A 1,117,934-nucleotide genomic window follows, 5' to 3' on the forward strand; every position below is an offset into this window, starting at 1 on the left:
GGGAGCATGCTAAGTAAAGAAGCCAGGAGAAGAGGGCGAAGCAGAGGGAGGGAAACCCCCCAAAAACATGAACAGTAAAGGTGATTTCTGGCAGAATAGCACTTGGCCTCTGAATTCCTCTCAGGGATTTGCGGTGTAACAAGTCCTACCCTTTTCTCGTCTTAGAAATGAGTCTCTTACACACAGGCAAAGAAGAAGATGCAGGAACTTTTTCAATATATTTATTGAAAAGACTGCATTCTCCTGTCCAATACATGAACTGCAATGATTAGAATAAAGACAAGGGACAAAATCAGAATTGTTAAAATAAACTACGTAAATATGAAAAATCCTAACATTTTGCAATAAATATGAATACACAAACTCCTCCCTAAGGGGTATTGTCTACCCTAAAGAGGGTAAGGTATGATAAATCTAATCTTCTTAAACCATGTCCATGAGAAGCGCTCCAGCCCGCTACCTTGGAACAAGGTCGGCCTCCAGTCCCCAAATCAAGTAATGTAGAGAAGCAAAGGCTAAGTGAGGTCTGCTGCAAAATGACGCGCAGTGTAGATGGAAGATCCTGGGTGCCCCCCCAATGACCTTGGTCTCACAGAGTATTTATATAAGGTCCATGTTATTGTTTTTGCAGAGATCCTGATGTGGGTATCTACCTAGAGGTTAGATTGTGTGCACAAACAAGGATCGTCAATACCATAATAAAAATGCCTGACATGTTCATATTCTGTTAAGCAGACAGACATGATGACAATTCAATATATACATTACTGATAGTGGCACTTTCATGGAATGCCAACTGATTATTACATAAAAAACATTTCTTATAAAATGCAGGAACTGCAAGTACTGTTAAAATGAATAAAAGATGAATATTAAAACAGAGCATGTTTTTCTAGGTTAAATGGGATAGGTCTGCAAGTCGAGGCAAAGCTAAACTCCTGTACCAGAGCAAACTAAAATGGAACCATGGCAGCTCTCATCTGCATTGAATACTGTAGATCATAAAACAAAAATGCCTGACACGCTGGTTCAGCATTACTGGGAAAGCTTGGAATAATTTAAATCTTTCTTACATGAACAAAAGCGGCAAATAAAACTCGATCTTTCTGTTTTAGAATTAGCCACCAATGTATGTGGTGTCCCCAAGGATTATAACTCTTCTCAGTCCTTTTCAACTTATACATGTTCTCTAGCCTACCTGATCAATGTGAAACACCTTAAATGCTAGTTATATGTCATAAAGCATTCACCAAATGCTTTTTCTCAGTCAAACAATGAATAATATTCTGTACCTTTGGCTAAACCGGTATAAGACTGAACTCTTAAAGTTAAATAATAAAAATTCACTGCTTCCAAATTTCCCTTGTCCAACCCCACCTCCTAAGTAAACCTTAGAAACCTATTTATCACAGCTATCTTTCAATGCTTAAATTCAAGAGAATATGAAATGAAAGAACTACCACTTTTATATCATATCTAAAATAAGCCCTCCCTTATCCATCCAATACAGAAAACTACCAGTCCAAGAGGTTGGCCTGTCAAGACTATACTATTGCATTGCAATGTATCTAAATCTCCCAAAGAAAGACATTCTACCAAATCGAACTGTAAGGATACATTTCAGAAGACATGAAAATGACCATGTTTCCAACTTCAGGGCACAGCTATCCTATTGAGCCACTGAATACCAAATACAACACAGGGACCTCTATCTTCTGTGGAAAACAATCAACACAAAAACTTCAGGATACCTATCAAACCTCTTCAATTTCAAGCAAATATCAGCAGTTTTACACTCAAAATTTGAGTGCAAACTGACCCCCAAAATAGAGGCTAAAAAGGTTTAGAGGCCAAACCATAAAAGTGTCTGGATGAAACTCTGGAGCAACCTTCCAATAGAAATCAGGTGTCTAAATGATTACAAATCTTTCATAAACTCTCTAAAACAACTGCCACTGTCAAAACAATAACTATTCATTAACCCGACTCCCTCTTCATCCTCCATCTATGCCCCCCCAGATTATTCATCTTTATACCCCCCCTTCTTTAAATAGATCACCACAATTAATCTTGTACTGTTATCAAAATTTAACTTGCGCCATTTGCCTCCACTCTAGCCATGCTATTCCCTCCTTTAAGCACGTTGTTTTACTGGTACCCGCATTGTTTACCATTGTCAATATTTATTTTGCTACTTCCAGAAACTTTTTTTTGGTCAAATGTATGTGTGGCACCTTGAAGCATGACTCTGGCACCACGCACCTTTTTATTAATATTAAATCATCTTTTTTTCTGGTTTCCTACAGGAGGACAGCCTACATAACCTACAAAGCTACCCTCCACAGTACCACCAGTTACATAGCTATTACGGTTTTGAATTCAGGTGGGCTGCAGAACAGATGAAAGCAGTCCTTCTTAGAAATAATTCACAATGTAATGTTGAATACTCCCATATTACATTTTTTATGTTTCAATGAGTTTTATCTTCACCTTAATGCAATGTTTTAAAATGCCTGTATCATTTGAAAATTGTCTAAAATTGTAATTGTGGGAAATGGCATTCATTTGTAAACATGTGATTTGTGCAGAAAAACAAAGATGTACACAATCTTGTATCGTATCCCTACAATCCCCTTTTTCTTTTAACATACAGCACTCTGTTGCTCCTCAGGTAAGCAAAAAGCTATATATCAACGGCTAGTCAGACACATCTTTGTTTCTTGCTGCTATGCACGTGTATCTACATATTTTGGGTCCATGTGTATACTTTGTCTCAAATTTGTGGGTGCCCACGGATGGTTATGTAATTGTTATGCATACACTTATTCTCACATATAACGTTAGGTTGAATCTTTAAGTAACTTTGCATAATAACATTTTTCAAAGTATTTTAATTGTGTAAGACTATGGCCAAGCTTACCTATTTGACATAGTGGCCTGTTCTCATTTTCAGTTCTGCAGTAATTACTCACAGTTTTTCTCTTCTCTAATTGTCTACTCAAGCACTGTGCCGAATAAAAATGTATCTTGTACATTATGCATTATTTTGCTGTGGGGCAAATGTGTGTCAGTGGTATTCACCCTCACCTGAACAAAACCTTGTAGGTATATAATCTTGGTGAATGGTCATTAGCTATTCCATTTGGGGGCTGGAGTGATTGACCCCCTTCTGTTTCATTCACCTCAGTTTGCCGATTTATTGCAAGAAACTACATGCTGATATGTGTGGTTCTGGCTGGTGCCTCAACAACCATTTGTAATTCACAAGTAGAGGGAGTTGACACGAGTGAAGGGGATAGAAAGGAGGTGAAGAAATAAAGAAAGCATATCTCGGTATGAGGAGGTGACTAGAGAGAAAGCTATTGGAAATCCAAGATAAGGTAATGGATAGAGTAGTAATAGGAAGAGAAAAGGCAGGTAATCTGAAGAGGAGAAAGCATGCTTGAACACCATGAGAGACGAAAAACAGTGAGAATATAGAGATAAAAAAAGCGCTTGGGAGAGGGTCACCTGATTGGAATAAATGGGAGAGAACTGAAATGTGACAGAAGCGGGAGAGGCTTCTGATGACATAGTAGAGGCTGTGACATGGCGGCACAGTGAAAAGATAAGGTGCTTGAGAAGAGAGAAGGGATCTTGAGTGCACGGGGTGAAGGTGTCTGAGAAGCTAGGAGTGGGCAGCTCAGGCACAAGAAGAAGACAAAAGGCAGTAGAAGAGAGTTGGGAAAAGCCTATCCATAATCCGTCATTTACGAATCCCGCCTGAGGCCAGTAGTTATAGGGTGGAAGGCCAGATGGGCAGTCATGACTGTGGCAATGACGTTAAGGACACTAAAGATTACCAGTAAGTAATGGGGGCATTTAGCCTACTTCCTCATCCCAGTCATTACACGTTAGGAATACTAGAGCTCTGCTGGACAAAAGTAATAATGCAAGAAATGTCACTATTATGCTTACTCCAAAACCTTTAAAAGTGAGAACCAGAATTTAACACATCAAATTAAATATTAAATACTGTTTTCAAAACCTTATGATCAAAATCTTTGTCTGAAATTCACACACCTTAAATTCAGTAATGTTAAGTGTGCGCAGTCGCCTATGTGACTGCACAGCAGATCCCTTTTAAGATGACTCCATGATACTCAGCCCAATAGTCTGCAGCACTCCCGGATGACCTACTCAAGATCTTTTTGGTAGAGATAATTTGTCTGTCTCGTAAGCAGATGCAATTGCCTGTCTCTTGAAACCTAAGAAGTCTACTTACCATGGTACACACTCTCTCTCTCTCTCTCTCTCTGTATATATATATATATATGTATATATATATATATATATACATATAAATATTTGCATCCAGGCAGTGTCGCTAAAGAAAAAGTGAAGAAATACTTCATGTTCCCTTTGTGGAAAAGAAAGAATTTTAGAAAGAAATTCAGGCTTAGCTTTCCACAGTATACTTTTTACATTACTCTCGATCCTGGTGGTTTGCACAGGGGAGATCCCAGTTCACCAATTCTTACTGCTGTTATTACTACAAGAAACTCGACTTTTAACAGTAGAAACTTGAAAAAACACTAAGTCAATTTGTTAAAAAAGAAACCCTTGTTAAGATTTAAGAAACAAAGGTAAATCCCAAACTGGTAAAAAAGGCCTAAGAAGTCTAAATCCAAGATTTTGATTCTCAGAAAAACCTCCCCAAGGTTCACAAAAGGCTCTAATGGCTGCCCGTTGAGCTCTTAAGGTGGAAACTTGCAACCCATTCTTGAAACCACGGAGCAAGAATTGAAGTATTGGTATTGCAATTTACAGGAGAAATAGTCCTTCCAAAGCACCACCCCTGAAATTCTTCCAATGCCTGGAATAAGCTTTCTGTTTAGAAGGGCGCCTTGAATGCTGAATTGCTGCTACTACTACTAAGTTGTCAGGCACACCTTTGTTCCTAAGCCCATCACTTTTAACCTCAACTCGATAATGCCAGATGTTGGGGAGGAAGTAACCCCTGATTTAAAATAGGACAGGGAGAGAGGAATCTTCCAGGAAGGGAATAGAGCCAAAGCAAGAAAAAGAGGTCACCAAGGTCGTCTTCACCAGAATGGTACCCCTACAATAAAATCTGCTGCTTCCCATTGGGTCTTCAACAGCAGTTTAAGTTTTAGAGCAAGTGGATGGAAAGCATATAGAAGCAGGGCATGTCCGTGAATAGACAAAATATCCACTCCCCAACCCCCTGGTGTTAGATATTTGAGTATTTTTGTGAAAGGCAGAACGTTACACGCAGGGTTCCGCTAGTCTGTGGCATGTATCCCTGAAAACCACTGGACACAGGCAGGTCCAGAGATATCACAAACCACATTCCAAAATTCTAACCTCCCCGTACCTGGCAAAGAAAGGTACAGGGTTGTATAGGTTGAGATCCATTCCCTGCAGGGACCCTTACTTTCTTCCTCCTCTTCACAGCTATAAATCCGGAAAAAAACAGGTAGGATTACGGGTAGGCTATGCTTGGTATCGCCCTTTATGTAGGCAGGCCTGTTAGCATATCTACTTAATATTGTTTGTTCTGTCAAGAGGTGGGATTTAACTTGCTTGTAATGACTGGGACGAGGGCAAAGGTATAATTGTGCTGAGACTAAAGAAAGAAGAGCGCATGAGAGGAGATTTACGAGATGGGGGGCAGGCGAATAGAGAAATTTGGATAGAGGCAGAGCAGGAGGAGTGTAGAATGCTGGTAAAGGAAAAAGGGTGATTAGAGAAAGGAACAAATGATTTGATTTGAGTGTTAAGAAAGCATAAGCTGATGGCAGAGCGGAATGGAAGATAGAGTTGAAAGGGAGGCACAGAGTTGAAAAGACGAGGATACATGTCTTGGTGGCAAAGCTCAGTACTTGCAGTGTAAGTAGATATCCCAATGTCCTGACGGAATAACAGTCTAAAATCTACAATAGGAAACATCTGCAGTGTCACAGTTGATGTAGTAATTGGTCTTGGATTTTGGAACAAGTGAAGCATATTCCTTAAACTCTCAGACACCAAAAACATTGTTTTTCTCCCCACAATCGGCATAGGCTACTCACCCTCCCACTAGGACGTGCCTTGAAATTATCCAGTTTGCAGATTTGTGGCAAACAAAATGTTCATTCATTCACCCCGTCAAAATCAAATCTGCTTTCACTACCATCAGTTTTAAGTAAAATGATTTGTTTCCTCGTACGGTGATCTGAATTCTGAAAAATCACCTAAAACCTTGAAAAGGTTTTCAGCATGGTACTAATCTACAAGCGCTGAAACCAAATTCGGCTAAAATAAAAAAAATATATCAGAATTTTGTTAATTCATGTGGATCTGACTTTCCTACTTTTTGTTAGTACTAACCTGACCACCCAAAAAGTCAAAATGCGAGACATTGTCCAGAATCACGTTACCCAAGCTGAATTTGCCACAAACGAACTGGTAGATGTTAAAACCATACATTTTCTTTTAGCTGGATTAACAACTAATCTTTGAGTATAACCTTAATTTTGGAAGCAGTCGTATTCCAATCAGAATACAAAATATGATCTAGTTATCGTCACAGACAATTAGGTGAAAATCCTGTGTGCCTCGCCCCCGAAATAAGTGCGCGTCATTTATACAGTTACTAAACCCCCACCACCACACTGTCTACCAGCTATACTCCTTCTACTAATCTCAACCCCTCCTCGTGTCATACTAGCACTCATTATGAAATGGGAATAATTAATGAATTGTTATTAATTTCTCTGACTGCCGTCCCCATCCCAATTCTCAAAAGCTGTTGTGCCCAAGCAGCACTTTTTTGTATGCATACGTACATTATATTATGTATCTTCTCTATGTAGCAGTGTGTGCAATCAGTTTGTTCCGAAAAGAAAAATAAACTAAAAAAATACTGCAAACTATTCCAGAGAGCGTCTGCTAATTGTTACACTTGTGTGAAGGAGGATACCACATAACGAGAGCCCCATCGCAAGACGTACAGAGAACTAGGGGCCAGATGTAGCAAAGGTTTTTACCCATTCTGTGTCTATGGGAAAAAGTGTTCGTACATATGGCCCTAGGCTCTCACGCAGATGGGTAAGGACGTGTATGGTTATACCAGCTATTTAGATAGCTGTATTTGTGAAACAAGTTCATCTAAATGAGGCAGTATTATACCTACATCCAGGGAAGCAATAGGGGCACGTGAAATTCTGCTGTATAATGTTGACCTTCTGGGACAAGGAGCATCACTTGATGAAGTGCTCAGAGAATATATAATTCCTTTCTGCTAGTATATTATATCAGTAGAATTCTTTGAGGTTGACAGAGAGTCCCGGTGTTAACACCCTATTACTCTGTCTGGGCTAGGAGAGTGGTAGTTGAACTTACGCGGGTCACAGAAGTGCCACCCTAGAGGATGAATGTATAGTAGCACGCAGATAGGGCACGAATTGGCTTCTAAAGAGTATAACTAAACAACTGGAAAGCAGAATATGGGGAAATCCCCATTGAAGTGTTTATATTCCCGAAAGGAGCCAACAGCCTCACTGTTTGCTCTTCCATGGACTGCATCAGTTCTGGAAACAAAAGAGCCCTGACCAATGTCAGTAAAGTTGACATGTATCTGTGCAAGACACTTCGAAAATCCAATATACAGTGTATCAGTTTTATGAATTAATTATAGCCGTGATTAGCTTTTTAAGACAGTCAAGGGTTACTTAGGAAGCTCGCTACGACCTTTAAAATCACAGCATTGACATTTGACATTGGATTAACGCTAGGAAAGTAAAACTAACTGTCCTTCACCAGATTCTGTCGACGGAAATTCTATCTGTTAGCTAACTGCTAGACCCAATATCGCCAGCGCAATGCGCCACTTCTCCATTACCACAGTTACTAGCCCGGGTATCGCTGGCAGGACGAACCATAACAGCACTGAAGATAGTTGAAAGGAGCACATCAGAAATGTCATCTAGGTGATCCAGTACCCAGGCACGGCTTCTGGGCGGTGCGGCGGTGCGACCGCACAAGGCGCTGACCTCCGAGGGGGGGGGGGCGTGCAGGGGGCACTGTGTTTAGCAATAACTTCTGAAATTTGCGATTTAAAAGCACCTGCTGAAAGTTCCTTGTGCGTTTAGCCTTCAAGAAGCGATTAAAATGTCAAGATACCTCTTATGATAAATGTTCCTGCTAGGGAGAGAGATGGGAGTTTTGCCTAGTGGCAGCTTTGACTCAACATAAAGTAGCATAGAGGGTTATTATGCCTGCTGAAAAAAACAGAACTATGGGGCACTTTTCTTGCACCCCTTGTCGTCACCCTAACGCCACCATGTGTGCATCATATTTAAAATACGGTGCACCATGGCGGTAGTTAGGGGACCAGAATGTTTTCCGCTAGTCCGGCGCTTTGCAGGATTAGCGTCAAAGATGTTGACGCTAATTTTGCAAAGCACACAAAGGCCCATTGTAACCAATGGAAGCCTCCTTTGAATGCCTGCTCTGAGCAGTTGTTAAAAGGGCCCCGAAAAAATTACGCAAAGAAATCTGACAGATTTCTCTACATCATTTTTTTGGCCCCCTAACGGGGATGCCTTCTTTGCATACATTATACCTGGCACAGGCATAATGTAGTACAAAGGGTTACAAAGTGGCATACTGCATGCAGTGCGCCTCTTTGTAAATATGGCGCAGTGTTTTTGGCCTTCTAACGCCACATTAGTGTAGAAAATGACACTAATGTGGCATTAGAATGGCACTAGAGGCTCTTAAAAATGCCCCTATGGCAGTGCTTAATTTGTGCTTCTGGTTTCCGGTGTGGAGCCCCAGCACTTATTTTTGAGGGCCGATTCTTATTTTTCTGCCTCAAGCATTTATTGCAAGAAAAAGACACATATGGGAAAGGCGGAGGAAGAGAAAAACGAAAAGCGTCACAATGGGAAAAAGGAGAAATCCGCAAGAATGACCTGAAGGGGCAGGGAGAGCCTGGAAATGGGTTGAAGAGGCCCGAGACGGCTTCAGGATTACGCTGCCTCTGTATTCTGTGTTCACACATTTAATTGCAGCAGCTGTGTGTTTAAGAGGAGGGCTTTGGGCACAGGCACCTTTTTATTTACAAATTAAGCACTGCCCTATGGGGCATACTTGAAAAAATGTGGCGCTGTTCACAGGGCTGTGCCACTTTTCTTTTGCCCCTTAGCACCCCCCTAATGCCACCATGTGTGCGTCATATTTAAAATATGGTGCACCATGGTGGTAGCTAGGGGACTAGCATTAGAATTTTTTATGCTAGTCCAGCGCATTGCAGGATTAGCATAAAAAATGTTGACACTAATCCTGCAAATTACCCAGAGACCCATTGTAACCAATGGAAGCCTCCTTTTAATGCCTGCTCTGAGCATAAAGGGATAGAAAGTGGCACAGTGCATGCATTGCAACACTTTTTAAATATGGCACAATGTTTTTGGCCTTGTAACGCCACATTAACATTAAAAAAATGTGGCGTTAAAAAAGGCACGAAGGGCTCTTAAATATGCCCCTATATTTTAAGTGGCTATCTGAGTGGATTTGTAAAGCCAGCTTTCACAAGTGCTTTAAAACACATGAGTGTATGTGAAAGGGGAGCAATGAAGAGATGAGGGGCACATTTGCCGGGTGGTAGTAAGTGAAACCGAGGAGGAGATCATGGGGTGGGGGGCACCAGTACCTGTGCTTCAGTGTATCATCAGAAGGTTCCAGTGTGCATTCTTAGCATAACTTGAACTTTTTCCTCAACCTGCGCACTGAGAAGAATTTCTTTGAACACCACTTTACTTTTAAGTGAACTGAAAGTTCTATTGAAACATGAGCTAACCTACAAGCTTCCCACTTTTTTGTTTACAAAATCAATTATGATTAAGTCTTGCACTCCTTCAAGAAAGGCCTTTTATTAACCCCCAGTTAAAAACCCTGGTTACTTCAGATTAGCAGTGCTTGACAAAGTCTAGTAGGGAAAGGCCCTAGACCAAAGTTTAGCATTTACTTTTTAAAGTAAATCCACTTATGACCCACGTGGCATTAATAAACCAACGGACTCTGCCCGCAGCACTAAATACAGAGCAATTACCGACTCAAGTAGGGGTAATGCTTCTGTATTAACTCATAGAACATAATATGTATTTGTAAAGTCCACGTTCATCCCCTGGGATATCGCGGCTTTACATAGCACCTGTTTGTTGTTGCTCAGCGGTATTTTGTGTTTTTGACCTTGGAAGGATGAAATGCTGCGCGGACCTGGCAGGTTACCAATCTATGCTCTTGAAATTAGCACCGTTTCCTGCAATGGATGCAGTAGTCCACTGAACCATCAGACCGGAACAGGTTACTTGTCGTAAACAGTAATTCTTTCCAATTTCATACCCGTGAATTCCGTTTCTCAAATGTATGTTAATAAACTGGATATGTATATTGTTTCCTAAGAAAAAACTGTTCTATTTAAACACCTTTTCCATCCATCTCACAACAGTTCATGTTCTCATGTAATGTTACTTGGTCTCTTCACATTTTATTTGGAAGAAATGCTTGCCTAAATAAATGGAAATATTATTTATAACTTCTTTGTACGTATCTTTCTTACTGTGCTCCTTTTAGTGACATGCCTTCCCTCCTAAAACACGAAATAATATTGAAGAAGGAAGCGCAGTGCAATAACTAAGAAAATATGTAATTTCTACTCTAATGAATGTTGGACAGTATATTATACTTGTATTATCGTCAGGTAAAGAATAACGGACTGAAAGCATCATATAGACCACGTCATTACATTAAGTACCAACACCCTGCCCACCATATTTGGTCCAGTTGTGAGGTCATACTGCATGATTATTCCTATCGCCCTCAGTCGTCAGAAGAAATGCTGAAAAGGCAGGCTAGTTATTCTTGGCCCGGGCTATTTTGGGGTCTTTCTCTTGGGATAATCTGTTTATATTACCTCTCCTTATTCATTTAGATGCAACACATCGCTGACCGAGTTGGAATATTTGCGCTTAGCACCTGTGAGCCACCTCAGCAATACTCTTACAACTTTGGCAGCAAGAGTTTAGAGTCGACCTCTCGGGAAAGGCTGTATTTCAAAGAGGAAGAACAACCAGTTCACACGATATGTACTCAACAATACTTCAGTCCTATCTGATAAGCCCCCTCAGACCTTTTTCCAGTTCTTGTTTCTGTGGATACTGCCAAGCCACGTTCACAAACGTACCACGCACCACGTACCACGTACCACGCCAAGCACCAGACCAGGATGAGGCCATCTTTGTACTTTTCAGTGGAGTAACATAAGACTGATGTAAAAGCTTAAAGTGAATTAATTTATGCTTATACATTACTGACACTCTCTTATTCTGTGTTTATTGAGCATCTGTCATTTCAAATCCCAGGTTGCCCTCTCATGCCTGATGAGGTGTAGAGAGTCTGACACTCTCTGGCTTGCATACATCATGGGGACTATGGGCCAGATGTAGCAATGTCCGATTCGCAAAATCGGATGCAGAACGGTGTCTCAGACACCGTCTGCGATTCGCTATGGGTTCGCAAAGACCCACCTCATTAATATTAATGAGGTGGGTCGCATTTTGTGACCCCATAGCGAGTCACTGCACTCACAGGGATGGTGGCCTGCTGAAGACAGCAGACCTCCATGTCCGTGACTGCTTTTTAAATAAAGCAGTTTTTAAAATTTATTTTGCAGCCCGTTTTCCTTAAAGGAAAACGAGTTGCAAAATAAAAAAAATAACAAAACCATTTGGTTTCTTTTTTTCAGAGTAGGCAGTGGTCCATTGGACCACTGCCTGCTCTGAAAAAACATTTTGGGCAACATTCACAAAGGGGAAGAGGTCCCATGGGGACCCCTTCCCTTTTGCAAATGGGTTACCACCAGTGTGACACTGGTGGTAACTGCGAATTGCTTTGCAACCGCATTTGCGGTCACAAAGCAATTTAGCATCACGATGCGAGTCGCAAATAGGAAGGGGACACCCCCTCCTATTTGCGAGTCACATTCACAATTTGTGAGTCGGTACCGACTCGCAAATTGTGAATGAGCATCGCGATTAGCATTTTGCATGGCGGAAACTGCGATTTTCGCAGTTTGCCCCCTGCAAAATGCTTCCTACATCTGGCCCTAAACTTCATTTGTAAGAGCTATGCATGCACTGTACGCAGGTCAGATAGAATTAGATGCAATGTTACATTTATAATCATTTATATAGCACTTACAAATACGTTTATTTCTACTCAGAGGAACCCTTTTTACTTACCTTATAAACATGAAAGATTGAGAAAAACAGTAAGGTTCTTTACTTAAGATATGCAGTTTGCAATTTGCATCTTGATGCTGGTTGATAATTTGCTAAGCTCCATTACAAAGATTATAATTTGTTACCTACAGGTAATGCAAGGATCTCTGCAGCAAAAGCAATAACTGAGCTGCCCATATTAAAAACAAATCCGGGACATGTATGTTACACACTGCGCTTTACAGAAGGCACTTTTATCCTCTGTTATGTAATCATCAGTCAAATCTTAGGCTAGCATTTTCCCTTTGTCCTTGTTGCTAACTTCTTGGGGTGCAGTTTTAAAAAAACACAAATGCTGTCAGACTCCCCTCCTCACTAATAATTTTTCTCACTTAAACTATGTGCAGCTGAGAATGGAGCATCTTCAGTTTGTTTCTGTGTCACTGCCAGACAGCTTGCCTTCCCTGCTCTTTCCGAGCACTAAAATGGTTATAGCATTCGCTAGCCAGTGTCTCCAAGCGTCTTCACTTGAAGGTGGAGAGACTGCTGCTCAAGCTACTGAGTTGGGTGAATGGCTGTCTTTACTCGACTGGCAAATGAGACATCAATCTCCAGTGTTACCAGGTAGGAACAGCTAGATGCTACAATATCTGGACAGACTGAGTCAGTCCCCAAACTGCACTCTGGTTAGCTTACGCCAACCGCAACGGAAATCAATGGAGTCCATCGGGATGGAAGTGATATTGACCATATTTCTTCAGGCAGTGGATTACATCCCTGCAGTGTGTAGGATGCCCTTAAGGGGCACCAGTGTGGTGTCTGGGAGGCCATAGACCAGAGGTCTCCAAACTTTTTAATGCCGCGCCCCCCCAGTTGAAAAATAAAAATCATTGGGCCCCCCTCAGAATTTTTCACAATTATTTTATAAACATGGCAATGTTTAAATATGTCTAAACCTATTTAAACATTGCAGTTAAGTACTGTTACCTTTTTAAAACTGCAATAACATGCTTCTGCTTAAAACAAAGGCGTGTTATCTGAATAATATTTATTTTGGCCAGAGTCTGGGGCCCCCCTGGGATCACTTCAGGCCCCCCTGATCACTTCAGGCCCCCCTAGGGGGGCCCGCCCCCCAGTTTGAAGACCTCTGCCATAGACAAAGGAGCTACCACTGTTCCGATGTAGCGTATGAAAGCTCGAACTACAGTTCTAAAGTTGTTTTTGGAAGGAACAATTTCACTTTTTTTTTTAGGGTCGAGTCTGCGAGTGCAAGCGCTAGCTCGTGCATCTCACTTGTTTTTAGAAGTGATTGCTGGTACCAGGCCATCTTTGTGTTTTTTTGGCAGTGTGTTCCGTGAGGGTGAGATTGGTGCCAAGACTTAATACAAGTGACTTGGCATTCATGAAGTTGAGGTTTGAAGTCGTCAAGGTGCATGTCATTGAGCCATTTTGGTATTGTTTCTCGTTCTTGGCAAATAACATGAATTCAGTGTTAAATTTACATTTGTTACTCTGTTATTGGTTGCTGCTATCTTCATTTGTGTAGCTGGTAGATTAGGTTAAAGTGTTAGTAATAATTTCTCAATTTTTAATGATTTTGTTAATTTTTACTTTGTTTTATTGTTTATTTTGCACTTATTTTTTGCTGTTTTTCATTATTGATTTTATTAGGTACTTTTTCATGTTGTCACATTTGTTCCTTCTTAAGATAAACAAGTCTGATTCTTTTTTTCCAAACAATATTAGCACTTAGTTTCGGTAGATAATTTCCAGTGCTGTTTATTCTAGAATTTCCCTTTGGATTTCTTGTTCTCCTTTTCAGGTTTCCCAGTTTTAACATTTACGGGTTTAGCTTAACAGAGGATGTCTGCTGCCCAGCTTTGGAGCTGATCATAGAAGCCAGATCAAAACTAGAGGTGGAGCAGGATTCAAAAACTGCAAAGCATCCGAGGGGAATGGGCTCTGGCAGTGCTGCCACTGTCAGAAAGAAATGAAGGGTGGGCGGAAGTCACAGAGTTGTACTCTGCCGAATTTCGCAGAATTAACACTGAAACTCCGTGAGCTTCCGAGGAGTTCCACCCACCACTTTGTTGTGACTGTGAGGTTCTCGACCACCTTCAGGATGAGGTTGGGGACACAGAGGAGCGGCAGCTGCAGGCACAGAACTGGTCAAAGGTTAAGTTCATGCTGGTCGCCAGCACAGCTCTCACTTTCTGGTCCAGCATCAGCAGCTCCTTCAAAGCGGCAGTGGTCAGGATATTCTTGGCTGTGGGCACCCCAAAGAGAGAGGTGTAAGGACCCTCTGTCTACAGCCTTTTTGGCCGAAAGAGCTCACGTTGTTAGGAGAGAAGTGGTCTATTAGAAAATCCCTCTCACTTTTGGTGGCCTCTGGGGCAGGAAGTAGATTCTGCCTTCCGAGCCCCAGCCGTGCACACAGCACCACGGCCACCAGCAGGAACCACAACCAGGGCTGTCTGGCGATCAGTGCCCACAGAAGGCTGAATCTCCTGGAGAGGGGCCTCTGCACGCAGTCTTTGTGGTACAGGCAGGTCGGCATGGCAGGATGAAGAGTTTAACACACGTGCGATGACCCTCAGCACTGAGAACCAGAATGACGTGGACAGCAGAAGTTAGTGAACGCCGAATATATAAGGAAAACATTTTTTTTTATTTTTTTTAAACACACAATAACTGGACTGGTATACTAAAATCAGATCTGGAAACCACACTTTGGTAGCCATAATTTATGTCTATTTTATGTTAAGGCCGGCAAAGGCATGACTAAATAAATGACCATTTTTAAAGCAATTATCTGAAAATGAAAATCCAAGCAGAAAACTCCAGATTGCTCTGACACACTCATACATATGCATTAAAGCCAGCATTCCTTTCTCTCATGAAATATAATTAAAGTTGCAATTTATTACTTAAATACTAAAAAAGGGTGCTCCTCTCAACATGTCATTGTATCAACTAGTCAGGTTGATACTGATAATATGGACTACGCAGAGTAACAGAACAAAAAGAATCAGCTTACTGTGGAAAGAGGAAGTTAATAAATAGGCAGATCACATCGACCAACCTTAATATGCCATGCAGAAGTCAAAGGCAATATAGTGGCAGAATGTGGCATGCGCAGTGCCAGGCCACACCCTGATGCACGTGATGGCAGGGCCAGGCACTCCAAGTGGTCCTCCTTGCGCATTTTACAGACAATACTATAGTGCCTTTAAATGCACAGTGGTCACTCCAGCACTGCTTTTCACAGCCAGGACAGGACCCCAAAACCAAGCCAAAATCACCTCTGAAACATTGGCCCTGAAAAGTGAAGTTTTTATACACCAGCTTTGCCACTTTACCACTAGACTGTGGAATTCATTACCACTGAATCTACGTCAAACCAGCCTTGAACGGCCGTTCCGGCGGCTTTTAAAAACTTGGTTATTTTAGTTTGTGTCCCAAAGCCATATATTCAAAGGTTTTTCTGTATAGTGCTGGGAGGTCTTCGGGTAGCTATGCGCTCTATACATTTTCATAACATAACATAACTTCAAACAGAGAGGGTTTAAACAATAGCATTTCCACACTTTTCAGTAGACAGTTGCGTTTGGCTAGTTTGGCCGCGAAGTAGCAACATTTATCAAACTGCTTTTGTACTCTGTTTCAGCAAATTAGAGAAACTTTAGGCAGCATCACTTGCATCTCATAAATGTAATATGTCCTGACCCAAACTGGTTATTGGGCATTAGCTAACATTCAGGTCAATGAGTATTTGAGGGGAATGCTTGGTAAATATTGCTTACCTCCTCCTCTGGGGAAGTTGATCTTCCTTGACATGGCTCTGTCTGGTTCTCATGGCATGGCTGCTGACATGGACGCCTATGACCTGGATGTTGTGTGTGTAAGCACATTCCTTGATGGAATGTATGGCTAGTGACGCGAGAGAGTTCCAATGTCCACGACGTTGGAATGCTCTTGGATGTCAGTTGAGCCAGGACGCACTGCTGTACAGACCTGTTCCCTTTACTGTACTGGCGTTCTTAATAAAGGAGGAATAGCACTTACTTCAACTCTTTGGCTCTGTATCTCATTCAACGATTTCACCACTACAATTTGGCGACAAGAGTGGTTGAAGCGCGACTTGACCAGCGTCCAGGCAAGATCTCAGAGTATGCGTGTGTCTCCTCTTCATTACCTTGGCCTTCGTGTACACCATCTTCAAACAGGTTTTCATTTTTATGATTTTTATTTAAATTGGACATTTCCTGATTTAAAAGCGACGAGACGCGCGAGCGGATATCGTTGAGGCCCACAAGCCGTTCAACGCGCACCCGTCATCACCAGGGAAACGGTGATCTTCTTGCGTCTCATAAGCTTTAGCGCGTTTAACGTGCACACGTCGTATCCAGGGAAATGGAGACGCGTTCCCTCGCGTCTCCTAAGGAATTAGCGCGTTTCCGTAGGAACGGAAACAACGCATGCGCTACGGCACGGTCTACTAGCAGAGCGTCTCCTAAGCAACCAGAGACGCTCTGCACATTGTTCGGCACACGCTGCTGTTTGGAAATTAGCGTATTAAGGAAGAAGAAGGAAGGAAAAAAAAAGAAAAAGGGGAGAAGAAGCAACAAGTTTTTAAATTTAAAAAAAAAGGGGAACAGGTCTTAGAATTTTTAAAAAAAAAAATGTTTTAATCTCTTTCTCTTTGTGCCAATTACTAAACGGTGCATTAAGGTGTGGGTGTCATGGCACAGTCTGCACAACCTAATTTTACTATTATTCCACCACAAGCATTTTGGGCTGCAGGGAATGCTCCTCCAGTTAAATGGACTGAATGGAAGGACTATTTTTTGAACTATATAGGAGCCATTGATCTTGAGAACAAAATGCCTGCAGAACAGAAGAAGAGACTCTTGCTACATTCATTGGGGCCCATTGGTTTGAAAACGTACAATAAGATGCAGAAGGGCTCTTTAAGTGGTGACATGTGTTTTTAATGTTGCAATGCAAGATCTTGATAGATATTTTGCACCGAAATTTTGTGTTGGAATTACTCGTTATAAGTTTTTCCAAAGGAAACAAGAAAAGGGGGAGTATGTGGCAGACTTAAAAAATTGGCCCTTGATTGTAAGTTTGGTCCTATACATGATGATCTGATACGGGATCAAGTAGTTATGCATGGCAACAATCAATCTATTCAAGAAAGGTTATGGATCAATGGTGATTCCCCGCTGGAGGAGATATTGGCCATTGCTAGGAAGGCAGAAATTTCTGGAAGGTGTGTTTCAGAATTAAAGTAAACAGAGAGGAGTGTTGATAACATTTTCAAAATTACTAATCGTAGAACACAGAAGGAACAGAAAACATCACAGAGTAATGACAATGAGAAGAGGTGTTTTAGGTGTGACAGTAAAGAGCACCTGGCATATGCTAAGTCGTGCCCGGCTTTGAAATTGAAATGCAGCAAACGTGGTGTTGTAGGCCACTTTGCGAAGGTCTGCAGGAGTAAAAAGAGAATAGTTAAGTGTATATTGGAAAGTGATGCTCACATGGGCACTGAGAACGAAGAATATTCCTCGGAATCTAGAGACGTTACTGAGGATGGGAACTTTATCCTGAATATAACTGATGCAGAGACCAAAGGGAAACCAATGTGTGATATGCAAATTGGTGGGATTCCAATTACTATGTATGCCGATTCTGGCTCACCCTTCACCATTGAGAATGAAGAAGTGTGGAATACAACATTTGTGAATAAATTAGGAAAACAATTGTCGCAACCAGATGTCCGGCCAGAGAGCTATACTGGGGACAAAGTAGATCTCCTAGGTTTCAGATGGCTCTCATTCTCTTTTAAAAATAGGTGTACCAGAGGAAAATTGTATGTATCAAAAAGGGGGCCATCAGTCCTTGGATGGAAAGATCAAGGAAAACTTCAGATGATCCTGGATCCTAACAGCAGAGAAAAAGTGTTAATAGTTGGTGATGGGGTTTCTTTAACTATGGAAATGGAAAGAAAATGTCCTAAAGTCTTTGGTACGCTGTTAGGAAAATTGGTAGGTTTTGAACATGAAATAGTATTGAAGAAGAATGCCATACCAAAAATTCATAATGTGAGATCGGTACCCTTGATGATAAGGGATGAAGTTTCGAAAGAGTTGGAGAAGTTGGTACGTATGGATGTTATTGAACCGATAGAAAATGCAGAATGGATTTCTCCAGTGGTTATCGCTCGACGCAGCAATGGGAGGATCCACTTATGCGTCGATTTGAGAAATTTGAATGAAAATATTGTGATCGATCGCTTTCCTTTACCAAAGATCACTGAAATGGTTTCCAATCTAAAAGGTGCTAGTTGGTTCTCTACAATTGACTTATCTGCTGCTTATCATCAGATTCCTTTGAGAACTGAATCAAGAAAATTGACAGCTTTCATCACGCCTTTTGGATGTTTCCAGTACAAAAGGATGCCTTTTGGACTAGCGTCTGCAGCTGCAGTTTTTCAAAGACTAATGTATAAACTATTCGGAAAATCTTTAGGAGTGATGTGTTTCCAAGATTATATTTTGGTATTTGGATGTGATCGTAAGGTGCATGATGAGAGATTGGAACATGTTTTGGGGGTGTTGGAGAGTAAGGGTTTGACGGTAGAATTGAGCAAGTGCAAGTTTGCCAGGAGAAGTGTGGAGTATTTGGGGCATGAAATCAGTGGTGATGGAGTGAAACCAAAGGCGTCGTTGGTTAGCGCCATTGTTAGTGCAGCGACCCCCACTACTAAGGAGGAAGTAAGATCATTTTTAGGGATGGCAGAATTTTGTGCAAAATTCGTCCCGAATTTTGCTGAAAAGGTTTATAATTTGAGACTTCTTCTTAAAAAGAATGCTCATTTTATTTGGAGTGATGTATGTGAGCAGGAATTTGGAAATATTAAAGAATATTTGAGCAAAGTTGCGAATTTAGGAAGTTTTGACCCTGAACTGGATACCGTGATAACTACTGATGCTAGCAATAAGGGATTAGGTGCAGTTTTATCTCAGAAAGATATAGATGGAAGGGAGAGGATAATATTGTTTGCTTCAAGATCATTATCACCTTCTGAGGAGAAGTACTCTGTTATTGAAAAGGAGGCTTTAGCATGTGCTTGGGCTTTGGAACACTTTCGTACATTTATTTGGGGTAAGAACATCACTATTCAATGTGATCACAAACCTTTGATTAAGCTACTTACATCGGAAGGTAGCGTTTTTGCTTCTGCGAGAATTTTGAGATTGTCCATGCGTATGAAAGATTTCATATACCGCATTGTGTACGTTCCTGGGAGAAACAATTTGATGGCAGATTGTTTATCAAGGTTGCCAGGCCCGTTGGAAAGTTGTGTGGATGATCCTTGGGAGGATTATAGCATTGCTCTAATACATGATACTGGTAGTTCTTCTCTTGATAAGGAATCTTGGGGTAATGAGATGGATAAGGATCCTGATTTGAAAATGGTATGGAAGTTCATTTTGGAAGGTTGGTCTAGGAAGGACCAACTTACTGAGCAGAATAGCACTTTTGGGAGGTTAGACATGAACTATCCATAGAAGGAAGTGTCATCATGAGGGGGAGTAAAATTATTCCACCGGGTGGTATGAGGGATGTTGTTTTGAATTTGTGCCATGAAGGTCATTTTGGCATTGTTCGTACCAAATCAGTTGTTAAGGATTTATTATGGTAGCCGGGAATGGACAAAGCAGTGGAAAGGTTTGTAAGATCCTGTAAAGTGTGTTCATCAGCGGACAAAAGCTTGTGTACCTTGAGACCACCCATGGAACAAGTTATCTTGCCTAAACAACCTTGGGAGTGTGTTGCTGTAGATTTGTTTGGTCCTGTAGGGGATGAACAAGAATATGTAATTGTTCTTATTGATCTATTTTCTAAATGGCCTGAAATTGGTATAATAGAAAGAGCGGACACTGCGAATGTGCTAGAGTTTATGGATAAGGTATATTTATCTGAAGGTATTCCAGCGAAGTTGTTAAGTGATAACGGTGTGCAATTTGTTTCAGATGCTGCTAGAATGTATTTTGAAAGAGTGGGAATTAAACACAAAACTACGTCTTTGTACAATCCCAGTGGCAATGGTACTGTGGAGAGATTTAATAGGGTCATCAAAAATGTTATTCAAAGCTCTATGAGTAAATGTGATTGGCACACGGCTGTATTCAAAGCGTTGTGGGCATACAGAATTACTGAAAATCGAACTACTGGATTTAGTCCTTTTGTCATTATGAGAGGTAGGAAACCCAGGGGTAAGCATAATCCTGCATGGTTGTGTGATGTGGGTGTGGAGCATTGGCCTGTGGAATCGGTGTGGGATAACTTGGACAAATCAAAAAAAAAAAAAAAGTCGTACTATGACCAATCTCATCATGTGAAACCGGTAAAGATTGCTGTGGGTGATTGGGTACGGGTTAAGAAACCTTATAGAGTTAAGAAGAATGAAAGTCAATATTTTGAACCAGAACAAGTGATGGAAGTGTTGCATAATGCTGTTAGATTGAGTGATGGAAAGGTTTGGAATCTTAAACGCATTGCCTTGATTAACAATAAGGAGCATATTGTGCGGGAAGCTGTTGGTCGTAAGATTGAGAAAGGAAGATCTGATTGGTTAGAAGATGAGTTACAAGATGTTAGGATTTCCGGAGAGGGTGATTGCCTTTTGCCTGCGTCACAACATGGTTCCGTCTATGATGAAGGTGGAAGTTGTATAACGTGTGAAGGTAGCGATTCTGAGTTTAATGTGGAAGATGCTATGCGTGTGGAGAAGAGGAAGGTGACACGTCCGGGTTGGCTGAAGGATTATGTGTTAGGACATATACTTGAAGGGTAAATCTTCATCTCTATGTTTCAGGGAACTTCTTCATATGTTTCAGGGAACTTCTTCATCCTTATATTTTAGCTTTGAATTGTTTTGTTCTTGTTCTTTATTTTGTTATCATTTAGTTATTTATTTTAAGATAAGGAAGGGAGATGTGTTGTGTGTGTAAGCACATTCCTTGATGGAATGTATGGCTAGTGACGCGAGAGAGTTCCAATGTCCACGACGTTGGAATGCTCTTGGATGTCAGTTGAGCCAGGACGCACTGCTGTACAGACCTGTTCCCTTTACTGTACTGGCGTTCTTAATAAAGGAGGAATAGCACTTACTTCAACTCTTTGGCTCTGTATCTCATTCAACGATTTCACCACTACACTGGACCCCTTCCACGCAAGTGTGCATTTGTCAATTGACCATAAGCTGAGGTACAGGGTGTAATGGCGTCAGGTCACTGGAGAGGGTGCTCACTGCCGATGTCATCCACCGTGCAGCCCTCAGCCACCCCAGCTGCTTCCGTCCATACTTGGGATCTTAATAACAGACAGCAGACTTATTCAAGTAAAGTGGACAGATCTAATTATACTTTTCTGGAGCTTTAAAAGTCACCAGGTAGCACGGCTCGCCCGTTCACAAATCACTTGTACTGTTTGTAAAGAATGAGTTTGCCTGTGGTCATTCTATTAAAGGGGGCTAAAAGAGGGCTAGTTAGGGTGGGCGGTAAACTGTGCTATGCGGCAGTGGGCAAAGTTTTTGCCAAGTGGCAAAAACTCTGTGAATTCCGCAAGAGAGCGAAGTTTGCCGCCCACCCTTAAAAGAAATGCCCCAATAGTATGGGTAATCCCATATTCAGAGTTTTACAAATAACCACTATTCCTAAACACATTATGTTGGGTACAATTAAAAAAAATGCAGGTGCTTCCTTTGTGCCCTTTTTTCATTCATTAGATATGGCAATATGAATTGATGCATGGTCGGTACTTAATGAAAACTCATTATAAGCTGCAGCTCAGTTGGCTGTGAGTATCGCTGATTTTTGGGCAACCAACAAACACTATATATCCCAGCATCCAGAAGAGTCTCATGTGTAGTATATTCGTTTTGTAAATGTACCATTTGGGCAAAAATTCACAGACAAAAACTGTGTACTTATTTCTGATTTTCTTACTTATTTTCATTTTTTTTTTATTTCAATAATTTTTGGCGGCGATTTTTTGTATGTGCTGCACAAATTACTCTTTGTTGAATTCAGATTTCTTTCTACTTTTCCGAAATGTGTAGCTCTCCAGGCTGACCCCTGGATTTCACACCCGTTTACACCACAAACTGCAACAAGATAAAAGCCAAAAGTATATAAAAATGGATTACCACTTAGAAAATTGTAAAAACTGTGGTAACATTATTACATATTTTTTTACAATTCTGCTTGTTACTGACAGCGGACTCAGCACATTTTTTGTGGATACTATAATTAGAAAAAACACATACTTTCTTGCACATCCCATTTTTTTTATTTTAAAATGTTGCTACATTTTGTTGGTTTCCTCCAGAGGAATTAACAAACTTTGGGTAGTTATAGAATCTCCTTTAGATAATAAGCAAACGCTTGTTAAAGGAAAAGGGGCCACATTGGATCAGGCAGTCCAATGTCTGGACCTGGGCTACTTTGTTCTGGATATCTTTTGTGGGGGAAAATATTTATGAGGGGTTAAGTGCAACCTGCTCCAGGTGTCAAAAAGGGTCTCAGAGCCAGGGAGGAAAAACACTAGGGGCCAGATGTAGCAAAATACCAAATTGCGACTTGCAATTTGCGAGTCCCTGCGACTCGCAAATTGCAATTCGCAATTTGGTATGCAGAAAGCTGTCTCAGACACCTTCTGCGAGTCGCTATGGGGTCGCAAAGACCCACCTCATTAATATTAATGAGGTGGGTCGCAATTTGCGCCCCAATTGCGACTCTGGGCACTCACGGGGATGGAGGCCTGCTGGGAACTGCAGACCTCCATGTCCGTGACTGCTTTTAAATAAAGCTGTTTTTTTTTCCAAGTGTAGCCCGTTTTCCTTAAAGGAAAACGAGCTGCACTTAGAAAAAAAATCGAAACCTTTTGTTTCGGAGTTTTTCAGGGCAGGCAGTGGTCCCTTGGACCACTGCCTGCTCTGAAAAAATATTTTTGGGTCCAGTCACGAAGGGGAAGGGGTCCCATGGGGACCCCTTCCCATTTGCGAGTGGGTTACTGTCCACTTCAAGTGGATGGTAACTGCGACTCCATTGAATTGCATACCACTGCGACTCGCAAATAGGAAGGGAACACCCCTTCCTATTTGCGACTCGGAAATGCAACCGACTCGCAAAATGCATTTCTACATAGCAAACACGCATTTGCGACTCGCAAACGGCGATTTTCGCCGTTTGCGAGTCGCAAAGTGTTTGCCACATCTGGCCCTAGAAGTCAAAAAGAATATACTGAAGTGTGTGATGCAATTCCTTTAGTTGTAATACAACTCACCTTGGTTCTCTTAAACACACACCACCATCTATACCTTCCCCTCAACTTATCCCCTCTTTCTGTAATCCATAGCCCACAGATCAACTACTGCACACAAAAGAGGCTGCATGTACTTGTTTCTGATGCTCTGTCTCTGCTTTGCTCCACGTCATTGTTCTTAAAAACAGTAGTGGCATGCCACCAAAAGGAAACTTGTCTACTCTTCAGGGTGGGCGCCATTTGCAAGCTGGATGGAACAATGGCCCCCAAGAAGAGGGGAACCCAACCAAACTCTTCAAAACCATTGGCCGTGACCCTTTGTCACCTGGGTCACACTGCCTACCGTCTCTTTGTGACCTACAATAGGGTGCGTCACCCAGATTTTTGTGTTTGCTGTGCCCAATCCAAAGGGCTCCTATTTAACAAGCGTTTACTTATTGGGGAGAGGCTGATTTATTTAGAAACAAACAGCTGTTAAATATGGCAGTGGTCATCGTCTAGTGACAGATTGCCCAACTGGAATAGAACTGCCATAGGACAGAGTGGGTGGATGATTACAAGTGTTATCATAGGTAAGACCTGCTGATTATATACAGCAGCAGGTCAGGTTGATTACCCCAGTGGCTAGTAAGGTGTATTCTAGAGAGACTGTCTCCTTCACAGTGACTTCCTTTCCTGGTGCCATCAACAGTATTTAGAATGCTGAACCAAATATTAAACAACTTATGAAGATTTAAACAGCTGAAATTTGGTTGAAAATATTTATGCTTATTTGGAGCAGGGGTTGACTGGAAGAGCCAGTTTTTAACAGTTCACGCAAAGCATTGCAGCGCGTGGCTGATATATCCAGGAAAAAGACAGAGAGAAATTTAACAGTGTGAAAATTATGCAGTATTGTGGAGCTGCTGAGAGAATAAAAGGATGGTAGCAAGGACTCACTGCCGGAGGATTTTCAAACTCCTAAAAAATATAATTGTCAAATTCTACTATACATGAAAATATGCACTATAGGGAAGAAGCAGTGTCCAGATCTCCCTTTTCAGCCCCTGATGTCTCTGTTCTGTCAGTATCTTATGAGAGTTCACTATCGCCTACGTAAGATAACAAATAGGTGCAGGGTTCTGACTGGAACTAATCCGAGACACACTGACAAACCCAAGGCAAAATGTGGGCATGGTGTACAGCTGAATATCTCGGAATAACAGACAGCATGCCACACTAAGGTGGTGTCAGAAGGGCGAAAGTGGAATTTCCTATACTTCAGTACCCTGCTAAGAAGTAAGTGTAACCTCGTGCCTAAAAGGGGGGAAATGCATCACGTGGTCTGGTTCTATTGTAAAGCGTTCTAATTCTATTGCGAGATTTACGCTAATAAAACATCGCTTGGCCTATAATCAGAGGTTGCAACTGGCATGGCTGATCTACTCATGCCGGAGGAAGCTTGGACGTGAAAAGAGAATGGTCTGACGTTAGCAGGCAAGGAATACAGAGACCATGGGTGAGTCTGTGGAAAAAAGATACATTAAAAATAAGAGAAGAAAAGAATAGTTAATTGGTTTGGTATATAATTGGTGTGGTATTTTTGATCCTGAAGAAACAAAGAAAAAAACACCAAATAATTGGACGTGGGTGTGAGATGAGACGTTAGACCTCTGTATAGTAAATTGGCTGACTTATTTTCTTTTTTGACTCACCATGGGCCTTGGTATATAAGGAATGACTTAGGATGTATTTGTCAGCTAATTATTTAGGAATGCATGGCGTCCGGTTGCTAAAGGAATGTGTAGAGGATAACTGGAAAGCAGACGATTCTCCTATTGTGCAGTGTGTCTAATCTGATAAAAATAGGAAGGGATGTTAAATGTAATTTTTATTGTCACATAAGCTTGCCCTTTCATGTATAATGACTAATCACTGAATGCAAGCATCAGAACTTTTGAATGATTTGATAATGCTTTGCATATAAATATGTTTGAAGTTACAGTACATATGTATTAAAAGGTAAATACAAGTAAAATATGTAAACGAGTGAATTGGCATAGGTAAGATAAGAAAGAAAAGAACCGGTGTAATAACTACTTGGTACATTTTGAACCAGAAAATATGGGACCTAATTATTTGTATATAAATTATTTTATAAAGAACAGCTTTCACCCAGATGGTATCTTGGCGCTGGGAAACAATTTCAATTCAAAGCAGTCAATGGCTCTGAAATAATTAACTGCTAAAGTTTTTAGATGTTTTCTAAACAGTTGGAACCTGCAATCATGCCTTTCCCACATTACCAAAAATGTAGGGTTTTACACAAATAACTATCAATATGTGCATCAGTTTTGACAATGCACAAATACAAAACTAAGGAGCATGTATTAAAGGAAATTGATGTAGTGGTCTCCCCCAAATAATTTGCTTTTATCGGACTGGATTGCTCGCTATTTTGAATCTGGGCATGGGGAGACTGCTAAGCACCTCTCCCCATGCATATTATCTGCCTACTAAGCAAGATTTAAAACCGATACACTAATGGCCTATGGTAAAAATGCACAAAACGTACACCAGTGGCATGACATGTCCCCAATGTTGGATGCCATGAGGTATTAGACAACCTACATGTAGGACTGTAAAAGCTTCATGTGTAGAAGTTTTCTCTAAAGGATAAGTCACAGTGAAGTGTGCATTGAAGCATCAGATGCATAATGTTTCTCTGGAAAACCTGCTAAGTGAGCTAACCTTGCTAGTTTCAGTTGTAACTGTGCCCAAAGTGCCTTACTGCAAAGCTGGCACATCTTTCAGTTATAAGACTGGAAATGTATGTGTTAGAAATGGGATCTCTAGTTGGCAGTGGTTTGCACCCTGTCCAAGTAGGGACCCTCACTCTAGTCAGGGCGAGGTAGTCACACAGCTAAGATAACCCCTGCTCACCCCCTTGGCAGCTTGTCATGAGCAGTCAGGCTTATCTCAGAGGCTATGTGTAAAGTAAGCAAAGATATGAATTTTCCTTACGGTTGCAGGGGAGGTGATGCTGCGTCATTGATGAGGCATTGGTTTCTTACAATCCGGCTGGGTCGTTGGATCTAGCAGGTCAAGGCACGATTTGTCGATTTTAAGGTGTTGCGATCATACCATGGGGCCTCAGGTGCTGCAGCAGAGTCAAGTGTCCCAGACGTTGGGGACACTGCACTTAGGACTCTCACTGTGGCGGGGCTTTGGAGGTGCTGCAGCAGCATTGGGCCTGTGGCAATGGTCGCAGTCTTTGCACTCAGCAAGGCCCACGGCTCTGTTGCAGGCAGCGGTGCGAAGTCGGACAGTGCGCCAGTTCCGAAATCGCTCTGGAGTCGATGGGCCCATGAACTGGATTTGGCACCACTTGGTGACCCTTGATTCTCAGCAAGAGAGCCTAGGTGCTGGCAGATTAAGTCTTTGATGTCCTTGAGTCTTCTTAAAGGTGTAGGAAGGTGCCACTTTATGCCTGATATCAGTGTGTTTGGACTATGGTTCACTGGGATCCTGCTAACCAGGACCCCAATGACTGTGCTCTCTCCCCTAAATTTAGTTGTTGGCTACTTTTCAACCCCACAATTGATATACTGGGGCACCCATGTAAGTCCCTAGTATATGGTACCCTGGTTCCCAGGACATTGGTACACAGAGGTCCCCTATGGGCTGCAGCCTGTATTATGACACCCATAGAAGCCTATGAACTGTGACTGCAGGTCTGTCATTGCAGCCTGCGTGAAAAGGTGCATGCACTCCTTCACTACCAATCCTAACAACAGCACTTATATATTCTAAGTCACCCCTCTAGTAGCCCCTTTAGCCCATGGGTAGGCTGCATGTCTCTAAGTGTGAGGGAACTCCTGCATGAGCAGGGTACCCCTACAGACCCCAGGCCAATTCCTGGACTCTGTAAGTGCGGAGAAGCCATCTTAAGGTATGTAGTGGACAGTGGTCAACACGAGTTGTCCAGTTACGTAATGGTACCCCAAACCTTGGCATGTTTGGTATCAAACATGGTGGAATCATGCAACAAAACCGAATCCAGTATTAGTTGCATGATACCGTGTACTCTGGGGTTGCCTAGGGGATCCCCCAGTTTCTGCCTATGCACCCTTTTGGGGTCTAGCTGCCAGCCCTTGCTGCGGCTGACTCCAGACACTGTTCAGCCCTCCTACTGGTGATCCAGCCTCAGGCCAGAGGAGCAGAACAAAGGATTTCCTGCAAGGGAGAGGTGTGACCCTCTCTCCCTGTTATTTAGGTGTCCAAAGCCTGGGGTGGGGTGGCTTCTGAGTGCCACTAGACTACTTTCAAGGGCACATTTGGTGCCCTCCTTGTATATTCCGGATTGCACCAGTTCAGGAACCCACGTTTCCCGCTCTGGCATGAAACTAGACAAAGGATAGGGAAGTGACGACCCTCCCATCCAGCTCCTGCCCTAGGGAGGTGCACAGAGCTCTGCCAGGTGGCCACTTGATTCTGCCATCTTATAATTGAGATGTACAGAGGCCCCTGGAAGCATCTGACTGGTTAGGCCAGCTAGATGACATCCCTGACCCCCCCTCTATTAGGTGGGTCACTGCAGAGAGTGACCAACCCCCTTTTAGAGTTATTTAAGAGCTCCCTCGTGGGTGAGTCCTCAGATTCACCAAGCAAGGCTCTCCAAGGAACTCTCTGCAAGACATCTTCTGATCCTGGCCTCTGGAACCTCTGCTGGTATTCGCTGGAACTGATCTGCTTCTGGTGGGAATGCCCTCATTGCAACATTGTTTCTCTGGATCCTGCAAGACTTTTGCAACATCTAAGGCTGTGCATCCTCCAGGGTCACAAGAGCTCAGTTTGCACCAGGAAGCACAAAAGAATCTCCCTTGGAGTGAAGGAGCCACTCCCCTGCATTTGCAGGCACCTCAAGACAACGTCAACCGCCTGGTGGGGTTTACTGTACTTAGACATCTGAAGATCCTGGAGCATGGATGGTGAGTCTGTGGCCTCCTTTAGGCACTGCTTGTCTTCTATCTAAGTTGGGAGACTGTAGGCCCTTGCCCCTGCCACTGGGCTGGCACCCCTGTGTACCCCAACTGTTGCACTTGCCAAGGCTTGTTGACTCTTCCTCTGGAAGACCTTCCAGCATCAAGAAGCCCCGGCCTCCAGCACTCTACAAACTGAAGATCAGCACTTATCCTGCAACTCCTGCAATGTGGGACTTCTGTTTTGTTGTGCTGGTAGTGCCTCGTTGTGACTCCCCGTGTCTAGCGCCTGTGGGTCACTCGCGGCGGCTCCACTGACTTCTGTTGGCCTACCTGTGTGTTGAGGTGAGCTCTGACTCCCCCTCCTGGGTAGAGTCTCCTGGACCTTCCTGGTCCCAAAACTTAGCAAACTCCTCTTCTACTTCTGTTTGCATTTGCCAGTGCTTTGGAAGCAGGATGTAGAAAGCAAAGTCCATTCCTTTCACTCCCATGACACAAGCAGCAAGCAGCAGGCCAGCACAGCAAAGCAACAGGCACATTGGCAGTCCCCCCTACAGCATCTAGCTCTTCTTCCTGGCAGGGTATCCTCAGTCCAGAAGGATTCTAAAGTTGTGGTCTCAGAGGTTCAATACTGATATCATTTCTGGCTTTGAAGTAGGTAAACTTCAGAGGAAATTCTTTGTAGTGCCCAAGACCCTGCCTTTCCTGCCCTGGCCCCAGACACACTCCAGTGGGTTGGAGACTGCTTTGTGTAAGGAAAGGCAGAGCCCTATTCAGGTGCAAGTGTCAGCTCCTCCCACCACTCTAACCCCAGAAAACCCATCAGGATATGCAAGGCACATCTCAGCTCCCTTTGTGTGACTGTCTAGAGTGAATTCACAAACAGCCCAACTGTCATCCTGACCCAGACATGTATTCCACAACCAGGCTCAGACCCAGAATGGTTAAGCAAAAAAATGCCCACTTTCTAAAAGTGGCATCTTCAAACTTACAATTTCAAAATCAACTTCACCAACCGGTGTATTTTTAAATTGTGAATTCAGGGACCCCAAACTCCATATCTCTATCTGCTCCTAATGGGAAATTACACATAAAGATATTTCAAGACAATCCCCCTGTTACCTTGTGGGAGAGATAGGCCTTGCAATAGTGAAAAAACAAATTTAGCAGTAAACACACAAGTACATGTCCTACCTTTTAAATACACTGCACTCTGCCCCTGGGGCTGCCTTGGGCCTACCTTAGGAATGAGTTACATGTAGTAAAGGGGTAAGTTGGAGCCTGGCAAATGAGTGCACTTGCCAGGCTGAACTGGCAGTTAAAACTGCACACGCAGACACTGCAGTGGCAGGTCTGGGACATGTTTGCAGGGCTACTCTTGTTGGTGGCACAATCAGTGCTGAAGGCCTAGTAGTAACTTTTGATTTACACGCCCTGGTGCACTATACTAAGGACTTACTTGCAAATCAAATATGCCAATCATGGATAAACCAATCACCAATGCAATTTAGCAACGGGGGCACTTGCCCTTTATCACTGGTCAGCAGTGGTAAAGTGCCCAGTGTCCTAAAGCCAGCAGAAACAAAATTCAGCACAGTATCAAAACAGGAGGTCAGAAGGCAAAAAGACAGGGGAAAGCCTGCAGAAAGGGCCATTTCCAACAGGATGTATGCATATTGTGTCCTAAGAACTAATACAGACTCCATCTTTTTGAACTCTGAGCAAATCTGAACCAATGGGAATTTTAGTTTTGCTGTACCAGTGCTGCAATATGATTTTTTTTTAAACTGTTAACTTTTGCTGTATGAACTGGAAGTTGTACGAGATTTAACAGACAATCCCACAGGAATGGCATTTGACTTTTCTCTGACACCGAACTCTGGCCCTGAAGAGATTGAATTACTACTGTATAAGATCTTTGTTGGGTTAGAAGGAGCAATCAGGAGCTTTCTGCTTCTAAAGACAGGCAAGATGATGTGTTGTGCCACACCAAATTTCAATGACAAAATTTCAGGGACGGGGTACAGGGTATCTTCAGACACCCTGTTTCCTTGCACCCAGGGGCCAAGGGTGGTCATTTTGGCAGTAGCATCATGAGAATTCAGATAGACATGTGCACAGCTGGGCCAGAATAAATACAAGGCCTTGGTATGTCGAACCTGTCAGTCGATCTGGGTTTTATATCTCGGAAAGATGCCAGGTGTCTTTGGAAGCACAGTCCTTACTCTCCTCGGGAGCGAAAACGTCCTCACCTTTTGTATCCTTTTCTCACAGAGTGCATGAGAATGTGTCCATCGTTGTGAAGTGTGGTGAGTAGCAAAACAAAAGATTGCGCCAGGGAGGCGGGCTTATTAGCTTAATGTATTAGTCAAACAGCCGTTACAGTGATAAAGGCAAAACTTTATGTAAGTAACACTACACTAATAATGTGTATAAATGAAATATAGGCAGGCTGTTTTGAATGATAGTAGTGTACAATAATAAGCCAAAAGCATTGCATAGCATTAAGTAAAGAGGTTGTGTTTTTTAAATATGTCTTTTTTATCATGTTGGAGGTTACATAGGCCTTACTCCAGAGATGTTTTAAGGCGTGGGGAAAGTGGGCAGTTGCTCGGGGCCCCCACCTTCCAATAGGCCCTCTGGTAAAGTGACTGTGACATTCAGAAGTCTGTCCTAATAAGGTTATGCGTAAAACCAGGTCATTTTTTTATTTGACTTAAGTTCCGAGCCTTCCCAACCTTAACTGTGGCATGCTCAAGCAGTTGGTGGCAATGAAGTTAAAAAGTATCTTTCCATCTTGCGCTCCTTGCTTAACCTCACCTTTCTACCTGACCCTCCATATTCACCTCTCTACACACGTCTTCATCTTCATGTACCCACGTGCTTTTGCTTTTTCTCAGCTTTTTCTTACTCAAGTATGTTTACTGTATCTCTGTGTTAAAACATCTTTCTCTACCCCACCTCTAACATCATTTCTTTCTCTACAACTCTCTGTGCCTACTTCTATGTTTCTGCTTCACACCTCCCTTTGTACCTCACTGCTGTTTCCATTTCACCTCTCTATGCTGCCTCCATGTACTTCACCTGTCTATTAACTTATCTCTGTCTTTACATCTCCTCTCTATCTCTCTTTCCACGTCCAATTAAATATCCTCCATCTTCTTCCTTTTAAGCCCGCTCCATCCTTTATAAGTCCGAGCCAACCATTATTATAAAGTGTGTGCCCTGGTGCCCACCGAAGCACCCACAACAATGTCAATCATTGGGGGCCATGAAAGGGCCCCTGCAGCACCTGCCTGCTCCCTAACCAGCACCCATCCTGGGTGCCAGCAGGAGCTGGTTTAATTCTTTTGCTCCTGCGTGGGTGGGAGCAGTTTTTTCTGTGCTCTCACCAGGGAGAGTGTGGGCAATACCTAGAGTTTCCATGATTTGCCAAAGCTTCTCTCTATTTACCAGGTCGAAGGCACTCAGGACGTCAATAAATGCCATATAGATGGCTTCTTTTTTAGCTGTTACATATTTACTGAGAATGAGGTGCAAATTTAGGGCTTGATCAACTGTGCCTAAACTGGTCCTGAAACAATATTGAATTGGGAAAAGAATCTTTGCCTCTGACACCCATTCCTCCAGGCGTGACAAGATCACACTTCCTAATATCTTAGCGGTGGAATCTATAAGGGAGATTGGCCTATAACAAGTTGGATCTTGTCTATTGCCCTTTTAAAAAATGGGGATGATTATGGCCAATTTCCATGAAGGGGGCATGCTACTCTTCTTAGGACATTTGTGACTAGATGGCCCCAGAAATATGCCATAGATTTAAATAGGTCTACTGGGACCCCATTCGGACCGGGTGCCTTTCCTGGCCTAGAATAGTTTATTGCAGTAATGACCTCTTGTAGGTCAATAGGAGTATCTAATGCATTTGGGTTTATTTCTACGGGTTTCTGATTTGTAATTCCGCCCCCTTAATGTTGTTGTTCATTTTCAGGCTAGAATACCCTTGTGTAGTGTTTTACCCAAGAGTTTTCTGGGATCAAGCAATATTCTGCTTTTGTGTCTTGATCAGAGAAGTATGGGTTATTTATCAACCTGCAAAATTTAGAAGTGTCCTTCAATTGGGTAGCTGCCATTAGATTTTCCCAGGTCTTGGTTCTAATTTCCTATTTCCTCTCTTCCAGTGTTGCCTTATACTTGCTCCTTGCCTTTTTAACTAGATCACTGGAATAAGGAATTGATTTAAGCGCTTTTTTAGATTTTTGTGAGGAGCTGTACACGCAGAGTTAAACCATCGGTGTGCTACTGGTACCAGTGTTGACCTATCTGTGACCAGTGCCGAAGAGATGGCATTGCTTAGATGCTCATATTCCTGTACTATGAGGTCATCGGTTGGCCGATGTGTTAGACAGAGAATAATAGAGTCCAGCCTTTTGTTTAATGATTCTCTGGTTGAATGCCTTTTGATCAACCTTTTCCAATTTAATACGCAGGCCTGTATTTTTATTACAAAAAACATTTCCTCTCCTGTTCTAGGCTAGGTTAATACACGGGATTATGATCACTGGCACAGTGCTGTACTATCCTGAAGTTGAGAATTAAATGAAAATCAGCTAGACTGATAAAAATAAAATCAATGACGCTCTCTTTGGAGTTCCCCATGAATGTCAGAATTTTCTTAATATTTTGAGGCGCTTTCTCCCTTGCAAACATAAGGTCATATTTACTAATAAAGGTATTTAAAACATCCCATTCATCTGAATGCTTAAAATGGGTCATCTTCTCTCTGCCCTCAATCAAAAAACTACACACATGTGAGCCTTCCGATTGACATAGGGGAATATTGAAGTCTCCTACCCAGAACAGGGTTAGGTCTTTAGAGTAGATTAATTGAGAAAATCAATTACATCCTCAAGGCTTTTCCTTAAAAGGCCATATGGTATATTAATATAGACATTTATTAACAGAATACCCCTTCTCCCCTCAATTGATAATAGGACAGTCATAAAATAAGGTGAGGACCAAATTAGGGATGCCTCCATTTTTGGTAGGTGTAACAAAACTAGATCTAAGAGACCCCCTCTTGCCCTTCCTACTATAGATGGTATCGCTGGTTGGTGTAAAGTTAGAGAACCATCCAGAAAAAAGGGATCTGTCAACCAGGGCTCCTGAAAACAAATTATATTGTACATAGATACAAAATGTAGCCAGTCTGGGTTTTTTTATTTTCCACCAGAGCCCCGCTATATTCCAGCTAGTCAGTGTTAGAGATTCATGTCCTAATCCTGCAGCCGGATCTTTCGTAGTGGTAATAGGAACCAAATCCCAAGGGGGAGGACCTAAGGTTCACCTCTCCTTCTAATGAAGATATGTCTTGACCTTCTCCTTCCCTTAGCCCCTCCAAGTCGGCCCTTCCATACATGGCTGAATGTATGAGTCAATCATTTTCATCTAGAGAGTTCAAGGCCTGAAAACCAATTTACAATGGGAGCATTTATCTGAGCCTGTAAAACTGCCAACCCTGGATTTTGGTTTCGGGATATTTCGGGGGAGTCTGAAAATAAAACAGAAGGATCATAAAAATTACTTCATGGGTACACTTGAATCCCTTCATTTGCCCTTACACAGTAGTCCAAATCTGCCAACAAACATTTGACCAAAAGACGTTTTTTAAAGTTTATCATGACCCAGTCTTCCTCAGAAGCTTTCTTTGATGGGCCAAACCATTTCATTCTACGTGCCAAAAGGATCTTATTATTTAAGTCCTCTTCATATCTAGTTTTTGTCCTCAGCCAGTGAGCGGACTTTCTCATCAGAGCTTGTGTATCTTTATTGTTACGTCCATCTAAAGGAGGCACATTTTCTAGCACCAGGACATACAGTGTGCATTCAGGGGGTAAATGCAGTGTCTCTTCCAAGTTATTAGTGGAGTTAGTGTAAGGGGGGGGGGTTGAACACCCAGGATGAGCCCCCTTACGGTTTTCCAAGCTTGGTTTGTGCTCTATATATAGCGCTGTAGATTTAGCTAAGAGTTGAGTTAAGGGTGGACCAATTTCATTTAAGACTGGATTATGTAAAGTGATTACATTCTTTAGTGCAGACTCCTGGCTATGGGTTTCCCCAGGCATGGGTAGCTCTGAATTGGTTATCTGGAGTAGCGCGCTAGTCACATTAGTTTGGAAATGATCCAATCTCTTAGTTATCAGTTTAATAAGTTTCTCCTCTAAGGCTACGCAAAATGGTTTAAGTATAGAATCGATTAAATAGGTAGAATCATTTAAGATGTCTTTCCTCTTAGTACATTCCCTTATCATGTCAGGGGCCACCTGTTGTCTAGCATTATCTTCAAATTGTGTATGGGTTCTCCTTTTGGTTCCCGAAACTCCTTTCACATTTTTAGCACTTCCTCCCTCCCTTCTCTTTTTCGAAGGTGAGAAATCCACCAAAAAGAAATCGGGAATTGAGTCCTATTTGGTTCCTTAATTAGACTTGCATCCTGCAAGGGAAGATGCAAGGAGTGCGCGCATATTCCAGGCAGGTCAAAGTATGAGGGCTTTGGCAATGGCTGTTCTACTTGTGCAGACTTTACAAGTACAATAGGCCAGGGGTGGCCTCTGAGAGAGTTTCTATATGGCCCAAAATCTTAACCTCCTCTTGCTCTAATTCAGTCTTAATAGCTCTCATAACGGAGGATAAATAGCTTGTAATTGACGATTGGGCTGGAGGACCCAAGACACTTTCTCCCCTTTGCACATTATTCCTTCTCTTCTCCCATTAGGATAAGTGTTTCATGTATCCTGGATATTCCATGCATAGCAGGGATCACTCAGCCACATGGGTGAAGGCGGGGTCCCGACCCGACCTCTTCCCATCGCTGACGGGCGAAGACGGACCCGATCTTGCCCCGGGCACAAGCTCAGGCGTGTCCCGTGCTGCGGGAGTGCAGGGCAGTTGATAACAGGCCGATGCCTGTCTCCTCCTCCTACTCGGGCAGCCTGGGGCTTGTGGTCTGCCCCCGCACGGTCTCCTCAATTGCGTGTCCTGCGCTGTGGGAATGCAGGGCAGGTGATAACAGACCAATGCCTGTCTCCTCATCCTACTCGGGCTGCCTGGGGCTTGTGGTACGCCCCTGCAAGGTCTCCTCAATCGCATGTTCCACGCTGCAGGAGTGCAGGGCAGTTGATAACAAGCTGATGCCTGTCTCCTTCTCCTACTCGGGTAGCCTGGGGCTTGCGGTCCGCCCCTGCAAGGTCTCCTCAATCGTGTGTTTTCAATTATATTTTTTAACTATAACATCCCTGTAACCTTTGTCTTTTTCAGTGAATTTTTATGGTTTTATTTAGCATAAAGTAATTTTAATTATTATACATTAATCCACCCACCTCCTTGGCCATTGGCCAGCCCCTGCTACCAACCTTCTATAACCACCCAACCCTACGCTGTGCACTGTCTTCAGGGGACCATTCCCTGGGGTCCAGTCATCAATCCTGGGTGCTCCGCAGGGAACCCAGTGTGTGCTGGGGACCGTGGGGGATCCTGAAGGCCCCGTGATCCCAGCCAGCACCTTGCCTCCTGGGGGAGCTGGCATTGCTTTTGCACACACGGAGATGCTAAAGATGCAGCTCCTGGTCCCGTGGGCAAAGAAACTAAGGAAACTGCTGCTTGCAGCAAGTGAGAGCTGTTTGCAAGCGGAGTGGTTGCAATGACTGCTGGAAATGTCAAAGTTCCTGCCAAGTCACAGCGAACAGCTATGTCCCAGGGGTGGGCACCCTGGGACATAGCAGGAGTCGCACCTGGGTAACTGCGGCGCCCAGGGCCATCTGTGGGTCCACTAGAGGAGGCTGTGAGGCCCCCCTCAAATGGTCAGTTTGCCCTGGGGAGATGGTGGTCCAACACTTATCTCCTTCATTCTTTTATTGCAGCCTCAGGGAGGTGGCGGTCCCCAGGTTTGGGGGCACGCCCCCCCCACTCAAACTTATTTAGCCCAGGGGAGGGAGCCCCCTTAATTTAAGTGAATTGACCAGAGTAGGTGGCGGTCCCTGGGGCTGCAGGGGGGCCGCATGGCGCTCTCACAAACTTCTTATTTAGCCCCATAAAGATGGCAGTCCTGAGGCTCTGGTGGATGTTATGTGTCCTCCCCTATTTCAAAGTATTCTTTTACCCTGGGTAGGTGGTGGTTCCCCGGATACGGGGGCTGCATGACTTCCTCACTCCTGCATTTTTCTTTTTGATTACCCCAAGAAGATGGTGGTCCTCTGGTCCAATAGACCCCCTAGGAGGGTGCCCCATGTGCACCACCTCCTTTATTAAAGCCCCCAATACACCCAAGACCTGGCACACCGGGGACTAATCCTATGTTGGAAAATCTGCAGTTTCAGAGTTGTGGATTTTCCCGACGTTTTTCAAAAAATGCCTTTTAGTCCTGGCAGGGTCCCTCGGGGACTCCAGCAACAGAGCTAAAGGGTCAGGGTGTCCCTACCCTGGCCCCTTTTCTTTTCTTTTTTAAACCTAAAGTACCCCAACCCACCACCCCTAAAACCTAAAACCATCCGCCCCTAAAACTACTCCGAGCCCCCCGCCCTGCCCCTAAACCTAAACCCCTCAACCCCCCACCCCTAAAACAACCCCAACCCCCACCCCATCCCTAAAACCTAAACTACCCCAAACCCCACCCCTAAAACCACCCCAACACCCCTGCCCCTAAAACTAAAAATACCCCAAACCCCGCCCCTAAAACTACAAGTACCCCGACCCCCCACCCCTAAACCGCCCGACACCCCTCCCCTAAAACTAAAACCCCAACCCCCACCCCTAAAACTAAAAATACCCCGACCCCCCAACCCTGCCCCTAAAACTAAAACCCCATCCCCCCGCCCCTAAAACTAAAAGTACCCCGACCCCCCAGCCCTGCCCCTAAAACTAAAGCTAAAACCCCAACCCCCCACCCTGCCCCCACCCCGCCCCACCCCTAAAACTAAAAATACCCCGACCCCCCACCCCTGCCCCTAAAACTAAAACCCAACCCCCCCACCCCCACCCCTAAAGCTAAAAATACCCCCACCCCTCCCCTAAAACTAAGACCCTCAGCCCCTAAAACTAAAAATACCCCGACCCCTCACCCCGCCCCTAAAACTGAATCTAAAACCCCAACCCCCCCACCCTTGCCCCTAAAACTAAAACCCCAACCCCCCACGCCGCCCCACTTACCTGACCCAACCCCCTCCCATGCCCCTAAAACTAAAACCCCGACCCCCCACCCCTGCCCCTAAGACTAAAACCCCAACCGCCCACCCCCGCCCCACTTACCTGACTCATCGCGTCGTCCTCCTCAGCCGACTCCCTTGTCTGTGCCTTAACCACGCATGTGCATTGTTCAGCACATGCGTGGTTAAGGCACAAAACAACGAAGTTGTGGTTAACGAAAGTGTAGTTCCGCTTTCGTTGCCCACAACTTTGTTGTTCCGGAGTCGGCCTTCAGGGCGTTTCCCACTACGTCCATCTCTTTTTGGATGTTGACGTCCTTCAGCAAATTCTGCAGCAAACAAATTTGCATGCTGAACAGTTTCTGAGGGAGTATGGAGGCACTCTCGGGCCCTGCTCTAGGACATGCCAGTGGACTCCCACTTCTCTGGCGGAGTTGAAGATATTTTTGGGCCTTATGCTCAAAATGGGGTTAGTGCACAAACACACCTTGCAGTTCTACTGAACATATTGCACAGTTTGGGTAACCCCCATCTTTGCACCATATATGAGCAGAAATCGTTTTTGCTATTGGAGCGCATGATGCATTTGAGTGACAGTTCTGCTGCATTGCTCCGGGACCATTCAGACCTTGACAGGTTGTTCAAATTTCAGCCTGTCATTGAACATTTGTCTGCCAGGTTTCCAGAGATCTATATTCCTGGAAAGAATATAGCAGTTGATGAGTCCTTGATCCTGTGTAAAGGGCAGCTGCTGCTCGGGCAGTACATTGCAAGTAAAAGAGCTTGCTATGACATCAAGCTGTACATCCTGGGTAAGAACTCTACTGGCTAAACCTTGTAGGTTGCCCTCCCCTGCTAGGGTTCACAGGAAAGACTGTATGGGGTCATGTCCAGCCACTCCTTCACAAATATTATAACCTTTATGTGGACAATTTCTGTAAAGGAGTAGAGCTGTTAAATGAGCTCTACAAAGCTGGCATTGTGGCCAGCAGTACAGTTCATTGTCACTGCAAAGGATTCCCACAGGAGCTTGTTTGCAAGATGCTCCAGAAATCCCAGAGTACTATGTTGCGTTCCAACAAACTGCTCGCAGTCAAGTTCTCAGATAGGCGTGATGTGTACATGCTCTCCACAATTCATGATGATAGTTCTTTCACCATCACTGTTTGGGGTCAGATGGCCGAAGACCACAGCCCACCTGAATACTTTTTTACAATAAATACATGGGCGGAGTAGACAAGAACAACCAGGTTCTTTAACCATACAGAGTGAGTCGTAAAACTCGCACTTGGTACAGGAAACTGTTTATCCACCCATATGTTGTTAATCATCAGACAACTACAGGAACACTCATTTCTTTCCTTGACTTTCAGTTGTCTGTGATTGAGAGCCTCACTGCTGCTACAGAAGCAGCAGCCTCCATTTCATATGTTCTGGAGGATGTGGCAAGGTGGCAGGAGCGAGACTTTGCTGATCGCATTCCTAAAACACCCAAAAAGTATCGACAATGTCATTGATGTAAAGTGTGCTCAAAGCAGGAAAGGTATTATTACTGTCCCCAGTGCCCATCTCACCCAGGGTTGTGTTTTCCTACTTACTTTATGTTGTATCATACTAAAGAAAACTTCTGGGAAATTGACTGAGGTGGAGCCGCTGTTGGGTAAACTTTTCAATAGCTTTGCATGGCAACCTAATGTCTATGTGCCACTACTTCTTTAGGCAAGCAGCCACAGAATTTTAGTTAATCTACTTCAGAAAATCAGGGACTTCCTCATGGCCTGCTCAACACCTTTATTTGCCATCAGAACGTAGTAAGTGTTCTGTTTGATGATTAACTTGCATTATAGTCCCCACACTGCACATACTAGTGGACAGAACATATGCCACGTTGACATGGAGTACCCTGTGTGGCAAAATGTTAAAGGTGTGACTGAATTTTGAAGTGCTTGTTAGAGAACTTATGTATGCTACACGAGGACCACCCTGATTGCCAACAAAAATCAGAGTATGTGTAATAAGTGAGATGAACCCCTCCTCGGAACCCGACATCACCATAGCCATCCCGGAAGGCTATAAGATTACCCGCAGAGACCACACCAACAAACTGGGAGGAGGAATCGCCATAGTCCACAGGAGCACCATCAGGATCTCAACCGATACCCACGACACCACTGACGCCGCCGAACACTTGCACTTCCAGATTCATATCAACGCCACCACCACCCTCAGAGGAACCCTTGTCTACAGACCCCAAGGCCCCGATCACATTGCCGACACAATCAGCGCCCACGCCCTCGCCTGTACGGACTACATGCTCCTCAGCGACCTGAATTTTCACCTAGAGAACAGCAACAACAGCAACTCCTCAGCCTTGATCGACAACCTCGCCAACCTCGGTCTCAAACAACTCGTCACAACGCCCACCCACTCAGCCATCCACACACTCAACCCCATCTTCTCCGCCAGCAACCACATCACCTTCACCCATACCACCAAACTCCACTGGACCGACCACCGCTGTGTCCACTTCACCTTCCAGAAACCCACCGCTCACCACCAACCACAACAGATCCCTCGCCGTAGCTGGAACAAGATCTCGAAGGACCAGCTGATCTCCACCCTCGCCCATGCCCCGCCACCCAACGCCAACGACCCCAACACCACCGCCCTCAACCTTAAACAATGGCTAGATGACTGCGCCAAAACCCTTGTTCCACTTAGGAAACCACCCAACACTCGCACCAGCACGAAAGCACCCTGGTTCACTGCCGATCTTTAGGCCTCCAAGCGGGAGTGCCAGAAAATTGAGAAGATATGGTGCCACAAACAAACAGAGAGCAACCACGCCACCCTCAAGACAGCCATCCGCAAGCATCACCAGTTCATCCGGACTACCAAAAGATCTTTCTACAAAGACCGAATCAACAACAGCGCGCACGACAGCAAAGAGCTCTTCAATATCATCAAAGAACTCGCCAACCCCAAGTCCTGCTCCATTGACCCCCCTCGCAAGACCTCTGCGATTCCCACGCCACCATTTTTCACCGCAAGATTATGGAAATCCACGGCGGCTTTGCCTCCCCGATCCCCACGACCACCACAGCCTTCACTAACCCCAACACAGCCAACCACACCAACCTCCTGAGCGCCTGGACCTACACCAATGACGAGGACACCACCAAGACCATGAGCACCATCCACTCTTGATCATCCGCCAACTCCTGCCCTCACCATGTCTTCAACAAAGCCAGCCAAATCATCTCCCCCCAACTCCATACTATCATCAACAGTTCCTTTGAGACCGCCACCTTCCCGGAGAAATGGAAACCCGCCAAAGTCAACGCCCTGCTCAAAAAACCCAAGGCAGACCCCCAAGACCTCAAGAATTACTGTCCCATCTCCCTCCTCCCCTTCCCAGCGAAGGTCATCGAGAAGACAGTCAACAGCCAACTATCCCGCTTCCTGGAAGACAACAGCTTGCTCGACATCTCCCAATCCGGCTTCCGCAAGAACCACAGCACCGAGACCGCTCTCATCGCCGCATTTAACGACATCAGGATCATGCTCGACAAAGGTGAAACTTTGGCCCTCATCCTCCTTGACCTTCTCGGCAGCCTTCGATACCATCTGTCACCACACACTCCGCACACGCCTCCACGACACCGGAATCTGCCACAAGGCCCTGGACTAGATCACATCCTTCCTCTCCATCAGAATTTAGAGAGTCTGCCTCTCTCCGTTCCTGTCGAAAGCCACCTATTTGCAATAGCTGGACAAAGTTACAGAAGAAAACGTAGACAGAAATTACTGTTGTTTTCAACTCAATTTCAATATATTTTTTTATTCAACTGTTACTTTCTATAGGAAAACTTTGAGGGAGCTACACAAATGACCTCTTGCTGAATTCAGAATTGTCTACTTTTCAGAAATGTATAGCTTTCCAGGATCCACTACTTGTTTCATACCCATTTCTGACACTAAATGGAAGGAGGTTTAAAGCACATAAAATAGGAAAAATGGGGTATGTCCCAGTAAAATGCCAAAGCTGTGTTGAAAAATGTGGTTTTCTGATTCTAGTCTGCCTGTTCCTGAAAGCTGGGAAGATGATGAGTTTAGCACTCAAACCATTCATTGATGCCATTTGTAGGGGAGAAAAACAGATGCTTTCTTCTGTAGCACTTTCTTTTCAGTTTTTCCCACCAAAATCACATTTTAGCTGTGTTTTAGCTAATTTTGACAAACCCTTGGTACCATTAGAATCTCCAGGATTTTGGAAAAAAAGGATGCAAATTTGGTGTGGAGTCCTAAGCGTGAACTACACCAAGTAGCCAAAAAAGGGATCAGCACTGGAGAGGAACAGGTCCAGCAGCTAAGGGGTTAACGGTCGTACACATTTAGGCATGCAAAAGTTGCAAGGAGTGAATGTTCTCCCAATCCCTGTAAATATATGAATATAAAACTCAAAATTGTGCAGTGGTGATGAAGGCTGTTCTCTGGTCATTATTTAGTTTACATTTGTTTAACGCGATGAGCAATCGAAAGATCTAAGTAGAATCTTACACCCAGCCCACCCCGCCACTCCGTGCGAACTGGATTTTCCCTCGAGGAGGCTGCGGTCATTTTAAGTGCAAACTTTAGACATCTAAAGTTGTGACGACTGATTAGGGCAATTATCGCTGTATTTCAGTTTTTTTTTTTTTTGCAGCAAGTGCGCCAGACCCCGTTTAAAAAGGCGGGTGAGTCTACATTTTCAGAAAAACGTGAAAGCACACTTTTTAACTTAAAATGGCGGCTCACGAATAAAACCATGGCAGTTCAAGAATAAAACCGAAAGGCAAAAGGCTCTTGTTTGAGCAACGTGACATAAAACATTGGGTAAATGGTTGTTTTTCGCTGTAGAATGAACGTTTTTTCGGACTATGAGGAATGTTTATAATAAATTCCCCGTACCCAACAAGTATGCCGCATGTCTACAAATAAACATTTTTATTATCCATTGTTTTTTTTTTTTTAAATGGTGGAATACTCACCTTGGCAGAAATCGGACGATTTTATCTACATTTGCCAACAAGTGTCTTAACACAACAAGCGTGGCTACCCTTACTGAAGCAGGTGCAGTGACACCCGCCCGCAGCTGTTGAGGCCCTTACAACCCCAAATAATGTTTCCTTTTTACTACCAAAACGCTGTGTATGGACATCTTTTTCCGTTTGTCTTTGGGTCTAAGGCTCCGCTAATACAACTACCGCTTCGCCCTTGCCTCGGGCTGTAAATATGTAAAAAAAAAAAAAAAAAAAACGAAGTGCGCAGATTGCTGTCTATCAATGCCTCGTCACATCCAGATTTCTGCAGTAGCGTAGCCAGTGTGTCACTGGCCCTACCTAGGGCAAGGAAGACAACTGGCTCTCTGGCTGCTGTTCGAGTTTAAAAGTACATCAATAATTAGGATTTGGTGGGGACCGCGAGCCCCTGGGCCCGGTGCCACTGCACCTGCAGCACCAGCGGACGCTACGCCCGTGGGTTTGTGTCATTTGTTATAAAGTGGAGGCTGCACACTGCGTACTACTCCACTTACAGCCCATCGTCTTTTAGAAGCTCCGTCTGCAGTATAATGTTGTCTATGAAGCGCTGTGCAAAGCTTCGGAACCCTTTACGGGATGAATAAAACGGACATATGGGGTGGTTGGTCGACACGGTTAGGTGTGTATGAGAGTGGGTTAGAGCTGTTGTGCACTCGGAGGCTCTTTGGGTTGCAGTGGGCTCTTACGTGCGATCAGCGTTCCCCCTGCGCGCAGCAGCTTGCATCCTGGCACAACCGCACCACACCTAAACCCTTCTCAGAAGCTTATAAACACAACAGTTTACAAAAAAAGGAACATGCTCGTAAACATTGAAATTATACCCTGTCTCCTTAGAACTCCCAAACTTTCTTTACAAATACATAGGTTGTTTGGACCGTATTTCTCTGTTGTTAATAGACTCTTCTACTGAAAACAAGTGTCAGAAATTATCTGCAAGTGCTACGAGCTGACATTCCTCAATGAGAAGAGTTGTTTTGGTTGGAATTTGAAACAAGCATGTGCAATGCAATAGGTCTCGTATTTGAGTTCGAGCCATTGGCGCTGTGAATGACAATACCTTTTACCAATATGCTTTGGTTTGGAGTGTTGTGGATGTAGGAACAGACACAGCAATGTCTAGAGGACTAAGAATGGGGAATTACTACTGGGAACATCGATTAGATTAGGAAAATGAAGAACACAACCACTAACAGTTTGTAGCAGTTACATGAAGAAATCATGTCAAACTTTTAGGCCATGCGATAGCTGTGGGCTATATACAAAAAGGTCGAGTTAATTCTGAGCATGTGTAATTGGCTCATATATTTTTTTCCACATTCAGTATGAATATTCGAGATAAATAAAGCTCTTTTCGCTCTATAAGTGTACTGCCAAGCCAGCAGAGAAGTGATGCACCTACTAGAATTTGGGTGTTTGAATCAAATGTTGTAATCTTAACTTCTCCACATTAATACATTTCGTGATCACAGGTAAATGACTTCTTGTGCTTGTCCTCTAGTTTTCAAACTTCATCCCCCAAGAGGCCACTCAGTTTGCAGTGTAGACACATTAAATTCCAATATCACAGCGCACGTACAATTTGGACACACTTTTAAAGGACAGCTTTGTTTTTTAACAAGAAGTCAAGGGATTTTCATGAATGGCAGTCTCTTCTTTCCAATTTTTGGCACTCTGCCCTAAAGATTCAAACATATTACCACAGCTGCTCTTTGTTGCGGCTAGGCATATCGAGGAGGATCGGACAGTGACCATAATTGAAATAGTCGTGGCACATCATTTTTTATTAAGTTCGGTTACGCTTCTGTTTAGTGTTGGCTGGTGATATTGTGGCCATGACTTTGTCAACTCTGCAGAGTCTCAGGATCTATAAGATCATTGATAGCGTACAATAGATTACATTGTTCTCTTTGCAAATGTGCAGCGTCTACTGTAAACACTGAGAAAATGATGCAACACCCAGACATTGTTAATGTGCCTATTTATTTTGACAAACTCAAAAGCAGAGTTAATAACATGCTATTTTCCTAATCAGCCGGGGTAGTGAATCTACATGTCGTGCACCAATGCCTTGTGGGTAGGGAAAGGCTTGTGATAAAACTATAACATAGATGAAAGGGTGGCCTTTCACCAGGAGGAAAACGATGCAAACAATGCATTTGAAGAAGTCGGATCCAGCATCAAGGCAGATCGAGTTATCTAATTGACTTGTATTATCACTTGCTGTTGTAATAAAGATCGGTGGTTAGCCAAGAAGGGACACATGACCCTGCTGAGAAGCTGAGTGTGCTTTTGCTGAGAATGAAAGTGGATCTGCCTGCTGGGACAGGGTAGTATGTGGATTCCCCCCGAGGTCACACATCAGGGCATAGAAGATGAGGCATTTAGGTAGAGAGATTCGAAACTGGCACAGTAACCATGATAAAAACATACATTTGAACTCGGAATGTGAGATCCAAACGTCGCAATGGGAAAGTTGGATACTCACAGACCTTTGGGACAGGGAGATGAACAGGATGATGAGAATACTAGCACTTGGCTGGGAAACATTAACACCGGGAGAAAAAAAACATAAACATTGGTACTGGGGTACATAAAACCTGATATCAGGTCAGGGAGGCACTGAAACTAGGAAACACTGAAACTGACTTAGAGAGGCATGATTTTGCCTCCATGCCTGTTAGACCTGGTTTCCTTGGTGTGGTTTCCCCTGTCTTTTTGCCTCTGCTTCCTTTATTTTTTGACTGTGTTCTAGACTTTGTTTTTGCTGTTTTTTTGTACTCTGGGCAATTTACAACTGCTGAGCTCATGCTGTATACATTTTGATTATTATTGGTTATCCCTGATTGGCATATTTGATTTACTAGTAAGCCCCTAGGAAAGTGCACTAGAGGCGCCCAGGACCTGTAATTCAAACACTACTAGTGGGCCTGTGGCACTGATCTGCCACCTACTATAGTTGCCCTGTAAACTTGTCTCAGACCTGCCACTGTAGTGTCTGTGTGTACAGTCTTGCACTGCCAATTCGACCTGGCAAGTGTACCCACTTGCCAGGACAAAACCTTTTCTTTTACCAGATGTAAGTTTCCCCTAACATAGGCCCTAGGTAGCCGCATTGGCAAGGTGAGTGTATTTAAAAGGTAGGATAGTTACCGGTGTGTTTTACATGTCCTGATAGTGAAATGCTGCCAAATTTGTTTTTTACTATTGCAAGGCTTATCTCTCACACAGGTTAACATGAGGACTGCCTTTAAATGTCTTTTAAGTGCAGTTTCCCATTGGGAGCAGATGGAAGTTTGGAGTTTGGGTTCTCTGAACTTACAATTTGAAAATGCACCTTTTGGTAGAGTTGGTTTTTAGATTGTCTGTTTGAAAATGCCACTTTTAGAAGGTGGGCATTTTCTTGCTTAACCATTTTGTGCCTCTGTCTGCCTGTGGAACCCACATCTGGGTCAGACTGACAGTCGGGCTGTTTATGAATTCCCTCTACATAGTGACACAAAGGGAGCTGAGGTTTGTCCTGCATCTCCTGATGAGTCTACCTGGGCTAGAGTGAAGAGGGAGGAGCTGACACCTGAACCTGAAAGGGCTGTTCCTGTCCTCACACAATGTAGTCTCCAACCTCCTGGAGTGTGTCTGGGGCCAGGCCTGTGCAAGGCAGGATCTTGTGAACAACAGAGACTTTCCTTTGGGCAGAAATGAGTATAAGTAGTGGACGCAAAACCCCAGATTTTTAGATTACTTCTGATCAAGAGGAACCGCTGTCAAGGAGAAGAGCTGGAGGAGGAGTACTGCCCTATACACCCTTGTCCAAGTAGGGACCACAATCCTAGTCAGGGTAAGTCACACACAATCCAAATTGGTGTGCGTCGGATTTCCTGATGCAGCACAGACAATGGGTTGTTTCTTTCCGTGCTGCAAGGGCTTTGCATCGATTTCCGGCGCGCAGTATTGGATCCTCACTGCGATGTGGGTTTCTTTTGATGCCCAGGAACGATGCGTGGAAATCCTGGGCGTGCAGGTATGAAGTCACAGGCGCTGGGTTGATCCGATGGGCAATGCGTTGGAGTTTCTGTCGCACGGCAGGTACTGCGTTGATTCTTCACTCAGGAAGTTGGGCTGCGTTGTTTCCGGCTCAGCTGTGCATCGATCCGGTATGGCTGTGGGTCGAAGTTCCGGTCGCAACGCAGGCACTGTGTCGATCTCCACTCGGGAAGTCAGGCTGCGTTGTTCTGGTTCGGCGATGCAGTGATTTTGTTGTTGCAGGGCACGCTGTGCATTGTTTCTGGCAGGCTGTGCATCAATTTTCAGCACACAAGGAGTTTCCTTGTAGAGAGGAAGTCTTTTTGGCCCTGAGACTTCAGAAACAGGAGGCAAGCTCAATCCAAGCCCTTGGAGATCATTTCTCAGCAAAGTCAGGGGCCAGAAAGGCAGCAGGGCAACAGCAAGGCAGCAGTCCTTCACAGAAAAGCAGTCCAGGCGAGTCCTTTGGGCAGCCAGGCAGTTCCTCTTGACAGAATGCAGGATCTGGTCCAGAATTGTCTGATTTGGTGGGGTCAGGGACCCAGTTTCTATACCCAAAAATGCCTTTGCAGTGGGGGAGATTTCAAAGAGCGGTTTTGAAGTCACAAGGTCCCTTTCAGTACAGGTCTGTCTACCAGGGTCCCAGTAAGGGGCTTGGCAGTCCATTATGTGAGGGCAGCCCACTAGCCTTTGAAATGTAAATGTCAGGCTTCTCCACCCTTCCAGCTCAGTAAGACCCATTCAGTATGCAGATGAGTGCAGGTGTGACTGAGTAGCCTGTGTTTGTGGTTGTCTGGGTAAAATGCACAAGGAAGCCTTCAACCAGCCGAGCCCAGACGTTGATTAGAGACAGGCTGCAAGGCACAGATGGATTTTAGGTGCAGGGAAATGCTCACTTTCTAAAAGTGGGATTTCTAAAATAGTACTATAAAATCCAACTTCACCAACAAGCCTGATTTTCTATTACCATTCTCGCTGTACTAAATATGACCTGACTACCCTTTATGCTCAGAATCTACCACTCAAACAGTATATGAGGTTAGCCCTAATGCTATCCTATGAAAGGAGCAGGCCTCACAGTAGTGGAAAACTAATTTAGGAGTTTTCCACTACCAGGACATATAAAACACATGTACATGTCCTACCTTTTACCTACATAGCACCCTGCCCTATGGATTACCTAGGGCATACCTTAGGGGTGACTTATATGTAGAAAAAGGGGAGTTTAAGGCTTGGCATTTACTTTTAAATGTCAAATCAAAGTGGCAGTTTAACTGCATCCACAGGCCTTGTAATGGCAGGCCTGAGACATGGTTAAGGGGCTAATTATGTGGGTGGCACAATCAGTGCTGCACGCCCACTAGTTGCATGGGCACATGAAGGGCATTTTACTAGGGACTTACAAGTAAATTAAATATGCCAATTGGGTATGAGCCAATGTTACCATCTTTTAGGGAGAGAGCACATGTACTTTAGCACAGGTTGGCAGTGGTAAAGTGACCAGAGTCCTAAAGCCAGCAAAAATGAGGTCAGAAAAAGGAGAGGAGGAAGGCAACATGTTTGGGGGGGGGGGCCTGCAGAGAGGCCATTTCCAAAACTGCCCCTTTGCTGTGTGTGCTTTTCTGGGTTGGTCTGCAGTTGCTGCTTCTGCCTTATAGAGGACAAAGACTGGACTTTGCTGTGTATCCTGCTTGTGATGATTCTCCAAGGGCTTGGGCTGAGCTTGCCCCCTGTTCTGAAGTCTCAGGGCCATAAAAGACTTCATCTGCCAAATCCTGGGCTCTCTTGCTGAGACCCCTACCCTGCCAAATGGTGCCACATCCAGTCCCTGGGTCCTTGAATGGAGAAGCTGGTGAACCCAAAGTGAAATTCCACGGACCGGAGTCAAGCGGCAGAAAAATCGACGCAGCACTTGCCCCGCGGCTGAAAAAGCAGACGCAGCGCTGGTGAAATTGATTCATTGCCAGCTCAGCGTGGGTTCATTTATGCCGTGCGTCCGGATTTTCCACGCATTGTCCCTGGGTTTCAAAATATTCAACCTCGCCGCACAGACCTGAGTTTGCGTGCCCAGAAACCAACACATTGCTTACCCGGTGGAAAAAGAATCGACACGCTGCCTCACTTGCGAGTAAGAAATCAACGCATCACTTGTTTTTCCAACGCACACTCACCTGTGCGGCTTTAATTTTGACGCAGACCAGGTACTTTGTGCTAAAGCAACACGTCCATTGATTTTTATGAATTAAGACTCTTTTTACTTTAAAAATTGATATCTTTGCTTGTGTATTTTGGATTTTTTTGTTTTGGTCTTGTTTGATTTAAACAAATGTTGCCTATTTTTCTAAACTGATGTGGAGTCATTTTGTGGTGTTTTTCACTACTTTAATACCTGTGTTGGTACAAATACTTTACACATTGCCTTTTAGATAAGCCTGACTGCTTGTGCAAGCTACCAAGGGGGTGAGTAGGGGTTATCTGAGCTGCGTATCTCCCTTACCCTGACTAGTGTGAGAATCACTACTTGGGCAGAGTATAAACTGACTGCCAACTAGAGACCCCATTTCTAACAGTGCTCAATACAATTTACCACCTTGGAAACACCTATTCCACTGTGAAAATGGACATGCAAAACATTTGGACCTTTGTTGGTTCGCCAAGCATTGTGCATGGCTCACCCCCTTGACACTACCCTAAAACTACAAAAATGAAAAAAATCTACTATACTGGCGAATTTCTCACAGTTATGAATTGGATTTGCAATAAGAAAATCCACAATTTCTTATTCAGTGAATCTGAATTTGGAATTTTCAAAGGTAAATTCAACTTTTTGAGCTCCTACACAAAACGGTGAGTGGCATTTCTATTGGCACATTGTTTACCTACCCTATCATCTGCTCGCTCACTCCTGAGTAGTATGTTAGCATAATGGCAGGTGGGCACTATTATAGACAATATTACCATCATGCTGAAAGTGCCAGAGTCCCACAAACTAATTTTCTTAGAATCACGGAACGCCACATGTCAAGTGAAAAAAGCATTTAATATACATCCAGCTCCTCTTTTCCCATCTATTTTTAAGGGAGGAGGATTTCTGAGGCCATACGTCTATTTCGCCTCACTTCCAACTCTCTTGATCAGTCTTTCAACATCTCAGGCCGTAACCACCACACCAGAAAGCACTTCAGCACTGACTGCACTTAGGGCCAGATGTAGCAAAGGTTTTTGCCCATTCTGTGTCTATGGGAAAAAGTGTTCTTACATATGGCCCTTAATAACTAGATGTCACCAGTGGCCTCGCTTTCACACACTGTAGGCAGCTCCTTTTACGGCCTTCCCTTACCTAGCGCTCACTCTAAGGAGCAGACGCTTCTAGTAGAAAGGATAGTTTAACACATCAGTGGCTTTTAATGGTGTACTATATAAAATTAATAGCAGACACAATAAAGAGTCATGCATGTTTGAGTCACGCTGCTGTCTCCGGGGATTCTTTTCTGTAAACAACACATTTAAGTTAAAGAAAGTACATTAGCCGGGTGAAAAACACCAACATTAATTGAAAGTGGCATGATTAGCCAGTCATCTGTCTCACAGTGTGATGACCTTGGTATGTTGATTTATTACAAGAAATACAGATCAGCGCACGCAGAACTTAGTGGCAGGATTCACCATGGGTTCCCAATGTTTTATAAGGTAAATTCTATGGCTGTTTGGGACTTGGTGGCACACTATTTGAATGTGTTTTGAAGCAATATTTAAAGAAAGGATGTGACGTAACATCTAGCACTGCCGAATTTGGCACTGGGGTGGTGAGTTTGAATCTCTACGTATCGTGTCTAAAAAAAGATCTTAAATTCCTTGAATTGTTGCAAACTAACTCCAGTCAAATAGAAGAAAAAAAGCCCCATTTCAGAAACAGGGGCAGGAACATGTACAAACATGAGCTGATGCAGGAAATAATTAAAAGAGTTCCCCCTACCAACAGATACACAATGAAAGCGAAAGAAAACTGTACTTGGATGGTGCGCACTGCTAGCGCAGATGGTTTAATACAAATTATTAATTGATTTTTATGTATTTTTAATAATGAGTTTATGTAGAAAATGTAATAACGTAGAAAAATAATGCACGCATTTGAAAATGTGATCATGAAGAATGGCCACCAATGTTAACGAAATGTACTAATCAATGATGAATACTTACGAAATATTGAATACATGTTAGACTAATGCAGTAATATGTCATATTAAAGGTTATGAAGTATGCTTTAGCTTCATTAATTGTAGGCCCTAATTTAGCGAGTGTCTTGGCCTATTTTGCCAGGCCTCATGTAAAAGCTGTATTTCTTAGTGTTTAATAAAAATGCTGACCAACTGAAATTAAACTGTGAAATGTCTATTGTATTGTTCAAATGTGCTCATAACGGAAGCTTTTCGTGTGAATTGACTGCTAGTGGATGATGTTCTTGCTAATGCAACATTTTATGTGTAATGTGTGTGAGACTGACTTTCCTAGGACAAGAACAATGAAGATACTGACTAGAGTAGAAGCTGAAACAATATTGTTACCTGACAAGCCGGATGATGAGAATATCGTAAGGCAAACCACTCAACAATATGAGAACGGAGAAATATTAGAATTCATAGATTTGGGATATTAGTTTTATTGGACAGTATGTGAACATACGATTAACTGACCAATAGGGAATTAGGGGATAGTTTAGGTAACTTTAATATAACAACGCCTCAGCGGGAGAAGAGGCTCAGACACTCATTCACTCATTCTGAGAGAAGACAGCTTACTGCCCATATTTTCCTGACCGAAAGGTTATTGATTTCTTATGCGTCTTCAACAGAGACGTGCTTAACTTTAATGCTTAAATGACTTTGGCCTTTTAATTTCTGATGCTGAAGCCTGATGCTTTGCTGATCGACTGATGTCCTGAGGATGAAGACTGATTCTGCTTTGCTGATCTATACAGAGGATAGTTATATTCTGAAATATGATTATTATGCATATTAACTTTTTTTTTTCTAGGTACTAACTGAGCTGATTTGATAGAACCATAGTTCGATGTTTTTTCCAACTTTGTGTTATTAAATTGCTTTGCATGAAGCCCAACATGCTGATGCTAATCTGACGTTAGATAAGGATCCTCACTTATGATAACAGGGGACTAATGCTTGGTGAACTTCTCTGCTCAACTTCATGTACTTCATTTCATTGAAGCAGCTGACTTTACTATTGATTTACACCCTAACTTTAGAATGTGTTGTAGTTCAAGCTTTGATTAGATTGCATTTCTTCTGCCGCTTTGGACAACCAGTATTGTTTCTGTATGTGTTTCATTTAATTTTGAGATTAATCAACATGACCTTAGCATTGTTACTATAGGGAAATAAAATTTTTAAACTTTTACTAAAGGTGTGGTTATTCATGACTGGAAGGTCATGGTGTGTGACAATTTCTGACTCCATCGACTATTGATTTTGTTAATTAGTAATGATTGTTGATTATCATGTATTGATTATTGATTATGTACTGGAGCTATGGTAAGAACATCTTAATTGCGAGTCAAAAGGTTAATCGACCTATTTGCGTCCCCTTGTAGGTCAGGCGCGCTAACAGCTTCAGCCAAGAACGAAGGTGGGGTATTGGAAGCCAGAACCAGTTAGGAGGTAGCAAGGAAGAGGAACCCTGCAGGCAACCAATTGTAAGCAGCAGGTGGGATCAAACTCCTTTTGCGGAATAGAGTAGGTCTTTTCAGACAGCGCTTGCATGCTGTCTAGGTTCGACCTAAAAAGGTACACTCCCTGCCCTCCTGCTAAAATAATAATAGCGCTGTTCATTACTGATTTCACTCAAAGGTATTACAAGCGGAAACTGACAAAACTCACTGAAACTGCACGCAAAGACATTGCCACACACCAGTACATGCAAACACACCTACACACACATACGTTCTACAAGAAAGTCACATACATATGAAATACAGGGGCCACACAGATATACATTCAAGGCAAAACTATGGCAGACACACATAGGCCAACCACACAGTCAGAGAGGCACACACAGTTAAACACACATACAGAGGTAAACTCAGGCAAACAGATGCGGGCACATGCACAGGCATCCCGAATGATGCACATGTAAGTGCAGGCACAACACACACAGGCTGACACAAAGGCACACATATAGACAATCACAGGCAAAAGACACTTAGACAGATGAGCGAGTGCACCCACAAGACACACAAAGACCCATCCACCCACTCACATACTCTCAAACACAGATACAATACACAGGGCAGGACAGGGCATGCAGAAAGACAGGCATGCAGATGCACGCAAACAAACATGGACATGCTGAGAGGCACACCCTTGAAAACAGAAACAGACATAGACAAACAAGACAAAACATAACTTAAGATCAACATACATGCGTGCGCACACATACAAGCAGACACACGTCAGTGCCTTTCAGTGCGTTGCACAACGCAAATCGCATCTGTACTCTGCCTTTGCCTCTTGTCCTGAAGTGCCCAGGAGCCGAATGAGAATCGTGCCTCTTGCATTATTATTTATGTAGCCCCAGGGAGGTGGTGATCCCTGGGGCATAGTAAAACCCCAAGAGGGGTTTATTAAATTAAACCCTGGGAAATCCTGGGGCCCCGTGATCTCAATGGAGGGGAGTCCGTAGGCCCCGCTCCCATTTGTTTTAATAAAGCCCCAGGGGGGCGGTGGTCCCTGGGGCTAAAAAGAGCCCTTGGAGGGGGGGTCCAGTGCACCCCTTCCTTCATTTTTATTATTACCCTCATGCCCCTGGGACCTGGCCCATCTGTGGGCTTTTCTGTATACAAGTGTGGGAGAAAATGCTGTAAATTTACAAATCCGGCATTTGCAGCAAAATATTGTTCCAGTGGGACCCCAGTACCAAGGCTACGGGGCTAGGGTATTCATACCCTGCCCCCTTATCTTTTTTTAACTTTTTTGTTTGGAACTCCTCTGATTCCCAAAGTGGCTTGCAAACTTCCTTGGTTGACCTCACTTGTATTTTGGCCCGAAAGATTGTTTTATTGCGGTAGTCAGTGCTCTCGGGTAACCTGGGTAACTGAGAAGCCATCAAAAGAGTTGGAAAATCTGGACATGAAGGAGGGCTGATGGGATGAGATGCGGTGGGGATGAAGATGGAAGGACTTGGGATATGGCACACAGCATACTAATAACAAGAAACAAGCAGAAAGGCACGAACAGGGCACAAAACAAGCAGAAAATGGGCAGAAAAGCACAACCAGAGGCCAATAAACAAGCAGAAAGGCACAACCCGAAGGCAGGAAACAAGCAGAAAGGCACAAACAAGGCAAGAAACAAGCAGAAGGTCACAAACAGAGGGCAAGAAACGAGCAGAAACGCAGAAACAGAGGGCAAGAAATGAGCAGAAAGGCAGAAATGGAGAGCAAGAAATAAGCAGAAAGGCACAGACAGAAGGCAACAAATGAGCAGAAAACAGGCAGAAGTGCACAAACAGAAAGAAAGAAATGAACTGAACGGCAGAAACGGCAAGAAACGAGCAGAAATGCAGTAACGGAGGGCAGAAAACGGGCAGAGAGGCAGAACCTGAGGGCAAGACAAGAGCAGAAAGGCAGAAACAGAAGGCAAGAAACAAGCAGAAAATTAGCAGAAAGGTACAGAACAGACGCAGGGCAATAATCTCGCAAAAAAGGCTGAAACAGAGAGCAAGAAACAAGCAGAAATGCACAAACAGAGCAAGAAATGAGAAGAAATGCACAAAGAGGGCAAGAAACGAGCAGAAAAGCACAACTAGAGTGCAAGAAACAAGCAGAAAGTCACAAACAGAAGTCAAGAAACGAGCAGAAATGCACAAACAGAGGTCAAGAAACAAACAGAAAGGCAGAGATAGAGAGCAAGAAACAAGCATAAAACCAGCATAAAGGCAGAAACAAAGGTCATGAAACGAGTAGAAAGGCAAAAATATAGAGCACAAAATGAACAGAAAGACAGAAAGAGAGGGCAAGAAACGGGCATAAAAGGAGCAGAAAGGCAAGAACAGGGCAAGATACGAGCAGAAAGGCAGAAACAGAGGGCAAGGAACAAGCAAATAGGCACAAACAGAAGTCAAGAAAGAAGCAGAAAGGCCCAAACAGAGGTAAAAAAAAGCAGAAAGGCAGAAACAGCCAAGAAACATGCAGAAAGGCAGAAACAGAGGGCAAGAAATGAGCATTAAAGGAACAGAATGGCAAACAGTAAGAAATGAGCAGAAAATGGGCAGAGAGGCAGAAACAGACGGCAAGAAATGAGCAGAAAGGCAGAAACAGAGGGCAAGACAACAGCAAAACAGTAGCAGAAAGATACAAACAGGGCAAGAAATGGACAGGCAGAAACAGAGGGCAAGAAACGGGAAGAAAGGCACAAACAAGAAATGAGCAGAAAGGCACAAACAGAGCTCAAGAAATGAGCAGAACGGCAGAAACAGGGCAAAAAATGAGCATAAAACAAGCAGAAAGGCAGAAACAGAGGGCACAAAACTAGCTGAAAGGCTGAAACAGAGGGCAAGAAATAAGCAGGAAGGCTGAAACAGAGGGCAAGAAATGAGCAGAAAGGCAGAAAGAGAGGACAAGAAAACAGCAAAAAGAGAGCAAAAAGTGACAAACAGGGCAAGAAACGAGCAGAAACAGAGGAGAAGAAATTAGGATAAAGGCACAAACAGAAATCAAGAAATGAGCAGAAAGGCACAAACAGAGGTCAAGAAAGGCAGAACCAGGGCAAGAAATGAGCATAAAACAAGAATAAAGGCAGAAACAAAGGGCAAGAAACTAGCAGAAAGGCAGAAGCAGTGGTCAAGAAATGAGAATAAAAGAAGCAGAAAGACACAAACGGAAAGAAGCAAGCAGAAAGGCACAAATGGAAGGCAAGAAATGAGCAGAAAACAGGCAGAGAGGTACCGAAAAGAAAGCCATAGGAAACAAATCGAGGGACAGGAACAATAGCACTACTAATGTGTGGTGGGACTCGTCACCCATTGAAAACAAAATTCCGTTAACCATAGTTGGATGGTGCCCTCAAGGAGGGCTAAACACCAGAAAAGGCATGACTTATGCGTGCTCTTGATGGATGGGGATGTTGGAAAATGGGGCGACGATGGTGCTGGCAAATGGGAAGAGCTGAAGCTCACAATTTATATACAGCATGTCACATGCGCGTCAAGAACCAAGGCATAAAAAGGGCACCAGCAAGCTCCATGGAGAAAGGCTGCAGTCTTCTTTCCTATAAAGGCTTTCACTTGGAAGTCAGCAGAAAGCAAAACAAAATAACCAGGTGCCCATTAAAATACAGCTTGACATTTGATCTTAGTGTTTGACTGCTCAGCAAACTGATAAGAAAAGGAGGTGGAAGTGTTCAATGGTGGGACAAATTGAACCTGGACAGCTTAAATCAAAGAAAGCCAGGAAATGTGAGGCAAGAAAATGTGAGTTGCAAACTACAGAACCAATGGCAAGTGACGGGCAAAATGCATCCCAACATCAACTTTCTGAAACTCCACAAGATGTCTATCATTAACCAGACAGTTGCGCTGTTTGGTAGGCTGCGATCTGAAAAAAAAGAGTACAGTCGACTTCCATTTGAAAGACTAGAGTGACTATGTCTGCCACGGAGATGCAAGCCAGAGAGTCACCCACAGGAACTCTGAAGTTTGGAAGCTCTGAACTGCACCTGCCCTTACGAGTGGACTGACTGTCATCCAGGCACTCTGACCTTAATAGGGGCAAGGGGGAATCTGGAGACGGGGGTCATGCTGTGCTGGTGCTGGTACTTTGAAATTCTATAATTCTGCAGTGACTGAACCAAAGTTTGTAGTGTTGGCCTTGTTTTAATTCTCCAATGTTTCTTGATGTTTATGAACACACATTCTACAAAGTAACCTTCCAAGTGACTTCTTTGCTACTGTAGGGTAGACGAGACTCACTGTGAGAAACCAGATTTGCAAGACTAGAAGTTAGTTTTGCACTTGATGGATACTGAACATTCATGCTTCCTACATGGGTGAAAACATCTTCAACTGGTGAGGAGTGACGTTAAGACTTGAAGCACATCATCTCCACCACATGTACCCGATCTAAAAATATAAGTGGTTAGGTTTATCTGTTACTCTTGTCACTCCTATGGAGTTGCTTAGTGGGCTGATGCTGGGTACAGTACAGAAAGAAATACTTTTCTTGCTAGCATCTAGAAATGTAACACACATGTTTTCTAGCAGCCTGCTGCATAAGGCTAACTGCTACATGCATTATTTGACATTTAATGCCTGACCTTTGAATCATAATATGGACATAAAGCCATTGATTAAGAACCAAGCAAGTGAGAGTGACAAGAAAGCCAGCCAATAGTAAGCAGCAGGCTTACTCATGTCCACTGTAAGTAATGGTACAGTCCACAGCAGGTCTTCGGCAGCTAAAACCCATCTGCAGACGACCTAAAAGCAACATGTTTAAATGGGAAGGATGGGTGGTACAGATTTTATCCTTATGACGACGCAGGGGTGGCTCCTCCATTAGGGCGGAGGAGTGTCTCTCCCCCCCACCCCCGCCAGCAGCAGCACCTGCAAACCTTTTACCCAAAAATTATAATAAATTGTGTTTATTATTGTTTTTTGGTCAAAGGGCGGGTGCCACGGGGGTGACGAGCAGTAAGTGGAAGTGCTCAGCACTCCCCCTCAGAGCGCATATGTGTTTGGCCGGCCGTCTTGGTCGGCCAAACACACATGCTCAGTAGGCTCTCTCCAGCCCAGCAACACAGTTGCCAGGCTGGAGAGAGCCTGCACATGAGACTAAGGTGCGAAGCAGCACACGGCGTTAAGGTAAGTGTTTTTTTTCTTTTTTTGAATTGTCTTTTCATTTTCCTACCACCCCTCCCCCGCACGCTGCCTCACCCCTTCTGCTTGCCGCAAGCCGCTCCTGCAACAACAAAGATACATTCTCACAATTGCACATAAACACACAACTCCTCTCAGGACAATCACAGAGAGAGTGCACATACAACCCGGACAGATGCAGAGCCTCCGCTGGCACATGAATACTGGCACAGTGAATGACACTGCCTGGCGGGAGGTAATAAACATGAGTTAATTACCTGTCCCCTGCCGTTTTATTGCTAGTCCAAATCCAAATCCTAAGTGCGTGGTTTCTGCCAGCTGAGCCCTGATATGGAGTTGACATGGACAGAGATTGGATGTTTTAGTGCTGAATGGTGTTGAGAGATGCTGCTGCTGCCAGCCGATGACAGAGATGGGCGGTGGTGCAGCAGCACACTGAACACAAAACCCATCGAGCAATGTGCATCGAGTTCAAAGACACGTGACACACACCGATGCACGAGTGTCGGGTCAGACATGTGCAAAACATGGGATCACCTGCACAAAACACAGGAAGGCTGGGTCTAAAACTTGCAGGAAAACCCACAAGGGCCACAGACAAGAAAGGAACAAGCAGCCCGGGAATGTGCACAGGGTGAGAAGAAAATGTATCCGTTCAAAAGAACGCAGATGGAAACACAAGCACACAGAAAACCACAACGGAGCTCATGACTAACGTGCAAAAACACAGCAAGGAATGCAAACAACAATAAGTCTCCTGGGCAATGGCATTGCACTTTTTACACATAGGAGAAGTAGTAACAAGCAACTGTCCTTGAATGAGTGAGAGTTTCCCAGTTTGGTGGGATCGTGCAGCCTAGGGTGAAGTTTCTTTGGGGCAACAGAGCGAAGCGCTCTGCTGCCCCAAAAACCTCTGCACTAACAATGGGGATGTGCAAGGTCTAAGGCTGTGCTGGACATGCGGGCGCCTGGTAATTGAGCCACGGCATCCTCAGCGACCAGTCACCCATTTAAAAAAAAACAGTAGTCCCTAAACAATGGATTAAAATGACTGCTGAGTATGTTTAGCTGTAGTTGGTTGCTGCTCTCAGGGAAGGGCCAAAGTTGGGAAGAGGCATGATGCATGCAAGCCATGACCAATAGGGAGAAAGAATAACAGAGCAACATGGGAGCCAGCAAATGTCTAGTCTGTGGGTGGCCGAGGTCCACTACAGTAGATATAGCATGTCTTGGTCCGAGACAGCGCATGCATGCCGTCTAGAACCAAGACCTAAAAAGGATGCTTCCTGGACCAAGAGCTACCTTTCTGTTAAATTTGGTGTAATTCTGTCCAGTTGTTCAGGCTGTAGTCATCTCTGAAATCCCTATGAGAAATTGCATCGGGAAAATGCGTTTTGGGACCCTCCCCTTTTTCTCACTTGAAGAATCACCCTGAAACTTTCAGCACAGCAGCTGAACTGACTGTCATACTAGTTTTAAAAATTTCATGAGGATTTTTCAAATGGCGCAAAAGTTACTGGCAAAATAAAAAAAGCTTTTTCTATGGAAACTAGCTCCTAACTATAATGACTGCCAGTAGGATATATATATATATATATATATATATATATATAGATAGATAGATAGATAGATAGATAGATAGATAGATAGATAGATAGATAGATAGATATGTTATTTTTTTCTCACTGAAGAAAACAAAGGTTGCAGGGCTGTTATAGTTGGGAAATGCAATTAAAAAAACTAAAAAATTCACTTAAAAACCAACGGTTACAGGGACTTTATAGATAGGTTCACATTGTAGTCGCACAAAACCTTAAAAATTCAGGTGTTACAGTTCTGGATATCTCAAGTATACTGTAACTCGTGCCCTAAGGTAACTATAACTCACTCCTCTGCCATGCACAGTTATCTGATCAATAATTTTACCTCAAATGTTACATTGATATTATCAATGAGTTTTTTAAAAGATGTCATGAGTGATATGCTATCCTGACCCTCTGACAGATGAAAGCAAGGGCAGATGATTTAGTGGGGGGCATATAATGCATAAAATTATAGCTAGGTAAGAAGCGAATTACAGGGATGTTTTCAACTCAGGGTTCTGAGTGACACCATACACAACTCAAGCTTCTCTCTTGTATATTTGATGTCACTCAGAACTCCTCCGTGAAAAACATCCCCATAATTCACTGTTACCAATCTATAGTTGTATATGTTATTAATTGACTGATGTCGCACCAGGAAAGTTAATTCTTACAAGGTCACTTTATCAATGTCAGGAGTCAATTGATGACACTTCCTAAAATGTCATTTCTTGTGATGCCACGTTGCATGAAAATTAGAGATGTCTTTCACAACACAATCCCTTTCTGCCCCAGTACTCCTATTTAGTTGCTATGGCCACTGACAAATGCACAGCGGTGTGTCAGGAAACCAAGGTGTCCGAGTGTACATGGATAACTCAGCCCTTCCATGCACAGTAGCCTGACTCAGACCTGCAGAAATAAAGCGGGTTTTCATAACTCCTGGGCTATTGTACGGTGACCATGCTTTATTTCTGCCGAGGGGGAAACCGTAAAGCTCACTGTGCTGCTCCCACACGACCAGGTGGAGGCAGATGAGCCGCCACACAGGTTTGGGCCGAACATCTCGCATTGAGTCTGCACTGCCCAAGCCAGAAGAAACGCCTCCGTAAGCCTATGTTTTGATTTTTGTACTCTTTAGCAGTGCTTAATTTGTAAATAAAAAAGGTGCAAGTGCCAGTGTCCAAAGCCCTCTTCTTAAACGCTAGGCTGCAGCAATTAAATATGTGAACACGGAATACTGAGGCAGCGTAATCCGTCTCGGGCCTCTTCAATCCATACAAAGCCACTCGCTGCCCCTTCAGCTCACCCTTGCAGCTTTCTACTTTCTCGCTTTGTGACGCTTTTTCGTTTTTCCTATCCTTCATCTATCCCACATGTGTCTTTTGCTCGCAGCAAATTCTTGAGTCAGAAGAATAAGTCCCGGCTCTCAAAAATAAGTGCCGAGCTCAGCACCGGAAACAACAAGCACAAATTAAGCACTGCTCTTTAGTCAGGTCAGAGTAAACCTTTCTGGCCTTCTCAATCCCACGACTAAAGGCTTCATTTGTGCCTGGTAGGAAGATAGCGACATTTCAAGACTGAGACCACTAGTCTTCTAACTAATCCAAGTGTGGGTATTTTGGGATACTGCCGGCCTACGCATCTTACTCTAACTAAGAAAAACTTTCGCGTGCAAAACCTTCAGTAACCCTTTCGCGCAATATTTACATGCACTCTGTCACCCACAACAAGGACATACAAATGTGCGCACAGTCTGCTTTTATGCAATAGATGTCTGTTTCTTCGTCTTTGCAAACTAAAGTGAGCTCTGTTGTGTTGCTCATCTGACGGGGTCACACACACATCAAGTCAGTGCTTAATTTGTAAATAAAAAGGTGCCGGTGCTCAAAGCCCTCCTCTTGAACACAAGGCTGCTGTAATTAAATCTGCCAGCACTGAATACTGAGGCAGAGTAATCCTGAAGCCATCTCGGGCCTCTTCAATCCATTTACGGCCACCCCTGCCCCTTCAGCTCATCCTGCTGCTTTCCACTTTCTCCCTTTATGACGCTTTTTCGTTTTCCCTTCCTTCTTCTTTCCCATATATGTCTTTTGCTCGCAGCAAATGCTTGAGGCATAAGAATAAGCCCCGGCCCTCAAAAATAAGTGCAGGTGCTCAGAACCGGAAACAACAAGCACAAATTAAGCACTGCATCAAGTTATGTCCTGCAAACAGAACACTGTGCTTGTAAGATGTCCAATGGAGATGCTGCATGCCGGCATGCAAAATACTGTGCCTGATAAAGACTAATTTATTAATTTGTTGTAAATGACTGAGACTCGCTCCACATTTGAGCACAAGTATTGTACTGTTGCGCACTGTGCCTTTTGTTGCGTATATGGAGCCACCTTAATTAGTTTTCATTGTTACAGATACTTCAGTTATCAATCCTTTTGCAGAGCTTCCAAGACAGACTGGGCATGTGAGGTCAGAAAAAGGGTGTATTTATATATATATATATATACATATATATATATATATATATACTTGTGCGGGTCACTAGGCCATAGTAAACAGGGGGTTGGCCGACCCTTGATTGGAGGGGAGGGGCAGGGAAAACGCCCCCCCCCCCAATACTGTCCTAAAGGCCCGGGGAGGTGGCTTTGAGGAACCCAAGGAAGGGAGCCCCGTGCGCCCCCCTCCTTTTTTTACCGGGCCCACCTGGGAGTTAAATTGTTAACAAGCATGGGAGACCATGCTTGTTTGTTTTTTATTTTTTTATTATTTTTACTGAATTCACAAATCTCCGGTGATTTTTAGAGAAAATATATTTTTTTAATGCTTTTTTTGCCCTGGTGGGGTCCCAGGGGGACCCCAGCACCAAGGCTATGGGTCAGGGTATTCCTATACTGCCTCCTTTTCTTTTTTTTTTATCTTTGGGACTTTGTAAGTCCCAAAATGGCTGCTAATACTTCCTGGTTGAAGTGTTGACAGCCAATCAGGTCTCTGCACAAGATCGGGAGGATTTGCGAAGGGTTTGCACCACTAGATATACAAATTCGGTTTTCTGTTAATATCTCAAAAACTACTGAATGGGTTTACACCAAATAACAAAAAGGGTGTTTTCTGGACCAAGAGCTACTTTTCTGCCAAATTTGGTGTAATTCCATCTAGCGGTTCGGGCTGTAGTCGTGCCTATAATCATTGTGGGAAATTGCATCGGCAAAATGTGTTTTGTGATCCCCCCTTTTTCACAGCCCCCGCTTGACGAATCACCCTGAAACTTTCAATGCAGCAACTGAACTGAGTATCGTACTAATTTTGAAAAGTTTGTGAAGATTCGTCAAACGCCACCAAAGTTATTGGCAAAACAAAAAATGCTTTCCCATGGAACCTAGGTACTAGCTACAACTACCTACTGGGGAATGCTAGTAGGTAATATATATATATATATATATATATATATATATATATATATATATATATATATATAAAATCTAAGAAAAGTGCTGTGTATCACCAGCACCTAGAAACTCGCACTCCAAAGCTTGATACAGATGCAAAAGGTTTAATGACAATGAGTTTTGACCTTACAAAGATCTTCCTAAAGGCCTATACCAAAACAAAATGCACCACCAGATTTAAAAACAAGTAACACACCATGCATAGAAGTAGTGAAAAGTCTATAATTCAGCCACAGTTTCTTGGAGGAAAGATTCACTACAGTAAGCAAAGTGAAGCATACACAAAATAATGCATTATATAAGTAATTTTACAACACAGTGAATCATCCAGTAATGATATAAAATTAATTAAATACAGATAATCAAAACTAAATATGGGATTTTAGGTCAAAAATAGCCCAGATGGAGTATTCATCATTGTTTAGATGTAATAATTCATCTCAATCACATTCACATAATTCATCATGTTTGTGGTTCGTACTTCACGACTTCTGCACAGCCAAGTGGCCTTAAATCCTATGTTGTGGCCGAAACAATATCCAAGAAAAAGACACCAAATATCTCATGGTGTTTAGAAACAGTGCACAAACAAATATACAGTGTTTTACCTTTATATGTATTCCTTTGAGGTTCAATATATTTTTGCTCATTTTTGTATTGCGCTCCGCATTGTATCAATATTTCTAAACACCAGAGGACATAGGGTGTCTTTTTCTTGGATATTTTTTTCAGTGTGTTGTAACACACTTTGCTCACTATGCCACTGGATTCAAGCTAGCCTGGCTCATGAGGGGTGATGCCCCGAAACCAGTCCGAGAATGCTTGTTTCTGGTCCATCGAGGACCTAACCTGGAAGATCAGTCTGGACTGTTCCTATGGGGAGGAGGGTCAAGACTGATTTGCAAATGGCTGGGTCCATACTAGCGTGGCATGGTGAGCAAATGTACAATGTGTCAACATCAGGGCAGTGCGCACTCTACGGGCGACTGGAATGCAAAAACCCAGCACTTATGAGATAACGTAATTCATGCATTATGTTGATATGCTGTTGTTTAACCTTTTGCATTGCAGAGTTTAATCCTGAAGACTTATATTCAAGGTGCTTGTAAATACTGTTCATTTGCAATGTATTGCTGCAGGCTTTCAGAGTGTGTCAGGGTGTGATCCCTTTCCAGGGCCTTCTAGAAGCTTTCTCTGCAGCATGACTGGGTGTGGTTTGTGGGCTGGGCCAGACCCTATATAAGGGAGCCAGCCCAGCTCCACGTGCTCACTTTTCAGAGGTCCCGGTGCAGAGCAGCAGCAATTTCCTGAGCTCCTGTTCTGGAGGCCTACCTTGATCTTCCAGGCCTTTGCACTTCATTGTATTGATGATCCTTGATCAGGGCAGTAAGACGCAGGTCGGGCTGGGCCCCCGATCCCGTTTTCGAAGGCATTTGAGATTTTGGGCCTAGTTTTCATGTTGGAAGATTTTTCATTGGGCGTGTGAATGTGCTCGTGGTTTCTGACATTTACATATTGATATTCGAATCAGCAAGACGCACGATTCATTCTTGGCATTTGACTTTTGAGATTCAGGTCGGCAACAGTGTGCGCGACCATTTCTAGACATTTGCATATTGACATTCGAATCGGCAAGACGCACGATTCATTCCTTGCATTTAACTCTTGATACTAATTGTGCGCTACCATTTCTTGGGATTTACATGGTGGCATTCCAATCGGCAAGACGCACGATTCATTCCTTGCATTAAAACCTTGATAATCATTGTGCGCGACCATTTCTTGCCATTTGCATGGTGGCATTCGAATCGGCAAGACACGCAATTTATTCCTTGCATTAAAACCTTGATCATCATTGTGCGTGACCATTTCTTGGCATTTACATGTTGGCATTCGAATCGGCAAGACGCGCAATTCATTTCCTGCATTTAAATCTTGATGTTCAGATCGCTTACAGTGTGCACGATCATTTCATGGCATTTGCATGTACTTGTTGGAATCGGCAGTTTGCACAATTCATTTCCCGCATTTAAATCTTGATGTTCAGATCGCTTACAGTGTGCACAATCATTTCGTGGCATTTGCATGTACTTGTTGGAATCAGCAGTTTGCACGATTCATTTCCCGCATTTTAATCTTGATGTTAAGATCGCTTACAATGTGCGCGATCATTTCATGGCAATCAAAACTTTGATGTGTAGTGTTTCCTGAGGTGCACTCAATTATCCAGGACCCTTGAATTTTCTGCAGAGGTGTTAAATTCAAGATGTTACATTCTATGTGCATGTTAAGTCCTTAGTACAATTCCTGTTGTTTTCCAGGGAATGATTGGATTGCCTTTTGTCTTCATGTAATGAGCCAATGTTTGTTCTGAGACATTGTTCTAGAAGGTTCTTGTATTCCTAGACAGCATGTAACAACTCATGAAAAGTCCATATGAAACATTGTATTAACCATTCTTGATTCTTTTCCAGGTACCTAGATTTCTTGAGGCCTAGTTAGAGTCTAGTTCTAGGCCATTCATGTTTCTTCAGTCTAAGTGTTATTTCATGTTCCGAGTATCATTGAACTCAAGATTCAACAGAGTGTTACTTCATGTTCTCAGTATCATTGAACTCTAGATTCAACAGAGTGTTACTTCATGTTCCGAGTACCATTGAACTCTAGATTAAACAGGGTGTTACTTCATGTTCAGAGTATCATTGAACTCTAGATTCAACAGGGTGTTACTTCATGTTCCGAGTATCATTGAACTCTAGATTCAACAGTGTTCCTTCATGTTCCGAGTATCATTGACCTCTAGATTCAACAGAGTGTTACTTCATGTTCCGAGTACCACTGAACCTTAGATTCAACAGAGTGTTATTTCATGTTCCGAGTATCATTGAACTCCTAGAACCATAGTCTAGTGAAAGTCAATGTGATTATATTCAGATATTGTGTTATTTAACCTTTTGCTTCCTACAGGTCTCCTTCCCAGCTGTTCCCTTCCTAATCCCCTTTTCCCCACTTGGACTCTCTTAGGCTCTGTGATACTTCTATCAGAGTTTTGGAGCTGTCTTGTGGTGGACATGTTGGGAACGTGCGCAGACCCCGAGGATCTGGTCTCCCTGACACAATGGATTAAATCCAGATCTGTGACTGGGGGTAAGTGTTTGAAACGTTTCAGCACTCCGTCCATCAACCTTTTGTGTTACTTTTAGAAAATAGGCATTTCTCTGCTCTTACCGCTCTCTGTGCATTACAGACTGTCTCCAATCCATGTCTGGTCTTTGCTGGGTGACAGCTCCCCTTGTGCATTCCATCCAGACAGCCATAAACAAAGGACACTCAGCTGCATCTGCATTAATCTCTATACTGATGGGCCTTCTTGGGCAGGAAGGGAGGAGGGGCTCTCACACTTCAAAGGCAAGTGGCCCGACTCCACACATAGGACTAATAACCCCCCACAGATCTCCTGGCAGCCAGGTCTGGGCTGAAAGGGGAACTGGCGCACTTCAAAACCACTCTTTGAAGCCTCTTCCCACTTCAAAGGCACATTTGGGAATAAGTAATAAGGCTCTGACCCCCTCAAATCAGACACTTCTGGACCTACAACTGGACTCTGTCAGAAGGACTGTGGTGCTGCTCAAAGGATTCAGTTGGACTGCTTTTCTGCTTGCTGCCCTGTTGCCTGCTGCTCCCTGACCCTGCTGGAAGGACTCTGACTTCCAATCACAAGTTATCTGCAAGGGCTCATTAGCCTGCCTCCTGCTCCCAAGTCTCAGGGACATCAAAGACTTGAACCATCTGCATCTGGACTCTACAAACTGTGAGTCTGCCCTGCCCTGTAATTCTGTCCAGCGGTTCAGGCTATAGTTGTGCCTAAAATCCCTACAGGAAATTGCATGGGGGCAACACGGTTTGGGAAGCACCCCGATTTTCTCTGACCGCTTGATGAATCACCCTGAAACTTTTCAGACAACAGCTGAATTGACTGGTACACTAGTTTTGAACATTTCTAGATGATTCATCAAACAGCACCAAAGTTATTAGCAAAGCAAAAAACGCTTTTCCTATGGAAAGTAGGTCCTATCTGTAGGTTTAAAAGGGGCAGCAAGAACATTTTAACAGCAAGAGCACATTGGTAACGTTCATTTGTATTGGAAACTGCAGCGCTTTTGCAATGTATTGCACTATAATTGAAGATGTTAAGCACTGGAGTCCAAATTGATATTTCATTAAGTTTCCAAAGTGCATTTTGGGAAATGTTGGCCAGAAAGACTTTGAAGCTACTGAGTAATTTGCCTATAAGAGCATGTGGCTCTCGGCACTGATAATGCTGTTCATCTGTGATCAAGGCTCAGTGAGAGCCGAAACGCTCTAGTAGAATGAATGGTGCTGCCGCTTTTCTAATATGGAATAAAAGCGCATAGCGATTCAGATTCTGTACTTCAGTGGATTTTTTTTTAAACTTATTAACTGAATTCTCCGCTCCTGTAACTCTGAAGCTGCCCTGATATGGTCGCGGGCTCCTAGAACACAGAGTAAATTGGGCTTTGGAGACAGAATGGGAGCTTGATCCACCTCCTTCACTTGAGAAAGTAAAGATTTATCCAAATATGAATGACATTAATGAAGGAGAGAAAAGGATGTGAGAAGGTTATTTCACCATCTCTTGCTGTGTCTGGATGCCTACTTTGCATGACATTTCAAATTAAAAGGGACAGCAAAAACATTTTAACAGCAAGAGCACATTGGTAATGTGTTTATTTTTATTGGAGACTGCAGGTCTTTTGAAGTGTATTGCACTGTAAATGAAGATGTTAAGCACTGGAGTCTCAATCGACATTTCATCAAGTTTCCAAAGTGCATTTTGGAAAATGTTGGCCAGTGAGACTTTGGAGCTACTGAGTAATTTGCCTATAAGAGCATGTGGCTCCATGTACTGATAATGCTGTTCACTTGTGATCAAGGCTCGTGTGAGAGCCGAAACGCGTTAGGAGAATGAATGGGGCTGCCACTTTTGTAATGTGGAATAAAAGTGCATAGCGATTCAGACACACCCTGCTTCAGTGGATTCTTTTGAAGCTTATTAACTGTATTCTTCGTTCCTGTTACTCTGAAGCTGCCCTGATAGGGGTGTGGGCTCCTTGAACACAGAGTAAATTGTGCTGTGGAGACAGAATGGGAGACTGATCCACCTCATTCACTTGAGAAAGTAAAGGAATAATCAAAATATGAATGACATTTATGAAGGAGAGCAAGGGATCTGAGAGGGGTATTTTACCACCTCTTGCTGTGTCTGGATGCCAGGGTTGCAGGACATATCAAATGAAAAGGGACAGCCAGAACATTTTAACAGCAAGAGCACATTGGCAACATGTTTATTTGTATGGAGACTGCAGCAGTTTTGAAATGTATTGCACTGTAATTGAAGATGTTAAGCATTGGAGTCTGAATCAATATTTCATTCTGTTTCTAAAGTTTTGGGAAATGTCGGCCAGTGAGACTTTAGAACTACTGAGTAATTTGCCTGTAAGAGCATGTGGCTCTCTGTACTGATAGTGCTGTTCACCTGTGATCATGGCTCGTGTGAGAGCCGAAACGCATTAGGAGAATGAAAGGTGCTGCTGCTTTTCTAATGTGGAATAAAAGCGCATAGCGATTCAGACACCATGATTTTTTTCTTTTTTAAGTGTTTTTTAGCCCTGGGGGTCCCTCCGGGACCCAAGCACCAGAGCTAAGGGGTCAGGGTGACCCTGAAACCAAGCCCCAAGATGGTTGCCAACACTTTCTGGTTTAAATTGATGGTAGCCAATCAGAGCTGTGCATATCCCTAGAGGAGCTCATCATTCTTTGCAAATACATCGTGAAGGATCTGCGTCCCTAGATATACAAATTTATTTTCCTTTTAATGTCTCAAAAACTACTGAACGGATTTGCATCAAATAAATGAAAGCACAATCTGTATGTCGAAAGCTAGTTTTCTGACAAATTTGGTGTAATTCTGTCTAGTGGTTCGGGCTGTAGTCATGGTCAAAGGTCCGATGGGAACCAACATGGTAAACACAACTTTTGACCCCCCCTTTTCCTTGGCCCCCTGTTGACAGAGTACCCCAAAACTTTCTGTGCGTAACAAGAATCACTGGCACACTTTTTTTGGGAAACTTTTGTGAAGATTTGTCAAACGGTGCCAAAGATATAAGTAAGTGAAAACATGCTTTTCCTATGGAAACATTGTCCTAACTATAACTACCTAGTGGCGACCTATATATTACCTAGTGGCGGTAAAAAGCTACAGAATATATGTATATAAAACAAGCATTTGCACTGCAATAGGTCTTGCATTTTCTTGAGTTAGAGCTATTGGCATTGTAAATTCAGAACTGGGCTTTTCTTGCCACATAACTTGGTCAATCCTGTCTCATAATTTCATCTTTTCCTGCCATGTTTTGGTGGTCACTGCCGGCTACTGACATCAGAAATCACAAGCCCTTGAGGAGAGACGAGAAGATGACTGCACTCTTCGCATTGCGTCAACGTCTGTATTTTCTCTTTATTTTAACATATTGAAAGGTCTTGCAAGTATTCTTGCCTCGCATTTCAATTAGCAGAGCAGGCTGGGAAGATTTATGGTCCCAAGAAAGGAGATAGGCAATGCCTTGTGTGCGATGTCATGAGTGCTGGCAGGGAGGGGCCCTGGAGAGAGAGACTCGAGGTACGATGTGAGGCTAAGCAAGTTTCACATCATTGATTCTACCAGAAAGGGCATTTTATGGCTTTCCTAAGCAGTGAGCTAAACAACCAGATGTTTCTTTTGTGAAATAAGTTTATTTTAGGAGCCAGAGGTAAACGAGGACAGCACTGGAATAAAGCCAAAACAAATGTTAGCTAACTGGGAGAAGATGGGAGGAGTGGAAAGCTGCAATAAAACACAGGCAGCTACCATCCTAAAACAACCACAGTGAAAGGACAGCACCAAAGAAATAACAAAAATAGTTTGTCACAGCAACAGATAAAGAAAGCAAAGTGGAATGATAAAGGAGTTGGTCACTGCTCTGAAACAGGAAAAAGGAGGGAGAAAAAGGCAGAACTGGCCACTAGCGAGCAAGAATTTTTAAAGGATACTGCAACCAACAATTGAAATTGCTTTAACCCCTTCAATGCCAGATTTTTTCCCCCTCCTGTGCCAAGTCTTTTTTTGGCTATTTGGGGGAGTTTGTGCTTAGGCCCGCATAACTTTTTGTTCACATAAGCTATCTATGCCAAATTTACATCCTTTTTTGCCAACATCTTAGGGATTCTAGAGGTACCCAGAGTTTGTGGGTTTCCCTGTAGAAGACCAAGAAATTAACCAAAATACAGCTGACCTTTCATTTATAAACAAAAAATTAGAAAAATGCAGAAGAAAGCTTGTGTTTTTTCCCCTGAAAATGGCATCAACAAAGGGTTTGCGGTGCTAAAATCACCATCTTCCCAGCTTTCAGGAACAGGCAGACGTGAGTCAGAACACCACATTTTTCAACACAATTTTGGCATTTTACTGGGACATACTCCATTTTTTACTATTTGTTGTGTGCTTTCAGCCTCCTTCCAGTTAGTGCCAGAAATGGGTGTGAAACAAATGATGGCTCCCGGACAGACAAACTTTTATGAAAAGTAGACAATATTCTGAATTCAGCAAGGAGTCATTTGTGTAGATCCTTCAAGGTTTTCTCTACAGAAAGTAACAGCTAAAAGAAAAAAAACATTGAAATTGAGGTGAAAAAAAGAGCCACTTCTGTCCATATTTTCTTCCATATCTTTTTCCAAGCTATGGCAGATTTTGGAAAGCAATATACTGTTACGTCTGCTGGACTCTTCTGGTTGTGGGGATATATAGGGCTTGTAGGTTCATCAAGAACCCTAGGTACCCAGAGCCAAGAAAGGAGCTGCGCCTTGCAATGGGTTTTCATTGTATACTGGGTATACAGCAATTCATTTGGTGAAATATAAAGAGTGAAAAATAGGTATCAAGGAAATCTTTGTATTTCCAAAATGAGCACAAGATAAGGTGTTGAGAAGCAGTTGTTATTTGCACATCTCTGAATTCTGGGGTCCCCATTCTAGCACGTGAATTACAGGGCATTTCTCAAATAGACGTCTTCCTTACGCACTGTCTTACATTTGGAAGGAAAAAATGAAGAGAAAGACAAGAGGCAATAACACTTGTTCTTCTATTCTGTGTTCCCCCAAGTATCTTGATAAAAATGGTACCTCACTTGTGTGGGTAGGTCTCATGCCAGTGACAGGAAATACAACCTGGACACATCACATTTTTACATTGAAATCAGGCATGTTTTTTTAGAAAGGGCCTAGGTGCAGATTTTGGCCTCTAGCTCAGCCAGAAAACCTACCAAACCTGTGCATTTTTGAAAACTAGACACCTAGGGGAACCCAGGACGGGGTAACTTTTGGTGCTCTCACCTAGTTCTGTTACCCAGAATCCTTAGCAGACCTCAAAATTTGGCAAAATAACACTTTTTCCTCACATTTCGGTGATAGAAAGTTCAGGAATCTGAGAGGATCCACAAATTTCCTTCCACCCAGCATTCCCCCAAGTCACCCAATAAAAATAGTACCTCACTTGTGTGGGTAGGCCTAGTGCCCCAACAGGAAATGCTCCAAAACACTACGTGGACACATCAAAATGATCAACTACAAAACTACCTGTTTTTGCGGGGGCACCTGCGTTTTTGGTCCTGGGCTCACCAGCCATCTAGGGAAACCTAACAAACCCAGACATTTGTGAAAACTAGACACCCGAGGGAGTCCATGGAGGCGTGACTTGCGTGGATCCCCCAGTCTTTTCTTACACAGAATCCTCAGCAAACCTCAAATTCAGCTAAAAAAATTCAAATTTTTCCCACATTTTTGTGTGGGATAACCACACCAGCACAAATGTCCTACCACCCAACGTTCTCCTCAGTCTCCCGATAGAAATTATACCTCACTTGTGTAGATGGGCCAAGTCCCTATGGCAGAGAAGAGTCAAAAACATTTTGAAATTGAGTGGGAATCAAAGCGGGTCCAAAAGGGCAGTTTGGAAAAAAAGCGTTTTCAGGCTGACAAGTGGGGCAGAATTTTTATACGCAACAATGCTGGGTGATAGGAATTTTGTAGATTCCTGCAGATTCCAGAAGGTTCCATCACAAAAATGTGGGGAAAATGTGTGATCTTAAGCAAAGTTGGAGGTTTGCAGGGCATTGTGGGTAAGAAAAGGGTACGGGTGCATATGAAGCACACCACCCTGGACTCACCCAGATGTTTAGTTTTCAGATGTGTCTAGGTCTCGGAATTTTTTCTAGATGGCAGAGTCCCAAAGTCCAAAAAGTGCATCCCTCACCATTCAAAGTGGGACGATTTTGAGAGTTAGCCAAACTCTCATTGCCGAAATGTAAAACCAGACCCCAAAAAAATTAAATGACCTTTTGCTTGCTGTTGGGATAAGATCTTTTAGTGTGTGGGGGGAGAACTGAAAGACTGTTATCCCCTTCAGTTGGAGTGAGGGCATAACCATGCCCATACTAGTTGGTAGCCATCATCCCACTATTTAAAAAAATAATCCCTGGCATCTAGTAGGCTTTCTGTCCCCTTCCCCCAGGGAGTGGATCGGGGGTAACTGCCCCATCTGCCCAATGGTGGGCAGAACAACTTTGTCCCTATTTATTTGGGGTGGGGGTATGGGCATACCTCCACCCTCTTTTCTTTAAAATAAATCTTCCCTGGTGTATGGTGGGCTTTCAAATAGGCCGATCTACCCCCATGGGGGGAAGAAATGGGTAATCAGTAATGTGTCCCCATGGGGAGCGACTCTTGCCCAAGGGGCTGCCCTCCCAAACAAAAACACTCACCAATTCCTGGTGCCTAAGTGGTTTCTGCCCCCGGAAACAGATTGGCCTAATAGAAATAGGTTGATCTGCCCCCAAAGGGGGCAGAAATGGACTACAATAAATTTGCCCCCCAGGGGAGTGACTCTTGCCTAAGAGGTCGCACCCATCTGTAAACAAACAAAAAAAAATCCCTGGTGCTTAGTGGTTTCTGCCCCCAAGGGTGGAGGGCAGAAATCGGCTAAAATAAATTTGTCCCCCAGGGGTGCGACCCTTGCTTAAGGGGTCACTCCCCTTTAGTGAAATTGGCGCAAAAAAAAATCCCTTGTGTCTAGTGGTTGCTGCCCCCCTTTGGGGCAGATTGGCCTAATACAAATAGGCCGATCTGCTCTCAAGGGGTGCAGAAATCACCAAAAATATAATTGCCCTCCTGGGGAGCGACTCTTGTCCCCCCCAAAACAAATCCTTGGTGGCTAGATGGCATTCTTGCAGCCCGATCGCTATGCTCAGCCTTTCCTTTCCTTTTCATTCCTCTCTGACCTCCCCTGCCCCCGTACAGAGGAGAAACTAATCAGCATGGCTTCCAGCGCAATGGAGGTTACCTCTGATGAGGTCAGCGCGCGATCGCATGCCTACGTTATCAGTGGTCACTGGGGGGGCTGGTTGAGAGGGGGTGGAATGGGAAGCGATTCCCCTTCCATCCCTTCCCTGGGCGGGGGGGGATATTATCATGGGGGGAATGCTAGTGCTCCCCCCATGGGCTGGTGCAAGGACATAATGGTTACGTCCGTGGCACCCCAGCGCTACGCCACCGGACGTAACCATTACGTCCATGGCGCCCAAGGGGTTAAGCTATAAGAAGTATCCTAAAAGTATACACGAGGTCGAACGCTTACGCTCAACCTAAAAAACTATTTGTATATATATAAACCTATTTGTATATATATATATAAACCCTACAGTAGGAGTATGTATACAATAATGTAATATACTATTTATTACCACTGTTGTGTGAGTGGGGTGTGAGACCAAGATGCAGGGAGCAAATTTGAGCAGCAAGGTAAAATCATTGAATAATATTGAAGATATTTTGTGACTATGAAGAGAGTTGCTTTCTGTGTAACATAATTATTACATGCAGTCTGTGCGGTACTTAAATATTTTCTTATGTCAATTTTGCTGTATTGTGGAACTAAATTCAAATTTGACCTTTACACTAAAAAAACAAATGTGCAAACAAGCTTTTATTAGTAAGTACAGTTGCTCTAAATAATGTGTGATTGAGCCACTGCTACATTATGCATATGTATAAGTTGTACACACGCAGATAAAGTGAAATAAATAGTGTCAGAGAGAATGGTTAATTTACCTAACCATGACTGGGGAATTTCAGTGGTTTTTAAACTTTGTTTTGTAACCATAACGTCATTTTTATTCTGTTTTTCCGATTAATTTCATATGTTTTTTGTTTAAAAAATAATCGATAATATCCATAACTTTATTTTCACTGTTATCGTGAATTTCTCAGCCTTTGTTTTAAATGAAATGGGAATCATAATATTTCATATGAGTTCTATCCATAGTTTGTGTTTTTTTCAGCAAAGATATATGATATTGAAATTCTATTCCTTTAGATTGCCCATAACCTTGGCACAATTTATGAATGTGTACAACACTTTTCAGATCCCTGAAGAAACTGTCTAAGGTTCTCCATGCTACATTCCTTGCAGATCTATGCATCAGAAAACAGTTAAAAGATACCTATAAGGTGCAAAATATGATTCATATCCCATTGTAGCTCTTATCGGAATTTTTGCTCTGCACTAGAGCAAATATCTTTGAATGGATTTGGATTAAACATTGACATCAAATTAAAACATAACTCAATGGAATGACACTACTTTGCTTTCTTTAATGTAAATCTGTTCAGTAGTTTTTGAGATAATAGTAGTTGAAAAATGTGTCAGGTGTGCACCGGAGAGTAATCATTTAGAACTAACTTGACTGTTGAAAAGGTGTTTATTTTCATTTGTCTATACCTCTGGCGCCATTTGAAAAATTTGCTTGAAATTTGAAAAGCTCAGGATAAAACAATACAATCTCATAATGATGATGTAATCTCAAGAGACATTTGTGTACATTCATAGCTATGTTTGCATTTAGCATAATGATGTGACACTGATAGTTTCCAAGATTTGTTCCAAACAAAGTAACAACACTTATTACAGCCAACACATGTTTCGTCCGAAAGGACATTATCAAGGCTATAGAAATATGGCTGTAGGAAAGCACCCTTTTTGACATGGTTAGCCCCCACCTTTTGCCTGGTGTCTGATGTGGCTTTGACTGTTAGTGCACAGGGTCCCTGCTAAACAGGTCCCCAGTGCCAGATCTCTTTCCCCAGAACTGCATAGTTGGTTTGCACTATTGGTAAACCCTTTAGCTACCACTGTAAGTCCCTAGTAAATGGTACCCCTGGTACCTATAGCCTGGGGTACTAAGGAAGGTCTCTGAGGGCTACAGCTGTATCCCTAGAATGGGGAGGGGTTACTGGCCAGACAAAGGTGGTGGTATCTCCTGCTATACGTGTGCAATGTCTGCTAGAAAATGTTCTAGAGTCTTCAGCATGGGCTGAGGTAGAAAGATAAACACATGCAGCTATGCTGGGTGTCCCTGAATGAGTCTGTGTGAAGACAAGAGCACAAAATTGCAAAGCAAACAGGGCACAGGGTGAAAGAGTTGAGTTGGAGTCTGGAATAATGGCCCAACCAACCAAGAGGAAAGGCAAAAAGTCTAGGAAGGCAGCTTCCAGTCAGACAACAGAACAAGTCCTCTCTTCTTAAAAAGACCTGAGAGCCCCAGAGGGAACTGAGCTGCAGGAGCTTGAGCCTTACACTGCAGAGCTCCTAAGACCAGTGGGACCCCCTAGGGAGAATCTGTGCCAGGGACAGAGGACCTGTCCCACATTTGAAGGCCTGAGACAGCAAGCCACTGATCAGTAAAAGAGAGATATCAGTGGCTCCCACAAGACCTATTGGGAGGAGAGACTCCTTTACACTGACCCCAGCGACCCTAAATCTGGTGCCACTACTTCTACTGGCCAGGTATGTCTCTAAAGGTGAAGGCATTTTGTAGCCCCAGTGGCAAGACAGGTGGCTACCCAAAAGCCCCCTTAATTCCACTTCCAGTGGTTGGGATTCCCTTTGAAAGGGTAGGGATTGACATTGTTGGTCCCCGTGAGCCTTCAACCACTTAAGGGAACAGATTTATACTGGTTCTAGTAGAACATTCAACCAGGTACCCTGAAGAAATTCCCATGAGGACTACTACTGCCCCTGCAGTAGCTAGGGCCCTCATTAGTGTATTCACCAGAGTGGACTTTCCAAAGGAGGTGGTGTCAGACAGAGATACTAATTTATGTCTGGATACCTAAAACACTTGTGAGCTGCATATGGTGTGACCTATAAGTTCATTACCTCTTATCACCCACAAACCAGTGGCTTTGTTGAGAGATTCAACAAGGCATTGGAAGGTATGATTGGTGGACTCCCTGAAAAACTCAGAAGTAAACTGCATTTTGCTTACAGAGAAGTGCCACAGAAGGGAGTAGGTTTTCCCCCTTTGAGCTTCTGTTTGGGCATCCTATAATAGTACCACTTTGTCTTGTGAAGGAGGAATGGGTAAGAACTCTCAGAGAGCCCAAGCATGCCATTGTGGATTATGTGCTTGGCTTTTGTCCCAAGATGGCTGAGTACATGGAAAAAGCTTCAAAAAATCTTGAAGCCAGCCAAGAGCTCCAGAAGCGGCACTGGTGGAGTTTCAACCAGGGCAAAAGGTATGGGTTTTAGAGCCTGTGGCTCATAGGACCCTCCAAGGGAAGTGGAGTGGACCCTACCCCATCCTAGAAAGAAAAAGGAAAGTCACCTATCTGGTGGACCTTGGCTCTTGCAGGAGCTCCAAAAGGGTTATACATGTAAACTGCCTGAAACCCTATCATAATAGAGCTGAGATGACCATGCTTATGGTCACTGATGAGGGACAAGAAGCAGAAAGTGAACCTCTCCCTGATCTCTTCTCCAGCAACAACAAAAATGGCTCAATTGAGGGAGCGGTCCTTTCAGACACCCACACTGGCCAACAGCAGGCTGATTGTAAGCAAGTCTTACAACAGTTTGTTGAGCTCTTCTACTTGATCCCTGGTCCGACTACCTGGTGCACACATGATGTGGACACTGGAGACAGCTTGCTTGTCAAAAACAACATTTACAGACAGTCTGATCACATCAAAGTGAGCATCAAAGCTGAGGTCAGCAGGATGCTGGAATTGGGAGTCATTAGGCACTCTGAAAGTCCCTAGGCCAGCCCAGTGATTTTAGTCCCCAAACCTCATTCCCAGGGTGGAAAGAAAGAAATTAGGTTTTGTGTGGACTATAGGGATCTCACTTTTGTGGCAAAAAACAATGTTCATCCCATTCCTAGGGCGGATGAGCTGATTGACAAGATTAGGGACAGCCAAATATCTCAGTACTTTGGATCTCACATCAGAGTACTGGCAGATAGGTCTGACCCATGGAGCAAAAGAAAGTTCTCCACTCCTGATGAGCATTATCAGTTCCCTGTTGTGCACCTGCTACATTTCAAAGGTTGGTGAATAAAGCCCTGTCTGGGTTAGTATTCTTTAGTGCAAAATTTCTAGATGATATTGCTGTCTTCAGCTCTACATGACTGGATAACGTGATCCGCCTGGTGAAGGTCCTTGAGGCTCTGAAAAAGGCAGGCCTCACTATCTAGGCAAGCACGTGTTATATAGGGCAGGGCCAGGTTGTATAAGTGGGCCACTTTGTAAGTGGCGGCCCAGTTCAACCACTGCAAGCCAAGATCCAGACAATTCCGGACTGGGTAGCTCCAATAACCAAGACTCAAGTCCAGCATTCCTTGGCTTGACTGGGTATTACAGAAGGTTTGTGAAGGGGAATGGCTCCATTGTGGTCCCCCTCACAGAACTGACCTCCACAAAAATGCCAAAGAAGGTAAACTGGATAGTGAGTTGTCAAAAGGCCTTTGACACCCTGAAAGAAGCAATGTGCTCAGCACTTGTTCTCAAAGCCCCAGATTATACCAAGCAGTTCATAGTGCAGACAGATGTCTCTGAACTTTCGATAAGTGCAGTTCTGTCCCAAATTAATGATGATGGCCATGACCAACCTGTTGCTTTCATTAGCAGAGAGCACAGTTAGAGTGCCATTGAGAGGGAAGCCTTTGCTGTGGTTTGGTCCCCGAAGATGTTCAAGCTGTACTTGTTTGGCTCTCACGTTCTTGTTCAAACTGAACACATGCCTCTCAGATAGCTTGATGGCTTATGCAGGTGAAAGGTGAAAATCCCAAACTGTCAAGATGGTCTCTTTCCCTACAGGGAATAGCCTTCACAGTGAAACATAGTCCTGGGACTGACCAGGCCAATGCAGATGGCTTTTCCAGGTTCTTCCACTTAGAAGATGAAGACTGTCAAGGGGAAGGTTAGTTTCATCCTCTTTCATTTGGGAGAGGGTCATGTAGGAAAGCAACCTCCTTTTTGACATGGTTAGCCCCTACTTTTTTGTCTGGTTTCAGATGTGGCTTAGCTGTTAGTTCACTGGGTCCCTGCTAAACAGGTCCCCAGTGCCAGATCTCTTTCCCCAAAACTGCACAGTTGTTTTGCACAATTAGCAGTCTCCTTAGCTATCACTGTAAGTCCCCAGTAAACGGTACCCCTGGTACCTATGGCCTGGCATACTAAGGAAGGTCTTTGAGGGCTGCAGCATCCGTTGTGCCACCCTCCGGACCTCTCACCTAACCCAAACAGGTCTGCCATTACAGACTGTGTGTGGTGGTGCAGGCTAAATCGAAAACACAACTTTTCACACTCCCATGTGTGCCAGGCCCTCATTACTGCATGTGCCAGGTGTAAGTTACCCCTAACGCTGGGTGCATCCAGGCACATCTGAGGGCATATATGCATGAACAGATATACCCTTGCACTGTTGATTCTGAAACATAGTAAGGGCACATGGAAGCCATTTTGAATGCATGTGCTGGACACTGGTCATTACGAGTTCTCCAGCTACATGATGGCTTCTCTGAATCCTGGGATGTTTGGTATCAAACATCCCAGAATAATACACCCACACTGACCCCAGTGATGGATTTATTAATAAACGCACACAGGGGGCACTTTAGAGGTACCCCTAAAAAAAACCTACCCAGCTACTGGTGTGTTGACTGACTGCTACAAACAAGTGCAACCACCCTAGACTGTGTTCTGTCCCCCTGAGGTGAGTGCCAACACTCTTAGAGGCCCAAAACAAAGGCCTGCTCAGGCCAGAGGAGGTAACACCTTATCAAGAGCAGAATGGACATTCCATGGCGGGGAGCTTCAAAGGCCTTGCTGCCTTTGAAATACAACCCAGGTCTCTCCAGATGGCAGAGATGACCGACCTCACTGTCCCAACCCCTTTTGGCAGCAGCAGAGGTGGGAAAATTAGTTAAATTAGGAGGTGTGCCCACTTCATGCCAGTCCCACCCGCAAGGTGGATGAGCTGAAGTGGACACTACTTTACAAAATCCTCCATCTTGCTTGGAAGGAAGTAGGCCACTAGGGTTGGGGTTATGCCCACTTCCCAGCGGAAGTGGTCATAAGAAGGGTGTAGCCGCCCTAAAAGTGGTGAGCCCATAGGCTACCACCTGGCTTTCCCTGTAACACCCCTAAATTGAGTATAAATTGCACCCTTGATCCCTAGAACTCAGACCCTGACTACCTATGAAGAAGAATGACAAAGAAGACTAGACCCCACAGAAGAAGAGGAAGAAGTAGTAGCTGGCCCGGTGCCAGCCCTTCCGGTCAGCCTGTTAACAAAACTACAATAAGAGGAACCAGAGGTATGACTTTAAAAGTTTAAGTAAAAATAGCTGTAGGAAAATGGCACTGTTGACATGGTTACCCCCCACACTTTGTGCCTAGTTTTGATGGCAACTTTGACTGAAAGTGTGCTGGGACCCTGCTAACCAGGCCCCAGCATCAGTGTTCTTTCCCTAAAACTGTACCTTTGTTCCCACAATGGGCACAGCCCTGGCACACAGTTAAGTCCCTTGTAAAAGGTACCCATGGTACCAAGGGCCCCGCGGCCAGGGAAGGTCTCTAAGGGCTGGAGCATGTATTATGACACCCTGGAGACCCCTCACTCAGCACATCCACACTGCCTCACAGCTTGTGTGTGCTGGTGGGGAGAAAAAGGCTAAGTCGACATGGCACTCCCCTCCGGGTGCCATGGCCACAAACCACTGCCTGTGTCATAGGTAAGTCACCCCTCTAGCAGGCCTTACACCCCTAGGCAGGGTGCACTACACCACAGGTGAGGGCCTAGCTGCATGAGCAATATGCCCCTACAGTTTCTAAGTCCATTCTTAGGCATTGTAAGTGCAGTGTAGCCATATTAAGTATACTGTCTGGGAGTTTGTCATTACAAACTCAACAGCACTATAATGGCTTCACTGAATACTGGGAAGTTTGGTATCAATAAATGCCATTGTGGGATTTATTGAAAAATGCACACAGAGGGCATCTTAGAGATACCCCCTGTATGTTAGCCCAAGTGCTAGTGTAAGACTGACCGGTCTGTGCCAGCCTGCCACTTTCAGATAAGTTTCTGACCACAGGGGGTGTGTGCCTTTGTGCACTCTGTGATCAGAAACAAAGCCTGTTGTGGGTGGGGGTGCTTCACACCTCCCCCTGCAGGAACTGTAACACCTGGCGGTGAGCGTAAAAGGCTCAAGCCTCAGATTGCAGTGCCCCCAGGGCATTCCAGCTAGTAGAGATGCCCACCCCCCAGACACAGTCCCACTTTTGATGGCAAGTCCAGCGGGAAATCTAGGAAAAACAAGGAGGAGTTACCGCCTAAGCCAGGACAATCCCAAAGGTGTCCAGAGCTGAAGTGACCCCCTCCTTGAGAAATTATCCATCTTGCTTTGGAGGATTAGGACCAATAGGGTTTGGAATGTGCCCCCCTCCCCAAAGGAAGTGGGCACAAAAAGGGTGTAGCCATCCTCAGGGACAGTAGCCATTGGCTATTGCCCCCTGACACTAACACACCCCTAAATTTAGAATTTAAGGGCCCCCGAATGCAGCTCACCAGATTCCTGATGACCTCACAAGAAGAAGAAGGACTGTTGAGCTGAAAACCCCACAGAGAAGAGAAGGAGACAACAACTGACTCTAGCCCAGCCCTACTGACCCGTCTCCTGCTTCAAAAAGCTTCAAAAGAAGAGCGACGCGTTCTATTGGTCCAGCGAGCCCTAAAAAGCCTCAAGGGAAAGCCTGCATTACAGAGGACCAAGAAACTCCAGTGGACAACGGACCTGTGCAAAAAGAAAGGAGAAGAAACTGCTTCTGAAGGACTCCCACCTCACTCCAGAAGCGTTAGTCCTAAACCACTCTGCACCCGACGCCTACGGCCCGTGACCAGGTGGCCCAGCCAGCCAGAGAAGATTGCCGTGGTGATTCCTACCAGGTGTCCACCCTGGGCTGACCTCTCCATTCCTCCAGGACGACGCCTGCAGAGGGAATTCCGAGGACCCTCCAGACCACGACTGGCCAGGATGAAGATATCCGACGCTTGGAGAAGCACAGCACCCGCAGCCCCCAGACTCGAGAGAACCCGACCACCGGTGCAGCTACGATCAGCAGGCAGCCCTCCACTCTATCCAGTTGGTGGCTTGCCGCAGAAGCCCCCTTGTGCCTTGACTGCAGCGCCTAAGTGACCCCTAGGGTCCCCTCATAGAGTTTAATTGGAAACCCGATGCTCTGTTGGTACTCTGCACCCAGCTGCCCCTGTGCCACTGAGGGTGTGGGATTGGTGCCTACTTGGGACACCTCCAGTACCCCTCTAAACCCCCTTGGTCTGCCCTCCAACAAAGTGGGTACTTACCTGTAAGCAGACTGGAACCGGAGTACCCCCTTTCTCCATTGGGGCACACGTTATTTTGTCTCTTGTTTGACCTCTGCACCTAACCGGCCCAGTGTTGCTGGTGCTGGGTGCTTGGGGTTATCTTGAACCCCCAATGGTGGGCTACCTATGCCCTGGAGACTAAACCTGTAAGTTTGTTACTTACCTCAGAAACAGTACTTTACTTACCTCAGGAGCTGTTGAAAATTGAACTGTGTCCACTTTTAAAATAGCTTTTTGCCATTTTTAAGAACACTGTATGTATTGTTGATTTGATTCAAAGTCCTGAACTTACTTATGCAAAGTACCTTACATTTTATGTACTTACCTGCAAACGGAAACTTGTGGTTCTAGAAATAAATTAACAAAATATATTTTTCTATATAAAAACCTGTTGGTCTGGAGTTAAGTCATTGAGTGTGTGTTTCTTCTATTGCTTGTGTGTGTACAGCAAATGCTTAACACTACCCTCTGATAAGCCTAACTGCTCAACCACACTACCACAATTAGAGCATTAGTATTGTCCATTATTTCCTCTGTCAAGACTCTGGGGACCCCCTTGACTCTGTGCACACTATGGGGGTCATTCCGACCCTGGCGGTCATGGACCGCCAGGGCCGGGGACGGAGGAAGCACCGCCAACAGGCTGGCGGTGCTTCAGGGGCAATTCTGACCGCGGCGGTAAAGCCGCGGTTAGAAAAGGGAAACCGGCGGTTTCCCGCCGGTTTTCCCCTGCCCCAGGGAATCCTCCACGGCGGCGCTGCAAGCAGCGCCGCCATGGGGATTCCGACCCCTTCCCGCCAGCCTGTTCCTGGCGGTTTACACCGCCAGGAAGAGGCTGGTGGTAACGGGTGTCGTGGGGCCCCCTAACAGGGCCCCATTAAGATTTTCAGTGTCTGCAAAGCAGACACTGAAAATCGCGACGGGTGCCACTGCACCCGTCGCACACCAGCAACTCCGCCGGCTCCATTCGGAGCCGGCTTCATCGTTGCTGGGGCTTTCCCGCTGGGCGGGCGAGCGGCCTTTTGGCGGTCGCCCGCCCGCCCAGCGGGAAAGTCAGAATGACCGCCGCGGTCATTTGACCGCGGTACGGTCTTCTGGCGGGGGAACTTTGGCGGGCGGCCTCCGCCGCCCGCCGAAGTTGGAATGACCCCCTATATCTCATTTTGATATAGTATGTACAGAGCCAGCGTCCTACATTGGTGGATCAGTGGTGGGGTCTACGACTTTGCATTTGCTGGACTACTCAGCCAATGCCTGATCACACGACTAAATTCCAAAATTGAGTTTAGAAAACTGATTTTTGAACCTTGACTATTTTTCTAAATTTTTTAAAGTCCTGCTAGGGCCTTGTTTAAGTCTCTGTTAGCATTTCTTTTTAAGTTTAAAAGTTTTGTAAAAGTTAGGATTTAGTTACTAGAAGTAGCCTTTAGTGCCTAAAACATAATCCCAGCTTTAGTAGCATGATGAGCAACTCAGAGGAAATAGTGATGGAACTCAACCTCACTCCTTACCTCCATCTAGGGATGGCAGAGCTAAGGTCCCTCTGTAAATTGAAAAAGATTAGGAATGTGTCAACACCAGAGCAGTACGCGCTCTATTGGCGACAAAAATGCAAAAACCCAGCACTCTCAAAACAACGTAATTTATGCATTGTGCTGATGTGTTGTGGTTTAACCTTTTGCATTGCAGAGTTCAATCCTGAAAACTTATTTTTAATATGCTTACAAATACTGTTCCTTTGCAATGTATTGCTGCAGGTTTTCAGAGTGTGTTAGGGTGTGGTCCCTTTCCAGGGCCTTCCAGAGACTTTCCCTGCAACATGCCTGGGCGTGGTTCTGGGCTGGGCCAAGATTCTATAAAAGAGAGCCAGCCCAACTCCCAGTGCTCACTATTCAGAGATCCCGGTGCAGAGCAGCAGCTTCTTCCTGAGCTCCTGTCCTGGCGGCCTATTTGGATCTTCCAGTCTTCTGCCCTTCATCCTTCATTGGTGATCATTGTTCCAGGCGGTAAGACAGTGGTTGGACTATCCCGACACCGTTATTTAGAATTTTCATATTCTTGGTTTAATTCTTAAATGAGTAACAGATTACTTGCGCGCTACCATTTCTTGACATTTATATGGTAGTTTACAAATAGGCAAGATACTCGATTTGTTTCATAAATGTCTGACTTTGCTATTCATTGCATGCTACCATTTCTTGACATTGGCATGGTGGCTTAAGAATCGGCAAGACACGTGATTCGTTTTATGGTGTTTAAACATTGTTGTCCATTGCGCGCTACTATTTCTTGACATTTACATGATGTTTTACGAATTGGCAAGATGCGCAACTCGTTTCATGAGGATTTAACTTTGTTGTTTATTGCGCGCTACCATTTCTTGACATTTACATGGTGGCTTAAGAATCGGCAAAGGAATCGCTATTCGTTTCATTGTACTTGGATCTTGTTATTTATTGTGAGCTGTTATTTCTTGACATTACATCGTTCTTTTACAAATCGGCAAGACGCGTGATTCGATTAATGATGATTTGACTTTGATATTCATTGCGTGCTACCATTTCTTGGTATTTTACATGGTGACACTCGAATCGGCAAGACGCACGATTCTCTCCTCAAGTTTAATTCATGTTGTTTATTGAATGCCACTCTTCTAAGATATTTATTATATAATATTCGAGTTGACAAGTTATGTGATTTGTTTCTTGAATCCATATTGTGTTATTCATGGTGCACAATCCTTTTATGGTGTTTACTATATATATATATATATATATATATATATATCTGCAATATGCGCAATTTGTGTTGAAACATTTTAAGAGTACACAGAAGGCCAGAGTTTCTAGATGCAATATTGTATGGTCCTATTATACATTCTCAAAACAGGATTTATATGACTGGTTTAAAATGTATTCAGAATGTTTTTTCTGATTCTCATGTAAAGGAAAGTACTTGAATAAGAAAGTTTTCATTTAATTCATCTTGATTCCCCTACAGGTATCCGGCCATCTTGAAACTTAGTCATTTTAAACTTAACTTTTAGATTGTTCATGTTTTCAGAGTGACTAGGCTTAGAATCATAGTCTAGTATTGATTTCAGGAGACATAATTTTCTTATTGTGTGTTCTAACCTTTTTCTTACTACAGGTCTCCTTCCCAGCTGTTCCCTTCCTAATCCCCTCTTCCCCTCTTGAACTCTCTCAGTCTCTGTGATTTATCTATCCGAGTATTGGAGCTGTTCAGTGGTGGACGTGTTGGGAATCTGCACAGACCTCGAGGATCTGGTGACTCTGACAGACTGGTTCCAACCCTACCAAGGTCAAGCTCCAGGAGCTCTTGACAGAGTACACCAGGGACCACCCTACTGAGGAGGAAGACCGCCCCTCAGATGGGGAAGAAGTTAGGGCTCAGGAGGTTGAACTCCCCCTTCCTAATTAGGGAGACCACGGTTCCAATATCCCTGTCTCCGCAGGTAGTACTCACTGGATCTGGATCTTCCACATGGGAGTTCAGTTCCTCTGGGAACATTGAGGGCAGTCTCAATGAAGAGGACATCCTTTTAGCAAGGAGGGCCAAAAGGTTAGCTTTGGAGCAACCACTCCTAGCTATAGAAAGGGAGAGAGCAGAAATGGGCTTAGCATCCATTAATGGTGGCAGCAACATAAATAGGGTCACAAAGAATACTGACATCCTAAAAATCCCCAAAGGGATTGTCTCAAAATATGAAGAAGGTGATGATATCACCAAGTGGTTCAGAGCTTTTGAGAGGGCTTGTGCAACCAGAAAGTTAAACAGATCTCACTGGGGAGCTCTCCTTTGGGAAATGTTCCCTGGTAAGTTTAGGGATGGACTCCTCACACTCTCTGGTAAAGATGCTGAATCCTATGACCTTATGAAGGCTACCCTGATTGAGGGCTTGGATTCACTACTGAGGAGTATGGAATTAGGTTCACGGGGACTCACAAAACCTCGAGCCAGACCTGGGTTGATTTTGTTGACTACTCAGTGAAGACACTAGATGGTTGGATAACTGGCAGTGGAGTGCATGATTATGATGGGCTTTATAATTTGTTTATGAAGGAACACCTATTAAGTAACTGCTTCAATGATAAGTTGCATCAACATCTGGTAGACCTAGGTCCAAATTCTCCCCAGGAATTGGGAAAGAAGGCAGATCATTAGGTCAAAACAAGGGTGACCAAGACTTCCCCAGGGGGGTGACCAAAGAAAGGGGTCACAAAGCCTCCACATGGGAAGGGTGGCAAGACATTCAAGGGCAAAACTAAAGAGTCTTTTCAAAGGCCCCAAAAACCTGCTCAGGAGGGTGGGCCAGAGCCTCTTCGCAGTCCACAAATGGGTATAAGGGTAAAAACTTGGATCCCAAGAAGGCCTGGTGTCACAACTGAAAACAGCATGGACACCAAACTGGAGACATGGCCTGTCCCAAAAAGAATCCCACTAACTCTACTCCAGTTAACACTGGAATAGCCAGTCTCTAGGTGTGATCAACAGTGTTTCCAGACCAAATCAGGGTTCACACTGAAGCTACTTTAGTCTCTGAGGGTCGGGTGGATATAGCCACACTAGCTGCTTGGCTGCCTAACATGCAAAAATACAGGCAGCAGCTCTTGATAAATGGGACAAAGGTAGAAGCCCTGAGGGATACAGGTGCCAGTGTCACCATGGTGACAGAAAAACTGGTTTCCCCAGGACAGTATTTGGCTGGACAAACTAATCCAGTTACCAGTGCTGAGAATGTGACTAAAGTCCATCCCATGGCTGTGGTGACTTCAGAATGGGGAGGGGTTACTGACGTGAAGCAAGTAGTGGTCTCTTCTGCAATCCCAGTAGAATGTTTGCTAGGGAATGAGTTGGAGTCCTCAGCATGGGCCAAGGTAGAACTCAAAACCCATGCAGCCATGCTGGGTATCTCTGAACTGGTGTGTGTAAAAACAAGAGTACAGAGCATCGCACAGGGTAAAAATGAAATGTTGGCGCCTGGAATAATGGCCCACCTTCCAAGAGGAAAGGTAAGAGTACTGGGCGGCCAGCCTCTGAATAGCATAAGAAGCAAGATCTCTCTTCTCAGGAAGATGTCTTATCCTCTGAGGGAACTGAGTCCATGGAGGTGGAAACTTACCAGGTAGACCTCTTGGGCCCAGGGAGACCCTCAAGGGAACAGCTGTGCCACGGACAAAATACTTGTCCCACTCTTGAAGGCCTGAGACAGCAAGCTGTTAAACAGGAGAAGGGAGATGTCAGTGGCTCCCACAGGGTCTATTGGGAGAATAGACTCCTTAACACTGAGGTAAGAGATCCCAAACCTAGTGTCACTAGGAGAGTGATAGTGCCTCAGGAGTTTATAGAGTTTATCCTCGCATTGGCCCATGACATTCCCATAGCTGGGCATTTGGGACAGACCAAGGCATGGGACAGATTAGTGAACCATTTCTATTGGCCCAACATGTCCCAGAAAGTAAGGGAATTTTGCAGCTCCTGTGTCACCTGTCAAGCCAATAGTAAGACAGGTGGCCATCCAAAGGTCACCCCTCATTCTACTTCCAGTGGTGGGGGATCCCCTTTGAAGGGGTTGGTGTGGACATTGTGGGTCAATTTGAACCTCCCACAGCCTCAGGGAACCAATACATACTGGTAGTAGTGGATCATGCTACCAGATACCCTGAAGCAATTCCCCTTAGGTTGACTACTGCCCCTGCAGTAGCCAAAGCACTAATTGGTATTTTTACCAGAGTGGATTTCCCTAAGGAGGTGGTTTCTGACAGAGGTACAAACTTCAGGCCAGCGTACCTCAAACACATGTGGAATGAGTGTGGGGTGACTTATAAGTTCACCACACCCAATCATCCACAAACCAATGGTCTTGTTGAAAAGTTTAACAAGACCTTCAAGGGCATGATCATGGGGCTCCCTGAAAACTCAAAAGGAGATAGGATGTCCTCCTGCCATGCTTACTTTTTGCCTAGAGAGAGGTGCCACAGAAAGGAGTACGGTTTTTCCCCTTTGAGCTTCTGTTTGGCCATCCTGTAAGGGGACCACTGGCACATGTTAGAGAAGGCTGGGAGAGACCTCTCCATGAGCCTAAACAATATGTGCTTGGCTTTCGCTCAAGGATGGCTGAGTACATGGAAAGGGCAGCCAAAAACCTTGAGGCCAGCCAATAACTTCAGAAGTTGGGGTATGACCAAAAGGCTGCAATAGTGGGTTCTGGTGCCTGTGGCTCCCAGGGCACTTCAGGAGAGATGGAGTGGCCCTTACCCAGTCTTTGAGAAAAAGAGTCTGGTCATCTACTTAGTGGACCTGGGTACTAGCAGGACACCCAAGAGCGTGATCCATAGGACAGACATAACAATGCTGATGGTTACTGATAAGGATCAGGCAGCACAGAGTGAACCTCTCCCTTACCTCCTCTCAACTGACCCTAAAGATGGATCAGATTGGTTACTCCCTTTATCATCCACACTATGGTTAGATATTGACCTATATGTAGTGCACACATGTAATGGTGTCCCCGCACTCACAAAATCTGGGGAAATTGTCCTGAACAATGTGGGGGCACTTTGGCTAGTGTCAGGGTGCCCTCACACTTAGTGACTTTGCACCTAACTTTCACTAAGTGAGGGTTAGACATATAGGTGACTTATAAGGTGACTTATAAGTTACTTAAGTGCAGTGTAAAATGGCTGTGAAATAACGTGGACGTTATTTCACTTAGGCTGCAGTGGCAGTCCTGTGTAAGAATTGTCTGAGCTCCCTATGGGTGGCAAAAGACAGGCTGCAGCCCATAGGGATCTCCTGGAACCCCAATACCATGGGTACCTCGGTACTATATACTAGGGAATTATAAGAGTGTTCCAGTGTGCCAATCAGAATTGCTAAAAATGGTCACTAGTCTGCAGTGACAATTGTAAAAGCAGAGAGAGCATAAGCACGGAGATTCTGGTTAGCAGAGCCGCAGTGACACAGTTAGGCACCACACATGGAACACATTCAGGCCACAAACTATGACAAATAGGGTTTTCAGTATGAGCACTGGGGTCCTGGCTAGCAGGATCCCAGTGAGACAGTAAAAACACCATGACATATATTCACAAACAGGCCAAAAGTGAGGGTAACAAGGCTAGAAAGAGGCTACCTTCCTACACAACCCCCCCCCCCCCAAACGAAGGACAATAAGGCTAACCTTGGCCAGTTGAGTCTTTATTGTCTAAGTGATGATAAGTGGAAAGTAGCTCTGCAATAGTTTGGTTAATCCCTTTATCATCCACTGTATGGTTACTTCCCTGTTTGGAGTTTTTTAGCTAGCCAACAATGTGAGGTTATATTCTTAGAGTTCCTATTAGTATGTTTTAGTTTAGAGCAGTGGGAATTGTCCACTGGGCCTATATAAAGTGATGAGAATGCCAGACAGGGATGCTGTCTCAATAAAGCCATAGCTGGGCAAATACTTTGTCCATATGGCTGTAAGAGAGAACAGGGTTGCTGTTTCTCTTGAGTTGGAGCAGGGCAGGGCTGCTGTCCTATGAGCCCCACACTAGCGCAGGGCTGCTTTCCTAAGTGTTGTAAGGCAGTGCAGGGTTGCTGCACTAAAGTTTCTCTGGGAGTGTTGGAGGGATGCTCCATGTTAACCAAAAAGGTGCCCTTTTTCTCACTAATATCAGTTATCCCACAGAGAGCTACTTTCACCTCAGGGAGTACAGCTGTGCTAGCTGATGGTTCCCTTGGTACAGGTTCCACCCCAGGAGAGGTCTCTCCCACCACAGGAATGGTATCCTTAATGGCAGGGTGGGTAGGGGATACTTTGATGCCCTTTTTACCTGTTGTTGGAGAGGGATCCTGAGATTTCAGGCATTTTTCTCTCCTTTGCTTTTTCATTTCAGCTGAAATGAGAGGAAGCAATTCCTCAGGGACACCCAGCATGGGTATTAAACTCTACCTCAGCCCAACCTGAGGACTCTAGGTCATTATCTAAGAGACAGTCTACAGGTTAGCTAGGTGATACTACCACCTGCTTAAGGCCAGTAACTCCACCCCAATTAAACTGAACTATAGCTAAGGGGAGGAACTGAGTGGAGTTATGGACATCTATAAACTTGTACTTGTACTGTACTGCAACCCTTGACCCTGCTTCCAGCAGGCAGGTCGTTCCTTGCGCCGCCACCCCGCGTCACCTCCACTTTGCCGGTTGCATCTTTTCTTTTTCTAAATTCCCTGCCGCTGCGTCCCCGCGGCCCCTCCCCCACCTCCTTTCCGTCCAGTTTTTCCTTTTTAAATCCCCTGCCGCTGCGTCCCCACGGCCCCTCCCTCCACCTCCTCTCCGTCCGGTTTTTCCTTTTTAAATCCTCTGCCGCTGCGTCCCCGTGGCCCCACCACCCCCAGCCTTCCCATTCGCCCAGCCCTCCCTCCTCCCAGCTGCCACTCCCTCCCTCCTCCCCATTTATGGCAGCCGCGGACGCGCCGCAGGCGCGCTGAAGGCGCACCAAAGGCAAGCTAGTCTGCACCCGTCTGCGCCAAGACCGCACCCACCGCCAGTCCCCCTGGCCTCCTCAGACAAATCTACTCCCCCCTCACCCTCCACTCACTCAACCCAGGCCCTCGCCCCACCTGCTCCCTTTCCAGCCCCACGCACACATATGGCCCCTTCACCTGCTACACCTGTCATTTCTCCTGCTCCTCATCCCTCACACCACACACCAACCATAGCGACCCCCCCAACAACAAACACAACACCCCCAACGCAATACTCACCTGCTCTGCCCCCATCCCCACCAACCAGCCCCGCCGCACACTACCCCACAACCAGAACACACCCCGCAACAACACCCTCATGCACCACACCAACACCACCCACCACAACCACCTCAACTGCCTGCTCCTCAACACCCGCTCCCTTCACAAACATGCCATAGAACTCTGGGACCTCATCACATCACACTCACCTGACATCACCTTCCTCACGGAAACCTGAACGAACCCCTCCTCGGAACTCGACATAGCCATCGCCACCCCCAAGGGATACAAACTCCAATGCAAAGACCGCCTCAACAGGCCAGGTGGTGGCATCGCCATCCTACACAGGGGCACCATCAAATACACCACCAGCTCCCAAGACACTATCGACAACACAGAACACATGCACTTCCTAATCCACATTAACAACAACTCCACCCTCAGAGGTACACTAATCTACAGACCACCAGGACCACGCCCCTCCTTCTGCGACACCATCGCCGACACCATCAGCTCGCACGCCCTCTCCTCCACAGACTACATCCTCCTCGGTGATTTCAACTTTCATTTGGAGAACCTTCAAGACCACAACTCAACCTCCCTCATAGATAACCTCACCAACCCCAGACTCAAACAACTGGTCACCGTACCCACCCACTCAGCAGGACACGCACTCAATGCAATTTTCACCTCAAGCCAACACATAGCCTACACCCACACCACCAAACTCCACTGGACTGACCACCACTGCGTCCACTTCTCCTTCACCAAACCCCCCACACACCACCATCAACACACCACACCCTACCGCATGTGGGACAAGATCCCCACAGAACACCTGAACTCACAACTGGCTCACAACCTCCTCCCCCACACCAACAACCCCAACGCAGGAGCACACAACCTCTCTAAACGGATCACTACCTGCGCAGACACACTAGCCGCCCTCAGAAAACACATTGCCACCTGCAACATCAAGAACGCCCCCTGGTTCACCCCCGAACTCCAAGACTCCAAGTGCAAATGCCGCCAAGCGGAGAAAATATGGCGACAAGAACCCTCTACAACCAACTTCTCCACCCTCAAAACTACCATTCACACCCATCACCAACTCATACGCACCACCAAAAGAGATCACTACAAGACACGCCTTGACAACAACTCCCAAAACAGCAAAGAACTCTTCACCATCATTAAAGAGCTAGCCAAACCCAAAGCCAGCAACATAGACCCCACACACACACAGCCCCTATGTAACGCCCTCTCCAACCACTTCCACCACAAAATCCTGGACATCCTCAACAGCTTCATACCACACACACCCACCACACACACCCCTCACTCACCCAACTCCACCCCCACTCATGACCCCCACCACACTCACCACCTGGGCCCCCACCACACACGAAGAAACCGAAAAAACCATGAACTCCAACCACTCCGGATCCCCCTCCAACCCCTGTCCTCATCGCATCTACAACAAAGCCAACGCAACCATCGCCCCCATACTCCGTGACATAATCAACTCCTCTTTCGACTCCGCCACCTACCCAGACCCCTGGAAGCACGCAGAAATCACTGCTCTCCTAAAAAAAAACAAAGCCGACCGAGAGGTCCTCTCCAACTATCGCCCCATCTCGCTCCTCCCTTTCCCCGCCAAGGTTGCCGAGAAACTAGCCAATGCCCGCCTATCCCACTTTCTCGAAGAAAACAACACTCTTGACCCCTCACAATCCGGGTTCCGTAAGAACCACAGCACCGAAACCGCCCTCATCGCATGCACTGAAGACATCAGGTCCAAAGTCAACAAAGGCTAGACCGTCGCACTCATCCTTCTAGACTTCTCCGCAGCCTTTGACACTGTCTGCCACCACACACTCCGCACACGCCTCCACAACATAGGAATTCTCCACAAAGCCTTAGACTGGCTCACCTCCTTCCTCACCGACCGGACCCAAAGAGTCCGCCTTCCACCTTTCCACTCCACTGCTACCAAGATCATGTGCGGAGTCCCCCAAGGGTCCTCCCTCAGCCCCACACTCTTCAACATTTACATGATCCCCCTAGCCAGCATCCTTAGACCACACGGAATCACAATCCTCTCCTACGCAGACAACACCCAACTCATCCTCTCCCTCACCCGCAATCCCACCACCGCCAAAACCAACCTACACGCTGCTCTCCTCGACACCGCCAACTGGATGACAACTAACCACCTCAAGCTTAACTCCAACAAAAACGAGATCATCATCTTCGGCCCCAACAAAACCATATGGGACGACTCCTGATGGCCCACTGCCCTAGGCCCGCACCCACCCCCGCAAACCACGCACACAACCTCGGCATCATCCTGGACCCCTCCCTCTCCATGACACAGCAAATCAATGCACTAACCTCCTCCTGCTTCCACACACTCCGCACTCTAAAAAATCTTTCAAATGGATTCCCCCAGAGACCAGGAAGACAGTCACCCATGCACTTATCAGCAGCAGACTAGACGACGATAACGCACTCTACGCCAGCACCACACTCAAACTCAAACGCAAACTCCAGAGAATCCAGAACACAGCCGCATGCCTCGTCCTTGGCCTCCCCCGCCACAAACAAATCTCACCACACCTTAAATCCCTTCATTGGCTCCCCATAGACAAGAGAATCACTTTGAAGATCCTCATCCACGCACACAAATCCCTCCACAATACTGGCCCGACCTACCTCAACGAAAGAGTGAACTTCCACACTCCCACCGCAACCTCCGATCAGCCGACCTCGCACTAGCTACAGTCCCCCGCATCCAACGAATCACCACAGGAGGCAGGGCCTTCTCTTTCCTCGCCCCCACAACCTGGAACGCCTTCCCCACCAACCTCCGCAAAACCAAAGACCTCCTACTCTTCAGAAAAAACCTCAAGACATGGTTGTTCGCCCTCCCCCACAAGTGCCTTGAGACCCTCACGGGTGAGTAGCGCGCTCTATTTTTTTTATTTATTATTGATTGATTGATTGACTGTTGTCCAATGATGTGTTGTGCAGGAGACACTAGGTTTTCAGTCACCAAAGTGATACTGGCACCTGTGTCCCTATAGGCCTGGGCCACAACACCATTTATTGAAACTGACTGCCAGTACTTATCCATTGTAAGGGGACAAGCAGCCAGTGTGTCAAGGCCAATCCCACAAGGTGTGACAGAAACTGTCTTGGGACTGACTACCACAGTTTCTATGATGGACCCAAAAGTGAACCCAACTACACCTTTATTTGGATTGTTGCCAGCAGTCCCACCACTATTACCACTACTGCTAGGGGCACTAGAGTTTGATGTATTAGTGGTGGTAGGCTCAGGGGGTTTACCCAGGCAGGACTTATCCCCTGGTTGTGCAGAAGAGGAAGAATATGATTTATCCCCACCCCCTGAAGAGTGTTTAGAATGTGAAGAAGGATCCTTAGTTTTACCTTTATCCCCATGGTTATCCTGAGATTTCTCACCATCGTTCTTCTTGCCATCCTTGTCACCACCTGTATGAACCTTTCTGTTCACTCTTGTTCTGACCCATTTGTCTGCCTTCTTTCCCAATTCTTGGGGAGAGGTCAGATCTGAGTCTACCAAGTACAGGTGCAACAAATCACAGACACAATTGTTCAAAATATGCTCTCTCAGGATTAGATTAAACAGGCTTTCATAGTCAGTCACCTTACTGCCATGTAACCAACCCTCTAAGGCCTTCATTGAACAGTCTACAAAATCTGTCCATTCTTGAGAGGACTCTTTTCTGGTGTCTCTGAACTTTATCCTGTATTGTTCAGTGGTTAAGCCAAATCCATCCAAGAGTGAATCTTTCCAAACTTTTTAATTATTAGCATCATTTTCTCTGACAGTAAGGAGACTATCCCTACCCTCACCAGTGAAAGATAGCAGCCCACTGCCTTTGAGGAACCAACTGTACCATACAAGCCCTCTCAAGTGCAGCAAACCACTTGTTAATGTCATCCCACTCCTTGTAAGGGGGGACTATCTTATGCAGGTTTCTGGAGAATCTTGTTCTCTCAAAGGATTGCTATCAAAAACACTGCTGCTGCCACCATGGGGAACTAACCCCAACCTCTGCCTTTCCCTCTCTACGTCTAGAGATTCCCTGTCTAAGGCCAGCTGTTGCTGTCTTAGCTTCAGCCTGGCCTCTTCCAACCTCAGCTTTCTGAGTTCCCTTTCCATTGTGTTATCCTCAGGGTGGGAGGCTTGGGAATTCTGAGACACAGAAGAAATGTGGGAATTGGCAGAGTGAGACCTGTCCCTAACTGGCTGGACTCTAGTAACCTGGCCTTTAGGAGTGAAAGGTGCCTGTCGTAGGTTGGCCGATCAAGTACACCAGACTGCTTGTCTCTTTAGGTAAGTATGATTTATTGTTCTTTTACAGGATTACTCTCTTTTCTGTTGGGTAAGTCTGAGGTAGGTGGTGGTAGATGTCTTCTCTCGTCTGGGCGCTAATCTCGTCTTCTTCTTTCTCTCCTCTCCATAGGCCTCTCGGGAAGCGTGTGGGGACAGAAGAAGAATAGGTACGGTAAGTGATTGTTTAAACTCTCTCTCTCTCACTATCTCTTCTCTCCACTCTAATGGCTCAACACTTTTGTTTTCTCTGTCTCTCTTCGTCTCTTCTGCTCTTATCTCGTCTTTTCGTACTGGTTCTTCCTTAACCATGTTTTCCTTGTCTTACTCTTCTTCCCTGTTTCCTGTGGGAAGGGTTTCTTTTTTTTCTCTCTTCTCCCTGTCTATTTGTGTAATTCCGCTATCCTGGTTTTTCTCTTCTCCTGTCTCTTTCTTTCTTCTCCTCTTTATCTTTAGTTTCTGGAGCTGTCTGTTTCTTCATTAATATTCGCCCTTTTTGTGTTCCCGCCGGGTCTGCTTCTGTTTCCTTTCCTCTCCTTCTCCTATTTCATGCTCATAATATCTTCCTGTGTTTTATCCTTTCTTCCCTCCCCTCCTTTCTACACTATTTTCCCACCCGTCCGTGCTCGTTGTGTTTGTGCCTGTGTATCCCCTCCTCCTTCCGCCCCTTTACCCGTGTCGAACCCCGTACTTGGCTTGGCCATGCTTCTCCTGAAGCGTGGCTGGTCCTAGGCGTGTGCTCCCCGGGGCCAGCGGTCTTCGTCCCCGAGTCGGGACTCTGAGGGTGCTTCTCCGGACTGCTCTTCTCCCAGGAATTCCGGACGTCTCCCGATTCTGCTCTTCCGTGGTCACTTTCCGTCTTTTCGATCCTGTCGCCCGGCGGCTACTCCAGGATTCTCCTCCGGATGGTCTTTTTTTTAAACATTTCGGGGCCTCCCCTTTTACGGCCCATCCTCCCCGCGAACACTGCAGGGAGCCAATAGGAAGGCCGGCTCTTCGGGCTGCTTCCGTGACGCTAGGGGCAGAGTCAGCACAAGCCGCAGTTGTGTGTTGGTCGGCATGGTCCGACCCGTCACAGTGCCCTACTAGTGTGTGACCCCCTCCCACTACCAGTGTCACTAGGTGGCCTGTTAGCTGGCAGGTCTCTGGATGAACCCTCCCCAGCATCGTCAGGGGACTCCTCTGAGTCTTGCTGGGTACCCCCCTCCTCTACCTCCTGAACCTGGGAAGGGCCAGACTGGTTCTGGTCACTTTCTAGGAGAAGGCTAAGGAGAAGATCTTTGGTAGGGTTCTTACCAATGCTTAAACCTCTTTCACTGCAGAGACCCCTCAAACTTTTAAAGTTTAAACTGCCATAGGTTGCCTGGACAACTGTGGGAGTAAGTTCCACTGAAGACATGATTGTTAGAAAGGGTTGAGGACAGAGAGAAAAAAGTTTAGAAACTTTTAAAGAAAAGAAAAAACCTTTTTCAAACTTTTCAAAACTTTAAAGAAAGTTTAAAGCAAGAAAGTCAAACTGTTTAGGTTAACTGTGTATATTCTGAAGTATTTGGTATATGTTTTTCTTATATAAAGCACCAATGACAAAGTGGTCAAGCAGTTACAAATACTTATCCCACCGCTGCACCACCAATGTAGGAGGCTGGCCTGGCTTATAGTGGGTACCTGATGGTACCTACACCTTGTTCCAGGTCCAGTTATCCCTTATTAGTAGATTAGTAGTGTTCTAGCAGCTTAGGCTGATAGAGGTAGCTATAGCAGAGCAGCTTAGGCTGAACTAGGAGACATGCAAAGCTCCTACTATACCACTTATATCATATAGCACTATCTCATTAGAATCACAATACTCAATGTTACTAAAAATAAAGGTACTTTATTTTAGTGACAATGTGGCAAAAATATCTCAGAGGATATACTCCCTTAGGAGTAAAATATACACAAACCAAAATCAGGTAAGTAAACAGTTAGAAAAGTAGTGCAAACACTGTTGAATACAATAGGATGCAATAGGCCTAGGGGCAACACAAACCATATACTAAGAAATTGGAATGCGAACCACTTAGGGACCCCAAGCCTAGTGTAGTGTGTAGAGGGTCGCTGGGAATGTAAGAAAACACTAAGGGTGTCCAAGATACCCCACCCCAAGACCCTGAAAAGTAGGAGTAAAGTTACCCTACTTCGCCAGAAACACACTAAAGTTGTGATAGGAGATTCTGCAAAGACAACAACTTACTGAAAAGCACTGAAGACGGATTCCTGGACCTGAGGGCCTCTGAAGGAAGGGGACCAAGTCCAAGAGTCACAAAAGTGTCTGGGGGGGGCCACCAGGAAACAGTCAAGCAAGCCAGCAGGATTAGGCGCTACAATGTGCTGGTAGTCGTCTTGCTACTTTGTGCGGTTTTGCAGGCGTCCTGGAGCAGTCACCGGTCGATCCTTGGCAGAAGTCAAAGAGGGAGATGCAGAGGAACTCTGGTGAGCTCTTGCATTCGTTATCTGAAGAGAAACCAACAGGAGAGACCCTAAATAGCCCTCAGAGGAGGATTGGCCAACTACCCAGGTAAGCACCAATCAGGAGGGGTCTCTGATGTCACCTGCTGGCACTGGCCACTCAGAGGCCTCCATTGTGCCCTCACACCTCTGCATTCAAGATGGCAGAGGTCTGGGACACACTGGAGGAGCTCTGGGCACCACCCCTGGGGTGGTGATGGACAGGGGAGTGGTCACTTCCCCTTTCCTTTGTCCAGTTTCATGCCAGAGAAGGGGCTGGGGGATCCCTGAACCGGTGTAGACTGGCTTATGTAAGGAGGGCACCATCTGTGCCCTTCAAAGCATTTCCAGAGGCTGGGGGAGGCTACTCCTCCCCAGCCCTTAACACCTATTTCCAAAGGGAGAGGGTGTAACATCCTCTCTCAGAGGAAATCCTTTGTTCTGCCTTCCTGGGACTGGGCTGCCCAGACCCCAGGAGGGCAGAAGCCTGTCTGTGGGTTGGCAGTAGCGGTAGCTGCAGTGGAAACCCCAGAGAGCTAGTTTGGCAGTACCTGGGGTCCATGCTGGAGCCCCAGAGATGCATGGTATTGGCACCCCAATACCAGATTTGGCATGGGGGAACAATTCCATGATCTTAGACACGTTACATGGCCATATTTGGAGTTACCATTGTGAGCTACATATAGGTATTGACCTATATGTAGTGCACACGTGTAATAGTGTCCCCGCCCTCAAAAAGTCCGGGGAAATTGCCCTGAACAATGTGGGGGCACCTTGGCTAGTGCCAGGGTGCCCTCACACTTAGTAACTTTGCACCTAACCTTCACTAAGTGAGGGTTAGACATATAGGTGACTTATAAGTTACTTAAGTGCAGTGTAAAATGGCTGTGAAATAACTTGGCCGTTATTTCACTTAGGCTGCAGTGGCATTCCTGTGTAAGAATTGACTAAGCTCCCTATGGGTGGCAAAAGAAATGATGCAGCCCATAGGGATCTCCTGGAACCCTAATACCCTGGGTACCTAGGTACCATATACTAGGGAATTATAAGGGTGTTCCAGTGTGCCAATCAGAATTGGTAAAAATGGTCACTAGCCTGCAGTGACAATTTTAAAAGCAGAGAGAGCATAAGCACTGAGATTCTGGTTAGCAGAGTCTCAGTGACACATTTAGGCACCACACAGGGAACACATTCAGACCACAATCTATAAGCACTGGGGCCCTGGCTAGCAGGGTCCCAGTGAGACATATAAAACACACTGACAAATAGGGTTTTCACCAATTGCTACTGCATTGCTCTCTTCCTTGCTGAGGCCTCTATTTGGTAGGTATCTTAAGAAGGACTGTATGTCATCCCCCGCCCCCTGCGGTATGCTGGCATATAGTACCACGTGATATTCAAAGAAGTGGTGATTGATTTCTTCTTGTCGGTACAGTCTATTCCCTCTGGGGGTCTTGATCTCTAATATGGGGTTTCCTCGGAGTTGGCCAGCCATGCCAGAAGCACTCCTGCTTTATCCCTCTCTGCATGTGCCTTTATCATATAGTTTTTATAATCAAAGCATCTGAGTCTCTGTGTGGGTTGCAACTCTCTCCCTGGCCTCGGTCACTTCATCCCACAGCTCAGGGCATGCTGGACTTAGTTTTTCTCTTGTTCGCAATTAATTTTCAGCTGTCTCTATCTCTCTGAGCAGTGTCTTCCTAATCCCTATTGATGCAGCAATGCAACAGCCCCTGATCACTACCTTGAATGTTTCCCACAATATCTGGGGCAGGGGGCCTTTGTCTCATTGTCAGCAAAATAATGTTTAATGTGTTCCCGTATTTGAGTCTGGTATGCCGGATCCTCAAGGGAGTCAGGCTTTAAGCACCAGGTAGGTATATTCGTGGTCGTCTTTTCCCATGTTAATGAGAGTAAAACAGGGTTGTGGTCCGAGATTGTTCGTCCCAGGTATTCCACCTCACCAATCTGGGCCTGCACATCAGGTGTGCATAAAAAGGTGTCCAGTTGGACGTGTAAATCATGTACTGCTGAATAGAAGGAGTATTCCCTAGTGCTTGGGTTAAGGTGTTTCCATGCATCTTGCAATTACCATTCTACCTGCCAATCCTGAAATGTTTTGGCTAGTGCATTGACTGGCGAGTCCCGCAGCAGTGGGTGGGATCTATCCAACTCAGGGTTTGCCACACAGTTAAAGTCCCCCCTATTAGTGCTGTCTGAGAAGGTGGGGGGGCCAGAGTTCTTGAGAGGTGGTCTAGGAATGTGCTTTGGTCCACGTTTGGTGCATAGATATTTATGTTCGCTATGTCTCGTATCTATATTTGGGTACAGCGGGCATAGGCTGAATACACTATGTAAAGTGCCTGGCCCCTCCACCGTCTCTGAAGCTCCTTTCCCTCTGCTGCTGTCAAGTGTGTCTCTTGCAACATTGCTATGTGTGCTCCTCTCCTCTGTAAATATGAGTATACGTTATAACGCTTGGCCATGGTATGCATTCCCCTTACATTCCAGGAGAGCACCTTGTACTTTCTCATATCACCCATATCTAATCAATCTAAACTCATTGTGCATGTTCGCATCTCCTGAAGCTGGTGCACCTTAACTACTTTCTATTCCTTAATTATTAATCAGGCATGACATCAGGTGGGCTTCATAGTAACTGCGAACATTAACTTCCCCAACTCCCCTCCCCCAGGATGAGTGTTGAAACAGCCCCCCATCCAAACTTTTACTAACTAGAACCAGTACTTAAAGGGTGGGCGAGAGTACTTCTCCAACCGCATGGAGCCCACAGCTCTGCAGTCTCCCTGTCATTGTTCCAGATAGTTCAGCCAGGTCTCGGATCTTGTGCGGCAGCTGGGCCCCGTTCAAGCTAAGCAAGTCTTGACTATGTAGCCACATTAAATCGTCGGATGTCCCTGGTGTCACCACCGGCATTTCCATGCTTAGTGCCGTCAAGCTCTTGGATCCTCCATCAGAGTCTGATCCCCGTCTTACTCTCATTGTTTCTTGTGTGCGCGGGCTAGTCTCCCCCGCTCAACAATGCCACAGCGGGGGTAGAGCGTTGTTTCTCCTCCCTGGCTTCTGCTGTGGTGGGCGCCACCCCTGCATATTGCGATCCTGTGCGCCGTCGTTGTATGCTCCTGGGCCTGGGTCCATGGGGCGCACCCAAGTCCGTAGGATCTTCCCGCCCGTCTATCCACTCCCTCGCTTCTTGCAGCATGTGGAAGAACTTCAGGCAAAATGCGGAACGTACTGTTCTCCACTCTTAGGTCCCCTGTTTTTCACCGGCGTGAGCTCCTCCAAGTTTCGTTCTGCTGTCGCAACTCTTTCTACCAGGCGTCTTTGATCCTCTCTCAAGAGGCCCAGATCCGTAGTGAGTGCATCGACTTTAGATTCTAGGATTTCTCTGGAGGACGTGATGGCCTGTCATATATCTCCTAGCGAGGGCCCTTTCGCTGGGGCATCAGGGGGGGTGGCATTTGCTCTGCAGTTGCTGTGGCGGGAGCAGTGCAATCTTGTTGTGTGTCGAGGGCCACTGTGGTATCTTTTCTCTTGTTGTGTTTTCCCATTGTGTAAGAAGTCTTTAGGGCTTTACCCCAGTCCTGGTTTCCCATATGACAAGACCCTCCAAGCTAGATGTGTTCCCCTACGTCCAGTCGCTTCCACGCCGCACATGCAGATCTAATGGGGGCCCCTGTCTAGCATTCAGAGCCCTGGTGCCCCCATCTCTTTCAGTCTCTGGGAGGTATGGGAACACTCACAGTTACACCTCTGCCTGGTTTGCATTGTTGCTCCGCACCCAGTTGTGCACTGTGGAGTCAAGCGGGGGTAGTATTACCCAGTCAAGCCAAGGAATGCCTGTACTTGAGTTTGGGTTTTTGGAGCTTGCCAGTCCAGAATTGTCTGGATTTTGGGTTGTAAAGGTTGCACTTGAACTCCACCTACTAGGTGGCCCAACTGTGCCCTGCCCTATCTGGCATTTTGATGCTTTGATAGAGGGGCTTGCTGCTGACAGGGCCTGCAAAACCTTCCCCAGGTGGACCAGGTGATCCTGCCAGCTGGAACTAAAGACAGTAATATCATCCAGTTATGCTGCACTAAAGGACTCCAAACCAGCAAGGACTTTATTCACCAAACTTTGGAAGGTGCCAGGGGCATTCTTAAAGCCAAAGGGCTTAACAGTGAACTGATAATGCCCATCAAGTGTTGAGAATGCTGTTTTCTCTTTGACTCCAGGTGCCATCCTAATTTGTCAGTGCCCTGCAGTTAAGTCAAAGGTACTTAGGAATTTTGCAGCACCTAATTTGTCAATAAGTTCATCTGCTCTGGGTATGGGGCGGGCATCTGTCTCAGTGACAGAGTTGAGTACTCTGTAGTCCACACAGAACCTCATTTCACTCTTGACATCTTTGGTCTGAGGTTTGGGGACCAAGACCACTGGGCTAGCCCAGGGACTGTCAGGGTGTTCTATTACCCCTAACTCCAGCATCTTGTGGACTTCCACTTTGATGCTCTCTTTGACTTGGTCAGACTGTCTGTATATTTAGTTTTTGACAGGCATACTGTCTCCTGTGTCCACATTATGGGTACAGGGGTGTGTCTGACCACGGGTCAAAGAGAAGAGCTCAGAATATTGCTGCAGGACTTGCCTGCAGTCAGCTTGCTGTTGGGCAAAGAGGGTGTCTGAGTAGACAACTCCATCTACTGATCCATCTTTAGGGGGCGTGGCCTGGAGCTCTTGGAGTGAGCAGCCGATGGACGGAGCTCCAGCACGAGGTCCCCCGTCCTGACCCATCCTGACACAACAGCCTCCCCGTCTGTGTGCCCACTTGCCCTCTCAAGGCCCTGGAGTGGGGGAGCACAGTGAAACACAAAAAAACAGTGGCGACGGGCCCCGGCAGCGATCCAAAACGGGAGCGTCTGCCTGGCCTCCTGACCCCAAAATGGCAGATGGGACGTTCCTGATTCCGAGCGCGAAGAGGGCGGCCTTCAGAAGACTCTGAGGACACCTGCCCCAAACGGACAATCCACCCCCCCCGGTGAGGAACGGGGACGATGACACAGAGGGTGCCCAGTGGTGGGGAGCTGTGCCGGACCTGAGGGACGCCTGTAGGTGGCCCCGGCTTCTGCAGGCAGAGGCGGGCGTCTTCTGCTCAATAACAGGTGGAAGGACTGAAAAGGCCCAAGGGAAGGATCAGCAGGGCCTCAGGGACGGGCCTTGCTCGACAAAGGCCATAGAACGAGAATAGCGGGAGCGGGTCCATTGTGACTCCCCTCACTGAATTGACCTCCAAGAAAATGCCCAAGAAGGTAAACTGGACCCTTGACTGTCAAAAGGCCTTTGACACCCTAAAAGGAGCAATGTGCTCATCACCAGTTCTAAAAACTCCAGGTTATTCTAAGCAATTCATTGTGCAGACAGATGCCTCTGAACATGGGATAGGAACAGTCCTGTCCTAAACCAATGATAATGGCCTTGACCAGCCTGTTGCTTTCACTAGCAGGAGGTTACTCCCCAGGGAGCAGCGTTGGAGTGCCATTGAGAGGGAGGCCTTTGCTGTGGTCTGGTCCCTGAAATAGCTGAGGCCATACTTGTTTGGCACTCACTTTGTTGTTCGAACTGCCCACAGACCTCTCAGATGGCTAAGGCACATGAAAGGTGTGAACCCTAAACTTTTGAGGTGATCCATATCCCTACAAGGAATGGACTTTGTAGTGGAACACAGACCTGGGACTGCCCATGCCAATGCAGATGGCCTTTCCAGGTTCTTCCACTTAGAAAATGAAGACTCTCTTGGGAAAGGTTAGTCTCATCCTCATTCATTTGGGGGGCGGGGTTGTGTAGTAAAATGCTACATGATTACTCCCCTACTTTTTGCCTAGTGTTGATGCCAACTTTGAGTGAAAGTGTGCTGGGACCCTGCTAAACAGCCCCAGCACCAGTGTTCTTTCCCTAAAACTCTACCTTCGAACCCACAATTGACACAGCCCTGGCACACAGTTAAGTCCCTTGATAAAGGTACCCATGGTACCAAGGACTCTGTGGCCAGGGAAGGTCTCTAAGGGATGCAGCATGTATTATGCCACCCTGGAGACCCCTCACTCAGCACATGCACACTGCCTTGCAGCTTGTGTGTGCTGGTGGGGAGAAAAAGGCTAAGTCGACATGGCACCCCTCTGAGGGTGCCATGGCCACAAACCACTGCCTGTGGCACAGGTAAGTCACCCCTCTAGCAGGCCTTACAGTCCTAAGGCAGGGTACACTACACCACAGGTGAGGGCATAGCTACATGAACAATATGCCCCTACAGTGTCTAAGTCCATTCTTAGGCATTGTAAGTACCATGTGTAGCCATATTAAGTATATAGTCTGGGAGTTTGTCATTACGAACTCCACAAGACCATAACACCATAATGGCTTCATTGAACACTGGTAAGTTTGGTATCAAACTTCTCAGCACAATAATCCCACACTGATGCCAGTGTGGGATTTATTGAAAAATGCACACAAAGGGCATCTTAGAGATGCCCCCTGTATGTTAGCCCAACTGCTAGTGTAAGACTGACCCCCTGAAGAGTCCCCACAAACCCAGCTCACCAGATTCCTAGTGACCTCACAAGAAGAATAAGGTCTGCTTAGCTGGAAAACTGCAGAGAAGAGAAGGAGACAACAACTGACTCGACCCCAGCCCTACCGGCCCATCTCCTGCTTCAAAAAGCTGCAAAATAAGAGCAAAGCGTTCTACAGGTCCAGTGACCCCTGAAAAGCCTTCAGAGGACTGCCTGCATTAGAGAGGACCAAGAAACTCCGTGGACTGTGGACCTGTCCAACAAGAAAGGAGAAGAAACTGCTTCTAAAAGACTCCCACCTCACTCCAGAACTGTGAGTCCTAAACCACTCTGCACCTGACTCCCACAGCCTGTGTCCAGGTGGCCCAGCTAGCCAGAGATGATCCCCAGGTGACTCTCACCCTGGGCTGACCTCTCCACCTCTCCACCCCTCCACGACAATGTCTTCAGAGAGAATCCCGAGGAACCCCCTGACCGCGACTGCCCGGGACGAAGATATCTGATGCCTGGAGAAGCACTGTACCCCCTACCCCCAGATTCTAGAGAACCCGACCACTGTTGCAGCTACGACTACGACTGTTGCGGCCCTCCACCCTATCCAGTCAGTGGCTTGCCCGAGAAGCCCCCTTGTGCCTTTCCTGCAGCGCCTAAGTGACCCCGGATCCCCTCATAGAGTTTCATTGGAAACCCGACGCCCTGTTGGCACATCCTGTGCCGCTGAGGGTGTGGGATTGGTACGTACTTGGGGCCCTTCCAGTGCTCCTCTACACCCTCCTGGTCTGTCCTCTGACAATGCAGGTACTTACCTGTAAGCAGACTGGAACCAGAGTGCCCCTGTCTCCTGAGGGCCCCACGTAATTTTGGCTCTTGTTTGACCTCTGCACCTAACCGGCCCCGTGTTGCTGGTGCTGGGTGCTTGGGGTTATCTTTAACCCCCAACGGTGGGCTACGTAGGCCCTGGAGATTAAACCTGTAACTTTGTTACTTAACTCAGAAATGGTACTTTAGTTACCTCCCCCAGGAACTATCGAAAAATTGCACAGTGTCCACTTTTAAAATGGGTTTTTGCCAATTTAAGGAAAACTGTATGCATTGTCGATTAGATTCAAAGTCCTGAACTTACCTATGCAAAGTACCTTACATTTTATGTACTTACCTGCAAACTGAAACTTGTGGTTCTAGTAATAAATTAACAAACGTTATCTTTCTATAAAAAAAACTATTGGTCTGGAGTTATGTAATTGAATGTGTGTTTCTTCTATTGCTTGTGTGTGTACAACAAATGCTTAACACTACCCTCTGATAAGCCTAACTGCTCAACCACACTACCATTAGTATTATCTATTATTGCATCTGTCAAGCCTCTGGGGAACCCCTGGGCTCTGTGCACACTATGGCCCTCATTACAACCCTGGCGGTTGGTGTTAGAGCGGCAGTAATACCACCAACAGGCCGGCGGTAAAAAAAATGGGATTACGACCACAGTGGAAACCGCCAACACATACAGCCACTTTAACACTCTGACCACCACGGCGGTAGCAACAAACACCGCATCGGTAACCGCCAACAGACAGGCGGAAGTCAATGTACCACCCACCCCATCACAACCAGCCCATCTGCCAGCTTTTCCGGGGCGGTCCCAACGCCATCAAAAGCACGGCAGAAACAGTACACAGAAGGGAAACCACTCACCTCTCAACACTCAACAAAGAACCAAGACGCCATGGAGCCCGAGCTGCACGTCCTGCCCATGCTGGTCTACCTCCTCATCTACCAGGAGTACGAACGGCGGCAGCGACGACCATGGTGAGTACTGCACCTAGTACACAGGGGAGGGGGGGAGGAAAAAGAGAGTGACACACACATGCAACATGCAACACCCCCACCCTCACCCACAACACCATACACACAAACACATGCATCAACATTACATTTACACCCTGTAACCCTCTGAAAGAACGCAAGGACAAAAGGAATTGAGTCAAATCAGTGATACATTAGAAATAGTCAGATATACGTAACAATTTGAAAAATAGTATTTACAAACATATATACAATATGTACATCAGGCGGTACATTGTCCACTCAAAATGTCTGTGGGCCACTGGTGCAAAACTCATAGGCCAATCCCACACTTGATTCCTGCCCCAATATGGAGAGAACACTGCAGGGGCATCAGGTCGAAAACACACAGGCACCTCAGGGGGAAAGGGGGCACCTCAGCCTGAAGATGGAATAACGCCACTGCTCCTGGAGGGGGCTCCATGCCCACAGTGGTGTCCTGGGAAGTGCAAGGCCACAGTCTCTCAAGTGGGTGGTTTGCCCACTGCTTGGTCCTGGGGAGTGTAAGGCCACATTCTCTCAAGTGGATGCCTTCTTCCACTGGTTCTGGATGGGGCTTTGTGCCTAGTGTGCTTCATCCTGCCAAGGATAGGGTGAGTGGATGCATATCTCCACTGGTTCTGGAGGGGGCTTTGTGCCCAGTGTGCTTCATCCTGCCAAGGACAGGGTGAGTGGATGCATATCTCCACTGCTTCTGGAGGGGGCTTTGTGCCCAGTGTGCTTCATCCTGCCAAGGATAGGGTGAGTGGATGCCTTTCTCCACTGGTTCTGGAGGGGGCTTTGTGCCTAGTGTGCTTCATCCTGCCAAGGATAGGGTGAGTGGATGCATATCTCCACTGGTTCTGGAGGGGGCTTTGTGCCCAGTGTGCTTCATCCTGCCAAGATTAGGGTGAGTGGATGCATATCTCCACTGGTTCTGGAGGGGGCTTTGTGCCCAGTGTGCTTCATCCTGCCAAGATTAGGGTGAGTGGATGCCTTTCTCCACTGGTTCTGGAGGGTGCTTTGTGCCCAGTGTGCTTCATCATGCCAAGGATAGGGTGAGTGGATTGCTTCGTCCACTGGTTCTGGAGGGGGCTTTGTGCCCAGTGATGCAACGCCTGGGGTGTGGCAGTTCACAGTCCCTCACCTGGGTGTCTGAGGCACAAGTTTGCAGGGACCAGGATTCATGATAGTCCATGTAGGCAGGGCTAGACTCCATCCGACGGTGGCTACGGCTGCAACCTGGTGGTAGTGCCAGTGCTGGTGTGGGTGCTGCCAGTGGTGGAGGGAGGCTCCAGCCCCTCTCCTGCAGCCTCGGATGGCTGCCCATTGGGGCTGCTGCTGCTGGTATTGGTGCTAATGTCAGCGGTGCAGGTGGCCGTGCTTGCGGCGGTGCCTGCGGCGGTGCTAGCGGCGGTGCTGGCCACAGTGCAGGTGCCGGTGCTGCCAGTGGTGGAAGGAGGCTCAAGCCCTCTCCTGCAGCCTCGGATGGCTGCCCACTGGGTCTGCTGCTGCTGGTAGTGGTGCTACTGTCAGTGGTGCAGGTGCCAGTGCTAGCGGCGGTGCAGGTGGCGGTGCTAGCGGCGGTGCAGGTGGCGGTGCTGGCTGCGGTGCCTGTGCTGCTAGTGGTGGAGGGAGGCTCCAGCCCTTCTCCTGCAGCCTCGGACGGCTGCCCACTGGGGCTGCTGCTGCTGACAGTAGTGGTGCTTGCGGCGGTACAGGTGGCGGTGCAGGTGGCAGTGCTTCGGCGGTGCTCGAGGCGGGGCTGCTGGCCGTGCTGGCGGTTGTGCTGGTAGCCACTAGGCCTTCACCTGCAGCCTCGGGCTGCTGAAGTGCCTTGCCTGGTGTTTTGTGCCCCTTCCTCACCTTGGCAGATGGTGGAGTGACTTTGGGTCTGGCAGCTGGAGTCTTTGAGGTAGCCTTGCTGGGTGGTTGTGGCTCCTTCCCCTTGCTGGATGCTGTCCCCCTCATCACCTTGCCAGGTGGTGGAATGGTTTGGGCCTTGGCAGGGGTTGGTGGCACACTGGCTGGGCTGACAGGTGCCCCCTTTCAGCCTCTGATAGCTGCAGGAACCACAGCGGACGTCGACTTGATGGCTGAGGTGCTGGACTGGGGTCTGGCCACCCTGGCCATGGCATCAGGGATGTCTCAGCCATGGTTGACCAGAGTGTTGTCAGCCCTGCTGAAACACATGCGCACCTACATTGTATTCCCCCAGGTGGAGGATTTGACCACAGTGAAAGCTGACGTTTATACCCTGTGACATATCCCCAACAACATTGGTGCCATTGATGGTACACATGTAGCATTTATCCCCCCCGGATAAATGAACAAGTGTTCCGGAATAGAAAAAGCTATCACTCTCTGGATGTGCAGATGGTGTGTTTGGCGGACCAGTACATCTCCCATGTGAATGCCAAGTATCCTGGCTCTGTGCATGACGCATTTATCTTGAGGAATAGCAGCATCCCATATGTGATGGGCCAACTCCAGAGGCACCCGGTGTGGCTAATAGGTGAGCTCAAGGTCACCACCCAGTATAAGCTGGTGTCTGGGTATGGGGTTGCCCCTAAGGGTTAGTGTGTGTCTAACAGTTGTCCCTCGATGATTTCAGGTGACTCTGGTTACCCCAACCTCTCATGGCTACTGACCCCAGTGAGGAATGCCAGGACAAGGGCAGAGGAACGTTACAATGAGGCACATGGGGAAACAAGGAGGATAATTGAAAGAACCTTTGGCCTCCTCAAGGCCAGGTTCAGGTGCCTCCATCTTACAGGTGGATCCCAGTACTACTCACCCAAGAAGGTCTGCCAGATCACCGTTGCATGTTGCAAGTTGCACAAACTGGCCTTGAGACCCCAAGTGCCTTTTCTGCAGGAGGATGAGCCTGGAGTTGGTCTTTTGGCAGCGGTGGAGCCTGCGGACAGTGAGGAAAAGGAGGCAGAGGAAGAAGTTGTGGACAACAGAAGTAATATTATACAGCAGTACTGTAGGAAGGTAGCCTCTTTCCAGACTTGTTACCCCCACTTTTGGCCTGTTTGTGAGTATATGTCAGGGTATTTTTACTGTCTCACTGGGGTCCTGCTAGCCAGGACCCCAGTGCTCATAGTGAAGACCCTATTTGTCAGTGTGTTTTACATGTCTCACTGGGACCCTGCTAGCCAGGACCCCAGTGCTCATAGTTGTGGCCTGAATGTGTTCCCTGTGTGGTGCCTAACTGTGTCACTGAGGCTCTGCTAATCAGAACCTCAGTGCTTATGCTCTCTCTGTCTTTAAAATTGTAACTGCAGGCTAGTGAACATTTTTAGCAATTCTGATTGGCACACTGGAAGACCCTTATAATTCCCTAGTATATGGTACCTAGGTACCCAGGGTATTGGCGTTCCAGGAGATCCCTATGGGCTGCAGCATTTCTTTTGCCACCCATAGGGAGCTCAGACCATTCTTACACAGGACTGCCACTGCAGCCTGAGTGAAATAACATCCACGTTATTTCACAGCCATTTTACACTGCACTTCAGTAACTCATAAGTCACCTATATGTCTAACCCTCACTTAGTGAAGGTTAGGTGCAAAGTTACTAAGTGTGAGGGCACCCTGGCACTAGCCAAGGTGACCCCCACATAGTTCAGGGCAATTTCCCCAGACTTTATGAGTGCGGGACACCATTACACGCATGCACTACATATAGGTCAATACCTATATGTAGCTTCACTATAGTAACTCCGAATATGGCCATGTAACATGTCTAAGATCATGGAATTGCCCCCCCATGCCAAATCTGGTATTGGGGTGCCAATCCCATGCACCCCTGCGGCTTCAGCATGGACCCCAGGTACTGACAAACTAGCTCTCTGGGGTTTTCACTGCAGCTACTGCTTCTGCCAACCCACAGACAGGCTTCTGCCCTCCTGGGGTCTGGGCAGCCCAGTACCAGGAAGGCAGAACAAAGGTTTTCCTCTGAGACAGGGTGTTACAGCCTCTCCCTTTGGAAATAGGTCTGAAGGGCTGGGGAGGAAATAGCCTCCCCCAGCCTCTGAAAATGCTTTGTAGAGCACAGATGGTGCCCTCCTTGCATAAGCCAGTCTACACCAGTACAGGGATCCCCCAGCCCCTGTTCTGGCGCGAAACTGGACAAAGGAAAGGGGAGTGACCACTGACCTGTCCATCACCACCCCAGGGGTGGTGCCCAGAGCTCCTCCAGTGTGTCCCAGACCTCTGCCATGTTGAATGCAGAGGTGTGAGGTCACAATGGAGGCCTCTGAGTGGCCAGTGTCAGCTGGTGACGTCAGAGACCCCTCCTGATAGGAGCTTATCTGACTAGGTGGCCAATCCTCCTCTGAGGGCTATTTAGGGTCTCTCCTGTGGGCTTCTCGTCAGATAACGAATGCAAGAGCTCACCAGAGTTCCTCTGCATCTCCCTCTTCGACTTCTGCCAAGGATCGACCGCTGACTGCTCCAGGACGCCTGCAAAACCACAACAAAGTAGCAAGAAGACTACCAGCAACATTGTAGCGCCTAATCCTGCCACCTTTCTCGACTGTTTCCTGGTGGTGCATGCTCTGAGTGCTGTCTGCCTCCACTCTGCACTGGAAGCCAAGAAGAAATCTCCCATGGGTCGACTGAATCTTCCCCCTGCTAGTGCAGACACCAAACGTCTGCATCACCGGTCCTCTGGGTCCCCTCTCATCTTGACGAGCATGGTCCCTGGAACACAGGAGCTGGATCCAATTGACCCCAACAGTCCAGTGGTCCATTTGTCCAAATTTGGTGGAGGTAAGTCCTTGCCTCCCCACGCCAGACAGCAATCCTGTCTGCGTGAACTGCAGCTGCTAGGGCTTCGGTGTACTTTTGCAAGGAATCCTTCATGCAGAGCATAGCCCAGGTCCCCAGCACTCCGTCCTGCATTGCTCAACTTGCTGAGTTGGCCACTGGCTTCGTGAGACTCTCCTTTGTAATGTTGAGATGACCGCCGTGCTCAGTTTTCTTGAACCCCTGTTCAAGTGCTTCTGCGGGTGCTGTCTGCTTCTGCGTGGACTCTCTATGCTGCTGAGTGCCGTCTCTGTCTCCTCCCCCAAGGGGCAACCTCCTGGTCCTTCCTGGGCCCAGGCAGCCCCCATTTTCTTCAACATCGATCTTTGCAGCTAGCAAGGCTTGTGTGCAGTCTTTCTGCGTGGAAACAACTCTGCATCCTCCAGCCCACCGTGGGACATCTTCTGTGCAAACGAGAGGTTCCTGGCATCTTCCATTGTTGCAGAATCTTTAGCTTTTTCCACCCGGAGGCAGCCATTTTGCACCTTCATCCGGGGTTTAGTGGGCTCCTGCATCCCCAGACCCTTTTGTGACTCTTGGACTTGGTCCCCTTCCTTTGCAGGTCCTCAGGTCCAGGAATCCGTCTTCAGTGCTTTGCAGTCTGTTGTGGTCTTTGCAGAATCTACTATCACGACTTTAGTGTGTTTCTGGGGAAGTAGGGTAACTTTACTCCTACTTTTTAGGGTCTTGGGGTGGGGTATCTTGGGCACCCTTAGTGTTTTCTTACACTCCCAGCGACCCTCTACACACTACACTAGGCCTGGGGTCCCTAAGTGGTTCGCATTGCACTTTCTTAGTATATGGTTTGTGTTGCCCCTAGGCTTATTGCATCCTATTGTGTTCTACAGTGTTTGCACTACTTTTCTAACTGTTTACTTACATGATTTTGGTTTGTTTGTATCTTTTACTTACCTCCTAAGGGACTATGGTGGTCATTATGACCCTGGCGGTATTAGAACGCCAGGGCCAAAACGACAGGAGCACCGCCAACAGGCTGGTGGTGCCTCCCGGCGTATTTTGACCGCGGCACTACGGCCTGCGTTTTTCCGCCACAATGGCCCCAGCGGTTGTAATCTGCCAGGCCAGCGCTGCTTGCAGCGCTGCCCAGGGGATTACGAGTCCCCGACCGCCAGCCTTTTTCTGGCGGTCTGAACCGCCAGGAAAAGGCTGGCGGTACGGGGAATCGTGGGGCCCCTGGGGGCCCCTGCATTGCCCATGCCACTAGCATGGGCAGTGCAGGGGCCCCTGACAGGGTCCCATGCGGCTTTTCACTGTCTGCTGTGCAGACAGTGAAAAGCGCGACGGGTGCAACAGCACCCGTCGCACGGCCGCAACACCGCCGGCTCCATTTGGAGCCGGCTCCCATGTTGCGGCCCACATGCCCGCTGGGCCAGCAGGCGGAAACTTGGTTTCCGCCCGCCGGCCCAGCGGGGATGTCCGAATGGGCACCGCAGGAGTGCGGCCGCATTGGCCAATGTTGTAATGAGGCCCTATATCCTCTGAGATATTTTTGGCACATTGTCACTAAAATAAAGTACCTTTATTTTTAGTAACTCTGAATATTGTGATTCTTATGATATAGTGATATATGATATAAGTGGTATAGTAGGAGCTTTGCATGTCTCCTAGTTCAGCCTAAACTGCTCTGCTACAGCTACCTCTATCAGCCTAAGCTGCTAGAACACTACTAATCTACTAATAAGGGATAACTGGACCTGGCACAAGTTGTAAGTACCATCAGGTACCCACTATAAGCCAGACCAGCCTCCTACAAGTACTTCCAGTGACACACAGGTAAGACACTGTAACTGCACTCAACTTTTCAGTTTTCTGCTGGACATTGTACATGGCAGCCTGAGTTCCCTATGTCTATGGCCACTTACTGTACCCTTTGGCATCTATATTTTCAGATCTCTGTGGCCCCCTCTGGCTCCTGGTATGTTTACTGCTGCCCACTAAAGGTCATTCCAATTTAAATATAACTGTACAAATGACTTGCAATGTTTTCATAATGTTGTACTAATACATATTTGAATCATTTGACAGGCTCCAGATTTGTATTTGTCCCAATAGTGTTTATTTAAGTGCTAACACGTACAGGGTTGTGTGCAATGTACTGGGGTGATGGTGGAGGAATGTCCAGTTAGAGCCCCGTCTCTTGGTATCACAGGTGCATTGTCCTATGGGGCATAGGAAGGGGAGTAATGGCAGTTAAAGGTGGACAGGATGACAGAGTGGGATAGAAGGGTGACAATCAGGAGAGTCTTATTTCCTGGCGGGGTCCTGGCAATATTCTCTGGCCACTTGCCTAGATCGCAGGGACCGTTTGCGGGGTGGTTCTCCTTCTGCAGGGTGGGGTGCTGGTGGCCTGTTGTTCCTGTGGAGGGGCCTCCTGTCCACTAGCGCCAGCTGAGGTGGAGGGCTGTTCTTCGGTGTGGCTAGTGTCAGGGGCCCGTTGGTGTGCCGCTGCCTCCCTCATGGTGTTGGCCATGTCAGCCAGCACCCCTGCAATGGTGACCAGGATGGTGTGGATGTGTTTGAGGTCCTCCCTGATTCCCAGGTACGGTCTCTCCTGCAGCCGCTGGGTCTCCTGCAACTTGGCCAGTATCTGGCCCATGGTCTCCTGGGAATGGTGGTATGCTCCCAGGATGTTGGTTAGTGCCTCCTGGAGAGTGAGTTCCCTGGGCCTGTCCTCCCCCCTGTCACACAGCAGTCCTCCCAGCTTCCCTGTTGTCCTGTGCCTCTGTCCCCTGAACCGTGTGCCCACTGCCACTGACCCCAGGCCCCTGATCGTCCTGGGTTTGTGGGGTTGCCTGGGGTCCTTGTAGTGGTGGACACACTGTTGATTGACGTGTCCTGGGGACAGTGGCCTGGGTCCGCTGGGTGGTTGCTGTGCTGGTGTTTCCTGAGGGGGAGACTCTGTGGTGGGTTGGGACTGTGGCAGGGTAACCGACTGTCCAGAGATCCCTGATGGGCCAGGTTGGTCATCGCGATCCAGGTGTGCAGAGCTGCTGTCATCACTGTGGGCCTCTTCTGGGGAGGGACTGGATGTTTCTGGCAACTCCTCTCCGGTGACGTTGAGTAGGGGTCCTGTGGGGATGTAAATGCAGTGGTATAGTATCTGCGTGTACTATCTTGTGCTTGGGTGTGTTTCCCGTATGGTTGTGATTGCCCTGTCAGCTTTGCCTTGTGTGCGTGGTGATTTTGTGGGCAAGGTGATTCTCTCTAATGGGCATGCTGTGGTGATGGGTGTCCATGCAGGTCTGTGATGGGGGTCCATGGATTGTTGTGGCATGCAGGGCTTGGTATTGGGATGGGTGGGTTGTGATAGTGGGGTATGTGTGAGGTGGTGGGGTGGTGGGGGAGTGGGTAGGGGTGGGAGTTTGTGATGGCATGCAGGTAGGGTGGGGGATAAAGTAGTGAAAATTTGACTTAGCAGAGTCCGGTCCTCCTGCTACTCCTGCGAGGCCCTCAGGATGCATGATCGCCAAGACTTGCTCCTCCCATGTTGTTAGTTGTGGGGGAGGTGGTGGGGTCCACCGCCAGTCCTCTGTACAGCTACCTGGTGTCTTGCAACCACGGAACACACCTTCCCCCGTAGGTCATTCCACCTCTTCCTGATGTCATCCCTTGTTCTGGGGTGCTGTCCCACGGCGTTTACACTGTTCATGATTCTCCGCCATAGTTCCATGTTCCTAGCAATGGACTTCTGCTGCACCTTTGATCCGAATAGCTGAGGCTCTACCTGGATGATTTTCTCTACCATGACCCTTAGCTCCTCCTCTGAAAACCTGGGGTGTCTTTGGGGTGCCATGGATGTGGTGTGAGTGGTATGTGTGAGGGTGTGTGGGGTGATGTGTTGGGATGTGTGGTGTGAGGTGTGAGGTGTGAGGTGTGTGGATGGTGAATGGGTGATGGTGTTCTGTGGCTCAGATTGAGTGGGTGCTACTGGCTTGTGTCTCTCTCTGTTGGCAATCCTTTTTTTTTCGTTGAAAGGGTTTTGGGTAATGTGGGTGTGTTTTATATTGGATTGGGTGTGTGGGTTTGGTATATGTATGTGTGTCAGGTATGTGTAGTTTGAATTGTCTAATGTGGTGTAGTTTTGTAAGTGTGTGTGTATTTTGAGCGCGGCGGTGTGTACCGCCAATGGTTTACCGCAGTTGAAAGACCGCTGTAGTGATTTGTGGGTCCTGATACTGTGGGTGTATTCCTGTTGGCGTAATGGTGTGGGTTTTGGTACTGCTAGTTTATCACTGACCTTTGGTGTGGCGGACTTGTGTGGGTGTCTGTATTGTGGCGGATTTCTCTGTGTGTGTCATAATACCCATAGCGGAATACCACCGCAGTCACGGTATTTTGGCGGCCGTCAGCACGGCGGTAGGTGGCATTTACCGCCAGGGTTGTAATGAGGCCCTATACATTATTTTGATATAGTATATACAGAGCCAGATTCCTACAAGAGCAAAAAGAAGTACAAAGTGCCACTGATAGTCATTGATCAAGGCACAACAAGACCTAAGAGCAAATTGTCACTGACCACGATGGAGTGTGGTTTAGAGACACCAACCAGGCTCCTGGTCAAAGATTTTACTTTCTAACTTTAGTCATTTTAGTCACAATCCACAACAGGAGTACACTTCTAAAGCCCCCTAGCTGTGGCTCTACCTGGAAGATTTCCTCTACCATGACCCTTAGCTCCTCCTCTGAAAATGTGGGGTGTCTTTGGGGTGCCATGGATGTGGTGTGAGTGGTATGTGTGAGGGTGTGTGGGGTGATGTGTTGGGGTGTGTGGTGTGAGGTGTGTGGATGGTGCATGGGTGATGGTGTTCTGTGGCTCAGATTGAGTGGGTGCTACTGGCTTGTGTCTCTCTCTGTTGGCAATCCTTTTTTTTTCGTTGAAAGGGTTGTGGGTAATGTGGGTGTGTGTTTTATATTGGATTGGGTGTGTGGGTTTGGTATGTGTATGTGTGTCAAGTATGTGTAGTTTGAATTATCTAATGTGGTGTAGTTTTGTAAGTGTGTGTGTATTTTGAGCGCGGCGGTGTGTACTGCCAATGGTTTACCGCGGTTCAAAGACCGCTGTGGTGATGTGTGGGTCCTGATACTGTGGGCGTATTCCTGTTGGCGTAACGGAGTGGGTTTTGGTACTGCTAGTTTATCACTGACCTTTAGTGTGGCGGACTTGTGTGGGTGTCTGTATTGTGGCGGATTTCTCTGTGTGGGTCATAATACCCATAGCGGAATAACGCCGCAGTCACGGTATGTTGGCGGCCGTCAGCACGGCGGTAGGTGGCATTTACCGCCAGGGTTGTAATGAGGCCCTATATATTATTTTGATATAGTATATACAGAGCCAGATTCCTACAAGAGCAAAAAGAAGTACAAAGTGCCACTGATAGTCAATGATCAAGGCACAACAAGACCTAAGTGCAAATTGACACTGACCACGATGGAGTGTGGTTTAGAGACACCAACCAGGCTCCTAGTCAAAGATTTTACTTTCTAACTTTAGTCATTTTAGTCACAATCCACAACAGGAGTACACTTATAAAGCCCCCAGGACCTTAGGGGAGGGGCTTAGAGACCCACAGGGTGGCAGGCAGAAGCCAACAAGAGAGTCCAGTCCAGGTCCAGTTGGCACTAGTCAGTTTGGCATTTGCAGGAAAAAGGGTCTAAGGCCAGACATGTCATTGGTTCCACTCTGCTTGACTCTTGGGGTCCATGAGATGATCTCATTGATAGCGGCAAGACCCTTACAGTTCTGGATTCGTATTTGGAGCACTTATGAATTGCGCCACTCAGAAAGGGTTTGCCAGAAGTTATCAGGGCTAATGTAGCAGGGAAAATCAGATGGTTAGGATCAATTAAAAATGACTGTCGAGGAGATGCAGCTAAAGTAAAAAAACTGGTTCAGGAGAAAGTGGCTAGGCATAGGGGCCACTCATCCTCGTTAGGCAGCTTATCCAGCACCTTTCTCCTTCACAAATCTGTAAATAATGTAGAGGAATTTCTGTACTTTATCTGGCTAGCATGTGCCCGGTCTCTTTACCGCCTATTTAGGTATGATATCTCTCACTAGCATATTTCACTACCAAATGGGGGAAGATGGACCAGGGATCTGACCATTGTTTTTACTGTAATAACGTACGAGAACGTGATGAGAATTTGTTGTTCTTTTGCCCCCTCTATGTCAAACCTAGAACTAAATGAATTGGGCCCCTGTAGAGATCCCTTAGCTTACAAATGTGAGTACAAGCTTATAGAATTTGCAAATGCAATATCTCATTGATTGTGTTGGTGGCTGTGTCAAATTTTTTGTATATAGCTTAGTCAATTAGACTTAATTTTTATCCATATTTATTGATGTTTTAACTGTTCTTAAAATTTCTAAAATATTATATTTCTTTATGTTTTATTGATATATTCTTTTTGATGATGAAATTGATGTTTAGAACTGTCAGTAAATGATACGATAATTCACTTGGAGGTAGTAATGACATAGGGGGTCATTCTGACCCCGGCCGGCAGCGGAAGCCGCCGGCTTGGCTGGAACCACCAGAATACCGCTGCGCGGTCAAAAGACCGCCGTGGGTATTCTGGGTTTCCCGCTGGGCTGGCGGGCGACCGCCAGAAGGCCGCCCGCCAGCCCAGCGGGAAACACCCTTCCATGAGGATGCCGGCTCCGAATGGAGCCGGCGGAGTGGAAGGGGTGCGACGGGTGCAGTTGCACCCGTCGCAATTTTCAGTGTCTGCATGGCAGACACTGAAAATCTTGGTGGGGCCCTGTTACGGGGGCCCGTGCAGTGCCCATGCCATTGGCATGGGCATTGCAGGGGCCCCCAGGGGCCCCACAACACCCCATACCGCCATCCTGTGCCTGGCGGCCAAAACCGCCAGGAACAGGATGGCGGTATGGGGGTCGGAATCCCCATGGCGGCGCAGCAAGCTGCGCCGCCATGGAGGATTCCCCAGGGCAGCGGAAAACCGGCGGTACACCGCCGGTTTTCCGTTTCTGACCGCGGCTGTACCGCCGCGGTCAGAATGCCCAAGGGAGCACCGCCAGCCTGTTGGCGGTGCTCCCGCGGTTGTTGGCCCTGACGGATTTTACCGCCAGGGTCAGAATGACCCCCATAGTATTCTCAGTAAGTAAGAGAAGCATATTAATATAGAAAGTTGAATGTATACTTTATTTGAATACCCACACACATGTTCTCATGCAAAAACATCTATCATTTATCTATGTATGTATGCATGTATATATGTACATGTTACTTCTATAGTGTGAGCCTAGCCAAAAGGCACCAGAGAGCTCTCTATAGTCAAAGGCAAGATTAAAGTCAACGAGTAATAGGAGAGGAAGTGGAGTTGTGGACAGCTAACGCATTATGATGTTGTGCTCTTTAAAGAAATGAATCTTTAACTCTTTCCTTAATTGGAGTAGCATTGAGGCTGATGGAAACGTGGATTTGTTCTACATCCTGGGTTTATAGATGTACAATGCTTGTTGTCTTGTTTGACCTTTTTACACTAGTCTGCAGTCTGATGGTCTCCTGGCTGTGAGTGTATTGGTGTGAGAGCTGTGTTCCTTTTGTTTGCTTTAAATACATTAGAAACCAAGCTTAAGCTAACATGAACTATCTTTACACTGCATCTGAACTGATGTCATATTACACCACGTGATGACCACTACTATTGTTTCTTGCTCTAAATAAATAATTGCAAGCTTTACACAAATAAACAGAGCATTCACAGAGACCTCTTCCCACACTCTACCTAACCAATGACATCCCAACTGTCCCAGGCTATCCTTGTACAATGCATCAACGCTTGAATAAACTGTGAAAACAACTGAACCCAATGTACTAGTGCTATGAGAGAATCTTCAAATATATTTTACAGTCAAATGTTTCTTGCTTGTTTCTCTTTAGGACATATCCTGAGAACCATGTACTTGTGCAGAAATGTATGAAAAACATTATTTAAAGTCCTATAAAAGGACTCACTTTTCTCTGTATCCTGGAAGCCCCAAGGTGAATCTATGGTAGATTTTGTATCGAACTTAACTAAGCTCTTTGTATGCTTTGCTACTAAACTTATTGATAATTCCTGCATGTTGCATATTATATTTTTATATAAACTCTCAAACTTTAACCTGTGTCTGCCGTTTTTTGAGAACACTACAGCCCTGACTATTTGAATTGCACCTATATATATTAGAAATGGGTCCAATCAGGGAGCACCAAAGTCCATATCAGGACTACACTGCTCCCGGTACTAGCCGTTGGCGTGCTTTGGTATGATTATTAGAGACTGGTCTGCAGACAGATCTGGTAGCAGAGGTTGTGATTCCGAATGGATCCGACCAGTAATTGACAAAACCAATTGGCCACCAAACGGATTACTCCATCTTCATGATTCTCCTCCGAGATTCAAATTGGCCCTGTTCAAACCCGATCCTAATTCCAGGATATGAGGTGGCTGAAGAAGGACGATATGATTATCAATAAGGATTTGCATGCATGCAAAGAATTAATTAGTTGAAAAGCAGTGTATGGTGGGAGCTGTAATGGGTGCATTGTGGCAGAATGCTATGGACGTATTTCGAGAATAACTATTATGTGACCTTAGCTTTCAGATTTGTGGGAGCAATAGTCATTGCATTTTTTATGATATTCGTTGAATTTTGACTGTGGTGAATGTGTTAATTGTTATATGTATGCTAAAAAGTTGAAGAAAGGGATTTCAAGTCAGAAAATTGATTGCTAAGGTAAGCTGTACTGTCAGGTGTGATCAGTTACACCAGGGTAGGGACATAACTTTTGTTGTGTGGTTCTAACAATTTAACCTGGTACTGGGCCATTTTTTGGTACACAAGAGTAGATGTGCTGAGTACAGTGATCTCCATAGGTCGAGGGTCAATCGGGTGAAAGTAGGTAGTATTCTTGTCGTGGTAGAGATTTCTGTTTATTCAAAGCAGACAAATGAAGAATTTTAGTGAGAAGTGCCATGCAGAGATTGGCTGGCAGACGCCATAGCTGTGCTGTCATTGGTGATGTTTGACAGAGACACCCTGCTATTGGTAGGCAGATTGTGAACCCATTTGCATGAAGAAAATAAGAGAGTGCAACAGGAGAGTGATTGAGAGTTTGCCAGTATGGGAAATCCCTTGTGGAAAAAGGAGAAAGATGTAAATAAAGAGGAGAAGGCACACCAGCTAGTGAAATGGCAGCCAAGAAAGGGTTACACACACTCAGCTGGCTTAGCCAGTGGCACAAATACACGTCCAAAGATGGAGAATTATGATTCTCATTGAGCGAGGCTTTCCACAACCCCAGAATAGATTCAGCCACAGCCCACATAGTTTGAAGCTTTAATCTTTGGAAGCAGACAGCGAGTGAAAAGAAAAGGAAGTCACTTGGGATTGACCAGAGATTCCATTTTAGCTACAGACATAGGGCTTCTGGCATTGTAGAGAGACTTAATGGGACGATCAAAGCTAAATTGGCCAAGGCCTGTGCCTCCATTTAAATGGCCTGATGCACTTCCTTTAGTACTAATGAGCATTCAAAGTACTCCCCATAAACAAACAGGATTGTCTCCTCACGAGGTGTTGATGAGAATAGTCATGCAGATTTATTCTGTTTCTACAGCTGCTCTTGTGAATATCACAGATGGGCTTGTTCTCAAGTACTGCAAGGGATTGGCTGGTGTTGTACGTATTATCTCCCATCGAGTCGATGCTGCTACTGAAGCTCTCCGAGAATCTCCAGGACATGATCTGAACCCTGGAGTGTTGTTGGGGAGGCCCTTATCAGTTGGACTTGGTCACTAGCACTTCTATCAGGTGCGCTGGTCTGCCGAACTGGATACATGCCTCCCACACCAAGAAGGTAAGACGAGAAGAGGAAGAAGTGGAGCCAATATCCACAAATTCCTTGAGTCACCCTAGATTCAAAGTTTCTGAGGCTTCTGAGGAAGAATAAGACCAGTCTAAGGGATCACATTCTCCATCAGCAGAGCATCATCAGGAGTGAAGGTAATGTAATCTCAGCAACTACTGTGATACCAGCCACTAGATTAAGAATATGCGTTCACCAAGAGAGTGAAAAGTCATGGAATGCTGAAACAAATGTGCCAAAGTCATGTTTCTAGGAGTCAGAGGGTAGTGTAGTACAAGGAAGTTCCACCTCTGAAAGTGTATCAGCTTTGTCAGAACCTGAGATTTCAAGTACCTCCAAGGATTGAGGTTCGTCTGAGGAAGGCTGGTCAAAAACCACAATCACCTGCAAGAGACTCTTAACAGCTAGGAAAAAACCTGAGGCAATAAGAGAGGTTAGTGAGCTAGAAGAAACTGAGCAAGTTGATCAAACTGAGGTGGATTAAACCATAGACTTGAATATTTCTAAACAACTGAAGAGAGAGAGGAAGATAAATCAAAAGTATTTATGCCAGGTTGGACATACCTAACCAAAATCAACTAAGAGCCAGTTGATTGCCTAACTGACATTCATGAACCTTCTTGTGGCCAAGACACGTTCTACAAAGAGCAGATCCTTAGTGACATCTTTGGAGCACTTATACCTTTGATAGGAGTTGCATTGAGCAATGTTAAGATTAGAAAGCTATCCAGGTTAATAGACTTGCTACTAACACTGAAGGAGTCTTCACAGATATAAATAAGGAATTGCTTGCAATGAGAGCTATGATTAAGCAGAACCACCTTGCACTGGATTTACTCCTTGCAAATGAAGGTGAAGCAAAGTTATTCACTCTCAGGAATGTTATTCTTATATACTGTGCATAGAAAAGCAGCATGAGAGCTACATTAACCAAACTGGAAGAGTCAAGTGCCTCGGAAGGTATAGGTTCCTTAATTGGATGTATTGGGAGAGACTTTGCCAAGATAGGGGAGTGGCTTGGTAGCATAAATAGAGGAATGCTAAAATTGCTTTTAACTCCTCTCTTGGTTATGCCAATTGGCATTGCATATGTGTCCTTTTTTTAAAAAAAGATTTCAAGAGATTATCATTAACCAGTGGACTGTGGGTATAAGAAGCTGTCAGCAATGACAGGAAGAATAAGAAAGAGATGACGTGCAGGTTGAAGAGATGCAAAGTGATCTCTATGACACCTTCCTTGAAAGGCATGGGAGACTCTAAGGAGAACCCAAAATTAATGAATGCAGTGCTGTAAAAAAGATGTAGAATGATGATTTAGAAATCATCAGCCGGGGGTTGTGGGAACAGTTTTCCGTGTGTCCTCTTTAAATATATGAGAAACAGCACTTGCACAAACATGTATTCTGTTTACACTGTCTTCCATCTTAAACTGATGTCATAATACACCACGCAGCAACTACTACTGTTGCTTCTTCTTCTAAATAAAAAAGTAGAAGTTCCTAGAGATGTCTCCCCATGCTGTACCTAACCAAGGACATCCCAACTGTCTCAGGCAATTGTTTTACAATGTATTAACTATTATGCTTGATTAAACTGTGGGAACGACTGAACCCTATGAGAATCTTTGAATGTATTTTGTAGTCAAATGTTTTTTCTTGCTTGTTCCTCATTTGTGCATTTCCTGAGAACCATATACTTGTGTAGTAATGTATGAAAACATTGTCTAACATCCTATAACAGGACTCACTTTTTTCTGTATTGCAGAAGTCCCATTTCCCACTCTTTTAAGATGCATCTACGCCAGATTGCATGTAGAACTTAACTACGTTTTTATTCTTATGATTTGTATTCTTTACTACTAAATTTATTGATGGCATAATCCCTCTGTTAGTTTGATTATGAACCTTCAAACCGTAACCTGTGCCTGTCGTTCTTTGAGAATTCTACCTCCCTGACTACTGGAATTGCACTCAGTTGAACTCATGATGTCATCAGTGATGTCATTTGAGATATTAGTGGTGTCATGAGTGATGTCACTGACCATGTCATGAGTGATGTAATCTGTGAGGTCATAAGCAGTGCATTACAGGGGCGCAAGTTATAGCTAGCTGAGGTAACTATAACTGCTGAATTTCTTTAGTTTGGTACAAATGAGTTGTGAGCCTAACTAGTTCCTTTAACCTTTGTTTTTTTCTGTGAATTTCTAAGGTTGTTTGTATTCTGTTTCTAACTATAACGTCCCTTTAACCTTTGGGTTGTTTGGTGAATTTCTATGGTTTTGTAAATTATATTTCCTAAATATAATGTTCTTGGAACCTTTGTTGTTCTTTCCAGTGAAACACTACAATCTTTTAAAATATATTTCCTAAATATACTGTTACTAAAACCTTTGATTTTTGCACATAATATAGAAGTTTTTTAAATATATTTTAATGTATAACATTTTTTTTACATATAGGTGTTTTAATAAATGTATTATGTGTTTTTAAAATAGTAATTACTTTTAGTTAAAGTTCTACCAGCTATTAAGATTTTATGTAATTAGTTGTCAGAATGAAAAGTTTTAAAGTATGTCCAGTGCATTCTACTTCTAATATATTTTTCTATTACATTTGGAGGTGGACAACACTGGATCATCTTCTGGGAACATGCAAGCTGGAGCATCGTCAAGCACTCCACATGTCTTCAGTGTGCCACCTACAATTCCTGAGTTTGGAAAATTTGGAATTTGCTGTCCCAATCGTTCTGCAACTCTTACTGCAGGAGAGCAGGCAGTTCCTATACTAGTGCAACTAATAAATATATTTATATTGTTTAATAAAATGTTTGGAGTTGCATACCCCTCGGGAAATTCCGTGGGTACTTGACTCCGGCGTGGTTTCAGAGGCATAAAAAACTATACGTAGACTGTCTGTACACTTTAATGTTTATAAGAGAATCTCTAAAACCTTTATAAATATATTAGGAAAGTTAATTAATAAAGTTTTGTGATGGTTTAGCATCAAATTGAGGAGTTGCGACTCCACTGCGTCTGTTAGAAGAATGTATTCCCGGAATTGCTCTGGGTATGGGACTCTGGCGCATTTTAAAAAACAATAAAAATACTATATTAATGTCTTCTACAGTATCATTTACATAAAGAGGTTTATTAGTAAACCAAAAAATAGAATAGATAAGGAAAATATTGACTTCTAAATTAATTTTAGTATATTTTACGGAATTGCGACTTCTATGTGACAGAGACGCAAAGGGTCGCGCACCCTATTTGACTTAAGAAAAAGATACTTCTGATTGGTGGAACATCTTTCTATCAAAAATAGAAAGGTCCCACCTCTTTTTTCTTTCATTTTTGGTGCGGTAGCACATGTGCATACTTGTGCTGGAGAAGTTGGAGATTGCTTTTTTGTTTCTTGGTCTCCATTACTTTTGTGTGGAAAAAATGGCAGGAGCCCAACAGAATGTTGCTGATGACAACCTGAACATTCTGGAGGAAGAAGAGGAAGAGGAACTGCGGTACATCTAGCATGTACAAGCATTTAAACACCATGCACTTAACTCGTCTGGCAAGAGCAGAGATGAGACGTTTGGAGATGAACACTGGATCATCTTCTGGGAACATGCAAGCTGAAGCGTCATCAAGCACTCCACATGTCTCTAGTGTGCCACCTACAATTCCCGAGTGTGGAAAATTGGGAATTTTCTTTCCCAAACGTACTGCCACTCTTTTGGATCTCACCATTTTCGAGTGTTCTCACTTCCTGTTGAAAGTGATGTGCTTTCTTTTTTCTACATTAAAAAAGTAAATACAAAAAAAACACAAAATTGTTGAAAAAAGCACTAAAACATTTCAAAATCTCAACAAAAGGGTTTTCTTACAGCCATCTCATTTACTTTAAACAATGGGTACAGTGGCTAGATTTGTACTTGCATAAGTGCATTCATGGCTGCACGTGTTTTTTGTATGGGTGGGTAACTCTGTGCATGACTATCTGTATGCGTAAGTGACTGGATCAAAGACTATCAGTATCAGTGAGTGAATGGCTCAATGACTGGGTGGATGACTGTCTGTATAGGTGAGTGACTGCGTGATTGGCTGTAGAGGTGAGTGACTGGATGTATGAGTGTTTGTATGGGTGAGTGGATGTATTATGGGTTAGTGACTAGCTGTGTGAGAGGCTGCATGGGTGAGTAACTGGGTGCATGAGTGCCTGAATGGGTGAGTGTCTGGGTTTTAATTGGCTGCATAAGTGAGTGAGTGGGCGAATAATTGTACGTTTGAATGACTGACTGCATGAGTGGCTGTAAGGGTGAGTGACTGGGTGTGTGAGTACCTGTATGGATGAGTGACTGGCTGCGTGAGTGACTGGGTGGATGAGTGCCTGTATGGGGAAGTGACTGCATGGCCAAGTGGGTGTATGGGTGAGTTACTTGGTCTGTCAGTACCTGTACGTGTGAGTGACTAGGTGCATTTGTGGCTGAATGGGACAGGGTCTGAGTGGGTGTTTGGTACAGTAAGTGAGTGTATGAGTAACTGTATGGGTCTGTAACTGGATATGTGAGTGACTGAATGATTAACTGGCTGGGTGTATGAGTGGGTGTATGTGCAAGTGACTGGGTTTATGAGTTGAAGAATGGGTGAGCGACTGGGTATGTGAATGGTTGTACATCTGAGTGACTGGCTGGGAGTTGGTGAATGGGTAAGTGACCGGCTGCATGTATAGCTGTATGTGTGAGTGACTGTGTGCACGACTGCCTCTATGGGTGATTGACTGGGTGTGTGCATGTCTGTATAGGTGACTTAATGGGTGCATCAGCAGCTGTATGGGTGAGTCACCGAGACTTTTCTTGGCTGTATGGGTGAGTGAGTGGGTGCACAAATGGATGAACAGCTGAGTGACTTGGTGTGTGAGTGGCTGCAAAGGTGTCCGTATGGGTCAGTAAATGGATGGATTAGTGTCTGCATAGATGAGTGACTTGGTGCATAAGTGTCTGTATGGGTAAATGAGTGCATGTGTGATTTGCTTTATGGGTGATTGTTTGGTTGTATGGGTTGCTCAATGTGTGAGTATCTGGGTGTGTGAGTGGCTGTAGAGGTGAGTCAATAGATGCATTAGTGGCTGTATGTGTGAGTGATTGGGCGTGAGAGTGGTAATATGGATGAGTGTCTGCATGGTTGACTTGCTGTTTTGGTGAGTAATAGTGTTAAATAGTTGCTGTATGGGTGAGTGACGGGGTGCATAATAGAGTGTATGGGTGAGTGAATAGATGTATGAGTGACTATATTCAGGACTCACTGGGTGTAGGAGTGCCTGTATAGATGAGTTACTGGATGCGTTAGTGGCTCAATGGGTGACTGACTGGATGTGTGAGTACCTCTACAAGTACCTCATAGTGTGTATCACTGGGTTTATGGGTGAGTGAGTGGATGTATGAGTGCTTGTATAGGTAACTGACTGGATGCATTACCTCTCGTATGTATTACTGTTAGGATGTATGAGTGGATATATACACTATTGAATGGGTGCATAAGGATCTCAATGGGTGAGCGAATGGGTAGATAACTGCCTCTAAGAGTTATTGACTGGGTGAATAAGTATATGCATAGTTTATGTATTAATTAACCAGGAAGTAATTACTTACATTTATTAGTTCTAAAAAACTGTCCTTTGATTTGTATTAAAGGGAAAAAACACAAATAATAGTTAAAGTTTGATATAATTATTATATGTCTGTAAACGTGCGAACCTGCAATATAAAGTATATTAATATTAAGAAATCACAAGCATCTTTTAACTTTCAATGCAGGAATTACACACGTTATGTAGACATGTTATGTTTCCTTCGCCACTCTTCTCAGCTGCTATACGTTTTCACTATAAAAGAAGTGTGTAAATCTGCTCATCACTGAACAGTGGGGGGGAAACAGTCAAGTGGACTTGAAAAAAAACCATAAGCACATAATATGGTACTTAAAATTAACAACATTATGCATAACGATCCTCAATACATTTTTTAAATGAGTATAATTTACGCTCACAATAAATTCTGAATAAAATGACGTCATCCTATAATTGCTATACTAAAATAAAGTACAAATCCTCCAAAGATGTTAATAATTATTATACCTGGTACACACAGTTTGCATCTGCACTAAGCTTGGTCTCATCAAAATCCACCAGAAACAAACCAGATTACGTCTCAACTCTTGACAATGCTACATATGACATTCCCTCTATCAAAAATGTACTTCTGATATTTCTGAATGCAGCATTAACAATTAACCCTTGAGACTTGTGCATTGTGCAAGACAAACTGGAAACTGCTTTTGTCACATAGAAATCTTTCACAAGCAAAAGGCGTGCAACACATCATCCAATTTGCTTTTCGCCATCCATCTGATCACTTAGAACAAAAAATACAACCTGCTCAAGGTTAGGAAAATTAATTAAATCAACAACTTTACCCATTGCACCATTTACCAAGTCTTCGTCCACGTCTAAATTACATCTTAAAATGTCTCTGCAGTTTATACAAACACGTAAATGTTTCTCAGGTCCAGCAGTCCTGGACACAGACTTTTTCAGAGGAGGCTCATTTATCTTGTGATTTTTCACTCACAACTACAGTTATTCCTTGATGTTCCATTTTGTCAATTGCCGTTATCTCCACAATTTCTTCATTCTCAATTTTTATTAATTCCTCATTAAATGCAGCACACTCTCCAATGGTAGGCATCTGTTTCCCATCTGCACAAAAGATATACAGGAGCCATGAGCTCTGCTGCCATCTTATTTGAGGAAAACAGTTTTTGTATAAGTCGACTTTGCAACATAAGTTTTCCCTCTTGTGTGAGTACTTCTATTCTGATGTCCTTTAGAATGTTTCTATACTTCATGTCAGAGGCTCGACACATATTTTTGACAAGTTCTTGAAAAATATTTGCCACCTTCATGTGAAAGAGTTTTTGAAAACAGGCTGTCCTTTTACTGGAGTAAGTTGAAAATATTGCCTAATGTTCACATTACCAATACTTCCCAATGACTTTCGAGTCCCTTCATGTGAAAGAGTTTTGAAAACAGGCTGTTCTTTTACTGGAGTAAGCTGAAAATATTGCCAAATATTCACATTACCAATACTTCCCAATGTCTTTCGAGTCTCTTCATGTGAAAGAGTTTTGAAAACAGGCTGTCCTTTTACTGGGGTAAGTTTCTCCAAAAACAATTAAATGCTTTCCACCAAACAACACATCATATTCAGTTTTTAAAATCTCTTGCATTCGAAGGTGGACAAAGGCAAGCATTAAATTTGAAACCATGCTTACCTCATCAATAATCAAAAGCTTAATTTTCTTCAAAACTCTTGCTACTTCATGACAAGCTTCACCTGATAACTTCTAGTATTCCAATTTATTGTCATGATCAACTGGTAACATTAGTAGTCTGTGTAAAGTTATTCCATTGATATTGTGTGCAGCTAGTCCAGTAGGTACTGCTACCACACACGATAAGTTAGAATATTTATTCTTCTGTAGATAAGTAGAGATAACTTTAATTAAAAAGCTTTTCCTGGTGCCAGCTTGACCACTAATATGTAATCATATTGGCTCGAAAGATGAGCAATTGCATTCCTTCTTCTTATGTTGTGATCCATGTCCTATTTTACCTTTTACTTCAGTATAAATCTATTCTGCTCGTTGTTCAGTTGGCCAGCTAACTGTTCCAGAGCTACCTCAGGAGCAATCATTTGTTTCTGTTGTATCTCATCATTTAACATTTGTAAGTAGTAATTGAAGATGGGACACTGAATACTTAACAACATTAAAACAATCTTTGTAGAAGTTGTAATCTCCAAGTAATTCTAATTCAGTACGCCAAGGTTTGAACAGTTGAAGAAGTGCTAAATAAAACATTCTCTTTTCTCAGAAGTTTGACAGGTTAGTCTTCGATGATTAGTTAAATTTTGCTTTTCATGTTTCACTAAGCATCCGTCACATCCACAAACTCCATATTTTCCTTTGTGTATGTTTTCAGTTACATTACTTCTATATCTGTAACTTTGAAGAATTTCATAGACACTTGTCCTCTAGATGTGGACTTCTTTGTGGATAGTATGTCTCCAACATATTTGATTTTACAATGTTTGTACTTTCTGGGTCAACCTCTCTCAGGTACTGAATTTTAGGAAAAGACATCAATACTCTATTTCTTGTAGTAGGTAGACCAAGACTAACTCACACAATTCCTTTTGATTTTGAGAACAAACTTGCCTTTCACAGACCTCATAAGTTCCCATTTTGCTACGGGGGAAATTTTTTAAACTGAAGGAATATAGGGGGTGATTCTAAGTCTGGCGGGCGGCGGAAGCCGCCCGCCAGACTTCCCCCTCCAAAATACCGCTCCGCGGTCGGAAGACCGCTGAGGGTATTCTGGGTTTTGCACTGGGCTGGCGGGCGACCGCCAAAAGGCCGCCCGCCAGCCCAGTGCAAAACTACCTTCCCACGAGGACGCCGGCTCCGAATGGAGCCGGCGGAGTGGGAAGGTGCGACGGGTGCAGTGGCACCCGTCGCGAATTTCACTGTCTGCAATGCAGACAGTGAAATTCTTTGTGGGGCCCTCTTACGGGGGCCCCTGCAGTGCCCATGCCATTGGCATGGGCACTGCAGGGCCCCCCAGGGGCCCCACGACAACCCATACCGCCATCCTGTTCCTGGCGGGCGAACCGCCAGGAACAGGATGGCGGTATGGGCTGTCAGAATCCCCATGGCGGCGCAGCGAGCTGCGCCGCCATGGAGGATTCAAATGGGCAGCGGAAAACCAGCGGAAAACCGGCGGGAGACTGCCGGTTTTCCACTTCTGACCGCGGTCAAACCGCCGCGGTCAGAATGCCCAGCGGGGCACCGCCAGCCTGTTGGCGGTGCCCCCGTCATTTTGGGTTAGAATGACCCCCATAATGTCTTGCTAAGTGTCTTCTCTGCAGAAATCGCACATCTCCTTCATTTCATTTTTTTTCAGATTGTGTAATTTATGATGTGACATACCAAGCCACAGTGATGGAATTGTCTGCAACATATTGAATATCCATGTTAGCATTCTGCATTTTTAAAATCACAGGGTTTTAGTTATTAATACATTGGAATGTTCACTTCTTTTTAGGTTATATGTATTCTTTGGTGATTTCTGGGTTAATGTATGTCTCACTGAAGACATCTTGTATAAAATATTTCTTTTGACCTGTATATACATCTACAGTACTTCCCACATCTATGTGTTTGGAAACGCAAAACTTGTTCTCTGAGACCTTTTTGAGCAGTCTGTTTTGGTATTGTAAATGTAACCTACTGTCCTATAAAAGACAACACAGACTCATCACTTTCAGCTCCAAATTTGGGTGCGTCTTGTATCCATAGTAGCATATGAATGTGGGGAGCACTCTTGCCTGGTAATCCTTCCGCCAAAAGAAGTCACTCGCTTCTCCAAGAGGAGGATTGGATTTGTTGCAGATAAAAACAAGCATAGCTTGGTATCTGTGGTTGAAATATCTGCAAACATTATCAGGATATATAACAGTTCTCCAGCTGTTTTCAAATTGATATTTTTTAGATTAGAGTTTGCTTCTCTCAAGAATTCAGTAAGATCATTCCACTCATACTCTGTCAAAAACCAGGTTGGTGGTCCTAGCTTTCTTAGCATGCACTTCAGTTCTCCATGACAACAAACCCAGTATTCATTGGTACAACATAGATATGCCAATAATTTATAAAGTGATATTCCAAGTTTTCATCCTTTTCTTGAACTTTGCTAACAAAATCTCTTGCAGACATATTTTGAAGATTTACTCTTCACTTTTTTAATATGATTCACTGCATACGAAAGTCACTCTCAAATAGAAGGTGAAACATGCATCGAATTCATTGCCGGAATCTTGGATCCTCTGATTATAACTGATTATAACTGTGTTGATCAGTATTCAGCTGCTGGTATTTGTATACGCTGGTCATCATACCAACCTCTTACTCCTATGGGAAATAAGTGTGTAAAGCAGTGAGCCTCTAAACTCCTTTCTCACACACTTCATGGGAGCTCTCTTAGCCTACTTCATTTGGTAATGTTCTATAGCATCATCAATTACTTATTTGGAATATAATGGATGTATGCTGTAATGCTCAGAATGTTTTTTCTGATTGACATAGATCTACTTTTTCTATTTGTCCACTTCCTGGCAAACTCTCATCATCATCAACATTTTCAACATCAGTGACAACATCAATATATTTATAATAAACATTAGTTTATACCCGGTACAATATAGCTTGTTTAACTTTACTAACGTCAATAAACTCATGCCAAATTGTTTTATTCTTAGTAGGTACGCCATTTACAAGGATAATAAGTGGTTCTTCATTGACTTTCTGTACTCCTATAGTTTCAACATATTTTTAGGTGTAGCAGCAAATGTACTACTCTTCCTTTAATAACTCTGTTGGATACAATTAACCTGTCTTTGGTTCCAAACCTATAATCTCTTGAAATGGATGTATCAATTGTATACGTATAGATTCACATACATTTAAGTCTTGCAGTTCCTCTGGAACGTTCCCAAGTTCTAACCCGATGTACACTGCTCTAGCTGGTGTTCTTTGATTGTCTAACTTATCAAAGCAGTACTTACAAATAACTTGCAGAACTGACAAATCAAAATGTTCTTCTACAAAGAAATAGGCAGCAGGTTCTTGCCACTTTTCTCTGTTTTCCCCTTCAGTTTTCTTAAAAACACTTCAACATTTCATGTTTGACTTTTATAGTGAGTGCGTCTACTGCAAATGCAAACAAAGTTAGGCTTTGCAGAACAAGCTGAATTAAACTTTATAATCTCTTGTTCAAAATTCTCAGTAGCAATACCTGTGCTCTCTTCCTCTATACCTGTACCTACATATTCCTCAGTCGCTCTGCAATCTTCTTCAGGACCAAACAACTGGAACTGCACATCCTCACAAGCTTTTTCTACCTCTCGAACAGTACCAGGCAAAAATACTCTATTAATCGCTCCTAACATAATGCAGGAGGCTTCACATAGTACAATCTCCTAACTAAACTTCGTACTTTGGAATGATGAATTGCTAACATTCTAAAACGATGAAAGGTGCTTTGGCACACTTTCTTTGATAAACATGCTAAAGAATGTCCTTGTAAATGTGTAAACTTTCTTACTTTGCATGGGTCTAATCCTTACAAAATTGTTTTTTTTTCTTCTTCAGGCTTCTTCAAGGAAACTTAGGTACAAAAGTTCTGAATAGGTCAATAGATTGTTGATGAGCGCTACAAATACTGCTGCAGCTCCACTGGTAAACAGGGCTCTGTCTACCCCTTCTCTGAACCTCTTCAGCCACAACGTCTTCCATTTTTCTTGGAACAATCTTCTCTTTTTCTATTGGAGTTCCTTCCTTCAGCCGAATGGCTGTGTGACATGCTCAGTGGGTCTCTGAGTGGGTATATAAGTGTCAGTGGGTTTGTGACTACATACATGAGTGTGTGACTAGGTCCGAGAGTGGGTATCTGAGAATGTCTGCGAGTGGGTGCTTGACAGTATCAGTGGGTCTGTGAGTGGGTACATAATAGTCTGAGTGGGTCCCTAACTGGGTGTACAAGTGTGTGACTGGGACTGCCAGTGGATGTGTGAGTGTCGGAGTGAGTCTGTGAGTGGGTGTATGCGTCTGAGTGCATCTATGAGTGGGTGTATCAGTGTCACTGACTGTCTGAGTGGGTGTTAGAGGGTCTCACTTGGTCTGTGAGTTTAGCTGTGTGAGTGTCTGAATGGGTCTGTGAGTGTCTATAATTGTCAGTGGGTCTGTGAGTGGGCGCTTGAGACTGAGTGAGACTATGGGTGGCTGCATGATGGTCAGAATATGTCTGTGACTAGATGAATGAGTGTCTGAATGGCTGTCACAGAGTGTGTAACAATGAATTTGTTTATATATTCTCGACTTTGTCGCAATTTTACACAGAGGCCACACTGAGCACCACAACAGAGTTGCGACTCCATGAATGTAAAAAAAAGGCATTTTCACCTATTTAAACTGATAATTAATCCGTCAGCAACCTCTTCATTCCTTATATGGGGGTCAGAAGACCTCTAGTCTGGCCCCTTATATTGTTTTTCCTCAGAAATCCATCCCCCAGGATGGTTACAGTAGATAAAATGGCAGCCAAAGCTTTCTGAAAAGCTTGCGGCCAGCCAATCACACTCCTCCATTTGGCTCAGGAATTCGCGGCATTCGACGTCGAAGTCGCTACGGATCAACATCTCTATATATGCAAATTTATTTTCCAGTTAATTCCTCAAAAACACGGAACGAATTTACATTTAAAAAAAAAATGCCACTTTCTGGACCAGAACCTACCTTTCTGCCAAATTTGGGGTAATTCCATCCAGTGGTTTTGGTGCAATTGCTGTTCAAAATCCAGATAGAAAAATGAATGTGGAAAAAGTGTTTTGGGCTCCCCCCTTTTTTTACAGCCCCCCGACGGATCACCTTGAACCTTTCCAGGCAGCAGCTCAATTGGGCGTTGTCCTTTCTAGGAAAGTTTTGACAAGATTCGTCAACCAGCACCAAAGTTATTCACAAAATAAAAAACATTCTTTCTATAGAAACTTGGTCCTAACTATAACTACTTAATGGCGACTACCACTAAGGGACGATGTATCAAGCGTTTTTGCATTCAGTAACGGTGCGAATGGGCGTTTGCGAATGCAAAAATGCCTTTTCCGATGTATGAAAGGCATTCGCAGTGAGAAAATAAGAAATCGCAAACAAAGCGATTTTTTGCAGATGAGACATGAATTAGTGTGTTGCAAACAGCGTATCACAAATAGCAATATGAATTACCGAATGGCTATTTGCGAAATGCAAATTGCATTATCGATTAGCGAATCGCAGATAGCGATCCACTAAATCATGACGCTATTTGCGATATGTAGATCGTGACATGCAAAAACGGATTCGCAATGCGATGCATCAAAAAATCGCAATTTGCGATTATTCGCAGAATGGCCATTTGCACATGCAATTTACCACAAACTGAAACCAGGTGGTAACCAGGTGCAACCTATATAAAGAGTACCAGAATGCCTCAGCTCCTCTTCCACAATGGCCTCAGACTACGTCATGGCGAGGAGAATGAGGATCTTGGCAGGTTTGAGGAGAGGGAGAAGGAGACAGGAGTGCATACTTAGAGTGCCCATTACCCTTTTTGACCAGTCTGAGGATGAAATTTATGAGAAGTACAGGTTAAGCTCAGGCATGATACTTGACCTGATAGCTGAGCTACAACCCATGCTGCAGCGCACAACACACAGGACCAATAGCATACTCATACATGTGCAGGTATTATGCTCCCTGCACCTACTAGCCTCAGGGAGCAATCAAGGGGGCATATCAGCAGCTGGAGGGGTATCACAGACTGCCCTCTCTAGATTTTTCAACACATTTCTCAATGCCATGCTGAGCAGAATGCAACTGTACATAAAATTCCCCAACACCCCACAGAAATTACAACAAACTAAAATTAATTTCTACCAGACAGCACAGTTCCCACATGTCCTAGGTGCCATCGATGGGACACGTAGCAATCTGTCCACTATCGCCAAGCGAGTATGTGTTTTGCAACTGTAAAAACAATCATTCTATGAACATACAGGTGATATGCAATGCCTCCTACATCATTACTGATCTCATGGCCAGATACCCAGGGAGCACACGACTCCTACATCTTTCACCACAGCGGGATACATACAAGACTGCTAGCTGGGGCATTTGGTGAAGGATATCTACTAGGTAATTTGATAGTTTAGAATAATGCATTGATGTAAGCGTGACGTCAGACATCACATGTACTCATTTTACTCTCTGTGCATTCAGGAGACAGTGCCTACGCTGTGCGCACCTATATGCTTACGCCCTACCTGAGCCCTGCATCTCCAGCAGAGAGGAGGTACAATGCACGTAGGGCAACCTGCAATGTGGTGGAGCGCACTTTTGGGCTGCTAAAGAGCCACTTCAGGTGCATACATAAGAGTGGAGGTGCACTACAGTACAGTCCAGAGACGACATGCAGAATTGTGGCCACATGTGCTATCTTGCACAACATAGCAATCCCCAGGGGCATACCAGTTGAACTCACGGAGCCGGACTCAGATGAGGATGATGATCCCTTACCACCCCTTCAACCAGCAGACAGGTCCAGTGCAGCAGAGGGCAGGCAAAGATGTGCTGACATTACAAGCAACCATTGTTGATGTAAGTAATGACTACTCCACTTAAATGAAATGTATTTCTGTAGTTAGCATCTCTATTAGCTTGACTTCAGGTAATCAATGTGTCAATAGGACATAGCTATTCACAAAAGGCAGACATGAAGAATTAACAGTGTCACACTATTAGCATCATAGCATAACTGTATTGCTACACGTTTAGGTAGTCCCCTGTAGCCCTCAACATTACTTCTTATGTCCACGCACTCCACTTGAGTGCTCGGTGCCCTCGCTGGCACCTCTGTAGCAGGCTCACATGCAGTACTGTGTCTGGCACTGCGACGCCTCGGATCAATTACAGGGGCTGTCAGACTGCTGAGGCTAGAGGACTCCTCACTGTCCCCAACACCCAGTTGGCTGGTTGTGGCACTGCGTGCTATTTGCATTGCATCCAGTACGTTGGTTATTTGCACCAATCCCTGTGCAATGTGCCGACTGCAATGTGCCATCTCCACCTGTGTGGCAACGGCATGCCGTGATATCAGGGCTGTTGAACTTGCGATTCGATTGACGGATCTACAGAAGCTATCACACCTTCCCAAATATTGGTGATGGCACCTGCGCTGGCTGACGCGCTCCTGCTGTATCTCAGTGCAGAGTTCCCCAATGGCCTGTGTCAACTCCTTGGTGTTTTCAGCTGCTATTTCCTGTCCCTCAATCAGAGTCTCCAACTGCTTGTGGAGTAACCCCATATTGCAATTACGAGACACAAAGGGGCATATTTATACTCCGTTTGCGCCGGAATTGCTTCGTTTTTTTGGACGCAATTCCGACGCAAAACTAACTCCATATTTATACTTTGGCGTTAGACGCGTCTAGCGCCAAAGTCCATGGAGTTAGCGTCATTTTTTAGCGTGGACACCTACTTTGCGTTAATTATATGCAAGGTAGGCGTTCCCGTCTAAAAAATCAACTCCGAGGCATGTGCGTCGGATTTATACTCCCGGGCAAAATTCACTGCTGGGAGTTGGCGGGTCAAAAAAAATTACGTACGGCCGCTTTTGCGCCGTTTTTTAGCGCCTGCAAAAGGCAGGCGTTAAGGGACCTGTGGGCTCTGAAGGAGCCCAGAGGTGCCCTCCCATGCCCCCAGGGACCCCCCATGTCACCCTTGCCCACCCCAGGAGGACACCCAAGGCTGGAGGGACCCATCCCAGGGACATTAAGGTAAGTTCAGGTAAGTTTTTTAAAAAAGTTTTTTTGTGGCATAGGGGGGCCTGATTTGTGCCCCCCCTACATGCCACTATGCCCAATTACCATGCCCAGGGGACAAGGGGGCATGACTCCTGTCTTTGCTAAGACAGGAGTCATTTCTATGGGGGTTGGAAGTGAAAAAAAAAATTCGCAAATCGGGTTGAGGCGAAAAAATTGCCTCAACCTGACTTGCCCCATTTCTTGACGCCCAAGCCCCATATCCCCCTACGCCGGCGCTGCCTGGTGTACGTCGTTTTTTTTAACGCACACCAGACGGCGCCGGCGGCTAACGCCGGCTAACGTCATTCAATAAATACGGCGCCCGCATGGTGCTTCAGAATGGCGGCGCTAATTTTTTTGACGCAAAACTGCGTTAGCGCAGTTTTGCGTCAAAAAGTATAAATATGGGCCACACTCTCTGTGCAGTGACTTCAATTGTTTGCATTGCAGGTGCTGCACCTTCAGCATGGAAGCTTCAAGGCTGCCAAAGATTGATGGGCCCACTCCTTCATCTGTGCACTGTCTGCCTGCATTGTGGCGGATCCTGATGGCAGTTGACTGTCTTCAGGCACTGGCACTGGGACTGCTGTCTTCCTCTGGGACAAGCCTCTGGTGGTGGTGTGGGTTTGTGTTCTGGCATTTCATCTGAGTCCAGGTTATACTCTGGCAGTGGTAACACCCTTGCCCTGCATCTAGTCGGAACAATACTGTAGGACTCACTGGTATTTGAGTCAGACTGTGGCTGTGTTTCTGCATTCCCCACTTTTTCAGATCCTGCAGCAGCAGAGACCGGGTCATCTGCAAGGACAATGTGCAGCATATCAGTTCTAGCATTTTTCACAGATTTCCGCAGTGTTGCTTTAAATGTACAATTAAATGGTGTCACCATAAGTCGTTTGTGGTGTTTCTCTATGTGACTGACCACTATCTTGCTATTTATGTTGTGTATGCACCTTAGGGTTGTGTACTACCACTCCCATAAGGCACAGTTGTGTTGTATGTAAGATGTGACATGGACTACTTTTCACTGTGCATCAAGCTATTATCTATTTCCTAAGGGGCATTTGTACATGCACATGTGGGGATACACATAATTACTGGCCTTACTTTTGCTGGTGCTGGGTGTTCCTGAGGTGTCAATCTCAGTAACACCACTGACAGCTTCTGGAAGCAATGTGGACTCCAGCAGGTCTTCCATAGGGGTAGACGTTGTCTGGGTGGATGGTCTGCCTCCGGTGCTCCTTTCCTTCTTTAGCATGCTGGCCACCCTCTCTTTGGCATGAGACTGCTAGTCTTATCATCGCTTGCGTATCTCCTCCACAGAGCGCTGTGCAACACCCACTGTGCATATTTTTGTCTGCATGTCACACCAGAGTTTCTGCTTCTTGCTCTCAGGTACTTGGAGTGAGTTTTTGCCAAATAGTCTATCATGGTTCCTAACAACCTCCTCAATGAGCACCTCCAATTCTGCCTGACTGAATTTGAACTTCCTCTTCCTGTCTCCCTTCTCCTTCCCATTTCCAGGATTGGCCATGCTATTGTTTGGTCCTGGCTTACTCACAATGCTGACTCCCTCGTGCTGGGCTGTGTCTCTCTCCCTGCTCCTGTAGGTATGGCTCCTGGAAACAGCATGGGCTGACTCACTTCCTGGTTGTGATGTCATCAGGCTGTTCCAGTTTGTCGTTTTCGCTATTTACGATTTTCAATTACCGAATCACAATTTTTTTAGTGATTTGGTATTTGCATCTCGCAAATTGCATTTGCGAATTTTAAGAAATCGCTATTAGCGATTTTCTATTTTGATACATCGCTTTGTGCATTTCTTAAATTGCGATTTCTTAAAAATCACAATTTGAGAATCACTAACTGGAATCTTGATAATCTGGCCCTAAGATATATATATATATATATATATATATATATATATATTTTTTTTTTTTTCATTCCACAAATGCTGAACTCTTCTGCAGACGTCTGTAGTGGATGAACTGGTATGCCATACAGCTTACAACCAATGAGGGGTCAACTATTACTATAATGCATATGAACGTGTGGATTTAAACTGACAAATTATGTTCCTTCTTTGCACAGCTATGAGTGAGTCTCCAGTGAAAGTAAGGCAACGCCTATGTAAAGATTGGGATGTGACACTTCCTTTGTTAATAGGCATTGAAAAATACTTTTATGCCGAAACAAGAATGCTTGGAAATCAATAATTTTTTTGTATTTTGAACCCTGAGAGTACCCTGGAGGTTTCCATTGTGCAATCTTTGTTTGAGATATATATATATATATATATATATATATATATATATATATATATATATATGTATAATTTCAAACTAATTGGTCTCAAACAGCGACACACTCAACTGCTGGTGCAAGGGTTAAGTTTAGCACCACGAAGGATGATGGATGGAGTGCTGAAACTTTTCAACCACTAACCCCCAGTCACAGATCTGGGTTCAATCCATCGTTCTTCTGCTCACCATGCCACCCCAGTTTGGACACAGCCATATGCAAATCAGTCTTGATGCTGTTCCCCATGGGAACAGTCCAGCCCAAACTGCCAGGCAAGGTCCTCCCTGGACCAGAAACAAGCATCCTGGGACCAGATTCAGGGTATCACAACCCTAAACATCAGAAATCCAAAGAGGTACTGCACTCCTGGGAGCTTAATAGACCACCTTCATTTATTACAGAGAGATTCTCATCAGACCCTACAATGCATTTTGACATCTTGTCTTTTTCAAGTGCCATCATTGTTTTTATACTGAATTCTGGGATTTGTAGTTGCCCTTCCCACACCTGAAAACTCTTTTAACATAATTACTTTCAGCATGATTTCATCATTCTGTTGTAAATCATTCATAGTTTCAATTTAATATTTCATCATACATAGTACTTGAAGGAATATGTGCATTAAAGTTAGTCTCAGTTTCTTGAAAAAGGATTTCCATAACTGCCATTTTCATTTAATTCCCTTCGTGGCATGCCTTTATCTGTTTTTAATGTCAAATTGTTCAACAGAGCAACCGTACCCCAATTGCTACTGAAGCACCCCTCTGCGGCAGGGCTGCATCGGCATCCACCCATTTTTAAGGACACATAGGCCCTCATTATGACATTGGCGGTAAGTACCGCTTACTGCCATGCTGACTGCCACCAAAATACTGCTGCCACAGCGGTTTACCGCCACCCATATTATGACCCACACATAGCAATCCATCACTATACAGCCACACACACAAGTCCGCCAGCCCAAAGGTCAGTGATAAACGGGCAGTAGCAAAACCCACACCATTACGCCAAAAGAACTAAGCCCACAGCACTATGACCTACAAATCACCGCGGCGGACATTCAATGGCGCTAAACCATTGGCGCTACATACCGCTGCACTCAAAATACACACACACATATAAAACAACACTACATTGGACAATTTGAATAACACACACCTGACACCCATACACACACCACACCCACACACCCACACCACTACAAAACACACATCCACATTACCCACAACCCTTTACGACTGAAAACAATTGCCACAAGGGAGATAGCAAGACCACAGACAAGACCACAGCCACACACCACCATCACCTATACACCAACCATGCACCTCACATCACACACTCCAACACATCACCTCACACACCCTCACCCACACCACTCACACTACACCCCTGGCACCACAACAACACCCCAGGTTCTCAGAGGAGGAGCTAAGGGTCATGGTGGAGGAAATCATCCAGGTAGAGCCACAGCTATTCGGATCACAGGTGCAGCAGACATCCATTGCAAGGAAGATGGAGCTATGGCGGAGAATTGTGGACAGGGTCAACACCGTGGGACAACACCCCAGAACAAGGGATGACATCTGGAAGAGGGGGAACGACCTATGGGGGAAGGTGCGTTCCACTGCCGCAAGACACCAAATAGCTGTACAGAGAACTGGCGGTGGACCCCCACCTCCTCCTCCACAACTAACAACATGGGAGGAGCAAGTCTTGGCAGTCATGCATCCTGAGGGCCTGGCAGAAGTAGGAGGACTGGACTCTGGTAAGTCAAAGCTCTATTACTATCACCCCCCCTACCTGCATCCCATCACTCCACCACCTCACACACACCCCATCATCACAACCCACCCCTCCCAATACCAAGCCCTGCATGTAACACCAATGCACAGACCCCCATCACAGACCTGCATGGACACCCATCACTAAAGAATGCACACTAGAGAGAATCACCTAGCTCACAAAATAACTACTCACACAAGGCAAAGCTGACAGGGAAATAACAATCATAGATGGCAACACGCCCATGCACAAGATGAAACACACTGAAATAATAACACTGCATTTACATCCCCATAGGTCCCCCACCCAACGTCATCGGAGAGGTGGTGCCAGAAACATCCAGTTCCCCCTCCCCCTAGAAGAGGCCCACAGTGATGACAGCAGCTCTGGACGCCTGGATCTGGATGACCAACCTGGCCCATCAGGGATCTCCGGTCAGTCGGTAACCCAGACACAGTCCCATACCACCATGGAGCCTCCCCCCTCAGGAAACACCAGCACAGTACCCACCCAGCGGGCCCATACCTCTGTCCACAGAACACGTCAATCTCCACCACTACAGGGACCCCAGGCCACCCCACAAACACAGGACGATCATGGACCTGGGGTTAGTGGCAGTGGGCACACGTTTCAGGGGACAGAGGCACAGGATAACAGTGAAGCTGGGAGGACTGCTGTGCGACAGGGGGAGTACAGGTCCATGGAACCGACTCTCTAGGAGGCACTCACCAACATCCTGGGAGCATACCACCATTCCCAGTAGACGATGGGCCAGATACTGGACAAGTTGCAGGAGACCCAGCGGCTGCAGGGGGGACAGTACCTGCGGATCAGGGAGGACTTGAAGGACATCAACACCACCCTGGTCACCATTGCAGGGGTGTTGGCAGACATGGCCAACACCATGAGGGAGGCAGTGGCACACCACCGGGCCCCTGACACTAGACAAACCAATGACCAGCCTTCCACCTCCACTGCAGCTAGTGGACAGGAGGCCCCGCCAAAGGAACAACAGTCCACCAGCACCCCAACCCCTTCAGAAGGAGAATCCCCCTTCAGAAGGAGAATCACCCCGCAAACGGTCCCTGCGATCCAGGCAGAAGCCAGAGACTATTGCCAGGACCCCACCAGGAAATAAGAGTCTCCTGATTGTCACCCTTGTGTCCCACTCTGTCACCCTGTCCACCTTGAACTGCCATTGCTCCACTTCCCATGCCCCCTTGGACAATGCACATGTGATACAAATAGACTGGACTCTATCCTGGACATTCCTCCACCATCACCCCAGCCCATTGCACCCCCCCTACTTATTAGCACTTAAATAAACACCATTAGAATAAATACAAGTATGGAGTCTGTCAAATGATTGAAATATGTATTCCTTTGACAAGCTTTAAACACTGCAATACAACTGTACAGAGATGTATACATAGGAATGACCTGTAGTTGGCTGCAGTCAACACACCAGGAGCGATAGTGGGGCACAAATATCTGCAAATAGAGATGCCAAAGGGTACAGTAAGTGGCCCTAGAAGTGGGAAAATCAGCCTGCCAGTGACAATGTCAAACACAAAACTGTCAATGTAAAGTGAAATGACAGTGCCTTACCTGTGTGTCATTGGAAGTATTGTCGTATTATTGCACTTCTATTGTCCTCATTCTCATCCTCTGCCTCCTCATCTTCACTGTCCACAGGGTCCACTGCTGCCACATGCCCATCTCCAGCCTCCTCCTCCCGCAGAAAAGGCACATGGCAACGTAAGGCAAGGTTGTGCAACATACAGCATGCCACAATGATCTGGCACACCTTCTTGGGTGAGTAGTACAGGGATCCACATATTAGATGGAGGCAATGAAACCTGGCCTTCAGGAGGCCGAATATCCTTTCAATTATTATTTTTGTTCACCCATATGCCTCATTGTAACGTTCCCCTGCCTTTGTGCTGGGATTCCTCACAGGGGTCAGTAGCCATGAGAGGTTGGGGTAACCAGAGTCACCTGCAAATATCAAGGGACAACTGTTAGACACACACTAACCCTTTGGGCCCACACCACACCCATACACCAACAACTACTGGGTGGGAACCAGGGCTCACCTATTAGCCACACCCGGTGCCTCCGGAGTTGAGCCATCAAATATGGTATGGTGCTATTCCTCAGGGTAAAGGCATCATGCACAGACCCAGGATACTTTGCATTGACATGGGAGATGTACTGGTCCGCCAGGCACACTATCTGCACATTCATAGAGTGAAAGCTCTTTCGATTTTTGAACACCTTTTCATTTCTCAGGGGGGGGGGGACAAATGCTATATGTGTACCATCTATTGCTCCAGTTATGTTGGGGATATGCCTCATTGCATAGAAGTCAGCTTTCACTGTGGCCAAATCCTCCACCTGGGGGAAAACGATGTAGCTGCGCATGTGTTTAATCAGGGCAGACAACACTCTGGTCAGCACTATTGAGAACATTGGCTGAGACATTCCTGCTGCCAAGCCCACTGTCACTTGGAATGAGCCAGTCGCAAGGAAATGGAGCACTGATAGCACTTGCACAAGAGGGGGAATCCCAGTGGGGTGACGGATAGCAGATATCAGATTAGGGTCCAATTGGGCACAAAGATCCGTGATTGTGGCCCTGTCCAGCCTATAGGTGAGGATAATCTGCCTGTCCTCCATTGTTGCCAAGTCCACCAGGGGCCTGTACACGGGGGATGCCTCCATCTCCTATTCATCCACAGTGGTTATCTAGGGGGCAAACGGTGAGCAGCTATTCAGTATTCCATATTTCCAAACACTACACTGCATTGCATGTTGTAACTGTAACAATATATTGTTGTATAGGCCCAAATGGTGCCTATGTGTACTGTGCCGCCGTTAGGTGCCATGGCCTGCCCCCCTGAAATGGCATCCGTCTGTCCTGTATGGAGGGACATGTGGAAATGAGGTAATTCCGCTGACGTTGTGCGCCGTTGCGGGAGGCGGTCGAGAACCGCTGTGCAACTCCTCATTGGATACCATTGGGCCCTATGGGTTACAGTGGCCAATGGTGATGTACGCTGACGTTGACGGTATGCACCGCCACGGACGTGACCGCCATTTTCTATCTGTTCACTCACTTGCTACCTGACCTTCAACAGGAGAGGACCTACACTGCAAGCACTGCTGTGACCTGTCTGGAACCGACCATGGCTCGTGTCACTGGGGAAAGGGCCCCTGCCTTCACCACTGCGGAGTTGGAGAGACTGGTGGATGGGGGTCCTACCCCAGTACCGAATGCTGTTTGGGCCTCCAGACCAACAGGTGAGTACACTGTGAGCATGATGCATGGGGCATGAATGCATGGAGTGCTGTGTGTGAGGGTCTTGTGTGGGGGGGTTGGTGGAAGGGCCATGGGCAGGGTGCTGCATTTATGGTAGGCAATGTCTGTGCGTAAGGGGATGTGAGGGCCATGAGTGTAACAGGCAGGACAGTCTGACTGATTCCTTTTCCTATGTGTATTTCCCTGCAGGCCAGCACCCAAAAAAAGGGTATATGGCGTGCCATCGCCAAGGACTTGCCGACCCTGGGGGTCTACGGCAGGCGGAGCACCCACTGTCGCAAACTGTGGGAGGACCTGAGATGCTGGGCATGGAAGACAGCAGAGGCCCAGCTGGGAATGGCCTCCCAACAAGGAAGGGGTGCCCGTCGAACACTGACCCCCCCTGATGGCCCACATACTAGTGGTGGCCTATACGGAGCTGGATGGGTGGTTGGGGGCATCACAGCAGCCACAAGGGGGTGAGTACAGTGCCCCAGTATACTACTTGAGCGTGGTGTGGTGGCATCCAGGTAGGGGATGTGGGCCTGTGGGTGATCCTAGGCCAGGCCAGACATTGCAGGGTAGGGCCCATGTTGGGTAGGGTCTGATGTACACCTCCTTCAACCAAGCTAGTAGGCATCCACTACTGGGCAGGTGTCTGTGGGTCTCAGGTATGCTGCAATTGGCGTTAGGGAACCCTGTCCATGGGCTGGTGACTAGCATTGTGACTGTTAGTGCATTGCCTAGTGCGTAGGGCTGTTCCATGTGTGTGTGTGTTGTGTACGCCAACGGTGGTGTTGCCGCCATTGACCAAGGGTATCCTTTGTCTCTCCCCCACTTTTTGTTTTGTCACCCTGTCCTTATGTGCATTAGCAACATCTGGCGGAGGAGCAGAGGCACCGGCGACAGGGAGAGCTGCATCCCGCAGGGCCCCGGAGGCCAAATCCACCAATGGTGCGGGCACCAGTGGGACGGAGGGTGAAGGGAACACCACGGCAGAGACTGGGGGGGACAGTTCGGACAGTGATACCTCCTCCGATGGAGGCTCCCTGATTGTGGCGGACACCTCTGTGCCCACCCTGACTACAGGTACAGCTGCCACCCCCGTACCAGCACCGCCCTCCCAGCAGCCCCTCAGAGTGTTTCCCATGCCCGCTCACCTAGGAGGGTGGGCATCTCCTTCACCCCTGGCACCTCAGGCCCTGTCCCAGTTAGCCCTGCTTCCCTGAGTGAGGAGGCTATTGACCTCCTGTGATCCATCTCTGTTGGGCAGTCAACCATTATGAATGCCATCCAGGGGCTGGCAGCCCATTTGAAACAAACAAATGAATTCCTGGAGGGCATTCACTCTGGCATGGCGGCCCAACAGAGATCAATCCAGGCTCTGGCATCCTCCCTGATGGCAACCATTGCCCCTGTGTCTAGCCTTTCCCCTCCAACTTCCTCTGCCCAATCCCATTCCCCTCAACCCCAACCTATCCCAAGCACACAGGCAGACCAGCATGTACCCAGGACATCACACAAGAGTGGCACAGGCAAACACAAGCACCACACATCATCCCACAGGCACTCACACAAACACCATCCAGATGCAGATATACAAACATCCACTGCCTCCACTGTGTCCCCCTCCTCCTCCTTGTCCACCTCCCTCCCAGTAGTGTCTACACTCACACCTGTATGCACTACATTATCATCCACTACCACCATCACGCCCATCACTACACGCCCCTCACTGGCAGTCACCACCCCCACATCCATGCACACGTACCCTGTGTCCTCTCCCACTGTGTCTGTCCCCTCCTCCCAAAGTACACAAACGCAAGCACTCGGACAACCAACAGCCATCAACCTCACAACAGCATCCAGCCCATGCACCTGCACCCAAACACAGCAGACACCTCCTACAACCACTTCCTCTTCCTCCACTCCCAAACCTTCACTCTCGTCCCGCCCCAATGTCCCTTAGAAGCTTTTCCTCTCCACCCTTGACCTCTTCCATTCCACTCCCCTCCCATCCATCAAGTCGGGCCAGGGTGGTCAGAACCCAGGCGAGCACCTCAGCCACCTAGTCCACGGCCACAGTAGTGTAGAAAGTTACTGCAGGTGGGAGAGTATCCTTGGCACCAGGCAACAACACTGACAGGGTGCCTGCACCAGGTGCATCAAGAAATGGCAAGGAGGCACCACCAGCTGCTACAAGGAAGGGCAAGGAGGCACCACCAGCAGCGTCTAGGAAGGGCAAGGAGGCATCACCAGCAGCATCTAGGAAGGGGAAGGAGGCCCCACCAGCTGCAAGGGGGAAGGACAAGAGGCAATCTCTGGTTGCTGACAGGAAGGGCAAGGGGCCTGCACCAGCAGGCAGGAAGGACAGGAGGCCTTGTGCTGGGACTCATTCGGAGCCCCCACCACCAACTATGGTGGTTCAGCCATCCAAGGTTGCAGGGGAAGGGCTGGAGCCTCCCCCCACAAATGCCAGCACCACCACCAGCACCACTGCCAGCAGCAGCAGCCCCAGTGGGCAGCCATCCAAGGCTTTCGGGGATGGGCTGGAGCCTCCCCCCGCCACTGCCAGCACCGCCACCAGCACCACTGCCAGCAGCAGCAGCCCCAGTGGGCACCCGTCCGAGGCTGCAGGGGATGGGCTGGAGCCTCCCCCACTTTTGCCAGCCCCAACAGCAGCACTGTCACCACTAAACAACCAACACCGCCGGCAGACAGTGTGTAGTCCTGCGTCCATGGGCTGTTGTGCGTCTGGGCACCTGCAAATCCTGTGGGTCTGACACCCAGGTGAGAGACTGTGACCTTGCACTCCCCAAGATCTCCATCACAGGGCACAATGCCCCCTCCAGGACCAGTGGAGAAGTCACCCACTCACCCCATCCTTCCCAGGATGAAGCACACTGGGTGCAATGTCCGCTCCAGAACCAGTGGAGAAGCCACCCACTTACCCCATCCTTCCCAGGATGAAGCACACTGGGTGCAATGCTCCCTCCAGAACCAGTGGAGAAGCCATTCACTCACCCCATCCTTCCCAGGATGAAGCAGACTGGGCACAATGCCACCTCCAGAACCAGTGGAATCCAGAACCAGTGGAAGAAGCCATCCACTCACCCCATTCTTCCCAGGATGAAGCACACTGGGCACAATGCCCCCTCCAGAACTAGTGGAGAAGCCATCCACTAGAGAGACTGTGGCCTTGCACTCCCCAGGACAAAGCAGTGGGCAAACCACCCACTAGAGAGGCTGTGGCCTTGCACTCCCCAGGACCAAGCAGTGGGTAAACCACCCACTTGAGAGACTGTGGCCTTGAACTCCCCAGGACCAAGCAGTGAGCAAAGCACCTACTTGAGAGACTGTGGCCTTGCACTCCCCAGGACCAAGCAGTGGGCATGTAGACCCATCCAGGATCAGTGGCGTTGTACCATCTTCCGGCTGAAGTGCCCCCCTATTCCCTGTCCCCCTGAGGTGCCTGTGTATTTTCGACCTGATGCCCCTGCAGTGTTCTCTCGTGTTGTTGCAGGAGTGAGGTGGGGCCTTGGCCTATGTGATGTGACCCTGTGGCCCATGGACATTGAGGACTGGGTAGTGTCCATCCATTTGTAAATATGTATATACATTTGTACTTTGATGCACTTATTAATGTTATTTTATCGTATTACACTCACTTTCTTCCAATCATTTTGTCCTTGCATTATTCCTGAGGGGTACAGGGTGGATATGTAATGTTTGTGTATCTGATTGTGTGTATGGTGTTGGGGGTGTTGCATGTGTGTGTCACTCTCTTTTTCCTCCCCCTTCCCTTGTGTGTAAGGCGGCAGTACTCACTGTGGTCGTCTTCGCCGGCGTTGCTGCTGATAATGCAGGAAAAGGTAGATGAGCATCGGAAATATGTGCATCTCGGGCTCCATGGCGTCATGGTTGTTCCCTGAGTCTCCAGAGATGAGTCCTTTGACTTCTGTGTTTTGTTTCTGCCATGCTTTTGATGTCATTGCCCCCCCCCCCGGAAAAGGTGGCGGAGAGGCCTGTCATAATACAGTGGGCAGTACATTGTCTTCCGCCTGGCTGTTGGCAGTTACCGCCGTGGTGCTTGTTGATACCGCCATGGCTGTAAGTGTTAAAGTGGCTGTCTGTCTGAGCGGTTTCTGCTGTGGTCATAATTCAATTTTTATTACCGCCTGCCTGTTGGCAGTATTACTGCTGCTTTATCATCGACAGCCAGGGTTGTAATGAGGGCCATAGTCATTGTTATTTAGGCAGAGTCACGACGGATCCCCGTTCCTATATATACAAATTTATTTTCCAGTTAATTCCTCCAAAACTACTGAACAAATTTACATCAAAACAAACAAAAGTTGCTTTCTGGACCAGGACCTATCTTTCTGCCAAATTTGGTGTAATTCTGTCCAGTAGTCCAGTAGTTTTGGCGCTATCACTGTTCAACATCCTTATGGAAAAATGAATGGAGCAACAGTGTCTTGAGAATTCCCCCCCACTTTTTCTCCATCTCTGCTTGACGGATCACCCTGAACCTTTCCAGACAGCAGCTCAACTGAGCGTTGTATTTTCTTGGAAAGTTTTGTCAGGGTTCATCAACCTCTGCCAAAGTTATTAGCAAAAAAAAAAAAAAAACACTCTTTCTATAGAAACTTGATCTTAACTATAACTACGTAGTGATGACTGCCACTAGGTGATATAGCTTTTTGTACCTGTAGATAGTTATAGTAAGACTTAGTTTACATAGGTAAAGTGTTTTTTGACTTGGCTATATCTTTGCTGCAGTTTGACAAACCATGAAATTTTCCAAAACAACTGTCTTGTTGGGTCTTGTTGTGCATGGAAAGTTCTGGGGTGATCTGTCAAGCAGGGACCGAGAAAAAGGGGAAGGGGGGTCAAACAAAGTGCTTTTTCCATGTTAATTCCTATAGAGATTTTAGACGCAACTGCAGCCCGAATCAGTGAACGGATTTACAATAAATTTGGCAGGAAGGAAGCTCTTGGTCCAGAAAGCAGTCTTTTAGTTATTTGGTGTAACTGTATTCAGTAATCTTCAAGATATTAAAGGAAAAATAAACTTGTACATCTGGGCGGAACCTAAGCACAGATCTCATGGTGAAATCTGATTGGCTGTCAGCACTTCAACCAGAAAGTGATGGCAGCCATCTTGGGCCCAGTATACTGTACATGATAGTACCCCCACTGGAATGCATTGTAGTGAATGGCAGATTTTGAGTTTCACAAAAAGGAGAACATATAAATGGTGACAACAGATTTTATGTACAATATAAATCATTTGTTGTAAGGTGATTTTACCTGATAAAACACCTTCTGCTAGGATTTCGTGATTCATGCTTGAGAGAAAACTGTTTTCTCATAATATTCTCATAGAGGTTATAGAAGGTGCTCCAGAAGCTAAAATGAGAGCATATTGTCTGTAAATTCACATTATCTTTTTCAGCCAAATGAGAATGAAGTCTGACATTCTTTGTAAAACATGTACTTCCATTAATAGTAGCCTGTCAGTTGATTCCCTTGTGTTCTAATGCAGCCTCCTAGAGATTTCTAAAAAAACAAAAACAACTAGAGCATTAACAGTCTTACTTATTACAAAAGTGTGGCAAACCTGAAGCCATCTTGATGGAATCGAACTGGTAAAACTCAGAAACAAAATGAGGAGTTTCATTTTGCCATAGAAATTATGGTTAGTGCTGTAGAAAAAAATAATTAGGACACATTTTAAGTGAGTTCTCAAATATCTTCCTTTTCCATTTCATTAAAGCATTCTGACATGTAGGCTGAAACATGCAATTTCAACACCAGCAGGAAACTGCCAATGTAACATTTTCTAATATTCACATCAAGAATTTTCAATTCTATTAAGGACACGGAGGCAAAGATTATGCTTTTCTTTCCATGCTTTATTTTCTCAGCAGCCAATAAAGTAAAAGCTTTAGAAACACTGCATTTCCCAGTACAGACCATTACAATCACATGCCAAACTATAGAGAGAGCCTCTATAAAACCTGTAGACACCAAAACACGTCCTCTTTCTTTGCAGAACTAAACACAGTTCATATACTGTGTCTGAAAAAACAGACCAACCAGCACTTCAGGCCTACGAAACCTCCGGACCATCCGAGCATACATTGCCTGGAACATCTGTGACATTCCATTGAAACTGGGTGTCCACCAAAGCGCAGAGCAGAAACATCACTTGTCATCTTGTCCTGGGAACAACAAACAAATACAAGCCATAAACCTTGCCTCAAGATATGAAATAGTGACAACTGTGATAAATATCAGTGAAAACCAAACAGGGAGGGATAAATAAACAGAAAAACATTACTGTATTCATATATACCTATGAACAATAAACATAATGCCCATATATTGTAAAATCTGGGAGAGATAATCCTCGCCTCTACGTCCTTAATAAAACTGAAATTTTTTTACGAGAATGTTAGAAAATTTTACATTCTATGTCAGGAGCAGAGGCTCTGATAATGCTTGTTTAAAGCTGACCCATCACCACTGAAGAAACGTCTATTGTCGGTTTGTAATAAAAGGTTTTAAAAGTAGATTCCGATGACCAATCAGCGGCTTTCAAAATAGTCTCTAGCCATGGTCCCAGGGAAAAAGATTTTGATGCTGTAGCCCCTCTAGTAGAATGAGCTCCAAACTTGGAAATGCCTATCTCTGCTTCATATAAAAGCCATCTTACCCACCTTGCTAATGTAGCAGAGGAGACAGGACGGTATGGTTTTTGCAGAGCAATCAACAATTGACCCTGCGTATATACTCGCACTTCCATTGTACTTACCTCATAAGCCTTGAAGCATTGTACTACGCAAAGGTTGGGATTGTCCAGATAAACCGGATAAGAAATTAAGCTGGTGTTACATTTTGTTCTTTCGGATACTAAAAAAGAAACTCCTTCCGGAGTAAATCGCCACCCTGCCAAATCTAGTGCCCTCACATCTGAAATTCTTTTACATGAAATCAGGCATAATAACATAGTGAGCTTGGCAGACACCTGTTTCCTAGATAAATATCTATCGCTCAGCCAAGTGTCCAAAAATCTAAGGACCACATTAACATCCCACAGACCAGAATACTTGGGAAGAGGGGGATTCAGCATCCTAATCCCTCAAATCAGTTTACACACAATGGGAAGCTGGCCAATGGGTCTCCCGTCTATAAATAAATGACCAGCTGAAATAGCAGAGTGGAAATTATTAATTGACCTGTAAGCCATCCCTGCTGCTGCCAAAGAGGAAAGAAAATTCAGAATCATGGTGCAATCTGTGTTAAAGGGATCTGCATCGCTTGTACTGCACCAAGCACCCCAATGTCTCCATGCTGAAGTGTACCTTTTGTGAGTGTTTGAGGCCCATGATTGATCAATGTAGTCCTGAGCCTCTGTCGAAAGGCCTGGGAGACTCCATCTTTTCCTAAAAGATGCCTGGCCACTATAAACAATGGACCAGATTGGATCAACGATGCGGGAGACCCAAAGGGTCTAACAGCAGGTTCCAACTCGAAGAAAGGAGGACCGGAGGTGCACGGGAAAGCTCTAGAACAATGGGGAACCAAGCTTGAGACCTCCATGGGTGGGGGTGAGGGCCTGGGGAGGTTGTGATTACTAGTATAATCTCCACTCTCTGCCATCTCAGTTGAGCCAGCACTCTGGGTATCATCATGAACGGGGGGAAAGGCATAGGAATGGACGGATTCCAGTCCTGCAGGAATGCATCTGTTGCTTTCGCTCCCGTATCGGGACGCCAGCTGAAGTACACTGGTAGCTCAGAGTTCAGATATGGCACAAATAGATCTATGCTACAAGGACCCCAACGGTGCATTAATTGGTGAAATGGCCTTGGATGCAGTCTCCATTCGCTAGCATCTCTTAGGTGGCGAGAGTGCCAATCTGCCACCATATTGCATTGACCTGGCTGGTGTTCCGCCTTTACTGAAATTTGATTCTGAAGGCAAAAATGCCAGAAATCCTTGGCTATCTCCTACAGACGTTTGGACCGATTCCCCCTGAGTTTGTTCACATAGTGCAGCACTGAAACATTGTCCATGTGGAGCAGAATACAACAATTCACTTTCCCTGCCTTGAGACTGCAGATTGCGAAAGAATCAGCTAGAAGTTCCAGGCAATTAATATGTAGAGTCAACTCCGCCACCAACCAATGGCTCCTGTGGACACTATGCCACAACGGGCCCCCCAGCCCCAGCGGCTGGCATCCAATTCCATAATCATTTCTGGAATCAAGCTAAATATGGCTCTGCCTTTCCATGCCTCCATGTGGTTCAACCACCACAAAATCTCAGTCCTTGCCTCCTGCGATAGCACAATTTGTTGTGAGTAAGACAGGCCTCTGCTCAAGTGTTGGATTTCTAAGCGTTGAAGGGCCCTGTAATGGAGAGGACCCGGAAATATTGCTTGTATGGAGGATGCTAGGAGACCGACTAACCGGGGTCTGGATCTCAAGGATGTGGTCATCCTGGAAAATACTAACCTCAGTTCTCTCTTGATATTCTTTACTTTCAGAGAGGGAAGAACAAGTTGAGATGTGAGAGAGTTTACCTGGAAACCCAGAAATTCTATGCATTGATTTGGAGTCACAATGGACTTCTCTGCATCAATCATGAATCCCAGATCCTGGACCAGAGAAATTGCCCACTCCAAATACTGGATGGATCTATTCGGGCACTGGGACATAATGATTATGTCATCTAGATAAATGATGTGGCAAACACCCGAGATCTCAGACATTCCATGGCTGGTTTCATGATCTTCGTGAAGCACCAGGGTGCTGATGAGAGACCGGAAGAAAGGACTCTGAACTTGTAAAATTTCCCTTTCCACAGAAATTGAAGGAATCTCCTGTGAGGAGGAAAAATAGGGATGGTTAAATGGACATCCTTCAGGTCTAATCAAACCATCCAATCCCCTTCTTGAAGTATGTCCCTCAACAAGTGGATCCCCTCTATCTTGAAATGACAATATAGGATCCACTGGTTGAAGTATGTGAGAGTGAGCCACCTCCCTTATTTTCTACCAGAAAAATGGTACTTATAAAACCTTGTGGATGTCGCTCGGATTCCTCTATTGCGTCCTTTGATAGCAGGGTTTAGAGCTCCACATCTATAAAACACTGATCTAGTTGGGAACAACATATTACATACGAGATATTTGATTGAATAGGAGTTCTGTAAAACTTCAGTCGGAAACCCTAGAAGGTTTTGAGGACCCAAGGGACTTGAGAAATCCTTTGCCAATTGTGTACAAACAGTTGAGTTTGTTCCCCCAAAGATACCTCTGAAGGTGGAATAATTCTCACCTGAAGTATTGGAATCTTGGAAGGAGCTCGAAGAGCCCCTGAAGCATCCTTTTCAGAACCAGACCCTGGATGCACGAGATCTGGAGGAGTAGAACGTGGAAGCCTGTTCTTGGTAGCCACCTCTGCCTCTTTGTAAATTGTCTCTGGAGGAGTCTCGATAACAGCCTCGGCCGAACGCTCATCCCCTGAAGCACCCAGCCCCACAAAAAGTGGCCTTTAAACCATTTTGATTGAACGTTGGGCTTTATCCAAGCTAGAATAAGTTGAGACGAATTTTGATAATTCCTTTGGGAATGGAGATCCGAATAGGAGGCCTTGAGCTGCCAGGCCCAATTCTGACAAGGCTAGATCTGTTAGTTTGGGGTCTAATTTAATGATAATGGATTGTAGGCATTCGTTTGAAATTGCACAATTGGTGTTGCCCAATTGGCACATAGCTCGTTGGACCCAACCAGCTACGATTTCCGCAAATATGGGTGTGTTACACTCCTTGGAGTGGAAGGCCATCTTCATAATTTTAGTCAATGGACTCAGGCATGTCCAAAAGTTTTTCTTGCCATGATTTCCATGCCCGATGTATCCCCTTTTTCGGGTCCTTACTGTATTTCTTGAAGTACGTCATCGTGGTGGGGTCCAGCTCAAGGGTGTCCGCTACCTTGTACAGCAACTCGGGCATAGGGCACTCAGAGCATAAGCGAGCCCCAACCTCCTTGTCAAAATCCTGGTGTGGTTGACATAACCTACTACCTCCGAAGGAGGAATTCATGTAGGTGATCTGGGGTGCATAATGTCACCCTGCTTTAAATCAGGACAATGGGCTGTTTGTTAGTGGTTGTGTGGTGAGATTTTGCTTTATGCTTGCACGGGCCTTGACTATCTTCTTGCGAAGAACTCCGAGATGCTGTGGAATCTGAATCATCAGAAATTGTGTCAGCCAGCAACTGTAAGTATGCACACTAGCCAGTGAAGCAGCTTGGTGTACAAATGCCTCAGAATGAAGCTCCTTAGTTTGTGAGCTCAGGTGTTTGTCCCCATCATTAATCATTCCTGAAAAGGGGGCGTACCTGCCCTGTAGTTGGGCGAAACCAAAGAGGTGCTGCTTGTGAGGGGCAGTCGCCTTTACAACTGCGTCATTTACTGTGTCCAGGATGTGGACCAAATTCTGCTCAAAAGATCTGGACTGCGCCTCATCATAATTGTAGTTCTCTTCACCTTATTGGTATTCATTAACCCCTTCGCCGCCATGGACGTAAGGGTTACGTCCGTGGCTGCGGTGCTCAGGCCCCATGGACTTAACCATTACGTCCTGGGACCGGCCGTTGGGGGAAGCGCTGGTGCTCCCCCACCGAGGGCCTCCCTCCCACTCTCCCAGGGCAGGGTTGGAAGGGGAATCGCTACCTCTTTCACCCTGACCACTCCCACCCCTCCACCCCCCAGCAAAGTCTGATGACGTCAGCATGGCAACGCGCGCTGACCTCATCAGAGGTCAACTCCCGCCCCGCTGGAAGCAAAGCTTCCAGCGCGACCGAAGAGAAACTGATTAGTTTCTCCTCGGTACAGGGGGCAGAGGAGGCAGAGAGGCATGAAAAGGAAAGACTTTTTCTTCCCTTTTCATGTCTCTCTGTGCATTCCTGCAGCACGATTGCATAGCGATCGTGCTGGAGGAAGCCACTAGACACCAGGGAATTTTTTTATTTTTTGGGAAATTGTCATAAGGGGAGCGGCCCCTTGGGCAAGGGCCGCTTCCCAAGGGAGGCATTTTATTTAAGGGGGTTCCGCCCCCCCGGGGGCAGATAGGCCTATATTGATTAGGCCGATCTGCCCCCAGGGGGGACGGAAGCCATTAGGCACCAGGAATTTATTTTGTTTTTTTAAATATTGATAAGGGGAGCGACACCTGAGGCAAGGGTTGCTCCCAGGGGGGCATTTTTTATTAGGCCTTGTCTGCCCCCACCTGGGGGCAGATCAGCCTATATTAATTTGGCCGATTTGCCCCCAGGGGGCAGAAGCCACTAGACACCAGAGATTTTTTTATTTATTTATATCGATATGGGTGGGCGACCCCTTAGGCAAGGTTCGCTCCCTTGGGGGCAATTTTTTTATTAGGCCTTTTCTGCTCCTCCTGGGGCAGATCAGCCTATATTAATTAGGCCGATCTCCCCCCAGGGTGGGAAAAGCCATTAGGCACCAGGGATGTTTTTTTAAAAATGTATATTGATAAGGGGAACAACCCCTTAGGCAAGAGTCGCTCCCCGAGGGGGGGGGGGGATTTTTTTAATAGGGCTTTTATGCCCCCCCGGGGGCAGATTGGCCTATATTAATTAGGCTGATTTGCCCTCGGGGGGCAGAAGCCACCAGACACCAGGGATTTTGTTTATTTATATTGATAAGGGGAGCGACCCCTTAGGCAAGGGTTGCTCCCCAGGGGGTGGTGGGGGAATTGTTTTTAGACCATTTCTGCCCCCTATTTCTATTAGGCTGATCTGCCCCCAGGGGGGCAGAAACCACTTAGGCACCAGGGATTGGTGTGTGTGTATATGTGTGTTTTGTTTAGGTGGGGCATCCCCTTTGGGCAAGGGTCGTTCCTCATGGGGGCACATTACTGCCGGCCTATTTTTGGAAGGCCCATCTGCCCCCAAGGGGGCAGAAAGCCCACCAGAGATCAGGGAAGATTTTTTTTCAAAATAAGAGGGTGGGGTATGGCCATACCCCCACCCCAAATGAATGGGGCCAAAGTTGTTCTGCCCACGAGTGGGTAAATGGGGCAATTACCCCCAATTCACACCCGGGGGGACAGAAAGTCTACTAGATGCCAAAAAATTAAAAAAATACAATCATGGGGTGATGGCTACCAACCAGTATGGGCCTGATTATTTCCCCACCCCAACTGAAGGGGGTAACAGTCTTTCAGCTCTCCCCCACACACTAAAACATCTTATCCCACTGCAAGCAAGAGGACATTTGATTATTTTGGTTTTGGTTTTACATTTGGGCATGAGAGTTTGGCTAACTCTCAAAATAATCCCACTTGGAATGGTAAGGGCTGCACTTTTTGGACTTTGGGACGCTGCCATGTAGAAAAATCCACAAGACCTAGACGCATCTGAAAACTAAACATCTGGGTGAGTCCAGCGTGGTGTGCTTCACATGCACCCCACACCATTTTCTTACCCACAATGCCCTGCAAACCTCCAACTTTACTGGAAATCACACATTTTTTCCCCATTTTTGTGATGGAACCTTCTGGAATCTGCAGGAATCCACAAACTTCCTACCACCCAGCATTGTCTCATCTATACCAATAAAAATTCTGCTCCACTTGTCAGCCTAAAAATGTTTTTTTTTCAAACTGACCTTTTGGACCCGCTTGGGTTCCCCCTCAATTTCAACATGTTTTTGGCTTTTCCCTGTCTCAGGCACTTGGCGGTAGGAAATTTGTCCCGGTGATCCCACACAGAAATGTGCGGAAAATGTGATTTTTTTAGCTAAATTTGAGGTTCGCTGAGGATTCTGGGTAAGAAAACACTGGGGGATCCATGCAAGTCACACCTCCCTGGACTCCCTCGGGTGTCTAGTTTTCAGAAATGTCTGAGTTTGGTAGGTTTCCCTGTATGGCTGCTGAGCCCAGGACCCAAAACGCAGGTGCCCCCCACAAAAACAGGTAGTTTTGTATTTGATCATTTTGATGTGTCCAGATGGTGTTTTGGGGCATTTCCTTTCGCACTAGGCCTACCCACACAAGTGAGGTACCATTTTTATTGAGAGACTTGGGGGAACACTGGGTGGAAGGAAATGTGTGGCTCCTCTCACATTCCAGAACTTTTTGTCAGCGAAATCTGAGGAAAAAGTGTTTTTTTGGCCAATTTTTGAGGTTTGCAAAGGATTCTGGGTAGTGGAAACTGGTGAGAGCCCCACAAGTCACCCCATCCTGGATTCCCCTAGGTGTCTAGTTTTCAAAAATGCACAGATTTGGTAGGTTTCCCTAGGTGCCTGCTGAGCTAGAGGCCAAAATCCACAGCTTGGCACTTTGCAAAAAACAGCTCTGTTTTCTTTGGGAAAATATGATGTGTCCATATTGTGTTTTGGGGCATTTCCTGTTGCGAGCACTAAGCCTACCCACACAAGTGAGGTACCATTTTTATTGGGAGACTTCGGGGAACGCTGGGTGGAAGGACATTTGTGGCTCCTCTCAGATTCCAGAACTTTCTGTCACCCAAATTTGAGGAAAAAGTGTTTTTTGGCCAAATTGTAAGGTTTGCAAAGGATTCTGGGTAACAGAACCTGGTGAGAGTCCCCCAAGTCACCCCATCTTGGATTCCTCTAGGTGTCTAGTTTTTAAAAACGCACAGGTTTGGTAGGTTTTCATAGGTGCCGGCTGCGCTAGAGGCCAAAATCCACAGCTAGGCACTTTACAAAAAACACATCAGATTTCAATGTAACAATGTGATGTGTCCATGTTGCGTTTCCTGTAGGCCTACCCATGCAAGTAAGGTACCGTTTTGGGAGACTTGGGGGAACACAAAATAGCAAAACAAGTGTTATTGCCCCTTGTCTTTCTCTAAATTTTTTCCTTCCAAATGTAAGACAGTTTGTAAAAAAGACAACTATTTAAGAAATGCCCTGTAATTCACATGCTAGTATGGGCACCCCGGAATTCAGAGATGTGCAAATAACCACTGCTTCTCAACACCTTATCTTGTGCACACTTTGGAAATACAAAGGTTTTCTTGATATCTATTTTTTATTCTTTATATTTCCGCAAATGAATTGCCATATACCCGGTTTAGAATGAAAACCGATTGCAAGATGAAGCTCATTTCTTGGCTCTGGGTACCTAGGATTCTTGATTAACCTACAAGCCCTATATATCCCCGTAACCAGAAGAGTCCAGCAGATGTAACGGTATATTGCTTTTAAAATTCTGACGTCGTAGGAAAGAGTAAAACGTGGTGAAAAATGGCTGTTTTTTTCACCTCCATTTCAATATTTTTTTATTTCTGCTATTTTTTTTTGTAGGAAAACCTTGTAGGATCTACACAAATTACCCCTTACTGAATTCAGAATTGTGTCTACTTTTCAGAAATGTTTAGCCTTCTGGGATCCAGCATTGGTTTCACACCCATTTCTGTCACTAACTGGAAGGAGGCTGAAAGCACCAAAAATAGTAAAAATTAGGTATGTTCCAGTAAAATGCCAAAATTGTGTTGAAAAATTGGGTTTTCTGATTCAGGAGTGCCTGTTCCTGAAAACTCGGAAGATGGTGATTTTAGCACCCCAAACCCTTTGTTGATGCCATGTTCAGGGAAAAAACCACAAGCCTTCTTCTGCCGCCTTTTTTCCCATTTTTTGAAGAAAAAAAAGAACCTTTTCGCTGTATTTTGGCTACTTTCTTGGTCTCCTTCAGGGGAACCCATAAAGTCTAGGTATCTCTAGAATCCCTCGCACGTTGGAAAAAAAGGGCGCAAATTGCGCGTGGGTAGCTTTTGTGGACAAAAAGTTATGAGGGCCTAAGCGCGAACTGCCCCAAATAGCCAAAAAAAGGTTTGGCACCTGAGGGGGAAAAGGCCTGGCAGGGAAGGGGTTAAATATTATGCAGTCTTTCAGAAATTATTTTGTATAGAGAATAAATGGTTCAGTCCCCCCAATGACAATACCCTGGCCCCACAGGTGGTATCAAGGGGGAGCAAGAGGACCACACAGATAATCACATCCCAGGACATGTCAAACCAATAACTTAGAGAGTGGAGAGAGAGGACCTCTGAGCAAATGACCTGGGCAAATCCTCTGTTAATATTTTATGACCCTGGAGAACTCCGTCTGGTCAGGGCATTCAAGGGAGCGGAGTGGATGAACAATGCTGCAATTCCAATTCAGTGCCTTTCTTCGAACAGAAAAACCAGCGCCCAGAAGAGCACTGAGACACGCATGCGCGTCGCATCCTGCTGGCTGAAATAAAAAGAGGACTACACAGCCGAAAGTCATGGCGTCCTCGCTCCCAGTACTCCCACTCCACCAGAATTAACTAAAACGCTGTGCCGCTTTGTTCAGAGGGGGAACCCCCACTCTAGCAGAATCAACAAGTCTACAAGGAATTTTAAACTGCACAATGGAAAACAATGTTAGCAATAATTTTGTGAAACACTCACCGGCTGCAAGGAAAGCGCGGCTGTCTAGTGCTAATACCAAAATGTGCGTGCGTCGCACCCTAAAGAATTAATAGTAAAGTGTTGATATAATGCTGTCATATTGTAAGAGGGGTTTTTAACTGGCTGCGGAGCAGCAAAGAAAGAGGACGTGTTTTGGTGTCGACAGGTTTTATAGAGGCATTCTCTATGGTTGGTCATGTGACTGTAATGGTTTATACTGGGAAATGTAGTGTTTCAAAAACTTTGACTTTATTGGCTGCTGAGAAAATAAAGCATGGAAAGAGAAGCATAATCGGAGCTTCCGGTCCTGACATAGAATTAACACCCTGGTGATCTGCAGTTTACTACAGTATTCTAATGAGCAACTATGTGCTTACATTCTGTATTTATGCAAACGAGTGGCACATCTGACCACCATCTTGATGGAATTGAAGTGGAAAACTGAAAGCATTTTGTTACTGAGGATACCGGAGTAAATGAGGAGAAAAGGGAGCTTCAGAACATATAAGTGGATAAGTGTCCCCAGATGGTCACCAGAGAAAAAAGAGCCCAAATATCACCCAAATGTATCCCAATGGCAGAAGTGTGCAAAACACCTATTTTGTGTGTGTTTTTTTGCAGTTTTATATAGCACATGATTGACTTGAATGTATTGGAGTGCTTTACATGAGCATAAGTTACATTACATAAGGACACATTCCTTTTGGGCTTTAGATATGGGAAGATTACGTGATTTGCCCAGAATCGCAGCATGTCGAGCTGAAGCCGAAACTCAAACATGGTTCCCAAGTTGTAAAGTCTGCAGCTCTGACCGTAACGCCACATTCTCACCCATAAGTGCAACATATAATCAAGTGATCAACTAGATAAAAAAAATCAAGATGGAAAATAATTTCAAAGTGTTTTGTCACTGTTTGAGAACTCCGAAAATATGTCCTCATTGTAGGAGGCTGGCCTGGCTTATAGTGGGTACCTTGTGGTACTTACACCTTGTGCCAGGTCCAGTTATCCCTTATTAGTAGAATAGAGGTGTTCTAGCAGCTTTGGCTGATAGAGGTAGCTATAGCAGAGCAGCTTAGGCTGAACTAGGAGACATGCAAAGCTCCTACTATAACACTTGTATCATATAGCACTATATCATAAGAAAACACAATACTCAGAGTTACTACAAATAAAGGTACTTTATTTTGGTGACAATATGCCAAAAGTATCTCAGAGGATACACTGACTTAGGAGGTAAGTAATATACACAAATTATATGTACACAAACCAAAATCAGGTAAGTAACAGTTAGAAAAGTAGTGCAAACAACGTAGGACACAATAGAATGCAGTAGGGAGAAATAGGCCTAGGGGCAACACAAACCATATACTCCAAAAGTGGAATGCGAACCACGAATGGACCCCAGGCCTAGTGTAGTGTGTAGAGGGTCGCTGGGACTGTTAGAAAACACTAAGGGTGTCCAAGATACCCAACCCCAAGACCCTGAAAAGTAGGAGAAAAAGTTACCCTACTACCCCAGAAAGAGAGTAAAGTCGAGATAGGGGATTCTGCAAGGACAACAACGACTGGAAAACACTGAAGACGGATTCCTGGACCTGAGGTCCTGTAAAGGAAAGGGACCAAGTCCAAGAGTCACGCAAGTGTCCTTTGGTCAGAAGATGTCCCATGGTGTGCTGGAGGATGCAGAGTTGTTTCCATTCAGAAAGACTGCAAACAAGCCTTGCTATCTGCAAGAGTTGCGGTTGAGGATTTTGGGTACTGCTGGGGCCCGGAAAGGACCAGGAGGTCGCCCCTTGGAGGAGGAGACAGAGGGGGCACTCAGCAACTCAGAGAGCCCCCGCAAAAGCAGGCAGCACCCGTAGAAGCACCTGAACAGGCACTTAGAAGATCTGAGGACAGCGGTCAACTCATAGTCACAAAGGAGGGTCCCACGACGTCGGAGTCCAACTCAGCGAGTTGGGCAATGCAGGGCAGAGTGCTGGGGACCTGGGCTAGGCTGTGCACGAAGGAAGTCTTGCAAAAGTGCACAGAAGCCTGAGCAGCTGCAGTTCACGCAGCATACAGGATTGCTGTCTGGCGCGGGGAGGCAAGGACTTACCTCCACCAAATTTGGACAGAAGGGTCACTGGACTGTGGGAAACACTTGGACCCAGCTCCTGTGTTCCAGGGACCACGCTCATCAGGATGAGAAGGGACCCAGAGTACCGGTGATGCAGAAGTTTGGTGCCTGCGTTAGCAGGGGAAAGATTCCGTCGACCCACAGGAGATTTCTTCTTGGCTTCCAGTGCAGGGTGAAGGCAGACAGCCCTCAGAGCATGCACCACCCAGAAACAGTTGAGAAAGCCGGCAGGATGAGGCACTACAATATTGCAGGTAGTCTTCTTGCTACTTTGTTGCGGTTATGCAGGCGTCCTGGAGCAGTCAGCGGTTGATTCTTGGCAGAAGTCGAAAAGGGTAGTGCAGAGGAACTCTGGTGAGTTCTTGCATTTGTTTTCTAGTGAGATGCCCACAGGAGAGACCCTAAATAGCCCACAGAGGAGGATTGGGTACTGAGAGAGGGAAGAACCTATCAGGAGGGGTCTCTGACATCACCTGCTGGCACTGGCCACTCAGAGCTGTCCATTGTGCCCTCACACCTCTGCATTCAAGACGGCAGAGGTCTGGGACACACTGGAGGAGCTCTGGGCACCTCCTCTGGGAGGTGCTGGTCAGGGGAGTGGTCACTCCCCTTTCCTTTGTCCAGTTTCGCGCCAGAGCAGGGGCTGAGGGATCCATGAACCGGTGTAGACTGGCTTACGCAGAGAGAGCACCATCTGTGCCCATCAAAGCATTTACAGAGGCTGGGGGAGGCTACTCCTCCCCAGCCCTTCACACCTATTTCCAAAGGGAGAGGGTGTAACACCCTCTCTCAGAGGAAATCCTTTGTTCTGCCTTCCTGGGACCAGGCTGCCCAGGCCCCAGGGGGGCAGAAACCTGTCTGAGGGGTTGGCAGCAGCAGTAGCTGCAGTGGAGACCCCGGAAAGCAAGTTTGGCAATACCCGGGCTCTGTGCTAGAGACCCGGGGATCATGGAATTGTCACCAGAATGGTATTGGGGTGACAATTCCATGATCCTAGACATGTTACATGGCCATGTTCGGAGTTACCATGGTGACGCTACATATAGGTATTTACCTATATGTAGTGCACGCGTGTAATGGTGTCCCCGCACTCACAAAGTCCGGGGAATTCGCCCTGAACAATGTGGGGGCACCTTGGCTAGTGCCAGGGTGCCCACACACTAAGTAACTTTGCACCTAACCTTCACCAAGTGAGGGTTAGACATATAGGTGACTTATAAGTTACTTAAGTGCAGTGTAAAATGGCTGTGAAATAACGTGGACGTTATTTCACTCAGGCTGCAGTGGCAGTCCTGTGTAAGAATTGTCTGAGCTCCCTATGGTGGCAAAAGAAATGCTGCAGCCCATAGGGATCTCCTGGAACCCCAATACCCTGGGTACCTAGGTACCATATGCAAGGGAATTATAAGGGTGTTCCAGTGTGCCAATGAGAATTGGTAAAATTAGTCACTAGCCTGCAGTGACAATTTTAAAAGCAGAGAGAGCATAAACACGGAGGTTCTGGATAGCAGAGCCTCAGTGATACAGTTAGGCACCACAGAGGGAACACATACAGGGCATACTTTATGAGCACTGGGGTCCTGACTAGCAGGATCCCAGTGATACATAGGCAAAAACAAACATACATACAGTAAAAATGGGGGTAACATGCCAGGCAAGATGGTACTGAGTTTTTTAGAGCACTAACCATAATTTTTATGGGAATAAGACCCTCTCATTTGTATAATTTCTAATGGAAACTCTTACAGTTGTGATAAGATCAAGATGACATAAGGCATTTTGTGATAAATACAGAATGTTAGCAATCTAGTTGGTCATTAGAATACTGTGGAGAGTCAGATGTCAGGGGCACAGACTGGAAATAATTGTGGTGGGCAGAGAGGATGGTACATAGGCAAGTAGTTGACCACGCTGGGTAGGCAGGAGGGGCAATTGCAGCACAGCAGACCATGGAGGGCAGGGAAAAGGGGGCAGAGGCAGCAAACCAACCATGCAGGACAGGGTAGAGAGGCTGTCAGTGGTGGCTGGTGACTGAAAGCAGTGGTGGGGCACAAATACAAGACGGAATTGCACCTTGTGAGAGAGCCTCACTACCCACGTATTTCTATTCACCTACTCACCCACTGCCTTTGGTCACCTACCCATTTACTCATCCACATTGTCATCCACTGCCATTCACACAACTCTTATACACAGACACCCACATTTTCTCAGCCACTCAGTCAAGCCCTGCAAACACATTCAAACAAACACACATTGCCTCCCCCATCCAGTATCCAGCAGTTTCAGTGATAAAAGGTACACGTTTATTTGAGCTGCAGATTACATGTTTAATATGATAGATCACGTCATTAGTCTGCAGAAGAAATAAAACCAGCATAACTAGCCATGATAAATTACTGGAACCATTACTGCCTTTGAGAGACAAAATCACCTACAGAGGCAGTGAAAGGAGAGGAGAGCTGAGAGAACAGATTATTTTCTTATTGTCTGTAAAAAAGATAGAGCTCCAACTTACTTGTGTGCAGGGTTGTCTTTGGCATATTTATGACTTGAGGTCTTCAGGTCACACTCCTGTCTCCCAGAGAGCCCTGGATGGAGTTATTTATTGTATTTATTCCATTTCTCTGCCACAGACTGCTTGTAATGCAGGAAAAGGGGATTTTCTTTGGCAATGCCACATTCTTTTAATAAAATGTGACCTCTGGTAGTAAGACCCTCCTGATCACACCCCACCATTTGAGTAAATAGGAAAGGGTGGATAATAATATCGAGTGACATGAAGTTTTCAGAAACCCGGGCTGAACAAAAAACACTCCAGGCTGTTTACATTCAGGGCTTCTGGTGGAGGAGGAGATTTGCGTGGGCAAGCCCTGTCAGCCCTACTGTGCAGCTTTCAGCCACATACTGACGCAGGTGCAGTGGGGCTTTTCAAAGTGCACAACTTACACTCGGAAAAGTTTGTTCAGAAAATGTTTTACTTTCATCATGTAATTAAATATATGCTTCACTAGAGAGGCCAGAAAAGGCTGGGGGGCAGCCCCTTAGCCCTTGAACACCAGCCGCGCCTGGAGGCTGTGGCAATATAACAGACCATTGAGGGCAGAAGGAAGAGGCATTGGTAGTACAACCATACATCCCAAAAGGCCCTTTTCAGGCAGGAGACTCCTGATGTTTTTAAGCCAAAAAGAGTTTTATTTTATCTGCCTCCTGAACAAGATCTCCTCTTTTTCAATGTAAGTCAATGAGGAGAATCAATTCCGTAGGTTTTTATCAAAATCTCCCACTTACTAAGTTACAAATATTGCCAGGTATGGTGCATTGGATCACTGATGGCAGGAGGAATGGGCTAGGGACATGGACTCGGATAACAGAGGGCAGGAGGGAGATGATCAGGAACACAAAACTAACCTTACAGGACAGGCGTCAGGGGTTGAATCAGCACAATATACCACTCAGGGGTTGAAGCAGCACAATATACCACTCAGGGCAAGCGGGTCGACAGAGCACCACAACAGACCATGGAAAGCAATAGGGAGGGGACAGGGCCATGCACATGGACAACAGAGAGCAGAGGGTAAAGAGGCAATGGCAGCAAGCTGGCGATACTTGACAGACAAGAGGGACAAGAGGGACAGCTGCAGCATAGCAGACCATGAAGGGCAGGAGGGAGGAGGCAGGGACATGCAAAGGACCTGACAAGGCAAGAGGAACGGGATAGGGGCCTGCATGGAAAATGGAGGTCAGGGGGAAAGGAGGAAAGGCTGTAGCAGCAAACTGACCATGGAGGGCAGGTGGGATGGACACTGGAAGCACAACACATCATGGAGAGCAACAGTGAGACTATAATGGCATACACACAGACAACAGAGCGAAGGTGGAAAGGGTTAGGAAATTCACCACATAGGGCAGGTGGGAGGGCCTGTGGCAGCACAGACATGGCAAGGCAGCACAACAGCCATGGTGATCAAGAGGGAGGAGACAGGGAAAGAGGCATGCACAAATGACTGTGGATTTCAAAAGGGTTGGGTGGCGGCTCGACACAGACAAGAGAGGGCAGGGGAAGGGCCTTCACAACAGACTACGTGGGGTAGGCAGGAGGAGCAGTTGCAGCACAACAGAACATGGAGGGCAGAAGGGAGTGGTAGCAAAATGGACCATGGAGGACAGGAGGGAGGGAATAGGGGCATGGAATTTGGAAAGGCAGGGTGGAGGTGGCGGGACAGGCGGAAGTCATCTGACAATGCTAGGGAGACCAAAAGTCTAACTTTACTATGAGTAAAGTTAGACTTTAGGTCTAAACATAGACTTTGGACTAAACATAGACTTTTGGTCTAAATTTACCTTTGTGAATCAGGCCCTTTGCGTAGCACTGAAACCAAAAATTGCCATCTACGAGGGCTATGCGTAGGGGTGGGGAGACAATGGAATAGCACAATAGTGGAGTAATAGTAGCAGCAAAAAACCTAGCCAAACAGCAAGACTAGCATTGAAAGACATATCTTTCATGATGGAAAACCTTGCTGAGGCATCATAGAACAATCTTAAGTGGCTGACTGGCTCTAGATTTTAAAGTCTGTGTGGCTCAAACAGGAAATTGATTGATGTTAGCAAAGATAATGCAGTAAAAGGAGCCGACGACAGCAGATCAAAAGCAAGACGAGTCTTTATGCTTTGTCTAAACTTGAGCATGTTTCTTTATCACTATCAGTGACTGAGGAAGGGAGTTCCTGAAGGAAGCGCCCTGTGCATGGATAGATCTGCCCACATATCCTTTTAGTTTGCCCAGATTCTCAAGCAACATGTTTAAAGAGGAGGATCTCAAAGGCCTGGGAGGGTGGTAGGACCGAAAGAGTTTAGACAGCCAGCCAGGCGAACAACCATGGGCGGGTGTATGTAAAATGCACAGCGTTTAAAAGTGGTATGTCATTTTTGTATGCAATGTTGACCTTAGACGACCGCAGACGATTCTTGATGTATGTTTTTGAATGTTCTTCGTTAGTTTATTTTTTTTTAATTTTTTTTCAGGAGCAAGGGCAGGAACAGAAATTCAAAGTTACCAAATGGAAGATAATGTTATTAAGTAATTTATATGATCCATAATGCTGTACAGTCTTTCAGTTATGTTCTCCTCTTAAGAACATTAACTAGTGTTTTCCATTTCTGCTGCAAAGGCGCTAGGCTATATTTTTCCTTAGGCAATTACTTGTTAATCGAAGCCAGAAACGGATTCCTTACAGCTCCTAACACGAGAATGAGCGTTCTGCACTGCCCAGAGTCGGCCTGCAGCAGCTGAGAAGTTGCTGTACCATTATAAATTATTTTGAGCTTATCCTTCGGGTTTTCAGGGAAGCCCGTAATGATGCTGTTGTGGTAATGCTAGTGAGTTAATGTCCCTGTGAGACTAATACAATCTCCTGGAGTAAACGATGAAACCGGAGGATACAACGAGGTGTTTGCAAGTGGTGGAATGCACCTTCAGTGACTTCACAGGAAGAGGGATGGGCAGGTTCCTGTTGAAGATGACACCCAGTTTGAGAACCTTATGGACTGTCATTGGTAGACCCACAGTATTAGGAAAAGAAAAAGGTATATGTGAAGGGTCGACTGGGCCACAATCAAGACTTCAGTTTGTTTAGGCAAAGCCCGTTGTATTTTATCGAGCTCTGAACTTCTTTTGAGCACTTAGCAACCTGGGGCCTGGTTATGGTGTGTGCTCCAGTGGAACAAGGACAGCCCTTTATGTAATACAGGCCATGCCAACGCTATACGTGGGCTGGCACATTCTCAAGGAAGCATTCCCTCTTTAACAGGGGAGCATACCCTTGAGGGTATATTTTGCCTCTGCGCAGTATTGCAGACATGGGTGCACCGACTGTGCCACAAAAAGGTGGTGCATAGTCAGTTCACCCCTGAGGGCGACCCTTGAAAGAGGGGACGAGAAGTCCCAGTGCAGGCGGGTGGAGTCACTCATTGCACTGGGATCTCCGTCCCTTTCAAAGTGCAGGACACATGCTGCCTGCAAATTGAAAGGAAGATTGTCTGCTTTAAATAGCCAGTCTGCTTTCACTAATGCACTGCTCCCATGGTTTGCGGCAGTCCTGGGGACACCTAACTGGGTCACTAACCTGGCTGCGCCCTGCACACACATTTAAAAGTGTGCTGCGGCACACACATGGCAGACTTACACATAATTCTGCATGTTAAACTCTAGGAACCTTGTTTCAAGCAAGAACATATGTGTATCACTCATATGTTTGGACATTGTGGTCATCCAAAATGTGCGCTAGTGGAATGTATATATTAAAGAGAGAAGATGAAAGTAGAACTTTGGGGTACCGCAAATGTAATGGGTTGAATCTCTGGGAATAATACTCCCAGCTTGCCTTAGTGATAATACCTACCATAGGTATTCGTTATACTAATAAATAGATGTCTGCAATTCATATTACTATAGACAATAGACCTGAAAAGGCGCTTCATATTGATGCTGATTTACCCTTACGGTGTGATAATAACAATTGTAAATAACTTCTGCCTCCCACATTCCAGCCTTAGAGGAGTCTGAACATGGATATGTCTCCATGTTGCAGGTTGTCCCTGAGGTTACAGGGCAACGCACAATCGACAAGAGAGGACGAGATGTACAGTCCTGAACTGGTCCGTCCATTTACGAAGAAAGTCTTACCCTGATTAGTGTCTACTGAGATTGTTGCAATGGGCCATTTTGAGCTATGGTAAGTTTGAGAACCAAGATAGATCCGTATGTGAACTAGATGGTGATACGCCCGAACCACCACAAATGAAACCCCATGAAAAACACGAAAGCAAAGAAGATTCAGAGGTTGTCTCATGTTGCCTACAACCACATAGGTGGAAGCCATGTTACTTGATAATTTATGGAAGTGCTGGTCAAAAGCATTAACAGCTGAATTTGCATAATTCATGGCTGATCTCAGATACGAATTGCAAAAGGTCAAGAAAGATCTATGGAAACTGGAGGAGCGCGTTTCCTCGATGGAGGAGTCTGACGATGATAGGTCAATGAAGGGAGTAGTTACAGGAAAGAATGGTCTTACTTGAGAAAAAATGTAATTCTCCTGGAAACATTCGGTTTGCCTCAGGTGGGACAATGCAAGGATAACAGCAGTTCCTAGTGAAGAGGATGTAACTCACAATGAAAAACATGTTCAAAGCCTCTTTGATCACTTTTGGAGTTGGAATATTCAGACACTATAGAGACAGACAGAAAACATGAAACAGCGCCTGGTGGGCCGCAGAAAATCCTAACTGATATTTAAAAGAGTTCACCAATTTCATTTGAAGGAAAGAATTATGATGGCAGCCAGGAAAAGAGACAATTTTATATATTTGATGGGCACAAGATGGTGATTTCCAAAATCTAGGTACACTTTTGTTATTGCTGCAAGAGAGGCGAGGTCTTTTTCTTTAGATGGTTCTTGAACGCACACACCTTGTAAAGGAACGTCTTTAGTTTGTCCTTGCTAGAGGGCATGATGGAGCTAGAAAAATAAGCAACTACATCATGTGCTCCAATGGGTAGAGGAATACACATTAAGGTACCGCCGCTGAATGACCGCACCGCGGTCAAAAGACCGCGGCGGCCATTCAGACATTTCCTCTGGGCCGGCGGGCGCTCTCCAAAAGAGCGCCCGCCGGCCCAGAGGAAATGCCCCTGCAACGAGGACGCCGGCTCAGAATTGAGCCGGCGTAGTTGCAGGGGTGCGACGGGTGCAGTTGCACCCGTCGCGTATTTCAGTGTCTGCTTAGCAGACACTGAAATACTTTGCGGGGCCCTCTTACGGGGGCCCCTGCAGTGCCCATGCCATGGGCATGGGCACTGCAGGGCCCCCCAGGGGCCCCGCGGCACCCCCTACCGCCATCCTGTTCCTGGCAGGAGACCCGCCAGGAACAGGATGGAGGTAGGGGGTGTCAGAATCCCCTTGGCTGCGGAGCGCGCTCCGCAGCCATGGAGGATTCACAAGGGCAGTGGTAAACCGGCGGGAGACCGCCGGTTTACCCTTTCTGGCCGCGGCTGAACCGCCGCGGTCAGAATGCCCTCGGGAGCACCGCCAGCCTGTTGGCGGTGCTCCCGTGGTCGGTGACCCTGGCGGTCACCGGCCGCCAGGGTCAGAATGACCCCCTTGGTCTCTATCAATGTGAGAGTTCTGAATGCTTCTTCTAATGAGGAAATGTTTTGCTTTCTCTGAAAAAGGCACAGATACACAATTTCCTTCAGGAGTCCGATTTATTGCTGTGACACAAAGGATGTGATCTAGACCAGTGGTTCCCAACCTTTTGACCTCTGTGGACCCCCACCTTTTCATTACTAGAACCCATGGACCCACACTGAATCATTAATGGAATTCAGGGACCCCCCTACTGAGTCATTACTGAAAGATAGGGACCATATATGTTAATATCATTTAATTTTCTAAGCAGTCGCGGACCTTCTGAGGAGGCTTCGCGGACACCTAGAGGTCCCCGGACCACAGGCTAGGAAGCACTGATCTAGACTCTTTCATAGCCAATATTATGATTCCAGGAAAAGACAGAGAACTTAAATCTTGTTTGTCATGCATGTGTTTTTCTTCATTGTGGTACCAAGGTATCTGTGTATGCTTCGAACAAGGGTGAAGAAACATTTTTGACATCCACTCAACAAACAATTGTGGAGTTTGCTATTGATCCGTTAGTTATAGGATAGACTGAAATATATTATGTGCTTGATGAAAGACAAATTCAACCCCTACTTTGAAGGCATGGAAACCTTGTCGAAAGGAGATAGACCCAAATTGACAAATGTAGGACTGTTAGATGCATGGTAAACTCGCCACCCAGATAAGTTTTACCTTGTCCACTTCTCTACAACTTATACGTCTTATGCCTGGCTAGATCTGCTTTTAGTAAGTAAGAGGCTGAACTCTTAGTTAGTAAAAGCTAAACATGGAATCATCTCTTTATCACATCTTGCTGCATGAAATGGTCCGTGAGTAAAGAGGGAAGAGAAAAGCAAGAAAAGTGAACCGGAATGCTTAATGAGCGGCTTATTGGATTCCCGTTAGTCCAAGCAGGGCTAAAATATCAGATAAACAGTTCCAACCTTTGCAACCAGTGGTAAGTGTAAGCTAGAGATAATATGGGAATTCCTCAAAGCAGTTGTCAAGGTACGTATCCTTGCCAAATCATCACTCTTCAGAAACATTAGTACTTTTTAAACGACACTCTAGTTAGAACTGAGCACAGTGGAAGCACGACATAAGAAAAAGCAGTCCCTAAAGCTATGGCTCAAAGCATCAGCACTGCCGGACCAACTGAAACTCATGAAGCTGAATGAAGTAGAATAGACTGGCAAGAGACGAGTAGGGCAGACGTTTTACAAAGGGGCAACAAGGCACGGTGATTACAGGGAGCAAAATATGGGGTTCGTCAGGCCTAAACCTTTGGGCAGGCAGTGAGGGATGATAAGGCAGCTGCTTTGAGAAGGAAAAGGACAATCTAAGGCACTTTAGCAGGATTGTCAGCAGCTATAAGCCACCAAGGATTCACTGATTGAGGAAGTCACAGAATATCTAAGTACCCTATTGTATACCTAAGCAGCATAGTTATAGGAACCAATTTCAAACGAAGAAATCATAAGGGCTCCTAACACTGCGTCCAACCGTGGCCACTGGGCTAGATGACTTCACACACACCTCTTTTAAATGTCCTGCACTCCAATTCTTGGGCTCTTGAACAGGCTTTCCATTTTTTTGTTTTGTCTGTTTATTAAGGTTTTAAATCACAAAACAGGTTACATAGCATATTTGCATATGCATAATTCAAATATTTATCAAGCACTTAAAGGTGTACAACTGCTGGGTTACCTGAAGTGGCAGCTTTTGTTCAATGTAAAACATTAAGGGGGTGATTCTGACCCCGGCGGTCTTAAACCGCCGGGGCCAGGGTCGGCGGGAGCACCGCCGACAGGCCGGCGGTGCCCCGCAGGGCATTCTGACCGCGGCGGTAAAGCCGCGGTCAGACCGGCAACACTGGCGGTCTCCCGCCAGTGTACCGCTGCCCTGTTGAATCCTCCAAGGCGGCGCAGCTAGCTGCGCCGCCGAGGGGATTCCGACCCCCCCTACCGCCATCCAGTTCCCGGCGGTCCGCCCGCCGGGAACCGGATGGCGGTAGGGGGGGTCGCGGGGCCCCTGGGGGCCCCTGCAGTGCCCATGCCACTGGCATGGGCACTGCAGGGGCCCCCGTAAGAGGGCCCCTACAAGTATTTCACTGTCTGCTTGGCAGACAGTGAAATACGCGACGGGTGCAAATGCACCCGTCGCACCTTCCCACTCCGCCGGCTCGATTACGAGCCGGCATCCTCGTGGGAAGGTCGTTTTCCCCTGGGCTGGCGGGCGGCCTTTTGGCGGCCGCCCGCCAGCCCAGGGGAAAACTTGAAATACCCGCCGCGGTCTTTTGACCGCGGCGCGGTATTTTGGAGGGCGAAATTCTGGCGGGCGGCCTCCGCCGCCCGCCAGAATCAGAATCACCCCCTAAATGTGTCATATTGTTTCTGTCCTGCTTACTGAAGGGTGTGGTTTTGGCTGTGATTCGAGATTTGTGCAGTCTTGCTAGTCTATTTTAGTTTTGACCAAGTATAATAATTCAACTGGAGAGGGAAAAGCGTGTGACTGGGAGGGTTATCATAGGGAAAACTTTACAGCGTTTAACCACAATATTCTCGCTATAGTGTTCAGCCAACCACCCGGTGTTGTTCCACTGTATGTATGAGTTCTGTCATTACTAGTCATTCATCTGATGTGCCGCGTCTCTCTCTCTGTAAGTGTCCCAGTGTGCGTCTCATCCTCGTTTTGTGACTCCTCGCCCTGTACGGAGGTTTGAAGTTCTGCTAAAATGGTGTTCCAGTTAACAGAGATGGGGTACTTGCAGACCCCTAGTTTGTCTTCTCTCCTCAGTGCCACTCCTTCGGCTGTTGCCCAGGCAGTGATGGAATGGTGCCACGCCGTCACTGTGGGCGGGTCTGGAGATTTCCAATGGTGTGTGATAAGTTGTTTGGCTTCAAAGAAGCATAAGTTTATAACATGTGTGGTGGCTTTATATATTTTTTGTATCTGATGTATACGCCCAGGAGGCAGTTTTCCCATGTGTGCGGTGCAGGTCTCTATGTACAAAGGGACAGACGATCAGTTATTTCATGCCAGTAATGTTGAAGGGCGGGGCAGGCCCAGAGCATGTGAAGGAGCTCTGCATCTACATATCCTCAGTGTGCTTCTAATACAGCATGGTACGTGATGACCTGCGCCCATGACGTGTATATATGGTACGGCCAAGTGCATTTGGGGTTCTGTGGTTATGCCTCCCCATCTATTCCTCAGTGTTCTGATAAGGGAATGTTAAACAAAAAAGTGTCCGAGCGGTATCCCTGCCTCGGTAATTAACGTTTCATAGGATAACAAGGGTTTCGTCTTTATATATGTCACTCAGTATGTGTAGGTCTGCTGCACACCATGCATTTAGCTCCAGCGCAGTGGTTATGCCTCATCCCCTAGGTGTCCCTTGTAGTGGTATTGATGGCGCATATGGCGTGATGTGTCGGGTATGATATAGCACCTTCGGAAACAACTGTGTGCTTCTAGTAGTAACTTGGGGTGGGCAGCGGTGGGGCTGATCATGGATGGAATGTGTGGAGGATTGGGGCATGGTTCCGCTCAGGATCCAGTGTAGCGGTGTCTGTAAGTTGCTGGCCGGCGACCCATTGAAGCTTGGACGCCAGTTAGTAATGTTTATAGTCACTGCCAAGCCTCCCTGTTCAGATGGTAAATATAATATCACTAGCTCTACCCTGCATCTGCTTGTATTCCAGATAAATCCTCGATTGTCCTCTCCAGGGTTTAAAAGGAGGAGGGTAGTATACACAACAGTTAGTTTAAAAAGTAGTAAAGCAAGCAGGGCAGTGCCACCATTTTGTGCAATGCGATGCGTCCCGCAACAAATAATGGAATTGTGGCCCAAAAGGTAATTTGTGATTTTAGTGACGTGACAGCTCTGGTGATATTCCCATCAAATATGTCTGAGTCTGAATGGTATATTCAGATGCCTTAACATAGGAAAACCACTGGTTGCCAGGTCACCCATTTGGCTTCTATCTGTAAGTGTGGGTCAGGTGTTGTAGGTGTAAAATGGAATAAACATGATTTTGCCCAGTTAGCATTGAAGCCGGAAATGTGGCCATATTGTTTCAGGGCTTGTGTAATCGTTTGCGGAATAGAATGTACATACCTGATATATCAAAGTAGGTTGTCTGTATAAAGTGAGATTGCACGCATTCTGTCTCCCATGGATATTCCTCAGTCCGCAACCTGGGCACGTATGGCAAGTACAAGGGGTTCTTTAGCTAACAAAAATAGGAGGGGTGATATCGGGTATCCCTGTCTAGTGCCTCTATAGATCTGGAGTGGTTCCGATTTGAGGTTACCTATCTTTACCCAGTCTGGGGGTTGTGCATATAACAGACGTATTAATTAGAGAAATCTAGGGTATATACCATAGCATGGCAGGATATCAAGTAAGAAAACCCATTCCAGGGAATCAGAAGCTTTTCCGAGATCAAGCACCATGCAGACAGCGCATGGCTAGCGGCATGGGGCGTGGGTGAGGATCCTAAAAAAACGGCAGATATTGAGGGAGGTGTTTCAAGTGGAACAAGCAGGGCCAATCGGTCTGCTAATATTTTGACTAAGATTTTGTAGTCTGTGTTCAATAATGCTAGGGGTCGGTACGACCCTAGTGCAGTGGGGTCCCTGTCTGATTTAGGGAGTTATATGAGTGAGACCTCATGCAGAGAGTCTGGGAGGCAGAGAGATTTTTGGGCTTCCTCGTATATTTTTAAAAGAATGGGGACCAATTACATTACATATGTTTTATAAACTTCAGCGGGCAGGCGATCCGGCCCTGGAGCTTTGACCGTGGCTAGTGCTCATAGTGCTCCTTTTATCCCAAACAAAGTTACCTGTCCATCCAATTCCCCCTGTTGCTCTGCCATAATTTGTGGGATAGGTAAAAGGGAGTTGAACAGGCTTTCTAATAATATGCATCAACAGCTAAGATAACACTCATTATGTTAGAGGCTCAGCAATTCCTTGTCGTCAAACATAGGAAGGACCCAAAGAGTTGCAGATCCTATAGGCTAATCTTGCTATTGAACAGTGACTTGAAGCTCTTCACCAAGGATTTATCTAGGAGATGAGACTATCGTATGCCACACTTGACGGATCCAGATTAGATAGGGGGACATTATGAGTTTGACGGGCTGCACCGCCGCCTGCCGAACTCATTCCCCCCCACTTCACCACCAGTGCGGTGAAGCCCCCGCCGGCCCTATTATGATTTTCCCGCTGGGCAGAAACAGAGTTTCCGCCCCCCGGCCCAGCGGGAAACAGGGCCTTTACATTGACGCCGGCTCCTAATGAAACCGGCGCCAATGTGGTGGTGCGATGGGTGCAGCAGCACCTGTCGTGCATTTCACTGCCAATAATTTGGGCAGTGAAATGCACGACGGGGCTGTACATGGGAGCCCGTGCATTGGCCATGCCAAGTGCATGGGCAGTGCAGGGGCCCCCAGGGGGGCCCGAGTCACCCATTCCACCAGCCTTTCCCTTGTGGTGTAAACCGCCAAGAAAAGGCTGGCGGAATGGGACTCATAATCCCCAGGGCAGTGCCCTGTCAGATTTGAAACGCGAGGCCGCCAGGCTGCCCTGTGGCGGCAGCCTGGCGGTGACAGCGTTTCCACTGTGGCGTCTCCATCAGGGTCATAATATGGCGGGCAGACCGCCACTACCGGTCCGCCCGCCATCCGTGAGTCTGGCGGTCCATGGACCGCTAGACTCATAATGAGGGCCATAGTCTTTATTAGCAAGGGGCAGGTGGTGAATAATACTAAGAATGTTTTTCATATCATCAATGAAGTGCACAGCTACTGTACAGAGATGTTTCTATACTTAAATGTGGAAGAGAAGCACTGCAATAGGATGGATTGGGTCTTCCAGAGAGAGGTGTTGAAGGAAAGATGGTTTGGATCAAAAAATGTAACTACGGAAATAGCTTGCTATGCTGATCCATTGACTAGGGTAAGATTGAATGGCATAAGATAAGTTTGCCCTCTGTCTCACCTTTTTTTGCCTTATATCTGTATCTTCTGTAAAAATGCATTACAATGCACTATGGAAGAGTGGATAAACTAGGGATTTATGTTAGGAATATATACTTTAAAACTATCTATGCTTGTGGATAACATCTTTATTGTAAAGTCACCCTTTTTTGGGTAGTCATCCTCAGTTTTTCATTTTGTGGGACTTATCTGCTGGCAATCCTAAACTCTAACACAGGGACACAGCTATTGAGGGTATGTGCTCTATCCTCTGAAAAATGTTGAAATTAGCGCAAAACTTGATTGGCACATTTAACTTTCCTACAAGGCCATAGTATATGGTGTAAAAATACACCCATGGCCTGGAAAGTTAAAAGCCACTTGTGGACTGCTCACCTTCTGTGCCATTCACTACAGTGCCAGGGAAAACATGGCTTCAGCCCTACCCACTGTAGCCTGACAGCAGCAGCTTGAACCCTGCTGGGCAAACCTGTCAAAATCACCATTTTGACATGTAGGAAAGCCTGATTTTAAATACTGAATATGTCACTCTTAAGCACACCTTGCTGCCCACAAGGAACCGTAAATAATATTTAAGAGAGGAATATGTGTGACATTAGAAATGGTATGTTCCCCCAGTGACCAGGCATAAAATGACATTTTCACTGGTCAGCTGTAACTGGCATGTAGGAAAAGTCAAAGGATAGATTATAGCCATGAATCTATAATTTTGTAAGTCTAATGTTGAAATTTGATTTGATTAAATATATTGGAAATGTAACTTTTAGAAAGTTACCTTTACCCTGCCTGAAGTTGCTGGAGGCTAATTTGCATTAGCTGTCCAGCAACTGCTCAGCCTGTACTTGACTTGAATTTGGTGTGAAAGAAGTGTGAAAACTGCATCCAGAGCAGAGACAATGACTTGGGTGTTCGGAGGTGTTTTCTCCCCCTGCCAAGAGGACCAAGTGGGGTGGGCCCAGGAACCTATTTTGCTTCAAAGGAGCCTGCCCTCTCTATTGGGTGACACTTAGAAAGGTTCCAGCTTTTGCCCCCTTAGTCAGGCTGGCACCAGATCCTATGAGAGTAAAGCTAACCACAGAACTGGTTTTGAGTAATGACAGAGGATGGAACTGCTCATTACATGGCTCACTCTTCTGGATGGGCGTACAGTCTCTGCACAAGGGGAGAAAGGTTCCCCATCTTGAGTTTTGAGAGAGAGGTGCACTGTGGGACTGTTTGCAGTAAATCAAGCAGGAACTACTGAAAAAGTGGGTAGAGCTGCACTGGGAACTTTTACCCCATTGGTTAGGCAATGCCTGAGAGTCTCCCCCATCCACTAGCTGGTGCTTGGCATAAATGTGGCACACCACGGTTCCATCCACAGAACACTTATTGAACTTGCAGAAGAGGCTGAACCTGCTTTCCATAACCTGGGAGGAGCCCTGAAGGACTTGACTTACGCCCTCTTGTACCCAGGACAAAGAAGTGGACATCTGGGTCAGTTGACTGACCTGCTGTGTGGTTACAGGGACACAACAAGCTGCAAAAAGTGTTTTCCTGGAATTACCCAGCTGAACAGTGGCAAGTGGATCTGCACTAGACTTTGCTGCTGTTCTCTGGCTGATATGCTGTGAACCTCTAAGTGCCCTCCCCTGAGCTTCTGGGGGCTTTCAAAGTGTTCTCCTGTGTTTTTTGGGCACTAGAGGAAAGTTTGGAAACTTTACAAATCTTTCCCCTGAGATCTCCAGAATTTCAGGGGTGCCTGTGGGAACAAGTATCTGGCTGGAAGTTCCATACCGCTGGACTGAATTACAGCTGTGTCGTGGGCAAGGCTCTGAGCACCTCCAAAAAATGATAAAGTTCCATTCTGCATTGGGACTTAGAAAATTATCACTGAGAAATCTACAAAGCTCCAGAGCTTTTGCAGGGTCACCCTCCTTCAAGTGACTGGCCTTCTGTTCCACAGCAGCAACTACAATTTCAATGGCTACCAGCTCAAGGAGAATTTTTCTTCAGACAAAATTACAATGTTCTTTTCTGTGTTGGGGTGTAGGAACTGTTTTGAAATTTTTGACTTCCAGACCTTCATCGGGACCAATCCACTTGTCTCTGATTAATGCTTCATCATCATCCGCCTCAAATTGTGCCTAGATCCCGGTCTGCCACTTCCATAGACTATCAATGGCTCTTTGTGTTTTTTGGTACTAATATTACTTAAATCTTTAAGAATTCATATATCTAATTCTCATTATTGGATTTGTGTTCATTTCTTTTGATTTAGGCCGACTGCTTTGTATCACATTACCACGGATTGCACACAGGTTTATTTTATTTAGTTTGTGTGACATGTATCATGTGGTGGCCCTGTCCTTTGAGGTATACCCTCGTCTATCACAAATAATTTTGCAATTTCCTTCATCTTGCTCTCACTTTCCTCTCCCAGTACATTGGTTCCTTCAAGAATTATAGCTGTTCCACCTATTATTGAACTACAAAATCAGTATGACCAGGTCAGAGATTTTTAACATCACAGTCTCTCAACAGTGCAAAGGTAGAACCCCCATGTTGGAGCACCTCATTTATTAAATACCTGGCTGTACGCTTCACTCCAACGATTAGGGTTGTATTTGGGGCAAACTCTGCCCAATCGTTAATGAACTAAATAATTTCAGACATGTACAGGTACCACAATTACCCTGTCTTCTGGCTGGGACTCATAGTGACCATGAAAATGTTGATCCTCACAAGGATTCTACTTTCTTTCACACCTTACAAATAGCTGTGGCTCAAAAGTTTGTAGATCAACTCCAGTGACTCCTTTTATTTCATTGCTGGAGGTAAGACATTCAGAATTGGGCTCAACCAAGCTTAACAATGCTTGAAGAAGGAAGCTCTGTGCTTCACACATTTCAATTCTTATATTCTAGCTGTAAAACTAAGGCTTTTCCTAGAGAATGGTCTAGAGAGTATAAAGAACACCACTAATAAATCATACATTGGCAGAACACTAGCTTCCCCCTTGCTGGCCACCCCATTATTAGGTAACCTAGAGCTGAGGTAATGCAGAAACTGAGAATCTTATGGGCATTGAAAAAAGGGTTGTGGGTCAAAATTAGAGCTCTGTGCTAGAAGGGAGGAGTTAAACATTTTGAGCAAATTCCGAAAGAATATGAATTTGGGAGGAACAGCAGCTGAAATACATACAAATGATCCACTGGTTTGTTCACTCTTCCTTTGAAAAGACAGTGGGGACAACAAGAGAGTAACTCCTTTTGAAAAATTACTGCTGAAAGAGAATGAGGAGCATCACCTGGTATTGTGGATCTATGAAATCACTCTGGAAGCAAAAAAGTTAGAAAATTGTTGTTTTCAGAGAGCTTGGGAGGCTGAGTTGGGGTTCACATTGAGTTTAGCATGAAGTGCAAGCAGAGGGGTTTCTCATACCCAATGAGTAGAGAATAGCCTGAAAATACTTCTCAGTGTTATCTTACATCAGCGTGCCTCCATGCCGTTGCTAATGTGAAATTTGACCCTTGCTGGTAGATATGTGGAGTTATGGGTAGTTTTTTTAGTTCTATTTTGAGCTATATAGAGGCCAAACTAAGGTACTGCAGGGCAAATAAAGCAGTACCTAATCTACATCTTCCTAGCCTGGATAGATGAAAAATTCAGAACACTGCTGTCAGAACCTTTCACCTTGTGTGAGAACAAGGAACTGTTAGTGCGCCTGGTCCTTAGTAAGTAAACTTACAAGGGGACGCGTATAGGCCAATTAACCTTTTGGATTGCATGGAGTATCCTAGCCATGTAGTTACCAATGTTATCAATATTCAATATACTCAGTCGATAACCACTAAGAGAATTATTAATTATTAATCACCTATATCAACATTTCATGAATAACCACAACTCAATATACGTTTTAGCAATTTTATGTCCCTTTTAGTTACAATTCTAATCCATATGGTTAATTCAAACTATATTCAATCAGCTGCAGAATTAGTTCATTATTGACCACCAATACCATAATCTAATCAGAATTTGAGAAAACAAATGCTCGAATGCTTCAGCATAAGCCAACAAAGATGAATATAACAGCATTAATAGCAGAATTCAGCAAACAGTTTGTCAATCATTTGCCACTGTCTGCGTCACCCAAAGGAACCTTACCTAACCCAGATTAGTGTTAGCATGTGGGACTTCATGCAAAAACAATTTAGAACACACATTTAGAAAACATTGAGCTAAAGGAAAAACTATTTAAACAGCACTGTTGGTACCTAGAAAGAAAGGCACAAAAGTTAACAGTCACATTGTCATAGCTACCTATCCACAGAATGGATCAGCAACAATCAGTCTTCGACTCAAGGTCATCAATTGATCAGCAACACATCAGGCTCTCAAGAGCATGAGCCCAATGACAGAATCTTGCATCAATTTTGGCAAGGTCTCCACCGATCATCTGCCTCTAACGTCTCCCCAACAGTTCTAAAGTTTTTGCCCTTTGTCATGACATTTTATTAAGGTCACCCAGTCCACCCCTCTAATACCTAATTGGTCAGTCAATCACCAGTTATTATCCTAATCAATAATGCTTATTTTATGAATCTATAAGTTCTAAGATTAAGCCGTTCTCAGTTGGTTGATTGGTTCAGTGTACAATGTCCTCATCATCTGGCTCATCAGGTATCGAAAATGTTGCATCTTCTTCTTCAGTCAGTGTCTCTATTGTTTGAGTCCTGGGAAAGTACATCTTGTCTGCTCTACACAACATATGTTGCGATTTGATTCACTCATCTACTGTCTGTCGGTACATTGCAGAAAATTCTACCTGAGCAAACTTTATTACCATGAGAAGTTCAGCAACAGTTCAATATATTAGCTTCTCTTCAGTGCTAGTAAATCAGCTTCTGCATGAGGCCTGGCAAAACTAGACCACAACTTCGGCTAAGTTATCTCTACAGTATAATGCAAAACATATATTATACATCTTAATATGACATATTACTACATTATTATTGCACATTATCAATATTTTACGCATTTTTAGTCATTTTAGTATAATTTGTGAATTCTAGTAATCACTCTTCGTTGGCACATTTTTCAAACATGCACATTATTTCTCTTTGTTATTTTTCTAACATTTTCTTGTTAATCAAAACGCATAAACATTCATTAATAATCTCTAATTATCATATCTGTTTCAACAGTCCCTCCTCTGATGACTAAATTTCTCATCACACCTTTCCTTGCCATTATTTCACAACTCTATCTCTTCTGTATTTTGTCTCCTTCTCAAATCTTGTTTATAGATTCTTTCTCTGCTTGTTCTTCCCTCCTCTGATTATTTTTAGACTTTCCCAATTTAATCTTTTGACACAATTTACAAGAATCCCATAATCCTAATATGCAAGCAATCACAATTAATATTCCCTGTGTGGTTTTTAATAATACCCCATTCCAAATGTTACTAAGCCAATTTCCCACTGAAGCAAATCCTTTTCCAACCTTTTCCAAAACACCTGGTTCTTTCAATTCTTTTAAATCCTTACTTGCTTATTGCTCCTGTAAAATTCGTCAGCATGTTATCCACAATAGTAGACAACTTTCGTATCCCACAATTGCAGAAGTGGTTTCCCTACTCTGTTGCTTATGATGTAATTCAGTCAATTTTGGAAACTTCTTTAAGTCATCTATTTGATAAATCTTTGGGAAAACTATCCCCAAATAACATGTCCCATACAATCCTCTTGGAAGACGGTAATAAGCATTAAGTCCACAAATATAATAAATCCCAGGAATCGCAAGGTCCTGACCATTCAATATAAAATTCCACTTGCTCTGAAACAAAAACACATGCCTACATTCCCTCGTTCCCACAAATAAAGTGCTGGTGCGTGATTTTGGCATGTATATACAAAGCTTTCCTACATGCAATGCATCTAATGCTAATTTCCCTTGTGTTTTAATTGCAATGTAAGCATAATCATTCTTGTCCTTTTCTCTAAAACCTTTTTCTAATTTTTCTTTTAATGCTTTTCTTCTGTCATCAGTATAAACCTTTTCTATAGGTGTAAGCAAAGATGTAAGATTGTTTCTATGTACATATGTGGTTCCAAACATTAGTTTAGGCCCAAAGAATCCTCTAACTAATACTATATCATGCTCTTTAGCTACTCTACTCAAATATCTAATAATAGGAACAAATGAAAACACTAAATCATAATTAGAGTAAAAATACTGTATGTACTCTTGATTATAGAACCTTGTTAGTAGCAAACTACAGCTTATTCTGCAAGTTAAAGGTAAGCTGTTGTACGTAACTCCCTCCTCTACTGGTGAAGGAATTTGCAGACACACAAGACAATCCCTTGCATCAATCGTCTCAACATACTCACTCAACAAGCGATAGAAAACATTAGAAGAAAACTCTCCTTGAGCATTAGTATAATCATGCAAATACTTCTCATCTAACTTAAACCTCTCCAAAGGTGCTAGTGTAGTAGTTTCAGGAACAAAAGTAAGAGTGGCTCTTTTCATTTCATGGACAGACATTCCCACAATCATCACAATAAACAAGATTCTACACATGACTGCCAATCCAACACTCAGATATCTACAGCGCCTAGCATTTCTACTTTGATTATTTAACTCAGTCATGATCTGTAAAGAATCAGAAAGCAGAATGAACCCTTAGATAAAGTGCAGTAAAAATCAAAAATCAAAATTATTCTCTCACAGTTCATTCCTAGACTCAGGAATCCTTTTCCTTGTCAAAATTGATTAGCAGCTTGTCACATCCGGTTTTATGACGAATCAGGTCATCAATGTCTCTTCCGGTTTTATTTTCAACAGTCTCTTAAGATTTCTCCAGATTACCTCAACAATTCAGCCTCCTGATCACCTTCAGGTTACATCAAAGTACTGACTCAGGACCTCTCTATCAAAATAAAAAGACATAAACACATGTTGCCTTTCATTAGTAGTTGCATATGCCCATTCAGGACCTGCGTAATGCCGACTTGCCATTCTCTTTCTTTTCAACTTTCGATCACCACTTAGTTCTCCTTCACTCAATTCTTCTTTTCTCGTAGTATCAACTTCTTCCTCTATTGTTTCATTTATGACCAATTCTTTTCTTTTCCCCACTTGCGACTCAGGCCAATTATCTCCTTCTCTCAATCCTCCTGTTAGTATTCTTCTCAGGATTGGACTCTTCTCCTTCTCTTTCTCTATGGTGTTTTCTCTTGATGGACCTGCAACGGACTCAGGATCACCTTGACTTTGATCCGTCTCAACTCTTTCCCCCTTTTGGTCAGGCACTTGCTTTGACTGCTTTTCAGCACTGTCTGCTTCTGGGAGAACCTCTGCTGAGTTAGGCTCTCCTGCTATATCCGTTTAGATAGATTCTTCCGCACCCTCCTGTAAATATTCACTCTCGTCTTTTACAGGGGTAATAGAACCGTCTTCCACCAGCTCTGGTTCAACGTCAGACTCTCTTGGCTCCTGTTCTGGTTCAGGTGCGGAAACCTGTTTTGCTGTTGTTGATGTCCTCAACAACGCTTCTTCATGATCCTGTAGACATACCACTCTCTTGGTATGGCTCGCGCATATCCAGTTTGAAAGTCCTGCACACTTCACAGCTGTCGTGGTTGTTAGGACCACCTGGTATGGACCTCTCTAGCGTGGCTCTAAACACGTCTTGCGAACATGTTTTCGGACAATGACCCAGTCACCGGCTCTCAGATTATGCCTTGGATCGTAGATGGGTGGCAGGGCTGCTGAGAGAAAGAGCGAACCACATCAGCCAGACCTTGCAGTAGTCCAACACCATCATCTGTAATATTCACAAGTTCATTGGCTGGAACTGCTGGCAATCTCATTGCTCTGCCCATGAGGATCTCATGGGACGACAGCCCTGTCTTCCTGTCAGGTGTATTTCTCATCGACATCAACACCAAAGGCAATGCAACCTGTTTTGCTGTTGTTGGTGCTCTCAACAACGCTTCTTCAAGATCCTGTGGACATACCACTCTCTTGGTATGGCTTGCGGGTATCCAGTTTGGAAGTCCTGCACACTTCACAGCTGTCTTGGTTGTTAGGACCACCTGGTATGGACCTCTCCAGCGTGGCTCTAAACACGTCTTGCGAACGTGTTTTCCAACAACGACCCAGTCACTGGCTCTCAAATTATGCCCTGGATCGTGGATGCGTGGCAGGGTGGTGGCCTGCACCTGCTGAGAGAAAGAGCAAACTACATCATCCAGACCATTGCAGTAGTCCAACACCATATCATCTGTAATATTCACAAGTGCATTAGCTGGAACTGTTGGCAACCTCATTGCTCTGCCCATGAGGATCTCATGGGGCGACAGCCCTGTCTTCCTATCAGGTGTATTTCTCATTGACATCAACACCAAAGGCAATGCATCTGGCCATTTCAGATTCGTAGCTGCACACGTCTTTGCAGATCTTGATTTCAAGGTACCATTCATCTGTTCCACTAGTCCTGATGCTTCAGGGCGGTAACTACAATGCAACATCTGCTCAATGTTTAGTGCTGCACATAAGAGTTTAATCACCTCATTGTTGAAGTGAGTTCCCCTATCAGATTTAAAAGAGATCGGAAGCCCAAAATGTGGTATCAACTCCCTAAGTAACAGCTTTGCTACTGTGAGACTGTCATTCCTTCTTGTAGGGTATGCTTCAATCCAGTGACTAAAAACACACACACTCACCAACACATACTTCAAACCTCCACATGCAGGCATTTCAATGAAATCCAATTGCATTCTGCTGAATGGTCCTCCTGCTCTTCCAATGTGGCTCAAATTCACCACTGTTCCTTTTCCCATGTTTAGCTGCTGACAAATTATACAACAATGACATACTGCCTCTGCTGCCTGCCTAAATTTGGGATTAAACCAGTCAATCTTGAACAAACGAACCATGGCATCCCTCCCAATGTGTGCCTGACCATGATAATAAAGGGCCATTTGTTACAATGAACTATTGGGCAGGACCATCTGACCCTCCTCAGAAACCCAAATCTCATCAGGACATAGAGCACATTTTAATTTGGACCAGAGTCATTTCTCTTCCTTGTCAACATTATTTTGCAATGTTTTTAATTCTTCCAAAGTATCGATCACTTTCAATGCAAAACTTGTACATGGGTTATCTTCTTTTGACATCAGTTCCCACTTGTCTTTGAACGATATACAGTTCAATGCGCAAAACCTTGCACTTGATCCGCATATCCATACCCCAGTGAGATGTAGTCTTGGGTGTTTTGATGTGCACTGCATTTTACCACAGCAATTTTTTCAGGTAACTGTATTGAGTACAGCAATTCCTTTATTTTGTCGCAATTCCTAACTGGTGAACCAGTAGAGATCAGGAAACCTCTTTGCGACCACAATTGACCAAAATCGCGAACAATTCCAAATCCATATTGGCTGTCAGTATAGATTGTGACTCAGTTTTGCAGATACATGGCACGCTCTAGTAAGAGCTACCAATTCTGCTACTTGTGTAGAATACACACTTCGAAGTCAAGAAGCTTCTAATGTCCCTGTAATTGTGCACACAGCATATCCTGCTCTCAATGTTCCTGTACCATCTCTGAGACATGAGCCATCAACAAAGACAATTTGGTCATTTTCTTCCATTCGTGTATCTCTGATATCTGGTCTTGGTTTTGTACACAGCTCAGTTACCTCAAGACAATCATGCTCAATATTTTCCTCTTTTTCAATCTCAATAGTATCACTCAGAAGTAATGTTGCCGGGGTCAGCACTGTACATCATTTCAATGTTACATCTGGAACATCTAGAATGCTCGCCTCATACCTTGTCAGGCTGCCACCAGTCAAATACTGCGTTTTTGTTCTTGTCAGTAAGATCTCAACAGAGGGTATCCCATCACCACTCCCTCACATTGAAAAAGGGTTTGACCAACTGTGGCAACGGCAAGCAAACAACCTGGTAAGGCTGCTGCGACTGGGTCCAAAGTAGCTGAATAATAGGCTACTGGGCGATAAGCACCTCCATGGACCTGTGAACAATATGAATGGCTTTGTGTAATCAGGCATTCTCTACACTGGAGCTCCGCACAAACTCTCTCAACTCAGTAAATGCTTTCATCTGGTCCTGATCTAGTGTAATGGGATCTGTAACCTCCTTATGTGTCAGCTGCTGTAATGGTTTAGCAATCTCAGCAAAATTTGGAATCCACTGATGACAATAACCTACCATTCCCAGAAACATTCTGACATCTCTCTGTGAAGTCGGTGTACTTCTCTGCAATATCATTCTAATCCTTTCTCTGGAAATTCTCCTTGACCCTTTCTCAATTTGATGTCCCAGGTATTTCACTGATTTCTGACAATACTGCAATTTCAAAGGTGACACTTTATGTCTGAAGTTTCCCAAATGATTCAACAGGGCAATCGAGTCGTATTTACACATGGTCTCTTGTCTTGGACGCAATCAGCAAGTCATCAATGTACTGCACTAGAGTCGATTGGTACAGTAGTTCCACTGACTCCAAGTTCTTTTTTAGAATCTGATTGAACAGAGACAGTGACTCCGTGTACCCTTGAGGAAGACTGCACCAGCTGTAGACTCTGTCTAGGAATTTGAAACTAAAAAGAAACTGACTATCCTCATGAAGAGGCACAGAAAAGAAAGCTTGTGACAAATAAACCACTGTGAACCACTCAGCATCGCATGGAATCTGAAACAATATTACTGCTGGATCGGCACTACAGGACAACACTTAACCACCATATCATTCACTTTTCGCAAGTCCTGCACAATGCGCACTTTCCCACAAGGCTTCTTTAAGCCCATAATCCCGGTGAATTACATGGACTGCTCAACACTTCTTTCAAAACCCCTTCTTTTAGAAAGTCTCCAATTATCTGTGCCACTTTCATCAAAACATCCTGTGCCATGTTATACTGTGGAAGCTGCGGAAACACTACATTCGGCTTCAAAGTGATCTTAATCGGCTCCACTCCCTTGATCAAACCCACTTCTTTACCTTGTCAGGTCCCACACGTTCTCCTGTACTGTTCCCTGTAAATCTGCATGCAATTCTTTCACAGTAAATATCGGGTATTCTTCATTAATGCTTTAATTCTCAGTTTCAGGAGTTTGTTCTTCTTTATCATCACTATTTGTCTGAACTGCTATTCCAGCAGTTGAACAATTAATTGAACATCTGGTTCTGGATCAGATTTATCAACTGTGTAGGAAAGTACCATCTTGCCTGGCATGTTACCCCCATTTTTCACTGTATATATGTTGTTTTAGTTGTATGTGTCACTGGGACCCTGCCAGCCAGGGCCCCAGTGCTCATAAGTGTGCCTGAATGTGTTACCTGTGTAGTGACTAACTGTCTCACTGAGGCTCTGCTATCCAGAACCTCAGTGGTTATGCTCTCTCATTTCTTTCAAATTGTCACTAACAGGCTAGTGACCAATTTTACCAATTTACATTGGCTCACTGGAACACCCTTATAATTCCCTAGTATATGGTACTAAGGTACCCAGGGTATTGGGGCTCCAGGAGATCCCTATGGGCTGCAGCATTTCTTTTGCCACCCATAGGGAGCTCTAACAATTCTTACACAGGCCTGCCACGGCAGCCTGAGTGAAATAACGTCCACGTTATTTCACAGCCATTTTACACTGCACTTAAGTAACTTATAATTCACTTATATGTCTAACCTTTACCTGGTAAAGGTTAGGTGCAAAGTTACTTAGTGTGAGGGCACCCTGGCACTAGCCAAGGTGCCCCCACATTGTTCAGGGCAAATTCCCCGGACTTTGTGAGTGCGGGGTCACCATTACACGCGTGCACTTCACATAGGTCACTACCTATGTGTAGCTTCACAATGGTAACTCTGAATATGGCCATGTAACATGTCTATGATCATGGAATTGCCCCCTCTATGCTCATCCTGGCATGGTTGGCACAATCCCATGATCCCAGTGGTCTGTAGCACAGACCCTGGTACTGCCAAACTGCCTTTTCAGGGGTTTTCACGGCAGCTGCTGCTGCTGCCAACCCCTCAGACAGGGTTCTGCCCTCCTGGGGTCCAGCCAGGCCTGGCCCAGGATGGCAGAACAAAGGACTTCCTCTGAGAGAGGGTGTTACACCCTCTCCCTTTGGAAAATGGTGTGAAGGCAGGGGATGAGTAGCCTCCCCCAGCCTCTGGAAATGCTCTCATGGGCACAGATGGTGCCCATTTCTGCATAAGCCAGTCTACACCGGTTCAGGGACCCCTTAGCCCTGCTCTGGCGTGAAACTGGACAAAGGAAAGGGGAGTGACCACTCCCCTGACCTGCACCTCCCCTGGGAGGTGACCAGAGCTCCTCCAGTGTGCTCCAGACCTCTGCCATCTTGGAAACAGAGGTGCTGCTGGCACACTGGACTGCTCTGAGTGGCCAGTGCCACCAGGTGACGTCAGAGACTCCTTCTGATAGGCTCCTTCAGGTGTTGCTAGCCTATCTTCTCTCCTAAGTAGCCAAACCCTCTTTTCTGGCTATTTAGGGTCAAGAGCTCATCCGAGTTCCTCTGCATCTCTCTCTTCACCTTCTGCCAAGGAATCGACTGCTGACCGCGCTGGAAGCCTGCAAAACTGCAACAAAGTAGCAAAGACGACTACTGCAACTCTGTAACGCTGATCCTGCCGCCTTCTCGACTGTTTTCCTGGTGGTGCATGCTGTGGGGGTAGTCTGCCTCCTCTCTGCACTAGAAGCTCCGAAGAAATCTCCCGTGGGTCGACGGAATCTTCCCCCTGCAACCGCAGGCACCAAAGAACTGCATTACCGGTCCCCTGGGTCTCCTCTCAGCACGACGAGCGAGGTCCCTTGAATCCAGCAACTGTGTCCAAGTGACTCCCACAGTCCAGTGACTCTTCAGTCCAAGTTTGGTGGAGGTAAGTCCTTGCCTCCCCACGCCAGACTGCATTGCTGGGAACCGTAACTTTTGCAGCTACTCCGGCCTCTGTGCACTTCCGGTGGAAATCCTTTGTGCACAGCCAAGCCTGGGTCCACGGCACTCTAACCTGCATTGCACGACTTTCTAAGTTGGTCTCCGGCGACGTGGGACTCCTTTGTGCAACTTCGGGTGAGCACTGTTTCACTCTTCTTCGTAGTGCCAGTTCCGGCACTTCTGCGGATGCTGCCTGCTTCTGAGAGGGCTCCTTGTCTTGCTAGACGCCCCCTCTGTCCCCAGACGCAATTGGCGACATCCTGGTCCCTCCTGGGCCACAGAAGCATCCAAAAACGCTAACCGCATGACTTGCAGCTAGCAAGGCTTGTTGGCGGTCTTTCGGCAGGAAAATACTTCTGCACGACTCTCCACGGCGTGGGGGATCCATCCTCCAAAGGGGAAGTCCCTAGCCCTTGTTGTTCCTGCAGAATCCTCAGCTTCTACTGTCCAGTAGCAGCTTCTTTGCACCCACAGCTGGCATTTCCTGGGCATCTGCCCATCTCCGACTTGCTTGTGACTTTTGGACTTGGTCCCCTTGTTCCACAGGTACCCTCGACTGGAAATCCATCGTTGTTGCATTGCTGGTTTGTGTCTTTCCTGCAGAATTCCCCTATCATGACTTCTTTGTCCTTTGGGGAACTTTAGTGCACTTTGCACTCAGTTTTCAGGGTCTTGGGGTGGGCTATTTTTCTAACCCTCACTATTTTCTAATAGTCCCAGCGACCCTCTACAAGGTCACATAGGTTTGGGGTCCATTCGTGGTTCGCATTCCACTTTTGGAGTATATGGTTTGTGTTGCCCCTATCCCTATGTGTCCCCATTGCATCCTATTGTAACTATACATTGTTTGCACTGTTTTCTAAGACTATACTGCATATTTTTGGTATTGTGTACATATATCTTGTGTATATTTGCTATCCTCATACTGAGGGTACACTCTGAGATACTTTGGCATATTGTCATAAAAATAAAGTACCTTTATTTTTAGTATATCTGTGTATTGTGTTTTCTTATGATATTTTGCAAGTGACACTAGTGGTACTGTAGGAGCTTCACTCGTCTCCTAGTTCAGCCTAAGCTGCTCTGCTAAGCTACCTTTATCTATCAGCCTATGCTGCTAGACACCCTATACACTAATAAGGGATAACTGGGCCTGGTGCAAGGTGTAAGTACCCCTTGGTACTCACTACAAGCCAGTCCAGCCTCCTACATTGGTTGTGCAGCGGTGGGATAAGTGCTTTGAGACTACTTACCACTCTTGTCATTGTACTTTTCATAAGAGAAAAATATACAAAACAAGTTCAGTGTGTGTACACATAGCCAAAAAGTTTTCCATTTCCTCTTTTCACTCTTTTCTAAGTGCTGAAAAGTACTTCTAAACTTGCAAAAGAGTTCTAAAAAGTTTTTTAAAAAAAAATTTCTGTCTTTCTAAAAGTTCTGAAAAACTTTTTCTTCACTTTTTCTATCACTTAAACTCTTTCTGCAATGTCTGGCACAGGCCAAAATGTTGATCTGTCAAAACTTGCATATGACCACCTTAGCTGGAAAGGAGCAAGGAGTCTCTGTATAGAAAGAGGTTTGAGTGTAGGGAAGAATCCTTCCTTGGAATTGTTACTTAACATGCTTAGAGAACAGGATAAGGCCAAAAAGGCCCCATCTGTTGAAAAAGTAGCTAATGGTTCCCAATCTGATCCAGGGACTCCCCTAGGAAAAGATTCAGGAAAGAAACTTCCTAGCCTGCCCATTACTAGACAGTCTAGCATAGTTGGTAATGATGAAGAGTCACACCATACAGATAGTGTTGTCTCACATCATAGCAAGAGTATTCCTTCTCACCACAGTATAAGTTATGTTTCTGTTAACCAAGCTGTTAGGGTGCCTTCTGTAAGGGACAGGTCTCCTTCTGTCCATTCTCACCACACTTCTGTTTCAAGGCATGTCCCTCCCACCCACCCTGATGACAGAATGTTAGAAAGGGAGCTCAATAGATTGAGAGTGGAACAAACCAGACTGAAGCTCAAGAAGCAACAGCTGGATTTGGATAGACAGACCTTAGAAGTAGAGAAGGAAAGACAGAAGTTGGGTTTAGAAACCCATGGTGGCAGCAGCAGTATTCCCCATAGTCATCCTGCAAAAGAGCATGATTCCAGGAATCTGCACAAGATAGTTCCCCCTTATAAGGAGGGGGATGACATTAACAAGTGGTTTGCTGCACTTGAGAGGGCCTGTGCTGTACAGGATGTCCCTCAAAGGCAGTGGGCTGCTATCCTATGGCTATCATTTAGTGGAAAAGGTAGGGATAGGCTCCTTACTGTGAAAGAAAATGAAGCCAATGATTACAAAGTTCTTAAAAATGCACTCCTGGATGGTTATGGCTTAACCACTGAACAATACAGGATAAAGTTCAGAGAGACCAAAAAGGAGTCTTCACAAGACTGGGTTGATTTCATTGACCATTCAGTGAAGGCCTTGGAGGGGTGGTTACATGGCAGTAAAGTTACTGATTATGACAGCCTGTATAACTTGATCCTGAGAGAGCATATTCTTAATAATTGTGTGTCTGATTTGTTGCACCAGTACTTGGTGGACTCTGATCTGACCTCTCCCCAAGAATTGGGAAAGAAGGCAGACAAATGGGTCAGAACAAGGGTGAACAGAAAAGTTCATACAGGGGGTGACAAAGATGGCAATAAGAAGAAGGATGATAAGTCTTCTGACAAGGGTGGGTACAAATCTAAAAATGAGTCTTCATCAGGCCCACAAAAACTCTCTGGTGGGGGTGGTGGGTCCAAATCCTCTTCAAATCAAAACAAAGAAAAGAAACCATGGTGCTATTTATGTAAAATAAAAGGCCATTGGACAACAGATCCCAGTTGTCCAAAGAAAAGCACCAAGCCTCCTACCACTACAACCCCTACTGCTACACCTAGTGTCCCTACTAATAGCAGTGGTGGTGGGAGCAAACCTACTAATAGCCAATCTAAGGGAGTAGCTGGGCTCACCTTTGGTAACTTAGTTGGGGTTGGTCTGATTAGGGAGACCACAGAGGCTGTGTTAGTCTCTGAGGGGGCTATTGATTTAGCCACCTTAGTTGCTTGTCCCCTTAATATGGATAAGTACAAGCAACTACCCCTAATAAATGGTGTGTCACAATGGTGATAGAGAAACTGGTCTACCCTGAACAACACCTACTTGGTCACCAGTACCAAGTAACCGATGCTCACAACAACACACTTAGCCACCCCATGGCTGTTGTAAATCTCAACTGGGGGGGGGGTTACTGGTCCAAAGAAAGTTGTGGTAGCCTGAGATTTACCTGTAGACTGTCTACTAGGAAATGATTTGGAGACATCAGCTTGGTCAGATGTGGAGTTGGAGGCCCATGCAGCAATGCTGGGCATCCCAGGGCATATTTTTGCTTTAACCAGGGCTCAGGCCAAAAAGCAAAAAGGACAGGGAAACTTGGATCCTGGAACAATGGACCAAGTGCTCCCTAAAGCTAGGGCTAGTAGAAGTAAAGCACTACCTACTATCCCTCCCTCTACAGTGGATTCTACATCTGAGGAAGAAGAATTTCCACCCTGTGCAGAACCTACACCAGAGGAGCTGGAAGCAGACACTGCTGAGCTTTTGGGTGAAGGGGGGCCTGCCAGGGAGGAGCTGAGTGTGGCACAGCAAACCTGTTCCACACTAGAGGGTCTAAGACAGCAAGCTGTCAAACAAGCTAATGGAGATGTCAGTGACTCTCGCAGAGTTTACTGGGAGGACAACCTCTTGTACACTGAGGCAAGGGATCCTAAACCTGGAGCTGCCAGGAGATTAGTGATTCCTCAGGAGTACAGAAAGTTCCTCCTAACTCTTGCTCACTACATTCCCCTGGCTGGACATTTGGGGCAAATGAAAACTTGGGACAGGCTTGTTCCCTTGTTTCATTGGCCTAGAATGTCTGAGGACACAAAAGATTTTTGTAAGTCCTGTGAAACCTGTCAAGCCAGTGGCAAGACAGGTGGCACCCCAAAGGCACCCCTTATTCCACTGCCTGTGGTTGGGGTTCCCTTTGAAAGGGTAGGGGTTGACATAGTTGGCCCCCTTGACCCTCCTACTGCTTCAGGCAATAGGTTTATCTTGGTGGTAGTGGACCATGCCACCAGATACCCTGAAGCAATTCCTCTAAGGACCACTACAGCTCCTGCAGTGGCAAAGGCCCTCCTGGGAATCTTTTCCAGGGTGGGCTTCCCAAAAGAGGTAGTTTCAGACAGAGGAAGCAATTTCATGTCTGCTTACTTGACGGCCATGTGGAAGGAGTGTGGTGTGACTTACAAGTTCACTACACCCTATCATCCACAAACAAATGGACTGGTGGAGAGATTTAACAAAACTCTCAAAGGCATGATTATGGGTCTCCCTGAAAAACTCCGCAGGAGATGGGATATCCTGTTACCATGCCTCCTTTTTGCCTACAGGGAGGTACCCCAGAAAGGAGTGGGCTTCAGCCCCTTTGAACTCCTCTTTGGACACCCTGTTAGGGGTCCACTAACACTTGTCAAGGAGGGTTGGGAACAACCTTTAAAAGCTCCAAAGCAAGATATTGTGGATTATGTACTTGGCCTCAGATCAAGGATGGCTGAGTACATGAAAAAGGCCAGTAAAAACCTTCAGGCCAGCCAAGAGCTCCAGAAGCAATGGCATGACCAGAAGGCTGTTTTGGTTCAGTACCAACCAGGGCAGAAAGTGTGGGTCTTGGAGCCTGTGGCCCCAAGAGCACTCCAAGATAAATGGAGTGGACCCCACACAATTGTTGAGAAAAAGGGTGAAGTCACCTATTTAGTTGACTTAGGCACTGCCAGGAGTCCCCTTAGGGTGCTCCATGTCAACTGCCTGAAACCCTACTATGACAGGGCTGATCTCACCCTGCTCATGGCAACTGATGAGGGACAGGAAGAAGACAGTGATCCTCTTCCTGATCTCTTCTCTTCCACAGAACAAGATGCTCTGGTGGAAGGGGTAGTTTTGGCTCACTGTCTTACTGCTGAGCAGAAAGACCATTGCATAAATCTCCTGGGTCAGTTTTCTGAACTCTTCTCTACTGTGCCAGGTACCACTTCTTGGTGTGAGCACACTATAGATACTGGAGACAGCTTGCCTGTCAAAAGTAAGATCTATAGGCAGCCTGACCATGTCAGAGACTGCATAAAGTAAGAGGTACAGAAAATGTTAGAACTGGGAGTGGTTGAGCACTCTGAAAGTCCATGGGCTTCTCCTGTGGTACTTGTACCAAAACCCCATTCCAAAGATGGAAAGAAGGAAATGCGGTTTTGTGTAGACTACAGAGGTCTCAACCAGGTAACCAAAACTGATGCTCACCCTATACCCAGGGCAGATGAGCTCATAGATACACTGGCATCTGCCAAGTATCTAAGCACTTTTGATTTGACTGCAGGGTATTGGCAGATCAAATTATCAGAAGATGCTAAACCTAAAACTGCATTTTCAACCATTGGAGGCCATTACCAGTTCACAGTAATGCCTTTTGGATTGAAAAATGCACCTGCCACTTTTCAGAGGTTGGTGAACACAGTCCTGCAAGGGCTGGAAGCTTTCAGTGCAGCATATTTGGACGATATAGCTGTCTCTAGCTCCAGCTGGGATGATCACCTGGTCCACCTATGGAAAGTTTTGGAGGCCCTGCAGAAGGCAGGCCTCACTATCAAGGCTTCAAAGTGCCAGATAGGGCAGGGTAAGGTGGTTTATCTGGGACACCTTGTTGGTGGGGAACAGATTGCACCACTACAGGGGAAAATCCAAACAATTATTGATTGGGTTCCCCCTACTGCTCAGACTCAAGTGAGAGCCTTCCTAGGCCTCACTGGGTATTACAGGAGGTTCATTAAGAACTATGGCTCCATTGCAGCCCCTCTTAATGACCTCACATCCAAGAAAATGCCTAAAAAGGTATTATGGACAGCAAACTGTCAGAAAGCTTTTGAGGAGCTGAAGCAGGCCATGTGCTCTGCACCTGTCCTGAAAAGCCCTTGTTACTCTAACAAATTCTATGTCCAGACTGATGCATCTGAATTAGGAGTAGGGGCAGTCCTATCACAACTTAATTCTGAGGGCCAGGATCAACCTGTTGCTTTTATTAGTAGGAGGTTGACCCCTAGAGAAAAGCGTTGGTCTGCCATTGAGAGGGAGGCCTTTGCTGTGGTCTGGGCACTGAAGAAGTTGAGGCCATACCTGTTTGGCACTCACTTCATTGTTCAGACAGACCACAAACCTCTACTTTGGCTAAAACAAATGAAAGGTGAAAATCCTAAATTGTTGAGGTGGTCCATATCCCTACAGGGAATGGACTATACAGTGGAACATAGACCTGGGAGTAGCCACTCCAATGCAGATGGACTCTCCAGATATTTCCACTTAGACAATGAAGACCCATCAGGGAATGACTAGTCTTATTGTCCTTCGTTTGGGGGGGGGGGGGTTGTGTAGGAAAGTACCATCTTGCCTGGCATGTTACCCCCATTTTTCACTGTATATATGTTGTTTTAGTTGTATGTGTCACTGGGACCCTGCCAGCCATGGCCCCAGTGCTCATAAGTGTGCCTGAATGTGTTACCTGTGTAGTGACTAACTGTCTCACTGAGGCTTTGCTATCCAGAACCTCAGTGGTTATGCTCTCTCATTTCTTTCAAATTGTCACTAACAGGCTAGTGACCAATTTTACCAATTTACATTGGCTTACTGGAACACCCTTATAATTCCCTAGTATATGGTACTAAGGTACCCAGGGTATTGGGGCTCCAGGAGATCCCTATGGGCTGCATCATTTCTTTTGCCACCCATAGGGAGCTCTGACAATTCTTACACAGGCCTGCCACTGCAGCCTGAGTGAAATAACGTCCACGTTATTTCACAGCCATTTTACACTGCACTTAAGTAACTTATAAGTCACCTATATGTCTAACCTTTACCTGGTAAAGGTTAGGTGCAAAGTTACTTAGTGTGAGGGCACCCTGGCACTAGCCAAGGTGCCCCCACATTGTTCAGGGCAAATTCCCCGGACTTTGTGAGTGCGGGGACACCATTACACGCATGCACTACACATAGGTCACTACCTATGTGTAGCTTCACAATGGTAACTCCGAATATGGCCATGTAACATGTCTATGATCATGGAATTGCCCCCTCTATGCCATCCTGGCATGGTTGGCACAATCCCATGATCCCAGTGGTCTGTAGCACAGACCCTGGTACTGCCAAACTGCCTTTTCAGGGGTTTCACTGCAGCTGCTGCTGCTGCCAACCCCTCAGACAGGTTTCTGCCCTCCTGGGGCCCAGCCAGGCCTGGCCCAGGATGGCAGAACAAAGGACTTCCTCTGAGAGAGGGTGTTACACCCTCTCCCTTTGGAAAATGGTGTGAAGGCAGGGGAGGAGTAGCCTCCTCCAGCCTCTGGAAATGCTTTCATGGGCACAGATGGTGCCCATTTCTGCATAAGCCAGTCTACACCGGTTCAGGGACCCCTTAGCCCTGCTCTGGCGTGAAACTGGACAAAGGAAAGGGGAGTGACCACTCCCCTGACCTGCACCTCCCCTGGGAGGTGTCCAGAGCTCCTCCAGTGTGCTCCAGACCTCTGCCATCTTGGAAACAGAGGTGCTGCTGGCACACTGGACTGCTCTGAGTGGCCAGTGCCACCAGGTGACGTCAGAGACTCCTTCTGATAGGCTCCTTCAGGTGTTGCTAGCCTATCTTCTCTCCTAAGTAGCCAAACCTTCTTTTCTGGCTATTTAGGGTCTCTGCTTTGGGGATTTCCTTAGATAACGAATGCAAGAGCTCATCCGAGTTCCTCTGCATCTCTCTCTTCACCTTCTGCCAAGGAATCGACTGCTGACCGCGCTGGAAGCCTGCAAAACTGCAACAAAGTAGCAAAGACGACTACTGCAACTCTGTAACGCTGAACATGCCGCCTTCTCGACTGTTTTCCTGGTGGTGCATGCTGTGGGAGTAGTCTGCCTCCTCTCTGCACTAGAAGCTCCGAAGAAATCTCCCGTGGGTCGATGGAATCTTCCCCCTGCAACTGCAGGCACCAAAGAACTGCATTACCGGTCCCCTGGGTCTCCTCTCAGCACGACGAGCAAGGTCCCTTGAATCCAGCAACTGTGTCCAAGTGACTCCCACAGTCCAGTGACTCTTCAGTCCAAGTTTGGTGGAGGTAAGTCCTTGCCTCCCCACGCCAGACTGCATTGCTGGGAACCGTGACTTTTGCAGCTACTCCGGCCTCTGTGCACTTCTGGCGGAAATTCTTTGTGCACAGCCAAGCCTGGGTCCACGGCACTCTAACCTGCATTGCACGACTTTCTAAGTTGGTCTCCGGCGACGTGGGACTCCTTTGTGAAACTTCGGGTGAGCACCGTTTCACTCTTCTTTGTAGTGCCTGTTCCGGCACTTCTGCGGGTGCTGCCTGCTTCTGAGAGGGCTCCTTGTCTTGCTCGACGCCCCCTCTGTCCCCAGACGCAATTGGCGACATCCTGGTCCCTCCTGGGCCACAGCAGCATCCAAAAACGCTAACCGCATGACTTGCAGCTAGCAAGGCTTGTTGGCGGTCTTTCGGCGGGAAAATACTTCTGCACCACTCCACGGCGTGGGGGATCCATCCTCCAAAGGGGAAGTCTCTAGCCCTTGTCGTTCCTGCAGAATCCTCAGCTTCTACTGTCCAATAGCAGCTTCTTTGCACCCACAGCTGGCATTTCCTGGGCATCTGCCCATCTCTGACTTGCTTGTGACTTTTGGACTTGGTCCCCTTGTTCAACACGTACCCTCGGCTGGAAATCCATTGTTGTTGCATTGCTGGTTTTTGTCTTTCCTGCAGAATTCCCCTATCACAACTTCTTTGTCCTTTGGGGAACTTTAGTGCACTTTGCACTCAGTTTTCAGGGTCTTGGGGTGGGCTATTTTTCTAACCCTCACTATTTTCTAATAGTCCCAGCGACCCTCTACAAGGTCACATAGGTTTGGGGTCCATTCGTGGTTCGCATTCCACTTTTGGAGTATATGGTTTGTGTTGCCCCTATCCCTATGTGTCCCCATTGCATCCTATTGTAACTATACATTGTTTGCACTGTTTTCTAAGACTATACTGCATATTTTGGGTATTGTGTACATATATCTTGTGTATATTTGCTATCCTCATACTGAGGGTACACTCTGAGATATTTTGGCATATAAAGTACCTTTATTTTTAGTATATCTGTGTATTGTGTTTTCTTATGATATTGTGCAAGTGACACTAGTGGTACTGTAGGTGCTTCACTCGTCTCCTAGTTCAGCCTAAGCTGCTCTGCTAAGCTACCATTATCTATCAGCCTATGCTGCTAGACACCCTATACACTAATAAGGGATAACTGGGCCTGGTGCAAGGTGTAAGTACCCCTTGCTACTCACTACAAGCCAGTCCAGCCTCCTACAAACTGTCTGCTTGCTACTCCCACAACCTGAACTGTTCTGCCTGATAGAGGTATGTTCAGAACTTCTGCACTTCTCACTGTAGAGCGTGTAGCTCCTGTGTCCTCTAGAACTGAGACCCTATGACCCATCATCTTTCCTTTTACAAAGGGTCCCAGTTGATCTACTTCTAATGAAGCTGCACGCATACATGGCTCTTCATCCGAACTAGTACTCATCCATTCATCATTTATTTCATTCTCACTATGTAATGGAAATTGGTGCACTGTGTCACTACTTCTGTCTTGTCTCTGACCTGTGACCTGCTGAGGAAGCATCATCTGTTGTTGTTCCATCAGGGCTTGAGGTATTTGCATTTTCTGTCTAGGTACTATAGGAACCTGCTGCTGCATTGGTTGCAACTGTGTCACTTGTGCACGATGCATTTGCACCTGCTGCCTGGGTTAAAAATTCTGCACTTGATTCATGTTATTCCAAAAATTCAGATTAAGTCCTCTCATTCTAGGGACCTTCACAGTTTGAAATGTACTGACATCACCACTTTGCTGAAAAACACCATCCTGCGCCATTAACAGACACTCCAGTTTCCAGTGTCCCATGTTTCTGCAAAGATGACACAGTAACATCTTTTTCATCCCCTGCACATCATTCTGAACCACTACAGTACTCAAATCCGGACCACGCTTCATAATGGCTCCACGACACCTACCTCTCACCTGAGGTTGGAACATGAAAGTTCCCTGCTGTTGCGGCATCTGTTGCACTAAAGCTCCCTGCACTCCTGTTTGAGCTGCCTTAATTTGCATCACCATTGCTTTCTCTTTCAACTTTTTCTGCTTCATCTCAATCTCATCACTACAGTATTTCGCATATTGCAATACCTCATCAATCGGCTTTGCTTGCCAACATATCAAATTACTCTTAATCATCTGATCTATTTCAGGTCTCAATCCTTCCATGAACCTGAACACAAAGTGCAGCATATCTTTCAGCTCAATCGCTTCTTTACCACTGTACTCCTTGAACGCTTTCAGCAATCTCTCATAGTAGGTATGTATCGACTCCTTTATTTCCTGCACTGTCCTGTCAATTCTCTGCCAATCAATATTCTTAGGCAAAATTCTCATCTTCAGGAACTCAATCACCTTATAATAACCAATCCACTGATGTCTTGCACAAATCAGCTGGACTCACTATCTCCAATAGAGTATTCAGGTCTTCCCACAGACATTTCGAAAGCTTCACAAATCTATCTGTCTGTTGGTACCACTCAACTGGTTTCTCCCTCAAATTTTGATAATCATTTGTGAATGACAGAATATCACTCCTGTGCCAGGGTACATGAACAAATTGCCCTCCTGGAATTTCCCTCATTGGTAAAACTTTTACTGGGTCCTTTTCTTTCTGAGCACTCTCAGACCCTTCTTCTGAATCTCATTTCCATTTATCTTTTGTCTTAGCCCATCTGCCTTCCCACTTCTCTAATGCTCTCCAAATCTGAGCACTCTGCAATTATTCTCTGAGGTGCGCTTTCATCCCTGCTGACCTCATGTGTTGAAAATCTTTTGCCTCTAAATCTAACCTGTAACTCCTTTTCAAGTGCTTTGTTTTCTCAATTTCTATGTCATGTCTATCTGCCAGATCTGCCAATTTCTGATGTATCGTGCCCACTTCTTTTGTAATTCTTGGATACAAGTATCTCAGCTCTTCTTCAATATAGGATTCTAACCTATCCACTCCCATCGATCTTTCAACTAGTTCCGTTATCTCTGTAGCTAATCTTACACGATTAATCTGCTCTTCACTCTTGAATGTGTTTAGAGGAGTATTCAGACTGTCTAACCACTCAGTTAACTGCTGTGCTGTCAATCCCAGCAATGAAATATTACTCACGTTCTGCAATGGCACCTGTTGCACCACTGCACCTGGAGTTTGTTGTGTCAAAAGCTAAAAGCTCTGACTTACGCTCGGGCCATTTACTGTATCTGGATGCACAACAAGTGGACTAAGATCCATTAATGGTCTAGATCCATCAAAGGTCTGACCCATAGATGATATTACCTGCTCATGATCTCTCACCCCCCTCCTCATGAGGCTTTGTGACATTTCACCCTGTTCTCCTGCAATCGGCTTATTCTGCGCAAACAATGGTACTGCTAACCAACAGTAATTGGCAACGATATTGCATCTGGTGCTGCTCAGACACCTACATTTTGTGGAAGGGCTGCTCCCTTACTCTGATTCATCACTGGTGTCACATCTGACTGTGTCTCTGTCATTGGTGTGAACTTCGGCAAACCCTGTGGCTGTGCCTGAGGCAACAACAATGGAGTTGGTTCAGTCTGAACTAGCATTGGCCTCGGAACCACTTGCTCCGTAGGAATCACTAATTTCGAAGTTGTCCCAAGAATTGGTACTTCTGGATAAATTCTCTGTATCAGTGGAGGGTGCATCTGCGCTTGGACCACCGAAGTAGTCACTGCACTAGGAGTACTCTGCACTACCCGTTGCACCTGTCCATTATCTGTCGGTACTGGTCCCACTGTCCCCGACACTTGGGGTGGGCAGTTGGAGCAGAACTAGTACTTGGACCCCCCTCATGTATTGCATATGGTGGAGGTCGGTCCCTCAACACCTGAGTAATGAGATCCTCAACATCTGAATCTTCCTCTTCCACATAAGTCTTTTTCTTCTTCTTGCCCCCTAACAAACTCTTATCACTCTTGTTAGTATCCTTTTTCTCTTCTGACTCATCTTCCTCTGTGATAGCAGGAAACAACTTAACACCTTGCAATGTCTTAGTTCTCCACTTCTTCTGTTCCCAGTACCATCTTGCCTCTACTAGAGACTTCTCTACCTTCCTTATTCTCCTCTGGAATTTTATTTCTTGCTGTTGTCTTGCTATGAGCTCCCAAACTGCTAAAGCCTTAAACTGTGCTGGTCTCGGAAGTGGCTTCACCTCATATAGGGTCATCCGCAACTGATCCAAAATTCTCAAATTAAACGCTCCATGCTCTGGAAACGCTAAAGCTCCCTGTTTCTCTGTCAATTTGCACCACTGCTTTAACCAAAGACATGGCGCGACACCTCGCTCCTCCATCACAATAAATGCCAGAGAATTTGCCAGGGGGGTCAGCTCCCCCACTGTCGCCTTAATGTTACTATCGCCCTTCATGGCACTCCTAAACGCTTTGAAAAACTTCATCTTTCTCTTGTGTATTTATTCGATTCAATAAGGAAATGTCTTTTACTCCCAAGATTCCCTTCACCCGCTTTCTCAACCAATTGCCTCTTACAGACGGCTGCCAATCCGCTTGCGACTCTTCTCACTAACCAACCTATCCCAGCGCGGCTCACTCTGATGTCACACTCACACACTGCGGCTGACAAAGTCTTGCGGCTTGTCTTCCTAATCTTCAACTCTCATGAAACTAATGCAAAATTATTGCAAGCACTAACCAAAAACCAATAACCAAAAACAAATCAGCTGGTTTACCACAGGAAGATACACAATTGCTTCAGAGCCCTTATGTATTTTCACTGATGGCCCTTTCGCTCATGCAGCTATTCCTCTTTCTCAGTCTCCCACATTTGCAAGCAAAATTCGACCAGCAAATTTCACTCTCAACTGATCAATGGGTCTGTCCTGGTGCACGTAGGACTCGCTAAATCTCAGTCGAAAATTTCCTTTACTCACTTAACTTACACACCAACTTGTTGACCACAACTGATCAACCTACTAAACCAGACAGATTACAACATATAACCAAGCGTCTCCTACACTTGTCAATATACTCCAGAGTCTTAGACCATGCAGGGTCCGTACATCACCAACAGCCATGTGGACAATTTTTTAGCACAAAGCGCCACACACATATGAAGTTCGACGACTTCCCTACTCTCATACTCCGGAGTACGCACACTCTTACTAAACCTCAACTGGAGTACGCAAACTCCCTACTTTACCTCTCATACATCACAATTCACCTGCCTTTGCAAGCGCAACCCACCACTTTCACACTTATCACTAAAACACAGAGAACATACCCAACTTTACTAGCGGGACCCAGGATCTGGGAAAGTCACTTCTGGGCTTAAGGGGACATAATCTTTGCTACAATTGCCATTACGAAAATAAAATCCAAATCACAATAATAATGAACAACTAACCCTAACTCAAACTACTACCATAACCATCAGTCACCACATAACTAGTTCTCCAAGGAAAATAACCATCAAGTTGCTACCAAAAACTGCTAGTGCGCCTAGTCCTTAGTAAGTAAACTTACAAGGGGACGTGTATGGGCCGATTAACCTTTTGGATCCTAGCCATGTAGTGACCAATCTTATCAATATTCAATATACCCAATCAATAACCACTAAGAGAATTATTAATCACTAATCAATTATATCAACATTTCATGAATAACCACAACTCAATATACGTTTTAGCAATTTTATTTCCCTATTAGTTACAATTCTAATCCATATTGTTAATTCAAACTTTATTTAATCAGCTCAGAATTAGTTCATTAATGACCACCAATAACATCATCTAATCAGACCTTGAGAAAACATATGCTTGAATGCTTCAGCATAAGCCAACAAAAATGAATATAACAGCATTAATAGCAGAGTTCAGCAATCAGTTCGTCAATCATTTGTCACTGTCTGCATCACCCAAAGTAACCTTACCTAACCCAGATTAGCATTAGCATGTGGGACTTCATGCGAAAACAATTTAGAACACAAATTTAGAAAACATCTAGCTAAAAGAAAAACTATTTAAACAGCGCAGTTGGTACCTAGAAAGAAAGGCACAAAAGTTAACAGTCACATTGTCATAGCTACCTATCCACAAAATGGATCAGCAACAAAGTCATTCTTCATCTTCAGGTCATCAATCGATCAGCAAAGCATGAGGCTCTCAAGAGCATGAGCCCCATGACAGAATCTCGCATCAATTTTGGCAAGGTCTACCCCGATCATCTGCCTCTAATGTCTCCGCAACAGTTCTGAAGTTTTTGCCCTTTGTTATGATATTTTATTAAGGTCACCCAGTCCATCCCCCTAATTTCTAACTGGTCAGTCAATCACCAGTTATTACCATATCCAATAATGCTTATTTTACGAATCTATAAATTCTAAGATTATGCCATTCTCAGTTTGTTGATTGGTTCACTGTACGATGTCCTCATCATCTGGCTCATCAGGTATCGAAAATGTTGCATCTTCTTCTTCAGTCAGTGTCTCTATTGTTCGAGTCCTGGAAAAGTATATCTTGTCTGCTCTACACAACATATGTTGTGATTTGATTCACTCATCTCCTGTCCGTTGGTACATTGCAGAAAATTCTAGCTAAGAAGACTTTAATAACATGAGAAGTTCAGGGACAGTTCAATACATTAGCTTCTCTACAGTGCTAGTAATTCAGCTTCTGCATGAGGCCTGGCAAAACTAGGCCACAACTTCGGCTACGTTAGCTCTACAATATAATGCAAAACATAGGTTATACTTCTTAATATGACATATTACTACATTATTATTGCACATTATCAATATTTTATGCATTTTGTTGTCATTTTATTATAATTCGTGAATTCTGGTAATCACTCTTCTTTCAAACGTGTACATTATTTCTCTATGTTACTTTTCTAACATTTTCTTGCTAATCAAAACGCATAAACATTCATTAATAATCTCTAATTAACATAACTGCTTCAACAGAACCATCAAATAATTTGTGGGAGTGACTAGGCAGTTATGCCAACTGTCAATAAATTGTTTGACATTCAGTAAATCCAATTGAATGTCTGTTGCAGGAATATCATCTACATTTCTAAATTATGGTTTGAGTGTTTGAGGTAGGTGACCCTAGCTTTCATTTTATGTAGGTTTCATGATACTGTACATCAGAGACCCAGTGGCAGCTGTCATTAAATGAAAATGGAGGGGCAAACAAATGTGTGAAAAAGGTGCTGTGCAGACTCTGGGAAAATTAAACTTTGGCATTGATTAAAAATTAACTACATTGCTGACCTCCATTACATTAATATTTTAAAGTTAAAATGTTTAATTTTAAAATGTTAAAGTGCTTCATGTATATAATTTAGTTTACATTTAATAAAGTAAAATAAAACATTAATTTACCTTGCTGCACGTCCTCCAGTCCTGGTGTTCTTCTCGTCCAGCACGGGCCCCAGCCAACTCCAGTTCAGACGCTGGTTTCATGCTTTACCCAGCATGAAAGAAGTGCCAGGATTGGATGCAGCAGGCTGTGAAAGTACTCCGAAGGGCCTGTAGGCCTATGCTTGCTCTCCACACAGCTGTCTAAAACTTTTTATTGTACTTTAACGGCTTTTAAATCAGCGTGAGTACATGATGAAATTCCTAACCCCTGTTACTAACATGAGCCCTACTAACGAAAGGTTGGAGAGGTTTAAAGTGTGCATGTTAGGCTGACTGCTGCAAGGCAGCTGGCCAAAGTAACATGCACACTCTAAACTTGTGCAACTCTGACACCCTCAGGAGGGCATAGCTGCTGAAACTCTGCAACCAGAAGGGACTGACCGTAGACAAGGGAGATAAAAAGCTGAATCTCCAGCCAACCCTCAGGACCTTTGAGGAGGAGAAAAGTAAGCAGGCCACCTCAGAACAAGATGAGGTGGGTGACAGTGAGGAAATACATGTTTGCATTAATCACAATTGGTCTACTAAACATGCATGACGTAACTTGTAGAGATGACCAGGATGCCCTAGATAAACAGGGCAGGGATAGGGAGCAATGTGTCTGCCAGAGGCCTAACCCCAGAAGAGCTGAAGGACAGGAAGGATGAGAGTAAACTCAAGCTGGAGATGGATCTCGAGTTGGCCAAGCTAAGGATGGAGGTGGAAAAGATGACACATGAACTTAAACTCAAGAAGCTGGACATTAAAGTCAATCAGATGGAGTCCAGCAGTAATGGTAGCAGTAAACAACAAGTTCCTACTGGAGAGGTGAGAGTGCGCATCCACAAGGACTTAGCACTCAGTTATGTGGTGGAAGATGATAAAGACAAATGATTTTCAGCCTATGAGGTAGCTCTGAGAATACACAGGGTCCCAGAGGAGTACTGTTGGGGGTTAGCCTGTGGAGGTACATGCCCACGGGGTGGAGGGACACACTCCTGACACTAGAGGAAGAGTACCAGACCAAGTATGCCCCCACCAAGGCCATTCTTCTTTCCAAATTTGAATTGACAACTGAGAAATAAAGGGGGATGTTCAGGGACAGCCACAAACTCCCAAACCTGTCCTGGGTGGACTTCTTAGATTACGTTAGCAAGGCACTGAAAGGCTGGGTGAGGGTCAGCAATGTAGTTGATTTCAATGAGCTGTACTACCCACTTTTGAGGAAGCACATGCTCAAAACATTTTACAGAGCTACGCTAACACCAGGTAAATAGCAAGCTGTCTGTCCCCAGGAAGCTTGCTGAGTAGGCGGACCCGTGGGCCAGCAGCAGAATGTCCAAGAAGGCATCTTGGGGGAACTCCCAAAAAGGGTGGTCAGGGTTCCCACCAGAAGAAATGAGGGGGAGATAAAAGGAAGGAGGCATCTCAAGTCCTCAAAAATAGTTCTCAAGGGAAAGGGTTCTAATCCCAGTCTGGCCAGAAGAAGAAATGCTTCTCTGACAAGAATCACAACAAGTCTAACCCAAAGTGCTATGAGTGTTATGAGTATAGGCATTACAGTGGTGATCCCAAGTGCCACCAGAGGGCACAGCCTACCACTGAAGGTAAACACTCAGGGTTGCCTAGTATAGTGCTTCGGAAGGAGCTGGCCTGATTCAGTGGGGGGCATCACTGATGTTTTCCTAGTGCCCCTGGGCACCGAGGAGTTGGTGCCCAAAGCCCATATGCCTTCCACTACTGTAAAGTATATCCAGGGAGTCACCATCAATGGGCAGAGGGTAGGAGGAGTCTGAGGGACACAGGAGCCAGTATGACTATGGTAAGGTGTAATCTGGTGTCCTCAGAACAATTGATTCTCAATACATTCCACTAGGTTGTGGTAGCAGACAACAGGGAATGCACCTTCTATGTGGCTCTAGTTCCCTTTGAATGGGGGGGTCTCAGGTCTTTTCGAAAGTTGCTGTGAGCCCTGCCATGCCTGTGGATTGTTTGCTAGGTAATGATCTCGAGTACACTGCCTGGAAGGAAGTGGAGCTCAGGTCACATCTGGGTATGGTGGGGTAGCCTGAGTAGGTTTGTGTTACCACCAGGTCCATGGCTGCCCAGAAAGGGAGTCAAGTAGGTCTGGAGCCAGGAAATTGGCCCAGGCAGCTGCCAAGAGAAGGAAGGGCAAGGGGTGTGGAAAGCCAGCCTGAGTGTCCACCAGAGGAGGTGAATGAGACACCGGAGTAGGCTGCCCTGGAACCCATTGAGGAGGGCATTGCCTCCCTTGGTGACATGCCTGAGCATGCTGGATGACAAGCAGATGGGAGACCCGCCAGGGAGGGGGTTTGTAAGGCAGTGAGAGAGTACCTAACCCTGAAATGCACGAGGCAACAGGCTGAAGCCCAGGCAGCTGATGATCACTGCATCTATTGGGAAAATCACCTCCTGTACAGTGAGCCTAAGGCACTTGTGCTTGGGGCAACATGGGCACTGGTTGTTCCCCAGTGCTTCACGTCCTTCCTACTGTGGTTGGCTCATAAGATTCCCCTGGCAGTACATCTAGGGCAGGACAAGCCCTTTGCCAGGCCTGCCCCTCACTTTTACTGGTCTCAGATTAAGGTGTCCTCAGATGCATGCTTGACCTGCCAGGCCAGTGAGAAGACAGGGATAAAACTGAAAACTCCTCTGAATCCCTTACCTGTCATTAGCACTCCCTTTGAAAGTGTGGCCATCTACATTATTGGGTGCCTGGACTCTAATACAGCCTCTGGCAACCGGTTTATCCAGTTTTTGGTGAATCGTGCCACGAGATACCCAGAGGCCATACATCTGAAGACTGCAAACTGCACCTGCAATGGGTAGGGCCCTACAGGGGATTTTTACCAGAGTGGGTTTTCTCAATGAAGTGGTATCTGACAGTGGAAATCACTTTATGTCTGTATACATGTAGTCAGTGTGTAAGGAGTGTGGAGTTACTTATATGTTTTCCGTACCCTATCACCTACAAACAAATGGGCTTGTTGAGAGATTCAACAAGACCCTGAAAGGCATGATTATGGGCCTGTCTGAGCTCATGAGGCGAAAGTGGGATGTTCTCTTACCATGCCTATTCTTTGTTTATAGGGAGGTGCAACAGAAGAGGGTTGAATTTAGCCCATTTGAGCTTTTGTATGGTCATCCTGAAAGAGGACCTGTCAGCCTGGATAGGGCAAGCTCGCAAAAAGCCTCACCAGGATGTGGTTAGATACATGCTAGCCCTCCAGAACCAGATGGTCAAGTTCTGGAAGAAGGCTTCTGAGAACTTGGAGGCCAGCCAGGACGTGATGAGTGGTATGATCAGACAGCTATCCCTGTGGAATTCCACCCTGGGCAGCAAGTGTGGGTGATGGAGCCAGTGGAGCCCAGGACCCTCCAAAACCGCTGGACTGGGCCTTATGAGAAAGTTGAGAGGAAGGGGAGACCATCTACTTGGAGGATCTGAAGACTGCAGAAACCCTTTAAGGGCCTTCCACATACCCCGTCTCAAACCCCACTCAGAGAGGCATGAGGTCAGCATGCTGCTGATGACAAATGATGGAGAGGAGGAGGAAAGTGAGCGTCTCCCTGACCTCTTGTCATCAAAAGAGAAAGATGGATCAGTGTAGTGTGTGGTCCTCGTCCCAACCCTGACCCCAGAACAGCAGATGGATTGTGGCCATCTATTGGGGCAATTTGCCTCTGTTTTCCCTCACTCCTGGGCTTACACATCAGTGTACCAATGACATTGATACAGGAGACAGCCCCTGTCAAAAACATAGTATGCAGGGTGTCTGACAAAGTGAGGGCCAGCATCGAAGAGGAAGTCACTAAGTTACTCATTGCCTCTAAGTTAAGCCTGATTGTGGCTGTTGCTTGACCAGGGCTCACAGCACAGTCAACCAACAACCCAATTTCTCACAACTTAACACGCTTTTTCTTAAATTTCGCCTGTCTAGTCTTGCCACGACTATTGAAGGTTTGAGCCCAGGTTTAGTTATTAAACTGTGTTAGACCTGGCAGGATTTTAGATTTATTTCCCGCGAAGGACTTGTCTCCTCCCCAGCTAGTGAACCATTTTCTTACACAACTTCTCTTCACTTGCTTTCTTAGAGACTTCTGCTGTCTTATATTAACATCATGTAGAATGTTATGAGCTGCATCGGTGACCTTGGGCAGAAAGCAGACTTTGATGTGTCTGTGGCCTCCTCCTTTTGTATTTGTCAGTATTGTTCATAGTAATTTGTTGAGTTGTCTTAGGAATGCTCAATTGGCCATTTCAGTGATGTACTCATTTTATCTTATTTTTTATCTAACTGGTAACAAATGGTTCTTTTACCCTTGATCACTAACTTCCGGGGTCCTTCATGTATCAGTCTTGTAACTCTACATGTTTAATCTCTGTGTTAAGCCATGTGCCAAACTCTTCCACTTCTATTCACAGTTCATAACTTTAGGAAAGTCCGGTTTATGGGTTGCAGATTGTAAAAAATTGGAGTATTACTTTGGGGGGGAAGGACCCACCTCAAATAATAATCACAATCTTTGTCACGCTGAACCACTAGAGTCACAAAACAAACCTGAGCTCAGCCTCTTGGAGCTGTATCACAGAGCTGACAGGCTTAACTTAGAGGCAACGTATAAAGTATGAAAGTATTTATGCAGTACCTAAACAGTAAGAAAGTCACAACAAAACACAAAACAAGAAAAATCCCAAACTAATTAAAAATAGAGAATATTTTCATAAATAAAATTACACCAAAATGACAAAAATGTAATAGCGGAAATGAAAATATGAAATTTTAATGTTTAATGGTAAAAATAACAAGGAAAACTGTTAAATGCCAACCACGCTCAACTGGTAACGGTAGACCAGGACTTAGGCGTAGTTTGAGGCCAGCATAATGGAGTGTGAGTCAGCAATAGTCACCAGGTTCGACTGGTCAGAACCTTCGAACTTAGGTCCTGATCTTGATCTTGACAGAAGAGATACTCCATCACAGACGTGACGGATTTCCCATCTGCCATATTACAAATGCCATACAATATAATTAACTTTTAATACAAAGGGTGGGATAGCTTTCATGTTTGTGAAGAAGTATCCCATCCGCTAAGATCTAAATCAGGTTTTAGTCTCTGAAATAAAAGTCAAAATCCTCAGTGGGGCAAGGCAGCAGGCTACAGCCATGGAGGGTTCCTTGACTTCAGATAGGAGGAGATCCTAGTGTAGCCACTGACCTTTCGTAGAAACTCTCTAAGTAGAAGAGATTTTAATTTCACACCCAGGGAAAGTCCCTCACCAGCCAGATACTTTTAGGAGCCTTTACCCAGTGAAGATTTCTATGTTCAGACTTAGTCACTTTTTTTGAGTTTGGATTCTTCGAGAGACTGCAGGCTATAGCCAAAGAGAGACACATGAGGCTGGGTATCTTCTCTGCAAGGTCCCGCTGAATAGGATTTGCTGCTGCAGAAAGCCTCCAAGTGTGAGCAACCTGAGACTTCAGTCCACCGGCAACGCACGTTTGTGAGATCGGCTGGGTAGGTTGGTTCTGATCCTCTGGAAGTCTGTTTCTGGAGCACATTTTGACACAGTCCAGGTTTCCAGGACCTGAGGAACAGCACTAGAAGGTCAAGACTCACTCCAGTAGAAGCCACCAGCAGAGGCCAGGGCAGGCCCAGTTGGAACTGGTCAGCTAGAAAGTTGTCAGAAAGGCCTCTTGTAGCTTGTTGTGCTAGTGTAGCTTGAACAGGAGGTCAGCCGCATGACCTTTGGAGTCCACTACTTTGTCCCAGACACAAGAGGGGCAGCAGGACCTCTTCCTTAGGGCTCTTCTCAGGTTTTAGCCAGCAGGTGTGTATTGTGTTCTGATCTTCCATAGGTCCAGTAGAGGTCTGAGGAGGGTACTAAGGATGCGATTTATGCCTGGCACCAGCCAGTGGGTGGAGAGGCTCTTAGCCCTTCCCTAACTAATAGAGTAATTAGATGTCAGTGGTATCCCTACCCATTTTCTCAGCATGTCCTATGTGTCCTACTGTAAACAATCTCACTGTGCCTAAACCCAAGATTGAAGAACTTTTCTTCCTCTGTGCAGGGCTTGTGTGCCCACCCCAAAGTTGTGGACAATGGAAATGAGCAACCCCTCCTCCGTCGGCACTCTAAGCTAGCTCTGGGGGAAGCCTCTGTCCCAATGGGATTACTGTCTACCTTATTGGACAGGACACAGGAAGGGCCTGTCCAGGTCACATTTGCCTGTGACAGGGTAGGCCCATTTGAGGTTATTCAAGTTCCTGGTCACAATCAGCTGCCATACTATCAAGGGAATTACAACACCTCCACTCACTCAAGGCCTTTGTCCTCCTCTGGGAATATTTTTACACCTCATGAAGGGGGAGAATCAGCTGCGAAGTGACGGCTGCTGCTCAGGCAAATGGGCATCCAGAGGCTTTAGGTAGGGAAACTATAACTTTCTAAAAGTACATTTTCCCATATAGTTAACAAAACATGATTTCATCATTGAATTGGATTTTGAATAACTATTATAACAAGTCTTTGAATTACATTTCCAGTTGTTTTCTAACTGAAATTAGCATTATTAAATGTAATATTGTAACCCAGTGTTTTCATATGGAACAGCTAGTCTTGCTACAGTGAAAATAGCGTTTAGTTTTTTTTTTTTACTGTAAGGACACTTTGTAGATTAAACCTTTACATGTCCCACTTTTCAAAATCAAACATCCTTCTTAGGGGTGACTTATAAATATTTAAAAGGAAGGCTTTAACCTGTCAAAAGGTATTATTTTGGCAAGCTGAATTTTCAGGTTAAAACTGCACCAGACATACTACAAATGACAAGCCTAAAGTCATTTTAGCACTATTATTAAAGAGGATGACACAATTAGTGCTACAGTACACTAGTGGCTTTTAACTTACATGCCCTGTCTACACTTTGTACCATATAAGGGGAACTTATAGATAAGTTAAACATGCCAATTAGGGGTATTCCAATTTCATCATGTTAAAAGGGGGAGGGTACATGCACTTTACTAATGGTTAGCTGGGGTGAAGAGCTCAGAGCCCAGCAAAAACAGTTGAGGCAAACATCTCGAGGTTCACCACACAACAGATGATCATTCTTTACAAAAATGTGCTGTTTTGGCCCTCAGGTTGTGGAATGCTCTTTGGCTAGCTGTTTATTACATAACTTCTCTTCCAGGTATTAGATTAAAACTTATATTTAAATTATTTTTAATTTCCATTTACAGTACACAACTTATGACTTTGAGCCACAACAGGACACACCTCACCTAAAGCCATGGTACTAGTAATGGTGACCATGCACTTTACGAAGAAATTATTAACATGAGATGGTATTACAGTTTGTCAGGTGAGGTGGCAACATTACTATTAAAACAATTCATTTCTAAACATATTTAAAAAATACAATAAACCACCTTGCAAACTTTGGTCTACATAGAGTACTTCAATAGGGTGTAACCACTGTGCCTTGAAGCTGCTGGATTGCCTGCTGCTATGCAACAATGTTTACTTCTATGATAATGTCTGGTTAGTACATGTCTTTGAAAGGTGTCTGGTGTATACCACCACATTCATAGCAAAAACAAGACAACGTGTTCTTTCAACATGGATTCTTTAATGCACTTGTATAAAATAAACAACTACACATGAAACAAAACATGCTAATTATGAAGAATAATAAGGATCATTGCTCTCATCAATAAAAATATAACTTAACATTAATCACAAATTTGCAAAGACATTGGGAGGCATGAGAAGAAGGGTGGATTGGAATGCACAATCAAGTAATTGACTGATCACACAAATGCAACCAGAAACTTGATTTCACAATTAGTGGGTTATCTGAGGACATTGATTGACAAAGTTCTTCCCCAATGGATATTGTCTGTTTTTCCTAGTCGAGATAAAACACTTAAAAAAGATTTTTGGAGCATAACTCATGAGTTTGGTCCATCTTTTTTGCAATTACAAAATAATTCTGGGAGCAATCTTTTTATGAAGGTTTACTGCATGGAAGTAATAGCAAGAATTTGATTGACAAGTTTAAAGTTATTAAGGAGCTATCCTGGATCCTCCTCCAAGCCTGTAGCATCTCATATACAGCCACCACGTACTGCACCTTGTATACCTGGCTCAGAATTTAACCACCTTGGATTACCGACTGCAAAACAAAAAGTTAATAAAAGGGGTAGTCTGAGGACAAACCTTCTCCATCTATGTATCTAAACAGCATCTCCAATAATGTCAGAACTGCGATGGCACTTCTGCAATTTAGAATACATTTGTAGACTCATCCGTTTAGGGTGCACTAGGTCTCCACATGATATGAATCATGTCCCATAAATATTCTACGATATTCTTAATGATCTTAAATTGTTTCTCGGGGCCCACAATCTTCCTCAATTACCTATTGCTATCTACCTAGGTTTGTGCTTTGCAAACATCCATATCTGTATACCTACATATCTATGAGATTAAGCTTGTAGATGAGACTAAATGTATACATGACTATGTATGTTTGTTTTTGGTAGGCATAAGAAATTCTCTTAGTCTCTCTTTTCCTAGATGGTTTCCATAAACTTTCCTCAATCAGAGCCTTAGGATGGTTCGCACAAAAGAAACCATGGTAAGTAACAGTTTCCTACTACCATAGAGTCAACTCCACCTCTTCCTTCCAAGCTAATTCTACAGGGCACCTCCCTGTACCTCTGATGGAAATTCGTAGAACCATCTTGGATTCACAGGTAGTGGAAGATGTGGTGGCCCACCAGAATGTACCCAGAGACACTTTGGCTAAAGGACTCACAATGGGACTATCAAGGGCATATCACAGGCTGCACCTGCTTCTTCACACCCAGAGCTCCCCATACATGTGTCAGGGGCACATCAGGCAAAGGAATCCTGTGACACTGGCTGCAAAGCAGGAACTCTGTTGCAGTGCTGATGCTCCAGCAAAACCTCCTTCCCGTGCATATCTCTAAAAGAACAACACGGGTAAGGGGGTGCCTTTGGAACCAAAGGTCTAACACATCTATTATCTTACTGGTGATTCCTACAGCCTCTTCACTTTTGCAGCTTTCATGATTCAGACCTTTTAGAGATATGCTATTTTTCAAGGGCTTACATTATTTGTGCTCCATTTTATATGTCATTGATGCAATGAAAAGTGAGTTAACTGATTGAAGGTATGCTAAACAGGGCACACCAAAGTGTTAATGTGTGTCCTTCCTTTATTTTCAGCTCATGTAGTTCCTATGTCACTCTTCTTTTACTCATGAGCTGCACTGTTGTCTTTTATCTCTAGTCTGCTGTTGTCTCTTCTCCTTTCTGGAAACGTTAGGGTAGGTCACGCAAGTAATAATAATAGTAGCTGCTACATCTCAGTTGCTCTTTGGTTCTCTTGACAGTGTTCTTGCTACCCCCAATTTCAGGATCATTAAGGCAGCGGCAAGAACAGAAAGTAAACAGGGGTCTTACAACCCTGTTCACTTTCTGTACGGGGCCCTTAGAGTTTCCTTTGTCACATTTCTGTTATATTTTACTTTACATTGTATTGCATTTTTACCCTGACAGTGATGCTGTTACCAGGCAATTAAGAATTCAGGAATTCTGGTGTGTAAATTCTGAGAAGCTGAGCAGGCAGACAGTTGCCAGATATCAGAGACTGAACAGGGGTTATTTTATGCAGCTCCTTAAACTTGTAATATTCTACAAATACTGGATCCTGTCTTCCCAAAATTGGTGACGAGAATGGGATCCGAGAAGAGGACAATGAAAGGAAGATTATTTAGAACAATTTAAGGTGATTAGCGCTGCTTATTGTGCCAAGTACAACCCCTGGCCCTGTAATGAGGAAAATTTCCTTCCAAGCAATTGCTGGCATAGGTGTGGACTCTACATCTGCAAAGGATGATTCCAGGAATTGGAAAGGTACAGAGCATACTGGTTGTTCAATTTAAAACTATACTTATTGTGTGTTATTTAGTAAGTGAAGTGGGTCTTGCTCTGGCTGTGCATCGGTGTTAGCGGTAGTGAGCCTGAACATGTTGGAGCTAGAGGGTTTTGCCCTTAGGGGCAATGGCAGAGAGGGGGCTTACTGTAATTCCAGTATCATTTAAACAAGGAGGGAGCACGTTTTCAAGCTTGTGTAGCGATCTGATGCAGGCTGACTGAGGGTGCATTGCTGACGTCAGACGCTTTCTGTGTTAAGAGTCGGAACGCTCTCTCGTTGGCTGCATCACCTGGATATGGTAAATAAGCAACCAAGAGACACGCATTATGGGCTACAGTGCCTGTGTGGAGCACCTAGCGTCTATTTCAACAAAGTCAAGTGCGCCCTAGAAATCGCTGAGCATACAGGTGCACTACGAACTGGCAAATTGGTGCACAGCATCGGTGATAGGCACACCAAAATCAGGCATTAATTTTATACTGCCTATCAGCCAATGCTTCTTCTATAATGTGAAATTCGCTGTGGCAAGCACACCTCCTTGTCAACCAGCATGCTCACCTTATTTAAGAATTTTGGTGCAGGCACATCTCGGCTGGCTGCTTCTTTACAAGAAGTGTGTGAAACATTGAGAAGTTTCCAGTAGTAAAGAGACATTTAGTGGCAATGGCTGTGTAGGTGACTATGTCAGCAGCAACAGGCACGCTGAACATAGTTTCTTCGGTGACAGGCACACTGCCTGTTAGCCTGTCCATTTCTTCAAGAGATTTTAGGTGATAAGCACTTTTGGAGTTTTTTTATATAGATACCCTTTTGTTTTTGAGAAAATGACTATTATATATTTTATCGTTTTGTGAACTATGCTGCTGGTGTCAATCTCAGGGGTGGTACGGGTTGTGACAGGGTAGTGTTTTGTGTCCACAAAAAAGGGGTTATTTTGTTTGTTGTTAAATAATGACATCACAATTTATACCAGCAACACCAGCATTTTTTCAAGACTTTGTCCAAACCTACTCAAGAGAGAAGGGACGTAGAAGCAGGAGCAGATAATGAGGAAGAGGATGACTATGAAGATGCTCTTAAAGCATTAGAGGATAATTATGGGAAAAAGTGAGTATAGTGATCAAAAGACATACATTTTTTTCACGGGCCCAGATGGAAGAGGAGACAGTGGAGCAATATGTGGCTAACTTGAGAAGACTTGCTGTAACACATAAGTTTAAATATCGTAGGGATGAGATCATAAGAGATCAGCTGACCAACAGGATGTAAAATGGAAAAATTCAGGAGAATTTGCTTGGTATGAAGAACCCCACTTTAGACAAAACTATTGAAGTAGCAAGACAAATGTATAATACCTCCTGCTATGTGAAGGAATTGGGAAGTGCTGGGGCCAAAGCTGAGAGTCATGAGGAAAAGAAAAATTAGATAGATTCAGTAAAAAGAACTGTTAATAAAACTGACGATGAAAAAAAGAGTGTGAAGTATCTGGAGAAGACAAAGATTAAGGCTTGCTTTAGGTGTGGAAGTGTGAAGCACATGGCTGAAGCAAACTATTGTCCTGCAGCCAAAAACAAGAGTCATACATGTAAAAAACTGGGGCACTTTCTCATGTGAAAGTGAAGAAGAGGATGTAGAGGTGTTGATGGTGTGTGGAATGAAACCACCACTTAGTGATGGGTCCAAGATGAAGAATGATAGTTATTGCCCCCCCCCCCCCAAGTGCATGGTCAAAGGCAATGGGAGAGAAGTGTGCATTTGGGTAGATTCCTGTTCCCTATTTACCCTCATTGATAAACTAACATCGGAAGGTTTGAGAGTTGCTGAATTAAGTCCATCCAATGCCAATTCTAAGTTATTTTGTTGCATAGTTGAGATTCCAGGATAGGAAAGCAGAGGGAAAGATGTATGCTGTGGAGAAAGGAAGATCTTTGTTTGGATGGAAAGAGCAACATGCTTTAGACATGATTCTTAATCTCAACCTCCCAAATCAGGTGTTGTTAACAGCGTCACAAGAGGTGAATGAATGGGTCACTATGTTCCTAAGTTATTCAGGAAAGAGCTGGGTTGCCTAAAGAAGTTTGAACACTGTATGATACTGGAAGAAAATGCTGTGCCCAAAGTGCACAAGGTGCGAAATGTTCCACTTGCTTCGAGAGACATGTTGAAAGAAGAGCTACATAGACTGTGCAAGGAAGGAACTATTTAACCAATTGAGTCTTCAGAATGGTTGAGTCTGATAGTAATTGCAAAAAACCCAATGGGAAAATGTGGATGTGTCTTGATTTGAGAGATCTTAATGACAGTATTTGGAATGACCGTCATACTCTTCCCTGAATAAATGAAATGCTTGCAAGTGTGAAAGGAGGAATGTGTTTCACCACATTAGACTTATCTAGCGTGTATCATCAGGTGTGCGATTACGGGAAGGATCCAAGCATTTGGCATCATTCATTAAACCAGAGGGCACATTCAGCTGTTTTTCAGATGGTAATGCAGGGTGTTTTGAAGGGTGTCAAGTGTCCTGGTATTCCAGGAGGACCTATTGATCTGGGGTGTGTGGAAGAGCTAGCATGATGAAATTTTGAGGGAAGTTCTACTAAGGTCGGAGAAAGCAGGACACACCATAAGTCTGGAGAAATGCAAGTTTAGTCTGAAGAGAATGGAGTACTTGGGGCATACGTTGTCACATGAAGGGGTGAAACCCAAATGTAGTTTGGTTCAAGCCATGAAGCCACTGAGAGGGCTACTCCTCTGCGAGATAAGGACCAGCTGAGATCATTTCTTGGTCTTGCAGAATATTATGCAAAATGTGTATACCATTAAACTGACAACGTTCAAGTTTTGAGTAGATTAAGGAACAAAGGGGCAACATTTGATTGGTCAGAAGAATGCCAACCAGCTTTTGAGGATGTGAATATGTTGATAGCCAAAGCGGCTACTTTGATGCCTTTAGATCCTGAGGACCAGACTATTATAGTGACAGATGACAGTAGTTATGGGCTGGGAGCAGTCCTAGTGCAAGTGCATGAAGGAAAAGAGAGAGTAGTAGCTTTTGAGTCATGCACATTAAAAGGGGCAGAAAGCACATACTCTATGATTGAAAAGGAGACACTGGCATGCTGGTGGGGGTACAGAAAGCTAGGATGTTTGTATGGGGTGAAAAATGTGAGCTTCGAATGGATCACAAGCCACTGATGGATCTCTTTACAACAACAGATGCTGAAAAAGCCACACCTCGCATAGTGAAGTGGCTGTATCACCTTCAGGAATACATGTTTACTGTTAAGTATGTACCGGGCGTAAAGAATGTCAACGCAGACTTTTTATCCAGATTGTCAGTAGAGGACAGTAAAAAGTTTGAAGAGGATGAGTGGATGGTTGCAAAAGTGACTGATGTCTGTGGAGTAATTGAAGAAAATTAGTGGAGGGAGGCGATTGCAGACGATTCATTATTAATGAGATTGATAGAGGCGTTGCCAAGGGAACAAGGTTAAAAGCTGGACAAGGCTTGGAATTGTTTAACTAAGTCTGGACAGAATTGTCCGTGTCAGACAGAATAGTAAAAAGAGGAGAATGACTAGTAGTCCCCACAAAATTAAGGGATAGAATAATAAACTGCTTCATGAGGGCACTGGGGCATGTCAGCAATGAAAAGAAATGCTCCCGTTGACTTCTGATGGCTGGATATGGACAAATTGAGAGATTTGTTAGTGAATGTATTCTTTGAATTCTTTGAGCTTGCAGTGACAAGTCAATGTGATCCATGACACAACCATTTCTACGGTAGTACTGCTCAAACGTCCATGGGAAAGGATTGCTATAGATATTTGTGGTCCTTTTGATGGGTTGAACGTGAGTGAGAAGTACGCCATGGTCATGATGGACTATTTTTCCATATATATTCTGCATTGTAGTTTAACCCTGACAGTGATGCTGCCGTTACCAGACAAATAAGATGCTTTCACTTCTGGAATCTGGTTTGAGGGTTTTGAGAAGCTGAGCATGCAGACAGTTGTCTCCTTCTTGCGCTTCCCATTGCACACCAACAGCAACCATCTAACCCCTTTGAGATCTACGGTACGTATTGGTGTGCTTAGTAAATAATAATTCAACATGGATTTATATGTGCATTTTTTTGCAGTCATTTGGAGAATGGCCCGCAGAGTGATAAATTATGAAAATATGTGAACTAATATCTAACTACATCTGACCTCAAATTCATCCCACTCCTCCTTTCAAAGAGGAAGATGGCATAGTAGACAATATATTTTAACACTTGATATGGAAGAAGCTCATGCAGTACTCTCTGATTCTGCCATAAAATTACTTTTCTTATTAATTGCTTGTCACTGACTATGGTAGCAGTTGCAAAGTGGAGGTAGGTGTCCATTTCATTTTTGTATGAATACAAAGTGAGGACGGAGCTATGCAGCTTTTAGATAGTATACATCGGTCCCATCTTTGCATAGTTTTTTTTTTATTTAGCCTAATAATATGTATTAGAAGATACAATATTTTCTTTTATTAGTAAGTATTAAAGACATTCATTGGAACTATACGGATGCTGCTGGCTGCTGCCACATTTCTCGGAAAACTCAACTAGCAATCACTGTGCCACTTCAAGGAGTGTGATCATGCGCTCTGCCAGCTTTTCTGATTTACAACTTGGACACTGAGTTCTTTGGGTTATACCCCAAAATATCGGACTTACGAATAAAGAGTTCTTCCCTACTGGACATCTTTACGGAAATCAGGATTAGTCCGGTGTGTTCAGATTTTAGGCATATGCAATACAGGGGTGTGCAATGTAGGCCCAATACAGATGGAAACATGTCAAGTTTTCGGGAAGTATGAAAATGTGAATACAACGAATTCAAGGGAAACGCTCTAACAAAGGAAGTAGCTTTCCTGAAAATGTGGTATGATGCTCGACCTACTTTGGACACCCCTGAAGCGGGACAGAGGAAAACAGCCTACTAGCGAGGATTATATTTAACAGTGTACATGCAGAAAAATATTTAGGTCTTCCCTTCATAAAAGGTAACACACATGGTCACAATTTAGGGGTCGACACGATGTATGTGCAGTTCACTAGACATTATAAAAACAGATTTCTTGAACTGTCTCCTCAAAATATTGTGAAAAATCAAAAGTTAATAAACTAATATTGGCTCTCGTGTCTTTGTTGGGTACGATGATTGTAGTTCATTGAAATGTCTTCAGAAGAAAATGTTTTGTTGGCAAACACGATCCATTAATCATTATCATAGATGCACCCTACAATAGAAAAAGGGAGAAGAAATTAAAACATTAGGGGTGGTATCACAACAACTTTCTCAGTTTACTCTTTTACCCCCTTCAATCTAAACGTGTTATGTTCCCTTCGCCTACATAACTGACTGTAACATAATATGGTCACTGAGTTTATTTTGGTCACACTGCAAATGTAAGCAACCCTGCTCCCAAACATCTGGCGCTCGGGCCTGCCTGCTAGCAGTCTGCCGGTAAAACTGCCATTTTGGACCAATTGTTCAAGATCATCAATCATGTTTACACAAGCAATACAGAAATTGTAATTGTATGTGTATAGCGCGTATTACCCCTGACGAGGTGGTGCTGTTAAATTCTGGCAGGTTTGACCAGCGGAAATTTAATGAAGGTTGAGAAATTTAAGTGGAACCAAACACATTATTCCGACCCCTGCGTAAAAATGAGTTTACGCATGGTTCAGAATACACCAACCCACTGGTAATTAGACCAATAAAGGGGCATATTTATACTCTGTTTGCGCCGGATTTGCGTCGTTTTTTTTTTACGCAAATCCGACGCAAAGCTAACTCCATATTTATACTTTGGCGTTAGACCCGTCTAGCGCCAAAGATCTTGGAGTTTGCGTCATTTTTTAGCGTGGACACGTACCTTGCGTTAATTATATGCAAGGTAGGCGTTCCCTTCTAAAAAATGACTCTAAGGCATGTGTGCCTTATTTAAACTCCCGTGCAAAAATGACGCACGGGAGTGGGCGGGCCTTAAAAAATGACGTCCAGCCGCTTTTGCATCATTTTTTAACGCCTGGTCAGGTCAGGCGTTAAGGGACCTGTGGGCTCGGAAGGCGCCCAGAGGTGCCCTCCCATGCCCCCAGGGACACCCCCTGCCACCCTTGCCCACCCCAGGAGGACGCCCAAGGATGGAGGGACCCATCCCAGGGAACTTAAGGTAAGTTCAGGTAAGTATTTTTTTTGTATTTTTTTTGTGGCATAGGGGGGCCTGATTTGTGCCCCCCTACATGCCACTATGCCCAATGGCCATGCCCAGGGGACATAAGTCCCCTGGGCATGGCCATTGGGCAAGGGGGCATGACTCTTGTCTTTGCTAAGACAGGAGTCATTTCAATGGGGGTTGGGCGTCAAAAAAAATGGCGCAAATCGGGTTGAGGCCAAAATTTTGCCTCAGCCTGACTTGCCCCATTTTTTGACGCCCAAGCTCCATTTTCCCCTACGCCGGCGCTGCCTGGTGTGAGTCATTTTTTTTTACGCACACCAGTCAGCTGCGCCGGCTAACGTCATTCAATAAATAAGGCGCCCGCATGGCGCTTTGGAATGGCGTTAGCCGGCGTTAACATTTTTGACGCACAACTGCGTTGGCGCAGTTGTGCGTCAAAAAGTATAAATATGGCCCAAAGTGCTTAATTTGTGCTTGTTGTTTCCGGTTACAGGGCACCAACACTTATTTTTGAGGGCTGGCCACTTGCTTTTCTTCCTCAAGCATTTACTGCGGACGGAGGAAGAGAAAAATGAGAAAGCGTCACAATGGGAGAAAGCAGAACGCTGCAAGAGTGAGCTGAAGGGGCAGGGAGTGGCTGTAAATGGATTAAAGAGGCCCGACATGGCTTTAGAATTATGCTGGCTCAGTATTCTGTGTTTGCACATTTAATTACAGCAGTGCTTAATTTTTTTTTTAAAGTGCCGGTGCTCAAAGCCCTCCTCTTAAACACGTGGCTGCTGCAATTAAATGTGGGAGCACGGAATACTGAGGTAGAGTAATCCTGAAGCCATCTCGGGCCACTTCCATCTATTTACAGTCACTCCCTGCCCCTTCAGCTCACTCTTGCAGCTGTCTTCTTTCTCCCATTGTCACACATTTTTTGTTTTTCTCTTCCGTCTTTCCCATATGTGCCACTTGCTCGCAGCAAGTGCTGGGGACAGAAGAATAAGCACTGGCCCTCAAAAATAAGTGCCGGTGCTCAGCACCGGAAACATCAAGCACAAATTAAGCACTGAATTGCAGCAGCCGCGTGTTTAAGAGGAGGGCTTTAAGTACCGGCACGTTCTTATTTACAAATTAAGCTCTGGACCCATAGTCTCTTGGAATGAGAAAGGAGGCAGCATATTGGAGAAGCTGTCAAAGGAACAAACATGCACAATCTCGTCAGAGGCATCATACTCCTTCGGGCACTAACAAGACAGAAAACCACATAGGGCTTAGAACTTTTCATGCAGGTTACTGCAGATATAAACATTCCTTCTTTCCTTGTAGATAATAGGGCCCACGGAGGTCTTTTGGAATCTTTAAAAGAATGTGCATTGAAATTGTTTTGAACCCTGGTGGTTTTAAGTCTCCTTGAATGACATCTCCTTTATTTCCTGAAATGTATCCCTGGGCGATGATGCATGTTTAGCATACGAACCCACAAACGATGTAAAATGTCAATGTGGTTATCTGTCTAACCTTTCTTTATATGATGTCTTGAAGATCTGAATGTAATATATCTATATTTTTTTGAAATTATATTTTTGTGCACCAAAAGAAGTACTTTTTAAATAGATTTGTTTGTAATTACTTTCTTGCAAATAAAACTTTTTAACTTTCTTTTTTTTCCCTAAGGATTGTCCTTAGTTGCTGATGAAAACACAACTATGGCAGAAAATGTTGCATATGCAACCTACACACGTAGGTGCAAACACATACACACAGCATGCAACAGCTTATTTGCTAGCAATTGTTTTTTTAAAATATGTAATGACAGTTTAAAGCTGAGCTTTATATACAAGGCAAATCACGTCATCTTAAATTATTTCACGTTTTTGGAAGCTTTTTTCATCATCCTGATTGCACCTCCCATGTTTTTTTTCAAAGCAAGACAATTGATTATGAGGTAATTGTATTGTATTTTTGAAAAGAAGAATAAAATTAAATACCACTGGACTGTTTTCTAATGAAATCCAATAAAATCGATGATCGATATACACAAGTAGTATATCTATCTATCTATCTATCTATATACATCTACGTGTATATATATATATATATATATATATATATATATATATATGTATTTGTGTCTGCTCAAGAAATTGTGTGAAAGGTGTTCTTTTACAGGTTTTAAAGACAGTCAAACAGAATCTGAAAAGCTTGTTTACAATACATTTTTGCTTACATATTTCTCTGTTTATTCAGGCATGATAGTGCAGCTGTTCGCATATCTAATGTCACCACTACATACAGTAAGCCCAACGTAAAACTGCAGATATAAACAGTCCTTCACAAACAATGTATAAACGCATTTCATGTAGAAGGGGTCGTTCCTCCTCAGTCACTAGCTTGTGTGAGTGAGCCCCTTTCTGGAATTTGCTCAGTGGGCTGTCTGCATCAACTTTTACTTTACTGAATGTGCAACAATATTTCCCCTTGAAATTGAGTTGCCTGGAGTGTGTCTCCATTCCCCTTCTGCAAACTACAGCCCTACCCTAAAGCCACTGCCACTATGACACTAACATGATTGAGACAAAGGGTGCTACTGCCATGCTCCACAGCTTTAAAGCCCATTCCAAAATAGCTGCCAGATATGTTGTATATGTGACCCCCAGCAGGGCTCATATCTGGCAGCCAAATTGGAATCCTTATTCTAAAAGCTCTACCGAACACCACCTAGTGGGACGCTGGTGCCCACTCAGAAAATTCAAAAGCATGCATTGGTGGCTGACTTGCATTGACAGTGGTGAGGCGGAGGGGGGTACAATAATAAAAAAAGTCACTTACCTACGTAGTGTCTCCCAGACTAATGGGGAGCACCCTACACTTAAGAAAACATGCATTGGCAAAGCCAATAGGTCTGGCTTTATTGTAGTAACCCATGCAAACAGAATTTCCTCATAAGATTATAGTCATATCTTCTTTATAAGGACTTAAATCAAACAAAAGCAAATAAACCTTTCATGCTACAAAAGCATAAGAGTTTTGTAAATGCATACCAGTTATGTAGAACAGACTGAAATCGTTGAACAAAACTACCATCTTTAAAGCTTACATATTAGGTTTTGCTTTTGTGTGTTAGGCCTTTTCAGGGAACAACTTGTATGTGTTGAACTGGTCCTCGGTTGCTTGTATTCCAGTTCAGGGAGGTTCTGGCCTGGCAGTTCGAGCAGTACTGTTACTACTGGACCTGGGTCAAGACTCTTTTGCATATGGCTGGTTCCAAAATGAGGTGGCATTGTGTGCAAAATAACAATGGACTGGGATCTGGCCTCGCGTATTTACCAGTGGCTGAGATTAATTCAAACATTCCACCCAAACTTCGTTTTGTATACTTAAGTTTGTTGCAATAAGTGGGACGGGTATATCCAGATGTAGGTACAATTCAGGCTGTGTCACTGAAACCAAGCTACACCAGGCTGATGAGCATTAATTAGGATGAAACTGGTCGTTGGTAATTACCAATGACTCACATTAATTCAAACATTACACCCATCATTTTTTTGTATACTTTACTTCATTGGCAGAAGACACTTTTTGTTGCAAGAAATGCTCAGCCTTGAGATCAGTCCCACTAATAAGTAGTTTATCCTTGGCAAAAGACGACTGAATGCATGCATCTAAGGGAACTAAACTGATGAATCCAAGCTGCTTGGCTAATTATCTTTATCTTGAAAGTGATCCCATCTGAAAGTTGGTTATCCAGAGCTCCACTGAGGTAGTTAAAATACTATCAACAAAATCACTATAAGCATGGAGGTTATCACTTTGAGTAATGAGGTATCAGCGAGGATGATGAATACTTTGCTACAACTCTAATGTAAAGGAGATGGCAACTTTTTCAGCTCACTGTGGGAGAGCTATTCTATGACATCATTCATAATAGAACTGCAGCATCTTCAGTAAAAATATCGATGAGAAAACTATGCATGGCAAGTTACAGTTTCTTGAGATAAGTATAACTATAACTGTTGCATTTCTATCGTTTTGTATGTGTAAAATCTGAACCGAAGTATAACGTCCCTGTAACCTTTGTTTAGTGAAAATACATATATATATATATATAAACATACACATATAATTAGTATATATGCAGATATGCAGAGTATAAAATACTCTTTAATTTCCACTGTTTTAGCCTCGGGGTAGTCATGAAGCCTTGCTGTATTCATGATGCCCCTCTCCTCCTTCAACAATGGTAATAAATGGTATATTATTCTATGCATATAAACGTATATGATTTATGCCATGGCATTTTTTCAAGTACATTTGTTTTAACAAATGCACTTAGCGAAAATCAGGATGCAAGGGGATAAATTTGAACTTCAAGGTAAAATTACACAGAAGAGATATCATCACCATTAGGATTCAAAGTATAAAGTAATTGGTATATCAATTTATGAGGCAGTAAAAAAGGAATATTTTTCTCAAGCAACTTTTGCTGTACAGTGGTAATAACCTCGAATTTTACTATTACATTTGCACTGTAGTAATACATGTGTGAATGTGAGCTTATTGGTTCAATTGCTCTAAATATTGTGTTATTAAGTCACATTTATTTTCACTGCAAAGGTGCACACACACACACACACACACTATAAATTTATGTATGCGGAATTAGCTATCTGAATATGGATAGTAATGTAAAAAGTGTTACATACCGTCATCAACATCATCATATATCTCTCCACCATTGCCAAAGCTGTCAAATAAAGATTGATGTTGTTAGTGTGGCTTGCATATGCATTCAGCTGGCATTTCACGTGTAGAACGGTTAATAATATCAAGCAATGTGCTCCTAAGATGCTGGTGCAAAAATATATATTTTTTATATTTTATTCATTATAGAAGATTGTAATTGCATCTTCCTCTGCAATTCAATTCATGACCTTTGTAATAAGATACGCCCCTTGTTTTTTAGCTACCAGTTCAACTCTGCTACCTTTTCTTAAAAAGTCCATGACTTCTGTCAGCCATACTTTCCAGTTGGAGATGCTTACACTCAGACCAGTGGAATTACACATCAGTGGAAGACAAATTTATGCCTCAGGATTGACTAAATTATGCAGCATGAAGAGGCAAATTATTCGGTGTAATGCGGCAGAATTTATGGTAGTGTTACTTCATTATTGTGTCATTTTTACATAAGCTAACACTTTCTGGGCAAAGGTTTCACCATATTAGTAGACGTTGTACACATAAATACAGCAATTAGCAACTGAAAGTTCAAAAGTTAACCTCTACAAATGGCCTGCCATTTTTGGCAAGATAAACGGCAGAGATTTTGGTAACTTATTAAAATCCTCAGACTATGCAATAGATGGTGGTTTATATGGCAAATGTAGCAAATTCATAATTATATGGCAAACACTGCTACTGCAGAATTGCATACTAGTAGTGGCCCAGGGTATTCTCTAACTTCAATTTTGCGTCTTATGTTGATTCTGATGCTCTTTCGGGTCACTGGTTGTACGACTCATGTAATATGCATCTACTATTGGTTATTTATTCTTATTGATGCTGAATCTGAACTCTGTGCTGCCTGTAAACAAGCATCTCTCGCTACTTATGTATTTATCTCTAACTACTATGGAATACTTCCCATATATTGCAGTTCACTTACCTCTGTAATTCTGTATTGTATACAGTCTGCTCTGTTATGCTACCAGTCAAACATGATTGTCTTTCTGTCTAGTATTCGTTGGCCTTTTCTCATTACAATGCTTTGAAACCCACAGTTTAAACAGTTATTATAATATTCTATAAAATTATTTTAGCTAGTTTCAACATCAGCTGGGGTTTGTCCTCCTCGTGCTACAATTTAACAGTGTTGGCCAACTTTTCGTAAATTAATTAATGTTATATAATTCATGTGTTTGCAAATATATTGGGATACTTAAAACTGGATTTTTGTAAAGATGTACGAGACCCCCTCTGTGAATGTAAGAGAGTGCTGTAAAAATTAAATACTTGTATAAGGTTTAAAATTATCTTTAAAGCTATTGATAATATATATATACATAACGACATCAAATATTTGGAGTTACTCCATACCCAGTGCAAAACCCACCTGTCTTTATTGTAAAGTGATGCGTGTTTTCATTTTATTTATATTTAATGTCACAGATTTACTGTTTCTCAGCACATCTCGAAGGTGTTACTATTATCCAGTTTAATGTTTCTCAATTTACCGAACTAGGAAGGATGAAATGCTGATTGGACTTGCTATGGTTCAAAAACAGATATCGCCACTGAGCACTGATCTGGCTGTGACATCTTGCAAAATGTATGTCGTAAATTGGTACAGGTTGCACAACCCATAATTTTTTATCATGTGACACATTAGTCCATTTCCATGCTTTTTCTTGTTGGGTAGGCCGTCAGAATGGTACATCATAGTCAATAAATGAAGTCCACTTGTTGTAGTGGTTATATGCGATCTCTCACAAAGTCCAGGGCTTTACTGGCAGGCTTGCAGCAGCTCTTATAAAAACTTCTTCATCCAAGAATCAATTATTGCCATCTATTTTATTCCAATCAGTATGTCCACTTTACAGACTCCAAAAGTGTACCTTTGTCAGTTTTTTTTCCATTTCCTTTTAACTGAAAGCTGAGGCTGAAGCGGCTGGGAACTGTTTGGAATGATATGCTCATGCTTTTTTAATAAAAAAAAAACAGTTTCCATACTTTTTGTTAAAAACAACAGTTCCTAGAGCCGACTTTCAGGTGCCTCTGGTTGTAAACAACGGGCAGGAGAGAGGATTCCCCTAGGCTGTGAAGCCGAAGGGACAGAGAGCTAAAAAGGAAACAGCAAGCGTTTTTACCATCATGCCTGCTGCCTGAAAGAAATGTAAATGTGTGCAATTGGTTAATCAGCAAACCTAAAGGTTGATTGGGATCCAGTATAGAGTTTGTTACTTGAAGGTTCATGGTGGCAGATGTATTCTTTTTGAGAGGTAATGTAATAGTGTTACCAGCTACGTTCTGGAGTGTTTCCTTTTAATGGACCCTTATAAAAATGTTTGCACTAGGTACATACAGTCTTATTGTCTAGTACTAAAATATATATTTTGAAAGCACTTGTTTTTCTTAAACAATAAATCTTTTTGCACATTTTGTGGCAGCCTATCTTAACCAATGTGAAATGCATTTCTAAAATAATGTCTTACTGTTAGAAATGGCGGTCTCTAGTTGGCAGTGGTTTTCACCCTGTCCAAGCAGGGACCCTCACTATAGGCACGGTATGGGAGTCACACAGATAAGGTAACCCCTGTTCACCCCCTGGGTAGCTTGGCACGAGCAGGCTGGCTTATCTTAGAGGCAATGTGTAAAGTATTTGTACACACACACACAGACACAGTAATACAGTGAAAACACCACAAAAGTACTCCACACCAGTTTAAAAAAATAGGCAATATTTATCTGAGTAAAACAAGACCAAAATGACTAACATCCACCATACACAAGTAAAGATACAAATTTTTAAAGACTAAAGGCCTAAGGACTAAAAGCCTCATTACAAGGTTGGCGGTATTGAGACCGCCAGCCTCGCCATGGCGGTCAGACTGCCAGGGTACTGTCATCTCTGCTGGGATCAGTGATCCCGATAGGCCAGTGGTTCCCAAACTGTGCGCCGTGGCTCCCTGGTGCGCCGTCAAAACTAGCCAGGGGCGCCGCACACAGTCTGGAAACCACTCGGAGGTGCTTTGAATCGGTAGCTTTTCCTCGTGGTATTGGAAAAAAACACCCTGCATTAATTATTCTGACCAGCGGAGGGCGCCAAAGTACCATTAATAATATCCCTATAACAAAAATAGTTTCCAATAAATGGTTTTCCGCAACGTGAAGGAGAGAATAAAGAAGACAAACGGTAAATAGTGTAGGTACAGGTACAGGTTGGGATTACGTTCCCCCACCCGCCAAAAAAAGTAACATAACGGGGAGCCGTGGCCAACACAGCCAATAGGTCAAAGGAGCCGGGGATCAAAAAAGTTTGGGAACCACTGCGATAGGCTGACGGTGGCAGTGGTCGGAATCAGCCAGGGCTGATTATGACCTGGTTCTCCACCAGCATTTTCACTGCAGTTTTATCGCCATGAAAAGGCTGGTGGAGAATGGGTGCAGGGGGCCACAGGGGGCCCATACACTTGGCATGGACAGTGTAGGGGCCCCCCTGCCCAGCACCCTCGCAATGTTCACTGTCTGCTGGTCTGGGTGACCCTTTGCGAGGGTGCTTGTGCACCCTGCAGGTGACAGCATTGCCGCCAGCTCGATTACGAGCCTGAGACAATGCTGACACCACTTTCCTGCTAGGCTGACTGGTGGAAACCTCGGTTTTCGCCTGTCAGCCTAGCGGGAAAGTCTTAATGGGTCCGTTGAGGAGGTAGCCAGTGTGGCAGCAACTTCTCCGTCAAACTTCTAATTAGGCCCTAAATCTTAGTAAAATGCTTGGCAACACAATAGCTCCAACTGGGGCTATCACAGCATCTAGAAGATGTTGTTCCCGACAGTCCGATGCCACTCGCAAGGGAGTGGGGCCAGTCACGGAGTGGCACGGACCCCAGGTACAGTATCTTTGAAAAAGATGAGGAAACAAAGTTGTTGCATGGAGTCGGGGAAGAGAGGCATCACTGGAGTCAGTGCGGCGTCCGTTCCTTACTGCTACCGGGGAGGTGAGGCATTGGTTCCTTAATGCTAGGCAGTGGAGGTGAGGCATCAGTTCCTTACAGTTGCAGTACAGGTGCTGCAGCATTGGTTCCTTATGACCCAATGGGTTGATGAATCCAGCAGGTCAAGACCTGAGCATCAACTTGGCGTTGTCGCGATCACACCACTGGGCCACAGGTGCTGCAGCGGAGTTGGGTGCCATGGTGCTCTGGACTCGCACTGTGGCAGGATCTGTGGCAGGACCTCGAAGGCGCAGTGACGGCGTTGGGCCTGCGGCGTCAGGCCTGTGGTGTCTGTTGTGGTCATTGCACCTGGTGGGGACTACGGCTCTGGTGCAGCCAACAGCATGGGGTCAGAGACTGACACCAGTTCTGAAGTCGGCCTGGAGGTCCATGCACTTGTTTCTTCCTTGTTGCACCAAACCTCACTCCCAAGGGCCCAGGTACTGAATTTGGCACCACTTGGCAAGTCAGGATTCTCAGCAAGAGAGCTCCAGTACTGGCAGGTGAAGTCTTTGATGACACTGAGACTTCTTAACAGGAGGCTAGCTCCGTTCAAGCCCTTGGAAAACCTTTGGAAGCAGGATGTAGAACGGCAACTCCAGTCCTTTTTACTCCAAGGACAGAAGCAGCAGGCCAGCACAACAAAACAACAGGCAGAGTGGCAGTTCCTTTTACAGCATCAAATTATTTTTCCTTTCAGAATGTCCTCAGTCCAGAAGGATTCTAACTATGTGGTGTCAGAGGGCCAGTACTTATACCCATTTCTGTCTTTGAAGTAGGCAAACTTCAAAGAGGAGTCTTTGTAGTACACTAGACCCTGCCTTTCCCTGCCCTGGCCTGAGGCACACTTCAGGGGGTTGGAGACTGCTTTATGTGAGGACACGCACAACCCTATTTAGGTGCATGTGTCAGCTCCTTCCACCACTCTAGCTCAGGAAGACCCATCAGGATATGCAGGGCACACCTCAGCTCCGTCTGTGTGACTGCCTAGAGTGAATGCACAAGCAGCCCAACTGTCAACCCCGATCCAGCAGACAAGTAGAGGCACAGAATGGTTAAACAAGAAAATGTCAATTTTCTTAAAGTGGCATTTTCAAACTTACAATTCAAAAACCAACTTTGCCAAAAGATTCATTTTCAAATTGTGAGTTCAGAGACCCCATACTCTGTATCTGTATCTGCTTCCAATGGGAAATGACAGTTAAAAGATATTTCAAGGCAATCCCAATGTTACTCTATTGGAGAGATAGGTCTTGCAATAGTGAAAACCGAAATTAGCAGTATTTCACTATCAGGGCATGTAAAACACACCATTATAAGTCTTACATTTTAAATACTTTGTACCCAGCCCATGGGGCTAACTTGGGCGTACATTAGGAGTGACTTACATGTAGTAAAAGGGAAAGTTCTTGGCCTGTCAAGTGAGTACACTTGCCAGGTCTAGCTGGCAGTTCCAAACTGTCTACAAAGACCCTGCAGGGGCAAGTCTGAGATGTTTACAGAGCTACTCATGTGGGTGGCACAATCAGTGCTGCAGACCCACTAGTAGCATTTGTTTTACAGGCCCAGGGCACACCTAGTGCACTATCCTAGGGACGTAGTAGTGAATCAGTTATGCGAATCATGGATAAACCGATCACCAATACAATTTAGAGGAAGAGCATTTGCACTTTAGCACTGGTTAGCAGTGGTAAAGTGCCCAGAGTCCTTAAGCCAACAAAAACAGGTCAGAAAACATAGGAGGAAGAAGGCAAAAAGTTTGGTTTGAGAATAACCCTAAAACAAGGGCCGGGTCCAACATTTACTTATTCACAGTGCCTACTGTTACAGACTCGGACTTCATCACCCACTACATTCACAAGTCACTATTCCCCACTGAGCTAACCAGGAAGTAAGAGTAATTACTGTGGCTCTGGTTATCCATAAAAAGTACAGGAAATGACGGGGTCCTATCGGAACTGACAGCTAATGTTGAGTTGGATCTGGCTTGCCCCCGTGAAACTGAGTTTGAATTTGTTTCACTTTAATTTGCCAACACAGGGACACATTCAGCAGCCATAGCACATTGAATGCTTTCTGTTGACAGCAGCAGCCTGCAGGCGGTAAAGGGGCTTTCTCATTTAGACTTACAGCTGGTCCAAAAACAAAAGCCTGACTTTAAGGGTCATCAGCACTACTTTTGTTCTAGTTTCATCCTGGATGGAGCTATCTGGAGCCCAACACCTGAAAATCAATGCAATGGATAGCAACAAAGGCACACAGCTTGTGATCACTGTCAGTATTAAGTGAAACAATGGTTTGGAGGGAGGTCTTTGAGTTTTTTCTCCTCATGTATATAAGAGATATACATGCACCGTAAGAATATCAGAAGAATCTGTCTGTATGCATAATCACACAAACAACAATTTAAAACACTTACTATTTTTTTATTTAGTTTTTAGAGCGCTAGTCATCCAGCTGCAGGGTGTGGCAGTGCTTTACATCAAACACACAGATTATACAAAGACAATATATTGTACAAGTGTATTAATCAATGCATAGGAAAAGTTACATAACATGATGACGGTTACAAGGTACATGAGTCACATATCGTCCTTTCTGGAAGGCATTATATGTTATGAAGGCAGATTTTAAGAAACACAAAATCGGGATTTAAAAAATGACATAGTGGCTAGGATTGTCTATATGAACAAGGGGATCTCTATGTCAACAGCAGTAACCCACTTTCCTAGCTACATATAGAATATGTGATCTGCCTGTAACAGAATGTGATTTGCAGCAGTTACATTAACTCGCTACGCTACTTTAAAGTCAAGATTGTGACTAGACAAAACACAGATTCCTCTAGCAAGTGCAGAGTTATCTTACCATTATAATTATCCTCTCAAAATTGCTAGGCACACAAAGCTCTCTGCAACAGGTGCCTTAACTGCCTAAAACATTTAAAAATGCAGATTCTTTATTAACAATTAAGCCGGAACAAATTGTGACGTTTCTCGTTGTTGCCAATTTTTTTGTGGCAGAGTTTTTAAAATAAATATATAATTGACTGACGGATTCCGCTTTTCATGACTGCTCCCATGACTCCTCCTCCTTTCCACTGCCACACCCTGACCCCTAAGTTGTGGGTTTCCAGAGTAAATAGCTTCCACTTCCAGCACTGCCCACAGGCATTTATCTGCAGCAATCATATTAATCAATTGAGGTTTCATAATGTAAAAGAATTTCCTACGAAATAGTTTAACTTGCATTTACTTTTCATTTAAGGTGAGTGTGTTATTTTATCCTATTTGAAGGTGAAGGACCAACAGAATAGTTAATAATTATTTTAATAGTTACTGAATTTTTTAACAGTTACTGAATATTTTGTTCTTTTTAGCCACGACTATGGCCCTGCTCCCACACTTATTGCCCCCATTGCATTCATGATCACAGTTTTCATAGTTTTGTTTAAACTCTGAATGTAAAGAAAGTCAGCAGCAAACGCACATTAGGAATCTGCTTCTTCCATACTATAACGTTGACACTGTTTCTAAGAACAGCATCCATCTGTGATGATCACATTTCGGGTGCAGTATAAAAGGTTACTTTCGTTCCCTCATTCCTGGCGTACCCCTCCATTTTGTGAAGTGTTTTTTGGTTATGTACGACCTATCTGTAAGAATAAAATTTAACTTCAAACGTTTCTCAACACGTGTCCCTGTGCCTTCAGGCCCAGTTCTCAAATACAAATAATGTCGGACTGCCAGTTTTCTTTAGTTTTCACTCACTTTTGCCTCTTTGCTCCATTTCAATCAAATCCCTGCCATTTCTAGCCTAACTGATGGGGGGTAATATAGGGTAATTGGCGCTCTCTATCCCACAAATTAAGGGCCTTATTTATACTTTTTGGTGCAAAACTGCACTAAGGCAGTTTTGCCCCAAAAAGTTTTGCACCGGCTTGCACCATTTTTTAGCACCAGCTGGGCACCATATTTATGGAATGGTGCAAGCCGGTGCAAAGGGTAGGCTAGCTTAAAAAAAATTGACGTTAGGCAGTTTTGAGTTAAAATAAATGATTCTGACCAGATTAGCATCATTGTTTGAGGCTAAGGGGCATATTTATACTCTGTTTGCACTGAATTAGCGTCATTTTTTTTTTACTCTAATTCAGTGCAAAACTAACTCCATATTTATACTTTGGTGCTAGACCCGTCTAGCACCAAATTTATGGAGTTAAAGTCATTTTTTGGAAGTGGAAACCTACCTTGCCTTAATGAGATGCAAGGTAGGCGTTCCAGTGCAAAAAATGACTCTATGGCCTTAACACCATATTTATACTCCCATGTAAAAATGGTGCAAGGGAGGGAGGAGGGGTCAAAAAATAGGGCAAAGCTTGCTTTGCCCCATTTTTTAAGACCTGGGTCAGGGCAGGTGTTAGGGGACCTGTGGCCCTATTTCCATGGTGGAACACCATGGAATAAGCCCAGAGGTACCCTCTCTAGGCCCTAGGGGCACCCCCACCCACACTAGAGGGACTGCGAGGATGGGGGACCCCATCCCAGGTAAGTACAGGTAAGTGCATTTTATTTTTGAAAGTGCCATAGGGGGCCCTGAAATGGGCCCCCATACATGGCACCGGGTGCAATGGCCATGCCCAGGGGACCCCTGTCCTCTGTGCTGGCCACTGGGGTGGTGGGCATGACTCCTGCCTTTTCTAAGGCAGGAGTCATGTGGCATGGTAGGTTTAGCACCATAAAATGACGCTAATCTGGTTAGTCATTTTTTTTTTACTCTAACCTGCCAAAAGCCATTTTTTGGTGCTAAACCCTCTTCTTCTATACTGCCAGCCCCACCCGATTAAAGTCATTTTTTAAAACTCTAACCTACCCTTTGCACCGGCTTGCACCATTCCATAAATATGGTGCCCGGCTGGTGCACAGAAATGGTGCAAGCCGGTGCTAAACTTTTTGGTGCAAAACTGAGTTAGTGCAGTTTTGCAGCAAAAAGTATAAATAAGGGCCAATATTTTGTAAGTTTGCGCCACTTTTGTGTCATAAAATGACGTTAATGCGGTACAAAAAAAGTTTAAATCAGGGCCTTGGTGCTAGATGGGTCTAGCACCAAAGTATAAATATGGAGTTAGTTTTGCACCGAATTAGAGTAAAAAAAAATGACACTAATTTGGTGCAAACAGAGTATAAATATGCCGCAGAGTATAAATATGCCCCTAAATATGGCGTTAAGGCCATAGAGTCATTTTTTGCACGGGAATGCCTACCTTGCATCTCATTAAGGCAAAGTAGGTCTCCACTTTCAAAAAATGACTTTATCTCCATAAATTTGGTGCTAGAAGGGTTGAGCACCAAAGTATAAATATGGAGTTAGTTTTGCACCGAATTAGAGTAAAAAAAAATGACACTAATTCGGTGCAAACAGAGTATAAATATGCCCCTAAATCCGATACTTTTTAACGATGCTGCTATATGAGAGCTATACCCCCACTAAAGCCCTACATGATAACCAAAGTTACCAAACACATTCAGATAATAGCAGCCTACGTTAAAATCTCTAAAAAGCAGTAATATACAGTATGAATACAGAACAGGGTAACTTGTTGAAATTAAATGTAGAAAATCCTCTTCCAAACAGTTCCGTTAGCAAAATCTTGTTTTAATTCTTCATGTACTTGCTCCCAAATCCGTCACAAGTTTATATAATGTTCCAATTCACATCAAAGGATCATCACAGTATCATTTTCCAAATTTCCATTAATCAAGTCCATGCCTTGCTCCCAAATCTGTCACAAGTTTATATAATGTTCCAATTCACATCAAAGGATCATCACAGTATCATTTTCCAAATTTCCATTAGTCAAGTCCATGCCACGTGTTTCGTCTAGGGAGTACCCATTGACTTCCTCAGGACTTCCTGTACACAATCTCCAAAATCACATTGCTGCCTCTTGAGTTACTATAAACCAATCAATGGTTTCAAGTTCCTTATAGAGCTTTAATAATAAATCTTACATTGGAGCACAATGCTCCCGCGAGTACGCCCGATGTTATGAAAAAACATCACCCTGCCATTTCTAGCTCTGCAACCAGTGCTTAATTTGTGCTTGTTGTTTCCGGTGCTGAGCACCAGCACATATTTTTGAGGGCGGGGGCTTAATCTTCTGCCTCAAACATTTGCTGTGAGCAAAAGACACATATGGGACAGACGGGGGAAGGGAAAACAAAAAAAGCGTCACAAAGGTAGAAAGTAGAAAGCTGCTAGAGTGAGTTGAAGAGTAGGGAGTGGCTTTATATGGATTGAAGAGGCCCGAGATGGCTTCCGGATTACGCTGCCTCAATATTCCGTGTTCACACATTTAATTGCAGCAGCCGCGTGTTTAAGAGGAGGGCTTTGGGCACCGGCACCTTTTTATTTACAAATTAAGCACTGTCTGCAGCCTTCTTACTGATAGGTCTCAAGTAGGTCGCAATAAGGTTTTGGGGGCCAGCTGACCTCAGGGAAGTCTGCCGCCTGGGATTATTGGGGAAATGAAGCAGTCTGATGACTGCTCTGGGTCTGGGAATATAAACATACATTTTAGGTTATCAGCTACCATTTTGTCTTGGTGACATGGTGGCTGGTATTAGTTTTGGTAGCGTTACTGCCCGACCACCCATCACTTGAGCTAGTGGATTTGGTGGGGATGGGGTGTTGTCCTTCTATTGCAGTATTTCATAGTAGGGCCTTGTAAGGAAATGCTTACTTGGCATGGGTACCCCCTGACTTTTTGCCTTTGCTGATGCCAAGTTATGATTTGAAAGTGTGTTGGGATCCTGCTAACCAGGCCCCAGCACCAGTGTTCTTTCCCTAAACTGTACCTTTATCTCCACAATTGGCACAACCCTGGCACCCAGGTAAGTCCCTTGTAACTGGTACTCCTGGTACCAAGGGCCCTGATGCCAGGGAAGGTCTCTAAGGGCTGCAGCATGTCTTATGCCACCCTAGGGAACCCTCACTCAGCACATACACACTGCTTCACAGCTTGTGTGTGCTGGTGGGGAGAAAATGACTAAGTCGACATGGCACTCCCCTCAGAGTGCCATGCCAACCTCACACTGCCTGTGGCATAGGTAAGTCACCCCTCTAGAAGGGCTTACAGTCCTAAGGCAGGGTGCACTATACCACAGGTGAGGGCATATGTGCATGTGCACTATGCCCCTACAGTGTCTGAACAAAACCTTAGACATTGTAAGTGCAGGGTAGCCATAAGAGTATATGGTCTGAGAGTCTGTCAAACACGAACTCCACAGCACCATAATGGCTACACTGAAAACTGGGAAGTTTGTTATCAAACTTCTTAGCACAATAAATGCACACTGATGCCAGTGTGCACTTTATTGTAAAATACACCCAGAGGGCATCTTAGAGATGCCCCCTGAAAACATACCCAACTTCCAGTGTGGGCTGACTAGTTTTTGCCAGCCTGCCACACACCAGACCTGTTGCTGGCCACATGGGGAGAGTGCGTTTGTCACTCTGTGGCCAGGAACAAAGCCTGTATTGGGTGGAGGTGCTTCTCACCTCACCCTGTAGGAACTGTAACACCTGGCGGTGAGCCTCAAAGGCTCACCCCATTTGTTACAGCGCCACAGGGCATCCCAGCTAGTGGAGATGCCCGCCCCTCCGGCCACTGCCCCCACTTTTGGTGGCAAGGCTGGAGGAGATAATGAGGAAAACAAGGAGAAGTCACCCCCCAGTCAGGACAGCCCCTAAGGTGTCCTGAGTTGAGGTGACTCTTACTTTTAGAAATCCTCCATCTTGTAGAAGGAGGATTCCCCCAATAGGATTAGGGATGTGCCCCCCTCCCCACAGGGAGGAGGCCCAAAGAGGGTGTAGCCACCCTCAAGGACAGTAGCCATTGGCTACTGCCCTCCCAGACCTAAACACATCCCTAAATTCAGTATTTAGGGGCTCCCAGAACCAAAGAAGACAGATTCCTACAACCTAAAGAAGAAGAAGGACTGCTGACCTGAAGCCCTGCAGTGAAGACGGAGACGACAACTGATTTGGCCCCACCGGCCTGTCTCCCTACTTCGAAGAAAACTGCAACAGCGATGCATCCAACAGGGTTCAGCGACCTCTGAAGCCTCAGAGGACTACCCTGCATCTAAAGGACCAAGAAGCTCCCGAGAACAGCGGCCCTGTTCAAGAAATTGCAACTTTCTGCAACAAAGAAGCAACATTTAAAGACCACACGTTTCCTGCCGGAAGCGTGAGACTTTCCACTCTGCACCCGACGCCCCCGGCTCGACCTGCGGAAAACTAACACTAGAGGGAGGACTCCCCAGCGACTGTGAGCCCGTGAGTAGCCAGAGTTGACCCCCTTGAGCCCCCACAGCGACGCCTGCAGAGGAACTCCAGAGGCTCCCCCTGACCGCGACTGCCTGTAACAAGAAACCCGACGCCTGGAACCAGCACTGCACCCGCAGCCCCCAGGACCTGAAGGAACCGAACTCCAGTGCAGGAGCGACCCCCAGGCGATCCTCTGCCTAGCCCAGGTGGTGGCTAGCCCGAGGAGCCCCCCCTGTGCCTGCCTGCATCGTTGAAGAGACCCCTGGGTCTCCCCATTGATTCCTATCTGAAACCCAACGCCTGTTTGCACTCTGCACCCGGCCGCCCCTGTGCCGCTGAGGGTGTACTTTCTGTGCCTGCTTGTGTCCCCCCAAGTGCCCTACAAAACCCCCCTGGTCTGCCCTCCGATGACGCGGGTACTTACCTGCTGGTAGACAGGAACCGGGGCACCCCTGTTTCCATTGAAGCCTATGCGTTTTGAGCACCACTTTGACCTCTGCACCTGACCGTGGGCTACCTTGGACCCAACTTTGAACCCTGTAAGTGTTTTACTTACCTGTGAACTAAACATTTACTTACCTCCCCCAGGAACTGTTGATTTTTGCAGTGTCCACTTCGAAAATAGCTTATTGCCATTTTTGTCAAAACTGTACATGCTATTGTGATTATTCAACGTTCCTAGAATACCTGAGTGAAACACCTTTCATTTGAAGTATTACTTGTAAATCTTGAACCTGTGGTTCTTAAAATAAACTAAGAAAATATATTTTTCTATATAAAAACCTATTGGCCTGGAGTAAGTCTTTGAGTGTGTGTTCCTCATTTATTGCCTGTGTGTGTACAACAAATGCTTAACACTACCCTCTGATAAGCCTACTGCTCGACCACACTACCACAAAATAGAGCATTAGAATTATCTCTTTTTGCCACTATCTTACCTTTAAGGGGAACCCTTGGACTGTGTGCACACTATTTCTTACTTTGAAATAGTATATACAGAGCCAACTTCCTACATTGGTGGATCAGCGGTGGGGTCTAAGACTTTGCATTTGCTGGACTACTCAGCCAATACCTGATCACATGACTAAATTCCAAAAACTGTCATTAGAAACTTATTTTTGAAATTTGAGCTAATTTTCTAAATTTTTAAAAGTCCTGCTAGGGCCTTGTGTTAGTCCCTGTTAGCATTTCTTTTGGAGTTTAAAAGTTTTGTAAAAGTTTGGATTAAGTTCTAGAGATAGTTTTAGATTCTTAAAAAGTATCCAAACTTTTAGAGAAATAATGTCTACTGCAGAAGAGATGGTGGTGGAGCTCAACCTCACCCCTTACCTGCATCTTAGGATGTCAGAGTTAAGGACTCTCTGCAAAATCAAAAAGATAAAAACTGGATCAAACCCTACCAAAGTACAGCTCCAGGAGCTCTTGGCAGAGTTTGCTAGAGACAACCCCTCTGAAGACAATCTTACAGAGGGGGAAGCTAGTGATGTGGAGCATAATTTCCCACCTCCACTCCTAGTTAGGGAGACCAGGGTTCCTCCAACCCTGACTCCACAAGTGATAGTCAGAGATGATGCTTCTCCCACAGGGGAGTCCAACAGCCCTGGAAGCATTGAGGGCAGCCTCAATGAAGATGACCTCCTGTTAGTCAGGATGGCCAAAAGATTGGCTTTGGAGAGACAGCTCCTAGCCATAGAAAGGGAAAGACAAGAGATGGGTTTAGCTCCCATCAATGGTCGCAGCAACGTAAATAGGGTCAGAGAGAATACTGACATTCTAACAAACCCCAAAGGGATTGTAACAAAATATGAAGATGGTGATGATATCACCAAATGGTTCACAGCTTTTGAGAGGGCTTGTGCAACCAGAAAAGTAAACAAATCTCACTGGGGTGCTCTCCTTTGGGAAATGTTCACTGGAAAGTGTAGGGATAGACTCCTTACACTCTCTGGAAAAGATGCAGAATCCTATGACCTCATAAAGGCTACCCTAATTGAGGGCTTTGGATTCTCAACTGGGGAGTACAGGATTAGGTTCAAGGGGGCTCAAAAATCCTCAAGCCAGACCTGGGTTGATTTTGTTGACTTCTCAGTCAAAACACTGGATGGTTGGATTAATGGCAGTGGTGTGAATGATTATGATGGGCTGTACAATCTATTTATGAAAGAGCACCTTTTAAGTAATTGTTTTAATGATAAACTGCATCAGCATCTGGTAGACCTAGGTCCAATTTCTCCCCAAGAATATGGGAAAGAAGGCAGACCATTGGGTCAAGACTAGGGTGACCAAGACTTCCACGGGGGGTGACCAAAAGAAAGGGGTCACAAAGACTCCCCAGGGGAAGAGTGTTGAGACATCCAAGGGTAAAAGTAAAGAGTCTTCTACAGGGCCCTAAAACCCTGCTCAGGAGGGAGGGTCCAAAGCCTCTTCACAATCCATATTTGGGTACAAGGGTAAAAACTTTGATCCCAAAAAGGCCTGGTGTCGTAGCTGTAATCAGCAGGGACACCAAACCGGAGACAAGGCCTGTCCCAAGAAAGGTTCCACTTCTACTACTACTACAGCTAGCACTGGAATAGCCAGTCTCCAGGTGGGATCAACAGTGTGCCCAGATCAAATCAGGGTTCACACTGAAGCTACATTAGTTTCTGAGGGTGGGGTGGACTTAGCCGCACTAGCTGCCTGGCCCTCTAATATGCAAAAATACCATACAGGCATCAGCTCTTAATTATTGGGACTAGTGTAGATGCCCTGAGGGATACAGGTGCCAGCGTCACAATGGTGACAGACAAACTGGTTTCCCCAGGACAATACCTGACTGGACAAACTTACCAAGTCACCAACGCTGACAATCAGACTAAAGTACATCCCATGGCTATGGTAACTTTAGAATGGGGAGGGGTCACTGGTCTGAAACAGGTGGTAGTGTCCTCTGCTATCCCAGTAGACTGTTTGCTTGGAAATGACCTGGAGTCCTCAGCATGGGCTGAGGTAGAACTCAAAACCCATGCAGCCATGCTGGGTGTCCCTGAACTGGTGTGTGTCAAGACAAGGGCACAGTGCAAGGCTCAGGGTGAAAAAGAGGTGTTGGAGCCTGGAAGAATGTCCCAACCCTCCAAGAGAAAAGGAAAGAAGACTGGGGAACCAGCTTCAACACAGCAAAAGAAAAAGAACCTCTTTTGCCAGGAAGAAGTTCTGCCCTCTGAGGGAACTGAGTCCATGGAGTTGGAACCTTATCAGGTTGAACTCTTAGCCCCAGGGGGACCCACAAGGGAACAACTGTGTAAGGGGCAAGAAACCTGTCCCTCTCTTGAAGGCCTTAGGCAGCAAGCTGCTGAGGAAACAAAAGGAAAAGTCAGTGGAACACCCAGGGTCTACTGGGAAGATGGACTCCTTTACACTGAGGCAAGAGATCCCAAACCTGCTGCCACTAGGAGAGTGGTAGTGCCTCAGGAGTTTAGGGAGTTCATTCTGTCCTTAGCCCATGACATTCCACTTGCTGGGCATTTGGGACAAACCAAGACATGGGAGAGGTTAGTCAACCATTTCTATTGGCCCAACATGTCCCAGAAAGTCAAGGAGTTTTGTGCCACCTGTCAAGCCAGTGGTAAGACAGGTGGCCATCCAAAGGCCCCCCTCATTCAACTTCCAGTGGTGGGGGTCCCCTTTGAAAGAGTGGGAGTGGACATAGTGGGTCCACTTGAACTTTCCACAGCCTCAGGGAATCAGTATATCCTAGTAGTGGTGGATCATGCTACTAGGTACCCTGAAGCAATTCCCCTTAGGTCCACTACTGCCCCTGCAGTAGCTAAAGCACTCATTGGTATCTTTACCAGAGTGGGATTTCCTAAGGAGGTGGTTTCTGACAGAGGTACCAACTTCATGTCAGCATACCTTAAACACTTGTGGAATGAGTGTGGGGTGACTTACAAGTTCACCACACCATACCATCCAGAAACCAATGGTCTTGTTGAAAGGTTTAACAAGACATTGAAGGGCATGATCATGGTGCTCCCTGAAAAGCTCAAAAGGAGATGGGATGTCCTCTTGCCATGTCTGCTTTTCGCCTACAGAGAGGTGCCTCGGAAGGGAGTAGGGTTTTCCCCCTTTGAACTTCTGTTTGGCCATCCTGTAAGGGGACCACTAGCTCTTGTGAAAGAAGGCTGGGAGAGACCTCTTCATAAGCCTAAGCAAGATATAGTGGACTATGTACTAGGCCTACGTTCCAGGGTGGCAGAGTACATGGAAAAGGCAAGTAAAAACCTTGAAGCCAGCCAGCAACTCCAGAAGATGTGGTATGACCAAAAGGCTGCTATGGTTGAGTTTCAGCCAGGGCAGAAGGTCTGGGTTCTGGAGCCTGTGGCTCCCAGGGCACTTCAGGACAGATGGAGTGGCCCTTACCCAGTGCTAGAGAGAAAGAGTAAGGTCACCTACCTGGTAGACCTAGGCACTAGCAGGACCCCCAAAAGGGTGATCCATGTGAACCGCCTCAAACTCTTTCATGATAGGGCAGATGTAAACATGTTAATGGTTACAGATGAGGACCAGGAAGCTGAGAGTGAACCTCTCCCTGATCTCCTCTCCACTGACCCTAAAGATGGCTCAGTAGATGGAGTGATCTATTCAGACACCCTCTCTGGCCAACAGCAAGCTGACTGTAGGAAAGTCCTATAGCGGTTTGCTGAGCTCTTTTCCCTAACCCCTGGTCAGACACACCTGTGTACCCATGATGTGGACACAGGAGACAGCATGCCTGTCAAAAACAAACTTTTTAGACGGTCTGACCAAGTTAAGGAAAGCATTAAAGTGGAAGTCCACAAGATGCTGGAATTGGGAGTCACTGAGCACTCTGACAGTCCCTGGGCTAGCCCAGTGGTCTTAGTCCCCAAAGCTCACACAAAAGATGGCAAGAGAGAGATGAGGTTTTGTGTGGACTACAGAGGGCTTAATTATGTCACCAAGACAGATGCCCATCCCATTCCAAGGGCAGATGAGTTAATTGATAAATTGGGTGCGGCCAAATACTTGAGTACCTTTGACTTGACAGCAGGGTACTGACAAATAAAAATGGCACCAGGAGCAAAAGAAAAGACAGCATTCTCTACACCTGATGGGCACTATCAGTTTACTGTGATGTCCTTTGGCTTAAAGAATGCCCCTGACACCTTCCAAAGGTTGGTGAATCAAGTCCTTGCTGGCTTGGAGTCCTTTAGTGCAGCTTATCTTGATGATATTGCTGTCTTTAGCTCTAGCTGGCAGGATCACCTGGTCCACCTGAAGAAGGTTTTGCAGGCCCTGCAAACAGAAGGCCTCTCTATCAAGGCATCCAAATGTTAGATATGGCAGGATACTGTGGTTTACTTGGGACACCTTGTAGGTGGAGGCCAAGTTCAGCCACTCCAACCCAAGATCCAGACTATTCTGGACTGGGTAGCTCCAAAAACCCAGACTCAAGTCAGGGCATTCCTTGGCTTGACTGGGTACTAAAGGAGGTTTGTGAAGGGATATGGATCCATAGTGACGCCCCTCACAGAACTTACCTCTAAGAAAATGTCCAAGAAGGTCAACTGGACTGTAGAATGCCAACAGGCCTTTGACACCCTGAAACAAGTTATGTGCACAGCACCAGTTCTCAAAGCTCCAGATTACTCCAAGCAGTTCATTGTGCAGACTGATGCCTCTGAACATGAGATAGGGGCAGTTCTGTCCCAAACAAATGATGATGGCCTTGACCAGCCTGTTGCTTTCATTAGCAGGAGGTTACTCCCCAGGAAGCAGCGTTGGAGTGCTATTGAGAGGGAGGCCTTTGCTGTGGTCTGGTCCCTGAAGAAGCTGAGACCATACCTCTTTGGTACTCACTTTTAGTTCAGACTGACCACAGACCTCTCAGATGGCTAATGCAAATGAAAGGTGAAAATCCTAAACTGTTAAGGTGGTCCATATTCCTACAGGGAATGGACTTTACAGTGGAACACAGACCTGGGACTGCCCATGCCAATGCAGATGGCCTTTCCAGGTTCTTCCACTTAGAAAATGAAGACTCTCTTGAGAAAGGTTAGTCTCATCCTCTTCCGTTTGGGGGGCCGGGGGGGTTGTGTAAGGAAATGCCTCCTTGGCATGGTTACCCCCTGACTTTTTGCCTTTGCTGATGCCAAGTTATGATTTTAAAGTGTGCTGGGACCCTGCTAACCAGGCCCCAGCACCAGTGTTCTTTCCCTAAACTGTACCGTTGTCTCCACAATTGGCACAACCCTGCCACCCAGGTAAGTCCCTTGTAACTGGTACTCCTGGTACCAAGGGCCCTGATGCCAGGGAAGGTATCTAAGGGCTGCAGCATTTCGTATGCCACCCTAGGGACCCCTCACTCAGCGCATACACACTGCTTCACAGCTTGTGTGTGCTGGTGGGGAGAAAATGACTAAGTCAACATGGCACTCCCCTCAGAGTGCCATGCCAACCTCACACTGCCTGTGGCATAGGTAAGTCACCCCTCTAGTAGGCCTTACAGCCCTAAGGCAGGGTGCACTATACCACAGGTGAGGGCATATGTGCATGAGCACTATGCCCCTACAGTGTCTAAACAAAACCTTAGACATTGTACGTGCAGGGTAGCCATAAGAGTATATGGTCTGAGAGTCTGCAAACACGAACTCCACAGCACCATAATGGCTACACTGAAAACTGGGAAGTTTGGTATCAAACTTCTCAGCACAATAAATGCACACTGATGCCAGTGTGCACTTTATTGTAAAATACACCCAGAGGGCATCTTAGAGATGCCCCCTGAAAACATACCCGACTTCCAGTGTGGGCTGACTAGTTTTTGCCAGCCTGCCACACACCAGACATATTGCTGGCCACATGGGGAGAATGCCTTTGTCACTCTGTGGCCAGGAACAAAACCTGTACTGGGTGGAGGTGCTTCTCACCTCCCCCTGCAGGAACTGTAACACCTGGCGGTGAGCCTCAAAGGCTCACCCCCTTTGTTACAGCGCCACAGGGCATCCCAGCTAGGGGAGATGCCCGCCCCTCCGGCCACTGCCCCCACTTTTGGTGGCAAGGCTGGAGGAGATAATGAGGAAAACAAGGAGGAGTCACGCCCCAGACAGGACAGCCCCTAAGGTGTCCTGAGCTGAGGTGACTCTTACTTTTAGAAATCCTCCATCTTGTAGAAGGAGGATTCCCCCAATAGGATTAGGGATGTGCCCCCCTCCCCCCAGGGAGGAGGCGCAAAGAGGGTGTAGCCACCCTCAAGGACAGTAGCCATTGGCTACTGCCCTCCCAGACCTAAACACGCCCCTAAATTCAGTATTTAGGGGCTCACAGAACCAAAGGAGACAGATTCCTGCAACCTAAAGAAGAAGAACGACTGCTGACCTGAAGCCCTGCACTGAAGACGGAGACGACAACTGATTTGGCCCCAGCCCCACCGGCCTGTCTCTCTACTTCGAAGAAAACTGCAACAGCGATGCATCCAACAGGGTCCAGCGACCTCTGAAGCCTCAGAGGACTACCCTGCATCTAAAGGACCAAGAAGCTCCCGGGAACAGCAGCCCTGTTCAAGAAATTGCAACTTTCTGCAACAAAGAAGCAACATTTAAAGACCACACGTTTCCCGCCGGAAGCGTGAGACTTTCCACTCTGCACCCGATGCCCCGGCTCGACCTGCGGAAAACTAACACTACAGGGAGGACTCCCCGGTGACTGCGAGCCCGTGAGTAGCCAGAGTTGACCCCCCCTGAGCTCCCACAGTGACGCCTGCAGAGGAAGTCCAGAGGCTCCCCCTGACCGCGACTGCCTGTAACAAGGAACCCGACGCCTGGAACCAGCACTGCACCCGCAGCCCCCAGGACTTAAAGGAACCGAACTCCAGTGCAGGAGCGACCCCCAGGCAACCCTCTGCCTAGCCCAGGTGGTGGCTACCCCGAGGAGCCCCCCCTGTTCCTGCCTGCATCGTTGAAGAGACCCCCGGGTCTCCCATTGATTCCTATCTGAAACCTGACGCCTGTTTGCACTCTGCACCCGGCCGCCCCTGTGCCGCTGAGGGTGTACTTTCTGTGCCTGCTTGTGTCCCCCCAAGTGCCCTACAAAATCCCCCTGGTCTGCCCTCCGAGGACGCGGGTACTTACCTGCTGGCAGACTGGAACTGGGGCACCCCTGTTGGCATTGAAGCCTATGTGTTTTGGGCACCACTTTAACCTCTGCACCTGACCGGCCCTGAGCTGCTGATGTGGTAACTTTGGGGTTGCCTTGAACCCCCAATGGTGGGCTATCTTAGACCCAACTTTGAACCCTGTAAGTGTTTTACTTACCTGTAAACTTAACATTTACTTACCTCCCCCAGGAACTGTTGATCTTTGCACTGTGTCCACTTTGAAAATAGCTTATTGCCATTTTTGTCAAAACTGTACATGCTATTGTGATTATTCAAAGTTCCTAGAATACCTGAGTGAAATACCTTTCCTTTGAAGAATTACTTGTAAATCGTGAACCTGTGGTTCTTAAAATAAACTAAGAAAATATATTTTTCTATATAAAAACCTATTGGCCTGGAGTAAGTCTTTGAGTGTGTGTTCCTCATTTATTGCCTGTGTGTGTACAACAAATGCTTAACACTACCCTCTGGTAAGCCTACTGCTCGACCACACTACCACAAAATAGAGCATTAGAATTATCTCTTTTTGCCACTATCTTACCTCAAAGGGGAGCCCTTGGACTCTGTGCACACTATTTCTTACTTTGAAATAGTATATACAGAGCCAACTTCCTACAGGCCTGCTTTGTCTGGAACAGGTGTGGAAAAGGGGTCATTGGTGTGTGGCTGCCGCTTTGAAGCAGGTGCAGGAGCGGTTGGCCAAGAAGTTGGCATGTTTTACTGAAGTTTATTGTTCACAGCGCCATTCCAAGGTGAAAGGGAACGGGTAGTCAAGCTCACGCCTGGACGTGCCAAGAAGTTAAAGGTTCATTAGGAAGTTATGTTAGTTGTAGGTTAATAGTGCAGTAAAATTGGAGGGGACTTCAAAGGTCTCAGATGCAGAAGATTTGCACTGGAAGAAAAAGATACTACGGAACAAAGTTGTTGTGGGAGGAAGGGCAGATAGGGGTTAGGGGCGTAGCTTTGTCTGTAAGTTTGGGAGGGTGTGAGCTTCAGATTGCCCAACTATCACGCTGGCACATAATGTTGAAATACATTATATAAGAAGCAGGGTGCACAAAAGGGGCTTAGAGGCAGTGGAAAGGGAGAGGAATGCAGATTGGTAGGTGCACTAAGTGAGAGAAAGCACATTATTTTCTGAAATAACCAACACTTTTGAAGTATTCCCAAACAGATTGAGGGAAAGAGTGTGTGTGCGTTTTTGTGTGTGTGTGTAAACTTTCTGGTGAAATCCGACATGATACCTCACCATACCCGACTAAAAGCCCCTGTACCCAACTATTTATCAGAGGATAAATTTGTCAGGGGGTTGTAACACCCCCCCCGAAGATAAACCCCTGTTAGGGGTGGGGGATGAATCATTTTGTATGGTGAGGTTTTCCAGTTTGTAAGGCAAAAGGCCCAGGTTTTAGTATGTGTTGTGCACCTGTTTCAATAAAGCAGTCTTTTCACAAAAACCTGGTGTCAGTGGTCTGTGCTACTTCCCCTCTTTCTCAATAGCATTTTCTGACAGCTACTTTGGAGAAAATCTACAGGTGTGAAGTAGAAGTGTTCAGTGTGGGATGCGCAGAACGGTGGGACTGATGCAAAGGTTTGTAAATCAGAGGGATTGGGTGACGAGGTGATTGAAGGAGCAGGAGTGAATCAGAAGGAAGGAAAAGGAGGGAAAGGAACAACAGGAACCACATATTGGTAAGTGTCAGAGGGTGACTGGAGTCCAAGTGGACTCTGGGACAGGGACGGATGAGGTGGTGGAGGACACTAAAGAAGGTGGGGTGATAAGAAAAGATTGCCTTACATGGGCCTGGCGATGCCCCTTGGGTCTCCTGTGTCTGACAAGACAAAAAGAATATAGAAGCATAAGTTCATAGACGTTTTCAAGCATCTACATAGGGACAATCAGGCTAAGGAAGAGTCCAAAGAGGAAGAGAGGGAGCTGGCCCGATGGCAAAGGGTACCCATTAATATGGAAAACTGAATATTGGCATTCCTGATTTATGTTAGGGATAGAAATGGGGTCTATAGTTGGCAGAGGTATACACGCTTGTCCAAGTAGGGACCAAAATCCTAGTCAGGGTAAGTCACACACAATCCAAACTATCCTGTGCCCACCCTCTGGTAGCTTTGCACTTAGCAGTCAGGCTTAACTTAGAAGGCAATGTGTAAAGTATTTCTGCAATAAATCATGCAATAACACAGTGACAACACCACAAAAATACACCACACAGGTTTAGAAAAATCTAAGATATTTATCTGAGTGAATTAAGGTAAAAATGATCACAATTTCATAAGTACAAGTTGAAATATCACTTTTGGAATGGTAAGAAGAGTCTTAAGTCTTTGAAAAGCAATGTTTCTCTTGTGTGCACAAAGTACCTACTATGTGTCAAAATTACACACACGGAGACCGCAGAGGAAAATATGCGTGGAAAAAGCAAGGTGTGCGTCGGATATCCGGGTGCACACAGACGATGCAGCAATTCTTTTCCATGCAGTAAGTGCTTTGCGTTGAATTCCAGCGCGCAGGCTAGAATCCTCTTTGCGATGCGGGGTCTTTTGACGCCCAGGGACGATGTGTGGAAATCCTGGGCGTGCTGAACGAAGTCACAGGTGCTGCATTGATCCAGTGGGCAATGCTTCGGAGTTTCTGTTGAACTGCAGGCACTGCATCGATTCCTCATGCAGGAAGTCAGGCTGCGTCGTTCCGGCTCAGCGCTGCATCGATCTCCACTCGGGGAGTTGGGCTGCGTCGTTCCGGTGTGGCGATGCAGGGATTCTTTCACCGCTAGGCAGGCTGTGCGTCAATTCAGGCAGGCTGTGCGTCGATTTTTGTTGCACAAGGTCGTCCTTTTGAAGAGAAGAAGTCTTTTTAGTGCTGTGACTTCAGGAAACAGGAGGCAAGCTCAATCCAAGCCCTTGTAGAGCACTTCGCAACAGAGCCAGAGGCCAGCAAGGCAGCAGGGCAACAGCAAGGCAGCAGTCCTTCACAGCAAAGCAGCCCAGGTTATTCCTTTGGGCAGCTAGGCAGCTCCTCTTGGCAGATTGCAGGATCTGGTTCAGAGTGTCTGTCCCAGGAAGTGTCCGAGTTGGTAGGGTCAGGGACCCAGTTTATATACCCAAAAGTGCCTTTGAAGTGGGGGAGACTTCAAAGAGTGGTTTTGAAGTGCACAAGGTCCCCTTTCAGTACAGGTCAGTCTGCCAGGGTCCCTGTAGGAGGTGTGGCAGTCCTTGTGTGAGGGCAGGCCACTAGCCTTTGAAATGTAAGTGTCAAGCCCCTCCACCCTTCCAGCCCAGGAAGACCCATTCAGTATGCAGACTGAGCATCCTGTGTTTGTGGTTGTCTGTGTGAAATGCATAAGGGAGCTGTCAACCAGCCCAGCCCAGATGTGGATTGGAGACAAGCTGTAAGACACAGATGGATTTTAAATGCAGAGAGATGCTCACTTTCTAAAAGTGGCATTTCTAAAATAGAATCTACCACTCAAACAGTATATGAGGGTAGCCCTAATGTTAGCTTATGAAAGGAGCAGACCTCACAGCAGTGGAAAACAAATTTAGGAGTTTTCCACTACCAGGACATATAAAACACACAGGTATATGTCCTGCTTTTTACCTACACAGCACCCTGCACTATGGGTTACCTAGGGCCTACCTTAGGGGTGATTTATATGTAGAAAAAGGAGATTTTAAGGCTTGGTAAGGACTTTAAAATGCCAAGTCGAAGTGGCAGTGAGACTGCAAACACAGGCCCTGTAATGGCAGGCCTGAGACATGGTTAAGGGGCTACTTATGTGGGTGGCACAACCAGTGCTGCAGGCCCACTGGTAGCATTCAATCTAAAGGCCCTGGGCACATGTAGTGCACTTTACTAGGGACTTACAAGTAGATCAACTATGCCAATTGGGTTTGAACCAATGTTACCATGTTTTAAGGGAGAGAGCATATGCACTTTAGCACTGGTCCTAAAACCAGCAAAAACAGTGTAAAAAAGTGGAGGGAGGCAGGCAAAAAGTTGGGGGTGACCACGCTAAGGCTGTCGGGTTTAACAGTTAGCATCTGTGAGAAAGTAGCCTCTTTCTAGCCTTGTTACCCCCACTTTTGGCCTGTTTGTGAGTATATGTCAGGGTGTTTTCACTGTCTCACTGGGATCTTGCTAGCCAGGGCCCAGTGCTCATAGTGAAAACCCTATGTTGTCAGTGTGTTTGTTATGTGTCACTGGGATCCTGCTAGCCAGGACCCCAGTGCTCATAAGTTTGTGGCCTATATGTGTTCCCTGTGTGGTGCCTAACTGTCTCACTGAGGCTCTGCTAAACAGAACCTCAGTGGTTATGCTCTCTCTGCTTTCCAAATTTGTCACTACAGGCTAGTGACTAAATTTACCAATTCACATTGGCATACTGGTACACCCATATAATTCCCTTGTATATGGTACTGAGGTACCCAGGGTATTGGGATTCCAGGAGATCCCTATGGGCTGCAGCATTTCTTTTGCCACCCATAGGGAGCTCTGACAATTCTTACACAGGCCTACCACTGCAGGCTGCGTGAAATAACGTCCACATTATTTCACAGCCATTTACCTCTGCACATAAGTAACTTATAAGTCACCTATATGTCTAACCTTCATCTGGTGAAGGTTGGGTGCAAAGTTACTTAGTGTGTGGGCACCCTGGCACTAGCCAAGGTGCCCCCACATCGTTCAGGGCAAATTCCGCGGACTTTGTGAGTGCGGGGACACCATTACACGTGTGCACTATACATAGGTCACTACCTATATATAGCCTCACAATGGTAACTCTGAACATGGCCATGTAACATGTCTAAGATCATGGAATTGTCACCCCAATACCATTCTAGTATTGGGGGGACAATTCCATGATCCCCCGGGTCTCTAGCACAGAACCCGGGTACTGCCAAACTGCCTTTTCAGGGTTTGCACTGCAGCTGCTGCTGCTGCCAACCCCTCAGACAGGTTTCTGCTCTCCTGGGGTCCAGGCAGCCCTGGCCCAGGAAGGCAGAACAAAGGATTTCCTCTGAGAGAGGGTGTTACACCCTCTCCCTTTGGAAATAGGTGTGAAGGCTGAGGAGGAGTAGCCTCCCCCAGCCTCTGGAAATGCTTTGATGGGCACAGATTGTGCCCATCTCTGCATTAGCCAGTCTACACTGGTTTAGGGATCCCCCAGCCCTGCTCTGGCGCAAAACTGGACAAAGGAAAGGGGAGTGACCACTCCCCTGACCTGCACCTCCCAGGGGAGGTGCCCAGAGCTCCTCCAGTGTGTCCCAGACCTCTGCCATCTTGGAAACAGAGGTGTTGGGGGCATACTGGACTGCTCTGAGTGGCCACTGCCAGCAGGTGACGTCAGAGGCTCCTTCTGATAGGCTCTTCCCTCTCTTGGTAGCCAATCCTCCTTCCTAGGTAGCCAAAATTCCTTTTCTGGCTATTTAGGGTCTCTGCTTTGGGGAATTCTTGAGATAACGAATGCAAGAGCTCATTAGAGTTCCTCTGCATCTCCGTCTTCACCTTCTACCAAAGGATCGACCGCTGACTGCTCAGGACGCCTGCAAAACCGCAACAAAGTAGAAAGACGACTGCTAGCAACCCTGTATCGCCTCATCCTGCCGGCTTTCTCGACTGTTTCCAGGTGGTGCATGCTCTGGGGATAGCCTGCCTCCTCCCTGCACCAGGAGCTCTGAAGAAATCTCCTGTGGGTCGACGGAATCTTCCCCCTGCTAACACAGGCAACAAAATACTGCAACACTGGTACTCTGGGTCCCCTCTCATCCTGACGAGCGTGGTCCCTGGAACTCAGCAACTCTGTCCAAGTGACTCCCACAGTCCAGTGACTCTGCAGTCCAAGTTTGGTGGAGGTAAGTCCTTGCCTTCCCACGCTAGACTGCATTGCTGGGTACCGCGTGTTTTGCAGCTGCTCCGGCTCCTGTGCACTCTTCCAGGATTTCCTTTGTGCACAGCCAAGCCTGGGTCCCCAACACTCCTTCCTGCAGTGCACAACCTTCTGGGTTGTCCTCAGGCGTCGTGGGACTCCCTTTTGTGACTTCGGGTGGACTCTGGTTCACTTTTCTTCCAAGTGCCTGTTCAGGTACTTCTGTGGGTGCTGCCTGCTTCTGTGAGGGCTCCCTGAGTCGATGGGCGCCCCCTCTGCCTCCTACTCCAAGTGGCGACATCCTGGTCCCTCCTGGGCCACAGTAGCACCCAAAAACCTCTACCGCGACCCTTGCAGCTAGCAAGGCTTGTTTGCTGTCTTTCTGCGTGGGAACACCTCTGCAAGCTTCACCGTGACGTGGGACATCTGTCTTCCAAAGGAGAAGTCTCTAGCTCTCTTCTTTCTTGCAGAACTCCAAGCTTCTTCCAGCCGGTGGCAGCTTCCTTGCACCCTCAGCTGGCATTTCCTGGGCTCCTGCCCACTCTCGACACTGTCGCGACTATTGGACTTGGTCCCCTTGTCTTACAGGTACTCAGGTCTGGAAATCCACTGTTGTTGCATTGCTGGTGTTTGTTCTTCCTGCAGAATCCCATTATCACGACTTCTGTGCTCTCTGGGGGTAGTAGGTGCACTTTACACCTACCTTAGAGGGTCTTGGGGTGGGCTATTTTTCTAACCCTCACTGTTTTCTTACAGTCCCAGTGACCCTTTACAAGCTCACATAGGTTTGGGGTCCATTAGTGGTTCGCATTCCACTTTTGGAGTATATGGTTTATGTTGCCCCTATACCTATGTGCTCCTATTGCAATCTACTGTAATTTTACACTGCTTGCATTACTTTTCTTGCTATTACCTGCATAATTTTGGTTTGTGTACATATATCTTGTGTATATAACTTATTCTCATACTGAGGGTACTCACTGAGATACTTTTGGCATATTGTCATAAAAATAAAGTACCTTTATTTTTAGTACTTCTGTGTATTGTGTTTTCTTATGATCTTGTGCATATGACACCAATGGTATAGTAGGAGCTTTACATGTCTACTAGTTCAGCCTAAGCTGCTTTGCCATAGCTACCTTCTATCAGCCTAAGCTGCTAGAAACACCTCTTCTACAATAATAAGGGATAACTGGACCTGGCACAAGGTGTAAGTAGCTCTGGTATCCACTACAAGCCAGGCCAGCCTCCTACATTGGTTGTGCAGCGGTGGGATAAGCACTTGTAACTACTTAGCACTTTGTCATTGTGTACTTTTCATCAGAGAATAATATACAAAACAGTTCAGTGTATGTACACCTAACCAAAAAGTTTTGCTTTTCTCCTCTTAAACTTTTTACAAAGTGTTGAAAAGTATTCTAAAACTTCTAAAAGTTTCTAAAAAGTTAGAAAACGTTTTTTTCTCTGTTCTTTAAAAAGTTCTGAAACTTTTTCTTCCTTCTCACTATTTCTAAACCTTTTACTATCATGTCTACAAAGGATTCTACTCTTAAAATGGTCAATACTACTTATGACTATTTGAATTATAAGAGCCTAAGGAGTCTCTGCTTAGAGAGAGGTTTAGTGATAGGAAAGAACCCTACCAAAGAATTTCTATTTAACATGCGTATTGTGAATGAGAGTCCCAAGCAGGCACTTCAAATGAGAGGTTAATAGAAGGTTCCCAATCTGACTCAGGGGATCTCCTTGAGGGGGGTAGGGAGGGTTCTGATCAGGATTTGCCCTCTAACAAGACACCCAGTAATGTTGGTAGTAATGGAAGTTCCCATCACAGTAGGGATGTCTTTATTCCTAGAGGCCAAGTTGCTAGGGTTCAGTCAGTTATGGACAGATCCCCCTCTGTTGTTTCCAATTTATCTTCTGTGTCCAAGCATTCCCAACCCACCCTGAAGACAAGATGTTAGAAAGGGAACTCAAAAGGTTGAGAGTTGAAGAGACCAGACTGAAGCTTAAACAGCAACAGCTGGCCTTAGATAGGGAATCTTTAGACCTGGAGAAAGAGAGACAGAGATTGGGGTTTGGATCCCATGGTGGCAGCAGCAGTATTCCTGATAGTAATCCTGTTAGAGAGCATGATTCCAGGAATCTGCACAAGATAGTCCCCCCTTACAAGGAGGGGAATGACATCAACAAGTGGTTTGCTGCACTTGAGAGGGCCTGTATGGTACAGGGGGTCCCTCAAAGGCAGTGGGCTGCTATGGCCAGCCTCCTACAGCATCTATTGTGAAACATATTCTGACAGAGCCATTGCGTTATGTAAGTACATGGATGTTCTAAGGAAAGCATTTTGGGGGTTATCCTTTGCTCGGCTATGATGGGGAGTTGAGAGGCAGCATAAGTATGAACCCGGACAAACCATGGGGTGACGTTGAGTAAGAATTATGGATGCAGTGAGTGGGGCGTGGCCTGGTTGCCGGGCAAGATGGCCGGCACTCTGTGAGGCTCTGCCGGGCCGTTTATCCGTTTATTTCCCCTAAAGAGGCGGCGCTGACGGAGGCGGTTTGGGGCGCAGTCCCGGGTGGGTCTCGCCATCACTTTTGGTGCGGCGGTAACCCGTAATCGGGACTAGTGCTGAAGTTCCCGGCTCGCAGGCGGAGGTCTAGCCGTGAGTCGCTGCACACGAGCGCGCGCCGGTGATCGGGGCGCTCGCGGGGTGCCGCTTCCCGCGCTCATACGGTGCCAGGAGCGGGTGAACGCTTTGGGGGCCTAATCGGCGCCTAGATCGAGCCGCAGCCCTTGTGGGCTCCGTGGCCTCGCGGACCCCGCAGCTCTGGCAGTTCTTGTGGCCTTCGCATCCCGGCGGCCTGGTGGCGCGGGCGAACGCGTGTGGAGCTGAGTTGGAGTCGGCGGCGGACGGCTCGGGGAGGAGGTGGGACCGGCTTGGAAGCCCGGTGGATCTCTCCCAGACGTGGAGGCCTGCTGCTGGAGTGTGGTCGGACGGAGGTGCCAGAGGAGTGGCGCTGGAGAGAGCCTGGTGGGGAGCGACACCCTTGGATTGCTTGGCAGGTCTGGGCCAGCTGACATGCACTGAGCTGCCTGTGAGTAACTGGTCGGAAGTGGCAGACGGGACCTGGGGAGCAGGAGGAGGTGAACTGATCCTGGTGGGTCGTGGCCGGGCCGGTGGTCGTCGTTTAGGGACCTGGAGCTAGAGAGATCCCCGTGCTGGCGTGCTGTCTTAACCGAGGCCCAGACGCTGTTCTGTGAAAGGAGGGCTCACAGTGCTGGAGCTGGTGTTGGCGGTGGCTTACAGTGGAGTTGGCACGGATTGGCCTGCCGTGTGGAGCGACTTGGCGCTGGTCTGTCGTCCTGTGTGCCGTCTGGTGGGCCGGCGGCGAAATCAAGGTGGCTGCGAAGGGGCTGCCCGATTGTGGACGCCCTCAGATCTGGATATTATATACCCTTTCTGAGCATGTAGGAGTTGGTTACAGACTGAGCTGGAATCATGGGCAAGTCTGATCAGCGTCAAGCAAAGCTCACCTTTGAGGGTGGGAAAAAGAGAAACGCGGCTTCTGCCTCTCAGCCCTGTGGCGATGGGGCCGGAGAGGGAAGTCCGGAGGAGTCTGTGCGGTCCATGTTTTTAGAGTTCAAGAATAGTCTGGCTGGCACTGACGCGAAGCTGGACCATGTGACTGAACAACTTGACCGCATCAAAGCCCGGGTGGACAATCACGATTCCAGGTTTGAGGTTCTGGAGTCGCGTACATCGGAGATGGAGGATGCACGTCGGGGGGATAGAGACCAGATTGCACAAATGGAGTGCATTTTGGAGTTGATACGGAATAAAAATGAGGACTTGGAGGCGAGGTCGCACCGCAATAATATTCGCATTGTGGGTCTGCCTGAGGCTACCGATATGGGCCGCATGGAGGACTTTGTGGAGAGCATGCTGTCGGATCTGTTTGCGGGTGAGCTCTCCCGGATGCTGGTGGTAGAGAGGGCGCATAGATCCTTGGGACCTCGGCCTCCGCCGGGTACTCCTCCGCGCCCCATTATAGCGCGCCTTTTGAATTACCGGGATCGAGATACTGTTCTCCGTTTGGCGAGGGAGAGGAAGCCGCTGGTATACAAAAACTCGGAACTCAATTTCTCCCCTGATTATACCCCGGGCGTGCAGGCGCTCAACGTGCCTTTTTGCCGACCAAGCGATTGTTGAACCAGGCTGGCGTCAGATTTTTCCTGCTGTATCCTGCTAAGCTGCGGGTGCGGCATGAGGGGAAGGTACTGTACTTCAGGGACCCAAAGCAGGCAGCCAGGTTTGCTCGGCGTTTGCCTAGGCGGCCGGGGGCTGCAGGTCCGGGAGATTCGGGAGCTGAGAGTGCTGTCTTGAGTGATAATGACTAGTCGGCTCACTACTGGGCTGGTGGTACTGGCTGAAGCTGCTGAGGTGCACAGATCCGCCTCCGTGCATGGGGTCGCCCGGAGTTCAGCTTTTCTGTTAGGCCCATGTGCCCCTCTCCACTAGTGCATACTGGGAGGAGAGCTGATAGGCCGACTTTCGCCCCTAGGATGAGTCCTGTTAGCTGTGCTTTTGATTTAAAGGGGTGGGAATTGGGGTTGAGAGGGTGGGTTTTTGAAATCGTCCAATTGGGGGGCCTGAGTGGGAGCGGGCTCTGTTGAGTTGTGTGTCCTTTGTTCTTTATTTTGCTATAGCTGTTTTCTTTCAAGCCCTTGGCAGGTGGGGCTGCGCTTCCTGGCGATGTGAAGTATGTACGTGGGGAAGAGGTGGGGGCTGATAGCGTGACTGCGGTTTGGTGCTTGACGTGGAATGTGCGTGGGCTCAATGATAGGCAGAAGGCGCGATTGGTGGCAGCGTATGTTAAACGACATGGAATCGATATTTGTATGCTGCAGGAGACCCATTTGGTGGCGTCTGCGCTGATCAGACTGAGAGCTGGGTGGGCTGGCGAGATCCACTGCTCGACATACTCAAGTTACGCTCGTGGAGTGGCAATCTTGTTGCGTAAGGGCCTGCAGTGGCGTACCCGTGATGTGATTGTTGACCCAAATGGCAGATATGTCTTACTGAGTGGTACGCTGTCCGACAGAGCCTGTCGGCTTGTTGCTGTGTACGGACCGGATGTGGATGACCCGGAGTTCTTCTTGGAGTTGTGGCGCTTGGTGGAATCGCTGGGTGGTGGTGCAGTGATCTGTGGCGGCGATTTTAACGTGATTCTGGATCCTTGGATGGATCGTGAGAGTGTGGCCAGAGTGCAGCATGTTGCGGCAGCGAAGTCGCTGGCGGCGGTGATGCAGAGTGGTGCTTTAGTAGATCTGTGGAGGCAGAGGCACGGAGATGCTCGAGAGGGTACGTGCATGAATTACGTTCACGGTAGCTAGTCCCGTATTGATCGCTGGCTGGGCACGAGGGACGTGGAGACCTGGATGCGATCGGTAGATCATCTTCCTCGCACGCTCTCTGACCACTCGCCGGTCAGATTAGTGTTGGAGATACCCAGCAAGGTAGGCCAGCCGTTCATGTGGAGATTGCCCTGCGGGGCACTCCGTGATGTGGCCTTTCAGGCAGAGGTTATTGTGCCTTTCAGGCAGAGGTGAGGCTATTGTGTTGTTTTTTGCTGAGAATCGGGGTTCAGTGAGGTCGGCTGGTACATTATGGGAGGCATTTAAGGTGGCCATTAGGGGAATATGCCTCTCGAAACAGCATGGAACATTGAAGGCCTTGCGGCGGGAGATGGCTGACATAGAGGGGAGACTTGCGGAGTTGGAGCGGCGTCTGACTGAGAGTTGGTCGGGCGAGGTGCTAGCGGAGATCCGACGAGAGGTGTCCTTGTATGAGGAGGCCTCCCTTAGAGAAGTCTGCTTTATGGGAGGCATGCGCGGGCTCGCCGCTATGGAGAGGGAGAGAGAGCTGGGCGCACGCTCGCTGATATGCTGCGCAGGCCCTGGGCCAGTAATTATGTCACTGAGGTTGTGGGCACTGAGGATGAGAGGGCGACTGGGACGAATGGTGTAATGCAAGTTTTTACAGAGTATTTTGCGCAGCTGTATACTGCCCCGGAGGGCCTGGACGCGGCGGCTGCGCAGGCGTATTTTGCGGATATTGCACTTGTGTGGTTTGATGAGGCGCATAGGTCGTACCTGGATGCTCCGTTTTCTGTGGAGGAGGTGGCGGCGGTGATCCGCGGCCTGCCTGGTGATAAGTCTCCTGGTACTGACGGCCTGACTCCAGCGTTTTATAAGGAATACGTGGATATTCTTGCCCTGTGTCTTCTGGAGGTATATGCAGAGTCCTTGGAGACTGGGCTCCTTCCTGCTTCGCTGCGGGAGGCTCTGATAGTAACGATTCTTAAACCTGGGAAGGATCCGGCTCGATGCGACTCGTATCGCTCACTCTCTATGATCAATATTGACAACAAAATCCTGGCTAAAATGATTGCGGCACGTTTGCAGCCACTGCTTCCCAAACTGGTGCTCCCGGATCAGTTGGGATTTATACCCGGGAGGTCCACATGTCATAATCTGCGCACATTCATCGCGGTGGCGGGCTCATTAGGGCGGAGGACAGGGCGGCGGCGGTGTTTCTAGATGCCGCCAAAGCTTTTGACTCCCTGGCCTGGGAGTATATGTTCGCACTTCTGGCCCGGGTAGGTCTCAGCGCACGGTTTGTGCAGTTGATTAGATTATTGTACACCCTGCCCACTGCTCGGTTGCGTCTCAACGGGTGCGTGTCAGCCCCATTTCCTGTCGCCCGCGGTACGCGTCAGGGCTGCCCGCTGTCCCCGCTACTCTTTGCGGCGGTGATGGAACCCATGGCAGCGGGGCTGCGACAGAAGTATAATGATAGGGGTTTGCAGTTCCGACAGAGGCCTATTTTGGTGTCTATGTATGCTGATGATATTGCGCTATATGTGCGAAATCCCGATCGTAATTTGGATAGTTTACTGGACGAGATTGTGAACTTTGGCACCTTTTCCGGCATCACGATCAATTGGTCGAAGTCGGTGATCCTGCCCTTGACTTCGAGCGTGGCAAAGTTCGATTCGCGGTACCCAATGGCTTGGGCGGAGGGTCCGGTGCGCTATCTGGGGGTTCAGCTGAGCTGTGATGTTGATACACTTTGGCTGGCTAATTACGGTGCTGCAATGTCGTGGCTGGAGGCAAAGACTGAGACTTGGCGTGCCCTACCATTATCGTTAATTGGGCGTATCGCTATTGCGAAGATGGTGGTTCTTCCTAAATTCCTGTATCTTTTTGTTAACCTCCCACTTCCGCTCATGCAGGGTTTCCTGCGACGTCTGCGTTCTGCGCTGATTCGTTTGGTATGGGCCGGTCGTCAGCCCCGTATCTCTTGGGAGAAGATGACGCTGCCGTTTGAGTTGGGTGGGCTTGCTGCTCCGGATCTGGAGTTATACTATAACTGTGCGCAAGCGCACTTTGCATACTACTGGTTGCGTCCGATTCGATATTTTCCGCATCTGGCACTCGAGAGCGATGCGGTGTGGCCGGACGGGTTGTTGCGCGTGCTCGGAGGCTGGGCTCGGTCTCGACCTAAGGGAGTTGACACGGTGGCATGTACGGCGAGAGCGTGGGGAGTGTTGATGCAGCGTTCCGGTGTTAATTCACCGTTTGCTCCTTCGTTGCCCGTTATAGTGGTCGCCGATGCTCAGATGTTCCGGGACGGCGGTGTGCGTGGTTTTTCTTCGGGATGCTGGCTTGACGGGGCTGGGGGACTGGTTTGTGGATGGACGCCTGATTAATCTTTCTGAGGTACTAGATGACAGTGGCGTGACGGCCTTGCAGCGAATGTATGCTCTCAGGGTTAGTGCTTTGCTGCGGGCTCGATTCTCAGGCTTGCCGGAGGCGCCCACTGAGTGCTGTGCTTTGGAGGTGCTGTGCTGCGCGCGGTCGTCGCGTAAGCTAGTTAACAAACTGTATAATTGCATACAGGAGCAGAGAGGCGGCTCTGGGGAGCCTTCTAGGGTCAGGTGGGAGAGAGACGTCAGTGAACCTATCACAGAGGAAATGTGGCGAGGCTGCTGTGCTCACATGAGAGTGCTGTCTCCGAATTATAGGCTACGGCTGCTGCATTTTAAGTTTTTGCACCGTTTATATCACACACCCAGCGGCTCCACTCCATGGGCCTGCGAGCGGATGCGTGCTGTGAGCGCTGTCATGCACCGGACGCGGGTTTCCTGCACCTGGCGTGGGAATGTGCAGAATTCACGCTTTCTGGGTGGAGGTTTTGCGTACAATCGCTGTGGTAACCGACTCTGAGATACCCATCTCCCCTAGGGTTGCGCTGCTTGGGTGTGTGAATGAGATTAAAGGGCCGCACAGGCGGCTGGCTGGCTTACTTTTGCTATTGGCCAAGCGCAGAGTTGCCATGTGCTGGGGCAGGGGGCGGACGCCGCGTAGGTCTGAATGGTTGCGGGATGCTGCCTTCTGTCAAGATCAGCTGATGGTCTTTTGGGAGCTTATGCCTGAAGGCTCCTGGCCGAGGGATATCTGGGCTCCGCTGCGTGAGTACCTGGCGTCCAGGAATGAGCAGGCGGAATGATGTGTGGTTGCCCGCGTTTGCTGCTTTCCCCTGGCCCCACCCTGACTGGGTTTAAGATTGTGTATAGTCGAGGTCAGCTGGTGTAGCCTGGTTTGTGCGTCCTACCGTCCTGTCTCGTTTTTTCTTTTCGTTGCTCTACCCCTCTCTTGCTGATATAACCTCGATGTTTGTTACGACAATCCCTCCTGGACTGGATATGCGGACTATGTTGGCTGGAAGACCGGAAGGTCGGGCCAGAGATGTGGTTCCCGATCTTGACGCATACTACGAGGAATGCTTGGAGTTTTTCCGAGCGGGATACATCCTGAAGCTGAGGAGGGTTGTAATATATACTGTCTGTTGCTATATTGGGGGTGCTGTTTGCGTTGTTGTCTGTTTTGTATTATGCAATAATCAATAAACAAATTAAAATTGAAAAAATTAAAAATAAAAATATATATATGGATGCAGTGGTTGTCTTCTATGCAATCAATGGCCTCGACCCATACAGTGAATGGCCTTCCCATCACATATAAGCCCTTTCAACCCCGTCCCACTCAACAAGGGGCGGGCTTTGTGCCAAGGCCCACAGGTAACGGCCAGTTGCTACTGGAGTCTCGGAGCATGCCATCTTGGCCAACTGTGTTCCCAAGAATTCTCCTCTACCTAGAACTGAGTCCACAGAGCCTGCCCTCTCTCATCTCCCTTGCATTCGTGCACAACTTGTTTTTATGCACCCATCACCTTCAGGAGCTGATTCAGTGGCTCAGCATCCGCAAACAACTCAGTAAACAACGGAACAAAAGGCAGAACCTATTCCCTCAAGGATCCCCAAACAATGCTCAACTGTTGGTTTGTCCTGAGGCACAGCAGCCCCTGCAGCTGCAGGAGGTTCCCGGGGCAACTCCATTGATCAATCCCTTGTTGACCTCACTGGGCGGTTCATCCCTCCCACAGGGTACATCAAGGACCTGCCGGTCGGTATCACTCTGCAGGAATCTGAATTCCTCCATAAGGACCATATGATCCTAGCTGAGAAAGGCAAAACAGACAGTGTGTCTGACTGCTCTACACCGGGGGGTGGAGTGCTCGTCCGCACTGCTGCAACAGTGCTCAATCTTAAAGCTGCTCATTGAAGTTTGATGGCGAAGTTCTGGGTCCCGGTCCTTCTAATCCTCATAAGTTGCCTTTTGACAATACCAGCAGCCACCCTTTAATCCTGCCATCAAGCCACCGAACTTCTCCTACAGATACCCCGGGCCTGGGGGTCCCTGTGGGCACACCCAAAGCAGCGGAACAGTTACAGCCTACGTTCCCCCTGTGTCCCGCAACGGCCTCATTGGAGTGCACAACCACCAAACTTGTGTTTATGCCAGAATATCGCTCCAGCGGCCCCCACGATATATTGAATAGGGGGAACATCTTACGACTTTTCAACGCCATCTCGGATCTGAATAGCATTGGTTCTAAGGACACTGCGTCTATTGAATTCCTTGACTCAAGGGGGTCTCAATTAAGGGAATCCACTTTGGTTTCGCTATTTTCTGTCAATAGCTCAGTCCATTCTTGCCAAGAGAGATCTATTCCACTCTTGGGGTATTACAATTATTCTCTATCAGGAGTCAGGTTATCCCACGCAACTATCTGAATCCCAAAGCGTAATGGCTCCCACAGTATCAAAGCTCTTTTCAATTCTGAAAAGTGCTCTAGGCAGCACTTCCATTTTCAATGGCACATCCTGTACTGGTCCTGGGTCCCAGAGGGTAACCAATTGGGATTGGTTGCCCTCTGCCCTTTTGCATGAGAGCTCCCAATGATCTCCTCGGGTGGGAGGACCTGTGTCAACGCTTGGATGTCTGTCCCTATTTTCATGAACATCAATAGGGTTGTGCACAAGTTTGACTCGGCTGAACTTATTTCTTTTTTAAACAGGCATGAGAACAGCTGTCCGCTGCCAGGGTATTTAGAAATATGGAAACCCCCCCATAGAATGAGCAAGAATGGCCGTGTAACTGTCAAACTAAAAGGGTGCATTCTGCCATTGGTTTGGGATGACAATTGACCAGTGGATTGTGATTAGGAACGGGACTTCGCAGCAAGTCCTTATAGTAATTAATGTTTATATTGCTCCCGGAACAAAGGAAAAAAGGGGGAGGCTATTTCGATTGATGCAGACTGTGGGAGATTTAGCTGGGGAATATCCATGTGCCGATTATCTCATAACTGGCGGCTTTAGAACAAACTTGTTTCAGGACACAATAGAAGCTCTTGACAGTCCTGATCTTTGTAATCTTCAGTTAATTCCCGAACAATTGAGGCCCCAGAGTTGCCCGCTTTGCCCACTGGGAGAGTAAGCAGTAATGCACCTAAACAGCATGGGCTTTAAAGTTCTGAATGGCCGTTTATGTGATGATGCCCCCGCCGCTGGACAAGATCAGACGGTCGATCCCACTCCTATTTAGACTATACTATTTGCAACATTGAACTGTTTACCTTCATTGAAAAAATGTTGATTTCCTCCCGGAGCGAGAGTGATCACCGTCCACAAATTGTATCCATAAAATCTAGTTTCCCTTTGCATGATGCTATGCGGGCTGTGGGTGGCGGTGTCTGCTTTGATTCACGAAAACGCATAAAATGGAATTCTTCTATTGGCGGCTTAGTATTGGCTGAATGTATCAATTTTTTTGACTCTGAGGGATCTGGTTGTGTGTCCCCAATTAAGTTATGGGACAAATTTTCTTGCTTTCTATGGTCAAGGTTTCCTCAACCTGCAAGCAACTGCACCCCATCCCGGTCCTTTGCCATCTCTAGGGAATCCAGGAGTTTAAAGAAAGCGCATAACAGACAAGCAAGGGCAATTAGGAAGAGCCATTCTGAGTGTCTATTAACTAGATATAACCAATTGAGGAAAGATTGTAGGAAGGTTGTCTACGATGACCATCAGACTCATCTTAATCAGTTTTGGCCTAAACTTCTAAGTGCAAGTAAAAATCAAAATTCTGAGAAATGTTGGTCCCTTATTAACAATCTAAATAGCACTCAAGGGGGCATTGGTGCTGTTAATATCTCAGAAGGAGTTTGGACATCTTACTTGACTACCCACTTTTCCGCAAGCGAGCAAGATGGGAAACTGTTGGATGAGGGGGCTTACTGCCCCTGTGCTGTTTTGTCTAATTCGTGCCCCCAGTTCATTGGGTTTTCAATTTCCCCTCATTGAGTGGAGAAGTCCTTTCAACTACGTCTCCCTCATATCATCTCAAGGGCTAAGCAATATGGAGCCCCCCGTTCCAACGGTCTTCCACAGATGCTGTTCAAACAGGATTCCTTTTTTTGGGCTAATCCTCTTGCCCATCTGTTTGAGCACTGTCTCCTGACTTCAACAATTCCTGAGTCCTGGCGCGGTGCCATCCTTCATCCGCTATAAAAAAGTGGTTCAAGGTTGGACCCCGCCAATTTTGGGATGATAGCCCTGCTTGATAGTAAGGCCAAGTTTTACGCTGGTCTTTTGTTGCAAGATCTTCGTGCCTGGGCTGAATCAAAGGCATTAATTCCTATTGTTCAAACAGGGTTCTCCGCTGGTTCAGGCACATCAATGAATTTATTAGCACTCGACAGGGCGATTCTGTCTGGCTCAACGCTGCATTGTTGTTTCGTTGACTTCAGGGCTGCATTTGACCAAATCCCACAGAGTGCCCTGTGGGCCAAACTACAAAACTGGGGTATTCCTTCAGTCCTCCTGGGTGCCATCATAGAACTACACACAGATACTTGGGTCCGTATTAAGCTTGGTGACGGGTGTTCTCTTTCTAGAAAAATTCCTACCAGTTGTGGTGTGAAAAAATATTGTGTGCTCGCACCCCTTCTTTTTAATCTGTTCCTTGCAGATATGTCAACGTCCTTTGATGCTGTTAATTCCCACCCCCCTAAGATTGGTGGCCTTAGGCTCAGCCATCTGCTTTACGCTGATGACCTTGCACTGTTCGGTCACACTAAGTTTGGCCTTCAATGGCTGCTCAACCAACTTGCATGAATCAACTGGAAGTTAATTTGCTTAAAACCAAAGCGGTCTCCTTCGGAAGGAAAAACATTCGGGATCCAGTTGGTATTACAAAAGCTGCAAACTCGTTTCAGACCAGTCTTATAAATATTTAGGGGTGCACTTTGAGTCTAGGGGCAGCTTTGTTAAGCATAAGAAGGAGATTGAATTCAAGGCTGTGGCATTGCTGGTGGCCTTTTCTAAATTATCCAAAGTTTTAAAGGGGCCGAACCGCCTTCCCCTAATGGAAGTTACGAGAGCAAAGATTATTCCTTCACTAGCCTATGGTCAAGAAACTTTGTTGGGTAAAGGCTCCTGCCTATTAAATAGGCTGGTAAATTAGATCTACAAGAGAGTCTTCCTTGTACCACGCCTTGCTTCACCCGCGCAGGTACAGTTGGAATTTGGGCTTCCGGATCAGCTGGCACCTGGTCCCAGTGCCTTTTTGAAGCTCTGTCATAAGCTGAGTCAGGCTACGGATGGCTGCCTGGAGGACGTTTTGTGGCAAGAAATCAGTGAGTCAAAAACGAAGGGATCTTACTCCCACTTTCTGGTTGAATGTAAATGGCGGCTGGAAGCTGACGATCTTTGGGCAAGTAACCACCCCATTCTCTGTTTAAACTAGGTGTGAAAAAGATTATACAACTATATTCATATCACTCCGATTGCGCCCTCCTTGCTAAACGTAAGCATGCCTGGTCAGTAATTAAATCCTTTAAGTCAGGTATGCCTTCTAGCTATCTCTCTTGTTCTTATGGGTTCCGGATAAAAAAGGCATTCATGGCCTTACGGATGGGCGATTGAGGTTTTCTGAAAACATCTACCCCCATGGCAGTTAACTCCTGGGGAGGGCGTGATGTGCAGAGGCTGTAGCAATGCGGATGAAACTATTGAACATGTGGTATTTCTGTGTCCAGCTTTACTTATGGAACGTAGATTTCTGCTTCGGAGTAAATAGAACGAATTGGGAATTCGCTCCTGCTATCAGGCTATTATTCAGTCTCTGGACCCAGCTAGTTCAATGTTGAATGTGTTATTCACTACATTTATCAAAATTGCCCAAACTAAATTTAGTGGCACTGCGAGCAATGGATAAGTATAATTGGAATTCTCTCCCGCTCTTGCCCAACTGCCCGTTATTGGTTAGGATGTGGAGTCCTAACGTTCGATGTAGGACTTCAACCACCATTGGTATTTAACTTAACAGTTATTTAATGCACTAATGCACTTTAGGGCCTGTGTATCGCGACCCCCTTTGTTTATTGTGTATCGTGTGGGGTTCTGGGCCTTGGTGGTTTGGCTCTATTTTTATATTCATCAATGGTTTTATATTACTAGGCAGGAGTGTCTCTCTTTTAATATGGCATGTGTGTTTAAATCATGGTGTGTTTTTAGCATGAACTCAGCTATTGATTGTAGTTGTATTCTTGATTGTTTTTTTTTCTTATGTTTTAATGGTATTGGATTTTATTATCTGTACAGTAAATTATTCATTCACAGGAAATATCGCCGGGGCTTGCTGGAACTTTAACAAAGGTTTCTGCTCCAGACATTCCTGCAAGTTTTAACATGAGTGTTCAAAATGTGGGGGTAGGTATCCCATTACACAGTGCTTCATGCTGGCCAGCCCCTATGAACAATGGAAAGCAACTAGAGGAAGAGGTCAGGAAGGCCCTTCTTGGCCAAAAGGCTCCTTCGCCAATTAGGCTGGGAGGTTTACTGCCATAGTTAGCACAATGTCCAGACAGAGAGTCAGCGTTGACATTAGGGGGGGGGCGGTTCTGGAGGGTTTTGGGTTGGTTGCAGTCAGTCAAGGCAGCATGGGATGTAGTGGCAGCCAAGTTGAAGAAAGAATTTGTGGACAAGAGGATTGTGCCCCCATTCTATGAGTGGCCATTCAATAATCTGATCATATCCCTGCTGGGGGTGGTACCTAAGAAATCGAAAGGGGCATTGCAGTTGATCCGCCATCTGTCATGGCCAGAAGGTGCTTCTGTGAATGACTTTATTGCAGCAGATGATACCAGGGTGGTGTATGCTTCAGTAGGCAATGCTGTCACGATGGTCAGTTGATGCGGACAGTGGGCAGAGTTGGCGAGGTGTGACCTCAAGTCAGGGTTCCAACTGCTACTGATAAACCGAATGATTTTCCATTACTGGTCATGTAATTTGAGACCACCATATATGTTGACAGACTATTGCCCATGTGTTGTGCCATTTATTGTGCATTATTATAAGCCTTTAGCACTTTCTTGCAGTTGGTATTCACTAAGCATAGTTGGCACCAAGAGGTGTATCATTATTTGATTGATTTCCTCTTTGTTGGCAAGGCGGGGTCAGATGAGTGTCCCAAGGACCTTAGGCATTTTTAATTTCTGGCATCAGACCTATGAGTTCCGTTGGCCCCTGAAAAGACAGAAGCCCCTAGCAAGGTATTAACCTTTTTGGGCATGGAACTAGACACAGTCAACATGATAGCAAGATTGCCCAGGGCAAAAGTTCAGAAAACTCAGGCCCATATTTCTGGAAAGTTAGCGCCACCTGCTAACTTAACTCCATATTTATATTTTGATGTTAAACCCGTCTAGTGTGAAAATATCTGAGTTAGCGTCATTTTTTGGAAGTGCCAATCCACCTTGCGTCGTATTGCGGCAATGATTTGCAAGGTAGGCGTTCCATTCTAAAAAATTATGCTAGCCCTCCAGTGGCATATGTACCTCCTGACACTAAAACGACGCACACTAAAGGCTGACCTAAAAAATTATGCTAAGAATGATTAGCGTCAAATTTTAACGCCTAGGCCGACCAGGCGTTAAAATGATGTGAGGCACATTCCCTTAGGGAAACACCATGGAGTCCACCATGGTGTCACTATTTTGGGCACATAGCGGCCCACCCCAACCCCCAGCATCACCACCACCCACACTACAGGGACACTACAAGTGGAGGGAGCCCATCCCACATAAGTATACGTGCTTAACTGTTGTGTGCCACTGGGGGCCACTAACATAGGGCCCCCTGGCTCGCACTGGTTTTGTTGGGGTTATCCTGGGGACAATGGTCCCCTGTGGTGGACGTTTTGGTAGTTGTACTGTCAACGTTTTACGTTGCCCATAGTTCACTTAAAGGGAAATAATAGACATTACCAGGACACCAGAGATGGAAAACAAGCAAATAACCTATCTACCAACAGGTGGCAACAAAACAGGACGCTTGCTATTTGGACTGAATACACCAATCAATGATGTGACATCGCCACATATCTTGCCACAATTCAACGTATAAGTGAATGGATGCAATTTTCAAGCTCCAAGGCATACTGGAACAGTTGTCAAAGTAATGGACTACAGTTGGTCAGGATTTTAAGGACTGTGAAACAAAACGTTTGAAGAAACAGCAGTTAGCAGCGTATACCTGAAGGTATAATGAAAATATATTGAAATAGTTAAGACTAAACAACCATGTCCTAATTTGCAAACAAACATCGGCACACAATTGTTTATATTGTCATTGGAAGTTAATACCTGCTAACGCGTACAAGACAGGTACAGCAGGGGCAGAAGGGCAGTAGCAGTGAAACCTTCTCTAACGTACAGCACAGGCGGGGCCTCCTCACGCACAAACAAGTGCAGCAAGTGCAGAATACGAATGGGCGACACGTCACTGCGACGTCCCACGGTTTTGTGAAGGGCATGGGGGCGGTAGTGGTGTGGTGGGTTTAGGTTGACTGGTTTATGTGTGTACTCAGTGGCGAATTGTAATGAGGGAGGAGTGGTGTACTAACCACCGGGATGTGGCAAGTGAAGAGAGGAAAAACTGAGGAAAGCTCTGTACGGATGCTTTTCATGTGTGTGGGATCATGAACGTCCATTCACCAAAATGCCAGGGATAGCGGAAGTGATACCACATACCATTTAACCTTTTCATTCATTCACACAGGCATGCATGCTTACACATACACACACTCTCACTTAAAAACACTCTCATCTACAAGCACGCGTCCAAGATATGTTTGAAAGCATATTTTACTTACCTTAACTGCAAGAGGTGAGAGTCATGTTCCAGCTAATTGTAAGCCATTCTTTATTCCAGTAATAGTGAATAATAAAATATCGCTTTCTATTACTGTAATAAAATGTTTACAGACAACAAGGAAACTGGAGCCGCAACTGGCGTTCATAAGGAGAGCTGCCCTTGTATTCCTGGCACTGATCTTGCCGCCTATGAGGCCAGGGACCGCAAAGGCAGTGCCAGGGGTACCAAAGGGGCAAGCCAGGGGTCGCACCTGCGACTCCTGGCGATCCCTAAATGACGTCCATGAGTGGGATAAGAGATATGCTGCGTGAGATCTCGCACTACTAGCACAAGGAAAGGATGTGCAGCCTTTTGTTACAAAATGGTTTTGTTTAAATGATTTTAAGCTCCAAATCCAGAAGGGTAACCTTGAAAATTTAACACTTTGAAACCTCTGGGGACAGTAAGTGAACTTCGTAGAACTGTAAAGTATTAAAAGCTCACTGCAAAGGCTCTTGAATCTGTGCCGGACATTTTAACGCAATTCCAACAAATTAAGGAGCATATTTATACTCTGTTTGCGCCGGAATTGCGTAGTTTTTTTTTACACAATTCCGACGCAAAACTAACTCCATATTTATACTTTGGCGTTAGACGCGTCTAGTGCCAAAGTCCATGGAGTTTGCGTCATTTTTTAGCGTGGACACCTACTTTGCGTTAATGATATGCAAGGTAGGCGTTCCCGTCTAAAAAATTGACTCTGAGGCATGTGCTCCGTATTTACACTCCCGGGCAAAATTCACACCCGGGAGTGGGCGGGTCAAAAAAAATGACGTACGGCCGCTTTTGCGCCGTTTTTTAGCGCCTGCTCAGGGCAGGCGTTAAGGGACCTGTGGGCTCGGAAAGAGCCCAGAGGTGCCCTCCCATGCCCCCCGGGACCCCCCCTGTCACCCTTGCCCACCCCAGGAGGACGCCTAAGGATGGAGGGACCCATCCCAGGGACATTAAGGTAAGTTCAGGTAAGTATTTTTATTTTTTTGTGACATAGGGGGGCCTGATTTGTGCCCCCCTACATGCCACTATGCCCAATGACCATGCCCAGGGGACAGAAGTCCCCTGGGCATGGCCATTGGGCAAGGGGGCATGACTCCTGTCTTTGCTAAGACAGGAGTCATTTCTATGGGGGTTGGGAGTCGAAAAAAATGGCGCAAATCGGTTTGAGGCGAAAAATTTGCCTCAGCCTGACTTGCCCCATTTTTTGGCGCCCAAGCTCCATATCCCCCTACGCCGGCGCTGCCTGGTGTACGTCGTTTTTGTTTCCACGCACACCAGGCAGCGCCGGCGGCTAACGTCATTGATTAAATACGGCGCCCGCATGGTGCTTCAGAATGGCGTTAGCCGGCGCAAATTTTTTTTACGCAAAACTGCGTTAGCGCAGTTTTGCGTCAAAAAGTATAAATATGGCCCTAAATGTGATGTGGCATTTGAAAGCATTTTATTTTATTTTTACAAATCCCACTTAAAGATTGCTGACATTTTTGGTATTTGTAAAAATGATAAAACGCTTTCCAAAGATGCCACAGCGCACGTGCACGAAAAAAACTATTTTAAGATGGATGCCTGCCAATAGCGTGGCAGGGGGACAACATTAGAGATGCGGGAGGGCAAGAGAAACTGGGTGGGAATTAGGATAGGATTCGGGCTTAACTAAGAGAAATAAGACATAGGGCAAAAGAAGAGAGAGGGAAACGAGAGGAGAGGGAGAGAGAGGGAAGAAGGGGATGTGGAGGGGGGAGGTGGAGAATACTCCCTCTCATGCACTGCATACAGCAATAGAAAGATACACCAACAGCAACGGAAGGATACTCCAACCAATGATAACTATGTGAGACAGGACTGCTCCCGGGTGGGGCAAACACAAAAATGGGGAGGAAAGTAATTAACTCAGCGGGAGGGAACTGAAATAGAGAAAACAGGAGCAGCACGTCCTTTAGGGCGGAGGGGTCACGCCCCTCCCACCTTTTGCCCCTCATGAAGAGTGCCAGTCAGGCTGAACAAAGGTCAGCCTGACAGACACTCTTCATGTTCAGGTCAGGCAGCCAGGAGCAGACATGCACGATTTGCACAGACTCCTGGCTGCCTGAGCTGAACTTTGCTGGGCTGCAGAGGTCACAGCTCCTGTGGGTGTGACCTCCTCTGCTCAGCAAAGGTGCCTCAAGGCCCTCCCCGGGGTGACGAGGGAAGCGTCACCCATTGGCTTCGACCTGGGCGCTTCAGGCTTAAGCCCTGAAGCGCCCAGGGCGAGTGTCAATCAGTGACACCTCCTCATAGAGTGGGGTGGGGTCAGCAGTCTCACTGACCCCATCCCACTCTGTGACGAAGTTGGGACTGCTGCCTTCCCTCAGCCAATGAGGGAAGGCAGCAGTCTCAACCCTCCAGGGACCTCCGAGGCTGAAGGTAAGTGTGTGTGTGTGATCTTTTTAAATTAATGTTTGGTGTGTGCGTGCATATTTGAATGTTGATGAGTGTTGTTAATGGAAGTGTGTGCGTACTAGCGTGTGTGCGTGCGTGTGTGACAGAATGAGTGTGAGTATGCTTCCTGCCCGCCCCCCTCCCTCCTAAAACTGTCGGCTGCCACTGCAACAAAATCATCCAATCATGAAGTAGCTGCTGTTCTAAAGTCCATCCTATATACATGTAATGTATTGGCAACAATAGGTTGCCAACATCCGGCTGAAGCTGTCTGCAGCTAAGGCCTAAAAATGAGACACTGTACAGAATGAGGTTTCCAGAGATTGCGTAATGAAAGTGCTGATTTGATGTACATGACATGGGACTCTCCAAGACTGCAGCATGGAACTGGTCCGTCCAAGTGCCCCGCTCTCTTTAATTAACAAGGCAGATGTGTGTGCTGCACGATATGCAAGGTGGACCACCTCATCTCCAACCTGGCTCCTACGCCCAACACAAAAACAACAGGCTGCAGATTGCAGAGGCATTAAGCACAGCCCTGCAGAAGCATGGACTGTCAGTCCATCCTTCTGCTGTGACAGTTCTAGCAGTACCACGAGGGTCTTTAGTCACATCATTGTGAAAGTGTTCAACCACGCAACAATGCACAGGCACATGATAGGCCATGGCACACCACCACCTAAAACCGAGACAGGCTATTCTGTCTGCCTGCTGCATCCAGCACCACACCACCAGAAAGGCAACAGTATTTATGCGCACAAAGCTGGCAAGGCTTCATTAAGCTTATACGTGGTATTTTTACGTTTCCAGTGTGTCTGTGTGACATTTCAATATCTTTGGTGTGGCACTGTTTTCCTTTCAGCCTACAATGCAAAGAAAACGAGCATTTCTTTAGATGTCATTGTGGTTGTATAATAGTCACAGAATTCTGCTGTTTATACCATCCTTGTCAGGGTTCATGCATGCCTTGTGCAGAGGATCTGACTGCTACAGCAGGGGAATAGCAAAAGTACACATATCATTGTGTGATCCCATATTCATTTTTAAATAAAACATGTTGCACTTGGGTTTTCAGTGTTATTTGTAACCTTAACTACTAAAGTATGCAGCTGTAACACCAGAGGCTTGATGTCATAACTTCAGTCTTTGTATATATGTTTGTATGGACCACTGCAATGTGATAAGCCACTGCAAAGTACGCCTGACTACAACTAACACTGAAAAACAAAAACAAAACAAGAATAGTATGTTTTATATATTACAAAGGCATAAATTGGAAAGTTGATGTATTCGGTTTGTTCTATATTTGATGCCAGTATGAAAAACAAGTTATGTCCTTTAAGTTGCTAGGTGAGTTATACATGTCACTCTCCATGTTGATTTGGGCTATGGCAACAACATTTTGTGGCTTTAGGCTGCCTGTGGACAAAGTTCATCTTCACCACGGTATGGCTTCCAAACACCGATATAAATCATTTTTAAAAAGCATGACTAATCCCTGGTGCTTCGGTGACGCAGGGATTAATCACATTTGCGTTAGGGTAAAGCAGTATTTGGAAACTTTGAGGGGTTTACATAAAAGTGGTGCTGACACAAATACTATGCGAGAGGCCGAGGCTGAATGATGGAAGCAGCCGCAGGGGCAATCTTGCTTTTGGCACACCGGTCACTGGGCAGTGCTGGCTGTAGACTCCTACTTTGGGAACTCCCGCTCACTTTTTTTTCACACATGAACCAGTGGCAGGTGATTACCATGCCTATAGCTATTATTTGTCAGATTATCGAGTACTGAAATATCGTTCTAGACATATATTGTATATCGAGAACCAAAATATTGTGATTAGCATCTTGAAGATATGTCTATAGTTAAGTAAGACCTATGTGGAGTTAAGTATGGTAAACCTATACGTGCCTTCACAATATTTTGTAGTTGGTATTCTGTCCTTAATATGTTCGTAGAACAATATTTTATCCACAATATTCTGGTAGTGTAGTCTACAGATTGTTTGCTTGAGATCTTCAAGTCAACCAATTAGGGATGAAAGCAAACAGGTGTATTTAAGTATGTATTTATATGTGTGGGTTTTAATAGCTCAAGCTTACCTGATGGGCGTTAAAGCGCTTTACAAAAGAACCCACAAGGAGACATGAATATGCATATTAAACCCAAGCAATTAAACAAATGGACAAGTCAAGCATACATTAATATACCATTCATAGCCAGGGTCAGAACACAATAAAAGTAGGTTGCAGTACAAGGTGAATAAAAACAAAAATAATATCGTTCAAGGGCGAAAGCCAGCTACTGTAGTGTAGCAGAGCCTGCGGGACAGACAAACAAGAAGCTGAGTGAGGAGTAAAGGTCTAATTTAGAGTTTGGTGGACGGGTTACTCCGTCACACAGATGACAAATATCCTGTATGCCTTATTACAAGTGCCACAGGATATAGTGCACTTGTAACAAGGCAGACAGGATATCTGTTACGTTTGTGATGGAGTAACCTGTCCGCAAAACTCTAAGTCATGCCCTAAGTCACCAACTGCCCATCATACACAATCAAAATGCCTGTGAAACAGGAGGATTTTGTGTTCTTTTTTTAAAGTTGCACTGTGGGTGGGTAAAGATAGCTTTAGGAAGTGAGTTCCAGATTCTATGGTGCCACCATAGAAAGATCGTTAGATGCAACATTCTTGTATAAATGTAGGAAGTGCAAGAACATATGATTGTGTATTTCATGACCCCTCTTTTGGCACTGGAATTTTTCTGATTCTCTGTTAAAAAGAAGCGTGCAGACGTGCGAAGACATTTGTAGGGAATGAAAACCATTTTAAATTGTGGTCCTGCTTCAATGGGAAGCCAGGGACAAGTTGTTAGGGTCTGGTTAACATTGCTGAATTTCTGGCATTCATAGACAAAGTGAGCTACTGCATGTAGGACTGCTCCAATGGGAGCTAAATGAACTTTATAGAGACCAGTGAGGAGAAAAGTCTAATATTACAATTTGGAAAGTACAAGTACCTGCACTAAACTTGTTAAATGAACTGCCCAAAACTCCAATGCAGTTGGATAGTAGCATGCTCATTTGGTGGTTGAGCTTGCTATCGAGGAGTATACCAAGGAATTTCACATTATGTGCGATGACGAGTTTGCAATTGAGAACAGTACAGGATTAGATGCAAGGTGTATGCGTAAAACAAGCCTTTTTGGGTGAGAGTAAGAGAAACACCGTTTTTGAGGGGTTAAGTTTCAGGTGATGAGTTTTCATCCACCTTTGAACATTTTCAAGAGTTCTAAAGATGATTTTTAGGTAAATCTGTATATTATCGGTGCATTGATGGCACAGTAACCCAGAGCTTTTTTAGGATGTCCCCAAGTGGTTCTATGCACATATTAAAAAGAGACAACGAAAGGATGGAGTTTTGAGGAATCTCTTGTTGTAGACTTTCATTAGTAGATAAAGTGTTGCCAATTTTAACCACTTGGGTATGGTTTGACAAATAGGGGGAGAACCAATCTAAAAACACTCTTTCAAGGCCCATGCAATTATTCAGAATGTTGATCAGTGAGATATGGTTAACCATATCCAAGAATGCTGTTAGGTCCAGAAGCACAAGAAAGCAGGAGTGATTGGAATCTAGGAAATTGAATGTGTCATCTACAGCTTGCAGAAAAGCAACCTCAGTGTTGCAGCCATTTCTGAATCCAGATTGAAAAATGGTCAAGTGATTGTTCAGTTAGAGTGGAAACAAAGGTGGGAGTTAACACAACTTTCAATCATCTTCTGCAGAGAGAGAACTCAAACCAAACAGACTTTGTTGAGGTCATGGGTGTAGGAAGATAGGTTCTGGTTGTAGTACCGCACCCTCACTTTTTGCCTGTTTTTTTATGCGAATTTGACTGAAGTGCACTGGGTTCCTGCTAACCAGGACCCCAGTGCCAGTGTTCCTTTTCCAAAACAAGACCCATGGTCACTTGATCCCCAAGTGGCCATACCTTTTAGCACCTCTTTAAGTCCCTAGTAAATGGTACCTCAGGTACCTAGGGCCTAGGTACTAAAGAGGGTCCCTAGAGAGTTGCAGCATAACTTGTGCTACTCTAAGGGTCCCAGCACCAAACGTATAGAGACTGCCACTGCAGGCTGCATGACAAGGTGCTCCAAATGGTGAAAAAACAACATGGCACACACTTATGTGCCATGTCTCCTAACACTGCCTGTAATATTTCTAAGACAACCCTACAGAAGGCCTTACAGCCCTAAGGCAGGGTGCATTATATTACAGGTGAGGGCATATATGCATGAGCAAATATGCCCCTACTATGCCTTTGTCGATTCTTAGACATAGTAAGTAAACAGGGAAGCAATTTTAAATACATGTGCTGGACAATGGTCAATACGAGGTCCCCATCTACATGATGGCTTCATAGAAACAAGGAATGTTTGGTATCAAACGTCGCTTATTAATAAAACCTCACTGATACCAGTGATGGATTTATTCATACATGCACCCAGAGGGCACCCAGAGGGCACCTTAGAGGAGCCCCCTGAAAACCTACCGACTGCTGGTGGGCTAACAGACTAGTTCTAACCAGCCTGCCACCAATAGACAAGGTTCTAAACCCCAAGGGTGAGAGCCTTTGCTCTTTGCAGGTCAGAAACAAAGCCTGCTCTGGCCGGGGTGTTACACATCCCTCCCAACAGGATGACCTGTAAATGTACATTCCAAGGCTGGAAGCTTTGAAGGAGCCCGCCGCCTTTGGTATGCAGATCTGGCTCTTCTCTGTGGGCCCCCCTCTACCTCAACCACCCCCGGTGATTAAAAACCCGACGGTCCAAACCACCTCTGCACCTGGATGCCCGTACCAAGGACAACAGGACCTCCGGTGTTCCTATGTCCCTGAGTATCGCAAGACTTGAACTCCCTTGGTGGTTCACCCGGACTGGACTCGCAGCCCGTCCCCGCAGCAACTTTGTGACCAGACCGATCCCCATAGACTTACATGGGGCACCTGACATTGAACTGCACCACTGCACCTGGCCACCCCAGTGATGCCCAAGGTGACCTGTTGATGTGGCCTTGGAATGTGCCCCATACTTACCTTAAATCCAGGAAATTGGTCTTGTAAGTCCCTGTACTATACCAGTATGGTGTGCTTGTTCTTCCTCCATAGGTTAACATAGCCGCATCTGAAAAATGCACTGTCAATTTTTGCAAACTCTTAAAATTCATAACTTGAAAAGTACTCACCTGATTCCGGTGATCTTGGTATCTAAATTTATACAAAAGTTTGTGCTATTTTTATAAATTGGTGTCAGATTTTTTTATTGAGTGTGTGTCTCACTTACTGCCTACGTGTGTGCCTTACATGCTTAGCACTACCCTCTGATACGCCTAACTGCTTGCACACACTACAGCAAAAGAGAGCATTTGGGGTGTCATTTGTGCCTCTGTGATACCTTTGGCGTTTGCCAGGACTCTTTGCACAGTGTACCTATTTTTGGTCCACTATATAAGGAGCCAGCTTCCTACAATGTGGGTCAGCCGAGGGTTTCTTCAAAAGAGGTGAGGGTTGACTTCTTTTCAAACAGTCTGGAAATACACCTTGTGTGAGCAAAGAATTTACCAAGGAGTCCAATATGGTAACAAATGATTGACTAGGTCTTTACAAATGTTACCAGGCTTTGCATCAGTGAGCATGTTTGACAGTTTGGCTTTGATAATGATTTTGAGAAGCTCCAACGTAATAATTAAGTAAGACTAGATTGCCTGGTTGATGATCAGCAATCGCATTATTATTAAAAATAATAATATTTCACACAGTCTTTACATTATGTTTAGGGGATGTCCGGTAAGCCAATACTGGTGTGGCCACTGGCCAATTTAACTAACTATGTCAAAGAGGCGTTTTGGGGTGATTATTAGCTAATCCAAAAGAAATCTGATATGAGAGGATTTACACCCTGGATATAAGATTATTGATGTATTATTGCCCCATCCCTGCTGATGTGGTTACTAATGCATACTGAATTATGTGTATGGTTTTGCTCTTCAGCTGTACTGTAAGTTCCTGAAGTGTTCCAAATATGTGCTTCTGCTGACAAACTTAAAGGTGGTTTCCATCCTGATCTCAGGGGTGTATAATAATTGTTACTCAAGATAACCTATACTCAAGTGGTAGTGTTTATTTGTTTGATGAGGTAGGTGTGTGTGTACCTGAGCTAACCTTTGGAATGACATACACCTGGAGGAACTCTGCTATGCAGCTCTGCTACTGGAATAATATTTCTTTCATCTCCTTCAGTAAACTGAGCTCTCATAAGGTCATTCCTAGTTGTCACGGTGAAGCCACTTGTAGAACAGACAGGGGCAGCTCCGCCACTATGGTAGAGGACCGTCACCACCCCCCACCGAGCCAGCAGCTGCAAAACTTTTACAATAAACCATAATAAATAGACAGCAGGCAGAGACTTCCACTCTGCCTCGTGTGCCCAACCAGGGTTCTCCCTCCAATCCCAGCGCTGCTTTCATGCTGATAGCAGCATAAAAGCAGCGTTAGGATTGACGACTGGGCAGGCTGGGAGCCTGGGCCCGGAACTTCTGGCAGCCAGAGGAGCAGATCTGAACGGTGTGGCGAGAAAGGTACATTTAAAAAAAGAAATATATATCTTTTTTTCGTCCCGCCACCTGCCGGGCCACCCCTTTTTCCTCTCGCGAGCCACGACTGAAAACAGATGCCAAAGGTTGGCTACGTATAACGCACAGCCGGCTGATGAGATGCATCATATCCTCTCCCTGGTTCTCTGTGAAGTATCAGCTAAGGTGTCCCTTTTAGGTAGCATCACAGCAACTGAAAGTATGTATTTTCTGAGTAATTCCCAGAGACCGCTTTGCATCTTGCTATCTTAGTTCCAGTGACAACGTTGCTTCTGGGGTTGTGATTATTTGTTGTAGATGTGTACTTACAACTAGAAGGAAACAATCACCATGCTGTATTGATCCAGCCTTCGTTCTTGTTATTGATAAAGTGTTGACATACATCTTCATTACTCATGAACATGTACAATTCTGCATTTGCAAGTTGAAAACATCTAATGGTGTCCAGTCAGTGTTTACAAGGAATAGACCTTAGCGGAAAAGTGAAAGCAAACTATCCTGCAAGCTAATGGGCAGATCATCTACCTCTCACCTTGTATGGTCATAAGGGAAACTAACGAAACATAGCTAACGTGAAAACTGTGCCATACTTACACTAAGTTGCTTCTCATCACATAACCATCTGTAAGATAAATCAAAACATATTAACATAAACTAATACTGTCAATCTAAGCACTTTAAATTTCTTTCTGAAACTTTGCATAAAAATATTCTGCTCTTGTTTATAATTTCTGTATAATATAGGACAGATCTGGTGTCATCGTTTGATTTAAGCTATCATTTGTAGTTCAACTCATATTATGATAACTTTGTTCTATAGATCAGCCCTCATTATATGTTCCAGTAATGCCAATTCAGCTGCCACTGGGAGGTTATACCCAAATTAAGACTGAATTGGATATACCTTGAAAGTTTTATAGATGGGATAAAGTATCCCCGGCGGTACATCATAAGGATATTGAAGTCACAGAGTAGGTCCTTTATAAAATTAGGGAACTCCAAGGTGACTTGCAATAATTACCTAAAGCTTACGAAAAGTAAACATCTCTATTCTGCTAATCATTGTTCATCTATAAAACGAGAGCAGAAGCAGGAAAATCCAGGTTTTGTTTTCACTGTTTAAACTGCAGCGCAAATCATACTCTGTGTCCTACTTTTTAACAAGGCTGCTGATTCTGACAGCAGACATTATGACACCATAACTCAACTGTAATAAGTTATTACGGTTAGGCGTCTACGTAATTTCTTTATTACCCATGACTAGATCCATCACAAGTCACCTGTAATAAGGAAAATAGAGAAGTACTTTTATACAGGGATTACAGGTTCCCATGTACTACAAATTTTAAAAATCAGATTATCCAGACAATCTAGAATACCTGATAATAACAAACATTTGAGGAGGTAAAAAGGTGGAACTTAGGCATAATATGGCAACAACTTTAGGGCTAGAATTACTGCTGGATATTCCACAGGTGAATGTTCACGTTCATCACTGGCTCACACAACACAAGATTTGATTTCAACTGTCTTCAGAATTACGACCTAAAACTGCTTTACACAGACGAATGTTGGCAGTGTAAGTGTAGAGGCACTTGGAACATAGGCAGAACAGAACAAGGGTCAGACCAGATTGTAGTGACTTTATGATAAATGTGCCCACTGGCTGTTTGATCTTTGGGAGGGAGGCCGTGTTAGGTATGGCTCCTCCACTGTTCCTCTGCCCATTCGTAGATGCTGTAAGCAGAGGCACATGATTTGGGGGTAGAGGTGTGCATAATACAATATTAAAGTTGGGTACACCGTGAATAACAGACGATTTTGCATCGTGGTTCTGAGTAACGTATAGATAACTTGAGCTTTGCACTCGTTGTCTATTGATTTCCTCTGGTGGAAAACAGCAGTCATTCACTGCCACCCATCTATAATTCTGTAAGTTACGTATGGCTTCCACTGGAAGCCTTTAACATGAATAACAAGTTTCTAAACCTGGTTATTCACTACAATGACACAGCAACAGGGGAAAACAAAAGCTCTTCCCACTGTTGTCACGCCCTAAGAGAACTCCAGGCCGCACTTCCAGGGCTCTTTGAGAGACTCAGCCCAGCACTGGAGAGCAGAGAACACAGCTTCAGTTGGGAGGGAGGGGTTAACAAAAGGTTTAGGTGTGGGTAGCAGGGGACCTTTTTTGTCTTTCAGGGAGGAAGCCATGTTATGTATGGCACCCCCTTGGCTCATCTGCCCTTTGTGAAGCTGTAGAAAGCAACAAGGGGGAAACATGTATAGCGTACAATTATTGATGGGTAAAAAGTGGGTAAACAACTCGAGCATGACTCTCATCTATTTCATTCCAATCAATCAATCAAAAAAAAATGTAGAGCGCGCTACTCACCCGTGAGGGTCTCAAGGCGCTGAGGGGGGGGGGGGCAGAATCAAAAAGGAGGGGGCAGGGAGGGTCCCTGATCGAACAACCATGTCTTGAGGTTCTTTCTGAAGAGCAGGAGGTCTTTGGTTTTGCGAAGGTCGGTGGGGAGGGAGTTCCAGGTTTTGGGGGCGAGGTAGGAGAAGGACCTGCCTCTTGTGGCGCTGTGTTGGATGTGGGGGACTGTGGCTAGGGCGAGGTCGGCTGATCGGAGGTTGCTTGTGGGAGTGTGGAAGTTCACTCTTTCGTTGAGGTAGGTTGGGTGATGTTGTGGAGGGATTTGTGTGCGTGGATAAGGATCTTGAATGTAATTCTCTTGTCTATGGGGAGCCGGTGAAGGGATTTGAGGTGTGGTGAGATTCGTTCTGGCGGGGGAGGCCGAGGACGAGGCGTGCGGCTGTGTTCTGGATTCTCTGGAGTTTGCGTTTGAGTTTGAGTGTGGTGCCGGCGTAGAGGGCGTTACCGTAGTCCAGTCTGCTGCTGATGAGTGTGTGGGTGACTGTCTTCCTGGTCTCTGGGGGGATCCATTTGAAGGATTTCTTTAGAGTGCGGAGTGTGTGGAAGCAGGAGGAGGTTAGAGCATTGATTTGCTGTGTCATGGAGAGGGAGGGGTCCAGGATGATGACGAGGTTGCGTGTGTGGTTTGCGGGGGTGGGTGCAGGACCTAGAGTGGTGGGCCACCAGGAGTCGTCCCATATGGTTTTGTTGGGGCCGAAGATGATGATCTCGGTTTTGTTGGAGTTGAGCTTGAGGTGGTTAGTGGTCATCCAGTTGGCGGTGTTGAGGAGAGCAGTGTGTAGGTTGGTTTTGGCAGTGGTGGGGTTGCGGGTGAGGGAGTGGATGAGTTGGGTGTCATCTGCATAGGCGAGGATGGTGATTCCGTGTGCTCGGAGGATGCTGGCTAGGGGGACCATGTAGATGTTGAAGAGTGTGGGGCAGAGGGAGGACCCCTGTGGGACTCCACAGGTGATCTTGGTAGTGTTAGAGTGGAAGGTCTGAAGGCGGACTCTCTCGGTCCGGTCGGTGAGGAAGGAGGTGAGCCAGTCTAGGGCTTTGTGGCGAATTCCTATGTTGTGGAGGCGTGTGCGGAGTGTGTGGTGGCAGACGGTGTCAAAGGCTGCAGAGAGGTCTAGGAGGATAAGTGCGACAGTCTCGCCTTTGGTCCTGATGTCCTCAGTGCATGCGATGAGACTGGTCTCCGTGCTGTGGTTCTTGCGGAGCCCAGATTGTGAGGGGTCAAGAGTGTTGTTTGCTTCGAGGAAGTGGGATAGGCGGGCGTTGACTAGTTTCTCTGCAACCTTGGCGGGGAAAGGGAGGAGGGAGATGGGGCGGTAGTTGGAGAGGATCTCCGTGTCGGCTTGGGGTTTTTTGAGGAGAGCAGTGATTTCCTAGTGCTTCCAGGGGTCTGGGTAGGTGGCGGAGTCGAAGGAGGAGTTGATTATGTTGCAGAGTAAGGGGGCGATAGTTGGGCTGGCTTTGCTGTAAATGCGATGTGGGCAGGGTTCGGAGGGGGATCCTGAGCGGATGGAGTTCATGGTTTTTTCGGTTTCTTCGTGTGTGGTGGGGGTCCAGGTGGAGAGTGTGGTGGGGGGGCCAAGAGTGGGGGTTGGGTTGGGTGAGTGAGGGGTGTGTGTGGTGGGTGTGTGTGGTATGAAGCTGTTGTGGATGTCTAGGGTTTTGTGGAGGAAGTCATTGGAAAGGGCGTCGCATAGGGGCTGTGTGTGTGAGGGGTCTATGTTGCTGGCTTTGGGTTTGGCAAGTTCATTAATGATGGTGAAGAGTTCTTTGCTGTTATGAGAGTTGTTGTCAAGGCGTGTCTTGCAGTGGTCTCTTTTGGCGGTGTGAATGAGTTGGTGATGGGTGCGAATGGTGGTTTTGAGGGTGGAGAAGTTGGTTGGAGAAGGTTCTAGACGCCATACTTTCTCAGCTTGGTGGCATTTGCGTTTGGAGTCTTGGAGTTCAGGGGTGAACCATGGGGCGTTCTTGATGTTGCGGGTAGCAATGTGTTTTCTGAGGGGGCTAGTGTGTCTGCGCAGGTGGTGATCCATTTGGAGAGGTTGTGTGCTCCTGTGCTGGGGTCGTTGGCATGGGGGGTGTTGTGGGCCACTTGGGAGTTTAGTCGTTCTGTGGGGATCTTGTCCCACATGCGGTAGGGTGTGGTGTGTTGATGGTAGTGTGTGGGGGGTTTGGTGAAGGAGAAGTGGACGCAGTGGTGGTCAGTCCAGAGGAGTTCGGTGGTGTGGGTGTAGGCTATGTGTTGGTAAAAATTGCGTTGAGCGTGTGTCCTGCTGAGTGGGTGGGTGCGGTGACCAGTTGTTTGAGTCCGAGATTGGTGAGGTTGTCTATGAGGGAGGTAGGGTTGTGGTCTTGTAGGTTTTCTAAGTGAAAGTTGAAATCACCGAGGAGGATGTAGTCTGTGGAGGTGAGGGCGAGCGAGCTGATGGTGTCGGCGATGGTGTCGCAGAAGGTGGGGCGTGGTCCTGGTGGTCTGTAGATTAATGTACCTCTGAGGGTGGAGTTGTTGTTGATGTGGATCAGGAAGTGCATGTGTTCTGTGTTGTTGATAGTGTTTTGGGAGCTGGTGGTGACTTTAATGGTGTCCCTGTGTAGGATGGCGATGCCACCACCTGGCCTGCTGAGGCGGTCTTTTCATTGGAGTTTGTATCTCTTCGGGGTGGCGATGGCTATGTTGGGTTCTGAGGAGGGGTTAGTCCAGGTTTCCGTGAGGAAGGCGAGGTGAGGAAGGCGATGTCAGGTGAGTGTGATGTGATGAGGTCCCAGAGTTCTATGGCATGTTTGTGAAGGGAGCAGGTGTTGAGGAGCAGGCAGTTGAGGCAGCTGTGGTGGGTGGTGTTGGTGTGGTGTGTGAGGGTGTTGTTGCAGGGTGTTTTCTGGTTGTGGGCTGGTGTGCGGCGGGGTTGGTTGGTGGGGGCAGAGCGGGTGAGTCTTGCGTTGGGGGTGTTGTGTTTGTTGAGGGTGGGGTCGCTATGGTTGGTGTGTGGTGTGAGGGATGAGGAGCAGGAGAAACGACAGGTGTGGCAGGTGAAGGGGCCATTGGTGTGTGTGGGGCTAGATGGGGTGCACGTGGGGCAGGGCCTGGGTTGAGAGAGTGGAGGGTGAGGGGGGAGTAGGTGCGTCTGAGAGGACCAGGGGGGCTGGCGCTGGGTGCAGTCTTGGCGCGGACGGGCACAGACGGGCTTGCCTTTGCCACGGCTGCCATAAAAGGAGGGGAGGGTGGGAGTGGCAGCTGGGAGGAGGGAGGGCTTGTCGAATGGGAAGGCTGAGGGGGTGGGGCCGCAGGGGACGCAGCGGCGGGAAAAGGTTTTACAGAAAAGACAGTGAGGAGGAGGGGGAGGCGGGAGGGGCCGCAGGGGATGCAGCGGCGGGAAAAGGGTTTACAGAAAAGATGGTGAGGAGGAGGGGGAGGTGGGAGGGGCCGCAGGGGACGGAGTGGCGGGAAAAGGGTTTACAGAAAAGACGGTGAGGATGAGGGGGGAGGCGGGAGGGGCCGCAGGGGACGCAGCTGCGGGTGAGGGTGGAAAAAATACAGAGGGGAGGTAGCGCGGATGGCGGAGCGGGAGCGACCTGCCTGCAGAAGCAGGGTCAAGGTTTGCTCCCTGTTACCACGCCGCGGCCGCCATAAAAGGAGGGGAAGGTGGGAGTGGCAGCTGGGAGGAGGGAGGGCTTGTCGAATGGGAAGGCTGGGGGGGTGGGGCCGCAGGGGACACAGCGGCGGGAAAAGGTTTTACAGAAAAGACGGTGAGGAGGAGGGGGGAGGCGGGAGGGGCCGCAGGGGACGCAGCGGCGGGAAAAGGGTTTACAGAAAAGACGTGAGGAGGAGGGGGGAGGCAGGAGGGGCCGCAGGGGACGCAGCAGCGGGAAAAGGGTTTACCGAAAAGACGGTGAGGAGGAGGGGGGAGGCCGGAGGGGCCGCAGGGGACGCAGCGACGGGAGAGGGTGAAAAAAATACGGAGGGGAGGTAGCGCGGATGGCAGAGAGGGGAGCGACCTGCCTGCAGAAGCAGGGTCAAGGGTTGCTCCCTGTTACCGCGCCGCGGCTGCCATAAAAGGAGGGGAGGGTGGGAGTGGAAGCTGGGAGGAGGGAGGGCCGCAGGGGACGCAGCAGCAGGAAAAGGTTTTACAGAAAAGACGGTGAGGAGGAGGGGGGAGGTGGGAGGGGCCGCAGCGGTAGGAAAAAGGGTTTACAGAATAGACGTGAGGAGGAGGGGGGAGGCAGGAGGGGCCGCAGGGGACGCAGCGGCGGGAAAAGGGTTTACAGAAAAGACGGTGAGGAGGAGGGGGGAGGCGCGAGGGGCTGCAGGTGATGCAGCAGCGGGAAAAGGGTTGAAAAAGGGGAAAAGATGGTGAGGAGGAGGGGGGAGGCGGGGGGGGCAGCAGGGGACGCAGCGGCGGGAAAAGGGTTTACAGAAAAGACGATGAGGAGGAGGGGGGAGGCGGGAGGGGCCGCAGTGGACGCAGCGGCGGGTGAGGGTGAAAAAAATACGGAGGGGAGGTAGCGCGGATGGCGGAGCGGGGAGGTTAGAACCCCTTGGTGAAAAGCATCCCTTAGTCACTGCAATTATGTCACCGCAGTGAAAAGCAAAGATTATTTTTAACTGCTGCTGGGTACTAGTGGTCAATTCTGCACCCGGAGAAGGCCTCTTTTCAGTCTATGTTTATTTTTTAATTAATAACTACCACAATGTTCATAATAGTGGAATAGGTTGGAACCAATATACAAAATGAAAATGTAGATGGGGCACTGTGCATAATGGGGATGTTTTCACCTCATTGCTCTGGGCGACAGTAAAAACAACCTAAGCTATGTTCTTCTATATATATATATATTGTCACTCAGCACCTCTTCATGAAAAACATGCACTATTCACGGTTACCCATCTATAATTCGATATGTTGATGCATAACTCAATGCGACTGAACATAATTTGGCAAATTCAAACTCGCCTAAACATAAGCTTAATTAAAAGGCAAATATTGCATTTTTAATTGACTGCAGTGTCTCCGATCCATAGTACTCATACAGTGGTAAGCGTATGCACTGTCTAGTTTACTTCATCCTAAAAAAGCCATGCTACGCAACAAGTCAACTTACATTTCCCTTCGTCATTCCTGCACAGCACTTTGCTGTCATCTGTATTTTGGATGATCTCTACAGATTCCCCCGGCTTCACAGGCAGGTCTTTGGCTCCCCATTTTTTGGTACTGATGGAGGAGCTAACGTGAGCAGAATTGATGACGTTGATTTCACCATCATACTGTGGATTGAAACAGGACAAAGGCTCAAGTGAAACTGATTAATGGCACTAGTCACTGACATGCATGCATGACGTCTCTTCCTATAAATGCATGAATGCAAACACGTGTTTTATTCCTGCCCACAAGTGCCTTGATATATGTATAGCTAGAAAAACAACGATACAATTGATTTCATTTTGATTGATGTATACAAAAAAATCTAGGTGAATATTTTCCAATACAAACTGTCACACTTCACTCGATTGTTTACATTTAATTCAAGTTGGTAGCACCAGTCTCCTAAATACAGCCTCTTAATGCTTTCAATGAAACAACAAATATCGACGAAGGTTTAATTAGTATTTTGATTCCAGACAAAATCGACCCACATGTCTTTACCACTGCGACCGAAATGATCACCAAAGCCCTCACACAATTGAGACCTGAGAACAAAGATGTAGGTAAAAGATTCTGTGAAACGTCTGCTTGAGCAAATAAGGGGAAAATTAACTTTGCTGTAATGCTGTAGCTTACTTAATAATTAAAGTAATTAGATGTCGACTTAAGCTTTTTGAAAATTAATATAAAGCTAATATAGTACTATAATAATTAGACACAGACTTCACATGTTAATTAGCTGATCTAATGCTGTTTGGGAAAAATGTCAACAAGGGAGTTTTTACACGTTTGTGTTAATGGGGCTTATTCATAAAGGCATTTTTGAGTACATAAAGTAGTACCCCTGTAGACTATTTTACGTGCTCTTACTTGTATTTCTGAATTGGGACCAGACCTTGTAAAACTGGAATACTCGTATACAGTTGGTACAAACAGAAAAGACTGTGCCCTCTTTACACTTTTTCTAAAAGGGATTTGGTCATTTTACGGCTTATTCACAAAGGCATGCAAGAGTACGTCAGAGGGTACTCCTGGAGTACTGCTTCTCATTATCGGAAGTGCTTTTGATACTCGACTCGAATGTGTTTACATACTTTGGTGTAATTACAGTCTGTAATTATTTATATGGTTCGGAGGGTGTAGGTCTTCAATTTGTGGCTAATCTATAAGCTGTGTGCAATGTTTTCTTCTTTCAAATGCGCCTTAAAGAGTGCATAAGGCATTCAACAAGCTATTCAGTTTGAAAGAGAGAGGCTGATAGCCAGAATCAGGAAATAGGCGTTCACAATAACCTGCAAATGGGCCTAAATGTATCCTCAAAAACTCGTATTTTCAGAGTCCTTCCTTCTCCATTACAATTCCTCAGCATCTCTTTGTTAACACAGACCTTGTATTTTTGGCTCTGACTGTGTGAATCTTGGGCCTCAGGCTGAATCCCATTTTATGTCATGTAGTTTTGTGGAATAGTGTGACCAGATTTCGAAAACCAAAAACTGACACATTCAACAAACATAAAAGTATAGGGTGACCAGATCTTGAGCACGTTTTTACATCAAGGGAGTGCCTCAGAATGACAGCTCTCATCAACATCGTTAGGCAGAAGAGGCACTAAATAAATAAATAAAATCTTTTTTTAGAACCAACATCATACCTGTTAGTTAAATTGCTTGCTTATAACAACTGCTAAGTAAACCCTGCTTTGGAACACCTAAAAAGTGCCTCTCACTATTTTCAGTCGACCCCACTATTTTTAGTCGACAACCTCTAAAAACAGGGGCATAACCTAAATTTGCTTGAATCTGTCGGGACAGCTGAGGATAATTCGGTACTGTACAGGCAAATTCGGTGGTGTCGCGGCAACTCCGGGGCGCCTGGTCACCCTATCAACTAGGACTACAATGTTGCATCAAATGAAGGCCACGGAATGACTAGTCAGCGCTCACCCACAGAGACAAACTGACAATGAGCCGTTTAGAGGAATGAAATGCAACGTTTGCAGACAGTAATGTCTAGTGTAACTACATTGCTTTCTGCTAGGGGCTGCTAAATAAATTAATTTGGTAGTGAAACAAACGAAAACCTGCCTCCCTCTAGATTAAGATGACCCTCTCTGAAAACCGAGATGTGTACTAAATTTACTGGGATGGATGACAAACTATCTGAAATGTCTTGGCAATCCCAGGACACTTGGTTACCCTGATCATTGAACCGCCTGGATTCTGTATTAAACGATGGAAGATATTTTTCTAAAAACACCGAGTATAAACGCTTCCATAAAATTGTTTTTATTGTATTGTAACTATATCCTTTCAACTAACGTTTTAAAAAGAGGCGTGAGAGCATTTGCATTATACTCCGACAATAAACAGGACATTCGCTGGAAGCAGTGGCGTAGCGTGGGTTGTCAGCACCCGGGGCAAGGCAAGTAATTTGCGCCCCCTAACCCGTGGATTTTAGCACTCGCGAGTGCGAGCGTGCCCCCCCCCCCCCCCCAGATGTTGCCCCCGGTGCGGCCGGCCCCCCCCCTGCACCCCCCACGCTACGCCACTGGCTGGAAGTGTAGGTTTGCATTCTCGAGAGGGAAGAACCCTGTAAATCCCGCCTTCTCCACCCTGAATGACACCTGCTGCAACCCGTCTCCTCTCCTTCCCTAGTAACCTTTTCCACCGTTAACCCAGCAAAGTTTGCAGGTGAAACACGAGAGTTATACTTGTACCAATGTGGTGTCCTCCTCGCAGACGCTGCCTCCACCTCTTGGCGTTAAATCTACTCATTATTATCAGGTGGGTTAGTCTAATTAGTTCAATGAAAACAAATACCGATTAAAACACCCAGATTACACCCTGTTGTCACACGAAAGCCTAGGACTGGAGACAGGGTCCATGATGACGGGGGACGAGGTGGTTATTGCCGCTCCGCGTCTTCATTGTTATGAAAACATCACCCCTACTTTTGCCACCTCCATCTGCAGCAGTGGCATAACGCAGAATGTGTCCAGGCCCCCCTGAGACTCACAAATGTCGCAGGCTGAATAGGGGCCCTTGTAGAGTGTGTGTGGGGGAGGGTGGTGGCTTGCGTTGCAGTGGAATCGGGGCCTTTGTTAGACCCCTGATCCGGAGCCGAGAGGAAGTTAAGAAGCTGATACTTTCACCTCTAATTGCTCATCCGCAGCCTTTTAACAAATTAACCTCAATTCATAATAGCAGTGTAGTGTCCTGCTGGACACGTTCTAGTGTTTTGCCAGCCACTAGGCTGAGGGCTGGCCTTACATCTATACCCCACACCCACCCAACACAGGCGTCACCAGTCAGGTGACCCTGCCAATAAAAAGGGCTGGGCGCACGTGCCCGGAGCTAGGTCCAATTACCCAGCTACTGTGCCTGTGTCCATTATTTCAGTAGCATGAGGGCCTAGGGCCCCCAACACTACACTGGTGATGAAGGTAGACGATCCCCCAAGGGCTCTGGCAGCCTCTTCGACGTTGTTCCAAGGGGGAAGAGTAGCCTGTGCCCAAGGTACCGCTAACAAGGCACGAGAGGAAGAAAGACTGTCTTCCAGTTAGAAACAAGTGCACTACTGGGATCTAGTGGCCAAAGTAGGTACTGCTCCCTTGTTTCTGCTTTAACAGGGAAACAAGCTGTGCTAAAGAAAAGTCTACAGCAACACCCCAGAGAGTTACTGTACTGGACCAACAGCGCGCCCGCGGACGAAATGGTGCAGAAGACGGAAACGGCGTATAAGATGTAAACGACGCGTACAACGCTGCACAGAGAAGGAGAAGACTGAAGCTGTCCCAGCCAAGCTGCAATGGTGAGGAATGGACTTAAGTGCCACGTGAGGCACGAGGTGAGTGTGCATCGCCTGGGCAGCCCCTGGCGGCCGTCCCGGACCACTGCCGAAAGAATGCCCCAGCAGTGATGGACATCACCGCAGGACAAGAAAGGGACATGCCAGGCGTTAACAAAGGACGCCCAGAAGTGGAAAAAAGAGCCTATGTCACAGGTGCGCAGAGAGCTGCGCCAGAGAACGTGGCGACACAGGCAACGCCTGTAAAGATAGAGAGAGCACCTGAGAAGGCACTGCCTTGAGGCGCAAGCACTGCGCCCTCAAGTGAAGAGGAGGCGGGAAAGGAAGTGACCCACAGTCACTGCCCTGCAATGGGCCCGAGACTAACCAAGGAGTGTCCTCCCCCACACTGCCTCAAGACTGAGTCAGAAGCAACTCACAACAGGCAAGAGGAGAGTCACACACCCTGAGTGGCACGACCCCACCACTGCAACACGGGGAAGAGCCCCTAGTCCTTGGACAGGACAGGACCTTCGAAAGGTCCACACAAAAGGAAGACAGGTGTCCAGATGCCACAACAAAGGAGAAGAAATCGTGGTGCAGCACCACGCTGTGAAGAAGGAAGAAAGGAGATTGTGTGACATCACCTGTCACACTGCAACACCTGACGACCACAGAAGAACAAGAGCGGAAGATCAACAGAGCGGAGAGATGGAGGACTCATGCCACAAAGGAAGAGTGCACCCACAGACAAGACAGCCACCGGGGTGCGGTGACGTCACTGGAGACAGCTCAGCGGGAGTACCAAATGTAAGATGCCAGACGCAAACCGCGTACTTGCCATATGCTGCACAGTGCGACCGTCCAAGCCACCTGTCACCGGCTGCTTGAAGCAGATGGCATCACTGCTAGCTTCTGTACATATGGGAAAGAAAGACTGCACTAGCTTTGGCAAAGTCCCTCTAGTCACCCTTACGCCAGCAACATCACTCATCGTCCAGGTCTCGGAATGGCAAGCACCATCATTGCCATGTGGATCACGGTATCCATCAAAGGAGCAGTTAAACAACCAGACTGGAGTCCTACACCATTGCTTTGATGCTCTGAAGAACCAGTCAGCCAATGACCACCCACTCACCCTGCCTGTATCCTGCTCTCGGTGGACAAAGCAAGTTGTGACCTAGACCCATCGACCCCTGTGATTGCACGAGCGACTAGGCAGTGGCTCCTTGGAGGTCTTGCAGCTGCCCTGATGTGGCACACTAGCAGCCCTAATGCAGACCACAAGCAGTCCCATGGCAACCTAAACAAGGGGCCTCCCCGAGCGCGAGAGAGGACTTGACATTGCCCCACCGATGAAGTTGAGGAGAGAGCAACGCTGTGCAATGAAGACTCCAACAGGTCACAGCACACCAAGACTGTCTTCAGTGAATTAACACAACACCAACTAGACTTCCTCCTGGCAACGTGAGAGACAATTGCCCTGAGACCGTCTGAGAGCCCACCTGCACCTGATCCATGTTGGCAAGCGCACTAACTACGAAACATCCACCCTTGCGGTTGCACGTATGACTTGACCGTGGCTCCTGTCGGAGAGCCTGCAGCAGCCCGCAGATGGCCCACGCGCAGCCCAGCACAGTCCACACTGGTCTTGTGGCAAACCCAGTGAAAGGGCCTCATGGAAGTTCCAGAGTGAAGAATCCACAAACGAGAGGCGGTCTGGAAGCTGCTCCACCGACAAAGTATTAGGATGTACAAAGGTTTCAGAGGTGGACTTCATACCATCACAGATGTCATCCGTCTTCGAGGGATTTGCCTTCATGAAGCCAGGATGTCTCAAGAAGCATATTCGCAGCAGACACCACCAACGCTCCTGATGCACCCACCCAATTCGACTGATGCACCCAATTCGACTGATGCACCCAATTCGAATGATGCACCCAATTTGAATGATACACCCAATTCGAATAAAGTCAACTGTATACACCACCAGCTTCGCCACGAGTGCCCACAGGACTGAACAGTGCATGAGTGGACACTTAACCAACCATCTGACTGTCACAGAGTCCGGAATTCTTCCACACAGTGTTCGTGCCCAGCTGTACCTATTTAAATTATGGACTTGTGCGGAAGTGTCCGGGTGCTCCCAGCTGCCCCTATCCTCTGCAATACTGCGGCCTGCCTTCTCGAAGCCGAGTGACTGATGGTGGTGTTTTTGTTACTGTGTTTTATTTTACAGGTTGGGCTCTGTTTTGTTCCTCAATAAAGTTTGGGAGGAATGTAGGGTCCTGCTGGACACATTCTCGTGTTTTGCCAGCCACTCAGCTGAGGGCTGGCCTTACATCTACACCCCACACCAACCCAACACAGGCACTAGTCAGGTGACACTGCCAATAAAAAAGGCCGGGCGCCCGTGCCCGGAGCCAGTTCCAACTACCCAGCTACTGTGTCTGTGTCCATTATTTCAGTAGCATGAGGGCCTAGGGCCCCCAACACTACATAGCAGGAATTAAGCACTGCATAAAAAATATGCATCACCAAGGTTTGGAAATTTGACTCAACTTTTGATTTTTCTTCATCCCTTCTTTCTCTTTATCCTGTAAACAGATTGCTAGTCTAGCTAGACTCGCCTTCGATACACCCGATGTGATAACCGTTTTAAATAGTGCACAGTCCCGGGCTTTGAGCAGAACTTGCACATGCGCTGGCATCTCGACACGTTCACGGGCCACCACCAGGTCCGGAAGCTGTGGGCCTTTGCCACGTCTGCGGAGGACTCAGCACCTTAGCACTCGCAGGAGAAGTCCCGCAGAGTACTTTAAATTGAATTAATGAGCGACCGGATCACGCACCCCATAGCGCTTGTTTTTTTCTCCAGTTCCAGTTGTAAAATATGTGGGTGTAACTGTTTCCTTTATCTAGACGAAAGTAAAATTTACTATTGAGAAATATTCTTTGTGAATCGGGGCCATCGGGAATACTGTGCACAACACACCCGTGCGTTCGTTCTATTCTAAACGTGTTCTGTTACTGCCACCTAGTGACGCCTCTTTATGAAAATCCAGCACATTTTTTTAAATCGATGTTTTAGTACTAAAACCAAATACGTTTTATATCATGACAGTGTTGCTAAGTAAGATGTCAGCTTGCATGTGCCACTTTTTTTTCAAAATGTTTTCCAACACTGCGCACTTGCAACCTGCACTTTTAAACTTCGAAGATGTTTAAGTTTTTAGGTCTGGCTTTGGCCCCAGGACCACCCCACCCTCACCAGAGGGACACCAAATGATCAGGGACCCCAGCCCAGGTAAGTAGGATATTCTTTTTTTTTTTTTTTTTTTAATGCCATTGGGGCCCTAAATGGGGACCCATGCATGGCACTGGGTGCAATGGCCATGCCCAGGGGACACTGGTCCCCTGTGCTGGCCATTGGGGTGATGGGCATGACTCCTGTCTTTTCTAAGACAGGAGTCATGTTTTAGGAAGGTTGTGTACCTGGAAATAATGCAAGGCTGGTTAGCGGCATTTTTTTTGCTGTTAATCAGCCTTACCTCATTTACAGACGCACAATCTCCTATTCCCATACTGCCACCCCCACCCGGCTAGCGTAATTTGTTTTTTTACGCTAGCCCAAGTTTAGCGCTGACTTGTGCTATTCCATTAATATGATGCCCAACTGGCGCTCAGGAATGTCGCAAACTGGCAGTAAACTTTTTGGTGCAAAACTGTGCTAGCGCAGTTTTGCACAAAAAAGTTTAAATATGCCCCTCAGTCTTTTGTGTACACCCAATCATAGCAGGTCACTCACTTGGCTTGTAGGTGGGCGGAGGCGTAGGGGCACCAATGAAACAAAGCCGTGAGCATGAGATGCTGATGCAAGTCAATATATCCGTGTACTCTAGAGTACTACCTGTTATTTTACACTCCGGCCACGTCCCGCTCTTGCTGGCCCCGCCCTTGCTGTCGTCATGTAAAACACACCAGCAAATACGATCTTAAAGCTACGCTTATTGCGCAATACTCATCCCATCCACATGAAATACTGACATACATCGGGCGTCTGCCTGCTAGTAGGTTTGTAAGGAACCGATGTTAAAAGGTGCAAATTACAGCCTGTCGACTGGACAGGGAGGACCGTGTCACAGGACGGATCACTTGGAAACCTCGCTGTGTCTGATGAGGTTTGTTTAAGGTTCTTCAAATTAAAACTCCACACTGTTCATAGCGCGTGCTGGGGTTTCCTTCCGTAGCCAGTCACTTTATGAAGGCCACGACGTGCTCTTTGCATCGCTGTGGACTGTACGTTTTTGCTACGTTTGTGCAGGTCTGATATCTTACCATATATTGCCTGCGTTCAGGGTCGATCCTCAAAGCTGTTTGTGCCTGCAGCCAGCCTCAGCCCGTGCTCAGCTCCCCTGAAGTACACTTTTTTCGTAAGTATGGACTTCACCTGACACCAGAGGCTGTCAGCGGTCCAGAGTGTGTAAGGAGCTGGGACAAATCTAAGCAAGAGTGTTCGTGTACCCAAGGACTAGCACCCCCAGAGAGGGCCGCAGGTTGGTAGGTGCTTTATGTGGGGGCATGGTAGGGATAGCTAATGTAATGGTAATCACCTGCGGCAGACCTCCTTCAGACAACTCTGCCCATTACTGCCCCACTTTCCAAAGAAAGAGTCAGCCTCCCCGTCTGCGCGTGGACGTGTCTGGATTGCAGAAGGGCAGACCGTGGAACTACAGAGGCACCGGCAGTCCTAGCGCTCCTAGGACACCACCTGCCCCAGCATTTTGGAAGGGGCAACCCTAAGTGTGTCCCTTGTGTTTCTAGGTGTGAGATGTTCACCGAGTCATGTTTTGGCAGGAGAGAAAAGATGCCACAGCAAAGGAGTCTGCGGGTGATGTTGCAGACAGGGGTCCTATAGGGTACAGATAAAGTACAAGAATGTCCATATGATTAGAGCCTGGAGAGAGAGAGAGGCAACAAACTCTTGGTGTCCCTGGAGGCAGACAGCAAAGACATATCCATGCTGCATACTCTTGCATGGCTGGACTTTGTGCAACTGTTAGAACAGAGGCCATGCTCTTTGTACACCCACCATGCTTAGCCCTGCTATGTTCCTTCACAGACACACAATGGGCCTTATTCACAAAACGCAGAACAGAATGGGCAGCGATCTCCAGCTCCCTTTGAACACACATTTCCCTTTTCACCAAAATTCCCATAAATATGCCTTGAAAGCTGGGTATAACCCGTGTCTCTAGGTGTACGTGTGGGAAGGTGTGACTCTTTCTGCAGAGAAGTCAACTTAAAGAGGAAAGGATCCCCTGTGCAAATGCACACTTTTTTCGTCCATGATGAATTTTTGTTCCCGAAGAAAACCCCCTTTATGCTGTGGCAGCCCTATGACAGAGCAAGTTTGCAGCCCTTTGGCCAGTGCAAAAAGAAGGGATCGGAGTCTGAGAATGCCAAAAAACACAAATCTATATTGCTTTAGGTGTTCCCAGACACTCAAGGAAACTCCCGCCTTGGAACACCTATTTCCCACCTCTTGAGTGGAATTTATGGCTGTGAAGACCTCTGCCCCTTGTAAATGGGTTAAAGCCTGCCAGGAAATTATTACTTTTATGAATAAGCCTCCGTGTCCATTGTTGCTGCAAGACCAGATGCCACATTTCAAGATGAACACGCACTATAAAATGTACTGTTTCAGTGTGCAAGTGAAAAGAACAAATGCCACCATGTTTTCTAGCAGCCATTAACACCATGCGCTTCTCCTGCAGGAGGAGACACCAGCTTCGGTTCTCCTGCAATACCACAACAGCACACATTGTGCATGCAGTTTGCTGCTATGGGAATAGACCTCATGCTGTAAACCTGGAGGCTCAGACAGATTGCTCTGTGCTCCTGCTATGTCATACTGTGAGCATGCTCTCTGCTTGCACTGCAGCGGGCACCAGGCTTTGCTTCTTCAGTGGTATACCGCATGCTATGTGTTGTGCTCTGTGCCACAGCTCCTTCGTCCCATTTGCCATGTAAACAAACACTGGCCCTTCATAGGCTCCACTTCTCAGTTCATGTTCATAGTGTGGAGGGCTGTGGAAGGGTAAGCCCACTGTGCCACGACAGGCCTCTGCCTGGCTCTACTAAGCTATCTTTTATGTAAAAATACCTCCCAACTCCATTCCATATTATGATGTTAATAAAATCACCGGCCAGTTGAATGTCTCAAGGGTTTTTTGGTGTTGATCACAATTACCTACTGTTTTTAACTGTAACCTCCAGAGGTTACATTATCCGACAAGTCACAGATCTCCTAGAATACTGGGTGGCACTCAGGGCTTTGGTCGGGCTGTGTTGACTCCCTTTGATGACAAAAAATCCCATGCTGCTTCTTGAGCGCTTAAGATGCAAACTGTCTCCCCAACTCTGACCCGTAGTCTTTCTGGGAACCCACAAAGTTGCTTCGAGCCATCGCACAATCATCTCTTTTTAATGGTCTGCAGGTCTTGTCTAGTCTCAGGGTAACAAAGCCAAGGCCCGAAAAAAATATAAACCCCTGCATCACTCATTTCAATTCTTTATTTTTTAGCAGCCAGCTCAGAGACCAATTCACGTCTCTAGGTCAGCCAGTTCAACCACCACCTTCCGTATACATGCATCCTTGCCTAAGAATCTCCCGGCTGGGAAGCGGATGGTCTTAACAACCGTGAGGCCCATCTTTATGTTGTCAGCCAAAACAGTTCCTCAAGATCTGCTGTAGTGCTGCCTGCAACTCTACAGACTAGATGTATAAAGAAAGCCCTGAATTCTAATGTTGCTGGCATTAGCTTTGTTTTTCAGTGTTATCTCTTTAGTATCCAAGGATCAAATTGATGCCACAACACAGTTTTCAAATTCTTGGTACCCCTACACTGGTTCCTTCTGGCCATCAACAAATTTTTCAACATAACTTATCTGTTCCACGGAATTCACCTCTCGACCTTTAATCGCCTCTATAGTTGCCACACCATGCGTCTATACTCTGCTTTGAGCATTTCAGTTCTTTTCAAGACCTCGCCCTTCTTGAGTGCTGTCCAAGAGCCTCCAGTTTTGTCTCTTGTGGGCCTTTATTGAGAAGTCCTCCTTAGGTTTGATGCCACAATGTTTGTTATCTTTAGGGGCTATGACTCCTAAGCACACATTGCCTTCAGTGCCTACCAACATGAGCGAGTCATCAACACATCACCATTCAGAGGTGGAGAGATCCAGAGCCTGCTTGAGTTTCTCTCTCATACGTCTCTGAGTTCGGCCTCCCTCCTCTCCCGCCTCACTGCCACATTGTACCAGCTCCACAGGCCACCCCCACCCCAATATCCAGTATTCCCACCTGGATCATTACGCATCTCCTGAGAACTCTGTGTTGTTACCCGTCAGTGTTGTCTCGGTGGATCCCACACTATGAGCCATCTACGGTCACCATCTTGAATTGACCTGAGGACACTCGATTTTTGGGCTCACTGGAGTGTGGGAGACTGCACCATCAGCTGCCTCAGCATTGCGTAACCAAAGATCACTAAACAGCCTGACTTCGGTGCCGGAGAGCTGAACGCGGACTCTGGAGGCTAGAGAGGCATTGAAGCCTCTAAGAATATAGCCATCTTGGAGGCCACCAAGCTACACCCCAAACTGCAATGTTTTAAACTATTTCCAAGGGAATCCTTGTGATGATTGCCTGGTTGCAACCTTTAGAAATAAGAAAAAAAAACTCATGTTTGGGGAGTCTTTCATAAACGTCACTGCTCAGGTTCCCCTCAGAGGTCAGTTTGATTATTATTGCGAACAGAGATGTAAAATTCTGGTAAAAGGGGCAGCGACCTCATAAGGGGAGCCAATAGCTGATAAGAAATTATAAGAAAGCAATCCTGGTGAAGCCCAAACAACTCTGGTAGACCCATGAATTCCAGAAGAACTGTTAATGTTTCAGTTTGTCCCATAAGTAGAATCGAATTTAGCACGTGTCACATTTAAACACTGACATCGGTAAAATAGAAAAAAACGTTCTTCCTTGAATCCAGGTTCACAGAAAAGTGGTAAGTGTAGTTGTGGGTCTAGTTTACTCTGACCCGCTGCACCTCCAAAATTAGGGCAGTGTCGCAGCGCCCAGCTTGTGGCGTCCCAAAACGTTTCTCACTATCTGCACGACCATATAATACTCTCTCCAAACATTACCTAAATATTTTTGGAGGGGTTTCCCACCTTTGATACTCCATCAGTTTTACAATTATAACTACAATGGTTTAAGGTGAATGATGAAAAGTGAGACTCGTAAACTATAGCGAGACCACAATGTGGCAGTAGAAGTGGTACAACGTGGACTAGAAGGGTTTATTAGTTCTTAGCCCCAATCAATGTCTCTCTAGCGTTAACAGGTTAAAGGGTGAATCAGTGCAAACTGGCTTAGTTTTAAAAGTTGAAACATATTACTTTAGCCACCAATCACGAAGCCTCTAATTGACTAGATCTCCCCGTTTCGTTCTGCTCTACTCACTGACAGCATATTTGCCAATTTACCAACACGTCACAACAGACTGCATTCTGAAGGTCAAGGGAATTGATGAGAGTGGTAAACAGAAAATCAGATGGTGTGGATTGGAAAACAACACCAGTTCTGAAGCACAACATGTCACTCACTTGGTGTTAATGTATGCAGTGATAGACTTATTGAAGCTCTGTTTCCATCCTAGGAAAATTGTGGTTTATTTATTTATATTGTTTTTGAAAGCGCCACTTCGCCACTTAGGCATAAGGACGTTTGACATGTAACATTAACTGCTTATATATGATAACTTAACAACAACTACATTTAAAAGTCTATCATACAGTTACCACTGCCACTGCCACACCGTAAGTGTGCATAAACACATTGCTGCACCATAAATGTGTGTGTGGTACAGGGACTAAAAAATAAGTCTACTGTAAGATACGTGTTAAACATTTTTTAAAAACCCATAAATACACACAACTGGTAGTCTACGCATTATGGGAGAGGGAAGACACAAAAGCCCACCAGACCCACGGCACAACCGGTAGACATGAAAGTATCTAACAAAGACACTGACTACAAATACGACTATTTGCAAAAGAGGCAGAGAAACGCACCATGATAGGGTTAGTCTGACACAAAGACATAAATACTCATGTACTGCAGTAGTTTCTTTTTCTATAGCATTATCATTTGACTGTAAAATACCGGGCCAAGAGCACATCAGAACGTATCCTACCCCTCCTGCCAGACCTGATGCATCTGGACCAGAATGGATTATGTCGTTCCAGAACACTATTAAAATTAGACACCTTTACATAGTCATGGAGGGAGCATCCTGGACGTGGTCCAGACCAGCATGTTATGTTGTTATTTGTTATACACCCAGAAGAGTATCCTGGCGCTGAGCAGCTGTGAGTCTAACCACTCTTTGGGCTTAGTAGGACTATTTGAGAAGTCAGGTCTTCAGCTTCTTTCAGAATTCCAGAAGTAATGAGGAGACTCTTAGATGTAGTGGCAGGTCATTCTATGCTATAGGAACAATGTAGGAGAAGGCTCAACCACCGGATCTGGTTTTCTCTATGTGTGGGCTGTATGCAAGCAGGAGACCAGATGAGCAAGGTGTCTGGAAGGATTGTAAATGTAGATGCGATAGTTGAGGTATGCTGGGCCAGTGCTATGTAGTGCCTTGAAAGTGTGGGTGAGGAGTTTGAATTGTGCTCGTTTGTGAATGGGGAGACAGATGTAAGGTGTTGTGAATGCGACATGGGAGGTTAAGGGTGATTCTGGCTACCAAGCTCTGAATGGTCTCTAACCCACTGGTGAGTGTTTTGTTGATCCCTGCATAGGGGTGGTGTTCACGTAGTCTAGCTTTCTTGTAATTAGGGCATGCAAAACGGTTTTCTGGGTGCTGTTTGGGAATCATTTGAAAATCTATCTCAGCAGCTTCAGGCTATGGAAAAATTAGCCCGTGACGGCATTGACTTGGGCGGTCATGTTTAGTTTGCTGTCAACAATGATCCTGAGGTTTATTCCATGGGTGGTGGGCATCTGTCCTAGCTCTGTTGACCACCAGGTAGAGTCCCACGGTGATGTGCTCTTCCCAATCATCAGAATTTTGGTTTTGTGGGTGTTTAGCTTAATACAATTGTTCTTCATCAAGTGGGCGATTTCAGTCTTGCAGGTATTGAACTTGATCTGGGTACTGGGCGTCTTGTCTGTCAGGGATTGAATGAGTTACGTGTTGTTGGCATAGGAGAAGACGCTGATGTTGTGAGAAAGGATGATGCTAGCTAGAGGGATCATGTATGCATTGAAGAGGGTTGGGCTCAGAGAGGATCCTTGTGGAACTCCACAGATGAGGTCACAGGCATCCCAGATGTACAGTGCAAGGCTGACTGACTAGGTCCTTCCAGTCAGGAACAAGCAGATCTATTGGAGTTTTTGTCTTTAAATTCCGATGTCGTTTATGCATTAGATGAGGATAGGGTGGGAGAATGTCAAATGCTGCGGAGAGGTTTAGGAAGATGAGGGCTGCTGTGTCTCCTCCATTTCGAGTCATGCAGGTGTCATATGTGGTGGAGATAAGGGCAGTTTCTGTGCTATGGTTGGGTCTGAAACCGGAATGAATGGTGTCAAAAAGTAGATAGTCAGTCTGTTGATGATTTTCTCTAAGGCTTTGGCAGGAATGGTGGCAGGGAGACTGTTCTGTAGTTGGTGAGCGTTGAAAGGCCCACAGAGGGTTTCTTCAGCAAAGGGAGGCAAGTTAATATTTCCAAACATCTGGGAAGGACACAGAAGAGCTGGAGGCACTCAGCATGGGCGTGAGCATGGCGCTGATGGGTTGCAGTCCTCTGGAGTAGGTATGATGGGGACGGGGTCTGATGGGGCCCCTGCGAGGATGGGCTTTGGTGGTGGTGGTTTCTTCTGGGGTGATGACTGGCCATGTGGTTAGTATTGCTTCTTTGGATAATATTCGGAGGTATTTGGTAAGGGAGGCTGTCTGGTCTAGTTGCGGGTTGAAGTTACTGTAAAAGGTGATGCTTTTGTTGCTGAAGGATTTAAAATGATTGTTACAGAGGTCCTGTGAGGGAGTGATTGAATTGGAGGCGGCTGCTGGTGAGGTGAAATCTTTCACAATGGTGAAGATTTCTTTCCTTTGATTGGTGCTGACAATGATACGGTCTGCTAGAGTGGCACTTTTGGTGGTCAAGAACATTGGTGGTAGTGTAATAGGGTGGATTTGAATGTGTTCCTTTCTGCATTATCCTGACTCATTGTCAATGTGCGTTCCGGTTGTTCGTAGTGATGTTTCATCAGCCTGAGTTCCTCCATGTACCAGCTGACCTGGGGTCTGGATCTTGTTGTATTGCTGTGTTTGAGGGGGGCAAGGAGGTCAGCACAGAAGGTGATCCAATTGTTGAAATTCCTGATGGTTTTATGGGAGACTGCTGCTGTGTTTGGGTAGGTGGGTATTAAGAGAGTTGTTCCAGTCCTTTTCAGTGATGCTGTACTAGTTTCAGTGGGCTGGGCTGGTAGTGTTGTGTGTGCATTGGACTGGGGCAGGAATCCTGAAAGTGGTGAGGGTGTGGTCTGTCCAGGGGACTGGTGTTGTCTTGTTGATTCAGATGTTGTCAAAGGTGGTGAAAATAGGGACCTGGAGGTGTTTGGTGATGTGGGTTGGTCTCTTTACTCATTGGGTGAGGCCCAGGCTTCCAAGATCTTCGATGAGTGCTTTAGAGTTGGGGTTGGCGTGGTCTTCTAGGTGGAAGTTTAGGCTTCTGAGTAGGATGTAACTGCTGACATCGAGGGTGAGTGGTGCAATAAAGTCCATGACGATGCTGGTTAAATTGGTGTGCAGTCCTGGTGGTATGTGGATGACAGTGCCACAGGCTGCGAAATGGATACTGAACAACAGGTGCTCCATGTTGGAGGAAGACGTGTCCATGGATGTGGTGCAACTGATGGTGTTCTTGTGGATGATGGCAATTCCGTCTTTGGGCTTCTGAAGTCTGTTCTGCCTGGCAATGTTGTTGCAACAGAGGGGGAAGCAGGGGGAGAATTGTGGCAATGTCGAGTGCTGATGCAGGGTTCAGACTGGTTTCAGTGAGGAAAAGTAGTTTTGGGGCATTGTCGTGCAGTTGGTCCCAGATCTCCATGGAATGTTTGGTGAGTGAGCAAGGGCTGAGGAACATGCATGGGAGTGTGGAGTGCTGTGTGGGTGGTTGCAGGACTGTGGGAGTTTGAGAGAATGAGGTGTTGGGTGCCATTGGTGTGGGTGCAGTGAGTGTTGGGTGTGGGTAAGTTCACAAAAATGTGTAGGAAGTGCAGGAGAATGCTCCCTTGGTGTTGTGTGGTGGAGTGGGACAACAGCGTGTGGAGCAGCAGCTGGGTCTGAAGGCACAGAGGGTTACAGAATGGTAGAGGTGGGAGAAGGGAGGATCAAGGTTCCTGGTGCTGGGCGTGGTCTAGGCACGGACGGGCACAAATGGGCTTGCCAGTGGCACTCCTGTTGCACAGGTTCACTGCCCGTACAAACTGTGGCAGCAATTAAGTAGCGCCTGGGAGGGGAGAGGAGTGATGCCACTTCCTGTGCAGATGGACGATGGTAAATCCATTGATGTCACTTCCTGTGCAGATGGATGAAGGGAAATCCAGAGATATAACTTCCTGTACATCTGGATAGTGGGAAATCTAGTGATGTCACTTTCTGTGAAGATGAATGATGGAAAATCTAGTTTTGTCACTTTCTGTGCAGATGGATGGTGGGACATCCAATGATGTAACTTCCTGTGCTGCCTGTGCTGATGGATGGCGGAAGTGAGTCCTCTTGGTTGGTTTCTTCTTTTAAAGAAGAAGATGCCGTGACCTGGAGCAGGCCTTCATCTCCCTAAAATGGGACTATGTGTTCTGGGCCCTTCACCACTTCAGTTACAGTCTGTGATTGCTGGGCTGGATTCAACTGCTCTATACTAAAGCCTCAGCAAGAGTGAAAACTGGGCAACATATCTCAGATACTTATACATTAACTAGGGGGACCTAGCAGAGATGTCCCATACCGCCTTTGTTATTTGCCATGGCCTTTGAGCTGCTTGCGGCCAAACTACGAGTGGGAACCAAGCTTGGGGCATTCCAACAGGCTACCAAAGCCATGCCATTTCTTTATGTGCGGATGATATGATCCTCAATGTTTGAGACATCTATGATAATCTAACCACTTTGACACCTATACTTGGGTTTGGCAGATTGTCTGGGCTTGAGGTGAATTATAATAAATCCCTGGAATTCCCTTTCCGAAATAAACTTCCAGAACGGGACATTCTTCTGGGTAATGGCAGTATCTCACAGGCCCCCCACACTGGTAAATACCTAGGTTTTCAAATTTACCATAAACAGGTAGATCTCCTTGATAGAAACCTGGCAAAGGCTATAGGATTGCTACCTTCTCAGATTAAGTTTCAGGCCACCCTCCCACTATCCATGACAGGCTGCATTTCCGTCTAAAATGGTGACGCTCCTCTGCCTTCTTTAAGACTTCACCAAACCTCAAGGGAATTGTCCCTCTCCAAGGGCCTGATTCATAACAGTAAACTTACATTTTTTTTTAGTATTCACAAACTATGAAATTAATTTCACAAATAGTAATTTTACGACTGCTGAGATTCCTCACTTGTGGCTGAGATTCTGCACATAGAAAGATAGGCCTGTTCTATCTGTTTGTGTGCTGAGTTCTCTGCCCCAACTGCTTAATCTCTGCAGTCATAAAATTCCTATCAGTAAAATTAAACTTGTGGTATGCAAATAAGGCAAAAATAGCAAACTTTCACAAAGGTGTAAGTGGACCTTTGTGAATCAGGCACCAAGTGTTTCGTGAACTGGACTCTCTTTTGATGGACTTTTTGGATAAAGGTAGGAGGAAGGTTGCATTATTCAAACTGAGGCTCCTATATGGGGAAGGGAGGTGGTTTAGAAGGGGTGCATTGGACCTTTCCCAGGACTAGCTAGTGGCACAGCTCCAGTTGGTAGCATATTGGCTGGCTGACCAACACTGCTGGGAAATGGGTCTTATTTGTGTACGTTTATGGGAGGGAGAGCTACATGAACTTCAATTCCCTGGTGCAATCAGCCACAGCCTCCATTCACTCTTGATGCACACAGCCCTGGTCTGCTTAAGAAGGATATTTCTGCACATCATGAAATAGTATCCTTACACTCAAATCTTACCACTTATGGGGCTGCCACTCAAAGATGGCACTTTCACAGAGAATCCATGGATGGCCTGGGAGGAGGTTGAAATCACTACCGTTGAGGATTTGTCCTCACATGGTGCTCTCATGAACTTCCAGGAGCTCTTGAAGCAGTATCGTTTGCATGGTGGAGCATTCGTGACCTATGGTGCTATAAGATGTGCAGTGATTGGAGACCGGGACATTAGGGTTCTGGAACCTGCTACTAATTCCCAACTACACACGTTACACACCATAGGGCACGCAGACGCTTGGTCACATGGCTATACAGGGCATTTCAATGGGAACCCCTGGTGGCTTCTGTACATCTCAGAAATAAGTGGGAGGACTCAGTGGACAGATATTTAATGAATCAGACTGGCTAAAGGCCCTAGGTTAGCAGTGCAAGTTCTCCAGGAATGACAGTTTCAAATGTATCAAATTTTATATCCTGCACAAGGCATATATACCCGACTGAAACAGATATATGCCCTGATATGCTCCATATGTTCTGGGCATGCAGGGCACTGTGTACATTTTTGGTAGGAGTATTATCTGATATTACACAGTCTAGGGAACGATTTGAGGTTTCTACTGCACTACACTGCTTCATGGGCAAATATCCTAATTAGATTTATGGATTTATTTTTGCTTTTGGTCTAAAAGGGCAGGGGAGATGAAAAGGAAATCACCTATACCGCCTTCAATCATATAAGGGAGGACTGAGGTTTTTAAGTCGACACAGATGGAGAGCATGGCACTCCACAGGGAGGAAAAGGGGGGCCTATGAAAACAACCCCTGGCGATATACTGGAATGTGATCCTTCAGGACTTTATATAACATCCTAAAGAGGGCACTCATACATCCTAAACCCTTGATTCGTTTGCTTAACACCTACACAATGCACCCCTGCTGTATTTGGGGTCCATAGGGATACCCTTTTCAAAATACAGTGTTCAGTCCACAGTATCCCTCATTTGACCTAAGCATTCCTAACATGGCAGCATCCTCTGGCCCTTCGAAGGCTAAGGTTTTCTCAACACCGGGAAGACAAATGATGGTGTCAGCTTTGTAGTGAGCTTCTAGAGGGTGGCAGGATAGGATCTTAGTTTTCCTTTCTATACATGTTGCCACTTGTTTTAATGGCACCTTTTGTATACATGAAGAAGACCTTAATGATAAATACATTTTAAGGCAAGGGGCACTGTTCATCAATAAGAACCCGGTACAGTATTATTGCTCAAGCAAATTATTCTGATTGTATGTACTCGCCTGTATCCATTATGATTCCAATAATAAAGTGTACTGTTGACACTTGTAAAATGTTAATACAAATATATTAAAAAAAATACCGAAATGGGACTTTGCATTATAAAGTAGATATCTTATCCCAGTTAGGTTCTGTAGACACAATTGCACCAAAATCAAGGAAGCCAAGGTGGAGGGTATATAAAGCTCCAATTTCAGCTTTCTCCACTACTGTGGGAAATCGACCAGCCCCTGCAGAATACAGTCTCCCAATAGGAATGGCTGAACATGGACTCCATCGAGGATCAAACCATCCCAGCCCAGTAAAGCCCAGTCCCGCTCTACCTTACAAGGGACCAGGCTTCCTTCCCACGCTTACTGATTAACTCCAGCGTGAACTCTTCCTAGGCGCACTCTCGTTCCTGAAGGCACTTTCCTGCACCAATCTCAGACTGCTTCCAGTAGATCAGATGGCCTTCCATCTATTAATTAAGGCCCCACTTCCCAGGACAATTATGTTTGGTGGACAGAAGAGACACAGCGGGTCTTTCAAAGGAAAAAGGGAAAAGGAATTAAGGTAAGACAGTGGCCAACTACCAAGTGACAACAAGGCTTTTTCCGTATTCACATAAGTAGAACTGAGCAGCCAATGGGAGGGACGATTGAAAGTGGATAACCTCCTAAAGTTGGCAGGACGCACCCAAACCCATTCACCAATGAGCAGGGATGAAAGAATATAAAAAGATAATGCCAGCTAATACGGGCAACGTTGTCTTTCTGTGCTCACAAAGCTACAGAGGAAAGAAAGGTTTATTTACAAAAGAGGCACAAAGAAAGACATCTATTCCTATATCAACAAGGAAAGGATTATATATAGTGGTTCAGCCAAGAATTAACTTTTCCCTTGGATCTTTGAACACCATCTTGGGAGTGTGGCTAAATATGGGAGTTTAGTGAGGAAAATGGTTATCCTGATTAACGAAATGCTGTATCGTCTTTTAATAAAAATGCCTTAATCCTTGAGATTCTGTGTTTCCTCTGTCGACACCACCATTCAACCACACATACACAGGCACTCTGAAACAACACTAGACCCACTACACAATGGGAATTAAAGAAGACATGATACTGAAAATAATGAAATATTCAGGATAACAGTAACTGTACTCTCCTTTGCCCACTAGTTACTATTATAGCAGAAAATGAGATGTACCTTAAATTTCTTTCGGAATTCTTTTTCCTCCTTTTCCATCTTTTTCATCCTCTTAGGATCTTTGTCGTCATTTTTTCTGAAGGAGAGATGCTTCATGTTCATCCCTGTACTAAATTGACAGTCAAAATTTGTAAAAAAAAAATCTTTAACAGATCATCAGTAAAACAGTTTACCTTCTAGTACTGTCTATTGCGAATGCTATTAATTTGTATCTGACATACTAAGTGCTACAGTGGTTTAAGGTTATGGCACTTGTCGGTGGTAGTAGTATCAAAGTCAATACTTTTATGAACATAGAGGTAGGAAAGCTGGTTCAACTTGATAGGATTCACATAGATAATTTGTAATTTACACACATGGTTCCAACTCAGAGTGGTAGCTGCCCGTCTATGGGTAGGGAATAGGAGGATATTTTGTACAAAAATACCCACACCTTGCTCAAGAACGTGGAGATCCCCTGTCATGCCCAAGGGCAGAGAGACATGTGGTATTCCTCTGCTTTGCTAAGGGGGGAAGGGGTCTGTGTTATTCCCCTTACCCAAAGAAAGAAGTTTTCATGCCCCCCAACTTGGTCAAGGGTGGTGTGTTTCTAGTCATCCCCATTGCATCTGCCAAAGGGGGGATTGTTTTTGCTCCCCTGATCTTGCCTAAGGATAAGGGATCTTTTAGTAGCTCCCCTTCCTTGCCCAAAGCCAGAGTGTACTTGGTGTCTGCCCCCACCATGCCCAAAAACAGAGGGCATTGTAACATAAAAATTAAAAGCAGGTTTGTGGCATCTCACATCTCCACTGGTGAGATGTCCGCAATCGTGAACATGGCTCAATGTCAGCCGTCAACTCCACCAGACCTCATCAGTCCATGAAACAGTATAGGCTAAGGAGATATGAGACAGCCAATATCTATCTCTTGGAAAATGCAACGTGCTGATGTAATAGGCGCAAGAACATGATTCTCTCCTTTTAGTGAGCTAGGGTTCTGGTTGCAGTACTGCCCACCCCCCTATTTTTTGCCTGGTTTTAAATGCAGCGCCAACTGAAGTGCACAGAGTTCCTGCTAACCAGGTCCCCAGTGGCAGTGTTCCTTTCCTAAGACAAGACACCTGGTCACTTGATCCCCATGTGATCAGGCCCTTCCGCCCTTGCAAGTCGCTAGTAAATGGTGTTCCTGGTACCTAGGGCCTTGGTACTGAAGACGGCCCCTCCAGAGCTGTAGCACAACTTGTGCCACTCTGAAGGACCCAGCACCAACCTCATGCAGATTGCCATTGCAGGCTGTGTGACAAGGTACTCGCAGAAAGGAAAACACGGCATGGCACACAATTGTGTGACATGTTCCCTAAAATACTGCTTGTAGTATCTGTAAGTGACCCCTAATGCACCTGTGGCAGGGTGCATTATGGAGGAAAGTAGCCTCTTTCTAGCTTGGTTACCCCTGCTTTTGGCCTGTTTGTCAGTGTGTCTGACTGTGTCTACTGGGATCCTGCTAACCAGGACCACAGTAGTTATGCTCTCTCCTTTAAATTGGTTATTGGTTACTGTTATCACAATATTTCACCCATAATTGGTATACTGGTGCCTCTTATAAGTCCCTAATATATGATACCTAGGTACGCAGGGCATTGGGGCTCAGGGGATCCCTCTGGGCTGCAGCATATATTTTGCCACCCATAAGGAGCCCATTTGAAGGGTTCTGCAGGATTGCCATTGCAGCCTGCCTGTAAAGGTGCAACCCCCCTTTCACTGCGATTTTCACTGCACCAGGTCACTTATAAGTCACCCCTATTCAGGCCTTTCAGCCCGAGGGCAGGGTGCAAAGTACCTGTGTGTGAGGGCGCCGCTTCACTAGCAGAGGTACCTTCACAAACTCCAGCTCATTTCCCCAGACTTCGTGAGTGTGGGGATGCTTTTTTACGTGTGTACTGGACATAGGTCACTACCTATGTCCAGCTACATAATGGTAACTCCGAACATAGGCATGTTTGGTATCAAACATGTTGGAATCATACCCCAAAGCTTATGCAAGCATTGGTTTATGATTCCATGCACTCTGCGTGCTCCTTAGAGGACCCCCAGTATTGCCATTTCAGCCTTCTCAGGATTTCCAGGCAGCCAAGCTGCTGCCACCTCCCAGACAGGTTTCTGCCCTCCTGTTGCTTGAAAAGCTCGAACCCAGGAAGGCAGAACAAAGGATTTTCTTTGGGAGAGGGTTGTTACACCCTCTGGCTTTGACAATAGGTGTTACAGGCTGGGGAGGGGTAGCTTCCCCAAGCAACCGGAAATGCTTTAAAGGGCACATTTGGTGCCATCCTTGCATTAACCAATCTACACCGGTTCAGGGACCCCCAGTCCCTGCTCTGGTTCGAAACAGGACAAAGGAAAGCTGAGTGACCACTCCCCTGTCCATCACCACCCTAGGGGTGGTGCTCAGAGCTCCCCTACAGGGTCCCTTGGTTTTGCCATCTTGGATTCAAGGTTGGCAGGGAACTCTGGGAGTATCTGAGTGGCCAGTGCCAGCAGGTGATGTCAGAGCCCTCCCCTGATCGGTGCTTACGTGGTTAGGTGACCAGTCCCTCTTTCAGGGCTAGTTAGGGTCTCTCCTTTGGGTGGTTCCTCAGATTCGGATTGCAAGACTCCAGCAGGAAGTCTCTGCATCCTCCACTTTGACTTCTCACTGAAGAAGCTGCATCTGGACCCTCCAGGAACCTACAAGCTGCAACAAAGAAGCCAGATGCCTCTTGCAACATTGTGTCTCCGGCTCCTGCCAGCAACTGCAACAATTTCCCAGTCGTGCATCATCTGAAGACAGCCTGTCTTCAGCCTGCATCAGAAGGAAGAAGGAATCTCCCTTGAGGTGAAGGAGCCACTCCCCTGCTTCTGTAGGCACCAACTCGGAGGACGACGGCTGTGTGGATCCCCTCTCCTGCTGAGTTGTGTGGATCCTGCATCACGGGTGATGGACTGAAGTGGTCCTGACAGTCCTCTCTTCTAGCTGTCCTACCTTGTCCACGCAAGACAGTACCCCTGCATACAGTGGCTTTTGCAGCTGCCATGGCTTGCTGGCATTGTTCCTCCAAGTCCTTCATGCATCATGTAGCTTGGGCCCCCAGCACTCTATCCTGCAACATACAGCTTCCTGGGTGGTTCTCCAGCGGTGTGGGAGCCTTTGTCGTAGTGCTGCGTGGCCTTCTTCTGCAACTTTCTTGTCACCGTCCTGTGGGACTCCTGTGTGTGCTGCCTGGTGTTCTGTAGACTCCCTGTGTCGCTGAGGGCCCCCTCTGCCTCCCTCTCCTGGGTAGAGTCCACCTGGTACTTCCTGGTCCCCGGCAGCGCCATTTTCCGCTAACCACGAGCTTTGCATGTGCCAAGGCTTGTTGGCGGACTCCGACGACCCAAACGTGACTGCAATCCTCCATCCTGCGTGGGACATCACTTGCACCCTCCAGGAACCTGACTTCGTCTTCTTGGGTGCAGTACTGACTTCGTCTCCACGAGTGATTCTTCTTTTGCACCTTCATCCAGGTGAGCAGGGGCTCCTGCTCTTCCTGGACTCTTCTGTGCGCTTTGGACTTGGTCCCCTTCTTCAACGGTCTTTTTGTCCAGGAATCCACTGGTGTCTTGCAGAGTCTTCTGGGTTTTGCATAATTCTTCTTGTTTCTATGTGTGTTCTGGGAAAGTTACTGTGATTTACTCCTGCTTTTCAGGTCGCTGGGATGGGTTGTGGTACTTACCTTTGGGCTTTTCTAGTACTCCCAACTCCCCTCTACACAGTACAGTTGCCTAGTTGGGGGACTGACTTTTGCATTCTACATTCTTAGTATGTGGTTTGTGCTCCCCCAGGCCCATTTGTAACTGTTGTGATTTTTAATAATCACACTGTATTGTTTAGCTGGTTTTATGCCTATTTCTGCATTCTAGTGTACATAATTTGTCTATTACTTACCACCTAAGGGAGTATAGTCTCTATGGTCATTTTTATATTTGTGTCACCAAAATAAAGTACCTTTATTTTTGTAACACTGAGTATTTTATTTCATGTGTTTCAGTACTGTGTGACTACAGTGGTACTGCATGAACTTTGCATGTCTCCTAGATAAGCCTTGGCTGCTCATCCACAGCTAGCTCTAGAGTGCCTGGCTTCTAGACACAGCCTAAACTACACTAATAAGGAATAACTGGAACTGGCATAAGGTGTAAGTACCATAGGTATCCACCACAAACCAGGCCAGCCTCCTACACATTATATTACAAGTGAGGGCATTTATGCATCAGCAAATAAGTCTTTGTCGATTCTTAGACATAGTAAGTGTACAGGGAAGCCGTTTTAAATACATGTGCTGGACACTGGTCACTACGAGTTCCCCAGCTACATTGATGGCTTCTCTGAACCTAGGGATGTTCTGGTATCAAACATCTCGTATTAATGAACCCTCACTGATTTAAGTAATTGAGTTATTAAAATATGCACTCAGAGGTCATATTAGAGGTGCCCCCCGAAAAAACATACCAACTGCTGGTGAGCTCACCGACCATTTCTGGCCAGCTACCACCAACACACCAACACAAATCTGCCCTCCCAGTGTGAGAGCCTCCCCTCTTGAGAGGTCAGAAAACAAAGACCTGTCTGGGCTGGGTTGTTACCCACATCTCCCCACAGTATGACCTGCATTGTGAGGCAAGAGCTTCAAAGAAGCCCACCGACTTTGATATGCAGACCTGTCCTTCCTCAGAGGAAGATGCCAACCCACTGCCTCAGGGCCCATCTGGTACCTGGGCAAGTGGGAAAATTATCTATGTGGGAGGCGTGTCACACTTCCAGACTTAGAACACCCCTCTGGTGGATACGACTTTAGAAAATCTGCCATCTTGCATATGGTGTAATTTATGAACTCTGGTTAGGGTGATGCCCACTCCCCACGCAAAGTGGTCATCTATGGGGTGTAATGACCCCAAGGTTAAGAGCCCATTGGCTACTACCCTTCACTTCCCTTAACGCCCCCTAAATTGAATATTTGGAGGACCCCCTGATACCAGATCCTTAGATCTTTGAGAAGTGGAAGAGACACCTACTGAACTAGAGAACCGAGGAGTACTGGATTGACTTGGCGCCAACCCTGCTGCAAGCGACCCTTGAGGAGCAACTGACCTGCCCTGCCCTGCCGTTGCAGCCTCCAAAAAACTGGGAGTGCTGCCAGTGCTCTGCAAATCGTCATGAGGAACTCCCTTGGAGTAGATGAGCTGCTCCTCTGCATCTGCAGGCACCCAAGAAAAGCCTGAGAGGACCGGGACTGCCAAAAACCCGATGCTGGATATCACTACTTCACCTGAGTCATCTACCCGTGTTGAAGTAGGTCAATGGTGTCAATGTGGTCCACAGGCCCTCCAGAAGAGAAACCCACCCTGTGCTTGCCCACTGTGGACTTCACCATGGCGTACGCAAACTGTTTCTGCAGACCCCCTTGCAACCGCAAGTGATCAGGAGGCAACACCCGAAGCTCTATGACACCTCTGTGCCTCCCAAAGAGAACTGTTGGTGTTGCTTTGGACCTTGCCCTATACTTACTTTAACACCAGTAGAGCAGTCCTGTAGGTCGTCGCAAAGTGCACCCTTGCAGTACATGTGTTTCCCCTATAGGATAACATTGAGCACCCGAACCTGAAAAGCACCTCTACACCCAGATGCCCCAGTGCTTCCCAAAGTGACTTGTTGTTGCTGCTTTGGACCTAACAAGGTCCAAAGCAGCACCAACAAGTCACTCCAGAAGATTGGTCCAGAAAATTGGTCCTGTAAGTCGTTGCTAAGTACCAGTATGCAGTATATGTTTTTCTCCCATAGGATAAAATTACTGCTCTAAAAATTGCAGTCAACTTTTGAAAACTATAAAAATTCATAATTCAAAAAGTACTCACCTGATTCTGGTGATCTTGGTATCAAAGTTTAAATAAGAGTATGTGTTATTTTTATAAATTGGTGTTGGATTTCTTTATTGAGTGTGTGTCTCACTTACTGTATATATGTATGCCTTACATGCTCAGCACTCCCCTCTGATATGCCTAACTGCTCACCCACACTACCCAAAAATAGAGCATTTGGGATGTCACTCATGCCTCTGAGGTACCTCTGGGAATTGTTTGGACTCTGAACAGTGTACCTCATTTTGGTCCACTATATAAAGAGCCAGCCAGCTTCCTACACTCCTGTTGAATGTTAAACCCATTGCTGATGAGATTTTACACTCAATAATGGAATGTGGTTCTAATCCTCTGGTACTGGTCAATTTTTAATTTTGGATCTCTCCTCTGCATGTTATATGGCTAGGGAATGAACCATATAAGTGGGCAGGCCCTGACCCACCCACGTATGCGTTTCACGGGCTTCAGGCCCTTTAAATATGTTTCAAAAGTGTTTCAGACAATCACCTTCTTTACTGTTAAAGAAGATTTTAAAAAATAGAGCCACTCAGAATGCTTCTTTCTGGATTTTAAAATTTTCCAGATTTTTGTCAACACTAATGGAAAAATGCATATCCTGGGCAATGAACAGTTTTTCTTTTTCCCATAAGTTAAACACAGCTGAATTAAAAATACACCACCCTCATCAAAAAGCACCAGATGAAACCAGGAAGCCTTTAAGGTTTGCTAGGCATTGCTTTAGCTGCCTTGCCCTCCGGTTGTATATAGAAAATTATTACCCCATATCCTTTGTAATGCTACTTATAGAAAGAGGCTGTGGGTAAACCTCCTTCAGCCACTGCTTGCTTAGAGTGTCCTTTATGCAGCCTACAGGACAGCAAACATTGAATGGAAGAGAAGCTGAGAACTCCTGAGTCATTGACTTGTAGGTAATGTCAGTCACATTGTTCACATTTTTTAGGAGCCAACGATAAAGCTATTGGTGCCTTTGTTTGAAGCTGTGCGGTGAGGAATTCCGATGCAGAATTTCACTGCACGCAAGTATAAGTAAGCCGGTGTTCCCAAACGCAGATTTATTTGCTGCAGGAACACCAGACCCGATTTTACCCATTGGAAAGTATGGACAGCAAAATCTAATTGGAAAAGAGTGCATTACAGCCTGGATCCAGTCCTGGCAATGCCCAACCTCCTGCCAAGGCACAGGGGAGGGTGTAATATCCCCCTGCCAGGATAAAGTTGTCCCTTCCCCATCCTTCCTGCAGCCTTTCCTCTGCCCCTACAGGTTGCCTTAAAGATATTTACCACCTAATCAGAGAAAGTGAGAAAAGTGTATGTATAAATCATAGAGGATTGGGAATTCCATTACTACTGTAACCAACATTACTACCACTTACAGTACTTCTACTACTATTACTACTGTTACCACTTTTAACACAACTACCATTACAACAATTACCACTACCACAATTATCACAACCACCACCGCCATTAGCACTGTCACAATTACTGTCAACGTTACCATTGCAACTACCATCACTATCCCATCACCATCACCACTAATACTATGACAATCATCACATCCCACCACTACCCAATGATCACCAATGCCATTATCCCTACCAATGCCACCAGCATTATCACACCATAGATGTTACAACCTCATCACCATAATCATAATGTATATCTCCACCACCATTACCATGGGTATCACCAGCTGTATCCATCATCAGTACTACAGAAATCACCACTATCATCAGTGCACCTATCACAATCAATATCACAGACACCATTAGCATGAACATCACCACCATTTTAATCATATTTACTATCACTGTCACATCACCATCACTACCAAGACTGTCACCACTTTCACCACCACTATAACCAACATCACCACTATCACATCATCCACCAATGCTACCATCATCCTTACTGCAAATATCACCATCACTACTATTACTATAGCCCCCACTATCACCACCCCTTCTACATCATCACCACCATTACCACCACCATAACCCACACCACTATCACTACTTCCGGCGCTGCTACATTATCTTCTTCACTTCTATACCTAGCACCACCACCACTATCACTATCACCACCACTACTACCACCTAGACAAGCACCATGACTACTACAAGCATTACTGCCACTATTAATATCACCACTATTACCACCATCACCACCAAACCCACTCCCATCCCTACAGCAAGGGCTTCCACCACAACGTTTGTGTGAGCACAAATACTGTGCAGTGAACTGTCTGTGTCAGAGAAAGGGTGATGTTGGCTTGTATGTGAAAGTCACTGTGGGTGTGCTGCAGAAAAAGAAAATAATTGAATTATTGACTTTGCAATATTTTAGCTTTGCATGCATAAAGCTGCCAATTGGAATTCCTATGTCAATCCCAACAGAACTTGTTCATTGACATCTTTTATAACTTTTGATCCTTCACTAACTTGCACAAGAACTGGTAGGGTGAAAGCTTTAATTGCAAACTTTGTTTTTCTCCCGGGCTCTTCTAAAATTCTTATAGGGGATGGTAAGTTATTAATGATAAGATAAAATAATAGTTTTCCAAATTAAGGGCCTGATTTAGAGTTTCGTCGGATAGGGTTACTCTGTCACATACGTGCTGGATACCCCATCACAGTATTACGATTCCATTATAGCTATGGAAATTGAAATATGGCAAACAGGATACTCGTCATGTTTGTGATGCAGTAACCTGTCTGCCAAACTCTAAATCAGGCCCCAAGGGGCCTCATTTAGGTTTTGGCTTAAGGGTTACTCCATAACAACGGTGACAAATATTTTGTCCAGCAAAATCTCTCATTGTTTCCTACGGGATTTAGGCTTTGGCGGATGGGATATTTGTCACCGCTGTGACTGAATAATCCCACCGCCGAAATCTAAATCAGGCCACAAGTGTTTAGTAAACCTTAAATATAGAGGCATGAACACAGCCTCTATGATATATAAGGAGACAAAATATTTTGAAGAGCATTGCTAAAAGGGATTTACCTTGAGGTGGCCCATGTTTAACTTTACTACTGGTGGGATCAATGGCTCATCTTCTGATGAGCAGTTTCTAATTGAAGTGCAACAACAAAGGCTTGTAATTCCTTTGTAGGATGCCACTCTCAGTTGCATCATACGCTGCAGCTTGGTCTCACAGTGATTTGGCTAAGACAGAGGAGATTCTAGACTGACCACCAGTTATCTTGGATTTCAGAGTCAGTGGTACCCAGGCTCTAGTTATTCATACAGATACTGTTTCCTTTGGTGAGAGAGGCATTGACACGGTTTGTTATTGGAGAACCCCTTAATACACAAAGCTGGCTTGGATTTTACCAGCAGCATAGAACTTTTTTATTGAATGGTAGTATCCTTAACTCTGCTTCTTGCAAAGGTATGAAGGCACAAAAAAGTTTTCAACGATGTGGACTGTTATGGGTAAAGATCCTACTAGTTTGTTCATTAAGTTTTTGTGAATTTTTTTATATTTTTGTTTCAAAGATGGATAAGAGTTTTTCCCAATCTTGAGAAGTTAACTAAAGGGGAGTTTTGTGAGCTTGCTGAGTGGTTATGTCATGACAGATTTTAAATTTTAGACTTAATGGATTTGTTGCCTCATTAATACAAGTGACGTAGAGTTTTAGCTGGCCCTTTTTACAGTCCTTAGCATACTCCCATGATGCCTTGCAAATGAATAAAGGTCTTCATTTGGTGTGAAGGGATCTTCCTCCCTAATGCTTTTACTTGATGGGTGGAGGGTAAACCTTCTATCCAAAGTTGACCACAGGTCTCATAAGATTCATTTGTATTTGACTGAAAAGAGGTGAGCAGCATGATTTTGGGTTGATGCGGTTTGCCACTATAATCACAGGAATTACCCCTCTACTTGAAGTTGCATTCATGGATGCAGGGTAACGTGAAGGGTGATCCAGACTGCCACAGAAATGAACAGGTTATGGGGCACAAGCGGCACCCTACAATTTCGTGATCAAGTTCCATTGTTGCTACCAAGGACTGATGTCCCTCAAACAAAAGGAAGAGGCGCTCATCCTTGTCTCATTGAGACTGTGATAATTTATTTGTTTTTTATCTGCATAAATTAAGCAGGCAATCCATACCTTTTAACTGGTTCCCAGGTTCTATCTTAGATTCTAAAATGCATCTGGCTGTTGATAGTGTACCTTTGGTAGGCATGATTTATTTATTATGGAACACACATATTAATGCTATATATGTCACATTTACAAACCATAAGGCCAAAATCTGAGTGGTTTATAAATGTCACCCGGACGCTGAGATGAGACTGCAATATAGAACCATATTAATCATGTTACTTGCTATGTATTTTTTTATATTACATGATTTAATAATTGATTTTACAACTCTTTAAAAAGATTTTGAGCATTTAAGCACCATCCTTTTAGTATTCATAAATGTGTATTTTTGTTGGGGATACTGTACTAGAACTTAAAATTTGTTTTATGCAACAATATATGTTATTCTAAAGCGATTTTTAAATGCAAAGAATACTGTAAGGAAATTAAAAACATGCTTTCTCAAATATGCCTTTCTTTGAAATCTATTGACATTTTAGAGTAGTTTTTTTTATTTCTTTATTCATTTCAATTATAACAGTCAACAATAGCAAAATGTTGAGGAACACATCACAAAAGCATGTCATAAGAACATATTTGCAGTAATGAATATTATCACAACATGCAGATACAGCAGTATTGTATATACACATAATGTGTATGAACAGAACATAGGGGGCAAGGAATCAGTAGTAATAGGGAAAGGGAGTTTAATTCTAATCAGTAGAGTCTTGTTTGAGGGTGCGTAGGTATTCATGGAAAGGCAGCCAAATATCCCTGGGTTGGGATGTGGGGAGTTGAAGGAGGGCATAGTCTTCACTAACACTGTCACAATGTATCATGCTTTTAAGCTACTCCGAGGAGGTGGGTAGTTTGTTGCTGCCCCAATAGAGCACAATCTCATGCTTGCCTAGTAGGAAGGCCATTGAAGTGAGTTGGAGTGTAACCTGCGGGATGTCCCTAGGATATAGCCTAAAAGAGCAAGAAGAGGGTCTGTTGAAAGCTCCATGTTTATCATGGCAGAGACATGCATGAAGACGGAGGCCCAGTATGCAGAGGTCACTGAGCACGTAAATTGTTAAATGTGTAAAATCTGCTCCCGAAGACCGACACTTAAGACAGTGGTCAGACATATTGGGGTCAAATGTAATAATGTCCAAGGGGGAGAGGTAGCTATGGTGGAGGAATCTGAGATGTAATAGCTTGTGCCTATGGTTAACTGAAATTCGTTGAATCTGTGACCAACAATATGACCATATCTTGTCTGGGAGGGGAGTTCCCAGTTCCTCCACCCACACCTCCCGTACATGCGTAGTGTCAGGTTTCAGAGTAATACACAGATTGTACAATCTAGAGGTCATACGATCACCATCCACTTCAGACACCACATGCATCAGAGGTGGGAAGTACTCTGGGGACAGTGGATAATAAGAGGGGAGGAGAGATCGTAGGTTATTGTGGAGCCTCCGAAAGACGAAGAGATCCATTTATGATATATTCTGCAAGCGGGGCTCAACAGTTGGTTGTACAACAAGGCCATTGGGAAAAAGATCCCCCATGGTAAACAAGTAATGGTGGTGGAGTGTGCAATGCACTCATTTTTCCAGCGTAAGTGGGAGCCATAGATTATTGTTGAGTGGGAGGGCAGTGGACTAAAGAGGGCCACTGCTCAGCATGTGCCGCAGTTTGCACCATGCCTAGCAGGTCACGGACACAGTTTGAACATCGTTGGCATCCAACTGGATGCCCTTCGGCAATATCTGTGAATGTAAGAGACCATCCAATTGATCCAGCTCAGGCCTCAGATATGGAATGCGGGCATCCGGAAGGTACCATAGATGTGTGCATTGACATTGGGCAGCAAGATAATATAGATAAAAATCAGGAACCCCAAAACCTCCACAGTCGAAAGGGTGAATAAGAGTATCCCATGGGACACAGGGATGGCCCCCGGCCCATATCAGGCATAAGAGGAGACTGCGCACTGTACGGCCTGTGATAGGGGAATGGGAATATTTAAGAAAAGGTATAAGAAGTGGGGAAGTACAACCATTTTAATAATAGCCACATGCCGGCAATAGACAGGGGTAATTTAACCCAGCAGACCACTTGAATATCTAGATTTGCCATGCTGGAGCATAATTAAGCTGTATAATTTGGTCCATGTCTCTGTGGGATCGAATGCTAAGATACTTGGTGCCGTCCTAAGCCACTTGAAGGGGTACTCTACAAGTGTAGGATGTGTGGAGTCTGTTAACGGGAAAAGTTCTGATTTGGCCCAGTTAATCTGAATCCCAGAAAGATCACCATAATGAACAATCTCTAGCACGAGGGAGGAGAGGTTGTCTTATGGGTGGCAAATGAATAACAAGATATCGTCCGCATATAATGAAAGCAATAAGGGACCATGAGACAGCTGCAGTCCCCGATGTGTACAGTGGTCTTGCAGGTAACAGACTAGAGGCTCCATTGCAATCATGAAAAGGAGGGGAGACAGCGGGCAGCCATGTCTGGTGCCCCACATAATAGGAAATGCTTCAGTATGCGAACAATTGAACCGTGTGCGGACCACCGGGTTAGAATATAAGAGCATAATTAGGGTTATGAAAGAAAATGGAATAGCAAGCTTGCCTAGAACAGCTTTAAAGAAGGGCCATTCAAGAGAAACAAATGCTTTTTCAGCATCCAACAAGGCCACAACTGCAGGTGTAGATGATGATACTTTATTAAGTACTGCAAAAATGGTAAGCAAGTTGACCAATGAGGGACAAAACCGGACTGGATGGGAGAAATAATCTACTCCATCAAAAGAGACAATCTGGTGGCAAGGACTTTGGCTAATATGTTATCGTCAAGGTTCAAGAGAGAGAGGGGTCGATAAGAAGCACATTGGCAAGGATCTTTACCCAGTTTTAACAATATTGTAAGGACAGCCTCACAAAGCGAAGGGGGTAACGTACCAGCAGCCAGGGACTCGTTACACAGCGCTAAGAGATGGGGAGCCAACTGTTGCTTTAAAACCTTAAAAAAAAACTGTTAGACCATCCAGTCCCAGTGCTTTAGAGCCGTCAAGAGCCTCTATAGCCTGGACCACCTCCTCCTTGGTGATTGGTTCACTAAGAAATTGTTGTTGACCATCTGTAAGCCAAACCATTGCGACACTTCAAGATAAGGAGAGATCTCGGATGGGATGTGAGGCACATGGGAAACATAGAGGTGCTTATAATACTGTCGAAACTCAACCAGGACACTCTCACCACCCACTATTCGCATTCTAGAATCCTTCTGTAACTCAGTGACATAGTTATGTTGTCGATTCCGGCGCAACAGTATTGCGAGGATGCAAACTGCACGTTCCCCTTTCCCGTAGTGACGGGTTCTGGCGCGCTTCCCCAAATGTGCAAGCTCCCTATCAACGAGGTCGTAGAACTCCACCAACAATACAGAGAGGTGGTGTAATCGTGAATGATTACCAGCGCGGCAGCACAATCTATATCCCACAGATCCGCCTTGATGGGTTGTAGTTGAGCACAGATGTCACAAAGAATACCCATGAATAAAGGCTTTAAAGGCCTCCCAAAGGGTGGCTGTGTCGAAATCGTTCCACTGTTCAACGTAAAATATTCAGTTACAGATTCAAGACCTTCATTACAGAACACCGGGTCATGAAGGGCTTCACTGTGGAACTTCCAGGTGCGTTCCAGGCCTGGTTCATATGGAATCTGCAGTTGAAGGAGGACAGTGCTGTGATCAGACAGGGTCCGCGGAAGGACAGCGATCTCTGAGGCCCATAGATATATGGTAACCAAGAGGAACCAATAATCCAAGTCTTGTCCAAACAGGGTCAGGAGCAGATTAGAATGTGAATCCTGAAGTGGACAGATAACAGGTGTGCCAAACATCTTGCAGAGCATAGTTGTCTATGATGTGCTGGAAGATGTCCCGAAATTTATAACTGGGTTTCCCATTATGTTTCACACGCAGATGGGCCGGATAGAGCATTGGCCAACAAAAATAAAACTTATTTTGAACCTCCACGACATTTTCTGTGATACATACCTTGTATTGTGCATCATCTGCAAAGGACCTAAGAAGTAACCTGGATGAGGCAGATACAAATGTTAAATAAAGCTGTATTCAAGGTGGAACCTTGAAAAACCCTTTGGTTAAGAAGCTTGAAGGGAGGTTGATAGGGTGGAAGTTGCACAGTTTGAAGCCTATCAGAAAGAATGAGCCGAGTCAGTTAAACGTGCAACCTCGTAAGGCAAAATGAAATAAGAGAAAGCACAAGGGGGCAGATTTATCAAGACCCTGTGCAGCCACAAAACGCGAAGTGGTGCAAAGGAGTACAAGAGGACTTACTTTCCCGAGCAACATATATTTTTTCACAGGAAAAGTGACCATATTTAGCGCAAGTATAGCTTCGTACTTCTTTCCACCACTTTGTGCCAAAGGGGACATTACTTAGGTGGTAATTGAAATTCTGCACAAGCACCCATGTTATTTGATGCAAAGCTCTATTTACTAAAATTGTCAGCCCAGGTTTTGCATCAAAATAATAATGCCTTTTTGAGGCAGGCTCAAAGTTAGAGAAATATATTTAGTTCTCCAAACAGTTGACAAGTTGCAGGTGTGCAGCGCGGTTCTGCACACATTGAATGTGTGGAATATTTTACAATTTCTACTGGAAGGGTATAATCCCGATATAAAACCCATGCCAAACATCCTGCACTCATCTTTTAACCACGATGCAAAGGTGTGTGTGTGGTGCTACATTCAACCTGTTTGTGCGCCAGTAACTGTATTTGTGGCACTAAATGTTGGTATATTTTAGTAAATCCGATTGAAAATTCTTGTCTGATAGTGCCAAAGGCTGTACTAAGGTCAAGTCTTGATGTAGGATGCATAGAATATCTTCCGCTAAGGCTACTGCGAGAAGTGAAGTTGCCATTCCGTTATCTTCGAAGGTGCAGATTATTTTTCAAAGAATGTTAGGAGAGTATTTGAGATAACCTTGCAAAGAAATTTGGGTGCAGCAGACCTGAGAGCACTGAGATTTTTAAAAATAGTGAATACCGTGGAGATTTCGGATGCCATCCATATGGCTCATTGTGTTCTAAATCGTAAGGCATGACAGTATGAGCAGTATTGGACTTTCCATTTTTTTCTTGTTCCAACGTTATTTTATAATTTCATTACATCTCAGTACCCGTGCTCTCGTTTTTGTGATATAGCAAATTGTCTTTGTAGAATTATTTGCTTGCATCAGATGTGATTTGTAGACTTGGTAAAGCAACATATAGGATAATATGACTTTGTATCTTGCATCTTGATTTGGTTGGAACAGAGTTGTAAAGTATCTGTCTCCGATTCCTTAAATAATTGCTGTAATCTCGATGTGAGTAAATTTACACACTGGGCATGTTGATCAGCATTCCCAGGTAGGTGGAAGTTCTGTGTATACATATACTATTTGTGGGAGAAAAATCCCACCATTTCTGATTCTCTGAATAAAGAATGGGCTTTGCTCTTGCAAATGTAGTTATTTATTTTCCTAAATTGAACATAGGAAAACAAATAACTTTGAGAATGTGACCCGTTGTACGTACATTTGCATTATTTTATATGACAATCACATAGTAAAAATTTTACTTTTCAATTATATGACATATCTCTGTTGGTCTCTCCTGGCAAAATATTGGAAGAACTTAGTGCGACTGATTCCCACTCATTGTTTTTTCAAGAGAATAAGAATATCCACGTGTTTCAGTCAAATAAAGAAAAATGCTTATTAAGTTAAGTGAATTTATTCCTACTTCTCGTTGTTGTCACACTGGATTTTAATGGACTCTTGTACAGGCTTGTACTTAACATCCCCGTGCTTTAAAATACAGCAGCAAAACAAATTCACAAACTGGCCAACAAATAGTGACTTCTAACCGTGCCCCAACGTGCAAGACTTAAACTGTTGACCAAGAGACTAAGGTCTATAATGCAATATACATTATGGTGCTGCACTGTAGAAGATACAGCCACCCACCTAACAACCTATTCACCCACCCAAACTCATCCATCCAACCATCCAATTATGCTAATGTGTATAAGGAAACAGAGAGAGGTGCAGTCCCTTTTTGCTTACCTAAATTCTTTGGCTCCAGGAGGGAAATCTTGGCATGCCACATCGTCATAAACCTCACCTTCCCCTGAAACTGGAACAAAAAAAATTGAATCAATAAGCTTATGTTATCAACAGTGTGGTTGGAATACCATCGCCTGAAATTCAAGTAGTCAAGCTCATGAAACGATTCAAGGACGGCCGCTACTAGAATGTTGGAGCAAGAGTTTTTTTAAAGCTCTGAACCCTTTCCTTTTCTCTGCAGTTTAGAGTTGCTATTACAAACCCACACATCCACAAGAATCTGTCCAGGGCTTAGGTGAGTACATGAGTAGTGATATATCACCCATATCTACTTTCAGCGTGCCACAAATGTGGGTCCGCTATGCAACAATTTCAGAATACACATTAGATGTTGGTTACTGTCTGGGAATTCTTTTTAGAGAAGGAGGAGTAAAAATGCAGCACGCCTCAATGGCACTTGCTTCTTGATGTGCTGCGAATAACTGTACAGAAATTATGGGCACTGTGGTCTGGAACAGTGGTTCTTAATATGTGGACCAGGAACACCTCGGAGTCCGCAGCACCTTCTCAGGGGGTTTGCCTGACTGTTTGGAAAATGAAATAGTATTAGCAGATTAAGAAAGTATATATAAATAAAAACAAAATGTAACACCAAAAAATTTAAAACACTGTGAATTTGAAAGAATTTGAAATGGAGGCTAAATATTAGGTTGGTATCCTTAGTATGATTCGTGATAGCAGCACGTCTAGAAATCAGAATTTAGTTTGGACAATTGTTGGCTGACAAAAATGAGCAAAAAAACAAAGAGATATGCTACAGTCAAGCATAACGCTTCCTCAAGCTCAATAAGTTTAATAATTTGCATATTTGATGTATACTCCTTTCTGTATTTTTGTGTATTGTTTTCAGGTTCAAATAATAGAAACTGCTTAGACCGGGGTCCATGGCTTCCATTATTGATTCAGTGGAGGCCTGCAGAACTCAAAAGGTTAAGAACCGAATGGCCTAGAAACAGTGTACAATGCCACGTTATTCCTCATTCCCTCAGCTGTGAAGCACTAGGGGCCAGTAATGGCAACATTGAAACCTGCCATCAACCCCTGCTGTGCATTCTCATGAATGTCACTGCCTCTTTACTACCACATACAGCACAAGAGCTGAGCAAATGCTCAGCAAAATGATCAAGCCAGTGCTTAATTTGAGCTGGGGGTTGCTGGTGGGGACCACCAGTATTCATTTTTGGGGCCGGAGGGGCTCACCGGCACATATTTTTCCTTATCAGACATCCCAGAGAGCAACAGAGGAGAAAACACATACATAGGAAAGGAGAGGGCCGAGAAGATAGAACTGGGGGGAAGCTTGAGCCTGCAAGAGTGAGATGAAGAAGTAGGGAGCGTCTGGCAGTGGATTAAAGAGGATTGAGCGGATTTTGGACTATGCAGCCTCGGTATTTGGCACAGGGACATTCAATAGCAATGGCCGCTGTCTTTTGAGCAGTGCTTTGGGCACCTGCAATCCTCATTATGTTAGGAATTAAGCACTGGCTGAGGCCACATGGCTCTATAAAAAACCTCCACAAGGAAAGCGTGGATAAAATGCTATTCCCTCGTAAAACTATATTACACTAAAGGGACCTTTGCAGGTTTCCTATTGCATTTAGTATGCATATACCAACAAGAACCACCACATATTTATACATTGTTTCCCCCTACTGAACTTCTACTATACATTAGTACAACAATGCAAAACAATTGCTGAATATAAATGCAGCGGGTACTGTGATTGTATCTATTGTTGTGAACAATACTTATTTCACCCCCCTTCTTTCATAGCATTCCTTACCTTTCGGTGGAGCTGGTGGTGCGGGACCTGCCAGTACGCTGGAAAACATGTCATAGGTTTGTTATTTGTAAGAGTTAAGGTTATACAATTACTATTTCATTTAAGAAAATAGTGTTAATTTTGTGGAGAAATTGTTAAGCATGGTACACATCAATAAACAAATTGTACTCAGCAAGCAGGTTCAAATTTACCTGGAAAAAAGAACTGCTCTGAATTTGTTTTAAAAACCTGTTATAGAAAAAAGGCTCCTGGATACATTAGAGGACTGTTTTCTGTCAGAGGTTTCTTTATGAAGGGAAGGGACAGCAGCGGTCCATACAACATTTTAGCCTCATTGAGACTCTGATCGCCCAATTTTAATTGTCCGGCGTGTATATTGACTTGGGTGTGACACCAGGATGGCGCTGGTAGAATGGCCAATCACATTTGAGTATTGCGTCCAAGTGGAGCTCCTGTTGGTGCAATACAAGTATTGAAACCATTTTAATGCATATTCTGGTCCCTGAAGAAAGTGCAAAGATTGTTGTTACAGTCTTAACTTCCATACAAATATTGCACATTTGTATAAATATTGCAATTTTGCTTTTATTGCCAGGTGTCTGACATTTCGTAAAGCAAGGCACAGCAGTCATGAACCAAGACCTGGATCGAGAGGATTAGGGGAATTATTTTTCTGCCATCTTCTGCTTCCACAAGGGAATGTAACAAAGCAAATGTAGGTCATCACCTAGTAGGGGCACTAAATTGCAGAAAATAGACCATAAAATTACATTTTCAGTGTATGGGTTGCACTTCAGCTGGTAAAGACCTGTTTTGATTGGGGTGTTGAAAATACTTTCACTGTTTCCAAACGTCAAGCAGTAAAAACTATTTTATCTAGGAGGTGTATGAAAGGATTCCTAGAAAGACATTTAAAACAGTTTCAAATGCTGAAGACAGGTCTGGTAGCTTCATCAGGAAAATCAAAGACCCATGTGAAAGCCTAAACCCATCCACTAAGCAGGCACACATATTTTGAAAGTGAAAACATCTGTGCCCTGTTATTCTGTCAGAAATAGCACTTTTCATTTTTTTAACCCTCAATGAAGAGGACACCCTCTGATGAAATAGCCAGCTGGTGATTGTCATTTCTGTTTCTATGGCCAAGTCATGACCCATCGCGACAAGTTATTCAGGATATATCTCTCCTTAGAGTTAGTCTAAGAGTCTATTGGTCAGTGCTGGTCTCCTCACCATTGCTGAGAAAAAGCTATAAAAAGACACAAGAAGAGAAGTGTATTGAAAAAGAAGCCAGGAAGAAGCAGGTTACAGTGACCTGTGGCTCTTCTTATGCCTTACCTTGACCCAAGATGACACTCAATACCTTTATCATTCATTGAAAGTCCTTCTTCTTCTTTTATCATACCCTGTTTAATCGGGGCGTAAGGGGATTTAGAATCATGGTGTCTCTTTACGAAGTGTTTGTCGATGATGACATGTAACAATCTCAGTTAAACTGTGCCAGAAAAAACGGAGCCCCAGGCCTCATACTAACTGATGGTAGAAGCCCACTCAGTATCCCTGAAGCCCCTGCCATGTTCCATAGGTCAAGCACCTAGCCATTAATGATATCATCTCTCGAGTCAATGCCCAAAATCAAACAAGAAGGCAACAACCAGGAGGCCTTCCTCTTCCCTAACCTCGTTGTTGCCAGGATCAGCGTGTTGAAGCATCACGCAGGTCAAAGCTGCATTTAATGTCTGTCATCCCGACTCGTCTCAGAAACAGGCAACACAGAGACCACATGATGCTTTGATTCAAACGCTGATAAGAAGAAGGCAAAGGTGCTACCATTACAATGTTTACTATAAATGGTTTAATGCAACTGGGGGATCACGCATCCTACAACCATGGCACAGATGCTTACTTTTGAAGCATAACAGTAGTCACCCCGAGGTGATGCTAGGCGTGCTGATGGTGAATTTTTGCAGTATATCTCTATGAGTGATCTATGTGGACTGCCATTTTGCACCGTGGATGTAGAAACTATCTGCAACCGAAGCTTTTTATACACATTTTCATTGAACTGCTTGTTAAGGCAACCAAGATGCGACGATGGAGGCCTTTTACTGAGGGCTGTCAATGATCTTTCCTTTGTAGCAGGCATTAAGTTCTGGGTCCGGTGCCTCAAACATCATTTGTACAATCAAGAGACCTAAATGACCCAGTGCCAGCCTAATAAGTAATGTGCAAAAGAGAGTTCTCTCAAATCCATTGGCTGTCAATAAACAGGGGTTTTGATGTTATGGTCCACTGCATTGACCGTCAGGAAACTTCGGAAAAAGTCCTGCTTCGACCTTGAGGTCTACTGATGCCTGCATCCTGGGAGTACCAAAAGGGAGTGAATTACCCAAGAACCATAACAAATTCAGAAGGTTTGTGAAAATTCTTCCCTTCAGCTAGGCTGACTGGAGCGACTGACTTCCACATATTCCGGAAGTGTTGTCTACAATAGGCTTCCCTCCTGTAACAATCCTTGGGGTGTGTGCATGCACCAACCATAAATCCCATAAAAATGCCCTTAGCTCCTTAAGTTGCAAATACATTTGTAAAATCATAGCCAAGTCGTTTGGGACTACCCTAGCATGCACAGGGAAGAATAAACCTCTAGGTCATTGTCTGCCAGGAATGATCTAGATGTGTACTGCTGCTTTTAGCCCACTGTGCACATCAATCCACACTGAAAGGAAACAGAAGCACAGGTAGCGAATATGCCTCCATGTACACAAATAGCATTATGTGGGAAATGGGTGCAGGCATATTTCTGTTATATGCAATTAGATTCGTTCTTTCGCAAGGCAACTTCTTTCTTAATTGAAACTGCGATAAAATAATAAAAAAATGTATATCAAAACAATATACCTTTGAATTGGAAAAACCTGTGTTGCATAGTTCTTTCTACTGTGACATCACATTTATCTCTACAGCACTTTAATATCATGCACAGTGACAGCACACATTGGTGAAACAGAAGGAAAAACAGCCATTGGTGTGATTATCCTTGGTGAGCGGTTAGCTGGTTACATCAGTGTGTTAGTAATGCACAATCAAGAGCAGCATTAGCGCACTCAGTGTTCAAGATGGCGTCTTACATAAAGGCTTCAGTATCGTCAGACTCATTATCTGTAGCACTTTTCCCTTTGTCATCCCATCCTGTAATCTTCTTCAGAAGCGTCCGAGTCCAGGACTTCTCTTCCTCCTGCGGCACACAGCTTAGGAGCGGGTAGAGTGGTCACTCAGGGGGTGAAAGCATTTTGGTCTTATGTTTCGAAATTGTGCAAAATGCAATTCTTAACATTTTCAACAAAAACCACGCCTAATTCCAAATTACAAAATGATCAAGGAAAGCATAGGGTACTGTTTTGCTTCTACGAGTCATTTAATTGCTAAGTATCTATGTGGCCTAATGCATTTCAAGTATTTTACTGTGCAGGATGTTTTGCTACACGGAGAACAGTGATGAAAGTGTGTATCTTCATCCACTTTTCGAAAAAGAGGCCGGTCTGATACAGATTGAGGAGAGGGCACCGGCTTAACACAGTCCACCCAAGCTCTCAGTGTGCCTAGCCTTACATTTTCTTGCACGGATCAATCAACGTGTCTTACAAAGTCTTAACATCTTTCAGTTGATATGGCAGGGACTCTTGGTCACAAAATTATGTGTGTGTAAATTTCTCTAAACTGGAGCTGGAGGGAGGAGTTTCTGACGAAAACGTGATAGCCTTTCATACGTCCCAGATCCATTACCTGGACAAAATACACTATTCCAAAGTCGACGCACAAAATAAGGACCACACCTATCATGCTGTAGAATGTGGTAAAACGTGGTGATTTCTCTTGTTTTCTTCCAGAATGCCTAGAGGAGTCAGGAATGCTATGCCGCTATTTTAAGAGCCATCAGCAGTGCAAAGTTATCTATTTTACTGCAAATACAATTCCCATAGCTTTTAGTCTGGGCATCTGCATTGGAAGTTGCCTGCGAAACAGGAGGAGCCGCACGTGCTCAGTTGGAAAGGACAGGTGATTTATTTCTACATTGCCAAAACTGGAATCCTGGTTAGGCAGCTGGCTGGATTCAGGGCACCTACACCCTTGCTCAGGGTGTAGTTCTGGAAATTAGAAGGGATTCATACCTGTGCGCCTGCTACATACATGACATAACCTGTTTTTGTTAACCATTGGCCTATTTATTGGTTCAGTAATAGGACCATTGAACAGGGTGCCATGTTCCTCACAACGTACATTGTAAGTATCCAATGAGTCGCCCACTCATCCATTGCTCGAAAATGCAGGTAGTTCCACTATAACGCTTCTTTTCTTATCATAGTAAATCTACACCTACAGAACTATGATAGACTAAACTACTCCCTCCATATCCAGTTGGTACCCCAATACACTTGCTAGTTTCTTTGTCGAATTCTATTCACTGCCACATATTTCATAAGCGTTGCAATTTTGAACCCCGGATGTTGTTTTATGTAATAAATGGCAGCAACAATTCAGCCCCCGCCCCCTCCGAACCACCTTTAACTCTGAATGTTACACAATCGAAACAGTAGCACATTTGTGCAGAGATCAAACATGAGGTTTCACTACGGACTCATTTAAGGGTGATTCAAGGCAGACGCACATCGTTCTTGCTGTATGATTTCAGAGGTTCCAACATTATAGCCCAGCTTCGAGCCATAAAATATTTCTAAAATAGGTGCATGTTCTTCTCAGTGTAAATGATGACTCTAGGCTTCCAGCGACTGCATAGCGATTGAGTGCTATCTAATGGTAGATGGAGGACGAACCTTTTTCCAGTTCATTAAGCCAACCATAGAGCCAAGTCAATAAACTTTCCAGTAGCTTTGTCCGGTGCGGGAAGCGACCGAGAAAATAATGTGTTTTTAGATTGCATGTGCTAAAGCAGGCTTGGCTGCAGGTCATGTTTCCTAATGGCGAAAATATAATATAACCTCAAATATGTTACAATTTCGTGAACAGCAGACTGGCTGTGATGCCCGGCCTGCTCTTTGTGCCACATCAACCACATCAACCACCCATGATGTCTCTTCCTACTCCTCGTGGCCCCTTCCACCGCAAACAGAACTCTTCGTGCTGGACTTTGATGGTAACTGTTTCTGCGGGGCTAGCCTGGTTCCTGTATCTGGCCCACGCTGCAATGTGGTTGGCTTAAACTTGTGACTGTCACACAGTCTTGCACGACCAGATAACTGTGATTGGCCCTTTGGGCTTTTAGGTGCATTATTTTCCTGAAATATTTCAAACTACATATCTCCGGTTCTACTGATTGGATTTGTGTTGTTTTCGTTTCAAATAATGTACTAAATTTTACTCTCTTTTTCTAAATTAGTGAGGTTTTTTTTTGTGTCGTAGTTTCACTTTATTACTGTTTGAAGTGCTGCATACTTTACATTTTGTCTCTAAGTTAAGCCTGAGTGCTTCACGCCAAGCTACCAGAGGGTGAAGCACAGGTTAACTTGGGGTTGTTTGCTAGTGACTTCACCCTGACAGAAATTATGGCTGCTGCTTGAAAAGGGTTTCACTCTCAATCAGTAACCCAATTTTCAACATTTGTGTTCAGTGGTGAGAATTTGGACTTCTGTGTGTCCAATGCCATACAGTGATGTTGTGTTACACTAAAATCCCAGATACATAATTTGATACCATTTTGAGTTTCTTTAAAATTTTACTTGAATGACCTTTTTGCTTTTTCTAAATTCTCTCTCATTCTACTTGACTGTTGTGCTTGAAACTGCTCCTGCAAGGATGGAGTCTGAGCTTGCCAACATGGTTGTAAAGACTTTGGCTGAGCTCAAGAGTTCTCCAAGGAGAAGGGACTTCCAGCCAAATGCAACACTAGAAAGCTAAAGCTTCAAAAGGTGCTGAGGACCAGTCACTGTTGCAGCAACAGATGGGGATGATGATGTGGAAAGGCAGGGGAGGACCTGCATACCAGTCCTGAGATGCAGCATTCAGCTAACGGGGTTGGCTTGCCTCTTGAATTTAAGCTCCCTGCAAGAGAGGAGAGTATTGTATCTTCCCAAGGTCAGTCTACAGAGGGGCTGGTGGACAGGAAGGCTGACAGGGAGTTTAGATTGCAGATGGCCAAGCAGAAAATGGAAGAAAAGACCTGGACTTGGAAGCAGAGGAGAGAAAGTCTGAGACTGAAAGAGCCTTGACGAGAGAAACTGGCCATGGAAACAGAAGTGAAAAATTACTCATAAAAAGATCTGAGAGATGGACATAAGAGTTAGGCAAGTGGGGTCTAGCAGTAATGGTGGCAACATGCCTGCAGTGCCCTTGGGAGACAAGAGGGTCCACATTCCAAAGGATCTGGTCCTAACTTTGCTGTGGGAGATAACATCAACTAATGCTTTCCTAGTTTCCTGTGTGACGTCAGATGACATTAGATGCCGGGAGGACATCCAGCAGCAGTCAGCTAGGGAGTGACAGAGCGTGGCTGATCGGGGAGCGGGAGCCAAGCTGAGCGGCAGCTGAGTTTTGAGCAACTGGGCAGGCCGGGTTAGTCCTGCCCTGCTACACCGACTGGCATTAGCCCTTTGGAGCCTGCTACCTGCAGCTACTACTATGGCAACAGCAACAACCGGTGAGAGATTCACTCTCGTACCCTACTGTTGCCTGCCGCAAATTCACTGCCTCCAGCTGTCCTGCACTTACACGCCTATGTAGTACTTGAGTAACGTACCGCTCACATCGCAAGCAACTGTGCTGGAGGCTCTCAAGGCTCTTAATGTGCTGAGGTCACCAAGCATGGGCTGGAGGTGAGTGTGGTTGCAGCATTAAAGGCTGCTGTAGCTGTTACCCTAGGGTTGAGCCGGAGAAGTGCAGAGGGGGCCAAGCTAGATCCGAGTGCAGCCTGCCTCAATCCATCCTCTGCACCCCCTTCCTGTTAAGCCTGTGCATTATGTGCAATGTGCAGTTTGTTGGTGGTAGGAGCAATCTGGTCGTACCGTAGCCTAGTTGTTTGAAGCTTATGAGGTTGCTCTGGAGATGAAAGGGGTTCCTCAGGAGTATTGGGGGGGCTGTCTCTGGAAGCACATACCTAGTGAAGGGAGGAATGCCCTACTTGCCCTAGAGAAGAGGGACAGGACCCCCAAGATAGACATCCTTGTCACGAAGTATGGCTTCACTGCAGAGAAATACAGGCAGAAGTTTAGGGAGAGCCAGAAGCTGCCCCATCAGTCCTGGGTGGATTGCGTAGATTCCTTTTGTAAGGCACTGGATGGATAGATGCAGGGGAGTGAACTAAAAGATTACCAGGGACTATACACTTTGGTGGCGAGAGAACACATGTTCAGCCTTTGTTTTGCAGAGCTGCACCAACACCTGATTGATAGCAAGCTCACTGAACCCTGGGAGCTTGCTAAGGAGGCAGATTGCTGGCTCAGTACCAGAGTCCACATGGAGGTGCCTGGGAGGGACCCCCAAAAACGGTGGTGCAGGTTCCCCCCAGCAGAGTGAGGGGGAGGTTAAAAGTGACCCAGACAAGTAGGAAACCACCCCCTGGTGGGACCTCTACAGATGTGGCCAATGTGGCCATCGGGGGAAGTAGCACCCAGAGGCAGCTCAAAGACGATGCCATGATGTCCCTTAGCTAGGAGACAGACCCGGAGGATGAGCTTGTGAACGCTGATGGTGGGAGTTGTCACTTCCACCAGGTGAAAGTGAACCACTGTTACTGAGAAACATCAGGGCAAGTCAGACCATGATGTTGGAAAGGCTGGTTTCCTCAGGGCACTACACCGGTCAGGTGTGTAGGGTAACTCAGGCCCAAGGGCAGGACATTTTCCACCCCACAGTCCTGTTATGCCTGGATTAGGGTGGGCAGGTGACCCAGAGGAGGATTATAGTTAGTGCCCGGATGCCCAAAGACTACACTTGTTGAATTGATTGCCCCCAGTTTCAGGAGAGCTGGAAGGGGTGGCTGCCCAGAGCATCCTGACTGTTCCGTTTTCTGGGGGTACCATTCCCAAGTGGAGGATATGGGAGTGCAGATGAAAGGACAGGGTGAGGGAAGGCCTCACTCCCGTGCCCTTTTCATTTGCACGGTACAGACCATGGGTTGAAAAGCCTGTCTCAAGATACTTGTCATGGACTGGTGGGAGGTAGAGTGAAAGGGGGTACTCTGACATCTGGGGATGCTGCCCTCCATTCTGAAAAACCTCAGAGAACCCTCAGGAGCCAATAGGGAACTCCTTGCTAGCCCCAAGGCTGAAAGAGAGGTCTTCTCAATGTCCCTGCATGGAGCTTCCACCTAGAAGTGGATGATACAGGGCCTGGATCTTGACGCTGACATCTGTCAGGGGCTTCTGCGGGTTGCTGTCCTTATGGGCAAACTTTTCCTTGGGTTGAGGACAGAAGTCTGATCAAAGCGGTGGAAAGGGCCACATCACTTTGATGACCATGGTTGTACTGTCTGTCTACTGGCACTTGTGAGCAAGTTAAGGTTAGGTGCTGCACAGATGGGGTCTACAAGTGAGACGAGCTCCCCAGGGGTCAGTTCAATAGCTCAGGAGAGGAATGCAACTGAGGGATGCAACTGAGTTTAGAGAGGAATAGAACTGACAAGTGTCCCTACATAACAGGGCCTTGGTCCATGTTCCATCATCCATCGTGGTATTAATCAGTCTAGCCTGGCTTTTGGCCGGTGAAGCCATGTTGGACTTAGCCCTTTTTGCAGGGCCATCCCCAAACTTTTTGCCCTCACCCTCCTGTTTTCTGATCCCATTTTTGTTGACTGTTAGGACTCTGTGCACTTTATTACTGCTAAAGTGCTTTTGCTTGGTTGTATCACATTGGAACTCTGCCAACACATGCCTTTACCACACATCGTTATTAGCAAAACAAAAAACGCTTTTTCTATAGTAACTAGGTCCTGCCTATAACTAACTAGTGCCTGTCAATACTAGGTAAATATATATATATATATATATATATATATATATATATATGTATATGTATATATAGTCACTGAAAAAAACAAAGGTTACAGGTACATTATAGTTAGGCTCACATTTTAAACGTACAAAACCTTAGAATTTGCCAGATATAGTTAGAGTTATCTCAAGTAACTATAACTTGTGCCTTAAGGGAACTATAACTCGAGCCTTCGCCATGCACTGGTAATTACCCACAAATTATGACATCTTTGATAACATCATTGATAACATCAATTTCATATTTGCAGTAAACATTTTCACAAAAAAACAGTGTAACCATTGTTTTTTTCAGTGAATTTCTATGTACGCTAAAAAAAAAAAAAAACATAGAAATCCACTGAAAACACCAAAGGCTACAGGGACGTTATAGTATAGAATTTCTATTTTTTTTAACGTATAGTAATTTTCATTACTATATGTTAATCCAACCACTTCTGCGGTTTGTCACAGGGCAGCCATCACCCTATAGCCGTCCAACCTTACACCTTGCAAGGCCTTCACCCATATGAGCGCAGACTCTGTGGCCAACATCCTTAACCACCCAACCCCATGCTGCACATTGGACTTTGGCTGAACGCAACAGGAGTTGTCCGTGGCCTCTCTGGGTGTGAGAATAGGTGTGAGAGGGTGTATCTGGGGGTGAGAGTGGCTGTCAGATTGTCTGTCTGTCAGTGTGTGAGAGTGCATATATCAGTGTTTTAGTGGGTGTGTCAGTGTGTATGTGTGTGTGCGTCTGTGAGTGGGTGCATGAGGGTGTCACTGGGTCTATGAGTGGGCGTGTGACAGAGTGGGTGTGTGAGTAGGTGCGTAACTGTCTGAGTGTGTTTGTGGGTGAGTGCGTGAGGGTCTGACTTGGGCTGTGAGTGAGTGCATAAGGGTCTGAGTTGCTCTGTGAGTGGGTGCATGAGTGTCTGAGGTGGTCTGTGAGTGGGTGCAGGAGTGTCTCAGTTGGTCTGTGAGTGGGTACGTAAGTGTCTGAGTGAGTGAGTGAGTGGGAGAAATTGATTGAAATAGATACCAAAAGAGAGAAAGAAAGTGAGGGAGAGACATAAAGGGAGTGATTATGAACACGGCGGGATTCCAAGCCGTGTTCATGCTGGGGGTCTAAACACAGCCTGCCAGCCCGCAGAAGACCCCGTCGGCCCTATAATATACATTCCACTGGGCCGGTGGGCAGAAACAGTGTTTCCGCAAGCCGGCCCAGAGGAATGCTGGGCCAGGATATTGCCGACGGCTCAATGCCGCAGTGCGGTGGGTGCAGCAGCACCCATTGTGCATATCACTGCCTGCAAATCGGGCAGTGACCTGCACAACGGGGCTGTGCACGGGGGCCCCGGAGCACCCCTTCAGCCAGCCTTTCCCTTGCAGAGGAAACAGCCAGGGAAAGGCTGGAGGAACAAGGGTTCTTTATACAAGCAGCGCTGCCCTGTTGGATAGAGAAATCCGCCATCGTCAGGCTGCCTCTGGGCGGTAGCCTGGCGGTGGTGGAGGGCCGCCTGTGGCGGTCGTTCTTTGCTTATAATATGGCAGCCCAGACCACCATGCCAGTGGCGGTGATTTCCGCCACCGCCGGCAGTTCATAATGAGCCCCAGAATTTTGTTAGGGTTTGTCATCTGATATACTTAGAATGAGGCATTTGTGTAAAATGTAAACTCAAAAATCTATTTGTTATGTTTAAAAAAAAAAAGAAAACGAAAAAGAGCACAGCTGGACTTGAACCCCCAATGCTGAGTGTGAAGGTCTGTAACCTTCACACTGAGCTATGGGTTTTTTTCTTCATTTTTTTGCCCTTTTTGGGCTATCTGGGACCACAGTCCCTATATATTGAATAATGTATTTATTTATAAAACAAAAAGCCCTTACAGGCTATCTGGCAGCGCAGGGGAAGCCTTAATCCTTGGTTTGCTCTCCGTGCTACATTGACAACCATCCACAAAGCTCTCCCTGTTTCTCACGGGGAAAACTAGGTTCTGGCCACAGTCATTGGGCCCATGCCCTAAAGTGGTACAAATAGCCCTGCATTAGGGGATTTTGTTAGACAAGGTCCTTTCCCTTTTCAACCCGTCCTATTGTTTTCACCTGCAGCTGTAGTCTTGTGCTTTACCATTCTTATATCTTCTTCTTTAAGGGCCTGATTTAGAGTTCAGCGGACGGGTTACTCCATCATAAATGTGAGATACAGCCACATGCCTGTATTAAAAGTGCATTATATGCAATTTGAACTATAGCTCTACCAAACTCTAAATACCCAAAGGCCCATATTAATGTTTTTGTAATACTGTGATACAGTTTCAACTCAATTTCAGAAACTCAGTCTACAGCGAGTTGCCAAAGAAATGTATTATGCAGCTACAACAGACTTAAAACTCATTTGCTAGAGCCCTCTTTAGTGTCAAGAAATTTGATCATGTTTCTTATCATTTTACACACTCCTTACAGCGTTGCGTGGTGTAGAGCAGCAGGCGCAGAGCGGAGTAGAGTGGGGCACTGGAAATCACCCTGCTTGAGCCAGAGTAGCCGGTTGTGACTGAGCTGATCCCCCCTCATCACCACCACCTATCACCACCCACATGACTGAGACCACAGCCATCTTTTCCACCATGCTAGGAGATTATGTGCTGCAGCTCCCACATTGGCTGATTAGTGATTACTTCAGCATAGCCCCTCCACCGGAGAGTCAGGCACTGAATTTTCATTTTCCATTGACCTCTCTGAAATCAAACAAACACCCAAATTCCACAAGTGTCAAATGCACCTCAAGTACCCCAAACTGCGCAAACAACAACCTGTCATCAGCTGGGTCAACAGCTGGGTTAAACCTGATCAGTCCTCCTTTCTGCTTCAAGCTTATCTAATCTAGGCTCAAGATTAACCACCCTGGAGAACCTCACAGCCTTATGGGAAGGGGAAACAATATGTCCCTGCTTTCCTCTGATTAAGAAACTAAGGCCCATATTTATACTTTTTTAGCGCCGCATTTGAGTTGTTTTTTGATGCAAAAAACAACGCAAATGCGGCGCTAATAAAGTATAAATATGGGCCTAAGTTCTCTTCTGGAAATATTACGCTTACTGGTAGACACTGTCAAGAGTAAAAGTGGTGGCGGAAATGAAATGACAAATAGCCTATATCTTGGAGAAATCGCTTTACCTTAACATCTGACAATCAAAGTGCTGCCCTGGAACAAAAAAGGGACCCCTTCCCCTCCCATAAAAGTGGTCCTTGCACCATCACAAACCACTCAGCATGCAATCTGGGTCCTCGCCTTCACCCAGAAGCCCTGTTACCAGGGGTGTCAGAAGAAGGGGCTCTTGCTCACAACAGCAGTCTTGAGGTTGTGCCCTGCTCGTCTATGATTAAAGAAAACGTGCCAGTATTACAAAAGAAACCTTTATCTCCGATACCTTCTCCATGCAATCTTATTTCTTCCAGAAGAGCTAAAAAGAAATTAAAAAGACAGACAAAAAAGCAGCACTTCAATAATAGGAGATCCCTGATCCTTGGAGCCGCCAATGACAGCAAGGCAGACCTTGAACAAGGACCAGTAAAACTCTTTCTCATATTCAACCTAAGTCAGAATCCAAGAATAGAGCGTCCCAATCACAAGGAAGACTATAGTAGCACAACTCTCGTCACTAACGACCTATTCGCGGCTGCACAAGTGCTGCCTAAGCCAAGCACCTTGGAACCAGATGTAGCTAAGGGCAAGATGTAGCAAAGGTTTTTACCATTCTGTGTCTATGGGAAAAAGTGTTCGTACATATGGCCCTAAGTCTCTATTATCTACCCCAGCAATACGAAAGGAACACGAGGAGCATCTGTCCAGGTTATTTACTTCAGGGGGGAAGGAGGACATAGGGGGTAATCTCCCCCCTTAGGAGTAACCCAGGCAGGGTTGGGCTCGGAGATTCCACCTAGAGTGACCTTAGAAAAACAAAAAAATTATATAAGCACTAACACCAAACTGTTTTATATAGATCCTACCAACTCACTACTGAATGAAAACTGCATCAACTGTGCCAGTCATGACCATGCACCCCTTTGCCATAATCTTTCACTGTGCCCTAATCAGATTCAGGGTGGATCTCTTGCCAACCTAAGTAGAAAGCCGTAAGAGATTCAACCAGTGCCCTTGAATTACAACCCTGTGCAGTCAGTCAATGTTCCAAGCCGGTCTGGGGTTATACCATCATCTTTCCCTGACTCCATGACTTGTCCCACTGGAGATCAAAGGCCCCAATTCTTTCAATCCTCAAACCCTTCACAGTTTCTACCCCCAGGTCCGGCAAGCTCTGTAGCGAAAGCTCCCTGGAACCACATGAACTGGTTTTCATCCCACGCTACCTCCCCGGGGGCTCACATGAAACACTCAACAGGGGCAACCTGCTACACCTACTCAAGCACATTTCAGCCCTGCGTGGGCTGACCTTTGTTGATTTATCATCGGTAAAGTTCACTTGAATCCATGACAAAGGAGCTTTGGAAGCCACCATTATTACATGGTCAGGAGCAAGCCTAAGAGACATCATCCTGGGTTAAGCAAGTATCTTGGGGCCATCGAGCTCCTAAAGCCACAGCACCAAAATATCCTCATGTGCTGTTTTAACAAGACATCTGAGCCCCCACAAGAGCATGCTAAGGGGTGCGCGGGGTGCTACTCAAGATTGGCTCCAGAGCTCCCACAGAAGGGTAAGATGTATGCTCTACGCTAATAACACCCTCAAAAGGGGGCACCACCTGGGGACTCCCCAAATTGGAACATTAGGGTCATACTCCTAGCTCAAACCTCTTTGGCTGCTCACAAGGAAAGACTATACAGTCAAGGTCCAACCTTATAATTACTACCTGGAATGTGGCAGGCCTCAGGTCAACTTTGACAAGCAAATCCGCACTGAGAGACTTGGGGAAAAGTGACATCCTCTGCTTACAGGAGACATGGGCTCTCACTCCATCAGTGTTTTATGGCTACTATGAACTTTTTAAACCAGCAAACCAGTCTTTTTGGCCGGCTGTGCCTCCAGACCAAAATTTCCCAGCCTGGCAAACAGTGCTGATTTATGGCATATCATGCGACAAGAGAAAGTTTTATTTCCTTTTAATAAATTGTTACTGCAATGCTTTAAAAACAGCGAAACCGTCTGCCATTAAAGCCCTAAATGACAGCTTAGAGAATCTCTTACTGCAGTTTGCCTCACATGAGGTTTTGCTGGTTGGAGACTTCAACATTAAGGGACTCTGGAGTTTCAACATTTCTTCATGTAAAACCAAAGAGCAAGACAAAATTAACAATCTGCTGTCCAACTATAATCTAGTCACTGGAGAACACATCCTTCAAGCACAAGACCCCCACACGCAATTCCCCACTACCAACAGAGGGATTTCAACCATTGATTACACCTTCCTATCAGCCACCTTAGCTAGCCACCAGGTCAACCTGTAGATTTGTGATCACCAAGAAAGCAACCACAATCCCTTGACTGTAACGCTTGATCTAAATGCATTCACAGTTGGTAATTTCCAAGAAGTGGGTAGATCTACACAGGCTGAAGCAGTTAATCAGGAGAATTGAATAGAGACCATCAGACACTATCAAGGTGGGCGAGTGGCTAGAAGAGGCTACCTCAGCTTTTATCTCCCATCTTCAGGGAGCCCTCCACCACATGTGAGATGGTCTAATAAGCTAGGAATCCACCTGTTAGCTTACGACTCCCTCCAACATCTTTCGAAAATGTTTCTGAAGGGGCAGCCCAGACAGCCACATAACAGGGACATTATTTTGTCCCGAAGAGCACTAAGAGGGGCACTCTGTGCTCATAAGTTAAATCAGGGCTGGCTTTAGGGTGGTGCAAGCAGTGCACCGCACCTGGTGCTGGCCTGGATTGGGGGGCGCTGACCTCAGTGGGGAGTAGGGTTTAGCAATAACTTAAATAACTTGCGATTTAAATGCACCTGCTGAAACGTTCCTTCTGCGTCTAGATGTCTGGAAGCAATTAAGATGTCAAGGTATCTCTTGTGGTTAATGTTCCTGCTAAGGAGAGGGATGGGAGTTTTGTCTAGGGGCAGCTTTGACTCCCCATTAAGTGGTGCAGAGGGTTAGTATGCCTGCTGCAAAGAGCAGAACTATAGTTTATGTTGATAGCTGAGTGGATTAGTAAATCCAGCCTTTACAAGCGCTTTAAAACAAATGAATGTATGTGAAAGGGGGACTATGGAGAGATGAGGGGCACATTTGCAGTATGGAAGTGAGGAAATCCGAGGAGGTGGTCATGGGGCGCCCAAAAAAGACTGTTGCACAGGGTGCCACCAGCGCTAAAGCCAGCCCTGAGTTAAATCACACTACAAACTCTGTGAAGTCTATAGCCAACTTGCATAAAAAATACAAACAAACAATTTGAGAGGAAAAGTAAATCTTAGAACAAAATGAATGGCTAAAAATTCATCAAATGCTGCAAGAAAGAGGCTTTGTCCACTTCTAGAATTACGTCAATAGTCTTAGGTCTACCACTTATAACAGGCTTAACGCGGACTCAGAAGCAGCCTGGGTACGACATGTCAATCGTTATATAACAGCTCGACAAAAAGCCTAAGTGATGCCCCGGTTTGGGACTCAGATGATCAAATCCCTGCAGACAGTCAAGCCCTGATCACGGAGGCCCATTCAGCAAACTGATTAAAGCCATGAAAACTGATGGAGCTCCAGGCCCCAGTGGCTTCCCAGCCAACATATTTAAATGAGGTCTGGGCAAAGGTGTTAATGCACCTTTTAAACCAAGCCTATAGTACCGCGCAGACTCCGGACTCCTGGAGAGGTTCCATCTTATGCTCAATTTTCAAAAAAGGAGATCCGACAATGCCATCCAATTATTGGCTTATAGCCATCTTGGGCTTAGAGACCAAGGCCTATGCTTGCGTCTTACTTAAACAGCTATAGGATTGGGCCGCTGCAAATCACATTCTGTCTTTTTTCCAAACTGGGTTTTGTGCTGTGGCAGCAACAACTGATAACATTACAGCCCTTGCTATCATGAGTCATCGAGCAGCTCAAGAAAGTCAGCCTCCTCTCTTCAGTTGTTTTATTGATTATAGTGCCGCATTCAATAAAGTGGATCGTAATTTGCTATGGAGGAAATTAAATATGTGGGGGAACCCGGCAACTACTAAGCGCCGTTATTTCACTCTACTGCAATACCTGGGTCCGTGTGAGAACTGGTCGCAACCCAGTAACCTCCAAAATCACAACCAAGGACGGCCTGAAGCAGGGATGTGTCCTCACCCCCGTACTCTTCAACCTATACACCGCTGACCTGGGCAAATCTTTGGAGAGCAGCTGCCTGATTGCTCCATCACTTGGCCATTCGAGACTCTACATTTTACAATATGCTGACCTCATTGTTGTATTGAATCACTCAAAAGCAGGTCTCCAGTGGGCCCTAAATAAACACCAGGACTACAATGATGCAAATTTCCTCACCATCAATCAGGATAAAATCAAAGTCCTTATCTTTAGCCTCTACAAAAAGAAGCATCTTCAAACCTGGCGTATGGAAGCAGCAACCATCAAAACCACTATGAACCACTATGTGTGGGTATAATTCCACAAGACCTCCAGCCTCAGGGCCCATTTAGCTGCCCTAAACAAAAGCCGAAACTATTAAATGTAGCCTGATTTGTCTTAACAAGACTTTGTAGAGTGCATCAGCTGCTCCTGTATTGAAGGTCATGAAGACCGCGCTCCTCCCGGCAGTACACTACCGGCAACTGGCTTTCCCGGAGGCATGCAGTCCCACTCTAGAAAACATCCAATGTACGGCCGACAAGAGGGTATTTGAACTCCTCAGATACATAAGGAGATCCAGACTACGCTTGGAACTTGCTCTCTTAAGACAATCACTCACATGTGAGGCTGACACCCTGAAATTTTACATAAAGATTCTTTAAGCTCCCCCAGATACTCTAAAAACCATCTAAAAGAGACATTTGAGACACCAGGGAACCCATCTCACCGACAAGTTCAAAGGAAGTTAACATCTCTTCAAATAGAATGCCTTGCACTGAACTCTGAGGATATTCCCTACTTAGCCTGGAAAAAGGCCATCAATAGGCAGCTGACTTCAATCCCCTATTCATTAGACTCCCGCACATTAAGTCTTCAAATATGTTGTTATCCCTCCTGAACAACTGATATGGGAGGAGAAGCCACAACCGAATCTTCTTGAAGCCTTAAATGGACAAGTTTGCAATAACATACTATTCATGTGACTCTTGGGTCTTCAAGTGTTGGATTTCTTACTCTTGTGTCCAACCAAATGAGGAGAGAGCCTGGAGACTCTGCAACTGAAAAAACAAATCCTGGTTACATGTCCTGAGCTTCATGCTCCCAGGAGATCCCTCGTGAGTCTGATATACCTACAGATGGGAATCTGTTATTGCTTTGAGGCCTCTTCGCTGTGCTTTTCCCGCACAGATATAAGATTTTTTATCGAGATGCAGCAAATATCTTAGATTGCTTGAAGACCGATTTTGTCCCCGTACAGCAGAGGCCTACCATGACATTTTCTCTCAAAAACTGATAAATTACTACTTTAGGGTCAATGACAGAATTAAGCCTAGGCTTGGAAGGACCTTCCCGGTTCAGCCTAACACTTTAGCAGGGGTAGTGGCTTCCTTTGTCATTGTTTGCGATCTAGTTACAATAAAATAAGCTTTGCTAAATTCAGCATAACACACACATAGGGGGTGATTCTAACTCTGGCGGGCGGCGTTCCCCCCTCCAGAATACCGCACCGCGGTCGTAAGACCGCTGCGGTGATTCTGGGTTTTCCACTGGGCTGGCGGGCGACCGCCAAAAGGCCGCCCGCCAGCCCTAAGATTTGAGTGCGTACATGATTTTTGGTCATTTCGAAAATAGATTAGAAGCATGTCAAAGATATTTAAATAATCTTATATTTTCCGGCATACTCTTTGTTTATCATGCAAACTTCAGTAGACTATATACAGGTGGTCCGATTCACAAGCCTAGGCTTGGCGGAAATTCGAAAATACACCTACATTTTTTTCTCTATTGCAAACTCATTGTGAGAAAAACTCATCTCCTACAGTACTAGAAAATATGGGAATAAACGATTTACTTGCACCCTCAAAAGAAACATAATCCATCTTTTTAAAGTTGTAAATTTGTGTGCTCTTCCAAGTAGGAGATTATCTATAAAATGTGAATACCTACAATTCCTTTGTAAGTCTTCGTCAGATTTTGCAATGCTAGAAAGCACCATCTATCTCATCCTACCCTCAAAATTACGACTGTGACAACTTGCCATATTGACCGAAGGTTTGTATTTGTACAGTCTACGTGCATGCGAAAATGCCACTAAATTCACTCATGAGGATCAAGGAATTTTCATTCATAAATCAATTTTTCAAGTATGTAAATTTCACTTATATGTTCCAAAATGGGTCACTCATTATTTATCTGGAGGAGTGACATGGAGAGATAATTTTCCAGGCCAGTACTCTTGGAGAAACAGTTTATAAATAAATGTTCACATTCAATTTAGATACTTATCGTGGGATAATTCGCCTACCTTACGTCTGTTGGTTCATCAATCCCATCGTAAATGTCCTCATCAATTGGCGGAGGTGGGAACATTGCTTAGAAAAAGTGAATTATACTATTAAATGCTCATCAATACTTGGATAATTTTCGGTTTGTTAAAATATACTTGACATCAAAGAAAATTCCCACTTGTAGACTACAAACGCAACATTTCTTTGCACTGCTTCAGAAAACTAACGAAAATATTGTTATCGCTTTAGCCTTTAAGCTTGTTTTATTTACATCTTTCATCTTTGTGGACTAATTGTTGAATGTTAGCAGGTATAAAAAGAGAATGAAAGTACAGGGTCAGATTATTCATCTGCTTTCTTTGAGAAATTACAAGTTTTTTGACCGATTAATGGATGAAAGGAGAATCTCAGCAGTATGGTAACCAATTATTCATTTACTAGACTAGAATTGATTGAAAAGAAGGTATTGTCTGAGGGTATACCAGTAACCAAATTAAAATAAGACTTTGGACTTGCACAAAAGGGTAACAAAAGTGGGACAGTGAGGGTAAAGCTGAAGGCCATTTAGGGCCAGCGGAGCATGTAGTAAATGAGGGGAACAAGTAATGCCTTTGGTGCAAGGCTGCATCTGCTTAGTCAAGGGGATTTGTAGTGGGGTGTAGTAAATTAAATAGGCTTCAGTTAACATTATCTGCATGAAATGTAAAGTTATATTATGCATTGGAATTGTATTGGAAAATCAAACATCTGCCCATGCCATTGTGAAAATGAAACTTGCCCATCCATGTATACGATTTCGCGTTTTTGTTTCCCATGACAAATGGGTCGGCTGGTGTGTATGTTATATGGTTATCTTGCTGCATTCCAACATCTAAGTAAAAGCTTATTGAAGGAATACATTTGGTAAAATGATCAGTACGACGCTGTCAGTATATCTCATATTTCTGTAATTGCTGATTTACTGTGTCACTCTATGCTCACTCAATGGACCGAAGTACAGACGTCCTGATTACGCGGCCGCCTAAAAGCAGTTTGTAAAGCATCGATAATTATCAAATCATAAGCAATTGACCTCTTGCAGTTTTACGAGACCTACTTTATATGTTACTAGTCACGTGGCACCGGGAGAGCACGTAAGAAGACGTGACTTGGGGCCAGATGTAGAAAGCGTTTTGCATGGCGCAAACTGCGAAATTCACAGTGTGCGCCATGCAAAACGCGCATCGCGATGCACATTCCCATTTTGTGAGTCGGTACCGACTCGCAAAATGGGAATCCGACTCGCAAATAGGAAGGGGTGTTACCTTCCTATTTGTGATTCGCATCGCGATGCAGAATTGCTTTGTGACCGAGAACGCAGTCGCAAAGCAATTCGCAGTTAGCACCCATGTCAAGTGGGTGCTAACTCATTCGCAAAAGACAAGGGGTCCCCATGGGACCCCTTCCCCTTTGTGAATGTCGCCCAAAATATTTTTGCAGAGCAGGCAGTGGTCCAAGTGGTTTCATTTTTTCTTTTGTATTGCAGCTCGTTTTCCTATAAGGAAAACAAGCTGCAATACAAAAAAAAACAAAAAAAAACAGCTTTCTTGAAAAAGCAGTCACTGACATGGAGGTCAGCTGTCTCCAGCAGGCCACCATCCCTGTGAGTGCAGGGAATCACAAGGGGGTCGCAAATTGCGACCCACCTCATTAATATTAATGAGGTGGGTCTTTGCGACCCCCTTGCAATGCGCAGAAAGTGTATGGGACACCATTCTGCATATGATTTTGCAACTCGGAAATTGCGAGTCGCACTGACTCGCAATTTCTGAGTCGCTAAATCTATTCTTCCTACATTTGGCCCCTGGAATCCAAACGCTCGCAACTCAGTAAAACTCAAACACCCGCTTGTCCACTCATGCGGGTCACAGTTCTGATAAATGAGGTGCATTCTCTCCTGAAGCGCGAATCAAGCAGAGTAATGTTTTTTACACACAGGTCCTCACCTACCACTTTACGGAATGTCCAATCTTCAGAAGATCTGGAGGATTCTTACTTCTAGGATCCACTGCCTCGTCAATATTAAAAGAACCTTAATTTTTTCATTAGTTTGTTTTTGACCCCTTCTGTTTTTAATGTGTTCACAAAGATCCTACCCCCTCAGGTGTGCCCTCTAAACGCAGGAACATTCATGTTCACACATATTATGTATTTCTATGATGGCTAGATGCATGCTTTAAACGGTTTGCTGGCCAGAATCAGACAACTATGGTTTGTCTGATGCTAAGAGCTTTCAGCTGGATTCTGATTCTGAACAAATATATCCTGCTACCATGTCTAAAGAGGGAGTAGACTGTTGCCTCTTCAACACCTCTGTTGTGTATGTATTCCTCCCTCCTGCTAGAGCTGATAGGCTTGGATCTTACCTCAAAGGCCTCCCTGCTTGGAAGAAGTTCCTGTTCATCTGTAATCTAGCAGCATGTGTTTTCCTTTTGACTTGGGCCAGGTTCCATCTGATGTTGCTTGTTCTGTACAGTTTGCCTCAGGGACACTTGCTATACAAGGATTATGAAATGCATAGCCCAGTCCTTGCTCCTCTAAGGATCTCTATTCATTGTTGGTTGTCCTCTACGGATCATTGTTGATTGGTGAAAGATCACAAGTCCATGGTAGTGGAGTTTCAGTGTCCACAACCTATGGTCCTGACCTCCACTGCTAGTGTCAGGCACTGATGCACTTGCTAGTGAAACAATCTTTAATGTAATGTGTGTAAAACTGACCTTACCAGGAGAAGACAATGGATGCTCTGACTGGAGTATGAGCTGCAACAATATTGATTAATTTGTACTGTCACTTTAGAATGTGTAGTAGTTCAAGCTTTGATTAGATTGTGATTCTTTTGCCACTTTGGTCAGCCAGTGTTGTTTCTGTATGTTTATCATTTGATTTTGAGACTGAGTTACGTGACATTGGCATTGTTAATATAGGGAAATAAACATTCTAACTTTTACATAAAGGTGTGGTTATTCATGGTCGCAAGGGCATAGTGTGTGGAATTTATTGACTCAAATTAATTATTGGTGTTACTGATTGATATGGTTATTGATTTGTACGGGGTTCATGGTGGGAAAAACTTGAAGTGCAGTCAAAAGGTCCATCGTTCTATTTGCATCTCCCTTGCAACTTTACTTAATAAGGTCTGATGCGCTAACACATCTCACAATTATTCTCCCCTTAATTGTACCCCTTAGTGGACCTTAGATTTTCAATTGATAGCTTTAAGCTGGGCATGCCCCCTGCTCTTAAGGTGTGGACCTTAACTGTGTTAGTGTTCTGCTTGTGTTGCTGTTCTGGGATCTTCCACTGGTGTTTCATAGAAGTGAGAGAATTTGCCTAATTGCAAAATTCCATAATATTATACTTTCACAGCAAAATGCAGGTTTGTTGATATCTTGCAAATAAGCAAGTACACTGTGTAAAAAAGACTTGTGATATACCATCAGGAGACTGGTTTGACCAGAAAATGCCTCTTTACGAGACATTTTCTGTGCTAACCAGCTTATCCCTGGTACCTTAAAATACTTTTTATGCTAGTACATGCTTTAAAAAGTAATGCAAAATCGAACTTTTAGAAGTTTTAGAAATCTGATAGCTTTTGCATAACACATATTTTGGCGTTGTCACAATTCCATCCAGGCCTAGTGGTTGAGGCATTCACGAGCACTTCTTTTACACCTTTGGGCTTTCTGCTTAAATTCCTGACTGCTATGGTTGCTGCTACTTTGGCAAGGAGGTTAGTTAGGGAAGATTGAGGTGCTCCTCTTTGGAGAAACCATGTTTGTGACTCCGTCCAGAATGGTATGTCTTGCAGCCTTCTCTTTCTTTTGGGCTAAAGGTTATGCACCATTTTCACCTGTCTACTGATATTGTCCTTCCAGCTATCTCTACCGATGCACCTGGCCTGCAAGTGGCATGCTTTGGAATGTGATCATGGTGACTGCTTCCTTTATAGTTAAGGATGGAAGGGAAAGAGCTGTGTATAAAGCATATTGACTGTGCCTGCAAGATGCAAGCCCAAGGATGAGGATAAACCTTGTTTATATGGAACGTGATGAAGAGAGTATGATCTGGTGTCATGAAAACTACTCGTAAGCAATCTGGCCACAGTAGTCCTTGTTACAATCACACGCTAGTTGTAATTATGTCTAGTTTATAATACACTGATAAACTACACTGAGGGATCAGACTAAAACGTGGCTTTACCAGTCAGTCAGCCTAGCACCATACACCTTGGATGCCCAAGATCTATTCTACAGAGTTCTGCAAGGATCCTCCCTGAGCCCAACTGTCTTCATTGCACACATGATCCCTCTAGCAAGCATCATCCATTCTACACCAAGGACACACAACTCATTTTCACCCTCACGGACAAAACGCCAAGTACTCGGATCATGTTTAATACCTGCATGACTGAAATCGCCTACTGGATGAACACCGACTGTTTGAAGCTGACCACCTACAAGCTTCGGGAATAGCACTTTACTGTGGGACTCCATCTGGTGGCCACTGAAGCTAGAACTGACACACTCCCCCAACACCCATACAAAGAACCTCAGGATCATCAGCAACTGCAAACTCGACATGACCTCCCAAGTCAACTCTCATTGTCTCATGCTTCCATACCCTGAAGATGCAGAGCGAGATTTTCAAATGGCTCCCAATCATCACCAGGAAAACTGTCATACACGCCCACGTCATAAGCAAGCTGGACTATGTGAACACACTCTATTCCGGGATCAACAAAAACTCACCATAAGGCTGCAGACCAGTCAGAACTCGGCAGCCAGCAACCACTAACAAACTCCCACACCACAAACACATCACACCATACCTGAAGGAGCTTTACTATCTCCCAAAACACAAACGATCACAATTCAGACTCCTCACCCACATTTTCTAGGCACTACAGAACACTGGCCCAGCACACCTCAACAACTGCATATGCTTTCACAAACCTTCCAGACACTGCCACTTGTCTGTACCCCTACTTGCACACATCCCAAGCATATAAAATACGGATACAGCATTCAATTCTTCTCCTACATTACTCCTAAAGTGTGGAACGACCTGCAGCTAAAGATAAGAGCCTCCTGCACTTCCTGAATTCTGCAAAAAGCAGAAGACCTGGCTTTTATGAGTAGTGCTATTAGGCCCCAGATTTTGCTAGACTCCCACCTGCTCAGTGCCAGAATACTCTCTGTGGTGATGGTGCGCTCTACAAATCTATATAACATTACATATAGCAAGGCTTTGTCGTCCTTATATCACATTATGCAATCCTACCGACCACATAATTATGTTATAGGACATTTTATATTTTCCATGTATATCTTGTATACATCATAAAAACTTCTTCATTTTTGTGTCATGTGATTTGTCCTTTATGCCACATTACACCTGCTATGGTACGTTAGGTAGGCCAAAGAAAGCAAGGCAACACAATGTTAGACAATTGCCTAGTATGGTAGAAGATAAGTGGGAAGAAAATCCTTTCTTCCAAAGAAATCATTTAATCCTAACATGATGTGAGATGTTGCCTCTGCTACCCCTCACATTTGGGTGACTCGACCCTCACAAGGATGAGTCTGGGTTTGTTCAGTGCTCATTCTTAGACAGAAAGTCATTTTATAAATGTATGTAACAAATCCACGGCCAGGCCTCTGTCTTATCCGTAAAGTAGATGAAGACTTCATATTTCCTGGTGGCTGAAGATCACTCTGACTATCAAAAATCTACTCCCCTAAGTTGGGCCCCTGAACACTTCAGATACCTAGGCATGCAGGCGGACTTCAAATAGCGGGTATGGAATTTGAACATCGCACTACTACTCCCTTGAATAAAACACAACATGAAACATGGAATTGCTGCTGATTAAACTCGCAGGAAGGATGGGCTTTGTTCAAAATGATCTCTTTTCCCCAATGACTTTACACCTTACAAAACTTCCCTTATGAACTATGTATATTGCTGTTTCTATGGGCAGGTTAACAACTGTACATCTCATACAGGAAATATATGTAACAGGTACCCAACTATGCTACTGGGCAAGTCACATCCTCCCCATAAATAACTGGCTTTTCTCCAACCGTGTTGAGCCAATGATAGCAGTGGAGTTGGAATCCACTGAACAACACGACATACTGTGCCTGCTTTACGGGCTGCACACATGACATGACCCACTCCCCCGACCACTGCAACAACCATGGCCTGTTGGCCCCGAGCCCTCCAATGGATCAAATGTGATAAGGTCACAACAGCAGAAACACCATTATGGGTGTTTGGAACACACAGTCAAGCTAAGTAACTTTAAGCCTTGGGACCTCATTGGCTTCTCACAGTTGATATATATTTTGGAGGGGTGGCACATCCATTCCGTCTTGTTCCTGGTGGAGACCTACAACATGCACCACATGCAATTCTATTGCTCCCTACAACTGCGAAACACACTGGAAGCACACAAAGGTGCTCTCCTTAAACTATCCACTCATAACCCCCTAAAGACAATGGTTACAGTAGCTGCCATTGGGTATAAGGGTACTTCCAGAATCTATTGATTAGTGGTAGTTGGTACCTCGACCCTATGTTGGACACTGTGGGACATGTAGGCGAAGGATACTGACTCATTAGATGAGGCTGACTGGAAGGAAGGGAAAATGGCTTCAAAGGCACTAGTGATCTCAACTAGACTTTGAAGTATTTACACTGGGTCTAGTACAGCTTCTCAAGGCTCAGCAAAATGTAGTAAGTTCTTGATCCCAACTGCCTTTACATGCAGAACTGAACTGAGGACATTTTCCACACAATGAGGACATGTTTTATTATACAGAGATATTTGTCCTGAATATACTGAACCCTCTCAGAGGTGATAGGCAGAACTGTTGACGCTGACTTCAGAAGAACACTTTTGGGGTTAATGGATGAATGGGGGGGGCGCACAGCCCACCAGAACTCTGGTGGCACTCAAACTCTTACTGGCCAAATGTGATTCAGCGCAATGCTACTAGGGCACCCCCTTTGTGGGAATGGATCCACAGGATGAACTCGTGCACCAAAGTGGAAGAATATGTCTAAAAATGTACAGGCTGTTCCCCAAACCACATAAAAATATGGGGCGGGTGGTTAAACTATTCTGCTGCAGCAGACATCTAGACAATGTTTTAATTTTTGAAATATGCGATGTACTAATGCTTTATATTGCTCTGTATTATTTTTACAGTGTTGTGGTGTCAGTTTACTGGTATGTTTATGACTCTTAAATAATAAACACTATGGTAAACAAAAAAATGCATAAAATGTATGTATCTCAATATGCTGACGTCACACATGTTCCATGTTGGGTGAACGACGGTCAACCTGCTCAGAAATTCTCACATTTTTCCGAATGGCTAGAGTTACATTTACCATTTTCAGGAGTTATTTCAGATGCTTTATTCAAGAGGCAACCTAAGTATATTATTGTATTATGTCAGGGTCAAAATGTTCTTTGTTACCATTACAAAAAATTTCATTTTTGTGGTTTGTTTGCTACAATTTTTATGTCCTGATTCATTTCTCGTTTGTATCTCTGGGATCAGAATGGGATGCTTAAGTACAGCGGTGGTACTAGGATTGTAACAGTTAAAATAAATTAATCAAACGATAGTTTGTTTTAGGAGTTTCTCTTAAGCTTTTCTGCATTACTGACATTTCTCAATTGATCTACTAACTAGTATATATTCAGGGGCATATTAAAGATCCCCTAGTGCCATTCTAATGCCATATTAGCATACATTTTTTATGCTAATGTGGCCTTACATAGCCAAATACGCAGACCATATTTACAAAGTGGTGCCATGCGTGCATGGCACCACTTTGTAACCCTTTGCACTATATTATGCCTGAGCCAGGCATAATGTATGCAAAGTGGGCGTTCCCCCAATAGGGGGGCTGAAATAATAGCGCAAGGAAATCTAACAGATTTCCTTGGATCGTTTTTTCTTGGCACTTTTAACGCCTGCTCAGAGCAGGCGTTAAAAGGGGGCATGTCATTGATTACAATGGGCACCTATGCACTCTGCAGGTGCAGCGTCAAAATTTTGGTGCTACTGCTGCAGAGTACATCAATAGCGTAAAAATAAATGCCACTATTGTCCCCTACCCTGCGCCAAGGTGCGCCGTATTTCAAATACGCCGCTCACATGGTGGCGGTAGTAGGGCGCTAAGGGGCGCAAGAAAAGTGGTGTTGCACTGTGTGTAGCGCCACTTGTCTTAAATATGCCCCTCAATGTTTTGCCCTCTTTTCTTTTTGTTTTTAATTTATATTGAAATTGATTTTTTAATCTATTTTCTATTAATTCTAAGAATTTTTTTATGTTGTTTATATATTTTAGCCATTGGGTTAAGTGCTTTGGAAGCAATTTAAATATTTTACAATTATGAAATAAACTTAAAAAATATGAGTATTATATTTAATATATTTATGATTAGTGCTATGCGTCTAATTTTGTATGCAGTACAAAGTTCTCTGTACATTAAGATGTCCTAAGGTAAGAATGTCGTTTTTTTTACAACATATTAACTACTTACATCCACTTGAATTTCCAGGAAGATGCCTGCAAGTAAAGAAAATATGCATAAGGTGAGTGCAGACTCGTACATTTATGCCGTATTAAAAGGTCAAACAAATTCACCCAACCTATCGTTTATGTAAGTGAAAAATAAGTAGCTAGCAAAAGTAGTTCTCTGGTATAAGAATACTTTCGGAAATCTACTGCAACGCCAGAAGAATATGCCAGATTACTTCTATAAACAAGACCAATCCTTGCAATTTCAGTAAGTTTTTCTGTTGAGTATATCATTTTTACAGGGGAGCAATCAAAATAAATATAGATCATTTCGATTCGCATCTAAAGCCTTTTGTAGCCTCAACATCTACATCGAAACAAATCTGCTTGTTTGATCCTCATTAAGACCCTCAAATGTTTTTCTCCATTCATTGCCCCCCTGCTTTACAAGTCGGTAGTGAACACCCTCATTCAGACCAGCTTGGACTTTGGCAGCGGTTCTTAATCTTTTGACTTCTGTGGACTCCCACTGAATTACTTTCGGAAGTTGACCCTGGCATAAGCATTTTCCACAGTTTCAACCTCAACAAAATACATGAAGTTGCAGAACAAACATACATTAAACAAATACACAAATTAAGAAACATTTAATTCACCAAAATTACACTACAAATCGAAATTTTAATTTTAATGGGAAGATTAGGGCGTTTCAAAAACTGTTTTCTTTCTAGAGGACAAAGCAATTACTCCTAAAGCGTACTCTCTTTTTGTAGGCGTTTACCAATGCATCAATTAAGGTCACCAGTCATCCTTACCACGTTTTTTTCTGTAGTTGTGCTGCTCCCTCAACTCAAGCTAAGGATGCCAACTTCATTTTTAGTCCCCAATTTAAAATTCATTTATATTTACAGTGTTTTACATTTTTCAATTATCAGTTTTGGATTTTTAATCTGCTAATATTATTTATTTTCAAACAGTTGCACACCCCCTCAGTAGGCATTGCAGACCTCAGGTTCAGATATGGACTACGGTATTGCTATCTATACCATAACATTTGAAAAAGGAGGAATGGGATGTCAAAATTATTTTGTACTGACTTGGGAGATTATGGCCCACATTATAACATTGGCGGTAAGTGTCACCTACCGCCGCGGCGATGGCCGCCAAAAGCCTGTTGCTGTGGGCTAGCATCCGTCAGCCAAAATATGACCACAGCCGGATTTCCGCCACAAGAAGGGTGGAAATCCAGCTGTGGTCATACTGGCGGATGGCGTTAAGGCGGTGCTGCTACCACCAGCAGCGCCACGCCAGTAAACCGCGCCAGCCGTATAATGAAGAATAATACGGCCTGGTGGTGTTCTGCTGGCAGGCGCTGCTGGCGGTAGCAGCGCCCCGTCCTGTCCCGTCCCCTGCCAGAAGACCCCACCCAGGATGCAGGTAAGTCGGGTTTCCGACAGGGAAGGGGGTTGTTGTGTGTGCATGTATGCAAATGTGTCTGTAGTGTTGATTGCGTGTGTGTGCATGTGTGAGAATGCATGTATGATTGGTAATGTGAATGCGTGTCTGCGTGTCAGTATGAATGTGTGTACGGACGCGTGCATGAATGAATGGATGCATGCGTGTATGCCTGTGTGAGTGAGTGTGTGAATACATGGTGTGTTCCTGCGAGTGTGCGTGCATGGGGGGGACTGGAAGAGGGGAGCATGGATGGAGGGGGGTTGGGGGTGTCTGGGGAGTATTGGGGGGGTGCGTGGGCCTCACATCAGTGACAGGGAAGGAATTTCCTGTCACTGGTACGGCCTACCGCCATGGTTTTCGTAGGGTTTTCGTGTTGTTACAAATGCCAAGAAAACCATGGTGGCAGGCAGGGTTAAAATGCGGCCAGCTGTACAGTAGCGACAGCTGGGTTTGTTATCTCCAGATTGTTATCTCCAGCCCGGCGGCTGCTACCGCCATGGCGGTCGGTGTGGTACATTGGCTTATTGGCTTCAGCCAACCCACCAATGTCATAATGTGATGGTATGTACTGCCAGCCTGTTGGTGGTACTACTGCCACATTTACACCGACCACCAGGGTCATATTGACCCCCTATGTAATAAAGAACAGAGCAAGCCAATTTGCGCTACTTTTCAGATTTGAGCCAAGAATGGTCAATGACCCTTGAGCCTTAGGCAATAAAAGAACTACAGCACTTTCCGGTGTGTCCTCATTTTTTTATGAGCTTCCTTTTTTCAAATCTTTTTTATTGAGCATTTGTCTTGTAAAGCACCATAACACATTAAAAACCACAACAAACCTGGGTGCTGTGGCTTGTGGACATGACAGTCATCAATGAAACCTCAAGTAATCATACAGAGGATATGTTTGATAGTACAGGATACCGACCCTCCATCCTGGTCCCTTTCAATGTTCCCCACTATAGGGCCCGTCTCTCTGGCCATTAGGGAAGGGCCCAGCAGAGGGACTGCCCCCTGGGGTCTAGTCACTCTGCCTCATTCTCTGTCCAAACCTTGTCATGGTCCCCATATCTTTGTAAACATCTGGGGGCACCCCCTTGCCAAATAGGTTGGTTCTTCAGCATGTCTACACCAATTCATGTTGGATGCCCACTTGATCATCATTGGGATACTTGCACTCCCACAGGTGCTCAAAGTCCCTCCTCACTACAGCCAGAGCCGTGTTGCAGAAGAGGAGTGCATACCTATTTAGGGTTACTTCGCTCCAAAGTCCCAGAGTAACTACCTGAGGAGTAAGTGTTATTGAATCACCAATGACTTGTGAGAGTTTGCACTGTAAACCCAATCAGAATTCCCTGACTTTTGTATATTCCCAAATTGTGTGCAGTAATGTTCCCCATTGGCTGCACCCTTTTTGCTATTTGTTTGTGTCTGTAACTTCAATTAAGTAATTTTAACTGGATCAACCTGAACCCAGTTCGGATTGCAACCTCCCTAGGATATATGCATGCCACACCCTAATCATCCTCCAGTTGACCATGTTGCCTTCACCTTTCTCCCTCAGTGCGATTGGAGGGGGAATTTACTGATATTAAGCAGTGTGGTGTAGATCTGAGAAACTGCATTCGTATGTAGTAGGGCCCCAATGACCCTGTATCAATGGGATCTCCAGTGCTATTTTTTGGGACTTGTCAATATAGTGGGCCAGGATCGATCTAACCTGCAGGTGGAGCAGGAACTAGCTCCCTTCCAGTTCATATTGTCTCTGTACTTCCCCAAGTGTCAGACACTCTTCATAACTCTGGATCTCAGCCAGTTTGGAGATGCCGGTGTATCCCACTGTCTATAGACAACAACCCCACTCAAATCTGCTATGGCCTTCGAGTCTGATAGAGGGGTCTCTAATGTCATTTTATCGTTCCATCCTAATTTTTGTATAGCCCTCCTCCAAGTCTTATCCACAATAGCCATTACCGTTTTGAGGTGTATAACCCTCCTCCTACTGTATAATTGCCTAAAATAGCCTCAGGGGTCCATGGCTCACCAGTTTGTAATCAGGAAGACCTCCCTCCGGTCTGCAAAGGACCAGTCATTGACCACCAACAGTTGTATCACTCAGTGATACAAACAGAAGTCTGGGAGTGCTATGCCCCCCATGTGGGCTTTCTGGTCAGGAAGGCGAGAGCTATCCTTGGTCCCCCCCCATTCCACAACAGTAGTCCAATCCTAGCCGCTTCTGACTTAAAGCATTGTTTGAGGACCTCAAACAGTGAGTTCTGTAAGGCAAAAAGAAACAATATATCATCTTGTATAAAGCAAATCCTCGAAGTAGTGAGGGGGAAGTCAGCGTCCATTATGTTATGTTGTATTGATTTGTATAGCACACTAATCACCAGAGGGGGTATCTAGGTGCTTGCCAGTGGCCCACGTCCCTTCTAATGTCCACCAATATGCGTCCCAAATTTCTGTCCCAGCATAATTTGCAATATGTGGTCATGTAAATTCCCAAGTAGGTGAAGCCACTTTCCTCCCAAGTCAATGGGCATGTCCACCGCTGCTCAGTCGCCCATTCAAGATTCGGTATGCAATGAATTCCTTCTAATTTATGTTAATGTCTGAGAAAATCCTGAAGATTCTAAGAATCTTGAGGATCCTTGGAATTAAGCTTTTCCGGGTCTGCAAAGTACAGAAAGAAGTCATTTGCAAACAGCGAAATCATGTCTTTCCATTCTCAGTCCCAATAACAGGGCATCATCCCATATCCAGTTCACCAACGGTGTTATTGCTACTTTGAGACATAGCGGAGACAGGGGACATCCCTGTCGGGTGCCTCAGCCCAGTTCAAATTCCATTGTGATCGTGCCATTAACTAGACCCTTGCCGTCAGTTTATGATAAAGAAGACTCAACCAAGTCAAGAAGGAAGGGCCAAAGCCCATCCGCCTGAGCAGAAATATGAGGAATGGCTGTGGCCACTCAAGCAAATCGAAAGCTTTCTCTCCGTCTGGTGCCAAGAGAACAGCTGGTTCCATCATTCCATGTCTGTGTGGCAGGCACCCAAACAGGCACTAGAATCTATGTTTCACGGACTTATATAGCATAAAGCCCGACTGATCTAGGGCATTTATGCTATATTTTACCAGCATCATGTGACTCGCTAGGACCTTAGCAAGGACCTTTGTTTCTACGTTTAGGAGAGATATCGATCTGTAGCATGCAGAGTCTGCCGGCAAGTTTCCCTGTTTATGTATGAGCACTATAGCATCTGTCGGACGTCCTGTGGAAGCTCAGCCCTCTCCCTTGACCTGTAGATCATGTCCTGGAGTGGTTGTACCACTCTGCTTTTCACACATTTGAAACATTCTGACATCATTTCCTATGAGGCTGACTGGGGCGCTGGTTATGAGCTTGTGTAGGTCTCTCTCAGCCCCTTCAGTAACAAATGTATAGAGATTGCCCAGTAACTGTGAGAAAGTCTACACAATCTACCATGCTACCATGCTGAGTTCACCAGCCCACCATCCTCAGTGTGCACTGCATGGACCCATCTCTGATAATACTCTTTCCTTGCTAGCTAGGTCAGCATTTTCCCTGCTTTGTTCCTCATTTTGTAAACCCTACTCTGCCACACCCTATAGAGTGACCTTGCAAGCTTCCCTTTTCTTGTTTATTCTCCAAAACCCTCTCCCTGGTATTACCAACACTGAAGGTATCACTTACTCCAGGAGGGTGTCAGGGGGTTATCCTGTTACCAGCCCCATTGAAATGATTAAATCACTTGTATAAGTTTGGTAATTTGTGTGAGGGCTAAGGCGGGATGCACACAGTAATGAAATGGTTAGTTCTGTAACAGCAACAGTGCCTTTTACTAGCTCACTTATGCATAAATAAATAGGGTTAATTAAACTGGGTCAGGCCATACGTGTGGTTAAATTTGTGAATCACATTTCATGTATGCATACATATATTATGACTGTTTCTAGATGTAAATCTGCCCAATACCTGGGAAACAACCTTTGCAACTCTCCCTCTTAGACTCCACTGTTTTGAGATTTTAGTAAATATAGACACATGGAAGTATCCCATGGTCCCACAGAATCATGAGAACTGCTAATTAGATCTCTGTTGGTTATTTCACTTTGATGTCACATTCATAAGACCAACAAACTTGATAGTTACGCCATCTGTAGTTCAAATGATTAACTTAGTTGAGCAAGATGCATTGTAGACTCACCTGCTTATATTGTCCTGTTCTGCAACGTCATCATAGACATCTTGATCATCTCCCATAGGCGCTGGAGCATTAATTGACTTTCTATCCTTCTTCTTCAATGTAGAAGAGTCAATCTCTACTGACGTTGTTTTAACATAGCCATCTAAATACATAATACATAGTTTGCAATATTGTAATACTGAGAAGCAAATGTATATATAATCCCTTTCATCCATCTAACTTATTATATTACCCAGTTTTGACATTTTTTGCATAGCCAATGTTTGGAACATGATGTCTCCTCCTGTGTACCCACTTGTCAGAAAAAATATACATTTCAGCCATATACTTAAACCTCATTGCCCTGACAAAAAGCCTCTCGTCATTTACATAGGACATTCTCGTTCTAAGTGAGGGAATGCCAAGTTACCCGATGTACATTCTTATTAGGGAATGTGTGCTGTGGAAACACACCTCACTGAGGGGTCACGGAATTTACAGCACTTACTAAGCGGTCTACTATTGAGACCTTCTCCGTTTCTCAAATAATGTCATTTTGTTAAATATGTTCCAATAATCTCTTGTCCCTTTAGACCCTGTGATGTATTCCTGGCCCCCCGTCCAAGTCTAGCTAGGATGCCCAGCCGGTTCAAAGAGGACCTGACCTGGCAGTTCGGGCTGATTTGCATATGGCTGGGTCCAAACTGACGTTGTGAGGTGAGTGAAAAACAGTGGATGCGGCCCGAATGATCCCCAGTGGCTGAGAATATTTCAAGCATTCCATCAATCACTTTGTTTTTTTGATGCTCTAATTGTGACCGGTATGTCAAGATGTAGGTCCTATGCTCAGTGTGCCACCTGAGTCAACCTATACCTGACAGATGAGCCCACAAACAGGTTGAAACTGGTCCTGGTTTGCTTGTGTTCCAGTTCAAGGGGGACCTGGCCTGGCAGTTCAGGCTGGCCTGTTCACACTGGAGCAGCGTCAAGGCTGATATGCATATGGCTGGGCCAAACTGTTGAGGCATGGTGGGCAAAAAACAATGGATTGGAATGCAGCCTTGAGAGATCGCCAATGACTGATATTAATTCAAGCATTCCATCCATCACTTTGTTTTTTGATGCCACCACAGATCCAGGCAGCAATGTGACTGGTATCTCCCAGTGTGTGTACGGGGATCAATAGCTAAGCTTCCTGGAATGTGGAATAACCTGACGAATCTGAAATCACTGCATCCTTATGCAGATTTTTCCTGAATCTCATGTCTTTAATTCTGATATTTACAACCTACTGCAGGCAGGTGGTAAATATCTCTGGTTGGTTTCTGAGTTGGCCAAGTAGGTGTTTGCGGGAAGGGCATTCTGGGGGTGGGGGTGAAGCGGTGAGGCATAGTACTTTAAAGAGTTGATCAACACCATGTAAAACCGGGTATTGTGTTTCTGGACCAAGTAGTTTTGGGTCTGGAAAGACCACACAGAGTTGCATCGAGTGGAATCCCCCAGGGACACCACTCTGGGCATCTTGTTGCTGAGACCTTGGAAGTGTTGAGGGTGTACAAAAAAGTGAACGTTTTCTGATGCAAGAAAGGCGTTACATTCCACCCGCCCCCTCCCCCCCCGCCCCAACCAGGGGGGTAAGCTCGGTCTGTAAGTGTGGAAGGGTGTGAGCTTCAGATTTCCCAACAATTTCCCTGGTCTATGATGGTGAAATTCTTTATACGAGAATCAGAGCACACAACAGGGGCTTAGGGGCAGCGGAAAGGCAGATTGGTAGGTGCAGTAAGTCAGAGAAAGCACGTTATTTTCTGAAAACCCACACTTGTGAAGTATTCCCAAACAGATTGAGAGAGTTTGTGTGCGTTTTTGTTTGTGTGTGTGTAAAATTTCTGGTGAAATCCAACATGACACCTCACCATACCCGACTAAAAGCCCCTGTACCAAACTATTTATCACAAGATACATTTGTTAGGGAGTGTAACACCCCTACCCACGAAGCTACGCCCCTGCTCCTTCCGTGTTGAGCTGCGTATTTTTTTAAATAATGTTGCACAGGGTGGATAGATGTCTTCTGCCAATAGCACAGACACTCACATATACACGTCACACAAGAAATAAAGGTGATTAATAAAATCATATAAATGTAAGAATGCAACTCACAAGTTCCTTTATTTCTGGCCAGCCATTTTCCTTCCGGGTTATCGGTAATGCGAATAATTTCGAGGGAGTCTCCTTGTTTGAAGCTGAGCTCATTCTTCCCACCCTTACAGTCGACGCAGGCCTTTGCCTGATGGAGGACTTCTATTGTTCCCACCAACTGTGAAGATGAGAAGAGAGCATCAAAGGGGGGTACAGAATAAAAAGTAATAGTCGTCAGGTTTGACTAAAGAAACTATTTCAATGCAATATCTATGCATCATCTTTTGTTTAAGAATATTCACTGTGTATAACCGCTATTTTGTTGAAAAATAAAACAACATAAAAAGTTGCCGGGGTAAACAGTAAAGGCCTGATTAATAAAGGTAAATTCATACTTTTGTGTAAGTTTACGATTGTTTGCTATTCAGGAAAGGGATTTACGAGTAGTAAACCAGCGCGAGTCTCTGTACATAAAAATACAACTCATAAACATAGTACTCGTAAATCACTTTGTGAACGCGAAACAGTCGTAAACTTACACAAAACGTATAAATTTGCCTTTGTGAATCAGGCCCAGAATGTGCTCTTAATGTGCTGGCACTGAAATTAAATGTACAGAGAAATTATTACATGTTAAATAAATTATATATTGCGAATGCATTCTGATGAGGGATGAAAGGAATACAGTGCTAACAGTTCTCTATGACCTATGTGTACAAAGGAAAGTGAATAATCTGTAAGAAAAAATTAGATAAATTGACGCACGGAATGAACTGCTAATGGATTTCATTATGGTATTTAAATCTGAATGCCGGACACTCAGGAAGGGTACTTTGGACAAACGAAAAAGGGACATTTGAATAAAATAAACTATAAACTCATTGAAGATTCTTCAAAAACCACAAAAAAACCTGTGTTCGGGAGTCTATACAGGTACTAATCATGTTGACACTGTTCGATGATAACATTAGTAAAAGTGTAAGGATGAAAGTCCCACATGATCTGTGCAACCCTAAAAACCTTCCTTTTGTTCCCTAGTGGTCCACTTTATTTTCATTAGCTCTGGTTTCAGCCAGCATCTTTTGATTGTAGTATATTATATCTATAGTACACTCACTTCTGGGACTTTCAACAAGATTTGTCACCCATTGGTCTGTTGATGTGTTATTCACATTTTGTTTCTGCACACTGCAGCATACTGCATGGGTCAGTGGGTCGGCCCACTTTAGCCACTGGCTAACTTCACTGTGAGTAATGGCATTCGTCTCTTTCACAATGAGCAAATTCCAAGACAAACTAGTTTCCTTCAGTGTTGACTTTTCATTCTGTGTTTAGATTCCGATGCAATAGTAGTGCACTTTTTACCAGCTCTTCCTGTTTAGTGTCGAGCCTGCGTTGCATGCGCTCGGGCATGCGTATCGCAGCGAGACGCTTTTGTATTTAGAAAAGGGCTCGGAGCTCCGTCAACTTCACGTCAGTGTTTTTTATTGGTTCGTGGGCTTGCCTAATAAAATCTGTTTGCTTTCATTAGTCGAAGGCAAGCATACGTCATGCCTTTTCCGGTGGCTAGCCCTCCTCGAGCGCAGCAACCAAGTACAGAAAACATGCGAGGTTCGCTGTTTTCCATCGGACTCGTGGACTTCTTTACTCTAATTTACGAGAACGATCTCGCTTGGCAGAAGTCGAGCGCTTTACATAGTTAATTTCACTTTTTCGGGTTGTGTACACAAATGCACTTTTGCCCGATAGGTGAAAAGTCGGGTTAGGAGTTTACAACGCGATCAGCTCTAACATGAGCAAACGCGAGACCCGTTGCATTGTAAATGCTTGTTTTTTTATGTGAGCACAGGGCACATTCCAGCCTTATCAGTTTCTGACCGCTGCTGATTCTGTAAATTCCATTTTACAGTTGTCTTTGTTTAACTGACTGCTGCTTCTTCACAGCATACCGGGTTGTGCCTAAATTCTATAAATCTATCTTTGCAAATCTCGCTATCTACTTATCATAAAGATTGATAAATACATTGCACAAAAAGCTTTGGTAAAGAAATGGCAACTGACACAGACCAACCTCAGTCCACAATGTAACTTGATGAAAACGGCTTCGAATTTAAAAAATGGAAGAATTTCACAAAACAGAATAGAGACATAACAAACTGATCAGCCTGTTCCATGTGCAGAACTTTTTCACCCACCGCAAGTTTTGGGGTGTGGTAGTTGCACTGAGTAATACTGCCAACAAGCTTTCTTCTAAATTTATCCCAGTGGTCTGGGTAAGATGTTGTCACTTTCTTATTTTTTTTGTATGATTAGGAATGTTTGCGAATATTTTGTGCACTGGGATTTCAATAATAATTATGAACACCACAACGAGTTAGTGTGCGATCAATTGTAGTTAATAGTACTCAGGCCCAGATTTATGCTGTGTTTGTGATGAATTAGCGTCATTTTTTTTAACGCTAATTCAGAGCAAACTTAACTCCATATTTATATTTTGATGCTAGACTAGTCTTGCGCCAAAATATTAGAGTTAAAGTCATTTTTTGCTAGCGGGAACCTACCTTGCGTCAATGAGATGCAAGGTAGGCATTCCTGGGCAAAAAATGACTCTAAGGCCCAGGCGCCTTATTTATCCTCCCGTGCAAAAATGGTGCACGGGAGGGAGGCGGGACTAAATAATGGCACTAAGCTTGCTTACCGCCATTATTTAATGCCTCGGTCAGGGTAGGCGTTCGGGGACCTGTGGGCCTCTTTCTATGGTGGAACACCATGGAATAAGTCCACAGGTGCCCTCACCAGGCCACAGGGGTACCCCCAACCACACCAGAGGTACACCAGGGGATGGGGATCCCATCCCAGGTAAGTATAGGTAAGTAGAGGTAAGTATTTTATAAAAAAATGTAAGTGCCATTGGGGGCCATAAAATGGGCCTCCATAGAGGGCACTGGGTGCAATGGCCATGCCCTGTGCTGGCCATTGGGGTGGTGGGCATGACTCCTGTCTTTTATAAGACAGGAGTCATGTGGTATGGTAGGTTTAGTGTCAAGGAATGACGCCAGGCTGGTTAGAGTCATCTTATTTTACTGTAACCAATCTAACGTCATTTTTTGGTGCAAAATCCCCTTCTACCATACCACCACCCCCAACCGGCTAACGTCACTTTCCATGGTGTTAGCCCACCCTTTGCGTCGGATTGTGCCATTCCATAAATAAGATGCCCGGCCGGCGTCTTGGAATGGCGTTAGATGGCGGTAAACGTTTTCACTCAAAACTGCGTTAGCACAGTTTTACGTGAAAAAGTATAAGTATGGGCCTATGCCTCTCATTATGCTCACCCAAAGAGACCATCTTTGTGAGAATGGCATTTGCAAGATGGATGATGAATGCTGGCCCTATAGACAACCAGGACTGCGCATCTCCCTCATGTTCCTCTCTAGCTTTCTTTTCGCCCTGTCCTTGGAGAGGTGAATACATAAATTGTCCCACCAGAGAAGTTCTCTAGAGGCTTTGTGTTGGCCAAATGTCCATGGCAGGGAACATCACAATGCATTCTGTGGAGGGAATGCTGGCCACCTTGTTTGGGCAAATGATACAGAGAAACTGATTGGCAGCAGGCTACTGCTCAGTGGCTTAGGAATGAAAGCTGGAGTTTTCTCATGGCATACTGAACACGTCTTTAAGATATACACGCATGGTCTCTGCTGCTGTGCTTCCACAGCATGGAGCTGATGCTGTTGCTTATATCGTATGCGTTGTAACATGTCTGGGGGCCCTGCTCAAGCTCTTGTGAGAATTGTTTTTCTTCCTTCATATTAAAAGCATCATAAACTGAGCATATGTTAACCTGAATTGTGTCCTCCATCTTGTACTAATGCCACAACATATCACATGATGATTACTGCTCTTCTCTTTGTTCTAAATAAAGCATTACTAGAGTCCCTTCCAAGAAATGAAGCGTTCTGAGAATTTCTGTCACTTACATAACTAAGGAGAGTTCAGTTATCCCAGGTTATTGCTATACATATACAATGTATCAACTGAATTGCTCAAATAAACAGTGAGAATGTCTGCAAACCCAACTTATTTTTACCTTGAGAGAATCTTTGAATGTGTTCTGTAGTAAATTGTTTCTACTTGCTCACTCCTAATTGGTGCATATCCTGAGAACCATGTATTTGTGTAGAATGTATGAATGTCTTTGTTTAAAGTTCTATAAAAAGATGTGGATTTTAGTATTGAAGTGACCTCCTTTTCCCTAGCTTTTGGAAGGGGAATCTATGTCAGATTTTACTTAAACTCTGCAGAGTTTTCTGTACTTATGATGTGTATGCTTTGCTGCTAAATTTGCTTATGGTATATTCTGTGTTATCTGCCTATCAATTCCTTAATTTAAGCTTTGCAACATCAAGCCTTGTCTGTCATTCTTAAAAGAATGTTTCAACATCTGCCATGGAGCTAAATCTAATAGACAAAATGACAGCTCCAGGGGAGAGCATTAAAACCCATGTAGAGACTGCACCATTCCCGGCCCTAGCCACAGGCATGCTACATGAGTTGGATTTAGGATATGTTTGCGAGCTCACAGATCTGGTAGAAGCACTGATGGTTACATTTGTAACTGACCCATAATTGACTAATTGGATATGGAGCTGAGCACTGCACCTTCATGGTCCAGACGGTTTCCCCCGAGACCTAAATTGACACAGTCTCAACCCAAACCTGGTTCCGGAGAGACAAGGTGGCTGAAAAAAATCAATGACGTATCAATAGGCATTTCATGCAAAATGCGGAAATAATAAAATTAGTTGTGGTGCAGTGCATGTTGAGAGTTGTAGTAGGCCGAATGCAGTGAATAGATTTCTAGAGCAACTATCATGCGGCTTTCATTGTTGAATTTGTGGAAGCAATAGTTTTTGTATTCTTGATGATGTTCCTGCACTTTTAAAATTGATGAGTATAAGAGTATTTATATACATTGTAGAGTTAAGGGGCGGTACCTGAAGTTAGACCATTGAATCGTTGAACTTGCCTGTTAAGTGAGGTGTACTGTGAGGCGCTATCATCTACATTGAGAGAGAGACATAGGGGGTCATTATGACCCTGCCAGTCCTGCACCGCAGACAGCGTGGCGGTGCAGGACCACCAAATTTTGACAATGGTAGTGAACTGGCAGTATTGCAGCCAGTTCACCACCTGTACCGCCAGGGTGGTAGGACCGCCTGGCCAAAGGTAGACCACCTTTAACCCAGCGGTCCACCTAACACCACCCGCAGTATTCTGTGCATCCTTACCACCAGGGATTCCGTGGCGGCAGCTCTGACACAGAATCCCTGGCGGTAACAATGCTGACGATAGGAATGCTCATTCCTGTCACCACTGCAGGACTCCTCAAACCCCCCCTCTATGTAGGACCCTCCACCACCCCCATCTGAAGCCCCCCACGCCCCCAAGCCGTGACACCTCCCACTGATCCCAATTTCAACACCCCCCACCCCCAGCATCCATGCATTCACACATGCACACATACACTTTCATACACACGCACACAAACACACATGACACCCCCACCCCCCTCCATTCACACAAACACACATCCCCATTCACGCACACAACACTCAACACCCTCCCTCCCCTGTCCGTCAATGACCTTACCTGGTGGTTGCGGTGGTTGTCCGGGAGGGAACGGGGCCCATGGCGCTAGCTCTGCCGACAGCACCCCACCAACACAACACTGCCACGCCTACTACTAAGTAGTAATAGGCATGTCGGTGATGTGTTGACATGGCACTGCCAGCGGAGCAACCTCCACTGCACCGCCAGTATGGCCGCTGGTGGCTCTCCGCCCAAATTATGGCAGAGAGCCGCCAGCAGTCATAATAAGGCGGTCAGATGACCGTCATCACTGGCAGTCTTGTGGCTGGCGGGACTTCGGCAGTCTACGTTGTAGACCGCCGAAGTCATAATGAGGGCCATAATCTTTTCTTGAACGAAATAAGCTTAGTTGTGATTCGTTACTTAGGGCATGAGAGTGGACATGCTGAGTGTAGTGACTTTTGCAGGTTGAGGGCTCACTGTGGTATGAAAGTTAGTAGCATTCTTACTGCTATAGAAACATTTGTGTAATCAAAGCAGACAAATGGTGAAAAGGTTATAAAGAGGTTCTGAAGTAGTCCGATGGTATTGGATTGTTGCGCCATCAAGGTGCCACACAGGGATTGGCTGGCAGACACCGCAGCTGAGCAGACCACTATGATTTAAAGCTGCAGCTACCACACTTAGCGCTGCCACTGTGAGACAGGAAGGGTTGCAGACTCCACTACAGAGGTCTGCCCACCCCCAAGTTATACTGAGACTGCTGTCCCATCCTTTGCTCAGACTCCTGCATCTGTAGTTGTAAGCACCATACCTTCATCAAGTGGCGCAATCAGTTCCCCGGCTGAGGCACTTGTTAGTACTATCCCATGTCATCCTGTCCCAAGTTTACCTCCGGACTCAGCACTGAGGCCTAGAGGGATGACATCAGTACCCCTACAAGGAGGAAACTCAGTCAGTGGCAGGATAGGAGGTCAAATAACCAGTACAGACTAATCAATTAAGTTGCAGAGTGCATGGCAAATCCCACAATGAATCAATCTCACCCAGCTGAAAAGAGACAGGAAATTGTGAAGGGAAATATTGTGATGGACTATCTAGGACATTACAGGCAGAATTAGTTGCTTTACATGAACAAGGAAGTAGTGAGAGTGGAAAGAGAGGCACATGCAAGGGTGGAAGGTGTCGAATGAATGTAGGGTTGACATAACTCAGGAAAAGAAGTTGTGAAGGAATGCTAGGATGGCAGTGAGGGAGAAGGCACTAAGAATGTTAAAAGTGGGGGGGCGGGGCCAACCAACATGGCCGATTGGACGTGAGCTTTGACGGCTCCATCAAAAACCCCCACAGACCATGTGTGAAGGAGCTTCGGGGGAGCACCATGACCCCCCTGGCCAGATAGAGCTGTTGTGACTCCTGGGGAGGGGAGTGACCTGCCGGGGACATGCTCCCTGGGCGTCACGAGACGTGGAGCGGGGACCCCCACCTTGTGGTGTGGGCCCGGAGGCGGCTGGAGGAGGAGGGGTGCGGGTGAGGCCAGGGGCTGGAGCCCCATGAAGGAGCTGGGAGCCACCAACGCCGCTCGGCGACAAGTGGAGCCGGCCCGCTAGATGGACGAAGTGCTGCGGCGGGCTATGCTGGAGGAACGGGAGCCCGCGTGTTGAAGGAGCGATGCTTGGGGCTGCGGCCCAAATGAGGCTGGAGGCCATGGCCCGTTGACGGAGTGGGGGGCCGCGCGTGGTGCCCTCGGGGAGGGGGTGTAGGAGGCTGGACTGGCTTGTAGTGAGTACCAAGGGGTACTTGCACCTTGCACCAGGCCCAGTTATCCCTTATTAGTGTATAGGGTGTCTAGCAGCTTAGGCTGATAGATAATGGTAGCTTAGCAGAGCAGCTTAGGCTGAACTAGGAGACGTGTGAAGCTACTACAGTACCACTTAGTGTCATATGCACAATATCATAAGAAAACACAATACACAGTTATACTAAAAATAAAGGTACTTTATTTTTATGACAATATGCCAAAGTATCTTAGAGTGTACCCTCAGTGAGAGGATAGGAAATATACACAAGATATATATACACAATAGCAAAAATATGCAGTATAGTCTTAGAAAACAGTGCAAACAATGTATAGTTACAATAGGATGCAATGGGGAAACATAGGGATAGGGGCAACACAAACCATATACTCCAGAAGTGGAATGCGAACCACGAATGGACCCCAAACCTATGTGACCTTGTAGAGGGTCGCTGGGACTATTAGAAAATAGTGAGAGTTAGCAAAATAACCCTCCCCAAGACCCTGGAAAGTGAGTGCAAAGTGCACTAAAGTTCCCCTAAGGACAAAAGAGTCGTGTTAGAGGAATAATGCAGGAAAGACACAAACCAGCAATGCAACAACTGTGGATTTCCAATCTAGGGTACCTGTGGAACAAGGGGACCAAGTCCAAAAGTCACAAGCAAGTCGGAGATGGGCAGATGCCCAGGAAATGCCAGCTGCGGGTGCAAAGAAGCTTCGACTGGACAGAAGAAGCTGAGGTTTCTGCAGGAACGAAAAGGGCTAGAGACTTCCCCTTTGGTGGACTGATCCCTCTTGCCTTGGAGAGTCGTGCAGAAGTGTTTTCCCGCCGGAAGGACGCCAACAAGCCTTGCTAGACGCAAATCGTGCGTTTGGCGTTTTTGGATGCTGCTGGGGCCCAGGAGGGACCAGGAGGTCGCAAATTGGACCTGAAGAGAGAGGGGACGTCGAGCAAGACAAAGAGCCCTCACTGAAGCAGGTAGCACCCGGAGAAGTGCCAGAAACAGGCACTACAAGGATGCGTGAAACGGTGCTCGCCGAAGTTGCACAAAGGAGTCCCACGTCGCCGGAGACCAACTTAGAAAGTCGTGCAATGCAGGTTAGAGTGCCGTGGACCCAGGCTTGGCTGTGCACGAAGGATTTCCGCCGGAAGTGCACAGGGGCCGGAGTAGCTGCAAAGTCGCGTTTCCCAGCAATGCAGCCCAGCGAGGTGAGGCAAGGACTTACCTCCACCAAACTTGGGCTGAAGAGTCACTGGACTGTGGGGGTCACTTGGACAGCGTCGCTGGATTCGAGGGACCTCGCTCGTCGTGCTGAGAGGAGACCCAAGGGACCGGTGATGCAGCTTTTTGGTGCCTGCGGTTGCAGGGGGAAGATTCCGTCGACCCACGGGAGATTTCTTCGGAGCTTCTGGTGCAGAGAGGAGGCAGGCTACCCCCACAGCATGCACAAGTAGGAAAACAGTCGAGAAGGCGGCAGGATCAGCGCTACAGAGTTGCAGTAGTCGTCTTTGCTACTATGTTGCAGGTTTGCAGGCTTCCAGCGCGGTCAGCGGTCGTTTCCTTATCAGAAGGTGAAGAGGGAGATGCAGAGGAACTCGGCTGAGCTCGTGCATTCGTTATCTAAAGTTTCCCCAGAGACAGAGACCCTAAATAGCCAGAAAAGAGGGTTTGGCTACCTAGGAGAGAGGAAAGGCTACTAACACCTGAAGGAGCCTATCAGCAGGAGTCTCTGACGTCACCTGGTGGCACTGGCCACTCAGAGCAGTCCAGTGTGCCAGCAGCACCTCTGTTTCCAAGATGGCAGAGGTCTGGAGCACACTGGAGGAGCTCTGGACACCTCCCAGGGGAGGTGCAGGTCAGGGGAGTGGTCACTCCCCTTTCCTTTGTCCAGTTTCGCGCCAGAGCAGGGGCTAAGGGGTCCCTGAACCGGTGTAGACTGGCTTATGCAGAATTGGGCACATCTGTGCCCAACAAAGCATTTCCAGAGGCTGGGGGAGGCTACTCCTCCCCTGCCTTCACACCATTTTCCAAAGGGAGAGGGTGTCCCACCCTCTCTCAGAGGAAGATCTTTGTTCTGCCATCCTGGGCCAGGCCTGGCTGGACCCCAGGAGGGCAGCTGCCTGTCTGAGGGGTTGGCAGCAGCAGCAGCTGCAGTGAAACCCCAGGAAGGGCAGTCTGGCAGTACCAGGGTCTGTGCTACAGACCACTGGGATCATGGAATTGTACCAACAATGCCAGGATGGCATAGAGGGGGCAATTCCATGATCATAGACATGTACATGGCCATATTCGGAGTTACCATGGTGAAGCTACATATAGGTAGTGACCTATATGTAGTGCACGCGTGTAATGGTGTCCCCGCACTCACAAAGTTCAGTGAATTGGCTCTGAACAATGTGGGGGTACCTTGGCTAGTGCCAGGGTGCCCTCACACTAAGTAACTTTGCACCTAACCTTTACCAGGTAAAGGTTAGACATATAGGTGACTTATAAGTTACTTAAGTGCAGTGTAAAATGGCTGTGAAATAACGTGGACGTTATTTCACTCAGGCTGCAGTGGCAGGCCTGTGTAAGAATTGTCAGAGCTCCCTATGGGTGGCAAAAGAAATGCTGCAGCCCATAGGGATCTCCTGGAACCCCAATACCCTGGGTACCTCAGTACCATATACTAGGGAATTATAAGGGTGTTCCAGTAAGCCAATGTAAATTGGTAAAAATGGTCACTAGCCTGTCAGTGACAATTTGGAAAGAAATGAGAGAGCATAACCACTGAGGTTCTGATTAGCAGAGCCTCAGTGAGACAGTTAGTCACTACACAGGTAACACATTCAGGCACACTTATGAGCACTGGGGCCCTGGGTTACCAGGGTCCCAGTGACACATACAACTAAAACAACATATATACAGTGAAAAATGGGGGTAACATGCCAGGCAAGATGGTACTTTCCTACACAACCCCCCCCCAAACGAAGGACAATAAGACTAGCCATTACCTGATGAGTCTTCATTGTCTAAGTGGAAATATCTGGAGAGTCCATCTGCATTGGAGTGGCTACTCCCAGGTCTATGTTCCACTGTATAGTCCATTCCCTGTAGGGATATGGACCACCTCAACAATTTAGGATTTTCACCTTTCATTTGTTTTAGCCAAAGTAGAGGTTTGTGGTCTGTCTGAACAATGAAGTGAGTGCCAAACAGGTATGGCCTCAACTTCTTCAGAGCCCAGACCACAGCAAAGGCCTCCCTCTCAATGGCAGACCAACGCTTTTCTCTAGGGGTCAACCTCCTACTAATAAAAGCAACAGGTTGATCCTGGCCCTCAGAATTAAGTTGTGATAGGACTGCCCCTACTCCTAATTCAGATGCATCAGTCTGGACATATAATTTTTTAGAGTAACAAGGGCTTTTCAGGACAGGTGCAGAGCAAATGGCCTGCTTCAGCTCCTCAAAAGCTTTCTGACAGTTTGCTGTCCATAATACCTTTTTAGGCATTTTCTTGGATGTGAGGTCATTAAGAGGGGCTGCAATGGAGCCATAGTTCTTAATGAACCTCCTGTAATACCCAGTGAGGCCTAGGAAGGCTCTCACCTGAGTCTGAGTGGTAGGGGGAACCCAATCAATAATAGTTTGGATTTTCCCCTGAAGTGGTGCAATCTGTTCCCCACCAACAAGGTGTCCCAGATAAACCACCTTACCCTGCCCTATCTGGCACTTTGAAGCCTTGATAGTGAGGCCTGCCTTTTGCAGGGCCTCCAAAACTTTCCATAGGTGGACCAGGTGATCATCCCAGCTGGAGCTAAAGACAGCTATATCGTCCAAATATGCTGCACTGAAAGCTTCCAGCCCTTGCAGGACTGTGTTCACCAACCTCTGAAAAGTGGCAGGTGCATTTTTCAAACCAAAAGGCATTACAGTAAACTGGTAATGTCCTCCAATGGTAGAAAATGCAGTCTTAGGTTTAGCATCTTCTGACAATTTGATCTGCCAATACCCTGCAGTCAAATCAAAAGTGCTTAGATACTTGGCAGATGCCAGTGTATCTATGAGCTCATCTGCCCTGGGTATAGGGTGAGCATCAGTTTTGGTTACCAAGTTGAGACCTCTATAGTCTACACAAAACCGCATTTCTTTCTTTCCATCTTTAGAATTGGGTTTTGGTACCAGTACCACAGGAGAAGCCCATGGACTGTCAGAGTGCTCAACCACTCCTAGTTCCAACATTTTCTGAACTTCTTGCTTTATGCAGTCCCTGACATGGTCAGGCTGCCTATAGATCTTACTTTTGACAGGTAAACTGTCTCCAGTATCTATAGTGTGCTCACACCAAGAAGTGGTGCCTGGCACAGTAGAGAAGAGTTCTGAAAATTGTCCTAGGAGATTTATGCAATTGTCTTTCTGCTCAGCAGTAAGACAATCAGCCAAAACTACACCTTCCACAAGAGCATCTTGATCTGTGGAAGAGAAGAGATCAGGTAGAGGATCACTGTCTTCTTCCTGTCCCTCATCTGTTGCCATGAGCAGGGTGAGATCAGCCCTGTCATAGTAGGGTTTCAGGCGGTTGACATGGAGCACCCTAAGGGGACTCCTGGCAGTGCCTAAGTCAACTAAGTAGGTGACTTCACCCTTCTTTTCAACAATTGTGTGGGGTCCACTCCATTTATCTTGGAGTGCTCTTGGGGCCACAGGCTCCAAGACCCACACTTTCTGCCCTGGTTGGTACTGAACCAAAACAGCCTTCTGATCATGCCATTGCTTCTGGAGCTCTTGGCTGGCCTGAAGGTTTTTACTGGCCTTTTTCATGTACTCAGCCATCCTTGATCTGAGGCCAAGTACATAATCCACAATATCCTGCTTAGGAGCTTTTAAAGGTTGTTCCCAACCCTCCTTTACAAGTGTGAGTGGACCCCTAACAGGGTGTCCAAAAAGAAGTTCAAAGGGGCTGAAGCCCACTCCTTTCTGGGGTACCTCCCTGTAGGCAAAAAGGAGGCATGGTAGAAGGATATCCCATCTCCTGCGGAGTTTTTCAGGGAGTCCCATAATCATGCCTTTGAGAGTTTTATTAAATCTCTCTACCAGTCCATTTGTTTGTGGATGATAGGGTGTTGTGAACTTGTACGTTACACCACACTCCTTCCACATGGCCTTTAAGTATGCAGACATGAAATTGCTTCCTCTGTCTGATACTACTTCCTTTGGGAAGCCCACCCTGGAAAATATTCCCAGGAGGGCCTTTGCCACTGCAGGGGCTGTAGTGGTCCTTAAAGGAATAGCTTCAGGATATCTTGTGGCATGGTCCACTACCACTAAGATAAACCTATTGCCTGAAGCAGTAGGAGGGTCAAGGGGGCCAACTATGTCAACCCCTACCCTTTCAAAGGGAACCCCAACCACAGGCAGTGGGATAAGGGGTGCCTTTGGAGTGCCACCTGTCTTGCCACTGGCTTGACAGGTTTCACAGGACTTACAAAATTCCTTTGTGTCCTCAGACATCCTAGGCCAATGAAACAATGGTACCAATCTGTCCCAAGTTTTCATTTGACCCATGTGCCCAGCTAAGGGAATGTCATGTGCCAGTGTTAGGAGGAACTTTCTGTACTCCTGAGGAATCACTAATCTCCTGGCAGCTCCAGGTTTAGGATCCCTATGCTCAGTGTACAAGAGGTTGTCCTCCCAGTAAACTCTGTGAGAGTCACTGACATCCCCATTAGCCTGTTTGACAGCTTGCTGTCTGAGACCCTCTAATGTGGGACAGGTTTGCTGTGCCACACTCAGCTCCTCCCTGGCAGGCCCCCCTTCACCCAAAAGCTCAGCAGTGTCTGCTTCCAGCTCCTCTGGTGTAGGTTCTGCACAGGGAGGGAATTCTTCTTCCTCAGAATTAGAATCCACTGTAGAGGGAGGGATAGTAGGAAGTGGTTTGCTTCTACTAGCCCTAGCTTTAGGGAGCACTTGGTCCATTGTTCCAGGATCCAAGCTTCCCTGTCCTTTTTGCTTTTTGGCCTGAGCCCTTGTCAAAGCAAAAATATGCCCTGGGATGCCCAGCATTGCTGCATGGGCCTCCAACTCCACATCTGACCAAGCTGATGTCTCCAAATCATTCCCTAATAGACAGTCTACAGGTAAATCTGAAGCTACCACAACTTTCTTTGGACCAGTTACCCCCCCCCCCCAGTTGAGATTTACAACAGCCATGGGGTGGCTTTGTGTTATGTTGTGAGCATCGGTTACTTGGTACTGGTGTCCAAGTATGTGTTGTTCAGGGTGCACCAGTTTCTCAATCACCATTGTGACACTGGCACCTGTGTCCCTGTAGGCCTGGACCTCAACACCATTTATTAGGGTTAGTTGCTTGTACTTCTCCAAGTTATGGGGGCAAGCAACCAAAGTGGCTAAATCAATAGCCCCTTCAGAGACTAAAGTAGCCTCTGTGGTCTCCCTAATCAGACCAACCCCAACTAAATTACCAAAAGTGAGCCCAGCTACTCCCTTGGATTGGCTATTAGTAGGTTTGCTCCCACCACCACTGCTATTAGTAGGGACACTAGGTGTAGCAGTAGGGGTTGTAGTGGTAGGAGCTGTGGTGCCTTTCTTTGGACAACTGGGATCTGTTGTCCAATGGCCTTTTATTTTACATAAATAGCACCATGGTTTCTTTTCCTTGTTCTGATTAAAGGAGGATTTGGACCCACCACCCCCACCAGAGTGTTTTTGTGGGCCTGATGAAGACTCATTTTTAGATTTGTCCCCACCCTTGTCAGAAGACTTACCATCCTTCTTTTTGTTGCCATCTTTGTCACCCCCTGTATGAACTTTTCTGTTCACTCTTGTTCTGACCCATTTGTCTGCCTTCTTTCCCAATTCTTGGGGAGAGGTCAGATCAGAGTCCACCAAGTACTGGTGCAACAAATCAGACACACAATTATTAAGAATATGCTCTCTCAGGATCAAGTTATACAGGCTGTCATAATCAGTAACTTTACTGCCATGTAACCACCCCTCCAAGGCCTTCACTGCCTGGTCAATGAAATCAACCCAGTCTTGTGAAGACTCCTTTTTGGTCTCTCTGAACTTTATCCTGTACTGTTCAGTGGTTAAGCCATAACCATCCAGGAGTGCATTCTTATGAACTTGGAAATTATTGGCATCATTTTCTTTCACAGTAAGGAGCCTATCCCTACCTTTTCCACTAAATGATAGCCATAGGATAGCAGCCCACTGCTTTTGAGGGACATCCTGTACAGCACAGGCCCTCTCAAGTGCAGCAAACCACTTGTTAATGTCATCCCCCTCCTTATAAGGGGGAACTATCTTGTGCAGATTCCTGGAATCATGCTCTTTTGCAGGATGACTATGGGGAATACTGCTGCTGCCACCATGGGTATCTAAACCCAACTTCTGTCTTTCCTTCTCTAATTCTAAAGACTGTCTATCCAAATCCAGCTGTTGCTTCTTGAGCTTCAGTCTGGTTTGTTCCACTCTCAATCTATTGAGCTCCCTTTCTAACAATCTGTCATCAGGGTGGGTGGGAGGGACATTTCTAGATACAGAGGTATGATGGGAATGAACAGAAGGAGACCTGTCCCTTACAGAGGGCACCCTAACAGCTTGGCTACCAGTATAATGTGAGAGCACACCATCAGTATGGTGTGATTCAACCTCTGTACCAACTATGCTAGACTGTCTAGTAATGGGCAGGCTGAGAAGTTTCTTTCCTGAACCTCTTCCTGGGGGAGTCCCTGGATCAGATTGAGAACCATTAGCTACTTTTTCACCAGATTGGGCACTTATGGCCTTATCCTGTACTCTAAGCATATTAATTAACAGTTCTAAGGAAGGATTCTTCCCTACACTCAAACCTCTCTCTATGCAGAGACTCCTTGCTCCTTTCCAGCTAAGGTGATCATATGCAAGTTTGGACAGTTCAACATTTTTGCCTGTGCCAGACATTTTTTAGAGAGAGTTAAAGTGATAGAAAAAGAGAAAAAAGTTTTCAGAACTTTTTGGAAAGACAGAAAAAACTTTTTAAACTTTTAAGAACTTTTTGAAAGTTTAGAAGTACTTTTCAGCACTTAGAAAAGAGTGAAAAGAGGAAATGCAAAACTTTTTGGCTATGTGTATATACACTGACCTTGTTTTGTATATTTTTCTCTTATGAAAAGTACAATGACAAGAGTGGTAAGTAGTCTCAAGCACTTATCCCACCGCTGCCACCAATGTAGGAGGCTGGACTGGCTTGTAGTGAGTACCAAGGGGTACTTGCACCTTGCACCAGGCCCAGTTATCCCTTATTAGTGTATAGGGTGTCTAGCAGCCTAGGCTGATAGATAATGGTAGCTTAGCAGAGCAGCTTAGGCTGAACTAGGAGACGTGTGAAGCTACTACAGTACCACTTAGTGTCATATGCACAATATCATAAGAAAACACAATACACAGTTATACTAAAAATAAAGGTACTTTATTTTTATGACAATATGCCAAAGTATCTTAGAGTGTACCCTCAGTGAGAGGATAGGAAATATACACAAGATATATATACACAATAGCAAAAATATGCAGTATAGTCTTAGAAAACAGTGCAAACAATGTATAGTTACAATAGGATGCAATGGGGAAACATAGGGATAGGGGCAACACAAACCATATACTCCAGAAGTGGAATGCGAACCACGAATGGACCCCAAACCTATGTGACCTTGTAGAGGGTCGCTGGGACTATTAGAAAATAGTGAGAGTTAGCAAAATAACCCTCCCCAAGACCCTGGAAAGTGAGTGCAAAGTGCACTAAAGTTCCCCTAAGGACAAAAGAGTCGTGTTAGAGGAATAATGCAGGAAAGACACAAACCAGCAATGCAACAACTGTGGATTTCCAATCTAGGGTACCTGTGGAACAAGGGGACCAAGTCCAAAAGTCACAAGCAAGTCGGAGATGGGCAGATGCCCAGGAAATGCCAGCTGCGGGTGCAAAGAAGCTTCGACTGGACAGAAGAAGCTGAGGTTTCTGCAGGAACGAAAAGGGCTAGAGACTTCCCCTTTGGTGGACGGATCCCTCTCGCCTTGGAGAGTCGTGCAGAAGTGTTTTCCCGCCGGAAGGACGCCAACAAGCCTTGCTAGACGCAAATCGTGCGTTTGGCGTTTTTGGACGCTGCTGGGGCCCAGGAGGGACCAGGAGGTCGCAAATTGGACCTGAGGAGAGAGGGGACGTCGAGCAAGACAAAGAGCCCTCACTGAAGCAGGTAGCACCCGGAGAAGTGCCAGAAACAGGCACTACGAGGATGTGTGAAACAGTGCTCGCCGAAGTTGCACAAAGGAGTCCCACGTCGCCGGAGACCAACTTAGAAAGTCGTGCAATGCAGGTTAGAGTGCCGTGGACCCAGGCTTGGCTGTGCACGAAGGATTTCTGCCGGAAGTGCACAGGGGCCGGAGTAGCTGCAAAGTCGCGGTTCCCAGCAATGCAGCCCAGCGAGGTGAGGCAAGGACTTACCTCCACCAAACTTGGGCTGAAGAGTCACTGGACTGTGGGGGTCACTTGGACAGCGTCGCTGGATTCGAGGGACCTCGCTCGTCGTGCTGAGAGGAGACCCAAGGGACCGGTGATGCAGCTTTTTGGTGCCTGCGGTTGCAGGGGGAAGATTCCGTCGACCCACGGGAGATTTCTTCGGAGCTTCTGGTGCAGAGAGAAGGCAGGCTACCCCCACAGCATGCACAAGTAGGAAAACAGTCGAGAAGGCGGCAGGATCAGCGTTACAGAGTTGCAGTAGTCGTCTTTGCTACTATGTTGCAGGTTTGCAGGCTTCCTGCGCGGTCAGCGGTCGTTTCCTTATCAGAAGGTGAAGAGGGAGATGCAGAGGAACTCGGCTGAGCTCGTGCATTCGTTATCTAAAGTTTCCCCAGAGACAGAGACCCTAAATAGCCAGAAAAGAGGGTTTGGCTACCTAGGAGAGAGGAAAGGCTACTAACACCTGAAGGAGCCTATCAGCAGGAGTCTCTGACGTCACCTGGTGGCACTGGCCACTCAGAGCAGTCCAGTGTGCCAGCAGCACCTCTGTTTCCAAGATGGCAGAGGTCTGGAGCACACTGGAGGAGCTCTGGACACCTCCCAGGGGAGGTGCAGGTCAGGGGAGTGGTCACTCCCCTTTCCTTTGTCCAGTTTCGCGCCAGAGCAGGGGCTAAGGGGTCCCTGAACCGGTGTAGACTGGCTTATGCAGAATTGGGCACATCTGTGCCCAACAAAGCATTTCCAGAGGCTGGGGGAGGCTACTCCTCCCCTGCCTTCACACCATTTTCCAAAGGGAGAGGGTGTCACACCCTCTCTCAGAGGAAGTTCTTTGTTCTGCCATCCTGGGCCAGGCCTGGCTGGACCCCAGGAGGGCAGCTGCCTGTCTGAGGGGTTGGCAGCAGCAGCAGCTGCAGTGAAACCCCAGGAAGGGCAGTCTGGCAGTACCAGGGTCTGTGCTACAGACCACTGGGATCATGGAATTGTACCAACAATGCCAGGATGGCATAGAGGGGGCAATTCCATGATCATAGACATGTTACATGGCCATATTCGGAGTTACCATGGTGAAGCTACATATAGGTAGTGACCTATATGTAGTGCACGCGTGCAATGGTGTCCCCGCACTCACAAAGTTCAGTGAATTGGCTCTGAACAATATGGGGGCACCTTGGCTAGTGCCAGGGTGCCCTCACACTAAGTAACTTTGCACCTAACCTTTACCAGGTAAAGGTTAGACATATAGGTGACTTATAAGTTACTTAAGTGCAGTGTAAAATGGCTGTGAAATAACGTGGACGTTATTTCACTCAGGCTGCAGTGGCAGGCCTGTGTAAGAATTGTCAGAGCTCCCTATGGGTGGCAAAAGAAATGCTGCAGCCCATAGGGATCTCCTGGAACCCCAATACCCTGGGTACCTCAGTACCATATACTAGGGAATTATAAGGGTGTTCCAGTAAGCCAATGTAAATTGGTAAAAATGGTCACTAGCCTGTCAGTGACAATTTGGAAAGAAATGAGAGAGCATAACCACTGAGGTTCTGATTAGCAGAGCCTCAGTGAGACAGTTAGTCACTACACAGGTAACACATTCAGGCACACTTATGAGCACTGGGGCCCTGGGTTACCAGGGTCCCAGTGACACATACAACTAAAACAACATATATACAGTGAAAAATGGGGGTAACATGCCAGGCAAGATGGTACTTTCCTACAGGGGGTGTTGGCCCCCTTGAGTTCTGGAGGTGTTCCCGCGGGCTCTCCTATGGTAAAGGGGGCCCACATAGCAGTGAAGCAATGCGGTTGCGCCCTGGAGGGTGCCACGACCTGGAGAGACTGGTTGCTCCCGGGAGGTTAGTGCGGAGGACGCCGTCAAGGGCGGCGTGGTCCGGTGGATCCTGGGCGCAGCGCACTGGGACAAGAGGGTGAGCCCACAGGCGGCTGATGGAGAGGCACTGAGAAGATGGGAGTCAGGCCCTTGTGAGAGCAATGGGAGGCTGACCTGCGAGGGCACTGGCGGGGTCTTGGGGGGGGAGGAGTGTCTATACCCCCCTCGCTACATGTGCAGAGCCCCTGGTGGGGGTCCCCTTGGTGAGCTGGGACGCCCCTGTGGAGGGAGCGAGCCCGTGGACCAGCGCGAGACAGTGGTAGCGTGCGTCTCTGAGTGATCAGTCCCAGGGGGCAGCATATGCCTCGGCGGAGGGTGCAGGCCAACAGGGTCTACAACTATTTTGCACCAGTCGGGGCGGGGACACCGGCTTGCGTCAGGGGGGACAGATGGTGCTCACGAAGGAGGACCTCCTGTCCTCCCTCCGCATCTTCAAGGCCGAACTCCGAGAGGAACTTATGGCTGACTTTAAGGCAATCGATGCTGGGCGCGTTCCAGGTGGACTTTAATGGGAAATTGTCCTCACTTCAGGCTGATGTGGACTCAGTTGGGGCCTGCACCCTGGATCTGGAAACGCAGATGCATGAAATGCAATAGAAGGTTGCCCCGGTGGAGAGTGAGATCACGAGTATTAAAACGCAACTTCACCTCGCCACGCTCAAGTGCGAAGATCTAGAAAATCGTGCTCGCAAGGACAACATCAGGGTGCGGGGTCTGGAGGAGGGAGCCGAGGAGCAGACCTGGAGGCCTTTGTGGTTGGCCTTTTCTCCACCCTCTTGAGAGAGGTTCAGCTGGAGGTTCAAGTGGAAAGGGTGCACTGAGTGGGCAAACGGGCCGCAAGCGAAGGGAGAAGGCCTAGAGACAGTTTGGTAAAGTTGAGCTCGTTTAAGGTCAAGGAACGCATTCTTTAACGGATGTGACAACAGGACACTGTCTCCTTTCAGGGGGCACACTGCACCCTTTATCAGGACATCGCGCTGGCGTTGCTGGCCCAATGGCAGCAGTTCCGCCCTGTGACGGAAGCCTTAAGAGCGAAAAACATAAGGTACTGTTGGACATTTCCCTTTGGTCTGGCTTTCGAACTCCATAACAAGGCTTGCCACTTTACGGCCGTAGACGAGGCGTGGCTGCATTGGGCCTACAGACAGAGAGAGCGGTGGCGACCTCGCTGCTGCTGCGGCCATGCACAGAGGAGATGCCCCTTCCACTCCAGCAGAGCAATGGAAACAACAGAGGAGGGGGAGGAAGCTCCCAGGAAGTGACATTATCCAACTGTACGGCATCCACAGTGGTTCCGGCTGGGTCCTGGGGGGGGTCTCTGGTACGTCCCCAGACAAGGGCCTTCTTGGAGGCCGAGTGGTGGGGTAAGGCTCCCCCTCGTGGAGGACAGTCCGTCTTTGGGGAGCCCGGTGTTGCCTCGCCCGCTGGTGGCCTGATCTGGCGTGACTCCGCTACTGTTGCTTTCAAAGGTGTTCCTTTGTTAATGCTGACTTGGTTGTGGTGAATGGTCTGGGGGGGAGGAGGTGGTTACATACTCCGTCTACGCAATGAAGAAAGTAAGGAGGATTGCCATTCTGTGTTTTCTTGTTCATGAGTTTGTTTCTGATATGAGATGTTTTTTCTGTTTGGTCATTGTACATTATCTCTTTTTGTCATGCGAGGGCTATGTGAGGGGCCCGGGGACCACTTGAGACGCCGGGTGGGGGAGGGTGTGGGGAGGGGTGCAGGGAGTCGGAGATGATATGGAGCACTTGGTTGAGAACATTTGGGTTACTGCGGTGTAATGTTGGAAGTGCTATCATGGAATGTTAAGCTGTTGAAATCACCCAATAAGCGGTCGCAGCTGAGAAAGTACTTTGATGATCATCATTATGATATCGTGGCCTTGCAGGAAACGCATCTGAAGAAGGGGAGGGACACCGCCTATGCCACAAACAGTTCCCTCAGATATTTTCGGCTTCAGCGCCAAAGAAGCACTGTGGGGTGGCCCTGAGGTTTCACAGGTCTATTCACTTCCGGGAAGCGGGATCCAAGCAGGATAAGGAGGGCAGATACTTCATTATCAAGGGTAGCCTGGGGGGGAGACATTGCACGTTAGCCACTCTTTACACACCTAACAGTGGGCAGAATTTCCTGGGAGAGCTGGAGGGTTTTGCAGAGGGTGAGATAATTTTATTGGGTGATTTCAATCTGGTGTTGGATCCGGCTCTAGACACGACACACTCACAGAAATCACAGACAAGTGCTTTTGCCAGATCAGTGAAGTCCGTCTGCTGCCGCTTAGGGATCTTTGACTCCTGGCGTGCCCTCAAGCCCAAGGAGAGGGATTATACCTTCTTCTCACATTCTCATTGATCATACTCCAGGATAGATTATATATTTCTGAGTAGGCAGATGCGGCATACTCTTCGATCAGTGGCCATCCACCCGATTATTATATCAGACCATGCCCCTGTGGAGGATGGCCTGGAGTGGTCCCTTGTGCGCTCCACTGCCAAACACTGGTACTTCCCTACTGTCCTGATACGTGACTCGGCTTCCCGTAATGATCTGAGGAGAGCTATCAGAGAGTATTTTCAACATAATAAGGTGGGGGACACCGCACCCCCAATTCTGTGGGATACCTTCAAGGCGGTCATCAGGGGCACATGCATTTCCCTGGCATTTGCGCTAAATCGATTAAAATCTGAAGACCAGCGCCTCTTGGAAAACGAGCTTAAAGTAGCTGAAAGGGCCCATAAGCTCTCCCTGACATGGCAGGCACAGAGGAGGGTGGTCACCATTAAAGGTAAACTACAATCGATCTATACGAATAGGGCAGAAATGGCACTGTTGAGGCTTCAGAAAACCCATTACGAAAAGGGTAATAAGATAGGCACCCACGAGACAACTACGAGTCAAACAAGTTAAGGACTATATAGGGCAGGTTAATGACGAACTCGGGGAACATTTTTCAGAGGAGGAGAAGGCACTGGCATTCAGAAGGTTCTATGCCCGTCTCTATCAATCAGATCAACCGCCTGCCCATACGCAGGAAAGCTATTTACAAAATTCACTGCTTCCACGGGTCTCCAGGGAGGCAAATGAATTACTGTTTACAGTAGAAGAGGTCCAAGCAGCTATTGACTTCCTCCCTCTGCATAAAGCTCCCGGCCCCGACAGGTTTACTGCCCACTTCCACAAGTCCTTTGGTGTGGAGTTATCAGAACATCTCACTGCACTATTTAATTATGTAAGAGGAGAGGGAGCGGTATACCCCACTATAGGAGAGGCTCTGGTCACACTTATTCCCAAGGAGGGGAAGGACCCTCAGCTGTGTGCCTCTTATAGGCGTATTGCTCTACTTTAATTTGAGGCCAAATTATACTCTAAAATTCTGCCGAGGAGATTGGAGAATGTTATGCCGGAGTTGATACATCCGGACCAATAAGGCTTTAGCAAGGGCCGCCAAACGCATGATAATTTGCGATGTGTCATCAACCTAATGGAAAAGGTATCTAAGAAACGGGTGCCCGCGCTTTTGTTGGCGCTCAATGCTGAAAAAGCATTCAATAGGGTGGAGTGGTCATTCCTGGTGGCGACAATGCGGCGTTTCGGATTCGGGGAATAATTTATATTAATGGTGATGAACAATTATTCATTCCCCCGGTCCCGCATTGTGGTGAACGTTGTGACCTCTGATTTTTTTTATTTGTCGCGAGGTACGAGGCAGGGATGCCCTCTTTCCCCGCTACTCTTTGCGCTCAGTGTTGAACCCCCTGGCGGCACGAGTAAGAGCATGCCCCTGCTTTCCGGGCATCAAGTTTGGCTGCGACCATCATAAAATCTCCCTGTTCGCCGACGACATTTTACTGTTCGTCACTGAACCCCACACGTCTCTTTTGGCTATTCGGGAAGAGTTGATGGTCTTTGAGCAGGTGGCAGGCTTTAAAGTAAACACGGGGAAATCATATATTCTCAACCTGACTGTGCCCGCTGCTGCAATGGCCCAGATAGCATCCTTGTCTCCATTGATTTATTTAGGCTAAAAAATCACATATCTGGGGGTTAGGCTTGTCCCTAAGGTGTCCGATCTGTTCCGAGCCAACTACCCACCCCTACTCAAATCATTGTGAGAGGACTTTAAGAGGTGGTCATCACTCTGGCTTTCCTGGCTGGGGCGAATGAATAGCATCAAGAAGACGGTGCTGCCTTGCCTCCTCTACCTCTTTCAGAGCCTACCCGTCGACATCCCGACATAATTTTTTGCGGACATCCGAGCGATGTTCACAAGGTTTATTTGGCAGGGGTCAAGGACTAGATTATCATATAAAATGCTTATGCGCCCCAGGGAGGAGGGCGGACTGTCACTCCCCGACATCCTCCGGTATTATAGAGCTGCACAACTGCATGTTCTGGCTGAGTGGTCCCTCTGAGAGTCGGATAAATTGTGGCTCTATATGGACAGGGTGGTGACAGGAGGGACTTTGTGGGATGTTGTTTGGAGGTCCAGAGGGGCACGACCACAGAACGCATACCTTAGTACCCCCACGGCCACTACCCTCAAGGTGTGGGACAAGGTGACAAGAGCTTATGAGATTACCTCCTTTCCTTCACCACTTACCCCTATTCATTTCAACAAGGCTTTTCCCCAAGGGGAATCATCAGGGCCCTTCGATAGATGGAGGGGGGGGGGTGCTTGCCGATTGCAGATCATGGAGACCAGCTTCGTATGTTTGCTTACTGTTGCAGGGATTTTCATCTCCCATCATCCGAACACTTCCAGTACACGCAGTTAGTGCATTGGATCACACAGCCTCACATGCGGGAGGCGGCCACCAGGGATCTTCTCCCAATGGAACAATTCGTGCAGCGGGGAGGAGTTGCGAGGGGCAGTATATCTATGCTGTACAACATACTGACCTCTGCGCAACAGGCGCCACCCCCTCAACACATCCCCTTTTGGGAGCAGGTGCTGGGCACCTCGATGGGTGAGGACCGTTGGCGACACCTACTTCATGACATTTCCAAGCATAATCGCTCGATGAGCGCCAGGGAAGCACACTATAAACTACTCTATAATTGGCACCTCTACCCAGAGAAGCTTAAGAAAATATACCCCCAGGCATCTGACCGGTGTTGGTGAGGCTGTGGCATGTTGGAGGATTTTAGGCACATTTGGTGGGACTGCCCGGCTATCCGCCCTTATTGGAACCAAATCCTCTCCCACTTAAACGAGATATTGGGTTACCACGTACCGTCATCTCCAGAGCACATCCTGTTGGGCTTTCGCCCTCCGGAGCTGAAACACCAATCGCAGGGGGATTGCGCCATTCTGAGGTTGGCATTGGGGGCTGTGAAGACTACTTTAGCGTCCTTCTGGAAGAAAGTGGACCCACCCCCAATAACTCTGTGGTTTACGAGGTTGTGGCAGGGCCTTGCCATGGAGCCTCTGGCTGACAAAATGGATGGCTCACGCAGTGGTTTTGACTTTATCTGGGACCCCCTTGTCGGGTTCCTCTCACAGGGCCTGCCCCTTACAGCATGTAGTCCCGGTCTCCGGGCGCTGCATCTTTTCCATGTATAGGAGCCAAGTGCAGAGGGTAGTTGAGTGTGATTGGGATTGTTATCTTTGGCTCGGGGAGGGGACTCTCAGCCCAATGGCCTCTTGATTTGCTTCAGCGCCATAAAAGAGATAGGATACTTGTTGTGTTGTAAGGTTTTGTTCTTTATTTGTTTCAAGCAACGGAAGCTAATGGCTGTGTTCACCATTTGCAGGGTGAAAGCGATGTCTTAAGCATGTGTTTCTCTCTGATATTTGTTAAACTTGCCTTGGGCTGGGAGGGACAGAGAGAAGATACAGAACATGGTGGGCAGCCTGAAGTGTTATATATATGGGCCTGTTCATTTTATTGTACCGAAATATCAATAAAAACAATTTAAAAAAAAAAAAAGAAGTGGGGGGGTGTGGAGATTCAGGAGCTGATTCAAAAGATAAGGGAAAGGAGTGACACTGAAAAGTTTAGAGTGTTGTGATCCAAGAAAGAGAAGGTCAAGGTGAAGCAGAAGAAAAAGGGATCAAGGAAAAATGAATAAGAAGTTGTAGGAGAAGTAGCAAAGGAGCATGATGAATGACCCCCTAGGAGATAATATGGGAGGGTTTCTTGCGTCCTTTATATATTGACTGAGGTCAGAGATCTGGAATCAAATCAAATCAAATCACCCAAGGCATACTTTTCTGGCAGAGCAAACCTGTTGACGAGACCTTACAATATGCATAATATTGCAGCGACATGCTGAAAGTGAAACAAAAGGGGATAAAGGAGAATTACATGATAGCCCAGACTGGATGGGCTAGTAGAATTAAAGTTCCTTTCCAAGGACCCAAGTTAGACCCCAGTCTTGCAAAAACAATGCAAGGAGTCTCTCTGAACTACAGTGGGAATGCCCTGGCAATCAGGACAGATAATATGGCAAGGACCAGTATAAGTGTTACCCCATGTCACATTTGTAACAGGGTGGGCCATTGGAAGCTGGAGTGCCATTACAATCCAGACCGATTTGTAACAGAATTCCAAGGTTTGTGTCCAGAAGGCCAGGGAGGGCTTCTCCCAATATCTAGAACTCCCATGGCCACCACAAAGGTCCCTAAATCTGGGTTATTGCCAAATTCCTTCAACCTAACGTAGACCCCGGCTCCAATGGCCACCTCAAAAGTCCATAAATCTGGGTTACTGCTAAATTTCTTCAACCTAGCACAGATGCAGAGAGGTATTACTCCATCTCCAACCAAGTCACCAAAATACATTGATGTCACAAGGAGGTACAGTCCCCGTGATGTTTGAGACTTCCATAAATTTCAACCAGGACCAATGAAGGTGCCTAAGGAGGGAGGAGGTGTGCATACTTGGTGCAGTCCTGGAAGTGGATCAGAGTGGACCACAAATGGATGCAGAGGTTAATGTACAACCCGTATCTTTGATTACAAAAAGAGGAGCCACTCGTTCAATGGTTAGTACAGCTGAGGTCCCTAACCTACCCCTGTCTGGAAAGGAATTCCATGTCGTAGGCATTACAAATTCACAGTGTACCAACCAAATATCTGCCCCTGTGAAGATAGGGTACTTCAGAGAGTAACATTGTTTGTGATTTGTGATTCTAGCCCGGCAAATATGCGTAGACGTGCCCACATCATCTGTTGCAAACAAGATTTGGTCAGAATTGAAACCCAAGCAGTTGACACTGAATTTAAATTGCAGTCTCTGGAACCTGTTGTCAGGTTCTGGATCAGTCCTGGAAGTGTTAATGGACATCCTGTATCTTTCCTAATAGACACAGGTGCCACTTGTTCAATGGTTAGAACAGTTGAGGTCCCTAACCTACCCCTCTGGGAAAGGAATTCCAAGTCATAGTTATTACAAATCAACTGTGTACCAACCAAATATCTGCCCCTGTAACAATAGGAACCATCAGAAAGCAACATCAGTTTGTTGTTTGTGATTCTAGCCCCGTAAACTTGCTAGGATGTGATCTAATGTGCAAACTCAACTGCGCCATCTTTTGCACACAGGATGGGGTCAGATTTGAAACCCAAGAAGCTGACCCTAAAGTTAAGTTGCAATCCCCAGAACCTGTTGTCAGGTTATACCCGGCCATTACAAAGGAGGAATTGCCAGTGGATTTAAGAGAGACAGTCAGGCAGCATGTCTGGGATTTCACAGGACAAGAGATTGGGTTGATTAAAGCTGCTAAGCCCCTAAAGATCACCGCCTGGCCCAACAATGCCTTTAGCGCAGAAGTTATCGCAGGGATCACCCCGGTCATTGAGAGCATGACAGAAATATGCATCTTGAAGGGGATTATCAGGAGTCCATACAAAACCGCAATCATGGTCCTACAGAAAGCAAAGAAAAAGTGGTGGATCGGACAAGACCTCCAAAAGATGAACCAAATATTGTTATATGCTATTCTGTGGTACTGAACCCTGCAGTGATTCTGTTCCAAATTTCACCAGAATCTGAGTGGTTCATGGTCATTGACCTTTATCAAGCCTTCTTGGTTCTGTTATAGCAGCAGAGCCAGTTTCTCTTCACGGTCCAGTTCCTAGAGAGGACCCTTGTGTGGTGTCGTACCCCACAAGGCTCTACAGAAAGCCTATCCTAATTCATTCAGATTCTTAAAAAGAACTTGGAGTCTGCAGTTAACCTGTATTTTGACATTAATACAATACACAGATGATTTTTTAATTGTCTCGATGACTAAGGAAGCTTGCAAAAAAGACACGATTGCTCAAACACTTGGCTGGGACCGGACATGAGGTGTCTTACGAGCAATTAGAATACTAAGTCATATACCTGGGACATCAGACAGAGAGGGTGTGAGACAAGTGATTCATGAGACAGTCCTTAAGATGAAGTTCCAACTACTCAGAGAGAAGTCAGAATGTTTTTAAGCATGATTGGCTACTGCTGACAATGGTTCTTAAACTTTTCCTTTGTGGTAAAATCTTTAATTGGACTGACGCACACTGATGTCAATGACATGGTACCAAAGGATGACAAAAGCATAGAGTCCTTCCAGGATGTCAAATGTCTGCTTTGTAGCGCACCTTTGGAATGCCAAACTATACAAAAGACTTTGTGCTACTTTAGACACGAAAGAGATGGGTATGCTCTCTCTATACTAACACAAGCCCACAGGAGACTAAGCACCCCATCCAGTACTTCTCAGATACTCTTATTCTGCTGGCAGCAGCGTTGCCTGGTTATCTCAAAGCACTTGCAGCAATGAGCCTCAGCATACAGCAGACTGAAGGAATTGTGATGGACTATCTTTTAATCATAAAGGTACCCCACTCTATTGAGAACTTTAACACCTGCCAAATAGCCGCCTAACCCTCTATGAGGGAATCACTTGGGCAGCGGAAAATGTTTCCATTTGGATGTGTAACACACTAAAGCTTGCTTCTCTGTTGCCACCTCCAGAGGGAGATGATGAGGGTGAATTTGATCACAATTGTGGTAGTGTTACTAAGTTGTGCATAAAACTCAGACTTGACATAATGGATGTACTCCTTCATGAATCCAATCATACCCTCTTTGTTGTTGGGTCCTGTCTGAGAGACCAACACAGTATTTTAAGAGCTGCTTAAGCTGTATGTACAGTGAGTGGAGTTGTGGAAGTGTCTTACTTAGGACATATAGGCCCTAATTCTGACCCTGGCGGATACAATCCGCCAGGGCCAACGGGCGCTGGAGCACCGCCGACAGGCCGGCGGTGCCCCTAAGGGCATTCTGACCGCGGCGCTTTGGCCGCGGTCAGAAAGGGTAAACCGGCGGTCTCCCGCCGGTTTACCGCTGCCCTCAGAATCCCCCATGGGGGATTCTGACCCCCCCTACCGCCATCCTGTTCATGGCGGGAAATCCGCCATGAACAGGATGGCGGTAGGGGGGGTCGCGGGGCCCCTGGGGGCCCCTGCCGTGCCCATGCCAATGGCATGGGCACGGCAGGGGCCCCCGTAAGAGGGCCCCGCAAGGTATTTCAGTGTCTGCCTTGCAGACACTGAAATACGCGACGGGTGCTACTGCACCCGTCGCACCTTCCCACTCCGCCGGCTCGATTACGAGCCGGCATCCTCGTGGGAAGGGAGTTTTTCCCTGGGCTGGTGGGCGGTCTTTTGGAGACCGCCCGCCAGCCCAGGGAAAAACTCATAATACCCTCCGCGGTCTTCTGACCGCGGAGCGGTATTATGGGGGCGGAATTCTGGCGGGCGGCCTCCGCCGCCCGCCAGGATTAGAATCACCCCCATAATGTCTGCGAAAGTAGCTAAACTGATAGTCTGGTGAATCTCAGAAGACTTGCAAGTCACTATTTACACTGACAGCAAATATGGTTTCACAATTGTGCACAACTTTGGACAGCTATGGTCGTAGGAATAATTTCTGGCATCAGCTGGTACCTCCATCCAGAACGGAGTGTATGTTTCAAAATTGTTAGATGCTCTGCAAATGCCAAAGGATATTGCTGTGGTGAAGTGTGTTGCACATACGAGCAAAAAGAACAGATGATGGTCCACCCTAGTTTGGACCCGGTCCAGAGAAGACCTGGCCTGGCAGTTCGGGCTGGACTGTTCCCATGGAGAACGAGGTCAAGAATGATTTGCATATGGCTGGGTCCAAACTGGGGTGGCGTAGTGGGAAAAACATGATGGATTACACCCAGATCTCTGTGACTGGGGTGAATGTTTGCATTGTTCAGCATTCTGTCCATCATCTGTTCTTTTTGCTTTTGTTGCCCTAGGTGGGAAGGGTATGCCAGACATGGGTCCTGTGCTCACTGCACCACTGGATTCAAGCTAGCTTGACTGTTCAGGGGTGATAGCCTGAAAACGGTCCCATGATGCTTATTTCTGGTCAAGGGAGGTCCTGGCCTGGCAGTTCGGCTTGAACTGTTCCCATAGGGGGACAGGGCAACAGTGATTTGCAAATGGCTGGGTCCAAACTGGGGTGGCGTGCTGGGCACAAAACAAATTGATTAACTCCAGTTCTCTGCAACTGAGGGTGCATTGTTCAGCAATCTGTCCATCATCTGTACTTTTTGCTTTTGTCACCCAAAGTGGGAAGGGTATGCCCAGACGTGGGTCCTGTGCTCACTGCGACCCAGGATGAAGAGGAGTGAGACTGTGAAACTGGCCTCAAGATGCTTGTTTCGGTCAAAGGAATACCTGGCCTGGCAGTTTGGGCTGGACTTTTCCCATTGGGAACAGGATCAAGACTGATTTGCATATGGCTGGGTCCAAACTGGGTTGGCACGGTGGGCAAAAAAACGATGGATTAAACCCAGATCTCTGTACTGAAGGTGAATGTTTGACATTGTTCAGCATTCTGTCCATCACTTGCTCTTTTTGCAATTGTTGCCCAAATGGGATGGGTATGCCCAGACGTGGTTCCCGTACTGCCCATGCCACTGGAATCAAGCTAGCCTGGCTGATGAGGGATGAGACCGTGAAACTGGCCCCAAGATGCTTGTTTCCAGTCCAGGGAAGACCTGACCTGGCAGTTTGGGCTGGACTTTTCCCATGGGGAACAGGGTCAAGACTGATTTGCATATGGATGGGTCCAAACTGGAATGGCATGGGTAGCAACAAGACGATAGAATTAGGTCCAGATTCTCTGTACTGGAGGTGAATGTCTGACATTGTTCATCATTCTGTCCATCACTTGTTCTTTTTGCACATAAGAGCTGCAGTAAATTTGTCACCAGGGGCAATCGATATGCAGACGAAATTGCCCAGTACTGTGTTCTTGAGTCCAGCACCTTCCATTTGGATGAACCATGTAATGCAGAAGGAAAAGCAGTATCCAACATATTACTTAATACTGTACATACCTTCAATGAGTTGAAGGAACACCAACACACTGCCCCAGAGCTAGAGAAAGCCAAATAGGAAAAGATGAGATATGGGAGGGATGCCAGCGACATCTGGGTGTCAAGTGGGAGAAACCAGTCCTTCCTGATTCCCTCTTGCCCACGATGGTGTGGCACATGCATGGCCCAACACATGAGAGCAGGGACAGAATGGTGTCCACTTTCCAATTATATTGGTATAATTCCCGTTTCAGAACAATGGCAGAGATTTCTTGCAGCGCCATATTGGAAAGTCTGATGGTCCCTTCAGCCATCTCCAAATCGACTTTGTGGAGATGCCCAATGTATTAAACTGAGATATATTCTCATCATCATGTGTCTGTTCTCACAATGGGTTGAGGCATATCCCACCTGAAGATGTGACAGTCTAACAATCACCAAACTATTACTGCAGGTGTTGGTACCGTGATCCAGCATGCCATTTCATCTTGAATCGGATCAAGGAACTCATTGCAAAAGTGAGATAATGCAGGTATTGTGCACAGCCTTAGGGATTAATCAGAGATTTCACTGTAGTTACTTGCTTGAGGCTTCAGGTATTGTGGAGAGACTAAACGGGTCAAACAAACCTAAATTGACTAAAGCCTGTGATGCCACATCACTCAAATGGCACTTCCTTTGGTGCAAATGACCATCCAAACTACCCAATGTAAGAGAACTGGATTATCTCTTCATGAGGTGCTTGATGGGGAGAGCTATGCAAATACCCTATGTCCCAGCAGCTGCTCTTTTGAATATCAAAGATGCCCCAGTGCCTCGAGTAATGAAGGGGATTGTCTGAAGTGGTGCGTTCTACCTCCCATTAGGTTGATGCAGCTAATCCAGCCATCTGAGGTTCTTCAGGACATGATCTGAACCATGTGATTGAGTTCACACCCAGAAGCATGTCCGCAAGTCTTCGTCAGAGTACCACTGGAGAGGGCCCTACCAGATATCCTGCCATCTGAGGTTCTCCAGGACATGATCTAAACCCTTGTGTTTGGGTTCACATGTCCACAAGTCTTGAATAGAGAACACTGGAGAGGGAACTACCAGGTGATTCTGGTCATCAACACTACTGTCAAGTGTCCTGGTCTGCCGAACTGGATACACACCTGCCATATCAAGAGGGCAAGGCACGAAGGCAAAGAAGCAGAGCTAATATCCACTAATTCCGCACGTCGCCCCAGATTTGAGGTGTCTGATTTCCATGAAAGAAGAGGAAGACCAGGCTGAGGGTCCACAGTCTCCAGTGGACGAGCATCACTTGCAGCTAGAGGTTGATGAGAGTGCTGTTGTTCCAGTTACCACTATGATACAGACCACTGGATTGAGAATTTGCATACACTGGGATAGTGAAAATTCATGGAAGGCTGAAACTAATCTGCCCCAGGATCAACGTCCAGCTGAAGAGGGTTGGCCGAAAACTACAACCACCCGAAAAAATTGCTGACACCTAAGAACAGACCAGAGAGGATTAGGGAAGACAGTGAGTTAGAGGAACACGAATAGCTTGAACAAATTGACAATGTGAATGAAAACCTAAACTTGAACAGTACCAAACGACCAAAACGAAAGCGAAAGATCAATTAGAAGTATTCAGACTGGACATATCTTGACAAATCAAGACTGACTCTGGTGACTGCATGACTGGCACTGATGAGCAACCCTGAAGACTAAGATAGGCTACAAAGCGAGCCTATTCTGAACAGACTATTGACAAATGCTGGAATGATGATCGGACTTTTAAGGTACTTGCCAGAGGACAACAGATCATTTAGGCCTCAAGTTGACACAGATATAAGATCTTAGTAACTTTTGAGATAGGGTAGCGATGGTAGGGTAGCACCTAGAGGACTAACAAGTATTAGTGAAGCATCTGAGATTTCCTTGATCTGATTCAAGTTAACATGGAGCAGCAATGCGGCAAAAGGTGGCTTGTAAGCCTGGCTGTTGCCATTTCTGTTTCCATTTTGAATGCCTTTTGGATGTTTATTAGATGGAATGAGATATCTATCATTTTTTGACAAACTCCACTCTTGAACCTGTAGTGAAACCTTCTACACCCAAGAGAAAGATGTCACATATTCCCCAGCAGGAGAGTGTGTATAGTTGCAATGCATTTTATCAAATGGTAGCCGAATATGTGAAAGTTATGGAATTGGAAATTTTTGCATCAGAGGGAGCAGCTTACTTTGTCTTACCCTTGCCTTACTTCTCCTCCTGATCCTTTTCTTAATTGTTTTCTATCAGCAAGATACCACTAAATTGTTTTATTCTGACTTTGATGATCCATTAGAAGATGTGCCAATCATGAACCATGAAAATCTGTATTTGTATGTCACTTCACATGTTTCTCGCTCTTGCAAAAGGGGTCAATCAAAGGATCATTATGAATGTATGATTAAATTCTTTACTCCTGAGATTAATGTAAGCACTACTAATCAAAGCATTATGTAACCTGAAAAAATAACCAAGATGAGAGGGTATTTATAGACAAATTTAATGAAAGGGATATTTATAGATGAATTGAATGATAGGATAAGGATAGATGAAGAAAGAGGTGAAGGAAAGACAAGTGCAGAACCAATCATTGGGAAAGGTGAAGAGACTCTAAAGGAAAAACCGCATAGGTTAAGCATTGATGTCACCAGAAGTGATTGTTATATATCACACAGCAGCCAGAGGGAAATAAGACTGTTGAAAAATTAGGATGGAGTGAATGTGAGCACAACTATTTAGTTAAGGGAAAAACTATTTCAAATCTAGAAGTAAGTATAAAGGAGATCTATTATGTGTGCGGCAAGTGAGCTTATTGTCATCTAACACAACTGGACAGGTAGTTTTATGAAGCAGTAGTTTTCCTTAGAATTTATCATACTAATGAGTGAGTTTTTCTTCTTGAGGAGGAGTAAAAGTAGCTTTAAACAGCTGCTTAGTGATATCTTTGATGTGCTCCTACCATCCATAGGAGTGGCATGGAACAATGTGAAGATTAGAAAGTCGTCCACCTTAGTTGATCGTCTTGACAGTAACACTGCAGGTGAAAAATAAAGAATTGCTTGCAATGAGGGTTGTGATTATGTAAAATTGCCTTGTGTTGGCTTTATTCCTCGTGAAGGAAGGTGAAATTTGCAAAGCTATTACTCCTGGAAGTGTTGTGTTTTCATACTGCAGATAGATAAGCAGCTCAATGGCTATATTGCTAAGATTACAAACATAATGCATGAATTAACTGAACTAGAAGAGTCAGGTACCTGGGAAGGGTTAGGAACTATATTCTGATCCATTGGAAAGTGATTTGCTAAGATAGGTGAATGGCTTTGTAGTGTAGGGGGAGGAATTCTCAAATTGCTTCTAACCCCTCTTTTATATTAATTGGCATTGCCTGTGTGCTTATTTCCTTGATGTTTTGCAAAGGAATCTCATCACCAGATGATATGGATTGTAAGTATAAGAAGCTGTCAGCAACAGGAAGAAAAAGAAAGGTAAAGGTTGAAGAAATGTAAAGTGAACATTACAACACACTGAAGGATCTGGGAGAAGCAAAGAAGAAGAATCCAAAGTTTACGAACAATGTTTTATAATAACAAAATGGAGTGATGATTTTGAAATCATGGGTTGGGTGGAGGGATTTTTGGAGCTGTTTTTCTTTCTTCATATGAAACGCATCATTAACTGAGTTTATGCTAAACTGGAATGTGTTTACACTGTCCTGCATCTTGCACCAACATCACAATGTATCACGTAATGACTATTGCTGTTCTCTTTGTTCTAAATAAAGAATTGCTAGGGTCCACTTTATACACAGAGAGTGTTCCCAGAGACTTTCTCTCACTCTAACTAACCAAGGACATTTCACTTATCCCAATCACCCAACTCTGCACTGCACATGACCTTCGATTTTGAGGGGAAAAATAATTTAATGTTTAACAGTGAAAACACTAGAAAATATACAGCGACACTGTCAAGCCAATACTAGGATTTGAACCTTGAGCTTACTGAATGACAGCACAAGTCCTTGACCATTAGGCCAGAAGTGACTCTGTTCAGCGCTGCATCCAAACACAACTATAACAATGTATCAATTGAATTTCTCTAATAAACTGTGAGGATGTCTGAAAACCCAATGTATTTCTACCTTGAGAGACTCATTGAATGTATTCTGAAGTAATTTGTGTCTATTGATGCATATCCTGAGAACTATGTACTTATGTAGAATGTATGAATGTCTTTGTTTAAAATCCTCTAAAAGGAAGTGGATTTCTCTGTGGAGGAGACTTCCTTTACTTTTCTTTTGGTGCCTAAAGGTGTGCCCTAGATTTAATCAGAGACAAACAAAGAGCTGCTAGTACAGAAAATGATACAAGTGCAGGTGAGCTAAACAGTTAATACACTCTCTCCCTGCACCACCTTTTATAGTTTTTGATATAGGCTGACTACTTTTTGTGAAGAGTTTCAGCCTTCTGTTGACCTGCATGCATGTCAGATGTAAAAGAGCCTAAGTGGGATCCCGTGTGTCGATGCGCGTTACTGGCTTACAGACCTGAAATTATTTTCCAAATTCTTGGAGCATTAATCCCTTCAGTAAGGTCCTTCCCAAAGTCATTCCACCGTGGTAGAGGGGCATGCACTGCTTATGACCTCACATATTACAACATCCCTGATGTTCTATGACACCATTAAGAACATCACTGATGACGACTGAAATGTCATCATTGATTAAATCAAAACCTGTGAATAGCAAGTGCGCAAGTTACAGTTACATGAGTTAATTATAACTGTTGAATTGTGATAGTTTTTTTAGTTTAAAATGTTCTCTTTAAGTGAAATTTTCCCATAATTTTAACGTCATGTTTTTTCAGTGAATGTAAATATATGTATATAAATATACATACACACACAAAATGTATACATGCATATGTACAAACACACACACACCCTTGACTATATATTAGAGGCACAACTTATATATATATATATATATATATATAGATATATATATATATAAATATATATATATATATATCTATATATATATATATATATATATAGATATATATATATATATTTGAAAGGTCCTTTTACTTTTCCCACCTGTGAGAAATTGGGTTTTTGGTGTGTGTCGTTCTCAAGCAACAGCCACAATCCTTGTCAGGGCAAACCACAAAAAAGTCACTAAATTTACATGTGCTTAACCTTCTGGTAGCTTGACACAAAAACAGACAGACTTAACTTAGAGACAAGGTGTAAAGTATTTATGCAGCACACAAACAGTAATAAAGTGGAAACGCAACACAACAAAATTCCACACCGAGTTAGAAAAATAGAGTAAAATGTAATACATTGTGTGACACCAAAGCAACGAAAATCCAATCAGTAGAACTGCAGATAAGCAATTTCAAAGATTTTAGGTAAGTGTACATCGTATAAGAACAAAGCACCACGTGCTGGTATCTGGTCTTGTGAGACCACGGGAAAGTCATACACTCAGGCAGACCGCAATGGAACGCATGCCAGATACAGTGACCAGGTTGGCCCTACTGAAAAAGTTACCTTCTCAAAGACCAGTGTGAAAAGTCCAGTTTGTGTTGGAGGAGCCGGCGAGGAGGAGGGAGAGCGTCACGAGTGGTCGTTACCGTAGCACAAAGTGCATATTTCACTTTGCCGATCGTCGCTGACTCACACTGCAGCGCAAAGAGTAGGGTTCACCAGAGCTTTGCATTGGCAGTCAGCACAGGAAGCAAGATCATGGTGCGAAGGGTCCTGTTTGTGATTGTGAGGAGCCCAAAATGTCAGGATTTCTTCTTCTTCAGAGGAGGAGCACACTCTGAGGCCAACCCAGGGCTCAGGGACTCACTCTTGCAGAGGCCGGCAGGGCTCTGGCAGGTCCAGTCTCAGCAGGTCAGTTGGGCAGTTGCAGGGAAGCCTTTGGAGCTTGTTATATCCCTGTAGTGCTCAGCAAGAGATCAACCATCTGACACTTGGAGTTAATTCAGGTATCCTGGGGAGAAGGAAGCAGGTCCAGTCTTCCTTCCCAGACTTCAGGGCAGTCCTCAGGCAGCAGGGCAGTCCTCTGGCAGTAGGGCAGCCCTTCTTCTGTATTATCCACAGATCCAGGAGTGTACTAAAGAGTTTGTCTGAGGGTGCAATATTTATACCTGGTTCCAGATTTGAAGTGGGAGAAATGTCTAGACTCCCCATCCTCCAAACATCTTGCTTTGGAAGCTCTTTCCTCCCTGTCCTGGACTCAGGATATCTGGAGTCAGAAAAGGTTAGTGTGAAGTTTTTGTGTGTGTGTGTGTGTGTACTGAGGCAGCTCCTTTGAAGTGCAAGTGTGGTGGGTGTCAGCTCTGCATCACCCATCCTTTCAGGATAGATGATCCTGCCAGTACACAATCCCACTTTGTGCCACTGCCTGGGAGGAATGCCCAAAAGTAAACTATCAACTACACCTAGTCATGTTACTCAGGAACAGGCTGCAGGCACCGAATGTTTAGGACAAGAAAATGCCAACTTTCTAAAAGTGGCGTTTTCAGAATTGTGTCTTAAAATCCGATTTTACCATTAAGGAGAGGTTTTACATTACAGTTTCTTAGTCACTAGATATGACATTTCTACCTGCTTCCAAACTAAAGTGATCACTTATTAAATGTAATAAGCTAACCCAATGTTATCCCATGTAAGAGGAAGGCCTTGCAGAAGTGAAAAACAATTTTAAGAGTGTTTCACTTACAGGACTTGTAAAACAAAAAAATACATATCCCGCTTTTTAAATACAATGCACCCTGCCCTTTGGACTGTTCAGGGCCTACTCTAGGGGTGACATATGTATTAAAAAGGAAGGTTTAGGCCTGGCAAAAGGTCAGTTTTGCCAGGTTGAAATAGAAGTTTACAACTGCACACAGGCTGCAATGGCGGGCCTGAGACTTGTTTCAGAAGGCTACTTAAGTGGGTGGTACAATATGTGCTGCTGGCCCATCTAATTGACAGGCTCTGGGTACATGTACTTCCACTTTACTAGGGACTTATAAGTAAATTAAATGTGCCAATTGGGTGTAAGCCAATGTTGCCATGTTTAAAGGAGAGAGCACAAGCACTTTAGTACTAAATAACAGTAAAATGGTGCACAGAGTTGTAACTGCAACAGAAACAGGTTTAGAAAACAGGAGGGGTGAAGGCAAAACGTTTGGGGGTAAACCTGCAAAGAGGGTCAAGACCAACAACACCTATCTGTCAGGAGCAGCTCGCGAGGCTCTGTTGGGGCAGGGTGGCGGGTGGGGGTTAGGGGGACTAATTAAAAAAAAAAAAGCACCTACCTGCATTGCCACTGCTCCTCTGCTGCAGCCTGCTGTGCAGCCAATCTGAATGCTGCCGACACCAGCATTCAGATTGGCTGGTAGCGCCCACCCAGGGCGCTTCCAGGCAGAATCGAAGCCAGGCCAGTTGTCTCCGGCCTGGCAACACAGTGCTAGGCTGGGGAGAGCAAAGTGCACATGTGTGTTTGACTAGCCCGAGTCGGCTGGCCAAACATACAGGCACACTGAAGGGGAGTGCTATTCCGGTCATAGCCCGTGGCCCCGCCCTTTTACTACAAAACAATAATAAACGTAGCAGTGGAGCCATGCCTGCTATCTGTTGCTATCCCCAGTAATGAAAACAAATCGACAAAAGATTGAATACTGAAAGTTGCATGAAATGGTAGCCAAACTGCGCAAGGTAAGCAGCATCAAAGCGCTGTACATCAATGTAATGTTTTTTTAAATATATATTTTTATTAACATTTTACTTACAAACAGACATAATTTCAGTACCGTTTACATTATTTGTTTCTATGTTCACACTTATTGCTTCGTCATACATTTTGGGTTATGCATCAATATCAGACTAGTTCTTGGTAACAAATCTTTTGTGGTCGAGATACTTCTCATGCATATATGCAGTGATTTTTCATAGTCATTTATGTAGTAGTTACCTGTCTGATTCCATTCAGAACTATGTACACAATGGTGGTATGCAGTGCTAGTACGGTGCTGTGTTGGATTGGGGGGGGTCCATTGATATTGGTTTATTCAGATCTGAGTTAATCCTTAATTACTGAATCTAGTAATGTAGGGGGGAAAGGTCTCTACATGTGCATGCAATGTGCTGATGCCATTATGCTCACTCCTCCACCAGGTCCATTATGTTGTGGTGCAGTCTGACTCTTTCTTCTTGTGTCTACTATGTTGCTACTAGACCTGCTTTCTCTTCCCCTATCTACCTAGCTTGCCACTGTGTGCTCCTTGCTCCTGATTGTTATTCTAAGGAGGAGGGTCTGTCGTCTCTCCATTAGTTCCCCTTTCTTGAATTTCCCGCTCCCATTTATCTAAGATTTCCTCCCAGTCAGGAGCAATGGGTTTCAGGCGTAGCCCCTTCATCTCTTCTCGCCTTAGTGCTTGAAGTTCAGCTCTCACCCACCTCGAGACATCTCTTCTCCAGATCTCTAGAGGGGGGCTTTTCAGAAGATTTCAATCTAATGGCAATCTGTCTCCTAAATAGTACCAGAGCCAGGTCTAAGAATCTTGTTTTTTCCGATCCAGCCGCTGCCCCGGCATACAGTCCCATCAGACTTGCCGCTGGGGATTGATCCAGTTCCCTTTCCAGCAGCGACCCCAGCTTGTCTAGCACCTCTCCCCAGGCATGTCTGATCTCGGAGCACCGCCACAGCATATGGTCCAGATCCGCATCTAGTTCCCCACACCTGGGCCATGCTCTAGTTTCGTCTCCGTAAATGATATTTAGTCTATGTGGGGTGAGGTACGTCCTGTGTAGGTAGTTGTACTGGATATAGCGCAGTCGTGTGTTTCGTGATACCATCTTGGGGTAGGACAGTGCTCTCTTCCAGGCCAAATCTGTTAAGTCTTTCCCTAGAGTTTTTTCCCAACGTTCTCTTAACGCCTGTAATGGCATCATGGAGCATTCCATTTGGGCCTTATATAATTTAGCTACCAAGTGGGATTCATCACCCTGTGTTAGGAGGTAATGAAGGATTTTATGAACCTCGGGTTCCGCGTTGACAGTGTCCCAGAGTGATTTTATGCGGTATGTTAGGTATTGATACGACAGGAACCTCCCGCCCGGGACATTATTTTTATCAGACATGTCTGTGAAAGTTCTCATTATCCCGTCCTGGAAGAAATCTCCAACTGTCTGTACCCCGGCCCGCGCCCGGACTCCCAGCCCGTGGCCAATTAGTGGTTTATCTGGGGAGGTTTGCACCAGTACTGCTAACGGAAGGGCTGCTGAATAAGCTACTTCCACCCCTACTCGTCTTGAGCAGCGTTTCCAGCAGGTTGCCGCAACCTTCATTAGGGCACTTTCCTCCCCCCGTGCTCCACCTCGAGCAATCATGTGTGCTAGTATCTTGCCTATATCCTGCACTCCAGTGTCAATGCATCTGTCCAGTTGGCCTCTTCCCCTTAGCCATCCTGCTGTCCACTGGAGTTGACAGGCCAGGTAGTACAGCTCAAAGTCCGGTACTCCCAGACCCCCCATGAGTACTGGCCTAGTCAGGGTCGATAGAGATGTGCGCCTCCGGCCTCCATCCTACACCAGATCCCTGAGAAGTGTATTTAGTTCGTGAAACCATGTCGAAGGCACGAGCACGGGAGGTTGACAAAGAAGTAGAGAAGGCGTGGGAGCATGATCATCTTAGAAAGGGACACCCTAGCTGATATGGTTAGTCTGAGTGATCTCCAGAATCTCACCGAGGACCGGAGCGAACGCAACGCCTTGCCCAAATTACCCTCGCGGAGGTCTTTTAAGTCGTGAAACACCTGTATTCCAAGGTACTTAAAGGTGCGTGGAGCCCACACCACATCCCCAGGGCAAGAGGAGGATCGCTCACTGCCCTCTACCATGGGAAAGACAAAGGTCTTACCACGATTAAGACGGAGTCCATAGAAAGCACCAAAGTCATCTAATATTCTCAACGCCCTTGGTAAACCAGTCTCACCATCTCTCAGATAAATTAATACATTGTCCACATAGAGTGAGATGATGTGTTCAGTTTGTCCACACTCCACTCCGTGCCCACTTCCCTCTATACGGAACCGGGCTGCTAGTGGTTCGATTGCCAGGGCAAACAACAAGGGGGATAATGGGCATCCTTTTCTAGTCCCCCTGTGTACAGGGTAAGTCTCCGAAATTATTTTACCTGTTCTCACTCGCGCTAGGGGATTCGTGTATAGCAGATCCACCCAACGCACCCAGCCCTCACCCATCCCCATCTAGAGCATCACAGAGCGCAGGAAATCCCATCGTATCGAGCCACGGCTTTTTCAAAATCTATTGCCAACAGTGTCGACCCATCGGGCTTTGCAGCTTGCGGCATATGTAAAAGATTAAACAGGCATCTCAAATTTAGGGAGGTGCTTCGCGCTGGGATAAATCCATTTTGATCTTCATGTATTAAATTGGGGATGTGGCTGAGGAGTCTGTTGGCCAATAGTTTACTCTGAATTTTAAAGTCACAGTTTAACATTGACAGCGGTTGAAAGTCTGTCACTGAGAGCTCACCTGTGTTCCGTTTGGGCAGGGGGACCACTAAAACTTCTCTCATTGTCCCTGGTAAGGAACCCCGTTTGGGCAGGGGGACCACTAAAGCTTCTCTCATTGTCCCTGGTAAGGAACCCCGTTGGAGAGCCTCCGCATACATTTCAACTAGTCTGGGAGCCAGCAGTGCGGAATACTTCTTATAGAAGTCCATTGGGAGACCGTCCGTACCCGGGGTCTTCCCCGACGCCAGCTGTTCTATGGCCTCTTTTACCTCTTCTAATGTCACTGGTCCCCCTAGGCTATCCCCCTCCTGTTCTGTCAGAGTGGTCAATGGTAATGCCCCCAGGTAATCCCTGAACCTTTCGATTTCCTGGTTCTCTGGTTGTCTGTACAGGTAGGTGTAGTACTCCCTAAAGGCTCCATTGACCTCACTAGGTGTATGTTTATGTAGTCCCTTCGCATCTTTTACGCTCACTGTGGGCATCCCCTCTCCACCAGGTCTCACCAACCATGCTAGCATCCTCCCCGATCTGCCCTCCTCCGCTTGTATTGAGGTTAGGTACCTTTGTGTGTTGTGGCATCTTAACTGTTCCTCAGTCCTAGCGTGTGAATCCTTTGCTTCTCTGAGTCTATCGCATTCTAAGGCAGTTCTGCTCTCTTTCTTTTCTTCTTCGTGGATGGTTTTCTCCAAACCTATTAGCTCACGCTCGGGATTGTGCGTAATCCCAACAGTCTAGCTCATGCAATGCCCCCTTACTGCTACCTTTAGCGTTTCCCATTCCACTCCTCTAGTTGATGCTGAGTCAGAGTTGGTGGTGATATGCTCTGTGAGAAAGGAACGCAATGTCTCCCTATATGCTTGGTCCTCCAGAGCAGCTGGGCCCAATCTCCATAATGGTATAGGGGGTCTGTCTCTAGTTGCTCGCCATACGCAAAGTAGTGGGTTATGATCAGTCAGAGTGCGCCCCAGATATTCAGTGTGGCTCATGTTCTGTGCTATCGCTGCCGAGCAAATAACCCTGTCAATTCTGGTGTGTAACTGGTGTAAGTGTGAGAAGTAGTAGTAGTCCCTATCTTGCGGATGCTGCGCTTGCCATACATCCACCAAACCCCAGCCCCGAACCAATTCCTCCAAGTGTTTAGCTATCTTATGCGTTGTTGCTCCAGCCAGTGGTGGGGTGGAGCGGTCCAGCTCAGTATCCAATGCACAGTTAAAATCCCCTGCTAATAGCAGCTCCCCCCGACGCGTGAGGTGACTCGATAGGCGCTGCATGAAGGGTATCTGGTCCTGGTTGGGTGCATAGATACATGGGGTAATTGTAACCCCATGTAGTATACCTTCCACAACCACAAACCTGCCTTCCTGGTCTATGTCCACAGCTTTGGCCTCAAAAGGGACCCCTGTTCTTACCCATATCAGTGCTCCCCTAGCGTAGGCCGAGTATTTGGTAGCAAACATCTGTCCCCTCCATCTACGCCGGAGTTTGTCTACTTCGGAGGTGGTAAGGTGAGTCTCCTGCAGCATGGCAATGTGCATCCCCGCCGTTTCAAGTACGATAACACTCTGTACCTTTTAGAGGGCGATCCCATTCCCCTGATATTCCAGGTCAGAAAGTTGTATTCAGCCATACTAGATTAATTAGGGTGAAACTGAGTTCTGTCGCACCCCTATGTGTCCCCTACTCCACTACTCATTGTGGATGACTGTGTACTACATTCATAGTGTTTTCATCACCATCAAAAAAGTGCAAACATAAACCCCAATTCCCGGACCCCGGGGCACCTCTCAAAATGTAGGTTGCCCATAACACATTGCAAAAACGGAGCAATAACAGCAAGTTCATTAAAGTTCTCGCCATCCTGTCTCGTGGCTGAGAAACTAGTGGGGGGCGGTGGATGCGTGTCCGTCGGGCCTCATTCGCATGACACTCCTCACCTCGCGTTCAGGTTGTAGACCATTTAACCTAGCTCATACGCCGTCTGTGGGGTCACCCTAGGCGCATCACCCGGGCCATCGGAGCCCCCATCAGAGGACATGGATGCACGATCGGAGTCTCCACTACCACTATCAACCAATGGAGTGCCTCCACAAACGGAGGCCGCCGAATTCAGTGCATCCATCCTGGCCAGTTCCTTCTGGGCTGTGGTTGGTCTTGTCCACGATATGTTCCTGTTTCGCTGTTTCTTCTGACCCCTTCGACCCGTGCGGGCCATGCGCTCGCCCTGGCCACGTGGTCCGTCCGCCATTCCCTTCGATTCCAGCCATTCCCATGCCTCCTCAGGTGTATGAAAGAACATGGTTTTGCCGTTCAGGATTACCTTTAGCTTGGCCGGAAAAAGAACAGAGTATTGTATCCCAGCTTCTCGGAGTGTTCGTTTCACCGACATATAAGAGGCCCGTTCCATCTGCACTTCAATAGTGAAATCGGGAAACAGCGTTACCGTGGCATTTTAGACTTTGAATGGTCCAGACTCTCTGGCCCTTTGGAGTAGGGTATCTCTGTCCCTGTAGTGCATTAGTTTGGCTATCACCACCCTTGGTAGCCTTCCTGGTGGCAGTGGGCGCAAGGAGATTCTGTGTGCCCGCTCCAGGGAGAAGAAGGACGAAAGAAGCTCCGGGGCCACGACCGTGCGCAGCCATTCCTCAAGGAACTCTACCATATTTGGTTTCTCGACGCCCTCAGGAAGACCCACAATCCGTATATTATTTCTGTAGCTTCTCCCCTCTGCATCCTCTACCCTACGTTCTAGTTGTTTCACTCGTTCAGTTAGGTGCAGGACTGTGGCGGCGAGGTTATCTTGTTTTGGTGCAAGCTCTGTCAGTGTAGTTTAAGTGTCTTTCACTCTGTCTGCTAATTTGTGGTGGTCGGCTCTCAGCAGACCCAGTTCGACCACTACCTGGTTGATGTCATGTCTCAGAGTGGTTTTTGTGTCTTCTATTGCACCTAGGATTTTGTCAATGGTGGTTTGTACCGTGGATTGTGCGGGGTCCTCCATCTTCTCTTTTTAGTAGTCTCTGGTGGTGTTACGGCCCTGATTTTTGCCTCTTGCCCTGTGCCTGGTGGTCATCCGGGACATGTAGATCGTACTTCAATTGTCAGGCAGGTGGGAGATTACTCAGTGCCTCGTCCCTAGGCTTATAAGATCACCTCCAGCTGTTCTCCACGGCATTGATAATGCGTTTCTTTGTAATGGCTCGGACTAGGGGTGCACCAATCTTCGGCACAAATCAGGCGCCGCCCCAGTCCTGTCTTTCTTCAGTGAAGTGGCAGGAGTGCCCCTCAGGAGATCGTGACACCAAGCCAGTCGTTTTCCACGAACAGGCACTGTTTCTAAGGCTTGTCTATGTGTATGACCCCAGCTGTCGTGGCGCTGTATGGTACTGCGCACTGCCCCCAGGCCAGGCACACCCGCTCCGCGTTGTCAAGGCAGGGCCTTAATCAAGTTAGGATTGTGCGTTCAGTTCCGCGGGCCTCTGTCTCTCGCTAACGGGCGCGTTCTGACTCACCACCGCGGCCCAGGGCAGGGTGCTTATTTGCCACTCAGTGCACTCTCCCGGTTCCCCCCGTGGCTGTAGTCCGCTTGCCTCAAGGTTATGGGTCTAGACCGATTTTCCCTCCGTGCTCCTGCGTCGGCTCTGCCCCCACAGCCCAATCTGTCCTCTCCAGTATAGGCCTCCAGCCTGAGCGCCTCTCAGGAGGGTGTGACAACAAACCAATCGTCTTCCGCCCGCAGTCACTGTTTCCAAGGTTTGCCTATGTGTGTGACCCCGGCGGTTGTGGCGTTGTATGGTACTGCTCTCTGCCCCTAGGCCAGGCACCTCCACTCCGCGCCGTCTAGACGAGGCCTTATTCAAGTCGGAATTGTGCTCTTGTGTGTTCAGTTCCGCGGGCCTCCGTCTTTCACCTACAGGCGCGTTCTAACTCACCACTGTGGCCCAGGACAGTCTGCCAATTTGCCACTCAGTGTGTACTCCCCTGGTTCCCCCTAGGACTGTGGTCGGCTTGCCTCTGGGATATGGGTCTAGTCTGATTCTCCCTCGTTGCCGCTGCGTCGGCTCTGCCCCAGCAGCCCAGTCTGTCCTCTCCGGTATAGGCCTCCGGCTTACCAGAAGTGATAGCTCTCCCCCGGGTCGTGCCGCAACATCCGTCCGGTTGTGCCTCCATGGGTCTCATTTTAAGCCACCAAAATGCAGCTATTGAGGTTCCTCCGCGGCTCCGCAGCTATCCAACGGCAGGTCGGGCCCAAGATTAGGCCCTATCGCTCTCGCCCCACACAGCGCTGCTGCTCCACTCCTCACCCTGGTGCCGCTCTTCCTAGGTCAATCCTGCGCACTAGGGATCACCACTATAAGCCCAGAGCCTCCTCCAGCGTGCCGGTCAAAGTCAGCACTCCTCTGCGGGCCCCGGACCCTGCTCCTTTCCTTTTGCTGCGCCCGCGGGTTAAGACAGCCCGGAGGCCCCGGCCCTAGGCCGCCACTGCTGCGGAAGCACTCCGATCGCCTTAGGCCAGGCGAAACACTCCAGCCAGCCCGGCAGGCATGGGCAAGACAGAAGCCCTCCGGGAGCGCGAGCCACTCCTCGCATCAGCGTCCCACCTCCGTGGCCCAGCAAGGCGCTGCGTCTCGTGGGCCCGTCCGGGCTAGGCCTCCAACCATGCCCAGGTCCACTCCTAAAGTCGTCCTCGGGCGCCTCCGAGTGCCCAGGCGCCAGCCGGCTGCTCCCCGTCGGCGCCTCAGTATCCCTCTGCACGGCCCAGTCTATTGACTCAAAGGGGGAGTAGATTCAAGCAGGATTCTGTTAGGCCCCGACAGAGCCTCGGGATTATGCGTCCGCCATGTTGGTGTGGTTGGCCGTACATCAATGTAATGTTTGATTGGGGTTTTTGCATAATGCATGATATATTTTTCAATTTGAGGCACCAGGAGATTATGCGATTTGCCCAATTACCACACGAATATTAATCAAGTGGTGACACCAGGATTAGAACTCAAATTTTAAGGATTAATAGTCAGTAGTTTAGCCCTTAGACCACATCTCATACATATAGAATCTAGACAACATTCATTGTTTAAGTTAATTTACAATTTCAGTTCGAATACTGAATTATATACTCTGAATGCCGTAGCGTTTTAGGGGCGTACATTTTTGTTTTAAGTTAATATTAAGAGAGGAAAAATCCAGTAACTCAAAACCCAGGTACATTTCCCATCACTTGTTGACAGTATCCTTGCTTTTTACCCTGATTTATTCTACCAAGACGAAGAAACATTAAACACACAGTAATTAATTCATGCGGCCAGCAGATGGAGCCATATTATTGCTGCACTGTACCTCGTACATAACTCACACCCAGAAAGTACACTGAAATATGACTGGTTCTATGCAGCTATCGAGGGGAAAAGATGTCAAAGGGGAGTCCAGGAAAGTAGTGAGGAGTCCCCACAAAAGTGGCGCTAGAGCAGTAACCCCAAGAAGGCATGCACGAGTGTGCACGAAGTCAGAGTGGGTGCTCCGATGATTCAGTCCTTTTGCGACCTGGTGGCAACGAGTCTTGAAGTGCTCTATGATAAAAAACACCATGCACATTCTACACCTATAATCATTTTTTTTTTAAATAGCTCATTGATTACTTCTTAGCGTAGCATATTATGCTTCACTGTCTAATTGAGTACGCATCTAGACGATTTGTTTATATTACAAATATAATATTACAACAACATTCGTAGGGACTAGACCTTACTTTAAACCGTTTTCGTATCTCTTGTTCTTTTTTCTGTTCTTTCTTTTCCTGCTCCTGTCTTTTTTTGTCTTCTTTCTCTCTCTTCTTCTCATCTTCTTTTGTGCATGAGTTGCTTTTCAGAGTAAAATACATATACATTGTTTAAGTCAGTAGCACAGATGTACTCCAATAACATTTTCACATATCAAAAAATCTCCGACTGAATCGCAAAAGAATAATAGTGTTAGGAGTCGCGTGGTTACACCTGCAGTTTTTCCTCAAGTTATTCAGTTTCAGAGAATCAGGAAAACCTATTTTCTTGTGTGCCTAAACTATGAAAAATGGTACCTTGCCATTTGTATGCCTGATGCTAAACTATAAGAAAATATTCCAGCTTGGGGTAGGATTAGTGGAGCTGCCGCAATAAGTACGGAATAACTATTTTGAAATATTTGGAGAAAGTTTAATATGAAAATATTTCAGTGCTATTTTTACTGTTACTTGTCATTTATACAGGTGCGTCTACCTACGGCATGGAAGCCGTGCCAACTTGATGTAGCAAGACACTGTGTCACAAACTCATGGATGATAACATAATGTAGGGGATAAAGTACCCCCTGCCATACATTATAAGGACATTGTAAGTTACCGAGGAGTTCCATAACCACTTAGAGGAATGAGGCCGAAGGTTAAGGTTATGGAATTCCGAGGTGACTTAAAATAAATATCCTTATCATGTACTCCAGGGGGCACTTTATCCCATATAATATATGGTCACACCAGCAGCTTTTCCACAAGCCACTTAAAACCTTGGTACATTGAAATTGTTGGACATGTTAGTATATTTCAATAACATTAACTACTCCCTTAAAATGCCTCACTGCCATCTGTATTCCTGGCAATGGGTGGGGTTGTAGGTATTTGCTTTTTACATTAAGGAGAAACAAGGTTCACACACCAAAAGCCTAGAGTGTCTAGTTCACTCAGCAACAAAGTCTTCTGACATGATCATGATCCGATGTTCAAGTATGTGACTACATTCTATAGTAATTACCAGGGGCTTGTGCCAAGCCAGTGACTTACTTTTTGGTGATCTTGCAGCTTTACCTCATCTAGCAAGGGGAATAGAAGAAAAACTACACACACATACGTGACTCTAGACCTCAAATAACTTAATCATGTCATCTTCAATGTACGTGCTCAATCAGAATAATGCTCTATGAAACCCTGTCCTAACAGCGGCGGCTGCAGCAAAAAAGCATGGGGAGGGTGGGGAGGATGGTGACAACCACGCGGACTGGGAGTAATACATTAAAAAAAAGACTTACAATTCCCTGCTGTCCTCTCCAGCTGCCTCTCCTGTTCTGGAATCCCAGCATTATTTGCAGAAAAGCAGTGCCAGGATTGGTCTGAGTGGAAGTGACTGCTGCTCAGACACAACCCCAGGGCCTGTGCAGTTTCTCTACACAGTCCGGCTGGAGAAACCTAAGTGCGCATGTGTGTTTGGGCGGCTGTCTTAGGCCGTCCAAAAACACATGCGCACTTAGTGCACACAATTCCTTATCCCCCCTCCCGAGGCCCAGCCCCACCCTCCCCTTCACATGCTGGCTGAGCCAGCAGCAGAAAAATAAAACAATATACAAGTATCATTTTATTTTTCTGCTGCTGGCTCTTAGCCAGTGGGGCAACGCTCCTCTGCCATTGCAGAGGAGCCGTCCCTGTGTCCTAACAAGGGCCTTGTGAAGCAGTTCTTAGGGTCAAACGCACCACACAAATTGCAGAAGAACATTTAAAAGACCATCTAGACAACATTGGAAAAACTAAACAGTATTGGCTGATTTAATCACCAAACTTTGCTCAATGCTCCTCTGCCCGTTGTTGGGATTATCTGTAATGTATAAAGCAACCTAAAGCCACCAATATCTGTAAAATGTACCCCTCAAAAGAGATATCCTTTGTCTTTCATCTTGTATATTGGGTCCAAAAGGGTACACATTTTACAGATGTTTATACTTATTTTTATGAAGCACAATCACGTTGCACGTGTTACAATTATAGTGAAGGATTGTCATATCACCATTTATCACATTAGGTTGCCTAGCTATTGTCACAAAAGTTTAATTAAAATTACCAGAATATTTATGTGTGCTCATTTATAGAGCAACTTTCATAAAGAAAATAGTTCTTGCAAAGGCAACAAACATATCATTTATTGGGTTATAGAATGTCTAAGGGTGTGAGGGGAACCCTACTTTTATTTTCTAAGAGGTACACTCACACACAGTGTTAAAAAGTCTAATGTTGTCAGATTTTGGAACAATAGCTTAAAAGTGGCACCTGATCACAGGGCTACAGCTGTTTCTGATTTAATATGAGACCTGTAGAAAGATTATAAAAATGTCCTAGATTTCCAGGTTTTCTTTGTAGATGGCAATTAGAAGCTGTCCATCATTTTCCAGTGGTTATTCTCAGTGGTTATTTATGACCAAAAGCTAGACTGAATGGCATCTAAGAACCCATGCAGGTCAAGGCCTACATTGTTGCTTAGTAACAATTTACACAAATTATGGCTTTACCTGCTGCTAGATTGAAACTATTAGGCAGGATCCATATTCATGTTTTTTCACAGGGACTTTGTTAGAAATGGGGTCTTTTGTTGGCAGTCAGGTTACCCCCTGTCCAAGCAAGGACCCTCACGCTAGTCAGGGTAAGTCACACACAATCCAAATTATCCTGTGCCCACCCTCTGGTAGCTTGGCACTGAGCAGTCAGGCTTAACTTTGAAGGCAATGTGTAAAGTATTTGTGCAATAAATCATACAATAACACCATATAGTACCAACAAATTACACCACACAGTGTTTAGAAAAATATGGAATATTTATCTGGATAAATGCAGGTCAAAACAATTAAAATGCAATAAGTTTATTTTGAGATATCACTGTAAAAGTGATATAAAGTGTCTTAAGTCTTTTAAAAGCAAACAAAGTCTCTTTCAAGCACAAAGTACCTGCTTCGTGTGAAAAATGTCAGCAAAGGCCCGCAGAGGAGGAGATGCGTGGAAACAAAGGGGTGTGCGTCGATTTCTCGGGCCGCCCACGGCGATGCATCATTTAGTTTTTACGCAGGGACGGCTGTGTGTCAATTTCTGGCACTCGGTTGTGGATCCTCTTCGGGTTGTGGGGTTTTCAGACACCCCGGAGACGATGCATAGATTTCTGCCGCTGACAGGACAAAGTCACAGGGGCTGCGTCGATCCGGTGGGCGTTGCGTCGAATTTTCTACCGCACAGCAGGTGCTGAGTCGATTCCTCTCTGGAAGTTGGGCTGCGTCGTTCCGGCTCGGCTGTGTGTCGATCCGGTAGGGCTGTGCGTCAAATTTCCAGTCACTACGCTGGCGCTGTGTCGATCTTCTCATTATGAAGTCAGGCTGTCATTTTCACCGCAGTGCAGGCTGTGCGTCATTTCTGGCAGGCTGTGCGTCGAATTTCACTGCACAAGGAGTCCTTCTTGTGGAAATGAATTATTTTTGGTCCTAAGACTTCAAGGAACAGGAGGCAAGCTCTATCCAAGCCCTTGGAGAGCACTTCTTCACCACAGCCAGAGAGCAGCAAGGCAGCAGGGCAACAGCAAGGCAGCAGTCCTTCACAGAAAGCAGATAGGTGAGTCCTTTGAGCAGCCAGGCAGGTCTTCTTGGCAGGATGCAAGTTCTAGTTTAGGTTCTCTTCTCCAGGAAGTGTCTATGTTGGTAGGGTCAGAGGCCCTGTTTAAATACCCAAATGTGCATTTGAAGAGGGGGAGACTTCAAAGAGTGGAATAGAAGTGCACAAGGTCCCCTTTCAGTTCAATCCTGTCTGCCAGGGTCCCAGTAGCGGGTGTGGCAGTCCTTTGCGTGAGGGCAGGCTACTATCTTTTGACATGCAAGTGTCAGGCCCTCCACCCTCCCAGCCCAGGAAGACCCATTCAAAATGCAGATGTATGCAAGTGAGGCTGAGTATCCTGTGTTTGGGGTGTGTCTGGGTGAATGCACAAGGGAGCTGTCAACTAAGCCCAGCCAGATGTGGATTGTAAGGCACAGAAAGATTTAAGTGCAGAGAAATGCTCACTTTCTAAAAGTGGCATTTCTAAAATAGTAATATTAAATCCATCTTCACCAGTCAGCACGATTTTGTATTACCATTCTGGCCATACTAAATATGACCTTCCTACTCCTTTCAGATCAGCAGCTACCACAAAATGAATTTAGGAGTTTTACACTACCAGAACATGTAAACTACATAGGTACATGTCTTGCCTTTTGCCTACATAGCACCCTGCCCTAGAGGCTACCCAGGGCACACCTTAGGGGTGACTTATATGTAGAAAAAGGGGAGTTTTAGGCTTGGCCAGTACTTTTAAATGCCAAGTCGAATTGTCAGTGAAACTGCACACACAGGCCTTGCAATGGCAGGCCTGAGACACGGTTAAGGGGCTACTGAAGTGGGTGGCACAATCAGTGCTGCAGGCCCACCAGTAGCATTTAATCTACAGGCCCTGGGCACATATAGTGCAATCTACTAGGGACTTAGAAGTAAATTAAATGGCCCAATTGTGTATGATCCAATGTTACCATGTTTAAAGGGAGAAAGCATATGCACTTTAGTACTGGTTAGCAGTAGTAAAGTGTGCAGAGTCTAAAAACCAGCAAAAACAGTATCTCAAAAGTGGAGGGAGGCAGGCAAAACGTTAGGGGTGACGACCCTAAGGCTGTCAGGTCTAACAGACTTTAGCAGTCTGTTTCAGCAATTCAGGAGTCTTATCCTTTAAAGCACTGATCAAGTACTGCTGTAACTTTCTCCACAGCACAGGAGGTGAAGGAAAGTAGCCTCTTTCTCGCTTGGTTACCCCCAATTTTGGCCTGTTTGTCAATGTGTTTGACTATGTATACTGGGATCCTGCTAATCAGGACCCCGGTAGTTATGCTCTCTCCCTCAAATTATGGTTGTTGCATACTGGTAACCCAGTATTTCACCTACAATTGGCATACTGGTGACCCCTTATAAGTCCCTAGTATATGGTACCTAGGTATCCAGGGCATTGGGGTTCCATGGCATCCCTATGGGCTGCAGCATATCTTTTGCCACCCATAGGGAGCCCATGCAAAGACTTCTGCAGGAATGCCATTGCAGCCTTCGTGAAAAGGTGCATGCACCCTTTCACCGCCATTTACACTGCACCTGGTCACGTATAAGTCATCCCTACAGCAGGCCCTCCAGCCCTGAGGGCAGGGTGCAGAGTACCTGTGTGTGAGGGCACCCTTGCACTAGCAGAGGTGCCCCCACAACCTCCAGGTCCATTTTCCCAGACTTCGTGAGTGCGGGGACGCCATTTTACGCTTGTACTGGACATAGGTCACCTACCTATGTCCAGCTACATAATGGTAACTCCGAACATAAGCATGTTTGGTATCAAACATGTAGAAATCATACCCCCATTCTTTTGTAAACATTGGTTGTATGGTTACATACACTCTGGGGGCTCCTTAGAGGGACCCCAATACTGCCATTTCAGCCTTCTGAGGTTTTCCAGGCAGCATCAGCTGCTGCCACCTCTCAGACAGGTTTCTGCCCTGTTGTTGCTCAAGCAGCTCGAGCCCAGGAAGGCAGAACAAAGCATTTCCATTGGGAGAGGGGTGTTACACCCTCTCCCTTTGGAAGTAGGTGTTACATGCTTGGGAGGGGTAGCCTCCCCAAGACACTGGAAATGCTCTGAAGGGCACATTTGGTGCACTCCTTGCATAATCCAGTCTACACCAGTTCAGGGACACCCAGTCCCTGCTCTGGCATGAAACTGCACAAAGGAAAAGGAAGTGACCACTCCCCTGTCCATCACCGCCCCAGGGGTGGTGCTCAGAGCTCCTCAAGAGGGTCCCTGGGTTTTGCCATCTTGGATTCCAAGTTGGCAGGAAACTCTGGGAGCATCTGAGTGGCCAGTGCCAGCAGGTGACATCAGAGCCCTCCCCTGATAGGTGCTTACCTGTTTAGCTTACCAATTCCCCTTTTGGTGCTATTTACGGTCTCTCTTTTGAGTGGTTCTTCAAATTCGGATTGCAAGACTCCAGCAGGAATCCTTTGCATCCTTTACTTCACCTTCTCACCGAAGAAACTGCATCTTGACCCTTCAGGAACTCTACAAACTGCAACAAAGAAGCAAAGACGACTTCTGCCAGCAACTGCAACTGTTTCCCGGTCATGCATCCTCAGAGGACATCCTGTCTTCAGCCTGCACCAGAAGAATAAAGGAATCTCCCTTGGAGTGAAGGAGTCACTCCCCTGCTTCAGCAGGCACCTCTCTGCAACAACGACTGGCTGTGTGGGACCCCTCTCCTGATGAGTTGCGTGGATCCTGCATCATGGGTGGTGGACTGAAGTGGTACCGATGGTCCTGACGGCCTGCTATCCAACTTTGGTGGAGGCAAGTGCTTGCCTCCCCCCACAAAACAATACCCATGTGCACCACGTGTTCTGCAGTTGCCAAGGCATGTTGGCATCCTTCCACAAAGTTCTTTCTGCACCGCTGCACCGTGCAGCTCCGGCCTCCAGCACTCTATCCTGCGACCCACAGCTTCCTGAGTAGTTCTCTGGAGGCACGGGATTCTTTGTTGTTGTGCTGCGTGGGTCTCCTTTTGCACCTCCTTTATCCTCTTGCTGTGGGACTCTTCTGTGTGTTGCCTGGTCTTCTGTGAGCCCTCTGAGTTGCTGAGAGCCTTCTCTGACTTCCCCTCCTGGGTAGAGTCCACCAGGTCCCTCCTGGTCCCGGGCAGCGCCATTTTCCGCTAACCGCGAGCTTTGCGTTTGCCAAGGGTTGTTGGCAGAATCCAGCTATGCAAACCAGACTGCAATCTTCCATCCGGTGTGGGACATCATCTGCACCAACCAGGAACCCACATCCGGCTTCTTGGGTGCAGTACTGACTGTTGTTCTTCACTGATGGTTCCTCTTTTGCACCTTCATTCTGTTTAGCAAGGGCTCCTGTTCTCCCTGGACTCTTCTGTGCTTCTTGGACTTGGTCCCCTTGTTCCACAGGTCTTCAGGTCCAGGAATCCACTGTTGCATAATGTTCTTTCTCATGTTCTTGTGTGTTCTAGGAAAGCTAATGTGTTTTACTCCTGCTTTCCTGGGTTCTGGGTTGGGTTCTACTACTTACCTTAGGTGTTTTCTAATACTCTCAGCACCCCTCTACACACTACACTAGCCTAGGTGGGAAACCAACATTCGCATTCAACTTTTTTAGTATATGGTTTGTGTTCCCCCCAGGCCCATTTCTAACTATTGTGGTTTTCACTAATTGCACTCTTTTCTAACTGTTTTATGCACATTTCTGCATACTAGGGTATATAATTTGTGTATTACTTACCTCCAAAGTGTGTATAATATCTATGGTATTTTTGGCCTTTGTGTCACAAAAATAAATTACCTTTATTTTTGTAACACTGAGTATTTTCTTTCATGTGTGTGAGTACTGTCTGACTACCGTGGTATTGCATGAGCTTTGCATGTCTCCTAGATAAGTCTTGGCTGCTCGGCTACAGCTACTCTAGAAAGCCTGGCTTCTAGACACTGCCTACATTTCACTAATAAAGGATAACTGGACCTGGTATACGTTGTAAGTACCTTAGGTACCCACTATAAACCAGGCCAGCCTCCTACAGGAGTACAGGAGAAAGGAAGAGCTGGTGGATTGGCCTATCGGGGTAGGCATCAGACGTGCAATCAGAACCACCCATATTAGCGATGTCCCTTCGATTTTTACCTGTCACCTGAAGGCCCTCTTATTTTAGGCAACTTTGATTGAAAGAAGTCCACTGAATTCTAAAACATTGTCAAGGTCATAGTAACTACAGTAATCTCTGCGACGAGAGCAAAGACAAGTGATATACCAAACAAATATTGTGATGTGACCTAGGATGTAAAAAATGTATTGACCTTGATTACGGCCTTACAATCGTGAGGTAAGAGTTTTTTTATATGTCTTTTTATCCATCCCCTAATTTAACTTACACCATTTAGTCTCCAAACAGCAAGGTTGTTCTTCTCATGTTTTAACCCTATTATGTATCAATGTGATTTATGTGTTTAAACTCGTCTGACTATGCTAGCTGGTTTAGAGAATTGCTATAGGCTATCGTGGTCATGTTGACTATGATATTGCAGAGTAGCTGGTAGAGGCTTTATGAATAGAGAAGAAATAAACTAATTGTGTCTTGAAGACTGAATAGCGATTGCCTCACAGAGATGGAACAATATGATATTAGGGCTAATTCACAAAGATAAACTTACACATGAAGAAAAATCTACACATATAAGTTTACTCTCACAGTCTTGAGTAACTATACTCATTTTGGCTATTCACCATTTAAAAGTGAAGACATATGTCGCCACCACCTAAAACACGGGGTGGAGTCAGCAAAAATGTTAATTATGACTGGAAAGTTACTACTAATAGTGACTTTACAAACATATTTTATGTTCCGCCCACTTGCAGAGACCTCCATAACTGGGACAGAGGTAAATTTCAATGTTACATAATTTTGTATTTTAAATGTAGAATAATATTCTACAGATATTACTGAACCATGGACTACATTTTAAATTGCATTCTTAATAAATATATTACATTAAATTAAAATTATTTTAGTAGACTTTTCAAACAAATTAAACAGACCTCCTTACTCCTCTCTAAATCACTCCCTTTCAGTTATAAATATTGCCCATTTTTCAGCCACTCCCTCGTACCTCCCACATTTTCTGCTAAAATGTATACCAATGTGTGCAGTGATTTCTGCAGTCGGGGAGGAGATCTCTGTACATATAAGATAGGAAAGACAGAGGCAAAGACATCTGAATATAGGTCAGTTAAAGCATATAGTAGGTACTATGATAGTAAGGGTACTGTAGTACTACTAGCGTACTACAAAATGCAGTTTATGAACAGGTCCCATTTATGCCATGGTGTGTGTGAGAAAAATATGTCTTTCTTGATAACAATTCCAAAAGATGTAGCTTTTTGGACTCCAAGATTTGGTCTCGATATGAGCCCGAATTATGCTAATCAGGCCCTGTCATGCATGCTCTGAGTGAGAAGGATATGTTCTACATTTTCAGTATATTTACCACAGCTGAAGGCCTGTTTAGACAGCTGGTCTGATCTCAAGGTTGCTAACACTGAAAGAAGTGTATAAATTCATAGCGGACTCACAATAAGAGCTCTCCTGATTTGCACTAAACAGGGTGGTGTATTCCCGAATTTCTCCAAGTAGTATGGAGACTGTCCCTGAAGCCCTGGCAAGGAAGGTGGTGGGATCCTGGGTTGCCTTAGGTGAGGCAAAGTATGATTCTTAGGGAATTAAGGTTTACCATGAGCTACAGGGCCCAATGACAGTGGTCTGACTAGATCTGCCTACAGTACAGGACAGATTTGCCTGTGGATAAGAAGGGCATTGGATTGGGAGACATGCCCATTCTTCTGTGATTTCTGGTGGTACTGACTCTGAGGCCTTGATTGCCAAGGTATTGGTGTGTTATTTATTGCTGCATCATTGCATGTGCTGGCAATGAGGACTCTCTATTGCCGGCACCTAGACGCTCTTTACTTCCAACCCTCTGGTATATGTTCATTCCAAGCTTATACCAAGCATCAATGTCCTTCAAAGTCCTTGTTCTCTTCTTTATTACATTTACACATACATGGTTTTCTGTTCAATGAGTGATGTAGAATTATATCTAACAAAAGTCTGAGACGACCGCTCATCAATCAATTTGCATGATATTTTGTGATGCCACTCTTTAAAGGATATACCAGTCCCAATGCATTTCGGGTTCAGAATCCCTTCCTCGGGGCAATTTGAAAAATAACTGGAAAAACTCTCACCTCAGCAGGAAATACAAAGCAACTCTGTACGATCAAAAATGGGGTCCACGTGACATAAAAAATATACCCATGCGTGTGCGTGGCATGCTTTCTAGTGTGACCATGCCAAGGATCACGAGCGGTGTGTGACATTCTGTGAATGAGTGTTCATTACCAAAAGACCAACTGCAAAACGCATAAATGAGTGAACTGTGATATTAAGAAACCATGGCTGCAGCAATCTTGCCTATTAGAAGCACACAGTGTGTTCAAACTGTTTGTTTATTGTACCACATAAATAATGACACTCTGTGAATTTGTCATTTATTGGATGCAATACAGAACACCCATTACGAGTTTCCCCAATTAGAATAGATAGGGAATAACATGTGGATTTTGGTGCTTTCGGCATCAAATTCTGCCTGTTCTGATATTTTTTTCGAGTCTCTTCTTTCATGGTATATATCAGCAGGTTTGACCCGCGGAAACTTCACAAAGGTTGGACAACTCCATCCTATTCGTAATTACGACACCAGACATAACAGTGGGTTGAACTGATGCCCCAATTTAACATGGCGTCTATAGTAGACGCCTAAGATTATGGTTGTGGGTCCCCAGATTAAAATAAGGGGTGGGAAACAGTTTCAACCTCTAGTGAATATGTTGTAGACCTGTCTTCACACTAGGCAGGTGGTGAAAGGTGTTTTGAGATTCATAATGTACATATGGCACGTTAATGTCAAAGGAGCATACAAGCTGACCTGTTACGCGTTTACCATTACGAGGTGAGGGAGGTGTATATGTTATTTGCCTAGTTCTGATGTATGTTTTTGTAGTTTAATAAACCACTGGGTAATGTGTATTTCCTGTGTATATACTGTAGCACTGTGGCTCTTCTTATCCAAAATATAACTACAACTATAAGGCTGCAATTTTCTCATATTTTCAATCGGACAGGTATTTCCTAGGATAATTACTTGCTTTCCATGAGAGGTAAGACTATTAGTTTATACCCACCTGCCTGGAGTAAAATCTGCCAGCAGTGGCTGAATATATACTGCAGTTGTATGTCGCCTCTCCCAAGTACAGGTAAGGGAAATGGGGAGTGCGCGCTTTTTCCATTTTAGGGCCTATATATTGGAATACGCTTTCTCTCACTCGGAGCACGAAACAGAATCTATTCAGATGTAGGAAGCAATTAAAGATCTATTTATCCACTAACCTAAACAGCTGGCGTAGGCATGGCTCTGTAAAAAGAGACCAGAGTCTCTTCAATGAGTAATGAGTAATTCTACAAATGTCTTAATGAACCACTAAAGGAATGGATGAATGCCTGAATAAATAAATAAATAAATAAATAAATAAAACATCTGGTAAGGATAATCATACAGGAATATTTAAGTGGATGACTTCCAGGAAAAAATCAGGGATCCAGGGAACCTCAGGAATCCATGCATGGTAGTTTGAGACACTGGGGAATTCATATGCTGCTCTTTAAATGAAATCTGTAGGGATTTTCAGTTCACGAAGCACAGGCTATCACAATTTTAACCAGAAGTGCCTGTGGGGTATGAAGTGCTGGAAAGCAAATGAACACAAACCTTTAGTGATCTCATAGTCTAGTAAGGTAGTTGGACATTTAATTTACATTTGTTTGTTTCTTAGTCCAATATTACATACAGTTGTTGATTACCATACATATTAAAATATCTTTCAATAGGGCCAGCAAATACTTCAGGAACTGTTAAGTCTCTACACCTGAATATGTCTTTTGGAGAATAATTGTTTAAGGACTGAATTCTGTCCATCTCCTCAACTAGGCTCCCGAAACATTAATCTTATGTATAATGTAATTTATTGTATTGTATGTGGTACTTCTATAGCGTTACCACAGCCAAAAGGCAGCTGAGCACTGTACAGGGTCAAAAACAAGCATACAGTCAATAAGTGATAGGAGAAATAGCTTGTTTTGGACTGTTAATGCATTGCGACGTGGTGTACTTTAAAGAGGTGTGTGTTCTTTAAAGAGATGTGTCTTGAACTCTCTCCTAAATCGGAGTAGCATTGATGTGGTCCTGATGGATACAGGGATGTTGTTCCTGATCCTGGGTGCACAGATGAAAAAATGCTGCTGCCTTGTTGTTTCCCTTTTTACACTTCTTGGTCTGAAGTCTGTCCTGGTGGTGGGTGTGCCAAGAACCACCAGAGATGGTGAGCTTGCCTGCAAGATGAGCTGTGGTGCTGATCGTGATTGCTTTGTGAATGATGCAGCTGCTTTTGAAGATGTTGCAGGCTGGAAATGGGATCCAAAGGAGTTCTATCAGAATGACTACTTTGTAGGTTTGCCTGCCTGCCAAGGATTTTTGGGTCATGGAAACTGATGCTTTGGAAGTGCTAATGTGTTAATGTGAAACAACTGACTGTACTGATGGTCCATTAAACTGGAGTGCTGGAATCCAGAAAGAAAGTGCAACATTTTGACTGTGAGGACTAGTTCTATGGAGACAAGGTTGACAGTAGCATTTTAGGTAAGTGGACCTCTAGGTCACAGAGAACCTGCCCTGAAGGACTTCCGCGATGCCTAAAAGAAGGTTACGTATTTGTGAACATGTTATGCCAGACAACTTTGGGAAACAGAGTTAGTTGTACATTGCACCTGATGTCCCCAGAACCTTGCCTGGGTACTTATTCAAGTTGATCCCCAAAAGAATACAAAAACTAAGGCAAAGTAATAAGAATCAGTCAGTGTAGGTACTAGCATTGTGAACTGTGTGCTCAGTACAGTCAAATCTGGAAACAGACACCCAAAGCAATCCCAGAATAATGGAACTTAAAACTATTGGTTAAAATGTTATGCAATTAGTAATGATACAGATAGCACAGTTGACTGTCTCTTAATCATGATATAACTGGGGCTATTCATAACTGAAAGTACATAATGTGCATGTGTACCTATATAAGCAACCACAGGCACATACATACACACTGGATGAACATACCTTTCATCTATCCCTTCATATATTTCATCATCATAATCTCCACTCTGGAAAAATAAGACAAAATAAAGCAATTAATTATGGATTCATAGTTACTGAAAACACAGATAGGAACTGAAATGAAATGACACACCACACATTAGTAAATGATCATGGTGCAAGCAGTACTTGAATGCCTCCAATGACAGAAAAAACAATGCCTGCAATTGGAGAGGTTAAAAATATTTAGAACAGAATTAATTTAAGTTCATGTGACACAAATTTTGAAATCCAGACCAGTATCAGATTCTGCAGCAGATTTTACTAACAAACCTGAGGGGGGCGACTTCTGATTATGCTAGAACATGTGATGTCCTCCTTAATATCTTTTTTGCTAGCATCTCTCTGTCCTGAGTGGTCATTAAGTGAGGGATGGGTACCATATTGTTTGAATCCCTGAATGCACATTTATAGCACACTCCATTCACCACGGGCTCTTCAAGCACTCATGTAAACCAGCAGATTGCAGTCTGACACTAAGAGCATGCTACGGCTTGCGGACAGAACAATGATTAGCTAGTTCCTGATGGGTGTGATAGATGCATTTTTTCTGTAAATTAAGCAGGAGATAATTCCTCAGCTTTGTAACTTTTACTGAGAAAGATCTCCCTCTGTGTCCTGTCAGCATACCTCAAATAAGAGCTTACATGAGATTGTGAGGAGCCCACCTCCATCATGAGTTCAGACAGAGGTAGATCATTCCTGTCTTGGAAGCAAGGGTTGTATGTCTATATATCAAGGCTAAATATCAATTTACAAAAGGAACTGAATTACCTACATCTTCTACCACTATACTATTCTTAACTCCACATCTACCTAAATGGACATATCATGCAATGTTGTGGTTAGGTCGATGTAGTGGTTGTAACATTTTGTTATATGGCATATCACATGTAATATACTGACCCTGTGCCAGAGGTAGGGCTGTCTTTCCAGTGCTGTCTTTATGAGTTGTTATAGTATTACACAGTACATCCCACCATTCCTTTTGAGCATGCATCTCAAAAAGTTGAGCCCAGGTTATTTTGTCATAAAATCAAGATAGGACTGACAAAAGAGTTGCACTTCTCTTTAAGGACTTACTTATAGCCTTACATTCTGTGTCAAATCTAGAACGAATCCAAGACACACTACCTTAATTTCTTTGAAAATGTCAAAGAAAAGAATATTATGTACTAGAACATTTTAAATACATTTGGGTAGAAGGTTTGTGGGAGCTATAGATGAGAATTCCAGACATTTGAGCCCAGTGTACTTTTTCATCAATTTGTAGTTACATTTCATTGTTCCTAATTGTGAGAAAGTGAATTATAGTTAAGGAGGATGGTAGTCCACCACTAGTAATAATGTCACCATTCTTCTTAGTTCCAGTAAAAATTTCAGTAATTTAAACCTGAGCTCAACCTCCGGTAGCTATGGCACAGAGCAGACAGACCTAACTTTAAAAATGTGTGAAACACTTCTAAGTACCAAAACAGTTAATACCAATAAAAATCCCACTCCAAATTATAAGAACAGAGAATAATTTCATGAACGAAATGACATCAAAATGACAGAAAACTAATAAGGGGAACAGGAGATATGAATTTATAAAATGAAAATAGTGACATAAAGTGTTAAGTGCCAACCATGGTCATCTGGTTGGGGGTGACTGGGACCTAAACACAAATTAAGGCTGACTTTGTGGAGCATGGGTTGAATACGGAAACCCGGTTTGTGCCAGATGGAAGTTTTACCTTCTGACTTACTCTCTGAATAGGAACTAAAAAATCTTCAGCAGAACAAGGCATCCAGCTGTGGCTCAGAGGGAATCCATGAGGACAGACAGCTGTCGGACAAGGTTGGACTGGTAACAGATTTAAAAAAAAAGTCCAGGAATGAACTTTGTAACTGTTTCCTAGGTGGAGGTAACGTTTTAAAATGTAATACTGTATTCAAATGCTTTCCTACGGAACAGCTAACCCTGCTACAGTGAAAATAGCTCTAGGTCCAAATCACTATAAGGACCTCTTTAACATTTAACATTTATATGTCCTATATGCAAGAGAGGCCTTTTCCTACACTAACACATAGCCAATCAGAATCCTGCCTCCCTCTGAGTAACGGAGGGTTGCCATAAACAGCACATTGGTTCAAATAAAAATCTGCAATTCCTCATCCATGCTGCCAGTACTACAAGTATGGATATGGAGGGCATCCTTTCTTACAGCAGTGGATCTGGATGCTGTGAACCCTGATGTAGAGCTAAGTCAGTGCACATTTAGCCAAACAAACAACCACAGATAACTCACTCCTACAACATAAGACACACTTACATTATCTCTGAAATTACAGAGTAAGTTGTACATGTTTCAAAACTGCTGGCCAATACTCCATGTGCAAATCAACCCAGTCGGTTCTACCACTACTAAAAAAATATATTGCATGGCAGACATTGATATCAATTTGAAAGTTAACGCCTCTCCTTTAGCTGACTATCCTACACTACATCTTGCTTTTATGGACCTTTCCTCTCCATTTAAAGGAGAAAGCTGCAGTCAGTCCTTATCAGCATGAGTATAGAAAGCAAAATAGTAAATTTTCCTACATTAGCTACAGAGGGACCTGACTGCCGCTGTCAGATACGAGGGGCAAGCTATCCCACTCATTTAGTGTCCAAAGTGGGGTTAGACAGGGATGTATTCTGCCCCCTTGCTGTTTACACTGTTTATCAACAACAAGGGCTCAACTGTTCCTGATGCATGTAAGGACATCCCACTCACAGGCCAGTATCTCATCCCAGCCCTCCTCTACTCTGATGATGCAGTATTGATAACATGTACCGTGGTGGGATTAAACCCCCTTTTAGAAGCTTTCGTCAGCTACATGAGTGACCTTACGTTGAATACCAAATATAGTAAATCCCATACAATGGTAGTGGGCTGTCGAGGAAGGGACACCAGGGGAAATGCTCCATTTAAGGTAACAATATCTGTAGATTTAAGTTGTTCTCATATCTTGGTGTACCGTTTGGGGAAAATGGATCCTGGGCTCCCTTGGTAAGAGTGAAAATCACTCTTTCTAGAGTGGTCCCTTCTGTATTCGACTTTGCCATTTGGTTGGGAGCAAAGCCTATTCAGGCTATGCTAAAGATTTACCAATCCAGGTGTATACCGATGGTAAGCTATGAAACTATGGCAGCAACAACTGGGGTATAGAGGGGCTACTGAGCTACAGATCATAGAGAAAGAAAATTATGAGGTGTCTACTCTCCCTTCCACACCCTCATATTTTACATGAAGAACTAGGGGAAAGTTATATTTCCGATCTTTTAGTCATTCGCTCCCTCCTCAGCTGGCTCTCAGTGTGGCTAAACAATGAGCTGACTCTGAATCAGGCATTTTTTCAGACTGTAAGAACATTGTAACAATCCACAAGATCCCTTGGCTCAGGTGTATTAAATTAATTTTTACCAACTTGAGTCATCCAGAACTCTACAGTTCACCTGAGAAAATTGTCCGACATGTTTTAGTCACCACACAAGCTAATATCTGCAATTGCTTGCCAATGAGTGTGAATGTTATAATGTGGCACGCTTCTTAGAAGAGGCAGTGAGGCGACATCTTTGCTATGAAGATTAATTGTGATTATACGAATCAAGACTCCAGCTATGTGAAATGGTTATCAATGCATCAATGTGAATCCCTTCCATATCGGCTCTTAATGGACTCACTAAATGAATAAATTTATCTCCAAAGGTCAAATGATGCATGCATTGATTGCACACCTGATCGTATTTGCTTCCAAGTAATTTCATTGTATTTGGATTTTCTAGCTCCATAAATGCATATTACAATAGTGCAACAAAATGTCTGTATCAAAGTGTATGAGTAATTGTTGCTTCTCTTTGCTTGCCACTGTTCCAGTCCTCTGGCTGTGCTTTCAGCCATCACTTCAGATGTTGTAAGTTTCGATTAAAATTTAACCCATTCTAAATGCCTTGGAAAAATACAAATAAACAGTTGAAGAGAACTGGGAGGAAAAGTGCTCAGCTGCAAAATGTGTAGGATAGTCAGCTCAAAATTCTTTATTCGGTTACTTTAAAAACCATAAAAGAAGCAATAAGTAAAAACTTACAATACAATAAAATGAGTATTTGCTCAAGTGACACAATATGTACAATTAAAAGGTCTCAGAGCCTAATTTAGGTCTTGACGGAAGTGAATACTCTTTCACAAACATGACGGATATTACAATCCCATGATATCCTATGGTGATCGTAATCAGGTGGACCTGGTATCCGTCATGCTTGTGACAGACTATTCCCCTCCACCAAGATCTAAATTAGGCTTTTAGTCTCGTTACTGTAACAATAAATATCTGTGAACCAAGATAAAAAACCATAAAGTCACCAACATAATTAACAGAGATCACTCTTACTAATTATACAGAACTTTAAACCCCTATGCAGGGCTCTAAAGTGCATTTTCAGTTGCGTAGCATGATATACCATGAGGGAGTGTGTGGTTGGTTGAATGTGTATTTGTTGTGATCCTATGTGGGGGCCCTTTTTGTGTCATGCATGAGTAATCAGGTGCTATTATCTTGTATCGGGGTGCAGTGCTTCGCAGTGTGATGGGGAGCAGTACGAGACAGCCGTGCACATGGTAAATATAGTCAGGACTGTGACATGGGGCAGATACACAGGCGCTGAGAGTGTGTTCAGCAGAAAAGGGGAATAATCAGAAAAGGCACACTGACATACCAGGCAACACGAGGCAGAAATGCTGTCAAATGAGTAAAACGATTACAAGTGGATAAGGAAAGGAGTTGTTGAAATGAGCAGTAGCCATGCACCTGCTTCCAAAGGCAGGGATACTGCCAACTACGGTACAAATATGCCTCGTGAATTTGGAAGGAACCGGAAGAGCATAAAGGAATCAAGGTTGGCAACCTCAGCCAAACAACACAATCTCTAAAAGGACCATATTCCACCTACCCCAGATAGGCGGAAGGAAACCAAACTTTTGAGCAGGGGTTTGCAACCCAGGCTCCTCTTATGCTCTTGAAGGTTCCCAAAGGTGAACAAGCACCTGTCAGCTGATCCCATCAGATCATGGCTCAGACCCTTGCTAGACTGGCGCCCTGCACATGTGAGGGTGGACGAAGAAGCGCTTGGTAGGTTGCTGACAGTGCAAGAGTGAAATGGCCTTTAGTTCTCACTGGTCCATGCAAGCACAGCACTACTGTGAGGCCCCAAAGACCCTTGTCCTTTGTACTTTAGATGAGGAGATATCCTGCGGTCCTTCTAGAATTTCCTCCCAGACAACGTCCATATTTGGAACTTAACTTTGACGTCAACAAAGTTGACACTTTCGGCATTTACGTTTTGTTTGACATGTTACATAACAGAAAATCAAGGATGCGACTTACTGCGTCTCCGGTGCTGTTGAATGAGTTACCTGAAATGAACAAAACAGAGAATGACCAAATCGCCAATTTGAGTTCACCACCATCGGATCTTACCAGCAGCGCGAAAATAAGTCCCTTGCTGCCCCGTATAAAAGTGAACGGCCTTCGTTGTTGTGTTTGGCCATTTATCTTTTACAAGGAAGGCACTAAGGTATTTCATACACGCTGATATTATTAGATGTGTAAAATTTAGGAATATATTTTAAAAACACTCTGATTACCTTAATGTAGCCTACCCACATGCCATGATTATTGGAGGCGATGTATGAAGGAGCTAGAGGTTTACTACTGTTGCACCTCTTGACTTGCGGATACTTGAAGAACTATAATTTTTAGTTTTTCAATCAACCAATCAATCAATCAAAACATCTTTATTTGGCTGCAAACAGCCATAACTGCAAGTAGGATACGAACAAAGTCAAAAACATCAAACCATACAATGGTCATAATCAAATTAAACAGTTAAAAGCATCTAATACAGCGTATAGCCTAACCTTGAAGCACCAACTTCAAACGAACTGCAGCCTGACATATACATAAACACATATTCAGATTTTTCATCATCTAACAGATCTAACGAAAAGTGATAAACTGATAAACAACTCTAAAGATTCTTGCGCTTCAGCAAAGGTACAAGAAATATTCTGGTATACATTTTATAATATTCACAGAAAAAAAGAGATTGCAAGATAGTTTGTTTCTGCGAGTTTCTGCGTGGACATACCAAAGATTCCAATTTTGCCTGAAACCCACTCGGAAAACAAAGGTGGTAATTCACAGTAGCTGCCTGAAAGCTAAACCATAAAAATCTTCGCCAGCTTCTATTACCATTCCACAGGTAGTTGGTGGGGATATCGCCAGCGTTAAAATGTAAGTAGTTCTTAACAACTGACTTATGCTCTTCGGCCCGAGGCCTCTCCACTCTAGCACGCTTCAGCAATAAGCCTTGCACGCGCTGTCTGCCAATGAAAGCACCCTGTGTCCCATCTAAGAATAGATCTGCTAAACCGATCACCTCTAGAGATATATTAACATAGGCTAACCAGGCAATAGTACGGTCCCTATCACATGTCAACCAGTCTAAAATAATCTCTTTTGAAATCACTGCTTCTTCCAGCTCCAAATTGAAATCCAGAGAAGAACCCTCTGACTACCAGTAACATCACATAGAAAATCCACGCCCAGTTGGTTGTGGCATATAAAGCTGGGAGTTGTTTGAAGGGCTAATAATATTCTCTAACAAAAATGAATTTCCTCCCTTTGAAGATTACTCTGATCCCCTATTACCCAGATTCCCACCCCTATACGTTGCTATCGGTGCACACTGAGCACAGTATATATGCATAAGGGAACTAAGAGGTTTCTCACTCTTTGGTGATGGGAGGCTCAGCAAGGGACCGACAGCCCTCGAAAACGTAAACTAATATGATGGGCCCATTAACCAGATGAGCTAAAAGGAATGCCCAAGTAAGATAAAGTGCTGGTGCTTAAAAGACGTAAGGCCCTAGAGTGCAGGCAATTAAGACTGTATCATCTGCGTAAAGCAACATAGGGAGAGGAACACCCTTCACCTTAGGCACACCAGGGGTACGTTTACTAAGTTCTGCACTTAATTCATTAATATATAGAATAAAAAGAAGCGGGGTGAGGACGCACCCCTACTGTACACCCCACCCGGGCAATACTAAGGCCAGATTTACAGGCCCCTAGATCCATCGTGGCGTCACTTTTAGTGACACTAGGGTGGCGCTATTTACAGCACCATATTTACAAGGAAGTGTTAAGTCACTTTTTGTGGCTTAATGCCTCCTTGTAAATATGGGCCCCTCCGACACAGTTTTCTGCGGCAGAGGGGTGTGCAACAGGTGTTGCTGTGGGTGTTCCATGCAACACCTACTGCTTTTGACGTTGCCCCAGATTTACGAGAAATCATAAATCTGTGGCAGCGACAAAAACTAACGCCACTCCACGGGTGGCGTTGTCATGGCACAACAAGGAAGAATACTTTCATTCCTCCACGTTTTTGTCTTTTCTATTTGTGCTGCGTTCTGCAAGGAAACTTGGGAAACTAATTTTATTATTTTTGACTGTAATGTGTGTTTTAGTCTCCCTGCAGTTCCTTCCGATTTGGCAGGGCTTCAGGTGGGCTATCAATTTAGGTGAATCTTTTGGTAGGGTGCCATGTAGAGGAAGTAAATGTACCTAGTCATTACTTTCAAGTTGTGAGTTAATTTGACTTTAATTTTTATTAACTTTAATAACAATGATTTTCTGGATGTGCCAAACCGGAAATTCCCAGGCCCCTTTTCATATATTTCCACTTCAGTAGAAGAAAAAACCCAGCAAGGAGAACAACTGTATCTTTGCTTGTGGGGCAATTTTAATGCTGGTCTACCACATTCAGGTGGTGAGGGGGAAACAGTTGATCCCAGTAGGTACACTAATCATGGTAAGGAACTTCCGGCCTTTGTCACCTCTGCAGACTTATGCAATGCTATGAAGGATGCTAGGGCCGATAGGCAGGGCTATCTACTTTTAGAGCCAGAAACAGCTCTTCATTCACTAATTATATTTTTATTTCTTAAAATTTGAGGGGGTTGTTACTATACAGTGCTGTTGTTGATACTGATTACAGGAATCATAACCAAATGTAATAATTTTGCAAGTTTCTAATAGGGAACTTTATCAAGAAGCCGTAGGCCTTGTGACTGTGTTTTCATCAATTGACAAGCTTAAGCTATGTTGGAAATTACCTAATCCATCTAAGTTTGTCACAGGACTTCTTGCTGAAAATTTACAAATGGTTTTGGAATGTCTTCATGTAAGTGTGGATAAGGACAATGTTGTGAAACCTTTGCCACTCTTTGTGAAAATATGAGATCCTCCCTTTCCAAACCTATCAAAGCAGACTCCGGGTACCCACGTTGGTTCAATCACGTTGGTTCTCGGGTGAATCGCGATCTGCACAAGGTCTTAACTACCCAAACTCATGATCGTATTGCAGTGGCCGCTAAGTGTAAATATTGTAAAGCGGTCACTACAAGGAGAAGGAAAGAAGCTATTTCTCAGCAGTGGGATTCACTAACCGAGGCGGCTTGTACAGGGAATGGCAGTCATTTTGGAGGGCTGTTTCTCAGCTACGACTCCTGGACCATAATGTTGTGCCAACCAGATGTCACATAAGGGCAGAGGAGTGGGTGGCTCATTTAAAAAAATCTATTTAGATGTTACAGTAAGCACACCATATTTTTGGGCAGGGGACCCACTTCTTTTTCCCACTTTTTCTGTGCAGGAAGTGACGCTGGCTATCCAAGAGAGTGCATGAGGAAAGGCACCTAGGCCAAATGGGGTATCGATTGATGTAATTAAGTGTAACACAGATCTGTGGGCCTCATTGTTAACAAATGTGTACAACTGCATGAGTGACAAGGTGATTCCCTGTTCATGGTCATTTTTGTGCCGATTTTTAAGAAGCTTGATTTTTAAGATTTTTAAAGAAGATTTTTAAGAAGAGATTTTTAGACTCTGCAATAGAGCAGAGTCTAAGTGTTGCCGACCAATTTCCCTGATAGATATCCCTGCTAAGATTCTGGGAAGGGTACTATATAACAGAATAGTAGAGTGTGCCAACACCAATGAAGTGTAGAATAAATGCCAATATGGCTTTTGTAGCGGGCTGGGGACGGCCGCTCAATGTCTTAACTTGAATTTAATAATTGGAAAGTACACTGTGGCCAAGAAGTCTGCATTGTAATTGGCCTTTATGAAATTGTCCACAGCTTTTGACTGTGTCAACCGGGGAAAGCTGTGGAAAATGCTTATCAATTTATGTAGGGATCCTTCTTTGGTCCATATGATAGCTTCTTGGTGTACAGGGAACAAGGCAAGAATTAGGTTTGGGATTAACGGGGAAATCACAGACGAATTTAGGCCCAGATGTACAAAAAAGTGGCACAGCGTAAAAATTTGCAGGGCTGTGCCACTTTTGAAATGCAGGGATGCACCGTATTTATTAAAATGTGTTTCCACCTGTGCCAGCACTAAATTTAGCTGCCAGCATCAACGCACCATAGTGCATGACAGTGACATGGCAGCCCTCCTCTCACCAGGGCCGATGCAGGGACTTGTAGTCCAGGCCCCCAGGCAGCACAAACAGCGCGTCCTACTATTTAATCTAGGTATTTTAATGAGCATTATACATGCACAGCATATTAGATTATATAGAAAGATTCAGCCCAACACACCTCCTAATTAACAAAATAATCTTAGGCTAGTGTTTACCATGAACTTTAAAGGACAACGTACCCACATTTGCTATAAACTGATTATTCTTTAAGAAACATTGTATATGGCTAATATCGTACATTCTTACCTTCAAATGAAACATCATCGTAATTTTCTTCTGACTCTACTGTTCTGTAAACAAAAGTAAAACACTGGTGAGCAATTCAATAATAATGTAACTTAAACACTAGCTTCTAATGAGCATGTATCTTGCTATGGGTAGGCAAAGAGGCATACCACAAAATTAACAAGGGCATTCTCTGAGAGGGGTGTTCAGTGTCATGGAATGCAATTTTAGTACTGTGTTAAGGTAACTGAAACCTCATGGAAAAATATCCCTATTAATTACAAATGTTATAGAATTGTTTTTATTCAATGATACGCATCATCATGTGGATATCTCTGGATTTTATATTCATAGGCAGGGAAAAATGTATATATTACTAAAAGACGCAGCCCCGCATTACAAGCATTGGGGTGGGTACCAGTAGTTACCAGCACCTTTGGAGTCACGAGATCTGAAAGAACACTGCAGATCTATTAAATTTCACATGGAGGTTTTAGCTTCTGAAAACAGGTGAAATCTCCTTGTGGAAGTATGTTGGGAAAATTAGGAATTACCGTCTAAATTGGACCAGGGATTACTGATTCCCATGGTAATCCTTCACTTCTTACTGGGCCCTCAGGATTCAAATTGCGCTGAGCTTGATTTCTCCCACCCCAGGAGTTACCTCAGTATCAGTAAATTCTGAGGGTGTGCGTGTACTGAGGGCCTTAGCACGGTAAACAAACAGCCACCACATATACCGCTGTGGCATTGTATTTGTAAAAATGAGCACTGCATCAATTATATTACAATAGTGCTTGGGCAGTAGTTATTGCATCATACCTGTTCCAAGAGAAATGTTTTACAAAAGAACAGTAGTGGTCCCCAGCATCTTGAGCATGTGGATGGTTAACAGAAAACGGAGCTTTAGAATATTTGATGGGCGCTGTGCATGCTGTTTCTGTATATAGGACATGTGAAGATACTAAGAAGAATACAAAAGACTGATTTTTATATATGTAGTACAAGAACAGACAGGCATACACGTGAGTAGGGTGTAACTGAAATCTACATTTTTACAGTATGTCTTGACTGCCAGAGGTCATAAACAACATTTGCCTTCCTGGGGCAGGTCATTATACTTTAAGGGAGGAATTTGTAGAAGGTGGGCCTGGCCTTGATGATAGAAGAAATAGGGATTCAGTGACTTGATTCTTAGAACAAGAGAATTTATCAGTGCTTTCGTTCTGTGGAATGGGTATTGACTGATATTCCCCAGGGTTGACTCTATAAGACAATTCAGCATTTTCACAATGAATTTCATCAGATACATCTATACACATGGATCCAACTGTCCCTTGCATGGATCACAGGAAGTGTGACATCTCCTCCAAGTTATCATAAATTCCTCATCAGAAACTGATACAGTAAAGGAAAGCTGGTGCTGCAAGCCAACCAAAACTACAAGAATTCATTTATCCACCAGTTCACCATGCCCAAAGAAACCATCATAATGTAAGGTCTATGGACATCCTGAAAACCCCAGTTAGCCATCTGAAACTGGTAAGCAGAGACCAGCAAAAACTTGTAGCATGTCATTCAACCCTGGAGTGCAGACAACGCCTGCAGTTGATTTTACGCCTCAGGCAGTGAGTTGGCTACTGAGACCCTTTAATCTCTCATCCTTGGAAACCCAACCTGGCTATTGGTGGGCTAACAGGACAAACCATGACCAATCATGATGACTTAACACCAACTTACGTGGCAGGTCCCCAACATCATCTTACTGCTTGTAAAAACATTCCTGGACTTGAGTTTGCCAGAGCATTCATACCCATAGTCCTCATAATTTGTAAGAAGCCACTAAGATCCAGAACAAACCATCGCCCTACTTCATGCAAACCAGTGTCTCCAAAATGACTAAGTGTAGCCTAACTACCAAAAAAGAAGTATGTTCTATGACAAACATAAGATTAGGTATCTTTCTAAATGTATCTCAGCTAACAAAACATTTTAAAATCCAATATTTAATCAATGCCAGCTACATTCTCCTTCTGGTTCTCAGGCTCTTTGAGCCCCATCTTCAATGACTTCCTTATTGACAACAATACCCAATTCTGAAATTAAGATATTAGCAAAGGTGAAGGAGCTGGCTGCCTTTTTTGTAAACAACTTATTTTCAAGGACGCTGAAGTCATTCAATGATTGTTTGTCAGAATATTAATAAAAAATTTGGACATACAAATATTGTGATCATAATATGGACAACAGGAATATTGTGAAGTTTACTATCAATTGGTAAGTATATATTTACAATCCCTATTTCCACGTCTACCTACCTTGAATATATATACATATAGTTTAGATATACGTGTAGTTAAGTACAATAAAGCAATACTCACCTATATGTTATTTACCTTCACAAATTTCTGATGGTCAACTACAAGGTCACAATATTTTTGTATGTAGATATTTAAATCTCAATAATCCAGTATCATATCTCTTACCCATGCAATATGAAACATTTAGAAACTTACTAACAAAAGTAATAACTAGACACGCATCCGTGGTCTGTGTGAGGTTAGGTAAAGTAAGGTAACATAAGGACCGATCATAAAGATGCCAGAACATCTCTCAAAGATCTGTAGAAGTCATAAGTGAAAGATTGATGGATAGATAGATGAATAGGTAAATAAAGCATAGATATGGGAAAAATGAAATAGAAAAGGACAGGAACTGGATCAGCATCAGAAAAGTGGTTTTCTGTGGGATGTTTTGAAAATAAATAAACATGATATCACTAAATCAAGCCTATAGCCATCAGGATTCCCAGAAAACGTAATTCATAACAAATAGTATCAGAATTCTAAGCTGTCTGAAACAACAATGCTCTAAATTAATATATCTCAGTTCATTCTTTTTATTATCAAATTATGTATAAAACGATAATCATATTGGTCCTACAAATGAAGGGCACAGAAAATTGTATGAACACAGATTGCTGACCAAATAACTCATACTGCTGCTGTAACTCATACTGCAGGTCACAGTAGAACACCTTCAAAATTACCAATTCATTTTTTCCAAAGTAGGTTCCAAATTATCAAGGAAACCATATATGTACACATATCCGATCATAAACATAACATTCCATTTTCAAGGATTGATGTTTCCTTCAAATTGTAGCTAATGCCAAGACTTATTATCAGAGGAAACTGGTAATAAAAAACTCTGATTCAGCTTGTAGTGGGTAGATGCTCTGTGCATATTGTTGTTGTCTTGGATTTGGTTTTGGCTTCACTCACTCACAATGTGGCATCTCCTCCTAGAACACTTGACTTCCAAGCTGAAAGGGATTCCATGGTAATCTTACTATTGGTGTTGCTGCATGCTTTGAGATCTGTTCTACTTCATTTGGAACATGCACGTTTAATGTTTTGAGGGACTGATCAGTCCTGCATAAAGCTTATATTAACAGGACAGTCAGGGCCGGCTTTAGGGGTGTGTGGCCGCACCGGGTGCTCTCCTCAGGGGGGCGCTGTGTTTATCAATAACTTACAAAACTTGCAATTTAAAAGCATCTGCTGAAAAGTTTCTTCCGCGTCCAGTCTTCAGGAAGCAATTCAATTGTCAAGATACCTCTTGTTATTAATGTTCTTGCTAGAGGGAGAGATTGGAGGTTTGTCTAGCGGCAGCTTTGACTTGCCATAAAGTAGCTCAGAGGGTAATATACCTGCTGCAAAGAACAGAATCATATTTTGTGTGGATAGCTGAGTGGATTTGTAAAGCCAGCCTTTACAAGCGCTTTAAAACAAATTAGTGTATGTGAAAAGGGGTCTGTGGAGAGATGAGGGGCACATTTGCCGGGTCGTAGTGAGGGATCTGAGGAGGTGGTCATGGGATGGGGAGTGCCAAAAAAAGACTGTTGCACAGGGCGCCACCAACACTAAATCTGGCCCTGAGAACAGTTATGGTTTAAATTGCACAGGTCACATATCCATTTAGCTTTCAGAATTGTCTGACAAGTGTTGAGATTTGATTGTTATCCCCCTGACTGAATGTTAATTCTAACTCTCCAAAAGCAGGTGGTAAATGCTACTTTAAATGAAACTGGAGATGAAGAGCATGCTGCATAGTGGTGAGTAATGACATGGAGAGTAAAAGGTCTGACGTAAAAGCCCAGTTGTACAAATGTTTTATTCATTTTTTAAGATTAAACTTCGAGGTCAAGTTTCCAAACAAATCATAAACATAAACCAACTCAGCAATAATTTGTTTATCGGATTATTAAATGACAATTAGCTTAAACAGCTCCTTATAAAGTTCTCAACTCGCTTTCAGTTTCTAGAATCAGACCAACAACCGGTTTCCGGATTTTGCTCCCTTCAGATTTTAAATGCTGGATTCTATATAGATGCACAGAGGAGCATTTAACTTCATCATTTACCTTCATAGAATACACATTATGCCAGAAGTTAAACATGAAAATGTTTGGACATCAGAATCAGAGGGCTTCGGTGAAAATGTTTAATGTTTAATTTCTATTTCCACATGTCATAGTTTTGGTCTATCGATATTAATTACTAGACCATTTGATTTTGAGTATTCATCCTTTAATCCCACCTAATGATTAACTGTAAGATTTTAGCAACTTCTCATGAGGGGATAGGTTTGTCGTTCTGCTAAATGTTTCAATTATGTGTTTTAAAGTAGGTGGTCAAAGAAACAAGTTTATTCGACAGGACTAATTCTATTTGTATAAGTCAATTTTTCCAAATATGATAGCATGAATTTTGAAACTAACTTTTCAGTGAAGCTGAATTGGATTGTTCAGTAATTGGCAGGTGAAAACTGGTCTTCCTGTTTAAAAGTTGACTGACCCATGCTGCCTTTTTTATTATATTGGAACTTTTATGTCTTAAACATTTTTCATTTAGAATTAATAGCATTTTTATCCCTTTTCACAAAACCAAAGCATTTTTTTATTAACCAAAAAAACAAATGAAACATTTTCTCCCTGCCTCTTGGGGGTTATTGTCAGATGTTCCACAATCTCCAAGTCTTGCATGACTGCCTCCGGCGGGGACATCCAGTGATGGCCTCCCACCATCTAAAATAGGGGGGGGGGAGATTGTCATTGTGAACTATTGGCCCTACGGTGAACCTTCAATTAGGTCAGTTTCCAATAATGGAGACATTTGAGGCTTTGCTAGTAGAAACCAGCATTTCTCAAATCTCTAAAGTGGGTGGGAAAAAAACAAGTTTGACGCATTGGTCATTTGTCATAACTTGGCAGAAGCCCCACATTCCTCAAACTCTAACCCCCTAATCTATCTTCTCACTTCTGTAACACCAGCCGAAGGATACCCTAGCTGACAGGCTACATGAAAACTAAACTGAGAATCTGACCAATCCTTCTTACTCCCTTGGAGATATGTCTTTATATGAGAGAGATGTAGAAATAGATATTCCAATATGGCTGCTACACTAACTGATCCTTTTCGGAGTTAGCCCCACCTCCACCTTTCGAGGTATCTATAATCGTTAGCACACCTATATTTAGGAGAGATGGCGTCTTGATAAAACTCCTCAAACTCCTAACCCCCTGATCTATCTTCTCACTTCTGTAACACCAGCCAAAGGAGACCCTAGCTGACAGGCCACATGAAAACTAAACTGAGAGTCTGACCAATCCTTCTTGCTCCCTTGGGGATACGTCTTTATTTGAGAAAGATGTAGAAACAGATATTCCAAAATGGCCGCTACACTAACTGATCCTTTTTGGAGTTAGCCCCGCCTCCACCTTTCCAGGTACCTATAATCGTTAGCACACCTATATTTAGTAGAGATGGCATCTTGAGAAAGAATGAAAGGTGTGCCCCATGCCTGCGTATAGTGAGCAGTGGATTACAACTGTAAACGGTGAGTACGTAAGGATTATAGAGAGACGCTCTCTATGGTGGAGAGATATACAGTTGATTGGCCGCCCCATTTTCCCCTCTTAATTGTAACAGATATCTTTTTCAGGTTCTTAATATTTATCTGGACTCTTGTTATTAAAAGCTTGCATTGCAAGGCATTTTCAAAACACGCTAAGCTTTGATGAAGGACTCTTACTCAGTGAGATTAAGGCTTTCCTTTTCTTGGTTTTAAATTGTCGACTGCTTGTTTAACCAGTTGATACAGTTATAGTGCATTAAAGATTGTCTGTTGCTGGGTTTATCTAGGACACGGTGACAGTGCTTGAGATTATTGCATATCAGTCCCACTTTTCAGTGGGGGCGTGGCCACGGAGCTGAGCATGGCGCACGCTTAACCGCTCGGCTCCGGAGGGGCCGACTTCAAACGTATGCCTAGACGCGCTGGGGCGGGCAGTGTCGCGCTCAAAGTGGAGCGGAACGACTGCTGAAGACGTGGGGAGACGGTGGCGGCGCGGCTTGGCCCCCGGGGTGAGCGCCTGGGTTCCCGGGGCTGATCGGGGCTGCGGAGTGGCTGCGGCCTAGCTGACGGGCGGGGCCGCCCCGCGCTGAATTGAGGTGCCGCTGGCTCGGAGCGAAGGAGGAGGTGAGCGGCGATTGCGGGTGGGGCCACTGGCGAGGGGCCGTTGCCCCGGGGGTGGCCCCCTGCGGATTCGTGTGGCCCGGCGGGGATCGTGCCCGGGGGCCTGCTGGCGGGCTGCGGCCGCGGTCCTGGGACGTGCGGCGTGCCGTGCCGGGCGCGGAGGCTGTGCGCGGGCCCGCCCCGAGGTGTGAGGGGCAGATCGGAGTGCCGAGTGGGGGCGCCGGACGGAGTGAAATTGGCCTCCCACCCGGGAGACGTGGCCTGGTGCTTCCCGGCTGCGGGGGCACGGACGGTGAGGAGACAAGGGGACAAGAGGCACCCCGAGGAGGACTGATAGGGAGCCCGCTTCTCCTGTGCCCCCTGGGGGCCGTACGACTGCCGTTGCCCGGGTGGCCCCTGTGTGGTGGCGGGGGGGCCCCCTGTGCCTAGGACGGTTCAAGTTGGACGCTGATCGCCCGTCGCGGGGTGTGGCGGCGAGGGTCCGCCCCGTGCTGATTGCTGTTATCATCCGAAATTTTAGACTGCGCACCATTGTTGGGGTCCCTCCTGGCTACTGGAGACGGCGCGGCCTTGGGGGCCTGCCGCGGCTGCCCCTCCCGCGCAGGGCGGCGCGGTCTTGGGGGAGGCGCCGCCCCCGACCCGATCCAAACCACCTTGTTACCGACTACGCTGCTGGTGGGGACGCTCGGCGGAGGCGAGCTACACGGCGACATCGAGGATCCTGGGCGCACCTGCTTACTGTGGCCCAACGAGCTGGAGATGACTGGCTTGGTGGCTGAGACTCCTCCTAGAGCGACCAGAACCTGAGATCTTGACGGCAACAGATTGGGTGAACGAGCAGGCCAACAGCAGGCAGCATAATTACCTGTGCAGCTCGCCGGCCTCGCTGAGACGCCCTCCTCTGCATATCCAATGCCCTCCAAGGGCAGACACAAGAACAAAGCCATGGAACCCATGACACTGATACCAATGGCGGACAACGAGCTGACCACACAGAGCCAGTCACAAACCAAGGTTCAGGACACCCTGGACAAGATACTGGGTGCCATTGAGGACACCAAATCCACTCTACAGCGTGACATTAATCAGGTGGCGATAGAGGTTGGGCTATTGAGAGCCGACCACCACAAATTGGCCGACAGAGTAAAGGAGGCAGAAGCAACACTAGAGGAAGTTGTTCCAAAACAAGCAGAAGTATCAGCGGAGGTGACCTCTCTGGCAGACAGAGTGGCGAAGCTCGAACGGCGAGCTGAGGACGCAGAGGGCAGAAACAGGAGAAACAATATTCGCGTGGTGGGTCTCCCTGAGGGGGTCGAGGGGACTAACATGGTGGAGTTTCTGGAGAAATGGCTAAGTACGGTTGTGGCACCAGGATGCCTGACCCCCTTTTATTCATTGGAACGTGCACACCGGGTGCCGGCTAGACCGCTTGCCCCTGGCAGACCGCCCCGGGCTGTAATTGCTAAACTCCTGCACTATAGTGACAGAGACATCCTCCTGCAGAAAGCCAGGGAATTGGGTCCGTTTAAAGTGGCCAATGGCGAAGCAACACTGTTCCCTGACTTCACCTTGGAGGTCCAAAACAAGCGTGCCTCCTTCCTGGCCGTTAAAAGAACTTTACGAGAAGAAGGGATACAGTACTCATTGCTCTATCCAGCAAGACTACGAGTGATTGTGGAGGGGAAAACCACTTTCCTCCAGACTCCGGAGGAGGCATGGGAGTGGCTTGAGAGCTCGGGGTCGGGCCCGGCGCGGCCTGCGCCGGGGGGCCGCGGTGGGGGGGGGTCCCGGCGGGCCCTGAGAGGGAGAAGGCCAGGGGGCGGCCGACGGCTAGCACCCACGCAGGCACAAAGGGAGACTGGAAAGAGAGAAGCCCTAAAAGCGGCAGCCAAGATGGGAGTGGAATCGTCTCCGCCGGCGGTCTCTGAAGAGGAATCAGAAGACATAGTGGTGTCCTCGCCCGAGGGCTCTGGGGGATCGACTAGTGCGCCGGAGGTAACCCCACAAACGGCTGATGAACTGATCTAAACAGAACCTGCACCGGCGCTGAAAGGCGAGTCAAGATAAGAAGTACGGTGGCCCCTCCGGACCTGGCCGCCCCCCCGGACCTGTTTCTCGCCTGTCAACCCTGACCGGCGAGTATTGACTTGATGTGTTTGTGTGATCTGCAGTGTTGTAGGACTTACTGGGCAGCCTACAGTTTTGGAGGCGCCCTGGGGAAGGGGAGTTGGGTTTTTTTGTTATTAGTTATACCGGCTATATGTGCGATGTGGGCTGATCATAATGAAGGTGCAAGCTTCTGGGGGGCTTGGCCGGGGCCGGGGGCGCGTAGACTCCATGTACAACGGGTTCTAAGAATACGATGGGGGGCTACAACACTATGACCTGGAACGTTAGGGGGATGGGCACTCCGAGTAAGCGACATAGAATTCTTTCCTTTTTAAAAAGAAGAGGGGTGCATATAGCTATGCTACAGGAGACTCACCTCGCGCCCGGAGAGGGGGAGAAATTACGGAGGAGATGGAGGGGTCAGGTATTTGCCACAGAATATTCAGCTTACGCAAGAGGAACCCTAATTTGGATTAGAGCGGGAGTTCCATTTGTGCTAGATTCCTCCAACATAGACAGGGAGGGAAGATTTGTCATTCTAGAAGGGAAACTACAGGGGCTCCAGTTGACCCTGAGTTGTATATACGCCCCCAACCAGGAACAAGCATTATTCATGACGGGCCTGTCTGGGCATCTCACTCGTCAATGCACGGGGGAAGTACTAATAGGAGGAGACTTTAACGCAGTGCTTGATATCGACCTAGATAGGTCTAACCCCCCACTGCAGGGAGCAACATCAATTAAAGCAGCAAAAAAACTAGCAGAGTGGCTGGACGCCTGGGGACTGGTGGATGCTTGGAGGCTACAACACCCTGTTGCCAGGGATTATTCGTTTTACTCGGGCCTCCACCAGGTACATACTAGAATCGACAGAATAGTTTGCACAGCAGGGCTGGCCCGAAATATGACCCACGCAGAGTACCTTGCCCGCACAATATCTGATCATAATCCTCTATTGATGACATTGAATGTATCTCGGGACAGACCTCCTATACCGGCATGGAGAATGCTTCCGTCGGCCTTGGAGGACCAAGCGTACAGGGAGGGGGTACAAAGCTACTTAGAGGAACACATAGAGGATAACCGGGGATCCACTTCCTCCAGAGGCATAGAGTGGGAGACACTCAAGGTGGGGACGCGGGGTCATTGTCTGGGACAGTCAGTGGGGATAAAACGTACACTTGAGAGAGAACTAAACGCACTGGAGAAGGTCATCCACGAGGGGGAGTTGAGACAGGGCCCCACAAGACAAGCGGATGAAGAGTACGAGAGTGCGCGTAGGGAGCACTCCCGAATAGAAGAGCGTCTTAGATGCCACAGTGTGCAAAGATACTTGGTATCCATGCAATCAGAGGAGGGGAGATCCGGTAGACTTTTGGCGTGGCTAGTGCGCCCGAATGGTGATAGTGGTCCTATTGCAAGTGTATTGGACAGGGGTGGGACACGCAGAATTAGTCCAGAATCCATTAACGACGCATTCAAAGATTATTATACGTACTTGTATAGGAAGCCCACAGACTTGGAGGTGGGGATCCTTGATGGTTTCCTAACTCGGATGTCTCTGCCGGCTTTGAGCCCGGAGGACGGGGCCGGCCTGGGGGGTCCAGTGACTGTAGAAGAGATAAACGAAGCAATCACGCAGCTGGCTCCTGGGAAGACCCCGGGCACAGATGGTCTTCCGATGGATTTTTATAAAAAGTATAAATCCTTATTAACTCCCAGACTGAAGGAAATGTATATGGAGGCGGTAAAGAATGGGGTGCTCCCTTCCACGCTCCGTGAGGCATTGGTTGTGCCGCTCCCAAAAACAAACATTAGTGATCCATCGGTAACAGAATTTAGACCACTATCAATGCTAAATAGCGACTTTAAGATCTTGAGTAAGATACTAGCTAATCGGTTACTGCCCCTTATGCCGACCCTGGTGCACCCTGACCAGAATGGTTTTATTCCTGGTCGCAGCACCTCCTTGAATCTTAGGCGGATTTTCTCTATAATGCATATGCCTGATGAGGCGAAGCCACCAGCCGGGACCTTGCTAGCTGTGGACTTTGAAAAGGCCTTCGACTCGATCAGATGGGATTACTTGAGGGCGACAATGTTAAAAATGGGCCTGGGTGGTGGCTGGGTTGCCTGGGTGGACCTGTTATATTCGTCCCCATTGGCAAGGGTCAAGACGGGTAGGACGGTCTCAGCTGCTTACCCAGTGCATCGGGGAACTAGACAGGGATGCCCCCTGTCCCCATTGTTGTTCGCGTTGGCGATGGAACCCTTAGCGGCGTGGGTGCGAGGTGAAGGAGCGGGCAGAGGGATTCGGTGGGGACCAGGGGATCACATTATCTCGCTATATGCAGACGACATTTTGATATACCTTAGAGACGGGGCGAGTGGACTCCCCTGGGCCCTGAACGTACTTGAGGAATTTGGTTTAGTATCAGGATTAAGACTTAACCGTAATAAAACATATGTGTTCCCCCTGACGTCTGGATATGGTCGCCCCATAGCGTGCCCGGTGGACCTGAAATGGGCTCCGCGTACATTTAGATACTTGGGGATCCAGATCTACCATGGTATGGCTGACCTAAGAGAGGGTAACCTAGGTGGAGTGCTTCGTTCGCTGAGATCATCAGTAACATTCTGGCGCTCTTTAAAATTGTCAGTGATGGCTAGAGTGGCGCTATCCAAAATGATCATGCTCCCCCGACTGCTCTATTACTTTGCCAATTTACCGCTGCTAATACCCCGGGCATGGTTCCGTGATCTGAACACATTGCTTAGAGAACTAATTTGGGATAGTGGGCGAAGACGTACCACTCTCGTGACCATCTGCAGGCCTCCCCAAGCGGGAGGCCTGGGGGCACCTGACTTTGAGGCATATTACCTTGCATCCCAATTGCAGTGGATAGCCGGGTGGCTTACGGGTCGGGGCCAATTGGATTTATATACGGCCCAGGGAGTGATTGATACGGCGTGGATTGCGGCAAACATGGCAAACAGGAAGATAACTCTCCCTGGGAACAACATAATGATAAAAGTGGCAATAGGATGTTGGAAAAGATGCACGAAAAGAGTAGGAGTTGGTCACCCGTATTCTCCAGCTCTGCCGCTGGCAGTACTTGCTATAGAACCCAGGGGGAGGGGGCCGGGAAGTATGGGACTCAGTCATTGGCTAGCAGCGGGAATAGAAGTAGTGGGAGGACTTTTCAAAGAGGGAGTCCTGAGGGGATTTGATGACTTGATGGAAGAGGGTGTTCCCGGTGGACAGTTTCTACTGTACGGGAGACTGGTACATACCCTTAGGGCTCACTGGGACACGGCAAATGCGGAACCTGACACACACGGGGTCTTGCACTCACTGATGACATTAGGTGAGGAAACACGTCTCATCACCAAGATATATCGGTCCCAGGTTGAGGCAGCTTTAGACCCCCTACGTTCACTGAGAGGAGGCTGGGAGGGCACGGTTGGTCGAGAACTCACAGACTCAGAGTGGAAAAAGATACTGGCTTACCCCCGGATGGTGTCCCGTAATACACGCTTAAGGTACCTTCAATATAATTACCTGCATAGAACATACCTCACACCCCACAGGCTGTTCCGTATATACGGTGGATCTCCAGCGACCTGCCCGAGATGCGGGGGGGGTGGGGCGAATTTCGACCACATGGTTTGGACTTGCCCGGTGATCCAGACTGGCTGGAAGGAAATGTTGACTACCTTAACTGAATTGCTTGAGGTTGAGTTAAGACCCAGCCCCGAGATGTGCTTGCTGGGCCTTGGACCAACGGCACTCCGTGGAAAAGTGAAGGGGCGCTTTTTGGACCTCACCCTGGCACTATATAAGAGACTAATCTCGAGGGGCTGGAAAGCTGCGGGTTGTCCTTTACTGACTGTCTGGGAGAATGATACATTAACGTGGGCTAGAGCTGAATTACAGGTCCTAAAAGCAGAAGAAGCCAGGAGTATCCGCCGGGTTCCCATAGCTCCGGGGTGGGAGAACTTAGTGACGAATTGGGAGAGTATAACTAGGAGATTGGTGAACCCAGCAAGAGAAACCAGCGATTCCCAACCCACGCCGAGGTCGGAGCCAGGCGATTGTAGCACATAGATAGGCGCCCAGAACAAACCCGACCCCCACGTGGCTTTCATTAAGTGTAGAGGCCTGAAGACAGCTGGGCCGTGGATCCCCACCTCGCCATCGAACATGATAGGCAGTGTGCGTGCCCCTCCGCCTACACGGCGCGTCCCTGCGCCCTGGGTCGATATTACCCCCTGCTTAAAATTAAAATAAAAAGTGGATCTGACATAGCACCTTCAGTTCAACAACTATAAAAATCATTTGCACATAGCCGCATGGTTGGCCCTGTGTGGCCTGTTCTTTTTTATTCCCGCCTCTTCCTCCTTCCTCCCACACCCAATTGGGTGGCACCTAACCCTCTATATCATTATTCCAAGTTACAAGGAAGAAGGGGTTTAAACCTGTTGCTTGACTATTGCTTATGCAGAACAAAGAGCTGTAACAAAGAAAAGTGATTGAATAAGTAAAAGAGTAACTGGTTGAATAAAGAGAAATAAAACGACTGTTAATAAAGATTGAGCAATAAGCGAAAAAGTACAAAATAAGAAGCAGATATAAAAGTGCATGTGAAATGAATAAATATGTAACGTTGTAATAGCAAAATGTTAATAAAAATATATTCTAAAAAAAAATCAGTCCCACTTTTCAGTTGCATTATTACATGGTTGTCATATGTATTGCACACTTTTACAAAACTTTTCATCATGTTTTCCAGTAGTCGCACTCCCTGATTCTGCCTAAACACCGGCTTAGTAACTTTGACAATCAATGTAAGACTTAATCAGCAAAGTACATAGTCATCGAATATGTGCTACATCTTGAGTATTTCAATTACTTTATCTGTGGAATGATACTGCCAGTTAACCTTTTTTACAACCTCCCTTTTTGTATCACTCGCTTAACAGCACCTGGTCATTTACCTAGTCCTAAAAACAATCAAGAGTAACTTTTTATCTTCAACATTGCGCTCTAAGAGGCTTCATACAACGTGTGGCATGAGAGTTAAAGTCCCTCGTTAACAGGGTATGCAGACCTTGTATGAGGTCTTGAGATATTATTCACACTATCTACTAAAAGCATGAGCATGTGAAGTACTTTCTTCTTTATAGTCTTCAAGGGAGCACCCAAAAATGTTTTTTTGTACGATTTTTTGGGAAAAATCATTTTTCTTTTTCACTGTGGCCTTTAACTTTGTCCTGTAACAAGCAACATGCTTTCTAACAACTTGTTTCAAGGTGGAGGTTCTCAATCAGTGTCTTATGATACAGTGTAAAGTGTATGGTTCTTTTGTGGCCCAGCAAGATATCTGATTTAATTGTAGGTTAATTTCATGGGATGTACTATTGGAGTGGCTTTCCTGAAGAAGGCGTAGACTTGCTGAAACGCGTATAGAAATGAAATCATAATTGAAGCCACAGTATTGAAAGAAATGAAATCATAATTGAAGCCACAGAAAATTATGTTTGAGTATATGAGAAGTAAGAGTAAGGTATTTATATGATAGCAAGAGAATGTGTGTGAGTGAATGTTGTGGCAGGATGTATATGGTTTTTAAAAGTTATTGACTCAATGTTTAAATAGATATCTATACTGAAACAATATGACTGACATAATGTTGTAATGTTATTTGGTTTAATAGAGAATAAAGATGATGCTTTAAAGAATAAGTATACTGTCTGAGCCATTGTTAGTACAGCATTGAGCAAGTAAAAATAAGTTAGGTTGCCAGGGGTTCCCTTTCAATGTAGTGTTCATTCCCCCTGCCTCAGGAGCTGCCATCCAGTTCAGGGGGTCCCTTGTTATAACATAAGTACCCAAAAAATCCACCAAATTAAAGAATACATGACAAATTAATGTCAATCAAGAATTTGTATCCAGGTACATTACCAGTCACCTTTCTGGAGTGTACTGGTAAAATTAAACCAAATAGAATATTTTTGGAGGCACCTAATAAGTATATCAATCATCTGATTATCATAATTATATGAATTTCTTTCATGTGTGCCACAGAATTTAATGTCATTTAATAGACACTGTCAAATATTCAAGAATAAACAAATACATCATATTATCACCATGTTATACAGCTCCAACAAAAATAAAATTCAACTAATTCATATTCATGAAATTCTAATATCAGGAATCGATTATTTTATTGCTGATATTGTGAGGATATTCTTTCATGTTTTATATACTTTACTCATGCACCTATGCATTTAAGTCTAGGAATGACTGTTGAAAGAGCAAAACTTGGCTGTGCCATTTTGCTTTACTGGTAGAAGGGTAATGAAGCACTCAAAATTACTATATATATCACGTGAAAATGTTAATGTGGCGCAATAAAGACCAGAACATTACAGTGCATTTATGAATAACATATACACGTTATCTGTATACCGCACTTATGCAATGTTAAACAAATGTATTAGTAATATAGTACCACAGCAAATGACATACATTATAACTATCCTTCAGTTGCTGTGTTTAAGAGAATTTTGTGTGTGAATGTATAACTGGAATATGCATCTTTTATTTTGTTGTTCAGGCTGGAGTTAAGGCCTACACGATTTCCTTGTGTTTAATTTCGACATGAAGCTTGCTTTCTTTGTGCATTATTTTTTTCTTCCCCCTACAGGTGTGACGGTACCAGTCATCTTAATGAGAAGCACATTGTTAAGTACAGATAAGGAAGCGTGAGATGGGCTGCCACAGTTTATTCAAAATCATATTACATCTTTGAAGGGAAATGCACATACAACTATGTATTTCAAATGTGCATAGAAGTATCATACAAAGTTGACTTGAATGAAGGACTGAAATGTTTTTTATGCTTAACCTTAAACATGGAGTTTTGCTCGTGTTGCATTATTCTCTATTTGGAGGTGCATCTGCACGTGTTTACAGTTAATGAAAGACATGTTGCATATTTGAAGTAGTGGGGAATGGTAGGATATGCTGGCAAGGATAAGGAGTGCTAACGAACTGAAGAAGAAAAGACTCCCCTGTGTACACCAGGATGTGGAAGCCACCCAAGGTCATCCTGATGCTTGTTTCGCGGGATAAGAGTCTGATGGGAGCTGCAAATTCCAATTGAGCATGGAAGATGGAAAGCTACTGGTGTTCATTTAGTTACACAGGAGCAGACCATTCTGCCCTTTGGTAAGAGCACATTTCCTTGGGAATTAGAGGGGTACAAACTACTCTTTTTTAAATCTGAGTGAGTGGCTTTATGCTAAGCACACCACTGTATCAGAACGTCTACTGAGGTTTCTGTTATCTTGAAAATTTCTGACTATTTTCCAATATTTCCTAGATTTCCTGAAAGATAATTAGGAGTCCCCCTATAGCTTAGCTAAGATTTTTAGATTAGATTAGTTTTCAAATGATTAGACAAGAGGTTTGCGACTTGTATACTGACCACCAAATTTTGTTTCTGTTTTCTGTATTGCTGCAACTGAGATTCTTCTGTGCCTTATGCTTGTACAATTGATTCAACACTGTACTTCACCTTTGGTGATTCTGTACTTATATACCAAGCTCCTGAAACTAATTTCATAAGTTTGACCATACATTTGTAATAAACCTTTAAACTTTGCTCTCCGTCTCTGAGATTTAATATGTGACCAAAGGGGTTACACTGTTAATTGATTGGAAGTGTAAATTCTAATTTCCCTTCACCCCTCGAGACTCTTAAAAATTCCTGTCGAAAGAAGAGAAACCAGAAAATGGGCCCAGACTGTTGTCACTATCAAAGGTTCTTATTAATCTACTATGGGCTGTTTACCAAAAGGTACTTCAAGTTTTTCTTTCATGGATGTTACATTAACAATGTGAGGCTGGGCTTCTCTGCCATGCTGTATACCTACTTTACTTCAGAGAGGAGCCTGTTATATGTCACTTCCCGTTATGACTCCACAACAGGAAATGTGCTTATTATCTGAGTTTTACTGGGCTTGTGCTATTCATTATCTATATAGTTTCCTGTGGTGCCTGGCTGACCACTGCAAAATGGTGGACGCACCTTAGACCGGCTCCAGGACCTGACCAACGATCTGTTGCTATCCTCCTGGTTTTTGGCCAGATTCGCCAATTTGGAGTTGGCCTGGGGGGAGCAGCACTCACGAGACCCTGACAAGCCATTTCCTGGCCCTGGGACCCAGCGTGCATGTTTGTGCAGCCAATTGCCAGAAAGACATGTGGCGGGTCAGGAAAGGCACCCAAGCAGAGCAACGGATGGCCTGACTGCAGCCGGCACCCCATAAGGTACCGAGACGCCTTACTGGAGTGAGGTGCACAGCCCCCACGGAGCCCTCTGTCACCATTGCATACATTGACTGACGGCAGCGCTCAATGGATTTCTTCTTTTGCAGCAAGGGCTGTGCCAGCCTAACTGCAGATTGCTGACTGAGCCCTCAGAGCAGTGTGGGTGCGGCAGAGGGCGCCCTGCCTGTGAGGTTTTGGCAATTGAGACAAGGGACCCCTTTCATGAGAGTGGCGTGCTGCCGGGGGCCACCTCCCCTGCCTCAGATTATAAATGTAGATAGTGCTTTCCTGCAGTCACGGGGCATGAATGCTATTATTGGTACTTAAAATGACCTGATATTTGGCACTACACACTGCCCGGCTATTGCAAGCAAGTCACTGCGTGCACGATACACTACCTGGCCACAGTGAGTACACCTGCCGTCACGTCAGAGGAGTGGGCCTGAACTGCATCCTGCCCAAGGTCCCCCCCTCCAAATAACACTCCAAGATACCAGAACTCTGCTTACTTTGCAGGGGGATGGGTTACACTCCAGCTTTCCTCAGCGGTGGGGACCCCTGGTGGAGACCCACTGGCGCTTGAGCTCAATTTGGACTGGTGAGGAAAGTGACAGTGCACAGCATGACCTGAACCCCCCTCTCTGCGTCTTGCCTCTTTACGCACTGAGGCCCCCCTGACCAGGAGAGATTGGGAATATGTAATGAACCTTGAAAGGAGGAGTATGTCCTTGGTCTACTGATTGCCCAATGACTCCCGATGCCACTGAAAGCACCACATATCATGACCAGTGACCAGTTACCACCATCTTTTGCTTTCCTATACCCTATATTCTGCTGAATAGGGGTGGAAGACTTGGCTGCCTGTGCCCCTCTTGCTAGCCAAGTCTGGCCCATGTCTGTGAGAGGTGAGGTGGGTCCAAGCACCGATAGGTTCTCTGGCCTGGAGCCTCTCTCTGAGACACCCACAACCGCCACCTCCATCATACACTTGTGCCAAATTATGCGAGGGGCCCCATTCTTGCCAACTAGTCTGGACCAGGATCACCATCTGACTACAGAGCCACAGACCTGGACCTGCGCTGCTAGGATTGTATGTGCCGCTCTTCCACAAGATCCTCTGACAAGGGCTTGAGGACTGGTGGGTCCACAACACTTATCGGCGTTCACTATGGCAACATGGTCCCCCTGCCGAACATCTCCCTTTAGCACAGAGGCTCCTGTGGGACCGGTGCACCGCACAGTGTACTATAAGCAGCTCACCTGCAGGACATGGGGTGACGAGATGGAGGCAGGACTCAATCAGCGGGATGCCTGCAGACACTGTCTACAGACCAGCCAGAGCAGAGAATGGTGGGAATAGATGCGGCTGCGGCCTCAGCAGATGATAAACTGGATAAGATCCTGGCAGCCATAGCCGACACCCAGCCAGATTTATGTAGCAGTGGAGGTGGGGTTACTCTTTGCTGACTACAAAAATCTTTGGGGTCGTGTCTCCATAACAGAACGCATGTTAGACTAAATCCGTCCTACTGTATCTGGTCTTGTGGAGGTGGTCCACTCTCTAGCCAACAAAATCTGTGAATTGGAAAACAGGGCGGAAGACTCTGAAGAGAGGTCTCACAGCAACAACCTCTGAATCGTTGGCTTTCCTGAGGGGGCAGAAGGCTCAAACCCAGTAACCTTCTTTGAGAAATGGCTGGGACAAGTGATAGCCCCTGTGACGCTGTCCACCCACTATCTAGTGGAGTGCGCCCACCGAGTCTCAGCACAGAGACCGCCACTGGGATCACCACCCAGACTGGTTGTGGACCGCCTTAAGAACTTCAGAGATAAGTAACTCATCCTGAAGGTGGCCTGAACTGCTGCACCACTACACTATGACAATACACAGATTTACTTATTCCCAACTTATACACTAATGCTGCAACATTGAAGAGCCTCCTTCCTGAGAGTCAAGAAATGTTTGTGACAGATGAGCCTTACCTACTCCTTACCATTCCCGGCCAAGCTCAAAGTGTTGGCAAATCAAACCAGCTACTTTGTCACGGAACCTGCAGACACTTGGGAGGAACATCGCCGCTATAGGACTTCGACCCTGAACACACTTACAAAACACCCTAATACTGAGGGATGAGGCCGACGGATGCGACAACGAGACAGTGAGGTTGGCAGGACGTGCATGGGTGAAGCCCCCTCTCTGGCTCAGGCATGTGAGAAACAAATTCAGGCGCTGTCAGCGGTGACTGCTCTGTCCTCAGAGCGAAGTTTCCCTCACCAGAGAATGCAGATGATTCCCTATCAGAAACTGCCTCCACCACCTCAAGGAACAGCACCTCTTCAGTGGCCCTGCCTGTTGTCACTCTGCAAACAGTGCACATGCTTGTCTGAGGACAATACGCCACCACAGCATGACTTTCCCCGCAAACATTTTCTAGGCCCCTCCCCTGCAGGTCACTCATACAATGACTAATATTTAACGTGTCTTCATCCTACATTTCAGAGTCTCAATGGGTCACTATGACGGGTCTGCTGGCCCATAACACTGGCACTCACTTTCCATTGACCTGACACTGGATCAGGAATTCAGGTCACCTTGCCCCCCCGGATATTCTCCTTGGCTGAATTCCTTGCCAAGGCTCAGCTATTGAAGTTCCCAAATCATGAGTCTGTTAGCTCAATGTTTGGCTGGTCGTCATTCTTACAGCTATCCTGGGAGGGGAGTTAAGGGTTTTGGTTTACAAGTTAAGCAGGTCATACAGCACCAGGCCTTGAAAAATCATAAATATGTTACTAGGCCTGCAGGTCTCGTGACTCAACCTAAATATAATGCTCTTGACCCATAAACTGGTTTCAAATTATCTGATCCTGGGCAAATATTTTAATTCACTGAGCCGCCTTTATCACATATGAGAGCACCTTCAAATATGTGGGTTCAACATGCCTGCTGTACAAAAAACTATTTTGTTTGATTTAATAGACTAAAAATTTGCTCCATATAGAGTACAAATCTAGCCACATATAGTATACACAAGCCCGCTGGAATGCCTCTTTGTTCATTAACTGCATTGTCATCAGGGCAGGAATGTTTCTCAAATCATGTTTAATCACTTTTAATAAATATATACATGAAGCATGAAGTCGTAGCACACATATTCGCAATCAGCAGATTTTCCGTTACAACGGCCACAACATTTCCCACTGACATGGTTTGATTTGTTTTGCTCCTATTGAAATCTCTGTTTACATCACACTTTTGAATTACAAAAAAATGTTCTTTTGTAATTCCTGATATATTTTGAAATACTTGTACTATTCATTTACAAGCTGTTGAAATGTTGTGTGTTACAAAAACCAACCTAAAATCTTACAGCATTTTCTTTCACAATGATTGTCAGACAGCTCACTTGACAAAAACCTCTAACTGTAATAAGGGAAAGAAAAGTAAAACCCATTTTCCAAGATAAGATAAGTAACAATTAGTAAAAAGACAAACTGACATTTGATTCAGTCCTTTAACAGGCATCAAATGTGTCAAGATAAAAACAAGATTTAAAGGTGTTTTAATTGCTCATTCACTTTCTGAATGAAAAGAACACCTGTTCCTTCCAGCTTAAGTTCATTCGCCAGAATTGACAAGTAGGTTGCAAAAAATAGCTCAACCTAATAAAATCTGATTCACCGTGGTGAGTGGGTGAGTAGATTTTTTGAGGCCTGAGCACATTATGTTCAAGCCCTGGGCTGAGCAAGCCTCCCTTACCACCATGGGGACATGACTAGACTACAAATAATCACCAGGAATGTTCAGTGCTTGGGGACAGCGCGTAAGTTGCACCTTGTCCAGCAATATGTTAAACTGCGTAGTGCACAGATTGCATTTCTTAAGAAAACACAAATTGAAGGTGGGGAACACATCCTACAACAGAAGCGATGGGATTGACAATGTTACTGCACCACATATTTGGAGTTTGCTCGCAGCACTACCATATGGATTCGCCCCACAGTTCTCTTCGTCTGCCTTGCCACAGAGATCGACCCTGAGGAACGATATGTATTCCTGGTGGGGCAGATGGACGCCCGCCCTCTCCTCTTAGGCAGCATCTATGCACAAAACATAGCACAGCCGGACGTTCTGGCCTGCCTCTTAGTAGCTCTTACGAAATGGGCACACATCCCTGGGTGGCGGGTGGAGACTTTCACTTTCTCCTCAACCCCACCCTGGATTGCTCACATCCTCCATTGCCAAATTCTCACTCCATAGCAGCAGCAGCTGGCCTATCCCAATTGCTTATACACTGGTCCCTCTTAGACAGTTGTCGCACCCTACACCCTACAATGAGGAATTATTCTTATTATTCTCCTGCTCGTGATTTGTACATGCGCCTGGACTATATGCTATGCCACCCGGCTATTCACTCACAAATAGTCAGAGGGGAATATCCGGGAGAACCTTTCCTGATCATAACCCACTCTAGCTACATTTTGAGTGGGGATTACTCCCCCTACCCTCTTCCCACGTGGTGTCTTCAACCTGCTATGCTGGAGGATATTGGGTTCCGAGAGTCAACCCGAGAAGTGAGATCCCGCTACATAGAGCAAAACTGGGGCACTGCCACGACGAGACCCATAGAATGGGAAGTCCAAAATGTGGTATTGCACGGTCATTGCACCAACACAGAAGTAGGAGTGAGAACAGATCTCCATAATGATCTATCCCACATGGAGAAGTCCGTGTGTACACTGGCGATGGAATCTCGCAAAACCCCTGCCACAGAACAGGCCATGCATGAGGCCAGAGAACGACATGCTTGCCTAACGGAGAAACTCAGGTGTCTTGACTTCAGAGCCTACCAAGACAAGATGCACACAGAAGGCAATACGCCTGGCAGGCTCCTGGCTTGGCTACTGCAAAGTGTGACACCAGCTGCCCCGAAAACCATAATTCGTCAATCCCTGACCTGCTTGATCACTAGCCAGTTAGACATTAACAGAACACATTCACAGAACATAACAAACTGCTGTACAATCCCCCATTCTTGGACCGGGAACCTCATGTAAGTGCATTCCGCAAGGGACTTACATTGCCTGTTATGGATCCTGTGGCTCTTGAGGACCTCCAGGTGCCCATCACAGAACAAGAGCTCTGAGATGTCATCCACGGATTACTTACATGTAAAACCCCTTGTTAGAATTTGAGGTCTTGAGTTGGCAGAGGTATGCACCCTGCCCAAATAGGGTAGGGTAAATCAAATATACAACCTAAATTATCCTATGTCACCCTCTGGTAGCTTGGCACGAAGCAGGCAGGCTTAACTTAGTAGGCAATGTGTAAAGTATTTGTGCAACACACACAAACATGCAACAAGCACAATAAAGACAACACAAAAAAGACTCCATTCAGGTGTATTAAAAAATAGAGGTTATTTATCTGGATAGACTAAAACGACAAAAATTCAATGAGTATTCACTTTTAAGATTTATCACATTAAGCACACTTTGTATGGGGCTTGTTTCAGAGCCCTTATGGCAGGTTTGAGAATATGGGTGTTCTCCTGCAAGAAGCGCAGTGCAGACTGATCAGGGCTGTTTGGGACCGAGAGAGGCAGAGAGTTCAAGTTGAATTACCTTTGGAATGCAAAGAGTGCAGCGGAGGCCTTCGTGGTCCATATTGACACCACTGAAGCCTGGGGTTGAGGGCAAGGTGATCTGAGTTGGGTCAGTGCGAGGACACACAGTAGGGTTGTGCCCGAGCACATCACACCGGGTGGAGAAGGCAAGCGCGTATTGTGCGTCTCTGTCACTTGGCAACACGGGCAGTGGCCCACAATGAAGCTGCTCCAAAGTCCTTGTGAGGTGGGACAACGCGTGGCTACGAAGTCGCTCCAAAGTCCCGATGGGGCGAGTGACATGCTACAACAAAGCTGCACTGAAATCTTGTTGAAATGAGCGGAGGCTGCAAAAAAGCCGCGCTGAAATCTCTTTTGAGATGAGCAGAAGGCTGCAACAAAGTCGCTCTGAAATCTTGTTGAAGTGAGCGGAAGCCTGCAACAAAGCCATGCTGAAATCTTTTTGAGATGCGCGGCAGTCTACAACAAAGCCACGCTGAGGTCTTTGATGTCCTGGAGACCTGTCGTAGAACCGGGGCAAGTCGGCAAGCCCTTGGAGTCACTCTGGGGTTGTTTGTTGATGCTTGGGTTGCAGGGCAAAGATCAGCAGGCAGCAGGGCAGCTCAGCAAGGCTTGGCACCATTCCTTGAAACTGTCAGGCGCAGCAAAGTGGCGATCCTCCAGCACAGCAGTCCTTACTCCAGCAGAGTTTCCTTGAGTCCAGAAGTGTAGTCTTGAATGGATCAGAGACCCAATACTTATACTAGAAAGTGCTTTTGATGTGGGGGGGGGGCGACTTCAAAAGGTATCTGTGAATTGCACAGGACCCCATTTCAACTCAGCCCCGGCTCCAGTTTATCAGTGGGAGGTAATAAGCCCCCTTTCTGTGGACGCTGGTCACTACCCTTTGGAGTGTATGTGTGAGCACTTCCCAACCTCCTCCCCAGGAAGACCCATCAGTGTGCAGATGCAGATGAATGCAAATGCAGTAGAGTATCGTGTTGTGGGTGTCTGGAGGGAATGCTCAAGTGTAGCTGTCACCTAGCCCAGGGCCGACGTATTGGAGGCAGGTTGTAGGCACACAGGGCAGTGAAAGCAGATAAATGTCCACTTTCTAAAAGAGGTATTTCTAAAATAGTAATAATAAATGTGACTTCACTAGTGAAGAGGGTTTATCATTACCATTCCAATGATACAAAACATGATGCAGCTATCCCTCTCAGATCAGTAAAAGTATTTTAAGGAATTCCTAATGCTGGCCTATGAGAGGGATAGGCCTTAGAGTAAGCAAAAATGACTTTGGGAGTTTTTCATTACCAGGACATAAAAACATAAAAGTACATGTCCTGCCTTTTACTTACATGGCATCCTGCCTTAAGGTCTACCTAGGGCCTACTTTAGGGGTGACGTATATGTAAGAAATGGGGAGTTTAAGACTTGGAAAGAGGTTCTAAATGCCAAGTCGGAGTGACAGTGAGACTGCACACACAGGCTCTGCAGTGGCAGGCCTGACATGTTTACAGAGCTACTTGAGTGGGTGGCACAATCAGTGCTGCAGGCCCACTAGTAGCATTTAATTTACAGGCCCTGGGTATAAGGGGCTTACATGTAAATTAAATATGCTAATTGTGGATACAGCAATGTTAACTTGTTTAGGGGAGAAGCACATGCACTTTAGTGGTCAGAGTCAAAAGGCCAACAAAAAGATATAGCAACAAAACCAGAGGTCCAGCCGAGCTCTATAACGCTTATGAGGATCTCTTAGTTCCCAAACTTCTGGAGTTATATCAGTGCACACTAGCCAAGGGTCATCTACCTCTGACATGCTGAGAATCCTTGATTGTCTCACTGCCAAAGCCAGGCAGGCACCCACTCGAGGTGGCATCCTATCGCCCACTATCTTCATTAGGTACTGATAACAAAATACTTAGCAAAGTCATTGTGGGGCGCCTCCTAGAGCACCTGCCCTAATTGGTACATGGGGACCAAAATGGCTTTATCCGTAATCGTTTGACCACCTTAAACATTGGTAGACTCCATAGAGTGATGGAATACGCACCAGCCCACTGGCCATTTGCTGCTTGCCTAATACTAGACCTAGAGAAAGCATTTGTTATGCTGGACTGGGAGTTCATGTTCGCTATTTCAGATAGGAATCGTTGGCCGCCACTCACAGCGCATTTGACTCTTTTACACGAACCCTATGGCCTGAGTTAAGATAGGACAACACATTTTGGACACAATAACAATTGACAGGGGAATGCACCAGGATTGGCCGTTGTCTCAGAGCCTCTTGCACTAGCAATGGAGCCACTTGCCTAACGACTGTGCCACGATGGACGAACATGAGGCATCCCCATGGGGATGAACTGTATATCATCTATCGTTATGCGGACGATGTGCTCATATATATCAGTGACATCAAATAAGGAATTGGAGAGATGGGGTGCCCAGGTGGAATTCTGGCCTGCCTCTGGGTTAGGAATGAACTTGACTAAATCTTACCTGTTTCACCGGAGTCCATACTGCCCACCGCACCTCCCGAAAGTGAGTTGTCACCCTATACACTGGGAGCCACGTTCATTTGGCATCCTTGGCATCCACATCTACCATACTGTGCAGGACATAATTGATGGCAACCTCACAAGAGCCATCACCTCCCTATGCCCACAACTGTCATTCTGAAGCATGCTCCCACTCACAGTTCAGGGCCCAGTATCACTGTCCTTCCTCGCCTTCTTTATTACTTCCACAGTCTCCAAGTACATACACCTTATTCCACATTTCACACTCTCCATGGCATGTTGAGGAGTTATATTTGGAACAAGGGCAGACATCATGTTGCACTCTAAAAGGTCCAGGTACCAACAGATAAGGGGGCTTGGGGCCCCTAATATAGAACATTACTACTTGGTGGCACAGTTACAATGGCCATCACGATGGTTAGCGGGCCGTCACATGGATGAGTTGGGGCCACTTCCACCAGATCGAGCCATACAATTGGTCCAAGAGGCATTCCTACCTAAAGGCTGGATCCAGAACGTCCTAACACCCTACTGAGCATATCGCACGCCAGCTACCTCTGAAGTCTGTGGCTGTCCCCAGCCTCACATTGTATGGACCGGAAATACACCTTCACTCTATTTGCCCCTTTTGTGAGAGAGGCCGCAGAGACATGGGAGGAAGCGGGGGTGGACACACTTGGAACCCTGATCCAGGACATCGCCCTTTTTCCATTTGTGCAATTACAGGCAAATCATAACTTACTGATAGGCTACTTTCTGGCTAACAACACACCAATGGCTGAAATGCAACGTCTCTGGCACATCACAAACACTGAACCAGATACACATCCTCTAGTGTGGGCATTCCACATCATGGGAAATGGGCGTAAGCTGATCACATGGTTCACACAAGCCTGAGCTTACACCCCTCAAGATCCACTGCAGTCCCATCGACAAGCATGGAAACAAAACATTGATTGTGTTCTAAGACACAAGGAATGGGATAGAACCATAGTGCGTCCAACCAAAATCTCCTGCAATGCAAAATTTCAATTTATTCAACACAACATACAGCACACGACATACCTCACACTGGTGCATTTACAAACAATATATGGTACCACCTCAAGCTGTCCTTCATGTGGCAATCATAACGCTGATATGGCCCATATGTTTTGGAGTTGCTTGATAGCGATGACATTATTGCAGGAAATCACAGATACACTGACAAATGTCACAGGGTGGGAGGGATTGTGTCCCATGGAAATCAGTATCCTGGGAATATTCAAGTACAAGAAATCAGGCAGTGCTACCAACTGCTTTTGGATTTGGCTTCATTCAGGGTCCGCAGGATCCTTGCAATGCATTGGAAGGCTAGTAAACTACTGGGGCTTACTCAGTGGTGTGCAGTTACACTAAAGTGGGGTAGGGCTGATTCGGTGACTCTCTTGTGGGAAGAAGCCCAAGGTCTGCCCAGGGTCTCTATAGCACTGGAGTGGAACACTCCCTTATATGAGTTGCAAGCGGCCTTGGACAAGCCCTAACCTTTGGCAAACACTTGACTGTCGCTAAGCTTATATACATTTATGAACGCACCTCTAACCTGCCCCTCCTTATCTTTATCAGCGTATCTGCCTTTAAAAGAGTATACTGGTAATTGTGTAGTGCATGCCTGTCATCTCATTTCCACACTATGAGTACTGATGAAAAATGATAGGATCTCCCTAAACAGGCCGCCGCTCCTACTTGCTTTGTCATACATATCATGTCTGTTATAACTTGGTAGTTAAAGTTGCCTTAATATGTTTATACCTAAGTGATGTTTAGAACCAATGGCTCCTGTTGTGTAATATTTCTGTCTCAGCATGTTTTAGAAAGTTGCCATTTTAGTGTCCTAACAATTTGATTCCTGCTACCAGTATTCTAGGTCACATAACAAGGTGCAGCTGGAAGCTGGCGTTTGTGCTCCCAGACAGTGAGGCAAAGTAGCATAATCTTGGGAGGATGGGCCATCTCCAACTTCCTGAGGGGGAGGAGCTGGCCCCAGTCACACTTGCATATCACAAAGGCTCTTCCTGAGCACACTGACAAAGGGTTTGGCACTAGTCTATTGTGACCCTAGACAAGCCAGAGCCAGGGCAAGGAGGCAGAAAATTCCAAGCACCTGCGTTAGTGATAACCTACATAACATTTTCCTACTTCAAAGTGGACACCAGGTATAAAATTGGACCCTAAGCATAAATATGATATTGAGCAACTGTTTTCCATGTTGTGTCCTCACTGTGATTTTATGAGCTATGCAGCTGTACAAACCCTGGCTTCTGCATTTGGCAGGAGGAGGGGTGGGTACGGTCTGTGAACTGTTTATGCTTGTTAGCTTCCCCTTTGTATTCAAGAACTGAAGGAGCAAAAACGATCACAACAAATGTTGAAACCGCACATGTCCTCACATTGTGAGAATGTATTTATGCTCTGCTAAGATTCCTGTGTGTAATTGCATAAGGTTTACCTTACTAAACACCACTGTCTGCTCATGTCTGACTCAGCTATTTCAGTGTATTTCAATGTAGTTCAAACAGTATTTAAAGACTGTGCCAGCTGCACCCCTCAAGCTTAAGCCTAAATGAACATACCTCCAAAAGTTGTGTTTGGAAACTGTCTCTCATTAACAGACAAATGTACCTGTTTTGTGTGTTCACAAATTGGGGCCTCGTTCAGGATCCACCAAGTCAATCCAGATGGACCAGGACCAGGAGGATCCATGGCCATGGGGCTGGATGGAGAACTGTCTGACATTGAAGTACGTACCTACAGAGGATATTGTGTTTTATGCAGTCGCAGTCTGAGCAGATCACCGGTACACCAAGACATAAGCTTGACTCAGCTGGATCCAAGGAACTCAGAGGCAACAAAGTTGTCAAGACCTGGGATGAAGTACCATGGATGTGTGTAATGATGTGAAATGATATGAGAGCTGTCTAATGGTAAATATGGCATAGGGGCAGTACAGTGTGTTGTACTTTGTTATGTGATATTCCCGTAGGCTTTTTAGAGGCTAGTAGTGTGACAGGAAGAATTTGTGTTGTGACAAAGAAGATTCACTATTACCGCACAACATAAATTATTGTATAGAAGTAGTGAAAAATTAGTAGTTGTTGTAGTAAGTTGTGTGGTGTAAATAAACATTATGCAGATGAAGTACAGCCATGTCCAGTAGAAGGGCACCAGCATGGAAGATGATGACTAAACCTGGGATGGAAACTGGATTATTTTTGCATTTATGGAATGAATATACTGAGAAGGACCCCTCATTTTTTTTGTTTGAATCTGTTTTTATAGTTTTTTTGTTCAAAGGTAAAGTCAGCCTTTCCACAGTTGTTTTACATGATCAGTAGGGTAGTAGCTGGTACATACATTTCAGTGATTCAATCCCTTATTATGCAGCAGTTAAAATATATTTTCAATAAATAGAACATGCATGGTATGTAAAATGTGTGTGATTCAACATGGTAACCCATGTATGAAGACAACAATAGTTATAACACAGTTAAATTGAAGCCTTGTGTAACAGTTGGGTTAGCATACATAATGTCTGCTGTGATTTTGCTATACTTTTCTACAAAAAAAGTTTGATTTGTGAAAGAAACATGAATAAAGGAACCAACACAAGATAAACATATTAACTATTAGGTAGGGGAACAAGATAATGGTAATAATTGTTGACATGACGTCAAAGCATCTGTGTAGAAGAGAAAGGAGGTGTCCGGTGATTTTCGTTTTTAGCCATTCAGGCAAATAGCTAGTTGCTCTATAATGAATTTATAGTACTCAAAATACGTTAGTGTTCATGTATATTGGAACATTATTGGTGTTTATATTAGGTAGCTTGATGTTCATCTGCATCTACCACTGTACTCAATAGAGATTTTGATTGATTGGCGTTCATGTCAGTAATGGGAGTACGTAGGTTGGCTAGAATTGTATCCCAGATACTGGCTATTCGACACTTGTGAAGGCCAAGGGTATCTTCTCGATGTAGTGCAGCACTTTCTGCTTGTACCCATACTATCGTAGACTGTGACCATGCCATATAATTTGGTGCTTCTGACACTTTCTACCCTAGTATAATTAGTCTTTTGGCTAAAAGGAGACCAAGATCCAGGAATCGTGATGTGACATGGTTACGTTTAGATATATGAAGGAGACTCAGTATGCAAGCCTCCCATATGAAGAGGAACTTGTGGTTCGTACAGTGCAACAACCACTTTACTACTGATTCCCAGTAACCTTGTAGGTTAAGACAGGACCATATCATATGCAACAGATCAGCATCCAAGATATGGCAACGGAGAAACTCTGCATCCATTCAATTAAAATACTGGTTGATTTTGGCCAGTGTTAAATAGGCCTGATGGACTATATAGTATTGGATGAGTCAGAAACTAGTGTTATGCGGTATTCTTAGTGGGCTTGCCAGTAATCTACACCATTGTTTATCTGTGTATGGCTTGTTCTGAGTGGCTTCCCAACGGTCGTGGAGTGACGCAAGTGTGGGGAAGTAAAGTGCCTCAATACGAAGGATATGTAGATATTGCATCGTTAGGTGCATGGGAATTTCCCGAGTCATATCGTCCCACCTCTACCATAATGTACTGACGAGAGAGCTGTGTAAGAGAAAGCCTGCAGGGTGCAGACTATACTCTTCTCGCAGAGTATAATATGTAAGGAGGATGTGGTCCCCATAGAGATCCCCAGTGTGTGTATTCCTGCTGCGTGCCAATGAGTCAGTTCAGTTGTTGTCGTAATGTGTGATCAGCGTAGCATCGTCAGCAGGGCTATGGCTGGTGTGTATGGAATCGTTGATCTAGTAAGATAAAGGCTTCTGCGGTAGCAGTAATATGCTGTATTTAATAGTGGGGGTTCAGGTGCGAGATGTTTAGTGAATGGATGGAACAGGTGAAGTAGATCAGTAAGTTTAAATGGTGGGAGAAATGTGGCCATATCTTCCAGATGTCGAGCGGCCAACTAGTGAGATATCCATTGTAATTGGGCCACTTGAAAGTAGAGTTCAAAGATAGGGAGTGCAAGTCCGTTTTGATCCATAGCTCTGTATAGTTTGGTGAGGGCCACCTAGCAGCGAGAGTTATGCCATATGAAATCTCATATTATGTGCTCAAAGGAGCGGAAAAAATGAGGCTAGTGAAAACATAATGTGAACTGGTAGTGCAACCGTGTTTAACAGGGCCATCTACCCATTACCAACAGAGGAAGAGTTGTCCAGAAGTTGATTTGTACTTTCAGGGAGGAAGCTGTATGTATTAGGTTGTCATCTTGCGAATCAATGTTATTGTGGTAAACTTGGATAAGGTGTCTGGTTGCCACATGAGCATAGGAGCGGTTGAGGTTGGTCCAGGGTTAGGTGTGGTAGTCAGGAATCTGAAGGGACAGGATTTGGACCAGTTGACCCGTAGCCCAGGTAAGTCTGCAAATGTGGTGAGTGTTGTCGGTATACATGCAGGGAGATGAGAAAGGTCATGTACGTAAATGAGGAGGTTGTCAGCATAGAGGGACACTACAGTACGTGCATTCTGTCTTCCAGGGGTATTCCCCATTCATGTGCCTTTCCACTGAGGGCTATAGCCAAAGGCTCCACTGTCAAGGCAAAAAGGAGTGGGGATTGGGGGTAACCTTGCCGCATACCCCTTTCGATATGTGTGGGATGAAGATTAAATGTCCGGTGTGTACTCTGGCCCTCTGTGAGATGTACAATAGGCGAATCATGTTTATGGACCAGGAACCTAAACCCATCTTTGTCAGAACTTGGTGTAAATATGGGCATTATAATGAGTCAAATGCTATCTCTAGATTGAGCACCAGGCAGCCTGCCTGGGGACATCTTAATGGTGCTTGTTTAAGAAGTCAGAAAAGCATAGTACAATGAGTGATGTAGAGCGAGATGGCACAAATCCTTTCTGATCTTTGTGGACCAAACTAGGGACCAATGGTGTCAGACAGTCCTCTAAAATCTTTGTTAGTATTTTATAATCAGAATTCAGACGTGCCAGTGGTCTGTACGAGCTGAGTTGTGTGGGGCCCTTATGTGGTTTTGCCAAGGAAATGAGAAAGGCATCATATAGTGTGTCAGGAAGCCATGTTTTATCTAGTGCTTCCTCATAAATTTGGGGTAAATGGTGAGCTAGTAAAATGGTACATTTGCAGTAGATTCTGAGGGTAGCCTATCAGGCCCGGGGGATTTACACATAGCCAAGGCTTTATTGGCATTGTGTATCTCCATCAGAGTGATGGGTTCATTAAGTTCCGGTCGCTGTTCTGATGTAATTTGAGGTAAAGGTAGGTCAGTTAGGAATGAATCTACTGCACCTACAGGGGCAGCTATACGTGATCTGTATAGATCAGTGTAATGGTGCAATAAATTGTTATGAATTTCGTGTTGTGTATAGAGGATGGTGCCGTCCCTGCCACGTAGCACTTCCATGGGGCGTTGGGCTCTATCTCGTCTAATTAACCAGGCCAAGAGAGAACCTGCCCTATCTGTTGTGGCATGCACTCTGGCCAAGAGTGCTGCATACTTCAGACACCGTAATTTTTCTAGGAGTGTCATGTGTTCTTTTTGAGCTGCAACAAGTTCTGGGTGGTGGTCAGGATTTTCTATGATTCCATTTTCTAGATTGAGCAGCCGACCTTCCACTACTTTTACCTCCCTGCCTAGTTGTTTACGTAAACTCCATGTTAATACATACAATGGCTATGGGGGGTTGTTTTAAAAGTGTCTCACTCCGTAGCTTGTGTGCTTGTGGAACCCTCATTATGTTCAGGGTAGGTAATTATCATGTGGTTGACGGATTCATAAAATGCTGTCTTCAAGGGTAGCCGGTTGTAGTTGCCATCTGGGTACCGGCGGAGGAACAGGGTTCCGGTCTAACTGCCAATACTGTGGGTTATGGTCTGAATGGGCGCGACCCAAATAGTCAATCTGTGGTATGTATTAAGCAAGGTTAGCGATACAGAGTAACCTGTCAATTCGGACATGTAGGTCATGGGGGGCAGAGTAATATGAGTAAACCCTAGTGTACTCATTGCGGGTTCACCAAATATCCCAGCCAGGTGGTGAGGGTGCATACATTGGATGTTGTTATTATGCGGGATAAAGGGGGAATGGAGCGGTCCAGGTTCACATCTAAAACACTATTAAAATCTCCCCTAGAAGCCAAGGCACTTCTCCCCAGAGAGATAAAGTTCCCGAGAGCTGTTCCTAGTAACAGGTCAGATCAATATTAGGAGCATAGATGTTACCCAGGAGGACACAATTGACATTTAGGCAGTCTTTTACAAATACATGTCTACTGTCTGGATCCGTTACCTTCTCCTCCATAACAAATGGTGCCACAGCGCGTATCCATATTAGGGTTCCCAGAGCTTAGGAAGAGTAGTTAGTAATGTTTGACCACACCAGCACTGTCTGGGCAGAATAATTTCCGAGGTTGTCAAATGGGATTCTTGCAGCAGTGCAATGTGTATGTTGTGACGGAGAAGACAGAAATACATCGCATAGCGTCTACTGGGTATGTGTATACTCTGCACGCTCCAGGTTAGTAATGTTTGACCACACCAGCACTGTCTGAGCTGAATAATTTCCGAGGTCGTCAAATGGGATTCTTGCAGCAGTGCAATGTGTATGTTGTGATGGAGAAGACAGGAATAAATCGCATAGCGTCTACTGGGTATGTGTATACTGTGCACGCTCCAGGTTAATATATTAGTGGAGGTCATGGTACCATGATTTAATGCAAACACCTCAGTATAGAGTGAAAGGTATGTAGATAGTGTCATGTCAAATATATTAACTGTCAGTAGACCAGCAATTTGAGCCTGTATATCTTGCAATGTGGAAAGCGTAGGAAAAAATTGGGGATTACCAAAACATTTTAACTGTAACAGATTGAATACCAAAAGGGCAGTACATACCAACCATTGTCCGCCCAAACCCATTCAAGAGATAACTTTAAAGGGTCAATTGGTAACATATGCATGCCATAGAGTCCCCCAGTTGCTTTAGGGAAGAGCAGGTGCATGCCTCCCAATTATTACGACTTACCGTTCTACATACAAGTTGGCGACCAAAGGTCTACGGGGAATCATGTTCTTGTAGAGCGTTCATCTTTGCCGGTGAGTAGGTAGGTGAGTCAATGTCTGTGTTAGTGGAGAGCACATGCATCAGGACTGGTCGGAATCTAGCAGGCCAAGTTAAGCTTTAGATGACATTGTCTGCTGTTTGTGAAGTGACCTCCGCTGGGGGTATCAAATCACATCAAGAGGGCCATTTAGCATTCAAACTCTTTTTTTAAGACTACTGCAGCCTTTCCTTGTCAGGGCTAGAGCACTGGGCATAATAGCGATAGCTGTGACCTCTTTCGGTGCCTAGTGACATTCCCCAATTATTTGTTCTGAATCCAGAATGGCTTGTATGGTTTTCCACGCCGTCTGGCGAGATCCTCGGTGGTTGCATTGTTGTTTTGGAGCAGGGGGGTCTGCCGTCATCCAGGCCAGATTCTTCCAGCCATTTCAATGTGTCTTCTTGGGATGTGAAAAAATGTGTGGTGCCCTGTGCTACCACTTGTAAATCTGCTGGAAACAGTAAAAAATATTGTAGGTCCCGTTCCCAGAGCATGCACTTAAAAACAAGAAAGGAGTTTTGTTGTCTCTGTACCATAACTGTTTAGTCCGGGAAGAACATTATTTTGGCGTTGTCTATTTGCACCTCGGGTAGTAACGGTTTCTCTTGCAGCACCGTGTCTCTGTCTCTGTAATGTAAAAAACGAATTACCGTTGGTCTGGAGTTCGATCCAGGTGGAGGTTCACATGTCGGGACTCAATGGAGAAGAAGTGTGATAGTGTTTTGGTTGAGAGCAGTTCAAGCAACCATGTCTCTAAATAGGTTACCACATCACAGCCTTCAGTGCCCTCCGGGATACCCACAACTTAAAAATTGTTTCTATGGGACCAGCCCTCTGTGTTCTCAATGATTGTCTCTAGGACCTGTATGCGGTCTGAGACGTTTCGTATTGTTGAGCCCATGGTAGTCACTTGCACCTGCAATGTTTCAATTGTTTGTTCTGCTGCCATTACCTTCACTGCAAGTGTCCGGTGATCTGCATGGGGAGGTTGAGATCTGTTGCCATGGTGTCGATTTTAGTTTCTAAGGAGGATCTAGACTGTTCAATGGCCAATGGCATCTAGCTTATCTTCCAATGGACTGGAGTGCGTGCACTGCTTCCATGTGTTTGAATTTGATGATGGTGTCAAGGACAGTGCTTGGGTGCGTGAAGACGCCTGGTTATCTGTTGTCCATGATCTACTCATCTTGGTTATGCCAGCAGCACTATATGTACTGAAAAGGTTGCCAGAGTCCTCTTGATAGGGGTCAAGAGTTGTGCATACCTCAGTGCGGTTCTTTCTAGTGATGGTTTGTGGCGGAGTATCTGATGCTGTGTCTGTGCCTTCAAGCCAATGATCTCAAACAAGGGGTGGAGGTCAGCAGAAGACAAAGCATTTACTCAAGTAAAGGTCTGTACTTTGATTTGTTTATAATATTCAGCGAGGCAAATCACTGTTTCCCACAGAGAGGTAGATGTAATATAATTGTCACAGTGAGGTGATCTTGTCAGGTATTAAGGCGGTTTGGTAGTCCCTGAAAGTCTGTGCATACATAGGGATTTGTCAAATGTTGAATGCAATGACCCGACCTGCAACGTAGATTCTGCTGCGCAGCATGTAAGTACAAAAACGGTGGCTGGGTAACAGCAGGTAGGTCTAGCCCAGTTTTGCGCGTCCCGCTGGTCAGCAGATCTCCCTCTTTTGATCCTCTTTTTGCTCACCTGATGCCACTGTAGGCCAGTAGATCAAGAGAATCCACAGGAACCGCTACACGATCTACAGTGGGCCCACCTTGAAGGTGACGCCGGGGCCCGAAGGAGCAGCCAAGGCCTTCCCAGCAGGGTAGTGGTGCGGTCTGTGTACTACAGGTGCCCTGTTCGCAGCCTGCTCATCAGGTGATGAGACCGCCGGAATCTCGGGTGCCCAGCTCCAATGTCAAAAGTATGTCCCAGGTCCCCTCGTCGTGTCACGTAAGTTTCCTTCACCGTCCTCACATTCAAGTCGCCACCAGTGCTTCACTGACGCATTTCCCTGCAGGACCCAGGGGTCCCTGCTTATCAGTGCTGGTGAGCCCAGCAGCACACTCCGATGGACATCAGCCATCGATCCCTGACTAGAGTGCACATTTCCAGCTTCTTGGGCCTTGGGTGCAGGGCCGCGGCAAGGCCTGCTGTCTCGTTGTTGGCATATGCCCACACGGATAGCACCGTGATGCCTCAGGCAGGATCCACAGCACCTCACCCGCTACTTATTTTAGGTCGGTGAATCCGCAGTTTAGTTTCCACCGATAACAGGACCTTAGGCAGCAACTGTTAATAATGGGATGGTTAGATAATGGGGTGGCAATGCAAAGACAATTCAAAACGCGTCCGCCATGTTCGTTCGCTGGCCATGCCCCCCCTGAAAAGGATCCCTCATTACAGTTTCCTTAGAATGGCACTTTTGATTATGGCAGATTAAATTGACTAAGGGAATGCAGGTTTGAGAATGGAAAAAGAAAAGTGAGACTGTTGCAGTATGATGTGCTGAATAAGTGGGAAAAACACACCAGGCAACAACATATGATGGAAGTAATGAAGATGGAAAGGGAGAAAGTTAGGGAATATGACAGAAAGAGAAGGGCTGATGAATTTGCTGAACAGATGGTGGAACGTCTTATGAAGGACAATAAGACCTCCGTGATATATAAACCAGAGCTGACTGCCTCGGCTCCTTCCGTTTCCGAGGACTCTATAATAGAATAGATTTTCACTAAAAGTCCACACCGGCCACCCTATCAAGTGTCCGCTGATCAGTTAAGGCAAGCACAGGCCATATCAGAAACCCTGGTTGTGATATATCAACATAAAAAGAACAGGGAGACCTAACAGAGGATGACCCTCCTTTTCCCCGTCTCCCCTCCAATTTTCTGCATTCAGGAGGACCTTCGCTCAGTATGATATTATTCAGAAGCACCATAACACCAGAAATGCAAGATCAAATTAAAATATTTGTTCAGAACTACATGGAATACGGCACTAAGCAATATGCAGCTAAGGACGATAGGAATTTTAACACCTGTGGAAAAGAAGTGAAAAACACTATAATACAAGAAATGGGAAAGGTTATACCTTCTTTATGCATTAGTTATAAATCAGTAAGGTTTAAACCGGACCTGACACTTCCCAATAATTTCACCCATTATGACAGCAGTCCTGAGACATTTCGCTCGAAGGATGATAAAAGTGTTTTCCCTATATCTTGAATTGATTGACAAGTACCGATCCTTATGTGCCTCTATGATGGCCCCTAAGCGTGAAGTACTAGGTTTTGACACCAATCACCCTCGTTATCATGTACATGTCCCCTGGACTAAAACAGAACTCACAGTCTTTTCCAAAGACTACCCTGATATAAGGGAAAACCCAGATTATTGATATGCCAGAATAAAAAAGATATTGTGCACTGGCTAGTTAACATTAAATGACATAGACTAAATGTTTTCCTGCATTCCCCTACCTGATCTATGTAAGAAGCGCGGGTACGAAAACTTTGAAGATGTTGACTGAGCCAAAATTAATACTACAGGAGATACCCAGAAAGCTAATGGTCAAGTGACTGATGAAATAGCAGCCCTGCCAGTCAAATAAATGGTTACCTTGCAAGAACTAGTGCCCTCCCAAGAGACTAAATTGTACACAATTGAACAACTGCAAATAAGAAATGGATGAAAATGTTGCAGCTTTCTTCTCCCAAATACAAAAGGTGTACTCTGCCCATGGTGGGATGGATGCTGTTGAGAAGGGGCCCTACAAGCCATCTTCAGTTGTTTTTTTAGTGGCCTCACAGAACGCATAAGATTATTCATCCGTACATATAAGCTAACATGGGGAGTAAAGTCACTAACAGAGGTATCGGCCATTACCCAATACTATGCTGAGACACCAGCCACTGGAAGAACAGAATAAGGTTAAAGAACACAAGGAGTTAAAGAGTAAAGTGTTGCACCAGCAACCACGGCAAGGGAGAGGCAGGTCCACATTCTGGGGTCAATGGGGGAGGAATTGGTAGGAGGGGGGACAAGGGGATACCCTGCACCAGCTTACGGATCACAGAATACCAAAATAGATAATGGGTTCCCTAACTGTAAGGACCCCCATCACTGGATAAGATAACGTCCATTATTACAGACAAATAACAAAGAATGACCATGTCACGAGGGTGTGATTTTTAACCCCTTCGCTGCCAGGCCTTTTCCCCCTCAGGTGCCAGGCCTTTCTTTGGCTATTTGGGGCAGGGCGTGCTTAGGCCCTCATAACTTTTTGTCCACATAAGCTACCCACACCAAACTTGCGTCCTTTTTTCCAACATCCTAGGGATTCTAGAGTTACCCAGACTTTGTGGGTTCCCCTGAAGGAGACCAAGAAATTTGCCAAAATACAGAGAAAATGTTGTGTTTTTCAAACAAAATGGGAAAAATGGGCTGCAGAAGAAGGCCTGTGTTTTTTCCCCTGAAAATGGCATCAACAAAGGGTTTGTGGCGCTAAAATCACCAGCTCCCTAGCTTTCAGGAACAGGCAGACTTGAATGAGAAAACCCAATATTTCAACACAATTTTGGTATTTTACTGGGACATACCCCATTTTTAGGATTTTTTGTGCTTTCAGCCTCCTTCCAGTCAGTTATAGAAAGGGGTGTGAAACCAATGCTGGATCCCAGAAACCTAAACATTTCTGAAAATTATACAGAATTATGAATTCAGCAATGGGTAATTTGTGTAGATCCTACAGAAAATAACTGAAATAAAAAATAAAATTGAGATGAATAAAACAGCCATTTTTCTCTACGTTTTACTTTTTCCTGCGATGTCAGATTTTTTAAAGCAATATACCCTTAAGTCTGATTGACTCTTCTGGTTGTGGGGATATATAGGGCTTATAGGTTCATCAAGAACCCTAGGTACCCAGAGCCAATAAATGAACTGCACCTTGCAGTGGGTTTTCATTCTATACCAAAATATAAAGAGTGAAAAATAATAGGTATCAAGAAAACCTTTGTATTTCCAAAATAGGCACAAGATAAGGTGTTGAGGAGCAGTGGCTATTTGCACATCTCTGAATTCCGGGGTGCCCATACTAGCATGTCAATTACAGGGCATTTCTCAAATAGACGTCTTTTTTACACACTGTCTTGTATTTGGCAGGAAAACATTTAGAGAAAGACAAGGGGCAATAACATTTGTTTTGCTATTCTATGTTCCCCAAGTCTCTACATAAAAATGGTACCTCACTTGTGTGGGTAGGCCTAGAGCTTGCAACAGGAAATGCCCCAAAACTCAGCGTGGACACATCACATTTTCCCACAGAAAACAGAGGTGTTTTTTGCAAAGTGCCTACCTGTGGATTTTGGCCTGTAGCTCAGCCGGCACCTAGGGAAACCTACCAAACCTATGCATTTTTTAAAACTAGACACCTAGGGGAATCCAAGATGGGGTGACTTGTGGGGCTCTCACCAGGTTCTGTTACCCAGAATCCTTTGCAAACTCAAAATATTGCTAAAAAACACTTTTTCCTCACATTTCGGTGACAGAAAGTTCTGGAATCTGAGAGAAGCCACAAATGTCCTTCCACACAACGTTCCCCCAAGTCTCTTGATAAAAATGATACCTCACTTGTGTGGGTAGGCCTAGTGCCTGCGACAGGAAATGCCCCAAAACACACCGTGGACACATCACATTTTCCCAAAGAAAACAGAGGTGTTTTTTTGCAAAGTGCCTACCTGTGTATTTTGGCCTCTAGCTCAGCCGGCACCTAGGGAAGCCTACCAAACCTATGCATTTTTTAAAACTAGACACCTAGGGGAATCCAAGATCGGGTGACTTGTGGGGCTCTCACCAGGTTCTGTTACCCAGAATCCTTTGTAAACCTCAAAATTTGGCTAAAAAACACTTTTTCCTCACATTTCGGTGACAGAACGTTCTGGAATCCGAGAGGAGCCACAAATTTCCTTCTACCCAGCGTTTCCCAAAGTTTCCTGATAAAAATGGTATCTCACTTCTGTGGGTAGGCCTTGTGCTCGCAACAGGAAATGCCCCAAAACACTATCTGGACACAGTAAAATGATCAAATACAAAACTACCTGTTTTTGCGGGGGGCACCTGCGTTTTTGGTCCTGGGCTCAGCAGCCATCTTGAGAAACCTACCAAACCTAGACATTTCTGAAAACTAGACACCCTAGGGAGTCTAGGGAGGTGTGACTTGCATGGATCCCCCAATGTTTTCTTACCCATAATCCTCAGCAAACCTCAAATTTAGCTAAAAAATCACATTTTTCCCACATTTCTGTGTGGTATCACCGCATCGGGACAAATTTCCTACCACCCAACGTTTCCCTCAGTCTCCTGGTAAAAATGATACCTCACTTGTGTAGGTGGGCCAAGTGCTTGTGACAGGAAAGAGCCAAAAACATGTCGAAATTGAGGGGGAACCAAAGTGGGTCCAAAAGGGCAGTTTGAAAAAAACCATCTATAGGCTGACAAGTGCAGCAGAATTTTTATCGGTATAGATGAGACAATGCTGGGTGGTAGGAATTTTGTGGATTCCTGCAGATTCTGGAAGGTTCCATCACAAAAATGTGGGAAAAATGTGTGCTTTCCAGCAAAGTTGCAGGTTTGCCGGGCATTGTGGGTAAGGAAATGGTGCAGGGTGCATGTGAAGCACACCACCCTGGAATCAACCAGATGTTTATTTTTCAGATGTGTCTAGGTCTTGTGGATTTTTCTACATGGCAGCATCCCAAAGTAAAAAAAAGTGCAGCCCTCACCATTCCAAGTGGGACGATTTTGAGAGTTACTAAGCTCTCATGGCCCAAATGTAAAATAAAAACAAAAATAATCAAATGTCCTCTTGCTTGCTATGGGATAAGATGTTTTAGTGTGCGGGGGAGAGCTGAAAGACTGTTAGCCCCTTCAGTTCGGGTGGGGGCATAACCAGGCCCATACTGGTTGGTAGCCACCACCCCAATATTTTTGTTATTCCCTGCCATTTCTGTCCCCCCGGGGTGTGGATCGGGGGTAATTTCCTCAATCTGCCCACTAGTGGGCAGAACAAATTTGGCCCCATTTATTTGGGGTGAGGTATGGCCATACCCCCAATTATATTAGGCCGATCTGCCTCTAGGGGGGGCAGAAAAGGCCTAAAAATATGTTGTCCCCCCTGGGGAGTGGCCCTTGCCAAAGAGGCCGCTCCCCTTATGTGTTAGTATAAAAACAATAAAAGTTCCCTGGTGTCTTGTGGTTTCTGCTCCCCTGGGGGCAGAAATGGCCTAAAAATAATTTGACCCCCTGGGGAGCGGCCCTTGCCCAAGGGGCCGCTCCCCTTATGCGCAAGTATGAATAAAATAAATAATCCCTGGTGTCTAGTGGTTTCTGCCCCCCCCCACGGGCCGATCTGCCCCGACGGGGGCAGAAATGCCCTAATAATAATTTGGCCCCCCGGGAGCGACCCTTTCCTTATGGGTCACTCCCCAAACATAAAAAAATACAAATAAACAAAAAAAAATTATCCCTGGTGTCTAGTGGTTTTCTGCCTAGAAATAATTTGTCCCACTGGGGAGTGGCCCTTGCCCAAGGGGCCGCTCCCCTTACTGAAATGTACAAACAAATAAAAAATCCCTGGTGTCTAGTGGGCATTTCTGCTGCCTGATCACATCGCGATTGGGCAGTAGAAATGTGGAAAGGTCTTTCGTTTCCTTTCTTGTCTCTACCGCCCCACCTCCCGGTCAGAAGAGAAATGATGAGGCCAGCACGCGATTTTCATGCTGTCGTCATCAGGCGTTACTGGGCGGGCGAGGGGGTCGGAGTTGAAAGGGGAAGCAATTTCCTTTTCATCCCTGACGGAGGGGTGTGGGTGGGGGGCTGACGGGGAGAGCGCTAGTGCTTCCCCCTTGGGCCCGGTGCAGGACGAACTGCTTGTCCCGGGCATGGGAGGGGTTAACAGAGGGTCACAACAACATAATGATATGCCCAATAATGTCCCCTATGCTGAATATTATGCTAATGACACCAATGACACCACTTACAGGGGACACCAAAAAAACTGCTTTGACAGACAAGCTAACGGATCTCAAGGTGGTAACTGTCCCCTTGCCTAATTATGATTTTGTCCAATAGGGATGCCCAGGAGGGAGTGAGGAATGGGTGGAGATCCCAGTAGATCCAAGAGGCCCTTATATATAAACGATGGGAGAAGGAGAAACTGTGAAATTCCTCCTGGACACTAAGGCCCCTAATTACTCCATTTCTGGAAATCTAATTCCACAAGCACCCTTCTTGGGAAGGTGCAATACATCTGTGGATATTTCTAACATCTCCATACATAGGTCTGTTGCTGCCCCATTGAAATATACCATTGGCCCAATAACTGGCAAACATTCTTTTGTGTTATCAGAAAAAGGCACCCTTAACTTCAAAAATTGCACGAACAATAAAATGCACAGCAGATGGTATATATCTTGAGTGTACCAGAAACTCTCCTTTTCCCACTGATATCTATTTTGCCTGACCCCAAACTACTGTACCTGAATGGGTGTTTGTCAAAGTAGACAACAATGTTTGGGTTACCCGTAAGAACGATGTGGGATGTATGACAATAGCACCAATACAAATAACAGTCAAACAAAATGTTCTTTTTCTATAAGTGCCACAGTACAAGTTATCACCAGAAGGAGAATAGGGAATGGAAATAGTGACACAGGACTTACTTAACAACAGAGTGGTAAGAGAGGTACAGAGGTCCCCATGCAATAGACCGATCCTCCTTGTATTAAAAAAGAGTGATGACCCCACTAAGGAAGATGTTTAGAGGTTTATGGTTTTTATAAGCAGGCACTAATAACACAACTAGACACCTTTCGGTTGACACCAACCGCCACTCTTATACAATATATAGATGGAATATTATTGGCCAGCACCAGCAAAACAGTAAGCTGGTTCGGACACCATTGCTCTATTTAATTTCCTTGGTACACATGGCCACAAGGTATCTCCCGCTAAGCTGCAATTTGTTCAACAGGAGGCTACCTATTTGGGGCACCTTCTGTTGAAGGGGGAAAGGAAGACTGACCCTCAAAGAGTGAAAGCTATATTGCACATTCAACCTTCTACAGCACAACAAGTTCCTAACTTTTCCCTTCTTTCCAAACCCTTGCTCAACCTTACAATTAAAGACACCCCACAGCCTTTTTATGGTTAACAGAAAACCAGAATGCTTTTTTTGCAAATCAAACAGGCACATTGTGACCTTCTCCAATCAATCATTTAGTACCTCTATAGCGCGGCTTATCACCCGTGGGGTCTAAGGGCGCTGTTTGTGGATGTGCTGCTCAATGGAATAGCCAGTTCTTGAGGTCCTTCCTGAACTCCTTCAGTGATATTGTCTGCCTGAGTTTGAGAGGTAGTATGTTCTATGTCTGGGCTGCGAGGTAGGAGTAGGATCTTCCTCCTGCTGTGCTTTTTCAGATCTTAGGAATGGCTGCGAGGGCAAGCTGGGAAGAAAGGAGTTGTCTGTTGAGTGCATAGAAGGTGAGGCGGTGGTTGAGGTAGGCCTGTCCTATGTTGTGTAGTGCCTTGTAGGTGTGTATCAGAAGTTTGTAGGTGATGCGCTTGTTGACTTTGAGCCAGTGTAGGTCTTTGAGGTGGAAGGAGATGTGACTGTGTCAGGGAGCGTGGCTGCTGAATTCTGGATTCTTTGTAGTCTTGATTGCAGTATCTTGGTGGTGCCGGCATAGAGTGCTTTGCCATAGTCCAGTTTGCTGCTGACGAGTGCGTGAGTGACTGTCCTCCTTGTCTCGGTGGGAATTCACTTGAAGATCTTTCGAAGAAGTCGAAGGGAGTGGAAGCAGGATGAGACAGCACTGACTTGGCAGGTTATGGACAAAGAGGAGTCCAGGATGATGCCCAGATTGCGTGCATGGTCGGTGGGAGCGGGGGTGTTTCCCAGTGCAGTAGGTTTCCAGGAGTCATTCCAGGTGGAGGGGGTAGAGCCGATTATGGGGATCTCCGTCTTGTCCGAGTTAAGTTTGAGGCAGCTGGCTTCCATACAGGTGGCGACTGCTCTCATCCCGTTGTGGAAATTTATCTTGGGCTTTGCTAGGTCGTTGGCCTGGGAGAGGATCAGTTGGGCATCGTTGGTGTAGGAGACAATGCTTAGGCCGTGTTTTCTGATGATTTTGGCCAGCGGGGCCATGTAAATGTTGAAGCGTGTCGGATCCTTAGGGTACTCTGCAGCATGTTTCTTTGGGTTCCGATGTGAACGTGGTAGTCTGACACTCTGTGTGCTTTCGGTGAGGAAGGATATGATCAATTCCAGTGCTCCATTGTGGATGCCGGCACTGCGTAGTCTGTCACAGAGGGTGGACTGTGAGACGGTGTCAAGTGCAACGGAGAGGTCGAGGAGGATGAGTGCAGCCGTGTCTCCATGGTCTGGTATGGCTCGTACGTTGACGGTGGCTAGGAGTGCTGTTTCGGTACTGTGGTTGCTCCTGAATCTGGATTGGGATGGGTCCAGGATCTGGTGTGCCTCAGGGAATTTGGTGAGTTGCTAATTGATGGCCTTTTCTGTTACTTTGGCTGGGAAAGGGAGCAGAGAGATGCTCTTGGAATGGCCGACAATACTAAAGAATTTCAGGTTTTTGTACGTTAACAAGATGGGTGCGCACTTGCTGTTTGTGCACAACAAAAGGGCATCAGGAAAAAACCATGAGCTTATTTTTTCACCAACTTAGACATGGTTGCTCAAAGCTTACCAGCATGCCTGCATGCAAGAAGAAATAATGATTCTTGGACACAGTGCATCTGTGTGTACCTCACTCTGTAGGTACACTTTTAAACAAAACACAAACTCAACATTTGATAATGGCCAGACTGGTACATTATGAGTTATGTTTGTTTAGTCCTTCTGTTACCATGCATGGATGTAACACACTTCATCCAGCAACCCCCTTGCCCATTCCCCAGAATGATACTGGCATTCCCCATGATTGTGCCCTTCTCACAGAAGAACAGACCAAAGGGAGAATAGATTTACAGGATACACCAATGGAAGAAATGGATGGTGACTTATGGGTTGATGGCTCTTGCTTTAAGCTCAAGGATGGGACAACCACTGCAGCCTATGCTATTACAACCTTACACAATGTCATTGAAACTTGTAGATTGTTCAAATTATTGGCACCTGTATCTGAATTAATAGCATCAACAAGAGCCTGAGAGCTGGATTAACTGTGTTCGCAGTTGCCATAACTTAGGCAGGTATAGGGCAGACAGAGGTTTCCTCACGTCTCAAGGAATTAAGATACAACACGGTCCACTGATTGTTAAATTTCTGAATGCTTTACCATTGCGAAAAAGAGTAGTTATCATCAAATGTAGTTCACACAAAAAGATAATAGATGACATAGGCAAAGGGTATGCATTTGCTGACAAGATACCCAAAGAGACTGCACAGAATGCCATGTCATTAACCTATGTTTCTCATCAAATGTTTATTGAAGAGAAAGAAAGTGCATATGACTTAAGTGATCGGGGCATAGCAGATATGCAAAAACAAGCAACTAAAGAAGAGTTTAAAAAATGGCAACAATATAGTACGATGGTGAATGGTTATCGATTCATGCTACCTGACAAACTGTTATGTGCTATGGCAATGATGATGCCCAGTCCTTCTCATTTGGGAGGAGATGGCACTGTAAACAGCATGAAACCATTTTTGGAAAATGCTAAAATATGAAAATTTGCAGACAAAATATAAACAAATGCATGGTATCTAAACAATACAATGCTGGTAAAGGAATTTGTACCCCTAAAAAACATTTGCACCTGCTGAGGCACCCTTTGAACATTTGCAAATTAACCTTATTGACCTGCCTCCAACAAATATGTATTGGTGAAAGACACATTGCCATTGCCCCTGCAGGGGCCTGGACACAATCTTCAACATGGTAAATGGGTGATGGATAATAACTTTTCAGAGATCTAATTGTCTACAACCACGCTGGAAGGGTCCTGTACAAGTTCTGCAAGCAACACGAAATTTAAATTATATATGAACTGGATTCATGCCTCACATGTGAAAAGAGATCCCTTGCCTCACCAGCTGCAGCACAGAGGATTGTCCCAGTGACTGTGCCACTTCAGCCCATCAAGGATGCTGGCCCTCAATACAAACTGTACCCACACTTTACAGTAAGTCCATCCTCTTGACCCAACCAATGATAGTTTACAATTGGGTCCAGAGCTGCAAAGTATTGGTGACCTCTCACAGCCTAGTGATGGTGAAGAATAAAGAACAAAGGGGCCATCTGTTCACGAGGGACAAGCAGGTTGGAAAGGAACTATAGTGACACAGAAATTGTGCATACCATTCACTCTGATCATCATTACTAACCTAACAGCTGTTGTCATCTACTTGTATGATCTATACCACCCGAAGGTACAGGGTTCAAATAATACCACACTGAGGGCCAGATGTACCAAAGGGTTTTACCCATTCTGTGTCTATGGGAAAATGTGTTTGTACACATGGCCCTTACTGAGGATCTGCACAACCACCATTTCAAAGAGTACCATGTAAATATTGCCATGCAAATGATAAATGCCTACCACAAGGAATTAAACATCTCAGATTGTTGGATTTGTCTAAAACATCCTCTGTAACACAACACTGGATGCCTTTGTTGCATTTGAGCTTGACGTTTAATGATTCTTGTTATGTTCTATTTAACTCAGTGATCACCTGAGTTTCTGGCCCAAGCGGTACAGATGCCAGACAACAATACAGAGATGAAGGGGAAGGTTCACCCTACAGGGACACCTTCAAAGACAGTGTCATGAGAATAAGATATAAACAATTCCATCATAAGGGTAATATTTCTTCAATATTTGGAGCCGGGGTTGAACTATATTAAAGGTAATAATGGTTATAGTCATTGCAATATTAATTGTTTGTTTATGTGTAAATATGCTTCCTGTTTGATGTCAGGCATGTCCCAAATTATGCATTCCCCTACCAACTAATGTTAAAGTTTCAAGCCTCATGTTACAGCAGGAAAAAATGGCAGCACTAATGCAAATAAATTTTGCATAGCAACATGTTGAACAGTTAGTCAAAGGGTGGTTTGTGGGAACATAATTACGATGTCAAGCAACTGTTCTCCATGTAGTGTCTTCACCGTGATTTTATGAGCCATGCAGCTGTGCAAACCCTGGCTGTGGCACATGGCAGGAGGAGGGGTGGGTAAAAGTCCATGAAGTGTTTATGCCTGTTATCTTCTCTATTGCTCTCAAAAACTGAATGAACAGGTAGATAAGAAGTATATAAGAAAGACCGATAACAGCAGATGTCAAAACTGCACCTCTCTTCACATTGTGAGAATGTATTCATGCTCTGCTAAGATTCCTGTTTACAATTCCATTAGGCTTAGCTTACTAAGCACCACTGTGTGCACACACGTCTGACTAAGCTATTTCGATGTAGTTCAAACAGTATATAATGATTGCGCAAGCTGCGCCTGGCATAGCATACTTGGAAGCCAAATACTTTGAATCTCTCAAGTTAAACTTAAATAAACATACCTCCATGACTGTGTTTGATTGCTGTCTCTCGTTAAAAGACAAGTGTACCTGATTTGTGCATTCACAAGTACACCTCTAGACCTGTGGAATACTCAGAAGGACTGCTGTACAACTTTGCAAGGAGATCTGCTACTCTGTTGCTCTGCTGCCTGCATGAAGATTTCAAGGTCCGCTATATCAATTTACATCCATTTGAGATGTATCTCTTGTACTCTCAGATATAACATAGTGTAATTTCATTTTCAGCCTAAGACCACCAGAGTGCCTGCAAGGGCTATTTGTCTGGCCTCTTGATCAGAAGTCTCAAGAACAGAAAAGGTTCCAGCCACCTTGAACCCAGCACCTGTTTGCTGTGAGACTTGCCTCCCAAGTGGTGCCTCCCCCGTCCTGGACCCATGGAAGTGGGCCTGAAGGTGCTTTGCCAACCCAGCTGTGGTCCTGTGGGCAGCACCAAACACCGTGATGCATCTCCTTGCAGCTCTGGGAGGACTTCACATCGCAGCCACAGTCTCCTCAGCACCGTTGCTGTGCGTTGTATTCTCAACACAGTCGTTTGTATTGCAAGCCCCTTGTCGACAGCATCTTCGATGACAACGTAGGACTTCTCATTGCAGCCTGCACTCTCCTCAGAACTGCCACTGCGTGACACATCCTCGACACAGGTCTTCACATCACAAGCCCCTTACTGACGACATCCTCAATGATGATGCAAGACTCCACATCCCAGCCCCTGCAACTGCTATGGAACTGCTGGCGTGTGACACATCTTCGACTCAGGTTCTTGCAACTCTCCTTAACCAGGATTTACAGAACTCTTTTCAGGGGTGCTAACTTGGTCTCTGTATCCATCCAACGCCCTATCATGGTTGGCCTAAACTTGGGACTTTGTCTTGGTTGAGATGACCACAATTGGTGCTTTGTGCTTCAAGGCACTATTTTTACTTACAAATTTTAAATTGCAACCTGCTGGTTCTACTGATTGGACTGATTGGATGTTTTGTCTTTTGGTTTCAAGTAATTTATTAAATTGTACTAGATTTTTCTAAACTGATGTGGGATTTTTCTTTTGTTGTATTTTCACTTTATTACAGTTTGAAATGCTGCATAAATACTTTTCACATTGTCTCTACCTTAAGCCTGACTGCTTTCTGCCAAGTTACCAGAGGGGTAAGCATGGTCAATTTTGGGATTGCTTGTGTTTCACTCTGACAGATTGTAGTTCCTGCTCGAGCTCGGTTTCAATCCCCCACCCCTAACCAGTAACCCAGTCTCCAACAGGTAGGAATTTATTTGCACTATATGCCAAATTGCATGGAAATATTTGTTGGTATTGTGAATATTAGACTTTTTTGGGGGAAAGGAAGAAGCTAAATAAACCTGACCCCAACGAAAGGGAAAACTGTGCTTGTGGAGGCCACTAGAGCTGGTTAAAGGTTACATGGAAAGACTGTGACTAGGAGAGATTTATGTGAATTCTTGGAATTTATGGGACAGGAGTAGATGGGTCAGTTTAATAAACATATTTCTATTTGAATCAATTGAATACAAAGGTCAAAAGTTTAAGGAGAAAGATGTTTGCTTGCATCTGAGGTACAGTCTCAAGCTCACAGTATACAGAGTGTAAGAACAAGTTGGTAATGCAGGCCTAAAAAAGTCTTAACCTTTTATAATGAGAGGGGGACAAAAATTATGGGTTATTGTTTTACATCACTAACATCTAAGTCGCAACTTAAGACCATATTAATTGGTTTATTGAAATGTCAATGGACATTGAGTCACCAAACTGCCAGAAGTGACATCAGTATCTTCTGACCCCCCAAACGACATTAAAGTGTTGATCCCTTATTCCTTGCATAGAAGTTTTAATGACCTTCTATTTCCTTTTGAGAGAATAGGGGAATGCAAGTAGTGGAAACTACGGGACCGATTTAGAGTTCGGTGGACAGGTTACTCCATTACAAACGTGACGTTATGTAGTGCGCCGTATTACAATATGCCAGTATGGTATAATGTACTTATAATACTGCGGATGGGATATCTGTTACATTTGTGACAGAGTAACGGAGTAACCAGTCCTCCAAACTTTAAATCAGGCACTACATAAGGTAAATTGACTTTCTGGTTCTATACTGTCATCCTGAAACCTTGAGTCCATTGGCAGTGGAAAGTATCAAAATCAAATAGAAACCTGTGGGGTGCATCTAAATATTCCTAACTGATGTCTATTCATAGATCTGAGAAAATGTTCCTTCTCCGTGAATGCTGTGTTTTAATTAAGCAAATTTAATTTGTAACTGTTGAGGCGGGCCACTCACCTGAAAAGCAGGATGTCTGCAGGGGCTATGGTATGCCCCCGACCTCCTGGAACACCTCTCGGCACTTCCTGGTGGACACAGAAACCCCGGCAGGTGTCCCAAAAGGAAAGGGGGAGTGGAAAAGAAAGAGACAAAACACGGCCACGTCTTGCCGGTCGAGCCAGGCACCCTGTATCTTCCGCAGGGCAGGTTGTTGTTGACAGAGTGATAGTAGAGTTAGTGCACTCAACTTCCTTGAAACTGAATCTCTCTTTCTGATATGGGCATGGGAGTGGTAGAAGAACACTGGGATGCTCCAGCACTTTTCTTGGATAATAATAACTGTTGCCACAATTACTAACACTGCATTACCAAAAAACCCAAACTGAGTACCATAAAAATAAGTACTGCGACACTAGGGCTAGCTTCACAGAAATTCACTGTTGCACACTACAATTAGAACTGTGGTTGCACTTATCATGCACAAGAAAGACAAACAAGGGCATTAATTATATCACATAAAACTTTCCTGCATGCATAGCGTTAAACTAAAAGGAACAAAAACAATCCAAGAAATACAAATGTCCACTCTGGGTTCAAACAGTTAGGGTGGCACAGTTTGGTTTGGTTTCACTGTGTGTGTGAAAAACCCTTCAAAAAGCAAATTCCTCAAACCTGAAACACAGGCATGAATGACACAATTTAAATCCAAGAGTTATGCTATTAGAGAAAGAAAAGACACATAAATGCTCTTTTAAAATTGCACTGTCACTTTTTGTAGTACTTGAGCTCAAGCAGATTTCCTGAAGCACATTTAGGCAAGTAGCTGCAATAATAATGTAGAATGTTCAGAAATGCATTTGTCTCTTCAAGATAAGCACTCTGCCAAAATACGAGGTCTAAAATACACCAGCTGTTCTAGGAAAGCGTGGCGCTCAAAGAACAAACTCCCTGGAGAATACTAGTCACTTAGCTGCAGTCTTTTCCGGAGTGCTGGAGGAATGCCTGGTGTCAGCTGGTACAGGAACGAAGAAAATAATTGCCTTAAAAGTCCTGCATGCGAGGATGACAGCAGGGGCTGGACTGCCAAGTCAGAGGTTGAGATCAGGAAGCAAAACAAGGTCAAGCAGGGAGGCATGCTTCACTCTACTATTTAGAGCCAATCAGGAAAGCAGTTTAGTTTCCACATGTGGATGAGTCACCACACCCAATTAGAAGCACATTTCTACACCTGCTCACATTAGCAAACAAGCATTGGTAAAACAAGCATTGATAAAACCAATTGTGTAACACAGCACATTATGTTTACTTAGAAACATGAAGGTTTAACCAAGAATAGAGATATGATTTAACCCTAATCCCTGGGGATGCTGACAGATAATGCAGGAGGCACCTTGGGGATTCCTGACAGTAACAATAGCTATTGAGTCAGTGGAATGTGAGTCCACTGTTTAACCAGATCCTTCTGCTTAAAAACACACTGAAGAAAGACAGTTTAGTACTTACTGAGATTCTGGTGTAGGCAGGAATTTTCGGGGAGGCAGGTTTGGAGCTGAAGACAGCGTGGTTGGATGTGCAGGTGGAGGAGGAGGTGTAGCTTGTGCTGTAGGATGAGTTGGAGGTGGTGGCGGAGGGAAGGCTGCATTTGCTGAGGAATGGGAGACACTTCCTTTGCTGAAACCTCCTTTGCTGGTGCCTAGAAATAAATCATTTGTTTCCATTACCAATCCATGAAATGATTTCATGCATGAAAAAGGCAATTGTTTTTGTAACTGTTTACCATGCAATTTTGCCCTGCAATATTCCTACATTAACAGGTGCAAAACATAGCATATAGAGAGTTGTGGGCAGGTTATCACTCACAGAGGATAGCGAATAAGAATACCTCCACCCGCCAGCGCTGGCTCCTGCTATGTCCCGGGGTGTCCAGCCCTGGGACATAGCTGTTTGCAGTGGCTTTGCTGCAGCTTTGATGCACTTTTTGACAGCGGAATCTTCTTATTAGGGCTTTGCAGAACGAAATCACAGGCCTTTTCCTGTGTGCTACAGTGTATGTGAATTATACCAACTTGTGTGTTTGTGGCTCAGTGTCTATCCCAACTCACTCTATATAGCCCCTTACAGTTTCAAGATAGTGCATGGATGATGAAACCTATCTACTTGTCAAAGGAGGTGAAATTTCCAACCCCAAATGAGAAAGAAACTAAAACCTATTCTAAAACCAGATGACTTTCTAAACAGCGAGCAGTGCTCCGATACTATCTCTTTAGACTTTGGGCATGATTTAGAGTTTGGTGGACGGGTTACTCCATCATAAACGTGAAGGATATCCGATCCACCATATTACAATTCCCATGGGATATAATGGGATCGTAATACCCCAGATGGAACATCTGTCACATTTGTGAGGGAGTAACCCCATCTGCCAAACTCTGAACCAGGCCCTTTGCCTGTGCTTTTTTAGCAGAGACTTCTCAATCTGCCCTCACTCCTCTAAAAGCTATCTTAAATGCAGCAGCCAGGCTTCTCTCCTCCACGAAGAAATTAAATCACATATCCCCAGTATTGATGGATCTCCACTGGCTCCTTTGAACTCAAAATCAAATTTAAGCTGGGATGTTTAGCCTTCAAAGCAATCCATGCAAAACCACCATCTTAGATGACCAACCTTTTCAAGACATCAGCAGTTCCAAGGAAGTAGACAGGTAGAGAAAACCTTCTCCTCTAAACACCTTTATTTCGAACTCCTCTTGCTTCACAACATTCCTTCTCTGGAGAGGCCTCCACCTTTTGGAACTCCCTATGTAAAGTCATTGAAACTGTCTCAATCCTCATTTTGTTTTGATGTCTGTTAAGAACTCACATGTTCAAGCTATACCTGACCCACTAATATCCCCAGTTCATGCAGGATAAACCAGAATTCCACCGCAAAATTAGAACTGATTAATAGGGTGAACTGTAATCCTGCGCTAGGATACCCTTGCAGGTGACAGTGCGCTTCACAATACACATAACATAACAATCCTCACCTCCTTCCTGTACCTTTGTATTCATCGTCACCTTCCTCTTCCTTATTCTTCTCTTTACTCCAGTCAACTCCCTACCCCTGCTTCCTCTCCCCCCTCTTCTCCTACTACTATTCCCTTCTCAAGTCTTCCCATCTCCTTCCACTCAGTCACTTCCCCAATTCTCCTCCTCCCCACTTATCTGGACTTGTTTATGTTAAACCTACTTTGTTCTGTCGGCTTCAAAAAATTACCCATTCTATGTAAAACCATGTATTATTATCTGTGAACTGCATCTATACCTTGGGAAACCATCCACTATTGAAATTAGTAAAATAAATATTAAATGAAATAATTTCAGAATATGCATTTAGTGATAGATTAAAACACAGTGATATCTATATAGAAAATGGAGATGTCATTAATTCACATATAGCTGATTTCGTTGTGGAGTCACCCAGAGGGTCAGGATATATTAATAATTATTAAATCACATATTGTGCCTTAATTGTCATTATCAGCATAGCACACAGATTTACACTAAACATATAGGGGGTCATTCCGACCCTGGCGGCCGGTGACCGCCAGGGTCACCGACCACGGGAGCACCGCCAACAGGCTGGCGGTGCTCCCAAGGGCATTCTGACCGCGGCGGTTCAGCCGCGGTCAGAAAGGGTAAACCAGCGGTCTCCCGCCGGTTTACCGCTGCCCCATTGAATCCTCCATGGCGGCGGAGCGCGCTCCGCCACCATGGGGATTCAGACACCCCCTACCGCCATCCTGTTCATGGCGGGAAACCCGCCATGAACAGGATGGCGGTAGGGGGTGCCGCGGGGCCCCTGGGGGCCCCACAAAGTATTTCAGTGTCTGCTTTGCAGACACTGAAATACGCGACGGGTGCAACTGCACCCGTCGCACCCCTGCAACTACGCCGGCTCAATTCTGAGCCGGCGTCCTCGTTGCAGGGGCATTTCCGCTGGGCCGGCGGGCGCTCTTTTGGAGAGCGCCCGCCGGCCCAGCGGAAATGTTTGAATGGCCGCCGCGGTCTTTTGACCGGGTGCGGTCATTTGTCGGCGGTACCTTGGCGGACGGCCTCCGCCGTCCGCCAAGGTCTGAATGACCCCCATAGTTTTGATAAATGCCTCCCACCCTTGCCTGCATGCACCAATGTGTTGATTCTTTTAGAGACTATGCCCGTACCTGATAAAAAATACACTCATGCACAATGAATTACATAGAGCTGATCTGCAGTGAAAGATGCAAGCATTGCTTAATGTCTTCAGAGGATGGGCACCAGCACTCATTTTCGGCGGCCAGCACTCATTTCTGTGAGTTGAGACCTATTTTTCATCTCAGCTCAAGATCCAGAGGTGTCGCAAATCCTTTGGGTCCCTATATATACAAATTTGGATTTTCTTTAATTCCTCTAAAACTACTGAGTGGATTTACACCAAAACAAACAAAGGTTGCTTTGTGGACCAGGACGTACCTTTCTGTCAAATTGGGTGTAATTCTGTCCAGTAGTTTCGTCACTATCGCTGTTCAAAATCCCTATGGAAAAATGAATAGGGAAAACATGTTTGGACCCTCTCCCCCTTTTTCTCCGCCCCACTAGATGGATCACCCCAAAACTTCCAGAGGTGACTGGCAATTTTTTTTTGAAAGTTTTGTTAAGATTCATCAAGTGGCGACAAAGATATAGGCAAGTAAAAAACGCTTTTTATATAGAAACTAGGTCCTAACTATAACTACCTAGTGGCGCCCACGAGTTATAGTTACCTTAGGGCACAAGCTATAGTTACTTTATATAACTCGAACTATAAAAGATGAATTGCTATGGTTTTGTACGAGTAAATTCAGAACCTAACTATAACGTCCCTGTAACCTTTGGGTTTTTCAGTGAATTTCTAAGGTTTTTTTAATTCTATTTCCCCGCTATAACGTCACAGTAGCCTTTGTTTTTTTCAGTGAATTTCTATGTTTTTTAAAATTCTATTTCTAAACTATAACATCCCCGTAACCTTTGTTTTTTTCAGTGAATTTCTATGTTTTTTTAACATATAGTAATTTTCATTACTATACGTTAATCCAACAACTGCCGCTCATGGCCTTTGGCGCGGCGGGAGCTAGCCGCAGCCTATCTCTCTGGCTGTCAGAATAGGTGAAGTAGGGTGGATCTGGGGGTGAGAGAGTCTCTGTCTGGGTGTGTGAGTGTGTACATCAGTGTCTTAGTGGGTGCATTAGTGTCCGTGCTGGTTTGTGAGTTGGTGTTTGAGGGTGTCAGTGGGTCTGTGAGTGGGTGTGAAAGAGTCTGAGTGGGTCTGTGAGTGAGCGTGTGAGGGAGTGAGTGGGGCTGTGAGTGGGGCACGAGGGTCTCAGTGGGGCTGTAAATGGGTGCATAGGGGTCTGAGTTGGTGTGTGAGTGGGAGAAAGATTAAAAGAGATAATGACAGAGTGAGAGGGAGCTAGGTAGTTTTTAAGCCTTTCTTTAAGGCTTTGATGGGTGATATATTAAGAACTAGATATTTCTGCACAAATTTTTAAAAAATGTATTTGTCAACTAAAAACAGTAAGATCATATTTTAGTATGACCCTTTAACATTTGTAGTTGAAAACAAAATGAGGGAATCAACTCTGGCTGGACTCAAACCCTCAATACAGGGTATAGAGGTCTGTGACATTCTTGTTGAGCTATTCGTTTTCATCTTTTGAAACTGGTTTTCTTTAGCCCTTTATGGACTGTATGGGACAGCGGGGTTGTCCCTACATGTTTCTTTTAATCAAAATGTATGTTATAACAAGCCCTTTACGGTCTGTCTGGGACTGCCGAAGAAGCCTCAAGGCCTACCCTGTGGTCCCATTCGTTCAGCAACCAAGGAGTTGCTTTAAGTAGCAGCACCGTGGTTGCTGAAGCAAACCTTTCATCTCTGTTCCCTGCATGCATGCCTGCATGCAGGAGACAGAGATGAAAGCTCCGGTTTTTGACAGTGGGACCTGTTTGACAGGCCCAGCTGTCCGAAACAGGAATGTTTGCTAAGGCTTGGCTGCAAGCCACAGCAAACAGCTATGTCCCGGGGTGGGCACCCATGTAAATAGCAGAACCAACCCTGTGTGGTGGCGGTCCGCAAAGCCATCAGTGGCTCCTTGAGGGGAGCCACGTGCCCCCCCTCCAATGAGGAAGAAGCCCTGGGGAGGTAACGGTGCCCAGGGCTTGGGGGGGTCCTAAACCAATGCCCTTTCTATTTTTAACTACTTGCCCTGGGGAGGTGGTGGTCCCTAGGGCTGCGTTCAGGCCGCAGGGCCCTCTGCACACTATTGCTCAACTGCCCTGGGTAGGTGGTGCTTCCCGGGACTGCAGGGGCGCCCGCGCACCCCCCTCGCCTGAATTTCCATAATGCCTTGGGGAGAGGTGGTCCCTGAGGCATGGGGGGCCATGAGGTCTCCTGCACATATTTTAATGTATTGCCCTGGCAGGTGGTGGTCCCTGGGACTGGAATGGCTGCACAGCCCGTACATATTTCAGGAATGGCCTCAGGCAGGTGGTGGTCCCTGGAGCTGTAGGGGTGCCAGGAGCCCCCCCCCCCCATTAAAAAGAAAAGAGTGCCCCCAGGACCTGGCCCACCCGGGGCTTTTTTAAACACAAGCATGGAACCTGCACTCGTTTAAAAAATAAAAAAATAAATATATATATATATATATATATATATATATATATATATATATATATATATATATATATATAGCAGATTTGCAACCCCGTTTCGATTCCACAGTAAAAAGTGTTTTAAAAAAATGCTTTTAGCCCTGGGGGTGAGGGCTTTGGGACCCCAGCACCAGAGCTAAGGGGTCAGGGTGTTCATATCCTGGCCCCTTTTGTATTTTTTTTCTTTTTTTCTGGGACTTAGCTCAAGCAGAGTGCCAAGGTGGCTGCCAACACCTCCTGGTTTGAAGTGTGGGCAGCAAATCAGATCTCAGCACGAGATCGGGAGGGATCGCAAATTCTTTGCGTCCATAGACCTACAAATTTGGATTTCCCTAAATTTCTCAAAAACTACTGAACAGATTTACACCAAATAACAAAAAGGGCTCTTTCAGGATCAAGAGCTACCTTTCTGACAAATTTGGTGTAGTTCCATCCAGTGTTTTTTGCGCTATTGCTATTAAATGTTTTCTATGGTAACTGACATTGGAACCGCTCTAAATTTCACCCCCCTTTATCTCGGTCCCTGCTTGATGGATCAAACTTTCCAGACAGCAGCTCACGTGGGTCTCTAATTTTTGCGGTAAATTTTGTAAAGCTTTATCAAGCAGTGCCAAAGATACAGGCAAGCAAAAAACTGCTTTTTCTATAGAAACTAGATCCTAACTATAATTACCTAGTGGTGACCGCAACCAGGTAATATATAAAATTCACTGAAAAAGAATTTTAAAAAACTTTCAAAATTAACTGAAAAAATCTAAAGTTACAGGGACATTATAGTTAGGTACTGAATTTACTCTCACAAAACCATAGTAGGAGTGTAAGTTACTGTTAGGGCTGGTAACTATAACTGCTGAATTTCTATGGTTTTGTGTGAGTAAATTCAGTACCTAACTATAACGTCCATGTAACCTTTATTTTTTTCAGTCAATTTCCAAGATTTTTTTAATTCTATTTTCTAACTATTATGTACCTGTAACCTCTGTTTTTTTCAATGGATATATATATATTTATATATGTATATAAAAATTACCTTATCACACCTAACCCCTAAACTTAAACATCCCGAAACCCTAAAAATACCCTTGTCACCCAAAAGCCCATGCCCACCCTAAATCCTAAAAATACCCTTGTCACCCAAAAGCCATTACCCACCTTAAACCCTAAAAGTACCCTTGCCACCCAAATACCATTACCCACCGTAAACCCTAAAAATATCCTGGCCACCCAAGCACCCCTAGATATCCTAAAAATACCCTTGGCAACCAAATACCCTTACCCACCCTAAACCCTAAACCCTAAAAATATGCTTGCCACCCAAATACCCTTACCCATCCATAAACGTACCTGTATTATACGTTAGGTGTAAGTGCGGTAAAAAAAACATGTGGTAAAGACATGCATGGTAATGACATCTGCGTTGTAATGGTAGCATTGTAATTGCTGTTTCCAGACTGCCCAACCCCTCAACCAGAGATCGTGACTATGTTGTCTTGGTTGTGAAGAGCTGGGCCCAACCTAATCAGTGGAGCATCTATGTCCTGGGTCCCGGGGCAAGGAAGGATACTATACCCCCTGTCCATTGGCTGGAGAGCAAATATTGCCATAATGTGTGTGCACTGGGCCCCTGACATCCCTATGCCCTGGTGCCACTGCTCCTGATACAATACTTGACACTACCAGTTAACAAAACGTGAGGCGGCACCCCCTGCACAGTACATGGAGGGGGGCCCCTTCGGACTAACTCAGAGGCTCTCAGGCCAGAGTATTGTGCTGAGGGGGCCCCTGGACCTCGGACACTACCCATGAGTCTGTTATAATTACGCCGACCGTTTCATGGTAAATATTGCAGGTCTCTCAATCATGCTGCTGCTTGCATTAATAACTGCTGACAAGACGTCCACAGGGCAGCCTTGCTCCAGGGCTGCTAGTAGATTTGTACAATTACCTGGAGCAGGCTTCAGGATTGTGAAATACAGTCATTGTTAGACGGGAAAGTAAACTAATATACACCCTTGTGTGATTCAGCTTGCATACGTTCGTGGGTATTCACGTTAGTGTTCTTTTGAGACTAATGGAGCTCGTGCAATAAATGGCTTCAAAATACTTGGAAGGACAGATAAATGTATAAGTGGAGCAGGGAGGTGAATTTCGAAAGTCTGTTCATATCGAGTCAATCCTTTACACAAAAAGAAGATGATTTCGTTTTTCAGTATAGTTCAAGCTTTGTTTTTAGGTCCCGCTAGCGAAAGCTTGTTTAACATCAACACACAATAGAGACAAGGAGGAGCTGTGCACAAGTCATGCTGATCAATTGGTTGTTGCAAGTCCCATTCATAATCTGGATGAGACAAGATGACAGCCATTGGGAGTTGCAGATGTCGTTCATGACATATGTAGAATTGTCAATGATCTGGCCATCTTATCACTAGAGGAGCATCACTGGAGGCCATTTTTATTACGTTTTGCCTGCATGGTGCGCCCTTGCGCACTGACCTAGCAAAGTCTTTTGTTACTAAATAAGAAAAGAATCTTAATCCCTTCGCTGCAGGCCTTTTCCCCCTCAGATGTCAAGCCTTTTTTTGGCTATTTGGGGCAGTTCGCGCTTAGGCCCTCATAATGTTTTGTCCACATAAGCTACCCACGCAAAATTTGCCTCCTTTTTTTCCAACATCCTAGGGTTTCTAGAGGTACCCAGACTATGTGGGTTCCCCTGAAGGAGACCAAGAAATTAGAAAAAATACGGAGAAAATGTAGTTTTTAAAAATAAAATGGGGAAAGAGGGCTGCAGAAGAAGGCTTGTGGTTTACCCCTGAAAATGGCATCAACAAAGGTTTTGCGGTGCTAAAATCACCATCTTCTCAGCTTTCAGGAACAGGAAGACTTGAATCAGAAAACCCAATTTTTCAACACAATTTTGGTAGTTTACTGGGACATACCCCATTTTTCCTATTTGTGTGCTTTTAGCCTCCTTCCAGTTAGTGACAGTAATGGGTGTGAAACCAATGCTGGATCCCAGAAAGCTAACCATTTCTGAAAAGTAGACAACATTTTTAATTCAGCAAGGGGTAAAATGTGTAGATCCTACAAGTGTTTCCTACAGAAAATAACAGCTGAAATAAAAACATATTAAAATTGAGGTGGAAAAAACAGCCATTTATCTCCACGTTTTACTCCGTAATTTTTTCCTGCGATGTCAGATTTTTTAAAGCAATATACCGTTACGTCTGCTGGACTCTTCTGGTTGCGGGAATATATAGGGCTTGTAGGTTCATCAAGAACCCCAGGTACCCAGAGCCAATAAATGAGCTGCACCTTGCAAATGGGTTTTCATTCTATACCAGGTATGCAGCAATTCATTTGCTGAAATATAAAAAGTGAAAAATAGGTATCAAGAAAACCTTTGTATTTCCAAAATTGGCACGAGATAAGGTGTTGAGAAGTAGTAGTTATTTGCACATCTCTGAATTCCGGGATGCCAATACTAGCATGTGAATTATAGGGAATTTCTCGAAAAGATGTCTTTTTTACACACTGTCTTACATTTTGCATGAAAAAATGTGGAGAAAGACAAGGGGCAATAACACTTGTTTTGCTATTCTGTGTTCTTGCGTGGATAGGCCTAATGCTCATGACAGGAAACACATCATGGACACATCACATTTTTACATTGAAATCTGACATGTTTTTTGCAAAGTGCCTAGCTGTAGATTTTGGCCTCTAGTTCAGCCGGCACCTAGGGAAACCTACCAAACCTGCACATTTTTTAAAACTAGAGCCACAAATTTCTTTCAACCCAGCGTTTCCTCAAGTCTTCCGATAAAGATGGTACCTCACTTATGTGGGTTGGCCTAGCGCCCGCGACAGGAAATGCCCCAAAACACAACGTGGACACATCACACTTTCCCAAAGAACACAGAGCTGTTTTTTGCAAAGTTCCTAGCTATGGATTCTGGCCCCTAGCTCAGCCGGCACCTAAGGAAACCTAGCAAACCTGCACATTTTTTAAAACTAGACACCTAGGGGAATCCAAGATGGGGTGACTTGTGGGGCTCTCACCAGGTTCTGTTACCCAGAATCCGTTGCAAACCTCAAAATTTGGCCAAAAAAACACTTTTTCCTCTCATTTCGGTGACAGAAAGTTCTGGAATCTGAGAGGAGCCACAAATTTCCTTCCACCCAGCATTCCCCCAAGTCTCTCAATAAAAATGGTACTTCACTTGTGTGGGTAGGCCTAGCGCCCGCGACACCCAATGCCCCAAAACACAACGTGGACACATCACACTTTCCCAACGAAAACTGAGCTGTTTTTTGCAAAGTGCTGGCTGTAGATTGTTGCCTCTAGCTCAGCCAGCACCTAGGGAAAACTACCAAACCTGTGGATTTTTTTAAACTAGACACCTAGTGGAATCCAAGATGGGGTGACTTGTGGGGCTCTCACCAGGTTCTGTTACCCAGAATCCTTTGCAAACCTCAAAATGTGGCCCAAAAAACACTTTTTCCTCTCATTTCGGTGACAAAAACTTCTGGAATCTGAGAGGAGCCACAAATTTCCTTCCACCCAGCATTCCCCCAAGACTCCTGATAAAAATCGTACCTCACTTGTGTGGGTAGGCCTAGTGCTCAAGAAAGGAAATGCCCCAAAACACTATCTGGACACATCAAAATTATCAAATACAAAACTAACTGTTTTTGCGGGGACACCAGCGTTTTTGGTTGTGGGCTCAGCAGCCATCTAGGGAAACCTACCAAACCCAGACATTTCTGAAAACTAGACACCCGAGGGAGTAAAGGGAGGTGTGACTTGCGTGGCTCCCCCAATGTTTTCTTACCCAGAATCCTCAGCAAACCTCAAATTTAGCTAAAAAATCAAATGTTTCCCACATTTATGTGTGGGATCACCGCACCAGGACAAATTTCCTACCACCCAACGTTCCCCTCAGTCTGCCGGTAAAAATGATACCTCACTTGTGTGGGTGGGCCTAGTGCCTGTGACAGGGAAGAGCCAAAAACATGTCAAAATTGAGGGGGAACCAACGTTGGTACAAAAGGGCAGTTTGAAAAAAAACATTTTTAGGCTGACAAGTGCAGCAGAATTTTTATCGGTATGGATGAGATAATGTTGGGTGGTAGGAATTTTGTGGATTCCTGTAGATTCCGGAAGGTTCCATCACACAAATGTGGGAAAAATATGTGATTTCCAGCAAAGTTGGAGGTTTGCAGGGCATTGTGGGGAAGAAAATGATGCGGGGTGCATGTGAAGCACACCACCCAGGAATCAACCAGATGTTTAGTTTTCAGATGTGTCTAGGTCTTGTGGAGTTTTCTACATGGCAGCGTCCCAAAGTCAAAAAAGTGCTGCCCTCACAATTCCAATTGGGACGATTTTGAGAGTTACCAAACTCTCATGGCCCAAATCTAAAACCAAATCCCAAAATAATCAAAAGTCCTCTTGCTTGCCGTGGGATAAGATGTTTTAGTGTGCGGGGGGAGAGCTGAAAGACTGTTACCCTCTTCAGTCGGGGTGGGGTCATAACCAGGCCCATATTGTTTGTTAGCCACCACCCCACTATATATTTTTTTTTTTTATTCCATGGTATCTGGTAGACTTTCTGCCCCCCAGGGTGTGGATCGGGTGTAATTGCCCCATCTGTCCACTGGTGGGCAGAACAACTTTGGCCCCATTTATTTGGGTTGGGGGTATGGCCATACCCCTACCCTCTTATTTAAAAAAAAAATCTTCCCTGGTCTCTAGTGGGCTTTCTGCCCCCCTTAGGGGCAGATGGGCCTTCCAATCTAATGGGCCTAAGGGGTCGCTCCCCATACATAAGAATATAAAGTAAATTAAAAACTATATCTATCCCTGGTGTCTAGAGGTTTCTGTCCCCCCCCTGGGGGGCAGATCGGCCTAATTATATTAGGCCTATCTGCCTCGGGGGGGGCAGAAAGGGCTTACAAATATTTTGCCCCCCTTGGGGAGCCGCCCTTGCCCAAGGGGCTGCTCCCCTTATGCGCAAGTATATATAAAAAAAAAAATCCCTGGTGTCTGGTGATTTCTGCGGCCTAATTATATTAGGCCGATCTGCCCCCAGGGGGACCAGAAATGACCTAAAAATAATTTGGCCCCCCGGGGAGCGACCCTTGCCGAAGAGGTCGCTCCCCACATATAAAAAAAAAAAAATAACAACAAAAAAATTTGCCCTGGTGTCTAGGGGTTTTCTGCCCCCAGGGGGGCAGAAATGGCCTAAAAATATTTTGCCCCCCTGGGGAGAAGACCTTGCCCAAGGGGCTGCTCCCCTGATGCGTAAGTATAGAAAAAATAAAAATTCTCTGGTGTCTAGTGGTTTCTGTACGCCCTGGGGGCTGCTGCTTCCCTGATGCGCAAGTATAGAAAAACTAAAAATTCTCTGGTGTCTAGTGGTTTCTGTCCCCCCTGGGGGCAGAGCGGCCTAATTATATTAGGCCGCTCTGCCCCCGGGGGAGGCAGAAATGGCCTAAAAATAATTTGGCACCCCGGGAGCGACCTTTGCCTAAGGGGTCGCTCCCCACATATAAAAAAAAAAATAAACAAAAAAAAAATGATCCCCGGTGTCTAGGGGTTTTCTACCCCCCAGGGGCAGATCAGCCTTATTATATTAGGCCGATCTGCCCTCGGGGGGCAGAAATGGCCTAAAAATAATTTGGCCCCCAGGGGAGTGGCCCTTGCCCAAGGGGCCGCTCCCCTTATGCATAAGTATAATAAAAAAAAATCCCTGGTGTCTAGTAGTTTCTGCCCCCCCGGCCTAAAAATTATTTGGCCCCCTAGGGAGTGGCCCTTGCCCAAGAGGCCACTCCCCTCATTCAAGAACATTAAAAAAAAAACACTCCCTGGTGTCTAGTGGGCATTTCTGCTGCTGGATCGCATCGCGATCGGGCAGCAGAAATGCTTGCAGAGACATAAAAGGAAAGGCCTTTCCTTTTCTTTCATGCCTCTGCCGGCCCCCTCCTCCCGGGCGGAAGAGAAATGCTTTTGCATTTCTCTTCCGCATTGCTGTGGAAGCATGCTTCCAGCACGACGGGAGGTGACCTCTGATGAGGTCAGCACGCAATCGCGTGCTGACATCATCAGTCGTCACTGGAAGGGTTGGGAGGGGTGGAAGGGGAAGTGATTTCCTTTCCAGCCCTGACCTAGTGGGGGGTGGTCCTCGGGGGGGGGGCGCTAGCGCTTCCCCCACGGGCCGATACAGGGACGTAATGGTTATGTCCGTGGTGCCTGAGAGACGTAACCATTATGACCGTGGCGTACAAGGGGTTAAAGGGAACTTGAAGCCTGCCTATTACTTATCTCTACTTACTGTTGATTGATCCAACATGGCTCCCACAACAATCTACTTACCTTTCGCTGGCTCATTGGCTTGCTTCCTATTGGTTAGCTCCTCTTTACTTACCATTGGCTGGCTCTCAAGTGGGTCTTATTTCCTTGCTTCCTATTGGTCAGCAGCTCCTCCTTGCCTCCGGCTTCTTCCAGCTCTTTGATTCTTCATCCATGCGGTGGCCGTTGAACAAAGTACTGCTTAAAGGCCATTGTCCTTTCCTTGCATTCTTTCGTTTGTTTTGTACACGGGTCCGGAGGGAGCCTTGTTGTCATGGCTATATAGCGCTGGTTGTGCTCAACAGGTTCTCTTCTTGTAAGACTACAAGTTGCCATAATGATAAGATTGCTTTGTTCTTCTGATTTATGTGAGACATTCTTTCAGGCAACTTTGGAGGGGGTTCTTTGAGTAGTAAAGCAATGTTTTCTCCCATAGTGATGAGAATACTGCTTTGTACATGTATTTTTATGCTTTAATTTATTAAATGTTTAATGTGCAAGTTTCAGCTGTTCGTAAATGTGCAGGTAACACAATACAAGGATTACATGGATTGTGCTTGCACCAGCCCCCACGCACGCTCTTAAGCACTAAACTGCTAAACCTGCAGATCATACGGCACCTGTGAGTACATATTATGCTTGTAACATTATTTTTTATTTACTTTTGAACATGCACTGAGAGTGTCTCTTGCTTGCACGCTCCCGATACATGCTCATAAGCACTACCAGGCATATTTATACTCTGTGCCAAATTTGCATCATTGTTTTTATGCAAATTCGGTGAAAACTTAACTCCATATTTAGATATTGACCGTAGACACGTCTAGCATCAAAATATTGGAGTTTGCACCATTTTTTGGATGCATGAATGAGATGAAAGGTAGGAGTTCCCATCCAAAAAATGGTGCTATCCCCATAGCGCCATATTTATCCCCCTGTGCTAAAATGACGCATGGGTGGGAGGCGGGGCTAAATAATGGTGCTAAGCTTGCGTAGCACCATTATTTAACGCCTGGGTCAGACCAGGCATTAGGGGACCTGTGGACCCAATTCCAAGGTTAAACACCATGGATTGGTTCCACAGATGCCTTCCCCAAGCTCCAGGAACACCCCCACCAGAGGGACACCATAGGATGGGGGACTCCATCCCAGGTAAGTATTTTTAATATATATATTTTTTTTTGCCAGTGGGGGCCCTAACCCTGCATGGCACAGGGTGCAATGGCCATGCCTAGGGGACACTTGTCCCCTGTGCTGGCCATTGGGAAGGTGGGCATGACTCCTTTCTTGCATAAGACAGGAGTCATGTTTTTGGTGATTGTGCGCCAGGAATGGAGCTAGTCTGATAATAGGCCTTTCTTTTGCCTCTAATCAGGCTAGCATAATTTTTTGAGGCACAACCTCCTCCTTCCCTACCGCCAACCCCACCTGGCTGACGTCGTTTTTCAGGATGCAAACCGGGCCTTACCACCGTCTCGCCCTATTCAATAAATATAACGCTGGCATGCGTCTGAGAATGATGCAAGCCGGCAGTAAACATTTTGATGCAAAACTGCGTTTGCGCATTTTTGCACCAAAAACTATAAAAATGGGCACCTGCAGACCTTATGGCACCTGTGAGTACATAGTATGCCTGCAACATTATTTCAGTACATTTTTGTGTTTCACAGCAGCTGACGCAGTTATGCATTTACTTGTGTTTTGCTATGGCATTTTCTTCGTGTAGAGGCAGTCTGTCTTACAGCCTGGATGGTCCTCTATATTATTGATTATGTTTGCATTCTTTTGTTCAGCAGCTGTGCGTGGAGGAGGGGGTCTACCACATTTGTTAGCAAATCATGCTGTCTTCTGCCTACCAGTTGTTTATTCATGGCATCCCTTAAGATACATGTTTCCATCTTGGCTAGGTGTATTATGCTAATACATAAATGAAATGATAACTCTTCAAACACGAACACCTGTAAAAGTTAACAAGCATTGGAAAAGCCAGTAGGTTTTGCCCTATGCAAAATGCCTTATTTTTTACTAGGTTGACAACGGTTGACCTGCTGTGCAGCATTTCTTGAAGTAAAAAAAAGGCACTATGACATGGCCAGCTTTGACCGTGTCATAGGGTTCTTTTATTTATTTTAAGCCAACTGCTGTGCAACATGTAAAAAACATTGACAGAGCTAATAGAGTTCACATAGACGAAACCTATTGGCTTTGTCAATGCTTGTTTACAGTGATGTTCTGGTCTTGTCTCACTCTTGCTCCAGGGTTTGCTACATTCCTGTCCCTTCTGCACAGACAGGACAGGCACACTCTTGTTTTATTCAATACTGCTAAGGCTTGGAATCGCCAGCTCAGGGTTCTACCAATGCTTTGTGATGCTGGAGCACACCATGCTCTCCCAGCCTCTCAAGTAGCAGGACAGCAGCAAGTTCTTGTGCAGCAAAATCCTGGTGGGATTCTAAGGGACTGCTCTCAACACACTCAGCCCTTCCTCGGTCTCGCCCTCAAATCCTCATTTATTTCAGAGCCCCTGACCCCCACTTTTGGGAGCTACACATAGGGTACAAGCCCTGAGCCACATCTTGGCTTAGTTAATCAATCCTAGATAGCTGCTACATAAACTGACTTCATTCAGTTCTGGACTGACTGCAGTACAAGGTATGGGGTCCATAGTAAGGCTCACCTCTAAGGGCACACTACTCAGCAGTCACTAACAGATAGTCAATTAGTAGCGTGGTTGGTGCCTGACCACCAGGATGCTTGTAGTGCCTGGGATTATTGATGTTCTACTTCTAGGGGCCCTGAGTATGTCATGCTTATAATTAGTGATGCCTGTGCTGCCTTGTACTAATGAATTGTATACTGCTTGTGAACACTGATGCATGTTCAGCAGGGGGCTGTTATGCTTAATAGAACATTTGTATGTTGAAAGCTCCTTTGAAGACAGTGGAGTGGTTCAGGCCTTATAATGGCTGGTATAAACCTTCTGCTCCAATATTCCAATGTTTGTCTTTCTATTTCTCCCTTTTTAATTTAGAAAATTCAACCCTTAGTGAATGGAATGTTCTAATAGCTTTATAGCCCTTCTGCATTGGGCTATAACAGCTGTGAATGTCCCTCTCTCTTCTTCTAAGCCCTTTCGTGCATTTCAGGCCTATAACTCGGGTTCAGAGCCTTTAACAACCGTAGAGCCTAGAGAGCGGGCTACAAGATCAAGTTACTGGCTGGGGACTTTAATGCATGTAGCCTCTGGCGCTGATGATGCTAGTTACATCCATTAAAGCTCTTTACTGTCTTGGGTCAGGCATGCCATATGTATTTCTTTGTCATTCATAGATATCATTGCCCGGGTCATTGATGGCTTTCGCTGTAATGAGGAACTTAAGCATATAGCTGTCTGTGGCCACTGTTGCTTAGTCTTGTCTGGGCCGACTGGTCCATTTAATGTCCATTGATGAATATGACTGCCCGGAATCATTGGTGTAAATTACTGTTTGGAGCCATTGAGTATATTGCTATCTTGAGCCATTTCTCATAATACTTCTTGGGCATTTTACACTTATCTGTTTCTGGTGCAATTGATTAATATACTGCCCAGACTCCCTGACGGTAATTGACACTCATAAAAGTCTCAGGTCGTTGATGCATACTGCTGTCTATGCCAATTGATGTTTATTACTGTCTACGGACTCTGAGGCACTAACTGTTTGGGACCGCTAAGGCTAATAATGTCGGAGGTCACTGATGTCTGTGCTGCAAGTGGTTACTTAGGAACACGCTGTCTTTATATTGCATATAATATATTAGCCATTAATGTATTTACAGTCGGAGCCTGTTGATGCACATACCTATGAGACAATTATAATTTGTACTGCCTTAAGCTATTTGTGTTTATTGTGAGGTGATGTGCTTTGCACAATTTTGATATTGTTATTTTTTAGTAAATGTGCTCTTTTTACCTCTTTCGTGACATTATTTTCAGTGGTGCATTTCAGTTAAATATCTTGTGATGTTAACTCCTGTAAATTATTACTCACTTCCAAGAAAATGTAAGACTTGAGGTCAGATCTAAACCACCAAGCAGAAAACAGTTTTCAGAGCTCCACACACCTCGAGTTATCTTGTGTTCGGTGTGAGTAGTTAATTAAATCTTAACATTTTCCCCTATCAGTCACATTTTCTTAGTTTCACAATTCTTGGTGCAGTGCACCACTCCAGATAATGGAGTGCAAAGAACAAAACAAGACTGCAGATTTCTGCATTACAGTTTTCTTCAACTGCCCATAAAGGAAGTGTCACACATGAGAGACGTGAGTGTCAAAGATAGACGCACTGCAAAAACAGAAATGTTGCAAGGATATGTTGTGACATTTGGCAGGTTTGCACCTGAAGCTATCTGAGCAGTGCTTAATTTGTGCCGGTGCTTCCCGGTGCTTGGCACCGGCACATAATTGTCAACACCCGCACTTAAAACAGTGTGCTACAACGTGGTGCTGTTTGTGTAATTTGGAGATGAGCACAACAGTAATTCAATATGCAATAAAAATGACTAATATCTGCCTCCCAAGCCATTCTTAGAGCTTTGGGGGCCTGGACTAGTCTGATCTGATGCACTAGTAGGATGTGGTGGTTAGTAGTTGTGTTGGTTCTGTCACTGGCAGCGCTGGCAGTGAAATGGGTTGTGCAAGCTTTAGCGGCCACCTGACAAGGATCCTGGCACACAATTTTTAAGAATAAATTAAGCACTGTACCTGAGGTACTTGCTCAAACATCTCCAAATTCAGTTCACGTTGCAAAATACTAAGACCAAAATTGAAGATGTTAGTTTCTGAACTCTTTGTTCTCGGGTTATCTATTTCTGAAAACAGGGTATTTTCTGTTGGGATACATGTCTTGGGCAGATCAAACTCCACGCTGGCTTGCACGGGCAGGATGCATGATTTATAGAACAATGAATAGCTCCACTGTAACCCTTGACTTGATTGTACCAATATGTTGGCCCTGGCATTATGGTGATAATTTTAGAAATGATGGTGCTAACTGTTGTCCTAATGTGAGCATCTTTGGGCTGATGCAGTCCAAAAACTGCACAATGCTGGTCCTAGCATACTGGTGATAATTATTGTCAAAATATGAACAATCTTGGCGTGGTAGCAGAGTTGTATCACCTGTTTTCAGTGATGGTGCTGAGCAACTTTGCCACCCTCTTTGGTTGCCCAAGACCTGGGTCTGGTTGTTGGCTTTCTCAAACGTCTATGGTCCAACTTTGTTGATAAGGATACAGTTCTATTTTGTGGCATTGATGCTGCAATTCAGCATTGTTTTAGTTTTGTCAGCTGGCTAACTCCAAGGAGATCATGCTGTGAAATTTATGACACGTGGGCATTATTTATGGTGGTTTGGTGCATTGACTTGATGTTTCATATATACTTTTTTCCATTGGTTTGCAATGTGAAGCTGATTCAGAGGGGGTTACGGCTGCTTCCCTAATACCATCTCTTTCAGAAATTAAGAGAAACTGATGATAGGGATGGCGCTTCTCCTGTACTATCCAGTGACTCAATATTGGGCTTTGGCTACAGGAAAAATTTTCTCTCCATTTCTTCTGCACATTCTTTGTTTATGGTGCAATTGTTTTTTTATTTTCTTTCATATGAGAAACTGCACAATAACTCAGGCTTATGGATAAAGTTCTGCCATTTGTTCAGTCGCTGGCCTTCAAACCGTACCTTTTCCTGCAAGTGATATTTTTTCCTGGCACATTGGTGGTAGATGGTGTGACCACCCATGATGGTGCTGGATAGTGCATACTAGGTCATGTTTTGGTGTTTCCACTTGCGGTGCCCATTGCTTTAGGGTTTATCTGCTTTGGATGGGCTGTTACTTCTGAAGCTTTCCTCTGATACACACGTTCTTGTGTCTCTGATACCTTGTGATGATGTTTTTTTGTGGTTTCATGTCTATGTAAGTGGCTTGTGGTAGTCTGACAAAGTTGGTTCCTGTATCTGGATGTGGTCCATGCACGCCCTGAGATGTCCCCTTCATGATCTCTCTTGCCATGTGGGTGTGTTCTTTGTTGCACTGCATCATTTTTGCTGGTTTCCTACAAGGTATGCTTTTCCATTGCGTGTGGATTAAACCAAAGATGTCATTTTTTAGTTTATCATCTAATTCATGTGTCTTGTGTTGTCTCTGGATAAGATCTTGTGATTATAGCGATGGCCCCCTGTCTTTTTCTCCAAGATATCTTACTCTGCTCACACTAGGGCTTGCTTTGTTTTTCCGGCAAATGCTCTGTGTTGTTCTCTTAGGCGATGGGTCCTCCTTCAGATAAGAGGGGCTGTTATTCACATGTTTTGACTTAAGTGACTAGATGAAATCTCAAGAAAAGCATGCTCTTATTTCGGTTCAAGGAATTTCCTTGTCTCATTTCAGTCTTTTTATCTGAGTTGTTTTCGGAGGGGGGGGGGGGGCAGCTCATTAGCTCATTCATCTCTTTTTCTGGGCTGTCAGGGGTCCAAAAGGCCATCTTCTAGCTCATGCTTGTTATTTGGAAAATTGATTTTTTGAGACCACCTTACTAGGTGGTCCACGTTTCATTGTTTAGCGTATAAGACTTGGTGTCCTGTGGTGGTGGCACATGACCTTTGTTTGTCCTTTGCTGTATTTTGTCTTCCTATGGTCCGGTTGTCAGGGATCTATTTTTGACCTGTAGGTTTGGGGTTTGAGTAATTTTTTGGGGCTGGGAGTCTACATTTCAAGTTAGCAGTCAACGGCAATGACTGAGGTCAGTGCACTGCATGGTGCATCCTCATTATGCAAGGACTATAACAAAAGATGGACAAGGTGGAAATGTTCTAATTACTTACCAGTGATTTACATTACTCCAAGTCTAGGGTTTGTTTGTCACAGCCCTTGAACTACTCTCTCTCTAAAGCTCGGTTACTGCTTGGTTTTGATTATTGGCTAAATATTTCAAAAAAGAAAAACGTTTTTATTTTGCTTTTTCTAAGGGAGCAAGTGGATCTCCGAATCACGTAAAGACTGTAACAAGGACGAGTTGGTCTTTGAGGCATGAGATTAGTGGTAAGCAATAACGATATATACCTCTCTGTGCAGGTGCACATCTTCGGATCTATATGTATGAATTTTATTTGTGAATCGAGCCATTTGTTTTGTTTCAGAGTTAAGTCATATTTTCCTTGGAATCTTCCTTGAATCTTAGCCAAAGTAGAGGCATAATTTTCAAGTACATTTTCTGCTTGTAGTTTTCAATTTAAAACTAATGTAGTGCACCCCATGTTAATCGATTTCTATAATGTAAGCTCAAAGATACATTTTCAAAATAGGTAAGTCAAATCTTCCTTGGTTGCCTGATGCCAATAATTTTCGTTTTTTCATCTGTTTATTTTGTGGGTGCCGGTTGAAGAGTGTGCAAAATATTCTAAGTTGCGGGTACTGTGGATATGTTAGGACATTCCTAAAGGTTTGCTACTTTACACTGTATTTTGAAAGAACAAACATATCTCAATCGCTATAAAAGAGTTATCAAGCCCTAGAAAAAAAATATTCATCTGCAAATTAACTAAATTTGTCTAATGTGACTAGATTAATACATTTTACTCAGTGATATAACACAGGCACCTGCAGCCTCTTTTGTGGTGGGGGAGGGTATGTTGGACACACTCCAAGGGCCCCCCATTCTGCTTAAAACCCCATAAATGTCGGTGAGATGCAGGACCCTCTGCGCCCCTCACCACATTCTGCAGGGGGGTCCTCATTAGTTTATGTTACGCCTCTGCTTCTACTTCTTGCCAGGAAACCGAACTCGAGGCTTCCAAACAGCACCTAAAACAAAACACCAGAAGATGCAGCAAACCACTTGCTTCCTTTGCTATTTTGCAAAAAATACAGTTCACAGTTAAGCTTCCTCAAGTCGCTTGAGAAAATTAGATGCGTAGATCTTTTTTCCCCTGGGCGTTTTTCTTATATATTGCATAGATACAAGCTGGTGGCTCTGTTTGTACCAAAAGAGCACTCAAATATCGTGTAGAGTTAAAAAAAAAAAATAGCCTGGACTCACCATAGTGAGTCTCTTTAGATGCAAAAAAAGACCTTTTATTCAGTTGAATGGCCGGGGACGTTCATTTCTCTTTATATGCTGTTGACTTGCTTTCGTATTTGGCAGGGCTGGAAATCTCTCTGGAAAGGCTCCTGGATACTATTAGAGTGGTTGGGACTGCTCCGGATTCAAGATGAACTAGTCGAATTCCATAATTTACCCCCTAACTGATTGGACACCAGAGAGTGGATATCATGTTCCATTTCGTATACTGCCCCGGGAATTTAAATACCTCGGGATATACACCACTAGACATAAGGCTTTATTTATGTAAAATAACTTTATAGTTGCCCTTTTAAAGCGTTGGCAATATGTGATGCAGTAGAGAAAGCTACCTCTGCTCTACCGAGCAGCACTATGTAAAATGGTTACATTGCGTAGCCTCCTGCACCTACTGCGGAAAGTGCTTTGCTAGGTTCCTGATGATTTTTACAGGACACTATATATATAGATTTGTATCTTGCTGTGGGATGGGGCAGTAGTAGGATATCTCTTGGTAAGTTATTCAGCGGTGCACTACTAGACTTGAAGAGGTATTTCTGGACCTCTGAGCTCATGGTGGTGAATTAATGGGCGTTTGCACAGATGGTTGAACCACTGGTTCTCATTGACACATTTTTATGGGGATCAGGGCATTTTGGTGCAATTTCATTGAGAAAAAGAAGATGGAGGATCTTCTGCATATCACGCAGGCAGCGCTGAAGACATGGAAAGTGGCTTAACTGTTAATTGGGTGGATAAAGGCAGTAATTCATGAAGCTCCCTTGTGCCATTATATAAGATGCGGTTGGCTCGAGGACGTTCAGTAAATGGTAGGGATGGGCCATCACTGGCAGAATGGGGGGAAGGAGCTGGGTACAGCCCCGCCTACACTTTATTAGGCTGTGTTCTGCATCCACACAAAGGGATGCATACTCCCTATAGTTAGTCTGGAGCCAGCAGAGGGAGGGCAGGACACCTGTGCACATCAAAGGCATTCCTCTAAAAGCTTCTCTGCATGTCAAAGGCACAACTGGGTATAAATACTGAACCTCAGATACCAACTCTACAGTGCACTTCTTGACCTGTGAATACTCTGCCAGGAAGAAGGACTGCTGTGCTGCTGAAAGGACTGCCACTCTTCCTGGGTGAGAAGGACTGGACTTACATCCCTTGAACCGAGAACCCCAGAGCGACTCCAAGGGCTGGTGGGCTGGCCTCCTGGTCTGAAGACTCAGGGACATAATAGGCTTCAAACAACCTTGTACCTACACCTGGACTCTGCCAACTGTGAGTTTACCCTGCCAAGTACTGGACCCTTGGAAGTGGCACATCTCCTCTGCTGTGCAGCGCAATCCTGAACCGCTGCTGTGTGGATTGGATCCAACTCAAAGACCGGCGTCACCTACGCAGCCCACAAACTCTTCGGAACCACTGCTGTGCTATGCATCCTCAGTACAGGCCCTCCTAACCCCCATTGATGGAAGCCTGGACAAAAACTTCGGACTCTACATTGCAGCCTCACAGCTCATCAGAACTGATCATCTTGACTGCATAATGCATCCTCCACTCTGGACTTTGCATCACAAGCTCTTGTCAACGGAATCCTTGACGATGCATAGGATCTCACATTGCAGCCTTGCCGCACTTCGGAACTGAAGCATGGCTTCAGCTGCGTGAGGCATCTTTGACGTGGACCCTTGCAACGCTTCGCAAATCAGGATTTAAGGTACTTTGTTCAGCGGCCCTAACTGGGTCCCTGTAGCCGGTCCACACTCCATCACAGTTGGCCTGAACTTGTGACTTTGTCCTGGTCCAGTGCGATCGGATAGCCACAGTTGGCAATTTGTGCTTTTTGGCACTATTCCCACCAAAATCCTATAGAATAGAATGTCTCTGGTTCTACTGATTGGATTTTTGTTGTTTGAGTTTTGTATTATTAATTCAAAATAACTCTATTTCTCTAATGTAGTGAGAGATCCTTTTTGTGAGAATTTACACTCTATTACTGTTTGAAGCCTTGCACAAATACTTTACACATTGTCTTTGAATTAAGCCTGATTGATCTGTGCCAAGCTACCAGAAGGTTGCACATAATTTAATTTAGGGTTGGCCTGTGCTTCACCCTGACAAGGATTGTGGTTGCTTCTTGACCTGGGCTCAGACAACCCAATCAACCAACAACCCAATTATTACACTGGTGGATTTTCAAATGTTTAAGTATTTGCAGCTCATACATGTCCTCTCTAAGGATACTGAGGATCTTCTGAGGTCTAGGATAGCAATCTCTTCAAGGTTACTTTCCTCTAAACTGCAGGAGAAGGCAATCTCATAAATATATAGAAACCTAATAAATAATGATTCAGATGATCTAGGAAAGCTCACAGACAAGGGGGTAGTGGATCTGGAACTGGTAAAAGATGTAGACTGGGAAGAGGCATGTGAGTTTCCCTACTTGGTGGTCATCCATTCTGGTTTCTGATGAGTTCAACTCAAAATATTGTATCATGTTCACTACACAACAACACAATTTGGTGGTGAGATTGGATGTGGGCAATACACCCTATTCCTTTGACGTTGTGGACAGGAAGGTACATTTCTCCATATATTGTAAGACTGACCCAGGATGAGACACTTTTGGAGAGAAGTACTGGAGCAGCTGGCTGTGGCAAAGTAAGTACTAGGGTGGCCCTGTTAGGCCTATGGGGAGATTCCATCTGCTTGAAATAATATAACCTTTTTTATTATCTGGGTGGTCAAAGGTAATGTGGTGAAACTTGGATTGCTGCCTGAGGGTAGAAAAGGTAATATGTGGGGGGAGGGGATCTCCAGGAAATTCTATTATTTAGAGGATGTGCTGATGTTGCCACAATCAGGAATGAGGGAGAAGGAAGAGAGTTGCCTGACACTGGGCGTTTGCTGATATTTGCAACGGTATGCACAGTATGTGCACATGAACTCATTATGTGGCCTCTAATGTTATTGATAGTAGCCAGCGTTCTTGTTGGTACTGGCTGCAAATATGCTTACAATGATTGTTTATTGAGATATGATGGTATCTTGAGAATGGTTCACCGTAGTCGCTAACCCAGCTTCTATCTTAAATGGGCACCGAGATAACCTTGCAAGCAGGTGTAGTGACTGACTGCACTCCCCAGCAGGTGGAAACCTCATGGTCCCTAGGGCTCCTGTGACCCCCCCACAAAGGGGGCACTGTCAGGGGATGGATTGACTGTGCTCTACCTCTGTGCGGTACACAGTCAGTGTGTCTTCTGACAACATCTCCACCTCTCCACCACCGTCTGTAATATGGTGTGGGCACAAAAGCAAATGATTTTCTCATTTGCATGGGATCAAGGCTTTCACCAACTGAAGAGTCAACTGAACCTGGGACCAAGTTCCTGCCACATTCCATTCTAAAGCAGGGACCCTGCACAAATATAAATATAAAGTATAAAACAGCATAGGAAACACATGAAAAGAAAGAGCACAACATTTGTAAATAGACCCAACACACAATATATCAGATTCCACTCCAGTCTCCACTACATCCCAAATCCATGTGTACATATTCCTCCATGGGTGTGCTGCACTGCTGGGCCTGTTTGTTAGATTTGGAATTGCAGAACCTCATTGCTGTACTTATAATCTCTTCCTTATTGAACACATGACCCATTATTGTGGAAGGTGATTGGATCCTACCATCAGAAAACAGCAAAGAGTGAAACCTATCTAGGCAGATTACCACTCTCATGAACTGAATGGCACTAACTGTAGTAATGTTTGCTGTATGTAACCTTGACCTCAAGCCATTTATATTTATGTTCTATTCACACAAAATATTAAAGTTAAATCTGGACTTTCTCATGACACTGTGACTAACTTAAAACATTATTGTTTCCACCTAGTTATCAGGCACTGGTCACAAAATGTACACTCTTAATATCCACTTAGTTGGATCCATACTCAGGTATCCAATGTATACCAAAACAATTTACAGTGTTGCTGACAGTTTCAGGGAGTTCCAACTTGACTTCTCTCAAGAGTATGCTCTCTTTGGTGTCCCTTCAAAAATAATTCCTCCTACTCCTCATACTTCCATGGCCAACCTGTTTGTACAAACATAAACATATATGTCACCACTGTGCCTCCTGCAACTATAAACAGTCTCCAGTGAACCCCCTACGACTATAAAGACATATTTTCCATCTTCTCGAACCTTAGCATTACGTACCTTGCCATTAGGCAGCCTAAACAAGAATCAGATAAATATTTTTCCAGGTACAAACTATACAAAAGCTTGCTGCTGAAGGTCTTTTAGCAACTTAACCAAATCTGACGTGTCCTAACAGTTTTTTCTAAAACAGTTTGAGCATCTTGTGATCAGTCCAAGATTGATTGCACTTATTTTTGTTTCACTGCCAGCTCTTCATTTCAATTATCATGGACATTAACTTCTGATTCACAACAACTAACCTATAGAAAAACATCTGCAGTGATGATACTCTGCAAGGTAGCATCAAATCCTCAGAATGTTGGTACTCTACACATCTTTTTGGTGACTTAAAAAGTGTCACATTTCCTATTTTACTCATAAATGGCTATTTATCCCTTCAGAATAATTATTGACTAACTTATAATACAATTCCTGAGAAGGACATTTATTGACCATTACAGGTCCTTTGAAAATCAATCTCCTTCAGAAAACCATTCTTGTACTTAACATCATCATTTCACACAACATGGTCCTAATATTCAACAGCTTTTCTTCTAAATATGTACTTGTCCTTCTTAAGACCAGACCTCAAAATGACTTCTAGATCTTTTCTATGCTTTTTATCATATCTGTTACATCACTCCTAAACACTAAATTAAAATGAAGTACTGTGCTGCTTCTACTACAACTGCACATGATGTGCATCATGTGATGGATATGCAATTCTCCTGCAATACACAACAGTGAAGATTAATATCAGATATGGCATTGCATTACTTCTCATGCTGGCAAACTAGACCCTTGTCATCCACATCTGTGATACATTATCACAGTTTTTGCCTTATATGTTATATTTGAATATCCCTTATGGTACTGTGACACCAAGCATACAATCATCAAACATTAGGAGGCTCTAACCTAATACCCAAGTCAAATATCCCCATGGACATCGTTTTAGAAAAAAAGAGCAAGTATGATCTTGATCCCAAATCTCATCATCATGTTGATTTTGATACTACTGACCTCAGACAAATATCTAGCACTTCCTAGACACTTAACAACAAATTTTCACGCTGTTCCTGATATTCTCAGGCAAAAGGTTTCTCTACATTTTTATATTTTTGCAAAATGTTGCTGCATTTCCTCACTTCCCAGGTTTTGCATATAATGCTCAAGAAACAGCATTACTAGTCACTAGTAAAATGCACATTATGTTTATACAAATAACACAATGTGGGAACACTTTCATTCTTATTATTATCCTTCCTGTAACTTTTTTGTTCACAACCATGATAATTCCGTCAAGTACTGCTATTCTGATTTTATTTTACAGAGTGTACTTCAGTGGTTCTGCACTGGTTTCTAATAATCCAAGTACAGACTATATTGTGTTTCTAAACGTTCTGAAGTAATATTACACTGTTTGGCATCTCCTTACGCTCCTTCCATAACTTACAGTAGCTTACACCCTGTATAATTACCATATTAGTTTTTACATTCCCCTACTTAATTCAAGTATCCCCTGATGACACTTATACAAAGTGACTGATCCACACAACCTTCACATTCGTGTACATAAAGTACACACAAAAACGCCAGACTTTGATGTGCAAGCTACTGTACACTTTACTGGAATACAATATTGTGCCTGCAAATAACGATATCACCAGTCCAAGATGAGAAAAGGTATTCAGAAATGCTAATTTAATTCATTTTAGTTCCTTTTATTAAAACACAACAACGCGAAGTGAGTAGATTAAAGTTGATTAAATTGGTGTCAACCAGTGTAATTAATAATAGATCATTTCAGAAGCATTTAAAAAAAATAGAAATACAGAAGAATATATAAAGCTGCTATGTATATGTTATATGTATATATTTGATTGATAGCTTTTAGAACCATGTTTGTCCCTTTTTCAGAATATTTTAGTACAATAGCCTCATGGTGGGACATGCTTTTAAAGTTTGGGATCAAAACTATGTGCCAGTCTCTGAAAATTGCTCTCCGAGTTAGCATACAAGCTTTTGACATTGTAGCACGAAATCACAGAACCTACTTCTTTATGTCTGGGCTAGCTTTAGCTGTCTCCTCAGGGCTTTCGTAACTAATTAACAAAAATGTTTCAAGTACTACATAAATAGGGCTTGGGCCCACCCCTCTTCAGCCATTGCTTACCTGATGTATCATTCATAATGGAAAACAGCCTACATGCTGCATATATAGGGCAGGTCAGTGAGGCAGCCCTATTCAGTTATTGGTTTAATTGAAGGTTTAATTGAAGAAACAATCACATGTGGATCAACTCACAGGATAGCTATTAGTTGTTTAGATTATCAAGTAACCTGATTGGCAACAATTTGGCCCATTATGTCTGCATCAGAAAACCTAGTTTTATCCAGCTGCACGTCATCCTTTTCCCCAGAGACCTAGCACCCCCCCCATTTTACTGACTAAGCTACGCACCTGTTAATAGACACTTAGTAATTGTGTCAAATGATTTGTCAGTCCACTGTACAAGGTGAAAGATAAAGCAAGTTTATCGGTACTTCGCACGGATGCTAATATTTCATGACTTTCTAAATTTGCCTCCCTCGCAACATTGGCATAGCATACATTGCAGAGAATTCTGCATAACTGCCCTGATTAGACGAGAACACTCAACTTATTGGACATCCATTGCGTGCATATTTACATCAACATGTTCGCCATACTTGATGCCATCTCTTTGTCCTTAGACAGTATTTTTTTTTTTTGTTGCACTTGTTCAGATGGTCACCCCATTGAGTTGAGTGACATCCTGCAGACTTGTGAAACTGTAGCACTCCGTGATTGCCACTCTATAACTGTGCAATGTGTAAAAGCAGATTGTCATGAGTAGAACATTTGTCATAAGGTTCTATGTTGCTGTGTGTTCTAAAGGCAGGGTGGAATGTTTATATTTATATACCTGATGTCAGTTGGCATTAGACTGGCAAGGGATAAAGTCACTATCTGGCTGGCCGATTAAAGATTTATCTACGCGGCAGTTTGAGGCCGTGTATGTTGATTATTTACCACATTTTTGTGATGAGATGCCAGTCTAATTATCGACCTGCCAGGTGACAAGCAGATTTTGAGGAAATATTCTCCCAGCCTTGTCTAGCATCTCCCTTTCGGACCACTACTTATGTTCCAGTAATCAGTTTGATTCAAGGGCATGTCCACCCCTTGTAATGTACTGTGTGCAACACTGTGTGGGTACGGTCAAGATCTAGTGTGGATTTGATGTTTTATTACTATCAGAAGTGTCATGTACAGTTCGGTTTGCACAGTAACTCAAGGTGCTTGAAGCAGTGGGAGGTGGGCGACGTGAGGGACTTTATTTATGCATCAACATGCGGAGCAAGCCATGCTTAACCATTCATTAAGTATTGAGCCCGGCTTACCGGTGTGTAGCAGCAAGCACAAGCTTTGTTAATCAGCCTAGCGCGAGGATCCAGTGCATGAAAGACAAGCGTTTAACTAAGATCTGTGTGTGGTTGTGAACATGAGCATGTCCCCAGCTCATATGCAATATTAGATATAGCAAGGGAGACACATTCAACTTGAGCATGGTGATGGGCACATCACAAAATCATTAAAGGGAACGCGTTACTGTCAATGTCAATCTGAGCGTGGTGACGTGCACACCTGCGAAGTTCTGAAAGGAGCAGAGTTGTATTCAAGCAAATTTATGTTACTGGTAATTTCCTGAGGAGCGCGGTGCTGCGCACACCATTAGAGACATATTGACGCATTCTTGAAATTTCTAGTTATTTTTTTGAAGCGAGGGGATGTGCACACCACTAAAGACATTTTAATGCATTGTTAATATTTCATATTATTGTGATGCGCGGTGACGAGCACACCCGTTCAATCTTGTTTACTGTATCGTCTTAAAGCAAGAAAATATATTATGAGAAAATCACAAAGGGTGTGTGGGTGTGATAACAGTGCTCAATCTCACCATGTGCTAAAGTAAAACAGTTCCAAATCTTACCATATTTTTTTATATGCCATGGAGCAGGTAGCGGTAGAACCACCATCACTTTTTTACCAAAACAAGATGTGCCTGTTATCCAGTGGGAGGATTGGATTGATATATTTGACAACTATGTGTTAGCATTGGACAGCAAATAATTTAGCCCTGCAAGGAAAACAACTATTGTGTTGAACAGTGTAGGTTCATAGGCTCAGAAAATGTTAAAATGTATGCCTCCAGCCATGGAAAATGGAACATTGATAACAGATGTATATAGAGAAGCTAGGGTGAGGTTGTTAAATAGATTTGCTAAAGAGACCACTTTGGTAATGGCCATGTAGAAGTTTTATGCCCAACCAGAATGTATGGATGAATCCAGTGATGAATTTGTTACAAGGTTGAGGGTAATGTCTGTTAAATGTCACTTTGGTGGGATGTGTGAAGAAATGATAAGAGACCAAATGATAGTTCAGTGCAAAAGTAGGAAGATTCAGCAAAAAAATCCCAGCTTAAAGGATGCGATTGACATGGCTAAAGTTGTAGAGGAATCTGAATTTTGCATGCGAGAAATGGGATAACCTTCTGCTATTGGCACAACAGAAAAAGAGCAAGTAGCTCAAGAGGTAGGAATGGTTGAAAATGTACGTAGCAACAAAGGTGCAATAATGAATAGTACCCAGAAAACACAAACAAATGTGCACAGTAAGCCTAACAGTAAGAAGTGTAACAGATGTGGCAGCAATCTACATAGTGGTGAATCTAAATCATGCTTTGCGATAGTTAGAGAATGTTGGAAATGCAGACACAATGGTCACTTTGCACGTATGTGGCCTAAGTGCAAGACGGCCTTAACATCTGCTGATGAGGATGATTTGTGTGGTGATCGCATTTTGAGTCTGGAGTATAAAGAAGACACATTTAGAAGGAAGACCAGACCAAGAGCTGTGTTCACAATTGGGAATAAGCTGGTGGAATTAATGGTTTATACTGAATCAAAATACACCATCATTTCAAAAGGCATATTTTACAAGAAGTGGCCATGCAATGCATAGTGTTAAGAGCAAGGGAGATTTGTCCAGGAGGATATCAAGGTGAGGAGATAGATATTTTGGGTTTCTTCACTGCGCCTATTAAGTTTAAAACACAAGAGATACAGGGTACAAATTATGTGGCTGACAGTGGGCCCCCAATCCTTGGGTGGGTGCACCAATATGATCTCAATATAATGGTCCAAGGAGCTCAGAACAAGTCATGATAGTGGAGGAGAGGGATGTCATAGAGATTCTCCATGATGCCAAGGAAGTGTTTTGTGAGGAATTGGGTGAACTCAAGGGGTATATACACAAGATTAGGATGAAACCTGGTGCTGTATCTGTTAAAGATAAAGTCAGGAAGGTTCCTAAAATCGTGAAAGAAGAGGTCACTCACGTGTTGCAAGATATGGTAAGAGAAGGAGTGAATGAACCAGCGGAGGCCTCTAATTGGTATCGCCAATGGTCATTACTAAGAAGCCTAATGGTCAACTTAGACTTTGCATAGACTTACGTAGTGTCAATCAGAATATTGTAACAGACAATTTTCCACTGCCAAACATTAGATTTAAATAGTGCTTACCATCAGATCTGGTTACATCAGAGTTCTCGAAATGTGACGGCCCTTATCACTATAGATGGCACTTTTCATTTCATTAGGATTCTGTTTGGTCTCTCTTCAGGGGCCAGTGTTTTTCAATGCATGTCCCAACTTTTTGAAGGTTTCTCCAACATACTATTCTTTCAAGATGACATTTTACTGTATGAACTGACAGTGGAAGAGCATAATCAGATCTTGAGGAAGGTGCTAAGGAAACTTTTGGATGTCGGTCTCACATTGCGGAAAGAAAAATGTGTGTTCTTAAGCAGTGAGATTGAATACTTAGGCCACACAATATCATGAGAGGGAGTAAAACCAAAGAAGGATTTTTTGGAAGCAATAAAATTGGCTCTATCCCCAAAATATAAAAATGAACTAAGATCATTTATAGGTCTCATTGAATATTATTCGAAAAGTGTCAAGAACTTTGCAACCAAAACTGAGGATCTAAAGAAATTGTTGCAAAAGGGGTGTACTTTCAAATGGTCAGAAGGTTAACAGGGGTGTTTTGACATTATAAAACAGGAAATATGTGCTGAAGGTATTTTAGTACCCTTTGACACCAAGTTGCCTACTATCCTCACTGTGGATGCCAGTGCATCTGGGTTGGGAGTGGTCTTGTCTCAATTACACAATGGTATTGAAAAGACGGTGGCCTTTGCCTCGCGCTCCCTGATGGAGTCTGAGAGGAACTACTCAGTTACTGAGCGTGAGGCATTGGCAGCTCCTTAGTCCTCAGAGTACTTTAGAACATTTTTATGGGGAATACATTTTAAATTGAGGATAGATCACAAACTGTTGATCAAAGTTTTTTTTCTGGGGGTGCTGGCAAGGGATCTGCACAATTAGTGAGGATGACGGCTCGTTTGCAAGATTTCGAGTATCATGTAGAACACATTCTTGGGTGACGAATTACTACAGCGAATGCTCTTTCACATCTGCCTGTGGATTGGAAGGTTGCTGACAGAGAGGCAGTCATTAACAATAAAAAGGAAGGGTCTGTAGCATGGTACAAGGATGTGGTACATCACGGTGTGGGTGTTTTTACAAAAAAAATAATGGGTACAAGAGATGGTGGAAGATACTGTCTTGCAGAGCGTAAGTAAAATTATTGCTGAGGGTAGAAGGAGTGAAAGTGCTGTTGCCTTATCGGTAAGGTCATACATAAAAATATCGGAGGAGCTGTCAATCAGTGATGGGTGTATAGTGATGAAAGGGGACAGATTTGTACCGCCAGAGAATTTAAGGAGGAAACTTATACAACTGGCACATGAAGAACGCCTAAGCCAAACACTAATTCAAAGGAGAGTGAAAGAAAACTTTTGGTGGCCTGGTGTCGACATGCAAACAGCTCAATGTACAGAAGTGTACAGAATGCAAAGAGAGTGAGAAAAGGCTGAAAGTAGGAACAAAGTCAGAGATGGGAAGCATTCAAGACCCACAGGTGGTGTGGCACACCATTTGTGTAGACTTCAATGGGCCTTTGTCAGGAGTATCCGTGGATAGTAGTTTTGCCATGGTGTTGGTTAATGTACATTCTTAATGGGTTGAAATCATGTTTATGAGCGAGGTGTTCACAAGGAGTACCATAACTGCTTTAAGGGGACTTTTTAGAAGGGAAGGCTTTCCGCATACCATAATTACAGACAACGACATGCAATTGATTTCCGTTGAAATGAGGGGACTTCTGTCACTGCATGGGATTAAACATCATCGTACGACTTTGTATAATCCACAGGGAAATGGCCTTGTGAAAAGGATGAATCGCATGGTTAAAGGGACCATTCAAGTGACGGTTAAATGTTGCATCGGTATAAAGGAATCAGTTAAAGAAGATGTCTGGGCCCACCATACCACAGTACTAAGGGTCGTTGGCAAATCACTGTATGAATTAATGAGGGGGCGCATAGCCAGGCCAAAGCTAGTCCCAAGTTGGTTGACAGATGTTAACAGTATTGAAAAGGTGTTACAGGAGTGCAGAGGTTCAGGCATTTGTGTTGGGGACTGGATGAAAGTTAAAGGTGGAAGAGCCGGAAGAGGATGGTTTACATTTCGTGGTCCATTTAAATAAAAAAAGTGAGTGACCTGTATGTAGTATTGATGAATGGGACCAAACGGAACAGGAGTAGGGGGGAATTATATCAGAGAGGAGGAGATAGTGAGGATTCTGAAAGAGAGATGAGGGAGGAAGAAGTTTGTAGTGGATTCATGTTGTTTGGAAATGATACGAGTGAGCCTGGAGATAACAGTGTGGAAAACAATCCTGTTAGTGAAGTGACGAGAAGTGTGAAGAATGCAGTGTGCTAGGAGAAGATATGAATGTGCGAAGAGAATGCAGAGCGAGAGTGAGGAGAGAAAGACGGCCACCCTCATATTTGAAGGATTATATAAGAAAATAAGCCTAAAGTAAACGTTCTGGGAGTACAGTTTAGTATTTTATCATAACTGTGAGAAAACAGGGCTGATTACAGAGGCCCCCTAACTTTTTGCCCCCATTTTCCACTTTATGCTGGTGTTTTCCTGACTCTGATGGTGCCCTGGGTACTGCTAACCAGTCCCAGGGCCTGTGCTCTGTGTAAAATGGATATGCAAATTAGGCTAATTATAATTGGCTAAGTTAACCTACCTATAAGTCCCTAGTATATGGTAGGGCATGTAGGTTTAGGGACCACAGCATAGGTGGTGCACACCTAGGTGCACTGCTGAGGTGCCCGGTGTCATTTTAAAGGCAGGCCTGCCTTGCTGGCTGCTTTTAAATTAAAGTTATATGCAAATTCGACTTTGGAATTAAAAGTACTTCCAAAGTCTTAAACTACCTTATTTTTACATATAAGTCACCCCTAAGGTGTGCCCTATGTGCCCCTAGGGCTGGGTGCCATGTAACTATAAGCAGGGACTTTATAAAAATAGATTTATAAGCCCTGGTGAGGTAAAAACAGCCAAATTCGTTTTTCCCTCATTGAAGTAAATGGCCTTCATAGGCTAGAATGGGGAGACTTTATTTTAAATTTTAAAGTCTCCTTAAATGCTGCATACCAAGAATTTGGTATCAAATTAATTGTTGTAATAAATCCCACAACTACCAGTTGTTGGATTTAATATAACTTGTTCAGGTAAAAAGTTTAGACTTTACCTAAAAAGTTGCCAATTTCAGCTCTGCATTGTTTTTGCTGCTGTGCTCTGATTGGCCAGCCTGCAGCAGCTTTTGCCAAGCTGCCTTGATGAGGTGTGAAGTGGCCTGGCTTCACACAAAGGAATGTGCTTGGAGGAGAGAATCTCCCCTCAGCAGATGGTGAGGCAGGAAGGGGGAGGGCTGCCAAACTGGTCTTCAAAGGCAGAGAAGGACATCTGGAGCACCCAGCAACACCCCCACATCCTGCAACCCCAGACAACTAGGTGCCCCCTTGATTAGATTAGGAGAGGGCAGGAGAGGGGTGTGTTTATGATTTTTAGCCACACCAGTGGGTGGGCTCAGCCAGATGTAACCTCCAAAAATCAGATTCAGCCATGTTGGATTTTTAGAGACTGTTGCCTTTTGGGGTGGATTTTTGCCACACTTCCCAGGAAGTGGTCATCACAGGGGGACGACCCTGTACCTGATTGGAGGACCAGGACCCCCCTGCTTTTCACCCAGGAGCAAGGATAAAACTGGCAGACCTGCCCCCACACCTCAGATCCCTGCCAGATTTCAAGAAGAAAAGAACTAAAGGAGAAGAAGGACTGCCCTGCTGGACCCCTGGCCTGCACCTGGAACCTGCACTCAGAAGGACTGCACCAGCTGCACACTTGGGCTTCACCACAAGAAGGACTTTGCCTGGCTTCAACTGGTTCAAGGAGGGACTCTCTGTTTGCTACAGGTGAAAAATTGCTATCCAGAGTCCCCCTGCACCAACTCCTGAAAAGCGACCAGCTGACCACTGTCCAGTGGCCAAAAAGGAGTTTGCGCCAGGTGCATTCTGGGAGTTGAAGTCCGCACCCCCCAAGGACCATCACAGAACTTCTGGACCCTTGGGGTGAGCTGTGGACCCCAAAAGAACCTTAAAAGAACATCTGGGTGAAGCCCCAGAAGTTTGGAAAAGATTTGAAAAATTTTGTAAAAAAGCTCCAGAGAGGGACCGACCCGCCGCGGAAATTCTAGCCGGCTTGCCTCAACCGCGACCCGGCCTGACTTGGTGGTTCGTCCCGGTAAAGAAAAACCTCCGAAAAAGAGACTAAGTCCGAAGGTAAAAAGTTGACCGGGACCTCCCAGCCATCGTATCCGAGAAGGGCTCCACGGACGTCGGATCAAGATCCAGGTTTACCCCGGTCGAAGGATTTTCATCTCGAAAAAACGACTAAGTCCGAAGGTAAAAATCTCCACCGAGGAAACCCACATCGCGTATCCGGACAAGGGCTCCAGGAGGTCGGATTCAACTGGCAAGTTCGTCCCGGTGAAGAAAAACTTCAAAATAAAGACTAAGTCAGAAGGTAACTTTTTAACCGAGGCCTCCCGCGACTTGTAGCCGAGCAGGGCTCCATCGCGGTCGGCCTGAAACTTTGACTTTGCCCCGGTCGAGGTGCAACCAGATGACCCGATTGGCGCTTTTTGTTTCTAAGCGCTAGAAAAATAATAATTCTTTAAAAATTCATATCTCCGGTTCCCTTTATCCGATTTTATTCGTTTTTGTGTCATTTTAAAGATAAAAATATAAACTATTTTTATAAATTGGTTTTGGATTTTTAAACTGTTTCCTGTGTTTTATTTAATTACTGTTTTGTGATATTTGAATGCTTTACACACTGTCTCCTAAGTTAAGCCTTGACGCTCGTTGCCAAGCTACCAAGGGTTGAGCTGGGATTAATTTACTGAGACCTAACTGTACCTAGGTGGAGGTTAGTGGCTTGTTGCTAGGTGTAGGTACCTACCTGCCCTTACCAATAACCCATTTTCCAACAATAACTCTCAGTTATATTTATAATTCTTCATTGTCTATTGTTCCTACATCTACATTTCTTTTACCAAGTCATGCAAGGATGTATTTTTAAGGATGTACACTGTTAATATTCTACTCAGTGTTAACTTTCGTTGTAACTTAATATTTGGATGTTTTGTAATCTATATGTGAAGGGGGAGGATGTGTCATAAGTAGAACCTTTGTCACAAGGTTCTATGTTGCTGTGTGTTCTGAAGGCAGGGTAGAATGTATATATTTATATTTCTGATGTCAGTCGGCATTAGATTGGTAAGGGATTAGGGGCCAGATGTAGCAAGATACGAATTTGCGACTCGGAAAATCGTATGCAGAATGGTGTCTCAGACACCTTCTGCGAATCGCAAGGGGGTCGCAAAGACCCACCTCATTAATATTAATGAGGTGGGTTGCAATTTGAGACCCCATTGCGATTCCCTGCACTCACAGGGATGGTGGCCTGCTGGAGACAGCAGACCTCCATGTCTGTGACTGCTTTTTCAATAAAGCAGTTTTTAGTTTTTTTGTATTGCAGCCCGTTTTCCTTAAAGGAAAACGAGTTGCAATACAAAATAAAAAATTAAACCATTTGGTTTCGTTTTTTCTGAGTAGGCAGTGGTCCATTGGCCCACTGCCTGCTCTGAAAAAATATATTTGCCGACATTCACAACGGGGCATTTGCGAATGAGTTAGCACCCACTTGACATGGGTGCTAACTGCAAAAAGCTTTGCGACCGCGTTCGGGTCACAAAGCAATTCTGCATTGCGGTGCGAATCGCAAATAAGAAGGGAACACCCCTTCCTATTTGCGAGTCGCATTCCCATTTGGCGAGTCGGTACCGACTAGCCAAATGGGAATGTGCATAGCGATGCGCGTTTTGCATGGCGCAAACTGCGAATTTCGCAGTTTGTGGCATGCAAAACGCTTTCTATATCTGGCCTAAAGTCACCATCTGGCTGGTTGATTAAAGATGTACCTACGCAGCAGCTCAAGGTGGTGTATCTTGATTATTTACCACATTGATCTTTCCGTGCTGCGGGTGCAGGCATAGCTCTGGTTTGCATTTTGTCATATCACTCAAATACACTGTTTGAGGCTTGTGATGTTAAAACAACACATATGCCAGAAAGCAGGTTTTTAAAAAAACATTTTACAGTGACAAACACGTTTGAACGTGCAGGTGAATGCATCCACTCAGTTTTAACCCTTGAAGTGCTAGAAACCTCAAGCCTGGTAATGATTCACACAAAATGTCCTGCTAACTGAAGTTTAAAGAACGCCTCACCTTTCTTTTCAACCTCAACTGAAACAGAGAAATGCCTCTGTAGTACTATTGTGAAATATACCTACTTGAAGCCATCAATCAACTGGCTCAGTCACACATGTCACACAGCCACTGCGATGTAATGAAAGTAATTAATTTCACTTCAGCGCTAAGGAGGCCTTCCTAGAGATTAATTTAGTTGAAGCATCCTCTCTTTCCATTGAGCACAAAAGGAAATGTGAAACGCTGATTTACCATCCTGCACAGGACATTACCTTCACATCATAATCTTGGAACTCCCAGCCTAGGATTCATGAGGTGTTTACCTGTGGTTTGCATATGTCTCCAGTGTGAAACGTCATAGAGAAATGAAAAGGGTGGCTTTCCTCCATCTATGCTGCTTAAAAGTAGATGCTTTGGCATAGCAGTGCCTCAATCTGAGTGTTAAAAGGGTCACACCTCTCTGCTACTGCCATGCCCTGCATGCTGAGGGGTTATACATTTCTAGAACAAATACGCCCGTGCAAAAACTCAATTGCTGGAGACTGGTGATAACTGTAAATCATCATTTTTAATGTATATTTGGAAGTTTGGTTCAGAGAGTTAGATACATACAGTACATGCAGTAAACAATCAGCCTAAAATACCTTAGAAAATTATATGAAAAAGCTGGTCTTTGTAAAGCATTAAAATTGCTATTTGCTCGCCTCCCTTCACGTATGCCAACTTTAACAGTCCAGTAGGGAAGAGGTGTTACTGGCAGATAGTCTGGTTCTAGGTGATCGCTCTGTACCATCAGCTGCACATTGTACAACAGAGTACTTAGAAATGAAAATCTATTGACTCGATACATGATTAAAGACAGCTTTCTATCCCAGGCGTTCAACAAACATTGTTACACACTGAAACTTTTCCTTTAGTCTTTAATGTCTATGGTATTCGTCTGTATTAACATATTTCATGAAACTTTTATCAGTTTTAAAAGACCCAAAAGTTATTTTCTGTACAAAATATCTCTCACACAATAGCTTGGGGGTTTTGATGATCAATATTGTTGGCCAAGAAAATGTACTGTTTGAAAGTGTGGCTCCCATTCAATAGAGTGAGATCTGAGACAGTGTACTGTGTTGATACACAATACTTTTAACCTTGTAACAGTGTGCTGCATTCACGTGCTAGATAGCGCCACTTAAAATCTCTTAAAAATTCTTGCTTGCGAACGTTCAGTAACAACGTACAGTTACACATGAGTGCCGGCCATGTGACAGCTTATTAAACGCCATTGACGCAGACCTGCGTAGCCACATCCTTGGGTGCTCATAAGCGAAGCCTGGTGTGTGCCTGGTGACACTGCTCAGTAAATATGTTTTTGAGCATCCTGCATCAGTGTGCTCTTAAACGAAAATTAGTGACATATTATGGTGCCGTGCAAGTGCAGGTTCTTAAAACTAGTACCCTATTCCTTTTTTAATTAAGGCCCGAAGTTAAAATAGCCTATGTATTAACTCACGCTATACAAATTTAACAGTCTTAACAAAACAAAGTATTTTTGGTTGACCATTAGATTTTGGATAAGTTTGCAGAGGAAATGAAGCTCTATGCTTGGTTTCCTTCTGGCACGATGATTTCACATAATACCATTTATTTGTTTGAGAACATTGTTTACACATAGCTTTTCTTTTCAGATAAGTGAAACTTGAAGTCGGTGAAGTCAGTTATCTCATGTTATTTTATGGCATCCATCAACTCTCCTTCCAGAGGGAAAATATAAATAATTATCCACAAGCATTTCTATAAATTACTGTTCAGTTTTGGTACATGTAATTCTTAAACAGTGAACTCTGGAACAGGCAATAAAGTGTCATTATTTTTGTATGGCACTTTCATTTGGCATTACCCTTTTCTGACTAATTTATTAGTATTTCACATTCAACAGCCAAACCTGAGATGCCTTTCCATGCAGTCACCATATGGCGGGATCCTCTTTTTCTAGTTCTAGTCAATGTGAAAGATTAAGCCAAAGCTAAAAGGGAAATTGTCAAGATTTTAGACTACTGAGCAACTTAAATTGTGGTTGTTATACGTGATGGCACATATGATTGTGTGGTCATGCTTACTGAGGTTGTCATAGTTTGGACTCTTGCTTTGGGCAAGACTGCTGGTTGTAGGATGACAGTACTTTTGCTTGTAGGCGACTATGCCTATCCTACAACAAATCGGAACTGTTGTCCCAACCTTACCAGCTCACTAGCAGTACCTCACCAGAAACACAATAGTAAAAGGTGATTTGTGGCAGCTTTTAAGCATGGACTCGAGAATAAGACATCTCAGGGAGTGTCGTGGTTAAACAGAGATTACTGCTTTCACACAGATATATCATGTCTCATACAAACAAAGGCAATGACAAAGATGCAGTAAAGTTTCAATAGTTTTTATTTAAACAACTGCAGTTTGCGATATGTTGCATGGGCTGCAATGATTAGGATAATGAATAATGCAAGAAACAGAATTGTGAAAACGAGAGTCATTATTACAAAGACCCCCACCATCTTGCAATGTGTATATATAAGATATACGAGATGTAATATGGCCTAATACCCTAAAGTGAGGGGCCTAACCTCCTATTTAAAGGAGAGCTGGGTTTGCTAAACCTAATCTGCCAATGCCATGTCCATGAGAGGAGCCCCCAACCCTTGTTACCTTGGAATGAGGTCTCTATCTCAGACTCCGCAGGGACACGAAGACTGGGTCAGCGTCAAGATGACATGCAGCATTGGTATCAACGATGGTGGCGATGCCCTCTGGTCAGAACCCCTCTGATTATCTGTCTAAAGTGCAATGTATTTATACAGATCTACCAGGACCCTTGACGTAGGTGTGTTCCCAAACAACAGATAACAGACATGCTTGGTGCGGCAATTATTATAAACAATCCCTTGAAAGTATAGAGAGGGAAAATCCCTAAGTGTGAACACCTACTGATTGTTTGTCGTTATTGCTTGATCTTGACGCCTTAGCGCTGTGGCACTGATAATGCAAAGCATAACAAGTGGCCTAACTATAAACAAGGCAGCCATCTTAGATGAATTAAATAATTAAATGGGCTAAGACAGAGCAAGCTAAGTAGGTTAAAAGTCTCTAGGTGACAGGGGCACGAGTCTGCAAGCCAGAGGCTAAGCTAACTCCTGTTATCCCATTAAAACAAACTAGGATTCACTACACCCTCCCCATTGCCGTAACAGGTATGACAAAGGTACAGGAACCCAAATGCTAAAATTGCTCTGAACTAAAAAGCTAAGAGTAAAAACTAGCTAAAAAACTCTTTAAAATGTGTTAAAAAGGAATAAAAACTGTTCAGCTAAAATACATACAGAGATGTTAATGTCAACCATGACAAGCACAGCATGCCAAAGCAAGTTAATTTAAATGCATAATTTTTCATCGGGAATGGCAAGCCAATTCATCATATTATTTGCTGTACGCATGATCTCGAAGAGTGTCATCAAAGTCACCAACCAAGGACCTAAAAAATGAGTCAACATCATCTGATGTTAAATTGAGTGCTGGGCGGACAAATGGATCCACAGAGCACTAGTGAGCAATACTTTCTGGTGCAAAGTCATCCGTTGCAGTGCCATCGTCCATGGTAGATATCAAAACGGAAGGCTCATATGTGGCCTCGCGGAGCAACCTCAGTCTCAAGGGGCATGACCGTGTATGAACCCTCATCAGGGACATCAGCAGTTCGTCGTCCACAGGAGATGTCAGTGCAACAGCAAGACAGACCATAGGCAGATGTTCAAAGAGGCACCATATGCAGTGGAAAACTGGTTGTACGCACCAGAGAAGGGGCAGAAATGACAACGACCAGTCATGCTCCAGTTCCACCAGCAAGGGTGCACCGAAGATCCGAACCATGCATTCATGGCACAGTGGAGTTGGTGGGAGCAGCTCCATTGCTCTGCGTGGCTGGAAAGAAGCAACCACTGCGAATCAGAAGAAATAGCAGTAGTAGTCTGTCAATCAAAGCCAAAATAATTGGAAAGCCACCAAACACACTTGAAAAGAGCGAGTGGATGGCCGACGGGATGACTCCGAAGACAGTCTGGAAGATGGACACGAAACCAGACCCGACAGCTTTAAAGAAATGGACAATACCAGTAGTGCTCGAAGCATTGAATATTCTGGATACCAGTTCTCCAAAGTGCTTGGGGAAGTTGGTATTTAATAGGGATTGTATCTCGGCTGATGATCTCGCAATCTGGAGAGCATACGTCTCCTTTGCGGATATCAAGACAACCTGTTTTTGAAACAATAGTGCCTTTAGCCTGCTCAGCTTGTCATAGTTCACATTAATAGTATCTATGTGGGGCCACATGTCAGATACTTTTATCTCTCATGTGGGGGTGAACAAAACATGTTCACAACATGTAACGACCTTCGAGACCGAGATTGCGTAGGCAATTCCTGGTCGCATGCTGCAACAACTTTGATTGTTCAGTACCACATAACTTCCATTGGAAAGTACATGAAATACCCGGCGAATCAAAGGGACAGGAGTCCCCGTCAGTAAACAGGCCAAGTTTGCGACCCCCGCATTGCAAAGGCTGTGAAGGGACACCTGCTTACACATCATTGAATGACTAACAGCAGTCTCACATTCGCTTCCACTAAGAAAGACCTCTGTTTCGCCATTCAGACATTTATAGTCAAAGGGCAACTCCCACTCTTCCTCAATATAGCTATCTCCTAGTTGTTCATACCTTCCCACTGCAAGATGTTTCAGGCAGCTTGAGAAATGAAAGGTCGAAATGGGTAAATTAATTATGCCATGTAAGAGCCAGATAGTTGAAGGACACTCTGCTACCGTGAAGGGCAACTTATATAATTTTTCTACATGAAGCATGGTGAACCTAGCCGCCCTTTTAGCCATTTTCTGTTGTTCTCTGAGTATTCATGCTGTTGTCGACAACTGCTAAAGCCTTCTCTAAATTTTCCTTATCCAATTGCCTTAAACATGCAGCAGCCTAAATCTGTAAAAGTCTCCAAATTTCATTGTACGTAGCATATAGGAACCTTTTTGAGCGCTGTTTTCTAGGACCCAGCAGAAAATCCTGCAAGTCTACATCTTCAGAAAGAGTGTTCAGGTGTTTCTTAACTGCGGCTAACGTGTTGGTCTGGGGACCCGTGATCCTGGTGGGGCCCCCCTAGGCCTCTGATGGCCCTCTCCCGAGAGGGGGGGGCCCAAAAGCCACAAGAAACGAGTGGTGGGGGCGATCGCGCCCCTAGCGCAGTGACCGGAGGAAAGGGAACTCCCTTCCCTCCCCGCGTCCTACTCAGAGGGAGGCAGCCGCCCTTGTCCACGGCGCAGCTGCCAGACAGGAGGGACAGAGAAGCAGGGGCCTCCGATGAGGCATCCTACCTGCTCTCCAATGCGGCTGCACCCGATCCGGTGCGCGCGCCGCTCCCAAGCCCGACCTGGGCTGTTACATGGGGCAGGCACCAAGGATGGTGCCTGCCTGTGCCCCGGGGGTGCGTCAGAAAGCACGCTTCGCCCCGGGGGCACTGTTGGAGCGTACTCGCTCCGGTCTTTGTCGACTTGGGTGCCCCGGGGGCACGAAGAACAGCGGGATCCTCGCGCTGGCTGCAAATGTGACCCCCGGGTCACGGCGGTGATCTCTCTGGCAGAGGTGCACTTATCAAAGCGCGGGGGCTCTCCTATAAGCCCGGGCCGCGGCGGTGGCTTTTGGGTTCCAAATAAAGCACTTTCCACAGCGCTAAGACCAAATCTGCAGCCTGGGCTGCGGCAGTGATTTTTGGCAAAAGCAGCGCTTTGGCAGCGCTAAGGAAAACGCGGTAGAGATTGTTACAGGGGTCAGGGGCCACAGCAGCCTGCCCCTGGGAACAACAAAACAAGCAGGATTACAGGGCTGGTGGTCCCAGCTACAGGCCAGCACAAGGGGTGCAGATGGTGTCAGTTCCCCCTAGTGACCAGGCAGGTAACAGGTCAGCACAACAGCAGCAGTCCAAGGTGGTTTCCTGGTGAGTCCATGCATCAGTGTTCTGTATCCAGTTTCAAGTTCCAAGAGTGTTCAAATTGTGGTGGAAAATTCCCCTGTACTTATACTAGGGTTACAGTGTGTTTTACAATGGTAGGGAGAGGAGATTCCAGCCAGTTACAACTGGTTCTGGGAGTGCCCCCTCTCTCCTTTCAGCACAGGCTCCAAACATCAGTGGGGGATTAACAACCCTATTGTGTGAGGCCAGGGCACAGCCTTTACAAATGCAGGTGTGCCCTGCCTCTCCCTTCTTTCAGCCCAGGAAGGCTTTACAATATGTAGATGCACCTCTGTGTCACCTCCACCCTCCCTGTGTTCAGGCTGTCTGAGAAGTATGCACAAAGCCCCAACTGTCAGTCTTCCCAGACGTGGATTGGAGACAAGCTGCAAAACCCCAAAGTCATAAGCACAGATAAATGCGCACTTTCTAGAAGGGGCATTTCTGTGATAGTAATAAAAAATACACCTACACCAGTAAGAAGCATTTCTCACCACTATCACAACCACACCAAACATGCCTTCGCTACCCCTCATAAATCAGACAATACCCCTTAACATAAGGCAGGGCATTTCCAATGCAATCCTATGAGGAGGCAGCACTCACAGCAGTGAGACACCAGGTTAGGCTGTTTGTCACTACCAGGACAGGCTACGCAACATGGCTTAAAAGGGGAGTTCTGGGCCTGGCAAGTAAATTTAGATGCCAGGTCCCTGTGGCAGGAAACTGCGCACACAGGCTCTGCGCTAGCAGGCCTTAGATAGGTTTGACAGGCTACTTCAGTGGGTGGGTATAGGGATACCACTTTACAAGGGACTTATAGGAAAATTAAATATGCCAATCAGGTATAATCCAATCATACAAAATTTGTAAGAGAGAGCACATGCACTTTAGCACCAGTTAGCAGTGAAAAAGTGCTCAGAGTCAAAACGTCAGCCAACAAAGGTCAGAAAAATAAGGAGGCAAATGCAAAAAGTCTGGGGAATGTCCCTGTAAAAGGGCCAGGTCCAACATGACCCCCTACCAGCCCAAAGCCAGGGGAGAACAATCAATACCTTGATGGACTTCCCTGATTAGGGCGATAGAACCCGCAACTGCAGGGGCATGATCCAGTTCTACGCCAATCTGAACGCAGTTGAATTCCTCTGTCTATGCTCCCAAGACAATCTAAGCTAACCCATGGAGGCGTCCTAGTTGTCTGTGGCCAGAGCTAGGTCCCAGGCCAGCCCAGGGCCTCTGGTCTCTGAAGCCTCTCAGAGTGCGGGGCGGGAGCCCCAGGCGCATAGCATCCTGTTTCCACTCTCCTTCCCACCAGTTCAGGAGTTACCCCCTGCCACTGGTCTTCTAGCCTAGGGACTGGTCCCATAGCCTGAATAGGGTCCAGGGGAGAATCTCTCCACCAGCCCCTCCTTCTATGGTTCCCCCCCTCCGAGGAGGAGTTGTACACCAAGAATCCAGAACTGCCAGGGCGCTGGTTACAATCGCCCTGGTCAGCTCACCCACAGGTTCAGAGGAGCCCACCTGTAACTGGTCTCCCAACCCAGGGTCCTTCCCCTCTGGCTGAGCTGGGGTCAGGAAAGAGCCTTTCCTCCTCCTGCCCCTCCTTCTAGAGTTCCACACCCTCCTATCAAGAGTGATACCCCAGAAGTAATGGTAGAGAGACTGGGGACAGCCTTCTCCACCTCCAGGTCAAGGAAGCTACCCTGGACCTGGTTCACCAAACTAGGGAGGGTACCATTGGGCTGGTTCTCCAACCTAAGGACGGTACCCTTGGGCTGGTCATGAGTCAGGGGAGCGTCCTCCCTCAAACTCTCCCTTACAGGAACTGTATCCCTAGGGCATGCATCTTCTAACCTAGGGACGTTACCCTTTTGCTGGACAGGAGTCAGGGAAGTGTCTTCCAGTGAATCCCCCCTTGTAGGAACTGAATCCATAGGGAATACATCATTAAAGAGGCTGGTTACAGCAGTCTCTGTTCCCAGATCTAGGGGGTTGCCCATGATCTGGTCTTCCAACCTAGGGACGGTTCTTTTTTGCTGGACAAGAGTCAGGGGAGTGTCCTCCTTCAAACCCTTAAAAGGAAGCGTCTGCACCCCCCTCTGCGAGTTGGTTCTACTGATCTCCAGAGTTGGAGCAACCCTGTTCCCAGGTGTCCCCCCCTTCTCCTTCAGACTCTAGGGCACCCTTTTTATAGGATTGGCCTTTGGTCACGACTACCCTCCCGCCTTGGGGCCCCTCTCGGGTACCTTCCAAGACCTACGGAGGGGGACAGGTCCCTGTGGATCCTGCACCCTCCCCGCTCAGAACATTGTCGGGTTTGGTCAAATTCTCGCCTTGGTGCACCGATAAGGAGCCCTCTAAGGCATACGTAAGAGGATAGGTCCTTAACAATCCTACTTCCTCCCTGCTGAAAATTTGGCCTGGATCAGTAAAAATTCCAGCCTTGGGGCCCCTTCTGGGTGCCTTCCAAGACATGCGTAAGAAGACAGGTCCCTCTGGATCCTGCACCCTCCCGCTCAGAATTTGGCCTGAATTACCCAGAACCTCCCCCACCCCTTCCAGGGGTGAACCTAAGACGGCCCTTGATGTCTGACCAGCTCCCCTGGCACTAAGCCAGAAGTCAGCCTCCTTTGCAAGTTCCCTGGGGTCAGAGAACTCACAGTAAGATAGGTGTTGGCGTAGCTCTGAAAAACAGCAACGGAACATGTGTTCTCTTAGAATGAGACTAAACAGCCCTTCATAAGTGGTTGCTCTGCTACCCTCCACCCATCCTGTTAGTGCTTTGCAACAAGTCCCCATGAAATCCTCCCAAGACTGGTGAGACCACTTCCTGCTGCCTCTGAACCTCAACCTGTAGTCTTCAGGGGTGAGACCATACTTTTCTATCAGGGCCTTTCTGATGTGGGGCTACCCCTGCCTGTCACTCCCTTCTGGGGCCAGTAGGGCATCCCTTTCCACCTAAGGAATATAGCTCTCTAGGACAGTTCACGATCTTTCTCAGGAATCCTGCGTGCAACTAGAGCTTCCTCATACTCCTTAAGCCACTGACGTATGTCATCTCCCTCCTTCAACCCAGGTACCACATCTGGGGGTAGGTAAGGATTGTGCCTAACACTACAAATGCTGACACCACTGGACTCCACCTGCATTACTGGTGAGTCCAGATTTGTAAGACTGCGCTCTAGAGCGAGCCTTTCTCTGGCAAAGGCCCTTTCAGCCTCTGCCATCCTCTCCTGGACTAAGGCTTTTTCAAACTCAGCCTGTCTCTCTTCTACAGCCAGCCTGGCTAGCTGTAGCCTCAGGTCCCTCTCTTCCTACCTATCTCCGAGCTCCTCAGGTGACAGGGAATAGGAGGTGGCGCTGCGGCTTGGCAAGGACCCAGTAAGGGACTCCCTATCTATGGGGTCCTCTCTTTCTACTGGTGTCCCTGACCAGTCATCTTCTCCCTCTGTGTCTAACTCCTCGGGGTCACTATCCCCCTGGGGTGTGGACTGGGGACCCTCCTCCTCAGAGTCCTCACTGCTCTTGTGGGTCTCTCTACGGTCTCCCTCAGAACCATCCCTCTCTTGGGCCTCTTTTTGTGCTACGTAGTCTGCCTCTTCAAAATTGAACAGGGCTATTCTGAGGATCCCTATATGGACTTCAACCTCTAAAAAAGGTATACCTCTCTCCTTGCAGAATCCCCTTAACTCTTCTAGAGTGTAATACAACATATCATCCATGTCAAAAGTGGACTCCATTTTGTTAAGAGCACAACACTAGCGTAAACACAAGAGTCAAATGTAAGAGTATACAACACCGGAGTAAAAATAAAAATGACTAGCTTGAGAGAACAGGAGAATAATTTAAGAAAAGAGAATTAAAACATGTAATGGTCTAAGTGCAATTTGCGGTGCAAAAATGAGTCACAAGGTACTGTGCAAGCTCAAGTCCTATCCTCACCGCTGACACCAATGTTAGAAATGGGGTTTCTGGTTGGCTAGGGTATGCACCTCAGCCAGGCAGAACCTACCCACTCTAGTCAGGGCTAGGGAGTTACAAGTCCAAGATAACCCCTGCTCACCCCCTTGGTAGCTTGGCACGAGCAGTCAGGCCTATCCCAGAGGCAATGTGTAAAGCGTTTGCACAACACACACACACACAACGCAAATTGTACACCACAAAGTAAACACAACACTGAGCTATGTAAAAATAATCTGTATTGCACAAAACATAATTAGACCAACATTACATGTAAGTAATACCCTGCTACTTTAGCAGTTGTCAGAATGTTACACAAGCTACTAATACTCTGCAAGTATATGCAGTTGTCACATTAGCACACGTAAGTACTCAGGATTCTGCAACATAAGCAGTAGTCAGGAAATTATAGCAAAAGATATATGCACTTGTCATGAACAATTCCTAAATACCCACAAAAGAAACCTTAGAGAATATATCACAAGTCATACAAATACATATCAGCTAGGCATGCCCATAAAAAGGAACATTAGCACATATATGTTGAACAGTAAACAGGTAGGAAACCTAAAACATCCAAAAGTCTGTACTAGGCTCCTAGAGCCTAGATTCCCTAAACAGTACCTGTTTTCTGGTGGGGAGGCACTCCCAGTGCCTAGGAGTTGAGCATAGGAGCCCCCGGCGCTCCTATGCGCAAAGCAGGGGCCACGCAGTGCTCTTTGGGGGGAGGGTCAATCAGCACCCTTTCTCTCGTGTTTAGTACGGCCCCTCTGGGGACCCGTGATCCTGGTGGGGCCTCTGATGGCCCTCTCCCGAGAGGGGGGGCCCAAAAGCCACAAGAACCGAGTGGTGGAGGCGATCACTCCCCTAGCGCAGTGACCGGGGGAAAGGGAACTCCCTTCCCTCCCCGCGTCCTGCTCAGAGGGAGGCAGCCGCCCTTGTCCATGGCGCGGCTGCCAGACAGGAGGGACAGAGAAGCAGGGGCTTCCGATGAGGCTTCCTACCTGCTCTCCAATGTGCCCCGGGGGCACTGTTGGAGCGTACTCGCTCCGGTCTTTGTTGTCTTGGGTGCCCCGGGGGCACGAAGAACATCGCGATCCTTGCGTTGGCTGCAAATGTGACCCCCGGGTCGCGGCGGTGATCTCTCTGGTAGCGGCGCGCTCTCCTATAAGCCCGGCTGCGGCGGTGATTTTTAGGTTCCAAATAACGTGCTTTCCACAGTTCTAAGACCAAATCTGCAGCCTGGGCTGCGGCGGTGATTTTTGACAAAAGCAGTGCTTTGGCAGCGCTAAGGAAAACGGGTAGAGATTGTTACAGGGGTCAGGGGCCACAGCACCCTGCCCCTGGGAACAACAAAACAAGCAGGATTACAGGGCTGGTGGGCCCAGCTACAGGCCAGCACAAGGGGTGCAGATGGTGGCAGTTCCTCCTAGTGACCAGGCAGGTCACAGGTCAGCACAACAGTAGCCGTCCAAGGTGGTTTCCTGGTGAGTCCATGCATCAGTGTTCTGTGTCCAGTTTCAAGTTTCAAGAGTGTTCAAATTGTGGTGGAAAATTCCCCTGTACTTATACTAGGGTTACAGTGTGTTTTACAATGGTAGGGAGAGGAGGTTCCAGCCAGTTACAACTGGTTCTGGGAGTGCCCCCCTCTCCTTTCAGCACAGGCTCCAAACATCAGTGGGGGGTTAACGACCCTATTGTGTGAGGCCAAGGCACAGCCTTTACAAATGCAGGTGTGCCCCGCCTCTCCCTTCTCTCAGCCCTGGAAGGCTTTACAATATGTAGATGCACCTCTGTGTCACCTCCACCCTCCCTGTGTTCAGGCTGTCTGAGAAGTATGCACAAAGCCCCAACTGTCAGTCTTCCCAGACGTGGATTGGAGACAAGCTGCAAAACCCCAAAGTCATAAGCACAGATAAATGCACACTTTCTAGAAGGGGCATTTCTGTGATAGTAATAAAAAATACACCTACACCAATAAGAAGCATTTCTCACCACTATCACAACCATACCAAACATGCCTTGCTACCCCTCATAAATCAGACAATACCCCTTAACATAAGGCAGGGCATTTCCAATGCAATCCTATGAAGAGGCAGCACTCACAGCAGTGAGACACCAGGTTAGGCTGTTTGTCACTACTAGGACAGGCCACGCAACATGGCACATGTCCTGCCTTCTACATACATGGCACCCTGCCCAAAGGGCTAGATAGGGCGTACCTTAGGGGTGACTTACATGTAGTAAAAGGGGAGTTATGGGCCTGGCAAGTACATTTAGATGCCAGGTCCCTGTGGCAGGAAACTACGCACACAGGCTCTGCGCTGGCAGGTCTTAGATAGGTTTGACAGGCTACTTCAGTGGGTGGCGCAAGCAGCGCTACAGGCCCACTAGTAGCATTTAATTTACAGGCCCTGGGTATAGGGATACCACTTTACAAGGGAGTTATAGGTAAATTAAATATGCCAATCAGGTATAATCCAATCATACCAAATTTGTAAGAGAGAGCACATGCACTTTAGCACTGGTTAGCAGTGAAAAAGTGCTCAGAGTCAAAACGTCAGCCAACAAAGGTCAGAAAAATAAGGAGGCAAAAGCAAAAAGTCTGGGGAATTACCCTGTAAAAGGGCCAGGTCCAACATATGGTATTTGAATAATCTCTGTAGGCCCGTATATATCAAAGGGAACTTTGTCCCACACAATCTCATCAGAAATCGGTATTGCTGTAATATTTACAGGAGACAAGTCTCTTCGGACCTTATGTGAGGAATGATATGGAGTTAAAACGTCATCAACAGGCTCAACAGAGGAGCAATCAGGAATACAGTGACCATATATGAGCAAAAAGAAAACAGACACAAAACCACTCCATAAAAATAATGCAAAAAATGTCAAACAGAACCATAAATAGTTCCACGGGTATAGCAAGTAGTTCTTTTTAAGCCATTGATACAGCTTACTTCTTGTTGAAACATTGTCAATCACAGTAGTGGATGAGTCTGAAGAAAAATCATCAATGTCAATGAAATAGCCAGAGGCAGTCTCTGCAAACACAGGAGCCGGTGCATTATTTGTACTTTGGTCCACTTCACGTGGAGGCTCTTGGTAGACAGTGTCAACAGTCTGTGAGGTGTTTGTGTAAAAAACAGCCACATCTTGGACAGGAGTGGTCAACAATGTGGTGACGGGAACTAGCAAAAGATCATTTTCCGCCCTCCCCATGGTCGAGGAGGTGTCTGGAACAGCTTTGGACATTGTTGCATAGTCCGTAGTAGTGTTGTTCATCCTACTATGTAGATGTATGTCCTGTTGGGTAGTGAGAGGGGATCGGGAACCACCCCAGGGACCTCTTGGTCTACTGTGAAGGATCGGCCACATGGTGTAATTTGATGTCATCGATGGAGATAAATCTGTTAGTTCGAGAGCCAGATAGTGGTGGTAAGATGACAGAACATTTCCCCATAATTCACTGTATGTTCATATACATCATCACCTTCAAAAGCGGAATAGTCCTTCATTTCAGTTAGCATGGAATCAACTGTTTGGACATCCCAATCATCAGAGACAACATCAGGTGTAATTACATCTATCATAGAAATTTTGAATACGTATGGTATTTGAATAATCTCTGTAGGCCCGTATATATCAAAGGGAACTTTGTCCCACACAATCCCATCAGAAATCGGTATTGCTGTAATATTTACAGGAGACAAGTCTCTTCGGACCTTATGTGAGGAATGATATGGAGTTAAAACGTCATCAATAGGCTCAACAGAGGAGCGATCACGAATATAGTGACCATTTACGAGCAAAAAGAAAACAGTCACAAAACCAATCCATAAAAATAATGCAACAAATGTCAAACAGAACCATAAATAGTTCCACAGTTATAGCAAATAGTTATTTTTAAGCCATTGATACAGCTTACTTCTTGTTGAAACATTGTTAATCACAGTAGTGGATGAGTCTGAAGAAAAATCATCAATGTCAATGAAATAGCCACAGGCAGTCTCTGCAAACACGGGAGCCGGTGCATTATTTGTACTTTGGTCCACTTCATGTGGAGGCTCTTTGTAGACAGTGTCAACAGTCTGTGAGGTGTTTGTGTAAAAAACAGCCAAATCTTGGACAGGAGTGGTCAACGATGTGGTGACGGGAACTATCAAAAGTTAATTTTCCGCCCTCCCCATGGTTGAGGAGGTGTCTGGAACAGCACTGGACATTGTTGCATAGTCCGTAGTAGTGTTGTTCATCCTACTATGTAGATGTACGTCCTGTTGGGTAGTGAGAGGGGATCGGGAACCACCCAAGGGACCTCTTGGTCTACTGTGAAGGATCGGCCACATGGTGTAATTAGATGTCATCGCTGGAGATAAATCTGTTCGTTCAAGAGCCAGACAGTGGTGGTAAGATGACAGTCCTGGTACCTTGAATTCCCAAGACTGGTAAAGGTGCTCTGTATGATGGACCGAATTCCTTCTTCACAACGATCTTCTCACGAACCAGATCCCCAACTTTAGGAATCCAGCCAGTCGAAGTTTTCGCTAAATCCCTTATTCCTAAGGTGGAAGCACTGGTAGATGACTTATCATAATGAAATTGCTGAAGCTCCTGTAAAACAGTGAGACGTTCATTTATGACAAATGGTGTTTCTGCTGCCACCATACCAGAGGCATCAAGATCTGGGACATACATAGGTATCCCAAAGAGAACCTCATAAGGAGTGCATCCCCCAAAGGACCGTCTTGGCAGATTATTCAGTGCTCTCTGGACCCCATATAGGTGATGTAACCAACTGCGGCCTGAACCTAATACTCAAGCTGTTAAGGACTGCTTTAGATCACGATTCCGCCTCTCCACGACCGAATTTCCCTCTGGATGGTATGGTGAGGAGTAATGGAGTTCAACACCCATCGTCCCCATGGTGTCCCTAAATCCCTTAGAGGCAATCGCAGGGCCCTGGTCCGACTGGAATGCTGCAACCGCATATGTACTGATAAAGATCAGCAAGTCTTTTATAATAGTCCGAACGTCAGCCGACCGCTTTGGCCATACCCACAGGAATCTAGAACAAGTATCTACAGCAACTAGAATATATTTGTATGCAATATCAGGCTGTAAGGGACCACAATGGTCCAGGTACACACACTGTAGTGGCCTGTTTGACACTAAGGGGGATGTCTGTGGTGGGCGTTTGATATTAGAGCCCTTTATCTGCTGGCAAATGTCACAGCAAAGGACACACTGCTTTGTTTCTCTGCATAGACCAGGCCACCAGAACAGTTTCTGTAAGAGTGTTATCGTGGCTGATGTACCAGCATGTGCAGAAGCGACACCCTCATGTGCTGCTTTTACTAGATCTAATCTCTGGTCTTCATTGGGGATCACTCGATCTCCAACCCCAGAAATTGTTGTGTAGGCAACATTCTGTGCACTGATATGGTAAGTATAGTTTGTAGGGTATCCCTTCGGAAGGAGCTTGCCTGCAGCCGAAACTTTCACGGCAGTCAGTATTTCATTATCCAATCTCGTTTGTGAACGAGTCACTGCAACCACAGAAGCCGTAGCTACTGCTGCTTTGGCCGCTTCATCAGCCAATGTATTACCGGTAACGTGTACTCCTACACGTTGGTGGCCCAATGTATGTACTACATGGACACGTGGTAGCTTATCCTTAAGATCAGCCACCCCACAATATTTTGAGTTTAATGGTGTTCCCTTTAGAGTCTCTAAACCTGTTCAGCTTCCAATGATTGAGATAATCATTGTGTGAATGAATGCAGTAATGTGAGTCACAGACTATTAAAGTCAGGTTTCCTGGCTCAGTGTGTTCGAGCGCTAGTATAAGAGATTTAAGTTCAGCCAACTGGGCTGTGCAGTCCCTTAAGGTCTGCGTGTAGGTATTGTGAGGGTGGAAGACTCCATCTTCCATCACTCCGCTCACGACTGCGCAAGCTGCGGAGTATTGATGTTTAGTACCTAAAGCTGGTTGTGCTGAACCTTCAATGTATATGACAGTATGGTATCTGTCTAGTGGCAAGATATTTAGAGGAGCGGGGTACTCTTGTTCGTACTGGAGAAACTCCTGTGTCTGAAGTTTTGGATCAAAAATGTACTCGACATCAGTGGCGGTCAGAGACGTTGCCCATTGAATCCAATGTGGATGTAATGCTTTAGCATTTGGAACGCTTGCTTTGGTGACAGCCTCTAAGGCTGGCACCAGGGAGACAACAATAATATGTTTCCCCTGGGCAAGTGGCCTCTCTTTCATGACGGCCATCTGAACTGCCGTCAGAATCTTTTCAGTAGGTGCAAAACGTTGTTCTGCGCTTGAGTATAAATGTGATTTATATGCTATGGGTACTGTGTCGCCGTCGTTGAAGGTGACATAAGTAAATCCAATGGCACCAGCAATTATTCTGATGAGAAAATTAGTTTTATTGTCATGTGTGTGCAAGTGTTTAACTTCCAGCATGTCCTGTTGCATTTCCTTAAGGATGCATGTGTGTTCAACTGTCCATTGTCTGCTAGAAAAATTGGGCTGAACCAAGTCATAAAGTGGCTTGATACGTTGTGCATAATCTGGAATGTATGTTCTTCCAAAATTAAAAAAACATAGTAATGACTGTAGTTTCTTAAGTGTGTTAGGAGGGTGCATTTGAGCACAGTGTGGGTGCCAGGCTCTTTCACTCGTTTGATAGCTCATATCCCAGGAACAATACACTGAGAAAGGCGATCTTGCTTTTCTTAAAGTTGAATTTGTAACCGAGGACTGCAAATCCCAAAATGATCCGATCGACCCTTGCAAGATGAATGTCGAGGTCGTCATCTGTGAGATAGATGTCATCCACGTAGGATAAAGCCTTGGAATCAATATCATATAATATAGATGTTACACTAGCTGAAAATAGCCCTGGGATGTTTTTATAGCCTTGAGGTAAACGACAAAAGCGTTGCTGTGAGCCAAATCAGAATGCACTCAGGTCCCGACTTTCGTGTGCTAAGTTCTGGCAGAAAAAGCCATTAGATATGTCTAATGTTGTTTTATATTTTTTATGTGCTATATTATTTATTTGTGCTTTGCTATGTGAATTTTGTATATCATATGTGCATGTATGACTATTAAATGTCTATAATCAATGACTATTCTGTATGAATGGGGAATTGCAACAGGGAATAATGGATTATTCATTGCAGATGTACAGGCTCAGTTACTCCCTGGTACTTAAACTGGGTGAGGATCTCCCTCATTGGAGCTTTCGCTTCATGTTTTACAGGATATTGTGGCTGCGGTTGGGGCGTGGACCTAACCGGAATAACATGACAAGGAGACTCCTTGTCCCAACCTACATGATTGCGGTATAATGCAGGTGCCTGCGCTAAAGCCCATTCAACAGCATAGGGTTATTTTTCTGCTTCCGGAACAAGATCGGAGAAAGAAGGCAAAATGACATCTTCCCCATGCGGGAGCTTACAGACGTGTTAAGGTGGCCAGTCTCTTTTGGCCAATAGGATATCACTAGTAAGTTCATCCCAAAATATCAGACTAATGGTGTGCTCCACGTCTCCCTCTTTTGAATTTTTAAGACAAAAACCCTGTGGATGGGAGAACGCGGCCGTCCGCAGTTTCAACTGCGATAAAATCGCTACTTGCTGTCGCATCCGGATGATCTTTCAGTCTCTGGCGACATATTGTGACCTCTGCTGCGCTGTCTAAAAAAGTCACTGCCCATGTCTTGTTCCTCAACAGTGTTCTCAAGTGTACTGGCATTTTTAGCTGTCAGTGCTGCCACCTTTTTCTTTTTAAACTGTGGCTTTTGCTGAGGAATCTTTTCTTCTTTTTTAATGGTAGACTGCGGCGAGTCTTTCTTTTCTTTCACGTATTCAGGACGTCAGTCTGGACGGCCCCCTCTCTCGCTACGTCTATCCGGTGCGTCCTGAAAGGTACGAGAGGGAAGTGAATCAGTATCTCTGTCTGGAGTTTTAATGTTCTCCCTATTTCTGAGATTGTATCTCCTTTTGGAGTTCTCCGGGTGTGGAGAATCAGCTCTCTTATTTCTTCTATCTTTGAAGTATTTTTGTTTGTCCCAGCACTTCTTAGGGCCCTCTTGTGCATGCTTTGTACCCTCCTTATGGGTGGTACTTTGTAACTCCAATTTCTTTGGCTTGGCTCCCAAACTATCCGGCCCTATACTAGTATAGTTGTCGGAAATAATTTCGGCAGCTGCCTCTCTTGTTCCAGGTGTGGAGTTTCCTGGAGATGCTGGTGTATTGCCAGTGCTACTGCTTCCCCTTTAATATTACTGAGTATTATTGAGCAAACCGCGTTAAAGTTACGCATTAATTTCATCCCCAAATCCAAGGCTGGTGCAGACCCGTGCTCATTCTGTATTTGTTTTAACACCTCCGGTAAACTGGCAAGTGTCGGGGTACCATGTGTTTTAGTATATATGGCAGCGAAGACTATACCCCATGTGGCACAGTCATCCACTGAGGGAACCATCCCAAAGGGCAAGCACGTAGTGAGCAATCTATGTTTTTTCTGTGGTCCCGTATGGGGAAACACAGCTTCCAGCTGATTAGTTTTCTGGGCAGTCCAGAACGGTATTTTTTCCCATTCTGCGGGTACTTTAACCATGATAGTATGCACTGTTTGTGGATTAATCCCAGTAGCCAATTGGTAACCACCAGGTGCTGGCAGTGCTGGATGCGCTGGTGTGGTGTTCAAAGTTTGCATTACGAACTGAACTAATCATCTATATAATGTCACTAATTCATTATATAAGTCTTGCAGATCTGCTATCGACATATTTTGTATGCCTGGGTGAGATGTGTATGTGGCAAACATAGGCCACATTGGTCCATCATTACTTAAGGGACCTAGCCTCGCTCTTTGTAATACATGTGGTAGGGCGCCTTCAAACCAATTCTGGTGCTCTTGGTATGTGAGCGATATTTCATGATACTGGTATGCTCGGTACCGTGGAGGTACGTTTGCAATTTCATATGTGTGAAATGTATGTGTTCTCTGGTCCACCTCAGGAAAGGTGACCCAACAATAAAATGTTTCTGTTTGGTATGCTTCATTAGCTTCTATTATAAGAGTAACATCCCTGCCCTCATCTGTAAGGCCATGCATTAATAAATGTTGTGTTAGTGCTTGCCCAACATTTTCAGGAATGTCAATGGCATCTGCCATTTTGTTTAGCAAACGAAACACCAAAATGGGGAGAATAAGTCCTTCTATGAGTTCGAGCTCGAACAACCTACAGCTTAATCAGGTGTTACCTTTTCAGCTGAGGAGGATTTTTCCAAAGACCACGTACGTCTCCGTATAATGGTACTTAGGGTACCTGTTGTCTGTGAGACAGTGATAGTCAGGGTATCCGTAAATTAGTGCCTAAACACCATCGTTGGTGGCGCCATGTCGTAGTTTGGACTCTTGCTTTGGGCAAGACTGCTGGTTAAAGGATGACAGTACTTTTGCTTGTAGGCAACTATGCCTATCCTACAACAAATCACAACTGTTGTCCCAACCTTACCGGCTCAATAGCAACACCTCACCAGAAACACAATAGTAAAAGGTGATCTGTGGCAGCCTTTACGCATGGACTACTGAGAATAAGACATCTCTGGATGTGTCGTGGTTAAACGGAGATTACCCCTTTCTCACAGATATATCATGTCTCATGCAAACACAGGCAATGACAAAGATGCAGTAAAGTTTCAATAGTTTTATTTAACACAACTGCTGTTTGCAATATGTTGCATGGGCTGCAATGATTTAGGATAATGAATAATGCAAGAAACAGAATTGTGAAGACGAGAGTCATTATTACAATGTCCCCCACCATCTTGCAATGCATGTAAAAGACATACGAGATGTAACAAGCCCTAATACCCTAATGTGAGAGGCCTAAGCTCCTACCTAAAGGAGAGCCGGGTTTGCTAAACCTAATCTACCAAAGCCATGTCCAGGAGAGGAGCCCCCAACCCTTGTTACCTTGGAATGAGGTCTCTATCTCAGACTCCGCAGGGACACGAAAACTGGGTCAGCTTCAAGACGACATGCAGCATCGGTATCAACGATGGTGGCGATGCCCTCGGGTCGGAATCCCCCTGATTATCTGTCATAAGTGCGATGTATTTATACAGATCTACCAGGACCCCGGACGTAGGTGTGTTCCCAAAAAATAGATAACAGATTCTGCAGGCAGGACGCTCCCCGCTCCACATCCCGCGCCACCTCCACTCTGCATTTTTGTTATCTCCTGTTCCCCCTGCCGCTGTGTCCCCTGTGGCCCCTCCCACCTCCGCCCTCCTTCTCACTGCTCCTTTCTGACTCCGTTTTCATTTTCCTGCCGCTGCGTCCCCTGCGGCCCCTCCCCCCAGCCCTCTCATTCGCCAGGCCCTCCCGCCTCCCAGCTGCCACTCCCACCCTCCCCTCCTCTTATGGCAGCCGTGGCTGCGCCGCTGCCAAAGGCAAGCCCATCTGCGCCCGTCCGCGCCTGGACCGCGCCCGGTGCCAGAACTCCTGGCCCCGGCAACAGCCACCCCACCAGCATTCGCTACAACGCCGACACCCTCCGCGCACTCAACACCAGCCGAGACACCACCTGTTCCAAGCCTCTCCAAAGAGCACACACGGACCCTTCTGCTGCCACAACTGCAGCTTCACCTGCAACAGAGCCCACATACCTCCAAGGATCAAGACCAACCACTTCCGTTGCATACTCCTCAACACCCGCTCAGCACGCAAGCACGCCATCGAAGTCTGGGACCTGCTCGACTCCACCTCCCCGGACGTAGCCTTTCTAACCGAAACTTGGTGGAACGACTCCTCAGCACCAGACATCTCCATAGCCATCCCGAATGGATACAAAGTCGCACGCCGAGACCGCACCAACAGAAATGGAGGAGGCATAGCCATTGTCCACAAAGCCACCCTCGAAGTCAAAACCACCCTGGAATACTCCTTCAGTGCCGCCGAACTCCTTCACTTCCAAGTCCGCACTAACCCCAACACCACGCTCAGAGGAACACTCATCTACAGACCCCCAGGACCCAGGGCACCTTACAGCAACGCCATCGCCGACCAGGCCAGCACCCACGCACTCGCCTCCACGGGCTACATCCTCCTCGGGGACCTGAACTTTCACCTCGAAAACAAAAATTACACCAACTCCACCACCCTGACCAAAAACCTCGCCAACCTCAGCTTCACAGAGCTCGTCGACACACCCACCCACACAGCCGGTCACACCCTTGACCCCATCTTCTCCACAAGCAACCACATCACCTTCAACCATACCACTGAATTCTACTGGACCGACCACCACTGCATCCATTTCACCTTCAAGAAACAGACAGAACACCATCTCACCGAACAACCACCACGCCGTTGGTGGGGCAAAGTCACTGATTTTCAACTAACCAATGCCCTAGCCCAGAAACCACCCGTCAACCCCACCGACCCCGACATCGCGGCTCACTACCTCAAGCTATGGATCCAGGAATGCGCTGACCGCCTTGCTCCACTCAGAAAACCCTCCAACAACCACATCAACAAAAAAGTCACCTGGTTCACCGACAACCTCCAAGCCTCCAAACGCCACTGCCAAAAACTCAAGCAAATATGGCTACTCGAACGCACTCTAGACAACCACACGGCACTCAAGGATGCCACACGCAAACACCACCAACTCATCAGGCTAGCAAAAAGATCCTCCTCAAAATCCCGCCTAGAAAACAACGCCCACGACTGCAAAGAACTTTTCAGCATCGTGAAAGAACTCTCCAACCCAAACGCCACCGTCAACGACATCACCCCCTCCCAAGAACTATGCGACGCCCTAGCAACCGCCTTCACAGACATCAATGACAGATTCAACTCCCCTCACACTCTGGACGCTCCTACCCCACCCACCACGAACTCCACCCACTCCAGCCGACTGACCTCCTGGACCAACATCAGTGACAACGATACCTGCAAGACCATTAACTCCATCCACTCCGGATCATCATCAGACCCCTGCCCACACCACATCTTCAACAAAGCAGACACAGCCATCGCACCACACCTACGGAAAGCCATCAACATCTCCTTCGAAACAACAAGATTCCCGGAAAGCTGGAAACATGCCGAAATCAACGCCCTTCTCAAGAAACCAAAGGCAGACCCCAAGGACCTGAAAAACTTCCAGCCCATCTCTCTGCTCGCCTTCACAGCGAAGTTCATTGAAAAAATCGTCAACACTCAGCTCACTCGGTACCTCGAAGACAACAACATCCTCGACCCCTCCCAGTCCGGCTTCAGACGCAACCACAGCACCGAAACCACCCTCCTCGCCGCCACAGACGACATCAGAAGCCACCTCGACAATGGAGAGACATCAGCCCTCATCCTCCTAGACCTATCAGCCGCCTTTGACACGGTCTGTCACCACACCCTAAAATCCCGCCTCCACGCAGCAGGAATCCAGGAACAAGCCCTCGAATGGACTGCATCCTTCCTCGCCGGAAAAAACCCAAAGAGTCCACCTCCCCCGTACCAATCCAAAGCCTTCAACATCAACTGCGGCGTACCCCAGGGCTCATCCCACAGCCCGACGCTGTTCAACATCTACATGGCCCCCCTCGCACAAGTGGCCCACCAGCACAGCCTCAACATCATCTCCTACGCCGACGACACCCAACTCATCCTCTCCCTCACCAAGGACCGCACACTGCCAAAACCAACCTCCACGAGGGACTAAAAGCCATCGCCGACTGGATGAGAAACAGCCGGCGATGGCTGAACTCAGACAAAACAGAGGTCCTCATCCTTGGGCGCACCCCCTCCGCCTGGGTCAGCTCATGGTGGCCGTCCACGCTGGGTCCCCCACCGACACCCACCAACAGCGCACGAAACCTCGGCTTCACCTTTGACTCCTCACTCTCCAGGTCAAAGCAGGTCATCGCCATCTCTTCCTCCTGCTACAACACCCTCTGCATGCTTTACAGAATCTACAAATGGATCCCAACAGAAACAAGAAAAACAGTAACCCAGGCCCTCGTCAGCAGCAGACTCGACTACGGAAACACCGGTATCTCATCCAAACTCCTCCAACGTATCCAAAACGCCTCTGCCCGACTCATCCTCAACATCCCTCGCCACTGCCACATCACCCCCCACCTAAGAGACCTTCACTGGCTCCCGGTCAACAAGAGGATACCCTTCAAGCTCCTCACCCACGCACACAAGGCACTCCACAACACTGGACCATCATACCTGAACAACAGGCTCAGCTTCTACACCCCCACCCGGCATCTCCGCTCCACTAACCTCGCCCTCGCCTCCATCCCCAGCATCCAACGCAAATCTTCTGGCGGCAGATCATTCTCGTACCTCGACGCCAAGACCTGGAACACCCTCCTGCCAGATCTACGACAGACCCAGGACTTTCTTTCCTTCAGAAAACTCCTCAAGACTTGGCTCTTCGAGCAGTAGCAGCAAGCGCCTTGAAACCCTCACGGGTATGTAGCGTGCTTTACAAATTGATTGATTGATTGATAACAGACATATTTGGTGCGGCAATTATTATAAACAATCCCTCGAAAGTATGGAGAGGGAAAATACCTAAGTGTGAACACCTACTGTTTGTCTTTATTGCTTGATCTTGACGCCTTAGCGCGGTGGCACTAATAATGCAAAGCACCTAACTATAAACAAGGCAGCCATCTGAGATGAATTAAATAATTAAATGGGCTAAGACAGAGCAAGCTAAGTAGGTTAAAAGTCACTAGGTGACGGGGGCACGAGTCTGCAAGCCAAAGGCTAAGCTAACTCCTGTTATCCCATTAAAACAAACTAGAATTCACTACAAGGTAATACTGAACCGGTACGGGGATCAGCTTTGATTACTTTGCTGCCATAACCCCGTGGGACTTATAGTGGGGACTTGTGTTTCGCTCAGGAAGCTTTCTACCATTTGATGGAACAGAAAGAAACGTACAATTACAAATGCCTTTGAAGATGTGCTGCACTGTCCCTGCACACAATGTGGTAGGACATAGCATGTATTTGCCAAGTCACTGTCTTATATGTGCTACAGTTTCACAAGTGGCTTGACTCTACAGCTCGGGGATTTGCAAAGAGAAAAGTGTGGCTGCCAGCTGAAAGATTCGTAAGCATGAACTGTTCGCTGCAAACCGTAAATACAGGATGTGAAATCTTGAAAATGAAAATGAATATTTAAGTCTTTAGCGTTGCATAGCATGCCTCATGAGCACATTTTGTGTTTGAGGCAGATGCAAAGGAAAAATCTGTATTATGCCACAATATCAGCCCTGCATATTTGCTCTGAGTCATGCTTTGAAAGCTGCTATCTCCTGTATGGTAAACCATGTTTTATTCCTGCTAATGGCTGGGTTTGTGTGTGTTCACTATTTGTGCATCCACACATTGCATAACATATAGCCATATTAATAAAGAACAGTGAGCCTGAAGTGTTTGTCCATTCTGAGTCTATGAGGGAATACCTTGATACATAAGGATCATATTCACCTGCAATAGCCCAGTTCTATTGGCTATATCAATGGTTGTTCTGAGCTGGGTTGTATGTCTCGTTTATGCTAAAGTAGCTAGCGTTTTGACTGTAGGCACAGCACTTTCTCCAAAAACAGATCCATGGTTCCCTGGGGGCAGGTGCAAAATAAATAAAAAAATGTAATGGTTCCCGGTCTTCTGATTATCTACCCTGCTCCAGTCTTTCTATTTAGGAAAACACTATGAAATAATTTGTTCATTTTTTTAACATTGTTATTGACAAACATTGTTCGGAGAAATAACTTCGATCAGCGCTATATGTCGGTAGAGATGAACACAACGTGCTCCAAAGCCTACAAAACTTTATTACGAAGGAGGCAGACAAAATGCTCACAGACTAACCCCTCCATATTTCCAGTGTTACTTCTCAAAAGTAACTCACCGCTTTTTAAAAAAAAAAAAATCTTTCTTTTTGTGGTTATTTAACAAGCACAAATGAGTCAGCTTTTTTTACACAACAGAATCACACCTGGGCTATATCACAGAAAGTGAGTTCTGCAAGTCCTAAGTTAAGACAACCTCAGCCGCAGTGTGGGGCTAACTGCTTCTTAAGCAGAAGTAGTTGAAGAGCTGGAGGGACGCTACTTTACCACTTTAGACAATGGTAGCTTGTCACAGGTACTTTAAAGGCAAGTACTGCTTTTGGCTAACATATAGCGGCATCTGTTGACATATGCAAATTAACAACTAAGCATAACAAAATAATTTACAGAAAACAACATACAAACACAATTAAAGCATAACATGGCATATCATAATAAAGTAGTCAATACAGAACACACCTCTATAATTTCAGTACTGTACAACAAAAATACATTCTAATGACGCAACACAAAAAACAAAATAACACATCACCACCACAACAAAATACCACAGAACAGGACAAATATGAACAAACGTTCTTGTCTCTAATCAGCTACTAAATCCTGCTTTTATAATGAAGTGGTAAAGGGTGTTTGGAGCAAGCACTGCCTTAAATGACCACCAAGGACATGCAAGAGCATTAAATAGCACCAGTCAAAAAGGTTTTGTGATCCGGCCCATGACGGGTAGTCTCGTCCTTCTTGGGTAGGTAGCTATGCCCGCTCCCAAACTGTTTCCAGAAGCATCTGACTTAATTACTTGTTTCATCTGACTTACGATTTTCCAAGACAGTAAGGGCCAGATGTAGGTAGGCTTTTGCACCTCGCAAACGGCGAAAAACGCCGTTTGCGAGGTGCAAAAGCCCTCAAGCGATGCAGAAACACATTTTGCGAGTCGGAACCGACTCGCAAAATGTGTTTCCGACTCGCAAATAGGAAGGGGTGTTCCCTTCCTATTTGCGACTCGCACCGCGATTTAAGTTGATTTGTGACCGCGAAAGCGGTCGCAAATCAACTCGCAGTTACCATCCACTTGAAGTGGATGGTAACTCATTCGCAAAGGGGAAGGGGTCCCCACGGGACCCCTTCCCCTTTGTGAATGCTCACAAAATTATTTTTTCAGAGCAGGCAGTGGTCCTATGGACCACTGCCTACTCTGAAAAAAACCGAAACAAAAAGGTTTCGGTATTTTTTTCTATTTGCAGCTCGTTTTCCTTTAAGGAAAACGGGCTGCAAAGAGAAAAAAAAAAACTGCTTTATTTAAAAGCAGTCACGGAGATGGTGGTCTGCTGTCTCCAGCAGGCCACCATCCCCGTGAGTGCCTAGACTCGCTATGGGGTCGTAAACTGCGACCCACCTCATAAATATTTATGAGGTGGGTCTTTGCGACCCCATAGCGAGTTGCAGAAGGTGTCTGAGACACCTTTCTGCATTCCAAATTGCGACTTGCAATTTGCGAGTCGCACGGACCCGCAAATTGCAAATCGCAATTTGGAATCTTTCTACATCTGGCCCTAGGTCAGTAGACATAATACCACGATTTTGCAGTGCAATTGTTTTTTTTAGTTTTAAACCAGAGTTGTATAACATCTAATTTCCCTCCTTACAATACTTATTAATGTCTTTGTAGCCTCACGGAGAAAAAAGCAAAAGTCCAATCACCTTATTTCCAAATATGTGTTAAGCTCGGCTGCAGAAATCCATAATTTCAAATGGAGTGGCTAAATAGGGAGGCACTTCCTATAGGATAATAACGATTTAATCAATTTTTACTTTGTTTTTTTTCTAGAAGGGTTTCTTTGCTCAGAGTTGTCAGGGGCTTAGTTTAAGGAACTTTAATTAGGAAAAGAAGATGTATTTTACATTGCATTCTAGAAACAATGTAGCCCTCCTCCAGGGGGCAAGCATGATGCTTTATTTAAAAATTGCTGCACATATCCTGGAAACAACTTTGGCTAGATACGAATAATGCCTTTACTTTGTCCAGTGAAATCTATGCATTCTTCCTCCTAAATGTTACTTGCCCTAGGTAAAACCTGTTTGATGGCACTCATTGTAATTTGTTTGAAATTAACTATACCTGCTTCGGTGAGCACGTGGAACCAGGCATTTTAAGTCTGGCATTACCTGTTTGATTCCACTAAAATATGTTTAATATACTTACATTTAGAGGCTTTCAGGTACCTCTCTACATCCATTGGTCTAGTGTGTCATTCACATTTTGCTTCCACCCACTAATGCATATAGCATGGGGGCAGTGGGTCAGCCTGCTTAAGCCACTGGTTAACTTTACTATGTGTGACTGCATTTTGCTCTCTCACAAAATTTCGTAATGCCTTTGTATTTAGAGACTGATGTGATAGCAGAACTCTTCTGATGTGAACCCAGGGCACATTCCACATTTATCAGATCCCATCTCCTGCCAATTCTGTTGTAATTTCCTTTTGTAGTGTTTTGCTTTTCTGACTGCTGCTATTTCACAGCATACCCGAATGTGCCCCCTTGAAACTATTCCATATTACATTATCATATTTTTCTTCCTTTCTTTCTTTCTTCCTTTATTTTGTTTTTTCTTTCTTTATTTATTTCTATCTTTCTTTTTAGAAGGCTTGCAGCCAATGCCAGACTGATTGACTTTTTTAGGGCTATGTTAGCCAAGAACATTTGATTTTACTAAAATTATGTGTAGAACATGGTTATATTTAGGGGTTTCAGCCAGGCGTCATCCATTAGTCTGCAATTGGTGTCATTTACATTTTCATCCACCCACCCCAGCATGTAGTAAGAAGCAATGCATGTGCCCGCATCAGCCACTGGTTGAATTCACTATGTGTTACACCATGCCGTCCTTTCACAAAGAACACATACAAAGTAGTTCCCTTCAGTGTCAGGGAGCACTATGGTAATGTGTGTTTTTTATCCAGATCAAAACATTTCAGCTTGCAGCAAAATATTTCTTTAGATTAACGAGGGCCTGCCATCTTTAAAGAAAAATAAAGATTTACAAAAACCATAACAAAACAACACAAGAATCACCGGAAGGCTGGCAGCTAATGCTAGAACTTCTGGGTTTCCCAATACTAGTGATACAATGGTATTAGCAAATTTAGCTACACTGAACAGATTTCAGAGTCAGCTAGTTTACACCACAATGTTGGCCTCTGTTATCAGTAACAGACATACCCACCCAAGCAGCATGAATTTTGCTTTTACCATGGTCTTTTACACCAGACATATTTGTCCAGTATAATCTGAGGTTTCTTGATGTTCTATGCTTGACACATTTCCTCTAAATATTGATTGTTCTTTCTAAAGTCTCTCTGGTCATCAGGTTTGGACTTCTAATCAAAATCGTCCTTGACGAAAATATTCAAACTGGTCGACACTGCAGAAAGCCAATACTAGAATTGGGCCACAAGGTAACTATCTTGTCAGGCCATGACAGGCAACCTACTCCAAAAGCAGCCTCTAGCCTGCAGTCCACTGAGAAAATACCAACATCGCAGAATTACTATACTGCACCTGCTGGTCACCCATGCATAGTTCAATGTGTCTGTTCTACTATGTAATGTTCCAATGGAGTGAGTAAGGACCAGCTGGTTATAATTTTGGAGATTATCACTTGCATCATTGTTTGTGTTCAGGGAGGAAATACCCCCAACACCATAAAATGGGAATATTTTCAGAATACTTCAAAGGAGAGTGGATCTAGTGGCTTCACCTATTGTGAGGCGTTCTTCTTTGATATCAGGCTTGGTAGTCATTCTGAGCCTTCTGCATTTATGTGCCTGCCCTTCTTTTTTAAAGTAGAGATCTTATCAGTAGACATATCTCAAAATTATACAAAGCTGATTTGGAATTGAAGGCTAAATTAATAAATGAAAGATTGCTAACATTTGAGAACATTTCTGCATTACAAATGTTTCCCTCATCAGTTCTGGGATAGATTTCATTGCCATGGCATATTTTGAGCTAGTTGACCTTACTATTATATGTCTGAAATTTCTCTCCCTAGAGATATCTAGCAGGGAAAACCAGAGTCGCATCTCACTCTTTTCATTGTGCTAACATGCAATACTGCATCTAAATATTAGACATCTAGGACATTATTCTAGATATTGAAGCCAAATTTATCTTATTTAACTGATTACTTAATTCCCATTGTTTGACTGTTTTTGGCACTGAATGAAATCATGGGAATCACACAATAGTTATCAAATAGAAAACCAGTAGTCATCTAGATCTATTAAAAACCTGTTATTTTTAGATTTCTTGTTTCTAGGAAGTTTCTCTTTTCTTTTTAAATGGGTCAGACCTGTCAAATTCCAAGTGGCAGCACTTAAATCCTTCCTAAAATGGCCACTGGCAGCCAAGCCCATGACCTATATAAGCCTATTGGCACCCCAAGAGTAATATACATTTTCGATTTGAACTCTACTACACAGGTCCATCTTAACAATAGTCTACTTGGAACCATCTAGGATGTCTGGATGAAATAGCCTGATCCTGCATTAGATGAACGTTAATGCCAATTATTGTTGCACAGAACAGAGAGCAACAACATGCTTACTTGATCATTATTGAAGTGTTCTTGAAACAATACCCATAAAATTCAGATAATCTTTGCCAGAACCATATTATGTACATTAGTAGGTGAAAATTTGATTTTAGAAGTTGCATTTTGTAACTACAGTCAGATATCTTTCATAATTTTAGAATTATCAGATCACTTGAATTTGATATTGGAAAGGAGGACATTAAAGAGAAAACGTCTAGTATCTATGATTTATTCATTAGATAAAGAGGCTTGCTCAGGAACAAGTCAAGATATGTTATTTCATTCGAAAGCAGTTGCTGAGAGTTTAACAACAACTTTATTGAAATTCTTGTTTTCTTCAAGCCATTGCTTGATGACTCTGCCACAACAAAGTCTTATGTGATGGGATTTAGAAGCAAGTCTTCATATGTTGTCTTTGCATATCATCTCTGTCAGGCTATGAAACAATTACAATAGATTCTACTCTACTGCTAGAACTAGTCTCAGGTATAACGTTATAATTTTTAGGACTTTTTAGATATGCAGCATCATTTTACTTTCAGTTTCTTTGCTAGAGTTTTTTTAGTTTCATAACAGCTGCTAGAACAAAAAATATTATGTTTATAGTACTCTCCTTGGAATCAACCTCCTTCGAACAGCTTGTACCCAGAAGAAGCTAACCATTTGTTTTTATAAACAAGCTTCCTCAGGAAATTATCCACACTAAATTTTCTCCTATATTTTCATAATTTTGCCTATCTTATTTACACTTCGAATAGATTTCTGGGACCAACTTTCTTGACCAAATTCTCTCTAAACACTAGAATATCCAGCCACTTGATACATTCTCTAATCGGCCTAGTTTCAGTTAGGGGCACAAATACAAATAGGGTGGGTTCCATGCATTTCAAAAACTGAGCCTCAGATAATTCAGATTGGGATTTCACATCCTATTGTCAAACTGCACTACTATTTCCAATTTCAACTACAGTTTTCAAAATGTTGGCTACAATGCCAGACACGTGATCATTACTAGAAATTAATTTTCCAGCAATTAAAGGATAGACTCTAAAGCCTTGTGCAATGCCGATGTCATCTTAATAAGTTAAACATACTCTCTAGTAAGATGCAAAGAGAAAGAAGTAACAGTGAAAAAGAAGACTTGAAAAGCGCAAGTTACATTAGAAAGCAGAATCAGTTGACCCAATAGCAATATTATTTTGAATTGGCATTGCAACTTTCTTGCATATTGTAGATTCAACAAATTTCATGCTAATCATAAATATCTCGGGCTCTTTTGGTGTTAAGCACATTTTAATAACACATCATGATGGCAAAACATTTTTGCATAATAATTATCATGTGTAACTTCCATTGGTTCCATAAAAGTACATCACAAACACATAAAACAATAACACATCTGTACAAGACACCACATCTACTCCATGTTCCTTCAAAAATCAACTTGTGTTGCTGTTGATACTAGAATTATTAAATTCCCTGATCCAACTTTAGGTAGTTGTTCTGATAGAACTGACCTACAGACCAATACTTTTAGTGGGTCATGCCTTGCCCGTAGGACAAAATTTGACCAGTACATTTTGTTTGTCAAAGAAGCTCCTCCAATCAAAAAAAGTTTACATATTATGGCCTTCTTAATTCAGTGGCCTCCTCGGGACCAAAGAAAGACAAGAAATGAAACATTGATTGCATGACTGAGTGCAAGCCACCAAAGCGAGGCATCTCAAACTGGACAAGCGGAAACATCACTCACTGCATCATAGTCCCAAGATATTACTTTGGATAGGCAGCCTGAGAACCTTTTTATAACAACCATCAATTTCCCATAACAGCACCAGTGAGGCACAAAGATCAAAATGAACATTAATCTATTTAAATGTATTTGGCCGCGTCCCGAGAACAGCCAGTTTGAGTTTTGGAACATGCCACTCAGGACACTACGGCTCTTATTATGTCCTAGGTGGTAAATGCCGCCTACTGCCACGGCAATGGCCTCCAAAAGACCGTCGCTCTGCCGTATTATGATCATAGCCGGAATTTCGCCAGAAGGCTGGCTGAATTCCAGCTATGGTCATGGTGGCAGACTGCGGTAAGGTGGCGCTGCTGCCAGCAGCAGCGCCACGCCAGTAGAACGCTGCCGACGGTATCATGACACATGATACGGCCTGGCGGTGTTCAGCTGGGGGACGCTGCTGCTGGCAGCAGCGACACATCCCATCTCCTGCCGGAGGAACCCCTGCAAGCAGGTAAGTCGGGTGCTCCGACAGGGGGAGGGTGTGTTGTGTGTGTGGGGTGTGACTGTTTTTGTGTGCGTGCATGCAGGTGTGAGGCGTATGGAATGCATGTGTGCTAGGTTGTATGGCAGTGTGTATTGATGTGTGTGTGTATGAATGTATGCATGCATGGGTGAATGTGGGTATGCATGTGTATGTGTGTGTTTGCAGGTGTGTGTATGTCGGGGGTCGGGTGGTAGAGGACTCGAGGTAGGGGGAGAGGGAGGGGAAGACCCCTATCAGTGTCAGGGAAGGAATTTCCTGGCAATGATAATTCCTACCGCCATGGTTTTCGTGACGGTAAGATTGCCACGAAAACCATGACGGACGGTGGGGTCATAATCCCGAGGGTGGGACTGTGATGGCTGTCTGGCTGGAGACCGAAGTCTCCAGCCCGGCGGCTGTTACCACCCTGGCAGACGGATTAGACTCAAGACAAACCGTCAAGGTCATATTTGGGGGAAAGGTACTGCCAGCATGTTGGCAGTACCTTTCTCCAAATAACTCCGTCCGCCAGGGTCATAATGAGGGCCTACATCAGAACATTGTGGCTTAAGCCGGACCTTAACTAGTCCTGCACTTTTTCAAACTAAGTCACATCTTATCTGGGTGAACTTGCAGTTATAGATGTGGGGCCTCCCATAGAAGACACAGCCTTAACATTTTGCCTTAAGCTGAGCTTTAAGGGATCTTTCAAGATTCACTAGATATATTAGATTTGTGAACCAGTAACAGGAGGATCTCAAGGAGCTGTATACTGCTGCCACAATGAAAGACCAGGTCCTGGGGCCAGCCCTCCATGTGCAGCCAATCCCCTCTGTGCAGGCCTTCAAGCAGTCAAACCCTGCAGTGACTTTTGGGAGTCAAATACTACAGCCAAGAGTTCCCTAAGCTAACCCTCCATTGGCAGCCATGTTTAGTTGGCCTGACCAGACTCTGTATGCAATTCGCTGTGGGAGGCAAACATACAGTACCCATGGCCTTTGGCCCACCAAGCACTGTTTGAACTTGTTGCAGGTGCACAACACCTGCTGTGCATGGCCAATGCCACAGAGGCTGGCCTCTGGTCAGGCTCGTCACCCATCCTGCCATGGACAGCCAATCCCCACTGTGCATGGTGTCCGGCTGAGTGCAGAGAGTTGGGGGGACCAACCTCTGTGGCACCCTGTCCTTGGCTCTGCACCACAGGGCTGGCCACAGGGCCTGACCTCAGGCTTCAGGATCTGGTCTAAGCCTACATCCTACTTTCTTTCTTTGTTTTTCATTCTGTGGTTTCAAAAATGGGTTCTGCAGACTCAATGCAAGCTTTATGGGCTGGTGTCAATGTCCCTTCCAAGCTTCACTGGCTGGTGCCAGAGCAACAGAACTGGAACAGGGAAGTGAAGTGTAAAGGACTCTTATGCCAGCCCATCAAGCTTGCCCTAAGGTCTCAAATCCACCTTGGAGGCTTTGCTGGTGTTTAGCCATTATATACACAGAAGGTGCAACAAAATAATTTTTTAAAACATTTTATACACAGGGGTGTTCCATTGTGGCCTCTCGACATGAGCTGTGGGTTTGGGGTAAGTTCACTCTCCCCTCTTATGTGCCCTTACATTTTCTTTTTCAAGACATGAGGACCAAGTGCCCTCTAATGGACGATGGCTGAAACATTTTCTGCTGATGTTGTGGCCTGTCAATCAGAAACGTTTGCATACAAGGACTTGACACTACAACTGTGCCTCTCAAATTGTCAGCTGAATAAAAAGCTCACTCTGTCTATCAGATCAGTATTTTTATTTTATTTGGGGCCTGCAGAGGCCTGATACTGGTATCCTGGATTCTCCACAAATGAAATATCCAGGTACCTCTAAACTGTAACCTCTTCATGCCCAACCAAGGCACTGTTTTAAATACTGATTTCTCAAAAACTACTGAACAGATTTACACTAAACCAAGCTAAGGAACTTTCTTGAGTATAGTTCTACCTTCATGTATATTTGGTGTAATTCTGTGCAGATTCTTTTCTGTATCGGAAAGCAAAGATTGCTCTTAAACTTTAATGAGAAATAGCACTTTTCCTTGGTCTCTGCTTGATGGATACACGAAACATGGAATGAAGAAACAAAAGTGCATGTAATTTGTTTGAAAAGAATTGTGCAGATTTGTCAAACAGCGCCAAAGGTATTAGGAAAACAAAAAAGCATTTTTTACCACAATTCAGACTTAATAATAACCACAATGGCAATATTATTACTTACTGGCTGTTGCAAGTAGATAGCTATAGTCAGGACCTAGTTTTGATAGAAAAAACAGTTTTTGACTTGGCTATATCTTTGGCACCGTTTGATGAATTCTTATGACATTTTCCAAAGAAAGTTTCCTCCAGCTTTTAGTTGCACATGGAAAGTTTCAGAGTGAAGCAGGGGCCAAAAAAAAGGGGAGTAAAAAAAGTGTGTTTCCCAGGTTAATTCCCATAGAGATTATAGACACGACTACAGCCTGAACAGCTGGATGGAATTACGCCAAGTTTTGCAGAAAGGTAGCTCTTGGTCCAGAAAGCATCCATTTTTGTTATTTGTTGTAAATCTGTTCTGTAGTTTTCAAGAAATTAAAGGAAAGCCAAGTTTGTAGAACTGGGGTTGTGACAAATTCACGAATACTCCCAATCTTGGCAGGGATCTGACTGGCTGCCAGCACTTCAACCAGGAAATGTTGGCAGCCATTTTGGAAAAATAAATGCAAAAAAAGGAAAGAGGGCAGGGTACATATATGCTACCACCCTAGCCTTGGTGCCGGGGTTTCCCTGGGACCCCACCAGAGCTAAAAAACATTTTTCTAAAAATGTACAGTGAAATTCATGGATATCTGTGAAATTCATGTTAAATTTAAAAAAACAGGCACAGTTTCCCACGCTTCTTTTTAATGTAGCCCCGGGTGTCTAAGGTCCTGAGGCATGCATATTTTAAAAAGAAATGGAGGGGGCGCACAGAGCCTCTCTCCAAGGGCTTTTTAATGCTCCAGGGACCACGACATCCTCGGGCTACATTACAATAAATATAAAGGGGGGTCGTGTGGACCCCCCCGGGCCTTGGGACCATCACTGCCCCAGGGCTTTTTATTAAAAACCCACAGTAGGCAGAGGTACATAAGAAGCAATTTATTAAGGTAAGAAGCGGGAGCTCAGTTTAGCATGGAGGATGAACTAAAATGAGCCTAAGGTTCCAGCCAGAGAGGTAGTGTCATCCTGCTCACAGGTGCAGTCTGAGCATAGTGTTGTACTCTGAGACTGCTCTCTTAATTCTTAGCATATAATTGTGGTTTGTCCACCCACAAAGCAGCATGATCAATTGACATGAACAGCAGAACCCATTGCATCACCATGACTCTTTACAGCACAACTGTTGCTAAACTGCCCAGGAGCCTAAATAGCACAATAACGCCAATTAATTTCTGACCCTACACTAAACTGCTTGCCCTTCAACAGCCCACTGCACAACTGCATCCTCCAAATAAAGCCAAACTCTGACCCTTCACCACCACACACTACACCCCGCTGCAACAGCTTGGATTCTTTGATACAAACTGCATGCCCATTAACCTTTGCTGTCGCTGGCAGCACTTACCGTGCACTCTGTGGTTGTCTCCCAGACATCCACCTGGCTCCACAGATGCTGCCCTCGACTTGCTGGACTCTGCATCCACTCAGCTGCCTTTATTGGCTCTGCTGCTCCTGCTCAGCCCTGAGACTGCCTTGCCTGTAATTCCGCCGCTCTGTGATCCCTGCGGACTGCCAGCTCTCATCCTAGACCCATGACCACCTCTGCATTAGCTCCTCAGGTGATTAAACAGAAGCCCTATGCGAGTGAAGAGTCAGACCTCTATGACTTACACTGCCCAGCTCCTCCCTCCAAGGTCCTGCCTCTGTGATGTTTCACCTGTTTGCCTACCCCACACTATGGGCAATAAATTCGCTCAGCTTTGATGAAGTACAAAGGCCAAAAATAGCAGTGCTTTGCTGCACTACTTTTAAAACACAGGAGTGTGCCGTATATAGAGGAATACAGCGCACCACTTAGTACCCCCTGCGCAGGCATTGAATTAAGCTGTCTAGTGCCCACGCAGGCATCCTTGCATCATAGTGGAAGGGTGTCTGTGTTGAGGGGATAGATTGTTTATGTGCAGGAAGGAGTGCCTTCCTGCACATAAACAATCTATAATGGCGATGTGGCACTTCTATGTGTGCTGCAAAATGCAGCACACATGGAATGTACCAAGCTTCCTGAACATAAACAATCATCCATGGCATTTTTTTTCTCTTAGAAAAAGCAAAAAAATGAAGAGGAATAAAAGCATTCTTCCTTGTTTTGCCACCCTTGGGGTGGCGTTAGTTTTTGGCGCTGCCTCAGGTTTACGACAACTCGTAAATCTGAGGCAGCATCAAAAGCAATGAGTGTTGCCGTGGTACGCCCACAGCAACACCCATTGCACGCCCCTCTGACGCAGAAAACTGCATCGGAGGGGCTCATATTTACAAGTAGGTGTAACGCCACAAAAAAGTGACATTACACCTCCTTATAAATATGGAGCAGTGCTTAGTGCCACCAGAGTGTCATGAAAAGTGATGCTCCAGTGACGCTAGGGGCTCATAAAATAGCTACAGTAGGTAGTTATAGTAAGGACCTAGTGACTTGGCAATATCTTTGGAGCCGTTTGACGAATCTTCCAAACAAAGTGCCCTCTAGGGCTTTGTTGTACATGGAAAGTTTCAGGGTGATTCGTAAAGCGGGGGCCATGAAAAAAGGGGGCAGCAAAAAAAGTGTGCTTCCTCTGTTAATTCCCATAGAGATTTTAGTTACAACTACGGACCAAACTGCTGAACTGAATTATTCCCAGTTTGGTAGAAAGGTAGCTCTTGGTCCAGAAAGCGCTCTTTTTGTTATTTGGTGTAAATCCGTTCAGTATTTTTTGAGAAATTAAAGTAAATCCAAATTTGTATATCTAAGGATGTGGAGGCTCCACGGATCTCAGATATCTCATGCTGAGATCTGACTGGCTGCCAACACTTCAACCAGAAAGTGTTGGCAGCCTTTTTGGTATTCGGATTCAGCTGAGTCCCATAATAAAATGTTAAAAAAAGAAAATGAGGCAGGATAGGAATACCTCAAACCCTCTAGCTTTGGTACTGCAAAGCATAAAAGCATTTTTGTTACAATTTTCAGCAAAATCCAAGAAGGATCTGTGAATATGCTGAAAATAAAATTGCTTGCTGTTATCTTAGCCCCTCGTGGGCCAGGCCCCAAGGACATGCTGTATATATATATATGTATATATATATATATATCTATATATATGTGTATATATATATGTATGTATTAAAAAAAAGGGGGGGTTCACGGCCCCCCCCCTACAAGGGTGCAGTAAAGCTTTCAGGAAAACTACCTCCCAAGGGATCCACTTTAGGTTATGCAGGGGGCTAGCTGGACCCCCCTGGTCCCAGGAACCACCACCTCCCCGGGGAAAATGCAAAATTATTGTGGGGGCTGCACAGATCCCCCACCCTCCAGGGACCACCACCTCCCCAGGACCTTTTGCATTTTCAAAGTTGGGAGGGGGCTGCACAGCCACCTCCTGGGCCAAATACAGTCCAGGGGACAACCACTTCCCCGGGGCTGGCCCATGCAGAACAAGGGTAAGGGGGCTTTGCGGCCACCCTCCTGGAGACATATATGGCCAAGGGGATGCCACCCCTCAGTGCCGGCTTCTGTTATCTACTGAGAAGCACACCCTCAGGAGACAGTTGCTTGCTTTTGCTTGGTAGCAGCTGTGTCAGCTCCCGCCAAGCACAAGCAAACACTCCGCTTCCAGCAAGCGGGAGCTGTCAAAATGCTCTTGCTTGCTGGAAGTGGAGTTTTTATCTTGTTCTTTGCCCACAGGCCTGCCGGCAGGAAAAAAGATTGAAGTATTGCCCCCGCACACAGGGGGCTGCATTTCCAGCAGCTCCCTGCGTGCAGGATCGATACCAGCTCTGGCAGGATGCCGGGAGCTGACTCGGACCGGCATTGAGGCTCCCCACGGTCCCTCACATTAATTTAAAAAATGAATGATTCCTGCCCTGCCTATTTATCTAAGATAAATACACAAGGCAGGGTTCATTCTGCACATTTCACAGAAATTAAATCTCAACAAGAAGAACCTACTGATATAAACTAAACAAGTGCCCAGGTTGAAGCTTCCCTTCTGTGAAGTACTAATCATGCTAATTTCTCGCTCATTGTCAAGGCAAAGCAGGGGTTCTTTTCTCAGCATTTCCACCTTGAAAAGATATCTGTAAAGCTTGATGGAGGTACTTGCATCCTTGCTTTTTTCAAGCGCAATATAGGGGTTCTTTCTTGTCAACTGCTGAGGCCAGAGATTATGGGCCGTATTTATACTTTTTTTAGTGCGACATTTGCGCCGCTTTTTGACGCAAAACGGCGCAAACACAATGGTATTTTGCAAGTTTGCGCCGTTTTTGCGTCAAAAAACTACGCAAATGCGGCGCAAAAAAAGTATAAATACGGGCCTATGTTCTCCCTAGAAGCCATACCCATCTACACCCCCTCATATACATTACTGGTATGCAATGTTTCTCGCCCTTTTTCCAGGAAGATGGACAGCTTACTAAAAGGCCCCCCAAGGGCGTTTCCATCTGTTTTTGGAGACATGTTCTTGATGCACAGAGATATGATCATATAGTATGTGAATTTCCATGGTTTTGTTCAAGTAAATTCACAACCTAACTATAAAGGCCCTGTAACCTTTATTTTTTAAAGTGAATATATATTACCTACTGGAGGTCACCAGTAGGTATAGTTAGGACCATGTTTTCATAGAAAAAGCATTTTTTGACTTGCCTAGATCTTTGACCCATTCCATTTAACGAATCTTCACAAAACATTCCAAAAACATTGCTCTGGTGATTGTTGTTGCACTCAGAATGTTCTGGGGTGAGCTGTCAAGTGGGGGCCGAGAAAAAGAGAGGGGTAAAAAAAAATGTGCGTTTCCTATGTTAATTCCCATAGAAGTTTTCAATACGACTACAGCTTGAACCACTGGACGGAATTACACCCAATTTGGCAGAAAGCTAGCCAACAATACGCAGACTGTGCTTTTGCTTATTTGGTTTAAATACGATTGCGAAAGCACATGACACCAAAAATGCTGTGACTGTCTGGCAGGATCATGAGCTGAAAGTTGTGGCTGCCATTTTATGTACGGTCCCCGGGGCTGAAAATAAAAATGATAAGTGGTATAAGGGGTCAGGGTGAAGGTACCCTGAGCTCAGGGCTGTGATATAGGAGTCTTTGTGGTGAAATTATGACCTTACAATGTTTTTTCTATGCAGCATGATATTCCTGAATACGTCGCAACGCTCAGCACAGCCTCCGTGTAACATTACAGTGAATTCGTGAATATCGGCAACATCAAAAACTATCCAGAGACGTATTCATATACTCATTCATTCACTCATACTTGCAGTCAGACACTCATGTACCCACCCAATCACAGACCCACTCAGAGAATCGTACACCCACTTGAACACCCACCCAGACACTCACGCACTCACTCACAGACCCACTCAGAAACTCATGCACCCACTCACAGACCCACTTAGATTCTCATAGTCCCACTTAGAGAATAATGTACCCACTCAGACCCGCATGCACCCGCTCATAGACCCACTCAGACCCTTATGCACCCACTCAAGACCCACTCAGACACTCATGTACCCATTCACAGACCCACTCATACCATCATGCACCCACTCACAGATCCACTCATATCCTCATGCACCCCCTCACAGACCCACCTAAATCCTTACGCACCCACTCACAGACCCACTGCAACACTCACACACTCACTCACAAACCCACTGAGACTGTCATGCAGCCACTCACATATGCAGTAAGCCCCTCATGCACCCACTCACACACCCACTCAGACACTCCTTCACCCACTCTCAGACCCACTCACACACTGAAGCAGCCACTCACAGACCCACTTGGATGGCCAAGCATCCACTCACAGACCTACTCACACCATCATGCACCCACTCACAGACCCACTCAAACACTGATGCACCCACTCATAGACTCATACACCACTCACAAACCCACTCAGAGCCTCACATACCCACTTGCAGACTCACTCAGACCCTGATGCATGCACTCACAGAACCACTCAGACCCTCACGTACCCATTCACAGACCCACTCTGACAATTACACACTCACTCACAGTTCCACTCAGACCTTCAAGCATGCAGTCACAGATGCATTCAGACACTCAAGCACCCACTAACAGACACACTCAGTCATGCACCCACTAATATACCCACTCAGACACTCAGACACCCACTCACACACTGATGCAGCCACTCACAGACCCCCTCGGATGGTCAAGCACCCACTCACACCCTTATGCACTCATTCATAGACTCACTCAGAGCCTTCTCACCCCCCACTCACAGACCCACTCATACTATCATGCACCCATTCACAGACCCACTCAGACCGTCATGCAGCCACCCACAGAACCACTCAGAGCCTCATGTACTCACTTGTAGACCCACTCAGACCCTGATGCATGCACTCACAGAACCACTCAGACCCTCACGCACTTATGCACCCACTCACACACTGGCGCAGCCACTCACAGACCCACTTGGATGGTCAAGCACCCACTCACAGACCCACTCACACCCTTATGCACTCACTCACAGACTCACTCAGAGCCTTCTCACCCCACTCACAGACCCACTCAGACTGTCATGCAGCCACTCACAGACTCATACACCCACTCACAGACCCATTCAGAAACTCACACACTCACTCACAGACCCACTCAGACCCTCATGCATGTACTCACAGAACCACTCAGACCCTCACACACCCATTCACAGACCCATTGAGACATTGACAGACCCACTGACATTCCTGCTCAGAGCAAAGAATCAGACACTCATGCACTGTCTCACAGAGCCACTCATGGTGTCATGCACCTAGTCATACACCCACTCCACACCCTTATGCACCCACTCACAAACTCACTCAGACTCTCACATAGGCACTCACAAACTCACTCAGACACTCATGCGCCCACTCTCTGATCCACTCAGCGTGTTAGATATTCATTCACATGGCCACTCAGATCCTCACGTTCCCAATCACATACCCACCCAGACCCCCTTGCACAAACTGACGGACCCAGTCAGACACTGACGCTGCAGCCAATCCCTGCTGGGTTGGGAGGTTATAGGGGCTTGACCACAGGCAGTCAACCACCGCTGCACACGGCCATAGGCCATGTGTGGCAGTGGTTGGAATAACGCATACTAATGAAAATTACTGTATGTTAAAAAAAACATAGAAATTCACTGAAAAAAACAAGGTTTACAGGGAAGATATAGTTAGGAAATAGAGTTAAAGTAACATAGAAAGTAATTTAAAAAACTAAAGGTTATAGGGACATTAGAGTTAGGTTCTGAATGTACTCGCACAAAACCAAAGAAGTTCAGCAATTATAATTAGAGTTATTTCAAGTAACTATAAGTCGCGGCCTAAGGTAACTATAACTCTCGCCCTCACCATGCAATGTTAATTACCCCAGATATTACTGCACTCATGACAATAACATCAATAAAATTTCAATGAAACATTAGAAGTCAAATTATTGAAAATAAAACTGTGCATGGCGGTGGCACGAGTTATAGTCTCCTTAGGGAACGAGTTATGGTTACTTGAAATAACTGCTGAATTTCTCTGGTTTTCTGAGAGTAAGTTCTGAACCTAACTATAACGTCTCTATAATCTTTGTTTTTTAAGTGAATACATACACACACATATTCTGTGTTACCAGTGGAATACTGCTTCACATAGAAGACAACACTCTCACTTCTCATTCAGTATTTTTCAATTCTGATCCAATGGCTTGACCTCCCAAATTTAAGTCACACATCAAACACTGCTATTAAATATTTGCATGATTCAAAACAACGACATCATCACCTAGAAGTTCCACAATGGCCCCCACCTCCTTTATAACTATATGAACTAGGACAGCCAGCACCTGGCCCTTATTACCAGTCAATTAATGCTATTTTTCAAACATCATTTTTATGGACAGAGTATTATCTATTCACCTTGCAGTAGAGAGATGCTACAAAACGTCACAGCTTGAAAGAATTTAACTTACTGTCTCCAGTGGCTTGATTATGAAACTTCTCAAGGTCCACATTTGGTGGCCTGTTGGGTTTTTGGGGTGCTGCCCCTAACTTGTACAGTGGTTTCAATGGTATCCGCTTTGGGACAGCAGCACCCTTTTCCTGTTGCTGCTTCTCTTGTGAGCTGGACGTTGACTCTGGAAGAGACTTGCGAAATGGGTTTGAGGTTGTAGTTGAGTTGTCTTCAGCCATTTTCCGCTCCCTCTCATTGCTTTTATCTATTTTGGTGGATAAGAAAGGGCTTTGGAGATTTCTAGTACCTGTTGTTTTCAAAACAATACCGAAAGGCTGAGAGGAGGGCTCTGGACTGTTGGTAGTCTCCACAAGGTCTTTTTTAGGCTTTGGAAACCCTGGCTTGGGAGTTTTAGGCACTGATGGCCCCCATGGCAAAGAAGTATTTGTACTTGCACTTTCTTCATTTTGAGGGGGATTTGCTGTTAATGTGGTTTTGGCTACAGGGGGCTTTGGAAACAAAGGTTTGGATTCACCTCCATGTTGTGCCGGAGGAAATGAAACTTTGGGTGCTGCAGTTTCATGCCCATTGCCTGGCTTGTGTTGAGGCGCAATGGGGAAGACGGGTTTTCCTTCTTCTTTTTTTTGTTCTACGTGTCTTAAAGCAGCAGTTGCAAACCCTATATGTCCCTCCTCTTTTTTCGGCGCTTGATGAACATATCTGTTAAGAGCTGAATTTGGCTTTGTATACGGCGCTTTCGAGTCCTTTCCTACTTCTTCTTCGGATGTTGTTTTAACTCCTCCAAAGGTAGGTCTCAGAGCCTTCTGGAAGGCCGGAGGCCCGGAAGTGGAATTTGGATTGCTCAAGTGGTCGAGCGCGGCTCTCCTTGCTGTTACTGCCGAGGTTACCTGTGTTGTCGGATGCTGGCCCGTCGCTTTGAAGTTTCTGTTCTGTGGCGGAGCATCGTCTGCCACTGTGCTGCCGTTCTTAAACCTCTCCATGAGTGACTTTACATTGCCCTTCTCGCCCTGCAAGAAGAGAGAACGAAAAGAGCTGAAAATGAGAAGTCTTGCTACATGCTACAGCACATGAAAGAGTTTCCTGCTTTGAGGCTTGCTGTCCTCCTCACTGGCTGAAGCGATAACGTAACATTTCGCTTCCTGTATGTCTAAACACATTCGCACTGTTGTTTCTTTGGTCGCGGTTACCGTACTCTATAAATGTATATGTTGCATATTTAATTTTTCTTATTAGTATTTGAACATCTATCGGGTTTCAGAATTCGAGAGATCAGAGCTTCCAAAAGCTAGAAAACAACACAATATCAGAATAAGATATTTCTTGTTGTAAATTTACCAACCTATACATGTCGGTAAAATACAAAACCTCAGGTAAGGTTAACAGGGTTCTTAATAGCTTCAGATTGCCTTAAAACGGTATGCAAAGTCCATGTTTTCCAATTCTAAATACCTTATTTTATTATTAGTGTTAGTATTTTTAGAAGTAGTAGTATTAGCTTAGATTGGGAAGCACTATACATAAGACAATCCAGTTCTATACAAAATTCAGCAAGGTTTATGTATTTACGAAACAGGAGAAGATCTTGTAATAAACCTTTAGTGGCCCATTCACAAACTACACTAAATAGTAATACAAACGTATTACAAAATGCTATTCAGAAAATACTTGTGGAGGCCTAGGCTTCTGCCTTTTCTTTGTGCTGAGTTCTCAGCCCCGACTTCAGAGGCTCTTCACACGTATATATTTTAGTAGTGACTGTGAAAGGGGAAATGGATGGGAAACAGTGAATATTTACGAACTACAGTAGAGGAGTTTAGGAAGGAGTAAGGAGAGGTTAAGAGAGGATTAGGGAGGGATAGAGACAGTGGTGTAACGAAAATTGAGGGGGGGCCCTGGAAAGTACCTGACGGTGCACAGTGTACTGTGCTGAGGGGGGCCCCTAGAGCTCTGCCCCCCCTACCCCCTCACCGCAGGGGATGCAGGGGCCTTTGTTACACCACTGGATACAGAAAGGGACATTCAGTCACACACAAAAGAGTTATCCCACTCCTATTCATGGTATGCAATTCTATAGTTACTACTTACAAAAAGGACCCAAAACAGTAGTGAATGTAATCCAGCTCAGAGCTGCACCAGCACTACACATTGCCAAGTAGTGAACAATATTAAATGATCGTATTGCTCTCTATGATACAAGTAATTCCTGCTACATTTCGACTCAACAACTTTTTTTAGGACTGCGTAAACTGTGGGGCCTATAAAGGTTTTTGAGAGTGATGAAATCTCACGTACCAAGCCCATCATCATGTCACAAGTTGGAGTAAGTACATCTATGCCCACTGCCCTTTGTCCACACAGTGGCATGTAAGGGACAAATATGAATTGTGCTAAACATCAACCTAGCATGAATAAAGTGATATGTTCCATTGCAACCTCTTCGGAACCCAACCAATTTTCAGTCAACTAAGTGGAGCATCAGAGACTGAACTCTGTATATTTCGTTTTAGAATATGTGCATGATTTAACAAAGTCTGTTTGTGTTGTGTAAATACCCGCCACTGTCCGACTCCGTGCTGCTTCCTGCACCAGACCCTTGGTCTCCACTGAGTGCACCAACCGACATCGCAAGCCAATACTGCTGCAGTGCCTCTGAAGTCCTGCCACAGCGTAAGTCCTGAGTGCCGTGTCACCAAAGTCCATGACACCTGACTCCAACTCCATCGCAGCACCTGTGGCCCTGTGGTGTGATTGCGAAACCACATAGTCGATGCCTCGCATCTTGACCTGCTGGATTCATGGACCCCGCCTTGTCGTAAGGAACCGACTCCTCACAACCAACATCGCATCACCTTCCCTGCAATTGTATGGAACTGACGCCTCATCTCCCCTGCCTAGCAGTAAGGAACTGAAGCCTCACATCTCCAGTAGTAGTAAGGAACCAATGTTGCACCGGTTCCAGCAACACCTTACCTCCCTAACTCCGTGCAACATCTTTGTGTCCCTGTTTTCCAAGGTACTGTACCGGGGGTTCGTGCAACTCTGTGACAGGCTTGCACTCCCTCACGAGTGGCATTGGACTGTTGGGAACAACAATATCAAGACATCGTGATAGCCCCAGTTGGCACTATTGTGTTCCTAAGCACCATCCTGACATTTTATCTTTGAAAATGTATATCTTTGCTTGTGTATGTTGGATTTGTTGTCATTTTGGTCTTGTTTTACTCAGATAAATATTGGCTATTTCTTTAAACTGGTGTGGACTACTTTTGTAGTGTTTTCACTGTGTTACTGTGTGTGTGTGTACAGATACTTTACACATTGCCTCTGAGATAAGCCTGACTGCTTGTGCCAAGCTGCCAAGGGGGTGAGCAGGGTTATAGTAGCTTGGTGACTCCCTTATCCTGACTGGAGGTAGAGTCCCTACTTGGACAGTTTGCAAACCACTGCCAACTAGAGACCCCATTTCTAACAAAATGGTATTACACGTATGAAGGGTCTGAGTTATAGTTACATTAGGGCACTGCAGCCAGGCCCTGGGGCCAACCCCCTATAACCACATTCAAGATGTAGTGTTCCTATGATCCATTCCTCTCAACCTTTTTGAATGCCCTTGTTAAGCCAGTTGTGGGTTATCAAATGGGGTATGGAGAAAATAGCTCCCAATTTAAAGCCATAAGGCTATGAAGGATTGATTAACCCACCAAAATTGCTAATGCGTAAAGGTCTGGTCTAATTTGATATGTTGGTTAAATATGTAGAGTTGACTCATCGAGTCAAGAATATTCAATCCAAACTTATAGTTTATTGATGCGCGTACGCATAAAAGGCCACTGTAAGCCAACAACGTGTTTCGCCCCCTGTGGTGTGTCAACCTGGGGCTTTTTCAAGGCTGTAATGATAATAACAGGTCAATCAGTTACTAAGGACACATGCAATAATGGAATATCTATTAGATGCGGTAATACACCCATTGAAAGAAATGCTACTTACCTGGACTATATACACACTGTGCCAGCATCTGCTTCACCTATTGCGAGTTCTTAATTTGCATGTGCCAACAACAACTCTGGGGAAATATTTCACTTTGGTATTTTCCCAAAAACCTAGTTATATTTCTTTAGAAGGTTCACGAGAGGTGTTAGACTGCACCTATCTTTCCTTCCTTTTTCTTCTACTTTCCACTGGATGCACAAGGTACATTGAGCGACCTCTCCCTTTTCACTGATATCACAGGTTATAGAAAACCACCTTTACCAACAGTCCTTAGTAACTGATTGCCCTGTTATTATCATTACAGCCTTGAAAAAGACCCAGGTTGACACACCACGGGGGCGAAACACATGTCAGCTTACAGTGGCCTTTTATGCATATGCACATCAATAAACAATACGTTTGGATTGATTATTCTTGACTCGATGTGTCAACTCATATATTTAACCAACATATGAAATTAGATTGAATCTTCACGCATTAGACGTTTTGGTGGGTTTATCAATCTTTCATACCCCTATAACCACCCAACCTTGTGGGGACAGCCGCAGGCCCTGGTCTGCAGCGAATCCCTACTGCGAGCCCCCTAACAACCCAACCCCACACTGCGCAAGGCCTTTGGCCATGCACAGTGGGAGTTGGCTGCAGGTGCTCATGGACACTCTCCCTGGGCCTATCTCAGGCCTGTGGACCCCATGCCTGGAGGAGGGTGGCCACACGGACCCCATACCCTGCCCAATTTTAGCCCTGGGGACCCCATCCCCCAGGGTCCAGTGTTAATATATATTTTTTTGGGGGAGGAGGGGGGCACATGGACCCCCCTCCCTGGGCCAATCTTGACCCCTGGGACCCCATCCCCGAAGCCCAGCCTTCTACATTTTTTTGGGGGTGATGGGGAGCCACGTGCCCCCCTCCACCGGCCATTCCCAGCCCCGGGATCCCCATCCTCATGGGTCTGGCCTTAATATATTATTTCTTTTTGGGAGGAGCTGCTTGCCCCCCCCCACCCTGAGGCTGTTTTCGGCCCTGAGGACCCCATCCCCTGGGGCCCTGCCTAAACTTAAATTTTTTGGGGGGGAAGGGAGCCGTGCGGTACCCCTCCCCAGGCTGATCTCGGCCTGGGGATGCCACCCCCTGAGTCCTGGCCATGTCACCTGGATGCCCCCCAGGGCACCCACTCACTGCTGTTGAGGACCACAGGGGGAGTCCGAAGGCCCTCGCGGTCCCAGCTGGCTCCCTGCCTCCTGCGGGAGTCAGCACTGAAGTCACAGAGTGGGAGCTGCTAAAAAGCAGCTCCCTCTCTATGACCGCAATTATTTCCTCTGTTTCCCTGCTTGTATTTCTGCAGGCAGGGAAACAGAAGAAACCTCTGCTTCCAGCAAGTGAAAGCTGTTTGGAACCGGAGTGTTTGCTCTAGTTTGTGGGAGGTGTCAGCTCTCACCAAGTCAGAGCAAACAGCTATGACCCTGGGATTGGCCACCCCAAGACATAGCAGGAGCCAGCCCTGGGGGGTTGCAGTCCCCAGGGCTATCATTCGCTCCATGAGGGGCTGTAGCCCCAAGGAGGTGGTGGTCTCCAGGCCGGGGATCCATAACAGACCCCCTTCATTATGTAAATAGAGCTCTGGGGAGGTGGCGGTCCCAAGGCTGCAGGTGGGGGCGGCGGCACTCCAGCAAGTCATGTCATTTATAATTCTGCCCCAGGGAGGTGGCGGTTCCCCGCATTTAAAATTTCAATACCTCTGGGACCTGGCCAACCCGGGTGCTTCACTGAAACAATCGCAGAAGCCTGCGCTTGTTTCTTTTTTACATTTGCGATGGATATGTGGATCCTGCTGGGACCCCAGCACCAGAGCCAAGGGGCTAGCGTGTCCCAACCCTGGCCCCTTTTCTTTTTTTTAATCTTTTTTTTGGGGACTGTGCTTCAGCCGAGTCCCAACATGACTTCCTTGTTGGAGTTTTGGCAGCCAATCAGATCTCTGCATGAGATCCAGAGTGTTTGCGGGGTCTTCACGTCCCTATCTATACAAATTTGAGTTTTTATTAGTTTAAAACTACTGAACAGATTTACACCAAATAGCACAAACGTCGCTTTCTGGACCAAGAGCTACCTTTCAGCCAAATTTGGGGTAATTTCGACTCATGGTTTGGGCGCTATTGCTGTTCAAAATATCTATGGAAAGATGCATGTGGAAAAGCATTTTGGGACCGCCCCCTTTTTCTTGGCCCCGCCTGACGGATCACTCCAAAGCTTTCTAGACAGCAGCTGACATGAGCGTCAAATTTTGGGGGAATTTTTTTTTAAGATTCGTCAACCGGTGCTAAGCAGATAGGCAAGTAAAAACCACTTTTTCTATAGAAACTAGGGCCTAACTATAACTACCTCGTGGCAACCGCCTATATCTTTGGTGCAGTTTGACAAATCTTCACAACATTTTCCCCAAAAAGTGTCAAGTCGGGTCTTGTTCTGCATGGAAAGTTTCAGGGTGATCTGTCAAGCAGGGGGGCAAGAAAAAAGGAGGGGGCAAAAAAGTGTGTTTCCCATGTTAGTTTCTAAAGACTCCTTGGACATGAATACAGACACTGGACAGAATTCCACCAAATTCCACAAGAAAGGTAGCTTTTAGTCCGAAGATCACGCTTTTTGTTGTTTGGTGTAAATCTGTATAGTAGTTTTCTAGATATTAAACGAAATCCAAATTTGTGTATTTAGAAGCTCAAATATTTCACAAATAGTTCCAAACTCGTGCTGAGATTTGATTGGCTGGGCATGGGTGGGAGGTATAGTTAACTTAGTGCACAAGTTATAGTTACTTGAAATAACTCTAACAGCTGAATTTCCATGGTCTTGCACGTTTAAAATGTGAGCATAATGATAATGTTCCTGTAATTTTATGGTTCAGGGTGGGTAGGGGAATTTGGGTGGCAAGGGTGTTTTTAGGGTTTAGGGAGGGTGATGCGATTTGGGTGATAAGGGTATTTTTTAGGGTTTAGGGTGGGTAAGGGTATTTAGGTGGTATAAGTATTTTTGGAGGTTAAGGTGCATAGGGATATTTGGGTGGCAAGGGTTTTTTAAGATTTAGGGCACTAAGGTGTAATAGACTGGCCCTCTATGTAGTGTGCAAAGCTAGGCACACTGTGCAGGGGGTCCAGGCAACCACATGTTTGCAACCACAGAGGTAAAAACTAGACCACCTAATACTCTAATTTTTATGGTAGCTTGGTCGAGCAGTTAGGCTAATCTTGGAGAAGTGCAAAGCATTTGTTGTACTCACAGTTTCAATAAATTGAGGCACACACTCAAAAGAAATACTTAGGACCAATTTACAAAAAAACTTCAGATTTTTATAAAAAGTTTTAAAGCCAAGATCATCAAAATCAGGTAAGTAATTTTTAAGTTATGAATTTTTAAAGTTTTAATAGTTAGGCTTTTTGTGCATAATTACGCACCACACAAATCAATGGAGAAATACTTTGAAAATTCACAGTAAATCAGGCAATATGTGTACCAATGTCTCCTTTTGCAGGTAGGTTGCGATCATCGTTGGGTACCCTGGACCAGCTGGAGACATTCAGGCGACTCTGGGTTCCGACGGGAGCAGCTGCAGAAAGTAGATGTAGCTGGTGCCAGGCTACTGCAAGGGACTACTCAGAAAAGCACTGCACAGGTGGACTTAAAGGTAAGTCCCATGGGTCACCTTGGGGTGTCGAGGTCACAAGGGGTGTGGGAACCTTTGGGCACAGCTGGATCTTCAGTGCAGGGACAAGCAAATCGGTGAGTCAGGAGCTGTGCGCAAAGGTGCCCTTGGAAGCAGGAGGTAGGTTGCTTTGAGGGTCGCTTGCAGGTCATCAAGGGCACTCTGGTGTAAGGTTTGGGTGGTAACTGAAATCCTGGACTGGGCCTTCCTCCTGGTCCTTTTTCAGTCCAGAATGGATTGTCCTTCTGGATGTTTAACGTGAGGTGACCAGTACCTGGGGCTATTGCACAGTCTGGCCATTGAAGGTTACAGTGCCACCAAACTTGGCACACTGGTAGATTGTGTCCTCATTGTCTGAGAGGTAAAGTTTGGTTTGGCTGTAGTGTCCAGTTCCTTGGTCAGCAGCCAGTCAGTAAAGAGGCCTTCCCTGGGTCTTTGGTTCCTTGATATTGCAGAGTGATGCCTTCACTCTGGAGGGAGATCTTTGGCAATTTTTGAAGAGTGGAGTTCTTCTGGAGGTTTGTAGAGTCCATCCAATGTCCAAGCAAAACCTCAGTGGCTATTGTAGAGTCCTGGATGCAGCAGGCAGGATTTAGCGCCTATTCTTTGTGGAGCAGGACTTCAGTTCTCAAGCCTTGGGTCTTCTTTGTTGCTGGTCTTATTTTGTCTATGAAATCTGATTTCTTGGTCTAGGGCCCACTAAATACTATATTTAGTGGGCGTTTTGGGGGTAACCTATAGGTGACCAATGGGTCATCTACCTTAGGGTGCCTACACCCACTAAGAGATCACTTCCAATGGGCACAGGTCACTTCCCTACACCTGATTGGCTATTTTCCTTCCATGCAAGATTAAGGAAAATTAAATGAAATGTTCAGCGTGCATGCAACTCCTGAGGGGTGGTGCAAGCCAGGACTGACCACTCCTCCTGTTTCTCACCATTGCTCCCACCAAAAGTGGAGCTTTGCAATGGGGGCGGCCATCTGCTGCTAGCAGCAGGCTTGGAGGTCGAGTTTCAAGGGCAGTAAGCGCTTTGAAGTACGCTAGCAGGGCAGTGCACATTCCTGAGGCAGAGGGTGTTAGCACCTCCACCCATGAAGGGTTTTGTTCTGAATCTCAGAGAGCAGTATCTCTCACCCCAGGGATTCAGACTCTTGTCTAGTGGTAGCAGGCTGGTTGTGATTGGCCCGCAACCAGGCAAGGGTAGTTAGCTTTTGCAGGGGCACCTCTGGGTACATTTACCAATAAATCCAATGTTGGTACCAGTTTGGATTTATCATTCTGAGTTGTTTGATACCAAACAGCCCAAGGTTCAGAGTGGCCATCATGTAGCTGTGAAACTCGTACTGACCGGTGTCCAGTATATGCATTTAAAATGGCTGCTCTGTTCACTAACTATGTCCCAGGAGTGGCAAGGACACAGTGGGAGCATATTGCTCATGCATCTTAGCCCTAAAGCTAAAGGTGTCTCTAATTGTGCCAGTGCATCACATCAGTTTTGGGGAAAGAGATCTGGCCTAGGGAACCTGGTTAGCAGGGCCCCCAGGCACTAACAACTTTGAGGCTACACCATCATTTACCAGGCAAATAGCTGGGGGGTAACCATGCCAAAAGAGGCCTATTGTCACATAAGGGAATTTTGGAGGCAAGGCTGTTTTTACGGTTTAGGGTTGGGTATGGGTACTTAGGTAGTATAGGTATTTTGGGGGTTAGGGTGCATAAAGATAGTTGGGTGGTAGGGATATGTTTAGGGTTTAGGGTAGATAAGGGTACTTGGGGTGGTAAGGGCTTTTTTAGGATTTAGGGTGGGTGAGGGTATATAGGTGGTAACAGTGTTTTAGGGTTTACGGTCAGTGGGGGAATTTGGTTGGCAAGGGTATTTTTAGGGTGGAGGGTGGTAAGGGAATTTTACGTGGCAAGGATATTTTTAGGGTTTAGGTTGGATGAGGGTATTTGGGTGGTATGTGTGATTTTAAGGTTTAGGGTGGATGAGGGTATTTGTATGGTAAGGGTAATACTCAGATTTAGGGTGGGTAGGGGTATTTGGGTGGCAAGGGTAATTCTAGGGTTTAGGGTCAGTAGGGGTATTTGGGTGGCAAGGGTAATTTTAGGATTTAGGTTGGGTTAGGGCTTCTGGGTGGCAAGGGTATATTTAGGGTTTAGGGTGGGTAGGGGTATTTGGTTTAATACTTGCCTGCAAAATACTTCTATTTTCGTTGTAAAGGTATGTGCATGGTAAAATGTGTGTGGTAAAGGCATGTATGCATAGTAATGGTTGTGTAGTAAAGGGATGTGTGGTAATGGCATGCCTGGTAACATTCTATAACCCCGGGTGGGGCCAATCTACTTGGGGTACTTGACCTGTGTTACATCATGATTGGCCTCAAATGGCTCTGAGGTCCCAGTGTACCATGACCATTGACTACAATTGATGCATTGTACTTTTGATGCTATTTTCATTTAACTTCTTAACAAATTCATTCTTTAGCCCCCCCCATATTGGATTTTTGTTGTTTTGGTGTCATTTTTCTCTATGTTTATATATTTTAGTGGGATTTTACTTGTGTTGTATTTTGGACTTTGTAACTGTTTTTGTTCTTCTAAATGCTTTACACATTTTCGTTAGGTTAACCCTGTCAGCTCTGTGCCATAGCTACCATGGGTTATGAACATCTGACTGGAGCTAACAAGTTAGTGGATTTATTACTTGTGGCGGACACCAATCAAACCCAACTATTAGAACCACTTTGTTGCAGGGGTTAATGCAGATATAAAACCAGCTGTTTGACACAAATGTGAGGAGAAGTATTTGTTGTTTAGTAATTTATGGATATATTTTAATGGCTAAAAATAATCAATAAGAGAGGTCGCTAGCTATGTCCAGCATCTCTTTTTCCCACAAGTACTGAGATCCACAAAATGAGGTTGGACATTTAATTTTTCTTTTTACTTACCCCATTTATTTTTTCAGTAGTTGCACCTTCTTGCATGAATATGCTCTGGCTTCAAAACCATTTAAATTATTAGTTATATATAAGGAAATAAAGCATTTATTGTGTACTGTATCAATAACTACAATCAAAGGTAATTCATAAAGCATATTTCTAAAGAATTGACATTCTAAATCAAACAGAAAATGAATCAATTATTTAAAAATAGGAAAAACTATCGTGGACTACAAAATGTTTGGACTCTAAATATAGAACTCAAACACACGATAAGTGATGTTTTAAGAATGCATTACTTTCAGGACCTAGTAGTAGGAGAGAGAAGAACCATTTTGGTGTACATATTCAGTCTTCTACACAGCAATGTGAATAATAAAAGCTGTTTTACCAAAAGCATGTCTCCCAGGGCAGGCACATTTAATTAGACAGGTGAACAAGCTAGGCTTTTTTTTTAGAACTCTCTGAAAAGGCCTCATTAAATGATATATGGGTTGATTCTTGTGTTAGGTATTAGCTATGAATCTCCTGGATAGAAATCGGCCAGCTTGAAGCCAATCAAAAGGTAATGTTTTAGTAAGTTACAGCTGTCGGATCTACAGTTATGTTTACATAACAATTGCTTTCAATTAATTGCTGTCATAGTGGTCGAAAATGAGTGAGTTCTTACATTTTGACAGACACCTCTAAGGCTGATAGAAATAGATTTGTGATAGAAAACATGAAACACATATTTGCCCTATAATATTTATTTTTTAAATTGAACAACCACAAATTTCAAGGCGTTGTGATGTAATGCTAATTGAATACTTTAATTTGCCCTGAAAAGAATTGGTTCTGGAGAAATCTCTGGGACAATACAGTCCAAGTTACAATAAATTGATATTGAATTTGTCCCTCATGAACTCTCTGAACAAAGGAGAACATGATAACAATATATTCTTTTATGTGACTTCCTCCTACACTTAGGGGGATTGTTAGTTTCTTTTGCTTTCTAAATGAATGTTCACATGTGTTAACATAGGCTATTGAGAAATATACTAAGTCATTATTTTACTCTTTCTTCCACTGAGAAATACTGGGTTTAAGACACTTGTATCTTCAGAGCTGTTATTCCAATAACGTTTTTCACTGGCCACTTTTTCACGTCTTCAAATTGAAAGCAGGTCATTGTTACTTAGATGGAAATGAAATACTCGGCCCAATGTTCAAAGGAATGTTGCGTCCTCAAACTCTCAAATTCACACATTTACAGGGTTTCAACTGCAAAATTGCTTTTTGCTATCTGATAACCCCCTTATGTGATTTGGAAAAGCCTTTTGAATCAGAAAAGGGGTTATGTACACGTTCTGAATGGCAGTTAGAAGGAGGAATGAAATGGGGATCACTCCCTGGCTGCGCATCACAATTTCTCAATGGTTTGCTACCAACATTGCAGTCATCATCCAACGAACAGTTACCACCTCCTCAAAGGAGGTGGTAAGTCATTCACAATGGGTAAGCTGTCCCTCTAGAACAACATTCTCTCAGGGAACTGTGCCAAGCAGCCTCGGGGAACAAGCAGGTTTTGTGCTTAGGTTCCCTTAAGGAATAAGAGCTGCTTAAAAAAAGGTTTCCAATTTGGGAAGCAACCACAGGGGTGGTGGTCTGCTGTTCCTTGCAGGCCACCATCCCTGTGTTTGTAGCCAATAAGAGTGAATACAAATAGCAAGCAACTTGCCTAAATAATTGGCAGTGATTGAGATTAGTTCAAGCATTCCATCCATCACTTTTTTGTATACAGTATAGGTAATTCAGCGACCTTCTGTGAAGATTTTGCAATGTGACCTATAGAACATAAACAGTATTGCAAAATTACAGCTAGTAAAATGTCAGCATGCAAGTTGTGACCCCTGTTTGCAGTATGTCTGCACATTCATTTGCCCAAGGTCTTTTATTGGGGTTAGAAATAAAGAGTCTGATTTAGATTTCCACAGGTGGGTTACTCCCTCACAACGCTGATGGAGAAACCCATCCACCAAAATCTAAATCAGGCTCTAAGTCAATTGGACCAGAGTTTTAGGCCCCTATCAGCCATTTGGTGGCCAGTCAATATTGCACTTGAAGAACTTCAAGTATGATGGTTTCTTGTTTAGAAGTATCGTCAAAGCCATCTTCTGTTACGTTTCCTGAAGCTAATTTTTATTTTCTATGGTTAGGAAGTCCACCTCATAATACTTTATATTTTGTTTCATTTTTTAGATATTGTTAAGCAGGATCCTGATCGTAGCTATTGCCAGGGAACTGTAGAAAGTAGCAGGATCCTCAAAAGTCCCTGCAGTACATTAAAATATGACCTGTTTTTTGCAGAACATTTTGTACAAACCCCCTTGGTTAAATTAGAAGGATATTCACAAGTGGGAACCACAGTAGCAAACAATTCAAACTTCCAATGTATTGAGGAAAAAAAGCACACAAGAGACATATGCTTTTCAACCCCCTAAATTTATTTTTATCTAGCTCTCTGCATAATTCCATGGCTGAACCCGAATAGTGCTTAAAAGAAAAATGATCTAGCACCTTAAACCACCAACAACAGCAGAGACAATAATAATAGGCATTTATAGAGGACAAATCACAAAATAAATTGTCATGTACTTGAATAAGTGTTAATGTTATCCAGCTCAATGGCATTCATTTTATCAACCACAGATGGATGAAAAGAGTACCAATAGGAATCAGTGCAGCAGTGGGCATTTGTGTTTTCTGAAATTTAAAAAAACAAATATTCCAGGAATCTGGGGCTGCCTTAGTTACTGTTTTTTTAAATGATTAATTTAAATCTCTTCCTTTAGTACACCTTGGAAGGCTGTGAGATTTCAATTTCTAAAGGCCTCGAACTCTTCTTTCAGCACCTTGAAGTGTGTGTTAGCCAACAAAGTGAAGAAGACAACTGGAGGGGGGAGAGGTTTGATCATTGTTGGTCTAAGTGGCACATTTCTCTTCCCAGCATATGTTGTTTTGACCTCTCAGTGTTGTATATTTTTACACTGAAGGTATACCTATAGCCTTATAGCCCACTGCTGGGGGCTTTACCGGTTGTTAGAAGCCCTGAACCCCAGTTTTTAGAACTAAGCTGCAGGCAAGGGCCTATATCGAGGGAGAGGGTCTTCAAGGTTATTAGAATATTCCAACAACTGAGAATGTTCTCAATTAAAAATGTAGAAACAGAAAGAGAAAATTGGAATGTTGGAGGAGAAGGCTTATATCAGCCACTACTTGCCCTGAGCCACATTGTTCTAATATAGCTTTATAGGCCTCCGTAGCAGGCTATACCAGCAATTAAAGGCCATTAAGGACCTGCTCCAGTGTTAAAGGCCTGGTATAGATCAGCTACGGTGGGCTATAAAGCTATTAGAACATTCTGCACCATCAAGCCAGAATGTTCTAATTAGTAAAACAAAGGCCTCTCGAAGCCCGATGGGGGTTTAAATCCCATTGGGCTCTGTAAGGCCTTCTGTTCATAGCTGTTGCTGTCAAAGACACACATTGGAATGTTGAAGCTTCAGGCTTCTCCCAGCCTTTAGAAGCCCGGAGATACTTGATTGTCTCCAATGGAGTACTTAACATTCTAATGTTCGAATATAGCCTTATAGCACGCTGCTGAGGGCTATACCAGTTATTAATGGTCTTGAACCCAAGTTATAAGCTGTGCCATAAGCGAGGGCCTATAACAAGGATGAGAGCCTTTAACAACTAGTATAGCATGAGGCATAAGGGCCACGCTGAAGCAGGTGTCTTAATTAGAAATTTATTAATGTGTGTTTATGTGTTTCGAATAATGAATTATGTAGAAAATGATATAATGTAGAAAAATAATGCACACGTTTGAAATTGTGACCTCGAAGAATGGCCACCAGTGTTCACGAATTGTACTAATTTATGATTATACTTAATAATATTGAAAATGTATTAGATTTATGTAGTAATATGTCATATTTAGGGTTATGAAGTATGCTTTAGCTTAATATTTGTAGGCCTTAACTTAGCGAGTGTCTTGGCCTACTTTTTCCAGGCCCCATGCAGAAGCTGTATTTCTTAGCGTTTAATAGAAAAATGCTGACAGAGTGAACTAACTGTGAAATGTTCATGGTCTTGTTAAAAGTGCTTAGCAGAAGCTTTACATGAGAACCAACAGGAGACAGTGTCCTCAAAAGTGTAACAACTGTGTGTAATATGTGCAAGAGGTTCTTTCCCAGGACGCGAACAATGAAGACACTGACTGGAGAGGAAGATGCAACAAATTCGATACCTGATGAGCCGGATGATGAGAACATCGTAAAGCAGACCAATCAACGACGTGTTAAGGGCGAAATATTAGAATTCATAGATTTGGTATATGAAAATTATTGGGTAAAGTAATAACGTATGATTAGCTGACCAAAAGGGAATTAGGGGATAGTTTGGGTGACTTTGATATAACAACGTGACAGAGGGAAAGGACTTCATATCTTATCCCGTTATGAGATGAGATATTGAGAAGAGACTCAAGATTCTGTCATTGAGGTCATACTCTCTGACTGAGAGCCTGATGCTTTGCTGATCGATTGATGACCTGTGGACGAAGACTGGTTCTGCTTGCTAACCCATAGGATAGGAAGATATGACAATGTGACTGAATTGCATTTTATGCTTTTTCTTTCTAGGTACCAACTGCACTGTCTTGATAGTTTTCCTAGCTAGATGTTTTCTAAATTTGTGTTCTAAATTGTTTTGCATGAAGTCCAACATGCTCATACTAGTCTGAGTTAGATGAGGGTATTCATATGACATCTGACAACTTGCAGAGACTAATGTTTGACGAATTATCTTGCTGAGTTCTATGTATGCCATTTCACTATTGCAGCTGACTCTGCTATTGCTCTGTACCATTGCCTTAGAATGTGTTGTGATTCAAGCATTAATTAGATTGCGTTTCTTCCGTCGCTTTGGTCAACCAGTATTGTTCTTATATGTGTTTCATTTGATATTGAGATTGATCTACATGACTTTAGCATTGTTAATATAAGGGAAACAAACTTACTAAACTTTTTTTAAAGGTGTGGTAATTCATGACCTTCCACTCATGATGTGTGATAATTACTGGCTCCATTGATTATTGATTGACTAATGTTTTTATATTATTGTGTATTGATTATTGTTTATGTACTGGAGCTATGGTAAGAACATCTTAAACGAGTCAAAAAGTTCATCGACCTATACGCGTCCCCTTGTAAGTTTACTTATTAAGGACCGACGCACTAGCAGTTATAAGGCTATTAGAACATTCCACTCCAAGGGTAGATTCTTCTAAATGTAAAAGGGCAAAATATGTCAACAAACATTAGAATGTTGGAGCTCTGGGCTTATTCCAGCCATTATAAGCCTGGAGCTACTGCATTATTTTCAATGGAGCTCTCAACATTCCAATGTTCTAATATGTTTTAGAACCTCAAGTGCAAAATAGTGATGAATTTACTCAGCAAGGAACCTTTAATCTAATGTAACAATATAACAATACATACCAGATAAGATAACAATGCTCCAATGAAATGTACATCTTTAAGTGGGCACTGGGCCAACTATGTTTTTCTACCACCATGACTATATTAATCAGTTTGGTACAATGTGGAAACTGACATAGATCATGTTCTGTATTTGGGCACTGAGGCAGGGCATACAATCATATTTTTACTTAGAATGGCCAATATGTCCTTTACTGGTGTTTTATGGAGAAACCCCTGTCTCCGTTTTCCCAAATAGGAGGTTTTAAAATAATATGAAGTCTTCGCTAATTCTTCTCAGCCTTAAGTGCATCAAAGTGACACATTTACTACTAACATCCTAGAAATGTATTTTCTGATAACCTCACCATGATGTAGGGTTTAGAAATCTAGGTTTGACAAATGTGGCAACACCTGTGTACTTTAATATGTACTGTTTTGCCCTTGTTTTCTAGGCCAGAATTATAAGATCCTTTGTAAGTTGGTCTCTAAATGCTATAGACTTTGGACCAATGTCTCCTGCTCGGTTTGCTATGAAATTCATTATTTACAAATGTACTTGGCCGAGATCCACCGCCCATCATTAAAGTAATCCCTAAAGCCAATCATAATTGGAACAATGTCACTGATCAATCCAAGTTCCTAAAGTTCCTTTATAAATCTACATAGTCAACCAGTGTCGAAAACTATTCCCCTTTCATGATCTGTTTTAATCATACGTTCCGCTTCCCTAATCTCTTGTTAACTTTTTCATGTTATTTGTATCACCAACATGTCATCTGTAAAGCATTCCGCTGCCCTTTGACCAGGTCCACACTATATAAATACCTGGGATAAATAATAAATGTCGATGTCTCAGTGTCCTGCAAACATGACTCTTGGTCCTCACTTTATAAAGATATCCATGGTGGAGATCTTCAGGCCTCCAAAGACATCTCTACATCCTAGGACATATGCACCACTAATACCTATGAACAACACCACTCATGGGCATTTTATATACATGGCAACACATGACAGGGCAACAGATCTTATGTTTGATGAGGCAGAAACTTCAGGCAAGGCATCCTCCCTGTGATAAATATTATGTTTTATTTAAAACATCTGGGAAACTGGTGTCTTAAGAAGTCTCAGTGTGGTGATGGGGTGAGGAGTGATCAGTAATTCCACCCCCCTGAAAGTGCTGAGTTATTTGCTTGGAGCTAGGGTGCAGGGCTGGCTTTTGAATGCCCATTGTCGGTGCTGGGGCCTCTGTCACTTTCACTAGCCCCTCTGAGGTAATTACAGCAGACAACCAGAGGGGTGGGGGGAATTCTAGAGAGCGAGAAAGAGTGGGAGGGAGTGGTGAGGTGGTGAGAAAGTGATCATAAAGGGAGGAAAGAGGAGAGAAGGAAAGCTTAAAAAATGGATGTCTGGAAAGATAGAGATTGGGCGAGGAGACAAGGGGAGAGGGTCTTGTTTGAGCATTTTTGCCAGTGCTGATTTTGGTTGTTTGATCCTGCTAGGGCGTACAAAGTCCTATTTCTCAGAAGCCACTTAAAGCAATATCTTCACTCACCACATAAGGACTTTTACTTAAGCGCATTAGAGAGAACACCAAGGTGCTGTCTTGGTTTTCCCAGTGGTCAGGGTCAGGCTTGCCTTTACAGCAATCAGGCATAGCCCAATGAGCTGGTCTGACAGGTCAGTGTGTGGACCAGTTTTTTGCCTGTACGTGGGCCTCGGCAGTGAGGAGCCTGCTGTCTTCGCACCGCTGCCTCACAAATACAAGAATCCAGTGTAGGGTTAGTGAGAGTGACTGTACATTATTCCCTCCCAATCTTTTTCACTTCCAACACCTGTCATAATCACATCCAAGACAAGTCCCTAAATCCTACCAGCTTTCCCATCCCTGTCCACCAACCTATCATTGGCAGTCTTTCAATACAAGTCACCCTCACCATCTATGATACCTTCCCTATTACTGTCCTGTTGCAAGTCCAGTCCCTAACTTATTCCCAGTATCAGCATCCTCTCCATCTCGGTCACCCGCCCCACCACCCTTCAGGTCCCTCTCACTCTCCCCTTTGCTGTCATCCTCTTAACTCCTGCCACTCTCCTAATCTCTGTCACTCTCCCTGTCCCCATTACAAAGTAACCCTTACAATCCCTGCCACACACCACTTCCTTGTCACACGGTTAGTACCAGTAACCACCCTCTTCTTGCTACTGTCTCAGTTTGCATCACAATCCTAGTACATAACACCCTGTCCAACCACAGTCTAACCCTGTCACTTACACTTCCAGTTCTTATCACTCTTCCTATCCCTGTTCACACTCCCATTCTCTCCTACCCTCTTCATCAGTCCCACATTTCCCATCCCTGTCATGTTCTGCATATCTGTCAACTTCCCTGTCACTGTCACATTCGGTACCTGGCATCCAGCATATCCCATCACCCTCCCTGTCACTGTAAAAATCCCACTCCTTGTCAAACCTCTAGCCCCTTTCATAATTCTAGTCCCTGCTTTAATCCCAGTCCCTGTGGTCTTCCCATCTCTGTAACTCTCCCATTCCCTATTTCCCTCTAAATCCCTGCTTCACACTCCTGTCACTATCACATTCAGCCGTGGCCACCCTCTCTATGCATGTCACCATTGCTATTTGTGCCACAATCTCAGTATGTGTCACTCTAACTATCACTGCCACCCTGCCAGAAGCTCAGTCTCTGTCAACCTTCACATTTCAGTCACCCTTCTCACCCCTGTCACCATCTCCATCTCTCTATTTATCTCCTTCACTGCCATCCTCTCATTGCTATACCTTCCCTGTACTTGTCAACGTATGACATTGGGTTTTTGACTGGGGGTGAACCCCCTTTTCAAGCAACAACCACGGTCCTTGTGAGGGTGAACCACAAAAGACACTAAATTATCCTGTGCTTAACCCTCTAGTAGCTTGGCACAAAAGCAGCCGGGCTTATCTTGGAGGCAATGTGTAAAACATTTATGCAGCACACAAACAGTAATAAAGTGGAAGCACAACACCGTAAAAATCCCATACTAATTTTGAAAAAATAGAGTAAAATTAAAAAAAAGGACCAAAGTCCAATCAGTGGAACCAGCGATATGCAGTTTTCATGTTTTAAGTAAAAATAGCGCCAAGAAGCAGAAAACGCTAATTGTGGGTATCTGATTGTGCTAGACTGGGAAAAAGTCACAAGGTGGGCCAGATACAGTGACCAAGTTAGTCCTGCTAAAAAAGTTCTCAAAAGGTCTCAAGACTGGAACGTAGGGTTCTGAGCTCACTCCAGCAGAGACTAGCAGGGCACAGGCAGGTCAAGTTGCAGGTCCAGGCAGGGCCACTTGTAGCAGATCAAGTAGGAAATTGCAGGGAGGCTTCTGAACCTTGTTGTGTCTCTGAAGCTCAGAAAAGGAGGTCGGCCAACTAACCCTTGGAATCATTCTGGTACTCCTGGATTCTAGGACATGGTCCTCTTTCCTTCAAGAAGCAAGGCAGGCGTCAAGCAGCAGAGCAGTTCTGAAGAACAAAGTGGGCCTCAAGAAGTAGGGAAGTTCTTTGAGAAAAAAGGTATGCTCCTAGAAGCAGGGCAGTCCTCAGGAGTTCAAAGTAGTCATTCTGTAGACTTCCACAGGTCCAAGGATGTATTGAAGGGTGCGTCTGCGGGTCCTATTTTTATACTTGGTGCCAGCTTTGAAGTGGAAGGCACTTCCAGAGCCTCCCTACACACAGTTGGTTCTGGAATTTTCTACCTCCCTGCTCAGGGTCTAAAGGGTCAGGAGTGAAAATAGACTGGTATAAACGTTTTTGTGAGTGTGCTGAAATGTAAGTATAGCAGCAAATAGGTCTGCCCCTCCCATCTGGTCAGGATAGCCCTTTCCCAGCTACACCCAGGTCCTAATATTCACTGTATTGCCCAATACACATTTCTGATGGGGGAGCAATTAATAGGCCCAGGCAGCTGGAAATTCATAGAAGGCCTCGGAAAGTTTATGGCAGATAAATAACTTTTTGAAATTTGGCATCTTCCCAGTCATCTGGAAACAGGTGTTCTTGCTCCCACTCGTAAAGAAAGCAAATGCGGATCCTAGTGTGCTTAACAACTTTAAGCCCATCTCACTTCTGCCAGCTCTGGCTGCGGTCTGGAGGAATTGGTATATCACCAACTCTCTTCATTTGTTGAGGCAAACAATCTTTTGCATGACAGCAAGTCCGTCTTCTGTGCTGGATACAGCATGGAGACCGCCTTGTTGGAAGGTTCAGAATCTCAGAGAATTGGTGGGCAACAGCTCTGCTGCTATGGTGGTGTTGTTAGACTTATCGGCAGCATTCGATAGGGGTGGTACACTCCACCTTGTTGAATAGGTTAAGCCTTTTTGGCTTTCAAGGCACAGTCCTACGATCATTCCTGCAAGAGGGTTCCCAACCGGTTTTCCTTCACCCTTTTCCCTACTCTTCCAAACCTCTGGTCTGTGGGGTGCCTCGGGACTCTGTGCTTAGTCCTCTGCTCTTCAACCTTTACTTGCACCCCCGCCACCCTCTTTGAATCCTGGGGAGTGAAGGTTGTATCCTATGCAGACGACACACAACTGGTGCTCACATTTCATGAACACTCAGAAGAGGCCTTTGTCAAGTTTAAAGACTGCCCAAAAGGCACAGCCAAATGAATGGATTCAAACTTTTTAAAGTTCAATACCATCAAAACGAAGGCTATTTTCATCAACAAGAAGGTCCCCCCATGGTAATCTTTGATGGCTGGCCGAATTGAATTCACTTATGGAACTGGCCTCTTCAGCCAGAAATTTGGGGATCCAGTTTGATTCCAAGCTTTCTTTTGGCTCCCAGATCATACACATTTCTTCGGCTGCTTCCTGAAGCTCAGATCTGTCAGGAAGTTGTTACATCTACTCCCAGATGAAGTCTGAAAAACTGTAATCCACGCTTTAGTGACATCACATTTGGATAACGCAAATAGCTTTTACTTGGGTATCCCCTTCTTTCTGATTCACAGGTTCCAGATCATACAGAATTCATCTACCAGGCTGATCTGATGGGTCCTTTTCCGCCATCATATCTCGCCGCATCTGAAGTAGCTACATTGACTTTCAGTGGCAAAAAAGAATCAATTTCAAGGCTCTGACCTTGGCATTCAGAGCTCTTGCAGGCAAGAGCCCTCGATACTTGAGAAATAGACTGGGTCGGTACTAACAGTAGAGATCACTGAAATTTAGCCACCACTGACTTGTACGCATTACCAGGTTTGCTAAAGTCCATCAGGATGACAGATATTTCTCAGTTATGACTGCTAAACTTTGGAACAGCCTTCCACCCTTCCACATAACTGAGTCAGAGCACTGTTTCAGGAAAAAATGTAAAACCTGGCTCTTTGACCAAATTTAGATTTAATTGCCTGGCTTTACTCTCAGTCGCTTTGCAGTGAGTGTCGGCATGCTTCTCCTGAACCGTGTGCTCGATAAATGCTGTTGATTGATCGAGCTTCCTAAAAGTGGCATTTTCAAAATTGTAATCCAAATCGGACCTTACCATTAAACCATTAAAGAGGATTTTGAAATACACTTCATTTAAGCCCTAGCATGATATTGCCACCTGATCCAAATCAAAAGTTAGCACTTGAAAAACAAATTGAGGATTTTTTCACTACAGAGACATGTAAAACTTAAAAGTACATGTTCAACCTTTTAAATACAATGCAATCTAACCTATGGGCTGTTTAGAGTGTAACTTTGGGGTGACATATGTAGAAAAACAGAAGGTTTAGGCCTGGCAAAAGGTTTATTTTGCCAAGCTGATTTGGCAATTTAAACCTGCACACAGGCAGTAATGGCAGGCCTGAGACATGTTTTAAAATGCCACGTAAGTGGTTGGTACAAGTGCTGCAGGTCCACTAGTAGCATTTAATTTACAGGCCCTGGTGTACAGGTTATACCACTTTACTAGGGATTTAAAATTTAATTAAATTTGCCAATTGGGTGCAACCAACTTTACCATGTTTAGAGGAGTGAGCACAGGCACTTTAGCACTGATTAGCAGTGGTAAAGTGCAGAGAACTAAGGCTAATAAAAGTGCATTCCAGCAAATAGGAGAAGAAGAGGCAAAAGGTTTGGCGGAAGATCACCCCAAAGACTCTCAGGTCTAACAGTCACTCATCCGGTCCCTTTCACCTTCCACATCCTTTTCACCATCCAATCCTTGTCGTACCCCAAGTCCTTGTCAACCTCAATATCTCTATCACTTTCCCAATCCCTGAACAGGTCCCTGCCATACCCTATGTCCATGCTACCCTACCAATTTTTATTACACTCCCAGTCCCTGTCACATTGTCAGTTTCTGTCACCCTTCCCATCTTTGTCAGCCCTCAGTCACTACCCCTCCCCATTCCGGTCACTGTCCTAGTCCCCCAAACCCTCTCCATCCTTTTTGCACTACCGGGCCATGCTACCTATCACTATCTCAATGTCTACTACCCTGTCAAACTCCTTATTCTGACAGCCCCTCTCACAATCTGAGTCCCTATAATCATCTACATCACTGTCACCCTCTTAATCCCTTTCCCAATCCAAGCTTTTGGAGCCATCATCATCCATGTCACATTCTTACTTCCTGTCACACTCCTAATAATTGTCAGTCTGCTCACCCCTGCAACACTTCCCATCATTGTCCCACTCCCAGTCTCTCTCACCCTTTCCATCTCTGTCACACTTCAAAACCCTACCACACTGCCCGTTCCTACAATCTCTACCATTGTGATCACTTTGCCACACTTTCATATCATGCCACACTACCAATTATTAGTGACACCCACCCCAAACCTGTTACACTCCAAGCCACTAGCAAACTTCACATCCCTGATACTCCCAAAACCTGCCACCCTTCTGGTGTCTGTCGCATTTTCAGATTGTGCAACATCCTCGGGTGCTCTCCCAGTCACTGTCACCATTCATGTCAGGCTCTTAGTCCCTGTAGCATTGCCAATAGTTGCCACCGGTCAATGCCAATCCCTATCCCTGTTGCACTCCCAGTTCAATGGAATCACAATTTTGGAACACACAATTGATCAGCAAGAAATAAGTCAATCTGCTCAGCCTTTCTTAAGGTAGGAGAACTAGGACACCGCTGCACTGTGATCACGAGGTAGGGGGTTTGCTGCAGAACTCCAGGAAAGGGATATGGAAATGAAGCCACATAGTAGCACAAAGATGGAAGAGAGAGAGAGAGGCCATTTATGTGACACTGAATGACCATTTGCCTCATTTACTTAACCTGGCCAGCATATTGTTGACTTATGTGCTTTTAGAACTGACACCACTTGCCCATCTCGGATACACATTCCTGACAACTTGGAGAATTCAAGCATATTATATAAGAGGTATTTCACTTCATGCCAAGGAAAGCCTACATTGTGTGTATGAATGCTCATTCACAAACTACAGTACTAAGTCTTCATTCCAGATGTAATCTAATGTCTGAGTGTGACTCTAATCTGGACTGCTATGTAAGGGGTGTCATATCTCAACCAGATCAGTGCCATCTTCTGCCTATATACATGCAATCTTACGCTCTTGAGTTTGTCAGCCCAGTTTAGAGGTGGCATGCATGTTTTAGTTGTTGCCACTTCTGCACAGTCCACATTATGGGTATGTGATATCACTATTAAACAACTCCACATGATATGTAAGACATGTCACGTCTAGTCCTAGGACAGTCTACAATATGTGCATTGATTCTAAAAGTCCAATCCAGAAGAATGTTCATATTCTCAGGAGTAGCATGAATATTGTAATGTTAGGATGTGATGTTGATGGTGTTTTTCATATTTCAGATTGTCTTGTACACTTATGCTAAGACTATGTTGAAGATTATGTCTGTTTCTTTGTTATATTCGTGCTATATAATTGTTCATAGCTTTGAATAAGTATTGTGATCTGTGTTTCATTCATATAGTTATGGCTGTGTTAGTTAATATGTGTGGGCAAATGTATTAAAGATATTGCTTTTGTCCAACATTTCAAAACTGTCTTTGGAGGAGAAGCTCCAAAACCTCCCATGTGAAAATACCTTTTATCAGCTAACCTTAGCATCTTTCGTGAGCTGCTAACTAGCTGTAAAAAAATCTGGCTTAATGAGCTACATCCCTGCCATAATGGTGGCAATTTTGGCATATTATGGGAATCCATGACATTAGGGTGCACACCCCTGACAAATGATGTTAATTAATTTTACTGTCAGGATCCATCTCACTGTGGTTGCCACCAAAAATTTAATATTGAGGAAAGCATAATGATGGTATTTGTGCCATAATGTGCCCATTCAGAACAAGCACCACGGTGGTGCCCACTCTTGACAGAATGCTGCTCTGGAATAATGGTGAAAATCTTTAGTACAGTGGATGATCTATATTGGACTTTTATAACGAGTAGCCTGTGAGCTAATGCTGGCTCTCCAGCTACCTGTACGTAGCTCTCCAGTGTGCATCTCAACAAAGTACATTAGAACCTTTGGCTTGGTTGATTTAATTTATCTATGCCACAATTGTATATTCCAGATAATAATGTGAGTATTCCCAGAAGTCTTAAGCTGTTGTTTAGAGAAAGTGTCTGATTTTCCAAAATATATTTAAAGCTGATTTGTGAGTGATAAATTGTGTGGTAAGACTTATTACCGTTTGTTAAACATGGCAATCTTGGCTTGGTTTTCCCCTAACTTTTTTGCCTTCACACTTCTTGTTTTTACTGACTTTGTTCCTACTGTCCTTCATGCTCTGCACACTTTACGAATACCAACCAGTGCTAAAGTGCTTGTGTTCTCTGTTCGAAACATGTTAACATTGGCTTATACCCAACTTGTATATAACATTTACTTATAAGTCCCTAGTAAAGTGCACTACATATCCCCAGGGTCTGTAAATTAAATGCCACTAGTGGGCCTGATTGTGCCACCCACCTAAGTAGCCCTTTAAACATGTCACAGTTTTAACCTGCCATGTTGGCCTGGCACAATAAACTGTTTTAATACATGTCACCCCTAAGGTAGGCCCTGGAAGCCCCAAGGGCAGGGTACAATGTATTTACAAAGTTGGACATGTACTTTTAAGTTTTACATGTCTTAGGAGTGAAAAACTCTCAAATTAATGCAAATCCTATCTTTCCCATAGTATAACATTGGAATCACCTTATTACATTTTATAAGTGTAATATTGTAATTTCCAAATGGGAAGAAATAACTTGCTCATGTTTGGTGTCTCTGGAATCCTAGTTAAAAATCCTACCGCATGGTGAAGTTGGATCTTAAATTACAATTTAGAAAATGCTACTTTTAGGAAGTTGGCATTTTCTTGCCTTAGCAATTTGGTACCTTCAGCCTGTCTATGATCACATGACTTTGTGTAGATGGCAATTGGGCTTTGTGTATTCCTCCTAGACAGCCACACACAATGGAAGCTTAGGTGTGACTGGATTGTCCATCACTTGTAGGATGGGCGAGAGGAGCTGGGCCCAGCCTCGCTTACACCTAAACAGCCTGTGTCCTGTCTCTTGACAAAGGGCTGCTTACCCCCTGTAGTTAGTCTGGAGTCAGGGCCAGGAAGGCAGGGTATCTGTGCACTTCAAAGACATGCCCCTAGAAGTTTCTCCCCACTGCAAAGGCACAACTGTGTATAAAAGAAGGACCTGGGGCACAACCACTTCAATACATGCCTGGATCTGTGGATACTCTGCCAGGAAGAAGGGTTGCAGTGCTGCTGAACTACTGCCACTCTGCTGGACTGCACTGTGCCAGACTGCACTCGACTGGATTCCTGCTTTTCTGCGCAGTCCTGCTGCCTCTTGCCTGGGTGAGAAGGACTGTACCTACATCTCTTGAACCCAGAAACCAGAGTGACTCCAAAGTCTAGTTTGTTGGCCTCCTCATCTGCAGCCTCAGGGACATACCAGGCTTCCAACAACCTTGCATCTGCACCTGTACCTGGGTTCTGCCTTCTGTGAGTCTAACCGGGCAAGTGCTGCCACCCAAGTGCTGGACCCTTGGAAGAGGGCATAAGGTGCTTTTCCAGACTCTGTGGATCCAGCAGAACTGACGGATCTCCTCTGCTGTGTGGCACAAACTCAAGCAGAACTGATGATTCTCCACTGGTCCGGTGCTGTGTAGATTGGATCTCTTGTAAAGATTTGTATCCCTGCCGCAGCACGCTCCCCGTCAGAACCACAGCTACGCAATGCATCCTCGACGCAGGCCCTTGCATCCCACGTTGATGACCACCTGGACGATGGACTTCGCATCGCAGCCTCACATCTCCTCTGAACTGACAGATTGCCTGACTGCACAAAATATCCCAGATTCCGGACTTCGCATCGCAAGCCTTGTGGATGGGATCCCCGACATGGTTGCAACAGGTTCCTTTAACGCAGCCATGCTGTCTCTCAGAACTGGCATATCGTCTCGGTTACGCAACGCATCTTCAACACAACACTCCACAAACCAAAGTTTAGGTCCTCTGTTCAGTCAGCCTAACCGGGTCCCTGTAGCCGACCAGTACTGCATTGCAGTTGGGCTGAATTTGTGAATTTGTACAGGTCCGGTGCAACCGCATATCCACAATTGGCACTTTACGCCTTTTGGTGGTATTTTCTCTAAAAGCTTTAAAATTATATATCTTCAGTTCCACTAATTGTATGTTTGTCATTTTGGTCTTGTTTTAGTTATTAAATTAACTTGCATTCTTCTAACCATTTTTTGTGCTGTTTTCACTGTTCTACAGTTTGAAATGTTGCATAGATACTTTACACACTCCCTCGAAGTTATGTATGACTGCTATGTGCCAAGTTATTAGGGGTGAACACAGGTTAATTTGAGCTTTGCTAGTCTCTTACCCTGACCAGGATTGTGGTTGCTGCTTGACCAGGGCTTATTCCCCTGTCAACCTGTTACCCAGTTTCTTACACTAATATTATTACTTTTGTGCCATTGACTGTTTTGTACCCTGGCATTCCAAATTGCCAAAGCCTTTTTAATATTACTGCTGGCAACCTTGTCTGATGCGCTGAGGTAATCACTGCTAGTAATCTTGCAAATGGTGGCAACTAATATAATATTGTCTGATGCGGTCTTTATTACAACAGTAATGATAAGACATATAGGCCCTCATTAAGAGGGGGTGTGGGAGACCCCTATCAGTGTCAGGGAAGGAATTCCCTGGCACTGATAGTGCCTACTGCCATGGTTTTCATGGCTGTAAGACTGCCACGAAAACCATGGCAGTAGGAGGGGTCATTATCCTGTGGGTGGGATAGTGATGGCTGCCTTGCTGTGAGACTGATGTCTCCAGCCCGGCTTGGGCCAAACTGCCAATGACATATTTTGGGGAAAGGTACCACCAGCCTGTTGGCAGTACCTTTCTCCAAAATACTGCTGCCCGCCAGGGGCATAATGAGGGCCATAATGATTTTCATTGAATATAAGTAGCTCTTATCACCCAAAGGGTTGGAGACCCCTGAGCTATATCATGATTGTGTTCTCACTGACTAATAAATAATCGTGTTAATTCTTGGCACACGGGGGGATTCATTTGATAATAGTTCCCACCACTGTCATATTGCTTATCCTGGTATAATGGTAGCCATTTCTAATCAATTGTGAACATTCACGAAACAAAACTATTGTACCTTCCCCTGATCTAATGTTGGCCATGACATAATGTTTTTATTCTTAATGTTTTCAATGTTTTAATTGTTTTCATACTGTGGGCATAAATAGAAACTGATATAATGATGCCCATTCCTGGCTGAATGCTTCCACAAGCATAATGGTGGCAATTCTCCATTATCATGGTACCCACACCTGCCTTAATAGCCATTGTTCGGCATGTAATAGGCATTGCTTTCGTGTAATGTTAGTAGATCTGTCCTTGTCTCAAACACTGATATTTGGGGCTCAGACGTGTATTTACTAAAATAAATAAATATATATAAAAGAGCAAGAGGTTCAGGACACAATTAGTGTTTCATGAAAATGGCATGCTTGAGTTAGAGTCTTAATTCGAAATAAAAACGTATGTTTGACAGTAGACTGAGCTGAGTATTTTTACAGACGCTGGTGTCTAAGGCCAAAATGATTACAATTGGTGCTGAGTTCTGGTGACCTGTTGAATTTTCATTCCTTCATAATGTTCCTTCGTGGTTAGTGGTAGCATTTCATCAACTGTTTTTCTTAAGCTTTTAATGACATTAATATTGACTACTGATATTCGAGTTATTGACCTGTATGATTTATAGTCATAGAACTGCAAACAGAACTTTTAAGATATGTCAGATACGTCTAGCTCTACTGCTTACAGCCTCAGATTGGGAGTTCCATATAAATATATGTTTTCTCACCTGGCCCTTACTATTAGATTATCATAATAACGTATGACTGAAAACAGGCAGGATGAAGGAATGGAACAAAGGAATGGAACAAAGTCTAATGTAGAAGTGAAAGAAGATGTTATATACAAATTAAACGCCTCTAATACTCATATCATTTTAGCCACATTTTTCGAATTTGTGCAGAAAAAAGTGCTGTTGTTCTACATTTTCTGAAAGTTGTCTTTGGGAGGGTAAACTCCAAACATACCTAGGGCCCTATTACATATAGGGAACACTTTTCATGTTTGCTCATGGCACACTTTTAAATAGGTGTGCCGTATGTGAACAGGGAAAGTGTTCCTATTACAGTGAATGCCCTCCCCCCTGGGCAGCTGCAAACGTGTGCTGCCCTGGGGCAGCACATTCAAGTGAAACAAAGAGCAGCTGCTTCAAAGTCACCCCGTGTTTCACCATGCAGGTGGCAACAACCTGCACTTTAAAGAAGGATTAGAGATCTATTTGCAGGTGGCTATACTAAGTGGCTGCACCCATCTGCAAGGGGATGTCTGGGGGGGGTCCAAACCACCCTCTTTCCACCCTCGAGAGGGCTGCCATCAGGGGGCATACTGACAGTGCACCACATCTCTGTGGCACAGTTTCAGTGTGTCTCCTGACAGCCTATTTACTTTTGTTCCCACGTCTCTGATACAGCGTGAATGAGAAGGTAAAGAGATACCCTCATTTGCATGAGACCACACTCCCATGCAAATGAGAGAGTACTCTCTTGAAAAAGCGTTTGATCTACATCTGCGTCAATACTATTTGTATTACAGAAGGGGCCGTACAAGCGTCTGCGGACCCTTCTGTAATACCAAAGTGTCTGGGGTGCACAAAGTGGGCGCACATGCCCGTTGCGACCCCTGTACACTTTCTGTAATATGCCCTCTGTTGAGGGTTAGGTTTGCTTGGCACACAATGAAGGCAGTGGCCTATATCATGAATACTCCTTCAGCACCTATGGCTTTTTATTTTGCAAATTTAGGAAGTGCAAGCTATGCTCAGTATTACAGTGGTAAAACTACCCCCCCAGCACCCCTCATGCAATTATGCCTCACTTGCTTTATCCGCTGTGTGCAAGTCATACCTGGTTTTGACATCACACCACTGTCAGACTTCTCCAGTCCCCACTGTTCACTGTTGCCGTTTATGTCATCCATTTCAATACCCCCGACTGATAATGGTACACTTCAAAGAGTATTTTGGCCCTCTCTGGAACAAAAGCATGCCTCTGCCACTGTTTGGACCATGTATTTATCTCAAATATAGGTTCTGAATGAATTTTTGGGGGTGAGGCAGCATGCATTTCAAATCTAGGTATTTGCTATTTCCTGCATACCACTGCACAACCCAGTGTTAATGCTCTGAGAAAGCCATAACTTGACGCTTTGTAGCATTAGTGCGTGTGGGCTTCATGTCTAACCAAGAAGACAATCTAAAACTTGCACATGAACTCAAACCTTTACAGAAATGTCCATGTTTTGAACAATTCGGTGTAAACCTAGCACCTTTTTAGGATTTTCCCCTCAAGCAGACTTGACTTTTACGTATTTCTTTTATTTTTGTTGATCTTATGGATCAAGACTGCTAAATGCACTAAAAAGTGGGAGCTTGTCTCTGTTTCTGACCCAAAAAACACCCTGATGAATGTTCTGATGTCAAGAGGGTACGCAGGCTTCACCACACCTCTCCATCTCAATGCACAAGTTTCTGAATATATAGGGCAGGGGCAAAGCAACCACACAGACCTGTTACTCATTTACTGCTCTGCGGCTACCGCAGAATACTTCAGCTGCCAGCAGAACATTTAGTTGAAGACATTTTCCTGTGTGCAGCTAGCAAAGGGCAGGAAGTGGCACATGCCGCTGCCAAATGTTAGCAGCATGCACAAGATATCTCACTGCAGCATGTCACCTCACATTGACAGGCAAGAAACAAATATGCCCTAAAACGCTGTGGATTCTGCGTCCGCTTATCTAGGCAAATATGTTTGTAAACAAATTCAGAAAGATACTGTGTCCCTGTGCAGTGGTAGATTTTAACATGTGCCGTCTTGCTTCTTGAGAAAAAGTTTTATTTTTTTAGTAGTTTTGCATAATGCTGGGTTTACTTTTCAATTACTGTGCTGCAGTTGAGTAAGGGTCTGGATTTGTAAAGGTGGGGAAGTTATAGTCCAGTCTCTGCAAATGTACTAGAGTTAGTGAGAGTATTGGCTACATAAATGCCTCAGAAAAACCATGGGAGTAGCAAAGATCGGTTGCGGGTAGCAGGAAAACATAAAGGTGTGATACCTTCAAGTTAGTTTTCATTGCGTCTCTTGACTTTCACAGGATATTTTGTCCAGAAGAAGGCATATAATTGACTAGACTCTCGAAAAACCATGTAGTCTTGCATAAAGATCTTGTTATAAGGATTTTCGCAGAACATAGAGGGTCAGCATCCTTGGTTGTTGATAGAGAATAGGCATTTCCGAGACATCCACAATGCATCAGTTTGCAAAATTCATGATGATGTGGTGTATGGGACACGGTCTCATTCAATGTACCTTACTTGCTGGTGCTTAACAGCTAGCTTTAACTCAGTGATTCACATAGCAAGAGGCCTATTAAAAAACCTGAATTTTGTAGCATGTTTCGTAATACTTCAATAGTATTACCTCAGTACTACAAAATGCTATTCACAAACCTACAAGGGTAAATCTCCACCTACGCCAGTGGCGGCTGGTGTTCAAGGGCTAAGGGGCTGCGCCCCTAGCCTTTTCTGGCCTCTCTAGGGAAGCATAAATTTAATTACACAATGAAAGTAAAACATTTTCTGCACAACATTTTCGGAGTGAAAGTTGTGCACTTTGAAAAGCCCCACTGCGCCTGCATCAGTATGTGGCTGAAAGCTGCACAGTAGGGCTGACAGGGCTCAAAGCCGAAGCCCTGATTGTAAACAGCCCGTAGTGTTTTTTTTTCAGCCCTGGTTTCTGAAAACTTCATGTCACTCCGATATTATTCTCCACCCTTTACTGTTTACTCAAATGGTGGGGTGTGATCAGAAGGGTCTATGTACCAGAGTTCACATTTTATTAAAGGAATGTGGCATTGCACAAAGAAAATCCCCAGTCTGTGGCAGAGAAATGGAATAAATACAATAAATAACTCCATCCAGGGCTCTCTGGGAGACAGGAGTGTGACCTGAAGACCTCAAGTCATAAATATGCCAAAGACAACCCTGCACACAAGTAAGTTGGAGCTCTATCTTTTTTTACAGACAATAAGAAAAGAATCTGTTCTCTCAGCTCTCCTCTCCTTTCACTGCCTCTGTAGGTGATTTCGTCTCTCAAAGGCAGTAATGGTTCCAGTAATTTATCATGGCTAGTTATTGGTTTATTTCTTCTGCAGACTAATGACGTGATATGTCATATTAAACATGTAATCTGCAGCTCAAATAAACGTGTACCTTTTATCACTGAAACTAGTGGATACTGGATGGGTGAGGCAATGTGTGTTTGTTTGAATGTGTTTGCAGGGCTTGACAGAGTGGCTGAGAAAATGTGGGTGTCTGTGTATAAGAGTTGTGTGAATGGCAGTGGATGACAATGTGGATGAGTAAATGGGTAGGTGACCAAAGGCAGTGGGTGACTAGGTGAATGGAAATACGTGGGTAGTGAGGCTCTCTCACAAGGTGCAATTCCGTCTTGTATTTGTGCCCCATCACTGCTTTCAGTCACCAGCCACCACTGACCTACCTCTCCATATCTTTTCTGTTGGAAGATCCTCACACATGTCAGTTATCTACTTAATAGTAAATGTGGGAGGAACCGGGGTGGCTGGAAAAAGGGGCATACTTACTACTAAATGGGAGGGGGTTAGTGAGGAGTAACAAGGGGTTTGGGAATGATTAGGGATGGGTGTAGGGAGGGGAATGCACTCACCCACAAGAGTAAACCCACTCCTGTTCACAAACTGCGCTTCTAAATGTACAACAGCCAAAATGGACCCAAAACAGTAATAAATTACTCCACCTCAAAGCTGTAGCAAGTCCTGTATCACACATAGCCAACGACTGGTACTGCAACACCATTCAATAGAACTCAATGGAGGTAGGGACTTAAAATAAAATGTTGTAGGAAATAATGTTAAATTAAATGACATTATTTTAAAAAGTTTAAAATATAAATAAATATATAAAAAAATCTAAAAACATTTTTATGATTTAATTATAAAATATTTTAACAGCTTTTTTGAATGTATACATTTATTTCACATTAATGTTTAATAAAATATAATTAAACTACTTTTAATAATTATTAATGCATAATAAAAATGTAATTTAGGTTATGAACAGCCAAAAGTAATGTAGTTACTCAAAAGTGTAAGTATAAATTACATGTATACATTACTCATATGTGTAATTTATCTTTGTTCAGAGACCTGTGTATATTTACATTTTACAACTCTGCTGTGTCAATTATCTATCTATCTATCTATCTATCTATCTATCTATCTATCTATCTATCTATCTATCTATCTATCTATCTATCTATCTATCTATCTATCTATCTATCTATCTGTCTGTCTATCTATCTATCTATCTCTCTCAGCCAACCCGCCCTCCTTTGTGTCCGCTTGCCTGTTAGTTTTTATGTATCTTCTTTCTGGAAATGTTTCTGGAATTACTTTTATCTGAAATTAAAAATAATTACAGCCACAAGAGAAAATAATAAAAACTTGCCTGAGCCAAGCCTGTAATATACAAGTCAAAGTCAATATGTGCATTGTAACTAGCCTTACCTTCTAAGCAGTTCATATTTTCATAATGGAGGAATCATCGCCTTCAAATGAACAGGTTTAATCAAGGACTTAAACAGAGCTGTTCTCAGGCAGAACAACGTTCTGATCTGACGGGAGATCCAAATTGAGGAAGCGTCTTTTTTTATGAATCTGCAATGTTTTGTTCCTCTAGCCTCATTCTTGAATTAGGAAGTAAGATAGCTAATGAAAAGACCTCTTTGCATTTCAGTAGTTTTGAGAACTATGTATTGGTGCCGCAGCAGTTTTTGTAAACTTTGAATATTTTTAAACTCGTAGATTTGGAGGAATACTTGCAAAAGACAGAGACAAAGCAAACCCCTTTAGGTGCAGTTTTCATAATCCATCTTTACTGTTCACGGGGCAGAAATGAATGGCGTCAGAAATAGGAGAAAAGCTTGCATTGTGTAAAATGATGCATCGTTCACTGGTGTGTGACAGCCACATAACTCATAAAGTTAATGGTTAGGGTATCTGCAAGGATTCGGTTTTGTTTTGACCTCATAATCGCTTGCATGTTGTGCACCCTGAATTTTATGACTGCTGATGTTTGTAGCCTATAGACCAGTTTGGGTCTACATGCACTTTTCTTTAAATGAATACACGCATCTTGTGTGTGCACTGGATGCTTGTATCAAGTAAACTGAAGAGGAATCATCGTTCTATGTACATACGGGATTCCCTACCACCCGAGACTATGCACATTCTCTCCAGCATCTTTTGGGTATTTGCCCGGTAGAGCTTTGTCAGTTTTTGGCTGAAACACGGATCCCAGGTCCCAAGTAACTTGTAATATACCTCAGCAGGTGGGTAACGAACAAGGTACAGTTGTCTAACATCTTTTCCCATCTGACTGATATTTGACAGAGCTGCCCTTCAGAAGTTGCGTTCATATCTGCAGATGGCTGGAAAGGTAAGCAAGGCATTAAACCTCAAATTCCTTCCAGCAGGACTAACTGGAACCTCTCTGGGTAGGTTGAACCACGATGTCTAGCATATGAAAGATTGGTGCTGCTCAGACTAAGGTTGATGCTGATCAGTGAACCTCTCCTAGATTATATGAATGCATGTATTTAGTCGTTCTGTAGTGGGACAGATATTATATATGTATTTGTACAGCAGACCCAGGATAGGGATGGCCAAACCCAGTAAGTGTGTCTGAGCCTGGATAGATTGTGTCAAAATGCATTGGCACAAGGTGAAAGACAAGATACTGGTTGCTTGGAGCTTAGTGCTGAAAGTCACGCACCTCACATGTTTGGAAGGCCTGAAAGTTCTCAGCAGTGTTCCCAGATTGCCAACCTTGAAAGTGATGCATGTCAATAATTTCACTTGTCCGGCTGGGCAACTGGAGGGAGGAACTGTCCCTTGTCCTCTCAATGCAGATGGAAAGAAGTCTTCTCGGATGATGCCCTTGCAAAGGGAAGGCTGGTTAAAATAGGTGCATTCATATGGAGGCAGGAGGGCACTTTGGCACCTCTAGATCAGTGATGGAACCTAACTGTAGGAAGCTGGATCTTTATATAGTGGACCAAGATGAGGTACACTGTGCAAAGAGTCCAAGCACTCACTAGAGGTATCACAGAAGCCCAATGCTCTCTTTTTGAGTAGTGTAGTTGAGCAGTTAGGCATAGCAGAGGGTAGTGCTAAGAATGTAAAACACTCACTCATGCAATAAGTGAGACACACACTCAATAAAGAAATCCAACACTAATTTATAAAAATAACACATACTTTTATATAAATTTAGATACCAAGATCATCGGAATCAGGTGAGTACTTTTCAAGTTATGAATTTTTATAATTTTCAAAAGTACACAGTGCATTAATCAGAAAGCTGCAATGCAATCCTACTGAAGAAAAAAAAAAGCAATCCAGTTAGACTACAACAACTTACAAGATCAATCTCCTGAACGTAAGGGGGTTTTGCGGCAAGGTCCAAGGCTACACCAACAGGCCACCTTGGGGAGCTCTGGTGTGTCCAGGTACAGAGGTGTGTTTTGGCGTTGGGTGTCCCATTCAAGTGTATGGGGATTGGTCCAGTTACAAAGCTGCTGCAGGTAAGTACTGGAAGGACAGTCCAGGGGAAACCACAGGGGGGCTTGACCTTTGAGGTCCTCAGGAATGTGGGAACATCATCAGTCCACTTCTCATCAGGCTGTAGGGCGTGGGTGTCTTCTGTCATGAGTCCAGCACTGGAGTTCCTCGAGCTTGCAGGGGGCTGGCAGAAACACTCTGCAGGCGTGGACCGGTGGTCCAGTCTGACCCAGGCAACAAGTGGTCTCAGGTCTCACGAAGTGGGGAGATGTGGCGACACCCATGGTTCTCTTCTTCTCTGTCCGAGGCAGACGGGTGCAGAGGTTTCCTAGGGCATCGGGTTTTGCCTCCTGGTCACTTGCGGTCTGCAGACACCATTGTGAACCTTTAGGTAGGAAAGCACAGGGTGGGCTTCTCTTCTGGAGTTGCCTAGGGATCATGCTGACACCATTGGCCCACTTCAGCATGGGCTAGGTGGCTCAGGTGCAGTGATGTTGTCTGGCGTGTGGTTTTTGGTAGTACCGGTCCTCTCAGTTCTGGCTTGGGTGCCTGCGGATGCAAAGGACCAGCTCCTTCACACGAAGAGAGTTCTTCTAGGTGGGCTTTACAGGGAATGAAGGGTAGTAGCCAATGGGCTACTTACCCTTGAGGTCACTACACCTCCTAAATTACCATTTCCTGTGGGGAGTGGGCATCACTCTGTCCAGGGTCCCTAAAGCCCACCAGGCTCAAGATGGCAGAAGTTCCTAAGTTGTGTCCACTTCCAACTGGCCACCCTACGGGTGTTCCCAATCGGGAAATGTCACACGCCTCCTGCAGAGCTAATTTTCCCACCTGTCCAGGTGCCAGATGGGCACTGTGACAGGGGGTTGGCATCTTTCTCTGAGGAAGGCCACTTCTGCATTTGAAAGGTGGTGAGCTTCTTTGAAGCTCCTGCCTCGGAATGCATGTCATCATGTGGGGAGAGGTGGGTAACACCCCAGCCCGGACAAGCGTTTGTTTCTGGCCTCTTCAGAACAGAGGTTCCCCCCCAGGAGGTCAGATTCTAGTCTGTTGGTGGCAGGATGGCCAGAACCAGTCAGTAAGCTCACCAACAGAAGAGGTTTTTCAGGGGGCACCTCTAAGGTGCCCTCTGGGTGCATGCGTTAATAAATCCATCACTGGAATCAGTGAGGGTTTATTAATACAAGAAGTTTGATACCAAACATCCCTAGGTTCAGAGACGCGATCATGTAGCTGGGGAACTCAGAGTGACCAGTGTTCAGCACATGTATTTAACATAGCTTCCCTGTGCACTTACTGTGAGTAAGAATCTACACAGACATAGTAGGGGCATATTTGCTCATACATATATGCCCTCACTTGTAATATAATGCACTCTGCCTTAGGGCTGACGGCCTGCTGTAGGGGTGTCTTACAGATATTACTAGCAGTGTTTTAGGGGACATGGCACACATGTGTGTGCCATGTCGTGTTTATAATTTTGGGAGCACATTCTCATGCAGCCTGCAATGGCAGTCTGCATAAGGTTGATGTTGGGTCCCTCAGAGTGGTACACGTTGTCCTGCAGCTCTGAAGGGCCTTCTTCTGTTCTCATGCCCTAGGTACAAGGGGTACCAATTACTAGGGACTTACAGAGATGCTGAAGGGCCTAGTCACTTGGGGATCAAGTGGCCAGGTGTATTGTTGCAGGGAAGTAACACCCTTGCACTAGGGACCTGTTTAGGAACCCAGTGCAGCTCAGTCAAAATTGCACCTAAAAACTAGGCAAAAAGTGTGGAGGGCGGTACTGCAGCCAGAACACAGCTCCCTACACTAACTTAATGGCTACGGTAAAGGTCACCAGGGGGCCCCCTGTAGTACTTCCGTAGTGGTCATCTTTTTCAAGGTTAGCCAGTGAAGGGAAAGGTAGATGAGGGCTTGGTTTCTCGGCCTTTCCTCTGTTTTGCTGTGAAGGCTGAAGAAAAGGATCTGCTCTCTTACTTCCATTTAACACTGACAAAAATGTCAACTCTGTCTGGGAGTGATCCTACATGAGTGGTTTTCTCATGTATGATTAATCTCAAAAGATATATTGTAGGTTTGGATTGGCATCAGAAGCCACTTAAAACGTTACATCTCCACTCAAGTACTAAAGTGATTGTGCTCTCTCCTTTATATATGTTAATATTGGCCTATCCCCAATTTGCATGTTCAACTTACTTATAAGTCCCTAGTAATGTCTCGGAAACCAACGCATCGCATCGACTATGAGACACATCTTCAACGAGGATACACGCAATGCTCTACAAACCAGGATTTAAGGTTCTTTGTCCAGCAGGCTTAACTGGGTCCCTGTAGCTGACCCACGCTCCATCGCAGTTGGCGTGAGCTTATGACTTTGTTCCATGCAGCATGACCACATATCCATAGTTGGCACTTTACCCTTTTGGAGCTATTTTATGTGGTACATTTCACTGCTTTACTGTCTGAAGTGTTGCGCAAATACTTTACACAATGTCCTTTAAGTTAAGCCTCACTGTCCTGTGCCAAGCTACCAGGAGGTTGAGCACAGGATAATTTGGGATTTGCTTGTGCCTTACCTTGACAAGGATTGTGGTTGCTACTTGATCAGGCATCACGCCCCAGTCAACCAACAAGCCAATGTCTTACAGGGATGAGGAGACTGTATGGAAGTGCACCAGCCTTGAATACTTAACACCAGTGAGCTGCAGTGCTTAATTTGTGCTTGTTGTTTCCGGTGCGGACTACCAGTACTTATTGTTGAGGGCCGGCACTTATTCTTCTGCCTCAATAATTTACTGCAAGCAAAAGACACATATGGGAAAGACGGAGGAAGAGAAAAGCGAAAAAGCGTCACAATGAGAAAAAGCAGAAAGCTGTAAGCTGAAGGGGCAGGGAGTGGCTTTAAATGGATTGAAGAAGCCGGAGATGGCTTCAGGATTATGCTGCCCCAGTATTCCGTGTTCACATGTTTAATTGCAGAAGTCGCATGCTTCAGAGGAGGGCTTTGGGCCCCGGCAAGTTTTTATTTATTAAGCACTGGTGAGTTGTATTTCTTCTATGTCTCCGATGTAAGCATAATAGCGTGAGACTTAGTTGTGAGTACTTGAAATCTGGCTATGTTATGGACCAGATGCCACATCTTTCCACATGGATGTATCTGATGGAGGAGGCCAGATGCTGTGAAGAGTGCTTGCTTTTGCTGGTCCCCCATGTATGAGATCAGTTTGTCTTGATCATGTGTCCAGAACCAAACACAATGCCTCACTTGCTTGGAGTCCAGTTGGATAATGGAGCATGGACATGGTGGATGAATCTGATGAGCCTGAACAGGAACTGCTCAAATCCACTCCTAAGTTCATACACTCAAGTTGACTGATAGCCATTAAAGACAATCTTTCAAAGTCTATTTTCTTGCATGAATTAGACTTTATAAAGCTGGATTGTCTCATGATAGTACTGATCGACGTTATTGAATATAGACCCCATGTGAGGACAGAGATTGCTCTGGACATCAGTAGTTTCTGGCATGCCTGGTTTTGACAGGGCAAGGTGTATGATCAAGAGCAGCTGGGACTATAGCAAAGTGCTATCCTGAACCGCATTTTCTAATTTTGATGGAGGAGACTTAGATCACAAGTCCTCTGATAGATACCCTACTTGTTTTTGGATGATGCTACAAGAGAGTTCTCGACTCTCTTGGGTGACAACGGTGCTCCTAAAGCATTGCTTGTTTTATGATTATCATGAGTGACTATTGCCCCGGTGACCAGGCTATGATTAAAGATTGGCTGTCTTTTATATGTGGTTCTAGAGCACAACATCTTTTATCTGCACCTCCTTACGAAGACTGCCAATAGGCTCTCCCGTTGTAAATATGTATAGCCGGTAAAGACAAGGGCCTCTGAAACCATCCTTGCATGCATATAGGTCCTAAAAATATCCTCTCTAAGGATGTAGGATCCCTCATAGGCTTTAGTTGTAGACAGGGCTGCTGTCTTCCCTGCCTGCCTCATGTACTGCTCTCTGCCAACAACCTCCCCCACTCTGAATGACCATTGTAAAACCAAGAATATAAGTCTGTTTTGAAATCATTTAAAATTGAATTGATGAGGGCCCTTTGTGATCAAGCTCACTAAACTAGTTCAGTTTGTGGCGTCAGATAGCCAAAACACCTGGATAAAGAACAGTTGCAAATAACATATCCAAAATTGAAAACCAGTCCTGCCGCTACTCAGCATCCTTTTACTCGTATTGGCCAAAAAGACTGGGAAAAAAGTTAACTTTGGTAAATGTTTGTCATCAAAATATATCACTCCTGCAGGAAATGCAGTTTTGAATGATTGTTTTCCTCTGTAACTTTGGAGACAGCTTTAAATTGCAGAGCTCAGTGGGTCAGCACCGGTCCTAAATATGGGCCTGCCATATTTGGCTTATTCAGAAGCTATGCAAAAGGTAGACTCAAATGCACTGCTGTGAGAAGCTATGTTCTACAGAGATCACTGAGACCAAAGGCCTGCTATCACTGCCTAGTTCAATGAAAGTGATGAGTCTGACTGAGCTGTGGGATGTGGAGAGAATGAAGACAACCTTCTGGTGAACTGCTGGGAAAGGTTGTGTTACCCTCTGGCTCTCTGCCTTGTGGTAGCTTTCTTCATGCGTTTTCCTGAGTGTAGTCAATTAAAATTTATGCGGGCCTAGGAGAATCTTTATTTGATACTGTCACATACTTTTCAAACTACCATGTGGTGATCCTGTGTGATAGGGCCTGGGAGCCTGTACAAATAGCTGAAGGGCCATTCACATAGTGGAAGGAACTCTAGTCACCATGAGACATACGGGGCATCCCTAAAAATGGGGCATTAGGTGAGTTAATGCATGCAGATGCATGCAGAATTTATTTAGGATAATAAAAAAGGGATATTAGGAAATAGGAGAAAGTTGAGAAATTAGATTGTTTGGTTAAGGTTGACATTCAAATGTTGAGAGGATGATGGAAAAAATGTGTTTACTGATAGAAATTAAAAGCTGCTCTTGGTTGAACAAGGACAATGAGAACTAGTACTGAGAGACAAGAGGAGTGATAACATGACAAGTACAGATGAGTAATACCGGGCCAGTTCTGTGTCAGTGATTGGACAACTTTGAGGACTTCTTATGTAATGCATAGTAAGCAGTTGTAGGGTGAAATTCTATAATAGAAGCAAAGTTATGGTCTACAGAACTTTTCTGAAATACAAATGGGCAACAGTTGAGATGTACTCATTCAGATCTGAGCAGCCTAGTTGCTAGGGGGATCAAAAAGAATCTTGAGAGGAGACAATCATAAACACGATATTGGAAACACCGTGTTCATAGCAAAACCCTATTCGAAATAGATACCAGAGTCTCTAAAATGACACAGAAGAAGGACATGCATTGGTGTGAGCCAGACATGCATGCGCATTGGTGAAAGACAGAAGTAATCCAATAGCCAAGAAATAGTGAAAGTTTGAGTCTGATTGTAATTAGGAATGGGCATAATGCACATAGGGCCAGATGTAGCAAGGCATTAGCGCCTCGCAAACGGCGAAAAACGCCGTTTGCGAGGCGCTAATGCCTGTGCGCGATGCAGAAACACATTTTGCGAGTCGGAACCGACTCGCAAAATGTGTTTCCGACTTGCAAATAGGAAGGGGTGTTCCCTTCCTATTTGCAACTCGCACCGCGATGTAAGTTGATTTGTGACCGCAAAAGCGGTCACAAATCAACTCGCAGTTACCATCCACTTGAAGTGGATGGTAACTCATTCGCAAACGGGAAGGGGTCCCCAGGGGACCCCTTCCCCTTTGTGAATGATCACAAAAATAATTTTTCAGAGCAGGCAGTGGTCCAATGGACCACTACCTGCCCTGAAAAATACCGAAACAAAAGGTTTCGGTTTATTTTTCAAAGTGCAGCTCGTTTTCCTTTAAGGAAAACGGGTTGCACTTTGAAAAAAAAAACCTGCTTTATTGAAAAGCAGTCGCAAACATGGAGGTCTGCTGAGGACAGCAGGCCTCCATGTTTGCGAGTGCCCATAGTCGGTATGGGGCCGCAATTTGCGACCCACCTCATTAATATTAATGAGGTGGGTCATTGCGACCCCATACCGACTCGCAGAAGGTGTCTGAGACACCTTTCTGCATGTGGTTTTGCGAGTTGCAATTTGCGAGTCTCTATGACTCGCAAATTGCAACTCGCAAAACCATACTTACCTACATCTGGCCCATAATTCGGTGCAACATCTTCACACAGAATTACCAAATAATTCCAAGAGATTACTCTTGAATTATGCTAGAAGAGTAATTCTACATTTAGTGCTATTTCATAGAGCAAACATGCTCCCCTCACATCCAAAGTGGATGTGAGGATGTATTTTATACTAAAAAATAGAGCTAAATGCAACAGAATATAAATAGCGAGCACGAGCAGCTGCTCACACTTGGTGAATTAGCTATTTAGTAAGATTTTCCCCAATTTACTACCAGCCTTAACTGCCATTTACTAACTATTTACTACTGGCATGTACTGCTACTTATATCCATGTCCAAAATGGACATGAGGATGCATGCATTTTGTGATAAGAAACAGTGCTAAATGCAGCAGGACATGAATAGCAAGTGTGAGTGGCTGATCGTGGGTGCTAAATGTGCATTTGTAGTAGGATTTTCCCCCCAAATTACTCGTAACTATACACAAAGGAATAATCGCATAATTATTGCTAATCCTGCGTCAAAAAGTAACAAGGAATTCCCGGAATTACTCTCTTTACTCCAGCGCCATCTAAGTTCTGCAGGCCTAATATTTTTCCATACCCAATTATTAGTGTTACTGATCCAGTGTCCTGACAAATGAGATGCCTGCATGAGAGTGTTATTTTTTTGTTTAAACTACCCAGAGACTCTCATATTGATGCAGCTAATTTCGCTCCAGTATACATTTTTGTACATACATGGGATACTTCCATTACACAACCACCTCGGTTTGCTTTTTTTAATTTTTATATAGTGGTAGTAGTAGATAATTAGTGTAGCAATTCAAATAAAATCAAAAGAAATGCATATGCAATATATACAAGTGGTTAGAAACAATACCACAGTGTAAATAGGTTTAGAAACAGTAAAGAAACATTTGGTAGCTCACAGATTCTCAATACACAGCTATTATCATCATTATGATACATACATTTGTTAAAATAGTATATCCCCATAATACACCAAAGCAAGGTAAATGAAAAATCCATGTGAGCATATAGATTCACAATAATTTATTAGCAAACTGCAGACAACAGTAAGCCAATCAAAAATAAATTACAGTATAGCCAATAAGTTTACCTGATTTACCATTAAAACAAAGCAATACTGCATCTCGTATACGTTTACATCCTGTTTTTTGGAAATGTGGTCGTAGAAAAGTACTTAAATTTAATAACTTTGAGCAAAGGCAAACGGTATGTGTTTTGTGTTCTCTGTCCTAGTGTTTCCTCTGCATTAACGCATAAACAGCAAATTCGATTTTTCAAGTTTATGGAATGCACCTTCAAGCTGCAAGTTTGAGACATACAATAATCTCAGTTTTAAAAAGTCACAGTTTACTCTCACTTCCAAATTACTATTTAGATATGACTGTCTTTTGTTGCTGTACATAGTACGAATTTTGATACCCAAGAGGCAAATTTAAAGTCTTCTGCATTAAATGCTCCTTGAAGTTTTATGTTCATCAGCATTCATAAAATATTGGGGGTCATTACAACCCTGGCGGACGGTGTTAAAGGTGCGGTAATACCGCAAACAGGCCGGCGGACAAAAAAAGGGAATTATGACCGTGGCGGAAACCGCCAACATAGACAGCCACTTTAACACTCCGCCCGCCACGGCGGTACAGACAAGCAGCGCGGCGGTCACCGCCAACAGACAGGCGGAAGACAATGTACCGCCCACAGTATCACAACCCGCCAATCCGCCACCTTTTCCGGGGCGGATTCACCGTGGATAAAAACACGGCGGAAACAGCTTTTGCAATGGGAAAATGCTCACCTTAACACACTCCACGAGGAAGGAGGCCACCATGTAGCCCGAACTACAAATGCTCCCTGCCCTTGTCTTCCTGCTCGTCTACGAACACCAGTAACGGCAGCGCCGAAGACAATGGTGAGTACTGCACCTACGACATAGGGGAGGGGGGAGGCAAAAGTCAGGGACACACACACGCAACACCCCCACCCCCAACCCCACCCTCGCACATTACAACACACACACCAATGCATTTCCAAACATCACAGTAACAACCCACAACCCCCCGGAAGAATGCAAAGACAAAAGGAAATCAGTTCAAACATTGTAATGTATCAAAATACAGTTACCAAATATATACAGATATATATACACATTCCAGATTTCATACATTACGAGAAGTAGTGCAGGTATGCACATATCAATGTCCGTGCACCACTGGGCCCAAAATGCATGGGCGAGGCCCACACTAGATACCTGTCCACAAACTGAGAGAACACTGCAGGGGCATCAGATAGAAATACAACAGGCACCTCAGGGGGAAGGGAAGGGGGGGCACCTCAGCCGGATTACAGCATCACGCCAGATCCACGATGGGGCTCCATGACCATTGATGTATCCTGGGGAGTGCAAAGCCACAGTCTCTCAAGTCTCTACAGTGGGTGGCTTGCCCACTGTACCATCCTGGGGAGTGCAAAGCCACAGTCTCTCAAGTCTCTACAGTGGGTGGTTTGCCCACTGTACCATCCTGGGGAGTGCAAAGCCACAGTCTCTAAAGTGGATAACAGTCTCCACTGGTTCTGGAGGGTGACTGGTGCCCAGAGTGCTTCATCCTGTTAAGGACAGACGGAGTGGATGCATGTCTCCACTGGTTCTGGAGGGGGACTGGTGCCCAGACTGCATCAGGCTCCCCGTGACGGTTCCTGTTCCGTCACTGTCCCAGCTGCACATGGGATAACGATGCTTGATGTGGCGGTTTTTTCCCTGTCCAGCGGTGCTTTGGCATGTCGGTCTTTGCCCTGTTAAGTGGTGCTTTGCCCTGTTCAGCGGTGCTTTGCCATGTTCAGCGGTCTTCACCATATCGGTGTTTTCCCTGTCCAGTGGTGCTTTGCCATGGCGGTCTCTGACCTGTGCATTGGTGTGTGGCATGACGGTCCCTCATTGCCCAGTGGGGCTGTGGCTGCCGGGTCCCTCCTGGGCACTGACTCTGGCGGTGGTCTCCTGACCAGTGACGATACTGCTGCCCTCCTGGACACTGACTCTGGCGGTGGTCTCCGGACCAGTGACGATACTGCTGCCCTCCTGGGCACTGACTCTGGCGGTGGTCTCCGGACCAGTGACTATACTGCTGCCCTCCTGGGCACTGACTCTGGCGGTGGTCTCCTGACCAGTGACGATAATGCTGCCCTCCTGGGCACTGACTCTGGCGGTGGTCTCCGGACCAGTGACGACGGTGCTGGCGGTGGAGTCCCGGCCGCCGGGGAGGATGGCGCCCTTCTCTGCCGTGCTGCTCTTACCAGACTGTGCAGACTTCTTCTGGCCCTTCACCACCTTTGGAGGAGTCACAGCTGCCTCTGCAATCCCCCTGGGACCCCTGTGAGCAGTTTTGCCGCCAGGAGTCTTCACCCTGTCCCGTCGGCCACTTTCCAACTTGAGGTGCTTTACAGGGGGTGGACTGGCAGTGCTTTGGCTCTGGGTTACACTGGCTGCCCTGGTGGCCGGTGCACTCCACACACCTTTAACACACACCACTGGTACTGGACTTTTTTTGGCTGAGGTGCTACTGCGGGACCTATCAATTGGAGGGTTGAGGGTGGGGGCAAAGAGGTCAACGTTGCTGAGGAAGAGTCACTGACGAAGACTGGGATGGGTAGCTGGAGGGGGTCTGGGAGTGGAGGAAGAGGAGGTGGTTGTAGGAGGTGTAACTTTAGGTGATTTGGGTGCAGGTGCAGGTACTGGAGGCTGTCGTGAGGTGGATGGATGTTGGGTGTGTGGGTGCCCGCGTTTGTGTACTTTGGGAGGGGGCGTCACGGACACACTGGGAGTGGACACAGGGGACGTGTAAATGGTAGTGGGGGTGGTGAGTGCAGGTGAGCGGGGTGTTGTTCTGGGTGTTCTGGTGCGAGTCCTAGTGCCTGTAGATGTAGTGCATGCAGGTGAGAGTGTAGACGACACTGGGAGGGAGACGACGAGGAGGGGGACACAGTGGAGGCAGTGGATGTTGCTGTGTCTGTATGTGGGCGATGCTTGTGTGAGTGCCTGTGGGTTCTGTGGTGCTTATGTTTGCCTGAGCTACTTGTGTGTGTTGAGGTGTATGCATGCTTGTCTGATGGTGTGCTTGGGATAGGCTGGGGTACAGGGGATTGGGTCTGGGTGGAGGAAGTTGGAGGGGGGAGGTTAGACACAGGGAAAATGGCTGCCATCAGTGCTGAGGCCAGAGATTGCAGGGCTCGATGAAGGGCAGCCTGACCAGAATGAATGCCCTCCAGGAATGCATTACCATGTTGCAACTCCCTTTCTACACCCTGGATTGCATTCACAATGGTAGACTGCCCAACAGTGAGTGACCTGAGGAGGTCAATGGCCTCCTCACTGAGGGCAGCAGGGGTGACAGGGGCAGGGGCTGAGGTGCCTGGGGCGAAGGTGATGCCCACCCTCCTGGGTGAGAGGGCACGGGGCGAACGCTGAGGGGCTGCTGGGAGGGCGGTGCTGGTAGGGGAGGTGGCGGCTGTACCTGTAGAAGTGTGGGGCACAGATGGTGCCGCCACCACAAGGGAGCTCCCATCAGCGGACGAGTCCGTGTCGCTGTTTGGTGATCCGGTGACCGACGTGAAGCTCCCCTCACCCTCCGTCCCACTGGTGTATTCAGAGTCCGTGGTGTGGCCCTCCATGGCCATGTGGGATGCAGCTCCTTCGTGCTCCGGTGCCACTGTACCTCCGCCTGATGATGCTGATGCACAAAAGAACAGGGAGAGCAGAAAAAAGGGGGGGACGACAGAAGAAAGACAGGTTGAGTGCATGGCTTACCGCTACCGTTGACGTACAATACAGACACAGCAGCCCCCTGCACTACGCCGTGCTCTTGGCTTCTACAGATGCAATATCTGGGATCTGGCCTACATGGCTGTGGTGGACATCTGCACACATAGATGCCACAGGGCCACGTATACCTGCACTTGGCACTCTACAGAGGTGGGGTGGAGTGCCACATGGCCTGCATTACGGAGGGGCCTAGCCTACGTAACTCGCCCTGGCCTAGGGAAACCCACAGCCCTCCTCCCCCACCCAGACACCTCCACTGCACGCAAAGTCCCCAGAATGAGAGTGTACTCACCCCCTTGTGTCTGCTGTGATGCCCTCAAGCGCCCATCCAACTCCGGGTAGGCCACCGCCAGGATCCGGAACATCAGGGGGGGTCATGGTGCGACGGGCACCCCTCCCACGTTGGGAGGCCATCCCCAGCTGAGCCTCCGCCGTCTTCTTGCTCCAGCGGCGAATGTCCTCCCATCTTTTCCGGCAGTGGGTGCCCCGTCTCTGGTGGACCGCCAGGGTCCGGACGTCCTTGGCGATGGCATGCCAAATATCCTTCTTCTGGTGGGCGCTGACCTACCTGACATGTACAGGGAAAGAAGAGAAGTCATTACCAACTGCACCGTCAATGTGAGTGGCCCCCATCCCTACCTTTGCCATGTGGCACATGCATTAACAGTCCTTCATGTTCCCTGAACTCTGCCCCCTTCCAACTAACATCCAGCCCTCTCCACCCAGGCATAGCCCATACAACGTGCTCCCTGTGTACTTACCTGTTGGTCTGGAGGACCGTAGAGTAGCGTGTACTGGGGGAGGACCCCGTCCACGAGCTTCTCCAACTCCTGAGCAGTGAAGGCAGGGGCCCTTTCCCCAGACGCAGCAGCCACTGTCTCTTCCAGACCGAAGTCACAGCAGCACTTGCAGTGTAGGCCCTCTCCTGTCGAAGATCAGGTATCGAGTGATTGAACAGATATAAAATGGCGGTCACGCCTGCGGCGGTGACGTCCGCAGCGGTGCGTATCATCACCGCCGGCACACTTCATCATTGGCTCCTGGGACCCATAGGGTCCAATGTTAACCAATGCAGCATTGCACCGCGGTCTACGACCGCCTACCGCAACGGTGTACAACGCCAGCGCAGATAACTCACATCCCATTGTCCCAGTTTAGAGGTCAGGCAGCTGCCATTTCAGGTGCCCACATGGCTTCATTTTCTACTGCGTCACACATACCTAGGCCTACACTCAATGCACATACAGGAAGAGTTTTGTGTTTGGTGTCGTGTTCTGTGTATCTGTGGGTACATACCTGGGAATTTGTTGACTCTGTGGTCGCTGTTGTCCTTCCTAGGCGCCGTCAGCTGGGACATTTGAGAAGATGGCGGAATCCTCCGGTGTACCGACCGCTGGTGGACCTGTTGACAATGGAGGAGCAACATTTAATCATCACCTACAGGTTTGACCGTGCTACAATCCAGGAACTATGTACCCAGTTGGAGCCAGACCTTATGCCACCAATCCGCCATCCCACTGGAATCCCCCCTGACGTGCAGGTGCTGTCAGTGCTCCATTTCCTTGCAAGTGGGTCTTTTCAGACAACAGTGGCCATGGCATCAGGGATGTCCCAGCCTATGTTTTCCAATGTGTTGTCCAGAGTGTTGTCTGCCCTGCTGAAACACGTAAGGAGCTACATCGTTTTCCCTCAGGTGGAGGATTTGGCTACAGTGAAAGGTGACTTCTATGCCCTTGGACATATCCCCAACATCATAGGTGATATTGATGGCACCCATGTATCTCTGGTCCCCCCCCCCCCCCCACAGGAGTGAACAGGTGTACAGGAACCGGAAGAGTTATCATTCTATGAATGTACAGATGGTATGTTTGGCAGACCAGTAAATCTCCCAGGTAAATGATATGTTCCCTGGCTCTGTGCATGACGCCTACATCCTGCGGAATAGCAGTATCCCGTGTGTGATGGGTCAACTCCAGAGGCACTGTGTGGCTATTAGGGGACTCTGGTTACCCTAATCTGTCCTGGCTATTGACCCCAGTGAGGAATCCCAGGACCAGGGCAGAGGAACGCTACAATGAGGCCCATGGGCAGACTAGGAGGGTGATCGAACGCACCTTCGGCCTCCTGAAGGCCAGGTTCAGGTGCCTCCATATGACAGGTGTTCCCTATTCTACTCACCGAAGAAGGTGTGCCAGATCATCATCACCTACAGGTTTGACCGTGCTACAATCCAGGAACTATGTACCCAGTTGGAGCCAGACCTTATGCCACCAATCCGCCATCCCACTGGAATCCCCCCTGACGTGCAGGTGCTGTCAGTGCTCCATTTCCTTGCAAGTGGGTCTTTTCAGACAACAGTGGCCATGGCATCAGGGATGTCCCAGCCCATGTTTTCCAATGTGTTGTCCAGAGTGTTGTCTGCCCTGCTGAAACACGTAAGGAGCTACATCGTTTTCCCTCAGGTGGAGGATTTGGCTACAGTGAAAGGTGACTTCTATGCCCTTGGACATATCCCCAACATCATAGGTGATATTGATGGCACCCATGTAGCTCTGGTCCCCCCCCCCCCCACAGGAGTGAACAGGTGTACAGGAACCGGAAGAGTTATCATTCTATGAATGTACAGATGGTATGTTTGGCAGACCAGTACATCTCCCAGGTAAATGATATGTTCCCTGGCTCTGTGCATGACGCCTACATCCTGCGGAATAGCAGTATCCCGTGTGTGATGGGTCAACTCCAGAGGCACTGTGTGGCTATTAGGGGACTCTGGTTACCCTAATCTGTCCTGGCTATTGACCCCAGTGAGGAATCCCAGGACCAGGGCAGAGGAACGCTACAATGAGGCCCATGGGCAGACTAGGAGGGTGATCGAACTCACCTTCGGCCTCCTGAAGGCCAGGTTCAGGTGCCTCCATATGACAGGTGGTTCCCTATTCTACTCACCGAAGAAGGTGTGCCAGATCATCATCGCCTGCTCGATGCTTCACAATCTTGCTTTGCGACGCCAGGTGCCTTTTCTGCAGAAGGATGGTCCAGATGGCGGTGTTGTGGCAGCTGTGGAGCCTGTGGAGCCTGTGCACAGTGATGAGGAGGAAGCTGAGGAAGAAGACATAGACAACAGGGAGTCAGTCATACAGCAATATTTCCAGTGACACACAGGTGAGAACATTTTATTTTACTATTACATTCACTTTCACACTTCTACCTCTATCCTGTCTGTCATTTAGTAGCAGTATTTGGTCACTGAGTTGTTCCTTTCCATTACGATTTCACAGGTGTGGTTACCAACGTGTGTCATCTGCTTGCATCCTTCATGGACTTGTGATGTGTGACATAGGTATGTTGGCTTTACAATTGAGAACGCATTTTGACACTGTCATTGATAATACAAATTTAACAAATCACAGACTGACTACAGATTGTTTTGTGCTTCAAGGGTGTTTATTTAAGTGCTCAAAAATGGAGGGGGGTTGTAAAATGGTGATGGGGGATGGTGGAGGAATGTCCATGGCAGAGTCCAGTCTATTGGTCACACAGGTGCACTGCCCATATGGGCATAGGAAGTGGAGCTGGGGCAGTTTATGTATGGACAGGGTAACAAAGTGGGACAGTGGGAGTACAATCAGGGTGGTCTCATTTCCTGGCGAGGGTCTTGCCATCTTGCTCTGTCCTGTTCCTGGATCTCAGGGACTGCTTGCGGGGTGGTTGTCCGTCTGCAGGGGGTGGGGTGCTGGTGTGGTGGTCCTGTGGCAGGGCGTCCTGTCCACTAGCGCCGGCGGAGATGGTGGGCAGTTCTTCATCCAGGCTAGTGTCAGGGGCCCCTTGGAGTGCCACGGTGTCCCTCATGGTCTGCTGTATGTCCTTCAGCACCCCTACGATGATGCCCAGGGCGGAGCTGATGGTTCTGAGCTCCTCCCTGAACCCTAAATACTACTTCTCCTGCAGGCGCTGGGTCTCCTGAAACTTGTCCAGGACCGTTGCCATCGTCTCCTGGGAGTGGTGGTATGCTCCCATGATGGAGGAGAGGGCCTCGTGGAGAGTGGGTTCCCTTGGCCTGTCCGCCCCCTGTCGCACAGCAGCCCTCCTAGTTCCCCTGTGTTCCTGTGCCTCCGTCTCCTGGACCGTGTGCCTACTACCACTGCCCCCAGGTCCCTGTTGTTGTTGGGGTGATGGATTATCCTGGGTTCCCTGTAGTGGTGGGCACACCGCTGATTGACGTGTCCTGGGTACGGAGGTATGGGCCCGCTGGGTGGGTGCTGTGCTGGTGTTACCAGAGGTTGGAAGGTCAGGGTTGGGCTGTGCCTGTGCAAGGGGAACCGACTGTCCCGAGGCCCACAATGGTTCGGGCTGGTCATCAGGATCCAGTAGGGCAGAGCTGCTGTCGTCACTGTGGGCCTCTTCTGTGAGTGGAGTGGAGATGTCTGGACCCTCCTGTGTGGTGACGTTCCGTAGTGGTCCTGCAGGGATATAAGAGCATGATTATTGCATCTGTGTGTGTAATGGTGTGCAATGGGTGGGTGTGCGTGTACCCCAGTGCAAGCATTCCAGTGTGTGGGTTTGTGTGATGATGGTTAGGGGGTTGTTATGGGTATGTGCAGTGAGCATGCTTTAGTGAGGGGTGACCATGCCTAGTTGTGTCATGCAGGGCTTGGTGTTGGGATGAGTGGTTTGTGTTATTAGTGAGGAGTTGGAGTGATAGGGGAGGGGGTGAGGGTAGGGGGGTGTGATAGCATGCAGGTAGGGTGGGGGATATGATATTTAAGATTTGACTTATCAGTGTCCATTCCTCCACCGACTCCTCCGAGGCCCTCTGCATGCATGATGGTCAAGACTTGCTCCTCCCAAGTTGTTAGTTGTGGGGGAGGAGGTGGGGGTCGGCCGCCAGTCCGCTGTACCGCGATGTTGTGCCTGGAGACCATGGAACGCACCTTCCCCCGTAGGTCGTTCCACATCTTCCTGATGTCCTCCCGATTTCTTGGATGCTGTCCCACAGCGTTTCCCTGTCTACGATTCTGCGCCATAGCTCCATCTTCCTGGCTATGGAGTTGTGCTGCACCTGTGAGCCAAATAGCTGTGGCTCTACCCGTAGGATTTCCTCCACCATGACTCTCAGCTCCTCCTCGGAAAACCGGGGGTGTCTTTGGCGTGACATGGGGTGGTGTGGGTGATGTGTGGGGTGGTGTAAGTGTTGATGTGTGTGGTGATGTGTAGTGGTGTGTGGTGTTTTGTGCGTGGAATGTTGTATGGGTGATGGTGTTGTGTGCCTCTGTGTGGTGGGGTTCTCAATTGCTGTGCTCTCTGTCTCTCGGCTTCCTCCAAATTACTGGTCATAGGGGTTTGTGGGTGATGTGGGTGTGTGTTTTATATTGAATTGGGTGTGTGGGAGTGGTGTTTGTATGTGTATAAGGTGTGTGTATTTTGAATTGTCCAATGTGGCGGTGTTTTGGAGATGTGTGTGTATTTTGAGCGCAGCTATGTGTACCGCCAATGGAATACCGCGGTTGAAAGACCGCCGCGTGGATTCGTGGGTCGTGATAGCATGGGCGTGTTTCTGTTGGCGTGACGGTTGAGGAATTGTTTTCGCCAGTTTATCACTGACCTTTGGTGTGGCGGACTTGTGTGGGTGTCTGAATTTCGGCAGATTCCGAGATGTGGGTCATAATAGCTGTGGCAGAATTCCGCGGCCGCGGCGGTGTATTGGCCCCCATAATGTTTCCAGGATGGAAAGTTGCTCAAATAAAATTATGCTATTAAACATGTACTAATAAATAATTGGGAGCTATTAGCCTTTGAAAATATTTCCTTCTACTTGTAAGTAATATGTTTTTAATATTTCTCCTTAGCTTTGGCGCAGCCAATCTATAATTATTAAAGTGGAAAGTTCCAAGCAAAAAAGGGACCCCCACCAACTTTAAGGCGTATTCTGCAGTGCAATTTATATTTATATTTCTTCAGAGTGAGGCACTGCAGAGTTTTGCTGTCTCACCACATATTTTTATAATCGTACCCCCCCCCACCACCACACTTGCCACTTGTTCTTTACTGCTGCATCTCTTTTCACTTCCCTTCCCTTTCCTCCCTGCTGCCTGTTCTTTTTATAGCGTCCCCTTCACTGCCTGCGCGCCTGTTTTTTTGTCGCTGCAAATTTTATTCCTGTTTCAGCAGCCTCTAGGCTATCATGCCTAAGTCCATGCCCTGTCTCTGAAATGTCTGAAGAATGCAGCCGTCATTATGGCGACATCACTGCCAGTGCGATAAAAGCATACACAGCATTTCCAAACATTCAACCCACAGTTCGTATTTCATTGTGTCTTCATGTGGTGTTTCAGTTTTATTTTATTTTGTTGTCTCATTTTTTTATATGCCATGATCATACTTTTATTAAACCCCACTCCTCTGTAGGATCTTTGTGATTTCAAGCTGATATTCCAGCAATAGCATTTTTTGACTCTTCTTACAGTATAGTCCTTTATGAAAGCCCCTGCTCTCTTACTTTGTATGCAGACATCAGGCTATTTACTTCTCGTTTTTTAAATTTAATGACAACTTAATCAGGATCGAAACACACCTTCTGTAGGCGTCTTACGCTTGACATATTCAATGCTACGTAGTAGTATTCATTTATACTAATATGTCCGTAGACATAATAACAGTAAGGCGTCCTGGTGCATTGAAGTGCAGTTGTCATCTCCGTCTTAAAAACGTGTATGTTTTCGGATGTTATTGAATGCACTGTGTGAAAAATAAAACAAATCCCTACTGTCCCATTAAAACATGTATTTCTCAATTCCCTTTGGCTGTTGTGAAAACACAGCGCTATATAGTAGCTATATAGTAGCTCTCTGCCACAAAGTATTGCTATACAAATCAACTAAACAGGGACGGTGCCTCCGCAGTGGCGGGGGGGGGGCACCACCCCCCTGGCTTGGTCCAGCAGATGAAAAATAAAAAGATAGCTTGCTATTGTTTTATTTTTCATCTTTTTTCATCGGCTGGCTGAGCCAGCATAGTCTGCAGGGAGGGCCGGGGCTGGGCCACGGGAGGTGGAAGGGGGGAGAGTGCACCAAGTGCGCATGTGTGTTTGGCCGGCTGTCTGTGGCCAGCCAAACACATGCACACTTAGGTTTCTCCAACCCAGCTGTATACACAGCCAGGCTGGAGAAACAGCACAGACCCCAGGCTTCTGTTCTAAGCAGCAATCCTGATGTTGCTTACATGCTATGTTTAGCATGTAAGCAGCGTCAGGATTACTGGGGAGCTTGTGCTTGTGTCCCAGCAAATGCTGGAACACAACAAGAGGAAAGAGGCGGCAGGAGACAGCAGCGGGAGATGGGCGGGGCGAGGGAAACAGTAAGTATTTCTTTTTTTAAAATACAAAATGTTGTTTCCCCCGTTGTCCCCTCTGCCCACCCTTTTGACCTATATGGCGGCCACCACTGCAACTAGGGGCATGATTACAAATGCGGCGGAGGGAATTACTCCATTCCAAATGTGACAGACATCCCGCCTGCCAAATTATGAGTCCATTATATCCTACAGAACTCGTAATTGGGTGGGCGGGATATCTGTGACATTTGGGAAGGAGTAATTCCCTCTGCCGAAGTCGTAATCAGGCCCTTAATGTATAAATCATAAAAACCTTTAATAACCCAGCAGAATGAACGAGTTGAAAACAAACTTTAATGCATTTTAAAGAAGCAAAACATATATTTTCACCATAAATTGAGTACCTTAATGATTTCATTATTTTATTTCTGTTCATGTGTTCAATTGTGTTTGGGAAAAGCTGTAAAGTGGGTCATATCACATGTGATACTTTGAGTCAGTTTGTTTTCTTTAGCTAACAGAGCTTTGGATTAGGAGACTCATAGTTTTGAATTATCACATACTGAAGGCTAGATGTTCGAATAGCTGGAGGAAGTAATACTGGTTGCAAACTGTAACAAGTATGTTTGTGGCCAGAAAAGTTTTCAAGAACCAACCTATGTGGTAATAGGTCAGTTCTTAAAGATCTGAATCATAGTTGTTCAGATTCCTATCTACCTCAGAAATATTAATAAGGTTGGTCACAAATCACTAGTCACAAGTCACACACACTACATTTAGGGGTAAACATAGAGATTGTGTCCTCCTGTGACCAACACAGAACCTTGTCTGTGATTGCTTTTTAATACAGCAAACCCTTTTTTCACATGCACACCATTTTCCTCAAAGGAAACAAGATTACATTTAAAAAGAAAAGAAAAACATTTTTGTTTGTTCGTTTTAGGATTGGCAGTGGTTCCAAGGGGATCCTTACCTTTGACAAATGCATTACCATCTCCTTTGAGGTATTAGTAAAATAGCAATGTATTGGGACTGGATTTTTATTATGTCTTTGGAAGGGAAGCCTATAATACGCTCCTTCCATATACCTAATTTACATCCTTGCAGGATCACATTTATACTTCAGAAAAATAGAATTAGTACATAAGAAAAATATTTTAATGATTGCAAATGTCAAAATGGAACATTTGAGAACCTTAAATGCTAAAATGCTACTAATCGAAAGTATCTGCAATAACATGGGAAGCATATAAGCTTTGTAGGTGTACATGCATGCCTTTCTGTGTGCCCATGTGTTGTGTTTCAAATGGATGATTCAAATCAAATCAAATCATTAACATTTATAAAGCGCGCTACTCACCCGTGCGGGTCTCAAGGCGCTAGGGGAAAAAGGGGGGGGTTATCGCTGTTCGAACAGCCAGGTCTTTAGGAGTCTCCGGAAAGCGGAGTGGTCCTGGGTGGTCCTGAGGCTGGTGGGGAGGGAGTTCCAGGTCTTGGCCGCCAGGAAGGAGAATGATCTCCCACCCGCCGTGGAGCAGCGGATGCGAGGGACAGCAGCAAGTGCGAGGCCAGAGGAGCGGAGGAGGCGGGTGGGGACTTAGAAGCTGAGGCGTCTGTTGAGGTATTCCGGTCCCTTGTCGTAGAGGGCTTTGTGTGCGTGGGTGAGAAGTCGGAAGGTGATCCTTTTGCTGACAGGGAGCCAATGCAGGTGTCTCAGGTGTGCGGAGATGTGGCTGCTGCGGGGTATGTCGAGGATGAGGCGGGCCGAGGCGTTTTGAATGCGTTGCAGGTTGTCAGTAAGCTTGCATACATGTATGTGTGTGATCAAGAGGCAGCGTTTTGTCTTTCTCTCTCTCTGTGCATGTGTCTTTGTATGTTATGATTCTTTGTGTGTATGATGAAACTGTAAATGACATGACCACATATTTCCAGACCTTGAATCTCTCTATTGCCTTCTGGGAAAAGACAGCTCAACATTCAAAACTCTATATCTAGAACATAAGGCACTCCCGAAGTGTGTAATCACTAAACTACCTTGCACATCTTTTGTTCCTCCTGGGCTAACCAGAATCCTCAGGTCTACAGACAAATGTCACCTGACTATTCAACCTTCAAGGGGTTTAAGTGGCTCCAAATCGCCATGTTCTGTGAATCCCCCTATGGAACTACCTTCCACCACATCTGAGAAATGAGAATGACTTCGGCAAGCTCATGAAATCCGTAAAGAGACACTTATATCCACAGGCATTTGGATAATCCATTTCTTGTCAAGGCATGACTTCTCAGTTAGGCCCTGGCACCCTGGCTAGTCTGATGCTTAAAACCAGCATAACTTAATAGTTGAGTTTCAGGATCAGTTATCTTAAAACTTTTGAAACACACATTTTTGTGACAGTGTGATTTAATATTTATTGCAGAATATTGATGGTACCTATTTTCTAAGTCTCATTGTCATATACAAGTATATCAAGAAATGTAATATTGATGGTAAGTGTATCTTTTTTTAATAATAATATCAAAATCTAAAGTATCTCTATCTTTAAAATAATTTTTAGGAGTTTTTGATAATGTTTAAAGTTATAACTTTTTTAAAATGTATAATGTTGGCTTTAAATTTTGAGGTATATTGTTGTTTTGAGTTATATAATTATTTTTACTTTACTAAAAAATGTAAAAATGAAGTATTTCAGGTTGTTGGGTTTTGTAAGGGTATTTGGGTAAGTAGTATTTCAAAATTGTCTTATTTAAGTTATTTTAAATGCATTTTCAATGTATATTTTATAGAGTTTAAAATAATGAATACTTTTGTTTTACAATTAACTTTGCTTTTTTTTTTTTTTTTTTAATAGTTTTGCGTTTGTAGTTCATTATAGTATATTGTAATGCTTTATATTTTAATATTGGAGATACATTTTGCTTTTGTAAATCATTTAAAAATCAGAGTTGTCGGTCTGTAGGTTTTCTAAAAAAAGTGCATTACGTTTTTTATAAAGCATTCTTATACATTTTAGTTTTAAATTTTAAATTAGTTCATTGCTTTTATAGTGTTTTTGTGTACGTAATGTGTTAAATTTTGTTTTATTTCCTATTTTATGGGATTTGTTTTGAGTATTGATAATAATTTTTTTTTTTAAATCATAGTATGTAAGCTTTAAGTTGTTTTAAGAATAAGTTAGTTTTCATAGTATGTAAGCTTTAAGTTGTTTTAAAAATATATATATATTTTTTATTTCATGTGAATTTTTTATTACAGTTTTTAATTTCTGTGTTGTTGGTATTTTGTTCTAGTATTTCGTATTTTGACAATAGTTTAATGTTTTTTAATAAATCTAAACAGAGTCCAACACTTTTCCCAATGTGGTTAGGTTTGAGTGCGAATACTAAATCTGACACCTCCAGAGGAGAATAGTTTCCTCTATGTGACTAACGTTTGTGTCAGTAATAACCTTTTAAATGTCCATCTCATCATGCATGCTACACCTGTTTGGACAAGTAACTTGAGTATGTGGACGGCAGATTGACTATTGTCCTGCAAAATTAAATTAAACTTTTCAATTTTCCTGTTGTATTTAGATTAACTACTCTGGTAAAATATGCTTGCACAGGATTTTGCTTGACAATGTCAGACTGGATGTTTTCAGCAACATTTAGTATTGAAAGAAAAATGACTCCAGTATCTTTGAGGCATGGGCATCTACAAAAATACAACCCAAAGGCACTTCACCACTGATAATGTAAACTGCCGCAAGTATGAAATGAAGACTGTGTCCCGTTTGCATCACTTATTGTTTAGCTGTGAGAGGAATGGTAGGACGTTTTCCAGCAATTGCAATGTGCTGCTCAGATATTAGTTAGAAAAGGAAAGTGTTTATTTCAAGAGTACAACACAAGCATCCGACGTAGGTGAAAAAATTCTGTGTCCATGAGTGTGAACGCATTCTTAAATGAAAGTGAGTTGCATTCACTCCTTACTTTGATTGAACGTTTACCTTGAGTTAAGCAGAAAGAATCTGGTAAAAAACTATCTGGTGCACAGCGGTCAAATGAGTAGGGGAAAAATTATTTCAAAGATGGATTATTTCCTCCTTTCCCCATGCTAATTGTGCATTGTTTGAATTGTTTTATTAGAGGTTTTTTTTAAAGACTCCTGTTTGTTTAAAGTAACATTTTTGCATAAAAATACTAGGAAGTTTGTTACAAATAACTATGTTAGTAATCTCAGTACATAAGTGTTACAGAAAGAAGGCTTTTGTAAAAAAGACTGATAAACTTTTATAGGAACTCTATTTTCTTCACCGATGAATACTAATCTATCAGTGTTGTATTTATATATCACCATTTTTCAGTCAGTGCTTCAGGAAGGGGGGCATTTGATGGTTCTGGTCCTGAGGAAACTGAATCCTGGCAGTTGGAGCAGAAATAGAAAATGATACCCCTTTAGAGTACAGCATTTACCCCAATATGGCATAGTTTGGAATGGGTATTTTGAGAAATTGGGTTGCTGATTGACTGGAATGTGAGCCTTGGTCAAGCAGCAACCACAACTCTTGCCAGGGTAAAGTACAAGCAAACCCCAAATTAACCTATTCTCACCCTCTGATAGCTTGGCACAGAGCAGTTGGCCTTAACTTGAAGGCAATGTGTAAAGTATTTGTACAGCACTTCAAACAGTAAAACACTGAAAACACCACACAAAAGTATGCCTCCCACACAAAGTCAGAAAAATAGAGCTTATTTTAATAAATAAAACAAGCCCAAAACAACAGAAATCCAGTAAGTAGAACTTGAGTTATGACTTTGCAAATAATCAACTGTAGAATAGTGCTTTGAAGCAGAAAGTGCCAGTGAGGGATATCTGGTTGCACTGGACTGGGACAAAGTCAAAAGTTCATGCAGACCATAATGGATCGCAAGCCAGCTACAGGGACCCAGTTAGACCCAGTGAACCAAAGTACCTTAAATCCTGGTTATAGAGCGTTGTGTGGATCCAAGACAGAGATGTGTCTTTCAGCTGAGGCGACGTACCAGTTTCGAGCGGTGGCATGGCTATGATGCAAGGTCCTGTTGCGTTGTCATCGAGGATCCTGTCAACGAGGGTTGAAATGTGAAGGACGATGTCAGAAATGGGTGCACAGCTGAGGTGAGGCATTGGGTCTAATGAGGGCTGAGACTTCGATGTAGAGTTATAGCATTGTGGTTGAGGCTGCGGCTTACCAGGAAAAGCATTGCACAGTGGTGGTTATGAATGTGATATGTCAGTCCCACGATGCGGGGTGCAGCAGAGATGTGAAACTGTTGGGTTGGTTCTGACCCAAGCAGTGATGCATCAGTTCAGCTCCACATAGCAGTGGCAATGCGTTGGTTCTGCTTGAGCAGTAGAGGATGTGTCTGTTCCACTAGAGCAAACACCTTATGCCCACTTCTAAGGGCCCAGGACTACAGTGGCACAACTTGGCAAGGCAGACCCACAGATGCAGTGTTCAGGTGCAGAAGCAGGGTGTTTGGAAGTCTTTTATGTCCCTGAGACTTCAGATCAGGAGTCCAACCAATTAGTGATTGGAGTCAGTCCAGCAGAGTGGCAGTTCTTCAGCAGCACAGCAGTCCTTCTTCCTGGTCTACAGAAAGTCCTTCCACAGGTCCAGTAATATACTGAAGTAGTGATGTCAGAGGGTCAGTCCTTATACCCAGGTGGGCCTTTAAAGAGGGAGAGACTTCAAGTGAGGCTGTGCTCAGCTCCTCCTTACTGTCCTGCCCAGAAGAATACACAAAGCCTAGCTGTCAACCCGCTCCAGACATATGAGCAGAGACAGGCAGCCAGCACAAAACGGCTAAAGTAAGAAAATGCCAACATTCTCAAAGCAGCATTTTCCCAATTGCAATTTAAAATCCAACTTCACTGTAAGCTGTGATTTTAAATTGTCATTCCAGAGACACCAAATGTAAAAAATCTATCTCTTCCCAATTTGGAAGTTATACTTAAAAAGATCAAAGACAACTCCAATGTTATCTTATGGGAGAGATAGGCCTTGCAGTAGTGAAAAAATAATTTTTCACTACCAGGACATGAAAAACTTAAAGTACATGTCCAATGTTTTAAATACACTGCATCCTGCTCTTGGTTTGGAATAAGAGTAATTCATTAGGACAACTTCCCCTTTTGTGTATCTTCATTGCTGTCTTATAATATGTTGTACTTACTTTGGATAGTTAGTCGCTCTTTTAATAAAAATTATAGTGGTATACAAATAAACATCTATAATAATATATATTCTATACAATAAAATATTTTCATTTATCATGTCTTATGTGTAGTAACATGGAGGTTTTTTACCCAAAGCTATTTTAATGTACATTTATTAACAGTCAAATACATTTTTATATCATATTTTTGAAATACAAATATGTTATTATAATAAAAGCAATGGCTTTATTATATTTGTTTTTTTATATGTTGAAGCAGTAACATAATATTGACTTTGGACAAGCATATTTTTTATTTTCATAAATGTGTTTATACATATGCCATGCAAAATATATTCAGTTTAGCATGTGTTTTTTCACAGAAATAATGTAACGTTGTTTTATTTTTTAGTACAATTTTGTATTGCAGTTTATCAATATACACATCATTTTTTATTTTTTTTTAAATACAGTCAGTCAGTCATAAAACCTTATTTGGCTAGAAAAAAAGGCATTAAAGAACAAAAACACAATAGAGTTATCATGTACAATTCAAACATTAAAACAATAAAAACATTTTTGCCAATAAAAAAGGGGGAAGTAAAGTGTATACTTCAATGCTAGTAAACTAACCCCAAACCTAACAACCATATATAGTCAGTTAACGATATCTTTTCTGGATAGAAAAAGCCCTTCTCATAAAACTTACAACAGCGTGAAAGATTTCAATGGAGTCAAGATTTGATAAAATTCGAAAACCTTCCTTATATGACCTAAATTGCACATACGCAGAAGCTTGAGCTCTGACTGTTTTATAAAGTGCACAAAAATGTAAAAAGTGCAATGTGCCTTGTCTAGAAATATTGTCACCGGGGCAGGGAAGAAGGTTCTTGAGTTGTGAGTCCTGCTCTGCCAAGTGGAATCAATCCAGTCCTGGGCACTTTGAAGTGGGTATCTGTGCTCCAACTCAAGAAAACCAACACATCGACTATATTCTGTGTGAATCAGAACCGGAACATTTCCACTGGATGCCGATGTATCATTGCTGCTGCCCAAGCTGCGGAGACCACATTGCTAACTGACAGATGAATCGTCCCCGATTCAGGTACGTCTTTGACCCTGCGCGGCTCGGCACTGACACATCTCTCCAACCCAGCAGTTTGATGACGATGCATTACTTCAACAGCCAACACTACTTGATCTTCAATGCGTCCTCGATGCTGCGTAGCTCTGAACCAACACATTGCCTACATCTCCTTGATCGACTGAGATGCATCTCCTCCTCTACTCCACACATTGGTTTCTCGACATCGACGTTTCTTCCACCCATGGTACTTTCTCAGCAGCTCCCTGCGTGGGTTATGTAGCTGGCCTGCCCCCCATCACAGTTGGCCTGATCTTTAGATTTATCCCAGTCTAGCGTGACCTCGTTATCTTTTAAGCACTATAGACTTTTAAGCAGTATTTTTGGTTTATTCTTTAAAAACTGATACCTTGACTTCTACTGATTGAAATGTTGTCATTTTGGTCTGGATTTACTCACAAAATTTGAATCTATTTTTCTAACCCTATGTGGAGTGCTTTTTATAGTGTTTTCATTTTGTTACTGTCTGTGCGTGTTGCACAAATACTTTACACATTGCCTTTTTAGATAAGCCTCACTGCTCTGTGCCAAGCTACCTTGTGGTGAGATCAGGTTATCTTTAAGTGTGTATCTAGCATAACTAGAGTGGTGGTTCCTGTTTGTACACGGTGCATACTTTGACAACCAGAAACCCCAGTTCTAACATTGGGGCAATGCTATACAAATGTATAATAGGGTTTCCAAGTAGAACTATATGACAATCTTGCTAATTAAAATGTCAATCAATGTTAGTGAGCCATACAGGTCAGACAGACAAGACTAAAAAATAATCAAAATAGTGGATCCACTCACTGGTTTAAAAAAGCATGTCATATTCACATTGTTAATCAAAATATGAAAGGAATATCAGTGCTAGGTACTCAAGTGATTACACTGTTAATACAAATTATGCTATAGACAGTGTGTAAAATAAGAAAGCAACAATGGGATATATCAGTAGTCTTTTTTAGTCAATGCAATTATTAGATTTCCAATAGTATGTTTCCTTTAAAATTGGCAGAAGCCTCAATGATGTTTCAATGCAGGAGAATGAGAGGTTCATCATCATAACAGAAATAATTTTAGATGAGTGGGAGCATGGCTTCTGAAAAAATGGAAAATTGGGCACTAGAATTAATAAAATTGCTCTCAAGAAAAAAGGGGGTTTATCAGAAAAAAGAGAAGATACTTACAGTACTGAAAAGGAGCAAAATGATCTGTAGAAAAAGGTAATGGGTAGAATATCGTTATTGTGAGAAATTGGATAAAGTGAAGTGCCAAGACCCAGTGACAAGTCCGAAAGTGACCCATTGGCGGGAAAGGAATTAAAAAATTCATTTATTGTGAGTTGGAGCAAAGGACTAGGCTATTTGGGCCTGACCAAACAGGGTTGAAAAATAGCACCCTGTAAAAATATAATATTTGAATTATGGAATCGATAACCACAGAAGAGGTGAGAGCCTAACTAACACAAGATTACTTACTGATAGCTGTTGTCACCGCCGATTCAGGAGAGTTTGCATCAGTCAGAGAGCTACTGAAGATTACGAAAGATAGGATGCATGCGAGGTGCAAAAGAGGTATCAGAAATGGCCTCCTCCTGCTGTCATAGGCAACACAGAAAATTGCTTACGCAGACTAAAATAAGGAAGAAACTCTATGTAAAGCTGTAAAAACTAAATAATATATATTTTATGTGTAAGTAATTGTAAAAGAAAACAAATCCCTACAATGTCAAAAAGGCAAAAAAATATACACTAAAAAAGTGGATTAAATTGAGACAAAGGAAAAAAGCAACTTGAAAATGTCCAGAAAGATACCCAATAAAGGGGTAATGGGGTAATAGGGTGGTGAGAATTTGTAGAAAATGGGTCTCCAATTAAAACAAACAAAAGTACATGAGAAGGCACATCAGTAAGTTTGTATTAGGGTTTGGGGTAAGGATTGTTGAATTCATAGTAAGCCTGGAAACAATTTCAATTGCTATGAGTAATCAGAATGATTCCTGTAATTTTGCATTCATATTTGACGTAGAATTATTGATAATTAAGCAATTACTCCTCGCATAATTAAGAGTAATTTGGCAGATAAAGTTCTATAGATGCTTCGACTTGCTATTCGTGTTCTGTTGCATTTAGCACTGTTTTTAACACAAAAGGCATGGACGCAAGGGCGCTTTTAGTGCTAAGAAAACAGTGCTAATTGCCAGGAGTGAATTGGGGGAAAATCCTATACCAAAAGTAAATTTAGAGAGTGTAAATTCTGCATGGGTTTGCTAGATGTGGTCTGTTGCATTAAGAGCTATTACTTAGCACAAAATCAATCCTTGTTACTGGTTTGGATGCGAGGGGCCATTTTTGCACTAAGAAATAGAACTGAATCCAAAATTATTCCTCTCTCATAATGTAGCGTAATCTTGCAGAATTTCTAAATAATTCTGCATGATTACAATATGCTGGATTACTCGAGTACGCTCACCCCTAATTCATAGTTCCTAGCCTAGTAACTGTACTCTTTTTTAATCATTTCTATGAACTGGTAGATTATTGGATGGTGTCTATCTATTATTTATTAGGATGCATTGTGCCAGACATCTTCTGCGTTTTTGGTATAAAATGGTTAGCTTAGGTTATCGTCATACCCTTTCCAGCACTCAATGTGAAACCTGCTTTGAGATATGTGTCCTGAGAGGTGCAGATGACTGACCAAGGTATCCTCAAAGTAATTTAGGAGTGGGATTAACTTCCATTTCATTGTAGAATAGGACTTCTATTAATAAGTAATAGAATCTGGTTGCTTCTTTAGGTGGTATGAAGGGCAAAGCAATTTTTTTTGTGGGAATTGGAATCTGCTGTTTGTTGAGTATTCTATACTTTGATCCAATTTTTAGGTTGAGCATAGCAGCATGCATGCGCCGCTTTTCCGACATGTTGGAAGGTCTCTGGGCTTTTAACAACGACCACCACACGCCCATCACTATCATTCGTTTGTGGGCTTGCCCTTCAAAAATCCTTTGATGACATTGGCAAATGGTTTACGTTTGTCCCTCCTTGGCGAGGTTTTGTTACCGCCTTGGATGTCGCCCCTGCTACATTCCTAATTGCACTTTTGCCGATAAGTTTCACTGCAAGCGAACTTCTTTTTACTTTTGTGTCTCTAATTATCGTTGATGCCCATGGCAGCTTTGGCGCTGTGAATAGGCTCACCTATGTGAAACTGTTTTACTTTTCATTTTCAAGTTATGTGGCAAGAAAAGTCTGGTTAGGACTTTATAACGCTAATAGCTCTAACTCGAGCAAATGCAAGACCGATTGCATTGCAAATGCTTGTTTTGAGGTGGTGCCACATTCCTCTGTCATGGACATGTGGCTGACTGGATGCACATTTGCTATTGTGTGTAACGCGGCAAATTTAAAGTCTATCACTATTTTTTTGGGTGACTGGTGGTTAGTTTTCTCTTTAATGAAGTTCAGTAGTTCAGTGTAGTTTGTACACTGTTTGTTTAGTAGTATTGCAAATATAAGGAGTGTGTTGTTTGCTTGCAATTGCCCATGGAAAATTTATATTTGCTCAAATGAGCGTGTGTATTTATTAAACATACCATTCATGAGCCATATAGGCTTCATTAGTGCTTGTATGTTTATTTGCAGTAACAACCACAACCAATCTTTTCTTGTTATTGAGGTTACTATATAGCATGACATCCTCTATAGTTTGGTTACAGTGAGATGTTCTGGGATGTCTATCTCTGAAAAAGTTCTAGGTGCTGGGTTAGCTACTGTCTCACTTCTAATTTGACAATACAGTGAGTCAGTATTCTCTAGGCTCAGTCTTTAAATATTGTTCCACTGAGCAGTGAAACTAATTGAAGCTTCTTTTAAGTCCTGGATTTTGTTGTGGACCTCAAATTCTGCCTTGGTGTGGGGTTATGTTCAGTTTTGTTTTCAACTTGGTCATTCACAGTGATGGTCTTTTGTTAGCAACTATTAGAATTATATGTTGCACATTTCCAGTTGCCATGTTTGTTGGTGCTACGTTCTTCACAGTAGATGTAGCCTAGTAACATTAGCAGGGGTTTCCCTTGGAGAACATGAAAGTGGCTTTATTGGACATTTTGATTTCTGTATTTAATTTAAAATACAAACACAATAATATGTTTTTCTATGTGTTCTTTTAGTTAATTGCTGTATTAGATTTAAGACATTATTGTGGTCATTGTCACTTACATTTGGCAGTTGTTTTCTTTTTTTGTGTTCATTGCTTTATAGTTTAAGCCTTTTGCCTCTTTAGTTTGGGTTGTTTGGTCCTCTCTACAGGGTCAACCTCAAACTTTTTACTTACATCCCTCCTGTTTTCTGAATTAGTTTTTGTTGGCCTTGGGACTCTGTGTACTTTATCACTGATAACCAGTTTTGAATTGCTTGTGCTCTCTCCTCTAAGCATAGTAAAATTGGCTTTCCACACAATTGACTTATAAGCCCCTAGTAAAGTGGTTTTACATGTACCCATGGCCTGTATATTAAATGCTGCTTGTGTGCCAGCAACACTCATTGTGTCACCCACTTAAGGAGCCTTTTTAAGCATGTCTCTGGTGGGTGATTGCAGCCTGTGTGCAGTTTTAAGCTGGCAGTTCGACTTTGCAAAATAACCCCTTTTTCAAGCCTAAAACTCCCTTTTAAGATATATGTCGCCCCTGGGGTAGGCCCTAAACATCCCATAGGGCAGGGTGCATTGTCTTTAGAAGGTTGACCATGTAACCTTTAAGTTTAACATATTCTGGAAGTGAAAAACACACAAATAAATGTTTCACCTCTGTATGTCCAAACTCTTTCAAAGGATAACATTGAGTTCCCTTATGACATTTAATAAATGGTAACTTTGTTTAGGAGCAGGCAGAAGTATCAAGTATGTTGTCTAAGGAATTGTAGTTTAAAATCCTCTTTAATGGTAAAATTGGATTTTAAGTCACGATTCTGAAAATGGCACTTTTAGAAAGTTGGCATTTTCTTCTCCTAAGCATTTGGTGCTGGCAGCCTATTTCCTGTGTCACATAATTAGGTGTAGTTGGCCTTTGTGTATTCCTCCCAGACAGCAACACAATAGAGGGACTGGATGTTGGCAGGAATGACAATCCAAGCAGGATGGCCGGGGGAAGGGGGGGCAGAGCTGTGCACAGCCCTTCTTACCCTTCAAAGACCTTGCCTCACCTCACTTACCAAAAATCTCCCACTAGCATATCGTGCCCATGGCTGGCATCCATGAGAGCTCCTCCTGGCCTAACTGAAAGTTCCACCAAAACTGTTGCAAAGCAGTGGGAAGCCCCTCAAAGCCTTGCACACAGCTGCCAGCTTCATCGGAAATGATGCAGACTGACACAAAGTCCCACACCGTATAGCTTTATTGGAACCAATGCAAGATGATGCAAAGCCTTGCAAAGCAATGTCGTGTAGACTGCATACCCAGTGGGCCAAACTTTGTCCTGTGTCCAGCCTGCACTCCATTGGAGGCAGCCTGAAAGTGTGACTTTGTTCCACTCCAGCACAACCCTCAGCTACTGCTTTGCAACATTTGGCACTACTTTTACTTAAACCTTTAAAATTCAATATCGCCAGTTCTACTGATTAGATTTTTGTCATTTTTGTTTCATATAATTCATTACATTTTACTCTCTTATTCTAAACTGGTGTGGGATTTTTCTTTTGATGTGTTCCACTTTAATACTGTTTGAGAGCTGCATAAATACTTTACGTCTTGCCTCTAAGTTAAGCCTGACTACTTTTGTTCCAAGCAACCATAGGGTTAAGCAATGGTTAATAAAGTGACTTTCCATGGTTTACCCTGACAAGGATTGTGACTGTTGCTTGAGTAGGGCTTCACCCCCTATCTCCAACGAACAACTTAATTTCTCACAATTATCTTCTTTTCTGCAGCCCTAAATGAAAAATTGCTTTTTTTTAAAGTTATTTGGACAATGTGGCAGGCGTTTGTCTTATCTGCAAGGTGCAGACACAAATGGGATTGTTTCTTTGTATGGAAAAATGCTCATTAGATGTATGTTTTTGGTATATTTGAATTTTATTTGGTTTTATAAATGTCTTTTTATTTTAATATTTGGCTAATAATACATATCTCAATAATTTATTGTTCTATCTTTTGGTTTCGATTTATAATGTAGATAGGTTTATCAACATCATGAACTTCAGAATTTTGACTATCAATTTTTTATTTATTGCGAAATTTACATGTTTGATTTAATGGGTTTTGGTATTTACATAGAGTTAATGTGAAGTTGATATCGTGGTACACAATATATTTGAATCGATATTTATATACAGCAATTTTTTGAGGTCGACATAGTATAATACAATTGTGAGGAAATGCCTTCCTTGGCATGGTTACCCCCTGACTTTTTGCCTTTTGCCTTTTGTTGATGCCAGTTATGATTGAAAGTGTGCTGGGGCCCTGCTAACCAGGCCCCAGCACCAGTGTTCTTCCCCTAAACTGTACCTTTGTTCCCACAATTGGCACAGCCCTAGCACACAGATAAGTCCCTTGTAAATGGTACCCCTGGTACCAAGGGCCATGTTGCCAGGGAGGGTCTCTAAGGGCTGCAGCATGTCTTATGCCACCCTTGGGACCCCTCACTCAGCACATGCACACTGCCTCACAGCTTGTGTGTGCTGGTGGGGAGAAAATGACTAAGTCGACATGGCACTCCCCTCAGAGTGCCATGCCAACCTCTCACTGCCTGTGGCATAGGTAAGTCACCACTCTAGCAGGCCTACAGCCCTAAGGCAGGGTGCACTATACCACAGGTGAGGGCATAATTGCATGAACACTATGCCCTACAGTGCCTAAGCAAAACCTTAGACCATTGTAAGTGCAGGGTAGCCATAAAGAAATTTGTCAAATACGAACTCCACAGTTCCATAATGGCTACACTGAAATCTGGGAAGTTTGGTATCAAACTTCTCAGCACAATAAATGCACACTGATGTCAGTGTGGGATTTATTGTAAAATACACCAGAGGGCATCTTAGAGATGCCCCCTGAATACCAGCCCGATCCTAGTGCCAGGCTGACCAGTTTCTGCCAGCCTGCCACAACCAGACTAGTTTCTGGCCACATGGGGTGAGTGCCTTTGTCACTCTGTGGCCGGGAACAAAGCCTGTACCGGGTGTAGGTGCTACTCACCTCCCCCTGCAGAAACTGTAAAACCTGGTGGTGAGCCTTTTGTTACAGCACCCCAGGGCATCCCAGCTAGTGGAGATGCCGCCCCTCCGGCTACTGCCCCCACTTTTGGTGGCAATGCTGGAGGAGATAATGAGGAAAACAAGGAGGAGCCACCCACCAGTCAGGACAGCCCCTAAGGTGCCCTGAGCTGAGGTGACCCCTGCCTTTAGAAATCCTCCATCTTGAGATTGGAGGATTCATCCCATTGGCTACTGCCCCCCAGACCTAAACACACCCCTAAATTTAGTATGTAGGGGCGACCCTGAACCCAGGAAATCAGATTCCTGCAACCTGAAGAAAGAAGAAGGACTGCTGACCTGAAAGCCCTGGAGAGACAACGGAGACACCAACTGACTTGGCGCCCTACCGGCCTGTCTCCAGACTCAAAGAACCTGCACAGCGACGCATCCGAAAAAGACCAGCGACCTCTGAGGACTCAGAGGATTGCCCTGAACCCGAAGGGCCAAGAAACTCCAGATAACAGCGGCACTGTTCAAAAACAGCAACAACTTTGCAACTTTCTAGCAACTTTGAAAGAACTCTCCCTTCCCCCCGGAAGCGTGAGATTTCTCACTCTGCACCCGACGCCCCAGGCTCAAGCTCCAGAGAACTAACACTGCAGAGAGGACTCTCAGGCGACTGCGACAACGTGAGTAACCTGAGTCGACTCCCCTGCACCCCCACAGCGACGCTTGCGGAGATGACCCAGAGGCTCCCCCTGACCGCGACTGCCTGGTAACAAGGAACCCGACGCCTGGACCAAGCACTGCACTGCACCCGCAGCCACCAGGACCGAGAGGAACCACCCACAGTACAGGAGTGACCAGCAGGCAGCCCTCATCCTAGCCAAGTCAGTGGCTGGCCCGAGAAGCCCCCCTGTGCCTGCCTGCATCGCCTTAGTGACCCCCGGGTCCCTCCATTGCTTCCTATAGCAAACCTGATGCCTACTTTGCACACTGCACCCGGCCGCCCCTGTGCCGCTGAGGGTGTGTTTTGTGTGCCTGTTTGTGTCCCCCCCAGTTCTCTACAAACCCCCCTGGTCTGCTCCCCGAGGATGCAGGTACTTACGTGCTAGCAGACTGCGACCAGAGCACCCCTGTTCTCCATAGGCGCCTATGTTTTTTGGGCCCTCTTTTGACTCAAAAAACCTGCCACTAAAATGTGCACAGTCCTATGTTTTCCTTCAGACTCAGGGCTTAAAGATTTTAGAAAAACCTGTGATCTTAGCGCTATAAAAAATGTCATCAATACTTAAATATGACAGGTCGATATCCTCCCTCGGTAGGAGTACAGAATGAAAACCTGCGTTCGTGTAAGTATGGTACATTTGAGACTGCTACAGGAATCCAAGTGCTGTGAGCCAAGCAAAGCATAAATACAGACTGTTGACAACACAACTCCTCAGGCTTTAAGAACTTCTGGCTTCAAACAGAATGGGCAAAGTTTAGAGCTGAAGGTCATATGTAAGTGTCCCCTTGCTTTAGAGAAAAACCCTGACTCAGAGAACAGGTCTTTGACAGAATTTGTTATTTTTTGTCAGTGAGTAGAAAGAAGTAGTTGGAGATTAATTATGTAAGTTGCACTGTTTGATGGAGTGTTACAGATACCTTGCTGCAGCGTGGGTGCAGCTTAACTATGCATCACATTTTTGGTGACTACTTACACTGGGAAATTTACTGCTACTTAAGGCACAGTGTTAGGTTCTTCAGTACTATATTTTCCCAGCTGTGTGGTTCTTCGAGTGATGTTCAAGAGGCATGGCAAGATCAGTGTCTAAAAACCTAATTAAAACCCAGAGGCTTTGTCTTCTGAGGGATATTTCTCTGCCATTCCATTGTAGATGTCCATCATTGGGGTAGACTAGAGCTAAAGAGCATCCACATCGCAGGTGAAAGAGATCACATTTTACTACTCTATTAGTGGCATAGAAGTTAGCATACAGTGATTAATTAACCTTCATTTAAAAGTCTAACAGAGAAAAATAACACGAAATCTAAAATGTGCACGTTTGAAATATGGTGGACAATGTGGCCTACATTCGTATTTGATATTGTGCTTTAACATGAAAGATAATATTGCATTTAGATTCGAGTAAGCTACTGGCATGAATTAACAAGTATTGTATTCGATCAATAATAGAAGTTAAAGTATTAAATGAACATGAATTAATCATATTTAAATAGAAGTTATTAACGTGAAGTTACATGTGTGCAGGAAAATAAATGCACATTTAAACTGTTCTAATAAGTCATAAATAGTGTTTGCAATTAAATAATTTGCTATGCATATTTGAATAAAATTGTAAGGTGTGCAATAAGTTCAGATGCATTAAACTAAATTAGAATGTGTAGCTTTACTAGGGCTGAAGACCTATTTCTGCAGAAGAAGAGGAAAATTACTTTTTAATTCTGTTTCCCTCTGACCTGACTTATTTCCCTAGTTTGCTGACGTGACGCTGAATGTCCTATTGTATTAAAGACTGAGAACATGTTTCAACATTTATAATGTAACAATATTTGTTCTAGCTGTTGAACAAGATAGGAAATCATCTTAAATCTGTGTGAGAATTGTATAGTTCATCTTGTGTACCATGAGAGAGGATCCTGATGTTGCAATCAACTAGACAATGTAATATGTTGGCAGAACTGTATGACTTCATCATGTCATTTCTCTGAGAAAATCCGGAATAGTTGCAAACTTGATGGTGTCTGCGGCTACCATTGGATGCTGAATCTTGTGCGTAAGATGAGCCCACCTGAAGGACCAATCGAAAGGCCATGGATATTTCTAATTAGTGAGTAACTTTGAAACTTTATGTGAGTCTCCTAGAGTCAGTCTTGACATGCTAGTGATCCTGGATGTGGCGCTGCTCTCTCTTCTCCTTCACCCCTATGATTCTTAAATGTCTTCTGAAGAATTAAAGGTATTTTTCCTAATTTCAACACTTGCTTATGCTGTTCAATACTAATATGCCCAATCAATTCTGAACTGATCACCATCATCTGCTTTGAAATCTGACTTTAATGTGCATATTATAGTTTTGCTAATCTGTGCCATACTTTTGGAGTGTTTAATAGTATTGATGTTTGGTAGGCTTAATCTCTTTCGACGATTGGTCAACCTATGGTTTTCATGGATGTTTATAATTTAGTTTTGCACACCATTTATGCTACATCAGCTTTGTGGCCTTGAAACTTTATTCAGTTTGGAGTTTTGTTTTATGGTTAAACTAGCCATGGTGTTGATATGTTAGGTTTTCTATGTTTTTGATTTGTGATCAATAAATCCAATTCCCACACCCTCACTAGGACCCAAGATCGATTTGACTTCTAGTGGTGATATTAGTTAGGTGTCTCACCAGAGAACATGCAGTTTCTGAACCTACGGCGGGAAGAAGACCTCCACCTGCGTGTCAGCACAGGCCAGCACACATAGCAGGATTTGCAGTGGCCAATGTACCTTAAGTAATATTCCTCCAGCTATTGAACTTATCCTTTAATCTGCAAGATGTACTAATAGCAAAGGTGACTTAACTTTTCATCTATCCAAGGCTGATTGGAACAAAACTGTGTACCTGGCAGTAATAATTGCATAATTTAATTATTTTGTTTCTTTCTATTTCCTGTCAAATCATTATATACTTAGTTCTCGGCGATAGAGGGGATGGTTTTAACATGTTCCTATCTAAAGTATACTCAATATGTAGCAACAGCGTCTAATGAAGTATGCCGTCTGCAACAAGTCAAAAGAGGAAGCTTTGGGTTGGCTTTCTTCATTGGCAGCACTTGAACTCTAGAAACCCTCTGATTCTGAATGCCTCTGCTTGCCTCAGTGTGTTTAACCTAGGTATATGCAGCATAATATTTTACTGCTACTGGCTGTGAAGAACCATGATAATATTGCTAGGTCAAATGCATCAATTATCTTCCCCTCTGCTCTGTTTCTGTCATCCTATCCCCCTCAATATTTGCAGAGTGTAAAAACATGGTGCTATATTCATAAACGTAAACTTGGTCATAAATGTAAGTTTACAACCAAATTTACCTTTTGCATGACTGCTAGAGTTTCACAAATTGATTTCTGGTAGGCAGGTTTGCTTTTACAACTGCGGATTTCTCTGCCACAATTGTGTAGAAAGAGATCTGCAGTACCGAATCTCACTCAAGGGATGGGTAGTGGACATTCAAAGATTTAGGGGGTTATTACAACTCTGGAGGAGGTGTTAATCTGTCCCAAAAGTGACGGTAAAGTGACGGATATACCACCAGCCGTATTACGAGTCCATTATATCCTATGGAACTTGTAATATGGCTGGTGGTATATCTGTCACTTTACCGTCACTTTTGGGACGGATTAACACCTCCTCCAAAGTTGTAATAACCCCCATTGTTTAACATTAACGTTTGGGAGTGCACACAAACATGTCAATTTTGGGGCATTTCCAAACACCTCCTGCCTGGAAATCATCGGAGATTTATTCTAGCCAAGGGCTGAAGTAAGTTCCTTTTCATGATAGGAAGGGGAATGGATTGACCTAGATTTGGTGGGAATATAAGTGAAGGGCTTCCTCTTTTGGGGAAAGGTTTTCCATGAGAAGGAAAAGGTGTATTTGCGCAGGAGGTAGCACTCTGATGGAGAACTATGCATAGGGGGAACTGGAGACTCTTAAAAAAGTTAAATGTCAAATTGCACAAAAACGTCTGGAAACCTGTGTCTGGTGCAGCTTTTGAGGGGGACACCTGGGAATATTTGTGAATTGGAAAAAACAGAAAAGGACAAGTATTTCAAGATGTAAATCTCCACCCATACTCTTTCATTTTAATTTTGTGAATAAAGCCCATCTTGGGGTCACCTGTGAGTATTCTGAAACATCAAATGGATGTTGACCTCTCGGATTGTTAATTAAAGTTGTTTCAGTTCCCACTTGTGAGATATAGGGCAGTGAAAATACAGCACAATAAAAATCCCAAACCAATTTAGAACAATAGAGAAAATTTTAATAAATTATTTGATACCAAAACCACCAAAGTTAAAGGTTCAAAATAGCAAGCCCCCAGTTTTAGAAACTGGACATCTACACACATTTAGCACCACAGCCAATGGTTCAGGAGTGGATGGAGACCAATTGGGGGGTCAGGACTCACTCAGGCTGGGTCCAGGTGTGGCTTCAAGATGGTGGGAGCCTGTTATGTCCCTGTGGCTCTAAACAGGAGGCCAGCAAAACCAACCCTTTGAGTCACTTCTGAGGCCCTGGGTGCAGGTGAAGATGCAGGGCACCACGGTATGACCTGCCTCTGGTGGTTCAAGCAAGGCTTCAGGCAGCAAAGCAGTCCTTCCAAGTATAGCAGCAGCCTGGCAGAGTGCACAGCAGGTCACAGCAACAGGTAGTCCTCTAAAATCCTTCCACAGGGCCGGTGGTGAACTGAACAGTGGGTCTGAGAGCCCTATTTTATTATCCTGGTGCCCTCTCCTTGAAGTTGAATGAAGATTCAACTAGGATTATTTGAAGTTCCAGGAGTTTCCCACCTCACCTGTCTCATAGCGGGCTGCACTGACAATACAGGGTTGTTAAGCCTATTGTGTGGTGGCAGAACACATCCTATTCAGTTGTAAGTGGGGCTGTGCTTAGCTACGCCCTCCATCAAGTCAATTAATGGCCCATTCAGGCTCTGCTAATCCCACTATTGTGTGACTATCTGGGGTGAATTCACAAAGTCCCAACTGTCAGTTACACATAGTCATGTGACCTAAGACAGGCTACAGGCACAGTTACACATAGTTGTGTCACCTAAGACAGGCTACAGGCACAGAGGGCTGAGGGCAGGAAAATACTAACTTTCTAAAAGTGGCATTTTCACTCTTGTAATGATGAATCTGACTTTACCATTAAAGTGGGTTTATCACACGACCTCATAGATACCAAACATGATTTATCTACCACCTCTGGTTTAGGACAAACTGCTTATTAAATATAATAAGAAATTCCCAATGTAATCCTAGGGGAGGGGTAGGGCTTACAGTAGTGAAAAACATATCTGGGAGTTTTTCAGTACTAGGACATAGAACACTAAAAAGTACATGCCCTACCTTTTAATTATACAGCCCCTTGCCTTATGGGCTACCTAGGGTCTACCTTAGGAGTGATGTATATGTAATAAAAGGGGAGTGTAAGGCTTGGCAAGGGGTTTTAAATGCCAAGTCAAATTGGCAGTGGGGCACTGCATTCAGGCTGCAAAGGCAGGCCTGGGACATGTTTTAAAGTGCTACTTAAGTATGTGGCACAATAAGTGCTGCAGACCCACTGGTAGCATTTAGTTTACACGTCCCGGCGTATGGTATACCACTCTACAAGGGACTTGCATGTAAATGAAATATGCCAATTAGGTTTATGCAAATCAAACCATGTTTAGGAGAGTGAGCACAAGCACTACAACACTAGGTAGCAGTGGTAAAATGCACAGAGTCCTAAGGCCAACAAGAGCAAAAATCCCGAAAAATGTAGGAGGAGGAAGGCAAAAGGTTTGGGGCGATCCTGTAGAGAGGGCCATTTATAACACCACTCAATTATCTTTATAGAAAAGTGCTATATAGACTAGGCACTATGTTAAATTATTCAAATTGAGCCAAAGTAAGCTTTTAAATTCCAACTCTGCAGGATGGAATCATCTGACCAGATGTATAAAATGCCCTTGTTTTCACCCAATTGAGCACACCTTTCACACTTTGTAGTCCCTCAATCCAAATGTAAGTCTCGAGGTGATTGGTGGTACTTGGTTCTAGGTTCCAAGTTTTGGAATTGCCTGCCACTTGCTGTTCAGGCCGAAAAATCTCTGCTCCCCGTGCCAAATGCTCTAAAAACGGGCTGCTTTGTTAATCTGTATTTCCCAGTGACATTTGTAATGTTGTCTTTACTAGCGCCTAAATATACGGTTACGTCTGCAGAGTGCCTTATGAAAATAAAATAAAAAACTGGAAAAGCTAGCGTGAACTTTATCTATCTAGTACGGGAAAAATTAGTACCAATTTTAACTGAATAATAATACTAGAATTATTTTTTGTGAATCCGCTTAGGAAATCGTATTTTATTAACTCGTTATTATTGTCAATGATCCTCGGGTAAATCTAAATTCAAAATCGCGTAACTGAGAATGTTGTGAACAAACAATAGTTATACCTGTTTTGCACCATCCCAAAACCACTTCCTTTTATGAGCAGGTTTCGCCAATTAAATCTGGTGTCAAAGTACAGAGTTGCCCCATTGACGTAAGGGGCATTTGCTTCCATGTCTTACACACCTGGGCCACTACCGTAATACAGAAAGTGCCACAGATGCTTGCCGAGTCACCTCTCTAGCAGATGTCACAGAAGCACATAGTGTGCCCTCCCACTATCACAGAACCATTCCCCAGTCGGATGGGGGCATGACCCATTGAAATTGGCGAAATACCATTACCTCAAACACCATTACCCCAATGCCCCAGTGTATTACTGATGCAAGCATAGTAGAAAACAGGATCTCAAGCGGTGCACGGACTTTGCGTCATATGGAAAGAGATGCAGAATGAGTGCACCCTGAGGGCTCCTTTTAAGAAGGTATTTGAAGGGCCACTTATCATCCGGTGAGGTCCACTTGCAGGTGGGTGTAGTGAAACACTGCACCCGCCTGCAGGGGCACTTACTCCGACTTGAATATTTGATAGTCCATCCTCTGCAGTGAAGGCACGATCTGGCAGTTTTAAACTGGTAGTCAGCGGTCACCACAGACCTCTCCTCTACACACGCGAGTTTGTGCCTGTAGTGGAGACAGATCATGTTTATAATAAACCCATGCACTGTCCTGGCCTGCATTGTTCACACCCTATCAGGTGTGCCGTGGCACAGCGTAGGACAGTACGTCAATAAGTATTCGGGCACCTCTTGAAAAGTAAACAGTGCAACCACAATTTAAACTTAAGTGTGAATCCACACGAGTGCATAGACTACAGACTTTTGTGGCAGTCATTTGGCATTTTGTGTTGGCCGTTTTACATAACTGTTTTATTTGGCACCTTTTTTTCTTTTTTTTTACCCTAACAGCCAATCGCTAAATGCCCTATAAAACAAGAATGCTAAAGAATGACACCATCTCCCCACGGTTGACTGGGAATTCAGTGAACACAAAGATTTAATCAACAATTAAGCTCAGCTTCAAACAAAATGCAGCATTATATATGCATTTTTATTTGAATTTAGAGAGTGGAGTTCGGGTCAGTCCCTTACTTGTGATTTGCTAGCTTTCTTGCCTATCTCTCTTCCTTCTCTGTTCCTGATGTTATGCCTTTCAACCCTTCCCTTGTGTTTGGACAGAGGATGTTGCTTATGTCGGATGGACGTTAAATACAGTACAGTGCAGTTATTATTAGTTTGTGCATTTTATGTAAGACGAAGAAAAACGTTTTTACTTCTGATATTTTTAAGCTCTGGATGTCAGACTAGACATGAAACCTTAAATACATGATTTGCTTTTAAATCACATGATATTCTGCCAGTTCTTTAAAGTATAATTGCAAAAAAGCGGAAAGGATTTGCTGTGATTTTCAGTATAGATTAACTTTGAAAATTCTTGGCTACTTGAACATTCTTGGCGACCCAAATATCTTACTGCACTTCATCTTTCTCACTATTCCTTTTGAATGACTGTGTCATCTCTAGAAGTTTCATGAATTCCATGAAGGCTTTGTTAGCAAAAGGGCTGCTGATTCTTTCTTCCTGAGCCCTTCCATCTGATATACATTAGGGGTGAAGAATGGCACTTCAGTTTCTGTTGTTCAAGGTTGGTGAGGACATTTCTGTCTCTAATTACGGCTTTGGGATGACTGATGACAGTCTGGTGCAGGAAACACTCCTCATTTTGTCCATGTTGTGGGTGGTCCAGCTTCAAGCCAGCCCCAGTGCTCCCTGCCCTTAAAACAATACTTTACACAAAGGTTGTGTCTGGAGAGAAGCCTACAAAGGCTGCTTGCAGAAGAACCAACTCACACCAGTTCTGAAGCTTGAGACAGTGGATCCACCTGACTTGTCTTGACAAGGTATATTCATGTGAGATCCAAACATCCTGGTTTCAGTCCCACGTTTATCCTTACCAAGGAAATGAGTGCTCTGAACATATTCGAAGAGCTTCCCTGTAACAAGGGCTGGTGTCTGCCTGGCAGCTAGCATTCAAAAAGTGATGAAACATCACCTAAGACAACACTTTCGGCTGGGGAGCTGGGGGTGTGCCTAAAGAGGCTACAAACCAGCAGTCATCTTAGAATGGATTTTCATAAAGCATATCAGTGGACATCATTGAATGGGGTTTTCTAAAGAGAAGAAAGTTACTTAGCTCCGAGAATCTGACTACCAAAAGGGGTATGCCAGGAGTGGCCCCATACCGTAAGAGCGTCTCCCTACCTTTGTGTGCAGTTTCCCTGGAGTGCTGTTTTTCAAGTTTATACTAGAAGTAGATCACTGGCAGTGATTCATGGTTTAATCTGGTGCTAGCACAACTGACAAAGACTGCGTGATCACCAGGTGGAGAGATGGATCTGCCCAGGAGCTGCCACTGGGCAAGAGATTACTGTCAGAGATGACCTGGAAGCATCAACTATCCCTAATGGATATCTGACTTCGAGATGCACTGCTGCTCATCTGGGCACTGCCATACCCATTCCCAAGTTTGTATTTTGATGCTGTTCAGAAAGGCTGTTGTTAAGGTCCCACATTGAAGACTCCTAGCTGCAAATGTGGGATGCACGGCTTCATTCATTGCACACCCTGGCTATTGAGAGCAATCTTGAAGATAAACCACATGGCCTAGACTGCTAGGGCATGGGAGACATAAAGAATCATGGGCCAATCCACCACACCCACTAAAGAATATTATACTGTTGATAATGAAATGATAAACTGCTGAAATGAGCTGCCTATGTAAACTAGTACACAGTGCTGGTACACCTCAACAACACTCAATAAATGATTGACTAGCCAGTGCTTTTTCTTATCATAAGGGAATTGCTTTCATTACACATACACTACTAAATTCTACACAATAAATTATAAATATGTACAGTCAGGTTGATAAAAAATACCTTTGGTGTCATCCTCATATCATGTTTCACCACTAGTGGCTCCTGCACCCTATATCCACAATCCCCACCTGCAGTAAGTGCAATATGTAAGAAATTGGATTACTATTTGGGATGGGGACTACCCACCTCAAGGATTAATCATAACCCTTGTCAGGGTGAACCCTCAACGCATCTAAATTAATGTGTGCTCAACCCCCTGGTAGCTATTGCACTGATCAGACAGGCTTAACTCAGTGCAATGTGTAAAGTATTTATGCAGTAACAAATAAGTACTAAATAAAAATGCAAACTAACTGAAACCATAAACTAAAGTAGAAAACGACACCGAAATTTAATAAACAAAATGATACCAAAATTGTACAAATCCAATAACGGGAACTGGAGATATGAAGTTTTAAATTTGTAAGAAGCAATAGCGCTGAAAAGCATCAAATCGCCAATGATATTTAAGGGTTGCAGTAGACCCAGACCTAGGCACAATTGAGGCTGACAGTGGCGGATCGCATGTCAGATACACATACCAGGTTTTTCCTGGTCAAAGACTTTACCATCTGACTTAGTCCGTCTGTTCCCAATATACCACAGGAGTACCCTTCAAAAGCCCTCTAGTACATTAGAAGATGCACTCAGAGATTCCCATGGTGTCAGACAGAGGCCATCAACAGGGTCCAGACCAGAACCAGGTTGTCACTGGTCAGATGGGTAGTTCCAGGAAAATGGCATTTGTAGCTTTTTATTCATGTAACTTGAACAGGAGGTCAGCCTTATGACACTTGGAATCCACTTCTTTTCCAGGTATAAGAGGAAGCAGGTCCAGTCCCTCCAGGCTCCTCTCAGTTCATAGGCACAATGTCCAGTACATCTTTGATCTTCTGTTGGTCCAGAAAGTGTTCTGAAGTTGGTGCCAGGAGGTGCCACATTTATACCTGGCACTAGTTAATGGCAAGGAATGACTGCTGGGCATGCCCTAACCAATGGGGTAAAATGTCCTGGGGGCCAACAGTACCCAGTTGAGTGTTTTCTCGATGGTGAAAGTCTTCAGTCACTGTAAACTTTGGCTCTGAGGGCTGGAGGTATCTGTGGGGAGTGAGGATGTATTGTCCTCCCACATGTAGCATTAAAATCCAGTTTGAGGCAGCTACTGTACCCACAGTAAACCTAGATACAGAGGACTGCAAGGTTAAAAACAGTGTCTTTCAACAAGCAGACAGTGGATCCACAAAAATTGTCTTGGTATCCTCTTCTCCCCCCTTTCAAGTCTTCCACAAGCGTGAGACAGAACACTGGCAAAACAGAAGCAGAGTACTTAGACAACCAGACAGTGGATCCTGTTCTCTCCCCTTTCAAGTGTGCCCAAGGGGTATTTGTAAACCAAGCAGACCTGCCAAGCAGAATTTAACACTCAAGCAGGATTCGACACTGTAGTGTCAAAAAGGATGTTAACAGCCACAACCCTGTATATTGTGCGAACTTTAGGAGAGTCATCTCTGCCCATTCAGGTCAGCCTATTGTTTGCTCCTGGGAGGCATTTCACAGCTGTTCATACCCATTCAAGGCTAATTACTGGGCTGGAAAGGCTAAAGCACCCTACATGACCTTTAAGCAGGGAAAAGGTAACTTTCTAAACATTTACGTTTCCTTTAGACTTATTAAAAGACTTGCCCTGGGGGCTTATGGAGTGCTCTTATACCTTGAAGCATGCATATCTAATCAGCTCTGTTTTTTAAACCAGCGAGATCGCGCCATACTTCATGTTTGGTTTATGGACACCCCTGTCCCCTTCAGGGCATGCACATGCAGCTATTTCTCTTAAAGAGAAGTGGTGAGCTATAATAGCCCAGTGGCCCCTGCCAGCTCCCCACATGCCTTTTTGACCTGAGCGTGAGCCAGTAACACTCTCTTCTGCTCCCGCTTCAAGCCTCATGCCAGAGCAAAACTGCTCATCTTTGGCTCCCACCCAGAGGTGGGAGCATCTTTATCCTCTTTTGCCTACGCTGGCCACTGATAGGAAGCAGTATTGCAAACTCCAGCAAGGGAACAGGGGCGGGTAGTGCATCTGACATCGGTCTCCTTTTCAGTTCTGGGTTGGATGGGTTCCCCCAGATCTTCTTCAATTGGGTTGGGCTTCAGGGGATGGGGTGGCAAGAGCTAGATCTTAGCAAAGGGGTCTCATGCACAGATCCTCCCCATCCAGGTTTAATTGGAAGGAGATGCGTCGAACCATGGGGACTTGCCGTTCCCCAGTAGAATGTCCTCTCCTACAAGTAGGGTGCTATGCATGTTGTTCTCTGCCCGGTACTCCTGGCGCCTGAGCCTACAACTAAGATTTCTCCAGTCCCATAGGGATGATTTGGACGTTCTTGGGCATGTTTGCACCTAGTGGTCAGTCCTTTCTTTTGAGAAGAAGCCACAGCCACATAAAAATGTTGATGCTTTATTGAGTCTGTAGCAACAACCCCTGACATATCCTTCTCAGTCCAGTCTGCTCAGCAACTGCCAGCTTTCCCTCCTGGAGTCCACAATCTAAAATCCAGTAGAGTCAGCATCAAGGTTTCTAAGATACAACACGTCTCCCTTTTGCTAACATTATACATACAATTTTTTTTTTTATCTTGTTAAAAGTAATTTATGAAAATAAAAAGTTTTTGTGACAGTTTGATTTTTTTCTTAACCGTTCCTATCTTTCCATCATCGATTTTGATTCCTCACCTAATTGTGCCTCATCATTCCGTTTCTTACCTCCTACCCACCTTTCACGTTCTAACTCATTGCACAATGTTATTTTTCTCACATTCCACTTTTTCCCATCCTCCAACCATACATTGTTTCTGAATGCTTTTCTTATTTTCTTGGGTTCAGATCACTTCGTATGACTAGATTTATGACTCCTCATTTGTGCAGTTCTCACCCAATCACCTATAGTAAATTTGCGTGTGCTCCTTTTCACTCTTTCTTTATGTCAATGCACATATTTTTCTTGATACTTAGCTACCCTTTGTTCCAAGTCTTTCCTGTCTACTTCCTTCTTGCACGACTTGTACATCCATGCTGGTGCCGCTACAGTACACGCTAATCTACCATTCAATAATAAGAAGGGAGTCTCTCTGGTGACTGAATGTGATGTACTACAATAACTCCATAACATCTCCTTAACCGCCTCTTTACAATTCATTCCACCTTCCTGAGCCAATTGCATACTCTCCTTTAACACCCGAATAAATCTTTCCACAAAACCATTTTCTTTTGGATTATATACTGCTGTTTTATGGTGCTTCACACCAGATGTTTTTAAAGAATTCCTCAAATTCATCAGCAATAAATTGAGGACCATTGTCACTGACAAGACATTCTGGGAAACCCTCTCTCTCCACAGAAGTCTATCACACAACTTGCCTTTATCTCTCTCACACATGTTATCTTAGGCCACTTGAAGAAATAGTCTATTAAAAACTATATACCATTTTCCTTCTATTGTATACCACTGAATGGTCCACAAATGTCAGTAGCTAGTTTTTGCCAGGGCCCTTCTGGAAGCTTAGTCGATGTTATGGATGATTCTTCTGATCTGCGAGATTTACCACTACACATGCACGCTGTGCAATGATGCACAGGGCTCTAAATCTCTTTATCCATGCCCGGCCACCAGAACTTCTCTTGTGCTTTTCTTTTCATATCAGACATTCCACCATGTCCCTCATGCAATAAACCCATTAACCTTGCTCACAGCCCCACTGGCACTACTAACCTTTCATTCTTTCTTAATATACCATCTATCACAGATAGTTCAGACCATATAATTTTATACCCAGAAAGCTCACTTCTCCTAGTTTCTGCTAAGAGCTGGATAAGCATTCTGCGAGTTGCTTTACAACAACATCTTCCACAGCAGCTTTTCTTCCATTCTTCGTCTGTTATGACACTACTGCGCAACTCTCTCACACTAGCTACTACTCATTCCTCACTACTGTCATCTCTTCCGTCTACATCACATTTCTTCAATGGTAATCTAGACAAGCAATCTGCATTACGATTTTTGTTAACAGGAACATACTTCAATTTTAAATAATATTCTTGTAGACGATAGAGCCACTTGGCAATCTTTGGTGTCGCCCTTGCAGAACATTTTTGTAGTGAAAATGTCAACTAAGGGTGTGTGGTCTGTTCTCAGTTCGAATGTTGTTCCCCACAAATAAGGTTTTGAAATGGCATAAACCACACCAGCACGGTAGAACCTCCCTTTCCACAACTGAGTATGTAATGAGTTGCTCCAGCCATTTTCCTGTGCTTCATTGAATTTCTTCACTTTGAAATTCAGAGCACTGGGTAGAAATCACAACATGTCAACACTCACCTCAGGCCTTTGTAATGCTTTGTTTTAATTAAACAGTCAGATTCCCTTGGTCCGCACCAGTTCTAAGTCAGATGCTAGGTGCTGGCCAATTAGTGGATGAACAATCCAGCGCTTGATGAATTCTGCTTCACAATGATAGGAAGAGCCAACATCTGAGGATCAAAAAGAGACATTGCTATGAACGCTTGGTCGCCATAAGCCAGTTATCCCTGTGGTAACTTTTCTGACACCTCCTGCTTGAAACCCAAAAGTCAGAAGGATCATGAGGCCCCGCTTTCATGGTCCATATTCATACTGAAAAGCGGGATCAAGCGAGCTTTTGCCCGTCTGCTCCATGGGAGGTTTCTGTCCACCCTGAGCTTGCCTTAGGACACCTGGGCTATCGTTTGACAGGTGTTACACCCCAGTCAAACTCTCCACCCGCCACACTCCACTAACACACTAGTGCCTCCCTTTCCACAAATGTGTATGTCACTTCGGCACCTTTAAGAGCTTGTGACACAAAATCTACCACCTTTTCATGATCTTGCTTCTTTTGCATAAGCACTACCCCTATACCGTAAGCACTGGTGTCTACCACTATAATTGTTTCATCACAAGGAGCATTTGGCTTTAATGCTACAGCTTTCACAACATCTGCTTTGATCCTCTGAAGCACTTAACATTCCTGTGTCTATTCATATTGACCTCCCTCTTTCATCAGTTACCTCAATATGTGTACTTTTTCAGAAAAATGCTGCACCAACCTCGAATAATATTCGGCTAAATTGAGAAACAATCGTAATTTTGTTTGTCTATCAGCAAAGGTGCGCGTTCAATTGCTTTTAGCAGCTTCATCCTAGGTTTAATCCCTTCGCCAAACAAAGTGTGATACGGATAATCTACTTGCAGCACTCCAAACTTGCTTTTGTCCATGCTTACAGTCAAGTTGGCATCCTATGGCCTAGATAAAACTTCATTCAATTTGCCATCATGACCATCCATGTCTACACCCCACACTAGAATGTCATCCTGAAATATTAGAATATTTGAAATTTCTTTCAATACTTTTGCCATTAGTCTATGAAACACTGCAGAAGCTGATGCTATCCCAAATGGCATCCCCACAAAATGAAATGCACCTTCTGGAGTTATGAACAGAATCAGAGTGTATCCGAATCTGATGGTACGCACTTGACAGATCCATAGAAGAGAAATACTTTGCATCCTTAATACAATGGACCATTTGATTTATGTGCAGCAACGGATGATGAGCTAACCATATGCTTTGATTAAGATCCCTCAAGTCAACACACATGCATAACTTCTCATTGGCTTTTGGTGCTAAAACTATCAGACTTAGCCCCTCTGATAATTCCATTAGCTCTATCACCTCTGCCTCACATAGCCGATCAAGTTCTTTCTTCAGTTGACCTCTTAGGGCAGGATTCTGCAAAGTCAGTCCTGGAGAGCGGGGTCCATGCCAGCTTTATAGCATATCCACATTTAGAAAAATGTAGATTTCTGAAACATGTTTTTTCTAAATGTGGATATGCTAAAAACCTGGCATGGACCTGGCCCTCCAGGACCGACTTTGCACAACCCTTTATTAGGGCAAGAGAAACATTCCTCATTTTATGTACTTTGGGTTCACACCCACGTTTCAAAATGATGTGATTTTCAAAAATGTCCAAACATTGTAGTTTATCAGCAAACTATTTTGGATACTTTGTGCACCATTTTGTCTTCTGAGCATCTTCCATCAATAACAATTGCTCAGGGTGCCGGAGTCCAAAACCATGCCCAGAGCTTTCTGTTTCTTCCCCCCTAAAAGCACTCTTCCCTCCTCTATCACATATACCCTCCATTTTGCCCATCTATCCTTATATTCTATTGTACAATTGAAGAAACCTATATGAGGTAATTTTAGGACACAGTAATCCTCTGGCTCAATATTAGGTGACACCAATTTACATTCCCCCAAACTCCTCCAACTTTCCTTATTGATTATTGTGTATGGGGAACATGAATCAGTCCACAGTGTGACATTGGTCTTGTTCATCCTGGTACTGCATTTAGGAGGATGATACCCTTCTTTTATTTCTCCCAATATGTCTTCACATATCACTAGCACCTCAACTCTGTCTTTGTCCTCACTCTCATGCAAGTATACATAGCTTTTGTCAGTTACAACATTTACAGTACATTTAGTACCACCCTGAACACTTTGCACATGAGAGAAAAGTATCCTAGTTTTTTGCACTTAAAACATTTAGCTTTAATTGCAGGACATGTTCCTGCGTCTGCCATGTTTTTAGTGCTGCCACATCTGTAACACCCATTTCTCTTCATGCACAAAAGTCTTGCTTGTCATATACATTTTTTATCTTCTGCACTACACTTACTTTTTTGTGATCCTGATCTTCCTTTAGTTATTTTACATATCTAGATGTATTTTCCACCTGTTTTGCTATATTTACAGTCTTGTGTAGGGAAGGACCTTTTAGCTCTAATAATTTCTCTTGAATTTTGACATTGTTGGCCCTATAAATTGATCTTGTATAATTTCCACATGTAAATCCTTGAATTTGCAAGTTACTGCTAGAATTCTCAGGGCAGATATAACTTTCTCTACTGTTTCATCTGGCATTTGTGCTCTGGAAAAGAATCTGTGTCTCTCGACAACTATGCTCACTTTCTTGCTGTAATTATCCTCTAGAGCTTTCATAGCATCCTCATGCTCATCAGACGACACCTCATCCAACTCAGATGCCTCTTCCCCTTCAAGGTTACCTAGTACTGAGTTTTTAGGCTTGGTTATGTTGTAAGAACCTTCCTACCCCATACCCCAAAACAATGCTTCAATAAAGCTAGTTTGCAGGATGAAGCAAATGTTACCCCCCACTCCCTCTATATAGGTTTCAAAGGTCTCACACCAATCTTCCCATTATTGGTTAGCCTGGACTTTGTAGGAACTTTGGAGTTCCATGTTGCTTATACTCTTAGTAATATGTTAGCTATTTCATACCTCATCATTTAATATCAACACATGCTCCCACCCAATAAGGTCACTTCTTACTAAGTTGTCTTAGTAAATATAGTTGGCTGTTGACTAAAACAAAAGACTAAAATAGCAGAAGTACTCACCATTGTCTCAGATGCCCATTCTTTTCTTCATTAATTTCAGCTGTGATTTCCAACGTGTTCCTTGCAGTGTCAGCCCCGTAGAATATTAGTTGCTTGGCAACAATCTGACACACTCTATATGCACGCACATCCTGCTGGATAAAAACGCATGCAGAATACTTGAACTCACACGTAATCACCTTGCTGAGATGTCTTCGCGCACAGCTCATGGTGTGAAGAGAGTCAGTTTGCTGCACGCATATACCCTTTTCAATGTAAATGATCCATGCACAGTCCAAGGTATGGAGAACGGCCTCTTCGCCGTGTGTGAATGCTGCCTTGTTATAACCTTCTCTGTGCGCTCCATCCATACACAGCGCGTTCCTCCTCCCAATCTTTGCCTGCAGCTATGTTTACCTTCAAAAAGCCGCTGCTCCTCTGCCCGACATGTAAAGCAATGTAGCTCACCTGCAATTATGGTGGCTGACAGGCCTCACCTAAGCTTGCACACAGTTGATTATGCTGTTGAGACTCGATTTTGCCTCCGGTGACAGTCTATAATAACATTAATATCCAAGACAGTTGCTTTAGGGGTTGTTCCCGATCCAGCTCCCGCACTAGTCAAATACTTGCTGGGAACACTGCTCTGCTTGTGTTACATTGTCACTTGCAGATAAAGCGCTACCGCTCGCAGTTCACACTTCCACGCTTCTTTAATCACTGCTCAGCTCAAATCCATAACATAGGCCCACCAAACATTTTACATACTAGAACACTTGAATAGTCATCCATATAGTCAGATCAGCATGATTCCTCCTTTCTGATGAAGCCTTAATCACTGTGGGTGAAGGCTATCATTGTCTCTTCAATGTCAGATGTGCAGACTCAGGGTGCTTTAGATGAGGACCAGGGGTTGTTGTTTACCCCACTGAATAATAGTTTCAGGCAAGGTTGCATCCCATCCTCGTCACCATTTTTTAGAAGAAGCCAGAGCCACATAAAACTGTAGATGCTTTATTGAGTCTGCAGCAGTAACCCCTGACACGTCCTTCTCAGTCCAGTATGCCCAGCACCTGCCAGCTTTCCCTCCTGGAGTCCACAATCTAGAATCCAGTAGAGTCAGCATCAAGGTTGCTAAGATCTAACACTTTCCACGAGGAGCATTTTCTTTAGGCCTCTGAAGGGCTTTTTTGGTTGGGAGTTGGATATTCATGCTAAATGTGTCAGCCCTGTCCTTTGTCTAGATTCCTGATGCTCTCTCCTGCTTCTGTGGTCATCTTACATAGCCTCTCGGCCAATAAGCAGTTTATTGTCAAAAAGTATACCGCTGGCTAGCGCCATCCCAAGATGCTAGCCGGGTGGTGTATTTATTGGAGGACGGTAGCCGGCGGTAAGGCCCAACTAGCCAGCTGGGGGAGGTGTATGGAGAACAGGGGGTTTAGCATCAAAGGATGATGCTAGTATGGGCAGAGGCATAAATAATGCCTCTAACCAGACTGGCGTCATTTTCTGACGGTAAAACCCCATGAACATAACTCCTGTCTAAGTTAAGAAAGGAGTCATGCCCGCCACCCCCATGGCCATTGGGCCCAGTGCCATGTAGGAGGGCCCAAGTTAGGCACTACAGAAATAAAAAAAATACTTACCTATACTTACCTGGGATGGAGTCCCCCATCCTCCGCTCCCCCTCTGATGTGGGTGGAGGTGGCTAGGGAAGGGCACCTGTGGGTTCTTTCCATGGTCTCTGGCCATGGAAAAAGGCCCACAGGTCCCCTAACGCCTGCCCTGACCTAGGTGTTAAATAATGGCGCTAAGCAAGCTTAGCACCATTATTTAGGCCTGCCTCCCTGTCTCCCTTCAGTGCACCATTTTTGCACGGGAGGATAAATAAGGCGCCTGGACCTTAGAGTAATTTTTTGCTTGGGAACGCCTACCTTGCACCTCATTGACACAATGTAGATTTCCGCAGGCAAAAAAATGACTTTAACTCCAATATTTTGATGCTGGACGTGTCTTGCGTCCAAAATATAAATATGGAGTTAAGTTTGCGCTGAAAAAGCATTACAAAACATGACGCTATTTCAGCGCAAACAGAGTATAAATATGCCCCTGGGTGTCAAAAGTGAAAAATGCAGCTGAATTAAACGGGCACCACCCATTTTACAAAAGTGACCTTTATGAATTTTTTTGTCTATCGGAGATCATGTAGCTAAGGTCTATTTTGTAGGCCACAACAGAGGTCAAAACACCAAACTGTTAAAGCAAAAGAAAAGATTTCCTTACAGCCTCTCATCAAGTAGAGAGGATGTTATTTATTTCTTCTCTAAAAAATAGACTAACTGGGACCATAATAACCTTGCAAATTACCACCTTAATATCCAGTTTGAGGATTATCATTGAGATAGTAGTTTCCAACCAGTGTCACATGAAGATCAAAACTGAAGCCTTCCTGGTGACTATAATTCTGATTCAGTACAGAGCAGTTCAGAAACAAATACATTTTAAGTGTTTGATGACACTTTCCTGCTTCACCATTACTCAGACTTAGAAGCTGCAGACCAAATATGCGATCACGTACCCTACCTAACTCTCTTCTTTTCTATGAAAAATCGACTCCAACTCATTGAATTTCATTCCTTTACATCTGATGAAATCCTCATCAACTGTGGCATCTAATATAGCTTTATTGCCTGCAGTAGCAGGCTACACTGGCATTAAAGGCCTGCTCCAGTGTTAAAGGCCCCAGCCGAAGGTGAGTGCCTTTAACAAGGTACCAGGACTTTATTGCCGATATAGCCCAGTTACAGAGGGCTATAAGGTTATTACAGCATTCTACCACTAGTGTGCCAAAGGCGCGTCAAAGTCAAGCCCGTCTGTGCCCGTCCGTGCCTGGACCATGCCCAGCACCACGCCCCCTGGCCCTCCCCGAAGATACATCATCGCAGAGCACTACACCCTGACCCAAGATGGCGCAACAAACACTGCCACCACTCCGATCCGCACTCCACGTTAGGACCTTTCACCTGCACCCACTGCCACTTCACCTTCCCCAGGACACTCACCAGCCCACCAACCAGCCATACCCCTAACTCACCACAGACACCACCTGAACAAAAACACCAACTCACATGCACCTTTCTCAACACATGCTCACCATGCAAGCATTCCGCCTAATTATGCGCCCTCATCACCGCCCACACACCCGATATTGCCTACCTCACCGAGACCTGGCTCAGCCCCACATCCACCCCAGACATTGCCACAGTGATCCCCAATGGATATACAATCATTCACCAGGACAGCACCAAGAAGCCAGGGGAGGAACAGCCACCACCCACAAAGAGACAATAGAGTGCACCACTGACAACACCACCACCTCCACGGAACATCTCAATTTCAAGCTCCACACGGATGACAAATCAAACATCAGAGGCACCCTCGCATACCGACCCCCAGGCCTGTGTTCCAGCTTCTACATCACCATTGCAAACTTCACTGCACCCCTAGCCTTAGACTCCATGCATTATATCTTTCTCTGTGACCTACATTTCCACCTTGACAACCTCAACAACAACACTGCACACCACCATAACAGTATGAGCAGCCTCAAATTAACCCAAATCATCCATGACCCTACTCATACTGCAGAAGACATGTTGGACCCAATTTTCACCTCCAGCAACCCCGTCAAATACAGCCATGCCACAGAACTCACATGGACCGATCACTCCATTGTCCACTTTAGCATCTCCAGTCCTGGCACTTCCATCCCCAAGATGACCAGCGCCCCCCACCAGAGGTGGAACAAAATCTCAGGAGCAGGTGGGTGGACACCCTCAACTCCTCCAACCCACTACTGCCACCAACCTCAAATAGGAAGTGAAAAACTTCAATGCCTGGATCACCAATTGCACATAGTCCCCATCAAGAGCAACATCCAGAGCAAATCCTCCATAAAGGCCAGCTGGTATACCCAAGAACTCAGAACAACAAAACAAGACAGCAAACAACTGGAGAGGAGATGGCATGCCAGCAAGGACACCTCAGACAGAGCAGCCTTCAAGACCTCCCTCATCCTCTACCACCGCCTGCTGAGGGCAATATGGAAGACAGCCTTTGCTGTAGGCATCAAACCAGCACCAACAACACCAAAGAACTTTTCAAAATTGTTAAGGAATTCTCCAATCCGGCTGCTAGCGAAAACAACATCAGACCCTCACAGGAGTTGTGTGACAACTTCACCTACTTCTTCCACAACAAGATTGCAACCATATACAGAAACTTCGAACCCCAACCAACCCCTACAGACTTCCTTGACAGATACGCCACCACCGTAACTGGCACAAACTACACACTGACCACCTGAAACATCCTCTCCACCCAGGACATCACCTCCACCATGAAATCCATCAACTTGGGAGCTCCCACAGACCCATGTCGCATCACATCTTCAATTTTGGAAACCAGAGGATCAACCAGGAACTCAGAACCCTGCTCAATACCTCTATCACCACACAACATTTCCCAACACCTGGAAACACACCGAAGTCAGACCACTACTCAAAAAACCCTTCACCGATCCCAACAAACCCAAAAAGTATTGCCCAATCTCTCTGCTCCTATTCCCAGTGAAGGTACTGGAAAAGGTCATTATTAAGCAACTCATGACATACCTGAAGCAGAACCAGCTACTCAACACCTCCCAATCCGGCTTCTGCAGCAATCACAGCAGCAAAACTTCTCTGATCACAGCTACCAATGATATCTGAACCCTCCTTGATTGAGGAGAAACAGTAGCTTTGACCCTTCTCAAACACAACATTTCCCAACACCTGGAAACACACCGAAGTCAGACCACTACTCAAAAAACCCTTCACCGATCCCAACAAACCCAAAAAGTACTGCCCAATCTCTCTGCTCCTATTCCCAGTGAAGGTACTGGAAAAGGTCATTAATAAGCAACTCATGACATACCTGAAGCAGAACCAGCTACTCAACACCTCCCAATCCAGCTTCTGCAGCAATCACAGCAGCAAAACTTCTCCGATCACAGCTACCAATGATATCTGAACCCTCTTCGATTGAGGAGAAACAGTAGCTTTGACCCTTCTCAAACTCTCAGCAGCCTTTGACACCGTATTCCACCACACGCTGATAGAAAGACTCCACTGCATTGGCATCCAAGTGGACGTGCTCAGATGGATCACCTCCATCCTTGCCAGAAGAACCGAGAGGATACATCTCCCACCTTTCACCTCCGAACCCAAGGAGATCACCTGCGGTGTCCTCCAGGGCTCATACCTCAACCCCATGCTCTTCAACCCGTATAAGACCCGCTGGCCAACACCGTCAGATCCCACAGTCTCAACATAATTTCCTATATAGAAGACTCCCAAATCATCCTCTCACTCACTGACAATCCCTCTACCACTAGAACCAACTTCCACAAATGCATGACAAGCATTGCTGACTGGCTGAAGTATAACTGCCTGCAGCTGGACACAGACAAGACAGAAGTACTGATCTTTGGCAACAGCAGCAACACATGGAACAACTCCTGGTGGTCATCAGACCTAGGACCCGCAATCATTCCCTCTGACCACACCAGAAACCTTAGAACCATCATTGACAACAAGCTCACCATTAAATCACAGATCAACGCCCTCTCTTCTGCCTGCCTCCTCACTTTGCACATGCTACTTAAAATTTCCAAGTGACTACCCCTACACACGAGACTCACTGTGACACAGGCCCTCATCACCAGCTGACTGGACTACTCCAACACCCTCTGCATTGGAATCACTGCACACCTCCTACAAAGACTTCAGACCATACAGAATGCCAGAGCCATACTCATCCTCAGCCTTCCCTGAGGGACCCATATCACACCCCACCTCAGGGAACTCCACTGGTTCCCCGTACAGAATTGATGCCAATTCAAACTGCTGACCCACGCACACAAGGCTCTACACATCCAAGGACCCGCGAACATTAACCATCGCCTAAACTTCTACCAACTGTTGAGAAGACTATGCTTTGCCTCCCTTTCACTTGCCCATAGTCCCCACATCTATCAAAGCAGAAGTGGAGGACACTCCTTCTCTCACAGCACAGCAAAAACCTAGAACTGCCTCCCCACGCACCTTCAGACCATCACCTCACTTTCCGAATTCTGAATGGCCCTCAACACCTGGCTGTTCAAGTAAGCCTCTAGGACCTGCAATCCTCTGGATACCCGATCAGGTGATTAGCCACGTTTTATAAATCTTGGTTGATTGATTGAATTTCCCAACTTCTTCTGAGTGCTGGGATGCCTCCAAGCCCCTTCGATCAGGCTCTTCATATAGAAGACAGTCAAGCCAGTGACACTAAGACACTGGTATATGTGCCTCCACCTGCAGCTGTTAATCGACAGGGACCGGACAAGTTAGAGAAGTTGGGAGTAATTGAGAAAGTCTGAGGGCCAATGCCATGGGTATTGCCAATGGTCATTGGTGAAAAAAACAAAGCAGCCCAGCAAAATACGCCGGTGCATCAACATCCGCCTTCCGAACAAGGCCATGAAACAGGAGAGACACATCACTCCCATGAAGGAGGACCTTAACATGGCCCAGTGGTGTTCAAAGCTTTACCTCAATGTTTGGTACAACCAGGTGAAGTTGGATGAAGGAAGCAGATACATCACAACATTCTCCACACACCTGTGCCTTCAGAAATACAAGCGCCTGAGCTTTGGAATATCATATGCAACTGAAGTGCTCCAAAATGCTATCAGGGAGGTGGTCTCCGGACTGCAAGGGGTCATGAATATCAGTAATGATATTCTAATATACTCAGGTATGGAGGAGGAACATCATCAGCCACTAACAGTTACCTTGAAGCGCCTGTGTGATCATGGCCTCACTCTCCACCGGGAGATGTGCTCCTTCTTTCAGACCAGAATTGAGTTCTACAGCTATGTCTTCACCCAAAAAGGCATCTAAGTCGACCCATGGAAGTTGCAAGAAATTCCACAGGCCCCCGCACTTTGCAATGCCACCGAAGTTCCCAGCATTCTGGGAATGGCCACCTATTGTGGTTGGTTCATCCTCAAAATAGCAACCATCTTGGAAACACACAGACAGAGCTTGAGGCCGGGTGGGCCTGGGGCCCATGAAAAGGGGACACATTCGAACATGTCAAGTTGACACTCCTCAGAAAAGCAACAATGGCCTATTTTGACTCCAAGAAAAAGACGGAGCTTATTGTGGATGCAAGCCTTGTGGGACTTAGGGTGAAGCTCACGAAGAGGTCGACCCCGGGAGATGGCACCTGTGGCCTTTGCAGGCCGAGCCCTATCCCTAATGGAAGCAAGATATGCTCAGATCTAGATGGAAGCCTAGCCACGAAGTGGGCCTGTGGACATTTCTACCTGTATCTCTGCAGACAATCGTTCCATGTGACCACTGGTCCCACTCTTCAAGGGCATAATGCCCTATCTGCCCCCGCAGATCAAAAGTTGGCTGATACAGTTGCAGCACTACAAGTTTTAGGTGATATACTGACAAGGCTCCAGGAAACGGCTGACTTTATAAACCTCAGCACCTGTCCCTAGCACAAAGCAGACCGTAGCAGGAGGCAAGCTGGATGGAGGAGTACATACTGTCGGTGAACTGAAGACATGCCTGAGGGCTTCCCGAGATCTGCCAAGGGACTGCTAATAATACCATGCTGATGAGGGTCATAGCGATATTGCACAAGGGGTCTTGGAATACATTCTTGTAGGATGCCATCAACTGGGGTGGCCCTAACAAAGAACAACTGATGCAACTTTGGAGAGTCTGGCATAAACTCAGCTTTGCCCCCGATGGTCTTGTACTAAGAGGGCACCGCATGGTCACTCTTGAAAATTGGATGAGGCTGGTGGCTGAACTTGCGCATGGAGGGCCCCAAGGGTCCACAAAACCAAAAACCTGACTGTGAGGGAAAGTGTGGTTCCCTGGATTAGAGGCTGCAGTGGATGACCTTGTGTGACAGTGTGAAGCATTCCATGTCACCAATAGCCCGTAAACCCCAGTACCGATAATTATGGAAGAACCCTGTGACACTCCGTGGAAGAAGGTCAGCCTTGATTTGGGCAGCTTCCCAGATGGGAGGACCACCATGATACCCGTGGACAGCCATTCCAAATACCCCAGTATGGAGCTCATTAAATCAAATGCAATCTCCAACATGGACTGAGCACTGCTGAAGGTTTTGGCTGTATTCCGCCTCCCAGAAGAAATCCGTACTGACAATGGCCTGCCATTTCCGCGACTTAAATTCAAGGGTTTGCTCCACCACCTGCGCATACGACATTGCAGAATCACCCCACAGTGGGCACAGGCTAATGGCGATGATGAGCGCTTTATTCATACATTAAATAAGGCCCTGAGAATCAATGTGAATGAAAGAGTGAACCCAGAAACCAGCTTACACCAGTTCCTGCAGGAATATTGAGGTATCTCACATTGCACAGCCCAGGGCTCTCCTTGGGCACACATGCTACAAGGGTACTGGTGTGACACAATTGCATTACACCTGGAGTGGACCCTGCAGGGATATGATCCAGATGATACCCAGAACAAGCAGGTGCAGAACAACAAAGGGGCAAGCCTTAAGAGGAGAGAGACCCACTGCCATCTGGGATCAGGAAATCACGTGCTCCTGAAAGACATCCAGCTTGGGTGGAAGTTCTGTACACCTGCACGAACCTGGGGTGTGAGAAGTAACAACTGTGGAAGGCTTGATGGTGACAGCCCATAGAGGTGTGGAGACACTGACTTGTAATATATCCTGGTTTAAGCAGGTGGATGCCCCCCACAGGGATAATGAGGTTGTGGAAGGGGACCAACAGGATGAAGCCCTCACGGAAGCAGATAGGGCCCACGACCACCAACAGGGTGACGACCAGCCTCGAGACCAGGTCAGGCATGAGAGTCAAATAAAAGACTTCCAAGGTGCAGTGAGCCTAGGGGAACCACTTAACAGGTCCCAGATCCAGCCCTACAACCTACGCCAAATCCTCAACCAAATCAGCGACTGTGCAAAATTAAGTTCTGGGAATCAGTAAAGTGGGAAAGCGATGTAGTGAGTCACCTGGCCACTATACCCTGACTCCCAACCTGGATGTTGTGTACCTCACCCTCCAGCCGGGAGTACCCGGAGGATATAAATAAAGGGGCGAAAGACCGGTTAAGGTCTTTGCCCACAACCATTCACCAGTGTGTGCTGTGTCCTTGTTACCGACGCACCATGACACAGACCTGTCGGCAGGCCACATGCACATCTACTTGACCTAGAATATCACCTGTTTCCATGTTCAACTGCAATCCTCTCTCACTGTACTGCAAACTTCTCCACGAACCCCCTCATCAGTACCTAATAACCTCTTCTGCATCCCCTACGCCTGCAGCCCAATGATCTCCCACCGGCATAGAAAACTTCCTCTTTAGTGCAGCACTCAATTGCTTTATATCTAAATTGTTTACATTTATATCCCATACATACACACGTATGCATTCATACTAGATATCACTTCTTGTACCCTCATCATATAGACCTTGGACTTTCCGCAGGCATAGCAGCAATACCTTATACTCTTCCTCTTAGATAGCAGTTCGCGTATTTGTTAACAATTTTACAAGTGAACAAAGGTTTGCTCTTTTCTGTCCATTATATGAGCTACGTGGTTCTGTATGTTTCTTTACCTCTTCATACTTTTAAACATGGAAACTATGGGATGCCAGGGGCAAATCTTTTGCCAATTAATTTGAGCCAAAACTGTAAAATCGTGTCCAGAAATGGAAGAGGGTTGAAACACATTTTTATGCAAATAAGGTCAAATTCTGCTTTTGGTATTTAATGAGGAAGTTGGCTTGGCTGAAATATGCGCAGGGTGAAATCAACTAACATCAGCGTTTAGTTAGTAGTAGAACTATTTGTAGGAAACCACAAAGAGCAAACATCTGTAACAGTTCCCCAAGCTGGCAAGTTCCACGTGCAAGATTGGCTGAGAAATGTCCTAAATCAATACTAGTTTTTGTCATTCGTTTTATTACGTTTTTGTCATAACGATAGTTTAATCATTCGCTTCTGTGACATATATGTAACCCATTGGTCACAGTTTTGAATTTGGGTAGGTTTATCTTAGCTGCTCATCCTATTCCGATTGATACAATACGTGCCATGAAGCTGGAAAACAATTACGCCTGTTGTTTAAAGTGCAATGAAATAGGGAAATCAGAGGTTGTGCTACATAAAACCATTTTATTTTGTTTTATTATTTTGACATAGCTGCAATGTTAAGCAAATTAAATAGTATTTATTATCCAAAGATTACTGTTAGACCTTTCATTCTCGGGGTGTTATTTCCTCAAACCTTTTACCTTCAGCCCTCCTGTTGGCTAAACTAGTTTTTGTTGGCTTTACAACACTGTTCACTTTACCACTGCTAACCAGTGCTTATGCTTACGTTCATTCAAACATAGTAAAATAGCCCTACACCTAATTGGCACACTTAATTTAGTTGTAAGTCCCTAGCAAATGGTACTACTAATGAGCCAGGAGCACTCATTGTGCCAACCACTAAAGTAGCACTTTAAAACATGTGTTAGGTCTGCTATTGAAGACTGAAGTGCATTTTTAATCTGCCATTTTGACCTGGCAAAATAAACCTTTTGCCAAGCCTAAACCTTCCTTTTTAATACTTATTCAACCCCCTAAGGCTCATAGGGCAGGGTGCATTCTATTTAAAAAGTAGGACATGTATGTTTAGGTTTTACATGTAATGGCAGTGAAAATGTTGACCTGTCTCTCCCATTGACTAACACTGGCTTAACGTATTACATTAGTAAGTACTAACTTTAAACTGCGAACAGATACAGATATACTGTTTAGAATCACATGAATTGTCATTTAAAATAATTTTTAATGGTGAAGTCTGATTCTAAGTAACATTTTTGAAAATACCAGTTTTAGAAAGTTGGCATTTTCTTGTCCCAACCAGCTGTTCCTTCTGCCAATGTCCTGGGTTACATGACTATGAACGGCTCTGCTGTTGGGGTTTGTATATTGCTTCAACAAAGTAACACAAAGGGAGCTTAGGTGTGGGCACTATGGGATATTCTGGAAGAATGACTGGGTAGGAGCTGACCAAACCCCCCTTATGCTTCAAAGGGCTCTGCATCATGCACACTCAAAGGTGTCTTACACTAGGCCTGCCCTGTCTTTTGTCACCGCCAGGCAGTTTGGAGCCTTGGCCAGGGAAGGGGAAGAATTTTCTAGACCCAGCTGAAGAGGTAGGACAGGGAGTCTCCCCACACAAACGTAGGCACCAGGTCTAAATATTGGACCTTCAAAGTTACACATCAGAACACTGCTAGACCTGTGGAAGTTACAGAAGAAGGACGGCCATGCTGCCAGAGGACTTCCTTGCTTCACGAAGGGCTGCGTTGCTGTCTGAGAAGGAAGATTGGACCTGCTTCCCTTTATCCCAGGCTACCCAGAGTGACTCCAATGGCCTGCTTACTGGGTAATCTACATGATCACAGAAAGCTTCAGAGGCCTCCCTCCAACTGCCCCACTGCAGCCGGGCCTGGACCTTCAACTGGACCTTCTTGAGCCCTGCTACTGACCTCTGTTGGAGTGAGTTCCTGTGACTACAGGTTCTGGACCCTTGGTTGACATCAGGGTATACCCCTCCTGAAAAAAATCCTGAAGTTTGGACTCCTTGTGACTACGAATGGGCCCATTTTGACAAGATCGTGCCACCCACGGCAACCACCATAGCAAGGCTCTGGTACGACCTGCTCTTCGTATCAACACCACCTGCCAGTGAGAAATAGCAAGGCAAGACCTGCACTTTGCGCTACAGCAACGCTACAGCAATGATAACCAATGGTGACCACCAACGCAAAGCTACAGATCAGATCATCTGCAATGATTGACAGGCTGTTCGCGCTACAGCAAAGACCATATGTGAAGTTCGACCTATTGTTTATGTTACAGCAACGACCATCCATGATGCTCACCCTCTTCTTTGTGGCCTCCTCCAACATGACTGGAACTCTTCACGCCAGAATTGAGAGGGTAACTTTGCAGGAGGAATTAGCTGGGCCCTGGATCCAACCAGTGTTCCAATGCAGTCAGCCTGAACTTCTAACTTTCTGCTGGTCTAGTGCAACCAGATGATTGCGAGGTGTGAGTTCTGCTTCTAGGTGCTATTTTCACTAAAAACGTTAATGCTGAATATCTCCAGTTCTACTGATTGAATTTTAGTTGTTCTGATGTCATTTTATTTATTAAACTTTATTGTATTTTCTAAATTGACTTGTGATTTTTCATGTATTGTCATTTCACTTCATTACTATTTCTGTGCTACATAAATACTTTATACCTTGCCTCTAAGTTAAGCCTGACTCCTTTTATGCCAAGATACCAGATGGTTAAGCACAGTTTAATTTAGTGACTTTTGTGGTTCACCTTGACAAGGACTGTGGTTGTTGCCCAACTCCCTTAACCATAAATCCAAATTCTTACAGTTACTATTTGAAATAAAAGGTGGTTAATAGTTTTGGGACACTGAATCTCAACAAAGGTCTTGCTATAGGGTGATTTTGGTACCATTTTATTCTGATTGTGTTACTCATTATAATGTAAATCAAAATCAGATAACAAATTTGGACAGTTGGAGGTTCAGAACATATTATATCATCTAACCAGAATCATCCAAGAAGAAAGAATCATCAGATAATTCAATGTATGTGACTTATGTCAAAGTGGTTGTGCTATGTTATGATATTTTATGGTATGTAGATTTGTATGGCACAGCTTATCACCCATGAGGGTATCTAGCTTCCTCAGCAGAAGTGTAGGCCCGGCAGTGCTCCTAGGTGAATGGCCAGGTCTTCAATTTCTTGCAGAATTTGAGGAGTGGGGTGGCAGTTCTGATGTGTAGAGGGGGTTTGTTCCAGTTTTTGGCAGTGAAGGAGAAAACACTGTCTAGATTCTGTGTATGTGTGGGATTCGTGCAAGGGAAACAGGTGTAGTGTAACTGTCTGGACAGTTCGTAGAGTTGGAGAGGTATAAATTGTATAAATTTATTGTGGGTATGTTCCCACTGCCGGCTCAAGAATTTTACACTTACAGTGTGTGGTGGTATGTCAAGTACATTTTCAATTTACTAGCACAATGGTATGGTTCCTTGCAAGCTCATGGGACTGCATGCCACAGCAGCGTGCCCATATGTCCAGAACCATGAGTTCCCCTAATTAATATGGTAGTTTGAACATGACAACACCTATGCTTGTTGAATTGTTTTTCCACAGCAACCTCATAAGGGTTCAGTTGAACCATGGTTATATTTTGCAATCCATATGGAATTCTTAGGCCCATATTTATGGATGGTTAGTGTTGCCTTAGCACCATTCATTTGGGAGCTAAAACGACACTAATCTAACTCCATATTTATATTTTGATGCTAGATCCATGTAGCGTAAAAATATTTGAGTTAGCGCCATGTTTAGGATTCATGAAACCACCTTGTGTTAATGAGATGCAAGGTAGGTGTTCCCGTCCTAAACACGACACTAGCCCCCTAGCGCCATATTTACCCCCCGGTGCAGAAACGACGTGCAAGGAGGAGGTGGGTCTAAATAATGGTGCTAAGCCCGCTTAGTGCCATTATTTAACGCCTTGGTCAGACCAGGCGTTAGGGTGCAGGTAGGCCCATTTCCATGGCTAAACACCATGGAATTGGCACAAAGATGCCCGCCCCAAGCCCCAGCAACACCACCACCCACACCGCAGGGACACTACAGGAGGAGGGAGCCCATCCCAGGTAAGTTGCCGGTAAATGTTTGTGTATGTGTGTGTGTTGTGCCATTGGGGGTCCCTTACTTGGGGCCCACTGCCTAGCACTGGGTATTTTGGGCTTGCCCAGAGGACACTAGTCCCCTGTGGTGGTCATCGGGGTGGTGGGCATGACTCCTGTCTAAACTTAGGCAAGAGTCATTTTTTTGGCTGCTTTTGCGTCAGAAAATGATGCTAGGCTGATTAGCGGCAGCATTTTTGCCACTAACCAGCCTTACGTCATTTCTGACCCACTAGCAACATGCTCCCTAACGCCCCCCCCCCCCCCCCCCGGCTAGCGTCTTCCTTTTTTATGCAAGCCATTCCTTACTGCGTTATTACTTAAATATGGTGCACGGGTGGTGCTATGGAATCTCGTTAGTTTGCTTTAAATAGAATGGAGCACAACTGCGTTAGTGCAGTTGTGCGCCATTTTACATAAATATGCCCCTAAGTATCATAATGATTTAGACCAATGTGATCCTGTTCATTAATGACATTAGGAATTTTAATAAGATGATTACTGTTTTTTTAGATTCCGTACCAATCATATCAACAATCACATGATATTCACATTGTATATTTATGCTTCTTCCAGTGAATTCAAAGGGGACATCTGGGCAGACAGTGAGAAATCCACCCAACCAGCCTCACTGACCCTGTTCAAAGGATGGTTGGATCACTTTGACCAATTAATCTAGAACTCTGAGCCCAATGAAAATGGCTGTACCCTTAGAGAATTACAGGAAATATTTCTATAATGTACCTGAATACAGCATAATGCCAGCGTAATAAAGAGAAACAGTACGGTAAACATCATGCACCCTCAAACATACATTACCAAACCTTTTCCTAATCCAACTAATGAGTGTTGTATTATGGTGAAGAGCAGTTGCAAGAGGGGACACCTTCTTCTAGTGCCTCTCCCCAAAGATGACTGCTTCAAAAACAAATATTTTTCTTACTCTGGCCTTGAAGCCTGCATGCATCAGTGAGAAAAATGTTAAATGCTCTACACAATATCCCAAGTCTACAGTAGTCAAGGTTTCCAGATATCACTTCTAGTCGACACTGTTGAAGGCCTTTGGGAATTCAAGCTAACAACAGCTTATCAGAATTGTCCATGTTTAATTGTTTGTGTCTAGGGATCATAGTATTCCCTTGGAGTATATACCATAACCAGTCATTGTTCTTCCCACTTCCTATGACCTAGAACAATCAGCCTTCCAAAGCCTTACCAATAGTTTTATCACCTACATTGATCATAAAAAGTGGATATGAGAAACTGAGTTGTTGGTTGTCTGGGGTGTCAGCACTGGTCAAGCAGGAACCACAATTGTTGTCAGCTTAAGGCACAAGTAAACCCCATATTAACCTGTGCTTACCCTCTGGTAGCCTGGCACAGAGCAGTCAGGCTAAACTTGGATGCACTGTGTAAAGTATTTGTGCAACACTTTACTTTAAACAGTAAACAGTGTAAAATGATTCCACACCAGGTTAGAAAAATAGAACTTAGTTTAATAAATAAAACAAGACCAAAACAACAAATATCTAATCAGTAGAACCTGGGTTTTGAATTTTACAGAATAAACTGTACAATATCACCTAAAGGTGAAAAGCACCATCTGGGAATATCTGGTTGCACCAGACCAGGACAAACTCAAAAGTTCAGGCTGAATGTAATGGACCCAGTTAGGCCAGCTGAACAAAGGGCCAGATGTATGAAAGCATTTTGCATTCGCAAACGGTGCGAATGCCCGTTTGCGAATGCAAAATGGCATTTCAGAATGTATGAAATACATTCTGAACGTAATTTTAAGGAATCGCTAAAATAGCGATTCCTTAAAATTGCAACCCTGTTTTGAGAGTCGCAAATTGCGACTCTCTAAATTAGAAATCGCAAATAAGGATTCCTTATTTGCGATTCCTTAGCACATGTATGAAGCAATTCCTAAATGCGATTTTGGCATTTAGGAATCGTTAATTACCACCAAGTTGAACTTGGTGGTAACTATGTGTAAAATAAAAAAATGCATTTAAAATGCATTTTTAAATTGTATATGTAAAGCACACATGCCCTTTTGGCATGTGTGCATCTTACATGTCCCCCAATATTTTTTTGGGGTGCAGCAGAGCCCCAGCACCCTGGGGTTTGGCATTTCCAAAATTGCGATTTCTGGTTCAGAAATCGCAATTTTGGACATGCAAAAAATTCGCAGATATGCGTCGTCATTGAGGCTTCGGTTGACAGGGCTTGCAATGCGAAGGCCGGTGTCTGGGATGCACTGCGAAGCCGAGGTGTTGAATCAGTTCCGATGAGCAGTGAGGCTGCAATGTGGAGCTTTGACATCGTTGTCAAGGCTGCCGCTGACAAGGGATGTGAGGACCTGCTCAATGGACACATCGCTTAGTGGCAGTTCCAAAGATGGTGCGATAAACCTAAGATGCAGGACACACTGGCAATGCAAGACTTCTGCGCTGGGTCCAATCCACGCAAAAGCAGCAATGCTTTGGTTCTGCTCGAGGATAGCCGCTCAGCAGAGAGGGTGCATTGGTTCTGTTGGGAAGTCGCTTAGGCCCACTTGCAAGTTTCCACAACTGGGGTAGACCACTTGGCAGGGTAGACTCACAGATGGCAGTGTCCAGGTGCAGAAGCAGGGTGGTTGGAAATCTTTTATGTCCCTAAGACATCAGATCAGGAGGCCAGCCAACTAGCCATTGGAGTGACTCTGGGTTGGAGAGATGCAAGTCCACTCTTTCTCACTCCCAGGCAAGAGAGCAGCAGGCAACAGGTCAGCACAGCAAAGCAGGAGTTCAGTTGAGTGCAGTCCAGCAGAGTGGAAGTCGTTTAGCAGCACAGCAGTCCTTCTTCCTGGCAGAGTATCCATAGGTCTGGAAGTGTACTGAAATGATGGTGTCTGAGGTCCAGTTCTTACACCCAGTGGTGCCTTTGATGTGGGGGGAGACTTCAAAGACATGCTTTTGGAGTGCGGAGATGTTGTGCCCTCCCTACCTTGGGTAAAGACTAACTTTAGGGGGTATGCAGCCCTTTGTTTGGGGCAAGACACAGTCTATTCAGGTGTAGCTGTGGCTGTGTCCAGCTCCTCTCTTCCATTCAAGCAGGGGATGGCGCATCAAGACACGCCTAAGGGTCCATTGTGTGTGGTTGTCTAGGGAAAATACACAAAAAGCTACTGTCAACTACACCCATTCATGTGACCAGAGACAGGCCGCAGGCACCAAATGGCTAAGGCGAGAAAATGGCAACTTTCTAAATGTTGCATTTTCAGAATTACAATTTAAAATTTGACTTCACCACAAGTTAGTATTTTATATTGTGATTCCAGGGACACCAAACTTGAAGTGGTTATCTTTTACCTTTTGGAAATTTTGCTTATAAAGTATAATAAGGCAATTCCTATGTTAACCTATGGGAGAGATAGGCCTTGCGGCGATGAAAAATGAAGTGAAGAGTTTTTCACCACCAGAACATGTAAAACAAAAAAGTACATGTCCTACTCTTCAAATACATTGCACCCTGCTCTCTGGGCTGACCAGGACCTAAGACTAGAAGTGTCTTATATGTATTAAAAAGGAAGGTTTGGGCCTCGCAAAAGGTTTACTTTGCCAGGTCGAAATGGCAGTTTAAAACTACGCACAGAGGCTCTGCAATGGCAGGCCTGAGACAGGTTTAAATGGCTGCTTAAGCGGGTGTCACACTCAGTGCTGCAGGTCCACTAGCAGCATTTAATTTATAGGCCCTGGACACAGGTAGTGCGCTTTACTAGGGATTTATAACTAAATAAAATATGGCTATTTAGGTATATGCCAATGTTACCATGTTTTAGGGAAAGAGCACATGCACTTTAGCACTGCTCAACAGTAGGAACGTGTGCAAAATCATAGGGCCAGCAAAAACGAAGTCAGTAAAAACAGGAGATCTGAAAGCAGAATGTCAAGGGAAACCACACCAAGGATGCCAGGTCTAACAGTGGACAATAAGAATTCCAAGGGGACTTTGCCATGTTAGGCAAACAGAACCTTCATAGCATCTCTCATAAGACTGGGCAATGTTCCCTCTGCAGTGGTCTTGAACATACCATTCAAACTTGCGCACTGAAAGGACAAAAACGCTTTAGAAAATCACTGTGTTTTACAGTGCATATACATCTTTAAACCACCACAAATTGATTATGTATGTACCTTTGGGTATAAATATTATGTACAATTAGATTGATAAGGCCCTTTCTCTTTTTTGACTTTCGTAACCAAAGAAATTTGTGACTTTTTCCACTTCATTATGCTGTATAATGGAATAAGCGATATATAGTCATGTCTCCCCAGCTCATCCTGCGCATCATGCAAGTTCTTTGCAGTTGTTGTGTCTTTAAGTTCTGAGTTAGTTACTATTTTCCAACTCACTTTTTTGACCATACCTTCTAACTTAGTTATCATCCATATGCTGTGCACATACATGCAATTCTGGTTAATGTATTAAATCTATCTATTTTTGACAATTGTTGATCTACTGAATAGATAGTTGAAAAAAAGCCAGTAGAGGAGTTTCTGGTAAACCTGAATCCGCGAGGAACTACATTCCTGGTAAAGGTATTAGGCTGCACCTTTTACCAACAATCATTGAAGTTACTGACCCTATATAAGTGCCCGCTTAGTCAAGGAATCGATGCCAGTACACCATCTCTGGTAGATATCAAATGTCAAACACCAGACAACTAGAAGATTTCCTCATGTATGCACTAGTAAATCCCACCATGGGTTCAGAAGGACCCCTGCGATCTTCTATTGATGACTCAACATTAACAAGAGAGCAAAAAGATATACAATTCTTAGGATCATCTATAAACCTTCAAACTCCAACAAGACTGAAGTCTGTCCAGTTCAAATCAGAACTCCAGGAAAGACAGAATAAAGGAAATGGTCAGGGAGCAGTGATGGCCTGTTCCCAGATCCCAAACCCCACATTTTAGAGAGCTCATAAGAATTTCCTCTGCGGAACAAAAATTGCAATGGAAAAGAACAAGTCAATAAAAATAAAATCACATACGACGTTCTGCTGCATTCAGTATGTCTTTATTTCAAATTTCAACTGTTTATCAATGAAATGTTCTAAAAGCATTCCTTCCTACCTACTTACCCAAACAGACATGTTGCTGATATTGCAAATATTATTAATACAGAGTAGAACAAAACTACTAGATAACTTTTACATTTACAATTCTAGGAATCAAGAGAGCCTACTGTGAAATTATATTCATGGTTTTCCTAGTACCGCTAGAGGATCCAGATAAAACTCAGCTGCATGTTCATGCAGACATGCTCTGGAAACATATTGTAAAGGCAATGATGGATACTGCAGGTAGTATATGAAGAATGTCCAGAATATACATTTTCTAACCTAAATCAGCAGACAGGAATGTGAAGTACTTTCACACTTGGTGCCAGTGTCTTTGGAACACAATCAATTCATCCAGAATTTTACTTGGGGAGGCCATCTACCATTCATCAGCTACTGATGTCATTATTCTTTTAAAAGGTATCTTAAGGACAGGCTTTAAACATATGTACAGCGATGGCCTATGCCCAAACATGCAGAAGTTAACCAACTTCGCATTTAGTAAAAGGGTGCCGCCAACACTGTTTAATATGTCTATTGATGATTTGAATGTCACTTAACAATCTCTAATATTGAACATTCTAAATTACTAAGTGGTCCACAGCCATCTATGTTACCTGGAAGATGCAGTGCTTATTATCAAATTTAGTCCACACATGCTGAAGAAGTGTTCATGCTATTGTTTTATTAAAAGTTGATAGAAACTACAAAGAACGTGTTCTTTGAACCAACCTGGCTATTCTGGAGGGATGAGTGGAAATAATGATTTGGAGGTGTTGGGTTTGTAAAACACACAGGGGCAAAGGACAAGAACAAATAAGCCTTTGGTCACATGAAATCAAACAGTCTTTTTGAATACGTTCTTAGCGGTTGTGTGGTTGTGGTAAGAGTTTAACAATCTATTCTCTCCATCCTTTAGGATCTTAGGGGTCCCATCACCTATGTTCCCTAAATAAAAGGAAATCACCCAGGTGAGTATAAATGCTATATGCAGGTTGCCTTGTTTCCTCTCTAGTCTGGTGAACTTTTCTTTCTTTTGCATTCTCTTACTTCCCCCCATCTCCCTATTACTCTTCCATACGATTCGCCAGTGACATCGTACTGATCTAGGAAAGAAAAGAAAAGGTGCCTGAGTTATGAGGAAGGAGTACCCCCTTTTCACATCAACTTTGTTGTAGATGACCTTTACATTAAGCCGTGCTTTCCTGGGCAGTCACTACACTTTATCGGTAGTGTGTGAGTAGTGTGAGATATCCTTTACACTGCAGTCCTTTATCACCAGAAACTTAATTTCACCTCGTAACAAATATATTGGAAATAAAGTACTTGTTTCCTGATAGGAAAGATATGTTTGTTATGCATATTTGGAGAGCGCACTATCACATGGGAGAGTATGTTGGCACTTAGCAGTTGTGAGTTTAGGCACACCTAGGACCTACTGGGACTAATCGAAAAGCCAGGCCTTCACCTTTTTGCAGAATTCAGGAACTGAGGAGGAGGCTCTTATGTGTAGTAGCAGGTTGTTCCATGCTAAGGGAGTGATGTAGGAGTAGAATTGACTGCAGGATCTGGTTTTCTGTATGTGTGGGATTTTTGCAAGTAGCAATCTGGACAAGCAGAGATGTTTGGAACGTTTGTGAAAGCAGATGCAATTGTTGAGGTATGCTGGGCCACTGTTATGTAGTGCTTTGAAAGTGTTTGTGAGGAGTTTGAATTGTGCTTGTTTGTGAATGGGAAGCCAGTGGAGCTACTTCAGGTGTGGTGTGGAAGGTTGAGAGTGATGCAGGTCGCCAAGTTTTGAATGGTCTGCAGCCTTCTGGTGAGTTTTGTGTTGATCCTGACATAGAGGGTGTTCAGTAGTCCAGCTTGCATGTAACAAAGGTGTGGGTAAAAGTTTTTCGATGCTGATTGTGAGTCCTTTGAAGATCTTCATCACCATCTCTAGGGCATGGAAGCACGAAGCGGTGACAGCATTGACTTGAGTGATCATGTTGAGCTTGCTGTCAATGACGATCCCAAGGTACTTGAAGTGGGTGGTGGGGCTGGGTGTCAGTTGTAGATCTTTTGGCCACCAAGTGGAGTCTCACGGTGATGGGCTCTTCCTGAAGATCACAATTTCGGTCTTGTTGATGTTCAGCTTTAGACAGTTGGTCTACATCCACTGGACAATTTCAGTCATGCAGGCATTGAACTTGGTCCGGATACTGGGCATCTTCTCCGCGAGCAAGAGAATAAGTTGTGTGTCATTGACGTAGGAGAGGGCGTTGATATCATGAGAGCAGATGGTGCAGCATCGAGGGATCATGTATACATTGAAGAGGGTCAGGTTAAAGGAGAAGCGGAAGCAGAAGATGCCCACAAATGAGGCAGTGGTGTTGAAGGGGTACTGTGCCAGGCTTAGTGACGGTGTCCTTCCATTCCGGAATTGAGAGAAAATGCCTCCTTTGATATGGTTAGCCTACCACATTTTGCCTTGTATTTTATGTGGTTTAAAAGTTGTTAGTGCCCAGGACCCCTGACCTGGACCTGATCTCTCTCCCAAAACTGTTATGATGCATTGGCACAACTGGCAACACCTTTAGCTGCCACTATAAGTCCCTAGTGCATGGTACTTAGGTACCCAGGGCAAGGGGTACTAAGGGCAGGCCCCCTGAGGGCATCAGCACTGATTGTGCCATCCTCAGGGACCATGCATTCAAGTGCACCCAGCACTGCTCTTGTAGGCTGAGTGTCCTGGTGCAATCCTAAAATGCAAAACTGACATGGCACACAACCTGTGTGACCTGCCCACTACACACTGCATGCAATATAGGTAAGTCACCCTTCTGCCAGGAATTTCAGCCCTAAGGCAGGGTGCACTTTACTGCATGTATGGGCATAGATGCATGAGCAATATGCCCCTGCAGTGTCCTTGCCAAACCTGGGACATAGTGAACAGAGCAGCCATTTAAATGCATGTGCTGGACACTGGTCAGTACGAGTTTCACAGCTACATAAAGGTCACTCCGAACCCTGGGTTGTTTGGTATCAAACAACTCAGAACAATAAGTTTAAACTGGTACCAGTATTGGATTTGTTGCAAAAGGTACCCAGGGGCCACCTTAGAGAGACCCCTGCAAAATCTAACTAACCCTGGCATGGTCACAAGGAGCCTGCCATCATTAGACAAGATTCTGGAACCCTGGGGTAAAAGCTTTTACTCTCTGGGTTCAAAAAACAAAGCCCATCTTGGGCAGAGGTGTTACTCATCCTCCCCAGGAATGTTTACAGCCCTGCCTGTGAGCTTCAAATGGCTTGCAAATCCCTACGTTTGGTGGGAGCAGTGACGGGAAAATGCACAAAGGACAGGAGGAGTGACCACTTCCAGCCTGCACCACCCCTAAGGTTTTACATCCAAGGTGACCCCTCCATTTCGTTTTCCTCCATCTTGCATGGTAGGAAAATAGCCAATCAGGGATAGGGAAATGACCTCTGCCCCCAAAGGAAGTGGTCACATAGTGGGTGTATCCGCCCTAGGATAAATGACCCTTTGGTCACTACTAGGAACTCCCCTAAATGCCCACAAAATGCAGTATTTAGTGGGTACCCCTAGACCTGCAGATTAGATTCTGAGGACACAAAAAGACCACCAACAAAGAAGAACCAAGACTTGCAAACAGAATTCCTGCTGCACAAACAAAAATGTGCCAAACCCTTCCTGTCTGCTGCACCTAGGACTCAACAATCGCCGCAGAGGGGTTGATTGGACATCGGACAGACTCTCCAAAACCTCAGAGGACCTCAATTCTTCTGGAAATTGCCACTTACCTCCCTCCAGAGTGAAGGTATCACTACCTGCAACAAAGAAGCAAAGACCAGTGAAGTCCAGTTCACTGACCAGCGGCTGACCAAGGAGCCCGACACAGCAGCTAGACCTCATTCCACACGACAGACACGGAGGACAAACCCTGTAAGTGTGCCAAGTTTGGTGGCACTTTGACCTCCAGTGGCTGAACCATGCCATTGCCAAGGATACTGGACCCCCAACGTCGGACACCCAGAAGAAAAGTCAATTACAGACTCTCTGAGGACCAGAAGCAAGCTCCAGTCGAGGGACTTCCGGACATATGAAAATCAACCAACAGCTGGCACTGCTGACCTGCAATCGACCCTCAAAGTGATTTGTTACCTCTGTAAACCAAGGTGGGGTTGCTTGGACTCCCTGCACAGTACACATCATTTTTGTACACTATATAGAGAGCCAGCCTTCTACATGAATGAGCAGATCAATTGGAGTGTGTGTCCTTGGATTCTGATGTAGTGCAGGCAGTACAGATGGGGTGGGAGACTGTGTCAAATGCTGTTGGGAGGTCCCATACGATGATGGCCACCATGTCGCCTCTGTCTAGAGTCATGCGAAAGTCATCTGCATCAGTGATGAGTGCAGGTTCCATGCAGTGGTTGGGTCTGAAACTAGACTGAGTGGCGTTGAGGATTTGTCGGTCATTGAAGTGTCAGCTGATGATTTTCTTTAAGACATTGGCTGGGAATGATAGCAGGGGAATTGGGCTGTAGTTGGTGAGTGTTGAAGGGTCCGCATGGATGCACAGCAGAACAGAATCACTTGTGGCCTTCTGGTAAAGCTCTTGGACTGTCAGTCAGTAGGCTGAAATACAATACTTGTAGCTCATTACTAGTTTTTTTAATGTTAAACATTCCCTGTTATGTAACATTTAAGTCTTTTTCCAATCAAAATCTTTGGGTTGAATGTCATAGTTATGTCCGGGCACTGTAGCGTAAAGAGTCACCGGTAGACTAGTAGTAAAAAACTCAGACTCTCACAGTGAAGGTTGAGGGTTCCAGTCTAGGTGTGTCAGTGGTGGTTTAATTGCTCTTCAACTTCAAATATGTGAGGTACATACCGAAAGGTGATCTCACTCTTTTGAGTGGTGCGGTTGGGTGCCTATATGGAGTTGCCTGCAGGCCTTGAGGCCAACCCGTGGCGCACAAAGGCTGTGTGTGGTGTGGAGTTGGGTGCATACAGGGGGTAGGCCCTGCAGGCAACCCCCGCTTGATGTGGGGTTTGGTGCTTATAGGGATCACTCGCTGGGCCAAAGGCCCTGCGGGGCGATGGTTGTATTAACGTAAAGTAATTACAATTACTTTAAGTTAAAAAGGACATAGAATTTCACTGCAAAAACCAAAGGTTACAGGGACATTATCATTATGGAGTTGAATTTACAAAAACATATACATTCTCTTAAAAAACCAAAGGTTACAGGGACGTTATAGTTAGGTTTTGAATTTACTCTCACAAAATCATAGAAATTCAACAGTTATAGTTATGGTTAGCTGAAGTAACTTTAACTCATGCCCCAAGGTAACTATATCTCGTGCCCTCGCCATGCACTGCTAATTACCCCACATAGCGCATCACTTATGACATCTTTGATAACATCATTCATAATATCAATGTAACATTTGCAGTAAAATTGTTGAGGACAAAACTGTGCATGGCGTTGGCTCGAGTTATAGTTTCCTTAGGGAGCGAGTTATAGTTAGGGTGACGGACTGAGTGAGTGTATGCATGCAGGTAGGGGTGAGTAACTATCTGCATGAGTGCATGTATGGATGAGTGAGTGGGTGTATGTATGGGTCTATTGTTTTACTGAGTGGGCATATGACTGGTTGTATGGGTGAGTGAATGAGCGGTGCATGGAACATTGGCAGAGTGCATGTATAGGTGAGTGAGTGCATGCATCAGTAAGTGACTGAGTGAATGAGTGTTTGTATGGGTGATTGAATGAGTGTATGAGTGCATGTATGAGTGAGTGAGTGCATGAGTGCACGTATGAGTGAGGGAGTGCATGAGTGAGTGAGTGAGTGAGTGTATGAGTGTGTTTGAGTGATTGAGTGTATGAGAGCATGTTTGGGCAAGTGAGTGCATGAATGCATTCATGATTGAGTGTTTGAATGCATGTATGAATGTGTGTATGGGTGATTGGGGGTATGAGTGTGTGTATGGGTGAGTGAGTGTTTGAATGCATGTACGAGTGAGTGAGTGCACGGATGTGTGAGTGCCTGAGTGTATGTGAGGTGCATGGGTGATTTACTGATTGTGTAAGTGCATGTATGGGTGAGTGAGTGAGTGCATAAGTGGACCTATTGGTGACAGTGAATAATAGCAGTGTATGAGTTGGTGCATTGGACATTGACTGAGTGTATGAGTGCATGTATGAGTGAGTGAGTGCATGAGTGACGGAGTGTATAAGTGTCTGTATGAGTGCATGCATATGTGAGTGAGTGAGTGCATGAGTACATGTATCAGTAAGTGAGTGACTGCATGAGTGAGTGACTGAGTTTGTGTATGGGTGATTGAGTGCATGTATGGGTGAGTGAGTGCATAAGTGCATGCATGAATGAGTGACTGGGTGCATGAGTGTGTATAGGTGATTGAGTGTATGAGTGTGTGTATAAGTGATTGAGTGTATGAGTGCATGTATGAGTGAGAGAGTGCATGAGTTTATGTATAGGTGAGTGAGTGAATAAGTGCATGCATGATTGAGTGACTGTATGAGTGTGTATATAGGTGATTGACTGAGTATATGAGTGCATGTATGAGTGAATGAGTGAGTCCTTGAATGAGTGATGACTTAATGTATGAGTGTGTATATGAGTGATTGAGTGTATGAGTACATGTATAGGTGAGTGAGTATATGAGTACATATATGGGTGAGTGAGTGAATGAGTGCGTGCATGAGTGACCTAGTGTTTAAGTGTGTGTGTATGCATGATTGACTGAGTGTATGAGTGCATATATGAGTAAGTGAGTGCATGGGTGTGCATATGGGTGAGTGTATTAGTGCATGTATGGGTGAGTAACTATCTGCATTAGTGCATGTAAGGATGAGTGAGTGGGTGTATTTATGGGACTATTGTGTGAGTGAATGGGCACATGACTGGTTCTATGGGTGAGTGAATGAGTGGTGTATGGGACATTGACTGAGTGTGTGAGTGCATGTATGGGTGAGTGATCAGTACATGAGTGCATGCATGAGTGAGTGACTGAGTGTGTGAGTATGCATATGGGTAATTGATTGAGCATATGAGTGCATGCACAGGTGATAAAGTGAGTGCATGAGTGCATGTATGAGTGAGTGAGTGCATGAGTGAGTGACTGAGTGTGTCAGTGTATGGGTGATTGTATGAGTGCATGTATGAGTCAGTCCATGAGTGCATATATGGGTGAGTGAGTATATGAGTGCGTGCATAAGTGAGTAACTATCTGCATAAGTGTTTCAATGGATGAGTGAGTGGGTGTATGCATGGGTCTATTGTGTGAGTGAGTGGGTACATGACTGGTTGTATGGGTGAGAGAATGAGTGGTGCATGGGACACTGACTGAGTATATGCGTGCATGTATGGGTAAGTGAATGAGTGTATGAGTGCACACATTACTGAGTGAGTGCATGCATGAGTGAGTGACTGAGTGTATGAATGTGTGTGGGTAATTGATTGAGTGTATCGGTGTATGTATGAGTGAGTGAGTGCATGAGTGCATGTATGAGTGAGTGAGTGCATGAGCACATGCATGAGTGAGTGACTGAGTATATGAGGCTGTGTATGGGTGATTGACTAGTGTATGAATACATGAATGGGTAATTGACTGAGAGCATGAGTGCATGTGTGGGTGAGTGAGTGAGTGTATGAGTGCATGTATGAGTGACTGAGTGCATGAATGCATGCATAAGTGAGTGACTGAGTGTATGAGTGTGTTTATGGGTGATTGAGTGTAAGAGTGCATGTATGGGTGACTGAGTGAGTGCATGTATGAGTGAGTGAGTGTAAGATTGCTTGTGAGTGAAGGAATGAGTTCATGAATGCATACGTGCATGTATGGGTGAGTGAATGAGTGCATACATGGGTGATTTACTGATTGTGTGAGTGCTTGTATGGGTGAGTGAGTGCTTAAGTGGACGTATGGATGACAGTGCATAATAGCATGTTTGAGTGAGTGAGTGTTTTAGTGGTGCATTAGACACCGACTGAGTTTATGAGTGCATGTATGGGTGAGTGAGTGAGTGCATAAGTGGACATATGGGTGACAGTGCATAATAGCATGTATGACAGAGGGAGTGTATGAGTGGTGTATTGGACATTGACTGAGCGTATGAGTGCATGTGTGGGTGAGTGAGTGCATGACTGCATGCATAAGTAAGTGACTGAATGTGTGTATGGGTGATTGGCTGACTGCATGAGTGCATGTATGGGTGAGGGACTGCCTCAATGAGTGCATGGGTGGATGGGTGCCTAAGTGTATGAGTGGTGCATGTATGATTTACTGATTGTGTGAGTGCTTGTATCGGTGAGTGAGTGTGTGCATAAGTGAACATATGGTGACTCAGTGCATAACAGAATGTGTGAGTGTATGAGTGGTACATGGGACATTGACTGAGTGCATGAGTGAAGGTATGTGTGGGTGAGTGAGTGAGTGCAAGAGTGCAAGCATGAGTGAGTGACTGAGTGCATGTATGAGTGAGTGAGTGTTTGAGTGCATGTACTGGTGAGTAACTATTTCCATGAGTGTTTGTATGGATGAGTGAGTGGGTGTATGTAGGGGTCAATTGTGTGAGTGAGTGGGTACATGTCTGGTTGTATACGTGAGGGAATGAGTGGTGCATGGGACATTGAGTGTATGAGTGCATGTATGGGTGAGTGAATGGGTGCATGAGTTCATGCATGACTGAGTGAGTGTATGAGTGTATGCATGAGTGAGTGACTGAATGTATGAGTTTGTGCATGGGTGACTGACTATTAGTGCATCTATGGGTCAGTGAGTGAGTGCATGAGTGCATGCATGAGCGAGTGACTGAGGGTATGAGTGTGTGTATGGGTGATTGACTGAGTGTATGAGTGCATGATTGCATGTATGAGTGAGTCCATGAGTGCATGCATGAGTGAGTGACTGAATGTATGAGTAGGTGTATGGGTGATTGACTGAGTGTATGAGTGCATGTATGGGGACTGAGTGAGTGCATGAGTGCATGTATGAGTGTGTGGGTGTATGAGTGCATGTATGAGTGAGTGAATGAGAGCATGTATGAGTGAGTGAGTTCATTAGTACATGTAGGGGTGGGTGAATGGTTGCATGGATGGGTGAGTGTCTGAGGGGGTGCATGGGTGATTTACTGATTGTGTAAGTGCATGTATGGGTGACTTAGTGCATATGTTAACGTTTGGGTGACAGTAAATATTAGCATGTATTAGTGAGTGAGTGTATGAGTGGTGCATTAGACATTGAGTGTATGAGTGCATATACGGGTGAATGAGTGATTGCATAACTGCATGCATGAGTGAGTGGGTGTATGAATGCATGCATGAGTGAGTGACTGGGTGTATGAGTGATTTGGTGAGTGCATGCGTGCATGAATGGGTGAGTGACTGACTGCTTGGTGCACGGATGGGTGGGTGTCTCAGTGTATGAGTGGTGCATGGATGATTTACCGACTGTGTGAGTGCATGTATGGATGAGTGAGTGAGTGCATAAGTAGACATATGGGTGACTCAGTGCATACTAGCATGTATGAGTGAGTGAGTGTATGAATGGTGCATGGGACATTGACTGAGTGTATGAGTGCATGTATGTGTGAGTGAGTGCATGAGTGCAAGCATGAGTGAATTACTGAGTGTATGAGTGTGTGTATGGGTGATTGACTGAGTACATGAGTTGATGTATGGGTGAGTGAGTGCATGAGTGTATGTATGAGTCAGTGAGTGTATGAGTACATATATGGGTGAGTGAGCGAGTGTACGAATGCATGTATAAGTGAGTGAGTATATGGGTGCATTTATGTGTGAGTGACTGAGTGGATGAGCCCATGTATGAGTGAATAGGCGAGTGTATGAGTGCATGCATAGGTGAATGAAGGAATGTGATGACTGTATGGATCTCTGAGTGAGTGTATGAGTATTGTGTGGGTGAATGAGTGAGTGTATGTTTGCTTTATGGGTGAGTGTCTGAGTGCTTGAGTGGTGTATGGCTGATTTACTAACTCTGTGAGTGAATGTATGGGTGAGTGAGCGAGTGCATAAGTGTACTGTCTGTACGAGTGTTTGACTGGGTGCATAAGTGTTTGCATGGGTGAGTGAGTTTGAGCATGAGTATATATGTAAGTGAGTGAGTGTATGAGTGCATGTATGGGTGAGTAAGTAAATGTATGAACGCATGTATGAATAAGTGACGGTACAGGAATGCCTGTATTGAGTGAGTGAGTGGAGACATTACTAGCCGTATGGGTGACTGAGTGAGTGTATGAATACATGTATGGGTGAGTGAATGAGTATGTGAGTGGTGAATGGGTAAGTGTGTGCATGAGTGCATGTATGGGTGAGTGACAGTGGGTGAGTGTTTGTATAGGTGAGTGAATGAGTGCAACATTGTATGTGTATCTGTGAGTAAATGCATGATTTAATGTATGGGTGAGTAAGTGGAAGAGTGCATCTGTGTGAGTGAGTTTATGAGTGGTGTATGGGTGAAAACATTAAATAGGATATATGGAGAGGAAACTAATGGAAAGGTATAGCAAGAGCACTAAGGCCCTCATTTTAACCCTAGCGGTCTTTTAACCACTAGGGTTAATGTGTCGGTATTACCGCCAACAGGCTGGCGGTACATACCACCACATTATGAGTGTGGTGGGTTGGCTGCAGTCAACCCGCCACCTCTCCATTCATACTGCCAGGCCAGAGGTGGTTAATCTCTGACCCGGCGGCCCACAGATTACCGGCGGCGGCATTATGAGCCGGTCTATTCCCATGGTTTCTGTGTTGTTAGCAATGCCATGAAAACCATGGCGGTAGGCTCTACCGGTGACAGGGAATTCCTTCCCTGTCACCTGTAGGTGGCTCCCCCCAACACTCACCAGACACCCCCCACTCCCTAACCCCTCTCCATCCAAACCCCCCTCGGTTCAAACACTCCCCACCCCCTCCAATACACACATTCACTCATTCAGGGGCATATAAGCATTCGTCCAGACATGCTCACATTCTTACACACAGACACACCGACATGCAGACATGCACTGTATTTACCATTCTAACCCGCATTCACACACACACTCACACATTCAGACACACACACACAACACAACCCACCCTCCTCCCCTGTCAGGTGCCTGACTTACCTTGGGGGAGGAGGTCGTCCGGCAGAGAATAGGAAGGGGCACTGCTCCCGCCAGCAGTGCCCCACCAGCAGAATACCGCCAGGCCGTATGTCTGCTCAAAATACGGCTGGCAGCATTCTACTGCCGGGTTGGTGCTGGCGTTAGCAGTGCTACGTCACCACCGTCTGCCAGTATGAACACTGTCGGATTTCCGCCCTTATTGTGGCAGAAGTCAGGCAGTGCTCATAATCTGGCAGACGGATGGTCGCCGCTGCGGTGGTATGTTAGAGGCAGTCACCGTGGAGGTAGGCAGTTATTACCGCCAATGTAATAATGAGGGTCTGTATATTAAGAACCAGTTGACATGCATATGTCTAACCAATATGTCTATGTTTGAAAAACTCTTTTCATAAAACGTAGTTTAACTGCAACCGCTATTAAAAAAGAAAAAAAAAAGAGAAAAATATATTAGTATTTAATCTTCAAACATAGACAAATGTTACAATATTTATGGCTCACACTGTAAGAATACATTGCACTGTAGTACATATATCATTTTAATTGTTTTACTATTAGTTTTTATACTCCTTCGTCTTAAACAATGGTTTGTATACAAAGCATGATATTCAAACAGTAGGGAAAAACAGTCATTGGAGTGTGAAAAAACAAACAAAGCTGAACAGTGGATCACTACAAATAGGTGATACTATGCTTTGCACTTACTACATTCATTATTACTAACCTTGACTCTAATTACTACAGTAATCAAAACAAGCTGTTTTAAACATTTTCTTCAATTATTGTATCTGGTACACTAACCTTGACTCTAATTACTACAGTAATCTAAACAAGCTGTTTTAAACATTTGTCTTCAATTATTGTATCTGGTACAATATCTGAAAACATTATGAGGTGGTCTTCAGTTTTGTTAATTCTCTTGAAAACATCATGCCTGCTAGGCCAAATAATGTCTATAGACCTCATAATCCATGTTCTGAAAAACATACACAGTAGTATTTTATGTAAATTAGCATGTAGAAGTTTGGTTGGAGAAACAAAAAGGGGACTTTTTCTTTAGTTTAGAATTAATTATTCTTTCAACATCAGGCTGCTGTAATTGGAGTATATTCTTCCAGTTTCAGACTTTAATTAGGCAGTATTGTATTGTCTTCTTATATTGACTTCTTTGTGCAATATGAAAAGCACTTTTGAGATTTGAAGATGTTTCTTAAAGACATTACCCTTATTAGGCTGAATAACATTTAGAAAACAGGTGAACCATGTACAGGAAACACTGTGTTCACTTCTTTAATCATAATTTCTCCTTAGAACTTTGGTTGAAGAAAGAAAAGATATGAGTTTGGTGGTTTGAAGGGAAGTTTTTGTTTGTATTTTAGGTTGATGCCATTGCATTCTGTCATTCACTTTTGCTTTTCAATTATACTGTGTTGTGTCCAGAGATGATTTTGACTCCTTCATGTAAGATGATAGCCAAAGTAGTAAACGTTCTCCCTGAAAATGATATTTGCCCAACTTTGAAGTTTGTAACCTCAGTTTGCAATTTGGAACCATCTGCTCTGCATTGTTGCAGCATCACAATAAGGTATTTTCCTGTTCTATGTAGAAATAATGTAGAGACAAGATCTGATCTGCAGTTTGGACAGGTCATATTTTGGTAAGCATTTCCATACAATTTGTCAAAAGGCTCACTTTTACAATCTGGTAATGTTAAGTGAAGAAATTGTTCTGAGCTGATGTCAGTGCTAGATATATGATAGCAGTCTTTACATTCATGGGCCCATTTTTAATTGAGTCCAAAAAGATCATAATTATTTACATCTCTTTGTTCTAAGGCTTCAAGCATCACCATAATAAATTATTGTGCATCTTGCTGAGTGTTCAAAGTATATATCTCTTAATCTAATACATATAGCTAAAAGATCTCGGATCCCTGAAGCAGAATGTGTTACACTTCTGTCATTCATTAAACATTGCAGAAACCTATATAGTGCAGAAGACATTCTCTTATCTGACTTTTGTTTAATTTGGTTTACTAAATGGGGTAAATGGAAGAGTACGTTGAGAACAACATTGGCATAGCAGTTGACAATTGTATTGTTTTCTAACTGGTATCCTACAATTTCACTGTCAATTTTCAGTTTTCTCTTCTTAACATTGTCTGTGTTGTCCTTCAGTCCTTTTCTTGAGAGTCCGTGGACTGTTTTGAAATCCTCCACTTTGGGCACAGTATACGTTTCTCATAAATAGGGTACTGGCACAAATGAGGATCGTAAAGACTTCTTAACCGATTATACTTTCCTACACAGTTTACGTCAGCATTAACTTTGCTTTCATCCAAGTCATTTAAAAACAAGCTAGATAAAGTTATAATTCATGACAGTGCTAAATATGACATTTCTTCCTAGAATACGGAACTTCCAACCTTACCCAACGGTGCATCTACACTTAAACCTTGTGATTTGTGTATGGTTACTATATCTGCTATATACACTGGAAACTGTTCGCATCACATGTATAAGTCTTTTACCAGCAAAAACCGTGCAGTACAGTAGTCAATCTTCTTCACCTCAGCTATCTGATCAATTTTTGTAGACAAGTATTCCGCTTTGTCTCTATTTGGAAAATTCATGAATTCAACAACTTTACCCATTGCCTAAGCTTTCCTTAACATTTAAATTGCATCGTAAAATAATTCAGCAGTTTTTGCAGACACATAAATGCTTTTCTAATCCTGCTCTTTTTGATACTGATTTCTCCAAAAAGTCCAATTTTGCTTGCAGTTTATCTATCAGTAGTATTGTGACTCCTTGATCTTCCATTGTATCAATCGTTATAATTTACAAAATATCTTCTTTCTCCCGTTGTAGTAATTTTTCATTAAAGTTTGAGCACTCTTGAAGTATTGTCGATAAACAAACTATAGACTTCTCTTCTTTTATGAAATTGAACATTAGTTCTGGTGCAGCTATGTCAGATGGGAATTGACTCCTGATTAAGCGACTTTCCAAAGCGCATTTACCCTGTTTTGTAAGAACTCCTACTCTAATGTCTTTAAGTATTTCTCCATGTTCCATATCAGATGCCCGGTGTGTGTTTTTTTAAATAATTCTTTGTACTCAAAGTTTAACCAAATGTTTACATTGCCAATACTTCCCATGGAATTTCATTATGCAGAAGAGTTTTGAAAACTGGTTGTCATTTTACAGGGGTAAGTTGGAGAAGGTCGCCAAACACTATTAAATGTTTTCCTCCATATAGCAGACCATGGTTTGTTCTTAAAACTTGCTGCATCCTTAAGTGCATGAAATCAAGCATTATATGCAATACCATGCTAACTTCATCAATGATGAGAAGAGTCATCTTTTACAAGACTCTTGATACTTCATGGCAAGCATCTCCAGATAACTTTTGATACTCCAGTTTATTGTCATGTTTAACATATAGCATAAGTAGTCGATGCAGAGTAATTCCTTTAATATTATGAGCAGCTAATTCTGTTGGTGATGTGACTACACATGACAAATTTGAATCAGTAGTCTTTGTAGATAACTAGTGAAAACTTTAATTAGGACGCTTTTCAGAGGAGCAGCGTGTCTACTGATGTACTGTAATATCAGTTTATGTATAGAACAGTCACATAGTTTTTTGCCGTGAAGAAATCCATGACCTATTTTAGTTTTAACTTCATTGAAAATTTCTCTCTGTCCATTGGTCAGTTGTTCCACTAACTGTACTAAATTCACTGTTTCTTCTCTTGCTTGCTGCATTGCAATATCCACTTCGTTCATTGCTATAGCCACCTCATTTTGAATTAGTGATTCTCCAAGAGGATCTTGACTTGCTGGTACAGAACTTTGGCTGCTCTGTGAACTCTCACTGGCTATTTCAGCCGCAATAGTTTCTTCTTGTTGAACCTCATCTTTTAACATCTGAAAGTATGTTGGAAAGACAGAACACTGGATAGTGTCTTTTGCAGCATTGAATGAATCTTCATAACTGTCCAAGTAGTTCTGATTCATTTTGCAATGGTTTGAAGAGTTGTAAAAAGTACAGGCAGAAAAAATATTTTCTGTCTGGAGTTTGACAACTAAGCTTCCTGTGATTAATTGGATTTCCTTTGTTGTGTCTTACCAAACAACCATCACATCTAGCAACTGCAAATCATCCTTCTTCAACATTTTCAGTGACATTAGTTCCATATGTGTAATGTTGAAGTATTTCATACAGACACAAGTTTTCAAGATAAACACATCTTCTTGGGTAGTATGTATCTAACATGTTAGTCTTTATAATATTTGTACTCTCTAGTCAACTTCCGCAAGATACTGTATTTCTGGAAAAATATTTATTACAACTATGTGCAAGTCCAAAGCTTACCCACACAATTTCTCAAGATTTGAAGAACAAACTTGCAGAGCTCAGCCTATCTGCGCATTCATAAGAAACAATGTCTCTGTGTGAAAGCATTTTTAGACTAAAACTGTATAATTTTTCAGTGAGGCTCTTTTCTGCTGATATCTCCTCTTACATCTCTTTCATCGCTGTCTTTTCCACCTTTGTTATGTAAGAAGTGATGTAGCAAGCTATAGTAACAGAATTATCTGCAACAAATTGGATGTCTATATTTGTATTCCACATATTTAAAATGACTGGGTTATAGTCGTCAATATATTTGGTGCTTTGGTTCTTTCGAGGTTGTACGTATTTTTGGGGGATTTCCATGTCAAGGTGTGTCTCACTGGAGACAAAAAAGTATTCACTTTCCTTCTGAGATCACAGGTTGGGGGAATCCAAAACAACCTAGTGTATAAAATGTAGCTTTTAATCTATATTTCTGACGACACTACTTACCACACCCATAAGTTTGGAATCCAAAAACTTGTTGTCTCAATCCCTTCTCAGAAGTTTCCTTTGGTGAGGCACATCTCACATACTGTTCTATGAAAAACAAGACAGACCCATCAACTTTGGGGCATCTTTTATTCACAACAGCATATGAATATGTGGAGCACCTCTAGTTTGGTACTCTTTCCGCCCCAAAAAATCAGTGACTTCGCTAAGAGGTGTTGCAGATGAAACCCATACTTGCTTGAAATCAGTGGTTAAATTATCTGCAAACGTATCCAGGATCCAATGAACGGAGTTCTCCTGGTGTTTTCATACTGACATCTTTTAGATTAGAGTTTGCTTCTCATAAGAATTTTTTAGTGAGTGCGTCTACAGCATACACAATTACAGTCTGGTTTCTCTGAACAGACTGTTTTAAACTGTCTAATCTCTTCACAAAAGTTATCTACAGAAGTACCCATCTCCTGTTCTGCTACACTTGCAGATTCTAGGCGTTCATTTTCTCTGCACTCCTGTTAACGTCCAAAGAAATAAAACTGCACATAATCACAGAAATTTTCTACCTCTGCCACTGTTTCCTGCAAAAGAGCTCTATTTAATTCCCCTAAACATAGTGCAGGAGTCTTCACATGGTAAAGTCTCCTAACTAAAGTTTGCATACACGAGTGGTGTACACATAACATTCTAAAATGTTTTGACACACTTTTTCAATAAACATGCTGGTGAATGGCCCATAGATTTATATATCTTCTTACTCTGCATGGATCTAATCCTTGCAAAATGACAATTTTCTGCTTAAAACTTGTGCATGGAAAGATAAGAAGAACATTTCTAACTGTGTGCTGACAAATACTACAAATACTGCTACAATTCCACTTGTATACAGGGGCCTGTGTACATCTTCCCTGAACCTCTTCAGCTATCAATTTCTCTGCATTTCTAGGTACCATTACTTCTTTCTCAATTGGATAATCATCTTTCATTTTGTAACACCACTCAGATTCACAACTTCATGCAGTAGTCTGTTCTCTTACAAGTAGCTTTCTTCATTAAAGAAAGCCTAGTAATAGAAGTATGTATCCATTCCACTTGAAAAACTTTGCAAAAGTTAATTCTGTTTACAAGTCTTTTCTTTTGGCTTTTTCTCCTCATACTCAACACTAATTTATCTGCTGGTTTCATTTTGTTTAAAATCAAAATAAACAGTGTCCTCTTTACTGTGAATGCCTTATCCACTATATTTTTAGATTCTGTAATACTCTGTAATGAATGAAACATTCCTGCTCATATTTCCTTGAATGGGAATTGTCTTTTAGTTAAGTTCTCTGGTTTATTGTATGACTTTTTACTTCTTATATCATGCACTTTTAGTCCTTTCTTAGTTGATGACAGACTTTGGGGGTCATTCTGACCCTGGCAGTCCGAGACCGCCAGGGTTATAATGACTGAAAGCACCGCCAACAGGCTGGCAGGGCTTTCTTCCCTATTCTGACCACGGCGGTAAAGCCGTGGTCGCACCGCCGGGGCCGGCGGTTTTCCGCCGTTTCTGCCCCGGCAGTGATAATCCGCCATGGCAGCGCTGCAAGCAGCGCTGCCCTGGGGATTATGACCCCCTTACCGCCAGCCTGTTTCTGGCGGTTTTCACCGCCAGGAAGAGGCTGGCGGTAAGGGGTGTCCTGGGGCCCCCTAACAGGGCCCCGGACAGCTTTTCACTGTCTGCGTAGCAGACAATGAAAAGCGCGACGAGTGCAACTGCACCCGTCGCCCGGCCGCAACACAGCCGGCTCCATTCGGAGCCGGCTCCTGTGTTGCGGCCTCATTCCCGCCGGCCCAGCGGGAATGTCCGAATGGGGGCCGCGTGAGTGCGGCCGCCGCCCGCTAAGGTCGGAATGACACCCTTTGTCTCTTATGAATTTCATTTTTCTGCCTTTCAACTTGATCACATATTATTTTAAGAAATGTCTTTGTTCTCTTACCAGCAGCTCTTTTTCCTTTCGCTACGTTTTCTCTATTTTGCCCCTTTTGCTTCTCAATTGTCTTGAGACAGTATTGTTGTCTGTTTCTTTCTTCTCTGACTTTGAAACGGCATAGTAAATGTGTGTTGCTACGAAGAACATGATACCTGAAAATAAACAAAAGACAAATACATCTTTATTTTTTATATATAATTTGACATTAACTATTTGAAAAAGGTAATTATTAATGTAAATGTTTGTGTTATTATAATATCAATAACATTCTATTATTTATAAGGTTTACATTTCAATCTGTTCCTCTTGATAAAAACTTAGAGACACTACTTTGAGCCAATTTCAGTGACTAGTGAGAGACCACACAGAAGCCCTGCACTGCTAGGCCTCATACTTTGCAAAAGCATGGTTTGTCTGGATACAACAAAAGATCGAGTCAGTACTTGCCTATATATCTGAGTGAAAGTACCTGTCTAGCTGTAGTAGTGCCACAAGAAATTATTGTACCTCTGGTGGTACATGACCGCCTCTTTTAGAAACTGTATGCCTCTGCAAATGTGTACATAAGACCCCAAACATATACTTTAGAGCCTCTGTTAGGAAACACAAGGTCAGTTTCAGTGGTCAGTGACAGACCATACGGAAGATCTACACTGCTTGGCCTCACCCTTCAGAAAAGTATGCTTTGTCTCCACTGAATGTACCTGTGTAGCTCCAGTAGCACCATGAGATGTTTTAGTACATCTGCTGGTATGGGATGCCCTTTTATACTTCTGAATATATAATTACTTTTACTGCCTGAGACACTGAATCCATCCTCTGTAACTCTAAAGCTGAAAAGTACATTTCTTATTTACTTTAGCAGACATAGACTAAATTACCAAATTTACAATATGTATTTGCAATGGCAACACACTATAAAGTAAGTTCTCACACGGCTGCTCTGCACCTCATAGAAACTTCATATTACACACCTATTAATAAATATGTAAAACCATTAACACAACCACTCATACATAATTTCAGGTAATTGCAATACTTTTCTATATATTTTATACTCTGTTTTAATATTCTCACATAAAATGATAATTTATACATTTTATTCTCACATTTTAATACAAATGACATACCTGAAAATTAAGTATGTTGGTGAATTCTTCTTCTTATCTCTTATATGATAGTTTGAATACTCTTGGCACATGTCAAAACTAAGAATAAGAATGGGTCAGCACTTTTACACTTAGCAACCATGATTGGCAACCTTTTCAACTTTGCACTGTGTGATAATCCATATGAGAGAAAATGACAGCATACCTTTAATTTCTTTTTCTTTTGCAAGGCCACTTCTGAATGGCTACTATGTGTTACCCTTTCATGTACTTTTCTGAAGAAGCCCAGTATGGTAGGCTTTTTTACCATAATCGCGATCATTGTGACGCATTTGTGAAAAAAAAACAGGTGTCCAAAAACAAATTTAGCTTGATAGTTTTATGACTTCAAGAGTATACTTTATCACCTTATCAGCAATCCCTCTTTACAAAAATAAATAATCAGTACAGATCCTTTTAGATTTTACAATCTGTGTCTTTAAGACCCTTCCCCCAATGCAGTCTTAGCACAGACTACATAGCAGCCCACTAGGACCAGTAGGTCACAAGTTCGGTGCACATTCTGGAAAGGGCTTACTTGTTTCAAAATGAGCTGCAACAAGCGTGGTTTACTGTACAGAATTAAAAGCATATCTAACTCTGCAGTACACATTTTATTTTTACCAGAGCCAATGAAAGATCTACTTACTTATTCTTGCAAGGACTCCCTAATTTCAGTCATGTGCATATTTACAGTACCCAATCAAAAGTGTGTTTTTAAAAAAAACTGGAGCACACCTCCATTTTAACTGCATCCAATTTCTAACACTGCCTCATTCAGATCCAGCCTTCTCCTGACTGCTACTGCTGCCTCACTTCAAAATGGTTAGAGTGTGGATTATTGGGCACAACTATGTGTTTTGGGCTAGAGAAAGAGTGGCATTGACAGGGACTTGGATTTGCCTAATGTGGACATTAATTGGATTGGCCAGAGAGGGTTAAAGTGGAATCAATTACTGCCTTTGGTTGAAAGCATTACAGATTGCCAACCCGCTGACTTCATGATTGTGCAATGTGATGGTAATGACTTGGGAACACTGACTGGGTAGGACTGGAAATCCTAATGAAAGATACCTTTGCACAAGTAATGAGACTTTTCCCTCACACTGTCTTGGTGTACTCCAACATATGCCAAAGGCAGAAATGGAAGTGGTAAAATTGGTTCTTTCCTCCTCAGATTGACAAGGCCAGGAAACATGTTAATAAAATTGTTTCTGCATTCCTCAGGGACCATAACATGGGCTGTATATACAATAACAACCTGCGCCTTGACATGAATGGTATATATAGAAGTGACAGTGTCCATTTCACAGATGATGGCAACAGAGTTTTTCTTTTCTAACCTAAAACTCTACATTCCCCCTTACATGTAGCTATAACAGACTTTCAATGAACTCAAAGGCTCTTCTGAGGGCCACCCTATTGCCCAAAACTCTTGTTAATTTTCTTTCAAAATTTTCTTTTTCTTTTAATTTGTAAAGATATTTGCGACGACATTGCGATATTCGCAGCTATATCACAAAAATGGAAAAACAAAAGCAGGCTTCCAATGCAAACCAGCCCATCCAAAATTCATAGGTATATATATATATATATATATATATATATGACATTTTTAATATCCCACATCAATTATTACTTTCTAAAGAAATCCACATACACATATCTTACTCTCTCCGTCACAACATGTACCCGAGATTGAATGAGTCTTTCTGTGGTACAGAAATGGCTCACAACCTCTTTTAGAATACGTGTTACACTATCTTCAAGTCAGTCTGTGAGTGGATGCATAAAAGTCCCAGAAACTCCTAAAGAAACTCAAAACATCCAGAACCCCTCTGTCAGACTCATCCTGAACATCCCACGCAACAGCCACATCACCGGTCTCCTAAGAAACCTTCACTACCTTCAAGCTCCTCACTCACGCCTGCAAAGCCCTCCACAACGCCAGACCCACATACTTCAACCACCACCTCTCCTTCTACACTCCAACCAGACATCTCCGCTCTGCCCAGCTAGCCCTGGCCACCATCCCACGGATCTGCAAGTCCACGACTGGAGAAAGACCCTTCTCCTACCTCGCTGCAAAGACCTGGAGGTCTCTGCATCTCAGGCAATCACCATCGCTGCCACATTTCAGGCAGGACCTCAAGACCTGGCTCTTTAACTAATCTGCAGATCCACTCCTCCCCTCTCAGCCCCTTGAGCCCCTCACAGGTGAGTAGTCACGCTATACAGGAACCCTGATTGATTGATTGAGTGCATTTGTGAGTGAGCATGTGAGGGCCTGAGCAGGGCTGTGAGAGGGCGTAAGGGTCTGAGTGGGCCTGTAAATGGATGCATGAGGGGCTGAGTGGATGTTAGAGTGGGTGCACAAGCATCTGAGTGGGTCCAAGAATGGGTGCACGAGCATCTGACTGGGTCTCCCACTGAGTGCATGAGGCTTTGAGTGGGTCTTTGAGAAAGTGTGTAAGGTTGAGTGGGTCTGTGACTGAGTGCATGAGGCTCTCAGTGGATCTGTGAGTTGGTGCATGAGGGTCTCAGAGGATCTGACACTTGGTGCGTGAGGGTCTGAGTGGGTCTGTTAGAGGGTGCGTAAGGGTCTCAGTGGGTCTGCAAGTCAGTACATGAGTGAGTGCATTGGTCTGTGAGTGGGAGTATCTGTGTCTGAGTGGGCCAATGAGTGGGAGCATGAGTGTCTGAGTGGGTCTGTTACTCAAAGTGTGAGGGTCTGAGTGGGTCTTTGAGAGGGTGCGTAAGGGTCTCAGTGGGTCTGTAACTCGCTACATGAGTGTGTGAGTTGGTGCATCAGTGTCTGAATGGGTCTGTAAGTGGGTGCGTGAGGGTCTGAGTGGGTCTGTGACTGACTGCATGAGTGTCTGAATGGGTCAGTGAGTGGGTGTGTAAGGCTCTGAGTGCATCAGTGAGTGGGTGCATGAGGGTCTCAGTGGGTCTGTGGCAAGGTGCATAAGGGTCTGGGTGGGTCTGTGGTGGAGTGTAATAGGCTCTTAGTGGGTCTCTGAGTGGGTGCAGGAGGGTCTCAGTCTAAGACTGGCTGCGTGAGGGTCTGAGTGGGTCTGTGAGAGGGTGCATACAGATCTAAGTGGGTGTGTAAGTGGGTACATGAGTGAGTGAGTGGGTCTGTGAGTGGGTGCGTCAATGTCTAAGTGGGTCTGTGATTGGGGGCATCAGTGTCTGAGTGGGTGCATGAGTGACTGAATGGGTCAGTGAGTGGGTGCATAAGCCTCTGAGCGCATCTGTGAGTGGGTGCATGAGTGTCTCAGTGCGTCTGTGAGAGGGTGCATAAGGGCCTGAGGCGATCTGTGACTGATTGCATGAGGCTCTTAGATGTTCTGTGGGAAAGTGGACTGGGGGTCTCAGTGGGTCTGAGACTGGGTGCTTGAGGGTCTGAGCTGATCTGTGAGAGGGTGCAAAAGGGTCGCAGTGGGTCTGTGAGTGGGTGCATCAAGGTCTGTCTGGGTCTGTGAATGAGTGTCTGACTATCTCACTGCATTTGTGAGTGGGTGCGTTAGGGTTTCAGTGGGTCTGTGACTGGGTGTGTGAGTGTCTGAGTGGGTATATGAGTGAGTGTGTCAGTACCTGAGTGGGTCTCTGACTCGGTGCATAAATGTGTAAGTGGGTCAGTGAGCGGGTGGATGAGGGTTTGAGTGGGCCTGTGAGTGGGTGCATGAGGGTCTGAGTGGGTCAGTGAGTGAGTGCATGAGGGTCTGAGTGGGTCTGTGAGTGAGTGTGTGAGAGTCTGAGCAGGCCTCTGAGTGAGTGAGTGTCTGAACGGATTTGTGAATGGCTGCATCAGTGTCTGAGTGGATCAGTGAGTGGGTGCATTAGTTTCTGAGTGTTACTATAACTGAAAGAATTAGTTAATGAATAACTCTTGCGCACTTTTTTTTCAGTAGCCGATATTCACAAATTTCGCAGAGTGTTGTGACGCATTTATAAATATCCTGAACTGTGACAAAAAATGATTATAATACAGCTCTGGGATCACGGTAAGTCCACCCTCACCCCGTATGGTACTTTTCATGAAAAATTTCAGCCCCTGGGTCCGTGTCCCCTTCCCTATGGTGGCGGCTGCAACTTTCTAGTCAAGTTGCTGCTAGTCAATCACAGCATTCCTGTTGTCACTTGCATTTGCAAATTCACCACGACTGCCAGGAAATCGTCACAGAAGATCTGTCGAACTTGATATACACATTTATCTCACTCTTAATATCTCAAAAACTACTGAACAGATTAATTCAAAATAACCAAAAGCACAATCTGCGTACCACGCCCTAGCTTTCTGCCAAATTTGGTGTAATTCCGTCCAGCGGTTTGGGCTGTAGTCGTGTTCAAAGGTCCTATGGGAATTAACATTGGAAACGCAACTTTTATGACCCCCCCTTTTTCTCTACCCTCACCCTGAAACTTTCTATGTGGAACAAGAATCAACGGCACACTTTTTTTTGACAGTTACATGAAGATTCGTCAAATAGTCCCAAAGATGTAGGCAAGTCCAAAAACCCTTTTTCTGTGGAAACATGGTCCAACCTATAACTACTTAGTGGTGACCGCCACTAGGTAATCTATATATATATATATATATATATATATATATATATATATATATATATATGTATTTATATATTTATTTATTTATATATACATATATATAGTTTCTCTCTCTCTGCATGTGTATATATATATGTATCACCCATATATATATATATATATGTATCACCCAACTCACTATCCTGCTGACAGCCGATCACATTCGCTAAACTGGGTCGATGCGAGAGAGTGGGAGAAGGCCCCACTTAATATTCATTCAAAAAACTCTGCTGCCATCTCACACAAAGAAATAACGCACGCACTCTACAATATATTTCATGGCTTTGACAAAGACCGGTGAGGTCGGAACGAGTCAGCCTTTGAAATAAACTTGCGGCGTACTACCATTTGGAGTGCAAGCGTTATTTCTTTGTGCAAGATGGCAGCACAGAGTTTTTTGAATGAAAATATATAGACATTAATATATAGTACCTAGTTGTGGTCGCCACTAGGTAGTTATAGTTAGGACCTAGTTTCTATAGAAAAAGCGTTTATTTGCTTTGCAGCTATCTGTTAAGCGGAGGCCAAGCAAAAGTCCCAAAATGCTATTTCCCCATTTATTTTTCCATAGCGATTTTGAACAGGGATAGCACCTGAACCACTGGACGGAATTACACCACATTTGGTAGAAAGGTAGCTCTTAGTCTAGAAAGCAACTTATTTGTTATTTGGTATAAATATGTTCAGTAACTTTTTAGTAATTAAAGATTAAACAAATTAGTATAGATAGGGACGCAAAGGCTCCGTGAACCCTCCCAATCTCATGCACAGATCAGATTGGCTGCCAACACTTCAACAAGGAAGTGTTAGCAGCATGAGTCCCTGAACAAAAAGTAAAAAAATAAGAAAAGAGGCCAGGGTAGGGACACACTGACCCTTAGATCTGGTGCTGTTGTCCCAGAGGGACCCCAGGTCTTAAAAATCTTTTTTTTTTTTTTTTAGTGTGGATCTGCTGAAAATTTTCAGAAAACCAAGGGGCATATTTATACTCCATTTGCGCGGAATTTGCATCATTTTTTTAACGTAAATTCAGCGCAAAAACAAACTCCGTATTTATATTTTGACTTTAGACCTGTCTAAAGTGAAAATATTGGAGTTTGCACCATTTTTTAGATGTGTGAACCTACCTTGTGTCAATGAGATGCAACGTAGACGCTCTCATCTAAAAAATGGTGCTACCTCCATAGCCCCATATTTATCCTCTGTGCTAAAATGACGCACGGGTGGGAGGAGGGGTGTCAACACCAGGACAATGCGCGCTCCATGGGCGACTAGAATGCAAAAACCCAACACTCTCAAGATAATGTAATTTATGCATTGTGTTGATATGTTATTGTTTAACATTTTGCATTGCAGAATTCAATCCTGAAGATTCCTTTGTAAGGTGGTTATAAATACTGTTCATTTGCAATGTATTGCTGCAGGCTTTCAGAGTGAGTCAGGGTGTGGTCCCTTTCCAGGGCCTTCTAGAAGTTTTCCCTGCAGCATGCCTGGGTGTGGTTGTGGGCTGGGCCAAGACTCTATAAAAGGGAGCCAGCCCAGCTCCACGTGCTCACTATTCAGAGGTCTTGGTGCAGAGCAGCAGCAACTTCCTAAGCTCTTGTTCCGGTGGCCTACTTTGATTTTCCAGGCCTCGCCCTTTCACTCGGCTGGGTGATTCATGATTGGGGCGGTAAGACGGAGATCGGGCTGGACCCCGACTCTGTATCGATGACCCTCGAATTCTTGGGCCTAATTCTTCTTGATGTATAATTTGCTCTTGCGTGTGTGAATGTGCGTTTGGACTTTTCAGGATATTTTCATGCTGGCTTTCGAATCGGTAAGACGCGCGATTCTTTCATTGTGCTTAATTCATGATATTCATTGTGCGCTACCATTTCTTGGCAGTTTCATGGTAGCTTTTGAATCAGCAAGACGCGCAATTCTTTCATTGTGCTTAATTCATGATATTCATTGTGCGCTACCATTTCTTGGCAGTTTCATGGTGGCTTTCGAATCGGCAAGACGCGCGATTCTTTCATTGTGCTTAATTCATGATATTCATTGTGCGCTACCATTTCTTGGCAGTTTCATGGTGGCTTTCGAATCTGCAAAACTCGCGATTCTTTCATTGTGCTTAATTAATGATATTCATTGTGCGCTACCATTTCTTGGCAGTTACATGGTGGCCTTCGAATCGGCAAGACGTGCAATTCGTTTTTTACTGATTTAACTCTTGATGCTCATTGTGCGCTACCATTTCCTTGGCAGTTTTATGGTGACCTTTGAATCGGCAAGACGTGCGATTCTTGTCTTGTGGATGTTTCATGATAATCAATGTGCGCTACCATATTCTTGGGCAGTTTCATGGTGGCATACAAATCGGCAAAACGCGCAATTCTTTCCTTGTGATTAATACACAAAATTCATTGTACGCAACCATTCCTTGGCAGTGTTATGGTGGCGTTCGAATCAGCAAGACGCGCGATTAGCTTCTTAGTGACTTAACTTTTGATCTTCATTGTGCGCTACCATCCCATGGCAGTTACATGGTGGCATTCGAATCAGCAAGACGCGCGATTCCTCCTTCGTGTTTTAATTCATGATACTCATTGTTGCGCTACCATTTTAAGTCATTTATTTGATAGTATTCCAGTTGACAAGTTGCGTGATTTATTCCTTGAATCTTCGTTGTGTTATTCATGGTGCACAATCCTTCTATGGTGTTTAATACTTATATGAAAACCTGCAATGTGCGCAATTCGCTTTCCAATGTTTTGAGAGAACACCACAAGATCAGAGTTCTAGATGTAATGCTGTGTGTTCCTGAAAAGTATTCTTAAATTAAGATTCATATGAAGGTTCAGAAATTATTCAGATGGGTTCCTGATTTTCATGCTCAAGAAAGTATTTGAATCTGAAAGCTTTATCTAACCTCTCTGGGTTTCTCCCACAGGTATTCAGTCATCTAAAGCCTAGTCATTATAAGATTGTTCTTAGGTTGCCCACGTTTTCAGAATGACAATGGTTAGAGTCATAGCATAACTCTGATTTCATGAGAGGTTATTTTGATGTTGTGTGTTATAACCTTTTGCTTCCTACAGGTCTCCTTCCCAGCTGTTCCCTTCCTAATCCCATTTTCCCCACTTGGACTCTCTTAGACTCTGTGACAAATCTAATCAGAGTATTGGAGTTGTCTTGTGGTGGAAGTGTTGGGAACGTGCACAGACCCCGAGGATCTGGTGACTCTGACAGAATAGTGAGCCCACAAATTATTATCCTCCTGGTTTGTGTATGTTCTCAGCATGGCCACACTGGACAAGATAGTCAAGGCGATCACCCAGCTCCAGTCAGAGGTGGTATCATCAAAAGATTTGACAAATAGCCTAGCTGAGAGAGTGAGTCAGTTACAGGATAGGGTAGAGAAGAAGGAACAAAGCCCCACAGGTGTGTCTTGGCCAGGTACTTCTTCTCAGACTTCTGGAGGTAATCCAACAAACATTTCCCTCAATGTTCCTTCAGCTATTCCTTTAGCTCCGCCAGAATGTTTCTCAGATGACCCCTTGAAAGCGCAATATTTCCTGGTTCAAGTGGAACTACACTTCACCTGCAGACCACATACTTTTCCCGATGCCCAGTCCAAAGTAGCCTTTTTGCTATCATATTTGTCTGGAGATGCAGCTACCTGGGCCATTCCCCTGGTGCGTAAAGATAGTCCCTTGTTGTACAACTGGAGAAACTTTGTTCGTGAGTTTGAGCGAGTTTTTGAACGTAGAACTGTAACACTGTCAGCAGATCATGAACTATTAGACTTACGCCAGGGGACCCAGGACTTAGTGTCATACTTAGCCAGCTTTAATTGGCTGGTTGCTGAGACATCTTGGCCAGAGGAAAAACAAGCGGCTTTGTTTTACAAGGGACTCAAAGAGGAGTTAAAAGACATCTTGGCACAAATTGACCCATAATCTACAGACTGTCAAGAATTAATAAACCTTGTCTTGAGGCTTGATCATCGTTTAACTGAACGAAAAGGAACGCTTAAAAATACCCAAAAAGTTTTTGGGCGTGTTCACGGTAACAGAGACTCAGGAACTCCGAAAGAAAGAACGTCTGAACCGATGGAGATCGGAACCATCCGGAGACCTTTGACCAAAGATGAAAAGGACCTACGCAGAAAAAATGGACAATGTCTCTATTGTGGGCGGAAAGGTCATTTCGTCAAAGACTATTCAATCAAACCAAAGAACAAGCGAGGTCCAGCTCAAAAGGTTGCAGCCAATGCATCAGTCGAGTCGGAAAACTAAAACACCCAAGATGCAGAGAAGGGTTGCTCTTGGGTGTCACCGTGGACCCTTCACAATCCAGACATCTCAAACTGGGAATAAGAGTTCAGATTAAGAAAAATACCTATTTCAAGAAGGCTCCAGTCGATTCTGGGGCTACCGGGAACTTTGTTGACGCCCAATTGGTTTGTGCATGGGGGATCCCATGTATTAAAAAGAAGACCCCAGAAATCATCCAGGCAGTCGATGGAAAACTCCTGACTGGAGGTCCGGTAACTCTGCAGACTGTCCCCTTGTTGGTGATTTGTGAAGATAAAAATCAAAGAAAGAAACATAAAGAGAAACTTATCCTTGATGTGATCCATGCTCCCCAGTATAGGATTATCCTTGGCTTGCCATGGTTAACTCATCACAATCCAGAGATTAATTGGGCAGAACGAAAGATTGTGTTCTCATCTGCACTATGTAACGAACGATGTCTTCAAAGGACTCAAGAATCGGAAGTTCACAACTCTTACATTGCTATTGCTGCAGAGAAAGAAGTTCAGTTGCCCAAACAGTATTCATCTTATGAAGATGTATTTGATGAGAAAGAAGCAGAAAACCTACCTCCTCATAGATCTTATGACTGTCAAATTGTTCTAGGTACGATACTTCCCAACTGTCATGTGTATGCCCTGTCAGAACATGAAAATCAACATTTACGAAAATACTTGGATCAGTTCTTAGAGAACGGTTTCATTCGCCCCTCTAAGTCTCCGGCAGCTTCTCCTTTGTTTTTTGTTCCGAAGGCGAATGGAGAACTTCGAACTTATATCGATTATAGGGGTTTGAACAAAATCACTATCAAGAACAAATATCCTTTGCCCCTAATTCCAGTCTTGCTGGAACAAGTAAAGAAAGCAAAAATCTACACTAAGCTTGACCTGCGAGGTGCTTACCATTTGGTCAGAATGAGAGAGGGTGATGAATGGAAAATGGCGTTCAAGACTAGATATGGCCTATTCGAATACACCGTCATGCCTTTTGGTTTGTGCAATGCTCCAGCAGCCTTTACATTTTTCTTGAATGACGTTCTTAGAGAGTACCTTGACATATTTGCCATAGTCTACATCGATGACATTTTGATCTAATCAGACAATGAAAATGAACATGTTCAACATGTCAAGAAAATTCTGGCATCCCTTCGCAAGCACCAATTATATTGCAAACTAACCAAGTGTGAGTTTCATGTTACTACAGTTTAGTTTTTAGGGGTTATCCTTATCCCGCAAGGTATGGTGATGGCAGAAAAGAAAGTAAAAGCTGTATCTGATTGGCCCACTCCAAAGACTGTTCGTGATGTACAATGTTTCCTGGGGTTTGCAAATTTTTACCGGAGGTTCATAAATCATTTCTCCCAGACAGTGGCTCCAATTACTAAGCTATTAAGAAAGAAAGAAAAATGTGTATGGTCCTCAGAAGCCGATTCAGCCTTTTCAACTTTGAAAGAAGCTTTCTCCACTGCCCCAGTCTTGACTCATCCAGATGCGGATCGACCATTCATAGTGGAAACTGATGCTTCAGATGTGGCGATAGGAGCAGTCTTGTCACAACGAAACAAAGACACTGGTCAGCTTCATCCCGTAGCTTACATGTCTCGGAAGTTGAACTATGTCATTGCTGAAAAAGAGCTTCTGGCGATTTGTGACGCCTTTAAAGAATGGAGACATCATTTGTTGGGTGCCAAATATAGTGTCACAGTATATACTGATCATCGCAATCTTCAATTCATGAGTTCCGGCATACTTTTGACTCCTTGGCAATTACGCTGGATGTTGTTTTTTGCCTAATTTGATTTCGTGGTAACCTTTCGGCCTGGTAAAGATAATCTCAAAGCTGACGCCTTGTCCCGCCAAGAGTCTACCACGCAGCCTGCAGTTCAAACCTCCAGAGCTATCATTGCTCCGGACAAGGTCCTGTGTATCATAAAAACTGAAGATTTCTTTGAAGACATCCGTTATTCATTCACTGTTGAAAAATGGCAGTCGTGGGCCCAAGCAGATCCCAAAAGGTCAATCAAGCAAGGACTACCATTTCATGACGCCCATTTGTTTGTGCCCACTACAAAACTTCACAAGATAGTGTTTCATTGGTTACATGTTATACCTACGGCAGGTCACCCAGGTACTCCTAAAACTCTTGAATTAATCCAACGCTATTTTTGGTGGCCTACCCTAACAAAGGATGTAAAGGAAATGGTAAACGAAGTCTGTGCTCGCACTAAAACAAGTCATTCAAAACCGAAAGCGTTGTTACACCCACTCCCAACCCCAAGTCGTCCGTGGGAGCACATTTCTTTGGACTTTATTACTGGTCTGCCAGTGATTCAACAGCATTTAGAAAAAGCCAAACAAAAATACAAGAAGCATTATGACAAGAAACATTGTGAAGGACCGCAGTATCAACCAGGTGATAAAGTGTGGCTTTCCACAAAAAATATAGACTTCAAGAAGAAGCACATGTTCAACCCCAAATTCATAGGTCCTTACACTGTTCTTCAACAAATCAATCCTGTGACCTATAAACTGCAATTGCCAAGATCCTTACAGATTCATCCAGTGTTCCACACTTCCCTCTTGAAGAGGGCAGTCTAGAAGGTCTGCCCTCATCCAGCTCCTGTTCTAGTACAGGGGGAAAAAGAATACGAAATCAAGAAAGTGTTGGATTCTAAACTGAGAGGGTGTAACCTATGGTACTTTATCTCATGGAAAGGTTATGTCCCTGAAAGTAACTCATGGGTTTCCGCATCTGATGTTCACGCTCCAGTACTTGTGAGACGCTTTCATCGTCTCAATGCAGACAAACCAGGCCCTAGAGCGCGTCTGGGAGAGGGGAGTACTGTCAACACTAGGACAGTGCGCGCTCTACGGGCGACTAGAATGCAAAAACCCAACACTCTCCAGATAATGTAATTTATGCATTGTGTTGATATGTTATTGTTTAACTTTTTGCATTGCAGAATTCAATCCTGAAGATTCCTTTGTAAGGTGCTCATAAATACTGTTCATTTGCAATGTATTGCTGCAGGCTTTCAGAGTGAGTCAGGGTGTGGTCCATTTCCAGGGCCTTCTAGAAGTTTTCCTTGCAGCAGGCATGGGTGTGGTTGTGGGCTTGGCCAAGACTCTATAAAAGGGAGCCAGCCCGGCTCCACGTGCTCACTATTCAGAGGTCTCGGTGCAGTGCAGCAGCAACTTCCTAAGCTCTTGTTCCGGTGGCCTACTTTGATTTTCCGGGCCTCGCCCTTTCACTCGACTGGGTGATTCTTGATTGGGGCGGTAAGACGGAGGTCAGGCTGTGCCTGATTCCTGATTTTCATGCTCAAGAAAGTATTTGAATCTGAAAGCTTTATCTAACCTCTCTGGTTTTCTCCCACAGGGTGCAAAGTCGATGCCCAGGGGACACTTATCCCCTGTGCTGGCCATTGGGGTGGTGGGCATGACTCCTGTCTTTTCTAACCTATGATAGAGATAGGCCTTGCAACAGTGAAAAACGAATTTTGCAGTATTTCACTCTCAGGACATGTAAAACACATCAGTACATGTCCTACCTTTAACATACACTGCACCCTACCCCTGGGGCTATCTAGGGCCTACCTTAGGGGTGCCTTACATGTACAAAAAGGGAAGGTTTGGGCCTGGCAAGTAGGTACATTTGCCAGGTCAAACTGTCAGTTTAAAACTGCAGACACAGACACTGAAGTGGTAGGTCTGAGCCATGTTTACAGGGCCACTCATGTGGGTAGCCCAATCAGTGCTGCAGACCCACTAGTAGCATTTGATTTACAGGCCATGGGCACCTCTAGTGCACTTTATGAGGGACTTACTAGTAAATCAAATATGCCAATCAGGGATTAACCTCCCCCAAAAACAAATGTGTAATTAGGCCAGGTCCCAGGAGATGGGGTACCCAGGGCCAAGATCAGCCTGGGGAGGGGGACCACACGCCCCCCCCCCCCAAAAAAAAGATTTAGGCTTGGGTCCCGAGGATGGGGTTGATGGGGCCGAAGGCCGTGCACAGTGCTGAATTGGGTTGTTATAGGGGTTGGCCGCAGGGCCTGGCTGCAGCCCAGGCCCTGCAGCCAACGCCTGCTGTGCATGGCCGCAGAGGTTGGGTGGGGGAGGGGTTGAGTGGTTAGAAGGGTTGGCCGCAGGCCCTAGACCAACTGCTGCTGTGCCCAGCCAAAGGCTGTGCATGGTGGTGGTTGGATTAACGTATAGTAATAAAAATTACTTTACGTAAAAAAAAACCATAGAAATTCACTGAAAAAAACAAATATTACAGGGATGTTATTGTTAGGAAAAATAATTTAAAAAACATAGAAATTCACCTACAAAACCAAATGTTACATAGACATCATAGTTAGGCTCACATTTTAAACGTGCCAAACCATAGAAATGCATCTGTTATAGTTAGAGTTAACTCACTTAACTATAACTTGTACCCTGGTCATGCACTGAACAAATTACAACACTCATGGCATCTTTGATAACATTATTGATAATATCAATGTAATATTTGCAGTAACATTTATGATAAAGAAATTGTGTATGGCGGGGGCACAAGTTATAGTTACCTTCTCCAAGCTGCTCAGACCAATTCTGACGCTGCTTTCAAGCTAGGTTTAGCATGAAAGCAACCGCAGGATTGCTGGGGAGCCTGTGCTGGTGTCTCAGTGAAGGCTGGAACAACAGAAGAGAAGAGGAGCATGAAGCAACCGACGGCGGCCATGAAGGTAAGGTTTTTTTTTTATTACCCCGTCACCATCTCCATCCCCACTGCCCGCCCCTTGAGATTTGCGGTGTCCCCCGCTGACTGAAATTCACTAGTTATAGTTATTTTTAGTAACTATAACTCAATAACCCATGCCCTCAGGTAACTATGAATCTTGCCCCCGCGATCCACAGTATTGTGATCAATTATGTTATTTCAAATGCTGCTGTAAATCAATTACGTTATTGGGGATACCATGAGTGATATAATACGTTGTGTAATTAGATGACCATGCACATGACAACTATAACTGGTGAATTTCAGTGATGTTTTGAGTTTGAAATGTTACTTTGTCACTAAAGTTTTCACATATCCTTTATTTTTTTAGTGAATTTCTCGTTTTTTTTTTAAAAGTGAAGTAACATTTTATTACCATAGGTAGAATTGGCTTGTGGCCAGGCCCAGCTTCCAACTCATTGGTCCAGCTCCCACCCCGTCCACTTCGGACCCCAGGGACCTCATACCTGAGTTCTTTTTTTAAGGGAATGGTTGCACACGGCCCCCTCCCCCTTCAGGCCTCGGGGACTCTATCCCCAAGTGCCTTTGTTGTTTTTAACTGACGCAGGTCGCATGGCCCTCCTCCCCTAGCCACTTTGGGCCCTGGGGACCTCATTTCCTCTGGCCTTTTTTTTAATTGAGTGGAGGGGCACATCCCCCTTTCCTTGAGCCACTAATAGCCTTGGGGACTCCATCCCCTGGAGTGATTTTTTTATAAAAAAATAGGGGATGATAGCACGTGGGCCCCTCTCTCCAAGAAACTAAGGGCTCTGAGGACCCCATCCCCAGTGGACCTCATCCTTGCGGATCTGTTTTCTTATTGGGGGGTGCATGGCTCCCCTCCCCAAACCAATAGTGACCCCAGTGAACCCCCCCAGAACAACACAGAGGCCTAGGAGACCCCATCCCCCTAGGGCCTTTAAGAGATGGGTGTGCTGCCGCTCCTTTTTGAGCAGATACTGACCCCAATTCCACAAGCATTCTTTTTTAAAAAGGGGAGAGGGCCACGTGCCCTCTCTCCTCCGAGGGAGAAGCTGTTTCTGCTTGCTCCCCCTGGGTGGGAGCCATCTGAGTTTCCCTGCCCACAAGAGCAAACAAAAGTGTGCTCCCACCCTGTGGGAGCATTTTCAGAAAGCTACTGTGTCACTGGTTGGGGTGGACTCCCTGGAACACAGTGTATGCGCCGGCCCAAGTGATGGTGTCACTGGGGCCTGTTAAGGCTTGAGGATGGGGGCTGCACATCCCCTCCCCTATACCTATATACAGTATTGGTCCCGGGGATGGGTTCCATGGGGCCAATTAGAGTCTCAGGGACAGGGGCCTTACATCCCCTCCCTTTATTAGTATTTCACCCCTGCAGGGTGTGGTCCCTGGGGACTATACAGGCTCTGGGAGGGGGAAGAGTGCCCCCTTCCTTATTTTTTTTAAAAGAAGTGGCCCCTGGGGATAGGGCCCTGGGACCTCGATGAGGCTTGGGGAGGGAGCCTGTGCGCGCCCCTCTTACTTTTACTTGGTGGCCCGTTCTCCAATTTGTTTTTTTTTTTAAGCTGCCATCCTGCAGGAGTCTCACCCTGCCCCCTATACAATTTTTTTTAATTAAATTCAGGACAGGGGCTAAGGGCCTTATCTAGTTCTTGGCAGAGGGTAATACACGGTCACAAACGTGACAGATATCCCGTCTGCCATATTACGGTCCTATTTTATCCTATGGAGATCGCAATAGGGCAGACGGAATTCCATCCGCCACGAACTAAATCAGGATCTACATCCCTGAGTCCTGTAATGTGTCCCTGCAACATTTTTGTTCATGTTTCAGGCAGCCAATCAGAAAGCTTGCGCCAGTGGGAGCTTGTCTCCTGTGGAAGCAAATTATCCCAAAGTTAAAAAGCCTGCTGGGCCAATTAGAAGGGTTTATTTTTTGGAACTGGGTTTGAGGGACTGTTGTGAGAGTCCCTCAAACCCAATTGTTCAGATATACAAATATTTGTGCACCTTAATTTCTGAAAAATTACAGAATAGATTTATACCAAATCACAAAAAGCATGCCTTTTGGACCTAGGTCATGCTTTCTGTAGAATTTGGTGTAGTTCTGTTCAGCAGTTTTTGCTGTAGTGCTTCTAAAAAAAGTCTATGGATAATGCATGTTTTTGTGTTTTGTGACTTCTCCCATTTTTCTTAGCCTCTACTTGGTAGATCACCCCAAAACTTTCCAGAAAGGAGCTGAGGTGGATTAACTTTTTTTTTAAAGTTTCATGACAATTTTATAAATATATTATTTATGTTAATTTAATTCAATTTAATTTTGTTTATTTCTATTTCAGGAAATATGTAGAGTCACATGGTATTGTGTCCAGTTGGTATTCATTGGCTATTGGAGGAAGAGGTTTTCATCCCAAAACGTGAAGTGAAAACTGTAGTAGCTGAACAGGAAGGACAAGCGGGAAGCACCATGGGGCACATCACAGTTAATATCTCTTACTCATTAAACATGTGCATCATTTATATGTTATCTTTTTCTGAAATGGATTTGTGTATACACAGTAAGTCTAATTCACAGTCCCTTTTTTTAGTTCTGTATATATATCCTCCATATGTAGATAAAGCTCTTGATTAATTTAAGCTCATTGATTTTTAGGTGGCCATTCAGCGGTTACTATGCTGAATATCCTACCATTTGCCTGCTATACGTGATAGGCTGCTCCTCATTTGTGTGGAAATGTAATGCACAAGAAGGCTCACCTTCGAATCAGGAAGCTCTTATGAATGGATTTGTCCTCCCTCTCCCTGGATGTTGTTAATATTTTGTGGTCATTTGTATTCACTAATTTGGTCCCATTGCGTGGGTCTAGTATCACTGTTTACTCTATTTCTAGACCCATTTGCTATCCTTGTTATTTTCTGACCCTCCCTTACCTTGTGGTACTTTTCAGTTTTTACACTTTTGGAATCATTTGCCTACCGATGTAGTGTGCTTGCCCTCATTGTTTAGCATTAAATCCGGACTCATTCAACCTCCTATTGCAATTGCTTAGCATGCATACCCGTTCGTTTAATAGTGGAGTGCCTCACATTTAGCTATTTGTTTTTAAGTCCAGCTTAGCAATGCAGCTCCCTGTTGATCTATCATTATCAATAAGACATACTGCTAACAATATGGCATGAGGGACCTTTTGACATCTCAAAAGTACAATGACACATTGCACATTACATTTTTCATCTCCTAGATGTATTGTGTAAGGAAATAAATAATTTTTTAATTTTGTGTTTTCACTGCACCAGGCTTTTTATTTTCAGCTAGACAGAGCATGCACTTTCTCTCTGAGACATTTTGTTAATAATCTGTGGGTTTCAGCCTGCCCATAGGTTTGCCATTTGTTCGCTCCAACATCGCTCCCATATCCTTTGTTTCTGTTTGTCCATGGCATGCCTTTTCTTCTGTATGACCCTCCCACAGAGCATGGACAAAATACTTGTGTCCATCCACTGCTCAGATTTTGGGAGTTACTTTTTTGTTTGTCTTTGAGCACTCCACTCGAGTGCTTGTGTTTTCACCTGCTTCGTCCTTCTATCCGCCTCCACCCCTGTTGCTTCTTTCTCTCTGCAGCTCGTACTGTACTGTGTGTCTCTTTTTTACCACTACTCCCCCTCCTCCCTTGCTTGTATTCTTTATCCCCCCGCCCTCAGGTCGTTTCTGGACAGGAAACCAAAGACGAAGTTATCTTCTTCTTTTACTGTCTGCAGAGGCTCATAATTTAAAGAGCATTACTGCAGACAAGCTGCTTTTGCCATGGTCTAGCAGGATGTATACAATAACTTTACTGCTGCCCGTTATGCTGGTGCACGTTGAAAAAAAACATGCTGCAGAAGAAGAATAAAAGAAATGCCACTATCGCAATGTGTTGAGTCAATGCAGAGAACTCAGCAATCCAACTTTAATCACCATACCCCCTCCCTCCATCAGAGCCCTTTAAAACGTCAAACCGTTTATAAATCCAACTGCCTGAAGCAGGAGCCATCTCAAGGTTTGAACACTCTTTCAAGGGAGGCAGACACATCTACTGAAAGCCATTCACACTGTTGTAGCCAATATCGGGGGGGGGGAGGACAGAAAAGAGAAACATCGTTTCACCTCCCATGAAGGCTGCTCCCTCAGCATTGCAGTAGATATGCTTTCTGCAGCAATATAAGCCCTGCAGAGATCACTGGACAAGCTGGCTCATGAAGACATCACCATTCAACTTCACATAATTCAACACAACGCTACACAATTGAGTAGCAAACAACTCCACAAGACACAAATACACCCAGCATTCACTACATACAACACATTTACGCAGCTCATAATTCCACACCACAAAATTCAGCTACACTCATTTCCCCTCCATATCATTCCACTCCATGCCACAAACTCACAATCCAAAAAATTAAACTCCACGTATTTCCACTCCACTCCATGCCACATAATTCCACTTCACAAAATATCACTCAATGCAACATAATTCCACTTCACTCCAAACCCCATAATTACACACAACACAATTCAACTCCAGATAATTCCACTACACATAATTCCACTCCACTCCAGCCTACATAATTACACTCCACCCCCTATATTTACACTCCACATATATTCACTCAACTCCAAAACACATAATTACACTTCACAAAACTCAACTCTGCAACATGCTGCCTAGTTCTACTCCACACCATGCCTTATAATTCCACACAATGACACATAAGTCCACATCACACAATTCAATGGCACACAATTCCACACCACACACTATAATTACACTCCACATAATACCACTCAGCACCACATAGTTCAACTCCACATAAATACACTCTACTCCATTAAAGCATAAATACAATTCTCATGAATCTAATCTGTGCCACATAGCAACACTCCACATAACTCCACTCAGTATCATTTCACTAAATGCCACACAGTTTCACACCACACAATTCAGTTCCACACCACATAATTCCACACCAAACCACATAATTCCACCCACAATGCATAATTCCACTATTCACCATTAACATCCAGTCCTCACCACAGAATTCCACATCATGCCACAAACTTCAACACCACACCACATACATCCACTACACTACATGCCACTCCTTGGCACACTCTACCCCTCTAGATAATTACACTCCATCCCACTCCACATAATTCCACTTCACTCGATACCACATAATTACTATCCACATACCTCCACTGCACATCATGCTACATAATCCAACTACACATAACTCCACTCAACACCACACAATTCTATACCACACAATTCCACAACAAATAATTCCACTCCAACCCACATAATTCTACTTACTCCACTCTATAACACGTGGTTAAAAGACAACTGACAACACCAATAGCTCTCAGAATGCTGAGAGCTATTGGCTGTGCAATGCTTGTTTTACTCAGGGCTCAAAATACAATCAGACCAATCAGCTCTGTTGATGCTTGTTAGCTATTCATTACGGTGAACTTCCCTGATAGTACTAAATTTGGGAAAGAATAAAATGGGTATATTGTGAAAGGGGTCTAAAAAAAAAAATTGAATGATCCTCAGATCCATGGGCCCTAGTACCACTGCACCTGCTGCACTATTTACCACTACACCTGCTGCAAGGTCCCATGCCTTGAGAAAACCAGAGATGTAAAGTAAGTGAGACTGAGACCAGCAGAATGATTCACTTTGCCAAAAGCCAAAGACAAGACAAAAGGAATCATCATTGAAAATCGTGTCTGATGGAAAGCTCAAGAAATCAGTCCCACAAGAGAAAGTAAGAAAATGTCGCTTTAAAAGGACCATGTAAGGGGTCTTGGATGTAGGCAAATGTGCAATTTAGTTCAATTATAAATAAGCGCGGAGCGAAATAGTAAGGAGGCTAAGAGAATGACATAGGTTAAAAGAGGTTTGTTTTTAAATAAAGGAGCAGCAATTATATGAAGAAGGGCAAATATCAGAAAAGAGAAGAGTTGAAAGCGGTTCAGATGTCAAAGCAGCAGGAATAAAATTACGAGGAAAATAAGCAGCCGGTACACTGGTAACAAGAGAAGAAAATCGAAATGTTAGAATTTGAAGCTTAGTGCATTTATGTTAGGATAGAGAATAATCAGAGCGTAGGGAAAACGAGTCTGGTATTCGCCCCCATTTTAGCTGTGACAGGTCTTCAGCGGGCAGCATGGAAATCCACCTACCTCTAACCAATGTAATTTCATAAGCTTAGTGCATAATCACATTTCAGTCTTCTCTTTAAAAGCCTTAGGGTAATAGGAAATACTAAGATGTGCAATGCCTTTAAGCCACGGCCATCGATTCAAAGTGCAGTCCATCATAAAAAGTGACTTGAAGGCTGTCTACGTTTCAGAGGAACGGAATATTTCGATCTTGTGGGTTATTCGACTACAGTTTTCTCTATGTACTCCTATGGTGAAAGTGTTTATGGAAAATTTAGGTTTTGCATTACAACTACTAAGATGTTTATACTGAGAGTGTGCACTGATTGAATGCTTTGTAATTAATACTTTAACATGTTTTCCACTGCAGAGGATTATACTGTTTGACAGGAGTGTATATGAACAGAGAGGACATTTAGCAATCAGTGTACTTAGATGCAGAAGAGCGATAATACTATTAGAAACTATAGTTGCTATTTTGCCGAGATTTCTGTATACACCGTTGTGTTTGAAGCAGTAGTTATTACTGATCATGAATATTCACCAGCAGAACACTGTACAGAAATATCTGTGTGGATTACTCACTTGTATTATTGTATTTTGCAGTATGAGCATTCCTATGGATTCCCACATGTTTAAAAATACCTTTGCAACCTAGACCCAAGGGTTCCTTCATCACACATTTAGAAGATCTGGTAACAAGATGGTAATCGACTCTGAGGGCAGTGATGAGCACTTGTCAGCAACCATTTGTAGAGGAAGTGCTGTTGCAACCAAAAACGCCTTTATTGCTCTTATAAAACAGATACAGTCTTGCCTGGGCGAATGGATTTGTATGCAGAAACCTCGTAAAAAGGTTGCCCTGGACCCTGAAGCAAACAAGGGAAAATTCTTCACCCCCTGGTTTGGTAGTAAAAACAGTTATAATTAGGGATGGCCCTCCGGTGCCATTGCACCTGTTACACCTTCGATACCTATGCCTATGTTTGTGTAGTCCACTTTTGTTTGATAGCTACACTCATGTATGTGTGGTCCTGGTGGTTTTGTCTGTTATGTTATCTGTATTTGTAAAGTGCACTATCACTTGCAAGGGTATCCTGGCACTGAGCAAGCGTGTGTGCCTAGCTTGGCCTAGGGTAGGTTGCTTAGTAGAAAGGTCAGGTATGCAGGTTCTTGCACACTTCAAGAAGAAAGTAGGTGGCTCTAATATGAAGTGAAATGTTTTTCCACGTATTAGAAGCAATGTGAGAGAAGACCCATTCTCTTGGTTTGGCTTTGCTTATGCTTGGGATGCGTGCAAGTGGGAGTCCTGTGGAGTGGAGGTGGTGGTGGAAGGATCAAATCAAATCAAAAACATTTTATAGAGCGCGCTACTCACCTGTGAGGGTCTCAAGGCACTGGAGGTGGGTGGGGGAGGAGGGTCACTGTCCGAACAGCCATGTCTTGAGGTTCTTTCTGAAAAGCAGGAGGTCTTGGGTCTTGCGGAATTTGGTGGGGAGGGAATTTCAGGCCTTGGGGGTGAGGTAGGAGAAGGATCTGCCTCCTGTGGTGGTGTGTTGGATGTGGGGGACTGTGGCGAGTGTGAGGTCTGTAGATCGGAGGAGGCGGTTGGGAGTGTGGAAGTTCACTCTTTCGTTGAGGTAGGTTGGGCCGGTGTTGTGGAGGGATTTGTGCACGTGGATGAGGATTTTGCAGGTGATCCTCTTGTCGATGGGGAGCCAGTGAAGGGATTTGAGGTGTGATGAGATGTGTTCATGGCGAGGGAGGTCCAGGATGAGGCATGCAGCTGTGTTCTGGATTCTCTGGAGTTTGTGTTTGAGTGCGAGTGTGGTGCCGGCGTAGAGGGCGTTTCCGTAGTCTAGCCTGCTGCTGATGAGTGCGTGGGTGACTGTCTTTCTGGTCTCACAGGGAATCCATTTGAAGGTTTTTTTCAGCGTGCGGAGTGTGTTGAAACAGGAGGAGGTGATGGCGTTGATTTGCTGGGTCATGGAGAGGGTGGGGTCCAGGATGATGCCATGGTTGCGTGCGTGGTTTGCGGGGGTAGGTGCAGGGCCTAGGGGGGTGGGCCACCAGGAGTCGTCCCATATGGTTTTGTTGGGGCTGAAAATTATTATTTTGGTTTTGTTGGAGTTGAGCTTGAGGTGGTTAGCTGTCATCCAAGTGGCGGTGTCAAGGATTGCAGCGTGGAGGTTGGTTTTGGCGGTAGTAGGGTTGCGGGTGAGGGAGATGATGAGTTGGGTGTCGTCTGCGTAGAAGCTGGTGATTCCGTGTGGTCGGAGGATGTTGGCGAGCGGGGTCATGTAAATGTTGAAAAGGGTGGGGCTGAGGGAGGACCCTTGGGGGACTCCACAGATGATTTTGGTGGCAGTGGAGTGAAACGGAGGGAGGCAGACTTTTTGGGTTCTATCGGTGAGGAAGGAGGTGAGCCAGTCTTGGGCTTTGTGTTGAATCCCTGTGTTGTGGAGGCGTGTACGGATTGTATGGTGGCAGACAGCGTCAAAGGCCGCAGAGAGGTCTAGGAGGATGAGTGCGACGGTCTCGCCCTTGTCGACTTTGGTTCTGATGTCGTCAGTACACGTGATGAGGGCGGTTTCCGTGCTGTGGTTCTAGCGGAACCCAGACTGGGAGGGGTTGAGTGTGGTGTTTTCCTCAAGGAAGTGGGATAGGCGGGTGTTTACTAGTTTTTCAGTGACCTTGGCAGGGAAAGGGAGGAGAGAGATGGGGCGGTAGTTGGAGAGGTCGTCCAGGTCAGCTTTGGGATTTTTTAAGGGTGCAGTGATTTCTGCATACTTCCAGGGGTCTGGGAAGGTGGCAGTGTCAAATGAGGTGTTGATTATGTCGCGAAGCTTGGGGGCGATGTTTGGGCTGGCTTTGTTGTAGATGCGATGGGGGCAGGGGTTGGAGGGGGATCCAGAGTGGATGGAATTAATTGTTTTTTCAGTTTTTTCGTCGGTGGTTGGGGCCCTGGTGGTTAGTAGGTTGGGGGGGTGTGAGGGGCGTCTGTGTTGGACAGGTGGGGGGTGTGTGGTGGGTGTGTGTGGTACGAAACTGTTGTGTATGTCTAGGATTTTGTGGTGGAAGTCGTTTGAGAGGGAGTCGCAGAGGAGTTGTGTGTGCGTGGGGTCCATGTTGCTGGCTTTGGGTTTGGAGAGCTCTTTGATGAGGGTAAAGAGTTCTTTGCTGTTGTGGGAGTTGCTGTCTATGCGTTCCTTGTAGTATGCTCTTTTGGTGGTGTGTATGAGTTGGTGGTGATTGCGAATGGAGGTTTTGAGGGGGGAGAATTTGGTGGTTGAGTGTTCCTGTCGCCAGGCTTTCTCTGCTGCTAGTCCAGTCTGTTGCTGATGAGGGTGTGGGTGACCGTTCTGGTTTCAACGAGGATCCATCTGAAGGTCTTGCGAAGCATGCGAAGGGTGTTAAAACATGAGAATAAGATGGCGTTGACTTGCTGGGTTATAGAGAGCGATGAGTCCAGTATGAAGCAGAGGTTGCGTTCATGGGTGGTGGGCGTTGGGGCAGACCCCAGAGTGGCAGGCCACCAGGAGTCATCCCATGCTGATTTGTTGGAGCTGAAGATGATGATATTGGTCTTCTCTGAGTTCAGTTTGAGGCGGCTTGCTTCCATCCATTTGGCGATGGCGTGAAGTCCGGTGTGGAGGTTGGTCTTAGCGGTTGCGGGGTCCTTTGTGAGGGAGGGGATGAGCTGAGTGTCGTCTGTGAAGGAGAAGATGTTGAGGCCGTTGGATCAGACGATGTTGGTGAGTGGTGCCATGTAGACATTGTAGAGGGTGGGGCTGAGTGAGGATCCCTGGGGGACTCCGCAGATGGTCTTGGCGGCTTTAGACAGTAACAGGGGGAGGTGGACTCTTTGGGTTCTTCCGGAGAGGAAGGATGTGAGCCAATCCAGGGCTCTGTGGCAGATACCAGTGTCGTGGAGGCGTGTGCAAAGGGTGTGGTAACAGACGGTGTCGAAGGATGCGGAAAGGTCAAGGAGGATGAGGGCAACGGTTTCACCTTTGTAGAGCCTGCTCCTAATGTCGTTGGTGCAACCGATAAGGGTGGTCTCGGTGTTGTGGTTCTAGCAGAAGCCAGACTGGGAGATGTGAGTCAGGCCACTCTTTTAGGTGAAAGTTAAGGTCTCCAATGAGGATGAAGGTGCTGGCATTGATAAAGTGCGCTATGAAGTCTGTGCTTTCACTGGCAACATTGATATTTGGTCCTGTTGGTCTTTATATTACGGTTCCACCTAGGGAGAAAATCCTAATACCAAGCATCTCCATTATTTTAGAGCATGAGGGAAGGAGGAACGATAAAGGTGGTTGTTCATCAAAGAACGTTTTGATTGGTATGTATAGGTGCAATTTTAGAGGTAATATTTTGAAAAATATGAACTGAAAAACAACTGTTTTACGAAACAGCACTTAGGATAGTGATTATGAAATTATTCACTATTTGCCCCAGAAATATTTTTTCTTCAGAAAAAGCAAATGTATGTCCATGTACATCAGAAACAGAACTTTGTAAATTTGCAGAGGGCACACTGAGGTTCAGCGAAAGCCACAAAGGATGGATAAAACAAGGAATACCAATACAACTTACTGCTGCTAGTTCCTAATCATATGCTTACCTTTTGCCCCTGTCCGCACGCCAAAGGCCATATTTACTAAAGGTTTGCACCGGGGGAAAGTGAGGCACAAATAAAAGGTTATTTACTCATGCAAGGATATTTACTTTCCAGTGCAAGAGGTTTTTTGAGCCGCAAAGGTGTGCTTTTCTTAGCGCATAATAGCGCTTTGTGGCACTTCTTGTCTAGGAGGAGTTACTTGAGTGTAACTTAGACGGATCAGAGCATGCACCCATTTTTTTACACAAATCCAGGTATCCAAAGATAGCCAAATGGGCTTTGCATCACAAAAGAATGCCTCCTTACAGGAGGGGCTAATGAGCAGAAATGTTTAATTTCTCCAAACATTCCAAACTGTACAGCACACATACAATGTATATAATGTTTAAGAATTTGTCTAGGCAAAGGATTTTGTGCTGGAGGGGAAGGCTTCCAATGCAACTCCTCTCCTCGACAGTATGCACAAACCCCATGGTCCACAGGTCGTGTGTGGTGTTGGGCAACATGGTGGTGTGCCAGCAGAGGGGTAGTGAGCAGCAGAAGGGCAGTTTTAATAAATATGGCTCTGAACTGCTTTCTCCTCTTTGTGCAACACAGAACGTTTTTTTGCTGCACTTCATTGGCCTGAAAAATAATAAATCCCTTCCTAAGTATCAGAGCACCATAATGTGTGTGTCTGTTTGCTTCTATGTGTGAGTCTGTAAGCACGGTATTATGTTGAAGCTTTGTGTTCTGCTCCATTTACGTTTGAGGCCCCTGAGTTCTTTGTGGGTGATCAGGGTGAGGCTGTTCCATTAGTTGACATGGTTAGTAAGTCTGGGCTGATAGTGCGGGAAGCTTCGGGCGCTGTGTAAGGCTCTGAGAGATCAAATCAGCACGATGAGCTTCGTGCTTATCGAATCCTACCCTCACCTTTTTGTCTGTTTATGCCTGACCAGGGAATGTATTCGTAACTACCAACCGTTTAGTACGCTTTGAAACTCCAGGTCATTGTGTAACATTCATATTTAGTGGGAGAATTATTTCAGAACTTTTTGTATGAAAGGTTTTCAGCACGATTTTGTAAATCAGTTTCCACACCCAAGCAAAGTTTAGAGATGTCTGTAAACTTCGCATACTTCTCGAAGTGACTCGTTCATCAATTTGGCAAAACTTTGCTGGTGATATTATAATTCTACTTACTTCCTAATCCCAAATGAAATTTTGGAGTATTACCTCAAGAACATTTCGATATGTAGCATAAGACAACACGATAAATAAGTTAGAAATGACGGCAATGATGAGACTCCTGCTCCAATTAGAGTGAATGCATAAATACACTAACTCCAACTGGTATATTGAGGCTGTTGTCTTATGTACAGGTATAGTTTGTCTTTATCATACGTCTGTGACAAGGCGTGCTCATAGGAGAACTCACGAAATTGCTCTAAGCTGTTTAGTAATCATGTCTGCCGAGCTTCCAACTCACACGGTGCCACTGTGTGTTACATGATATCGGCTCCTGTCACATGGTCACCTGGTGAGGAGCTGATATCACACGTTGTGCGCACAATTTGCGGGAACCCTGCATAGAGTAGAGCAGCTAATTCTTTCGAGGCTCTGCGCATGTCCAGTATGGATAGGACACCTTCCCAGGATATTGGCAGCTACCTCAGAAGCTTTATTGTTTTTTTGCTGTTGGAGTGGGGAGGCAGGGAATTAAAAGTGTCTCGAACTGTGCCTGGCATTAAGCCCCGCCCCCTTTTGCACGCAGTGGAAATGTTTCGCAGGTTAGCAGGTCTTGGTCTGGTGTGCACAGAGCACCTTTCCTGCCCTGCATCTGCATTCATGCATGACAGACATTCCTCTTTCCTTACCCGTCATACACCTGCTTCAGGGACACGCCTAACAACAAAGGCAGCATTCACAATTGTATGGTGTTATACGAAAATCCCCACAGTGCCCTCTATTTACATAGTCGGGCATTAGTTTGCCTCTTTTATAATAATACCTTACTTGATACCCGCTCTTTGCCATTGTTGACAACGATTATTACTGTAATACGCAAGAAAGATATCTAGTCATCAAGCAAAGGAACATTCTAGAATGCTTGTTATTGGTGATTATTCGAGACAAAGGACTGGGTAAAGAACACTGTTCTTTTCTCTCTGCACTGAAAAGAATGCTAACAGGTTTGGAGTGGTGGCATAATGTGCTCACTTGAACCAGACCAGGATACTGAAGCCTTATTCCATGAGGTTGGCAACCCTTATTCGGAGAAAAGCGGTAAGTGCTGCACCCTGCAATGTGGGTATATACCACATGGTGATTACCTTTTAGATATTATATCTCAGTTCATTCTAAGCTGTGGGCGCTGCAGGAAAGAAGACCACATTGTTTAGGTCTGTGTTATTTGTGACAACATCTTTAATCTTCACTGTCATTCTAGCACCAGTCCCATGCCTGCCACAGAGACAGGAGCACGCTTATTCTGTCAACCTACTCACTTACAAACATCTTTCATCCCGCAATGAGCCAATGAAACATGAAGAAACAAAATTATGAGCAATTAAATGAGAAAACTTGCATCGCAAAATAATTGTTCTGTGCATAATCCAACATTATGTCTACAGATGTGCAACTATTTGGGCTCGCTTAGCTTAATCTAAGGGTACTAGGCGACTGCATGTCACCAAGAACACAATCCTTTAATTCAGTGATTCCCAACTTCTTAATGCATATATATGTCCCCAATGCTATAGTGCTCAACATTTTGCCCAGTCTTTACATTTCTGCAGCAATGAACTTCTGTCCAGCTTCTAGAAAGCTGCAGTAATGTACACTGTTGCAAAGTTTTAGTAGTGCACAGTAATGAACATATTTTCACAGGTTCCACAATGCTACAAAATGCACAGATTGATCAGTTTGTTTTAAAATTGCTTCCTTTTGGTTATTTTAATCCACTGGTACAGACCTCATAATGTTAGGGGCACGTTTGTTGGGCTTGCCTGGAGCAGAAGGGACTTGCTGTCTGTAGGACTGGCTTATAGTGGGTACCTGATGGTACTTACACCTTGTGCCAGGTCCAGTTATCCCTTATTAGTAGATTAGTAGTGTTCTAGCATCTTAGGCTGATAGAGGTAGCTATAGCAGAGCAGCTTAGGCTGAACTAGGGGACATGCAAAGCTCCTACTATACCACTTATATCACATAGGACTATATCATAAGAATCACAATACTCAAGAGTTAGTAAAAATAAAGGTACTTTATTTTAGTGACAATGTGCCAAAAACATCTCAGAGGATATACTCCCTTAGGAGGTAAGTAAAATACATAAAAAATACACACAAACCAAATTCAGGTAAGTAAACAGTTAGAAGAGTAGTGCAAACAGTGTAGAATACAATAGGCTGCAATAGGCCTAGGGGCAACACAAACCATATACTAAGAAAGTGGAATGTGAACCACTTATGGACCCCAGGCCTAGTGCAGTGTGTATAGGGTCGCTGGGAGTGTAAGAAAACAGTAAAGGTGTCCAAGATACCCCACCCCAAGACCCTGAAAAGTAGGAGTAAAGTTACCCTACTTCCTCAGAAACACACTAATGTCATGATAGGAGATTCTGCCAGGACAACAACTGTCTGCAAAGCACTGAAGATGGATTCCTGGACCTGCACGCCTGTAAAGGAAGGGGGCCAAGTCCAAGAGTCACGAAAGTGTCCGGGGGGGGGGGGGCAGGAGCCCACTAAACCCCTGACGAAGGTGCAAAATGGCTGCCTCTGGGTGAAAGAAGCTGAAGATTCTGCAACAACGGAAGATGCCAGGAACTTCTCCTTTGCAAAGAAGATGTCCCACGGCGTGCTGAAGGATGCAGAGTTGTTTCCATGCAGAAAAAGCACACGCAAGCCTTGCTAGCTTCAAAGGTTGCAGTTGAAGAAAATGGGTGCTGCCTGGGCCCAGGAAGGACCAGGAGGTCGCCCCTTGGAGGAGGAGACAGAGGTGGCGCTCAGCAACACAGAGAGCCCATGCAGAAGCAGACAGCACCCGCAGAAGCACTTGAACAGGGGTTCAAGAAATCTGAGCACGGCGGTCATCTCAACACTGCAAAAGAGGCTCCCACAAAGCCAGTGGTCAACTCAGTGAGTTGAGCAATGCAGGATGGAGTGCTGGGGACCTGGGCTATGCTGTGCACAAAGGATTCCTTGAAAAAGTGCACAGAAGCCCTAGCAGCTGCAGTTCACGCAGTACATAGGATTACTGTCTGGCGTGGGGAGGCAAGTACTTACCTCCACCATCTTTGGACAGATGGACCACTGGACTGTCGGGGTCACTTGGATCCAGCTCCTGGGTTCCAGGGACCACGCTCATCAAGATGAGAGGGGGCCCAGAGGACCAGTGAAGCGGAAGTTTGGTGCCTGCGTTTGCAGGGAGAAGATTCCGTCAACCCACGGGAGATTTCTTCTTGGTTTCCAGTGCAGGGTGAAGGCAGACAGCCCCCAGAGCATGCACCACCAGGAAACAGACGAGAAAGCCAGCAGGATTAGGCGCTACAATGTTGCTGGTAGTCTTCTTGCTACTTTGTTGCGATTTTGCGGGCGTCCTGGAGCAGTCAGCCGTCGATCCTTGGCAGAAGTCGAAGAGGGAGATGCAGAGGAACTCTGGTGAGCTCTTGAATTTGTTATCTGAAGAGAAGCCCACAGGAGAGACCCTAAATAGCCCTCAGAGAAGGATTGGCCACCTAGTCAGGTAAGCACCTATCAAGAGGGGTCTCTGACTTCACCCGCTGGCACTGGCCACTCAGAGGCCTATTGTGCCCTCACACGTCTGCATTGAAGATGGCAGAGGTCTGGGACACACTGGAGGAGCTCTGGGCACCACCCCTGGGGTAGTAATGGACAGGGGAGTGGCCACTTCCCTTTGTCCAGTTTCGTGCCAGAGCAGGGGCTGGGGTATCTCTGAACCTGTGTAGACTGGCTTATGCAAGGAGGGCACCATCTGTGCCCTTCAAAGCATTTTCAGAGGCTGGGGGAGGCTACTCCTCCCCAGCCCTTAACACCTATTTCCAAAGGGAGAGGGTCTAACACCCTCTCTCAGAGGAAATCCTTTTTCTGCCTTCCTGGGACTGGGCTGCCCAGACCCTAGGAGGGCAGAAGCCTGTCTGTGGGTTGGCAGCAGCGGTAGCTGCAGTGAAAACCCCAGAGAGCTGGTTTGGCAGTACCCGGGGTCCATTCTGGAGCCCCGGGAATGCAAGGGATTGGCACCCCAATACCAGATTTGGCATGGCGGGACAATTCCATGATCTTAGACATGTTACATGGCCCTATTCGTAGTTACCATTTTGAAGCTACATATAGGTATTGACCTATATGTAGTGCACGTGTGTAATGGTGTCCCTGCATTCACAAAGTCTGGGGAAAATGCCCTAAACTATGTGAGGGCACCTTGGCTAGTGCCAGGGTGCCCTCACACTTAGTAACTTTGCACCTAACCTTCACCAAGTGAGGGTTAGACATATAGGTGACTTATAAGTTACTTAAGTGCAGTGTAAAATGGCTGTGAAATAACGTGGATGTTATTTCACTCAGGCTGCAGTGGCAGTCCTGTGTAATATTGGTCTGAGCTCCCTATGGGTGGCAAAAGAAATGCTGCAGCCCATAGGGATCTCCTGGAACCCCAATACCCTGGGTACCTAGGTACTATATACTAGGGAATTATAAGGGTGTTCCAGTGTGCCAATCAGAATTGGTAAAAATGGTCACTAGCCTGCAGTGACAATTTTAAAGACAGAGAGAGCATAAGCACTGAGGTTCTGATTAGCAGAGCCTCAGTGACACAGTTAGGCACAACACAGTGAACACACATTCAGGCCACAAACTATGAGCACTGGGGTTCTGGCTAGCGGGGTCCCAGTGAGACATATAAAACACACTGACAAATAGGGTCTTCACTATGAGCACTGGGGTCCTGGCTAGCAGGATCCCAGTGAGACAGTAAAAACACCCTGACATATACTCAAAAACAGGCCAAACGTTGGGGTAACAAGGCTACAAAGAGGCTACCTTCCTACACTGCCCCATAACTTGACATTGAAGGAGGGGCTTGCCTGCAACAAGGGTGCTGCGGGTGATGCGCTATATAGTGCCTACATCTTCCCTGCTGTGAGGGACAAAGGCAGGCCAGTCCTTCACCAGTCAGTGTCAGGAGAAGCCTAGGTGGGGCCATCCCCCTTGGGTTTTGATTGGACCATCGTGGGAAACATTTATTTGCTGGGAGCTGGCACTTGTTGCTCGGCATGTGGTGTCCTCCCACGCCGTGTTGGCGTATGTACTTTTTTGCCGATCTGATCAACTAACTTTGGTACTCTCCTCTGATACGTGTGTGCTCTCCCACATGTTTCTTGTGTCTGGTGGTTTGTCCATTTTGAAGTTAAGAGGATGTTCCTTTCAAATGAGGAAGGCAAAGGTGGGCCCTTCTGCTCCTAAGTCCTCCCAGCCGGCCCCTCAGGAGGCGATGATGGAGGGGTTTCCTTCACAGGCAGTGAGTGTAGCATCCAGAGAGATAGCTTTGGTGGAGAGAAGGCTGTCCATGTCTAGGGAGGATACCCCACTGATTGCCCCAGTTGTAGATAGTCCTGGGGAGATTTTAGTTAGCTCCCTTGCTCGGGGCACCAGTGTTGTGATCTCTTTAAGGGGACGGGGGAAGGGCTGCATTATGTGGATCATTGTTTACCGCTTAGAGAAGTTACTAGCAAAGTGAGCTCAAAGGGGGCATGTAGTGTCTCTAGCCCACTTACAAGTTTGAGGTGCAAGCGCAGAAGGGGGTCAGTTGCTCGTCCCCGGAGTGCCATGTGTGACTCTGGGGGTGCAGACGAAGCCTCTGCTGGGTCTTTCGCCCTCAGGGTGGGTGGATAGGCTCCAGCTGATGACTGAGTAGCATTGGGAATGCAATGTTAGATGTAATTTTCTCTAGGTTGGAGTTAATTGAGGTGATTATTGCGCAGTTGGGGGCCGAATTAAAAACCTTAGATGCTATGTGCAAGGAACTGAACTGTAATTTGTTCACTGAACCAGTGGTGTACTAAAGCCTCAGTGCTCAATTCCTAGTCGAAAGGAGGTGGTCATGCCCTCCTCGAGACCAACTGGGCCATTGTCAGTTGACCCACGTACAAACATTCGTTCTAGCCTTCTCCGGTCGGGGGAACGTCCCTCATCAGCCATTCATACACCAGCTTCATCCTTGGGTGTGGCGATCACCTTGCCACTGGAAGCCTCTCTGTATGTGGTGGTCTTAGGGAATGTTCCCCAATACAATGGTCACAATCCATCAACGTTTGAGGAACTGAAGAACAAGGTTGCACATTGGTTTAAGGTGTATGCAAATTTAGGTATGGGATTCTATGAGTCAATCATCATGGTTGGGAGGGTGAGCTGGATAGGACCAGATGATATGAACTGGGCAGGGGACTGCATGGTGGTGAATTTTAACAGCTCCCATTTCCCAGTGTGTATCCTATCCATGGTCTGTCTTAACAAGTCCCCTGTTACGACTGATATTTTTGTGCTACCTTTGGGTTTTTTTATAGCTGGATTTTGTATGCAATTCCAGTAAGGGGTGATGCGTGGATTCCAGTAAGGGGTGATGCGTGGATTCCAGTAAGGGGTGGTGCAGGGCACCAGGGCCTCCCCTTCTTATTACCAGTTGCCCCCTCTTCTTTATGTGTGAGTAATAAATTCCAGCCCTTGAGTTGTTTGGACTCTTGTGATTGACTCCCAGTGAATTCAGATTCACAGGTTGTGGCAGCTCCCTTGGTTCCTATACAGTACACTCAATCTTGTATTAGAGATGACTTGTGGTTGTTGTCCTGGAATATTGAGGGGCTTGTCAGCTAACCTCAGTGACAATACTTGGGTGCAGTTTATTAAGCAGTATCGGATGATTTGACTCCAGGAGACCTGGGAGGTAGATAACTCATCCTTCTTTGAAGGCTTTAAAGCCTATTCTGTCTATTTCGGGGAGGGCTCGGCAATTTGTGCAGATACATCAAAGTGCTGAGGTGGGATTCACATTTGTTTCAGGCCCTCAAACTGCATGTACTAGGCTCTTTCCTACTCATTTTGATCAGTTATTATAATACAAAATCTACATTTCAGGGAACATCTAATTTTCACTGCTTATGTTCGGCTGTTAGTACTTTGGAGGGGCAGGGTACAGGACAGGAGAAGCTTGTCTTGGTGGGCGACTTTAATTGTCACTTGTGTCCTATCTATTTAGGTTCTGGTCATATAATCATTGCATGATTGAAGAGGGTCCACATATGGCTCACACTCCTGAAGGCAGCATGCTCAACACCTTTTTGCATATATATAATCTGGTCTTCGCTCTAGAGAAATTGATAACTACAACTAATTATTATGTTACCCCGACATGTAAAGGAGGAGCTGTATGTTTATTAAAGATTTCATTTTAGTTTCAGCTTCCTTTTTCCTGCTTATTTCAAGCTTTAACACAGTACACAGTCTCTTTGGTGATCCTAACCTCTTGTTGCTGTCTATTGATGGGTGAGGGGTGAGATTAAGCCTGAGCCTGCCATACAGGGTGAACTTATTCCTGTGGATCAAGGGAGATGGCTGAGGTGGTCGCTTGTGGATCCCGAGGCGTTCAACCGGTCACTCTTTATGGAGTGCCGGCAGGAGTTTGCCATGTGCCTGGATGTGGGTGCCTCAGATGTTGCAATTCTTGCTGCTTTTGCAGGGATCACACAGAAGGTTGTGGCATTACATACAATCCCAGTGATTAGGGTCCAAAGTAGACCACCCCGGGTGGTTTGAATAAGACTGTTCTAGGAGCTTGCGCCCCTTGAAAGCTGCTCTTAAACAGTCCCCTGGAAAAAAAGTGCTCATGGCAAAACGACAGAAAGATTATCAGAGGTTTATCAAGAAATGAAAATATACGTTGTGTAAGGCTTCCTGGGAGGATCTAACCCAAGCCTGCAAATTGAAAGATACTGCTCTTTTCTGGCGTGTGATTAACAGGACCTTTTTCAACAAACATGCGGGCCAGATATTGTGCCACCATATTTTAGAGCAACAGTGAGTGGACCACTTCAAGTGTATTTATAATGACAGGTGCTGGGAGGGTGAGGGGCGTCAGCACTCTTTAGTGCTGTGGACAGCCAGTGTGTTTTTCACACTTGAGGAAGTTTGCCAGGGTATTCAGGCCCTTTCTTGTAATAAAGTCCCAGGCCTGGATGGTATACCGCCTGACCTGTTCCGGGATAATATTGATGCCTGGGGCCAGCTCTTACTCTGGTTTTAAATACTGCGGTCAGGGAAAGTACTCCACCTTCATGGTCCTTGGCTATTATTGTGCTAATTTTTAAGAAGGGAGATAGGAACAACGCACAGTGTTATTACACAATCTCGCTTTTAGATGCTATGGTTAACGTCCTAGGGAGGATATTGTTAAATAGGCTTGTACTATGGGCAGATGAAAATGACATACTCTCTGAGGTCCAGAATGGCTTTCGGCCAGGCAGGTTTACTGTTCATTAAGTATAAATAAATACACTGTCATCCAGCCCAGCTTACTTCATCTAGTGTTTAGGGACTTCACGTCTTCATTTGATACAGTAAACTGCAGCAAACTCTAGGGCTTTCTTCTTCAGATGGGGGCGGAGCCGCACAATTTTCTCCTACTCTCAAACCTTCATGCTAGTACCTGTCTGCGGTGAGGTATTCCCTGGGAGTGGCACTCACAGGAGGCTTTAGTACATGTAGGGGTGGACATCAGGGCTGCATTTTAGTGTCTTTACTATTTACTCTTTCCATTAATGGACTGAAACAAGCTTTTACCTTTGAGAAGGCAAGATACCCCAGGGTTGGTTCGAGGTCATTGCCAATTTTACTGTACGCCAACGATGCAGTGCTTATGGCTGCCCCCCCGGCCATGGGACTGCAGTCCTTGCTGGACTGTTTTGCCTCCTATATGGTGGACTGTTTAGACTTGCCATTCAACTTTCCCAAATCTTAAATATTAGTAGTAGGCTCTCGTTCAACACTTTCAAAAACTTTTAAGGTGAGGGACCATATCCTGGCCAAGGTTTCAGCCTTTCCTTATCTGGGGATTTTATTTGCTGCTAACATGAGATGGAGTTAATTAGTGGAGGGCATGACTAATGATTTGGTGAAGACCAAAGAGGCAGTATCCAATTTTGCTCAGTGGTTGGGCTCTTGTCAACCGGTCACTTTAAGTTCTTCCAGTCAAAATGCACTTCCAAAGTATTATTTGGCAGTGAAGTATGGGGTTACAGACGGTTAAATAACATTCAAACCGCAGAAAATATGTTTTGAAGGCGAATCCTTACGGTTCCACGCAGTTCTCGGTACATGAGGAGCTAGGTCTTAGATATATATTAGTGACCTGATAGCTGTGAGGCCCTTGCTCTGTTGGGTCAAGACATGGACTGGGGACAATTTGCAGGCTCAATACGTTGATTTTGGCAGATTGTCTATCCTTTGATCACATGCGTACAGTTCCTTGGATAGCGTATGTTAAGGCAACCTTGACTAGCCTAAGGAGGGCAGATACGTTTTATAAGCATGTGCCCACCCGAGAAGAGAAGGGTAGTAAGAATTGTTCTTTGAATATGTCTCTATGCAACTAGAGCAGGCAGAGCTCGGAAAACCAATGGTACGGGCCATCTTGTGCTAAAACCTGTTCAGGGAATGCAGCCATACCTTTCCTTGCTATCCAGCGCTAGGGACAGGTTTGTGGTGGCTTGTTTTAGATTCAACATGTTGCATTACCTCTTGGCCTCCCCTAGTGGTTGGTCTAGCCCAGACACTCTAGGGCCCTGTGGTTGTGACAATGTGTCTCCACAGGATACCCTTCATTTTGTTTTACTGTGTAAATATTTTACTGTCCCTAGGAGGTGCTTTCTTTTACCTACTTTAAAAGATCTGGGCTTCGTGCAAGCTTGCCCTGCACGTATGTACTTCCTGCTTTTGCCAGCTTGTTTTGTCTACTGTTTTAAGTTTCTTGCGAGCTGCAGTAAGATCTAGGCACTCTAGGGTGGATTAATACTGCTGTTGTTCCTGCATTTCCTATGATATTTGATATATGAATTACGCTGTTTTTGCATATTGTAGTTTTTTTTAAATATTGTGATATAAGGATGTATTTTATGATTTTTTTCATGCTTTTATGATTGCACTTACAGTCGAATACAGATTTATTGATGATGATGATAAAGTGTTCTATTTGGATGAACTTGGTTTGCTAGAACTGGAAACTGACTAGGCCCTTATTACGAGTGGCCTCTTAAATACAGGAATTACCGGCCTCCTCAGCACTATGAGATTTGTGGAATTGACATGAACACTGCAAATCTCTTTACATACACCCAGAACTTTTGACTGCAGAAAACAGCCGAAAAATCCATGTGAATGTCTGGGGGAAAATGAAGAAGCCCAGGCGGAATCAGACCCAGAATTACTGATTCTGCTTTGATTCCTCATTTCTTAGTGCACTGTCGGAGTCTAATGTGTAAGAGGCCGGATTTCCCCCTCCCCCGGAGTTAGTGGTGGAAAAAATCCATCCTATTTACAGGCCACTAGAATTCGGTAACAATCCTGTGTACGTTGAGCTACGGACCGGCTACAAAGTGCTGCATCCAAATTGAAAGGCATAGGTTTAGAACCTTAGGGCCAGATGTACAAAACTTTTTGCACGTCGCAAACAGTGAATTTTGCTGTTTGCGACGTGCAAAAAGCACATTGCGATGCCCAATCCCCGTTTTGCGAGTCAGTAACCTGGTCGCAAAACAATCGCAGTTAGCACCCATTTCAAATGGGTGCTAACCCATTTGCAAAAATGAAGGGGTCCTATGGACCACTGCCTGCTCTGAAAAAATGAAACAAAAACATTTCATTTTTTAGTTTTGTAATGCATCTCGTTTTCCTTTGAGGAAAACAGGCTGCATTACAAAAAAAAGTGCTTTATTTAAAAGCAGTCACAGACATGGTGGTCTGCTGTCTCCAGCAGGCCACCATCCCTGTGAGTGCCGCGATTCTCAAGGGGGTCGCAAATTGCGACCAACCTCATTACCATTAATGAGGTGGGTCTTTGCGACCCCCCTGCGAATCGCAGATGGTGTCAGGGACACCATCCAACATTCTGAATTGCGACTCGCAATTTGTGGGTCGCAATTCAGATTTTTGCTACATTTGGCCCTTAATGTTTTTCCTCCTCACTCTTTCTGTATTCTAACATTGCTAAAATGGGTTTTGTGTAGCAATACAATTTAATTAGTATGACACTCCTATCACTGAGTTACATTTATATGGTAGATTTACTAACACTTTGTGCCTGGTTTGCATAACAAAACTGATGCAAACCTGATTTAAAGTGTTGATTTAAACCAGGTATTCTTTCCAGCACAAATCCTGAATTGTGTTGGATAGTTGCCCTAAAGTAACACAAAGTAGCACTATGCGCTACTTTACCTGAAGAAGGCATACCACAGGTTTTACATGGATGTTCCCATGCACTCACCTATGGATTTTGATGCTAATACCTGTCTACTAACTTTGATAGAAAGGGATTAGCATTAAAACATTACACTTCCTAGAGGCAGGTGTGAAGTTGGAGAAAATATTTATTTTCTCCAAAGTTTTCCAAAGTGCATGTGTGATGCAGTGTACAACCCACCTTAGTAATTCTGGCCCCTAGTGTTCAGAAATGTACATGTTTGGTAGGTTTCACTAGGTGCCTGATGAGCTAGGGCCCAAAATTCACAGCTACCCACTTTGCAAAAAAGGGTCCATTTTCAGTGGCGAAATGTCAGGTGTCCATGTTATGTTTTTGGCCGTTTCCTGTTGCATGTAGTAGGCATACTCACTCAAGTGAGGTGCCATTTTTATCGGGAGACTTAGAGGAATGCTGGGTGAAAGGAAGTTTGTGCCCCCCCCTTAGATTCCAGAACTTTCCATCACAGAAATTTGAGGAATTTTTTTTTTTTAGATACATTTTGAGGTTTGCATTAGGTTCTGGGCAAAAAATTGTGGTGACAGCCATACAAGTCACCCCATCCTGGATTTCCCTAGGTGTCTAGGTTTTAAAAATATACAGGTTTGCTAGGTTTCCCTACGTGCTGACTGAGCTGGAACTCAAAATCCGCAGCGAGGCACATTGCAAAAAAGGGGTCCGTTTTCAGTGGAAAAATGTGATGTGTCCATGCTGTGTTTCCTGTTGTGAGCACTTGACCTACCCACTCAAGTGAGGTACCATTTCTATTGTGAGACTTGGGGGAATGCTGGGTGAAAGGAAGTTTGTGGCTCCCCTCAGGATCCAGAACTTTCCATCACAGAAATGTGCGGAAAATGTGTTTTTAGACAGATTCTGATGTTAGCAAGGGATTCTGGGTAACAGAACCTGGGACAAGCCACACAAGTCACCTCAACTTGGATTACCCTAGGTGTCTAGTTTTTAAAATGTACAGGTTTGCTATGTTTCCTTAGGTACTGGCTGTGCTAGGGCCCACAATCCACAGCTAGGCACCTTGCAAAAAACATGTCAGTTTTCAGAGGAAAAATGTGGTGTCCACATTGAATTTTGGGCTGTTTCCTGTCACGGGTACTAGGCCTACCCACACAAGTGAGGTAGCATTTTTATCCGGAGATTTGGGGGAACACAGAATAGTGGTAGAAGTGTTAATACCAATTGTCTTTCTCTGCTTTTGCACCTTCCAAATGTAAGACAGTGTGTAAGAAAGAAGTCATTTTGAGAAATGCCCTCTAATTCACATACTACTAAGGCTACCCACAAATTCAGAGATGTGCAAATAACCCATATTCTAAACTCCATATTTTGTGCCCATTTCGGAAATACATAGGTTTTCTTGACACCTATTTTTCACTCTCTATATTTTACCAAACAAATCGCTGTATATCAGGTACACAATGAAAAGCCATTGCAAGGTGCAGCTCAGTTATTGGCTCTGAGTACTTCGCGTTAATGGTGAACCTGCAAGCTCTATATATTCCACAATCAAAATAGTCCAGAGGACATAACAGTATACTGTTTTCAAAAATCTGCCATAGTTACAAAAAAGTTACAGGTGAAAACAGAGACTCTGTTCAACTGTTACTTTCTTTAGGAAAACTTTGAAGGATCTACACAAATGACCCCTTGCTGAATTTAGTCTATGTTTCAGAAATGTGAAGTTTTCCGAGATCCACCTTCAGTTTCACATCCATTTCTACCACTAACTGGAAGGAGGTTGAAAGAACAAAAAATAGGAAAAAATGGGCTATGAACCAGTAAAATTCCAAAACTGTGTTGAAAAAAAAATTGGTTTTCTGAATCAAGTCTGCCAGTTCCCGAAAACTGGAAAGATGGTGATTTTGCTCGACAAACCCTTTGTTGATGCCGTTTGCAGGGAAATAAACAGACGATTTCCACTGCAGCATTTTTTCCTCATCTCTCCCAAAAGCCAAAAGTTATTTGTATTTTGGCTATTTTCTCTGTACCCTCCAGGGGAACCTACAAACTCTGTGTACCTTTAGAATACCCAGGATGCTGGGAAAAAGGACACACATTTGGCATTGATACCTTATGTAGACAAAACGTTATAAGGGTCTTAGGGCAAACTCTCCTAAGTAGCCAATACCAGCCTAGTAGGGGGCGGAGGGGAGGCCTAGCAGCAAAAGGGTTAAATACTGTTTACCAAAATATCATACCATTGGCAATATTAGCTTCAATGGAGTGTTTTTTTTGTAAGTAATATTTAGAACACAATGGCGGTCATTTTAACATTGGCGTGTATGCCAGTGAATGAGCGAATGCGTGTATGCCAGTGTATATGAATGGGTGTATGCATGGTGTTAGAAATGGGTTTTTTGGTTGGCAGTCAGGTTACCCCCTGTCCAAGCAAAAGCCCTCACTCTAGTCAGGGTAAGTCACACACAATCCAAGATTATCCTGTGCCCACCCTCTGGTAGCTTGGCACGAGCAGTCAGGCTTAACTTAGAAGGCAATGTGTAAAGCATTTGTGCAATAAATCATACAATACCATAATATAACACCACAAAAATACACCACACAGTGTTTAGAAAAATATATAATATTTATCTGGGTATTTGCAGGTCAAAACGATCAAAGATGCAATATGTATTTGTAAAGATATCACTGAAAAGTGATATAAAGTGTCTTAAGTCTTTAAAAAGCAAACAAAGTCTCTTTGAAGCACAAAGTACCTGGTTTCTGGTGGAAAATCTCCTCAGAGGGCCACAGGAGAAGAGATACGTGGAAAAATGGTGTGTGCGTCGATTTCTCCCCAGCACACACGGACTTGCGTCGTTATTTTTCACGCGGGGAAGTCATGCGTCGTTTTCCGGCGCGCGGACAGTCTCGTTCTGTGGATCGCGGGGATTACCAGATGTCCCGGGTCTGTGCGTGGATTCTCCTGCTTGTTTTCCGGCTGCGCGTCGTTCTGCGGGGCTGCGCGTCGAACTTTCGCACTCACGGCAGGCGTCGCGTCGATTTCTCCTCTAGAGGTCGGGCGGGGTTGTCCTTGCGAGGCCGTGCGTCGAAGTTCTGGTCGTCCCGAAGGCGTTGCGTTGATCAGCGTCGGTGTGCGGCATTGTTTCTCGCCGCGGAACAAGCTGTGCGTAGAAAAGTTCGGCGCATGGAGCGTCCAAGTGAAAAAGAGAAGTCTTTTTGGTCCTGAGACTTCAGGGAACAGGAGGCAAGCTCTATCCAAGCCCTTGGAGAGCACTTTCACAGCCAGACAAGAGTTCAGCAAGGCTGCAGGCCAACAGCAAGGCAGCAGTCCTTTGTAGAAAGCAGACAGGTGAGTCCTTTGAGCAGCCAGGCAGTTCTTCTTGGCAGGATGTAGTTTCTGGTTCAGGTTTCTTCTCCAGCAAGTGTCTGATGAGGTAGGGCAGAGGCCCTGTTTTATACTAAGTTGTGCCTTTGAAGTGGGGGTGACTTCAAAGAGTGTCTAAGAAATGCACCAAGCCCCCTTTCAGTTCAATCCTGTCTGCCAGAATCCCAGTAGGGGGTGTGGCAGTCCTTTGTGTGAGGGCAGGCCCTCCACCCTCTTAGCTCAGGAAGACCCATTCAAAATGCAGATGTATGCAAGTGAGGCTGAGTACCCTGTGTTTGGGGTGTGTCTGAGTGAATGCACAAGGAGCTGTCAACTAAACCTAGCCAGACGTGGATTGAAGGGCACAGAAAGATTTAAGTGCAAAGAAATGATCACTTTCTAAAAGTGGCATTTCTAGAATAGTAATATTAAATCCGACTTCACCAGTCAGCAGGATTTTATATTACCATTCTGGCCATACTAAATATGACCTTCCTGCTCCTTTCAGATCAGCAGCTGCCACCTCAACAGTGTATGAGGGCAGCCCCAATGTTAGCCTATGAAGGGAGCAGGCCTCACAGAAGTGTAAAAACGAATTTAGGAGTTTTACCCTACCAGGACATATAACTACACAGGCACATGTCCTGCCTTTTCCCCACGCAGCACCCTGCTCTAGGGGTTACCTAGGGCACACATTAGAGGTGACTTATATGTAGAAAAAGGGGAGTTCTAGGCTTGGCAAGTACTTTTAAATGCCAAGTCGAAGTGGCAGTGAAACTGCACACACAGGCCTTGCAATGGCATGCCAGAAAAGGTAAAGGGGCTACTGAAGTGGGTGGCACAACCAGTGCTGCAGGCCCACTAGTAGCATTTAATCTACAGGCCCTAGGCACATATAGTGCACTCTACTAGGGACTTATAAGTTAATTAAAGAGCCAATCATGGATAAACCAATCAATAGTACAATTTACACAGAGAGCATATGCACTTTAGCACTGGTTAGCAGTGGTAAAGTGCCCAGAGGTCAAAAGCCAACAACAACAGGTCAGAAAAAATAGGAGGAAGGAGGCAAAAGGTTTGGGGATGACCCTGTCAAAAAGCCAGGTACAACACATGGTGTGTGTGGGTGTATGTATGTTTGTATGGGGGTGGGGGAGAGGGTGAAGTAGCGCTATGACTAGTGGGGGTGGGCTGGTGATGTGTGCATTTATGAGGGGTGAATGCGTGTATCAGAAGGGGTGAGTGGTGTTTGGATGGAGGGGGGTGTCAGGTGAGTGTTGGGGGTAGTAGGTGAGCCGCCTACCAGTGACAGGGAAGCAATTCCCTGTCACTGGTAGGGACCTGCTCCCATGCTGTTCGTGGCGCTGCTAACGCCACAGAAAACATGACAGTAGGCCAGCTCATAATGCCGCTGGAGGTCCTCTGTGGGCCGCTGGGTTGGAGATTCACATTTCCAGCCCAGCAGCTCATATCGCCATGTTGGTATGAGATGTGAAGTGGCGGGTTGGCTGCACTCATAATGTGGCGGTATGTACCGCCAGCCTGTTGGCAGTAATACCGCCACATTAACCCTGGCAGTCAAAAGACCGCCAGCGTTAAAAATATGTCTGTCAGACTGTATTTTGGTCTGTATCATGATTTCTCTAAGCTGAAAGTGATAAAAAATGTTTACATCTGCTAACTGCTGTGCAACAGTCAATGGCTAATAAGGAAAGCCCACAACCCCTTTCTGCATAGTGTACAGTATGTTGTGTGCGCAGTGGTGACATCAGGCCATAGCTCCCTGTATCCGTACCTTAACATGGAGGACAACCTTTGTGGACAGGCGTTTACAGTGCCTCCCGCAGATCCTTGGGTACAGGTCGCATTCATCTATCCTCTTCTGTAGTGTGTTTGACGTCACGTCATATTCGTAGGTATCGTAAAATCGTTTTTTTTCTCACTACTTTTAAACTATGTGGGACTCAATTTCTGGGAAAGGAATACAGCGCTGTTTGGAATTACAATCAACATGTTTTTGTAGCACAGTGTTCTGCATTCACTGTTCCCCATGCACGCCTGAGTCACTCGTGTGTATTTCACGCTTCCTCTCTTATGTGAGAGTTTTTTGTTTGCACATGATACGTATGCAAATACATTCTTTTATATTCACTATTTTGATCCCGTACGTGTAGTCAAATACACACGGAACCATTTACAAATTACAAAGCTTGGGGGTTAACGTATACCAAGTGATCAAATGAGCCTTGCTTGCCGGCATCGATCTTTCAAGGTCTCTGCACAAAAGTTGTAAAGTTGTAGGAGTGCACTTGCCTTGTGAGCTGCCAGGTCTGTCCATCCCGTTCTCTGTTGGGGTTCGGCATGAGTAGCGCAGCAAGGATGCCATGGGCTACAGGGCAGACGAAGAAATGCCCTCTTTAACTAGTGTTGAGGTAGTAAATACAGCAATCATCTGTGTTCAATATACTTCTCAAGGCTTTGTGCCCCGGTGTCACTACACCTGATGCACTTACGGTAGCTACGCCCATGTGCGACATGGTCGTACGTTTGGCATCTTCTACTCTCGTTTCACTGTCTTTGTCTTACAGCTCAACAAGGAGGGACGCTAATCTGAAAATTCAGTCAGGGTTTCAAGATTTCCACAACGAATATGTATGTGGCTAATTTACATTTAAGATAATTAAATCGAGATTTATTTGCATTTTTGAAGCCACATGACCATGCTGCCTGTAGTCTAAAAGACGTACAAAGTGTGATCCCATAGGCCGAATAGACTGTCAATGCTTCTAGAGCCTTAATACTGTTCAGAGAGTTTTAGTCATACGATCCAAGATATCTTCAAGAGCGCACTTCAAAGTTAACCAGGGTTTGCTGTATTTTATTTCTTCATTTCAAACTTGAGGTCTGATTCATAAAGCCCTCTGACACTTTAAATTAGTCAAGCAAGTATACTTTTTCACGAGTCCCAAACCACGTTGTTAAATTCACAGATGTCTGCTTTTGTAAATGTATTTAATCTCATTGGAACTATCGTGTGAGTTACTCTATTTACATTGATGTGGAGTAAATATTCCAGGCCTGGAATGCACCTTATGTTTGTACACCGTTAGAAGCTAATGGGGTTGGTACTCACAGACTCCTTTCTGAGCAGCTGCATCCCTGAAAAATGTTGGGCATTGATGAAGCTGAAATGAAGGTTTTCATTTATTAGCGCATAAACGTAGTGTGAAATAATCATGTGTGACTTTAACCGAACTAATAAAGATTGTACGGGACAAAATGTGCCCTCAGAGTAGTTTGCCAACATTTATAAGCGTGCTTTATATAACGTGGTGTATTAGAATTGCACTAATCCGACATAATCATAAACGTGTGCTACGATTTGCTTGTTTGAAATGTTTTAGCTTAGCATAACTTTAGCGGAGGCTTTGGCCTAGTTGCCTGGTCTCACGGTTTAGATGCTCGTATTTTTCCGATGTGCTAATAAACGTGTATTTCTGCTTGAAGCTGTACTTTTCCACTGAGATCGTTCACATGCTTATCTTAAGGTTTCGTGCCAGCCTGGCATTTTTCTCTTTGCTCCAAGGTCGATCTGCAGGTGCGGACAATGGAAGCTCTGAAAATGAGTTAATTGGTATAAAATGTTGCAACTTGCGTACCCGTCTCCAAGGATAATGTATGCTTAAGTAAAAGCTTGAGAACTGTTGTTTTTGATTGGACAATTTGAAGTCAACCTATGAACCCTCCAATGGAAGACCCTACTGGATTTGAACTGTTGTCTATTTAAACCAGGTGCACGAGAAGAAAGTAGCCATTACAGCCATTACAGCCATTACAGCCATTACAGCCATTACCCGACATTGCGCCATTTCGTAGCTATTATGGCCCACCTTGCTGCGACGCCATTTTGAAAGCGACTTTGATACTTTCTCTAATCGAGAGAAAGAGACTTTAAATGATTCTTGCCCTAGAGACTTTAACTTTGATCCCTTGCATGAAGTAGTAGTTTTATCTTGCCGCCGTGAGGCAATTGCCCCGTCCACCTTGCCCCTTGCCCCGTCCCATGCTGATCGAGAAACGGTACCTGTGAGACGAAGACTTCCTTGTATGCTGATCGTAATTGGTAAATATGAAAGGAAATTGTACAATTGCATTGTGTTTCTTTTAGGTAACCAACTGCTGATTTTTGATAAGAGCCCTAGTTAGGAGTTTTCCAAATTAATGTTGATAAATTGTTTTTGCATGAAGTCCCACATGCTGATGCTAATTTGAGGTTAGAAGAGGATTCCTTTTGTTGCATGATGCAATTTGAGACCTAGTTATGCTGACTAAATGTATGCAATTAGTTCATTACAGATTATAGTATTGGTGATTTGCATTGCTATTATCGAATGCCTTGTTATTCAAATGCTGCATAGATTGCACTTGTTTCGCCGTTATGGACAGCTATTAATGTTCATTTATGTTTATCATTTGGTGTTGAGACACATCTATATTGTGCTAGCTTTGTTAATATAGGGAAATAAATTCACTAACTTTGAATAAACTGGTGTGGTTATTCCTGACTGAAAGGTCAGGGTTCGTCGAAATGTATTCTGGATTAATTGTTAAGTGTTATGTTGACCAGGGCATTGCTTATGTTCGTTATTGATTATTGATTTAATGAAATTGACTGATTAAGGGTGGAGAGGGTCCCACTTAGCCAAAAGATTCATCGGCCAAAAGAGCGTCCAAAGTATAGGTAAATTACTAGTACGGAACGCTCTATCAGTAGATGGTAGCAGAGGACGGTTTCGCCTTTTGGGACCCCGTACTCTTAAAGTACATGGTGTTGAAGTAACGGTTACGCCCTTTGAGACCCCACTCGAGAAGTTGAATTAGATTTTTCTTGGATAAAACTGATTGAGAAAATGATGATGGGCTAAGTCCACCGCGACTTTCCCGGGATCTCGGAGCTTGCGAATGGAGAGAATGGAGGTGTGAGATCAGCGTTGGCGGTACTGGTGACGGTATGAGTGAAGTTAGGATTTTGCGCTTGCACAGCTTATTGCCGCAGATTGTGTGAGAAGGTTGCGAGGATTTTAGAGAATAGCGGAGGTGCGACTCCGAGTGTAGGAGTAGGGAAGTCGTCGAACTTCATAGAAATAGCGGAGGTGCGACTCCGGGTGTGAGAGTAGGGAAGTCGTCGAACTTCATGTGCATGTGGCGCTTCGTGCATAAATAGGTCCACGTGGTTGTTGTTGTTGAGACGGGCCCTGCGAGGTCAAGAGACTCCGGAGTATGTTGTTTTATGTTGTGGTCTGGGCGGTTTAGTAGGTTGATCGGGCGTGGTCAACGAGTCGGTACGTGTGTTAAGGGAGTGAAAGAAACTTCGACTTCGGGCTTTGACAAAAATTCTAAGTGCACTAGAATAGATCATTGACAAGTTGAGAGTAGGTCTGCGGGTCAGATTTGCTTGCGAAAGTGGGGACCGAGAAAGATGGAATAACTGCAGAGGCTAGTGAAAAATCCCTAAGGTCCTGAAGCGATTGTGTTACCCTTCCTGTAGTAAACCGACAGATCTGTTTTATTATTATTTGGTTGCTCGCGATACATGCCAGAAGTTGTTACGAGAGGAGCTGAGTGAAGGAGGACTAGCCGCGAGGCTTTGTCAGCCGCAGTGTGTGTGAGTGTGACGTCACTAGGAGCCGCGCTGGGATAGGTTGGTTGCAGAGAAGGGTCGCGCACGGATTGGACGCAGTCCGTGGGGCTCGATTGGAAGGGGAAAGGCAAGCGAAGAGTATTCCGGGAATTAAAGTCACCTATTGATTACAAACTTTGTGAAATAAAAGACGAGAAAATGAAATTTTTTAAAGCATTAAGGAGTGCGATGAAGGGGGAGTCTTACATTAAAGCGAGCGTAGGAGAGGAGACGCCGCCCGAAGGCACACCAGCTTACATTGTAATGGAGGAAAAGGGGGTAGCTCCGTGCCTTTGGCTAAAGCAATGGCACAAGCTGACAGAGAAACATGGGAGCGTAGCATTCCCGATCCATGGGACATTCAATATAAGGATCCTAGAGAATTTGAGATTCGCGATGTACGACATGAAAGTACCTCCAAGGCCAGCACAGTTTGAGGCTCTAGCAATTTGGGAACTAATGGCTAGACAGCAGCAGCAAAATAAGTTCGAGACTAGGATAAGGAAGGTAGAAAAGACACTAGCGGACGCTGGGTGGGATAATGCGCAGAAGGTGTGGAGGTCAGATGTATTGCAGGGGATAAAATTGTTTCCCGCAATTACTAAGGAAGAAGAGGAGACAGGTAAGAAAGCTACCTGTAAGACAAACAGGAGGTGTTCCAAGGATAGAGAGGACGAGGAAAAGTTGAGAAGAGAAGAGGAGTTAGAGGATGAGGAGTTAATAATGCAATTGCTGAACGACCGTCCACCACCTTATGCGGAGAGTGGACAAGGTCCAAGTACCAGTTCTGCCCCTCCGGCACCGGTACAGAACAGTGGAACTCAGAGTTCTGAAGCATCATCGGGATCTAAAGACCCGAGTTTGCTGTTCACCCCGCAGATACCGCAGGTTAGGAGAATATATCCAGATGTGCCCATGTTGAAACCAGCAGAAAATTATCAGCCGCAGATCCCAGGGTACTACAGCAGTGACAACAGTGCAGGAATGATTTTAGATCCAACCGTAATGGGAGTACAGAATGGTCACAACCCGACATTGGCACAAGCCGAATCAACCCAGTTTTTGATGCCTCAAAAGCAGATGCAGGGGGGGACAGCACATGCTCAGATGACGGGGAGCCAGATGGGCATGCCGGCAATGATGACCCATAGTGTGGGAATGAACATGTCTCAGAACATTGGAAATGGACAAAACCCAGATGCGATATCGCTACCCATTACTGTAGGTCCACTGGTACCTTTGTACAGTCAGCCTAACTTAGGTATGAGCGGTCAGGGATCAATGCTGCAGAATGGGACAGAAAGGAGGTGCATAGAAAACACTCCAGGGATAACTCCGATAGCGGCTCAGCCAACTGGATCTGGGTCCTTGATGGAGTTTAGTCCCATATGTGCTCAGTCAACAGTGGTGAGGTCGAGTCCCCCACTGGTGATACCGCTGTCATCGAATACTGAAAAGTTGCCGCAACCATCAATGGCAGTCGATGTGAATGCTACACTTATGGGGTTGAATGCGCAACAGCTGACACAGTGGTTCAACAGTCTGAATTCCACACAAAGTTCAGCCAGTGGGAAGGGAGAAGACTATCTGAATAGGGTCTGGTTGAACATGGAAGCACAAGAATTGGTGGAATGGACTATGGGTGTGAATAGGTTAGAGTCCTACTCGGAAGAAGAGTTGAGGTATCTATGTCCAAGGATTACGAAAGAAGTGAACAAGGTACATAGAAGCTTGCAAGAAATAGCTGACAAAAACGGGGTTGATATAGACAAGACAAAACACTTGAGCAGGAGCTATAGGTTGGATTTCGGGACCACAGATTTTGAACACATGAGGTCAGCAGGCATGAAGGCCCACCTTAGAGAGTTGTTGCAGAGTGCACAAGTGTGGAGGTGCTTAGACAAATGGGAAAGCAGATGGGTAAAGAGAAAGGAAAAGAGGAAAGACAGTGTCTCAGAGCTCAACGAGAAAAGACCACAGAGTAGTGATGCAGTAACTATGTTACCAATGAGGGAGACAGCAGGGGGAAAATTAATACATGTACCATGGCACAGAAGCGACATTCAGTCTTTTACGGATGATTTTCCCAAACTGAGAGAGAAACCGATTGAATGGTATCAACAGACTGATAGGTTTGTGAAGCTTGCAAAATGTCTCTGGGAAGACCTGAACACTCTCTTTGAGATTGTGGTTCCGGCAGATTTGTGGGAGGATTGCAAAAGAGCTGTAGGTTGGCCGACAAGTGAACCAGAGAGAGACAGGGATACGGGTGCACCATCACCTATGGTGATGAGCTTGTACTACAAGGTGATTGAGCATTTGAAGACGAAAGTTGCCGTGAAAAATGTGGATTGGCAGAAGATTGATCGAACTGCCCAAGAGGCTAAAGAGTCGATTCATAGTTACTATGAGAGGTTGTTGAAGGCGTTCAAGAACTACAGCGGCACGGAAACAATAGAGGCGAAGGACATGCTTCATTTTGTGTTTAGATTTGTGGAAGGACTGAGACCAGAGATAAGTCAGATGATAAAGTCGCATTTGATTTGTTGGCAGTCGAAACCGATTGATGAGGTGTTGAATTATGCGAAATACTGTAGCGATGAAATTGAAGTGAAACAGAAAAAGTTGAAGGAGAAAGTGATGATGATGCAACTTAAAGCAGCTCAGACAGGTCTGCAAGGTTTGCAAGGGTTGCAAGGGTTCCAACAGCAGGTACCGCAACCGCAGCCGCAAATATGATGTTTCAGCCACAGGCGAGAGGCAGAGGCAGAGGAGGTTTTGGGAATAATGGTCCGGATTTGAACACTGTTGTGACTCAGAATGGTGTGCAGGCATTGAAAAAGGTGATGCTGTGTCACGTGTGCGGAATTGTCGGTCATTGGAAGCGCGAGTGCCCGGTGGTGGTGCAGGAAGGTGCAGGTGTCGGTCAGCAAAACAATGATGTCAATGCATTTCAGACAATGAGGGGACCGAAAATGAGAGGTCCAAACCCAAATTTTCAGACCGTAAATCAGTTGCAGGGATTACAACCTATGCAGCCGCAGCAGATGCAGATGCCTCGTATGTAGGTGACGCAAATGCAGCCAATGCAACAGCAGTTTCCCATGGTACCTAATCAGCAAATGCAAATACCTTTGGCACCAATGAGTCAACAGCAAGTGATGGTTCCTCCACAGGTCTCGGGTCAGGTAATGAATACAAATGGCACCGTACAACAGTTCCCATTACACAGTGAGAGTGGAATAAACAATGTATGGGAGAGTGAAAGTTCAGGTGAGGAAGGAGATTGTGTGCTTGCGGCATCCTTGGAAGTTGATCAAAAGGGTCCGTACGTGGAAGGAAGAGTAATGGGTCATCGTGTCTCATTCTTGGTTGACACAGGAGCCACACGTTCAACTGTTAAGAGCATTGAAGTACCAAATTTGCCACTCTCGGGGAGGACAGTTCAAGTGGTGGGAGTAGCAAACAGGCACCTGACAAACCCAATTACAGATCCAGTACCAGTCAGCATCGGTAACTATCAAGGGTTACACAAGTTTGTGGTATGTGACTCAAGCCCAATAGCACTGTTAGGGAGAGACCTATTGTGCAAATTGGGTTGTTCGATTATGTGTTCGAACGAGGGAATCAAAATACAGACGAGCAGTGATGGGGAAGAAGAGGACAGTGTAGAGGGGGATGAGATGGAAACTGTCGATGAAGAGTATCCTCTGATTTGCCTTTTCCCGATGATAACTGAAGAAGATATTCCAGCTGAATTACGGGAAACAGTCGGAAAGGAAGTGTGGGATATGACAGGGAAAGAGGTGGGATTGATGAAAGGAGTGGAACCAGTGAAAGTGACTGTAAAACCCAATGCAACCTTTCCCCAGACCCCACAATACCACATGGCACAAGACACCCTCATGAAAGTTGCCCAACTCATTGACGAATTTGTAAAGCAGGGAGTACTGAAAGAAGTGTTAAGCAGTCCATGTAATTCACCAATCATGGGACTAATAAAGCCGAGTGGAAAGGTCCGAATTGTACAGGACTTGAGGAAAATAAATGACATCATAATTAAGTGTTGCCCTGTCGTACCAAATCCAGCTGTGATAATGTTTCAAGTCCCTTGCGATGCCGAGTGGTTCTCAGTCATCGACTTGTCACAAGCATTCTTTTCGGTGCCTCTTCATGAGGACAGTCAATTTCTCTTTTGTTTCAAATTCTTAGACAGAGTGTACAGTTGGTGTCGAATTCCTCAAGGGTTTTCTGAGTCACCGTCAATCTTCAATCAGATTCTAAAGAAAGATTTGGAAGCATTAGAATTGCCATTCGAGTCAACCCTAGTACAGTACATTGATGACTTACTGATTGCATCAAAGACAGAAAGTGGCTGCACAGCCGACACCATTGCTCTGTTGAACCATTTGGGAAGGAATGGGCACAAGGTGTCTCCTTCCAAATTGCAGTTCTGTCAGAAGAAAGTGAAATACTTGGGTCACCAGATAGAGAAAGGGTCAAGGAAAATAATGAAGTAAAGAATAACGAGTGTACTTCAAATGAGTCCACCAAAGACAAGGAGGGAGGTGAGGAAGTTTTTGGGAATGGTGGGCTACTGTCGCCAGTGGATTCCCAACTTCTCGACTCTAGCAAAGCCTTTACTGAAGCTGACCCAGAAGGATGCCTTGGATCAAATTGAGTTGAAAGGAGATGAGATGGATGCTTTCATTGAGTTGAAAGAATGCATGTGTAGGGCTCCAGCTTTAGGTATGCCTGATTACACAAAGCCTTTCACATTGTTTTGTCATGAACGTGATGCATGTTCTTTGTCTGTCTTGACTCAAGCCCATGGTGGCATAAAGAGACCAGTAGCGTATTTTTCAGCTACTTTGGATCCGGTCGCAGCAGCACTCCCAGGGTGTTTGCGCGCCGTAGCAGCAGTTGGCATCAGCCTCACTCAGAGTGAAGTAATAGTGATGGGACATCCAGTAACAGTCATGGTCCCTCACTCAGTTGAGATACTTTTGACCCGCTCCCGAACGCAACACATGACTGGAGCAAGACTCACAAGGTATGAAACGATAATTCTGGGCTCACCGAATGTGCAGCTGAAAAGGTGCACTACGTTGAATCCAGCAACCTTGCTTCCTGGAGAAAATGCTGAAATTGAGAACGCTGAAGACGTCGAGCATGACTGCCTTCAGGTGACTGAATTTTGCACAAAACCTCGACCTGACATTAAGGATACTAAGCTTGAGGAAAATGATCAAATTGTTTTCGTTGATGGTTCATGTCTAAGAGATGGGATGGGAATTTTGAAAGCAGGATATGCTGTATGTACTGTAACAGGTGTCTTGGAAGCGTCCTGGCTTCAAGGAGTCTATTCTGCACAAGTAGCAGAACTTGTAGCCCTTACAAGAGCATGTCAACTGTCTGCATTGATGAAAGTCACCATTTACACTGATAGTCAGTACGGGTTTGGGATTGTGCACGACTTTGGACAACTATGGTCACAGAGAGGTTTCCTGACTTCTTCAGGATCCCCAGTGAAAAACGGAGAAAGAATAAGGGAATTGTTACACGCCATTCAAATGCCAGCCGAAGTTGCAGTGGTAAAGTGTAGTGCTCATACAAAAGGACAGGACTATGTTTCTCTGGGAAATGCATATGCGGATCAAGTCGCAAGATTTTGTGCCTTGAACTGTATATTACTCAGAGATGAATGGAATTCGATAAGTGAACCAGAACTCGAACCAGCTGAAGCATTTGCCTTGAAGGTCGTAGATACAATAGATGAATTAAAAGCATTACAGAATAACGTCAGGGAGGATAAAAGAGATTCCTGGATTAAATCACAATGTATAAAGAGACCAGACGAGTTATGGGTTTCAAATGAGGGAAAATTTGTTTTGCCAAATAGTCTCTTATCACAGCTTGCGCGGTTCTATCATGGGCAAGCTCACCTAGGGAGAGATGCCATGATAAGATTGTTCAAGACTGATTGGTTTAACCCCAGATTTCGTCAAGCTGCAGAAGCAGTTTGCCATCGATGTGTCACTTGCCAGCAGATGAACCCAGGAAAGGGAACAGTTGTGAACGCGAGCCACATTGGCAGGGCCAGTGGCCCATTTAGTAGGATGCAGATGGACTTCATTGAGATGCCTGTGCATGGAGGTCTAAAGTATGTGTTGGTGATTGTGTGCATTTTTAGTCACTGGATTGAGGCATACCCCACACGTAGAAATTACAGCCTTACAGTTGCAAAGCTATTGTTGAGGGAGTTGATACCACATTTCGGATTCCCGATCTCTTTAGAATCAGATAGGGGAAGTCACTTCAATAACGAGGTGATAAAGTTACTTTGCGAAGCGCTGAACATTGAGCAAAAACTGCATTGTAGCTATCGCCCTGAAGCATCAGGACTGGTGGAGCAGATGAATGGTACACTGAAATCAAGAATGGCGAAAATATGTGCATCGACAAATTTGAAATGGCCTGACGCATTGCCCTTGGTGCTAATGTCAATGAGAAACACCCCTGACAGAAAGACTGGATTGTCTCCGCACGAAATTCTCATGGGCAGGGCTATGAGACTTCCTGCAGTTCCCGCAAACGCGCTTTTGAATATTACAGATGATATGGTGTTAGACTACTGCAAGGGTCTGGCTGACGTGGTTCGCTCTTTCTCTCACCAGGTGGAAGCAACCACCTTGCCACCGATCCAAGGTCCAGGACACGCACTGAAAGCAGGTGACTGGGTCGTGGTAAAGAAGCACGTGAGGAAGTCGTGTCTGGAACCCCGTTGGAAAGGCCCTTTCCAAGTGATCCTGACGACAACTACCGCTGTGAAGTGCGCGGGGGTTCCCAACTGGATTCACGCCAGTCACACAAAGAAAGTGTTGTGTCCCACAGATGAGGAAGTTGAAGCGCTGAAACTGCCAGTGCCTGATAAAACAGTGCTGAGTGCTGAGACAGAGCAAAACCGAACTGAAAGAGAACAGGCAGGAACAGAAGAGAGGGAAACATTCTCTGAGGACGAAGCAACAGACTCACTTGGGGAAGACCAAGGAGAAACCTCAGACAGCGACGAAGCAGCTGAAGGTGACAAAGAACCTGAAGCAGCTGAGGGTAGTAAAGAGCCTGAAGCAGCTGAAGGTGACAAAGAACCTGAAGCAGCTGAAAGTGATAAAGAGCCTGACGAAAGTAACGGTGACGAAGGGCTCGAAAAAGGTGAAAAAGTAGGAGAGCCTGATCAGAGGAGGGCTTTCCCAGAAGCAGACGATACAGAAAAAGAAAAAGAGAACGTGATTGATTCCCCAGAAGGAGGGGACAAGGTAGAACAGAACGAAACAGTTCAAGCTTCCACAGAAAAGGTCGCAGGTCCATCAAATGGACATGGTGCAAAGAGAAGACTAAGTATATCACCAATAAAACAGAGGACTAAAGAAAATTTGAACGACGGAGAAAGGCCAAAAGTGAAAGAGAAAAGAAAGGAAGTGTCTGTCGTGGTACCATCCTCGAGTGAAGAAAAAGACTTGACAAAAGTGGAAAGTACCAGTGAGGCGGAGTCAAAAAGGGATGCAAAATTGAAAAGGAAAAGGATACCGAACAGAAGATATTCCGGTCCTGAATGGGCATATGTAGTTCATGACGATTGGACTGACGAGTTTGTATCTCTAAGCCTCGAGAACGAAGAAGAAGAGATACCAATAGAAAAGAAAAGTTTTATGGACTCTGTCGATTGAAAGGGTAATAAATGATATTGCTTGCTACAATCCAACGTGATACAAACAACCAGCTGAGACATTGCTAAACCAGATGAGACACTTGCTGAACTAATAGAGACTGAGTTATTGCCGAATTGAGACAAAATGCTGCTAACCGAGAAGTGACTGGCCTCTTGAAGAAAACTGTGTGAACATTGCGCTCGTTCAGCTTTGTAACTGAATTACTAAATAGTTTCTTTATAGGTGCTTCTAGCTCTCTGATTCTATACAGATCATGACGCAAAACAGTAGAAAGAAATATTGTAAATATGCGTGTATAGGCTTGATAATTGCATGTGTACTAATAATAATGGCAATAGTGCTTGCAATGCATGGAAAGGGTGAGAATGAGAAAATCGATGCTTCTACTTTTGCTCCTGTTACTGTCACTGAACTAACCGCATTGAAAAGACTAGAATTAGATGAGAGACACTTGCATGATAAGAAAGAACTTTCGTATAATGTTTTCTATCGCTTATTAACAGAATATGTTGAGACTATGGACGCGAAAGATTGTTATGTGTGTACACAGATACCGACATCAGTAAAGGAAGGGGTGACTTATCACCACATGCCTCTTACATACGGGATTACATGTAGTATAGTAATGTCTAGATTTTATGGTCAAACTAACATACAGTATTTTTACTCAAATTATGATGTTACCTTTGCATATGTTCCTATAATTGCGCAGCTAAGCCAGATTGCTAAAGATTGGGATGCTAAAATAATGAGGGAATTTTTCGAGCCAATGCAACCTTTTGAAACGGCTCACGCTCATAGGGAAAACCTTACCTGCTCGCTCTCTGCAGTAGAAATAAGCTTTTTAGATCGCACAGATGATAGAAGGGCACAAATGAATGCGAAATTAGAAAAAGAGCTCCATAAGAGGACTTCAGTAGATAATTATGATTTTGCCGCAATAAAAACACAAGGGAGAATAGCTTTAGATGCTTGGCATGTAGGGAAATTTTGTATATATCGAGGTGAATCTTATTATGACAACATTTTTGTAGGAGCGAGTGAGTGTAAACATACGTTTATCTTTAAGGCCAAATGGACATTCATGATGAACGGACTTGACCCTGTCATACCAGGTGTATATTACATTTGTGGGTATAATGCCTATTATCGTCTTCCCAAGGGATGGTGGGGGAGATGTTATTTGGGTATAGTGTTCCCAAAGGTTTATCAACTGGATGACCTATCGATGATTCAAAAGACATCTGGATCCCATCGTATCCAGAAAAGAGAGACCGCAGCTGCTGTGGTAGGAGATATATTTGGAGCCATGATTCCTTCATTGGGAGTTGTGTTGAATTCCATCAAAATAAGAAAGTTGTCTACTATAGTGGATAACATGTTGACAAAGTTTTCAGGTGCTATAATCCTGATAGATGCTGAACTTGCAGCGGAAAGAGCTATGACTCTTCAAAACAGGCTTGCCTTAGACATTCTTTTAGCAAAGGATGGCGGCGTTTGCAAAATGCTTGGTGCGCGCCACTGTTGCACGTATATTCACGACAACAGTGTGAAAATTAAAACTATGCTTGCTAATCTAACAAAAGAGAGTGCAGATTTGAAGGAACTGAAAGAACCAGGAGTGTGGGAGAAGGTTGGAAAGGACTTGCTTCAGTGGGAAATTGGATTGGTGGAATTTGGAATGGAATATTACTAAAGATAATACAGGGAATTTTAATAGTACTGATTTGCATATTTGGAATTTGGGGAATAAAAAGAGGAATAATAATGATAATGGAAAGAATTAAAAGAAGGAAGGAAGAGAAAATGATGAAAAGAATGGCAGAAGAATACAAAGCAAAAACTAGGGGAATTAAAAGGAAAAGAGAACTGACAGAATTTTAATGGAATAAAATTTGTGAGAATAGTTTGTGTGATGACAAGTAGTCATCAGAGGAGGGATTGATGAAGCTGAAATGAAGGTTTTCATTTATTAGCGCATAAACGTAGTGTGAAATAATCATGTGTGACTTTAACCGAACTAATAAAGATTGTACGGGGACAAAATGTGCCCTCAGAGTAGTTTGCCAACATTTATAAGCGTGCTTTATATAACGTGGTGTATTAGAATTGCACTAATCCGACATAATCATAAACGTGTGCTACGATTTGCTTGTTTGAAATGTTTTAGCTTAGCATAACTTTAGCGGAGGCTTTGGCCTAGTTGCCTGGTCTCACGGTTTAGATGCTCGTATTTTTCCAATGTGCTAATAAACGTGTATTTCTGCTTGAAGCTGTACTTTTCCACTGAGATCGTTCACATGCTTATCTTAAGGTTTCGTGCCAGCCTGGCATTTTTCTCTTTGCTCCAAGGTCGATCTGCAGGTGCGGACAATGGAAGCTCTGAAAATGAGTTAATTGGTATAAAATGTTGCAACTTGCGTACCCGTCTCCAAGGATAATGTATGCTTAAGTAAAAGCTTGAGAACTGTTGTTTTTGATTGGACAATTTGAAGTCAACCTATGAACCCTCCAATGGAAGACCCTACTGGATTTGAACTGTTGTCTATTTAAACCAGGTGCACGAGAAGAAAGTAGCCATTACAGCCATTACAGCCATTACAGCCATTACAGCCATTACCCGACATTGTGCCATTTCGTAGCTATTATGGCCCACCTTGCTGCGACGCCATTTTGAAAGCGACTTTGATACTTTCTCTAATCGAGAGAAAGAGACTTTAAATGATTCTTGCCCTAGAGACTTTAACTTTGATCCCTTGCATGAAGTAGTAGTTTTATCTTGCCGCCGTGAGGCAATTGCCCCGTCCACCTTGCCCCTTGCCCCGTCCCATGCTGATCGAGAAACGGTACCTGTGAGACGAAGACTTCCTTGTATGCTGATCGTAATTGGTAAATATGAAAGGAAATTGTACAATTGCATTGTGTTTCTTTTAGGTAACCAACTGCTGATTTTTGATAAGAGCCCTAGTTAGGAGTTTTCCAAATTAATGTTGATTAATTGTTTTTGCATGAAGTCCCACATGCTGATGCTAATTTGAGGATAGAAGAGGATTCCTTTTGTTGCACGATGCAATTTGAGACCTAGTTATGCTGACTAAATGTATGCAATTAGTTCATTACAGATTATAGTATTGGTGATTTGCATTGCTATTATCGAATGCCTTGTTATTCAAATGCTGCATAGATTGCACTTGTTTCGCCGTTATGGACAGCTATTAATGTTCATTTATGTTTATCATTTGGTGTTGAGACACATCTATATTGTGCTAGCTTTGTTAATATAGGGAAATAAATTCACTAACTTTGAATAAACTGGTGTGGTTATTCCTGACTGAAAGGTCAGGGTTCGTCGAAATGTATTCTGGATTAATTGTTAAGTGTTATGTTGACCAGGGCATTGCTTATGTTCGTTATTGATTATTGATTTAATGAAATTGACTGATTAAGGGTGGAGAGGGTCCCACTTAGCCAAAAGATTCATCGGCCAAAAGAGCGTCCAAAGTATAAGTAAATTACTAGTACGGAACGCTCTATCAGCATATGCTACTGTATCCGGAGCTTCCTTCTACGGGTCACTCTTTGCCAAGTCGTTTTTTCTTTGGTAAACCCAGCATGCTATTGTGACGTCTCTCCTCATCATCCATCAGGATGCTGCAGGATTTTTCTAGGAATTTGGTGGACTAGTGGTTCTCGCCCCATTTAAAACTGTAAAACCTTCAGCAGAAGGAAAGCCCCATTTGTAGGAGATGCCATCTTCTCTCAGGAAGTCAGCTGATGGCTTGAAATTCTTGTGTTCTTCCAGCGGGATGCTGAATCAATTGTAGTATACATAAAGCTGTGCTCTATTGTAGCAAAGCTTACCACCAGGCCATGTCTTGTCCATGATGGTCTCTTTGTCCTATCCAGAATGTCAGACAAGGAGAGCCCAGCTATGTTCATTGGGGGCGCTCACTGAGCTTTGTCTAGTCTGATCAGGTTCCCTCCTGACTGTACAAGCCGGGTACTCTACGTTTTTCCGCACTCTCTTGTTACAGCTAAACCTGTCGACATATTTTTCACCCAGAAGGATATTATGTCCCTACAACAAGATAATTTAAGTCATTAGCTGCTCTTGCTCCAGGTATCTATCATTTACAGTTTCCTCCAGACCATTCACCATGTCCCTGTTTTCTGAGACGTCTTTCAAATCCACTATCTTTAACCTAACTTCGCAAAGAAGACCTTTCTTAGTGATTTCTCTACTCTTGTTGGAGAAGGTGGACAAGGCTTCTGCTCCAGAGTTGTTGGGGCTCCAGACCAATGGAGTGAAAAGGCAGAGCCCACCTTCGTAGTGTTTCCTTTCTGGAACATTTCTTAGATGGAGGAGTCCTTCCTGCTTCTCTGTCTTTTCATAGCAAAAGTAGAGGATCAAGTGCATCAAGGTCTCTCTCTGACACAAGACTGCTGTCATGCCAGCTCGATGTGCTGGGAACAAGCCACCAGTCGTTATCTATCAAGGTCAGTTTTTCTGTGCTAATATTCTTATATAATTGGCTCTGGACAAACCAGACTCTTATTGTGTGGGTGTGCTGCTGCCTGATGGGAACCAGTGAGCATGAACTGCAAAAGAAGCCCCGGGTATCTGCTTCTGCTAATGCTTGCCAAAAACTCTATCCATGTCTGACTGACTTAGTTACGGTGGGGTTTTCTGGCCCTGATCTCATCATCAAATCTCTTGCCCTCTGTCATGTTGCCGTCCAAGCCACGTTAGTACCACAGATCCCAGCTGCTGCTCCCATACTAATGGTATCCTTACATCGTTGCCTCCAAATTAGAATCACCTAATCTGTGTCTGACTCCGATTTATGTCACTGTGTCCCTTGTCTCAGCATTCTCTTGCCCACATACCATTCTGGATACCCACCACCTGCTCTGTCATGCACCACCTTTCACTAATGTTGGCTCTCAACTTTAGCCCTCTCCAGCTGAGTGCATTTCAAGCAGTCTTGCCCTTCTAATGCCTCACACCTCCCAAAGAATTCTTCAGGCTCAAGTTCCTCAATGTGTTACAAAGGTTTTTCTACTCGTGCTTTTGTTGCCACCCTCCACTATGGAACGGATTTGTTGGGACTATGCCACCCTTTGTGCCCCCACAACGCAGTCCCTTTCTCAGCATGGCAGCAGACAAAACCCTACTAATATGATATGATGATATAAATGAAGGAGAGTGCATGGTCAAACGTGGCAGCCCACTGAAGTACAGCCATTAGAGAGTACTGGTTGCAAAGCTGGAACATTTAAAGATCTGTTTCAGGCACAGCACAAAGTCCCTGCTGCCCTTGTAAGTGCCTTACTCACATTAGTCTGCCTTTCGCATGCCACATGGCCCCACCAGTCACCTCCTTGCTGTGATGACCTCTCCTGGGACTAGAAATGACACCTAAACATAAATAAGGCTCTCAATATGCCACACAGAACTGCCAAAGGTCTGCCACACACATTTGAAAAAACCCTCTTCCTACACCGCAAATAAATTCAACAGTGTTCCAGTACCCCTCCCATCCTTGGAAAATTCAAGAGAACTAGAGGGAACATGTCCATCATCTGCGCATAAATGGCTGTTAGTTGTCAGGAAATTTAGGAGGTTGGATGGGGAACCACTGAGGCCTGTCTGTCTAACTGAATCTCACAGGGAGGGCCTTGGAAATTTATGTTTATTTAATGTTTAGTTAAGGTTCAGTTAATGTTCAGGGTATGGGTATTCGTAGTGTGTCCCTGGGTGGGAATTTTCCATGATTTCAAGAGGTGGTTTGGTCTACTAAATCTTGATGGATTATAAGAGAACCTTACCCCCTGCACTCTTGCAGGCAGGGTGAAATTCGTTGGCTGTTTAGTTTTGCAGTAACTATAAAGTAGGGTGACCACCTTACTCAACATCACCATAGATACTGTGCCCAGTCCTGAACTTTTCAATCACTGATGATTGCTGTCAGTTGTATTACTCCAATTACACCCAAGGGTGCATTAAATTGGCAAAAGATAGCCCATAGCTGGAATCTATGATCAAGATGACCAGAAGTGAAGTGGTCACCCTACTTCAAAGTTCTAGGAGTTTTGTTGTAGGCGCAAGGAGACTCCATTGAAGTTTATAATCATTGGATTGGTTGGGCTCTTTGTAAGCACACATACATTATGGTCATTAATAGGCCTTCTAAGCATTTTACTTATATCAGCAATCTTTCAGTCAGACCTATGTTTTTTGGTAAAATAAATCTCAATTCTCCTAGAGAGACAATAATATTAGTAATATTGCTAACAAAAATGAAAAGACTTAAACAAGATACGTAGGCGATGTGTAGCTGAATATGGTGCCCAGAAGGAGAGTCAGGCTTGCAGGTCTTGTTGATATTCTCTTTGTTGGTTCAAGTGTTATCCTTTAAAAAAAATGGCCTAACTAAAGACGCTGTCCCAAACAAAGCACCGCCCTTCAATCTGCAGAAATTTTAAATGTCAAAATGAGATGGTAACTGAAAGAGTCCCATCTAAGTGTATGCAGTCTGCTAGGAACAACCCAAAAATGTAATTCCTGAATGGGCCTACAGGATGTTGTGGAGCTTTTTGAAACGTGAAGCACAAGTAATGTTAGCCCATGATCCAATGCACTTAGAAAAGATGACTGAGTATCTTAAGTTGTGTAAGGCCATGTTCTCTGACATCCTAAGCCTTGGAAGTATGAATCTCTGGGATAGTACAACAGAATCTACATTAAGGACTCTGTTAAATACAATATTCACCCATCTTCCCAGGGTCGATACAGGAGTCAGCACCTTTGCTGTTGTTACAAAGAGTGCTACGTGCCTACTCCTTCATTTTTACAAGTGGAGGACCTCCAGAAAACACAGAGTTACATCAGGGCTACTTTTCTCTCGGTCCAGCTCTCAAAATTGTCTTCTCGAAATTGGCTCTAGTATGATCACTTTCGTGTTTGGTGTAAAGAGGACCATGTTATAGAAAACTAGTAACTAACCTCCAACACCAGTGTAAGAGATCAGGTTACTGGTTTAAGGGGTGGAACCCTACTCAAGCAGCAACACAATTCATGTCAGGTTAAAGACACAAGCAAACCTCAAAGTAACCTGAGCTCAACCCTCTGGCAGATTGGCATAAAGTAGTCAGGCTTAACTTAGAACTCATGAGTAAGTGTTTATGCAGCACTTCAAACAGTAATAAGGGAGCAAAAGGATCATAGAGATGACCACAATGATAGCACTCTAGTTGTTTCTTTTGGCATTCGTAAAATGGCAGTGGGAAGCGGGCGTACAGCGGATGTGTGCAGCGGGTTCACCTCTGACGCATCTAAGGCAAGCTCATCTGTACTTGTCTGTGCCTGAACCGGACCAGGGACCAGGACCCCTGCACTCCACTCTCCAAAAAGTTGAGTTACTCTGCTGATTTCAATTGTCTCAGGCACAAGTTTTCTACCCCACAGTGCCCCAAACTAGATCTGGATAAGGGGGTACCACATTGTTCCCTCTGTAACATCTCCCTAACAGTATAAGGGAGGGTAGGATCAATAATCAGAAAACATTTAAATGGAGTATCAGGCTAATTACTCTACGAGGCTTTCCACGCCGGACATTAATCAGGTGCTTCCCCTTCGTTAATACATCTGCAGGAAAGACCACCTATATAAGAAGGGTGGTGCATTGCCATTATTTTACTTTAAAAGATGACTATAAATGTAGGCACAACTCTCTTGCCATACTAGATTGTGAAAACATGGGCTTTACAATAAACGTCTCGCCCTTGTTTTCGTTTTCCGGCCTTTTAGTCTATCGATCCCCTGGACCTTGTAAGAGTTTTATCAGAAGTATTGGCTGACCATGTCCTGGAGAAAAATATTTTCACAGTACTAGGGGACTTTAATATTAACTTTGAAGAAAATAACAGTTCCATGGCAATAAATATTTTACAAGATCTAGAGGGTATGCTCTTATCTCAAAGGATTAAGGGTCCTACCTATAATAAAGGCCATCTTTCAGACCAGGTATTCAGTAATGGGCCTAATTTGGAAATTAGGAGCCTCCTTTCATTGGCTTGAACCGACCATGCTTGGTGTCTATCACTGTACAGGGTTCCTCCCCATTAGTCGATACTAAATACCCTCTGAGCCAAGGCAGGCGGTAGTCAAAGCTCATTAAAGAAACCTGGATGGCTATGCTTGCTGCGACTAGACCTTAGTTAGGAAACAATCTGGAGATAGCAAATACTATGCTAAACAAGTGGATCAATGACTCTCTTGTGGATTTGATCCCTATCTCTTCTCTAAAAAAGGGGAGAACAAATAAAATTGCACCATGTTTAATGAGCATCTACTCTCCCTAAAAAAAGGATGCAAAAAACTGGAGCGAGAATGGACGCTAAACTATGAAGACAGTGCAAAACTCATATACCCGGCAGCCATTCAACATTACCATCAAAAAATCAAAAGGGCTCAAACTGCATAGAAATATGATTTACTGGGTAAAGCAGCTAATGCCCACAGAGAACTATTTTGGATTATACACTCCCTCACTACATTAAAAACTGCAAATGTACTTCTGAGTCCCTCAGAGGGACAGTGTAATGAACAAACAACATTTTTTAATAGGGCAGCCCCATTTAATGAGCAGGACATTTTGCCCACACTCATTGAGGGAGTTAGCCTCTCCAAGTTTCCTTTAATCACTGAAGAAACACTGTCTACCCTGTTTGGGAAAGTGAAATCCAGCTATTCCTCATATCTGGCTCCCCGCACATTCTTACATTGGGAAGCAAGCGCCAACTGTGGATATCTGTTCACTGGACCGGGACAAAGTCACAAGTTCAGGCCAACTTAGTTTAGTGTCGCTTTGCGTTCTTCTTAGGAAGCTTTGCGGTGAGGCTTTGCAGGGCTTGGCATTGCTTTGCGTCGATCCTGGGGAGCTGTGCGGCAAGGCTTTGCAGGGCTTTGTGTAGCTGTGCATCAGTTCCAATGGGCTGGGAGCTGCATGGCAAGGCTTTGCGGGGCTTCGTGCCATCCGACGTTGTCTGGTGAGGCAATCCTTCCAGAAAAGCTGTCCAGTTGAGTCCTTTGAACAGCCTAGCAGTCCTTTCTGAGAGAGTTCAGTTTTAAGTCCACAAGTGTCTGATTGTAGGGGGTCACAGACCCAGTACTGACATCCAAATGTGTCTTTGAAGTGGGGGGGCTTCAAAGAGTGGTTTTGAAGAGCACCAGTTCCCTTTTTAGCCCATTCCTGTCTGCCAGGAGATCTGTAGGGGGTTATCAGTCCTTTTAGTGAGGTGAAGCGACTTCCCTTTGATGTGTAAGTGAGAGCCCCTCCACCCTTGTTGCCCAGGAAGACCCATCAGTATGGAGATGCAGCTGTGTGTCCTGTGTTTATCTCTGTCTGGATGGAATGCACAAGGGGGGTTGTCACTCAGCACAAACCATATGTGGATTGGAAAAAGGCTATGAGGCACAGAGAGCAGTAAAAGCGGAGAAATGTCCAATTTTTTTAAAGTTGCATTTCTAAAATAGTAATGTTAAATCCAACTTTAGCAGTAAGCAAGATTTCTCACTACCATTCCAAACATGACAATGCCACTTAACAGTATGTAAGGGAATTCCCAATGCTGGCCTATGATAGGAGCAGGCTTCACAATAGTAAAAAATGACTTTGGGAGTTTTTCACTTCCAGGACATGTAATAATTACAAATAGATGCCCTGCCTTTTAGATACATTGCCCCATGCCCTCTGGGTGGCATATGAAATAAAAGGGGAGTTTAGAGCTTGGCAAATGGTTTTAAATGCCAAGTAGAGGTGGCAGTAAAACTGTACACACAGGCCTTGCAATGGCAGGCCTGAGACATGGTTAAGGGGCTACTTATGTGGTTGGTACAATCAGTGGTGTAGGCCCACTAGTAGCATTTAATGTACAGGCCCTGGGCATCTTAGTTCTTCATTGTCATTCAAAATATGCCACTTTCTATTAATCACATTCTTAATGCAATTACTAACACCTGAAAAGTGTCTCACAAACATATCCTCTCTGTATTCGTTTTTTTTTGTTAAACATACTCTCCCTGTTAAAGAAACAAACCCTTTTGAATGCATGATTTATGAGTCTCTTTGGGTATCCTCTCTCTCTAAACATTTTCCTTAAGACTTCAGAGTGTCTATCGAAATCATCCAAAGAGGTAAAATTTCATCATAGGCAAAGGAATTTACCAAATGGTATATTGTCTTTCAGAATTTTGGGGTGATGACTGGAATAGTGGAAAAGATTGTTCTTATCTGTAGGCTTTGTATATAGCTCCACCTCCAGCAGCCTACTCACATCCTGTATAGAGATGTCAAGAAAGTCCACTTTACTGTTGATGACATTAGCAGTAAATCTCAAGTTTTCGTTTGCCAGATTGAGCCACTAGAATCTCATTCAGTTGATCTCTAGATGCTTCCCATACAAAAGAGATGTCATCAATACATCAATGCCAGCGTACTATGTTCCCATAAAAGGGAGCTACCTGATAGTAAACATGTTTCTTTTTTAATTCTCCTACATACAAACAAACCAGACTAGGAGTGCAGGTTGCTCCCATACCGGTACATTTAATGGGAGGAATAGATCATCTTTGAATAGGAAGATATTATTCCTTAAGACCGTTGAGATGCATTTAACTATAAGCTCTTTATGGACACATCTACATCCGTTTCTGTCCTTCACAGGCGGAATCTTCTTTGGTAGTCAGAGAGGAAGTGGTTGTCTTCTTGAAACTGAAAGACCTGTAGAAGTGCTGCTCTTCCAAAGCAGTTAGCCAAGGAGGGATTCATTAGACATCGGCCTATAATTATTAGGGTCTTATTGGTCTAGGTTGTTCCTGACTACTGAGTGTCTGTATGCCTTCTATGCGTTCTGTTTTAAGACTCCTGTGGACAGAGAATTATTGATCATATTAAATGATGGTACAGCTGCTGATATTGATAGTAGAATTGTCTTGCTGTTATTTTTCAGAAGAGTGCTTGTCTTAGCTGGTAGCCCTGGAAAAAATCTGTTATGTCTGTTTTTCATATGTTAGATATGATTCTAAAGTGTCTGATTTGGTGGTGTAGTGAGTCTCCGGTTTGTTGCTGAAGTCTTAAGAGTGTGGGATAGCTGTTTGAGTTATTTCAGTGTGCAGGAATTCCAATTTGGGATTGCAGATCCTGCTCGAATAGAAGACATTTGCATTTTTGTTGATATATGATTTTATACATTCAGTTGTGCCTGTGTATATGCATTTTTGCAAGAGTGTACTTTGATTTCCACTAGGTGTGTTGAAGTGTTGCAATTTGCCCTTTTAGATTTAATTCATTTCCTTTTCTGGTAGGTTTTGATTGGTATTGTTTTGTCAAAGTTTGTGGTCATCCAGTCATATAGCGTCTTTACCAATTTTATTCTTTATCTAGTTGTTTGTGGTTAGATGAATTTCAAAGTTGCCTATATTCTGCTTATTCCAGAGTATTTAGGGTGCTGTTGAATGGGATGACGTAGTTGAGAGAATTGAAAGCATCTTACATGAGAAGGAAAGGAAGTGATGATCAGCCCAGCAGAGGAGAGTGTCTCCCTAGACTGCTATAATGTCTGGGTTGCAGAATATGTGGTCTAATGTATGGCCCGCTGTGAGGGTAGGCATGGTGAGAATCTGGATTAGGAAATGTGTGGCCAAGCCTGATACGATGGCATTTAGCTGAGGCATTTGGAGTGTCAATCAAGATGTTTAAGTCACTTATGATCCATAGGTTGGAGTGGTGACGGGTATGATATCGCATTTATGAAGGTGTCAGTAAAATCACCATTATTGGGTGGAGGAAGCTGCAGGTGAACTGAGAACTTAGATTGCATCTAATAGGAAGAGCTTTGCAGCCTTGTAAAGTGACCATTTTGTGGCTGTTAAACTTTCCTTAAAAACAGTTGCCAGTCATTCTGATATTTTCTGTGTTGTGTCACAGTAAAGACATCAATATCCTTGCACAATTGCTTCATATAGTATTGGAGCATATCCACTCCTAGCCATGTTCCATTGACAAATAGTAGGGTCTGGTTTTCATTCAGCCAGTAAGGCAAACATATTATATTGTTTTTTTGCTCATTGATCATCCATTGATCAGTGTACAAGTTAGTGCAATGTGCTTATAGGCAGCGTGGGTTGGAGCGATGTTAGTTTTTGTTTATTCATATGTGGTTGTGATCTATGTGTTGTGAGGGTGGTGGATTCAGTGGGACCATTTTCAGAGTGTGAATCGAAGCCTTTGCATGACTGTGATGTTTTTGATGTAAAATTGTTGTTTGGTCATGTATTAAGGTATAGTTGGGACCTGTTGTGTTGTGGCTTATGTAAACAAATGCATAGTGTTAGTGTTGCTTTTATGTTTGTTTAAGGTCAATGGTGTGGGTCAGAGGTGGAGGGCTGTGAAGGTCTAACTTTAGCTTTCTAAATTCAGTGATTGAAAAAAAGAGAGAGCGTATATCTTCATGATGAGCTGTGTGTTGTTTGATGGGTGTGTTTGATTGATTGGGATTATAACTCAATGCTAGTATATTGATTGTTACTGTGAGAATGAGATTTAATTTGGGTGAGAGAATTAGGAATGTGCTGTTTAGTGAGGTTTGTGTTGAAAACGTTTGCTGAAAATATTAGTGGATTCTGAGAATTTGGAGTTGGAAGCATTGGCTGAGCATGGCTTTGAGACTGTTGTGGCGTAAGGGAATTTGCTTTTTTTATAGCTTAGTTTCTGAAATCCTGAGGGTGATTGAGAGGGATGTGAGAAATGTAGATAAAATGAGGGCTGCTGGCCACCTATGTATGTTGGCATGGAATTGGACATTGTTGGGAGGTTCAAGCTTAGAGTTAGGAGGAATGGGGTGGAATGTGGGATGAGTGTGCTATGGTTACAGGTGTGAGGTGAGATAGAGGGGTGTTGGAGGTGGGAGGTAGTTTAGGAGTGGCATTAGAGTACAGAGGCAGGTGTGGGTTTACGTGTGGACAGTAGAAATAATTTGAAAGAGGTAGAGTATGGTACTGTGGGGGATGGAAGGAGGGGTAGAGTTGGTGATAGTAACGACTGACTGTGGTAAAGTAGAGGGATGTATGGGGGTGTATAGGATGGGGAATGGTTATAAACACTGGTAACACCTTGTAGTGACAGGGTTGGAGGAATTCATATGGATAGACATGAGTAGATGCATGTGGGGGGGGCGATGGGGTGTGGAGTGCTGAGGTAATGAGGAAGAGGAGGAGGGATGTCATATTGGAAGTGACGAGGGTTTATTGTGAGTGTGATTGCCTGGTTGCTTTAGCTAAATATCAGAGAATAGCATATATGACAAGTTGGTAGGATATGGAAGGAGAGTATTTGGCCCTGGGTCCTAATAGGTCCAAACATGTAGCATCTTTAACCTGTCACCCTTTACTTAGAATCCCAGATAGGACACTCTTAAGCTTCCATTTACATAGGAGGGAAACCCCTGTTTGTTTATTGGCCTTGATCCAATGAAAGTCTTCAGCCCTGGGTCCAACAGGAGCCCTAAGCCTTGGATCCAATGGGAGCTTTAAGCACTGGGTCCAATAAGAGATCTAATCCTTTGCTCCAATGGCATTCCTAAGCCTTGTGTCCAATGGGTACCCTAATCTGAGTGCTCAGGTGATATTAAGCCTATGGAGGTAAAAATGTAGTCTACCTTTGGACAGAGAAAGAGAGGGGCCTGATAATGTGCCCCTGGGATTGCAAAATCACCTGGGATGGAGGAGGGGAGAGGATAAGCTCCTCTGTTCTTTCCTGTTCCCTTAGCAAGGGGCTGGATTAATTGCACTTTTAAGCTTCTCTTTTATGACTTAAGTCAGCAAAGCAATTTCTTTACCAGGGGCGCAGATTAGTCAGTGAGATTCAGGGCTATGAACCACAGCTTTCCAGTAGGCTGCAGGGTGGAGGGATGAAATGACCAGGCTTTGGGATGGACTGTTTCAATGAGGAGCAGGGTTGATACTGATTTGCATTATGTTGGCCTCTGTCTACAGTGGCACAGTGGGTGAGGAACAATAGGGTAGAATGCTACCCGAGTGACTGGCACTGGTTAGACTGTTTGCAAGCATTCATCCTGTCATCTTTTGGGTGTTTAACTGCACGTAGTATGCATGGAAACCTGAACCTATCAAGCCTATTATTACTGAAAATGCTTGTAAATTCCAATACCTAGTACATTTGCAACTGTTTCAGGAGTGCTACTATGAGTAAAGATTTACTACTTTTTTGGTAAAGCAGCCAAAAAACACTCCAAAAAATGAACAAGATAAATGCTGTTAAATGTGAACAACAAGAAATACTAACATAGACATATCATACCTGAGTCAGGACTCTTAGACCCAGCTACCAAGGCATGAATGCATTTGGAGGGTGTCACACCCTGCCTGCTTCACATGGGCATGGTAGTTCTCCTTGGGAACTAATGACAATGGTCACATACAACACAATCGCATGAGGTCCCTGCCTTGAGATCACTTATTTGAAACGTTCTTTCACTCCATCCACTCTTTTTTGTCTCTGCTATGAGAAGCCTTGATCGAAGAGTTGTAAAATTGGTGCATGTAGGCAAGGTTCCATGTTTCCAGTCCACACCTTTTACAAATAATTTTATCAAATGACTGACAGCCCATGTATTAAGCCCTAACTGCATATCTAGGCTGGTGCACCAGGAAATTATTAGGGTGAATGGGAACAGAACCAAGGGCCGGCCTTGGCTCATGAGCTAAATCATGAACATGTTTTGCAGCTGTATTGTGCAACAGAATGTAAAAATATAAATATAATATAATAATAAAAATTCAAAACAGCGTATTTCTTTAACATACAAAAGCATTTCACCTTAGTTCATCAGATCATGTCACTGCATAGTCACAATTAAAAGTGATGGTTTGTAAATGTTCTTAGAAACATTTATGGCTCCCTCCCCAATGACAATGCCATTAATGAACTAACAGGCAAGTCAGTAATCATGTAAGCCCTAAATGTGGCCTAGATAAATCAAAAATGAGAGGTGTTTGTGCAGCACACATCTTCAAATGAAGTATTTTTGTGTTTTCATATATGAGATTAAGGAGATTAAGAAAAAGGAGGTTTTGTAAAATGCCTATGAACACACAATTTGGACCAAAAGGGACGTTGGTATTGATTTCAAGTTATCTGGTTGCACATTTTCATATTTTGAAATTCAGTCACAGATCTCGCTCTCTCTCTTTCTCTCTCTCCTGCATACACCAAAGGTCACTGTTTTGTCTTTTATTCTTTGTAACGAAACAAACACACTGACATAGCAGACTGGACTTTACACCCATCTGCCAAGCCTAGAATGCATTTATTTGGGGGGGGGGGCGCCACAACGCAAACACCCCCTTCCCCACTTTGACCCGGAAGCTACGCCCGTGCTCCTTACTTTCAGATTCAACAGCTGCCCCTTTCCTCTTACTTCACAAATAAAAGCTATCAGGGCAAAGTCAAAACCGTAAACTTCACTGCAATGTTTACCTTATAACCGTTGAAAACACACTGTTTCCTTTTTTCTTTGATGTCTAAACTTTAAAAAAAAAATAACACAGAAATAAGTAGTTACATCAAAAGAAGGGGAATATGTGATGGAACAACTAGGTCCTAAACGACTACTTGCCTAAACCACTACTGCTAAACAACTAAAAAGTCTCTACAACGAAGCACTGAACAACTACTGTCTAAACAACTATTTTGCCTGAATAACAATTGCCTGAACAACGAATTTTAAGGTAAGTTTTTCTTTTTTTTATGGTTTATTAGTTGTTTAGTTTTGTAATGCATCTCGCTTTCCTTTAAGGAAAACGGTCTGCATTACAAAAAAAAAAACTGCTTTATTTAAAAGCAGTCACAGACATGGTGGTCTGCTTTCTCCAGCAAGCCACCATCCCTGTGAGTGCCGCAAGTCTCAAGGGGGTCGCAAATTGCGACCCACCTCATGAATATACTTGAGGTGGGCCTTTGCGACCCCCTTGCGAGTCGCGGATGGTGTAAGGGATACCATCCTACATTCCAATTTGCGACTCGCAAATTGCAAGTCGCTCTGACTCGCAATTTGCAAGTCGCAAATCGGAACCTACCTACATCTGGCCCCTAGTTGTTTAGGATGCTTCGCCTAAAGGACACCACATTATTATGTCTGTGGGCTCTGCCTCTCTCGACTAAGGCCTACTTTTGAGGCATTCAAGGAGGGAGTCCTGAACATGTGGCTGTGGGGGATGCAAAGTCACTTGGGGGGAATGGGGAGAAGAGGAGAAGATCAGCTCCTCTGCTTTGGCCTGTTCTTTTGACATCAGCCTGGCTTTAAAATAGGCTGACTTCAATACTGATTCAACAACTCGACCCAGCCATTCATTTGCTAACAGCAGATGGCTCACAGTAATTGCATAAACCAAGAAGGATGTTTCATTTAAATATGGTGAACTATCAGTACTAATACACTTAAAATGTATGGTCTAAAGACCATTCTAAAGACGGATAGGCAAACAATTTCTTGATTATTTTCTATGGAGAGACTATTAGCAAACATATTTGATGAATAAGCATCCATTTGTCCATATCTGATGCATACTGGTCTGGATGGAATATAAATCATGCCGTGCATAATGACAAATCATTATATTTTCAGTCTTACAAGCAGACATTTCTGTGCCATTTGTCATTACTAGTGTCACTTTGATGTCACTGTCTATAAAGCAGTTTCCTCTCCATGTTTGAACCAAGTACACAAGATCAGATAGTTCTAAACTGTAAGCTCTTCAATTGATTCGTTTTAGAACGCATCATACCATTAAAGATCAAATGACAATAGCTATTTGGTTGCTACCCTGAAATGCTCGCCCATTTGGAAATGCACAAGATCAATATAATCTCTTGTTCATCTTGCTTTCTAAACAGGCCTTGTAAAGAAATGCTGATGTCATGCACTATGTCAACCATCTACAGGAAATATTTTTATTTAATTAAATATGTCACTTCCATTTCTATGTTTACACTTTAGCATTAATATTGTAGGAAAGCACCCTTTTTGACATGGTTAGCCCACACATTTTGCCTGGTTTCAGATGTGACTTTGACTGTTAGTCCACTGGGTCCTGGCTAATCAGCTCCCCAGTGCCAGACCTCTTTCCCCAAAATTGGCAAAACTCTTTAGCTATCACTGTAAGTCCCTTATAAATAGTACCCTTGGTGCCTAGGGCCTGGGGTACAAAGGAAAGTCTCTGAGGGTTGCAGCACCAACTGTGCCACCCTCAAGGACCCCTCATCAAACTCACACAAGTGCTGCCATTGCAATTGAAAACATAACCTGTCACACACCCCTGTGTGCCGGGTCCCCTGTCACTGCATGTGCCAGGTGTAAGTCACCCCTAAGTCAGGGTGCATCCAGACACATGGGAGGGCATATATGCATGAACAAATATGTCCCTGATATGTCTCTGTCAATTCTGATGCATAGTATGTGCACAGGGAAGACATTTTAAATGCATGCGCTGGACACTGGTCATTACGAGCTCCCCAGCTACATGATGGCTTCTCTGAATCCTGGGATGTTTGGTATCAAACATCTCAGAACAAAAAACCCTCACTGACCACAGTGATAGATTTATTAAAAAAGGTGCATGGAGGGCACCTTAAAGGCACCTCCTGAAAACCTACCAACTACTAGTATGTAGAACTCAGATTTCAACAAACCTAAGAAGACCCGGACAAAGAAGCATTGTGTCCACAGAAGAGGAAAAGGTGTAGCAGCTGACCTGGAACCAGCCCCTCCGGTCTTCCTGCTGACCTCGAAGGATCCTGCAGAAGAAGCCAATTCGTCCAGCCTTCAATAAAGACTACACCCTTAGCTATCATTATAAGTCCCTAGTCAAAGGGTACTTAGGTACCCAGGGCATTGGGTACTATGTGTAGGCCCCTGAGGGCAGCAGCACTGATTGTGCCACCCTCTAGAGGCATGCACCCAAATACACCCAGCACTGCCATTGCAGGCTGAGTGTCTTGGTGCACACCTAAAACACAAATTCGACATGGCACACTGCCTGTGTGCCTTGTCCACCATACACTGCATTTGCCATGGGTAAGACACCCCTCTGGCAGGCCTTACAGCCCTGAGGCAGGATGCACCATATTATATGTGAGGGCATAGCTGCATGAGCAATATGATTGTGAGAGGAGGCCTATTTTTGCATGGTTAGCCCCCAGTTTTGCCTGATGTTGATGTGTCCTAGAAGTTGTAGTGCCCAGGGCCCCTGCTAACCAGGTTCCCTGGACCAGAGCTCTTTCCTGAATCTGTTGTGATTCTTGGCACAATTAGATACTCTTTTCTTTTCTTTATTTCGGCCAATTAGGCCATAAAAGATGTACACAAAAAACACACATATGAACATGTAAAACCATCAAGGGAAAGTAAACAGGAAACACATCAGATAAAAGACCATACAATTGAAATGAAAACTTAAAATTAGATAGGAGCCTGCAACTTTAAAATACGGGTACGAGTATGCCAGACATTGGTAAGGAATTTGGCTAGTGCAAACACAATTGGACCTGAAACATCAGTTTTTAAAATTCTGTACACCGGGAGGTACTCCCTAAAACCAAGGTTTCTAATAAGTGGTAGGAGCCAATATTTCCTGGCGGCCATGTAAGTTGGACAAAACAAGACCACATGCAGATCGCTTTCCTCTGCTCCCACACATGTCGGACATAGCTTGGTAGATGGCAGTGTTGACCAGGAGCAGGTGTAAGATCGCAGAGGCAATGTGCCATATCTCCATTGGAGAAAAAGCTTCCTGGCCAGCACAGGAGACATAGCATCCAGAACCCTCTCCAAACGGTATGAGTCCTTGCTTTGCGCGAATACAGATGTTAATGACCCCTCATTCTTGCAGTCTAGGGCCATAGCTAATTTCTGCTCGTGGTAAGCACTGACCAAAGCTCTTCGTGGGATCCTTAGTGAGGCGTTAGCTGGATCCGACCACAGGTCAGGGAGGCCCAATCCCATACAGGACTTTTTTATATATTTTATCCACGGGATCTGTAGGGCTTTAGGGTGGGTTAAAAACTCCCTCAGTTCCGCCCTATAAGAAGAGAGTTCTTCGGTGCTCCATAGCCTTCGCCAGAAGACTATGGGTCTGAGACCTAATTCATCTGCTATTGGTCTCAGACCCAGATCCATCCTCAGGGGGAGGAGCGGAGTACTGGACGGAAGTGCTACTATCTGTCTAATGAAGTTGTTCTCAGTTATAGACAAACTGCAGGAAGCTGTGTGACCCCACAGTTCCGCCCCGTACATCAGAGCTCCTCTATCCTGTGCCTTGTATATCTGGATAAGCGGCCCCAGCGGTCGATATGTGGAGCTTCTCATCAACCGAGCAATGCCGCCAGTGGTCTGCACTAATTTAAGGTTAACCCTAGTCTGGTGAGTTCCCCAGGACATGGTTTCATTCAACGTTACACCTAGATATTCAAAGGTGGAAACTCTCTCTAAACGTGAAGCTCCCAGTAAGGGGTTCGGGCGTGATCTTGGGGTTGGGTTCATAACCATAAACTTGGTTTTGTTAGCATTGATTTCTAACCCCCTATCTGTGCAAAAAGCCACAAAAGAATCAAGGATCCTCTGTATCCCCATGGGGGTTTTGGACAGCAGCAGGGCGTCATCTGCAAACATGATTGCAGGCACCCTGCCGCCATTCAATTTTGGGGCATCAGTGTATTCAGTTCCATTGAGATGGGCGATTACCCCGTTGACGAAGAGGCAGAACAGGGTCGGTGCCAATACACAGCCCTGTCTAACCCCCCTGTCAACGGGGAATCTGTCTGTTAATTCCCCATGTTTCCCGCACCTGACCCGGGCATAGTTATTATGGTGCAATCTCTTTAAAATTATCAGGATGTCTGGGGGGACCCCCATCTCAGCCAGAACACTCCAGAGTTTCCCTCTGGGCACGAGGTCGAACGCAGCCCTCAGGTCCACAAATATAGTGTATAAACTACCCCCTTCCAATATTGCTGCCCTCCAATAGATAACGTTCAGACGAAAAACCTGGTCCACTGTAGAAACTCCCTTTCTAAATCCCGCCTGATACGGACTAAGGGCACCCGTTTCTTCCACCCAGTCCTGAAGCCGATTCAGCAGTATCCTGCCAAACAGCTTCTGTGACACGTCAATTAGACTGATTGGTCTGTAGTTGGCTGGGAGCAGGGGCGAGCCCCTTTTAAATATAGGAACCACCTCTGCCCCCAGCCAAGTACTCGGAATTTCCATGCCACACAAAACTCCATTAAACACTGCAGCCAGATAGGGGGCCCAAACACCAGGCTCCTGCTTGAACAGGTCCCCGGGCAGGCCGTCCAATCCTGGCGCCTTTCCAGCTTTAAGTCCCATTAGTGCTACCTTCACCTCCCCCACTGTTATCAAATCCCCGCCATACTCTACCAGTCCAGTACCGCAATCAATCTTAGTTTCTCCCTGCTCGGAACTGTAGAGAGACTGGAAGTGTGCCAGCCACACCCCTGCTGCAATATTTGGTTCTATTGCCGAATGGAGGTTCCCCGACCCCCCGTTTACTTCTCTCCAAAACATTCGGTGGTCTCTTGTTGCGAGGGAAGTGGTAAGCTCCTCCCACTGGTTCTCCTCCCATTCGGTTTTAGCATGGATGACCAGTTTTTTTATAAGCCCGTCTACTTTCTCGCAGCTTCTCTCTATCTGTTCCCTCCTTGATGCATCTGAGGAGTTCTCCCTTTGCCTTCCTACAGACTGCATTATACCATAAGGAGTTATGTTGTTGGATCCTCTTCTGATTCTGGACCCTGGTAAAAAGCTCAGAGGCCGCTCCCTTTATAAGGTCCTCATGAGCCTGGTATAATTTCTCATAGTGGGCTATATTGCCCACATCGTTGGCTAGCTCTCCCACTTTTTTCAAAATGGGGATTAAACCTGCGTAGAGCTTCGAAAGTTTCACTTGGCTCGTAGCTAGTTTATCCCACCTGATTCTTCTCCTGTTATTGTCTAATAGTAGTTCAGGTTTGGACTCCCCCATGGTTGTTGTGGAGGCCTTTGGCCCAGGATGGCTAAGATCGAGTTCAAGGGCGTTATGGTCACTATCCAGTCTCTCCACCACCCTAAAGTCCAGGATAGAAGACCAGTTCACTATCTGTACAAGAGCATAGTCCAAGCGGGACTCTCTTCCCACTCTATTGTACGTGGTTTTGCTTGGTACATCAGACTTAATACGTCCATTGCAGGCTCTAATTCCATGCTTTAGGGTGAGAGCAGTAATCTGCAAAGCCACAGGCGTCCATGCCTTTGGGGAAGGTGCTACAACAGAGGGTACTGACCACCTGAACTCTTCTTCCATGGGAAATCCCTCTACGAGACCGACCAACGGCTCGAAATGGGAATTTAAATCCCCTCCCACTATGTAAGGGATATCTCTTGGCATTTCCGCTAAATATACTGAAAGCTCCTCTATAGTGGGGGATTCACGCGAAGCTCCCACTGGCCTAGAGTAAATATTTATCAGGGCTAGTTTCGCTAGGTTCGGCCAGGCTAATAAAACCACTAGGATATCATCTGATGGCACCGGTAGGCGTGAAGCCTGACATCCTAAGTGGGAAGCCACCCAAGTTGTAAGTCCACCAGAGGGGCGGCCCTTACCCTCCCACCTAGCCGAGATGGAAAATGACTCGTAACCTTGATGGTTGTAATCTTCCCTTGCCCAAGTCTCTTGGAACATGCAAACATCCCCGGACTCAATGTAAGTTATCCAATCTTGGGTGCCCAGTTTGCTGGCTAAACCAGCCACATTCCACCAAATTAGTCTCATGTGCGCTGGAGAAGCCACAGAACAGATTGCAGGGATGGAATGGGGGGAAGAGCCAGTACCAAAGCCAGAAACTACACCAATTGCTCTACCAGGGGCATTTTCAGAAGTGGGTTCAGCCGGATCAGGCAGTTTACTGGGACCATTATCCAAGGTCACAGGATTTGAGTTCGGGTTTGGGGGCAGTCAGTCCACACCATCCAGACCCTTCAGACAATTAAAACGATTGTGGTCCAAAAAGGGAGTCTCCGAAGGTCGATAAACTGGACGTGGAGCATATCCCCTGTGTCTAGATCTTCGTTCCACCCTTGTCCAGTTACCTTGTGACAAGTCATGGTGCAAGCGAATGGGAGGGAAAAAGAAAGAAACTGGCAAAGTCTGTATGGTAGAATCTAATGATCTATTTGACCCAGCACAAATGTATAGTACTGTTCCAGGGTCTCGGAAAGACACGATGATACAGTCCCCTGATATTGATTTCCCCGACTTCCCCAACCATGGTACCCTTCTTACCATAATGATCTCATTGTTGAGGTGAGCTGGAAGAGGTCTATTCCAATTCAACCATTTAATGGTTTTCCTCTTGAGTGAGTGATAGTTCTCATTTTCACCCAATTCTAGAGAGGGAACACCAGCCAACACCACCATGAGGCTGTTAGCCTCTGGTGGTAAGTCGGGTCCTCGTGGTCTAGGGGCAGGCTTACCAGGGAGTATACGTTGGAGTGCTGGGCCATCTGTTTCTGATGGTAGGATGTTAAAGTTAGTAGGTAAAATTGGAACTGGGATAGCCATAGGTGGCTGTAAAAGAGGGGCGGCAGTGGTGCCCAAGGGAGGCCCCGTGTGGATCGGTGGGTTTTGTATATTGGGGAAGGTTCCTATTGGTAGATTGGACTCAGTGGTTCTACTCTGTTTGTTGTCCAAAATTTTCAGGGTGGTTAAAGTTGCCTCCAGAGTGGTCAGCCTGAATTCTATTTTCTGCAAGCTCTCGCTAATGGGCAACAAGAGTGATCTAATTAAAGATTCAATGCTCCCCAAAGAGCTACCGGGAAATAATGTGTTAAGTGGGCTCTTCCCTTTGTCGCTAATGGAAGCAGTGGTAATAATATTAGTACCCTTGGGGGGAGTAGCCTTCTGCACATTAACTAAAGGCCTGTCCAACATAGGTACGGACTTAAGTGACTTTCCAAAATCAGAGTGGGGGATCTTTTTCTTCCCCTGACCACCCCTCATCTTCCTTCTGCGTTTATTTGGTGGTAGGTCATACACCTCTGCCACCACAGTTTGCTTTAGCTTATTAATCTTGGCTTTGGCTCTGGTGTGTGTTTGGGTGAATAAGTCAACTGCCGAACTACTGGCAACTAATAGTGGAATGGCGTCCGTAGTTTGTATAGGAGGTGGGCCAGAAATGGGAGAACTATCCCGGAGTAATAGGGGAACGTCTTCTTGGGATGAAAGATCTGGGCTGCCATTGAGGGAACCTTCCTCTTGGGAGATAGGATAGGGAGTTATGTCACTGAGGGGCCTATTTTTCAAGTGTTCAATCGAGCGACGACGCTCTGTCCTACGCATCTCCAGAGAGGTTTCGATTCCTCCATCACCCTTTACCGATTTAAAGTAATTGTCCAGAGTCCCAGTGTTGGCTCCCCCCTCCTTCGCTGCTGTTCCACCTAGGGCTGATAATGGCATACCCAGAACCTTTTTCGCATACCAAGTAGGATCAAGAAAATGCAGGTGAAAGAGAGTGGGCCCAGCCCAGCCTCCTGCGTGCCCTGACGGTCACAGACAATCCCGCCCTTGTCCCGGGCTTATCCCCGGGCGCTCCCTGCGTGCTCCCGCGACGCGGAAGTAGCTGTTTGAATTTATAAGGGAAAAGTTAAGCTATGAGTGAGGCGGGGCTTGCAGGGAGAGCAGCCAGGTGACAGGAGGCGCGGGTTAACAGGACTGCTGGGAGACGTAGTCCTGTCCCAACGCTCGCAGCCCTGCACTCGCCCAGTCCCTCACTGAAACTGTCCGTAGGTTTTTGCACAAGCGGCTCTCACGCCGCGAAGCGGGTTCCCCAAGAAGTAGAGGAGAGTCCAAAGGCAAACCAGCAGCAAACAGCAAGTCCGACGGTATCCGTGCATGTACTATTCTACCATCAATATGCCTAAATCTTCATCATTCATTTGGTGTTATACAGTTATTTACAACCTTGACTGTGGGACACGATACATAAAGGGTGCAGGACCCCACTTCTTATCTCCGGACACACTCTCTTGATACTGTTATTTCAGTCACTAGGAAGTAATGGAAAACCTCCTAATGCCCTTATTTTGAAGGCGTATCACCAGTTCTACACAGTTGGGGCTTTTATTTTGAAGTATGTCAGGTTGCGATGTTCCGCTTCTCTTGACGGGGAGCGAGTTCCTCTCGTTGCTTTTCCACAGTACACAGTCACCGCTGGAATCCAGGCACTTCGCACCCAGGTAGGCTATGGGCTCCGCTATGGGCTCCGCTGTCGTTTGTTCGTTTGTTCGCACTATTCCCACCCGGGGATTGCGCTGCTGGGGACGCTCTGAGAGAGAGCTTCCCGCAGTGCTTCCACGCTGCACTGCCTGTAACGCTCGGGAGAGCTTAGCGCGATGTTCGCCCGATTATAAATGCTGATATTTGATCTCTCGAAGAGCAGCAAAACCCAGGCCTCAGGGCGTTGTCAGCGCAAATTGCTCCGGGCCCCTGGTGGAGCCGCTCGCTCAGAAAGGGCAGATGCGGCTCGGGGGCCCCCTCCACGCAGGCTCCGGGGGGCTCAGCTCCAACGATAATCAACAGCACAGGCGCATCCCGGGCAGCGCGATCCCTCCGAGTTAGTAATTTTAGTTACGTCTCCCTTCTCGAGGTCTAGCTCCCGGGCTGCGCGGGGGCAGCGGGTCTCGCCTCCGCCGGCAGCAGTGAGTGCACTCTCTGAGGATCCCAGATACACGGAGCTGCGCCCCTCCTCCCGCGAGTCTCTCCCTCCAGGCTCGGAAACGTGTCTGCTCTTACTCCACTGCCAGTGGGTCTCTCGTCCCAGGCTAAGCGGGTCCCTCCTGACACTCCGCACGAGGGAGGGATTCTCTCCACACTGGTGTGTTTACAAAATTACTGGTGCAGTTAGGTGTCGGGGTGTCCCCGGCGGACTCCTCGCTAGCCTCTGCATGGGACAGTCCCCCGAAGGCACCTCCTTGGTCCCTGGTCCAGGGAGCAGCTTCTCTCAGAGTCCGGGCAGAGGAGACGGGGTCTGCGAGTCCTGTGCTCGGCAGCGTTCCGGGAGACGGAGGGGACGTGGGGTGTGAGTCCTGTGCTCCGCACCTCTCCTGGAGGCGGAGGGGACGTGGTCTCGGAGTCCCGTGCTCGGCACCTCTCCTGGAGGCGGAGGGGACGAGGTCTCCGAGTCCTGTGCTATGCAGCTCTCTTGGAGACTTAGGGGACGGGGTCTGCGAGTCCTGTGCACTGCACCTCTCCGGGCGGCGGAGGGGTCCTGGTCTGAGTCCTGTGCACGGCACCTCTCCTGGAGGTGAAGGGGACGCGGTCTGCGAGTCCTGTGCACTGCACCTCTCCGGGCGGCGGAGGGGTCCTGGTCTGAGTCCTGTGCACGGCACCTCTCCTGGAGGCGAAGGGGACGCGGTCTTCAACTCAATTTCAATAGTTTTTATTTCAACTGTTACTTTCTATGGGCACACCTGTATGGCATTCTTCTACACGCCTCTCCAACACTCAAGACTCCAAGCCAAACAGCTGGGAATTAGAAATCGTCAGACAATTCTCCTGCTGAAAAGCTCGACAGGATGGCTAGTCGACCATCTCCAGTTCCTAAACAACCAGTATAGTCATGACCCTGGTCTGTGCTTCCGAGACGAGTACTTTCAACTTCTGAAGCCTCACATCCCCGGACCCATTTCCGCCGACGCCACAGACACTGCGCTTCTATCATCGAACTGCATAGAAAGGCCCCAATTAGATACACTCTTACATATCACTGTAAGACCCTAGTAATTGGGTACCCCAGTACCCAGGACATGGGATAGTGGGAGTAGGCCCCTGAGGGCAGCAGCGCCGATTGTGCCACCCTCTAGGGCCCTGCATCCAAATGCACCCAGCACTGCCAGTCCAGGCTGAGTGCATTGGGGCAAACCTAAAAAGGCAAAATCGACATGGCACACTCCCTGTGTGCCCTATCCTCCCTACACTGCATATGATATGGGTAAGTCACCCCTCTAGTAGGCCTTACAGCCCTAACGCAGGGTGCACCATACTATCTGCGAGGGCATAATTGCATGAGCAGTATGCCCCCACTGTGTCCTTGCCAAACCTGGGACATAGTGAGTAAACAGAGCAGCCATTTTAGGTACATGTACTGGACACTGGTCAAACACGAGTTCCCCAGCTTTATGATGGCCACTCTGCACCCTGGGTTGTTTGGTATCAAACAACTCAGAATGTTAAATCCAAACTGGTACCGGTATTAGATTTAACCCTAAATGTGCCCAGGAGTCATCTTAGAGGTGTCCCCTGCAAAAGCTAACCTAACTGGCATAGTTGCTGACTGGTTCAATCCTGCCTGCCACTTCCAAACAGCCAATATATAAACCTGGGAGAGAGCCCTGGCTCTCTGGTTTGTAAAACATGGCCCTTCCTGGGTGGAGGAGCTAACACCCCCTCCCTCAGGAATGTGCAACATCCTGGTGGTGAGCATTAAAGGGCTACTGCCCCTGAAACTCGAGCCTCCGGGCCTGCTGCTAGCAGCAGATGGCCTCCCCCTTTGCACACCCCCACTTTTGGCGGAAGCACAGGTGGAAAACCAGACAAAGGGTAGGAGAAGTGGCCTCACTGATATGCACTACCCCTAGGGGCTTGCAGGCGAAGTGGACCCTCCATTTCTTTTTCCTCCATGTTAGATGGCAGGAAAATAGCCAATGAGATTTAGGGAAGTGACCCTTCCCACAGGAAGTGGTCACTGTAGTGGGTGTAGCCACCCAAGGGTAAGTGTCCCATTGGACACTACCAGGTTCCCCATAAAAGGCTCACTAAATTCAGTATTTAGTGGGCTCCACTATATCAGGAAACTAGATTAATTTGGAAGAAGAGAAGACAGCACCAAACAACCCAATAGGACGAGAACAGAGGACCTGCTGCACCAGAGGAGGCTCCAAGACCCCTGCTTGCTGTACCAGAGTCCCGACAATCGCCGCTGCGGAGCTGTTGGACAACTGGACTGACCTCAGGAAACCCAGAGGATATCCTGGCTTCACCAATCACCCCAGAACTCTCTCCAGAGTGGAGGTAACACTCTGTAACAAAGAAGAAACCAACAACCCAGTGAGGGTCACTTCACTGACTGTCTGCTAACTCCCGAACTGGAATATACAGCCAGATCCAACAACACACCAACAACCATGAGAATAAACCCTGCAAGTGTGCCAGGTTTAGTGGCTCTGCGCCCTCTAGTGGCCAAACGGTACCAATACCCTGCGTACTGGTCAGCTGATGTCAGACACCAGGAAAACCAACCTGCCCGGGGCTGAAAAAGGACCAGGAGGAAGCCTCAGTCAAGGGACTTCAGGAACACCATGGACCTCTCACCAGAGTGCCCCCGTTGTCCTGTAAGCGGCCATTAAAGGGACTTAAAGTGATCCCAAGGACATCATTGCGCACAGCTCCTGGCTCACCAATTCACTCTGCACCCGGCCACCCTGTGCCCTGCAATGAAGAACCTGCTGTGCCATAAGGGTCCCTCACCCCTTGCGACCTCGACATCCCAAGGGGAAACCAAGGAACCACCTCTAAACTTACCTGCACAGACCTTTTCCAAGTGGTCCTCCGCAGCAGCCCTGCACCAGCTCCAGAGACTTTTCACCGCTGCTCCCGCCAGAACCGGGAGACGCCTGAACTTCTCCAGCTGGTACAGTGTGCCCACTGACGACCTCCACCAACCTGCAAAAGAATTGGTAAAGCAAATATGTGATTTTATATGTATTTTTAAAGTTGACTTTCCATTGATTCCTGTGGTGTTTAATTACGCAGAAAAATACTATTTTTGTTAAACTTCAAAATTTCATATCTCAAAAAGTACTTGGCCAATTTTGATAATCTTAGTCTTAGAAATTATATAGAAATCTGAAGTATTTTTATAAATTGGTCTCAAATTATTCCTTCGAACGTGTGAGTTGCATGATAGATACTGTGAGTGCAACGGATGCTTTGCAGTTCTCTAAGATTGGCCTGGCTGCTTGACCAAGCTACAATAAAGATTAGAGCATTGGGTGATCTAGGGCCAGATGTAGCAAAGTGTTTGCGCCTCGCAAACGGCGAAAATCGCCGTTTGCGAGGCGCAAAAGCCACTTTGCTATTCAGAAATGCATTTTGCGAGTCGCCTCCGACTCGCAAAATGCATTTCCGACTTGCAAATAGGAAGGGGTGTTCCCTTCCTATTTGCGACTCGCAGTGGGATGCAATTCCATTTGCGACCGCATAAGCGGTCGAAAATGGAGTCGCAGTTACCATCCACTTCAAGTGGATGGTAACCCACTCGCAAATTGGAAGGGGTCCCCATGGGACCCCTTCCACTTTGTGAATGGACCCAAAAACATTTTTTCAGGGCAGGGAGTGGTCCAAGGGACCACTCCCTGCCCTGAAAAAATACCGAAACTAAAGGTTTCGTTTTTTTTTTAAGTGCAGCTCGTTTTCCTTTAAGGAAAACGGGCTACACTTAAAAAATAAAAACTGCTTTATTTAAAAAGCAGTCACGAACATGGAGATCTGCTGACGTCAGCAGGCCTCCATGTTAGCGAGTGCCTATACTCGCAATGGGGCCGCAATTTGCGACCCACCTCATGAATATTGATGAGGTGGGTCATTGCGACCCCATTGCGAGTCGCAGTCGGTGTCTGAGACACCGTACTGCATAGCAATTTGCGACCTGCAAATTGCGAGTCGCAGGGACTCGCAATTTGCAAGTCGCAAATTGCCAAGTTGCTACATCTGGCCCCTAGTTTTTACCTCTGTAAACCAGCATGTGGTTGCCTGGACTCCTTGCACAGTGTGCCTAGATTTGCATACTACATAGAGATCCAGCGTCCTACAAGGTCATCGGTACCAACGACGTTCAACGGCTCCTAACAGCTCGAGTCCACCCTGGGTCCACCCCTGCCAGACTCCCTCACGACACATGCAGCCTCAGCACGCAGGACCCCCGACTGCGAGTGCTCCCGGATGTGAAAACATGGCGCCTAAAGACACCCTTGCATCCATTGCCCCTGCGCTCAGGAGATGAGGACCAAAGGTGCACCTATGTCCCCGAGCACCCAAGTCTACTGTCTACCTGCTTGTTGTTGGAGTGGCTTCCTAGCCTGAGCCTGCAGTTTGTCTCCATAAGGAACAAACTTGAATAGGAAACCTTTGGGCACCCAACACCTTACTGCACCCCTTCACCCAGCCGCCCCAGTGCTGCCTGGTGTGACCTTAGCTCCCTGAGATTGGCTTTTAAGTCGTTGTTTATCTTGTGTTTGCTGAACATTGTTTTCCTCCATAGGATAACATTGAAAAGAACTCTGAAAACTGCACTGTGTCTATTTCTGAAACTGCAAAGTATTTATGCTTAAAAGTCTACTTACCTGATTACAAAGTTCTTGGGTTTGAAACATATTTAAAAAGAATTGTTATTTTTCTAAATAAGTCTTGGATTTATTCTTTGAGTGTGTGTCTCATTTATTGCTTCTGTGAGTACAACAAATGCTTAGCCCTGCCCTCTAATAAGCCTAACAGTTCGCCCACACTACCAGAAATAGAGAATTAGTCCTATCTACTTTTGACTCTGCAATACCAATTGGGGATCCACTGGGCTCTCTGCACAAGGTACTTTGTTCAGTGCGCTATATAGAGAGAGAGCTTTCTGCAGATATTGGGGGTCATTCTGATCCCGGTGGGCGGCGGTTGCCGCCCGCCTGGCGGGAACCGCCATTTGGTCGCACCGCAGTCAAAAGACCGCTGGTGCCATTTCAACTTTCCCGCTGGGCCGGCGGGAAAGAGGCCTGCAACACTGAAGCCGGCTCCGAATGGAGCCGGCGGTGTTGCAGGCGTGCGACGGGTGCAGTTGCACCCGTCGCGCTTTTCACTGTCTGCTAGGCAGACAGTGAAAAGCATGCTGGGGCCCTGTTAGGGGGCCCCTGCACTGCCCATGCCATTGGCATGGGCAGTGCAGGGGCCCCCAGGGGCCCCAGGACACCCGTTCCCGCCAGCCTCTTCCTGGCATTGAAAACCGCCAGAAACAGGCTGGCGGGAAGGGGGTCAGAATCCCCAAGGCAGCGCTGCTTGCAGCGCTGCCCTGGCGGATTCGCCCAGCCGGGGGTAAACCGGCGGGAAACCGCCGGCCCCGCTTTTCTTACCACGGCTTTACTGCCGCGGTCAGAATGGGCTAGGAAGCACCGCCAGCCTGTTGGCGGTGCTTCCGTCATCCACGGCCCTGGCGGTCTTTGCCTGCCAGGGTCGGAATGACCCCCATTGTAATTGTTTAGAAGATAGATGAATGTGAAACGAGCAATAGAATAGAAAGCTTAAACAACTTTTGGGAGAACAACCTTATTTATCTTCTTTATTTATTAGTAAGTGTTTTATATAGCACAATCCTCCACATGGCAGATTTCATAGCACTTTGCATGCATCGTATACATGTGGTGTAATAAGATTACATATGGTGGAATGAGATGCCAATATCGCTGTGTAGTTCATTAAGGATTCAACAAGTCAAAGAGGGTGGTTTACAGAATGGAGCTCTTCAAGACACTACACAGGATTTCAATGTGTATAGAGTAGAAACTCACAATGTTGTTCCCTTGTTTGCAATCAGATGAGCATGAACTGATCTATCCTAATATAGTTCCATCAAGTATCCAAAACAACTTTTTGGTCAGCGGTGTCCAACATTGATGTTAAATCCAATAGAATAAGCAAACATGGATGTCCTTCCTCAAAGATTCTTAGAATGTTAGTAATAATCACTAAGGTTGCCAAATCAGTGTTCTGTCAGGGCTTGAACCCTTCCCAATAAGTTGTTACTATAAATGCGCTCACTGCCTGAGAACCCACACATTTTTCAATGATTTTTGCCAGTAATGGGAGACTTGAGTAGAACAGTAGTTTTCAATGATGTTCAGTGCACGTTTTTTGATAGCAGTTTAAGGTGCTCCTTTTTTCAAACAGACCAGGACGATGCCATTAAACAATTGTTGAAGCATACTAAATTAAAATGTTTTGGCTAAAGGTGGTGGGTAAACCAGAGAGGATAGGATCACTATCAAAAGTAGAGGGATAGATAAATGATATGGCTATTTCCAAAAGGTTGTAAGAAATTGAAGAGATTTTTGTGTGGAAGTTTTTCCCAATGACATCTGGATGTGCGTCCTCTGGGAAAGCTACAGAGCAATCTTTTTCATGAGCATTTTCTAAACAATGAAGGAGGCAAATTCATCACATCTAGATAGGTCAGGGCCATCAGGCATTGTGATTTGGGTTTGTTGCTAAAGGATTTTTAATAAAAATTTATGTTGATTTTTTGCACCATTTACTTGAGTGTCACAATATGATCTATTGACTTTTTATTAGTTTTTTTTTAGTTGTAGACATTTGGGAGGTAAGTATTTGAAACTTTCTCCAAGATCTTTCAACCCTTCTCAGCCTGAGTCTCTCATGGGTGACATTTGGGTTTTGGTCTTGTTGACTGTCTTTGTAGATGTGTGAGCTACCTCATTTGATATTTTTGAGTGGATTATAGTTTTCGAAGATGATACAAGTGTTGTCAATCAAAAATCTAGACCCGAGAAGTATGAAATCTTGCACATGAATTCCTCCTTGTCAATCTTTCAGAAATATTTACCCCTATACATTCTCTAATGGGGTAAATGTTTAGGAGTGACACACGGAACGAAATGAGAAAAGATACAAAGGTATAATTAGACTAGTTGAAAGAGATGGGATACTGAGATTGTACTAGGTCCTGTTCAGTAATTATGGATGTGTAATGGATTATTTGCAGTGAGTGAGATATTAACAATCTTGCATAAACTCTTTTGCAGCCAAGAAGGGGGTGAAGACAGAGATGTGGTCCAAAGGGTAATTCATTTCAATGTCAAATTCACCAAGTAACATAGAGTTGGCCGAAAACAATATGTGTAGGTTTACAAGTTCTCCAACTGCATTGATGAAATGGGAGTTTTTTCCTGGAGGTTGGTAGATGGTGGTTAGTCGCAAGTTAACTAGGGGTGAAATGAACATCTGAATTTTAAGGAGTTGAAAAACTGCTGCAGTTATGTAGCACTTTACTATTAAGGATGATGGTTATTCCATCTTGTCAGGTCAGTCTTTTCTAATGATAGAACAGTTGTAAGTTACAATTTGGCCCACGGGCGATGTGAGGAGTGGTTCAATCTGGTATCTAGTAGGGTGAGTAAGCCCGGAGTATTGTTGATAACAAGTGAGATAAAGATGCAGTTGGAGGCAGCAGATCTACCACGTAACAGGCTGAAATTTAGCAGCTTATCAGTGATCAGCTAATGGAGTGAGAGAAGTTTCAGCTGTTGGCCTTCCTCCTGAGAAGCTGTCATAGTCATTTGCAATGTATGATGGGAGATCTTACTCATTCTTTGGATACTAACAGCCCAGGACGGGAATAATATTGTGCATATTCTACCTATTAGCTGCTTATACTTATACAAATCTACCTTATACCCTTTTCTTTTAAAAACTGCCTTCTAAATGTTATAACTACCCCATGTCTGCAGATCGAGCAGTTCAGAGCATAAAAAAGTGAGTATAATCTGTTGGCATTCTATCTTGGCTGCATGACATTTCAATGAATGTGTTTACAAAGCATGCCTTTGCCACCGATCATTTACCATACAATGCCTTTACCACACATACACCTTTATCAAACATGCCTTTACAATAAAAGGTAAGTATATATAAAGTGAAACCCCTACACACACACACACATACTCTCTCTCTCTCTTTCTCTCTATATATATATATTTATATATATAAATATATATATATATATATATATATGTATATATATATTTATATATATAATAAAAATCCTAGTGGCGGTCACCACAGAGATTCATTCATGCATATAATTTGAAACAATTAAAATGAGCGGGACAGTGAGAAAATGGAAGGGGGCACTGGTATTTACAGCGGTATTCACATATATAGAAAGTGACAGCCAGAGATTGAGTTTTATTTTTAAAGAGAAAATGAGGGCAGATGGATACATCTACTAAAACAGTGAGATATTCAATTACATACTAATGCATATACTATGCCAGATAGTGATGTCTCTGTTTCTATAATAAATAAATGTTTATTATATATTACTGGGCAGTATTCCATGGAAATGTAAATATGTTAATGTTTTTGTTTTTTTCAGACATCTATCTGTATTGAAAATATATATCTACAATGACGAAAAAAAACTAAGGCCATAAAAAACATAGGAAAACATATCATCAAATTACAAGAGAAAAAGAAAAGGGTGAATATGTAGACAAAGTAGGAAAAACACAAAGGGGCTCCTGGGAAGAAAAATAAAAAATATGTCAAGTATGCATAAGGAGGTGCTTAAGAAGAAAGATTTAAAATCAAGCAAGGATGTAGAAAAATCATGGAAATGAAAAGTAAGGACAGATTGAAGAAAACACATACCATAAACAGATGACAGCAACAGTTAAAACAAATCAGAGCTAAAATATTCCATGCTAGAGTAATTCAGAACATATGAAGTATGAAACAGTATAAACGAAAAACACAAGTGCTGAAACAAAAGAATTGTATTGAGGATGTGGTAGATAAGGCATCTAAAGAGGACACTTTTTGTATTGATACTTAAAAGAATGAAAATTCTAGACAAAACAGTGTCGTGGATGAAGAGATGCAGCCAAAGGAAAAGATGTATCAATAAAAGTAATTTCTGCAAAACCTTTGCAAAAACTGGTGAGTGGAAGCTTACCTCCAGTACAGAACCATTCTTGAAGGCAGAAGGTTATTTGCAGGACAACATTGTAGTGCATGCAGTAGATTCAACTGGTCGTTGTTATGAGATAAATTAAGAGACTACTGTGGAAAAAGACACGATTGTCCCTATTCCTACAGATATGCAAGAGATAATAGCTGAAGAGGTTCAGGGAAGGCGTAGACAGGGCCCTGTTTACAAATTGAATTGTAGCAGTATTTGTTGAGTTCGACAGGAATCTATAGAGTTATTAAGAGTTTTTGTGTGCAATTTTCCCTGTAGAAGTCTGAAGCAGAAGATAAAAATTTAGCAGGGATTAGATGCAAGCAAAGTAAGAACGAATACCAATTTATAAGGACATTCATTAGCATGTTTGTCAAGGAAAGTGTGCCAAAGCATCTTTCATCACTTGAGGATGTTGGCAGGTCACCATTCAAAAATTCGAAGTCTTGTAAGGAGACTTTACCTTGTGAAGAGTCAAGCATTATGTTTAGGGGAAATAAACAGAGTACTTTTCCATGGTACCAAAGAAGAGGTAGAGAAAGTCTGTGATCATGTGCAGTTTCGTTTTTTTGGACCTGAAGAGGAGTCAAGGGAAAATTAGGAATTTGTAGGTACAGGTACTGAGGAAGAGATCACAGCTGTTGCTACTCACGGTTGCTACTGACAATTTTCAACAAGAGATTATACAGTTTAATTCAGTATGTTCTGTAAAGCTAGAATATATTTGCATTTGCTGTAGAAGTACTCACTATAAAAGTCAAACACGGAACGTAGATGTAAATTCCAAGACTGAAGGAGAAAACAGAGGAAAGTGGCAAGAATTTGCCACTTATTTATTTGTAGAGGAACGTTTTGACTTGTCCAGTGAGCAAGTTATATGTAAGTACTGTTATGATCAGTTAGAGGAACGGAAAACACCAGCTAGAGCAGTGTACAATAGGTTAGAACTTGTCTTTATTCAACAAAAACCAAACAACTTAAATGTATACAAATCTATCCTTATCATCCTGTACATCCATTTCAACAGAGCATATGACTGGAACCAAAAACAAGTAAATTGCATCCAACAGAGTTATTAAAAGGCCTTAAAGAAAGAGTAGTATATTTACCATTAGATTAAAAAAATGTTGGGACTGTAAAAACAGAGAAAGAGAAAGAAGAGCCACTAGTGATCTTCGTAAATGGTGTACAGACTAAGAGTAAAACAATTTAACAAGAGTTAGTAAATGTTAATAAAGTAAAACAAGCAACATTACATCTGGTACAAAATAATGTGTATTATACGAATGTTAATTTTGAACCTGATAAACCAAGTCTTGATGATGACACTTTGCTAGGGAGTGGGCAAATAGAAAAAGTAGATCCATCCCGAGCAGAACAAATTTATGAGCACTGCTGCATCCATCCGTTACATCCCAAAGAAATCATTGGAGATGATATTGACCTTTTCTAAGTGAAGCAAGCTTAAGGAGCTCCTATGAGTGTGTGGGAGAAAAGGGAGAAAATGTTTAGAGGGTTGGTATTTTCCACAGTTGTGAGAGAGCGTATTTGATATTACATATTATAGACGTGAAATGCTTATGTCTAACAATGCTGTATTAATAAAACATTCATTAAAAGCGTATTCATAAAAATAGAGAATCGTTCATATGTATAAACTAATGTCAACTGTAAGGAATAATCGTTTATAGTTTGCCTAATTGAGCACATTAAAACGTATAAAATTGCATTCATTAAAACTCGTATATCTTAAGTTAGCATGAGCCAAGCAGAAGCTGTGTAGCTCTCATATTAAAAGCGTATTTTTCCTGTCTCTCCAGTGTGCGGACTTGCAAACGACCATGACCCAGCTATTGTTCTTTCTGTATTAGTTTGAAACATAGGGACATTTTCCCATCCGCATGCTAGCATCTTTTAGTATAAAATGATTGTGCTTCGAAACATTTGTAGATACTTCCAAGGACAATGAGACGAGGGAAAGAGAACTTTTAACCTGAGACGTGTGCCAAGCTGATGAAGTAACCCCGGATATGCCACCTACGGAAAGCCGATTATGAAGACCAATCAGAAGACCAAACAATATCGAGAGATGACAAATGCATTACTTAATGTATAATTTGATAGGTTAAAAATGATGGGGTGTATTGACTAACCAATAGAATTTTGGGGGAATGAATTACTAGAAAGGGATAAAAACCCATGACACAGGAAATAATCATCCATTAGGTAGGGAATGATATTGATTACATCCCGAAACTCTGTCACACTATTCTGTGACTTGAGACTTAGACAAACCATCCTTGCCCATACTGCTGCCCCTTACACTTTTCTCCTTAAGAGGAGAGTGTCTTGCCTCTAACTTAGATAGACTGACGGCGATCTAACTGATGTCCTGAAGACGAAGACTGATCCTGAATGCTGACTTAATCAGAGGAGGGTAATTATAAAATTGCTAATGGAAATTCATTTTGCCTTTCTTTCTAGGTACCAACTGCTGTATGTTTTGATAGAGACCTTAGATAGAAGTTTTCCAAATTGGTGTTCAAAATTGTTTTGCATGACGCCCAACATGCTAATGCTAATTAGAGGTTAGACGAGGTATTCATTCTGACTGACAAACTGACGTGACTGACGTGGTGCTATGCTGAACTAGTATCTTAGAAAGTTTCATGTGTTATAATCCGCTTATATCTATCTGATTGTCTATGCTACTGTTCTTTGCATTATCGAAAGCTTATTGTGGTTGTCATCTTGTAATCGTGCTTATATGTTTATTGACTTTGAGATTAATGCCTTTGCTACTAGATTGTAATCAATAGGGAATAAACTTATTAACTCCATTAAGGTGTGGTTATTCATGACTGAAAGGTCATGGTTGCGCCGAATGTTTATTAATGTCTAAAGTAAGAGATATTTTGGTGTTAAACGTTGACAATGTTATTGACATATTGATTGATATTTTGATCAGTTATCTCGTCCTACGGTGTCTCACCACTGGGCCCAAAGATTCATTGGCCTAAAACGAGTCCTGATGTGTATAAATTGACATAGACGGACGCGTTAACAGTTCTGGTAGCAGAGTACGGTTTGGCCCTTGGGGGCCCTAGGACGGAGTTTTCACTGTTCAATTGTTTTCTTGTGATAATGCAAATTGGAAAGATGATGAGTTGCTAGATCTGCCATGGGCTTTCCCGGGATCTCGGAGCCTGCCTAAATGAGTTGGGAATGTTCTCTGCGCCATAGTATGTGTGGTTAGGGTCTTTTGCGCTTATTAAATATTATGCACTTTGCAGGTGATTGTGAATACTTGGGTGTGATTAGGCCAAATTAAGTGTTGTTTAGAAGGAGTGGGCGTACTCCACAGCATGAGAGTAGGGAAGTCGGCGTACTTCATGTGAATGCAGCGCTTGTTGCTCAAAATTATCCACGTGGTTGGTTGTTGTATACGGGCCTATTGAGGTCTAAGACTCCGGAGTATGATGTTAAAATGGTTTATGTTGTAATCTGTGCGGTTTAATAGGTCAATCGGGCGTGGTTGACAGATCGAGTTTCGAGATATGATGCATGTGTGTAACCTTCGATGGAGATTTGACAAGTTCTAAAGTGCACTAGAAGGAGTCATTGACAAGTCGAGAGTAGGATTTGCAGGTCGAATTCTGCTTGCGTATGAGGGAACTGAGAAGGAGAGAGTAGCGGCCGAGGCTTCAAGTGAAATCTCTGTAAAGTTCTGAAGCGAATGTATTACCCTTCCTGTAGTGAACCGGCAGATTTGTGTTGTCATTTAAGTGCTAGCAATAATTTGCATTAGTTTGTATGAGTTGTAAGGAGTTAGTGAGGTGTGGACAAGCCGCAAGACTTTGTCAGCTGCAGTGTGTGTGAGTGTGACGTCAGTGGTGCCGCGCTGGGATAGGTCAGATGTCGAGAGGGGTCACGCACGGATTGGCTGCCGTCCGTGAGAGGCAATAGGTTGAGCAAAGGGTAGGTGAAGAGTGTCCTGGGAACAAAGCCGTTTCTGAGTAAAAATAAAATAAAATTAATTTTGTTAAGGCATTTAAAAGCGCATTGAAAGGAAATGTGTATATCATTGCAACTGATGGGGAACCTACACCACCTGAGGGTACACCAGCTTACACGGTTATGGAGGAAAAGGGTGTTGCACCGTGTTTATGGATAAAACAATGGCGCAAACTAACAGAGAAAGAAGGGTGTCTAGCGTTTCCCGAACATGGAACGTTTAATCAAAAGGTTTTAGAAAATCTGAGGTGGATGTTAAGTACGCAGCAACCACCTCCTCGACCAGCACAATATGAGGCTTTGGCAATTTGGGACCTGATGGCTCTTAAACATAGACAAGAAAGATTTCACAGGAGATTGACAAGAGCCGAAAAATCCTATGCAGAGGCTAGGTGGGATAATGAGAACAAAATGTGGAGATGAGGAATAGTGGATGGGTTGAAGCTGTTTCCGGCAATAACCCAGGGAGAGGAAACACAGGGAAAGAGAGCTTCTTGCAAAACTGACAAAGAACCAGACAAACACAAAGAGAATAAAAGATCTTGGGAAAAAGAGGACGAATCAGATGATGAGGCGTTTATGGATAGGCTGTTACATGATCGTCCACCACCTTACACAGTGGACGACAGTGCTCCAAGTACTAGCTTGGATCCTGGGAACCAGACGAAAGAGAAGGGTGTTACTGATACAGTGCAGAATAGCGATACAGCTTTGATACAGAATGGTGTCAGTGTACCCACTGCTCCAGACCCGCCGATACAGTTACAGCCTCCACCACAGATAAAAATAATTTATCCTGATGTTCCAGTGCTTGAGACTACTACGAACTTGGTGGTGCAGCCAGACCTGATATATACAAAGCCAAGGTTAATGCAGATTGTGTCAACTCCGCAGTTAGTGTCACAACCGCCAAAACTGATACCTGGGTATAACCCAGTAGCGGGTCCTTTAAAAGAACCTGCACCAGGATTATTAGATCAGACCTATGGTGTTGAAGCTCCAAGAAGCTTGGGAGCAGGCCAGACACCTGCCGCTATATCACTACCCATTACAGTTGGTCCCCCGGTGCCGTTATATGCACAGGAGAAAACAAGGATGTGTGAACAGGGAGTCCTAACTCATGAAACGATAAGAGGAGGGCCTATTATAACTCCACAAATAATGACACAGAGAGCACAGGCTTGTGAACAATCAAGACCCTTAATGGACCTTAGTCCAATAGGGGCACCTCTTGAGGCAATGCGACAAGCAGGATTTGGAGTCTTGACTCCCCAAACTATGAGTACAAATACCTCATACACTCCAATGATACATGCAGGGAACATTTCACTGCAGGGTTTTACAGTACAACAGCTAAATGAGTGGTTAGAGAAAACCTGCACATCACAAAGGGCTACAGCAGCTGCAATCGAACCTGAGAAAGAGAAACACGATGAATACCTAAATCTAGTACGACTAGGAGCAGAAGCTGCTGAATTGGTGGATGGAACAATGGGAGTAAATAGCTTGGAGTCTTACACTGAGGCAGAATTAAGGTATTTATGCCCTAAAATCACCAAAGAGGTAGGCAAAGTACACCAGAAATTAACGAATTTGGCAGACAAATACAATATCGACATTGGGAACACAAAACATTTGAAACGGAGTTACAGATTAGATTTTGACTCAAAAGATTTTGAGCACATGAGATCTGCAGGCATGAAGACACATTTGAAAGAGCTGCTGCAAAGCGCACAAATTTGGGGAGCACTAGAGAAATGGGAAGCCCGATGGATGAAGAAAAGAGATAAGGGGAAAAGAGATAGTCCAGTATCTAATGAAACAACAGTCACACCAAACTTCGAGACAGTGAAAATCCTACCTATGAGAGAAACAGCTGGTGGTGTTTTGGTGCATGTGCCTTGGTCCAGGGGAGACATTTTGTCCTTTACGAATGATTATCCCAGGTTAAGAGAAAAACCGATCGAGTGGTATCAACAGACAGATAGATTCGTGAAGCTTGCGAAGTGTCTCTGGGAAGACTTAAATACCTTGTTTGAGATTATTGTTCCGCCAGACTTGTGGCTTGAATGCAAGAGAGGGGTAGATTGGCCCACAAAGGAACCGGCAAGGGATAAAGTGACTGGAGCGCCTTCTGAAGAGGTGATGAAATATTATCATAAAGTAATTGAGTTTTTGAAACAAAAGGTGTCGCCGAAGGTGACTGATTGGCAGAAAATTGACCGGACCTCTCAAGAGGTTAAAGAGTCAATACATGCATATTATGAAAGATTGTTAAAGGCATTCAAACATTACAGTGGTACTGAAACAATTGAGCCGAAGGACATGAATCATCTTGTGTTCAGATTTGTCGAAGGGCTGAGACCGGAGGTCAGTCAAATGATTAAAAATCATTTGATTTGTTGGCAAGCTAAACCGATTGATGAAGTATTACAGTACGCGAAATACTCTAGTGACGAAATTGAGTTAAAGCAGAAAAAGTTGAAGGAGAAGGTGATGGTGATGCAGATAAGAGCTGCACAGGCTGGAATACAGGGAAATGGTGTTCAGCAAATGATACAGCAACAACCGCAATTGAATGGTGTGTTTCAGGCACAGCCGAGAGGTAGAGGTCGAGGGTTTGTGAACCGTGGTGCGGACATGAATAATGTTGTTGTTCAAGGTGATGGTCAAGGAGTGAAAAAGATGTCACCATGCCATGCGTGCGGGGGCGTGGGACATTGGAAACGGGATTGTCCAAATATAATGCAGGATGGTACAGTTCAGCAGAGTATCAATGCCGGTACATTGCAAAATTCACGAGGTTCAAGAATGAGACACCCGAATCAGAACTATCAAAATAATTTGGTACAAATGACAGGGGTGCAACCTATGCAGCAAATGCAATTGCCGCGTTTCCAAACAGTATCAGTACAACCGATGCAACAGCAGATCCCTATGGTGCCTAGACAGCAAATGCAGTTACCCCTAGCTCCGATGGGACAGCAACAGGTGATGCTTCCTCAACAGGTCACAGGTCAAGTAACAAATCAAAACAACACTGTACAACAATTCCCATTACGAGGTGAAAATGAGATGAATGAGGTTTGGTCAGATGATAGTTCAGACAGTGAAGAGTGCAGACTCGCCGCATCCTTAGAGGTAGACCAGAGAGGCCCATATGTGGAGGGAAAAGTAATGGGCTACAAAGTCTCATTTTTAGTTGATACAGGAGCTACACGCTCTACTGTTCGCAGTGCAGAGGTACCAAGATTACCACTCTCAGGGCGCACCATACGAGTGGTTGGTGTGGCTAACCAGTACCTGACTAATCCAATCACTGACCCAGTGCAGGTTGAAAATGGAAATTTCCAGGGCCTGCATAGATTTGTTGTATGCGATTCAAGTCCAGTATCCTTGTTAGGAAGAGACTTATTGTGCAAAACCAAATGTTCAATTACCTGTTCCAATGGTGGAATAGAGGTTCAGACAAACAGTGATGATGAGGCAGATGAGGGTCAATTGATGGAAGAAGGAGGAGAGATGAATGAAGATTACCCTCTAATTACCCTTTTCCCAGTGTTCACCTTGATCGATCTACCTGCTGATCTGCAAGGATCGGTGATAGAGAAGGTGTGGGATTTGACTGGAAAGGAGGTTGGATTAATAAAGGGAGTGAAACCAGTTGAGGTGCAGATAAAACCGAACGCAGTGTTCCCACAAGTGTCACAATATCACATGACTCAGGATGTCCTTATTGAAGTAACACAGATAATTGCAGATTTTCTCAGACAGGGAGTTTTGAAAGAGGTCCTGAGCAGTCCGTGTAACTCTCCAATTATGGGTTTGAGGAAGCCCTGTGGGAAAGTTCGAATTGTGCAGGATTTGAGAAAAATAAACGAAATCGTGGTAAAATGCTGCCCTGTGGTTCCCAACCCAGCAGTAATAATGTACCAGGTTCCTTGTGATGCTGAGTGGTTTACCGTAGTAGACCTATCACAAGCGTTTTTCTCGATTCCACTTCACGAGGACAGCCAGTTTTTGTTCAGTTTCAAGTTCCTGGATAAGGTATACAGTTGGTGCAGAATTCCTCAGGGGTTCTCTGAGTCACCATCCATCTTCAATCAGATATTGAAGAAGGATTTGGAACCTCTTGTGCTACCTTACAATTCGACTCTTGTGCAGTACATTGATGATTTGTTGATTGCATCCAAAACCAAAGACAGCTGCAAATATGATACCATTGCCTTATTGAATAATTTGGGAAAAAACGGACATAAGGTGTCACCTAAAAAGCTGCAGTACTGCCAAAAAGAAGTAAAATATTTGGGGCATCTGATTGAGAAAGGGTCTCGAAGAATATCAAAAGAGAGAATAACAGTTGTTTTACAAATGAATCCCCCAACAACAAAGAGAGATGTCAGAATGTTCTTGGGAATGGTGGGCTACTGTCGCCAGTGGATACCCAACTTCTCGATCATTTCAAAACCATTAACAAAACTGACAGGAAAGGAAGTTAAGGATGAACCATACACAATCACATTGACAAAAGAAGAGCTTGAGTCATTTCTAGAGCTGAAAGAATGCATGTGCAGGGCTCCAGCATTAGGAATGCCTGATTATGAGAAACCATTTTTGTTGTTCTGTCATGAACGTGAAGCTTGTTCTTTGTCTGTTTTAACACAGGTCCATGGAGATGCAAATCGCCCTGTAGCATATTTTTCGGCTACTTTGGACCCTGTCGCAGCAGCCTTACCGGGTTGTTTGTGAGCAGTTGCAGCAGTTGGTCAAAGCCTTTCACAATGCGAGGGCATAGTCATGGGATATCCCCTGACAGTATTGGTTCCACATTCTGTTGAAATTCTGCTGACACGAACTAAGACACAACACATGACAAATGCCCGACTTACCAAATATGAGACAATTATTCTGGGGTCACCAAATGTCACATTGAAAAGGTGCACTGTACTGAACCCGGCAACTCTACTTCCCATTGAGAATACAGAAATAAAAGATGGGGAAGAGTTTGAGCATGATTGTCTGGAGGTAACTGAGCTCAGTACCAAACCTCGCTCAGATATAAAAGATACCCAATTAAAGGAAAACGATTACATTATGTTCGTTGATGGGTCCTGTCTAAGAGATTCATCAAGAACCTTGAGAGCTGGTTATGCAGTATGTACCATATCCGGTATAGTCGAAGCCTCCTGGCTCGAGAAAGTGTTTTCTGCACAGGTGGCAGAATTGATAGCTCTCACAATAGCCTGCCATGCTGCTGTAAATCTAAAGGTCACAATCTATGCAGACAGCAGATACGGATTTGGAATTGTACATGATTTTGGTCAACTCTGGTCACAAAGAGGGTTTATGACATCCTCTGGTTCACCAGTGAAAAATGGAGAACAGATAAGAGATTTGTTACATGCGATTCAGTTGCCTCTTGAAATTGCTGTGGTGAAATGCAGTGCTCACACCAGATCCCAAGTTTTTGTGTCAATGGGGAATGGTTAGGCAGACCAGGTTGCCAGATTTTGTGCATTGAATTGTATATGTTTTAAAGAGCAATGGGAACTGTTACCACAACCTGAGAATGACACAACCTTAAGTCTAGCATTACGAGTGGTTGATACTTTAGACGAATTAAGGACACTACAAAGCCACGTTGGTAAGGAAGAAAAACGTTCTTGGCAGAAAATGCAGTGTGTACAGAGAGCAGACGATATTTGGGTATCAGGAGAGGGAAAACTAGTGTTGCCAAACAGTCTTCTGTCACAATTTGCCCGATTGTATCATGGGCAGGCCCATTTGGGAAGAGATGCCATGATCAGATCATTTAAGATTGATTGGTTCAATCCAAAATTCAGACATGCTGCAGAGATTAGTTGTCACAGATGCATCATTTGTCAACAGATGAACGCTGGAAAAGGAACTGTTGTAACTTTGAGCCACATTGGGAGTTTCCAAATTGGTGTTCAAAATTGTTTTGCATGACGCCCAACATGCTAATGCTAATTAGAGGTTAGACGAGGTATTCATTCTGACTGACAAACTGACGTGACTGACGTGGTGCTATGCTGAACTAGTATCTTAGAAAGTTTCATGTGTTATAATCCGCTTATATCTATCTGATTGTCTATGCTACTGATCTTTGCATTATCGAAAGCTTATTGTGGTTGTCATCTTGTAATCGTGCTTATATGTTTATTGACTTTGAGATGAATGCCTTTGCTACTAGATTGTAATCAATAGGGAATAAACTTATTAACTCCATTAAGGTGTGGTTATTCATGACTGAAAGGTCATGGTTGCGCCAAATGTTTATTAATGTCTAAAGTAAGAGATATTTTGGTGTTAAACGTTGACAATGTTATTGACATATTGATTGATATTTTGATCAGTTATCTCGTCCTACAGTGTCTCACCACTGGGCCCAAAGATTCATTGGCCTAAAACGAGTCCTGATGTGTATAAATTGACATAGACGGACGCGTTAACAGTTCTTTCCCACTGGAGTAGGAGGTCGGTATGAGGACTGATCAAAACAATGATGGGAGATTTTTACGTAACAATCTGACAAACCAAAAAAAAGGCAGACAACAAATGGTTAATCTGTTCTTTTAAAGAAAGAGCTGCCTCAAAATGTAATCCTAGATTGAAACCGAGGCCACGCGGCCACTGGTGAAACCTAAGATTGCTAAACCGTGGCCACTGAAGGATTGCAGTGGCTAATCATCCGCTGAAGACTTGTTGGAGCATTCCAACCAGGAACATAAATAACATCCATTTAATCTGAATTTAATTTCTGATAATTGTCTACTAACCTCCCAGTCATTGCCATCTTGCAGAGTTGAAAATTACCCAGAGATTGAGAAGAGCCAATGTCAAAGTTAATTGGGATCTGAGTGTCATCTACATAGCTCATTAACCTGAAACTGAAAGAACAAATCAGTTGAGCCAGCAGGAGCAAATATACAAATATAGATTAAACAGCCTAGGACTCAGGGAGAAGCCTTTAGGTGCACCCTGCTCTAACTGTTTGATTTTAGAACAGAAAGGTGCAAGATAGACTGCCTAAGCAAGAAGATGCAAGCAGGAAATGGTTGAATCCTAAGCATGGCTACTGACCTCCAACTTACAATAATCTCTCAAGAAACACTATATCAAAAGGGGCTGACACATGATCAACAGCAAGGCAGAAGATCGGCCTTGGTCTGGTACCATTCCCATATTTAAAGGCCTCTTCGCATTCCAGTAGGTTGATTTTAGTAAACGCTCTTCTGGCGATTTCTGGACTGGAAATTTCTGAAGTGGTTTTTTAATTGAAATTGGGCTCCCCAAATTAATTTTCCCCAGTCAAGATTTAAAAATGGATGTCTGCTGCTGTCATCCCCATGATTGTTACTAACCTTACTGCCTCTTTTTGCAGCACTGTACTACAAGAATTGAAAGAGAAATGCATTGAAAAAGTCCAATCTGGCTCCTTTGGTGGAAGTATATGGAAATATATTAAGGCCTATTTTAATAATGCCTATCATTGCCAAGATGACTGGAAGGTTTATAGACCAGCGGCTCTACTGTCATCTTGAAGACAATCACATTGAAGACAATCATTTTCTAGATGTTTCACAACTGGGTTTTAGGCCTAGTCCTGAAACCAAGACCACTTTGATCTGTACCCTGAAAAATCTCAGACTAGGGTACAGATTCAAGATTCTTTCAAGCTACTCAGCAAGGCAACTTGCGGGGCTGCATTGCGTAAAAGGATAGAAATACTCCATATTTACAAAGATATGGAACATTTCTTCTCTCTCCATGCGCTGGTGCACTGTGTGCAGCCTAGTGCCACTGAAGGCACCGTTGCAACAAAGTGCAAGGGTGCATGTGCTACGGGAAGGATTATTTAGGTGCAGGAAGGTATGCCTTCCTGCACAAAAACAATCTTTAGAGGCATTTTCTTTCTTCTAAATGTACTGCAGAATGCTGCTTGCTCAGAAAGAGGAATTAACGAGGAGAAATGAAGATAGGTGCCTCCGTCAGGCTTATGTACCATTTTGATGCAACCCAGGTTTTCAAGTTTTCAAGTTTTTGTAAATCTGGATTTTTGTCAAAATATATGGGTGGATATGTTGGGACGCCTAAGCTCCACCTGTGTTACGTCTACTCAATGCAAAGTAACATAAGGTAGAGCTATGTGCTGCATTCATTTCTATTTACTAAACCCAGCATAGCTACACAAAGTGGCTTTGCATGTATTAGTAAATCACAGTTAAGGAATTGATTTTCCTTGTGATGACCTGTGTCATGCAAGGATGCTGCAAGTCCTTAGTACATCTGCCCCTACACTAGTAGAACTAGTTTATTCTACTTGACCTGTTGGCAGTATTTGATATGGTTGACCATTCCATCATAGCAAGACAAGCCAGAGCTTGGTTTGCCTCATTTAATTTTGACAGAAAATAGTCTAAATAATTCCTGGTTTCGTTTTGGGGCTCTCAGGTCATCTTACTTTTCCCATATTATGTAACATCTACATCAGGCCTCTTGCCAACTTTATAAAAATATTTGGATTCAGAGTGGTCATATATGCTGATGATACTCAACATATCCTGAGGTTTGGTAACCCCCATCTCAGAGATTTGAGAAACTTTGACAGACTGTCTTTCTATTATCCAGCTCTGGATGAACAACAGCTTCCTATCAACTTAACTGTTAAAAACTAAATTATTGCTGTTAGGCCACAATCCTCTTTGGCCATTGACTATGTGGCCTTCGTCTTTTGGTTCACCTCCAAACCAGCTGAAAAGGTGTAAAGCTTATGATTTTAATTAGACAAGGATGTCACATTTGGTGTGCAGACCAATACTGATTTCTGTCTGTTTTCGTCAACGAAAGGTTATTAAGAAAATCATCCCTTTTGTTCTTGTGTGTTTGAAATTCCTTCTAGTCATTGCCTCTATTATTTTTAGACTGGACTGTGTCTATGCCTGTTATCTAGATCGTGCATTTTTTTCCTGACACAGATTGAAAGGGGTTCAAAATATGGCAGTCAGAGCTCAAACATAATTTATTGAAGTTATCTTTATATCGATATGTATAGTGTTATTATATTCAACTCGACATATATTCACCTTGACAACATATAATTTCAAGGTAAGTGGATGTGGAGTTAAGAGTTGTAAATCTATACCTCCCTATCTATACAGACCACAACATTTTGGTTGTCAATATTCTGGCCTCACTATTTTTATAGGGCGATATTTCTGACCTTGATATACTGACATGTAACTGTATCCTAAGAGATTCCACCTTTCCAGGTGCATGAGACGTTGAATGACAATGGACACCACGGCACTAACTGTTCCCTTTCACTTATTTTACCCTGAAGTAGAAGGTAAAGGCTCTGTCAAGTTAGGATTTCTGCCTGTTAATTGCAAGTTACAATCAGATCTCCAAACTATTTCACCAGGACTGGAATATTAACCTTGACTATTCAACTATCATCTCTGAAGCAGGAACATTAACTAGTATTTCCATAAGTATCAAACCTTTTACATGTAAAGTCTGGGAACGTCATGCTTCACAAAAGAGGTCAATGTTTTTCAATTCTAACCAACATTATTCAAAGTAAAGTTTATTGTGACCCAACTACCAGTGACTTGCCCTCAGATGTCCAAACCAGAAAAGGAGTAACTTATCACAGTAAGGAATCCGTCACACTGACTGCCTACTAGGACTTTATTTTTGTTTTCCTGCACCCAAATCAGAGTTATTTTTAGCCCTGAGCATCACCAAACAGGCATCTTAAAAGACATGGGGGGTCATTCTGACCTCCGCGGGCGGCGGAAGCCGCCCGCCTGGCGGGAACCGCCAGAAGACCGTACCGCGGTCGAAAGACCGCGGCGGTCATTCTGAGTTTCCCGCTGGGCTGGCGGGCGACTGCCAGAAGGCCGCCCGCCAGCCCAGTGGGAAACCCCCTTCCATGAGGATGCCGGCTCCGAATGGAGTCGGCGGAGTGGAAGGGGTGCGACGGGTGCAGTTGCACCCGTCGCGATTTTCAGTGTCTGCTTTGCAGACACTGAAAATCTTGGTGGGGCCGTGTTAGGGGGCCCCTGCAGTGCCCATGCCACTGGCATGGGCAGTGCAGGGGCCCCCAGCGGCCCCACGACACCCGTTACCGCCAGCCAGGTTCTGGCGGTCAAAACCGCCAGAGCCAGGCTGGCGGTAAGGGGGTCGGAATCCCCATGGCAGCGCTGCCTGCAGCGCCGCCATGGAGGATTCCCTTGGGCAGCGGGAAACCGGCGGGACACCGCCGGTTTCCCGTTTCTGACCGCGGCTGTACCGCCGCGGTCAGAATGCCCATGGGAGCACCGCCAGCCTGTTGGCGGTGCTCCCGCGGTCGTTGGCCCTGGCGGTCCATGACCGCCAGGGTCAGAATGACCCCCATTGTTTGGCAACAGTGGCCCATTGCTTGGTGTTTGCGAGCAAAAGTACCTCAAGATAGGTATGAGGCTTTGTAAAATTTACCTTTAAATATGTTTATGATTTAAGATCAATGGCTTTCAATAACGAGAAGCCTACTGACGTTTCTTGTACAGTGGGTTGGATTCACGTCATCAGCTTCAATCATGTAATAAGCAAGGTATCTGAAATATTTGTGCAGATGCCAGGAACAAACTGGAAGTTAAGGCACTTTTGTCATGACCAAAAACTAGTTAGGCTTTGATTCCTTATACTTGCGATGTGTGCAATAACTCCAATTGTTCTGCAAGTAGGAGTTTGGCAGCAATCACGACATCCCCTCAATTTTTCCCATGAGCGTGTCAAACCTGCCACTATTTATTGTAAGAAAAAGGACCAGAAAATACCGGGACATGTGCATTTTGGTGTGCTAAGTATCATAATCTGCATATTATACAACATTTTCGCTGTTGAACCTTTATTTGGAGTAATTTATCCCATTCAGTAAATAACAAGCCTCATGGTACCTATATTTATCGTATGTGATAAAAAAAAGCGATCATATAACTGGATCACTTGCAATCAAGCCCTATATAGAGAATCTCCATACAGTATATTCATGAGAGTTCACCAGGGGACAAACATTTGCACGTACACTAATGCCTAAATATTTTTAGCATAAGCTTTATTAATGATTAACAAAACAGTGCAAAAAATGTGAATCTATTCTCATGAAGAGAAGAAGCCGTCTTGCTGTGTATGATGGAGCAACCTAGATCAGACTAATGACCATCTACATACTGTGATTTATCTAGATGTACCGCTCAGCAGCAAACTTGTGTCTCAAGAGGCGTTTTTAAATTTTCAATAATAATGACCAAAGAGTTATCATTCCATTCTCCACAAATGTACAGATGCTATATTAACTAGTGGGAGGTACACTGAAAATCGGGAATGTAGGTTAAAACATGTAGGCGTAAAGGTCATTTCATCAATTCTTGGAATATCCTTGTGAATCATGCATACTCTGATGGTAAATATGAAGAAGTCTTAAGAAAGGTTGAGGAGTGTGTTAATTACATAAGTGAAACAAATCAGTTGAAAAACAGAGAATTGTAACTAATGCATATAAGGACAAATAACACCATGCATGATGAAATATTGTAAGAAATTGAAAGATATTTGAAAGATAAATTAAAGACCAAAGCAAAACTATATAATAAAATAAAAAACAAGCATTGGCAAAGCCAAATGGTCTCGCCTTTACAGCTGAGCATCAACCCTTTGCCTTTGCCAAGACTGATGGTTTTTAGCATGTGTAAGCACATGCATGCACATCTGTTGTAAAGCATATACATGTTTGTGCACATAAGGTGTCTCTCTTGATCATTCCAAGATGGCCACCATGTGCACACACGCATGTGCATGCATCATGGTGGATGTGTCATAATTTATGCATACCTATGCACCTTAATGCACTGGTGTTCATTTCACTTGCCTTGTTGGAACTGTAAAAGTTAGAAAAAGCATAGGATTGCTGGATAGGAGCTCATGCTTGTAAGTGGATAGATAATGTTGGGAAACTATGAATAAAGACTCCCGGTGTACGCGATTAACAGTAGTTTTGTTATGTTCCTGGCCTCTGTATATTCTGAGTCCTAACATCTTAGGTACTGTCTGCTGTCAAGTGTACCAGCGAAGAGGAGGCAGTGGACACTAGGGAGTGGTGCTGTAGGAGGAGGTGGCAGGCTCCTACGATAGCGTTTTTGTGCTGGCAGAAATGGCTATCTATATACCAAGACCTCTAGGCCCTCACTGCTACCCCCCTCCTGGGTATTAGGCAGCTGACTTGCCAGAGAAAGGCTGGCTGGCCATGTAAGACCTGTTTTGATGGGCAGTTCAGCCCTGGAATTGTGAGCAAGGGGATGGTACGTCAGGTACGTTCTGGGCTGCGTCCAGGCTAGCAGTGGAAGTTTACTGATAAGGCTGCAGGGAGCTGAAGAGGACAGAGGAGGTCGGTGGCTACAACCTGAGTGATGTCTGCTGTACTCTCTACTGCTGCTCCAGGAAGCTGCTGAGGACTGGCAGGATAAGTGTTGCACACCCACCCTACAGCAGAGTCAATCCCAACAGTCAGCTACATTGAGAACAGGAGATAAAAGTTCTCTGTAGCAGGAGGGTCCCAGATGACCTTGCCTTCAGCAAACAAATAGTAAGCGGATACCAGACCTCACATGCTACTTGCCAAGCTTCCAAAGAGTAATTAGCCCTTCTCAACTTTTCCTGGGACAGTAGGATTCACCTCACATTTGAGGAAGCTTCATGTTGTCACCATGCTGTAACTGCCAAGATGAATGCATCTTGACAACTATGAATTCAAGTCCAGCCCGCTCTTGGCAGGGCTTTCACCACTTTATTGGCTGAGTGGAATGACCCCTCGAATGCCTTAAACATGTTAAGGAGGGTCTATCAAAGGTGTGAATGCGAGTCACATGACATTTTGTGGATGTGAACTAGTTTCTAAAGCTATATTCCTTGGGCTATTACTAAGCCTAATTGATAACCCTGTCAATGAATGGGTAAAGCCACCGGTACAGCAGTAGCCAATGGCTGACAATTGCTGTCCAAAAACCCCATTGTAAGCATGTGTATGTGTGTGTTGTGTGTGGTGGCATGAGATCTTCCAGACAGCTAAAGCTGCCAGTAGCTGTCTGTCGGCTGTCTCTTATACAAGCAAACCAAGAACTGTGAATACAGTTTTCATATCAAATATTGCATGGAAAAATCATTTTGAAAAAATATTTACAAATTAGGAGTTGTGGCTCCTTATCCCAACAACTAACCGGGGGCGACCCCACCACTATGGCGGAGGAGTATTGCACCGCTGCTGAAAGCAGAAAAATAAAGGGATGATAAAAATACTTTAATATTCCTTTATTTTTCTGCTTTCGTAGGGTGGGGCCGGGCCAGAATCCTTCACATCAACAAGTGGAGGAGGAGTGGTGGTGCGCTTATAAGTGCGCATCAGTTTGGCCGGCCGTTCAAGGCCAGCCAAACTGACATGCGCACTTAGAATTCTCCACTGGCTGTGTTGCACAGCCGGTTGGAGAACAAGTCCAGTGTCCCACTCCCCCCGAGCAGCATTTCTGCCTGCTCAGGCCAAGCCGGGCACTTCTCTCATGCTGGTAACAGCGTGAGAGAAGCGTGGGATTGGGTGGGGAGGGAGAAAGAAGAGAAGGTGAGAGGTAGCTGGAGTGGCAGAACATGGAGACAGCAGGAAAATGTATTCATTTTGTTATTGCTCCCCATGCCCCCCGCTTGGCGCACTCCCTTCTGCACCCCCAGACGCCCTGCCCCCGCCCCACCACCCCTTCCTGGCAGCAGCCGCTACTGCAACTAACCCTGGACTCCAATTAACTATCATTTATATGCTCTCTAGTTGAACACTGAAGAGTGAATGCAGTTTTTATTTTAAAGCTTCAGCTCTATTTGCTCCTAATGGTTTGTAGCTTGCATTTCACAGTATCAGTCAAGAATTTTGTCTGCCTGTCAGTGCCTGTATGCCAAGTAAAACGTATACTGTAAAGTGGTGACACAACTTTTATAGGTCAAAATTATTTAGTGCAAATCAACCCCTACCATTCACATAGAAATGTGAACCTCCAGCAATTAGTTATCATTCTTTAAATATCTATTGCCACCATTCGACTTATAGTACACTTTATCAATATCCATGTGGTTCAGAGAAGAAGGGAGGCTGAAAAAACTGACCCTTGTTACTAGTAATTGAGGAAACTCTGAAAAGGCAGGATCTCAGTGTTGCAGCTCATTGCCTCACTTTTGTGGTGCAACCCTGATACAAAATAATTTTTGGTATTTACTAAGCCACGTAAAGACACTTTGGGCCTGATTGCGAGTTTGGTGGACAGGATGACACATCCACGAACTTCCGACGGGTAGGTTGCTGCCTTACAGGCTACCTCCCTGGCAGGCCCATTACGACTTTCCTGCTGGGCTGACAGGAGGAAACCAAGGTTTCCGTGCATCAGCCCAATGTGAAAGTGGCAGCAGCATTGTCGCTGTGGCCCCCTGCACCTGTTCCCTGCCAGCCTTTTCTTGGCGTTGAAACCGCTTGAAACGGCTGGCAGAGAACCAGGTTGTAATCAGCAGAGGGGTACTGAGTTCAGCGCCCCCCTAGTTGATTTCAACCTGGACCACCATCAGCCCGTCAGGAACATTGTTCGTGGCGGAGACAGTGGTGGTTTGGCGGTCAGACTGCCACTGCGAGTCTGGAAGTCTGCTGATCACCAGACTCCTAATCAGGCCCTTTGTGTGGTTTACTAAATACAAATAAATGCAAGGCAGCAACTGTGCAAGTCTGTGAGTGGAACATGGGCATTTCCATGAATCCAACCAAGGATTTTGGGGCATTCCCAGATTTACTAAAGCTAGTGAACCTGGAAATGAGCCACCATGCTACGTCTTCCTGAGTGACATATAACAAGGACAAATATGTTTATTTGTCTTTGTTATTTCTGCTTTCCATGTGTGCTGCAGTCTGCACATAGAAAGAGGGATACACCTCTAAGGATTGCAGGCCAATTCTACCTGTAACACTGACACCCTTGTAACATGGTGCAAGGGTGCCTGTGTTGGCGCTAGGCAGCCTCAAGAGCGCCAGCGCAAGGAGAGAGCTGAAGAGAGCCATGTCCCTGTATATATGGCCCTTTTCAGCACTCTCCTACTCACGCAACAATAATTGCTTTGTTGTACTGCATTGCGTGAATTTAATCAACCCCATCATGTCAACAAACAACGAAAAGGGATTCTGTTCTGCTTTTTAAAACTAAAGCTGGTCATAAATTGATCCCAGACTTTGATCAGGCGCAGTCTCACCAGGGGTCCTCTAAAACCTGCTCTTCTACAGCTTCCTTGTATGCAAAGCAGTGGCTGAATGGATATTGTAAATAACGATGTAAATGAGGACAAGAAAAAAACTATCATGCTGTTTGTTATTCTTCGCTTTTGCTGTTATGTGGAGAAACATGCTCATGTAAATCAATATAAAGAAATAGAAGACAAATTGTTCTTATCAGCAAGAGGTGTATAAAACACATATTTCACTGTTTTCTTGCATAAAGGACAAACATTTGCAAAAAATAAAATTATGTGTGAAACCACCATATAACATAAAAGCATACAGACTGTAGAAAATGTCAACTAACTAGTACTCTTGTTAAACCTCATTTTACAAACTTCAGAAAATGTGTGTCAAAGTTGTGTTTCCACACCTAAGGCTTTATTTAGATCTTGGCGGAGGGGAATACTCCGTCACAAATGTCACGAGTATCCTGTCCGCTGTATTACGATCCCATAATATGCTATGGAGATCGTAAAACGGTGGACGGGTTATCCGTCACATTTGTGATGGAGTAATCCCGTCGCCAGATTCGAAATCCTTAGTATTCATCGTACTATCACAAATATGGTTACAAATATGGAATGTTTTGCAGAAACCTTGTTTTGACATGTTTTTCCACATTTAAAGGCTCAAAGCCATATTAGGCTGGTTCCAAGGGGCAAAGCCTTACCTTGTTACAAAGTGTTATTACTGCAGTTGTAGTGCATTAGTACATTGTTACTTTAAATAGCACAAATATGTTTTATATGTAATAAGGGTGTCACAGCACCAATTGTTTTAACATTTTATTAAATGTAACAATTCAGAAAATGATTTAAGGTGTCAACATTATGGAATTCTACTGAATGGTTTTCATCACAGAATGGGCCTTTGCAAGCAAGTTCTCAACTGGTTTGCATCGGTTATCACCAAATAAAGTTGTGGGCGTCACCTCAAAAGACATCTCAATAGCATACCCATGAGTAGGTGGATTAGGGGCAGTGTTAAATCTCAATTTCATTAGCCAATGTGCCCCATTATAGGGCACAAATCATTTCAGTCCCGAGAGGATTGAGTCAATAAGAGAGTTCATAGGCGGAATTAGAAATTTATAATGATTTTTTACAAAATCTAAAAGATACAGTACAAGATAATTGAATGTATAAATTCACGGAATACCGGGAAATCTATTAGCATAAAGGCCATCAGTGCAGAAAATGACCAAATCAGAGAAACATGGCAAGTCACACATGTGCAGCAAAATCGATAAGAAATCGGACAGCATCCCTGGTAGCACTCACAAATCATCTGTCTCACCCCCAGTTTCAAGCATTTATATAGGAAATAATTCTAATGAGAATGCTTGGAAAGTACAGAATCATCATGGTGTGAGCAAAGAAATACATTTTCAACAAATCAGAAATAAGAATTTAGGATCCTCATATAGCCGTACCACCTAGGCACTAACCGACAACATGAATATTGATTCAGTCCACTTTGACATATTATCATCAAGAGGTGTCAGAACAAACTAGTTACATAAACAACAGTGAACCATTGTGGATGAAAGTAATAAAGCATGGAGGCGGAACAACCTTTGAGAAACGTTACATTACTATGTCTGTACTAGAAAATCTTCTCGTGTAAATCTGAAATAAACAAACATGACTTGCTTGACTATGTGCTTGACTATGTGCAGCAGAAATAACCAACAGAACACAACCATGTTGTGGCATCCATTTTTAACAAGATGGTGTTGAGGCCTAGTTGATGCCTAGTTAACATAAGCCAGGAAAAACACTTTAACAGGTCATTTTAAAATTGTTTCAAAGGCAATGGTATCATATAAGTGTACACCTGTGAATTTAAGTGTAGATTACTATTGTAGATATTGGGCCTGATTACAACTTTGGAGGACGGTGTTAATCCGTCCCAAATGTGACGGATATACCACCTACCGTATTACGAGTTCCATAGGATATAATGGACTTGTAATAAGGTAGGTGGTATATCCGTCACATTTGGGACGGATTAACACCGTCCTCCAAAGTTGTAATCAGGCCCATTGTTAATAATACACATTTTGGTTAATACACTTCCTCAGAGTGAACTATTAAGCATTAGGAAATATACAGAAGAAAAACAAGAACTACCCCAATGATCCCCACAAGGGTACATTGCATTCTTAAAATTGCCCATGGAACCTCTCAGCCTGCACCTCATGGAGACAGGTCTCAAAATACAGTAATATGCAGATGCCATGATATGTGACGTTTACCTATCAAAATCAATATTGTGTAAAATACAAAAATGAATGAACAAATAATTTCGAAGAATAAATGCACTTATAATAGAATTCATACAATATAATCAAAGTTAATATTAAAGTGACTCAAGTATTACTCAAAGAATGCTATCTGGATAGTTTCTCACCAACACTGGCACCATCTGTAAAGTCAACAGAATTGACAATCAACGCCAACCTACCACTTCTCAATCAGAAAATTACAGTTTACATGCGCTCAATAAAGTTTTAAAAAAAATCTCATCAAGCCAGTTATAAACTACAGCATATGCACATGTACTGATTATGGCAAAACAGTGGTAGTGAGACTTCCATCCAGCTATTATTCTCCCATTAGAGCAGCTTTCCATAAAACAAAGCTAGCAGAGAATAATCCTTCACTCAAGTAGCAATCTGCACATGGCATTCTATACCAACCTATCTGAGACAGCAACTAGTCTTACTCTTCTTCTCAACTGACTTAATAACTTCCCTATTCAAAAGACACTTACCTTAAGATCTATCTCGAGCTTTGCAACTGTACCCCACTGGGTAATTGACCCATTCTGCTTGTTCTCTGGATCCTCTTAATAAAATTCAATGTCTCAATACTTTTTAGCATCAACTTCACATATCTACCTTAGCCAGATGCTAAACCTTGGCACTACAATACTTCTACGGTTACATGTTTAGCTCATTTATTCCTTGTAGGGTCAAAATTGTAAAGCGCACTAGGGCCTCAAGGTGCAGTTGCATGTTATAAAAATATCAGCTAAATAAAATTGTTAGAAAGTATTTTCTTATGACCAAGATTAGCATGCCTACTATTAGTTCTCAAAAAAGAGTGCCAATAGATCCTATACTATAGCTCGAACTCAAAAGGACTCAACACTGTAGATGAAAGACAGACTTCCACACCGCTTTAAAAGGATTAATGACTGATTATGCTACAAACGTTTGTGTTGGTACACATGTAGCTTTCATAAACTAGTACTTGGCATTGCATTTTAAGTGGAAGCATATTGTTTTTTAATTCTACTCGCCATCTGATATTCATGTTCTGCTTCACTCTGAATAATCATAATGTTTACCATTGTACGATATGAAATACAACTCATGTACACTGAGTTTTGTCCATGTTTAGAAATCAAACTAAGGGGCAGATTTATGGAAAGTGGCGCTGCACCAAGTGCAGCGCCACTTTCCCTGCGCCCTTAGCACCCCCCTACCACCACCATGTGTGCGCCGTATTTAAAATACAGCAAACCATGGCGCAGGATAGGGGGGAATAGTGATTTTTTTATGACTCTATTGATGTACTCTGCTTGAGTAGCGTCAAACTGTTGGCGCTACTCCTGCAGAGTACATAGGGGCCCATTTCAAAGAATGGAAGCCACCTTTTTACGCCTGCTCTTGAGCAGGCAGGCGTTAAAAGTGCCCTAATAAATGGCGCAAAGAAATCCCATAGATTTCCTTGCACCATTTTACCGTCTCCCCTAATGGGGGAATGGTCTCTTTGCATACATTATGCATGGCGTAGGCATAATGTAGCGCAAAGGGTTAAAGGGTGTCATAATGCATGCATTGCACCACCCTGTAAATACGGCGCAGGGATATTGGCCTTGTTGCACCACATGAAGGTAAAAATACATTATGTTAATGTGGTTCAAGGTGGCGCTAGGGGCCTATTCATATGCCCCTAAGTGCCTCAAGATTGTCTCTTCATGTTCTAAAGTTCTAATTCATAATATTGTTTTCTTGCGCACCCTGTGTACAATTACATTGAGTGGCAGTGATGCTGGAATTAATTTTCAAAATAGAGGTGCTGGTCAGTCCCATTTAGTCTTTAATGTCTATGCAATTGTGAAACGTATGGGTGAAGGTGAACAAATGAATGTAACAAATGAGAAGAACTTTTCAGTGGGAGAACTGTGTAATGCCCTTTTATCTATTTTTGTAAAAAATAGACCCAGTCATACATTTTGAAAAAAAAAACAATTCTAAGTATAGTTTTATGTCATAAATATGGAATGGTAATATATCTTTTATAGTGAGGACATTTTCCATCGAAATAGTGTTGTGGTGCCAACAAATAATAACAACAATAATTGGAAATTCCCATTTAATTCCTACTTGGGAGGACGTATATAAGTCTATTTTAAAGCTGCACCTTGGGATCTGTTATTGGTGCTATTCCATGACAAGTAGAAACTACAAATAACCCTTAAAAATGCAAAGTTCTTATTTTGTGCTACTGTGATACTTAATACTAAACTGGAGCAAATTTTCTGTTGGATGGGGCCCTCTATGCAGCATCGCCCTCAAACATTCACACCTCCTGTTTTGCTGAACCCATTTTTGTTGGCTTTAGGACTCTGCAAACTTTACCAGTGTTAACCAGTTCTAAAGTGCTACAGATCTCTCTTTTAAACATGGTAAAGTTATTTACTTATAAGTCCCTTGTAAAGTGGTACTGAAGGTAGCCAGAGCCTGTAAATTAAATGCTAACAGTGGGTCTGCAGCACTTAGTGTGCCACCCACGTATGTGGCCTTTTAAAACATATCTCCGGCTTGTCAGTGCAAGGTGTGTGTGCAGTTTTAAACTGTCATTTCAACCTGGCAAAATAAGCCTTTTCTGGTCCTAAGCATCCCTTTTTAATACATATCTTTCACCCCTCGGGGGCCCTAAATAGCCCATAGGGGAGGGTGCAGTCTATTTAAAAAGTTGAACATGTACTTTTGAATTTTACATGTCCTGGTAGTCAAAAACTCCCAAATTAATTTTTCATTAGGGAGAGGCCTATACCTCCTGTAGGATAACATTAGGTTACCTTATTATATTTCATTAGTACTAACCTTTGTTTGGGAGCAGGTAGAAATGTCATGTTTGGAGTCTAAGGAATTTTAATTTGAATGTACTTTAATAATAAAGTCGGATTTGGAGTCACAATTCTGAAAATGCCACTTTTAGAAAGTTAGCATTTTCTTTTCCTAACCATTTGGTGCCTGTAGCCTATTCCTGGGTAACATGACTAGGCGTAGGTGGCAGTTTATCTTTGTATATTCCTTGCAGACAGCCACATAATATTGGGTCTGCTTGTTGGCAGGTGGGCCATCCTCATGTGATGAGAAGGGTCACTTGTCACATTTGCACTTTAAAGACACTGCTCAGCTCACAGACAAAAGACTTAAGACTAGCCTATTGTGCCTGCAGGCAGATTTGGAACAAGGCATAGAGGCAGGAAAGTCCAGGCAGTTCTTTAGGGGAAAGACACCAGAAGTTTCTTCCGCTTCAAAGTGGGCACCAGATATAAAAAGGGGACAACCAGGCCCAGTCATTAATACACTCCTGGAACTGTGGATACTACAGAAAAGAGGCCTGCCCTGCTGCTTGAGGCCTGCCCTGCTGTCTGAGAAGGGCGACTGGACCTGCATCCTTCATCCTAGGCTTAAGTGACTTCAAGGGTCATCTGACTGACCTCCTGTTCTGAGCTACAGAAGGTCTCCTTCAAAGTGACCAGCTGACCTGCTAAACTGAACCTGCAATTGGACCTGTCTGACAATACTTGCCTCAGCTGAAGTATATTCCTGATCCCCAAGAAGTGCCTCCAAGGTCTTAGATCCTTGGTGTGGCATCCGCAGAGGTATTCCTGGAAGAAAAGGATAAATCCTCAAGTATTGGGCTCTTTGCAACCACAAATGGGCCAGTTTACACAAAGATCTTGTCACCCACACTGACCAGCAATGCGAATGTCATGCTACGGTGACTGTGAGTGATGATGGGCAACACAAGATCTGCACTTTATGCTACAGCATCAACAGCTTGCGGTGACCGCCAATGCAATTCTCCAGCTACCACTGTCTAAAACGTTAGACAGGAACTTTGTGCTACAGTGACAACCGTACACAACACCGACCAGCTCTTTGTGTTACAGGGATGACCATCTGCAGTGCTTGCCCTGCTCCTTGTGGTCTCCTCCACTGCAAACTGGGTTCTTCACGCTGGACTTTAGCAGTTAGCTTTTTCAGCAGGACTAACAGGGTCCATGTAACTGGCCCTTGATCCAGCACGGTTGGCCTGAACTTATGACTTTCACCCGGTCTCGCACGACCAGATAACCGCCAGTGGTGCTTTGTGGGTTTAGGTGCTGTACTTACCTCATATCATTGAAATTGCATAGCTTCTTTTCTACTCATTGGATTTTTGCTGTTTTGTTATTCAATGCTTTAGTCCATTTTTCTAAATTAGTGTGGGATTTTTCTTGCATTGTGTCTTCACTTTATTACTGTTTGAGTGCTGTATAAACACTTTATACATTGTCTCTAAGTTAAGCCTGACTGTTTTTGTGCCGGGCTAGCAGAGGGTTAAGCACATGTTAATTTAGTGACTTTTGTGGTACACCCTGACAAGGATTGTGGCTATTGCTTGAGAAGGGCTCCCCTTACCCCCTCAACCTAAAACCTAATTTTTCACATTGGCTTTTCCACAAACTTAGCTCCATCTTTTAAAAGTAAAGAATGAAAACTATTATTTTTAATGTTTCCATTTTGTAAGAACATCACAATTGTGTGATATTAGTTTCCTCTACGTTTTATCCTGGACACATGATTTATTCTAGAGCAAATACCCTTTTCAATACTGGTCTAGCTGTGAAAATGGAGTTTGACCTGCCTACTTTTCTCACACTATTGCAATGTTTACTTAACAACATCCATTATATGGGCTATATGAATATTTGAAAATATCTTGATGTTCCACAGTACACAAATGAAGTTTTGCTGTAAAGCTAAAAAATACTACAATTCCATAAACATCTGTGTCCAGCAGGAACCCTGGACTCAGTTTTTAATTAAGCCCAAACTCACCCAGAAATGACACTAAGAAATCACCAAACTCACAAACATTTCTGCTTATGAGTGTACCCTCATCCACTGCCTTAGAGAACAATGTTTTAAATATCCAGATTTCTCCTTAGCTCTGCTCTCAGTCAAACTCATTCTGATCCCTTCGCTCTATATTGACCAGAATCCACCAAGAGTATGTGCTTTGTAATAGCCAGATTCACTCAGAAACTCAATGATCATGCTTGCTTAAGCGCCTTAGTAAAAAGGGACTAAATAACCTTACTTACCTTTCTAAACATGTAATAGATATAGAGACATGCAAAATCATACTTTCAATGGCAACATGCAAACAAACCATGACCATAGAGCCAAAATCATAGAGTTGCTGTCGTAGATGCCAAAATGCACAAGGGTTTTGATGTTTGTCACCATCTCTACAAATCCTAATACCTAAAATCTAACCATACTTCCATGACACCTGTACCAACAAACTACAGGCATAGAACTTAGATTATACAGACAATGACTTGAGTGCCAAGGCACACTAAGCTTTTGAAGTCGGCTACCATCATTATAACCCTCAGTACCCAAAAACCAATTACTTACACTAGGTAGAAAAATTGCACCATACTGCACGTCCCTTCTAGAACTGTGTAAATATAAAAGACTTCAGACTTCTGTCGAATACCGGAACCAAATCTAAAAATGCACTATTGAAACTTACACAAATTCATTTTTTGTTGCTAGGTTGAAAGTCTGTGAAACAGTAAATATGAAAATGTTCACCATTAGCACCAACACACCCCAAAATCAAAATGCATTAACTGTAGCATTAAGGTAGATTCTAATAATAGGACAATACATCTCCAATGGCCCTAATATAATGATAACCACCTATAGACATTAAGGCAGAGTTGAATGTCAGGAGACCACAGAAAGATCTGGTATACCCAATTTTAATTACTTGTGTCTTGATCTAACATACAATGGCCGCAGCATGATTTTTATTGCTCCAAGAAATTCTTAGTCTAAACTATAACCCACATAAAAGGGAAGAAGCCCCAGAAACTTCAATTCTATTCAAAACGTACAAAGTGATGAAGTTTCCCACAACTACTCCTAATAGCAAGAGCTACATTATAGAAAACATAATTAATCAATGTAATTTGTTTTATAAGGGATAGGATAATGTTGGACTACATGGTAGATAATCATGTGCGTGCAAGTTACATAACAGACTGAGGGCCAGATGTAGCAAGCAGTTTTGCCCATTCTGTGTCTATCGGAAAATGTGTTTGTACATATGGCCCTGAATCCCTTTATTGAGATGAAAACAAAATTAGATCGGAATATACATTTGTGAATATACAGGCTGTTAAACTATAAGTGAAAGTGAAATGTCATTAGTTTCTTTCCTATTCTTCTAATTTGTGTTTTGGTTTTTCTTTTTATTCTTCCTTTCTACCTTATATCTTGTTTTCAGAATCATTCGGATGAATCATGAATTCAATCAATCAAACTTACTTTATAATGCATTGGATTTATCTTACTGTAATTTTCTGATCAAGCGTTCTGTGAAATACGTGTTGGTGTTTGAGCGGCCTACTATGCTGCCTTGGAATACCATAGCCATTCAAGAGGAAAGTGGAAGACAACTGGTCTTGTGAAGAGAGGGACACCCCTACTGTTTCCTATGTTCTCAGAAAGCATTCCCACCCCAAATAAAATTGATCTAAGTGAGCTGTGCTGAATGTTTATCAATATTCAAAACACTTTCTAAGTATCTAGTCTTGATTTTACAGTACTCATTAGTTATTTATAAAATTGGTGATTTGTTAATATTTGTATAGATCAGGTTTTCTTTACATTTTCCCAACTAAATATTGGAGTAATGGTTTTAATGTGTTTTTGTATTGCTTCTAAAAGTGTATTGAGGTTTTGAACACTGTATTCTTAACACACTGCCAATAGTAACCTAGGCTACAAAAATCACATAAATTCTACAAACACCTTTTTTGGTGTTGTAAATTAGTCTGGTAGTCATGATTAAAGGACCACTAGGTTTGTGTATCTGCAGTGACTACCCCACTGTATACAAAAGAGAAAAAATTAATACTGCATATGAAAGTCTTCTTCAATAACATAGCAAATTGAAATATAATATAACAGAGCATAGCATATCATACCGAGACATGCGCCTACAATATAATGTGAATGTTCCAAGATCAAACATTTTTAAACACCAAACAACCCTATAGGAGAGATGGCTATATGAGAAATGTAAACACCAGTATCCTAAAACCTTGTTCACATTACGCAAGGTTAAAGTAATGCACTTTTATGTAGCCTGTAAGAAAGACATGCTTGTATTACATCTCAGCATTCAGAGAATATAGGCCTCCTTTGCACTTACAATTCCACTTTAACATTTTGAAATATGTGTAAAAATTGAAACTAATCGAACAACATGTTTTTATTTTTAGATCTTTGTGTGATGGGAAACGTTTAACATACATCTGCCTCTTTTTTCATCCTCTCTGGCTTCAATCAAAAACATCAAAAGGTTGAGTTTCAAAAGACCATCACTTTGAAGATAGACAGCTGTAAACAAGTTAGATTGATTGGAAGTAATTGCTGCAATTAGGCACACACAGAATTTTGAAACAACGAAATATCCGAAAAGTCTCATTATTGGACTCGTGCTTCTAAGCTCCCATGCCAATAGGGGCTGCTATGCCACCTGCACCACCCCTAGTTCTAAATTTTTGGGGACTTGTTTCAATCTATAAAAACAAATAAATGCTACACAATCAAATCTTTTATGTTCTAAGGTGCCATTTAATACCTACTCCTTTTGCACACTAATTCAATTTTAATGAGCTTTACATGGAATTAACTAAACATCTTTGCTTTTTCAGTACACCCTATTGGTCTGTTTCTTGCTGGCATAATCTTTCATCTTTAATTGTATTTATTTATTTAATTATGTAAGCATTTTATTTATTTATTTGATCAAAATAGCATGCACCCAGCACAAGGAACACAACATATACAATCAAAATAAAGGACATGAAGCATCTATATGATGATTGAGAGACATTACAAAGATCAGCACTAAATCAGGCATAGTATATTCCTATTCATATAACATAGGATTGAGGGGAAAGAAAGGAGAATTGAGATGGAGAAAATGAGCTGCTTTTGACTCACAGTTGAGTAAGTGAGACTTGATCGCAAGTTTGATATCAGAAGAGACAGAGCAAAGATGAAATGGGACCTGATCCAAGCAGATAAAAAGAGATAGATAAGTAGGAAAAGAGCAAGGTCTAGGGTGGCACATAAGGGTGTAGGGCTAAGTTAGGTTTGAGGACCTAAGGATGCATGCTGATAATCATTTGGGATATGTAGGTAGGGGATAGTCTGTTGATGGTTTTATAGACAAGCGTGAAAAGTTTGGGTCATGTTCTGTGTTTTTGATGGCAAACAATTTATTAAGCCATATAAGACTTGTGACCGGGATCATAAATTCACCAGGGATTTAGAAAAAAATAAACAGAAAGAGTCCATCTGAAAATTGTTGAATTCTGCAATGAGTCACCTCACGCAAGCCCAATTTTCCTAGCTGCACAGACCAAATGGCTACATCAACTATCGCTCTTGCGAGAGAGCAGATTCAGAAGGTCTAAAACTGAGCACACACTATACTTACCTGTTTGCCCCCACCTCGTCTGTAACTGGAACACTACCCCTATCTACCCTGCTGTCTAATGCACACATCTGCTAACCCTCCTTTTGTGGTTATACACGTATTGTCTTTCTTTAAATATGGGCAGGTGACATGGAATGCCAGTGGCGGTTCCAATGCCCAGATTCTAGAAAGAAGGGTTGAGAGTGTGGAGCAGAGGAGACCAGTTTCCTGCATTACTGAACTCAATAAATAAGGAATACTATACTTGCAGTCTGAGAGTGTTTCCTTCTTGAATCATTTAACATAACAAATTGGAGATGACTTGGCTGTAGCACACAGGAAAGTGATCACCTGTGTCAACTCTTTGTTTGAAACAGATATCTGCTGATTGATTCTTATCTGGTACACTAAAGAGGAGTGTGGATGGGCTTACTAAGAGGAGTGTGTAAGATAAAGTAACTACTGGAAACAAATCTGGGAGAACTGTGCGGACCTTAAGTGTTAAATATAGCACTGATTAAGAGTAACATAAACTTGCGGATGAGTAGAATACTTCACATGGTGCAGCATATGTACTGGATGGACAGTGCAAGTGAGTAAAAACAAGATTCATAGTTGAGGGAAACTACAACAAGGTATTACCTTAAGGAGTAATAGTGTCAACCGTTCATGCAAAATGTATCTTTCGAACAGCATCGGAATTCTCAACACAGCATTTGAAGGCATCACCGTTCCTATGACAATGAAGACTGTGATGGTGATGCACGTCACAGCACACAGGGCCCCTTTGCGTGGGAGCCATTTTTTAAACAAGCAGCACACAAGGAAGTTCACAGATAGCTGCATTTGTACTCACAAATATTGATATTTGTGATAATTTCTTGAAAACATTGCTTCAAAATTTGTTTTAAAACAAGAAGATAAATACTTTAGCGCTGTCATTGACAGTTTAAGGTATAATTTCTCAGCAAAATTTTACGATTAGCCCACCACATGCATTTTGGGTGTCAGGGTCCGAACCAACAATTAAATGGGTAGAATGGAAAGGCTATTTTGTTAACTCTATAAATGCTGTGGATTAAAAAGGTGAAATGAAAGCAGAACAAAAGAAAATAATCCTTGTGCATTCTTTGGGGCCTGTAGGACTGAAAGCCTACACTTGCATGCCAAAGGCAATCATGTGTGGTGAAAATAATGTTTTTGAAGCAGCGTTACAAGATCTGGATGCGTACTTTGCACCTAAAGTGTGGATGGGCATTATACGCACAAATTCTTTCAATGACAACAAAGCAAAGGAGAGACAGTAGATGACTATGTGGCTGAGTTGAAGAAACTAGCTATTGATTGTAAATTTGGAAATTGATGAGGGATCGAATGGCCATCCACATGAACAATGTCAATATTCAAGAATGTTTGTGGAATAATGGTGATTCTTCGCTGGAAGAAGTACTAGCAATTGTACGTAAAGCTGAAATTTCCGGAAGATGAGCTATGGAGCTGAAACAATCAGATAAAGACTTAGAAAGCATGTACAAGGTGCAAAATACTAAGTGCAAAATGCAAGAAAAGGAACAAAAGAGTAATACTAAGTAAAAAAGGTGTGAGATGATAGAAGATGCTGTCATTGTAATAGTAGGGATCATATCACATACAGCAGAAATTCTCCCGCTGCAAAACAGAAATGCAGCACTTCTGGAATAATGGGACACTTTTCAAGAGTGTGTGAAAAGAAAAAGAACAATGTCACATATGTTTTAGAAGGGAACAGTCCTAGAGCTAGTGACACAGAGGAAAAGCATTAGGCATAAAAGGTTTACAAGTAAAATTTGCGCTTAACATTAATGAAGGCAGTTGTTAAAGCAAATCATTGTGCAATATGTTAATAGGTAGAGTGGCAATCAAGATTTATGGTGATTCAGGATCGCCTTTTATCATTGTGAGATGGTAAGATCATGTTTGTTACCATCGGATATAGGTCCAGAGAGTTTTGTGGGTGAAAAGATTGACATCCTAAGGTTCAGATGGTTATCTTTTTCCTTTGAGGACAGACACACTACAGGAAAACTCTATATGGCAAAGCATGGACCATCAATTTTGGAATGGGTGGACCAAGGGAACCTATATATCATCCTTGATCCGAACAGTGTGGAAAACGTTTTGGTAGTGGATGAAGGAAGCGTGGTGGGTAAAGCCATGGCAGTTACGTTTCCCAAGGTATTCACTAAAGATTTAGGACTACTGAATGGGTTTGAGCACAATAAGGTGCTCAAGAGTAATGTGATCAAAAGTGCATAAAGCAAGAATGATTCCTAGAATGATAAGGGAGAAAGTATTGAAGGAATTGCATAAACTGATTGAGTGGGATGTAGTCAAACTAATCGAAAGCTTAGAGTGGATTTTGACAATTGTTGTGGTATGCAAAAGCAATGGAAAAATCTGTCTTTGTGTGGACTTGTGCCATGTGAACAACAATATAGTTATTGAACAATTTCCACTTCCAAAAATCACAGAAATTGTCTCATCTCTCAAAGAAGCTACGTGGTTTTCTACTATAGTCCTTTCACTGGCATACCACCAGATAGCTCTTACACCAGAATCTAGAAAATACACTGCGTTCATCATACCATATGGGTGTTTTCAATTTAAACGTATGCCATTTGGCTTAGCGTCAGCATCTGTCGTATTTCAATGATTAATGCATAAACTGTTGAGAAAAGAAAGTGGAATAATGTTCTTTCAGGGTGATATTCTAGTGTTTGGGGTGAATAAGAAAGAACATGATGAGAGATTGAGAAGAGTTTTGGATGTTGTGGAAGGTGTGGGATTGACTGTGGAATTGAGTACGTATAAATTTGCAGAGTGGAGTGAAACTTATTTAGGTCATGTGATTAGCGAGGAAGGAGTCAGATCTAAACCTGCTTTGGTTAATGACGTCATGGGTACTTCTGCACCTGTTAACAAGGATAAGGTAAGATAATTTTTCAGAATGGCAGATTATTGTGCCAAATGTATTCCACATTTAGCAGACAAAGGCCCTCATTATGAGTGTGGTAGTCTTATGACCACCACACTTGCGGTGGCGGTCTGGACCGCCATGGATGTGGCAATCCAACTGCCATATAACATCCCTGCCGGTCCGACCGCCAGCACAACCAGGATCTGCAGATTAAAACCTCATTCTCCACCATCCTTTTCATGGCAGTAACACTGCAATATAAAATCTGGCGGAGAACAGGTGCAGGGGGCCAAAGGGGGCCCCCTGCTTTGCCCATGCATTTGTCATGGGCAGTGCAGGAGCCCCCCGTCAAGTACTGTCGCAATGTTCACTGTCTGCAAAGCCAGAACATTGCGAGGGCGCTGGTGCACCTTGCTGGCTACAGGGGAATCATCCTGAACAACTAGGTCTAAACCACTACTTGCCTGAACCACTACTGCTAAACAACTAAAAAGTCTCTACAACTAAGTACTGAACAACTACTGTCTAAACAACAATTGTGCCTGAATAACAATTGCCTGAACAACTAATTTTAAGGTAAGGTTTTCTCTTTGGTTTTTATGGTTTATTAGTTGTTTAGAATATATATCAAAGTTAGTTGTTCAGGCTATTGTTATTCAGGCACAATTGTTGTTTAGACAGTAGTTGTTCAGTACTTAGTTGTAGAGACTTTTTAGTTGTTTAGCAGTAGTGGTTTAGGCTATAGTTGTTTAGGACCTAGTTGTTCTGTCACATATTCCCTATGCGTGCCTTCAACTAATGAAAAGAAGCGGATTCTAACAGGCAAGCCAACTTGCCAATGAAAGACACTGGCGTGACGTCGACAGGGCTCCGAGCCCTTTTCTAATCCCTAAAGAGTCTCGCTAGCGATACGCATGCAAGAGCGCATGTGACGCAGGCTCGACCCTAAAAACTAGCCTTATTCAAGACCCATCTTTGTATCAACAAGTAGCAGGAAAGAATAACATTTTACCCTCTGTAGCTCCAGCCATAGATATAGCCCAAAGGCCTTTTCTTCTTAATGGTGACACACCCTATATTAATGATGGGAAATCAGGATTCAATGCTGATCACTGCTGTCTGCTAATAGTCAATGCAAGCAGTTGCGGCAGGGCCTGAGTGAATTGCACCTAAGGAAGCTCCCTGTCTGGAGAGACAAATTGTAGCAAAACAGGCAGCAGGAGAGAGCCATGTAGAACTTCAATCAGGATCACCTTACTGTTTTAACATCCTTGTACAAAAAATACTGCACAAGACTCTCACTCTAAAATCCAATGAGCAGCAGATAATGTACCCAACTAGTGGCGGAAGACTGTCTAAATTATTGTTCCAACCAGAATATACTTCACAAGGTTGTCATGATGTTCTTAATAGAGGCAACATAGTGAGACTATTAAAAGAAATCCCAGAGCTTAAAAAACTAACTTCAGCTGAGCTAACAGCTGTTGAATTCTTGCCGGCTACTAGTAGTAATCTAGCAGAAATTACTTTAACTTGAAATTGGACACAATATCAGACTTAATTTTGCCTTTTGCCTCAATCTTTGAAAGTTGGGGGATAGTGCTAATCAGACCCAAACCATCAAGCTACCCCCTTTGACTTTTGATTAAAAAAACTTTGGCCCTCATTCTGACCCTGGCGGTCCTAAACCGCCAGGGCCGCGGGCAACGGAAGCACCGCCAACAGGCTGGCGGTGCTTCATTGGCCATTCTGACCGCAGCGGTTAAGCCGCGGTCAGAAAAGGGGATCCGGCGGTTTCCCGCCGGAATACCCCTGACAGGGCTGAACCTCCATGGCGGCGCTGCAAGCAGCGCCGCCATGGGGATTCCGACCCCCTTCCCGCCAGCCTGTTTCTGGCAGTTTTGACCGCCAGGAACACGGTGGCGGGAACGGGTGTCATGGGGCCCCTGGGGGCCCCTGCACTGCCCATGCCACTGGCATGGGCAGTGCAGGGGCCCCCTAACAGGGCCCCAGCATGATTTTCACTGTCTGCATAGCATACAGTGAAAATCGCGACGGGTGCAACTGCACCCGTCGCACCCCTGCAACACCGTATGTTGCAGGGCCTTTCCTGCTGGGCCGGCGGGCGCTCCTTTGGCGGGCGCCCGCCGGCCCAGCGGGAAAGCCAGAATGGCCTCCGCGGTCTTTTGTCAAGTTAGTTAAATCAGTTTTAAGGGGCTCAAAAAAGTAGCTCTGCCATTCACCTAGAGGACCAAAGTGCTAAATCAACGTATTCGATGCCTATCGACTGTCGATGGGACTGGCTTCCCCAGGTCCTAAATGCCCCTGACGATGCATGAGCAGAGACTTCAAATAATATTTGTACAGAGCAGGAATCCTTACGTCTTCTCTCTAGGAACATCACTGGTGGAAAATCATTGCTGCAAAATGGCATTCCACCTAAAAACTGGAAAGATATGGATGTAATTGCCCTCCAGGAAACCTGGTCTCAAAATGATCTTCCACTAGTAGATTTTACGTCTTATCAAACCAAGGTGGCCAAGTACAAGCAACTTGGTAAACCAAGCAGGGAGTTAGCGGTTTACTTCTCAATACACCTAAAAGCAGTCACGGAAGAGCTACCTCAAATGGACCATTACTTTCAGATTCTAAAACTTAGTTATTGGCTTCTCGAGACAGACCACCATTGCTGTTGGTAGATTTTACATTCACCCCATTGCTACTCGAAAGAAAGCTGCAAAAGAAAAGTTATTGGTAATTATCACCAACTACCGACATCTCTTTCCTGACTGGGATTTAATACTGACTGGTGATTTCAACTCAAATTTAATCCATGTAGTAGATGATGATGAACTAGTTAATAATGCTAATCAGTGTTGGAATGTTCCACCTCAGGTGAATCTGAATGTTAAATGTCGTGATCGACTAGGTAAACACTTAGTTACATCAATGGAATTTTAAGAATGTGCGTCTTAAACGGGAGATATACAGGAGACTTCCCACCGAATTATACATATTATGGTCCAAATCTTGATCTATCATTTACTATACCCTAGTCACTTTACCTTTGATCCCTCTGGTACAGCAATTCGTAAAAAGATATAGTACATCTAGTGATCATTCAAGCCAAATATTGTCTTTGGGATCCTCCTCACCATTTCATAATCGAGGCCCAGTACAAGTGGGAATTACTGAATCAACAAATCGAAAGCGACTGCGGTAGTCATCGTAAACAATAGTAGACATAGCACAAATGGACAAATTGATAATGATGGAAAGTTTAAACACCAACGTCCTCATACCAGAAGCCTGGGAGCATTTTGGAAAGTAATTGTTAGTTCTCTATTCCAAGCCAACGACACATTGGCCTTTCACTCTCTCTGGTCTTATTGGGTCGGTTTGACTCTCAAAATCATGCTTAAGAAGGTACAAAAGAGGTTGGCAAGGCATTTGAAAGATTCCCTGGGTGATCCTTCTCTCTGGGTACTCTTAAAAAATGCAAAGAAGGAATATAAGAAGCAACTTTGGAAAGAAAAAAATGAAGCAAAAGATCTCTTCTAGTCAAAAATAATACATACCACTAAGCAGAAGAATCTTAGACAATTCTGGGAAATAGTTTACAGGTTGAATGCCAGAGGAAATCCTATCAATAATTAAAACATTTTGGATAATGAGTGGGTGAACTATCTTGCAGAGGCCTTGTCGACAAGCTCCCAAATCAGTGATTCGAGCACTTCATTTAGGAAGCTGCCATTGTCACTGGTAAAAGGTATTCAAGGCCCAGTCAACGATGAAGGCAATCTGACAACTACTGCAATTCAACAAAGTTCTTTCCTAGGCCTGCCGCGATGGGGCTACCGGCACAAATGGCTTACCACAAGCCATTTTTAAAATAGGAACCAGATTTTTGGTCAAGAGTGTTAAGATCTTTATATCAGGAAATCAGACTGAGCAGTGCTGTTCCTCAGAGCTGGTGTGGCTCTATAATCAATCCAATACATAAGGGAGTGGACAGGGCTAATTCAGCTAATTACAGACTTGTAGCACTCCTTGACGCAGAGGCAAAGTATTTTGCCTCATTGGTTCTTGCAGACCTAACAGACTGGTCCAACAACAATAACATTGTCCCCCCTAATCAAACAGGCTTCAGGGAAGGAGTAGGCACCACAACAAATATATTAGTGACCGCCTTTCTTGCAGAGTAATGCAGTAAACAAACTAAGAAGATATACCTTAGTTTCTTGACTTTATAGCTTCTTTTGACGAGTCAACAGACACTTGCTCTGAAGCAATTTGAGGCTTTGGGGCTTGCCAGATGCACTGATGAAGGCAATAATATTACTATACATAGAGATGTCACGAGATGCTCAAGGAAAATTCCAACGTATTGTGGCCAAAAACAAGGTTGCGTTCTGGGGCAATATTTATTTTATCTTTTTACGGCAGACCTCACCCTTCCTTGGATGAAGCAAATTTGCATGCACCACATCTGAGATCTCTCCCCATCACTCATTTATTAAATGCAGATGATCTAGTTTTGTTTAGTCATACGAAGGTGGGCTTGCAACGATCTCTAAATATACTGGCTAGTTATGTAAACTCCAACCAACAGGAGATCAATCTGGTGAAATCTAAAATAATGCGAATTGGCCCTCTACCATCGTCTTCTTTTAAATTGGCCTTGAATTACATATTTAATAGATTTAGTGTCACATTATAAATATCTGGGCATATACTTGGATGCCCAGGGCTTTTTTATGCAACAGAAACAGTATATTGGGAAGAAGGCTGCGGCTCTAATTTATGCTTCTTCCATCTTGGCCAAACAGTTAGATGGCCCTTTATTCCATCTGCTGTTAACAGTCATTTTTCTAAACTGCTGCCTGGCAATTACCTATGCCAGTGTGGCGATGTCTGGCTCTGACATGACACTTATAGACAAAATTCAGCTTACTGTTTCAGGCGTGTTTTTAACCTACCACAATCTACCTCCCCAGGCTCAGCACTGTATGGAATTTGGGCTAACCCGACAAACGAAACCTACAGTGATTAAGATGTGGTACAAAATTAGTTGTACTTCTGATGTACTAAATACTGCGCTCTGGTGAGCTCTAGAGAAGGATCCACAGTAGGTTTATTAAAAATATTTGTGGTTCACTGTCAATCAATTGCATCTGCAAGTTATGGGATGCCGGGCACTCGTATGACTCATTCAAAAAGGGTGCTAATTGGGCCACTAAACATCTGTCGTTTATCAAAGACAAAATTAAGTTTAGTGCCTGCTCCCATGCATGGATGGTCATAAAATATTATACTAATCTGGTTCCGGCCCCTTACCTTTCTATTTCTTTCCCAGCGTGAATGAAACGCAGCTTAATGATGTTGCGCCTGGGTAATACACTGAGAGAGCGTAGTTTATATAAGCTATATATTAACATGAAATGTTTATGAACTAGTGTGTGATAATACCGCATAAGAAATTATATTAATGTGTTTTGCTTAAACGTGCACTTGAAATGTGACCACGGGGAGTGGCCGTCAATATATGCGGGGACTAATGAAAATGACTAATGCTTATGAATTATTGTATTAAAGTATGGTTTTATACTAATTATTAATGATTATGTTATTACAGTTATGCTAAATGAATATTGTAGGCCTTAAGTTAGCATGAGCAGAATCTTAGCTGCCTGGCTCTCATAGTAAATGTGTTTTTCTAAACCTGTAGTGTGCTGACTTGCAAAAGGACATGACCTCTTGTTTTTCTTCAACTAGAAGCTGAATGTAACCATAGTGGGTCCGTTCTCATGAAATTCATATTGCTTGTAGAAATGTTTAGCCAAAATGCAACAGTGTAGATTAATATAATATCCAAGGTCATTTAAACCGGTGAAGACAATGGAGCTACTGACCAAAAGATGTGCAAAGAATTACAGAAGGATGAAATCATACCGGACGTGCTACCTCTGAAGACGTCAATCATATGGACCAATAAAATGTCTGTAAATTAATATGGGGTGAAAGATTAATGACATAATCTGTTTTCTAATAGGGTAGAGATAGTGGGGTATAACATTCAACCAATTAAGTTTTAGGGGAATGTACAACGGAAAAGGGATAAAAACCCATGACACGGGGAGCCATTTAGAACTGGTTAGGGAAATGCTGTCGATTTGATCCAGAGACTTTGTCACCTTGTCTAGTGACTTTGCTGATTTTTACTTAGAACCATCCTCTTCTTTAGATTGCCAATTTTTTCACTTTACCTCCTTATGAGGGAAGTGCCCCTTTCCCTGGGAGCGGAGTTTAGACTGATGGCGAATCAACTGATGTCCTGAAGACGAAGACTGACTCTGAATGCTGACCTAAAACTTGAAGGGTAACTATGACAATGAAATTGTGATTTGTCTGTTTGCTTTCCTTTCTAGGTACCAACTGCTTACTTTTGACAGAGACCATAGCTAGATGTTTTCCAAATTGGTGTTCTAAATTGTTTTGCATGAAGCCCAACATGCCAATGCTAATCAGTGGTTAGGACAGGTGCTCACTAAACTGATGCAAATAGACAAACAACTGAATTGATGCTTTGTTGAACTGAAGCGCTGATGACTCTCTGCTAAAGTTGATCCTAAAACGAGTCCTAATGTGTAATAAATTATCATAAGGGGATGCATTAACAACACCAACAATGGCTATTGTATCACAATGGAGAAACCAAACCTCTGTGTTATGCAGACATTGAGGCCGGCATAGGGAAGAACTTATTCACATGATTTGCATTTGTCCCTGCTTGTACGAGCGAGCGCCAAAAGAAACTTCTGAAAAGAAGCTTGAATGTCAGGGTCATTTGAACTTGTAGAGCAGCCATAGTACTTTAATCCACTTGATCCGCAACTAAATTGTAAATTTGTGAGATTTATGGCTCTCACATTATCGTAAAATCACCGCCTAGCGAGAACTTTAGGAATTACTTTAAGCAAAATAATAATATGATTGCAGGTTGCTTGAGCATTTCAGGTTAGCTGGGGCTATCAGCTAAAGAAATCGTAGAATTAAAAATTTGGAATAATTTTAAAACAAATGTGATATTGTTGCTGTTGATTGCAGAAGCACTCTTGCACTTTAGCTAAGTTATGTTTATTAGGTATTCCTGCTGCAGATGGCTAAACTGTAAAGTTGTTAGGTTTTTCTGCATTAGTATTACAGCAAATAATTGCTTAGCCTCAATTTCAATTCCAATTGGAGCAATGTTGAGATTATTGCTACTAGTTGCACAAGAACATTAGGACCATCATTTAATTTGAATTTTAAACCATTTTTAAGCAAAATTGATACTATTGTTACTAGTCGCACAAGTATTTCAGACCAGTCCTGCCAGTAGATGAAATAATTGCACAGCTCCAATGCTAGGATATTTTTTTTTCAGATTTTGACATCATTGCTGTTGGTTTGTTATGGTTTTGAATACCTGAAACAATAAACCGAATTCGACAATTTGACAACAGGACGAAGGAAGAGCAAAAGGTTTTACCATCAATTCACAAAAAAACAAAGTAATACCTCCCCTTCAGTGCTGTTGGAAGTTTATTGTAAGGGTGATGTACCCTTTATCAAGGTGTTTATTCTTCAGTGTCATCAGAAAGAACATGGCTCGGTATTAGAAAAACACCAAGTACAACAGGATGTATTAGAGGCTTGGCTGTTCCATCATGGGCCTGCTCATGAGCATTCAGAGCATGGGTGTAGGAAGTGTGGGGGACACAGGTGATGTAGCTTTTGGATTGTGGGGGACATAGGGGACGAGGGTAGGGGTGACAAGGGGACAAAATAATTTCCCCTCTTAATTCTGTGATTCACAGGGCCATCAGAGCGCAAAAGCATTACTTATAAAGGCCCTGCACTTGAAATGCTGACCTGTCTCCAATCAACAATCTGATGGTCACAGAATGAAGGTGAGTCAGGAGACCCTCTATGCCCTCTGCCCTTCTGTGTGTCCTGTCTACAGCTGTGGGCATTAAGCATCTGTGAAAACAAAGGGAGCGAGGAGAAGAAAACAGCTTTTGATGATTGCTGTCTTCGTCCCCTTTCCCCCCCACCATCCTCCTTGAAGAGGAGTGCTGCAGGACAATGAGGAAGCTCTAAAGAGGAAACAGAGCCCCATTCAGTCTGACTGCAGGCTAGAAAGGTGACTCTGTGAAACACATTATTTGTAGCTGCCTGGGATCACACCTGTTTGTGAAACAGGGAAGGCGACATTAAGCCCAGATTTTAACATTCACACTACAAACTATTAGAAGGGCATCTTTTTCTAACATTTATGCTTAATTTTTTTTTATCTAAATAATGAAGGGTTGGATTAAAGTGTTAGTAACAGGGAGAAGCCATGTTTCATTTTGGGCCGTTTTGCCTAGCGTTATTATTTATGCTGTTGTTATCGTTACATACTTAAGCATATTGAAGTATGTTATCTTTTCTGTTTCTAACATTCTCGTTTGACTTGTATTATACGTTTTTAATTGATTTTCAAATTCAATAAGTACAGACAGAAAACAAATCGACAAATAACAAAGAATAACAGTTATGTGTGGATACACTGGGGAGAGTCAGGGCCACTGAAATTGTGTACCAGGAGAAGGCTGAAATATGCAGCAAGAAGAGGCAAATTATATGGTGTAGCGTGACACATTTTGTGATAGTATTTCATCATTTTGTCATTTTTGTACTTGTTAACACTCTCAGGGCTTAGGCTGCACCTCATAAGTACCAGTTTAACACCTAAATATAGCAAGAAGCAAAAGGAAATCTACCAGTCAACTTTTTGCAAAGGGGCCTTCCACTGGGCAGCAACATGTCACTGAGTTTTAGTAAGTTTTGAACTGCTTTAGCTAGAAACAATTTTTTGTTGTTTAAATCTGCAGATTATGCAGCAGATGATGATTTTTGTGGCAAATGCCGCAAATCCATTATTATGTGAAAAACAATGCAGCACACAATTGCACAATTCCAGTGGCCCTGGTGATAGCTGACAAAGGCATCACAAATACAGTACTTGTAATAATGAATTAACATAAATCTGCACACATTTCACGTTACAGGAAAATACAGTGAGTGCAGTCCATGCCTATAAGAGCCTGTTTAAAGGCCCTAAATAGCAAGATACAGTTTGACTGTTGCAGTGGTTTGATTATATATTTGATTCTAGTCTGTCAGCTCTCCGAGTAGTGGCAGCATTTATTTCATGGGCATAGAATCCTTACTCTGATGTGTGGGTTGGGTCAATGGTTCAACATTGTCGTCTTTAGCAGCGTGGAGTAAAAAGGTACATAGCAGACTAATAATATATCTTTGGGTCGCAAAGGGAGTGGTAGTTCAGCATATATTTTAATCTGTGTTACAGAGGGCAAGATCTCTTAGCCAGTCTTCTGGCGTGTATCATACATAATTGATTTATCATTAATATTCAATACACAGTGCCCCTCCAAGTGAGGTAGGGGTGGTGGATGGTGCAGAAGTCTGAGAGAAGGGAGTATGGAGGTTCAGGGTGCAGGTTCGCCTAGCCTTGCATGAGGTTATAACTTTCAGTACACAGTTCTTAACATGAGGGATAAAGTACCCCCTGCCGTACCTTATAAGGATATTGTAAGTCACAGAGGGGTTCCATAATCATATAGAGGAACGAGGCCGAAGGCTGAGTACATTGGTTCGAAGCCTATCTGGTTTGCTAAAAACATCTAGGGACCATTTGGAAAGCTTCCCTGGGAAAGCATACTGCCCTTTGCTTACCATTGGCTTTGTGGTTTGTAACTCACACTTGCTTGGTTTCTATTTGCTAGCTGTATTAGTTTTAGGCTGTCCAGCTAGAGTTTGTCCTTCCCATTGAGCATCTCATGTTTACAGTATCCTTCCACTAGTGTTCGATTTCTGTAAACAGCCCTTTAAATCTTGTTCTTACCTTGTCACGCTTGCTGTGCATTCAAAGAACAAGGTCCAATGATAGGCTCTGTCTTTCCAGAGAGCTTGATGTTTATGTTTCTTTCTCTGGGTTTAAAGTGAGAAGATGTATATGACAATCATGCTGGGTACTTGGGGTATGCTGGAGGGAGGCTTAAGGAAGGTACTTTTTTCTACCACACAACAAAATCTAAATGTCTGTAAATGGAATGTGCAGATATTTAAGAATATAAGTGTGGTGGAAACAAATATTTTAATTTAATTTAATCAAAACAAGTTAATACACTACGTGATGACATTTCCACACATTAACAGTTGTGCGCTGTCTACTTTTATCAGTAAAACTGTATGCCTGTGCAAATGTAATGTTGATTTCAATTGAAGATGTGTTGTCTTTGATGCAAGTGTGCTACCACACCATACTCCACTTTACGCCACTCCACTCTACTCTGCACCACTCTACTCTACACCTCTCTACTCTAATGTGTACCACTCTACTCTGTGTCAATGCACTCAACCCCTCTCCAATCTAGGCCACTCCACTCTGCTCTGCACCCCTACACCCTACACCACTCCACTCCACAACACCGTGCTCTTTGCCACTATACTCTGCATTAATGCACTCTATTCTGTACAACTCCACTCTGTGCCAGTGCACTCTATGCCAAACCACTCTACGCCACTCTAATCTACTCTACACCACTGCACTCTACATCACTGTACTCTATTCCACTACACTCTATGTCACTACACTCTACCCTGCACCAATCCACTCTACACCACTTAATTCTACTCTGAAACAATTTACTCTATGCCACTGCACTCTACACCAATTTTCTCCACTCTTCTATGCAACTTCACTCTAGGCCACTGCAATCTATGCTGTACCACTCCACTCTACACCAGTCCTCACTGAAGATTTAATAATCAGTCTCCTACATTCCATAAAATCAGGATCCCCGCTGGACCCAGCTCCTCCCTACATTCTGGCCCTGGGGTCAGCCACCACTGCCCCTGTCCTGACTAATCTCCATAACGCCTCCCTCACAACAGGTCAGATCCAATCGCAGTGGAAGCATGCTATAGTCAAGCCGCTGCTCAAAAAGCCTCATCTTGATGCCACCCTCTTCAACAACTACAGACTGATCACCCTGCTGCCTGCTGTGTCCAAGCTCATTGAAAAACATGTCAACAAACACCTTTCAGGCTTTTTGGAGGAACATGAAATCCTTCACAACACACAAATGGGCTTCAGACCCCATCATAGCACCAAGACTGCTTTGCTTGCAGTTGTGGAAGACAAAAAATGTCATCTTGACCATGGGGGCTCCTCGGCCATCATTCTGTTAGACCTTAGAGCAGCATTTAATACCATAGACCACACCATTTTTGTACATAGAATATCTAAAGCACGTATTAATGGCCGTGCCTTAAAATTAAAATGGTTTTCCGCTTTTCCGGATCATCCAAGCTTCCAAGTCCTTGATCGTTCTTACCTCTCCAACAGTTTCTCCCTCAATAGTGGGGTGCCTCAGGGTTCCTCCCTGAGCCCCACTCTGTTTAATCTCTATATGTTGCCTTTAGCTGAGATTGTAGAATCCTACGGTTTGTGGTTGGCCTCCTACGCCGATGACACTCAGCTGTTTTCTCTTTTTTGCACAAATTCTAAATTGGATCAACCCTGACTAACCCCATGTCTCAGAGCAATAGCCAGATGGATGGCTGACTGCAAACTTAAAGTAACTGAAGACAAAACTGAGGTGATGTTATTGGGGAACCATTTTCTTCATAGGTCTCCGTCGCCAGTCCTGGAAGGGCTGGAAAGCCTGCCTCTGTCAAAAGAAAATATAAAAAGTCTAGGAATCTGGCTGGACTCATGTCTTATCATGGACTTTCAATCAAAAATGCTGGCTGCCACCTGTTTTAGTCTGCTAAGGCTCCTAAGGAAGGCCTTTAAGGTGCTTCCGTTACTAGCCAAAAAGGGTTATTGAGCAAGCCCTCATAATTTCACGCCTAGACTACGTAATGGTCTTTACTTTAGTTCACCCCAGTGTGGTAAAGAGACTTCAGGTGGTACAGAATGAGGTTGCGCGTCTCCTCATGAACCTTCCAAGACACCAATCCTTCAAACCTTCCATAGCCTCCCTCCACTGGCTCCCAGTTAATGCATACATTTCAAACCACTCCACATTATGCATAGAGCTCTGTACAACAGGGGCCCTGTCCTCCTTAGGCCTACACCAGCCCACTATATCCCTCATTGGTCCCTCAGATCCTAGACAGCCTCCCTGATGAAGATCTCCCGGGTTAGGAGAGCGAGGTGGGGTGAAAGATCCATGACCTACAAAGCAGCCATACTCTGGAACTCCCTCCCCTTGGAGCTTCGTCAAAACAATCATGAACTCTCCTTCCATAGGAATCTGAAAACCTTGTTGAGTGCTTAATTTTCTATTCCTGCAGTCTGCTCTGCTTCCGCTTTAGTGCTGGGAGGCCTCGGGGTAGCCATGTGCTTTATAAATCCAATAAACTAAACTAAACTAAACCACTCTACTCTGCAGCACTCTACACTACACCACTACAATCTATGGTATTCTACTCTAATCAATGTACACTACATCACTGCACTCTACGCCAGTGCACTCTTAACCACTTTACTCAAAACCAATGCACTCTGTGCCACTGCACTCTATTCCAATCTACTCTACACCACAGCACTCTATGCCACTGCTTTCTATGCCACTGTACTCTGCACCACTGCACTCTATGCCAATGCAATCTACGCCTCTCTACAATACACCACTGTACTCTATGACCCTCTAATCTGCAACATTGCACTCTCCCCTGCTTAACTCTATGCCACTCTACTCTGCACCACTGCCCTCATGCCACTGTACTCTGCCACACTGCACTCTATTCGGCACCACTGCACTATATTCTATTCTACACCGCTCCACTCTAGGGCACTTCACTCTACTTTGAAACCATCTACTATATGCTACTGCACTCTACACAACTCCAATCTATGCTATGCCAGTCCAGTCTACCCTGCACCACTCCAATCTACCCTGCACCACTCCAGTCTGCTCTGCACCATTCTATGCTACTGCACTCTACAACACTATACTCTACTCTGCAACACCCTACTCTTCACCACTAAACTCTACTCTGCATCACTTTACGTCACTGCATTCTACGCCAATGCATTATATGCCACTCTACTCTACATCAATGCCCTTTACGACACTCTACTCTGCATCGCTGCACTATGCCACTGAACTATACGCCTCTCTACTCTGCACCATGGCACTCTACTCTGCACCATTCAACTTTATGCCACTCAACTGCACTCTACACCAATGCATTCTATGCCACTACACTCTACGCCACTATACTCTGCATCACTGCACTCTCTGCTCCTGCACTCTACACTACTCTACTCTACCTTGCACCACTCCAATCTACCATGCACTGCATCACTCTACAACACAGAACTCTGCACCACTGCAATCTATGCTGTGCTACTCTACTATGTGCCCCTCTACTCCTCACCACTCTATGCTACTGCACTCTACTCTAAACCAGTGCACTCTACACCAATGCACTCTACACCACTTTACTCAAAACCAATGCACTCCACGTCACTGCTCTCTATGCCAATCTACTCTGCACCACTGCACTCTATGCCACTTCACTCTAACCACTCAACACCACTCTATGACACTTCACTCTGACATTACACTCCATGATACTAGACTCTGACACTCTATTCCATTAAACTTTACTCCACTCTGTGCCACTCTACGACACTTTCTCCACTCCTTGACTCCCTAAGCAACTCCCTATACACCACTTCATTCCACTTTACTCCACTCTATTCTACAACACACTACTCCACTCTATGCCACTCCATGTCACTTCAATCTATGATACTACTCTCCATGGCACTCCACTCTACGGCCCTCTATGCCACTCCACTATACAACAATGTTCTATGCTCAATGACACTCTACTCATCTCTCTCTAGGCCACTTCACGTTATTTTACTTCACTCTATGCCACTTCACTCTTCTTTATGCCACTCCACTCTACGACACTCTGCCACTCCACTCTGTGACATTCTACTCTACTCTGACACTACTCCACTCTACTACTACTACTACTAATTTATGGCATTGGCGCTTGATTAAAGATTCAGATATCCATTCCTTGACTTCTCACTCATGGCATGAGTCAGATTTATCTTGGCCTTTTTGGTTACAAGCCCTCGATAACCCTTTTATCTCAAGCTTAATTAAGGCTAAGGATAATCCAGATACTTGTCTAGTGGATCGAAACGTCATTGGACAAAGTACCTTGACTTGAATTTGTGATATTGTATATAAGCTGGCATAAGTACTATGAGCTAATGACTTTTTGATTCACTATTTGAGTCATTCATGTGAAAGCCAGAGTATGAAAGGTTGTAAATCATTATCGTGGATGCTAACCACTGTGCTATATGGGTTACTTTTAAGGTCAAGCCTAGAAAGGGTGCATGCGCTGTCTTCAAGGCCTGTTGGAATGAGTACAGGACTTTGCTTCTGCCTGCCGGTTACCATAGGTTGAAGGCAGTGTTGCTCTTGTTTTGCTGCCTCCTAACTGGTTTTGCAGCCGATACGTCACTTCCTGTACTTGGCTGAAGAGCACCAGCCAAGTACAGTTTAATTAAGCCTGGAATGATTTTCTGTTTGTACAGACTATTTTTTTTTGTTTCCTGGCTCAAGTTTGTCAGTAAGCACTTGTGTTAATGTGCGCGGTTCGTTTTCCACCTCTGCTTTTCACCTGGTCCTTACTTTACATAATCAGTAAATACAAGTAGTTGTGTTGTGCGTGTGTTTTGTACATTTGTTTGTGGTTTATATAGCATACAATTGACCCAGAGATGAATCCTCAACAGCAGCTCTCCCCCACAGTGGGAGAGCTGATACTACAATATTCACTGCATGCGGGGAAACTCACCCCATAATGCTTTGCAGGCATTCCTTTTACAACACATTTTTGGTCATAACTCAGCCTTTTGTGGTCCTAGGGCAATGGGACCACCACCAAAACATTCAGAACAATGTGCTCTTTCTGTCCAGGCCATCTTGTGGGTCACTCTAGGTTAGAAGGGGGCCAAAAATCATAACCTCTTCCACCATTCAATACATTTTTAAACTTCTTTCTAATAGTTGGAACATTTGTTTTTATAGCTAAGAGGAGTTTGTGTTATTAGGGCCTTGTTTGTAATAATATTCTTACAACCTTGCTCGGCCTGCAAATGTGTAATGCACTATGTTTTCCACGGGCTGAAGGATGATAATTGCCACCCGGCAGTACTAACTCATTAGAGTCCACAGGGACATCTAGCCATGATCAGTGATATTGCACCTTTTGCTAATGATAAAGGTTTAATGTATGTACAAGCACAGGTTATTGCTGATAAAGTTTTAATGTACAGCTTGGCTAAATAGTTCAGCCATTCTCTGAGGACCTGGTACTTCTCCAGCTGAGCTTCTGACGTCAGAAGTAGTTCTGGCAGTGTTCTGTGACACTGTACTCTGAGTGCTTTTGGCTCCAGGGGGAGATCTAGCCACAACCAATGGTACTGCACCTTCTGCTTTTGACTCTACAGGGACATCTAGCCACCACCTGTGCTACTGCTCCTTCTGCTGTTGACTCTAAAGAGGCATCTATCCACGACCAGTGGTACTGCACCTTCTGCTATTGACTCTACAGGGATATCTAGTAACAAACTTCAGCACTGCACCCTTGTGCCACTGACTCCACTGTTAAATGATATTTAAAAGGCCTGCTAGGCCTGAAAATGTGTAATACACTATGCTCTCAAGGGGCTGATTATATGGTTACACTCAGTGCTTTAAATGGAAAAATAGAAGTGCAGGTACTCTGTAATAGAGTACCTGCTTGTTTCTGAGAAGTGGCGGTACTCTCCAATTAAAAGTATTACGTTTTTCTTGAGATATGCCGGTACTCTCGCTCTCAAAATAAAAAAGTGCCGGTACTCAGTACCGGAGAGTACCGGCCCATTTAAAGCACTGGTTACACTGCAATGTTCTTTATCATTCTTTTTTATGTGATTATGCCCTCTAGGGGCTGAATACATGGTTCTATGACCATGTTTCTTTCAAATGCTATTTTTATTGTGCTGCTCTGTAGGGGCTGTTCAAACCATTAGAGTCTAATGCCAAGTCTATGAAGGACTGCACAAACACAGTTTATTTCTGATAAAGGTTTAATGTGCTCCATGACTAAATATTTACAAGGTCCCAAGTGCGAAGTTGTCATTATCATTTACAACGCCAACAGCTCTAACTCTCACTAATGAAAGACCTATTGCATTGCAAATGCTTATTACTTTGGCCCTCATTATGGCCTAGGCGGGGTAAGTGCTACTTACCACCAAGGCGATGGCCTCCAAAACACCATCACCGTGGCTACCTACCATCTGCCATATTATGACTGTAGCCGGAATTCCGCCAGAAGGCTGGCGTAATTCCAGCTACGGTCATGGTGGCTGATGGCGGTAAGGTGGCACTGCTGCCAGCAGCAGCGCCATGCCAGTAGAACGCCGACGACCGTATCATGACCCATGATACGACCTGGCGGTGTTCTTCCCCACCCCCCTACAAGGAGGGTGGGGGTGTTGGGTGTGTGTGTGGGGGTATGTGTGAGTCTTTTTGTGTGCGTTCATGCGGGTGTGAGGCGTGTGGAATGCATGTGTGCATGAATGGGTGTGAGTGTGTGTGGTGATGTGTCAATGCGTGTGTCCTAGGATGTATGTCTGTGTGTGTTGATGTGTGTGTGTATGAATGTATGCATGCATGGGTGAATGTTGGTATGCGTGTGTATATGCGTGTGTATGTCTGTGCGTGTAGGTGTGTGTATGTTGGAGGGGTTGGGAGGAGGAGGGTGGGGGAGGAATCTGGGTAGGAGGGGGGAGACCCCTATCAGTGCCAGGGAAGGAATTCCCTGGCACTGATAGTGCCTACCGCCATAGTTTTTGTGGCGGTAAGATTGCCACGAAAACCATGACGGTAGGCGGGGTCATAATCCCAAGGGTGTGACTGTGAGGACCACCTGCTTGGAGACCTAAGTCTCCAACCCGGTAGCAGTTACCGTCCTGGTGGACGGAGTGTTACATTGGCGGTTTGGCTTGACCCAAACCGCCAATGTCATATTTTGGGGAAAGGTACCGCTAGCCTGTTGGCAGTACCTTTCTCTAAAATAACGCTGTCCACCAGGGTCATAATGAGGGCCTTTGTTCTTGTAATTGGTGACATTGGGCGCTCCAGATAACTTGTGGAATGCCTGAATACCAAAGTCTTTCTTGATTTCCCCTGTCGATGTTTTCCCCCTACCTTTGATCTTTTATATTTTGATTGAATAAATTCACTAAACCATCCATTTGGATACTACTTTAATATCATTGTTTAATGGAGTGGTATTGCATTTTACTCAAGGGACCCCTGTTCCTTTAGAGTTAGCTTACTACTTCATTCTACAACACTCTTCTTACTCCATGACACTACGCTACACCAGTTGACAACACTATGACACATCATTCTCTTTTATGCCATTAACTTTTAGCCGCGCTGAATAGTAGTCACACTAGTGTACAGCATGGCCAAAACACATTGGCAAAGCCAATAGATCTTGCATAGGCGAGACCTATTGGCTCTGCCAATGCTTGTTTATAACGTATGAAGTCCGAGGTGACTTGCAATCTCCTTATTTTTTGCAGGGGGTTCTTTATCCCATATAATACATGGTCACACCATAAACTTTCCCCCGCACCACTTAAAACCTAAGTGCATAGCTTCTGTCATTACCTGAAAGAAAAGCAACATCCCATTTGTTGCTTTAAACAGCTGCATTAATTATGTTCTGTGACCTGATCTGCTGGTAGCTCTGGCAGAAGACATTGTGATGTCAGAACTCAACTGTGATAACCTTATAATAGTAATTCTCTAATGTCTTTTCTTTATAATCAGTGAATGCTTTTTCTTTATAATCAGTGACTTGGTGCCTCACAAATAGCAGATGCTAAAGAAATGAGTGACTGCTGTTTAAACAGGGATTACAGAATCCCATGTATTATATAGCTTGTAACACCAAAAGCTTCTTTAGTATAAAGGCTCCCAGTTTCAGCTAGTGTGGGGCTGAGCTTCCCAAGATCACAAAGAGGAGTAGAAGTTTTATTAGATTTCAGAGCACAGTTTACAATTCTACCTGATCGCTTTTGATATCTCCAGTGCGGTTTCAGTTTTCATGAGGCGAGGGGCATGATCGGTGCGGGGCACAAAGGATATGTTCTTCCTTTTTACCCTCCTACCTTTATTTGCTTGGTGCATGAAGATGCAAGGTTAATCAACATGTTATTTTCACATTTGTTCTAAATACTTAGTCAATGTAAATAACAATAAAAGATACTTTCAGAGTGTCACAACATGCCTTCCTTTCTCTCTATTTCACGTCCAAACTACATGATTGTGTACATTTATCGGACCCTGCACTACGCAAACAACAGATGATTTGTATAGGGTCAATTGAAAAGTCCCCAAGGCTGTCCCTGTCCCCCCCCCCTCCCAACCCCCCCAGAAATGCATTGTCTCCTACGTCCCTGATTCATAGATGCTTTCATTGACACTTCCTGCCACGGCAACCGCGAAGGGACACGCGATAAGGTATGTGAGCACCATAAATCAAATGCTAAGAATGGCTCAGTCGAACGGAGTGCGCAGCTTTCGAGTGACAACATTCTACTGACAGTCAGGCATCCCCCCAACTCTGAGAGTATCTACAATGCGATCCTTTATCAGAAGCGAGTGAGGGACATTGGGGTATTAAGGCCCCCCACACACCTTTACACATTCTACCATCCAGGACGTAAGTGATTAAGGGCGATACTGATGGCCCATCACAAAGCTGCTCTCTGCGGCTCTGCTTTCTTCACTGAATTCATGGTGTTTGTCTCTATTCCCCAAAAGCATACTATATGCTCCTCTTGGCCAAAGCTTGGTGGCCCCGTGAGATCAACTTAAGGCAACCCCCAGGAGGGCCGCCCCTACAGTTTGTAGACCTCTGGGTTGGGGGATGTGTGTTTATAGCCTTAGTGCTCATATGGGGTCGAACCTTAACCGCGGTTAATTGACTCCCCCAGAACTTTTGGCTTAGGTCTATAGTTGCGGGGCGGGCCATTAACATCAATTAATTGCTGACAGACTGGCAATAGAATTTATCCTGTAGAAGCAAACCCAAAGAAGAGCTTTATTTAACTGCAGGGCATCAAAGATATCCATCCTCTCAAGCAGTGCATTGAACAAGTATTTTCATTTGGATATTTGTGAAAGTAACAAAAGCAAAATCTTCACAGAACTAAAGCAAATATTTACCCATGTTCTAGCGGTGTATTCCTGTGTGTGTAATAGATCATGTGTATGCAGCTGCTAGCCCCATGACCACTTCCCCAACCTTAGCAGAATATTTGCGTCTTCACGTTAGCCATAGAGGGGAACCACCATCTTCCCGGTTAATGCCCAGTGCTGAGATTTCAACTCAATTTAATATTTCGTAAAGTCGAAATCTACGAAATTATGCCAGAAATAGCAGCATTCACTCATGGGGAAGCGCCTTCTGCTACATTACCTAGAGATCGCATTGGGGCCTGTGACACTCTTTCTACGTCACACTGTGTGCGCACAAATAAAAGTCACAGTGCCAGCGTGCTGACTGGTACTGTAATATAACAATACTCTGGTCTACACTAATCTCAAGCACAGTGGGCAAAGCACGTATACCACCCTCGAGAAAACCAAATGAGGCAAGTCGCCGCGCTTACCATTCTTGTGGCACTTAGCTTTCAGCTGCTCGGAAATACAGCATGTCCTCCGACGTGAAGTTCTTTCAAGCAAATGCTCTTCGTGGACTTACGGTCACTTCCCGTTTTTTTTTTTTAATGGCTGCGGTCTATCAGCCCTTCACATGGAAATGTCTCACCACCCTAAGCATTGCTTTGCATCCATGCCCCGAGTCGAACAAAAGAGTTAGCAACGTGCCCTGGTTTTTGTACAAACAAGTGAACAGGACACGGCTGCAAGCTCATATCCAGTGACACATCGCGTAATGAGCGCCCAAATTTCTGCACAGAAGCCCGCGGCGGTGCTATTACATGGCGGCGCGCTGAATACCAAGGCGGTGTAGACCTGAATCCAACTCATGCCACTTTTATCCACTACAAGACGCTTCCTCTCCATTGATCTCTCCCTCCCAGGTTCCCACTTTCTCCCTTTGTATAGTTTTTCCATCTTTTTCTTCCTCCCTCTTTTCGCTTCCTCTCTATTGCTCTTGGTAAAGGTCAGATGAAGAAAAATAGGTTCGGGCTCCAAAAATGAGTGTCTGTGGGCCCCACCGGCAACCACTGGCTCAAATTAAGCACTGACACTGATGACACAGAAAAGAGGGTCCAACATATATTCATACATATCATGTAATCAAAAGCATATAATGTAGTGTGATTTTAATAAAGAAAATAATGTACGAGGGAAATTGTGCCCTCGGGGTAGTTCGCCATCATGGAAAATGAGCTTTATTAAACATGAAGGATTGAAAATTGTAGTAATCCGTCATAATTGCAAATGTATGCCATGATTTCTTAGCTGAAACTGTTTTTGCTTAGCTTAAATTTAGTAGAGGCTTTGGCCTAGTTGCCTGGTCTCAAATTCTAACTGCGTGGCATTTCCTTGAACTAATGAAACATATATTCTTGCTTAAAAGTTGTATTTTTCCAGCAGAGATGACTAATACACTTATCTCCAAGGTTTCGTACTAGGCCGGTTTCATCCCCTTTGATACAAGGTCAGTCTGCAGGTGCGGACAATGAAGGTAGAGATAGTAAAATAATTGGCAAACCATGTTACAACTTGTGTTCCAAGGCTCCAAGGACAGTGTATGCATAAATGAGAGGTAGTAAAAAGACAATTTTCATTGGATAATTTGAAGCCAACCCATGAACCCTCCAATGGAAGACCCTGCAGAATTTGGAATGTTTCTTACTTAAACCTACTGGACAAAGAGAAGTCAGCCATTTTCCTTGATGCCAATTTGAAGCCAGATGCCAGACTCCATTTTGGACGACACCCTGATGCCCTTCTCTCTATCTGAGAGAAAGAGACTTTAAGAATTCTCAACCTAGAGACTTTAACTTTGATTTGCCCCGTCTTGCCCATGAAGTAACTTTGCCCCATTCTTCTTGCCGCTGCAAGGAAGCTTGCCCTTAACTTTGCCCCTTTGAAATCTGCCCCATGCTGATCGAACCGGTACCTGAGGGACGAAGTCTTTTCTTGAATGCTGTTTGTATTTGGTAAATATAAAAGGATAAATGAATTATGCATTGTGTTTTTCCTTTTAGGTACCAACTGCTATTTTGATAGGGCCCAAGTTAGAAGTTTCCAGATTTGTGTTGACTAAATTCGTTTTGCATGAAATCCCACATGCCAATGCTAATTAGAGGTTAGTTGAGGTATTCATTCAATGCACCATGTTAATTTGAAATCTTGTTATGCTGACCAATGTATGAAATTAGTCAAATACAGTTAGTCATATTAGTGATTTGCATTGCCATAACTGAGTGTATCATTATTCAGATTTTGCGTAGATTGCGTTTCTTCCGCCGCTATGGACAGCTAGCAATGTTCATCTACATATATCATTTGGTTTTGAGACTTATATACATCGTGCTAGCTTTGTTAATATAGGGAAATAAATTCACTAACTTTTAATAAACTGGTGTGATTATTCATGACTGAAAGGTCATGGTGCGCCGAAATACCAACTGTTAATGATTTCTGATGTGCTATATTGAGCTATTAATTGAGTATTGATTACCAATTGCAATAGTTATCGATTATTGATCTGAGTGACCCGACTATTCTAGGATGAGGAGAGCCCGACTCGGTTAAAAGATCCACCGACCTCCAAAGATGTCCAGGTACAGGTAATTTATAAGGGCTGGACCCGTTATCAGTAGATGGTAGCAGAGATTGATGGTTTAGCCCTTTGGGACCCCATCCGAGCAATAGACGGAGTTAAGTTAGAATTTTCTTTTATAAAACAAGTTGGAGGGATGATGATGCCCTAAGTCCCCAATGACTTTCCCGGGATCTTGGAGCTTGCGAATGAAGGACATGGAGGTGTGAGAATGGTTTCGGCGTTTCTAGTGACGGTATGGGAGAAGTCGGTTTAATAGGTTGATCGGGCGTGGTCAACAAGTTGGTATGAATTCTGAGGAATGAAAGAAAATTTTCGACTTTGAGATTTGACAAATTCTAAAGTGCACTAGAATAGTTCATTGATCAGTTGAGGGTAAAGTTTGCGGGTCAAATTTTGCTTGCGAAAGTGGGAAACCGAGAAAGATGGAATAACTGCTGAGGCTAGTGAAAAATCCCTAAGGTTTCTGAAGCGATTGTATTACCCTTCCTGTAGCAAACCAACACATCTGTTTTATTCTTTTGGTTAGTGCTCGCGTTATATTGCAGAAATTAGTTTGTGAGTGGAGTCGAATGAAAGAGGACAATCCGCAAGACTTTGTCAGCCACAGTGTGTGAATGTGACGTCACTAGCAGCCGCGCTGGGATAGGTCGGTTGGTGAGAAGGGTCGCGCACGGATTGGACACAATCCGTGAAGCGCAACTGGTAGGGGAAAGGCAAGCGAAGAGTATTCCGGGAATTAAAGTCACTTATTGATTACACATTTAAAGAAAATAAAAGACGGAAAGATTACATTTTTCAAAGCATTTAAGAGTGCCATGAGGGGAGATGTTTATATTAAAGCAAATGTAGGAGAAGAAACACCGCCTGAGGGTACACCAGCTTACATTGTCATTGAAGAAAAGGGTGTAGCACCATGTCTTTGGTTAAAACAATGGTGCAAATTAACAGAGAAGCATGGAAGTGTAGCGTTCCCTATCCACAGGTCGTTTAATCTAAGGGTTTTAGAAAATCTGAGATTTGCGCGATACGACATGACAGTACCTGCAAGACCAGCACAGTTTGAGGCACTAGCAATTTGGGAGCTAATAGCTAGAAACCAACAACAAAAGAAGTTCGAGACCAGAATAAGAAAAGTAGAAAAGACACTAGTGGATGCTAGATGGGACAGCACACAAAAGGTTTGGAGATCAGACGTATTACAGGGGATTAAATTGTTTCCAGCAATTACTGATGAAGTGGAGATGAAAGGAAGGAAAGCCACCCATAAGACAAACAGGAGTCAGTCCAGAGATAGAGAGAACAATAGAAACTCAAAAAGGGCAGACGAATCAGACGATGAGGAGTTCATTATACAATTGCTGAACGATCGCCCACCACCATACGTGGAAAGCGAAAAAGGCTCAAGCATTAGTACTGCCCCTCCAGAACCAATACAGGGTAATGTAACACCAAATTTGAGAATATCTCAGAGGCCGAGCAGCTCCGACATGCCTTTCTCACCACAAATACCACAGATTCAGAGAATATACCCAGACGTGCCAAAATTGAAACCTGCTGATAACTATCAGCCACAGATTCAAAGGCACTGCTGTGATGAGCATAACATGGGAATGACTTCTGATTCAATGGCGCAGGGAGGACAAAACTATCAGAGACCGACTGTAGGAAAGTCCTTTTTTTTTGCCTGATCACCCCCACTCTTTCTGGATAGGTACTGGTGGTTACTGACTCTTGGCTGTGCCCTGGGTACTGCTTACCAGTCCCAGGGCCAGTGCTCTGTGTAAAATGGATATGCAAATTAGGCTAATTATAATTGGCTAAGTTAACCTACCTATAAGTCCCTAGTATATGGTAGGGCATGTAGGTTTAGGGACCACAGCATAGGTGGTGCACACCTAGGTGCACTGCTGGGGTGCCCAGTGTCATTTTAAAAGCAAGCCTGCCTTGCTGGCTGCTTTTAAATTAAAGTTATATGCAAATTCGACTTTGGAATTAAAGGTACTTCCAAAGTCTTAAACTACCTTATTTTTACATATAAGTCACCCCTAAGGTGTGCCCTATGTGCCCCTAGGGCTGGGTGCCATGTAACTCTAAGCAGGGACTTTATAAAAATAGATTTATAAGCCCTGGTGAGGTAAAAACAGCCAAATTCGTTTTTCCCTCATGGAAGTAAATGGCCTTCATAGGCTAGAATGGGCAGACTTTATTTTAAATGTTAAAGTCTCCTTAAATGTTACATACCAAGAATTTGGTATCAAATTGATTGTTGTAATAAATCCCACAACTTCCAGTTGTTGGATTTAATATAACTTGTCCAGGTAAAAAGTTTAGACTTTACCTAAAAAGTTGCCAATTTCAGCTCTGCATTGTTTTTGCTGCTGTGCTCTGATTGGCCAGCCTGCAGCAGCTTCTGCCAGGCTGCCTTGATTAGGTGTGAAGTGGCCAGGCTTCACACAAAGGAATGTGCTTGGGGGAGAGAATCTCCCCTCAGCAGATGGTGAGGCAGGAAGGGGGAGGGCTGCCAAACTGGTCTTCAAAGGCAGAGAAGGACATTTGCAGCACCCAGCAACACCCCCACATCCTGCAACCCCAGACAATAATGGTGCCCCCTTGATTAGATTAGGAGAGGGCAGGAGAGGGGTGTGTTTATGATTTTTAGCCACACCAGTGGGTGGGCTCAGCCAGATGTAACCTCCAAAAATCAGATTAATCCATGTTGGATTTTTAGAGACTGTTGCCTTCTGGGATGGATTTTTGCCACACTTCCCAGGAAGTGGTCATCACAGGGGGACGACCCTGTCCCTGATTGGAGAACCAGGGCCCCCCTGTTTTTCACCCAGGAGCAAGGATAAAACTGGCAGACCTGCCCCCACACCTCAGATCCCCACCAACTTTCAAGAAGAAGGAACTACAAGGAGAAGAAGGACTGCCCTGCTGGACCCCTGGCCTGCACCTGGACCCTGCACTCAGAAAGACTGCACCAGCTGCACACTTGGGCTTCACCACAAGAAGAACTTTGCCTGGCTTCAACTGGTTCAAGGAGGGACTCCCTGTTTGCTACAGGTGAAAAATTGCTATCCAGAGTCCCCTGCACCAACTCCTGAAAAAGTGACCAGCTGACCACTGTCCAGTGGCCAAAAAGGAGTTTGCGCCAGGTGCATTCTGGGAGTTGAAGTCCGCACTTCCCAAGGACCATCACAGAACTTCTGGACCCTTGGGGTGAGCTGTGGACCCCAAAAGAACCTTAAAAGAACATCTGGGTGAAGCCCCAGAAGTTTGGAAAAGATTGGAGAATTTTTGAAAAAAAGCTCCATAAAGTGACCAACCCGACGCGGAAATTCTAGCCGGCTTGCCTCAACCGCGACCCGGCCTGACTTCGTGGTTCGTCCCGGTAAAGAAAAACATCCAAAAAAGAGACTAAGTCCGAAGGTAAAAAGTTGACCGGGACCTCCCAGCCATCGTATCCGAGAAGGGCTCCACGGACGTCGGATCAAGATCCAGGTTTACCCCGGTCGAAGGATTTTCATCTCGAAAAAACGACTAAGTCCGAAGGTAAAAATCACCACCGAGGAAACCGACTTCGCGTATCCGGACAAGGGCTCCAGGAGGTCGGATTCAACTGGCAGGTTCGTCCCGGGGAAGAAAAACATCAAAAAAGAGACTAAGTCAGAAGGTAACTTTTTAACCGAGGCCTCCCGCGACTTGTAGCCGAGCAGGGCTCCATCGCGGTCGGCCTGAAAGTTTGACTTTGCCCCGGTCCTGGTGCAACCAGATGACCCGATTGGCGCTTTTTGTTTCTAAGCGCTAGAAAATAATAATACTTTAAAAATTCATATCTCCGGTTCCCCTGAACCGATTTTAATCGTTTTTGTGTCATTTTAAAGATAAAAATATAAGCTATTTTTATAAATTGGTTTTGGATTTTTAAACTGTTTCCTGTGTTTTATTTAATTACTGTTTTGTGATATTTGAATGCTTTACACTTTGTCTCCTAAGTTAAGCCTTGACGCTCGTTGCCAAGCTACCAAGGGTTGAGCTGGGATTAATTTACTGAGACCTAACTGTACCTATGTGGAGGTTAGTGGCTTGTTGCTAGGTGTAGGTACCTACCTGCCCTACCAATAACCCATTTTCCAACACCGACATTGATTCAAGCCGAATCAACACAGTTTTTGATGCCTCAAAAGCAGGCACAAGAAGGGCCGAAGTATACTCGAGTAACGGAGAGCCAGTTAGGTATGCCAGCAATGATGAACCATAATGTGGGGATTAACATGCCACAGAATTCGGGGAACAGACAGAATCCAGACGCGATATCTCTGCCTATTACTGTAGGTCCACCAGTACCACTGTACATACAAGGAGACCCAAACGTATGCGAACAAGGGGTAGTAATGACACAGAGTGGGACAGGGAGAAGATGCATAGAAACCACTCCAGAAACAACTCCAATAGCGGCACTGCCAAATGGATCTGGGTCCTTGTCGGAATTCAGTCCAATTCCAATTTGTGCTCCATCAACCGTGGTAAGGTCACATCCACCACTATTAGTACCGTTAACCTCAGAGACTGAAACATTACAGAAACCATCAGTAGCAGTTGATGTAACTGCTACACTGATGGGACTGAACGCGTAACAATTAACACAATGGTTCAACAGCCTGAACTCCCCACAGAGTACATCCAGCGGGAAGGGAGAAAAATACCTGAATAAAATAAGGTTGGGTATGGAGGCAGATGAACTGGTAGAGGGAACAATGGGTTTGAACAGATTAGAATCATACACAGAGGAAGAACTAAGATACATGTGCCCTAGGATTACAAGAGAAGTAAGCAGCATACATAAGAAGTTACAAGAAATTGCAGACAGAAACGAGATCGATATAAGTAAGACTAAACACCTGGGCAGAAGTTACAGGTTAGACTTTGAGACAAAAGATTTTGAACACATGAGATCCGCAGGGATGAAAACACACCTTAAAGAGATACTGCAGAGTGCACAGGTCTGGAGATGTTTAGACAAGTGGGAAAGCAGGTGGGTTAAGAAAAAGGACAAAAAGAAAGAAAATACTCCAGAGCGGAATGAGAAAGCACAACAGAATGACGATCTGATAACTATGTTACCAATGAGAGAGACAGCAGGGGGAAAACTTGTACATGTACCATGGCACAGGTGCGATATTCAATCCTTTACGGATGACTTTCCCAAATTGAGAGAGAAGCCGATCGAGTGGTATCAACAGACAGATAGATTTGTGAAACTCGCGAAATGTCTCTGGGAAGACCTGAATACTTTATTTGAAATTGTGGTTCCGGCAGATTTGTGGGAAGATTGTAAAAGGGCTGTAGGTTGGCCGACGAGTGAACCAGAGAGAGATAGGGACACAGGTGCGCCATCACCTACGGTAATGAGTTTGTACCACAAGGTAATCGAGCACTTGAAAACCAAGGTTGCGTCGAAAAATGTGGATTGGCAGAGGATTGACAGAACAGCCCAAGAGGTTAAAGAATCTATACATGCGTACTATGAGAGATTGTTGAAAGCGTTTAAGAATTATAGTGGCACGGAGACGATTGAGGCAAAGGACATGCTCCATTTTGTGTTCAGGTTTGTGGAAGGGTTGAGACCCGAAATCAGCCAGATGATTAAAACGCATTTGATTTGTTGGCAGTCAAAGTCGATCGATGAAGTGTTGAATTATGCAAAATACTGCAGTGATGAGATTGAGACAAAGCAGAAAAGACTGAAAGAAAAGGTGATGGTGATGCAGCTTAGGGCAGCTCAGACAGGTTTGCAAGGTTTGCAAGGTTTCCAACAACAGATGCCGCAGCAGCAGCAGCAGGGAAATGCTATGTTTCAGCCGCAGATGAGAGGCAGAGGCCGAGGAGGTTTTGTGAATAATGGTCCTGATTTGAATACCGTTATGATTCCAAATGGTATACAGGCAATGAAGAAGGTGATGCCATGTCACACGTGCGGAATTGTCGGGCATTGGAAACAGGAGTGCCCGATGATGGTGCAGGAAGGTGTAGGTCAGCAAAACAACGATGTCAATGCATTTCAGACTATGAGAGGACAAAAATTGAGAGGTCCGAATCCACATTTTCAAAACAATATAAACAGATGCAGGGTTTACAACCCATGCAACCGCAACATGTGCAAATGCCCCGTGTGCAAATGGCACAATTGCAACCAATGCAACAGCAGTTTCCTATGGTACCTAATCAGCAAATGCAAATACCCTTAGCACCAATGAATCAGCAGCAAGCAATGCTTCCTCAACAGGTCACGGGTCAAGGAATGAATCAAAGTGACACAGTGCACCAATTCCCCTTACATAGTGAGAATGGAATAAACGATGCATGGGAGAGTGAAAGTTCAGATGAGGAAGGAAATTGTATGCTTGCAGCATCTTTGGAAGTTGATCAAAAGGGCCCGTACGTTGAGGGAAGAGTTATGGGTCATCGCATTTCATTCTTGGTTGACACAGGAGCTACACGTTCCACTGTCAGGAGCATTGAAGTACCAAATTTGCCACTTTCAGGGAGAACAGTTCAAGTAGTGGGAGTAGCAAACAGGTACCTGATGAACCCAATCACAGATCCAGTTCAAGTCAGAATTGGTAACTATCAAGGGTCACATAAATTTGTGGTGTGTGATTCAAGCCCGATATCACTATTAGGGAGAGACCTATTGTGCAAATTGGAAAGTTCGATTATGTGTTCAAATGATGGAATTAAAATTCAGACAAACAGTGATGGGGAAGAAGAGGACAGTGTAGGAGGGGACGAAGTGGAAACTGTCGATGAGGAGTATCCCCTGATTACTCTTTATCCAGTGCTCACGGAAGCATATATTTCTTCTGAGTTACAGGAAACAGTCGGAAAGGAAGTGTGGGATATGACAGGGAAAGAAGTAGGATTGGTCAAAGAAGTGGAACCAGTGAAAGTGATGGTAAAACCCAATGTAACCTTTCCCCAGACCCCACAGTACCATATGGCACAAGACACCCTCATGAAAGTCGCCCAACTCATTGATGAGTTTGTAAAGCAGGGAGTACTGAAAGAAGTGTTAAGCAGTCCATGTAATTCACCAATCATGGGACTGATAAAGCCAAGTGGAAAGGTCCGAATTGTTCAGGATTTGAGGAAAATAAATGACATAATAATAAAATGTTGTCCCGTAGTACCGAATCCAGCTGTGATAATGTTTCAAGTTCCCTGTGATGCTGAGTGGTTCTCAGTCATCGACTTGTCGCAAACATTCTTTTCTGTTCCCCTTCATGAGGACAGCCAATTTCTCTTTTGTTTCAAATTCTTAGACAGAGTCTACAGTTGGTGTCGAATTCCTCAAGGGTTTTTGGAGTCACCATCAATTTTCAATCAGATTCTAAAGAAAGATTTGGAGTCATTAGAGTTACCATTCGAATCAACCTTAGTGCAGTACATTGACGATTTGCTGATCGCATCCAAGACAGAAAGTGACTGTACAGCCAACACTATTGCCCTATTGAACCATTTGGGAAGGAATGGACACAAGGTGTCCCCTTCAAAATTACAGTTCTGCCAGAGGAAAGTGAAATATTTGGGCCACCAAATAGAGAAAGGGTCACGAAGAATTATAAAGGAAAGAATAACAAGTGTAATTCAAATGAGTCCCCCGAAGACGAGGAGGGAGGTGAGGAAGTTTTTGGGAATGGTGAGCTACTGTCACTAATGGATTCCCAATTTCTCAACCCTGGCAAAACCTTTACTGAAACTGACCCAGAAGGATGCGCTGGATGAAATAGAGCTGAAAGGAGATGAGATGGATGCTTTTATTGAATTGAAAGAATGCATGTGCAGGGCTCCAGCTTTAGGTATGCCTGATTACACAAAGCCTTTCACATTGTTTTGTCATGAACGTGATGCATGTTCCTTGTCTGTCTTGACCCAAGCCCATGGCGGTGTAACCAGACCAGTAGCATATTTTTCAGCTACCTTGGATCCGGTCGCAGCAGCACTGCCAGGGTGCTTGCGTGCCGTAGCCGCAGTTGGTATCAGCCTCACTCAGAGTGAAGGAATAGTGATGGGACACCCTTTAACAGTCATGGTCCCTCACTCAGTCGAGATACTTTTGACACATTCCCGAACACAGCACATGACTGGTGCTAGGCTCACAAGGTATGAGACAATAATTCTGGGATCACCTAATGTGCAGCTGAAACGGTGCACTACGTTGAATCCAGCAACCTTGTTTCCCAGTGAAAATGCCGAAATTTAGAACGCTGAAGACATCGAGCACGACTGTCTTCAGGTGACTGAATTTTGCACCAAACTAAGACCTGATATCAAAGATACCCGATTGGAAGAAAACGACCAAGTTATTTTTGTTGATGGTTCATGTTTAAGAGATGCACTGAGAATATTGAAGGCAGGATACGCTGTGTGTACGGTAACAGGTGTCCTGGAAGCATCTTGGCTTCAAGGAGTTTACTCTGCACAAGTAGCAGAATTGGTAGCCCTTACTAGAGCTTGCCAACTTTCTGCATTAATGAAAGTTACCATTTACACTGACAGCCAGTACGGATTCGGAATAGTGCATGACTTTGGACAATTGTGGTCACAGAGAGGCTTCATGACCTCTTCAGGATCGCCAGTGAAAAATGGTGAAAGAATAAGAGAATTGTTACATGCCATACAATTACCAGGAGAAGTAGCAGTGGTAAAATGCAGTGCACACTCGAAGGGACAAGACTATGGGGGTCATTCTGTGACCGCCAGGGCCAACAACCGCGGGAGCACCGCCAACAGGCTGGCGGTGCTCCCATGGGCATTCTGACCGCGGCGGTACAGCCGTGGTCAGAAACGGGAAACCGGCGGTGTCCCGCCAGTTTCCCGCTGCCCAAGGGAATCCTCCATGGCGGCGCTGCAAGCAGCGCCGCCATGGGGATTCCGACCCCCTTACCGCCAGCCTGGTTCTGGCGGTTTTGACCGCCAGAACCTGGCTGGTGGTAACGGGTGTCGTGGGGCCCCTGGGGGCCCCTGCAGTGCCCATGCCAATGGCATGGGCACTGCAGGGGCCCCCTAACAGGGCCCCACCAAGATTTTCAGTGTCTGCCAAGCAGACACTGAAAATCGCGACAGGTGCAACTGCACCCGTCGCACCCCTTCCACTCCGCCGGCTCCATTCGGAGCCGGCATCCTCATGGAAGGGGGTTTCCCGCTGGGCTGGCGGGCGGCCTTCTGGCGGTCGCCCGCCAGCCCAGCGGGAAACTCAGAATTACTGCGGTGGTCTTCTGACCGCGCAGCGGTATTCTGACGGCGGGACTTTGGCGGGCGGCCTCCGCCGCCCGCCAAAGTCAGAATGACCGCCTATGTTTCTCTGGGAAATGGATATGCGGATCAAGTCGCAAGGTTTTGCACATTGAACTGTATATTGCTCAGGGACGAGTGGAACCTGATAAATGAGCCAGAACTTGAATCAAGCGAAATATTTGCTCTAAAGGTTGTAGATACAATGGATGAATTGAAATCCTTACAGAATGATGTCAGTGAGGACTAAATCGCAATGTGTAAAGAGACTAGATGAATTATGGGTTTCAAGTGAAGGGAAACTTGTTCTGCCAAACAGTCTTTTGACACAGTTAGCCAGATACTATCATGGACAAGCTCATCTTGGGAGGGATGCCATGATTAGACTATTTAAAACTGATTGGTTTAACCCCAAATTCCGTCAAGATGCTGAAGCAGTTTGCCATTGTTGCGTCATTTGCCAACAGATGAACGCAGGGAAGGGGACCGTAGTAAATTTGAGCAACATTGGAAGAGCCGGGGGTCCCTTCAGCAGGATGCAAATGGACTTTATTGAGATGCCTGTGCATGGAGGCTTGAAGTATGTGTTGGTGGTTGTGTGCATTTTTAGTCACTGGATTGAAGCATACCCTACACGCAGAAATGACAGTCTCACAGTTGCAAAACTACTCTTGAGAGAGCTAATACCACGTTTCGGATTTCCGATCTCCTTAGAATCAGATAGGGGAAGTCACTTCAATAACGAAGTAATAAAATTACTTTGTGCAGCGCTGAACATTGAGCAAAAGTTGCATTGTAGCTACCGCCCTGAAGCATCAGGTCTAGTGGAGCAAATGAATGGCACACTGAAATCAAGGATGGCGAAAATATGTGCATCAACAAACTTGAAATGGCCTGACGCATTGCCCTTGGTGCTAATGTCAATGAGAAACACCCCTGACAGAAAGACTGGACTGTCCCGCACGAGATTCTCATGGGCAGAGCCATGAGACTTCCAGCAGTTCCTGCGAATGCTCTTTTGAATATTACAGATGATATGGTGTTAGACTACTGCAAAGGTCTAGCTGATGTGGTCCGCTCTTTCTCTCACCAGTTGGAGGCAACCACCTTGCCACCGATCCAAGGTCCAGGACACGCCCTGAAAGAAGGTGACTGGGTCGTGATAAAGAAGCACGTGAGGAAGTCGTGTCTGGAACCCCGTTGGAAAGGACCTTTCCAAGTGATTCTGACAACTACCACCGCTGTGAAGTGTGCGGGAGTTCCCAACTGGATTCACGCCAGTCACACAAAGAGGGTGACTTGACCCACAGAAGAGGAAGTCGAAGCGCTGAAATCAAGCAACCGATTCATTTGGGGAAGACCAAGGAGGAGCCTCAGAAAGTGACGAAGGTCCTGAAGGTGACAAAGAGCCTGAAACAGCTGAAGGTGACAAAGAGCTCGAGACAAGTGAAGGAGCAGGAGAGTCTGATCAGAGGAGGGCTTTACCCGAAGCAGATGATACTGGAAAAGAAAAGGAAAACCTGATTGACTTCCCAGAGGGAGAAGTCAAGGCAGGACAGAGCGAAGCGGTTCAAACTCCTTCAGAAGAGATGGCAGGTCCATCAAGTGGACACAGTGCAAAACGGAGACAAAGCATATCGCCAGTGAAATTAAGGATCAGAGAAGCATTAAACGAAAGTGAAGGGCCAAAGGTGAAAGAGAAAAGAAAAGAGGTGTCTGTCGCAATAACAACACCAAGTGAAGAAAAGGACTTGGCCAAGGAAGAAAGTACCAGCGAGAGAGAGACAAAGAGAGATGCAAAATTGAAAAGAAAGAGAATACAGAGCAAAAGATATTCTGGTCCGGAGTGGGCATACTTAGCCACTAACGATTGGTCAGACGAATTCGTATCCCTCAGTCTTGAGAACGAAGAGGCAGAGCTTCACTTTGGCACTTGAGGAGTAAAACTCCATGAACTTTATCGAATAGAGACATTGATGACCTGATTGACTTTTCAACCAGCTAAGACATTGCTAACTTGGTTGACTTTTGAAACCGATTTTGAGACAACGCTGCTAACCGATAAGAGACTAAGCTGCTAAAGAAAACTGTGTGAACATTGAACTCGTTCAGCTATGTAAATATTTGCAAATCTGCTTTGATAAGGTGTCTTCAACTTTCTGATTCTATACAGATCATGACAGGCTACACTACACAGGGACGTAAAATGAAGTGTTGTAAATACATGTGTATAGGTCTAATAACCGCATGCGTACTAACCATTGTAGCAATAGTTCTTGGAATGCATGGGAAGAACGAGAGTGGGACGAATGATGCTTCTACTTCTAAACCTACTATTATTACTGAACTAACAGCTTTGAAGAGACTCGAGCAAGATGAGAGACATTTGCATGATAAAAACAAACTTTCGTCTAACGTTTTCTATCGCTTGCTGAGTGAGTATGTTGAGACCATGGATGCGAAAGATTGTTATGTGTGTACACAAATACCTACCTCAGTAGTGGAAGGGGTGACGTATCATAGCATGCCTCTTACTTACAGAATTACATGTAGTATAATAACGTCCAGATTTTATGGTTAACAGTATATTCATTATTTTTACTCTAATTATGATGTTACATTTGCATATGTCCCCATAATCGAGTACCTGAGTAAAATAGCTAGAGATTATTATTTCAAATTAATGAGGGAATTCTTTGAGCCGTTGTCACCTTTTCACACAGCTCACGCACATAGAGAGAACCTCACATGCTTGCTTTCACCAGTAGAGATAAATTTCTTAGACCGCACTGACGATAGGAGGAAAGAAATGAAGGAGGAATTAGAAAGGGAATTACACAAAAGGACATCTGAAGATAACTATGCTTTTGCCGCAATAAAGACACAAGGGAAAATAGCTTTAGATACATTGCACGTAGGGAGATTTTGTATACATAGACATAAATCATACTATGACACAGTTTTTGTGGGAACGAGTGAATGCAAACATAGGTTTTTGTTTCAACCTAAGTGGACGTTCATGCTGAATGGACAAGACCCAGTTATTCCTGGAATATATTATATTTGTGGACTTAACGCCTATTATCGTCTTCCTAAAGGATGGTATGGGAGATGTTATTTGGGAATAGTGTTCCCAAAGATTTACCAACTGGATGACTTAACAAAATTTCCAAAGCTGTCTGAATCACATCATGTTCAGAAGAGAGAGACAGCTTCTGGTGTGGTAGGAGATATATTTGGAGCATTGATTCCTTCAGTGGGAGTCATATTGAATTCAATCAAAATACGAAAGTTGTCTACTATGGTGGATAACATGCTGACAACATTTTCAGGAGCTATAATCCTGATGGATGCTGAACTCGCTGCAGAAAGAGCTATGACTCTTCAAAATCGGCTTGCCTTAGACATTCTTTTAGCAAAGGATGGCGGCGTTTGCAAAATGCTTGGTACACGTCACTGTTGTACATATATACCAGACAGCAGTGGAAAAATTAGAATGATGCTTACAAATTTAACTAATGAAAGTATAGATTTAAAGGAATTGAAAGAACCAGGAGTTTGGGAGAAAGTTGGAAAAGGATTTGCTTCTGTGGGAAATTGGCTCAGCAACGTTTGGAACGGATTGTTACTAAAAATAGTAAAGGGAATATTAATAATATTAATTTGTTTATTAGGCTCTTGGGGAATATGGAAAGCTATCAAAATATTGAAAACAAGGCGCAAAAGAAAAAGAGAAGAAAGGAACAAGCAAAAATGGTAGAAATTTATAGAGAAAAATCAAAAGGGATTAAAAGAAAAAGGGAATTGACTGAAGTACCAAATTACTATACAGAATTTTAATGGAATACAATTTGTGGGTAGATTTGATGTGATGACATAATTAGTCATCAGAGGAGGGATTGATGACGCAGAAAAGAGGGTCCAACATATATTCATACATATCATGTAATCAAAAGCATATAATCTAGTGTGATTTTAGTAAAGAAAATAATATACAAGGGAAATTGTGCCCTCGGGGTAGTTCGCCATCATTGTAAACAAGCTTTATTAAACATGAAGGATTGAAAATTGTAGTAATCCGTCATAATTGCAAATGTATGTCATGATTTCTTAGCTGAAACTGTTTTTGCTTAGCTTTAATTTATTAGAGGCTTTGGCCTAGTTGCCTGGTCTCAAATTCTAACTGCGTGGCATTTCCTTGAACTAATGAAACATATATACTTGCTTAAAAGTTGTATTTTTCCAGCAGAGATGACTAATACACTTATCTCCAAGGTTTCGTACCAGGCCGGTTTCATCCCCTTTGATACAAGGTCAGTCTGCAGGTGCGGACAATGAAGGTAGAGATAGTAAAATAATTGGCAAACCATGTTACAACTTGTGTTCCAAGGCTCCAAGGACAGTGTATGCATAAATGAGAGGTAGTAAAAAGACAATTTTCATTGGATAATTTGAAGCCAACCCATGAACCCTCCAATGGAAGACCCTGCAGAATTTGGAATGTTTCTTACTTAAACCCACTGGACAAAGAGAAGTCAGCCATTTTCCTTGATGCCAATTTGAAGCCAGATGCCAGACTCCATTTTGGACGACACCCTGATGCCCTTCTCTCTATCTGAGAGAAAGAGACTTTAAGAATTCTCACCCTAGAGACTTTAACTTTGATTTGCCCCGTCTTGCCCATGAAGTAACTTTGCCCCATTCTTCTTGCCGCTGCAAGGAAGCTTGCCCTTAACTTTGCCCCTTTGAAATCTGCCCCATGCTGATCGAACCGGTACCTGAGGGACGAAGTCTTTTCTTGAATGCTGTTTGTATTTGGTCAATATGAAAGGATAAATGTATTATGCATTGTGTTTTTCCTTTTAGGTACCAACTGCTATTTTGATAGGGCCCAAGTTAGAAGTTTCCAAATTTGTGTTGACTAAATTCGTTTTGCATGAAATCCCACATGCCAATGCTAATTAGAGGTTAGTTGAGGTATTCATTCGATGCCCCATGTTAATTTGAAATCTTGTTATGCTGACCAATGTATGAAATTAGTCAAATACAGTTAGTTATATTAGTGATTTGCATTGCCATAACTGAGTGTATCATTATTCAGATTTTGCGTAGATTGCGTTTCTTCCGCCGCTATGGACAGCTAGCAATGTTCATCTACATATATCATTTGGTTTTGAGACTTATATACATCGTGCTAGCTTTGTTAATATAGGGAAATAAATTCACTAACTTTTAATAAACTGGTGTCATTATTCATGACTGAAAGGTCATGGTGCGCCGAAATACCAACTGTTATTGATTTCTGATGTGCTATATTGAGCTATTAATTGAGTATTGATTACCAATTGCAATAGTTATCGATTATTGATCTGAGTGACCCGACTATTCTAGGATGAGGAGAGCCCGACTCGGTTAAAAGATCCACCGACCTCCAACGTGTCCAGGTACAGGTAATTTATAAGGGCTGGACGCGTTATCAACACCGAAGCAGTAACAAAGTCATCACACACACAGCGTCAGGATTGGCACAGGGCAGGCTGGGAGCCTGTGCCTGCAGCGAGGAGTGTGGAGGGACAGAGTAGCGGCGGAGGAGGTAAATTATTTTCTTTTTTAATTTAAATTAAATATTTATTCCCTCCCCCCACTCCCTCCCGCCCCTTCTGCGGCCCATGAGCCACTACTGTGTGTGTATTATATATATGTATATATATATATATATATATCTCATTACCTCGTAGCGGTTGCCACTCGGTAGGTTTAGTTAGGACTTAGGGGGTGATTCTGACCTCAGCGGTAAAATGCCCTTACCGCCGGTCATAAGACCGCCATAACACCGCCGCGGCCGCGGTCAACCGCCACGGTCATTCTGACCCACAACGGCCAAACCTCCAAAAATCCGTCCTCCACTGCAGCCCGCCACATCGGCGGGCAGCGATAAACTGGAGATGACCAAACCTCCACCGTCACGCCAACAGAAATACGCCCATGCCATTACGACCCACGAATCCACACGGCGGTTTTTCAAACGCGGTATTCCATTGGCGGTACACACCGCCGCGGTCAGAATACACACACATCACCAAAACACAGCCACATTGGACAATTTGAAATACACACACCTGATACACATACACACACCACTCCCACACAATCAACCAACTATAAAACACACACCCACATCACCCACAAACCCCTGCGACCATAATTACAGAGAGAAGGAGAGAGAGACACAGCAGACAATCCATAGCAAGACACACTGAGGCACACTACACCATCACACACACCACATAGTAGCACAAAGGACCACACACCAACATACTCATCATCACATACACCACCCCACACCTCACCCACACCACCCCATGGCACCCCAAAGGCACCCACGCTTTTCGGACCAAGAACTCCGGGTCATGGTGGAGGAAATCCTAAGAGTGGAACCCCAGCTCTTCGGCTCGCAGGTGCAGCACACCAGTATAGCCAGGAAGGCGGAGCTATGGCAGCGGATCGTGGACAGGGTCAACGCGGTGGGACAGCATCCCAGGAATAGGGAGGACATCCGCAAAAGATGAAACGACCTACGGGGGAAGGTCCGATCGATGGTCTCCAGGCACAACATCGCGGTCCAGAAGACTGGCGGCGGACCCCCACCCACCCCTCCCGAATTTACATCGTGGGAGCAAGAGGTCTTGACCATCCTGCATCCTCAGGGCCTCGCAGGAGTAGCCGGAGGAATGGACTCTGGTAAGTCCCATCTCAACTACTATATCCCCCCCACCCCACCAGCATGCCAACCCACACCCCCACCCTCACCCCCAACCCCCCAGCACATATCCTCCCTGACAATGTCTCACCAGCACAACCCACCCATCCCAACACCAACTCCTGCATGCCAACACAAATCATGGGCACCCATCACCTATGCATGACCACTGCACTAACCCCTCCCCCCCACTAAATACCCTCACAACACCTCCCTCAAGGGAATGCCTGCACTGGGGAACAAGGGCACCCATAACACGCACGCTATTGCACACACAGAAACAATAACCAAACTCTCTTACCCCATGCAGGACCCGAACGACAACACACCAGCCAGGAGGGTCCAGAAGTGTCCATCCCACCACCGGAACAGGCCCACACTGAGGATAGCAGCTCTGTCGACAGTGAACCTGATGACCAGCCCGGACCATCGGGGACCTCTGGGCAGTCGGTTCCCCTCAGGCAGCCAGAGGCCACACCAGACCCGACCCCCTCTGCCGACACCAGCACAGCTCCCACCCAGCGGGCCCATGCCTCTGTCTCTAGGACAGCTCAATCAGCGGTGTGTCCGCCACTACAGGGCACCCAGGCTAACCCAACACCCCAACAACAACAGGGACCTGGGGGCAGTGGGAGCGGGCACACCGGCCAGGGGACAGAGGCCGGGGGAAACCGGGCAGCTCGGAGGGCTGCTGTGCGACAGGGGGGGGAGGAGAGGCCCAGGGAACCCACTCTCCAAGAGGCCCTCACCACCATCATGGCAGCCTACCACCCCTCCCAAGAAACGATGGCGACGGTACTGGCCAGGTTCACTGAGATCCAGGCACAGCAGGAAGAACGCTACATGGGGTTCAGGGAGGAGCTGAGAATCATCGGGACCGCAATGGGGACCATCGTCCTGGCCCTCCACAGGATAGAGGACACGTTGCGGGACCATGGTGCACCACACAGGGCCCCTGTCACTAGGCCGGACCAGGAACAGCCTACCACCTCCGCCGGCGCCAGTGGACAGGAGGTCCCAACACCTCGACAGCCCCCCAGAACCCCACCTCCTGCTGAAGAACAACCACCCCGTAAGAGGAGCCTGAGACCAAAGAAAAAGACAGAGTAGGATGTCAAGACCCCCGCCAGCAGGACATACCCCCTGAACTCTTCCCACTGTCCCACATTGCCACCCTGTCCAACAATGAACTGCCTATGCTCCATCCTTCCACAGGCAAAAGAACAATGCACCTGTGAGACTGAGAACTGGACTCTGCCATGGATATTCCTCCACCCCCACCCATCACCCTTAGAATCACATGTACCGATATCTAGCACTGTAAATAAATCACATTTTGCACAATAATCTGTTTTGAGTCATGCTGTCTTATTAACAAATGTATTACATATTACTGTTCAATTTCTGTTCTGTCAATTAGTCATGACAACATACCAATGTCAATACGCTGTATTTCATGGGCGAACCAAGCAGAAGTCAGGTACTGAGTCAGACAGCACTGAGAAGGGAAGGGAAAGGCAAAAATTACTGAAAAACATCTGTGGGGAACTACAGAAAGTACAGATGCAGGAGGCTAGAAGCAATTGGGAAATGGCGTGGGTGATTCTTACCTGGGTGTCACTGGAAATACTGTTGTATCACTCTATCCCTATTGTCTGTGTCGTCCTCTGAGTCTTCCTCCTCTTCACTCTCCACAGGCTCCACGGCTTCTACAACACCACCATCTGGACCATCCTCCTGCAGGAAAGGCACCTGGCGTCGCAAAGCCAGGTTGTGAAGCACACAGCAGGCCACGATGATATGGCACACCTTCTTTGGTGAGTACATTAGGGATCCACCAGTCATATGCAGGCACCTAAACCTGGCCTTCAGGAGTCCAAAGGTTCGCTCAATCACCCTCCTAGTACGCCCATGGGCCTCATTGTAGCGTTCCTCTGCCCTTGTCCGGGGATTCCTTACTGGGGTCAGTAGCCACGGCAGGTTGGGGTAACCAGAGTCACCTATTAGCCACACACGTTGTCTCTGTAGCTGCTCCATCACATAGGGGATGCTGCTATTTCGCATCACATACGCGTCATGCACTGACCCTGGGAACTTGGCATTTACATGGGAGATGTACTGGTCAGCCAAACAGACCACCTGGACATTCATCGAATGATAATTTTTTCTGTTTCGGTACACCTGCTCATCGTCTTTTGGGGGTACCAAAGCCACATGGGTCCCATCAATGGCACCAATGATGTTGGGGATATGTCCAAGGGCATAGAAATCACCCTTCACTGTAGGCAAGTCACCCTCCTCGGGGAAAATGATGTAGCTCCGCATGAGTTTCATCAGGGCAGACAACACTCTGCTCAAAATCTTAGAAAACATAGGCTGAGACATTCCAGATGACATGGCCACTGTGGTCTGGAATGACCCACTGGCCAAAAAATGGAGGACTGACAAAACCTGCACCAGAGGGGGAATCCCTGTGGGTTGGCGGATGGGGGACATCAGGGCTGGCTCCAGCTGGGCACACAGTTCATGGATAGTGGCACGGTCAAGTCTGTATCGAAGTATTATATGGCGTTCTTCCATTGTCGACAGGTCCACCAGCGGTCAGTACACGCGAGGATTCCTCCTTCTCATCGCAAGTCCCAGCGGACGGTGCCTAGGAAGGACAACATGGAGCACAGAGTCAGCCAAACCACAGGTACGTACAGACAGCTTGCACAGTTAAAGAATGGCAATGGGTTGAAAGGCGTGTATGTGTGGCAATGCAAGGCCTAGGCCTGTGTGTCGCAGTCAAAATTAAGCCATGTGGGCCCTTGAAATGGCGGCTGCCTGACCTGTGAAGTGGGACAATGGGATGTGAGGTCAATGCGCTGGCGGGGCACACCGTGGCGGTAGGCGGTCGCAGACCGCGGCGCAAAGCCGCATTGGTTAACATTGAAGCCTATGGGTTTCAGGAGCCAATAACGAAGTGCGCCGGCGGTCGCGGTACGCACCGCCGCGGTACGCACTGCCGCGGACGTGACCGCCATTTTCTATCTGCTTAATCACTCGAGACCTGATCATCCACAGGAGAGGACCTATACTGCAAGTGCTGCTGTGACCTCGGTCTGGAAGATACAATGGCTGCTGCGACTGGGGAAAGGGCCCCTGCCTTCACGTCTGAAGAGTTGGAGAAGCTCGTGGATGGGGTCCTCCCCCAGTATGCGCTACTCTACGGTCCTCCAGACCAACAAGTGAGTACACCGGGTGCTAATGGAATGGGCTATGCCTGTGTGGATTGGGGTGGATGTAAGTTGGTGGGGTGGGGGGCGAATGAGGAGTGCAACGCCCGACAGATGAGAGCATGTGCCACATGGCAAAGTGGGTGGGGGGGGGCCAATTACATCTAACATGCAGGTCATTGATGATTTCCTCCTTTCCACCCTGTACATGTCTAATAGGTCAGCGCCCATCAGAAGATCGACATTTGGCGTGCCATCGCCAAGGAAGTCCGGACCTTGGGGGTCCACAACAGACGGGGCACCCACTGCCGCAAGAGGTGGGAGGACATCCGCCGCGGAACAAGGAAGACCGCAGAAACACTGCTGGGGATGGCCTCCCAACCTAGGAGGGGTGCCAGTCGCACCATGACCCCCCTGATGTCCCGGATCCTGGCGGTGGCCTACCCTGAATTGGATGGGCGCTTTAAGACATCACAGCAGACACAAGGGGGTGAGTATCAGCACATTCTCCTATCTTTCTGCGCAGTGGAGGCGTTTGGGTGGGGGAGGAGGGCTGTGGGTGACATTAGGCCAGTGCGCTTTCTGTAGTGTAGTCCTCTCCCTTAGGCATGGCCCTGTGCCCCCAGCCCCCACCTCTGTAGGGTGACAAGTACAGCCATTGAAGGTCCAGCATCTCCCATGTGCGCGTTTGACGTCTCTTGGCCTGTTGTCTTAGTCAGTAGTACTGAGTAGTGTACCCCGAATGCGCGGCTTAGTGCATTAGGCACCTGTGTCTGTCCTCTCCGCCAACGGTGTTGACATTGCATGCACTCAACCTGGTCTTCTTTTTTCTCCCCCCACCCTTTCTCTTCATCTTCTTGTGCATGTGTGCATTAGCATCATCAGGCGGAGGAGATATGGCATCGGAGCACGAGGGAGCTGCAGGACACAAGGCCCCGGTGGGCCCAGGAACAGACACCAAGGGCACCAGTGATCCGGAGGGCGAGGGGAGCACCACGACGGGGACCGCTGGTGAGAGCAGCGAAAGCGACACGTCCTCGGATGGGAGCTCCCTAGGGGTGGCGGCAACATCCGTGCCCCCCGCCTCTACAGGTACAGCTGCCACCCAGCGCACCAGCCCCGCCCTCCCAGCAGCCCCTCAGTCTTCGCTCCGTGCCGGTTCGCCCAGGAAGGCGCGCGTCTTCTTCGCCCCAGGCACTTCAGCCCCTGCCCCTGTTGCCCCTGCTGCCCTCAGTGCGGAGCTCATTGACCTGGTAAGGACGCTCATTGTTGGGCAGACGACCCTTTTGAATGCCATCCAGGGTGTGCAAAGGGAGGTGCAACAGAGCAATGCGTACCTGGAGGGCATTCATTCGGGTCAGGCTGCCCATCAACGAGCGTTCACTGCTCTGGCCTCAGCACTGACGGCAGCCATTGTCCCTGTTTCCAGCCTCCCTCTTCTGACTGCCTCCAGCCTGTCTCTGTCTCCTGTTCCTCAGCCTATCCCATCCACACCATCAGACCAGCCTGCACACACCTCAACACCCAAGAGCAGCTCATCCAAACACAAGCACCACAGATCCCGCAAACACTCACCCGAGCAACACCCAGATGCAGACATGCCAACAGCCACTGCCACCCCTGTGTCCCCCTCCTCCTCGTCTCCCTCCTCCCTCCCTGTGACGTCTACACTCACACCTGCATGCACCCCAACATCAGCCAGTGCTTCCATCACCACCTCACCCTCCAGTACAGTCCACACTCGTGCAGTCACCACCCCCACTGCCATGTACACGTCCCCTGTGTCCTCTCCCACTGTGACTGTCACCCCCTCTTCCAAGACACACAAACGCAGGCAGCCACCCACCCAACAGCCATCCACCTCACGACAGCCTACAGCACCAGCACCTTCACCCAATGACAGCACACCTGACTCTCCTACAACCACCTCCTCTACCTCCACTTCCATCTCCACTTCTCCTACCCTTTACCTTGGCCCTAAAAAACTTTTCCTGGCTAACCTTAACCTCTTTCCCCCCGATGACCTCCCCGATCCATCTTCAAAGAGTCCCAAGAGCACCGCAGCCACCACCAGCCCAGCTTCGGGTGTCACTGTTGTGCCTGGGTTCTGGAGCCCACCCTTTGCCAGCAGTGACACATCGATCAGAAGCAAGGACACGTCCAGCCCCCCCCCCGGCAAGAGGACCCACAAAACCAAGGACCGCCGTGCGAGGACCGACAGGGCTGCCCCCAAGGAGCAATGTGCGGCCACTTCACCACCCACACCATCTGGGGGAGGCAAGGGCCCGAGAGCCCCATCAAAGGAGCGGAAGGGCAGCAGGAGCGCGGAGAAGGTGGACCCCACATGCCACATCCCAGCTGGGAAGGAGGACACTAAGGAGGCCAGGAGTCTGTCCCCGAAGGGTCCAGAAACGTCACGGTCCGAGGGCGACTGAGCAGGGAGTCCAGGCCAGGTCTGGCTCCCTTGACCTGCTGGATGAGCACCGCTGAACAGGGCCCGCGGTGCAGAAGAGCACCGCTGAACAGGGCCCCGCCGTGGAGAAGAGCACCGCTGAACAGGGCCCGCGGTGCAGAAGAGCACCGCTGAACAGGGCCCCGCCGTGGAGATAGGCACCGCTGAACAGGGCCCCGCCGTGGAGAAGAGCACCGCTGAACAGGGCCCGCCGTGGAGAAGAGCACCGCTGAACAGGGCCCGCGGTGCAGAAGAGCACCGCTGAACAGGGCCCCGCCGTGGAGATAGGCACCGCTGAACAGGGCCCCGCCGTGGAGAAGAGCACCGCTGAACAGGGCCCGCCGTGGAGAAGAGCACCGCTGAACAGGGCCCGCGGTGCAGAAGAGCACCGCTGAACAGGGCCCCGCCGTGGAGATAGGCACCGCTGAACAGGGCCCCGCCGTGGAGAAGAGCACCGCTGAACAGGGCCCGCCGTGGAGAAGAGCACCGCTGAACAGGGCCCGCGGTGCAGAAGAGCACCGCTGAACAGGGCCCCGCCGTGGAGATAGGCACCGCTGAACAGGGCTCCGCCGTGGAGAAGAGCACCGCTGAACAGGGCCCGCCGTGGAGAAGAGCACCGCTGAACAGGGCCCGTGGTGCAGAAGAGCACCGCTGAACAGGGCCCCGCCGTGGAGATAGGCACCGCTGAACAGGGCCCGCGGTGCAGAAGAGCACCGCTGAATAGGGCCCCGCCGTGGAGAAGAGCACCGCTGAACAGGGCCCCGCAGTGGAGAAGAGCACCGCTGAACAGGGCCCGCGGTGCAGAAGAGCACCGCTGAACAGGGCCCCGCCGTCTCAAGCACCGCTCCGCTGGGCCCTTCTTCTCAAGCACCGCTCCGCTGGGCCCTTCTTCTCAAGCACCGCTCCGCTGGGCCCTTCTTCTCAAGCACCGCTCCGCTGGGCCCTTCTTCTCAAGCACCGCTCCGCTGGGCCCTTCTTCTCAAGCACCGCTCCGCTGGGCCCTTCCTCTCAAGCACCGCTCCGCTGGGCCCCGCCGTCTCAAGCACCGCTCCGCTGGGCCCTTCTTCTCAAGCACCGCTCCGCTGGGCCCTTCTTCTCAAGCACCGCTCCGCTGGGCCCTTCTTCTCAAGCACCACTCCGCTGGGCACCGCCGTCGCAAGCACCGTTTATGGTTCACTGTGCCCACCATGCCTCCTCCTTGACCAGTGGAGACTGTCATCCACCTGATGGACTGTGGCTTTGCACTCCCCAGGATGGTCCAGTGGGCAGCCCACCCACTGTAGAGACATTGAGAGACTGTGGCTTTGCACTCCCCAGGATGGTCCAGTGGGCAGCCCACCCACTGTAGAGACATTGAGAGACTGTGGCTTTGCACTCCCCAGGATGGTCCAGTGGGCAGCCCACCCACTGTAGAGACATTGAGAGACTGTGGCTTTGCACTCCCCAGGATGGTCCAGTGGGCAGCCCACCCACTGTAGAGACATTGAGAGACTGTGGCTTTGCACTCCCCAGGATGGTCCAGTGGGCAGCCCACCCACTGTAGAGACATTGAGAGACTGTGGCTTTGCACTCCCCAGGATGGTCCAGTGGGCAATCCACCCACTGCAGAGACTTGAGAGACTGTGGCTTTGCACTCCCCAGGATGGCCCAGTGGGCAGCCCACCCACTGTAGAGACATTGAGAGACTGTGGCTTTGCACTCCCCAGGATGGTCCAGTGGGCATGGTGGTTCCTCGTGGATCTGGCGTCGTGGACTCATGTGGCTGTGGTGCCCCCCCCTTCCCTTCCCCCTGAGGTGCCTGTAGTTTTTACATCTGATGCCCCTGCAGTGTTCTCTCCAAAGGACTCAGGTCTCCTGTGTGGGCTTTGCCCTTGTTTCTCAAGACTTTGGCCCACGGACACGCTGAAATCGTAGGTTGTTCAGGACTTGGTACTTCAGTTATACACTGATGTGTGTGTCATTAGTTTTGTTGTGGATATCTTTCATGGTTGTATGCTAATTTTCTGGAGCTTTTTGGTACATAAATATTTATTCAAAATATGATTATGTCCTAGCATTTTTCAGGGGTGTTTGGGTGGTGTCACTGTGACTTGGTGCGCTGCATTGGTGAGTACATAGTTGGGGGGGGGGGGGGTCGCATATGTGTGTGCCCGTAACCTTTCGTCCTCCCCCTCCCGTGTGTCGTAGGTGCAGTACTCACCGTTGTCGTCTGCGCCGGACTTCGTACTCGTGGTAGATGAGAAGGTAGACGAGAGCAGGTAGGATGTTTAATTCGGGTTCCATGCTGTCCTCCTTCCTCCTGGAGTGCGTAGTGGTGAGCGTTTTCCCGTCCGTAGTCTGTTTCCGCCGTGTTTTTATCGGCGGTGCTCCCGCCCCGGAAAAGGTGGCGGATTGGTGAGTTGGAATAGTGTGGGCGGTACATTGTCTGCCGCCTGTCTGTTGGCGGTGACCGCCGCGCTGTTTGTTTGTACCGCCGTGGCGGTCGGAGTGTTAAGGTGGCTGTCTGTGTTGGCGGTTCCCGCCAGGGTCAGAATCCCATATTTTTTACCGCCAGCCTGTTGGCTGGTTGGCCGCCGCTTTAACACCGACTGCCAGGGTTAGAATCACCCCCTTAGTTTGTTCTTTGTTTGGCTAATAACTTTGGCGCCGTTTGATGAATTTTCAGTTGTTGTCTGCAAAGTTTAGGGGTGATCTGCCAAGCGGGGGCTGAAAAAAAAAGGGGGGGGTTTCAAAAACACTTTTCCCAATGCATTTCTCCATAGGAATTTTGAAGAAGAGTAGCGCCTGTACCACTGGACGGAATTACACCAAATTTGACAGAAAGATAGCTCTTGATCCAGAAAGCACCCTTTTTGTTACTTGGTGTAAATCCATTCCGAGGTTTTGCAGAAATGAAAGAAATCAACAATTTGTGTATATACAGGGGCGTGAAGGCTCTGCAAACCCTCCCGGTCTCGTGCTGAGATCTAATTGGCTGACAACACTTCAACAAAGAAGTGTTGGCAGCCATATTGGAGCCCGTCTTCAGCCAAGTCCCAGAAATAAAGATCAAAAACAAGAAAATGGGCCAGGGTAGGGACATACTCACCGCTTACCTCAGGTGGTGGAGTTCCAGAGGGACCCCCCAGAGCAAAAAAGCAGTTTTAGAAATTTTCAGTGGGAGTCAGCAGATCTGCCAAAAATTAAGAAAAAAACAGGTGCAGGCTCCTGTGCTAGTTTAAATGAAGCCCCCAGGCGGGCCAGGTCCTGGAAGCATTTACATTTTGAATGTGGGGGGCCTGCCCAGACCCCCTGCAGCCCTGGGGACTACCACCTCTCCGGGGCTATCATGGAAGTAAATGCAGGGGGTGCCCAAACCCCTTCCCCCAGCAGCCCCAGGGACCACTACCTTCCTGAGGCAAACAGAAATCCTAATGCAGGAGCCACACTGCCCCCTGCACCCTGGGACTGCAGATGTGCAGGCAGGGAAACAGAGCAAACAATTGCTCTTACATAGAGGGGGCTGTATCTTTAGCTGCTCCCTTTCTTTGACAGCAATGCTGGCACTCACAGGAGGAGGGCACCAGCTGGGACTGCAGATGCCTTCAGGCTCCTCCTGCAGTCCAGGGTGCCCTGGGGCACCCAGATGACATGGCAGAGCCCCGCGGAATGGGGTCTCTGGAGGCGAGTTCGTCTGGAGAGGGGGGCAGCGCAGCCTCCTTCCCCCCCAAAGATGTACATTTTTAGGCCGGTCCCTGCTGATGGGGTCCCCGGGGTTGAGATCGGCCTGGGTGCCACGCAGCCCCCTCCTCCCAAAAAAAAAGGTTTAGGCTGGGCCCTGGTGGATTTGGATCCCTGGGCTAAGATTGGCCGGGAGGGAGGGAGTTTCTCGACCCCCTTCCCCCCAGAAAATAATAATGCCTTAAGGCCAGGTCCCCAGGGTCGAAATGAGCCAGGGAAGGGACACAACGTTATCCCCACTGCCCCCTTCCAAAATATTTAGAAGGATGGGCCTCAGGGGAGGGGTCCACAGGGCTCAGTGTGCCCGGGAGGGGGATCTCATGAAAGATGCACAAGGAACAATCTCATTGCCAAAGCACACAAGGTTACTGGTGACCTTTCCTTGTGCTCCATTAAACAGCTGTAGTGCAGAATACATACTAGACATTTACTGAGGAAAGATAAAGAACTCCTCTTGCGTAGATGATTCATGCAAAGCTGTGGAATCTTGTTGTATAAAAGGGCAGGTGAGGTTCCTTTGTGGTAGAGTAACTCACACAACTACTGACACACTAATGCAGACACCCACAGACCCACTCCTGGATACACTCAGACACTCATGTACCCACTCACAGACCAACACAGAAACCCACACACCCACTCACAGACCCAATCAGACACTCATGCAGCCACTCACACACCCACTTACTCACTCATCCACTCACAGACTCACTCAGAGACTCTAACACTCACCCCCCAGAGCCTCTCAAAGACTGATGCACCCACTCACAGACCAACTCAGAGACTAAAGCACCCAGTCACAGACCCACTCAGGGAATCACGCATCCACCCAGGGACCCACTCAGACATTCAAGCACCCAAAGGCTGTCCGCAGCGTGGGGTTGGAAGATTAGGCAGTGGTAGACCGCAGAGACCTCAGGGACTGGCGCTGTCCAGGCCCTGCGGCCAACCCCCTACGCGCATGGCTGAAGGCTGTGTGTGCCAGTGGTTGGATTAACGTAATGAAAATTACTTTACGTTGAATAAAACATAGAAATTCACACAAAAAAACAAAGGTTACAGGGACGTTATAGTAACGAAATAGAATTTAGAACAAATTGAAAGTCAATTAAAAAAACAAAAGTTACATGCACGTTAAGGTTAGGTTCTGAATTTACTTGCACAAAACCAGAGGAATTCAGCAGTTATAGTTAGAGTCATTTCAAATAACTATAACTCGCTGTCTAAGATAACTATAACTCAAGCCCTCGCCATGCACTGCCAAGATAATACAGCACTCATGACAACTTTTATAATGTCAATAAAAATACCAATGAAACATTAGAAGTCAAATTATTGAAGAAAAAACTGCATGGTGGCAGCACAGGTTATACTTAGTTACCTTAGGCCACAAGTTATAGTTACTTGAAATAACTCTAACCATAACTGCTGAATTTCAATGGTTTTTGTGGGAGTAAATTCAGAAACTAACTATAACGTCCCTGTAACCTTTGTTTTTTTAAGTGATTATATATATCTGTATATATGCAATGTCTATTGGGATTTTGCAGTTTTTAGACATGACTACAGCCCGAACCTCTTAACGGAATTACACAATATTTTCCAGAAACATAGATCTTGGAACCTTTTCGGTAATTTGGAGTAAATGTGTAAAGTAGTTTTGGAGATATTAAAGGAAAAATATCGAAATATTTAGGGAAGTGGATCCTTTGCAGATCCACAGGTACCCCTGGGTCCAAGCAAAAAGCATGGCCCTGAATGGGTAGCCACAACCTGAAAGGAAAGTTGTGGCTGGCATTTTGTTTTTTGGCTTGGCCATCCTGATCACACATAAAGGGTCAGGATAGAGGTATCCTGAAGCCGTAGAACAAATGGAGGGGTCTCTGCGGGAGCCCTCATGGGCCAAAAATTGCCCTTTTGTTTTTTTGGTTGATCTGTGGTTCCCCCCTGGTGCACACCACGGCCCCCAGTGTAAATCCAGGGTGGATCTATGGATCCAAAGCCAAATGCAAAAAAAAACCCTCACCTACTCACACATCACAGCTCCTGCGCACAGCCAAAGACTGTGCAAAACGTGGGATTAGGTGATGTTGGGGGGAATGGGTTGGCCGCAGAGCCTGGCCACAGTCCAGGCCCTGTGCCAACCTCCAGTTTTTATGGCAAAAGGCCACGCACATTGGTCGTTGTATCAACATGCAGTAATTATATTACTTTACATTAAAAAAACATGGAAATTCACAGAAAAAAAGGCTATAGGGACATTGTACTGAGGTTGCCATTTTACCAACACAAAAATATAGAAATTCAAAAGCTATATTTACAAGGATATTTATAGTTATCAGAAGAAACTGTAACTTGTGCTGTTAAGTAACTTTTGGCCACAAATTATAGATTCTTAACAAAAGTATAACCATATCTGTAACTACTGAATTTCTGTGGTTTTGTGTTGGTAAAACATTAACCTAACAGCAACAACCCTGTAACCGTTGTTTTTTCAGTGAATATATATATATATATTGTTAGAAATAGGGGTTCTGGTTGGCTATGGTATGTACCTAAGCCAGGCAGAACCCACCCACTCTAGTCAGGGCAAGGGAGTTACAGGTCCGAGATAACCCCTGCTCACCCCCTTGGTAGCTTGGCATGAGTAGTCAGGCCTATCCCAGAGGCAATGTGTAAAGCGTTGACACAACACACATGACTCAATAAATACACCGCAAAGGGAACACAACACCAAGTTATGTAAAAATAAACTGTATTGCACAAAACATAATTAGAACAAACATAATAACATGTCAGTAATAACCTGCTACCCAAGCAGTTGTCAGAACATTACACAATGCTGTTACTAGCAGTAGTCACACATAACACACAGGTTACTTAATATTCTGCAACATATGAAGTAGTCAGGCATCACATTACTAAAGAAATGCACTTGTCATAAAAATATCATAAATGCCCATACCAGAAACATTAGAAAGCATATGGCAAGTCATAAAAACATATCAGCATGTCATGCCCATAAAGGGAACATCAGCAGGGATATATGACACATCACAAGAGTAAACAGGTGAACATACCAGTCCATAATGTCCATACCAGGAAGATTAGAAAAGTGTATTTCTTTTGCCAGTACCTGCCTCTATGAGGAAAAGGCACCTCTGGCACCATGAAGAAAAGTAAGGGGGCCCGGCGCTCCTCTGCACCAAACAGGGGTCGCTGCGATGATTTGGGGTGAGGGGGCTAGCACGCACCCCCTCCAATTTTATATAGAAGCCCCTTCTGGGACCCATGATCTCTGCCCCCCCCGGACTACCACGGGCCCTCCAACAGTGGGGGGCGGGGGGGCAAAGCAAAAACCCCAGCAAATGGCAAAAGGGAGGACCTTGCGGTGCGGGGGGCCTCCGGTAAGGCTTCCGCCCGCGATCTCCAACAGCAATAATGTCTCTGGTGGGGCGGGTAGCCTCCGATGAGGCTTCCTTCCCTGCCTGATCTCTTCACTGTAATGGGGCCAGGTGGAGACCTCCACCCATCTCGGGAAGCAGCATCACCCAGCGCGTGTGCTGCTCTTTAGCCCTTCACAGGCCACTGCGGTGAGAGCGTACTAAAGGAGGGACCCGCTGGTACCCCAGGGGCGCTCCTTAGTATGCCGCACCCTGGGGGCACCACCAGGAGCACGCCTGCTCCCGTCCTCGTCTTTCTCATGCCCCGGGGGCACATCAGGGTACGCAGTTCCGACACACTTTGAGATCCCAGGCTGCAGCGGTGAATCTTCGGCGTCAGGACCTGAGAAAGTTGCTCTCCCAGCACTTGAGGAAATTGACCCACGGCGTCCTCCAGGTGCTATGGAAATAGGTAGAGCGCTACTCCTGGTGCTGTAATAGGACAAAGAGAAGTGCTCCTCAGGCACTCTGCTCCACTACAGGAGCTTTTAGGTACAGCACTCCTTGCGCTGAGAAACAATGGTTGCAGGGGACAGGGGTCACAGCACCCAGCCCCTGGAGACACCAATGAAGCACCAGGCGGCAGGGCCCAGCAACTGGCCAGAACAAGAGGGATACAATCAGCGGCAGTTTATCCCAGTGACCCAGCAGGTTACAGGTCAGCACAGTAGCAGCAGTCCAAGGCGGTTCCTGGTGAGTCCTCCCAGCAGCATTCTGTGTTCACTTCAGTAGTCCATTAATGTCCAAATTGTGGGGAAAGATCTCCTGTACTTATACTCAGTTTTGAAAAGCATTTCCAATGAGGAGGAGAGGGAGTTTTAACCAGTTACAACTGGATCTGGGTGTGTCCCCTCTCTCCTCCAGCACAGGCTCCAAACACCATTTGGGGGTAAACAACCCTTTTGTGTGTGGCCAGGGCACAGCCTTTACAGATGTAAGTGTGCCCCGCCTCCCCCTTCTCTCAGCCAAGGGAGACCATTCAAAATGCAGATGCACCTCTGTGACACCTCCACCCTCCCTATGTACAGGCTGTCTGAAAAGTATGCACAAAACCCAACTGTAACTCTGCCCAGACATGGATTGGAGTCAAGCTGCAAAACACCAGAGTCATAAGCACAGAGAAATGTTCACTTTCTAGAAGTGGCATTTCTGTAATAGCAATGAAAAATCCACCTACACCAGTAAGCAGCATTTCTCACTAGCTTTACAACCATACCAAACATGCCTACGCTACTCCTCATAAATTATACAGTACCCCCTAGACATAAGACAGGGTATTTCCAATGCAATCCTATGAGAAGGCAGCACTCACAGCAGTGAGAAACCAAATATGCTGTTTGTCATTACCAGGACAGGCCATGCTACTAGGAACATGTCATGCCTGCTACATACAGAGCACCCTGCCCATAGGGCTAGCTAGGGCCTATCTTAGCGGTGACTTACATGTAGTAAAAGGGATGTTCTGGGCCTGGCAAGTAGATTTAGATGCCAGGTCCCTGTGGCAGCAAAACTGTGCATGCAGGTCCTGCGCTAGCACGCCTGAGATAGGTTTGAAAGGCTACTTCAGTGGGTGGCGCAAGCAGTGCTGCAGGCCCACTAGTAGCCTTTAATTTACAAGCCCTGGGTATGGAGTAACACTGTACAAGGGAATTACAGGTAAATTAAATGTGCCAATCAGGTATAAGCCAATCATACCAAGTTTGCAAGGGAGCGCACATGCACTTTAGCACTGATTATCAGTGATAAAGTGCCCAGAGTCATATGTCAGCCAAAAAGGGTCAGAAAAATTAGGAGAAGGCAAAGAGTTTGGGGAGTGACCCTATAGAAAGGGCCAGGTTCACACACACACACACACACATAACTAGGTGGTTATAGTTAGGTGGTTATAGTTAGGACCTAAGTTCTATAGCGAAAGAAGTTTTTTACTTCCCAAAAAATTCTCTAGTCACGTCAGCTGCTGTCTGGAAAGTTTTGGGGCGATCCGTCAAGCGGGGGCTGAGAAAAAAGGCGATCAAAAAAGGAGCATTTCCCCTGTTAATTCCAATAGGGAATTTGAACAGCGATAGCGCCCAAATCACTGGACAGAATTACACCAAGTTTGGCAGTAAGGTAGCTATTGGTCCAGAAAGCACCCTTTTTGTTATTTGGTTTAAATCTGTTCAGTAGTTTTTGAGAAATTAAAGAAAATCCAAATTTGTATATATAGGGAGTCCCAGAAAAAAACATTAAAAAAACTAGAAGGGGCCAAGGTACGGACATCCTGGCCCCTCAGCTCTGGTGATGGGGTCCCAAAGGGATCCCCCAGAGCTAAAAAGCATTTTTTCAAAATTTGCACCATGAGTCACGGCGGATCCACGAATCTGATGAAAATTTTCAAAAATAATTCTGAAGACCCAAGGTGGGCCAAGTCCCAGGGGCATTTCCATTTTAACGTCCCCCCCCCCAGCCCCATGGCACTTGTGAAACAAAATGCAGGGTTGGCCCCCTGGCACCCCCACAGTCCCAGGGCCTGCCACTTCCTCAGGACTTAAATCATACTCAATGCAGAGGGGGCTGCCACCCCCCCCACCTGCAGTCCCAGGGACCACCACCTCCCTTGAGCTTAAATCAAGTTCAATGCGGCAATACGGGGGGCTGAGTGGCTCACCCACAGCCCTGGCGACCACCACCTACTGGGGGTTCTGTCAAACAAAACACGGGGGCACACAGCACCCCTGCAGCCCCAGGGACCACCACCTCCCCGGGGCTTACATCAAATTCAATGCAGGGGGCCATGTGGCCCTCCGTAGCCTGAGGACCACCACCTCCCCAGGGCTTTAATAAAGTTCAATACGGGGGGGGCGTGCAGCCCCCCCCCCACAGCCCCAGGGACTGCCATCTCCCTGGGGCAAATAGAATGCTAGAGGGGGGCCGTGCCGCTCCTGTTATGTCCCGGGGTGCCCACCCCCAAGTCATACCTATTTGCTTGGTGCAGCTGACAGCCCCCAACAAACAAAACCAAACGAAGGGGGTCATTACAACCCTGGCGGACGGTGGTAAAGCGGCGGTAAGACCGCAAACAGGCCGGCGGAAAAAAAATGGGAATTATGACCGTGGCGGAAACCGCCAACAAAGACAGTCACTTTAACACTCCGACCGCCACGGCGGTACAGACAAACAGCGCGGCGGTCACCGCCAACAGACAGGCGGAAGACAAAGTACCACCCACAGCATCACAACCTACCAATCCGCCACCTTTTCCGGGGCGGATTCACCGTGGATAAAAACACAGCAGAAACAGCCATTTCAAAGGGAAAACACTCACCTCTACACACTCCACGAGGAAGGAGGACACCATGGATCCGGAACTCCAAATACTCCCTGCGATAGTCTTCCTGCTCCTGTACGAACATCATCAACGCCGGCGCCGAAGACAACGGTGAGTACTGCACCTACGACATAGGGGAGGGGGAGGCAAAAGTCAGGGACACACACACGCAACACCCCCACCCCCACCCTCACCCACTAGAACACAAACACCAATGAATATCCAAACATTACAGTAACAACCCCCATGCCCCCCGGAAGAATGCAAAGAAAAAAGGAAATGAGTGCAACCATTGTAATATATCAAAATACAGTAACCAAATATATACAGATAAATATACATATTCAACAAAATATACATCACGATTAGTAGTGCAGGTAATGCACCATTCAATGTCCGTGGACCACTGGGCCCAAAATGCATAGGCGAGGCCCACATCAGATACCTGATCAAAACGGAGAGAACACTGCTGGGGCATCAAATAGAAATACAACAGGCACCTCAGGGGTAAGGGAAGGGGGGGCACCTCAGCCGGATGACTGCACCATGCCAGATCCACGAGGGGGCTCCATGCCCATTGATGTATCCTGGGGAGTGCAAAGCCACAGTCTCTCAAGTCTCTACAGTGGGTGGGTTGCCCACTGTACCATCCTGGGGAGTGCAAAGCCACAGTCTCTCAAGTCTCTACAGTGGGTGGTTTGCCCACTGTACCATCCTGAGGAGTGCAAAGCCACAGTCTCTCAAGCCTCTACAGTCGGTGGGTTGCCCACTGTACCATCCTAGGGAGTGCAAAGCCACAGTCTTTCAAGTCTATACAGTGGGTGGGTTGCCCACTGGACCATCCTGGGGAGTGCAAAGCCACAGTCTCTCAAGTCTCTACAGTGGGTGGTTTGCCCACTGTACCATCCTGGGGAGTGCAAAGCCACTGTCTCTCAAGTCTCTACAGTGGGTGGTTTGCCCACTGTTCAATCCTGGGGAGTGCAAAGCCACAGTCTCTCAAGTCTCTACAGTGGGTGGGTTGCCCACTGGACCATCCTGGGGAGTGCAAAGCCACAGTCTCTCAAGTGGATAACAGTCTCCACTGGTTATGGAGGGGGACTGGTGCCCAGAGTGCTTCATCCTGGTAAGGACAGACGGAGTGGATGCTGTTCTCCACTGGTTCTGGAGGGGGACTGGTGCCCAGAGTGCTTCATTCCTGTTAAGGACAGATGGAGTGGATGCTGTTCTCCACTGGTTCTGGAGGGGGACTGATGCCCAGAGTGCATCACTCTCCCCGTGACGGTCCCAGTTCCGTCACTGCCCCTGCCGCACATGGGCTAGCGGTGCTTGAGTTGGCGGTGCTTGCCCTGTTCAGCGGTGCTTGCCATGGCGGTCTGTGCCCTGTTCAGCGGTGCTTGCCCTGTTTAGCGGTGCTTGACTTTGCTGTTTATGACCTGTTCAGCGGTGCTTGCCATGTTCAGTGGTGCTTGCCATGGCGGTCTTTGCCCTGTTCAGCGGTGCTTGCCCTGTTCAGTGGTGCTTGCCATGGCAGTCTTTGCCCTGTTCAGCGGTGCTTGCCCTGTTCAGCGGTGCTTGCCATGGCGGTCTTTGCCCTATTCAGCGGTGCTTGACTTTGCTCTTTATGACCTGTTCAGCGGTGCTTGCCATGTTCAGCGGTGCTTGCCATGGCGGTCTTTGCCCTGTTCAGCGGTGCATGCCCTGTTCAGCGGTGCTTGCCATGGCGGTCTTTGCCCTGTTCAGCGGTGCTTGACTTTGCTGTTTATGACCTGTTCAGCGGTGCTTGCCATGTTCAGCGGTGCTTGCCATGGCGGTCTTTGCCCTGTTCAGCGGTGCTTGCCATGGCGGTCTTTGCCCTGTTCAGCGGTGCTTGACTTTGCTGTTTATGACCTGTTTAGCGGTGCTTGCCATGTTCAGCTGTGCTTGCCATGGCGGTCTTTGCCCTGTTCAGTGGTGCTTGACTTTGCTGTTTATGACCTGTTCAGCGGTGCTTGCCATGTTCAGTGGTGCTTGCCATGGCGGTCTTTGCCCTGTTCAGTGGTGCATGCCCTGTTCAGTGGTCCATGCCCTGTTCAGCGGTGCTTGCCATGGCGGTCCTTCATTGCCCAGCGGGGCTGTGGCTGCCGGGGCCCTCCTGGGCACTGACTCTGGAGGTGGCCTCCTGGCCAGTGACAATGTTGCTCCCCTCCTGGGCACTGACTCTGGCGGTGGCCTCCTGGCCAGTGATGATGGGGCTGCCCTTCTGGGCACTGACTCTGGCGGTGGCCTCCTGGCCAGTGACAATGGGGCTGGCGGTGGCCTCCTGGGCAGCGGGGATGATGGCGGTCTTCTCCGCAGTGCTGCTCTTCCCAGACTTTGGCGATTTCTTCTGCCCCTTCCCCACCTTGGGAGGAGTCACAGCTGAGTGGACACTCCCCCCCGGGACCCTTGTGAGCAGCTTTGCCTGCTGGAGTCTTCCCCCTCTCCCGCCGGGCACTGTCCAACTTCTGGTGCTTCACAGGGGGGGGGGGACTGGCTGTGCTGTGGCTCCGTGTCACACTGGCTGCCCTGGTGCCCGGTGCACTCCACATACCTCTAACAGGCACCACTGGTACCGGACATTTTTTGGCTGACGTGCTACTACGGGACCTATGAATTGGAGGCGGTGGTGATGGGAAAGAGGTCAAGCTTGCTCAGGAAAAGTTTCTTAGGAGCACTGGGACGGGTAGCTGGAGGGGGTCTGGGAGTGGAGGAAGAGGAGGTGGTTGTAGGAGGTGTAACTTTTGTGGCTATGGGTGCAGGTGCATTTGCTGGAGGCTGTCGTGAGGTGGATGGCTGTTGGGTGGGTGTGTGCCTGCATTTGTGTACTTTGGGAGGGGGCGTCACAGACACACTGGGAGAAGACATAAGGGACGTGTAAATGGTAGTGGGGTGGTGAGTGCAGGTGAGCGGGGTGTGGTGGTGGGTGTGCTGGTGCGGGACCTAGTGGCTGTAGTGGTAGTGCATGCAGGTGAGAGTGTAGACGACACTGGGAGGTAGGAGGGAGACGACGAGGAGGGGGACACAGTGGAGGCAGTGGATGTTGCTGTGTCCGTATGGGTGTGATGCTTGCGTGAGTGCCTGTGGGATGTGTGGTGCTTATGTTTGGCTGAGCTTCCCTTGTGTGTTGATGTGTGTGCAGGCTGGTCTGATGGTGTGCTTGGGATAGGCTGAGGTACAGGGGATTGGGTCTGGGTGGAGGAAGTTGGAGGGGGGAGGCTAGAGACAGGGACAATGGCTGCCATCAGTGCTGAGGCCAGAGATTGCAGGGTTCGATGAAGGGCAGCCTGACCAGAATGAATGCCCTCCAGGAATGCATTTGTGTGTTGCAATTCCCTTTCTACACCCTGGATGGCATTCAAAATGGTAGACTGCCAAACAGTGAGTGACCTGAGGAGGTCAATGGCCTCCTCACTGAGGGCAGCAGAGGTGACAGGGGCAGGGGCTGAGGTGCCTGGGGCGAAGGTGATGCCCACCCTCCTGGGTGAGCGGGCACGGGGCGAAGGCTGAGGGGCTGCTGGGAGGGTGGTGCTGGTAGGGGGGGTGGCGGCTGTACCTGTAGAAGTGGGGGGCACAGATTTTGCCGCCACCACAAGGGAGCTCCCATCGGAGGACGAGTCCGTGTCGCTGGTTGCTGATCCTGTGACCGTTGTGAAGCTCCCCTCCCCCTCCGTCCCACTGGTGTATTCAGAGTCCGTGGTGTGGCCCTCCATGGCCATGTGGGATGCAGCTCCCTCGTGCTCCGGTGCCACTGTACCTCCGCCTGATGATGCTGATGCACACAAGAACAGGGAGAGCACAAAAAGGGGGGGGGAACGACAGAAGAAAGACAGGTTCAGTGCATGGCTTACCGCTACCGTTGGCAGACAATACAGACACAGCAGCCCCCTGCACTACGACGCGCTGTTGGGCTCTACAGATGCAGTTCCTGGGATATGGCCTACATGGCTATGGTGGACAACAGCACACATAGATGACACGGGGGCATCTATACCTGTACTTGGCACTCTACAGAGGTGGGGTGGAGTGCCACATGGACTGCATTAAGGAGGGGCTTAGCCTACGGAACTCGCCCTGGCCTAGGGAAACCCACAGTCCTCCTCCCCCACCCAGACACCTTCACTGCGCGCAAAGTCCGCAGAATGATGTTGTACTCACCCCCTTGTGCCTGCTGTGATGCCCTCAAGCGCCCATCCAACTCAGGGTAGGCCACTGCCAGGACCCGGAACATCAGGGGGGTCATGGTGCGACGGGCACCCCTCCCACGTTGGGAGGCCATCCCCAGCTGAGCCTCCGCCGTCTTCTTGCTCCAGCGGCGAATGTCCTCCCATCTTTTACGGCAGTGGGTGCTCCGTCTCTGGTGGACCCCCAGGGTCTGGACGTCCTTGGCGATGGCACGCCAAATATCCTACTTCTGGTGGGCGCTGACCTACATGACATGTACAGGGGAAGAAGAGAAGTCATTACCAACTGCACCGTCAAAGTGAGTGGCCCACATCCCTACCCTTGCCATGTGGCACATGCATTCACAGTCCTTCATGCACGCAGAACTCTGCCCCCTTCCTTCTTACAACCAGCCCTCTCCACACAGGCATAGCCCATACAACTTGCTCCGTGTGTACTCACCTGTTGGTCTGGAGGACCGTAGAGTAGCGTGTACTGGGGGAGGACCCTGTCCACGAGCTTCTACAAATCCTGTGCAGTGAAGGCACAGGATTCTGGAGGGAACCGCCAGAATACCGCTGCGCGGTCAAAAGACTGCCGTGGGTATTCTGGGTTTCCCACTGGGCTGGCGGGCGACCGCCAAAAGGCCGCCCGCCAGCCCAGTGGGAAACACCCCTCCATGAGGATGCCGGCTCCGAATGGAGCCGGCGGAGTGGAGGACGTGCGACGGGTGCAGTGGCACCCATCGCGTATTTCAGTGTCTGCAAAGCAGACACTGAAATACAAAGTGGGGCCCTCTTACGGGGGCCCACGACACCCCTCACCGCCATCCTGTTCCTGGCGGGCGGAACCGCCAGGAACAGGATGGCGGTGAGGGGGTCGGAATCCCCATGGCGGCGCAGCAAGCTGCGCCGCCATGGCAGATTCCCATGGGCAGCGGAAAGTCGGCGGTACACCGCCGACTTTCTGTTTCTGGCCGCGGCTGTACCGCCGCAGTCAGAATGCCCGGCGGAGCACCGCCAGCCTGTTGGCGGTGCTACCGCCGACCCCGGCCCCGGCGGTCAGAATGACCCCCATTGTCTCTCTTCCAGACCGAGGTCACAGCAGCACTTGCAGTGTAGGTCCTCTCCTGTCGAAGATCAGGTATCGAGTGATTCAACAGATAGAAAATGGCGGTCACGTCCGCGGCGGTGACGTCCGCGGCGGTGACTTCCTCGGCGGTGCGTTTCATCACCGCCGGCGCACTACGTCATTGGCTCCTGGGCCCCATAGGGTCCAATGTTAACCAATGCAGCATTGCGCCACAGTCTTCGGCCGCCTACCCGACGGTGTACAACGCCAGCGCAGTTACCTCACATCCCATTGTCCCAGTTTAGAGGTCAGGCAGCCACCATTTCAGGGGCCCACATGGCTTCATTTTCAACTGCGTCACACATACCTAGGCCTGGACTCAACACACATACAGACAACTTTTTGGATTATGTTTCGTGTTCTGTGTAGACTGTGGGTACATAACTCTGAGTTGTTTGACTCTGTGGTCGCTGTTGTCCTTCCTAGGCACCGTCAGCTGGGACATGTGAGGAGATGGCGGAATCCTCCGTTGTACCGACCGCTGGTGGACCTGTTGACAATGGAGGAGCGATCACCTACAGGTTTGACCGTGCCACAATCCAGGAACTGTGTACCCAGTTGGAGCCTGACCTGATGTCAGCTGTCCGCCATCCCACAGGGATCCCCTCTCAAGTGCAGGTGCTATCAGTGCTCCATTTCCTTGCAAGTGGGTCTTTTCAAACAACAGTGGACATGGCATCAGGGATGTCCCAGCCTATGTTTTCCAACGTGTTGTCCACAGTGTTGTCTGCCCTGCTGAAACACATGAGGAGCTACATCGTTTTCCCTCAGGTGGAGGATTTGGCTACAGTTAAAGGTGACTTCTATGCCCTTGGACATATCCCCAACATCATAGGTGCCATTGATGGGACCCATGTAGCTCTGGTCCCCCCCCACAGGACTGAACATGTGTACAGGAACCAGAAGAGTTATCATTCGATGAATGTACAGATGGTATGTTTGGCAGACCAGAACATCTCCCAGGTAAATGCTGTGTTCCCTGGCTCAGTGCATGACGCCTACATCCTGCGGAATAGCAGCATCCCTTATGTGATGGGTCAACTCCAGAGGCACGTGTGTGGCTATTAGGGGTCTCTGGTTACCCCAACCTGTCATGGCTTCTGACACCAGTGAGGAAACCCAGGACCAGGGCAGAGGAACGCTACAATGAGGCCCATGGGCAGACTAGGAGGGTGATCGAACGCACCTTCGGCCTCCTGAAGGCCAGGTTCAGGTGCCTCCATATGACAGGTGGTTCACTATTCTACTCACCAAGGAAGGTGTGCCAGATCATCATCGCCTGCTGTATGCTTCACAAACTGGCTTTGCGATGCCAGGTGCCTTTTCTGCGGGAGGATGGTCAAGATGACGGTGTTGTGGCAGCTGTGGAGCCTGTGGACAGTGATGAGGAGGAAGCAGAGGAAGAAGACATTGACAACAGGGACTCAGTTATCCAGCAATATTTCCAGTGACACACAGGTGAGAACACATTCCTGCCTACTACAAGTACTTTCACACTTCTAACTCTATCCTGTCTGTCAATTTCAACCAGTATATGGTAACTGAGTTGTACATTTCCATTACGGTTTCACAGGTGTGGTTACCAACGTGTGTCATCTGCTTACATTCCTCATGGACTTGTGATGTGTGACATAGGTATGTTGACATTACATTTGAGAACGGATTTTGTCACTGTCATTGCTAATACACATTTTCAAAATCACAGACTGACTCCAGATTGTTTTGTGGTTCAAGGGTGTTTATTGAAGTGCTAAATATTGGAGGGGAGGTGGTAAAATGGTGAGGGGTGATGGTGGAGGAATGTCCATGGCAGAGTCCAGTCTATTAGTCTCACAGGTGCACTGCCCATATGGGCATAGGAAGTGGAACTGAGGCAGTTCCAATATGGAAAGGGTTACAAAGTGGGACAATGGGATGACAATCAGGGTGGTCTCATTTCTTGGCGGGGGTCTTGCCATCGTGCTCTGTCCTGTTCCTGGATCTCAGGGACCGCTTGCGGGGTGGTTCTCTGTCTGCAGTGGGTGGGGTGCTGGTGTGGTGGTCCTGTAGCGGTGCCTCCTGTCCACTAGCACCGGCAGAGGTGGTGGGCAGTTCATCGTCCATGCTAGTGTCAGGGGCCCCTTGGAGTGCCACGGTGTCCCTCCTGGTGTTCAGTATGTCCTTCAGCACCCCTACGATGGTGCCCAGGGCGGAGCTGATGGTTCTGAGTTCCTTCCTGAAGCCCAAATACTGTTCCTCCTGCAGGCGCTGGGTCTCCGGAAACTTGGCCAGGACAGTAGCCATTGTCTCCTGGGAGTGGTGGTAGGCTCCCATGATGGAGGAGAGGGCCTCGTGGAGAGTGGGTTCCCTTGGCCTGTCCGCCCCCTGTCGCACAGCAGCCCTCCCAGTTCCCCTGTGTTCCTGGGCCTCCGTCCCCTGGACCGTGTGCCCACTACCACTGCCCCCAGGTCCCTGTTGTTGTTGGGGTGGTGGGTTATCCTGGGTTCCCTGTAGTGGTGGACACACAGCTGATTGACGTGTCCTGGGGACGGAGGTATGGGCCCGCTGGGTGGGTGCTGTGCTGGTGTTATCAAAGGGTGGAAGGTCTGTGGTGGGCTGTGCCTGTGCGAGGGGAACCGACTGTCCCGAGGCCCACGATGGTCCAGGCTGGTCATCTGGATCCAGTTGGCCAGAGCTGCTGTCATCACTGTGGGCCTCTTCCGTGGGTGGGGTCTGGACCCTCCTGTCTGGTGACGTTGGGTAGTGGTCTTGCAGGGGTGTAAAAGCATGATTATTGCATGTGTGTGTGTCATGGTGTGCAATGGGTGGGTGAGCGTGTACCCCGGTGCTAGCATTCCTGTGTGGGGGCTTGTGTGATGATGGTAGGGGGGGTGTTATGGGTATGTGCAGTGGGCATGCTTTAGTGAGGGGTGTCCATGCTTTGTTGTGTCATGCAGGGCTTGGTGTTGGGATGGGTGGTGTGTGTTATTAGTACATTAGTGAGGAGTTGGAGTGATAGGGGAGGGGGTGAGGGTGGGGATCTGTGATAGCATGCAGGTAGGGTGGGGGATATGATAGTTAAGATTGGACTTACCAGAGTCCATTCCTCCACCGACTCCTCCGAGGCCCTCAGGATGCATAATGGTCAAGACCTGCTCTTCCCATGTTGTTAGTTGTGGGGGAGGAGGTGGGGGTCCGCCGCCAGTCCGCTGTACCGCGATGTTGTGCCTGGAGACCACGGAACGCACCTTCCCCTGTAGGTCGTTCCACCTCTTCCTGATGTCCTCCCTATTTCTTGGGTGTTGTCCCACTGCGATGACCCTGTTGACTATTCTTCGCCATAGCTCCATCTTCCTAGCTACGGAGGTGTGCTGCACCTGTGATCCAAATAGCTGTGGCTCTACCCCTACGATTTCCTCCACCATGACCCTGAGCTCCTCCTCCGAGAACCTGGGGTGTCTTTGCCGTGCCATGGGGTGATGTGTGGGGTGGTGTATGTGGTGATGAGTGTTGTGATGTGTAGTGGTGTGTAGTGTTTTGTGCGTGGATGTGGTGTGGGTGATGGTGTTGTGTGCCTCTGTGTGGTGGGGTTGTCTATGCTGTGCAGTCTCTCTGGCCTTCGTCAAAATGTTTGGTCGTAGGGGTTTGTGGGTGATGTGGGTGTGTGTTCTATATAGTATTGATTGTGTGGGAGTGGTGTTTGTATGTGTATCAGGTGTGTGTATTTCGAATTGTCCAATGTGGCGGTGTTTTGGAGATGTGTGTGTATTTTGAGCGCGGCGGTGTGTACCGCCAATGGAATACTGCGGTTGAAAGACCGCTGCGTGGATTCGTGGGTCGTGATAGCATGGGCGTGTTTCTGTTGGTGTGACGGTGGAGGTTTTGTTTTCGCCAGTTTATCACTGACCTTTGGTGTGGCGGACTTGTGTGGGTGTCTGAATTTCGGCGGATTCCGAGATGTGGGTCACAATAGCTGTGGCGGATTTCCGCGGCCGTGGCGGTGTATTGGCGGTCTTCTGCACGGCGGTAAGCGGCTTTTACAGCCAATGTTGTAATGACCCCGCAAAGTCCGCATTGCTAATTACCCCACAAATTACAGCACACATGATATCTTTGATAACATCATTGATAATGTCACTGTAACATATGCACCTGATTCTCTTCACCGAGCCCACTCTTCAGTTCAAGCTCACGTCTCAACTCTGTTCCAACTTTCCTCAGCTTCCCGCTTCAGGCTGACGCTCCTCGACCTGGTCCTTGCCTGGCGACCGCTCCAGCATCAGAGAAAAAAAAAAAAAAAATGAAAGAAAACTGACATCAGGTATTTTTGTTAAATGCTGTTTATGTTTTTTTGTGCTCTGAGCTCAGTAGCAATCATTAGGTTTTTAAAGCACACAATAGGCTTTCCCTCTGGCAGATCTCTGTCAAGAGTTAATCTTTCTGGCCCTAAAGACCTTCTGTGTGCTCTAGGAGTCCAAAGTGGATAGGTACCGACAACACAAGGACTACATTTGGGACACTACAAGATAATTGCAACAACATCCATTGATTGATTCATTGAGAGTCCATACTGCAACTTAAAGGTGACACAACTCTTCTGATCAGAAAGACAGAGCACTACTAGTTGTTTGAACAGTTAGCATAAAACAAGTTTCGATGATATTGTTCGACAACTACATTGTGAGCCAAGTCACTGTTGGGAATCTGGTGTAGGGCAGCACAGCAAGCCATCTTGCTGCTCTGACCTACGCCAAAGTAAAAGGGCAGGAATGCACCATATTTATGCAGTGCTGTGCATTCCTGTCGCCGTGCCTGGCGCTGTTTTGGCAGCCTAGTGCCAACACAGGAACACTTGCACCATGGTGCAAGGGTGCCTGTGTTGTTGACAGGATTGTTTCATGCAGAAAGGGGTACCTTCCTGCAGAAAAACAATCCTGAGAAGTGTTTCCTCTTTCCATGTATGCTGCAGATCACAGCACACATGGAAAGAGGAAACAATTAGGAGAAATAAAAATATTTTTCCTTCTTACGCCTCACTCGGCGCTTCCCCATGTTTACATGGTTTTGTAAATCTGGGGAAGTGTCAAAATCCATGGGTGTTGCGTGGAAATCCCCACTGCAACGTCTACTGTGGGTTAATTTTACACTTTGCTTGGGCACACATATTTTAGCTTACCTTAGGCCTGCAGCCTGTGCCCTTTTACCTATATATGTGCTCTGATTTCATTGATACCGTTTGATTCATTTTTAGCTAGCCTGCTTTCAGCAGGATGTTTTTATTTTCTAATCAGCTGCAACTTGTAATTCTGCAAAAGCTTTGTTATTATTCAGTGCACAGCGTTTCACCATGTGCCCTGGCCCAAGGTTGACGAGTCCGAATACATGGTAATCCAGAGAGCAATCATCGCCACAAGAGTTTGCAATCAGTCCAGCACTTAGGTACTTGCCCACGTTGGGCTCTTTCACCGAATGAAAATATGTTTTCTTTTAAAAACTCTGTGTAGGCCAAGGGGCAACAGGGGGGTCATTCCAGACAGCATTCTATCCACGCTGCATGCCATTTCATTGCTGATATCAGCCCTGTCTCTACAGTCAGCCCAGTCGAAGACAGGCAGACCCTTTCCTTCAGTTAATAGGGGTAGGTGATCCTCTCATGGACTAAGTACAGACAGATTGGGCTATCATCACTATGCTCTCTCTTAGGAGTTAGGGGTTAGGTAGGATTCCTTTATGCTTATTATAACTACATTTTGGGACTGTTTATTTTCTCCTGGCTGGTCACCACCATTCTAATGCTGTTATGCCTCATTGGCTCATTGCCCTAATAAATGCAGCACACATATTTTATTCCAGATTGCAGTCTTTTCAATAAACGTATTGAAAACCATCCTGCATCTCTTTTTTTGCCTGTATGTGTGTATGATACGTTTTGCTAATGAGAGAAGGGGTGGAACTTGTTGACCACAACTTTCCCTGAGGAGTTACAGAGTGTCATGTTCAGGCTTCCACAAATCTCCTTCTCTTTCAGGTTTGGGTGAGGTGCTGCTAACTAGTGAAAGGGTTGGGCTGACAGCTGCCAAGATGGTGTGGGATTGACTCAGTCACCCACAAATGGTGGTGCTGCCACCCCTAATCCAGCACTCGCTCTAAGAATGTAAGTCCTAGGACATGGCAATACCAATGATGGTTAGGCATCATATATTATAATACAGGTCATCTGACTGTCTCTGTCTCACACACACTAAGGTAACTTAAGTACCATTTTACAGAGGTCTTAGGAAAAATCCTCCTCAGCTGAATAGGGAGCACTTATCTAGGCTGTAGGTTGTTCAAGCCTGAACCTTAAAAGGATTTCCCTGTTAGTGTTTCCGACTCTGTTACCTTTTCCTTAAAATGGCACAACCAGTAAATAGCAGTGAGAACTGTAGACAACCTCTGACATAGTTCCTCTTAGTTAATGGCTTAGGCGGGGAAGCCACATTTGCAGTTAAAGTTTAAGACACATAGAGAACGGAAAAAAATCTATTCATGGGTCACCTTCCCAGAAATAAACGCAGACTCTAACACATTTCAATTACACAGAGTAGTAAACATACTCTTATCATACAGAGCCTACCAATATTTAGAAATACCTCTAAATTATCAGGAACATCAAGATTGGTTTAATGGCGCCCTTCCACAAGTACTACAACCCATTAGGTTAGGTCCTTTAAGCAATGAAGGTCCAATGAGACCAACACTGTCTACATACACACCACATCCCAATGTGCAAGCTCTGCCAGTGGCACAGTATACAATAAGCTAATAGCAATATGTAGATGCTTAATACAATTCCTAATGTAAACTGTGCACACTACCCCAGCGAGGGCTGCTCCAACTATAAATCATTTTGCAGTTACAGGGACTAATCCACAAACTGTTGATTCAGTAATGAGAAAGGCACCCACTGAGCGGGAGAAGATTCTGTTCTGGGTTGCGCAAAAAACAAACCAGCATTTCCCCGTATGGGACCCCAAGATAATCATAGAGTTCTCATAATGTGCTTGCCATTTGGGTTGGTTTCCTCAATAGAAGACTGAACCACTTGGGTCACAGTCTTTGTTGCAATATCTACCACCACACATGGTACAGCAACACTTGCAAATTTACCGGAAGTGTTAAAACAAATTAAAAACACAAGACAGCACCAGCCCTGGACTGGGGATGAAGGTGACGCACAATTTTGACACAGTCTCCTCAATAATTATAAGTAATATCAAAAGGGAAGCAGCAGCACTGGCAATACGCCAGTGGCTCCGGGAGGTTCCTCGGTGGGACCAGGAGCGTGAGCTGCCTAAGGTTATTTTGGAAACGTATACGAGTATAGGTCGGGATAGTCTGGGGGCCAGACCAACTAAACCACAACTACAGAGGGTACTAAGCAAGTACAAGAGAGCTCTAAAAAATGCTGGGGTAAACCAAAACTAAATAAAGATAGAAGACCACAAAGAGGAGAATCTTCACTGGAGACCTCTGAAAAAAGATACAACCTTAGAAATTGGAATATTTTAGAAACATCATATAGACATCAATATACTGACAGTTGCCCATCTTGTCCTTTCCAGGACACACCGGATAAACGGAGTGACAGAGGAGAATGATCAGAACACCAAAGTGACTATATGAAGCTGAAAAAGGACTCACAACACTCCTTGGAGACTTTCAAAAAAAGGAGGAGAAACTTCCCTAGCAAAAGCCCCAGTTTAAAAAGAAAAAGGTGACAGCAATTTCAATTAAAAATGCCACTCACACTGAGCATGTTGTTGAAGAACAGGACGTGGGCAGTGACTTTGCTAGACAGTGCGGCAGATGTCACAATATGTCACCAGAGTCTTATAGATCTTCTGGACGTGACACAACCTATGATTTCCTTGAAACAGCAGACAGGCACACCTCCCCATCAGACAGGGTCTACATATTAAATATTCAGATTGAGGGAGTCATTAAGCATACAATTAAAGTAATCTTCTGGAGAAGATTAACACAAAATTATCATATTCTATTGGCAGAAACAGATTGGCCACCTGAATTTCTTTTCACGGTCCCACAAGGGGAAAATGTCATTTTGCCTTCTTTCCCAGTCCTAGTTCAATCGTTGCCGATTGGGCTTTGGCTCAGCCTCCTGCACTGTAACACCAGCACGTAGGGTGGGACAGAGATTCCCCCTACTGTGTAATACCAATTAGATAAAATCCACAGATCCAGCCTCAAGACCCAATTAAACATGAAGCTAAAGCAGCAGTAGGAGAGATTCTCACTCAACTGGAGTACCAGGGAGTAATAGAACCCTGCGTCTCTGCAATGAACAACTTGTTATTCCCCGAAGCAAAACCTAACCATCCATATAGAATAGTCATAGATTATAGACATTTAAACAATCATACACACAGATTTGCAATCTAAAATGTACACAGCACTGTACTTATTAACAATACAGTGTGAAAGAAATACAAAACAACCTTGGGCATTTCCAGTGGTTTCTTCTGCTAAAATCTAGCGCCTGTAAGCCGGGATCTTAGCCCCTTCAGCGCATTAGGCTCTCAGCTGCACTTTTGTAGATTTCCTCTGGGGTATAAGAACAGCCCCAGGGTATTTTCTGCCAGTGTAACATCAATACTACAGAACATTGATCCTGAGGTGTTGTCCTATGTCGATGACATGCACTTTACAGATGACAACCTCAATGCACATTCGGCCTGGGTGGATCGCATTGTTCTAGGATTCACTGCCCAGGGCAACAAATTTAACTTCAAGAAAACTAAAATTGCCCTTCTTAGTGTCCTATTCTTAGGATGAAATTATCTGATGAAGGCAAAAGCCTAGTACCGCACTTTAGAAAAATGCGCTCAACTTCAACCACCAAATACCATCAAGAAACGGCAGTCATTTCTTGGTTTCTTTAATTTGGCAGAACATACATTCCAGATTATGCACAATGCATAAAAACACTCTAAAACTTAATTCATCCAGATTTTTCAGCAAACAGTGGACACCAGAACATACATGCATACTTAAAGATTTGCAACAAGACATGCTAGAAGCAAAACACACACATGTGACAACAAAACAAACATAGTCATCATATTAATTCCTGGTGTCATCATGTTCACCTATGTCACATTTAATAAGGGTCAAATGGTACCCATAGCATACAAATTACATTTGTACTCCAATGCAGAACAATGTTTTGCCCCGAAAGAAAAAATACTGACTCCTTTACAGATGGCTCTCATTAAGGAGAGGCCACTTGCCCAAGGCAAACGCATTATTGTTGTTACTCCAGTGCCAGCCCTTGAGGCGGTTACCAAAGCTAGCGTTCCCAACGCAAAAGCATTACATCCTGTGAGAAAAGGTGTCTTCTGTCATGGTCACCCCCCACTTTTTGCCTGGTATACGATGTAGCCTCAAAAGTGTTAGTGCCAAAGCCCCTGCTAACCAGGTTCCCTGAGTCAGATCTTTCCCTAAAACTGTTGTGATGCATTGGCACCATTAGCAACACCTTTAGCTGCCACTATAAGTCCATAGTAAATGGTACTTAGGTACCCAGGGCATGGGGTACTCAGGGTAGGCCCGTGAGGGCAGCAGCACTGACTGTGCCACCATCTAGGGCCATGCATCCAGAAGCACCCAGCACTGCCATTGCAGGCTGAGTGTTCTGATGCAATCCTAAAAGACAAACTCGACATGGCACACAGTATGTGTGCCCTGTCCACTATGTACTACATGCACTGTATGGCACACAGCCTGTGTGTCCTGTCCACTAGATACCTCATGCACTACAGGTAAGTCACTCTTCTGGCACGCATTCCAGCCCTAAGGAAGGGTGAACTATATGGTATGTATGGGCATTGATGCATGAGCAATATGCCCCTACTGTGTCTTTGCCAAACCTGGGACAGAGTAAGTGAACTATTTTAATGCATTTGCTGAACATTGGTCAGTATGTGTTTCACAGCTACATGATGGATGCCCTGAACCCTTGGTTGTTTGGTATCAAGCAACTCAGAATGATAAATCCAAACTGGTACCAGTATTGGATTATTTACAAAATGTACCCAGGGGTCACCATAGATTCCCCCTACAAAAGCTAACTACCATGGCATGGCTGCTAGCCGATCGTAACAAGCCTGCAAGCCACCACCAGACAAGATTCTGAATCCGTGGGGAGAGAGATCCTGCTCTCTGGGATTCAGAACAAAGCCCTTCCTGGGTGGAGGTGCTAACACCACCTCCCTCAGGAATTTGCACTCCCCTGCTGGTAAGCTTCAAAGGGCATACCACTCTTAAAACGCGACCCCAGGCCTGCTTCTAGCAGCAGATGCCTGCCCCTGTTACAAATCCTCACTTTTGGTGGGAGCAATGACGGGAAAACAGACAAAGGTTAGGAGGAGCGGTCACCCCCAGCTTGCACCACCCTTAAGGTGTTGCATGCAAGGTGACATCTCTATTTCATTTTCCTCCTTCTTGGAATGAAGGAAAATAGCCAATCAGATGTAGGGAAGTGACCTCTTCCCACGCGAAGTGGTCACTTAGTGGGTGTAGCCACTCTAAGGTAGATGACCCATTGGTCACTACTAGCTAAGCCCTAAAATGCCCACCAAATTCAGTATTTAGTGGGCATCCCTAGATCAGGAAATCAGATTCCATGGACAAAAGAAAACCAGCAGCAAAGAAGACCCAAGGCTCAAGAACTGAAGTCCTGCTGCACCAAGAAAAGGTGCCAACACTGCCTGCTGCACCAGTGCACCCGACAATCACCGCTGAGGGGCTTCTTGTCATTGTATAGACTCTACAAACCACCAGAGGACCTCTACTCTTCAAAAACTGCAACCATCTACCTCCAGAGTGAAGGTATCACTCTACACCAAGAAACCAAAAACCCAGTGAAGGTCACTTCACTGACTGGCTGCTGACCAAGGAACCAGATACTACAGTCAGCTCAAACTTTGCCCATCGGACTGCGAGGACAAACCCTGCCAGTGTGCTGAGTTTGGTGGCAGTGCACCCTCCAGTGGCCAGACAGTGCAATAGCTCCAGGTACTGGTCACCTCACGTCAGACACCCAGAAAGACAGTCCATTCTGGACTGAAAAAGGGCCAGGAGGAAGTCCCAGTCAAGGGACTTCAGTACCCACCCGGCCCTCCCCTCACAGTGCCCCTGCTGACTTGCAAGTGACCCTTCAATGTGCCTACCTCCTGCTTCTAAGGGCACCTTTGCGCACAGCTCCTGGCTGTAGGAGGCTGGACTGGCTTGTAGTGGGTACCAAGGGGTACTTACACCTTGCACCAGGCCCAGGTATCCCTTATTAGTGTAGAGGGGTGTCTAGCAGCTTAGGCTGATAGAAAAGGTAGCTTAGCAGAGCAGCTTAGGCTGAACTAGGAGACGAGTGAAGCTCCTACAGTACCACTAGTGTCACATGCACAATATCATAAGAAAACACAATACACAGTTATACTAAAAATAAAGGTACTTTATTTTTATGACAATATGCCAAAGTATCTCAGTGAGTACCCTCAGTATGAGGATAGCAAATATACACAAGATATATGTACACAATACCAAAATATGCAGTAATAGCAATAGAAAACAGTGCAAACAATGTATAGTCACAATAGAATGCAATGGTGGCACATAGGGATAGGGGCAACACAAACCATATACTCTAGAAGTGGAATGCGAACCACGAATGGACCCCAAACCTATGTGACCTTGTAGAGGGTCGCTGGGACTGTAAGAAAACAGTGAGGGTTAGAAAAATAGCCCACCCCAAGACCCTGAAATGTGGGTGCAAAGTGCACCTAAGTTCCCCCAAGAGCACAGAAGTTGTGATAGGGGAATTCTGCAAGGTAGACCAACACCAGCAATGCAACAACGATGGATTTCCAGATGAGAGTACCTGTGGAACAAGGGGACCAAGTCCAAGAGTCACGATCAAGTCGGGAGTGGGCAGATGCCCAGGAAATGCCAGCTGTGGGTGCAAAGAAGATGCCACCGGATGGTAGAAGCTGTGGATCTTGCAAGAACGACAAGGGCTAGAAAATTCCCCTTTGGAGGATGGATGTCCCACGTCGTGAAGAGTCGTGCAGAGGTGTTTCCGTGCAGAAAGAACGCAAACAAGCCTTGCTAGCTGCAAGGGTTGCGGTTAGGGTTTTTGGATGCTGCTGTGGCCCAGGAGGGACCCGGATGTCGCCAATTGCGTGAGGGGACAGAGGGGGCGCCCAGCAAGACAAGAAGCCCTCTCAGAAGCAAGCAGCACCCGCAGAAGTGCCAGAACAGGCACTACGAAGTGGAGTGAACCGGAGCTCACCTGAAGTCACAAAAGAGGGTCCCACGACGCCGGAGGACAACTTAGGAGGTCGTGCACTACAGGTTAGAGTGCCAGGGACCCAGGCTTGGCTGTGCACAAAGGAAATCCTGGAAGAGTACACAGGAGCCGGAGTAGCTGCAAAACACGCGGTTCCCAGCAATGCAGTCTAGCGTGGGGAGGCAAGGACTTACCTCCACCAAACTTGGACTGAAGAGTCACTGGACTGTGGGAGTTACTTGGACAGAGTTGCTAAGTTCAAGGGACCTCGCTCGTCATGCTGAGAGGAGACCCAGAGGACCGGTGATGCAGTTCTTTGGTGCCTGCGGTTGCAGGGGGAAGATTCCGTCGACCCACGGGAGATTTCTTCGGAGCTTCTAGTGCAGAGAGGAGGCAGACTACCCCCACAGCATGCACCACCAGGAAAACAGTCGAGAAGGCGGCAGGATCAGAGTTACAAGGTCGCAGTAGTCGTCTTTGCTACTTTGTTGCAGTTTTGCAGGCTTCCAGCACGGTCAGCAGTCGATTCCTTGGCAGAAGGTGAAGAGAGAGATGCAGAGGAACTCTGATGAGCTCTTGCATTCGTTATCTAAGGAATTCCCCAAAGCAGAGACCCTAAATAGCCAGAAAAGGAGGTTTGGCTACTTAGGAGAGAGGATAGGCTAGCAACACCTGAAGGAGCCTATCAGAAGGAGTCTCTGACGTCACCTGCTGGCACTGGCCACTCAGAGCAGTCCAGTGTGCCAGCAGCACCTCTGTTTCCAAGATGGCAGAGGTCTGGAGCACACTGGAGGAGCTCTGGGCACCTCCCAGGGGAGGTGCAGGTTAGGGGAGTGGTCACTCCCCTTTCCTTTGTCCAGTTTCGCGCCAGAGCAGGGCTGAGGGATCCCTGAACCGGTGCAGACTGGCTTATGCAGAGATGGGCACCATCTGTGCCCATCAAAGCATTTCCAGAGGCTGGGGGAGGCTACTCCTCCCCAGCCCTGACACCTTTTTCCAAAGGGAGAGGGTGTAACACCCTCTCTCTGAGGAAGTCCTTTGTTCTGCCTTCCTGGGCCAAGCCTGGCTGGACCCCAGGAGGGCAGAAACCTGTCTGAGGGGTTGGCAGCAGCTGCAGTGAAACCCCTGGAAAGGTAGTTTGGCAGTACCCGGGTCTGAGCTAGAGACTCGGGGGATCATGGAATTGTCTCCCCAATGCCAGAATGGCATTGGGGTGACAATTCCATGATCCTAGACATGTTACATGGCCATGTTCGGAGTTACCATTGTGACGCTATACATATGTCGTGACATATGTATAGTGCACGTGTGTAATGGTGTCCCCGCACTCACAAAGTCCGGGGAATTTGCCCTGAACAATGTGGGAGCACCTTGACTAGTGCCAGGGTGCCCACACACTAAGTAACTTAGCACCCAACCTTTACCAGGTAAAGGTTAGACATATAGGTGACTTATAAGTTACTGAAGTGCAGTGGTAAATGGCTGTGAAATAACGTGGACTTTATTTCACTCAGGCTGCAAGGGCAGGCCTGTGTAAGAATTGTCAGATCTCCCTATGGGTGGCACAAGAAATGTTGCAGCCCATAGGGATCTCCTGGAACCCCAATACCCTGGGTACCTCAGTACTATATACTAGGGAATTATAAGGGTGTTCCAGTATGCCAATGTAAATTAGTGAAATTGGTCACTAGCCTGTTAGTGACAATTTGGAAAGAAATGAGAGAGCATAACCACTGAGGTTCTGGATAGCAGAGCCTCAGTGAGACAGTTAGTCATAACACAGGGAACACATAAAGGGCATACTTATGAGCACTGGGGCCCTGGCTGGCAGGGTCCCAGTGACACATACAACTAAAACAACATATATACAGTGAAATATGGGGGTAACATGCCAGGCAAGATGGTACTTTCCTACACTGGCTTATCAATTTGCTCTGCATCCGGCCACCCTCTGCTCTGCACCGAAGGTCCAGCTGTGCCCTAAAGTTCCCCACCCCTTGCGACCTCAACGCCCCAAGGTAACCCACCGGATTTACCTTTAAGTCCACATGTGCAGTGCTTTTCCAAGTGGTCCCCGCAGTGTCCTGGCACCAGCTCCATTACATTTCTGCAGTTGCTCCTGTTGGAACCGGGAATCGCCCGAACGTCTTCAGTTTGTCCAGGGTACCCATCAACGACCTCGACATACCTGCAAAAGGAGACATTGGTAAAAGCATTGCCTGAGTAACTGTGAATTCTCAAAGTATTTCTCCATTGATTTGTATGGTGCGTAATTACGCACAAAAAGACTACATTTATTACAACTTTAAAAATGAATAACTTAAAAAGTACTTTCTCAATGTTTATGATCTTGATCTTAAACATTTTATATAAATCTGAAGTATTTTTGCAAATTGTTCTCGGGTTATTCTTTTGAGTGTGTGGCATCATTTATTGATACTGTGAGAACAACAAATGCTTTACACTTCTCCAAGATTTGACTGAGGTCTGTTTTTAATTATACCCATTGGGAGTATTGTCCGACTCCTCCAGTGAGAGTTTCAAAACATATGTAGAAAAGTTTTCATATTTCTGTGGGCATGATGCTAAGAATGCAGAGTCCTATTGTTTCAAAATGTCTCCTTCTAAAGTGAGAGAGATATTTCTATCCAACACCAAAATAATTTATTCAGATTCTTTTGTTTCTCAATTGGCCATTGAGACCTATGAATTTTGGAAGAACTCTGTTGAGTTAAAGAGTGTTTGGGGGACATGTGGTTGGTAGATACAGGGTGTGAAACCTTTTTTTAAAGCATGCCTTATTACCATACAAATATTATTTCTGAACAACACGATTCAACAAACAAACTGCCTGGGGTTAGCAAAAATAAAAGAACTGTATGCGTTTAGTATCCTCACACCAGCAAAATTTCACAATTGGCAAACACTTTTAAATATCACTAAAGAGCAGCTTACTAGTTGAGTTCAGAATGGTACCTTTAATTCCTCACTTACACGTCCCAGTGGGTGGTTATTGTGGTCACTGGACACAAATGGTTGTCAGGCACGTTTTGTTAATTCCACATGGGGTTTCAGAGCAAGCCGACCAGACCCTTGCTACGTCACAGTTCAAATCTCAAGTATCATTACTATATTTAGTGTGGGTAAGATTTGTCAACAGTGGTTACGTTCCTTCACGTTAGCAACTATTGAAGAACACCCTAGTCTCCTTTCACAGGAAGTCAACATACAAGAATTCTCGATGTGTCCTAGAAAACCACGCTCAAAACATTTTCTATGTGCCATATATAATGAAATTTGGAAGATTTTACAAATGGAGGCTGCACCTGTTTAAGGCAGATTGACAAAAATAACTTGGAGAAGGCTTTAGCCATTGTCAGTAATGGGATGGACACACTGTCTGACCACATGTATATGCTAAATAACATTGTGTCCTCTGCAATAGACATCATTCAGAATGATATGTCATTCTTACATCATGGGCAGGGTCAACGTAGGTTCATTATGCAGTTGGATTGCAGGTTTTCAAAAGTGGCTGTGTTCCCCGGCAGCATGCTAGCTCTACTTAGTTATTTGCCGCATACAATCTGACTAGACAAGAACAGATAGTGGGTGGCCTTTTATGTAGCGTAAATTCCATCAGCAGTATGGTTAATACACGAGGTAATCAAGCTTCCCGTTTCCACATTTCAGTTTAGCAAGTGTTTAAAACATTTTGCAGCTGGCAGATTTGAGCAGTTAAGGGATAGTTATATCGATGAGGTATGGAAGTTGCCTTTCATTTACAAATGTTTGAACGGTGAAACAGAGGTCTATCTTATCAAAAGCGAATGTGAGACTACTGTTAGTCATTCTATGATTTCCGTGCAGATGTCCTTGTAAAGCACTTGTAATGTTGCCATAGCGAACTTGGCATGTTATCTGAAGGGTACTCCTGCCTCTTTGATTCACCCAGCATTTCAGATACTTTTGAATGGAAGTTATGTGATGCTGAACACTGAAAGCTGTTGTGGAAGGAAGCCTGGAACTGCCTGTGTAATTTCATTTTCTCAGATTGGAACTTGCTGCGGCCATGTTTTATATCCCCCCACATGAGAGATAAAAGTAGCAGAAATGTGGCCACACATTGCTACTTCAAATGTAAATTTTGACTAAAGGTACTATTGATTCAAAAACATGTCGCTCTGACATCAGCCAGAGACTAATGACCTCCAAATTGCAAGGTCATCACCAGAGATACAGTCCTTCTCTATATATCAACTTCCCCAAACATTTTGCAGAGTTGGTGAGCAGAATTGCCACCGCATCCAGCACTGCGAGAATTGTGCACTTTTTAAAGGATGTTGGCCCTGGATTTGTTAGCACCTTCCAGACTAAAGCACTCTGGCACTGCTAATGAGGCCAGACCACCACGGACTACTTGAAAGCACCTGCAGGCCAGCAGAAAACCATGTTTCCGCTAGACATATTACAAGGCTGCACATTGCCAAGATTTCTGCCGTGGCTGCACCACCACAGAAACCCAGGCGGAAACAAACTCAATAAAAGGAAACACTCACCTTCAGGAAGCCATACTCATCCGGAGCCACCATGGAACCAGAACCAGACATTCTCCTGCTGCTGCTGCTGCTCGCTGAAAGACTTCAGAATCTTTGCCGCCGCCAATGACAACAATCATAAGTACACATACTTACCTCTTACTGCTATATATTGTTAATTTTTGAACACTTACAGAATATACCATCAGGAACGAGGTGCAAGGGCAACACTCATAGGTAACTGTACACTGACTTGTGCACTCACATACAGCCACATGCACACACTACAACCAGCACACACACACATCAAAAACACACATTTACGCACGGAAACACAGCACAGGCCCACTCTCACACTATACCACACAACACCACAACACGTCACAACAACACCAGAACTGCACCATTGTCAACACATTGGCAAGCACTCACAATAGAACGTACCCAGGGACACATCACACATACAACACAACATGCAACCAACAGGGAATGAACACACACAATTACACAATCATAGAACTTACCATCAACACACACAGCACATTCTACCTATCACACCATGCACAAAACAGGCACACTCACACAGTCAAAGCACACAAATCCACACAACACAGCAACAAACACATGTCAACACAAACACCACACAATACCATGAAAACAACATGTCTGCGACACACACATGCCCATCAAACAACACACACCCGATCCAATGTCAGCTTGGAACAGCTCTAACCTAGTAAATGGAATGCAATACAAAGATAGAACCTTGAACCCAACAACTGGTTGGTCTGAATATAATTTAACCAGAAATAACAATAAAGTCAAAGGCCATAGGCCACTCCATTGTTCAATAAATGCGAGGGAGTGGTTTATGATGTGTTGGTGTGGATTTCTTGGGTGAGTGTTTTTGGGAGGTATGCTTGTGGGTGGTGGGTTTCTGTTGGGTAGGTGAGTGAGGGCAATTATGTGTTTTGGGCTGAGCGGGGTGGAGGTGCTGGGAGATGCAGTGGTGTGTGCGTGGCTGTCTGTTGGGGTGGTGACTGCAGGTATGGTGGATGTGATGCATGTAAGAGTGTCAGTGGTTGAGGTGTCTGTGGGTGTGGTGACTGGGGTGGATGTCTGAGGGTCTGCTGTGATGCTGTCTGTGGGTAGAATAAGTGTAGTGGCTGGATCTGTGAATGCTGGTGTGGTGTCTTCAGGTGTGTCACGTGTGCTGTCTGTGATGCTGTAGGTGGTGGGGGTGTCAGGGCAGATTGTGACTGCTGCTGTGTGTATGGCTGTGTTGTGTCCCGTGGTGCTTTGGTTTGTCTGAGCTACCCTTGGATGTTGAGGTGGATGCATGCCTATCTGTGTGCTTTGGCTGGGTTGAGAAAGAGGGGTTTGAGATTGGGAGGAGGAAGGTGGAGGTGGATGGTAGACAAAGGGTGACTGCCTGCCATCACTGTGGAGTCCAGAGCCTGAAAGTATCTCGGTAGGCCAGCCAGTGCACTGTGAATGCCCTCCGGATACCCATTACTCTGTTGCATTTCAGTTGCCAGTCCCTGGATGGCATTCACAATGGCCGACTGACCCACAGAGATGGACCACAGGAGGTCAATAGCCCCCTCACCAGGGCAGCAGGGCTAACAGGGGCTGGGGCAGAGGTGCCTGTGGCAAAGGAGGCACCTACCCTCTTGAGTGAGCGGGCATGGCCATCTGGGTGGGGAGCTACAGGGAGGGCAGTGGTAGAAAGGGGGTGGCAGACAGAGATGCTGCTGGGGTGGTCCCAGATGGGTCCGCCACCACCAGGGAGTGTCCACTGGAAGAGGATTCCGAAGATGATGAGGTGAATCCTGTCTCCCCGTGGCACTCTCCTTGCCCTCAGGGCCACTGGGTCCATCAGTGTTGGTGGTATCATGATTTGAGGTCCCGTGGTCAGCAGCTTCCCCACTCTGCTGTGCCCAGTCTCCTTCACCTGCTGATGCTGATGTTTGAAAACAGAAAGAGAGGTAGGGTCATCGCATTCTTTTAATACTCTAACATCACACTGTACACATCATTTACATTACATCCAGTTATACTACAACCCTAGGTAGAACCAGGTTAGTGCCAACATCATGTCACAGCAAAATACATTCTACATCCCTATATAACAACAATGTCACACACCAGGTAAGCCACCTATCTCATACCTACAATACCATCATATCAGTAGAGCTATCACTAACCATTCCACGACAAGCTGACTTGGCAACATGTTTCTGGGCCCCTATCCACAGCAATATATTCACTCAACAGCCTAGCCATGGGAAATAGTTGTAACGCTGATTTCCACATATTGCATACACAAAATTTACACATACTTACAATATTACCTGATGTCATGTACCAGGAAAGGAACCATATCATATGCTAAATACAAGACAGCATGTTGCATACAAGCCTAAACCCTTTCATGTCACAGAGTTCGCAACCTTCACAATTGAAATTTGCAAACATGCACCTATTATATTTGGCATGTCCAAAGTTTGGGTATGATAGAGTCTAAACACATGTCACCAACACATGTACCAATAGTGATGTAGGAAAGGATGATACATACTTGGTTGGCCTACACATCTTACTCATTCTCTACCTTTAAACAAAGTCTTGCACACTCAAAGGGGCCTATTTGGGCCATAGCATTTACCCACAGACAACCACAGGCAGCATAACTACTCCTTATATATAATGGACACCTGTCATGTGCATGAAGGCCACATACAGTTCGATGTATCATGACGAGTGCTAAACATCAATAGCCCAATGCTTGAGTGGAGACAACCTATCCACATTTCAGACATAAGTAGTCTTACATCTTTATAGGAAAATGTGAATGACACAAACTACATCTGAGGATAACATGATAGATACATGCACCTTGAGGCAAGTCAAATGACTGAATACTCATACCATTCCGCCCACATGTGAATGTGAACTACCACACCAGCACCAAAATGTAGTCAGTGCAAACCATAGGTTTCCATACTAAACACATTCAAAACATATCCAAAATAGCAAAAGAAAGTATGCCAATGATACTTTATAATGTTTATCTGTGACAGAACTTTACAATGTACATATGATGTTGGCAAACACCAGTGGAGAATGTAACTGTCAATAGGATGTCTTGGCCTATTTAGCATAACAACAACACCGTAATGGGTAAGGAAATAGCTGAGTAGCCACTTAACATCCAAAGAACATGTACTAGCATTCAGAGCTCTGTTATCAATGTGTGTGATGCAATAGTAGTCTAGCAATACCTCCATGGTTTCCAAAATGTAGGATGTTTACTCAGATGAGACATTACAGGGGCCAAAGTAGAGCCCTAACTTACCAAATGGGTTCACCTCCTAACAGCTCTGAGTAAGTTTAGCATGTTTGGCATTTGAAATGTCATATGGACATCACAGACTCACATGAAGTTGCCACTCGTGAGATACCTCATGAAAAGTAGGAATGACTTAAACTTATCAGACACTATGTTTCACATAGATATGGATTGGCATGGGCAGCGCGCAAAGACCTGAACAATTTACTATCATGATATTGGGAGTATGGATCTGTAGGTAGCAAGGAACAATCATCAGGGCATATACAGCAGTATGGTGGTACACATATGACACAGTCACATGTGCATCATCATACGCTTTTGTACAGAAGAGAGAACATAGGACAGAAATATGTCCCTATCCACAATAGATTGTGCACACCTGTGTACCAATGTTGAGGACTGTACATCTATGTGTCCTTTGGAGATCTTTGACACTTAGCACATACCACGCTATCTTTCACTTTATACACTGACCTGGCATAGGGATGAAAATGTGTTAAGACTGTACTTACCCCCTTGTGGCTGCTGTGCTGCCCTCAAACGCCCATCCAACTCAGGGGAGGCCACTGCCAATATGCGGGCCATTTGGGCTGTCAAGGCCCGACGGGCACCCCTTCCTCCTAGGAAGGACATCCCCAGCTGGACCTCTGCTGTCTTCTAGGCCCCATGTATCAGGTCCTCCCACTGCCTCCTACAGTGGGTGCTCCACCAGCTGTGGACCCCTAGGGTCCGCACTTTCTTGTCGATCGCACCTTTTTCTGATGGGTGTTGACCTGCATGGATGACATAGACAAGAGGAGAAAGTCATGTCCACATGCACCATACCAAAAAAATAAAGGTGAAACAAATGTTAGTGCAGGTAGACATACATACACTTCCACCAACATCCCCTTCTATGTGGAATGATCATCTTCAATCAGGCCACGTGTGAACTGAAGCCAGGTATACAACATGCATATCCAGTACCAGGTGTTGGCTAGAAACATATGATCAGACCACAAACATGTATTGAAACATGGTATAAGTATACAACTATTTCTAACACCACCTTCAATTAGAATGTTAAACAGTCTTTAGGTGGGTCAGGGTACATACATCACACACTCCCTACTATTTATCAGGGCTCATAACTATCTAAGCACATATGCACATGTCCATCTGCCCACACATATTATACCAGTCACTCATTCCACCACATTTCATCAACATCATCATACACTCTACATTTCAAACATTGGTATTGCTTTGCATTTACCTGCTCCACTGGTGCACCATAGAGCTGTTCGTATAGGGGTAGGACTTCCTCCACAAGCTTGTCCAGCTCATCAGGCGAGAAGACACGTGCCCTATCACCTGTAGGATGTGGCATGATTGCTCCCAGAGGCAGTACACAGCAGCTCAGGTCGTGGAGGTCTTGCTGGCAGCAGTGTCAGGAGTCAAGGGAGGGATGAAGTATGAGATGGCGGCCACATCCGCCATGTACAGGACCATCACCCCTGACAGACGTCGCCATTGCCCCAAGTCCGCCAAAGCCAGCAATGTGTTCCAATGGCAATGTCCACTGCGGTTGTGACCGCCTACTGCCATGACAACATCTGCCGGCAGAGTGAGGTCACTTCCTGATGTCCAGTACAATAGCTCAGACATCTGCCATTTCAAGGCTCATATATGTGGGTTATGGTTATGAAAGGTGCTTCATTGACTAACAATCTTATTTGTAATAATGTTGCAACCGCTGGCTTTATGCAAACATGTAGCAATGTGCATGTAATAAGTAGAGGATGTGAAAATAATATATCCTGAGTTATGTACATGTCAGCAAAGTAATGACGATCTGAACATAGTATAGGTTTTCCAAATATATTTCACATGTTAAGTAAGTTGATGTCACTTTCAGGGTCAGTGACATGTTTCTCCATTCAAAGAACATGCAAGGGGTTAGGGGATCTGATTGCAGTATTTAGGCAAATGTTGCCTAGGTATGTACAACCTTTTCACTGTTTCAATTGATATAATGTAGCTTCATCTGTGACGTAATAGTGTTCATACTTACAATGTATAGATTGTGTCATACACATCCATTCTGGTGTTGCCCCACATAGTTACCCTGGCATGAGAAGAGCAGGACAACCTACATTGTGCCATCCACCAGCAGACCTGCACACAATGGAGGAGCGACACATCATCCAAATATACCACCTGGATAGGCGGACAATCATGGACCTCTGTTGTCAGTTGGAGCCAGATCTGATGCCTGCCATTTGTAATCCAAATAGCATACCTCCCATTATCCAAGTAATGTCAGTGTTATACTTCCTGGTCACTGGGTCCTTTCAAAATACAGTGGCCTTAACTGCAGGGATGTCTCAGCCCATGTTCAGACTGGGTTTGAAGGCTGTACTCTCTGCATTGTTGAAACACCTGGACAGCTACATCAGATTCCCCCAATGTGAGGATTTGACCCATGTAAAGGGTGAATTTCATGCTTTTGAACACATTCCACATGTGACTGGAGCCATAGATGGCATGTGTTAGAAATGGGGTCTTTGGTTGGCAGTCAGGTTACCCCCTGTCCAAGCAAGGACCCTCACTCTAGTCAGGGTAAAAGAGAATCACCCTCAGCTAACCCCTGCTTACCCCCTTGGTAGCTTGGCACGAGCAGTAGGCTTAACTTCAGAGTACTAGGTGTAAAGTATTTGTAACAACACACAGTAACTTAATGAAAACACTTCAAAATGACACAACACAGGTTTAGAAAAAATAAAGAATATTTATCTAAACAAGACCAAAACGACAAAAATCCACAATACACATGTCAAGTTATCACTAAAAATGCAAAAATGTACCTTGGGTGTGTCAATAATAACTCAGCATGGGCGAGTAAGCATCAAAAAGGGCTTGCGATGCGTAGATATCGCTCACGAGTGAGACCTTGCATCATTTATCCTTTTGATGGGTCGACGTGCGTTGTTTCTTCTTTCGGCAGGAGAGCAATGCGTCGATCTGGTCAGCACTCTTGGGACCGGGCAGGCCTTGTGTCGTTTTAACAGCCCCAGCGGTATTTGCATCAGAAATCCAGCTGCACCATGATCCAAAAACCACGCAGCCGGGAATGCGATCTCACCAGCCTCCGTCAGCGATGCTGCACATCGTTTCTCTAGCCGCGGGCATCGATTTTCTGGTCGCGTTGCTGGCGAGCATCGATTTTCAGCCACAAAGCCAGCGGCGTGTTGATTTTTCAGCCGCAGATCAGAGTCGCATTGATCTTTTCCCCGCACGGCGGTTGGTGCGTGGATTTCACACTCTTGTCCTGCCAGCTTCTCCTTTCAGGGTCCCATGAACTGGATGGGAACCACTTGGCAGAGTAGGAGTCTCAGCAGAGGCTCCAGATGCTGGCAGAGAGAAGTCTTTGCTGTCCCTGAGACTTCAAATAACAGGAGGCAAGCTCTAAATCAAGCCCTTGGAGAGTTCTTCACAAGATGGAAGGGGGAACATGGCGGCCGCGTGAGTTTAGCGGTCAGGAGCTCACCTGTTCCGGACAATGAGCGGAGTGATGACATGATTGTGGCACCCGAACCTTGCTGTTTGGCATGAAATCGGATGCATCTTTTCCCTGCATTCGGCTCCCTGCACGAGGCAGGGCTGGAGACGGATTGTCAGTTGGAGACTCGCAGAGTCGGCGTCTCGGGTTTCGCAGTGTGGGCGGAGGCCGCTTACAGTGTGTGCTGCGGGAGATGCTGCTTCCTCCATTGCAGCCCCGCGGTCCCACGCTGTAGATTTTCTCGGCGTTTGGCACAATTAGAAGGAATCCTCTGCTCGCTGTAAATTGTGTCTAGTGACGAGGGAGGGGGAGTGTGTTTACATGACGCTGGCTAAGCTGAGGGCTCGGGCAACTTTTAGAGGCCCCCCTGCTTGAACCTACTCAGCTGCTGCATAGCTCGTGTGAAGGTAAGGGGTCCCACCTGGAGCTGGCTTCTGTAGACCTCATTGGGATTGGAAACGGGGGACCTCATATCAGTAGCAAGAAAGGGCCAGGGAGGGGGTTAACCAATATTAAAAAAGGCAACTATCGTGCAATTCTGCAACCTGAAATTAAATTAAGAAAGAAACATAGCAATAAGGTAGGTTCTATCTGTAATTTAAACAAGGCCACCCTTTCACAAGCTCAGTTACTATAGAGGTGTAGGCCGGTCTCTCCACTTTCACCTTTTGTGAAACAAATTCCCAAAGGCTCAGAAATGCAGTCTTCACAAACTTTGGAGAACCACCCCCTCTTTCCTGCTTCCCTCCCTGAGAACCGAGTAATAAGGGGGCAAGAACATGATAAGGAGGTTGATCAAGATAAATCTGAGAAGCAGGTAGAGGCATCTGATTTTTCACCAGCTGATTCGCCAGCGGCTTCTTCACTTCCACAAGATACTGCGGTTCAGAACCTCTTGACCTCATTAATTAAAGAGATTACAGAAAAGTTTGAGGTATCTGAACATAATCAAGAGAAAATTAGGGAATCTTGTGAAGCATTGGAAAGTAAATTGAATGTGTTAACTGAGAGAATGGGTAGGTTGGAGGTAGTGGTTGCAGAACAGGAGGAACGATTACTTATTAACCCTCAGGACATCTCTCAACTGACACTTAAAGAAAAAGTTCTTTAGGAGAAGCTGGAATCATTGGAAAATAATTTTCGGAGGAATAATGTTAGGTTGTTGAGTGTTCCTGAAGGAGTGGAATGTGATGATATCAAGGGTTATGTAATTACCTTGTTTAGAAAGTTCTTCCCGTCTATGGCACATTTAAAGTTGGAAGAGGATATCCAAAGAATTAATCGAGACCCCTTTAGAAGGAAATCCGACCGGAAAGTGCCCAGGAAAATACTTATTAATTTTGAAACCTATTCCGTAAAAGAGAAAATTCTCTCTGAAGCTGTTAAGGTGGGCAGTTTTTCTATGGGGGACTGGTCTTTTTGGATACGTTTGAATGTCTCTAAAGCGACATCAGATAGGCAGTGGGAACTGGGGAAGTTCATGCAGGAACTTAGATCTCTTGGTGCTACAATTCAGATGGAGTTCCTGGCATATTTAAGGATTATGTGGAATAACAGAAAGTACAATATCAGGGACCCTGTTGAAGTACAGGCTTTAATCGAGAAGATAAAAGCATCGCATTGATGGACTTTCTTTTTTTTTGCAGGAAAGAGTCATCCGGAACTGAGCTCAAATGGGGTTGTAATATTCACCCTGTTAGAATGGCAGGGAGGGTTTCCACGGGAGGGGCAGGCATTTGGGCAAATAGTGATAATGGGTGGGGGGGTTTAACACTAAGGGGGGAGCATGGGGATAAAAATGTAAAATGTGCACATTAGTGTCCTCAGGAATGTTACAGGTGGTTTAGTCAAGGGTCTGACAGTATGTCTAGATCTCGGTTTCTTTTCCCTCATTTTTTATTTTCCCAGAAAATGGCTAGTCATAAGAGGGTTTTGTTGAAATTTCATTCATTGAACATCAATGGTTTACGGGTTAAGGGGAGAAGGAGGAAAATTCTTGAATTTTTAAGAGAGATAGACGAGGAGGTGATTATCTTACAAGAGACTCACTTAATACAGTCAGAGTGGAATAAAATTCTCAAACATTTGAACTGGGTGGGTTTCAACGCGTGCACAAATCAATCATGTGCTGTGAAAGGTGTGGCGATTCTTATTAAGAAATCTGTAAGGGCAAAGGTCGTAAGGGACCCCAAGGGTAGGTGGTTGATTGTAGAGGTGGGCCTGCACGGGGTTTGGTTTACGATAGCTGGTTTTTATGGGCCTAATGTGGATGATTAAGCACCTTTTCAGGAACTGTATAGCCATTTATTGTTAGCAAAACATCTGATTGTAGTAGGTGGGGATTTTAATGTTTTACTTGATCCTATGTCAGACAAGTCTACTTCAAGACAGACGGTGAACTCTCCTAAAACCCGGTCTGGATAAAACAGGCAATGATAGATCTTGGTTTGATTGATATCTGGCATCAGAAAGGGGTGGATGGGATCTAGGATAGATTTTTTTTTATACAGAATAATCTAAGTGACGTGGTGAAATATGTCGGCCATGCTACGGCTCACCTTTCGGATCATTCTGCAGTAAGGTTGCATGTCTCCCTTAATATTCATTCATCTATTCCCAGGTGGACGGTTAATCGAGCTCTATTTTTGGATGAGCTGATTGTCGATGGTCTGATTGTCGATGGTCTCAGGTTGGATACAAAATATTTTTTTTAAATCAATTATGGTTCTACTTCGTTACAGACGATGTGGGATGCATTTAAAGCATTCATTAGAGGAAGGCTTGTAGATTTGGCTACCTATAAATAGAGGGAGGAACAAAATCAGGTAAAGCAACTTGAATCCCAGATAGCCTCCCTGCAGGATGCAATCTCTAATATCCATCAATGCGAGGAGAGTCAGCTAGCCATTTGAATTGCCCATTTAGAATCTGCTAAAACAGATCTACTTTTATTCCTTGAAAGGAAAAATAGAAGGAGATGGGACAGTAGCCGTATGCTCATTACGAATATGGGGAAAGCTGTGGTAAGCTTTTAGCGTGGAAAACCAAAACAGATCGTTCTAAGAATTATGTTGCGTCAATCAAATCAGAGATTTCCGGAGCTTTATGTAAAGCCGAATCTGAGATAGAGGAGGCTTTTGTAGCCTTTTTTCAGAATCTTTACACTGACAATCTAAATGTTTCAGAAGAGGTGGCTAGGGGTTATTTGGAGGAGACTCATCTTCCCCAGTTAGGGGCAACTGATCAGTTACAGTTGGAGAGGAAGATAGATCTGGGGGAGGTGGAGGTAGCAATAAAAAATGTAAAAAAGGGGAAGGCCTTGGGCCCGGATAGTTTGCCGAATGAATTATACTGTATATTATGTAACGAGCTGTTGCCAATTTTAGTGGAGGTGTTTAATCTCCTTTTGCAGGAAGGTGTTGACATGCCAAAGTCCTGAGATGAGGCCGTAATTAGCCTTCTTCTAAAACCCAGGAGAGACCTGGCACTATGCAATTCATACCGGCCAATATCTCTGTTGAATTCAGATTATAAACTTTATACGCATGTTTTGTCTAAAAGGCTTCAGGATCCGATTAGTAGGCTGATTCAGGAAGATCAGAAGGGGTTTATTAAGGGTAGACAATTGCATGAACTTACCCATGTTTTATTAGGTGGAGTAGATATGGCGACTCAAGGGGGGCCCCATTAACGGTTCTTAGTTTCGATGCTGCTAAAGCTTTTGACAGGGTGAAATGGCGTTTTTTACAATTTGCTATGGAGGGATATAAGTTCGGACCAAAATTTGTTAGAGCAATTCCCGATCGCTAGCATTTTGGTTAATGATAAGATATCCCGGAGATTTAGGATTGAGAGAGGGACGTGTCAGGGTTGCCCATTGTCTGATAGTCAGATAGGGCTGATAGTCAGATTCTCCCCTTTCAATGTCAGGGCTGGGTAAATAAGGTTGCTTTATATGCTGACGATCTTATGATTTATACCAGTAACCCGACCCATGTTTTTTCTAGAATTACGAAGCGGTTAGAGGACTTTGGTAGGGTGTCAGGTTATTCCGTAAATCTGGAAAAAACTGAGATTATGTGTTGGAATACCACTTACAATATTCCTCTTGTTAATCAACAGATTAGATACTTGGGGATTCAAGTCATTTCTAGCTTAAAAGAAATAGCTAAGGTTAATTTTGATAAGATTTGTATGGAAACTCGAAGATTGCTTAAAACCTGGGCTGGTCTTCCTCTGTCTCTTACTGGATGAGTTAATATTCTTAAAATGATCATTCTTCCAAAATTAACTTTTTTGTTTAACGCAATTCCATTAGAATTTAAGAGGTGTTGGTTTAAAAAGATACAGGGGGATTTGACTTCATTTGTGTGGTCATCTAGGGGGGTTTGGATTGCATGGCAAAAATTATGCAGGAAAAAAGAAAAAGAAGGGATCGCGGCTCCAGATTTCTATAAGTATTATCTTGCTTTTCATTTGAAGAATGTGCGGATTCTGTTACGTGATAGATCTAGGTATACAGTATTCTGGGATATAATGACTCAGGAATTATCAGAGGCTGGTGGATATTTTTTGTATAAATTTGGTCATCCAAAATATTTAAAAAAGATTTGTTTGAGGATACTTAAGGATGCCGCCAGGGTCTGGTGGTTGGTTCGACAAGCGTTAGAGATTAAGTATTATAGTTCTTTGGCCCCGGTTTGGGACTCACCTGGTGCCTCTGAATGTTTTACAGATAAATTGGCATTTAAAGGTTAAGGGGGTTGCAAGGTGGGGACAAATATTGGAGGTTTCCAGGTTGGTATCTCGGTCTAAGTTTGAGGAACTAGCTGGATACAGGAATTCAAAGTTTAAATATTATCAGTTAGCTAGTTGGGTTACTACTCTCCAAAATGAGGGAGCTGTGAAGAATGTATGGGAGGAGAAATTAGTTGCATCAGAGGATGTGTTGCCTCTTCCTGTGAAGAAATGGGGAGAGGCCCTACCAGCTTTAGATGTTGTGTCTAGTGACTTCATGGACAATGGGAAACTTCATGCTCTTTGCTTTGGTCCGTCACCAAATAAGTTCTGCTGAAGAAAAACCATTTATTCACGCTGCAAAGGGTCTACTGGTCTCCGCCGAAGCTGTCAGTCTTGGGGAAGTCACAGAGAAGTTGCCACGCTGTGGCGAGGCTAAGGCAAATGATACTCACATGTTCTGTAGCTGTTCTAAGCGTAGTGATTTTTCGGCTGCCGTAGAAAAAACACTTAAACACCTTATAAGCTCAGACGTAGAGGTAACTCTCTCCTTTTTGGAATAGCATTTGGTTCAACATGGGATTCTAAGCTCCCTAGGTGTTATAAGCAACTGATGTTATTGCTGATACTTTTGGCTAGACGACAGATATGCTTCAGGTGGACTTTGTCATCACTGCCCTCAGTTTCTGACTGGTTGGCATCTATAAATTATTTTTGTAGTTTGGAGCATATGGGCCCTCTTGGTAAAAGAGATGGTTGTTGGGCTATATGGGAAAATGCCCAGCAAAGTGGTAATTTTTTTTTTGTATAGTCCAATGATTATAGTCCCCCAGCTTTCAGGGGGTTAATCCCAGATGTCTGGCTGGTCAGGACCATGCACTTGATTAGTGTGGCTGCCAGAACAGATTAGGACCGGGAGAGGAGAAAGCATATGTGCCCTTTTGTGTGAACCAATTTGGAGGGGTCGTTCCTGATGGGCACAAGTTGTTGACCCTCGATCAGAGTTGAGGAGCTTTATGAGGACACAATTTGTTTTTTTTAAATAAAAAGATGAAAGGCACACAAGGTCCAGTCTTTGTCCTCTAGCACAGGCAGAAGCAGCAACTGCAGGATACCTCCACAAAGCACAGGCACAGGCAGGGCAGCTCTTCTTCCTCAGCTCTTCAGCTTTTCTCCAGGCAGAGGTTCCTCTTGGTTTCCAGAAGTGTCCCAAAGTCTGGGGTTTTGGGTGCCCTTCTTATACCCATTTTGCCCTTTGAAGTAGGCCTACTTCAAAGTAAAGTCTCTCTTGTTTGTGAAATCCTGCCTTGCCCACGCCAGGCCCCAGACACACACCAGGGGGCTGGAGACTGCATTGTGTGAGGGCAGGCCCAGCCCTATCAGGTGTGAGTGATCACTCCTCACCTCCCTCCTAGCACAAATGGCTCATCAGGATAGGCAGACTACACCCCAGCTCCCTTTGTGTCACTGTCTAGTGAGAGGTGCAACCAGCCCAACTGTCAAACTAACCCAGACAGGGAATCCACAAACAGGCAGAGTCACAGAAATGGTTTAAGCAATAAATATGCTCACTTTCTAAAAGTGGCATTTTCAAACACACAATCTGAAAATCAACTTTACTAAAAAATTTATTTTTAAATTGTGAGCTCAGAGACCCCAAACTCCACATATCTATCAGCTCCCAAACTAAGTTCTTACACATTAATCATATTTAAAGGTAGCCCCCATGTTAACCTATGAGAGGGACAGGCCTTGCAACAGTGAAAAACAAATTTAGCAGTATTTCATGTCAGGACATATAAAACACATTACTATGGGGGTCATTCTGACCCTGGCGGCCGGTGGCCGCCAGGGCCACCGACCACGGGAGCACCGCCAACAGGCTGGCGGTGCTCCCACGAGCATTCTGACCGCGGCGGTTCAGCCTCGGTCAGAAGCGGAAAGTCGGCGGTCCCCCGCCGACTTTCCGCTGCTCGGGGGAATCCTCCATGGCGGCGGAGCGCGCTCCGCCGCCATGGGGATTCTGACACCCCCTACTGGCATCCTGTTCATGGCGGGAAACCCGCCATGAACAGGATGGCGGTAGGGGGTGCCGCGAGGCCCCTGGGGGCCCCTGCAGTGCCCATGCCGATGGCATGGGCACTGCAGGGGCCCCCGTAAGAGGGCCCCGCAAAGTATTTCAGTGTCTGCTTTGCAGACACTGAAATACGCGACGGGTGCAACTGCACCCGTCGCACCCCTGCAACTACGCCGGCTCAATTCTGAGCCGGCGTCCTCGTTGCAGGGGCATTTCCTCTGGGCCGGCGGGCGCTCTTTTGGAGAGCGCCCGCCGGCCCAGAGGAAATGTTTGAATGGCCGCCGCGGTCTTCTGACCGCGGTGCGGTCATTTGGCGGCGGTACCTTGGCGGACGGCCTCCGCCGTCCGCCAAGGTCAGAATCAGGGCCTATATGTCCTACCTTAACCATACACTGCATCCTGCCCTTGGGGCTACATATGGCCCACCTTAGGGGTGTCTCACATGTAAGATAAGGGAAGGTTTAGGCCTGGCAAGTGGATACACTTGCCAAGTCGAATTTACAGTTAAAAACTGCACACACAGACACTGCAGTGGCAGGTCTGATACATGATTACAGAGCTACTCATGTGGGTGGCACAACCAGTGCTGCAGGCCCACTAGTAGCATTTGATTTACAGACCCTGGGCACACCTGGTGCACTTTACTAGGGACTTACTAGTAAATCAAATATGTCAATCATGGATAATCCAATTACATACACATTTTGTATAGGAGCACTTGCACTTTAGCACTGGTTAGCAGTGGTAAAGTGCTCAGAGTAACAAAAACAGCAAAAACAGAGTCCAGCACACATCAACAACCTGGGAAACAGAGGCAAAAAGTTAAGGGAGACCACGGCAAAAATGAAAAGTCTAACAGCATGCATGTAGCCTTTGTTCCCCAAAGTGCCAACAAACAGATATATAGGAACATCCACGTTCAAGTGGTCTGTTTGGCTGACCTCTACATTTTACAAGTTTGTGCAAAGTATCCTGGGCCAGTCCATGATTCCTTCATCATGCGGAACAGCAATAGCCCACTGCTAATGACACGACTATACACAGTGAGGGCCTGGCTGGTTGGTAAATCAAATATGTCCTGTGTGTCTGTACCTTTTATCTGCTACCATATATGTGGATATCCAAGATTAATGTTTGGATTCTCGTACTATACCTTACAGGAGACTCTGGTTACCCAAACCGTCCATGATTGTTGACACCAGTGAGGTACCCAACCACGGCAGGGGCATTCTGCTTCAGTGAGGCTCACGGAAGGACAAGGCATGTCATGGAGAAGATGTTTGAGCTCCTGAAGGCAAGATATCGCAGCATTGATAAGTCAGGAGGAGTCCTCCTCTACTCACCCCACAAGGTTTGTCAAATTATTGTTGTCTGCCGTATGCTCCACAATCTTGTCCTGAGATGCCCAATACCATTCATACCAGATGAGGAGGAGCCAGAAAATCATGTGGGTGGAAATGCAGATTTGCCAACTTAGGATAAGCACGATGAGGAGACATCAGGGCCAATCTCATCAATCAGCACTTCAACTGACTCAAGCTATGTGATGTGATGTAATAAAAGAGATTCACTGGGGTTTTGATAAGGTGAGGAATGCCAGATAAGGTTCTTTTTATGACCCTCATATTGGTCATAAGTGCCTCTAAAGCACATGCCTCTGATATGCATGCAGATTGTTACTTGGAGTTGTGCACAGACCTGTTATGTACATAGTCTAATGTTTTCACAATGCACAATCAAAGTCACTTTTGTACATATGATTTGGCAGTGTTATGTACATGTATCAATGTGGTGAATACCTTATGCTTGTCTATTACATATTGCAGAAAGACAGTATGGCTCATCCTCTTTTGGCAATATCAGACAGTGTTACAGGTGGATGGGATTTGTAGACTGACATGCGAAGTGAACATGGATTAAACCAGATACTGTATGGCATGAGATCAGTGATGTGTGAGTTCTATACCCAGAATGTCAGGATAGTGGGAAGGTAGTGTCCATTTCCATACTAAAGACTTGTTTGGTATTGGATGTGAGAGCCATTGGTGCCATGTGTGTGTGTTCATTTGTCTCTGACACATATCATAATCTGTTATCCAGACCCTCTAACATCATAATGGTTTGTGTTGTATGTGAACTAACGTGTATATAGCTGTCTGCATGTTACCACTTTGCAGACCAATGTGCATGTGTGTGAAGACTACCATAGGTGAGTGGCAAGCCTATAGATATCTGACCATGTGTGTAAGGTTCCATGACTGGGGACATTAGTACTGACCTCTGTCTGTTTCATGGGGTATGGTCATTGGGGAGCTATGGTATGGGTATGTGATAAGGCTTTAACAGATTATATATTGAACCAATCTGTTTGCCTCCTGGGATCCAGAAAAACTGACATGTCCCTACTTTCAGAAGTCAGTGGGTTGGCAGTGTATGACACCTATGCTGAACAACTGAAGTTAGCAGCAGTATTTCTCTATGTGATAATTGCCATTCTCCAAATAAATATGTGGGAATGTACAATACAAGTCATTTGTGTCATGTATATGTTACATTGTCAATGCAATATGTATCCTGGACATAGAGTACATGTGTAATGACCATGACAACATATATGACAGTTGTATGTCATAATAAATCACACTAACACAGGATCTGCGGTTAAGTGGTATTTATTGGGTAGTGCACAGCAAAATGAGTGAAAAGAAACACAAATAACACAAAGTAAACAGTGAAGGGTACAGTCATGGTAGATGAAATCATCAGGGTAACTGCTACACCATTTGGAAACACAAGTCCATTGTCCTTGTACAATAGGAAAATGGAGATAGGTGTAAAGATAGTCAACAGAGTGTATCTGTGGCACACAAGGGGAACCAGTCAGTAGAGGTTCACTTCCTGGCAGTCAGTTTGGTCTTGGCATCTGCTCCTCCTAGATGTCTGGGTGGACATCCACATTTGCGGGGGGAAGGGTTCTTCTGCTACAGAGGGTGGGGTGTCTGAGGCCTTCCTTTCCCCTGGTAGGACCTTCATTCCACTAGCAACCACAGATGTAGAAGGGTATGATGTTTTATTGTTAGTGGAAGAGGCCTGATGTTGGGCACAAGACACACTCAGGGTAGTATTAATGTACCTCGGCAACCCAGCAATGGAAGTTAGGATGGCATTTTGGGCCTGCCACTGCTGCATAGCTTCCTGGTGGTTGACCCTCTGCAGCTCTTGGATCTCCCCCATCATGGCCAATACCTGGCCCATCACACCTTGGGAATGTTGGTAGGCTTCCAAGCCTTGGGAGATGGTGTCCTGGTCAGCTGTGCCCCTTGGAGCCCCCATTCTCTGGCCCATACCATCCCTCCCACGCACCCTACCCCACGTACCTGTGCCTCTGGCACAGTGTGCCCACTCCCACTGGTGGGAGGACCATCATTGTCAGGGGTGACATTAGGAGACTCAGGTACCTGTACTGGGGGCACATCATGGAAGACACTGTGCTTGGGACAGAGGTTTGGGGGTGAATGGTTGCCTGTGATATGGATGCAACAGGGCTGGGAGGAGTCGATGTGGGCAGGGTGAGGCTCACAGTTGTTGACTGACCAGGTGTCCCTGATGGGTCAGCTTCGTCCTCAGTGTTCAAACATCCAGGGGTGTTTTCCACACTGGGGCCTTCATCCAGAGGGGTAGTAGAAGTCTCTGATGCCCTCTTGATGTTGAGAATGGCAAAGTTACCTGTAAGAGAAGTGGAACACACAGTTGCTGCAAGTGATGCAATATGTGATGTTTGACTTTGACAACTAGGCATGCTATGTGACATGCACACACTGCCTTTACATAATTCCGTTATATGACAATGACAGCTGCTTCCAAATCTGGGTTAGAGCAATGTGGGACACAGAAAATTTCCAATTGAATACACCATGCTCCAAGCTATTGGAGTATGTTGGTGTTTAGATGACTGCTGATACCCTCATATCTTGTCTGAGTACAGACATGACAATGTACATTTATCTGTTAGTAGGGTATATGGCATAATTGATTCAACTAACAGCTGGACATTGCACAATGGTAACAAAGCTGGCAAATAGTTTGGGACTTACCATTTGACCTGGGCCTCTGTATGGATGTATTGCATATACATCCAGTTTCCCATATAAACCCCCACCCCCCAGGTGAGTATATGCAATTGTTAGAAGGGGTTTCTCAAAGGGAAGTTTGGAAGGGGACACAGCTGTAGCTGTGTTTTGCTTGTAATAGTACTGGTGATGGCCCATAACATTGCTGTCACTGCCATGGACTGTTAAACACTGGTGCATTCAGGAGGGGTACATGATTGTTAGTTTCACATGCAAATATTTGAAAATGTAGTACTCTGTTCTGTTTTTTTTTTACAGGTGGACAGTGCCTGCTGGGAGTTGTAGTGATGTCAGTCTGTTCACTTCACATGCTATAAACAAACACTATGGCCCCAGGTGAGTTTAGTTGATATACGGCATGCCAGAGAGGGGTACTTAGACCTTTGAACACAGGGGTCATGGGTGGTTTGGTCACTGAGGTGGAGAAAGGTGATCAGTGAGCATGCAAGACAAAACATTTTGGTGCCATGAACGGTGTAGTGACTTACCACCCACTCCCCCTGGTATTCCCGTCAGGTCCTCAGTATGCAGGATGTCTAAGACATGAAGTGAAAGTTGGGGGAGGAGGTGTTGGTCCACTGCCAGCCTTGTGGACCACCCGCTGGTGCATGGAGGCCATGGAATGGGCCGTTCCCTTGAGGTCATTCCACCTATTACTGATGTCATCCTTTGAGCACGGGTAACTGCCTATAGAATTAACTCTGTCGACTTTCTCTTGCCACAACTCCATTTTCCTGGCAACTGATGTTTGATGGACCTGTGCTCCAAAAAGGTATTGCTCTACTCTGATGATTTTGTCCACCATGACCATCAACTCATCATCAGTGAAATGTGGATGCTTTTGTGGGGACATGGTAGTGGTGGAAAGACGGTGAGGTAGTGAAAAATGGGAAAATACATTTTTTGTGAAGAGGTGTGCGTGCTGTGATGTGAGTGGGTGATGGTTGTTTTGTATTTTGTGGGATACTAAATTGTGTTTTGTGTATGGTGTGCAGGTGTGGGGGGAGTGCTGAGGGAAATGCGTAGCGGTGCCTATTGTTAGTTTTGCTATAGCTTTGGATTTTACGCAGTATGTGGCGTTCTGGTTGCAAAGGATTGTGGGTTGTGTAGGGTGTCTTAAGTAGTACAGTGTATAGGAGTGTAGGTGTGTTGGGTGTGTGGATGTGTGTCAGGTGTGGAGTATTCGAACTATCCAATGTGGTATGGTGTTCCGACCGATGTGACTTTAGACTGCCGTGATTTCCACCGTCAATGGTTTTCCACCATGGAAGAACAGCTCTCGTGATTTGCAGATCGTAATATGATCGGAGGCTTTTTGGCAGGCTGGTGGTGCTGGTGGTCGGACCGCCTTTTTTCCTTCCACCAGTGTCCTTGCGGTTTGGGAAATTTGGCAGTTTTTTGGTTAACTGAGGTGTGTGACTCAATGCGTTGGTCAGATGGCTGCCAACATGGAGGTTTTTTGGTGGCCACCACTGCGGCGGTCTTGCCAAAAGATGGCCAAACTCGTAATGAGGCCCTACATTTGGAGTGATGTCTTCAGCCATCCATGCACTCTTTTTGAGTGTCTTTTGTGGATTCCCAATAACTTTGGCATTGATTGGTGGCATTCTGAATTTGCTGTTTTTGTATGCAATCTCAGCAAAGCGGAGTGTTGGAGTTCCCACCAGTCTACCAGTGTCATGATCACATGATGCAGTACTTCTGAGCTTCACTACTAGAGGAGCTTGAGCTGAATTGGTCATTGACATTCAGATCAATACTGACCTGGGTGCAGCCTATTTTCCACTACTTATAGTGTTTCTTCGAGTGTGCACCAAAGGTAAGTCTTGCTGTGCAGCCTGTGCCTTCTGTGGACACGGATCTGTTAATGTTCTCATTGAGGGCTGCGGTTGATGTGCAAGACTTCCTATGAGCCACTTCGTGTGGATTTCCTATGAGCCACTTCGTGTGGATTTCCTGGCTCCTTCACTATCTGCTGCAGCCAGGAGTGTGGCCCCCTGAACCTTTCTTATGACTGATGCTTCTGCACGTTTGATCCTTCAGGTAGTGCACTGGCCAACTTGTCACCTGCAGAGGTGGAATCCTTCTTGGCTTCCATCACCATTGAAGACATCAGAGATTTACTGCAGGACCATAATTATTGTTGAATTTAATTGATTGGCATTTTTTGTCTCAAATACTAAATTGCCTGTTATTGGCCTGCCTTGCTTGTCATTTTCAACATTTTATCTATTTTTTTGTACATTTTAACATGCTTTTAGTCTTTTAAGTTTTAGGAACATTTTAGGTTAACACTCTTGTCTCAACGTTTGGAAGGGTGTTGTGGCTTCATTTTACATTCTGCTTGGGCACCCATATTTTAGATAATTTATTCCGTTTTATTAATTTTTAATTAGCCTGTTTTCAACTGGGATGTTTTTATTTTCTAAGCAGCTGTAACTTTGTGATTCTGCAAGAGCTTTGTTATTATGTGCATGAAATTTCACCATTTGCCCTGGCTTGACAAGTTTGAGTACATGGTAATCCAGATAGCAATTGTTGCCTTAGGAGTTTGCAGTCAGTCCGACACTTAGGCACTTGCCCACTTCTGGCCTTTCACAGAATGAAAATATGTTTTGTTACAAACACTGTGTAGGTCAAAGGACAACAGGGAGGTCATTCAAGCCAGGATTCCATCCACACTGTATGCCATTTTATTGCTGACCTCAGCCCTGTCTTAGGACATGGCGGGCAGACCCCTTTCCTTCCGGTAATGGGGGTGGGTGTTCCTCTCATGGAATAAGTATGGACAGATTGGGCTATCACCGCTATGCTCTCTCTTAGGAGTTAGGGGTTAGGTAGGATTCATTTATGCATATTATTCTAACATGTTGGGACTGTTTATCACCACCCATCTAATACTGTTATGCCTCATTGCCCTAATAATTGCAGCACATATATTTTATTGTAGATTGCAGTCTTCTCAATAAATGTGTTGAAAACCATCCTTATCTCTTTCTATGCCTGTGTGTGTGTGTGTGAGACATTTTGCTAAGAAGAGAAAGGGGTGGGACTTGTCAACCATGACTTTCCTTGAGAAGTCACAGAGTGTCATGTTCAGGCTCCACAAATCACCTTTTCTTTCACGTTTGGGTGAGGTGCTGCTAGCTAGCCTAAAGGACTGGGCCGACAGCTGCCAATGCAGTCTGTATTGTCTCAGTCACCCACAAATGGTGGTGCTGTCGCCCCTAATCCAGCAGTCTTCTTCTAACAATGGGAGACATGCCCATGGCACGCTTCCTGAGCGCAGCGTAAGCCATATCTATGAGGCCATTCAAAGTCATGCAAAGTGGCTTTGCATGGACTCATAGATATGTTTTTGTAGTCTGTGCTGCCAGAACATTACAAGAAATGATGCTTCAGTGGCGCAAGGGGCTCATAAATATGCCCCTTAATTTTTGCTTGTGGGATTGGTAGTAGGGGGATTCCATGGGGAGGTTGTAGTGGTTCACTACTAAGACTGGTACATATGGTAGAGCTATTGTTTTTTTTATTTCCTAAGCGAATTGGCTGTTTGTTGCATATTCTACCATTAGTGCAGGTTTTTAGAGGTGTCTCTAACTGCTTTGTTTAAAATGGTCATAGCACCTTTGTATGGCTAGCTTGAGGTAGCATTTCAAACAAGGTTTGAATCATTTCTTGCTCAAAGTCTACTATGATTTTTTGTGAGTAGTAGTTGTTGGTTTTTATTTCAATATGGTTTAGTAGTTTGAAGAAGGTAGTACTTTGCTTTTTGTGAAGCAGAGTGTAAATTAGGGGTATGTTACTGTTATGCTATTCAACATTTATGTTATATATCTTTGTGAATGGTGGGTGCCACAATTTAAAAGTGCTATCCATCATTCACATTTTGGTTTGGCTTAGTGGGATTAGGTTATTTTCTGTAGTATATATTATTATTATTATATCAGTTTTATTGTCCTACTGGAGGAAGGCTTCTTCAGTATGTGTAGTAGTTAGATTTTCATGAAGAGTACTTTTTTTGGGTTAACAGGGGGTTTTGCTTGTGTTCTGTTTTTGTTTGTGCTAGTAAGCTTTTTAAGTTGTAGATTTCATTTATCTGCCCTGCTGTGTGCTGAGGAACTTTTGGGATTGTTTTTTTAGATTGTTGCTGTGGGTTCCTGGGAGCTAGGTCACTCAGGTATTCCAACACACCGGTTAATCCTGACTCTTTGGGGAGGGGGGTGTTTGTGCTCTCTAGAATTAATTACATTATTTCTAGTTGTAGCCTTCCCACAAAAAGCATTAATATTGTATTTTGTACATTTAAGATGCATATTCTCTGTGCTTTTGCTCTCCTGACTGTATGTATGTCCGATGTGCACTAATGATTTTATTGCTTACTCAGAGAGAATATGTTCCTGCATCTGACATTCTATCTGCAAACGTTAGAAGTACATATTTATTACTTTACATGTAAAATGTAAAATATTTTTAATTTACAGGTAATCTTTTCAGTGTTCACTTTTTATAATTAGATTGTTGTTGTCCTTTTAATCTGCTGCTTTTTTCTCTTCTATTAAGTTCAGTCACAATGTGGGTCAGGTGATGCTTTTTACTCTGTTGGATAGAGAAGGCTTATTTTAATTTCACATCAAAAATAGTAGGCACCTTAGTTGAAAGGGGGTTTGGTTGTTAGGTTTAAAAACAATGTTTCAGGTTTGAAGTCTTTAACATTTAATTATATTTACTTACTTTTTCAGTCTATTTGTTAAGTCTGTGATTTGGAAATTTGGTGTTCTTGGTAATGTTGGAGCAGATATGCTAATATGAGGATATTCTAATGATTTGCGTATACATACTAATGAAAATAATGACAATTGAAACTAATAATTGAAAAAACCGTGTAATGTGCAAAATGTGCCCACGGGGACTAATATAATGTGAAATGTTAAGAATTATGTATTAATATGTCATAACTGATGATATAATCTATGTTTTATGATGCTTCGGCCCATATTTATACTTTTTTAGCGCCTCATTTGCGCCGCTTTTTGACGCAAAAACGGCGCAAACTTGCAAAATCCAATTGTATTTTGCAAGTTTGCACCGTTTTTGCGTCAAAAAGCGGCGCAAATGCGGCGCTAAAAAAGTATAAATATGGGCCTTTGTATCCTTAACTTAGCCATACTAGAGGCCTGGTTGGAGCTGGGGCTTGTTTGCTTAAACGTGGAGACGCGATGAGTTGCTGAGGACTGGAACTGGGGAAAAGGACCTTGAACTGCACAGAGTTCAAATGAGCTCTGCTAGAATTTTCTGCAATGTACCAGCGGACATGAGACGATCAGAACAAATTGATACAATTATGTGTAGAGTAGGCTAAATGTACTTTCCCAGGATTTGAACAATAGGAGCACTGACTAAGAGACAGTGGGCAACAATTTAGTTACCTGAAGAGCCGGATGATGTTCTCATCGACGGAGGGACCAATCATATTAATGGAACTTGATGCTTGAACTGACGCAAACAAGTGGTAAACAAAAACTATAGGTTAGAGTCATAACCCCTGATAAGGTTGACCAATTAGCAATTTGTGGGACGGACTGAGAGACCCTAATAAAAAGTCATGACACGAGAAGGGAAATCAGAGTGGAGAGGCAAAAGTTGATGACGTCAGGAGATGCTGTCCGAAGTGCTGAAATTTGGGCTTGCTCCCTGTGAGATCGAGACTTGCTGATGACTGATGACCTGGAGACGAAGACTGACTCGCTGCTGATATATATTGGATAGGTAGCTATAAATGTTGACTGACTAATGAGTGCTTTTTCCTCCTTTCTTCCTCCCAGTTGGCGCTGCTTTTTCTCTCTTAGTTAGATTTTTCCAAATTATTGATTTTTGACTAAATTGTTTTTCGCATGAAGACCCACATGCTGATGCTAATCTGAGATAGGTAGGCTGATAAGGGCGACTTAATGGTGACTTTGACTGACTGACTCACATTGCTGAATTATTCAATTATTTAGAATTTTCCAACATAGATTGATGTTGTTTTGCTTATTAATAAAATCTTGATGGACTGTTGCTCATGATGCTAATAAAGTTTGATTAACCATGGATTCTCGAAATAAAGGTTTTGATTAGATTTGTAACTAATATGTAATAAACCGAATTAACATTATTTGAGAGTGATGGAATTCTCTTATTAGTCTAGGTTCTATGGTATTACATGTTTAGGTTGAATGTTTTTTGATGTTCCACTGGTTACCACTTAACTAGGACACTCTATGCGATCCAAAAGATTAATCGACCTACACGCGTCCTCTTGTAAGTTTACTTACTAAGGACAAGGCCCGCTAGCAGTAAGCAGGATGGCATGTTCATTTGTAATCTTGTAATGGTAACCAACGTTTAGAGGTATGAATAAAAATACTTATTTTAGTGGTTTATTTTTATGTTAAGTATTCAGCAATTAGTTTGGGTTATTTTGTAGTCAGTGGGTTTATTTTGCTTACTTTTCGATGTAGATAGTCAACTTTGTGCACAGTAGTTCATGGAACTTCAAAGTTGAATCCGGGAGAGGTGTTGGTTTTCTTTAGGTATAATGTTTTTGGTGAAAGGTCTAGGTAGTCTTTGTACTCCTTTTATACTATTTATTTAATTAGTTTAAGAGTTATATTGATTACATAGTTTATGTTTAACTTTTTTTCTACTTTATGTTTTATTTGAACTTTTTTGCCAGAGAGTTCCTTATTTGGTGGACACAAATTAAGGATTATGTTTAACTGTAACATATATTTCTATGTATTAAGAATGCTTATTTAAAGTGTATGTAATTTTACATTATATTTTTTAGTTCATGTTTTTTGTACATATGTTAGTATATTCGTTTTTATAATCTATCTGTTTAATTAGTGAAAATAATTTTGTAGATATTTTTAATCAAGTATTGTTTTAAAAATAATTTATATTATTTGACTTGTATTGTGTAATATTTTAGAATGCTTTATTATTTTTGGTTAATTGATGGGCTTTTAGTGTTAATTATTACTTTAAAATTAATTGATTTAGTATTTTTTGATTTAGTTAAACAATACTTTTTTAGTTAATATTTTTGTTTTTGATTTTTGACATTCTTATAATTTTGTATTTATTCAATATTTTAATGATATTTTTCGATCCCTCTGTTCACCCAATAGTGGTATGGCTCTATATGAATAATCAGGAAAGCGTGAGACCATTTATCAAAGACCCATTATCCTAAACTTCTACGTCCTTGTGCTTACTATTAAGGTCAATCCTACATTATGACAGAGAAAAAAATTCAGGAAGCAGGAGTAGTCAAGTGAAGGGCAAGTGAAGGGAATGGCAAACTTTATGTGCTTTGAAAGTAGAACTGACTAACCACAATTCCTCCTGTGTTTTTTTGCCGTGCCCTGTGGCTGGGATGAGGGTTTAGGATGAGGCTCTTGCTGGCCTTGGATCCCCTATGTTTTTGCAGCATTTGTAATCCTGTTGTGCTGGGTATATTGGGGTTCAGGGTGACAAGGCAGACAAAGATTCTGGAGAAGAGTTGGATCCAGGAATCTCTTGAAAGGAGGCCTGCTATCTCAGACTGTTGTGAGTTAGCAGACAACAAAGGTGAGTGCTTTACCTGGATTTTTGATGGTCAATATAGATTACAAATGTTTACATTTCAGATTCTGCCTGGTACCTCTAATGCTTGTTAGCACATACATGGTAAACCCTTGGTCCGTACTCCGTATATACATAATAATCTATTTCCAGTTTATTGCACTCCTGAGGCACATAAACCACTGCAATGATAGGGAAGGGTGTGTTTTTTGCTGCTATAATAGAGATGGGGCTAAAGTCCAGATACTTTTGATTCCTGTTCAAGATCCCCTTCAGCCCTTAGAAAGAGATTCAGGAGGCATAGTCTGCAGCATCATGAGGACTTTGAAGATGAAGTTCAAAGAATTCTCTGGGAAGCTCTTGCCTCAGTTAATTCTAAAGAAGCAAGTTAAACAAAGACTGATTTTTCAAACATTTACTTTGGATCTGAAGAAGATTTTATTCGCTTGACTGTATACAAGTGAAAACACATAGAGATGAAGCTGCTACCTGAAATCATTTCAAGATTCTATACTAATATAGGGTTTCTGGATGAAAAATACTTCCTCTTCTTCTAAACCAGTCCTTTGTCAGTTCCTTAAAGTAAGCGCTCCAACTTCACCTCTACATTAACATATTCTGGATGCAATTCTTCAAGAAATGAAAGAATCCAAAAAAAAGTGTGGTACTCTGCTTCATGTCTGAACTTTATTCATTTGATGAAATGAATAAGAAGATCCCTGAATCAGTTTCAATCTTTGGTGGCAAGCTTAATGTGTAGGTCTTCAGTTGCAGAGGAAAACTTGTTGGCAGACTCCACAGATAAAAGAGTGGTCTCAGCTGTAAAGAAGGCATATGCTGGATCCACTCAAGCCATGAAAGTTGGTATTTTTGCAGCCTCTACTAGTCAGAGTATAAGCATAGAATCTAAAGAACCTTTAAGGCTGTTCAAGAAGGATTTGAATGTATGGCATTTTTGGAGAATCTGGAAAGACAAACTGAATTTCTTTCAGATAACTCCTTATCTGGAGGAGCATTAGTAGTGACCAGAAGAATATAGTTCTTGGATATTGGCACTGATTCAGCACACAATGCAGGATTACATCTACATTTTGAAGGAAACAAGCCTTTTGGGTATTTGGTACTAAACTAGAGGAGAAATTATGTATAATTTCTAAGAAAAAGAAACCCCTCTTTGTCCTTCTGACAATCTCATTCCTCTTCTTACCCAGCTGAATAGAATTTGTCTAAATCTTCTTTTAGACAACCTTCCAGGATACCAACAAATTACAACTCCAGGAAGCAAAGAAAAATAGGGTTCAAGACTCAGCCAGAACAGAAGAATAAGCATGCTTCTCCAAAGGAATTTAGCATTCCTGACTATGCCAAACCTGGTCTAGAGTGGCTGGCTACAGAAAGAATAAAACACTTTCTAGGAGAAAGGGAAATATTTCCTTTAGACTCCTGAGTTCTAAGGGTAGTGAAGAAAGACTACTGGATTATGTTTCTTAATCAGCAAGCTATGTGAGACCATATCAAATGTTGCAGATAAGTCCAATAGGATTAGGGTTTCAGCCCTGCCCTCATCAACCATAAGCCTAATATCATCCAGACCAGCTAGCAATATGGATTCAGTACTATTGTTGTCTTAAAAACTAGTCTTAGATGGATCTAAGAGATTATTGCTTTCCAGAAAAGTTGTCAATTGCCTATTCACTAATTCTTTCAACATTTTTGACATTAAAGGAAAAGGCGATGTAGGATGATAGTTGGAGTGAATGGAGGGCTCAATTCTGTTTTTGGTGCTAGAGTTAAGTCAATTGCTTCCATCCAGATCTCTGGGAAAGCAGCCTCGTTGATGGACTGATTTAAAATCTGAGTAAAAAAGGGTTGCAGGGTAACAAACAACCAAGAATAAATAAAATGAGGGAAAGGACCAAAAGGGGAACCTGACTTGGTCTCTGTCATTAACTTTGAGACCTGTTCTTCTGTGAAGCTTTCAAAGGCTCGTAGATGCACAATGGCATCTGGAGAAGGGCCCGTAGTAAGCCAGGGAAGTACTTCAGGAAGAGGTCTCTGTGATATCATTATATTTTTGTTGAGCTATTTTATTTTTTGAAGATCTCCAAGTCTGGTCAAGGGTTTTACACCTCCTTTAGCTATTCTTAGTTCAGCCAAATACCATATTTCAGAAGGATGTTTCCTAGGAGACTTAATAGTTTTTAGGGGAGGACGTCTGTCTAATGATTTTAAAATTTCTGCATTCAAGGATTCAGTTTTTGCTAAAAGAGATTTATCCATCTCCTTCCATGGGAGACAGAAGTGGTTGGAGAAAATGTCTTCAGTTATATGACTTCAGGTTTTCTTTGGCATTTGGGCTTGGTCTCCTGGGCATAGGTTGTTACTAGGAAGTGTTATTGAGAATGAAATAGAATGTCTAGATTAGAAATAGTTTCAGCATTGGAGAAGACAAGATCTAATGTGTGTCCTGCAGTATGAGTTGGGCCTTTAACCCTTTGCTTAAGTTGCAGTATATGCATATCACTCTCTAATTGCTTGTACAGCTCACCCTCGTCTTTCTTATCAAAATGTAAGTTACAATCTCCAGTGACTAAGTAAAATTCATGCTTTTTGCTTACTGAGGCTACTTGTGCAAGCTGATTATTAGATTATTAAAGAAGTAACAGATAAGAACAGACAATCACATTGTGACATATCAACAGACAAGGAGAAGCAAGGTTCACATCTACAAATGCAGTGTTAAGGAAGATAGAAAATTGGGCAGAACAGAAACTTGTTTCTGAGTGGCAAGTATATCAGAGGAAAGGAGAATTTTGAGCAGACTCTTTGAGCCACAAATTTTCAACATCTCAGGATATGTGTCTTCCCCAATCTGTCTTTTCAGGAAATTTATCACTGAGTCAGGAATCAAGAAGTAGCTCTCTATTCCCCATTTCCTCAAGCGACAACTGGAGAAGTTCTGTTCTCAATTTCCAACACAGGGCGTATTCAGCCTTATTTATGCCTTGGCCTCCTCTTCTTCTTTACACCTTCCATACCTTTCCTTTAATACCTCAATGTTTCTAAGGATTCAAAAGGATGCACTGAAAGTACTTATGGAGGTGCCATTCTGGCATGATTCCCTCTTCTTATATCTATAGCTCTTTCTCCCCAGTGGAGGATTCCTCTCTTTCCTTTTCCAGTACTATGCCTTGAGCCTCTTTCCATTCAAAACCTATGGACATTGAAATAATTAGCCCTTTCTGTCCAATGTTTGTTCCACTCTCAATTAGCCCTTTCTATTTAATGTTGCTTACACTCTTAAGGTTTATTCCAAATATTGGAAGAATTTTTAGGATTGGTGTTCTGTCAAATCTATTTTTCCTGTGGGGTGTGAAATCAAATTGCTACTACAGTTTTTGTTTGATGGATTTTGAAAGGGCTTAGCTGTTTCTACTTTAAAAGCACTGTGCACAGCTATAAGAGCCTCTAGTGATGCTTGGGGGACGTTTCTTCAGGGTGAATATCTAGGGTTCAGACTGAAGAGTTCAACCTTCTTTTCTCTGTGGGATTTATCCTTAGTTCTCAAGAAACTTCTGGGATTTCATTTGAAACCACTGAAATCTATTGAATTAACTTCCTTACATTTAAGATGGTATTCTTAGTTGCCATCGCACGATCAAGGAGCATTGGGGAACCAGTAGCTGTTCTGTGCAAACCTTCTTAACTCAGAGTCTTAAAATATGGTATTGGCCTTAAACTATACCCTGAGATTTTCCCTTAGGTTTCTACTCTAGCTCATGGAGATCAGGAGATTTTCCTTCCAAGTTTTGTTCCTGACTCCTTTCTCAAGATCAATTTTATTTACATTTTCTAGATCAATGGTTCTTAACCTTTTGACTTTTGTGGACCCCCAACATTACTGCAATGGGAGAACAGCCACTGGATCAATACTGGAATCTGAGGACCCCAAGGAATCATTCCTGGCAGTTGGGGACCCCTGCTCAAGCAATGTGAATGCTTTGAACCTCAAAACAGTACATAAAAATACAAACAAGCATTCATCAAATGCACAAATGTAAAGTAGTTTATTTAGCTCACAAACAAATATAAAACAAAGTCACAATGTTCATTTTCATGGGGCAGGTATGGCTTTCTAAATTCAGCTGAGGCCATCCATTGTCCATACTATGTTCTGATGCATTTGCATTGTTCACACAAATCAACCTAAGGACACTAACTTAGTTTGTAGCCTCAAATGAAAAGGTCCTACCAATTTTTTCACACTTTTAAAATGTAAGTTTTATATTTTGCTTTTTTGTTTATTCATCATTTATTAATATTATTTTATTTCTAAGAAGACGCGGACCCCCTGAGTAAGTGTTGTGGACCCTCCGGGGTCTCCGGACCACAGGTTGAGAACCACTGCTTTTGATTTTAAGAATGCATTACTGATTTATTTGGAACTTACAAGTATGTTTAGGAAATTTGCTAATTATGTTCCTTAATGAAAATATTAATTTTAATCAGTGAAATAATACTTCTAAAATCTCTATCAGCAGATATATTGTTTCCTCTGCTTAGGTCATGGCTAATATTCTCCCACCTGAAAAGATTATGAAAAAATAGGCTAAGGGTATTGCTGCTTCCTGGGCTGGCCTAAGTGTTATACTTTTGATGGAAAATTGCAGAGCAGAAATATAGGCATCTCCTCAAACTTTTAATGATCTCTATAAAATTCAGGGACTGTAATTAGATGACTGACATTTTGGACAGGATGTTTTGAAAATAGTAAACTCTAGGAACTAAATGATGTTTTATAATCTGGTTCCTACTTATTGTAAATGTGTATACACTACTAAATTTGTCAGAATTTATGGTGATATGTGAAGATCTATTGTGTTGTGCAGTCTGGAAAAGCTTTGGTTCATCTCAATAGTAATGACTGGAACAATGATGTATGCTGTAAGGATAGTACTCCAAATACTCACTGATAATTTTCATTATCCCCAGTCCATAACATCCTCATTACACTAATTACCACCCACCCATTCTCCCTGTGCTCCTGGCCTATTAGGCTTAGTAGTATCAGGATGAATCATGGGTAGTCGGTTCTTCACAATATCCATAAGGGTGTGTAGGCCCTTTACTCGGCTACTCCTATTTTTCTCTGTCATGAAGAGGCACTCACCTCAATTGTAATGACTGTGACGAGGATAATATGGACTAAGAATTATGAAGATTGCTGGTAAGTATTTGGAGCATATACTGTCTCAGTAGGAACAAAAGAGGTTCATGTTGGTGAGGGCCAGTGCAATAATGTTTGCCATGTTAGGGTAAAGCACATTTTACTGTCCTATCGCCATTTCATGGGGACATAGGCCCTCATTACAACCCTGGCAGATGGGGTAAAAGTGGCGGTAATACCACCAACAGGCTGGTGGTAATTACCGCCAAATTATGACCATGACAGATAGATCTTGGATAGACAGCCACTTTACCACACCGACCACCAGGGCGGAAACAACAGCTACCATGGCGGTAGACACCTACAGCCAGGCGGAAGTCAATGTTCCTTCCACCATATTATGACATGCCAAACCGCCACCTTTTCAGGGGCGGTTCCAACGACATCAAAAGCCTGGCGGAAACACATCACATAAGGGAAAGGACTCACCATTGGAGACACAGGGAACAACCACGCCACCATGGAGCCCGAGCTGCATGTCTTCCCCATGGTATTCTACGTGCTGCTCCACCTCGAACACCAACGCCGGCGAAGACGACGACGGTGAGTACAGCTGCCTAGCATACAAGGGAGGGGGGAGGAAAAAGAGAGTGACACACAAAAGCACAACACCCCCCCCAACACCATACACACAATCAGCTGCAGTAATAAAACATATTTACCCCGTACCTTGGATGAATAATGCAAGGACAAAACGATTTTGAAAAAGTGAATGTAATGAGAGCAACACATCAAGATAGATAATTTAGGCAAGATAATAGATAAATACATATGTACAGAAAAAGGGGCACAGTCCAGTCCACAATGTTCGTAAGCCACATGGCCACAGGCCAAATTCCAAGGCAACACATGGCACCAGCCTCAACATGGTGAGAACACTGCAGGGGCATAAGTTGGGATATAGACAGGCACCTCATGGGGATGGGAGGCGGGGGCACCTCAGCCGATGATGGAACAAGACCACTGGTCAAGGCCATAGTCTAGTCTCTCAAGTGGGTGACTTGCCCACATGCTCTGGAGGGGGCAACATGCCCTGTGCTTGATCCTGGGAAGTGCAAGGCCACAGTCTCTCAGGTGGGTGACTTGCCCACATGCTCTGGAGGGGGCAGCATGCCCTGTGCTTGATCCTGGGGAAGCAGGGGTATGTGGGTGTCTTACCCACTGGTTCTGGGGGGGGCATTGTGCCCTATGCTCTTGATCCTCTGGAGGCTGGGCTAGGTGGGTGTCTTACCCACTGGTTCTGAAGGGGGCATCATGCCTGGGCTCTTGACCCTGGGGAGTGCAAGGTCACAGTCTCTCAGGCGGGTGTCATACCTACTGGATTTGCATGGGATAGGCCACACAGCAGCTCATGGAGGCAGAATTACATACCGTCCGCCGGCGGTGACGGCTGCTCAGTGGAGGTGGTGGTGCTATTGGTGGGGGGAGGCCCCAGCACATTCCCCGCAGCCTCGGACGGCTGCTCAATGGTGGTGGTGCTGCTGGTGGAGGGAGGCTCCAGCCCAACCCCTGCAGCCTCGGACAGCTGCCCGCCGGTGGTGATGGTGCTGCTGGTGGGGGGAGGCTCCTGCCCATCCCCTGCAGCCCCGGACGGCTGCCCACTGGTGGTGGTGGTGCTGCTGGTGGGGGGAGGCTACAGCCCATTCCCTGCAGACTCGGACGGCTGCACAACCATGGTTGGTGGTGGGGGCTCCATCAGGGTTCCTTCCCCAGGCACCTTGCCCTTCCTGCCTGCTGGCTCCTTGGTCTTCCTGGCAGCGGCTTGGCCAGGCTCCTTGGTCATCCTGGCAGCAACTGGGGCAGGCTCCTTGGTCTTTCTGGCAGCAGCTGGGGCAGGCTCCTTGGTTTCCCTGGCAGCAGCTGGGGAAGGCTCCTTACCCTTGAGGCTGCTGGTGCAGGCTCCTTCACCCTCATGACCTGTGCCCTGGATCATATCCCACCACGACATGGTGTGCTGACTACTGGAGCTGTGGACTGGGTGGCTGAGGTGCTTGGCTGGGTTTTTGCCACCCTGGCCATACATGCAGGACAGGGGGGAGTGGTAGGGAAGAGGTCAATGGTGGATAGGAAAAGTTTTTTAGGGACATTGGGGCGGCAAGAGGGAGAAGGTTTGGAAGTGGAGGAAGAGGGAGTGGTTGTAGGAATTGTCTGTTTGCTGATTGTGGGTGCAGGTGCATGGGCTGGATGCTGTTGTGAGGTGGATGGATGTTGGGTGTCTGAGTGCTTGTGTTTGTGTACCTTAGGAGGGGGGACAGACACGGCGGGAGAGGACACAGAGGATGTGTGCATGCTGTTGTGGAGGTGTCTGCCAGTGAGGTGTGAGTTCTGCTAGGTGTGGTTGTGATGCTGGTGGTGGATGATGATGTAGTGCATGCAGGTGTGAGTGTAAACGGAACTGGGAGGGAAGTGGAGGAGGAGGAGGAGATAGTGGAAATAGTGGATGTTGGTATGTCTGCATCTTGATAGTGTTTGTGTGAGTGCCTATGGGATGATGTGTGGTGCTTGTGTTTGCCTGTGCCACTCTTGTGTGTTGTCTTGTGTGCATGCTGGTCAGCATGTGTGCTTGGGATAGGTTGGGGTTGAGGGGAATGGGATTGGGAAGAGGAAGTTAGAGGGTAGAAACAGGGACAATGGCTGCCATCAGAGAGGATGCCAGAGCCTGGATTGATCTCTGTTGGGCCGCCAAGCCAGTGTGAATGCCCTCCAGAAATGCCTTAGTCTGTTGCATCTGGGCTGCTAGCCCCTGTACGGCATTCACAATGGTTGACTGCCCTATAGAGATGGATCTCAGGAGGTCCATTAGCCTCCTCACTCGGGGCAGCAGGGCTCACTGGGGCAGGGCCTGAGGTACCTGGGGCAAAGGAGATGCCCACCCTCCTGGGTGAGTGGGTCCAGGCAACTTGATGAGGGGCTGCTGGGAGGGCAGTGCTGGTACGGGGTGGCGGCTGCACCTGTAGCTAGGGTGGTCACAGAGGTGTCCACTACCACCAGGGAGCTTCCATTGGTGGAGGTGTCTATACTCTCTCTTCCAGTCTCCGCTCTGGTGCTTCCCTCGCCCTCCGTCCCACTAATGCCCTCAGCGTCGGTGGACTCCGCTTCCTGGGTCCTGTGGGATGCAGCTCCCTCCGTCACCGGTGCCTCTGCTCCTCCGCCAGATGATGCTAATGCACATAAGGACAGAGTGACAAAAGAAAAAGGTGGGGAAGAGGCAAAGGATACACTTGGTCAATGGCTGCACCAACACCACCGGCAAATCCAGCACACCTGGGACCCACGCAGCCTTGAACAGTAGTGGATGCCTACGAGCGAGGTAGCAGGATTATCCCTTCAAAACCCTTGCCACCAGGGGACCTACGCTGCTATGTCAGGCCTGGCCTAGGGGCACCCACTGACACCCATCCCCCACCCGGATACCACCCTACCATGCGTAAGTTGTAATGATTGGCACTGTACTCACCCCCTTGTGGCTGCTGTGATGCCCTTTAAGCACCCATCCAGCTTAGGATAGGCCACCGCCAGAATGTGGGCCATCAGGGGGTCAGGGTTCGACTGGCACCCCTTCCTCGTTGGGAGGCCATCTCCAGCTGGGCCTCTGCCATCTTCCGTGCCCAGTGTCTCAGGTCCTCCCACCGTTTGCGACAGTGGGTGAGGCGCCTGCATAGACCCCCAGGGCCCACACGTCCTTGGCGATGGCACGCCATATACCCTTCTTTTGATGAGCGCTGACTTGCATAGGAAATACACACAGGAAAATAGTATTAGTCAGACAGTCCTGCCAGTTACACTTATGACCCACCATACCCCTTCACATCACCATTTTCACACCCATGGCCCACCACACAACCTGTACACCGCCCAGGGGACATCCACCCACCCCCCTTACACGAGGCCTTCACGCACCACTCCATGCATTCATGCCACATGCATCGTGCCCACAGTGTACTCACCTGTTGGTGTGGAGGCCCATACAGGAGTCTGTACTGGGGTAGGACCCCATCCACCAGTCTCTCCAACTCCGCTGAAGTGAAGGCAGGGTCCCTTTCCCCAGTCACATGGGCCATGGTAAGTTCCGGACACAGGTCACAGCAGCACATGCAGTGTAGGTCCTCTCCTGTTGAAGGTCAGGTAGCAAGTGAGGGATCAGATAGAAAATGGCGGTTACGTCCACAGTGGTGCGTACCGTCACCTCTGGCGTACATCACCATTGGCCACTGTAACCCACAGGGCCCAATTATAACCAATAAGGAGTTGCACGGTGGTTCCTGTCGCCTCCCACCACGGCGCACATCGTCAGTGGAATTACCTCACTTCCACCTGTCCCTCCACACAGGACAGGCGGATGCCATTTCGGGGGGGGGGGGGGCAGGCCCTGGATAATTACTGCGCCACTGTTCAAATCTGGACATACAGGACAATTCTCACTGACCCATTACAAGTTGACAGCATGCATTGTACTGTTGTAGCCCCATTGTTCAGTTTGTGACCAGCTCCTCACTCTTTTGCCCCATAGATTGCTACCACTGCGGATGAATAGGAGATGGAGACATACACCTGTGTACAGACCCCTGTTGGACTTGGCAACAATGGAGGACAGGCACATCATCCTCACCTATAGACTGGACAGGGCCACAATCACAGAGCTGTGTGCCCAATTAGAGCCTGACCTGATATCTGCTATCCGTCACCCCACTGGGATCCCTCCTCTTGTGCAACTTCTATCAGTGCTCCATTTCTTGGCAACTGGTTCTTTCCAAGTGACAGTGGGCTTGGCAGCAGGAATGTCACAGCCAATGTTCTCAATAGTGCTGACAAGAGTGTTGTATGCCCTGATTAAACACATGTGCTGCTACATTGCATTTCCCTAGGTGGAAGATTTGGCAACAGAGAAGGCTGACTTTTATGCAATGGGACATATCTCCAATATAATTGGTCCGATTGATGGAGCACCTATTGCATATGTCCCCCCCTTCAAAATGAACAGGTGTTCAGAAACCGTAAGAGTTTCCACTCAATGAATGTACAGATGGTGTGCTTGGTGGACCAGTACATCTCCCACGTCAATGCTAAGTATCCTGGGTCGGTGAATGATGCCTTTGTCCTGAGGAATAGCAGCATCCCAAATGTGATAGGCCAGCTACAGAGGCACAGGGTGTGACTAATAGGTGAGCCCTGGTTCCCACCGAGTATATGTTGGTGTATGGGTATGGTGTGGGCCATATGGGATAGTGTGTGGCTAAATGCTGTTCCTCAATATTTGCAGGTGACTCTGGTTACCCCAACCTACCTTGGCTGCTGACCCATGTGAGGAATGCCAGGACAAGGGGAGAAGAATGTTACAATGAGGCACATGGGCGAACCAGAGGATCATTGAAAGAACCTTTGGCCTCCTGAAGGCCAGGTTTTGGTGCCTCCATCTGTGCTACTCACCCAAGTAGGTCGGCCAAATAATAGTTGCATGCTGCATGTTGTACAACCTTGCCGCCCAGAGATGCCATGTCCCTTTTCTGCAGGAGGAGGAGGCTGGAGATGCCTGTGTGGCAGCAGTGGACCATGTGGCAGTGAGGATGAGGAGGCAGAGGATGAGGGTGAGGACAACAGAACAGCAGTGATTAGACAATACTTCCAATGACACACAGGTAAGACAGTGTTACTTCACATTTCATTGTCATTAATTTAAATTTCTTTGGCAATGGCATGCTGTTATGCCCACTTACTCTACCCTTTGGCAATTCATTTTACAGATGTTCGTGCCTCACAATAGCTCCTGGTGTGATCACTGTAGCCAGCTACAGGTCATTCATTTCTGCTCATTTACTGTACAGCTGAAATGCAATGTTTGTACCTGTTTAAACGAAAACATACTTAAAAAACGTGACATACTCCATAGTTCTATTTTTTCCAAGGGTGTTTATTGAAGTGCTAAGATATTGAGGGGCAAGTGCAATGGGATGGGGTGATGATGGAGGAAATTCCAGGGTATAGTTTCAGTCTATAGCACAGGTGCATTGTCCATGGCGACATAGGAAGGGGAGCAATGGCAGTTCAAGGTGGACTGGGTGACAGAGTGGGACACAAGGGTGACAATCAGGAGAGTCTCATTTCCTGGCGGGGTCTTGGCAAATATCCTGGAAATGTTGGTATGCTCCCAGGATCTCTACAATTGCCCCCTGGAGAGTCAGTTCCCTGGACCTGTCCTCCCACTGACGCACGGTAGACCTCCCAGTTTCCCTGTTGGCCTGTGCCTCTGTCCTCTGGACCGTGTGCCCACTGCCACTGACCCCAGACCCCTGATTGTCTTGAGTTGAGGTCCCTGTAGAGGTGGACACACTGCTGATTGACATGTCCTAGGGACAGAGGTGTGGGTATGCTGGGTGGGTGCTGTTGTGGTGTTTCCAGATGGGGGAGGCTCTGTGGTGTTGTGTGACTGGGCCTGGATAACCGACTGTACAGAGGTCCCTGATGGGCCAGGTTAGTCATCCAGATCCAGGCGACCAGAGTTGCTGTCATCACTGTGGGCCTCTTCAGTTGGGAGATTGGATTTTGCTGGCACCTCCTCTCCGCTGATATTGGCTGGGGTACCTGTGGGGATGTAAATGATGTGTCATTGTTTCTGTGTGTGACATATTGTGCATCGGTGGCTTGCCTTCTTTGGTTGTATTGCCCTGGCAGCTTTCACTTGTGTAAGTTGGTATGTGGTGGGCTAGATGATTCTCTCTAGTGTGCATGCTTTAGTGATAGGTGTCCATGCAGGACTGTGAGTGATGTCCATGCATTGGTATGGCATGCAGGGCTTGGCATTGGGATGAGTGAGATGTGATGGTGGGGTGTGTGAGAGGTGGTGGAGTGATGGGAGTGAGAGTGAGGGTATGTGATGGCATGCAGGATAGGGGGTAGTAGTAGTAGAGAGTTGACTTACCAGAGTCCAGTCCTCCTCCTACCCCAGCCAGGCCCTCAGGATGCATGATTGCCAAGACTTGCTCTTCCCGTGCTGTTAGCTGTGGGGGAGGAGGTGGGGGTCCACCGCCAGTCCTCTGCACAGGGGGTGTCAAAGCTGGTTGGTGTAACATAGCTGTGTTAACCTGCTCCCTTTGTCTCACCGTCACAGGCCTTACAGGAAAAAGTGCTCTTTCATCATGGGGACCTGGGACGTCCTTCTTGAACATAACATAGTCACCTGATCACAGATCATGACATAATTCCTGCTGCATCTGCTGTACCTGCTTCACCTGGCCTGTAGCTTCTCCAACCTGAGACACAGAATGAGCCACATCAGCCAGTCCTTTGCAATAATCGAGTACCATGTCATCTGTAATGTTTACAAGCGCGTTTGCAGGCACAGCTGATAATCTTGTGGCACGGCCCATGAGAATTTCATGCAGAGACAATCCTGTGTTTCTGTCTGGAGTACTGCGTAAATTCCTCAAAACAAAAGGCAATGCATCAGGCCATTTCAATGAGTTGGAAGCACAAACTTTTGCTAGTCGGGATTTCAGAGTTACATTAACTTGCTCCACCAACTCAGAAGCTTCCAGTCTGTAACTGCAACAGAGTCTTTGCTCAACTTGTAATGCCACACGCAGTAATTTCATAAACTCACTATTGCAGTGGGTTTATCGGTCTGACTCTACAGAAGTCAGGAAGCAGATCTTGGAGATTAACTCCCTGAGCAACAGTTTTGCTACTGTAAGACTGTAATTTCTCCTGGTTGAGTAAGCTCCACCCAATGAGAGAAAATGCATAAACCAAGACATATCTCAGCCAATTGCACAAGGTTAGCTCAATAAAATCATGCTGCATTATGTTGAAAGGTCCTCCTGACCTACCTATGTGACACAGTGTAACTGCAGTATGTTCACCTAAATTCATCTGCTGACATGTGGAACACCTGTGACAAAGGGCTTCTGCCATCAATCTGAATCTGGGGTTAAACCAAGCTTGCCAAAACATTTGCACCATAGGATCCTAACCAACATGAGCTAGACCATGGTAATGCCTCACCATAGGTGGCAACAAACTGTTAGGCATCACAACTCTTCCATCACTTAAAACCCAAACATCATCTTCATCTCTTTTGACACAACTTGCTCTAACCCAACTCTGCTGTGCTTGCTCTGACACTTCTTCCTGCAATCTTTTAAATTCCTCCCATATATCTGTAGCAGTTAACAAGAGACTGTAATTTGTCTCATCCTTTCCCTCATTTGAATACTCTCCATTAAGGCACAGTGGATTGCCACTTCATTGGCATAACTACTGCCAAGACTCATGTAATCAATGGCTTTTCAATGTGCACAACACTTAATGACTGCAATTTGGGCAGGCAACTGTAATGCATTCTTCATTACATAAAGGGGATTCTGAAGAAGTCAAGAAGCCTCTCTGAGACCAGAACTGTCCAAAGCCATGAACAACACCAAAGCCAGACTGACTATCAGTAAAAACAGGAGACTGTTGTAAGAGCAATTAATTCAGCTACTTGGGCAGAAAAGACTCCTCGAAGCCTGGAGGCTTTGACACACCTGAGACAGTGCAAACAGCATAAGCAGCTCTCAGGGTTCCATCATGGTCTCTCAAACAGGAGATATCAACAAACATCACATAATTAGATTCCGGAAGTGGAATATCTTGTTTATCAGGTCTTGGCTTGGTGCATAGTTCAGTGACATCTAGACAGTCTTGCTCATTCTCATCAATGCAATCATTTATATTTTTCTCATCAACAGGTAGGGGCAATAATGTTGCGGGGTTAAGAGTAATACATTGCTTCAGTCTAATGTGCGGGGAAGTCTGTATGACTTGCTCATAATGGGTGAGATGAGCACTAGTCATATGCTGAGTTTTGGTACGGTATAACACAATTTCCACAGAATGGGGCACAAAAACATACAAAGGATGACGTATGACAATGTTTTCGCACTGTTAGATGTTGACACTGGCAGCAGCAACCAATTTCAGATAGACAGGCAACGCCGAAGCCACAAGATCAAGAGTGGCTGAATAATATTCCACTGGCCTGTTTGCATTTTATGCACTTGAGTTAAAAAGAGACTGCATCCTTCCCTTTCACAGCCGTACAAAGTAAAGCATTTCTTCTAATCAGGCATTCCCAGAGCAGGGGCACAACAGATATTTTCTCTCAGCTCTGTGAAGGCACATGTGCAGTTGTCATCCAATGGGTACCTAATCAGACACATCCTTGTGTGTCAGCCTCTGTAAGGGGTTGGACAAAAGGGAAAAGTTTGGAATCCACTGGTGATAGTGGCCAACAATTCACAAAAACATCTTGAATTCCTCTGAGTCTTTGGAGGATTCATTTTCAGAATTGCTGAGCTTCTTTCTTGCAAAACCTTCCTTGCACCTTTCTCAATGTGGTGTCCTGAGTACAAGACTTCTTTTTTACTGCAATTTAATCTGGGAAATTTTATGTCCATTCTCAGCTAAGTGATTCAATAGGGCAATTGTATTTCTTCTGCAAGTTTCTTGAGCATTTGGTGATACTAACAGACATATTGGCCCTCATTACAACCCTGGCGGTCGGAGATAAAGTGGCGGTAATACCGCCAGCAGGCTAGTGGACAAAAAAATGGGATCATGAACAAGGCGGAAACCGGTAACATAGACAGCCACTTTAACACTCCGACCGCCAGGGCGTTAGCATCAAACACCCCAGCGGTCACTACCAACAGACAGGCGGAAGACAATGTACCACCCACCGTATTACAAGGCACCAATCCGACAGATTTTCCAGAGTGGTGCCAACAACAGCAAAAGCATGGCGGAAAAAGTACACTGAAGGGGAACCACTCACCTTTCGACATTCAATGAAGAACCAGGACGCCATGGAGCCCAAACTGCAGGTCCTCCCCATGCTGGTGTATCTGCTAATACACCAGGAATTTGAAAGAAGGCGGCGGCGATGACGACGTGAGTACTGCACCTAGCACACAGGGGAGAGGGGGAGGAAAAAGAGAGTGACACACACACGCAACACGCAATTCCCCCACCCCTCACCCTCACCCACAACACCATACACACTAACTGATCCAACAACATTACAGATATACCCCGTAACCCCCTGGAAGAACGCAAGGACAAAAGGAATTGAATCAAATCTGTGATATTTAGAAAATGCATATAAAGTTAATGATTGTAAACAACAGTTTATACAAATATGTACAATATGTACAGAGGGCTTTACACTGTCCATTGTAAATGTCCGTGGACTAGTGGCCCAAAAAATCATGGGCTTAGCCCACACTTGACTCCTGCCTCAAAACGGAGAGAACACTGCAGGGGCATCAGGACAGGAACACACAGGCACCTCAGGGGGAAGGGGAGGGCGGGCACCTCAGCCGGAAGATGGTACTACGCCACTGCTCCTCGAGGGGGCAACATGCCCACAGAGATGTCCTGGGGAGTGTAAAGCCACAGTCTCTCAAGTCTCTCAAGTGGGTGGTTTGCCCAGTGCTTGGTCCTGGTGAGTGCAAAGCCACTGTCTCTCAAGTCTCTCAAATGGGTGGTTTGCCCACTGCATGGTCCTGGGGAGTGCAAAGCCACAGTCTCTCAAGTCTCTCAAGTGTGTGGTTTGCCCACTGCTTGGTCCTGGGGAATGCAAGGCCACAGTCTCTCAAGTGGGTGACATGCTCCACTGGTTCTGGAGGGGGCCGTGTGCCCAGTCTGCTTCATCCTGCCAAGGATTGGGTGAGTGGATGCATCTCTCCACTGGTTCTGGAGGGGGCACTGTGCCCAGTCTGCTTCATCCTGCCAAGGATAGGGGGAGTGGATGCCTTTCTCCACTGGTTCTGGAGGGGGCATTGTGCCCAGTCTGCTTCTTCCTGCCAAGTATAGGGGGAGTGGATGCTTTTCTCCACTGGTTCTGGTCGGGGCACTGTGTCCAGTCTGCTTCCTCCTGCCAAGGATAGGGGGAGTGGATGCCTTTCTCCACTGGTTCTCGAGGGGGCACTGTGCCCAGTCTGCTTCATCCTGCCAAGGATAGGGGGAGTGGATGCCTTTCTCCACTGGTTCTGGAGGGGGCATTGTGCCCAGTCCGCTTCATCCTGCTAAGGATTGGGTGAGTGGATGCTTTCCCCCAATGGTTCTGGAGGAGGCCTTGTGCCCAGTGATGCTGCACCTGGGGTGTGGCAGTTCACATTCCCTCACCTGGGTGTCTGAGGCACGAGATGTGCAGGGAACAGGTTAGCATGATACTCCATGGAGGCAGAGCCAGACTCCATCGTGTGGTGACTTAGGCTGCAAACTGCTGGTAGTGCTATTGCTGGTGGTGGTGCCTCAAGTGGTTGGTGCAGGGTCCAGGACGTCTCCTGCAGCCTCGGACGGCTGCCCACTGGGGATGCTGCTGATGTCTGATGTAGTGGCACCGGCTGGGCATGTGGCGTTGCATATGGCAGTGCACGTGGCGGTGCCTGCGGCGGTGTCTGCGGCGGAGATGGTGCCGGTGCTGTCCGTGGTGCAGGTGTTGGTAGTAGTGGAGGGAGACACCAGGCCGTCTCCAGCAGCCTCGGACAGCTGCCCACTGGGGATGATGCTGGTGACTGTAGTTGTGGCAGCGGCGGTGCAGGGGGCGGTGCAGATGGCGGGGCAGGTGGTGGTGCAGGTGGCGGTCATTGCGGCGGTGCTTACCATGGTACAGGTTGCTGGCCTGTCAGGACAAATGGTGGTCACCAGTCCCTCACCTGGAGGCTCCAAGCCCCAAAGTGCCTTCCCTTTGCTTTTTTTTCCCTTCCCCACCTTTGTAGATGCTGCTGGGACCTTGGCACTGCCCTCTTTTGTTTTGGAAGAGGCCTTGCTGGGTGGGTGTTGCGTGTTGTCTGTACTGCATGCCGGCCCCTTCTTAACCTTGGCAGGTGGCGGAATCGGTTGGTCTTTTGCATTGGTAGGTGCAAAAGACCAACCAATGGATGCCCCCTTCGATCCTCTCGGACTTGCAGGGACCACAACAGACTCTGACTTGGTGGCTGACGTGCTGGCCTGGGATTCCGACATCCTGGCCCTAGGGGAAGGACGAGGGGGGGAGGCATAGGGAAGAGGTCAATGTTAGCCAGGAAAAGTTTTTTAGACACACTGGGATGGGAAGATGGAGGGGGTGTGGGAGTGGAGGAAGAGGGAGTGGGTATGTAGGAGGTGTACGTCTGCTGAGTTTGGGTGAAGGTGCATGGGTTGGAGGCTGTTGTGAGGTGGATGGCTGTTGAGTGGGTGTGTGCCTGCGTTTGTGTACTTTGGGAGGAGGGCTCACAGACACACTGGGAGAGGACACAGGGGACGTGTGCATGGTTTTGTGGGTGGTGATTGCTCAGGAGGGGTGTGTTGTGATGGGCGTGCTGGTGATGGAGGCAGTGGCTGATGATGTAGTGCATGCAGGTGTGAGAGGAGACACTACTGGGAGGGAGGAGGACGAAGAGGAGGGGGGGCACGGTGGAGGAAGTGGATGTTGGTATGTGTGCATGGGTATGGGGCTTGTGTGAGTGCCTGTGTGATGATGTGTGGTGCTTATGTTTTCCTGAGTCCTGAGTGTGTTGATGTGTGTGCAAGCTGGCCTGAAGGTGTGCTTGGGATAGGGTGAGGTAGAGGGGATTGGGTTGGGGTAGTGGAAGTTGGAGGGGGGAGGCTGGACACAAGAACAATGGCTGCCATCAGTGCTGAGGCCAAAGCCTGAAATGCTCTCTGTTGGGCCACCACGCCAGAATGAATGCCCTCCAGGTATGCATTTGTTTGCTGCAAATGCCTCTCGACACCCTGGATGGCATTCAGAATGGTTGACTGCCCAGCAGTGAGGGATCTCAGGAGGTCAATAGCCTCCTCACTGAGGGCAGAAGGGCTGACTGGGGCAGGGCTTGAGGTGCCTGGGGTGAAGGAGATTCCCACCCTCCTTGGTGAGCGGGCATGGGAAACACACGGCTGTACCTGTTGTTGGGGTGGGCACAGAGGTGTCCGCCACCACCAGGGAGCTTCCATCGGAGGAGGAGTCACTGTCACTGGTATCCCCTCCTGTCCCCATCGTGGAGCTCCCCTTGCCCTCCGTCCCACTGGTGCCTTCACCCTAGTGGATTTGCCCTCATGGGCCATGTGGGATGCAGCTCCCTCCGTCGCCGGTGCCTCTGCTCCTCCTCCAGATGATGCTAATGCACACAAGGACAAGGTGGGTGGGGAGAGACAGAGGATACACTTGGTCAATTCCAGCAACACCACTTCGGTTGGCGTACACAACACACACTGAGCTGCCCTATGCACTAGGCCATGCCCAACCAGTCACTAAGGTAGTCACCAGCCCATGGGGTACAATGCCTAACGGCAGCATCTGCATACCTGACACCCACAGGACCCTGCCCAGTAGCAGTTGGCCACTTGTACCATTGAGGTAGGAGTGCTTCAGAGCCTGTAAACAAGGGATCTACCCTGCCATGATCACCCTGGCCTAGGGGCACCCACAGCCCACATCCCCCACCCAGCTAGTTCCTAAAGCGCCCAAAGTCAGCTTTCTGAATCTGTACTCACCCCCTTGTGGCTGCTGTGATGCCCTCAAGCGCCAATCCAACTATGGATAGGCCACCGCCAGGATGCGGAACATCAGTGGGGTCATTGTGCGACGGGCACCCCTTCCACGTTGAGAGGCCAGCCCCAGCTGGGCCTCCGCCATCTTCTTAGTCTAGTGGCGCAAGTCCTCCCATCTCTTGCGGCAGTGTGTGCTCTGCTTCTGATAGACCCCCAGGGTCTGTACCTCCTTGGCGATGGCACGACAAATACCCTTTTTCTGGTGGGCGCTGACCTAGAGGGAAAAGACAGTGGAAAATGTAATTACTCACCCGTCCGGACTGTCATACTCATTGCCCACCAGTTCCCATCCATGCCCTGACACACATACACTGACCACCTCACATGCAGCATTCAGGCCAGGATGCCTTAGCAACCCCCAACATGTGGCTTACATCCACACCACTCCAAACAGGCATTGCCCACACATCATGCTCACAGTGTACTCACCTGTTTGTCTGGAGGACCGTAGAGTAATGTGTACTGGGGGAGGACCCCATCCACCAGTTTCTCCAACTCCTCCGCAGTGAAGGCAGGGGCCCTTTCACAAGACACTCTAGCCATTGTCGCTTCCAGACTCAGGTCACAGCAGCACTTGCAGTGTAGGTCCTCTCCTGTTGATGGTCAGGTAGCAAGTGAGTGAATAGCTATAAAATGGCAGTGACGTCCACAGCGGTGCGTACCATCACCACTGGCGTACATCGCCATTGGCTCATGGTACCCATAGGGCCCAATGATAACCAATGCAGAGTTGCGCGGCGGTCTTCTACCGCCTACTGCGATGCAGCACAACGCCAGCTCAGTTACCTCATTTCCCCTTGTCCCTCCTCATAGGTAAGGCAGCCGCCATTTCAGGGGGGCACATGGTATGGCACCTAACTGCGTCACAGCACATATACTGACTCTCAAATTCACACACTGCTTCTGTGACATTAATTCAAAAACAGTTGTGCTATCTATGTGGAAAATGACCTTCTGCTCATCGTTCTCCTCCATAGGCTACAACCGCTGAGGCAGATGATGAGATGGCGGCATCCTCCGGTGTAGAGACCCCTGGTGGACCTGTCGACAATGGAGGACAGACACATTATCTTCACATACAGACTTGATCGTGCCACAATCCAAGAACTGTGTGCCCAATTGGAGCCAGACCTGATGTCAGCTACCTGCCAGCCCACAGGAATACCCCCTCTAGTGCAGGTCCTGTCAGTGCTCCATTTCCTGGCAAGTGTTTCCTTTCAAACAACGGTGGCCATGGCATCAGGGATGTCTCAGCCAATGTTCTCCAACGTGTTGACCAGAGTGTTGTCTGCCCTGCTGAAACACATGTGCAGATACATCGTCTTCCTCCAGGTGGTGGATTTGGCCACAGTGAAAGCTGACGTCTATGCCCTGGGACATATCCCCAACATCATTGGTGCTATTGATGGTACACATGTGGCATTTGTCTCCCCAGATGCCTTTTCTGCTGGAGGATGAGCCTGGTGATGGGCTTGTGGCAGCGGTGGAGCCTGTGGACAGTGAGGAGGAGGAGGAGGCAGATGAAGAAGATGTGGACAACAGAACAAACATTATACAGCAGTACTTCCAGTGACACACAGGTAAGAGACTGTAACTCGAGTTCACATTTCAGTATACTTTTGGACATTGTACATGGCAGCCTCTTGCCCTCTGTCTCTGGCCACTGACTGTGCCCTTTGGATTCCCTTTTTTCAGATCTGTGTACCCCATTCTGGCTCCTGCTATATGTACTGCTGCCCACCAACTGTCATAAATTGGTATTATTCAATGAACATAGATGTTGCAATGCTTTGAGAATGTTGTAAGAATACTACTTTTCAATCATTACACTGATTCCAGTATGGTTTATATTTCAATGTTGTTTATTTTTTTTGTGCTAAATAGTATGGGGGTAAGTGGAAGGGGCTGGGTTGATGGTGGAGGAAGGTCCAGGGTAGAGCCCAGTCTCTTGGTATCACAGGTGCATTGTCCAATGGGGCATAGGAAGGGGAGTAATGGCAGTTCAAGGTGGACAGGGTGACAGAGTGGAACAGAAGGGTGACAATCAGGAGAGTCCTATTTCCTAGCGGGGGTCTTGGCAATGTTCTCTGTCTTCTGCCTGGATCGCAAGGACCGTTTGCTGGGTGGTTCTCCTTCTGCAGGGGGTGGGTTGCTGGTGGCCTGTTGGTCCTGTGGCGGGGCCTCCTGTCCACTAGCGCCGGCGGAGGTGGAAGGCTGTTCCTCGGTTTGGCTAGTGTAAGGGGCCCTTTGTTGTGCACTGCCTCCCTCATGGTCTTACCCATGTCAGCCAGCATCCCTGCTATGATGACCAGGATGGTGTAGATTTTTGTGAGGTCCTCCCTGATCCCCAGGTACTGTCCCTCCTGCAGCCGCTGGGTCTCCTGTAACTTGGCCAGTACCGTGCCCATGGTCTCCTGGGAGTGGTGGTATGCTCCCATGATGTTGAAAAGTGCCTTGTGGAGGGTCGGTTCCCTGGTCCTGTCCTGTGGGGAAGGAGGTGGGGGTCCACCGCCAGTCCACTGTACAGCAATCTGGTGTCTTAAAACCTTTCCCCATAGGTCGTTCCACCCCTTCCTGATGTCATCCCTGGTTCTTGGATGCTGTCCCACAGCGTTGACCCTGTCCACGATTCTCCGCCATAGCTCCAACTTCCTAGCAATGGACGTCTGCTGCACCTGTGATCCAAATAGCTGTGGCTCTACCCGGATGATTTCCTCCACCATGACCCTTAGCTCCTCCTCAGAAAACCTGGGGTGTCTTTGGGGTGCCATGGATGTGGTATGAATGATATGTGTGAGGATGTTTGAGGTGATGTGTGGGGTGATGTGTTGGGGTGTATACTGTGATGTGTGTGAATGGTGCATGAGTGATGGTGTTCTGTGCCTCTGATTGAGTGGGTGCTCTTTGCTTGTCTCTCTGTGCTTGGTCACTTTTTTTCGTTGTAAGGGGTTGTGGGTAGTGTGGGTGTGTATTTTATAGTGGTGTGAGTGTGTGGGTGTGGTGTGTGTATTTGTGTCAGGTGTGTGTATTTTGAATTGTCCAATGTGGTGTGGTTTTGTAAGTGTGTGTGTATTTTGAGCGCGGCGGTGTGTACCGCCAATGGTTTACCACGGTTGAAAGACTGCTGCATTGATTCGTGGGTCGTGATACTGTGGGCGTATTCCTGTTGGTGTGATGGTGTGGGTTTTGCTATTGCCATTTTATCACTGACCTTTGGTGTCGCAGACTTGTGTGGGTGTCTGTATTATGGCAGTATTCTCTGTGTGGGTCATAATACCGCTGCGGTCACGGTATCTTGGGGGCCGTTGGCACGGCAGTAAGCAGGATTTACCACCAGGGTTGTAATGAGGGCCATAGTGTATTAGGACTGAGTGGTAGGGCATTTTAAGTGACTCCAGATTCTTTTTCAAGATCTGGTTAAAGATTGAGGGGATCTTGGAATACCCTTTTGGGACATGGCATTATGCCAAAACACAACTGTCAAACCAAAATGCGAAGACAAAGTAGCCCTCCTCGTGCAACGGTATGGAGAAAAATGCTTGGCACAAGTCAATAATGGTGAACCACTCGGTTTCACATGCAAATTGAAACAAAATCACTGTTGAATTCAGTACCACAGGACTACAAGGAACAACAATTTCATTCACCTTTCTAAGGTCCTGGAATATGTGGTACTTTCGACAGGGGTTCCACAGTCCCATAATGGTAGAGTTACACGGACTTCCCATTATTTCCTTTAAAACTCCCTTTTCTATCATGGACTCAATCACTGGGGTAATTCCTGCAATTCTTTTGGGTGTCATGTTATACTGCGGTATCTTTGGATACTCAGCATTCGGTTTCAGTTATCTTAATAGGCTCAACACCTTTGATGAGTCCTTCCTGAAAAGACCCAGGCTTCAAGCCAATATCTTTTGATACTTTTTTATTTCCTCTTCAGGCTGTGCATTTGTCAATGGATCTCTTGGAGGTTCACTATGAGGCCAATCGACAGAACCTTTACATTCAGTCCACAAGTCACTTGGAATCACAATGTGAAATGCATTCAAATCTTCCCATAAACATTTGGAAAGTTTCACAAATCATTTAGATTGCCTGTCCCATTCTTCTGACTTCTCTCACAATTTCGGTAAATCATTTGTGAATGACAAAATGTCACTTCTACTCCAAAGTACATCAACATACCCTCCACCAGTAACTTCTCTGATGGGAAGCAATATTATCTTTCCTTTACTCTGACCTGCTCCAGCCAGAGGCAGTTCTGCTCTCACTTTCTTCTAATCTCTTTTCTTTGCCCATTGTCCTTCCCACTTGTCTAATGGACCCCATTTTTTAATGCAACAAATAATTTCTCTAAACTGCAATCGCACTGCTAGAGGTCTCATGTTCATAATATTCCTGTCCCTGAATTCTAAACTATAGCTCCTCTTCAGAGCCTTTGATTTTTCCAAATCTACATCATATTTTGGAGCACATTCAGCTAATCTTTCATTAGCTTGTCCTGCACATTTTGCAATGTCTTTGCACACAAATGACAGTTGATCCTCTCTGTAAGTATCTAATTAAGCTGTAGCTAGGTTTCCCAGTATCATCTCATTTAATTCTACTTTCATTCTGGGAACATCTAGTGGTCTTTCTCTCTCTGGAGTTTGTACTGATCTTCCACTGCAACTGGGGTATGCAGTACATTCGGGACATTTGGAACATTCTGGACATTTGGGACATTTAATGCATGCACATTATTTTGTGGCGTACCTGGACCATATAAGGGAACAACTGGACCTATTGTCACTGCAACTGTTAATGCATCTGGATAAGCAAAATTCTATAAATTTGGTTCCACTGTCATCCCTAAGCTGTGTCCTGTCATTTGCATATTGAAACCTTGTCCTGTCTGATTTGAATTAGAATTCTGTTTCATCAGATGTACATGTGGACCTTGTACTGTCTCACTAGGGTTCTGTTCAACAGGTGCAGTAGGCACATCAAAAGTCACATTTCTTGATGTTCCACCTAGCACTCCTATCTGCTAACAACTGTAAGATGGCAGGTGATTTAACAGTAACTAATTTATAAAATCATTATCCAAATCACTATTTTAAGCTTCCACTTTTTTCTTGGCCTCTGTTCTGTCCTCTCTGTCTTTTTCTTACTCTTTGGTTTAGTGTCTCCTTCACTCGTTAGGACAGGATACAATCTAGTTCCTTTTGATTATATCTGCTCTTCAAGCTTTCTGTTGAATATCCCATCTCACCTCTGCATCTGTCCTTATTGCTTTCTTCATTCTACCCTCATTCTTCACTTTCTGCCTCTGCTGAGCTCTGTGTTCCCAAATATTTAATACTACAAATTGTATGGGTCTCGGAGGTGGTTTCAACTCATACAAAATTCACCTCAAATTCTTAATAATTATCAAATTGAATGTTCTACAGCATGGAAATGCTAATGCACCTTCTTTCTTGGTAATCTTATGTCACTGTTCAAGGCACAAACATGCATGATGACCTACTTCGGACAATACATAATGATCTGGAGTACCTTTGGTGAAGCCTCTATTCCCTCTCTAACCGGGATATATACATCACCTTTCATCAAACTTTTCAATGCTTCATAGAACTTCATTTTCAGTCAAAATTAAATCATTTACATTTGACTTTTCATTCAAATCAGAAAGTAACTCTATTCCCACAATTCCCTTTTTGATGTCCACCAGCAATAGCAGTGCAACCCTCTATGGCGTAGTCCACTACTATCAGCACCAATTGACCTATACAAGTCTGACACAATGTGATCTCAGTCTCACCCCTTGCAGCAGCTCACATTCCTTTACAATTTCTCTCACAATCACCCTTTGCACCAACCAACCTATACAAGCACTACACAATATGACGTCAATCTCACTCCTTACAGGAGCTCACATTCCTTTACAATTTCTCTCACAATCACCCTTCATGCAAACCAAATGCAAAATATTGTGAGCAAAACCAACAACTGTCTGTTCACCGCCGGATAGGGTAATCAAAGACTTGACCACCGGATCTCACTCTGATTGATATAATTCATCTATGTGCACTCAGAATTCACTAATATCAATCATCAACACTCACTCAAGGAATATTATTGGCACTGTTGAGGACGTCTCATGACAAGCACCTAAAACTGCAGACAATAAATTAACCAAGTGTGTTCTACACTTGTGCATTATCCTGTGATCTTAGGCCACAACATACCCATTAACCAACAAAGGCCCGTATTTATACTTTTTAGCGCCTCATTCGGGTATTTTTTTGGTGCAAAAATGGCGCAAACTTACAAAATACAATTATATTTTGCAAGTTTGCGCCTCTTTTGCATCGAAAAATGACACAAATGCGGTGCTAAAAAAGTTTAAATAGGGGCCACAATCTCTTAGTAAGAAAGTGCTACATTCACACAAAAACTTCGAAAACTCCACAAAACACTTCACAGCATCACACTTCACCAAAATCTTTAGCCAAAGCAATGCAATTACAAAACCTATCAATGCTCACACATCCACAGCAAAGGAACAATGCTAGAACTCCTTAATCTTCAGAAGAACCGAGGGATCAGAATTTGGGCTTAGTGTAGATAATTTCATAACGGATACATATACCCCGAATTCCCATTCACTATCTCCTTATCACTATGTCTGATTATTCTCACTCTTTGGATAGGAGGTAGGAGAAAGTTAACATCACAATTCAAATCAACATTTAAATTTACAGTATGACCAATTTGGCCACACAAGGAAAACCCAAATTGGAAATAGAGTTAATTGGTTTATTACAACCTCAGACTCAGATTAATGTAGAGGATTTTCAAGACAAGACTATAAAGATACATAGTTACAATTGGATGTCAAAGACTTTGGAACACTCAAAGCTTAATTAACGTCAAACAGCCTAGGCATTTGATTAGTGCACTACAGAACATAAGCACTAGAACCTGGTGCACTCAAAATAAACACTGAGCATTTCTTCTAAACATCTGCATAAATCTCAATCATCACTTTGGTTCACTAAACAAAGGGAATCCTTGAAGGTATACGCTTCCAATTTCTCTGTGCTGATTTACAAATCCTGGGGGCTAATGTAAAAAAGTTAATACAGAATAAAATGAATTTGAAAAAACAACATCTGAGGCAGAATAAAGCTGACAAAAAGTAAGTAAAAAGGGAAGGAGTAAGAATTTCAGAAGGTAGGTCAAGAGTCTTCTTATGTGTCAGAAAAAAATTGTAAATGTTCTCTCAGCAAACATTAGAAAGGTGAGGGGCAAGGGAAAAGAGTTTTGTATCTCTCAAAGTCCAAGGAAAGAGTCCTCTTAAAGTTCAAATGGGGTCTCCTCCATATCCAACTGGGAACGGTACATTAAAATTCCAAAGTGAAAGCTAATTTGTCCATTAATCACACCACAGGGATTAGAAGGTTCAATTGTCCCATTTTAGCACCTCATGCGACAGGCATCTGTAACATCAGGAAAGATTCTATTACCGTCATGGGAAGGCCTCCGTCTTTGCTCTCCTGTACAGGTTTACAACAATTTGAAATGTTCTTGTTCTCAGTCTTTTAGTGTTCCAGTTTCAGGGTTACTTTTAAAGGCTCTCTTTAAATAAGACAATAGGACATCTATTTCAAAGCTAACATTTTATGGGAACGACATTCGTAAAGAAATGACATGTTAGCAAAAGAAATAGCTTTCTCACTATCTGCAAGTCTGATGTCTAGCAAATTAATATGGCTAACTAAAGCAGAAAAGAATTAGAATGGTACACTTCATTCTTATTAAGTACAGCACAAACATGCAATTGTAATTTCATCATTAATAAGCTTTATTCATGTGAGAGTAGATTTTCAAAGTGAAATAACTTGCTAATACGTTTCAGTAACTATAATGGGCAACTACAGTTTTCAGCATTAACATATGACATTTAGGACACTTAAGAAATTCATTATCATTTAAGTGAAAACTATTTCTTGACATCATAGGGAAACACATGAAAATCAAACTGAATTATTAGCTCTACCGCGTAAAATTACATCACTAGTCTACAGTGAATGCACTATAATGTAGGCTTTCAGTGCACCATTTTACAGTTGTTAGAGCTGCACACAATATAATGTTAAACTTGTCACGTGTAGATCATCATTGAGACACAAAAGGTAACAGCCAAAACTCAGCTGCACCACTTTTCATCACCAAACCCATAAAGATGTTTATCCAATAGTATAGTATTCTCCCTCAGAAACTAACACACACCATGCAACTCTCCCCACTCCTAATAACAAACAAGGGAAAACTAGGGGTTTAAATCAGGGCTACTCCGCATTAGAAAAACACTGATGATAGTTGCCCCCTCTCAAGTCACTTCATAACTTGAGAACAAACAAAGGTCCCTCAAGAAAATTAATAGAAGCAAATAACAATAGAAACCAAATGGAATCTATGTACAGTTAATTTACAAACTGAACAATGTGCTGGGAAAACACATGCCCACAGGGAAAAACATATAGGGCCTGATTCTGACCCCGGCGGTCACGGACCGCCGGGGCCAGGGTCGGCGGGAGCACCGCCAACAGGCTGGCGGTGCTCCTCAGGACATTCTGACCGCGGCGGTTCAGCCGCGGTCAGAACAGGAAAACCGGCGGTCTACCGCCGGTTTTCCGCTGTCCTGCAGAATCCTCCATGGCGGCGCAGCTTGCTGCGCCGCCATGGGGATTCTGACACCCCATACCGCCATCCTGTTCCTGGCGGGTCGCCCGCCAGGAACAGGATGGCGGTATGGGGTGTTGTGGGGCCCCTGGGGGCCCCTGCAGTGCCCATGCCAATGGCATGGGCACTGCAGGGGCCCCCGTAAGAGGGCCCCACTTTGTATTTCAGTGTCTGCTTTGCAGACACTGAAATATGCGACGGGTGCCACTGCACCCGTCGCACATACCCACTCCGCCGGCTCCATTCGGAGCCTGCTTCCTCGTGGGGAGGGGTTTCCCGCTGGGTTGGCGGGCGGCCTTCTGGCGGTCGCCCGCCAGCCCAGCGGGAAAGCCAGAATGGCCTACGCGGTCTTTCGACCGCGGAGCGGCCATATGGCGGCTCCCTCCAGGCGGGCGGCTCCCGCCGCCCGCGGGGGTCAGAATGACCCCCATAATGTCAATAAAATACATTACTCAGGCATTAAGACTGTGACACAAAAAACCTAAAGAATGAGGTCACATGCTCATCACTACTTAAAGAGAATAAACAAAAACTGACCCCAAGTACTCAAGTCAACAACATTTCTATCCCTTGGGCAAGTATTGGGGTCATCATCAGGACAAAGATAATGTGCCAGAGGAGACAGGATTATCCATACATAACCCAGTGCTAAAATAATACAAGACAATGTTGGATCCCTAAGTGCAATGCTGGGATCACCATCTGGGCACAAGGAATATGCCCATAAGGAAACAGGTTATGGTTACATAACCCAGTGTCTGTAAGCATCAAGAAAACAATAAGAAGGACAGAGGGCACAAAAAAATAAAAAAGAGAGAAGAAAAGAAAAGAAGAAGAGAGAAAGAAATAAAACTATGTATTAATACCATTCTGAAAACATATATTCAATGTACCATATCAGCCCAAGTGCGTGAGTCACACCATACTATGAGTGTTCAATGAATGAAAATGTGAAGGGACAGTGCTGTCGGGTAATAAGACAAATGAGAGCAGTGCCACATATTATATGGGACTGCATGAAAAATATCAAGGAACCAAACAGCAATGGTGCATGTGGACAAGGGGACTACAGGAGAACTGTAGTACCCCAAGCAGGGCAGCGAAAAATGTGAGCATGCCAAAATGAGAGGAGCCCAAATTCTGAAAACAGCAACCTCAATTAATCCAGATATGAAAATCAAAATGCCACATTTGAAACATCCAAATTTGAGCGTTATGAGACCTAAATGCAAGAAAAGCCACTTAATGAGGTACGAGACTCTGTACGGGCAGTGAAAAATATAATCAAAGCCAAAATGTGAGGTGCCCAAACCATGAAAACACTCATTTCAATCAATCCAGAGATTGAAAATCAAAATGTCACAATGGAACCATCCAACATTGAGCGTTATAGGACCCAAATACAAGAAAAGCCAATTAATGTGGTACGAGCCACTGTGCTGGCTTACGTAATGATCTGAGGTGAAAAACACCTATCAAGAGGTCACATGAAGAAGGCTATACAGTCCCTTAAGGAGTGCCTAACATAGCCTAGGTAGGATATTACTGACTAAAGGCGGTATTGCTCTAATAGATTAGACAACATGATGCCCGATCTCAACTCATTTGGCAAGCCATATGCTTGATTTGGATTTCACTTGTGGTATCAGCCCCTCAGACATAACCGTAAATCTCATATTATGGATGGATCACTTGCATACTACTTTTAATCAGAACATCTGAATGAAACTACTCAAGACTCATATGTACATCCACAGACAATGTAAACAAACATAGGTATCAGTGTAAGGTTTCCTGAAGCTTTAGGAAAACCAAACTCTGACAAACCAAACTCTTCATCTGATCCTAAATCATGCAGCTCCCCTGATCCTATTCATCCCAAAGATTCCAAAACTCTTTCCAAGGCCCTTGGTGTAGAGGTTCTTCACAGCTTAAACAATTTTTTTTAAAGTTGGGAATGCTGCCAAAGCATGATTTAACTAAAATCTACTAACATGAAAAGACTGGCTCAGACAATGGGAGAAAAATCCACGCTGTAGCCAAGAGTGCTTTTGAAAGCACATATGGGGGAATAGCACAGAGCAATCCAGAACAGAAGGCCTCAAACCAAATTAGTGAGAATCTTGGCATCTCAAACAATACTGAAAAAAGCTCATAACTATTTTCGAAAATAAGGTTTTAAATTAAAGATCTGGGGACACATGAAAATGTGCAAACTAGCTGCTTAGCTGAAAGACTTAAACACCCCGTCTCTGCTCCAAAAAGCAACATTCCTACGCTCTACTTAAAGATAAACAAATTATAAAATCAGGGATGGTGCCTTGTATATTAATCACACCCTTGCTTAAGAATCCATTGGCAAGCCCACTCTAAGTAGCACACTAAGGGCCTCATTACGAATTTGGTGGGCTCAGGACCACTGCGTTGGTGGTGGCAGTCGTACCGCCAATAGGCTGGGGGAAAAGGTCACCAAATTATGACCATGGAAGTATTTCTAACAGAATACAGCCAAAGCACTGTCGGCACTGCCACTGCAGTCAGACTGCAATGAACGACGGAAGACACCTGCAGGGCGACAGAGACCATGTTTCTGCCGGACAGATTACGAGGCAGCACACAGCCAAGGTTTCTGCCGTGGTCGCACCTCCATGGAAACCCAGGTGGAAATGAACTGCATATAAGTTACGAAGTCATACTCGTCCGGAGCCACTATGGAACCAGAACTAGATGTCATCCCACTGCTCCTACTCACACAAAGACTTCGGAATCTTCGCCGATGACAGCAACTGTAAGTACACACACACTTACCTGTTACGGTTGTATATTGTCAATGTTTGTACACACACACAATTTACCATCAGGAATGGGGTGTGAGGGTGACAACCACACTCTAGTACACACTGACATGTACATTTACATACAGCCACACACACCCACACATACACGCACTATGGCCAACACACAGACACACATCAAAAACACACACTTATGCACGGAAACACAGCACAGGCGAAGTCACACACAATACCACACAACACAACACTACAACACATCACAACAACACCACAACCACACCATCATTAATACATTGGCAAGCGCTCACAATAGACACTATGCAGGGGCACATCACACATACAACACAACCTTCAACCAACAGGGAACAAACACACACACTCACACAACAATCGACATACACATCACATACAGCATATTGTATCTATCATACCATGCACTAAACACGCAAACGCACACAGCCAAAGCACACAAAGCCACATAACGCAACAACAAACACATGTCAACACAAACACCTCTCAATAGCATGACAATAAAATGTTTTGAACAGGCACATGCCCATCACACAACAAACACCCTATCACTGGGGGACAATAGCACTGCACACAACCTCACATACTGCCCAAACAATACAAGTACCACAAGCACCACATACACACAAATACTAACACAACCAATGTCAGCCAGGAACAGCTCTACCCTAGGAAATGAAATTCAGGACAAAGATGTAACCTCAAAACCAACAACTGGTTGGTTAGAATATATTTTGGACAATCAATGTAAAGGTCAAAAGCCATAGACCAGTCCATAGGTACAAGTCAATTTCAAGGTTTATTTAAATGCGTAGTTAATAAAAAACCAATGCATCATAGATACATACATTTTAAGAAACTCCCCATTCCGGTCTAAAAATGTACTTTTTGGTATTTATGTGTAGTCCAGCATCTCTAACTGTAACTTTCCTAGTGTATATTACATGGGAAAGATAATGTTGTTTAATGTTTGTTGCTGGTAATGACCTCCTATTTAGAGGTGAGTCTATTATTGTCAGAAAATGTTGTTGTAAAATACATAATTTTACACCACTTTACAGTGCCCTCGTCTTTATACATGTGATCCGAGTATGCTATAAAAGTAATTCTTAGGTCTGATTAGTTTGTTTAAAAAGTAGGTGCTAAAAATATTTTCATATTTACTATATGAGCCCATGAGCCAGCATGTACCTATGTTATATTTTTACTAATTTTGAACTTGTAGTAGTTTTTTTTTATATCAAACGTAAAAACGTTGTGAATTTTGCATTCAAGACAAAGTCAGAAGGTTTAAAGCAAGCAATCACCACTTATCTACAGGACCGTATTCCCCTTTGGCTGAATGCTTCCTTTAATAGAATTTTTCATTAATTTTGTAGCTTGTTCCAGATACAGATCAGGCGAGCTATATCTTCCAGTCCACATCTACACAGCCTACACTGAGGAATTGTTACAGTGCGTTCCCATGGGGGTCGATGGGCATCACCAGGAATAATGCCAAAGCGATGTCTGATGAAGGAATCTTTGTCTGCTTTTGACTACCCAGCCTCCAGATAAGGCCGATATTTCAGGAGTTTGTACTAATTTATTACTATCCAAGAGTGCGATATGGTAGCTAATAGGCTCTTATCCATAATTACCAATCTTTTCTTCACTGTTGGGTTTAAGATTTTTTTGAACGCATAGTAGAGAAGATTTGAGCCCCATAATTCCCATACTTGCAAGTCTTCTAAAGCCTGATCTAAGTACTGTCTTGACTTGGCTTTGGGATTTGAACTGATCTCCTTCCAGAGTGCCTGGCAGAGCTGATTTCCTTTTGTTGCCTGTAAATATTTCCAGGTTTTGATGTAACTGGATTGCCTAGCTAGGCATTGTTTTAAATATCCAAACTCCAGCCTAATTTGTGCTTGGGAGGTGTACCCTGGTAACTTGAATAGAGACCTTAGTACTTTTACTGTGATTCTGTTTAGGATCTTGTCCACACAGTGCTTTGCTGCCGTATCCTAGGGTCGAGTTTAGTTGAGCTGCAACGACATGCAGCAAGGAACAGTAGCTAAGGCCATTGAGCAGCTTCCTTAAAGTGCGAAAGGCAAGCAGTAGAACATTTCTTTTCCTATATAGTTCCTGCTTCTGAGGGAGAAAGGACCCCCGTTCATGAAATACTACGCCCAGGTATCTATATTGATTTACTTGTTCCAATTCACCCCTTTGTGTGTGCCATTTTTTTAGCTCTGGAGATTTTATTACTAATTTCCATCACTTTGTTTTTTTCTGATTAATTTCCATTCCATTCTGCTCAGCATATTCCGATAACTTGACGATGAGTCGACATACTCCTACTTTGGTTTGACTCAGAAGTACTACATCGTTGGTGTATAGCAAATTGGAAATAAGCATGTCACCAACCTTAGGGGAGTGCGCATTCACCTCATTTAACTTCACGGTCAGATCTGACAGAAAAAGATTAAAAAGAAACAGTGCCAGCACACAGCCCTGTTTCAGATCTTGTTTTGTCTCAATTTCTCTTGAAAGGAAGGATCTGTCTCTTATCTTATCTTAACTCTAATCCATGTATCTGTGTATAGCTGATGAATAGCTTTTAGCATATTCTCTGGTATTCCCCAGGAGGCTAATTTTTCCCACAGAAGACATCGTTGTACCAAATCAAAAGCTGATTTGAAATCTACAAAACACAGATACAGAGGTTGGTTCTTTTGTTTGCATTTGTCAATGATAATGGAGAGAGTTAGTATATTTGTGGGCCCTTTGCAAAGCCTGTCTGATTGGGGGGAATTATGCTGTTCTCGGTTGCCTACCTGAGAAGATGCTCCAGTAGTAGCCCAGCATAGTATTTGGCCTTGACATCCATTAAGGTAATCAATTGATCATTCTCTGGATGAGATTTACAACATCTGATCAGCTTTTCTCCCCAAAAGTCTGGATTCATTTTTAACAATGAATTTGGGATCCCATTTGGACCTGGGGCACCTCCACTTTTGCTTTTCATTATTAAGTTTACAAGTTCTGACATTGTGAATGTTAATTTTTCAGATTCCTTTTGGACAGTAGTGGGCTTTAATATAGCTCCTTTTGGATTTAAGACATTTGTTGTCTTGTCTAGGTTTCGATAGTTCCCTTATTTCCGTCAAAGTGGTGAATTAAATAAGCAGACCATCCATATGAAAATTCTGAAATATTGAAGGTAGTGAGGGTCATTGGAGCTTTATTCAACTCATTTATCATTTTCCAAAATCCCTGCGCATTTTATTTTTTGCTTAGAAATAAAGCTTTTGCCCAAAAGTCATGATTTTTCTGTGTTTTATGATCCCATATTTGTTTCCGATGGATATTGTTTGAATGTCTTAGGTCAGCCTTAACATGGTAATCAGTAGGATTTATTTTATATAATCTTAGGAGTCTATTTCATTGTCTTCTTAATGTAATCATGTGTGCTGACATTTGTATACTCTTGTATGTTTTCATTTCTCCCTGATTTAGGTAGTTCTTTTGCTATCTATCTGTCAGCAGACCAGCTGCAAATCTGTCCAGGAACTTCAACCTGATATTTATTTGGTATTGTTATAGCAAAGGTCAATTATCACCATTGATTGTTCTCCAATGGATTCCAGTGATCTTTCAGTCCATCAAAGTTTTTTGTAGTTTGTTGTAGTGACATCCCTTGGTGCAGTTGGTGCACGATTAAATATGGGGAAGCCACATCCAATCTTCAAGCATTGTTGACCATGATCACTTTTATCTGATTTTACGATGTGGTACTTAGTAATTAAAGTAAGTAGAAATAAAGAGGCCACAGTGTAGTCAATTACTGCTTGAGTTCCAGTGACATAGCAGGTGGTTGCCAGCGGAGTATCCTGTGGAAACTTCCCGTTTAGGAGTCTGAGCCCATGGGCATCAAAATCTTTACTAAGGAAAGTGCTGTTGTGCCGCGTTTACCTTCCTCTATTGACCCCAAAGACTGCTGTGGTACTGCCCACAATTGATCTTGCATGATGGTTTGGGTATCCCTTTCAAAGGGATTTAGTAGTTTCAAATTGAAGTCCACAGCTATTAGGGATCCTAAGTCCTGATGGGCAGTTAATATTGTACCTATCAGTTTGGTGGATAAATGTTTCTTAGATCGTGCATCTGGATGGATATAAACATTGTTTAGCAAGAGTGGACTTGAGTGTTCTTTATTCCATCCATCTAGCTTTACTAGCAGGAACTCTTTGTTTTCCTCATATAGTCGTGTACATGATATATTTAACCCTGCTGAAATAAAGATTGCTAATCCCCCCTTTGGATGGCCGAACCTTTTTTCCCTGGTTGCTGGGGGGGAAAAAAACATAAATCCATCAATTGTGAAGGGATTGGTAGCCCAAGTCTCCTGCAGAAAGATAATTTGATTTTTTTAATAGGCTTGTCAGATCTTCTCGTTCGGTATTTGTTCTAACCCCATTTATATTCCAGGAGCAAACTTGGAGGGGTTTATCATGTGGAGTAACCCACCCATAGTGATCCTGACTACTCAGAAGTCACTGATGACTTTCTAAAAGGATTACTTCCGACAATCGACCCAAATCGAGCTGCGTTAAGGGGTGCATGTTTGGTACTTTGAACCATGTGGAGTGTTCATCATTTTTTCCAATTGTGGATCTAAGAACTGAAAAAAGGTTTATTGACCTCTTTTGAATTTTTTAGGCTCCACATATTAGTTTGATCCTCTAGAGGGTTAGGATAGCCTGTTTGTTCGGGTATACTCAATTTGATTCCCCATTTTAAGAAGGAGATTTTTTCTTTGACAACTCTCCTAACTATTTATGGTGTCTTCCAAGTTACCAGGGTTGATTTGTTTGATCTTACTTCTTTACTTTTGACCACCGGTTGAAATTCTATAGAAACAACATCAGTAGACTTTATGTCTTTTAGAGCTGGGATAGCTTGTAACAATTTTAATATATTGCCTCTATTTAAGTTATAATGTGAGCCCCTGGATTGATATTGAGGTTCCAGAATTAGTTGTTTGCAGTCTTAGATGGGACATATTTGGGACTTCTTATAGGTTCCTCAGTTTATTCCATTTTGGCTGTCCCCTTGTATTCTGTTACCTCTGCCTGTGATAGAGATTCTCTATCTGACCATCCTGAATTTGCAGGAGTTTGCCTCGCAGCTTATCTGTTTAGGTACTCTCTCTCAGAGAGTGGTCTAGGCCGTCTTCCTTTTTTAGGTTAGCGCCAAGTCATTTGTGCCCCTGTTTTAGTTCCTTGACGCTCAGCATGTTCAGGATATGCAACTGTAATTGTTATGCCTTCTTCGTCAAAAGACCTCCTGTTAGTTATAGGACTGTAACTTAGCTCAGCTTTCACCTCCCGTTGATGTAGATTGATGTTCTGTTTTTCCTGCTTATTTTGGCCTATAACATTTGAATTTGGCGAAGCTTGTTGGTCCTTATATCCACATTGGAGTATGGTTTGTTTTGCCCCTGGTGTTTTTGGAGAGTAGGGCCCCTCATTTGAGAGTTGAATAATGGAAACAGTTTATTTGCTGTTGGAATACTTTTTTTGTAATCGAGTCATAGGGCATTAACATAACATTACTTGTATCCAGATTTAGAGAGTTGCTTGACTTTATAGCGGGAGGGCCCATAGAGGCACCGCCTATTTTGTTCCTTGCTTTTCACTGTTTTTTTCTTTCGTCTTTTTTGTAGGTGTCTTTTCTAGGCATAGCAGATGCCCCACAGATTTTGGGGGGAGGGAGGAAGTGTATTTATTTGAATCTCAGGCTGACATCCTTTTCCCATCTCGGGGATTTTAATGAGCGTGCATTTTCCTTTGGTATTCCTTCCTGTCTGCATCCTAGTTCTTCATTGGATTCTATTACATTGTCAGACATTTCCTCAGGGCGGCAATAGGCTCTGTTGCCCGTATTTGTGTTGCTTCCGGCCTCCTCCCTTTGCCTGGGTGATTCTTCGGCTGAAATTTCACCCCCTCTTTTCATATTTAGATTTTCTTTAAGATTGGTTATCATTGAATTTAGAGCTTCTGGGAGTGTGGCCAGTTTGTTGATTATGGGCTTACAGGTGCAATCTGTTATTGTAATTTCTGCAAGGTTCTGAGCTCGCTTTATCAGATTGTTTAAGTTTGCCAGTTTCTGATCAATCCCTGATACTGAGTTAGCCATAGCGTTCAGTAAATCCACCTGAAAGTCCATTTTGGAGGACTGATAGGACAAGGCATCCAGCGTTAGTTGCGTGGTTTTAAAAAAGAGATCCCAAACAGCGTTTTGATCCAATTGATTTTGAGTACTTTGTGAGGGCAGTATGTTTTCAGATTTTCCTCCTTAGTTCCGAGTTTGGTTATTCTTATTTTTAATATGGCAGAGGCATTTGGGGATCTGTAGTCAAGGGCGGAAGTAGCCAGTTGAGTTCCTGAGATTGCAGCTTGCTCATCATTTGGTTTTGCCCCCATATCTTTGAGGAAGGGTCCATTAGAAGTATGTGCGGTAGAACTCAGATCCACTTGCAGACAAGAAAGTTTTAATTTTGGTGATTCTGGATTTTTAGAAACCTCCAAGGTGTAAATAGCTTCTAGAGGATGATTCCCCTTCCACGCTTTACCAGCCTCTTGTGGCCTCAAGGCAAGGAGTCCTTGGCTCCTTTAACAATCACATTTACCTCCAGGGAGGTTGAATACCTATTTGTTGAAATTCCGTCTGATTTTCCAAAGATGGAGAGTTAGAAGTATCGGGGGACGGTGATGATGATCGGAGGTTCAGTAATTCTAGGTTAGTGATTGAACCCCAGACATTTTCAATATAATTGTCATTGGTTGATTTTTTTGGTGTTGCCGAGGGCAGTTTTTTCAGACAGCTCCTCCCCCTTGAGCATGCTTTTATCACCTTGCTCATATATCAGCTGCTTTAACTTTTTGTAGGGGAGATTGGGTGGGGTAAAGTCCCACTGCTGGTAGGTAAGGAAAAAAATTGCATCCCGGGGGTCCTTCAGAAAGTCAATTTTGCGGGGGATGTTCACCGATTTTTTAGCCTTTTACTTGCGGCTGAAAAGCCCTTTCTTTCCCTGATCGCATCTTTGTCGTCTGTAAGGTTTTCCCTTAAGATTTTCTTTTTGTTTTTTTTTCTTGCCTAATATACGCGCTGCCACACCTCAGGGTTGAGGGGCACGAGCACGCGTGGTTCTCCTCGAGTGGTGTCCAATATCTACTGATGTCTCTTGTTAGATCGCAGGAGGTCTAAGCTTTCTGAGGCAGCCGAAGGGTCCCCCTGAGACCAACCGGGGCTTCCTCCGGACTTCCGGAAACCCTTAGATTTGTAGATGGTGCTGCCTCACCTCAGGTTCCTTGATCGGTTCCTGGATCCTGCTTGGCCCAATGTAGAGATTGCAATTTATCTGAGTGACACTTAAACACTCTGTAGATTATGAGGATTGTGTTGGTTTACAGTTTGAGGTTCTGATGTTCTGGGGGCTTTTCACTAGTTCGAAGTATGGTGGAACCGTTGTGTCGTTATGCCACCACAAGCCGCACCCAAACCTGGCTGGGCTGCTTCTGTGGTGGCCTAGACTCGCTTGACCTTGCCTGTACTGCCCTGCCGCATACACAATGTGATAGTGTGGCAATGTGGCTGAATTTCAAGATTTCGGCAAAGATCGGAGCAGAAAGAACTGTTGTTGGGTCTGGGACTTGGAATACCAATAACAATTCCTAACAATTCCTAAATGGCAACGTAGAATGCGTAGAATGTCAGTTGTTGGCAATAGATTGGTTGCTCATGCTGCTAATATCAAGAATGGCCGCGAAGTACAAAAAGCTAGGAGCAGGAGTGGAGGCTGCAGCAGGGGTGCTTTTATCAATCTATGTTGCCCTCCAAGGTCGCCTCGTGGCTCACTAGGTGTTTATTCAGTGACGTTTTAACCCTCGAGGGAGACCTCTAGGCAGTCTTAATGGCAGTCTTAATGGGATGGAATAAAAATGGAATGGGTATTGTCCCCTCTAGGCAGTCTTAATGGCAGTCTTAATGGAATGGAATGAAATTAGAATGGGCATTGTCCCCTAAGGAGCCACTGTGCCCAGCTTGCCCATGTTGTACTTTATTTCTGCCTCCTGATCACTTCCAGCCTCCAGCCACCTCCAGGTCACTCCTCCGGATCACTCCGCGGGACCCCTGGCCCCGTCTGCCCCTTCTTTTCCTCCCTTCTTGCTGTCGATGTGCTGACAGGTATAGTTCAGGTGCAGGTGTGTTTTTCAAGAGTCCGGTGGTAGATTCCAGGCACCCCGTCCGCTGTCCGCCGCCGATGCAGCAGATGAAGCGCCCGTACGACCCCTGTACTAGCTGGTGTAAACTTTCCGGGGCTAATGATCTCCGAACCACGCCACAGAAACATTCTGCCCAACGGCGCCCTGCTGCCCTGCTGCTCGTGCTGGGAGACGTCCACGGCACGCATTCTACGACAAGATCCACCCAGCCTCTACACATAGGTGCAAGTCTTTGGGCACACACTGCACATATGGGTGCCCTGAACCTGACACCTGACTGGCATGTAACCTCCACAGGAAGGGGCATCAAGGGGGCAGGCAGGCACCTCAGGTATTATCTAGGGGTGGTTTGGGCTTAGGGGCGAGGGAGACCTTTGGAATGTACCTTGGGAGGAGGGGTAGGTTTAGGCTTAGGGGAGGGTTGGCTTTTCTTGGGAGGGGTAGATATCTTCGCAGGGGGAGGGGCATTGGTACTTGAAGGGGAGGTATGGGAGACCTTGGAGGTGGAAGGGAGAGATTTTGGGAGGGAAACTGAATGTTTAGGGCTCTCACAGTGGGAGAGGAGTATGGAAAAGGGCAAAAACTGAAAGGAAAGCTTTCTTATACACACAGGGATGGTCAGACGAAAAGGGTTTGCTGTGTGTGCATCTGAATGCTGCTTGTGTGCATGCCGGTGGTGTGTCTTGTGATGCTTATGTCTGTCTGAGCTACCCTTGCATGTTGAAGTGGATGCATGCCTGTCTGTTTGTGTGCTTTGGTTGGGTCTGGGAAGAGAGGTTTGGGAAGAGGAAGGTGGAGTGGGGGCCGTAGACAAAGGGTGACTGGCTTCCATCAGTGTGGAGGCCAGAGCCTGAAAGGATCTATGTAGGCCAGCCAGTTCACCGTGAACACCCTCCAGGGATGCAGTACTGTATTGGATTTGAGTTGCCAGTGCCTAGATGGCATTCACAATGGTCGACTGACCCACAGAGATGGTCCTCAGGAGGTCAACAGCTTCCTCACTGAGGGCTTCAGGGCTAACAGGTGCTGGCCAAGGTCATCGAAAAAGTCATCAACGCCCAACTCTCCCATTTCCTGGAAGACAACAAGCTGCTCGACACCTCCCAATCTGGTTTCAGAAAAAATCACAGCACCGAGACCGCACTCATCGCTGCCACTGAGGACATAACGACCATGCTCGACAAAGGCGAAACTGCAACACTCATCCTGCTGGACCTCCCTGCAGCCTTTGACATGGTATGTCATCACACCCTACGTACACGGCTCTACAACGCCGGAATCCACAACAAGGCTCTCAACTGGATCTCTTCACTTCTTACCGCCAGAACCCAGAGAGTCCGCCTTCCGCCATTCCTGTCAGAGGCCTCCAGGATCACCTGTGGCATCCCCCAGGGATCTTCCCTCAGCCCAACACTCTTTAATGTCTACATGGCCCCACTCGCCAACATCGCACGGACACACCAAATCAACATAGTATCATATGCAGATGACACCCAGCTGATCCTCTCCCTTACGAAAGACCCAACAACCGTGAAAAACAACCTCCACAACGGATTTCACTCCATCTCCAGCTGGATGGAATCAAGCTGCTTCAAGCTCAACACCGATAAAACTGAGGTCCTTATCTTCGGCCCCAACACCTCAGCATGGAACGACTCCTGGTGGCCCAACTCTCTAGGTACCGCACCCTCGCCCACCACGCACGCAACCTGGGCTTCATCTTGGACTCCACTCTCAGCATGACTCAGCAGGTCAACGCAATATCCTCCTCCTGTTACAACATTCTCCGCATGCTCCGAAAGATCTTCAAGTGGATCCCCGTCAAAACCAGAAAAACCGTCACCCACGCCCCGGTCAGCAGCAGATTGGATTACACCAACACCCTATACGCAGGAATAACAGGCAAGCTGCAATCAAAGCTACAACGAATACAGAACGCATCCGCTCGCCTCATCCTCGACATCCCACGCCACAACCACATCTCCCCCCACCTCAAAGACCTGCACTGGCTACACATACCGAAGAGGATCACCTTCAAGCTCCTGACCCACGCACACAAATCTCTCTACAACACAAGTCCAGCCTACCTCAACGACAGACTCACCTTTCACGCTCCCACACGCCATCTTCGCTCCGCCAGCCTGGCTCTCGCCACCATCCCCCGCCACCACCGCACCACCGCCGGAGGAAGATCCTTCTCACACCTCACCGCCAAGACCTGGAACTCGTTACCGCTCCAGTTACGCCAGACCCTCAAAACATGGCTCTTCAACCAGTAGCATCCCCTCCAGCGCCTTGAGACCCTAACGGGTGAGTAGTGCGCTTTATAAGTATACTGATTGATTGATTGATTGATTGATTGGGGCAGAGGTCCCTGAGGCAAAGGAGACACCCACCCTCTTGGGTGAGCGAGCACAGGTAACTGGGTAGGGAGCTACAGGGAAGGGGGTGGTAGAAAGGGGGTGGTGGACAGAGATCGTCCTGAGGTAGTCCCAAATGGGTCCACCACTGCCAGGGAGTGTCCACTGGAGGAGAATTCAGAAGATGATGACGTGGATCCTGTCTCCCCTATGGCACTCCCCTCGCTCTCCGGGCCACTGGGTCCCTTGGTGTCAGTGGTATCATGACTTGAGGTCCCGTGGCCAGCAGCTTCCCCACTCGGCTGTGCCCCATCTCCTTGGCCCGCCAAAGCTGATGCTGGAAAACTGAAAGAGGGGTAGGGTCATCATATTCTTTTCAAACACTAACATCAAACTGTACACATCAGTCACATTAAAACCACTTGTACTACACCCCAGGTAGAACCAGGTTAGTGCCAACATCATGTCACAACTAGTTATAATCTACAACCCTACATTACAACAATGTCACACACCAGTTAAGCCATCTATCGTACATCTACTATACTATCGTATCAGCTGTCACTTATAACCATTCCATGACAGCCTGACTTGCCAACATGATTCTGAGTCCCTATCCACAGCAACATAGTCAAACAACAACCAAGCATTGGGAAACAGTGGTAACATTCATTTCAACATATCTCATAAACAAAATCCACACAAACCTACATTATTAGCTGATGTAATGTACCAGGAAAGGAACCTTATCATATGCCAAACACAAGACAGCATGTTGCATACAAGCCAAAACCATTTCATGTCAGAGTCCACAACCTTCACAATTGACATTTGCAAACATGCAATAACTATATTTGCCTTTTCATAATTTGGAGAATGATAGAGTATAAACACGTCACCAACACATGTCACAATAGTAATGTAGGAAAAGATGATACGTACTTTGTTGAGCTACTCATCTTAGTCATTTTCCACCTGTAAATAAAGTCATGTATACTTATAGGGGCCTACTTAGACCACATGATTTGCCCACAGACAACCCCAGGTACCATACCAACACCTTAAATACAATGAACACATGTCGTGCATGAAGGCCACATACAGTACAACTAATCAAGAAGAGCGGTAACATCAATAGCACATTATTTAAGTGGCAACATCAGCATCCACACTTCAGACATGAGCAATCTTACATCTGTATGTGAATATTACAATGCCATAACACACGTCTGAGCTTAACTCGATTAAGAAACACCTTGAGGCAGGCCAAATGACTGGTTACACATACCATTACACAAACCTGTTAAGGTGAACTACCACACCTGCAACACAATTAAGCCAGTACAAACAATACAAAAAGCTTTCAAAACATATCCACAATAGCATAAGTAAGTATGTTAAAGTTTCATCACACTGTTGATATATGGCAGAACCTAACACTGAACATATGATGTTGGTATAAACCAGTGTAGGTTGTACCTATTACTAAGATGTTGTGGCCTATTTAGCATGCCCACAACACACTGAAATAGGAAATTGCTGTGTAGCCACTCACCATCCAAGGAACATGTACATGGTACTAATATTCTGAGCTCTTATATCAATTGTATGGGTTGCACTAGGAGTCTTATTATACTACCATGGTTACCAACAAGCAGGATGTCCGTTCTGATGAACCATCACAGGTGATAATGTATAGTCCTCACTTACCAATGAGGGAACCTCCTAACAGGTCTAAGTGTAGCAAGTGTGACATGTGAAATGTCCGATTGAGATCACAGCCTCACAGTAAGTTGACACTCAATTGAAACTTCAGGATTAGTAGGACTGTTTATAACTTGTCAGACTCTATGTTGCACATAGAGATGGATCAAGGGGCATTGGAATGGACGGAGGGCAAAGACCAGGTCAACACACCATCAGGATATTGGGAGTTTGGATTTTTAGATGGCAAGTATCAACCAGCTGGATATTAAGAGCAGTGTAGTGGTACACATATGACAAAGTCACATGTGCATCATCATTGTAAATGAGTGTAGTCAGTGCTTACCCCCTTGTGGCTCCTGTACTGCTCTCAAATGCCCATCCAACTCATGGTAAGCCACCGCCAATATGCAGCCATTAGGGGGTCAAGGTCCAACAGGCACCCCTTCCTTCTTGGGAGAAAATCGTCAGCTGGGTCTTCCGGGCCCAGCATCTCAAGTCCTCCCACAGCTTCCTACAGTGGGTGCTCTGCTGGCTGTGGACCCCCAGGGTCTGCACTTTCTTGGTGATGGCATGCCAGATTCCTTTTTTCTGATGTGCGTTGACCTGCATAGATGACATAGACAAGAGGAGAAAGTCATGCCCTTATGCTCCTTCCCAAAACAAGAAGGGTGAAAAATCAAGTTAGTGCAAGTAGTCAAACATACCCGTCCTAACACTTCCAAATATTTTTCAAGTCACCATGAAGTAATGAAAGTTGCGTCGGTTACCGAAAACTCATATCTATGATAATGTGTTAAGTGCTGGCTTACTGTTTACAGGTATCAATGTGTTTGTAATTAGTAGAGGAAGTGAAATGAGGTATTTTGGGATATGTACATGAAACATTGTTGTCACTATACTAAGACCATCTGAAGATAGTATAGGTGCAACAAATATGTGTTACATGTCAACTAGGTTGATGTAATTTTTACTGTCAGTGACATGTATCTCAATGTAGAGAACATGCAAGGGTTTAGGGAATTTGAATACAGTACACTTTCATATTTTGCCTAGCTATGTGCTGAATACCACATATAAACTGTTTCATGTGACATGATTTAGATATAAGTGTGACATTAGTGTAATCATACTTATGATTGATAGATTGAGTCATCCACATACATTCTGGTGCTGTCCCACATAGTTACCCTGGCCTGAGGAGAGCAAGACAACCTCCAGTGTACCGTCCACTAGCTGACCTGAAGACCATGGAGGAGCAACATGTAATCCAAATGTATCACCTGGATAGGCATACAATTATGGATCTATGTCGTCAGCTGGAGCCAGATCTGATGCCTGCCATACGCAATCCTAAAAGCATACCTCCCATCATTCAAGTCATGTCAGTGCTGCACTTCCCGACCACTGGCTCCTTTCAGAATACAGTGGCCCTAACTACAGGGATGTCTCAGCCCATGTTCAGTCTGGTTTTGGAGGCTGTACTGTCTGCACTGTTGAAACACCTGGACAGCTACACCACATTTCCCCAACATGAGAATTTTGGCCCATGTGAAGGCAGAATTCTTTGCTGTGAGACCATTCCACATGTGGTTGGAGCCATAGATGGCACCCATGTACACTTGGTTCCCCAAAGTGCTAATAAATAGGTATATAGGAATAGGAAAAACTTCCACTCCATAAACGTCCAAGTGGTCTGTTTGGCTGACCTATACATTTAACAAGTTTGTGCAAGGTATCCAGTATTGGTCCATGATGCCTTCATCATGTGTAACAGCAATATCATACTAGTGATGATACAACTATACACAGAGAGGGCCTGGCTGGTTGAAAAGTTATATATGTCATGTGTGTCAGTACCTTTTTTCCTGCTACCATATATGTGCATGTCCAAGATTAAAGTTTGGATTGGTGTCAATACACCTTACAGGGGACTCTGGCTACCCAAACCGTCCTTGGTTCTTGACACCAGTGAGGTACCAACCACGCCAGGGGAAGTCCGCTTCAATGGGGCCCATGGAAGGGCAAGGCGTGTCGTCGAGTGAAATTTTGGGCTCCTGAAGACAAGATTTTGCACCATTGACAGGTCTGGAGGAGCCCTCCTGTACTCACCCTACAAGGTATGTCAAATAGTTGTTGCCTGATGCATGCTCTACAACCTTGCCCTGAGACATCAGATACCATTCATAGCAAATGAAGGGGAGCCAGCAGATCCTGTGGGTAGAAATGCAGATGTGGCATGTGAGGATGAGCATGATGTGGATGAAGCTGGAGACATCAGGGCAGATGTCATCAATCAGTACTTTAACTGACTCAAGGTATGTGATGTGATTTGAAGTTACAATTGTGATTCCTTGGGGTATTGTTTAGGTTATGTATGCCATGTAATGTTCTGTTTATCACCATCAGTGAGGTCTTAAGGGGCTCCAAAGACCATGACTCAGATATGCTTGCCGATTGTTATTTGGAGTTGTGTCCAGACCTGTTATGTATAGAATCTATTGTTTTGTAAAAGCACAATCAAAGTCACATTTGTAGTTATGGATTGACAATTTGATGTTCGTGTTCCAGTCTGGTCTACACATAAACTCTATCAATCACATATTTGTAGATTGGATGTTTGGCTCATCACCATTTGGCAATCTCAGACAGTGTCACAGATGGGATTTGCGGACTGACATGAGAAGTGGACATTGATTACACCAGGCACTGTTTAGCATGATATTTTTGGTGTCAGGACAGTCAGGACAGTGTGATGGAATTGTCCTTTTCCACAAAAAAGACCTGTTTGGTATTGCAGGTGGCTCAAATGGTGCCATGTGTGTGTCCATTTGTGTCTAACACGTCATCATATGGTTTGTGTTGTATGTGTAATAACTTGTGCACAGCTGTCAGTGTGTTTCCTCTTTGCAGACCAACGTGCATGTGCCTGAAGACTGACATAGGTGAATGGCAAGCCTACAGATACCTGACCATGGTAAATGGAAGGTTCTATGACTGGGGAGATTAGTACTGACCTCTGTTTCATGGGGTTGGTCATTTGGAAGGTAAGTTATGGTTATGTGATAAGGCTTTAGCTGATGATACATGGGACTAATCTGTGTGCCTCCTGGGATGGTGAAAGACTGACATGTCCCTAACCTCTGTATTCTGTGGGTTGGTAGTGAATGACACCTAAGCTGAAACACTGAAGTCCACAGCAGTACTTCGCTATGTGCTGATTACCATTTTGCTACAATTGTTGTTGTACATGACAGTTGTATATGGCTGATACATCACACTTACACAGGATCTGTGGTTAAGTTGTATTTATTGGGGAGTGCACAACAAAATGAGTGATTTGAAACAAAAATAATACAAAGTTAACAGTGAAGAGTTCAGTCATGGTGGATGAAATCATCAGGGTAGCTGATACACTATTCGGACACACAAGTCCAGTGTCCATGCACCACAGAAAAATGGAGTTAGGTTTCATAACAGTCAACTGGATGTATCAGTGACACACAAGGGGATCCAATCATGAGAGGTTCACTTCCTAGCTGTGGGTTTGGTCTTAGCATCTGCTCCTCCTGGAGGTCTGTTTGGACATCCACGTTTGCAGGGGGAGTGGTATTCTGATACAGAGGGTGGGGTGTTTGGGGCATTCCTTTCAACTGGCAGGGCCTCAGTTCACAAGCAGCCACAGATGTAGAAGGGCCTGATGTCTCATTGCTAGTAAAAGAGGCCTGATTTTGGGAGCCAAACCTACTCCGGTAGTATTCATGTCCCTCAGCACCCCAGCAATGGAAGCCAGGATGGCATTTTGGGCCTGACACTGCTGCATGGCTTCCTCTGCAGCTGATGGATCTCCCACATCATGTTCAGTACCTTGCCCATCATGTCTTGGGATTTTTGGTAGGCTCCCAAGACTTGGGAGATGGTCTCCTCATCAGTTGTGCTCCTTGGAGCCTGCATCCTCTGGCCCACTCCATCCATCCCACGTACCCTAACCCCACGTTCCTGTGCCATTGACACAGTGTGCCCACTCCCACTGGTGGCAGGCCCATCATTGTCAGGGGTGACATTAGGAGACTTAGATACCTATACTGCGGGTTTACAATGGAAGAGATTGTCCTTGGGACATAGGTTTGGAGGTGAATGGTTGCCTGTGGTATAGTTTCAAAAGGCCCTGGAGGAATCATTGTGGGCAGGGTGAGGATGACAGTTGTTGTCTGATCAGGTGTCTCTGATGGGCCAGCTTCATCCTCAGTGTCCAAACATTCAGGGGTGTTTTCCTCACTGGGGCCTTCATCTGGAGGGGTAGTGTCAGTCTTTGGTGTCCTCTCCATGTTGGGGATGGCAAGGTTACATGTAGGAGAAGTGGAATACAAAGTTGCTGTAAGTGATGCAACAAGTGATGTATACATTTGACAAATAGACATGGTATGTAAGATGCACACACTGCCTTTACATGATACCCTGAAATGACAATGAGAGCTGCTACTAAATCTGGGTTAGTGCAATGTGGGACACAGAGATTGGCAATTGCATACAGCATGCTCCAAGCTCTGGGAGTATGTTGGTGTTTAGATGGTTCCTGATACCCTTATATCTTGTCTGAGTAAAGACATGACAATGTCCATATCTCTCCTAGTAAGGTGTGTGGTATCATTGAGTCAACTAAAAGCTGGACAATGCACAATGGTGCCAGAGCTGGCACACAATATAGGAGTTACAATTTGACCTGGGCCTCTGTCTGGATGTGCTGCAAGTGCATCCAGTTTACCATTTATTGGTTCCCCTGAGGTGAGTGTATGACATGATTAGGGAGCTTTTCTCAGAGGCCCGCTTGGTATGGGACACAGCTATAGCTGTGATTTGCTTGCAATGGTACTAGCAGTGGGCCGTTGCATAGTTGTCATTGTCATGAACTGTTACATGGGAGACCATTCAGAATGGATTACTTTGATTGTTATTTCCACATGCAAGACATCTCAAATTTAGTGCACAGTTCTGGTTTTGTTAATGGTGGCTACGTGCCTTCTGAGAGTTGTAATGCTGTCAGTTTCCAGTACTTCACATGCCCTTCCCAAACACTGTGGCCCAAGGTGACTTTACTTGACATGTGGCATGGCAGAAAGGGGTATTTCGAGATTAGGACAGAGGGGTGGTGGGTGGTTTAGTCATTGGTATGGGGAAAGGTGACCAGTGAGAATGCAAGACAAAACTGTGAGGTAACATGAATTTTGTTGTTACTTACACGACTACACTTCCCCAGGTATCCTACCAGGCCCTCAGGACGCAGGATGTCCAAGTCCTTCTCATCCCATGATTTGAACTGTGGGGGAGGAGGTGGGGACCCACCACTAGTCTTGAGGAGCACCAGCTGGTGCCTGGATGGCATGAAACGTACCTTCCCCCTGAGGTCGTTCACCTATTCATGATTTCCTCCCTTGTGTGTGGGTAACTGCCTACTGCATTCACCCTGTCGACTATCCTTTGCCAGAACTCAATTTTTCTGGCTGTTGTTTGCTGGCTGTTGTTTGCTGGACCTGTGAGCCAGATATGGCTCTACCTAACAAATTTGTCCACCATGACCCTGAACTCATCATCTGTGAAATGTGGATGTTTTTGTGGGGACATGGTAGTGGTAGTAAAGACGGTCAGCTAGTGAAAAAAGGCTGAATTTTGTTTAGGGATGAGGTATGGGTGCATGTTGTGCAAGTGTGGGATGAGTGCTGAGTGAAATGTGTAGGGGTGCCAATTGTTTGTTTAGCTAGTTCTTATATTTTTTAGCCTCTGGCTGCGAGTGGAGTCCTGGTTGCAAAAGACTGGGGGTTGTGTAGGGATGTGTTTTATAGTGCAGTGTGTAGGTGTGTCGGGTGTGTCAGGTGTGGGAATGTGTCAGGTGTGGTGTATTTAAACTATCCAATGTGGTGTAGTGTTCTGACTGATGTGAGTTCAGACTGTTGTGGTTCGTACCGCCAATGGTTTTCTGCCATGGAAGTTGTGATGCTATTAATTGTGTTTGACCAATGACTTTGTGTTTCACCACTGCGCATATTAGTTGCTCAATGTTCACCAGTAGCACATTATGGGGGTCATTACGACCTCGGCGGTCTTTTCAAAAGACCGCCGAGGCTGCGGGAGACAGAATACCGCCATTGCTGGCGGTATTTCTGTCTCCCTTTTATGACATTTCTGGGGAGATAATGAATGTAATGCAATGATGGTACACCTTTCCATCCAATCAAAAGCAAAAAAAAACACCAGAATGACCCAATTTCAAAAAAGGTTGGGCAGCTCTGAATGTAGCTGGACCCCTACTGAAGCCTGGACCTCACAATGGACATAGACATAAGATCTCTGATCCCAACAGATATGGATTGTGTATTATTCATAAGGGTGTTCATTAACTCAAAAAACGTCTTCAACATAGCTTCCAGTGCTATCAGAGACTATCTCTCATTAACTGGTGTACACAAATGTAAGGCATCTGGTTAATGATATCAAGTGACTTGGTGCCTGAAGCACTTTCAGAATTTGATGCGTTAATCAGGATGATGGCCTTGATTGTGCAAATGCAATAATCTATCTCATGGCTCCAGTTGCCCAACATCATTTCGTCAACTTCCTGGACTCCTTTGAACCCCAACATCGCATCAGCACAAAAGGTTAAAATCCTAGGGTTAACTCTTTGACATCAGACCTCTTAATATCACAAATAAATAAAATAAGCAAAAATAAGCTACCCTGTCCTTAACTGTAAAATAAGTAATCTTGCTTCTTCAAGTGCCTCCCAATTCTGCCATTGTAATTTCCTGCCTAAATAACTGTAATAACTGATATACAGGATTCTTACCCATTCTTCCAGTCAAAGGCTAGATGTCAGCAGCCATAGGGCATCTCATCACACTTAATAGAATATGTCAAAGCCATCAAATGTCACATTAAGGTCACATTAGGAGGGCAGCAGTTAAGAGGAAAGAGCCATAAATGGCAGAAAAATCTGCCTTGGCAATCTTGTTACAAATGATGATTATACTACAGTTCAGTCGTCTTTCCTGTTCCCTTGACACCAGGGAAGAAGAAAGAGGCAATAAAAACCACCCAGTAGAAATCAGAAGGAAATTCAGGCTGAAAGGAACAAAAACCCATCGATAAAACCAAGACATTGTGAGTAGTGATGAACACAATAAAAAATAAGGGAACTACTTTTTAAGGCATCCATCACCCAATAATGTGTCCTGTATATATGATTCAAACATGGACAGACATCAAGGAAATGCTCAACTTCATCTTGGATTGGGAACCTCAGGGAGAGATCTATGGATTGACAATTGTGGAAATAGCAATTTATAACTCTTGACTTTGTCCCTCTCTTCTAGCACATGGCATCCACTAAGCAAGTGAGGAAGAAACCCAACTTTGACAACTTTCATCTGATGCAGAACCCTGCAGTACCACCACCACCCTTTCTGCTAACACTCATGACACTGCTCATCATGACCATGACTGCAGAGAAATTGGAGTAGACTAGGCTGTAAGGACACCAGACTGCAGTGTGAGTGCAACACACTGCAGGACTTCCCAATGAGTACACTGTCTTTCTCTGAAGGTTTGCAGCCTCTGGTCAGCTCTTCTCTGAATGTAAGGGTATTGCCCCTCTTGAAGTTCCAGACCTGTTTCTCAGGATGCTGCTGGATAAAACAATGATTCAAGATGAGAGAATGAACAGATGAAACCTCAGTAGATGGATAATATTTCCTTTCCTTTGAATCAAGAATTAAAGACAATCTTGAAATCACAGATTTCTCCATTTACAATGATTGGCAGAGGTTCAGATGGAAGCCAGTAATGAGAATCACAAACGTGGTTCCAGTTGGGAAGAATGAAAGACAGAATTAATATTCCAAGCATCACGCAACTTCAAAAGAAAGGCAGCAGGATTAATGTGACCGAAAGTATCATGACCAAAATTTAAGTGACCATGTGTGAACATGAAAACACTTTAAATGCAGTCAAACCTTAACTACAGGAACAAAATGGGAAGAACTTACTTTTGATTTTTCAGTATGATTCACTTTCAGAAACCACTTTTCTATGTTTCTGAAACTGGCTCAAATATGTTTTTATTCTATTTTAAAACAAAGCAATAAACCACAGTACATTTGTTAGGTACGGGAAGGAGGTATAATGAAATAGTGTACACGAGTCAAGCATAGCATCAGTAGGAAACTGGGGTGGTGAAAACAGATTTGCATCATCCCCTCATCTCACAATACATAGCAATTGTGACTTCCCCATCTCACATGTGTCTAGAGGCAGCTCTGTCTACGATAGGCACTCCAGCTACCCCAGGTTTTCCCTAATTTTTCTGGCACCGCCTGCTTTGGTACACAACTTTCTCTGCTTGTCGCCACCAATCCATATCTTTTTCCCAGTCAGAGACAACAGAAGGGACAGGGGAACCCCATGTCCATGTCACGTTCTATTTAGCTACCACAGCCCCTACCTCCAACCATAATTTAAAATATCTGGGCCAGCTATGCTCCCCGTGTGTGTTCAGGAGACACTGATTGGAATCTGTTACGACCTATAAGATCCGGGCCCTGGACATCACTCTTGATACTCCCTCCCAGTAGGTCTGGATATCCGGGCATATCCCAGGAAGTGAATAAAGGTGCCCTCCTTCCCGCATCCTTCAGACGGTGACAGAATCTTCCTCTCCCAATCTTAAATCTTGGTAAGTAGTGTTCTAGAGTAATAGGTCTTGTGTAATATACAAAGCTGTACTAGTCGAAACCCTGCCCTTACTGCAAGGGCGTGAGACCTCTGCAGGGCCTCCCTAACTCATCATCGTCGAACTCTCCCACGTAAGCCATCCACATGTCCAGTAGAGTGACTAGGATGTCAGGGGCATTATTCACTATCTTCTTGTAGGTAAGGGAGATGACCTTATGTTGCATATGGTTGAGAATCAGCCAATTCTCCAACAGTGACTACTCAACTCCCCTGATATGTGTACCCTAATGGCATGTATGACCTGTAGACAGTGGTACCTTTCTGCGTACCCTCTGGAGCACCTCAAATGTCAAAGGAAGCAGACCTTTTCCACAAGTTTCCCAGGTGATCAATGCCTAAGAGGAATTTCATGGCCTCTGCCCACACGCTAACAACCATTCATTTATGGACTGGAAGTTCCTCCCTTCGCCCTCGCCTGCAGAGCAGCGCAGGGTAGTCCCTGAGTCCCATTGCTTCCTTATCGACATGTATTGCTGGCTGCTGACGGTTTGTGAAGACCCATGCATTTATTACTATTAGTTGCGAGGCCCAGTAGCATTTGCGAATATCTGATACCCCCATTGTACACCCCTTCCTGCAGCTTATGGAAGGCTCTGCCACAGGAACAATCAGATTTTGTGAACCATATTGTAAAAGAAGGCCTTCGGTATCAGAAATAGTGTATTTTGGAGTACGTATAAGAATCAAGGCAGAGACATCATCTTATAGAGGGTGGCCTTGCCCATTATGGACGTCGTTAGAGGTCTCCAGTGACTAACATTGGAACCAAATCAATCAAAGAGCTCGTACAAGTTCATGTGCAGAAAATCTGTGGCCTCTCAAGTGACATATATGCCCAGGTATGTGAACCCCTCCAGTGCCAAAGGTATGTTACCCTATGGGGGAAAGACAGTGACTCCCCCTGCAAGTGGGAAGACACAGGTTTTATTCCAGTTGCTACGGTAGCCAGAGTGATTGCCAAAAATGTGGAAGATCTGTAGCACTCTCTACAAAGACAGTGTGGGCTGCAAGAGGTACAGCAGCATGACTCCTCCCAGTCCTCACTGCTGCTCATGCCCCCCAGGTCAATGGGTTCTGAAGGACCCTGGAAGTCAACTGCTCGAGAGCTCAGTATGTCGTTGACCCTCACTCTCACTGCAGGTCCTGTATAGAGAAGCCAAATCCAGCCAGAGTACGTAGGGACCATGCCCTCCCGCCAAGGACTGCAAATTGATAATTCCACTCTATGCTATAAAATGCCATTCTCACATCTAAAGATAACACCACTGGTGTGTTAGTGCATGCGCCTTTTGTCGTCATATCGAGTACACCGTAAAGGCCTCTCAACTAAGATGAAAAACTCTTGGATGAAAACGTTGCATACAGAAAAAAGATGAAACCTTAGTAAAAATATGAACTACACTTTTATGCAAAAAGTCTGTAGTTGGTAAATAGGAAGCCCAATTATCTATTGTGTCGGTGCCCCACCCAATAGCTGCTCATGAGTTGATCATGGGTGAGCGGGTCTCGCATCTTCACAAGATTGTTTCAGACTTGGTTGCTGCTGGTGGGTTGCCGAACATTGCTGTTAGACTTACTTCACCCTGGCCGATCCGCCTTCAGTATTTCCTGCACTCTTGCTCTTTTCCCTAAGGGGACCTTGGCGGAAGATGCTTTTAGCACTTTACTATTGCTTTAACTTCTCTTTCCCAGAATCCTTTAGCGAGGACTTCTGGAATACATCCTGCACTTTCCAAGATGGCCACTTAACCATTAGTTGCTATGAGGTGATTCCCAATTCACTGTGACTAAATTCTCTTCCTGGGAGGCAATTCCTGTTTTTAGGGTATGAACACCTGCGGATATATTTTTCATTGCATCACAACACCTCTTGCTCCCCATTGGTGTGTTTCCTCGCTCCTGGTCAGTTTTGGGAATTCCTGGTTCCGGCTCCTGGAATTTCCTGTATATCCTGAAGTGTCCTGCTTCTTGGACTCCTTCCTCCTGTCTTTGGGTATCTACTGAGCACCATCTGCTTAGACTCTTTCTGTGTTGATAGCATTGTGGCTATTGGAAGGGGTCGTCCTTACCTCTGGCTGACCAAGACTGTAAAGACCTGGGCTTCTTGACCTCCATCAGAGGGTTTTCACTAGGTGTCCAGCTCATGACATTATCTAGAGTTGCATAAAAGTAACATTATAGAAATTCTTCAAAACTATAATAAGTTTGCTCTGTTTACTCATTAAACCTGAGATGATGATCATAGGAATGAGTTTGTTCACTTCCAATGCCTTACATAGAGTTTTCCAAAAAGGTGAAATAGTTAGGTTACCTGTGTCAGAAAACAGGGTATGACATATTCCAAAGAAGACAGAAAATTCTGCCAAAACGAAATTGGGTAATTTCTTCTGTTTGTAGATAACTTAGGCAGGGAGACAACTGGCCATTTTCAAAAAGACGTATTCCATAACAATACCATTCTAAAAGCAAACAAATCCATCTACGAACTGTAAAACATATTGCTATTAATGGATGTAAACACCCCCAACAATTTGAAACCAATAATTTGTGATGAGCACAAATAGGACAGGCAAGAACATATTCTCAAAATCAGAATTAACGGATGATGGAGCAGGGAAGAAGAGTGAACCTCTCCCTGATCTCCTGTTATCCAAGGACAAGGCTACTTAGTGGGTGGCACAATCGGTGCTTCAGGTCTACTAGGAGCATTACATTTACAGGCCCCGTGTACATGGAGTACTACTTTACTGGGGACTTACAAATAAATTAAATGTACAATTTGGGTACTAGCATGTGCAGAAAAGACAGCACAAACATAGGGCAAGGACATATTCTCAAAAATCGGAATTAACGCATGATGGACAAAGATGGGTCACTGGAAGGTGCCACTCTAACTCTCACCCTGACCCCAGAGCAACAGAGCAACTCGTGCTAGTTATTGGGGCAGTTTGCTTCTCTGTTCTCAGTCTTCCCTGGGCTTACACACTTGTGTACCCATGACATTGACACTGGTGACAGTCTCCCTGTCAATAACAAAATCTACAGGCTGTCAGACAAGGTGGGGGCCAGTATGTAGGAGGAGATCTCCATGATACTGGAGTTGGGAGTGATTGAGCACTCCAGTAGTCCCTGGCTCAGCCCAGTAGTGTTGGTCTCCAAGGCTGCCCCACTGGGTGCCACTCCAGAACTCTAGTTCTGTGTGGACAACAGGGGGCTCAATTCAGTCATGAAGTCTGATGCTCACCATTTCCCCAGAGCTGATAAGCTCATTGATCGGTGGGGGGCTGCCAAGTGTCTCGGCATGTGTGACCTAACATCTGAGTACTGGCAGATCGCCCTAACTTAAGGGGTAAAAGAAAGGTGTGCCTTTTCCTCACCAGGGGGCCACCTGCAGTTTACAGTGATACCCTTTGGACTCTACAATACTCCTGCCACAGTCTAATGGTTGGTGAATCAGGTCTTGGATATCTTGGAGGCCTTCAGTGCTGCTCACCTGGATGAAATAGCCATTTCCAGAAGCAGTTTGAAGGGCCACCTGTTTCACCTCCATAAGCTGCTTCAGGCTCTGCAGCCTGACTATCAAGGCCAGTAAGTGTCAGATAGGGCAGGGGGTGAATTGTATAGTTGGAGAGCACCAGGTGGGAGGGTGTAAGGTGTATCCCCTCAAGCCCAAGATAGAAACCATCATGGCCACGGATGCTTCAAAACTCAGACAGAAGTGAGGGCCTTTGTGAACTTCACTGGTTATTACAGCAGAACTGCTTCCCTCTTGACTGAGCTGACTTCGAAAAAGCAGACCAAGAAGGAGCTCTAGACAGAGGCACCTCAGAAAGCCTTTTACTCCCTCGAACTGGCCATGGGTACAGCCCCTATACACAAGAACCTCGACTTTTCCCAGGAATTCTCTGTGCAAACAGATGCATCAGAGCATGGCACATGGGTTGTGTTCTCACAGTTAAATGGGGAGGGCTTAGACCAACCTGTATCCTTCATTAGTTGGAGGTTACTTCCTCAGAAATAGAGGTGGAGTGCTATTTAGAGAGAAGCCTTTGCTGTGATCTGGACACTGAAGAAGCTAGCACCATACCTCTTTGGGGGTCAGAGACATCACAGACCCCTCAGATGGGTGATTCTGATTTGGGATGAGAATACAAAATTGTTGAGGTAGTCCGTCTCTCTACAGGGATAGCACCTTAAAGTGGAACACCATAGTGAGTCAGACCACGCTAATGCTGATGGTCTCTCTGGGTTTTTCTGCCTTAGTGATGGAACTCCCAGGAAACTGGGTAGTTCTCCCAATTTTCAGCTGGGGGGACACATGTTAGACCTGCCAGCATTAGGGTAGTCTCCCCCAAAACTTGTTGCCTTCACTCCTATTTATGCTGGCCTTAGGTCTCTGTGCACTTTGTCACTGCTAACCAGTGCTAACGCGTTTGTGCTGTGTTTTCTACACATGCTAGAATTAGCTTGTACCTAAATGGTACAGTTAATTTATTTGTAAGTCCCTAGGAAAGTGGTAATCCCTGTACACAGGGCCTGTAAATTTAATGATACTAGTAGACCTGAAGCACCGATTGTGCCACCCACTTAAGTAGCCTTGTAAAATATGTCTCGGGCCTGCCATTGCAATCTGTGTGTGCAGTTTAAACTACCATTTAGACCTGCCAAAATAAACCCTTTTGCCAGGTCTAAAACTTCCTTATTAATACAACTAAGTCACCCCTAAGGCAGTCCCTAAAGGTTCATAGGACTGGGCCAAGTTTTTTTTATAAAGATGGACATGTATGTTTAAGTTTTAGATCCCCTGGTAGTGAAAAGGTCTTCAATTAATTTTTCACTATTGCAAGGTCTACCTCCTCCATGGGTTAGCATTGGGTTTCCTTATTGTACTTACTAAGGGGTAACTTCCAATTGGGAGCAGGTATGGTGTGAGTATGGTGTGTAAATAATTGTAATTAAACACCCTCGCTAATGGTAAAGTAGGATTTTAAGTCACAATTGTGTGTACACAGCACTTTTAGAAAGTTGGCATTTTTTTGCCCTAACCATTTTGTGCCTGCGGCCTGTCTCTGGGTTACATGACTAGGTGTACCTGGCAGTTGGTCCTTGTGTATTGATCCCAGAGAGTGAGACAAAGGCAAGACAGATGTTGGCAGGATGCACCATTCTAATTCAATGGGGGGGAGCTATCACATACCACACTTACACATCACAAAGGCTTTGCCTGAAGACACTCACAAAGGGTCTGTCACTAGTCTTTTAGGTCCATAGACAAGCTCGGGCCAGAAGAGGGAGAAAGGGGATGCCTGACACCTCAGGGGGGTGGAAACCTTCAGAACCTTATCCTAATTCAAAGTGCCTATCAGGTATAAAAACAGACCCTCAGACCAAACTCCTCAGTACATATCTTGACCAGTGGAATACTCAGAAGAAGGACTGCTATGATGCTTTGCTGGAATATGGACTGCCACTCTGCTGCTCTTCTTGAGCTGCACTCCTGTCTAAGTGGGAAGGACTGGACCTTCATCTTGAACCCAGGACTACCAGAGTGGCTCCAAGGGCTAGTTGGCTGGCCACTTGATCAGAGCAGGGACAGAACAGGCTACAGCAACCTTGAACCCAGGACGCGGACTCTGCCTGCTGTGAGTCCTGCTCTTCCAAGTGGTGCCACCCTATTCTTTTAGCCTTGGAAGTGGGCCTGAAGGTGCTCCTCCAGCCAAGCAAAGATGATGAGGCGTGACTGATCACCTCCCAAAATTTTGCATTGGAGCCGCAATGTATTGCCTTACAGAACTCTGCATTGGAACTCCTGCATGATGCATCCCCAACGTAGGATTTTGCATCGTAGCCTGCAGCTGCCTTGAAACCGCTGCTGGTTGATGCATCCTCGATGCAAGTCCCTTCATCCTCGATGAAAACACAGGACTCGGCATTGCAAGCCCTGCAACTTCTGCGGAACCAGCGAGTCCATGCAGCATCTTCAATGCAGGACCACCCATCACAAGCCTCTCATCTATGGCATCTTTGACAACATCGCAGGACCTGGTATTGCAGCTTCCCAGATTCCTGGAATTAATCCTTCACAGCACATCTCCACACCAGGACCTCAGCTGCATGATACATCCTTAATGTGGGATCTCACATCACTCCGCAATCAGGATTTTAGTTTTTCTTGTTCAGTGGGCCTAACATGGTCTGTGTAGCTGGGCCACTCTCCATCACTGTCAGCCTGAAGTTGTGAACTTTTACCAGTCCGCAACAACCACATAACCACAATTGTTGCTTTGCACTTGTTTGCAGGTATTTTCACTTAAATCTTTAACATTTCATATCTCCCTTCCTAATGATTTCTGTTGTTTTGGTCTTCAACTATTTATTAAATAAATGTTGTTCTATTTTTCTTAATTGGTGTGGGATTGTTACTGTGTGAATCGCTGCATAAATACTTTACTTATTGCCTCTAAGTCAAGCTTGAGTGATGTGTACCAAGCTACCAGACGGTTGAGCACAGGTTAATTAAGGTGTGCTTTTAACTTAACCCTGACAAGGATTGTGGTTGCTGCTTGAGCATGGTACCCTCCTCATCCAGTTACCCAATTCTTACAGGTGCATTTTCTTAGTGCAAAATCACTTATGGTAATTGGACAGATTTGCATCAGAGGGTGTTAATGGGCTATTCCTTGGGCAGATGCAAAGTCGGATTTACTTAGATAGCCAGATCAGGCTTTCTGTCAGGCACTAACACAGATTCAATTCTCAAAAAAAGCCAAACACTGCATATGTGCTGACACATCCAGTATGTGGGATCTTTCTTTGTTTGTCCAGGCAGGATTTTGTACTGGAAGTGTATGCTTCGGGTACAGTTTCTATGCTAGACAGCTCACATTGACCTCTACAAGTCTGTTTGTAACACAGGACAGCCTTTTAGAGCATCAACACAATTGTAGTACATATGGCACTGCGCTGTATTTTCCCCTTGTTCCATGCAGTACAGTAATACAGAAATACAGAGGCCCTCATTACAACCTTGGCGGTCAGTGATAAAGCGGCGGTAATACCGCCAACAGGCCGGCAGTAAAAAAAATTGAATTATGACCACGGCGGAAACTGCCCAAACAGCCACTTTAACACACCGACTGCCACAGCAGTAGCAACAAGCACTGCGGCGGTAACCGCCAACAGCAAGGCGGAAGACAATGCACCACCCACAGTATTACAACAGGCCTATCTGCCACCTTTTCCGGGGCGGTACCAATGACATCAAAAGCACGGAGGAAACAGTACACAGAAGTCAAAGGACTCACCTCTGGAGACTCAGGGAACAACCACGACGACATGGAGCCCGAGTTGCACATCTTCCCCATGATTGTATACCTCTTCATGCATTACGAACAGCAAAGCCAGCGAAGACGACCACGTGAGTACTGCCGCCTAGCACACAAGGGAGGGGGGAGGAAAAAGAGAGTGACACCCAAACGCAACACGCAACACCCCCACCCTCACCCCCAACACCATACACAAAAACAGATGCAGTAACATCACATATCTGCCCTGTTCCATTCAGTAATAATGCAAGGACAAAAGGAAGTGATTAAAGTGAATGTAATAAGATAAAATAGTAGACATTCGTGCTTCAAAGTCAAAACAGTATATACATGTATACAAATGGAGGGACACTACCCAGTCCTAATGTCCGTGGGCCACAGGGCCACTACACATAGGCCAAGGCCCCACTTGACTCCTGCAACAACACAGAGAGAACACTGCAGGGGCATCAGATCAAAAATACACAGGCACCTCAGGGGGAAGGGGAACGGGGGGCTCCTCAGCCGGAAGATGGTACAACACCACTGTTCCTGGAGGGGGCTACATGCCCTGTGCACTGTCCTGGGGAGTGCAAGGTCACAGTCTCTCAAGTGGGTGGTTTGCCCACTGCTTGGTCCTGAGGAGTGCAAAGCCACAGTCTCTCAAGTGGGTGGTTTGCCCACTGCTTGGTTCTAGGGAGTGCAAAGCAACAGTCTCTCAAGTGGGTGGTGTGCCCACTGGTTCTGGAGGGGGCCTTGTTCCCAGTGTGCTTCATCCTGGCAACAATGCGGTTAGTGGATGGCTTCTTCCACTGGTTATGGAGGGGGCCTTGTGCCCAGTGTGCTTCATCCTGGCAACAATGCGGCGAGTGGATGGCTTATTCCACTTGTTCTGGAGGGGGCCTTGTGCACTGTGATGCAGCCATTGGGGAGTGCAGGGTCACAGTCTCTCACCTGGGTGTCACACCTACAGGATTTGCAGGGTCCAGGACGCACTACAGCCCATGGTGACAGGACTACACACTGCCCGCCAGTGGTGACGGCTGCTCAGTAGTGGCAGTGGCGGTGCTGGTGTTGGGGATGCCAGTGGTGGGGGGAAGCTCCAGCCCTTCCCCTGCAGCCTCGGACAGCTGCCCACTGGGGCTGGTGCTGGTGACGGTGAGGGGAGGCTCCAGCCCTTCTCCTGCAGCCTCGGACGGCTGCTCACTGGGGATGCTGCTGCTGCTGCTGGCAGTAATGCTGGTGGCAGTGGGCGGAGGCTCCAGCCCTTCCCCTGCACCCTCGGACAGCTGCCCACTGGGGCTGCTGCTGCTGGCAGTGGTGCTGCTGGCGGTGCTGGTGTCAGGGATGCCAGTGATGGAGGGAGGCTCCAGCCCTCCCCCTGCAGCCTCGGATGGCTGTACCGCCATGGTTGGTGGTGGGGGCTCAGAATCAGGCCCCTTGCCCTTCCTTTTCGCAGCTGGTGGTGCCTCCTTGCCTTTCCCCTTGACAGCTGGTGGTGCCTCCTTACCCTTCCCTTTGGCAGCTGGTGCAAGCACACTGTCAGTGCTGATGGCTGGTTCCCTGGAGCCTCTCCCACCTGCAGTAGCTGCCGACACTACTGTGGCCGTGGACTGGGTGGCTGAGGTGCTCGCCTGGGTTCTGACCACCCTGGCCCGACGTGAAGGACGGGGGTAGGGCAGAGGTCAACGGTGGAGAGGAAAAGCTTGTTAGGGACACTGGGTCAAGAAGAGGGTGAAGCTTTGGGAATGGAAGAAGAGGGAGTGGTTGTAGGAGGTGTCTGTCTGCTGTGGGTGCAGGTGCATGGGCTGGATGCTGCTGTGAGGTGGGTGGCTGTTGGGTGTCTGAGTGCTTGTGTTTGTGTACTTTGGGAGGAGGGGGGCACAGACACAGTTGGAGAGGACACAGGGGACGTGTGCATGGATGTGGGGCTGGTGACTGCAGGAAGCGGTGTGTAGTGATAGGCGTGATAGGGGTAGTGGAGGAGGATGTAGTGCATGCAGGTGTGAGTGGAGACGCTACTGGGATGGTGGTAGAGGACGAGGAGAAGGGACACAGTGGAGGCAGTGGATGTTGTTATGTCTGCATCTAGATGTTGTTTGTGTGAGTGCCTGTGGGATGATGTGTGGTGCTTGTTTTTGCCTGAGCCACTCCTGTCTGTTGTCTTGGGTGCATGCTGGTCTGAATGTGTGCTTGGGATAGGTTGGGGTTGAGGGGAATGGGACTGGGTAGGGAAATTGGAGGGGCAGGCTAGAGACAGGGACAAGGGCTGCCATTAGGGAGGAGGCCAGAGCCTGGATTGATTTCTGTTGGGCCGCCATGCCAGAGTGAATGTCCTCCAGGAATGCATTTGTTTGTTGCACATTGGCATGCCAGCCCCTGGATGGCATTCACTATGGTTGACTGCCCAACAGAGATCGATCACATGAGGTCAATAGCTTCCTCACTCAGGGCAGTAGGGCTAACTGGGGCAGGGCCTGAGGTGCCTGGGGTGAAAGAGATGCCCACCCTCCTGGGTGAGCGGGCACAGAAAACTCGCTGAGGGACTGCTGGGAGGGCAGTGCTGGTATGGGGGTGGTGGTTGTACCTGTATTTGGGGTGGGCACAGAGGTGTCCACCAGCAGCAGGGAGCTTTCATCAGAGGAGGTATCACTGTCCAAACTGTCCCCACCTGTCTCCACTGTGGTGCTTCCCTTGCCCTCCGTCCCACTGGTGCCCTCACATTTGGTGGATTCGGCCTCCTGGCCCTTGTTGGATGCTGCTCCCTCTGTCGCCGGTGCCTCTGCTCCTCCACCAGATGATGCTAATGCACATAAGGAAAGGGTGACAAAACAAAAAGGGGGGGAGAGACAAAGGATACACTTGGTCAATGGCAGCAACAACACCACCGTTGGTGTACACGACACACACACACACACACAGGGAACAGCCCTACACACTAGGCAATGCACTAACAGTCACAATGCTAGTCACCAGCCCATGGACAGGAATACCTAACCCCTGTAGCAGCATACCTGAGACCCACAGACCCCGCCCAGTAGTGGATGCCTACTAGCTTGGTTTGAGGTATTTTACATCAGAACCCTGCCCAACATGGGACCTGCCCTGCAATGTCCCGCCTGGCCAAGGGGCACCCACAGGCCCAGGCCCACATACTCCACCCGGTGACCACCCTACCACGCGCAAGTAGGTTATTGAGAAACTGTACTCACCCCCTTGTGGCTGCTGTGATGCCCTCAAGTGCCCATCTAGCTCCGGACAGGCCACTGCCAGTATGTGGGCCATCAGGTGGGCCAGGGTTCGACAGGCACCCCTTCCCCGTTGGGAGGCCATCCCCAGTTGGGCCTCCGCCGTCTTCCTTGCCCAACGTCTCAGGTCCTCCCACAGTTTGCGACAGTGGGTGCGCCACCTGCCATAGACCCCCAGGGTCCACACATCCTTGGCGATGGCACGCCATATACCCTTATTCTGATGGATGCTGACCTGCAGAAAAAGAAACATAGAAAAAGGTATCAGTCATACTGTCGGCCGGTTACACTCATGGCCCACCATAGCCCTCACATCCCCTTACACACAGACATTGCCCACCATACATGCATCACGCTGCCCAGAACCCTTCCACCAACCCCCACCTACACGTGGCCTTCACACAGAGCACTCCATGCATTCATGCCCCATGCATCGTGCTCATAGTGTACTCACCTGTTGGTCTGGAGGCCCATACAGCATTTGGTACTGGGGAAGGACCCCATCCACCAGTCTCTCCAAATCCACAGCAGTGAAGGCAGGGGCCCTTTCCCCAGTGACACAAGCCATGGTCAGTTCCAGACACAGGTCACAGCAGCACTTGCAGTGTAGGTCCTCTCCTGTGGAAGGTCAGGTAGCAAGTGAGTGAACAGATAGAAAATGGCAGTCAGGTCTGCAGCGGTGCATACTGTCACCACCGGCGTACATCACCATTGGCCACTGTAACCCATAGGGCCCAATGACAACCAATGAGGAGTTGAACGGCGGTACTCGACCGCCTCCCGCAACGGCACACAATGTCAGCGGTATTACCTCATTTCCACATGTCCATCCACACAGGACAGGCCAATGCCATTTCGGGGGGGCAGGCCATGGCACCTAAGTGTGTCACAGTACACATAGGTACCATTTCGGCCTATCCAACAACATACTGTCAAAGTCACAACATGCAATGCAGTGTAGTGTTCGGAAATGTGGAATATGGACGAGCTGCTCATGGTTTTGCCTCCTAGATTACAACCGCTGCGGATGAATAGGAGATGGAGACAGCTCCCCTTGTACAGACCCCTGGTGGACTTGGCAACAATGGAGGACAGGCACATCATCTTCACCTATAGACTGGACAGGGCCACAATCACAGAGCTGTGCGCCCAATTGGAGCCTGACCTGATATCTGCTATCCGTCACCCCACTGGGATCCCCCCTCTGGTGCAAGTCCTATCAGTGCTCCATTTCTTGGCAAGTGGCTCCTTCCAAGTGACAGTGGGCTTGGCATCAGGAATGCCTCAGCAAATGTTCTCAATAGTGCTGACCAGAGTGTTGTCTGTCCTGATTAAACACATGCACAGCTACATTGTTTTCCCCCAGGTGGAGGATTTGGCCACAGTGAAAGCTGACATCTATGCAATGGGACATATACCCAACATTATTGGGGCTATTGATGGTACACATATTGCATTTGTCCCCCCTCCCCGAGAAATGAATAGGTGTTCAGAAACCGAAAGAGCTTTCATTCGATGAATGTGCAGATAGTGTGCCTGGTGGACCAGTTAATCTTCCATGTCAATGCAAAGTATCAGGGTCTGTGCATGATGCCTTTATCCTGAGGAATAGCAGCATCCCGTATGTGATGGCACGGTGTGGCTAATAGGTGAGCCCATGGTTCCCACCAGTATATGTTGGTGTATTGGTATGGTGTTGGCCATAAGGGTTAGTGTTTGGCTAACAGGTATCCCTTGATATTTGCCGGTGACTCTGGTTTACCCCAACCTCTCATGGCTGCTGACCCCTGTGAGGAATCCCAGGACAAGGGCAGAGGAATGTTACAACGAGGCACATGGGAGAACAAGAATAATAATAGAGAGGACATTCGGCCTCCTGAAGGCCAGGTTTCGTTGCCTCCATCTAACAGGTGGATCCCTGTACTACTCACCCAAGAAGGTGTGCCAGATCATCATGCCATGCTGCATGTTGCATAACCTTGCCTTGAGACATTAGGTGCCTTTTCTGCAGGAGGATTAGGCTTGAGATGGGCGTGTGGCAGTAGTGGGCCCTGTGGACAGTGAAGATGAGGAGGTAGAGGATGAGGATGAGGACAACAGAACAGCTATTATACGACAGTACTTCCAGTGACACACAGGTCCGCAACGACCACATAACCACAATTGTTGCTTTGCACTTGTTTGCAGGTATTTTCACTTAAATCTTTAACATTTCATATCTCCCTTTCTAATGATTTCTGTTGTTTTGGTCTTCAACTATTTATTAAATGTTGATCTATTTTTCTTAATTGGTGTGGGATTCTTACTGTGTAAATTGCTGCATAAATACTTTACTTATTGACGCTAAGTCAAGCTTGAGTTATGTGTGCCAAGCTTCCAGACGGTTGAGCACAGGTTAATTTAGGTGTGCTTTTAACTTCACCCTGACAAGGATTGTGATTGCTGCTTGAGCATGGTACCCTCCTCATCCAGTAACCCGATTCTTACAGGTGCATTTTCTTAGTGCAAAAACACTTTGTAGTAATTGGATGGCTTTGCATCAGAGGGTGTTGATGGGATATTCCTTGGGCAGATGCAAAGTCAGATCTACTAAGATAGCCAGATCAGGCTTTCTGTCAGGCACTAACATAGATTCATTTCTCCCAAAAAAGCCAAACACTGCATAAGTGCCGACGCATCCAGTGTGTGGGATCTTTGTTTGTTTGTCCAGGCAGGATTTTGTACTGGAAGTGTATGCTTCCGGTACAGTTTCTATGCTAGACAGCTCACATTGACCTCTACAAGGCTGTTTGTAACACAGGACAGCCATTTAGAGCATCAACACAATTGTAGTACATATGGCACTGCACTGTATTTTCCCCTTGTGTCATGCAGTACAGTAATACAGAAATACAGATGCCCTCATTACAACAATTACCTATTAACATTTTACAGGCAAGACACAGTAACTTCACTTTGCATTGACAGTTTTGTATTTGACATTGTACATGGCAGGCATATTCTCCCAATTCTAATGCCACGTACTGTACCCTTTGGCATCTCTATTTTCAGATATCTGTACCCCACTCTGGCACCTGGTGTGTTGACTGTAGCCTACTACAGGTCATTCCTATGTATTTATTCCTGTACAGTTGTATTTCAGTGTTTAAAGCTTGTTAAATTAATACTTTGTTCAATCATTTGACAGACTTCATACTTGTATTTTTTTAATGGTGTTTATTTAAGTGCTAAGATGTAGAGGGGTAGACGAATGGGCTGGGTTGTTGGTGGAGGAAAGTCCAGGATAGAGTCCAGTCTATTAGCGTCACAGTTGCATTGCCCAAGGGGGCATAGGAAGTGGAGCAATGGCAGTTCAAGGTGGACAGGGTGACAGAGTGGGACACAAGGGTGACAATCAGGAGAGGCTTATTTCCTGACGGGGGTCTTGGCAATGTTCTCTGGCTTCTGCCTGGATCGCAGGGACCGTTTGCGGGGTGGTTCTCCTTCTGCAGGGGGAGGGGTGCTGGTGGCCTGTTGGTTCTGTGGCGGGATCTCCTGTCCACTAGCAGCAGCGGAGGTGGAGGGCTGTTCATCGGTTTGGCTAGTGTCATGGGCCCGCTGGAGTGCCACTGCCTCCCTCGTGGTGTTGGCCATGTCTGCCAGCACCCTGCAGTGGTGACCAGGGTGGTGTGGATGTCCTTCAGGTCCTCCCTGATCCCTAGGTTATGTCCCTCCTGCAGCCGCTGATTCTTCTGCAACTTGTCCAGTATCTGGCCCATTGTCTCCTGGGAATGGTGGTATGCTTCCAGGATGTTGGTGAGTGCTCCCCCGTCACACAGCAGTCCTCCCAGCTTCCCTGTTGTCCTGTGCCTTTGTCCCCTGAACCGTGTGCCCACTGCCACTGACCCCAGGTCCCTGATCGTCCTGTGTTTGTGGTGTTGCCCGGGGTCCCTGTAGTGGTGGACACACTGTTGATTGATGTGTCCTGGGGACAGAGGTATGGGCCCGCTGGGTGGGTACTGTGGTGGTGTTTCCTGAGGGAGGAGGCTCTGTGGTGGTATTGGACTGTGCCTGGGTAACCGACTGTCCGGAGATCCCTGATGGGCCAGGTTGGTCATCCAGATCCAAGCGTCCAGAGCTGCTGTCATCACTGAGGGCCTCTTCTGTGGGGGACTGGATGTTGCTGGCACCTTCTTTCCAGTAACATTGTATGGGGGACCTGTGGAGCTGTAAATGCAGTGTTATTGTTTCTGTGTTTGACATCTTGTGCATGGGTGTGTTGCACCCATGTGTTGCCCTGTCAGCTTTGCTTTGTGTGAGTAGTGATTTTGTGGGCTAAGTGATTCTCTCTAATGTGCATGCTTTAGTGATGGGTGTCCATGCAGGGCTGTGAGTGATGTCCATGCATTGGTGTTGCATGCAGGGCTTGGTATTGGGATGGGTGGGTTGTGATGGTGGGGTGTATGTGAGGTGGTGGGGTGATGGTAGGGGTGGGGGTATGTGATGGCATGCAGGTAGGATGGGTGATAGTAATAGAGATTTGACTTACCAGAGTCCAGTCCTCCTGCTACTCCTGCCAGGCCCTCAGGATCCAGTATTGCCAAGACTTGCTCTTCCCATGTTGTTAGTTGTGGGGGAGGCGGTAGCGGTCCACCGCCAGTCCTCTGTACAGCTATCTGGTGTCTTGCAACCATGAAACGCACCTTCCCCCGTAGGTCGTTTCACCTCTTCCTGATGTCATCCCTGGTTCTTGGGTGCTGTCCGACGCATTGACCCAGTCCACGATTCTCCGCCATAGCTCCATCTTCCTAGCAGTGGATGTCTGCTGCACCTGTGATCCGAATAGCTGTGGCTCTACCTGGATGATTTCTTCCACCATGACCCCTAGCTCCTCCTCTGAGAAAGTGGGGTGTCTTTGTGGTGCCATGGGTGTTGTGTGTGTGGTGTGTGCGGGGGTGTGTGGTGATGTGCTGGGGTGTGTGCTGTAAGGGGCGTGGATTTTGTATGGGTGATGGTGTTCTGGTTCTGTGGGTGTTCTTGGTGTCTCGCTCTCTCTGTTGTCAATTTATTTGAGTCATAAAGGGTTGTGTGTATGTGTGTTAGGTGTGTGTAGTTTGAATTGTCCAATGTAGTGTTGTACCGCCAATGGTTTACCGCGGTTGAATGTCCGCCATGGTGATTCGTGGGTCATAATGTTGTGGGCGTAGTTCTGTTTGCGTAACAGTGTGGGTTTTGCTATTGCCAGTTTATCATCGACCTTTGGGCTGATGGACTTGTGTTTGTGGCTGTATAGTGACGGATTGCTATGTGTGGGTCATAATATGGGTAGCGGTAAACCACCGCGATGGTGGTATGTTGGCGGCAGTCAGCATAGCGCTAAGTGGGGCTTACCACAAATGTCATAATGAGGGCCAGAATCTTTTTTAGCAGCATATCATATATGTGGCTTCCTAATAACAAATTGCAAATAGGATGTACCAATGATTCACAAATTGTGAACAGTTGCAAAATGCCAAATTTGCACTCACAAATTATCAACAAGTAGTTTCAGGTAGTAATCAGATGAAAGGTTTAAAAAAGATTCCAGACAACAGCTTCATTTTGCACAATGCAATGTCTGCTTTGTATTCTTTGGCAAGGAGGGTGGGGATCTTTGCTGCCCAGGAAAGGAGTTAACAGAGGATTTTTAGACTTTAAATAAAATATTTATTTCAAATCAAGGAAGAAATATTGGCAAGTACATGCTTAGTGGTGATGGTGTTTTAGATGTAATCCTAGAGCTAAATCCATTGCTTGTGAGGATTACTTAAAGAAGCAAGACCATTCCTACACATCGGCAAATATAAGTATTATGTTTACTACACTTCCTTGCTTTTGGTAGTTTTCAAAGCAGCGTTGCAGCAGTATGTGGTGTGTAATGGAGTGTAATGTTAAACAATTCTTGGATGCTATGCTGAGTGCAATTAATAATTGTGAGAAGATGGGTTGTTGGTTGACTGGGTATGAGCCCTGATCAAGCAGCAACCACAATCCTAGTCAGGGTAAGTGTCAGACAAATGCTAAATTAGCCTGTGCTCACTCTCTGGTAGCTTGGCACAGAGCAGTCAGGCTTAATTTAGCGGCAATGTGTGAAGTATCTGTGCAACACTTCAAACAGCAAAACATTGAAAATACCAAACAAAAAGATTCCACACCAAATCAGACAAATAGATCTGAAATTTAATAAATAAAACAAGACCAGAACCACAAAAATCCAATAAGCAGAGCTTGAGTTATGAGCTATGTTGGAAAATGGGTTATTGGTAGGGCAGGTAGGTACCTACACCTAGCAACAAGCCACTAACCTCCACATAGGTACAGTTAGGTCTCAGTAAATTAATCCCAGCTCAACCCTTGGTAGCTTGGCAACGAGCGTCAAGGCTCAACTTAGGAGACAAAGTGTAAAGCATTCAAATATCACAAAACAGTAATTAAATAAAACACAGGAAACAGTTTAAAAATCCCAAACCAATTTATAAAAATAGTTTATATTTTTATCTTTAAAATGACACAAAAACGATTAAAATCGGTTCAGGGGAACCGGAGATATGATTTTTTAAAGAATTATTACTTTTCTAGCGCTTAGAAACAAAAAGCGCCAATCGGGTCATCTGGTTGCACCTCGACCGGGGCAAAGTCAAACTTTCAGGTCGACCGCGATGGAGCCCTGCTCGGCTACAGGTCGCGGGAGGCCTCGGTTAAAAAGTTACCTTCTGACTTAGTCTTTATTTTGAAGTTTTTCTTCACCGGGACGAACCTGCCAGTTGAATCCGACCTCCTGGAGCCCTTGTCCGGATACGCAATGTGGGTTTCCTCGGTGGAGACTTTTACCTTTGGACTTAGTAGTTTTTTCGAGATGAAAATCCTTCGACCGGGGTAAACCTGGATCTTGATCCGACGTCCATGGAGCCCTTCTCGGATACGATGGCTGGGAGGTCCCGGTCAACTTTTTACGTTCGGACTTAGTCTCTTTTTTGGATGTTTTTCTTTACCGGGACGAACCACGAAGTCAGGCCGGGTCGCGGTTGAGGCAAGCCGGCTAGAATTTCCGCGGCGGGTCGGTCCCTCTCTGGAGCTTTTTTCCAAAAATTCTCAAATCTTTTCCAAATTTCTGGGGCTTCACCCAGATGTTCTTTTCAGGTTCTTTTGGGGTCCACAGCTCACCCCAAGGGTCCAGAAGTTCTGTGATGGTCCTTGGGGGGTGCGGACTTCAACTCCCAGAATGCACCTGGCGCAAACTCCTTTTTGGCCACTGGACAGTGGTCAGCTGGTCGCTTTCTTCAGGAGTTGGTGCAGGGGACTCTGGTTTAGCAATTTTTCACCTGTAGCAAACAGGGAGTCCCTCCTTGAACCAATTGAAGCCAGGCAAAGTCCTTCTTGTGGTGAAGCCCAAGTGTGCAGCTGGTGCAGTCCTTCTGAGTGCAGGGTCCAGGTGCAGGCCAGGGGTCCAGCAGGGCAGTCCTTCTTCTTCTTTAGTTCCTTTCTTGTTGAATTCTGGAGGGGATCTGAGGTGTGGGTGCAGGTCTGCCAGTTTTATCCTTGCTCCTGGGTGAAAAGCAGGGGGGCCCTGGTTCTCCAATCAGGGACAGGGTCGTCCCCCTGTGATGACCACTTCCTGGGAAGTGTGGCAAAAATCCATCCCAGAAGGCAACAGTCTCTAAAAATCCAACATGGATGAATCTGATTTTTGGAGGTTACATCTGGCTGAGCCCACCCACTGGTGTGGCTAAAAATCATAAACACACCCCTCTCCTGCCCTCTCCTAATCTAATCAAGGGGGCACCTAATTGTCTGGGGTTGCAGGATGTGGGGGTGTTGCTGGGTGTTCCAAATGTCCTTCTCTGCCTTTGAAGACCAGTTTGGCAGCCCTCCTCCTTCCTGCCTCACCATCTGCTGAGGGGAGATTCTCTCCCCCAAGCACATTCCTTTGTGTGAAGCTAGGCCACTTCACACCTCATCAAGGCAGCCTGGCAGAAGCTGCTGCAGGCTGGCCAATCAGAGCACAGCAGCAAAAACAATGCAGAGCTGAAATTGGCAACTTTTTAGGTAAAGTCTAAACTTTTTACCTGGACAAGTTATATTAAATCCAACAACTGGAAGTTGTGGGATTTATTACAACAATCAATTTGATACCAAATCTTGGTATGTAACATTTAAGGAGACTTTAAAATTTAAAATAAAGTCTGCCCATTCTAGCCTATGAAGGCCATTTACTTCAATGAGGGAAAAATGAATTTGGCTGTTTTTACCTCACCAGGGCTTAAAATCTATTTTTATAAAGTCCCTGCTTATAGTTACATGGCACTCAGCCCTAGGGGCACATAGGGCACACCTTAGGGGTGACTTATATGTAAAAATAAGGTAGTTTAAGACTTTGGAAGTACCTTTAATTCCAAAGTCGAATTTGCATATAACTTTAATTTAAAAGCAGCCAGCAAAGCAGGCCTGCCTTTAAAATGACACTGGGCACCTCAGCAGTGCACCTAGGTGTGCACCACCTATGCTGTGGTCCCTAAACCTACATGCCCTACCATATACTAGGGACTTATAGGTAGGTTAACTTAGCCAATTATAATTAGCCTAATTTGCATATCCATTTTACACAGAGCACAGGCCCTGGGACTGGTTAGCAGTACCCAGGGCACCATCAAAGTCAGGAAAACACCAGCAAAAAGAGGAAAATGGGGGCAAAAAGTTATGGGGCCTCTGCAATCAGCCCTGTTTTCTCACACAACCCCCCCTCCCCAGCCCACACGCCCAGGAGACTCAGCCCAACCCTGGGAGAGTCTTCCTGGCTTGTTAGGTGAGGAAGACAGTGAAGAAAACTGGCTGTCCCTTTGCAGGGCCTACTCTGCCTTATATCCTGCTGTCAGGGTCACTCCCTATGGGTAGTGAAGCCATCCCAACAGTAAAAGGACCCAACTCAAACTGAAACTTTCCTCTAGGGGGGTCTTCCTCCTTTCTCTCTGCCAACTTGTGTAGTGAGGTGCCCACCTCCCCTACTCCAAACTTTGCTAGGGCAACACCTAGCTTACCCAAAGAGGTCACCCAACACTTGAGCAACCCCACCATGACCAATAGGGTCAGGGGGCCTACTTTGCTATTGGCCCTGGGGTCTGCCTCCCAGGCCAAGTACAGTGCTGCCAGGAAGGCTAGCACCCAGCAGAGGCTACTGACAGCTGTCAGTACCCAGAACCACACCCTAAGCTCTCCACTGACAGGTGGCTGAGCTGCTTTAGGGGCAACTTTGGGGTCCTGGCACCCCTCTTGCTGTCTAGAGTGGGGGACTACCACCTCCTGTGGCAGACACCCTCCTTCCACTCTCCCTTCTGTCAGTGCAGGGGCAACACCTTGCATCTGGACAGCTGCCTGACTACTCAGGACTTCCTTGGGGTCAGGTGAGGCCTCACCAGTGCCAACTCTGGGCTCCCCCCTTACTGGGGCAGGAGGCCCTTGGCTCCCTGGAACTCTCTTTAAGAGTGGCCTACCCTTCCTTTTCTTCTTTCCTTTTCTTGGGGACCCCTGTCTCCTAACTGTAGGGACTGACTCCCCAGGACTTTGGGTTGGGGGGGCGCCCTGGGCGACCACCCCATCTGTGACCAGACTCACCTCTGGGAGGTCATTGCCCAGGATACAATCTAGGGGAAGGTCAGCACTGACTACCACCCTAATCCAGTCAAGGATACCCTCCCTCTCTAGGGGCACTATGGCTACAGGTTTGGAGGTGACCTCCCCTGTGGCTATCCTGACTTTCTTTGTCTTTCCTGGGACATACATGTCTGGGGTCACTAACCGGTCACTCACTATAGTGTGACTGGCACAGGTGTCTCTCAGGCCAGTGGTAGGGATCCCATTCACTTGAATGTGGTGGAAGTGTTTACTCCCACCCTCAGGGATCACCAGCTTACCATCTGGTCCTGTCTCCCAGCTCAATGCTAGGAGGACTTCATCATCTGAGGAATCCTCCTCTATGGCTACACTGGACAGCCCAATGCTAACCACCTTCTTTGGACAGGCTGCATCTCCTCTGAAGTGACCTGTCTGCTGACAGTCAAAGCAAGCCCTACTGTCCAAGAGCTTTTTTAACCCTGGGTCTCCCTGTCTCTGCTTGTCAGAGTGGGAGTGGGATTTACTCTCCTCCTTCTGAGGGTTCTGGGGTACAGAGGGAGTCTCTGTGGTGGGCTTACCACCTCCCTCCTTAGGTTTTTGGGGACCTGTCCCCCCCTTCTTGGAGTCTCCCCCCTGGGACTTGACAACCACCCTGGTTCTCAACCACTCATCAGCTGCCTCCCCTAGCTCTCTAGGGTTGGTCTGCTTAGAGTCCACTAGATGCTGGCGTAACCTTTCTTGGGTACAATTGGTCAAGATGTGCTCTCTCATGATCAGATTGTATAACCCCTCATAAGTATCTACTTTGTTACCAATAATCCAGCCCTCTAGTGCCTTTAGTGAAATGTCCACAAAGTCAACCCAAGACTGGGTACTGACCTTCTGGGTGTCCCTGAACTTCATTCTATATTGCTCTGGGGTCAGACCAAACTTCTTGGCTAAGCACCTCTTCATACTAGGGTATGAATCTGCCTCCTCCCCCCTTAAGGTCAGAAGCCTATCCCTCCCTGAGTTGGGGACCAACTCCCACAAAAGGGAACCCCAGTATTGAGGCCTAACCCTTCTCATTTGGAGTGCCCTCTCAAAGGCCCCCAGCCACTTATCTATGTCATCCCCCTCTACATAAGCAGGAACTACCCCCTTGGGTAATCTGGGGCACACTCCCCCACCCATGGACACCTCAGCTTCTTTATCGCTGCTTCCATCTCTTTTCTCTTTGTATGCCCACTTTTTCTTTTCTAGGGCCAGCTTCTCTGCTTCCAAAGCTATGTATGCTAGCTGGGCCTCCAGCTCTCTTTCTCTGATGGATGGGTTCTCTCCTCCTGAAAGGACCCCCTTCCCACCACTAGCTTTGGATCTGCCCCTAGTGACTGTATTTACTGAGGAGCGTTCTTCCTCATCCTCACTTGGGCTCAGATGCCTTCCCTCCCCTGAGTGGTTAGAGCTTGCATCCTCCCTTCTTTCTCCCTCCTCTGGAGCTTCTTCTGACTCTACCTCTTGGGCCTCAGCCCATGCTGTCAGGGATGTGATCAGGATTTGCTTCCTGAGATCAGTGGTTGCAGGCAACCCTCTTTCAATACACAACCCCCTAAGCTGGACTACTGTCAGTGTGGGTAGGCTAGCCAGATCAAGCTCCATGGTTCCCTAGTTTTGGGTCAACAAAAACTTTTTGCAAAAATTGGAAACAAGAATTTAGAAAAATTACAAAAATTCAATAATTGAAATTAATCCAAATTAAAAATTAAAAACAATTTTTGCACTAGGACAATTTAAAGGATTTTTAATTTGTTTTACCTAAAACTGTAACGTGATATTGAACACAAGTACAGGATCCCGTCGCTGCTTCCAATTATGTTGGAAAATGGGTTATTGGTAGGGCAGGTAGGTACCTACACCTAGCAACAAGCCACTAACCTCCACATAGGTACAGTTAGGTCTCAGTAAATTAATCCCAGCTCAACCCTTGGTAGCTTGGCAACGAGCGTCAAGGCTTAACTTAGGAGACAAAGTGTAAAGCATTCAAATATCACAAAACAGTAATTAAATAAAACACAGGAAACAGTTTAAAAATCCCAAACCAATTTATAAAAATAGTTTATATTTTTATCTTTAAAATGACACAAAAACTATTAAAATCGGTTCAGGGGAACCGGAGATATGAATTTTTAAAGAATTATTACTTTTCTAGCGCTTAGAAACAAAAAGCGCCAATCGGGTCATCTGGTTGCACCTCGACCGGGGCAAAGTCAAACTTTCAGGTCGACCGCGATGGAGCCCTGCTCGACTACAGGTCGCGGGAGGCCTCGGTTAAAAAGTTACCTTCTGACTTAGTCTTTATTTTGAAGTTTTTCTTCACCGGGACGAACCTGCCAGTTGAATCCGACCTCCTGGAGCCCTTGTCCGGATACGCGATGTGGGTTTCCTCGGTGGAGACTTTTACCTTCGGACTTAGTCGTTTTTTCGAGATGAAAATCCTTCGACCGGGGTAAACCTGGATCTTGATCCGACGTCCATGGAGCCCTTCTCGGATACGATGGCTGGGAGGTCCCGGTCAACTTTTTACGTTCGGACTTAGGGGGTCATTCTGACTCCCGCCAGGCGTGGTCACCGCGCACCCGGCGGGAGCCGCCAAAATACCGTACCGCGGTCGGAAGACCGCAGTGGGTATTTTGAGGTTTCCCCTGGGCTGGCGGGCGGCCTCCAAAAGGCCGCCCGCCAGCCCAGGGGAAAGCGTCCTTCCCACGATGAAGCCGGCTCGTAATCGAGCCGGCGGAGTAGGAAGGTGCGACGGGTGCTACTGCACCCGTCGCATATTTCACTGTCTGCTAAGCAGACAGTGAAATACAAGCGGGGCCCTCTTACAGGGGCCCCTGCAGTGCCCATGCCACTGGCATGGGCACTGCAGGGGCCCCCAGGGGCACCGCAACACCCCCTACCGCCATCCTGTTCCTGGCGGGCGAACCGCCAGGAACAGGATGGCGGTAGGGGGTGTCAGAATCCCCTCGGCCTTGGAGGATTCCAACGGGCAGCGGAAAACCGGCGGGAGACCGCCGGTTTTCCATTTCTGACCGCGCCCAAAGCGCCGCAGTCAGAATGCCCTGCGGGGCACCGCCAGGCTGTCGGCGGTGCTCCCGCCAACCGCGGGCCTGGCGGTCTAAGACCGCCAGGCTCGTAATGAGGGCCTTAGTCTCTTTTTTGGATGTTTTTCTTTACCGGGACGAGCCACGAAGTCAGGCCGGGTCGCGGTTGAGGCAAGCCGGCTAGAATTTCCGCGGCGGGTCGGTCCCTCTCTGGAGCTTTTTTCCAAAAATTCTCAAATCTTTTCCAAACTTCTGGGGCTTCACCCAGATGTTCTTTTAAGGTTCTTTTGGGGTCCACAGCTCACCCCAAGGGTCCAGAAGTTCTGTGATGGTCCTTGGGGGGTGCGGACTTCAACTCCCAGAATGCACCTGGCGCAAACTCCTTTTTGGCCACTGGACAGTGGTCAGCTGGTCGCTTTCTTCAGGAGTTGGTGCAGGGGACTCTGGTTTAGCAATTTTTCACCTGTAGCAAACAGGGAGTCCCTCCTTGAACCAATTGAAGCCAGGCAAAGTCCTTCTTGTGGTGAAGCCCAAGTGTGCAGCTGGTGCAGTCCTTCTGAGTGCAGGGTCCAGGTGCAGGCCAGGGGTCCAGCAGGGCAGTCCTTCTTCTTCTTTAGTTCCTTTCTTGTTGAATTCTGGAGGGGATCTGAGGTGTGGGTGCAGGTCTGCCAGTTTTATCCTTGCTCCTGGGTGAAAAGCAGGGGGGCCCTGGTTCTCCAATCAGGGACAGGGTCGTCCCCCTGTGATGACCACTTCCTGGGAAGTGTGGCAAAAATCCATCCCAGAAGGCAACAGTCTCTAAAAATCCAACATGGATGAATCTGATTTTTGGAGGTTACATCTGGCTGAGCCCACCCACTGGTGTGACTAAAAATCATAAACACACCCCTCTCCTGCCCTCTCCTAATCTAATCAAGGGGGCACCTAATTGTCTGGGGTTGCAGGATGTGGGGGTGTTGCTGGGTGTTCCAAATGTCCTTCTCTGCCTTTGAAGACCAGTTTGGCAGCCCTCCCCCTTCCTGCCTCACCATCTGCTGAGGGGAGATTCTCTCCCCCAAGCACATTCCTTTGTGTGAAGCTAGGCCACTTCACACCTCATCAAGGCAGCCTGGCAGAAGCTGCTGCAGGCTGGCCAATCAGAGCACAGCAGCAAAAACAATGCAGAGCTGAAATTGGCAACTATTTAGGTAAAGTCTAAACTTTTTACCTGGACAAGTTATATTAAATCCAACAACTGGAAGTTGTGGGATTTATTACAACAATCAATTTGATACCAAATCTTGGTATGTAACATTTAAGGAGACTTTAAAATTTAAAATAAAGTCTGCCCATTCTAGCCTATGAAGGCCATTTACTTCAATGAGGGAAAAACGAATTTGGCTGTTTTTACCTCACCAGGGCTTAAAAATCTATTTTTATAAAGTCCCTGCTTATAGTTACATGGCACTCAGCCCTAGGGGCACATAGGGCACACCTTAGGGGTGACTTATATGTAAAAATAAGGTAGTTTAAGACTTTGGAAGTACCTTTAATTCCAAAGTCGAATTTGCATATAACTTTAATTTAAAAGCAGCCAGCAAAGCAGGCCTGCCTTTAAAATGACACTGGGCACCTCAGCAGTGCACCTAGGTGTGCACCACCTATGCTGTGGTCCCTAAACCTACATGCCCTACCATATACTAGGGACTTATAGGTAGGTTAACTTAGCCAATTATAATTAGCCTAATTTGCATATCCATTTTACACAGAGCACAGGCCCTGGGACTGGTTAGCAGTACCCAGGGCACCATCAAAGTCAGGAAAACACCAGCAAAAAGAGGAAAATGGGGGCAAAAAGTTATGGGGCCTCTGCAATCAGCCCTGTTTTCTCACAAGCTATTACAGAATAAACTTTAAAATAGTGCTTAGAAGCAAGATGTGGCTAGCGGGGATATCAGGGCCTACCGGACCGGGACAAAGTCAAAAGTTCAGGCTGACCACAATGGATGGGAGACTGGCTACAGGGACCCAGTTGAGCCTGCTGGACAAAAGTACCTTAAATCCAGGTTGTGGAGCGATGCGTCGATTCTGAACCATGCAGTTGAGGGAATGGGCCACTTTTTCCCATGCAACAGCAGCAATACATTGGTTCTGACATGTGATGAAGCTGCGGCACGAGTTGCTACTGTGTTGACATTGAGAAGCTGAGGTGCAGTTGAGGTAATGCAGTGGTTCAGATGAGCGCAGAGGCTGTGTTGTGGAGTTTCAAGGTCATCGTCGAGACTGCTATTGACGGGGATGCAAGGACCTTGCACCATGAAAAGCGCCACAGGACTGGTTCCTAGGGTGATGTGCTGGTGTTGAGATGCGAGGTACAGTGGCAACGCATCGTTTCTGCTCCTACAGCAGCAACTGCATCTGTTCTGCTGGAGTAAGTACCTTAGGCCCACAAACAAGGGTCCAGGACTGGGGTGGCACCACTTGGCAGGGCAGACTCACATATGGCGGAGTACGGGTGCCACAGCAGGCTAGTTGGAGGTACGCTATGTCCCTGAGACTTCAAATCAGGTGGCCAGTCGACTAACCCTTGAAGTCGCTCTGCTGGATTCAAGTGATGCTGGCTCAGTCCTTCTCACCCAGGCAGGGGAACAGCAGGCAGCCCAGTAAGGCAGGAGTACAGCAAAGCAGCAGTCCAGCAGAGTGGTAGTTCTTTAGCAGCACAGTAGTCCTTCTTCCTGGCATAGTAGTCACAGGTCCAGAAGTGTATTGAGTTGGTGGTGTCATAGGTCCAGTACTTATACCCAATTGGGCCTTTGAAGTGGGGGAGACTTCAAAGCTAGGCTTTTGAAGTGCACAGAAGTCCTGCCCTTTCTGCCCTGGCTCCAGACTGCAGGGGGTATTGCAGCCCTTTTTGTGTGGACGGGACCCAGCCTATTAAGGTGTAAGTGAGGCTGTGGCCAGTTTCTCCCTCCCATCCTGCTAGGATGGCCCATCACGGCCGATCAGGTCACACCTCTGCTCCCATTGTGTGTGGCTCTCTAGGGAGGAATACACAAAGCCCAGATGTCACCCACGCCATACAAATGATGAGAGACAGGCAGCAGGCACCAAATGGCTAAAGTAAGAAAGTGCCAATTTTCTAAAAGTACATTTTCAGAATTGCAATTTAAAATCTGACTTCACCATGAGTTGTGATTTTAAATTGTGACTCCAGAGATATTAAACTTGCAACTTTATCTCTTCCAGATTGTGAATTACACATATAAAATGTAATAAGGTAATCCCAGTGTTATCCTACGGCAGAGATAAGCTTTCCTGTAGTGAAAAATGGCTTTAGGAGATTTTGCACTACCAGGACTTGTAAAGCTCAAAAGTACATGCCCTGCTTTTCAAATACAGTGCCCCCTGCCCTCTGAGTTGTCAAGGGCATACCTTAGGTGTGTCTTAAAAGTATGAAAAGGGAAAGTTTAAGCCTGGAAAAGGGGTTATTTTGCCAGGTTGACATGCAGTGTAAAAGAACAGAAACAGGCTCTGTAATGGTAGATCTGAGACAGGGTTAGACGGCTACTTAAGCGGGTGGCACAGTCAGTGTTGCAGGCCCACAAGTAGCATTTAATTTTCAGGCCCTGGGCATATGTAGCACACTTTACTAGGGTTCTTAGAGGTACATTAAATATGCCAATTAGGTATAAGCCAATGTTACCATGTTTTAAGGAGAGAGTACAAGCACATTAGCATTGGTTATCAGTCCTACAACCAGCAAAAACGAGGTCAGAAAAGTGGAGTTGGGGGCGGGAAAGACCACTTGAAGGCAGTCAGGTCTAACAATAATCATATTTTTCCAAGTACTCATCAGGAATTACTGGGCATAGAGCTGAATTTCTAAAGATTTGCACATTTTACATTTGTAACTGGCATTGTAATCTGGCCCCCACCTCCGCAACTGAGTAGTTGTATAGGAATAGAGAAACAAGCACTGGAAATGCCAAGGTCTGACTTCAAAGGAATGCTATTTGGCAATGTGAACCATTACAGGAAATTCCATAGGAATAGATATGTATTTGTGTGAAAGTAAATAACTGTAGACTAATATTGGTATTGGTTAAAAGTTCAGGTGACAGGTGCAATCCATGCAAGTTAATGGCTGTCCTCCTTAATGTCATGTGTATGCACCTGAAAGTTTAAGCTATGTAGCAATTTTAGTTATAGCTCCATGCACGTTATTTTAACACACTAGGACTGCCGCTGTGCACTTTAACCTAGATATATTTTATTCAGCCCTGTTTATTATTTTAACAATAGCCACATTTGCAATCTTGTTTTATTTCTCTCTATCTAGCTGTTCTTTGCCTAGGCCAGCACTGTGTTCTTAAACAAGACATTTCTTTCACTGTGTGTGTTTCTCAAGGCTGCAGTAAGATAGGTTGCCGGTAAACATGGTAACGATTTGCCTCTGGTGTTCATAAAAACATACACAACCTTATGTAGGGTCATTCTCTCAGAACATCAGCTGTTTTATTATAAAAACACTCCCCTGTCCCATACACATTAGAGGGAAATTCCAGCCGGATGACCACGACTGTACGCTGATTGCTGAACGCTTTGCTACAACTGCTTATGCAGATCTCAGGCCTTTGCTCAGCTATGGGGGATGATGTCTTCTCAGGGGAACCTGAAGGGCAGAACTAGAGCTTAACATGCTGTGCTCTAATATAGCCTAGGTAGGAATTAGTCTATTGACTCTAGTGACAATGACTCTAGTGACAATATGGTAGCGTTTTGTTATGCTTTACTCTCCTCACAATTTTAATCCTGTCATGCTTTATCGCCCTGGGTATTGCAGTACATGCTTTATTATCTAAGATGCAGTTGCTTAATTAAAACCTTATTGAAACCGATACTGCCTCTGATTGTCCTTGTATACGTGATACTAATGTAACTGAGAGAAACGGATGCAATCTGAGTGACCATGGTTTCCCTGAGGAGTCAATTGTGTCATGCACTCGGCTGCCCAATCATCCCTGCTCTTGGGTGAGATGAGACACTGCTAGTTAGCCGGAGCAAAACCCGGATTGCTACTCTGGCGCAACCACATGCAGTAATGCCAGGCATTAATCCTACAACTGTACATTTGATCATGGGTAAATTACCTCGAAATGAGAAGAAATCCGTTTGGTTAGCTGAAAAAATAAATGCACAGGAAGCATTATTTCCTCATACGGGACCTCAGGATAAACACAGAATTGTGTAACTATGTACTTGTCATTTGGGATGGTTCCTACTACAGATAACTGTAATACCTGGGACATGGTATTTGCCATGCTCTATACTACTGCACATGGTACACCGACACTTGCCAATTTAACCGTAGTGTTGAAACACATTCAAGATGAATATGGGGCTGCCCTGGCCCTGGACTTGGGAATGCAACTAATGGACAACTTTGCCACAGTATCCTCAATTATATTAAGTAACATTAAAGAGGAAGCAGCCGCACTAGGAGTGCAAATTCGGCTCCGGGATCCCCAGGAACAAGAATGTGAGCTGCCAAAGATTATTGCAGAGAACGACTCTAGTATTGGTCGAGATAGTCTGGGGGCCAGACCAACTAAACCACAATTTCAAGGAAAATCTAATAAGGATTCCACCAAGCAAGCTCCTGAGGGTACTAAGAAACGCTGGGATAAAAAACAACAAACACCTAAAAAAGAAAGGGCAGAATCCCTGCATATGTAGACCCCACAGAATAGATATAATCTCAAAAACAGAGGTAATATAAAATCGCCTGACAGATATCAATATACTGACACACGCCAATCTTGTTCCTTTCAGGACTCACTGGAAAAATACAGTGAGAGAGGTGGGTGAAGAACTGAGTATGTGAAACCGAGACAGGAATCACAATGCTCAACACACGTTTCTGTTAAAAAAGAAGAGAAACTTCCCCAACAAAAACCCTAATACAAAAAGAAAAAGGTGACAGCAGTTGCAGTCCGACATGCAACTCAAGAAGAGGGCTCTATTGAAGAACAAGAAGTGGGCATTAGCACTATTAGACAGAGCGGGAGAGGTCACAATAGTTTAGCGGAATCTTCAAGAGCATCTGTAGGTGAAAGCAACTGATGACTTCCTACAAGTAGAAACTGTGGACATGCGTGTCTCCTCGCCTGACAGGGTATACAAAGTAACGCTACAGTTAAAAGGAGACATTTAGCGCACAATCAACGCAATCTTTTGGGACTGCGTCATAAACATTTATGATATTCTACTGGCTGAAAGGGATTCAAGTGATGCTGGCTCAGTCCTTCTCACCCAGGCAGGGGAACAGCAGGCAGCCCAGTAAGGCAGGAGTACAGCAAAGCAGCAGTCCAGCAGAGTGGCAGTTCTTTAGCAGCACAGTAGTCCTTCTTCCTGGCATAGTAGTCACAGGTCCAGAAGTGTATTGAGTTGGTGGTGTCATAGGTCCAGTACTTATACCCAATTGGGCCTTTGAAGTGGGGGAGACTTCAAAGCTAGGCTTTTGAAGTGCACAGAAGTCCTGCCCTTTCTGCCCTGGCTCCAGACTGCAGGGGGTATTGCAGCCCTTTTTGTGTGGACGGGACCCAGCCTATTAAGGTGTAAGTGAGGCTGTGGCCAGTTTCTCCCTCCCATCCTGCTAGGATGGCCCATCACGGCCGATCAGGTCACACCTCTGCTCCCATTGTGTGTGGCTCTCTATGGAGGAATACACAAAGCCCAGATGTCACCCACGCCATACAAATGATGAGAGACAGGCAGCAGGCACCAAATGGCTAAAGTAAGAAAGTGCCAATTTTCTAAAAGTACATTTTCAGAATTGCAATTTAAAATCTGACTTCACCATGAGTTGTGATTTTAAATTGTGACTCCAGAGATATTAAACTTGCAACTTTATCTCTTCCAGATTGTGAATTACACATATAAAATGTAATAAGGTAATCCCAGTGTTATCCTACGGCAGAGATAAGCTTTCCTGTAGTGAAAAATGGCTTTAGGAGATTTTGCACTACCAGGACTTGTAAAGCTCAAAAGTACATGCCCTGCTTTTCAAATACAGTGCCCCCTGCCCTCTGAGTTGTCAAGGGCATACCTTAGGTGTGTCTTAAAAGTATGAAAAGGGAAAGTTTAAGCCTGGAAAAGGGGTTATTTTGCCAGGTTGACATGCAGTGTAAAAGAACAGAAACAGGCTCTGTAATGGTAGATCTGAGACAGGGTTAGACGGCTACTTAAGCGGGTGGCACAGTCAGTGTTGCAGGCCCACAAGTAGCATTTAATTTTCAGGCCCTGGGCATATGTAGCACACTTTACTAGGGTTCTTAGAGGTAAATTAAATATGCCAATTAGGTATAAGCCAATGTTACCATGTTTTAAGGAGAGAGTACAAGCACATTAGCATTGGTTATCAGTCCTACAACCAGCAAAAACGAGGTCAGAAAAGTGGAGTTGGGGGCGGGAAAGACCACTTGAAGGCAGTCAGGTCTAACAATAATCATATTTTTCCAAGTACTCATCAGGAATTACTGGGCATAGAGCTGAATTTCTAAAGATTTGCACATTTTACATTTGTAACTGGCATTGTAAGTGCCCCCACCTCCGCAACTGAGTTGTTGTATAGGAATAGAGAAACAAGCACTGGAAATGCCAAGGTCTGACTTCAAAGGAATGCTATTTGGCAATGTGAACCATTACAGGAAATTCCATAGGAATAGATATGTATTTGTGTGAAAGTAAATAACTGTAGACTAATATTGGTATTGGTTAAAAGTTCAGGTGACAGGTGCAATTCATGCAAGTTAATGGCTGTCCTCCTTAATGTCATGTGTATGCACCTGAAAGTTTAAGCTATGTAGCAATTTTAGTTATAGCTCCATGCACGTTATTTTAACACACTAGGACTGCCGCTGTGCACTTTAACCTAGATATATTTTATTCAGCCCTGTTTATTATTTTAACAATAGCCACATTTGCAATCTTGTTTTATTTCTCTCTATCTAGCTGTTCTTTGCCTAGGCCAGCACTGTGTTCTTAAACAAGACATTTCTTTCACTGTGTGTGTTTCTCAAGGCTGCAGTAAGATAGGTTGCCGGTAAACATGGTAACGATTTGCCTCTGGTGTTCATAAAAACATACACAACCTTATGTAGGGTCATTCTCTCAGAACATCAGCTGTTTTATTATAAAAACACTCCCCTGTCCCATACACATTAGAGGGAAATTCCAGCCGGATGACCACAACTGTACGCTGATTGCTGAACGCTTCGCTACAACTGCTTATGCAGATCTCAGGCCTTTGCTCAGCTATGGGGGATGATGTCTTCTCAGGGGAACCTGAACGGCAGAACTAGAGCTTAACATGCTGTGCTCTAATATAGCCTAGGTAGGAATTAGTCTATTGACTCTAGTGACAATGACTCTAGTGACAATATGGTAGCGTTTTGTTATGCTTTACTCTCCTTCTCACAATTTTAATCCTGTCATGCTTTATCGCCCTGGGTATTGCAGTACATGCTTTATTATCTAAGATGCAGTTGCTTAATTAAAACCTTATTGAAACCGATACTGCCTCTGATTGTCCTTGTATACGTGATACTAATGTAACTGAGAGAAACGGATGCAATCTGAGTGACCACGGTTTCCCTGAGGAGTCAATTGTGTCATGCACTCGGCTGCCCAATCATCCCTGCTCTTGGGTGAGATGAGACACTGCTAGTTAGCCGGAGCAAAACCCGGATTGCTACTCTGGCGCAACCACATGCAGTAATGCCAGGCATTAATCCTACAACTGTACATTTGATCATGGGTAAATTACCTCGAAATGAGAAGAAATTCCGTTTGGTTAGCTGAAAAAATAAATGCACAGGAAGCATTATTTCCTCATACGGGACCTCAGGATAAACACAGAATTGTGTAACTATGTACTTGTCATTTGGGATGGTTCCTACTACAGATAACTGTAATACCTGGGACATGGTATTTGCCATGCTCTATACTACCGCACATGGTACACCGACACTTGCCAATTTAACCGTAGTGTTGAAACACATTCAAGATGAATATGGGCTGCCCTGGCCCTGGACTTGGGAATGCAACTAATGGACAACTTTGCCACAGTATCCTCAATTATATTAAGTAACATTAAAGAGGAAGCAGCCGCACTAGGAGTGCAAATTCGGCTCCGGGATCCCCAGGAACAAGAATGTGAGCTGCCAAAGATTATTGCAGAGAACGACTCTAGTATTGGTCGAGATAGTCTGGGGGCCAGACCAACTAAACCACAATTTCAAGGAAAATCTAATAAGGATTCTACCAAGCAAGCTCCTGAGGGTACTAAGAAACGCTGGGATAAAAAACAACAAACACCTAAAAAAGAAAGGGCCGAATCCCTGCATATGTAGACCCCACAGAATAGATATAATCTCAAAAACAGAGGTAATATAAAATCGCCTGACAGATATCAATATACTGACACACGCCAATCTTGTTCCTTTCAGGACTCACCGGAAAAATACAGTGAGAGAGGTGGGTGAAGAACTGAGTATGTGAAACCGAGACAGGAATCACAATGCTCAACACACGTTTCTGTTAAAAAAGAAGAGAAACTTCCCCAACAAAAACCCTGATACAAAAAGAAAAAGGTGACAGCAGTTGCAGTCCGACATGCAACTCAAGAAGAGGGCTCTATTGAAGAACAAGAAGTGGGCATTAGCACTATTAGACAGAGCGGGAGAGGTCACAATAGTTTAGCGGAATCTTCTAGAGCATCTGTAGGTGAAAGCAACTGATGACTTCCTACAAGTAGAAACTGTGGACATGCGTGTCTCCTCGCCTGACAGGGTATACAAAGTAACGCTACAGTTAAAAGGAGACATTTAGCGCACAATCAACGCAATCTTTTGGGACTGCGTCATAAACATTTATGATATTCTACTGGCTGAAAGGGATTGGCCACCTGAATTTGTCTGTACTTGCCCATATGGGGAAGAGGTTATTAAACCTTCTTTCTTGCCTTTTGTTCCCGAGGAGCTTGCAGAAGCCGACGCCATTGATTGGGCATTGCCGCAGGAACCCGCGTTATATCGCAACCACGTAGGATGGGATAAAGACTCCCCCTATCATGTAATCCCTATTAAAAATCAACTCCAATCACAACCCCAATAGCCAATAAAGCATGATACTAAAGAACCTGTGAGGGAAATCCACACACAACTTGAGTACCAGGGCGTAATCGAACTCTGTGTCTCACCAATTAATAATCCATTATTCCCAGTAGCTAAACTGGACCCTTCGTATAGAATAGTCTTAGACTACAGACACTTAAACAGTCATACATGCACATATGCTATACAAAACTCACATAGCACAGCACTCATGAACAACATGGTGGTTATAAAATACAAAACAACACTGGATATTTCCAATGGTTTCTTCTGCCAAAATATTGCGCCTGAGAGTAGAGACTTAACAAGTTTCAGCGCACTAGGCTCCCAGAAAAATTTCTGTTGTTTGCCCCAGGGTTACAAGAACAGTCCTGGACTGTTCGCGGCTTGTGTGACTTCAATATTGCACGACATAGACCCTGACGCATTGTCCTATGTAGATGATATATATCTCATGGATGATGAATTGCTGCAACATTTAAGACGGGTAGCCGGCATGGTTGTGGAATTTTCCGAGTTCGGCAACACATTTAACCCCTTCGCTGCCAGGACTTTTCCCCCTCCTGTGCCCAGCCTTTTTTTGGTTATTTGGAGCAGTTCGCGCTTAGGCCCTCATAACTTTTTGTTCACATAAGCTACCCACGCCAAATTTGCGTCCTTTTTTTCCAACATCGTAGGGATTCTAGAGGTACCCAGACTTTGTGGGTTCCCCAGAAGGAGGCCAAGAAATTAGCCAAAAAACAGTGAAAATTTCGTTTTTTTCAAAAAAATGGGAAAATGGGCTGCAGAAGAAGGCTTGTGGTTTTTTCCCTGAAAAGGGCATCAACAAAGGGTTTGTGGTGATAAAATCACCAGCTTCCCAGCTTTCAGGAACAGGCAGACTTGAATCAGAAACCCCAATTTTTCAACACAATTTTGGCATTTTACTGGGACATACCCCATTTTTACGATTTTTTGTGCTTTCAGCCTCCTTCCAGTCAGTGACAGAAATGGGCATGAAACCAATGCTGGATCCCAGAAACCGCAACATTTTTGAAAAGTAGACAAAAATCTGAATTCAGCAAGGGGTAATTTGTGTAGATCCTACAAGGGTTTCCTACAGAAAATAACAACTGAAAAAGAAAAATATTGAAATTGAGGTGAAAAAAACATCAATTTTTCTCTACGTTTTGCTCTGTAACTTTTTCCAGCAATGTCAGATTTTCGAAAGCAATATACCGTTACGTCTGCTGGACTCTTCTGGTTGCGGGGATATATAGGGCTTATAGGTTCATAAAGAACTCTAGGTACCCAGAGCCAATAAATGACCGGCACCCTGCAGTGGGTTTTCAATCTCTGCCGGGTATACAGCAACTCATTTGCTGAAATATAAAGAGTAAAAAATAGCTATCAAGAAAACCTTTGTATTTCCAAAATGGGCACAAGATAAGGTGTTGAGAAGCAGTGGTTATTTGCACATCTCTGAATTCCGGGGTGCCCATACTAGCATGTGAATTACAGGGCATTTCTCAAATAGATGTCTTTTTTACACACTGTCTTACATTTGGAAGGAAAAAATGTAGAGAAAGACAAGGGGCAATAACACTTGTTTTGCTATTCTATGTTCCCCCAAGTCTCCCGATAAAAATGATACCTCACTTGTGTGGGTAGGCCTAGCGCCCGCGACAGGATATGCCCCAAAACACAACGTGGACACATCACAGAAAATAGAGCTGTTTTTAGCAAAGTGCCTACCTGTAGATTTTGGCTTGTAGCTCAGCCGCCACCTAGGGAAACCTACCAAACCTGTGCATTTCTGAAAACTAGAGACCTAGGGGAATCCAAGATGGGGTGACTTGTGTGGCTCGGACCAGGTTCTGTTACCCAGAATCCTTTGCAAACCTCAGAATTTGGCTAAGAAAACACATGTTCCTCACATTTCTGTGGCAGAAAGTTCTGGAATCTGAGGGGAGCCACAAATTTCCTTCCACCCAGCGTTCCCCCACGTCTCCCGATAAAAATGATACCTCACTTGTGTGGGTAGGCCTAGCGCCCGCGACAGGAAACGCCCCAAAGCGCAACGTGGACACAGCCAAATTTTTGAAGGAAAACAGAGGTGTTTTTTGCAAAGTGCCTACCTGTAGATTTTGGCCTGTAGCTCAGCCGCCACCTAGGGAAACCTACCAAACCTGTGCATTTCTGAAAACTAGAGACCTAGGGGAATCCAAGATGGGGTGACTTGTGTGGCTCGGACCAGGTTCTGTTACCCAGAATCCTTTGCAAACCTCAAAATTTGGCTAAAAAAACACATGTTCCTCACATTTCTGTGGCAGAAAGTTCTGGAATCTGAGAGGACCCACAAATTTCCTTCCACCCAGCGTTCCCCCACGTCTCCCGATAAAAAAACACATGTTCCTCACATTTCTGTGGCAGAAAGTTCTGGAATCTGAGAGGAGCCACAAATTTCCTTCCACCCAGTGTTCCCCCACGTCTCCCGATAAAAATGATACCTCACATTTCTGTGGCAGAAAGTTCTGGAATCTGAGAGGAGCCACAAATTTCCTTCCACCCAGCGTTCCCCCACGTCTCCCGATAAAAATGATACCTCACTTGTGTGGGTGGGCCAGGTGCCTGCAACAGAATAAGGCCCAAAACTTGTAGAGATAGAGGGGGAGAGCACAGCAAGTTTATAAGGACATATTCTTTTATACATCTTTAGACTGACTCTGCTTTGGGGACCCACATAAGTGAGGTGTCATTTTACTTGGGAGACTGAGGGGAACACTGGGGAGTAGGAATTTTGTGCTGGAGTGGTGATCCTACGAAGAAAAGTAAGGAAAATATGCTTTTTTAAGCACATTTTGAGGTTTACAGAGTAGTCTGGGTAAGAAAATGTTGTGGGATCCACGCAAGCCACACCTCCCTGGACTCCTTGGGGTGTCTAGTTTTAAAAAATGTCTGGGTTTGGTAGGTTTCCCTAGATGAAGGCCGCACACAGGACCAAAAACATAGGTGCCCTCTCCCCCCCAAACACAGGTAGTTTTGTAATATATCATTTTGATGTGCCCACATACGTCCGTGATGTGCCAAACACTAAAATTTTGAAAAGAAACACACTTCGGTTGTGTGAAAAAGACCCCTCACCCACCAACCAAGTTGGTGGCATGCTTCATCATCGGGGTCCCACATGAGGCACCTAGCGTGTCACAGGTTACAGCGGAGCAGGTTTTGTCATTTTTACCACACATACTGGTTGGATTTGGCACCAGGGTGAGTGATGGTTCAGTGGATCAAATTTTACTAACAAGAGCTTTCACAAAAATGAAATGCACTGTTAGTAACTGAAAGGCAAAAAACTGAACCAATGACTCACAGCTCGTGAGCTGTAAAGCCGCGACAAGGCACCAACCGCTTTACAGTCCATTCACACAACTTTCATACATGACACACACAAGGCCATTCACACCGCCAGCCACGGGCCCAGCACATTACAACACTCACATCGACAGACAGCACCACTCAAGGGCCCATCACTTACATACGCCCACATGCCTGATACAACAATCACACCAGCTGATGGGAGTGTGTGGACTGGTGTTTGGCTGGCAGTGTGTTGCAGTAGCCAACAGCAAGTCAATATGTACACTCTCAGCCAAGCCCCACTCCACACACAATGGCATCATTTTTTATTTTATTTTTTAACAGAGGAATCCCTAACTAAGTAGAAAGAATTACAAAACTACAAACACAAAAGCTCTAACTAAGAACATGACAGAAATGCTAACCATGAAACTAAACACATGAAAATACAAAACAGACATGAGTTTACACTCATGGTTGTTCCCAGAAATTCTTCTGGGTGTGTAATTCTTAAAACAAGCACCAACACACAGCCCAGGCTTTGAAGGACAATCTGGGCAGTTCATTCGAGTCTCCCTCCGGATACCTCTTCGAAAACACACTCTACATTTCTTAGCTGGAAAGTCTTTTTTGGGTGTGGGAGGAATGTGCTCAGCAAAGTGGCGATCTTTCAATCTAGCCACATCCTCCACCACTGCTTCTCTAGGAACTCTGGCCTGTTCCACCACAATAAGGCTCTCTATCACTGACTCCTGAAATTTCACAAATGTCATCTTTGACTCTGGAGACCTATCCCTAAACACAATAAAAGCATTGAAGGTTGCTAAGTGGAAGAGGTGAAGTGCTAACTTCTTATACCAAACGTAAGACTTACGAATAGCAGTATAAGGTTCCAACCTCTGGTCAACTCTATCTACACCTCCCATGTGCTTATTATAATCTACTGTAAAATGCACACAGGTTTGCGCACTTCAGCAACCTGGCCCCAAACAGTCACAGGGGAAGTACTCTCATCATGGATGGTAACCACTAGATAGAAACCACTAGAACGCCAGTTTTTTTTTTTAATTTGTTTTTTTTTGTGGGGGGGCGTCCCCTTGGTCACGGGGCGCCCCCCCAAGGGGGGAATTGACCTGTTGGCCATTTCTACACCCCCTGGGGGCAGATGGGCCTATTTTTTTAGTAGGCCCATCTGCCCCTATGGCAGAATCCACTTAGGCACCAATTTCTAAATGTTTGATGGTGGGGTGTTTGTCAACTGAAGAAGTCTTTGCATTTGTGATAAAAAATGTTTTCCTCCTTTTTGTTCTAGTTCAAAGGTTTTGCTTTATTTGCTGTGGCTCCTTGCGGTTTTGGCGGTGGTTGACCTGCAGTTTGCACAGTTGCATGTTTTAGGTAAGTAAAAACAATTTACTCCAAAGGAGTATTGTTGCCATGCATGAATGACATGTTTGTAGGGGGTGTACTACATGCAGGATTGTGTGTGAAATTGTCCTTAGGTTTGTGCACAATGATATTTATTTTGTCTTATTTCTAATTTGCCTTTCTTTCTTTATTTTTAGTGGGATAGCATTGGTGATTGCTGTGTAGTTGCTGGTGAATCAAGCTTTTTCAGGCAAGTGAGCGGTATAGTTTTTGAGTTTATAACTCTTACTAACAAAGCTACACTTTGTTACTTGTCTTACACAGTGCTGGTTGTTGGTGGTGAATTTGTCCAGTTAATTTTAGCAGGAGAGATCATGGCTAGCCGCAGGATGACCGCTAAGCAGGTGGTTGGTATGCTTTTTGAGTCACAGTCTGATCATGACTATGAGACAGACTCTGCATCTGAGGCAGAGGAGGAAGTCAGAGATTCTGGCAGTGATGTTTCTGTTGGAGGGGAATCTTCTGATGATGAAGCCACACTCAGTGCAGATGAAGGGCCTGTTTTAGAGGAGGACATTGATGTGCCAATAGTGCAGCAACCTGGGGGCGAAAGGTTTCCCGTTATAAGACCTGATGTCTGGGTCGCCCCGTGCCCAAGGGGACGCCCCCCCACAAAAATAAACACATAAAAAAAAATCCCTGGCGTTCTAGTGGTTTCTGCCCCCCTTGGGGCAGATCAGCATAAAAATAATAGGCTGATCTGCCCTCAAGGGGGGCAGAAATGGCCCTAAAAGACATGCCCCCCAAAGGGGAGCGACCCTTGCCCAAGGGGGCGCCCCCCCATCCACTACACACACAATCCCTGGTGCCTAAGTGGCTTCTGCCCCCCTTGGGGGCAGATGGACCTAAAAAAAATAGGCCGATTTGCCCCCAAGGGGGGCAGAAAAGGCCAACAGTTCTCTGCCCCCTTGAGGGGGGCGCCCCTTGCCCAAGGGGGCACCCCCCCACATAAATACACATAAAAATAAAAAACCCTGGTGATCTAGTGTTTTCTGCCCCCCTTGGGGGCAGATCTGGCTAAAAAGTAGCCAATCTGCCCTCAAGGGGGGCAGAAATGGCCGTAACTAATTGCCCCCCAAAGGGGAGCGACCCTTGCCCAAGAGGCCGCTCCCCGCCAACAAGATACAGGAAAGTAAACACAAAAAAGAAATCCCTGGTGTCTAGTGGGCATTCCTGCTGCCCGATCGCAATGCGATCGGGCAGCAGGAATGCTCAAAGAGACACCGGGGGAAAGGAAAAGCCTTTCCTTTCCCCCGGTGCCTCTTTAGCCCAAACCCCCCACCCACCGGGAAGAGGAACTCACCTCTTCTCCGCTCGCCGCACAGGAAGCAAATTGCTTCCTGTGCGGCGAGAACCCCATAATGAAGTCAGCGCGCGATCGCGCGCTGACGTCATTATGGGGGGGTCGGGGGTGGAAGGGGAAGGGCTTCCCCTTCCATCCCTGACTTTGGGGGGGTGGGGGGAAGCACACAGAGGGAGCGAGAGCGCTCCCTCTGGGCTGTGTGCCGAGGACGTAGTGGTTACGTCCTCGGCACAGCAGCACTGTGCCGCAGGACGTAACCACTACGTCCGCGGCACAGAAGGGGTTAATTTAAAAAAAAAAAATTGCCTTCCTTAGCGTCCTGTTTCTGGGATATGAGCTATGAAATTAATGAAAGAGCCTAGCGCCACAATTCTTGGAAAAATGCGCACAGTTACAACCTCCAAATACCATTAAAAAACTTCCAATCCATATTGGGTTCTCTAAATTTTGGCAGAACTTACATTCCTGATTATGCATCACGCATAAAACCTTTCTATGACTTGATATGTCCTGATTTTTCAAGTACATTTTGGACAGTCGAACACACAAATTCTCAGAGCTTTGCAAACAGACATGCTTGCAGCACAACACCTACACAAAAGGGACAACAAAACACATTTGGTCATCAGAGTTATTGCTGGTGCCATTGGTTTCACCTATGCAAATTTCAATGAGGGTGAGACTGTCCCAATAGCATACAAATCACATTTGTATTCAGCAACAGAACAAAGCTTTGCTCCCATTGAGAAAAATCTCACTGTTGTTCAGATGGCTGTCATTAGAGAAAGACCACTAGCCCAAGGGAAATGGATTAATGTTGTCTCTCCAATTCCAGCCCTTGAGGCTGTTAACAAAGCCAGCGTTCCAAACGCTAAAGATTACAACCACAGTGGATTCAATGTGCAACGCCTTTGACAGCCACTGATGTAGACTACATTTTTGACCCAAAATTACAAACTCAAAAATTTTTGCAATATGAACTAGAATACCCAGTTCCAACAAATACACTACTTATTTATCAGTATCAAAGAGTCATGTATACTGATTGCTCAGCGCAACCTGCAATTGGCATAAATATCAATACTCCGCTGCTTGCACAGTCGTAAGCGGCTATATGGAGGATAATAAATTTTGTCCCCGGCATACGTTCACACAAATCCTAGGGGATTGCACAGCATAATTAGCAGAGTTAAAGGCTCTGGTGATGGCACTGGAACATACGGATCCTGCACAGCTAACACTGGTTGTTTGTGATTCGTACTATTGTGTCCAGCCCTTCAATGAATACCTGCATTACTGGCGCCAGAATAAGTTCAAGGATTCTAAAGGCAACACCATTAAACACACATTTCTGTGGGGTAAAGTAGCGGATCTGAAGGAAACGCTACCAAATGTCCATGTTATACATACACTTGGACACCAGCGCGTGGATTACACGTTGCTGGACATACACTGGGTAGCATCTGCCCATGCTGGTGTGGTGGCTACAATATCATTGCTGCAAGCTCGTTATTGGTGGGCAGGTCTATACAAACAGGCCAAGCAGCACGTCCTCTGCTGTGACATCTGCTAACAAATTATGGGTTCCACCGTCAAACGCCCTCTGCAGACCCCCCTAATTTCCAACAAACTATTATAATGTGTGTACTTGGACCATTGTGGTCCCCTAACACCGGATAGTGCATACAAATAAATTTTAGTCGCTGTTGACTCCTGCTCCAGATTTCTATGGGTGTGGCCACAATGCTTGGCTGACGCTCGTACTGCTACTAAAGATTTGCGAGTCTTTAACGTACTGAGCAGTTGCAGCTTTCCACTCTGACCGGGCCCCGGTTTTTGCCTCAAAGACATTCAGGGACAGCGTGGCTTCATTAGGGGACCAACTCCATTACTGGTCTCCATTTCATCCTGAGGGAAATAGTGGTGTGGAGTGACAAAACCGTGGTTTAAAGCAGTCCTTAACAGCCAGAGTCTTAGGTACGGGTCCCAATTGGCTTACCCACCTGTGTGGAGTCCAGAGAGCACTTAACAATATGCCTAGAATGTCCCTGGGGGGGTCGTACTTCATCTGAGTGCCTGTTCTGAACTCGAATGTATGTTCCAGTTATTGATGGGCCTGGCGTGGAGGTGGCAGAAACACCTTTTGACATAAATGAACGTGTCACTGTCTTGCAGGAATTACTACAGTTCTGTGATGACAACGCTTCTGCCAATGTCGCCTCCACAGGAATTAAGGATGTGCCAATAACACCTACCGGCTGGATTTCTAAGGTTGGGGATCTAGTATGTAAGAAGGTTGTTGTGAAAAAGGAGCTCGGTCCTTCTTATCGTGCTCCGGTCCCAGTGCTGGGAATAAACGGTACTAGAACTGTCATTCTACCACTGTTGGCTGGTGCTAAAGAAAACCGCTTTGTATCTATCGACAATCTCAAGTTACACCATGTGACTGATCCTATGCAACAGACTACGAGGAACAGCCAATAGTTTCCAAATCCCTCTCACTACTGGTCAAGAAGCCCCTCTACAAGTTGTGAGCAGCAACGCTGCTACCTATCTGAGCTTGGGGAGGGTGGTAAATCATCTTTCATTAGTACCACTACCATCTGTTTCAACAAACAACACAGATATAACTGATCGATTTGACACAACTTCAATACAGATGGATGGTGTCATTTATTCTGAACCACCGCAGGAGAACCCTACTGGTTCTCCTCCTACAAATACGGCTCCAGCTTTTTCTGTCAAAAACACATAAGCTGATAAATTGGCTTAAAACAAATTACTTTATTTTCCCATGGAACTATCTATGGCTTTCCTTGGCTGTATTAGCTTTCCTCTTTTGAATTGGCTTTGTCATAACATTCTTTTTATTAATACATGGTCATTTTCTTCCTAAAAGATAAACAGCTGAACTTGTGGATGAGGTCCTAAAACCCCATTTTGATTCTCACAAGGTCTGTAGAGACTTGTCTTTCGTGAACATTTCTGCTATACCAAATCCTGATGGGATTGTTTGGGATAAAGTAACATTTGATATATACAGCCCCACAGAGGTCATTCACATACCATATGTGTTTACATTTTTAATGAACGATGTAATAATACCCGGAGTTGTTTCTGATGACTGGGATGTGAAAACAGTTGATTCTGTGATGACTGAATTGCAGTATTATATTGTATTTGAAAGTGAAGATGTTTATCAGTCTAAAGAGAATTATGGTGATATGTTTTGCTATAATTATTATAGGCACCATTTCATTCACAGAGCAAGTACCCCAAGACTATTTTCAATTACACACAATGGGAACATTGTCCAACTCCACCACAAGGGAGTTCTAAAACATATTCTGAAAAGTTTGCATATTTTTCTGGGCACAGTGTTAAAAATGCTGAGTCATATTATTCTAGATTGCAATCAATGGAAAATGTACATAAATTATTTACTGATACAAAATGTATTTATTCTGATTCCTTTGTTTCCCATTTGGCTATAAAAGGCTATGAATATTGGCTGAAGTTGATTGTCTTGAAAAGTGTGTGGGGAACACAACATTGGCAAATAAGGGGGAATGAAGCTTTGTTTAGAGCATGCCTGATACCTGTTCAAATGATATTTTTTAAATGAAACCATACAAAAAACAGGTTGTTTAGGCTTAGTAAAGATTCAGCAATTGAATGCTCACAGTATTCCTGCCCCTGCAAAATTTCACAAATGGAAAAAATATATAAATGCAACTGAAGATCAACTTGATGAATGGGTCCAGAATGGCATGTTTAACGCTTCACTGTCACGTCCTGGCGGGTGGTTATTGTGGCCAATGGATACCAAGGGGTGTCATAAATGTTTTATAAACTCCACGGGGTTTTAGAACTAGTAGGCCGGACCCTCGCTATGTGTCATCCGAACATGCGGGTATAGTAACAACATACAGTGTAGGGAAACTATGCCAGCAATGGTTGAAAAATTCCTCACTATATGCTGTTAGAGAACACCTCAGTCTCCTGTCTAATAACACTGATTTACAGGACTTCCTGTTAGGCCCCAGAAAACAACACAGAAAGCACTTCTTATACGCATTCTATAATGAGATTTGGAAGCTTTCCCAACAAGAAACTACAGCCCGGTTAAGGGAAATAGATCAGGAAAACTTACAGAATGCATTATCTGTTGTAGATAATGGGATTAATACCCTGTTCGACCGGATATACACACTAAACAACATTGTTTCCTCTGCAATAGACATAATACAATGTGATATGTCTTCGTTACACCATGGAAAGAGTCAACTAAGGTCCATTATGCAGCTAGGTTGGACACTTCAAACATTGAAGGCAGATCGTGTTCTCTGGCAACATGTTAGCGCAAGGGACATATTTCCTACATTTAATTTAACGCGACAAAAACAACTAATGGCTAAGAAAGAAGCGACTTATGTTATGTTAAACATTGAAAAATTAGAAAAGTTTCCTTTTACTGTGGCTGAAATACCATCTGCTGAATGGCTAATACACAGGTTCATTAATCTTAATTTCAACACTTCAATTCGCGTCCTGTTTAAAACACATTCCAGTAGGCAGATATGAAAGGCTGGGAGATAGTAACATCCATGAGGTGTGGGAGCTGCCCTTCTCGTACAAATGTCTCAGTGGCATGAAAGAGGTCTTTCTTAGTTGTAGTGAATGCTATACTTCTGTCAGCCATTCAATGGTTTGTAAACTGCTGTCCTTGCATGGGGCAAGTAACGCTTCGGCAGCGAACTTGGCTTGTTATTTGAAGGGAGTTTAAGTCCCCATTAATAGACCTGCGTTCCAGGCGCTATGTTCTCCTCAATAGTGAAAACTGTTGTGGGATGCGAGCCGGAATAGCTTATATTGTTTTGATCTCTAAGATTGGTACATGTTGCGGGAACGTGCTTTTACCTCCCACAAGACAAAGGGAAGTAGCTGAGATTTGGCCCCATATTGCTACTTCTAATGTGAACTTTGACAAGTTGAGCAGACTCAAGGCTTTATTGTGCTAAAACATGTGGCGCTCACATCTGCACACAAGACCTACGCACTTCAGGTGGCAACGTCATCAGCAGAGATACATTCCCTTTTACGTCCCAACTTTCCAAGACACTTTGGTGAACTCGTGGGACGAATACTTAATGCGTCCAGTACTACTGGAATTGCAATTGTTTTTAAGGCTGTTAGTTCTGGTTTCGTTCACACCTTCTGTTCTATATTTTGTTTGATACCATCAGACATCCACTCAATATTCTCCAGTATTTTGGGGGGATTTCCGATAACTTTGGCTATAATAGGTGGCATTCTGCTATTGCTATTTTTTCTGCTCAGTGGCTGTCCCGCCGCAATACGGAGGAATGAAAGTGCTCCCACCAGCACAGCTGTGTCATGAACGCATGATGCAGTACTTCGGAGCAACACTCCTGTAGCAATTGGAGTGTGACTGGTCTCTGTCATTCAGACCGGTTTTGCATTGTGTGCTGCCCGTGTTTCGATGCCTCTGGTGCGTGTTTGAACAGGCCCTGGAAGTTTGTCTTTCTACGCAGCACTTGCTTTCATTGGATGCTGATCTGTTGATGTTCTCCCTGAGGGTTCATTAGTGGACATGCACGTTGATGATCCGTTTGCTATGGGAAGCTGCTTATGAGTTACCCTTCATGGAGGACGCAGCTCTAAACTCATTATTGGGCACACCATGAAATGCTGCTGACTTGGCTGACTTTCAGGATTTAGAACACAAATGCTCCTTTGTTCTTCTTGGCGATGAGCTTCCTACTTTATCACTTGCCCAAGGGGAAGGGCTCCTGTCTTCAACTGTAGTGAGAACTTCCAAAATGACTCTGACTGTTGAAATTTGGCCTTTTTTATGCCACAGGCTAATATTTTTAATTGCCCTTTATATATGCTTGTGTCCTTTTAGCTTGTTATTATTGACATGTTAATATATATCTTAGGTTGAATTTTAGTAGCTTTTATACATAATAAGGCTTTGAACCACCTTTAAACCGGCAAGGGGAGGGTGTAGCCATTTTAGTTATACCTCCATGCACGTTATTTTAACACACTAAGCCTGCCGCTGTGCACTTTAACCTAGATATATTTTATTCAGCTTTGTTTATTATTTTAACAATAGCCACATTTGCGGTCTTGTTTTATTTCTCTCTGTCTAGCTGTTCTTTGCCTAAGCCAGCACTGTGTTCTTAAACAAGATATTTCTTTCACTCTGTGCTTTTCTCAAAGTAAGATAGGTTGCCGGTAAACATGGTAATGCTTTGTGTCTGGTGTTCATAGAAACATACACATTCTTACTTAGGGACATTTTTTCAGAACATCAGCTATTTTATTATAAGAACACTTCCCTGTCCCATACACGTTAGAGGGAGATTCCAGCCAGATGACCACGACTGTATGCTGATTGCTGAACGCTTCGCTACAGCTGCTTATGCAGATCTCAGGCCTTTGTTCAGGTATGGGGGATGACGTCTTCTTAGGGGAACCTGAAGGGCAGAACTATAGCTGAACATGCTGTGCTCTAATATAGCCTAAGTAGGAATTAGTCTATAGACTCTAGTGACAATACGGTAGCATTATTTTATGCTTTACTCTCCTTGTCACAATTTTAATCCTGTCATGCTTTATCTTCCTGGTTATTGCAGCACATACTTTATTATCTAAGATGCAGTTGCTTCATTAAAACCTTATTGAAACCGATACTGCCTCTGAATGGCCTTGTATATGTGAGACTAATGTAACTGAGAGAAACTGAGAGAAACGGATGTGATCTGAGTGACCATGATTTCCCTAAGGAGTCACGGCTGCCCAATCATCCCTGCTCTTGGGTAGAGATGAGGCACTGCTAGTTAGCCAGAGCAAAACCTGGATTGGGGCGAAAGGCGTCACCTGTAGTAGATGAGACTCCCACACCGCAGGCGATTCTGCTGCTCAAATACAGTAGTCTCATTAGAATAATGAGCCTACGCGACACAGTGTAATTGTTACATTATTCATGTATGTCTATGAGGCCAAATTATTAGGGAATATTTTTAAAAATAATAAATTGATGATTTCAGGGGACAGTGTTTATGCTATATGTCCCAGGCTACTAACACCATGCCTTAATGCTGTCACTGAAAGTGAAGGACGATACAACAGTGTACTCAGCTATTGAGCAAACTTTTAAAATTCTAAAAGGAAGATCCCTAATCTTTGTAAAAGTAGTGGAACAATTCTATGTACACCAGAGACATCATGCAAATAATAGCCTGCTGGGCAATGTTGCGTAATGTAACTGTTTGAAAAGACACACCATCAGTACCGATGCAGAATTAATCTGATGATGAAGAAAATCCCTCTGCACCACTACAACACAACCTTGGCCAAGATACAGTTTGAGCAGCTGAGGGTAGAACATGACATTCAAATATGACAACAGTTTAAAGGTACTTTTTTAATACTATGTAGTGTAATAACTTTTTGAAAAAAGTAAAATATTCTAACACATTTTTCCTGTTTTTCCTGCAGGTTTACATTTTGTATAAGGAAAGAAACAACAATCCAAGTATGATTTTGAATGCCACAAAACACACTATTAAACAATGTATACAAATGTATGGTTTGGAAAAATGAAATAAAGAGAAATTAATTTCATGTTTCTCTTTTTCTTTGGCTTCTGGACAAGTTTTAGTCTTTGTTTTCCTTTTTGACACTGAACACCTGCTCCTAGTGCATCCCCACATACTATTCCTTGAACAGAGATGTTATTCAAACATCATCACTTATGCATCCATTTGGTAATTCCTCTAGGGCCAGATGTACAAGAAAGTGGTGCATCAGTACTGATGTGCCACTTTGCTTGCGTCGCCCTTGCCCAATCTAACGACACCATGTGTGCTCTGTATTTACAATACAGTACACTATGGAGGTTATTAGAACAACAGTGTCAAAATTTGTGACGCTATTATGGTGCTATACTACAGTAGCGTCAAAAAAGTTGACGTTAGTGTAGCAAAGTGCAAGGAGGCCCATTGATTTCAAGGGGTGTGTCATTTTAATGCCAGGTGTTAAAAATGATGCCAAAAATGGCACAGTGAAAACTTGTAGATTTCACTGCACCATGTTTGCGGTCCTCCTAATGCCGGAACGCTCCTCTGCATACACTATGCCTCACGCAGGCATAATGTCGTGCAAGGGGCCGCAAAGTGGCGCAATGCATGCATTGCAGCACTTTGTAAATATTGCGCAGCCAAAATTGCCTCTTTGAACCACATTAGCGTAAAAAAGTGACGCTAATGTGGCACAAGGAGGTGCTAGGGCCTTGTAAATCTGGCCCCTAGAATATTAGTCACCTCTACTAACCACCTAGAGACATTCAAACTAAAATGTCCCTCCTCCAGGTCTATTAGGAGACCTGTCAAAGTCATGGATTTAGTTTCAGTAAATGGTGTTGCCTACAAATGTGTTCACTGCAGCTTCAGTAAATTCAGATGTTTTGTTGAATGTATTCAATCCATCATTTATGGACTAACAAACAGCCTAGTGTCCTTCCTTTATTTCATTACCGTTCATATCAACTCTCGTCCCTATTAATCCTATAGCTTTTAATTTTTAACCATGCACATTTGACAATGAACTGTCCAACACAAGGAATTGTAAAAATCAGACGCAGACTCTTTTTCTTGATTTCTGAAGTGGGTCTTTGTCTTGCAGCAGCTTGATGTCTGCTTAAGATTACTGATCTTAATTGACTTGTCCTGGTAACTCACTGGAACTGTCTAGGTTGAGGCAAATGTGTGACCTTTGTTGTGGTTTCTTTTGGTAGTGTCGCTTATTAGGGACAAGTAGAGATTTCCTGTTGTGCAGAAAATCTGCTAGATCAGTCGTTCGCAACCTGTGGTACAGGGTGCCCTGGGGGTCCACGAAGCCTACTCAAGGGGTCGGTGACTGCTCAGAAAACTAACATTAACAGATTAATAAAGTGTATATCAATAAAGTGGCTATATGAACAATTAACATTTTTAAAACATACTGTAAATGTCAAGGAATTTGAAATTGGAGGCTAAAAATTAATTTAGTATTCTCAGATTGATTCATGGGAGCAGTGCAGGTGCATCAAACAGAATATAGTTTGGACGATGTCTAAATTGAATTTAGAAAAGCTCCTACTTTGATAGTTAAATTAACATTTATATTTTTTTAATTTTAACTCTTTGCAAGTTAAATAAAATGTGTTATTCTTTGTATATGTGCTTGATGGAATGACGGTTTCTGTATTTTTTGTATGTTGTTTTACGATTGAAATCATTCACAATATTTAGGCCTGGGTCCCCGGCTTCCAGTGATGACTCAGTAGGGGGTCCACGGATTCTAATAATGATTCAGTGGGGGTGCTGGGTTCCAGTAATGATATGTGGGGATCCACAGAAATCAAAAGGTTGGGAATCACTGAGCTAGCTGCTGTGTTAATGTCCTCTACCAGCTACTCTATCTCAAACTCCACTTGCCTCCCTTCTGGCTATAGATCATGATGAGTTTCTATGTATGAAGGAACGTAAGGTGAATTTAACCATAATTTGTAATAATCTATAACAAACTGACATATTCAAATATGTGTTGGACGTGGTCCTTCTTTAGGGATTACCCTGAAACCTGTTGCTCTTTCCTCTCAGTTTCTAGCTGAGTGGCCTTAGGACTCTGAGCAATTTCCCACTGTACTGCATTGGAAAAGTGTGTGCACTCTTCCTGCAGATGCCAGGAAGTGGTGCTTAAGTGATTGGTTGAGGTGTTGTACCCAGGAGTACACTGTAAAAAGGTAGACCACATACCCGGGCAGGCTGCTCTGAGTGTGTCATCCACCAGAATTACCTCTCAAACATGTATCGGGCCTGGCCTGTGGAGGTGCAGTTGTGCTTGTCCTTAGGGTGGCATTTCTCACTACTTGTCCAACCCTGAGTGGGTCTTACCCTACCCCTAGAATAGCCCCTGAAGGGGAGAGCAGGTAGTAAGCAGAAGGAAGGGTGGGGTGTTGCATGCCCCAGAAGTAGGTTTTCCCTACCTAGGATATCAGCTCTTTCAATAGGTTTTGTTGATTCTTTTATATTGGCCTTTGGGCCCTGGCTACTTACCTACTGTTAGTGTGAAAGTGCGCGCGCCCTTCCTACATATGTTAGGAAGTGGTGCTAACCAGTCTGTGCATGCTTGCGCGATGGTGTTTTCAAACATGTGCTGAACCTGCTATTGCAGGCCAGTGTCTGTGCATTTGCACAATGGTGTTTTAACATGTGCTGAGCCTGCCATAACAGGCCAGTGTGTGCGCACTTGCACCAAGGGGACTTTCAAACATGTGCTGAGCCTGCCATTGCAGGCCAGTTTGTGCGCGCTTATGCCAAGGGAGATATGCTGAACCTGCCATTGCAGGCCAATGTGTACGCACTTGCAAATGGTGTTTTAACATGTGTCCAGCCTGCCATTGCATGCCAGTTAGTGCACACTTGCACAATAGTGTTCTAGAATGTGTCCAGACTGCCACTGTAAGCCATTGTGTGTGCACTTTCACAGAGAGTGTTTCTAAATGTAGTGTTTTCACTACCTCTGAGGGTTGCTCTCCCCCATAGGCTAATACGGGAGAATGATTGACATCACTCCCATCTGCAATAGTGGATTTCTGTGGAGCAGCCTGATGATGTTTCTAATCATTGAATTTGCAGTGATAATCACTTTCCTATGGTAAGGGTGGTTTTGTCATTATTAGCTCAGAAATACCACTTCTGGAAAGTGCACATTTGTCTGCTCTAAAGTTTGTTGTGTGCCTTTCTCCCTGACTCCAGCTGACACTTTTGGGGGAGTACATCTGTGCCCTCCCCAGCGACAGCTATAAACAATAGGCATGCAAATGGAACAATAGACCTCTGCCATTTGAGGGCCTTACTAGATAGATTTGAGGGAGAGGTTTTGACACTTGGCCTCTGGGAGCCAGATCCTGGCCCAACTAAAGATTATGATCTGTATCTGTATTCCACTATCTTACGGCAGACAGGACTGAATTTAAGGGAGACATCTGTGGTTCAAATAGAGAACCTTTGGCCTACCCCAGCTTCGAAGGCACACTACAGTATAATCACTGGTGCCATACTGCAGCAGGGAGAGATACACTTGCAGAGACGTGGGACCGGAGACCCTGGTCCATGTGGTACACAGTATGGGAGGAATATGTTGTGCACAAGGAGGATTACTACCCTTGAAAGGGACCGTGCACCCTTCCTGAATTGTGGCTGGCCTGGGCAGACTGCCTGCTGCTGTGTGGCACCCTGAAATGTGCTCTCCAAGGGCTTGTTGGCTTGCCCCCTGTTCTCTTGTGGATGTCTCAGGGACATCCCGCGAGGGAGCCATACTGTCTGCTTATGACACCTAGAGAGCGGTGCCCTCATAAGTGCCCACATTGTCTGCTGGATTCAAACTGACAGGGCAGAGTGAGCGCAAAACTAAGAATTGTGGTTGGAGATCAGATTGCCCAGAGCGGCGCCCCAAAAGCATTGCCTATGCTGAGGTAGTGGTTCCCCAAACTTTTTTGCTTTTTCTAGAACATCTTGACTGATTCTCTTTGAGTGGCCATTAGGCCCTGGGTACTTTACCACTGTGAGCACAGTATGGAAGTGCGCACGCCCTTCCTACATCTTCTAGGAAGTGTCACTTGCCAGCATGTGTTCCAAACGTGGTGCTTCTGTTCCTGAGAGGCAAGGAATTGGTAACTATTTGTGGATTGGAGTGTCTGGCTTGGCTGGGCACCACTATGAAGAGCATGTGTCCCAAGACAACCCTCCCCCAAGCTTTGCAGACTGGGGCCTGTGCCGGAAGGCCAGTGTAGAGACTTCTAAGTTATGATCAAACCTCCATTTGTCGACTGTTGCATGATCAGCCATTTTCTCTTCCTTCCCCCACATTTGCCTAGCATCCAGGGAAAGGTACCTACATCTCTACCTCTTGAGGATGGAAATTGGTTGGAGGGTGGAGGAAGGCATGCATACTAGCCTGCCTGGCATCTGTGGCACTGTGTAGGGGTGAGGGGCGAGTGTGTGGGAGTGATTGCCTGGAACTGACTACAACGCATGGTGAGGGTGTTGTGCACATTGTTTACTATCACGGCTGACAATGAAGTTTACTTGTGTGTCCTAGGCAGTAGAGCTATTTTAAAAGTGCTGAGATTCTCTGTATGTAGACATTGTAGTTATCATTGGGAACCGGGATGCATACTATAACTGTTTGATATTGAATTGGGGTGATCTCTAGTGAGCATCTCATGCTACCAACACGGTTGCGTCACATGAGGGTGCTGGGAGGGAGAGTATTTGTTCTCACGTGTACATACTGCTAATGACATATTGGCACAGTTGGGCCTATTACTTCTAGTTATATTTCTAAATGTGATTGATGCCCAGATTTAAATCATGTTAATGTTGTGTTAATTAATGTGTGTGTTGAATACAAAATGTATTTACATACATCTTGTGTGAAGTTTCTTTTGGGATGCACAGTGTAATTGTTGTGTGGTAGTGCTGTGCCATTGCTTTACATATTGCCCCTCTGATAAGCCTGACTGCTCTGTACCAAGCTACTCAAGGGTGAACGCAGGTTATTCAGGGAGTCTAATCACCCACCCTTGACGGTAATGGTAGCGTCTGCCTGGGTGGGGCCTTGCCTCAGCCAGCCAGAACGTGCCGCCTCCAACACCTCTGCATTGTGGGGCCTCAGCACACATAAGTTTCTGTTGGTGGTGAGCGAAATGTACTTGTTGCGGGGCCCCGCAAGGCCCGCTTTGTTGATCTTATTGCATGCGATATCTGAATCACAGGTTGTGACTCTCGTGTGGCACTACTGAACTTATGCCTGCGTGTTGGACCAGAACTGTGTGGTGCAACCAGTGTCAATGCACACCAGGACCTGTACCCCATTTCCAGGGAGGCACATGATTAAAAAAAAATTGTTGTGTGTGAAGCTGGAATTATTTGGTGCGACTTGGATCATAGCACACCAGATGTGGTGGCCGGTTTGCTGGGGTGTAGCCCAGATCAATGTGTACCTGACGGGATGCCTCTACATTCTCAGAGGCCCGCCTTCTACATTCCCCCTTGCATCGATTGTTCCTGTTAGGCCCTCGTTGAGGCAAACTACCTGCCCGCTCCTCACCCGGCCCCCAATGACATCGCGTGCCAGGTAGTATTGTCTGGAATGGGCCAAGGTGGTGAGAGTAACTGACTGGGCTGAAGGAACACTTCTGAGAATCAGAAGTTGGTCAAGAGGCTGCATGACCTTTTCTCCACCCCCCATCAACCCTCAAGAGCTTCGAAGAACTGGGCGGTGCCAGAAGGCACATTACGGAATCCTTTAATTGAACAAACTATTGTCCTGAGCCGCTCCTGCTACGCATCCTGTGGGTGAACTTCCTGAGTGATGGCCAACCCCCTTTTGTTTGTCAACTGCCTCCTAATCAGACATGCTACATACCCACCCCAGCTTCTTCCCTTGGACCTCAAATAATTGTGATTCTGGCCGAGAGCGCCTAATGTCGGGGGTGGGAGGGCAATTTCTTTCTAATCTGTGGGTGTGGGTTAGTCGGGGTGAGATGGAGGGTAGAGGAGGGTTTGGGTCATGGGGTCTGAATTGGTCTCCTCATTGACCTGTCAGACATCAGTTTCACTGCGTTACTGCGCTGCATGCATGGTTGTGTGTAAGTGTCCTCCATACTGACCTGCCTGATATCCGTAGCACCGCATCGCTGTGCTGAGTGAATGTGTGCATTTTGGAGTGCTTCAATGAAGCACGCCTGCTAGTGATTATGTTGACTGGCGGTGCTGTTTAAACATTGATTTCTTGCCAAATGGATACAACGATCAGTTCTACTCGTGTGGTTTTGGGCCATGGTGCTGCTAAAAGTGTTGTCATTATCTGTCTGTACATTTTCCTGATATTGTTGTGATCTGGGGTGCATCCTATAACTATGTAGGATTGCATTATATTAATTGCCAGGGTGGGCCTAGTTCTGACAACGTATATCGCTGTAAAAGGGTGCTGGGAGGCAGGGTAAAGTAGGATTTCTTCCAAGTGTGCATGCTACTGATGTCATTTTAATATGGTTGAGCTTAGTACTGCTAACAATGTTACTGAGTGTGATTTATGTCCAGAAGTCATGATATTGATGTTGTGTTAATGTATGTGTTGAATACTTTGTTTACCACCCACACCTGTGAAGTTTCTTTTGCGGCGTTCAGTGTATTTATTGTGGGAGAGTGCTGTGCCAATGCTTTCCAGATTGCCTCTGTGATAAGCTTGACTGCTTAGTGCCAAGCTACCTAAGGGTGAGTGCAGGTGGTTGGTTCTGCCTGGCTGGGGTCCCTCCACAGTCAACCAGAACATGTCGCCTCCAACAATATGAATTTAAAATCTGTTTTTGAAGTCATTATTTTGACCTTTTCTAATTTAAAAAAATAATTAAACATAGTGATATACTTCACAAATTACACCAATCAAAATGCACTGCAATAGCACAATTAATGACATTTCAGAATCATCAGTCTCACATGGGAGTTCTACATTTTATTTTACTAACTTTTGAATACTTCAAGGACATTTTCATGTTATTGATGGCCATACAATATATAATATTTACAAATTGTGAATGCCATTCACAATTTACAGAATTACAATTTGTGATTCGGTAAAATAAAATTGTAAATGATAATGAATTGCTAATTTGAAATTGTAACTAATGATGCATTAGGATTAGTAATTCACTATTTTTGCTAGTTATAAATTGCTCACTTTATCTTTATGTATCTAGCTCCATAGTTTCTAAATGAGAGAATTTCTCATGCCCATATCATTTCTGTGGGATTATGATTGTTTCAGCTTTGTCTTCTATCGTCCTAGCAGAAATATGTGCAAGCAGCACCTTTTAGCCATTATGTTGCTTCTTTTCAGGTGGACAAACTGGCTGAATTGCTCTTCCAATTCTTTGCAAGTTCATACTAGGCCACCACCTAAAGGATTATACTACCAAACTGATACTGTCCTCTTTTGAACTCCACCTACTTAGAAAAGTAAAACTATACATTTCTCACTCATATTTTAGATCAATATTACAAACACTAATTTTGAGTCATTTAGATTGAGGAAACGCACACCTGGGATGCCTTCCTGAATCTTCTCTGGTAACTCCAAAAACTGTACAACATTCAACTGCTTGCCTAGTCTAGTCATTGGGGACAGAAAATCTGAACACATTAATACCATCATAAAAACATCACTGGCTCCCCCCGGAAGTGAGAATTAACTTCAAGATTGCTTGCATAAGTCATAAAGCACTTTGTATCAGACCAACAATAAAAAAATAACTTCAATTCACTGGACGCTGCATTTAAACACCAGGAACAGACCCAGTCTAATCCTGGAGACCGTAGCTTTCAAAAAAGAAAAAACATTCAAACAGGCCTTCTCTTATCTAGGCCCGGATTTCTTTCTCTGATCATATTAGATTAAACTGGAATCTCTTTCTCTCCAACCCATCTCTTCAAAATGTATGTGCTTCAGTCAGCAGCTTCCTGATGCATGATGTACCTTAGGCTTTTTGCAGCAGGTCATTCATTTTAGACAAAAGTTATTTTTGTAGAGACAGTTACTAGAGGTTCCATATGCATTACTTGCTGTTTTTCATAAAACCGCCACGTTAGGGCAGGCAAAAGATATACACACTGCAGAGGTGGAGGGAGGATTACAAAATTAAATAATATTACAATCAAAAATTCATATCTTAAAATGAACAAAATATCTGCAAATAAAGAAACAAAATTGAAATTTGAAACGTTTTTATATTTTTGATTGTGGTATATGAGCATTTGTTTGGTGGATAACAGTTTTTGTATTTTTGTGCATTGTTTTGAGGTTCAAAAATGGACTTTTCTTAGGCTGGGGGTCTCCGGCATCCAATAATGTCTCAGTGGGAGGTCCCGGATTCCAGTAATGATTCAGTGTCGGTCCACAGAAGTCAAAAGGTTAAAAACTGCTGACCTAGAGGATTTCTGCAGCAGGAAACACTGATATAACTCAGAAGTCCAGATTATGACCCGCCAATGCTGTGGTTACTGTCAGACCTCTGCAGTTGTGGTGGTCCGACCGCCACAGTATGAGGTTGGCGGGCCGACTGGCCAACGTACCACTGTCCAGAATCCTACATCCCAAGGGGCTGACTGCAGTGCAGGTTGCAATTTGCCAGGGAGGTGCTGAACTCAATCCGCCCTGATGATTACAACCTTGTTTCAAAAGAGAACAAGAGAACAAGTGCAGGCCCCCCGCCCAGCACCCTTGAAAAATGCACTGTCTGCACTGTCTGCACAGCAGACAGCGCACATTTTGAGGGTGCGGGTGCCCCCTGTGTGCCGCAGCATTGCCACCAGCTGTATTATGAGCCGGCGACAATGCTTTCCCACTGGGCCGACTGGCGGAAACCTTGTTTTCCGCCAGTCAGCCCAGTAAGCAAGTCCTAATGGGGCTGGCGGGGAAGTCACCAGACCAGCGGCAACCACCCCGTCGGGAGTTTGTCGGGCAGGTGTTCCCATCCGCCAAACTCATAATTGGGTCCAGAGTCATCCCCAGTTATACACATGAGAGAAAGGAAATTTCCAGGAAATAAATAGATGTAAATTGCATATTTTCTGGTTATTAGCTGCTTAACCTGTGGATTTTCAGTAACAGAACATGGTGCTCGATGTGCAACAGGGTGTAAGTGCTATCCTTTCTAGCTTTTATTTTCTGTGATAGCATCAAATTGTATGGTTCGAAAATGTCTCCTTCATTTAGAGGTTGCTAAGGCAAATAACATGATTAAAGAGTTTGCAAAGCCCAGTGCAATTCTATTATAACTTATAACTGATTCTGGCTGCAAGAAGCTGGCTCTTTATATACTATACCAGAATGAGGTATGGTGTGTACAGAGTTCAGGGCTTCCCCAGATGCTTAACAGAGGCTTAAGTAGATACTACTAATGCTCTCTTTTGTGGCAGTGTGGTTGAGCAGGTAGACTTACCAGAGGATAGTGCAAAGCAGTTGTTCTACACACACAGTCAATAAATGAGGCACACACCCAGTGACTAACTCCAGGACATTTTTTTTTATATAGCAAAAACATTTTCTGTTACTTTATTATTAGATCCTAAGGATCTTAGTTGCAGGAAGGTACTGTTGTAAGTATGTACCAAGCATATGTATCAATTGTACTTTGTTTGGATTTTCCAGATAAAACAGTATACATGTAAGTAACGCTTCTCAGTTTCAAAGGTTGACTGCAATTTTTCAGAGGAGTCAATAGAGGCCTAGAGGATGAAAAGTGTTAGCACAGAAAGCAGGTAAGTACACGACTTACGATTCTAGTCTTCGGGTGTTAGGATATCCAGCGGTCAAAGTTCAAGTTGACCACAAAAGCACACAACCAGCAACATGGGGCAGGCCGGTGCAGAGGTCAAAGCTGGTGTCCAGTTTGCAATGGAATCCTATGATGACTGGGGGAAATTAGTAGAAAAGAGATTGCAGGTAAGTATCCGCAGTTTCAGGACACAGACCTGTGGGGTATAGATCATCATTGGGGGGCCACATGTCAGCACCAAACACACATCCTCAACAGAACAGAAGAGGCCAGGTGCAGCCTGCAAACACAGCGTTGGTCGCCGAATGCTTTTCAATGAGGGAACGATGGGGGCCACAAAGATGCTGCAGGCTAGGTCCAGACGGTTGGTTCCCGAAAACAAAAGGCTGAACAGAAAGGAGAGGCGCCTGCTGGACATCTCTGGCCCGTCAGTCAGATTCCCTAAGGCCAGGGGGCTTCGGCTACAGGGTACTTTTAAGCGTCGGAAATCTTTGTCGGATCCGGTCGCCATCAGGGAGAGCCTCTGGATTCAGGCAGCAGGTGTCATTGTGGTGGCCAGGATGGGTCAACCCAGGATTGAGACAAGGTCAGAATCTACTGGGGACCTTCTCTTCATCTGGACTCAGGCTGTGGGTGTCAGGTGCAGAGTGGACAGAACTTGCAGACCCGGGGCAGTGATGGAGCTATTCTGGTGATTTCTTGTGGACAGGACCACTGTCCTTGGGAGTTCTTGGTCCTCAGCTGGACAGGCAGTCCTCTGAGGTCACTGGTCCTGAAGAATGCGTCGCATTTTTGGAGCAGGGTCTTTGAAGCTGCAGACAGGCCGGTAGGGCTGGGGCCAAATCATTTGTTATCTGGAGTCTTCACTGCTGGGGTCGGCTTAACAGTCCTTCTTCTTTCTTCTTTCATCTTCTTCTTGAGGTTGCCAGGAATCTGGTGAGTGAGATTCAGGGGTACCCCTGCTACTAGAATTTGGTGTGTTACAAGGATCAGGGGGCAACAGCCGAAGGCTACTCTCCCTGAGGGTGACTACACCCTTCCGGTGCCCACTCCCTTTGGGGAGGGGAGCACATTCCTAACCCTACTGCTCCCTACTCTCGAAAGCAAGATGGAGGATTCTTCAAGGAAGGGATCACTTCAGCTCTGGACACCTTAGGGGGCGGTTCTAGCTGTAGTGGTCATTCTACCGTGTTTTACCTAATTTTACCACCGGACCTGCCACCAAAAGTGGGGCTGGGTCCGAGGGCGGGCAGCTCCACTAGCTGGAACACCCTGAAGCACTGTAACAGGAGGCCTGAGGGCCTTGAGGCCCCCCCTTCAGCGGGGGGGGTGAAACACCTCCAACCAGAGCAGGCTTTGTTTCTGACCCCCAAAGGCTCTCACCCCATAAGGTCAGAAACTTGTCTCTTAGTGGCAAGCTGGCACAGACTGGTCAGCCCTGCATTAAAGGGTTGGCTAAAATACATGGGGCATCTTTAAAATGACCTCTGTGTGCATTTTGCAATAAGTCCAACACTGGCACAATGTAGGTTTATTGTGCTGAGAAGTTTGATACCAAACTTCCCAGTCTTCAGTGAAGCTACGAAGCTGTGAAGCCATGGAGCTGTGGGGAGTTCGTAACAATAAACTCCCAGCCCATGTACTCAATATGGCCACACTGCACTTACAATGTCTAAGAATGGACACTGTAGGAGCATATTGCTCATGCATCTATGCCCTCACCTGTGGTATAGTGCACCCTGCCTTAGGGCTTGTAAGGCCTACTAGAGGGGTGACTTACCTATGCCACAGGCAGTGATCTGTGGCCATGGCACCCTGAAAGGGATGCCATGTCGACTTTGCCTTTTTCTCATCACCAACACACACAAGCTGCTGTGGTTGTGTGCATGTGTTTGGTGATGGGTCCCTTAGGGTGGCACAATACATGCTGCAGCACTTAGGGACCCTCTCTAGTCACACAGCCCTTGGTCCTACTGATACCTTATACAAGGGACTTAGCTGTGTGCCAAATGTGGAAACAATGGTACAGTTTTGGGAAAGAACACTGATGCTGGAGCCTAGTTATCAGGATCCCAGCACACTCTCAGTCAAGTCAGCATCAATATCAGCCAACAAGTTGGGGGGGTAACCATGCGAAAAGGGGCACTTGACTACAATGGCTATGCTGTAACAGACCTAAGTATCCATTAAGGAGGTCTAATGAGAAAGACATGATGGTATTTTAGGAATACCCTCTTTTGTAGTGCATGCCATTGCTGATAGTTCTAAATACTGCTTGCATGTTTGTCTATCTGTCAAATTTTTCAGCAGTTTCTTTCTGTAAGTATTTGTTCCATTCCCTATCAATGGAATATATCCTGGTGCTATACTGTAAATCATTTATTTTTAGTCATGGGTGGTGTCAGTAAGAAAAGTACAGATTTTCATTAATCTATGAGAAATACACCTTCACAGTTGAAAGACTGGAATGTGCTAACCAACGTTGGTGCAACTTAGCCAGACTGTATGTAGTCATGTCTACAGGTATGAGCCTGTTATAGCATAGATCAGGGTGGTCAGCTTTAGGACCAAGAGTTTTGTAAAGAAACTGATGTGTGCATGCATTGCAATCATTGGGCCATAGGGCCAAACCTTCATGAGGGTACTGTCGGGAATTGTAAGGTCCGTTCTGCTTCATATAATTTATTTTGGAGCCAGAAATGGGCATATTTACCTCAAGTTTGCTAACATTTAGTTCTCCAAATACTTTTCTCATTAATATTTTCTTACCAAGAATCATATTCCTGTATGGCTACATTCTTATTAACTTTCTCTGAATAAATATGTTTAGGAGTGGTAATTAAATTTGTCTGGAAATATTGAGGATGATGTGAAAAAATAGAAAGCTGAGGGGTGTGATCAGTCCTCACTTTAGAAATAGGGACCTTTCTTTAAGAAATTTGAGCGACTATTAAGAAGGCAGGGCTTCACAACACTTCCAATGTGTCTAATGGTATATCTCTAAAGGCAACTCGTTTGATTTATGTAATGATGTGCATAATGATCGAAACAACATATTTCTTTGCAATTCTGTACATTCAAATAAGGATCTTTATTACTTGAAGTGGCATATGCTTATAAATCAGACATGTAAAATAATACCAGAACAATCACTTCATTCATTAAACTTTCAATATATATGTCAAATGCAGTGTCTCAATGGATCCCATAACTTGATAGGAACCCTTTCCCAAACTCAGCTCTTGGGCACAGGATAAGCTGTGATGCTTGCAGCATAGAGATCTTGTTGTGCACTATGGAATGGGAGATGCAGCTGAAGTTTTCAAACCCCAGATTGTAGAAGAGTTTTTTCAGGGACGGAATGTCCATTCAGTAGCAGTTGAATGGCATTGTCAGCCATATAATGAAAAGAAACCCTCCTGTAGCAATCTAAATGGTGTTTGGGCAAAATAGTAAATAAAAATTAATGTGTGACATAAATATTGTGTCCAGAGTATCATGTTGTAAAAAATATTGTACAGAGAAATACTGAAGGTAAAAAAATTGTTTTAAGTTTTTTTTTATTGTTGTCAAAAACATCATTTATTTATATGTGCTGTTTGAATGTGTTATCATATTTCTATGTTACTTTTGTATTAACGTGGTTAGTTTAGTTTTATAATATTTTTAAATATTTAACTTATTTTATTTTATAATTTAATTCGATTTTTTATTATTTTATACGTATTTAAATTATAGGAGAAGGATGTTCAGTTTTTAGGAGAAAGGATGGGAAGATTTAAAAAAAAATCATATTAATGTATTTATATGTTACATTTTATATAAATTTATTATATTTATTTGTTATTTACATGACTAAGGGCCAGATGTATGAAGCATTTTTAAAGTATCAAAGGGGCCGATTCGCAGAATCGGCCCGTTTGCGACTTGAAAAATGCTTTTTGTGATGTACAAAGGCAAAACTGCGATTCGGTATCTTGTTACTGAATCGCAGTTTGGGTTTTACGATTCGGTATAAGGAAGTGGCGTGACAAGGGCGTCCCTTCCTAATACCGAATCCAAATGGTATGTATGATTGTTCTGTGACCACGAATGCGGTCTCAAAACAATCGCAGTTGGTGCTAACCCATTCACAAACGGACCCCTTCCCCTTTCTGAATGGCAGTGAAAATATTTTTCAGGGCAGGTAGTGGTCCAAGAGACCACTGCCTGCTCTGAAAGAATGAAAAGGAAACTTTTAATTTTTGATTTTGAAATGCATCTCGTTTTCCTTTAAGAAAAACGGGCTGCATTTCCAAAAAAAAACAGCTTTATTTAAAAGCAGTCACAGACATGGTGGTATGCTGTCTCCAGCAGGCCACCATCCCTGTGAGTGCGTCCATTCCCAATGGGGTTGCAAATTGCGACCTACCTCATCAATATTCATGAGGTAGGTCATCTGCGACCCCATGGGGAATCGCAAACAGTGTTAAGTACACTGTTGTATATCCGGTTTTTGCGACTTCCAAACTGCGAATCGCTAAGACTCGCAGTTTGCGAGTCGCAAAAACGGATCTTTGTACATGTGCTCCTTCATATAGTTTTAAATTATTAATTCCCTTTTCTAATTTTTACATTTTGAAATCTAATTTATACATTTTTCTGAATGGTATGTAGTTTATGTTAAAAAAAAGTGTACATTTGTGTGTTTAATAGAATATTTATGGATTTTTGAAACAATATCTTGAAAATTGTACATATAAATCAATGGTAATGTTAATTTATATTAAATGTTAATATAAAATATGCATTTAATTTAAAATATTTAGTTATGTTTGAAATGAAAATGAAAAATTTGTATATGATTTTAAAATGATTTAATAACATAAACATTTCATTTAAATGTGTATTTTGTAACAAAAATAAATACATTTTTTAAATATTTGTATAGAAAATAATGAACAATGAATTAATTAATTTTTGAATGATGTATTAATGCGTGCATTTTTATATGCTAAATTATTAATTTGCAAATATGATTACTATGAATTACACTCTTTGTATGTATAACTTCTAATAATGTTTAATTTTATTATGTACTTTATATATTTAAAAATAATAGTTATGTTTTTATTTTGATAATTATAACACATTTTGAAAACAATTTGGGTACATATATTATTTATTTTATTTTCTATTTATGTATAGATATATATTCTGTGGTGCAACATGTACATTGTCTGAAATGTTAAATATTTAATAGGTTAGATTTATTTTTAGTACAGTTTTGTTGATTTTACATATAAATAATTTTTGTATTGGTATTATATATATAATATTGTTAACCCTTCTACTGAAGAGCCCCTTCTGTAAAATACTATAGCTTGGAGTGGAAATAATATATTTAACCCCTTTAGTGTCCAACTGTTTCCCTGAAGTGGTATAGAATGGAAAGGGAATAGTAAATGTAACACCTTTATTATTCAGTGCCTTTCCCAAAATGTATAGTTTGGAGTGGAAATAGTAAATGAGCCACCTTTATTATGCAATGCTTTCCCCAAATGGTATAGACTGTAGATTGGAGTGAAATGATACAGATTGGAGTGGGAATAATAAATGCAACCCCTTTAATATCCAACACGTTCCCTGAAATATGTTTATGAAGATTCGCTGAATTATGTAGATTCTGTAGATTATGTAGTTAATGTAACTTCTTTAGTCCAGTGCTTTCCCTGAAGTGGTATAGATTGGAGTTGGAATAGTAAATGTAAACTCTTTATTATCCAGCACCTTACCCAAAATGTTATACACTGGAATGGGAATAGTAACAGCAACCCACTCAGGGCCCGATCATGAGTTTGGACCCATTAAGACTTTTCCTGATGGGATGACCAGCAGAAGCCAAGGTTTCTGCCGGTCAGCCCAGTGGGAAAGTGACAGCTGCATTGTCGCCGGCTCGTAATAGAGCTGGCCGAGATGCTGCTGCACGCAGGGGGCACCAGCACCCTCCTAATGCGCACTGTCTGCATTGCAGACAGTGCGCATTACAAGGGTGGTGGGCAGGGGGCCCCTGTACCTGTTCTTCACCAGCCTTTTCATGGAGGTGAAACTGCCATGAAAAAGCTGGTGGAGAACCAGGTTGTAATCAGCAGGGCGGCACTGGCTGGCGGAGAACCAGGTTTTAATCAGCAGGGTGGCACTGACTTCAGCGCTGCCCTGGCTGATTCCAACCTGCACTGCCGCCATCCTGATGGAGACAGTAGTAGGTTGGCGGGGCTGCCTGCCAACCTCGTCATGTGGCAGTCGGACCGCCAAAGCATGGCATTCTGACATGCCACAACCACAGCGTTCTGACAGCCACCCCGAATGTAGCGGTCTGAGGACTGCCACATTCGTAATAAGGCCCTTAGGCCCGTATTTATACTTTTTTGCGCCGCATTTGCGTCGTTTTTTGACGCAAAAACGGCGCAAACTTGCAAAATGCCATTGTATTTTGTAGGTTTGCGCCGTTTTGCGTCAAAAAGCAGCGCAAATGCGGCGCTAAAAAAAGTATAAATACGGGCCTTAGTGTTCAAGATCTTATTCAAAATAGTGTGCATTGGAGATAGTATTTTATTTTTCACTTACATAGTTATATTTTATACTTAGTAAGATATTTAAGGTACATAACACAATTTGTTTTATTTTTATTTTGTTATTGCACACATGAATATATATCATGTATTGTATACATTTTTTTTACATACAGGAAAAACATAATATCAATAATTTAAAAAAATATACTCGGAAATTTTCAAAAGTATGTAAATAATATATAGAATAGAGCTATATAGTTGTACATTTTAAAACTTTTTTTGTGTTTCTTTCTTTCTTTATTTACATTAGAAAAGTTGCTTCACATACATTTTAAAGAAAGGTTTTTGGTGTTTCTGCTTGTACTTTACATAAGTTGCTAACATTTTTATAATATTTCCTAACATGTATTTACATATTAAATACTTTTTTCATGTTAAAACATTTCATACAAATCTAAATATAGAAGCCTAATTGTGTCCTTCATGAAAATAGACTTTTTGTATTTTCATTTCAAGTCAATTTTGTTCTGCTAACTTGTCTTTTGTAGTCTACTTGTCTCGTTTTGGTTCTTTTTTCCAGGAAGAAAGTCACAGAAAGGTGCTCTCATTCATCAGAGAAGGTAAGGGCATTTCTCATGCTTTTATACAGTTTGTGGAGTTGGAGGGTTGTAGAGGGTAGAAAATGGTTGTCAGTGTGTTGTTTTGTGGTTAGTTTAATAGTTTTTGAGTTTTTGTTGGTTAGTTAGTCATATACTATATTTGCTATTGATATATCATTGTGATATACTGTATTTTGTTATATTATGTGCATTCTATATCTTTATAGTTATATTATTTTATGTTTGAATCTAACGCTTTTTGTGGGTGAGAATTGTTTCTTTTTTTACAGGTTTACGAATCTGAAGGTGTTGTATGGACATCTGGATTATCTGTTTCTTTTCTTTTAAAAGAAACATTTTTTATTTCCAACAAACCAATATTTTAAGCTTTGATTTCCTTTGTTTTTTTGGTTTTCCTCGAACGTTTTTTCTTTTCATAATTATTTGTGTTTTTTTATGGTTCCATCAATGGATTTCTGGTGGACCCATGTTCTTTTTACATTTCTTTTCAGGTTTCTTTACATTTATTTTTCCTTTTTTGGTGGATTATTTTTTTAGTACATTGTTACGGAGGAAGATCTGCAGCTACTAAACTGTACCCTATGTTTGAGTTATTTGTAACTGTAACCTGGGTAGGATATGATATATTTATTTATAAATTTGTATTTGATGTGATTGTTGTGATTCTATTCTATTTTATGTGTTTTATTTAGTTGGTTTTATCAGATTTATTTTATATTATATATTTTAGTACTTAGTTACTTTTTAAAATGTATTAATATACATATTGAATGTACTCATCAGTTGATTTAGTTAATTGTGTTTTATAATTAATTGGGAAAAAATATTGTATTATTGCTGGTTTTGGTTTTTACTTTGGTGTAATCGGTTTTGTTTAGGGAAATTGGGAACATATTTACCAAGCAGTTGGGTCAAGAGTGACAGAACTCTTATGTTAGATTTATCAAGCCAGACAAGGCCACCTTGAGTGGTCTTGTCTGGCTTGATAAATCTGAAGTAACCAACGTGAATCGCTGCTTGGTGTTACTCTGCCCAGAGAAGGCTTTCCGTACGTGCAGCGTGGGTGTTCCGATGCATCCATCCATGGCTTTTGGCTCATTTCCAGATTTACCATGACTGGCAAACATGGGAATGTATCAAAAACCTGCCTCCCGAGGTGAGGGATAAGAAGGAGAAATATCTTTATTTCTCCTTGTTATTTCTTCATTCTATATGTGCTGTATTCTGAAGGGCACGTAGAAAGAGGAACATGACTCTCAGGATTGTTTTATGAAGGAATGTGTCCCTTCCAGCACAAAACAATCCTGCTTACAATACAGTCACCCTTCCATCATGGTGCAAGGGTGCCTGGGTTGTCACTAGACAGAAGATTGTGCGCCAATGCAGGGAAAATCAGGAATTCAGCATTCAGTATTAAGTATAGTGCACTCCTGCCCTTTCCCTAGCACCCACCACAGAGCAGTCAGGTGACTTGCTATGCTGCTGGTTTTTTTTGGTAAAATATCCCTTGATTTGTACAAGCGAGTTTTGGCTATTGGATCTTAGTAGGGTATTCCTTTGTTGTTAACAAAGAGTTTTACTTTACATTTTAGCATGTCATACATTCTGTTAGTTTGTTTGCTTACTTTAGGTTGAATTTAGGTTTCTGATTGTTCAGTTTGTAATTCTTGGTAGCTTTGTTTTTATGTGGGGTTTTAATGAACTTGTTTAGTGTGGTTGGGTTCTGCTTAGTGTGAACTAGAAGGCATTGTGCCATCCTTCCACAGAGTTGTATGTTTTGGCTTCCTGTGCCATTGTGCTGTAAAAGAGATTCCACCATGGTATTTGGAATTTGAGTTGGGAAGAGTTTAGGGCCTCATTATGAGTTTGGCGGTCTCACCGCAGGACCGCCAAAGTCGCAGGCGGGATGCCACTACCATGACGGTGATGCCCCCCCCAAGCGTAATATAATGTTCTCGCCGGGCTGACCGGCGGGACAATTGTAGTACACTGATCCCGCAGGGCTGCCCGGTGGGACCAGTGCAAAGATATTGGTTTTAGGTCCCTTAAGGGAGCCAAAACCAATACCCTAGCACTCCAGCAACCAGCATTCCGACAGTGCTGGGCAGCATGGTGCAATGGGGGCATTCCCTCATTAGGGAGTCTAAAAAAGTGGAGTAAATCTAAAAGATTTCTTTGCGCCATTTTTTGAGGCAGAGCGGACATTAAAAGGAAGCACACCATTATTTATATTGGGCCTCAAAGTGCTTTGCAGGATTAGCGTCAATGTTTTTGACCCTAATCCTGCAAAGTGCCAAACTAGCGCCAAACATTTTGATGCCAGTTCTCTAAATACGGCCATGTTACACCATATCTTTGAAACGCTACGCACATGTTGGTGTTAGGGGGGTGTTAAGGGGCGCAAGAAAAGTGGCAGTGCATTGGATGCAGCGCTACTTTTCTTAAATCTGCCCCATACTTTCTTACCCACCCCCATTACCTCTCACCCCATAGCTCTTATAACTAACAAGCCCTTCTTGGTGTACAACTCTCCCTACATACAACATCACTTCATATTTACAGGCCCCTTAAGTTATATAAGCAAAGATACCCCAAAATGCTAAATGCTGGATATTTTTACCTTCAAGGCTTTGACTTGAATTAAGGGCTCCACTGAGTGACCATACTAAACTGGGAGCCTCCAGTCTGCATTTTCAGTGCTCTGGCAAGTATATCATTGTCCATGCTAGCCATGAGGTTATAATAGCAATTCATGGAATTCTTATATAAAGTGCAGATGTAACATGCTTGTAGTATTTCTAGTCCACTTGGTGTCCATGCTAAACTGCGAGCCTCAAGTCTGTATTTCCAAAGTTCTAGCAAGGATATCATTGTCCATGTTACCATTGGGGATTATGTGACAATTCATAGAATTTTTATATGAAGTGCAAAATTCAAAGTGCCTTTAACTTTTCACTCTACTTGGTGTCCAGGGTGACCTAATAATGAAGAGTGCACCTTCTGCATTCTGGAGCGAGTCTGGGCATAGGGTGGACCAAAATTGAAGATTTCATTCTGCCCTGCAGGTACCTCAACCTGCCTTGTTCAGTTCTTCAGCCACTACTTTCATAAATTTAAAAAAATGCCCAGATAACTGGTAGGATTCTCCTTTTAGGCAGCAAAGAACCGTGGTCTCACATGTTCATAGGTTTAGTGTACGAAACAACTGGCGAATCCAAAATACCCCCAGAGCTTTCAATCCTTAGCAGATGCATATCACATGGATCAGTGGCTCCTTTGCTTGATCACATAGGGCCTCATTTGGAGTTTGGCGGACGAGAAAGCCCGTGTGCCAAACTCCCGACAGGGTGGCCGCCGCCATACTGGTGACCACTCAGCGAGACCTATTAGGTGTTTCCAGCTGGGCTGATGGGTGGATACTGAGGTTTCCATCCATCAGCCTAGTGGGAAACAGGCAGCAGCATTGTCTCCGGCTCATAATTGAGTCGGCGGTAATGCTGTCGCCTACAGGATGCACCAGCACCCTCGCAATGTTCACTGTCTGCACAAAAGACTGTGAACATTACGATGGTACTGGGTATGGGGACCCTACCATTGCCCACGCCAAGTGCATGGGCAGTGCAGGGCTCCCCCTGTGGCCTCCTTCACCTGTTCTCTGCCAGACTTTTCATGGCAAAAGGCTGGTGGAGAATGAGGTCGTATCTACAGGGCAGCGCTGCATGCAGGGACAGTAGATTAGATAGGAGATAGTAGATTACGACCTCCACCTGCCATTAATCTGTTGGGATCATCTGTCCCGGCGGGGACAACGGGTCGTCTTTAAGTGGCGGATGGACCACCACAGCAGTGGCGGTCCTGACCGCCAGCCTCGTAATGAGGGCCATAGTCTGCAACGGTTGTTGGTTTCTCCCTTCTTTCATCTATTCCAACAGTGAGATTAGAGGAAACCCATCTCATATGCTTGTATTTGGACTGTTTTCTGAGTGGCTGACTCAGGTATTCAGAGAGAGCGCCTAGTGAATATAGGTCTACTGGCTAGCTGCTCTATGTTTTGGAAGGTAATTTTATAAAAAGGCCCAGCCCAAAGAAACTTCCACAGGGTAGAAAAAAAAAAAAATAAAAGGGGGGGGGGGGGGTGGGTGAAAAATCTTCACCTACCAGGGTTACTCCTTGGTGGCATGCTTCATCATTGGGTTTCCTCCCGTTCTGCTGCAGAACGAGGCATGCTACGACTGACGGAATACGTGGGAGCACTGTTATAGTTTCATCAATGTGAATACTAAGAGGGATAGGATTGGTGGGGTCTAAGGTGGGTTAAAAATACCTGCCTCTGGATGGTATTACTAATTTAATATGTCTCACAGGGGTGGTATTGTTAAAACAGGGGTGTTGGAGGTGGGAAATATTATGTACCTTATCTCCTAAACGGTCTACGTGTTTCGGAGTCTACCCCTCTTCAGGACCAAGGTGGACTACGTAGTGTCACTCCTTGATTTACTACCACTAGTGAAAGGACTAACATTAAATGCTCTGTGGTATGAGGAGGTGAGCATTAGGCAGAAAGTGGGAGTGTCACTTTGATGAATGTGTGACTATAAGCACACCCCCCTCCCGAAGAATCTATGATGCAAAACCGTAGACCAACTGCTCAGTTTTGCCTATACACTGCATCTTTTAATGTTGTCGAAAGTGATCATAAAAATCGATAAAAGCCACATGACGGAGTTTTTGCTAATGAGGCTTTCTCAATCAAAGCAGTAAGAGTTAATAGGTTGTGCTCAATATTATAGTTCCTTTGGAACCATGGTATCCACTTCTTGTCTTTGTCCCACACATTTAACTTTTTAATCAGGGGGCAAGCATAGCACTTCTCTTCTACATCCAGTAAGGCTATCATTGGAACGCTTCCTGGGAACTACTTCCCTTCTTATGTTTTGGGACCATGATGGCCCCTCTCCAACTGTCTACAACAGCACTGGATAGAAAATAATCCAGAAAGACCTATGTTAGTATCAGAGTCCGGAAGTTAAGATCAGATTTTAATAGAGCTGCCAGCAGGCTATTCAGTCCAGGAGCCCCTGAAGCTCTTAAGTTGGTTTAAGGTTTTTTCCACCCATTGTTAGTCAATGTGTTTCTTTGTTGTAAGAGTAGCTCATGTGTGAAAATAATTCTTTGCCTTTCTGTGAGTTAATGTATCTTGCTCTTTCTGTCATTTTGCCTGAAAATGGTGCATCAATTTAAAATAAGTTTGATGTTAACATGCACAATTATCTGTTTTGTTTACTAATATATGATTACATGTTTGTTCTTGCAGAAAACTGTTTTCTATTCAGAGTCATGTAATATGAGTCAGGTACCTACTTTTCTGATGAAACAGAAAAGTGCTTAATTTTATTTTAGACATTTGATGGTAGTTAGTGGGGACAGAGGAAGCTTAGTTAGGTTGTACCTGTTTTAGGGTGAGTTTGTGTTTAGTAAAAATTTTAAAAAACTTTAAGTTAGTCTTTGTCCAGGTATCTAATTTGTGTCATTTTTCTGCAGTTTGGTATTTTCTCAAAGTTGTAGTATTTGTTTTGTAGTATCTATGTTAAGAGACATAAAAGTAGAAGAGTTTTTATTTAGTTATTTTTTATTTTACTTTTTTTAAAAATCTGTAGTTTATAAATTAATGTAAAGAAATGTTTTACTCACTTGGCATGGTAGTTGTACATATTTTTCTTCTGTTTGTAGGTTCTGTCTCTGCAAATGTTGTAGTTTTTGGAGTAATAACTAGTTACATTTTGTGTGCCCTTCATATTGTTAGTTAAATTGATTGTTGGTTTATTTTGGTTTGTGATTATACTGTTTAATGTTGCTTTAGTGTGAGATTTTTTTCAGATATTGACTTTTATGGAGAACGTTAATTAGTGTGTAATTTATAGCGTTATTTATATATAGTGGTATATTTGTTTTAATGTCAAAATGATTTATTTATGTATATAAAACAATTGTGTTTATTGTTTCACATGTAATAATTGGGTGAGTTATTTGTATTTTATTATGCACAATTTTTATAATGTAGTTGGAATACTAATGGAATTTTTAAGGATAGTTTTTTTATTTAGAGTTATTGTGTATGTTTTCACTTTACAACTATTTATTTTTATCGATATTTATGTAGTTGATATTTTATGTTCCAATATTTGTGTGTATTTATGGGCCCCATTACGAGTGTTGCGGTCCGAGTGCCAGTGGCCCGACTGCCCAATTATAACTTTGGTGGATGGACCTGCCTACACACCTATGTCCCCGTCAGGGTCATAGATCCCGATAGAGTGACGACGGTCAGGCTTGTAACCAGCACCGCCTGTCTGATTACAACCCCACTTTCCGCCAGCCTTTTCATGGCCACAGGGGGCATGGCAGTGCAGGGGCCCCCATCCATGCCCAGAACTGTTGGAATGCGCACTGTCTGCTTTGTAGTAGGACTGCCAAACTCAAAATGAGGCCCTGTATATCATTTTAAAAGTCACAATAGCTTTTGTTCTCCAATTTTGTTCTTGATATAAGTAAAAGTAGATAATTATGAACCTAGATTTTAGTTATTGATATGAATGTGTTTGTGAGTTAATTATAGGAAGATTATATTTTTGAACACATTATTGATTTTCTGATATTTTAGGTAATCAATATTGTTTACATCGATAGTATGTCAGAGATCTGATCCAGACATAGGACCTTCATGGTATCAAGTACCTGTCACAAAGCCTAAGGTAAGCAAGAAGAAATTAATGGTGTAGAGTGACTGGGGAGTGTAATGAAAAGTCCTCTGTATAGAATTCAAATTAATTTTCATAAAGAGCTGTTCCGGAAAAGGTGTCACCTCGATTGATGTTGACTCATACAGGGGTTCATAATAAACCTTAGAATTGCTTGGATCATCTGCTACTGTAGTGATGGTAGCTTCAGATTTGTCCATGGAATTCGATGCTTGGTGTAAAGGTGGAGGTGCAGTAGGCTCAAATATCCCCAGCTGGGTTCTCAAGATGGTGATGTTACTGCGCTCTTCTAGAGATATTTCATTCAGAGTAAGGAGAGATCTGCAGTACAGCCTGTTTCTTAGAGTTTCCTGATACTCTCTTCTTTTCAAATTGAATTTTAGGGCCTGATTATGACATTGGCGGTCCGTGGTCCACCAATGCCATGGTGGCAGTCAGACCATTGCACTCCAGGCGGTCCAACCATCACAATATGACCCTGGCGATTGGACTGCCAGGGGACTGCCGTGCCCCCCAGGACCATCGTTCACGATGGGCTGACAGTGGTCAGATTTGTGGTCAGCCATGGCGGTGCTGATTTCAGCACTGCTGCACTGATCATGAGCTCAGCTTCCACTAGCCTTTTAATGGCGGGTACCCCATCATGAAAGGTTGGGGGAAACATAGTGGACAGTGGGACCCCTGCACTGTGCCTGCCCAACACCCACGCAGACAGTGCCCATTCCGAGGGAGCTGGTGTGCTACGGTATTTGAGGGAGCCAAGACCAACACCGTAGCACTGTTTCTGCCGGGCTGACCCGGCAGGAACATCATAATATGTTGTTCCTGACGATCAGCCTAATGGGAACATCGTAATATGGTGGGGGTGAGGCAGCCGGGTTGATGCCCACCTCATGCCCACGAGTTTGGTGGTCAGCTTGTTGGTTATTAGAACACTGATCCTGTTCTGGCTTTTTGATTTGATTGTGATCCCTTACATTATAACCACCCCGGCCAAAATTCTGAGTTACTGGTGATCAAGACTGCCTTTTCATTTCCCCTCCCCTTGTTTCTTCTTACCTTCTACTACAGGTTTTTCCTTAACTGAACCCTCAATGGTGCTTTTAGGATTTAAATGTGGTTTAATGGCTTGTATACACAGAGTATGACAGCCCACAGAGTTGTAAACTTTCAAAATAATTATTGGTAATTTCCAGGGATGATCTTGAACTGGAATTGGTGCATGCCTCTGGTATATGCCCAGAGCTGAGGTTTCTCCTTAATGTTACTTGATGATTGAGGAAACTGTAGAGAGGTTTCCCATTAACTTCATAAGTTCACAACCAGTGCTGTCCTGTGTCCATTTTGTACTTATCTTAATACCTCAGGGAAGACTGCAAATGAGGGTGTGTCATGCATGTTAGTGTAAACACATGCAAATATACTTCCCCAGGTGTTGCACTCCACTTGGGTGGCATCTTTCCAAGGGGAAGATGCATAGCCAGTGTTCTATGCTTGCTTTGGGATGTTGTGTGAGGTTTAACCGCTTCCAACTGGTTGGTCTTGAGAGTAATGCAGAAGGCAATTTCAAAGCCCAGATTTGACCTCTTTTACCGGTACTGCAGACTGCAGTCCCATTGCCACCATTTGCAGTCTGACCTCGAAACATGTGTCAGTCTTTGCACTAACCTTGTGCGCAAGATTCAACATGGCAAAGCTTTTTTCAATTTCTCACTATCCCCATCAGCGAAAATATGTTTTAGAATGTAAAAGCCAGTGTTAAAGGCAGGAAAAAAGAAATAGGATAAGAGATAAAACACAGACACAGGATTACACCCTGCCTTGCCATTACTGGGGTCAAATAAGGCTGCAAGTTATAGAGGATCTCCAGAAGAAAAAGACACTTTAAGTAACTTGATTGTGAAACACTGAACATAGTCCTAATAGTGAAATGATATGTTAGCAGTATCTCCTGGGAATTCATGAAAGCTAAACATAAAGAGACGTAAATATCTTCCTGGACAGATAGGTATGTACACCTCTCCCTACGTTAGAAAAACGTACTTCATCTAGATCACTTTACAATATTTAGAGAAAGATGAATATAGTGTTAACGCGTCCCTTTATGATAATTTATTACACATTAGGACTCGTTTTAGGCCAATGAATCTTTTGGCCCAGTTGAGAGACACCTTAGGACGAGATAGCTAATCAATATGTCAATCAATACGTCAATAATGTCATCAATATTTATTACTACAATGCATTTCACTCTAGTCAAAGACATTAATCGACTCAAGACACCACCATGACCTTGCAGTCATGAATAACCACACCAGTTTAGTAGAATTTTACGAATTTTTTTCCCTATTCATTACAATTCTAAAAGCAGATGTGTAAATCTCAAAACCAAGAAACACAATAGCATAGTCACAATATGGCAACTCTGATAAGACTTCATTAAGGCAAGAATCGCGAACATCAGAACATAACACAGCGTGAACATGGATCAACTTTAGCAGAGTGTCATTAATGAGTCAGTTCAACAAAGCATAGATTCAGTCGTTTGTCTATTTGCGTCAGTTTTTGTGAATCCCTGTCCTAACCACTGATTAGCATTAGCATGTTGGGCTTCATGCAAAACAATTTAGAACACCAATTTGGAAAACATCTAGCTACGGTCTCTATCAAAAGTAAGCAGTTGGTACCTAGAAAGGAAAAACAAACAGACAAATCACAATTGCATTGTCATAGTTACCCTCCAAGGTTTAGGTCAGCACTCAGGTTCAGTCTTTGTATTCATGACATCAGTTGAGTCACCATCAGTCAAAACTCAGCTCTGGGGCAAAAAGGGGCAGTTCCCTCATAAGGAGGCAAAGTGTAAAATGGGCAAATCTAAAGAAAAGGATGGTTCTAAGAAAATCAGCAAAGTCACCAAACAGAGTGACAAAGTTTCTGGATAAAATCAATAGCATTCCCTAACCCACCTAAATGGCTCCCCGTGTCATGGGTTTTTATTCCTTTTTCGTAGTACATTCCCCTAAAATTTCATTGGTTTACGGTTATACCTCACTATCTTTACACTATTAGAAAACAGATTATGTCATTAATCTTTCACCCCATATTATTTTACAGACATTTTATTGGACCATGTGATTGACGTCTTCGGAAGTAGCACGTCCGGTATGATTTCATCCTTCTGTAATTCTTTGCACATCTTTTGGTCAGTAGCTCCATTGTCTTCACTGGTTTAAGCAACCTTGTACATTACACTAATCTACACTGTTGCATTTTAGTTAAACATTTCTACAAGCAAGATGAATTTCATGATAACTGATCCACTATGGTTACATTCAGCTTCTAGTTGAAGAAAACAAGAGGTCATGTCCTTTTGCGAGTAGCACACTGCACGTTAGAAAAACACATTTAATACGAGAGCCAGGCAGCTAAGTTTCAGGTCATGCTAATTTAAGGCCTACAGGATTCAGTTAGCATTACTATAATAACAAAATCATTAATAATTAGTACGAAACCATACTTTAATATAATATTTTATCAACATTAGTCATTTCTATTAGTTCCCGTATACATTGGCGGCCACTCCCTGTGGTCACATTTCAAGTGCACATTTAAGCAAAATACATTAATACAATTTCTAAGCGGCATTATCACACATTAGTTCATAAACATTTCATGTCAATATAGAATACATAAGCTACGCTCTCTCAGTCCCTCCTGTAGTGACGTTCGTCATCACACAAACCTTTCCCTTTCAACCTTTCACTTTTAATTTTTCACTTTATGCATAATGTGCATATTAACATCTTGTCCTTTGTGTGAGCTCCCCCAAATTTCATTAAACATTTTCTCCCTTTCATGTTCTTCATTCCTCTTGCTACGATTGGTCCAATTTCTTCTAATTCTTTCATTAATTTTGCATGCTCCCCATAAACCTAATAAACAGATCAGAACAATTAATAGACCCCCTAATATTTTTGCAAGTACCCCATTCCAAATATTGCTAAACCAGCTCCCTACTCTGGCAATTCCTTTTCCAACTTTCCCCCACACTCCAGGTTCCTTTACATCTTTCAAATCTGCACTATCTCTAGTTAAGTTAGTAAGCATACCTCTAATCTTTTTACTATTATCCGGTATAAATTAGCAACAATGACGCTCGTTGAGCATCTTGCAGACTCTGCCACTCTTTGCTAAAAGAATGTCTAAAGCAAGCTGATTTTGAAGAGTCATAGCTCTTTCCGCAGCAGGTTCAGTATCCATCAGGAGTATAGCCCCTGTAAAATTTGTCAGCATGTTATGCACAATAGTATACAACTTTGGAATCTTTATGGAGTTTAGGATAACCCCTACTGAGGGAATTATGGCTCCAAATATGTCACCAATGACAGCAGCCGCTGTCTCTCGTTTTTGTCTAGCATGTTGTAATTCAGACATTTTAGGTATTTGCTTTAAGTCATCAATCTGGTAGATCTTTGGGAAGACTATCCCCAAATAACATGTCCCATACCATCCCTTAGGGAGACGGTAATAAGCCTTAAGTCCACAGATATAATAGATCCCATGGATCGCTGGATCCTGTCCATTTAACATGAATGTCCACTTACTCTGAAAAAAAAACACATGCCTGCATTCACTCGTTTCCACAAATAAAGTGTCATGATCAGATTTTGGTCTATATATGCAAAGCCTTTCTATATGTAATGCATCTATAGCTAGTTTGCCTTGCGTCTTTATTGCGGTGTAAGCATAATCATTTGCATATGTGCGTTTTTCTAATCTTTTTTCTAATCTTTCTTTCCATGCCTTGCGTCTATCATCAGTGTGATCTAAAAAGCTTTTCTCCACAGGTGTTAATAAGCAAAATAAATTTGTTGCGGTGTGCATAAGCTGTCCCAAATGTCAGTGTCAGTTCAAAGAAACCTCTAACTAATTTTATGTTATGCTCTTTAACTAACTCAGAAACTCAATCACAGGCACAAAGGAAAACACCACATCCAAATTAGAATAAAAGTATTGCACATGTTCCTGATCATAGAATCTTGTTAGCAGCAGACTACAGCTTATCCCGTAAGTTAAAGGAAGACTATGATAAGTGACCCCCTCTTGTACTGATGAAGGAATCTTTGTACACACATAACAGTTTCTCGCATCCATTGTGTCAACATACTCATTCAGCAAGCGATAGAAGACATTAGTGGAGAGTTCCCCTTTTGAATTAGTTCCCTCATGCAAGTGTTGTGTATCTTGCTCAAACTTTTCCCATGGAGTTAGTGTAGCAGTTTCAGGTTTTGAAGCATTGTTAGTCAATTTCTTATCCAACCACAGCATTCCCAAAATCACACCCACAATTATTATTGCACACACAATACCTAATATAACACTTAACCAACCACACATTTTACCCTTTTTGCTACTACTTCTATTGTAAGCTATGGTCTGTAAAGAATCAGATAGCAGAATAACTCGAAGCAAACAATCAACTTGAGGACGATTTAAAAGCTCCCTTTTTTTTAGTTTTTTCAAAGTCTCTCTTTCTCTCTGCGTATATTTACAGTGTTTTGCTCACCCCAGGGCCCTTTTGTCAAATCAGGTTAGCAGCTTGTCATATTCGGTTTTTCAAAAACAATTCAGGTTCAAGTGTCACATCCGGTAATTTATAAGTCTCTTTTCTCAGTTATCAGCTTTCAATTTCAATTTCTTGATTTTAGCACAGTCTCTTTCTCTGTTTGAATTCAGGTACCGTAGTATTGACCTGGTACTTCTCTATCAAAGCAAAATGTTAAGAATTCTTGTTGCCAGATGTCGTTGCATATGCCTATTCAGGACCTGCGTACCTTCTATTTGCAACTCTTTTTCTTTTCAGTCTGCGTTCACTCTGCAGCTCTCCTTCACTTAGATCCTCCCTTCTGGTTGTGTTGAGTTCTTCTTCTATTGTCTCACGTGGGACAATCTTTTCCCTTGCAGCTTGTTTCTTTGGCCAGTTATCACCTTTATGCGTTTTCTTCCTGCTTGGCCTTTCAGGACGCTGATCAGCACCCTCCTCCTGTACTATGGTGTTTTCTCTTGACGGACCTGCAACTGGCTCAGGAGACGCAGGTGTGCTTTGACTTTCTTCTATTATTTCCCCTTCTTCCTCTGGATCTGTAACGAGTTCAAGCTCTAACCCGTATCCGTCTACTTCTGGGAGAACCTCTCCTTGACTTGGTTCTCCTGCTGCCTCTACTGAGATAGGCTCACCATCACCTCTCTCGAACTCGTTTACTGCTTGAGGGACTAAGCCGTCCTCAGTGGGCTCTCCTGCAGTCTCAGTTCCCCTTTGACCGTTCTCCGGCCCTGAGACCTCCCCTTCTGGAGCTGTTGTTTCGGGTACTTCAAGTTCCTCATCAGTCGGACATTTCACCTTCTTGGTGTGACTGGCATGTTTACAGTTTGGAACACCTGCACATTTCACAGCAGTGGTTGTTGTCAGTATCACTTGATATGGCCCCTTCCAGCGCGGCTCCAAACACGACTTCCTTACGTGCTTCTTGACAACCACCCAGTCACCGGTTTGCAGGTTGTGACCTGGATCACTGATTGGTGGCAATGTGTTGGCCTACACCTGGTGGGAAAAAGAGCGGACCACATCAGCCAAACCTTTGCAGTAGTCCAACACCATATCATCCGTGATATTCACAAGAGCATTTGCAGGTACTGTGGGCAACCTCATAGCTCTGCCCATCAATATCTCGTGGGTGTCTTCTTATCGGGTGTGTTTCTCATTGACATTAGCACTAAAGGCAATGCATCTGGCCATTTCATATTGGTAGCTGCACACATTTTTGCCATTCTCGACTTCAAGGTACCATTCATCTGTTCCTCTAGTCCTGATGCTTTGGGCGGTAGCTACAATGCAGCTTCTATTCAGTGTCTAATGCAGCACACAAGAGCTTTATCACCTCATTATCGAAGTGTCTGCCCTTATCTGATTCTAAAGAGACCAGAAACCCAAACCTGGGTATTAGCTCTCTAAGCAACAGCTTTGCAACTGTGAGTCTGTCATTTCTACATGTAGGATAGGCTTCAATCCAGTGAATGAAAACGCACACAATCACCAACACATACCTCAAGCCTCCACATACAGGCATCTCAATGAAATCCATCTGCATCTTGATAAACGGACCTCCAGCTCTCCCTATGTGGCTCAAAGTCACCACTGTCCCTTTTCCTGCCTGCATTCATCTGTTGACAGATGATGCACCTGTGACAGGTAACCTCTGCGGCTTGTCTGAATTTCAGATTGAACCAATCAATTTTGAATAATCTGATCATTGCGTCTCTCCCAAGATGTGCCTGCCCATGATAGAGCCTTGCAAATTGTGACAAAAGACTGTTTGGCAAAACTAACTTCCCCTCCTCTGAAACCCACAAGTCGTCTGCTCTCTGAACACATTGCATTCTCTGCTAGGAGCGTTTTTCCTCCCTGCTTGCACAACCCTGCAGTGATTTTAGCTCATCCAATGTGTCAACAACTCTTAGTGCAAAATTCAGGCATGTCTCATTTTCAGTTTGCTGTAACAATTCCCACTGTTCCTTGAACGATATACAGTTCAATGCGCAAAACCTTGCAACTTGATCTGCATAGCCGTTTCCCATGGACACAAAGGCCCTCATTCTGACCCTGGCGGTCGGTGATAAAGCGGCGGCCAAGCCGCCAACAGGCCGGCGGTCTAAAATATGCAATTCTGACCCTGGCGGGAACCGCCAACACAGCCCGCCGTATTAACACTCCGCCCGCCACGGCGGTACAAACAAACAGCGCGGCGGTTCCCGCCAACAGCCAGGCGGCAGACAATGTACCGCCCACCCTATTACGACCCACCAATCCGCCACCTTTTCCGGGGCGGGAGCACCGCCGATAAGAACACGGCGGAAACAGACTACGAACGGGAAAACGCTCACCTCTACGCACTCCACGCGAGATTCCGGCAGTATGGAACCAGAGTTGCAGGTCATCCCCGCACTCCTATACCTGCTCATATACCAGGAGCACGCCCGGCGGCGCGGAAGACATCGGTGAGTACTGCACCTACGACACAGGGGAGGGAAAAGATTACCGGCACACACCCACCCACCCACACCCACTACAACACACACATCAATGCATTCCCACAGATCACTGTCACAACCCACAAACCACCCCCCTCCGAAATAATGCAAAGACCAAAAGAAGAGATCATAAACGGGCAGATATATTGAAATATGTACACCAGTAATCCCAATAAATAAATAAACTATGTACAAAATATATACAGCTACTAAATGTAGTCCAACCACTGTCCGTGGATCACAGGGGTCCTGTGCAAAGGGGCAAGGCCCAGTCCCACGACAAGAACTCCACGGAGAGAACACTGCAGGGGCATCAGAAAGAAAATAGGACAGGCACCTCAGGGGGAAGGGAAGGGGGGGCACCTCAGCCACTTGAGTACACGACGCCAGATCCACGAGGGGACTCCATGACCACTGGCCCATCCTGGGGAGAGCAAAGCCACAGTCCAAACAGTCCATACAGTGGGTGGCCTGCCCACTGGCCCATCCTGGGGAGAGCAAAGCCACAGTCCATACAGTCCATACAGTGGGTGGCCTGCCCACTGGGCCATCCTGGGGAGAGCAAAGCCACAGTCCAAACAGTCCATACAGTGGGTGGCCTGCCCACTGGGCCATCCTGGGGAGAGCAAAGCCACAGTCCAAACAGTCCATACAGTGGGTGGCCTGCCCACTGGGCCATCCTGGGGAGAGCAAAGCCACAGTCCAAACAGTCCATACAGTGGGTGGCCTGCCCACTGGCCCATCCTGGGGAGAGCAAAGCCACAGTCCATACAGTCCATACAGTGGGTGGCCTGCCCACTGGGCCATCCTGGGGAGAGCAAAGCCACAGTCCAAACAGTCCATACAGTGGGTGGCCTGCCCACTGGCCCATCCTGGGGAGAGCAAAGCCACAGTCCAAACAGTCCATACAGTGGGTGGCCTGCCCACTGGGCCATCCTGGGGAGAGCAAAGCCACAGTCCAAACAGTCCATACAGTGGGTGGCCTGCCCACTGGCCCATCCTGGGGAGAGCAAAGCCACAGTCCATACAGTCCATACAGTGGGTGGCCTGCCCACTGGGCCATCCTGGGGAGAGCAAAGCCACAGTCCAAACAGTCCATACAGTGGGTGGCCTGCCCACTGGGCCATCCTGGGGAGAGCAAAGCCACAGTCCATACAGTCCATACAGTGGGTGGCCTGCCCACTGGGCCATCCTGGGGAGAGCAAAGCCACAGTCCATACAGTCCATAACAGACCCCACTGCCACTGGAGGAGGCAAGTTGGCCAGAGGACATCCTGCAGCCCTGCCCGAGATAGATCCTGCCCTGCCACGTCTGCCAAAGGGCCAGCGGTTCTTGCCTTGAAGGGCCCAGTTCAGCGCTCCTTGCCTTGAAGGGCCCAGTTCAGCGGTTCTTGAGACGGCGGGGCCCAGTTCAGCGGTTCTGGAGACGGCGGGGCCCAGTTCAGTGGTTCTGGAGACGGCGGGGCCCAGTTCAGCGGTTCTTGAGACGGCGGGGCCCAGTTCAGCGGTTCTGGAGACGGCGGGGCCCAGTTCAGCGCTCCTTGCCTTGAAGGGCCCAGTTCAGCGGTTCTTGAGACGGCGGGGCCCAGCGGAGCGGTTCTTGAGACGGCGGGGCCCAGTTCAGCGGTTCTTGAGACAGCGGGGCCCAGTTCAGCGGTTCTTGAGACGGCGGGGCCCAGCGGAGCGGTTCTTGAGACGGCGGGCCCAGTTCAGCGGTTCTTGAGACGGCGGGGCCCAGCGGAGCGGTTCTTGAGACGGCGGGGCCCAGTTCAGCGGTTCTTGAGACGGCGGGGCCCAGCGGAGCGGTTCTTGAGACGGCGGGGCCCAGTTCAGCGGTTCTGGAGACGGCGGGGCCCAGTTCAGCGCTCCTTGCCTTGAAGGGCCCAGTTCAGCGGTTCTTGAGACGGCGGGGCCCAGCGGAGCGGTTCTTGAGACGGCGGGGCCCAGTTCAGCGGTTCTGGAGACGGCGGCCAGTCTATGGCCAACTGCTAATTGACTGGTGGTGCCCTCCTGGGCAGCGGGGATGGTGCTCCTTCAATGCCCACCTGGGCTGTGGGTGGTGGGGCCCTCCTGGCCAGCTGGGCTGGGTCCTCCCTGGGCAGCGGCTATGGGGGTGGTGGGCTCTCCCGGGGCAGCTGTGCCGGTTCCTCCCGGGGCAGCGGCTATGGGGGTTGTGGGCTCCTCCTGGGCAGCAGGCCTGCTGCCTGACCTCTCCGACTTGCTGCCCTTGCCCTCCTTAGTCGTGGGCCTGTGGCCCTTTCCTCCCTTTGGAGCTGTGGCTGGTGACTGTCTCTGGGTGGTGTCCGGGGGGATGTAGAAGGCGGGCTCCTGCGGCGCCCCTTCCGCCTTCTGCTCCTCTTCCCAGGGGGTGGGCTGGCTGTCCCCTTGCTGCTGGGCGAAGATCCAGACATGCGGGCTGGCGGGCTCCAATACCCCTGCACCCTTGTCAAGGGGGCTGCAGGGCTGGTGGTGGCTGAGGTGCTCTTCTTAACCCGACGAGAAGGAGGGGGGGGCTCAGGGTCAGGAAAGAAGTTAGTAGTGGCGAGGAAGAGCTTCTTGGGACAATGGAGAGTGGTAGGTACAGTGGGAATGGGAGTGGAGGGAGAGGATGTGGTTGTAGGTGAGTCACGTTTGCTGTCTTTGGGTGCAGGTGCAGGAGGGATAGGCTGTCGTGAGGTGGATGGCTGTTGGGTGGGTGGGTGGCTGCGTTTGTGTGGTGTGGAAGAGGGGGTGACAGACACAGTGGGAGAGGACACAGGGGACGTGTAAATGGCAGTGGGGGTGGTGACTGCACGTGTGCGGACTGGAGTGGAGGGTGTGCTGGTGATGGAAACACTGGCTGATGGTGAGGAGAATGGAGGTGTGAGTGTAGACGTCACAGGGAGGGAGGAGGGAGACGAGGAGGTGGGGGTCACAGAGGTGGTAGTGACTGTTGGCATGTCTGCATCGGAATGTTGCGTGTGTGAATGTCTGCGTGATCTGTGGTACTTATGTTTGGGTGAGCTTCTCTTGGGTGTTGAGGTGTGTGCAGGCTGGTCTGATGGTGTGGGTGGGACAGGCAGAGGAACAGGAGACTGGGAGGAGGGAGTTAGTAGAGGCAGGCAGGAGACAGGGACAATGGCTGCCGTCAGTGCTGAGGCCAGAGCCTGGAACGATCGCTGATGGGCAGCCTGACCCGAATGAATGCCCTCCAGGTACGCATTGCTGCGATGAACCTCCCTCTCCACCCCCTGGATGGCATTCAAAAGGGTAGTCTGCCCAACAATGAGCGTTCGGAGGAGGTCAATGACCTCCTCACTGAGGGCAGCGGGGGTAACAGGGGCAGGGCCTGAGGTGCCTGGGGCGAAGGAGATGCCCGGCTTCCTGGCAGAGCGGGCACGGGGCGAACGCTGAGGGGCTGCTGGGAGGGCGGAGATGGTGCGCTGGGTGGCGGCTGTACCTGTAATGGCGGGGGGCACGGATGGTGCCACCCCCGCAAGGGAGCCCCCTTCCGAGGACGTGTCCGTGTCGCTGCAGGGTCCAGTCGTCCCCGTCGTGGAGCTCCCCTCGCCCTCCGTCTCACTGGTCCAGTCTGACTCTGTGGCATGGCCCTCCTGGGCCATGTGAGATGCAGCTCCCTCCTGCCCCGATGCCACTTCTCCTCCGCCTGATGATGCTGATGCACACAAGCACAGAAAGACAAACAAAAAGGGGGGGGGAGAGAGAAATAAAGGGATATTGATTACATGGATCTCCGGTACAGTTAGCGGACATGACAGACACAGATGCCCCCTGCACTAAGTTGCGCACTTGGGGTCCGCTACGCATTCCGTGGAACATGCCCTACACGCCTAGAGTTGACAACTGCACCCATGGATGACACGGCCCAGGGATGGCTGTACTGACAAACTACTGAGGGTGGTGGCTGGGGACACAGGGGCTTACGGGGGTGCCCAGCCTACAGATATCGCCCTGGCCTAGGGGGACCCCCAGCCCTCCTCCCCCACCCAGACACCTCCACTGCGCGACAACAGAGTAGATAATGCTTGTACTCACCCCCTTGTGTCTGCTGTGCTGCCCTCACGCGCCCATCCAAATCAGGGTAGGCCACCGCCAGGATCCGGAACATCAGGGGGCTCAGTTGACGGCAGGCACCCCGCCTACGTTGGGAGGCCATCCCCAGCAGAGACTCGGCGGTCTTCTTGGTCCCGCGGCGGATGTCCTCCCACCTCTTGCGGCAGTGGGTGCCCCGTCGATGGTGGACCCCCAGGGTCCGGACTTCCTTGGCGATGGCACGCCAAATCCCGATCTTCTCATGGGCGCGGACCTATGTGACACGTACAGGGAGGGAGAAATACCACGTTCAAGTTTGTCAGCATTTTCCTTGCCAGTGGCCCAACGCCCCCCATCCCCGCCAGGCCCCCCACCATGCCCCCGCCATGCCCAACATGCCCCCCATCCCCGCCAGGCCCCCCGCCATGCCCCCCGCCAGGCCCAACATGCCCCCCATCCCGCCAGGCCCCCCGCCATGCCCCCCGCCAGGCCCAACATGCCCCCCATCCCCGCCATGCCCCCCGCCAGGCCCAACATGCCCCCCATCCCCGCCAGGCCCCCCGCCATGCCCCCCGCCAGGCCCAACATGCCCCCCATCCCCGCCATGACCCCCGCCATGCCCAACATGCCCCCTATCCCCGCCAGGCCCCCCGCCATGCCCCCCGCCAGGCCCAACATGCCCCCCATCCCCGCCATGCCCCCGCCATGCCCAACATGCCCCCCATCCCCGCCATGCCCCCCGCCATGCCCCCCGCCAGGCCCAACATGCCCCCCATCCCCGCCAGGCCCCCCGCCAGGCCCCCAAGCCAGCCAGTGGCCCCAAATCCATATTGAATTAAACTCACTTGTTGGTCTGGAGGACCGTAGAGTAGCGCATACTGGGGGAGGACCCCATCCACAAGTTTCTCCAACTCCTCTCCAGTGAAGGCAGGGGCCCTTTCCCCAGGTGCAGCAGCCATTGTCCCTTCCAGACCGAGGTCACAGCAACACTTGCAGTATATGTCCTCTCCTGTGAAAGTTCAAGTCGCAAGTGGATAAGTAGATAGAAAATGGCGGTCACGTCCGCGGCGGTGCGTACCGCGGCGGTGCGTCCCGCCACCGCCGGCGCCCTTCGCCATTGGCTCCTGAAACCCATAGGCTTCAATGTTAACCAATGCGGCTTGGCGCCGCGGTCTTCGCCCGCCGCCCGCCGCGGTGTGCCACGCCAGCGCATTGACCTCACATCCCATTGTCACACTTCACAGGTCAGGTAGCCGCCATTTCCAGGGCCCACATGGCTCAATTTCAACTGCGTCACACAGGCCTAGGCCTTGCATAGCCACTCAGACACGCCATTCACTGCATAGAGAATCGTTTACTGTGCTAGCTGTGAGTACGTACCTGTGGGTTGCTTGACTGTGTGCTCCATGTTGTCCTTCCTAGGCACCGTCCGCTGGGTTGGGCGAGGAGACGGATGAATCCTCCCGTGTACCGACCGCTGGTGGACCTGTCGACAATGGAAGAACGCCACATTATCCTGACCTACCGTCTTAACCGTGCCACTATCCATGAACTGTGTGCCCAGCTGGAGCCCGACCTGATGTCCCCCATCCGCCAACCCACAGGGATTCCCCCTCTGGTGCAGGTCATGTCAGTACTCCATTTCTTGGCAAGTGGGTCATTTCAGACAACCGTGGGAATTGCTTCTGGGATGTCTCAGCCCATGTTTTCGAAGGTGTTATCCAGAGTGTTGTCTGCCCTGATGAAATCCGTGAGGAGCTACATCATTTTCCCTGAGGTGGGCGAATTGGCTACAGTGAAGGGTGATTTCTACGCCCTTGGACATATTCCCAACGTAATTGGTGCCATTGATGGGACCCATGTGGCTTTGGTTCCCCCAAGAGACAGGGAGCAGGTGTACAGGAACAGAAAAAATTACCATTCAATGAACATCCAGGTGGTGTGTTTGGCTGACCAGTACATCTCGCATGTAAATGCCAAATTCCCAGGGTCAGTGCATGACGCCTACATCCTCAGGAATAGCAGCATCCCTTACGTGATGGAACAGCTACAGAGACACCGTGTATGGCTAGTGGGGGACTCTGGGTACCCCAACCTGTCGTGGCTACTGACCCCAGTAAGGAATCCCCGGACCAGGGCAGAGGAACGGTACAATGAGGCCCATGGGCGTACTAGGAGGGTGATCGAACGCACCTTTGGCCTCCTAAAGGCCAGGTTTAGGTGCCTGCATATGACAGGTGGATCCCTAATGTACTCACCTAAGAAGGTGTGTCACATCATCGTGGCCTGCTGCATGCTTCACAACCTGGCTTTGCGCCGCCAGGTGCCTTTCCTGCAGGAGGATGGTCGAGACGGTGGTGTTGTGGCAGCGGTGGAACCTGAGGAGAGTGACGAGGAGGAAGACGACGGGGCTGAAACAGACAACAGGGACAGAATCATTGAACAGTACTTCCAATAGGACACAGGTAACATTTCAAAGATAATTTAGTAAATGTTAACTACTCTCCTGCATCTCTGCTGCCTGTCTATTTGCCCCAGTGTATGATGACTGAGTTTTGGCTTTTCCCTCCCTATTTCAGATCTGGGGTCCCCACTACGAGTCCTGTGCTTCGTTTCCCCATGGACTACAGCTTTGTGGCAGCTGTTTGTTGACTTCACCATGTACAAGGACATATTTGCACTGTCATGTCAATTACAATATATTGAAATCACAGCCAGACTCCAGATATTTTGGTGCAAAATAGGTGTTTATTTAAGTGCTCAAAATGAGGATGGGTGGTTTCAAGTGGGTGGGGGCTATGGTGAAGGAATGTCCATGGCAGAGTCCAGAGTAACAGTCACACAGGTGCATTGTCCAGAGGCCTGTGGAGAGATGGAGCATGGGCAGTTCAAGGATGGACAGGGTGACAATGTGGGACAGTGGGATGACATCAGGTGGTATCCATTGCTGGCGGGGGTCTTGACATCCTACTCTGTCTTCTTGCGAGATCTCAGGGCCCTCTTGCGGGGTGGTTCTTCTCCTGCAGGAGGTGGGGGTCTGGTGGGCTGCTGCTGTGCGGGGGCCTCCTGTCCACTAGCGCCGGCGGAGGTGGTTGGCTGTTCTTGGTCCAGGCTAGTGGCAGGGGCCCTTGGGTGTTGTTGAGTGTCCGCCCTGGTGTTGACGAGGTCCTGCAGCAGCCCTACCATGGTAACAAGGGTGGTGTTGATGGCTCTGATGTCCTCCCTGTACCCCCGATAGTGTTCCTCCTGCAGTACCTGGATCTCCTTGAACCGGGCCAGTACCGTCGCCATCGTCTCCTGGGAGCGGTTGTATGCTCCCATGATAGTGGTGAGGACCTCGTGGAGAGTGGGTTCCCTGGGCCTCTCCTCCCCCCCCTGTCGCACAGCTGCCCTCCGAGTTGCCCTGTTTCCCTGGGCCTCTGCCCCCTGGCCGGTGTGCCCACTACCACTGCCCCCAGGTCCCTGTTGTTGTTGGGGTGGTGGGTTATCCTGGGTGCCCTGTAGTGGTAGACACACCGCAGATTGACGCGCCCTGGAGACAGAGGCATGGGCCCGCTGGGTGGGAGCTGTGCTGGTGTTCCCAGAGGGGTTTGGGTCTGTAGTGGCCTGGGCCTGTGTGAGGGGAACCGACTGTCCAGAGGTCCCCGATGGTCCGGGCTGGTCATCGGTGTCCAGGTCGACAGAGCTGCTGTCATCGCTGACGGCCTCTTGGGTGGGGGGTGTGGAGAATTCTGGCCCCTCCGCCGCGGTGTGTTGACGGTCGGGTCCTGCAGGGGTATAGAGGTATGGTTATAGTTTCAATGTGTGGCATATGGGTGTATCTATGGGTTCTCGTGTCCCCAAGTGCTGGCATTCGTGTGTGGGGGCTTTGGTGAGGGTGGCTTGTGGGGGGGATGTGTATATGCATTGGGCATGCTTTGGTGATGGGTGTCCATGCTTAGTGGACGCATGCAGGCCTAGGTTTTGGGATGTGTGGGTTGTGATGGTGAGACATTGGCGGGGAATAGGTGTGCTGGGGGTGGGGGTGAGGATGGTGGTGGGGTGAGGATGGTGGTGGGGGTGAGGGTGGGGGTGAGGATGGGGGTGGGGGTGAGGGTGGGGTTCGAGGATGGGGGTGAGGGTTGGGGTATGATTTGGCATGCAGGTGGGGGGGAAGCAGTATTGAAGCTTCAACTTACCAGTATCCATTCCTCCGCCGACTCCTGCGAGGCCGTCAGGATGCAGGATGTTCAAGACTTCCTCCTCCCATGATGTGAATTGTGGGGGTTGAGGTGGGGGTCCTCCGCCAGTCTTCTGCACGGCGATGTTGTGCCTGGATACCATGGAACGCACCTTCCCCCGTAGGTCGTTCCATCGCTTCCTGATGTCTTCCCGATTTCTGGGGTGCTTTCCCACTGCGTTGACCCTGTCGACAATCCTCTGCCATAGCTCCGTCCTCCGGGCAATGCTGGTGTATTGTATCTGTGTGCCGAACAGCTGGGGCTCTACCCGAACGATTTCCTCCACCATGACCCTGAGTTCTTCGTCTGTGAAGCGGGTTGTCTTTGGGGTGCCATGGGGTGGTGTGTATGATGTGTGGGGTGGAGTATGTGTATTTAAGTGAGTTGAGTGTGGTGGTGTGTGTTGTTTTGTGTGTGGATAGTGTGTGGGTGATGGTGTTGAGTGGCTGTGGCTGTTAGTTTGTGGATGCTGGTGTCTCGCTCTGGCCTTCTTTCAGAATTTTTTAGCGTAGGGGTTTGTGGGTGATGTGGGTGGGTGTTTTATATTGTATTGTGTGTGTGGGAGTGGTGTGTGTATGTGTATCAGGTGTGTGGGATTCAAATCGTCCAATGTGGCTGAGTTTTGTTCGTTTGTGTGTATTCTGACCGCAGCGGTGTGTCCCGCCAATGGAATACCGCGTTTGAATGACCGCCGCGTGGATTCGTGGGTCGTAATGGCATGGGCGTATTTCTGTTGGCGTGACGGTGGAGGTTTTGTCACCTCCACTTTTCCGCCGACCGCTGGTCTGGCGGTCTGTTGTGGCGGTCGGATTTTCGGAGGTTTGCCTTCTGCGGGTCAGAATGACCGTGGTGGGTTTCCGCGACCGCGGCGGGATTATGGAGGATTTCTGACCGGCGGTAGGCGCCTTTTACCGCCGAGGTCAGAATGACCACCAAAGTCTGGTGGCTTAACATGAGCATTGCATTTCACCACAGCAATTTCATGAGGCAACTGAATCACATGCAACAAATCCTTCATTTGTTCGCTATTTTTCACTGGTGAGCCAGAAGAGGTCATGAAACCCCTCTGTGACCACAACTGGCCAAAATCATGTACAATGCCAAATCCGTATCTACTGTCAGTGTAGATAGTGACTTTCAAATTTTCAGCTGCGTGGCATGCCTTAGTAAGGGCAATTAACTCAGCCACTTGTGCGGAATACACTCTCTCGAGCCAGGAAGCTTCTATAATACCGGTGATTGTACACACAGCATAACCAGCTCTTAGTATTCTGACTGAGTCTCTCAAGCATGATCCATCAACAAACATAATGCAGTCATTTTCCTTTAACTGCGTATCTTTAATGTCAGGTCGGGGTTTGGTGCATAGTTCTGTCACCTCTAGACAGTCGTGCTCCACCTCCTCTGAATTACTAATCTCAGTGTTTTCAACAGGAAGTAGAGTTGCCAGGTTCAATACAGTACATCGCTTTAATGAAAAATTAGGCGACCCCAAAATAATTGTCTCATATCTGGTAAGTCGGGCATTTGTCATGTGCTGAGTCTTAGTTTGAGTCAACAGAATTTCAACTGAATGCGGAACCATTACTGTTAAGGGATGTCCCATTAATATGCCTTCACACTGTGTGAGGCTCTGACCAACTGCTGCAACTGCGCGCAAACAACCCGGTAAGGCTGCTGCGACTGGGTCCAAGGTAGCTGAAAAATATGCTACAGGGCGGTTTGCACCTCCATGGACCTGTGTTAAGACAGACAAAGAACAACCATCACGTTCGTGGCAAAACAGTAGAAAAGGCTTCGTGTAATCAGGCATACCTAAGGCTGGTGCCCTACACATGCACTCTCTCAATTCCATGAATGACTGAAGCTCTTCCTCGGACAGAGTTATAGTATACGGTTCATCCTTAGTTTCCTTGCCCATCAGCTTTATCAATGGTTTAGAGATAATTGAAAAGTTGGGTATCCACTGGCGACAGTAGCCCACCATTTTCAAAAACATCCTGACATCTCTCTTTGTTGTTGGGGGGTTCATCTGCAGTATAGCCGTCACCCTCTCCTTTGATATTCTCCTGGACCCTTTCTCAATCAAGTGTCCTAAGTATTTCACCTCTTTCTGACAGTATTGCAGCTTCTTTGGGGACACTTTATGCCCGTTCTTTCCCAAATGGTACAATAAGGCAATTGTGTCAAACCTGCAGTCATCTTTTGTTCTGGACGCAATCAGCAAGTCATCAATGTACTGCACTAGAGTCGAACTGAAAGGCAGTTCTAATGACTCCAAGTCCTTCTTCAATATCTGATTGAAGATGGAAGGTGACTCAGAAAACACTTGAGGAATTCTGCACCAACTGTACACCTTGTCCAAGAATTTGAAACTGAATAAAAATTGGCTGTGCTCATGAAGAGGCACCGAAAAGAATGCTTGTGACAGGTCTACAACTTTGAACCACTCTGCATCAAACGGAACCTGGAACATAATCACTGCTGGATTTGGCACTATGGGGCAACATTTTACCACAATCTCTTTTATTTTTCTCAAATCCTGCACAATTCGAACCTTCCCACAAGGCTTTTTCAAACCCATTATTGGTGAATTACATGGACTGCTCAATACTTCCTTCAGGACTCCTTGCTTTACAAAGTCTGCAATTATATGCGACACCTGTATAAGGACATCTTGTGCCATGTGATACTGCGGCACCTGGGGAAACACTGCATTTGGCTTCACCTGTACTTTAACCGGTTCAACTCATTTTATCAGTCCCACTTCCTTTCCTGTCAGGTCCCACACTTTCTCTGTCACTGTCCCTTGCAACTCAGGTGGCAAGTCAGTCACTGTAAGCATTGGTAATAAGGTTATCAAAGGGTAATCTTCATTTGCAGTCTCTGTTTCTGATTCTGTGAATTGCCCATCATCACTGTTTGTCTGCACCTCAATTCCTTCATTAGAACAGGTAATTGAACATTTCGTCTTGCACAGTAAGGGCCTGATTCTAACTTTGGAGGACGGTGTTAAACCGTCCCAAAAGTGGCGGATATACCACCTACCGTATTGCGAGTTCCATAGGATATAATGGACTCGTAATACGGTAGGTGGTATATCCGCCACTTTTGGGACGGTTTAACACTGTCCTCCAAAGTTAGAATCAGGCCCTAAGTCTCTTCCCAGTAGGGATACGGGACTTGAATCGCAGACTACAAACTTATGCAGTCCCTGAAAGTTGCCAATCTCAACTTGAACCGGATCAGTAATCGGATTAGTCAAGTACTGGTTTGCTACTCCTACTACTCTTATGGTACTCCCTGATAGTGGCAATTTCGGAACCTCTGCACTTCTGACTGTAGAGCGTGTAGCTCCCGTGTTGACCAAGAATGAAACCTTATGACCCATTACTTTTCCCTCAACATAGGGTCCCCTCTGATCTACTTCTAGGGACGCTGCAAGCCTGCATTCTTCACTGTCAGAACTGCCATCCGACCATTCATCATTCATTCCATCTTCACCACGCAATGGGAATTGCTGTACTGTATTATTTTGGCTCATTACTTGACCTGTGACCTGCTGAGGAAGCATCACCTGTTGCTGTCCCATTGGAGCTAATGGTAATTGCATTTGCTGTCTAGGTACCATGGGAACCTGCTGTTGTACTTGCTGCATTTGTGCTGGTTGAACACGCGGCATTTGCATTTGCTGCATGGGCTGTAACCCCTGCATCTGAACCATGTTATTCTGGAAGTTCTGATTTTGACCTTTCATTTTTTGGACCCCTCACATTTTGAAATGTACTGACATCAGTGCTTTGCTGAACGACACCATCATGCACCGCATTCGGGCATTCCCACTTCCAATGCCCCACACCCCCGCATGCGTTACATGGTGACATCTTTTTCATCCCTTGCGCATCATTTTCGGCTCAATAGTCTCTGTACCACTGTAATGTTTGAATGCTTTCAACAACCTCTCATAGTAAGCATGGATCAATTCTTTAACCTCCTGTGAGGTCCGGTCGATTTTCTGCCAATCAGTCACTTTTGGCGACACCTTTTGCTTCAAAAACTCAATCACTTTATGATAGTACTTCATCACCTCCTCAGATGGTGCTCCGGTCACCTTATCCTTTGCCAGCTCCTGGGTCGGCCAGTCCACACCTCTCTTACACTCAAGCCATAAGTCAGGTGGAACGATAATCTCAAACAAGGTATTCAAGTCCTCCCAGAGACACTTTGCAAGTTTCACAAACCTGTCTGTCTGCTGATTCCACTCTATCGGCTTCTCCGTCAACCTGGGATAATCATTTGTGAAGGACAGAATGTCTCCCCTAGTCCACGGTACATGGACTAGAACCCCTCCAGCTGTTTCTCTCATCGGTAACATCTTTACTGTCTCAGTGTCCGGTGAAGCTTTAGTCGGACTTGATCCCGGACTGTCACTTTTCTCCTTATCTCTTTTCTTTGCTCATCTGCCTTCCCACTTTTCTAAGGCTCCCCAGATCTGCGCACTCTGCAGTATTTCTTTAAGATGCGCTTTTATTCCGGCCGACCTCATGTGGTCAAAATCTTTAGAGTCGAAGTCTAATCTGTAACTCCTTTTCAAATGTTTAGTATTCTCAATGTCAATATTGTATTTGTCTGCTAGGTTCGCCAACCTCTGATGCACTTTGCCCACTTCTTTAGTGATTTTGGGGCACAAATATCTCAATTCTGCTTCTGTGTATGATTCTAATCTGTTTACCCCTATCGTCCCTTCCACCAGTTCAGCAGCTTCCACACCCAGTCTTACAAAGTTTAGGTAGTCATCCTTCTCAGATTTTTCTGGCTTCTCCGCAGTTACTGCAGTCTTTTGTGAAGCGTACATTTTTTCTAACCACTCATTTAATTGTTGCACAGAGAAACCTTGCAACTAAATATTCCCCAACTGCATCAACGGTGACTGTGATGTCTCTACACTCATCGTCTGTGGGGCTAACACACTTAACCCTGCTTGTCTCATTGCCTCTAGAGAAGCTCCAATCGGACTGAGGTCTAACAAAGATCTGAGTCCTTCTGCTGCTTGTTCTCTTGGTAAAATGGGCTGGGGTACTTACTCCCTGATCGCATATACCAGGCTTATCTTGTGCATACAAAGGCACCGGCGGACCAACAGTAATTGGTAATGATATGGCGGCTGGTGTCTGACCTGGTCCCAAACCCCGTGAAGCAGGAGCTCCCAAAGCTTGATTCACTGTAGCTGGTGCAGGTACTAATGAAGATCCTGCTACTGGGCTATAACTCGGAACCAGCTGCTGCTGCGGCTGGGGCAGCAATTGCGGAGTTGGCTCAATCTGCACTAACCTCGTTTTTGTATATATCGGATCAGGCGGCACCGTCAGATTCGTAGTAGTCTCTAGTACTGGGACGTCTGGATAGATTCTCTGTATCTACGGTGGAGGGTGCAACTGTATCTGCATGTCTGGCGCAGTGGGTACACTGACACCATTCTGTATCAAACCCATATCAATAGTCTGTACTGTATCAGTAACTCCCTTCTCCTGCGTCTGGTTCCCAGGACCCACACTAGTGCTCGAAGCATTGTAGTCCACTGCATAAGGTGGCGGGCGATCATGTAACAACGGATTAAGAAACTCTTCATCATCTGAGTCGTCTTCCTCTATCCAAGACCTCTTAGTCTCTTTTGGTTTACTAGAGTCTTTATCTGTCTTACAAGTGGCTTTCTTTCCCTGTGTCTCGTCTCCCTGTGTTATTGCTGGGAACAATTTAAGTCCGTCAACTATTCCCCTTCTCCCCATTTTGCTCTCATTGTCCCATCTAGCCTCAGCTAAGGTCTTTTCTGCCCTTCCCATTCTCCTCTTGAATTTCTGCTGTCTTTGTTTAATAGCCATTAAATCACAGACTGCTAATGCCTCGTACTGAGCTGGCCTCAGAGGTGTCTTTTGTACACTTAACATCCACCTCAAATTTTCTAAAATCCTCGTATTAAACATCCGGTGCTCAGGAAACGCCAAACATCCCTCCTTTTCTGTCAATTTGTGCCACTGTTTCATCATTGGCAAGGTGCAACACCCTTTTCCTCCATGACTATATAAGCTGGAGTACCCTCAGGCGGTATAGGCTCCCCTTCACTCGCCATAATATATGCGTCTCCTTTCAGAGCGCTCTTAAAAGCTTTGATAAAATTCATCTTTGCGTCTTTTTCTCTTGTCTGTATTTATTCAGAAAGTGACTTTAATTCCCAGGACACTCTTCACCCACCTTTCTCAACCTATTGCCTCTCACGGAAGGCTGCCAATCCGTGTGCGACCCCTCTCGACAACTGACCTATCCCAACGCGGCCCCACTGACGTCACACTCACACACTGCAGCTGACAAAGTCTTGCGGCTTGTCCACCCCTCACTGGATTCACACCAAACTAATGCAAAATTACTGCGAGCACCTTTAACAACAACAACATCTCAAATTTGCCGGTTTACTACAGGAAGGATACACACTCGCTTCAGAACTTTACAGAGATTTGACTTGAAGCCTCAGCCGCTACTCTCTCCTTCTCAGTTCCCGCATATGCAAGCAGAATTCGACCAGCAAATCCTACTCTCAACTTGTCAATGGTTTGTCCTAGTGCACTATAGAACTTGCCAAATCTCCATCGAAGGTTTCATTCACACAATTGACTCAAACTCGACTTGTCAACCATGCCCGATTGGCCTAATTAAACCGCACAAATTACAACATAAACCCAAGTGTCTCCTACACTTGTCAATATACTCTGGAGTCTTAGACCACAACAGGTCCGTACATTAACAACCACCCACGTGGATAATTTTTTTGCACAAAGTGCCACACTCACATGAAGTACGCCGACTTCCCTACTCTCATACTGCGGAGTACGCCCACTCCTTCTAAAACAACATTACCTGGCCTAAACACACACAACTTCACAAATCACCTGCAAAATGCATAAGCTGAGCAAGCGCAAATTCTATACCACACATGCTAGAACGCCGAGAACATTCCCAACTCACTTAGGCAGGCTCCGAGATCCCAGGAAAGTCATGGGGCATTTAGAAACGCATCATACCTCTAATTTTCATTATCTCAGAAAAACAATTTAAACAATAATTCTCCGTCCTAGGGCCCCAAAGGGCCTAAGCCGTTGCTCTGCTACCAGAACTGTTAACGCGTGCCTTTATGATAATTTATTACACATTAGGACTCGTTTTAGGCCAATGAATCTTTTGACCCAGTTGAGAGACACCTTAGGACGAGATAGCTAATCAATATGTCAATCAATACGTCAATAATGTCATCAATATTTATTACCACAATGCATTTCACTCTAGTCAAAGACATTAATCGACTCAAGACACCACCATGACCTTGCAGTCATGAATAACCACACCAGTTTAGTAGAATTTTACGAATTTTGGGCCAGATGTAGCAAAATAACATTTTGCGACTTGCAAATAGCGAGTCATTGCGACTCGCTGTTTGCAAGTCGCAAAATGTTATGCAGTACGGTGTCTCAGACACCGACTGCGACTCGCTATGGGGTCGCAATGACCCACCTCATGAATATTCATGAGGTGGGTCGCAAATTGCGGCCCCATAGCGAGCCAAGGCACTCGCAAACATGGAGGCCTGCTGTAGTCAGCAGACCTCCGTGTTCGTGACTGTTTTAAATAAAGCAGTTTTTTTTTTTAAGTGTAGCCCGTTTTCCTTAAAGGAAAACGAGCTGCACTTAAAAAAAAAAACGAAACCTTTAGTTTCGGTATTTTTTCAGGGCAGGGAGTGGTCCCTTGGACCACTCCCTGCCCTGAAAAAATGTTTTTGGGTCCAGTCACAAACTGGAAGGGGTCCCATGGGGACCCCTTCCAATTTGCGAGTGGGTTACCATCCACTTGAAGTGGATGGTAACTGCGATACGATTATGGTATTGCATCCCACTCAGACTCGCAAATAGGAAGGGAACACCCCTTCCTATTTGCGAGTCGGAAATGCATATTGCGAGTCGGTCCCGACTCGCAATATGCATTTCTGAATAGCAAAGTGGCTTTTGAGCCTCGCAAACTGCGATTTTTGTCGTTTGCGAGGCGCAAACACTTTGCTACATCTGGCCCTTTATTCCCTATTTATTACAATTCTAAAAGCAGATGTGTTAATCTCAAAACCAAGAAACACAATAGCATAGTCACAATATGGCAACTCTGATAAGACTTCATTAAGGCAAGAATCGCGAACATCAGAACATAACACAGCGTGAACATAGATCAACTTTAGCAGAGTGTCATTAATGAATCAGTTCAACAAAGCATAGATTCAGTCGTTTGTCTATTTGTGTCAGTTTTAGTGACTCCCTGTCCTAACCACTGATTAGCATTAGCATGTTGGGCTTCATCCAAAACAATTTAGAACACCAATTTGGAAAACATCTAGCTACGGTCTTTGTCAAAAGTAAGCAGTTGGTACCTAGAAAGGAAAAGCTAACAGACAAATCACAATTGCATTGTCATAGTTACCCTCCAAGGTTTAGGTCAGCACTCAGGTTCAGTCTTTGTCTTCAGGACATCAGTTGATTCACCATCAGTTAAAACTCAGCTCTGGGGCAAAAAGGGGCACTTCCCTCATAAGGAGGCAAAGTGTAAAATGGGCAAATCTAAGGAAAAGGATGGTTCTAAGAAAATCAGCAAAGTCACCAAACAGAGTGACAAAGTTTCTGGATAAAATCAATAGCATTCCCTAACCCACCTAAATGGCTCCCCGTGTCATGGGTTTTTATTCTTTTTTCGTAGTACATTCCCCTAAAATTTCATTGGTTTACGGTTATACCCCACTATCTTTACCCTATTAGAAAACAGATTATATCATTAGTCTTTCACCCCATATTATTTTACAGATATTTTATTGGTCCATGTGATTGACGTCTTCCGAGGTAGCACGTCCGGTATGATTTCATCCTTCTGTAATTCTTTGCACATCTTTTGGTCAGCAGCTCCATTGTCTTCACCGGTTTAAACAACCTTGTACATTACACTAATCTACACTGTTGCATTTTAGTTAAACATTTCTACAAGCAAGATGAATTTCATGAGAACGGATCCACTATGGTTACATTCAGCTTCTAGTTGAAGAAAACAAGAGGTCATGTCCTTTTGCGAGTCAGCACACTGCACGTTAGAAAAACACATTTAATATGAGAAAGCTCTGGGGCAAAAAGGGGCACTTCCCTCATAAGGAGGCAAAGTGTAAAATGGGCAAATCTAAGGAAAGGGATGGTTCTAAGAAAATCAGCAAAGTCACCAAACTGAGTGACAAAGTTTCTGGATAAAATCAATAGCTTCCCTAACCCACCTAAATGGCTCCCCGTGTCATGGGTTTTTATTCCTTTTTCGTAGTACATTCCCCTAAAATTTCATTGGTTTACAGTTATACCCCACTATCTTTACCCTATTAGAAAACAGGTTATGTCATTAATCTTTCACCCCATAATATTTTACAGATATTTTATTGGTCCATGTGATTGACGTCTTCGGAGGTAGCACGTCCGGTATGATTTCATCCTTCTGTAATTCTTTACACATCTTTTGGTCAGTAGCTCCATTGTCTTCACCGGTTTAAACGACCCTGTACATTACACTAATCTACACTGTTGCATTTTAGTTAAACATTTCTACAAGCAAGATGAATTTCATGAGAACGGATCCACTATGGCTACATTCAGCTTCTAGTTGAACAAAACAAGAGGTCATGTCCTTTTGCGAGTCAGCACACTGCACGTTAAAAAAACACATTTAATATGAGAGCCAGGCAGCTAAGCTCATGCTAACTTAAGGCCTACAGGATTCATTTAGCATTATTGTAATAACAAAATCATTAATAATTAGTACAAAACCATACTTTAATATCATATTTTATCAACATTAGTCATTTCTATTAGTTCCCGTATACATTGACGGCCTCTCCCCGTGGTCACATTTCAAGTGCACATTTAAGCAAAATACATTAATACAATTTCTAAGCGGCATTATCACACATTAGTTCATAAACATTTCATGTCAATATAGATTATATAAGCTACTCTCTCTCAATAGTTTCTAGTTGACGTCTGAAAACATAGAATATCAATATCATCCTATGATTTTCTACACTAGTATAACTTATAGAGCTGTGCATCATCATTTTTATACATATTATTTTTTTTAGATTCAATCCTAGTTCGTAACAGAGGCTATAGTAGAACATATCACCACGATCACTAAGAATTCAAACGAAGATGTACAAAATAGTTTGAAGTTTATGTGCAAATCAAACAAAACTCCTTGGAAACTAGAGGCTTTAATACTTAAAAACCACCATCCATGTAGTGAGGTTTGGCTACAATAACATTGTAGGACATATTGCCTAGTAAGGGTGCCAAGCCCTGCAAGGAAAGTTATATCTAGCCAGTTAAGAGTCCATCCCCCATTGGAAAAAAACCATAGGGCCTCATTATGAGTTTGGTGGTCATGAGACCGACAAACTTGCGATGGTAGTCAGACCACTGCGGCTTTGGCAATCTGACTGTTAAATTATGACTTTGGCAGTCAGACCACCAAAGGACCTTCGTACCAGCCGGGAACATGGTTCCCAATGGCATGACGGCGGTCAGACTTGCAACCAGCCATGGCGGCACTGAACTCAGTGCTGCATGGCTGGTTACAACCACTCTTTCCACCAGCCTTTTCATGGCGGTGACGTCCTCCCTGTGAGTTTGGGGGCCCCGTGGTGGGATTGCTAAACTCGTAATGAGGCCCATAGTTCTAAAGCTGTCTGTAGCGGTACTTAAAGCATATCCACTGGACTCATATAATTGGCAATTTAACTGAAATAAAAACACAAATTTATCCAGAACAACATACAACATGGGATATTGTGGCCTCTTAAAACAGTACAGTGGACTTTTGCCCAAATAGGAGCTGCACTGGGACATTGACAGCATAGTCCTTTTAGCAGTGCTCAGTCCATAGCAGAGATCTGAATTCCTGAGTTCAAAGTAGTAAACATCATTTGGAAAATCAGGGGGTGCACTCAAATGTATCAGACCCTCATACTATTTGCAAATATTTTCCATAGGAGTATTAATGACAACCGGTGTTTACAATGCTCATCTATGCCCGTCTTTTGAGTTTATATGTCGATCCTCAGTTACCTCATCAAATGCAACTTCACAAACTATACGCCATACAGATATTTCTTTTTAAGTGTTACTTTTTTCTGGACATTTGATTGAAGCGTATTTAAATAAGACATATGAAGACGACATTCAACAAGAACGAACACTTAAGAGGGTTCTTGCAAAATATGAAATGGCTGTTGTCTCTCTGGAGCACATTATTGTTTGGTCAGAAAGTCAAGTTGAAAAACAGAATGTCAAAGTTTGCCTTATCTGGGAAATTGGGTTAAAATACGGAACTGGTATATTTATAGCCCTGACTTCTGGAAACCCCAAAAATCGATGAGCTTTCACAGAGCTAGTGTTTAAAATGGTCATCTGTCAATTTGTTTCCTCTTTTAACTTCCTGGAGATAAACATCCGACACAGTTTTCTGTTTTCGATTGTGCAAACACAACCCTATGAAATGGGAACTACGACCTCCTTACTAGAACAGTAAGGATATATGTTAGAGTGTTTTATAGTGCAAGGTTGACGTAACATACAGAATAGCCTACTCACTTAGGTTAAAAAACACAACAAAAAAACGTTTCAATTCCCGCTCTCTCCTTTTGACCCGGAAACAGGGACGGCTTTTGGCATGTGCTAGCTAGGCCAGGTCCAGGGCTACAATCAGTGGCTGGGGGGGGGGGGGGGGGGGGGGTAGCGCATAAATAACTGTTTGCGTGAAGGGCATACAAACAGAAATGCCCTTCTGCCTTGGCTTCATTGACTCCATTTATAGTGTCTCTAATGAGGGCCTTCATTAGCGATGGTGGTGCCCGGGGCAGGCTGACTTTACGAGTACGAATGCATATCTATCCAAACAAACCCTTTTTAGCAACATTAGGAATATACAATAAAGACTAAGGGGGGGGGGAATCATTACATCCTTACCTATTCATGACAGTTTGTGATAGTCACTGTTCTATATTAGAGTTCTATCTTATGAACTGTGGTAATAAAAGGATCTCTGTGATAAAAGCAGTAAGCAACTCAGCTGTCTACATGAAATATATATCTGTGACCTGCATAGTCAAAACTGCTACTTGACAAAACTCTCATCTTTCTCTTAAGCGGGGGCATTAGTCACAAGAGTTATCTTGCCATTGTTATTGCTGCCTGAAAGCTGGACGCACAAGGAACTATCCAGCTGGTAAATTGTAAGCAATTGTCAAACACATCGCCCCCTCCCTGTTAGGTCAGCACCCCCTCCATAGGTCAGCGCCCAGTGCGGCCGCATCAGTCGCCCTGCCCTAAAGCCGGCCCTCCTTCTAATTGTTTTTAAAGTGCTGAAGGTGCTGTTTTTAGCACCCTATCGTCTACCTTTTATCACATGCTGCCACACATCAATACCACCCCACCAACAAACAACTTGGAACTAGCTAGACAGAGCTAAATTGTGGGTGATTCAGGTGGGAGGGGGGCGTAAATGCGTGTTAAGAAGGAGGCCACTGCCTTGAGGTAGCCAGCCAGGGACTACTGACCTGTGAAAATGGGTTGCTGGCTCGTTTTATTCACCAGCACGAGGGAAGGCAGCTCATTTCTTTCCACTCAGGGCGCTATTGGAGCAAAGGTCGGCATTGCATGAGAAATCAAATTGCATCGAACACAAATAAATAAATGATAAGAATTAAAGAGCATCACCTCCTTGATAACGTTTTCCCATAATTAATTACATCACCTCACAGACACACACAGCACAAATTCCAAAAGTTGCAATCCCCTCCCCCCGCACGACCTCGTGTTTTAGTTGTGCCTCGCAGACACCCAGGAGGTCGCCACTCAGCCACGCCTACACCATTATTTGTTTCTTACCCTCAGATTGATGTGAGGAGCCCGCGGGTTACTCATTTCCATTGGTTGTGTCCCTCTGTTCTTCCAGCTGCACGCCGCTTGGGTTTAATTAGGTCAAAGGAGGGGTCGCGCCCCCAGGCTGCGAGACACTCAAAGGGATGCACTGGAGATTGGAAAAAGACGCCAATTAGATTTTCCAAGGTGCCTCTGTTTTTCTTTAGGCCCCAGGGGATTTGAGGTGAGCGACGGTTCCTTGAGGTGGCGGAACTCCCCTTGGGAGAAGATGTATATTGAATTGTGGAATCAGCGGAGCGCTTCGACGAAGCCTGAATGCTGATACCCAGGGTAAGAGCAAGCATCTCCTAAGCAGCGGTAGCGCTGAGGGAGATGCCTGCCAGTGTATGTGTGCAAAGGGTCACGGAGAGGCTCATAATTGTGTTTATATTGCCTGCACAGCTCGGGGTTATTGTGCTTAATTATTGTGGCTGCAGTAGTGCTCACTTCAGTGGGATCAGTAGTGTATGCTGATCTTTGCTTGCTTTTTACTTTGCGATAATGATTGGAGAAGGCATGGGTTTAATTACTGAGTTATGGTAGGCAGAACAAGGGTATTTAGGAAGCCCTAGTTTCTGTCATTTGTGGATTTTATTCCATGGTGCCCAGGTTGTTTGTCTGCTATTGAAAGCAAGAGGTGTGCACAAAAGAAGCGGAGGATTTCCTCCTCTTCTAACTCTGGGGAGATCCTGCCTGAGGATCAGGGACCTAAGAAGGCCAGGGAACAGTGCCCTGCCAACCCTGCTTATTTGACTGGGACCCAGGTCCTGTCCATGATTGAAGTAGCAGTTGCTCAGGCATTGGCTGCCGAGCCTAAACAGAAGGAAAATAAAGCGGTGTCTCTCGGAATAAACAGAGTGATGCCAGAATCTTCCTCAGATTCAGCATTGGAGGGTCCTAATACTTCATCATTTGGGATGTACTATAAGTTCCATCGGTCCAGATTTTAGAATGGAAAGTACCATCAGTTCCATTGGTCCAAATTTTGGATCATGTTAGGCGTAACCTGGATTTTGAGGAGCTATCTGCTCAGCCAGATGAAGAGAGTCTCTTCCTTCAGTATGCCCAGCATTCGTTTTTGTCTCTACCTCTTTATAAGAGAATTAAGGACTTAGGGTCTTATTACAGGTTGGGGGGTTGAACTGTCACAACTCCAATACAGTGGTGGTGAGGCGGGCATCAAGCCAACGACCTCTCCCTCCTCGTGGTACGATGTTTCCGCCGGTCAGCCAGGTGGAAACATTGTGGTGGCATTTGCCCCGGCTCCCTAGGGGAGCCGAGATCAATGCCATCTTACACAGCACCCTTGGAGTGCGCATTCTGAGGGTGGCGAAAGGGCGGTCACATGTCCGTGGGCAGTGCGGAGGCTCCCCTGTGGCCCCCAGCACTGCCTTTCTGCCATTATTTCATGGCAGGGACCCTGAGATGAAAAGACTGGTGGAAAGGGAAGCTATGAACAGCCCGGCAGCTCCGAGTTTAGCACTGCCTTGGCTGACCACGACTTTGACCGCTGCCAACCCGTCAGGATCCCTGATCCAGCCGTAGGTGGCAGTCTTCTGACCACCAGGATCATAATCTGGTGGTTGGACCACCAGGAGTGCTGCGGTCCAGCTGCCACCTTGAGTTTGGTTGTCTCAAAATTCTAACTAGGCCTTTAATCTTGAGGCATTGGAATGAGGTGTATCAATCCAGTATTCTGAGGTGCCTCCAAAAGATGTACACCCTCACTGAAGAGGAGGAAGTATTTTTGCCCAACATTAGGGTAGATTCCATTCTGGCACCTTTGATTAGCAGAACGGCGATTAACCCAGAGGATTGCTTCCCCGCAGATGCTGTTAATCGTAAGATCGATGGTGCTACTAAGAAATCGTTTGCTGCCAGATTTGTGTCCATGGAGGCTGCTACTTATGCACAGCACATATCACAGTCATTAGTAAGGGACTTTTGGTTTCTCTCTATTGCCATCCAGAAGAATGTAGACAAATCTGATCTGCTGCCGCAAAAGGGATGGGAGGCAAAGCTGTACCAGATGTTTCTTCAGTTATTAGTGGATCCTCAGCAGTGGCTCCCATCCTGGGTACACCGGCATTTATGGATGTGGAACTGGAAGGCTGATTATGTGGAAGAAACTTCCCTCCTGAAAAGTTACTTTTGAGGGGGAAAAGTTGTATACCGGTTGGATGCTACCATTACAAATAGCCTCATTAAGAGTTTGGCGGTTCACGCACCTCCACGGTGGCAATGGTAGTCCGACTGCCATTGGTTTGGTGGTTGGACCACAACTGTATTACAAGACTGGTGGCCCTATAGAGCAAAGACAGCCGCAGTTCCTGCCGGCACTGCCAGGCTGCACAGGCCACTGTGGTGACGAGGCAGGACAAACAGGCCGGTGGAGCCAATGTTTCCATCAGACTCATTATGATGATGCACACCGGCATTGTGACCATTGCGGTCCAACCACCACTTCCCAGCAGGCAGAAACAGAGAATATCTGGGAAGCAACTAACCTGCAGGCAGCGTTACATGCCATGTGCCACAGTGGAGCCCATCACACACGTCTTGCTGTTGCTCATCGAAGGTTCATAAAATCCATGCTGCCGCAGATTCATCCGACAGTGAGTAAATTACGCTCAACAACAGATTGTCGCGCCATCGTCCACATGATATGTAGCTCGCGCTACAGGCCCTAAGTACACTTGTCATTGTGTACACAGTAGGAGTCATTCACAAAGAAGGACACATTCACAGCCATTGAACGACCCTTTTGGGCAGGTCACTCACACTGCACTGCCACACTACACAAAAACACATGTCTGCACGACAATGACAGTGAAGTGTACACAACACTGTGTCACACAACAGTAACAACACAGCAACATCACATCTACCAATACAACTGACCCTCATATTGCATGCATGTGATGGCTGTCGTCAGATTCTGCACAAATGTGTATAGATGTGTAATTTAACACAAACGCCCCTCTCATTAACCCCTTCACCACCACGGATGTAATGGTTACGTCTGGTGGCGCGGTGCTGAGGCGTCACAGATGTAACCATTACGTCCTGGAATTGGCCTAGCGCTCCCCCCGAGGGCCTCCCCCCACAACCCCAGGGCAGGGCTGGAAGGGGAATCACTCCCCCTTCCACCCTTAACACCCCCAGCCCCCTCTAATGACGTCACCGCACGAACACGTGCTGACATCACCAGAGGGTGCCTGACGCGCTGGAAGCCATCTGCTTCCCACAAGTCATGGGAAGATGAGTTAAGTTTCTCTTTGGGCCGGGGGGGTTTGCTAACAGCATTGTGTCTCTTTCAGCATTCCTGCTGCCTGATCGAAATTTGTTTTCATGTCGGGGAGCAATCCCTTGGGCAAGGGTCACCCCCCTGGGGGGGCACTGTTTCTATCGGCGTTTCTGCCCCCGGCCTATGATTTTTAGGCCGTTCTTCCCCCAAAGGGGGGGCAGAAGCTGGGTTATTGTTTTTTTTTGTGTTGTGTATTGGGGGCCCTTTGGCAAGAGTCGCCCCCCACAGGGAGCAAAGCACTATTGAGTAGTTCTACCCCCCTTGGGGGCAGATCAGCCTATTTTTTTTTTAGGCCCATCTGCCCCCAAGGGGGGCAGAATCCACTTAGTGCCAGTGATCTTATGTGTGTGTGCTTTGTGTGGGGGGTGGCCCCTTGGGCAAGGGTCACACCCACCCCAAAGGGGGCAATATATTTTATGCCATTTCTGCCACCCTTAGGGACAGATCAGCCTATTTGTTTTAGGCCCTTCTGCCCCCAGGGGGGGCAGAAGCCCCCAAGACGCCAGGGATTTTTTTTCTTTCCTTTGTTTTTTTGTGTTGGGGGCTCCCCCTTTGTTAAGGGTCGCTCCTCAAAGGGGGCAAAGCATTGTTGGGCAGTTATGCCCTCCATGTGGGGCAGATCAGCCTATTTTTTTAGACCCATCTAAGCCACTAAGGCACCAGGGATTTTTTTAGTTTTTTTTTTGTGGGGTGGGGGGCGGCCCCTTGGGCAAGGGATTCAGCACAGTACTGGTGGCCATTTCTGCCCCTCTTGGGGCAGATCAGCCTAATTTGTTTAGGCCCATCTTCCCGAGGGAGACAACAGGGAAAATATCGAAATGTTCGGTGGCAGGGTGTTAGTCAAGTGGAGGAGTGTTTGCATTTGTGATTATAACAGTTTATTTCTCCTTTTTGTTCTAGTTGAACGCTTTTGCTTCCTTTGCTGTGGCTCGTTGCGGTTTTGGCAGTGGTTGACCTGCGGTTTGCGTAGTTGCATGTTTTAGATAAGTAAAAACAATTTACTCCCAAGTGACTATTGTTGCCGTGCAAAAATGACATTTTGTAAGTGGTGTACTAAATGCAAGATTGTGTGTGAAATTGTCTTTAGATTAGTGCATGATGATATTTGTGTTATCTCATGTATAATTTTCTTTTCTTTTTTTCTTTTTAGTGGGATATCATTGGTGATTACTGTGGCTGTTCAGTGTAATTGCTGATGAGTCTAGCCTTTTCAGGCAACTGAGTGGTATAGTTTTTGAGTTTATAACTCTTAGTGATAAAGCCACATTTTGTTTATTACTTAGCTTACACAGTGCTGGTTGTTGGTGGTGCATTTGTCCAGTTGCTATTCGTAGGAAGGATCATGGCTAGCCACAGGATGACAGCTCAGCAGGTTGTTGGTGTGTTTTTTGAGTCGTCTTCTGACCATGATTATGAGACTGACTCTGCATCTGAGTCAGAGGAGGAAGTGTAAGATTCTGGAAGTGAATTTTCTGTCAGGGAGTAATCGGCTGATGATGAAGCCACTCTCAGTGCTGATGAAGTGCCTGTTTTAGAGGAGGACACTGATGTGCCAATGGTGCAGCAGCCAGTAGCTGACAGGCTTCCCATTGTTAGACCTGAATTCTGGGTTGCCCCAAACATGGAGCAGCCACAGTGGCCTGCCTTTACTGATCTCCCAGGGTTTAGAGTGAACACAGAAACCCTTTTTCCTGTCAATTACTTTCAGTTGTTTATGGACAATGTATTTTTGGAAGAGATTGTTGAGCAGACTAATTTGTATGCAGAGCAGTGTTTGAGAGACAACGCTGCCAGACTTAGGCCACCCTCTAGAGATAGCCGGTGGATTCCCATAAATCTGCAAGAGTTGAAAAGGTTCTTGGGTTTAACTTTTTTGATGGAGGTGATAAAGAAGCCATCACTGTCTTCATATTGGTCTACTGGTCCCTTGATGGCAGCTGCTAAATTTCCTGGAACCATGAGTCATAACTGGTATGAGCTTCTTCTTCGGATGCTGCATTTTGTTGATAATGCTTTAGCCTTGCCACAAGATCACCCTGATTCTGACCGTCTTTTTAAGATTAAACCTGTCCTTGATCATTTTGTAGATCGGTTTTCAGAAGTCTATGTTCCAGGCAAAAAAAATATCTGTAGATGAGTCTTTGGTCCCGTTCAAGGGTTGTTTGGTTTTTAGGCAGTGCATTCCTAGCAAGAGGGCTTGGTACGGAATTAAATTGTATATGCTGTCTGAAAGTAGTACAGGATATGTTTATAATTTCTGGGTCTACACAGGTAGGGATTCCAGGATTGATCCCCCTAGTTGTCCGCCCACTTTTGGAGGTAGCGAGAAAATTGTGTGGGAATTTGGTAGACGACTGTTTAACAAAGGTTACCATTTGTATGTAGATAACTTCTACTCTGGAGTGCAGTTGTTCAATGAATTGTTCAGAGTAGGCACTATTGCTTGTGGCACAATCCACTCTAACCGGAAAGGCTATCCAAGGACGCTTGTCTATAAAAAACTTGAGAGATGAAAGTGCAGTGACTTGCGGAATTATGAGCTGCTAGCTCTGAAATTTGCAGACAGAAGGGATGTCTACATGCTAAGTACAATACATGATGAGAGTACTTCACCTGTGGCTGTTTGGGGTTAAGTTGCTGAAGTGCTCAAACCTGTGTGCATTTTAGACTACAATAAGCACATGGGTGGTGTTGATAGAGTAGATCCGAGATTGGAACCTTACACTGCTGCTCGTAAGGCTTATGTTTGGTGTGAGAAATTAGCGGTTCACCTGTTACACTTGGCAATGTTCAATGCTTTTGTTGTATTTAAGAACAGTTCTCCAGAGTCAAGGATGACATTTGTGAAATTTCAGGAGTCTCTCATAGCGAGCCTTGTTGTGCTGGAACTCTTGCCTAGAGAAGCAGTGGTGGAGGATGTGGCTAGATCGAAAGATTGCCACTTTGCTTAGCACATTCCTCCCACGGCCCACAAAAACGTTCCTTCTAAGAGAGTCTGTGCTCAAAGAGGTAGCTGGAAGGAGACTAGGATGTACTAATGGTAGGTTTTATTATTTTATTTATCCTAATGAGACTACTAGATTCGGGTGGCAGAATCACTTGTATTGTGGGAGACTGAGTCTGATCCCACACCAGGTGACACCTGTCGGCCTAATCAGGGTTTTGTTCGGGCTAACTAGCAGTGCCTCATCTCCACCCAAGAGCAGGGATGATTGGGCATCTGAGCCCATGACACAAATGACTCCTCAGGGAAATCATGATCACTCAGATCTCATCCGTTTCTCTCAGTTACATTAGTTTGACATATGCAAGGACAATCAGAGGCAGAATATAGTTCCATAAGGTTTTATTGAAGCAACTGCATCTTAGATGATAAAACATGTATTGCAATAACTAGGATGATGAAGCATGATGACTAAAATGGTGACAAGGAGGGTAAAACACAAAAATAATGCTACCATGTTGTCACAACAGTTTTTAAGAATAGTTCCAACCTAGACTATTTTGGAGCACAGCATGTTAAGCTCTAATGCTGCCCTTCAGGTTCCCCCAGGAAGACATCATCCCCCATACCTGAGCAAGAGGCCTGTGGTCTACATAAGCAGCTGCAGCGAAGCACTCAGCAATCTGCATACAGTCTTGGTCATCTGGCTGGAATCTCAGTCTAACGTACATGGGTCAAAGTAGTTTTTTTATAATAAAACAGATGATGTTCCAAGAAAGGATCCCCATGTTTCTGTGAACATTGGAGACAAAGCAAACCACTTTGCCGGCAACCTATCTTACTACAGCCTTGAGAAAAGCACAGAGTGAAAGAAATGTCTTGTTTAAGAACATAGTGCTGACCTACGCGAAGAACAGCTAGATAGAGAAAATAAAACAAGACTGCAAATGTGGCTATTGTTAATTTAATATAACGGAGCAAGGATAAAACATATCTAGGCTAAAGTGTACAGCGGCAGGCCCAGTTTGCTAAAATACCATGTATAACCTTATGGCTAAAGTGGCTATACAACACCCTCCCCTTGCCGATTCTAAGGTGGTTCAAAGCCTAATTATGTATAAAAGCTACTAAAATTCATTCTGAGGCATTTATATGGGAATGTCAATAATGGCAAGTTAAAAGGACACTTGAGCATGTATTAAAAGGACAATTTAAAATGTTAAGTGTGTCGTCAAGAAAAAGCTGAATTTCACAAGACAGAGTCATTTTGGAAGTTGCCAGTTAAATCCGGGATAATTGAAGACAGGAAATCTTCCATTTCATCAGGTGGTAAATTAGGAAATTCATGTCCAAGGAAAACCAAAGAGCACTCGTGTTCCAAAGTCTGAGCTCCAGCCAAGGCAGCAGCATTCCATGGTATGCCCAAAAGAGAGTTTAGAGCTGCTTGATCCACAAAGGGCAACTCATAAAGAACTTCCTGTAGCAAACGCACCCTTCAGCGCGCATGTCAGGTAATGAGCCCTCAGCGAGAACATCAACAGATCAGCGTCTAATGAAAGCAAGAGCTGCTTAGAAAGACACACTTTCAGTGCAAGTTCAAACAAGCATGAGAGGCACTGAAACACGGGCTGCACACAATGCAAAACAGGTCTGAATGACAGAGACCAGTCACACTCCAGTCGCTCCAGGAGTGATGTTCCAGAGTACTGCATCATGCGTTCACGACACAGCTGTGCTGGTGGAAGCGCTTTTAGTCCTTCTTGTTGCAGCGGGACAGCCATTGCAAAGAAAAAGTAGCAATAGCAAAATGCCACCTATTATAGCCAAAGTTATTGGAAATCCAATGAAAATACTGGAGAATGTTGAGTGCATGGCTGAAGGTGTTACGCCAAATATAGAGAAGAAGGTGTGAACGAAACCAGAACCAACAGCTTTAAAGAAATTTGCGATTCCAGTAGTACTGGATGCATTAAATATTCATCCCACGAGCTCACCAAAGGGTCTCAGAAAGTTATTACTTAAAAGGGACTAAGACCGAAATGACATAAACTATTCCAGCTCGCATCGCACAACAGTTCTCACTATTGAGGAGGACATAGCTGCCAATCGAGAGCACCTGGAACACAGGTCTAATTGAGGGCACTTCAACTAACAAGCCAAGTTTGCTGCTGAAGCATTACACACCCCATGCAAGGACAGCTGTTTACAAACCATCGAATGGCTGACAGAAATCTTGCTCTCGCTACCGCAAAAAAAGACCTCTTTCATATCACTGAGACATTTGTACGAGAAGGGTAGCTCCCACACCTCATGGATGTAAGTATCTCCTAGCCTTTCATATCTGCCTACTGGAATGTGTTTTAAGCGGGACATGAATCAAAGTGTAGAAATAGGCAGATTAATGACCCCGTGTATTAACCACTCAGCGGATGGTATTTCAGCCACAGTAAAAGTCAACTTTTCAAATATTTAACATGACATAAGTTGCGTCTTTCTTAGCCATTTGTTGTTGTTGTTGCGTTAAATGAAATGTGAAACGCAATCTGCCTTCAGTGTTTGTAGTGTCCAGCCTAACTTCATAATGGACTGTAACAGGATCGGCACAACCCTGTTCCAAAAGGATACCCCGGGACACAGAGAACAATGTCCTGGGGGTGCCTCCACACACCTGAAAGTGACGTCGCAGGACGTCAGCCTGACATCCGGGTTAAGAAGGGCGAACACGAGGAGAATGGTGCGTTGTTGCTGGGGAACGAGGAGGAGGAGCATGCCGATATTGAGGAGGAGTAGGAGAGCGGGAGGCTGAACAGCAGAAACTAGGAAATACCGCCGTCAGCGACGCTACCAGCGAAGGCACCGTCTCGGAGGGACCAGACAGATGCCAGAGCCAGCCACATCCCCAGAGGGACGTGGCTCACACAGGTACGTGCGTGCCTGCTTTCTCAGTCTCTCGGGATACTGGTGGTAGAGGGATTGTGCACTAAACGTTAATTTTTTTTCTCTCTGGAAGGGACAGAACTTTTTTTTTCCTTTTCTTTTTATACTATAAAGAGACTTGGGCTCCACCCAAGACTCACATGCATGAAAGTACGCTTTCTAAACACCAAAATGGAACTATAGTTATTTGTTCTAAACATCACAAGAACAATCCTTTTTTTTGTTTCATTTTCATGATGGGGCACAATTTTTTTTTATTCATTTGGTGGTGCATTCCCTTACTCCCCATCCCTGTAGAATATATAGAGAACAAAGAAAAGGCCATTTATCGCTCTCTTCTATTTCTTTCGTTCCTTTCCTTCGATCCCACGATGGGGAGGTCCTTCACCAAAAGATCACCCTAAAAAAGAAAAAGGAATAGATAAGAAAAGAAGACCAATACTCAAGTCTAGGAAAAGAAAATCGAGAAGAAAGAAGATAAGGGGGAAGAAGAGAGAAAACGCACACATAGACTGAGCACATTTGACTGTCCTAACAACTCATACAGAATAAAACCTCTGTATAGTGACCAACATGTGCAGTCATCTTCCAATATAGAGTAGTAGGGACCCCTACATGGACCTTAGCTGATTCCATTGTGTAAAGAGGACATGTCACTCTGTACTATGTCTATTGCAGAACAAACAATGTTGTTTAAGGTGTATATCCGGTAGGACAGGGTACAAATTCTATTATATACAACAGCTAATGCTTTCTGTAAATTTTCCTGATCCGTTAGCCTTAACCGGACAGCAGCTTCTTGTTGAGAAAGCTTCCAAATTTCATTATAAATTGCATATAAGAAGTGCTTTCTGCGTTGTTTTCTGGGGCCTAACAGGAAATCCTGTAAGTCAGTATTATTAGACAGGAGACTGCGGTGTCCTGTAACAGCATCCAGTGAGGAACTCTTCAACCATTGCTGGCATAGCTTCCCTACACTGTATGTTGCTACTATACCCACATGTTCAGATGACACATAGCTGGTGTCAGGCCTACTTGTTCTAAAAACCCCAGTGGCGTTTTCAAAACGTTTCTGAGACCCATTGGTATCTGTTGGCCACAACAACCACCCACAGGGACGTGAAAGTGAAAAATTAAACGTGCCATTTTGGACCCATTCATTGAGCTGATCCTCAGTTGCATTTATATACTTTTGCCATTTGTAAAATTTTGCAGGGGCAGGAATACTGGGCACATTCAAATCCTTAATTTTTGCTAAGCCTAAAAAGCTTGTCTGTTGAACAGTTTCATTTAAAAACATCATTTGAACAGATATCTGGAATGCTCTCAATAAAGCTAGCTTTCCCCTTATTTGCCAATTTTTTGTTCCCCACACACTTTTTAAGTCAATCGACTTCAGCCAATATTCATAGCCTTCTATAGCCAACCGGGAAACAAAGAAATCCGAATAGATGAACTTTGTGTGTGTCAATAATATGTGTACATTTTCCATATATGACAATCTGAAATAATATTACTCAGCATTTTTAACATTGTGCCCAGAAAAATATGTACATTTTTCTGAATATGTTTTAGAACTCCCTTGTGGTGGAGTCGGACAATGTTGCCATTGTGTGTAATTAAAAATAGTTTTCGGCGTCTTGCTCTGTGAATGAAATGGTGTCCATAATAATTATAGCAGAACATAATTCTCTTTGGATTGATAAACATCCTCAATTTCAAATACAGTAAAATTCTGCAATTCAGTCATCATAGAATCAACTGTTTTCACATCCCAATCATCAGAAACAACTCTGTGTATTATTACATCATTCATAGAAAATTTAACTACATATGGTATTTGAATGCCCTCCGTTGGGCCGTATATATAAAATGTGACTTTATCCCAAACAGTCCCATCGGGAATTGGTATAGCGGAAATGTTCATGTAAGACAAGTCTCTGCCGACCTTGTGAGATGGAAAATGGGGTTTTAGGACCTCATCCACCAGTTCAATAGTTGATTTTTCAGGAAGGTAATGACCATGTATTAATAGAAAGAAAGTAATAACAAAGCCAGTCCAAAGGAGGAAAGCTAACATAGTCAAGGAAAGCCACAGATAGTTCCATGGGAAAACAAAGTAATTTGTTTTAAGCTAATTTATCAGCTTACGTGTTTTTAGCATTTCAGTTGTAGAAGAGGCAAATGAATCTGAAAAGGTATCATTGATGTCAGCAACGTATCTAGAAGCAGTTCGTGCAAAAACTGGAGCCGTATTTGAAGGAGAAGAACTGGTAGGAGTCTCAGGCGGTGGTTCCATGTAAATGACACCATCCGTTTCTGTTGGAGTCAAATCAAATCGATCAGCAATTTCCGTATTGCTTGTTGTTATAGATGTTAGTGGAACTACGCAAGATCATTTTCCACCCTCCCAAGCTCGGAGAGGTGTCAGCGTTGCTGCTCAAAACTTGTAGAGGGATATCTTGACCAGTAGTGAGAGGGATTCAGGTACTACTGGTTGATCCTCTTGGTCTGCTGTGTAGGATTGCCCACATGGTGTAACTTGACATTGTCGATAGACACAAAGCGGTTTTCTTTAGAACCAGGCAGCAGTGGTAGAATGACAGTTCTGGTACTGTGTATTCCCAGCACTGGGACCAGTGCACGATAGGAAGGTCCGAACTCCTTTTTCACAGAAATGTTTTCATATACTAGATCCCCAACTTTTTTAATCCAGCCAGTAGATGTTATTGGTTCATCCTTTATTCCTAAGGAGGCAGCACTGGCAGAAGCATTGTCATCACATAACTGTTGTAATTCCTGCAAGACAGGGACACATTCATTTATGTCAAAAGGTGTTTCTGACGGCTCCGCGCCAGGACCATCAAGATCTGGAACATGCATTTGAGTTCCAAACAGGTACTTGTATGAAGTACGACCCCCCAGGGACCTTCTGAGCAGATTATCAAGTGCTCTCTGGATTTCATACAGGTGATTAAGCCAACTACGACCTGTACCTTATACTCTGGCTGTTAAGGATTGCTTTAAATCTTGGTTTCATCGCTCCACAACACTATTTCCTTCGGGATGAAATGGAGACGAGTAATGGAGTTGGACCCCTAACGAAGTCATGGCGTCCTAGAATGCCCTTGAGGCAAAAGCAGGGCCCTGGTCAGAGTAGAAAGCCGCAACTGCATATGTGCAGATAAAGACTTGCAAATTTTTAATAACAGTCAGAGCGTGTGGCCACACCCATAGAAATCTGGAGCATGAGTCAACAGCGACTAAGATGTATTTGTATGCACTGTCCGGTGTTAGGGGACCGCAGTGGTCCAAGTAACACATTGTAATGGTTTGTATGAAATTAGGAGGGGTGTCTGTGGTGGGTAATGACGGTGGACCCCTTAATTTGTGGGAAGATATCACAACAAAGGACATACTGCTTTGTTTGTTTGTATAGACCTAGCCACCAACAACGAGCCTGCATTAATGATATTGTAGCTTCCACACGTGCATGGGCAGAGGCAACCCCCTCATGCGCTGCTTTGATCAACTCTGGTCTTCATTGGGAATTACTCGAACTCCCATGCCTGGTATTTTTACTTCTGCATCTAAGAAGGCTCCCATTCGGTAGGAATATTTAGCAGGAAATGCTTTTGGTAAAAGCATGCCTTCAGCCGTGGCTTTTACGGCAGCCCATATGTCATTGTCCGGTTTCAATCTAGAACGAGTTACTTCAGCAACAGAAGCCATAGCTACTGCTGATTTGGCTGCTTCATCAGCCAGTGTATTCCCAGCAATGTGTATTCCAACTTGCTGGTGTCCAAGTGTATGTATAACATGGACATTTGATAGCATTTCCTTCAGATCCGCTACTTTCTCCTACAGAAGTCTGTGTTTGATCATGTTACCTTTAGAATCTCTGAACTCATTCTGGCACCAGTAATGCATATATTTATTGAAGGACTGGACACAATAGTACGAATCACAGACAATCAGTGTTAGCTGTGCAGGATCTGTTTGTTCCAGTGCCATCACCAGTGCCTTTAGCTCTGCTAGTTATACTGTGTAATCCCCTAGGTTTTGCGTGAAAGTATGTTGTGGATAGAATTTACTACTCTCCATGTAGCCACTTACAACTGCGCAAGCAGGGGAGTATGGATGCTTTGTCGGTGTACATGACTCTATGATATTGATCAATAGGCAATTTATTGCCAAAACTGGGTATTCTAGTTCATATTGCAAACATTCTTGAGTTTGTAACTTTGGGTGAAAAATATAGTCTACATCAGTGGCTGTCAAAGATGTTGCCCATTGGATCCAACGTGGATGTAATGCTTTAGCGTTTGGAACTCTGGCTTTGGTAACAAGGTCTGGGATTGCAGATGCAACAATAATGCGTCTCCCCTGGGCCAGTGGTCTTTCTTTAATGACAGCTATCTGAACAGCAGTGAGAATTTTCTCAGTGGGAGCAAAATGGTGTTCTGCTGTTGAATACAAATGTGATTTGTATGCAATTGGGACTGTCCTACCCTCATTTAATGTTACATAGGTGAAAACAAAGGCACCAGCAATTACTCTGATAACCAGGTGTTTTTTATTGTCCCTTGTATGGAGGTCATGTGCTGCAAGCATGTCTTGCTGCAAAGCTCTGACAATGCGTGTGTGCGACTGTCCAGAGTTTACTAGAAAAGTCAGGACGTATTAAGTCATATAAAGGCTTTATGCGTGATGCATAATCTGGAATGTATGTTCTGCCAAAATTTAGAAAACCCAATAGGGATTGGAGTTTTTTTTATAGTATTTGGAGGCTGTAAATGTGCGCAATTTTCTAAGCATTGTAGTTCTAGGCTCTCTCCTTCACTTGATAGCTCATATCCCAGAAACAGGATGCTAAGGATGGCAATTTTTGTTTTTTTAAAGTTTAATTTATAGCTAAACTCGGCAAATCCAACAACAATGCTGGCTACCCGTTTTAGATGTTGCAGTAATTAATCTTCCGTAAAGTAGATATTATCTACATAGGACAATGCTTAAGTGTCAATGTCATGCAATATTGAAGTTACACGAACTACAAACAGTCCTGGACTGTTATTGTGCCCCTGTGGTAAATGACACAATTTGTTTCTGGGAGCCTAGTGCACTGAAACTTGTTAAGTCTCTACTCTCAGGCGCTATATTTTGGCAGAAAAAAACATTGGAAATGTCCAGTGTCTTTTTTGTATTTTTTGCGCACTATGTTGTTTATAAGAGCTGTGCTGTGAGAGTTTTGTATAGCGTATGTACGTGTGTGACTGTTTAAGTGTCTGTAATCTAAGACTATACTGTATGAATGGCCCGGTTTAGCTACAGAGAATAAAGTATTATTCACTGGTGAGACACAGGGTTCGATTACACCCTGATACTCCAGTAATGTGAAGATCTCCCTCATGGGTGCTTTGGCATCATGTTTTATTGGATATTGGGATTGATTTTTTATCGATATTACATGATAGGGGCAATCTTTATCGCACCGTACGTGGTTGTGATATAACGCGGGTGCATGCGCCAATGCCCAATCAATCGCGTAGGATTCTGTGAACTCATCGGGAACAAGGGGCGAGAAAGAAGGTTTAAAAACCTCTTCCCCATATGGGCAAGTACGGACGAATTCAGGTGGCCAATCCCTTTCGGGCAGTAGAATATCATATATGTTTACGACTCGGTCCCAAAAGATTGCGTCGATTATGCGTTCAATGTCTTCTTCTAACTGTAATGTTACTTTGTGGAGACACGCATGTCCGCAGTTTCAACTTCTAATAAGTCATCAGTTGCTTTCAGTTGCTTTCACCTCCAGATGCTCTTGAAGATTCCGGCGAACTATTGTGACCTCTGCTGCACTGCCTAGCAGAGTTAGTGCCTATGTCTTGTTCTTTAATAGAGCCCTCTTCTTGAGTGGCATGGCGAATCGCAACTGCTGCCACTTTCTTCTTTATGAATTGGGGTTATTGCTGTGGTAGTATCTCTTCTTTTTTAACAGAAACCTCTGTAGAGCGCTGAAAATTCCTGTCTCGGTTTCACATACTCAGTTCTTCACTCTGACCGCCCACCTCTCTCACTGTGTTTTTCCAGTGAGTTCTGAAAGGAACGAGATTGGCAAGTATCCGTATATTGAGACCTGTGAGGCGTTTTTATATTATCTCAATTAGTGAGATTATGATCTATTCTGTGGGGTCTCCGTATGCGGAGATTCTCCGCTTTTTATTTGAGGTGTTTGTTGTTTTTTTATCCCAGTGTTTTTTGGAACCCTCAGGAGCTTGTTCGGTAGAATCTTTATTAGATTTACCTTGTAACTGTGGTTTTGTGGGTCTGGCCCCCAGACTATCTCGACCAATACTAGAGTAGGTCTCCGCAATAATCTTTGGCAGCTCAAATTCTTGACTCTGTGGAGGAACGTTCCAGAGCTGGATGTGCACTACTGGTGCAACAGCTTCCCCTTTAAGGTTACTTAATACGATTGAAGATACAGTGGCAAAATTGCCGATAAGTTGCATCCCCAGGTTCTGGGCTAGGGCAGCCCCGTATTCATCTTGAATCTGTTTTAACACTTCCGGTAGATTGGCAAGTGTTGGTGTACTGTGTGCGGTAGTGTAGAGAGTGGCAAATACAACGCCCGAAGTATTGCAGTTATCTACTGTGGGAGCCATCCCAAATGGCAAGCAAATAGTTAATGTTCTATGCTTATCCTGAGGTCCCGTATGGGGAAATACTGCTTCTAGTGCATTTATTTTTTGAGCTAACCAAAATGGAATCTCTTCTCGTTTGGCATGTACTTTACCCATAATCGAATGTACAGTCGCAGGATTAATGCCTGGCGTTACTGCATGTGGTTGTGCCGGGACAGCACGTGCTGGGTTTGTAGTTAATGCTTGCAATACAAACTGTACTAACCGTCTGTATATTTCCGTAAGCTCAGAATATAAGCAATGGACTTCAGCTACCGTCAAGGTTGCTGCATCAGGGTGTATATGTGGCCAATAAAGGCCAATAAAGGCCAGGTAGGACAATCATTGCATAGAGGACCTAACCTAACATGTAGAATTGTATTTGGTAAGGCGCCATCAAGCCAATTATTATGCTCTTGATAAGATAGAGGTATTTCTAGATATACACATGCCAGTTGCGGGTTCACCATGATGAGTGGTAAATTTTGTTCAGAGATAAGCATACCAAATGAGGATTATCCTTTCAGGGTTCAAGCTTGAACAACCTACAGCGTTAGTTAGGTATTCTCTACTTAGCTGAGGAGAAAACTCCTCAATACCACGGACATCTCCGTATATAGTACTGAGGTGTCTTTGCATATAGTGAGACCAGTGGCGGCCGGCAGCTTTGGGAGGGGGGCGGGCGGGGCACACACACAAACACAAACACACACACACACACACAAACACACACACAGGTTCATTCTTTCACACACAGACACGTACGCACGCACGCTTATCCATTAACAACACTCATTCCATTCAAACATACACGCACGCACCAAACATTCATTTTACAAGATCACACACATTCATTCTTTCACACACACACGCACGCACGCACTCACATCCATTAACAACACTCATAACACTCAAACATGCACGCATGCACCAAACATTCAATGTAAAACATAACACACATACATACTTACACACACACACACACACACTTACCTTTAGCCTCCAGGTCCCAGGAGGGTTGGGACTGCTGCCTTCCCTCACTGGCTGACCTGAGGTCAGCCAGTGAGGGAAGGCAGCAGTCCCAGCCTCGTCACAGAGTGGGATGGGGTCAGTGAGACTGCTGACCCCACCCCACTCTGTGACGAAGTGTCACTGATTGACACTCGCCCTGGGCACTTCAGGGCTTAAACCTGAAGCGCCCAGCGAGAGTGTCAATGGGTGACGCTTTCCTCGTCACCCAGGGGAGGGCCTCGAGGCACCTTTGCTGGGCCGAGGAGTTCATGCCCATAGGGGTCGTGATCTCCTCAGCCCAGCAAAGTTCAGCTCAGGCAGCCAGGAGTCTGCGCAAATCGCACATGTCTGCTCCTGGCTGCCTGACCTGAACATGAAGAGTGTCTGTCAGGCTGACCTTTGTTCAGCCTGACAGACACTCTTCATGGGGTGGGGGGGCGTGGCCCCGCCGCCCTAAAGGACGGGCCGCCACTGAGTGAGACAGACATACTCAGAAGGACCCAAAAATTAGTGCCTGACCAAACATTGGCTGCGCCATGTCTCGTAGTCTCTCATTATTCTAATGAGACTACTGGATTTGGGCGGAAGAATCTCTTGTATTGCGGGGGACTGAGTCTGATCCCACACCAGGTGACACCTTTCGGCCTAATCCGGGTTTTGTTCCAGCTGACTAGCTGTGCCTTATCTCCACCGAAGAGCACAGATGATTGGGCAACCGAGCGCATGACACAAATGATTCCTCAGGGCAATTGTGATCACTCAGATCTCATAATTTTCTCTCAGTTACATTAGTCTCACGTATGAAAGGACAATCGGAGGCAGAGTATAGTTCAATAAGGTTTTATTGAAGCAACTGCATCTTAGTTAATAAAACATGTATTGCAATAACTAGGATGATGAAGCTTCACAGGATTAAAATGGTAACAAGGAGGGTAAAACACAAAAATAATGCTACCATGTTTTTAGGAATAGTTCCTACCTAGACTACGTTAGTGCACAGCATGTTAAGCTCTAATTCTTCCCCGGGGAGACATCATCCCCATACCTGAGCAAGAGGCCTGTAGTCTACATAAGCAGCTGCATCGAATTACTCAGCAATCAGCATACAGTCGTGGTCATCTGGCTGAAATCTCACTATAATGTACATGGGTCAAAGTAGTGTTTTTATAATAAAACAGATGATGTTCCAAGAAAGGATCCCCAAGTAAGAGTATGTATGTTTCTGTGAACATTGGAGACAAAGCGTACCACTTTTGCTGGCAATCTATCTTACTACAGCCTTGAGAAAAGTACAGAGGGAAAGAATTGTCTTGTTTAAGAACATAGGGCCTGATTCTAACTTTGGAGGACGGTGTTAAACCGTCCCAAAAGTGGCGGATATACCACCTACCGTATTATGAGTTCCATAGGATATAATGGACTCGTAATACGGTAGGTGGTATATCCGCCACTTTTGGGACGGTTTAACACCATCCTCCAAAGTTAGAATCAGGCCCATAGTGCTGACCTAGGTGAAGAACAGCTAGATAGAGAAAATAAAACAAGACAGCAAATGTGGCTATTGTTAAAATAATATAACGGAGCTAGGATAAAAGATATCTAGGTTAAAGTGTACAGCGGCAGGCTTAGTTTAAAATCACTTGTATAAAACTATAACTAAAATGGCTACACAACAGTACTGCCCTGATTGTCCTTCAAAGTCTGGACTGTGTGTGGGTGGCTGTTTCAGGAGTTACCACACTCAAAAACATTTTTGGAAACTACAGTGAGTGTAAATTGCCTGTTTTATATTTTCATATTTTCAGTCTCACGGTTGGCATTACTGTCATGTATTTAGTTAGAGCTTTGGTGTTTGTAGTTTTGTACTTATTTCTAATTAGTTAGTGGTCTCTTTGTTGTTTAAAAAAAGTGATGGTGGTGTGTATGGAGGAGCGCTTGGCTGGCGGTGAGCGTGGAGCGGCGCTTGGCTGGTTGTTTAAATAGTGACTTGCTGCTGGCCACTGCAACACACTGCCAGCCAAACACCAGTCCACACACTCCCATCAGCTGGTGTGATTGCTGTATCAGGCAGGTGGGCGTATGAAAGTGATGGGTCCTTGAATGGCGCTGTCTGTTGATGAGAATGTTGTAATGTGTTGGGCCCGCGGATGGGGGCATGAATGGTATTGTGCATGTCATGAATGAAAGTTGTGTGAATGGACTGTAAAGTGGTTGGTGCCTTGTCGCAGCTTTACAGCTCACGAGCTGTGAGTCATTGGTTTAGTTTTTTGACCTTCCAGTTATTAACAGTGAATTTCTTTTTTGTGAAATCTCTTGTTAATAAAATTTTATCTACTGAACCATCACTCACCCTCGTGCCAAATCCAACCAGTATGTGTGGTAAAAATAATAAAACCTGCTCCGCTGTAATCAGGCATCGCAGCACACCCGTGACATGCTAGGTGTCTCAGGTGGGACCCCGATGATGAAGCATGCCACCAACTTATTTGGTGGGTGAGGGGTCTTTTTAGCATAACCTAAGTGTGTTTCTTTTCACAATTTTAGTGTTTGGACCGTTACAGAAGGACGTGGACACATCAAAATGATCTATTACAGTACTCCCTGTTTTTCTGGGGGTAGGGGTGCGTTTTAGGTCCCGGGTGGGCGGTCATCTAGAGAAACTTACCAAACCCAGAAATGTTTGAAAACTAGACACCCAGAGGAATCCAGGGAGATGTGGCTTGTGTGGATCCCCCAACATTTTCTTACCCAGACTTCTTTGCAAACCTCAAAATCTGCTTAAAAAAGCATGTTTTCCTCTCTTTTCTTTGTAGGATCACTGCACCAGTGTTTCATGGCACAAATTTCCTACCAAAATCCACGGCTAGGCACTTTGCAAAAAACAGCTCCGTTTTCTTTGGGAAAATGTGATGTATCCATGTTGTGTTTTGTGGTATTTCCTGTTGCGGGCACGAGGCATTCCGACACAAGTGAGGTACCATATTTATCGAGAGACTTGGGGGAACGCTGGTTAGAAGGAAGTTTGTGGCTCCCCTCAGATTCTAGAACTTTCCATCACTGAAATGTGCATGGGCACTGCAGGGGCCCCCAGGGGCCCCACGACACCCGTTCCTGCCATCCTGTTTCTGGCGGTTAAAACCGCCAGAAACAGGATGGCGGGAAGGGGGTCGGAATCCCCATGGTGGCGCTGCTTGCAGCGCCGCCGTGGAGGATTCCCTGGGGCAGGGGCCGGTTTCCATTTTCTGACCGCGGCTTTACCGCCGTGGTCAGAATGGCCCCTGAAGCACTGCCAGCCTGTTGGCGGTGCTTCCTCCGTCCCCTGCCCTGGCGGTCCATGACCGCCAGGGTAGGAATGACCCCCATAGTGTGCAAATTGTAAGGGAGATATGGCCCTAAAATCCACAACACAATGAATCAGCAAGCCCCAGGGAACTCACCACTAATGTCTAATTGTAATGTCCCTTACAATGACATTCTCTGATTGCATAAATAGACACCATTAGTCATATGTATGTTGGAGAGGCCCAGACATTTGTAAGTACTTGTAAAAGGCACTCAACATGTTGGCCAATGAGACACTACATCACTGCATCCACTTGGTCCTGCAAACCCAGATGTCTGTGGATGAATGGCTGTACCCAAACACATGATTTGAACATAACTGCAAGTCACTCAATTATGTAAAAAACCCGAATCATCACACATGTGCAGCTACATAATGCCATATTAATGGCATGGAAATGCACATTGTGGCTGAATATTCTAATAATATACATCATGTGCTGCTGCAGTTGTACATGCCAAGTGACATGCTATGACGGTTGAGGGTATGTGTTAGCCAACAATCAATGGTGACACACTCCTGTCTGTGGCGCCACAAGAAATGTACCCCGATTGAAAATGTCCTATTCCAAACATGGGTTAATATGCACATATATGTGAAGGAATACAGAAATCATACCATTAAGACAGGTAGACCATGCATGAAACAGTGTACACATTTTGTCAAAAAAGAAAGAGGCACATGCTAACATGGGGCTCAAGGAATGTTGGTAACAGTGATGGCACACAAATCATGTCAATGGATATTCCATACTTACCAAGGAAAGGGATTGATCTGTAGCTGACCCAAAGCCCAACGTACTCCCTGTCACATGTATGATGGCCAGCTTCACATTACAGACAGTAGTAAGGTACCAGCACCCATCACAGGCTGAAGACAAGTAGCCTCTGGGTGCAGATGCCAATATATTCATTTGACGAAACACGTGGCTGAGGGCAGTGATTTATCACTTCCTTTCCTTTGGCCTGTAACACTGAGGAGTAGTGATCTGTTCTGTAAAATTTACACCCACAACAACAAACATTACTTGATTGATCAAGGTATACAGCCATGTGGTGTCTCTGGACAGAAAGAACACCAGAATGCACCACATCACATATCTACTCAAACAGTCACTCATCTATTGTGTCACACATGGCTCATCCTTAATTGTCAGGGGGAAATGTCAGACCCTAACACATTTCCTTGTCAATGTGACAGGCAGGAGTATGCCTTATACTGTCCCCTTTGTAGCTGCTCCGCACCCCTCAAACGCCCATCAAGGTTGCGCCACCACCAGTATGCAGGACATTAGGGGAGTTCATGGCCCGACGTGCGGCCTGCTCACATTGGGAGGACAGCCCCAGCTGGCCTTCCACAATCTTCTGGGCCCATCGTCTCAGGCTCTCCCAACTCTTGCAACAGTGGGCGCTCTGTCAGCTGTGGACCCCCTGGGGTCTGAACCTTCCAGGCTATGGCTGTCCATATTTCCTTCTTCTGATGGGCATCTACCTCCATGGATGCAAGAGACACATCAAGAGGTTACAATCACAAGTTTTGGCACAAATGGTTGAGTTACACACATGTCAACTGGAAATGTTCAAATTGTCAACACACCATAAGTGTAAAGCGCACACGCTAATAAGTACAGGGGCATGACTACAGACATTTGTATCCATCTGCAGACAACCCACTGTCAGGAATCCCCAAGGTGTCTCCTGCGTTATCTGTCAGCATCCCCAGGGATTAGGTTTAAATCATATCTCTGTTCTTGGTTAAACCTTCATGTTTCTAAGTAAACATAATGTGCTGTGTTACACATTTGTTTTTTATCAATGCTTGTTTTACCAATGCTTGTTTGCTAATGTGAGCAGGTGTAGACATGTGCTTCTAATTGAGTATGGTGTAGACACGTGCTTCTAATTGGGTATGGTGTAGACATGTGCTGCTAATTGGGTGTGGTGACTCATCCACATGTGGAAACTCAACTGCTTTCCTGATTGGCTATAAATAGCAGAGTGAAGCATGCTTCCCTCCTTGGCTTTGTTTTGCTTCCTGATCTTAGCATCTGATTTGGCAGTCCAGCCCCTGCTGTCATCCTCATATTCAGGACCTTTGAGGCAATTATTTTCTTCGTTCCTGTACCAGCTGCCACCAGGCATTCCTCCAGCACTCTGGAAAAGACTGCAGCTAAGTGACTAGTATTCTCCAGGGAGTTTGTTCTTTGAGTGCCGCGCTTTTCTAGAACAGCTGGTGTATTTCAGACCTTGTATTGTGGCAGCATGCTTATCTTGAAGAGACAAATGCATTTCTGAACATTCTACATTATTATTGTAGTTACTTGCCTAAATGTGCTTCAGGAAATCTGCTTGAGCTGAAGTACTACAAAAAGTGACAGTGCAATTTTAAAAGAGCATATACGTGACTTTTCTTTCTCTAATAGCATAAATCTTGGATATAAATTGTGTCATTCATGCCTGTGTTTCAGGTTTGAGGAATTTGCTTTGGAAGGGTTTTTCACACACACAGTGAAACCAAACCAAACTGTGCCACCCTAACTTTTTAAACCCAGAGTGGACATTTGTATTTCTTGGATTGTTTTTGTTCCTTTTAGTTTAACCATATGCATGCAAGAAAGTTATATGTGATATAATTAATGTCCTTGTTTGTCTTTCTTGTGCACGATAACTGCAACCACAGTTCTAATTGTAGTGTGCAACAGTGAATCTCTGTGAAGCCAGCCCTAGTGTTGCAGTACTTATTGTTATGGTACTCAGTTTGGGTTTTTGGTAATGCAGTGTTAGTAATTGTGCCAACCGTTAGTATTATCCAAGAAAAGTGCTGGAGCATCCCAGTGTTCTTCTACCACTCCCATGTCCATATCAGAAAGAGAAATTCAGTTTCAAGGAACTTGAGTGCACTAACTCTACTATCACTCTGTCAAGAACGACCTTCCCCCTGAAGATACAGGGTGCCTTGCTTGACCGGGAAGATGTGGCAGTGTTTTTGCTCTTTCCCTTCTACTCCCCCTTTCCTTTTGGGACACCTGCCCGGGGTTTCTGTGTCCACCAGGAACTGCCGAGAGTTGTTCCAGGAGGTCGGGGGCATACCATCGCCCCTGCAGACACCCACTATCCTGCTCATGGCCCACAATGACTAAGCAAGCCAACTGACGTCAGGTAGCCCATGCTCCAGCGACATGTACTGTGATTTGAGCCACAGTGAAACACTACACACATATGGGACTTCTGAAGTGGAATAACAAATGCAGACTCATGCCACTTCAGCAGGTGGGTTCTGTGGTATGTTCCTGTACCACAGAACACTCATTTGGACATATGTGTCTATCCTACAGAGATGGCATCCAACATACAAAGGTATACATTGTACAATTTGTGATATGTGACCAAGGTACTGATTCATATATCTTGGCTTCCCAGGAATCCAAACACTGTCTGCACTGTGGGACTGTCATTCATGCAATAAGCCTATACAGGATGAATATACTTATGTGAAGGTGACAGCAGAGCTGTCGGAGTAAGGGACCTGTCATGAGTCAAAGGCACACATTGACATGATGCAAAATGCACATTTGTGTTACTTCTTTGATGTACCTCAGTACCTATTCCTAATCTAGTCAATGGACTGCGGCATTCGGGACAAGTTTTGCCACTAGAGCTTCATATTATCCAAATGCCAGGATCAGCTGGTGTACAGAAAGTGGGCAAAGTGCCACAGTTCCACAGTGACTCTCCTGCAGCCTAGACTAGGTCCCTTATTGGGAGATAAATGTGACGGGCCCTGGTCTCTGCAGGCTGAGCATACTGAACCTACCTGTTACTCACATTTCCATCACTTCCATGAATGATATTATGTCATGTGGCCATCAGCAATTTGTAAAATTTTGGTGGCAACCTGCAGGTTAGGGTGAGCCAGAATATGGATTCCAGACAACAGTTTGGTAAGGCCAGATGTGGGTTGAATGGTCTGTGGTACTATATAGATTGCTTACAAGATCCTCAAATGCCTCATACAAGATGCATGCACAGCCCATGCTGTCATGCACATACATCTTGTCCAACATTTACAACAATCATGAGGAAAGAGATGTCATTGGATGGCCGTAAAGTATCTTGCCTAGTTATGTGCATCCAACACAAGAAGGATCTAGGACCGTGGTACTTATAGTATGGCCCGCGGACTGTGCGGTCTGCTTACTGGACTACGGTATAAGAGGTGCCATAAACACAAAAGAGGGCCGCTGGAGCATGCCTGATAGCGGCTTCACTGCGCCTGCTCCAGCAGCCCTCTTCTATTTTTATGTCAACACCAGGACAGTATGCGCTCTACGGGCAACATAATGCAAAATGACAAACCTTACGCAATGTAATAATTCATGCATTGTGTGCTGATATTGCATATTAACTTTTTGCATTACAGGTATTTATCTTGAAATGTCATTAATGATGTTTGTAATGTATTGTTCATTTTCAAGCTTGTTCATTTGCAATCCTTTCCTGCAGCCTGGCTGGGTGTGGCATGTGAGCGGGACTTGGGTCTACTTAAGGAACCCAGCCCAGCTCCACTTGCTCCCTATTCAGAGGTCCCGGTGCAGAGCAGCAGCATTTTCCAGGGCTCCTGCTTGGCAGTTAACCCTTGTAGTTCAGATTGGCAGAGTGCGCAATTATTTCCAGGCATTTGAATCTTGAAGGTTGAATCAGCAACAGTGTGCGCGATTCATTCTTGGCAATTAACCCTTGCAGTTTGGATCGGCAGAGTGCGCAATCATTTCAAGGCATTTGAATCTTGATGGTTGAATCTGCAACAGTGTGTGCAATTCATTCTTGGCCATTAACCCTTGCAGTCTAGATCGACAGTGTGCGCGATTCATTTTTGGCAATTATCCTTTGCAGTTCAGATCGGCAGAGTGCGTGATCATTTCCAGACATTTGAATCTTGATGGTTGAATCGGCAACAGTGTACGCGATTCATTCTTGGCAATTAACCCTTGCAGTTCAGATCAGCAGAGTGTGTGATCATTCCAGGTACTTGAGTCTTGATGCGCAGTCTGGCAATAAGGTGCGCAATCACTTCTGGGAAATTGAATCTTGTAATGTAGATCAAACAGAGTGTGATCCTTCTAGACAAAACAAGTTTAGTTAGTTTGCCAATTCTACAGTATCATTCATGAATCATATAGCAGTTAATTCTTTGGGAACAGTGTGCGCAATTCATTCTTGGCAATTAACCCTTGCAGTTAGGATCGGCAGAGTGCGCGATCATTTCCAGGCATCTGAATGTTGATGGTTGAATCGGCAACAGTGTGTGTGATTCATTCTTGGCAGTTAAACATTGTAGTTCGGATCGGCAGAGTACGCAATCATTTCCAGGCATTTGAATCTTGAAGGTTGAATCAGCAAAAGTGTGCGCGATTCATTCTTGGCAATTAACCCTTGCAGTTCGGATCAGCAGAGTGCGCGATCATTTCAAGGCATTTGAATCTTGATGGTTGAATCGGCAACAGTGTGCGCGATTCATTTTTGGCAATTAACCCTTGCAGTTCAGATCGGCAGAGTGCGTGATCATTTCCAGACATTTGAATCTTGATGGTTGAATCTGCAACAGTGTGTGCGATTCATTCTTGGCAGTTAACCATTGTAGTTCAGATCGGCAGAGTGCGCAATCATTTCCAGGCATTTGAATCTTGAAGGTTGAATCAGCAAAAGTGTGCGCGATTCATTCTTGGCAATTAACCCTTGCAGTTCGGATCGGCAGAGTGCGCGATCATTTCAAGGCATTTGAATCTTGATGGTTGAATCGGCAACAGTGTGCGCGATTCATTCTTGGCAATTAACCCTTGCAGTTCAGATCGGCAGAGTGCATGATCATTCCAGGTACTTGAGTCTTGATGCGCAGTCTGGCAATAAGGTGCGCAATCACTTCTGGGCAATTGAATCTTGTAATGTAGATCAAACAGAGTGTGATCCTTCTAGACAAAACAAGTTTAGTCAATTTGCCAATTCTACAGTATCATTCATAAATCATATAGCAGTTAATTCTTTGGGAACAAATTTACTCATTGACTCTTGTTGTGATGTAATTGCGATTTTAATGATTAACTTGAGAAAGTTCAATGTTCAGAGTATATGATTATAAAAAAGTCACGTTATTGAAAAGTTCTTGATCTCTCATGTTATTAGAGCATAAAGAGTTAAAACAAAGTTCATGAAGATTAATGTGAATGACCTTGCTATTGTGTTCTTAACTCTTGCTTCCACAGGTCTCCTTCCCCGCTGTTCCCAACCTAATCCCCATCCCCGCTTGGCCATTCTTTAACTCTGTGCTATAATGGCTAGTAGAGTTTGGAGCTGCCAAGAGGTGGACATTTTGGGAACAGGCGCAAACCCTGAGGATCCGGTCTCGTTGACAGTTTACTGGTGATGTCACGCGCCTGGGCACTGGTGGGGAGCGAAGGCCCTTTGAAAGTCAGCGCTCACAGCTAACTTTTACTGGCCTTTGGGTAAGCTTCCTGCCACCTTCACCATATGTTTTTTGCCTTCCCCCCCATTGCCTGCCACCTGAAACCTTTCACATGAAGTCTGCTGCCTGAAGTCTGCTGGCTGTAGTCTGCTGCCTGAAGCTTGCTGCCTGAAGCTGCCACTGGAAGCCAGCACTTCACCGACATGGTCTCTACCCGCAGCCTGCAGCCAGCACTTAAAAAGGTAAGGTGCAGTAAAGTGCATCACTAATGTGACCTTACTTCAATTAGTGATCCTTCTGTCTCTTCAGTAAGTGGCCTCATGTGTTGTTTTGTGTTTTTTTTTTAATGAAGGTTCCCTGAACGGAGTAAATATTTTTGCTGTTCCAGGAAAAAACGTTTGCAATCAGTTTGCAAATGCAGATTCTTGTATTCTTGGTTAAAAAAGCAGGAAAACTAGTGCAGTGGCTTTGCTTTGCTTTATCTGAACCAATGCAGAGGCATGGACCTCATTTAGGGGCTGCCCTTCCAATCCCTTGCACCGCATTTGTGACCCCAGTTTAGCTCCTCAAGCGGGTTACTTCTTGCCTTTCAGTCACGCTACTCAGCGTGCCTTTATCAAGTCTCCTCAGTGCTGCTTCTTTCTTATTTTCCCCATTCCCTTTTCCACTCTGTACTCCCAACAATTCTCATTTGCCAGTGTCCCCCATCTCCCCCTCCTTAGAGTTGCTCCTTCCTTTTTCGCGTTTCTCCATTTCGATTAGCGTACTCTGGTAAGTTCCAGACCGCCAAAGGAGATAACAGTGTTTTTGCAGAGGGGAAAGCTGCATGAATGATTTTATTTAAAAAAAACTGTTCTTGACAAATGTACAGTTTTGTTACCCTGTTGTAATAAAAATGTAGCACTATCTGAGAGCAGGCTGGTGTGCACTCTTTGTAAACGGTGGATGGAAAACTGATGTTGGGTGTAATTTAAATATCCTGTCCTACAGTCACGTGCCTAACTTTCTGTGATTTCCTTGTAAAATGAGCCTTCACAGAAAGGCACAGTTCCTAAGAAACCCGATAATGTCCTTTAGGGGACTTCTTCCAGTAATTGCGTTTGAAGTTGGACTGTATGTATATGGACTTTTACTTGCTAACAGGTGCAGCAGCTGTAATCGAAATTAACATTAGCTCTGGATCTGTAGGAGGAATACTCCATTTATTAACAGAGGGCAGGAGGGTGCTTTGTACCCGCTGGTTAGGAATGTTTGTAGGGAGACCATTTTGAAGTGTGTGCTGCCATTACCATTCACACTGGGTGAACTACCATTCCCAGTCTGTTGTAAGCAGAATAATCTCCTCAAGGGTGTTAACACCATATCCTTTTCTCCAAGTGAACTGCTGTTGATCCATTTCTCCTAAGTGAGCCATCTCCTGCCCTTCTCATTCTTTCTGTCTGACCCCTCTTCCAGTTCACTCTATCTTGATATGTAGAGCATGACTAATCATCCTAGAGGATATCCTGGGGCGCTTGCAGGTCCCGGAGGCTCATTTGAACAGCTAGGTCTTGAGGGCAATTTGGAACTTTGGGAGTGATGGGCCTGGGTTAAGTAGGGAGGCTCTTATAAATCAAAGAGAGCCAAGCCAGAGTGAACCTATGAAACTGGTTTATCCCTAGCGGCTAGAGTACAAGTCAAGCAACTTAAAGAAGTATTCTTACATTAAATATAGAAGATGACACAAAAATAAGCTGACTCCTAAAACTCAGAGACAATTATGTGGGAGTGTGTAATTATTCACAGGCTCACACCCTTAGAGGAACTGTTGGTAAATGTTTGAAAGTTTCTTGTCTAGACTTCATCAACAACTAACACCATTTAGAGTGCAAACGTTCCTGGGGTGAAATTAATATGATTTGATTTTAAATTGAAAGGTCAGCTTTTGTGACTACCTCGCACTCATAAATCAGCAATTTGCATAGATAGGATTTGCTAGGACAGTCCTAGTTGTTCACCTGCTTTCCCGGCAGATTCCAGGCAATGGGGTCCTCTCTGAAAATCAGACAGAAATGGCCAGGCCGGGACAAGGCTGGAGCAAGATGATAAATGCCCTGCTGTTGGCATAACCTTTATTAGGACTCCCAATTTTATGGTATTTTAAAAAACATTTCTGTCTGCATTTAGCCATATTTTTTTTTTAGTAATCTTTTCTGGATTTATCCATATTTATTTTGTGCTTTGTGTATAAATGAAACAGTAACACATATATTTCTACGTTTATTAAACAAACAAATGTGCAATCAGACATTGATGCCTGTCCAGTTTTAGCATAGTTGGTGGCCAAATGTAAAAAGTAATAAACACACATGAATACATTTGCATAATAGCACAAACACATGTTGAGATTTGCAGTTACTGAAGCAAATAGTACTTATTAGTATCAAATTAGAAGTCCTCAGCAGGACTCATAAACCCTGAGAAAGCTTTTAGGGCACTCTTTAACATCAGTTCACATGTGCCCAGCATGAGACAGGCTTCAAAGAACTGGTTCTGTGCCTGATGACGGTTACCTCCTTGCAGCTTCGAATTATGAATTGCGCCCTTGCATATGGATGCATGGTATGGCCACACAGCATGCCTGCTGCCTGCACTGAACTAGATTTACTCCAATAAAAATGGCCAGGTCAGAGAAGCAGAGCAGCAATGGTTGATTAAAATTACACTGCATAACTGCTGTGGTTTGGTTTTATGATCCAAACAAGCCCGTATTAGCATCACTGGGTCATACATGGGTTCAGAATACATGCTCATCCAATCTTTGGACTGCGTCTGCGGAGCCATTTCGTGCACAGTTGATTTCTATTGCTTGGTGACCTAGTGCACTGAAAAAAACACTCTCTAAAAAGGGGCCTACTTAGCATTCAATAGCTTCATTATCACAGTTTTTTTTGCTGCCTTTCAATTCAGCACTGTGTTTGCCTCTTTCACTTCTGCGGTGGGCAGACAAAACTATATGTGGCCAAGTGGAGTGTCCTTTAATCATAAAAACTATGATGCTTAGCAAGATGCAAGCATAATTACGGAAAATCCTTTTTATAACATGCTTCTCTGGAAATAGACCAAAGCCAGCATGCGTGTTAACAATTAAATGTTTAGTCATGATGTGCATGCTTCTCATTTACATATTACTTTGTATGTTTAGACAAAACATTTGGGCCCATATTTATACTTTTTTAGCGCCGCATTTGCTCTGCTTTTTGACGCAAAAGCGGCGCAAACTTACAAAATACAATTGTATTTTGTAAGTTTGCGCCGCTTTTGCATAAAAAAATGATGCAAATGCGGCGCTAAAAAAGTATAAATATGGGCCTTGGTGTTACTCACAGAGGTCTGTAGGGAGATGCGTTGTTGGTCCACCGGTCGTGAGGCGGTGTCGGCCCATCAGTTGTGAGGCGGTGTCAGTCCATCAGTCGTGAGGCGGTATCGGTCCATCGGTCGTGAGGCGGTGTCAGTCCATCAATCATGAGGGGGAAATCTGATTCCTGGTCAGTGTTACTTATTGCACAGCAACAAACCAGCTGGTGAGCTCTTCAGTGGCCTACGGTCCAGTTACCAAGCCTTGCAAACAACCTAGATCCATACAGAGTGAACACCGGTCATTCCAGGCAGCATGGGAAGAAGAGTACTTGCTTGTTGAATGTCCAAAAGAGAAAGCCACCTGTTTGCTTTGCAAAGAGAAAGGTAATGTTCTTAAAAGGTATAACCTAGAGCTGTACTACAAAACTTGCCACACAGGATATACTGAGAACTTCTGCCAGACAGGATATACTGAGAACTTCCCATTGCATTCAAAACTGCATTCAGCAAAAGTGGCAGCATTAAAGCGATCGGTTCTTTCCCAGCAGAAGCTCTTTGTTTCTCAGATGGAGAAATCTGAGACTGTTACAGGTGCATCATTCAAAATATGCTACTTGCTTGCCAAACATAAGAAGCCATTCACGGAGGCAGAGCTGCTGAAGAAGTATTTCCTTTCAGCAGCTCAAATTTTGCAACAAAGCCAGCATTTTAATAGAAATCGGTGCATTATAGCTATTGAATTCCACATGTGCACGCAGAATAGAGGCAATGGGTGAAAACGTCCAGGAGGAGGTGATCAAAGCAGCCAGCGAGTCACCATTCTTCAGCATTGCCATGAATGGGTCTACAGATATAGGTGATGTGGCCCAGTTATTAGTTTGGGTATTTGGACAATTCACTTCATCTCTAAGAAGAGCTCCTGTGCCTTCTATCACTGCAAGGGCTTACATGAGGAGAAGATATACTGGATAGCATTTGCAACTACTTTGGAACACATCACATACCATTGGACACTCTAGTCCTCATCACAACAGAGGGTGCTGGTGCCATGGTAGTCCATGACAGAGGCTTTATGTCGCTGCTTAAAAAGAAGCTCACTGGACAAACTATGATAGACTACCACTGCATTATTAATCAAGAAGTTTTGTGGGCAAAATTGAAGCATGGAGAACTGAATAACATCCTAAAACGTCCATGAAAATTCTAAATTTTATTCATGCCAAAGCCCTTAACCATAGACCTTTTAAAGCTATGTTGCAGGATTCCAAAGCCGAATATACAGACCTCTTGATGCACACTGAAGTGCAATGGTATATACAAATGAAAAGTTCTGGAGCAGTTCATTGCTTTGCTCCCTGAAATTGAACACTTTGTAAACAGTAGGGGTCAATCATTCCCAGAACTAAAGGATGTGAAAAGGCTTATAATGCACCATTTTCTTTCAGATCAATTTGCACACTTTAATGCTCTCATTTCGATGCTGCAAGGCAAACAACAGCTTGTGCGCTCCATGATGAATGGTATTTACTCATTTGAAAGTACGCTTGTGCTTCTTCAAAGAACAACTGGATGTTGCTGACTTCACCCACTTCCCAAAACTGTTGGCTGTGACTCTGAGGTTTCCAAATGTACTAGTAATTCTGCCAGTACTAAACCTTGGTGCATGTCTTGTGGAAGTTTTGGGGAGATCAAACAGCGATTTTCTCAATTCAGAGCCCTCACCTCTCTGTTCAGGTTAGTTGAAATCCCCTGAATGCTGAGAGCATGAAATGTTGATGTTGTTGAACGTATTGGCATGAATAGGGTGCAAGCAAAATTGGAGCAGATACATGTGCAGCACAATTCAGCTCTCAAATCATCTTTCTTGGGACAGGCAACAGACTAATTCTGGAACATTGTGCCTTCTGGCAAATTTCCTGTTCTTTTAACAGTGGCAAAAAAACTAATTTGTATGTTTGGGTCAATATATGTTTGTGAAAGTTTGTTTTCCACAATGGGACTGTTGAAGAGTAAACTCAGAAATAAGCTTACAGACTTACATCTAGATCAGCTCTTAAGACTTGCTGTTTCAGATATAGTACCAGATTACAGGATACTAATAAGAGGCATGAAGTGTAAAATAAGTTCTTAGTATATCTTTGAGGTATCTGTTTTCCTGACCCAGTTAAACCGTGCTGACTATCCGGTTATCTAGGATTACCATGCAATGCCACTTAAGATTGCTGTTGTCTTATAATAAAAATGTAATATCAAAATGGCCTCCTTGTAGTTTTGTTGTTATATCTAGCTTTGAAATACAGCATTGTTAAGTATTGTTCTTGTGTTAGAAATGGGGTCTCTCGTTGGCAGTCCGTTTGCACTCTCTCCAAGCAGGGACCCTCACTCTAGTCAGGGCAATGGAGATACTCAGTGAGAGAGCCCCTGCTTACCCCCTTGGTAGCTTGGCACAAGCAGTCAAGTTTATCACAAAGACAATGTGTAAAATATTTGTATCAAAACACACAGTAATACAGTGAAAACACTACAAAATGGACACCACACCAGTTTGTAAAAATAGGCAATATTTATCTAAATCAAACAAGACCAAAACGACACAAATCTAGCATACACAATTCAAGTTATGAATTTCTAAAATAAAGAGTCTTACTCCATAGAAAACAATGGAAACGTTGTTGTTACATAAAGTACCTGGTTTGCATCAAAAATAAAACTGCACGGGCGAGAGTGCTTCGGAAAAGTCAGCGATGTGTCGATTCCTTACTCGCAAGTGAGGCAGTGTGTAATTTCTTCTCCAGCTGGGTAGGCAATGTGTTGTTTTTCTCCCCTGCAAGAGAGCAATTCATCAATTTCCGGATGGGGCACCTCGGATCCTTGTAGGTTTACCTTGATTTTGATGCCCAGTGATGGTGCAGGAGAAATCCAGCCGCACAGTGATGGAAGACTGTGCTGTGTGGGGTTTGCTTCGTTTTCAGCAGCCGCAAGCAGGTGTTTGCGTAGTTTCTCCAGCCGCAAAGCAGGTGATACATTGATTTGCCAGCTGCGATGTACGTGGTGTGTTGATTTCAACCACAAGGCGAGTGGTGCATCGATTTTATAGCCGTGTTGCAGGGGATGCGTCAAGATTTTCTCGACATGGCTTCCTGTGTGTGGATTTCCATCCTTGATCTACCAGCTTCACCTTTCAAGGGTCCAGGGACTGGATAGGGCACCACTTGGCAGTGCGAGAGTCTCAGCACAGAGTCCAGGTGCTGGCAGATGAAGTCTTTGATGGCCCTGAGACTTCAAAACAGGAGGCAAGCTCAGTCCAAGACCTTGGAGATTCTTCACAAGCAGGAATATACCACAAAGTCCAGTCTTTGTCCTCTTTCAGGCAGAAGAAGCAACTGCAGGCCAACCCTGCAAAGCACAGTCACAGGTAAAGGGGCAGTACTCCGCCTCCAGCTCTTCAGTTCTTCTCCTTGGCAGAGGTTCCTCTTGGTTCCAGAAGTAATCTGAAAATCTGGTTTTGTGTCCACTACTTATACCCCTTTCTGCCTTTGAATTAGGCAAACTTCAAAGGGAAGTCTCTGTTGTTCATAAGATCCTGCCTTTCCCAGGCCTGGCTCCAGATACACACCAAGGGGGTGGAGACTGCATGTGTGAGGGCAGGCATAGCCCTTTCAGGTGTAAGTGACCACGCCTCCCTCCACTCTAGCCTAGATGGCCTATCAGAATATAGAGGCTACACCCCAGCTACCTTTGGGTCACTGTCTAGTAGAGATTCACAAAAAGCCCAACTGTCAGTCTGACCCAGACAAGGAATACACAAGCAGGCAGGGTCACAGAATGGCTTAAGCAAGAAAAGGCCCACTTTCTGAAAGTGGCATTTTCAAACAGACAATTTAAAAATCAACTTCACCAAAATATGCATTTTTAAATTGTGAGTTCAGAGACCTCAAACTGCAAATTTCCATCTGCTCCCAAAGGGAAACTGCACTTTAAGGATATTTAAAGACAGTCCCATGTTAGCCTATGAGAGAGCTAGGCTTTGCAACAGTGGACACCAAATTTGGCAGTATTTCGCTGTCAGGTCATGTAAAACACATCAGTACATGTCCCACCTTTAACATACATTGCACCCTTCGCATGGGGCTACCTAGGACCTACTTTAGGGGTGCCTTACATGTATAAAAAGGGAAGGTTTGGGCTTGTTAAGTGGGTACACTTGCCAGGTCGAATTGACAATTTAAAATTGCACAGACAAACACTGCAGTAGCAGGTCTGAGCCATGTTTAAAGGGCTACTTATGTGGTGGCACACTAAGTGCTGCGGGCCCACTAGTAGCATTTGATTTACAGGCCCTGGGCACCTCTACTGCACTTAATTAGGAGCAATCATGGAAAAGCCAATTACACATGAAATGTACACAGGTAACACTTGTACTTGAGCACTGGTCAGCAGTGGTAAAGTGCCCAAAGTAACAAAACCAGCAAAAACAGAGTCCAGCACACAGTCAAACATAGGAAGCATGGTCAAACAAGACAGGGGAGACCACACTAAGGATGCCAGGCCTGCCATCTTGTTTTGAAAAGGGGTGATTTTTTTTATTTGACCCCTGTAGACTCATCCCTGACCCTGCTCCTTGAACTCACCCCAAGGCCCATCAGTACGGCCCTCGGCCACAAACCAGACTGAAATTATGCACCCCGGGAAAACGTTTGTGGGTACCCATGATCTAGGACCATTTTGGTCATCTGAAATACTGTATTTGCCTTTGTAAACTGCAACGTACCTACAATATATGTGTTCTTGCATCATAAACGTTATTCTGTCTTGCCATGTAGGTCCTTCTACACAACCTCCAGCGTAGTGTCTTGCAGGGCACAGATGGCATTTAACAATGGTGCATGGTCCACCACCGCCAATGGTCTTTTTGGCGGTTGGAAAATATAGGCCCTCGTTATGAACTTGGCGGTAATCACAGCCGACCGTTGTGGCAACGGTGAACAGTAGACCGCCAGGGGCAGTAGACTGCCCCAGCCGAATAATGATGCCTAAAAGTTAAACCTCCAAAAATCCTGCAACCCCCACCCACCGCCAGGGCCTACGATGTCGGAAAGGCAGTGCATCCCACCCTGCCACTGCCATGCAGACAAATCCTCCGCCCACCAAATAATGATGCACAAATCAGCGTGGTGGATAGTAAATGCCGAACGACCATTGGCGGTACAGACTGCCATGGCCAGCAATGGGACCCACCAACAACAAATGCACACATTGGCAAGTCTGAAACCTACACATCTGACACACATCCACAACACTATAAAACACTCACATACACACCCCACAATCCTTTGCATTGCCAATAGCGTGACACAACATGCATACACGGAACACAACATCACACAAGTCACACACACAAATACACCATCAAAACATATACATACCCCAAACACCATCACAAGCCTCACACACAACCACACAACAGCACCCTCACCAATACACCCACAACACACAACCTACAACACACACCATGGCACCCCTTAAGCACCCCTGCTTCACAGACAGGGAGCTAAGGACCATGGTGGACGAAATACTCAGGGTCGAGCCACAACTATTCGGGCACAGGTGCAGCAGACACCCGTGGCCAGGAAGATGGAGCTATGGCAGCGGATAGTCAACAAGGTAATCGCAGTGGGAAACCATCCACGCACAAGGGACAACATCCGTAAGAGATGGAATGACCTGCGTGGGAAGGTTCGGTCAATGGCATCCAGGCACAACATCGCCGTACAGAAGACTGGTGGTGGTCCCCCACCTACTCCCCCTGAATACACCGACTGGGAGGAGAAGGCCATGGCTATCCTGCACCCAGAGGGCCTCACCAGGTTCACTGGATGACTGGATTTGGGTAAGTCAACTACAATGCCTTAACAGTCACCCCACCTATAATGCATGTATCACCCCACCCCTCTCACTACCACCAGGGCCCCATCCCCTACCCAATCCACAACACCCACATCCAAGTTCTCTGTATGCCCAAAATCCCACAAACAGACCTCCATCCAGCCCCTTGTGTACAGTCACCTACCCATGCATGGATTCCCTGTGGCACTACAGCACCCACAATGCACCTCCAACCCCCACATAAAATGTAACTAAATATTCACGAAGGGACCTGGCATGCCACGACCAGGGAATATAACTATCAAATAGTGCAGAGCAGTGCAGCAATTGCCAAGAGTGTACCTGACACCCAGTCTATTCCCCCACACACAGTCACTACCACCCATGCCACCTGGACAGACACATCAAGGAGTGCCAGCGCTCCACCTGAAGACAGAGACCCCACTCAGGCGAGTGCAGAGGGATGTCTGGAAATAGAGGAACTCCTTGGCCCATCACACAGTCCTGGACTGTCACCCTTCAGCAGTCCCACCCAGGATACCACTGACACCCCTACCAGCCAGCCACCATTATCAGCCACACCAGTGTCTCCCGGCCACGGACTAGCGGCCCACATGTACAGAGGCCAGAGTCTCCAACCACCAACAGGCAGGATGATGAAGTGCCAACTGCAAGTAGGACTGCCAGACCTGTGCAGGGGACACAGACACAGGGGGCTTGGGCCAGTGCGAAGCCATCAGTGGCCCAGGGGGGTGGCAAAAGGATGGATGCAGCAGCCCAGGAGGTGATTTCTGAGGTCCTGGGCACATACCACTTTACCCAGGACAGGATGGGCCAGATCCTAGCCACCCTGGAGCAGAATCAAAGGCTGCAGATAGCACACAACCAGGAGGACATGGAGTAATGGAAACAGCTCAATGCCACCATGGCCCCCATTGCAGGGGTGCTGCAGCACCAGTACCACAGCCAGTCTGAGACCTCCACCCACCTGCAATCCCCGATCACTAGCCAGGACATTGCCCTAACATCTACATTTGGAGCAGCTACTAGACTGGTGGCACTGCCCGAGGACACACAGGAAACCAGCACCCCTATCCCCTTTGCAAACATGCCCTCAGACCCAGATATGCCACTGAAACACCAGCCAAGACCAAGCCCAGTGCCAGGAAGTGACTCTGCCCTCCACTGTCTCCCTTGTGTGCCACTGAGCTACCTTGTTGACATGCCACTGCCATCACACCAACTTCCAGTGGCCACATGGACCAAAACCCAGTGCTACCAACAGCTGAGCATATGTACCTAAATATGTATTTGCACCATGTGCCCACTCCCTTTCACTGTCCCAACACATGTATATTTTGACATTCAATAAATATACCTATGCACTCAAATCCTATGTCCCTCGTCAATATGAGATATGAATTGTGACTGTGTATTCATTAGCCACTTACTATCATAATCACACCTTTATTGTAGGAGGGGATCCAATGGACCGTAGTGTCTGAAGTATGTCACACTGTACATAATATTGGGGTTCCTGGCACATGCCACTTCAGTCATCATTGCATTTGCATTGTCACTGACAATAGACACCACAGTACTTATTACATGAGTCAGACTGAAACTATGCAGTGAATACATCAGCATCATTGAACATTGAAGCTTTCCTCACAGCCAAGTTGTGCAGCATGCAGCAGGCCACCACTATCTTACACACCTTGTCAGGGACATAGCACAGGGATCCCCCAGAGGGATGGAGTCAACTAAATCCAGCCTTCAGGAGACCTATGGTGTGCTTAATCACCATTCTAGTACATCCATGGGCCTCATTATAATTCCTCTCTGCATCTGTCCTGGGATTCCTCACAGGTGTCAGGAGCCATTGCAAGTTGGGGTAGCCAGAATCACCTGCAAAAGAGCGTGAAAGAGGATTATAACAAACTGCCTTTACTTGCATACAGCCAGGCTGTCAGATATGTACTGATCCAGCGTCATACACACTCACCTATGAGCCAACCTCTGTCCCCTTGTAGTTGTTCCATCATGTGTGGCACACTGCTGTTTCTCAGGACAAATGAATCATTGACTGATCCTGGGAACCTGGCATTGACGTGTGATATGTACTGATCAGCAGTACACACCAATTGTACATTCATGGAGTGATAGTTCTTCTGATTCCTATATACCTGTTCATTGACTCTTGGGGGTATGAGAGCTATGTGGGTTCCATCAATGGCACCTATCACATGGGGGATATTACAGAAGGCAAAAAATCCAGATTTGATGGAGGGAATTTCAGCCCTTTGTGGAAACTGGACATATGTTTGCAAGTGTTGAACCTAGGCATCGAGGAATTTGGACAGGATGTTGCTGAACATTGGCTGTGAGACCTCTGCAGCTATGCCCACTGTCACCTGAAATGAGCCTGTAGCCAAAAAATGGAGCACTGATAGCACTTGCACAGTTTTAGGGATGGCATGCTGATTTTTATATGCCGGTTTCAGAACAGGATCCATTAATGCACAGAGGTCATGGGTTGTAGCTCTATTGTGTCTTTAGGTGATAATGATGTGATGTTCCTCCATAGTTTACAGATTTACTGTAGGGGTCTGTTTACAGTCCCTCCCTCGCCACATGGGTCTGTACATACGGGGGAGGAAAGAACACATTCTCAGTGTAAACTTACACTTGCATCCCATGATGTCACTGTGTTTTTCAAAATGCGACACGCAGGTCTCACACAAACGGAAAGTATGAGGTGCACCGTCAGGCAAATGTGTGCTGAGTTAAATCTGTCATAATGGCATCACAATGTGGACACACTTCCAAAGATGGGTACATGTGAGGATTATAGAATGATGTCAGCAAGCGACAAAGGGGAGAGAGATTGGGGCCCTGGATGAGGCCCCTGGCCAGGCTATGGAGACGGGGTGTTAGCAAAATGGCAGCCTCCATGGCGTTAGTCGTCATGGCGGAAGGCAGTGTTCACCACCGTGCACCTGATCATTGGATTACATGGTTGTCAATGGGGAAGCTGGGCCAATCATGATCGCTTCTGGCATTGATGGAGCACAGCGCTGCGGTACCTACGCCATTTTGTCCATCCCTTGACACTTGACTCCTGATTCCCATGAAGGGTAGTACTCCACTGCGTGTGCTGCTGTGTCTTGACTCTGGTCCCTGAGATGGCACATGTTACAAGGGAATGAGCCCTGGCATTCACCCCAGAGGAGCTGGAGAAGCTGGTGGACGGGGTCCTACCCCTGTATGCGAAGTTGTATGGGCGACCTGAGGAGCAGGTGAGTTGGCATCTGTCATCATTAGATGTGTGATTGTGGCAGATTCCTGTATGCATGTGGGTTCGATGTGTGACTGCCCAGCCATAGATTGTCTGGCACGTTCTGCCTGTGAGTTGAAAACACGCCTTTCAACAATGGCCGTTCCATATGGAACGACATGGCATTTGTATTCGGTGCACACATACTGATGTCTATTTCTTAGCTCTGTGTGTCCCATGCAGGTCAGCACCCATCAAAAGAAAGGCCTGTGGCAAGCCATCGCCGAGGAGATGCGGACCCTGGGGGTCTACAACCTGCGGAGCACCCACTGCAGGAAGCGGTGGGAGGACCTGAGGCGCTGGGCATGAAGACCTAAGATGCCCAGGTGGGGAAGACCTCCCAACAAGGAAGGGGTGCCCATCGGACCCTGACCCCCTAATTGCCCGCATTCTGGCGGTGGCTTATCCGGATATGGATGGGCGCTTGAAGGCAGCAGAGCAGCCACAAGGGGGTGAGTAGCAACACTGTTGTGATACCGCTTTGATGGATGTATTTGGGTGCTGTGGTATGTATGCATTGTAGTGCCAGGCACTTGTACCGGTGTGTTCCTGCAGTCCTGCCCCCTCCAAGTCCTTGGGATTGTGTAGGGGCTAATTTTGAGTCTTTATAGGCCTATGAGGGTTCCCCTTTCTGTCATCTGGTATTCATTTTGGCCTTATGGACTTGTAAGTGCATTAGCTGGTCATGGTCTCTCATGGGTGTACTCCACACATAAACCTCATGAGGGTTATGTGGTGTATTCTGGGGTCATGCCCACTATTCAGGGGCACATTCATTACGTATGTTGTTTGTGCTGAGGGTACGTCCGTGACCTGGATGGGAGTGTGTGTGAGCCAAAATGTACATATATTCCAGATTTGACATAGTTCTCGCTTTTTTTGTTTCCCCACCCCTGTGCTCTTGTGTCCTTTGTGTAGATTAGCATCATCTGGCGAGGGAGCTGAGGCACCGGCGAGTTGGGATGCAGCAGCCCACGGTTCCAAGGAGGCAGAGTCGAGCGACACCAAGGGGACTAGTGGATTGGAGGGCGAGGGGAGTACCACGGGGGAGGCAACTACCACTGGAGGTAGTGACTCTGATACCTCCTCTGATGGCAGCTCCCTGGTTGTGGCAGACCCTACTGGGCCCACCAATTCCTTGCCATCTGCCTCCACCCCCATACCATCACCGCCCTCACAGTTGCTCCCCACCAAGTTGCTCGTGCTCGCTCACCCAGGAGGGTGGGCGTCTCCTTTGCCCCAAGCACCTCATCTCCTGCCCCAGCCAACCCTGCTGCCCTCATGGAGGAGGCTACTGACCTCCTGAGAACCATCTCTGTAAGGCAGACAACCATTGTGAATGCCATCCAGGGGCTGACATACCAGATGCAGCAATGCAATGCATACCTGGAAGGCATTCACTGTGCCATGTCTGGCCTACAGAGATCTTTTCAGGCTCTGGCCTCCACTTTGAAGGCAGCCCTGTGTCCCTGGTCTTTCCGTCCCCCGCCACCACCTCTACCCCTTCCAGCACCCCACTCACTTCACCCATCCCAGGCACACATACAGACAGCCATGCACACAGATCAACACACAAGAGGCACACTGAAAAATACGAGCACTACACTTCCCACCACAGGCATGCAAACACCCAACATAAAAAAGCACACACAACAACAACAACTTTCCCCAGTGTGTCGACCTCCCCAGCCACCCTGTCTGTCACCTCACCATGCACACCCACACGCACTGCACCCTCAGTCACTGCTGCTGCCCCCATTTATGCAGTAACCACAACATCTGACATCCAGACATGCACCCCAGGCACCACACCTGCGCTCACCATGACTACATTGACAGACACTTACAGCACACTCACCAGACCTGCAGACCTGTAGACACACAGACAACAGCCATGCACACTGGCAGCCTGTCTTGTCCCACTGTGTCCACCCCCTCCCAAAACACTCAAACATTCGCACACATCCACACCACACACATCCACCACACATAAGCATACTTTACAGGCACCTGCATCCACGTCCGGCACACCTACACCTGTTACGAGCACTCCCTCAATCTCCAATCCCAGACCTGCCTCCGGTGCAGAAGCTTTTCCTTTCCCGTGTTGACCTGTTTGAACCCACTAGCCCACCCTGTCTTGACCCTAAATGTGCCCATGTACTTGCCCAGTCCACTCCTTCCTCATCAAAGTCTGCCCTTCCCATTCCCGAGTCCCTTCCCCAGGGAGAAAGAGGCCCAGTGTCACCCCATGTCCCTCCTCCACCTCCTGGTCCAAGCCCACTCCCCCTCCTTCCAAGGGCAAGCCAAAACCCCCTCCACCTCCCAAACCTAAGCCCAAGCCCTCCCCTTTGAGATATAAGTCCCCACCCCGGCCACCCCCTGCCCCTGTTCCCTGAGGTGCCTGGCTGCCCATTGATGCCCCTTTCGAGTGGAGTATTCTTTGCACATGTGGGAGTCAAATTCGACCTTTATTGGCCCTTCTGGGATTCACTAATGGACTGGCCAATGGCCTTATTTGGACATTACGTTTTTCCATGTAAATACATTTCAGTGCCCGGTAGTGCTGTTGGCACAATATAGTGACGTTGTTCAGCGTTTCACTGTGGGGGTGTGGTGTGCACATGTGTGTACTTTGGTGCAGGTCTTTGTTGGCTTGTGCCTGGTAAATACATTTTGTTATGGTATGTATGGCTTGGGATGTGGGAGGGGCTGGGAGTGCATTGCAGTGTAGGTGGGGTGGGTGGGTGTGTAACTGTGCCCTTTCTTCCCACGTGCACTAGGCTGCAGTACTTACAGTTGTCATCTTCGTCATCGGTCACGGTCCCGGAGGAATATGGCAAGGAGTAGTGCTAGGATTATTTCCAACTCTCGCTCCATGTCTGCGTCAGCGTTTTCTGTGTGCCTCAGGTGAGTGTTTCCTTTTATATTGTTTGTTTCTGCCACACTTTGCCTGGCGGTGGTTACCGCCCCGGACTTATGCCATCAGTTAGGGCCAGATTTGATGCAAGCTATTAGTCATCCAACCTGCATACCACCCATTGTACAATCATCTCAGAATTGCACTTCCTGGCAGCAAGGTCTATCCAACATACAGTGGCCCTATCTGCTGGTATGTCCCAATCTCTATTCAGTCTGGTGTTGAAGGATTTCCTCTCAGCAATTGTGAAACACATGGACAGCTATATCATGTTCCCCCTATGTGAAGATTTAGCCAATGTTAATGCTGACCTTTACGATTTGACCCAACATGTTGTAGGGGCCATTGATGGCACACATGTTGGCTTGGTGCCACTGCAGGCTACTGAACAAGTCTATTGCAAGAACTTCCATTCCATCAACGTGCAAGTTGTTTGACGCATATCTATATCTCACATGTTTGTGTCCATTATCCGGGTTCAGCCCATGATTACATGCGGAACAGCACTATACCTCAGCTGATGTCACAACTGCATCCAGAGAGGGCCTGGCTGGTTGGTAAGTCACGTCTGTGATGATTGTGTGTGAGCAATGCCAGGTGCTACAATCATAAAGTGAAGGACTCATTGGTTCACTTACGTCCCATTCCTTAACAGGAAACTCAGCATATTCATACTGTCCTTGATTGTTGACGTCGCTGAGGAATCCAACTACGCTAGGGGAAGTCTGCTTCAATGCGGTCCATGAATGAACATGGTGAGTGGTGGAGTGGGCTTTTGGGCTCCTGAAGGACAGATTTAGGTGTCTGGACAGGACAGGTGGAACACTCCTCTACTCACCCAGGAAAGTGTATCAGATCACTGTGACATCCTGCATGCTTCACAACATTGCTCTGCTGAGGAATATCCCATACATCTTGGAGGAGGGGGAGCTTGTAGTGCTACCAGGTGAGAATCCTGAAATGCCAAGTGAGGATGACATTGGTGAAGTGGAAGGAGCTGGCTTGCGAGAAGATCTCATCCACATCTACTTCTCATGAGTGTAAGTTTGTCTTGTGATGTCATGACTGTGACTGTGTGATGAACTGTAGTTTTGAGAATGTTCTGAGTTGAGTGTTTTGGATACCGCTAGGGAGCTAATACTCTGCAATACTCAGCCAAAGGTTGCTTGATGAGATAGCTTTTGACACATCCACACCTTGCTTTGTTTGTGTCAGTTTCCCTGCAATGTACTTCTTTTTGCCAGATGCTTGATATGTGACTTTTCATATGTATGGTTTGAAGCCTATACTCCTTGTTTTGCACGTTGTACAGGTACCTTTACCATGACATCTTCATGTGGGCATTTCAGAGTTGTGACATAGGCAGGTATGTGACACTGTTCTGACATATGAAGTGGACATGGTTTGTTCCAGGTAATGTAGGTCACAGAGTTTGGGTGTATGAAACCTGTGCCAAGACAGCTTGCTCAGTGTTTGGGTGGAAGGTCAGAAGTTCCCATTGGACTTGTTTTGTGTGCTGTGGTGGGCCAATTGGATTTTGTCTGTCATCATATGGGCAAGAAATATGTAGTCCTAGCTTATGACCAAGTCATTTCCTTTCACATTGACTAAACACTCTTTTTGTCTGTCCTGTATCTATCTGTATATGTGTGTAATCTTTGTAAGCCAAGTGCCTGTGCCACAACACTGACTTATGTTTGTGTTATACCACCAGATGCATGGCCATTGAATTATGAAGGGACTGTGATTAGGGACTGTTGTACTGCCATCTTTCTGTGTGTTTGAATATGTGATGTTGAATTACGTTTGTGTGGTATGTGATAAGGGTCATCAACAATATCAATGTTTACCTATTCTACAGGACAATGTCTGACAAATCCTTTCTTACTGTGGTCCGGAGGTCTGTAGTTGTCAACATGTTTATATACTTAGTATGAGTCAATCATTTTTGCTTTCCAATAGTCCTGACAGATTGACAGCCTATCTGCTGCACAGTGTAATAAAATGTTTAGTTTGAGCAGACACTTGTATGTATGTATTTGTGTGGGAGGGTTGTAATCCTGAGGTAGACACTGTGCACATGCAACATATCCCATCTGGACAAGTAGCTTGAATCATAATTGTATGATTCATATGGTTTGACATATCTACTTGGCTAAATATGAAGTCAAAGTCAGCAGACTTTGACACAGCGCACCCTGGTGGTAGTTAGGTAGTTAGGGAACTAGCGTCAGAATATTTCAGAGCTTTGCAGGATTTGCGTAAAAAATGTTGACGCTAATCCTGCAAAGACGATTGAGGTCCATTGTTAACAATGGTGTGCCTCCTTTTAACAGCTGCTCTGAGCAGGCATTAAAAGTGCCGGAAAAATGACGCAAAGAAATCTCTTTTTTTCAGCCCCCCTAATGGGGGAAAGCCCCTTTTGCATACATTATGCCTGGTGCAGGCATAATATAGCGCAAAGGGTTACAAAGTGATGAAATGCATGCATTGAGCCACTTTGTCAATTTGATGCCGCAATTATGGGCTTGTTGGGACACATTATCATAAAACAACACTAATGTGGCACAAGGAGGTGCTAGGGACTCTTAAATCTGCCCCCAGATGTGATGGTGTCTGTCATGGTGAATGAAATCATTAGCGTAGATGACACACCACTGGGAGTTCAGAGTACTCTTCCCATTGGAAATGGTAGGTGGCTCAGTTTCAACACACAAAGGAGGTCCTTAAGGTCCATCCGCACCTCCTGGATTCTTTGTTAGACGTCCCTGCATGTGGAGGGGATCTGCTGCATACTGTACACCCCACAGGCCTACTGGCCTGTTCCCCTGCATCAGAGTGCCCCAACAACTTGTTCCTGGACCCTCATTGCCCGAAGTGTTGCACTGCACCTCAAGATCCAGAACTAGGGGGCACAAGATGGTAGACACTGTGCTTCGAACACAGGTTGGGAGGGGGTGAATGGTTGCCTGTTATATTGAAGCAACAGGGCTGGGAGGTGACATTGTGGGCACAATGAGACTCACTGTTGCCGTCTGATCAGGTTGCCCAGATGGGCCAGAACCGTCCTACACGTCCAGACATCCACAAGTGTTGTCTTCACTGAGGGCTTCATCCACGGGGTAGCGGCAGTCTGTTCTGTGGCCTCTATGTGCTCAGCAGCAGATCTACCTGTTGATGTAAAACATACATTTTTACTGGTTGAATTGTGACATCTACCTCCAAAGATTCAGACTTACAGTAAGCAGAACAAAGTCCTGCTTACTGTAAAATGTACAAAGTTAAGTTGTAGTTAAACCAATTGTTGCAAGTAACCATGGTACTGGGTATATTGACATGCCATGTGTGAAGCATGCCAACTCATTTACACTCATGCAGCTGCGGAGATGTGCAGATCAGTTGCACTTGGGAGGATGGCCTGAAAGTGACATCTTGCCATCAGTAAAGCCAACACAGTTGAGAGGCAAGATATGTTTTGACCATTTGGAAGCCTAGTTTAGTGGGATGCAGGCAGACCCAGGACCTTTTTGCATATGTGACTGGAGTCATCATATGCACCGTGCTGTGTCAATATGTTTGCTGCTGCTGCCAATCTGGTGATGCATCTTGAGACCTTAGGAATACCTTTTACACACACTGGGTAAGGTGTCCTTCCTGTCCTCAATAGTTTCATAATGGGTTAGCAAGCAAAGAGGAACCTAGTTAAACAGACACATGTCTGATTTGAGCATGATCTGTGCTTGCTCACTCCCAGGTGAGTAAACTTTATTTGTGACTTGTCAAAAATCGGCCTTTGGGCCAGAGGACACTGTGCTGGTGGTTGGAGTAACAGAAACAGTGCCTCCTGGGAGTTACAGACAGGTCACTCCCTGTACTACACACAACAGACCAATGGTGTTCCCGCAGGTGAATATGCTTCATTTGAGAGTTGACAAACAGATGTATAGGGGCATGTGACCACTATGCAGGTGGTTGGTGTTACAGAAACGGCTTCTTGGGAGTTGCAGTCAGGTCACTCCCTGTTCTACACAAACTATACATATGGTATCCTCCCAGATGAGTACACTTCAATTGAGAGTTAAGACACAGGGGTATTTGGACAAATGAACACTGGTCTGGTGGATGGAGTTAAAAGATACTAGGCCTCGTGGGAGTGAGGTCAGTCCCTCTATTTCTCAACATTTGACAAATGGTATCCTCCCAGGTGAGTACAATTCAATTGAAATTTTGCAAACAGGGGTATATAGAGAAGTGAACACCATTCTGGTTTTGGAATTACAGACACAGGGCCTCCTTGAGTTTCAGTTAGGTCACTCTCTGTACTACACACACTATGCATATGGTATCCTCCCAGGTGAGTATACTTCTATTGAGAGTTAAGACACAGGGGTATTTGGACAAGTGAACGTCAGACTGGTAGTTGGGGTGAGAGAAAATTACTGCTAGGAGTTGCAGTCAGGTCACTCTCGCTACTGCACAATCAATACAAATGGTCTCCGCCCAGGTGAGCACACTTCAATTGAGAGTTCGCAAATAGGGGAACACTGTGCTGGTGTTTGAAGTTACAGATACAAGGCCTCCTTGGAGTTGCAGTCCAGTCAATCACTCTACTGCACACCCTATACAAATGTTATCCCCCCAGGTGTGTGAAGTTCATTTGTGAGTTGACAAACACGGGTCATCAGAGAAGAGAACACTGGGCTGGTGGTTGGATTTGCTGAAACAGTGCCTCCTGGGAGTTGGAGTCAGGTCACTCTCGCTACTCCCTAATGCTTGTCTACTGTTTTGCTTTACATATCTGTATGCAGGCCACATTTATGTTCATGCTTACTTGTTATTTTGGGACATGCCATGGATCCTCAAATGTGTTTCTGATAATGTGAGATTTCCAGGCCCCATTTGGACATATGGCATGTGATGAGCCTTGGTACCTGTGATAGTGGGTCCAATGATACCCATTGACAGTGGTAACACTCAGATACTCTGGATATTGAATGTTGGTGAGGCACATGAATATGAGCATGCATTAGATTGCATTTTGGTGAAATTTTTTGTGTTGTGACTTACCAGACTGCACTCCCCCACGTATTCCTGTCAAGCCCTCAGGATGCAGGATGGCCAAGATCTTCTCCTCCCAGAGATAGAGCATTAATGGGGTACTGGGAGGCCCACCGCTAGTCTTCCTGGCCTGCAGCTGGTGCCTGGAGGCCAGAGAACACACCTTGTCCTTGAGGTTGTTCCACCTCTTCCTGATGTCCTCCTTTGTGCACAGGGTGGTGCCTACAACATTCACCCTGTCAACAATCCTGTCCCACAATTCCATTTTTCATCCACAATGACTGTTAACTAATCTTTGGAAAAACAGGGATTTTTGGAACGTAACATGGTACAAAAAACACTAATGAGGGTGACAGTGACTTACTTAACAGGGGGGTGCAATAGGTTGTGAATGGACAAAAGTGTGTGCAGGATGTTCAATGAGATGGTGACAGAAAAGGGGTTCCTAATTTATATAGTTGACGGATTTTGGTTGCTCGGGCCTCTTTGTCTTGTTCTGTAAATGCAAAGGATTGTGGTCTGTGAAGGGGTTTGTTTTATAGTGTCCTCTGCAGGTGCGCCCACTTTGCCAATGTGTGTCAGATGTGTTGATTTTTAATTCATCCAATGTGCAGTTATGTGTTACTTTGCTGACAGCGAACTACTGTGTGGTCAGGACCACCATTGGCTGACCACCACGGTGATCTTGTAATAAGCTTGGTGGTTGGCAGCGGTGCTGAGAGCCCTGGCGGTCAGACCGCCTATATCCAGGCCGCTACGCTGCTGATGCTATGCGTTTTTTGCTTGGCGGTCCTGTCTGTTTGACTCGTAATAGGGTGGTTTGGAAGACTGCTGATATGGCGGTCTTTTCAGGACCACCAACACAGTGGTCCGGCTGTCTGACCTCCAAACTCATAATGCGGCCCAAAGTCTTTCAAGGACAGGAAGCATACTATTCCCTATAAGGGGGCTACCTCCAAATCCTATAGATCTTGGAACAGGAACTATAAGGATTTTTATAGGAAGGATGAGAAGGGTTATTCTTCCTGAGGTTTCAACCTAGGGAATCCTCCAAATTCCAGAACTCTGGTAAACAGGCAGAAACAGGCAAGAATCGTTCCTGACTAGTCTCTTTAGGAGGGCATCACACTCCTTCTATATCCCGATGATCTCCTGGTGTTCTCATCTTCCCTGGAAACCACAGTGGCTCATGTCAGTTCTGGAACATCATGGGTTTTTGGTGAATCAGAAGAAGTCTCATCTGACACCTGTTTAGGATCAGTCTTTTATTAGCGCAATGTTTTTAACAAATGCAGGATTGGGTTCGCTGACAGGTAAGAGATTCAATAAGATTCACTCACAACTGTTGGAGTTGATAGTGCAGGATAATCCCGCTGCAGTAGACTGGATAGAGGTGCAGGACGATCTTGCAGTGATCATTTTTGTGGTGTTGTCTTGCCATTTTAGCTATAGTTTTATACACGTTATTTTAGCAAACTAGGTCTGCCGCTGTACACTTTAACCTAGATATGTTTTATCCTAGCTCTGTTATATTATTTTAACAATAGCCACATTTGTGGTCTTGTTTTATTTCCTCTATCTAGCTGTTCTTTGCCTAGGTCAGCACTACGTTCTTAAACAAGACATTTCTTTCACTATGTACTTTGTCTCCAATGTTCACAGAAACATACACACTCTTACCTGGGGATCCTTTCTTGGAGCATTAGCTGTTTTATTATAAAACACTACTTTGACCAATGTACGTTAGAGGGAGATTCTAGCCAGATGACCACGACTGTATGCCGATTGCTGAGTGCTTTGCTGCAGCTGCTTATGTAGACTACAGGCCTCTTGCTCAGGTATGAGGGATGATGTCTTCCCAGGGGAACCTGAAGGGCAGAATTAGAGCTTAACTGTTGTGCTCTAACATAGTCTAGGTAGGAACTATTCTTCAAAACCGTAGTGACAACATGGTAGCATTATTTTTGTGTTTTACCCTCCTTGTCACCATTTTAATCCTGTCATGCTTCATCATCCTAGTTATTGTAATACATGCTTTATTATCTAAGAAGCAGTTGCTTCAATAAAACCTTATTGAACTATACTCTGCCTCTGATTGTCCTTGCAAACGTGAGACTAATGTAACTGAGAGAAACAGATGAGATCTGAGTGACCATGATTTCTGTGAGTAAATATTTGTGTCATGCGCTTGGTTGCCCAATCCTCCCTGTTCTTGGGTTGAGATGAGGCACTGCTAGTTAGCCGGAACAAAACCCAGATTAGGCTGACAGGTGTCACCTGTTGTGGGATCAGACTTTCTTGGTGGATGGAGTCTTCACACATCAGGACAGAGTTCAGCTTAATGCGCAAACACTGATCATCTTGACAACTGATGCCAGGTCAGTGTGTTGGGGAGCTTTGGATTGGTGCATAGCAGGACCTTTGGTCATGGGTGCAGAATTTGAGGTCCAACTGGAGGGAGCTGAAGGCTATTCATCTGGCCCTACTTGCATTTGCTCCCATGTGGAGGGGAAAGAGTGCCCTGGTACGGTCAGACAACAAAACAGTCAAGTCCTGTCTGAGCAAACAGTGGAGTAGTAGACCTCCAGCATTGTCGAAGATCTGGGCACAGGAAAACTTACTGGAGCTGATGGCGATTTACGTTCAAAGTAAGCTGAATGTCAGAGCGGACAAACTAAGCAGAGAAATGTTCTCCTCCTAGGACTTTTGACTGACCACACAGGCCTTTCACTGGTCAGGAGGAGGAGACTCTAGTAGCAGATTTGTTTTTATCAACTAAGAATGCCTTTTTTTCCCGGTTCTGTTTGAGGGTGAATGAGGAGAGGGATTGGCTAGTGGATGTCCAGTCTTGTCCTTGACCAAAAGGGATCCTTTATGCCTGTCCCTCTTCTGAGGTTCTTGATCAGGTTGAAGCGAGAGGATTCAGTGGTGGTACCAATAGCCCCAATATAACCCTACTCTGATGGTACCATATGATAATGTCTATGAGAATCAGCAAGGGGTTCCTTCTTCCAGTAGTCACATCCTCCCTACTGTTTCCCTGCCTTTTGGTCAAAGCATTGAGAACCATGAAGCTGATGCCTTGGAAGTTGAAAGGGTTGGGTTAAAGATAAAGGGAGCCATCCCTTTATTTAGGTATTCAGGAGAACTTCCAGTCTTTCTTCTTATTCCAGACATTGGGCCACTTTTCATAAATGGTGTACAACTAGGCATTTAGTCCCACATTTAGTTCAGCTGGTGAAGGTGCTGGATTTTCTGCAGGATGGGTTTGCTCTTGAATTAAAGGTTTCCACTCCTAAGATCCAGTGGGCAACATTTTAGACATCTTGGGGTAAACTGCAAGATGTAGCTGGGGTAGCCCAAAGTCTTTTTAATGCATTTCTAAATCACAAGCCTCTGGCTAGGTCGGTGTACACATCTTGGGATCTTTTTTAGCCCTAAAGGTGTTGCAAAACTCTCCTTTTGAACCTCTTGAGAGGATGGATTTGAGATTGCGTACCTTGAAACTTTTCATGGAGGTGGTTAGAGGAACTGGTTCTTTATCGGTAATACAACCCTTTGTAGGGTTTTTCGAGGACAGGGTCATTTTACATCCTGGTCCTTCTTTCATCCCTAAGGTAAATCAGTTCTTCACATAGAGCAGGAGGCTATTATTTCAATGTGTCATCCTAATTCTTCTTCTCCAGAGGGGATGGACTTACAATCATTGGATTTTAAGTGGGCTATTCTGATTTCTTCTTCTTTTTTTGGGAGGTTTAGGACTGCTAGGAAGGGTCCTAAACCTTCCACTCAGACTCTGAGTAGGTTGATTAGGTTTCTGATTGCACTGGCATATAGAGAGGAAGGAGCTCCATGTCCACTTGGGGTGAAATGTAGATTTTCTAGAGCCATGTCCACTTCCTTTGCAGATGATCAGGGTGCATCTTTGGTTGAGATTTGTAGAACTGCAACATGGGCTATGCGTTTCAAGTTTGTGCAACATTACAGAGTGATGCAGGAAATTGACCTGGTGGAGGTTTCGGGGTCAAAGGTATTGTCTTCTATAAAGTAATAGGAGGTTTGGACCCATGATTAAATAAACTGTGTGGTGTATGAAAAATCAGATGTCCTGGTCGATGGTATTGCTTGCTGTGTCTTGTTAAGTAATTAATTAGAGGAAAACTTAACGAGGAGGTGATGCTTCAATTACTTACAGATAATTGCATTACTGTCGAGTCACCAGATCCTCGGGGTTTGTGCACGTTCCCAACACTTCCACCACAAGACAGCTCCAATACTCTGATTAGAATGATCACAAAGTCTAAGAGAGTCCAAGTGGGGGAAAAGGGGATTAGGAAGAGAACAGCTGGGAAGGAGACCTGTAGGAAGCAAAAAGGTTAAAACACACAGTATCAAAATTACATCATATGAATCAGTACTAGGCTAGGACTCTAACCATTGCCATTCTGTAAACACGAACAACCTAAGCATAAACTTAAAATGACTAAGCTTCAAGATGACTGGATACCTGTGAGGGAATCAAGAAAGATTAAATGCAATTTTCAGATTCAAGTATTATCCTTTGCATGAGGATTAGGAAACAATCTGAATGATTTCTAAAGCATCATATGAATCGTGTTTGAGAAGCATATTAAGAACACATAACATTACATCTAGAACTCTGGCTTTTTGTTCTCTCAAATTGCCAGAACATGAATTGCGCACTTTGCAGATTTTCACATTAATAGTAAATACCATAGAATGATTGTGCACCATGAATAATACAAATTAGACTCAAGGAATAAATCACGTGACTTGCCAACTCGAAAGCCACCAAGTAAATGCCTTAAAATGGTAGCGTATAATGAGTAACATGAATTACACTCAGGAAAATGAATCGCTCTTCTTGCCGATTCGAATACCACCATGTAACTGCCAAGGAATGGTAGCACACATTGAATATCAAGGGTGAAAGCACAAGAAAATGAATCGCACGTCTTGCTGATTCGAGGGCCACCATGTAACTGTCAAGGAATGGTAGCGCTTAATGAATAACATGAATTAAGCACGAGGAAAGAAACGCGCGCCTTGCCGATTCGAATGCCACCATGTAACTGTCAAGGAATGGTAGCGCACAATGAATAACATGAATTAAGCACGAAGAAGGAATTGAGCGTCTTGCCGATTCAAATGCCACCATGTAACTGTCAAGGAATGGTAGCGCACAATGAATAACATGAATTAAGCTCGAGGAAAGAATCGCGCGTCTTGCCGATTCGAATGCCAACATGAAACTGCCAAGAAATGGTAGCGCACAATGAATAACATGAATTAAGCTCGAGGAAAGAATTGCGCGTATTGCTGATTCGAATGCCACCATGAAACTGCCAAGAAATGGTAGCGCACAATGAGTAACATGAGTTAAGCACGAGAAAACGAATCACACGTTTTGCTGATTCGAATGCCACCATGTAACTGTCAAGGAATGGTAGCGTATCATGAATTACATGAATTAACACACAAGAAAAGCATTGCGCGTCTTGCCCATTCAAACGCCACCCTGCAAATGCCATAAAATGGTAGCGCACAGTGAATATCAAGAGTTAACGCACCAAGAAAAGAATTGCGCGTCCTGCCGATTCGAATGTCTGCATGCAGATGTCACAAAATGTCCAAGCGCACATTTACACGCACAAGAATAAAGTTGTTTTGTCATGCAAGATTAGGCACAAGAACTTGAGCGCACTCAATAACGGGGTCGGGGCCCAGCCCAACCGCCGTCTTACCGCCCTGCTTAAGGATCACCAAAGTAGTATGAAGGGCAGAGGCCTGGAGGATCAAAGTAGGCCACCGGAACAGGAGCTCAGGAAGTTGCTGCTGCTCTGTACCGGGACCTCTGAATAGTGAGCGTGTGGAGCTGGGCTGGCTCCCTTTTATAGAGTCTTGGCCCAGCCCACAACCACACCCAGGCATGCTGCAGGGAAAGCTTCTAGAAGGACCTGGAAAGGGACCACACCCTGACACCCTTTGAAAGCCTGCTGCAATACATTGCAAAAACACAATATTTAAAGGCACCTTAAAAATAAGTCTTCAGGACTGAACTCTGCAATGCAAAAGGTTAAACAACAACATATCAGCACAATGCATAAATTATGTTGTCTTGAGAGTGCTGGATTTTTGCATTCTAGTCGCCCGTAGAGCGCGCACTGCGATGGTGTTGACAATTACTCCAGGTATGTTTTCTTTCTAATTAATGTACCCTTCCCCCGTTAGGATCAGGCCAACTGTATTAGGTGGGACTAAAACAGGAGGTAGTGAGGGGGGAGGGACTTTTCAACTTTTGGAATTGGTGTGGCCTCATTAAGTAATTAATTAGGGTGAAAACCTACTTGGAGTAATGCAATTGCCAGTTACAAATGAAAGCATAACAAAGAAGAAATTGCAGATACTATAAAATATAAGTATTTGGGCAGAACAAATAAGAAATTGTACCTAAAACAATCCTGAAGAATGCTCAGAGCACTGCTACGGAAGCCACCATCGTGAATAATATGTGGAGGATGTCCTTGGGGGGAAAAGACAAAGCAGCCATGAACCATACTGGGGACTTCAAATGGGGTCTGCACAACACAAGAGAGTCTTGGAAAGAAAGGGTATCAGAAATACCAGTGGACCCAAACATGAACACATTGGGTGGTGTGAGTGGGACCAAACTGAAATGGAGTAAAGGGCTGCATATAACAGAACTGTACTTACCACTGCAAACAAAGAAATCCCTAAGGTTAGAGAGACTAAACAGCAAAATACAGCTGACAGCAAAAAAAAGTGAGAAAGGATGTTTGCAAATAGAGAATGTGCAGCAAGCAGTGTGTGTTAAGGCACCTTGAAAGCAGAACTGGAGGTTGAAGGATGAAGAAGTCTCAAAGTCAAGAACGAAGCTCCAGCGACACACTATGTATATAGGAGGTGAGAGTGAGATACCAACCTTCATAAAAACTCAGAAATTAGCACTGTGAGCTGCTTGTATGGCACACACAGCTGAATGAGGACAAAGTACAAGGCTCTGGTTGACTCAACACATACAAACTGGCTGTGAGTACTGCTTCACATTAAAAGTACAGCTTAAGACAGTCATGGTAAAAGGCAATGTGCGGTGATCAGTAAACACACCAAGCAAAGATGGTGAAAGCAGGGGTGGCTGGCACATATTAAAAGTGTTGGTGAGGGTGGAGAGGGTGTGCTGGCATGCAGGGGAGGGGAGAACAGGGGGATGCTGCAGGGTTTTAACATTAAAAAAAAAATGTGCCTTGTGCTGCCGGCCGACTTGCACTCCTTTTCCTGGTCCCAGCAACTTCAGAGTCTCCCTGTGCAATCCCTGCGCTGTTCTCATGCTATTACCAAGTATGAGAGCAGCACGGGTATTGGCATGAGTGGGCTGGTTTACCACTCACACAAGCACAGGGAGTCTGTGCTTTTTCTCCAACGTGGTTGCCAAATATAGCTGGGTTGGAGAAACCTAAGTGCCCATGCCTAGGACGGCTGGCCAAACAGACATACACACTTAAGTGCACTCAATTCCCCTCCCCTCCCATGGCCCAGCCCCGCCCCTTCTTGCACATGCTGTTTTACTTGTTTTATTTTTCAGCTGCTGGCTCTGAGCCAGTGGGGCGATGTTCCTTCGCCATTGCGATGGAGCCGCAGCTGGATGAAAGATAAAATGGTCAAAGTCATTTAATGAAACCAAAACAAAAAATTACACAAAGACATTTTTAATGAGGACAAAGCAAATAAGAGATCCGCTGATAAAATATATGCTGCACTCAGCAAGACTACCACAACAATGGATCCCACCATTAAGGACTTGCTTGAAGCAATTAAGGAAACCAGATCATCAATGAAGTCCATAATCGATTTAGTAGCAATAGATGTGTTGAGGACAGACCTTTAGAAGGTACCTGAAAGAGCAAAAACTGGAAACCACATTGAAACAGGCCATAGAAGAAGTCTTAGAAATGAAGCAAAAAGTAGTGGAACTGGAGCAGATGACAAGAAAGCTGAAAGTGAGAGTACATGATGCAGAAAGCTGCATGGGAAGGAATACCATTTACTTGAGGGAACTGCCAATAGAGGTTGAAAGGGAAAGTGTGGAATTCTTCATGGATGAATGGATTGTAAACGAGTTGAAACTGACGAGGTTAACCACAATGTTTGCAGTGGAAAAAGAACATAGAGCACCAGTAATAGTGACAAAACAAGGAACAACACAGACCACAATAATCTGAAGAATGATGAATCATAAAGGCAGAGACAATATACTGCTGATTTGAAGGATGATGGCATTGTCAGCTATGCATATATCACATTATTGCTATTTGCTGGCTACATGTATCTGATGCAAAAACAAAGGTGTTCATTTGAGATGTTAAAAAGGAGAATCAGAGATTTAATATAAATAAATGTTTTTGTTTCTGGAAAAATTGAACATCATAGCTGAAACAAATCTTCGCTCTTCTCAGACGTGGACCGGGCTTGCGAATAAATTGAAAACAATGAATAAAGAGGAAATAAGAAATTAAAGACAATGCTAAAAGAATGCAAGAAGATGATCACCCAGTGAAATAGAACAACAGATGATCACACAAAAAAACAACAGAAGAGCAAGAGAATAAAGACTCAATAAGATGGGATAGTGACACAAGAATCTGTAACATCAAAGAGCATGGATGATGAACATCTCTGAAAGGAGGATTAATAGATTGGTACATGTTGGGCTTGGCCCTTTCTGCAGGATCATGGGCAAGCTTTTTGACTCCACCCACCTGTTTCTAATCCTGTTTTGTAGGCATTTAGGACTCTGCAAACATTACCACTGCTAACCAGTGCTGAAGCGCTTGTACTTTCTCATTTAAACATGGTGAAATTAGTTTACACCCAATTGGCACATTTCATTTACTTGTATGGCCCTGGTAAAGTGGTAGTTCATGTACCCTGGCCTTGTAAATTAAATGCTACTAGTGGGCCTACAGCACAGATTGTGCCACCCACTTCAGAAGCCTTTTAAACATGTCTTAGGCCTGCCATTGCAATCTGTGTGTGCACTGTTGAACTGCCATTTTGACCTGACAAGAAAAACCACGTGACAGCTCCAAGCCTCTCTTTTTATGTAAGTCACCCCTGGGATAGACGCTAAACAGCCTTGAGGAATGTACTTATGTTGCAACATTGTAAGGCTATGAGCTAAGCCCCCTTCCTTATACATCTGCAAAAGTAATTCTTTGTTCTTGGGTATTTTTTGCATAAATAAAACATAAAATGTATTCTGCACATCACATTATATATCTAACAACCAATGTAATTAATATGCATATATGTATTATTTTGGAACTGAAAATTTGGTACTTGTAACATTACAGACATACATTAGAACTATTCTTAGAATCAGACACTGCTCTGATATTAGAGGCATTAAAACTCTTCGTCTTGCTGGCAGAATATTTCTTTCTTTAATGAGGGTTGTATGTTCAAGGTCCTTTCTGTATGTACTATTACTAATACTGATGTGACGTATTGACAGATATGATGTTCTTCTTTAATTTCCTAAAGTCACATTGAATTATTACAAATATTATGATTTTAGTTTTATACTAATTGCCTTAATTAACTGACCATAGCTTTCTGTAATGATACTAATAGTTGAATAAATCCACAAGTACTGAGAACTGGAAAAGTCTTGTACAGGGGGTTCCTTAATTTTCTGACTGAGCATTAAAATTCAGGATTCTCCCTTTCCTGCCTATCCACCCTTCATAATTAATTAAGGGGTGTCAGCGTCTCTACAAAAGTATGTTTCAAAATAGTTGAGGCTTATCCCAAAGCCTGTTTCAAAATATCTGTGAGAAAGGCCAAGGCTTCTGTTGACAAAAGATAAGGCAGCATTGCATATCTGGGCACATGCCCATGTTAAAGAGTTGTAATACACTGCTATGGCCAAATGTTGTGTGATGATGACTTTTATAAGCAGTGGATGTTTATTTTCAGAACATTGGCAATGCAGATTATTGGACAATGTTGAATGACCCACTCATAGGTTATCTCACACTTGCATTGTAAACATGGCTCTAAGGGTTGTATTCCACACACTGGTGTTGTAAGCATGGCTCCAAGGGTTATATTCCATTGTACCCATCTCATAGGTTATCTCACACTTGCATTTTAAACATGGCTCTAAGGGTTGTATTCCACACACTGGTGTTGTAAGCATGGCTCCAAGGGTTATATTCCATTGTACCCATCTCAGGAATATGCTAGACAGAAAGTGCTTTTTTTAGTGGCAAATGTATACCTGTCAATAGAAAATTATTTGCAGATGTAGTGTGTTGAATTACTTCAAGCTTTTCCCTTACCATATAATATGTGCATACATGCAATAAAAGTATCCAGTTAGATAATACCAAGAGTAATAGATAAGGAAAAAAACAATCAAATCATCATGCTCAGGTATCAATTGTTTTTAATTTAAGATCAGCAGAGTTGGCTGTCAAACTTGACAGAACACATGAGCATGTCAGTGCACTGACATCTCACATAGATGAAACACTTGAAACTGAATACAGCAAGCAAACACACAATACTTATTATAAGCATGCATGAAACCCACCATGTTTTAATAAAATCAAACAACATAAATCTGAATGTAATTGATAACAAATACAACACTTTGCTAGCAGATAAACTCTCAGCATCTACCAACCTCCTTGTTGCACCCATCTTGAGGTCACCTTTCAACATCTGATCCTAGCTTCCTCCCAGAGGATGTTTTCCCAACACCAACCATAAACATGCCTGAAAGAAGTGCAGTTCTCTACAAGAAAACAACAAAAAACCTGAAAAGAATTAAATACAAAGTACAACACGCCATCAGCGAAGAAGCACTTAGTGTTCAGCAATTTTCTCCTTATGTCCAATGTAAGATAGACCTTCTCCATCTGATCTGCTTGCAGCTCCCTCCCATGCAGGCCCTTCACACGCATAACTCAAACTATTGATTGTCATGAACTTCAACCTCACCATACAAATACTCTATCCTACAATTACAGTTGAGCACTAGTCAGAGGACTCAGCATATTTCAACCCTCAAGAGACCCATAGTAGAGCACCCATTGTCAGCCATGCCACTCAAACACCATGTCATATCCCAGAATCAACTGCAAAACAATCCTCAATACATAGAATGGAAAGACCCCACAGCGTTGAGAACTGTGCCAAAAAATTAATGTTACAGTAGATCACAGTAGTCAAAATACAAAAAAGGAAGTGGTATCCCAATTATGCATAATTATTCTGCCCTTTCAGAACCCTAGTGATCCAATGAAAGCCAAAACCAGTCCTAAAGATGAAGAGCATGCTTCTTGCATACCAGTCCACCCTCCCTCAACACAGGCACTGGATACAAGCCATCAGTAGAGGAAACAAATTATGTTAACAAGAAAGACATGCTTGTGACTCTATCAAGAAGCAATGTCTTCAACATTCCAAATCACCAAACAGCCCTACTCAAATTTATAAATGCACACTCATCTTCTCATTCGCATAACATAGAAACAGGTCTGATCAGTGAAGACTCATCTAACTAAAGTCCAAAGCATATATATAACTATGAACCTAGGACTAACAGAGCAAAGCCTGCACTGGACAATGATGACCATAGCATATTCAGTGAATGTTATGGATGTAGTCAACAAACCAGTAACTAAAGTCAATACATTTCCTTCTTCCCCAGCACTTGGACCCCCAGACCTCCCAGTCTATACCCTCCAACCAGGAATAAGGGGCTTACCAATTTGATTCTGGTTTCCACTGAACACACTAATTGTACTGTCTCTAAATCCATTCACTCATCTTTACGATGTGTGCTACATAAATGGTAATCAGCAGTTAAACACTACCAGAAGCTTTGAGACATGATTGTGAATTTCAACCTTGATATATTGATCATAGAAACTTGCCTCAATGATGCTTTGAGCTATATCCTAAATCTTTTCCCCCCACAATATTCCATTCTCCGACGGGACCATGAAATAAGGCAAGGTGAACTAGCAGTTCTTGGCAGGAACATGCTAAGTTACAAATTACTTTCAGTTGAAAGTTTACATTCCTTCCAATGTATGTCTCTTGAAGTTCCTGCTCCCATGGCCTCAGAATGAATAGAATGTGCCGTCCCTAGGCGAAAACGACTCTTTGGTTTAGGAATGGTTTGAGGAGTGCATGGAATTCATGTTATCACACATCTTTTACAATACTCTTGCATACCCTTGTCTTAAGTGGAGACTTTAATCTTTACTGGAGTAAAGATAACAGTAAACTTCCTTAATTGTTCTCTTCTTTTCCACACAAAAAAAAACTTATTGCAAAGGCTTTGTTTTGGGCCTCATTGTCTCCAAACTCCTGCTTATGGCTGCAGAGGACCCATTCCAATGGATTGGTTGAATAACCTGCAAATTCCTTTCATGCTATACTTTGTCCGCTCGACAATTTGTGGTCAATTTAGGAGGGGAAAATCATGATTCACTGTCACTGAATACATTGACATCAACATCTTTGCTAGCATGGCTCAGGGTAATCTTCCTGGCACCTGATTCGCAGCGAGGTTTTAATAGTACAAAAGAGGAATGCAATCAATGCTTGTTGTGGAAAACCTGAATAATGAATATGATGCAGTGACAAGCAAGATGAAAATGCTCCTCTGACAAACAAAATGAAATGAAGGAAACCTTCTCCCCTGTGATTCTTGAAGGCTCTATATGCCAAGAAGGGACACCTTGAGAACAACTGGAGACAAAGCACCTTTGCCTCTAATCAGTCTATTCTTAGGGCTGCTAGAAGAAACTATAAATGTAACATCTTCAGAGTTAATACAGATACAATAAGTCTGTGGTAAATGCTGCTACAAATCCTCCAAGGCTTCTTTTTTATGTCAATAAATAATCTAACTCCCAGTCCTCCACTAGCATGGCCTGCAATGCAGCAACCAAATGTAAAACAGTTGCTATCTTCTATGCAGAGAAAGTGTAGTATAGTAAAAAAACTCTTTTGCCAAGAGGCAAAATCCCAGGTGGCTGCACACTTCACCACAAAGTTCAATGGTCCTGGTCCCACTTTAACACAGACTTTGAGACAGAGTTACTTAAAGCTATAACTAAGGTGAAATCTTCCAAACACTCCTCTAATGCTTACACTAGCACATAAGTAAGGAAATGGCCAAGGCAATGCTTCTATATTGGATCTTCCAGATTAATTCCTTAATTCCTCAGTGAAGCAAGGTGTTTTCACTAGCAGAATGAAGATCAGCCAGGTCTCCGCATCCTAAAAAAACAATACAGGCACCAATTACCTGCACAATGTCTGCACAGTTTCCACGCCTTCCTTCTTTAAGAAAGTGTCAGAAAGCTATGTAGATTCACAACTATCTCTCCATATCCAGGCAAAAATCACCTTCTTGACATTTCCCTGCCTGGATTCAGAGAGAGGCTGTAGCACAGAAACAGCTCTTCTGAACATTGCAGATGATTCTTTCCACTTCCTCAACTTCAGTGGCACCTGCCGAATTCTGCTTCTGGACGTCACGGCTGGTTCTAAGTAACACTCACAAGGAACAGGTGGGCATCAAAGGGCTGGTCATAAATAAGTCTGATACATATTTGTCTAATAATTCTCAAACAGGACACAATCCTATTCTCAACCCTGTTTAATGTTTATTTTGAACCACTTGGTGAGATTCTGAAAAATTAACAAATATCCAGATCTATCTGAAGTTTTCATCCCCTTACTATATGTGCAAATTCCCCTACACCTTCAACAGGATTTAAAAATGGATTGCTAGCCATCACTTAAAATTAAATCCAACAAAACCTGAATTTATGCTAATCTCATCCAAAATAAACCCAGCCTCCCTGTCCAAGAGTGGCTGGACTCCATTTCTCCTCTGAACTGCAACCTGGCCATTGTGGAGAACACCCAATCACTGGGTTTTATCTCTGACCCTTCGGAGACAAATGTCACTCATAGCTAACAGTGAACGCTTTCTGCTTAGAAACCTTTGTTGTATCAGGCAGTTAATTCCTGAGCATGGCCTTGAAATCAGTAATCCAGGCATTGGTTCTTTCCAGACTGTTAGCAGTGCTCCACACAGCTGCCTCATTTGTAACATGTCACAAGAAACACAACCATGTCTCTCCCCTATCTTTCGCACCCTTCACTGTCTCCCCATTGAACCAAGAGCTCAATTTAAGTGTGCAAGCATCACTCATGCAGCTATGCACAACTCCATAACCTCCAATTGAGTTGGAAACTGAAGTTCAGGAGCTCAACGAAGATCACAAAATGCAAATTCCTTGTTATTGAAAGTCTGACATTGAGGCAAGAAACCTATATGAAGCATACGTTCTCTTGAAATGCAAAAAGGATCCGGAACTCCCTCCCACCAGCACTTCGCTATACCTCTAGTATGACGTCATTTAAAAGGGAACCCAGAAACCTCTTATGTGAGAGACACTTCAGATAAAGTGAGGATTGTTGTAACAGATGTATCATGATACAAGCTGTACTGTCTGTTTTCCAGGTGCTTATCTGTTGTTTTATGATGATTGTTATCTTATGACATGCTCTAATTCTTTTTGGCCAAGTCCATGCTACGACGAATTACTAAATAAATACATATATGAATAAATAAATAGAGAAATACATTTAGATCTAGTGTGTTGAAGCTTTCAGTACTGCTAACTTTACATAAATCTGTGTGTTTTCTGCATATTAGTGAAAATCAATGTGCGACTTCTCAAACAGTTCACTCAAGTATTAAATTGAATATGATAGGAGCAGAGCCACCAGGGTCTCCAAAAGTGATGACAAAAGACTCAGAGAATGAATACCCATCTTTTAAAATGTTGTGCTCAATTAGTCAGGTACAATTCCTTCAAAATAGCAAACCCCTTAAACCCTATCCTTCTCCTTAGGATATGAAGGAAGATTTTGTGATCCATAGTGTTGATAAATGTTGATAGGTTTGAATGAACAAGAAGGTTATTTTCCCTCATCAAAGATCCTAAGGGACCAGCAATTCTGAGGAAGGTCAAATGGTCTGAAACCCTATTGAAATTGCCCCAGTAGCTGGTTGTCAGAGGTAAGCTTTTCTACCTGATTAACAAAACATAGCTCTATAATTTTGGTGTGTAAATGTAGTCAAATGTAAGTCTATATTTGTCCAAGAGATCAGTATCAGCATTTGTTGTTTTCAAGAGGGGTGGACATGGTCATTTTTGAGGAGGTCTGGAAAAGAGCTGCATTTGAGACAGATATTTTTACATTTTATTTTAAAACAGTTTGTATTGGCATTTCATAAAAGAAACAACAGGTTGAGAACCTCAGAAAGGGTGGGGTAGGTCAGGGTACAGACAAGCCATTGCAGTAGATAAATCTTTAGTACACAAGGAGTCATTCAGATTTCACTCCAGCTGAGAGCTGACCATGTGAATTATGCATGTTACCCATTTCCGCCCTAGGACTCGTATATCAGGAGGGTGAGTGTTCAATGGTTAAACGGTCATGTGGGCTGGTACCACAAGTAGGCAAAGAGTCCCCCCCCCACAATCAGCAGATCCCCCTCTGTACCCGGTTGAGGGGTAGGTACTTTTTGTCTTAAATAGGCCATCAACCGTTCTCAAATTTCCTTTGTGTGGGATCTCCAGTAGTTAGAACACTGTCCCTGGCAATAGCAGCATCTTGCAGCTAGGTCACAGCCTTCTATATGGGCAGTTTGCCCAGTGTACGGCCCCCCATCATTTGGCCAGGAGCAATTGCATAGTAGTGAGATTCCAAAACCCAGGATGGGAATCTTTAACTTATACCAGGAGTCCAACCAGTGGGGTCGGCGGTGGCGATTGTCCCGTTACCTGGATCAGATCTTTGTATACTTCAGAGCAGTAGCTTGCCACGTGCAGGTACTCCCAAGTTAGATGGAATAATGAGGCCTGCAGGCACCACATCTCAGGCAGCTTGCTTCTTCAACTAACCCCATACAAAGCAACTGCATTGGGGTGCAGTACAGCATGTGTAAGAATGTAAACTGGATAAGCTGAATCCTGTAGTTACATAACAATATATCCATTGCGCTACAGAGATGGGAAGGTCAGGTTCCAG

The 1,117,934-nt window shown here is 45.1% G+C and overlaps 1 protein-coding gene across 4 annotated transcripts; it reads right to left on the reverse strand.

Annotated features, from left to right (window-relative positions):
• Positions 1–218,118: 218,118 nt before the first annotated feature.
• FYB1 (FYN binding protein 1) lies at positions 218,119–820,961 on the reverse strand. 4 transcript variants are annotated; one of them, XM_069221341.1, is made up of 19 exons: positions 589,577–589,692; positions 556,224–557,232; positions 477,505–477,694; positions 426,845–426,888; positions 422,434–422,462; positions 416,986–417,029; positions 404,122–404,233; positions 357,707–357,863; positions 355,571–355,712; positions 349,902–349,927; positions 341,315–341,381; positions 325,856–325,975; positions 322,725–322,762; positions 320,882–320,951; positions 304,719–304,827; positions 284,186–284,348; positions 277,246–277,273; positions 224,549–224,589; positions 218,119–218,912 (listed from the first exon to the last, which is right to left on the reverse strand). In XM_069221341.1, exons 2-19 carry the CDS (start codon positions 557,203–557,205, stop codon positions 218,890–218,892), a joined length of 2,385 nt encoding a protein of 794 aa, XP_069077442.1. In that variant the 5' UTR covers positions 557,206–557,232; positions 589,577–589,692; the 3' UTR covers positions 218,119–218,889. The 4 variants fall into 4 exon arrangements, with proteins under 4 accessions (XP_069077442.1, XP_069077441.1, XP_069077446.1 ...); XM_069221340.1 differs by lacking the exon at positions 589,577–589,692 and adding an exon at positions 820,902–820,961 and having other exon boundaries at positions 218,756–218,912; XM_069221345.1 differs by lacking the exon at positions 589,577–589,692 and adding an exon at positions 639,032–639,133 and having other exon boundaries at positions 218,756–218,912.
• Between the last annotated feature and the right edge of the window lie 296,973 nt (positions 820,962–1,117,934).

This window comes from Pleurodeles waltl, chromosome 1_1 (assembly GCF_031143425.1).
Source record: "Pleurodeles waltl isolate 20211129_DDA chromosome 1_1, aPleWal1.hap1.20221129, whole genome shotgun sequence".
NCBI lineage: Eukaryota > Metazoa > Chordata > Amphibia > Caudata > Salamandridae > Pleurodeles > Pleurodeles waltl.

What these genes read in the sequence shown, in the direction of transcription:
- FYB1 (XM_069221340.1), bottom strand. An exon ending in TATGAAGGGATAGATGAAAG is followed by an intron (nt 404,234 to 416,985) that starts GTATGTTCATCC and finishes TACTCTGAAAAG; the next exon opens with CAACTCATGCACAAAAGAAG. An exon ending in ATATGATGATGTTGATGACG is followed by an intron (nt 218,913 to 224,548) that starts GTATGTAACACT and finishes TTTCTATTGTAG; the next exon opens with GGTGCATCTATGATAATGAT.